This window comes from Lithobates pipiens, unplaced genomic scaffold (assembly GCF_037356315.1).
Source record: "Lithobates pipiens isolate NorthernLeopardFrog02 unplaced genomic scaffold, aLitPip1_a1.2 Scaffold_23, whole genome shotgun sequence".
Lineage (NCBI taxonomy): Eukaryota > Metazoa > Chordata > Amphibia > Anura > Ranidae > Lithobates > Lithobates pipiens.
This window is the reverse complement of record NW_027507785.1, coordinates 133,247,541-134,400,973: the sequence shown is the minus strand read 5'-3', so window position 1 is coordinate 134,400,973 and position 1,153,433 is coordinate 133,247,541. Positions and strand designations below refer to the sequence as shown.

General features: G+C 45.6%; 3 protein-coding genes and 2 long non-coding RNA genes across 11 annotated transcripts; 2 read left to right on the top strand and 3 right to left on the bottom strand.

The window, feature by feature from the left end:
- The first annotated feature begins 146,266 nt into the window (after positions 1-146,266).
- On the top strand, positions 146,267-152,051 carry LOC143927919 (uncharacterized). The gene is made up of 3 exons (XR_013262346.1): positions 146,267-146,526; positions 149,101-149,193; positions 150,186-152,051. It is a non-coding gene; the product is annotated as an uncharacterized LOC143927919 (long non-coding RNA).
- A 37,928-nt stretch (positions 152,052-189,979) lies between these two features.
- Positions 189,980-191,158, bottom strand: LOC143926992 (uncharacterized). Its single transcript, XR_013262188.1, has 4 exons — positions 191,051-191,158; positions 190,844-190,940; positions 190,662-190,748; positions 189,980-190,290 (listed from the first exon to the last, which is right to left on the bottom strand). It is a non-coding gene; the product is annotated as an uncharacterized LOC143926992 (long non-coding RNA).
- Positions 191,159-299,745: 108,587 nt separating this feature from the next.
- Positions 299,746-819,071, bottom strand: TOM1 (target of myb1 membrane trafficking protein). The gene is made up of 15 exons (XM_077452403.1): positions 818,907-819,071; positions 758,333-758,417; positions 758,158-758,236; positions 745,848-745,997; positions 701,534-701,668; positions 684,010-684,162; positions 674,600-674,716; positions 633,371-633,504; positions 616,288-616,336; positions 593,460-593,577; positions 487,828-487,948; positions 432,343-432,418; positions 382,302-382,361; positions 323,157-323,196; positions 299,746-301,023 (listed from the first exon to the last, which is right to left on the bottom strand). Exons 1-15 carry the CDS (start codon positions 818,956-818,958, stop codon positions 300,878-300,880), a joined length of 1,515 nt encoding a protein of 504 aa, XP_077308529.1. The 5' UTR covers positions 818,959-819,071; the 3' UTR covers positions 299,746-300,877.
- A 55,523-nt stretch (positions 819,072-874,594) lies between these two features.
- HMGXB4 (HMG-box containing 4) lies at positions 874,595-1,075,157 on the bottom strand. 7 transcript variants are annotated; one of them, XR_013262344.1, is made up of 13 exons: positions 1,075,071-1,075,142; positions 1,061,253-1,061,328; positions 1,060,417-1,060,565; positions 1,042,499-1,042,577; positions 1,008,464-1,009,284; positions 1,004,312-1,004,393; positions 984,071-984,135; positions 978,271-978,376; positions 970,308-970,504; positions 940,970-941,092; positions 935,155-935,269; positions 934,225-934,334; positions 926,404-928,486 (listed from the first exon to the last, which is right to left on the bottom strand). XR_013262344.1 is itself a non-coding variant. In XM_077452396.1 (11 exons), the coding sequence occupies exons 2-11, from the start codon at positions 1,061,272-1,061,274 to the stop codon at positions 877,209-877,211; spliced, it is 2,007 nt and encodes a 668-aa protein (XP_077308522.1). In that variant the 5' UTR covers positions 1,061,275-1,061,328; positions 1,075,071-1,075,142; the 3' UTR covers positions 874,595-877,208. The 7 variants fall into 7 exon arrangements, 5 of the variants coding, with proteins under 5 accessions (XP_077308522.1, XP_077308524.1, XP_077308525.1 ...); XR_013262345.1 differs by having other exon boundaries at positions 970,329-970,504; XM_077452396.1 differs by lacking the exons at positions 926,404-928,486; positions 934,225-934,334; positions 935,155-935,269 and adding an exon at positions 874,595-877,571.
- RPS19BP1 (ribosomal protein S19 binding protein 1) lies at positions 1,075,125-1,120,915 on the top strand. The gene is made up of 4 exons (XM_077452402.1): positions 1,075,125-1,075,268; positions 1,102,348-1,102,500; positions 1,116,161-1,116,258; positions 1,119,347-1,120,915. Exons 1-4 carry the CDS (start codon positions 1,075,214-1,075,216, stop codon positions 1,119,491-1,119,493), a joined length of 453 nt encoding a protein of 150 aa, XP_077308528.1. The 5' UTR covers positions 1,075,125-1,075,213; the 3' UTR covers positions 1,119,494-1,120,915.
- Positions 1,120,916-1,153,433: the final 32,518 nt, after the last annotated feature.

The following is a 1,153,433-nucleotide window of genomic DNA, read 5'->3' as shown; positions in this document are numbered from 1 at the left end:
ACGGGCAGGGAGGGTATATCACTTTTACTGCCCACTGGGTGAACCTTCTGGCGGCCGTCAAGCATGTAACCCATGGCACCCGTGTAGATTTGGTTTTACCGCCACGGATTGCATGCAGGCCTGGCTCTTCTTCTCCTCCTCCTCCTACTCCATCCTACTCCATCCTCCTCCCTCTCCTCCTCGGCTGATTCCTCCTTTTCCGCTGCTAGCGTCTCTTCCACTGCGCCGCCCAAGCTCCCCAGAACCTATTCGACATGCCAGGTGAGACGTTGCCATGCCGTGCTGCGTCTGTTGTGCCTGGAAGCTAAGAGCCACACTGGCCCGGCACTCCTTTCAGCTTTGCGTTCACAGGCAGATCAGTGGCTAACACCGCTCAATTTGACAGTTGGTAAAGTGGTGTGTGACAACGGTGCCAATATGCTTAGCGCATTGAAACAGGGCAAAATGACGCACGTGCCATGCATGGCACACGTCTTAAACTTGGTCGTGCAGCGATTCGTTGTCAAATACCCTGGGGTCCAGGACATCTTGCGGCAGGCAAGGAAAATCTCGGCCCATTTCAGAAGATCTTACACGGCCATGGCTCGCCTTGCTGACATTCAGCGGCGACACAATCTGCCGGTCAGGCGTCTTATTTGCGATTGCCTGACGCGATGGAACTCAACCTTCTATATGCTTGACAGGCTGCTCCAGCAGAAACGTGCAGTTAACGTCTACCTGTATGAACTCTGCGGCAGAACAGGTTCTGGGGAGCTGTTTTTTTTTTCACCTTGCCAGTGGCTGCTCATGCGCAACACATGCAGATTTCTGCGCCCATTTGAGGAGATCACCAAACTAATCAGTCGCAGCCATGGCGCCATCAGTGACATGGTACCTTCATGGAGCGTGCATTGCGTCGCGTCATTGATCAAGCTGTGGAGGAGCAGGAGCGGGAAGATGAGGAAGTCGCAATGCTGGATGAATTCCCAGGGGGGGGCTACTCTATCTGAGACAAGTGAAAAACAGGAGTCTGAAGAGGAGTCAGAGGAGGATGGTGCCGGGGCGGATGAGGAGGAGCAAGAAGAGCATGCTTTAAACCTTTCTGGGATCCCTGTTGTTGTGCGTGGATGGGGAGAGGAGAATGAAGAGGATGACATTATCCTGGATGATGAGCAGGAGCCAGGCCACCACACCGCTTCCAGTTTAGTGCAAATGGGGGCCTTCATGCTCCAGTGTTTCAATAGGGACCCCCGTATAAAAAGCATAAGGGTCAAGGACCAGTACTGGGTGGCAACGTACTTAGACCCCCGGTACAAACCCAAAATGGCGGAAATGTTACCGCCGTCACAGAGGGCTGTCAGAATGGAGCACTTCCAGGCCTTGCTTCGAGAAATGCTGCATTCTTTTGCGTGCGCTGGCAGAGGAGCAATTCCCACTCCCAGAGAAGGAGTTGCGGGTACCAATCCAACAGCGCCTGCAAGAAGAGGCCGGTTTGAAGATGTGTTGGTGACTTCGGATATGAGGTCATTCTTTCAGCCGACCCATCGACAGGTGTCATCCGGATCCAGCATCAGGGAACGCCTAGACCGTCAGGTGTCCGACTACATTGGGTTAACGGCCGATGTGGATGCTCTGAGGAGTGATGAACCCCTGGACTACTGGGTGGGCAGGCTTGACCTCTGGCCAGAGCTTGCCCAATTTGCAATCGAACTGTTGGCTTGCCCCTCGTCCAGTGTCCTGTCCGAAAGGACGTTCAGTGCAGCAGGGGGGATCGTGACCAATAAGCGCACTCGCCTAGCTCACGACAGTGTTAACTACCTCACATTTCTAAAAATGAATGAGGCATGGATCTCGGAGGAATTCAACACATGTGACCAGTAGACCATGTATATGTCTATAAACTATTTTTTTAATCGAGCACACAGACCTTCATTCTTCATTTGGCTCACTTCCTTGTCCAAAAAAAGCACACCGTACTATATGCCCGTACCCTCCTGTTTGAAGAGGTTGAGCGGTGTCATATTTCTACTGGGGCTGCTTATTATGAGGGTCTCCCGCCATCCCTGTGCTGTGCTGACTTCCTCCTGGGGCTGCTTATTATGAGGGGCTCCCACCATCCCTGTGCTGTGTTGACTTCCTCCTGGGGCTGTACCTCTGCTGTGCATATTATTAGGGGCTCCCACCATCCCTGTGCTATGCTCATTATGAGGGGCTCCCACCATCCATTGTGCTGTTCTGACTTCCTCCTGGGGCTGCTTATTATGAGGGGCTCCCACCATCCCTGTGCTATGCTGACATCCTCCTGGGGCTGCTTATTATGAGGGGCTCCCACCATCCCTGTGCTATGCTGACTTCCTCCTGGGGCAGCTTATTATGAGGGGCTCCCACCATCCCTGTGCTGTGCTGACTTCCTCCTGGGGCTGCTTATTATGAGGTGCTCCCACCATCCCTGTGCTGTGCTGACTTCCTCCTGGGGCTGTATCTCTGCTGTGCATATTATGAGGGGCTCCCACCATTCCTGTGCTATGCTCATTATGAAGGGCTCCCACCATCCCTGTGCTGTGCTGACTTCCTCCTGGGGCTGCTTATTATGAGGGGCTCCCACCATCCCTGTGCTATGCTGACATCCTCCTGGGGCTGCTTATTATGAGGGGCTCCCACCATCCCTGTGCTGTGCTGACTTCCTCCTGGGGCTGTACCTCTGCTGTGCATATTATGAGGGGCTCCCACCATCCCTGTGCTATGCTCATTATGAGGGGCTCCCACCATCCCTGTGCTATGCTGACTTCCTCCTGGGGCTGCTTACGGTGCAGGTGTCATTGCTGTATGTCACGCTGCTGGTGATCATCTCCTGCACCATCTTCTTTGCCTACCCTGACCTTCCCTCTCCTCCATTGCCTTCATGCGCTCCACAGTCCTGAATTATCACAACAATTTCACATATAAAAAAAGAATGCTTGTAGTTGTCGATCCCAGATTCACCTCATACATGTGTTATGTCATTGGCCATGTGGTGGGACTATGTTTGCACAGCTTATTTTGTTGCTGCAAATTTGACCTGTAGGTTTGCAAAGTTCGCCTCCCATTGAAGTCAATGGGGCCCGCCGCGAACATTACGGTTCGCGAACTATCGGCCGCGTTCGCGGTCCGCGTTCGCAAAACGTCCCGTCAGAAGTTTTTCCATCACTAGTGATGATTTAAAATATTGTATTGCTGAAATTAGTAAAAAAGACTCTAGAAATACGTTTGGGAGAAGTGTGTGTGACTATGAGCATCAAAAGAAGTTCATTCTTGCAGCATTGTAAAGGACAAGAGAATGCACTTCATGAAAGAATTTTTAACATTGCAGCGTGACGAATGTGCTATATCGATTACGAGCAGTAGTTTTACCTGAGCGAGCCCTTCCGTGTCCGAATTTAATTGTGAGCATGCGTGGCACCTTGTCCGTCGGAGTAGGCTACACATGAGTGGAGTATGTCCGATCGGAGCATTTTGTCGGAAAATTTTACCGGCAAGTTGGAAAAGTTGGTCCGTAGGTCCATAGCCTCAGTGTATGCCCCTAATGACGCACAAACAAGCTTTTTTTCTAAATTCTTTGAAACCTTAGATAGATTTCATTCCACACATCTAATTGTAGGGGGCGATTTCAACCAAGCTGCACACTCAGCATAAGTGTAAGTAGAGTAGTTCCATCCTCTAAAGCATTCCCCAAATCACTTAATCGTGCATTACACACACACCAGCTAGTAGATACATGGAGAGCCCACAATGTAGGCGTCAAAGCCTATACATTTTATTCTCACCCACATGACAGTTATGCAAGGCTAGATTATATTTTCTGTACCCCAATCTTTTTAGCCAACTCTTCAAAAGCAGAGATCCACCCTTGACCCTGGTCAGACCATATTGTTTCCTTCAACACATCACATACAGGTCTTACAACCACAACTCACAAATGGTGAATAAATGACTCCCTCCATACCGACCCATCAATTACACAATAAATCCTTTCACATCAATACTTTGCACTTAACATAGCCCCAGACACGCTACCCACAACTTTATGGATGGCATATAAGGCGGTCATGAGAGGTCACTTGATAAAAATTGCCTCAACCAAAAACAAAACTAAACTCACTGATATAAGATCCCTTACCAAAGATCTAGACCTCTTATATCATCGGAACAGCCAAAACCCTTCTAGGGATCTCTTCAATCAAATTCAAGAAAAACGCACAGCTTTAGACTTATTACTTACATCAGACACTGAAAAAGCCCTTAGACGGTCTAAAGCGAGATTTCTACTTAATAGTAACTCCTATTCGACTATGTTTGCCAGGAAATCAAACTACAAAACCTCCTCACACCTATAAACTACGTAACCCATCAGCCAACTTAGTATCCCATCCCAAAGAAGTTATGAATATATTTTTAGACTTCTATAAAAAGTTTCTCTCCACTCCTCCATCCATACCTAAACACTCTTCCCTGAACTGGCTCAATGATATTACTCTGCCCACTTTATCTAGTCATGAAATAGAGATGCTCAACGCTCACTGCACAGACTTAGAAGTTAATAGAATCATAAGCTCATTAAAAACCTCTACTGCTCCAGGACCTGATGGATATTCCTCATCGTACTATAAAAAATGTGCCTCCACATTAACCCCACACCTAACAAAACTATATAATCACATCCTACAAAGAAAATCTCTTAGCTAACATGTCCCTTCTGCCCAAACCTAACAAAGATAATTCCATCCCACAAAACTATCGCCCCATTTCAGTTATAGATAATGATCTTAAAATTTTTGGCCGTATGTTAGCCGATAGACTTGCTGCAGTTATCTCCCCACTAATTAACCCAGACCAAACAGGATTTATCCTGAATGTTCTACTCCTACACTTTTACTCAGTCTTGATATCGATAAAGCCTTTGACAGCGTTAGCTGGTCATATTTAGATATATTACTTCCTAGATACGGCATAAACAGATAATTTCTTCATGGCTTTAAAGCTCTATACCATAACCCACAAACACACATCAAACTCCCCGGCTCCAATTCTGACTTTTTCCCTCTGAGCAAGGGCAGTAGACAAGGATGCCCATTTTCCCCGCTCCTCTTTGCCCTTGCAATAGAGCCCCTTGCCTGTGTGATTAGAAATAACACAGATATTAAAGGATACACTAAAGGATCCAAGGAATTTAAACTAAGCCTCTATGCCGATGACGTCCTTCTATTTCTAACAGATCCCTTCATTTCCTTACCTAATCTGACCAAAACTCTATCTCTAACTCTATCTTTCATGACCTGACTGGCCTAAGTGTAAATTTGTTTAAATGTTCTGCCCTTCCCATTAATATCCCTCCAACCATGATCACAACACTAAAAGACAAATTTCCATTCAACTGGTGTTCAGACTTATTTAAATACCTAGGAATCCGTATTACACCCTCTTACAAAACACTATTTCACGCTAATTACCCTTCAATATTTAACAACATCAAAAATGTAATGAAAACATGGTCATCATATCAAATATCATTCTCTGGTAGAATAGTGGCTATAAACCCCATGTCAATTTTTTTTTTTAATTTGATGCGGGGTTCCCCTTAATATCCATACCAGACCTGAAGGGCCTGGTAATTGAATTTAGGGGAACCCCACGCTTTTTTTTATTTATTTATCAATGAATGAATTGTCGGCTCCCATAATACAGAGAAAACTCATTGAGTGTTCTCTGTATTATGGGAGCCGACAATTCATTATAGCCACAAGTGATTTTAAAAGACTTTTTTTCCTGTAGAAATTACACTTTGTGCAGGGACAGTTCTAAGCACGGGAAACATGCGCCCCTTCACAGGCATACTATAGACACCCCCCCCCCCGGTATGAAATTTAAAGGAATATTACACTTTTATTGTTTCACTTTAATCATTATTAAAATCACTGCTCCTGAAAAAACTGCAGTTTTTTAAACTTTTTTTTGCATTGATCCATGTCCCCTGGGGTAGGACCCAGGTCCCCAAACACTTTTTAGGACAGTAACTTGCATATTAGCCTTTAAAATTAGCACTTTAGATTTTGAACGTTCGATTTCCATAGACTTTAATAGGGTTCTAAAGTTCACACGAAGTTTAGGTCTGTTCGCAGGTTCTGGTGCGAACCGAACAGGGGGGTGTTCGGCTCATCCTTATTGGTGAGTAGTTGAAAATCTATCTAATACACAACCATCTACTGTATCTATAGTCTACACACCAAGGAAGAAAATATTAGGTTAAAGTAAGAGAATTACAGGAAGGAATACAGAGTATATTCCTTAACCACTTGCCGATCGCCGCCTGTATATATATGTCGGTAGAATGGCACGGCTGGGCAAAGTAACGTACCTGTAAATTATTTTGAATTTCCTGCTGTGCGCGTGACTGCCGCAAGCTCCGTGACCGTGCCCGCGGGACCCATGGACTCGATGTCCATGGGTAGGGATGAGCTTGGTGTTCGAGTCGAACATACGTTCGACTCGAACATCAGCTGTTCGCACGTTTGGCGAATAACGAACGTTATGGGCCGTTCGCGCCAAATTCGTGTGGCGCAGTGCATTACTGGCTCATGATTGGCCAAGCATGCACTATGACCCCGCATGCTTGGCCAATCACAGCGCCGGCAGCGAGGAGAGCCATGATTGGCCACAGGCAGGATGCCTGTGGCCAATCATAGCTCAGGCTGTGTAGTACACGCCCCACACTATATAAGGCCGCCAGTGCGGTGGCATTGTGTAGTGTGTTGGCGTCTGTAGGAGTTAGTGGGTGTTCTCTGCGTACCTTCAACACAGTATACACCGTTCATTATCGACCGATTTAGCGTTCTTGCTCTTCTGTAATTGAGCTTTTAGCAATCTGCAGGAGTTTTTGGGTGTTGTCTGTGTGCCCTGACCGCAGTATACACCATTATCCACCTCATTATCCACCTCAACCTTCCTCATTTCCTGTTCCTTTGCATGTTTGTCACACTTAAGTGTTTCGGAACATCAAACCAATTTAAACAATAGTCAAGGACAACACAAGTAAACACAAAATGCAATTTGTAAATGAAGGTGTTTATTATTAAAGGTGAAAAAAATCCAAACCATCATGGCCCTGTGTGAAAAAGTGATTGCCCCCTAAACCTAATAACTGGTTGGGCCACCCTTAGCAGCAACAACTGCAACCAAGCGTTTGCGATAACATGCAATGAGGCTTTTACAGCGTCCTGGAGGAATTTTGGCCCACTCATCTTTGCAGAATTGTCCTAATTCAGTTACATTAGAGGGTTTTCGAGCATGAACGGCCTTTTTAAGGGCATACCACAACACCTCAATAGGATTCAGGTCAGGACTTTGGCTAGGCCACTCCAAAGTCTTCATTTTGTTTTTCTTCAGCCATTCGGTGGTGGACTTGCTGGTGTGTTTAGGATCATTGTCCTGCTGCAGAACCCAAGTTCGTTTCAGCTTGAGTACACGAACAGATGGTCGGACATTCTCCTTCAGGATCTCTTGGTAGACAGCAGAATTCATAGTTCCTTTTATCACGGCAAGTCTTCCAGGTCCTGAAGCAGAAAAACAGCCCCAGACCATCACACTACCACCACCATATTTTACTGTTGGTATAATGTTCTTTTTATGAAATGCAGTGTTCCTTCTACGCCAGATATACTTGGACACACACCTTGCAAAGAGTTCCACTTTTGTCTCATCGGTTCACAGAATGTTGTCCCAAAAGTCTTGGGGATCATCAAGATGTGTTGTGGAGAAATTGAGACGAGCTTTGATGTTCTTTTTGCTCAGCAGTGGTTTTCTCCTTGGAACTCTGCCATGCAGGCCATTTTTGCCCAGTCTTTTCCTGATGGTGGAGGCATGAACGCTGACCTTAACTGAGGCAAGTGAGGCCTGCAGTTCCTTGGACGTTGTTGTGGGGTCTTTTGTGACCTCTTGGATGAGTCGTCGCTGCGCTCTTGGGGTAATTTTGGGCGGCCGGCCACTCCTGGGAAGGTTCACCACTGTTCCATGTCTTCGCCATTTGTGGATAATGGCTCTCACTGTGGTTCGCTGGATTCCCAAAGCTTTGGAAATGGCTTTATAACCCTTTCCAGACTGATAGATCTCAATTACTTTCTTTCTCAATTGTTCCTGAATTTCTGTGGGTCTCGGCATGATGTGTAGCTTTTAAGGATCTTCTGGTGGACCTTACTGTGTCAAGCAGCTCCTATTTAAGTGATGCCTTGATTGTGAACAGGTGTGGCAATAATCAGGCCTGGGTGTGGCTAGAGAAATTGAACTCAGGTGTGGACAACCACAGTTATAGTATGTTTTAACAAGGGGGCAATCACTTTTTCACACAGGGCCATGATGGTTTGGATTTTTTTTCACCTTTAATAATAAACACTTTCATTTACAAATTGCATTTTGTGTTTACTTGTGTTGTCCTTGACTATTGTTTAAATTGGTTTGATGTTCCGAAACACTTAAGTGTGACAAACATGCAAAGGAACAGGAAATGAGGAAGGGGGCAAACACTTTTTCACACCACTGTAGCTAGCTATATTGCTCTTCTGTAATTGAGCTTTCAGTCAGCTGTAGGAGATTGTGGGTGTTGTCTGCGTGCCCTGACCGCAGTATGCCTGAATGCCTGATCCACGGTACAAGGGTAAGGTTGCCGACCTTATCTTGCCATCGCAGAGGGAGCAGAGGATGAGACATCTCTGGGAGGCCTTGCAGAAAGGTCTGTGCAACGCGTTCCCAGAGACTGGGAGGTTACAAACTCCTGGTCCTGGACAACATGTTGCTGAGGCATCGGTCAGAAGGAGCGGTGGAGAAGGTGGTCATCTGACCGATGCGTTCAGACAGTTTTTTAGTCCGCAGCCCCAAGGTATGATCGGTTCCAGCAACCATCGCCAGCGTCTGATTTACATGGTGCCGGAATACCTAGGGGCAAGGTCAGACTTGGACACCTTCACTACCGAAAATCCTCTGGCTTACTGGGTCTTGAGGATGGATCACTGGCCAGAGCTTGCACAGTATGCAATTAAGCTACTGGCCTGTCCTGCATCCAGTGTTCTTTTGGAATGCACCTTCAGTGCTGCTGGTGGCTTTGTTACCGATCACAGGGTGTGCCTGTCCACCGACTCAGTTGATCGACTGACCTTCATAAAGATGAATCAGTCTTGGATCACCCACAGCTACCAAGCACCTGAAGCTGATGTAACCGAATAATTTTTTTTTAAAATATCACATCCCTTCAAGACTGCCTATGCTGATGCTGAGTGACTGTCCTGTTATGTTGATTGTCTATCCTCTTCCTCCTCCGCTGATATGTTGGAAGAACATTTTTGGTTCTGGGTGATGCCACCAGCCCAATTTTTCAGCCCCTGTTTAACAGGGGCGTTTAATTACAATTTTTGATGCAATGCTTTGCAGCAGGGCTCATTCCTGCACCACAACTAGAGTATATGGGAGAGGTTGCAGAGTCGTGGCACCAGTGCCTAAGGCCCAATTTTTCAGCCCCTGTTTAACAGGGGCATGTAATTACAATTTTTGATGCAATGCTTTGCAGCATGGCTCATTCCTGCACTACAACTAGAGTATATGGGAGAGGTTGCAGTGTCGTGGCACCAGCACCAGTGCCTAAGGCCCAATTTTTCAGCCCCTGTTTAACAGGGGCATGTAATTACAATTCTTGATATAATATTTCACAGCAGGGCCCGTTCCTGTGCCCACCGAAAGTAACTGTGAGGACTTATAGTGTTGTGGCACCAGCACCAGCACCACAACCACCAAAGGCCCAATTTTTCTACCACTGTTCAACAATGGCATGTAATTACAATTCTTGATATAATCGTTTGCAGCAGGGCGCTCCAGCGCCTACCAAGAGTCACTTTGAGGGCTTATAATGTTGTGGCAACACCAACACCTTGTTCCGCCATTTCTGCAGAGCATATAGGGCAGGCCCCTACTTTCAAACATCCAACTTACAAACGGCTGCTACTTGCAAACGGAAGGAGACAACAGGAAATGAGATGAAAAAAGACGGACGGCAAAACAAATTATATAGGGGTGATAACCCTTCCCTATGTTTTCAAAAAAGCTTAAAAATAGATTTTTAGACTGGAGCTACACTTTAAAAATGTACCAGTTGAAAATTACAAACAGATTCTACTTAACACAACAAACCTACACAGTCCCTGTCTTGTTTGCACCGCCTGTATACTGCTGTTCTGAGTATATAGGGCCTGGGGGCCCCACATCTTTCCTTTTTTTAATATGGGTATGGGGTTCCCCTTAATATCCGTACAAGACCCAAAGGGGCGGGTAATGGGCATGCCATTTTTCTCAATGATTTTCATCCATATTGCCGGAACCAGATATTACATTAAAACCGAAAGCAGTTTTAAATGACTTTTTTTCTGTTAAATGTCATTTTGTGCAGGGACTGTTCTAAACATGGGAAACACGTGGCACTTCACAAGCATACTATAGACACCCCCCAGGCACGATATTTAAAGGAATATTTAACTTTTTTTTTTCACTTTAATCATCATTAAAATCAGTGCTCCCGCAAAAACGGCCATTTTTAAAAACATTTTAGGCATGTCCCCTGGGGCAGGAGCCAGGTCCCCAAATCCTTTTTAGGACAGTATCTTGCATATTAGCCATTAAAATTAGCACTTTTTATTTCGAACGTTCGAGTCCCATAGACTTCAATGGGGTTCTAAAGTTCGTACGAATTTGCGGTCCGTTCGAAAGTTCTGATGCGAACCAAACCGGGGGGGTTCGGCTCATCCCTATCCGTGGGGATACACGGGATCGTGTCACAGAGCTGAAGAATGGGGAGATGCCCATTTAAACACAGCATCTCCCCGTTCTGCCTAGTGACAGGATACTGATCGTCTGCTCCCTGTCATCAGGACCAGCGATCAATGTCGTGTCACTGCTAGCCCATCCCCCAGACAGTTAGAAACACGCCCGGGACACACTTAACCCCTCCCTAGCCCTCTAGTGGTTAGTCCCTTCACTGCCAGTGACATTTTTACAGTAATCAATGAATTTTTTTTTTTTTTTTTTTCTGAAACATTTTTATTGAGGGTTTTTCAACATACAAACAAAGTATAAACTGCAACAGCCAGTCTGGTAAAAGCATACAGAGCATCAAAGGTGTAACAAGGTACAAGAATGACACTTTGGCATCAAACAAAATATGACAAACATGGTGAGGACACAATCATGGATCACATAGTATGTATAACTACAGTACGAGTACATGTGTTGGCATATACATTCCTGCACGGGGTGGTTTATCCCATGTCATTAGCGTTTCTAAAGTCCTGAGGGGAATCCGGTAAGTCTTACAAATTCTCTATGGGAAAGGTATCCATTTACCGGTCAGAAGGTTAGAGCCTTCACGGTGTGGAATCGAACGATGATGCATAAAAGGAAGGTGTCATTACCAGGTGAGAACAATAGTTACCATGGTCAAATAGGAAGCTTATCGAACTGTCTCTGACTAGTGCTCTGTACTAGGACCATTGTGCAATGAAAAACATAGTACAAGGTTGGTTAGAGTGAGAACAAGGGGAGGAGGAGGACAAAATGACTGTGGGGACGGGGAAGGGGAAAAGGAGGAAGTAATGGGGGATTCCTGTCAGCTCCGCACCCGAGACCCCCCCGGATGAGATAAAGTCTTGCATTCCGGGGTAGAGAGAAAATAAAACCAACACGCCCAAATTGTGGTATATTTTTCCAATTGATCATGCGACTGGTGAATTAAATTTTCAATTTCTGCTATTTTCCCGATTCTTACCAACCATTCAGCAATGGACGGGGGTTCAGTAGAACGCCATTTAGTCGGGATACAAAGTTTCGCTGCATTCACCATGTGCATGGCGAGCGATTGGAAATATAGTTTTTTGGAGATCGAGGGTAGATTTAGTAGAAATTGTGAGGGGAGGAAGGATAGGTCAAAAGATGTGATCTGTTTTATCAATCTATGAACTTCTCTCCAAAACGGTTGTATTTGGGGACACGACCACCATATATGTAGGTAGGAGCCAATGCCGTCTGCACAACGCAAGCATTGGGGGGAAAGGTGTGTGTTTATGCGTTGTAACTGTAGGGGGGTTCTGTACCAACGTGAAATCACCTTATATGCGTTTTCCTGTGTGTGGACGTTAAGGGAACCCTTATGTGCCATTTTGTAAATGGTTTCCCATTCTTCAGCGGATAATTGAAATTTTATATCATTGATCGCTGTATTAATGCCAATGGTCCCAAAAATGTGTAAAAATTGTCCAATGCGTCCACCATAATGTCACAGTCACGATAAAAAACGCTGATCGCCGCCATTACTAGTAAAACAAAAATATTAGTAATAAAAATGCCATAAATCTATCCCCTATTTTGTAGACGCTATAACTTTTGCGCAAACCAATCAATAAACAATTATTGCGATGTTTTTACCAAAAATATGTTGAAGAATACGTATTGGCCTAAACTGGGGATATTTATTATAAAAAAAGTAAAAAAAAAGCAAAAAGTAAAAAATAATGCGTTTTTTTCAAAATTGTCGCTCTTTTTTTGTTTATAGCGCAAAAAATAAAAACCGCAGAGGTGATGAAATACCACCAAAAGAAAGCTCTATTTGTGGGGAAAAAAGGACATCAATTTTGTTTGGGTACAACATCGCACTGCCACGCAATTGTCAGTTAAAGCAACGCAGTGCCGAATCGCAAAATGTGTTCTGGTCAGGAAGGCGGTAAATCTTTCTGGGGCTGAGGTGGTTAGAACATTAATCTACAATCATATAATATATATATATATATATATATATATATATATATATATTATAACCTGTCTGCTGGGCCGCCATGCAGACAGCCTTATATAGTGTTGGGCGTCCCCCTGAGTCATGATTGGCCAAAGACAACCTGCCTTTGGCCAATTATGGCTCTCTTAGCAGAGGGCGCTGGGATTGGCCAAAGCATGCAGGTCAGGTGCAAGCTTTGGCCAATCATCATACAGCAATGCACTGCGATCTCGCAGTGCATTATGGGGCGTTCTGCAGGCGCTCACATTTCGCATGGACACCCCATAATGTTCGTTATTCGGTGAACGGGTGAACACTCGATGTTCAACTCAAACATCAAGCTCATCCCTAGTCAAGGAGCCTTTGCAAAAAGCCCAGGAGGCTCAACGATGGGTCTATAATAGGGCTGCTAAAATAAGGTACTTCCAAGTGGGGGATCAAATAGTGGTGTTGATTCCCACTGTGTAAAGTAAATTCTTAACCAGATGGCAAGGCCCCTTTGAAGTTGGGGAAAAAGTGGGAGAAGTAAACCATATCAGATACATCATGTAAACTTGTTAAAGCCCTGGACAGACAGGGAACCAGTGACCTCTCTGGCTAGTGCAAGACTTGAGCCTCAGGTTGGGGTGGAGAGTGTCCAAGTAGCAAATACCCTGTCTAAAATCCAAAGTCAGCAAGCAAAGGAGTTCTTGCAGAGGAATAAAGAAAGAAAAGAAATAAATTTTCAGACTTGCCAGGGCTAACTAGTGTCAGAGCATGATATTAACATGGAACCAGGAGTCAGAGTTTTTGTTCGGCCCTATCTCATCCCAGGGGCTCAAAGGAAGGCCGTTTCCGAGCAAGCGAAAAAGATGTTAGAGCTGTAGATTATTGAAGAATCGCAGAGTGAGTGGTCGCGCCTGATTGAAATGAGCTTATTTAGAGACTAGGTCCAGCCAGGTATATCACTACATTAGATCTTACCAATGGGTATTGGCAAATCCCCATTGACTAAGGCTGCTAGAGAGAAAACAGCCTTTTCTACCCCAGAGAGGAGTTTTCAGTACAAAAGAATGGCTTTTGGAATGCAAACTGCTCCAGCCACGTTCCAGCGAGCAATAGAGAGGATTTTACGACCTCACCGAAAGTATGCCTCAGTGTACTTGGACGATATAGTCATTTTTAGCAGAGACTGAGAATTACACTTGCCCAAAGTCCAGGCAGTGCTGGACTCTCTTTTGAAGGAGGGGTTTACAATAAACCCTGAAAAATGTGCTTTGGGAATGGAGGAGGTGAAATACTTGGGTAGAGGGGTGGTGAAACCTCAGGTCAGTGCGGTAGAGGCTATACAGAATTGGCCCCACCCATCACAAAAAAAGCAGGAACGTGCATTCCTGGGCATGGTGGGATACTACTGGAGGTTTGTACCCAACTTTGCCACATTGGCGACTCCATTGACCAATCTGACTAAGGGCCGAATATTGGTCATGGTGGAGTGGAATGCAGATGCTGAGAAGGCTTTTTTGGAGCTCAAGTCAGCACTGTGCCAACACCCTGTCCTGACAGCACCCAATTTTTTAAAAGAGTTCGTTGTCCAGACTGATGCTTCTGATGTAGGATTGGGAGCGGTGTTGTCACAGGTTGTTCATGGCGAGAAGCACCCGATAGTCTTCCTCAGTAGGAAGTTGACACCAGTGGAGAAAAGATACGCTATAATTGAACGAGAGTGTCTGGCTATTAAGTGGGCTTCCGGAATCCCTCAGATATTACCTCTTGGGAAGGAAGTTTAGGCTGATTTCTGACCATGCCCCTTTAACATGTAAAGAGTAAAGGGACTAGCGCCAGGATTAATTGTTGCTTCCTGCCACTCCAGGAATTAAAATTTGTAGTGGAGCATAGGTCTGGGAGGCTGCATTAAAATGCAGATGCCCTCTTCCGAGTCCATTGTTTTAGTGCCACTGTTGCCTCCATTGTTTTAGCGCCACTGTTGCCTCCATTGTTTTAGCTCCACTGGTATGTACAGGGGGCCCTGGCTGTGTCCTGGAAGGACTCTATATTTCACCTCTGTTTGGACTGTGGTCCCTTTAAGGGAACAAAAAGGGTTAACTCACCTGTCAGAGGAAGTGGGTTTAAAACAAGACAGGAAGTTGTAGGTGGGTGTGGAGGAGTATAGTGGAGACTGTGGATGATGGACGGTGGACGGTGAATAGCTGTGAAAGTGCATGGCAGTGTCCTGCCTGCAAACCTACTAGCAGGCAAAGTTACCTGCAATACAAATTAAGGACTGTTTAACTGCGACAGCAGTTCTGAGCTCTGCAAGTTGGTGAGACTGTTATTTATTTTGTTTTTGCTGCTGTGAAGCTATTTAAGTTTAACTTCTGCAGCTTCAGAAGATTTTACCCCTTCCTGACCTGAGCACTTTTTGCGATTTTGCACTGTATCGCTCTAACTGATAATTGCGCAGTCGAGCGACATTGCACCCAAACAAAATTGACATCCTTTTTTTTCCACAAATAGAGCTTTCTTTTGGTGGTATTTGATCACCTCTGCGGTTTTTATTTTGTGTGCTATGAACAAAACAAAAAAAATCTATATTTTTTACTTTTTGCTATAATAAATATCCCCCAAAAATATTAAAAATAAATAATTTTTTTCCTGAGTTTAGGCCAATATGTATTCTTCTACATATTTTTGGTTAAAAAAAATCTCAATAGAGGGTTGCAGGTGCAGTCTAGCAGGACAGACATGGAGAGCTGGAGCTCCACTCTGCTGAGGAATAAAGCCGCCTTCATAAGGGTCATAGCAGGATAAAAAGGTATCCATCAGTAACCCCTTGTTCCAGGGAACAGGCAGATATCATTTTAAGCCACAATAATGGTGTTGGGAGGAAACCGTGGCAAGATAAATATTCTCCTCACAAAGGACATACAGGGACGCACCGCAGCTAAAATGGCAGCAGCTCCCTCCACATTCACTGCCTCAGTTTGTTCCCACAGGCAAAAAGCAACCCAGCTAATCTCCCCTGCTGATTCAGAAACCGAACTAACTCATTCACATAATCCCTCACAAATATCCACAGCATCTACAGCCACTTTTGCATCAGTTTAAGAAAATGCTACACAAGACATTAAAGCACACCTCTGAACAGATAACTATCAGCCTCACCAAAGAGATCAGAGAGCTAGGTAAGCGCACTGCTGCTTTGAAGACAGATATAGAGTCTACAATTACAGCTCTCTTTCAAGAACTTCAACCATCCATTCTTATCGAACGTCTGGAATTGGACAGAGCCCACCGTGCCCTCTCAGTGAAAAAAACAGACGGTCCCCCAAGGAAAATAATTGTAAAATTCCACTATTACCGTTCAAAGGAGCAAATTATGACTGCGGCCAGAGATAAAAAAGATTTAATCTTTCAAGGCTATAAGTACCAGCTGTTTGCGGATCTATCCCAGCTTACTACTGCCAAAAGACACTCAATGAAATTACTGGAACTCCAACGCAACAATATTGTATACCAATGGGGATTCCCCTTCTCCATCAAATTCAGCTTTCAAGGCAACAGATACACCTCTAGAATAGCAAACAATTGCAACAAACCCTAATAAACCTTCACCTGATGCATGAAACAATCTGCACTTCCCCACAGCGCAGAAGAGCAGCCCCAACTTCACCAACAAGCAACACACCTCAAAATACAAAGAATAATGGGAACCATCATTCTCACAAAAGAATAAGATATGCCTCCACTCCTTTGGATCAAGAAGATTCCATGGATTGATAGCATTAACTCATAGTGATTTCAGTCAATTTAACTTATAAGAGATAAATATATCCTGGTTGAACATATGAATCCGTAGGAATTTTACTTACTTATATTGACAACCAGCAACAATGCCTTCTTTTCAAATTCTATAAGTGACTTGTGAATTACTCCTATTTACTTAACCCCTAAGAGGCTATTTGGAAATTTTGTGCATTTTCGCTTTTTCTTATAAACTATTTATTTTTTATGCTTTTGTGATTTAGCTTCACAAATGGTCAGAAAATGACTAGTAGCAAAATACTGCAAACATTCAGGCTAATTAGGGGTCAGAAGAAGACTGATAAACCATTTACCTGACCATTAGCCTCTAACAATCCTATTATCCCAAATACAGTGGTGTGAAAAAGTGTTTGCCCCCTTCCTCATTTCCTGTTCCTTTGCATGTTTGTCACACTTAAGTGTTTCGGAACATCAAACCAATTTAAACAATAGTCAAGGACAACACAAGTAAACACAAAATGCAATTTGTAAATGAAGGTGTTTATTATTAAAGGTGAAAAAAAATCCAAACCATCATGGCCCTGTGTGAAAAAGTGATTGCCCCCTAAACCTAATAACTGGTTGGGCCACCCTTAGCAGCAACAACTGCAACCAAGCGTTTGCGATAACGTGCAATGAGGCTTTTACAGCGTCCTGGAGGAATTTTGGCCCACTCATCTTTGCAGAATTGTCCTAATTCTGTTACATTAGAGGGTTTTCAAGCATGAACGGCCTTTTTAAGGTCATACCACAACATCTCAATAGGATTCAGGTCAGGACTTTGGCTAGGCCACTCCAAAGTCTTCATTTTGTTTTTCTTCAGCCATTCGGTGGTGGACTTGCTGGTGTGTTTAGGATCATTGTCCTGCTGCAGAACCCAAGTTCGTTTCAGCTTGAGTACACGAACAGATGGTCGGACATTCTCCTTCAGGATCTCTTGGTAGACAGCAGAATTCATAGTTCCTTTTATCACGGCAAGTCTTCCAGGTCCTGAAGCAGCAAAACAGCCCCAGACCATCACACTACCACCACCATATTTTACTGTTGGTATAATGTTCTTTTTATGAAATGCAGTGTTCCTTCTACGCCAGATATACTTGGACACACACCTTCCAAAGAGTTCCACTTTTGTCTCATCGGTCCACAGAATGTTGTCCCAAAAGTCTTGGGGATCATCAAGATGTGTTGTGGAGAAATTGAGACAAGCTTTGATGTTCTTTTTGCTCAGCAGTGGTTTTCTCCTTGGAACTCTGCCATGCAGGCCATTTTTGCCCAGTCTTTTCCTGATGGTGGAGGCATGAACGCTGACCTTAACTGAGGCAAGTGAGGCCTGCAGTTCCTTGGACGTTGTTGTGGGGTCTTTTGTGACCTCTTGGATGAGTCGTCGCTGCGCTCTTGGGGTAATTTTGGGCGGCCGGCCACTCCTGGGAAGGTTCACCACTGTTCCATGTCTTCGCCATTTGTGGATAATGGCTCTCACTGTGGTTCGCTGGATTCCCAAAGCTTTGGAAATGGCTTTATAACCCTTTCCAGACTGATAGATCTCAATTACTTTCTTTCTCAATTGTTCCTGAATTTCTTTGGGTCTCCGCATGATGTGTAGCTTTTAAGGATCTTCTGGTGGACCTTACTGTGTCAAGCAGCTCCTATTTAAGTGATGCCTTGATTGTGAACAGGTGTGGCAATAATCAGGCCTGGGTGTGGCTAGAGAAATTGAACTCAGGTGTGGACAACCACAGTTATAGTATGTTTTAACAAGGGGGGCAATCACTTTTTCACACAGGGCCATGATGGTTTGGATTTTTTTTCACCTTTAATAATAAACACCTTCATTTACAAATTGCATTTTGTGTTTACTTGTGTTGTCCTTGACTATTGTTTAAATTGGTTTGATGTTCCGAAACACTTAAGTGTGACAAACATGCAAAGGAACAGGAAATGAGGAAGGGGGCAAACACTTTTTCACACCACTGTAGCTTCACCAGAGATAACATAATTTTCTGTTTAATGTTGTCCAATATATTAGTTTAAGTATGAACAGAATTAATAGAAATAGTAACAGCCTTAGGTATACCATGCAATATATACAAAATAGTTCAGAATTATTAAAATTGTATCTATTACTTCAGGTTTAACCCAGTTAGTAGTTCCTTCAGTACTACTATTCTAAATTGCCTTCAGATAATAGATCCAGTTAACTAAGATATTATATTCTTTAGGCAACTACATGGGAATACCTAGAATAGTTACCTTTATCGATTTACCTGCTACCCAAAATAAATGCATCTTATTGATGCTCTCAATATAGTTTTTTTTTTACTGCACGCGGATGACCCGTACGCTCCCTCCTTAGTCTACCTTGTTCACCCACGCATATGGTGTGGGAGTCCGACATAGGCGCTTTTTCCCCTGATAGGGATCCATATACCCTATCACGGGCCAATTTTGAATTTTTCGCATAACTATTTGTCTCAAATCAAGCTACATATATGTTATTTGTCTCAAATCAAGCTACATATATTAATCTTTTTTTGCTTTTGCTTTTTCTTTCTCTTCCACTTCAGGCACTACGAGACCTCTTTTTTCTTCTAAATCTTTTTAGGTTGACACAGGTTGCTCCGCCAATGATCAGGGTTTACACGAACCACAAAAAAGGACCAAAGCATTTCGCACTTTCCATGCACATAAGGCACATATTGTGTGTCTTCAGGAAACACATTTCACTAACGATTCTACTCCTAAATACATGTCTCCTTTTTTACCTGCAAATTTTTACAGCCTCTGCAAATTCCAAACCAAGAGGAACTCTTATAGCTTTCCACAGATCAAAGACCCTGAAGGACGATGCATAATGCCCCTTTCACACGGGCGGCTGTTCTGCCGCAGTTTATCATGTTTATTTTTTTCTACAAAATTCAAGGCTCCAGGCACAGCGATCAGCTGCGTTTGCACAGTGCGCTTACCTGCGTTTACGTGCGTTTTTTATGCGGTTGCGTTTAACTGCAGTTTTTATTCCCATAGCAACCCTTTTATTTATTTATGTTTTTGTTCCCTGGAATGTACCCATGATGCATTGCGGTCCTCTGTATTTAAACCTGTTTCTTTGTTCTCTGGCTGAGTGTGTGTTGGAGTTTTGCAGGGAGAGGAGTGCTCAGTTTTGTGCCAGAGTTTTTAAAAAAAATGAATGCAAATATGGGTAGTTTGCTTGCAATGCTCATTTTGCTGATGATGAGGATGAAGACAAGAAGAGCGATCCAGAGTAGGCGACGTCCTCGTCGTTACTGGGTCCATCCCTTAACGTCCCAGCGCCTATCGATCGGCTACTTTGCCCTCATGTTCAGTGAGCTGAGGACTCATGGGGACAAGTTCCATAATTACACAAGGATGTCGGTGGCGTGCTTCGATGAGCTGTTGGTACTTGTTAGAGGACACCCGACCAGAACCACGACCAATATGTGAAGAAGCATTAGTCCAGAAGAACGGCTGTTACTTACTTTAAGGTAGGTTTTCCATATGTTGAATAAATGCTTAAAATCATGTACATGCAGGCTTAGGCAATATTGGCAATAGTGTGTATGTGTGTATATATATATATATATATATATATATATATATATATATATATATATATATATATATATATATATATATATATAGATGAATCTATGACCTAATCTATATCACAACAGCGATTTTTCGCACATTACTACCATTACCATTATTTTTTATCCTTGAAAACTATTTATCGTGTCTTGCACAGTCAGTTTTATTTTTTGCAAATAGGAAACGTCATCAAATTTCAGTAGTTTCTCATTAAGGTGAGCTCTGAACACAAAGGCAGAATTTTGCATTAACAAGCAAGGTACCACCAAATAATATTTTGTACTAGACCAACCCACCACCAGGCTTCCTGTTTGGATGCCAGCACCTACTACCTGAGCCGAGGGATGTTTCATCTTTGGGCTGCAATGTGTTAAAAGTCATCAGCTTATATAGATGCTGATGTTTGTTACCATGTAGAACTCCATATGTATATTGATTTTTTTATTTTGAATTTTATTTATTTTACTATATTTTATATTTTCTGAATTGTTATCAATTTTGTATTGCAGATACATTGCCACTGGTGCCAGTTTCACCTCCCTCCATCATCAATTTCTGATGGGAATTTCCACCGTATCCACCATTGTGCACGATACCTGTCATATTATCTAGGAAGAACTGAGAACATCAGTCATGCCGGAGCCAACATCCAGTCTGTGGGAGGAAATAGCGGAGGAATTTTGGGAGAAGACCAACTTCCCAAACTGCATTGGGGCATTAGATGGGAAACACATCCGGCTCATCAAGCCTCCAAAATCCGGTTCCCGCTTTTTCAACTATAAGAAATACTTTTCCATTGTGCTTCTGGGACTCAGCGATGCAAATATGAAGTTCATCGCTGTGGATGTTGGAGCGTATGGGAGTTCTGGAGATTCTAGAATTTTCAGAAATTCCGTAATGGGGCGGCGGTTTCAATATGGCGAATTTCAGGTGCCACAGTCAAGGCCTCTCCCTGGTACTACTGGACCAGATCTTCCATTTGTAGTGCTGGGAGATGAGGCATTTGCCTTATCTACTCACCTGCTAAGGCCCTATACCAGGCATGGACTCACTGCCAGGAGGCGAATTTTTAACTATCGACTCAGCAGAGCTAGAAGAATGGTTGAGTGCGCATTTGGCATTTGCACTGCCAAATGGCGTGTTTTGATGACAGCCATGCATCTAAAAGTTGATCATGCCGTCAATGTGGTTCTAGCATGTTGTGTTCTCCACAATTTTTTGAGGGGTAAGGAGATCGTGGCCACCGAAACCCCTGTTTCTGAGGATCCCATAGGTCATGTTACTGGCACTCGTCCAAGTAATCAGGCCCTACAAGTCCGTGAACATTTCACTGATTACTTTTTGAGTGAAGATGGACAGCTGCCATGGCAATTGGACTATGTGTACATTTTTAACCGGTGTTGCATGGACCTTACATGTCAAAGTTTTTTCATCACAGTTTTCAAGTTTTTGTGTCAGTTTTCACGTTTGCCTTAAATAAAGTAGTCAACAATTTTCAACAATTTAAATTGTTTTTATTTCTATCTTTTGCTATGCACAGGGTGTATAAAAAATAGACAAACCTTACAAAAACATTGAATGCTTGCAAGTATAGAAAAATGTTTTTTAATTCCTTTGGAATATATACTGTATATATAAAATCTCCTTTTAGTTTCAAGTATTGAATTTCAAGTTTCAAGTATTGAATTTTAAGTGCAACAGACAACGACTCCACAAAATATCCCCCACTACCCCCCTAAAAAAAAAAAGGTTACAGTATTCCTGAAGTGCTGTAAGGCCCCTTTCACACAGGGCAGATCAGTAATGATCCGTCCCGTGATGATCCGCTCGGTCGGCAGGGATCGTTCCATTGTTCATTGTCCCCACTGAGCCGGTGGCAGACAGGGCTGTCCCGGCACACTGTGCAGGGACCGCCCTGTGAGCTCTCTGTTCTCTTCTATGGGGATCGGAAGAGCACGGACCATCTGTCCGTGTTCATCCAATCCGCTCTGCAGACGGCTAGAAAAATTGGATTTTCCTCCGTCTACAGAATCGGACAATTGCGGTGGCACCCGATATCGTCCGCCTTCGCAACAGTCCGATTCTGCAGACGGAGGAAAATCCTATTCTATCCGTCTGCAGAGCGGATCGGATGGACACGGACAGACGGTCCGTGCTCGTCCGATCACCATAGAGGAGAGCGGAGAGCTGACAGGGCGGTCCCTGCACAGTGTGCGGAGACCGCCCTGTCCGCAGCCGGCTCAGCGGGGTCAACGGAGCAATCCCCTCTGAGCGAGCGGATCATCACGGGCAGATTATTACTGATCCGCCCCGTGTGAAAGGGGCCAAAGATGGGCACTGAGTGCGGCAAACAGTTCTGAAATATTTGGCTAGATGGAGAAAGTGCAAAAGATGTCTCCATGTACACTCCACTGTGTAGAAGGGGTAATCTCCCACTGGGCCAAGGCTCTCAACCTAAACAATGCTAGCACCCAATCAGAAAGTTCAGGTATTGTGAGAGCAAGTGGGGCCAAGTAGCAACATGTATAAGCTTGGGACAGTGGGAGATTCTTCTGTGCGTACAGTTCAGTGTACATGGAGGAATCTGAGGTTGGTTGTAAACATTAGTTCGTGTAGGTAAAACATTAAGTAGTGTAGGTAAAACATTAAAAGTAACATTACACAACAAGAAAAATAAAACTGTCATATCACTGCCATAGGAATACTATAAGTTTTCATAAATTGGATAATTTAGGGTTCCGCAGGGAAGAATGACTTGGTTCACTACCAACATCTACGGGTGATCCTGAATGGGAAGATGAGGGTGAAGACACTGGTTGTGGCTGCACATGCATTCTTTGGTAACCAGGATTAGACGGGTAAGGTGTATACAGTGGTGGGGGTCCTGCATAAGGGTTAATGGCAGATGTTGTGTCATGGCACTGCTGACTGGGCATTGGTCTACTGAAAGAGCCACTAGGTGAATTAAAACCCATAGCCCATGGCTGAAATTTAGGATATGGGCGTTGCTCTTTGCAAGCGGACACAATATACGTTAAATAGGCATGTATATCACCCCTGACCTCAGTGCGCTTATCTGCAGGAATCTCCCTGATTACACAAAGCAACATTCTCAAGAACATAACATCTGGGTCTGAGATGTTGAGGAATTCATCATCTTTGGCCTGGTTTTGTGATTGTTTTCTCATTTCTTCAATGATACGGTTGAAATATTCCTCAAAAGGTGTCTCTCGTTGAGTACGTGTTCGACGGGTGGTGGAAGTAGACCGGACTCTCCTATCTGGATTTGCCTGCAATAGTTATAATATATAGATTATGCATCTGATACTGAGGTCACACTTTAGTGAACAGCATATGATGATGATAAGGCTTGTACAAATATTGCAGCACCTGTTTAGAATAGATCACACACAGGTACTTGTTTTGCCGCAAAAATCTGATCTCACTGAAGACCTCCAAAGCCAGAAGAACAAGTCACACCTTGCACAAAAATAAGCTGTTGTTGTTTCTCCAACATTTGTGCCAACACCAGCTGCCTTTTCAAAATGTAAGTAATACATTTTTTTGTGGACAGAAATTGTGACATTTTTAAAATACATACCGCAGGTTCTTGAGTGGATGGATGATATTCTTGGGATGACACTGTCTCTGTGGTTTCTTGACTGGTGTCAGCGTCTCCTGATGGTGATGGCGACGAACTTTCGCGCCTTGCGCTTGCTCTCACAGGGACACTTGACACAGTTCTAGGTAACAATAAAGATTACACGTTAAAAAAAAAAAGGGAACATGAATATGCCTTTACTGGTCACAAATCGCTAAGTAAAATAAATGGATATACTTACGCGCGCATCTCAGTGGTGCGCCTCAAAAATGACAAAGCCTCTGCATGGGGGTTAGGCCTGCGACGAGTTGAGGGTGCTCCGCTTCTCTCCGCAGCCTTCTCTTCATTGACTTCTTTTTTGTAACGGTCGCGCAGGGACCTCCAACGTGTATAAACCTCCTTTCCTGCAATATATAAAAAACATAGAATGCACTTTTTGGTTAAGTTCTATTGGCAGATAGCATGTCTAATTTTGTGGAATTTGCAGCATTGTCAGTGACAAAGTGCTGTATTGCTATAAAATGGCCTGGTCATTAGGGGGTAAAATCTTTACTAGGATGCATGTGTACCCTGCTGCATAGACACAACAAACCTTGCACTCACCTCGGTTATCCTGTTCAGTTGCAGACATCTCGTCCCAGTTCGGTGTGACATATTTGTAGACTTCCTCCCACTTTGCTCTCTTCAGCACTCGGTCTGCATATCCTGGGCATTCCGAGTCCCATAACTCTGGTCGGGCATGCACCAGTGCGATGATGGCCTCGTGCGAGATATCTCTTGCCGCCATGCTGTCTTCTCCCCTTTCATCCCTCTCAACTTCCTGTGTCATTTCCCAGGTACACCTGCTGATTAGGATGTGCTTCCGGGTGTTTTTTTTCTTCTTTCACGCTGCTGGCCGCAATTGACACAAAAGACTGCGATTACCTGCGGATATGTGCTTATAGCTGCGCTACATCACACCTGGACGCATACAATTCTATTTTTTCTATTCGCACCGAACCGCACGTAACGAAATCGCAGTTAAACACTGTGTGTGAACAGGGCCATAGGAAAGCATTGTGTGCCTTTGGCTGCGGTGGAAAACTAGAAAATCCGCAGCTAAAAGCACCATTCTATCCGCCCGTGTGAAAGGGGCCTAATACTTCGGGGACATTTGATCGATACAGCAGTCACTATTGTTTCATACTATGCTCCTAACAATAATAATCCCTCCCCTTTCCTCTCACATCTTTTGCAAGTGGTAAATACACACAAAATTGGAACAGTAATTATAGGTGGTGATTCTAATCAGGTTGTCCTCCCATTTATTGACATATCGCCCTACACACCTCACAATACCTCGACCAAATTATTGTTCTCTCAACTCCTCTCCAAGTACAACTTAGTTGATACTTGGAGAGAAAATAACCCAATTAAAAAAAGATACACCTACTTTTCACACCCTCATCAAGCCTTCTCCCACATTAACCATATTTTCTTAACTATTGGTATGATACCTGAAATACTCGCATCTGATATACTCCCCATTCCATGGTCAGACCACAATGCGGTAATTACAACCATAGCTTCCACTATGCCAAAGGCGCATGATGCTACATGGTATATAACGGATATAATGCTAAAAAATCCATCACAATGCCAGAAAGTTGAGCAGGCTTTAAAAGAATATCTGATACACAATAACACACCAGATATATACCCCTCCCCCCCCCCCCTTACACTATGGGAAGCCCACAAACTGGTATTGCAAGGCAATATACAGAGACTATTGGCATTATTCAAAAGGAAACGTAGAAATTCTTGCCTGAAAACTAGAAAACTACTTTAACGCTGCATCTATATTATTTCAAAACAATCCGTCAAACAATGCAAAATCCCAATTAGAAAAAAACGCGTATAGAATATGACTTATTTCTTATGGAAACGGCAGATAAAACCTATAAATGCACTAGACATAATTTTTATACAAAAACCAACAAACCAGTCACTTATCTAGCACGAGCACTAAATTCAGTAAATAAATAATTTAAACCAATATGGTGAGGGACCCTTTTTTTTGGTCTGCACTGGAATTGGATTGGATGGGTGTTCACACCTATGCAATCCGATTCTTGCACCATTTCACAGTTCTCACTGCGATTTGCAAACCGATCTGGGGATGTCATTAATTTTACATTGACACCCGTAGCAGCTTGCAAAGGGCAGCGTGAACAGCCAACAAGCAACATGCAATGCAGGAATCTGCACTGGAATCTCGCCAATTCCTGCATGGCATATATGTGAACCAGGACTTAAGTGGGTTCACACTGATGCGCTGTGGTTCAGTTCAGCCTCAATTTTCACTACAGTCCCACAGACTTCTATTAGGTTACACATTTTTCCACCATTTTCTGAAAGCGCACCGAATGTCCTCTATACTGAATCTTTCAGAAAACACAGTAAAATTACACAAGCTAATAGACGTCTGTGGGACTGCAGCTAAAAATGAGGATTATTTGCAGAAAAGCTGCATATACCCCTGCACTCTGACAAACTCCAGAACACCAGTGTGAACCCAAAGGCTTCAGGGTGCTGTGTAATGTAAAGGGGTCCTGAAGTGCAGGGGGTTGTGTAATGTAAAGGGGTCCAGGAGGTGCAGAGGGTTTTGTAATGTAAAGGTGTCCTGAGGTGCAGGGTCTTGTGTAATGTAAAGGGGGTCTAGAGGTGCAGGGTGCTGTGTAATATAAAGGGGCCCTGAGGTTCAGGGGGTTGTGTAATGTAAAGGGGTCTAGAGTTACAGGAGGTTGTGTAATGTAAAGGGGTCTAGAGGTGCAGGGGGTTTTGTAATGTAAAGGGGTCCAGAGGTTCACCGGTTCTGTAATGTAAAGGGGTCCAGAGGTGTGAAATGTAAAGGGATCCAGAGCTGCGGGGGCTGTGCAATGTAAAGGGGTCCAGTTGTGGAGAGGGGGTACAAAGTAGTGACAAAGAGATATTGGGGGATGCAGAGGTATACAGGGGACACAGTGCAGTGTTTTTACATTTTAAAGTGAGGGGGGGTGCCAGATATAGCATTTGCCCCGGGTGCCGAATGCTCTAGGTACGCCCCTGACACTCAGTAACCCTATAACTAAATACTTTGTATCTCTCCGGGACAGCCTGAAAACTAAAAATCAACTACAATCAAAACATAACCCCCTATTATACTTTTTCAAAAACCCTGTCTTCTACCTGGCATGGATATATCCAAAATCATTTAAAGCCTGGTCATATGCCAACTCTTAATGCACCATGAATTCATTACTCCTAATTCCTTCTGATCATTTCCGGAACTCAGGGAAAGCTATGGTTTACCGCAGTCTGAACTACTCACGTATCTAAAAATCAAAAGAATTTTCGTACCCCTCACAAATGCTGAATCACCCTTTCCACTTTTGAATCAATGTGTAAAAATTACCCATTTGCTAAAGGAATGATATCATCTTTTTACACACAACTTTTGACTAAATCAAAATCTGATAAATGAACCTATGTCCAAAAGTGGGAGGAAGATTTGGGACGAAAACTGGATGATGCAGAATGGTTTGAAATATGGTAAACTACTAAATCTTCCTCATCCAATGTTACTGCGATGGAAGTAAATTATAAAGTTCTAACCCACTGGTACCTGGTACCTGCCAGAATAGCTAAATACACTCCCAACCATTCAGCCCTCTGTTTCAGGGGTTGTAAAGATCCAGGTACACACCTACATATATGGTGTACATGTCCAATAGCAACATTTTATTGGGGGGAAAATATTTGAACTAGCCTCCAAAATGTTCCAAACACCACTAACACCAGACCCTTTCATTGCATTACTTAATCTAAAACCAGATCATCTAACTGTAGCACTGGCTCCTGATGAGCAGGCACTATGTTTTTTTGAAAAGTTAATTTGCCTGAAACCACAGTTGGGTTTCAAGACTATTTCTCTACATTTCTGGTTTCAGTACCAGTCCAGCTGGGTTGCACTGGGTTCTCCTTGACCACAGGTGTTGCTGTCACTGCCGGCAAGAGTAAAAATGCAGTCTAGCTGGGTGTATTGAATGCCATCGTTTTCTCTGAACCAGCCCAGTGGGAGTGTTTTCCTGCTGCGTATTCTGGGAGGTGGTATTTAAGGTACTGACGCCACATGGTTTGGGGTGTTCCATCTTTATTTTCTGTCTGTTCGTTTCTGGTGGTCCTCCTGACCCAGCCCCATGGCCCTCCTGGCCTGGGGTGCGGAACTATGCATCCTAAGTCTCGGGGCCGGCTGGCCCGAGGCGACACAACTGCAGGGACAGGCCTGACTGGATTTCGGGGCCTGCTGTTCCAAGGGTGGTCCAATGCCATCTTATCTGAAGGGAGAGGCCCAGCAACTAAGGAACCCCAGGGTAGGACTCTTCAGGAGAAGGCTGTGCACAAGGCTGGTTTCTCAGAAGGAGCTTAGAGGCTTAGTTGAAGGACGCAACCTTGGTCAAAACACATACGGGATCGGCTGAGAGAACCTGGTACCGTATGTTAGCTCTTTAAAATTATCTACGTCCCTCAGTAATGCTCAAGAGTACATCACAAGTCTGTGGCAGAGACTTTGTCAAGCACCCTACCGGCTGCTAGGCCTAGTGAGAGGAGGTCTATATGGGGGTTGTTAAATCCAGCTGTGAAACGGTCTTTATTCTCTGGATTTTCTCTAAGGACTTCCATAATTTTTGCAATCTAAGTACCTGAACTCAATCCTAACCCTCTACCCTTTATTGAAAGACTCTGTTTCTGTTACAAATAAATAACCCAAAGGAAGATTCATTGTCAGCTTCCACATTCTTTAGGCCATCTACCACGGGAAGTAAACAAGAAGGTAATGGTAAGCTCAACAAAACCAGCAGCTCCTTCGGGGGTCAGTGCTACATGTGGGGGCTCATCTGGGATTTGCCGTTACCTCTCGCAACTTAAAAGAACTGTCTGTGTGGAAGTTATACTGTAGAGTGTTTTTTTTTTGGACTGTGCCATTTTACAAGGAGTGATTGCAGGCCACTGTTTGGTGCGTAGACTGTGGGCGGAGTTTAGAAAAAGCCAGCGAGCTGCGTGACCGGGGGGACCAGTGGGAGGAGTCTTGCCTGTTTCTTTTCCTGCATGAGGCACCGCGTGAGTGTGTCGTAGGAGAAAGAGGAAAAGAGTTTGCTTTTTCTTGGCTAAGGAGAAAAAATGTTCCGGATGCCAGGAACATCATCCATCATGGGACCCAGAATGCCTTCAGTGGGAAACACCACAAGAGTGAGACTACCTGGGACTTCGCAGGGGCATTTTGTACTGTATACCATGGGGGATGTCGAGGCCCTGGGAATGCTCTGCAACAAGTGCGAGGGACTGGTCGCAAGTCTCCGGCCGTTTGTCCGATGCCTGAAATGTGGAGAGTACTTATTTAAAGTGGAGCAATCCACCATGCCAACTCGTGCATACCATATGGGCTGGACCATGGGCATTGCTACCGAGGAGTCTGCTGTATATGCTCCTGTGGTGAGGCCTGCAACTTGTATACCAACTACTACAACCAGTATCCCAGAGGGAGATGCTGTTACTACCGTCACCGGAGGAGCCACTTCAGATATCATGGACACTGCTTCATCCACCATTACCACAATCTCTACACCTGCTCAGAGGAAGGTGGGATACGTGAAAGCCTCCTGCGGCTGCAGTAGAGGCCTAACTCAAAACTCGCTTGGATCGGATCGATGAAAGAGATCGCTCCCAAGGAATCCGCTGCAGATACGGGTGAGAGTTCTGGGAAAGTTGTAATGAGTGGGACTGTTTGTAAATATTTGCCAGCAGAGGAGTTGCGGGACTCAGAAATAGATTCCTTGTCTGACTTGTCAGGAGATGATGAGCTGTTTGAGACTTTGTCCCAGGAAATGTTATGGGCCAATGCAGATGATGTGGCCGCAACATGCAATGTATCTGACTGGTTAGCTTTGAATTTGGGGAGTGCATTGCCTCGGGTGGGAAGCCTTACAACCATTGACTTGACTTTGCCTAAAGATGTAAGTTTGTCAGAATCTAAGAGAATGTCTTTTACTATGGAACATAAATCAACAAATTCTTGTGTGCCTCCCGGGGATGGAAGTGCCCGAGCTCTGCCTAGGCTCGCACGATCCCAGCGGCTGCTGAATAAGCGGGTGGCTACAGAATATAGTTTGGAGTTCCCCTATGTTCCCAAGGAAATTATGCAAGAGATTGAGAAAAACCGAGAGCATTGGTATGCCAGTGATGTGTGGGACTGAGAGTACCAAAGCTCTTTAGGAAGGATGTTCTCCCAGTATGTACGAACGCTTCACCGGGTGTCTTCAGCACTTGGAGCTTTGGAAGGCACATATACTCTGATAAAGTTGTAATTTTCTGGCCAGGAAAAGACAATGTTGTATATTTTATCACCACTGTGGACACCAAGAGGAAAACATTAACTTTGCCAGACCCTCGCTTTTTTTGGTAAAGCAATTATAGAGACTGTTTTCCCTCTGCTTGAAAAAAAAGTCTTCTTCTGAAAAAAAGTACAAGGACTGTGGGGCTAGTTAGATAGTGTTAGGTTTACTAGAGGAAAGCTCCGTGTCAAGGTCATCTACCGGTCACAGCACTTATCTGAAGGACTTGTATTTTGTTGCTCTTGCCACTAGATGGTGTGAGTCGGCACAAACACTTGGACAATTGCACGCAGACATGTAGGTTAAAAACACTGGATAGAGATTCTCATTTTCTGTTGAGAATGGGACTTTGCCTCCTATAACTCTACACATAGGATGTGTTTTGTTATTTTGTGTATTTTTCTTTTCAGGAATCACCGAGATCGCCTATCAAGCTGCTGGAGAGTGGGTGGTGTAGATAGTTAGGTATTGGGGTTGTGTATTATGTGACTTGTTTCATGTCAACTGTTCAATGTAATGTATGTTCAATGTTTTCCTTCTCCTTTCCATCCCTCATCCCAAATTTTGAGTTCAGGTACTGAACTTTCAGGATTGAAGGTCTTTATTTTTGTTTTTTCCTTTCCCAGACGATGAGTACATTGTCTAAATGGGAGGGGGGAGTATGTAGTGCTGGCTCCTGACGAGCAGGTGCTATGTTTTTTTGAAAAGTTAATTTGCCTGAGACCACAGTTGGGTTTTAATACTAGGCCGGTGGGCTCAGCCTTTTTTGGCTGGGCCAATAGGGTCATATATAGAAGATAAAGCAAAGTTATGGGGATTTATGTCCCATGGTAGGTTATATGGCGAGATTACTGTCTCTTGAAGGCGATAAGTCTCACAGAACGAAGGATGGAGGGACCGAAATATCTACCTGGTTATTGTGTGGTTTGCTATCGGCTGTAACTTCGTTCTGCATGCAAGGAGGGCAAAGCCCCTTGGAGGGCGGGTGGGGACTTGTGGGTTATGTGATCTTATGTTATGTATTTCTATGCAAAATCAATAAAACTTGGAAAATTAAAAAAAAATCCTTTTCTCTGAAGTCCACTGACTGACACAGCTCCATTAATCTTGAACGTAAGGTTATTACCTTCAGCAGAGGACTAGGCAGAACATGTTATACATGTGAAAAAACAGAACTTTACAGTTCCGCCCAAGGGGGGTCCCTCTAGTAATAACCCCTCAGCCTGCTTCCTGCAGCTCAGAAGGTCAACAAGCAATATAACGTAAACCAATGGGAGGGGAGGGTGCTCTGTCAGTCAGTGAACTTCAGAGAAAAGGATTTTATGGTGAGTACAAAAATCCTATTTTCTCTATCGTTCACTGACTGACACAGCTCCATTAATCTTGACCGCAGGGATGTCCCCAAGCAGTGTCATAACCAGGGGTGGGAACAGCATAAAAACTTCACACACAACCTAACAGGGGAGTCACCATCTTATCTAGCCCCATCAGAACTTGCGGTCAACAATGCAACAGTGCATTAATACTCAAAAGTAACTGTATTTTTAAAATAGAGTAAAGAGTGCAGAATTGCAATATTACACGGCTGCCTGCAAAACTTTGTGGCCAAAGCAGGAATGAGCCATGACAGGAAAGGGGGGCACCTGCCCCTTCAAGGCGTAGACCTTACCACAATCTGTGTGATCCACCTAGAAATGGTGGCCGACGGGACCACCATACCTTTCTTTGGCGCTTAGCAGCCCATCATGCAGCATCCCCCATGGGGGAGGGGGTGGAATAGGGACAGGAAGAGAAGAGAGGGAGGAGAGGGACCCCCTAATCAACCTCCCAGGGAATGCCCAGCTGCTCAATCCCACCAAGTCAGGGAGAGCTGTACTTATCATCCGGATGAGCTGGGGACATCCCATCACAGACCCACTCTCTGAGCAGTACGGGGTGGCTGCTGGCCACGGAACACTGTGACAAAGACATTGGTAGTCCAGTCATATGTGTGCCCTGGAGCATTGCGCTCACTGGCCGCCCCTGGAGCCTGAGGGGCATGTCGTGGCTGAACCAGCACGTAGCTAGTGTCTGCACACGCTTGATGGCCAGGCTGAGGAGACTACAAGGATCTAGATTATCCAGCCTGTCACCCAGCCAGCTGTTGATAGCAGATCGCAGGATCTTAAAATCTTGCGCAAAAGGCAAACATTCAGCAAAAAAATCCCAGGACCAATGGTCCGGCAGGGATCCTAGTTCCATCTCCTTCACTAGGCAGAAAAAAACTGAGCTGCAGGAAGCAGACTGAGGGGTTAATACTAGAGGGACCGCCCCCTGGGCGGAACTGTAAAGTTCTGTTTTTTCACATGTATAACATGCATAACATGCATAACATGTTCTGCCTAGTCCTCTCCTGAAGGTGGTGTAATAACCCTATTGTCAAGATTAGTGGAGCTGTGTCAGTCAGTGAACGATAGAGAAAGCATGGAAATCACCAAAACTGTAATTGTCTGAAACCAAGAACAGAATGAATTCTGCAATGTCTCACGCTAAAATGTCTGCTATAGGCAACCAATTTCCAAAATTCAAGAAAATATGGAATCCATGGATAAATTTACCCCCAAATTTTAATGATGCAGTCCTTCAGCCATGGTAAATGATTATTTAACTGATTACCTGATTACTTAACAAAACCGTGTAACCACATTTTTATTCATACATGGAATAAATAAGCAGAACCATTGTCAGACTTGACATACCTAACTGATGAGCCCGAGATAGCAGGGGAAGGCCTCCCTTACGTGTCTGGTTCGCAGCCCCTGGTAGTATGGACAGGAGGCAGAGTGGTATGAGAGCCTGGCGGGTTACTGCAGAAGGAGAGGCCCAAAGGTCTTGATGCAGATGGGTTGGTCTCCAGGCAGCTGAACGCTGGCAGCAGATGAAGAGCAGGAGCTGAATAGGCAAGTCCCGTCACAGGCAAATTTTGGCAGCAGACAGGTGGTGCAGTACAAGGGATCAAGCAAGTTCAAAGTCTGGGTTACAGGCAAGGTTGGCAACAGGTGGGTAGTGCGGTACAGAGGAGCAGGCAGGTTCAAGGTCAAAGACAAGCCGGGGTCAAGGCAGGCAAAAGATAGGATAATCCAAAGGTCAAGCCGGGTAGTCAGGAGATCAGAAGCTTCAAATAAGGTAACGGTACTAGGACACAGGGAGCTGCAGATTGGACAGCACTGAGCACAATGCACGAACAGCCTAAATAGGTTGATCGGTGGCAAGCGCCATGTGTGCGCACGCACCCACGCACCCGCACATTAGCGTGCCCACGAGCACCAGAGCACACCCCAGAGCGCCCAGCACCATGTCCGTTCCAAGCATTTCCCTGACAGTGCCCCCCTGGTCCAATCTGTCAGCGTGGGTACTCTTAAAGGCTCTTAGGAGTTCTTCCGCATGCAAATTACTTTCCGGCTCCCAAGAATTATTTTCTGGTCCGTACCCCCTCCACTTGATTAAGTATTGGATTTGGTTGCCCCTTTGTCATGGTTATGCAATAGAGTTTGTCTGCTTACCTGTTTCCATGTGTTCATCTCTAGAGACCAGCCGACCCTCACCTGACTGCTTTTGTAATCCATCCTCTGGCATGACTCCACCCTAGCTCCTATAACCTGCATAACCATTTACATTTGCCTGTCCCTAATCTCCCTTGGACGCACAGCCAGGCTAACTTGTCTGCAAATTCCACAGTTGCTATGCCCTGTGATGCGATTGAGATGGTCGCTACACCTGATAATACTATTCAGTCGGCCTCTGCACCAGTTATGCCAGTCCAGCCCATGCCCAATGAGCTTCCTGCTTCTTGTTCAGGACCTTCGGTGACCCGGCCTCACCCTACTGCTACTATGTCCGTTCAAACCCGTTTAAGAGGCTCAATCCATCCTTTGGATAGACTGCCTCATTCAGCCAGGTGGGGTTTTCAATCTTTTTCTCAGGGCTCTCTGCATTCTGTTTGTTTCTCAGCTATCCAGCTTGACTCTTGTGACATGTCACCTTCTAACCAACCTGACCTCAGGGATCCACTGACCTCTGCCCAGTCTGGTGATCCTGTTCTAGATGCCCAGCTCATCTTTAAGGGTCTGGGGGACCCTGCTCAGGCTCCTGCTCTTCTCATGCCCTTACTCATTCCTAAAAAGCCTTTAGACCTCAAGTCCTCTCGTCCTCTCCCTACCTCGGTTCCAGTCTCTGAGGATAATCTAAAATACGAGGTTAGTCAAGTTTTGGATTCCCGGCTCCGTAAAGGCATCCTTCAGTACCTCGTACATTGGAAAGGGTTTGGCCCTGAGGAGAGGTCTTGGATCACTGCATCTGAGGTCTTTGCTCCTAGTCTGTTGAGGAGGTTCCATCTGGAGTTTCCCTTTAAGCCTGGACCCAGGTGGGGGAGGGGGAGGCCTCGTAAGAGGGAGGGTACTGTCATGGTTATGCAATAGTTTGTCTGCTTACCTGTTTCCATGTGTTCATCTCTAGAGACCAGCCGACCCTCACCTGACTGCTTTTGTAATCCATCCTCTGGCATGACTCCACCCTAGCTCCTATCAGAGAACTCTATATTAACCTGTGCACTGCAGGCCAACCCTGCTGATCAACAATTGTCTATTCCTTTATGTGTTAGCTTCCTGTTACCTGCTGTGTGCTCTTCTGTTGTTGCGTTACCGACTTTGGCGTGTCCATGACTATCCCTGTTTGCCTGTGATCCTGACCTATTGGCGTGTCCCTGACTATTCCTGTCTGCTGGTGGCCCCGACTTTGGTTTTGTCCCTCACCATCCCTATCCTCCTGTTGCCTACTGTGGGTGCGAGCTGGGGGACCCTGGGGGTCGCGACCTGGAGCCAGTTGCAGCCAAGTCCATCCTCACCTCTAGAGGCTCTGGTGAACACCTGCTGGCTCTTAGACTCCGTGCCCCAGGGAATCTTACGCTGTAACCCTGGTGGGATCTGTCTCCCGTCCGCAGCAGTCAGCCGTAGGGTCCACAACCTTGCGGTGCACTCCTGATCTCTACGGTGTGCATCTGTCACCTCGCCTCAAGGTGACCTGACAGTTTGATCAGCCATGGACCCAGCTGATGTGCCGCTATCCGCAGATGACCCATTGCAGGGCTTAGTTCGCAGACTTGAGATCCAAGAATCGCATCAGACCCAGGTGATGCGATTCCTTCAGGATTTGGCATCCCGTGTTGAACAGGTTCAGGCCTCATTAGGACCCTCGGTTCGACAACCTCAACCGTTATCTGCCGCTGCACCTATCGCATCAGTCGCAGCCACACATTCATTACAACTACCAGCTCCGGCCCCTTTCTCTGGGGACTCCAAGGCTTGCAGGGGGTTCCTTAGCCAGTGCACAATTCATGTTGAACTTCAGCCCCAAAACATCCTGTCCGATCAGGCGAAAGTAGCATATATTATATCCCTTCTGTCCGGCGAGGCGCTAGCTTGGGCTGCCCCTCTGTGGGAACTGAATGATCCAGTGGTTTCTAGCCTGTCTGATTTCTTGAAACTTTTTCGGAATATCTTCGAGGAACCGGGTCGTGTCTCCTCAGCGGCTAGCGCTCTTTTACGTCTCCGTCAAGAGTCCGCTTCTGTGGGACAGTATGCTCTTCAGTTCCGTATCCTTACAGCTGAATTGAGCTGGAATAATGAGGCCCTAGTTGCAACTTTTTTACATGGCCTCTCTGATAGAGTGAAGGATGAATTAGCAGGAAGATCCCTTCCTGCTGATCTGGACAGTGTCATCACCTTGTGTAACCAGATCGATATTCGCTTTCAGGAGAGGGCCCTGGAAAAAAAGACGCCAGCACTCCCCATTCTTTAGGCAGCCTGAGCCCCCAGTCCCTTCTCTTCGATCCGAGGAGCACCCCCTGCCTACTGAGGAACCTATGCAGTTGGGCTGGACTAAGTTACCTCCCGAAGAACATGCTAGGCGCAGAACTCTGGGCCTATGCCTCTATTGTGGGGCCAAAGGTAATTTCCGTGACACTTGTTCTCTTCGTCCGGAAAAACGCTCAGGTCTAATACATCTGGAAGGTGGAGTATTAAACCCTGAAATATCACCTTCACCTTCTCGTCTTCTCCTTTCTGTGTTGCTTCATGTCGGTGCTTCCTCTCATTCGGTCTCAGCACATCTAGATTCCGGAGCCGCTGCCAATTTCATGGATTGGGAAACTGCATCCTGCATGAGACTTACCCTTTTGCCCCTTACAACGCCATTGGTGGTCTTGGCGATTGATGGCATTGTTCTCCCAGGGGGCCCTATCCGCTTCCAGACTCTTCCTGTTAAGATGTCAGTAGGGACACTCCACCAGGAGTGGATATCCTTCCTTGTCTTACCTAAGGCTTCATCTCCTATCATATTAGGTCTTCCTTGGTTACGGCTCCATTCTCCACACGTTGACTGGTCTGCTGGACAGATCCTGGCTTGGGGTTCCTCCTGTTCCTCTTCCTGCCTACTTAAGGGTACCCCAAAAGAGAAACTTCCTGTTACCACCATCCCAGTATCTTCTGCTCTTCCCGCTGTATATAGCGATCTCTGGGAATGCGTCCTGCAATAGTCGGACTGATGCACTCTCTAGGTCATGTGGTACTCTGGATGAGGGGCCCACCTATGAACCTGAGTCGATCATTCACTCCAGTTTGCATAACCATTTACATTTGCCTGTCCCTAATCTCCCTTGGACGCACAGCCAGGCTAACTTGTCTGCAAATTCCACAGTTGCTATGCCCTGTGATGCGATTGAGATGGTCGCTACACCTGATAATACTATTCAGTCGGCCTCTGCACCAGTTATGCCAGTCCAGCCCATGCCCAATGAGCTTCCTGCTTCTTGTTCAGGACCTTCGGTGACCCGGCCTCACCCTACTGCTACTATGTCTGTTCAAACCCGTTTAAGAGGCTCAATCCATCCTTTGGATAGACTGCCTCATTCAGCCAGGTGGGGTTTTCAATCTTTTTCTCAGGGCTCTCTGCATTCTGTTTGTTTCTCAGCTATCCAGCTTGACTCTTGTGACATGTCACCTTCTAACCAACCTGACCTCAGGGATCCACTGACCTCTGCCCAGTCTGGTGATCCTGTTCTAGATGCCCAGCTCATCTTTAAGGGTCTGGGGGACCCTGCTCAGGCTCCTGATCTTCTCATGCCCTTACTCATTCCTAAAAAGCCTTTAGTCCTCAAGTCCTCTCGTCCTCTCCCTACCTCGGTTCCAGTCTCTGAGGATAATCTAAAATACGAGGTTAGTCAAGTTTTGGATTCCCGGCTCCGTAAAGGCATTCTTCAGTACCTCGTACATTGGAAAGGGTTTGGCCCTGAGGAGAGGTCTTGGATCACTGCATCTGAGGTCTTTGCTCCTAGTCTGTTGAGGAGGTTCCATCTGGAGTTTCCCTTTAAGCCTGGACCCAGGTGGGGGAGGGGGAGGCCTCGTAAGAGGGAGGGTACTGTCATGGTTATGCAATAGAGTTTGTCTGCTTACCTGTTTCCATGTGTTCATCTCTAGAGACCAGCCGACCCTCACCTGACTGCTTTTGTAATCCATCCTCTGGCATGACTCCACCCTAGCTCCTATCAGAGAACTCTATATTAACCTGTGCACTGCAGGCCAACCCTGCTGATCAACAATTGTCTATTCCTTTATGTGTTAGCTTCCTGTTACCTGCCGTGTTCTCTTCTGTTGTTCCGTTACCGACTTTGGCGTGTCCATGACTATCCCTGTTTGCCTGTGATCCTGACCTATTGGCGTGTCCCTGACTATTCCTGTCTGCTTGTGGCCCTGACCTTGGCTTTGTCCCTCACCATCCCTATCCTCCTGTTGCCTACTGTGGGTGCGAGCTGGGGGACCCTGGGGGTCGCGACCTGGAGCCAGTTGCAGCCCAGTCCATCCTCACCTCTAGAGGCTCTGGTGAACACCTGCTGGCTCTTAGACTCCGCTCCCCAGGGAATCTTACACTCTAACCCCGGTGGGATCTGTCTCCCGTCCGCAGCAGTCAGCCGTAGGGTCCACAACCTTGCGGTGCACTCCTGATCTTTACGGTGTGCATCTGTCACCTTGCCTCAAGGTGACTTGACACCCTTTTCCTACAGTTCAGTATTGCTTCCACCTCAAATTCCTCTTCGTTGTCGATGATTACAGGTTTAGGTGGACCAGTATTTCGGCCAGTAAAAGGATTGGGAGTAACAGGTTTCAACAAGGGCACGTGGAAGACTGGATGAATCTTCAGCGAACTGGGTAAATTAAGCTCGTAGGTCACATCATTAATTTTCCTCTTGACTGAAAAGGGACCCAAGAACTTAGGACCTAGTTTTCTTGAAGGGCAAGCCAACTTTAGGTTAGCCATGGAGAGCCAGACTTGGTTGCCAGGTACTAGGATGAGCTCTCCCTGCTTTTTCCTGTCAAAGATCCTCCTGTTGTATTCCTGGGTTTTGGCCATAGTCTACTGTAGCAGCTTGTTGTTGGTAGGGAAGAAGTCCATTGTTTCGGAGACTGCGGGAATGGCGCACTCAGGTACAGAACCAGGCGGGAAGGATGGATGGTAGATGTAATTTGCAAAGAATGGTGTTTGCTTAATAGTGGAATGCAAAGAGTTGTTATAGGCAAACTCGGCAATAGGCAATAGAGAGACCCAGTCGTCAGAGACCCAGGAGGCAGAGAAGCAGTGGAGGTACTGTTCCAAAGTCTGATTAGTTCTCTCCGTCTGCCCATTCGTCTGGGGTTGATAGGCAGACGAGAATGCCAACTCAATTTCAACGGAACCGCAGAGAGAGCCTTCTAGACCCTGGAGGTAAATTGAACACCTCAATCAGATACGATACTTGATGGAACCCTATGTAGCCTCACTACCTCTTTGAAATGATGAAAACCTTTTCTGTTTCCATGGCCGAAGGTGTGTCCTTAATAGGCAGGAAGTGAGCCATTTTAGACAGTCTGTCGACCACAACGAAGATGGTAGAGAAGCCTTCTGCCTGAGGGAGCTCCACAATGAAATCCACTGATATCATCTTCCAAGGTCTTTCTGGGACAGGTAAGGGTCTTAATAAACCCCAGGTTCTTGCCTGGCTAATCTTGCTCCGGGCACAGGTGGTGCAAGATTCCACATAGCACTTGCAATCATTTGCCAGCTGAGGCCATCAGAATGCACGCTGCACCAACTCTGCCATTTTCAGAGTGCCGAAATGTCTGGCCAACTTGTGGCTATGGCAGAGTTCCAAAATTGCCACTCTCACACTCTCTGGGACCAAAATGTTGTCCTTGTACCAGAACACGCCATCCTGCGACCTTACATCGTTTTCAACCAATGGGGGCCATCCCACAGAAGCTTGCCTTATTCGGGACAGGAGGTCCCCCTGGTGTAACAAGAAATTTCCTGCAGGAAGGATGGTGTCTGGGGGTAAAGATTCCTCAGTGTCATGGAACATGCGGGAAAGAGCATACGGTTTGATATTTTTGGAGCCAGGTCTGTAGGTAATGTGGAACTGAAATCTGGAGAAAAACAGGGAACATCTTGCCTGCTGTGGTTTAAATCACTTGGCTGTTCTCAAATACTCCAGGTTTTTGTGGTCAGTATAGACCAGGATGGGATGTGCTGCACCCTCCAGCAAGTAACGCCACTCCTCCAAGGCTGCCTTGATGGCCAGAAGCTCCCGGTCTCCCACATCATAGTTTTTCTCCGCTGTGGAGAGCTTACGTGAGAAGAAGGCCACTGGATAGAGGAGGGCCTTGGCACCTTGCTGCTGGGAGAGCACGGCTCCCACTGCAATCTCTGATGCATCCCCCTCAAGGATGAAAGACAACACAGAATCCAGGTGTTTCAAGATAGTAGCGGAGGTAAACAGCTCTTTACGTTTTTCGAAGGCGGCTTGGGCCTTAGGGGACCAACAGAATCGGGTCCCTTGCTTGGTTAGTTCAGTGATGGGGCAATTATTGCAGAGAAGCCCCTGATGAATTTCCGATAGAAATTGGCAAAGCCAATAATACGCTGAAGTCCCTTTATATCGGAAGGAGTGGGCCAGTCCAGAATGGCGGACACCTTTGGGGGTCCATTTTGATACCATCAACGGAAATGATCAGACAGAGAAACTGTATGCACTGGAGCTCAAATTCACACTTCTACAATTCAGTGTAAAGTCCGTGCTGCCTGAGTCGAGTTAACACATTCCAAATGTGCCTGCGATGGTCAGTAACTGAGAGGAAAAGATTAAGATATCATCCAGGTATACTATGACGTACAAGTCCAGAAGGTCACGGAAGATATCATTAACAAAGTGTTGAAACGTTGCGGGTGCATTGCATAGATCAAAGGGCATGACAAGATATTCAGAGTGCCCAAATCGGGTATGAAAGGCTGTTTTCCACTCATCTCCCTTTCAAATACGGATCGAGTTGTAGGCACCATGGAGGTCTAGTTTGGTGAAGATGACAGCAGATCCCAGCCTTTGGAGGAGTTTGGGCATAAGAGGCAATGGGTAGCGGTTCTTAATAGTTATTTGGTTTAACTCCCGGTAGTCGATACAAGGCCGTAGAGAGTGGTCTTTTTTCTCAACAAAGAAGATGCCAGCCCCAGGCGGAGAGGTAGACGGGCAGATAAAACCTTTCTTGAGGTTCTCATCAATATAAGTTGAGATTATATTTAGGGTTTCCAGCTCCTGCTCTGTTAGTGGGAAAATTCTCCTGAAGGGAACTTCAATTCCTGGCAGAAGCTCTATCGGGCAGTTGTAGGGTCTATGCAGAGGTAAAGTCTCTGCCCCCTTCTTGATGAACACATCTAGGAAATCTCGGTAGGGTGCAGGAATCACCTGCTGCAATCCAGAATCAGTGTCCAAGCAAAGGAGCTGAGAAGGTTTTGCAGGAACTTCGTGCAGTGTTGCTGACAATATCCGGAAAGGAACTTGATTTCACCTGTGGCCCAATTGATGCTAGGATTATGGGCCTGTAACCAAGGCATTCCCAGAATGAGGGGAAAAAGAGGTGAGGAAAGAGGTGAGCTTATGTTTATACATCCTTGTACATGTAACCAATGTACTTTAATTTTATTGTGCAATCAATAAACCTTTTTGACAAGGAAAAAAAATTTCAATAAGCATATATTGATTGGTCTGTGGACCAAGCATAAGAGTTCTTGATGGTCAGATCCCATGGTGGCCAAAAAAGGGACGGTCTCCTGAGTGACAGGGCCTGAACTGAGGACAGAGCCGTCAGCAAGGTGTACAGCAAGGCTCTGAGGTTTTGTAGGATGATAGAGAGAGCAAGGTGAGAAGCAGATTTAGGCAAGGTAGATGCGTGCTTTGGAGGAGTTGGAAGAGACTTACGTATCTTGTTGGGACAAGATCTCACATAGTGGCCGGGTTCACCACAGTACATGCATAGATTATTGACTCTTCGGCATTGCCATTCTTCCGGAGTGAGGGATGGATGGATGAGACCAAGCTGCATTGGTTCGGAGGTGTAGAGTACCGGAGAAGGAAGAGCAAGGGAGGTCGGCCAGAAGGAGCCGGTAGCACTAGGGACCTTGGGAAGGACGCAAGTAGGGCAAAATTGGCTGGTGGTCTTCTCAGAATGGCGTTCCCTGAGGCGTCGGTCAATTTGAATGGACAGATTAATAAGCTCCTCCAAGGACTGGAGGATACCGACCCGTGCCAGCTTGTCCTTAAGCGAATCAGATCCCATGCAGAATTGGTAACGCAGGGCAGCGTCATTCCATTCAGTATCGGAGCTCCATCGCCTGAATTCCACCACATAATCCTCAACTGCCCTACGCCCCTGTTGCAAAGCATGCAAGGTGGCCTCAGCGGTTGCTCATAACTGGAGATCCTCATATAGTTGGGACATGCCGGCAAAGAATGTATCCAGATTGTTGAGGGAAGTTGACTTCTACTCCATGAGGCGGTGGGCCCAGGTCTGTGGTTCCCTGTACAAGATAGAAATGACGAAGCCCACCTTAGTTGCTTCCAATGAGAAATGTGCGTGGTTGCAAGGCAAAGTAGAGCTCGCGGGCATTGCGGAATGACCGGTATTTACTACGATCTCCAGAAAATCTCTCGGGAGTAGGTACCCAGGGCTCAGGAGGTAGCATTACTATGGAGGGTGTTGATGCTGGTCCAGCAGCAGAAACACCTTGATAGTGTGTAGGAGAAGACAGAACCTGGATTTGTCCTTCCAACCTAGTGTAGCCTTCTTGAAGGTTCTTCCCAGCTTGTGTGGGACCCGCCAGGTGTTTGCACCGCTCCTCAATGGGGGAGGCTCCCTGCTCAGGCTCGGACATGGCTGTCCGATACTGTCAGACTTCACATACCTGACTGATGAGCCCAAGATAGAGGGGAAGGCCTCCCTTATGTGACTGGTTCGCAGCCCCTGGTAGTATGGACAGGAGGCATGGGAGCGCAGAGTGGTATGAGAGCCTGGAGGGTTACTGCAGAAGGAGAGGCCCAAAGGTCTTGATGCAGATGGGTCGGTGGTCTCCAGGCAGCTGGACACTGGCAGCGGATGCAGAGCAGGAGCTGAATAGGCAAGTCCCGTCACAGGCAAGGTCGGCAACAGACAGGCAGTGCAGTACAAGGGATCAAGCAAGTTCGAAGTCCGGGTCACAGGCAGGGTTGGCAACAGGCGGGCAGCGCGTTACAGAGGAGCAGGCAGGTTCAAGGTCAAAGACAAGCCAGGGTCAAGGCAGGCAGAAGACAGGATAATCCAAAGGTCAAGCTGGTTAGTCAGGAGATCAGAATCTTCAAACGAGGTAACGGGTACTAGGACACAGGGAGCTGCAGATCGGACAGCACCGAGCACAATTCAGGAACAGCCTAAATAGGCCGATTGGCGCCAAGCGCCATGCACACACTGACGTGCAGCGGCACATGTGCACTCGCCCGCACCACAGCGAGCGCCCAGCACCGCGTCCATTCCGAGCATTTCCCTGACAACCATGCTCTGGTACCTGGACCGACCTTGTGAACTTACTCTTTATCTATTCTTTCTTCTCCTTCCTTTTCTCTTACCTTTCTTTTTTATCTAATTTTATGTTATGGTTAAATATTTGATCATCCATATCTGCTCTATATTTATACATACTAGACCGATATATGTATGTATATGTATGTTTTTTATAAAGATATCTTCTGTTAGATATTTATAGTTACAACTTTCATACTTATTAAATAAAGTAACATAGAGCGGTTAATTAATTAAATGTATGTGATGAAGTTTAATGCATACAATAATATACTATGTTACCTATATAATTTGTTTTATTGTTTAACAAAGAGCTTATGTTTATACATCCTTGTACATGTAACCAATGTACTTTAATTTTATTGTGCAATCAATAAACCTTTTTGACAAGAAAAAAAATTTTCAATAAGCGTATATTGATTGGTCTGTGGAAACGTTATCGCATCTACAAAATAGGGGATAGTTTTATGGCATTTTTATTATTCATTTTTTTTTTTATTAGTAATGGCGGCGATCTGCAATTTATATCTTGACTGCGACATTATGGTGGACACATCGGCCACTTTTGACAATATTTTGGGACCATTGTCTTTTATACAACAACCAATGCTATAAAAATGCACTGATTACTGTGTAAATGATACTGTCAGGGAAGGGGTTAAACACTAGGGGGCTATCAAGGGTTAAGTGTCTCCTAGGTAGTGATTCTAACTGTGGAGGGATGACCTACAACTCACATGACAGTGATCACTGCTCCTGATGACAGGGAGCAGTGATCTCTGTCATGTCACTAGGCAGAATGGGCAAATGCCTTGTTTACATAGGCATCTCCCCGTTCTGTGCGCTCCATGACACGATCACCAAGTCACCAGCAGACATCGAGTCCGTGGGTCCCGCGGGCACACGGTCAGGCTGTATGCGGCACGTGCACGCCCACTAGCCCCACCAATTAAAGGGAACATACAGGTACGTCCTTTTGCCCACCGCTGCCATTGAGCCAATGTATATAGGCGTGCGGTGGTCGGCAAGTGGTTAATAAACCTCCTTATATATATATATATATATATATATATATATATATATATATATATATATATATATATATATATATTTACTTTTTCAGACACCCTAGAGAATAAAATGGCGGTCATTGCAATACTTTATGTCACACCGTATTTGCTCAGCGCTCTTACAAGCACAAAATTTTTTGGGAAAACATACACTTGTTTGAGTTGAAAAATAAGACAATAGTAAAGTTTTTTCTATATTCTGAAAGATAATGTTATGCTGAGTAAATTGATACCCAACATGTCACACTTCAAAATTGCACCTGCTCGTGGAATGCCGACAAACTTTGGCACTTAAAAATCTCTATTAGAGGCATTTAAAAATGTCTACAGGTTAACAGTTTTGAGTTACAGAGGCGGTCTAGTGATAGAATTATTGCTCTCACTCTAACAATCGCGGTGATACCTCATATACACCGTTTACACAAAAATGCGATACAAAAAAAAATGTGAAAAAGTTCTCCTTTAAGAGGATTGGGCGGAAGCAACGTTTGACGTCGCTTCAGTCCTCCAATGCTATGGAGCCAAGCGGGGCCATCTTTCCCTCTCTCAGCATCCAGGCGAGAGGACGTGATCCTCTCTGCTGCTACCGACAGCTCTGGTAAGTGGCGGAGATGACCGGAGTGCGGCGGCATGGGGGGACCCTCTCCTGCCACCGATAAAAGTGATCTTGCAGTGAATCCACAGCAAAGACGACTCTTAAAGAAAAGCGCACGCAGTTCCTGAAAATACATACACCCCTGTATTTAGCGTCAAAGTACAAACATACGGAAGCTTTATGTATGCTGATTATAGATAATAAGACATGCAGGTGGTCCTGGCAAAGTTATTACCATGTAAGACTTAAGTATGTTTACTTGTTTGTCTTTTTTTTTTTTCTTTTTTTTTATTGTTTATTTATAAAGTTTTTTTTCCAAAAAAAGAAAAAGGTACAATACAGTGTAAAGAAAAAACATTTCAACTTTCGATAATACAAAGCCATGTAGATATAAACGTACGAAATTGAGCATACATACAGGTATGTTCATAAAGTAAGCATCTTCCAACCATGGATCTTTCAAGTACAGTTAGCATACCATATCATGTGATAAATGAAAGCGGAAGAGGATATATAGTTACGAATAACAACAATACAGAGAAAAAAAAAAAAGATAGCAAGGTACAACTTAATCAGAAGTTTACATCAAGGGAATCAGGAGGTTTGAGGGTTAGCAGACTCAAGGGGGAACTCAGAGTCGTCCCATTTCTTCCATATTTTATAAAAGGAGGGTAGTGTATCTTCCGTTTTAGCAGTCAAGTGTTCCATCCTACGTATATCTGCCATTATGGAAAGAAAAAGATGGAATGTGGGGGGAGTGGTGGACAGCCAATGTCTAGGAATTGCTCTCTTAGCGGCCAGAAGGATAAAGGACATCAGGTTGCGCAAGGCTTTAGACAGTCCCAGAAAAGGGAGGCCTAGAAGGAAGTGCATGGGATTCAGAGGGATAGGTGTCATTAGTACCGTTTGTAAAAGATCCTGAATTTTAGTCCAATAAGGGCTAATAAAAGGGCAATCCCAAAATATATGGAAATGAGAACCTATGGACTCGTTGCATCTCCAGCAAATATTGGAGATGGCTGGGTTGCGAGCATGCAGCAAGTCTGGGGTCCTGTACCAAAACATCAAGATCTTAATAGCGGTTTCCCTCTGCACTACACAACGTGAAGTTTTGGATGTAGATTCCCATATTTTACCCCAGTCTAATAGAGAGATTGGTCGTTGCAGGATGCAGGACCATTTTTTCATGTAATTATGAGTGAGTTCCATTAGAGGTGGGGTTTCCTGTAGGATTTTGTATATAGAGGAAATCTGTTTGGTTTCATAGGGGCCGTTGGCACACAGGGCCTCAAAATCAGTCGGTTTCTCCAACGAAAGAGAGGGGGTGTTAGAGTGGAAGAAATGTTTAAACTGTATGTATGAGTATAGAAGGGAGGTAGGCAGGTCATATTTTGTTTGCAGATCTGAGAAAGGCATAAGTTTACGTGTAGTCGGATGTACGAGGTGTGGCAACTAAAAGATTCCCGCCTGAGTCCAGCGAAGCATCCTCGTATAGGACAGACCATCGGGTATATCCGGGTTAAAGAGTACATTTAGAAATGGGGAGCATTTAGAGGATAGGGAAAACTGCTCCGCACATCTCTTCCAAATGGAAAGGGTGAAAAGCATTGGTGCTAGGCATAAGGATCTCAATTGAGGCATAAATTTAGCAGAGGAAGGCCATAACATGTAGCACGGATGTACTGGAACAGTGACCCCCATCTCAATCTCAGCCCACCTGCTCGGGGCCTTTCTAGAGATCCAGGAAGACAATACCCGGAGGTGAGAGGTGTAATAGTATTTAATGATATCTGGCGCCGCCAGTCCACCTCTAGACTTTAAAGAGTAGACTACGGAGCGTGCAATCCTATGGGATGCATTATTCCATATGAACTTGAGGCATTTTCTTTGGAGAAGTTTCAATTGCGACATTGGGACTGGGATTGGAAGTGTTTCAAATAGATACAGTAATTTAGGAAGTATTGACATCTTAAGGACATTAATTCTACAGAGGAGAGAAATAGGAAGAGGGGACCACAGATTTAAGAGACGGGTTATTTCTGCAAACATGGGAGGAAAATTAGCTTGATAGAGGGAGTCGTACAAGGAAGTAAGATGAACTCCTAAGTACTTCAAGGAAGAAGGGCACCAACTATAGCTAAAGGTGCGTTGGAGGGTGTCAAGCAATGTTGGTGAAATGTTAATGGGTAGGCCTTCTGTTTTTGACTGGTTAATTTTAAACCCTGAGAGAGAACCAAAGGTGGAGAGAATTGTCTGAAGGGAAGGTAAGGAGATGAAGGGATGGGTGAGTGTCAGTAGAATATCGTCAGCAAAAAGTGATAGTTTGTATTCTTGTTGTTGTTGTCACAGGATGTCTGGGTGGGACCTGATGGCTGAAGCTAGAGGTTCTAAGCTTAGAATAAACAACAGGGGTGACAAAGGGCACCCCTGACTAGTGCCATTTGTGAGGGGGAACCGCTTCAACAAGTATGATGACAATTGAACCTGAGAGGAAGGTGTAGAGTATAGAGCTTGCAAGGCTTGTATAAAGGGTCCTGAGAATCCGTATCTGGAAAGGGCCGCAAATATAAACGGCCAACTTAGGCAGTCAAAAGCTTTTTGTGCATCTAGGCTTAGGAAAATGGCGGATTGCTTGGTTTTAGTCAAAAGATCTATCAGGTCTATAGTCCGTCGCGTATTATCACCTGCATGTCGCGTTGGGACAAAGCCTACTTGGTCTTTGTGAATCAACATCGGTAGTAGTGGGGAAAGTCTGTTGGCCAGTAGTTTAGTGAAGATCTTATAATCAGAATTTAATAACGCAATAGGGCAATAATTATTTGGGAGTGACGGATCTTTACCCGGTTTAGGGATGACGGTTATGTGTGCATGTAGGAACTGTGAATGTGGGACGGAACCTTTGAGCAAAGAGGAAAATAAAGTCTGCAAGTAGGGATTTAGAATTGGAGCGAAGATTTTGTAGTAAATATAAGGGAGCCCATCCGGGCCTGGGGATTTGTGAGCCGGCAAGGCTTTAATCACCCCCGCTATCTCATCCACAGTAATAGGGGCGTTGAGCGTGGAGTTTTGTGCAATGGACAGTTTGGGTAGGTCTATGGAGGACATATGTGAAATAAAAAGGTTATGGCGCTAAACCCTATTAGTGATGAGATGAGTTAACTTATCAAATCCTAGTGTTTAGTTTTTTATATAAAAAGAGAAAGAAAAAGAAAAAAACTGTTGGTGATACCGTGCAAAGATATCCTAAAGCAATTTTATCCAAAACAAATTGTGTGTGATTAATGTGGAGTCAGCATTCATGTTCCATTATAATTAAAACCAAAAATGGGTATTAAATTATCCTATACGTATCAACCTACTAAAAACATGTAAACCTTCATTAAATGTGCAAAATAGTGGAAATAATGTTAATATTCGACAATATGTTAGGGTAAAACAGATTGTGCAAACATGTGCAAAAAATGTGCAAAAAAGCAACTAAAGGTCAGAACAACCAAGGATCAGAAATAATTCAACCATAAAATCACATGAAGGCGCTAAATGTGCGAATAGACAATATTTTCAACCAATAATCGCATGAAGACGCATCTGTGTCCAATATAAGTCCAAAATTAATATTTGGCTTGATAGTACTGCCTCTTCAGACTATTGTTGTAATTGTTACAAAAAGTCAATGGGGGGTATTTGATTCACTCGTGCAAATAGTGCGGGCTTTCAATTAGAGAACTTCATCCCCGGTGCGCCACTCTGTGCTATAGTATGTGAATGCTCTCACCAGAGTTAATGCCCCTGTGGGGCTGGATGGACCTTCACAATGTAAGCCACTGTGTCGCTCTCTGGCTGCTGCTGGTGCACTGGGTGAAGCTTCGTTGTTCCGTCCGTATGGTATCCAACGTTAATTTTATAAGGGAAGACATATCCATAGTGTAATACGTTCTTAACCAAATCGTTCGTTTATTAATATTAAAATATACTCACATTTTACATTAAAAACATGTGCATATAGAAAAAACTCCGCCGTTCGTCTCAAACGAGTGCACACAACGTGGCCACGCCCTACGCGTTTCGTCACTACGACGTTTCTATATGCACATGTTTTTAATGTAAAATGTGAGTAGATTTTAATATTAATAAACAAACGATTTGGTTAAGAACGTATTACACTATGGATATGTCTTCCCTTATATAATTAACGTTGGATACCATACGGACGGAACAACGAAGCTTCACCCAGTGCACCAGCAGCAGCCAGAGAGCGACACAGTGGCTTACATTGTGAAGGTCCATCCAGCCCCACAGGGGCATTAACTCTGGTGAGAGCATTCACATACTATAGCACAGAGTGGCGCACCGGGGATGAAGTTCTCTAATTGAAAGCCCGCACTATTTGCACGAGTGAATCAAATACCCCCCATTGACTTTTTGTAACAATTACAACAATAGTCTGAAGAGGCAGTACTATCAAGCCAAATATTAATTTTGGACTTATATTGGACACAGATGCGTCTTCATGCGATTATTGGTTGAAAATATTGTCTATTCGCACATTTAGCGCCTTCATGTGATTTTATGGTTGAATTATTTCTGATCCTTGGTTGTTCTGACCTTTAGTTGCTTTTTTGCACATTTTTTGCACATGTTTGCACAATCTGTTTTACCCTAACATATTGTCGAATATTAACATTATTTCCACTATTTTGCACATTTAATGAAGGTTTACATGTTTTTAGTAGGTTGATACGTATAGGATAATTTAATACCCATTTTTGGTTTTAATTATAATGGAACATGAATGCTGACTCCACATTAATCACACACAATTTGTTTTGGATAAAATTGCTTTAGGATATCTTTGCACGGTATCACCAACAGTTTTTTTCTTTTTCTTTCTCTTTTTATATAAAAAACTAAACACTAGGATTTGATAAGTTAACTCATCTCATCACTAATAGGGTTTAGCGCCATAACCTTTTTATTTCACATTTTTCATTTCCCTCTCCTCCCCAATAAGGAAGTGAGGGCTTCAGGCACAGGCAGCTCTAACCCAGTATATTTCCTTTTCTCTCTCCATTTTTTAATTTCAATTTATTTCACATATTTCTATCACTTAGGAGATTTGATTTTTCCATAGCGCGACTTTATTTATTTATTCATCTATGGAGGACATAAAGTCATCAAATTTTGTCTGGGAGAATTGGGACATAGAATCCGAACTTAAGCAGTTAGAAAGTTTTTTGTAAAATTCACCAAATACCTGGGACATAGCCTTAGGGCAGTGGGTAGGAGTGCCGTCTAATCGCATCAAATGGTCAGGTATCGATAGGAAGGGACGTGATTTCAATCTATTAACAAGCATTCTATGGGGTTTGTTTGCAAATTCATAGAACTTTTGCCTTGCCCATAGCATAGATTTGGAAATCCTGTTCATGTCAAAAGATTTGATGCGGTTCCGGAGAGAGGTAACTACTCTCAGTCGTTCCACCGTGGGGGAGTTGAGTAGGTGCATCTCTGCGATTTTCAGTTGAGCAAGGAGATCAGTTTTGAATTTGGTGGAGTCCCGCTTAAGGTGGGATCCCGCAGAGATGCATTCACCCCTAAAAAAAAGCCTTATGGGCCTCCCACAAGGTGGAAACCTCTGCAACCGATCCATCACTTAGGTGGAAAAATTCAGATAGTTTTTGTTGCAATTGGGTTTGGATTGTTGGGTCTTTTATCAGAGATTCATTAAGACGCCAATGGCAGGTCTTGGGGGTGGAGGCCGTCAAGACAATGTCAAGTTCAATGGGTGCATGATCCGACCAAGTAATGGGGTTGATCTCAGAAGAGACAATGTATGGAAGGAGAGGGGCAGTTACAAAGAAGTGGTCCAATCTGGAATACATCTTGTGAGCGGGAGAGTAAAACGTATAGCTTGTCTGAGTAGGGTGTTTCACTCTCCATGTGTCAAAGAGGTTGTGTGATCTAGTTAGTTTACGGAATGAGGAGGAAAGCTTCTGGACCGCGGTTCGTGGGGTGTCTTGAAATAGGGCTCGTCTATCCTTAGTCGGGGACATGCACACATTGAAATCTCCCCCTATAATCATAAAGGGTTGAGAAATCGATTGGAGTTTCTCCAAAACTTTTGTAATAAAACCAATCTGACCCACGTTTGGAGCATAGATGTTAGCCAAAATGAATTGAGTGTTCAGATGACTACAGCTCAGGAGCACAAAACGACTGTGTGGATCCAGATAGGAAGAGAGGATGTGTAGCGGGCAAGAACGGTTAATGAGAATGGCCACACCAGCCTTCCCAGAGGGATCAGAGGCTATATAGGCCAAAGGAAAATGCTTAGATGCGAATTTAAAGGATCCACCCGGTCTGAAGTGGGTCTCCTGGACCATGATCACCTCCACATTGGAGGACCTGAACTCCCTCAGAGCTTGCCATCTCTTGCTGATGGAATTCAGGCCCTTCACATTACAGGAGTATATCGTAAGAGCCATGCTAAATCAGACTTGTGTATAGCTAACGTACCATAAATTTGTAAACCAACAGTAATATAACCTTGGTGCAACATGTACAGAAACAAGTAAATATTTAAGTTGAAATGGTATCATAAAAGAAACATTGGTGACCAAAAAAGGGTCAGAAAAAAGGCTTCCGTGATGTGGGATTGAGAAGCTATAAAAAAAAGAGAAAAAAAGAAGAAAAAAACAATGGAAAAAATTATTTGAAAACATTTTTGGAGACCATGAAGAGAAAAAAACTTCAGGGAACCCAGGCAGCAGCCTGGGGTATTAGTGAGGGACATGGCAGACTATGCAATCCGACGGTAGATTCCCGTCTCTTCAAAGAAAAATAGTCAGCTCTGTTCAATGGATGGTTAGCAGTTAAACAAAAGCATTGTAAGCTATTGTAAGATTGGTAAGGTTGGTAAGTGCTGTAAAAAAGAAAAAGGGGTTTAGAAAGGAGTTCTCCAATGGGAATGGAACGACCCGGTTTCATAGGGTCATTTGCACAACCAGGTGAAATAATTGTCCGGCCGTGGAGAGGGAGAAAGGAAAAAGAACCTCAAGAGAGCCTTGAAGAGGGAGCCCCCTCAGGTAGGAAATCTTGCAGGATTAGCTCGTTGAGGAGTGGATAAGGACTTCTGCGCTCGCCATCGTACGGGGGTCCATATCTTGGCTGGTGTCGTCAGAGGCTTGGGGTTTTGCATGGGAAGCTGTAGGTCCTCCTCAGGGAAGGGTGGGAGACCTAGGTTACGAATGAAGGCTTCACTTTCAGAAAGGTCACGTAGGAAGAATTGGGCGCCATCTTTAGATACAAACAGACAAAAGGGAAATCCCCAGCGGTAAGGCACTTGATGGTTTTGTAAGTGCGTGGTAAATGGGCGGAAGCTGCGTCTTTTCGCCAGGGTGATAGGGGAGAGGTCGCTGAAAATTTGAATCTTGGCTTGTTTAAAGTCAATGCGAGACTTGTTGCGAGTTGCGGTAGTGAGGGCTTCCTTACTCTCATAATAATGAAAACGGACAATGCCGTCCCTGGGGTTAGAGCCGAGTGGAGGTTTAGGAGCCAGAGATCTGTGAGCCCGGTCAAGGCGCCAATCAATATCTGGGATGTGGGGGGCCAAGGTGACAAATAGGCTTAGGAGGTATGGGCGGAGTTCTTTATCACTGATAGCCTCAGGTACTCCTCGGATTCTTAGGTTCTGACGCCTTTCTCTGTTTTCCAAATCCTCTTGTTGAAGCTGGAGTTGGGAGGCCGTGTGCTTCATAGTGGCGTTGTCTTCCTCTAGAGCGTGTACATATTGGGTCAACTCGTCGAATTTGTTCTCCAGGGTGTCTGTACGTTCTCCAAGTTGATCTATTTCCCCACAAAGTTCGTGTGCTATTTTACCCACCTCTCTAGCTATGTTATGGATCAGGTCCTGGAGCAGTGATTGAAGCTTAAGGTCCAACACAGCTACTGTTACCATAGCTGATGTATCGGAGAGTTGTGTTGGGTGGGACCTGAGGTCCGTCTGAGTTGATTTTTCGGCTGTGGGGAGGGAGTCGGTAGGGACTGGTGAACTCGACACAGCATTCGGGGTCAGGGATTGTGACTTATACAGGAAGCGCTCCATGGTTTGATTAGGTGGTAGCGGGATAAATCCACGGTAAATTTCTTTCTGGAAACCAATCTTTCCCATAAGATGCTCGGAAGTAGCTGACCGGCTGCGGTGTCGCTCCTGGATCTAAAGAAGCTATGGACGCTGTACAGGAGCTGTAAATATAGGGACGGGTACCGAAAATCTACATGACTTCCCTCCTACATGTCGCACCTGAGGCTCCTTAGTGCCAGAGACCCTGCGTGGGGCGTTCCAAACCCAGAGGAATTGGGAAGGATCCTATAGGCCTGTCACCGGGTGGAGCAAGATGGCCGTTGTGTATGGTTGGAGGTCCGGCGTCATTGGCACATGCAGCTGCCCAGAAGGGGAGACGCCACTTAGGCCGTGGTTTAGAAACAGAGCTAACCAGTCCCCAGTGATGCCCTGTGGCTTGTTGGCAGTAGCAGCAGATGTGCGGGGGGGACCCTGGGGTTCACGGGTAGGAAAGGCCAAACCAAAAGTGCTGTCCCTGAGGGACAGGGGGTATCCCAAGAAGCCCAAGGACCACTCCTCCCCTGGACTCTAAGCAAGTACAAGGTGCACTCAGGTTATGGGCAGCGTGCAGGAAGACACAGTGGGGAAGTGGTGGCATAAAGTAAGGCAGTCTCTTTCCCAGCGGTCTCCCAGGCTATAATGACCCAGCAATCCCCAGCAGCACTCACCCCAGCGTTGGGCCTCTCAGCCCTATACAAGATGGCGGCCGGCCGACGTCCTCCGCGGCCCGTATAACAAACTCCCGACAGGGCCTGTTGCAAGGGGGGGCTCCCGGTATCCTGCGGGGGGCCCCTGGGCTATTTTCGGCAGTGATCTACCCTCTGTGCAGCCGCAAATGCTCCCGGATTGTCAGCTGCGGCTGGTAGGCCGCAAGAATGGCGGCGGCCGTGTCACAGGCCCGAGTCCCCCGATCGCGGCAAAACACCAAAATGTCACTCCGGGGGGCCTGCCGAGGTGGCTCCGCTGTCCCCTGGGTCAATCTGGGGTCGGATGGAGCGGTGCAGGATAGCAGATGGCGGTGGATTGCAGTGTTTCAGCCACGGCTGGTAGGTCGCAAGATGGCGGCGGTCGCGGCCCAGGCCCGAGCCTCTCGATCGCAGCAACACACCAAAATATCACTCCGGGGGGCCTGCCGAGGTGGCTCCGCTGTCCCCTGGGTCAATCTGGGGTCGGATGGAGCGGTGCAGGATAGCGGATGGCGGTGGATTGTGGTGTTTCAGCCACGGCTGGTAGGCCGCAAGATGGCGGCGGTCGCGGCCCAGGCACGAGCCTCTCAATCGCGGCAAAACACCGCAATATCACTCCGGGTGCCTCCCGAGGTGGCTCCGCTGTCTCCTGGAGCGATCAGCGGTCGGATAGAGCGGTGTAGGATAGCCTTGTTTGTCTTTTAATTGCAAATTAATAAAAAGATTAAAAAAAAAAAAGTACCAACATACGGGTACAGTGATTTGCGCAAAGTAGCTAAGCCGTCAGCCCGCAGTGAGGGATATCATATAAGTAATCCCACTAGGCAACTAGCTAGGGGTGTATCAGATGTTGTTCAATCTGCTCTAACGCCTCCCTTTTCAACCCCCCCCCGCTAACATTGCCCCTAATATTAACATTTTTCCCGATTTGGTTGTGAAAGACTAATGCCACGTACACACGACCGGATTTTTCGACAGCAAAGTTCCGACAGAGGGAATCAGTCAGACAATTCGATCGTGTGTGGGCTCCATCGGACCTTTGCTGTCCAAAAATCTGACAGACTTTAGAAATAGAACATTTTTCAAATTTGTTCGCCTAAACTCCGCCAGATCCAGTTCCGCTCGTGTGTATGCTAGTCCGACGGATGAAAACCGACGCTAGGGCAGCTATTGGCTTCTGGCTATGAACTTCCTTATTCTAGTCCGGTCGTACATCATCACGTTCGAATCTGTCTTTGGTGTGATTGTGTGTGGCCAAGTCCATTCATTCGGAAAGTCCGTCGGAACTCAGCCGAAAGTCCGTCGCAAAGACCGTCGGAACTAGTCCATCGAAAAGTCCGCTCGCGTGTACGCGGCATTAGAAAATTTGAAAGTACGACCCATACAACCTCAATGTGATATCAGGATAGGATTAAACACTTTGTCCAACAGAAATGATATAGTTGTCCACCCAACAGACAAGGGAGGTGCTATTGTGATCTTGGACAAGGAAGCATACTCACAAGAAATTACTTGACTCCTATCCAATATCAATACGTACACCACCCTACCTATGGAGCCTACCTTTAAATTTAAAAAATAACTTAAAATACTTGTAGAGAAAGGATTCAATTTGGGGATTCTAAACAAAAAAAGAGAAGGAGCATTTGGTTCCTTTGGTCCCTAGGTTACCAACGATGTATTAGTTGCCAAAAATCCATAAAACTTTGGTAAACCCTCCAGAACGACCCATCATCAGTGGTATTGACTTACCACTGATGATAGGTGCCCTCTCTTTTCTTAAAGACACTAAACATGTTATCAACCTCCTAAATACCGTAGAGTGGAAGCCAACATACTTGCTGGTGACTGGGGATGTTGCATCTTTGTACACAGCAATTTCACAACAACTGGGGTATGAGGCAGTCCAATGTTTTCTTTTCCGCGACTCAAATATTTCCGCTATGCAGAGTAAATTTATTTTAGAATTGCTTGAATTCTCTGTCACACAATTATTTTTGGCATGATGTTGCATATTTTTATGTCTAAATGGGAAGAGGATACAGTTCTATATAATAAAGGCTAAGAGCTAATTATGTGGAAAAGATTTATTTGATGATGTCCTGTTTATATGGGATGGTGATCTTCAATCTGTTGATTGTTTTCTGGCCTTTCTGAATAACAATAGGGGGAACTGCCCTCAGCCATGAGGTAAGCTCTATAGAGATTCATTTCTTGGACTTGAAAATCTCAATAAAAGAAGGAAAAATTGATACCTCTACCTTTTTTAAGAAAACCTAAAGAAAATGATACATTCTACTAGATTCCTACCATCATCAATCATGGCTGACGGCAGTGCCCAATGGCCAGTTCTTGCGTTTAAAGAACCACTGAAGACGTCTATGACAAAACGCATATGACGGCGCCACGCACATTAAGTCACTTCTGGGCACTCGAGTGGATGGAAATCAGCTGAAGCGCAGGCTGTGTATCCCCAGCACAGGCTTTTATTAGTATTTTTTGTCATCTATCAGCTAGTGTTGTGTTCCTTAGATAGACCTATGCTGTATAGTTTTTATGCTATGCTATACTATACTTTTATACTTTTAAAAAACAGAAGATTGCTTTTTTGATAATACACTATGGGAGCCAATCTCTTTCCTCCATGAGGAACATACCATACCACTTGTAATTACCTGAAGCCCAAAGGACACCTTAGAGTCTGTGGATGCGGGAGTCTGTGGAAGCAGATACCTGGCTGTACCGATTAACCACTTGCTTACTGGGCACTTAAACCCCCCTCCTGCCCAGACCAATTTTCAGCTTTCAGCGCTGATGCACTTTGGATGATAATTGCGTGGCCATACAACACTGTACCCAAATGAAATTTTTATCATTTTTTTCCCACAAATAGAGCTTTCTTTTGGTAGTATTTAGTTACAGCTGGGAGTTTTATTTTTTGCTAAACAAACAAAAAAAGATGCAAAAAAAAAAAAATCATGTTTAATAGTTTGTTATAAAATTTTGCAAACAGGTAATTTTTCTCCTTTATTGAAATGCGCTGATGAGGCAGCACTGGTGGGCACTGATAGGCTGCACTGGTGGGCACTGTTAAGGCGGCACTAATAGGCACAGATAAGGTGGCACCGATAGGCACAGATAAGGCGGCACTGATGGGCAAAGATGGGCATAGATAAGATGGCACTGATGGGTGGCACGGATGGGTGGCACTGATAGGTACCACTGATAGATGGGACTGATGGGCACTGATAGGTGGCACTGCTGGGCACTGATGGGCACTGGTAGATGACACTGATGGGCACGGATATGTGGCACTGAGGTGCAGCACTGATATTGAGGCAGATTGTGGGCACTGATAGGTGGCACTGTGGGCACTGATGGGTGGCACTATGGGCACTGATGGGTGGCACTTTTTTCATATTTAGGTGGCACTGGCAGGGGGCAGGTGGGCACTGATGAGCTGGCTGTGATCGGGACTGAAGTCCCTCTCACGGCCGCCGGTGATCGGCTTTTTTTTTCTCCTCGCGCAATAGCCGATTACAGGCTCTGTTGTGATCACATGATCAGCTGTCATTGGCTGACAGCTGATCATGTGGTAAGGGTCGGGATCGACCCCTTGCTCCGATCTGTGATCAGACGAGTCTCATAGATGAGTCAGACGAGTCTCATAGACTCGCTGATCAAAGGGGGCGCGCAGGCCGTTCATGGACAGGACAACGTCAATAGACGTAGTCTCGGCAAAGCAGGTCCACGCTGTAGCCATCATTCGCTATAGCGCGGATCTCTAGAGGTTAAAGAGAGTGAAATTACATTCACATTACCACTGTAGGGGTTATAGGAGTCAGTGAGTGGGGACCCTTGAGGGGGAGCACACAAGTCTAGAGGTCGACCGATATATCGGCCGATATTTGCCGTTTTTTAATTAATTGGCATTGGCCGATTGTGCTGATAAAAAGCCGATTTAGAACTACAGCGGGACTTTGAAATGACTTCTGTAATTGAAGTCAGTGTAAGTTGCCTGAGTCGTCATAGAAACGTCTTTACTCCTCTCTGGGCAGGCTGCCAAGAAAAGAACAAAAAGATACAATGTTTACACTTGAATGAATGAAGTCATCTCAGTGTGTAGAAGTTCTCAGTTTAACCATTTAAAGACTAAATCTTTTCTGACACTTGTTGCTTACAAGTAAAAATCCTGTATTTTCTGCCAGAAAATCACTTAGACCCCCCCCCCCCCAAAAAAAAATTATATATATTTTTTTAGCAGAGATCCTAGGGAATAAAATAGCGGTTGTTGCAATATTTTATGTCACACGGCATTTGCACAGAGGTCTTTAAAATGCATTTTTTTGGGAAAAAAATACACTATTTAAAAAATAAAAATAAAATAAAAACAGTAAAGTTAGCCCATTTTTTTTTTCGTCCAAAAGTTTTGACTACCTGTTTTTATTTAATATATAGGTTTTTTTTTTTTTTATCTAAATCATACATACAAGTAAACTGATTGGAGGTTTGTTTTGTTTAATAAATGTTTAAATGTAAGAAATTTTCTGTATCACTTATGAAGGCTGCTTTCACACTGGAGCGGGCAGGTGTTGATGGTAAAACGCAAGTTTTAGCGGCTCTTTACCATCATTTTAGCGGTGCTATTTGGCTGCTAGTGGGGCACATAAAACCCAGCTAGCGGCCAAGGAAGAGGTTAAATGCGCCCAGTACTGCTGCCAAAGCGCATTGCATGCGCTTCGGCAGTGGTGCCCATTCATATCAATGGGCAGGAGTGGTGGAGGAGCGGTATACACCACTCCAAACGTGCTGCTTGCAGGACTTTTTTTTAAGATCCTGCCAGCGCATCGCCTCAGTGTGAAAGCACTCTGTCTTTCACACAGACTGCAGGGGAGCCATTTTGCAGGCACTTTACAGGCGCTATTTTTAGCCCAAAAGCGCCTGAAAAACTCCCCAGTGGGAAAGGTGCGTTAGATCAAGGGGGATTAAAAAAAAAATAATAAATAAATAAAAAAAGGAAAAAAATAAATAAATAAAATAAAATCGGCCTAACAAATCGGCATCATATATCGGCTATCGGCCGCCATGATTTCTAAATATCGGCATCGGCATCGGCCAGAGAAAAACCCATGTCGGTCGACCTCTACACAAGTCACTTGGAGATACTGCGAGCACAACAGTCACTCGTGATACATCAGTCACATATATATGTTTACATATATATATATATATATATATATATATATATATATATATATATATATATATACAGTGGTGTGAAAAAGTGTTTGCCCCCTTCCTCATTTCCTGTTCCTTTGCATGTTTGTCACACTTAAGTGTTTCGGAACATCAAACCAATTTAAACAATAGTCAAGGACAACACAAGTAAACACAAAATGCAATTTGTAAATGAAGGTGTTTATTATTAAAGGTGAAAAAAAATCCAAACCATCATGGCCCTGTGTGAAAAAGTGATTGCCCCCTAAACCTAATAACTGGTTGGGCCACCCTTAGCAGCAACAACTGCAACCAAGCGTTTGCGATAACGTGCAATGAGGCTTTTACAGCGTCCTGGAGTAATTTTGGCCCACTCATCTTTGCAGAATTGTCCTAATTCAGTTACATTAGAGGGTTTTCGAGCATGAACGGCCTTTTTAAGGTCATACCACAACATCTCAATAGGATTCAGGTCAGGACTTTGGCTAGGCCACTCCAAAGTCTTCATTTTGTTTTTCTTCAGCCATTCGGTGGTGGACTTGCTGGTGTGTTTAGGATCATTGTCCTGCTGCAGAACCCAAGTTCGTTTCAGCTTGAGTACACGAACAGATGGTCGGACATTCTCCTTCAGGATCTCTTGGTAGACAGCAGAATTCATAGTTCCTTTTATCACGGCAAGTCTTCCAGGTCCTGAAGCAGCAAAACAGCCCCAGACCATCACACTACCACCACCATATTTTACTGTTGGTATAATGTTCTTTTTATGAAATGCAGTGTTCCTTCTACGCCAGATATACTTGGACACACACCTTCCAAAGAGTTCCACTTTTGTCTCATCGGTCCACAGAATGTTGTCCCAAAAGTCTTGGGGATCATCAAGATGTGTTGTGGAGAAATTGAGACGAGCTTTGATGTTCTTTTTGCTCAGCAGTGGTTTTCTCCTTGGAACTCTGCCATGCAGGCCATTTTTGCCCAGTCTTTTCCTGATGGTGGAGGCATGAACGCTGACCTTAACTGAGGCAAGTGAGGCCTGCAGTTCCTTGGACGTTGTTGTGGGGTCTTTTGTGACCTCTTGGATGAGTCGTCGCTGCGCTCTTGGGGTAATTTTGGGCGGCCGGCCACTCCTGGGAAGGTTCACCACTGTTCCATGTCTTCGCCATTTGTGGATAACGGCTCTCACTGTGGTTCGCTGGATTCCCAAAGCTTTGGAAATGGCTTTATAACCCTTTCCAGACTGATAGATCTCAATTACTTTCTTTCTCAATTGTTCCTGAATTTCTTTGGGTCTCTGCAAGATGTGTAGCTTTTAAGGATCTTCTGGTGGACCTTACTGTGTCAAGCAGCTCCTATTTAAGTGATGCCTTGATTGTGAACAGGTGTGGCTAGAGAAATTGAACTCGGGTGTGGACAACCACAGTTATAGTATGTTTTAACAAGGGGGGCAATCACTTTTTCACACAGGGCCATGATGGTTTGGATTTTTTTTCACCTTTAATAATAAACACCTTCATTTACAAATTGCATTTTGTTTTTACTTGTGTTGTCCTTGACTATTGTTTAACCACTTGCCGACCGCCGCACGCCGATGTACGTCGGCAGAATGGCACGGGCAGGCATAAGGGCTTACATGTACGTCCCTTGCCTCCCGCGGGTCGGGGGCCCGATCGGGCCCCCGCCCGGTGCCTGCGGCGGTCGGTATTCGTTCGGGAGCGATCCCGGACGAGGGGACGGCCATTCATTCATGGCCACCCCCTCGCGATCGCTCCCGGCGAATGAAATTGTCCGGTGACATCACTTCCTCTCCTGTAATGTAAACACAGGAGAGGAAGTGATGTATTCTCTCCTCCGTGTCGGTAGTTTTCGTTCCGGCACCGAGGAGAGAGCATCGGTGAGTTGCACAAGCACTACACTACACAGTAGAACATGCCAGGCACACTCACACCCCCCCCCTTTACCCCCCGATCACCCCCCAATTACCCCTGCCCCCCCAGTCACAGTGACACCAATTGCTTTTTTTTTTTTTTTTGCATTGGTGTCATTTGTGACTGTAATAACTGTTAGGGCAGTTAGGGTTAGCCCCCTTTAGTTCTAATGTGCCCCCCTAACCCCCCCAATAAAGGTTTAACCCCGTGATCACCCCCCGTCGCCAGTGTCACTAAGGCAGGGTTCACATTGCAGCGGTTTATGAGAACGAATGTGATTCGCACCGCACTGCAGTGCAAATCACATCCGATCTCTGTGCGATTCGAGTTCAGCCATTCGCCGCACCCGCCACACCCGCCGCACCCGCCGCAAATTCGCACTGGACCCTTTTTTTGGCCCGCAGCAGAATCGGATCGCATGGGTGTTCACACCATGCGATCCGAGTTTGCAGATCGCACTGCGATATGCGAACTGATCTGGGGGTGTCAGTAACATTTCACTGACACTCCCAGCAGTTCGCATAGGGCAGTGTGAACTGCCGCCGGGAGGCATGCGATGCGGGAACCCGCCGCGGATTCGTGGCGTTTCCGCATCGCTCCAGTGTGAACCCAGCCTAATAAGCGATCATTTTTCTGATCGCCGTATTAGTGTCACAGGTGACGCTAGTTAGGCAGGTAGGTATTTAGGTTTGCCGCAGCTTTTTATAGCGCCAGGGACCCCCATATACTACCGCATAAAGCCCCCTGATTGCCCCCTAGTTAACCCTTTCACCAGTGATCACCATATAACTGTTACAGGTGACGCTGGTTGGTTAGTTATTTTTTTATAGTTTCAGGGCACCCGCCATTTATTACCTAATAAAGGTTTAACCCCCTGATCACCCGGCGGGTGTCATTTGTGACTGTAATAACTGTTAGGGCAGTTAGGGTTAGCCCCCTTTAGTTCTAAGGTACCCCCCTAACCCCCCCAATAAAGGTTTAACCCCGTGATCACCCCCCGTCGCCAGTGTCACTAAGGCTGGGTTCACATTGCAGCGGTTTATGAGAACGGATGTGATTCGCACCGCACTGCAGTGCAAATCACATCCGATCTCTGTGCGATTCGAGTTCAGCCATACAGATAGTACGGCTGAATTCGTGTCGCACCCGCCGCACCCGCCGCAAACTCGCACGGGACCCTTTTTTTGGTCCGCAGCAGAATCGGATCGCATGGGTGTTCACACCATGCGATCCGAGTTTGCAGATCGCACTGCGATATGCGAACTGATCTGGGGGTGTCATTAACATTTCACTGACACTCCCAGCAGTTCGCATAGGGCAGTGTGAACTGCCGCCGGGAGGCATGCGATGCGGGAACCCGCCGTGGATTCGTGGCGTTCCCGCATCGCTCCAGTGTGAACCCAGCCTAATAAGCGATCGTTTTTCTGATCGCTGTATTAGTGTCACAGGTGACGCTAGTTAGGCAGGTAGGTATTTAGGTTCGCCGCAGCTTTTTATAGCGCCAGGGACCCCCATATACTACCGCATAAAGCCCCCTGATTGCCCCCTAGTTAACCCTTTCACCAGTGATCACCATATAACTGTTACAGGTGACGCTGATTGGTTAGTTATTTTTTTTATAGTTTCAGGGCACCCGCCATTTATTACCTAGTCTCACTAGTGTACCCCTAAATTTAGGGGTGTCTACTTTCCAAAATGGGGTCATTTGGGGGGGGGTTTGTGCCATCTTGGCATTTTATGGCCTTCAAAACTATAACGCCCTTAGAAAGCCTGAAGGCGGTGCTTGGTTTCGGGGCCCCGTACGCGGATAGGCTCCCAAAAAGTCCCACATATGTGGTATCCCCGTACTCAGGAGAAGCAGCAGAATTTATTTTGGGGTGTCATTTCACATATGCCCATGGCATGCGTGAGCAATATATCATTTAGTGACAACTTTGTGAAAAAAAAAAAAAAAAAAAAAAGTTTGTAATTTTCCCGCAACTTGTGGCAAAATATAAAATATTCCATGGACTCAACATGCCTCTCAGCAAATAGCTTGGGGTGTCTACTTTCTAAAATGGGGTCATTTGTGGGGGTTTTGTGCCATCTTGGCATTTTATGGCCTTCAAAACTGTAATAGGTAGTGAGGAGTGAAGTCAAATATTTACGCCCTTAGAAAATCTGAAGGCGGTTCTTGGCTTTCGGGGCCCCGTACGCGGCTAGGCTCCCAAAAAGTCCCACATATGTGGTATCCCCGTACTCAGGAGAAGCAGAAGAATTTATTTTGGGGTGTCATTTCACATATGCCCATAGCATGTGTGAGCAATATATCATTTAGTGACAACTTTGTGAAAAAAAAATAAAAAAAAATTAAAGTTTGTAATTTTCCCGCAACTTGTGGCAAAATATAAAATATTCCATGGACTCAAAATGCCTCTCAGCAAATAGCTTGGGATGTCTACTTTCTAAAATGGTGTCATTTGTGGGGGTTTTGTGCCATCTTGGCATTTTATGGCCTTCAAAACTGTAATAGGTAGTGAGGCGTGAAATCAAAAATTTACGCCCTTAGAAAGCCTGAAGGCGGTGCTTGGTTTTCGGGGCCCCGTACGCGGCTAGGCTCCCAAAAAGTCCCACATATGTGGTATCCCCATACTCAGGAGAAGCAGCAGAATTTATTTTGGGGTGTCATTTCAGATATGCCCATAGCATGTGTGAGCAATATATCATTTAGTGACAACTTTGTGTAAAAAAAAAAAAAAAAATTTTTTTTTGTCATTATTCAATCGCTTGAGGCAAAAAAAAAAAAATATTCAATGGGCTCAACATGCCACTTATCAATTTCCTCAGGGTGTCTACTTTCCAAAATGGGGTCATTTGGGGGGGTTTTGTACTGCCCTGCCATTTTAGCACCTCAAGAAATGAGATAGGCAGTCGTAAACTAAAAGCTGCGTAAATTCCAGAAAACGTACCTTAGTTTGTAGATGTGACAACTTTTGCGCAAACCAATAAATATACAATTATTGACTTTTTTTTTACCAAAGACATGTGGCTGAATACATTTTGGCCTAAATGTATGACTAAAATTGAGTTTATTGGATTTTTCTAATAACAAAAAGTAGAAAATATCATTTTTTTTCAAAATTTGCGGTCTTTTTACGTTTATATCGCAAAAAATAAAAATCGCAGAGGCAATCAAATACCATCAAAAGAAAGCTCTATTTGTGGGAAGAAAAGGACGCAAATTTTGTTTGGGTACAACATTGCATGACCGCGCAATTACCAGTTAAAGCAGCGCAGTGCCAAATTGTAAAAAGACCTCTGGTCATTTACCAGCAAAATGGTCCGGTCTGAAGGTGGTTAAATTGGTTTGATGTTCCGAAACACTTAAGTGTGACAAACATGCAAAGGAACAGGAAATGAGGAAGGGGGCAAACACTTTTTCACACCACTGTATATATATATATTTATATTTATTTCTTTTTTGTATTTTTTTGGTTTTGATTTTTGGTTTTGCCACTTGCACATTTTTTCTGTCATAGTTTTTTCTTTTTGGAGGCAATTTTACTACAAACACTCCATTCAGGACTGAACTGATGCACTTTTATGGACTTTCGGATGTTGTTATACACATATTTTTATGATTTTTTTTTTTGTCCTGCACTCATATTTACTTTCTGTGATCAAGGATAAGAGTGTATATGGTTGATTTATTGTATGGTTTATATATTTCTGTATATATATTTTTTAGTTAGCATCATTTGGTCCTCACTAAAAAATACACATATAATAACTGGAACCATTGGACTAGGGAACCCTAAGGGACCACTGTTATGTTGGTAGGGTCACTCGCATAGTGGGTATCCATTCTGTACTCGTCCACCCACACCAATCCTGAGGTGGGTCTTAGTTTAACTCACCCAGGTGTGGATGGCAGGTGCTTTGGGTTAAACTTTTTTCCCTGTGTATCCCATTACACTCTGCGGTTCTCTAGCCATTTCCATATAGTCTGACACAGGTAACACCCCCAATTTTTTGCTGTGTTTTTTATATATCTAGAGCTCCCCTAGGGGAGCTTTATTAGGGGAGGCAGCCACCTATTAACCTAAGCGCAGCACTTTTTAATTTTATATATGCCAGACTCCCTGTTACAGCCCCAGCAAAGCTTAGAGACCTGAGGATAAAATTTGTTGAGTAGAACCGGGACCTTATACAACCTAGATACGTGCTTGTAGCTCTGTTCCTTCCAGGGGCACAGTAAGCTGTTTATATAAGACTGACAACAAATGTGGCACATAGTTGACGTCTACGCAGAGATGCTCAAAAGTGGTCAATGGCCTAACATAGTCCTGTGTCTGGTATGGACTGCAGTAAAGATGGCCTAGGCTACAAGAAGTTTGCCAAGACCCTGAAACTGTGGCCAAGACGACCGTTTAACAGGACAGATTCCACTCAGAACAGGCCTTGCCATGGTCCACCAAAGAAGTTGAGTGCACACGCTCAGCATCATATCCAGAGGTTGTCTTTGGGAAATAGATGTATGAGTGCTGACAGCATTGCTGCAGAGTTCGAAGAGGTGGGGGTTCAGCCTGTCAGTTCTCAGACGATACTTCACACACTGCATCAAATTGATCTGCATGGCAGTTGTCCCAGAAGGAAGCCTCTTCTAAAGATGCACAAGAAAGTACGCAGCTTGCTGAAGACAAGCAGACTAAGGAAATGGATTACTGGAACCACGTCCTGTGGTCTGATGAGACCAAGATAAAATTATTTTGTTCAGATTGTGTCAAGTGTGTGTGGTGGCAACTGAGTGAGGAGTACAAAGACAAGTGTGTCTTACCTACATTCAATATGATGGTGGGAGTGTCATGGTCTGGGGCTGCATGAGTGCTGCCGGGACTGGGGAGCTACAGTTCATTGGGGGAACCGTGAATGCCAACATGTGACATACTGAAGCCGAGCATGATCCCCTCCCTTTGGAAACTGGGCCGTAGTATTCCAAAATAATGACCCCAAACACCTCCAAGATGACCACTGCCTTGCTAAAGAAGCTCCAGACCTAAACCCTATTGAGCATCTGTGGGGCATCCTCAAAGGGAAGGTGGAAGATTGCAAGGTCTCTAACATCCATTAGCTCTGTGATGTTGTCATGGAGGAGTGGAAGAGAAGTGCAGTGGCAACCTGTGAAGCTCTGGTGAACTCCATGCCCAAGAGGGTTAAGGCAGTGCTGGAAAATAATGGTGGCCACACAAAATATTGACACTTTGGGCCCAATTTTAACATTTTCACTTAGGGGTGTACTCACTTTTGTTGCCAGTGGTTTACACATGAATGGCTGTGTGTTGCGTTATTATGAGGATACAGCAAATTTACACTGCTATTCACGCTGTACACTCACTACTTTACATTGTAGCAAAGTGTAATTTCTTCAGTGTTGTCACATGAAAAGATATAATAAAATATTTACAATTATTATTAGTATATCTTCATTGCATCCTGCCTGAGGCTGCGGCCTATGTGACCTCTATGCATAATGAATCTCTTGTATTTTTTTCTTTCTTTATTAATAAAAAGATGGAAAGTAAACAAACAAAAAAAAAGCTGTGGGGTTATCTGTTAACGTTATGCATATTCTTTATGGTTCACAAAATGCGGGGCATGGTAGGAGTGTGTCTTTTGCCTATATACGTTGTGCTACAATGTGTCCCTCTTTGAATCTTATGATCTCTGAAAGTTAAGAGGTATGACTGTACTGTAACCCCTTTCAGCAAGAGATGCCCCTATTCATCCTCTGATGCCAACAAGAGCCTGCAGCATATGTCCAGAACACCAGATGTATGCAGAATACAGAAGGCACTAGTCAAAGAAATCTATCTTTCTCTCTGGGGAAATTAACACAGCACTACAGCTTCATACATTTTTAAACTGAATACTGTTAAAGAGAGCAGTAAACAGAAATTGAAATGTGATGGAACGATATGGATAGGAAAAAAAGGAACAGATGATGAAGCAGCAAAAAGGTAAAAAAATATATAGAGACATACAGTTGAAAAGAAGGGAGATAATAACTTGAGTACTGCAGCAAATAAAGATTTATAGTGCTGATATAAAAGAATTCACATATAAAACACCAAATTATTACCGTATATTGCTAGCATCAATTTTTAGAAAATGGAGAGAGAGCCAGTATTACCGTAAGCAGGGAAAAAGGGACCCTACACAGTTTTAATGTAATAATAACAGTATATGATTTGCTTAAGCTGGCCATACACTGATGGCTTTTTTTTTGTTTAGCTACAGTGCCCTGAAAAAGTATTCATACCCATTGCCATTTTCCACATGTTTTCATGTTACAACCAAAAACTTAAATTTATTTTATTGGGATTTTATGTAATAGACCAACACAAAGTGGCACATAATTGTGAAGTGGAAGTTAAATGATAAATGGTTTCCAATTTTATTTTACAAATAAATATCTAAAAAGTGTGGCGTGCACTTACTACTGCCAGTAGTACTGCCGCTCTAGCATTCCTTTTTATACCTGTAAAATTAAATGTCCCGGTTGAATGCCCCTCATAGTATACTTGGATTTTTCAAAAGCATTTGACACAGTTCCCCAAACAAGACTAATTTGTAAGGTAAAGTCTACAGGCTTTGAAAAATCAGCTGCTAAATGTATAGTTATGCACTTGAGGGGTTAAAAATATGTATGCGTCATACATACTAGGAGGGAGTACAACTGGGAGAATCAACGGTGGAGAAGGATCTAGGTGTTGTGGTAGATCAGAGGCTTAATAGCATGCAATGCCAAGCTGCGGTTTCCAAAACAAGCTAAATCCTTTCTTTTTTTTTTTTATAACAAACGCAGGTTTATTAATCATGTAAAACGGTTACAGAAAAAGTAGTGGGTGCAACCACACATCTTATAAAGTAAACAAATACCAGTATAGGCTCACCCCCAACACAGTGGGGAGAGACAACCTAAACAACAGAATAGTACAACCATGGGAGCTTCCCGTCCACCCCCCCCCCCCCCCACATCCCCCTGGCCCAACCACTATGCGTTGCCACATCAAATAACGCAAGTTTCAACTGCATTTAACCATCTATCCCACACCTTGTTGTATTTGGCAGGGCATCCACGATGACTATACACCAACTTTATATACGGTAATTTATTATTAATTTCTATGATCCAGTCCCGGGCCCCATGAGGAGCTGGACGCATCCAATGTTTCGCTATCAACTTTCTTGCGGTAAACAGCGTGGACTGTAGAAACATGGTAAGGTACGTATCCATAGCTACGTCTGGGAACATTCCCAGTATACATACTTTCGGGTCAAGTTGTAAGGGCGACCCCATGTGGTCATGCAGAAAGTTAATTATGTGCACCCAATAGGATTGAATCTTAGGACACAACCACATTAGGTGGTAGAAGGTTCCGGGGAAGCATGAGCACATGGGGCACCCCGGACTATGGTCAGGCTGGAATTTCGCCAACCTGACAGGGGTTAGATACGATCTATGAATTACGTATAGTTGCGTAAGGCGGTCTGGAATTTTCAATGATACCTGTTTAACATTTTCAAGCAAGTCATCCCAATCTGACCCCTCCAGCGGACCTACATCCTCCTCCCATCTAATCCTACCCCTCTCCGAGATCTGAATTGACTCCCTCGCCCTCAATAAGTTGTAGAATGTGGAAATCAATTGAGCCGAGGTGTCACCCAGCAGCAGGTCAACCAAGGACAAAGTCTGGACGTTAGGGAGGCCTTCAGCAAATTGGGATCTGAGTGCGTGTCGTAGTTGTAAGTACCGGAAATGCATAGATTGGGGCAGGTCAAACTCCGCCCACAACGTAGAAAAATCACGAACGCCGAGGGGGATATGACCTGGTATAGAAAAATAACACCCCTAGCGGCCCATAGTGCGGCCCCAGGGACCGCTAGTAATTCCTTCAAAGCGGGGTTACACCACAGGGGGCTGTGCGAGTGGTAAAAGTCAGCGCCAACAACACCCAACGCCAACCTCCAGATCTTCCTATGGTAGGAAAGCATAGGGGTCTGAACAACCCCCGCCCTCCCGGCCCGAAAGAGCAACTGTAATGGGGTATGAGTGTGTAGGCCCTCTCCGCCTCCCACCAGCATCTGGTATCTTGCCCCATCTGATCTGTGCAGGTGGTAGAAATGCGACAGTTGTGCCGCCAAATAGTAACTCCGAAAGTCCGGGAGGGCCACCCCTCCCGAATTCGACGGGTTTTTGAGCGTAGTCCACGCTAGCTTGTGCCTAGAGGAGCCCCAAATAAACGTACTCAAAATATTATCTATCGTTTTGAAAAAGCGGAGAGGGATCAGGACCGGGGAGTGCCAGAGCGCATAAAGAACCTTGGGGAGTAAAATCATTTTCGTCAAGTTAACCCTGCCCATCACCCCGAGAGGGAGACGGGACCAGGCCTGGGTGCGTGTTTTAAGAAATAGAAAGAGGGGCTCGACATTAAGTAGTAGGTAATCTCGCGGTTCTCTAGTTATATATATCCCCAGATACTTAATTACGGAGACCCTGGAGAGTGGAAGGGAGGCCGCGCAGCGGTCCGGCACCGACACGTCCAAAGGTAAAACCTGGGACTTAGACCAATTTATGGTTAAGCCCGAATGTCTGCCGAACTCCCCCAACACCTCCAGCGCACTCCGCAACGAAGGACCCTCATCCTCAAGGTACAAAAGGGTATCATCCGCATACATACTCACGGATTCCACCAGGGTGCCACTGCGGAGGCCGACCATCCCCGGATGATGCCGGAGCCTGGCCGCCAGGGGTTCCGCCGCGAGGGCATATAAAAGGGGGGAGAGTGGGCACCCCTGACGTGTGCCCCGCCCCACGGGGAAGGGATCCGATACCCAGCCGTTTACTGCGACCCTAGCCATCGGCCGATAGTAAAGCAAAGTGACCCATTTTATAAAGTTGGGGCCAAAACCAAAGCGCCCCAGGCACTCCCAGAGATAACCCCATTCAATGGAGTCGAAGGCCTTGGCCGCGTCCAAGGACACTACCGCCCTCGACCCCACCGAGCCATGCCCCGCCTGTACATTCATGTATACACGAAGAATATTCATAGCCGTGTTTTTCCCCGGCATAAAGCCTGTTTGGTCAGGGTGCACAAGGGACAATATAATCTTATTCAGTCTGATGACCAAAATTTTCGAAAGAACTTTAATATCGGTCTGAAGTAGAGAGATGGGACGGTAGGATTCAGGAAGAAGGGGGTCCTTGCCCGGCTTGATAACACAATAATGGTGGCCTGCCGCAGCGTCTCGGGAAGCGTCTCTGAGTCAAACATATAGTTGTACAATTTCAGCAGTTCCGGAACCAGTACGTTGGAGTATTGGGCATAGAAATCCAAGGGTATACCGTCCTGTCCGGGGGCCTTAGCAGAGGCCAGAGACGATATCGCCAATGCGACCTCATCGCTGGTTAGGGGGGCATCAATATCCGCAACCTGTGTCGGTCACAGTCTAGGGAGAGAAATACCCTCTAAATAGGTCCTTGTCTCTGGTCTTGGAGTAGTCACTTGGGAGGTATAGGTCATCCTGTAAAACTCCCAAAACATCTCCGCCACTACCGGCGGATCAGACACCACCACTCCCCGGTGATCAGTTAAGGAGACAACCACCGGAGGTCTGGAGTCTTGATGCGCCAAATAGGCCAAAAGCCTCCCCGCCCGCTCTCCCTGCTCGAATACACGTTGTCTAGTAAAAAAGAGCTTCCGCCTAGCTTGTTCGTATTGTAAATGTTCCAACGCGCGAGTGTGATGCCTGAGCGACTGCGCCTTGGCCTGGGTGGGGTTAGCGCTGAAGTTGGCTGTAACCGCCTCCAGCGCCTCTGCAGTTTGCGTCAGTTGGGTCAGGGATGCTTTCTTCAACCGGCCTATCCGCCGCGAGAGGGTGGAGCGGACATGTAGCTTAAAGGCCTCCCATACGTGATCTATCCGGGCTGTGTCTCGGTTTGTATCAAAATAGAACCGCCATTCCTCCTCTATGTCCTCGCATTCGCCCAGCTTCGACAGCCAAAAGGGGTGTAGCCTCCACTGCCTCGGACCCGCCTGACGTGCCAGCTCAAATGTAGCCCAGCAAGGAGCGTGGTCCGAAAGCGACCGGGCGCAGTACCCGGCATCCAACAGTCTGGGCAGCAGGCTCCTGGTAGTCAAAATGTAGTCAATGCGGGACATAGAGGAGTGGGTAGCCGAGAAACACGAGTACTCCCGCTTCCCTGGATACCTGTGACGCCACGGGTCAATGAGAAGCTAAATCCTTTCTTGCATTAAAATAAGTATGAAATACAGAGAGAGATATTATGCTGCGTACACACGACCGGACTTTTCGACGGACTAGATCCGAAGGAATGAATCCGTCGGATATTACGATCGTGTATGGGCTCCAGCTGTCTTTTTTCCCCAAAAGACTGATGGACCTAGAAATAAAACATGTTTCAAATCTTTCCGATGGACTCGAGTCCGGTCGAAAAATCCATTCGTCTGGATGCTAGTCCGACGGAGGAAAACTGACGCTAGGGCAGTTATTGGATACTGGCTATGAACTTCCTTACTTTAGTCCGGTCGTACGTCATCACGTTCAAATCCGTCGGACTTTGGTGTGCTTGTGTGTGGCCAAGTCTGTTCATTCAGAAACTCCGCCGAAAGTCCATCAGACCTAGTCCATCGGAAAGTCTGGTCGTGTGTACGCGGCATTAGTTATACCTCATCTAGAATATGCAGTTCAGTTTTGGGCACCAGTTCACAAAAAGGATACTGGGGAACTGGAGGAAGTGCAGAGAAAGGCAAACTGATAAGAGGCATGGAGGGGCTCAGCTATGAAGAACTGAATTTATTCTCTATTAAGAAAAGGAGATTAAGGGGAGCTATGATCAACATGTATTAATGCATAAGTTGTCCATATAGTGAACTCGGTGTAGGCTTATTCACTTTAAGGTCTTTACTGAGGACAAGGTCCTTAAGTGCACTGTGTTCGGACGCCGGACATGGTGCACTATGGGAAGTGCCACGTCTATGCACACGTGAGATTGCAGACACAGCGCTTCATTTGCGGGCTTTTGTCCCACCTTGTGGCAGTTTCCAAAGCGCCAAGTAGCTTCTGTCCGGCGCTCCTAGTATCTATTACTACAGCCAGGCGGTTTGATTGACATCCGAGTTAGATGTCACTTCCTGTTTAATCTCTCCCATTGCACCAGAGAGAGAGAAAACTGGAAATATCCTCCATCGCCGCTGCCAGTGGAAGGAGACACCGCAGGAGAGGACAAAACAGCAAGGTAAGAACTGCTGTGCTCCCATGGAGAAGGGGTGGGGGGTTTGATGTGACACAGTCTGCATGTAATGGGACACAGGCTGCATTTAATGGGACGCAGGCTGTATTTTATGTGACATAGGCTGCATGTAATGGGACACAGGCTGTATTTTATGTGACACAGGATGCATGTAATGGGACACAGGCTGTATTTAATGGGACACAGGCTACATTTAATGGGACACAGGCTACATTTAATGGGACACAGGCTACATTTAATGGGACACAGGCTGTATTATATGTGACAGAGGCTGCATGTAATGTGACAAACACTGTATTTTATGTGACACAGGTTGCATGTAATGGGACACAGGCTGCATGCATTTTATGTGACACAGTCTGCATGTAATGGCACACCAGCTATATTTTATGGGACACAGGCTGAATTTAATGGGACACAAGCAGCATTTAATGGGACACAGGCTGCATGTATGGCAGCACAGTGGTGTAGTGGGTAGCACTCTCGCCTTGCATTAAAAAGGGTCGCTGGTTCAAATCCCAACCACGACACTACCTGCCTGGAGTTTTCATGTTCTCCCTGTTCCTGTGTGGGTTTCCTCAGGGTACTCCGGTTTCCTACCACACAAAGACATGCTGGTAGGTTAATTGGCTTCTGTCCAAAAATTGGCCCTAGTATATGAATGTAAGTTGGGGACCTTGGATTGTGGGCTCCTTGAGGGTAGGGACCAATGTGAGTGTGCGATGTATGTGGGGAGCACTGTGTAAATTGATGGTGCTATATGGGTACCCTTAAATAAATAGGGATAATTGTAGACATACACTCACTCACTCAGGATGGACTGGTGTCTTTATTCAACCTTACTATGTATATTACAATGTAATAATGATTGAAGTGCTAACACCAGGTGTTTGGAGTATCTTTATCTGCTGATTGTTAAACTTTCTAGAATACACATATTTCAATTGTTGTGTAGGATCTGGGCCTGCTATCCCTCGTTCATCTCAGACGCTAGCCACACCCACTATTTCACTGAAACCACACCCATTTTCACCGAGTGGGAGGGGTCAAAAAGGAAGGGCGGGGTCTGGTCCCCCCCATCCTAAAACTTCACCAGCCACCACTGCTCTAGATCAACTGAGTATTGGATTGTGTATATGGAGGTTTTCTATTTGTGTGTGTTGGCTTTCTTTTTTTTCTGTTGGTTCAACTGGATGGCTTTTTTTCAACCAAGTTAGCATGTAACAATGTATTCGGACATAGTGTAAGCAGATTGCCTACAGGATGTTAGTTAAGGTAGTTGGGAAGGTTGGAGCCTTTTCAACTCTGAGCTCTGTTCTCCAGATTTTTGGACCCATCCTATCCCACCCTATGATATAAATAAGGGGGAGGCTGGGTTTTGGAGCTCCGGCCCACACAGGAAGATTTTGTAATTGCTAAGGAACACCTGAGAGAGGACTGCTGCTCCCAGCAGTCTGTTGCAAGACACCATGAGCCCGGAGAACAGCCAAGCCTAGGGAAACACTAGTTGTGACCAGGTGCTGAGGTTTGCCTGGGCAGCCTACTCAAGTTCGTTAGGGAATGTTGCACTGGACCATTCATGCTGGACTGTGCTGCAAAACATTTAAGTAAAGTTGCATCAACACTTCTGAGCCTGGACTGAAGTAATTTAAAGGGGTACATGAAGGTATATGGCATATGAAAGAACTAGGGTCAGTAAAGCACATGTCGGGTATAAAGTAAAGGCACTAGAAGAGGTCTACTCAGCAAGACAAGCAGGAGGAGTAAGGCAGTTGCTATGGGCAGCCAAAAACGAGTACAAGGTACATGGCAGCCAGTCAGTAAGCAAGGTACCTAGTGTAGTTCACAGCAGGGCTGCCAACAGGGGGGTACAGCTGGTATACATGTAAGGGGCCCACCTGTCCAAGGGGCCCATACCACAGGTCACAACCCAGACTATCCTTAACACGAGGCAGCTGCCGTCAGAGCAGATCGGCTGCCAGGAAGCAGGGGAGGGTGGAGAGGGGGGCAGATCCAATGTTTGGGCAGGTCGAGGGCTTACTTTCAGATGCTGTGCGAGGTGGGATGACATCAGGTGCCAGGTCGGAGGGCCTCATAGGAGGAGGACATCAGAGGGGAAGAGCCCCTCTCCGTTCTTTTGTGTGCAAGTCGGAGGGACCCATGGAGGAGGAGGTTGAGTGGAGAAGCCCCCCCTCTTTTGTGCATGCAAGCTCCGCTCAGGTCAGATAGCAGTGTGCGCCGGGCTGTGTGGGGTGGGTGGGGCCAGTTGTGCCAGTGGAGGCCCCATGAAGGAGGAGGTCAGGGTGAAGAAGCCTCCCCCTTCTTGCAGCTGTCGATGGAGATCCTGGTGGATATGGGACACAGGACATGTGAGAGCTTTGAGGACTGGTGCTTCCCTAGGTGTGTGTAACACTCCCTCCCACCTGTCCCGCTATCCCCTACCTGTGACACTGCCTCCCATGTGTCCCGCTGCCCTGCCACCTGTCCCGCTGCCCCCCACCTGTCACACTGCCTCCCACCTGTGACAATTCTTCCCACCTATCCCACTCTCTCCCACCTGTCCCACTGCCCTCCACCTGTGACACTGCTTCCCGCCTGTCCCGCTGCCTTCACCTGTCCCGCTGCCTTCACCTGTCCCGCTGCCTTCACCTGTCCCGCTGCCTTCACCTGTCCCGCTCCCCCTAACTGTGACATTGCCTCCCACCTGTCCCGCTGTCCCCCACCTGTGAAACTGCCTCCCACCTGTCCCGCTGCCCCCTACCTGCGACACTCCCTCCCTCCTGTCCCTCTGCCCCCCACCTGTGACACTGCCTCTCATCTGCCCCACTGTCCACCACCCGAGACGCTGCCTCTAATCTGTGATGCTGCCCCCTCCCCCACTTTTCCCACTGCTCTCCTTCCATGACACTTCCCCCTCTTGTCCTGCTGCCCCCCTCCCATGACACTTCCCCCCTCCAGTTCCACTGCCCCCCGCCTGTCCTGCTGGCTCCCTTTCATCCAGCTGCCCCCTCCTGTCACGCTGGTCTTCTCCTGTGACACTCCCCCCTTCTGCCCCACTTCCCCCTCCTATCCCACTGCTCCCACCTGTCCCCCTGCACCCTTTATGTCCCACTTCCCCCTTCTGTGTTAGGAGGAGATGGGACTGGAGGAGGACATGGAATTTAGGAGATGGGATTGCAGGAGGACTTAAAGGACATGGGATAGAGAATATGGAATGGAGAAGGAGGGCGTGGGATGCCCAGTGGGAGGATTCGATGGAACAGGAAGTGGGCGGGCCCTAGGGAATGTTGGCAGTCAGGCCCAGGCCTAGAGCTGTGTAAGGGGCCCCACCATTTCTAGTGGCTGCCCTGGTTGACAGGTCCTCAGCCAGTGAGAGGGGCTGTGTTCTGGATATCTCACCCTCCTCCTCCTCCTAGTCTCAGGTGACATTTCTCCTAATCCTGGTCCGCCATTTTCAAACTGCAAGCCACATCTCCAATATGTCTCTGGCAACCACCACAATCCACTTAATTTAGTTTCTGTCCCCCGCTTCCTCAAATTAGCCCACCTATCTCATGCGCCCTTTGGAATGCCCGTTCCATCTGTAACAAGCCAACATCTGTACATGACCTCTTCATCTCTCATGGCTTTAAAATACTCGCCATAACCGAAACCTGGCTTTAAAATTTGGACTCAGCTTCCCCTGCTGCCCTCTCCCATGGTGGCCTCCATTGTACTCACTCCCCCAGACCCAACGGACAGAAAGGAGGTGGAGTTGGATTCCTTATATCCCCACAAAGCACCTTCCAAGTCCTTCCTATCCCTTCCTCTCTTCCCCTCTCTTCTTTTGAGATGCACTGTATTCGTCTGTTTTCTCCTATTCCTCTGAGGATTGCAGCAGATTATCGGACCTGGACCAGTGTCGTGATTTCTTGATGACTTTGCTGCCTGGCTACCCTGCTTTCTCTCCTCTGAAATACCCATGATCATTCTTGGTCACTTCAACATTCCTGTAAATGTTAACAGCCCAACTGCAGCTAAACTTCTCGACTTAACCTCATCTTTTGACCTAACACAATGGACACATACTTCTGCTCACTCCAATGGTAATACCTTTGACCTTATATTCTCCCATCTCTGCAACCCTGGCAACCTCACCAACACCCCCTTTCCTCTCTCTGATCACAACCTCATTAATTTCACTGTATCCTTGCCTCCAACCACCCATCTCTCCAAACAGCAAACAATTACTTGTAGGAACCTTCGCCACCTTAACCCTGCTCTTCTCTATTCTGCTACTGACCACCTATATGACATAATCTCTCCCCTGTCCTGTCCTGACCTGGCCACCTCTGTCTGCAACAGTTTGCTCTCACCATCACTAGATGCACTTGCTCCTCTAACCACACGCAGAATCAGGTCCCGACTGTTACAACCCTGGCAAACTGACAACACTAGAAATCTCAAGAGACATTGTCGCGCTCTTAAATGACTGTGGCGTAAAACCAAATGCCTGCAAGACTTTACCCTATATACTGTAAATCTGCCCTTCTAAAATACAATTCCTGCCTCTATGCTGCCAAACAAGCCTATTTTGTTTCTCTTATTAATACTTTATCATCCAGTCCTCGTCGGCTCTTCTCAACCTTTAACTCTCTGCTTTGTCCCCCACCCCCTCTACCCACTTACTCACTCACTGCCCAAGAGATTGCCAATCACTTCAAAATTAATGTAATTCATGAGGACACCTCCACTGTGCGTACATCTTCCCTACCCAGCATACCTTGCCTAACAGCACATTCAACACTCTCCTCTTTTGAATTGGCTACTACTGAAGAGGTTGCAATGCTAACCAATTGTCCCTTGGATCCTGTTCCCTCACAACTACTAAGGTCACCCTCTTATTCCATCCTATGCTTTCTCACTCACATTTTCAATCTCTCCCTCTCTAGTGGCACCTTCCCTCCCTTCTAAAACATGCGCAGATCACTCCCATACTTAAAAAGCCCTCACTGGAACCCACCAATCTAAACAACTTAAGGCCAATCTCATTGCTCACATTCGCCTCTAAACTTCTAGAAGGCTTAGTCTACAACCGTCTTAGCTCCTACCTCAGTGAAAATAATCTTCTTGACTCATTACAGTCTGGCTTTCGCTCACAGCACTCCACGGAAACTGAATAAATAAATAAAGTCGCGCTATGGAAAAAAAACAAATCTCCTAAGTGATAGAAATATGTGAAATAAATTGAAAATAAAAATATACTGGGTTAGAGCTGCCTTTGCCTGAAGCCCTCACTTCCTTATTGGGGAGGAGAGGGAAATGAAAATGTGAAATAAAAAGGTTATGGCGCTAAACCCTATTAGTGATGAGGTGAGTTGACTTATCAAATCCTAGTGTTTGATTTTTTATATAAAAAGAGAAAGAAAAAGAAAAGAGCTGTTGGTGATACCGTGAAAAAAATATATATATCCTAAAGCAATTTCATCCAAAACAAATTGTGTGTGATTAATGTGGAGTCAGCATTCATGTTCCATTATATAAAAAAACAGAAAATGAGTATTAAATTATCATATACGTATCAGCCTGCTAAAAACATGTAAACCTTCATTAAATGTGCAAATTAGTGGAAATAATGTTAATATTCAACAGTATGTTAGTGTAAAACAGATTGTGCAAACATGTGCAAAAAAAATGTACAAAAAAGCAACTAAAGGTCAGAACAACCAAGGATCAGAAATAATTTAACCATAAAATCGCATGAAGTCGCTAAATGTGCGAATAGACAATATTTTCAACCAATAATCGCATGAAGACGCATCTGTGTCCAATATAAGTCCAAAATTTATATTTGGCTTGGTAGTGCTGCCTCTTCAGACTATTTTTGTAATTGTTACAAAAAGTCAATGGGGGGTATTTGATTTATTCGTGCAAATAGTGCGGGCTTTCAATTAGAGAACTTCATCCCCGGTGCGCCACTCTGTGCTATAGTATGTGAATGCTCTCACCAGAGTTAATGCCCCTGTGGGGCTGGATGGACCTTCACAATGTAAGCCACTGTGTCGCTCTCTGGCTGCTGCTGGTGCACTGGGTGAAGCTTCGTTGTTCCGTCCGTATGGTATCCAACGTTAATTATATAAGGGAAGACATATCCATAGTGTAATACGTTCTTAACCAAATCGTTCGTTTATTAATATTAAAATCTACGCGTTTCGTCACTACGACGTCCTCTGGAGCCTGAGGACGTCGTAGTGACGAAACGCGTAGGGCGTGGCCACGTTGTGTGCACTCGTTTGAGACGAACGGCGGAGTTTTTCCTATATGCACATGCTTTTAATGTAAAATGTGAGTAGATTTTAATATTAATAAACGAACGATTTGGTTAAGAACGTATTACACTATGGATATGTCTTCCCTTATATAATTAACGTTGGATACCATACGGACGGAACAACGAAGCTTCACCCAGTGCACCAGCAGCAGCCAGAGAGCGACACAGTGGCTTACATTGTGAAGGTCCATCCAGCCCCACAGGGGCATTAACTCTGGTGAGAGCATTCACATACTATAGCACAGAGTGGCGCACCGGGGATGAAGTTCTCTAATTGAAAGCCCGCACTATTTGCACGAATAAATCAAATACCCCCCATTGACTTTTTGTAACAATTACAAAAATAGTCTGAAGAGGCAGCACTACCAAGCCAAATATTAATTTTGGACTTATATTGGACACAGATGCGTCTTCATGCGATTATTGGTTGAAAATATTGTCTATTCGCACATTTAGCGACTTCATGCGATTTTATGGTTAAATTATTTCTGATCCTTGGTTGTTCTGACCTTTAGTTGCTTTTTTGTACATTTTTTTTGCACATGTTTGCACAATCTGTTTTACACTAACATACTGTTGAATATTAACATTATTTCCACTAATTTGCACATTTAATGAAGGTTTACATGTTTTTAGCAGGCTGATACGTATATGATAATTTAATACTCATTTTCTGTTTTTTTATATAATGGAACATGAATGCTGACTCCACATTAATCACACACAATTTGTTTTGGATGAAATTGCTTTAGGATATATATATTTTTTTCACGGTATCACCAACAGCTCTTTTCTTTTTCTTTCTCTTTTTATATAAAAAATCAAACACTAGGATTTGATAAGTCAACTCACCTCATCACTAATAGGGTTTAGCGCCATAACCTTTTTATTTCACACTCCACGGAAACTGCCTTACTAATACTCACTAACAATTTACTAACTGCTAAAACCAACAGCCAATACTCCATACTCCTACTACGTGATCTCTCTGCAGCCTTTGATACTGTTGACCACCCGCACTTTCTCAATAAACTACATTGCCTTGGCCTCCGAGATTCTGCTCTAGCCTGGTTCTCTGCCTTTCTATCACAGCGCTCTTTCAGTGTCACCTACAACTCTGTCTCCTCCTCTCCATTGCCCCTTTCTGTGGGGTTCCCCCAAGGCTTTGTTCTTGGACCCCTTCTCTTCTCTATCTACACCTCCTCCCTTGGTCACTTGATAACCATTCATGGCTTCCAATACCACTTATACACTGTGACACCCAAATCTATCTGTCTACTCCTCACCTCACTCCTTCAGTCTCCTCTCGCATTACTAACTTACTGACATATCAGCATGCATGTCGCACCACTTCCTTAACCACTTCAGCCCCGGACCAATAAACACCTTAAGGACCAGAGGTCTTTTTCCAATTTCGCACTGCGCTGCTTTAACTGGTAATTGCGCGGTCATGCAATATTGCACCCAAACAAAATTTGCGTCCTTTTCTTCCCACAAATAGAGCTTTCTTTTGATGGTATTTGATTGCCTCTGCGATTTTTTTTTTTGCAATATAAATGGAAAAAGAGCGAAAATTTTGAAAAAAAAAGATATTTTCTTCTTTTTGTTATAAGAAAAATCGAATAAACTAAATTTTAGTCATACATTGAGGGCAAAATTTATTCAGCCACATGTCTTTAGTAAAAAAAAATGTCAATAAGCGTATATTTTTTGGTTTGCGCAAAAGTTATAGCGTCTACAAACTAGAGTACATTTTCTGGAATTTACACAGCTTTTAATTTATGACTGCCTATCTCATTTCTTGAGGTGCTAAAATGGCAGGGCAGTACAAACCCCTCCCCCCAAATGACCCCATTTTGGAAAGTAGACACCCCAAGGAAATTGCTGATGGGTATGTTGAGCCCATTGAATATTTATTTTTTTTGTCCTAAGGGATTGAATAATGACAAAAAAAAAAAAAAAAAAAAAAATTTTTACAAAAAGTTGTCACTAAATGATATATTGCTCACACATGCCATGGTTATATGTGGAATTGCACCCCAAAATATATTCCGCTACTTCTTCCGAGTATGGGGATACCACATGTGTGGGACTTTTTGGGAGTCTAGTCACGCACGGCACCCCGAAAACAAATCACCACCTTCAGGATTTCTAAGGGTGCAAATTTTTGATTTAACTCCTCACTACCTATCACAGTTTCGAAGGCCATAAAATGCCAAAATAGCACAAAACCCCCCAAAAAGACCCCATTTTGGAAAGAAGACACCCCAAGCTATTTACTGAGAGGCATGTTGAGTCCATGGAACATTTTATATTTTGCCACAAGTTGCGGGAATATTACAAACTTTTTTTTTTTTGCACGAAGTTGTCACTAAATGATATATTGCTCACACATGCTATGGGCATATGTGAAATGACACCCAAAAATACATTCTGCTGCTTCTCCCGAGTACGGGGATACCACATGTGTGGGACTTTTTGGGAGCCTAGCCGCGTACGGGACCCCGAAATCCAAGCACCGCCTTCAGGATTTCTAAGGGCATACATTTTTTATTTTACTTCTCACTACCTATCACTACCTATCACAGTTTTGAAGGCCATAAAATGCCAAGATGGCACAAAACCCCCCCAAATGACCCCATTTTGGAAAGTAGACACCCCAAGCTATTTGCTGAGGGCCATGTTGAGACCATTGAATATTTTTTTTTTGTCCCAAGGGATTGAATAATGACAAAAAATAAAAAAAAATTTTTTTTTACGAAAAGTTGTCACTAAATGATATATTGCTCACACATGCCATGGTTATATGTGGAATTGCACCCCAAAATATATTCCGCTACTTCTCCCGAGTATGGGGATACCACATGTGTGGGACTTTTTGGGAGTCTAGTCGCGCACGGCACCCCGAAAACCAATCACCACCTTCAGGATTTCTAAGGGTGCAAATTTTTGATTTAACTCCTCACTACCTATCACAGTTTCGAAGGCCATAAAATGCCAAAATAGCACAAAACCCCCCAAAATGACCCCATTTTGGAAAGTAGACACCCCAAGCTATTTACTGAGAGGCATGTTGAGTCCATGGAATATTTTATATTTTGCCAAAAGTTGCGGGAATATTACAAACTTTTTTTTTTTGCACAAAGTTGTCACTAAATGATATATTGCTCACACATGCTATGGGCAGAAGTCAAATTACACCCCAAAATAAATTCTGCTGCTTCTCCCGAGTACGGGGATACCACATGTGGGGGACTTTTTGGGAGCCTAGCCACGTACGGGACCCCGAAAACCAAGCACTGCCTTCCGGATTTAAATATAAAATGCTACCAAAAAAACTGTTAGCGATCGCAGGGATCAGGCCTGACTCTGCGATCGCTGCAGTTATGTGTTTAGTGTTTTGTAAGTGACAGTGATCGATCGATACTGCACTTGGGTGGGCTGGGCAGAGGGGCAAACGCAGGTGCTAGCAGGTATCTGGGCTGATCCCTCTAACAATGCGTTTTTTTGGAACCCTGAACTGCTGGGGACGCTAGTATAGATCTGATCAGATCAGATATTGATCTGTTCAGATTCTATACCACTACGGGAGGTGTATGCTTTGCGCGTGGGTGTTAGTGGTACTGGCACTAACCTAGCGCTGCCTGGGGCGACGCAGACCCTGACCCTAAAACCTAATTGATATCACCCGCCGGGTGATCAGGGGGTTAAACCTTTATTGGGTAATAAATGGTGGGTGCCCTGATGCTATAAAAAGCAAACTAACCAGAGTCACCCGTAACACTTATACGGTAATCAGTGGTGAAAGGGTTAACTAGGGGCAATCAGGGGGTTCAAATTTTTATTAGGTAGTATATGGGGGTCCCTGGCGCTATATAAAAACCTGACGGGGAACCTAAATAACTAACTGGCTAACCAGCGTCACCAGTGACACTTATACTGTGATCGCTGGTGAAAGGGTTAACTAGGGGCAATCAGGGGGTTAAAACCATTATTGGGTAGTATATCGGGGTACCTAGCGCTATAAAAACCTGGCGGTGAACCTAAAAAAATAACTAGCTACCTAGCGACAGTAGCGACACTGATGCAGCGATCAGAAAAATGATCGCTTAGTGACACTGGCAAAAGGGGGTGAAAGGGTTAACTAGGGGCAATCAGGATGTTAAAACCATTATTGGGTAGTATATCGGGGTACCTAGCGCTATAAAAACCTGGCGGTGAACCTAAAAAAATAACTAGCTACCTAGCGACAGTAGCGACACTGATGCAGCGATCAGAAAAATGGTCGCTTAGTGACACTGGCAAAAGGGGGTGAAAGGGTTAACTAGGGGCAATCAGGATGTTAAAACCATTATTGGGTAGTATATCAGGGTACCTAGCGATATAAAAACCTGGCGGTGAACCTAAAAAAATAACTAGCTACCTAGCGACAGTAGCGACACTAATGCAGCGATCAGAAAAATGATCGCTTAGTGACAGTGGCAAAAGGGGGTGAAAGGGTTAACTAGGGGCAATCAGGATGTTAAAACCATTATTGGGTAGTATATCGGGGTACCTAGCGCTATAAAAACCTGGCGGTGAACCTAAAAAAATAACTAGCTACCTAGCGACAGTAGCGACACTGATGCAGCGATCAGAAAAATGATCGCTTAGTGACACTGGCAAAAGGGGTGAAAGGGTTAACTCTAGGGGCAATCAGGGGGTTAAATCTTTATTGGGGGGTGATAGGGGGCTACCCTGGACCTAACACTAACTGCCCTGACAGTTTTTACTTTTACAACTGACACTGAATGCATTGATCAGTAAAGAAATGATCAATGCAATCAGTGACACTGTGACTGGGGGGGGGGGGCTGGGGGTGATCGGGGGGCGATCGGGGGGGGGGGGTTGGGGGGGGGGTTTGTGTACCTATGTGTACCTATGTGTCAGTGTAGTGTTTTGGTGCACTTACTTTTGGTCTTCTCCTTCGTAGTCCGGTCAAAAAGACCGCCCCAAGGAGAATGACATCACTTCCTCCTTCCTGTGTAAACAATACACAGTGGGAGGAAGTTCGTCATTGGCCAGGAGCGATGGAGAGGGGGTGGCCAGAAACCAACGGCCATCCCCTCATCACGGATCGCTCCTGGAGGGAAACGAACCGCCGTATCCAGCGGGAGGGGGTCCGATCGGACCCCCCACCCGCTGGAAGGCAGGCACGTACATGTACTTGCTTGTGCCTGCCTGTGCCATTGTAATGACGTACATTGGCAATACGGCGGTCCTTAAGTAGTTAAACTAAATCTCTCTAAAACTGAGCTATTAATATTCCCCCCTGCACATGCCCCCCTTCATGACTTTTCCATCAAAATGAACAATGCAACCATCAGGCCCTCCCCTCACGCCAGGGTACTCGGTGTAATCCTAGACTCTGACTTGTAATTTCAGTCCCTCATTGTCAAAAGTTTGTAGAATTCACCTTTGTAACATCTCTAAAATTCACCCCTTTTTAACAAATGAAACCGCCAAGCTCCTCATTCACTCTCTTGTTATCTCACGCCTTGACTATTTCAACTCCCTTCTCATTGGCTTACCTCTCCATAGGCTATCCCCTCGTCAATCTATCAAGAATGCTGCTGCCAGACTTATCCACCTTACCAACCGCTCAGTGTCTGCAAACCCTCTCCTCCAATCCCTACACTGGCTCCCAATCACCCAGCGAATTAAATTCAAAATACTAACCACATCATACAAAGTCATTCACAACTCTGTCCCGAGCTACATCACCAATCTTGTCTCCAAATATCACCCAAATCGTCCCACCCGCTCTTCTCAAGACCTCCCTACTCTCATGCTCTCTTGTCTCCTCCTCCCAAACTCGTCTCCAGGATTTCTCCAGAGCCTCTCCCATCCTCTGGAACTCACTTCCTCCACTGGTCCAGCTATCCCCTACTCTGGCTACCTTCAGGCGATCACTGAAAACTCATCTCTTCAGGGAAGCCTACCATCAGGGGAGGGCTGGCAGCCTTAGGCCTGGGGGGCAAGTCCAGTCAAGTGGCCCATTGAACCACCTAATCAGCTCACCATCCATCTGCACCACATTGCCCGCACAGAGAGAGAGAGAGAGGGAGGGAGAGTGCTCCACATTGTCCCAGAGAAAGAGTGACCACTCCACACTGCCTGCACAAGGAGAGAGACCGCTTCACATTGCCTGCACAGAGAGAGAGACCACTTGACACTGCCTGCACAGGGAGACAGACCGCTTCACACTGCCTGCACAGGGAGAGAGACCGCTTCACACTGCCTGCACAGGGAGAGAGACCGCTTCACACTGCCTGCACAGGGAGAGAGACTGCTTCACACTGCCTGCACAGGGAGAGAGACCGCTTCACACTGCCTGCACAGGGAGAGAGACCGCTTCACACTGCCTGCACAGGGAGAGAGACCGCTTCACACTGCCTGCACAGGGAGAGAGACCGCTTCACACTGCCTGCACAGGGAGAGAGACCGCTTCACACTGCCTGCACAGGGAGAGAGACCGCTTCACACTGCCTGCACAGGGAGAGAGACCGCTTCACACTGCCTGCACAGGGAGAGAGACCGCTTCACACTGCCTGCACAATGAGAGAAACAGACCTCTTCACACTGCCTGCACAGAGAGAGAGAGAGACTGCTTCACACTGCCTGCACAGAGACAGACCGCTTCACACTGCCTGCACAGAGAGACCGCTTCACACTGCCTGCACAGAGAGACCGCTTCACACTGCCTGCAAAGAGAGACCGCTTCACACTGCCTGCACAGAGAGAGAGAGACCGCTTCACACTGCCTGCACAGAGAGAGAGAGACCGCTTCACACTGCCTGCACAGAGAGAGGCCGCTTCACACTGCCTGCACAGAGAGAGAGACCGCTTCACACTGCCTGCACAGAGAGAGAGACCGCTTCACACTGCCTGCACAGAGAGAAAGAGAGAGAGACTGCTTCACACTGCCTGCACAGAGAGAGAGAGAGAGAGAGAGAGACCGCTTCACACTGCCTGCACAGAGAGAGAGACCACTTCACGCTTCCTGCACAGAGAGAGAGAGAGAGAGACCGCTTTACGCTTCCTTCACAGAGAGAGACCGCTTCACACTGCCTGCACAGAGAGAGAGAGAGAGAGAGACCGCTTCACACTGCCTGCAGAGAGAGAGAGACCGCTTCACACTGCTTGCACAGAGAGAGAGAGAGAGACGCTTTACACTGCCTGCACAGAGAGAGGCCGCTTCACACTGCCTGCACAGAGAGAGAGACCGCTTCACACTGCCTGCACAGAGAGAGAGACCGCTTCACACTGCCTGCACTGAGAGAAAGAGAGAGAGACTGCTTCACACTGCCTGCACAGAGAGAGAGAGAGAGAGAGAGAGAGAGAGACCGCTTCACACTGCCTGCACAGAGAGAGAGACCACTTCACGCTTCCTGCACAGAGAGAGAGAGAGAGAGAGACCGCTTCACGCTTCCTGCACAGAGAGAGACCGCTTCACACTGCCTGCACAGAGAGAGAGAGAGAGACCGCTTCACACTGCCTGCAGAGAGAGAGAGACCGCTTCACACTGCTTGCACAGAGAGAGAGAGAGAGACGCTTTACACTGCCTGCACAGAGAGAGACCGCTTCACACTGCCTGCACAGAGAGAGAGAGAGAGACCGCTTCACACTGCCTGCACAGAGAGAGACCGCTTCACACTGCCTGCACAGAGAGAGAGAGAGAGAGACCGCTTCACACTGCCTGCACAGAGAGGGAGAGAGAGACCGCTTCACACTGCCTGCACAGAGAGAGAGAGACCGCTTCACGCTTCCTGCACAGAGAGAGAGAGAGAGACCGCTTCACGCTGCCTGCACAGAGAGACAGAGAGACCGCTTCACACTGCCTGCACAGAGAGAGAGAGACCGCTTCACACTGCCTGCACAGAGAGAGAGAGAGAGACGTCTTCACACTGCCTGCACAGAGAGACCGCTTCACACTGCTTGCACAGAGAGACCACTTCACACTGCTTGCACAGAGAGGGAGAGAGAGACCGCTTCACACTGCCTGTACAGAGAGGGAGAGAGAGACCGCTTCACACTGCCTGCACAGAGAGGGAGAGAGAGACAGAGAGAGAGACCGCTTCACACTGCCTGCACAGAGAGAGAGAGAGAGACCTCTTCACGCTGCCTGCACAGAGAGAGAGAGACCTCTTCACACTGCCTGCACAGAGAGACCGCTTCACACTGCCTGCACAGAGAGAGAGACCGCTTCACACTGCCTGCACAGAGAGAGAAAGACCGCTTCACACTGCCTGCACAGAGAGAGAGACCGCTTCACACTGCCTGGCCAGAGAGAGAGAGACCGCTTCACACTGCCTGCACAGAGAGAGAGAGACCGCTTCACACTGCCTGCACAGAGAGAGAGACCGCTTCACACTGCCTGCACAGAGAGAGACTGCTTCACACTGCCTGCACAGAGAGAGACCGCTTCACACTGCCTGCACAAAGAGAGACCGCTTCACACTGCCTGCACAAAGAGAGACCGCTTCACACTGCCTGCACAAAGAGAGAGACCGCTTCACACTGCCTGCACAGAGAGAGGGAGACCGCTTCACACGGCCTGCACAGGGAGAGAGACCGCTTCACACTGCCTGCACAGAGAGAGAGACTGCTTCACACTGCCTGCACAGAGAGAGAGAGAGAGAGAGAGAGAGACCGCTTCACACTGCCTGCACAGAGAGACCGCTTCACACTGCCTGCACAGAGAGACCGCTTCACAATGCCTGCCCAGAGAGACCGCTTCACACTGCCTGCACAGAGAGAGAGATCGCTTCACACTGCCTGCACAGAGAGAGAGACCGCTTCACACTGCCTGCACAGAGAGAGAGACCGCTTCACACTGCCTGCACAGAGAGAGACCGCTTCACACTGCCTGCACAGAGAGAGAGACCGCTTCACACTGCCTGCACAGAGAGAAAGAGAGAGAGAGAGACTGCTTCACACTGCCTGCACAGAGAGAGAGAGAGAGACCGCTTCACACTGCCTGCACAGAGAGAGAGAGAGAGAGAGACCACTTCACGCTTCCTGCACAGAGAGAGACCGCTTCACGCTTCCTGCACAGAGAGAGAGAGAGAGAGAGACCGCTTCACACTGCCTGCACAGAGAGAGAGAGAGAGACCGCTTCACACTGCCTGCACAGAGAGGGAGAGAGAGACCGCTTCACACTGCCTGCACAGAGAGAGAGAGACCGCTTCACGCTTCCTGCACAGAGAGAGAGAGAGACCGCTTCACGCTGCCTGCACAGAGAGACAGAGAGACCGCTTCACACTGCCTGCACAGAGAGAGACCGCTTCACACTGCTTGCACAGAGAGAGACCGCTTCCCACTGCTTGCACAGAGAGGGAGAGAGAGAGACCGCTTCACACTGCCTGCACAGAGAGAGACCGCTTCACACTGCCTGCACAGAGAGAGAGACCGCTTCACACTGCCTGCACAGAGAGAAAGAGAGAGAGATAGACTGCTTCACACTGCCTGCACAGAGAGAGAGAGAGAGACCGCTTCACACTGCCTGCACAGAGAGAGAGAGAGAGACCACTTCACGCTTCCTGCACAGAGAGAGAGAGAGAGAGACCGCTTCACGCTTCCTGCACAGAGAGAGAGAGAGAGAGACCGCTTCACACTGCCTGCACAGAGAGAGAGAGAGAGACCACTTCACACTGCCTGCACAGAGAGGGAGAGAGAGACCGCTTCACACTGCCTGCACAGAGAGAGAGAGACCGCTTCACGCTTCCTGCACAGAGAGAGAGAGAGACCGCTTCACGCTGCCTGCACAGAGAGACAGAGAGACCGCTTCACACTGCCTGCACAGAGAGAGAGAGAGAGACCGCTTCACACTGCCTGCACAGAGAGAGACCACTTCACACTACTTGCACAGAGAGAGACCGCTTCCCACTGCTTGCACAGAGAGGGAGAGAGAGAGACCGCTTCACACTGCCTGCACAGAGAGGGAGAGAGAGACAGCTTCACACTGCCTGCACAGAGAGGGAGAGAGAGATCGCTTCACACTGCCTACACAGAGAGGGAGAGAGAGACCGCTTCACACTGCCTGCACAGAGAGAGAGACCGCTTCACACTGCCTGCACAGAGAGAGAGACCGCTTCACACTGCCTGCACAGAGAGAGACTGCTTCACACTGCCTGCACAGAGAGAGACCGCTTCACACTGCCTGCACAAAGAGAGACCGCTTCACACTGCCTGCACAGAGAGAGAGACCGCTTCACACTGCCTGCACAGAGAGAGAGGGAGACCGCTTCACACTGCCTGCACAGGGAGAGAGACCGCTTCACACTGCCTGCACAGGGAGAGAGACCGCTTCACACTGCCTGCACAGAGAGAGAGACCGCTTCACACTGCCTGCACAGAGAGAAAGAGAGAGAGACTGCTTCACACTGCCTGCACAGAAAGAGAGAGAGACCGCTTCACACTGCCTGCACAGAGAGACCGCTTCACACTGCCTGCACAGAGAGACCGCTTCACAATGCCTGCACAGAGAGACCGCTTCACACTGCCTGCACAGAGAGAGAGATCACTTCACACTGCCTGCACAGAGAGAGAGACCGCTTCACACTGCCTGCACAGAGAGAGAGACCGCTTCACACTGCCTGCACAGAGAGAGACCGCTTCACACTGCCTGCACAGAGAGAGAGACCACTTCACACTGCCTGCACAGAGAGAAAAAGAGAGAGACTGCTTCACACTGCCTGCACAGAGAGAGAGAGAGAGAGACCGCTTCACACTGCCTGCACAGAGAGAGAGAGACCACTTCACGCTTCCTGCACAGAGAGAGAGAGAGAGAGAGACCGCTTCACGCTTCCTGCACAGAGAGAGAGAGAGAGAGAGAGACCGCTTCACACTGCCTGCACAGAGAGAGAGAGAGAGAGAGAGACCGCTTCACACTGCCTGCACAGAGAGGGAGAGAGAGACCGCTTCACACTGCCTGCACAGAGAGAGAGAGAGACTGCTTCACGCTTCCTGCACAGAGAGAGAGAGAGACCGCTTCACGCTGCCTGCACAGAGAGACAGAGAGACCGCTTCACACTGCCTGCACAGAGAGAGAGAGAGAGAGAGAGACCGCTTCACACTGCCTGCACAGAGAGAGACCGCTTCACACTGCTTGCACAGAGAGAGACCGCTTCCCACTGCTTGCACAGAGAGGGAGAGAGAGAGACCGCTTCACACTGCCTGCACAGAGAGGGAGAGAGAGACCGCTTCACACTGCCTGCACAGAGAGGGAGAGAGAGATCGCTTCACACTGCCTGCACAGAGAGGGAGAGAGAGATCGCTTCACAGTGCCTGCACAGAGAGGGAGAGAGAGACCGCTTCACACTGCCTGCACAGAGAGGGAGAGAGAGACAGAGAGAGAGACCGCTTCACACTGCCTGCACAGAGAGAGAGAGAGAGAGACCGCTTCACAATGCCCGCACAGAGAGAGAGAGAGAGAGAGAGACCTCTTCACGCTGCCTGCACATAGAGAGAGAGAGAGAGAGAGACCTCTTCACGCTGCCTGCACATAGAGAGAGAGACCTCTTCACACTGCCTGCACAGAGAGAGAGAGACCGCTTCACACTGCCTGCACAGAGAGAGAGACCGCTTCAAATGCCTGCACAGAGAGAGACCGCTTCACACTGCCTGCACAGAGAGAGAGACCGCTTCACACTGCCTGCACAGAGAGAGAGACCGCTTCATACTGCCTGCACAGAGAGAGAGACCGCTTCACACTGCCTGCACAGAGAGAGACCGCTTCACACTGCCTGCACAGAGAGAGACCGCTTCACACTGCCTGCACAGAGAGAAAGACCGCTTCACACTGCCTGCACAGAGAGAGAGAGAGACTGCTTCACACTGCCTGCACAGAGAGAGAGAGAGAGAGAGAGAGACCTCTTCACGCTGCCTGCACAGAGAGAGAGAGAGACCTCTTCACACTGCCTGCACAGAGAGAGAGAGAGAGACCGCTTCATACTGCTTGCACAGAGAAAGAGAGAGAGAACGCTTCACACTGCCTGCACAGAGAGAGAGAGACCGCTGCACGCTTCCTGCAGAGAAAGAGAGAGACCGCTTCACGCTTCCTGCAGAGAGAGAGAGAGACCTCTTCACACTGCCTGCACAGAGAGAGAGAGAGACCGCTTCACACTGCCTGCACAGAGAGACCGCTTCACACTGCCTGCACAGAGAGACCGCTTCACAATGCCTGCCCAGAGAGACCGCTTCACAATGCCTGCCCAGAGAGAGAGATCGCTTCACACTGCCTGCACAGAGAGAGAGACCGCTTCACACTGCCTGCACAGAGAGAGAGACCGCTTCACACTGCCTGCACAGAGAGAGACCGCTTCACACTGCCTGCACAGAGAGAGAGACCGCTTCACACTGCCTGCACAGAGAGAAAGAGAGAGAGAGAGACTGCTTCACACTGCCTGCACAGAGAGAGAGAGAGAGAGACCGCTTCACACTGCCTGCACAGAGAGAGAGAGAGAGACCACTTCACGCTTCCTGCACAGAGAGAGAGAGAGAGAGACCGCTTCACGCTTCCTGCACAGAGAGAGAGAGAGAGAGAGAGACCGCTTCACACTGCCTGCACAGAGAGAGAGAGAGAGACCGCTTCACACTGCCTGCACAGAGAGGGAGAGAGAGACCGCTTCACACTGCCTGCACAGAGAGAGAGAGACCGCTTCACGCTTCCTGCACAGAGAGAGAGAGAGACCGCTTCACGCTGCCTGCACAGAGAGACAGAGAGACCGCTTCACACTGCCTGCACAGAGAGAGAGAGACCGCTTCACACTGCCTGCACAGAGAGAGACCGCTTCACACTGCTTGCACAGAGAGAGACCGCTTCCCACTGCTTGCACAGAGAGGGAGAGAGAGAGACCGCTTCACACTGCCTGCACAGAGAGAGACCGCTTCACACTGCCTGCACAGAGAGAGAGACCGCTTCACACTGCCTGCAAAGAGAGAAAGAGAGAGAGATAGACTGCTTCACACTGCCTGCACAGAGAGAGAGAGAGAGACCGCTTCACACTGCCTGCACAGAGAGAGAGAGAGAGACCACTTCACGCTTCCTGCACAGAGAGAGAGAGAGAGAGAGACCGCTTCACGCTTCCTGCACAGAGAGAGAGAGAGAGAGAGAGACCGCTTCACACTGCCTGCACAGAGAGAGAGAGAGAGACCGCTTCACACTGCCTGCACAGAGAGGGAGAGAGAGACCGCTTCACGCTTCCTGCACAGAGAGAGAGAGAGAGACCGCTTCACGCTGCCTGCACAGAGAGACAGAGAGACCGCTTCACACTGCCTGCACAGAGAGAGACCGCTTCACACTGCTTGCACAGAGAGAGACCGCTTCCCACTGCTTGCACAGAGAGGGAGAGAGAGAGACCGCTTCACACTGCCTGCACAGAGAGAGACCGCTTCACACTGCCTGCACAGAGAGAGAGACCGCTTCACACTGCCTGCACAGAGAGAAAGAGAGAGAGATAGACTGCTTCACACTGCCTGCACAGAGAGAGAGAGAGAGACCGCTTCACACTGCCTGCACAGAGAGAGAGAGAGAGACCACTTCACGCTTCCTGCACAGAGAGAGAGAGAGAGAGACCGCTTCACGCTTCCTGCACAGAGAGAGAGAGAGAGAGACCGCTTCACACTGCCTGCACAGAGAGAGAGAGAGAGACCACTTCACACTGCCTGCACAGAGAGGGAGAGAGAGACCGCTTCACACTGCCTGCACAGAGAGAGAGAGACCGCTTCACGCTTCCTGCACAGAGAGAGAGAGAGACCGCTTCACGCTGCCTGCACAGAGAGACAGAGAGACCGCTTCACACTGCCTGCACAGAGAGAGAGAGAGAGACCGCTTCACACTGCCTGCACAGAGAGAGACCACTTCACACTACTTGCACAGAGAGAGACCGCTTCCCACTGCTTGCACAGAGAGGGAGAGAGAGAGACCGCTTCACACTGCCTGCACAGAGAGGGAGAGAGAGACAGCTTCACACTGCCTGCACAGAGAGGGAGAGAGAGATCGCTTCACACTGCCTACACAGAGAGGGAGAGAGAGACCGCTTCACACTGCCTGCACAGAGAGAGAGACCGCTTCACACTGCCTGCACAGAGAGAGAGACCGCTTCACACTGCCTGCACAGAGAGAGACTGCTTCACACTGCCTGCACAGAGAGAGACCGCTTCACACTGCCTGCACAAAGAGAGACCGCTTCACACTGCCTGCACAGAGAGAGAGACCGCTTCACACTGCCTGCACAGAGAGAGAGGGAGACCGCTTCACACTGCCTGCACAGGGAGAGAGACCGCTTCACACTGCCTGCACAGGGAGAGAGACCGCTTCACACTGCCTGCACAGAGAGAGAGACCGCTTCACACTGCCTGCACAGAGAGAAAGAGAGAGAGACTGCTTCACACTGCCTGCACAGAAAGAGAGAGAGACCGCTTCACACTGCCTGCACAGAGAGACCGCTTCACACTGCCTGCACAGAGAGACCGCTTCACAATGCCTGCACAGAGAGACCGCTTCACACTGCCTGCACAGAGAGAGAGATCACTTCACACTGCCTGCACAGAGAGAGAGACCGCTTCACACTGCCTGCACAGAGAGAGAGACCGCTTCACACTGCCTGCACAGAGAGAGACCGCTTCAAATGCCTGCACAGAGAGAGACCGCTTCACACTGCCTGCACAGAGAGAGAGACCGCTTCACACTGCCTGCACAGAGAGAGAGACCGCTTCATACTGCCTGCACAGAGAGAGAGACCGCTTCACACTGCCTGCACAGAGAGAGACCGCTTCACACTGCCTGCACAGAGAGAGACCGCTTCACACTGCCTGCACAGAGAGAAAGACCGCTTCACACTGCCTGCACAGAGAGAGAGAGAGACTGCTTCACACTGCCTGCACAGAGAGAGAGAGAGAGAGAGAGAGAGACCTCTTCACGCTGCCTGCACAGAGAGAGAGAGAGACCTCTTCACACTGCCTGCACAGAGAGAGAGAGAGAGACCGCTTCATACTGCTTGCACAGAGAAAGAGAGAGAGAACGCTTCACACTGCCTGCACAGAGAGAGAGAGACCGCTGCACGCTTCCTGCAGAGAAAGAGAGAGACCGCTTCACGCTTCCTGCAGAGAGAGAGAGAGACCTCTTCACACTGCCTGCACAGAGAGAGAGAGAGACCGCTTCACACTGCCTGCACAGAGAGACCGCTTCACACTGCCTGCACAGAGAGACCGCTTCACAATGCCTGCCCAGAGAGACCGCTTCACAATGCCTGCCCAGAGAGAGAGATCGCTTCACACTGCCTGCACAGAGAGAGAGACCGCTTCACACTGCCTGCACAGAGAGAGAGACCGCTTCACACTGCCTGCACAGAGAGAGACCGCTTCACACTGCCTGCACAGAGAGAGAGACCGCTTCACACTGCCTGCACAGAGAGAAAGAGAGAGAGAGAGACTGCTTCACACTGCCTGCACAGAGAGAGAGAGAGAGACCGCTTCACACTGCCTGCACAGAGAGAGAGACCACTTCACACTGCCTGCACAGAGAGAAAAAGAGAGAGACTGCTTCACACTGCCTGCACAGAGAGAGAGAGAGAGACCACTTCACGCTTCCTGCACAGAGAGAGAGAGAGAGAGACCGCTTCACGCTTCCTGCACAGAGAGAGAGAGAGAGAGACCGCTTCACACTGCCTGCACAGAGAGAGAGAGAGAGACCACTTCACACTGCCTGCACAGAGAGGGAGAGAGAGACCGCTTCACACTGCCTGCACAGAGAGAGAGAGACCGCTTCACGCTTCCTGCACAGAGAGAGAGAGAGACCGCTTCACGCTGCCTGCACAGAGAGACAGAGAGACCGCTTCACACTGCCTGCACAGAGAGAGAGAGAGAGACCGCTTCACACTGCCTGCACAGAGAGAGACCACTTCACACTACTTGCACAGAGAGAGACCGCTTCCCACTGCTTGCACAGAGAGGGAGAGAGAGAGACCGCTTCACACTGCCTGCACAGAGAGGGAGAGAGAGACAGCTTCACACTGCCTGCACAGAGAGGGAGAGAGAGATCGCTTCACACTGCCTACACAGAGAGGGAGAGAGAGACCGCTTCACACTGCCTGCACAGAGAGAGAGACCGCTTCACACTGCCTGCACAGAGAGAGAGACCGCTTCACACTGCCTGCACAGAGAGAGACTGCTTCACACTGCCTGCACAGAGAGAGACCGCTTCACACTGCCTGCACAAAGAGAGACCGCTTCACACTGCCTGCACAGAGAGAGAGACCGCTTCACACTGCCTGCACAGAGAGAGAGGGAGACCGCTTCACACTGCCTGCACAGGGAGAGAGACCGCTTCACACTGCCTGCACAGGGAGAGAGACCGCTTCACACTGCCTGCACAGAGAGAGAGACCGCTTCACACTGCCTGCACAGAGAGAAAGAGAGAGAGACTGCTTCACACTGCCTGCACAGAAAGAGAGAGAGACCGCTTCACACTGCCTGCACAGAGAGACCGCTTCACACTGCCTGCACAGAGAGACCGCTTCACAATGCCTGCACAGAGAGACCGCTTCACACTGCCTGCACAGAGAGAGAGATCACTTCACACTGCCTGCACAGAGAGAGAGACCGCTTCACACTGCCTGCACAGAGAGAGAGACCGCTTCACACTGCCTGCACAGAGAGAGACCGCTTCACACTGCCTGCACAGAGAGAGAGACCACTTCACACTGCCTGCACAGAGAGAAAAAGAGAGAGACTGCTTCACACTGCCTGCACAGAGAGAGAGAGAGAGAGACCGCTTCACACTGCCTGCACAGAGAGAGAGAGACCACTTCACGCTTCCTGCACAGAGAGAGAGAGAGAGAGAGACCGCTTCACGCTTCCTGCACAGAGAGAGAGAGAGAGAGAGAGACCGCTTCACACTGCCTGCACAGAGAGAGAGAGAGAGAGAGAGACCGCTTCACACTGCCTGCACAGAGAGGGAGAGAGAGACCGCTTCACACTGCCTGCACAGAGAGAGAGAGAGACTGCTTCACGCTTCCTGCACAGAGAGAGAGAGAGACCGCTTCACGCTGCCTGCACAGAGAGACAGAGAGACCGCTTCACACTGCCTGCACAGAGAGAGAGAGAGAGAGAGAGAGACCGCTTCACACTGCCTGCACAGAGAGAGACCGCTTCACACTGCTTGCACAGAGAGAGACCGCTTCCCACTGCTTGCACAGAGAGGGAGAGAGAGAGACCGCTTCACACTGCCTGCACAGAGAGGGAGAGAGAGACCGCTTCACACTGCCTGCACAGAGAGGGAGAGAGAGATCGCTTCACACTGCCTGCACAGAGAGGGAGAGAGAGATCGCTTCACAGTGCCTGCACAGAGAGGGAGAGAGAGACCGCTTCACACTGCCTGCACAGAGAGGGAGAGAGAGACAGAGAGAGAGACCGCTTCACACTGCCTGCACAGAGAGAGAGAGAGAGAGACCGCTTCACAATGCCCGCACAGAGAGAGAGAGAGAGAGAGAGACCTCTTCACGCTGCCTGCACATAGAGAGAGAGAGAGAGAGAGACCTCTTCACGCTGCCTGCACATAGAGAGAGAGACCTCTTCACACTGCCTGCACAGAGAGAGAGAGACCGCTTCACACTGCCTGCACAGAGAGAGAGACCGCTTCAAATGCCTGCACAGAGAGAGACCGCTTCACACTGCCTGCACAGAGAGAGAGACCGCTTCACACTGCCTGCACAGAGAGAGAGACCGCTTCATACTGCCTGCACAGAGAGAGAGACCGCTTCACACTGCCTGCACAGAGAGAGACCGCTTCACACTGCCTGCACAGAGAGAGACCGCTTCACACTGCCTGCACAGAGAGAAAGACCGCTTCACACTGCCTGCACAGAGAGAGAGAGAGACTGCTTCACACTGCCTGCACAGAGAGAGAGAGAGAGAGAGAGAGACCTCTTCACGCTGCCTGCACAGAGAGAGAGAGAGACCTCTTCACACTGCCTGCACAGAGAGAGAGAGAGAGACCGCTTCATACTGCTTGCACAGAGAAAGAGAGAGAGAACGCTTCACACTGCCTGCACAGAGAGAGAGAGACCGCTGCACGCTTCCTGCAGAGAAAGAGAGAGACCGCTTCACGCTTCCTGCAGAGAGAGAGAGAGACCTCTTCACACTGCCTGCACAGAGAGAGAGAGAGACCGCTTCACACTGCCTGCACAGAGAGACCGCTTCACACTGCCTGCACAGAGAGACCGCTTCACAATGCCTGCCCAGAGAGACCGCTTCACAATGCCTGCCCAGAGAGAGAGATCGCTTCACACTGCCTGCACAGAGAGAGAGACCGCTTCACACTGCCTGCACAGAGAGAGAGACCGCTTCACACTGCCTGCACAGAGAGAGACCGCTTCACACTGCCTGCACAGAGAGAGAGACCGCTTCACACTGCCTGCACAGAGAGAAAGAGAGAGAGAGAGACTGCTTCACACTGCCTGCACAGAGAGAGAGAGAGAGACCGCTTCACACTGCCTGCACAGAGAGAGAGAGAGAGACCACTTCACGCTTCCTGCACAGAGAGAGAGAGAGAGAGACCGCTTCACGCTTCCTGCACAGAGAGAGAGAGAGAGAGAGAGACCGCTTCACACTGCCTGCACAGAGAGAGAGAGAGAGACCGCTTCACACTGCCTGCACAGAGAGGGAGAGAGAGACCGCTTCACACTGCCTGCACAGAGAGAGAGAGACCGCTTCACGCTTCCTGCACAGAGAGAGAGAGAGACCGCTTCACGCTGCCTGCACAGAGAGACAGAGAGACCGCTTCACACTGCCTGCACAGAGAGAGAGAGACCGCTTCACACTGCCTGCACAGAGAGAGACCGCTTCACACTGCTTGCACAGAGAGAGACCGCTTCCCACTGCTTGCACAGAGAGGGAGAGAGAGAGACCGCTTCACACTGCCTGCACAGAGAGAGACCGCTTCACACTGCCTGCACAGAGAGAGAGACCGCTTCACACTGCCTGCAAAGAGAGAAAGAGAGAGAGATAGACTGCTTCACACTGCCTGCACAGAGAGAGAGAGAGAGACCGCTTCACACTGCCTGCACAGAGAGAGAGAGAGAGACCACTTCACGCTTCCTGCACAGAGAGAGAGAGAGAGAGAGACCGCTTCACGCTTCCTGCACAGAGAGAGAGAGAGAGAGAGAGACCGCTTCACACTGCCTGCACAGAGAGAGAGAGAGAGACCGCTTCACACTGCCTGCACAGAGAGGGAGAGAGAGACCGCTTCACGCTTCCTGCACAGAGAGAGAGAGAGAGACCGCTTCACGCTGCCTGCACAGAGAGACAGAGAGACCGCTTCACACTGCCTGCACAGAGAGAGACCGCTTCACACTGCTTGCACAGAGAGAGACCGCTTCCCTCTGCTTGCACAGAGAGGGAGAGAGAGAGACCGCTTCACACTGCCTGCACAGAGAGAGACCGCTTCACACTGCCTGCACAGAGAGAGAGACCGCTTCACACTGCCTGCACAGAGAGAAAGAGAGAGAGATAGACTGCTTCACACTGCCTGCACAGAGAGAGAGAGAGAGACCGCTTCACACTGCCTGCACAGAGAGAGAGAGAGAGACCACTTCACGCTTCCTGCACAGAGAGAGAGAGAGAGAGACCGCTTCACGCTTCCTGCACAGAGAGAGAGAGAGAGAGACCGCTTCACACTGCCTGCACAGAGAGAGAGAGAGAGACCACTTCACACTGCCTGCACAGAGAGGGAGAGAGAGACCGCTTCACACTGCCTGCACAGAGAGAGAGAGACCGCTTCACGCTTCCTGCACAGAGAGAGAGAGAGACCGCTTCACGCTGCCTGCACAGAGAGACAGAGAGACCGCTTCACACTGCCTGCACAGAGAGAGAGAGAGAGACCGCTTCACACTGCCTGCACAGAGAGAGACCACTTCACACTACTTGCACAGAGAGAGACCGCTTCCCACTGCTTGCACAGAGAGGGAGAGAGAGAGACCGCTTCACACTGCCTGCACAGAGAGGGAGAGAGAGACAGCTTCACACTGCCTGCACAGAGAGGGAGAGAGAGATCGCTTCACACTGCCTACACAGAGAGGGAGAGAGAGACCGCTTCACACTGCCTGCACAGAGAGAGAGACCGCTTCACACTGCCTGCACAGAGAGAGAGACCGCTTCACACTGCCTGCACAGAGAGAGACTGCTTCACACTGCCTGCACAGAGAGAGACCGCTTCACACTGCCTGCACAAAGAGAGACCGCTTCACACTGCCTCCACAGAGAGAGAGACCGCTTCACACTGCCTGCACAGAGAGAGAGGGAGACCGCTTCACACTGCCTGCACAGGGAGAGAGACCGCTTCACACTGCCTGCACAGGGAGAGAGACCGCTTCACACTGCCTGCACAGAGAGAGAGACCGCTTCACACTGCCTGCACAGAGAGAAAGAGAGAGAGACTGCTTCACACTGCCTGCACAGAAAGAGAGAGAGACCGCTTCACACTGCCTGCACAGAGAGACCGCTTCACACTGCCTGCACAGAGAGACCGCTTCACAATGCCTGCACAGAGAGACCGCTTCACACTGCCTGCACAGAGAGAGAGATCACTTCACACTGCCTGCACAGAGAGAGAGACCGCTTCACACTGCCTGCACAGAGAGAGAGACCGCTTCACACTGCCTGCACAGAGAGAGACCGCTTCAAATGCCTGCACAGAGAGAGACCGCTTCACACTGCCTGCACAGAGAGAGAGACCGCTTCACACTGCCTGCACAGAGAGAGAGACCGCTTCATACTGCCTGCACAGAGAGAGAGACCGCTTCACACTGCCTGCACAGAGAGAGACCGCTTCACACTGCCTGCACAGAGAGAGACCGCTTCACACTGCCTGCACAGAGAGAAAGACCGCTTCACACTGCCTGCACAGAGAGAGAGAGAGACTGCTTCACACTGCCTGCACAGAGAGAGAGAGAGAGAGAGAGAGACCTCTTCACGCTGCCTGCACAGAGAGAGAGAGAGACCTCTTCACACTGCCTGCACAGAGAGAGAGAGAGAGACCGCTTCATACTGCTTGCACAGAGAAAGAGAGAGAGAACGCTTCACACTGCCTGCACAGAGAGAGAGAGACCGCTGCACGCTTCCTGCAGAGAAAGAGAGAGACCGCTTCACGCTTCCTGCAGAGAGAGAGAGAGACCTCTTCACACTGCCTGCACAGAGAGAGAGAGAGACCGCTTCACACTGCCTGCACAGAGAGACCGCTTCACACTGCCTGCACAGAGAGACCGCTTCACAATGCCTGCCCAGAGAGACCGCTTCACAATGCCTGCCCAGAGAGAGAGATCGCTTCACACTGCCTGCACAGAGAGAGAGACCGCTTCACACTGCCTGCACAGAGAGAGAGACCGCTTCACACTGCCTGCACAGAGAGAGACCGCTTCACACTGCCTGCACAGAGAGAGAGACCGCTTCACACTGCCTGCACAGAGAGAAAGAGAGAGAGAGAGACTGCTTCACACTGCCTGCACAGAGAGAGAGAGAGAGACCGCTTCACACTGCCTGCACAGAGAGAGAGACCACTTCACACTGCCTGCACAGAGAGAAAAAGAGAGAGACTGCTTCACACTGCCTGCACAGAGAGAGAGAGAGAGAGACCGCTTCACACTGCCTGCACAGAGAGAGAGAGACCACTTCACGCTTCCTGCACAGAGAGAGAGAGAGAGAGAGACCGCTTCACGCTTCCTGCACAGAGAGAGAGAGAGAGAGAGAGACCGCTTCACACTGCCTGCACAGAGAGAGAGAGAGAGAGAGAGACCGCTTCACACTGCCTGCACAGAGAGGGAGAGAGAGACCGCTTCACACTGCCTGCACAGAGAGAGAGAGAGACTGCTTCACGCTTCCTGCACAGAGAGAGAGAGAGACCGCTTCACGCTGCCTGCACAGAGAGACAGAGAGACCGCTTCACACTGCCTGCACAGAGAGAGAGAGAGAGAGAGAGACCGCTTCACACTGCCTGCACAGAGAGAGACCGCTTCACACTGCTTGCACAGAGAGAGACCGCTTCCCACTGCTTGCACAGAGAGGGAGAGAGAGAGACCGCTTCACACTGCCTGCACAGAGAGGGAGAGAGAGACCGCTTCACACTGCCTGCACAGAGAGGGAGAGAGAGATCGCTTCACACTGCCTGCACAGAGAGGGAGAGAGAGATCGCTTCACAGTGCCTGCACAGAGAGGGAGAGAGAGACCGCTTCACACTGCCTGCACAGAGAGGGAGAGAGAGACAGAGAGAGAGACCGCTTCACACTGCCTGCACAGAGAGAGAGAGAGAGAGACCGCTTCACAATGCCCGCACAGAGAGAGAGAGAGAGAGAGAGACCTCTTCACGCTGCCTGCACATAGAGAGAGAGAGAGAGAGAGACCTCTTCACGCTGCCTGCACATAGAGAGAGAGAGAGACCTCTTCACACTGCCTGCACAGAGAGAGAGAGACCGCTTCACACTGCCTGCACAGAGAGAGAGACCGCTTCAAATGCCTGCACAGAGAGAGACCGCTTCACACTGCCTGCACAGAGAGAGAGACCGCTTCACACTGCCTGCACAGAGAGAGAGACCGCTTCATACTGCCTGCACAGAGAGAGAGACCGCTTCACACTGCCTGCACAGAGAGAGACCGCTTCACACTGCCTGCACAGAGAGAGACCGCTTCACACTGCCTGCACAGAGAGAAAGACCGCTTCACACTGCCTGCACAGAGAGAGAGAGAGACTGCTTCACACTGCCTGCACAGAGAGAGAGAGAGAGAGAGAGAGACCTCTTCACGCTGCCTGCACAGAGAGAGAGAGAGACCTCTTCACACTGCCTGCACAGAGAGAGAGAGAGAGAGAGACCGCTTCATACTGCTTGCACAGAGAAAGAGAGAGAGAACGCTTCACACTGCCTGCACAGAGAGAGAGAGACCGCTGCACGCTTCCTGCAGAGAAAGAGAGAGACCGCTTCACGCTTCCTGCAGAGAGAGAGAGAGACCTCTTCACACTGCCTGCACAGAGAGAGAGAGAGACCGCTTCACACTGCCTGCACAGAGAGACCGCTTCACACTGCCTGCACAGAGAGACCGCTTCACAATGCCTGCCCAGAGAGACCGCTTCACAATGCCTGCCCAGAGAGAGAGATCGCTTCACACTGCCTGCACAGAGAGAGAGACCGCTTCACACTGCCTGCACAGAGAGAGAGACCGCTTCACACTGCCTGCACAGAGAGAGACCGCTTCACACTGCCTGCACAGAGAGAGAGACCGCTTCACACTGCCTGCACAGAGAGAAAGAGAGAGAGAGAGACTGCTTCACACTGCCTGCACAGAGAGAGAGAGAGAGACCGCTTCACACTGCCTGCACAGAGAGAGAGAGAGAGACCACTTCACGCTTCCTGCACAGAGAGAGAGAGAGAGAGACCGCTTCACGCTTCCTGCACAGAGAGAGAGAGAGAGAGAGAGACCGCTTCACACTGCCTGCACAGAGAGAGAGAGAGAGACCGCTTCACACTGCCTGCACAGAGAGGGAGAGAGAGACCGCTTCACACTGCCTGCACAGAGAGAGAGAGACCGCTTCACGCTTCCTGCACAGAGAGAGAGAGAGACCGCTTCACGCTGCCTGCACAGAGAGACAGAGAGACCGCTTCACACTGCCTGCACAGAGAGAGAGAGACCGCTTCACACTGCCTGCACAGAGAGAGACCGCTTCACACTGCTTGCACAGAGAGAGACCGCTTCCCACTGCTTGCACAGAGAGGGAGAGAGAGAGACCGCTTCACACTGCCTGCACAGAGAGAGACCGCTTCACACTGCCTGCACAGAGAGAGAGACCGCTTCACACTGCCTGCAAAGAGAGAAAGAGAGAGAGATAGACTGCTTCACACTGCCTGCACAGAGAGAGAGAGAGAGACCGCTTCACACTGCCTGCACAGAGAGAGAGAGAGAGACCACTTCACGCTTCCTGCACAGAGAGAGAGAGAGAGAGAGACCGCTTCACGCTTCCTGCACAGAGAGAGAGAGAGAGAGAGAGAGACCGCTTCACACTGCCTGCACAGAGAGAGAGAGAGAGACCGCTTCACACTGCCTGCACAGAGAGGGAGAGAGAGACCGCTTCACGCTTCCTGCACAGAGAGAGAGAGAGAGACCGCTTCACGCTGCCTGCACAGAGAGACAGAGAGACCGCTTCACACTGCCTGCACAGAGAGAGACCGCTTCACACTGCTTGCACAGAGAGAGACCGCTTCCCACTGCTTGCACAGAGAGGGAGAGAGAGAGACCGCTTCACACTGCCTGCACAGAGAGAGACCGCTTCACACTGCCTGCACAGAGAGAGAGACCGCTTCACACTGCCTGCACAGAGAGAAAGAGAGAGAGATAGACTGCTTCACACTGCCTGCACAGAGAGAGAGAGAGAGACCGCTTCACACTGCCTGCACAGAGAGAGAGAGAGAGACCACTTCACGCTTCCTGCACAGAGAGAGAGAGAGAGAGACCGCTTCACGCTTCCTGCACAGAGAGAGAGAGAGAGAGACCGCTTCACACTGCCTGCACAGAGAGAGAGAGAGAGACCACTTCACACTGCCTGCACAGAGAGGGAGAGAGAGACCGCTTCACACTGCCTGCACAGAGAGAGAGAGACCGCTTCACGCTTCCTGCACAGAGAGAGAGAGAGACCGCTTCACGCTGCCTGCACAGAGAGACAGAGAGACCGCTTCACACTGCCTGCACAGAGAGAGAGAGAGAGACCGCTTCACACTGCCTGCACAGAGAGAGACCACTTCACACTACTTGCACAGAGAGAGACCGCTTCCCACTGCTTGCACAGAGAGGGAGAGAGAGAGACCGCTTCACACTGCCTGCACAGAGAGGGAGAGAGAGACAGCTTCACACTGCCTGCACAGAGAGGGAGAGAGAGATCGCTTCACACTGCCTACACAGAGAGGGAGAGAGAGACCGCTTCACACTGCCTGCACAGAGAGAGAGACCGCTTCACACTGCCTGCACAGAGAGAGAGACCGCTTCACACTGCCTGCACAGAGAGAGACTGCTTCACACTGCCTGCACAGAGAGAGACCGCTTCACACTGCCTGCACAAAGAGAGACCGCTTCACACTGCCTGCACAGAGAGAGAGACCGCTTCACACTGCCTGCACAGAGAGAGAGGGAGACCGCTTCACACTGCCTGCACAGGGAGAGAGACCGCTTCACACTGCCTGCACAGGGAGAGAGACCGCTTCACACTGCCTGCACAGAGAGAGAGACCGCTTCACACTGCCTGCACAGAGAGAAAGAGAGAGAGACTGCTTCACACTGCCTGCACAGAAAGAGAGAGAGACCGCTTCACACTGCCTGCACAGAGAGACCGCTTCACACTGCCTGCACAGAGAGACCGCTTCACAATGCCTGCACAGAGAGACCGCTTCACACTGCCTGCACAGAGAGAGAGATCACTTCACACTGCCTGCACAGAGAGAGAGACCGCTTCACACTGCCTGCACAGAGAGAGAGACCGCTTCACACTGCCTGCACAGAGAGAGACCGCTTCAAATGCCTGCACAGAGAGAGACCGCTTCACACTGCCTGCACAGAGAGAGAGACCGCTTCACACTGCCTGCACAGAGAGAGAGACCGCTTCATACTGCCTGCACAGAGAGAGAGACCGCTTCACACTGCCTGCACAGAGAGAGACCGCTTCACACTGCCTGCACAGAGAGAGACCGCTTCACACTGCCTGCACAGAGAGAAAGACCGCTTCACACTGCCTGCACAGAGAGAGAGAGAGACTGCTTCACACTGCCTGCACAGAGAGAGAGAGAGAGAGAGAGAGACCTCTTCACGCTGCCTGCACAGAGAGAGAGAGAGACCTCTTCACACTGCCTGCACAGAGAGAGAGAGAGAGACCGCTTCATACTGCTTGCACAGAGAAAGAGAGAGAGAACGCTTCACACTGCCTGCACAGAGAGAGAGAGACCGCTGCACGCTTCCTGCAGAGAAAGAGAGAGACCGCTTCACGCTTCCTGCAGAGAGAGAGAGAGACCTCTTCACACTGCCTGCACAGAGAGAGAGAGAGACCGCTTCACACTGCCTGCACAGAGAGACCGCTTCACACTGCCTGCACAGAGAGACCGCTTCACAATGCCTGCCCAGAGAGACCGCTTCACAATGCCTGCCCAGAGAGAGAGATCGCTTCACACTGCCTGCACAGAGAGAGAGACCGCTTCACACTGCCTGCACAGAGAGAGAGACCGCTTCACACTGCCTGCACAGAGAGAGACCGCTTCACACTGCCTGCACAGAGAGAGAGACCGCTTCACACTGCCTGCACAGAGAGAAAGAGAGAGAGAGAGACTGCTTCACACTGCCTGCACAGAGAGAGAGAGAGAGACCGCTTCACACTGCCTGCACAGAGAGAGAGAGAGAGACCACTTCACGCTTCCTGCACAGAGAGAGAGAGAGAGAGACCGCTTCACGCTTCCTGCACAGAGAGAGAGAGAGAGAGAGAGACCGCTTCACACTGCCTGCACAGAGAGAGAGAGAGAGACCGCTTCACACTGCCTGCACAGAGAGGGAGAGAGAGACCGCTTCACACTGCCTGCACAGAGAGAGAGAGACCGCTTCACGCTTCCTGCACAGAGAGAGAGAGAGACCGCTTCACGCTGCCTGCACAGAGAGACAGAGAGACCGCTTCACACTGCCTGCACAGAGAGAGAGAGACCGCTTCACACTGCCTGCACAGAGAGAGACCGCTTCACACTGCTTGCACAGAGAGAGACCGCTTCCCACTGCTTGCACAGAGAGGGAGAGAGAGAGACCGCTTCACACTGCCTGCACAGAGAGAGACCGCTTCACACTGCCTGCACAGAGAGAGAGACCGCTTCACACTGCCTGCAAAGAGAGAAAGAGAGAGAGATAGACTGCTTCACACTGCCTGCACAGAGAGAGAGAGAGAGACCGCTTCACACTGCCTGCACAGAGAGAGAGAGAGAGACCACTTCACGCTTCCTGCACAGAGAGAGAGAGAGAGAGAGACCGCTTCACGCTTCCTGCACAGAGAGAGAGAGAGAGAGAGAGACCGCTTCACACTGCCTGCACAGAGAGAGAGAGAGAGACCGCTTCACACTGCCTGCACAGAGAGGGAGAGAGAGACCGCTTCACGCTTCCTGCACAGAGAGAGAGAGAGAGACCGCTTCACGCTGCCTGCACAGAGAGACAGAGAGACCGCTTCACACTGCCTGCACAGAGAGAGAGACCGCTTCACACTGCCTGCACAGAGAGAGACCACTTCACACTGCTTGCACAGAGAGAGACCGCTTCCCACTGCTTGCACAGAGAGGGAGAGAGAGAGACCGCTTCACACTGCCTGCACAGAGAGGGAGAGAGAGACAGCTTCACACTGCCTGCACAGAGAGGGAGAGAGAGATCGCTTCACACTGCCTGCACAGAGAGGGAGAGAGAGACCGCTTCACACTGCCTGCACAGAGAGAGAGACCGCTTCACACTGCCTGCACAGAGAGAGACTGCTTCACACTGCCTGCACAGAGAGAGAGAGAGAGACCGCTTCACACTGCCTGCACAGAGAGAGACCACTTCACACTGCTTGCACAGAGAGAGACCGCTTCCCACTGCTTGCACAGAGAGGGAGAGAGAGAGACCGCTTCACACTGCCTGCACAGAGAGGGAGAGAGAGACAGCTTCACACTGCCTGCACAGAGAGGGAGAGAGAGATCGCTTCACACTGCCTGCACAGAGAGGGAGAGAGAGACCGCTTCACACTGCCTGCACAGAGAGAGAAACCGCTTCACACTGCCTGCACAGAGAGAGAGACCGCTTCACACTGCCTGCACAGAGAGAGACTGCTTCACACTGCCTGCACAGAGAGAGACCGCTTCACACTGCCTGCACAAAGAGAGACCGCTTCACACTGCCTGCACAGAGAGAGAGACCGCTTCACACTGCCTGCACAGAGAGAGAGGGAGACCGCTTCACACTGCCTGCACAGGGAGAGAGACCGCTTCACACTGCCTGCACAGGGAGAGAGACCGCTTCACACTGCCTGCACAGAGAGAGAGACCGCTTCACACTGCCTGCACAGAGAGAGAGACCGCTTCACACTGCCTGCACAGAGAGAAAGAGAGAGAGACTGCTTCACACTGCCTGCACAGAAAGAGAGAGAGAGAGAGACCGCTTCACACTGCCTGCACAGAGAGACCGCTTCACACTGCCTGCACAGAGAGACCGCTTCACAATGCCTGCACAGAGAGACCGCTTCACACTGCCTGCACAGAGAGAGAGATCACTTCACACTGCCTGCACAGAGAGAGAGACCGCTTCACACTGCCTGCACAGAGAGAGAGACCGCTTCACACTGCCTGCACAGAGAGAGAGACCGCTTCACACTGCCTGCACAGAGAGAGAGACCACTTCACACTGCCTGCACAGAGAGAAAGAGAGAGAGACTGCTTCACACTGCCTGCACAGAGAGAGAGAGAGAGAGACCGCTTCACACTGCCTGCACAGAGAGAGAGAGAGAGAGACCACTTCACGCTTCCTGCACAGAGAGAGAGAGAGAGAGAGAGAGACCGCTTATCGCTTCCTGCACAGAGAGAGAGAGAGAGAGAGAGACCGCTTCACACTGCCTGCACAGAGAGAGAGAGAGAGAGACCGCTTCACACTGCCTGCACAGAGAGGGAGAGAGAGACCGCTTCACACTGCCTGCACAGAGAGAGAGAGAGACTGCTTCACGCTTCCTGCACAGAGAGAGAGAGAGACCGCTTCACACTGCCTGCACAGAGAGGGAGAGAGAGACCGCTTCACACTGCCTGCACAGAGAGAGAGAGAGACTGCTTCACGCTTCCTGCACAGAGAGAGAGAGAGAGACCGCTTCACGCTGCCTGCACAGAGAGACAGAGAGACCGCTTCACACTGCCTGCACAGAGAGAGAGAGAGAGAGAGAGACCGCTTCACACTGCCTGCACAGAGAGAGACCGCTTCACACTGCTTGCACAGAGAGAGACCGCTTCCCACTGCTTGCACAGAGAGGGAGAGAGAGAGACCGCTTCACACTGCCTGCACAGAGAGGGAGAGAGAGACCGCTTCACACTGCCTGCACAGAGAGGGAGAGAGAGATCGCTTCACACTGCCTGCACAGAGAGGGAGAGAGAGATCGCTTCACAGTGCCTGCACAGAGAGGGAGAGAGAGACCGCTTCACACTGCCTGCACAGAGAGGGGGAGAGAGACAGAGAGAGAGAACGCTTCACACTGCCTGCACAGAGAGAGAGAGAGAGACCGCTTCACAATGCCTGCACAGAGAGAGAGAGAGAGAGAGACCTCTTCACGCTGCCTGCACATAGAGAGAGAGAGAGACCTCTTCACACTGCCTGCACAGAGAGAGAGAGACCGCTTCACACTGCCTGCACAGAGAGAGAGACTGCTTCAAATGCCTGCACAGAGAGAGACCGCTTCACACTGCCTGCACAGAGAGAGAGACCGCTTCACACTGCCTGCACAGAGAGAGAGACCGCTTCATACTGCCTGCACAGAGAGAGAGACCGCTTCACACTGCCTGCACAGAGAGAGACCGCTTCACACTGCCTGCACAGAGAGAGACCGCTTCACACTGCCTGCACAGAGAGAAAGACCGCTTCACACTGCCTGCACAGAGAGAGAGAGAGACTGCTTCACACTGCCTGCACAGAGAGAGAGAGAGAGAGAGAGAGAGACCTCTTCACGCTGCCTGCACAGAGAGAGAGAGAGACCTCTTCACACTGCCTGCACAGAGAGAGAGAGAGACCGCTTCATACTGCTTGCACAGAGAAAGAGAGAGAGAACGCTTCACACTGCCTGCACAGAGAGAGAGAGACCGCTGCACGCTTCCTGCAGAGAAAGAGAGAGACCGCTTCACGCTTCCTGCAGAGAGAGAGAGAGACCTCTTCACACTGCCTGCACAGAGAGAGAGAGAGACCGCTTCATACTGCCTGCACAGAGAGGGAAAGAGACGGCTTCACACTGCCTGCACAGAGAGGGAGAGAGAGACCGCTTCACACTGCCTGCACAGAGAGGGAGAGAGAGACAGCTTCACACAGCCTGCACAGAGAGGGAGAGAGAGACGGCTTCACACTGCCTGCACAGAGAGAGAGAGAGAGAGAGAGAGAGACCGCTTCACACTGCCTGTACAGAGAGAGCGAGAGAGAGAGACCGATTCACGCTTCCTGCAGAGAGAGAGACCTCTTTACACTGCCTGCACAGAGAGAGAGACCGCTTCACACTGCCTGCACAGAGAGAGACCGCTTCATACTGCCTGCACAGAGAGAGAGAGAGAGAGAGACCGCTTCATACTGCCTGCACAGAGAGAGAGAGAGAGAGAGAGACCGCTTCATACTGCCTACACAGAGAGAGAGAGAGAGACCGCTTCATACTGCCTGCACAGAGAGAGAGACCGCTTCATACTGCCTACACAGAGAGAGAGAGAGACCGCTTCATACTGCCTGCACAGAGAAAGAGAGAGACCGCTTCATACTGCCTGCACAGAAAGAGAGAGAGAGAGATTGCTTCATACTGCCTGCACCGAGAGAGAGAGAGAGAGACTGCTTCATATTGCCTGCACAGAGAGAGAGAGACCGCTTCACACTGCCTGCAGAAAGAAAGAGACTGATTGACACTGCTTGAAGAGAGAGAGTAATGTAAATAAGGTGGAGTTCAAAGTGAATCGTGCCATTAGCTGGAGGAATTGGCATTTAGAAGGTTAAAACAGGCAGGGAGGAAATGTGATGATACCTCCTCACTGCCTGTCAACTGCCTGCACAGAGAGAGAGAGAGAGAGACCACTTCACACTGCCTGCACAGAGAGAGAGAGAGACCGCTTCACACTGCCTGCAGAGAGAGAGAGACCGCTTCACACTGCTTGCACAGAGAGAGAGAGAGAGAGACCGCTTCACACTGCCTGCACAGAGAGAGAGAGACCGCTTCACACTGCCTGCACAGAGAGAGACTGCTTCACACTGCCTGCACAGAGAGAGACCGCTTCACACTGCCTGCACAGAGAGATACCGCTTCACACTGCCTGCACAGAGAGATACCGCTTCACACTGCCTGCACAGAGAGAGAGACCGCTTCACACTGCCTGCACAGAGAGAGAGAGAGACCGCTTCACACTGCCTGCACAGGGAGAGAGACCGCTTCACACTGCCTGCACAGGGAGAGAGACCGCTTCACACTGCCTGCACAGAGAGAGAGACCGCTTCACACTGCCTGCACAGAGAGAAAGAGAGAGAGAGAGACTGCTTCACACTGCCTGCACAGAGAGAGAGAGAGAGAGAGAGACCGCTTCACACTGCCTGCAAAGAGAGACCGCTTCACACTGCCTGCACAGAGAGACCACTTCACACTGCCTGCACAGAGAGACCGCTTCACACTGCCTGCACAGAGAGACCGCTTCACACTGCCTGCACAGAGAGACCGCTTCACACTGCCTGCACAGGGAGACTGCTTCACACTGCCTGCACAGGGAGAGACCGCTTCACACTGCCTGCACAGAGAGAGATCGCTTCACACTGCCTGCACAGAGAGAGACCGCTTCACACTGCCTGCACAGAGAGAGAGACCACTTCACACTGCCTGCACAGAGAGAAAGAGAGAGCGAGAGAGAGACTGCTTCACACTGCCTGCACAGAGAGAGAGAGACCGCTTCACACTGCCTGCACAGAGAGAGAGAGAGAGACCACTTCACGCTTCCTGCACAGAGAGAGAGAGACCGATTCACACTGCCTGCACAGAGAGAGAGAGAGACCGCTTCACACTGCCTGCACAGAGAGAGAGAGAGACAGCTTCACACTGCCTGCAGAGAGAGAGAGACCGCTTCACAATGCTTGCACAGAGAGAGAGAGAGAGAGAGACCGCTTCACACTGCCTGCACAGAGAGGGAGAGAGAGATCGCTTCACACTGCCTGCACAGAGAGGGAGAGAGAGACTGCTTCACACTGCCTGCACAGAGAGGGAGAGAGAGAGAGAGACCGCTTCACACTGCCTGCACAGAGAGGGAGAGAGAGAGAGACCGCTTCACACTGCCTGCACAGAGAGAGAGAGACCTCTTCACGCTGCCTGCACATAGAGAGAGAGACCTCTTCACACTGCCTGCACAGAGAGACCGCTTCACACTGCCTGCACAGAGAGAGAGACCGCTTCACACTGCCTGCACAGAGAGAGAGACCGCTTTACACTGCCTGCACAGAGAGAGAGACCGCTTCACACTGCCTGCACAGAGAGAGACCGCTTCACACTGCCTGCACAGAGAGAGACCGCTTCACACGGCCTGCACAGAGAGAGACCGCTTCACACTGCCTGCACAGAGAGAGAGACCGCTTCACACTGCCTGCACAGAGAGAGAGAGAGACCGCTTCATACTGCCTGCACAGAGAGGGAGAGAGACGGCTTCACACTGCCTGCACAGAGAGGGAGAGAGAGACCGCTTCACACTGCCTGCACAGAGAGGGAGAGAGAGACAGCTTCACACTGCCTGCACAGAGAGAGAGAGAGAGAGAGAGAGACCGCTTCACGCTTCCTGCAGAGAGAGAGAGAGACCTCTTCACACTGCCTGCACAGAGAGAGAGAGAGAGACTGCTTCATATTGCCTGCACAGAGAGAGAGAGACCGCTTCACACTGCCTGCAGAAAGAAAGAGACTGATTGACACTGCTTGAAGAGAGAGAGTAATGTAAATAAGGTGGAGTTCAAAGTGAATCGTGCCATTAGCTGGAGGAATTGGCATTTAGAAGGTTAAAACAGGCAGGGAGGAAATGTGATGATACCTCCTCACTGCCTGTCAACTGCCTGCACAGAGAGAGAGAGAGAGAGACCACTTCACACTGCCTGCACAGAGAGAGAGAGAGACCACTTCACACTGCCTGCAGAGAGAGAGAGACCGCTTCACACTGCTTGCACAGAGAGAGAGAGAGAGAGACCGCTTCACACTGCCTGCACAGAGAGAGAGAGACCGCTTCACACTGCCTGTACAGAGAGAGCGAGAGAGAGAGACCGATTCACGCTTCCTGCAGAGAGAGAGACCTCTTTACACTGCCTGCACAGAGAGAGAGACCGCTTCACACTGCCTGCACAGAGAGAGACCGCTTCATACTGCCTGCACAGAGAGAGAGAGAGAGAGAGACCGCTTCATACTGCCTGCACAGAGAGAGAGAGAGAGACCGCTTCATACTGCCTACACAGAGAGAGAGAGAGAGACCGCTTCATACTGCCTGCACAGAGAGAGAGACCGCTTCATACTGCCTACACAGAGAGAGAGAGAGAGACCGCTTCATACTGCCTGCACAGAGAAAGAGAGAGACCGCTTCATACTGCCTGCACAGAAAGAGAGAGAGAGAGATTGCTTCATACTGCCTGCACCGAGAGAGAGAGAGACTGCTTCATATTGCCTGCACAGAGAGAGAGAGACCGCTTCACACTGCCTGCAGAAAGAAAGAGACTGATTGACACTGCTTGAAGAGAGAGAGTAATGTAAATAAGGTGGAGTTCAAAGTGAATCGTGCCATTAGCTGGAGGAATTGGCATTTAGAAGGTTAAAACAGGCAGGGAGGAAATGTGATGATAACTCCTCACTGCCTGTCAACTGCCTGCACAGAGAGAGAGAGAGAGAGACCACTTCACACTGCCTGCACAGAGAGAGAGAGAGACCGCTTCACACTGCCTGCAGAGAGAGAGAGACCGCTTCACACTGCTTGCACAGAGAGAGAGAGAGAGAGACCGCTTCACACTGCCTGCACAGAGAGAGAGAGACCGCTTCACACTGCCTGCACAGAGAGAGACTGCTTCACACTGCCTGCACAGAGAGAGACCGCTTCACACTGCCTGCACAGAGAGATACCGCTTCACACTGCCTGCACAGAGAGATACCGCTTCACACTGCCTGCACAGAGAGAGAGACCGCTTCACACTGCCTGCACAGAGAGAGAGAGAGACCGCTTCACACTGCCTGCACAGGGAGAGAGACCGCTTCACACTGCCTGCACAGGGAGAGAGACCGCTTCACACTGCCTGCACAGAGAGAGAGACCGCTTCACACTGCCTGCACAGAGAGAAAGAGAGAGAGAGACTGCTTCACACTGCCTGCACAGAGAGAGAGAGAGAGAGAGAGAGAGACCGCTTCACACTGCCTGCAAAGAGAGACCGCTTCACACTGCCTGCACAGAGAGACCACTTCACACTGCCTGCACAGAGAGACCGCTTCACACTGCCTGCACAGAGAGACCGCTTCACACTGCCTGCACAGAGAGACCGCTTCACACTGCCTGCACAGGGAGACTGCTTCACACTGCCTGCACAGGGAGAGACCGCTTCACACTGCCTGCACAGAGAGAGATCGCTTCACACTGCCTGCACAGAGAGAGACCGCTTCACACTGCCTGCACAGAGAGAGAGACCACTTCACACTGCCTGCACAGAGAGAAAGAGAGAGCGAGAGAGAGACTGCTTCACACTGCCTGCACAGAGAGAGAGAGACCGCTTCACACTGCCTGCACAGAGAGAGAGAGACCACTTCACGCTTCCTGCACAGAGAGAGAGAGACCGATTCACACTGCCTGCACAGAGAGAGAGAGAGACCGCTTCACACTGCCTGCACAGAGAGAGAGAGAGACAGCTTCACACTGCCTGCAGAGAGAGAGAGACCGCTTCACAATGCTTGCACAGAGAGAGAGAGAGAGAGAGACCGCTTCACACTGCCTGCACAGAGAGGGAGAGAGAGATCGCTTCACACTGCCTGCACAGAGAGGGAGAGAGAGACTGCTTCACACTGCCTGCACAGAGAGGGAGAGAGAGAGAGAGACCGCTTCACACTGCCTGCACAGAGAGGGAGAGAGAGAGAGACCGCTTCACACTGCCTGCACAGAGAGAGAGAGACCTCTTCACGCTGCCTGCACATAGAGAGAGAGACCTCTTCACACTGCCTGCACAGAGAGACCGCTTCACACTGCCTGCACAGAGAGAGAGACCGCTTCACACTGCCTGCACAGAGAGAGAGACCGCTTTACACTGCCTGCACAGAGAGAGAGACCGCTTCACACTGCCTGCACAGAGAGAGACCGCTTCACACTGCCTGCACAGAGAGAGACCGCTTCACACGGCCTGCACAGAGAGAGACCGCTTCACACTGCCTGCACAGAGAGAGAGACCGCTTCACACTGCCTGCACAGAGAGAGAGAGAGACCGCTTCATACTGCCTGCACAGAGAGGGAGAGAGACGGCTTCACACTGCCTGCACAGAGAGGGAGAGAGAGACCGCTTCACACTGCCTGCACAGAGAGGGAGAGAGAGACAGCTTCACACTGCCTGCACAGAGAGAGAGAGAGAGAGACCGCTTCACGCTTCCTGCAGAGAGAGAGAGAGACCTCTTCACACTGCCTGCACAGAGAGAGAGAGAGAGACTGCTTCATATTGCCTGCACAGAGAGAGAGAGACCGCTTCACACTGCCTGCAGAAAGAAAGAGACTGATTGACACTGCTTGAAGAGAGAGAGTAATGTAAATAAGGTGGAGTTCAAAGTGAATCGTGCCATTAGCTGGAGGAATTGGCATTTAGAAGGTTAAAACAGGCAGGGAGGAAATGTGATGATACCTCCTCACTGCCTGTCAACTGCCTGCACAGAGAGAGAGAGAGAGAGACCACTTCACACTGCCTGCACAGAGAGAGAGAGAGACCACTTCACACTGCCTGCAGAGAGAGAGAGACCGCTTCACACTGCTTGCACAGAGAGAGAGAGAGAGAGAGACCGCTTCACACTGCCTGCACAGAGAGAGAGAGACCGCTTCACACTGCCTGCACAGAGAGAGACTGCTTCACACTGCCTGCACAGAGAGAGACCGCTTCACACTGCCTGCACAGAGAGATACCGCTTCACACTGCCTGCACAGAGAGATACCGCTTCACACTGCCTGCACAGAGAGAGAGACCGCTTCACACTGCCTGCACAGAGAGAGAGAGAGAGACCGCTTCACACTGCCTGCACAGGGAGAGAGACCGCTTCACACTGCCTGCACAGGGAGAGAGACCGCTTCACACTGCCTGCACAGAGAGAGAGACCGCTTCACACTGCCTGCACAGAGAGAAAGAGAGAGAGAGACTGCTTCACACTGCCTGCACAGAGAGAGAGAGAGAGAGAGAGACCGCTTCACACTGCCTGCAAAGAGAGACCGCTTCACACTGCCTGCACAGAGAGACCACTTCACACTGCCTGCACAGAGAGACCGCTTCACACTGCCTGCACAGAGAGACCGCTTCACACTGCCTGCACAGAGAGACCGCTTCACACTGCCTGCACAGGGAGACTGCTTCACACTGCCTGCACAGGGAGAGACCGCTTCACACTGCCTGCACAGAGAGAGATCGCTTCACACTGCCTGCACAGAGAGAGACCGCTTCACACTGCCTGCACAGAGAGAGAGACCACTTCACACTGCCTGCACAGAGAGAAAGAGAGAGCGAGAGAGAGACTGCTTCACACTGCCTGCACAGAGAGAGAGACCGCTTCACACTGCCTGCACAGAGAGAGAGAGAGAGACCACTTCACGCTTCCTGCACAGAGAGAGAGAGACCGATTCACACTGCCTGCACAGAGAGAGAGAGAGACCGCTTCACACTGCCTGCACAGAGAGAGAGAGAGACAGCTTCACACTGCCTGCAGAGAGAGAGAGACCGCTTCACAATGCTTGCACAGAGAGAGAGAGAGAGAGAGACCGCTTCACACTGCCTGCACAGAGAGGGAGAGAGAGATCGCTTCACACTGCCTGCACAGAGAGGGAGAGAGAGACTGCTTCACACTGCCTGCACAGAGAGGGAGAGAGAGAGAGAGACCGCTTCACACTGCCTGCACAGAGAGGGAGAGAGAGAGAGACCGCTTCACACTGCCTGCACAGAGAGAGAGAGACCTCTTCACGCTGCCTGCACATAGAGAGAGAGACCTCTTCACACTGCCTGCACAGAGAGACCGCTTCACACTGCCTGCACAGAGAGAGAGACCGCTTCACACTGCCTGCACAGAGAGAGAGACCGCTTTACACTGCCTGCACAGAGAGAGAGACCGCTTCACACTGCCTGCACAGAGAGAGACCGCTTCACACTGCCTGCACAGAGAGAGACCGCTTCACACGGCCTGCACAGAGAGAGACCGCTTCACACTGCCTGCACAGAGAGAGAGACCGCTTCACACTGCCTGCACAGAGAGAGAGAGAGACCGCTTCATACTGCCTGCACAGAGAGGGAGAGAGACGGCTTCACACTGCCTGCACAGAGAGGGAGAGAGAGACCGCTTCACACTGCCTGCACAGAGAGGGAGAGAGAGACAGCTTCACACTGCCTGCACAGAGAGAGAGAGAGAGAGAGAGAGACCGCTTCACGCTTCCTGCAGAGAGAGAGAGAGACCTCTTCACACTGCCTGCACAGAGAGAGAGAGAGAGACAGCTTCACACTGCCTGCACAGAGAGAGACCACTTCATACTGCCTGCACAGAGAGAGAGAGAGACCGCTTCATACTGCCTGCACAGAGAGAGAGAGACCGCTTTATACTGCCTGCACAGAGAGAGAGAGAGAGAGAGAGACCGCTTCATACTGCCTGCACAGAGAGAGAGACCGCTTTATACTGCCTGCACAGAGAGAGAGACCGCTTCATACTGCCTGCACAGAGAGAGAGGCCGCTTCATACTGCCTGCACAGAGAGAGAGAGAGGCCGCTTCATACTGCCTGCACAGAGAGAGAGAGAGAGACTGCTTCATACTGCCTGCACAGAGAGAGAGAGAGACTGCTTCATACTGCCTGCACAGAGAGAGAGAGACTGCATCATACTGCCTGCACCGAGAGAGAGAGAGAGAGAGACTGCTTCATACTGCCTGCATAGAGAGAGAGAGACCGCTTCACACTGCCTGCAGAAAGAAAGAGACTGATTGACACTGCTTGAAGAGAGAGTAATGTAAATAAGGTGGAGTTGAAAGTGAATCGTGCCATTAGCTGGAGGGATTGGCATTTAGAAGGTTAAAACAGGCAGGGAGGAAATGTGATGATACCTCCTCACTGCCTGTCAACTGCCTGCACAGAGAGAGAGAAAGAGACCGCTTCACACTGCCTGCACAGAGAGAGAGAGAGACCGCTTCACACTACCTGCAGAGAGAGAGAGACCGCTTCACACTGCTTGCACAGAGAGACCGCTTCACGCTGCCTGCACAGAGAGAGACCACTTCACACTGCCTGCACAGAGAGAGAGAGAGACCGCTTCACACTGCCTGCACAGAGAGAGAGAGACCGCTTCACGCTTCCTGCACAGAGAGAGAGACCGCTTCACGCTGCCTGCACAGAGAGACCGCTTCACACTGCCTGCACAGAGAGAGAGAGAGAGAGACAGCTTCACACTGCCTGCACAGAGAGAGAGAGAGAGACCGCTTCACACTGCCTGCACAGAGAGAGACCGCTTCACACTGCTTGCACAGAGAGAGACCGCTTTACACTGCTTGCACAGAGAGAGACCGCTTCACACTGCTTGCACAGAGAGAGACCGCTTCACACTGCTTGCACAGAGAGGGAGAGAGAGACCGCTTCAAACTGCCTGCACAGAGAGGGAGAGAGAGACCACTTCACACTGCCTGCACAGAGAGGGAGAGAGTGACGGCTTCACACTGCCTGCACAGAGAGAGAGAGAGAGAGAGAGAGAGACCGCTTCACGCTTCCTGCAGAGAGAGAGAGAGACCTCTTCACACTGCCTGCACAGAGAGAGAGAGAGAGACCGCTTCACACTGCCTGCACAGAGAGAAATCGCTTCATACTGCCTGCACAGAGAGAGAGAGAGACCGCTTCATACTGCCTGCACAGAGAGAGAGACCGCTTTATACTGCCTGCACAGAGAGAGAAACCGCTTCATACTGCCTGCACAGAGAGAGAGAGAGACCACTTCATACTGCCTGCACAGAGAGAGAGAGAGAGACTGCTTCATACTGCCTGCACAGAGAGAGAGAGACTGCATCATACTGCCTGCACCGAGAGAGAGAGAGAGAGACTGCTTCATACTGCCTGCACAGAGAGAGAGAGACCGCTTCACACTGCCTGCAGAAAGAAAGAGACTGATTGACACTGCTTGAAGAGAGAGTAATGTAAATAAGGTGGAGTTCAAAGTGAATCGTGCCATTAGCTGGAGGGATTGGCATTTAGAAGGTTAAAACAGGCAGGGAGGAAATGTGATGATACCTCCTCACTGCCTGTCAACTGCCTGCACAGAGAGAGAGAAAGAGACCGCTTCACACTGCCTGCACAGAGAGAGAGAGAGACCGCTTCACACGACCTGCAGAGAGAGAGAGACCGCTTCACACTGCTTGCACAGAGAGAGAGAGAGAGAGAGACCGCTTCACGCTGCCTGCACAGAGAGAGACCGCTTCACACTGCCTGCACAGAGAGAGAGAGAGACCGCTTCACACTGCCTGCACAGAGAGGGAGAGAGAGACCGCTTCACACTGCCTGCACAGAGAGAGAGAGACCGCTTCACGCTTCCTGCACAGAGAGATAGACCGCTTCACGCTGCCTGCACAGAGAGACCGCTTCACACTGCCTGCACAGAGAGAGAGAGAGACCACTTCACACTGCCTGCACAGAGAGAGAGAGAGAGACCCCTTCACACTGCCTGCACAGAGAGAGAGAGAGAGAGACCGCTTCACACTGCCTGCACAGAGAGAGACCGCTTCACACTGCTTGCACAGAGAGAGACCGCTTCACACTGCTTGCACAGAGAGACCGCTTCACACTGCTTGCACAGAGAGGGAGAGAGAGACTGCTTCAAACTGCCTGCACAGAGAGGGAGAAAGAGACCACTTCACACTGCCTGCACAGAGAGGGAGAGAGAGAGACCGCTTCACACTGCCAGCACAGAGAGAGAGAGAGAGACCGCTTCACACTGTCTGCACAGAGAGGGAGAGAGAGAGACCGCTTCACACTGTCTGCACAGAGAGGGAGAGAGAGATCGAGAGAGAGACCGCTTCACACTGCCTGCACAGAGAGAGAGAGAGAGAGACCGCTTCACACTGCCTGCACAGAGAGAGAGAGAGAGAGAGACCTCTTCACGCTGCCTGCACAGAGAGAGAGGGACCGATTCACGCTGCCTGCACAGAGAGAGAGAGAGAGATCGCTTCACACTGCCTGCACAGAGAGAGAGACCGCTTCACACTGCCTGCACAGAGAGAGAGAGAGACCTCTTCACGCTGCCTGCACAGAGAGAGAGGGACCGATTCACGCTGCCTGCACAGAGAGAGAGAGAGACCGCTTCACACTGCCTACACAGAGAGAGAGACCGCTTCAAACTGCCTGCACAGAGAGGGAGAGAGAGACCACTTCACACTGCCTGCACAGAGAGGGAGAGAGTGATGGCTTCACACTGCCTGCACAGAGAGAGAGAGAGAGAGAGAGAGAGACCGCTTCACGCTTCCTGCAGAGAGAGAGAGAGACCTCTTCACACTGCCTGCACAGAGAGAGAGAGAGAGACCGCTTCACACTGCCTGCACAGAGAGAAATCGCTTCATACTGCCTGCACAGAGAGAGAGAGAGACCGCTTCATACTGCCTGCACAGAGAGAGAGACCGCTTCATACTGCCTGCACAGAGAGAGAGACCGCTTTATACTGCCTGCACAGAGAGAGAAACCGCTTCATACTGCCTGCACAGAGAGAGAAACCGCTTCATACTGCCTGCACAGAGAGAGAGAGACCGCTTCATACTGCCTGCACAGAGAGAGAGAGAGACTGCTTCATACTGCCTGCACAGAGAGAGAGAGACTGCATCATACTGCCTGCACCGAGAGAGAGAGAGACTGCTTCATACTGCCTGCACAGAGAGAGAGAGACCGCTTCACACTGCCTGCAGAAAGAAAGAGACTGATTGACACTGCTTGAAGAGAGAGTAATGTAAATAAGGTGGAGTTCAAAGTGAATCGTGCCATTAGCTGGAGGGATTGGCATTTAGAAGGTTAAAACAGGCAGGGAGGAAATGTGATGATACCTCCTCACTGCCTGTCAACTGCCTGCACAGAGAGAGAGAAAGAGACCGCTTCACACTGCCTGCACAGAGAGAGAGAGAGACCGCTTCACACGACCTGCAGAGAGAGAGAGACCGCTTCACACTGCTTGCACAGAGAGAGAGGGAGAGAGACCGCTTCACGCTGCCTGCACAGAGAGAGACCGCTTCACACTGCCTGCACAGAGAGAGAGAGAGACCGCTTCACACTGCCTGCACAGAGAGGGAGAGAGAGACCGCTTCACACTGCCTGCACAGAGAGAGAGAGACCGCTTCACGCTTCCTGCACAGAGAGAGAGAGCGCTTCACGCTGCCCGCACAGAGAGACCGCTTCACACTGCCTGCACAGAGAGAGAGAGAGACCACTTCACACTGCCTGCACAGAGAGAGAGAGAGAGACCCCTTCACACTGCCTGCACAGAGAGAGAGAGAGAGAGACCGCTTCACACTGCCTGCACAGAGAGAGACCGCTTCACACTGCTTGCACAGAGAGAGACCGCTTCACACTGCTTGCACAGAGAGACCGCTTCACACTGCTTGCACAGAGAGGGAGAGAGAGACTGCTTCAAACTGCCTGCACAGAGAGGGAGAAAGAGACCACTTCACACTGCCTGCACAGAGAGGGAGAGAGAGAGACCGCTTCACACTGCCAGCACAGAGAGAGAGAGAGAGACCGCTTCACACTGTCTGCACAGAGAGGGAGAGAGAGAGACCGCTTCACACTGTCTGCACAGAGAGGGAGAGAGAGATCGAGAGAGAGACCGCTTCACACTGCCTGCACAGAGAGAGAGAGAGAGAGACCGCTTCACACTGCCTGCACAGAGAGAGAGAGAGAGAGAGACCTCTTCACGCTGCCTGCACAGAGAGAGAGGGACCGATTCACGCTGCCTGCACAGAGAGAGAGAGAGACCGCTTCACACTGCCTGCACAGAGAGAGAGAGACCGCTTCACACTGCCTACACAGAGAGAGAGACCGCTTCACACTGCCTGCACAGAGAGAGTGACCGCTTCACACTGCCAGCACAGAGAGAGAGAGACCGCTTCACACTGCCTGCACAGAGAGAGACCGCTTCACACTGCCTGCACAGAGAGAGACCGCTTCACACTGCCTGCACAGAGAGAGAGACCACTTCACACTGCCTGCACAGAGAGAGAGACCACTTCACACTGCCTGCACAGAGAGAGAGAGAGAGAGAGAGAGAGACCGCTGCACGCTTCCTGCAGAGAGAGAGAGAGACCGCTTCACGCTTCCTGCAGAGAGAGAGAGAGACCGCTTCACACTGCCTGCACAGAGAGAGAGAGAGACCGCTTCATACTGCCTGCACAGAGAGGAAGAGAGACGGCTTCACACTGCCTGCACAGAGAGGGAGAGAGAGACCGCTTCACACTGCCTGCACAGAGAGGGAGAGAGAGACAGCTTCACACTGCCTGCACAGAGAGGGAGAGAGAGACGGCTTCACACTGCCTGCACAGAGAGGGAGAGACCGCTTCACACTGCCTGCACAGAGAGAGAGAGAGAGACCGCTTCACGCTTCCTGCAGAGAGAGAGAGAGAGAGACCTCTTCACACTGCCTGCACAGAGAGAGAGAGAGAGACCGCTTCACACTGCCTGCACAGAGAGAGAGACCGCTTCATACTGCCTGCACAGAGAGAGAGAGAGAGACCGCTTCATACTGCCTGCACAGAGAGAGAGAGAGACCGCTTCATACTGCCTGCACAGAGAGAGAGAGAGAGAGAGACCGCTTCATACTGCCTGCACAGAGAGAGAGAGAGACCGCTTTATACTGCCTGCAGAGAGAGACCGCTTCATACTGCCTGCACAGAGAGAGAGAGAGACCACTTCATACTGCCTGCACAGAGAGAGAGACCGCTTCATACTGCCTGCACAGAGAGAGAGAGAGAGAGAGACTGCTTCATACTGCCTGCACCGAGAGAGAGAGAGAGACTGCTTCATACTGCCTCGACAGAGAGAGAGAGACCACTTCACACTGCCTGCAGAAAGAAAGAGACTGATTGACACTGCTTGAAGAGAGAGTAATGTAAATAAGGTGGAGTTCAAAGTGAATCGTGCCATTAGCTGGAGGGACTGGCATTTAGAAGGTTAAAACAGGCAGGGAGGAAATGTGATGATACCTCCTCACTGCCTGTCAACTGCCTGCACAGAGAGAGAGAGAGAGAGACCGCTTCACACTGCCTGCACAGAGAGAGAGACTGCTTCAAACTGCCTGCAGAGAGAGAGAGACCACTTCACACTGCTTGCACAGAGAGAGAGAGACCGCTTCACACTGCCTGCACAGAGAGAGAGAGAGACCGCTTCACACTGCCTGCACAGAGAGAGACTGCTTCACACTGCCTGCACAGAGAAAGACCGCTTCACACTGACTGCACAGAGAGATACCGCTTCACACTGCCTGCACAGAGAGAGAGACCACTTCACACTGCCTGCACAAGGAGAGAGACCGCTTCACACTGCCTGCACAGGGAGAGAGACCGCTTCACACTGCCTGCACAGAGAGAGAGACCGCTTCACACTGCCTGCACAGAGAGAGAGAGAGAGACCTCTTCACACTGCCTGCAAAGAGAGACCGCTTCACACTGCCTGAACAGAGAGACCGCTTCACACTGCCTGCACAGAGAGAGAGAGAGAGAGACCGCTTCACACTGCCTGCACAGAGAGAGAGAGAGAGAGAGAGACAGCTTCACACTGCCTGCACAGAGAGAGAGAGAGAGAGACCGCTTCACACTGCCTGCACAGAGAGAGAGAGAGACCTCTTCACACTGCCTGCACAGAGAGAGACCGCTTCACACTGCCTGCACAGAGAGAGAGACCGCTTCACACTGCCTGCACAGAGAGAGAGACCGCTTCACACTGCCTGCACAGAGAGAGAGACCGCTTCACACTGCCTGCACAGAGAGAGAGACCGCTTCACACTGCCTGCACAGAGAGAGAGACCGCTTCACACTGCCTGCACAGAGAGAGACCGCTTCACACTGCCTGCACAGAGAGAGACCGCTTCACACTGCCTGCACAGAGAGAGAGACCGCTTCACACTGCCTGCACAGAGAGAGAGAGAGACTGCTTCACACTGCCTGCACAGAGAGAGAGAGAGACCTCTTCACACTGCCTGCACAGAGAGAGAGAGAGAGACCGCTTCATACTGCTTGCACAGAGAAAGAGAGAGAGAACGCTTCACACTGCCTGCACAGAGAGAGAGAGACCGCTTCACGCTTCCTGCAGAGAGAGAGAGAGAGACCGCTTCACGCTTCCTGCAGAGAGTGAGACCGCTTCACACTGCCTGCACAGAGAGAGAGAGACCGCTTCATACTGCCTGCACAGAAAGGGAGAGAGAGGGCTTCAGACTGCCTGCACAGAGGGGGAGAGAGAGACCGCTTCACACTGGCTGCACAGAGAGGGAGAGAGAGACAGCTTCACACTGCCTGTACAGAGAGGGAGAGAGAGACGGCTTCACACTGCCTGCACAGAGAGAGAGAGAGAGAGACCGCTTCACACTGCCTGCACAGAGAGAGAGAGAGAGAGAGACCGCTTCACGCTTCCTGCAGAGAGAGAGAGAGACCTCTTCACACTGCCTGCACAGAGAGAGAGAGAGACCGCTTCACACTGCCTGCACAGAGAGAGACCGCTTCATACTGCCTGCACAGAGAGAGAGAGAGAGAGAGAGAGAGACCGCTTCATACTGCCTGCACAGAGAGAGAGAGAGAGAGAGACCGCTTCATACTGCCTGCACAGAGAGAGAGAGAGAGACCGCTTTATACTGCCTGCACAGAGAGAGAGAGACCGCTTCATACTGCCTGCACAGAGAGAGAGAGAGACCGCTTCATACTGCCTGCACAGAGAGAGAGCGAGACCGCTTCATACTGCCTGCACAGAGAGAGAGAGAGAGAGAGAGACCGCTTCATACTGCCTGCACAGAGAGAGAGAGAGAGAGACCGCTTCATACTGCCTGCACAGGGAGAGAGAGAGAGAGAGAGACCGCTTTATACTGCCTGCACAGAGAGAGAGACCGCTTCATACTGCCTGCACAGAGAGAGAGAGAGACCGCTTCATACTGCCTGCACAGAGAGAGAGAGAGACTGCTTCATACTGCCTGCACAGAGAGAGAGACTGCTTCATACTGCCTGCACCGAGAGAGAGAGACTGCTTCATACTGCCTGCACCGAGAGAGAGAGAGAGAGAGAGACTGCTTCATACTGCCTGCACAGAGAGAGAGAGACCGCTTCACACTGCCTGCAGAAAGAAAGAGACTGATTGACACTGCTTGAAGAGAGAGTAATGTAAATAAGGTGGAGTTCAAAGTGAATCGTGCCATTAGCTGGAGGGATTGGCATTTAGAAGGTTAAAACAGGCAGGGAGGAAATGTGATGATACCTCCTCACTGCCTGTCAACTGCCTGCACAGAGAGAGAGAGAGAGAACGCTTCACACTGCCTGCACAGAGAGAGAGAGAGACCGCTTCACACTGCCTGCAGAGAGAGAGAGACCGCTTCACACTGCTTGCACAGAGAGAGAGAGAGACCGCTTCACGCTGCCTGCACAGAGAGAGACCGCTTCACACTGCCTGCACAGAGAGGGAGAGAGAGACCGCTTCACGCTTCCTGCACAGAGAGAGAGAGAGACCGCTTCATGTTGCCTGCAAAGAGAGACCGCTTCACACTACCTGCACAGAGAGAGAGAGACCGCTTCACACTGCCTGCACAGAGAGAGAGAGACCGCTTCACACTGCCTGCACAGAGAGAGAGAGAGAGCCCGCTTCACACTGCCTGCACAGAGAGAGAGAGAGAAAGACCGTTTCACACTGCCTGCACAGAGAGAGACCGCTTCACACTGCTTGCACAGAGAGAGACCGCTTCACACTGCTTGCACAGAGAGGGAGAGAGAGACCGCTTCAAACTGCCTGCACAGAGAGGGAGAGAGAGACCGCTTCACACTGCCTGCACAGAGAGGGAGAGAGAGAGACCGCTTCACACTGCCTGCACAAAGAGGGAGAGAGAGAGACCGCTTCACACTGCCTGCACAGAGAGGGAGAGAGAGACCGCTTCACACTGTCTGCACAGAGAGGGAGAGAGAGACCGAGAAAGAGACCGCTTCACACTGCCTGCACAGAGAGAGAGAGAGACCGCTTCACACTGCCTGCACATTGAGAGAGAGAGACCTCTTCACGCTGCCTGCACAGAGAGATAGAGACCGCTTCACGCTGCCTGCACAGAGAGAGAGAGACCGCTTCACACTGCCTGCACAGAGAGAGAGAGACCGCTTCACACTGCCTGCACAGAGAGAGAGACCGCTTCACGCTTCCTGCAGAGAGATAGAGAGAGAGACCGCTTCACACTTCCTGCAGAGAGAGAGAGAGACCGCTTCACACTGCCTGCACAGAGAGAGAGAGAGACCGCTTCATACTGCCTGCACAGAGAGGGAGAGAGAGACGGCTTCACACTGCCTGCACAGAGAGGGAGAGAGAGACCGCTTCACACTGCCTGCACAGAGAGGGAGAGAGAGAGACCACTTCACACTGCCTGCACAGAGAGGGAGAGAGAGACAGCTTCACACTGCCTGCACAGATATGGAGAGAGAGACGGCTTCACACTGCCTGCACAGAGATATAGAGAGAGAGACCGCTTCACACTGCCTGCACAGAGATAGAGAGAGAGACCGCTTCACACTGCCTGCACAGAGAGAGAGAGAGAGAGAGACCGCTTCACGCTTCCTGCACAGAGAGAGAGAGAGAGACCGCTTCACACTGCCTGCACAGAGAGAGACCGCTTCATACTGCCTGCACAGAGAGAGAGAGAGACCGCTTCATACTGCCTACACAGAGAGAGAGAGAGAGAGACCGCTTCATACTGCCTGCACAGAGAGAGAGAGACCGCTTCACACTGCCTGCACAGAGAGAGAGAGAGAGCCCGCTTCACACTGCCTGCACAGAGAGAGAGAGAGAGAGAGAGAGACTGCTTCACGCTTCCTGCAGAGAGAGAGAGAGAGAGACCGCTTCATACTGCCTGCACAGAGAGAGAGAGAGACCGCTTCATACTGCCTACACAGAGAGAGAGAGAGAGACCGCTTCACACTGCCTGCACAGAGAGAGAGAGACCGCTTCATACTGCCTGCACAGAGAGGGAGAGAGAGACGGCTTCACACTGCCTGCACAGAGAGGGAGAGAGAGACCGCTTCACACTGCCTGCACAGAGAGGGAGAGAGAGACCACTTCACACTGCCTGCACAGAGAGGGAGAGAGAGACAGCTTCACACTGCCTGCACAGAGATAGAGAGAGAGAGAGAGAGAGACCGCTTCACGCTTCCTGCACAGAGAGAGAGAGAGAGACCGCTTCACACTGCCTGCACAGAGAGAGACCGCTTCATACTGCCTGCACAGAGAGAGAGAGAGAGACCGCTTCATACTGCCTACACAGAGAGAGAGAGAGAGAGACCGCTTCATACTGCCTGCACAGAGAGAGAGAGAGACCGCTTCACACTGCCTGCACAGAGAGAGAGAGAGACCGCTTCACACTGCCTGCACAGAGAGAGAGAGAGACACCGCTTCACGCTTCCTGCAGAGAGAGAGAGAGAGAGACCGATTCACGCTTCCTGCAGAGAGAGAGAGAGAGACCGCTTCACACTGCCTGCACAGAGAGAGAGACCGCTTCACACTGCCTGCACAGAGAGAGACCGCTTCACACTGCCTGCACAGAGAGAGACCGCTTCACACTGCCTGCACAGAGAGAGACCGCTTCACACTGCCTGCACAGAGAGAGAGACCGCTTCACACTGCCTGCACAGAGTGAGAGAGAGACTGCTTCACACTGCCTGCACAGAGAGAGAGAGAGAGAGACCTCTTCACGCTGCCTGCACACAGAGAGAGAGAGAGAGAGAGACCTCTTCACGCTGCCTGCACAGAGAGAGAGAGAGAGACCTCTTCACACTGCCTGCACAGAGAGAGAGAGAGAGAGACCGCTACATACTGCTTGCACAGAGAAAGAGAGACCGCTTCACGCTTCCAGCAGAGAGAGAGAGAGACCGCTTCACGCTTCCTGCAGAGAGAGAGAGAGACCGCTTCACACTGCCTGCACAGAGAGAGAGAGACCGCTTCATACTGCCTGCACAGAAAGGGAGAGAGAGGGCTTCAGACTGCCTGCACAGAGAGGGAGAGAGAGACCGCTTCACACTGCCTGCACAGAGAGGGAGAGAGAGACAGCTTCACACTGCCTGTACAGAGAGGGAGAGAGAGACGGCTTCACACTGCCTGTACAGAGAGGGAGAGAGAGACGGCTTCACACTGCCTGCACAGAGAGAGAGAGAGACCGCTTCACACTGCCTGCACAGAGAGAGAGAGAGAGAGAGAGAGAGAGACCGCTTCACGCTTCCTGCAGAGAGAGAGACCTCTTCACACTGCCTGCACAGAGAGAGAGAGAGACCGCTTCACACTGCCTGCACAGAGAGAGACCGCTTCATACTGCCTGCACAGAGAGAGAGAGAGAGAGACCGCTTCATACTGCCTGCACAGAGAGAGAGAGAGAGAGAGAGACCGCTTCATACTGCCTGCACAGAGAGAGAGAGAGACCGCTTTATACTGCCTGCACAGAGAGAGAGAGACCGCTTCATACTGCCTGCACAGAGAGAGAGAGAGACCGCTTCATACTGCCTACACAGAGAGAGAGAGAGAGAGACTGCTTCATACTGCCTGCACAGAGAGAGAGAGAGACCGCTTCATACTGCCTGCACAGAGAGAGAGAGAGAGACCGCTTCATACTGCCTGCACAGGGAGGGAGAGAGAGAGAGAGAGAGAGAGAGAGAGAGACTGCTTCATACTGCCTGCACCGAGAGAGAGAGAGAGAGAGAGACCGCTTCATACTGCCTGCACCGAGAGAGAGAGAGAGAGAGAGAGAGAGAGAGACTGCTTCATACTGCCTGCACAGAGAGAGAGAGACCGCTTCACACTGCCTGCAGAAAGAAAGAGACTGATTGACACTGCTTGAAGAGAGAGGAATGTAAATAAGGTGGAGTTCAAAGTGAATCGTGCCATTAGCTGGAGGGATTGGCATTTAGAAGGTTAAAACAGGCAGGGAGGAAATGTGATGATACCTCCTCACTCCTTCACACTGCCTGCACAGAGAGAGAGAGACCGCTTCACACTGCCTGCACAGAGAGAGAGAGAGAGACCGCTTCACGCTTCCTGCAGAGAGAGAGAGAGAGACCTCTTCACACTGCCTGCACAGAGAGAGAGACCGCTTCATACTGCCTGCACAGAGAGAGAGAGAGAGAGACCGCTTCATACTGCCTGCACAGAGAGAGAGAGAGAGAGACCGCTTCATACTGCCTGCACAGAGAGAGAGACCGCTTCATACTGCCTGCACAGAGAGAGAGAGAGAGAGAGAGAGAGACCGCTTTATACTGCCTGCAGAGAGAGAGAGACCGCTTCATACTGCCTGCACAGAGAGAGAGAGAGACCGCTTCATACTGCCTGCACAGAGAGAGAGAGAGACCGCTTCATACTGCCTGCACAGAGAGAGAGAGAGACTGCTTCATACTGCCTGCACCGAGAGAGAGAGAGAGACTGCTTCATACTGCCTGCACAGAGAGAGAGAGAGACCACTTCACACTGCCTGCAGAAAGAAAGAGACTGATTGACACTGCTTGAAGAGAGAGTAATGTAAATAAGGTGGAGTTCAAACTGAATCATGCCATTAGCTGGAGGGATTGGCATTTAGAAGGTTAAAACAGGCAGGGAGGAAATGTGATGATACCTCCTCACTGCCTGTCAACTGCCTGCACAGAGAGAGAGAGAGAGACCGCTTCACACTGCCTGCACAGAGAGAGAGAGAGACCGCTTCAAACTGCCTGCAGAGAGAAAGAGACCGCTTCACACTGCCTGCACAGAGAGAGACTGCTTCACACTGCCTGCACAGAGAAAGACAGCTTCACACTGACTGCACAGAGAGATACCGCTTTACACTGCCTGCACAGAGAGAGAGACCGCTTCACACTGCCTGCACAGAGAGAGAGAGAGAGACCACTTCACACTGCCTGCACAGGGAGAGAGACCGCTTCACACTGCCTGCACAGGGAGAGAGACCGCTTCACACTGCCTGCACAGGGAGAGAGACCGCTTCACACTGCCTGCACAGGGAGAGAGACCGCTTCACACTGCCTGCACAGAGAGAGAGACCGCTTCACACTGCCTGCACAGAGAGAAAGAGAGAGAGACTGCTTCACACTGCCTGCACAGAGAGAGAGAGAGAGACCGCTTCACACTGCCTGCAAAGAGAGACCGCTTCACACTGCCTGAACAGAGAGACCGCTTCACACTGCCTTCACAGAGAGAGAGACCGCTTCACACTGCCTGCACAGAGAGAGAGATCGCTTCACACTGCTTGCACAGAGAGAGAGAGACCGCTTCACACTGCCTGCACAGAGAGAGAGAGACCGCTTCACACTGCCTGCACAGAGAGAGAGAGACCGCTTCACACTGCCTGCACAGAGAGAGAGACCGCTTCACACTGCCTGCACAGAGAGAGAGACCGCTTCACACTGCCTGCAAAGAGAGAGAGACGGCTTCTCACTGCCTGCACAGAGAGAAAGAGAGCGAGAGACTGCTTCACACTGCCTGCACAGAGAGAGAGAGAGAGAGAGAGAGAGAGAGACCGCTTCACGCTTCCTGCACAGAGAGAGAGAGAGAGAGACCGCTTCACGCTTCCTGCACAGAGAGAGAGAGACCGATTCACACTGCCTGCAGAGAGAGAGAGACCGCTTCACACTGCTTGCACAGAGAGAGAGAGAGACCGCTTCACACTGCCTGCACAGAGAGAGACCGCTTCACACTGCCTGCAGAGAGAGAGAGACCGCTTCACACTGCCTGCAGAGAGAGAGAGACCGCTTCACACTGCTTGCACAGAGAGAGAGAGAGACCGCTTCACACTGCCTGCACAGAGAGAGACCGCTTCACACTGCCTGCAGAGAGAGAGAGACCGCTTCACACTGCCTGCAGAGAGAGAGAGACCGCTTCACACTGCCTGCACAGAGAGGGAGAGAGAGACCGCTTCACACTGCCTGCAGAAAGAAAGAGACTGATTGACACTGCTTGAAGAGAGAGTAATGTAAATAAGGTGGAGTTCAAACTGAATCATGCCATTAGCTGGAGGGATTGGCATTTAGAAGGTTAAAACAGGCAGGGAGGAAATGTGATGATACCTCCTCACTGCCTGTCAACTGCCTGCACAGAGAGAGAGAGAGAGACCGCTTCACACTGCCTGCACAGAGAGAGAGAGAGACCGCTTCAAACTGCCTGCAGAGAGAAAGAGACCGCTTCACACTGCCTGCACAGAGAGAGACTGCTTCACACTGCCTGCACAGAGAAAGACAGCTTCACACTGACTGCACAGAGAGATACCGCTTCACACTGCCTGCACAGAGAGAGAGACCGCTTCACACTGCCTGCACAGAGAGAGAGAGAGAGACCACTTCACACTGCCTGCACAGGGAGAGAGACCGCTTCACACTGCCTGCACAGGGAGAGAGACCGCTTCACACTGCCTGCACAGGGAGAGAGACCGCTTCACACTGCCTGCACAGGGAGAGAGACCGCTTCACACTGCCTGCACAGAGAGAGAGACCGCTTCACACTGCCTGCACAGAGAGAAAGAGAGAGAGACTGCTTCACACTGCCTGCACAGAGAGAGAGAGAGAGACCGCTTCACACTGCCTGCAAAGAGAGACCGCTTCACACTGCCTGAACAGAGAGACCGCTTCACACTGCCTTCACAGAGAGAGAGACCGCTTCACACTGCCTGCACAGAGAGAGAGATCGCTTCACACTGCCTGCACAGAGAGAGAGAGACCGCTTCACACTGCCTGCACAGAGAGAGAGAGACCGCTTCACACTGCCTGCACAGAGAGAGAGAGACCGCTTCACACTGCCTGCACAGAGAGAGAGACCGCTTCACACTGCCTGCACAGAGAGAGAGACCGCTTCACACTGCCTGCAAAGAGAGAGAGACGGCTTCTCACTGCCTGCACAGAGAGAAAGAGAGAGAGAGACTGCTTCACACTGCCTGCACAGAGAGAGAGAGAGAGAGAGAGAGAGAGACCGCTTCACGCTTCCTGCACAGAGAGAGAGAGAGAGAGAGACCGCTTCACGCTTCCTGCACAGAGAGAGAGAGACCGATTCACACTGCCTGCAGAGAGAGAGAGACCGCTTCACACTGCTTGCACAGAGAGAGAGAGAGACCGCTTCACACTGCCTGCACAGAGAGAGACCGCTTCACACTGCCTGCAGAGAGAGAGAGACCGCTTCACACTGCCTGCAGAGAGAGAGAGACCGCTTCACACTGCTTGCACAGAGAGAGAGAGAGACCGCTTCACACTGCCTGCACAGAGAGAGACCGCTTCACACTGCCTGCAGAGAGAGAGAGACCGCTTCACACTGCCTGCAGAGAGAGAGAGACCGCTTCACACTGCCTGCACAGAGAGGGAGAGAGAGACCGCTTCACACTGCCTGCACAGAGAGAGAGACCGCTTCACGCTTCCTGCACAGAGAGAGAGAGAGACCGCTTCACGCTGCCTGCACAGAGAGACAGAGAGACCGCTTCACACTGCCTGCACAGAGAGAGAGAGACCGCTTCACACTGCCTGCACAGAGAGAGACCGCTTCACACTGCTTGCACAGAGAGAGACTGCTTCACACTGCTTGCACAGAGAGGGAGAGAGAGACCGCTTCACACTGCCTGCACAGAGAGGGAGAGAGAGACCGCTTCACACTGCCTGCACAGAGAGGGAGAGAGAGACCGCTTCACACTGCCTGCACAGAGAGGGAGAGAGAGACAGAGAGAGAGACCGCTTCACACTGCCTGCACAGAGAGAGAGAGAGAGACCGCTTCACACTGCCTGCACAGAGAGAGAGAGAGAGAGACTGCTTCACACTGCCTGCACAGAGAGAGAGAGAGAGACCTCTTCACACTGCCTGCACAGAGAGAGAGACCGCTTCACACTGCCTGCACAGAGAGAGAGACCGCTTCACACTGCCTGCACAGAGAGATAGACCGCTTCACACTGCCTGCACAGAGAGAGACCGCTTCACACTGCCTGCACAGAGAGAGAGACCGCTTCACACTGCCTGCACAGAGAGAGAGACCGCTTCACACTGCCTGCACAGAGAGAGACCGCTTCACACTGCCTGCACAGAGAGAGACCGCTTCACACTGCCTGCACAGAGAGAGACCGCTTCACACTGCCTGCACAGAGAGAGAGACCGCTTCACACTGCCTGCACAGAGAGAGAGAGAGAGACTGCTTCACACTGCCTGCACAGAGAGAGAGAGAGACGGCTTTATACTGCCTGCACAGAGAGAGAGAGACCGCTTCATACTGCCTGCACAGAGAGAGAGAGACCGCTTCATACTGCCTGCACAGAGAGAGAGAGAGAGAGAGACCGCTTCATACTGCCTCCACAGAGAGAGAGAGAGAGACCGCTTCATACTGCCTGCACAGAGAGAGAGAGAGAGACCGCTTCATACTGCCTGCACAGGGAGAGAGAGAGAGAGAGAGAGACCGCTTTATACTGCCTGCACAGAGAGAGAGACGGCTTCATACTGCCTGCACAGAGAGAGAGAGAGAGACGGCTTCATACTGCCTGCACAGAGAGAGAGAGACTGCTTCATACTGCCTGCACAGAGAGAGAGAGAGACTGCTTCATACTGCCTGCACCGAGAGAGAGAGAGAGAGACTGCTTCATACTGCCTGCACCGAGAGAGAGAGACTGCTTCATACTGCCTACACAGAGAGAGAGAGACCGCTTCACACTGCCTGCAGAAAGAAAGAGACTGATTGACACTGCTTGAAGAGAGAGTAATGTAAATAAGGTGGAGTTCAAAGTGAATCGTGCCATTAGCTGGAGGGATTGGCATTTAGAAGGTTAAAACAGGCAGGGAGGAAATGTGATGATACCTCCTCACTGCCTGTCAACTGCCTGCACAGAGAGAGAGAGACCGCTTCACACTGCCTGCAGAGAGAGAGAGACCGCTTCATACTGCTTGCACAGAGAGAGAGAGAGAGAGAGAGAGACCACTTCACACTGCCTGCACAGAGAGAGACCGCTTCACACTGCCTGCACAGAGAGGGAGAGAGAGACCGCTTCACGCTTCCTGCACAGAGAGAGAGAGAGACCGCTTCATGCTGCCTGCAAAGAGAGACCGCTTCACACTGCCTGCACAGAGAGAGAGAGAGAGAGAGACCGCTTCACACTGCCTGCACAGAGAGAGAGAGAGCCCGCTTCACACTGCCTGCACAGAGTGAGAGAGAGAAAGACCGCTTCACACTGCCTGCAAAGAGAGAGACCGCTTCACAATGCTTGCACAGAGAGAGACCGCTTCACACTGCTTACACAGAGAGAGACCGCTTCACACTGCTTGCACAGAGAGGGAGAGAGAGACCGCTTCAAACTGCCTGCACAGAGAGGGAGAGAGAGACCGCTTCACACTGCCTGCACAGAGAGGGAGAGAGAGAGACCGCTTCACACTGCCTGCACAGAGAGGGAGAGAGAGAGACCGCTTCACACTGCCTGCACAGAGAGGGAGAGAGAGACCGCTTCACACTGTCTGCACAGAGAGGGAGAGAGAGACCGAGAGAGAGACCGCTTCACACTGCCTGCACAGAGAGAGAGAGAGAGACCGCTTCACACTGCCTGCACAGAGAGAGAGAGAGACCTCTTCACGCTGCCTGCACAGAGAGATAGAGACCGCTTCACGCTGCCTGCACAGAGAGAGAGAGACCGCTTCACACTGCCTGCACAGAGAGAGAGAGAGAGACCGCTTCACACTGCCTGCACAGAGAGAGAGACCGCTTCACGCTTCCTGCAGAGAGAGAGAGAGACCGCTTCACACTGCCTGCACAGAGAGAGAGAGAGACCGCTTCATACTGCCTGCACAGAGAGGGAGAGAGAGACGGCTTCACACTGCCTGCACAGAGAGGGAGAGAGAGACCGCTTCACACTGCCTGCACAGAGAGGGAGAGAGAGACCGCTTCACACTGCCTGCACAGATATGGAGAGAGAGACGGCTTCACACTGCCTGCACAGAGATAGAGAGAGAGAGACCGCTTCACACTGCCTGCACAGAGATAGAGAGAGAGACCACTTCACACTGCCTGCACAGAGAGAGAGAGAGAGACCACTTCACACTGCCTGCACAGAGAGAGAGAGAGAGACCGCTTCACGCTTCCTGCACAGGGAGAGACCGCTTCATACTGCCTGCACAGAGAGAGAGAGAGACCGCTTCATACTGCCTACACAGAGAGAGAGAGAGAGACCGCTTCATACTGCCTGCACAGAGAGAGAGAGACCGCTTCACACTGCCTGCACAGAGAGAGAGAGAGACCGCTTCACACTGCCTGCACAGAGAGAGAGAGAGAGAGAGACCGCTTCACGCTTCCTGCAGAGAGAGAGAGAGAGAGAGAGAAAGACCGCTTCACGCTTCCTGCAGAGAGAGAGAGAGACCGCTTCACACTGCCTGCACAGAGAGAGAGAGAGACCGCTTCATACTGCCTGCACAGAGAGGGAGAGAGAGACGGCTTCACACTGCCTGCACAGAGAGGGAGAGAGAGACCGCTTCACACTGCCTGCACAGAGAGGGAGAGAGAGACCGCTTCACACTGCCTGCACAGAGAGGGAGAGAGAGACAGCTTCACACTGCCTGCACAGATAGGGAGAGAGAGACGGCTTCACACTGCCTGCACAGAGATAGAGAGGGAGAGAGAGAGAGAGACCGCTTCACGCTTCCTGCACAGAGAGAGAGAGAGAGAGACCGCTTCACACTGCCTGCACAGAGAGAGACCGCTTCATACTGCCTGCACAGAGAGAGAGAGAGAGACCGCTTCATATTGCCTACACAGAGAGAGAGAGAGAGACCGCTTCATACTGCCTGCACAGAGAAAGAGAGACCGCTTCACACTGCCTGCACAGAGAGAGAGAGAGAGAGAGAGAGAGAGAGAGACCGCTTCACACTGCCTGCACAGAGAGAGAGAGAGAGAGAGAGAGACCGCTTCACGCTTCCTGCAGAGAGAGAGAGAGAGAGAGAGAGAGAGACCGCTTCACGCTTCCTGCAGAGAGAGAGAGAGACCGCTTCACACTGCCTGCACAGAGAGAGAGAGAGACCGCTTCATACTGCCTGCACAGAGAGGGAGAGAGAGACAGCTTCACACTGCCTGCACAGAGAGGGAGAGAGAGACTGCTTCACACTGCCTGCACAGAGAGGGAGAGAGAGACTGCTTCACACTGCCTGCACAGAGAGGGAGAGAGAGACCGCTTCACACTGCCTGCACAGAGAGGGAGAGAGAGACAGCTTCACACTGCCTGCACAGATAGGGAGAGAGAGACGGCTTCACACTGCCTGCACAGAGATAGAGAGAGACCCCTTCACACTGCCTGCACAGAGATAGACCGCTTCACACTGCCTGCACACAGAGAGAGTGAGAGAGAGACCGCTTCACGCTTCCTGCACAGAGAGAGAGAGAGAGACCGCTTCACACGGCCTGCATAGAGAGAGACCGCTTCATACTGCCTGCACAGAGAGAGAGAGAGAGTCCGCTTCATACTGCCTGCACAGAGAGAGAGAGAGACCGCTTCATACTGCCTGCACAGAGAGAGAGACCGCTTTATACTGCCTGCACAGAGAGAGAGAGAGACCGCTTCATACTGCCTGCACAGAGAGAGAGAGAGACCGCTTCATACTGCCTGCACAGAGAGAGAGAGAGACCGCTTCATACTGCCTGCACAGAGAGAGAGGGAGACCGCTTCATACTGCCTGCACAGAGAGAGAGAGAGACCGCTTCACACTGCCTGCACAGAGAGAGAACGCTTCACACTGCTTGCACAGAGAGAGACCGCTTCACACTGCTTGCACAGAGAGAGACCGCTTCACACTACTTGCACAGAGAGGGAGAGAGAGAGCGCTTCACACTGCCTGCACAGAGAGGGAGAGAGAGACCGCTTCACACTGCCTGCACAGAGAGGGAGAGAGAGAGAGAGAGAGAGACCGCTTCACACTGCCTGCACAGAGAGAGACCGCTTCACAATGCTTGCACAGAGAGAGACCGCTTCACACTGCTTGCACAGAGAGGGAGAGAGAGACCGCTTCACACTGCCTGCACAGAGAGGGAGAGAGAGACCGCTTCACACTGCCTGCACAGAGAGGGAGAGAGAGACCGCTTCACACTGCCTGCACAGAGAGGGAGAGAGAGACCGCTTCACACTGCCTCCACAGAGAGAGAGAGAGAGAGACCGCTTCACACTGCCTGCACAGAGAGAGAGAGAGAGAGACCTTTTCACGCTGCCTGCACAGAGAGAGAGCGAGAGAGACCTCTTCACACTGCCTGCACAGAGAGAGCTGAGAGACCGCTTCACACTGCTTGCACAGAGAAAGAGAGAGAGACCGCTTCACACTGCCTGCACAGAGAGAGAGAGACCGCTTCACGCTTCCTGCAGAGAGAGAGAGACCGCTTCACGCTTCCTGCAGAGAGAGAGAGACCGCTTCACACTGCCTGCACAGAGAGAGAGAGAGAGACCGCTTCATACTGCCTGCACAGAGAGGGAGAGAGACGGCTTCATACTGCCTGCACAGACAGGGAGAGAGAGACCGCTTCACACTGCCTGCACAGAGAGGGAGAGAGAGACAGCTTCACACTGCCTGCACAGAGAGGGAGAGAGAGACGGCTTCACACTGCCTGCACAGAGAGAGAGACCTCTTCACACTGCCTGCACAGAGAGAGAGAGAGACCGCTTCACGCTTCCTGCAGAGAGAGAGAGAGACCTCTTCACACTGCCTGCACAGAGAGAGAGAGAGAGAGAGAGAGACCGCTTCACACTGCCTGCACAGAGAGAGACTGCTTCATACTGCCTGCACAGAGAGGGACTGCTTCATACTGCCTGCACAGAGAGAAAGAGACCGCTTCATACTGCCTGCACAGAGAGAGAGAGAGAGAGAGAGAGAGACCGCTTCATACTGCCTGCACAGAGAGAGAGAGAGACCGCTTCATACTGCCTGCACAGAGAGAGAGAGAGAGAGAGACCGCTTCACACTGCCTGCACAGAGAGAGAGAGAGAGACCGCTTCACACTGCCTTCACAGAGAGAGAGAGAGAGAGAGAGAGAGAGAGAGAGACCTCTTCACGCTGCCTGCACAGAGAGAGAGAGAGAGAGAGACCGCTTCACACTGCTTGCACAGAGAGAGAGAGAGACCGCTTCACACTGCCTGCACAGAGAGAGAGAGACCGCTTCACGCTTCCTGCAGAGAGAGAGAGAGACCGCTTCACACTGCCTACACAGAGAGAGAGAGAGAGAGACCGCTTCATACTGCCTGCACAGAGAGGGAGATAGACGGCTTCACACTGCCTGCACAGAGAGGGAGAGAGGGACCGCTTCACACTGCCTGCACAGAGAGGGAGAGAGAGAGACTGCTTCATACTGCCTGCACCGAGAGAGAGAGACTGCTTCATACTGCCTACACAGAGAGAGAGAGACCGCTTCACACTGCCTGCAGAAAGAAAGAGACTGATTGACACTGCTTGAAGAGAGAGTAATGTAAATAAGGTGGAGTTCAAAGTGAATCGTGCCATTAGCTGGAGGGATTGGCATTTAGAAGGTTAAAACAGGCAGGGAGGAAATGTGATGATACCTCCTCACTGCCTGTCAACTGCCTGCACAGAGAGAGAGAGACCGCTTCACACTGCCTGCAGAGAGAGAGAGACCGCTTCATACTGCTTGCACAGAGAGAGAGAGAGAGAGAGAGAGACCACTTCACACTGCCTGCACAGAGAGAGACCGCTTCACACTGCCTGCACAGAGAGGGAGAGAGAGACCGCTTCACGCTTCCTGCACAGAGAGAGAGAGAGACCGCTTCATGCTGCCTGCAAAGAGAGACCGCTTCACACTGCCTGCACAGAGAGAGAGAGAGAGAGAGACCGCTTCACACTGCCTGCACAGAGAGAGAGAGAGCCCGCTTCACACTGCCTGCACAGAGTGAGAGAGAGAAAGACCGCTTCACACTGCCTGCAAAGAGAGAGACCGCTTCACAATGCTTGCACAGAGAGAGACCGCTTCACACTGCTTACACAGAGAGAGACCGCTTCACACTGCTTGCACAGAGAGGGAGAGAGAGACCGCTTCAAACTGCCTGCACAGAGAGGGAGAGAGAGACCGCTTCACACTGCCTGCACAGAGAGGGAGAGAGAGAGACCGCTTCACACTGCCTGCACAGAGAGGGAGAGAGAGAGACCGCTTCACACTGCCTGCACAGAGAGGGAGAGAGAGACCGCTTCACACTGTCTGCACAGAGAGGGAGAGAGAGACCGAGAGAGAGACCGCTTCACACTGCCTGCACAGAGAGAGAGAGAGAGACCGCTTCACACTGCCTGCACAGAGAGAGAGAGAGACCTCTTCACGCTGCCTGCACAGAGAGATAGAGACCGCTTCACGCTGCCTGCACAGAGAGAGAGAGACCGCTTCACACTGCCTGCACAGAGAGAGAGAGAGAGACCGCTTCACACTGCCTGCACAGAGAGAGAGACCGCTTCACGCTTCCTGCAGAGAGAGAGAGAGACCGCTTCACACTGCCTGCACAGAGAGAGAGAGAGACCGCTTCATACTGCCTGCACAGAGAGGGAGAGAGAGACGGCTTCACACTGCCTGCACAGAGAGGGAGAGAGAGACCGCTTCACACTGCCTGCACAGAGAGGGAGAGAGAGACCGCTTCACACTGCCTGCACAGATATGGAGAGAGAGACGGCTTCACACTGCCTGCACAGAGATAGAGAGAGAGAGACCGCTTCACACTGCCTGCACAGAGATAGAGAGAGAGACCACTTCACACTGCCTGCACAGAGAGAGAGAGAGAGACCACTTCACACTGCCTGCACAGAGAGAGAGAGAGAGACCGCTTCACGCTTCCTGCACAGGGAGAGACCGCTTCATACTGCCTGCACAGAGAGAGAGAGAGACCGCTTCATACTGCCTACACAGAGAGAGAGAGAGAGACCGCTTCATACTGCCTGCACAGAGAGAGAGAGACCGCTTCACACTGCCTGCACAGAGAGAGAGAGAGACCGCTTCACACTGCCTGCACAGAGAGAGAGAGAGAGAGAGACCGCTTCACGCTTCCTGCAGAGAGAGAGAGAGAGAGAGAGAAAGACCGCTTCACGCTTCCTGCAGAGAGAGAGAGAGACCGCTTCACACTGCCTGCACAGAGAGAGAGAGAGACCGCTTCATACTGCCTGCACAGAGAGGGAGAGAGAGACGGCTTCACACTGCCTGCACAGAGAGGGAGAGAGAGACCGCTTCACACTGCCTGCACAGAGAGGGAGAGAGAGACCGCTTCACACTGCCTGCACAGAGAGGGAGAGAGAGACAGCTTCACACTGCCTGCACAGATAGGGAGAGAGAGACGGCTTCACACTGCCTGCACAGAGATAGAGAGGGAGAGAGAGAGAGAGACCGCTTCACGCTTCCTGCACAGAGAGAGAGAGAGAGAGACCGCTTCACACTGCCTGCACAGAGAGAGACCGCTTCATACTGCCTGCACAGAGAGAGAGAGAGAGACCGCTTCATATTGCCTACACAGAGAGAGAGAGAGAGACCGCTTCATACTGCCTGCACAGAGAAAGAGAGACCGCTTCACACTGCCTGCACAGAGAGAGAGAGAGAGAGAGAGAGAGAGAGAGACCGCTTCACACTGCCTGCACAGAGAGAGAGAGAGAGAGAGAGAGACCGCTTCACGCTTCCTGCAGAGAGAGAGAGAGAGAGAGAGAGAGAGACCGCTTCACGCTTCCTGCAGAGAGAGAGAGAGACCGCTTCACACTGCCTGCACAGAGAGAGAGAGAGACCGCTTCATACTGCCTGCACAGAGAGGGAGAGAGAGACAGCTTCACACTGCCTGCACAGAGAGGGAGAGAGAGACTGCTTCACACTGCCTGCACAGAGAGGGAGAGAGAGACTGCTTCACACTGCCTGCACAGAGAGGGAGAGAGAGACCGCTTCACACTGCCTGCACAGAGAGGGAGAGAGAGACAGCTTCACACTGCCTGCACAGATAGGGAGAGAGAGACGGCTTCACACTGCCTGCACAGAGATAGAGAGAGACCCCTTCACACTGCCTGCACAGAGATAGACCGCTTCACACTGCCTGCACACAGAGAGAGTGAGAGAGAGACCGCTTCACGCTTCCTGCACAGAGAGAGAGAGAGAGACCGCTTCACACGGCCTGCATAGAGAGAGACCGCTTCATACTGCCTGCACAGAGAGAGAGAGAGAGTCCGCTTCATACTGCCTGCACAGAGAGAGAGAGAGACCGCTTCATACTGCCTGCACAGAGAGAGAGACCGCTTTATACTGCCTGCACAGAGAGAGAGAGAGACCGCTTCATACTGCCTGCACAGAGAGAGAGAGAGACCGCTTCATACTGCCTGCACAGAGAGAGAGAGAGACCGCTTCATACTGCCTGCACAGAGAGAGAGGGAGACCGCTTCATACTGCCTGCACAGAGAGAGAGAGAGACCGCTTCACACTGCCTGCACAGAGAGAGAACGCTTCACACTGCTTGCACAGAGAGAGACCGCTTCACACTGCTTGCACAGAGAGAGACCGCTTCACACTACTTGCACAGAGAGGGAGAGAGAGAGCGCTTCACACTGCCTGCACAGAGAGGGAGAGAGAGACCGCTTCACACTGCCTGCACAGAGAGGGAGAGAGAGAGAGAGAGAGAGACCGCTTCACACTGCCTGCACAGAGAGAGACCGCTTCACAATGCTTGCACAGAGAGAGACCGCTTCACACTGCTTGCACAGAGAGGGAGAGAGAGACCGCTTCACACTGCCTGCACAGAGAGGGAGAGAGAGACCGCTTCACACTGCCTGCACAGAGAGGGAGAGAGAGACCGCTTCACACTGCCTGCACAGAGAGGGAGAGAGAGACCGCTTCACACTGCCTCCACAGAGAGAGAGAGAGAGAGACCGCTTCACACTGCCTGCACAGAGAGAGAGAGAGAGAGACCTTTTCACGCTGCCTGCACAGAGAGAGAGCGAGAGAGACCTCTTCACACTGCCTGCACAGAGAGAGCTGAGAGACCGCTTCACACTGCTTGCACAGAGAAAGAGAGAGAGACCGCTTCACACTGCCTGCACAGAGAGAGAGAGACCGCTTCACGCTTCCTGCAGAGAGAGAGAGACCGCTTCACGCTTCCTGCAGAGAGAGAGAGACCGCTTCACACTGCCTGCACAGAGAGAGAGAGAGAGACCGCTTCATACTGCCTGCACAGAGAGGGAGAGAGACGGCTTCATACTGCCTGCACAGACAGGGAGAGAGAGACCGCTTCACACTGCCTGCACAGAGAGGGAGAGAGAGACAGCTTCACACTGCCTGCACAGAGAGGGAGAGAGAGACGGCTTCACACTGCCTGCACAGAGAGAGAGACCTCTTCACACTGCCTGCACAGAGAGAGAGAGAGACCGCTTCACGCTTCCTGCAGAGAGAGAGAGAGACCTCTTCACACTGCCTGCACAGAGAGAGAGAGAGAGAGAGAGAGACCGCTTCACACTGCCTGCACAGAGAGAGACTGCTTCATACTGCCTGCACAGAGAGGGACTGCTTCATACTGCCTGCACAGAGAGAAAGAGACCGCTTCATACTGCCTGCACAGAGAGAGAGAGAGAGAGAGAGAGAGACCGCTTCATACTGCCTGCACAGAGAGAGAGAGAGACCGCTTCATACTGCCTGCACAGAGAGAGAGAGAGAGACCGCTTCACACTGCCTGCACAGAGAGAGAGAGAGAGACCGCTTCACACTGCCTTCACAGAGAGAGAGAGAGAGAGAGAGAGAGAGAGACCTCTTCACGCTGCCTGCACAGAGAGAGAGAGAGAGAGAGACCGCTTCACACTGCTTGCACAGAGAGAGAGAGAGACCGCTTCACACTGCCTGCACAGAGAGAGAGAGACCGCTTCACGCTTCCTGCAGAGAGAGAGAGAGACCGCTTCACACTGCCTACACAGAGAGAGAGAGAGAGAGACCGCTTCATACTGCCTGCACAGAGAGGGAGATAGACGGCTTCACACTGCCTGCACAGAGAGGGAGAGAGGGACCGCTTCACACTGCCTGCACAGAGAGGGAGAGAGAGACAGCTTCACACTGCCTGCACAGAGAGGGAGAGAGAGACGGCTTCACACTGCCTGCACAGAGAGAGAGAGAGAGACCGCTTCACACTGCCTGCACAGAGAGAGAGAGAGAGAGAGAGAGAGAGAGAGAGAGACTGCTTCACACTGCCTGCACAGAGAGAGAGAGAGACCGCTTCACGCTTCCTGCAGAGAGAGAGAGAGACCTCTTCACACTGCCTGCACAGAGAGAGAGAGAGAGAGAGACCGCTTCACACTGCCTGCACAGAGAGAGAGAGACCGCTTCATACTGCCTGCACAGAGAGAGAGAGAGACCGCTTCATACTGCCTGCACAGAGAGAGAGAGAGAGAGACCGCTTCATACTGCCTGCACAGAGAGAGAGAGAGACCGCTTCATACTGCCTGCACAGAGAGAGAGAGAGACTGCTTCATACTGCCTGCACAGAGAGAGAGAGAGAGAGAGACTGCTTCATACTGCCTGCACAGAGAGAGAGAGACCGCTTCACACTGCCTGCAGAAAGAAAGAGACTGATTGACACTGCTTGAAGAGAGAGTAATGTAAATAAGGTGGAGTTCAAAGTGAATCGTGCCATTAGCTGGAGGTATTGGCATTTAGAAGGTTAAAACAGGCAGGGAGGAAATGTGATGATACCTCCTCACTGCCTGTCAACTGCCTGCACAGAGAGAGAGAGAGAGAGACCGCTTCACACTGCCTGCACAGAGAGAGAGAGACCGCTTCACACTGCCTGTAGAGAGAGAGAGACCGCTTCACACTGCTTGCACAGAGAGAGAGAGAGGGACTGCTTCACACTGCCTGCACAGAGAGAGACCGCTTCACACTGCCTGCACAGAGAGAGAGAGAGAGAGACCGCTTCACACTGCCTGCACAGAGAGAGAGAGAGAGAGAGAGAGAGAGACCGCTTCACACTGCCTGCACAGAGAGGGAGAAAGAGACCACTTCACGCTACCTGCACAGAGAGAGAGAGAGACTGCTTCACGCTGCCTGCACAGAGAGACCGCTTCACACTGCCTGCACAGAGAGAGAGAGAGAGAGAGACCGCTTCACACTGCCTACACAGCGAGAGAGAGAGAGACCGCTTCACACTGCCTGCACAGAGAGAGACCGCTTCACACTGCCTGCACAGAGAGAGAGAGAGAGAGAGAGAGAGAGACCGCTTCACACTGCCTACACAGAGAGAGAGAGAGACCGCTTCACACTGCCTGCACAGAGAGAGACCGCTTCACACTGCTTGCACAGAGAGAGACCGCTTCACACTGCTTGCACAGAGAGAGACAGCTTCACACTGCTTGCACAGAGAGGGAGAGAGAGACCGCTTCACACTGCCTGCACAGAGAGGGAGAGAGAGAGACCGCTTCACACTGCCTGCACAGAGAGGGAGAGAGAGAGACCGCTTCACACTGCCTGCACAGAGAGGGAGAGAGAGAGACCGCTTCACACTGCCTGCACAGAGAGGGAGAGAGAGACCGCTTCACACTGTCTGCACAGAGAGGGAGAGAGAGACCGCTTCACACTGCCTGCACAGAGAGAGAGAGAGAGAGACCTCTTCACGCTGCCTGCACAGAGAGAGAGAGACCGCTTCACGCTGCCTGCACAGAGAGAGAGAGAGACCGCTTCACACTGCCTGCACAGAGAGAGAGAGAGAGAGGGAGACCGCTTCACACTGCCTGCACAGAGAGAGAGAGAGACCGCTTCACGCTTCCTGCAGAGAGAGAGAGAGACCGCTTCACGCTTCCTGCAGAGAGAGAGAGAGACCGCTTCACACTGCCTGCACAGAGAGAGAGAGAGACCACTTCATACTGCCTGCACAGAGAGGGAGAGAGAGAGAGAGAGACCGCTTCACACTGCCTGCACAGAGAGAGAGAGAGAGAGAGAGACCACTTCACGCTTCCTGCAGAGAGAGAGACTGCTTCATACTGCCTGCACAGAGAGAGAGAGAGAGAGAGAGACCGCTTCATACTGCCTGCACAGAGAGAGAGAGAGACCGCTTCATACTGCCTGCACAGAGAGGGAGAGAGAGACGGCTTCACACTGCCTGCACAGAGAGGGAGAGAGAGACCGCTTCACACTGCCTGCACAGAGAGGGAGAGAGAGACCGCTTCACACTGCCTGCACAGAGAGGGAGAGAGAGACGGCTTCACACTGCCTGCACAGAGAGGGAGAGAGAGACCGCTTCACACTGCCTGCACAGAGAGGGAGAGAGAGACGGCTTCACACTGCCTGCACAGAGAGGGAGAGAGAGACCGCTTCACACTGCCTGCACAGAGAGAGAGAGAGACCGCTTCATACTGCCTGCACAGAGAGGGAGAGAGAGACGGCTTCACACTGCCTGCACAGAGAGGGAGAGAGAGACCGCTTCACACTGCCTGCACAGAGAGAGAGAGAGACCGCTTCACACTGCCTGCACAGAGAGGGAGAGAGAGACCGCTTCACACTGCCTGCACAGAGAGGGAGAGAGAGACCGCTTCACACTGCCTGCACAGAGAGAGAGAGAGAGACCGCTTCATACTGCCTGCACAGAGAGGGAGAGAGAGACGGCTTCACACTGCCTGCACAGAGAGGGAGAGAGAGACCGCTTCACACTGCCTGCACAGAGAGGGAGAGAGAGACCGCTTCACACTGCCTGCACAGAGAGGGAGAGAGAGACAGCTTCACACTGCCTGCACAGAGAGGGAGAGAGAGACCGCTTCACACTGCCTGCACAGAGATAGAGAGAGAGAGACCGCTTCACACTGCCTGCACAGAGATAGAGAGAGAGAGAGAGAGACCGCTTCACACTGCCTGCACAGAGATAGAGAGAGAGAGAGACCGCTTCACACTGCCTGCACAGAGAGAGAGAGAGAGAGACCACTTCACGCTTCCTGCACAGAGAGAGAGAGAGAGACCGCTTCACACTGCCTGCACAGAGAGAGACCGCTTCATACTGCCTGCACAGAGAGAGAGAGAGAGAGAGACCGCTTCATACTGCCTGCACAGAGAGAGAGAGAGAGAGAGAGACCGCTTCATACTGCCTGCACAGAGAGAGAGAGACCGCTTCATACTGCCTGCACAGAGAGAGAGAGAGAGACCGCTTCATACTGCCTGCACAGAGAGAGAGGGAGACCGCTTCATACTGCCTGCACAGAGAGAGAGAGACTGCTTCATACTGCCTGCACAGAGAGAGAGAGACCGCTTCACACTGCCTGCAGAAAGAAAGAGACTGATTGACACTGCTTGAAGAGAGAGTAATGTAAATAAGGTGGAGTTCAAAGTGAATCGTGCCATTAGCTGGAGGGATTGGCATTTAGAAGGTAAAACAGGCAGGGAGGAAATGTGATGATACCTCCTCACTGCCTGTCAAATTCCTCAGAAAAGTGACCCGAGCATGAATCGCTTTTCAGTGGAGTGGCAGTGCCTGTGACAAGTGAATAGCCCTTGGGCTCACACTGGTGTGCTGTTTGGCTGCAGTGCTGGTGTACTGGTGGTTTTCTTTAGCCACAGTCCCCCAGATATCTTTTAAGTTGCACATTTTTTGCTGCATTTTCTAAAAGTGCCCCAAAGATGCAGCATGCAGGACTTTTTTTGTGCACTTCAGAACATGCAGTAAAAATGTTCAACCTAATAGTGGTCTATGGGGCCATGGGTAACATGCAGGAAGACTACCAGCTCTGCAGCATACCATTGTCAGTGTGAACCTCTTCATACCACCTAGGGCAAGGTACAGTCACCGGCTGCCAGAAAGAAAACTCTTTAGCTTAGAGAAGGAGAGAGAGAGGAGAGAGAGAGAAGAGAGAGAAATGAGAGAGAAATTAGAAGAGAAGAGAGAGAAGGGAGGGATGAGAAGCTCACTTAAATGGACGCTCACTGGATTGCAGCCGACTGCTTGATTTTAACTTTCCAGAGAAGCACGGATTAAGAATGAAATGATATAAGGAGTGCTGGACATGACAGTGTGGATGAGGGACACAGAGGGTTAAGCTTTATGGGTGGAGTTCAGGAAAAGGTTTGCAGGAAACAAGTTCAGTGTAGGGGAGGGGTCACATAAAAGGGAGAGGTGTGGCTTTAAGGAATCATTCGGAGCCCAGTGTGACACAGAGGAGGCAGTTTTTTCGCTGCTCCTCTGCTATGGCGGACCTCGAGGGACTCTTCGCGCGGCTGCGACGGGCGGCGGAGGTGCACGGTGCGGACTGGCTGCGGGAACGTGTGGGTGACCTGGCGGACGGCGATGTGGACGGCGGCGGGACAGGTGAGGTTCCACTGCGCGCGCGGAGGTCTCGGCCTCCGGCGCGTTTTTCTCCTGGGCCTACTCCTCGGCCGCCTCGTGACTCCCGGAGCCCGGGGGTGGACCGATCGGTCCCCCCGGCAAAACGGCAGGTTCTCGGCTCCCCCCGGTCCGGGCGGTCGTTGCGCCGCCGACCGGAGGGGGGTGGGGCTTCGCGGCCGCATGGAAATGGCGCCGGGACCGCACGGGGCCCGGTGGAGGTGGGGGGGAGTGTGGATGGCTCTGGGTCGGCAGGCCTAGGGGGGGTGCACGTGGCGGGGGATCTGCGGCATGCTGGGTCTGGGGCCAGCATCCGCGCGGTGGGGGGGAGGGGGGCGCTCCGGGGGGGTCACATGCTGGAGGGGGGGGAGGGAGGGTCGCAGAAGGCTGCCAAGGTGCCTGGCAGGGCTGGTTTTAGACGCCGGCATGCCGGGGGCGGCGGGGGGAGGAGGACATTGCCTGCAGTCCCGGATCGCAGGGACCGGATGGACCGCGCGGAGCACAGGGGGATGGCCGCGTCCCCGGTGCGCGCTGGAGAGGTCGGTTCGGAGAGCGAGCTGTCCCAGGAGGAGGAGGGGTCCTTTTCTGCACCCGGACCGGTACCGGTCGCCGAGGCCCCTGGGGGCCCGGGTAAGTTGCGGGAGTCTACATTGCTGGCGAATGCCTTGCGGGATCTGATGGGGGTGGCGCAGGGGGGTGCGGTACCCACGGGATCCCGGGACGTCTTGGGGGGGGTTGCGGCAGGTTCAGCGCAGGGGGCGGGGCCTGCGGCCCCGGGGGGGCCGTCAGGTCAGTTGCAGGAGCTGTTGGGGGGGCTGCAGGCCCTGGTTGGTAAGTTTGCTGGGGGCTCCGGGTCGCCTCAGGTGGCCCCCTGGATGGGTACTGTGGGGGGGGCCGGGGGGGCGGAGGTCATTCCTGCGCGGGATGCACCGCCTGCTGCGGTGTCGGGGAGCATGGATACGGGGGCTGTGGGCTCGGGGGTCCCCCCGGTGCCCGCGGACCCGGGGGCGCGGTCTGACCTGGTTAGGATCGCGGATGCTGCCCGGTGCGAAGTCTATGTTTGTTTCGAAGGCCCATTGGGGGCGCATTTGAAGCAGGAGGTGCGGGACAAGATCGGCAAGGGTGAGTATGTGGAGATTTTCTCTTTGCTCCCCCTCGAGAAATTTAATCTGGACAGGGTTAAGCCGGACAGTTCCAAGAAGGACGACGAGGAGAAGCGTAGGTATCGGCTGATCCCGCGCACATTTGCAAATTGGCTTCAGGCGTTCGCTATCTTGGCTAGCGTGATAGGGGAAAAGAACCCCGAGCATTGCTCGGCGTTATTTTGTTACCTGGACGCGATTGGGGAGGCTCACCGAGTGTATGGAGGGCTGGCTTGGCTGCGCTATGATGAGCAGTTTCGTCAGCGTAAGGCAGTGCGGGCTGACCTGCGGTGGGATCACAAGGACATAAGCCTCTGGATGAGGCTTATGTCTGCTCCGCGGGCGCCCACTCCGTTTCTTCAGGGGGGGGCCGGGAGTGCGTCTTCCTCGGGACTGCCGGCCGGAAAGAAGTGGGGGGTGTGCTGGCCCTTTAATGAAGGGGCTTGTAAATTCGGAGGCGCGTGCCGTTTCAAGCATGAGTGCTCCGGGTGCGGCGGCACCCACCCCCTGTCCCGCTGTTTCAAAAAAGGTCAGCGTGCCGGTGCCGCCGGTCACAAAAGGGATGACGCCGGTGAACTTGGGAAGGATGCTTCCTTTCCTAAATAGGTATCCGGATGGTGCGGCGGCGCGGGGGTTAATTCTGGGTTTTCGGGACGGTTTTAGGATTCCCTGTTCTTTGGGAGGGGTGCCGCCGGTGGCCAGGAATTTGCGATCGGCTTTAGATCACCCGGGGGTTGTGGATGACAAATTGGGTAAAGAGGTGGCGCTGGGCCGGATGGGTGGTCCTTTCGAAGTGCAGCCGTGGGGGGACCTGGTGGTCTCCCCGTTGGGTGTAGTTCCTAAGAAGGAGCCGGGGAAGTTTCGCTTGATTCATCACCTGTCTTTTCCGAAAGGGGGGTCGGTCAATGATTTCATTGACCCGGAGGCGTGTACGGTTTCCTACACGTCTTTTGACGCGGCGGTACGGTGGGTCAGGCGGTATGGTCGTGGGGCTCTCATGGCCAAGGCGGATGTGGAATCGGCGTTTCGCCTTCTGCCGGTCCACCCGGACAGCTTCCGGCTGTTGGGATGCCATTGGCGGGGCAAGTTTTATGTGGACTTGTGCCTGCCCATGGGTTGTTCCATTTCATGCGCTTATTTTGAAGCTTTTAGTTCATTTTTGGAATGGGTGGTGAGAGATGTTTCGGGCCTGGAGTCGGTCATCCACTATTTGGATGACTTTCTGTGCGTGGGCCCGCCTGCCTCCAATGTGTGTGCGATTCTTCTGTCCACGTTGCAGCACATTGCGGGCAGGTTCGGGGTGCCGTTGGCGGGGGATAAGACGGAAGGCCCGGTGACGGAATTGAGTTTTTTGGGAATCGTGATTGATTCTATGGCAATGGAGTGTCGCTTGCCAGAGAATAAATTACGGGATCTGCAGGCGGAGTTGGCAGGCATGCAGGGCCGGCCGAAGGTTCAGCTTCGGGCCCTGCAGTCCCTGTTGGGCAAGCTGAATTTCGCTTGCCGGATCATCCCTATGGGCCGTGTGTTCTGCCGACGGCTGTCGGAGGCCACTGCCGGGGTAACCGCCCCTACCCACTTTGTGCGTTTGCGAAGGGAACACCGGGAGGACCTGCGGGCTTGGCATGAATTTTTGGAGTCGTATAATGGGCGGGCTATGTGGATGTCGGGGCCAGTGAGCAACTTCGATGTGGAGTTGGTTACTGACGCGGCTGGCTCAACGGGTTATGGGGCATTTTTCCGGGGTCGGTGGAGTGCGGAACCTTGGCCACGCTCATGGGAGGTTGCGGGGTTGTTGGGCAATTTGGTTTTGCTAGAATTGTTCCCGATAGTGGTGGCATTGGAGCTGTGGGGGGCGGAGTTTCGTAATTTGAAGTTGCGCATCAATTGCGATAACATGGGGGTGGTCCAGGTCCTCAATCGGATGACTGCTTCCTCCCCCCCGGTCATCCGGCTGCTGCGACAGCTGGTCTTTCGCTGTTTGCGGCTCAATGTTTACGTTTATGCTGTGCACATACCTGGGGTGGAGAATTCTTTGGCTGACTCGCTCTCTCGTTTTCAGTGGGACAAGTTCCGGCAGCTGGCGCCGGGAGCGGAGGAGTCGGGGGCGCCCTGCCCCGGGTGGATGTGGGAACTTCCCTTGGAATCGCCGCAGGTTGGTTAAAAAGGTCGTTGAGTGAGGCTACATGGTCCGCTTATTCTAGAGTGTGGGCGGAATGGTGGGCGTTCCTGCGGGAGGTTGGAGTGGCTGGTCGGGGCTCCTACCGGCGCTGGGTGGTATTGTACTGGGTTGCCCGGAACATTGAGACGGGCCTGTCTCCCGCGTCTATTGAGCGGAAGCTGGCGGGGTTGGCCTTTTTGTTCAAACTGTGGGGGGAGCCGGACGGGACGAAGGATTTTTGGGTGAGGCAAACGTTGAAGGGGTACAGGAGGGATTGGAAGGGTAGGGATGCGCGCCGGCCGGTGTCATTTGACAATTTGGTGGCAATTTGTTCTCGGCTGGTGGACGTTTGCTCGTCTGCTTACGAGACCGTTCTGTTTACGGCAGCGTTTTCGTTGGCGTTTTATGGGGCTTTTAGGATTGGGGAGTTGGTGTGTCGCTCAAAACGGGTGGCTGGGGGTCTGTTGGATCAGGATGTGCAGGTGGTTGCGGATCGGGTGAGTATACGGTTGTGTAGGTCTAAGACTGATCAACGGGGCAAGGGAGTGGCGATTACGCTGCTCGCCCTGCCGGGCTCGGTAGTGTGCCCGGTGGCGGCGGTACGGGCTTTCCGGGCGGTACAGCCTGCGGGGGCGGGCCCCTTTTTGGTGCACGAGGAGGGCTCTTTTCTATCCCGTTTTCAGTTTGTGTCGGTCTTTCGGCAATGCCTGAGGGCGGTGGGTTTGGATGAGCGGGACTACGCGTCCCACTCTTTTCGGATTGGGGCGGCCACGGAAGCGGCTCGATGTGGGCTGGAGGAGGCGGTGGTTCGCCGGATTGGTAGATGGGAGTCCCGGAGGTTCCGGTCCTATGTCCGGCCGCAGTTGCTACTTGGGTAAGGAAGGTGCGGCTGGGGGTGTTGTTTGCTGTGGGATTTTTTTGGGGGGGAGGACTGTGCTTGTAACATTCCTTTGGTTGTTGTGTTATTTCTCTTGTTTTCATTCCAGATGGAGGTTCTCAACGCCTCGTTTGGATCCTGGGGCATTCGTACGTCTGCTGGGGGGCCAGGAGAGGTGATTCTCTACCAGCAGGCAGGCAATTGGGTATCCCCAGGGAGGTAGCTAGGGTGATGTGGTTGGGTTTCCCGGGCATGAGGTGGGAGCGTGTCATGAGGGAGGTGGAGCGCTTCGCTTTGAGGGATAGGCCCCCGGATGTGCTGGTTGTTCATGCGGGGGGCAATGACCTGGGAGTTCGGAAAGTGAAGGACATTTTGGCGGATATCAAGGCTGATGTGTTGCGCATGCGAGTCCTTTTCCCGGGCACCATTTTGTTGTGGTTGGACATTGTGGCCAGAACGGTGTGGCGGGGGGCCAGGTCTTTAGCCAGCCTTGAGAAAACTAGGATTAGGGTTAATAAGGTTGTTGGGCGGTTTGTAGTGCAGAACGGGGGCATTGTGGTAAGACACAGGGAATTGGAGGTGAATGTAGGGCTTTATCTTAGGCGGGATGGCGTTCATCTATCGGATGTGGGGATTGACCTCTGGTCCTTTGGCTTACAGGAGGGGATACAGAAAGCTCTTCGGGTGTGGGGTGGCCCTCAAGGTTGAGGGGGTCACCCTTTCGGGCTGTGGCGGTGTGTTTTCTGGTGGTTTCTGACGGTAGACAGGTACTCAGAAGGGATCTGAGGGTGTGGGGGGCTCATCTAACGATCGGCCCCTCTGGGTATTCCTGAACGTTGGAGGGAATACGGTTATGTTCACTGGCGGAAGTTGTCTCCGACCGGTCACAGGTGGAGGCCTTTGGGAAGTTGGTCAGGTGTACCGCAGTGATTTGGTATTGGCTTAAGTGTGGTCACCGTCAGAGATCACCAGAATGGGCAGTTAATGTTAATTAAAATGTGGTTTAATGTTAATAAAGTTATTTATATTTATATATTTATATATATTTATATATTTATATATTTTCATATTTACAAGTTATTGGAGTGAATTTTGAGTTATGTTTAATAAAGGCTGTTGTGGCCAGTTTACTCCAACCTATGGTGTGGTCTCGTTTCTAATAGGTAAGGAATAGTATAAGGGGAACATTCAGACTACACTAGTCAAGAGAAGCACGGATTAAGAATGAAATGATATAAGGAGTGCTGGACATGACAGTGTGGATGAGGGACACAGAGGGTTAAGCTTTATGGGTGGAGTTCAGGAAAAGGTTTGCAGGAAACAAGTTCAGTGTAGGGGAGGGGTCACATAAAAGGGAGAGGTGTGGCTTTAAGGAATCATTCGGAGCCCAGTGTGACACAGAGGAGGCAGTTTTTCCCACCCTCCCGCCCTATTGTTATGTGTTTGTTTTGTGGTGTTTTGTTGCTGGTCTTTTTCTTCTTTTGCAGGTTTCATCGGTTGTCACGGCAGCTGAAAGGTTTTCGTGTTGGCGGTGTGTTTTCTGGTGGTTTCTGACGGTAGACAGGTACTCAGAAGGGATCTGAGGGTGTGGGGGGCTCATCTAACGATCGGCCCCTCTGGGTATTCCTGAACGTTGGAGGGAATACGGTTATGTTCACTGGCGGAAGTTGTCTCCGACCGGTCACAGGTGGAGGCCTTTGGGAAGTTGGTCAGGTGTACCGCAGTGATTTGGTATTGGCTTAAGTGTGGTCACCGTCAGAGATCACCAGAATGGGCAGTTAATGTTAATTAAAATGTGGTTTAATGTTAATAAAGTTATTTATATTTATATATTTATATATATTTATATATTTATATATTTTCATATTTACAAGTTATTGGAGTGAATTTTGAGTTATGTTTAATAAAGGCTGTTGTGGCCAGTTTACTCCAACCTATGGTGTGGTCTCGTTTCTAATAGGTAAGGAATAGTATAAGGGGAACATTCAGACTACACTAGTCATGCCCACACATCCTCTTCACAGACAGCACCCTGGCTATTCATATGGAGGAGGGAGGGGCTGGACTGGGCTGCGCTCTGTAACACAGAGTTTCAGCCCAGTGACAGAACACATTGCTGGATGGAGCTGCTGCACTCGGCCAGCTCAGACACTGCACATGCGCAGTTGTGAGCTGGACACCAGCCAAATTATACAGCAAATCAGAGCAGCCCGGAGGGCAAATGCATCCCTGCCCCCTGGCCCAGCCCGTCCCTGCCTACCATGTCTCCAACTAATCTCCTACCACTTCCATCATTCCCCACAGTTACAACCTTTTGTACCACCTGCCCCATCCTATTAGATTGTAAGCTCTTTTGAGAGGGCCCCCTTAAACCTCTTGTATTTTATTGTATTGTAACTGTATTGTCTCTTTTTATATTGTAAAGCACTGCGTAAACTGTTTGCGCTATATAAATCCTGTATAAAAATAATAATCTCCCCAGTGGTTGGTTCACTCAAAAGCAACTGGGACCAAACCCACTTTACATAGGCCCATAGCCTGAACCGCATGGTGCGGGAGTGTAGGAGTTTACAAGGGCACTCATGGAGTCCAAGTTAGATGCATGGTGGGACCCCATTCTGTCACTGGGAGTGAGGGGACAGAGGTTCTGTCGAACGGTGGAGAGAGTACGGGCACAGCAAATATAATTAGAATATAGAGAAGGAATGTATGTGTAGTGACCTGAGATGGTACTTTACAGTGGAACTATGTGTAATCATTACTGCACATGGTGTTTAGATCATCTCTAAGTTGAAGGACCGCCATAATGTTTGATTCTCACATTAATTAAACATGGTTAGCCTGGGCATGCTCCACACGAAAGGTACCCCCATGTGCAGGGAGAGTAGCCCCATCCACAAGGGGATGCAACTTCAACAGAAGATGAACCACACACTGCTTTGGAATACAAAACATAAGCTTACAGAACATTTAGCTTGAAGTGAATCTAGCATTCACTAAACATTCACTGCAGGTGAATCTTCCTGGTGCGTGTGTTTTAACCAGTTCAGGTCCACCCTATAGCAGTTTTACTGCTACAAGGAAGGTAGACCTGTATGACAGATCATGTGTGTGTATGTATGTATGTGTATATATATATATATATATATATATATATATATATATATATATATATATATGTGATTCAAAACTTCTGGGTAAGGGGCACACATGCGTGCTGCCGGAGGCTCGCTCCCTCTGTAAACAAGGCAGATCGTCGTTCTGACAGGAGGAAAGGCATGAATCCTGTGTCTCTGCAAAGCAGGTACTAAGATCCATGTCCTCCTCTAGTAGAAGCACCTCACACAGTTTAGTAAAACACATGTTAGGCACACAGTTAACATTTTGATCGCGCTGATGTTTAACCCCTTCCCAGCTAGTGTCATTAGTACAGGGACCATGCGTATTTTTTGCAGAATATTGGCATGCATTAAAAATGGGTTTAACTACAGGGATAAAGCAATAATTCTCCCACTCTACAAGACTTTGGTCCGGCCTAAGCTGGAGTATGCTGTCCAGTTCTGGGCACCAGTTTTCAGGAATAATGTACTGGAAATGGAGCGAGTACAAAGAAGGGCAACAAAGCTAATAAAGGGTCTGGAGGATATTAGTTATAAAGAAAGGTTGCGAGCACTGACATTTTTCTGGAGAAGAGACGTTTGAGAGGGGATATTATTTCAATTTACAAATACCATACTGGTGACCCCACAATAGGGATAAAACACTTTAGTTGAAGGGAGTTTAATGACGTAGATATTTGCCAGCACACCAAGGATCAGCACAAAGTGGTGTCCAAACTGGTAGTTTATTGCATGATCACAACACAAGAAAGGTGCAACGTTGTGGCACCAGCACCAGTGTCTAAGGCCCAATTTTTCTGCCCCTGTTCAACAGGGGGCATGTAATTACAATTCTTGATCTAATATTTCACAGCAGGGCCCGTTCCTGCACCCACCAAGAGTAACTGTGAGGGCTTACAGTGTTGTAGCAACACCAACACCTAAGGCCCAAATTTCTTCAGAGTATATACGACAGGCCCCTACTTTCAAACATCCAACTTACAAACAACTCCTACTTTCAAACAGAAGGAGACAACAAGAAGTGAGGGGAAATCTAACCCTAGGAAGGGAAATTCTCTCCTGTAAGAGTTCCTTGTTTCACTAAAAAACCCAAATTTTCGAAATCCAGTTGTCATTGAAACAGAAATTGAGGTGAAATCTTCTGAACAGGTGCACAGACAGCAAAACAAAGGTTATAGGGGTGATAACCCTTCCCTATCTTTTCCAAAAAGCTTAAAAATGTATTTTTTGGCTGGAGCTACACTTTAAAAATGTACCAGTTCAAAATTACAAGCAGATTCTACTTAACAACAAACCTACAGTCCCTGTCTTGTTTGGACCGCCTGTATACTGTTGTTTAGAGTATATAGGGCCTGGGGGCCCGGTGCCTTTCCTTTTTTAACTTGGGGGTGGGGTTCCCCTTAATATCCATACAAGACCCAAAGGGGCTGGTAATGGGCTGGGTGTACCCATGTCTTTTTTCTCAATGATTTTCATCCATATTGCCGGGACTAGACATTACATTAAAGACGCACGCAGTTTTAAATGACTTTTATTCCTTTAGAAATTTCATTTTGTGCAGGGACAGTTCTAAACACGGGAAACACGTGCCTTTTTACAGGCATACTATAGACAACCCCCAGGCATGATATTTAAAGGAATATTTCACTTTTATTTTTTCACTTTAAGCATCATTAAAATCACTGCTCCTGAAAAAACTGCCATTTTTAAAACTTTTTTTTGCATTAATAAATGTACGTAAAATCCTTTTCTCTGAAGTTCATTGACGGACACAGCAGCCCTTCTTGACCTTAGGGTTATATCGCCCCTTTAGGAGAGGACTAAGCATTAAGTGTTAAACAGCAACACTTGCACAGTACCGCCCGTGGGCGGTCCTACTGGCTATAACCCCTCACACTGCATCCAGCAGCTCAGTTTGTCAAAAGCAGTACAAAACATAAATAGGAGGTGTGAGTTCTGTGTCTGTCAATGAACTTCAGAGAAAAGGATTTTACGGTGAGTACAAAAATCCTATTTTCTCTATTGTTCATTGACAGACACAGGAGCTCTTCTTGACCTTTGACCCCAAGCAGTGTCAAAGGAACGAGGAGTGGGAACAGCAAACAACAATACCTCCACAAATAACAACCATACCTTCTCAATGGAGGAGTTGCAACCTTAAACAGCCGCCTGCAAAACCTTGCGGCTGAAGCAAGCATCTGAAGATGTTTTTACATCAACCTTGTCAAATTTAGTGAAAGTGTGAACGGATAACCAGGTCACCGCCTTACACACCTGGCAATCGGACGCTTGATTTCGGAAAGCCCAAGAGGCACCAATTGCCCTGGTAGAATGTGCTGTGACAGGAAAGGGGGGCGCCTGTCCCCTTATGGCATAAGCCTGAACTACAATCTGTCTGATTCACCGAGAGATGGTGGTCAATGAGACCGCCAGTCCCTTCTTTGGACCAGCTACCGATACAAACAGCGAGTCCTCTTTGGGGTGTGATGGCCAAGGACATAAGGACGGAAGCACACTGTCCTCAATTTAGATGAAAGGCCGAAACAACCTTTGGAAGAAACAAAGGCTTACGGACGCAGCACCGCCTTACCCTTGTGGAGGATCAAGTAGGGAGACTTGCAAGACAAGGCCGTCAACTCAGAAACCCTCCTGGCAGATGTAATGGCCACTAGAAAGACTACTTTCTGAGAGAGTGTCAATAAGGGAATCTCCCTAATGTTTTCAAACAGCGGTTTCTGAAGCACCGAGTGCCCCAGATTCAAATCCCACAGAGGTAGTGGTGGTCGAACCGGAGGGGCCACATGTCGACCCTCCTGAAAAAATGTACTCACCAATGAATGAGTCACCAAGGGATGCTGAAAAATGACAGCCAAGCTGATATCTGCCCCTTAATGGTGCTTAATGCACGTTTCTGATCCACTCCTCGCTGCAAAAACAGCAGGATCCTGGAAACTGAATATGTACGTGGACGCCACCCCATCTCCTCACACATGGACATATAGGCCTTCCACATACAGTGATAACTCTTCCGAGAAGATTACTTCCGTGTCCTCAACCTAGTGGATATTACAGAATCCGACAGACCTCGGTCCCTTAGCACCTGGCTTTCAACAGCCATGCCAATAAAGCCAGTGACGGTAAAGCAGGATGAAGTATTGGACCTTGCGACAGAAGGTCCTCCCGTATCGGCAGTCGCCAAGGAACATCTGCCACCATTCGTACTATGTTGGCGTACAACGGACGCCGAGGCCAATCTGGGGCAATCAGAATTACCGGAATCCCCTCTGCCTCCACTCTGTGAAGCAGACGTTGTAGAAGTTTGAATGGGGGAAAAGCATAAATCAGTCGATAATGCCCCCATGGAGCCACCAACGCCTCTGCCGCATCCGCCCAGGGATCCTTTGACCTGGCCACGAACCTCTGTACCTTACGATTGAGTCGAGAAGCCAGGAGATCCACATCTGGCATGCCCCACCTTAAGCAAAGGAGCTGAAATACATCCGGATGTAGCGACCATTCCCCCTGGTCCAGCATCTGACGACTTAGGTAGTCCGCTTGCTAGTTTTCTACGTCCGAAATGTACACGGCTGACAGAGCTGGCATGCGCCGCTCTGCCCACAGCAGGATGTGAGCAACCTCCAGTGCTGCAGTCAAGCTCCTTGTTCCTCCTTGATGGTTGACATACACCACCGCCGTGGCGTTGCCCGACTGGATCCTGACCGGATGCCCCTGCAGCCTCTGTGACCATGTGGAGAGTCACCGCCTGATAGCCCGAAGTTCCAGCACGTTGATCAGCAGGTGGGATTCTTCCTGGGTCCACCGACCCTGGGCTGACTATACTCCCAGTACTCCACCCCAGCCGGTCAGGCTGGCATCCGTTGTGATCACTGTCCAATGTAGAGGTAGGAACGACATCCTGGACCAAAGTGCCGGGGACCTCAGCCACCAGAGCAGGGAGTCCGTGACTGACTAGCTCACTCGGATTTGACAATCCAGGGATAACAGAGATTTGTCCCATTTTGTCAATATCTCCTTCTGCAAGACTCTGGTATGAAAATGGGCGTACGGTACCGCCTCAAAGGGGGCCACCATGAGCCCCAGGACTTGCATGCAGAAGCGCAGCAACGACCACCTGTGGTTCATCAATAGTTTTACCACGACTCTGAGAGTCCGCAGTTTGTCTGAAGGGAGAAAAACTCTCGCTTCCATGGAGTCCAGCAGTAAGCCTAGGTATTTCAAGCGCTGAGTCGGAATGAGCACCGACTTTTTTAGGTTCAACAGCCACCCAAATTCCTGCAGGATTTGCATGGTGATCGACTCTGAGCCGGCAGATGCTCTCAGGAGGAGATTGTCTAGATAACCTACGCGTTGTCATAACAATGCCAAAATTGGAGCCAATACCTTGGTAAGGACTCGGGGTGCTGATGCCAAGCCAAAGGGGAGAGCCACAAACTGGTAGTGGGCTTTCCCAACTGCGAATTGCAGAAACCTCTGATGCCGGAGGCATATGGGTATGTGCAGGTACGCATCCTGGATGTCCATAGACGCCAGGGAGTCCCCTTGATGGAGTGCAGTGACTACTGAGCGAACTTGAAGGAGAAGGGCAAACTTATTCCATTCTGAACCTCTGTACCATTACAAAGCAATTGAGGGCTTTTAGGTCCAAGATTGGACGTACCCATTACTTTTTGGGGACTACAAACAGATTGGAGTAGAACCCCTGGAACCTTTCCGACTCTGTAACAGGCACTATCACCCCGTGGCTTAGCAGGTCCCTTACCGCCCCCATTAGGGCCTCCCGGCTAGCCGGGAGTAAGGGTATACTGGAGGGGAAGAATCTGGTGGCCATGAGAGGAACGCTATCTTGTAGCCAGAGGAAATCAGTTTGCAGACCCATTGGTCAGACAGCGAAGAGGCCCATCAGGCCGCAAACCCCTGAAGGCGACCCCCCACCCGTGCGACGGGTGGGGCAAACCTTCATGCGGTAGCACTTTTGCTCACAGGCTTGTTAGGCTTGCAGTTCCAGGGATGCTTTTGTCCATCACAGGTCATCCTGTCAGACTGGGAGCATTTAGTCGAAGTCCCGGACGGAAGAAAAAGCCTCTTTTGAGCGGAAAATTAGGGCCCTTGCCTGCAGCGTGGCTCCTTAGTCTTCCTGGCCTGTGGGAGCAAAGTACTCTTCCCACCTGTGATATTCTTAATAATGTTATAAACTAAAAAGAAAATGGTGTCCCCAGAGTGGGGCTTTTTACCAGCAAAGTTTAACCTGTATAATATAAATAACATTGACATGTAGAAGGTAGACTAATATTGTAAATGTTTATTAATAAAAAAGAGGATGAAATAAGTGACGCAGTGGTCAAAGACTGAGCTCCACTAGATAGGTAAAAATGTATGGTATTACATGTAAAAACAGAAATACACATATACATATAATTGTGATGCTTGAAGCATAGTATCAATACAATAAGAGATATATGCGTATAAATAGTAAAAGCCCTTTACGCGTTTCGACCCTCCCAGGGGTCTTCTTCAGAAGGTTACTATCTATTATGAAAAAAAGGAAAAAAAACGAAAAAAGAAAACAAGCATAAATATATATCACAATACATGATGCACTGTGTTGTGCTAAAAATAATCTGCTGTAGGCAGAGTATATATCAAAACATTGTAAGATTACACAGTTAGCAATCAAGTGATACATATTGTAACAATAAATACCTATATTGATCACAAAGGAAATCCTCTTTTAAAAGACCGGACAGGATTCCGTGCATTCTCCCATATTCTTCATGGATGTGCCGACCTTATGTGGATGGAAAAAGATGGCTAGCTCTACCCAGAACGGGGGAAGAGCAAGGAAAATGGATCCAAAGGGTAAAAAGCTTGCAAGGGATCACATCCCTATTACCACCTCCAAAACACAATAATGGAGGAAGGTATGGGTATAGGTGAACGGGATTAGGAGAGGGGGCGACCTACAGAGAAGGAAAGGATATAAGACATATGTATATATATATATATGTATATATAGAAAGGGGCCCTATTCAGAAACTATCACCTCTGTATAGAGAGATAGAACATGCCCGCATGCAGTGTCAATGGTATACACACGTCAAGGATACACATATGTCAAGTGAATCCTACCATTTCAGGGTGGGATATTTCACTCAGTTAGAGTGTGAGCAGATGCCCAAAAGAAAAATGCCCAAAAGAAAGACCAATGCCAGACCGAAACACCATATATAAAAAAAAGATGGGAAAGGGGAGAAGACAAAGGACAAGAGTGGAAAAGAAAAAGAAAGAGAAAGGGAAAAAGGGGTGAAGGGACTACAAACTGGTGCCAAACAAAACTGCAAAAAATGAACAAACAGTGAACATGACTAAAGAGAGGAGTGAATAGGAAAAGAAAGTGGAGTGGTGTAACAGCTTTGGAATATCCCAGCGTGACCACAGTGGTGCTGGGATAAAACAATGTATATATACCTGTAGCCAATTTCCAATGGGTCCACATTGGACAACAGGGCCAGAAGGAAAACACTCAAATAATTAGTGGTAAAGTGGCTTAAAAGTGGTGACCTTTATAATACAGCCCTTCACATTAGTATGTTTCCATAGGGTGAGAGAAGTCTTGAGTCTGCAAGTAGACAAGAGATAGTCTTATACTCCTGCCAACAGAGCTGTGTATAGTGCAATAGAAAAAGTGGAACAGCATAGGGTAAAAGAACCCAGGGACTTACCCAGTTGCATAAAAACGATGTGCGTGTGCTCCTGTGGGTGAAGGAATGATGTGCAGTGTGAAAGGGTGGGGTATAAATAGCCCAAGTGAGGTTAATGGGTCAATCAAAATCTCCACCCGTTAACCCATAACCACTATTGGTTGCCTGAAAGACGACCGGATGTGGTCCCCTCGGCATTCCGGAAATGACTCTCCTGATAGGGCGGGAGAGTGCACGGTAGCGTCGCACCAGCGTGACATGAGTGCGTCGCGTCGCACGCGTAGAACGCGCGTGCGCAGCGAGGCCACCAGTCCGATACCGTTCGGAATGCCGCCGACCAGAAATAATCGTCCCGGGTAGACGGGCAGCGCTCACCCGTTCGTACCCCGGGACCTAATGGGGAGAGGTATGCGCGCGCCACTGCCACCCCCCTCTTCTGGTCGTGAAGCCATACCCCATTGGTCCATCCAATCGGCATAGATAAGGACGAGAGGTAACCTCACATGGCACCATCTAGTGGAAAAAATGGGAAAGTGCAACCGGACCTTCCGTCATACAGCATAAGGGATAATAAATCCAAAAAAGTATATTTTAGTAACAACATGTCACAAGTAAAGAATAGCAATGAATAAACATAAATGCAGAACATTTCATAATGAGCATGTAATCTACAGGTAAACTGGGCACACAAAAGGAGAAATCTACTGGCTGCCCCAGGGTGTAAAAGATTGTTACGAGATTGGGCCAGTGCTCGATTGTACGCCTTACGCAGACATACCCGACTATAGCCACGGGCTAAAAGTCTTGTCTGTAATTGGGCAGCTTCGGCCCTAAAAAGGGCATCATCCGAACAGTTCATGCGCAGCCGCAGGTACTGGCCATAGGGTATAGACTTCTTAAGGTTTATTGGATGGAAGCTGTCTGCATAAAGTATAGTATTCCCGGCAGTATCCTTACGATACAAAGATTATTATCAATGTATCTCTCGAAGGATTTTGTGTGCCAGAAAAGTGCCGACTTCTTCTCTAGCACTTTGGTGAATTTTGACAAAAGAGTGGAGATCTCCGTTTCCACTCGATCACCATTTTCAAATTCAATCTCATAGCTGGACATTAAATGGTTCCAATCATCACCCTGGAAGCTATTCATATTATCAACAAACGAAAAAACAACGATGAAGAATTGTACCAAATACAAATATACCAAGTAGAGCTCAAGTCCCAGACCTCTTGCGTTACCGAATGGGGAAGGGTGTTTAACCACCCGGGTTTAAAGAACTAGACAGAAAGAACGGTAACACCCCCGAAATTGGGGTCAGAGGGCGCTGATCACCCCTGGTATGTTATAAACTAAAAAGAAAATGGTGTCCCCAGAGTGGGGCTTTTTACCAGCAAAGTTTAACCTGTATAATATAAATAACATTGACATGTAGAAGGTAGACTAATATTGTAAATGTTTATTAATAAAAAAGAGGATGAAATAAGTGACGCAGTGGTCAAAGACTGAGCTCCACTAGATAGGTAAAAATGTATGGTATTACATGTAAAAACAGAAATACACATATACATATAATTGTGATGCTTGAAGCATAGTATCAATACAATAAGAGATATATGCGTATAAATAGTAAAAGCCCTTTACGCGTTTCGACCCTCCCAGGGGTCTTCTTCAGAAGGTTACTATCTATTATGAAAAAAAGGAAAAAAAACGAAAAAAGAAAACAAGCATAAATATATATCACAATACATGATGCACTGTGTTGTGCTAAAAATAATCTGCTGTAGGCAGAGTATATATCAAAACATTGTAAGATTACACAGTTAGCAATCAAGTGATACATATTGTAACAATAAATACCTATATTGATCACAAAGGAAATCCTCTTTTAAAAGACCGGACAGGATTCCGTGCATTCTCCCATATTCTTCATGGATGTGCCGACCTTATGTGGATGGAAAAAGATGGCTAGCTCTACCCAGAACGGGGGAAGAGCAAGGAAAATGGATCCAAAGGGTAAAAAGCTTGCAAGGGATCACATCCCTATTACCACCTCCAAAACACAATAATGGAGGAAGGTATGGGTATAGGTGAACGGGATTAGGAGAGGGGGCGACCTACAGAGAAGGAAAGGATATAAGACATATGTATATATATATATGTATATATAGAAAGGGGCCCTATTCAGAAACTATCACCTCTGTATAGAGAGATAGAACATGCCCGCATGCAGTGTCAATGGTATACACACGTCAAGGATACACATATGTCAAGTGAATCCTACCATTTCAGGGTGGGATATTTCACTCAGTTAGAGTGTGAGCAGATGCCCAAAAGAAAAATGCCCAAAAGAAAGACCAATGCCAGACCGAAACACCATATATAAAAAAAAAGATGGGAAAGGGGAGAAGACAAAGGACAAGAGTGGAAAAGAAAAAGAAAGAGAAAGGGAAAAAGGGGTGAAGGGACTACAAACTGGTGCCAAACAAAACTGCAAAAAATGAACAAACAGTGAACATGACTAAAGAGAGGAGTGAATAGGAAAAGAAAGTGGAGTGGTGTAACAGCTTTGGAATATCCCAGCGTGACCACAGTGGTGCTGGGATAAAACAATGTATATATACCTGTAGCCAATTTCCAATGGGTCCACATTGGACAACAGGGCCAGAAGGAAAACACTCAAATAATTAGTGGTAAAGTGGCTTAAAAGTGGTGACCTTTATAATACAGCCCTTCACATTAGTATGTTTCCATAGGGTGAGAGAAGTCTTGAGTCTGCAAGTAGACAAGAGATAGTCTTATACTCCTGCCAACAGAGCTGTGTATAGTGCAATAGAAAAAGTGGAACAGCATAGGGTAAAAGAACCCAGGGACTTACCCAGTTGCATAAAAACGATGTGCGTGTGCTCCTGTGGGTGAAGGAATGATGTGCAGTGTGAAAGGGTGGGGTATAAATAGCCCAAGTGAGGTTAATGGGTCAATCAAAATCTCCACCCGTTAACCCATAACCACTATTGGTTGCCTGAAAGACGACCGGATGTGGTCCCCTCGGCATTCCGGAAATGACTCTCCTGATAGGGCGGGAGAGTGCACGGTAGCGTCGCACCAGCGTGACATGAGTGCGTCGCGTCGCACGCGTAGAACGCGCGTGCGCAGCGAGGCCACCAGTCCGATACCGTTCGGAATGCCGCCGACCAGAAATAATCGTCCCGGGTAGACGGGCAGCGCTCACCCGTTCGTACCCCGGGACCTAATGGGGAGAGGTATGCGCGCGCCACTGCCACCCCCCTCTTCTGGTCGTGAAGCCATACCAATATCAATGTATCTCTCGAAGGATTTTGTGTGCCAGAAAAGTGCCGACTTCTTCTCTAGCACTTTGGTGAATTTTGACAAAAGAGTGGAGATCTCCGTTTCCACTCGATCACCATTTTCAAATTCAATCTCATAGCTGGACATTAAATGGTTCCAATCATCACCCTGGAAGCTATTCATATTATCAACAAACGAAAAAACAACGATGAAGAATTGTACCAAATACAAATATACCAAGTAGAGCTCAAGTCCCAGACCTCTTGCGTTACCGAATGGGGAAGGGTGTTTAACCACCCGGGTTTAAAGAACTAGACAGAAAGAACGGTAACACCCCCGAAATTGGGGTCAGAGGGCGCTGATCACCCCTGGTATGTTATAAACTAAAAAGAAAATGGTGTCCCCAGAGTGGGGCTTTTTACCAGCAAAGTTTAACCTGTATAATATAAATAACATTGACATGTAGAAGGTAGACTAATATTGTAAATGTTTATTAATAAAAAAGAGGATGAAATAAGTGACGCAGTGGTCAAAGACTGAGCTCCACTAGATAGGTAAAAATGTATGGTATTACATGTAAAAACAGAAATACACATATACATATAATTGTGATGCTTGAAGCATAGTATCAATACAATAAGAGATATATGCGTATAAATAGTAAAAGCCCTTTACGCGTTTCGACCCTCCCAGGGGTCTTCTTCAGAAGGTTACTATCTATTATGAAAAAAAGGAAAAAAAAACGAAAAAAGAAAACAAGCATAAATATATATCACAATACATGATGCACTGTGTTGTGCTAAAAATAATCTGCTGTAGGCAGAGTATATATCAAAACATTGTAAGATTACACAGTTAGCAATCAAGTGATACATATTGTAACAATAAATACCTATATTGATCACAAAGGAAATCCTCTTTTAAAAGACCGGACAGGATTCCGTGCATTCTCCCATATTCTTCATGGATGTGCCGACCTTATGTGGATGGAAAAAGATGGCTAGCTCTACCCAGAACGGGGGAAGAGCAAGGAAAATGGATCCAAAGGGTAAAAAGCTTGCAAGGGATCACATCCCTATTACCACCTCCAAAACACAATAATGGAGGAAGGTATGGGTATAGGTGAACGGGATTAGGAGAGGGGGCGACCTACAGAGAAGGAAAGGATATAAGACATATGTATATATATATATATGTATATATAGAAAGGGGCCCTATTCAGAAACTATCACCTCTGTATAGAGAGATAGAACATGCCCGCATGCAGTGTCAATGGTATACACACGTCAAGGATACACATATGTCAAGTGAATCCTACCATTTCAGGGTGGGATATTTCACTCAGTTAGAGTGTGAGCAGATGCCCAAAAGAAAAATGCCCAAAAGAAAGACCAATGCCAGACCGAAACACCATATATAAAAAAAAGATGGGAAAGGGGAGAAGACAAAGGACAAGAGTGGAAAAGAAAAAGAAAGAGAAAGGGAAAAAGGGGTGAAGGGACTACAAACTGGTGCCAAACAAAACTGCAAAAAATGAACAAACAGTGAACATGACTAAAGAGAGGAGTGAATAGGAAAAGAAAGTGGAGTGGTGTAACAGCTTTGGAATATCCCAGCGTGACCACAGTGGTGCTGGGATAAAACAATGTATATATACCTGTAGCCAATTTCCAATGGGTCCACATTGGACAACAGGGCCAGAAGGAAAACACTCAAATAATTAGTGGTAAAGTGGCTTAAAAGTGGTGACCTTTATAATACAGCCCTTCACATTAGTATGTTTCCATAGGGTGAGAGAAGTCTTGAGTCTGCAAGTAGACAAGAGATAGTCTTATACTCCTGCCAACAGAGCTGTGTATAGTGCAATAGAAAAAGTGGAACAGCATAGGGTAAAAGAACCCAGGGACTTACCCAGTTGCATAAAAACGATGTGCGTGTGCTCCTGTGGGTGAAGGAATGATGTGCAGTGTGAAAGGGTGGGGTATAAATAGCCCAAGTGAGGTTAATGGGTCAATCAAAATCTCCACCCGTTAACCCATAACCACTATTGGTTGCCTGAAAGACGACCGGATGTGGTCCCCTCGGCATTCCGGAAATGACTCTCCTGATAGGGCGGGAGAGTGCACGGTAGCGTCGCACCAGCGTGACATGAGTGCGTCGCGTCGCACGCGTAGAACGCGCGTGCGCAGCGAGGCCACCAGTCCGATACCGTTCGGAATGCCGCCGACCAGAAATAATCGTCCCGGGTAGACGGGCAGCGCTCACCCGTTCGTACCCCGGGACCTAATGGGGAGAGGTATGCGCGCGCCACTGCCACCCCCCTCTTCTGGTCGTGAAGCCATACCCCATTGGTCCATCCAATCGGCATAGATAAGGACGAGAGGTAACCTCACATGGCACCATCTAGTGGAAAAAATGGGAAAGTGCAACCGGACCTTCCGTCATACAGCATAAGGGATAATAAATCCAAAAAAGTATATTTTAGTAACAACATGTCACAAGTAAAGAATAGCAATGAATAAACATAAATGCAGAACATTTCATAATGAGCATGTAATCTACAGGTAAACTGGGCACACAAAAGGAGAAATCTACTGGCTGCCCCAGGGTGTAAAAGATTGTTACGAGATTGGGCCAGTGCTCGATTGTACGCCTTACGCAGACATACCCGACTATAGCCACGGGCTAAAAGTCTTGTCTGTAATTGGGCAGCTTCGGCCCTAAAAAGGGCATCATCCGAACAGTTCATGCGCAGCCGCAGGTACTGGCCATAGGGTATAGACTTCTTAAGGTTTATTGGATGGAAGCTGTCTGCATAAAGTATAGTATTCCCGGCAGTATCCTTACGATACAAAGATTATTATCAATGTATCTCTCGAAGGATTTTGTGTGCCAGAAAAGTGCCGACTTCTTCTCTAGCACTTTGGTGAATTTTGACAAAAGAGTGGAGATCTCCGTTTCCACTCGATCACCATTTTCAAATTCAATCTCATAGCTGGACATTAAATGGTTCCAATCATCACCCTGGAAGCTATTCATATTATCAACAAACGAAAAAACAACGATGAAGAATTGTACCAAATACAAATATACCAAGTAGAGCTCAAGTCCCAGACCTCTTGCGTTACCGAATGGGGAAGGGTGTTTAACCACCCGGGTTTAAAGAACTAGACAGAAAGAACGGTAACACCCCCGAAATTGGGGTCAGAGGGCGCTGATCACCCCTGGTATGTTATAAACTAAAAAGAAAATGGTGTCCCCAGAGTGGGGCTTTTTACCAGCAAAGTTTAACCTGTATAATATAAATAACATTGACATGTAGAAGGTAGACTAATATTGTAAATGTTTATTAATAAAAAAGAGGATGAAATAAGTGACGCAGTGGTCAAAGACTGAGCTCCACTAGATAGGTAAAAATGTATGGTATTACATGTAAAAACAGAAATACACATATACATATAATTGTGATGCTTGAAGCATAGTATCAATACAATAAGAGATATATGCGTATAAATAGTAAAAGCCCTTTACGCGTTTCGACCCTCCCAGGGGTCTTCTTCAGAAGGTTACTATCTATTATGAAAAAAAGGAAAAAAAAACGAAAAAAGAAAACAAGCATAAATATATATCACAATACATGATGCACTGTGTTGTGCTAAAAATAATCTGCTGTAGGCAGAGTATATATCAAAACATTGTAAGATTACACAGTTAGCAATCAAGTGATACATATTGTAACAATAAATACCTATATTGATCACAAAGGAAATCCTCTTTTAAAAGACCGGACAGGATTCCGTGCATTCTCCCATATTCTTCATGGATGTGCCGACCTTATGTGGATGGAAAAAGATGGCTAGCTCTACCCAGAACGGGGGAAGAGCAAGGAAAATGGATCCAAAGGGTAAAAAGCTTGCAAGGGATCACATCCCTATTACCACCTCCAAAACACAATAATGGAGGAAGGTATGGGTATAGGTGAACGGGATTAGGAGAGGGGGCGACCTACAGAGAAGGAAAGGATATAAGACATATGTATATATATATATATGTATATATAGAAAGGGGCCCTATTCAGAAACTATCACCTCTGTATAGAGAGATAGAACATGCCCGCATGCAGTGTCAATGGTATACACACGTCAAGGATACACATATGTCAAGTGAATCCTACCATTTCAGGGTGGGATATTTCACTCAGTTAGAGTGTGAGCAGATGCCCAAAAGAAAAATGCCCAAAAGAAAGACCAATGCCAGACCGAAACACCATATATAAAAAAAAGATGGGAAAGGGGAGAAGACAAAGGACAAGAGTGGAAAAGAAAAAGAAAGAGAAAGGGAAAAAGGGGTGAAGGGACTACAAACTGGTGCCAAACAAAACTGCAAAAAATGAACAAACAGTGAACATGACTAAAGAGAGGAGTGAATAGGAAAAGAAAGTGGAGTGGTGTAACAGCTTTGGAATATCCCAGCGTGACCACAGTGGTGCTGGGATAAAACAATGTATATATACCTGTAGCCAATTTCCAATGGGTCCACATTGGACAACAGGGCCAGAAGGAAAACACTCAAATAATTAGTGGTAAAGTGGCTTAAAAGTGGTGACCTTTATAATACAGCCCTTCACATTAGTATGTTTCCATAGGGTGAGAGAAGTCTTGAGTCTGCAAGTAGACAAGAGATAGTCTTATACTCCTGCCAACAGAGCTGTGTATAGTGCAATAGAAAAAGTGGAACAGCATAGGGTAAAAGAACCCAGGGACTTACCCAGTTGCATAAAAACGATGTGCGTGTGCTCCTGTGGGTGAAGGAATGATGTGCAGTGTGAAAGGGTGGGGTATAAATAGCCCAAGTGAGGTTAATGGGTCAATCAAAATCTCCACCCGTTAACCCATAACCACTATTGGTTGCCTGAAAGACGACCGGATGTGGTCCCCTCGGCATTCCGGAAATGACTCTCCTGATAGGGCGGGAGAGTGCACGGTAGCGTCGCACCAGCGTGACATGAGTGCGTCGCGTCGCACGCGTAGAACGCGCGTGCGCAGCGAGGCCACCAGTCCGATACCGTTCGGAATGCCGCCGACCAGAAATAATCGTCCCGGGTAGACGGGCAGCGCTCACCCGTTCGTACCCCGGGACCTAATGGGGAGAGGTATGCGCGCGCCACTGCCACCCCCCTCTTCTGGTCGTGAAGCCATACCCCATTGGTCCATCCAATCGGCATAGATAAGGACGAGAGGTAACCTCACATGGCACCATCTAGTGGAAAAAATGGGAAAGTGCAACCGGACCTTCCGTCATACAGCATAAGGGATAATAAATCCAAAAAAGTATATTTTAGTAACAACATGTCACAAGTAAAGAATAGCAATGAATAAACATAAATGCAGAACATTTCATAATGAGCATGTAATCTACAGGTAAACTGGGCACACAAAAGGAGAAATCTACTGGCTGCCCCAGGGTGTAAAAGATTGTTACGAGATTGGGCCAGTGCTCGATTGTACGCCTTACGCAGACATACCCGACTATAGCCACGGGCTAAAAGTCTTGTCTGTAATTGGGCAGCTTCGGCCCTAAAAAGGGCATCATCCGAACAGTTCATGCGCAGCCGCAGGTACTGGCCATAGGGTATAGACTTCTTAAGGTTTATTGGATGGAAGCTGTCTGCATAAAGTATAGTATTCCCGGCAGTATCCTTACGATACAAAGATTATTATCAATGTATCTCTCGAAGGATTTTGTGTGCCAGAAAAGTGCCGACTTCTTCTCTAGCACTTTGGTGAATTTTGACAAAAGAGTGGAGATCTCCGTTTCCACTCGATCACCATTTTCAAATTCAATCTCATAGCTGGACATTAAATGGTTCCAATCATCACCCTGGAAGCTATTCATATTATCAACAAACGAAAAAACAACGATGAAGAATTGTACCAAATACAAATATACCAAGTAGAGCTCAAGTCCCAGACCTCTTGCGTTACCGAATGGGGAAGGGTGTTTAACCACCCGGGTTTAAAGAACTAGACAGAAAGAACGGTAACACCCCCGAAATTGGGGTCAGAGGGCGCTGATCACCCCTGGTATGTTATAAACTAAAAAGAAAATGGTGTCCCCAGAGTGGGGCTTTTTACCAGCAAAGTTTAACCTGTATAATATAAATAACATTGACATGTAGAAGGTAGACTAATATTGTAAATGTTTATTAATAAAAAAGAGGATGAAATAAGTGACGCAGTGGTCAAAGACTGAGCTCCACTAGATAGGTAAAAATGTATGGTATTACATGTAAAAACAGAAATACACATATACATATAATTGTGATGCTTGAAGCATAGTATCAATACAATAAGAGATATATGCGTATAAATAGTAAAAGCCCTTTACGCGTTTCGACCCTCCCAGGGGTCTTCTTCAGAAGGTTACTATCTATTATGAAAAAAAGGAAAAAAAAACGAAAAAAGAAAACAAGCATAAATATATATCACAATACATGATGCACTGTGTTGTGCTAAAAATAATCTGCTGTAGGCAGAGTATATATCAAAACATTGTAAGATTACACAGTTAGCAATCAAGTGATACATATTGTAACAATAAATACCTATATTGATCACAAAGGAAATCCTCTTTTAAAAGACCGGACAGGATTCCGTGCATTCTCCCATATTCTTCATGGATGTGCCGACCTTATGTGGATGGAAAAAGATGGCTAGCTCTACCCAGAACGGGGGAAGAGCAAGGAAAATGGATCCAAAGGGTAAAAAGCTTGCAAGGGATCACATCCCTATTACCACCTCCAAAACACAATAATGGAGGAAGGTATGGGTATAGGTGAACGGGATTAGGAGAGGGGGCGACCTACAGAGAAGGAAAGGATATAAGACATATGTATATATATATATGTATATATAGAAAGGGGCCCTATTCAGAAACTATCACCTCTGTATAGAGAGATAGAACATGCCCGCATGCAGTGTCAATGGTATACACACGTCAAGGATACACATATGTCAAGTGAATCCTACCATTTCAGGGTGGGATATTTCACTCAGTTAGAGTGTGAGCAGATGCCCAAAAGAAAAATGCCCAAAAGAAAGACCAATGCCAGACCGAAACACCATATATAAAAAAAAAGATGGGAAAGGGGAGAAGACAAAGGACAAGAGTGGAAAAGAAAAAGAAAGAGAAAGGGAAAAAGGGGTGAAGGGACTACAAACTGGTGCCAAACAAAACTGCAAAAAATGAACAAACAGTGAACATGACTAAAGAGAGGAGTGAATAGGAAAAGAAAGTGGAGTGGTGTAACAGCTTTGGAATATCCCAGCGTGACCACAGTGGTGCTGGGATAAAACAATGTATATATACCTGTAGCCAATTTCCAATGGGTCCACATTGGACAACAGGGCCAGAAGGAAAACACTCAAATAATTAGTGGTAAAGTGGCTTAAAAGTGGTGACCTTTATAATACAGCCCTTCACATTAGTATGTTTCCATAGGGTGAGAGAAGTCTTGAGTCTGCAAGTAGACAAGAGATAGTCTTATACTCCTGCCAACAGAGCTGTGTATAGTGCAATAGAAAAAGTGGAACAGCATAGGGTAAAAGAACCCAGGGACTTACCCAGTTGCATAAAAACGATGTGCGTGTGCTCCTGTGGGTGAAGGAATGATGTGCAGTGTGAAAGGGTGGGGTATAAATAGCCCAAGTGAGGTTAATGGGTCAATCAAAATCTCCACCCGTTAACCCATAACCACTATTGGTTGCCTGAAAGACGACCGGATGTGGTCCCCTCGGCATTCCGGAAATGACTCTCCTGATAGGGCGGGAGAGTGCACGGTAGCGTCGCACCAGCGTGACATGAGTGCGTCGCGTCGCACGCGTAGAACGCGCGTGCGCAGCGAGGCCACCAGTCCGATACCGTTCGGAATGCCGCCGACCAGAAATAATCGTCCCGGGTAGACGGGCAGCGCTCACCCGTTCGTACCCCGGGACCTAATGGGGAGAGGTATGCGCGCGCCACTGCCACCCCCCTCTTCTGGTCGTGAAGCCATACCAATATCAATGTATCTCTCGAAGGATTTTGTGTGCCAGAAAAATGCCGACTTCTTCTCTAGCACTTTGGTGAATTTTGACAAAAGAGTGGAGATCTCCGTTTCCACTCGATCACCATTTTCAAATTCAATCTCATAGCTGGACATTAAATGGTTCCAATCATCACCCTGGAAGCTATTCATATTATCAACAAACGAAAAAACAACGATGAAGAATTGTACCAAATACAAATATACCAAGTAGAGCTCAAGTCCCAGACCTCTTGCGTTACCGAATGGGGAAGGGTGTTTAACCACCCGGGTTTAAAGAACTAGACAGAAAGAACGGTAACACCCCCGAAATTGGGGTCAGAGGGCGCTGATCACCCCTGGTATGTTATAAACTAAAAAGAAAATGGTGTCCCCAGAGTGGGGCTTTTTACCAGCAAAGTTTAACCTGTATAATATAAATAACATTGACATGTAGAAGGTAGACTAATATTGTAAATGTTTATTAATAAAAAAGAGGATGAAATAAGTGACGCAGTGGTCAAAGACTGAGCTCCACTAGATAGGTAAAAATGTATGGTATTACATGTAAAAACAGAAATACACATATACATATAATTGTGATGCTTGAAGCATAGTATCAATACAATAAGAGATATATGCGTATAAATAGTAAAAGCCCTTTACGCGTTTCGACCCTCCCAGGGGTCTTCTTCAGAAGGTTACTATCTATTATGAAAAAAAGGAAAAAAAAACGAAAAAAGAAAACAAGCATAAATATATATCACAATACATGATGCACTGTGTTGTGCTAAAAATAATCTGCTGTAGGCAGAGTATATATCAAAACATTGTAAGATTACACAGTTAGCAATCAAGTGATACATATTGTAACAATAAATACCTATATTGATCACAAAGGAAATCCTCTTTTAAAAGACCGGACAGGATTCCGTGCATTCTCCCATATTCTTCATGGATGTGCCGACCTTATGTGGATGGAAAAAGATGGCTAGCTCTACCCAGAACGGGGGAAGAGCAAGGAAAATGGATCCAAAGGGTAAAAAGCTTGCAAGGGATCACATCCCTATTACCACCTCCAAAACACAATAATGGAGGAAGGTATGGGTATAGGTGAACGGGATTAGGAGAGGGGGCGACCTACAGAGAAGGAAAGGATATAAGACATATGTATATATATATATGTATATATAGAAAGGGGCCCTATTCAGAAACTATCACCTCTGTATAGAGAGATAGAACATGCCCGCATGCAGTGTCAATGGTATACACACGTCAAGGATACACATATGTCAAGTGAATCCTACCATTTCAGGGTGGGATATTTCACTCAGTTAGAGTGTGAGCAGATGCCCAAAAGAAAAATGCCCAAAAGAAAGACCAATGCCAGACCGAAACACCATATATAAAAAAAAGATGGGAAAGGGGAGAAGACAAAGGACAAGAGTGGAAAAGAAAAAGAAAGAGAAAGGGAAAAAGGGGTGAAGGGACTACAAACTGGTGCCAAACAAAACTGCAAAAAATGAACAAACAGTGAACATGACTAAAGAGAGGAGTGAATAGGAAAAGAAAGTGGAGTGGTGTAACAGCTTTGGAATATCCCAGCGTGACCACAGTGGTGCTGGGATAAAACAATGTATATATACCTGTAGCCAATTTCCAATGGGTCCACATTGGACAACAGGGCCAGAAGGAAAACACTCAAATAATTAGTGGTAAAGTGGCTTAAAAGTGGTGACCTTTATAATACAGCCCTTCACATTAGTATGTTTCCATAGGGTGAGAGAAGTCTTGAGTCTGCAAGTAGACAAGAGATAGTCTTATACTCCTGCCAACAGAGCTGTGTATAGTGCAATAGAAAAAGTGGAACAGCATAGGGTAAAAGAACCCAGGGACTTACCCAGTTGCATAAAAACGATGTGCGTGTGCTCCTGTGGGTGAAGGAATGATGTGCAGTGTGAAAGGGTGGGGTATAAATAGCCCAAGTGAGGTTAATGGGTCAATCAAAATCTCCACCCGTTAACCCATAACCACTATTGGTTGCCTGAAAGACGACCGGATGTGGTCCCCTCGGCATTCCGGAAATGACTCTCCTGATAGGGCGGGAGAGTGCACGGTAGCGTCGCACCAGCGTGACATGAGTGCGTCGCGTCGCACGCGTAGAACGCGCGTGCGCAGCGAGGCCACCAGTCCGATACCGTTCGGAATGCCGCCGACCAGAAATAATCGTCCCGGGTAGACGGGCAGCGCTCACCCGTTCGTACCCCGGGACCTAATGGGGAGAGGTATGCGCGCGCCACTGCCACCCCCCTCTTCTGGTCGTGAAGCCATACCCCATTGGTCCATCCAATCGGCATAGATAAGGACGAGAGGTAACCTCACATGGCACCATCTAGTGGAAAAAATGGGAAAGTGCAACCGGACCTTCCGTCATACAGCATAAGGGATAATAAATCCAAAAAAGTATATTTTAGTAACAACATGTCACAAGTAAAGAATAGCAATGAATAAACATAAATGCAGAACATTTCATAATGAGCATGTAATCTACAGGTAAACTGGGCACACAAAAGGAGAAATCTACTGGCTGCCCCAGGGTGTAAAAGATTGTTACGAGATTGGGCCAGTGCTCGATTGTACGCCTTACGCAGACATACCCGACTATAGCCACGGGCTAAAAGTCTTGTCTGTAATTGGGCAGCTTCGGCCCTAAAAAGGGCATCATCCGAACAGTTCATGCGCAGCCGCAGGTACTGGCCATAGGGTATAGACTTCTTAAGGTTTATTGGATGGAAGCTGTCTGCATAAAGTATAGTATTCCCGGCAGTATCCTTACGATACAAAGATTATTATCAATGTATCTCTCGAAGGATTTTGTGTGCCAGAAAAGTGCCGACTTCTTCTCTAGCACTTTGGTGAATTTTGACAAAAGAGTGGAGATCTCCGTTTCCACTCGATCACCATTTTCAAATTCAATCTCATAGCTGGACATTAAATGGTTCCAATCATCACCCTGGAAGCTATTCATATTATCAACAAACGAAAAAACAACGATGAAGAATTGTACCAAATACAAATATACCAAGTAGAGCTCAAGTCCCAGACCTCTTGCGTTACCGAATGGGGAAGGGTGTTTAACCACCCGGGTTTAAAGAACTAGACAGAAAGAACGGTAACACCCCCGAAATTGGGGTCAGAGGGCGCTGATCACCCCTGGTATGTTATAAACTAAAAAGAAAATGGTGTCCCCAGAGTGGGGCTTTTTACCAGCAAAGTTTAACCTGTATAATATAAATAACATTGACATGTAGAAGGTAGACTAATATTGTAAATGTTTATTAATAAAAAAGAGGATGAAATAAGTGACGCAGTGGTCAAAGACTGAGCTCCACTAGATAGGTAAAAATGTATGGTATTACATGTAAAAACAGAAATACACATATACATATAATTGTGATGCTTGAAGCATAGTATCAATACAATAAGAGATATATGCGTATAAATAGTAAAAGCCCTTTACGCGTTTCGACCCTCCCAGGGGTCTTCTTCAGAAGGTTACTATCTATTATGAAAAAAAGGAAAAAAAACGAAAAAAGAAAACAAGCATAAATATATATCACAATACATGATGCACTGTGTTGTGCTAAAAATAATCTGCTGTAGGCAGAGTATATATCAAAACATTGTAAGATTACACAGTTAGCAATCAAGTGATACATATTGTAACAATAAATACCTATATTGATCACAAAGGAAATCCTCTTTTAAAAGACCGGACAGGATTCCGTGCATTCTCCCATATTCTTCATGGATGTGCCGACCTTATGTGGATGGAAAAAGATGGCTAGCTCTACCCAGAACAGGGGGAAGAGCAAGGAAAATGGATCCAAAGGGTAAAAAGCTTGCAAGGGATCACATCCCTATTACCACCTCCAAAACACAATAATGGAGGAAGGTATGGGTATAGGTGAACGGGATTAGGAGAGGGGGCGACCTACAGAGAAGGAAAGGATATAAGACATATGTATATATATATATGTATATATAGAAAGGGGCCCTATTCAGAAACTATCACCTCTGTATAGAGAGATAGAACATGCCCGCATGCAGTGTCAATGGTATACACACGTCAAGGATACACATATGTCAAGTGAATCCTACCATTTCAGGGTGGGATATTTCACTCAGTTAGAGTGTGAGCAGATGCCCAAAAGAAAAATGCCCAAAAGAAAGACCAATGCCAGACCGAAACACCATATATAAAAAAAAGATGGGAAAGGGGAGAAGACAAAGGACAAGAGTGGAAAAGAAAAAGAAAGAGAAAGGGAAAAAGGGGTGAAGGGACTACAAACTGGTGCCAAACAAAACTGCAAAAAATGAACAAACAGTGAACATGACTAAAGAGAGGAGTGAATAGGAAAAGAAAGTGGAGTGGTGTAACAGCTTTGGAATATCCCAGCGTGACCACAGTGGTGCTGGGATAAAACAATGTATATATACCTGTAGCCAATTTCCAATGGGTCCACATTGGACAACAGGGCCAGAAGGAAAACACTCAAATAATTAGTGGTAAAGTGGCTTAAAAGTGGTGACCTTTATAATACAGCCCTTCACATTAGTATGTTTCCATAGGGTGAGAGAAGTCTTGAGTCTGCAAGTAGACAAGAGATAGTCTTATACTCCTGCCAACAGAGCTGTGTATAGTGCAATAGAAAAAGTGGAACAGCATAGGGTAAAAGAACCCAGGGACTTACCCAGTTGCATAAAAACGATGTGCGTGTGCTCCTGTGGGTGAAGGAATGATGTGCAGTGTGAAAGGGTGGGGTATAAATAGCCCAAGTGAGGTTAATGGGTCAATCAAAATCTCCACCCGTTAACCCATAACCACTATTGGTTGCCTGAAAGACGACCGGATGTGGTCCCCTCGGCATTCCGGAAATGACTCTCCTGATAGGGCGGGAGAGTGCACGGTAGCGTCGCACCAGCGTGACATGAGTGCGTCGCGTCGCACGCGTAGAACGCGCGTGCGCAGCGAGGCCACCAGTCCGATACCGTTCGGAATGCCGCCGACCAGAAATAATCGTCCCGGGTAGACGGGCAGCGCTCACCCGTTCGTACCCCGGGACCTAATGGGGAGAGGTATGCGCGCGCCACTGCCACCCCCCTCTTCTGGTCGTGAAGCCATACCCCATTGGTCCATCCAATCGGCATAGATAAGGACGAGAGGTAACCTCACATGGCACCATCTAGTGGAAAAAATGGGAAAGTGCAACCGGACCTTCCGTCATACAGCATAAGGGATAATAAATCCAAAAAAGTATATTTTAGTAACAACATGTCACAAGTAAAGAATAGCAATGAATAAACATAAATGCAGAACATTTCATAATGAGCATGTAATCTACAGGTAAACTGGGCACACAAAAGGAGAAATCTACTGGCTGCCCCAGGGTGTAAAAGATTGTTACCCTATGCTGTTCCACTTTTTCTATTGCACTATACACAGCTCTGTTGGCAGGAGTATAAGACTATCTCTTGTCTACTTGCAGACTCAAGACTTCTCTCACCCTATGGAAACATACTAATGTGAAGGGCTGTATTATAAAGGTCACCACTTTTAAGCCACTTTACCACTAATTATTTGAGTGTTTTCCTTCTGGCCCTGTTGTCCAATGTGGACCCATTGGAAATTGGCTACAGGTATATATACATTGTTTTATCCCAGCACCACTGTGGTCACGCTGGGATATTCCAAAGCTGTTACACCACTCCACTTTCTTTTCCCATTCACTCCTCTCTTTAGTCATGTTCACTGTTTGTTCATTTTTTGCAGTTTTGTTTGGCACCAGTTTGTAGTCCCTTCACCCCTTTTTCCCTTTCTCTTTCTTTTTCTTTTCCACTCTTGTCCTTTGTCTTCTCCCCTTTCCCATCTTTTTTTTTTATATATGGTGTTTCGGTCTGGCATTGGTCTTTCTTTTGGGCATTTTTCTTTTGGGCATCTGCTCACACTCTAACTGAGTGAAATATCCCACCCTGAAATGGTAGGATTCACTTGACATATGTGTATCCTTGACGTGTGTATACCATTGACACTGCATGCGGGCATGTTCTATCTCTCTATACAGAGGTGATAGTTTCTGAATAGGGCCCCTTTCTATATATACATATATATATATACATATGTCTTATATCCTTTCCTTCTCTGTAGGTCGCCCCCTCTCCTAATCCCGTTCACCTATACCCATACCTTCCTCCATTATTGTGTTTTGGAGGTGGTAATAGGGATGTGATCCCTTGCAAGCTTTTTACCCTTTGGATCCATTTTCCTTGCTCTTCCCCCGTTCTGGGTAGAGCTAGCCATTTTTTTCCATCCACATAAGGTCGGCACATCCATGAAGAATATGGGAGAATGCACGGAATCCTGTCCGGTCTTTTAAAAGAGGATTTCCTTTGTGATCAATATAGGTATTTATTGTTACAATATGTATCACTTGATTGCTAACTGTGTAATCTTACAATGTTTTGATATATACTCTGCCTACAGCAGATTATTTTTAGCACAACACAGTGCATCATGTATTGTGATATATATTTATGCTTGTTTTCTTTTTTCGTTTTTTTTCCTTTTTTTCATAATAGATAGTAACCTTCTGAAGAAGACCCCTGGGAGGGTCGAAACGCGTAAAGGGCTTTTACTATTTATACGCATATATCTCTTATTGTATTGATACTATGCTTCAAGCATCACAATTATATGTATATGTGTATTTCTGTTTTTACATGTAATACCATACATTTTTACCTATCTAGTGGAGCTCAGTCTTTGACCACTGCGTCACTTATTTCATCCTCTTTTTTATTAATAAACATTTACAATATTAGTCTACCTTCTACATGTCAATGTTATTTATATTATACAGGTTAAACTTTGCTGGTAAAAAGCCCCACTCTGGGGACACCATTTTCTTTTTAGTTTATAACATACCAGGGGTGATCAGCGCCCTCTGACCCCAATTTCGGGGGTGTTACCGTTCTTTCTGTCTAGTTCTTTAAACCCGGGTGGTTAAACACCCTTCCCCATTCGGTAACGCAAGAGGTCTGGGACTTGAGCTCTACTTGGTATATTTGTATTTGGTACAATTCTTCATCGTTGTTTTTTCGTTTGTTGATAATATGAATAGCTTCCAGGGTGATGATTGGAACCATTTAATGTCCAGCTATGAGATTGAATTTGAAAATGGTGATCGAGTGGAAACGGAGATCTCCACTCTTTTGTCAAAATTCACCAAAGTGCTAGAGAAGAAGTCGGCACTTTTCTGGCACACAAAATCCTTCGAGAGATACATTGATAATAATCTTTGTATCGTAAGGATACTGCCGGGAATACTATACTTTATGCAGACAGCTTCCATCCAATAAACCTTAAGAAGTCTATACCCTATGGCCAGTACCTGCGGCTGCGCATGAACTGTTCGGATGATGCCCTTTTTAGGGCCGAAGCTGCCCAATTACAGACAAGACTTTTAGCCCGTGGCTATAGTCGGGTATGTCTGCGTAAGGCGTACAATCGAGCACTGGCCCAATCTCGTAACAATCTTTTACACCCTGGGGCAGCCAGTAGATTTCTCCTTTTGTGTGCCCAGTTTACCTGTAGATTACATGCTCATTATGAAATGTTCTGCATTTATGTTTATTCATTACTATTCTTTACTTGTGACATGTTGTTACTAAAATATACTTTTTTGGATTTATTATCCCTTATGCTGTATGACGGAAGGTCCGGTTGCACTTTCCCATTTTTTCCACTAGATGGTGCCATGTGAGGTTACCTCTCGTCCTTATCTATGCCGATTGGATGGACCAATGGGGTATGGCTTCACGACCAGAAGAGGGGGGTGGCAGTGGCGCGCGCATACCTCTCCCCATTAGGTCCCGGGGTACGAACGGGTGAGCGCTGCCCGTCTACCCGGGACGATTATTTCTGGTCGGCGGCATTCCGAACGGTATCGGACTGGTGGCCTCGCTGCGCACGCGCGTTCTACGCGTGCGACGCGACGCACTCATGTCACGCTGGTGCGACGCTACCGTGCACTCTCCCGCCCTATCAGGAGAGTCATTTCCGGAATGCCGAGGGGACCACATCCGGTCGTCTTTCAGGCAACCAATAGTGGTTATGGGTTAACGGGTGGAGATTTTGATTGACCCATTAACCTCACTTGGGCTATTTATACCCCACCCTTTCACACTGCACATCATTCCTTCACCCACAGGAGCACACGCACATCGTTTTTATGCAACTGGGTAAGTCCCTGGGTTCTTTTACCCTATGCTGTTCCACTTTTTCTATTGCACTATACACAGCTCTGTTGGCAGGAGTATAAGACTATCTCTTGTCTACTTGCAGACTCAAGACTTCTCTCACCCTATGGAAACATACTAATGTGAAGGGCTGTATTATAAAGGTCACCACTTTTAAGCCACTTTACCACTAATTATTTGAGTGTTTTCCTTCTGGCCCTGTTGTCCAATGTGGACCCATTGGAAATTGGCTACAGGTATATATACATTGTTTTATCCCAGCACCACTGTGGTCACGCTGGGATATTCCAAAGCTGTTACACCACTCCACTTTCTTTTCCTATTCACTCCTCTCTTTAGTCATGTTCACTGTTTGTTCATTTTTTGCAGTTTTGTTTGGCACCAGTTTGTAGTCCCTTCACCCCTTTTTCCCTTTCTCTTTCTTTTTCTTTTCCACTCTTGTCCTTTGTCTTCTCCCCTTTCCCATCTTTTTTTTATATATGGTGTTTCGGTCTGGCATTGGTCTTTCTTTTGGGCATTTTTCTTTTGGGCATCTGCTCACACTCTAACTGAGTGAAATATCCCACCCTGAAATGGTAGGATTCACTTGACATATGTGTATCCTTGACGTGTGTATACCATTGACACTGCATGCGGGCATGTTCTATCTCTCTATACAGAGGTGATAGTTTCTGAATAGGGCCCCTTTCTATATATACATATATATATATACATATGTCTTATATCCTTTCCTTCTCTGTAGGTCGCCCCCTCTCCTAATCCCGTTCACCTATACCCATACCTTCCTCCATTATTGTGTTTTGGAGGTGGTAATAGGGATGTGATCCCTTGCAAGCTTTTTACCCTTTGGATCCATTTTCCTTGCTCTTCCCCCGTTCTGGGTAGAGCTAGCCATCTTTTTCCATCCACATAAGGTCGGCACATCCATGAAGAATATGGGAGAATGCACGGAATCCTGTCCGGTCTTTTAAAAGAGGATTTCCTTTGTGATCAATATAGGTATTTATTGTTACAATATGTATCACTTGATTGCTAACTGTGTAATCTTACAATGTTTTGATATATACTCTGCCTACAGCAGATTATTTTTAGCACAACACAGTGCATCATGTATTGTGATATATATTTATGCTTGTTTTCTTTTTTCGTTTTTTTTTCCTTTTTTTCATAATAGATAGTAACCTTCTGAAGAAGACCCCTGGGAGGGTCGAAACGCGTAAAGGGCTTTTACTATTTATACGCATATATCTCTTATTGTATTGATACTATGCTTCAAGCATCACAATTATATGTATATGTGTATTTCTGTTTTTACATGTAATACCATACATTTTTACCTATCTAGTGGAGCTCAGTCTTTGACCACTGCGTCACTTATTTCATCCTCTTTTTTATTAATAAACATTTACAATATTAGTCTACCTTCTACATGTCAATGTTATTTATATTATACAGGTTAAACTTTGCTGGTAAAAAGCCCCACTCTGGGGACACCATTTTCTTTTTAGTTTATAACATACCAGGGGTGATCAGCGCCCTCTGACCCCAATTTCGGGGGTGTTACCGTTCTTTCTGTCTAGTTCTTTAAACCCGGGTGGTTAAACACCCTTCCCCATTCGGTAACGCAAGAGGTCTGGGACTTGAGCTCTACTTGGTATATTTGTATTTGGTACAATTCTTCATCGTTGTTTTTTCGTTTGTTGATAATATGAATAGCTTCCAGGGTGATGATTGGAACCATTTAATGTCCAGCTATGAGATTGAATTTGAAAATGGTGATCGAGTGGAAACGGAGATCTCCACTCTTTTGTCAAAATTCACCAAAGTGCTAGAGAAGAAGTCGGCACTTTTCTGGCACACAAAATCCTTCGAGAGATACATTGATATTGGTATGGCTTCACGACCAGAAGAGGGGGGTGGCAGTGGCGCGCGCATACCTCTCCCCATTAGGTCCCGGGGTACGAACGGGTGAGCGCTGCCCGTCTACCCGGGACGATTATTTCTGGTCGGCGGCATTCCGAACGGTATCGGACTGGTGGCCTCGCTGCGCACGCGCGTTCTACGCGTGCGACGCGACGCACTCATGTCACGCTGGTGCGACGCTACCGTGCACTCTCCCGCCCTATCAGGAGAGTCATTTCCGGAATGCCGAGGGGACCACATCCGGTCGTCTTTCAGGCAACCAATAGTGGTTATGGGTTAACGGGTGGAGATTTTGATTGACCCATTAACCTCACTTGGGCTATTTATACCCCACCCTTTCACACTGCACATCATTCCTTCACCCACAGGAGCACACGCACATCGTTTTTATGCAACTGGGTAAGTCCCTGGGTTCTTTTACCCTATGCTGTTCCACTTTTTCTATTGCACTATACACAGCTCTGTTGGCAGGAGTATAAGACTATCTCTTGTCTACTTGCAGACTCAAGACTTCTCTCACCCTATGGAAACATACTAATGTGAAGGGCTGTATTATAAAGGTCACCACTTTTAAGCCACTTTACCACTAATTATTTGAGTGTTTTCCTTCTGGCCCTGTTGTCCAATGTGGACCCATTGGAAATTGGCTACAGGTATATATACATTGTTTTATCCCAGCACCACTGTGGTCACGCTGGGATATTCCAAAGCTGTTACACCACTCCACTTTCTTTTCCTATTCACTCCTCTCTTTAGTCATGTTCACTGTTTGTTCATTTTTTGCAGTTTTGTTTGGCACCAGTTTGTAGTCCCTTCACCCCTTTTTCCCTTTCTCTTTCTTTTTCTTTTCCACTCTTGTCCTTTGTCTTCTCCCCTTTCCCATCTTTTTTTTTATATATGGTGTTTCGGTCTGGCATTGGTCTTTCTTTTGGGCATTTTTCTTTTGGGCATCTGCTCACACTCTAACTGAGTGAAATATCCCACCCTGAAATGGTAGGATTCACTTGACATATGTGTATCCTTGACGTGTGTATACCATTGACACTGCATGCGGGCATGTTCTATCTCTCTATACAGAGGTGATAGTTTCTGAATAGGGCCCCTTTCTATATATACATATATATATATACATATGTCTTATATCCTTTCCTTCTCTGTAGGTCGCCCCCTCTCCTAATCCCGTTCACCTATACCCATACCTTCCTCCATTATTGTGTTTTGGAGGTGGTAATAGGGATGTGATCCCTTGCAAGCTTTTTACCCTTTGGATCCATTTTCCTTGCTCTTCCCCCGTTCTGGGTAGAGCTAGCCATCTTTTTCCATCCACATAAGGTCGGCACATCCATGAAGAATATGGGAGAATGCACGGAATCCTGTCCGGTCTTTTAAAAGAGGATTTCCTTTGTGATCAATATAGGTATTTATTGTTACAATATGTATCACTTGATTGCTAACTGTGTAATCTTACAATGTTTTGATATATACTCTGCCTACAGCAGATTATTTTTAGCACAACACAGTGCATCATGTATTGTGATATATATTTATGCTTGTTTTCTTTTTTCGTTTTTTTTTCCTTTTTTTCATAATAGATAGTAACCTTCTGAAGAAGACCCCTGGGAGGGTCGAAACGCGTAAAGGGCTTTTACTATTTATACGCATATATCTCTTATTGTATTGATACTATGCTTCAAGCATCACAATTATATGTATATGTGTATTTCTGTTTTTACATGTAATACCATACATTTTTACCTATCTAGTGGAGCTCAGTCTTTGACCACTGCGTCACTTATTTCATCCTCTTTTTTATTAATAAACATTTACAATATTAGTCTACCTTCTACATGTCAATGTTATTTATATTATACAGGTTAAACTTTGCTGGTAAAAAGCCCCACTCTGGGGACACCATTTTCTTTTTAGTTTATAACATACCAGGGGTGATCAGCGCCCTCTGACCCCAATTTCGGGGGTGTTACCGTTCTTTCTGTCTAGTTCTTTAAACCCGGGTGGTTAAACACCCTTCCCCATTCGGTAACGCAAGAGGTCTGGGACTTGAGCTCTACTTGGTATATTTGTATTTGGTACAATTCTTCATCGTTGTTTTTTCGTTTGTTGATAATATGAATAGCTTCCAGGGTGATGATTGGAACCATTTAATGTCCAGCTATGAGATTGAATTTGAAAATGGTGATCGAGTGGAAACGGAGATCTCCACTCTTTTGTCAAAATTCACCAAAGTGCTAGAGAAGAAGTCGGCACTTTTCTGGCACACAAAATCCTTCGAGAGATACATTGATAATAATCTTTGTATCGTAAGGATACTGCCGGGAATACTATACTTTATGCAGACAGCTTCCATCCAATAAACCTTAAGAAGTCTATACCCTATGGCCAGTACCTGCGGCTGCGCATGAACTGTTCGGATGATGCCCTTTTTAGGGCCGAAGCTGCCCAATTACAGACAAGACTTTTAGCCCGTGGCTATAGTCGGGTATGTCTGCGTAAGGCGTACAATCGAGCACTGGCCCAATCTCGTAACAATCTTTTACACCCTGGGGCAGCCAGTAGATTTCTCCTTTTGTGTGCCCAGTTTACCTGTAGATTACATGCTCATTATGAAATGTTCTGCATTTATGTTTATTCATTGCTATTCTTTACTTGTGACATGTTGTTACTAAAATATACTTTTTTGGATTTATTATCCCTTATGCTGTATGACGGAAGGTCCGGTTGCACTTTCCCATTTTTTCCACTAGATGGTGCCATGTGAGGTTACCTCTCGTCCTTATCTATGCCGATTGGATGGACCAATGGGGTATGGCTTCACGACCAGAAGAGGGGGGTGGCAGTGGCGCGCGCATACCTCTCCCCATTAGGTCCCGGGGTACGAACGGGTGAGCGCTGCCCGTCTACCCGGGACGATTATTTCTGGTCGGCGGCATTCCGAACGGTATCGGACTGGTGGCCTCGCTGCGCACGCGCGTTCTACGCGTGCGACGCGACGCACTCATGTCACGCTGGTGCGACGCTACCGTGCACTCTCCCGCCCTATCAGGAGAGTCATTTCCGGAATGCCGAGGGGACCACATCCGGTCGTCTTTCAGGCAACCAATAGTGGTTATGGGTTAACGGGTGGAGATTTTGATTGACCCATTAACCTCACTTGGGCTATTTATACCCCACCCTTTCACACTGCACATCATTCCTTCACCCACAGGAGCACACGCACATCGTTTTTATGCAACTGGGTAAGTCCCTGGGTTCTTTTACCCTATGCTGTTCCACTTTTTCTATTGCACTATACACAGCTCTGTTGGCAGGAGTATAAGACTATCTCTTGTCTACTTGCAGACTCAAGACTTCTCTCACCCTATGGAAACATACTAATGTGAAGGGCTGTATTATAAAGGTCACCACTTTTAAGCCACTTTACCACTAATTATTTGAGTGTTTTCCTTCTGGCCCTGTTGTCCAATGTGGACCCATTGGAAATTGGCTACAGGTATATATACATTGTTTTATCCCAGCACCACTGTGGTCACGCTGGGATATTCCAAAGCTGTTACACCACTCCACTTTCTTTTCCTATTCACTCCTCTCTTTAGTCATGTTCACTGTTTGTTCATTTTTTGCAGTTTTGTTTGGCACCAGTTTGTAGTCCCTTCACCCCTTTTTCCCTTTCTCTTTCTTTTTCTTTTCCACTCTTGTCCTTTGTCTTCTCCCCTTTCCCATCTTTTTTTTATATATGGTGTTTCGGTCTGGCATTGGTCTTTCTTTTGGGCATTTTTCTTTTGGGCATCTGCTCACACTCTAACTGAGTGAAATATCCCACCCTGAAATGGTAGGATTCACTTGACATATGTGTATCCTTGACGTGTGTATACCATTGACACTGCATGCGGGCATGTTCTATCTCTCTATACAGAGGTGATAGTTTCTGAATAGGGCCCCTTTCTATATATACATATATATATATACATATGTCTTATATCCTTTCCTTCTCTGTAGGTCGCCCCCTCTCCTAATCCCGTTCACCTATACCCATACCTTCCTCCATTATTGTGTTTTGGAGGTGGTAATAGGGATGTGATCCCTTGCAAGCTTTTTACCCTTTGGATCCATTTTCCTTGCTCTTCCCCCGTTCTGGGTAGAGCTAGCCATCTTTTTCCATCCACATAAGGTCGGCACATCCATGAAGAATATGGGAGAATGCACGGAATCCTGTCCGGTCTTTTAAAAGAGGATTTCCTTTGTGATCAATATAGGTATTTATTGTTACAATATGTATCACTTGATTGCTAACTGTGTAATCTTACAATGTTTTGATATATACTCTGCCTACAGCAGATTATTTTTAGCACAACACAGTGCATCATGTATTGTGATATATATTTATGCTTGTTTTCTTTTTTCGTTTTTTTTTCCTTTTTTTCATAATAGATAGTAACCTTCTGAAGAAGACCCCTGGGAGGGTCGAAACGCGTAAAGGGCTTTTACTATTTATACGCATATATCTCTTATTGTATTGATACTATGCTTCAAGCATCACAATTATATGTATATGTGTATTTCTGTTTTTACATGTAATACCATACATTTTTACCTATCTAGTGGAGCTCAGTCTTTGACCACTGCGTCACTTATTTCATCCTCTTTTTTATTAATAAACATTTACAATATTAGTCTACCTTCTACATGTCAATGTTATTTATATTATACAGGTTAAACTTTGCTGGTAAAAAGCCCCACTCTGGGGACACCATTTTCTTTTTAGTTTATAACATACCAGGGGTGATCAGCGCCCTCTGACCCCAATTTCGGGGGTGTTACCGTTCTTTCTGTCTAATTCTTAATAATGTAATCCAATGAGGCTCCAAGAGCCGCTCATCAAAGCAGGGTAGATCTGTCAAGGCTTTTTTTTTAGATACCTGGTCCGCAGACCAGCATTTTAGCCAAATCAGGTGCATCAGCACCACTGCTGACACTGAAGCCTGGATAGCAGGGGAAGCGTATCCAGGGCCGCGTCACAAACAGAATTAAGGCAGTGCACTAACTGGTCTGCTAGTTCCACGCAGATGGGAGTAGCCTGCTGCTTCCCAAATTCGCGGGGGCAAAAGTTTTGCCCATTCAGTAAGTAAGTGTCTGTGACACAAGTACTGTGGCCAGTACTGGTCGTATTGCAAACCCCACAACCGTAAACAAGGAACGGGCCACTGTCTCAGCTCTCCTGTCAGCAGGGTCCTTAAATGCAGGAGTCCTCTCTACTGGGATTGTGGTTACTATATTTAACATTGATTCTGAGGGGTCCATGACCGAAGGGGTAATGCACCGCCACAATTTTTTGGACCGAAAAGGTCCGTTGCGGTCTTCCCCATTCCTTGTATATGAACTTTTCAAAATAAGTCAGATATGGAAACACCTTAGTTGTACGGGCTGGCTTACGGCACCCAAAAGAGACCGCTACTTCAGCGGATGGACCTGCTGTATCCTGAAATTTCAGGGTATCACGCACAGCTGTGATAAGTGCTCCAACTAGCGATTTGTCTTGCGCAGACCCGGACGGGAACGCATCATCACTGTTCGATCTGTCCTGGTCAGCGTCATCTGAAGCAACTGAGCAGGGGCCGCCAGCCTCAGCAGGGCCCAAGTCTGCGTCAGAGCTCTCTCCAGAGGACGGGCAGGCAGGGAGCGCTTTTTACCACCTTTGCGCCCGCACACCACCTCCACCCTGGCAACTAACGTTTCAAGGACTGCCGTTTGCAGACGAGCAAGTTGCAATTGCAGGGAGTTCTGGGGAAGAAATACCAGTTTCTGAAGCCATGCTGACCCACCCTGTCTGCCACCCTTGGGGACAGATGCACAGTCCCACCCTCCTAGCTGCTGCAGACTGAGGGTCCCCCACCGCAGGACTCACCATCCTGACCGAGTTCTGCACCATTCAGCTACAAGTGCCTGCATCCTGTGTCAGCTCCCAGGTGTCCTGAGTGAGAAACCACAGCAGAAGGGACCAGCACTGAGCATAAAAACCGCTCTGGGCTACAACAAAATGGGCACCGCCCATCCTGTATAAAGGACAATCACAGGGAAAATGGCTGCCGAGCTACAGTAAAATGGCCCCTGACCATGCTCTCCACTGAGGCACACCAAAAATGGCCGACAAACAACTGTACACCGTGAAGAGACAGTGAAAATGGTGGCAGAACAGCGCAATGGCGATCATCACAGACCTCCAGACAACCAGTGGGGAGACCACAGACACCCGGGGCATAGCCACCCAGCGCAGGCCCCCATCTAAGGTGAGAGCGCCCCAGGGGACCAATGGCTACAGGTACACACACCGCTCAGCAGCCCATCATGCAGCATACCCCATGGGGGGAGGGAAGATAGGGACAGCGACAGAAGAGAGGGAGGAGAGGGAACCCCGAATCGACCTCCCAGGGACTCTCCGATCAGAATGGATGAGCTGCGTGTTCGTGTCAAATCCATGTTTGAATCAAACATCGGCTGTTCCCCCATTCTGCAAAATCCGAACATTATGGGCCATTCGCACCAAATTTGAGTGGCGCTCATGGCCCATAATTTACTGCAGCATTGCAGTGCATTGCTGCCTGATGATTGGCCAAGCATGCACTATGACCCTAATGGTTGGCCGATCACAGCACCATCAGCGAGGAGAGCCATAATTGGCCACAGGCAGGATGCCTGTGGCCAATTATGGCTCAGGGGGTTTAGTACACGCCCCACACTATATAAGGCTGCCTGTGTGGTGGCCTTGCATAGTGTGTTGCGTGGCTGAGAGAGAGAGATAGAAGGAGAGACAGTGTCTGAATTTCCTTTGAAGCTGTTGCAATTACAGTCGGTGTATTGTGCCCCCTGCACAGTGTACACATAAAGCTACCCCAATTGCTGGTGTTCTTCTGATCCTATACCACAGGCAGCTGCTGCAGCAATTACAGTCGGTGTACTGTGCCACCTGCACAGTGTACACCTAAAGCTACCGTGATTGCTGGTGTTCTTCTGGTCCTATACCACAGGCAGCTGTAGCAGTTACAGTCAGTGTATTGTGCCACCTGCACAGTGTACACCTAAAGCTACCCCAATTGCTGGTGTTCTGCTGGTCCTATACTTTAGGCAGCTGTAGCAATTACAGTGGGTGTATTGTGCTACCTGTACAGTGTACACCTAAAGCTACCCCAATTGCTAGTGTTCTGCAGGTCATATACCTCAGGCAGCTGTAGCAATTACAGTGGGTGTATTGTGCCACCTGCACAGTGTACAGCTAAAACTACCCCAATTGCTGGTGTTCTGCTGGTCCTATACCTCAGGCAGCTGTAGCAATTATAGTCAGTGTATTGTGCCACCTGCACAGTGTACACCTAAAGCTAACGCAATTGCTGGTGTTCTTCTGGTCCTGTACCACAGAGAGCTGCTGCAGCACAGTCTGTGTATTGCGCCACCTGCACAATGTACACCTAAAGCTACCGCAATTGCTGGTGTTCTTCTGATCCTATACCACAGGCAGCTGTGGCAGTTACAGTCGGTATATTGTGTCACCTGCACAGTGTACACCTAAAGCTACCCCAATTGCTGGTGTTCTGCTGGTCCTATAACACAAGCAGCTGTAGTAATTACAGTCGGTGTATTGTGCCACCTGCACAGTGCACACCTAAAGCTACCCCAATTGCTGGTGTTCTGCTGGTCCTATACCTCAGGCAGCTGTAGCAATTACAGTGGGTGTATTGTGCCACCTGCACAATGTACAGCTAAAGCTATCCCAAATGCTGGTGTTCTGCTGCTCCTATACCACAGGCAGCTGTAGCAATAACAGTTGGTGTATTGTGCCACCTGCACAGTGTACAGCTAAAGCTACCCCAATTTCTGGTGTTCTGCTGCTCCTATACCACAGGCAGCTGTAGCAATTACAGTGGGTGTATTGTGCCACCTGCACAGTGTACAGCTAAATCTACCCCAATTGCTGGTGTTCTTCTGATCCTATACCACAGGCAGCTGCTGCAGCAATTACAGTCGGTGTATTGTGTCATCTGCAAAGTGTACTCCTAAAGCTACCTCAATTGCTGGTGTTCTGATTCTATTCGCAGGCAGCTGTAGCAATTACAGTCGGTGTACTGTGTCATCTGCACAGTGTGCACCTAAAGCTACCCCAATTGCTGGTGTTCTGCTGATCCTATACCGCAGGCAGCTCCAGTGATTACAGTTGGTGTATTGTGTCATCTGCACAGTGTGCACCTAAAGCTACCCCAATTGCTAAATGGAGAATATGAAAATAAGAGATATCAGAAAGCACTTCGTGGCTGAACAGTGGATATCTCAAATGTATCCATATAGGGAGGTACCATCATCCTTAATGAATAAAATTTGGAACAAGGATAGGTGGGGACTTTGGGATTTTAAAGGCACCAGATAAATTAAAAAAATGTAAAAGATAGGGTTTAATATTTTTTTATATAAATTTATTCAAATATAGAAAAGACATACAAGATAGAATGATTAAAAAGATTTTTTGACACAGGAAATATATCCACACATATAGGGATCTACCTCAGCATTCACATCACAGATCAAGTGGTATAATTCAAAATCTATGCAAGATCTATACATGAGATCTTGTCAACCAACAAACATATAGATAAATGTGTATAAATGCTATAGTGATGAGCTGATGTAGCGTCCACAAAACTTGCCCGACATGTTTTGCGTTGTTAGAAAAAACACTTCTTCTGGGGCGTGAATAAAAACACTCTTAAAGATTAAGAAAGAAAACAAAATACATAAGTACAAAATGAGAATAAATTTTAAAACAGAAACATAAATATTTCTATATACATATTAATCAGAAAAAAAAAAAAATATATATATATATATATATATATATATATATATATATATATATATATATCAAAATAATATACAAAAAAATACAAAAACAAAAACTATAAACTATACTTGTCAGAGAGGGATTATGCGGGTATAGGGGGCCATATGTGCCGGCCATGTATGGGACACTGTGGGGGCATGCACATTATTAATATGAATATAAGACGAGGTGATGCATTAGTATATATAAAGATAGAACTAAAGATTAATGAAGGATTATAGATTAGGTGTCCTACCTCACAACTTTCTGTAGATGGCGCTGATGGTACACAATAAAGATAGTATTTCAATATAATGTAGTAGTTTGTTCCATATAAGTAAAACTGGAAATAAACATATCGTCAGTATGAGCAAGCGAGTTCCACAAATGCATATACAGATTGGAGCTGTATGCAGAAGATATGAATTAAGCACTCACCGCGCTGGAAAAGTATAGCCAGTACCAGCCAGAAAGGTAGGAGATATGCTGATGTCCTTTTTATTTTGTGCAGTGGATAAAGCTGCACAAGCCAAGTCTATGGGGATACAACATATGTATTGATATTATAATTATCCCAGAAAAGGCAAAAGGGAGAGGGGTAGGGACTCAAATTAGTGTATATATAATTGAGGAGAATATGCTCACCTAGTGTGTGTATTGGCGTGAGGCATCCGCCATACACACGTGTAGTCTGCAAGATACAAAGACATCTCAGAGAGACGCTGGTAATTGCGTCTCTCTAAGTAAGTGTATGCCCCGCCCACCGCTATGTGATTGGCAGAGCGCCAATCCGTAGGGTATGGTGGGCCGGTCGATGTCCCTGGGCGTACGTCAAACCACTGGACCGCCCACACCCCACACGCCTACGGCATACCCAGACGTGTATATGGGGACGGGACGCCGGGACAGACGACGCCCGGGGGAGGAGTCAAGAACGTCGAGTCAAAAGATGTAGATTTGGCCCGCATGAAGACTCCTAATGCGCCAAAGGAGAAAGTATCCTGTGGCGCTTACCGGCCGCACAGTGTCCAGGAGGCCAGCACAGTGCCCCCCACCGCAGAATCCCCAAATGACAGAGCCATAGTAAAACATTGAAAAGGAACACAATATAATATAATAATAGTTTAAAACGCAAGGGGGATCTTGGTACAAATATACAGCTATATAATCCCAATGGACATAGGAGAGATGGGAATAGTAGTATTAAGGATGGAAGGAATGAATGCAAAAGAAAAGAGGGAGAGGAAAAAAGGGAAAGAAGGGTGAAGTGAGGAAAGATGGTGAAGTGTAATTGAGTATATAGGTCTGCTATTACTAAGAAGGAATATCAAAGGGGATGCACTAAAGAATTACCGGTAATGTTATATCCTAAGTTTTAAAGAAAAACAAAAAAAGCTATAATGGAAAAAGGGGGGGCGCAAGATTATTTATAAAAAAGGTTTGTAGGACTGCGATTCATTTATTCCTGGAGGGAAATTTGCATTAAGTTTTTCGATCCACAGAGTTTCCTTTCTTAAAATGGATTTATCCCAATCTCCACCACGGGGATTGGGTGGTATCACATCCAATGCGATGAATGATATTACTGATGTGTTAAATCTATGGCAGAGGTCGAGGTGTCTACTAATAGATGTCACCATTTTGCCCCCTGATGAGAAGTAGACGTGGTCCTTTATTCGTGCCCTAAATTGTCGAATCGTTTTTTTTAAACACTAAATTTCCTAGACTTGCTACATTCTACGTACTCCCTAAGATCCATAAACATCCTGTAAATCCTCCTGGTAGGCCCATCATATCAGGCATAGGAACCCTTACGGAGAATGCAAGTAGACTGGTGGACTCTATATTAAGTCCACATGTATATGCATTACCCTCCTACGTCAAGGACACTATGGATTTTTTAAGACATATTGAAGGAATGGTTGTGCCTCCCGACGCCCTGCTCATGACCTTGGATGTGGAGGCATTGTACTCCAGCATCCCACACGAGCAGGGCGTCGCGATAGCACGCACCTTCCTTCAGGAGCAAACGAATCACAATTGGGACTTTTGTGAGTTTATATTGGACCTGTTACTTTTTATTCTTACCCATAATTTTTTTGATATTCCTTCTTAGTGATAACAGACCTATATACTCAATTACACTTCACCATCTTTCCTCACTTCACCCTTCTTTCCCTTTTTTCCTCTCCCTCTTTTCTTTTGTATTCATTCCTTCCATCCTTAATACTACTATTCCCATCTCTCCTATGTCCATTGGGATTATATAGCTGTATATTTGTACCAAGATCCCCCTTGTGTTTTAACCACTTACAGATCGGACCATTTTGCTGGTTAAAGAACAAACCACTTTTTGCGATTCGGCACTGCGTCGCTTTAACTGACAATTGCGCGGTCGTGCGACATGGCTCCCAAACAAAATTGATGTCCTTTTTTTCCCACAAATAGAGCTTTCGTTTGGTGGTATTTGATCACCCCTGCGGTTTTTATTTTTTGCGCTATAAACAAAAATAGAGCGACAATTTTGAAAAAAACGCATTATTTTTTACTTTTTGTTATAATAAATATCCCCCAAAAATATATATAAAAACATTTTTTTCCCTCAGTTTAGGCCGATACGTATTCTTCTACATATTTTTGGTAAAAAAAATCGCAATAAGCGATTATTGATTGGTTTGCGCAAAAGTTATAGCGTTTACAAAATAGGGATAGTTTTATAGCATTTTTATTAATAATTTTTTATGATTTTTTTTTTACTAGTAATGGCGGCGATCAGCGATTTTTATTGTGACTGCGACATTGTGGGGGACCCATGGGACATTTTTGGGACCATTGTCATTTATACAGTAATCACTGCTATATAAATGCAGTGATTCCTGTGTAAATGACACTGGCAGTGAAAGGGTTAACCAGTGGGTGGCAGTGTGGGGGTTAAGTGTTCCTAGGGGTGTGTTACTAACTGTGGGGGGTTGGGCTTTCATTCACATGGAGCAGAGATCAGCGTCACTAGTTGCTAGGCAGAATGGAGAAATGCTGTATACATGGCATTTCCTCCATTCAGCCGTCCCGTGAGACGATCGCGGGGATGCCCGCGGCGATCGAGTCCGCGGGTCCCGCGACCGGACTCACGGGGGTCCCGACCAGCGCTTGAGCGCGCCGCCGCCGGCGCGCTCCCGATGGCAGGGCGGCATTGAAGATTGGACGTACCTGTACGCCAATATGCCTGCCCGTGCCATTCTGTCGACGTACATCGTCGTGCGCTGGTCGGGAACCGGTTAAACTAATATTATATTATATTGTGTTCCTTTTCTCGTTCAAAATTTTTTATTTTATGTTAAAATAAATTACATGTACAGAATATAAGACAAATTATGTGATACCAGAAATAAAAAGTAGACATATTGAAGTACGGATGATACAAAGCAAAGAAGAATTTCAAGATATTCTCGTGGGAATGACAATAAATGGCCTTATATATTTTAGAATTTGAAAACATTCTTATAGCTGAGTTTTAAACATTTTAATCCCAAGAAAATATAAATATGTCTAAAAGAAAATATATGATTTTAAAGTTTTGACCATAACTTCTAAAGTATGTTTATAGTAAGTTTTATATAGTAAGGGAAGAACATAAAAGGTATATAGGAGGGGAAGGGGAGGGAATAATTCTCCGGAGGAGGTTTTATATATCATCTAATGTTGTAATTCTATAAAAAATCTTAATCACCATAACAATAAAACTCGGTTGTCAATATTATCTGACGTATAATATTTAATCCAGGGTTTCCATATGATATCAAACTTTGTCATCTGGTTTTTATCTATAGCGTCCATTTTAGCATGGATGAAAGATTGATTCATTCTACGTTTGGTTTCTGCAATATTCACCACATCTGTTTTCCACGCATTGGCTATAGTCTGCTTTGCGGCTATCAGGAGTGTAAGAACTAATTTGAATTGTTTCTGATTCAGAAAGGCTGGTTTTAAATTAAGGAGAGCTATAATTGGGTCTGGAAAAATTGGACGATCAAAAAATTTTGTAATTATCAGAAAGATATTTTTCCAAAATGATTGTACAATTGAGCAATGCCACCAGGTATGTATATAGATACCTTTTTCTGGACAGCCACGAAAGCAGAGGCCAGTGCTGTCCGTTGAGAATTTGGCGATTCTCGCAGGAACCAAATACCAGCGTGTGAGAACTTTATATGATGATTCAGACGCCAATATATTTATAAAGGAAGATTTTGTGAAAGACCATATGTTGGACCAAGACCTAGAATCGATCGTACAATCCAAATCTTTTTCCCACTTGGCCACATATTTAGGTATAACAGTATTAGAATTAGATATCAATTGTGTATACAATAATGTAATACGACCTTTAGCATGTGGTTCCTTGAGACAAAATCTTTCAAATTGAGAAATATTATGTAAGTTTACATTTAAATTGAGAAGAGGAGTATAAAAATCTTTGATTTGGAGATATCTGAATATTTCTGATTGTGGAAGCTTATATAATTCACATAGATCTGTAAAAGATTTTATTGATGTAGTTGAAGTTAAATTATATAGACAAGTGATACCAGCCTTAGACCAAGCTTTAAAGGTTTTGGGATATTTCCAGGCTGAATAAAAAGTCGGATTCTTGTGGAAAGATAATAGCAGATTTTGTGGAGATTGCAGACCATGTGAATTTCTATACCTATCCCATATAGATAGAGAGTGCTTAGAAATGGGGTTATTTATAGACTTACGATCCGCAGGTTGTAACCATAATATATTGTTTATAGGAAGAGGATCACAGTCTACAGCTTCAATGAGGACCCATAAAGGAATCTCTGTAGAAGAGTGATATTTTGTTAATTGAGATAATTGAGCTGCCTTATAATATATGTTAAAGTCTGGGAATCCCAAACCACCCAAAGCTTTGGGGAGAACAAGTGTTTTTTTGTGAAGTCTGGGTTTTATTTTCCCCAAGTAAATTTCGTTACTTTTTGTTGAATCAGCCTAAGAAAATATGCAGGAATATGAATCGGGAGAGTTCTGAATAAATATAAAAATTTCGGAAGAACAGACATTTTTATGATATTGATTTTCCCAAACCATGATATCGGCATTGATGACCAATTAGATAACGACCTTGTAATATTTTTTAATAGAGCTGGGTAATTAGCTGCAAATAAATCGGAGGGGTTAGGAGTAAACTGCACACCCAGATATGGGAGGCTATGATCTACCCACTTAAAGGGTAGTGAATTTTGTAAAGATTGTTTATCTTTTTCGACAAGTGAAATGTTTAATGCTGAAGATTTTTGAATATTGACCTTAAGGCCCGAAATAAATGAAAATTCTTGTAGTACAACCATAAGATTTGGGGCCGAAACATGTGGAGAAGATAGAAAAAGGAGAATATCGTCTGCGAATAAACAGAGCTTATGATGAAAGCCACCCATTTCAATACCTGTTATAGTGGGTTCCATCCTAATTCTTTGTGCTAAAGGTTCAATGAGTAAAGCAAATAATAATGGCGAAAGTGGACATCCTTGACGAGTCCCCCTATTGTGTTCCTTTTCAATGTTTTACTATGGCTCTGTAATTTGGGGATTCTGCGGTGGGGGGCGCTGTGCTGGCCTCCTGGACACTGCGGCCGGTAAGCGCCACAGGATACTTTCTCCTTTGGCGCATTAGGAGTCTTCATGCGGGCCAAATCTACATCTTTTGACTCGACGTTCTTGACTCCTCCCCCGGGCGTCGTCTGTCCCGGCGTCCCGCCCCATATACACGTCTGGGTATGCCGTAGGCGTGTGGGGTGTGGGCGGTCCGGTGGTTTGACGTACGCCCAGGGACATCGGCCGGCCCACCATACCCTACGGATTGGCGCTCCGCCAATCACATAGCGGTGGGCGGGGCATACACTTACTTAGAGAGACGTCTCTCTGAGATGTCTTTGTATCTTGCAGACTACACGTGTGTATGGCGGATGCCTCACGCCAATACACACACTAGGTGAGCATATTCTCCTCAATTATATATACACTAATTTGAGTCCCTACCCCTCTCCCTTTTGCTTTTTCTGGGATAATTATAATATCAATACATATGTTGTATCCCCATAGACTTGGCTTGTGCAGCTTTATCCACTGCACAAAATAAAAAGGACATCAGCATATCTCCTACCTTTCTGGCTAGTACTGGCTATACTTTTCCAGCGCGGTGAGTGCTTAATTCATATCTTCTGCATACAGCTCCAATCTGTATATGCCTTTGTGGAACTCGCTTGCTCATACTGATGATATGTTTATTTCCAGTTTTACTTATATGGAACAAACTACTACATTATAGTGAAATACTATCTTTATTGTGTACCATCAGCGCCATCTACAGAAAGTTTTGGGGTAGGACACCTAATCTATAATCCTTAATTAATTTTTAGTTCTATCTTTATATATACTAATGCATCACCTCGTCTTATATTCATATTAATAATGTGCATTCCCCCACAGTGTCCCATACATGGCCGGAACATATGGCCCCCTATACCCGCATGATCCCTCTCTGACAAGTATAGTTTATAGTTTTTGTTTTTGTATTTTTTTGTATATTATTTTGAGATATATATATAGATATATATATTTTCTGATTAATATGTATATAGAAATATTTATGTTTCTGTTTTAAAATTTATTCTCATTTTGTACTTATGTATTTTGTTTTCTTTCTTAATCTTTAAGAGTGTTTTTATTCATGCCCCAGAAGAAGCGTTTTTTCTAACAACGCGAAACATGTCGGGCAAGTTTTGTGGACGCTACCATCAGCTCATCACTATAGCATTTATACACATTTATCTATATGTTTGTTGGTTGACAAGATCTCATGTATAGATCTTGCATAGATTTTGAATTATATCACTTGATCTGTGATGTGAATGCTGAGGTAGATCCCTATATGTGTGGATATATTTCCTGTGTCAAAAAATCTTTTTAATCATTCTATCTTGTATGTCTTTTCTATATTTGAATACATTTATATAAAAAATATTAAACCCTATCCTTTACATTTTTTGAATTTATCTGGTGCCTTTAAAATCCCAAAGTCCCCACCTATCCTTGTTCCAAATTCTACCCCAATTGCTGTTCTGCTGATCCTATACCGCAGGCCGCTTCAGTAATTACAGTCAGTGTACGGTGTAATCTACACAGTTTGCACCTAAAGATACCACAATTGTTGGTGTTCTTCAGATCCTATACCACAGGCAAGCAGCTGCAGTAATTACAGTTGGTGTATTGTGTCATCTGCACAGTGCGCACCTAAAGCTACCCCAATTGCTGGTGTTCTTCAGATCCTATACCACAGGCAGGCAGCTGCAGTAATTACAGTCGGTGTACTGTCATTTGCACAGTGTGCACCTAAGAGGCGGTTTACACAGGGGCGACTCGTCAGGCGACTTAGCCACCTGACAAGTCGTTCCCGATCTGTGCAATGGAACCATTATAATTGGAGTGACTCAAGTCGCTCCTACTTAGAAAAAGGTTCCTGTACGACTTTTGGGGCGACTTGAGGCGACCTGCATTGACTTCTATACAGAAGTCGTTTTGCAAGTCGCTGCAGTGGTCGTGTCCAGGTCGCCTGAGGCAGTCACGCTGTAAGTCGTGCTGCCTCAGTGTGAACCGGACCTAAAGCTACCCCAATTGCTGGTGTTCTGCTGATCCTATACCGCAGGCAGCTGCAGTAATTACAGTCGGTGTATTGTGTCATTTGCACAGTGTGCACTTAAAGTTACCCCAATTGCTGGCGTTATCATAGTAATAATGGATATAGAGGGGTGGGTCCTGCGCAAATCGTGCCACTCAAATAAAATACACGAATTCAAACTAATATAAATATGTGCATACATATAATGCCGTGAAAAATATAGTCCATAAAACAGCACGGATAAAAATATAAAAAATGGAGAAGGGATCAATGATAGAATAATGATAGAATGTCCGCTCCTCAAGGCTCCCAGAACTCTCACCTTCAAACGAAGTGAAACTCCAGGATTCTCTTTAGCCATCAGGAAATCCAAAGGAGGGATGTAGTGATACAATTTAGCCACTAGAGGGCCAGTCCCAGCTTATAGAATAGGTAATATGGATCTTCACTTCTATTCCACACTGTATGGCTCAAAATAAGAGAGAGGAGGGGGAGAGAGAAAAACAGGAGACTTCCATAGTGTAGTAGTTTAAAAAACGGCAGGTAGATTTATTAAGAAGCAGTAAAGACTCTCACATTTTGATTGCAAAAAACAAACACAATCAGGAAGAGGGTGTAATGGCGACTTCCGCCCGTCTTACTCTACTTCCGGTTCGTCCTCTGGAAACTCCCTACGCGTTACGTCATGTGACTTCTTCATGGGGATGCTGATAGGACGTTTCTGGCGTCCATAAGTATAATGAGAACCGGAACCGGAAATGCCAGTTCGGCCATTTTGGAAAAGGGTAAAGATAGAGGTAAACAAGCGAAAACCGGAAGTGCTGTCTCCGGCCATCTTGCTACTCCATTTGATAGTTTGTGTTCACTATTTTGTCCTGCTGCATTTTTTAGTTAGCATTTGCACTTTATATCACTCAGGTTCTTTTTCACAGCATCTGTGTTTCATTAATTCTGATTTTGGATTTTGTTCCACTTTAGTCACTCATTACCACTTAGCGGCGCGAAGGCTGACCACTTTCATCATAGTAATAATACTACAGGCAGGCCGTTGATTCTGCTAGCTGCAGTATTATCAGTATATACGTCCCAGCTTTGTGCAGCTACATCTCCCTGCAGGCCATTAGTATTGTCTGGAAGGCCAACAAGGAGAGGCAGACAGTCACAAAACCAATAAAAGAGGGCAAGCAGGCTCTGTGTCTAGAGACAACAGTGCTGGTCGTGGACATGGTGCATCCTCATTCAGCACATGGCCATGGGACACACTTGTCCTTATTTTGGGTAGCTGGACGTGTTGTGCCACAACATGCCTTAGACTTGGTAGAGAGGATGACCAAGCCGTCCTCATCCTCCTCATCCTCTCTCACCCAGGCTCAGGGTATTGGCAAAGCAGCTGCCAACGCGGCCTCTTCCCTCGTCTCAATGGCATCAGTCACTCCTTCACTAGCCCCACCATGTCCTCCTGAGGAGTCCCCCGAACTCATTGAACACAGTGTTGGGTACATGCTCCAGGAAGATGCTCAGCGTTTTGAAGGCTCTGATGATGATACCAAGCTAGAGGAAGGCAGTAACGTGAGCCCAGAGAGAGGGGATGTGCAAGAAGGACAGCAATCTGGCAATCATGTTCCCCCAGCTGCAGCATACTGCCAGGTTTGCTCCAGTTATGAGAAGGGAGGGAATGATGAGGTCACTGGGTGCCTGATAGGAGAGAGGAAGAGGAGGAGGAGGCACATCTCCAACAAGGCAGGATGCCCTCCAGGGGCCAGCTTAAGGGCAGCACATCGCAGAGCTCTGCCTGTGCAGGGCGCTGCCTCTGCGCGTTATCCAAAAGTTCTTTGGTGTGGGCCTTTTTTGAGACAAGTGCATCAGATCGCACCGCTATTTGCAACATATGTCTCAAACGTATCTTGTGTGGTCAAGACATCAACCACTTGGGCACCACGTGTTTGACCAGAGATATGTCGACCTGCCATGCAGTTCATTGGCAAGCGTACCTAAAAGACCCACACCAAAGAACAAAGCGGACCTCTCCTTGCTCCTCATCAGCTGGGATCTCCAACCCCACTATACCTTCAGTCCTCTCTGAAAACCTTCACTGAGAGGAATGAAGGTATAGAATTAGGTGTGTCACAGCCAAGTACTTGCTGGCAATCTGCTACCGGTACAGTGATGTCCGATTGTACCAGGCAAATTTCCCTGCCCCAGCTGCTGCACCGTCTAAAGAAGTTCACTCCCAGCCATCCACATGCCCAGCGGTTGAATGCTAGCTTAGCTAAATTGCTAGCACTTCAACTGCTGCCTTTTCAGTTGGTAGACTCTGCCCCATTCCGTGCGTTTGTGCAATTGCTCAGTGGCAGGCTCCCAAACGCCACTTTTTCTCAGGGAAGGCGATTCCGGCTCTCTACCAGCATGTGGAAGGCAATGTCCATGCCTCACTGGACAGGGCGGTCAGTGGTAAGGTGCATATTACCGCTGAATCATGATCCAGCAGGCATGGACAGGGACGTTACCTATCTTTCACGACGCATTGGGCGACTCTTCTGGCAGCTGGGAAGGATGCAGGACAAGGTGCAGTAGTGTTTGAGGTTGTTCCGCCACCACGCCTCCAAAATGCTACTTCTGGTGACTGTGACACACCTCTCTCCTCCACCCCCCCCTCTTCTTCTTCCTCCATGGCCTCTTCCTGTACTTTGTCCTTGGAACCAGCGGTGCTCTGTAGGCGTTCAAGGGGCTACGCAAGTATGCAAGCAAAAATAGGATTTTTTGTACTCACCGTAAAATCCTTTTCTCTGTAATTCACTGACCGACACAGCTCCTCTTTGTAACAAATGGGTTGTTAGCCTTATCACTAGGAGAATACTAGGCATAGTTGTAACACAACACTCAGAACTCTTAGTTCTGCCCACGGGGCAGTACCTTGGGCTACAACCCTCCCGTCTGCCAGACAGACCTCAGTACGTCAACAAGCAGTATAACAAAGATAAAAGGAGGGGCGGGTGCTGTGTCGGTCGGTGAATTACAGAGAAAAGGATTTTACGGTGAGCACAAAAAATCCTATTTTCTCTTATATTCACCGACCGACACAGCTCCTCTCTGTAACACATATTATGAGTATCGCCTCTGGTCTAAATCATTATAAATATTGTATAACGTACCATCATCCAGAATTTGTAGTTTTTTAAAAGGAAGAGAAGGGTCGAATGGAAGTATCGGGTAGTCGCTCACACCAACCCCATATATAGTTCCATACAGCCCTATAATAGATTGGACTATACCGGTACTTGGTAATAGAAAAACATCAATAGAATTTAAAATCGATATAATATTTAATCAAAATATAAAACAAGACAATAATGAAATATCACTTGAAGAAGTACAATGGTATGCACATCACAGTTGAGGTATTCCTGACGGGTTCTCCATAGGGAACATTCAACCGTAGAGGATGTACAATAATTTTCCTCGACTAGTTTCGCGGGAACAGGCCCGCTTCTTCAGGAGGATATCTATACAAAAGTATCACAATCATTAAATAATACACACATATAAAACTATAAGCAATACAATTATCATGGTGTTATTAATTTTACATATACAATTCCCCATATGCAAAAAAAGGAGATCCGCTCACCCCACTTCAAGGAACAGGCTGCAGGCAAGGAAGTCCACAAAAGTCCCCCCACGGTGAACATGGGGGATTGGTAAGCGCCGGCTCTAGATAAATAATGTTATAATCATTTATCAATTAGGTAGAAGTATATCTTGGATTAAGGAAGGGGAGGGGGAGAGGGGCGGGAGGAGAAAGAAAGAATTGTGTTTTAATGGGTGAAACCGTGATTTTGAGAGAAAAAGGGGGGGGGGGGGAGGGATGGAAAAAAGGAAGAGAAAAGGGGGGGGGGGAGGGGAAGGGGGGAAGATGAAAGGGAAAAGGGGGGGGGAAGGGGGGGAAAAGGGGGGAGAGGAAAGGGGGGTAGAGAGGGAGAAAAAAGGGGGGGGGGAAAGGGGGAGAGAAGAAGGAGTGAGGGTAGAATAGATTGAAGTGGCTACATATAGTTCCAGAGGTATAAGATCAAAAAGTGATTTAAACCATAATATCTCATATAGATATAAGTGTAAAAATTCAAACGTGAGTAGTCAAATGTATCCATGTGAATTAAATAATAGAAAAAGAAATTTAGAAAGGAACCCTTCACCCAAGTAAGCATCCTTAATTCCAAAGGGGGGTTAAAATAAATAAAAGCGAATCGGCTTACCAAAGAGCCAATCAGGGGATCGTGTAAGAACAAGACACCAAAATGGTTAAGCAGGCTTGCAAGGATATTGTACCATTCGCTGAGTATCAGATACCAGGTCCACTGTTAGATAGCTTAATGGCCATCAATACTGCAAAGGGGATGTAAAACATTTAAGTATAAAGAAGGTAGAAAGACCGCAGGCATTACCAAGCCGATGCGTCAAAAAGAGAGTTTACACGAATTCGTAAGTGAGTAAATAGCATCTTATATAGTGGTTACCTGTCAGCGGGGACAATATCCTAATGCCGCCCTAATGGAGTCCGTGCGCACCTGTCTATTCGGCGGTCAATTCGACCGTTAAATAGGCTCCCCAACACACACGGCGCGTCTGGCGTCCACCGGAAGTCGGCGCCGTCCGACGTCATGTGGCGCGCCTCTCCGCACCGCGCAGGCGTACTAAACGGTCGCTACTGCGCAGGTGCGTCCGCTCGGCGGTCTAATAGGGTGCCCGAACGGGTTACCTAGCAGTCACCACGTCGGACGTACGTCAAGTCCCGGCGGCGCCCGAACGTCATGTGGTCTGTTTCCCCACACTGCGCAGGTGCAGTGCTAGACTGCTACTGCGTTAGTGCGCAAGGGGATAACCCCAATGGATCCTTGATCCAAAGGTTAACCCTTGCAAGTCGGGCGAATAAATCGTCCAGACCAGGGGAAACACATGTCCACCAAGGGGAGAAAAATCAAGGACACTCCATACTACCCATAAGACACTGTCCCTCAATTCTAGGGGTCAGAGCACATCTCCCAACACATAGGAATATTATGACACGGGAAACAAAAAACTTATCCAAAAAACATATAACATATTATACATCATTTTTAATATACAAAAATATACATATTATAACCAGGGGATCTAGTCCCCCAGAAAGCTGAGACAGGCACGTACACCAGAGAATCATTTAGGAAATTTAGGGGAGGGGGAATTTGGGGGAGGGAAGGGGAGGATGGGGTGGGGGGAAGGGGATAGGTTTTTTATTGGTGGCATATATAGCGTCACCTATTATAAAAACGGTTTGTAAGAAATTGTCTCATTGAGACCTGGTGGTAGGGTGGCATTGAGTCGTTCGATCCACAGGGTTTCCCTCTGTAGGATCGTTCGATCCCAATTTCCACCTCTAGGATTTGGAAAGACTACCTCGAGAACAAAGAATTGGATCACTGTGGTATCAAAGCGATGGTAAAAACCAATATGTCTACCAATTGTGGTAAGTTTCCCACTTTCTGAATAATATAAGTGGTCACCAATCCTCTGTCTAAACTCTCGAATAGTCTTTCCAATATAAAAGGCTCCACATTTACAGGTCATAAAATATATGACCCCCTTCGTACTGCAATCGGAAAACGTACGAGGTAGAAAGACTTCTCCATTAGGTAAAGTAAATTGGTTACCCTCCAGGACCCATGGGCAACGGGGGCAGTTGTTACATTTAAATGTACCTCTGGAATGTCTATGCATAGGACTAGTAGATGTATAGTGACTATGCATTCAACGATCCCGAAGGGAGCATGCTCTTCGGAAGACTAATTCGGGGGTAGGCCGTATGTATTTAGCTAGGACATGATGCTCCGTGAGTAAATGCCAGTTTTTTGTGAGGATATTCCGAAGAATTTTATGGTGGGCAGAATATGTTGTGATGAATCTCAATGATTCATTACTTGTCGTTTTAGGTCGTTTATGTAATAATGTGTCTCTAGGATGGGACACGGCCTTATTAAAGGCTTTCCTCAAATTTGTGGGAGTGTAGCCCCTGGCTAATAAACGGTCACGTAAGGCATCAGCTTGGACTTTAAAGTCAGCGTCTCGGCTGCAGTTTCTGCGTAATCGCAGAAACTGTGCAAACGGGATGCTGCGCACCAAGGGTTCCGGATGGGCGCTGGTAGCAAACAATAAAGTATTGCCTGCGGTGGGTTTGCGATAGAGATCCGTATATAAAGTGCCATCGGGCTGTTTTATGATGAAGAGATCCAAAAATGGAATCCGCTCTGTATCGAGGGTAAACGTAAATTTCAAATTAAATTCATTGTTATCTAATTCTTGCATGAACTGGAGGAATCTTTCCTTAGTTCCAGTCCATACTATAAATAAATCATCTAAATAACGATACCATAGTAGAGCGTCCTCCAAAAATGGAGCAAGTTTATCATCAGAGTGAATTTGTCTCTCCCAACCTCCCAAAAATAAATTTGCGTATGCTGGGGCACAAGAAGTCCCCATGGCAACGCCTTGGGTTTGCAAATATAATTGGTCATTAAAGGTAAAGTAATTCTTTGTTAATATAAATTCCAACAATGCTAAAATGAATTCATTAAATGGCCATGTATTGATCTCCTGCTCATACAAAAAGGATCCAGCCGTCCGGATGCCCTGCCCGTGGGGGATACTCGAGTAAAGAGCCTCGATATCGATCGCCACGAGCAGGGCATCCGGAGGGATCTGGATCCCCTCCAGTTGTTGCAACAAATCCGTCGTGTCCTTAATGTAAGAAGGGAGTCTTCGCACATGTGGCATTAAATAGGCATCTACCAGTTTACTGGCATGGTCTGTCAGTGAGTCAATCCCCGAGACAATTGGCCTACCAGGGGGTAATGGTAAATTTTTGTGTGTCTTGGGAAGAGCGTAGAAGGTAGGAACCATCGGAAATTTAGGGATCAGGAAGTCTAATGTATCTCTGTCAATGAGGCCTGCCATAAATGCCCCAGTGCAGAGAATACAGAGTTCCTGATGAAATGAGTTAGGTACTGATTGGTCAATCGGACAATACCAGATAGGGTTATTAAGGATGGTCATACACATGGTCTGGTACTGGTGGTGTGTCATGACGACAATATTCCCACCTTTGTCCGACTGTTTAATGATCAAATCTGGATGTTTTTGTAAAGTTTTTAATGCTTGAATCTGTCCAACATCAAGATTAGGGGTAACATCATGCCAATGCTGTCGTTTCAGATCTCTTATTGTAGTTTGAAGAAAATTCCAGATGGTAGGGCATATCATGAGGTCAGGGAATCTACGAGAGCGTAGTTTAAATTTCTTAGAGCCCACCTCTAAGTGTTCTATGTGGGTGGATGAGGCTGTGTTGGAAGGGGGTGTAGTTTGTGAAGTAGGGTCTTCAATGGCTCCTTCATCATAGAGGAGCATAAGATCCCGTAATGCCCGAAATTCCGCCATACTAAAGTGTTTAGTGCGTTCTGTAAGTTCGCGTTCTAGATTCAAATTGGTGCGATCTTTGTCAAATAAAAACTTAAATGTGAGATTCCGTGCAAACAAATACAAATCTTTTATTGTTTCATTAACTTTTAGTCTATCCAGTGGGCAAAACCCTAGGCCCAAATGGAGTACTGACACCTGTTCGTCTGACAAACAATAGGGGGTCAGATTTACGATATTACGGTTAGTATCGGGTTGGGAATGTGTGGTAGTGCTGGTGCTGGTTTGAGAATATAGGAATCCAGATTCCCTTGTTGTTTTTTTAGATCTAAAAAAATCATGTCCTCATTTATTTTGGTATGTTTGTTAGTCATTAATGTTGAATTCAAGACCTTTGGGATAGTACCATGAAGTGTGGAGTGGCCCGTAGCCCCCTCTATTGAGGGAGTGACCTCAATAGGTATTTGTGTTGCAGGTGTACGTGTCGGTTTAGGGGGTTTAGAACCCTTCTTATCTTTTTTAGGGTTCACAGGTGGGGTACCACCACCATAACGTAATCTTTTACGAGTAGAATTTGCTGTTGGGGTGACCGAAGGTCTAGGATTACTTGGTAATGAGTAAGTTGATGTCAAAGAGGAGTCAGATTCTATCTCCATTGTTGGATTACTAAAGGTATTATATCGAAGAGGAGGTTTTCTCCCCAAGTTCCTATTTGACCAACGGTATGCATAGCCTTCAGTAAAGGCGGATTTATCTCTATTAAATTTGATCTGTTTTTTTGTGATAATAGATTTATTCAGAGTTTCCAACCGATCTCTTAATTCCTTCCATTTAGGATCAAAAGATGGGTTGTCCTTCAGATATATATAATCGGTATTCAGTCGTTCAATCTCTTTATCTAATAAGGTCATATCCAAACTATATTGATTAATCAAAGTTTTCATGAGATCAAGACTACAATTAGTCAGGATGTTTTCCCAGTTTTTCCTAAAATCCGGTGAGGGGTCTTTTAGGGTTGGAAAAATTTGGTTTCGCAAACCTATAGGGCAAATACAGTCGGTAACGTACATCTTAAAGTATTCAATATGCCAATGTAGATGAGATTTACGTTTCAATAATCCATAGATCTTATAGAAATAGGTTTTCAAATCATCCTCAACTTTATGTTCATTCAGGCAAGCAGTTTTCAGATTTGTCATAAATTCTCCCCAATCAGTATTTAGGGTATCCATGACGGGAAGGTGGGGGAGGGATAAGGAAAGAGACAATCTCTAAATTTTTCTATGGCGACGTGACTAAACAGAAAAGGAAATATATATAACAATAATTGTCATTACAATGTGATAAATATTAGAGGCACTCCAACAATCAATCACCAATTAAGTTCCCCAATTAGGTGAATGAGTAAATGGGTGTGTTATCCACCCTATCCTAAATCACATATTATGAGTATCGCCTCTGGTCTAAATCATTATAAATATTGTATAACGTACCATCATCCAGAATTTGTAGTTTTTTAAAAGGAAGAGAAGGGTCGAATGGAAGTATCGGGTAGTCGCTCACACCAACCCCATATATAGTTCCATACAGCCCTATAATAGATTGGACTATACCGGTACTTGGTAATAGAAAAACATCAATAGAATTTAAAATCGATATAATATTTAATCAAAATATAAAACAAGACAATAATGAAATATCACTTGAAGAAGTACAATGGTATGCACATCACAGTTGAGGTATTCCTGACGGGTTCTCCATAGGGAACATTCAACCGTATAGGATGTACAATAATTTTCCTCGACTAGTTTCGCGGGAACAGGCCCGCTTCTTCAGGAGGATATCTATACAAAAGTATCACAATCATTAAATAATACACACATATAAAACTATAAGCAATACAATTATCATGGTGTTATTAATTTTACATATACAATTCCCCATATGCAAAAAAAGGAGATCCGCTCACCCCACTTCAAGGAACAGGCTGCAGGCAAGGAAGTCCACAAAAGTCCCCCCACGGTGAACATGGGGGATTGGTAAGCGCCGGCTCTAGATAAATAATGTTATAATCATTTATCAATTAGGTAGAAGTATATCTTGGATTAAGGAAGGGGAGGGGGAGAGGGGCGGGAGGAGAAAGAAAGAATTGTGTTTTAATGGGTGAAACCGTGATTTTGAGAGAAAAAGGGGGGGGAGGGGAGGGATGGAAAAAAGGAAGAGAAAAGGGGGGGGGGGAGGGGGGGGGGGAGGGGAAGGGGGGGAAAAGAAGGGGGGGGGGAAGGGGGGAAGATGAAAGGGAAAAGGGGGGGGGAAGGGGGGGGAAAAGGGGGGAGAGGAAAGGGGGGTAGAGAGGGAGAAAAAAAGGGGGGGGGGGAAAGGGGGAGAGAAGAAGGAGTGAGGGTAGAATAGATTGAAGTGGCTACATATAGTTCCAGAGGTATAAGATCAAAAAGTGATTTAAACCATAATATCTCATATAGATATAAGTGTAAAAATTCAAACGTGAGTAGTCAAATGTATCCATGTGAATTAAATAATAGAAAAAGAAATTTAGAAAGGAACCCTTCACCCAAGTAAGCATCCTTAATTCCAAAGGGGGGTTAAAATAAATAAAAGCGAATCGGCTTACCAAAGAGCCAATCAGGGGATCGTGTAAGAACAAGACACCAAAATGGTTAAGCAGGCTTGCAAGGATATTGTACCATTCGCTGAGTATCAGATACCAGGTCCACTGTTAGATAGCTTAATGGCCATCAATACTGCAAAGGGGATGTAAAACATTTAAGTATAAAGAAGGTAGAAAGACCGCAGGCATTACCAAGCCGATGCGTCAAAAAGAGAGTTTACACGAATTCGTAAGTGAGTAAATAGCATCTTATATAGTGGTTACCTGTCAGCGGGGACAATATCCTAATGCCGCCCTAATGGAGTCCGTGCGCACCTGTCTATTCGGCGGTCAATTCGACCGTTAAATAGGCTCCCCAACACACACGGCGTCTGGCGTCCACCGGAAGTCGGCGCCGTCCGACGTCATGTGGCGCGCCTCTCCGCACCGCGCAGGCGTACTAAACGGTCGCTACTGCGCAGGTGCGTCCGCTCGGCGGTCTAATAGGGTGCCCGAACGGGTTACCTAGCAGTCACCACGTCGGACGTACGTCAAGTCCCGGCGGCGCCCGAACGTCATGTGGTCTGTTTCCCCACACTGCGCAGGTGCAGTGCTAGACTGCTACTGCGTTAGTGCGCAAGGGGATAACCCCAATGGATCCTTGATCCAAAGGTTAACCCTTGCAAGTCGGGCGAATAAATCGTCCAGACCAGGGGAAACACATGTCCACCAAGGGGAGAAAAATCAAGGACACTCCATACTACCCATAAGACACTGTCCCTCAATTCTAGGGGTCAGAGCACATCTCCCAACACATAGGAATATTATGACACGGGAAACAAAAAACTTATCCAAAAAACATATAACATATTATACATCATTTTTAATATACAAAAATATACATATTATAACCAGGGGATCTAGTCCCCCAGAAAGCTGAGACAGGCACGTACACCAGAGAATCATTTAGGAAATTTAGGGGAGGGGGAATTTGGGGGAGGGAAGGGGAGGATGGGGTGGGGGGAAGGGGATAGGTTTTTTATTGGTGGCATATATAGCGTCACCTATTATAAAAACGGTTTGTAAGAAATTGTCTCATTGAGACCTGGTGGTAGGGTGGCATTGAGTCGTTCGATCCACAGGGTTTCCCTCTGTAGGATCGTTCGATCCCAATTTCCACCTCTAGGATTTGGAAAGACTACCTCGAGAACAAAGAATTGGATCACTGTGGTATCAAAGCGATGGTAAAAACCAATATGTCTACCAATTGTGGTAAGTTTCCCACTTTCTGAATAATATAAGTGGTCACCAATCCTCTGTCTAAACTCTCGAATAGTCTTTCCAATATAAAAGGCTCCACATTTACAGGTCATAAAATATATGACCCCCTTCGTACTGCAATCGGAAAACGTACGAGGTAGAAAGACTTCTCCATTAGGTAAAGTAAATTGGTTACCCTCCAGGACCCATGGGCAACGGGGGCAGTTGTTACATTTAAATGTACCTCTGGAATGTCTATGCATAGGACTAGTAGATGTATAGTGACTATGCATTAAACGATCCCGAAGGGAGCATGCTCTTCGGAAGACTAATTCGGGGGTAGGCCGTATGTATTTAGCTAGGACATGATGCTCCGTGAGTAAATGCCAGTTTTTTGTGAGGATATTCCGAAGAATTTTATGGTGGGCAGAATATGTTGTGATGAATCTCAATGATTCATTACTTGTCGTTTTAGGTCGTTTATGTAATAAACGGTCACGTAAGGCATCAGCTTGGACTTTAAAGTCAGCGTAAGTCACGTAAGGCATCTCAAGCTGATGCCTTACGTGACCGTTTATTAGCCAGGGGCTACACTCCCACAAATTTGAGGAAAGCCTTTAATAAGGCCGTGTCCCATCCTAGAGACACATTATTACATAAACGACCTAAAACGACAAGTAATGAATCATTGAGATTCATCACAACATATTCTGCCCACCATAAAATTCTTCGGAATATCCTCACAAAAAACTGGCATTTACTCACGGAGCATCATGTCCTAGCTAAATACATACGGCCTACCCCCGAATTAGTCTTCCGAAGAGCATGCTCCCTTCGGGATCGTTTAATGCATAGTCACTATACATCTACTAGTCCTATGCATAGACATTCCAGAGGTACATTTAAATGTAACAACTGCCCCCGTTGCCCATGGGTCCTGGAGGGTAACCAATTTACTTTACCTAATGGAGAAGTCTTTCTACCTCGTACGTTTTCCGATTGCAGTACGAAGGGGGTCATATATTTTATGACCTGTAAATGTGGAGCCTTTTATATTGGAAAGACTATTCGAGAGTTTAGACAGAGGATTGGTGACCACTTATATTATTCAGAAAGTGGGAAACTTACCACAATTGGTAGACATATTGGTTTTTACCATCGCTTTGATACCACAGTGATCCAATTCTTTGTTCTCGAGGTAGTCTTTCCAAATCCTAGAGGTGGAAATTGGGATCGAACGATCCTACAGAGGAAACCCTGTGGATCGAACGACTCAATGCCACCCTACCACCAGGTCTCAATGAGACAATTTTCTTACAAACCGTTTTTATAATAGGTGACGCTATATATGCCACCAATAAAAAACCTATCCCCCTTCCCCCCACCCCATCCTCCCCTTCCTCCCCCAAATTCCCCCTCCCCTAAATTTCCTAAATGATTCTCTGGTGTACGTGCCTGTCTCAGCTTTCTGGGGGACTAGATCCCCTGGTTATAATATGTATATTTTTGTATATTAAAAATGATGTATAATATGTTATATGTTTTTTGGATACGTTTTTTGTTTCCCGTGTCATAATATTCCTATGTGTTGGGAGATGTGCTCTGACCCCTAGAATTGAGGGACAGTGTCTTATGGGTAGTATGGAGTGTCCTTGTTCTCCCCTTGGTGGACATGTGTTTCCCCTGGTCTGGACGATTTATTCGCCCGACTTGCAAGGGTTAACCTTTGGATCAAGGATCCATTGGGGTTATCCCCTTGCGCACTAACGCAGTAGCAGTCTAGCACTGCACCTGCGCAGTGTGGGGAAACAGGCCACATGACGTTCGGGCGCCGCCGGGACTTGACGTACGTCCGACGTGGTGACTGCTAGGTAACCCGTTCGGGCACCCTATTAGACCGCCGAGCGGACGCACCTGCGCAGTAGCGACCGTTTAGTACGCCTGCGCGGTGCGGAGAGGCGCGCCACATGACGTCGGACGGCGCCGACTTCCGGTGGACGCCAGACGCCGTGTGTGTTGGGGAGCCTATTTAAACGGTCGAATTGACCGCCGAATAGACAGGTGCGCACGGACTCCATTAGGGCGGCATTAGGATATTGTCCCGCTGACAGGTAACCACTATATAAGATGCTATTTACTCACTTACGAATTCCGTGTAAACTCTCTTTTTGACGCATCGGCTTGGTAATGCCTGCGGTCTTTCTACCTTCTTTATACTTAAATGTTTTACATCCCCTTTGCAGTATTGATGGCCATTAAGCTATCTAACAGTGGACCTGGTATCTGATACTCAGCGAATGGTACAATATCCTTGCAAGCCTGCTTAACCATTTTGGTGTCTTGTTCTACACGATCCCCTGATTGGCTCTTTGGTAAGCCGATTCGCTTTTATTTATTTTAACCCCCCTTTGGAATTAAGGATGCTTACTTGGGAGAAGGGTTCCTTTCTAAATTTATTTTTCTATTATTTAATTCACATGGATACATTTGACTACTCACGTTTGAATTTTTACACTTATATCTATATGAGATATTATGGTTTAAATCACTTTTTGATCTTATACCTCTGGAACTATATGTAGCCACTTCAATCTATTTCTACCCTCACTCCTTCTCTCCCCCTTCCCCCCCCCCTTTTTCTCTCCCTCTCTACCCCCCTTTCCTCTCCCCCCTTTCCCCCCCCTTCCCCCCCCCCCCCCCTTTTCCCTTTCATCTTCCCCCCTCTTCCCCCCCCCCCCCTTTTCTCTTCCTTTTTTCCATCCCTCCCCTCCCCCCCCTTTTTCTCTCAAAATCACGGTTTCACCCTTAAAACACAATTCTTTCTTTCTCCTCCCGCCCCTCTCCCCCTCCCCTTCCTTAATCCAAGATATACTTCTACCTAATTGATAAATGATTATAACATTATTTATCTAGAGCCGCGGCGCTTACCAATCCCCATGTTCACCGTGGGGGGACTTTTGTGGACTTCCTTGCCTGCAGCCTGTTCCTTGAAGTGGGGTGAGCGGATCTCCTTTTTTGCATATGGGGAATTGTATATGTAAAATTAATAACACCATGATAATTGTATTGCTTATAGTTTTATATGTGTGTATTATTTAATGATTGTGATACTTTTGTATAGATATCCTCCTGAAGAAGCGGGCCTGTTCCCGCGAAACTAGTCGAGGAAAATTATTGTACATCCTCTACGGTTGAATGTTCCCTATGGAGAACCCGTCAGGAATACCTCAACTGTGATGTGCATACCATTGTACTTCTTCAAGTGATATTTCATTATTGTCTTGTTTTATATTTTGATTAAATATTATATCGATTTTAAATTCTATTGATGTTTTTCTATTACCAAGTACCGGTATAGTCCAATCTATTATAGGGCTGTATGGAACTATATATGGGGTTGGTGTGAGCGACTACCCGATACTTCCATTCGACCCTTCTCTTCCTCTCTGTAACAAATGGGACGTCCCCAAGCAGTGCCAAACGAGGGGTGGCAAGTGGGAACTAGTGAAACTTTACCTACAAAAAACAACAGTGCGTGGAAAAAAAACACCACAAAAACCAGGGTACCCTCAACAGGAGTGACAACCCATAACCGCACAAAAAAACTGCGGAATGTATTGCAATAGCGCATTAACTTGGCAGTACTGTGTTTTTATCAAAAACCAGGAAAAAGGGAAATATATTGCATATTCAATTGCAACTATACGGCCGCCTGCAAAACTTTGCGGCCAAAACAGGCATCAGCCGATGCACTGACGTCTACCTTGTAGAACTTGGTAAACGCATGGACAGATGACCAGGTCGCCCCTTTATACACCTGAGCGACCGCCGCTTGGTGTCAGAAAGCCCAAGACATTCCAACTGACCTTGTGGAGTGGGCCGTGACCGGAAAGGGGGGCACCTGCCCCTTCAAAGCATAGGCTTGTACTACAATCTGTCTGATCCACCTGGAAATGGTGGCCAACGAGACTGCCATGGCTTTCTTTGGACCAGCTACCGAAACAAACAGTGAGTCTGACTTCCGAAAAGGAGCCGTGGCAGACAAATACACCTTCAGAGCCCGAACCACGTCTAGAGCGTGAAGGGCCACCTCCTTAGGGTGCTTCGGCTTAAGACACAGAGATGGCAATACAATGTCCTCATTGATATGAAAAGCTGAGACCACTTTCGGTAGAAAAGACAGTTGCAGATGCAACACCACCTTATCCTTGTGGATAACCAGATAGGGCGACTTGCAGGACAAGGCAGCCAGTTCTGAAACCCTCCTGGCCAAGGTTATGGCCACTAGAAAGACCACTTTCTGGGAAAGAGTCAACAGGGGAATCTCCCTGATATTTTCAAACAGCGTTTTTTGAAGCGCCGTCAACACCAGGTTCAAATCCCATAGGGGTAACGGTGGATGCACCGGAGGGACTACATGTCGTACCCCCTGAACGAAGGTACTCACTAAAGAGTACGATGCCAGGGGTTGCTATAACAAGACAGCTAAGGCTGAAATTTGCCCTTTGATGGTGCTTAATGCCAATTTCTGGTCTACTCCTTGTTGAAGAAACAGCAGGATCCTGGATATGTAAAAGGAATGCAGATGCCATCTTTTCTCCTCACACATAGAGATGTAGGCCTTCCAGGTACGATGGTATATCTTGAGAGAAGAAGATTTCTGTGCTCTCAACATAGTTAGGATCACCGAAACCGACAGACCCTGGTTCTTTAACACCTGGCTCTCAATAGCCATGCCGTTAAAGCCAGCGATGGTAAAGCAGGATGGAGAATCGGACCTTGAGACAGAAGGTCCTCTCGCAACGGCAGTCGCCAGGGAGCATCTGCCACCAGACGCACCAGGTCTGCGTACCAAGGACGCTAAGGACAATCTGGGGCAACCAGTATCACTGGGATCCCCTCTGCTTCCACTCTGCAAAGCAGACGTGGTAACAGTTTCAGTGAGGCCAGCAGATTCACGTCTGGTGTGCCCCACCTCAGGCACAGCAACCTGAATGTCTCTGAATGTAATGCCCATTCTCCTGGGTCCAGCACCTGTCAACTCTAATAGTCCGCCTGCCAGTTCTCCACTCACGGGATGTAAATAGCCAACAGGGCCGGTACGTGTCACTCTGCCCACCGAAGTATGTGAGCGACCTCCCGTGCAGTGGCTGAGCATCTTGTTACTCTTTGGTGATTGATGTATGCCAGGGCCGTGGTGTTGTCCGACTGGATCCTGATCGGATGCCCTTGCAGTCTCATCGACCATGTGGAGAGGCACAGCCTGATCACTCTCAATTCAAGCAGATTGATCGGCAACTTGGATTCTTCCGTCGACCAGGGGCACTGAGCTGACTGAACCCCCATCACTCCACCCCAGCCGGATAAACTGGTGTCCATTGTGATCACCATCCATTTCAGAGGAAGGAGCGATTTTCACCGGGGAACTCAACCACCAGATCAGAGAGTCTCTGACTGACTGGCTCATCTGGATCTGTCGATCCAGGAACAACAGAGATTTGTCCCATTTTGTCAGAATCTCCTGCAGGACTCTGGTGTGGGACTGGGAATAGTGTACTGCCTCGAAGGATGCTACCATGAGTCCCAGTACTCGCATGCAAAAGCAGAGCGATGACCACTTGCGGTTCATCAGAAGTTTTACAGCGGATCTGAGAGTCTGCAGCTTGTCTGAAGGGAGAAACACTCTCACTTCCCTGGAGTCCAGCAACAAGCCTAGGTACTCCAGATGCTGGGTCGGCACAAGCACAAACTTCTTTAGGTTCAACAGCCACCCAAATTCTTGCAGGGTCCGCATGGTGATCGCCACATCCTCCTCTAACTCTGAGGTGGAAGATGCCCTCAGGAAGAGATCATCTAGGTATCCCACGATCACAATCCCACGTTGCCTCAGCAACGCCAAAACTGGAACCAATACCTTGGTAAAGACTCGGGGGGCTGAAGCCAGACCAAAGAGAAGAGCCACAAACTGGTAGTGGGCTTCCCCAATTGCAAACCGCAGAAACTTTTGATGCCAGAGGCATATGGGTATGTGCAGGTACGCATCCTGAATGTCTAAGGACGCCAGGGAGTCCCCTTGATGGAGTGGAGCGACTACTGAGTGAACTGATTCTATTCTGAACCTCTGCACTTTTACAAAGTGATTGAGGGCCTTTAGGTCCAAGATCGGACGTACCCCTTCCTTCTTGGGAACCACAGATTTGAGTAGAATCCCTGGAAGAGTTCTGATTCCAGAACCGGTACAATCACCCCACGATTCAGCAAATCCCTTACCGCCCCCAAGATTCTTCCCCTCCAGCATACCCGTATCCCCGGCTTGCCGGGGGGGCAAGCCGGGGATACGGGTATGCTGGAGGGAAAGAATCTGTTTTGCAGCCAAGAGAGAAACTCTATCTTGTAGCCTGTGGAAATCAGATCGCAGACCCATTGGTTGGATAACCGGGCTGCAAACTCCCAAGGGCGACCCCCCCCCCCACCCGAGACATGGGTGGGGGCAAACCTTCACGCGGTAGCACTTTTATTCGCAGGCTTGTTAGGCTTGCGGTTCCAAGGACATTTCCAACCGTCCGTGGGCATCCTGACGGGCTGGGGACGTTTCATCGAAGCTCCTGGCGGACAAAAAAGCCGTTTGTGAGCAGAAAAAGAGGGCCCTTGCCTACGGTGTGGCTCCTTAGTCTTCCTGGCCTGTGGGAGTAAGGTACTCTTACCACCGGTGGCATTTTTAATAATGTCATCTATTGAGGCTCCAAAGAGCCAGTCGCCAAGGAAGGGAAGATCCGTCAGGGCTTTTTTGGATGCCTGGTCAGCAGACCAGCATTTTAGCCAAATTAGGCACCTCAGCACCACAGCTGACACTGAAGTCCTGGATAGCAAAGGGAGAGTATGCAGGGCCGCGTCACAGACGTACTTAAGGCCTTGCACTAGTTGGTCTGCTAGTTCCACACAGACAGGGGAAGCCTGTTGCTCTCCCAATTTGCGGTGCAAAAGTTTTGCACACTCAGTCAGTTTCTGCGATGTAAGTGTGGATGCCAGTACTGGTTGCAAGGCTGACCCCACAACCGTAAACAAGGAATGAGCCACTGCCTCGGCCTTCCTGTCCGCGGGATCCTTGAATGCAGGAGTCCCCTCAACTGGGATCGTGGTTACTTTATTTAACCTGGATACTGGGGGGTCCACGACTGGAGGAGCAGACCATTTTTTGAGAAGACTCTCCTCAAAAGGGTAATGCACCGCCATGTATTTGGGGACCGAAAAGGTCCGTTGCGAGCGACCCCATTCCTTGTAAATGAACTTGTCAAAATAAGTCAGATACGGGAACACTTTAGGTGAACGTGCTGGCTTGCGGGACCCAAAAGGGATCGGTACACCAGCAGAGGGATCTGCTGGCTCCTGAATCTTCAAGGGTATCACGCACAGCTGTGATAAGTGCTCCAACAAGCAATTTGTCGTGCCCGGACCCGGACGGGGACTTATCCTCACTGTCCGAACGGTCCTGGTCAGCGTCATCTGACAAGACAGAGCAGGGGTCACCAGCCTCAGCAGGACCCGAGTCTGCGTCAGAGCTCTCCCCAGAGGACGGGGCAGGGACCTCTTTAACGCACCTTTCTTTCTACGCACCGCCTCCATCTTGGTAACAAACTAGTTGAGGGCCGCCGTCAGGGTGTCCATGGGCACTGCACAGTCCGCAGGTGACTCGGTTGCAATTTCCTGGATTTCGGGGGAAGAAACACCAGTTTCTGAAGCCATGCTGAACCTACCCTGTCTGCCACCTGAAGGGGACTTAGGACAGTGACAGTCCCACCCTACTTGCTGCTGCTGACTGAGGGGCTCTTTCCTGCCGGACTCACCACCCTGAGGAGTTCTGCGCTGTTCACAAGTAGTGCCTGTAGACCCTGAGTGCTCCTAAGTGCAGAGGAATCAAACGCTGTGTCAGTGGCAGCCGCCAGAATGAGCGCTAAACGATCTGAAAAACGTGCTTAGGCTTCAATAAGATGGCCGCCCAGCGTCCAGTACACAGACAGGAACACAGAGAAAATGGCTGTGAAAGCACCTAAGCCATTCTGCTGCTAGAGAACACTGAAAAAATGTGTTCAGGCTTCCAGAAAATGGGTGCCAGTGTCCTGAATAGAGATCAATTGGAAAATGGCCGCTGAAGCCCAGCAGGGCATGCTGCCTTGCCCACACCAAAATGGCCGCTAGCCACTCCATGAGGTACAGAAAGAAAGTAATGAGACAGAGACAGCACCGCACCCGACCACAGCAGACCCTCACAGGCACCTTCCGGGGGCTTAACACAGAGAACCCAGGACAACGCTAGCCAGCCAGCCCCCTCATCTCAGGTGAGAGCCCACAGAAAGCACACATACACCGTTCAGCAGCCACATGCAGCCTACCCCCCCAGGAAGGGGGGGGGATTGGGACAGGGGAGAGAAGAGAGGCAGGTGAGGGACCCCCGAATCGACCTTCCAGGGAATGCCCAGCTGCTCAGCCCCGCCGAGGAAGGGAGAGCTGTACTTACCAGTCCTGAAGAGCTGGGAGACATTCCATTGCAGAACTACTCACTGATCAGTACAGGGTAGCTGCTGGCCTCAGCATACTGTGACGCAGACATCAGTAGCCCGGTCATATGTACGCCCCGGAGCATAAAAGCTCACCAACCACCTCTGTAGCTGAGGTTTTTGTTGTGGCCTGCCAAGCCGGAGCTGCGACCTGCACACACTTGATGGCCGGACTGGGGAGACTACAAGGACAAGGGTATCCAGCCTGTCACCCAGCCGGCTGTTGATAGCTGATAACAGGATCATTCATCTTGCGCAAAAAGCCAAGCTTCTGCTTGAAAAATGCACGGACCGATGGGCCCGTAGGGTTCCTAAGTCTTTCTCCTTGACTAGGCAAAATAAAACTGAGGTCTGTCTGGCAGACGGGAGTGTTGTAGCCCACGGGACTGCCCCCTGGGCGGAACTAAGAGTTCTGAGTGTTGTGTTACAAATATGCCTAGTATTCTCCTAGTGATAAGGCTAACAACCCATTTGTTACAGAGAGGAGCTGTGTCGGACGGTGAATATAAGAGAAAAGATGCCATGTCGGAGCCACACTGGGGGCAAAGATTCTGTCAGATGTGCAGGGGCAGGCTGAGAGGTGGTTGACGCAATGCCAACTTAAGCCAGGAATGGTGGTTTGCGACAATGGCACCAACCTCCTCTCCGCCCTCCGACAGGGACAACTGAACCATGTGTCCTGTCTGGCTCATGTCCTTAACTTGGTGGTGCAGTGGTTCTTGGGCAGGTAACCTGGCTTACAGGATGTCCTGAGGCAGGCTAGGAAAGTCTGTGCATTTCCACCGGTCATATAATACCAGTGCTTAGCTGGCTGACCTCCAAAAGGAATTGAACCAGCCCAAGAACCGCCTAATCTCTGACATGCCCACCAGGTGGAACTCAATGCTGGCCATGCTGCAGCAGCTGCACACGCAGCAGAGGGCCATAAATGAGTTCCTGTGCGACTACAGCACCAGGATAGGGTCAGGGGAGCTCTGTTTTTTTCCTACACCACTGGGCCATGATCAGGGATGCATGCACATTCCTGTCACCATTTGAGGAGGTCACAAGGATGGTGAGCAGTGACAGTGCATGCATCAGTGACCCTGTCCCTCTTGTCCACCTGTTGGAGCACATGCTGTGTTGAATAATGGACAGGGCACTTGAGGCAGAACAGAGGCAGGAAGAGGAGGACTTCCTTGCTTCTCAAGGCCCCCTTTATCCAGACAGTGTTCCCGCTGGTCCGCCGATCACACAGGATGAGGAGGAGGAGGATTGTGTCAGCATGGAGGTGGAGCCTGGCACTCAGCATCAGCCTTTTAGGAATCATTTACAGTCCCCAGAAATCTGTGGACTTGTACGTGGCTGGACGGAGGTGGCTGCGGATCATGTCGTCCTTAGTGACCCAGAGGACTCCGGACTGAATGCCTCAGCTAATCTATGCTGCATGGCCTCACTGATCCTGCAAAGCCTGTGGAAGGATCCTTGTATTCAGCGGATCAAGGAGAGGGATCATTACTAGCTGGCAACTCTCCTTGATCCACGGTACAAGGGTAAGGTTGTGGACTTTATCTTGCCGTCGCAGAGGATGAGACATCTTCGGGAGGCCTTGCAGAAAGGTCTGTGCAACACGTTCCCAGAGACTGGGAAGTTACAAGTTCCTGGTCCTTGACAACGTGCTGCTGGAGGCTTTGTAACCGATCACAGGGTGCGCCTGTCCACCGACTCGGTTGATCGACTGACCTTCATAAAAATGAATCAGTCTTGGATCACCACCAGCTACCAAGCACCTGAAGCTGATGTAACCAAATAATTTTTTTTGAAATGTCAGATCCCTTCAAGACTGCCTTTGCTGACGCTGTGATGCTGAGTGACTATCTTGTTATGCTGACTGACTATCCTCTTCCTCCTCAATGATCCTGCTGATAGCTAACAGATCCCTGTCCTGTTTGTGCCACCAGTATACTGCTATTGTGAGTATATAGGGCCTGGGGGCCCCACGCCTTTCCTTTTTTTAATTTGGATACGGGGCTCCCCTTAATATCCGTACAAGACCCAAAGGGGCTGGTAATGGGCAGGGGGGTACCCATGCCATTTTTCTCAATGATTTTCATCCATATTGCTGGGACCAGACATTACATTAAAACCGCAAGCAGTTAATCAATTACTTTTTTTTCCCATTAGAAATGTAATTTTGTCACAAGCATACAGGCATACTATAGACACCCCCCAGGCACGATATTTAAAGGAATACTTCACTTTTTTTTTCACTTTAAGCATCATTAAAATCAGTGCTCCCGAAAAACTTTTTTTTGCATTGATACATGTCCCATAGACTTTAATGGGGTTCTAAAGTTTGTGCAAATTTTCGGTCCGTTCGAAGGTTCTGGTGCGAACCAAACCGGGGGGTGTTCAGCTCATCCCTACCGATCAGTACAGGGTGGCTGCTGGCCACAGCACACTGTGACAAAGACATCAGAAGTCTTGTCATGTGTGTGCCCCGAAGCGTTGCGCTCACTGGCTGCCCCTGTAGCCTGAGGGGCATGTAGTGGCCGACCCAGCGCGCAGCTATGGTCTGCACACGCTCAATGGCCAGGCTGGTGAGACTGCAAGGATAAGGATATCCAGCCTGTAACCCAGCCAGCTGTTGATAGTAGATCACAGGATCAAATATCTTACACAAAAGCAAACATCCGCAAAAAAATCTCAGGACCGTTGGTCCCGTAGGGTTCCTAGGTCCATCTCCTTCACTAGGCAGTAGGGATGAGCTTCGTGTTCGGCTCAAACATCGGCTGTTCGCCCATTCGGCAAATTCCGAACGTTATGGGCCGTTCGCACCAAATTCATGTGGCGCTCACGGCCCACAATGCACTGCGATGGCGCAGTGCATTGCTGGCTCATGATTGGCCAAGCATGCACTGTGACCCCCGCATGCTTGGCCAATCACAGCGCCGGCAGAGAGGAGAGCCATGATTGGCCACAGGCAGGATGCCTGTGGCCAATCATAGCTCAGGCTGTGTAGTACACGCCCCACACTATATAAGGCCGCCAGCGTGGCGGCATTGTATAGTGTGTTGGCGTCTGAAGCAGTTAGTGGGTGTTCTGTGTACCTTCAACACAATATACACCCATCGTTATCGGCCGATTTTTCGTTCTTGCTTTTCTATAGTGGTTGTTGTCTGCGTGCCCTGACCGCAGTATACACCGCTATATTCACCTATATAGCTAGCGATATATCTATCTTTTATAATAGAGCTTGCAGTCAGCGGTAGGAGCTTGTGCGTGCTGTCTGCATGCTCTGAACCCAGTATACACCGCTATATCCACCTATATAGCAAACTATCTTGCTTGTTTTAAATAGAGCTTGCAGTCAGCGGTAGGAGCTTGTGCGTGCTGTCTGCGTGCTCTGAACCCAGTATACGCCTCTATATCCACCTATATAGCAAACTATCTTGCTCATTTTAAATAGAGCTTGCAGTCAGCGGTAGGAGCTTGTGCGTGCTGTCTGCATGCTCTGAACCCAGTATACACCGCTATATCCACCAATATAGCAAACTATCTTGCTCGTTTTAAATAGAGCTTGTAGTCAGCGGTAGGAGCTTGTGCGTGCTGTCTGCGTGCTCTGAACCCAGTATACACCGCTATATCCACCTATATAGCAAACTATCTTGCTCGTTTTAAATAGAGCTTGTAGTCAGCGGTAGGAGCTTGTGCGTGCTGTCTGCGTGCTCTGAACCCAGTATACACCGCTATATCCACCTATATAGCAAACTATCTTGCTCGTTTTAAATAGAGCTTGCAGTCAGCGGTAGGAGCTTGTGCGTGCTGTCTGCATGCTCTGAACCCAGTATACACTGCTATATCCACCTATATAGCAAACTATCTTGCTCGTTTTAAATAGAGCTTGCAGTCAGCGGTAGGAGCTTGTGCGTGCTGTCTGCGTGCTCTGAACCCAGTATACACCGCTATATCCACCTATATAGCAAACTATCTTGCTCGTTTTAAATAGAGCTTGCAGTCAGTTGTAGGAGCTTGTGTGTGCTGGCTGCGTGCTCTGATCTCTGAGGACTTCCAGAGTGGTGGAGAAAGAGAGGGAGCTGATGACTTCAGTCAGCCCAGGCCAGGTGCCTGTTTCTCAGCCTAATGAAGGACGTGGAGCCCCTAAGCTCCTGGAGCTCGTCAAGGAGGAGAGGTTGTTTTTGGAGAACCAGCTGGATCTTGCAGATTGGTCTCTGAGACAGCCAGGAGAGGATGTGGAGAAATCTGCAGACAGAAGAAAGAAAGCTAAAAGCTTAATTGTAAAGGCTTCCCGCAGCTACTGCGAGAAAATGAAGGTCCTGGCGGAGCTAAGGAACCGGAGAGACAGATCAGGCGTTGTAAAGAGACAGGAGTATAAGACGGTGATAGACGGATTGAAGAAGCAGTGCAACATATTGGGTGAGCTGTTATCCAACCTGATTGACAGTGCTTCTGGTGAGAAAGACTTTCTATCTAACGTGGACAAAGCGATGAGAATTGCGTGTGACGAGGGGACCCAGGCAGGGAGACGCCGTAGACTGTATCCAGCCCCGAACACAACGCAGGAGGAGGAAATGGCGGGTCCCTCTGTGGAAGCCAGCCATGAAGAAAAGGAAAGTGTGGTGGAAAGAAAGCCAGCGGTGTGTAAAGAAACAGTTTTGGAGAGAGAGAGTGCTGTGAAGGCTGAAAATGTGAAGAGCATTCCTGGTGAAAAGACTGCTAGCCCTGCTAACTCCACTAATCCTGCAGAGGGGTCAGGTAAGCCTAAGGGTTGCCAGCCTATGAATGAGGCTGTGTCCCCAGAGGGCAGGTTAGACCCCGGTGAAGTGGGAAGGAGGCAGCAAAAGGACATTAAAGACAGGAGTGTTGTTAAGAAGATACCAGTGGTGCAGCTTGCTAGGATAGTAAGCAAAGGAAAAATGGACTTACCTGTACAGTCCCCAGTGATCCCAGCCGGTGGTTGCAAGCAGGGCACGCCGTCAGTTGCGTTGTCGGCTGCCACTGCTGCAAGCCGGTCTCAGGGTAAGGGGACTAGGGTATATGAGAGTCAAGCCAGCTTGGCTGCCGCTGTGGGCAGCGGTGCAGTGTCGGCCGGCGGCATGGCATCTGACAGTTCGGGAATGGCGGCCGTGAATAAGAGAACGCCGTCTTCCCGCGGGAGGAGGGGTGGTGCTACTGACCGCGAGGCCAATAGTAGCGCGGGAAGGGGTGATGACGCACTTCCGGTGCGCGAGCTGGTTCATGGCGAGAATAGCCCGCGGCCTGAAGTGACGGTGGCGGGTCCGGAAGTTGACCCCGAGGGTCGTTTTCAAAGGACTTCCGGTCTGCTTTCTGGTCAAGAGAGTGTAAACAGTAACAGTAACAGTAATGTTGAAATGTCTAATTGTATAGTGCCAGAACAAGCTACGGCCTGGGGTGACTGCCCAATGGGCGAGCTTGATGGTGAGAACCCTGCAATGACGTTCATTCGCGGCTTGGAGGGTTCTCAATCAGGGCCGAGCCAAGTGTCAGTGGATTCCTGCGGGGCCCATATGGAGGTGGAGTGGCAGGAAGCCTGGGAGGCTTTGTTTTATAGCTCTGAGGATGAGACCTATCCTAAAGTTCAGGCTGGGGTAAACGATGTGGGGAGTGTGACTTCCCATGCCGTGAGTGGGGGGGCTGCTTCTCATGTTGTACCCCCAGTGTCTGTGGCAGAGGCTCCTCCTCCGGGACCCGCGCTAAGGGGGACACCGGAGGTAAAGTTGCTGACGGCACTTGGTGAAAGGCGTTCCTACGCCAATGTGGCTGGGTCCAGTGTGCCTCTGGACCACCTGTACCACCAGTTTGGGGCCAGTAACTTTCGGGTACCCCCGGCTGGTCAGACCCCTGGGGCCAGTACTTGGTCTAGGGGGACAGGTGGTCTGGAGCGCAAGCGTAGGAATGTGGTCCAGCTGAGATGGGAGGGTGAAGGTCAGTGCCCCACGAGGGGCCAAGTGGTTGACATGGTCCTGGCGTTGGGGTTCAGGGTGGCTGAGCTATTTGCTGTGATCCACCCAGCTGGCACCCCTGACTTTGATGTCAGTTTCACCAACGCTGTGACTATGGAGCGTTTTATAACCGCTTTTGGGTTGGTTAAAGGGGCTGATCCCTGGAAAGGGTTCCGCCTGATTCCTTTGAGTAGGCAGGAGGAGATTAAAAACCTGACGGTGTTAGTAAGGAACGAGAGCCTGCCCCCGGAGGACATAGCAACTTGGCTGGGGAGACACGGCCAGTTGCAGTGTCCTCTAAATAAATGCTTAGACGAGCGTGGGGTATGGACTGGAGCATGGAACACCAGGATTCGTTTGAGAAGATCTGGCAACACGGTTGCACATGTCCCAGGAAGTGCTTTCCTGGGACGAGATAGAATCCTGGTGTTCTACCCAGGCCAGCCCCGTAGATGTTTCAGGTGTGGGTGTCCAACCCACATGAGTGCAGATTGCACAGTTGTGCGCTGCACTAAGTGCAATAAGTTTGGACACTCAGGTGACACGTGTGGGTTGATCTGCTGCAACCTTTGCGGTCAAATGGGGCATCCCTTTAGCAGATGCCCCAGAGCCTACAGGGGTGAAGCTGCAGCAGGTGGTGGGCCAGGAGGGGACAGTGCACCTCCTCCTGCTGGGCAGAGTTCTGGAGGGGAAAGGCAGGGAAGCGCTCCTACGGCGGAGCCACAGGGTGCACCTCGAACCCAAAAGGCAAGTAGGGTCCCTCAATGAGAAAAGGGGGTACGGCATGCAGATGTTGCCCAGGCCCCTGTCACTGAAGTTCAGGTGCCCGGTCCAGATATTGGTCAGGTGGAGGTAGTTGGGCCTCCCTTTTTGGATAAGGGGGGGGCACAGGGTTCTGTTTCCCAGGTTACTGCTCCCACTCCCCTTCCTCGGAGATGTAGGCCGGGCAGACGTCTGGTCACTGTCTCCTCATCCGATTCTTCGGCTGGGGATGACAGGTCTGGGGAGGAGGAGATGGAAGTCTCGGTTAAGGGGGCTCAGAAACGCCCAAAAGAAGTATCGGATGAGGAAGGTGAAGTGGCTTGGGTCACGATTAGGAAAAAGCAGGGGAAGAAGAAGAAAAAAAGGGCCCCGTTACCTGAGGTGGATCCTGGGCCACCAGAAGGGCCTAGCAGTAGGGGTGATGCTCTACTTATAAATTTTTCTTCTGGGGAGGAGGAGGGGGAAGATGACATGTAAGTTGTTTTTTCCCTTTTGTTTGTATAGTTTATTATCTGTTAAATTGCAAAGTGTATGTTAACTGATATTTGATTTGTAATGAAAAATTTGTATGTTCGGTAGCAGATAACCATTAAAAAAATATCCACCTATATAGCAAACTATCTTGCTCGTTTTAAATAGAGCTTGCAGTCAGTTGTAGGAGCTTGTGTGTGCTGGCTGCGTGCTCTGACCTGTGAGAGCTTCCAGAGTGGTGGAGGAGGAGAGGGAGCTGATGGTGTCGGCTAGCCCAGGTTTGGGGCCCTCTTCCCGGCCTGGGCCCACGGTTCATCCCCCTGGAGTGAAAGACCTCTCCAGGGAGGAGAGATTGTTCCTGCAGACACAGTTTGAACTACTGGACTGGACCCGGGCCCAGCCGGGAGAGGACCCGGGGAGGATGCAGAAATGCCAGACTAGGATTAAAGTCCTTATACAGAAGGCCACATTGGCATACGTGCTGAAGTCTGAGAGACTTGCGGACCTGCGGAATCGCAGAGACCGCTCAGCCAGTAGCAGAAGGGGGGAATACCGGGAGGCCATTGAAGGCCTGAAGCATGAATGCAGAGACCTATGGCGGTTGCTGGGTGGTCTCTGCGAACGCGGTGTCGGTGAGAGGGGTTTCCTCTCTGAGGTAAAGAAAGAACTCCTGAGGGCAAGCCAGGAAGGATCCCAGGCGGCCAGGAGAAAGAGCTCTTCCCAGAAAGTGTTGTCGGGATCGGAGGAGAAGCTACAAACCCCGGTGGAGGAATCAGCCTCAATGGGTGAGGAAGACCAGCGCCCCGAGGTGGAGACCGGCCGGGTGAGCGTGGCCCCCGGAGCCGTAAGTGCGGAGGGTCCCCAGATCCCTGTTGTCTCACCTTCTCAGCCAGAGGCTGTGGAGCAGATAGATCCGGGTAGGGTACCCCGTGATGCACAGGGAAGCTCCGGGGGAGAGGCAAGTCGGGTGGAACAGCATGGAAGGAAGCTGGTGGTGGTCCTTGCTAGAGGCCACCCGGAGGGACCTGTGAAGACCGGCGGCCGGAGGTTGGTGGACGGTGATGCTGTGCGGGCCCCCCCAGTGACCCCGGTCGAGCCCACAGCATCTGGGACAGTGCGAGGGGTGCCGGCCGTAATGGCGGTCCCCGCCGCGGCTGCATGTGGTGAGGGGGAGGTGCTGGCAAGCACGGACCATGTTCGGGAAAAACATCTTGGACAAACATCCTCTGCAGACACCAGGGAGGGAGGGGGCGGGGAGATGGATGTGTCACTTCCTGTTTCCGGGGGTGCGGCCGGAAGTGACCTCCGTGAACTGGAAGTACCACTTGTGGTGACCCCGGAAGTTGTGAAAAAATTTACTGAGGAGGTGGGGACACCCCGGGCCTCGTGACCAAGTCTCCTGCTCCTCTGGGTCAGGTAGGGGCTTTGGGGGTCTCGGAGGCTCCTCTGGTGGCTACTGCCATGGGTACCCCAGAATCCTCCAGTGGAGCTTTACCCGGTGGACAGACAAGTTGGGGGGAGTCCCCTATGGGGGAACTAAGGGGGGAGTGCCCAGCCCTGGATTTCATCAGGGAGCTGGAGGGGTCCCAACAGCAGGAGCTGGATATGGCACAGGGGATGGAAGTGGGTTCCTCTCAAGCCCCCGCTGCTGTGGGGGGTGTGGCTTCGTCCCCATCTACGGTGGGAGTTGAGAACAAGTCACCTGTTGGGGGGGATAGAGGGTGGGAGTGGGGGGGTGTGTGCTGCTCCGTCAGAGTCCATGGGCTCATCTCAGCGGGGGTCTGGCCCTTCCCCCACAGTCCCGAATCCCATCTTGGGCACGCAGGAAGAGGCAAACCTCTTAGGTACCCTGAAAGCTGGGCGCTCATTTGCCCAGGTGGCAGGTTCCTCTGTTCCTCTGGGCCCCCTGTATGGGCAGTTTGGTGCCCAGAACTTCAGGGCCCCCCCTGAGGAACAGCTCCAGGGGGCACAGGCGTGGTCAAGGGGTACGGGGGGTCCGGAGAGGCGCAGGCGGAATGTGGTGCAGCTCAGGTGGGAGGGGACGGCCGCGTGTCCCAGTAGGGGTCAAGTAATTGACTACCTGCTGGGATTACGCTTCAAGGTTTCTGACTTGTTCGCAGTCATACATCCTGCGAACAGCAAGGAGTCCGATGTGAGCTTCGTCTCCGTGGACTCTATGGAACTTTTCCTGACCCTGTACGAGATCGTCAGGAAGTCAGATCCGTGGAAAGGTTTCCGTGTAGTACCTCTCTCGAGGCAGGAGGAGATAAAGAACGTGACCGTCTTGGTTAGAAACGAGTCCCTGCCTCCTGAGGACATCGCAACCTGGCTGGCGTGGTATGGGCAGCTCCAGACAGGGTTGAGGAAGAATTTGGACGAGCGCGGGGTCTGGACAGGTGCTTGGTTGGTCAGGATCCGGCTCAAGCGCCACAACAACACCGTGGCGCATGTACCCGGGAGTGCGTTTATAGGGAGAGACCGGATCCTGGTCTTCTACCCTGGCCAGCCCCGTCGCTGTTTCAAATGTGGCAGTCCCACGCACCTTAGCGCGGACTGCACTATGCCTCGCTGCGTGAGGTGTAATGGTTTCGGCCACTCACCTGAGGGTTGCAGACTTATAGTCTGCAACCTCTGTGGGGAAATGGGGCACCCCTTCAGCCGTTGCCCCAAAGCTTTTAGGGGGTGCCAGACTGAGGAGAGTGCTCCAGGCCCGGAGGGTGGGCGGGTCCCTAGACAAAGTGGGGGCCCCAATCCTTCTGGGTCACAGAATGAGGGCGCCCCCCTCCCTCAAAGGGTCAGACCCCCCCAGGCGTGAGCAGGGGGTGGGTATGTCAGCAGGTTCCCCGGCCCCGTCCGGTACTGTGCCCGATGGGGCGACGGTAGGGAATCCAGCAGAGGTTCAGGCTAAACCAAAAAAGCCCTCTGTCAAGAAACATCCTCCCCCCTCCACCAGTTCCCCAGCCCCCCCTTCCCCTCCCCCCCTTGTTTCCCCTCTCCCTGCCTCCCCTTCCCATCCCCCGCCACCTTCCCTTTCCCCCCCTTCTTCTCCTTCCCCATCCGCCTCTCCCCCCCAGATGTACCATGTCTGCCTCCGGATCCCGCGGCCCTTCTCATGCCTTCTCCCGCCTCCACGGAGGTGGTGGGTGGTCGGCAGGTTGGCCTGGAGGGTGGTATCCCAATGGACACCTCTGAGGTGGGTAAGGGGGTGAATAAGCGCCCCAAGGAGGTGTCTAGTGGGAGGTCGGACGGTGAGAGTGGGAGAGAGCCCCCCAAGTCGGGCTGGGTTAAGAAAAAAACGGAAGAGGAAGGGCCTGGGGAAGGAGGGTGGCGAGGACCCTCAGCCCAGCACCAGTCTGGGGGCGGGTGGGGGATCCTCGCTCGCCTTCTGGAACCGTTTTGGGGTCCTATCCTCCGATTCCGAGGAGGATTAACTTGGGTTTGTAATATAGAGAGGAACGTAAACTTGAATCACTAAGGATGACGGCACCCGCTCCAATACGCCTTGCGACGATTAATGTTGCAAGTGTGCGTTCTGCGGCGGCTAGGTTTTCAGACTTTGATTTTCTCGGCCGCGTTGAAGCCGACATTTTGTTTTTGCAAGAGACCTGGCTGGCATCTGTGGCAGAGATGCACCTAGCAAAGAGGGAGTGGAGACATGGGCCCTCCCTCTGGTCTCTTGCGGCTGAGCCCTGCAGTGGTGTTGCGGTCCTTTTTAAGACCGGTTCGGTGGCTTGTCGACGAGTGATTGAATTAGAAATCGGTAGGTGTTTGATTGTGGATGCAGTCGTGAGAGGGGAATTTCTCCGCCTCATAAATTTCTATGGTCCCCAGTCAAGGAGAGGGAGGAAGGACCTTCTTGCGCTGCTGAAACCATACCTGTTTACATCCCAGCAGGTGGTCTTTGGTGGTGATTTTAACCTAGTCACCAGGTCAAAGGACCGGGCAGGCACCTCAGGCCCTCTGGGATATGATAGTATCTTTTTGAATCGCATAGTGAGGGAGGCCGGGTTGGTGGATGTGCACGTTCACCACTTCCCCAACCTCACTGGTTTCACATACTCCAGAGGTAGTAGTAAGAGTAGACTAGATAGGTTTTTTTTGAAGGGGGACTCGTCCTTTGCGGCTCCTGTGTTGCATGCGGTCGAGTTTTCCGATCACTGTATGGTGTCGGTCACTCTGAATGTGGCGGACACCCCTCAGAAGGGTAGGGGGCCTGTGGCGACTAAATGGGTCGCTACTTGAGGACCCTGAAGTCAGGTCGGCCTATGAAGACTTCTTTATGGAACAAGCTTCGCTCCTTGAGAGCGGCTGCTCTCGCCAGGAATGGTGGGAAGTAGTGAAGAAGAGGTCGGAAGGCTTCTTCTGTGAAGTCTCTGGTCGTCGGGCAGCTTCCCGGTACCAGGCCTACCAGAAGTTGCGCAGGCGGCTTGACCGCTTGGTTTCTGATGGTGGCCCTCAGGACCAGATTTCAGGTCTGAAGCTTCAGATGAAGGAGTGTCAGTATGACCGTCTCGCATCCCTGGTTCTTGAGAGGGATTACGGGAAGTTCACCAACCCGGACCCCTACAAGAGCTGTGGTGACGCGGTGAGTGGGAAGGTCATACACGGACTGAGGGATCCCTCGGGTTCTTTGGCGAGGTCCAGGCCAGGAATCCTGGGGATCGTCAGAGCCCATTTTTCGGACTTCCTGAAGAAGAAGCCTTTGGACTTGGGAAAAGCCAAGAAATTTCTTGATGAGACTCCACTTGAGGTGGGGTATGACCCCCTTGGCTCTTTGACAGAGGAGATCTCTGTGGCCGAAGTTGAACAGGCCATAGACTCTTTGTCTCTAAAGAAGTCGCCGGGACCCGATGGGTTCATGGCGGAGTTCTACAGGACCTTTAAGGGCCTCTTGGCTCCTTGTCTGAGGGAGGTGTTCAGTGAGTGTTTGGCATCTGGCCTGCTTCCTCCCTTGATGAGAAGGTCGGCCTTGATCCTTCTGTCAAAGGGGAAAGATCCGTCCCTGGTGGAGAATTGGTGCCCTATCGCCCTTCTCTCCACGGATAGAAAGATCCTGGCGAAGATACTGTTTGTGCGTATGTCTGCAGTCGCGGGCAAGCTACTGTCTGTTTCCCAGCACTGCACGGTTCCTGGCCGCAGCACCTTTAGTGCTGTCCTCAACATCCGGGAGGCTGTGGAAAGGTGCAGGGCAACGGGTGACGGGCGGTATCTGTTGGCATTAGACCAGGCGAAAGCTTTTGACCGGGTGAACCATGAGTATCTCTGGCTTCTCTTGGGGAGATACGGTCTGCCTGATCAATTCATCGATTGGCTCAGAGTTTTGTATAGGGGGGCTGAAAGCTTCCCTCTTGTCAATGGTTGGGTGGGTCCTACCTTTCCGGTGGACTCTGGTGTTAGGCAGGGCTGCCCGCTGAGTCCCCTGCTCTATGTCTTTGCGGTTGACCCCTTCGTGAGGAGGCTAGACTGCGGACACCTGAGGGGGGTCCAGGCGGAGCCCTGCAGTGGCACGGATAAGGCGGTAAGGGTGGTGGCCTATGCGGACGACGTCTCGGTAGTAGTGGCTAGCCGAAAGGAGGCCCAGTTTGTGGAAACACAGATTGGAGATTACTCTGAGGCGTCCGGTTCGCTGGTCAACTGGACTAAGAGTGAAGTTCTCTGGTTGGGGAGGGAGAGTGAGCAGTTTGCCCTCCCGGACGTGTTCCCCACGCCCCGGCCAGAAATTAGAATTCTGGGCATCCTTTTTGGCCAGGGTGACTATCCCAAACTAAATTGGGAGCGCAGGCTGGTGAGTGCCACCCAAAAGGTTAACGCCTGGAAAGGCTGGAAGCTGTCACTGAGGGAAAGGGTGAGTCTGGTCAAAACCTATTTGTTTCCCGAATTCCTCTTTGTCAGCTACGTTTGTCTTCTGCCAAGATCGCTCTATGCGCGGATCTGCGGTCTGTTCTTTCTGCTTTTGTGGGGAAACAGGCTGAATCTGATAAAGAGGGAGGTCACGTACCGACAGAGGAGGCAGGGTGGGTTGGACATGATTAATCCCACGGTTTTCTTTACCGTGGTGTTTCTTAAGTTCAACCTACAATCCATTTTTCAGGATGAACCCTCCCTGTGGGAACGCTCATGTAAGAACTGGTTTCTGGTTTTCCTGAGTGGGTGGGAGGGGGGCGGTCGCCCCGGTGATCTACGGAGATCCCATGGGTACCTCCCCACCTATGTTCCAACTGCCCTAAGGGTACTGAGGCGGTGGAGGATAACAGCCCTGGAGGTGGGCTCATTGGATCGGCGCGAGCTGTACCAGCAGGTCATGACCTCAGACTTTTTGAGACCACTAGCTTTAAGGGATTGTCCGGACAGGGTTCTCAGGGAGGGATTAGCCATTCTGAATTCTAAGAGAATTCCAGCCAAGTTCTGGGATCTTGCATGGAGGGCGTTCCATGGACGGCTCTATGTGAGGTCGAAGTTAAAGTACCGGAGTCTTGAGGACAGGGGCTGTCCTCGTCCCGAGTGTGGAGGGGCACTGGAGACCATGGACCACTTTTTGGTTGAGTGCCCTTTCAACTTGGAGGTTCTGGGGGAGGTTGGGGATGCCATTGGCTATCCCCGTCTCCGGGCCCTTACCTATTCTGAGAGGGTGTACGGCGACTTCAGGGTCCGGAGGGGTCATGAGTTATCGTCACTGTTTTTAGTTAGTACAGTTTGCCTTTATTACACCTGGCACGCGCGGTGCTTAGTGTCCACTAGGGGCAAGTTCCTGCCCGTGCATGAGGTGGCGGGTGATATCTTTCGGGAATTGGTGAAGGTGAGGTATCTTGAGGGAGAAAGAACGGGCAGGGAAAGGTGTGCCAGATTGTGGAGAGGCTTTTCTTTCCGGCCACCTTGATGATCCTCCCCCCTCTTTTTCCCTAGGTGGTGGGTCTGTCTGTACACCGCTATATCCACCTATATAGCAAACTATCTTGCTTGTTTTAAATAGAGCTTACAGTCAGCGGTAGGAGCTTGTGCGTGCTGTCTGCGTGCTCTGAACCCAGTATACACCGCTATATCCACCTATATAGCAAACTATCTTGCTCGTTTTAAATAGAGCTTGCAGTCAGCGGTAGGAGCTTGTGCGTGCTGTCTGCGTGCTCTGAACCCAGTATACACCGCTATATCCACCTATATAGCAAACTATCTTGCTCGTTTTAAATAGAGCTTGCAGTCAGCGGTAGGAGCTTGTGCGTGCTGTCTGCGTGCTCTGAACCCAGTATACACCGCTATATCCACCTACATAGCTCTTCTCTATTTGAGCCATCTGCCATCTGCAGGAGTTAGTGGAAGTTGTGTGTGCCTCCAGCACAATATACACTACCCAATTACTGTTTTTCCCAACTCCCTTCAGGCCATTACCATGTCTGGAAGGCCAGCAAGGAGAGGCAGACAGGTGCGAGCCGATAAAAGAGGGCAAGCAGGCTCTGTGTCTAGAGACAACAGTGCTGGTCGTGGACGCGGTGCATCGTCATCAGCACGTGGCCATGGGACACGCTTGTCCTTCTTTTCGGCAGCTGGACATGTTGAGCCGCAACATGCCAACGACTTGGTAGAGTGGATGACCAAGCCCTCTTCATCCTCCTCATCCTCTCTCACCCAGTCTCAGGGTACTAGCAAAGCAGCTGCCAACGCATCGTCTTCCCTCTTCTCAATGTCATCCTCAGTGACTCCTTCCCTAGACCCACCATGTCCTCCTGAGGAGTCTCCTGAACTCTTTGAGCACAGTGTTGGGTACATGCTCCAGGAGGATGCCCAGTGTTTTGTAGGCTCTGATGATGATACTCAGCTAGAGAAAGGCAGTAGCGTGAATGCAGAGAGAGGGGATGCTCAAGAAGGACAGCAATCTGGCAGTCATGTTCCACAAGCTGCAGCATACTGCCAGGTTTGCTCCAGCAATGAAGAGGGAGGGGATGATGAGGGCACTGACTCCACGTGGGTGCCTGGTAGGAGAGAGGAGGAGGAGGCACATGTCCAACGAGGCAGGATGCCCTCCGGGGGCCAGCTTAGGGGCAGCACATCGACTGAATCACACCACAGAGCTCCGCCTGTGCAGGGCGCTGCCTCTGCGCGTTATTCTATAAGTTCTTTGGTGTGGCCCTTTTTTGAGACGATTGCATCAGATCGCACCGCTGCTATTTGCAACATATGTCTCAATCATATCTCGCGTGGCCAAAACATCAGCCGCTTGGGCACCACATGCTTGACCAGACATATGTTGACCTGCCATGCAGCTCATTGGCAAGCGTACCTCAAAGACCCACACCAAAGAACAAAGCGGACCTCTCCTTGCTCCTCATCAGCTGGGATCTCCAACCCCACTAGACCTTCAGTCCTCTCTGAAACCTGCTCTGAGAGGAATGAAGGTGTAGAATTAGGTGTGTCACAGCCAAGTGCTTCCGGGCACTCTGCTAGCAGTACATCCACGTCCGATTATAGCAGGCAAATGTCCCTGCCCCAGCTGCTGGACCAGCGAAAGAAGTTCACTCCCAGCCATCCACATGCCCAGCGGTTGAATGCTAGCTTGGCTAAATTCTAGTACTTCAACTGCTGCCTTTTCAGTTGGTAGACTCGGCCCCCTTCCGTGAGTTTGTACAATGTGCGGTTCCTCAGTGGCAGGTCCCCAAACGCCACTTTTTCTCACGGAAAGCGATTCTGGCTCTCTACCGGCATGTGGAAGGCAACGTCCTTGCCTCGCTGGACAGGGCGGTCAGCGGTAAGGTGCTTATTACTGCTGACTCATGGTCCAGCAGGCATGGACAGGGACGTTACCTGTCTTTCACGGCCCATTGGGTCACTCTTCTGGCAGCTGGGAAGGATGCAGGACAAGGTGCAGTAGTGTTGGAGGTTGTTCCGCCACCACGCCTCCAAAATGCTACTATTGGTTGTGACACACCTCTCTCCTCCACCCCCTCCTCTTCTTCCTCCATGGCCTCTTCCAGTGCTCTGTCCTCAGAACCAGCGGTGCTCCCTAGGCGTTCCAGGGGCTATGCAAGTACGCAGGCAAAACGATGCCATGCCGTGCTTGCGCTGGTTTGTTTGGGGGACAGGAGCCACACTGGGGCGGATGTTTTGTCAGCTCTGCAGGGGCAGGCCGTGAGGTGGTTGACACCACGCCAGCTTAAGCCAGGAATGGTGGTTTGCGACAATGGCACCAACCTCCTCTCCGCCCTCCGACGGGGACAACTGACCCATGTGCCCTGTGTAGCTCACGTCCTTAACCTGGTGGTGCAGCGGTTCTTGGGCAGGTACCCGGGCTTACAGGATGTCCTGAAGCAGGCCAGGAAAGTCTGTGTGCATTTCCGCTGATCATTTAATGCCTGTGCTCGGCTGGCTGAGCTCCAAAAGGAGTTGAACCTGCCCAAGAACCGCCTTATATGTGACATGCCCACCAGGTGGAACTCAACGTTGGCCATGCTGCAGCGGCTGCACACACAGCAGAGGGCCATCAATGAGTACCTGTGCGACTACGGCACCAGGACAGGGTCAGGGGAGCTCGGTTTTTTCTCACCACACCAGTGGGGCATGATCAGGGATGCATGCACTGTCCTGTCACCGTTTGAGGAGGCCACAAGGATGGTGAGCAGTGACAGTGCATGCATCAGTGACACTGTACCTCTTGTCCACCTCTTGGAGCATACGCTGCGTGGAATAATGGACAGGGCACTTGAGGCAGAACAGAGGCAGGAAGAGGAGGACTTCCTTGCCTCGCAAGGCCCCCTTTATCCAGACAGTGTTCCTGCTGTGCCACCCATCACACAGGAAGAGGATGAGGAGGAGGAAGAGGATGATTGTGTCAGCATGGAGCTGGAGGCTGGCACTCAAGCATCAGCAGCAGTCTTGTAGGGATGATTTACAGTCCCAAGAAACCCGTGGACTTGTACGTGGCTGGGAGGAGGTAGCTGCGGATCATGTTGTCCTTAGTGACCCAGAGGACTCCGGACCAAATGCCTCAGCTAACCTACGCTGCATGGCCTCCCTGATCCTGCAAAGCCTGTGGAAGGATCCTCGTATTCTTCGGATCAAGGAGAGGGACCATTACTGGCTGGCCACTCTCCTTGACCCACGGTACAAGGGTAAGGTTGCCGACCTTATCTTGCCATCGCAGAGGGAGCAGAGGATGAGACATCTCCGGGAGGCCTTGCAGAAAGGTCTGTGCAACACGTTCCCAGAGACTGGGAGGTTACAAACTCCTGGTCCTGGACAACGTGCTGCTGAGGCATCGGTCAGAAGGAGCGGTGGAGAAGGTGGCCGTCTGACCGATGCTTTCAGACAATTTTTTAGTCCGCAGCCCTAAGGTATGATCGGTTCCAGCAACCATCGCCAGCGTCTGATTTACATGGTGCAGGAATACCTAGGGGCAAGGTCAGACTTGGACACCTTTCCCACCAAAAATCCTCTGGCTTACTGGGTCTTGAGGATGGATCACTGGCCAGAGCTTGCACAGTATGCAATTGAGCTACTGGCCTGTCCTGCATCCAGCGTTCTTTCGGAACGCACCTTCAGTGCTGCTGGTGGCTTTGTTACTGATCACAGGGTGCGCCTGTCCACCGAATCAGTTGATCGACTGACCTTCAAGATGAATCAGTCTTGGATCACCCACAGCTACCAAGCAGCTGAAGCTGATTTAAACGAATAATTTTTTTTAAATATCACATCCCTTCAAGACTGCCTATGCTGATGCTGAGTGACTGTCCTGTTATGTTGATTGTCTATCCTCTTCCTCCTCCGCTGATATGTTGGAAGAACATTTCTGGTTCTGGGTGATGCCATCAGCCCAATTTTTCTGCCCCTGTTTAACAGGGGCGTTTAATTACAATTTGTGATGCAATGCTTTGCAGCAGGGCTAATTCCTGCACTACAACTAGAGTATATGGGAGAGGTTGCAGTGTGGTGGCACCAGTGCCTAAGGCCCAATTTTTCTGCCCTTGTTTAACAGGGGCGTTTAATTACAATTTTTGATGCAATGCTTTGCAGCAGGGCTAATTCCTGCACTAAAACTAGAGTATATGGGAGAGGTTGCAGTGTCGTGGCACCAGTGCCTAAGGCCCAATTTTTCTGCCCCTGTTTAACAGGGGTGTTTAATTACAATTTTTGATGCAATGCTTTGCAGCCGGGCTAATTCCTGCACTACAACTAGAGTATATGGGAGAGGTTGCAGTGTGGTGGCACCAGCACCAGTGCCTAAGGCCCAATTTTTCTGCCCCTGTTTAACAGGGGCGTTTAATTACAATTTTTGATGCAATGCTTTGCAGCAGGGCTAATTCCTGCACTAAAACTAGAGTATATGGGAGAGGTTGCAGTGTCGTGGCACCAGTGCCTAAGGCCCAATTTTTCTGCCCCTGTTTAACAGGGGTGTTTAATTACAATTTTTGATGCAATGCTTTGCAGCAGGGCTAATTCCTGCACTAAAACTGGAGTATATGGGAGAGGTTGCAGTGTCGTGGCACCAGCACCAGTGCCTAAGGCCCAATTTTTCTGCCCCTGTTTAACAGGGACATGTAATTACAATTCTTGATATAATATTTCACAGGAGGACCTGTTCCTGTGCCCACCCAGAGTAACTGTGAGGACTTATAGTGTTGTGGCACCAGCACCACAACCACCAAAGGCCCAATTTTTCTACCACTGTTCAACAATGGCATGTAATTACAATTCTTGATATAATCGTTCACAGCAGGGCGCTCCAGCGCCAACCAAGAGTCACTTTGAGGGCTTACAATGTTGTGGCAAAACCAACACCTTGTTCCGCCATTTCTGCAGAGCATATAGGGCAGGCCCCTACTTTCAAACATCCAACTTACAAACATCTCCTACTTGCAAATGGAAGGAGACAACAGCAAGTGAGATGAAAAAAGATGGACGACAAAACAAATTATACAGGGGTGATAACCCTTCCCTATGTTTTCCAAAAAGCTTAAAAATAGTTTTTTTGACTGGAGCTACACTTTAAAAATGTACCAGTTGAAAATTACAAACAGATTCAACTTAACACAACAAACCTACACAGTCCCTGTCTTGTTCGTACCGCCTGTATACTGCTGTTCTGAGTATATAGGGCCTGGGGGCCACACGCATTTCCTTTTTTTTAATATGGGTACGGGGTTCCTCTTAATATGCGTACCCATGCCATTTTTCTCAATGATTTTCAACCATATTGCAGGAACCAGATATAACATTAAAACCGCAAGGAGTTTTAAATGATGTTATTTCCGTTAAATGTCATTTTGTGCAGGGACTGTTCTAAACACGGGAAACACATGGCACTTCACAGGCATACTACAGACACCCCCCAGGCACGATATTTAAAGGAATATTTAACTTTTTTTTCACTTTAATCGTCATTAAAATCAGTGCTCCCGCCAAAACGGCCATTTTTAAAAACCTTTTAGGCATTGACCCATGTCCCCTGGGGCAGGAGCCAGGTCCGCAGACCCTTTTTAGGACAGCATCTTGAATATTAGGCGTTAAAATTAGCACTTTTAATTTCGAACGTTCGAGTCCCATAGACTTCAATGGGGTTCTAAAGGTGCGAACCGAACCGGGGGGTGTTCGGCTCATCCCTACTAGGCAGAAAAAAACTGAGCTTGAAGGACGCAGGCTGAGGGGATGTCACTGGAGGGACATCCCTTTCACATGTATAACATGTTCTGCCTAGTCCTCTCCTGAAGGTGGAGTAACAACCCTATGGTCAAAATTAATGGAGCTGTGTCAGTCAGTGAACGAAAGAGAAAAATCTGTTTGGCGGACAAGAAACTATCTTGTTCCCTGAGGAAACCAGTTCGCAGACCCACTGGTGGGAAAGTAGGGAGGTCCACCGGGCTGCAAACTCCCAAAGACAACCCCCCACCTGAGTGTCGGGCGGGGGCAAACCTTCACCCGGTAACAGATTTGCTTGCAGGCTTGTTTGGTTTGTGAAACCAGGGATGCTTTTGTCCCTCAGCAGGCACCTTGTCGGACTGGGAATGCTTACCTGCCGACACAAGCGGACAAAAAACCTGCATTCTGAGCGGAAAATCCTACGGCGTGGCTCCTTCCCTTTTCTGGACTGTGGAAGTAACATACTCTTACCCCCAGTAACATTCTTAATAACGTCATCCAGCGAGGCTCCAAATAGCCTCTCACCCTGGAAGGGCAAGTCCGCCATTGCTTTCTTAGATGCCTGGTCCACAGACCAGCATTTCAGCCAAATCAGGCGACGTAGCACTACTGCTGACACTGAGGCTCTAGAGAGCAAGGGGGCCGCATCACAGACATACTTAAGGCCCTGCACCAAACGGTCTGCCAGCTCAATGCAGACCGGGGAAGCCTGTTGCTTCTCCAATTCACAGTGCAACAATTTTACCCATTCAGCAAGGATCTGTGAAACCAGGGCCATGGCTAACACTGTCCGCAATGCTGACCCCATTTCAGCCAAATCAGGCAACGCAGCACTACTGCTGACACTGAGGCTCTAGAGAGCAAGGGGGCCGTATCTAAGGCCGCATCACAGACATACTTAAGGCCCTGCACCAAATGGTCTGCCAGCTCAATGCAGACCGGGGAAGCCTGTTGCTTCTCCAATTCACAGTGCAACAATTTTACCCATTCAGCAAGGATCTGTGAAACCAGGGCCATGGCTAACACTGTCCGCAATGCTGACCCCACCACGGTAAACATGGATCGGGCAACTGCCTCAGACCTTCTGTCGGCAGGGTCCTTGAAAGCAGAAGTCACTTCCACCGGAATCATGGTAACCTTATTTAACCTGGAAACCGGGGGGTCAACAATTGGAGGAGTCCATTTTTTCAGGAGACTCTCCTTAAAGGGGTAACACACTGCCATGCGTTTCGGGACTGAAAAGGCCCGCTGCGGTTTTCGCCACTCCTTGTAAATAAACTTATCAAAATAAGTTGGGTAAGGAAACACCTTAGCCGTGCGGGCTGGCTTGTGGGACTCGAAAGGGATCGACAAGTGCTCCTACAAGCGCCTTTTCCTGCGCTGACAGAGACATGGAGTTATCCTCACTGTCTGAACAGTCCTGGTCCGCATCCTCTGATACATCAGAACAGGGGCCGCCTGTCACAGCGGGGCACGAGTCTGAATCTGAGCTTTCCCCAGAAGACGGTGGGGGGAGGGGGCATTTTTTACCCCCCTTGCACCCGCACGCCACTTCCACAATGGCAACACAGGCCTCCAGGATCGCCAACAGAGCGTTCATAGGCACCGCAGGTACAGGGGAACCAGTTGCAATAACAGGGATGTCTGGGGAAGAAGCGTCAGCTTCTGACGCCATGCTGACCCACACTCGCCTGTCACCACTTAGGGACCTAAGGCAAGTCACACAAAAAGTCCACCCTCCTAGCTGGCAAAGACTAAGGGGCCCCCTGCACCACTCACCACCCTGAGCCAGGTACTGCGCTGTGCTGCTGCTGTCTGCTCTGCCCTGTGTCATCAACAAGGTGTCTGTGTGGAAAGCACGCTGTTCTAGAAGGAAACAAGCACCTGGTGCTACAGGCAAATCTACCTGAGGCTACTAGAAAATGGTTGCCGGCCGTCTCAGCAAAAACATGAGGGCACCAAGAAGATGGCCGCCAAACTAAAACTACTAGAAAATATCCAAAAGGCAAAAAACTGGCTGTGGCTACAAAAAAAAGGCTGCGGCCTCAGGAAAATGCCCACAGAATGCGTGGCGGCCTCCCTACATGTTTCATTCAGCACAAACACCCCACTGTGGTCTAGAAACAGGGAAGAGGATGAGCGGACCCCCAACACCCAGCGCAGCTCCCTGCCAGGACCCAGAGCCCCCCCAGCCAGGTACGTGCACCGCACCCCCATGTGCCCAGTCAAACAGCGGCCCATGGGGAGGAGGGAAGGGACAGGGAGAGTGAGAGACCCCTAGTTGACCTCCCAGGGAATGCCCAGCTGCTCCATCCTGCCGAGACACGTGGAACCATACTTACCCCTCCTGCAGGGACTGCTGGACGCATTCCACAGACAGGCCCATCACCCGAGCAGTACTGACAAGACAGCAGTAGCCCAGTCATGTGTGCCCCAGAGCATATAGCTCTCTGGTCGCCCCTGGATCAGACGGGGCATGTCGAGGCAACCCAGCGTGTAGCTAGGGCATGCTTGCGCCAGATGGCCAGGCTGGGGAGACTACAAGGATCTATATTATCCAGCCTGTCACCCAGCTCGGCTGTTGATTGTAGATCATAGGAATCAAAAATGCAGAAAAAAGAAAAAATTCCCAGGACCAATGGTCCCACCAGGAGCCAGGTCCTTCTCCACTAGGCAGAAAAAACTGAGCTGTTGGATGTAGTGTGAGGTGTTATAGCCAGGACCGCCCTCTGGGTGGTACTGTGCAAGTGTTGCTGTTTTTAACACTTTCTGCCTAGTCCTCTCCTAAAGGGGCAATATAACCCTAAGGTCAAGAAGAGCTGCTGTGTCTATCAATGAACAGGATTGGTCCCAGGATAGAACACTGGGGGACCCCACTTGCCACTCGGACCATTCTGAGTACTCCCCATTTATCACTACCCTCTGAGTCGCCCCTGTAGCCAGTTTTCAATCCATGTACTCACCCTATGGTCCATGCCAACAGACCTTACTTTTGTACAGTAAACATATTAAACTGTAAATTTATTAAATGTAGTAAACTGTATTAAATACTTTTCGCAAAATCCAGATACACCACGTCTACCGGCCTTCCTTTATCTAGATGGCAGCTCACTTCCTCATAGAAGGTTAATAGACTGGTTTGGCAAGAACGATTCTTCATGAATCCATGCTGATTACCACTAATGATGCCGTTGTCATTACTAAACTCTTGTATATAGTCCCTCATCATCCCCTCCAAGCGCTTGCAAACAATTGATGCTAAGCTAACTAGTCTGTAATTCCCAGGAATGTTTTGTGGCCCTTTTTTAAATATTGGTGCTACATTGGCTTTTCTCCAATCAGCTGGTACCATTCCAGTCAGTAGACGCTTAGTAAAAATTAGGAACAATGGTCTGGCAATTACTTGACTGAGTTCCTTAAGGACCCTCGGGTGCAAGCCATCAGGTCCTGGTGACTTATTAACCACTTAAGGACCGCCGCATGGCAATGTACGTCAACAGAATGGCATGTACGTGCTTGCCTTCCAGCGGGTGGGGGGTCCGATCGGACCCCCTCCCACTGGATGCGGCGGTCCGTTTCGCTTCAGGAGCTATCCGGGATGAGGGGATGGCCGTTGGTTTCTGGCCATCCCCTCTCGATCGCTCCTGGCGAATGAGAAGCTTCCCCCGCTGTGTATAGTAAACACAGGCAGGGAGGAAGTGATGTCATTCTCCTCGGGGCGGTCTTTTTGACCGGACTGCGAGGAGAAGAGAGAAAGTAAGTGTGCACCAACACTACACTGACATGTAGGCACACATAGGCACACAAACCCCCCCCCCCTCCCAGTCACAGTGTCACTGATTGCAGTAATCATTTATTTTCTTATCACTGCATTTAGTGTCAGTTGTAAAAGTAAAAACTGTCAGGGCAGTTAGTGTTAGGTCCAGAGTAGCCCCCTACCACCCCCCAATAAAGGTTTAACCCCCCGATTGCCCCTAGAGTTAACCCTTTCACCCCCTTTTGCCAGTGTCACTAAGCGATCGTTTTTCTGATCGCTGCATTAGTGTCACTGGTGCCGCTAAGTAGCTAGTTATTTTTTTAGGTTCACCGCCAGGTTTTTATAGCGCTAGGTACCCCGATATACTACCCAATAATGGTTTTAACCCCCTGATTGCCCCTAGTTAACCCTTTCACCCCCTTTTGCCAGTGTCACTAAGTGATCATTTTTCTGATCGCTGCATTAGTGTCACTGGTGCCGCTAAGTAGCTAGTTATTTTTTTAGGTTCACCACCAGGTTTTTATAGCGCTAGGTACCCCGATATACTACCCAATAATGGTTTTAACCCCCTGATTGCCCCTAGTTAACCCTTTCACCCCCTTTTGCCAGTGTCACTAAGCGATCATTTTTCTGATCGCTGCATTAGTGTCACTAGTGCCGCTAGGTAGCTAGTTATTTTTTTAGGTTCACCGCCAGGTTTTTATAGCGCTAGGTACCCCCATATACTACCCAATAATGGTTTTAACTCCCTGATTGCCCCTAGTTATCCCTTTCACCAGCAATCACTGTATAAGTGCCACTGGTGACGCTGGTTAGCCAGTTAGTTATTTAGGTTCCCCGTCAGGTTTTTATATAGTACCAGGGACCCCCATATACTACCTAATAAAGATTTTATCCCCCTGATTGCCCCTAGTTAACACTTTCACCAGTGATCGCCGTATAAGTGTTACGGGTGACTCTGGTTAGTTAGTTTGCTTTTTATAGCATCAGGGCACCCACCATTTATTGCCCAATAAAGGTTTAACCCCCTGATCACCCGACGGGTGATATCAATTAGGTTTTAGGGTCAGGGTCTGCGTCGCCCCAGGCAGCGCTAGGTTAGTGCCAGTACTGCTAACACCCACGCGCAAAGCATACACCTCCGGTAGTGGTATAGAATCTGAACAGATCAATATCTGATCTGATCAGATCTATACTAGCGTCCCCAGCAGTTTAGGGTTCCCAAAAAACGCATTGTTAGCGGGATCAGCCCAGATACCTGCTGGCACCTGCGTTTTGCCCCTCCGCCCAGCCTACCCAAGTGCAGTATCGATCGATCACTGTCACTTACAAAACACTAAACACATAACTGCAGCGTTCGCAGAGTCAGGCCTGATCCCTGCGATCGCTAACAGTTTTTTTTGGTAGCGTTTTATATTTAAATCCTGAAGGCGGTGCTTGGTTTTCGGGGTCCCGTACGTGGCTAGACTCCCAAAAAGTCCCCCAAATGTGGTATCCCCGTACTCGGGAGAAGCAGAATTTATTTTGGGGTGTAATTTTACTTATGCCCATAGCATGTGTGAGCAATATATCATTTAGTGACAACTTTGTGCAAAAAAAAAAAAAAGTAATATTCCTGCAACTTGTGGCAAAATATAAAATATTTCATGGACTCAACATGCCTCTCAGTAAATAGCTTGGGGTGTCTACTTTCCAAAATGGGGTCATTTGGGGGGGGGTTTTGTGCCTTTGAAACTGTGATAGGTAGTGAGGAGTGAAATCAAAAAATTGCACCCTTAGAAATCCTGAAGGCAGTGATTGGTTTTCGGGGTGCCGTACGCGGCTAGACTCCCAAAAAGTCCCACATATGTGGTGTTCCCGTACTCAGGAGAAGCAGAAGAATATATTTTGGGTTGCAATTCCACATATAACTATGGCATGTGTGAGCAATATATCATTTAGTGAAAACTTTTTGTAAACTTTTTTTTTTTGTGTGTCATTATTCAATCACTTGGGACAAAAAAAAATATTCAATGGGCTCAACATGCCCCTCAGCAATTTCCTTGGGGTGTCTACTTTCCAAAATGGGGTCATTGGGGGGGGGGGGGGTTTGTACTGCCCTGCCATTTTAGCACCTCAAGAAATGAGATAGGCAGTCATAAATTAAAAGCTGTGTAAATTCCAGAACATGTACTCTAGTTTGTAGACACTATAACTTTTGCGCAAAAAAATATATATATACGCTTATTGACATTTTTTTTACTAAAGACATGTGGCTGAATAAATTTTGCCCTAAACGTATGACTAAAATTGAGTTTATTCGATTTTTCTTATAACAAAAAGTAGAAAATATCTTTTTTTCTTGAAATTTTCGGTCTTTTTCCATTTATATTGCAAAAAGTAAAAATCGCAGAGGCAATCAAATACCATCAAAAGAAAGCTCTATTTGTGGGAAGAAAAGGACGCAAATTTCGTTTGGATACAACATTGCATGACCACGCAATTACCAGTTAAAGCAGTGCAGTGCGAAATTGTAAAAAGACCTCTGGTCCTTAGGCTGACAATTGGTCCGGGGCTGAAGTGGTTAATGTTAAGCTTTTCAAGTCTATTTCCAATTCTGTCCTCTGTTAGCCATGAGGGTGCTTCATTTGACATGTCATGAGGATAAACATTGCAGTTTTTGTTACTGAAGCCCTCCGAATCCCCCGTGAAGACTGAGGAGTAGGGATGAGCTTCGTGTTTGAGTCGCCCGTTTGGCGAATTTCCGAACGTTATGGGCCGTTCGCGCCTAATTCGTGTGGCGCTCGCGGCCCACAATGCACTGCGCCATCACAGTGCATTGCTGGCTCATGATTGGCCAAGTATGCACTGTGACCCTGCATGCTTGGCCAATCACAGCGCCGGCAGCGAGGAGAGCCATGATTGGCCACAGGCAGGATGCCTGTGGCCAATCATAGCTCAGGCTGTGTAGTACACGCCCCACACTATATAAGGCCGCCAGCGTGGCGGCCTTGTGTAGTGTGTTGGCATCTGTAGGAGTTAGTAGGTGTTCTGTGTACCTTCAACACAGTATACACCGATCGTTATCGGACGATTTTGCGTTCTTGATCTTCTGTAGTGGTTGTTGTCTGCGTGCCCTGACCGCAGTATACACCGCTATATCCACCTATATAGCTAGCTATATTTCTATTTTTTAATAGAGCTTGCAGTCAGTTGTAGGAGATTGTGCGTGCTGTCTGCGTGCCCTGTACACACCGCTATATCCACCTATATAGCTAACTATCTTGCTCTTTTTAAATAGAGCTTGCAGTCAGTTGTAGGAGATTGTGCGTGCTGTCTGCGTGCCCTGAACCCAGTATACACCGCTATATCCACCTATATAGCTTGCTATCTTGCTCTTTTTTAATAGAGCTTGTAGTCAGTTGTAGGAGATTGTGCGTGCTGTCTGCGTGCTCTGAACCCAGTATACACCGCTATATCCACCTATATAGCTAGCTATCTTGCTCTTTTTAAATAGAGCTTGCAGTCAGGTGTAGGAGCTTGTGTGTTGGCTGTGTGCTCTGATCTGTGAGAGCTTCCAGAGTGGTGGAGGAGGAGAGGGAGCTGATGGCTTCAGTCAGCCCAGGCCAGGGGCCTGTTTCTCAGCCTGAGGAAAGGCGTGGAGCCTTAAAACTCCAGGAGTTCGTTAAGGAGGAGAGGCTGTACTTGGAAAACCAGCTGGACTTGGTTGACTGGTCTCTGAGACAGCCAGGAGAGGACGTAGAGAAATCTGCGGAGAGGAAAAGAAAAGCCAAGAGCTTACTGGTAAAGGCTTCTCGCTGTTACTGCGAAAAAATGAAAGTTTTGGCCGAGCTGAGGAATAGACGCGACAGATCAGGTATCAGGAAGAGACCAGAATTTAAAGCTGCCATAGATGGACTGAAAAAGCAGTGTAACATGCTTGGTGAGCTTCTATCAAATCTAATTGAGAGTGCTTCAAGCGAGAAAGACTTTTTATTGGGCATAGAAAAGGTCATGAGAGTGGCGTGTGATGAAGGCTCTCAAGTGGTAAGACGCCGCAAACAGCGTTTAACCCAAGCCCCAACGCCAGAAGGAGAGATGGAGGGTCCCTCTGTGGAGGACACCCATGGAGAGACAGATGCAGAGGAAAAGGAGCTGGCAACCCCAACATTGGTGGAGGCCCCAGACGTGAATGAAGCTGTGGTTGCAACCCCGGCCAGGAGTGAGACATCCCCGGTAAAAGGAAGTGCGGAGGAGAACGGAGATGGGAGAAGAAACCCCAAGGCAAAGAATGATGTTCCTGGTGGTACTGCGGAGGGGCCAGGTAAGCCCAAGGGGAACCAGCCTGTGTGTATGGCTGTGACCCCGGGTGGCAGTTTGGGTCCCGGTGATGCAGGAGGGAGACAACATCAGAAGGATAGCAAGGTGAAGAAAGACTAAAGAAAAACAAGAGAGGATTCCTGTGGTACAGCTAGCAAGACTGGTAGAAGATAAAGAAAAACCAGACTTACCAAAACGGTCCCCCATGATCCCGGCCAGTGATTGCATGCAGGGCACGCCGTCAGCTGAGTTGTCGGCTGCCGCTGCTGCAAGTCGGACCCAGGGTAAGGGGAAGGGGGTCAAAGTGTGTGGAGGGAGTGGGAAGAGTAAAGACAGCTTGGCCGTCACTGTGGTTGAAGGTACAGTGAAGGCTAGCGGCAAAACTCCAGGTGACTTGGTAATGGCGGCCACCGACAGTGGAACGCTGTCTTCCCACGGGAGGGCGGTGCTATTGGGCGGGGGACCAATAGGAATGTAACGAGTGCGGGTGACGCACTTCCGGTAGGTGGGTCTGTTCCTGGTGGGGATGGTTCAAGGCCGGAAGTGAAGATCGCGGAAGTGGAGGTTGGCCGCGGGGGGCATTTCCGGTCAGTAACGCCTGGGACTTCCGGTACTCCATCTTGTCAAGAGAATGCCGGCGGGACTGATAATAATATGGAGATATCTAATGGTTTAGAGCCGGGTCAGGTTTCCACCTGGGGGGATTGTCCCATGGGGGAGCTAGGTGATGACAGCCCTGCTATGGATTATATCCGGGGTTTGGAGGGGTCCCAACGGGAACAGGAACAGGTCCCAGTAGATTCCTGTGGGGCCTATGCAGAAGTAGCTTGGCAAGAGAAATGGAACACTCTCTTCTATAGTTCAGAGGAGGAGGCTCCTCCAATGGAACCGTCTAGTAAGGGTGGAGAGGTGAGTAGGTGTCCCCAGGCTGAGGGGGTTGCTGTTCTGCCCCCGGTTGCTCCCCCTGTTCCTGTAACGGAGGCTCCTCTCCCTGAGTCTATTCTGAGGGGTACACCAGAAGTGAGGCTGTTAACAGCCTTAGGAGAAAGACGTTCCTACGCTAATGTGGTAGGGTCAAGTGTTGCGCTGGACCACCTGTACCATCAGTTTGGGGCTGGTAACTTTCGGGTACCCCCGGCTGATCAGTCCTCCGGGGCAAATTCGTGGTCTAGGGGGACAGGTGGTCCTGAGCGCAAGCGCAGGAATTTTGTACAGTTAAGGTGGGAGGGGAGCGGCCAATGCCCTACAAGGGGCCAGGTTGTGGATATGATCCTATCATTGGGGATCAAGGTGGGGGAAATTTTTGCAGTGATCCACCCATCGGGTTCCCCTGATTTTGACATAAGCTTCACGAATGTGGTAATCATGGAGCTTTTTATTACTTCATTTGGCTTGATTAGGGGGACCGATCCGTGGAAGGGTTTCCGCATGATTCCCTTGAGTAGGCAGGAGGATATCAAAAATGTAACAGTCTTAGTCAGAAATGAGAGTCTGCCCCCAGAGGACATTGCAACTTGGTTGGGGAGACATGGCCAATTGCAGTGTCCCCTAAATAAATGTTTGGAAGAACGCGGGGTGTGGACTGGGGCATGGAACACCAGGATCAAGTTAAAAAGGGCTGGCAATACGGTTGCACATGTTCCGGGTAGTGCCTTCCTGGGAAGGGATAGGATCCTGGTGTTCTATCCAGGCCAGCCCCGTCGTCGTTTTAGGTGTGGGTGCCCAACCCACTTGAGCGCAGACTGCACGGTGGTGCGGTGCATCAAGTGCAATAAATTTGGGCACTCAGGGGAGACTTGTGGCCTGATCTGCTGCAATCTCTGTGGTCAAATGGGGCATCCATTTAGTAGATGCCCCAGGGCATACAGGGGAGAGGCAGCAGCGGGTAGTAGATCAGGTGGTAATGCTGCTCCGCCCCCAATAGGGCAGAGATCTGGAAGGGAGGGGCAGGGTGACGTTTTTGGGCCAGGGGGGCAGGAGGAACCCCAGACTCAAAAGGTACGTAAGGTGCCACAGAAAGAGAAGGGGGTCCGGTCGGATAATGTAGCCCGGGCTCCTGATAGTATAGTTCAGGCTTCTACAAGTGAGGTTGGGTCCGTGGTGCCTCCCATGTCTCTCCCTTCTGGGGGTGTGGTGCAGAGATCTTGTCCCCCAGCTTCTGATCCCCCTCCTCTTCCTCGGAGGCATCGATCTGGTGGTCGTTTAGTTGCCATCTCCTCATCTGATTCCTCAGCGGGTGAGAGCCAGACCAGGGAGGAGGAGATGGAGGTGTCAGTAAAGGGCGCTCAAAAGCGTCCTAAAGAGGTATCGGATGAGGAAAGTGAAGTAACCTGGGTAACGGTTAAAAAGAAGCATAGTAAAAAAAAGAAGAAAAAGGTCCCACTACCTGAGGTAGAGTCTAGATCCTCACCAGGGCCTAGCAGTAGGGGAGAGGCTAAACTTATAGATTTCTCCTCTGGGGATGAGTGTGTTGAGGATATGTAAAGTATAGTTATGTAGTTCCACAGATGTTGTGGTTTCAAGTGATATGATTTTGTTATAAGTGTACTGTGAATATTAGCTGATGTTGTTTTTGTAAAAGTTTTGATTTTCTTGTATGTTCGGTAGCAGAAAACTATTAAAAAAATATCCACCTATATAGCTAGCTATCTTGCTCTTTTTTAATAGAGCTTGCAGTCAGTTGTAGGAGATTGTGCGTGCTGTCTGCGTGCCCTGAACCCAGTATACACCTCTATATCCACCTATATAGCTAACTATCTTGCTCTTTTTAAATAGAGCTTGCAGTCAGTTGTAGGAGATTGTGCGTGCTGTCTGCGTGCTCTGAACCCAGTATACACCGCTATATCCACCTATATAGCTAGCTATCTTGCTCTTTTTAAATAGAGCTTGCAGTCAGGTGTAGGAGCTTGTGTGTTGGCTGTGTGCTCTGATCTGTGAGAGCTTCCAGAGTGGTGGAGGAGGAGAGGGAGCTGATGGCTTCATTCAGCCCAGGCCAGGGGCCTGTTTCTCAGCCTGAGGAAAGGCGTGGAGCCTTAAAACTCCAGGAGTTCGTTAAGGAGGAGAGGCTGTAAAAAAATATCCACCTATATAGCTAGCTATCTTGCTCTTCTTTAATAGAGCTTGCAGTCAGTTGTAGGAGATAGTGCGTGCTGTCTGCATGCTCTGAACCCAGTATACACCGCTATATCCACCTATATAGCTAGCTATCTTGGTCTTTTTTAATAGAGCTTGCAGTCAGTTGTAGGAGATTGTGCGTGCTGTCTGCGTGCTCTGAACCCAGCACACAGGAGAGGCTTCCCAGGAGAGCAGACGTTCGTGGAGGAGCTCTGTGGAGAACCGCAGCTGTCTTGGACATCCGGCCTTATGGTGTCGGCCAGCCCAGGCTCGGGGCCTCTTTCCCGGCCTGGGTCTCAGACAACCCCCCCTGGGGTGAGAGACCTCTCCAGGGAGGAGAAATTGTTCTTGGTCACACAGTCTGAGTTAATGGACTGGACCTGGGCCCAGCCGGGAGAGGGCCCAAGCAAGCTCCAGAAAAGGAGAGAGAGGGTAAAAACCCTTATACAGAAGGCCGCGGCGACTTGTGCACAGCGCTCAGAGCGACTGGCCAACCTACGAAATCGCAGGGACTGCTCAGCCAGCAGCAAGCGTGGTGAATATAGGGAGACCATAGACGGCCTAAAGCTTGAATGCAGGGACCTCTGGCGGCTGCTGGGCGGTCTCTGCGAGCGTGGAAAGGGTGAGCGAAGTTTTTTGGCAGAGGTGAAGAAAGAACTTCTAAAGACCAGCCAGGAAGGAACCCAGGCGGTGAGACGAGGAAATGCCCCCCTGAAGTCCCCCCTGAAACTCTCACCTGATGTAGCAGTACAACAGACCCCAGTGGAAGCAACGTTTTTTGGAGACAACCAATCCATGGTTGGTCAGGAATGTATGACCCCCGGAGCTGTCAGTGCGGAGGGTCCCCGGATTCCTGTGTTAACACCTGCCATGCCTATGGCCGCAGTCCAGGAGGATCCGGGTAGGGTACCCGATGAAGCACGTAAAAGCTCCGGTGGAATCGCAAGTCACAAGAAACTGATGGTGGTCCTCACCAGAGAGCCGTCGGAGGGGCCAGTGAAGGCCAATGGTCAGAAGTCCCCAGTGGACATTGCAGTCCGACCCCCCCCCCCCCGGGGCCCAGTCGGTGACCCCGACGACTCCCGCCAGACCCATAGCGGTGCGAGGAAAACCGGCCATAATGGCGGCCCCCGCCGCGGCCGCATGGAGAGAGGGGGAGGTGCTGATGGGAACGGACACATGTGCGGTCTCGGATAGACAATGTGGACAAGCATCTTCTGCTGACACTGGGAGGAGTGGTGGGATGGGGGCAGGTGCATCACTTCCTGTTCCGGGTGACGAGACAGGAAGTGACCTCATCGACTTCCGGTACCCGGAAGTGATGTCAGCGGTGACCCCGGAAGTCCTAAAAGGGCCTAAAACGGAAGTGGGGACACCGGAATTTCAGCTAGGGGGGCCGTTGGTGTCGCTCGTTGGGGGAGAGGAGGTGGTGGTGTCGGAGACCTCCCTGGAGATAACAGCTTTAGCGTCCTCTGGGGATTTTCTTCCAGCAGGACAAGTATGCTGGGGTGAGTCCCCGATGGGGGATTTGAGGAGCGAGTGCTCGGCCCTGGATTTCATACGGGGTTTGGAGGGGTCACAGGAGCGGGGTCCTGAAGAAATGGAGGTGGCTCCCCCCCAGGATCATATAGCTGTAGGGGGTACTGCTCCTTCCCCCGCGGTAAGGAGTGAGATGCCGGTTGGTGGGGATGCAGTGGGTAGAGGTACTGAGCCAGGGAGTCCGGTCCATCAGGGGTCTGGCCCTTCCCCCACAGACCCAGTTTTCATCTTGGGCACACAGGAGGAGGCAAACCTCTTAGGTGCCCTGAAGGCTGGGCGCTCGTTTGCACAGGTGGCAGGTTCCTCTGTCCCCCTGGGTCCCCTGTACGGCCAGTTTGGCACCCAGAATTTCCGGGCTCCCCCTGGGGATCAGCCCCAGGGTGCGCAGGCCTGGACGAGGGGTACGGGGGGCCCTGAGAGGCGCAGGCGCAGGCGCAATGTGGTGCAGCTCAGGTGGGAAGGGACGTCTGCATGTCCCAGCAGGGGTCAGGTCATCGACTATCTGCTGGGGCTGCGCTTTAAAGTTTCGGACTTATTTGCAGTCATACATCCCACAAACTCGAAGGAGTTTGATGTAAGTTTCGTCTCCTTGGTCTCCATGGAGCTTTTCCTGACACTGTACGAGCTGGTCAGGAAGTCAGATCCATGGAAAAGTTTCTGGGTGATACCTCTTTCGAGGCAGGAGGAGGTAAAGAATGTGACTGGGGGGCGTGGCCAAGCGCATGGAGGAGAAGGACGTGTGAGAGCTCAGCTCCCGCTCCACCGATCCCAACGGCACACAGCGCCGCTGTCCCGTGCTTCCCCGAACATCCCCATGAGCAGGAGAGGAGCCCCAAACACCCCCCGCACCTCGGGGTCCCAAAAACCGGGAGACATCGACAGTTTTTTTCCCCGCGAGAGGGCCGAACTGCAAGGCCGCGCCGGAATCCAAGATGGCGGCGACCCGCTCGGCGGCGGCACAGGCAGCTCATACTGCCTCTAAGGTACAGGCCTCCCGGCCCCCTTCGCCCCCATCCTCCCCCGGGTGCCCCACGCTGCATGGTGGGAGCCCAGAGAGCCCAGCACCCTCTAGGAGCCCTTCTCCAGCCTCTGGCAAGCAGAGCAGAGGCTGGGACATGGAGAGCTACATTAAAGCTCTCCCCACTAAAGGTGACATTGAGGCTTATATCAACAGACTAGAGAGGACATATAAGAGGGAGCTTAAGGACCTGCGTCAGGACATTGGTCAACGCTTTGAGGACATTGAGCTCCATGCTGAGGAATCTGCAAATAGACTCAGGGAACATGATCATATCCTACAGCAACATACTAAGCAGATCCAGCACTTATTCTATGGTCTCGACGACCAGGAGAATAGAAGTCGCTGCAACAATATTCGCATCCGCGGTATCCCTGAAGCGATTGAAAACAAAGATCTGTTATCAGCGGCCACCACCATGTTTAACCAATTGCTGAATAAACCTAAAGAATCGCCGATTGAGATCGATAGAATTCATAGATCTCTTGGCCCTCGCAATCCTAACCCGGCTCACCCCAGAGACGTCATTTGCCGCGTCCATTTCTTTAACGTCAAAGCTGAAATAATGCAAGCTGCGCGTGCACAAGATTCCATCCTGTTTAATGGCACACCTGTTATACTCCTGACGGATCTCTCAAAGCAAACGTTGCTGATGAGGAAGGCCCTGAAGCCGGTCACAGACGCTCTACATGCTATACAGATTAAATATCGTTGGGGGTTCCCGTTTCATCTTTTTGCTTCCCATGATGGTAAATCTGCCACCTTCCGCACGCTAGGGGACCTGCCCAACTTCCTTGGCACTTTTGAATTACCTCAAATCAGGATCCCGGACTGGCCCCTGACTGCCTTTACCCCTGGCCTACCCAGCACCTCTGCCTGGGTGACGCAAACCAAGAAGAAGAGGTCCCGCTCCCGCACCACCAAATCCCCTCCAGGATGAACACTTTGCGTCCCACTGGAAAGTGGGTGTCTGACTTCTACGTTTTTACCACTGCCTTACTGGACTCCTGGCCCTCAGGTTGTCCCTTACCACCTCGTGGCCTGAGTGTTATCCACTCGCTCATTCTCCTGCTTACCCCTGTTGACGCTTCATACCATGTCATATTGGCACTTTTGTATTTTCATTCCTCCCCCCCTCCCCCCCCCTTTTTTTGCGGGTCACCCCCTGCCGCTCTCCCCCTTTGCTACTGACTCTGTGGGCCCCCCCCTTCCATGTTGTACCCTGTTTGTTGTGGGTTTGTGTTATATTATATTATGTTGTGGGGGGCTGGGGGAGGGGACGGGGAGATGGCTATGTGGATTAGCAAAATACCTTACTTGCCTTAACTGTTGTATGCAATTTTCCTTTCTCTTAGGTTACTGTTCTGATTACATATATCTATGCTAAGTCCACTTGCTCTGATCTTCTAGTTTGATGTTGTGTGCCTTTTAAACATTTGCAGACAGTTGTCTGCCCTCTTGCTTAGCTACCTGTTTTAATTGGCGCACACTATATGACCTTTGTATCTCTAGGCGCTGTGTGCTGTCCATCAGTTCATCATGTTTTACAGTTTATTACAGTTGGGGCGGAGCCCCTGAGTTCATTTTGCCCACGTTCCCCCACGATAGGGTGTACAGAGTCTTTAGTGACTTTGTTTCTGATATATTCTTTAGCCTTTTTTTTTTCTTGTAGTGTCTATCACTTCTACCCCCACATGGACACTAGAGGGAGCACTCTCCCTATAATTCTACATTGTCAGCTTTTTAGCGAACAATTTCTCATGCTGTTAAAGGACTCTTGTTCCCACTCTTACCTGCATTACATACCCCTAGCCTTTCTAGGGATTCATCTGCACACTGTCCTACTTCAGCGCTTTGACTTTCTTTTCCCCTCTCCTTTCTTGACCTCCCCCTCTTCCCTTCTCTTCCTCACCCCTGCTGCACAGCACATCTGCACACTTTCCTGTTTAGTTGCATTTATTGGCCCCGCGGATCATGCCGCCTACCCTCTCGCACCATGGCTGTTGGGCTAGATATGAAGTTTTCCTCTCTTAATTGTAGAGGATTTAACACTCCTGAAAAGCGCAGACAGATTTTACAAGGCCGGCTCGAAAGTTCTATTACTACAGGAGACCCACTTTAGGACTGATAAGGTGCCGTCTATTCCAGATAGACATTACACATCATGGTTTCACAGCACGAACCCCCTTGCCTGCTCCAGAGGGGTCTCAGTGGTTTTTCATCGCTCCTTTACTCCGCACGTGCTTGCAAGCGACATAGACCCTAATGGAAGGTTTTTATTTTTGAAATTACAATGCTCTGAAAATGTATTAACTATTGCCAATGTTTATCTCCCCAATCAGAATCAACCCCAATTCCTGTGCTCCGTGACCGCCCGCCTCAAATCTTTTGGGACCACTAATCTGATCATAGGAGGCGATTTGAATGTCCCTCTTGTGCCGAGACTCGACTCCTCCACGGGCAAGTCCCACCTGTCACCCACCTCGTTGTCCAAACTCAGGGCCACCCTAGCGGACATGACATTGGTAGATGCCTGGAGACTACTACACCCTTCTGACAGGGATTACACCTATTACTCCCCTGCACATAACTCTTATAGTAGGATAGATTACATACTCCTCAGCCAAAACCTTCTGGACTTTGCCCCTCACTGTGAGATAGGGGTACGACTGTGGTCGGATCACGCTCCGGTACACTTGACCCTCGGGAATCTTCCTAACTGCCCTCGTCGAGGTGCGTGGAGGTTGAACGACAACTTGCTGACAGATACCCTCTGCATTTCAGAAGTGTCTCAAGCAATTACGGATTTTACTAATGATCATGCCCGCAATGAGACTAGCAACATGACCAAATGGGAGGCCCTGAAATGCGTAATTCGCTGTATTTTTATAAAGCACGGCTCTAGGTTGAAACGAGCGCGTATGGAGGACATACGTTGACTTTTCTCCCGGATAGCTTCCCTGACATAAACTTCCCTCACATAAACGCACTCTAGACTCGCGGACTCTGACGGAACTATCTAACGCGCGTCGGGACCTGCTTCAGATCTTCTCGGCAAGATCACTGAACGCGTATCATAAAGGCCGCCACACCCACTACTCGCAGGCAAACAAATGTGGAAAGCACCTCGCACGCGTTATCCACCCTAGACAACGGAGGCAAAACATCCCCTACCTCTTCTCCTCTGCCCAACAGAAGAGGTTCCGGAATTCTGAGATTGTTTCGGAATTCAGGGACTTCTATTCCTCCCTATACAATCTCCCCTCCCCGAGTACCTCTTGCTCCTCCACCTCGTTGTCCGATTTGAAGCAATATATTCAAGATACAGCTCTACCCACCATTTCTTTAACTGATAGTGCTGACTTAGAGTTGCCGCTAACTACGACTGACTTCCTAGTAGCGATTAAAGGTCTGAAGACTGGTAAAAGCCCTGGTCCCGATGGATACTCCCCGCTATTTTATAAGAAATTCGCTCACCAACTTGCCCCACTCATGGCCAAGACATTCGAGGAAATAGATGACACGCATCCCCTTTCCCCACAGATTCTTCAAGCCCAAATAGTGGTCATTCCCAAACCGGGTAAGGATCAAGCACACTGCGGAAATTATAGGCCTATATCCCTATTAAACGTTGACCTCAAGATTTATTCTAAAATTTTGGCAACGCGCCTGGCTCCCCTGCTCCCCTCTATCATTCACAGTGACCAAGTGGGCTTTGTCCCAGGCCGAGAGGCCAGGGACAATACCACTAAAACCCTACACCTTATGTCATACGCCAAACTCCACAACATCCCTACTTGTCTTTTGGCTTGCGATGCCGAAAAGGCGTTCGATCGGGTGAACTGGTCGTTTCTCCAGGCCTCCCTACAGCAAATAGGTTTAGGTCCACGTATGCTCACTAAAATAATGGCTCTTTACAAGAACCCATCTGCCAGGGTCCTAGCTAATGGGGAATCGTCGGAGGCTTTCGGGATCCAGAACGGCACCAGACAAGGGTGCCCCCTATCGCCACTTCTGTTCGCGATTACTGTCGAACATTTGGCTCAAGCCATTAGAAACAATCACTCTATTCATGGGATCAACACCCCCTCGGCTCCCCGTAAGCTGTCTCTCTACGCAGATGATTTACTCTTATATGTCACTCGACCCCGTCTTAGCCTCCCTGCCATACTCGAGGAGCTTGATCAGTTTGGGGCTCACAGTAATTTCAAACTGAATCTAAACAAAACGGAAGCTTTAAATGTGTCACTTTCGCCGACTGACCTAAAATTCGTTCAACAACGATTCTCCTTTAAATGGCAACCTGGCTCGATCAAATACCTCGGTACGGAGATCCCTGCTAACTTCCATGACGTGTACGCTCTTAATTTTAGCCCATTGCTGACTTCCATTAAGCGCTCTCTTGAGAATTGGCACAATCTCAAGCTCTCTTGGTGGGGGAGAATGAGTGTTATTAAAATGGATATCCTTCCGAGGGCATTATATCTGTTCCAAACCCTTCCCATCCTTCTACCGACGTCCTTCTTCCTGGCTTTGCGAGCTATGGTGGGCACGTTTGTGTGGCAACACCATCCTTCTAGACTTAAACACAAGGTTTTATGTGCCCCCAAACTTAGAGGAGGTGCAGGCCTCCCGGATTTCCGATTGTACCACACATCCGCGATACTATCCCGACTCTTAGACTGGTTCCCGAGACCTCGTATTAAACCCTCCACTTTAATTGAACAGGACATGGCCCCGGTGGACCTACGGGCCCTACTATGGGGGCATCATACCGGGTTTCGGGTGATGCAGGGGATCTCCCCTCTGACGAGGGCAGCTCTCACATTGTGGTATATTAAAGCTGTCCCTTATGCTCTGTCCACGGATCCTGGACCGTTAACCCCCTTATTTGACAATCTGGCCCTCCCGACCCTAGCTGCTAAGCTGCACTGTGGGAACTATACCCGTGAACACTGGCCCACAGCCAATCAGTTTGTTCACCCTACTACTGGACATTTCCGCCCCCCTCCAGATCCCCAGACCAATATCACGACGGACTGGCTCACTACAATTTCGCTAACCCAGATTTGCAGAGACCTTCACCTCTCCGGTAAAACACACAGACCACTTACGCTATTTGAGGACCTCTGCAACCTGGCTCAAACCCCTAGACACACTCTATCGTTAATCTATAAAGATATCCAAACTCGATTATATGATGCTCTCCCTACATACACAAGTAAATGGTCTAGAGACCTACACTTAGAGATCTCCCCCACACAGTGGTCTACCTCCTTTATCCACACACATCAATCCTCCAGGTCAGGGTTTTCCCAGGAGAAGAACTACAAATTGCTTTCGAGGTGGTACAGGGTCCCGGTCTCGGTACACAGGATGTTTCCGTCAACCACTGACGTGTGTTGGCGCTGTCGCGGAACACAGGGATCATACATTCATATTTGGTGGGAGTGTGATAGGATTCGTCCTTTTTGGGATAAGATTTTCGCGATTCATTATGATATGTACCAGGCTTCGTTGCCTCCATCGCCTGTCTGCACTTTTATCCATTCTACCTGGGTCGATCCGGTCTCAGAAATGTAGTCTTCTGAGATTCTTTCTCTCAGCAGCTCGTCATACCATCTCCCTATACTGGAAAAAGGACTCCACCCCCCCTATTTCAGCGTGGGTGGATATCCTTAATGACACTATGCTCATGGAGGAATTGCAGGCGAAGGCGGACGATGCATACGATAGGTTTACCATGTTGTGGTCCATCTGGCGACACCATTCTCAGACGGAATTATTTCTCAACAATCTCAAGATCTCCTAAGCAAACTTCCTGCCAAGATTGGGCGGGGGATGGTGTCGTTATGTGGACCGCTGGTGACATTAGCGGCCGCACCTTGATTACCTCTGCTTCTGGGGTGAACATTCCTGATGTAACATACGTGAACAACAATGGTGCATATCCTGCACATATTCGTTCTGATAAATGCGATTGCTGTGCTCCCCCGTTTCTCCCCACCCTACTTTCTCTCTTTCTCTATTCGTACTGGCTTTCTCTTCCTCCCCCCCCTCTTTTTTTTCCTTGCTGTACCCACTACCTCTAATCCCCCCCCTGTTGTCCTGTTTATATTGATGTGCCTTAGTTGATGTCAAGGGCGACGTCTGTGATGTAGCTGCCTGTTTACAATTGTGTTATTTTACCCTGTCTGGCATACAATAAAAATATATTCAACCTTAAAGAATGTGACTGTACTGGTCAGGAATGAGTCCCTCCCACCTGAGGACATCGCGACCTGGCTGGCGCGGTACGGGCAGCTCCAGACAGGGCTGAGGAAAAGTTTGGATGAGCGCGGGGTCTGGACAGGTGCGTGGTTGGTCAGGATCCGGCTCAAGCGCCACAACAATACCGTGGCGCATGTACCTGGCAGCGCCTTCATAGGTAGAGACCGGATCCTGGTCTTCTACCCTGGACAGCCCCGTCGCTGTTTCAAATGCGGCAGTCCCGCGCACCTCAGCGCGGACTGCACAATGCCCCACTGTGTGAGGTGTAATGGCTTCGGCCACTCACCTGAGGGTTGCAGGCTTATTGTCTGCAACCTCTGTGGGGAAATGGGACACCCCTTTAGTCGGTGCCCCAAGGCGTTCAGGGGGTGCCAGGCTGAGGGGGGTGCCCCAGGCCCGGAGGGTGAGGGGGTCCCTAGACGAAGTGGGGATCCCACTCCCTCAAAGTGTCAGACCCCCCAGATCCCCCCTCCCTCAAAGTGTCAGACCCCCCAGGCACGGATCAAGGACAGGAACTGGCGTAGTGAGGGAGCCGGCGAGTTCTCCGGCCCCGTCTGACCCTGTGTCAGATGGGGCAACGGCAACAAAAACACCTGGGAAGCCGGCCAAGGCGAAAAAGCCCTCGCCAAAAAATCACCCTCCCCCCCTCTCCCCCGTCCTCTTCCCTTTCCCCTGCCCCCCCTTCCCCTCTCCCCCCCTGGTCTCCCCCCTCCCAGCTTCCCCTTCTTCTCCTTTACCCCCTTCCCCCCCCCTCCCTTCAGTAATTAAATCTGCGGGTAAACCGCACCCACCCCTGGATCAGGCGGCTATACTAATGCCCCCTCCGGCCTCTTCGGTGGTCGTAAGTGGTCGGCAGGCTGGTGCAGGAGGGGTTTCATAGTTTCATAGTTAGTAAGGTTGAATAAAGACACCAGTCCATCCAGTTCAACCTGAGTGAGTGTCTACAATTGTCCCTATGCCTGTACATTGCACACTCATGTCAGTCCCTACCCTCAATGAGCCCACGATCCAAGGTCCCCATTCATATACTAGGGCCAATTTTTGACAGAAGCCAATTAACCTACCTGCATATCTTTGGAGTGTGGGAGGAAACCGGAGTACCCGGAGGAAACCCACGCAGGCACAGGGAGAACATGCAAACTCCAGGCAGGTAGTGTCGTGGTTGGGATTCGAACCAGCGACCCTTCTTACTGCTAGGTGACAGTGCTAACCACTACACCACTGTGCTGTCCCGATGGACATCTCAGGGGCCGGTAAGGGGGTTAATAAGAGAATTAAGGAGATCTCCAGTGGGAGGTCCGATGAAGAGAGTGGGAGGGAACCTCCCAAAGTGGAATGGGAGAAGAAAACCAAAAAGAAGAGGAAGAGGAAGGTTTCGGGGAAGGAGGGTGGTGAGGACCCCCAGCCCAGTACGAGTTCAGGGGCAGGGGGGGGCTCCTCACTGGCCCTATGGAACAGATACGGGATCCTTTCCTCCTCGGACTCAGAGGAGGATTGATTCTTTTAGAAATGTAAAATAGAGAGGAACGTAAAATTCAATCACTAAGGATGGCGGTACCCGCTCCAATACGCCTTGCGACCATTAATGTCGCAAGTGTGCGTTCTGCGGCGGCTAGATTTTCAGCCTTTGATTTTCTCGGCCGGGTTGAAGCCGACATTTTGTTTTTGCAAGAGACCTGGCTGGCATCTGTGGCAGAGATGCACCTAGCAAAGAGGGAGTGGAGACATGGGCCCTCCCTCTGGTCTCTTGCGGCTGAGCCCTGCAGTGGTGTTGCGGTCCTTTTTAAGACTGGTTCGGTGGCTTGTCGACGAGTGATTGAATTAGAAATCGGTAGGTGTTTGATTGTGGACGCAGTCGTGAGGGGGGAATCCCTCCGCCTCATCAATTTTTATGGACCTCAGTCCCAGAGGGGGAGGAAGGACCTTCTCACGCTGCTGAAACCATACCTGTTTACATCCCAGCAGGTGGTCTTTGGTGGTGACTTTAACATGGTCACTAGGTCAAAGGACCGGGCAGGCACCTCAGGCCCTCTGGGATATGATAGTATCTTTTTGAATAGAATAGTGAGGGAAGCTGGGTTGGTGGATGTGCACGTTCGCCACTTCCCCAACCTCACTGGTTTCACATATTCCAGAGGTAGTTGTAGGAGTAGGTTAGATAGGTTTTTTTTGAAGGGGGACTCGTCCTTTGCAGCTCCTGCGCTGCATGCGGTTGAGTTCTCTGATCACCGTATGGTGTCGGTCACTCTGAATGTGGCGGATACCCCTCAGAAAGGAAGGGGCCTGTGGCGACTAAACAGGTCGCTACTTGAGGACCCTGAAATCAGATCGGCTTATGAGGACTTCTTTTTAGAACAAGCCTCGCTCCTTGAGAGCGGCTGCTCCCGCCAGGAATGGTGGGAAGTGGTGAAGAAGAGGTCGGAGGGCTTCTTCCGGGAAGTCTCGGGCCGTCGGGCAGCATCCCGGTATCAGGCCTACCAGAAGTTACGCAGGCAGCTAGATCGCTTGGTTTCTGATGGTGGCCCTCAGGACCAGATCTCGGATCTGAAGCTCCAGATGAGGGAGTGTCAGTATGACCGTCTCGCCTCCCTGGTGCTGGAGAGGGATTACGGGAAGTTCACCAACCCGGATCCCTACAAAAGCTGTGGGGACGCGGTGAGTGGGAAGGTCATACATGGACTGAGAGATCCCTCGGGTTCCCTGGTAAGGTCCAAGCCAGGCATCCTGGGGATCATCAGAGCCCATTTTTCAGACATCCTTCGGAAGAAGCCGTTGGATCTGAGGAGAGCCAAGGAATTTCTTGACGGGACTCCACTTGAGGTGGGGTCTGACCCCCTAGACTCCTTGGTGGAAGAGATCTCAGTGGCCGAAATTGAGCAGGCTATTGACTCGTTGTCTCTAAAGAAGTCGCCGGGGCCTGATGGGTTCACGGCAGAATTTTATAAAGCCTTTAAGAGCCTTTTGGCTCCTCGTCTAAGGGAGGTGTTCAGTGAGTGTTTGGCATCTGGCCTTCTCCCTCCCTCGATGAGAAGGTCGGCCTTGATCCTTCTGTCCAAGGGGAAGGATTGAGGTTGAGAATTGGCGTCCTATCGCCCTTCTCTCCACGGATAGAAAGATTCTGGCAAAGATTTTGTTTACGCGTATGTCTGCTGTTGCGGGCAAGCTGCTGTCTGCCTCCCAGCACTGCACAGTTCCCGGCCGTAGCACCTTTAGTGCAGTCCTTAACGTCCGGGAGGCTGTGGAGAGGTGCAGGGCAACGGGTGATGGGCGGTATCTGCTGGCATTAGATCAGGCGAAAGCTTTTGATCGGGTAGACCACGAGTACCTCTGGCTTCTCCTGGGGAGATACGGCCTGCCTGATCGATTTATTGATTGGCTCAGGACTTTATACAGAGGGGCCGAGAGCTTCCCTCTGGTCAATGGTTGGGTGGGTCCTACCTTTCCGGTGGACTCTGGTGTTAGGCAGAGCTGTCCGCTGAGTCCCCTGCTCTATGTCTTTGCAGTCGACCCCTTCGTAAGAAGGCTAGACTGTGGGCAGCTGAGGGGGGTCCTGATGGAGCCCGGCAGTGGCCCGGATAAAGCGGTGAAGGTGGTGGCCTACGCGGACGACGTCTCGGTGGTAGTGGCTAGCCGAGAGGAGGCGCAGTTTGTGGAAACACAGATTGGAGGCTACTCCGAGGCGTCTGGTTCGTTGGTCAACTGGGACAAGAGTGAAACTCTCTGGTTGGGAAGGGAGGGTGAGCAGTTCGACCTCCCGGACGTTTTTCCCCTGCCCCGACCAGAGGTTAAAATCTAAGGCATTTATTTCGGCCAGGGTGATTATCCCAAGCTAAATTGGGAGCGCAGGCTGGTAAATGCCACCCAGAAAGTTAACGCCTGGAAAGGCTGGAAGCTGTCTTTGAGGGAAAGGGTGAGCCTGGTTAAAACCTATTTGCTTCCCGAGTTCCTCTATGTCAGCTATGCATGTCTGTTGCCAGAATCACTCTATGCGCGGGTCTGCGGTCTGTTTTTTCTGCTTTTGTGGGGAAACAGACTGAACCTGATAAAAAGGGAGGTCACGTATCGGCGGAGAGGGGAGGGCGGTTTGGACATGATCAACCCCACGGTTTTTTTCACTGTGGTGTTCCTGAAGTTCAATCTGCAATCCATTTTTGTGGACGAACCCTCTCTATGGGAACGTTCGTGCAAGAATTGGTTCCTAGTGTTCCTGAGCAGGTGGGAGGGGGGCGGTCGCCCGGGTGACCTTCGGAGGTCCCACAGGTACCTCCCCGCCTATGTCCCAACCGCCCTGAAGGTACTAAGGCGGTGGAGGATAACGGCCTTAGAGGTAGGCTCCCTGGGCAGGCGTGAGCTGTACCAGAGGGTCATGGCCTCGGACGTTCTGAGACCACTGGCCTTAAGGGACTGTCCAGACAGGGTTCTCAGGGAGGGACTAGCCCTCCTGAATTCCAAGAGAATTCCTGCCAAGTTCTGGGATCTTGCATGGAGGGCGTTCCACGGACGACTCTATGTGAGATCGAACTTGAAGTACCGGAGCCCAGAGGACAGAGGCTGTCCTCGCCCTGAGTGTGGTGGGGTGCTAGAGACCATGGACCACTTTTTGGTCGAGTGCCCTTTCAACTTGGAGGTTCTGGGGGAGGTTGGAGATGCCATTGGCTATCCCCGTCTCCGGGCCCTTGCCTATCCTGAGAGGGTGTACGGTGACTTCAGAGCCCGGAGGGGTTTTGTGTTATCATCACTGTATTTAGTTAGTGTCATATGCCTTTACTACACTTGGCACGCTCGGTGTTTAGTGTCCACTAGGGGCAAGTTCCTGCCCCTGCATGAGGTGGCGGGTGATATAGTTCGGGAATTGGGTAAGGTGAGGTTTCTTGAGGGGGAAAGAATGGGTAGGGAAAGGTGTGCTAGGTTGTGGAGAGGGTTCTCTTTCCGGCCACCTTGATGATCTCCCCCTTCTTTTCCTTAGGTGGTGGTCTGTCTGTCCTTTCACCCCCTTTTTTTAGCTTTTGGGCAACTTAATTTTAAAAACATGGTATGCACCGTCAGTTTCTTTACGTTCCTGCCTATAGGGGGTATGTAATATAAATGTACATAGTTAGGATAATGATTGGAAATTGTTTGGATAGGTTTTTTTTTTTTTTTTTTTTTTTTAGTAGTCCAGATGATCATGGGACTAGGGGTCGTCCGATATGGGCGTTATGGGCAGTTTGAATACATCCTGTCTATCTAAAAGCATTTGTACAAGTTGTTCTTTTGTTCTTTTTTTGCTCAAGTATGAGTCTTTCTTAAGTTCTTGATTATGTAAATCAGTAGTAGTTTTATTTTAATAAAAATGTCCAGCTATATAGCTAGCTATCTTGCTCTTTTTAAATAGAGCTTGCAGTCAGTTGTAGGAGATTGTGCGTGCTGTCTGCGTGCCCTGAACCCAGTATACACCGATATATCCACCTATATAGCTAACGATCTTGCTCTTTTAAAATAGAGCTTGCAGTCAGTTGTAGGAGATTGTGCGTGCTGTCTGCGTGCTCTGAACCCAGTATACACCGCTATATCCACCTATATAGCTAACTATATTGCTCTTTTTAAATAGAGCTTGCAGTCAGTTGTAGGAGATTCTGCGTGCTCTGAACCCAGTATACACCGCTATATCCACCTATATAGCTAGCTATCTTGCTCTTTTTAAATAGAGCTTGCAGTCAGTTGTAGGAGATTGTGCGTGCTGTCTGCGTGCCCTGAACCCAGTATACACCGCTATATCCACCTATATAGCTAACTATCTTGCTCTTTTTAAATAGAGCTTGCAGTCAGTTGTAGGAGATTCTGCGTGCTCTGAACCCAGTATACACCGCTATATCCACCTATATAGCTAGCTATCTTGCTCTTTTTTAATAGAGCTTGCAGTCAGTTGTAGGAGATTGTGCGTGCTGTCTGCGTGCCCTAACCGCAGTATACACCGTTATATCCACCTACATAGCTCTTCTCTAATTGAGCCATCTGCAAGAGTTAGTGGGTGTTGTGTGTGACTCCAGCACAATATACATACCCAATTGCTTGTTTTCCCATCTCCCTTCAGGCCATTACCATGTCTGGAAGGCCAGCAAGGAGAGGCAGACAGGCGTGAGCCAGTAAAAGAGGGCAAGCAGGCTCTGTGTCTAGAGACAACAGTGCTGGTCGTGGACGCGGTGCATCGCCATCAGCACGTGGCCATGGGACACGCTTGTCCTTCTTTTCGGCAGCTGGACATGTTGAGCCGCAACATGCCAACGACTTGGTAGAGTGGATGACCAAGCCCTCTTCATCCTCCTCATCCTCTCTCACCCACTCAGGGTACTAGCAAAGCAGCTGCCAACGCATTGTCTTCCCTCCTCTCAATGTCGTCAGTGACTACTTCCCTAGACCCACCACGTCCTCCTGAGGAGTCTCCTGAGGAGTCTCCTGAACTCTTTGAGCACAGTGTTGGGTACATGCTACAGGAGGATGCCCAGTGTTTTGTAGACTCTGATGATGATACTCAGCTAGAGGAAGGCAGTAGCGTGAATGCAGAGAGAGGGGATGCTCAAGAAAGACAGCAATCTGGCAGTCATGTTCCACAAGCTGCAGCATACTGCCAGGTTTGCTCCAGCGATGAAGAGGGAGGGGATGATGAGGGCACTGACTCCACGTGGGTGCCTGGTAGGAGAGAGGAGGAGGAGGAGGAGGAGGCACATGTCCAACGAGGCAGGGTGCCCTCCGGGGGCCAGCTTAGGGGCAGCACACCGAATGAATCACACCGCATAGCTCCGCCTGTGCAGGGCGCTGCCTCTGCGCGTTATTCTAAAAGTTCTTTGGTGTGGGCCTTTTTTGAGACGAGTGCATCAGATCGCACCGCTGCTATTTGCAACATATGTCTCAAGCGTATCTCACGTGGCCAAAACATCAGCCGCTTGGGCACCACATCCTTGACCAGACATATGTTGACCTGCCATGCAGCTCGTTGGCAAGCGTACCTCAAAGACCCACACCAAAGAACAAAGCGGACCTCTCCTTGCTCCTCATCAGCTGGGATCTCCAACCCCACAAGACCTTCAGTCCTCTCTGAAACCTGCTCTGAGAGGAATGAAGGTGTAGAATTAGGTGTGTCACAGCCAAGTGCTTCCGGGCACTCTGCTAGCAGTACATCCACGTCCGATTATAGCAGGCAAATGTCCCTGCCCCAGCTGCTGGACCGGCGAAAGAAGTTCACTCCCAGCCATCCACATGCCCAGCGGTTGAATGCTAGCTTGGGTAAATTACTAGCACTTCAACTGATGCCTTTTCAGTTGGTAGACTCGGCCCCCTTCCATGAGTTTGTACAATGTGCAGTTCCTCAGTGGCAGGTCCCCAAATGCCACTTTTTCTCACGGAAGGCGATTCTGGCTCTCTACCGGCATGTGGAAGAAATGTCCTTGCCTCGCTGGACAGGGCGGTCAGGTGCATATTACCGCTGACTCATGGTCCAGCAGGCATGGACAGGGACGTTACCTGTCTTTCACGGCCCATTGGGTCACTCTTCTGGCAGCTGGGAAGGATGCAGGACAAGGTGCAGTAGTGTTGGAGGTTGTTCCGCCACCACGCCTCCAAAATGCTACTATTGGTTGTGACACACCTCTCTCCTCCACCCCCTCCTCTTCTTCTTCCTCCATGGCCTCTTCCAGTGCTCTGTCCTCAGAACCAGTGGTGCTCCGTAGGTGTTCCAGGAGCTACGCAAGTACGCAGGCAAAACGATGCCACACCGTGCTTGCGCTGGTTTGTTTGGGGGACAGGAGCCACACTGGGGGCGGATGTTTTGTCAGCTCTGCAGGGGCAAGCCGAGAGGTGGTTGACGCCACGCCAGCTTAAGCCAGGAATAGTGGTTTGCGACAATGGCACCAACCTCCTCTCCACCCTCCGACAGGGACAACTGACCCATGTGCCCTGTGTGGCTCACGTCCTTAACCTGGTGGTGCAGCGGTTCTTGGGCAGGTACCCGGGCTTACAGGATGTCCTGAAGCAGGCCAGGAAAGTCTGTGTACATTTCCGCCAAACATTAAATGCCTGTGCTCGGCTGGCTGAGCTCCAAAAAGAGTTGAACCTGCCCAAGAACTGCCTTATATGTGACATGCCCACCAGGTGGAACTCAACGTTGGCCATGCTACAGCGGCTGCACACGCAGCAGAGGGCCATCAATGAGTACCTGTGCGACTACGGCACCAGGACAGGGTCAGTGGAGCTGGGTTTTTTCTCACCATGCCAGTGGAGCATGATCAGGGATGCATGCACTGTCCTGTCACCGTTTGAGGAGGCCACAAGGATGGTGAGCAGTGACAGTGCATGCATCAGTGACACTGTACCTCTTGTCCACCTCTTGGAGCATACGCTGCGTGGAATAATGGACAGGGCACTTGAGGCAGAACAGAGGCAGGAAGAGAAGGCCCCCTTTATCCAGACAGTGTTCCTGCTGTGCCACCCATCACACAGTAAGAGGATGAGGAGGAGGATGAGGATGATTGTGTCAGCATGGAGGTGGAGGCTGGCACTCAGTATCAGCAGCAGCAGCAGTCTCGTAGGGATGATTTACAGTCCCAAGAAACCCGTGGACTTGTACGTGGCTGAGAGGAGGTAGCTGCGGATCATGTTGTCAAACTCCTGGTCCTGGACAATGTGTTGCTGAGGCATCAGTCAGAAGGAGCGGTGGAGAAGGTGGCCGTCTGACTGATGCTTTCAGACAATTTTTTAGTCCGCAGCCCCAAGGCATGATTGGTTCCAGCAACCATTGCCAGCGTCTGATTTACATGGTGCAGGAATACCTAGGGGCAAGGTCAGACTTGGACACCTTTCCCACTGAAAATTCTCTGGCTTACTGGGTCTTGAGGATGGATCACTGGCCAGAGCTTGCACAGTATGCAATTGAGCTACTGGCCTGTCCTGCATCCAGCGTTCTTTCGGAACGCACCTTCAGTGCTGCTGGTGGCTTTGTTACCGATCACAGGGTGTGCCTGTCCACTGACTCAGTTGATTGACTGACCTTCATCAAGATGTATCAGTCTTGGATCACCCACAGCTACCAAGCACCTGAAGCTGATATAACCGAATAATTTTTTTAGAAATATCACATCCCTTCAAGACTGCCTATGCTGATGCTGAGTGACTGTCCTGTTATGTTGATTGTCTATCCTCTTCCTCCTCCGCTGATATGTTGGAAGAACATTTTTGGTTCTGGGTGATGCCACCAGCCCAATTTTTCTGCCCCTGCTTAACAGGGGCGTTTAATTACAATTTTTGATGCAATGCTTTGCAGCCGGGCTCATTCCTGCACTACAACTAGAGTATATGGGAGAGGTTGCAGTGTCGTGGCACCAGCACCAGTGCCTAAGGCCTAATTTTTCAGCCCCTGTTTAACAGGGGCATGTAATTACAATTCTTGATATAATATTTCACAGGAGGGCCCGTTCCTGTGCCCACCCAGAGTAACTGTGAGGACTTATAGTGTTGTAGCACCAGCACCACAACCACCAAAGGCCCAATTTTTCTACCACTGTTCAACAATGGCATGTAATTACAATTCTTGATATAATCGTTCACAGCAGGGCGCTCCAGCGCCCACCAAGAGTCACTTTCAGGGCTTACAATGTTGCGGCAAAACCAACACCTTGTTCTGCCATTTCTGCAGAGCATATAGGGCAGGTCCCTACTTTCAAACATCCAACTTACAAACATCTCCTACTTGACAACAGCAAGTGAGATGAAAAAAGACGGATGGCAAAACAAATTATACAGGGGTGATAACCCTTCCCTATGTTTTCCAAAAAGCTTAAAAATTTATTTTTTGACTGGAGCTACACTTTAAAAATGTACCAGTTGAAAATTACAAACAGATTCTACTTAACACAACAAACCTACACAGTCCCTGTCTCGTTTGCACCGCCTGTATACTGCTGTTCTGAGTATATAGGGCCTGGGGGCCACACGCATTTCCTTTTTTTAATATGGGTATGGGGTACCCCTTAATATCCTTACAAGACCCAAAGGGGCTGGTAATGGGCAGGGAGGGCTACCCATGCCATTTTTCTCAATGATTTTCAACCATATTGCAGGAACCAGATATAACATTAAAACCGCAAGCAGTTTTAAATGACGTTATTTCCGTTAAATGTCATTTTGTGCAGGGACTGTTCTAAACACGGGAAACACGTGGCACTTCACAGGCATACTATAGACACCCCCCAGGCACGATATTTAAAGGAATATTTCACTTTTTTTTTTTCGTCATTAAAATCAGTGCTCCCGCCAAAACGGTCATTTTTAAAAACATTTTAGGCATTGACCCATGTCCCCTGGGGCAGGAGCTAGGTCCCCAAACCCTTTTTAGGACAGTATCTTGCATATTAGCAGTTAAAATTAGCACTTTTAATTTCGAACGTTCGAGTCCCATAGACGTCAATGTGGTTCTAACGTTCGTAAGAATTTGGGGTCCGTTCGAAAGTTCTGGTGCAAACCGAACCGGGGGGTGTTCAGCTCATCCCTACTGAGGAGAAGAATACATTCAATACCTTCGCCATCTCTACATCCTTTGTAACCACATTCCCTTCACCGTTCTTTCTGGGCCAATATGGTCTGATCTCCCTTACTCTATGTACTTAAAGAATTTCTTGGGATTTTGTTTACTCTCCTCCGATATGTGCCGTTCGTGTTCTATCTTAGCTGCCCTGATTGCACCCTTACATTTCTTGTTGCATTCCTTGTAAAATTGGAATGCTAATGATGAGCCCTCAGCCTTGTATTTTTTTGAATGACTTCGCCTTTGCTTTTATATGCATTCTTACGATGGAGATAAGCCACCAAGGACCTTTATTAGCGCTTTAAAATGTATTTCCCATTGGGATGCACTGGCCAATACCCTTATTTAATATGCTGTTAAAGCATACCCATTTTTCCTCCATGTTCTTTGCTCCTAAAATTTTTATCCCATTTAGTATCTTCTAGCAAGGATCGTAGTTTAGGGAAGTTGGCTCTTTTGAAATTCGGTGTCTTTGTAGTCCCCTTATGTTTCCCATTTGTGTGATTTATACTGAAACAAATTTACTTGTGCTCGTGATTTCCTAAATTGCCCTTTATTGCTACATCAGTGACCAGGTCTGTATGGTTGGTAATCAGTAGATCTAGTAATGCTTTGTTTTTAGTTGGTGCATATACCATCTGACCCATTAAAATTGTCTTCCAAGACATTTAGGAACCAACGAGCCTTAGATGAATGGGCGGTTTCTTCCAACCAGTCTATGTCTGGATAATTAAAATCCCCCTTTATAATGACACCTCCCATCCTTGCCGCTAATCTAAATTGATAGGGAGATCTGCCTACTCCCTCAGCTTAGGGGGCCTATAGCATACTCCCAGTATTACTTTCCCCTTAGTTTCGTCCCTTTGTAGCTCTACCCATAATGATTCCATCTCCTCCCCTGCTCCATTAGTGATGTAGTCTCTCACATTCACTTAATACATAATTTTTGATATACATATCCCTCCCTTATTAACCCTCTCTATCCCGGCGCTATAGTTACCACCCCCACAAAATGTATCACAGTGCCCCAAGGGGAATGAACCTCAACCACAGCAGTCTGGTAGTCACGTGTGTCACCATGTATACAAATCACCCCAATAGTGCTAGGGTGTAACTTTGCAGGATTTACACAATTGCCTTTGACTAATGTCACAACACTACCACACTAACAGAGCAGGGACTGGCATTCCATCGACAGAAATCATACACATTTGTTTTTTCCATGGGTCCCTGACATGATGCAGTACATGCCACCTGTGCAAACAGACATGCGTTTTTGCAAAAAAGCATTATCACATTGCATTAGTTCATCATTTATGGAACAGTCAGTGGCAATATGACCAAATGGCATGATAACATTTTATCTGTTTTGTACCCAGTCCTCTGAAAGGCCTCAGAGACCTTCCCATAGTCTCATTATGTGTAGCAAAATTCTTGTAATTTTTCCCCACACCCTTGAACCCCAGAAGAGTCTTACCGGATCCTCCGGGTGGTTTTTCAACCCTAGCGCCACTGGGGTGGGGCATGGATGAGTTCAATAAGTTCTCAGCAGCAGTATCTCTCCCCACCAGCTGATGTGCAGTCTTGGGGTCTGAAGTAACTGATAACTACACTATTATTATCAGCTATGTATTAATTTGTCTAGTCCCTATAGATTAGTTAGTCTATTAACACTCTGAGCACATGCTATTGTTAATATCACAATACTACAACAATTAGCTATGAAACCAAACACACGGTCTAAAATCAATCAAATCTCATTTATTTCCCAAGGAAATAAGAAAACTTACATAAGGTATCAAAAGAAATTACAAGAGTACATATCATACAATCAGAATATAATACAAGCAATACTTAGCAGATCCTTGTGGCTGTCCTCATGGTGGAGTGAGAGGAAACTCTCTTCAATCATTCCCTTTTTGATAAACACACCTCAGCCACACCACATCCCATTGCCCATCCCCCTTTGCCTGTGGACGAATCAGTGTCTCTGGGGCATCTCCTCCCCCAGGCTAAATATCTCTGACCGTCCTGCCATAGTTGGCCTCTGGGGGGCAGTGTTTGTCCATGAATTGCAACTGCTCCGACTGGGGTCACATCTTGTGATTCGATTTCCGACACCCTTCCCGCTCATTAGGCCCATCTTTTGTCCTCACAGACAGATCGTAGCCATCATTGTCATCAATCTATTTGAAGCTTCGTGCACACCAGGTGGGCTGAAGAGAACTCCTTTTGCTATGCAGATTCTGTTGGGTGCCACATTCTTCTATACCTTTTAAACGTGTGGGACTGCAAGTGTCAATATGGCTGAGCTTGGTTGTACAAATAGATGTGTAGAAACTTTAGATATATAACATTAATTCATGTTCAATTCCAACACGCCACTTTGCGCCTAAAAGGCGCATACCACCCTTCTTCAGACACGGCTCCTATTGAACAGTCCATAACTGTTGTAACGTGTGTGGCTCCCCAACATGTGCTTCCGAACCAGTACCTATAGAACAGTCCTTAGCTGTGTAACGTGTGGTGGTTTTCAACATGTGCTTCAGAAACAGTTCCCATGGAACAGTCCATAATGGTCTTACCGTGTTGTGTTTTTCAACATGTGCAGACACAGGTCCTATGGAGCAGTCCATAATTGTTTTACCGTGTGGTGCTTCCCAACACATGCCGCTTTGCCACTGAGTGACACACCACCATTATTCTTCCGTGACAGCTTCCATGTCACCCTTCTGCATCTTCGGTATCTTCTCCCTCTGGTATCTTCAGGACGGGATGCAGTGCAGGCAAGGGATGTCCATTCAGTCCCCATTCACCAGCATACATCCAGAGCAACATATCACCCAGCTTTCAGACACAGAGTCACGAGGAGGGCCTTTCGCCCATGTTGTTAACCTAAAACACACCTTTATCACACTACGCCATTACATAAATCAACTTATTACCATAATATATACATACATACATATGTGTCCCCTCCAATTATGCACCCCGCTCCCAACCTCCTATAATCTTTTACTGCAAATATGGGTCGGGCTTCGGCAAACTTCAAAGTCTCTAACTCATACACAGAGACCTTACCGTCAGTTCGTCCCTCAACTTGCAAAGACAAATGGGAGACCCTTCTATATAAATATCGAGTTTAACCATACCTACAAATCTACAATGACAAAACCCACATAATTTCACCCCTGTGCCTGGATTTCAGAGATCATGCCCAGGGTATACCATGCACGGCTACCTATAGTTAGGTTCAAGGAATCCTCTAGTTCCATGACTAATGCTACACCGGTATTCTTTAGGACAAAGAAACAAACTCGCCTATGTCCCAAATAATACCCGGGTGCTTCCTTCCCAGCAATGATCTCTCCATCCAGAACACAGAGAGAAATAACTTCCCAACATTATTCATTCATCCCCATGTATGGACCTGGCCTACAAAGGACATCATGGTCATGCTTCCAACAGAGGGAAATATCAACCTGCCTCCAGCTTCCATCTTCTCTGATCACATGTGTGATGTAGCCTCAAATGCAACAAGATAGAATCCCCAGTCAGTAAGCCCATTGATGCCACCAAATATATAGACCGAGTCTGCACTTCTGTATATGGGAACATACAGAACACCTTTCACAATCCTTTCACAATCCAAATTAGTACAGCCCATCCAGTCATTCGACCACTAGTTTGGATTAGTGTAAGTGATGTGTTTTGGCAAAATCTTACTGAGTGGTGATGCTAACTCATCAGGCCACTGCCCCTCATACAGAGACGGTACAATCAGCTTGATGTTGGCTGATATTTCCACCTGCCACGGCGTGCACGCCAGAGCCAATGGCAGATTTCTGTCCTGTACAATCATACTCTCTACCAACCTCTCAACATGGTTGACAAAATCCGGAGCCACTCTAACCTGGGTGTTTGTGACTTTGTTGAATGTTATCAAGGATGCCACCAATCTCTCCAGGTAACAGTCACGCTCCTTCTCTGAAGCTATGGCTGTGAGTTTGTTCCTCAGGAGGATGTCCACTCCATTAACAACACCCATCCCAGCTATTATCCCCCCCCCCCCAATATAGTGCTAAATACATCCCTCCTCTTTCGGGTTACTCCTCAGAAATAAGCATCCTGCATGGACCTCATTCTGTGTTCGCACATCTCTGGGAGTAAGTCACTGGTACAATGACCGCACGCAATTCAGTGTATACTCAGCACATATAGGGTGATAGATTTTTATCAACTACCGTGAGATATTGCAGCGCCATGTGGTGAAGGCATACGGTACCCTGGTAGCCAGCGTTTGTTCCCTTTATTTTAACGGAGCATGCTCCTGTGTGTATTCACTGGCATTATCTGTGCAGGGTTTCAAACTCTCAGGTGAGACATCAACCAGGTGTATCTTCCCCATGTCCAGTTCTGGTGTCCCACATGTCCAGTAGCCGAAAGCTTCTCTCTAGGACCACTAGGATTGAGACACCACCCCTACGAGGAAGTTTTCACCCCATTGATGTGTCACCGTGCACCCTTTAGTCTGGCCAACAGATACCTTATTATGCCTAAGTGCCAACCTGCCTCCTGGGTACCTGCACCATATTAACTCCGTTACATCAATACATGTCATACATTAAAACCTTTCTTCTTTGAATTCCTCCTTCCAACAAAAAAAAACCACATATTTTACATTTTCATGTTCTGACGGAGTGTCATAATTCTTCCCCAACCTCCAACCCATTGCACATGTATTAATAACATGTTTGCATTCATCAGGAGAGACTCGGGCAAAAAAAATTCACAAGTTCTCTTGCTAGGCACAGTCTTTCAGATTCAGCATTAGCACCAAATTGTCCATAAGAAAAAAACAAGTATTAATCTGAATCTTTCAGGTTTTTTTTTTCCTCTCCTGATGTTTATCAGAACAAATTTGTGGTGTGGTGTGGCACAGAAACTGCCAACCAGATGATCATCTGTCATCCATGTTCCAGAAACCTCTCTAATCTCGCTCCACCAGGATTCTGGAAGTGAAAAACAAGAGCAGTATCAAATTCTTATCCACAATATCTGCTCGCTTACCATGTTTACTTATAGTTCCCTCCTTGGAACCCAGGAACTTAGCATTCCTGGCTTCTGAAACTCTGACCAAACTATCCAAACAACCATGACCTCTTTAGGCTGAACCCACTCTAAAATGGATCCCATGGTATGATCAATATTTTTTTTAAACTGAACGTCAATGTTGCTTCTCAAAAAATTCTCAATTTAACAAGCTAAAAAGACAATGCATTTCTGTATCTTTACGCTGTATGCACTACCCCCTTTCAGATGGACAAAGCCCAAACCTTTTGGAACTGTTTTCCACCTGAATGTAAAATAAAAACAAAGAAAAACCACCAAACTCCAGCGGCTCAGAATGGTTTCCAGCTGCTGAGGGCATCGTCAATTACCCCCCTTTCAGGTGGACTAAACATACTAATTTTTCCACTTGAACAAAAATAAAAATAAAATAGATGACTAAACAAATATCAAACAAAAAAATGTAGAAAAAAATTTAAAATCTGGTCATTATCACACAAACAACATGACAAGACAACCACCATAAAACAATGACAAACACTCAACTTTTAGTAAACAACATCCATTGACTTTTCTCCTGAGAAGAGTGCTCATTCCGATCTGAAAGACAATTAGGGAAAAATAACAAAACAAAAACAAACAAAGCATATGTATTTCATCACAACATTGTAGCTTCATTTGTAACTCTTTAGTACTATTGTTTATTTTTCATTGTTTGCAAACAATTACTAACTAATGAGCTCATGGTACCATGTGATAATCGAATATGTATTTATAATAACCTAACCCCTGCTCTGCTCCCACTGTTGTTCTCATCTGCAAACAAAACACAAACATTAGTATCTAAACCAGTTTAACTTCTTCCCTGGTCTCTGGAAAAGGAACACACAGACAGTGATTACACACAATTCTTATATTAAGCAGCAGTATTAGATATTACTCAGGAAAAATGTACAAACATTGAAAATAAGAGAAGAGGAAAGAAACAAAAAAACAATAATCATAACAGAAAAATGTTTTAACCACAAAAAAAAAAACAATACCAATTCAGAGGTTTATCCTTGAAAATACAATATATATATATATATAGGACCCCTATCATAGTCTAAACCTGAAACTCACATCAAACCTTTTTCATAGCAGGGAATCATTGACCAGAATATTCTTACCATACCTGCAGCTCACCAAGTTCTTTGACTTTACGTAACTGTCCTCCGCATTTGGGTCTTACACGGGAAATGGGTTTGACTACTATGGGCTCCATGCTTTGGATTGCTACCCCACCTGGCCGAATAACATCCGTAATGCCTTGGGGTCGTTTTTGGGTATGATCTCCTTTTGATATAATTATTCGCCGCCCAACAATATTTTGTGATGTGACCCCCCCTTTTACACAAAAAAACATTTTAGCTCTGGTTTCCCTGCATAGGCCCTTCTTTGAGCATATGGCGCTGGGAACCCACATTGCTGGATAATATTACTGCGATTGGAATGAACAGACTTAAGCCCCCGTACACACGGTCGGACATTCCGGCAACCAATTCTGTTGGATTAATTCCGACGGATTTAGTCTGGAAGTGATGTTGCATACACACGGTCGGACTAAGTTGTCGGAATTTCCGATTACCAAGAATGCGGTGACATAAGCCGCGTACGACGGCTCTAGAAAAGGGAAGTTCAGCACCATGTCCGGCACCCTTTGGGCTTCTTCTGCTGATCTCGTGTTTATCGCGTGTTAGTAGAAGTTTGGTGAGAGACGATTCTCGCTTTTCCGATTTGTGCTTCAGTTCGGTACTGCTCTTCAGTTTGTGCTTGTCTTTGCATATCTGATTATCAGTGCGTGTAGTCAGTAAGCATTTGTTTCTCATTGTGGACTATATCTTGGTATAGTACGCTTTGATTTGCATTGCTTATTGTCTGCTTGCTTCTGCTTTTCAGGTCGTTCTTCAAGGCATTGCTTTTTATCGGTGCTTTCTGTTGTCCGTTCTGACCAGCCGACCGTTTTAAGCCATGTTTCGTGTACGTACTCATCGAAGAATGTGTGCTGTGCAGGGGCTTGGTGTTGGGCTTTTAGCTTTCACACAAGCCCGGTCCATGAACAGGGAGAGGAGGCGTTTGTGGACCAAGAATTGGTTGCGCCAGCGTGACCAGTTCTCGCACATGCCTTTGCTCCGTGAGATCCAGGAGAATAATCCTGATGATTTCAGGAATTATCTCTGGATGAAGGACCCCGTTTTTCACAGTCTGCTGGCTTTGCTGTCCCCTTATATCACCAGGCAGGATACCTGCATGCGGCAAGCCATCACTCCGGAGCAGAGGCTCATCTCCACGTTGCGCTACTTGGCGACAGGGAGAAGCCTTCAGGACCTGAAGTTCTCCACAGGCATCTCCCCCCCAGGCTCTGGGGATCATTATTCCAAAGACCTGTTCTGCCATCGTTCAGGTCCTGCAGAAGGACTATATGAAGGTAAGTTTTATCCTTTAACATCACATTCTATGTATTTAATGATTGCTAATGTATTGGATTTCTTTCCTCCTTCCCTAATTACCATGATTGCAATATGCTCTAATTGATATGCGGTGCCCCTTTGTCCTCATGCATGCTGGAATCTTTTCAAGTTCCTTTTTTGTCGTTCATGCATCTTTGCCTTCACTAACTTCCCCACCATGCTCTTCTGGGCCCATAAAACTATAGTCGAGTCACTTAGCAATGTCTTTTGTCAGCTCCATAGTATTGCTTTCCCCTAAACACCCCCTAAAATGTCTACAAATGTTATGTGTGTGCCTCAATTCATGCAGAGTGACATTTTGTTTTTGTTGGGGGTTTGGCCTAACTCAAACTAGTAACTCCCTTCCCACCAACTGCTAGGTCAGCTGATAGCAATCCTCTATCTGCTGACTTTACTAAACCTACCTTTTTATGATCACATTTATGGACGAATTCACCAAAGCATGTAGTGCAAGGGCCTGCCTCAATACTTTCAAATGCTATATTTTAGTTTTTTTCCAATTAATATCTTGATAGGTAATAGCAGAATCTCAAAATGTGCTTACATTTTTTTGTATTTTTGGTATTATGACACTTCTTACCTGTCCGGTGGGCTGCCAATAGTGTAAGTAAGGAGGGGCTGCCCAAAGTATCACACATTATTTAGGCATTCAGCTCTCAATCAAGTGGAGAGGGTTACCTGTCCAAAACACCCCCCCCCCCCTCATTTTTTGCAAGGGCCCATCAGATGGGGAGGATGGGGGGTGGGTGAGGGATGGGGGGGGGTGATGCATCTGATAAGGGGACCTTATACTTTAGGCTTTAAATACTCATTTCCCATACCGATCTTGGCCAAAAATGTTGGTGTCTAATCTGCTTGCAATGTTGATGTGCAAAATTACAAATTTTTTGTCTTGTTTCACTCCACAGTTTCCTTCAACGCCACAGGAATGGCAGACTGTGGCCTCCCACTTTGCTAGCCATTGGGACTTTACCAATTGTGGAGGTGCAATTGATGGGAAACACGTCCGCATCGTCCCACCCCCCAACTCGGGGTCGTACTATTATAATTACAAGGGGTTTAATAGTATCGTGATGTTGGCGGTGGTGTCAGCGACCTATGACTTCCTTTATGTGGACGTGGGGCAAAATGGCCGGATGTCAGATGGTGGAGTGTTCTCACGGACGGAATTCTACTGGCGTCTCCAGAGTGGCAGTCTGGGCTTGCCACCCCCAGAGGAGAATCAGGAAGGACTCCTGTTTGTCTTCGTCGCGGATGAGGCGTTTGCCCTGGCAAACCATCTGATGCGGCCTTTCCCGATGAGGACCCTCCCCCCGGATCAGAGGACCTTTAATTTCTGGCTGGCCAGAGCCAGAAGAGTCGTGGAGAACACTTTTGGAATACTGGCCAGCCGATTCCGCCTTTTTTTAACGCCAATCCACATGGTTGAATACAAACTCAATCACATAGTGCTTGCCTGCTGTGTTCTGCACAATTTCTTGAAAAGACATTCAGCAAACTATGTGGTCTCAGTTGGCCCAGATGCAGACTAGCCAGAAAATTTGAATCTCACGGCCCTTGAAGCTGCTCGTCCTGGCTTGCCCCCTCAAAGCGCCCGCGAGGTCCGAACCCAATACATGGAGTACTTTGTGGGTAGGGGGGCCATTGATATGCCAGACAATGTCTGAGAGGCATTTTTTAATACATTTTTCTTTGAAACTACAATAATCTTTGTTTTCATTTACTGCTTGGCTTGGTTTTAGCTGTCTCCTAGGTATTTTATCTTTTTTTTGTTGGGCCTTCTTCTACAACAGTGCAAACCCAAGTTCTGAGCGAGATGAGGGGACAGTCTCTTCTTCAGATAATCTTATTATGTTGTGGGTCTGCTACACACACACACACACACACACCTTGTTTTTGTTACTAATGTATGCAGTGCATTACTGACAAAAATCTTGCTCATTTTCAGCACCATGGCAGAAATATGTGGGGTCAGGAACATGGCGTGATTGTGAAAATTTACACATCACTGTGGGTGTTATTTACTAAAGGCACATCCACTATGAACTACAAGTGCACTGCAAAAGTGCACCTGAAACTGCACTTGTTGGAGTGCAAAGTGTAGTTGCCTTTAGTAAATAACACCCATTGTCACCGAAAACAACAATTTTACTCCAAATACTGCTTTTGCGCATTGAAAAAGAAAGCCACACATTGTTGATAATTTTACTTTTTAATCAAAGCACATTCACATGTGCGTTTAGAAAAGGTTTTTTTTACAACAAACCAACATATTGGGTGTATCAAAAACATTCTTTTAGGTAACTTTATTGTAACTTGGCGTTTTTGCGTCAACAGGCATGTATCAAAGCGTAACATACAGAACACAGGAACTTAAAGACAATATCAGACATGAGTATGAACAAACTGGGCTGATATTGCCTTCATCACATGGGGTGTCACCCCTGGAAAAGCCAAAATTAGAAGATGCACACAGTGTGTCAACATGTGCCATCTCCCATCAAGGGGGATCAAGGTACATGTTTTGGGGGTGCAACCCCTTCATCTCTGCCACTTTCCACAAAACATGTACATTGATCCCCCATTATGGGAGATAGGGCATGTTGACACACACTGTGCATCTTCCAATTTTGGCTTTTTGAAAAAATACAAAAGTTGTTTAGTAAAAACACAAAAATAAAACCCTAGCTAGTTTGGGCTGTTTCAGACTCTCCCCAAAACATCAATGATGTTCTTCATTTTATTTTGAACATCATTGATGTTTTTCTGTACATTTTCTAAATCCCGATTGCACCCCATTATCTCCCCAATCAGGATCTGGGCACTTTCACTGGTAAAATTTGATTCTTCTTCCACATCACCTAAAAAAAAGCAAAAAAAAACACCATGTATTATAAATATGATGACATACATTGATGAGCTTACCGGAAGCTGTGGTTTCCGACACTCACCTGTTGTGGTGACAATTTGTCCAACTTCAACGATCTCTCCTTCCTCCTCCTCCTCCTCTGCTTCTGGTGTTGGAATTTCGCCTTCTTTGGGAGGTGTGGGGTCCCTGGTGTCCTCAGACTTCCCGAGTCTTCTCTCCTCTATGAGAATGTAAAAAAGGAAGGAATACTTAGCACACAGAGGGCTGAAATAGGAATATGAAACACTGCTTGGAAGTGTGGTCCAATTGTGTTTTTTGGCCGAGTTCAAAGGTGAGAACATTATTTTGGACACTTTGTAAAGCTGGAATACTTACCTGCAGTGTGAAGAAATGTAGTGAAGTGTAATTTGTGAAAACATCGTGTTGGGAGTGGGCTAACGAACAATGTTTCTTACGAACGATTGAAACCATGAACTTGAAAGTGGCCATTTTAAAATGTACAACATTAAATCAAAGCACATGGAGCAGTATGCAAGCAAGAATAATAATATGAACACATGACAACTACTTACTTTTTTGAAGAACACGCTTGATCCTTCTGTACTGATGTGCTCCCTCAGTTTCAGGTCTGACCAGCGTTTTCTCAGTTAATCCTTGGATCGTCGTACCCCAAAATTCTTCTGAAGACTCTTCACAACTTTAGTCATGATCTTGGCCTTTCTGATATTTGGGTTTGGGTAAGGTCCATACTTCCCATCATAGTCGGTCCTCTTCAATATGTCCACCATCCCCAACATCTCTCCAAAAGACATATTTGAGGCCTTAAATCTTCTCCTCCAGGATCGTGACGTTTCAGGCTCCGGGCTTTCCTCACTCTCCTCCTCGTGGAACTCTGATTGCGCACCTGTGTTCTCTCCACCATGTGCTCTCCCCACTGCGCCGAAAGAGGAGGGGCGGGGAATAGTCTAGAAAGAACGCCAGGGGCGGGCGGAGTTTCACGCATGTGCACTGTATATAAAACGCAATACGCGTGTGTCGTACATACGATCTGGGAACAGAGTGAGGAGCTGACGCGACGATCGTTTAAACGAAGGTACAATTTTTAACTTGGTACATCACTAGCCTAGACTGCTTCTATATAGGCCTATGTTGGGACAAGATTAGGAGGGTTTAGCATGGCATTATTAGTATTTTAGGGTTTGTCTTGTGTTGTGTCTTGCAGACAAGATGGATCCCTTCCAAAACGCCAATTTTATGGGGCTATTCCTTGAACTGTTCAGGGAGGTGAAGAAAGACCGAAGAAAGAGGAAGGCAGCGCTGGAGAAGGCAGCGCTGGAGAAGCTTCTTGCTTTGGTGCGGATCATGGTCCCCACGGCAGACATGACCTATGTGAAGGGCAAAATTGGTGCCATGAAGAGTACATATCTCAGGGAGAGAAAGAAGAACCTGGAGTCCTTTAGAACAGGAGATCCAGATGCCATTTATTACCCCAGGATGTTGTACTTCGAGAGGCTGCATTTTCTGTTAGACCAGGGGGAACCCAGGCCACCGTCTTCCTTCAAGGCTTCCTTCACCCCCAGCTGAGGCTTCCAACGTCCAACCTGGGCCTTCCAGGCAACATGTGGAGGGGCCCAGCTTGAGACAGGCATAGCATTGTTGAACATATTTCTTGTTGTACATTTAATGATGTTAACTAGATGTTATTATTGATCAGTAAGTTGTGATTTAACAAAGTGGTTTACATCTCAATAGACAGTAGTGACCAAAAATGATTGGGACAAGAATGAAAAATGCTGGGCTCAGAATGATAGTCTGTTCTATTTGGTAACATTCAATTTGCAACAGTCATGAGCACAAAATTGTGTGATTGATGAGCAAAAAACTAAAACTATGTCCCATTTTAACACACAGGAAGACCTCAGCTGGGAGGAGGCTGTGGCAAGTGGCAGCCAGGAGGTCGACCATCGCCCTCCTTCTCCTGCCACAACTACAGGAGCTGAGCCACAGCCTGGAAGGAAGCCTGGAGGGAAATGCCCAAGGAAGACGAGAGAGTGATGGCCTGGGTTCAGTCTGGTCTGACAGAAGATGCAGCCTCTTGAAGAACCACATCCTGGGGACATAGATGGCATCTGCTCTTCATGATCTCTGTACTCCTCAGGCCACCAATTTGGAATTTGCGAATTAGTTCATGTCTGCCCTGGGGACCAAAGGCTGCGCCAAATTGACAAGTTTCTCCAGCGCTGCCTCCCTCTTTAGTTTGACACCTACATAAAGGTTTTTTTTGTTTGAAGAAATACTTGCATATGTGTTTGACTTCAAAAAGGACAGTTTATTTGTAAACAGGCAGGTACATTTCAAAAAAACAAAGTGAAATGAATAACAAGGGGCACCAACACCAAACAACCTCCTGTAGATTAATAAAGAAAAAGTAAATAAAAAAAAGATAATAATGGTGTTGTGGTAAGTTGACACACAAAACACACCCAAAAAAATGCAAAGATGAGCAAACTGTCAAAAAAGGAGATGTCGATTAAAAAAACCAACCACAAAATTATTAAAAAAAAATAAAAAATTGTGTAGATGTGACGATTTAAAATATTTTATTGCTGAAATGAGTAAAAAGACTAAAGAAATACCTTCGGGAGAAGTGTGTGTGAATATGAGCATCAAAAGAAGTTCATTCTTGCAGCATTGTAAAGAACAAGAGAATGCGCTTCATGAAAGAATTTTTAACATTGCAGCGTGACGAATGTGCTATATCGATTACGAGCGGTAGTTTTACCTGAGCGAGCACTTCCGTGTCCGAATTTGATTGTGAGCATGCGTGGCACCTTGTCCGTTGAAGTAGGCTACACATGATTGGACTATGTCCAATCGGAGCATGTTGTCAGAAAATGTTATAAACAAGTTGGAAAACTTGGATACTCAGACGGAAACAGTCCGATCGAGACCACACACAGTCGGATTATCCGTCAACACGGTCCGATCGGACACCTTCCGTCAGAATGTCCGACCGTGTATACAAGGGCGTACACTTTCATCGTCTGAGGAGTCATCAGAAGTGTCCATTGTTTCAACTCCTGAATCAATTTCAAATGCAGTTATCGCACCTTTATTTACCTCTTCCACATCGATTCCCATCACAGTAATATCATTTGCAGTAATAATAGCATACGGGTTTTCTTCATGTTCCACTTCTATCTTTTCCGTATACTGAGCATGCGCGGAGGGTATCTCCACCATTGCACATTTGGCTATTGCATGCTTGGAGGATAACTCCATTATGGTTGCTTGTGCACCCATGTTATACTTACCTCCACTGTGCAGCTCGTTTTGCAAAGAGTGGCCCCGAATCTGCTCTTCTGGGGTCCCTCGACGGCTGTCTCTGCTTCCTCCTGCAGGTACTTCTCACATTCATGCGAGCTCCCTCGCATGGTGAGAAGCATCTGCGGGCACGCTCCCGTGATACAGCCGGCGGCTATAGCCACTCGCTGTATCACACGGCCCCGGCGATCTGCGTCAGTGGATGTGATTGACAGCAGCGCGAGCCAATGGCTGCACTGCTTTCCATCCATCCACTCCAGCCAATCAGCAGCCAGGCTGAGTGGTGAAGAAGGACGGCGGGGCGAGCGAAGGATTTTCGAGGGGTGAGGTAAGTAAAACGGGGGGGCTCGGGGCGCAGGCAATGTCAGATGTTTTTTCACCTTAATGCATACAATGCATTAAGATGAAAAAACATTTACCGTTACAACCCCTTTAAGCAGTGTGATAACCTGCAAATTCTCAGCCTCCCTTTGATTCAAAGAGGCAATGCAACTTTCTCTTAATTTACACGTTTGTTCTAATTCATCTAATCTCTGTTGCAATACACATTTCTCAGTCACTAATTGTTCAATCCGATTACAAGCATCTGCATCAGCCTTTTCAGTCCCCATTAATATATCTCTTACCTGTTCCATTACTTGTTTTCTTTCAGCAAACCATTCTAATTGTTTTTGTTCCGCAATTTCTTTCATTCTCATTAACATGCATAAGGCATTGGCCATTCTCCGTTTCCTGCCTTTTTTTGACTTATTACTTATGAGATCGTTATGTGTATTACATTGTCTCAAAAGTTCACTAAATTGTTGTGTTAGGTCACTCTCTTGTGTAGATTGAGATCTAATACCACTATGTTTGCTAATGAAACGTTCAATGGCTTCCATTGATATGCTAATTAGCCTACCCACACTAAAATTGCTCAACCAGTTGCTTAGACAATACACCACAGATACACAACCAAAAAAAACAAACAAACAGATACAAACCGTTTAAACCTACAGTGACTTGTGGTTCTACAGCATACAAGACACAAGGCACATTCTAAGACACAAGGCACACTCTTAATCAATGCCTTAGGTTGCAGGTCACATTGATCTTCTATTGGAACAGAGAGCTATTTCACTCTCACGTGGGTAGAAATAAAAACCTATATTTTCCCCACTTTTTTTTTCTTCCTCAAAGATGTATAGTAATTACTGTCAATCTCTAACCAACACTTTGCATTAGCAATACACTAGACGAACAGATACCAAACATACACAAAGACACAGATAAAGCTGTTCTAGCTTTCACCTGTAGTGCCACAACAAACACAAAAAAAAACGAAAGAAAAAAACAAATACAAATCCGTTTACCCACAAATTTCTTCAGGAGAACACTCTTAATCAATGCTCTCCTCTCCAATTGCAGGCCACATTAAACTCCTATTGGAACAGAGAGCTATTTCACACTCACGTGGGGATTTCCACTTTTTCCTCAAAGTTGTATGGTTATCCTGTCAATCTGCGGTTATATCACATAACCAAGGATGATCGATCCCTAACTCGCCAGTGCTATTCTGGTTACAGGCCTAAATCACAATACAACATTAACGTACATACATATATCAGCCACAGTTCTCACCAGGTTCTACGTGTCCGTTTCACCGATGAAATATCTCACAGAATTTTCATGCTCATCCAAGCGTGGTTTCAGAATTTGCGAGCCAGCGCCAATCTTGTCCACACTAGATATGATTTTCAGTTCTGGGTGTCTTTGAGGATTCGTGCTTGCAGGGACTCAAACAAAAATACATTAGGTTTTTGTGGATTCTGTGTAAAAATACATTCTACACGCCTTTCTGGGGTGCCAAATGAAATAACTGATCAATACAAACTATTATCAGCTATGTATTAATTTGTCTAGTCCCTATAGATTAGTTAGTCTATTAACACTCTGAGCACATGCTATTGTTAATATCACAATACTACAACAATTAACTATGAAGCCAAACACACGGTCTAAAATCAATCAAATCTCATTTATTTTCCAAGGAAATAAGAACGCTTACATAAGGTATCAATAGAAATTACAAGAGTACATAGCATACAATCAGAATACAATACAAGCAATACTTAGCAGATCCTCGTGGCTGTCCTCATGGTGGAGAGAGAGAAGAAGCTCTCTTTAATCATTCCCTTTTTGATAAACACACCTCAGCCACACCACATCCCATTGCCCACCCCCCTTTGCCTGTGGACGAATCAGTGTCTCTGGGGCGTCTCCTCCCCAAGGCTAAATATCTCTGACCGTCCTGGGGGGCAGTGTTTGTCCATGAATTGCAACTGCTCCGACTGGGGTCACATCTTGTGATTCGATTTCTGACGCCCCTCTCGCTCATTAGGCCCATCTTTTGTCCTCACAGACAGATCGGAGCCATCATTGTCATCAATCTATTTGAAACTTCGTGCACACCAGGTGGGCTGAAGAGAACTCCTTTCGCTATGCAGATTCTGTTTGGTGCCACATTCCTCTATACCTTTTAAACGTGTGGGATTGCAAGTGTCAATATGGCTGAGCTTGGTTGTACAAACAGATGTGTAGAAACTTTAGATATATAACATTAATTAATGTTCAATTCCAACAGGGTCCCCATGGCTGACCCATTTCCTCACACAGTGGCAGGGAGCGCATGCAAATACCGGTCCATGACCACAGGTTGCACAATTTTAGGGCCTGCCAAAGTCTCTGGATGTAGCCACTTCTTGGTGAGGCATATCAAGTCAAACATTTGGGAACAGGGTGGCTTGTCAGTACTGTATGACCACCTATGTAGCCATTGAGCCCAGACTGCAATGGTGACACAGGCATGCAAGTATCTCAGCCTTCAGCGTCTCATCCTGGGCAGCATCCGGTTCCAGGTCATGATAGGCCTTTTGGGGTTTTCCCATCAGAAAGGGCGCTAGCAGTTCTGCCCATTGCTCTTTTTGCTATCCTCCTCAAACAGCAACTCTTTCAAAAAGTTGCTAGGTAAGCTTCCACATCATCTGCAGGTGTCCTCTTCTGCAGGTAATAGCGGTCACACATCATTTTCTGTTCCATCGGCAAAGAACCTGTGGACCCCTCCTTTAACTCAAGCAGGGCCTCGGTAAACTGGCGGTTTGTCTCCTGCTGTGGGCGACTGGTTTCTTGGTGGGTTGTAGTAGCCTGCAGCAGAGCTTTTAAAACATCCTCCAGCTTTCCGCTTGTTCAGGAAGATGCCCGTCAAATCCCTAATATGCCAGGGGTGAGTTCAAGGGGGATCCCCTTCCCTGGGAAAAGGGCAGTTTAAGGTTTTCTTAAAATATGACTTGTAGCCAGTTTTATTTTAAAAGGTTGCAAAGAAATAAAACAAACAAAAATAGAAAATAAATCCTTGCCATCCATGCAAATAAACATATGCATATTCCTAACTCACAGGTGATGGGCTTCTACCCAGTTACCCACAAAATCAAGATTATGCAAACCTTTTCTTTCACTCACAAAGCAGCTCTCAGGTTTTTGGCTTCCGAAGTCCCAGGCCAAGAGCAATTATTTGCTCCAGCCCTGCTTTATTTATACCACCTGTTGGTGGACACAAGTGAACTGTAAAATCTGGTCTGGAACCAACCCTGCTAAGGTGGCTGGTAAAACCCGGACCGGATTCCATCTCAGTTTTCGGCATGCGAGGTGAAATCACCTCACCTTTCATAATGTCACAATATGTACAGTAAACCGATTAGTCCCAAAAAAAAAAAGTATACACACACACACACGTATACTTGGAGCCACATGTGAATTATTATATACAAGTACAGTAAAACCTTGGGTTACAAGCATAATTTGTTCCGGAAACATGCTTGTAATCCAAAGGGGAAAGTGAATTTCCCCATAAGAAATGATGGAAACTCCACAACCATTTATTCATAAGTCCTTCAATTTATAGTCCATAAAAAAAGATGATAGCAATGTGACAGGTTGTGTACCCATTAAATATGTCCATCCACAAATGGCAGCCTCCACAAGGGGATTAGAAGCAAAATCCAGCAGGAGCTACAGAGTATAAAAGAGAAGAGAGCCGCCTCTAAGTTTTTTTTTTTTAATTGTTTATTTATAACAGGAGATGTGTCCACATAGACCAACAAGTTACATACGTTCCACATGTCTTACAGAGTAAAAGGCAAAACAGGTGATACAACATCAAGTCTCTGCTAACATTAATATCAATAACAGTAAATACCAGCTTTGTGGAATTCAGCGGATTATCACCGTCTCGTGGGCACACCTCCCAAGGTCTTTTTAAATAAGCAGCTACATGGATACAACCCCCAAGATATGGGGGGGGTGAAACAAAAAAGAAAGCAGGGGGGACAGATGGGAAAGGTGAAGAGTGGGAGTGCATTAAGTATGTGGGAGGGAGCGGGAGAGGGGTGGGGGGGAAGGAAGGGAAAAGGGGGGAACAGTGTATCACACGATCATGGAATGTGCAGAAATCTGATAAGATTCGCAGTTACGGGGTCTACGTCTATGACCACTTGACTCAACATACTATTGTCATTTCCTGCAGTATTGTGTGTCCATGTCAGACCCTCTCAGGGCCTGGCCCTCAGCTGAGTTTATAAACATATTCCAGCCCTGCCAGGTTTTAGTGAAGGCCTCTTCTCTGTGTCGTGGTGTGAGGATAAGGTCCTCCATTTTCCTGATGTCCTCCACCTTACGAAGCCAGCGGTCAATGGTTGGCGGAAGAGCCGATTTCCATTGGAGTGGTATGTAGGCCTTAGCTGCGTCAAGTAGGTGGCGGATCACTGATTTCTGGTATTTCCTCTTAGGGATATTGGAGATGTGTAAGAGAAAGAATGCTGGGTCATCTGTGAGGGGCTGGTCTATGAATTGTTGTATTGTCTCACGCACTACTTTCCAGAAGTGCATTAGTTTCAGGCATGACCAAAAGATATGCAACATGGTCCCTTTGTCTGTGTGGCATCGCCAACACAGATTCGGTGTAGTCGGGGTAAAACTGGTGAAGTAACGAGGGGGTCCTATACCAACGTGAGAGAATTTTGTCATTTGTTTCCTGGATCCTGGCACAGATTGAAGATTTGTGTGTAAATCGGAGAATACGTTGCCTCTTGGAGGCATAGAATTGGCAAGCTAGCTCTTTTTCCCAATTAAGTAATCCCGGGGGTGTAAAGTCTACTGAGGGAGCATTTAAAAGGTTATAGGTCAACGAAAGTGTGTGAGGTAGGGCACCCGTGTCAGTGCATAGCACCTCCAGGGCTGTAAGCGTCTGCATTGGGAGGTGGGATCGTAGAAAGGAGAGTCCTCAGGAAGTCCAGGCAAAATGGACCCATAGGATCCAGGAAGTCCGCCATCGTTTTCCAGCGCCCTCCTGAACTGTAGTGGGAGGCTTGGTGTAGGCCTGCCTCACCTAGACTCCGGAGACATCCGTCGTAAAGACCCGGCGTAAATAGGGGGTTGCCTATTATAGGGTAAAGGGGCGAATTCGGGGAGGAGAGGGACGCTTGCGATATTATCCGGGCGCAAACTTTCGCCGAGTTACCAATCAGTGGGTGACGTTTCAACTCTGTTGGTAGTGCTGGGTAGCACCATGGTGCCCCCCGTAGTGGGATCGCAATTTGGGACTGTTCCAGCTTGGCCCATAGCTTGATTCCCTGATGATGGCACCAATCTATGAGTCTCCCCAAATGTACAAGCCTGATAGGCTTGGATATTCGGTAGAGCTAGCCCATGAGACTTGGGGAGAACAAGAAGTTTATTGGCGAGTCTAGGCCTTTTGTGTGACCAAACAATGTCTGTAAATACAGATTGCACCCTTTTAAAGAAGGCGGTTGGGATGTGTATAGGTAGGGCCTGCATCAGGTAGAGGATTTTTGGAAGGATAGATATCTTTAAGATGTTGCACTCCTGGATAGGCCATTGCATGCCTGATTGCCATTGGGTCAGAAGGGTTTTTATTTCCAACAGTAGTGGTGGGAAATTAAGTTCATACAGTTTTGAGAACGTACGGGGAATTTATGTACCTAGGTACTTCAGGGCCTTGTTTGTCCACTTCAAGTGGAAGCTGGTTTGAAGGTGCGTGAGCTGCATTGTCGGTATCCCTACCCCCATTGCCTCCGACTTCGCAAAATTAATCTTCAAGTTTGAGATCGCTCCATAGGTTGTAAATTCCTGCATCAAATTGGGAAGGGATATCACCGGGTTTGAGAGTGAAAACAGCAAGTTGTCAGCGTAGGCTGACACTTTGTATTGAGTATGCTTAATCGATATTCCTGTTATGTTCGGATTTGATCTGATGCTGCATAGGAATGGCTCGAGTGACAACGCAAAAGGGAGGGGAGAGAGCGGGCATCCCTGTCGCGTACCGTTTGTAATCTGCAAGGGTTCGGAGATTACCCCATTAGCCCTAACCCTGGCTGATGGTGTCGTATATATTGCGGAAATCCATTGCAACATGTTATTACCCAGTCCTATATGGCGTAGTGTGGCAGACATGAAAGCCCAGTTCACCCTGTCAAAGGCTTTCTCAGCGTCTGTGCTGAGAAAGACACTTGGCCTGTCTTCCAAGATGGCAATGTGCAGCAGGTGCAGGACTTTGGTGGTATTATCCCTAGCCTCCCTAGTTGGGACAAAGTGTACCTGGTCTAGGTCTATTAGGTCGGGGATGTATGGCTGCAGCCTTAAAGCTATAATTTTGGTAAACAGCTTAAGATCTGTATTCAGTAGGGAAATTGGGCGATAGCTCCCACACTGGTATGGGTCTTTACCCTCCTTGGGGATCACTGCTATATGGGCTTGCAACGTGGCCTCGTGGAGCTTACTTCCCTTAGTAAGGTCATTAAAAAGATTAAGTAGGTGATGTCCGAGAGACGGGAATAAAGTCTTGTAATACTGTATTGTTAAGCCATCAGGTCCCGGGGCCTTCCCTCGCTTGGTATTTCTTATTGCCAGTTGGATTTCAGACAATGTTATAGGTTTCTCTAGAGTGTCTCGTATTTCCGTCGGCAGGGTGGGCATGTTGGAAGAGGCTAAATGTTCCTGGGTTGGCTGGGTTATGTTTAGATTGTGTAGAGTCTCGTAAATGGACTTGAATGTGTTGGTAATTTGTTGGGGCAGCGTCTCTCGCCTCCCGGAGGAAGAGAAGACGTGAGGTATATAAGATGCTGTTCGTTGGGCTTTCAGAGATTGCGCCAGTAGTCTGCCACATTCATTACCTGATTCGTTGATTTTTTTTACGGGAAATCTGGAGAGCTGCCTTAGCTTTAAAGTGGAGAAGGTCGGTTATTTGAGTGCGTATCGTGTCCAGCTCACTACCTAGGGGAATAGTCTGTGACCGTTTGTGTTTTGCTTCTAGGATTTGAAGTTTGCCGAATAGCACGGATAATTGAGCGGTTCTCTGTCTTTTGATTAGTGCGCCGTGTTTTATCAGTATCCCTCGAATCACCGCCTTATGCGCATCCCAAATTAGGCCCGCGTCACAGTCCCCTGTGTTGTGGACAGCTTTACACTGGATACCTGCATACTTACATTTGCCTATTTTAGCCACTTGACCACTGGGCACTTAAACACCCTTAATAACCAGACCAATTTTTTCACACAAATAGAGCTTTCTTTTGGTGGTATTTAATCACTGCTGGGTTTTTAATTTTTTGTGCTATAAAAGAAAAAAGACCGAAATTCTGTAAAAAAATGAATTTTTCTTCATTTCCGTTATACAATTTAACAGATTAGTAAATTTTCTTCATAAATTTTGGCCAAAATTTATACTACTATATATCTTTGGTAAAAAATAAGTACAAATTGGTGGATATTATTTGGTCTTTGTGAAAGTTATAGAGTCCACAAGCTCTGGTGCCAATATCTGAAAATTGATCACACCTGATGTACTGATGGTCCATCTCATTTATTGAGAACCTAACATGCCAGAAAAGTAGAAATACCCCATAAAAATGACCCCCTTTTGGAAAGAAGACATTCCAAGGTATTTAGTAAGTTTTTGGTGAGTTTTTTGAAGTTGTCATTTTTTCCCACAATTCTTTGCAAAATCAAGATTTTTTTTTCCTTTTTTTTCCACAAAATTGTCATATTATCAGGTTATTTCTCACACACAGCATATGCATACCACAAATTACACCCCAAAACACATTCTGCTATTACTCCTGAGTATGGCGATACCACATGTGAGACTTTTACACAGCGTGGTCACATACAGAGCACCAACATGCAGGGAGCACCATCAGGCGTTCTGGAGCACCCAGGCCAATTCTGACATTTCTCTCCTACATGTAAAAATCATCATTTGCTAGAAAATTACATAGAACCCCAAAACATTATATGTTTTTTTTTAGCAAAGACCCTAGAGAATACAATGGTGGTCGTTGCAACTTTTTATCTCGCACGGTATTTGCGCAGCAATTTTTCGAATGCGTATTTTTTGGAAAAAAAGTTTTGTGCTTTAAAAAAATAAAAAAACAGTAAAGTTAGCCCAATGTTTTTGCATAATGTGAAAGATGATGTTACACCACGTAAATAGATACCCAACATGTCACTCTTCAAAATTGCACACACTCGTGGAATGGCACCAAACTTCGCCACTTAAAAACCTCCATAGGCGACGCTTTAAATTTTTTTTACTGGTTACATGTTTTGACTTACAGAGGTGGTCTAGAGCCAAAATGATTGCTCTAACGTTCGCAGCGATACCTCACATGTGTGGTTTGAACACCGTTTTCATACGTATGCGTTCACAGGGACAGGGGCGCTTTAAAAAAATTTTTTTTTTGTGAATTTTACTTTTAGTTTGACACTTTTTTCCCCAAAAATAAATGTTTTGATCACTTTTATTCCTATTACAAGGAATGTAAACATCCCTTGTAATAGGAATATGGCATGACAGGTCCTCTTTACAGTGAGATATAGGGTCAATAAGACCCCACATCTCACCTCTAGACTGGGAAGCCTGAAATAAAAAAAAAAAAAAAAAAATTCTGGCTGTGATCGTATCGGCGAGTCGGTAGAAGCACTGGAGGGTGGCGGGAGGGGGGGGGGGACGTCCCCTCTCGCCTCCTGTAAGAACGATCAAGCAGCGGAACAGCCACTATGATCAGTCTTATGGTGTAGGGAATCGCCGACTGAAAAAGCGGATATCTGAATGATGCCTGTAGCTACACCCATCATTCAGATATCCCGCACAAAGTCAAGGAAGTCATATGACGGCCAGCGGATGGGAAGTGGTTAAAATGCATTTACATAGCATGTACATACCAAAATGGACACCCCAAAATTGTTTCTCCTACTCCTCCTGAGTACGGCGATACTACATGTGTGAGACTTCCACAGTCTGGCAACATACAGAGGCCGAGTACAGCCGAGCCTGGCTGGGCATGGCTGGGTATCACCGAGTATTGCAGGGTATCAGAGTATGGCTGAGCATGGCCGAGTATGGCTGTGTATTGCAGAGTATCACCGGCTATGGCTGGGTATTGCAGGGTATCACCGAGTATGGCTGGGTATTGCAGGGTATCACCGAGTATGGTTGGGTATGGGAATTTATGGCAGAGTATTGCTGGGTATTGCAAATTATTGCTAGGTATTGCAGAGTATTGGCAGGACATTGCTGGGTATTGCAGAGTATTGGCAGGGCATTGCTGGGTATTGCAGAGTATTGGCAGGGCATTGCTGGGTTTTGCAGAGTTTTGGCAGAGAATTGCTGGGTATTGCAGAGAATTGGCAGGGCATTGAGGGGTTGTCGGTAAGCAGCTCTGTGGGCACTGCAGATCAAGCCCACAGCGCTGCGGACACTGATCTCTCCCCTCTCACTGTACCGATCGGTAAAGAGTGGGGAGGGTGGAACCGGCGTCATAACATGGCGCCGGTTTGTTTACAAGTGATCGCTCCATCATTTGATGGAGCGATCATGTGGTAAACGGCCGCGATGAGCGCCCGTTTATCGTGATCCATGATGTGCTGGTTCCTGTGGACCCTGATGGTCACAGATGCTCTCGAGTGCGCGCCTCAAGGGGCGCGCAAGAGCAGAATTCTGGGAGGATGTTATAGTACGTCCTCCCAGTTAAGCAACTGCCCTGTAGCTGTCATTCGGCTATGGGCCGGTTGTTAAGTGGTTAATCATCAACCATGTGAGTTACTAAATGCTGTACCTTCATTAAACCACCTCTATTGCTACACTTAGAGGTGCCACTCTTCTCTATTATACTCAATTGTGATGTGATGTTACTTGCATATCAAGACATCGCTGGTTTATCAAATCAAAATTTATAAAAAAAATGTGCTAGTCATGCAAAACACTCGCAGACTAAGACCGCGTACACACGGGCGGATTGTCCGCCCAACTAAGTTCGTCAGACAATCCGACAGACAGTCCGTCCAAATTTTGAATGAACGGACTTGACCACACACGATGAACAGACAGTCCGCTGAAAACTTGCGCGATGACGTGTACAGCACGTACGACGGGACTAGAAAAACGACGTCCAATACACTGCAATGCAACCTTCAGCCGTGTAAATCCTTTCTGAGCATGCGCCATACTTAGTCCGTCCAACTTGCCTACACACGAGTGGACTGTCCGCTGAAACCAAGTTTGGACAGACAAAACAAAGTTTGGACGGACAAAATTACGGAAATTCCGAAAGACTAAGTCCGTCAGATTGTCCGCTGAAGCCCACACACGAGTGGATTGTCCGCTGAAACACGGTTCAGCGGACTAAGTTGGGCAGACAATCCGCCCGTGTGTACGCGGCCTTAGTTACTCGCAATCCAAGCTTTTACTGTATTTGGAGTGCTATTAACATTGTTGGCAATATGTATATTTGAGAGACAACTTGGATGGAGGAAGTAATAACATAAGAGTGAAGCCGATACACTTTATAGGAAGTGATGTAATCGCTACCCACGGACGGGAGGTGTATCCTCTGTGTGTATAAAAGCAAACAGGGGACCAGAATTGATGTCTTTGGTGAGGCCCTGTAGGAAGGGCGAAACACATTGATGCAATTTCTGGTTCCTGAACCAATTACTTCACTTTTGCCATCAGTGGAACGCATGCCAAGCCTGAACCCAGAAGAGTCCTTCTACTTTGCAAAGCATGATTATGTCAGAGACTAAGTGGAATTATATATGTTGTGTTTTAATAAACCTTAAATACTACACTAGGAGAACTCCGTCCTTTTATTGAGCCTGGTGGAAAAACAAGATATATACCGTATATACTCGAGTATAAGCCGAGATTTTCAGCCTCTTTTTTGAGGCTGAAAGTGCCCCCCTCGGCTTATACTCGAGTCATCGCTGTCTGCCCGCTCGATCAGCGTGTCGAGCAGACAGACAGCGGCCATTCTATTCAAAAGCCGCGCCTCCGGCTCCCCCTTCGCCTGTGATAGGCGGAACACTGAATTTCCCAGCAGCCTGTGTTCCGCCTATCACGGACATCGTATCATCCTCGTACTACGGACGAGGATGATACGAAGGCAGTGATAGGCGGAACACAGGCTGCTGGGAAATTCAGTGTTCCGCCTATCACAGGCGAAGGAGGAGGCGCGGCTTTTGAATTTTACAATGGCCGCCGAAGAGGGCACGGGACGGAGGCAAGGCAAGGCAAGGCAAGGCAAGGCACGGCAAGGCACGGCACGGCACGGGACGGGACGGGACGGAGGCAAGGCAAGGCACGACACGACGGCAAGGCACGGCACGGCACGGGACGGAACGGAGGCAAGGCACGGGACGGAGGCTCGGGACAAAGGTAGGCTGGACACACACACACACACACACACACACACACACACACACACACACACACACATATACACACACACACACACACAGGGATGGGTGGATGGATGGAGACACACACAGGGATGGGTGGATGGATGGAGACACACACACACAGGGATGGATGGATGGATGGAGACACACACACACAGGGATGGATGGATGGATGGACACACACACACACAGGGATGGATGGACGGACACACAGGGATGGACGGACACACAGGGATGGACGGACACACAGGGATGGACGGACACACACACAGGGATGGACAGGCATGTCTCACCCTCGGCTTATACACGAGTCAATAAGTTTGCCAGTTTTTTTGGGGGTAAATTGGGGGCCTCGGCTTATATTCGGGTCGGCCTATACTCGAGTATATACGGTATATATATATATATATATATATATATATATATATATATATAGAACCAGCAAGTTGGAGGCATAGCAAATAAAGAAAAGATCTGTGGTACCACCCCACCAAATATAAGTGAGTTTGACCCCCAGACTGAAAAGATGAGGGTCCATTTCTTCGGGTGAATAGGGGTACAAGAGGGATGTGTGCCACACTTCATGGCATGTTTATCTGGAGCACTTCAGCACTTTTTCATGAATGATTGAGCATGATAGAAAAAATGGATCACTTTCGAATTTGGAATGATCCAAAACATACTGCCAAGGCAACAAAGGAGTGGCTCAAGAAGAAGCACATTAAGGTCATGGAGTGACCAGTCTCCAGATCTTAACCCTATAGAAAATTTATGGAGGGAGTTGAAACTTCGAGGTGCCAAGCAACAGCCAAGAAACCCTAAGGATTTAGAGAAGCTCTATAAAGAACTGTGGACCAAAATCCCTTCTGAGATGTGTACAAACCTTGTAACCAACTACAAGAAACATCTTACCTCTGTGCTTGCAAACAAGGGTTTCTCCAGCAAGTACCAATTTTACTCAATGAACTGCAACTCAAATTTATAACATTTTTATCATGTGTCTTTTTCTGGATTTTTGGTTGATATTCTGTCCCTATCATTCAAAATACACCTATGATAAACATTATAGACCCTTCAGTGAGCAAACATACAAAATCTGCAGGGGATCCAATTATTTCCTCCACTGTATACACAGTTCCTTGAAAAGGTTATACCCCTTGAAATTTTCCACATTTTGTCATGTTACAACCAAAAACGGAAATATATTTTTTTGGGATTTTATGTGATAGATCAACACAAAGTGGTCAATAATTGTGAAGTGGAAGGAAAAGGATAAATGGTTTTCCAAATTTTTTACAAATAAATATCTATGGCATGCATTTGCATTCAGCCCCCTTTACTCTGATATCCCCAACCAAAATCTAGTGGAACCAATTGCCTTCAGAAGTCACCTAATTAGTAAATAGAGTCCACCTGTGTGTAATTTAATCTCAGTATAAATACAGTTGTTCTGTGAAGCCCTCAGAGGTTTGTTAGAGAAACTTAGTGAACAGACAGCATCTTGAAGGTCAAGGAACACACCAGACAAGTCAGGGATGAAGTTATGAAGATAAAAGCAGGTTCTAAAAAAATATCCCAAATATCCCAAGCTTTGAACTTCTCACGGAGCACTGTTCAATCTATCATCTGAAAATGGAAACAGTGTGGCACAACTGCAAACCTACCAAGAAATGGCTATCCACCTAAACTGACAGGCTGGACAAGGAGAGCATTAATCAGGGAAGCAGCCAAGAGGCCCATGGTAAATCTGGAGAAGCTGCAGAGATCCACAGCTCAGGTGGGAGAATCTGTCCACAGGACAACTATTAGTCACGCACTCCACAAATCTGGCCTTTATGGAAGAGTGGCCAGAAGAAAACGCCATTGTTGAAAGAAAGCCATAAGTTATAAGGACAGCAAACCTGTGGAAGAAGGTGCTCTGGTCAGATGAGACCAAAAATGAACTTTTTGGCCTAAAAGAAAATGCAATATGTGGTGGAAAATCAACACTGCACATCACCCTGAACACACCATCCCCACCATGAAACAGTGGTGGCAGCATCGTGTTGTGGAGATGCTTTTTTTCAGCAGGGATAGGGAAGCTGGTCAGAGTTGATGGGAAGGTGGATGGAGCCAAATACAGGGAAATCTTAGAAGAAAACCTCTTAGAGCCTGAAAAAGACTTGAGACTGGGGAGGAGGTTTACCTTCCAGCAGGACAATGACCTTAAACATACAGCCAGAGCTACAATGGAATGGTTTAGGTCAAAGTCATGTGTTAGAATGGTCCAGTCAAAGTGTAGACCTGAATCCAATTGAGAATCTGTGACAAGACTTAAAAATTGCTGCTCACAGACGCTCTCCATCCAATCTGACAAAGTTTGCAAAGAAGAATGGGCAAAAATGTCACTCCAGTTGTGCAAAGCTGGTAGAGACATACCCAAAAAGACTCACAGCTTTAATTGCAGCAAAAGGTGGTTCTACAAAGTATTGACTCAGGGGGACCATACACAAATGTACGGCACACTTCACATATTTATTTGTAAAACAAATTTAATACAATTGATCATATACCTTCCACTTTACAATTATGTGCCACTTTCTGATGGTCTATCACATAAAATCCCAATAAAATACATTTACATGGGCTTCTCACCATTTGAGCTAGTGTATGGGCGAAGGCCACGGGGGTTGTTCAATCTGGTAAAGTAAACGTGGGAAAGTGAGTCCTCACCGCACAAAACCGGGGTAGAGCATATCTCTCAAATGCGAGAGAGGGTGGCTAAGGTGATGCCGCTGGTGGGGGAGCACATGCAGAAGGCTCAGGATGCCCAAAGAAGGGTGTATAACCGATCGACAAAAATCAGACAGTTTCAAGTAGGAGACCGGGTGGCTGTCCTAATACCCACAGTGGAGAGCAAGTTCTTAGCCTGGTGGCATGGTCCGTTTGAGGTAGTAGAAAAAGTGGGGGAGGTAAACTACAAGGTACACCAGTCAGGGAAAAGAAAACCATACCAGATCTATCACGTAAATTTGTTGAAACCCTGGAGAGACAGAGAACAAGTATCCGCGGTGGTAGCGGTACAGTCAGGAGACCATGCAGGGATCAACCTGGTGTAGGTGGCTGCTACCTTAACTAGGCCCCAAACCCAGCAAGCAAAAGAGTTTCTTCAAAGAAATAGAGACATGTTTTCAGGGTTGCCGGGTCTCACCAGTGTCATCGAGGATGACATTGTAACTGAGCCCAATGTAAAAATTATATATACTTCAGGGGGTCACCCAGAATGGGTGAGAAATTCCAGGTAGAGTCATCAGGAGAGGACTGACTCGCGGCCCTCTCTATATTGAGAGAGATAGTTGGGACCCGGAATTTGGGGGGCTCTGAAGTGATATTTGGATGGGAAAGAGCCTCCCTCCCTGACCACAGGGATTCTGCACACAGGGGTTTAAAGGCCTCCAGGAAAACAGCTCATAAGAGACAGTGGAGAGGTGGTGGTGAGGATTTACACCTGTCTGATGAGCTGTGTTGCTGTTTTGGAGGCTGCAAAAGATTTCTATAAAGACTCTCAAAACTTTGGGGCGAAGACCCATCTACAGAACTGTATGTGTTTTCTTTAATTTTTTTTGCTTTTGTGCTGAATATAAGCAGACTTTGGCTTATATTTTGTTCTGTGTGCTGAAGAAAGCCTTATTTTTGATTTACTTATAAATAGAAGTCTTTTGGTTTCACCTTTGAACGGTTTATGCACTTAGTCCCACGGAGCTATTATCCCCAAAGTTTACTATATAGATATATATATATATATATATATATATATATATATTATTCACACATATATATTTATATATTAAACACACACAAACAGCATCTCACAAAAGCAAGTACATCCCTCACATCTTTGTAAATATTTTATGAAGAAACGAAGAAGTGAAGAAATAACACTTTGCTACAATGTAAAGTAGTAAGTGTACAGCTTGTATAAAGGTGTACATTTTCTGTTCCCTCAAAATAACAACACAGAGCCATATATGGCTAAATTGCTGGCAACAAAAGTGAGTACACCCCCAAGTAAAAAAGGCCAAATTGGGCCCAATTAGCCATTTTTCCTCCCCGGTGTCATGTGACTCATTAAGTGTTACAATTTCTCAGGTGTTAATGGGGAGCAGGTGTGTTAAATTTGGTGTCCTCGCTCTCACTCTCTCATACTGGTCACTGCAAGTTCAACATGGCACCTCATGGCAAAGAATTCTCTGAAGATATGAAAAAAAGAATTGTTGCTCTACATAAAGATGGCATAGGCTATAAGAAGATTGCCAAGACCCTGAAACTTAGCTGCAGCACGGTGGCCAAGACCACCGTTTAACAGGACAGGTTCCACTCAGAACAGGCCTTGCCATGGTCGACCAAAGATTTTGAGTGCATGTGCTCAGCATCATTTCCAGAGGTTGTCTTTAGGAAATTGATATGAGTGCTGCCATCCATTGCTGCAGAGGTTGAAGAGATGTCGGTTCCAGCCTGTCAGTGCTCAGATAATATGCTGCACACTGCATCAAATTGGTCTGCATGGCTGCTGTCCCAGAAGGAAGTCTCTTCTAAAGATGATGCACAAGAAAGTCTGCAGTTTGCTGAAGACAAGCAGACTAAGGAAATGGATTACTGGAACCATGTCCTGTGGTCTGATGAGACCAAGATAAACGTATTTAGTTCAGATGGTGTCAAGTATGTGTGGCGGCAACAAGGTGAGCAGTACAAAGACAAGTGTGTCTTGCCTACATTCAACATGGTGTTTGGAGTGTCATGGTCTGGGGCTGAGTGCTGCCGGCACTGGGGAGCTACAATGCATTGGCGAGACCATGAATACCAACATGCGACATACTGAAGCTGAGCAGTGCTGGAAAATAATGGTGGCCACACAAAATATTGATAATTTGGGCCCAATTTGGACATTTTCACTTAGGGGTCTACTCACTTTTGTTGCCAGCAATTTAGTCATTAATGGCTGTGTGTTGAGTTACTTTGAGGGGACAGCAAATTTACATTGTTATACAAGCTGTACACTCATCAATTTACATTGTAGCAAAGTGTAATTTCTTCAGTGTTGTCACATGAAAATATATAACAAAATATATGCAACTGTGAGGGGTGTACTCACTTTTGTGAGATACTGTATATACATAAATACACACACATACACAGAGGGAGTTATTTACGAAAGGCAAATCCACTTTGCACTGCAAGTGCACTTGAAAGTGTAGTCGCCCTCAATCTAAGGGGCAGATCTGAAATGAGGGGAAGCTCTGCTGATTTTATCATCCAATCATGTGCAAGCTAAAATGGTGTTTCTTTTAATTTTCCTTGCATGTCCCCCTCGGATCAACAGCAACTTTACTTCCAATAGCACTTGCAGTGCAAAATGGATTTTGCTTTAGTAAATAACCCCCAGAGAAAGACTCTGGAGTTTTGTAGTGGTCTGCAACAGATTATATACTGTAGCTGATACAGATTTTCGAGAGAGAGACTGGAGTTTTGTAATGCTCTGAAACAAAATCTGACACTGTAGCAGATAGAGTTTCTTTCAAAACATACTCCCAATTATGTGTCGATTGGTGCCATGTTTTAAATTGTTGCAGTGCTAGCTTATGAAAAAATACACTGTATATTTACAAGTTGCAGTATTATAGCAAATACAACTGATATCTGGCTCACAATCTTTGTTACAGCTCCTGTTTAGCGTAGACAGAACTGTATAAACTATCCTTATAAGGCCCACATGCAATCAATCAAGAAACATCCACATTTTGCTAATAACTACAATGATGCCAAAATATATGTATTATAAATCAACATAAAAACACAATGGCAAAAGACTTTATGTTATATTTTTATTACGAAGAAAGACTCCCATGAAATTTAGGTGACAGATACTGACAATTATGACTTGAGAACAACCTGGAATTAGCTGTAAAAAAACAGTAAATTTTTCATGTATAGAAAGAATATTGATGCAATTGAACAAAGGTTTTAACAGCAGCTAATCATTTTGAAAATTTAAAAAAAGTAAATAAGGAAGCAAAGATAAAACAAAAAGATTACAATTGTATAGTGCATATAGATAGCCAATCTCGCTTGCTTTGAAATTCTCTCTTTTTAGCAAATAAATAGTCAATTGCAAGACCACTGGACAAGGACCTAAGCCACCATGTTGTTCATTAGGTAGGACCTTTCATTGAGCCTTTTCTGTGGCAACATGGCAAATGGCTGAAGAACATGTGCAACAGAGCCAAAAGATTATGTTCAAGCATATAGCTGAAGGCTAACTTTAAATGTTTTCTTTCCAGCACTAAGCCAGCATATAGAAGATATGATTAAAAAAGCAGTAATATTCTTGTACCTAAAATATAGTGTTGGAAAAAAACCTTGCTTTACTTTACCACATAGAAAAAAGACCACACCTCCCTGCCTAGAATAAAAAATTGGAGAAGACCATCAAGGCACTTAAGCTTGTAAAAGAGATGTTTGCTTTAACATGGAAATTTCATATTCATATTAAGGAGTCCACTGCTATACGGAGGTTGAAAATCCATAATGAAAGTCCTTCAGCTAGTGCAATCTTTAATCTTGGAAATTAATTGGATTTACTGATAACAGAAGTGCACAACTATTTCAGGTGGCACACACATACAGCATTCAGTTTGTAGTGTCAAGTAATCTCTCAATTTAAGCATATGTTGCATGAAGGGGTATCCTGACAGAGGAACGGCAGGTTGAGAAATACCAGGAAATTCAGTTACATAACACCACAAATATTTCAATTAGAAGAAAGGCAAATTCCACAGTTGTAAGGCATGGCGTTACTAGTGGCATTCAAGGTTCAAAGGAATATCGTACCACAGGAAAAGCGTGTCCCTTTAGAGGAGGAACCTGGCAGATTCCATTCTGCTTCAGATACGGAATTTTCAAATTTCGAGATATCATAGGGCTTGTATCTGTTTAGGAAGATTCACAACCCAAAAATTGCATTTTCATCTTTTTCTTTCCTGCTCTGTCCTGTGCTGGTTGCCACCCGGGGGGCATCCGTTGTGGAAGGAGACACAGATGGTAGTCGATCTGCAGCCTTTGCCCGCTCCTCTAGGAATTTATCAAATTCTAGAGTAAAAGGAAAAAAAAAAAACATTGTCTGAAACAACTAAATACTAAAATGTATGCAAAAGAACTATTGGGTTAATGCAAAAAAATGCATTTATTTGCCATAATCATTAACCACAAATAGCTTTATTTTCTGCAAAAAACAGGATTTTGACTGTGAAATCCTGATCTTGTAAAACAACTCACTCACTCTAAATAAAAGGCAAACATTTGTATATACAGTACTGTGAAGAAGGCTGTCAAGAAATAGAAGTGTTGGGTTATTTTCATGAATTAACCACTTCAGCCCCCCGGAAGATTTTACCTCCTTCCGCACTAGAGCACTTTTTACAATTTGGCACTGCGTCGCTTTAACGGACAATTGCGCGGTCATGCAATGCTGTACCCAAAGGAAACGTACGTCCACAAATAGCTTTCTTATGGTCATATTTGATCACCTCTGCATTTTTTTAATTTTTTGTGCTATAAAACAAAAAAAAGAGCAACAATTTTGAAAAGATTTTTTTTTTTTTTTACTTTTTGCTATAATAAATATCCCCATTAAAAAAAAAAACATTTCTTCATCAGTTTGGGACAGTATGAAAAAAAGAAAAATCTCAATTAGCATATACCGATTGGTTTGCGCAAGTTATAGCATTTACAAACTATGGGAAAGATGTATGGCATTTTGCGATTTTCTTTTTTTTTTTTACTAGTAATGGTGGTAATCTGAGATTTTTAGCAGTACTGCGACATTGTGACGGACAGATCGGACACTTTTTTGGGACCATTGACAATTATACAGCAATCAGTGCTATAAATATACACTGATTACTGTGTAAATGTCACTGGCAAGGAAGGGGTTAACACTAGGGGGCGATCAGGAGGTTAACTGTGTGTTCCCTCAGTGTGTTCTGTGTGGGGATGAGAGTGACTAGGAGAGGAGACGTATCGTTTTTTTCCTACTTCGTATCCTCTTCCCTGACAGAACAGGGATTTGTGTGTTTACACACACAAATCTCCATGCTGGCACTCGTGCACGTGATCGCACGCGGCCGGCAGCGATCGTGCCTGCCAAAAAAGGGTAGGACGTACCATTACGGGATTTTGCTCAGGGGAACCATTCTGCCACAGTATATCTGTGTGAGCCAGTCAGGAACCGGTCAACAAAATGGAAACTAAATGAAGAGAAGTCCAAATCAATATTTTATGAACCTGTCTTTTGCTAGAGCCAAATATTTCATGTTTTGACTCATCAGTCCAGAGCACCCCAGCTCCTATATTTTCGTACATAGGAAAACCTAGGCTAAGTGACTGAACTATACACAAAAACATAGGAGTGCAGAAAAATAAGCTATTTAGGCTGCCAGAGCGGTTTACCTTTCCAGCACTGTAATACGCCGTGTTGATGTACATTATCACGTGATTCGGCATGGTGCACTATGATTGTGTTGTAGTTTGAATGGGGCACATAGGAAACAACTTTACCTTGTGTGTTGACAAACATTTTACCATGTGGTAAAAGGTCTGTCACCACATATAGTGTGAACTTACCCTAACACTTCCATTTCTGAAAGCATTATAAATTTAAAGCATTTTTTACACCCACCTTGCACAGTACTTTGTCTGTGTAGGAATATACTGCATATATCAGGGATCTGCAATTAGCGGACCTCCAGCTGTTGCAAAACTACAAGTCCCATCATGCCTCTGCCTTTGGGTGTAATGCTTGTGGCTGTCAGAGTCTTGCTATGCCTCATGGGATTTGTAGTTCTGCAACAGCTGGAGATCCGCTAATTGCATATCCCTGGCATATATAAATATTTACAAACACACATACACACAGTGGGGAAAATAATTATTTGATCCCCTGTAGATTTTGTAAGTTTGTCCACTTACAAAGAAATCAAGAGTCTATAATTTTTTATCATAGGTATATTTTAAATGATATAGACAGAATATCAACCTAAAATCCTGAAAAAAACTATACAAATGTTATAAATTAAGTTGCAGTTCAGTGAGTAAAATTAAAAGCATGACTTAGTACTTGGTGGAGAAACCCTTGTTGCTAAGCACGACGGTAAGACATTTGGTTACCAGATTTGCACACATCTCAGAAGGGATTTTGGTCCACTCTTTACAGATCTTGTCTAAATTGTTCAGGTTTCTTGGCTGTCGCTTGGCAACTGGAAGTTTCAGCTCCTACCATAAATTTTCTATAGGATTAAGGTCTGGAGACAGGCTAGGCCACGCCATGACCTTAATGTGCTGCGTCTTGAGCCACTCCTTTGTTGCCTTGGTATGTTTTGGATCATTGTTATGCTGGAAAACCCATCCACGACCCATCTTCAGTGTGAAATTAAGGGTCTATAATTGTTATCATAGGAGCATTTAAAAATAGAGAGAGAACATCAACCAAGAATCCAGAAAAAACACAAAACAAATGTTATAAATTGAGTTGCAGACCAGTGAGTAAAAATAGGATTTTTAAAACTGTTTACCAGTAAAATCCTTTTCTTTGAAGTACATCACGGGACAGAGAGCCATAGTAGTTTCTATGTGGGTTATAGGCCACCTTCAGGTGATGGATAATGGCACGCCCCAAGATAAAAAGTGCACTACCTATATAACCCCTTCCACTACTGGGAGTATCTCAGTTTTGTAGCAAAGCAATACACGTGTATACCAAAGGGAGGGACCTCTATGTCCTGTGATGTACTTCAAAGAAAAGGATTTTACAGGTAAACTGTTAAAAAATTATATTTTCTTATCGTACATCATGGGACACAGAGCCATAGTAGTTACTATGTGGGATGTCCCATACCAATGCTGACTGAAGGGAGGGAGAAACCAAAAAGTAGGGCAATAAGAGACTAGAGGATTAATACTGCAGCCTGCAGTACCCTACGCCCAAAGGCGATATCCTCATGACCTTTTACATCTATTTGATAGAATCTGGTAAATGTATAGTCTGAACACCAAGTTGCGGCCTTACAGATATGAGCCACAGAGGCTTGGTGATGCACTGCCCAGGAAGCACTAACAGCCCTAAAGGAGTGCATTTTGAGTTGAGAGGGTGGAATCCACCTCTTTAACCATGAGCTGGAACAATTACTTGTCAAATCCATTTAGAATAGTAGATTTCAAAAACTGCTGCCTGTCCTCTTTTAGGACTTTCAGGCAACATGAATAAAAACATCCAATTTTTTTATTCTGAGCAATTGCCTTTAAGTAGACATTGACTGCTCTCACCAGATGAAAAAAATGTAGTGATTTTTCTCCCAAAGAACAGGGTTTTGGAAAAAGGACGGTAGAACAATATCCTGGTTTAGATAAAAATCTGATGCTACCTTTGATAAAAAGTTAGGATGAGGATGCAATACTACCTAATCCTTGTGAGCCACAAAAAAATTTCTCTTTACAAGAGCGAGCAGCCAATACGGATACCCTTCTTACAGCAGATATGGTTACTAGAAAAAAATAGTTTCCTTGTCAAAAAAGGACCAAGGGAATATGTTGTATCGGCCAAAAAAAGGCTGTTTTGTAATGCAGACAAAACTAAATTCAAGTCCCAAGGGTTACTTAATTGGAGATTAAGCCGAGTTACCCCCTGAATAAAGTTATTGACCAAAGAATGCGAAGCAAGTGGTCATTGAAATAATACTGACAATGCCGAGACCTGTCCTTAGAAAGCACTCAAGGCCAGCTTTATTTCTCACCCCATCTGCAGAAAGAATCAAGGACTCTACCTAGACTTATTTCCTGGGGTGTAGCTCCTGGTTTCACACCAGGAGACATACTGTATGTTTCCCAGACTCCATAATATATAACAATGGAGGCTGGCTCTGCATAAACCAAGGTAGAAAACTACCAAACCTGACAGCCCATGCCTCAATAGCCAAATTGTTAAAATGTATCGTTTGTAAAGTAGGATGGAACTTCAGACCTTGCGAGAGAAGGTCTGGTTGTGAAGGTAGGGTACATAGGTTCCCTACTGCCATCTCTACGATCTCTGCATACCAAGATTTCCTGGACCCCGCTGGGGGTCACAAGAATCAACGACTTCCCTTCATGCATGCAGGCAGAATTGGAGGGAATGCACAAATCAGTGAGAACCGATTACATGGGAAAAGAAAGGCATCTGTTCCGCATGCTAGCAGATCCTTTGTTCTAGACACAAAGTTGTTAATCTTTATTGTTGATCCTGGACGCAAACAGATCTATGTCTGGGGTTCCCCATCCCAGGAAAAACATAGGCAACTCAAGTAGTCCGCCTGCCAATTTTCTTTTCCTAAAATGAAAACTGCCGATAGGGTAAGATTCACCTTTCTCTGGGCTGCGCAACTTCTCGTGCCCCCTTGGTGACTAATATAGGCCATTGCTGTTGCATAAACGGATTGACTCCTAGCAGGACAATACCTTAAACTGAACGTTCAGGGCCTCAGAACCAAGTGTTCTGCCTGAATTTTTAAAATGTTAATGGACAAGGCCATTTCTGATCTAGGCCATGTCTCTTGGACAGCTGCCTCTTTCAGGACTGTCCCCCAACCTAAACAAAAAAAAAGGTCGACATATGTTGATACTATTTCCCAGGTAACTGAAAGAAGGATTTTCCCTTTCGCAGATTTTTGGATGTTAACCATAAACTGAGGCTCTGGCGCACTCAGCCTACAGCACCTTTACCGACAACCTTATGAAAAGTTGAATAGGAGAAAAACATCTTGCTTGGACAACCTAGATTCAGTCCTTTATGGCACTGATCTTAGCCTGCAGTACGAATACCCTTTTCTGGGTGTACCTATGATCACACCCAAGTATTTTCTTTGTTTTAAAGGAGATTCCTCCTAGATTACCCTTTGAACCTGATGGCGGCGGCTGTCACGACTGCCCTGGCACAGAAGAAGGAACTTTGAAATAAAAAACACAATTAGTCCTTCACTTAAAAGGCAAAAGGGGTATCTTTCATTTGCCAGAAAATCTTTGGAAATATCCAAAACATCCCCACTTAGCCATCTTACCGCAAAAGAGAAGACTAGCCAGGAGCTTCTTGCATGACACTTAGAGAAGGTGCAATCTGTCACAGCAACTATTGCAAACATAAAGCTGCCTCTTGGACCTGCTGAGCAGGATAACCTTAAATGCCCATTCAAACTGGTTTCTTAATGATTAACCAATTACTGTCAGCAGAGCTGAGACACTCAACTTGCCATTTATTAAATAGGAATTCCAACCTTTTTATCCATTGGATCCCTAAGTATTTGAGTAATGTCTGCCGGACAAGTCAAGCTTACTCAAAGGATATAGTAGCGTTAATTGCTGGTAAATAATGCTGATCTGGGTGATCCTCCAGATACAAAAAAATTCCCAACAAAGAATGGACAGGAAAAAGCATGCACAGATTGAGGAGGCTTTAGTGAACCCAAACACTCAGTTAAGGGTACATAAATGTGGAGCGGATCATTCAGCAAGAAATTGTACCATCAATCTTAGATAGTGAAAGCTGACTCTCCCACAACTGACACCTCGGAAAAGGAGTCATCAGCCTCACTACGGTCCCCTGAAGGAATAGTCTTCTTCTGCCCCTAGTTCCTCAATTGGAGGGTCTAAGGAAAATGGAAGAGAACCTGTCGCATCTTGACCACACTGTGATGTGATTGACCACTCTGGGACACAATTAAAGTTAAAGAGAAAGTTAAAGAGAAGAGATTAAGAGAAAATTGCGAGGAGAGCCTGGAAGCCGCCGAGTAGTGCTTCTTCCTCTTGAAGCACAGGAGTGGGGCATCTGGTGGAGAGGAAAACCCCCCCAGACTTACCGGAGGTCTGCTGCTGGCTGAAGGAAATGGAAGCTGCTGCTCCAGACACATCGTGAGCTCTCTGAGGAAGCGTGAGAAGGTATGTGCTCTACACAGCTCCCAGTGGTGACACATAAGCATGACAACATTTACTAACGTAAAGGAGACATTCATAAAAAAAATTAAAACATTTCTTAGAAAAACTCCACTTACCATTCCCGCCACATGGTTTTCTGTGGTAAAACCAACAGACCTAATCTTCCCCCTTCACGGTGGGTTCCGTTAAACCTTCAGGAGCTGGGGATCTTCGAGAAAACCCACAACCCTGGGCCTGTAATAGCACCACCACCAGTAAAACTTTATGGCTTTACTACCAAAAGTACTGGAACTCGGGTACCAGCTCTCTAAAAAGAGAAGTATTTACAGGCAAGACCTCATTTCTTCGTACACGAGGCCCAGGTTTCTATTAAAACCTCTCCATCATGGGCAAGACCAAAGAGCTGTGAAAAGATGTTGGGGGACAAGATTGTAGATCTGCACAAGGCTGGAATGGGCTACAAGACCATCAGCAACAAGCCAGGTGAGGAGGAGACAACCGTTGGAGCATTTTTTCTCAAATGGAAGAAATACAAGATAACCATCAATTGTCTGGAGCTCCATGCAGAATTTTGTCTCATGGGGAAAGGATGATCATGAGAAAAGTGAGGGATCAGCCCAGAACTACACAGGAGTAGCTTGTGAACAATCTCAAGGCAGTTAGGACCACAGTCACCAAACAAACCATTGGTAACAATACACCACCATGGATTGAAATCCTGAAGCTCCCGCAAAGGCCCCCCTCCTCAAGAAGGCACATGTACAGGCCCCTCTGAAGTTTGCCAATAAACATCTAAATGATTCAGTAAAGGATTGGGAGAAAGTGCTGTGGTCAGATGAGACCAAAACTGAGCTCTTTGGCATTAATTCGACCCCAAGAACACCATCTCCACAGTCAAGCACGGAGGTGTAAACATTATGCTTTGGGGTTGTTTCTCTGTTAAAGGTACAGGCTGACTTTGCCGCATTGAGGGGTCTTATATTGTAAAATATTGGATGAGAACCTTCTTCCCTCAGCCAGAACACTGAAGATAGGTCGTGGATGGGTTTTCCAGCATGGCAATGATCCAAAACATACCAAGGCAACAAAGGAGTGGCTCAAGAAGCAGCACATTAAGGTCATGGCGTGGCCTAGCCAGTCTCCAGACCTTAATCCTATAGAAAATTTATGGTGGGAGCTGAAACTTCCAGTTGCCAAGCGACAGCCAAGAAACCTGAACAATTTAGAGAAGATCTGTAAAGAGCGGACCAAAATCCCTTCTGAGATATGTGCAAATATGGTAACCAAATGCCAACAAGGGTTTCTCCACCAAGTACTAAGTCATGTCTTGCTTAATTTTACTCGCTGAACTGCAACTTAATTTATAACATTTGTATTATGTGTATTTTTGGTTGATATTCTGTCTCTATCATTTAAAATACATCTATGATAAAAAAAAATATAAGATTTCTTTGTAAATGGGCAAACTTACAAAATCTACAGGGGATCAAATAATTATTTTCCACACTATGTATGTGTACATTATATATATATCTCATTAGAAATATTTTTTTTAAGTGATCACATTCTCAGCTGCACTAGAGGCTTAGAAAGATGGGGGTGGAAAAACAGCATTACAACATTACCAGTGAATGGCATTGCAGGGGAACAGGTCTGATCGTTGGAGGACAGGTGGGCTCTTCTCCCAGCACAGCCAGAAAACTGATAACACTGGGAAGGATGTTCTAACTTGTCTAGTGTGGTCAGTTTGAAATAGGAAAGCAGGGGGACTCATGAAAGGTATTTCACACAAAGCAAGAAGTACAAAGAGAACTACAAAGGGATACTTCTTAATACATGTACATGGCACAACAGATGCATATTAGGAACATGAAATGCTGGGGTAACTTTCTTTAACCACTTCAGCCCCATTAGGATTTATCCCCTTGATGAGCAGGCCATTTTTTTGCGATACGGAACTGCGTCGCTATAACTGACAATTGCGTGGTCATTCGGCACTGTACCCAAACAAAAGTGAAATCCTTTTTTTCCTACAAATAGAGCTCTCATTTGGTGGTATTTGATCACCTATGCGGGTTTTATTTTTTGTGCTATAAACAAAAAAGACTGACAATTTTGAAAAAAATAAAGTAAAAAAATTTTACTTTCTGCTTTAATACATAAAAAAAAAAAAATATATATATATATATATATATATATCTATATATATAAGAAAAATGTATTCATCAGTTTAGGCCAATATGTATTCTACATATTTTTGGTAAAAAAATAAAAATAAAAATCACAATAACTGTATATTGATTGGTTTGCACAAAAGTTATATAGCATCTACAAAATAGGGGATAGATTTAGAGAATTCTTAAAATAGTTTTTACTGGTAATGGCAGCAATCTGCAATTTTTTGCGGGAGTGCGACATTGCGGTGGACAAATCTGACCCCAAGTGACACTTTTTGGGGACCAATGACATTACTGTGATCAGTGCTAAAAAAAAAAATGCACTTATCAATGTATACATTACACTGGCACGGAAGGGGTTAACACTAGGGGGCGATCAAGGGGTTAACGGTGTTTCCTGGGTGTGTTCTAACCATGTGGGGGATGGGCTTACTGGGACAACACAGAGATTGCGGCTCCTGATGACTATGAAGAGCAGATTTCTGTACCGTGATCGCGGGTGGCTGGCAGACAGAGACCGCTAGACCTGCAGGCACGCCCACAATACCACATGCATGGACCGATCCCAAAGGTTGTAGACATGATAACTTTTGCGCAAACCAATCAAGATACACCTATTGCGATTTTTTTTACCAAAAATATGTAGAAGAATACATATTGGCTTAAACTGATGAATAAATGTGTTTATATATTTTTTTGGATCTGTATTACAATAAAAAAAAAAAAAAAAAAAATCTAAAATGTCGCTCTGTTTATAGCGCAATAATTAAAAACCGCAGAGGTGAGTCAATAACACCAAAATAAAGCTCTATTGGGGGGGTTGGGGGAAGGGACATCAATTTTGTTTGGGTACAATGTCGCACAACCACGCAATTGTCAGAGTGCCGCAGTGCCCTTTCACAAAAAATGACCTGGTCATGGAGAGGGAAAATTCTTTCTGGGGCTGAAGTGGTTAAAGCCTTGATTCCTTTTTTTGCCATAAATTTTGGAAAATGGGGAAAGAAAATTACAACTTTTGTTATTTTTTTTTACACACAAAGCTGTCAGTTTTTATAGGATGTTTTTCAAACACAGCATTGGCATAATTAGAATTTCTGGCTGGTGAGAGAATGGCTGGGATTGGTGTCTCGCAGGAACATAGTCAGCAAAATGTGCATATTGGTAAGTTCATGCGGTAGGTACCAACATAGTCAAAGAACAGGCAAACAATTGGTCCAGGCCAATAAAAAGGCCAGGGTAAGTGTATAGGCAAAGGCAACACTGCACTGGTGTGGCGGTGATCAGGAAAATGTTTGCTGGCTGCACTGGCTTTGGTGAAACTGTTGCTGGCTGCACTAGTCTGGTGGCAATCAGGAACCCAGTTGAACTGGCTGTACTATTACCCCTCATTCACACAGGGTGTATCAATGCACACAGGGCTGCATTTACCCACATGGGAATGCAGAAGTGTTTTGTGCATCCAGTGCAGGCAGTCCCATTTCTGTCTATTAGGCCACTGCTCCTAATCTGGCATATGTGATACACCCTGTGTGAATAAAGCCTTATGGTGACACTGGGACTGGTGTGGCAGTGATCAGGCGACAGTGAATGGCTGAACTGGTATGGTGAGTAAGGAGAAAAACGACTCGTTTACACTACTTGGGGGGTGGGTGTAAACTCCACAGTTAAACTGCATTGCTACTGCCCTTCAACTGCTCCTCATTTAGCTAGGAAGGTAGTGGCTGGGGGTGTACACAAGCCACGGTAGAATTATACCCTGCAGCGCTCACTGGACATGACCACCTTTTGTGCACAACCCATTTAAGTTATTGGGGCCTTGCTGTAACTGCCCCACAACTAAGCACAATGCACATGGCTGCAGTGCGGTAGTCCACCATTTCAGGGGTTAAAACTGTTTAACCACTTCAGCCCCGGAAGAATTTATCCCCTTCCGGACCGGGCTATTTTTTGCGATATGGCACTGTGTCGCTTTAACTGACAATTGCGCAGTTGTGGGACAATATACCCAAACATAATTGATGTCCTTTCTCTCCCCCCACAAATAGAGCTTTCTTTTGGTGGTACTTGATCACCTCTGCAGTTTTTATTTTTTGCGCAAAAAGAGTGACAATTTTGATTTAAAAAAAAAAAAAAACACACACAATATTTTTTACTTTTTTGCTATAATAAATATCTTCAAAAATGTTTTTAAAAATCTAATTTCTTCATCAGTTTTGGTCAATATTCTTCTACATATTTTTTGTTGGAAAAAAAAATAAAAAAAATCGCAAAAAGCGTATATTGATTGGTTTGCGCAAAAGTTATAGCGTCTACAAACTATGGGAAAGACTTTTGGCATTTTTTTTAACTAGTAATTATCGGGACTGCGACATTGTGGCAGACAGATTGGACACTTGACACATTTTTGCAACCATTGACATTTATACAGTGCTATAAAAATGAACCAATTACTCTGTAAATGCCATTGGCAGGGAAGGGGATAACACTAGAGGGCGATCAGTGTTCCCTTAGTGTGTGTTCTAACTGTAGGGGAATGGGACTGACTAGAGGAGTAGACAGATTGTTGTTCCTAGCTAGTAGGAACACACGATCTGTCTCTCCTCACAGGGATTTGTGTGTTTACACACGCACGTCCCTGTTCTGGCTCTCCTGCAAACGACCGCCGGTCATGTGCATCGGTTCCCTTGCTATCCCTGCTTAAAGGGCTGACATACAGCTATGATGGCTCGCAGGAACGTACTGACCTGTCGCAGTATAATGATGGCGGCTGGTCGGCAAGTGGTTAATGCTCTTTGAAGAGAGCACCGCAAGTGTGAATGAACTAAAAATGTAATTTTAATGTAATTTTTAACTTTTTTTTTTTTTACATAAAAAACAAAACACCATCACTAGAGCAGTGCAGGGTCACAATGGAGACATTGCACTGCTCTAATAAATGATCAGATATACAGTGCAGTTAATTTACTGATACTGGAAAGTGCAAAATCTGGTGCAACTGTGCATGGTAGCTAATCAGCTTCCAACGTCAGCTTGTTCAAATAAGCTTTACCAAAAAAAACCCCCAAAAAACTGGAAGCCGATTCATTCTTTTGGTTTGTATGCATTGAGACATGTAGCACATGGGCACGCCGACGTCATTGGTTTCCATGGCTTCAGTGGCCCTTGCTGACTACTGTTTCTATTCTCCCGGACTACCACTGGTCGCATTGAGCATGCGCAGCCGGTCCCTTGAGCGGATTGGCTGGCTGGGCTGATTGCATGACAACCAATGCCACCAACGAGGTGCATCTGAGCATGCGCCACCGGAACCTCGCAGCTGATCGGCTTACACAGTCGGTTGCCTGCAACCGTTTTCCAGGAACGTGTGCGAGAATAGGGTATTCTATGTAGAGCTGCACCAGATTTTGCACTCTCCAGTCTTAGTAAATCACCCCCTGTATGTTGTAAAGGCATACTGTGTATCTAAACGCTAACCAGAGTGACACTGCACTGCTCTAATGATAGTGATCCCCCCCCCCTTTTTTTTTTTTACTTTAGTGTGCAGTACAGTGCCCGCCACTGTACTTCACACTCACCACTCACAGCCTATTAACTGAGAGGAGAGACCTGACAGACTGCAATGCATTGCAGCCTGTGTTTGTTTACATGTGATCCGCTGTGATTGGACACAGTATTCGCATAGTCAAGGGCCAATTACAGTGACCATGTGCCCAATTTGTAGGTACCGCATCCCTGAACAAAGAAGCTCCCACCAGCCAATGTAGATGGAAAACCAGGCAGGAGCTGCCTTGTTTAGGGAGGGCTTAAAAGGTTAAAGCTGAACTCCAAGCACAAAACTTTTCCATTTAAATATATTCCTCAAAAGCTGGCCAGTATGGAGGAGTGTGTGGTGCGCTCCCCTGGAGATTACCTCCAGTCCATTTACTGTTGCCATGGGAATGAATATATCTCTTTTAGGGTAAATTCAAACCAACTAGCCCCTGACTCTAAAACAGGAACTTTTCATCCACTTGCTGTTGTAGTAGCCCATACAATTCATATCTATGGCAGCTGTACCTTGATTTTCATGGTTTGCTTTCTGCACCTCCCTCGCTGGTGCCCCTTAGTGATGCATACCTTATACCAGTATATGGAGTCTTACCACCACCAATTTGTTTTTCCACAGCTAAACACTCTGTCACCCTACTCCTGAGGAAGGAACACACAAAACCTTGCGTGATAATTTTTTTAAATTTTTGTATCTACAAATTCAGAATTTTGTATTTATGGTGACTTTTGTAAACTGGCTATTGGTTTGGCCTCTTGCAGGGTGTCATCACCATTGCTAACTGAGGTTATATTTTTGGTTCTAACAAATGAACAAAACTTTTTTTTAACTATCTGAATGATTTTAACTTTGTATATAATTTGTTGAGGGGGCCACACATAAAAAGTCCAGTTATATGCAAATTTGGGAAGTGGTGTAACCTTTTGATCCTCAGAGAGACCCTTGCTGTTTATGTAATTGTGGAGTGTAGAGTCTGATCTCACCTGGTGTGGAATGTGAAATATTTGACCTAGGATGGCATTTGCTGTGAGAACCTTACAAACCAATGGGAAGGATTTCCCTGAATCCAACGCTGGACTTGTAAACCACCATGCCAGGAAAAGCCTGGGTTTGCAAGTCAGTTGCATTTGTCCCATGCTGTGAAGCTGTTAAGTTACATTTTAAAGTGAAATTGGGCATTTGAAACTTGCCTGTAAAGAAGCCACCATCACACTCAAAACCCTCAATGCAAAAGTGGAAGGTCGATAGGCTCCTGGACTGTAGACTCTGAATGTAGGTGAGGAGAGTCTGAAGTTTGTTCAGGGCCCATGGACAAGGCCATAAGCAGGATCATGTTTAGATACTCAAAGCGATGAGATGGTTCCAGTGTGGATTTATAAAGATTTAGGATCCACCTGAAACTCGGTAGTGTCTGGACAGTCTGCTGAGGATTGGCTGACTACATCCTGTGTTGACTGTTCTTTCAGAAGAAGGTAGTCCAGATATCCCACTATGGGGATGGTCTGACAGCGAAGAAGAGCAAGAACAGGACTAGCACCTTGGTGAAGACATGTGATGCAATGGACAGACCAAAAGGAAGGGCAACAAATTGTAAATGTTGCATGCTCAGAGCAAAATGCAGATAGCATCGATGCATCAGGAAAACGGGGGCAAGAAAGTAGGCATTCTTGAGTTTAACAGATTCCAAAAGGTCCCCTGGATGCAGGGAAGCAAAGACTGATCTGACACATACTGTGCTGAATCTTTGTACATGAAATGGGAAACATTACGGTAGAGCAAAGACTTTTTGTGAGATAGGTCAATTGCTATTACAAGATTTGGTGAAATTAAGCAACTTGATGTCCAACGTGGCTGCTAGCTAGCTACATTGTGTAAGTCACGCTTACTGAATCTGATGCCTTTAATGCAATTCTTGTGCTTTTTCCTCACCCCATCAGAATCATAGGCAACTGACAATGTGTTTTCTTAATGCTAGTATTTTTTTCTATTCTTTTGTTCAAACACAGATTGCATCTAATAAGAGGACACATGAGGATCAAGTGCCTAGAAGAAAAGGAACTTGAAGAAGAAGAAAGTTAAGCTATCGAGGACAACCATTCTCCATCTCCTCCCAAAAGAAAGGCCAGATCACTGCTCATGACTTTGCTGGGACAGTCTTTCACTGACACTAAAAGGTACAATAGAACCCAAGACCCCCTGTGCCAAGGCTGAAGAGGAAATGGAAAATATTGTAAAGCCCCACCTCTGCCTCTCACTGAGGAACCTTTGAACTGGTGGTGTGAGCATGAGGTCATATTTCCCCTCCTTTCTCAGCTGTTGAAGCAATACTTGTGTATGCCTGGCACAAGCATGTCTGCAGAGCAGGTTTTCTCCACTGCAGGAGATGTGGCAACTGCAAAAAGAAGCACCCTCAAAACAGAGCATGTGGATCAACTAGTGTTCTTACAGAAAAAAATACACACTCCTAAATGCTAAGCAGCATTGCTTGCAGTGATCCACGTTTTTTTTCCCCTCATTTTTTTGTTATGGTTTTTGGCACATCCAAGAAGGGATATACTGTCTGTCGTGTCTGCCAGTGCCACTGCGCTGCCCAGTGCCCACTGCCAGTCCGCCACACCACACCAGTGTTATATATTTTGTTTATAGCACTGCCACTGAGATTTGGTTTTTGAAGATTGTCCATAATTTATTCAGTTTCAAAAAGTGTCTAGAGGTTACTTTCACCCTCAGCCAAATACTAAAAGTTCCAAACAACTGATGCCAAGCCTCATCCCCCTTTCTCCCCTCCCTCTCTGCCCAGTCTCTCCCCTCCCCCTCTCCTTACCTCATTCTCCCCCTACCCTTCCCTCTTTTCCTTCTCTCTCCCCTCTCTCCTTTCCTTCTCTTGGAGGAGGGAGAGGGAGAGGAAGAGGGACCCGGGAGAGAGTAGGAAAGAACTTCTCTCCCCTTCCTTCCTTTCTCTCTCACCCCTCCCTTCCTCTCTCACCCCTCCCTTCCTCTCTCCCCCCTCCTCCCCTTCCCTCCATTCTCTCTCACCCTTCTTTCCTTCTCCCTCCCTCCTTTCCCTCCCCTTTTCTTCCCTCCCCTTCTCCCCCCACCAATGCCACCCCCCACCTCTTTCTCCATCTAGCCCCCTATACCCTTCTCCAACCATCCGCCTCTCCCCACCATTGCCCTGCTTATAGAACTTTATAATGAATGGCAGTGGCAGCTGGCAGAGTGGCAGGTGGCCGACTGGCCGTGGCACTGGCAATTGCAAACGATCATCACAGTGGACCTGGAGCATATGATATTATATTTGTTATAGCTTTTCTAGCACTGGAGGAGAAGAGATGGAGAATGGTTTTCTATTGTGTCTGTCCATTTAGAATTTTTACACTATTAGTGTATAATGTAAAATGTATAATTACCCTTCAACCAAAGAGAAAAGAATAAATTGAATCTTAAAACCTAGGGTAAATCTTTATTGTATCACGCAAATACACACACACACAAAAAAATAAAAAACACACTTGACCTCATGCCTGACTGTGGCTGTGCCATTGCCCGCCTGACCTGTGGCCTGCCCTTTATCATGACGATTCAGTGACGTGTTTTTTCGTATTGTGGTGCGTATTAGATTATATATTTGTGGTCCCATAAAGATTTGCCCAAGGTTTTCAGATTCAGTTGACAATTTCTTAAGTCAATGATTTTCCTTCCTCTAATGGTGGCTTGGCTTGGCTTCAGTTACAGGTGTATAGTGGTAGTGTGCAGGTAACGTTTTATGTAAAGTAAAGGTTCACTGTGATGTTTGCCAGTCAGGAACTGGAAGTGCTCCGTTTTGTAGATGACTAGATGTAGGTGGTGTTTACAAGTAATATTTTATATTTTAATATTTTCTTTTATGAAGTAGTAAACTACTGCACCAGCACTATACAACAGTTTGATGTCACAGTACTGTTTCAAATAAATACTGTTGTCTGCTGCACTGCTCATGTTCAGACTTTGCTATATGCAGGGAACTTAGTGTAATTTTTTTTAAACAGCAGATAAAAATAAATATATTTTTTCAATTTCTGACTGCTTGAATACATTTTTTGATGAAAAGTTGAAAACCCTGGGCACTTGGGTACGGTAATCATGATGCATCGTGAAATCGAATTGTGGACAGGATAATGGTAATCTAATTGAATAGTGAGACCAGAGAAGATGCGCACCCTTACTGATGGCCCCTTCAAGGACCCCCAAGGCATTGAGAGAAACCAACTCTACCCTATGTGGAGATTGGTATTCTCCACTTGTGCCCAAAGAATATTGCAAGTCTTAACCAACAGGGTTATTACAACCTCACGGAATGTAGCGTTTTCCATGCTAATTATTTATACCTAAACCACTACTTTTTGGCGTTATTAATTGAACATTCATACTACACTATAAGAACTCTCCTGCCTTTTCTCTTATTTTACTGGTGGACACCCCAGGTCATCCTCTGGGTCCTAACCTGCTGCCTCCTGAGGACCACCACCATGTGAATATTACAGGCTAAGGGCTTTTTAGAGGCACGCACGCTGGTGACTTTTAGTCTTAGCTGATGCAGAGAGCTCCCAGTCTAGGTATGTGCAGGTTGCATCAATAAGGACCGAGATGGTACCCATTCAGTTTTGGAGTTATGTCTGCAGATTGAGACTCCTCCTGTACCACTTTCTCATATAAAGAGAATATACAATCCTCATGACTGTACAGTGGCAGCTGCAGCTCCAGGGAATTTAGAGATGAACTTTGGTGGAGATGGTGCAGAATTCCGTTTGCATTTTTAGTCAGCTGTCACGGCTACAATCTTTCCCCATAAAGTCAGACAAATTAGCAGAGAATTCTTCCCTAGATAAAACCAAGGAGGGGATTACCCTTGAAGGGGTTCAGAAAAGACTCTGAAGAGTGCTGCAACTGAAGCAGCGGACAGTGGTCCAGACTATAGGTGTCAGGTTCCTGACTCAGCACTGTTAGGTGATCATAAGCAGTCATGCCTCATGCAGTCATGCCTCCCAGGACTGCTGTCTTTGTGCCTTTGATGTGCCATACTAGGTAAAGCGTGAGGGATTACCTGTAAGCATACACTGAACCCAATGCTTGAAGGGTTAATGCCATCTCTGATTAGGTCACTGTAAGGCAGCAGGGAGACCAAGTGAACAACAAGAAAAATGTGGGGATATGGCACAGCTCCCCATCCGACTGTTGACCATGCATCCAATGGTGTCACAACCAGAGTCCAGAAAATTAACCCTTAGGGGAAGCTCAGGAGAAAATATATATCATCAAGCTCCCTGCACTCAAGGACAAAGTCCTACTCACTGCAGCGGAGGTCTTGAGAAAGCCCTGTGGGTTCCCACACAGGCACACTGGTGATAGAAAGGCAGGATCGAAGCAACATGTTGCTCCAATTGTTTCCCCTTTGGTAGACACACACTCTAAGGAGTCTTCACAGGCAGAGTGCCACCAGCTGTCGACTCCCTGAGGTGCCCAGGAAAGTGGCTTCAGCAGAGCCCAGTGCCCATGGACACACTGAAAGTCAACTTCTCAGCAGTGTCTGGGTATGGCTTCTGTGTCAATGCCAAGGCTCAGCTGATCTGGAAAGCTGCAAAACGAGCCTCTTCTGATTCTACAGCAACTGAAGAAACTTGAATGATAAAGAATCTGAATAAAAAAAAGAAAAAGGTTTTACTTCTCTTAGAGGGGAGAAGATGCCAATTCTACTAAGACAGTAGCAAAGACCTGAGGCATGCTGGGACTGGAAGGGGTTAAACTAGGCTGTTCTTACAGCTTTTGTTGGCAAGTGTCCAATCGTCTGAGAACAGCAACATAACACTGTGTAGCTGAATATATCATCCCGTGTCCCTTAATGCACAATTAAAATTATTTTGACAAAAAAATTCTAGTTCAGTTAATTGACTGTTATGCTCATATTGATTGAGGAAAAAAAAGCTTTTTACTGTTACAAACATTTTGACATCCATCACGGGGGTGAGAAAACGGTTACTGCCTAATGTCCAAAGACTTCAAAATACCATGTTTCCCCAAAAGCCCCCTTTCACCTTCTCATCTTTGGAAAACCATGAGCCATAGACTGGTAACGATATATAAACAAACCATCATTGCTCCCAGGCTGCTGAAATAAAATCAATCCCGATAGCACTTTTAGACACCTTTCACACTGGGGACGGGGCCAATTGCTCATCATTTTAGCGGCGCTTTTGCAACACTTTTTGCCCAATAGCGGGGCGCTTTTAACCCTAAAGGGGGTGTTAAAAACTCCCATGTTGCGCTGCCCATTTCTTACAATGGGCAGGGGCGTTTATGTATTCAGCGCTCCTAACTTGCACCAAAGATGCTGCTTGCAGGACTTTTTGGAATGTCCCACAAATGCACTGTCCGGGTGTAAAAGCACCCATTGCAGAGAACAGGAGACAGTTTTCAGGCGCTTTACAGGCGCTATTTCAAGAGCTAAAACACCTGAAAACTGCCTTATTGTGAAAGGGGTCTTACTAAATATAGGTGTTACTGTCAGTCAGTTGTCTGTTGCAGCCAATCTGTAAGTAGGAAAAAAATATATACATTCTGGCTGCCAGACTGAATTTATTACAGTGCGCTGATAGAAATCTCACCGTACCTGTGAATTTTTTATTTTCAAACCAAAACAAACAGTGACAAGATGGGCAAAAGTACAGTGCTGCAAAAAATTATTTGCCCCTAGTTGATTTTTGTATTCACATTAGTCACATTTAAGATGATTTAGATCAAATTGTAATATTACACAAAGATTAAATACAGAATTCAGTTTTTAAATGAAGATTTAATTCATTAAGAAACAAAAGCTATCCAAACCTGCCTGGCGCTTTGTGAAAAAGTAATTTCACGGAGGAGAGGCTCCTCTCTGTAACTAAATGGGTTGTATAGCCTGCCATTAGCAGAAACTAGCCAAAATTGTTACACAATACACAGAACTTTAAGCCCGCCCCGTGCTATCAACCCTTCCCACTGCTTCTAACAGCTTCAGTACGTCAACAAGCAGTATAAACGTAGAAAAAAGGAGGGGTGGGTGCTGTGTCGGTCGGTGAATTACAGAGAAAGGGATTTTAGGGTGAGTACAAAAAATCCTATTTTCTCTTATATTCACAGACCGACACAGCTCCTCTCTTTAACTAAATGGGATGTCCCCAAGCAGTGCCAAACGAGGGGTGGAAAAAACAGCATAAAAACTTCATCCACCATGGCAAGTGGGAACTAGTGAAACTAAACCCACAAAAAAACAGCAGTGTGTGGAAAAACAACACTATATCACCGGGTATCCTCAACAGGAGTGATCCCCAAGACCGCAACATTGCGGAAGAAATGCAACAGTGCATCAACCAAAACAGTACTGCGTTTTTATCTAAAAACCAGGAAAAAATTTAATTGCAACTACACGGCCGCCTGCAAAACCTTGCGGCCAAAACAGGCATCAGCCGACTTTGTAAACGAATGGGCAGACGATCAGGTCGCGGCCTTACACACCTGAGCGACAGGCGCTTGGTGTCGGAAGGCCCAAGACATTTCGATTGCTCTAATAGAGTGGGCCGTGACTGGAAAAGGAGGCACCTGCCCCTTCAAGGCGTAGGCTTGGACTACAATCTGTCTGATCTACCTGGAAATGGTGGACGACGAGACCGCCATGCCCTTCTTTGGACCAGCTACCGAAACAAACAGTGAGTCTGACTTCCGAAAAGGAGCCGTGGCAGACAAATACACCTTCAGAGCCCGAGCCACGTCTAGAGCGTGAAGGGCCACCTCCTTAGGGTGCTTCGGCTTAGGACACAATGATGGCAATACAATGTCCTCATTGATATGAAAGGCCGAAAACACCTTCGGTAGAAAGGACTGTTGCAGACGCAACACCACCTTATCCCCATGGATGACCAGATAAGGCGACTTGCAGGACAAGGCCGCCAGTTCTGAAACCCTCCTGGCCGATGTGATGGCCACTAGAAAGACCACCTTCTGTGAAAGGGTCAGCATTCTCACGGCGGCTTCTGAAGCGCCAACACCAGATTCAAATCCCATGGAGGTAATGGAGGACGCACTGGAGGGACTACATGTCGCAACTCCTGCACAAAGGTACTCACTAATGAGTGAGACGCCAGGGGTCTTTGAAAAAAAGACAGCCAGAGATTAAATCTGCCCCTAGATGGTGCTCAACGCCAACCTCTGGTCTACACCTTGCTACAGAACAGCAGGATCCTGGATACAGAGAAGGAGCGCGGATGCCACCCTTTCTCCTCACACATGGAGATGCAAGCCTTCCAAGTACGATGGTATATCTTCCTAGAAGATTTCCGCGCCCTCAGCATAGTTGGAATCACCGAGTCCGACAGACCCCTGTTCCTCAATACCTGGCTTTTAATAGCCAGGCCATTAAAGCCAGCGATGGTAAAGCAGGGTGAAGGATTGGACCTTGAGATAAGAGGTCCTCTCTCAACGGCAGTCGCCAGGGCGTGTCTGCCACCAGGCGCACCAGGTCTGCGTACCAGGCCCGCTGAGGCCAATCTGGGGCAACCAGGATTACTGGAATCCCCTCGACTTCCACTCTGCGAAGCAGACATGGCAACAGTTTCAGCGGAGGAAAGGCGTAGATCAGCCGGTACTGATCCCATGGAGCCATCAGCGCGTCTGACGCGTCTGCCCACGGATCTCTTGTCCTGGACACGTATATTGGCACCTTCTGATTGAGCCGGGGGGCCAATAGATCCACATCTGGTGTGTCCCATTCACACAGGGTATACAGGAAGTAACCAGAGAAAGCACCTTGCAAGCTGTCACAAGAGGCCTGCGGTGAAGAAAGCATTTTGGCTTTCACAAAATGGCTGCCAATGTAATCCATAGGAATCCCAGGGAAAATGGCTGCTGAAGCTCCCCAGGGGAATCTATAGCTTTCCCAAATCCAAGATAGCCACTGGAATGGCGCCATGAGGTGAAAAGAGCAAAAAAAAAGACATTCTCCACAAAAACTGCCTTTTTGGGACCACCAGACCTGGACCAGGACTGAACAGCAACTGCACAGAGCCCCACAGGTGAGAAACAGCGACACACACACACACACACACACACACACACACACACACATACACCGCCCGCAGGACATGCAGACACCCCCCTCAGAGGGGGGAAGGAGGGGTGATAGGGACTTGGGAGAGAAGATAAGGAGGTGAGGTGGCTCCCGAATCGACCCCCAGGGAATGCCCAGCTGCTCCCCCCACCGAAGCAGGGAGAGCCGTACTTAACAGTCCTGAAGAGCTGGGAGACATTCCGTGGTAGCCAACTCCTGCGCAGTTACAGGGAAGGTTACTGGCCCGGTATACTGTGATTCAGACATCAGTAGCCCGGTCATATGTATACCCCGGAGCATTGAAGCTCACCGACCCACTCTGGAGAATGAGGTATGTCGTGGCCTGCCGAGCCGTAGCTGCGGCCTACTCACGCTCGATGGCCGGACTGGGGAGACTACAAGGATTTCATTAACCAGCCTGTCACCCAGCCGGCAGTTGATAGAAGATCTCAGGATCTCTCATCTTGCGCAAAAAGCAGCAAACCTGCAGCAAAAACATGGACCGAGAGGCCCACAGGGTTTTCTAGGTCATTCTCCTTGCTAGGCAAAATAAAAACTGAAGCTGCTAGGAGCAGTGGAAAGGGCTGATACGTCCCCTTGTAGTCCTTTGAAAGCAAGCAGGGAGTTCTATTTCCGCCTGGCTTGCTGTAGTGGGCGGAGAGGTCCCACAGCCCCTGGTATGTGCTGCCCATGGAGGTGGTGTCCTCCTCCTTTGCTCCCCCCTCCTCCTCTCTGCCAGCACCTGTTTAATGTGGGGGGTGTACTAATGGGGGATTTTCCAAAAATCTTCTGCTTCAAGGACCTAGCACCTACCAGCCCAGAATATTGCTAGGGTGTTTCAGTTAGCCGAATCAGCAGCTCGTGTGGCTAGGACAGGCTGAAAATTCAATTCCAACAAGGACACAAGGTTCGATGGTATCTTGGTTGCCAAGTATTACATTGCCTGTGAGGCCCAACGAAATGGAAGGTTGGGATTTATTGCAGCGAGAGTGGTGTCCAAAAGGGAGATGTTGAGTGAGGACCCTGACATAGACTCTCACTGCCAAAATAAAAGAATCAGTAGCTGCTGCCACTGATCGAGAAACATTTTCCCATATGCATCTTTTAAAGAAATCAGACCACCAACTTCTCTCAGACAGGGGCGACTACACACAGATTGAAATTTGGCCAGCTGTTGCTGAACTGGCACAATTTTGATCAGTGTATACAAGACTGCATCATCAAAGCCTTCCACAAACCTGTTAAGTCACACTGCATAGTCTTTCCAATTATGTCACATTAGTACTTATGTGGTAGAGAGATTTGTAGCTATACTGGCTATAAAAATAAAAAATAAAACACACAACAGTTTAAATACTGTTGGAAAACAGAAGTTGTTCAAACAAAAGCAATTGTTTTACGAGATAAAGTTTAGGGTACTTGCCTTCACTAGTGACACCATCCTCCCCCTCAATCTCTTCTTCCTGCATGTGAAAAAAAAATGCACTGATTAGAGATTTTCTGTATGTGAAGGTAATTCACATTCGAAGAGATATGAGCAACAATGCCACTAATCATGCTTCAGCTGTTAGAATGGATTCAGTACAGGGATTCTCTAAGCTGTACTGTAAATTTTCCCTGCAGTTCTCCCTTTTCACACACAAATTAATTAAAGCTTGACAGCTTCAATTTCACACTCTTGGGTAGGACATTCTAACTAAAATATTATGTAGCATGCACATATGTGGTTGGATGCCCTGGTTTACAGCATGTTGAACTCATTTAAAGAGTTTTCTTTCTTCAATTTTTTATTTTTTTTTTTAAATGGAACTTCTGGTTTATGTGAAGGTGACCCCCTGACATACCACATTTGGCATGTCATTTTTTGGGGGAGTAGCATTTTTACAGGCATCCAGCTCTTACTTCCTCCTTTGGCTCCACAGCGCCAGAAGGAAGATCACCTCTCCCCGCTCCCTGCAATCCTCTGGGACACGTCAAAGGTCTCAGAAGACTGCTCGGCCATTCATTGTGTGCAGCACGGCTTGCACATGTGCAGTGCGCACCCTGGCTGTAAAGCCACAGCCGGCCACCCACAGTTAAAATGTCGGCGCCACAGAGAGGAGGGGGAGAGGAGTGAGGCTTCCTGCATCGCTGGACCATGGGACAGGTGAGTGTTTTTGTAGCTGCTGACTTTTAAAATGGGTAGAACTCTGCTTTAAACACCTTAAAATCTCCTACATTGTTTCTCCTGTATGTAACTTATCATTGTAAGTGACTGTATCATTTGATTTTTGTTTGCAGAAATTAGTTAATTACTGTTGGTGATTAACCATTTCATTTTCAGACACAACAGTACCTCCTGAAAAGCAGATATTTCTATCTGTGAAGTGCGCCGAGAAAATACTAAACATTTACAGTGTCTTAAAAAAAAAGTATTCATACCCCTTGAAACTTTCCACATTTTATCACGTTACAAACAAAATTGTAAATTTATTTTATTGGGATTTTATATGATAAACCAACACAAAGTGACACATAATTGTGAAGTGGTATGAAAATTATTCATATTTTTTTTTTATAAACATGAGGCGTGCATTTATATTCACCCCTTTACTCTGATACCCCAAACTAAAATCGAATGGAACTAATTGCCTTCATACGTCACCTAATTAGCCACTTCAGCCCCAGAAGAATTTACCCCCTTATCCACTTCCCATCCAGGTCAATTCTGACATTTCTCTCCTACGTGTAAAATTCATCTTTTTTTGCTAGAAAATGACACAGAATCGCCAAACATTATAATTTTTTTTTAGCAAAGACCCTAGAGAATACAATGACGGTTGTTGCAACTTAATCGTATCCATCCTGAAATGTTTGTACCGTATTGACCTGTTCAGAATTTTTAGGTTCAATATCAAACGGTACTTCCCTGAAGATTTCCTCACTAGAAAAATATGGGAGTGGAAACGCCTGCCCTCCTGACTTTCTGGAACTTGGATCATGACCTCTTGCTGTATCCATTCCCATAACAGGCCCATCATCGTAGAGGCCTTCTCCTGGTCCCTTGGTAGGGCTGTTACATAGAACCTGCTCGGGGGTGGTTCTGGAAATTCCAGCCTGTACCCCTGAGCTATAACGCTTTTCATGAACAAACTTGGAGATATTGAGTCCCACTGCTCATGAAAAGCTGACAATCTCCCCTCCACTGGGGAGAGATTGTCACTTACTTTTAGAGGCCTGATCTGGGGGAGATCTAAAGAGAACTCCCCCCCACCTCTACCCCTCTGGGAGCCCCACTGGCTCTTACGGTCCTGGTCTTTACTCTTATGGGACTGTTGAAGAGCACGAAAAATGTTCTTGACGGTTTGCTTTTTCATAGCAGGGAAGGCCTTTTTCTTGTCAGCTGTCCTGTCAAGAACTGACTCCAGGTCAGGCCCAAAGAGAAGATCTCCTGAAAAGGGCAAGCTACATAGTTTGACCTTAGAGGCTGTGTCCCCTGACCAAGTTTTCAGCCAGATTGCCCTCCTGGCTGAATTTACTAGAGCCGAAGACCTTGCGGCTAACTTAACAGACTCTGCTGATGCGTCCGCCATATACTTGACTGCATTCAAATTTAGGGGAAAAGATTCCAAATGATCTTTGCGAGATGTACCCGCTTCTACATGACTTTTTAATTTCTCCACCCAGCATTCTAGGTTCCTGGCCACCACTGTGGCGGCCATGGCTTCATTAAGACTAACTAATGCTCCATCGCAGGTTTTTTTTGAGGCTGGAGTCAGCTTTTTTGTCCATCGGATCCTTTAAGACTCCCATATCCTCGAAGGCCAAGTCCGTTCGCCTAGAGACCTGCGAAAAAGCTGCATCAACTCGAGGCCTCTTGTTCCATACCTCCGAGTCCTTGTCCTCAAAGGGGAACCTCCCCCTGAGGGATTTGGAGAAAAAAAAGGGTCTCTTTCTGGGTCCTTCCATTCTTTAACTGAATCGGAAATCTGTGGCCTGGAAAAACTACATTTTGTTTCATCCATCCCATGGTACATCTTGTTGTGGACCGACAGTTGTACCTTTTCCTCCTGAATTTCTTGAGTACTGTAGATTGCCCTTAAAATGTCATCTACCTCCTCTAGTGATAGCTTGTACCGAGAGGCCCTGCTATCCTCTTCCTCCTCTTCAGAATCCCTGAGGGAGACAAGAGTACTCCCCCCTTCATTGCCTGATTCCTCGGTCTCTACTGGTCTAGAAGATGCTTTGGAACTAGGCGTAGGTTCTGGGGTTCAGCCTGCCCTGATGGGTTTTGTATCAGGATGGACCTGACCGAACTCAGCGAGTTTGTCAGCTTTTTGACCGAGGAAAATAAATCCTTATACTGCTGGGACGTTTCCTCCTCCACCAACTCCTTGATACAAACTCTGCACATCGCCTTCTGCCACGAGTCTCTAAGGGGGTTCTTGCAAGAAGGGCATTTCCTCTGGCTTGGTTTAGGCTTTCCTAGTGATTTTTCCTGAAATGACATACAGTTTAACTCACTAAGTGATTAACTGCTAACAGACCACCACCAAGCGAGTGCAGAGATCCACCACCAACAGGCCACAAGCGAGACCCCCAAACCATGCTGCAGGGTCCGAGTGAAGTCACCTCTGACCCTGCAGCGACAGGCCCCCGATAGGGGAGGAACATACAAAGACCCAAAGAACAACCCATAGGGTAGCAAGAAAGCGCCACTGCACCTCACCTACGTGGGCTGGACCGGTGCTGGGGGCGCCTGCCTCCGCCATAGCTGTCTTGCCCTTGTCCATTCCGCCGAGTAGGACAGCTCCATTTCTGCCATTCTTTTTGAATTTCCTGGCCGCCGCGTCATCAGTGCTGGCTGGAAGCGGAAGCACCGGTCACCTGACCCGCCCCCTAGTCCCAGGTGTTTGGAACCACGGCGCCATGCCCCATCAGAACGCCCTGCGTCGCCGCCGGTCGGGACCTGGAACCCGAAAACCGGGATATGCTGCTGACCTGCAGCAACCCCCACCAGCTACAGAGCCCTCCCTGCGCTAACCAGCGGCCTCCAGGCTCACAACGCCGGGCGTCTGAGGGTCCTCACTCCCCTGAGAATGCGGGACTGGGAGCACCAGGACACCCCTCACCCCTGGAAGAGCTGCTGGCAGGCCACAGAAAGAACCAACACCACCACTGCTAAGCCTGCTCTCCTCCGGAGAGAGTGTAGCTTCCCTGGTTCCAGGCACATGCTTCCACCATGGAGGAAACACAATAACTGAATCCATGGTGGAAGAGGGGGAGTTTTTAAAGTGGGCATGTGTTTCCTGAGAAGAAGGTGGAGCTACACTCTCTCCGGGGTTGTCCTGAAAGGCGGTTCGAGAATTTTTTTTACACAATGTCACTGAAATTATATATTGTTTACACATGTCATGGTTATAGGTGGGATTACACCCCAAAATATATTCTGCTGCTTCTCATGAGAATGGGGATACCACTTGTGTGGGGCTTTTTGGGAGCCTAGCTAAGTAAAGGACCCGGAACACCAATCACCGCCTTCAGGATTTCTAAGGGAGTATATTTTTGATTTCACTCCTCACTACCTATCACAGTTTAGGAGGCCATGAAATGGCAAGATAGCCCCCCCCTCCCAAAGTACAGCAAAGTAGACGCCCAAAGCTATTTGCCGAGAGGCCTCACCTTCTCCCCGACAGCCTTACCTAACCCGTTTACCCTATTTCTCGATCTTAACAGATTTGTTAGAAACATCACCATAAAACGCCACTTTAACCACTTTCAGACCGGACCATTTTGCTGGTAAATGACCAGAGGTCTTTTTACACTTTGGCACTGCGCTGCTTTAACTGGTAATTGCGCGGTCATGCAATGTTGTACCCAAACAAAATTTGCGTCCTTTTCTTCCCACAAATAGAGCTTTCTTTTGATGGTATTTGATTGCCTCTGCGATTTTTATTTTTTGCGATATAAACGTAAAAAGACCGCAAATTTTGAAAAAAAATGATATTTTCTACTTTTTGTTATTAGAAAAATCCAATAAACTCAATTTTAGTCATACATTTAGGCCAAAATGTATTCAGCCACATGTCTTTGGTAAAAAAAAAGTCAATAATTGTATATTTATTGGTTTGCGCAAAAGTTGTCACATCTACAAACTAAGGTACGTTTTCTGGAATTTACGCAGCTTTTAGTTTACGACTGCCTATCTCATTTCTTGAGGTGCTAAAATGGCAGGGCAGTACAAAACCCCCCCAAATGACCCCATTTTGGAAAGTAGACCCCCTAAGGAAATTGATAAGAGGCATGTTGAGCCCATTGAATATTTTATTTTTTTGCCTCAAGCGATTGAATAATGACAAAAAAAAATTTTTTTTTACACAAAGTTGTCACTAAATGATATATTGCTCACACATGCTATGGGCGTATGTGAAATGACACCCCAAAATAAATTCTGCTGCTTCTCCTGAGTATGGGGATACCACATATGTGGGACTTTTTGGGAGCCTAGCCGCGTACGGGGCCCCGAAAACCAAGCACCGCCTTCAGGCTTTCTAAGGGCGTAAATTTTTGAGTTCACTTCTCACTACCTATTACAGTTTTGAAGGCCATAAAATGCCAAGATGGCACAAAACCCCCACAAATGACCCCATTTTAGAAAGTAGACACCCCAAGCTATTTGCTGAGAGGCATGTTGAGTCCATGGAATATTTTATATTTTGCCACAAGTTGCGGGAAAATTACAAACTTTTTTTTTTTTTTCACAAAGTTGTCACTAAATGATATATTGCTCACGCATGAATAAATTCTGCTGCTTCTCCTGAGTACGGGGATACCACATATGTGGGACTTTTTGGGAGCCTAGCCGCGTACGGGGCCCCGAAAACCAAGCACCGCCTTCAGGCTTTCTAAGGGCGTTAAAGTTTTGAAGGCCATAAAATGCCAAGATGGCACAAACCCCCCCAAATGACCCCATTTTGGAAAGTAGACACCCCTAAATTTAGGGGTACACTAGTGAGACTAGGTAATAAATGGCGGATGCCCTGAAACTATAAAAAAATAACTAACCAACCAGCGTCACCTGTAACAGTTATATGGTGATCACTGGTGAAAGGGTTAACTAGGGGGCAATTAGGGGGCTTTATGCGGTAGTATATGGGGGTCCCTGGCGCTATAAAAAGCTGCAGCGAACCTAAATACTTACCTGCCTAACTAGCGTCACCTGTGACACTAATACAGCGATCAGAAAAACGATCGCTTATTAGGCTGGGTTCACACTGGAGCGATGCGGGAACGCCACTAATGCGCGGCGGGTTCCCGCATCGCATGCCTCCCGGCGGCAGTTCACACTGCCCTATGCGAACTGCTGGGAGTGTCAGTGAAATGTTACTGACACCCCCAGATCAGTTCGCATATCGCAGTGCGATCTGCAAACTCGGATCGCATGGTGTGAACACCCATGCGATCCGATTCTGCTGCGGGCCAAAAAAAGGGTCCCGTGCGAATTTGCGGCGGGTGCGGCGAATGGCTGAACTCGAATCGCACAGAGATCGGATGTGATTTGCACTGCAGTGCGGTGCGAATCACATCCGTTCTCATAAACCGCTGCAATGTGAACCCAGCCTTAGTGACACTGGCGACGGGGGGTGATCACGGGGTTAAACCTTTATTGGGGGGGTTAGGGGGGTACCTTAGAACTAAAGGGGGCTAACCCTAACTGCCCTAACAGTTATTAGTCACAAATGACACCCGCCGGGTGATCAGGGGGTTAAACCTTTATTAGGTAATAAATGGCGGGTGCCCTGAAACTATAAAAAAATAACTAACCAACCAGCGTCACCTGTAACAGTTATATGGTGATCACTGGTGAAAGGGTTAACTAGGGGGCAATCAGGGGGCTTTATGCGGTAGTATATGGGGGTCCCTGGCGCTATAAAAAGCTGCGGCGAACCTAAATACCTACCTGCCTAACTAGCGTCACCTGTGACACTAATACGGCGATCAGAAAAATGATCGCTTATTAGGCTGGGTTCACACTGGAGCGATGCGGAAACGCCGCGAATCCGCAGCGGGTTCCCGCATCGCATGCCTCCCGGCGGCAGTTCACACTGCCCTATGCGAACTGCTGGGAGTGTCAGTGAAATGTTACTGACACCCCCAGATCAGTTCGCATATCGCAGTGCGATCTGCAAACTCGGATCGCATGGTGTGAACACCCATGCGATCCGATTCTGCTGCGGGCCAAAAAAAGGGTCCCGTGCGAATTTGCGGCGGGTGCGGCGGGTGTGGCGAATGGCTGAACTCGAATCGCACAGAGATCGGATGTGATTTGCACTGCAGTGCGGTGCGAATCACATTCGTTCTCATAAACCGCTGCAATGTGAACCCAGCCTTAGTGACACTGGCGACGGGGGGTGATCACGGGGTTAAACCTTTATTGGGGGGGTTAGGGGGGTACATTAGAACTAAAGGGGGCTAACTCTAACTGCCCTAACAGTTATTACAGTCACAAATGACACCAATGCAAAAAAAAAAAAAATATGACATTGGTGTCACTGTGACTGGGGGGGCAGGGGTAATTGGGGGGGTGATCGGGGGGTAAAGGGGGGGTGTGAGTGTGCCTGGCATGTTCTACTGTGTGTGTAGAGTGTTGGTGCAACTCACCGATCCGCTCTCCTCCGTGTCGGAACGAAAAATACCGACACGGAGGAGAGAATACATCACTTCCTCTCCTGTGTTTACATTACAGGAGAGGAAGTGATGTCACCGGGGATTTCTATTCGTCGGGAGCGATCGCGAGGGGGTGGCCATGAATGAATGGCCGTCCCCTCGTCCGGGATCGCTCCCGAACGAATACCGACCGCCGCAGGCACCGGGCGGGGGCCCGATCGGGCCCCCGACCTGCGGGAGGCAAGGGACGTACATGTATGTCCTTATGCCTGCCCGTGCCATTCTACCGACGTACATCGGCGTGCGGCGGTCGGCAACTGGTTAACATCCAAAACAACAAGAAATACATAAAACATGGAATAGCCGCCAATTCAGACAACCCCCAAAAAAATCCTAGTACCAATGCGGACACCCCTGCTTCTTTCGGATTATCCGAACTCCGAGCACTCGAACAATTGGAAGAACACCTCCCCTCCCATACAACACACCAACTTCAAACCCAAGTCCATCTTTTACCCCACTTTTTCCATAGGGCCATACGTTCAAACGTTCTACCAAGTCGTCTACTCAGACATGCTAAAGATGTGCCAATCCTCCAAATCGCAAACTCGCCCCTCATCCAATCTAACCCCTGCTGAACGTACTTCTCTCAAATTCCTTACTGATAACAAATCTATCGTAATTAGACCAGCCGATAAAGGAGGTAGCATTGTAGTCCTAAACCATACCGACTACATACAAGAAACAACCAGACTCCTCTCCGACACCTCCACCTACAAGAAACTATACAGAGATCCCTTACCAGAATTTATGATAGAAGCCCAGCTAATCATTGATCGAGCAACTAACGATGGGGTTGTCAGTACCGCCGAAGCTGCCTTCCTCAAACATGATTTTTATCAAAGACCATATTTCTATTATTTACCAAAAATTCACAAAGACCCTATACATCCCCCCGGTAGACCTATAGTAGCAGCAATGGAAAGTGTCACTAGTTATTTCTCTATCTATCTCGATCATTTCTTGCAAAACATAGTCCAAAATCTACCTTCATACATCAGGGACAGTACTCACTTATTAAATACCTTGCAATCCTACTCCTGGGAGCAAACTTATCGTTGGCTCCCTCTTGACGTTGTATCCTTATATACATCCATTCCCCATGAAATTGGGCTACAGGCCGTACAACACTTCCTTAGTAACGAACCACAACTGAATCCCCGCCAAAATTCATTCCTAATGGAAATACTAAAATTCTGTCTAACCCACAATTACTTAGAATCAGATGGGAACTACCATATTCAAACGAAAGGCACAGCTATGGGGGCAAATTTTGCTCCCAGCTATGCCAACCTTACAATGGGTTTCTGGGAATCATTATATATACACACCAATAACCCCTTTGCTGCCAACATAATTTTTTTACGGTCGGTATATAGACAGTCAACATTTGGGACGGCCCCGAAGGCCTCATCCTACCCTTTGTTCACCATTGTAATAACAATGACATGGGCTTATCCTTTACCTTTGTCACAGATAGTGAAACTTTGGCATTTTTGGATTTAGAACTGTTCCATAAAAGTAACACAATTTGTGCCCAAAACTATACGAAACCTCCCTACGAAAATCCTTACCTACATTTTGACAGTTGCCACCACCCAAGATGGCTAAAAAATATACCAAAAAGTACATTAAAACAAGATTACATTTCCCATAGTCAAACTCTGATAAAAAAAATTTAAAGACAAAGGTTATCCTGACCAGACAGTCAATGACGCCTGTTCATATTATCTAGACAGTTTTATCCCAGAGACATGTTCTCGTATATCACTCTCTACCAATACTCGTAACACCAACACCGTTCAGTCGACAAGATTTGTCACTAAATTTCACAAAAGGTTCAAGACAATGAAAAAGATCATTAAAAGACATTGGTCCATCCTACAGGAAGACCCCCATCTTAAACACAGTGATAAACCAATCATTACCTACAGACGTGCCAAAAACATCAAATCACAAATAGCACCCAGCAAAATAAGAAAGTCCGGTCCCCCAGCTAATACCCTTACTACTTTCTTTGATATTAAAGGGATGTACCAATGTAAAAAAACGCTATGCCTCACCTGTGCCCACGTTAACCACAAACAAAAAAATGTTGTTCATAAGGGGAAACAATACCCCATTTCCGAATTCTTCAATTGTGGTTCTGAGTACGTAATATATTGCCTCACCTGTCCCTGCGGCTTACTATATGTAGGCCGCACTATACGTGCACTTCGGAAAAGATTTGGTGAACATCGCAACTTAATCGAGAAAGGAAAGGATAAACATAGTGTCCCCAGACACTTCAAAGAATATCATGAGCAATCCGTTATAGGTTTACGTGTCTGGGTGATAGAATCTATTCCCTCAACATTTCCAATCGCTGAACGATACAAACGTTTATGCGAAAGAGAAAATTATTGGATTTATAAATTAGACACCCTAGCCCCTGGGGGGCTTAACGAAGGAATCGAAATCAACATTCTCTTATGAAAAACATGTACTTATTTATACTCATTCCTTTATATATGTATATGTATGTATATATATATATATATATATATATATATATATATATATATAGAAAGGCCAGTATGGTGGCCTGGAATTATGGGAGGAGCCCGGTGGGGTATATAACTAGCCCGGTCGCCTGCCTTCCTCGTCAGTTCCGGTGCGCGATATCTGATACGTCAGAAATCAAGGGCCGACTGTTTGAGACCAAACATAGCGAGTTGTGTTCGTGAGTCCCCGTGTTTGTCTTGATCGTGTCCGTGTTGTCAGTCGTCTTATCGTTGGCGTTCGTGTGTTTTCCGTCCGAGTGTCACAATACTCAAAGAAATTGCCGTTGTCGTACAACGCGTCTGGGCCGGCTGTCGCAGGTAGGGCTTCGGCACCGATTTTTCTCATTTCATGTGTTACAATGTCACTTAAACACGATATCCTGAACTCACGAACCTCTCACCTTTCATTTCACGAACGTTTTAAACCGTGTCACTCGTAACCTCATGTCACTACTCCTTTTTCTTGCGAAGGAAAGTTGTTATTTCCTTTCGAGACGAGTCGGTCGTGCCACATCGGGCACTTCATTTCGTAGGCACGTCAGGTCGAGCCGAACGACTCCCCAATCATTACTTAAATATTCGAATCGGTCGAATCACTTCGATACCGCAGCCGACTGCTCGTTACGTTAATTCTAGCAGTCCGGATCATTTCGAATGTCGTGTCCTTTCAAACGGTAAACCGGTCCGACCGTTCCAAATACGATTCATTTCATATATTTGAGTCATTTCGATCATTTCATTCCGTTCGAATTATTTCGATCATTTCATGTCACTTCGCATCATTTCAATCTTTTTGATATCAGATCAATTCATTTCATTTCTGTCACTCACCGCGCTCCGGTGCGAATCCTGTCGCATCCCCGATGCACCGATTCGCTTCGGAGTGCCCTAGTTATTCGGCCTCATTTCTGTACATGCTCCAGAGACTGAGTCACTCGCAGGTTCAGGCACAATCCCTGATTCTAGTCTTTGTCATGGCATACCATTTCTGTCACTTATTACGCTCCGATTCGAATCCCATCGCATGCATTAATGCACCGATTCGTTCCGGTGTGCCCAGCTGTTACGCCTCATTTCAGTACATGCTCCAGAGAAGGATTCTTTGTTGTAACCATTTGTCCAGTCGTTGATTCTTGTCTCTGTCATGGCATATCATTTTCTGTCACTTATCACGCTCCGATTCGAATCCTGTTGCATTTATTGATGCACCGATTTGTTCCGGTGTGCCCAGCTGTCATTTCAGTACATGCTCCAAAGACAGGATTCGTTTGTTTCATTCATGGGCACATCCTCGGATTCTTGTCTTTGTCATGGGTATCATTTCATCTCACCTATCACGCTCCGGTACGAATAGTCACATCCGTGCACCAAATTCGTCTCGGCGTGCCCTAGGACAGGCCTCATTTTCAGTACATGCTCCAGAATCCGTTTCGTGCTCGGTCGCAAGATGGTGGCATGGCGATCCGGGCATCTGTCATGGCGGATTCACTCATTTCACTGTCATATCGCTTCCCGGTTCAAGTCCAGTTGATTTTTCAAACTTTGGATTCCTACCGGGGGCCTGGCTCACCGACCTCATTTCACTATAAATTGCTTCAAAGTTTCATACCTGCCAAAAAAAAATTAAAAATCTCTCCTCCATGAAATCACTATTTTGGCTAGCATTTCTGTTCAGGTATAGAACTCTCAAACTTCACCTTCATCTCCTCAGCTCAGTCGAGTTTTCACCTGGTGGGACGGTGCCTCCTTAGGTAAGAAAAAAAAAAAAAAAAAAAACGTCTTCTGGGAGGAAACGCTCATGAGCGGAAGCATCCTTCTTGTTAAGCATATATGCTTTTTCAGGATCTCCAACGTGTCTTGTAATCCATGTCACCCTCATATAGGTTCCGCGTAGGAGAAAACCCGAACCCAAGGACTAATAGGCTCGCCAGGCCTGGATTACGCCACCATGTCTCGGGCTGGCAGCGAGGACCTCACTGCCCCATTGTCTCCGTCTCTAGTCTCAGAGAGTGGCAGCCAACGGTCCCTCAGAGCATGGACCATTCCTAGGATGACAGCTGAGCTTAGGCGCAGAGGCGTACCCTTTCCGGCAACAGCCAGGAAGGCCGAGCTTTTCAGGCTCCTCTTTCCTCCCCCAGCGGCGGCTGAGGCTAGTACCCAGCAGGCCTCACTGGGCTCTATCGCCTCTTCTATTTCGCAGCTCCATACCTTGGTGTCTTCCCAGACGACCTCAATGTCAGAGGTCCAGAATCGGGTGGCCCTCCTCGAGACCCGCCCGCCCGTGTCTCCTCCAGTACCAGCATCCCAGGCAGTGACTAACCCTCTCGCAGGTACCACCGAGTGTACATCAGTGGTGTACCCCTCTCATCTGGTATCAGCTAGCATCAGGAAGGACATCTTAGAGGGCAAGGACGTCAATCTGGCTTCGCTTCTCATCTCCATTCATGAACTGGCAGAAAACAAGGCTTATACATGGGGGGACGTGTCGGTGGTCCTCAAGACCAAAGACCCCAGGCTGGACAGGAAGCTTTCTGTCACCGAATTTACACTGGCCTTCGGCATAATGAGGGACATTATCTGCTCAGTCTCCCCTGGCAGGAGGGAGGAGCTGGATCGCTACCTCCATGTGGTAGTAGATCTAGGTTATAAATACGGCGGGTTTTCATTTTACGACTACCACCGCTCCTTTTCCGCCAAAGCGGCCGCCAGGCTCGTTCAGTTCCAGACGCCTACTGATTGGAGCGTCATGGATACAGAACTATTCTGCCGCCACTTTGCGGGGCTACGGTCTCCTCTTTGTGCGATTTGCCAATCGGCTACTCACACCGCGACTTGGTGCGCTAGCTCAGTGGCAGCCCCGCCCTCAGACGGTCCTTCTACCTCAGGTACCGCTCAGGGCTCACAGGCGCCGGCACGCCTGCCGCAGACGGATAAATTTGGGCGCCCGATCAAGACCATGGGGGGTGCAGCAATCTGCAACAATTTTAATAGCGGCTCATGCAATTTCAGTCAGTGCAGGCTGCTCCACGTATGCACACAGTGTCATAGGGCTCATCCCAGGATCATGTGTGAGGTCAAACCGGTTAAGAAATTTTGACTAAGCCGGGTCAACGTCTCGTGGCTCAGCATCTCCCTCACCGATCATCCTACCCCCTCACTATCCGTCTACCTTGTTCAGGGCTTCACTCAAGGCTTTCACACTGGACTTATTTCTCTCCCTCACCTCACGCACGAATGCCAGAACCTGCGGTCAGCAGCTATGGACGAACGAGCCGTTGACCAACTACTACAGTCAGAGTTAGACCGAGACTTCATCATAGGCCCTTTCACACAGCCCCCATTCAACACCTGGAGAGTCAGCCCTATTGGGCTTGTCAAGGGCAAGTTCTCTAATAAACTCAGATTGGTGTACGATTTGTCAGCGCCTCATTCCTCTTCTGTCCCCAGTCTTAATTCCCTTATCCCCTCAGAGGAGTTCTCCCTCAAGTATACATCTGTAGACACGGCCATCCAGGCCATTCTCAAAACAGGCACAGGAACCTGGCTCTCCAAGGCCGACATCTCGGACGCCTTCAAGCTCCTTCCCATCCACCCATCTCTCTGGTGCTGGCATGGCATCAAGTGGAAGGAGCGGTACTATTTTGCCACCAAACTTACATTCGGGTCCAAGAGCAGCCCCTGGCTCTTCGATACTTTCGCTCAGACTCTCACGTGGATCCTGCTGCACGTAGCCCAGTGTCGGGGAGTCATACACTATCTGGATGACTTCCTGCTGATCGAGCCACCCGGCTCACCTCCAGGAGATCTGCATAAGTTGAGGGCGGTCTTCAGTAACCTCAACGTCCCCATTGCCGAGCACAAGGTGGACGGTCCGACGCAGACCATCACCTTTCTCGGGGTCAGCCTAGACACCAACACTATGCAGGCCAGCCTCCCCCTGGATAAACTGGCCCGCATCAGGACGGTCCTGAGGGACTTCACCCGTGCCAGAACTTGCACCAAAAGACAGCTACAGTCCCTACTCGGCATGCTGAATTTCGCCATGCGCATCATCCCTCAGGGTCGCGCATTCGTGTCACGCCTATTAGTCTTACTGTCCCTCTCACAGGACCCGGAGCAAGTCCTCAGCCTGGATCCCGCGGCGATAGCAGACCTTGCTATGTGGGAGGAGTTCCTATCCTCTTGGAATGGCGTGTCCCTGTTCATTCCCTCTGTGTCTTCCCTTTCACCCCAGGTGGTGACGAACGCAGCGGCCTCCACAGGCTTTGCGGCTATTTTTGGCCATCTGTGGCTCGCAGCTCCCTGGCCTCCCCAGATACTGGCTATTCCTGGCTTCGCCGAGACGTCCTCCCTCTTTGAGTTGTACCCCATCGTAGCTGCAGCTCACACATGGGGCCGCAGTTGGTCGGGGCAAACGGTGACCTTTTCTACAGATAATTTAGCCACTGCGGAGATCATTAATAAAGGCAGATCCAACTATCTAGCAATTATGTCCTTCCTTCGTCGACTGGTCCAGCTTTCAGTTCAATATCCATTGTTCCTTCATCCCCGGTAAATTCAATCAGGCAGCGGACGCCCTCTCCCGCTTTAACTTTGTCTCTTTTTTTGATCAGGTACCCGGAGCTGGACCAACATCAGCAGCTATCCCGGACTGGTCTCAGCTGACCCTGGATTAGCACCACACCTCCTAGCGGCGACCCAACTCATCGGGCACTCCCTCTCACGCAATACCCTCAAGGCCTATCAATCGGCCTGGAGGGCCTTTAACCGCTTCATGACGTGTCACAGCACAGACACGTTCCGTGTCAAGCAAGTCCTAGGCTTCATTTCCCACTGCCACTCGGAGTTGGCGTTGTCCTTTAATACAATCCGGCTATATCTGGCCGGTGTACAACATTTCTCGTCCCTCCAGGACCCTACCGAACCTTCCTTATTTTCTTATCACGCCGTACGGGCTCTTATGCGCGGCATCCAGAAGCGCCAGCCAGTGGCCGGCACCAAACGGCTGCCTATTACAGGAGACGTTTTTAGAGATATGTCAGATATTCTGGCCACTTCACCTTTTGGTCTCCGCATAAGTATCGTCTTGCAAGCAGCCATACACCTGGCCTTCTACGGCTTCTTACGGCCAGGCGAGTTTACTTGTAATGGCCCCTCAGCACGCATGCTGTGCAAGCACCACCTGGTCCGATACGAAGATCATTATATTCTACACTTAGCAGTCTCCAAGACGCAGCAGCTTGGCTCGGGTACTGACATACATTTCTATAAGACCAACAACCGCTGGTGCCCGGTCGCCATTCTCACCCGCTTGTTAAACCTTCTGGCCGGTCAACCAGGGTCTGGCCCGCTTCTGCCATTTCACACTAAACCACTGAACGCTGCCCAGTTTATGGAACATGTCAGGATACTTCTGGGCATCCTTCACCTCAATCCTACTCACTACTCTGGACATTCTTTCCGTATCGGAGCAGCTTCAACCGCCTCCCGCCAAGGGGTCCCGGACCATGTTATCAAGAAGTTGGGCAGATGGAAGTCCACCTGTTTCGCCCGTTACATACCCAACCCGCAAGTGGAGATGGTCCAGCCCTTTGTTAAACTCACCCAGTCTCAAACTTGAAACAATAAAATACAACCCCTACCTGAATGTTTTTGCCCCCTTATTTTGGTCTACCGTACGTTAGACCAGGGCACACTTTCAGGTCCATTTCTGGGAAGGGAGTTTATGTTAACCTTGTTTGTCATCCTTATACGTATCGGTCAGAGGGCTCTAGACCATAAATAGAAAGGCCAGTATGGTGGCCTGGAATTATGGGAGGAGCCCGGTGGGGTATATAACTAGCCCGTTCGCCTGCCTTCCTCGTCGGTTCCGGTGCGCGATACCCACCCACCCATCCCCTTTTTAGGGCATTTCTCAGGCATTATACTCCTCATGAGAGTACTCATTTCACTCCATTTCATATTTATCTCATTTATACCCATTTCTCTATCTAGGGTATGCCCCCTTATTTTGGTATACCGTACGTTAGACCAGGGCACACTTTCAGGTCCATTTCTGGGAAGGGAGTTTATGTTAACCTTGTTTGTCATCCTTATACGTATCTGTCAGAGGGCTCTAGACCATAATATATATATATATATATATATATATATATATATATATATATATATATATATATATATATATATATATATATATATTTATTTATATAATCTTTTATATAAATATTTTTTATATATACATTTTTTTTATATGTCCTTTTATGATTCCCCCATTTGTGTAAGCCCCTAACCCTATTTTTTCCTTGTTTAATGTGTACAAATTTAGATCTCTGTATGCACATGTCTACATTAATTAGGTGTTTTGTACTTTTATGAGGTCCATTGTACCAATATCCCTTCTCACATACATACGGTCTCACAGGCGCACTTTCACCCCAAATATTGCATCGTCCTACTCCCCCCCCCCCCCTCCTTACTTTTATTATTATTTTTTTTTATACATCTTTATTTCATCCTCATTTTTTATCAATTACTATTTATTTACTTTTTATTTTATTTCATTCCTTTATTACTGATCATATATACATATACATACAACCCTTTGTCCATCCATTTCTTGTTTACTCTTGCTCCTTTTTCCTCCTAGTATCATCCTCTTTAATTCTCCTATTTCCCCATCAATGCCATCTAACTCCTTACACCTAATAGCTGTCATAGCTCCTGTCTCCCTTGCCGCTACTGCGCATGTCCCGCACGGACAGACCTTCCCCTGTCCTTGTTCTGTTGGTCTCACTTGCTCCTACTCATCTGCCGCTACTGCGCATGCCCCGTTTCCATAACAACCCTCTCCCCTCTATCCTACGTCATCTAATGACGCACACGCCGAACAGGGAATCCCCGCCGGCCACTGCGCATCACCCGTCTCCACGGCAACCCCCTTCACACGGCGCGCTATAGCCATACACACGCCGCATCTCAGCGTGCCTGGCACACCTCCGTGCGCGCTCTGCAGTTCTGCAATACATACAGTTACAACACATACTGACATCTCTGCATAGTCCCATCTACATGACATACATCTTCCTATCTCTGTTACAACCCACCGTTCATGCCCCTCCCACTTAGCCTTTAAATTTGCCTCCATCATACAATCATTATCTAAAGCCTGATGAAGGAGCATGCATGCTCCGAAGCACCGCTTACTCCAGCCCGTCTCCTGAGGACACAGACTCCCTGAACATCAGATCAAGGGCACTACAGCGACCAGCACTACCTCGACCACTCTGACCATCCCGAGGAAATCTATGGAATAGACTAAGCCACCAACCATCGGCCAAAAAGTCAGATGCTGGGAACCCTGCACTACAGCCCTGCGAGTCGTGCCTATGGACATACGGATGAAACATTACATCTATGATGTGCCTTTACACCACTAATTTAATGTGAGTGTTTTTAAACCATTTTTAATAAATTTGAGTAACTTTACTGCTGCACTTAGAGTGCGCCGTCTCTTTCTCTATTCATTTGCCGAGAGGCATGTTGAGCATTTTGCAGATCTTGCAAAAAAATAAATACATTTTCCTTTTCTTTCTTCATTTTCCAAAACAAATGAGCTGCAAAATACTCACCATGCCTCTTAGCAAATACCTTGGGTGGCTACTTTCCAATATGGCATCATTTGGAAAGGGGGGGGGGTGCCATCTTGACATTTTAGGGCCTCCGAAACTGTGATAGGTAGTGAGGAAGTGAAATCAGCATTTTACTCCCTTAGAAAGGCCTGAACTGGTTTTCGGGTTCCTGTATGCGGCTAGGCTCCCAAAAAGTCTCACAGATGTAGTATCCCCATACTCAGGAAGAAACAGCAGAATGTATAGGGATGCACCGAATGGGTTTTTGGTGCCGAAACCGATACCGAAAATGAAAAATACACTAGGCCGAAAACCGAAACCGAAAATGACTGTTTTTAAAAAAAAATTTATACGGGAGGTGGTCAGAGACTGGCGACATGGTACGGGAGGTGGTCAGAGACTGGCGACATGGTACGGGAGGTGGTCAGAGACTGGCGACATGGTACGGGAGGTGGTCAGAGACTGGCGACATGGTACGGGAGGTGGTCAGAGACTGGCGACATGGTACGGGAGGTGGTCAGAGACTGGCGACATGGTACGGGAGGTGGTCAGAGACTGGCGACATGGTACGGGAGGTGGTCAGAGACTGGCGACATGGTACAGGAGGTGGTCAGAGACTGGCGACATGGTACAGGAGGTGGTCAGAGACTGAATGCGTGGTTCAGGAGGTGGTCAGAGACTGCATGCGTGGTTCAGGTGGTGGTCAGAGACTGCATGCGTGGTTCAGGAGGTGGTCAGAGACTGCATGCGTGGTTCAGGAGGTGGTCAGAGACTGCATGCGTGGTTCAGGAGGTGGTCAGAGACTGCATGCGTGGTTCAGGAGGTGGTCAGAGACTGCATGCGTGGTTCAGGAGGTGGTCAGAGACTGCATGCGTGGTTCAGGAGGTGGTCAGAGACTGCATGCTTGGTTCAGGAGGTGGTCAGAGACTGCATGCATGGTTCAGGAGGTGGTCATAGACTGCATGCATGGTACAGGAGGTGGTCAGAGACTAGGGACATGGTACAGGAGGTGGTCAGAGACTGGCGACATGGTACAGGAGGTGGTCAGAGACAGGGGACACGGTACAGGAGATGGTCAGACTGGGGACACGGTACAGGAGATGGTCAGACTGGGGACACGGTACAGGAGATGGTCAGACAGAGGACACGGTACAGGAGATGGTCAGAGACAGAGGACGTGGTACAGGAGATGGTCAGAGACAGAGGACGTGGTACAGGAGATGGTCAGAGACAGAGGACGTGGTACAGGAGATGGTCAGAGACAGAGGACGTGGTACAGGAGATGGTCAGAGACAGAGGACGTGGTACAGGAGATGGTCAGAGACAGAGGACGTGGTACAGGAGATGGTCAGAGACAGAGGACGTGGTACAGGAGATGGTCAGAGACAGAGGACGTGGTACAGGAGATGGTCAGAGACAGAGGACGTGGTACAGGAGATGGTCAGAGACAGAGGACGTGGTACAGGAGATGGTCAGAGACAGAGGACGTGGTACAGGAGATAGATGGTCAGAGACTGGGGACATGGTACAGAAGATGGTCATACTGGGGACATGGTACAGGAGATGGTCAGAGACAGAGGACGTGGTACAGGAGGCATCCCCCATTGCAGGCCAGTGTCCCCCATTGCAGCCAGTGTGCCTGTGCCCCATTGCAGCCAGTGTGCCCCATTGCAGCCAGTGTGCCATTTTGCAGCCAGTGTGCCCCATTGCAGCCAGCCTGTGCAGGGAAGAGAGCCGCCTCCGTCGCCTGTTTGATCACAGCGCTGGGAACATCACAGCTTTCATTTCAATAGCTGTGTGTTCCCGGGTGCGCGCCGTCACACACAGCCCATCCCCCTTGTCTGAGCACTTAGACAGATTATCCGCCCCTGCGGATGATCTGTCTATCTAAGGGCACTTAGATAGACAGATCATCCGCAGGGGCGGATAATCTGTCTAAGTGCTCGGACAAGGGGGAGGGGCTGTGACGGCGCGTGGCCGGGAACACACAGCTATTGAAATGAAAGCTGTGATGTTCCCGGCGCTGTGATCAAACAGGCGGCAGAGGTGGCTCTCCTGCGCTATACACCCCCCATGATGGGCGTCACCAGGGGCGGAGTCCCGTCCCCACCCAGGCCACGCCCCATTTTCGGCTCCATTATCGGCCGTTTTTCTCTTTCGGCAAATTGCCGAAAAGGGCATTTTCGGTCTATATGTTTTGGCGGCCGAAATTTCGGTGCATCACTAATTTTGGGGTGTAATTTCACATGCCATGTGTGAGCAATCAATCATTTAGTGCCAACTTAGTGTAAAATAAAGAAACTTGTGGCAAAATATAAAACATTCCATGGACTCAACATGTCTCTCAGAAAATAGGTGGAGTGTCTACTTTCCAAAAATGAGTGATGGGGGAGATTTGAACTGTCCTTGCATTTTATGACCAACATTAGAAGCTTATGCCACAAATCACACACTCTAACCAATTGAACCACCAAGTCCTTTCTGACACTTTGTTTACATGAAAAAAATATATTTTTTTGCTAGAAAATTACTTCGAACCCCCAAACATTATATATGTATTTTAAAGCAGAGGCCCTACAGATTAAAATGGTGAGTGTTGCAAAAACGCACTATATTGCTTAAATGTTTGGTGAAATATAAAAGATGATCTTATGCCGAGTACACAGATACCAAACATATGACATGCTTTAAAATTACACACACCCATGCAGCAACGACAAACTATATACATTTTTAAAAGTCTTACCACTTAAAAGGTTACCACTTAAGATTTACATAGGTCTACTGCTAGAATTACTGCCCTCGATCTAATGTTCGCAGTGATATCTCACATGCATGGTGCAATCGCTGTTTACATACGACACAAGACCGACACATGGGGGGACAGGGGTGCTTTAATTATTATTATTTTTTTTTTTAATTATTCATTTTGCTTTTTATTTTATTTTTACACTGTCCCTTGAATTTTTATTTTTGATAATTTTTATTGTTATCACAGGGAATGTAAATATCCCCTATGATAGCAATATGTAGTGACAGGTTATTTTTTTTTTTAAATCTCTCCTCGGCCCTTAAAGCATCTGACCACACCAAGATCGGTGTGATGAGATGCTTTCCTAATTTCCCAATAGTGCTGTTTATATTCGTCAAAACTGAAGTCATAAAATGCTTGTAGCTTCCGGTTTCCTAGGCCACATGATCAGCTGGCGGAACCACCGGCTGCATTCTCGAGTTCCTCAGTGGGACAGAAAGGCCAGAGAGAACCATGGAAGACCGCTTGTAAAAGTACGGCGTCATCATCGGGTCATTGAAGATCACCCTTCCCATGTTAAAGCTGTATTCTGTGCGAATGGAGGACAGAATGAAAACATTCTGCGTGTCCCTCCACTTCACTGCAAAAAATGTATTACACTTCAAGCAGGCTCTCTCCCCGTCTAAGTCGTGATTCTACAAGCCATTGGGGGAAGCCCCGGCGATTAGATCACAGTGCTACATGCGCCAATTCCAGACTCAAAAAGATGACTAAAAAGTGTAATAATTGTCCAAGTACGAATGGTACCCCTTTCCGAATAAGGGTGACCTCAAACAATCTTATCGCTGCTCCCTATGTAGTCTGGGCAGTTGGGGGGCTCCAAGATGCTATCTTTTCCCTTGTAAACCAAAAATCTAGATGTATAGCCTGTGGCCCTGTCACAGAGCTTATACATCTTGACCCCATATCTGGCACACTTGCTGGGGAGACACTGTTTGAAAGCAAAGCGGCCAGAAAACCTAATCAGGGAGTCATCCATGCAGACAACTTGATCAGGAATGACCAAGGCTGCAAACTGTTGGTTAAAGTGGAATAAACAAGGCTGAAAACAGTTGTTTGAAGTGGTTTACCAGGGGCCGAATTTTGTGGAGCCGATCATATCCAGGGCCACCACGTGGGAGACAGAGTATATTGTCGTTGAAGTGCATGAACCACAAGATTTGCTTGTATTGATTCCTGGTCATGGAAACAGAGAACACGGTCATATGGTGAACTGCAACTCAACCTTTTTAGTAATGCCCATGAGGAGAGATAGGCTCAGAAAGGTCTTAAATTCGGGAACGGTTATAGGTTTCCAGGCAAATTCTCTGGCAAGTGTCAAATTTGGATTTGCGGTGATAAATTGACCAGTGTATAATATGCTTTGATCCACAATAGATCTGTAAAGATCGTCCGTGAAAAACAGCTCGTAAAAGTCAAGGGTACAAAAATCCACCATGTTTCCATCTGAATTCAGGGCTGGTCAGTGAATAGGGGAAGTACGGGCGCTGCAGAAGTGATGTGCTGCTAATCAAGGCTTTGAACTCTTGGTGGCTGCGGGCCACTACTTGTGCTAGCAACCGCACCAGCTTGAATTTCACTTATGGGACTTGCCATGTCACCAAGCTGACACCAGTACAGCCATTGGTGAAAATCAGAAAACTGCACTTGGTGGCACTGTGAGGGAGTGAAAAGGTTAATTTGGGAGCAGCGATCAGGGGGTGAAAACTGTGCCTATGTGTACTGGTGTTGGTGTAATGTTGGTGCTCTCACAGTAGACGTCTTCTCTCGCACTGGAACCAAAAAGGGCTCCATGAGGGGAGATTACATCACTTCCTCTGCTTGTGTTTACATTATACAGGCAGAGGACAGTCTGCCATTCTCCAGAACCGATCAGCAGGTCCAGGCCAGAAATGGTTGGCCTGGGCCTGTAGACTGAACTGTTCTATAACCAATCTGGTCACAGCGAGGACGGTGGGAGCGTGTGCCCCCTACATGTGTGTGACCAAGTACACCTACAGTGATTTGCACAGGAGAGCTAGCCTGCCACAGTATAATGGCAGCTGGTTGGCACTGGTTAGTAAATAGAGTCCACCTGTGTATAATTTAATCTCAGTATAAATACAGCTGTTCTGTGAAGCCCTTGGAGGTTTGTTAGAGAATCTTAGTGAACAAACCGCATCATGAAGGCCAAGGAACACACCAGCCAGGTCAGGGATAAAATTGTGGAGACGTTTAAAACATGGTTCGGTTTAAAAAAATATCCCAAGCTTTGAACATCTCATGGAGCACTGCTCAATCCATCATCCAAAAATGGAGAGTATGGCACAACTGCAAACCTACCAAGACATTGCTGTCCACCTAAACTGACAGAGCAAGAAGAGCATTAGCAGAGAAGTAGCCAAGAGGCCCATGGTAACTCTGGAGAAGCTGCAGAGATCCACAGCTCAGGTGGGAGAATCTGTCCACAGGACAACTTAGTCGCGCACTCCACAAATCTGGCCTTTATGGAAGAGTGGCAAGAAGAAAGCCATTGTTGAAGGAAAGCCAAGAAAATAAGTCCTGTTTGCGAAAAGCCATGTGGGGGACACCACAAACATGTGGAAGGAACTCAACTTTTTGGCCTAAAAGCAAAATGTTATGTGTGATGGAAAACTAAACACTGCACATCACCCTGAACATACCATCCCCACCGTGAAACAGTGGTGGTAGCCAGGGGCAGACCGACTCATCGGGCAGTGCCTGAGAGGCTCTGTAACGCACGCCGTCTACCACTTGAAGCGCCTGTAATAACGGCCACGGCATGCTTCTCCACGCCGGCTCCTCCTTCCCTCCCGTCCACTGCAGGTGCTTGTCCATGACATCACCTGGGACGGACGAGAAGAGAGGAGGGGCCGTCAGGGAGCAACGCACCATGTGCGGTATTACAGGCATCGGGTGAGGCTGTGTATTTTTTATTTTTTACAGGAGCGATACCAGGGACGCCATCATGGGGGTGGGGGGGGGGGGGGCCAATACAGATGAAGGGGGCCCAGACCCCAACAGAACCACAGGAGGGCCCACGATACTCTCTTGGTCCATCCGCCCACAGTGTTCCCCCTGTGTGCTCTCCCCACCCACAGTGTTCCCCCTGTGCGCTCTCCCCGCCCACAGTGTTCCCCCTGTGTGCTATCCCATCGCAGTGTCCCCCTGTGCGCTCTCCCCCCCCACAGTGCCCCCTTGTGTGCTTCCCCCCATAGTGTCCCCTCCCCCTCCACAGTGTCCCACTGTGTGCCCCCCCCCCCCAGTGTGTCCTCCCCGAGTCCTCTCCCTCTCCGAGTCCTCTCCCCCTCCAGTGTGCTCTACCCCCCCGTATCCCACTGTGTGATCGTCCCCGTGTGCCCCCCCCAGTCTCCCCGTGTGCTCCCCCTGTCCCCCCCCCGCACTATCCCCCTGTGCCCCCCATACCACAGTGTCCCCTCATGTCCTCCCTTCCCCCAGCATCCCTCTTTGTGGCCCCCCCCAGTGCACCTCTATACACGTCTGCACAGCGTCCCTCACTGTCGTTGTCGCACTGCGTCCCTCTCTGTCCTTGTCGCACTGTATCTCTGTTCCCGGCGTCCCTCTCTGTCCTCGTCACACTGTGTCCCTCCCTGTATCCCTCTCTGTCCCTGGTGTCTGTCTGTCCATGTCACACTGCGTCCCTCACTGTCCTCGTTGCACTGCATCCCTCTGTCCCCGTCGCACTGCGTCCTTCTGTCCCCCTCAGTCCTCGTTGCACTGCGTCCCTCTGTGTCCCTGGCGTTCACCTATGTCCTCGTTGCAATGCGTCCCTCTTGGTACTCGGTGTCCCTCCCTGTCCCCATTGTAATGTGTCCCTCTCTGTCCCCGGCACCCCCCCCCTCTGTCCCGGTCACACGCCATCCCCATCGCACGGCATCCCTCTCGGTTAACTCCCATGGCATCCCCTGAAAGGCAACTATGATGGGGGCTCAGGACAGTAAGGACTTTTTTTTTTTACCACCCCACTACAGTGGCCAGGGCTGTACTCATTGCAACAGGAATTATACACCCTCACACTTAACTGGTATATCGCGTGCCAAGCATGACCCATTCAAGTGACTAGGACTGCTCTGCACCCTACAGCCTTGTTCAGTACAGTGAGCTAAAAGCATTTAGCAGGAGGCATTTTATTGCCTTTGCCCCACCTGCTTTAACCTCTTGGATCCCACACTAGCATGTTGCAACTCAATGCATTGCACACAGTTGCAGGGTGTTTGCAGAGCGGCCCCATTCACTTGAATGAATAATGCTTGGCAGGCTACACCTGGTAAGTGTGTTGCCACGTACACGCGATCAGACTGTCCGGCAGACAAACCGCCGGACTTTCTGAACGAGCGGACCGGCCCACACACAACTGGGCTTTTGGCGGGAGCTCGGACTCTGTCCGCCGGTGGCCCGCGATTGTGGCATGGGAAGGCAGAACGGGGAGATGCATTTCCTTGTTCTGCCTAGTAACATGACAGGGATCTACTACTCCCAGTGATAGGGAGCAGTGATCCCTATCATGTTCTAGTGAGCCCATTCTCCCTAGAGTTAGAACGCGCTGAGGGAAAACACTCAACCCCTTGATTGCTCCCTAGTGTTTAACCCCTTCTTCTGCCAGTGACATTTATACAGTAGTCAGTGGCTATTTTTAGCTCTGTATAAATGTCAATGGTCCCAAAATAGTGTCAAGTGTCCGATCTGTCCGCCGTAATGTCGCAGTCACAAAAAAAAAAAATATTATATATATATATATATATATTTATATATATATATATATATATATATATAAAAAATAAATAATAAAATTGTTGGTCTTTTGTTGTTTATAGCTCAAAAAATTAAAAACGCAGAGGCGTTACCACCAGATACCACCAAAAGTTCTATTTGTGGTAAAAAAAGGATGTTCAATTTTGTTTGGGTGCAATTGCACAATTTTCAGTTAAAACGAAGCAGTGCCGTATCGCAAAAAATGATCTGGTTATTAACCACTTAAGGACCGAGCCTCTTTCTGATATCAGTTGTTTACAAGTTAAAAACAGGTTTTCTTGCTAGTAAATTACTTAGAACCCCCAACATACTTCTTTTCTAAAACCCTAGAGAATAAAATGGCGGTCGTTGCAATACTTTGTCACACCGTATTTGTGCAGCATTCTTACAAGTGCACGTTTTTTGGGGGAAAAAAAAAATAGGATTTTTATAATAGTTTACCTGTCAAATACTTTTCTTGGAGTACACCATGGGACACAGAGCCCAAGTAATAACTTAATGGGTTATAAGCGGACACTGGTATACCCAAAACAGGAAGTTCACGCCCCTATATAACCCCTCCTACTTCCAGGAGTACCTCCGTTTTTGCGGAGGCCTGGTGACGCAATGCCCAAGACGCACTAACCGACCAGGTAGAGTGTGGTTTGACTTGAAAATAAGTAATCTTTCCCCTTAAATCGCTGCCTGTCCTTTCTTAGGACCCTCTGTCAGAATAAATAACACATCAGTCTTTCTAATCTGAGCAGTTGTCTTTAAATAGATTTTCACTGCTCTCACCACATCAAGACAACGTAGTGACTTTTCCCTGAAACATGGTTTTGGCAAAAATTACGGCAGGACAATATCTTGGTTGAGGTGAAAAACTGAAACCGCCTTTGGTAAAAAGTCTGGACAAGGGCGCAACACCACTGTCATCATGAATAATCAAATATGTCTTTTTACATGAAATGCAGCCAATTCCGAAACCCTCCTTGCTGAGGATATAGCAACCAAGAACAGAAGGACTAAGGGAATATACTGTATCGGTTCAAATGGCTGTTTCTGTAACACTGACAAAACTAAGTTCAAGTCTCAAGGGCTCAAATGTGATTTAACTGGCGGATTAATACGCATCAACCCTTGCATAAAACCCCCGGACTAAAGAATGTGTAGAAAGCGGTCTTTGAAATAAGATAGATAAAGCTGAGCCTTGGCCCTTAATAGTACTCAAGGCCAATTTCCTCTTTATACCTAATTGTAGAAAGGCAAGGATTCTGCCTACAATATATCTCTGAGGGTGAAAACCCTTGGATTCACACCAGGAAACATAAGCCCCCCAGACTCTAACATACAGTATAGTTCTGGAAGCTGGCTTCCTTGCATTAATCAAAGTAGACATAACTGACTTAGAAAGCCCAGGTGTCTTCAGAATGTGGGTTTCAATAGCCAGGCCATTAAATTTAGCGTTCGTAAAGTAGGATGGAATATAAGCCCCTGTGAGAGCAGGTCTGGCCTTAGTGGAAGGGACCATGGATCCTCCACTCTCATCTTTACGATTTCTGCATATCATGACCTTCTGGGCCATGCTGGTGTTACCAGAATTACAGGTTTTCTTTCCAGCTTGATCCTGAAAATAAGTTGTGGCAGGAACTGAATAGGGAGGAATGCATAGATCCGTGAGAACCGATTACAGAGGGTCACTAATCTGTTCCGCATGCGAGTGGATCCCTTGTCCTGGACACAAAGTTGACCAACTTCATGTTGAATCCGGACGCTAGAAGATCTACATCCGGAGTCCCCCATCTTTGGCAAACAGCCCGAAAAAAGTCAGGGTGAAGAGACCATTTCCCAGGGAATAACTGCTGGCGACTCCAGTAGTCCGCCTGACAATTTTCTACGCCCGGAATGAAGACTGACGATAGGCACGGAACATTCCTTTCTGCTCAAGTTAGAATATGGTTCAACTCTCTCTGTGCTGAGAGACTCTTGGTGCCCCCTTGGTGATTGATATTGGCCACAGCTGTGGCATTGTCGGATTGGATCCTGGCAGGACAATCCCTTCACCTGGAAGTCGAAGCCTTCAGAGCCAGATGCACTGCCCGAATCTCTAGGATCTTGATCGGCAAGGCTCTTACGGTTCTTGACCACTGTCCCTGGACAGTCATCTTTTCTAATACTGCTACCCAGCCTGAAAAGCTGGCATCTGTTACTACTTTTCAGATAATTGGTCTGAAGGAATTTCCTTTCAGCAGATTCTGGGTTAGTAACCACCAACTGAGTCTTTGGGACACCCTTGAGGACAGTCGCATTGGTAAGTCCAAAGCTTGGATCGTTTTGTTCCAAGCACACAGGACACTGTTTTGCAAAAGTCTCGAATGGAACTGGGAATAGGGGACTGCTTCGAACGAAGCCACCATCTTTCCTAACAACCTCATGCAAAGGTGAATGGAGGGATTTCCTTTCGACCGGACCAGCCGGAACAGCTCTCATATGGAGTTGATTTTTGCCAGAGGCAAGAACACCTTTTTCTGGGCTGTGTCTATGATCAGGTCCAAATACTCCAGCTTTTTTAGCGGTTTTAAGGAAGACTTCTCTAGGTTGAGAATCCAACCCAGACTTTCCAGGTAACTGCTTGTAATACGTACACTTTGCTCCAAGCGAGCCACCGACTGGTCTATTAGCAAAAGATCATCTAGTTACACCAAGACTGTTTGGCTCGGTTCACACAGGGGGCGACACGACTTGCCGCGCTGCAACCTGACAAGTCGCCCCCGTTCTGTACTACGGAACCGTTCTAAGAGGAGCGTCTCGAGTCGCTCCGACTTAGAAAAAGGGTTCCTGTACTACTTTTGGGCGACCGCGGGCGACTTGCATTGACTTCTATACAGAAGTCATTTGCAAGTCGCCGCTGAGGTCGCGGCAAGTCGTGTCGCCCCCTGTGTGAACCGAGCCTTATTCCTTGTGCCCTTAACCTGGCTAGAGGTGGGGCCAGTACTTTTTTGAACACCCCGGGTGCTGTAGCTAGCCCAAAGGGCAAGGCTACAAACTGAAAGTGCTGCTGTTCTACTTCAAATCACAGAAACCTTTGGTGAGCGGGAAATATAGGGATGCAGCTATGCATCCCTGATGTTGATGGACGCCAGAAGTTCTCTTCCTTGTAGGATAGAAACCACTGACCTGATCGACTCCATGTGAAACGTGGGGATCTTCAGGAACTGATTTAGATTCCTTAGATCTAGAATGGGTCTGGCATCCACATTTGGTTTTGGTACCCTAAACAAGTTTGATAAAACCCTGAACCTTGCTCTTCTGTGGGGATCTGTATGATCGCCCCCTGAGCCAGTAATTGGTCTAATGCTTGAAATAGAGATTTTTTTTTTCCCAGGATTTTTGGGAATATTTGATCTCAGACCTTTTGCCAGACTTCTAAATATTGCAGAAGTCTTGCCCCCACTCTGGCGAGGGGGGCGCCTCTTAATAAGGCTTTAGTATTCTGCTTTGCAGATTTCCAGCCCCAGGACTTATTTTGAGCCTGGGCTTGACCTTGAAGTTTTCCTCTGGAGTCTGATGGTGGAGGCCATCGCCACTGCCTAGAGGCAGATTCCCCTGGCGCAGGAGGAAAAAAATCTGTTTAAATGAAGGACATTTATACTTTATTTTGACCAGCAAGAGAGTACTCTTCCCACTAGAAATCATTTGGATGCATTCATCCAAATCATCCCCATATAGTCGCTTCCCATGAAAAGGGAAAATAGTCAGAAGCCTTTAGCAAGGTGCTTCAGCTGACCAATTTTTTAACCAAAGGATCCTGGTGAATAGATTCTTTTATAGAGTCTATGGCAAAACATAATTCTTTTGGTAGTTTGGCCAACTCATGGGCCTGCTGTGCAGGGATCTCTTTAACCACTTCTCGACCGGCGCACGATGATGTAATAAGGCAGAATGGCACGGGCAGGCAAATTGGTGTACAGTTACGCCCATTTGAAATTGGCGTACAGGTACGCGCGCATGCCGGCTGGGACCCCCGCGAGTCTGGTCGCGGGTCCCATGGACTCAATCGCCACGGGGATACCCGCGACTGTCTCATGGGGAGGCTGAATGGGGAGATGCGGAAGTAAACAGCATCTCCCCATTCTGCCTAGCAACAAGTGACACTGATCTCTGCTCCCTGTGATTGGAGCAGAGATCCGTGTTCACTAACACACAGCCACGCCCCCCACAGTTAGTAAGACGCCCCTAGGACACATTTAACCCCTACACTGCCACCCCCTGGTTAACCCCTTCACTGCCAGTGTCATTTACACAGGAATCCGTGCATTTCTATAGCACTGATTGCTGTATAAAACGTGTCAAAAATGTCCGATGCATCCGCCATAATGTCGCGGTCACAAATAAAAATAAACGCTGATCGCCGCCATTACTAGTAAAAAAATTTTTTTTTATAAAAATGCCAAAGAAATTTTAACAGGAATTCCAATTTTTTATTGGTTGGATCTTTAGCATTTGTGCATTGTCTACTGGACTAGTTAAACTTTTATTCACACTGGAAATCGCAGCATCAACTGCCGATACATTCCATCTTTTGGTGAATTTCTCCTCCATGGGTTAGAGAACTGAGAATCTCTTTGGATGTAGAAAATGATTATCCGGGTGATCCCATTCAGCATAAATAAGCCTTTCTAGTAATGCATGGACCGGAAATGCATGAAAAGGCTGTAAAGGTTTTAAAGAACCTAAGGAAGAAACCAAACTTCAGCTGACTCTATTAGGGGCAGCATGAAAGTGGAATGAACCATCTCCGTAAGAGTTTGTACCAGCAATCTCTGATTGCGAAAGTTGAAAAAGGTTAATCAACTGTTGTTTCCTCCGCAGAAGAATAATCGGCAATACCTCATTCTGTACCCACTGGTCCCTTGGTAAAGGATTTGAGGTGGGGAGGGAGATCTAGCATGCTTCCCATCTATTTAAATGGAGGATACGATTAATGTCACTCATCTTCCTTCTAGGCCCTGCAGGGCGGAGGAAAATGCATCTTCAGTCACGTATACAGGGGCTGAGATGTGAGAAGCAGCTGCACCACCAATTTGTTCCAATCACTCACCTTGGCTTGCCATATCTAGTATCTCAGGGGAGGATGACAGTGTGGAGGCACGACTGGAGTCCCCAGCACTTGGGGGTGGAACTTTTGTGGTAACTCTGGAAGCCACAGTGCTAAGCATAAAAGCAGAGGCACTCTAGTAAACTGTACTACTTGCTAAGCAATAATCTTAGCAAAACAATGCCACCATAAAGATCAGCTTGATGCCGAGTAACAATGTATTTCCTGTACTGGAAATGCCTGTATACACCCCTTACGTGCTCAGTGCTCCTGTGTGACAGACTTCTTCTCTTCAGTTCTGAGAGATCTCTGACAATGAGAGCACCTGATTTATAACACAACTTCAGGCATGAGCCTGATTGGTGTCCTCAGCTGTGCGCTGTGTGATCCACGTGGATGTTGAGTCCTGCACACAGCATTGCCTGCCCACCACCCTCCTAGTTCAAAAAACAGGATTTTTAAAACAGCTTACCTGTTGAATCCTTTTTCTTTGATGTACATCAGGAGACACAGAGCCATACTAATTACTATGTGGGTTATAGGGCCACTGATAGGTGATGGACACTGGCACGTCCTAAGGCAAGAAGTGTAACCCCCCCCCCCCCCCACTCCTGGGAGTCCTCAGTTTTGTAGCCAAGCAATACAAGTGTATACCAAGAAGGGAGGGACCTCTGTGTTCCCTGATGTACATCAAAGAAAAGGATTTTACAGGTAAGCGGTTATAAAAATCCTGTTTTCTTTTCTTACATCAGGGGACACAGAGCCATAGTACTTACTATGTGGGATGTCCCATAGCAATGGCAACTGGAGGGAGACAACAAAAAAGTAGGGCAAAAGGGAGGCCAGAGGACTCATACTGCAGCCTGCAGTATACTGCACCCAAAGGCAATATCCTCATGACCTTTAATATCGATTTGATAAAATCTGATAACGTATGAACCGAAGACCAATTTGCGGCCTTACAGATCTGAGCCATAGAGGCCTGATGATGCACCACCCAAGAGGCACTAATCGCCCTGGATGAGTATGCTCCAACATGAGAAGGAAGAATTTTCTTCTTTTAAAGCTAAAGCTTGAACAATCACTTGAAGAATCCATTTGGAAAATAGTGGATTTTGATGCTGCCTGTTCACATTTTGGACTGTCTGGCAGTACAAACAAAACATGTGTTTTGTGAACCCGAGCGGTCACCTTTGAATAGACTCTCATCGCTCTTACTACATCAAGGTAATGTAGTGCCTTCTCTTCCCTAGATTGAGGCTCTGGGGAGAAAGGAGGAAGAATAATATCTTTGTTTAAATGAAAACCTTTTACTACTTTTGGTAGGAATTCAGGATGAGGACATAAAACCACCTTATTCTTATGCATGATCAAATATGGTTCTTTACAAGACAGAGCCGCTAGTTCCGATCTCTTCTAGCAGAAGAAATGGCAACCAGAAAGATTATCTTTCTTGTCAAAAAGAACCAAGAGAAGCTGATATGACCAAATTTAAATCCCAAGGATTTAGAGGAGACTTGATAGGGTGATTAATCCGTGTTACCCCTGAATAAGCTACGCACCAAGATTGGGAAGCAAGAGGCCATTGAAAAAATAGTGACAAGGCCGAGGTCTGGCCCATGATGGAAGTCAAGACCAGCTTCATTTCAGATCCCAGTTGCAGGAAATCAGGGATCCTGTCTATGATATACTTCCTGGGGTGCCAACCCCTGGATCCACACCAAGAAACATATGCCTTCCAGACTCTATAGTAAATGATTCTGGAAGCCGGCTTCCTGGCATTAATCAAAGTAGACATTACCGAAGGAGATCACCTACAATCCTTTATAAAGTGGGATTCAACAGTCAAACCTGTTAAATTTTTCGTCTGTAAGGTAGGATGGAATACTGGACCTTGTGCGAGAAGGTCTGGTTATAATGGCAGAGTCCAAAGGACTCCTACTGCCATCTTTTTGATCTCCGTAAATCAAAATCTTCCGGGAACCGCCAGAATCATCTTTAGTTCCTGCTTGATCCTGCGGAGAAGGCGCGGAAGTAGTAGAACTGGAGAAAACGCATAGATCAGTAAAAAACTGATCCCATGGGAAGACTAATGCGTCTGTTCCGCCTGCTAGCGGATCCCTTATTCTCTACATAAAGTTGCCGCCTTAGTGTCAGGGCTGGCTTAGCCCTTCCTCCTCTGGGCTGGCCGCTCAGCTGTCGGCTAATTGCCAGCTCTCTTCTCCAGAGTTACCAGCTGTTCCCGATGATGCTTGTTTGACCTGCCTATTTAAAGCCTTCCAACTCACTCTTTCCTTTGTCTTTGCATTGGTCACATCACTAGGAACCATCTCCTGCTGTTTGTTTCAAGACTGGCTTGCTGACATCCCTCCTGGCTTCTATCCTGCTTGCAGTTGCTCTCCTTGGATCCCTGACGTCTGGACTGGCTGATTACCAGATCTGGTTTATGAACTTTGGACTGGCTGACTACCCGATCTGGCTACTGGACTTGGGCTATGCTTGACTATGCTTTTTCCTATTTACCTTTTTATTTTTATTAATAAACAAGTGTGATTTGATTGTACTCTGTCTGTTTCATGGTTCCTGACAATTTGTTGTTGAATCTGGACGTGAATAGGTCCATGTCCGGAATACCCCATCTCTGACATATCACTAGGAAGATGGGGTTAAGAGATAAGTGCCGATTCAGACCTTTGAGATCAATGGGTCTTACCTCTCCGTTTGGTTTTGGAGCCGTGAAAAGGTTTGAATCAAAACCTATGCCCTGTTTCACTAAAGCCCCGTACACACGAGAGGACTTATGTCCGACAGACTTCCGAAGGAGTTCCGTCGGAGTTCTGCTGGAATTCCGACAGAGTTCTGACAGACTTTTCGGCTGAGCGGACTTGGCCACACACAATCACACTAAACTCCGACGGATTCGAACGTGATGACGTACGACTGGATTCGAATAAGGAAGTTCATAGCCAGTAGCCAATAGCTGCCCTAGCGTCTGTTTTAGTCCGTCGGAATAGCATACACACGAGCGAATTTTTCGAAGGGACCGGGTCCGGCGGAGTTCCTTCGGAAAAATTTGAAGCATGTTCCATATTCTAAAGTCCTTCGGACTTTGGCGAGTCAAAAGTCCGTTGCAGCCCACACACGATCGAATAGTCTGACGGACTCAGTCCGTCGGACTTTGGATGTTGAAAAGTCCGCTCGTGTGTACGGGGCATTAGGGAACCTCTGATATCACCAACTGGGATAATAGATGACCCAGAGCCAGAAAGAGAGACATCTTTTTCTCTGGATCCTTGTGAACATTTGACCTAAGAAAAAACGAGACCACCGAAACTCTCGGAACTCTAGTTGTAACCTTGAGAAAATCTGTCTTGACATTGTTCCTCTTTGAGAATTGCAGGAGCCTATTTCCCCCCCCCCCCCCCCCAAGCAAGCGGGGGCGCCCCTTTATGAGGAGGCTTTAGCAACCTGCTCTGTGGGCTTTCTGCCCCAAGATCTCTTCTGACTCTGGTGCTGCCCTTGGGGTCTTCCCCTTGAACCTGATGGTAGAGGCCGTTGAGACTGCCTAGAGGCTGATGCCTCTAGGCACAGGAGAGGCAGCATGCTTAAGGGAGAAATATTTGAACAACATCTTTACTGGTAAAAGAGAGCTTTTCCCCATTAGAGATCCTTTGGATGTATTTTATCCAGATAGTTTCCAAATAGCCGTTCACCATGAAAAGGGGAAACTGGCTAGAAGCTTTTTACAGGGTGCTTCGGCTGACCAATTTTTTCAGCCATAGAACTCTGCGAAAATGCACTAGTGCAGTGATGGCGAACCTTAGCACCCCAGATGTTTTGGAACTACATTTCCCATGATGCTCTGGCACTCTGCAGTGTAGTGGAGCATCATGGGAAATGTAGTTCCAAAACATCTGGGGTGCCAAGGTTCGCCATCACTGCACTAGTCCAAGCATAAGCCGTGAGGCTTAAATGATAGAATCTTTCATAGATTGTGAAGTATCTCCACAAACTGTTCCTTAAAGAGGAAGTAAACCCTAATGGGTTTACTTCCTCTTTGATTCCCTGCAAAGGTAAAGCATAATGGACTACTATGTATCGCATAGTAGTCCATTATGTGTCACTTACCTGACATAGGAGCCAGCGAAGTCACCTCTGTCCCCTGTAGTCCGCAGCATCCATCTTCTCGGTGGGTCTCGCTGCTCCGCCGCTGTCATTCAACAAAGCCGCAATGACGTCACTCCCACGCATGCGCACGGGAGCCGCCACTCGCGGCATATCGCCGTTGACAACGGCGTGCTCAGTGCGCCTGCGCCGTAGACAACGGTGCCTGTCTTTCAGAAAATATCTCCTAAACCGTGTAGGTTTAGGAGATATTTCTTAGACCTACAGGTAAGCCTTAACCTCCCTGGCGGTAGGATTAGTTCTGGTTTTAGGTGCTGAAAGCGGTACAATTATTTTGCATGGAAATTAGGCGTTTTATATTGTAGTCCTGCAATTCTTAGGAATAACTCTCTTAAATCTGTTCAAACCAAAATCTAGCAGACATCCTGGGTATGATAAAGTTTATAATATAATAAATAATAATAAAAATTATTCAATAATGTAATCAAATCCAAAAACACTGAAATTTGCTCATTTGCAGAATTGTCGCTGTCATTAGATTTAGTGTTTCATGACGAATTTCCCCACAAATCGCTATCGCTCAATTCTGCAAGTGATTATAATTATCGCTGTTTTCTAGTTGGTCTAAAACCACTTTTGACATAAAGGGACACTTTTCGGTTGCTATGGGCAATCTTCAAATTCCAGGCAGAAAAAAACAGTATTTATAATATAAAAGTGCATGCAGGGCACTGCACAGACCACTAGGGACAAAGGGGGTGTGTAATTTTTTTTATACAGTACTGTAATCTGTAAGATTACAGTACTGTGTGTGTTTTGTGTGTTTTTACTTTTTTGAATTTGGCGCCGATCTCTGCTCCCGTGCGCTGTAACGTCACAGGGAACGGAGCTCAGCGGCACTCGGGTACTGTGTGAATCGAGTGGAGGACAGCTCGATCACACAGCGTGGAGGACATCGCTGGATCCACGGGACAAGGTAAGTAACCTCTCCCTGTATCCAGCAATGCGATCCTGAGTCTGGCTCGGGGTTACCGCTTATGCTACTTAAATGCCAACCCCAGCCAGACTCAGGATTACCGCTAGGGAGGTTAATCTAGGCTTACCTGTAGGTCAAAGTTTTTTGTAAGGGTTTACAACCACTTTAATGGACTGGGATACACCAATTGCAGCAAGAACCGGCTGCGCTACTGAACTTGCTAAAGACATATAGCTTTTAGAAAGAAGTTACAACTTTTTAACTGTTAGATCCTTTAACATCAGTGCATTATCCACTGGACATGTGAGATTCTTGCTCACTGAGGCAATTGCAGCATCAATTGTTGGAACCCCCCATTTTTTTTTTTTAATAGAAATCCTCTTCCATAGGATAAAGTGTGGAGAATTTCTTAGGAGGATAATATTGTTTATCCAGCGGTTCCCATTCAGAATACATAAGCTTTTTTAGCCATGCATAAATAGGAAAAACATCTCCAGATGGGGGAGGTTCTAATGAACCCAAATTAGAGGTGGGTTCCTTAAGGCAGCAAAAAAAGGCTGAACGAACCAATTTAGTAAGGGAGTGCACAAGCAACCTGAGGATAAATAAGTATCTTCCAAATCTTTGGGAAGATCTACCTGATCCCCAGCCTCCTGCACCTCAATAAGAGGGTCCTGAGCACTAGATGGGAATCTGCTGTTTGGCCCCACTATGGATAGATATCATAGCATCAATCTTCTTTCCAAATTACAAATGGTAGAAGAAAAAACCTCTTGTGTGATATATACAGGGACTGAAGTGTCTAGCGCAGCTGCAACAACAGTTCCCCGACGGCTCAATCTGACCAGCCGCATCCCTCTCAGAGGAGGATGACATTCTTTTGGAAATGGATTTAGTTTATTGTGAAACCACTGACCCCTTTAGAACTCTTAGAGGAGTTCCTGGTCCCATTACCACTCATAGCCTGAAGCATAAAGCAGAGGCACTACCAGCAAAAGAATGTACATTGCTAGGTTATGGCCAGCTCTAATAGCTGCTATTAACCTCCCTAGCGGTATCCCCGAGCGCGACTCAGGTTTGTTTTTTTCTTGTACTATCGGTAACCCCGAGTCACGCTCGGGGTAACATTGCAGAGCGGCGAGCGGAGATCTTACCTTCTCCCTGCGCTCCAGCGATGTTCTCCACTGTCCTCCCCTGTGATCGCCGACGCGATCGCCAGCGAGGTCACGCCATCCTGACTTCCTGGTTCCGTTCTCTGCGAGCAGCAGCGGCGCACGGGAGCAGAACTGGGCGGGAAATTCAAAAAGTTAACACAACACAAACACATAAATAGAGGTGATACATTGTAATCTGAGAGGATTACACTGTATCATCTCTATCTGACTGATAAACCATACAGTGCCTCTTGCCTCCAAAAAAATAAATTATAACATAGCATCAAAAAAGCGCCAATTCGCTACAAAATCGCCATTGGACCAGCTGAGTGACAGCAATAGCGACACGGAGTTGCTCGCAGAAATTAGCGATAGCGAGTCGTGGGGAGATTTGTCGTCTGACACTGACACGGATCTGACAAGTGACAGCGGTGATGATCCTGCACCTGACCTCAGCGATGTGCGCAATTGGTGCCCTATCGACTGCGATACAGACCAGGTAGCGCCGCCAAGATTCCCCTTCACTGGATCACCTGGGATGAAGGTAGATGTCGAACGTGACAATCCTCTGGCATACCTGCAATTATTTCTCACTGAGGATGTAATTGAAAAAATTGTCACAGAGACAAATCGCTACCAAGTACAGCAATCCGCTACGCTGCATGTCAGGTTTTCCCGAAGCAGAAAGTGGGAACCAGTGACCAAAGAGGACATCTGGCAGTTCCTGGGACTCATTCTTCAGGGAGTGGTGGGGAAACCGCTCCAAAAATGGTACTGGACCACCAATAAATTACTGGCCACTCCGTTTTTTGGCACCGTGATGTCCGAATACCGTTTTTCCCTCATCATGAAATATTTCCATTTCACGAACAATGAAGAGTTTGATGAGGCCACGCATCCTGCACCCAAACTCAAAAAAATCTGGGAGGTATCGCAAATTATTGTGAGCAATTTCCAGCGGACCTACATGCCAGAAAGGGACGTCTGCGTGGACGAAAGCTTGATGGCCTACAAGGGACGCCTGAGCTGGATACAATTTATTGCATCCAAAAGAGCGAGATTTGGCATAAAGTCCTACATGCTCTGCGAGTCATCCACCGGGTACATATGGAATTCGGTCATTTACACCGGTAAAGGCACGAAGTTCAACCCCAGGTACAGCGGCTATGGGATGGCCACATCATCAATCCTCACACTGCTGGAGCCATTGCTGAACCAGGGATATTGTGTCACCATGGACAACTTCTATACGTCTCCGGAACTTTTTGATGTTTTGCTAAAAAACAAGACCGATGCGTATGGTACTGTTAGGCCCAATCGACGTGACATGCCATCTCTGTTCTCCCGGAAAAATCTAAAAACCGGAGAAATGGTTGCCTGGCAGAAGGGTAAGATGATGGCAATGCGATGGCGAGATAAGAAGGACGTGTGTCTCATGAGTACCGTGCACAATACCGCCACTGCCATGGTCCACACCAAACGTGGGAAAGATGTGCTGAAGCCGCAAGTCGTCATAGACTATAATTGCACTATGGGAGGCGTGGACAGAGCCGATCAGGCAATGACATTTTATCCGGCTATGCGCAAGCAGCAAAAAAATATTATAAAAAGATTTTTCGGCATCTTCTGGAGCAATGCCTTTGGAACGCATATGTCCTATATAGAGCACAGCCTCTTATTCATGCTGATTTTACCTGGAAGGTGGCTGAGCAGATTTTCCTCCAACACCATCAGGATCTGCGATCAGACCTGGACGACATGCTGTTGATGTTGTCAACCCAGAACGCCTAACAGGTCGTCACTTTGTGGACTACATACCACCAACTGCAAAAAAAGGAGCACCTACCAGGATGTGCGTGGTTTGCTGCTCAAAGAGAGATAGCAGTGGAAAAAAAGTCAGAAAAGAAAGCCGGTTCTATTGTCCGGATTGTGATGTTGGACTGTGTGCTGTACCTTGCTTCAAAATGTATCACACTCAGGATGTTTATTGAATTTTCTTTGTTTGACAAATTTCATTATTTCACATTACATTATTGAATAAAATTATATTTATAAGATTATTCATGATTTTGTGTTTCTAACTTTATCACATCTGGGATGTCTACTAGAGCCTTGTTTGGTCAGGTTTTAGTAAGTAATTACTAAGAATTGCAGGCCTATGATACATAACACCAAATTTTAATGCAAAAGAATTGTACCGCTTTTGGAATAGAATTCCTGACAGAATCATACCGCCAGGGAGGTTAATCCTATCCTGGTAAAGTATAATGTATGGAAATGCCTGTGTAATCAACCCGAAACAAGTCATCCTCCTGCTCTGTCCCTCCACAGCCAGCAGCAGCTACACACATACAGTGCTTTAACAACTTCCTGTACGCGTGGGCGGCGCCCAATGCTGTTAGCCACGCCCCCCGCACGAATTACAGGCCCCCCTTTCCTTTCAAAGGAAAGTGTTTTCCTGTGCGAGCGGCATCCTGTGAAACAGCAGACATGGCGGGGGGGGGAATCCTCCGCTGAGCGGCCCAAAGCGGTCGGTCTCCCTCAATCCCCCGAAGGGGAGAAAAAAAACATTGGGGCACAGGAGGCAAACCAGACGATCTGCTTGTGGCTAGAGGAGAGGAGAAATGTAGGCTTCCGCGCTGTTTCCAGCATCAGGTCGGCGAGTGCTCAATACAGCCCCCCAGTGGTGACACATAGGCATGACAGCATTAAACATAGAAGGAGAAATTACTGAGAAAATCTCTTACCTCACCTCGCAGCAGGGTTATCTGAGATAAACCCAATCTTCACCCTTCACGGTGGGCTCCGAAAACTTCAGGAACAGGGGAACCTCAGATTACCCACAATCCTTGACCTGCGACAGCACTCTGCCAGTAAAAACTTTTTGGCCTTACTACCAAAAAGTACTGGATCTCAGGTTCCAGCTCTCTAAAAGAGAAGCGCTCGCAAGAAAAAACTTGTTTCTTCGGACACGAGGCCCGGGTACCATTCATTTAGCCCATAAAAAGGACATCAGAATGGATCCGGTCAGCATGGAAGCTTCCAGAGGCACTTAGCATAGCACATCTTTACTGGTGACCAACACCTTAGACACTGGCGAAAAAACTGAGGACTCCCAGTAGTGGGAGGGGTTATATAGGGAGTACACTTCTTGCCTCAGGGCGTGCCAGTGTCCATCACCTATCAGTGGCCCTATAACCAACATAGTAAGTACTATGGCTCTATGTCCCCTGATGTAAGAAAAAAATCTGTTTTGCAAATCTGAGCGGTCACCTTTAAATAGACTGACTGCTCTAACTACATCAAGGGAATGTAGTGACCTCTCTTCCATAGACCAAGGTTCTGGGAAAAAAGGTAGGACAATATTCTGGTTTAAATGAAAACCTGTCGCTACCTTTGGCAGGAATATAGATGAGGCCATAATACCACCTTATCCTTATGAATAATCAAATATGGCTCTTTACAAGAAAGAGGAGCCAACTCCGATACTCTTCTGGCAGAGGATATGGCAACCAAAAAATTTTTCCTGGTCAAGAGGACCAAGGGAATATCCAGTATAGGCTCAAAAGGCCGTTTTTGTAAAGCCGACAGGACTAAATTCAAATCCCAGGGGTTCAGGGATGTCCTGACTGGAGGATTAATCTGCGTTAACCCTTGAATAAAGCTACGATGCAGAGAGTGAGAAGCAAGAGGCTTTTGAAACCATACTGATAAGGCCGACACCTGGCCCTTGATAGTACTAAAGGTCAGCTTAATTTCCAATGCCATCTGTAGGAATTCAAGGATCCTACCCATGACATTTTCTGGGGTGCCAAACCCTGGATTCACACCAGGAGACATATGCCTTCCAGACTCTGGAGGCTGGCTTCCTAGCATTAACCAAAGTAGACACTACTGAAAATGACAGCCCACGGTCTTTTAGAATGTGGGTCTCAACAGCCAAACCGTTAAATTTAGCATTTGTAAAGGTAGGATGGAATACCAGACTTTGTGCGAGAAGGTCTGGCCACAGTGGGAGGGTCCAAGGATCCCCTACTGTTATCTTTATGAGCTCGGCAAACCAAGATCTCCTGAGCCATGCTAGGGCCACCTGAATCACCTCCTTCCCTTCCTGCTTGATCCTGCAAAGAAGGCACGGAAGCAGCAGAACCGGAGGGAAGGCATAGATCAGTGAAAACTGATCCCCTGGAAAGACCAAGGCGTCTATTCCGCATGCCAGCGGATCCCTCGTCCTTGACACAAAGTGGTCGACCTTGTTGTTGAATCTGGACGTGAACAGATCCACGTCCGTGAACACCCCATCTTTGACATATCGAATGAAAAATGTTGGGGTGAAGGGACCATTCTCCCGGAAACAATTGTTGGCAACTCAAGTAGTCCGCCTGCCAATTTTCTATCTCTGGAATGAAAATTGCCGATAGAATTGCATTCTGCTCAAGATAGAATATGATTCACCTCTCTTTGGGCTGCATGACTTTTCATGCCCCCCTAGGGACAAATCCGTAGTCTAAGCGTCTAGGTCTCTAGGGCCAGACGTACTGCCCGAATTACCAGGATACTGGTAGAAAGGAGCTTCCCTGTTGAAGGTTTCTGAATATCAACCACCAATTGAGGCTCTGACGCACTTCAGGGGATAAGCGCATTGGAAAGTCCAAAGCCTGGACCATCTTGTTACAAGTTGACAGAATACTGTTTTGCAGCAGTCTTGAATGAAACTGCACATAAGGAACGGCCTTGAAGGAGGCCACCATATTTCTTAACAACTTCATGCAAAGCCGAATAGAAGGATTTTTCTTTGTTTTGATAAGCCAAATCAGTTCCCTTATGGAACTGATTCTTCCCTGGGGTAAGAATACCTTCTTTTAAACTGTATCTATGATCAGACCCACGTACCGCAATCTCCTTGATGGTTTTGAGGAGTATTTCTCTAGGTTGAGAATCCAGCCTAGGAATTCTAGGTAACTCAAGGCTGAGACTACATTTTGGTTTAAACAGGTAACTGACTGATCTACTAAGAGTAGATCGTCTAAGTAGTCTAGAATTGCTATACCATGAGCCCTTAATCTGGCTAAAGGAGGGCCCAGGATCTTTGTGAACACTCGCGGTGCAGTGGCTAGACCGAAAGGCAGAGCCACAAACTGAAAATTACAATTTTCTACCTCGAACTGCAGAAATTTCTGATAAGCTGGCAAAACTGGCACATGGAGATAGGTATCCTTGATATCGATCGATGCCAAAAATTCTCCTCCTTGTAGAATGGAGACAACTGATCGGATTGACTCCATGCGAAAGGAACAGATATTCAACTGCCGGTTTAGATCCTTGAGATCTAAAATAGGTCTCACCTCCCCGTTTGGTTTTGGTACCGTGAAGAGGTTTGAATAAAACTCTGATCCCTGCTCTTCTGTGGGAACCTCTGATGTCACCTTTTGAGACAAGAGATGACCCAGAGCCAGAAAGAGACTTCCTTTTCCCTGGGTCTCTGGGAAGGTTTGATCTTAGAAAACGAGGAGACGGAATTCTAGTTTGTAACCTAGAGAAATTCAGGAAGCCATCCATCTATCCTGACAATGTTCCTGCCAGATCTTTAATAACTGTAGAAGGCTTTCCCCCACTTGAGCGAGCCCCTTCATAAGGAGGCTTTAGTATTTTGCTTTGCGGGTTTCCTGCCCTAAGTCCTCTTTTTGCCCTAGGACTGCCCTTGAGGTCTTCCTCTTGAACCTGACGGTGGAGGCCATCGTGACTGCCTGGAGGCAGATGCTCCTGGCACTTGAGAAGATGCACGTTTAAAGTAAAAACATTTACTTCTTCTTTACTGGTAAAAGAGAACTTTTCACTTTAAATTCTTTGGATATAATAATCCAGATCGTCTCCAAACAACTGTTCACCATGAAATGGGAAACTGGCCAAGAGCTTTTTACATGGCGCTTCGACTGACCAATTTTTCAACCATAGGATTGTATGCATATGTACCAGACCTAGCATAAACCATGAGGCTTGAATAATAGAATCTTTCATAGCATCCACTGTGAAACACAGTGCTTCTGATATGCCAGCCATCTGCTGGGCCTGCTGATCAGGAATCATTTTGAGTACCTCTACAAACTGGTCCTTTATGGACTGAGATACCCTGCTAATACCGGCTGAAAGACTGAACGTGCAAGAGAAAGGTTTTTAAAAAGAAATTCCACCTTTTTATCTGTTGGATCCTTCAACATTTGCACATTGTCTACAGGACAAGTCAGGTTCTTGTTTACAGAGGATATAGCAGCATCAATTGCTGGAATCCCCCATTTCTTATAGAATTCCTCTTTCATAGGATAAAGTATAGAAAACGTTTTAGGAGGAAAAAACGTTTTATCTGGGTGCTCCCACTCAGAATACATAAGCTTTTTTAGCCATGAAAGGATAGGAAAGGTATCAACAGATTGGGGAAGCTTTAGTGATCCCAAACCAGAGATGGGCTCATCGACTGACTGCGTTACAGGCAGCAAAAAAGTTGAGCGGATCAATATACTGAGAGAGTGTACCAACAGTCTCTCCCGTAAGGCCGACCCCTCCATATAATGATCTTCGGAAGAGGAGTCATCAGCCTCTTCCTGATCTTTTGAGAGAACATGATCTCTTGCCCCTTGTTCCTCAGTATGAGGGTCCTGAGCAATGGACGGGGATCTGCTACGCTTAGGCCCACTCCGGGAAACAAATAAAGCATTAATCTTCTGTTCCAAACTTAAAATGGTAGAAGAAAAAACCTCCTGAGTGATATATATATATGGGCTGTAGTGTTCAGAGCTGCTGCAACAACAGCCTCCCCCAATGGCTCACTCTGACCGGCAACATCACTCTCAGAGGAGGATGCCATCTTTTTAGATATGAATCTAGGTTGTCGTGAAACAGACACTCTAGAACCCTTTGAGGTGTTCCTTGCCCCCCTTCCGCTCATAGCCTGATGCACAAAGCAGAGGCACTACCAGAAAGAATGCATACACTGCTTGGGCTATAGTCCAGCACAATTGCTGCTATTAATGCCCAGCCTAATGCAGCAGTAAAAATGTGTCAAAGGAAATGCCTGTGTCATCAAACCTGTTGTTAACGCCACCTTTTGCTCTTGTGTCCCTTCACAGCATGCAACACACAAATGTGCTTTTAAAACTTTGCCTCCTTGTGTTGGGCATCAGAGAACACCGATGCTGCTAAGTCCTGCCCCCCGTGGACTACAGGTCCTCTCGGACCTTCATGAAGAAACAGCATGTGGGGGTGTTTGGGGGGGCTGCAAGCGGACGAGTGGCGCGCTAATCGTGCCAGTTTCTCTGCTTTTTTTTTTGCAAATAAACTTTTGAGCGCTCATTCCCCCAAGAGGGGAAGACTGTCACAGCACAGGGGGGTGATAAGCGGGGAGCAAAACCCCCCCTCAAGCTTACCAGAGGTCCTGCTGTCTGGCTGGAGGAAGAAGCATCTCAGTTCTCTGATACAGCTTGGTCTCAGCGTGAGGCGGTGAGTGCTCAATACAGCCCCCAGTGGTGACACATAGGAGCGACAACATTTTACTGATCTTTAAAGGAGACATTCATAAGAAAATTTAAAAAATCTCTTAGAAAACTCCACTTACCTTTACTGCCGCAGGGTTTTCTGTGATAAACCAACAGACCCAATCTTCAACCTTTACAGTGGGTTCTGTTCAGGAGCCGGGGATCCTCAGGAAACTCACTATCCTGGACCTGCAACAGCACCCCACCAGTAAAACTTTATGGCCTTACTACCAAAAAGTACTGGATCCCGGGGTCCAGCTCTTCAAAGGCAAAACCTTGTTTCTTTGGATACGAGGCCCGGGTATCATTTAATTTGTCCAGAGACACTTTGAATGGATCCGGTCAGCATGGCTAGCCCCAGCAAGGATTGCTCCAGTGGAGCTCAGCACATCTTTACTCATGACCAACACCTTAGACACTGGTGAAAAAACAGAGGTACTCCCAGTAGTGGGAGGGGTTATAGGCAGGGAACTTTGGTCTTAGGGCGTGCCAGTGTCCATTGCCTGAAGGTGGCCTATAACCCACATAGTAACTACTATGGCTCTGTGTCCCGTGATGTATGATAAGAAATATGTCCTGCACACAGCACCGGCTGCCATAAGCCATGCCCCTTCGAGTATTCGCCCTCCTCCTAGTAAAAAATGAACCCTTAGTCCACGCGCGGACGACATGGCATGGAAGGAGAGGAGGCTGTGATCGCCGTCTGGCACCTGCCGGACTCAGAGAAGGTTTGTAACACTGACAATGTACAAGGCTTGGGTGTCTGTCGTTACCCAACAAAGCTTAGGTAGACTTTTTACAGTTCCTATTATTACTTAGGCTCTGCGTCCCATGATGTACGATAAAGAAATACACTTTTTTTAAAATTAAAAAATAAGACAACACTAAAGTTAGACCAATTTTTTTTATATTGTAAAAGATAATGTTATGCTGAGTAAATTGATACCCAACATGTCACGCTTCAAAATTGCGCTCGCTCGTGGAATGGCTACAAACTTTTACCCTTAAACTCCATAGGCGACATTTAAAAAATTATACAGGCTTCATGTTTTAAGTTACCAGGGGGGGTCTAGGGTTAGAATTATTGCTTTCACTCTACCGATCGTGACGATACCTCACATGTACGGTTTGAACATGCGGGTGCTACTCATGTATGCGTTCGCTTCTGCATGCGAGCTCATCAGGGCGCGTTTAAAAAAAAAAATAGGATTTTTGTACTCACCGTAAAATCCTTTTCTTTGTAGTTCACTGACTGACGCAGCTCCTTTATTCTTGACCATTGAGTTGTTACGCCACCTTGAGGAGAGGACTAGGCAGACATGTACAAAAAACAGAACTTTCTAGTTCCGCAAAAGGGGCGGTCCCTTCAGCATCAAGCCTCCAGCCTGCTTCCTGCAGTCTCAGTATGTCAACAAGCAGTATAGCGTAAAACAATAAGATGGGAGGGTGCTGTGTCAGTGAACTATAGAGAAAAGTATTTTGCGGTGAGTACAAAAATCCTATTTTCTCTTACGTTCACTGACTGACACAGCTCTTTTATTCTTGAACATTGGGACGTCCCCAAGCAGTATCATAACGAGGGGTGGGAAACATAAAAGAACTTCACCCACAAACACAAGTGCTCCCTAACAAGGGAGTCACCACCTTATCTGACCGCATCAGAACATGCGGTAACAATGCAACAGTGTATTATACTCAAAAGTAACTGCATTTTCTTTTAAACAGAAAAGGTAGTGCAGAAATGCAACATTACACAGCCGCCCGCTAACTTGCGGCCAAAGCAAGCATCAGTTGATGCGCTTACTTCCACTCTGTATAATTTGGTAAAAGTGTGAACGGACGACTAAAGCGCCGCCTTACACACCAGAGCAACTGACACTCAATGTTGGAAGCCTGAGAGGCCCCATTGTCCTGGTGGAATGGGCCATGGTAGGCAAGGGGGGCACCTGCCCCTTCAAGGCGTAGGCCTGTACCACATCTGTCTGACCCACCCGGAAATGGTGATCGACTAGACCGCCAATACCTCTTTTTGGGACTAGCTACCAAAACGAACAGAGATCTAACTCCGGAAGGGGAGCCATGGCAGACAAATATATCCTTATAGCCCTGATCACATCCAGGGAATAAAGGGCCACCTCTTAGGATGTGTTGGTTTAGGACACAGAGATGGTAACACAATATCATCATTGATTTGGAACGCCGAAACCACCTTCGGCAGAAAGGAAGGTTGGGAACGCAACACCACCTTATCATTATGGTTAACCATATAGGGCGACTTGTAAGACAAGGCCGCCAGTTCCATAACCCTCCTGGCCAACATGAGGCAACTAGAAAGACCGCTTTTCTGAGAAAGAGTCAACAAGGGAATTCCTCTGATGTTCTTCAAACAGCGGTTTCTGAAGCGCTGATAACACCAGGTTCAGATCCCACGGCGTAACGGTGGACGCACCGGAGGAACTACAAGTGAGACTCCCTGAACAACAGTACTCACTAGAAAGCGAGATGTCAGGGGTCGCTGAAAAAAAAGACAGCCAAGGCTGATATTTGTCCCTTAATGCTTGAAACCAACTTCTGGTCTACTCCTCGCTGTATAAACAGCAGGATCCTGGAAACTGAATAGGTGCACGGATGCCATCCTTTCTCCTCACACAGAGATGTATGCCTTCCAGGTACGACGGCATATCTTCTGAGAAAATGATTTCGTTGAGATAAGAGTCCGATAGGCCTCGGTACCTTAGCATCTGGTTCTCAACAGCCATGCCGTTAAAACCAGCTATGGTAAAACAAGATGGAGAATCGGACCTCTACACAGGTGGTCCTCTCGCAACGGCAGTCCCCAGGAAGTCTTTGCAACCAGGCGTACTAGGTCAGCACGTCAGGGATGGCGAGGCCACTCTGGGGCATTAGTATTACTGGAACCCCCTCAGCCTCCACTCTGCGGAGCAGACGTGGTAGTAGCTTTTGCGGGGGAAAGTCTTAGATTAGTCGGTACTGATCTCATGGAGCCACCAGCGCGATTGGAGAGTCTGCCTAAGGATCTCTTATCCTGTACACGAATCTCGTAACTACCGATTGAGATGGGAAGCCAGGAGATCCACAAGTGGCGTGTCCCACCGCAGGCACAATAGCCTGAACATATCTGGATGCAATGCCCAGTCTCCTGGGTCCAGCATCTGATGAATTAGGTAGTTCGCCTGCCAGTTTCTTCCTCCAGGGATGTAATGGCCGACAAGGCCAGTAACTTTCGCTCTGTCCACTGAAGAATGTGAGCGACCTCCCGTGATGCAGTCTAGCTACTTGTTCCTCCTTGATGGTTGACATATGCCACCTCTGTGGCATTGACTGACTGGATCCTGATCGTACACCCTCGTAGTCTCATCGACTACGTGGAGAGGCAAACCTGATCGCTCGAAGTTCGAGCATATTGATTGGCAACTTTGGATCCTCACCCGACCAGAGACCCTGGGTCGACTGTACTCCCAGCACTCCACCCCAGCTGGTCAGGCTGGCGTCTGTTGTGATCACAGCCCAATGCAGGAGGTAGGAACGACTTCCCAGACCAAAGTGCCGGGGACCTCAGCCACCAGAGCAGGGAGTCCCTGACTGGCTGGCTCACCTGAATCTGCCGATCCAGTGATAACGGAGAAATGTCCCATTATGTCAATATCTCCTTCTGCAAGACTCTGGTGGAAAGTGGGCGTACTGCCTTGAGGGAGGTCACCATGTGGCCCAGAACTCGCATGCAGAAATGCAACGACGACCACCTGCGATTCAGCGATAGTTTTACCATGGCTCAGAGAGTCTGCAGTTTGTTTAAAGGGAGAAAACTCTCGCTTCCATGGAGTCCAGCGGTAAGCCTAGGCACTCCAGTGCTTAATCGGTATGAGCACTGACTTTTCTTCGGTTCAACAGCCACCCAAATACCTGCAGGGTTTGCATTGTGATCGCCACATCCTCCTTTAATTCTGAGCTGCTCTCAGAAGGAAGTCCTCCCAGTAACTACAAGTGCGGTCTTGTGTTGTCCCGGGGTGCTGAAGCCAAATCAAAAAGGGAAAACCACAACTGGTAGTGGGGTTTCCCGACTGCATTTCGCAGAACCCTCTGATGCCTAAAGCATATGGGTATGTGCAGGTACGTATCCTGGGTGTCCAAAGATGCCAGGGAGTCCCCTTGATGGAGTGCAGCGACTAATCAGCGAACTGATTCCTTACTGAGCCTCTGTACTTAAAGCAATTGAGACTTTTAGGTCCAAGATTGGACATAACCTTTCCTTCTTCGGGGACTACAAACAGATTGGAGTATAACAGCTGGTTGTGGTGCCATCCTCTCCCACCACCACCTCTGCCTCTTACTGATCCCACCCCCCACCACCACTGTTGTAGAAGTGATGGTGGGTGGGTAGGGATGGGATCCGTAAGAAGCAGAGGTGGTGGAGGACTTGGGATGGATCGATTGCACTGCAATTCGAATCGTCAGACAGTCACTTACTTGAATGCCTCCAAAGATGCCTTTCCTCATGGGGAGAGAGAATCGATTGGTTTCAGCTGACTTAATTTTTCAGTGTCTGCCCCACCTCCCTACATTCTCTCTCTCTGGATAGGCGGGGCGGTACAGACAGTCTCTCTCTCAGCCTCTTCTGAGCTCAGCGGGCGAAAGCCCCCCTCCCCGCTGTGGAACGAACGGCCAGGCAGCGCGACCACCGCGGGCCTCCCGGGCGGTAGATATAATTGCGGTAACGCCGTCCAAGTAATGGGAACTGAGTTACCATGAGGGGAAGAGTAATCAGTTAGATTACTCGTTACCCTCTAAAATAACAGCGTTAAGTAACTGTTTATTTTAATTGAGTTACTTACATCACTGCTTAGGACAGTGATGGTCCCACCCTCCTAACTGCTGCAGGTTGAGGGGCCCCCACTGCAGGACTCACCACCCTGACTGAGTTCTGCGCGCTGTTCAGCTAGGTGTGCCTGTGTCAGCTCCCAGATGCTTGTGAGAGAAGACCGCGCTGTGCTGAGCCTCAGGGAACAGCGCTGAGCATAAAAAAAACGTGTTTAGGCTACAACAAAATGGCCGCAGAGCGTCCAGTATAAAGGACATAACCACAGGGAAAATGGCCGCCGAACTACAAAAAAATGGTTTCTCCCTGGTCACACCAAAAATGTCCACCTAGCACTGTATACAGAGAGGAACAGTGAAACAGGCAGAGGAAATGGCGACAAACAGCGCTACAGACCTCCAGACACCCAGGGCACATTCATCCAACACAGCCCCCACCCAAGGCGAGAGCCCACCCAGGCGGTTCCTGTCCATATGGCACACACACGGCTCAGCAGCCCATTCAGCATCCCCCACGGAAGGGGTAAGAAAGGGACAGGGAGAGAGGAGAGGGATTGACCTCCCAGGGAACGTCCAGCTGCTCAGCCCCACCGAGGCAGGGAGAGCTGTACTTACCAGTCCTGATGAGGGGGGGGGGGGGGGGGGACATTCTATCACAGACCCACTCTTCGATCAGTACGGGGTGGCTGCTGGCCCGGCACACTGTGATTCAGACATCAGCAGCCCGGTCATATATGTGGCCCCGGAGCATTACGCTCACCGGCCGCCCCTGGAGCCTGAGGGGCATGTCGTGGCTGACCCAAAGCAGAGCTCTGGTCTGCACACGCTCGCTGGCCAGGCTGGGGAGACTACAAGGATATGGGTATCCAGCCTGTCACCCAGCCGGCGGTTGATAGCAGATCACAGGATTTAATCTTGTGCAAAAGGCAAACCTCTTCAGAAAAATCCACGGACTGATAGGCTGCAGGAAGCAGGCTGGAGGGTTGTTACTGAAGGGACCGCCCCCTGTTCTGTCTTTTGTACATGTTAAAATGTTCTGCCTAGTCCTCTCCTGAAGGTGGCGTAACAACCCAATGGTCAAGAATAAAGGAGCCGTGTCAGTCAGTGAACGTAAGAGAAAGATTTTTTTTTTTTTTTCATATTTTACCTTTTATTTTTACACCGTTTAACCACTTTCAGACCGGACCATTTTGCTGGTAAATGACCAGAGGTCTTTTTACACTTTGGCACTGCGCTGCTTTAACTGGTAATTGCGCGGTCATGCAATGTTGTACCCAAACGAAATTTGCGTCCTTTTCTTCCCACAAATAGAGCTTTCTTTTAAAGGTATTTGACTGACTCTGCGATTTTTATTTTTTGCGATATAAACGTAAAAAGACCGCAAATTTTGAAAAAAAATGATATTTTCTACTTTTTGTTATTAGAAAAATCCAATAAACTCAATTTTAGTCATACATTTAGGCCAAAATGTATTCAGCCACATGTCTTTGGTAAAAAAAAAGTCAATAACTGTATATTTATTGGTTTGCGCAAAAGTTGTCACATCTACAAACTAAGGTAAGTTTTCTGGAATTTACGCAGCTTTTCGTTTATGACTGCCTATCTCATTTCTTGAGGTGCTAAAATGGCAGGGCAGTACAAAACCCCCCCCAAATGACCCCATTTTGGAAAGTAGACACCCTAAGGAAATTGATAAGAGGCATGTTGAGCCCATTGAATATTTTATTTTTTTGCCGCAAGCGATTGAATAATGACAAAAAAAAATTATTTTATTTTTTTTACACAAAGTTGTCACTAAATGATATATTGCTCACACATGCCATGGTTATATGTGGAATTGTACCCCAAAATACATTCTGCTGCTTCTCCTGAGTACGGGGATACCACATGTGGTTGACTTTTTGGAAGCCTAGCCGCGTACGGGGCCCCGAAAGCCAAGCACCGCCTTCAGGATTTCTAAGGGCATACATATGTCATTTTACTCCACACTACCTATCACAGTTTTGAAGGCCATAAAATGCCAAGATGGCACAAAACCCCCACAAATGACCCCATTTTAGAAAGTAGACACCCCAAGCTATTTGCTGAGAGGCATATTGAGTCCATGGAATATTTTATATTTTGCCGCAAGTTGCGGGAAAATTACAAACTTTTGTTTTTTTATTTATTTTTTCACAAAGTTGTCACTAAATGATATATTGCTCACGCATGCCATGGGCATATGTAAAATGACACCCCAAAATAAATTCTGCTGCTTCTCCTGAGTACGGGGATACCACATGTGTGGGATTTTTTGGGAGCCTAGCTGCGTACGGGGCCCCGAAAGCCAAGAACCGCCTTCAGGCTTTCTAAGGGCGTACATTTTTGATTTCACGCCTCACTACCTATTACAGTTTTGAAGGCCATAAAATGCCAAGATGGCACAAAACCCCCACAAATGACCCCATTTTGGAAAGTAGACACCCCAAGCTATTTGCCGAGAGGCATGGTGAGTATTTTGCAGCTCTCATTTGTTTTTGAAAATGAAGAAAAATAAAAAATAATGTATATTTTTTTTCTTTTTTTCAATTTTCAAAACTTTGTGACAAAAATGAAGGTCTGCAAAATACTAACCATACCTCTCGGCAAATAGCTGGGGGTGTCTCCTTTCCAAAATGGGGGGATTTTGGGCTATCTGGGCATTCCATGGCCTCCGAAACTGTGATAGGCAGTGAGGAATGAAATCAAAAATTTACACCCTTAGAAATCCTGAAGGTGGTGCTTGGATTTTGGGGTACCGTACGCGGTTAGGCTCCCAAAAGGTCTCACACTTGTGGTATCCCCGTACTCAGGAGAAGCAACAGAATGTATTTTGGGGTGTAATTTTACATATAACCATGGCATGTTTGAGCAATATATCATTTAATGACAACTTTGTGCAAAAAAAAAAAAAAAATAATAATGTATTTTTTCCACAACTTTTGTCAAAATATAAAATATTCCATGGACTCGACATGCCTCTCAGCAAATAGCTTGGGGTGTCTACTTTCTAAAATGGGGTCATTTGGGGAGGTTTTGAACTGTCCTGGCATTTTATGCACAACATTTAGAAGCTTATGTCACACATCACCCACTCTTCTAACCACTTGAAGAAAAAGCCCTGACACTTTTTGTTTACATGAAAAAATATTTTTTTTTTGCAAGAAAATTACTTTGAACCCCCAAACATGAAGTGTTTTTTTAAAGCAAAAGCCCTACCGATTAAAATGGTGGGTGTTTCATTTTTTTTTTTCACACGGTATTTGCGCAGCGATTTTTCAAACCCATTTTTTGGGGAAAAAACACACTTTTTTATTTTAATGCACTAAAAATCACTATATTGCCCAAATGTTTGATGAAATAAAAAATATGATCTTAGGCCGAGTACATGGATACCAAACATGACATGCTTTAAAATTGCGCAGAAACGTGCAGCGGCGACAAACTACGTACATTTTTAAAAGCCTTTAAATGCCTTTACAGGTGACCACTTTAGATTTACGGAGGAGGTCTACTGCTAAAATTAGTACCCTCGATCTGACCTTCGTGGTGATACCTCACATGCATGGTGCAATTGCTGTTTACATATGACACCAGACCAACGCTTGCGTTCCACGTTGCGCCTTAGCAGGGGGGGACACGGGTGTTTATTTTTATTATTTTTTTTTTATTATTTATTTTGCTTTTTTATTTTATTTTTAAACTGTTCCTTTCATTTATATATATTTTTTTATGATTTTTATTGTTATCTCAGGGAATGTAAATATCCCCTATGATTGCAATAGGTAGTGACAGGTACTCTTTTTAAAAAAAAATTAGGGTCTATCAGACCCTAGATCTCTCCTCTGTCCTCAAAGCATCTGACCACACCAAGATCGGTGTGATAAAATGCTTTCCCAATTTCCCAATGGCGCTGTTTACATCCCGCAAAATCTAAGTCATGAAATGCCCGTAGCTTCCGGTGTCTTAGGCCATAGAGATGATTGGAGCCATTCTGGTCTCTGATCAGCTCTATGGTCAGCTGGCGGAACCACCGGCTGCATTCTCAGGTTCCCTGTTGGGACAGGAGAGCCTGAGAAAACCAAGGAAGATGGTGCGGGGGGGGGGGGACATTCCCTCCCACTGCTTGTAAAAGTAGTCTAGAGGCTAATTAGCCGCTAGGATTGCTTTTACATAAAAGCCGACCGCTGGCTGAAAAGAATGATACCTAAACCTGCAGGCATCATTCTGGTATAAGCACTCAAAGTCCCGCAACATACCAGTATGTTGCTGGAACTGGTTGGGCATATATTGTAATTTTTTTTTCATGCAGCCTGTGGGCTGAACGAAAAAAAATATATTGATCGGTGGGTATGCCCACCATTAGATACCACCCTTCATCCACCCACTTCTAATGGTGGGCATACATGCACCATTTATATATGCCGAAGCATGGGGGCATCCTCCCGCAAAAGGTAGGAGCAGATCGCTCCTCCACCCCTTATGCCCCCATGCTTCGGCATATATGCTCTTTTTTAACTGTGGTGGTGAAATCACTCCCGACAGTGCTGGAGTCGCGGCTTTATGTATCATGGGAGCAAACGCTGTTGCTGTCAAGATAAATAAATCCGCGCTGCAACTGAATGGCGTACCTGCTAAGCAAATGATCGTTAACAATAAAACAAAGTAACATTACAGTATAACAGTAAGACGTACCATACCTGCAAAGCAAATACAAAAAAAAAAAAAATAGCAAAAAATAACACATTTAACACAATCTGTGCCTAAAATATATATATGCCGAAGCATGGGGGCATCCTCCCGCAAAAAAGTTATGCCGCGTACATACATTCAAACTTTTCCACGGGCAAGCCCTCCGTCGGAATTTTGACTGTATGTACGCGGCATTAGGCGCAAAATCGCTCCTCCACCCCTTATGCCCCCATGCTTCGGCATATATGCTCTTTTTTAACTGTGGTGGTGAAATCACCTCCGACAGCGCTGGAGTCGTGGCTTTACGTATCGTGGGAGCAAACGCTGTTGCTGTCAAGATAAATAAATCCACGCTACAGCTGAATGGCGTACCTGAAAACAAAAAATGGTTAACAATAAAACATTGCAGAACAGAATACAGTACAAAGGAGCAGAACAATAGAGAGAGAATAGAGAGAGAGAACAATAAAACGACAACTATTTTTGGTTTTTTTATTTTATATTTTTTTTGTTTTTTTTACTTTTTTTTTTTAAACACTTTTTTTATGTAACTTTAACACTTCTGTTGTAACGGTTCCAGCGGTTTGGGTCTCTCAAAATGCGATGGCATCTTGGGAGACCCTGTGAACGTGTGCCTAGCCTGTGCAATGCTGTACCCTACGCTAATACTCAACTAGTGTGTGGTAGCGTTCAAAACACTCACCCCGACAAAGACCAGGATTGCCAGGACAGCGGGGACAATAAGAACGGGTGTCACGCCTATATCCGCGCTTTCTGCAGACACGACATTTTCTTTGGGGGGCTCGTTGGGTAGGGGTACTCGGGAGGACATAAGAATAATGCCTCTCATGCAGCCGGCTTACTGCATCTGGTAGGGGAAGGTGAGGTGGAGCACCGTCTGGATACAGAAGGGCTCTGACGATATCCTCCTGGAATTTGAGGAAGGATCCAGTCCGTCCTGAAGCTTTGTGTAGTACATAAGCATTCAGTATAGCCAATTGGAATAAATAGACACTTTTTTGTACCAGCGTCTGGCCTTACGGGCAACTAGATACGGCGCCAACAACTGGTCATTGAGGTCCACCCCTCCCATGTTAAGGTTATATTTGTGGACACAGAGGGGTTTCTCCACAATACCAGTCGCCGTAGGAATTTGGACCGTCGTGTCTTCATGAAGGGAGGTAAGAACGAAAACATTCTTATTATCCCTCCACTTCATAGCGAGCAAATTATTACTGCGCAAGCAGGCTCTCTCCCCCAGCCTAAGACGGGACTCTACAAGCCGCTGGGGAAAGCCCCGGCGATTAGGTCGCACGGTGCCACATGCTCCAATCTGCTGATCAAACAAGTGACTAAACAGTGGCACGCTTGTGTAATAATAGTCCACGTACAAGTGGTACCCCTTTCCGAATAAGGGTGACACCATGTCCCACACTATCTTGCCAGCGCTTCCTATGTAGTCAGGGCAGTTCTCCGGCTCTACGTGACTATCTTTACCCTCATAAACCATGAAACTACGTGTATAGCCTGTGGCCCTGTCACAGAGCTTATACATCTTGACCCCGTATCTGGAACGCTTGTTGGGGACGTATTGTTTGAATGACAAGCGACCAGAAAACTTAATCAGGGACTCATCAACGCAGATAACTTGATCGGGAGTAAACAAGTCTGCAAAACGTTGGTTGAAGTGGTTTATGAGGGGCCGAATTTTGTAGAGCCGATCGTATTCAGGGTCTCCACGAGGACGACAGAGTTCATTGTCGCTGAAGTGCATGAACCGCAAAATCTGCTCGTATCGTGCCCTGGACATGGAAGCAGAGAACACGCGCATATGGTGAATTGGGTCAGTGGACCAATATGACCGCAACTCACTCTTTTTGGTTATGCCCATGTTGAGGGAGAGGCCCAGAAAGATTTTAAATTTGGAAACCGTAACTGGTTTCCATTGTCTGGCAAGGGCGGACTGGGGAATAGTGGCGATGTGTTGACCAGCGTACAAATTGGTTTGGTCCACAATAGATCTATAGAGATCTACGGTGAAAAACAGTGAGTAAAAGTCAAGTGTCGTAAAATCAACTGTTTCCACGTTAATGCCAGGTTGGCCAGTGAATGGGGGAAGTACGGGTTCTGCAGAAGATGTGGGCACCCAAATAGGATTGGCGAATTCTGCAGGAAGGGCACTATGGGTACGATGGGCCTGTCTTTGTCTTCTTCTTGGTGGCAGCGGGACACTACTTGTGCTTGCCACCTCGCCAGCTTGAACTGCACTTATGGGACTCGCCACGTCACCACGTGTTACTGCAGTGCTGGATGTACGTCCAGGGTGTACTAGGCCGCTGGTGCTTGCCAGTTCACCAGAAGGATGAGCGGCTCTAGTACGTCTCTGCTCCATACGAGTGACCTGCGGTTCCTGCACCTGAACAACAGAATACATTCGGGATTGGGCACACCTGTTCTTAACAGCGGCCTCATCTCCGTCGTCAGAGCTATCTGTCATGGAGCCGCTGTCATCTACAGGATCGTATTCTGAGCCTGAATCTGACAGATGAGTGACGTCCTCTTCACTATCTGTCATGCTCAGAAACGTGTAGGCCTCTTCACTAGTGTACCTTCGCTTTGCCATTTTGGGCTCTAAATTTAGGGGTACACTAGTGAGACTCACAGGTAAAAAAGCACCTAGCCTGTCAGCGACTGTTTCAAAATGCAACAAAAAAAACTGTTAGCGATCGCAGGGATCAAGCCTGACTCTGCGAACGCTGCAGTTATGTGTGTTGTGTTTTGTAAGTGACAGTGATCGATCGATACTGCACTTGGGTGGGCTGGGCTTGGCGGAGGGGCTAAACGCAGGTGCTAGCAGGTATCTGGGCTGATCCCGCTAACAATGCGTTTTGGGAAACCTAAAATGCTGGCAACGCTAATATAGATCTGATCAGATACTATATTACTAAGGGAGGTGTATGCTTTGCGCGTGGGTGTTAGCGGTACTGGCACTAACCTGACGCTGGGGCGACGCAGACCTTATCTGACCCTCAAACTTATATCACCCGCCGGGTGATCAGGGGGTTAAACCTTTATTAGGTAATAAATGGCGGGTGCCCTGAAACAAAAAAAAAATAACTAACTAACCAGCGTCACCTGTAACAGTTATATGGTGATCACTGGTGAAAGGGTTAACTGGGGGGCAATCAGGGGGCTATGCGGTAGTATATGGGGGTCCCTGACGCTATAAAAAGCTGCGGCGAACCTAAATACTTACCTGCCTAACTAGCGTCACCTGTGACACTAATACAGTGATCAGAAAAACGATCGCTTATTAGTGACACTGGCGACGGGGGGTGATCACGGGGTTAAACCTTTATTGGGGGGGTTAGGGGGGCACCCTAGAGCTAAAGGGGGCTAACCCTAACTGCCCTAACAGTTATTACAGTCACAAATGACACCAATGCAAAAAAAAAAAAAAAAAATGCAATTGGTGTCACTGTGACTGGGGGGGGGGGCAGGGGTGATTGGGGGGTGATCAGGGGCGTGAAAAGTGTGCCTGGCGTGTTCTACTGTAAGTGTAGTGTTGGGTGCAACTCACCGATCCTCTCTCCTCGGTGTCGGAACGAAAAAGACCGACACGAGGAGAGATTACTTCACTTCCTCTGCCTGTGTTTACATTACAGGAGAGGAAGTGATGTCACCGAGCATTTCTATTCGTCGGGAGCGATCGCGAGGGGGTGGCCATGAATGAATGGCCGTCCCCTCGTCCGGGATCGCTCCCGAACGAATACCGACCGCCGCAGGCACCGGGCGGGGGCCCGATCAGGCCCCCGACCCGCGGGAAGGCAAGGACGTACATGTAAGCCCTTATGCCTGCCCGTGCCATTCTGTCGACGTACATCGTCGTGCGGCGGTCGGCAAGTGGTTAAAAAAAATAAATAAAAAATTGACACTTGTATTTCTATTACAAGGCATTTAAACATCCCTTGTAATAGAAAAAAGCATGACAGGACCTCTTAAATAAGAGATCTGGGGTCAAAAAGACCTCAGATCTCATATTTACACTAAAATGCAATAATTAAAAAAATTGCCATTTAAAAAAAATTATTTATAAAAAAATGGACCTTTAAGACCTGTGGGAGGAAGTGACGTTTCGCCTCCGGTAAGCGGCGGAGGTCACCAGTTCGTGGCGGCCCTCTCCCACCACCGATAAAAGTGATTTTGCAGTGAATCCACCGCAGAGACCACTTTTATCTTGTAGCGGACCGCCTGCTGAAGGGGGTACCAGGGTTATGGCAGCTAGCTGCTGCCATAACGATATCCTCCTTCAAACAGCCAACGTAAAACTGTCCGTAAGTGGTAAAGGGGGTAAATTCTTCCAGGGCTGAAATGGTTAAAGTGCAAGTAGTAATCCTTGCCTCTTTTCCAGCAGTCAGACACCCACAACGCCCTTTGCTGTGTCGGCATCTTCCACCCAGCTTCTTCTGGATGCTGAACGCATGCACAGGAGTGCAGTCATCCCTGCACACTGGCAGTGTGCCGAAATGTAAACTGCATTGCAAATGTACAGCTCAGTGTACATTCTACAGGGTATTGAAAACAAGCAGGTAGGTGTGATTATTGCAGAAGAGACATTACATATCTTTTCTACATTAGAAGAGACACTGCCTGTTAGCAACAGTTTATTTTTCCAACTTTAGTTCCACTTTAAAAATTTGTACTCTGACATTCTCCACCCACATCCCTCTATGGGGAAATCTCTCTTCTCTCGCACATGCACACAATCCCAGAACCCAGTGTGTGGGCCTCTCGAGGGGATGGCGAACCTCGGGCATGTGGTGGTAGAGGATCGTCTGCGGACATTCCCTGAGCTCAAGGCAGCCTTCCAGTTACCCAACTGGGAGGACTGTTTGGGCTCATATGCCACTACAATGATTTCAGCTAGAGACAGATTCATCCAACTAAAGTATGTCCACAGGGTAAATTATACCCCTCAATGCCTGGTGACTATTTACTCCTCTGTCCTCAGAATACCCAATATGTCAGGCCTCAGGGGCCTCTTTTTTCCACGTGGTGTGGTCTTGTGTCTCCCTGCAGTTGTTTTGGATGCAGGTTGCATTAGGTGTGTTTGACTCTCGGGCTGGACCCAAAAATTCTACTACTAAATGTTTTTGATGACTCCCACCTAAATCAATATGTTAAACTGTTAATTTTTTATACTTCATTTTATGCACAAATATACATTCCTTTGTTGGAAATCCTCTTAGCCCCTTCAGTCGATTCCTGGAGGTCAGCTGTGAACCAGGTGTTGCCTTTGTATAAGCTGGCAACTCTGGGAACTCCACAACAAATTGTTTGCTTTGAGTAAGCCTCGATTCCCCCATCAAAACCGATAGGGGGTATCTCTCCACCTAAGCCATTGTGTTCTTCTGGCCTGGGGAAGCCAGGAAAACACTGTGCTTATTGCTATCGGCTGTAACAGCTGCTTGCAATAATCACATGTAAAATTCGTCAGGCTGGTTGTACCAAAGTTGCTCGATCAGTTTGGGTACATTCAGCCTGCCAACACATGGTTCGAGAGATAACCGCCCTTTCGATTTCGCAAAAAATAAATAAAAATCAACACATAGAAATAAAACACTATTCATCTAAGCATAAATTTAGTGAAAGCTTAGCGTCTGAAGCTGTTATTCATGTGTTAAAATCGAACTTACAGTCTCTGCAGAAAGCCATTTCTCAATATCTTCCATAAAGTTGTTTTGAGACGCTGGAATCTGGTAGGATAAAAAAAAAAAAAGTCTTTATTTTTGATTTTATATTAAAGTTCGTAGCTACTAGGCATAACAACTTGCAAATGGGAAAGTCAGTCTGACAACACCAACTACAAATGATTAGTATTTCCTAGTGTCTGACTACAGACAGAATCAAATGTATATGAAGCATGGTCACGTTTATGGTGCATACATACAAAGGAAAAGATTGTGTTTTTCCCATTTTTTTAACGCCATTTTTTTCCTCCCAAAAAAAAAAAAAAAAAAAAAAAAGTGTGGAATATGTTCTTTTACAATGATAAACAATATATCCATGATATGGCATTTCAACTTTATACCATGAAGACCTTAAAAAAAGATTGTAAAGTCTTAAATTATTGCACGTTCTCTCAGCTGAAGACAAGCAAATCCTGGAATACAATTCAAGTAACAAACGTGATCAAGTGTTAACAACCTCCTTCATTTGAGTGGATAGTACACACCGGGTGGCTAAGACCACTCTCCAAATCCCTCTCACACTAGGTGGCCTGGCCCTTCCCTGCTTCCAAAATTATTACTGGGCGGCGACACTTGTCACCGTCTGTTGGTGATTTTCTCAGGTGCGCAGCAACCTAGCAGTTGACTAGGAAGCAGCTTTGCTGAACTGAGCAATCTAGTGTTCCGTGGCCCATGCTCTAACCCTAATGTGACCAAACCTATGTAGCCTACTCTACAGGTGTTGAGACAGGTGGAATCCTTGGTGGGTGTGGAGGAAGCACTGTCACCTCATACTCTGCTGTGGGGTAACCCCCCACTAACTGGCCCATTTCCAAACTGTGCCAGATCCGTCCCTGTGGAAGCGCTATGGGATAAAGGTGTTGCAGGACATTTTCCATGGACGATTACTAACATTTGACGGGCTTAGAAATTGGTGCCACTTACCCAATAGCATGCATGTTAGATATTTACAGCTCCAGCACGCAGCTCAATCCCAATTTACCTTTCACTGGTGCTGGCATCCCATGCGTTTTTTTAATGTATGCATCTTGTACATATGCCTTGATTGTATAATGGTGTATGTCATTCAATAAAGTTTACTGTTAAAAAAAAAAAAAAAAAAAAGAAGAAGCAGGTCTCGGGAGCAGTGAAAAGGACAATTTGGTGATATTTTGTGACAAGGTTGGTGGGGAAGCTTGAAGCAGAGTTGCGGATGGCTTTGTATGTTAAGATTTAGAATTTTATTTGTTGGGCAAGCCAATGGAGGGAGTGCCGGATGTTGACTGGTAATTTGAATTAATTATGGAGTGAAGAGGAGACAGTCTGTGTAGAGTTAGGACAACAAGGAGAGAGTTGCAACAAGAGCGTAAATTAGCAGCTTAGTGGTGTTTTGGGTTAAGAAGGGGTGTATTCTGAAATCGTTTGGGGGTGAAGGCAGCTAAATTTGGACAGCGACGGGATTTGGGGCTGAAGGCAGAGCTCAGAGTCTAGGATTATGCCTAAAACCCTGGCATGTGGAGAGGGACTGATAGTTGAGTTCTTGATGAAAAAAATCTAGGGACGAAAAATAGGATTTTTTGTACTCACCGTAAAATCCTTTTCTCTGTAATTCACTGACCGACACAGCTCCTCTCTGTAACTAAATGGGTTGTATGGCCTGCCATTAGGAGAAACTAGGCAAAATTGTTACACAAAACACAGAACTTTAATCCTGCCCCAGGGGGGTGGACCCCGTGCTATCAACCCTCCTCCTGCTCCCAACAGCTTCAGTACGTCAACAAGCAGTATAACGTACAAAAAAGGAGAGATGGGTGCTGTGTCGGTCTGTGAATTACAGAGAAAAGGATTTTACGGGGAGTACAAAAAAAATCCTATTTTCTCTTATATTCACCGACCGACACAGCTCCTCTCTAAATGGGACATCCCCAAGCAGTGGCAAACGAGGGGTGGGGAAAAACACAGCATAAAAACTTCATCCACCATGGCAAGTGGGAACTAGTGAAACTAAAACCACACAAAAACAGCAGTATGTGGAAAAACTCCACCATATAACTGGGTATACTCAACAGGAGCGAATCCCAACCACAACAGTGCATAGGTAATGCAACAGAGCATTAACAAAAAACAGTACCGCGTTTTTATCCAAAAAACAGGAAAAGACTCAATTGCAACTACACGGCCGCCTGCAAAACTTTGTGGCCGAAACCAGCAGCCGCCAATGCACCGACATCTACCTTGTAGAACTTGGTAAACGTATAGACAGACGACCAGGTCGCCGCCTTGCACACCTGAGCGACAGACGCTTGGTGTCGGAAGGCCCTTGCTCTTGTAAAGTGGGCCGTGACTGGAAAGGGAGGCACCTGCCCTTTCAAGGCGTAGGCTTGGACTACAATCGGTCTGATCCACCTGGAAATGGTGGCCGACGAGACCGCCATGCCCTTCTTAGGACCAGTGAGCCTGACTTCCGAAAGGAAGTTGTGACAGACAAATACACCTTCAGAGCCCTAACCACATCGAGAGCATGAAGGGCCACCTCTTTGGGGTGCTTCGGCTTAGGACACAATGATGGCAAAACAATGTCCTCATTGATATGAAAGGCCAAGACCACCTTCGGTAGAAGGACGGTTGCGGACGCAACACCACCTTATCCCTGTGGATGACCAGATAAGGCGACTTGCAGGACAAGGCCGCCAGTTCCGAAACCCTCCTGGCTGATGTGATGGCCACTAGAAAGACCACCTTCTGTGAAAGGGTCAACAGAAGAATCTCCCCGATAGTCTCAAATGGCAGCTTGTGAAGCGCCGACAACACCAGGTTCAAATCCAACGGAGGACGCCTCGGAGGGACTACATGTCGCACCCCCTGAACAAAGGTACTCACTAATGAGTGAGACGCCAGGGGTCACTGGAAAAAGACAGCCAGAGCTGAAATTTGCCCCTTGACGGTGCTCAACGCCAGGTCTACACCTTGCTGAAGAAACAGCAGGATCCTGGATATAGATAAGGAGCTCGGATGCCACCCCTTCTCCTCACACATAGAGATATAGGCCTTCCAAGTACGATGGTATATCTTCCTGGAAGAAGATTTCCGCGGCCTCAGCATAGTTGGAATCACAGAGTCCGACAGACCCCTGTTCCTCAATACCTGGCTTTCAGCAGCCAGGCCGTTAAAGCCAGCGATGGTAAAGCAGGGTGAAAGATTGGACCTTGAGATAGGTGGTCCTCTCGCAACGGCAGTCGTCAGGGAGCGTCTGCCACCAGGAGCATTAGGTCTGCGTACCAGGCCCGCTGAGGCCAATCTGGGGAAATCAGGATTACTGGAATCCCCTCGGCTTCCACTCTGCGAAGCAGACGTGGCAACAGTTTCAGGGGAGGAAAGGCTTAGATCAGCTGGGTACAGATCCCACGGAGCCCCGAGCACGTCTGACGTGTCTGCCCACGGATCTCTGGTCCTGGACACAAATCTCGGTACCTTCCGATTGAGATGGGAGGCCAGTAGATCCACATCTGGTGTGCCCCACCTCAGGCACAGCAGCCTGAACACCTCCGGATGCAAAGCCCATTCTCCTGGGTCCAGCATCTGTCGACTCAGATAGTCCGCCTGCCAATTTTCCACCCCTGGGATGTAAATGGCCGACAGGGCCGGCACATGTCGCTCTGCCCACCGAAGTATGTGAGCAACCTCCCGGGCAGCGGCTGAGCTGCTTGCTCCTCCTTGGTGATTTATGTACGCCACAACTGTGGCGTTGTCTGGCTGTATTCTGATCAGACGCCCTTGGAGGGTCAAGGACCACAGCCTGATCACTCTCAATTCGAGCAGATTGATCGGCAACTTAGATTCCTCCGTCAACCAGAGGCCCTGAGCCGACTAAATCCCCATCACTCCACCCCAGCCGGACAGACTGCCATCCGTAGTGATCATCGTCCATGTCAGAGGAAGGAATGACTTCCCAGACTGAACCACCGGGGACCTCAACCACCAGATCAGGGAGTCCCTGACTGGTTGACTCACCTGGACCTGTCGATCCAGGGACAATGGAGATTTGTCCCACTTTGTCAGAATCTCCTTCTGCAGGACCCTTGTGTGGAACTGGGCATAAGGTATCGCCTCGAAGGAGGCAACCACGAGCCCCAGTACTCGCACGCAAAAGCGGAGCGATGACCACTTGCGGCTCATAAGTAGATTGGCCGCCGACCTGAGAGTTCTCAATTTGTCTGAGGGAAGAAAAACCCTCGCTTCCCTGGAGTCCAACAGTAACCCCAGGTACTCCAGACGCTGAGTCAGCACCACCACCGGCTTCTTTAGGTTCAACAGCCACCAAAATTCTTGCAGGATCTGCAAGGTGATCACCACATCCTCCACTAATTCTGAGGCGGAAGAAGATCTCAGGAGGAGATCATCTAAATAATCCCCGATCGCGATCCCGCGTTGTCTCAGCACGCCAAAACTGAAGCCAGTACCGTGGTAAAGATCTGGGGGGGGGGGGGGCTGATGCCAGGCCAAAAGGAAGAGCCACAAACTGGTAGTGGGCTTCCCCGACTGCCAAAAGCAGAAGTTTATGGGTATGTGCAGGTACGCATCCTGGATGTCCATGGACGCCAGGAAGTCCCCTTGATGGAGTGCAGCGACTACTGAGCGAACTGATTCAATTTTGAACCTCTGCACTTTTACAAAGTGATTGAGGGCCTTCAAGTCCAAGATTGGACGCACCCCTTCCTTCTTGGGAACGACAAACAGATTTGAGTAGAACCCATGAAAGCGTTCCTATTCTGGAACTGGTACAATCACCCCCTGATTCAGCAAGTCCCTCACCCCCCCAACAGGGCCTCCTGGCGAACCGGGGACGCAGGTATGCTGGAGGGGAAGAATCTGTTTGGCGGCCTGGGGTTACTATCTTGTAGCCCGTGGAAATCAGATCGCAGACTCATTGGTCGGATAACCAGGAGGTCCACCGGGCTGCAAACTCCCGAAGATGACCCCCCCACCTGAGACATGGGTGGGGGCAAACCTTCATGCAGGCTTGTTAGGCTTGTGGGTCCAGGGACGCTTCTGACCGTCCGTGGGTGTCCTGTCGGGCTAGGGGCGTTGTGCAGAAGCACCGGGTGAACGAAAAAGACACTTGTGAGCGGAAAGAGAGGGCCCTTGCCTACGGCATGGCTCTTTAGCCATCTCGGCCTCTGGGAGTAGAGTATTCTTACCACCCCTGGCATTCTTAATAATGTCATCCAACGAGGCTCCAAAGAGCCGGTCGCCAAAGAAGGGAAGATCCGTCAGGGCTTTTTGGATGCCTGGTCAGCAGACTAGCATTTCAGCCAAATGAGACGCCTCAGCACCACGGCTGACACTGAAGAACTGGATAACTGGGGGAGAGTATCCAGGGCCGCGTCACAAACGTACTTAAGGCCATGCACTAGTTGGTCTGCTAGCTCTACGCAGACCGGGGAGGCATTCTGCTCTCCCAATTCACGGTGCAAAAGTTTTGCCCACTCAGTCAGTGTTTGCGAAACCAGTGCGGATGCCAGTACAGGTCGCATGGCCGACCCCACAACCGTAAACAAGGAACAAGCCACTGCCTCGGCCTTCCTGTCCATGGGATCATTGAATGCAGGAGTCCCCTCAACTGGAATCGTGGTTACTTTATTTAACCTAGATACTGGGGGGTCCACGACTGGAGGAGCCGACCATTTTGAGAAAGTTTTCCTCAAAGGGGTAACGTACCGCCAAATTTTTGGGGACCGAAAAGGTCCGTTGCGGGTGACCCCATTTCCTGTAGATGAATTTGTCAAAATAAGTCAAATACAGGAACACCTTAGGTGAACAGCTTGCGGGACTCAAAAGGGACCAGTACATCAGAGGAATCTGCTGGCTCCTCAATCTTCAGGGCAACACGCATAGCTGTGATAAGTGCTCCAACAAGCGTTTTGTCGCACCCGGACAGAAAATCATCCTCACTGTCCGAACGGTCCTGGTCAGCCACGTCAGATAGGTCAGATAGGTCAGAGCAGGGGTCTCCAGCCACAGCGGGGCCCGAGTCTGCTTTAGAGCTCAACCCAGAGGACAGGGGCCTCTTATGTGCACCTTTCCTGCCACGTGACGCCTCTATCTTACCAACATAGGAGTCAAGGACCGCCGTCGGGGTGTCCATGCGCACCGCGCTAATTGCAGGTGACCCGGTTGCTATAGCCTGGATTTCGGGGGAAGAAACACCAGTTTCTGAAGCCATGCTGACCCTAGCCTGTCTGCCACCTGCAAGGGGACTTAGGACAGTGAAGGTCCCACCCTCCGGCTGCCGTCACATGGGGGGGTGTTACTTAGTGCTAGACTCACCACCCTGGGGCGTTCTGTGATAGCCACAGCAGTGCCTGTAGTCCCTAGGAGGTTCTCAGTTGCAGAAAGGAGAAAACGGTGTCAGCAGCAGCAGCTCCAACCAGTGGTGCAACGATCTGCAGAGCAGCTTCAGAGTTCAGCAAAGAGCCATCCAGCGTCCTGCACACACAGTGGACACAGGAAGCAGCAAGTGAAAGCACATGTAATGCTGCCACAAGAGGACAGCGGTGAAAAAAGCGTTACATAGTTAGATTGTTAGTCAGGTTGAAAAAAGACACAAGTCCATCCAGTTCAACCTTAAAAACAAACAAATAAAATAAAAAATAATCGTACAATCCAAATACCCAATTTTATGCCCACAATTGATCTAGAGCAGTGATGGCGAACCTTGGCACCCCAGATGTTTTAGAACTACATTTCCCACAATGCTCAACTACACTGCAGAGTGCATGAGCATCATGGGAAATGTAGTTCCAAAACATCTGGGGTGCCAAGGTTCGCCATCACTGATCTAGAGGAAGGCGAAAAAAAAACCCCAGCAGAGCATGCTCCAATTTGCTACAGCAGGGGAAAAAAATTCCTTCCTGATCCCCCAAGAGGCAATCGGATTTTCCCTGGATCAACTTTACCTATGTTAGTACCCAGTTATATTATGTACATTTAGGAAAGTACCCAGGCTTTCCTTAAAGCAATCTACTGAGCTGGCCAGAACCACCTCTGGCGGAAGTCTATTCCACATTTTCACAGCTCTAACTGTGAAGAAACCTTTCCGTACTTGAAGATGAAATCTCTTTTCCTCTAGACGTAAAGAGTGCCCCCTTGTCCTCTGGGTTGACCGTACAGAGAACAACTCAACACCAAGTTCACTATATGGACCCCTAATATATTTGAACACGTTGATCATATCCCCCCTTATTCTCCTCTTCTCAAGAGTGAATACATTCAGTTCCTCTAATCTTTCCTCATAGCCGAGTTCCTCCATGCCTCTTATCAGTTTGGTTGCCCTTCTCTGCACTTTCTCCAGTTCCCCGATATCCTTTTTGAGAACTGGTGCCCAAAACCGAACTGCATATTCCAGGTGAGGTCTTACTAATGATTTGAACAGGGGCAAAATGATCTCTCTCTCTGGAGTCCATACCTCTCTTAATACAAGAAAGGACTTTGCTCGCTTTGGAAACAGCAGCTTGGCATTGCATGCTATTATTGAGCTTATGATCTACCAAAACCCCCAGATCCTTCTCCACTATGGATCCCCCCCAGTTGTACTCCCCCTAGCATGTATGATGCATGCATAACTTTACATTTATCAACATTAAACTTCATCTGCCACATAGTCGCCCAATTAGACAGTGTATTGAGGTTGGCTTGTAAATTGGAGACACCCTGTAAGGACATTATTCCACTGCATATCTTGGTGTCATCTGCAAAGACAGAAATGTTACTTTTGATCCCAGACCCAATATCATTTATAAAGATGTTAAAAATTAAGAGTCCCAGCACTGAACCTTGGGGTACACCACTGATAACCTGAGACCATTCAGAGTAAGAATCATTAATCACTACTCTACACTAATTTTCTATCCATTTACAAACTGATATTTCCAAACCTGTAGACTTTACCTTACACATGAGCCGTGTGTGCTGAACTGTATCAAACGCTTTTGCAAAATCCAAGTATACCACATCCACTGCCACCCCTCTGTCCAAGGTTTTACTTACCTCCTCATAAAAAGAAATCAGATTTGTCTGACAACTTCTGTCTTTCATGAATCCTGCTGTCTGTTGCTTAACCACTTCAGCCCCGGACCAATAAACAGCCTAAGGACCAGAGGTCTTTTTACAATTTCGCACTGCACCGATTTAACTGGTAATTGCGCGGTCATGCAATGTTGTACCCAAACGAAATTTGCATCCTTTTCTTCCCACAAATAGAGCTTTCTTTTGATGGTATTTGATTGCCTCTGCGATTTTTATTTTTTGCGATATAAATGCAAGAAGACCGAAAATTGAGAAAAAATTATATTTTCTAGATTTGTTATAAGAAAAATCGAATAAACTCAATTTTAGTCAAACATTTAGGGCAAAATTTATTCAGCCACATGTCTTTAGTAAAAAAAATGTCAATAAGCATTTATTTATTGGTTTGCGCAAAAGTTATAGCGTCTACAAACTAGAGTACATTTTCTGGAATTTACACAGCTTTTCATTTACGACTGCCTATCGCATTTCTTGAGGTGCTAAAATGGCAGGGCAGTACAAACCCCCCCCAAATGACCTCATTTTGGAAAGTAGACAGCCCAAGGAAGTTGTGGAGAGGCATGTTGAGCCCATTGAATATTTTTTTTTGTCCCAAGTGATTGAATAATGACACACAAAAAAAAAAAAAAGTTTACAAAAAGTTGTCACTAATTGATATATTGCTCACACATGCCATAGTTCTATGTGGAATTGCACCCTAAAATATATTCTGCTGCTTCTCCTGAGTACGGGGATACCACATATGTGGGACTTTTTGGGAGTCTAGCCGCGTACGGCACCCCGAAAACCAATCACTGCCTTCAGGGATTCTAAGGGTGCAAATTTTTGATTTCACTCCTCACTACCTATCACAGTTTCGAAGGCCATAAAATGCCAAAATAACACAAACCCCCCCCAAATGACCCCATTTTGGAAAGTAGACACCCCAAGCTATTTACTGAGAGGCATGTTGAGTCCATGAAATATTTTATATTTTGCCACAAGTTGCAGTAATTTTACAAATTTTTTTTTTTTTGCACAAAGTTGTCACTAAATGATATATTGCTCACACATGCTATGGGCATAAGTCAAATTACACCCCAAAATAAATTCTGCTGCTTCTCCCGAGTACGGGGATACCACATGTGGGGGACTTTTTGGGAGCCTAGCCACGTACGGGACCCCGAAAACCAAGCACTGCATTCCAGATTTAAATATAAAATGCTACCAAAAAAACTGTTAGCGATCGCAGGGATCAGGCCTGACTCTGCGATCGCTGCAGTTATGTGTTTAGTGTTTTGTAAGTGATAGTGATCAATTGATACTGCACTTGGGTGGGCTGGGCAGAGGGGTAAAACGCAGGTGCTAGCAGGTATCTGGGCTGATCCCGCTAACAATGCGTTTTTTTGGAACCCTAAACTGCTGGGGATGCTAGTATAGATCTGATCAGATCAGATATTGATCTGTTCAGATTCTATACCACTACGGGAGGTTTATGCTTTGCGTGTGGGTGTTAGAGGTACTGGCACTAACCTAGCGCTGCCTGGGGCGACGCAGACCCTGACCCTAAAACCTAATTGATATCACCCGCCCGGTGATCAGGGGGGTTAAACCTTTATTGGGTAATAAATGGTAAGTGCCCTGATGCTATAAAAAGAAAACTAACCAGAGTCACCCGTAACACTTATACGGTGATCACTGGTGAAAGGGTTAACTAGGGGCAATCAGGGGGTTCAAATTTTTATTAGGTAGTATATGGGGGTCCCTGGCGCTATATAAAAACCTGACGGGGAACCTAACTAACTGGCTAACCAGCGTCACCAGTGACACTTATACTGTGATCGCTGGTGAAAGGGTTAACTAGGGGCAATCAGGGGGTTAAAACCATTATTGGGTAGTATATGGGGGTACCCAACGCTATAAAAACCTGGCAGTGAACCTAAAAAAATAACTAGCTACCTAGCGGCACTAGTGACACTAATGCAGCGATCAGAAAAATGATCGCTTAGTGACACTGGCAAAAGGGGGTGAAAGGGTTAACTAGGGGCAATCAGGGGGTTAAAACCATTATTGGGTAGTATATCGGGGTACCTAGCGCTATAAAAACCTGGCGGTGAACCTAAAAAAATAACTAGCTACCTAGCGACACTAACGACACTAATGCAGCGATCAGAAAAATGATCGCTTAGTGACACTGGCAAAAGGGGGTGAAAGGGTTAACTCTAGGGGCAATCAGGGGGTTTATTGGGGGGTGGTAGGGGGCTACCCTGGACCTAACACTAACTGCCCTGACAGTTTTTACTGTTACAACTGACACTGAATGCAGTGATCAGTAAATAAATGATCACTGCAATCAGTGACACTTAAACCCCTTAATGTTCGGGTTTGCCTGTATTTTCCTTAAAAGGGGTTCTACTGTCAGAATAAAGATCAGGGGTGAGAGAGGGCACCCCTGTCGCGCTCCGTTTTGAATAGAAAAAGGCTCCGAGATACTGTCCGCTATCTTTACCCTTGCACTTGGTGTTGAATATATATTGGATATCCAGCTCATCATTCCTTTCCCCAATCCTATATGTTGTAATACTGCCTTCAGAAAGATCCAATCCACCCTGTCAGACTTTTTCTGCGGAGGCTGAAACTATCACCATCGGTTTATGTTGCCTTTGTGCAAGGTAGCTTGTATTCACCACCCGCTGTGTGTTTTCTCTTCCTTCTCTCCCCAAGGTGAATCCCACCTGGTCTGGATGAATTAGATCAGGAATCTTCGTAAGTACTTTGAGGTCCACATTCAGCAAGACAATTGGACGGCAACTGGGACAATGGGCAGGATCCTTCCCTTCCTTCCAGATAATTGTTATATGTGCCAATAATGTTTCTGTTGAGATTTGCTTCCCTTGTCGTATTGACTTATAAGCTGCTACGAATCTCGGAGCCAATTTCTCTGCAAATATAATACGACAGGGTGTACCCATCTGGGCCCAGAGCTTTGCCCATTTTCAGTTGTTTTAATGCCCTCAAAAATTCCTCTATTAAGATTGGTACATCAAGTGCTTCAGCTATCTCATCTGACATTCCTGCCTCCTTAATATATTCCCTGTCTACTTTCCACTTTCTTTGATCATTTGCTGCATTTGTTTTTTTTTCTAATTGACATAGATTCTCATAATATTCCTTAAACACCTGAGCTATTTTCTGTGGGGTATTCACCATTTCATCTCCTTGTGTTTTAATTTGTGTAATAGGATTCCTTGTAGTGGTTTCTCTCGGAGCATTTGCTAGCATTTTCCATGATTTATTTCCGAATTCGTAAAATGTCCATTTCCCTCATGTTAATTTGGCTTTTGCTCTATTAATTGGAGGTTAAGCTTTTTGCGTAAGCCACTAAGTTCCTGTTTGCTTGTGCCTGCGTTTTTTTGTGTATTACTTCTACGTCAGGAAGCTCCTGGTGACGCTGAATTGTGAAACGCGTAGAAGCTGTGGGAGACATACTATCCTTGAATATCAGACAGGAACAGGCCGGTTTAGCGGAGGGGGGAGAGTACCACCTGTGGAACATCGTTGGCTTGCCCAATCCTATGCGTTTTTCTTATTGCTGGAAAAGCTTGGTGTCGGCTAACAGACACATTGAAATGTGAGTGCAATATGTTTTTAACGATTGTTTATTAAAGATGAAACGGTTTTACACTATATTGGTTCTATTTAATTTTGTATGAATATACGGACATTGAGGAATTGCTAACGAGAGAAGTACATTGAGGATTGGTTATCCGTTGAATGAACCGAAGGCTTACTGGTTGGCGATGTCTGGCGAGTGGCCATTCTGCGGGGTGACGGTGGCACAGACTTGGTTTTTCTTTGGTGACACATGCGGATTTTTTCATTACAAGATGAACGGGGATTAAGATGACAGTTGGAGTTGTTGAAATAACCATTGCATATGAAGGACGATAATTTTGCAAATATATATGTTGCTATTATATATTGTTTTGTATACACTTTGGGGAGTTTATATGGTACTAAGGTGGCACAGTGATAACTTAGTAAGTTTTGGCACTAATATATGTAAAATTATCCACATTGGTTAGGGAGGCGCAATCCCCCAATATATATTGTATATTCGGGAAACCATATCTTTTATACCATGGAATGTTATCTTTTTTTAAATGCGTCTCCTGTAAGAAGATGATTTGGGATTTAAATCTCCTTAACTCCGCCAATCTTATCCGTTTCTCTGGGATATTTAATCCCTTGACATAAGATGTAAAATGTATTCTTGTCATTTCTATAATCTATTAAATCCGACAGGTAGGAGAGAAAGGAGGGAGAGGAGAGGTCCAGGGCCGCCCAACAAAAAAAAAAAAAAAAAAAAAAAATTCCCTTCCCTCTTTTTCCCCTACCCCCTTTTCCTTTAGGAGCCCAAGCCCCTTCAGGTATGTAGTTCACTAAGTGTAAATATAGACCAGTCTTCTACATATAAAAAAAATAAATAAATAAAGACCCCCCCCCCCCAGCTTTTCCTGCACCTGGAGGAGAGGTGTTAGATATGGGGGGGGGGGGGGGAGGGAGGGTACAGTCAAGCATGCAGGTATGAGTCAGTGCATTCAGATCCCACCCAGTGCCCTCCACAATTTTATGACCTCAGTGTATTCTTCCCCATCATCTTTAATTCTCATTACTTTATAGGGTAACTTTCCCAATCCAACCGTTTTTGTATTTCCATATCCCTGATATTTACAAGTTCATGCCCACCCCCTTCCACCATCCAGATCCTCCACTCTCCTACTCCTCAATGTGCCGCTATATTTCCCTCTTCTCCAGCCCACACCCCCCAAAAAAAAAGTCTTCTCTTTCCCCCCTTATATATTTGTTCATATGCACATTCACTTTATAGCCCATGCTGACTTCACAGCTATCGTGGATGCACATCTTCACTTTATATCTATAGGTGCCAGTATTTGCACCTTAGATCTCCCCAGTACTTGTATATTTTTTTTTTTATATTATTTAGATTTTCTATTGAACAGTGCCATTTTCCATTTAGAGTTTTAATAGTTTTTCTTGGACTCCACTTAGGTAGTGTTCTTCAATTAGGGAGGCTGCAGTTCAGCTTTTATTCCTAAGCGTGGATATCTGCTTTTTTAAGACTTTAATATGGTACCATCTAGAGATCTGGACAGACTGCATGCCTCTGGTCCCCAGCAAAATGGACTTTCCCACTGGGCATCTGCCTTCGACATGAGAGACGTTTGGCACCATTTCCACCCCTCGGACAGGAAACATACTTGTCTCTCTACCACCTATCAGACCATGGCACGTATTGACCTGGCTTTTGCCTCCCCGGCTATGGTGAGGAAGGTGGTCTCTACTGAGATCCTCTCAAGGGGCATATCTGTTCTGCTCTGCTGTCAGTTACTATTCGGACCTCTCATGTGGAGGGTGGGAAGGTGTGGAGGCTGTCCAGATACTGGGTCATGGACCCCGAGATTCAAGAGGTGATGCCGGAAGCTTTGTGCAACTTTTGGTTAAATAATGCAGATTCTATAGGACTCATGGTGCTCTGGGATGCCTTTAAGGCCTAGCTTGTATAGCTCAGCAGAAAAGTCTGTGCAGTCTGAGGCAATTGGAGGAGAAAGCGAAACAGAGAGGCTGTGTTTGTGCAGTCTCCTGAGCAAGCTAATTATGTAGTCTGGCAGGACTCCCTGAGGGATTTATATTTGCTTAGAATAGATCTCACCAAGAAATTATGCTGGATTAAGCAGAAAGGGTGTTTGAATTTGGATATAAAAATGGCAGGTTGTTGGCCTAGCTGGCTAGAGGGCACTGACACTGGTAGGCTGAGGTATCTGGATGGCCATCTAGTGACGCTACCTACTGAAATCAGTGAGCGATTCCTGGGCTTTTACCAAACCCTGTACTCCTCTAGGGTTTCCCATGACAACTCTGAGCTGCTTCAGTACCTAGATCGGGTTTCTCTCCCTATCCTAGAATTGGCAAAAAGCGAGAGACTGGATGAGGACATCTCCCTGGAGGAAGTGCAGGAGGCGCTGTGATCTATGCAATCTGGGTAAGGACCTGGGCCAGACGGGATTCCAAATGAATTTTACTCCACCTACTAGGGATTGTTAGCACCCAGGCTTACTGCGTTGTTGAAAATTCTCAACACTGGGTTCTCTCCCTGAATCAATGTTAGATACCGATAGTGGTTTTGGTGCCCAAGCCCGGTAGGAACCCAGAGGAGTGCACCTCCTACAGGCCAATCTCGTTAATTAATGCAGATGTCAAGCTGCTGGCTAAAATACTGGCCATTCAGCTTGGTAGGGTGATGGATGACCTGGTTCATGTTGACCAGACGGGGTTCATGACGGGGAAGGGCACCAACATCAATATCTGTCGTCTGTTCCTTATTTTAGCTACTTCCCATAGCAACAGTGGTACGAGAGTCATAGCCTCTCAGGATGCGGAGAAGGATTTAGACTCAGTGGAGTGGGGGTACTTATGGGAGGTCCTGCGAAGATTTGGGTTTGGACCAAAATTCCTCCACTGGCTGAGTCTGCTGTACCAAGCCCTTAGGGCGAAGATCTGTGTAAATAATACCCTCTCAGATTTTCTCCTCCGGAGGGGAACCCGCCAGGGGTGCCCGCTATCAACCAGCTTATTTGTTCTGGCTCTGGAACCCCTGAAGGTTGCAGTTAGAGTCTAGCCGTATTATGGGACTCCGGTTTGGCCCAATGGAGGACAAAATATCCTTATATGTGGATGATACCCTGTTATATATCTGGACAATGCTGCGTCCTCGCTGAATGCTGCACTGGAGGCCTTCGATGAATTTGGGAGGTTTTCAGGCATCCGTATTAATTGGTCTAAATCTGCTTTACTCCCCTAAAGCTCCATACACACCATCAGATTTTCTGCAGATTTTTTCCTTCAGATTTACCAAAACCATATAATATGAGGTCAAACCTTAGGCGTTTCAATTTGTATGCAATCAGGCAGGCCTCTGCACTACATAGTTTTGGTATATCTGAAGACAAAAATCTGCAGAAAATCTGATAGTGTGTATGGGGCTTTAGATACACAAGCCAGGGCAACCGAGATGCAGACTCCTTTTCAATGGGTGGAAGAAATCGTTTATTTAGGGATCAGGGTGACGAGGGACCTGCAGACCTTTCAGCGCCTTAACCTCCAACCGATAGTAGAATGACTTAAGGATCATTGCTCCCGATGGGCCAATCTGCCCCTTAATATTTTGGGTCGCATTAATATTCTGAAGACGATCTGCCTAGTTTATGTCTTCAGAAATTGCCCTGTGTGTATATCCCTGTTCTTTTTCAGAGACAGCTGCATTGGTTCCTTCCTGTGGCGGGGGTCCTCCCCTCGGTTGGCCGGGCCAATTCTTCAGCTTCCTGTAAGCTGTGGTGGACTTGCCCTGCCCACCCTATTGGTGTATTACAGGGCAGCTTTGCCTGTCACGGCAAGATGGTGATTTGAACAGTCAAGGGCCAATGCGGCGATCTGCCTGGAGGCGGCCATTGTGGGATCTCTTATGGAGTTTGGCAACTTGGTGTACAGGGGTTCCTCGGCATACCCTTCCCTCCCGACCTCAACTAAGATGACCTTGCAGGTGTGGAGATGGTAAGATGACGATTCTTGCATCCTAATAGGTGGCCACCCTATTGTCCCCTGTGGGGAAACCCTTCTCTCCCTCAGTTCAGGACAATCCCAGACCCACAACTTTGGGCCCGCTTCGGCATCAAGCTGTTGCGAGATTCACTACAGGCCGGATCCCATCTTTGCTTTCATGACCTTGTGGACAAATATGGCCTCCCTGCGTGAATGGCATTCAAATATCACCAATTGCACCATGCATCCAGAACACAATTCCCACTGCTCCCCAGTCTTAAGGCGGACCCTATTGAGGAGTTGCTGGCACATGAATCCCTCAGTAAACCTCTTTCTGCTATGTATCTAGCTATCCTTCAGACAGACTTACCTAAAATGGATGCCCTGTGGGATAAATGGATAGATAGAGAGACCAGGGAGGAATGTTTTGAGAATAGCTCTAAATTGGTGATATCCACTAGGGACAAATTGATACAATCCAAATTTTTACATAGTGTGTTTTATACACCTCAGAGGCTGCACAGAATCTATCCATCGTGTTCCTCGAATTGCCCGAGCTGTCACTCACCTGACAGCACTTATTTCCACATGTTCTGGACCTGCCCCAGGCTGACACGGTACTGGGCCACAGTAGGGGAGTCTATTGTTGTTTGCCTTCAGATGGATTTTCCCTTGACGGCAGAACTAGCCCTGTTGTGCGTACAGGATGATGAACAGAGGCCTAGATAGACTAAGATGCTGATCTTGCTTCTGCTCTTCTATGCCAAAAAGGAGATCCTGTTAAAATGGACCTCCCATTTGTCCCCCACAGTAAGGGCATGGGAAAACTGTTAATGCTGTACTGCCTTTGTATAAGCTGAACTACATGTATGAGCAGATTTGGCAGCCATGGACTGATCCCACTTAAACAATCTGTCAATAGATGCTTATTCCCTACAGACACGTCAGCTTTAGTGTATTATGGAGGAGACCTCTCTCCCATGGTCAACCTGATTAATAGATGTTTATTTCTCTATGAATGTGGCACCTGTTACTTGTGGCAATATGCTCTATTTTCTATGTCCCTCACATGTATGTTATTGCAATCTATGCAACTGCTATATCTCTTGTCCAGAGTTATCTGTATAATACCATGTTTTTTTTTTTCAATAAAGACCAACCTTGTTGTAAAAAAACAAAAACAAACCTGTATACCTACAAAATACACTCTCCTGAAGGATTTGTCTACTGCTCAAGTGACTAAAATAAGAAACCTAGAAAGAATATTGTGTACCATACAGAAAAAGGGAAAATACATTAACGATAACAGCATGGCTTCGCAGTAGAAGAGTCTGAGTGCTTAACTGGCCTGCCGTCCAGACCTTTCACCAAATATATTTGGAGCATCTTAAAATGAAAAATACAAAGACGACCAAGGGCTGTAGAGTAGTTAAAATCCTATATCAGGCTAGAATGGGAAAACATTCCCATTCCACAAGTCCAGGGACTGGTCTCAGTTCCCAGACATTTACAGAATGTTGTTAAAAGAACAAGAGGGGATGCTACACTGTGGTAAAAATGGCCCTGTCCCAACTTTTTTGAGACCTGTTGCTGCCATTGATTTCAAAATGACCCTTTTTCTTGAAATGGTAATTTTTTTCAGTTTAAACATTTAAAGCCTCTTTCTGGTTACTAAGATTGCAGAACAGCCGAAGGATAACCTAGCCTGTTTTTCCATTTAAAAAGGTTGAACGTCCCAAGTCCAAGCCTCATTGTGGTTAGCAAGATGGCCAAGCCTCTTTATAGATCTAGCATGGCCAAATGATAGCCTAGCCTCTTTTTCAATTTCAGATGGCTGAACTGCCAGAGTCCAAGCTGTGTTGTGGTTAGCAAGATGGCCGATCGATACCCCGGGCACAGTATGTGTCCCACCCCACTAACTAAAGGAGATAACACAACGGGCCGAATAAAACGCCCACAGTAAAAATCCAGAGGGGACCTAGCACATTCTCAGTACGTGCGAACATATTAAAACCATCCAAAAAGGAATGTGAGTGCATAGTGTTCCCAAACACTACACATGTTGTCACAATAGGGACCCAAGATGAATGGTGTTCATAGCTATAGACAAATATGAAGCACCGTGGAGAGGGATGGCTCCCAATCAGAGACCTGCTGGATACATGAACTGAAATCTTAATAGTCCTTATTGTATGAACGCTGAAAGGGCTATCGACACTTATTAATGTAATGTTTTGACCACTCTTCTATGTTCATCTGATTGAACACATTTTTTGTCTTTAACAATATAGTATTATGGTTTGTTAATATTAATGTACAGGTGCCCCATGCAGCAGGTGTTGGAGTGACACCCATATTAAAGTGAGAGCAATATCTTGTTACTTACTATCCATGATTAGTTTCCTTATGGTGAGGTTTAAATGTTCTAATATTTTTTAAAATGTACTATTTGGGGTGAGATGCAACGCCTCTTTCATATTTCCACTCTTTTTTCCCATAATCTTTAACATAAAATATTTATGTTAACAAAATCTACCAAACATAACCTCAAGGTAAATAATTGCGCTGACCACACAATAATGTGAACAATACACATATGTATAACATGGTGGTAGTGCATAAAAAGTTAACATAAAAATAAATAGTCCATAATAAATTATGTCCAATAATGGATAAATAATCCGTGATAGAGGTCAGTTGAGTGACTTGTCCTGGGATCCCAGGACGAAATCATAATGTCAAAACTAGTCAGAACATGGCTGTAAGGCAGGGGTCTCAAACTGGTGGCCCTCCAGTTGTTGCAAAACTACAAGTCCCATGAGGCATTGCAAGGCTCACAGGTACAATCATGACTCCTCACAGGCAGAGGCATGATGGGACTTGGAGTTCTGCAACAGCTGGAAGGCAGCCAGTTTGAGACCCTTGCTGTAAGGCAACCGGAAGTGACGCTCCATGTGAACTAGCTTGTTGGTCTCGTGAGATACGGTGCCCATCCTTCTGTCCACCGTGACTGGGATATGCTTGGGGTCTGTTTTCCATACCAATGCACTTTTTATTTTGCCTTCTTGTAAGAAAGCTGAAGAGACAGAAGGGCAAGCATGTTTGTGAACACTTGGGATGCAGAGGAGAGCTTGAATGCCAGTACAAATTGGAAATGTTGGTCTTCAACAGTAAAATGAAGAAAATGTTGGCATGGGGGAAAATTCAAGTTAGACTTTCAGATAACTTGTTTTCCAGTAGACTTTCAGGACAGTCATCCGAGAGATGATGGCTCCACCTCCCAAAGGAAACTCCTCCTCCATCAGAGCTTTTTAACCACTTAAGGACCAGGCCTCTTTATCAGATATTGCGTTTACATGTTTAAAACAGTTTTTTTGCTAGAAAATTACTTAGAACCCCCAAACATTATATTTTGTTTTTTTCCTAACACCCTAGAGAATAAAATGGCGGTCATTGCAATACTTTTTTTCACACCGTATTTGCGCAGTGATCTTACAAGCGCACTTTTTTTTGGAATAAAATTCACTTTTTTGAATAAAAAATAATAAGACGACAGTAAAATTAGCCCAATTTTTTTTTATATTGTGAAAGATAATGTTACGCCAAGTAAATTGATACCCAACATGTTACCCTCAAAAATCTCCATAAACGACATTTAAAGAAATCTACAGGTTGCATATTTTGCGTTGCAGAGGTGTTCTAGGACTAGAATTATTGCTCTCGCTCTACCAATCGCGGCGATACCTCACGTGTGGTCTGCCCACCATTTTCAAATGCGGGCGCTGCTCACGTATGCGTTCGCTTGTGTGCGCGAGCTGGTCGGGAGGGGGGGGGGGTTTAAAAATGTTATTTATTTTTTCTTATTTATTTTACTTGATTTTATTTATTTTTACACATTTAAAAAAAATAATAATTTATGGATCACTTTTATTCCTATTACAAGGAATGTAAAAATTCCTTGTAATAGAAAAAAGCACGACAGGTCCTCTTAAATATGAGATCTGGGGTCAAAAAGTCCTCAGATCTCATATTTGGACTTAAATGCAATAATAAAAAAAAAAAGTCATTTTAAAAAATGACATTGAAAAAAATATACCTTTAAGAGGTATGGGCGGAAGTGACGTTTTGACGTCGCTTCCGCCCTCCTATGCCCTCCTCATCGCTTCCGCCCTCCTATACCATAGGTATAGAGACGAGTGGGGGCCATCTTAGCCTCACTCGTCTCCATACCCAGCTAGGAAGAGGACCCGATGGGCGGAAGAGCGGCAGGAGGGGGGGGTGGCACCTCTCCCGCCACCGATAAATAAACCCGCCGCGAAGACCACCGTTATCATACACAGGACCGCCTCCTGTAAAGAGGGATACCTCGGTTGTGGCAGCAGCTGCTGCCGTTACTGAGATATCCCTCTTCAAAAAGACTACGTATATTTACATGAGGCGGTCCTTAAGTAGTTAAGGGGAGCCTCCACGCAGCCTCCTCAGTTGTTTGTAGAGACTCTCCAACCCCTGCTGCAACACACAAGTGACAGTTATATGTTATATCATAGTATTACAGAAATTAACATAAAAAACAGGGCTGGTTACTGCTGTGCTGAAAGTCTACTGGAAAACAAGTTACCGGTAAGTCTAACTTGAATATTCCAAAAACGGCTTTCAGGACAGCCACCCGGGAGGATTAATGAGACTTACTCCATTCAGGGCGGGACAACAGCCTGTAAGACTTTCCTTCCAAAAGCCTGATCCCCAGCCGTCATGAAATCCAATCTATAATGATGAGCAAATGTCATCAGACTTGACCAGGTAGCTGCCTTTCATATCTGTTCAGGGGGGGGTTGCCAGCTTACTCTGCCCAACGCACCGCTGTAGCCCTTGTGGAATGAGCTCGGACACTCACTGGACTCCTCTGACCAGCGCAGGAATAGGCTTCCTCAATTGTCATCCTTAGCCATCTTGCGATGGTCCCTTTGGAAGCCTGCGTTCCCTTTTTACTACCGGAAAATAAAATAAATAGTGCATCCGCACGTCTAAAGTCTTTAGTGGCTTCCAAATATCTTAGAACTGCTCACTTAACATCCAAGGTATGGAATTATTTCTTACCCGACGGATTAGAGCAGAATGTAGGAAGAATTATCTCCTGGGATTGATTTTGAATTGATGCCACTTTAGGCAAAAAATTAGGACCCGTTTTAAGGACTATCCTATCCAGAAAAACAAAAAAGAACAGCTCCCTGTTTGACAAGGCCTGCAACTCACTGACCCTGCGAGCTGAAGTAATGGCCACTAAAAAAAACATTTTCAACGTAATCCATCTGAGGGAGGGCCCGAAACAATAGGTTTGAAAGGATCCCTGGTCAGGGCCTGCAGAACAGTAGACAAGTCCCAGCCTGGGCAATTTTTAGACACAACAGGCCTAGATCGTGAAAGAGCTTTAAAGAACCTGACTACTAAGGGGTCTGGATGCTATAGGTTTCTCCAAGAAAACCCCTAGAGCGGCCACTTGCACCTTGAGGGTGCTGATTGCTAACTTATTATCTGCCCCCTCTGGCAGGAACTCCAAAATTGAAGCAATTTGTGTCGGTGACCTTGCCGAAGTCTTGCACCAGGAGTTGAATACCTTCCAGTATTTAAAATATATTGCCCTAGTGACCTTCTTGCTACTGGACAACAAAGTAGCCACCAACTTGTCTGAGAACCGTTTCTTCTTCAGGAGCTGCTTCTCAGAAACCAAGCCGTGAGCCTCAGCTTCACCAGATCTTGATGGACGAGAGGGCCCTGCTGGAGGAGAGCCAGTCTTAGAGGCAGATGCCAGACAGGTTTTAGCTGCATCTGTAGTAGGGCCGAGAACCAAGGTCTTTTGGGCCAAAAGGGAGTGATCAGAATTACCCTCGGCCTCCTCTTCTGATCTTGCTTATAACCCGCAGTATCAACTGAAACGGAGGAAAGGCGTAACATGGGTGAAAATTCCAGCTGTGTGCTAAGGCATCTACTCCTAACGACTTCTCGTGCCTTCAAGGAGAAGAAGAGAGAGACCTGGGCAGTGGTAAAGAGATCTACATCTGGCTGTCACCATCTTTCCCCGATCAGCCTGAAGACCTCTGGATTCAGCTGCCATTCTGCCTCTAAGACCTGGTTCCTGCTGAGGAAGTCTGCTTTTTCGTTTAGAGACCCCTTTAGGTGGATCGCTGACAAGGATAGAGTAAACTGCTCTTCCCACGCCAGGATACCTATTGCCAGATCCTGAAGCGCCCTGCTTCTGGTTCCTCCCTGCCTCTAAGTATGCAACCATGGTGGCATTTTCGGATAGGGCCTGGTCGTGTTGCTTCTGGATAACACCTGAGAAGGTGCTCCCTCCAATTTGTGGACCTCCCTGCCTTTTTCGCAGATCATGAGCCCTGAACCCACTGGCGGTCCATGTGAGCCCCCCCCAACCCCAGGAGCTGGCGTCGATTGTCAGCCACACCTGGACCGGGAAAGACCACAACAGGCCTTCTGAAAGCATCTCTCAGTTCCTCCACCATCACAGACTTCTTTTTACCGAGGTGGGAATCTTTGCCGGAACACCCAGCGAACTCTGTTGACGATCCCAAACCTTCAACAAGAAAGCCTGAAGAGGCCTGAAATGATGCCTCATTGGACCGCCAGGATGGAAGAAGTCAAGGTTTCCGAACACCAACATAACCTTTCTGATGGACAGGGGCTGATTGGATTTCAGTTGGGATACTAACTATCAGCTTCTCCTCCTCTTCTGGCTGGAAAATCTTTTGATCCAGAGAACTGATACGAAACCCCAGGAAAATTACTTCCTGAGCGGGAACCAAATTAGATTTTTGCAGATTCATAATTCATCCTAACTCTCTTAGGTGGATGCAGGCTCTGTCCAGATCTTTCCGCAAACCCTCCTTGGTCTGGGCGAAAAAAAACAGGTCGTCTAGGTAGGGAATCACCGAGATTCCTTCCAGCCGGAGGGGAGCTGAAGCTTCGGATATAATCTTGGTGAACACCCTCGGGGATGACGACAGGCCGAACGGGAGGGCTCTGAACTGGAGGTGAACTACCTTGCTCCCTTCCTTCAGTGCCAATCTCACATATCTCTGAGACCCGACCAAAATTTGGTAATGGAGATACGCATCCTGCAAATCTATGGATGCCATATAGCAACCTTGATTCAGGAGGCTCCTTACGGAGAAGATAGAGTCCATCCAAAACCTCTCGTACCGCACTGACTTGTTCAGGCCTTTGAGGTTCAAGATGAGTCGGAACCTTCCCGAAGGCATTCGGACCAGGAACACATGCAAATAAAATCCCTGACCCAGTTCCCCTGTTGGGACCAGGACAATGACCCTCTGAAACATCAGATCCCGAATAAGGGACTTCATAGCGAAGGCCTTGACTGGATCTCTGGGGATGTTTGTGAACAGCAGCCTTTGAGGAGGGACCTCTGTAAACTATCTCCTAACCATGGGAAATCATCCTCAAAATGAATGGATTTTGAGTAATGGCCCCCCACTGAGGGAGAAACTCCTGGAGCCTCCCTCCAACCCTGACGGGTGAGTCATTGTGACTTGGCGGCAGATGCAGGAGGATTGAGGAGAACTCCCCCTTTACCCTTGGTTTTTCGTACCGCCCAAAGCTTCCTCCTGTTCTGTGTCCTATCTTCAGCTTGTCCCTTGGGGCTCCGAAAAAAAACGCATCTGCGCTGGCTTTTTCTTTACTAGAAAAGATTTTTTCCTATCTGCCGTTCGGTCCAGAATAGATTCTAATTCTGAGCCGAACAACAAATCCCCCGCGAAAGGAATGCCGCACAGCCTATTTTTTGAGGCCGCATCACCTGGCCAGGTTTTCTGCCACAAGGCCCTTCTAACAGAGTTAGTCAGGGCGGCTGACCTGGCTGTCATGCGGACTGACTCCGCCGAAGCATCTGCAATGTACGCAATTGCCGCTGAGAATGTAGCAAAGGAGTCCAAAATCTCCTGCTTTGGAGAATCCGCCAAAATATGAGATTTCAATTGGTTAACCCAATGATCTAGATTTCTTGCCACACAGGTTGTTGCCATGGCCGGTTTTAAATTCATCATTACCGACTGCCAGGATCTTTTTAGAAGGAGATCCATCTTTTTATCCATGGGTTCTTTTAAAGTGCCCATGTCTTCAAAGGCTACGTCTGTCGATTTTGAGACCTGAGAGAAGGCCGAGTCTAACTTTGGGACCTTGTTCCAAACCAGGTCCGGGCTGTCTTCAAAAGTTAACCTCCTGTGTGCTCTGGAGAAAAAACGTTTTCTTACCGGGCTCCAACCACTCTCTCGATCATGTCCGACACCAGGGAATGCACCGGGAAGGTGCGAGATCTGGAACCTAGCCCAGCATACATGCGTTCATGTAGGGAGAGCTCTTTCTTCTCTTCCTCAATACCTAAAGTGGCACATATCACTTTGAGGAGACCTCCAACTTCTTCCAAGGATAATTTGTACTTGGAAGCTGCTTCTGAATCTTCCTCCGAGTCAGACTCCTCTAAGGCCAGCGAGACGGAATCCTGTGAGGTGTCCTGTGACAACCCTCCCCCAGTCAGCAACTGAGAACACCCTTGAGGTTCCAAGGATGACTGCTGGGTTCTAGGCTCTCCCGGCGTTCCAGGCTCGTTTGACAGACTAGACCTGAACGCCTGAAAGATAGTCGTAAGCTCATCCTTAATGGTTGAAATTAAGTCACCACAAAAAGACGGGGATTCCTCCCTAACCAGGCTTGTGATACAAGACGCACAAAGCGTGTTGGTCCAGGTTTCACTAAGTTTCTCCTTGTAGACAGGACATCTCCTCTTAACTGGTTGGGCAGCACTCTTTGCGTAAACAAACAGAAAAGAGACAAGGAAAAAACAAACCACGCTATTTATTTCTGAAAAAACATGCAGCTAACACCCAGGTGCAACTAAGGAAAAATCACAAGTTCCTAGTGCTCAAGCAAGCCGACACCCCTTAAAGCCTCCACCGCTGCAAACACTCAGAAAGAAGAGCGAGGGTGATCATTTCCATCCCCCCCACAGGAGCATAGGATCCGGACTTATTCAGAGCACTGTTCCTTGGCTTGCCCCCTTGTCTGTATCGCTCTCCATCGCTGGTTTCCCGAAGGACGTGGCCAAAGGCAATCCTGGCCACCGGAAGATGGCGACTGCCTCTCCCGCGATGCAGCGCCCGCTGCACGCGGGAAATCCAACCTGCGGCCACCAGCTCTGAAAAAAAACACAGGGGCAAAAAGGACCTCCAGCGTACTGGCTCTCCTCGAGCACTGAAGGGGGAGAGAGAGCCCATGGGCCATCCCCACCAGGAGGCAGATGGGAGGACCAGCCCCTAAAAACAAAACAAGCAAAAGGTGAGAACCTACACTCAGGACCACCTGAGAGACCGTGACTCCCACCGGAGGTGTTCCTCCTAGTTGGAGGAAACACAAAAAACTGAGGAGGCTGCGTGGAGGCTTCCCTTAAAAAGCTCTGATGGAAGAGGTGTTTCCTTTGGGAGGTGGAGCCATGAGCTCTCGGGTGGCTGTCCTGAAAGTCGTTTTGGAAAATGGGAATGTGTGGATACTGTTGCCAGACATTTCTCTGGTCCGAGAGAATAAACGACAAAGCTTTTGATTCCATCCAGAATTTTGGTATACAAATTTGTTTACAGATTATAAGTCCAGTATTGGACGGATACCACCATTTAGTTCTGGGGCCCTGTTCCTTCTCAAATACTGCAGTCATCCTTTAGCTCTATCGTACACTAACTCATATCTTCAACCTCTTCCTCTCTACTGGCTACTTCCCCAACCCTCTAAAACATGCGCTAGTCACTCCTATTCCAAAAAAAGCCTCACTGGACCCCAAACTTAACACCCCAAGACCCATCTCATTACTCCCTTTTGCCTCCAAACTACTTGAACATTTAGTCTACAACGGACTGAGAATTACCTTCTTGATCCCCTTCAGTCTGGATTTTGCCCACAGCACTCCACAGAAACTGCCCTCCTCAAACTCACAAACGACTAACAGCGAAAACCAACGGTCATTATTCCTTACTCTTACTCATACTGCTACTACTTACTGCCTTTGATACAGTTGACAAACCCCTCCTCCTCAAAAAACAAAATTTTCTTGGTCTACATGGCTGCGTTCTCCGTCGGTTCGAATCTTACCCACCTCACCTTACTCTGCTATTCTCTATCAACACGTCCTCCCTGGGTCAGCTGATGGCTTCTGCTACCATTTATATGCGGATGACACCCAAAACTATTAGCTCTTTGCCCCTCAGCTAACTCCATCAGTCTACTCACGCATCACTGATTTACTAACAGACATATCAGCCTGGATGTCACTTCCCCAAACTGAATCTAAAACTGAGCTCTTAAAATTTCCTCCCCCACGTGCCCCCTTCCCCTGACTTATTTTAAGATCAATGGCACATCTATCAGTCCATTCCCACATGCCAGGGTGCTAGGGGTAACCTTAGACTCTGAACTGCATTTTTAGGCCCACATACAATCTCTGTCCAAATCATGCAACCTTAGTTTCAGCAACATTTCTAGAATACACCCCTTTTTAACTAATGACACCACCAACCTTCTAAATCACTCCATGGTTATCTCTCGCCTCGACTAATGCAACTCCCTCCTCACTGGATTACCTGCACATAGACTATCCCCCTTTCAGTCCATAACGAATGCCGCTGCAAGACTCATCCACCTTACCAACCATTCAGTGTCCTCCACCCCTCTCTGCCAATCCGTTCACTGGCTTCCACCCAACTAATGAAATTCAAAGTACTAACAATTTACAAAGCCATCCTTAACTCTGCCCCCAGCTGCATCACTAACCTAGTCTCAAAATACCAACAAAGTTGCTCTCTACCGTCCTCCCAAGACCTCCTGCTCTACATCCCTTGTCACCTCCTACCTTACTCGCCTCCAGGATTTCTCCAGAGCTTCTCCCATCTTTTGGCACTCCCTACCCCAATATGCAGGACTGTTCCCTAATCTAGCCATCTTTAGCTGATCACTGAAATCCTGTCTCTTTAAAGAAGCCTATCCTGCTTCTAACGAATACACTGTTTTACATTCTCAATCAGCTCATCCTCCACAGCTATTAACTTTTGTATCAATTGACCCTCCCTTTTAGATTGTAAGCTCTAATAAGCAGGGCCTTCCAATTCCTCTTGTAGCATATTGTAACGTAACTGTAATGTCAGCCTTTGTTTTGTTAAGCACTGCGCAAACTGTTGGCGCTCTATAAATCCTGTATAATAATAATAATGATGAATAGACAACTATTTTTTGAAAGAATTGGTGCAACCAATTCTTGTGCCTGAAGTTGGTGCAAGGCAGCCATTAAATGTACCTTTTGGGGCTGAGCCTAGAAGATTGGAAGCCAAAAAGCTAGGGGGGCAGAGATAGAAACTTTATTTTGTTCCCCTTTCAAAACAACAGATGGGACCCAGACATTGGGAATGTCATGGATTTAGACTGGTGCAAACAAGAGATTGCCCGACTCCTAAGTGTGGCCACCCCTTCATTGTGAGAAGGGCTTGTGGGCAGGCTTGGCAGAATAAAGAGCCCAGGGCTTGCAAAAAAAAAAAAAAAAAAAAATAGATGTTAAGCCTTGGTTTGGAAGCAGAAGCCTAGGAAGAGTGAAAAGTACCCTTTCACTGAGAAGTAGTAGCCATATGAATAGGAGAATAAAGCTGGCCATAGATGAGTAGTTTTTGTTTGTTCAGCCAACAGGCAGAGTCCTCCATCTACACAAACAAGGTGCATGTTGGACATTGTAATTGGACAGCAGGTGCCGGGGGTGCTGCCCGAATACATTGATAAGTAACTGCAACTGCTGGTCGAAAGAAAGTTTCCAACTATTCTGATTGCCTTCTGTCAAAAAGGGACAGACACACACTGATCCAAATTCAACCAGTCCTTGCTGAAGCAGCTGAATTGTGATCAATCTATGGCTAGCTTTATGCTTCTTATGGAGTAAAGACATCCTTCTCCAGTGACTTCCTTGATTAATTTATCAAAGGATTTCCCAAATAAGATTTTTCCATCAAAAGGTGTGCAAAGAAGACTCTTTTAAGGACCAAGCTTTTGGTCACAAAATCCAGTGCATATGCACAGAGATGAGGTATATTCTAGAGACCTAGCAAATTACAGTCTCTAGAGTGTCAACATAAAACAATCTTCATGGCATCAGCTGTAATTGTTCTCAGAAAGTAGGGTGCTCAAAGGCAGGTTCATGTTCTCTATTCATATCACAAAAAAAATATAATCAATCTGCAAGTGTTAAGTGCAAATTCCATTATACAAATCAACACCTAAAATCAAAGGAACGTGCTGCACTAAACATACATCTAAAAATCATAAAATATTGTGATTAGCAAACAAAATCCTGTGCATGCACAATAATAATGAATCAGTGCACAACCGTATCAAACTTATCGACAGTGTTCATTAAGTCTGTGGAAAGCAATTCTAATGTTTCAAACACAATGATGTATGTGAAGCTATAGCATAATCCTTCTTTGTAATCAGTGCTCAAAGTCTGAACCACCAGATTGCTGTATCCCATATATAAAGGATCATGTTCCTTTAAATTTATTTATTGATCAAATCTTGTGCTCAGATGAAATCCAACACCACCCCTAAGAGCCGGATCACACAGGGGTGACTCGTCAGGCGACTTAGCCGCCAGTCAAGTCGCATCCTGCTCTGTAAAATGGAACCGTTCAAATAGGAGTGACACAAGTCGCTCCGACTTAGAAAAAAGTTCCTTACTACTTTTTGGGCGACTTCAGGGCGACTTGCATTGACAGTAGTAATTATGCAAGCCGTAGATGAAGTCCGATGCCGGTCGCCTGAGGCAGTCTTACTGCAAGTCATGATGCCTCAGTGTGAACCGGCTCTTAGGGTACACTCTCAACTTCTAAAGAAGACCTCAGACTCAGTAAGATCTCACATACATGTCCCTTTAAAGCCAGGGTAAGGCGAAGGTCACTGAAAAGCTTGATCTTAACCACTTTGCATCCAGGCCAATTCTGACATTTCTCTCCTACATGTAAAATTCATAATTTTTTTTGCGAGAAAATTACATAAAACCCCTAAACATTATATATTTTTTTTTTGCAAAGACCCTAGAGAATACAATGGCGGTTGTTGCAACTTTTTATCTCGCACGGTATTTGCGCAGCAATTTTTCAAACACGTTTTTTTACAGAAAAAAAAAACCAGTCTCATGCTTAAAAAAAAAACAGTAAAGTTAGCCCAATTTTTGCTGGTTCGATTGTATCCAATTGCATAATGTGATAGATGAAGATGCGCCAAGTAAATAGATACCCAACATGTCACGCTTCAAAATTGCACGTGCTCGTGGAATGGCGCCAAACTTTGGTATTTAAAAATCCCCACAGGCGATGTTTTAAATTTTTTTACTGGTTACATGTTTTGCTCTACAGAGGAGTTCTAGGGCTAGAATTATAGCTCTCGCTCTAACGTTTGCGGCGATACCTCACATGTGTGGTTTGCACACCGTTTTCATATGTGGGCGGGACTTGCGTATGTGTTCGCTTCTGCGTATGAGCTCACGGGAACAGGGGCACTTTAATTTTTTTTTTATTGTTAATTTTACTTTTATTTTTTTAGTTTGACACTTAAAAAAATAAAATAAAAAATTTGATTACTTTTATTCCTATTACAAGGAATGTAAACATCCCTTGTAATAAAAATATGACATGATCGGACCTATTTACAGTGAGATATGGCGTCAATTAGACCCCATATCTCACCTCTAGGCTGGGAAGCCTAAAATAAAAAGAAATTAAAAAAACGATCACGGCTTCCCAGCCGAGGTGGCGCCATTATTTTGAATGCAGAGGCCGGGCATGACGTCATAACATCGCGCTCGGCCTCCGAACGATCATAGAGACTCCGGGGACCATCTGGCCCGCCGGAAATCTCTATATCATCCGGGGGCCAGCGGATCCTGTGACGACTCACCGATGGAAGCGGTGAGTCAGTAGAAGCACCAGAGGGCGGCGGGGGGGGGGGGTTGTCCCCTCCCGCCACCCGTAAGAATGATCAAGCGGCTATGACCATTCTTATGGTGCAGGGAATCGCCGGCTGAAAATGCCGATATCTGAATGAGGTCTGTAGTTGAGGCTGTCCCAGGACGTCCACCCGGCGTGAGGTGGTTAAAGAGGAGTTTCCCCTAAAAAGAAAACAAACAAAAAAAAAAATTTAAAGTCAGCAGCTACAAATGCTGCAGCTGCCGACTTAATAATCGGACACTTACCTGTCCCAGGGTCCAGCGATGCAGGGGAACGAAGCCCCGCTAGTCCCCCTCTCCCCCTTCATTGCAACTGTGGGCACCCGGCTGTGGCTGCACAGCCGGGCACCCACTGCGAATGCGCGAGCGGTGCCGCATGCCGTGATTGGTGGCGCAGTCATCTGGGACCTGTCACGTGTCCCAGATGACAGACAGGAGGGAGGGGGCGGAGCTGAGCTCTGCCTGTGCCGAGGGGAAGTGATGTCAGGAGTCCAGGCACTGAAGGAGGCAGACTACGAGGGACCCCCTAGCAACAGGCATTTAGAGGTGAGTTAAAAAATTTTTATTTCCAAATGTTTTTTATTTTATTTTTTAAGAATTTTAAGCATTTTTTTTGGTGGGTGGAACACCACTTTAACTAAAAAAAACAAGGAAAACAACTTGGTGCTTTCTGCAATCAAACACGTATTAGCTTGGGACATTATAATTTGTATTCTCATGACTTTATGAATACGGTTGTAAGTTTGAAACAGATGTGTACCGATTCATTATTATTCTATATGCACAGGATGTTCCGGTTTATCAATTATCACACGATTTATATGTACTGTATTTGCCGGCGTAAAAGGCGACTGGGCGTATAAGACGACCCCCTATTTTTCAAGTGAAAACATAGGTTTTGGGCAATACTCGCGGTATAAGAGTACCCCCCTTCTGAGGCAACACCATTTAAAAAAAACATTAGAACCATTAAAAAACACAAAGCAAGAATGCCAACTACTCATCCGCCATGCTGTGATATGTCAAAGTAAATCAAATAATAACACAAACAGAGATCTATTGAATGCCACAACTCTGGAAAGTAGAATTTTTCACTAACCAAACCTATACCACTTTTGGGTTACATTCTATGGGAATTGTCCACCAAAATGCATTTAATAAACCCTCTGTCATATGTCCCAGATTTACCTGTCCCTCTGGGGTGCCTGGGACCTCAAAAGGCAAACAGCAGGATGTATAGTAGTAGGAGATCAGTGAATGGATTTACCCAGGGAAGTATGGTGAGCGGTGTATTATTTTAATGTATACAACGCCTGCTTGGATTGGAAGAGGCCGTAGCATCATCAGTCTCTCTCTCTCTCCCTCTCTCCCCCAATCCGAGCAAGCTACTCTATGTAGCCTGCTCGGATTGACAGAGGTTGTTACTCCAATCCAAGCAGGCTCTGTATTCATTAATAGAATACATCGCTCGCCGGGATTTGCTCAACGGCATGTACTGTTTGTAGCTGAAGCCACATACAGTATTAGCAGACATTTGGGGGCTGACATCCATTGGGCAGCATTGTATACCCGGCGTATAAGACGACCCCCGATTTTTGGGCATTTTTTTTTAAGTGTAAAGGGTAGTCTTATACGCCAGAAAATACAGTAGGTTTAGAACAGCATGTTATTTCTCTATTCACGTGTCATCTCCACTTAGCAAAAGTAAGGAAAATTGACACAGAAGCAAAAGCTGTCTGCAAGGCAGAAGCTAAAAGGTCTTTAAGATGGCCTTCAGGCGCCTATCAACAAAGTCCTTAAAGTGTTACTAAGACCCCTTTCGCACAGATGTTTTTCAGGCGCTTTTGGGCTAAAAATATCGCCTGTAAAAACTGAAAAACTGCTCCCCTGTTATCTCAGTGTGAAAGCCAGAGGGCTTTCCCACTGAAGCGATGCATTAAAAAAAAAAAAAAAAGCAGCATCATTGGAGCAGTGAAGGAGCGGAGTATACACCACTCCTGCCCATTAAACTGAATGGGCACTGCTGCAGCAGCGCTTTGTGGTTCATTTTAATCCTTTTTCAGTTAAAATCACGCCATCGGCCAAAAACCCAGGTAAAGCGCCGCTAAAAATAGTGTGAAAGCAGCCACTTGTGCCCCACCATAGGCAGCCACTTGTGCCCCACCATAGGCAGCCACTTGTGCCCCACCATAGGCAGCCACTTGTGCCCATCAAATGTAGCCTCAGCTGTCACTTCACTAAACCCCCCTCCCGTGGCCGGTCCGGTGGCACTTACCGAGTGACAGGGCTTCCTCCTCTTCTGTAGTGGCGAGAAGTGGGGGCTGTGGCTCCTATGTCTGCTCGGCACCTCAGGCTTCCTCCGCCTTGTCTCCTCTTCCGCCAAAGTGTTAGGCATCCAATAGGATCACCTAATGCTTTGGCCAATTGGGAGACAGGTCTCACTGACCAGCCTGCTGACTGACAGGGAGGAACGTTGGTGTAAAAATAGCGAAAATGAGTTCACTATGCCACACAACAGGGTGGGATCAGGACACAGTGCTCAGCACCCCACCCTATTTTTAAGCCTATTAGAGCCTCTGGCTACAATCACGTGCTTCAAAATACACACCCCCCACCTATCCCCGCCATATTTCATGTGTCACCGGTGTCCTGAAAGGGGCCAGGTACATAAATAGGGAGGATGGTGGATGGAGATGTCAGGGGGAGGGCTGGGGTGTATCCTGTGTCTCTGCAAATCACGGAATAGGATCCATGTCTACACAGAGTAAAAGCACCTCCCACAGTTTGGAAAAGACTGGTCAGGCACAGTTAACCCTTTGATCGCCCCCCATGTTAACCCCTTCCCAGTCAGTGTCATTAGTAAAGTGACAGTGTTCGTTGGTTCCCAAAAATTATCAAAATTCGACCGCTGCCATTACTAGTAAAAAATAAATAAAAATATCCAGTAGCTGACCTGTCTTATTTTGTACAGCAATTTAAGATGCCTCCGACTGAGAACTTCCAACTGCAACGGATTTTAGCATTTTCTACACTTGGTGCAGAAAGCTACGGATGATATTACGACACATGTGGCCTAGGAGTCTAGATGTTTTCACGATTAGACTCAGAGAGGGAGTATCTTGATGCTCTACAAATTATGTGTTTATCCAACTGGAAAATGACCCTATATGTTGGCATGGGAACGAGAGTTAGGGGAGGAGATCAAATAACCTTATTGGTGGTCCTGGTCCACACGGACATAAGAGCATTATGAATATGGATCTGGTGACAGCAGGCTGTCTCATCTCAATGGTATTTTGTCCCAGATCGTCTTTCCAAAATGTATCCGGACACTTCCTCTTGTGCTTTAGGGGATGTGTTTCATACCTGGTTAGTCATGTGCCAAGGTTAGTAGGTGAGCGTTCTTATGCCGATCTATTTGGTGAGACATGTAAACCCCAGAGTGGCCCCCCTCAATGAGCCGTTAGCTGAAATCCCCAAACATACCCAGAGCTCATCTCTTTCAGGTTTCTTGCGGCTAAAATAACTATAGCAACTGCCTAGAAGAAACCGGTAGTAGATTTGGCGGTTATGAAACCTAAGCTGACATGGAACATGTTACACAAAAAGCTGGACAGTATATGAAAGACAGATCTGCTAGGTTTGATCGGGTTTGGGACCCTTGGCTTAAACACCTCCAATCCTCAGACGCTTGAAGAGTGCAGATCGGGGTAGTGTGCCCTTAATGGACATCTTTCGTTTTCCCTTCCCCCTCCTTGTTTTCTTTCTCCCCTTTCCCAATTTAGACCTATATGGTTTCCAGATTTTCTATGGAGTTTTTAAAAGTATTAGACCCCTTTCACACCAGGGTGTTTTGCAGGCGCTATAGCGTTAGAAATAGCGCCTGCAATCCGCCTTAAAAAAGCTGCACCATTGTCTGTAGTGTATAAGCCCGAGGGCTTTCACACTATAGCGGTGCGCTGGCAGGACATCAGGGAAAAGTCCTGCCAGCGGCTTCATTTGAGTGATGGAGCGGTGTGTTTATCGCTCCTCCACCGCTGCTCCCCATTGAAATCAATGGGGCAGCGCTGTAATACCGGCGGCAAAACGCCGCTGTTGCGGCTTATTGCCGGCGGTTTTAACCCTTTCTCGGCCGCTAGCGGGGGTAAGAGCCCTGCTAGTGGCCCGAAATGCGCCGCAAATCCGGCGCTAAAAATAGCAGCGTTTTACCGCCCACGCTATGGGTAGTGTGGTGTGAAAGGGGTTTATGTGACCTATGTCAGCTGGCCGGTGGGTTAGAGAGATGCTGAGCTATTTTTCTTTTCTTAAGTCCCCTGCGTCATGTCATGCTTTGGGGCTGTTTCTCTGCAAAGGGAACAGGATGACTGATTTGTGCACATGAAAGAATGAATGAGGCCACGTATCCTGAGATTTTGAGTGCAAACCTCCTCCCATCAGCAAGGGCATTGAAGATGAAAGGTGGCTGGGTCTTTCAGCACGACAATGATCCCAAACACACCTCCCAGGCAACGAAAGAGTGGCTTTGTAAGAAGTATTTCAAGGTCCTGGAGTGGTCCAGCCAGTCTCCAGATCTCAACCCCATAGAAAACCTTTGGAGGGAGTTGAAAGTCTGTGTTGCCCAGTGACAGCCCCAAAACATCACTGCTCTAGAGGAGATCTGCATGGAGGAATGGGCTAACATACCAGCAACAGTGTGCGACAACCTTGTGAAGACTTGACCTCTGTCATTGCCAACAAAGGATATATAACAAAGTATTGAGATTAACTTTTGATATTGACAAAATACTTATTTTCCACCATAATTTGCAAATAAATTCTTTCAAAAATCAGACAATGTGATTGTCTGGATTTGTTTCCACATTCTGTCTCTCATAGTTGAGGTATACCTATGATGACAATTACAGGCCTCTCTCATCTTTTTAAGTGGGAGAACTTGCACAATTGGTGGCTGACTAAATACTTTTTTGACCCACTCTATACAATATATATATATAAAATAATGAAACCCCACCCCCTGATTGTATTGCTGCTTTTGGCTTAAAGCGAAAAAGAACTGATATCTGCCGGCTCCAGTATGCCAAGTCATCCCCCACTGATGGCATTTGTGTCCTCTTATATTGCAACTCGAGGGTCTGAATTTCTTCTAATAATTTTGTTATCTGTGCCTCTCGTACTTTCTTCAATCGAGATCCATGTTTAATTAGGATACTCCTTATTACGGCCTTTTGTGCCTCCCATACCATGCCAGGTAGCTCCAGGAGTTTCGTTCGTCTGGAAATAAGCGGTTATTTCTTTAGCTACATCATCCCGCACTTAAGGATTCTGCAGCAGACTTTCATTTAGACAAACACCATTTCGGGGAGTAAGCCGCGCCAGATAGGGAGATACAAAGTGTAACCGATGCACGATCTGACCATGTTATGCTTCCTATTGACACATCTACAACCAAAGTAAATAATGTGCCACTATAAATAAAGCTATATGAGAGTATAATTGATGAGTATTAGAAAAAAAATGTATAATCTACCTCTCCTACGTGTAGGATCTGCCATACGTTTAAATTGCTGGCACGAGAAATGGAGACAGAATTGCAGGAGTTACTGCAATAAAGTAAAAAAACACCCATATATTCTGCCTACAGAACTGCAAAAAATGCCAGGACCCAGTGTAAATGAACAGTGAAACCTGTTTTACCTTACGCATGATGCTTGGCCTAATAGAGGTCCAAGCTTTGCCTGTCACATTGGGCATACCCCTGAAGAGGTCTTCAGGATCTGGGAAGGACAGAAATTGGACATGGCCTTGGAACTTTATAGCACCCTGCAGCTAACTACACATTTTGCACTTCGTGCCAAGGTGATTGCTGAAGGCAGGATCCAGTGCCCAAAGCAAACATTACAGGCTGGCCCTATGCAGTGGGTCCAGGTAAAGTCCCTATGGTATACATACACAAAAGAGAACTGATCCAAAAACTGCTAAAAAGGCCAGGGCAGTAAGCAATCAGATCTTGATAGAAGCTTCAGAGAAAAGCTGAATGGTTAGATCAATGGTAAGTCCATTACCCAGAAACACTAGCAAAACATTGGAGTCTCACAGAGCAGGCGGGTTTGTATGGTGTATTCTGGGGGCAGCCCTAGCAGGTTTTGAGTATCCAATAACCTGGAGGTAGCAGAATATAACCCATTGTTTAAGAATACAAGTACTGTGTCTTGTACTATACAATTAATGGATACGTACACCTTTAGTAACAGGTCACATGTTACAATTGTATTTAGAGTGTAACCTGTTACTAATGCAGCACCCTTGTTCACCCCCCAAACTTAGGGTTTAAAATGCAACATGCTACTAATGTAGCACCCCCATGAATCCCTCCTCTTCATCCATCACCTACTGTCATATTTTAAATCAGCATGGCAGTGCAGAGACCCACCCACACAGGTGGGATATTCATTCAGAGAGATCTGAGAATGAACAAACTACAAATACTGTCTACCATAATTGTGGATGGCTTACAGGTTCTCAATGAACTACCATGGCAGTCATCACCACCTCTGTAGTTTACAGTGTATGCAAGAGACTGACTTGGAAGCCAGGGTCTACTGCTCATAGGTACACTGCTTTGCAAGCTGAATAGTTCAAAAAATGAAATAAAATACGCAGGCCATTTTATGCAATGCGACACAGTGTTATTTTAACTGACAATTGTGCGGTCGTGCAACACTGTACCAAATAAAATAAGTCCCCCCCCCCCCCCCACAAACAGAGCTTTCTTTTGGTGCCATTTGATCACCTATTTTTTTGTGCTTTAAACAAAAAATCACCACCAATTTTTATTTTATTTTTTTACTTTCTGCGCTAAAACATATTCAATAAAAAAACAAGACACCATCCACATCCTCCCTAACTGAATTGCAGATGGCTAGAAGGGCCCTATATTAGTACACTATAAAAACCTCACTCAATGTAACTGCAGAAACAGGGCTGAGGAACTATTTGAGAAAGGGGACAAAAATGGGAAGCTGTTGGCGTACCCGACTGCAGAAACAAACACATCCGGCAATACCTTGTGATAATTCCTTGGAGGATAACATGGTGAGTGATATGGAGGGCATCATGCAGGCTTTTGTAGCATACTACACGGAACCTTTATTCTGCTAACCCACCATATAACCACCAGGTACTGACTAACCTGCTGGGCTCCCTCCAGGTCCAGGTGTTGCCTGATGAGGTGGTGGCCAGTCTTGAGGCCCCCTTCACGGACAAAGAATTGGCGATAGCTATTGCATCCTTTCCTAAAGGTAAATCGCCGGGACCGGATGGGCTCCCAGCGGAGTGGTATAAGCAATACTTTGATGTCTTGTCGCCCAGACTTCTACGACTTTACATGTACTATTTTGAACAAGGGGGGTTTACCAACTTCCTTTTATGAGGCACATGCAGTATTACCCAAACCTGACAAAGACCTGTTCTGCTATACTTCATACAGACCCATAGCCCTGCTGAACATGGACTTAAAAATACTCACCAAAATACTTGCCAACAGACTGATGAAGATTATACACCACTTAGTATCACCTGACCAGACAGGATTTATGCCCAAAAAAGCCAAAGATATCAACAAAATACGGAGTGTATATACACAACTGGGGACGGAGTCGTCCTCTGTGGGGGGAGGGGGGGGGGGGCTTTGGCACTGGTGTTTTTTGACATGGAAAAGGTCTTTGATTCTATTGACTGGGGCTATATGACTCATATAATGCAACGCATGGGGTTTGGCCCTAACTTCCTCAAATGGATCTCGCTGCTGTATGAGCGCCCGGTAGTGGCCCTCCGTGCCAGGGGGGGGGGGTCAGACTTTTTCAGTGTCCAGGAGCACTAGTCTTTTTGCATTGCTAATGGATCCCTTGGCGATTGCATTGCGTTCCTCCCCCCAAATCCAGGGCATTAAGGTAGGCACCCTAAATGAAACCACAGAATTTTATGGGGATGACTTGGTTCTGTTTGTCAGTGACACCAGACCTTCTCTACAGGTTGCATTGGCACTATTAGATTCACATTGGTCTCTGGGCTCAGGGTCAACTGGTCTAAATCAAAAATACTCCCCTTGCACTCCCATCCTATCCCCAAACAAGCTGACCCCACCACCCCCCTCCAATGGGTGTCCCAAATCAAATACTTAGGACTACAGATTACTCAGTGTCTGACTTCAATCTGAACATTTACCCAGTGATTGTTATAATGACCAAGAAGTTTCAGGCCTGGAAAAACCTTCCTGTGTCTCTCATTGGGAAGATCAACTAGATAACAATGAACATTCTACCCCTTCTATTGTGCAGCCTTAAAAATTCCCGTTTGTATCCCCAAGTCCAACTTTAAAGAAACAGATGCCATGATCTCCTCCTTTTTGTAGCATAGAGTAATCCCCTGTCTCAAATTAGCAATACTACAACAGCCTGGGGGGGGAGGAGGGCCTTGTAGTTCCTAACGTCCACAAATACTTCCTGGCTGGACAGTTGACAGTGGCCCACCACTTGCAGACTACGCCTCCTGATGATGCCTCTGTATCCCTGGAGGCTTCCTGTGTGGACTCCTGTTTCATTTGCTATACAGGCCTCTAAAAGCCCCATACCCACTGACATCCTCCGTGCGCTCATTGATGAAGGCATGGGTCATGGCCCAGGGAGGGCGAGTGCCTAGCCTAACCAGACTTTCTCCTAATAACCCGCTGTGGCAGAACCCCAATTTAACCCACTTCTTCGGTTACCCGGATCCAGTGGTATGGGCCAAATATGGTATTAAAATCTTGCTCCACATTGAATCAAACAGTACTATATTGTCATTCGCTGAATTAAAACTAAAATATGATTTGCCAAACGCACATTTCTTTAGGTACATTCAAATGCGGCAAACTTTCTGCTCACAATTTGGTAGGGAGCCCCTTGACCTTGAGCCCAGCGACCTAGAGCTACTGACCCACAGTGAATCACTGCAAAAAACAGTTTCCTGCTTATATAAAGATTTATTCCATGAAACGACCCTCCTGTTGGGGCCTTGCAGGAGAGCTTGGGAGGCCATGGTCCCAGAACTGGACAGAGACAATTGGAACGATATGTGGGGTTCTGCTTTCCAGTATTTAGTATCTAGCAGAGATAGATTGATCCACTACAAGTTCCTACACAGAATCTACTATACCCCGGCTAGACTGGCAAGGATGTTTGGAACCCAGCACTCCCTGTGCTGGAGATGTACTCAACCCTCAATTTTATGCATATTTTCTGGGAATGCCTCCTGTATAAGGTCGGTCGCGTCAATCTCTATCCCTGTGTCCATTGAGGTGTGTCTTCTACACTGAGACACCTTTCACACTATGGCGTTTTTCAGGCACTTTGGCGTTAAAATAAGCGCCTGTAAAGTGCCTGAAAGAAGCCTCAACTGCAGTCCCAATGTGAAAGCCCGAGTGCTTTCACACCGAGGTGCTGCGCTGGCAGGGCATCAAAAAAAGTCCTGCAAGCAGCTTCTTTGGAGCGCTTTTGGAGTGGTGAATACACTGCTCCTAAAGCGCCCCTTCCCATTGAAATCAAATGGGAAGCGCCTGCAAAATGCCTGCAAAGCTCTTTTGGCAGCAGTACTCTGTGGGCCCTTTTAACCCTTTATTTGGCCACTAGCAGGGGTTAAAAGCGCCCCACTAGCGCGCTCCAAAAAAGCTGGTAAAGCGCTGCTAGTTTAAGCGGCGCTTTACAAGTATTTTTCGGGTGCTGGTAGTGTGAAAGGGCTCTTAAAGCACTTAAAGTAACTCGGAGAGGAGATTGTCTTGAAGGGCTAGAATTAGTGAGTGGTCTTAGAACTGGCGCACTGCATATTTGGGGATGGGCAACTCTCCTTAATTGAACCATGTCACTAGGGGGCGGGGGAGGGGAACGTCACCACTCCATGGAAGATATTTGCTAGATCATATGTGAAGCCACGGAACTGTATCCTTGTGTTATGGTAGAATGACTCCGGCTGGAGGTAGGAATGTTCGTGTACCTATCTGGGCAAGGGGGGTACATTACAAGTTTATGTGATACATTTTATGTTGTACTGTTTTCTGTACCGGTAAGTTTGTGGTTGGTTGTTGTTCACAATGTGTGGCTTGTTATAACATGTATTGTATAAAACAAAAGAAAAAAATAATTTTCTAAAAAAAAAAAAAAAGAAAAAAAAAAAAAAAAAAGTAAAAAAGTGAATTTGTTCATCAATTTAGGTTAAAGCGGGGTTCCACCCTAAAGTGGAACTTCCGCTGATGGGAACCCTCCCCCCCTCCGGTGTCACAATTGGCACCTTACAGGGGGGAGGGGGGTGGAGATACCTGTCAAAGACAGGTATTTACACCCACTTCCGGGCATAGACTCCCATGTCATTTCCTGTCCTGCCGCGCTGTCTGCTGGGACACACACGGGTCCAAGTGACAGCGCAGACAATTCCTATTGCGCTGCGCGACTCGCACATGCGCAGTAGGGAACCGGGAAGTGAAGCCGATTCACTTCACTTCCTGATTCCCTCACCTAGAATGGTGACAGCAGCAGCCGAGAGCCGAGCGATTGATTGGCCTCGGCTGCCGGCATCGCTGGAACCCGGGACAGGTGAGTGTCTATTAAAAGTCAGCAGCTGTAGTATTTATAGCTGCTGGCTTTTAATATTTTTTTTTTAGGTGGAATCCCTCTTTAATATGTATTCTGCTACATATATTTTGTAAAAAAAATTAAAAATCCAAATAAGCGTATATCGATTGGTTTGCGCAAAAGTTATAGTGTCTACAAACTATGGGATATATTTATGTAATTTTTATATATTTTGTACTAGTAATGGCAGCGATCAGTGACTTATAGTGGGGCTGCAATTTATGCTCGGACAAATGGAACACCTGACATTTTTGACATTTTTTGGGGAACCAGTGACACTAATACAGTGATCAGTGCTAAAAAATATGCACTGTCACTCTAATGACACTGGCTGGGAAGGGGTTAACAGGGATGAACAACGCTAACTCTGTGCCTAGCTGGTGTGTAGTGGGGGGAGGTGCTTTTACTAGTGGAAGCCATGCATCTGTGTTCAAACTTTACAGGAATACAGGATCCATGCCTTCTGTACTGACAGAATGGCAATCTGCCTCGTTTACATAAACAGCTTGCCATTCTGCCTGTGTACAGGACGATCAGTAGGTGCCAGCGGAACCCACTAGCAGCTCCCGCTATGTAAATTTACAGTAGGAGTGAGCCACCAGCGGCGCACATTCACGCCCAATACCTGGAAGTGCTGGATCACACAAACATATACACACACACATTATATATATATATATATATATATATATATATATATATATATATATATATATATATATATATATATATATATATATATATATATATATATATATATATATATATAATCCTGCGCAGCCGCCCTGTAGCAGTAAATGTACTATACTGCTGTCGGCAAGTGGTTAAGATATAAAAGTTAAATTGGTAAAAATAGGATTTTTTTGTACTCACTGTAAAATCCTTTTCTCTGTAATTCACCGACCGACACAGCTCCTATGTAACTAAATGGGTTGTATAGCCTGCCATTAGGAGAAACTAGGCAAAATTGTTACACAATACACAGAACTTTAATCCCGCCCCAGGGGGGCTATCAACCCTTCCCACTGCTCCTAGCAGCTTCAGTACGTCAACAATAGGGATGAGCTCAGGCGTGTTCGCATGGAACACGTGCAGAGCCCACCAGGAATTGAGCGCAGTGCTAATCACAGGCAGTGAGACACTGCCTCGACGTGCGGCTGCAGAAATCGGGCAATGTCTTACTGCCTGTGATTAGCGCTGCACTCACTTCCTAGCGGGCTCTGTACGTGTTCCATGCAAACACGCCTGAGCTCATCCCTAGTCAACAAGCAGTATAACGTACAAAAAAGGAGGGGTGGGTGCTGTGTCGGTCGGTGAATTACAGAGAAAAGGATTTTACAGCAAGTACAAAAAATTCTATTTTCTCTTATATTCACCAACCGACACAGCTCCTCTCTGTAACTAAATGGGATGTCCCCAAGCAGTGCCAAACAAGGGGTGGGAAAAACTGCATAAAAACTTTATCCACCATGGCAAGTGGGAACTAGTAAAACGAAACTCACACACAAAAAAAAAAACAAAAAAAAACACAACAGCGAGTGGAAAACCACCACCATATAAATCGGGTATCCTCAACAGGAGTGATCTCCCAGACCGCAACATTGCGGAAGTAATGCAACAGTGCATTAACCAAAACAGTACTGCATTTTTAATCGAAAATCCAGGAAAAAAAAGGCATCATTTTTATCGAAAATCCAGGACAAAACAGGCATCAGCCGATGCACTGACGTCTACCTTGTAGAACTTGGTAAACGTATGGACAGATGACCAGACGAACACCTGAGCGACAGACGCTTGGTGTCGGAAGCCCCGAGACGTTCCGATAGCTCTTGTAGAGTGGGCCGTGACTGGAAAAGGGGGCAACTGCCCCTTCAAGGCATAGGCTTGGACTACAATCTGTCTGATCCACCTGGAAATGGTGGCCAACGAGACCGCCATGCCCGTTTTAGGACCAGCCACCAAAACAAACAGCAAGTCTGACTTCCGAAAGGAAGCTGTGGTAGGCAAGTACACCTTCAGAGCCCTAACCACATCTAGAGCGTGAAGGGCCACCTCTTTGGGGTGCTTTGGCTTAGGACACAATGATGGCAATACAATGTACTCATTGATATGAAAGGCCAAAACCACCTTCGGTAGAAAGGATGGTTGCGGACGCAACACCACCTTATCCCTGTGGATGACCAGATAAGGCGACTTGCAGGACAAGGCCGCCAGTTCCGAAACCCTCCTGGCTGATGTGATGGCCACTAGAAAGACCACCTTCTGTGAAAGGGTCAGCAGAGGAATCTCCCTGATATTCTCAAAGGGCGGCTTCTGAAGCGCCAACACCAGGTTAAAATCCCACAGAGGTAACGGAGGACGCACCGGAGGGACTACATGTCGCACCCCCTGCACAAAGGTACTCACTAATGAGTGAGACGCCAGGGGTCTTTGAAAAAAGACAGCCAGAGCTGAAATCTGCCCCTTGATGGTGCTCAACACCAACCTCTGGTCTACACCTTGCTGAAGAAACAGCAGGATCCTGGATATAGAGAAGGAGAGCGGATGCCACCCTTTCTCCTCACACATGGATATGTAGGCCTTCCAAGTACGATGATATATCCGCGCCCTTAGCATAGTTGGAATCACAGAGTCCGACAGACCCCGGTTCCTCAATACCTGGCTTTCAATAACCAGGCCGTTAAAGCCAGCAATGGTAAAGCAGGGTGAAGGATTGGACCTTGAGATAGGAGGTCCTCTCTCAATGGCAGTCGCCAGGGAGCGTCTGCCACCAGGCACACCAGGTCTGCGTACCAGGCCTGCTGAGGCCAATCTGGGGCAATCAGGATTACTGGAATCCCCTCAGCTTCCACTCTGTGAATCAGACGTGGCAACAGTTTCAGCGGAGGAAAGGCGTAGATCAGCTGGTACTGATCCCATGGAGCCACCAGCGCGTCTGTCCACGGATCTCCTGTCCCGGTCACGAATCTCGGCACCTTCTGATTGAGCCGGGAGGCCAATAGATCCACATCTGGTGTGACCCATTTAAGACACAGCAGCCTGAACATCTCTGGATGCAATGCTCATTCTCCTGGGTCCAGCATCTGTCGACTCATAGTCCACCTGCCAATTTTCCGCCCTCGGGAGGTAAATGGCCGACAGGGCCGGAACGTGTCGCTTTGCCCACCGAAGTATGTGAGCAACCTCCCGAGCGGTGGCTGAGCTTCTTGTTCCCCCTTGGCGAGTTATGTACGCCACAGCCGCAGCGTTGTCTGACTGTATCCCGGTCGGACACCCTTGAAGACACATCGACCACGTGTGGAAGCACAGCCTGATCGTCGGCCCTGAGCCGAACGAATCCCCATCACTCCACCCCAGCCAGACAGACTGGCGTCAGTAGTGACCACCGTTCACTTCAGAGGAAGGAAAGATTTTCTGGCCTGAATCACCGGGACCTCAACCACCAGATCAGGGAGTCCCTGACTGGCTGGCTCACCTGGATCAACGATTTGTCCCATTTTGTCAAGATCTCCTTCTGCAGGACTCTGGTGTGGAACTGGGCATAAGATACTGCCTCGAAGGAGGCTACCATGAGCCCAAGCACCCGCATGAAAAAGCGGAGTGATGACCACTTGCGCTTCATCAATAGTTTGACCGCAGATCTGAGAGTCAGCAATTTGTCTGAGGAGAGAAAAACCCTTGCTTCCCTGGAGTCCAATAGTAACCCCAGGTACTCCAGATGCTGAGTCAATACCACCATTGACTTCTTTAGGTTCAACAGCCACCCAAACGTTTGCAGGGACTGCAAGGTGATCGCCACATCCCCATCTAATTCTGAGGCAGATGAAGCTCTCAGGAGGAGATCGTCTAGGTAACCCACGATCGCGATCCCGCGTTGTCTCAACACCAATACTGGAGCCAGTACTTTGGTAAAGACTCGGGGGGCTGATGCCAGGCCAAAAGGAAGAGCCACAAACTGGTAGTGTGCTTCCCCGACTGCCAAACGCAGACATTTTTGATGCCGAGGGCATGTGCAGGTAGACATCCTGAATGTCCAAGGATGCCAGGAAGTCCCCTTGATGGAGTGGAGTGACTACTGAGCGAACTGATTCCATTCTGAAACTCTGCACTTTTACAAAGTGATTTAGGGCTTTTAGGTCCAATATTGGACGTACCCCTTCCTTCTTGGGAACCACAAACAGATTTGAGTAGAACCCCTGGAAGCGTTCCGATTCCGGAACAGGTACAATCACCCCCCGATTCAGCAAGTCCCTCACCGCCCCTAAAAGGGCCTCCCGGCGAACCGGGGACACTGGTATGCTGGAGGGAAAGAATCTGCTTGGTGGCCAAGAGAGAAACTCTTGGATCAGTGATTTAGCATACACAACAATACATACAGGTAAAAATAATTCATAAAAATTTGTAATGTTATATGGTGATAATAATACGTGCAAAAATTTATATTTAGAAATAAAGTAAAGAGTAATACAATTTTGTTTAAAAATAAACAAAAAAGTGCGGTAGTGCTGAGGGCTGGATCCAAGTAAAAGAAAGCACAGTTTAAACAATCGTCTAAACCAAAGGATGGGTATCTATATCAAATGTCCATATAAAGGTGCATACAGTGAGATAAAGTGCTAACTATACAAAATCACATAAGGTGCAAAAGAGTCGTGCAGCGACTATGTCATGAGTCGCATAAAACATAAATAGACTAAAAAACCCAAAAATTGCATGAAATATAAATGAACTACAGGTGTAAATAAAGTGCTAGGTGTTCTTCAATGTAATGGGTGGTAGTTAAAGTGATTCAACGAAGTTCAGTGGGGTGACGTTATTTTCCGTGTGATCCTAGATGATCAATTTATGGATGTCCCCTTACCTTACTGCTGTAAGGTTACAGCATATATTGAGTGTATTTTTAGGTGTCCCTGGAGGTCTTTTTCCCTTTATGGATCCTAATATGGCAATTCCTGTTTGGCTTCCCTCTCTTGTTCCCTTTATGGTGCGTGGCCTCCAAGAGTCACTTTGGGCTATTCGCCATAGGTGGTCTCATGTCGAGTATCATATATGTTGGATTAAAGCATAAAGGAAGGATGCCCCATAGTGTATTTTTTAAGTGCAATATTTATTATGGAAATAAAATGTAGTCAGGTACTCACAAACATAGGATGAAAAGCAGGCAGTGTAAAAACGAGCAGCGAGCTCGACCAGCGTCACGTCCTGTAGCGGTATTGGCAATATCGTTACCGGAAGTGACGCTGGTCGAGCTCGCTGCTCGTTTTTACACTCCCTGCTTTTCATCCTATGTTTGTGAGTACCTGACTAAGTTATTTCCATAATAAATATTGCACTTAAAAAATACTACACTATGGGGCATCCTTCCTTTATGCTTTAATCCAACATATATGATACTCGGCATGAGACCCCCTATGGCGAATACCCCAAAGTGACTCTTAAAGAGACCACGCACCATATAGGGAACAAGAGAGGGACGCCAAACAGGAATTGCTATATTAGGATCCATAAAGGGAAAAAGACCTCCAGGGACACCTAAAGATACACTCAATATATGCTGTAACCTTACAGAAGGTAAGGGGACATCCATAAATTGATCATCTAGGATCACACGGAAAAAAACGTCACCCCACTGAACTTCGTTGAATCACTTTAACTACCACCCATTACATTGAAGAACACCTAGCACTTTATTTACACCTGTAGTTCATTTATATTTCATGCGATTTTTTGGTTTTAAGTCTATTTATGTTTTATGCGACTCATGATATAGTCGCTGCACGGCTCTTTTGCACCTTATGTGATTTTGTATATTTAGCACTTTATCTAAATATATGCACCTTTATATGGACATTTGATATAGATACCCATCCGTTGGTTTAGACGATTGTTTAAACTGTGCTTTCTTTTACTTGGATCCAGCCCCTCAGCACTAACGCATTTTTTTGTTTATTTTTAAACAAAATTGTATTACTCTTTACTTATTTTAATTTAGTTCTAAATATTAATTTTAGCACGTATTATCACCATATAACATCACTAATTTTTATGAATTATTTTTATGTATTGTAGTGTATGACAAATCAATGATCCAAGAGACTATATGATAATTACACTATTATATTTTATTTTTGTCATATATCTGATGTGCTACTAGCCGCTATTTACTTACCTGTATATACACTTTTAACCCTATACTATACTTACCTTGGCCACCCTCGTTGGTTTTACCTCTACATGTCTACACAATAAACAACTATTGTAAATTTACATATCCTCTAGTACAGCGCACCACTATTCTTGTACCAATCTCTCTTCCCGGGTTCAGACATTTCCCTGCAGTGAGTGCAGCAGTACCCCATTTCATTAATACATTTTTTTTTCCATTTCGGCGCAGGAATACTTCTTTATTATTTCCAAGAGAGAAACTATCTTGTAACCTGCGGAAATCAGATCGCAGACCCATTGGTCTGATAACCGGGAGGTCCAACGGGCTGCAAACTCCCGAAGACGACCCCCCACCCGAGACATGGGTTGGGGCAAACCTTCATGCGGTAGCACTTTTGTTTGCAGGCTTGTGGTTCCAGGGAAGCTTCTGACCGTCCGTGGGCGTCCTGTCGGGCTGGGGTCGTTTTGCTGAAGCACAGGTGGACAAAAAAGTCGCTTGTGAGCGAAAAAGGAGGGCCCTTCCTGGCCTGTGGGAGTAGTGTACTCTTACCACCCGTGGCATTTTTAATAATGTCATCCGAGGCTCCAAAGAGCCGTTCGCCAAGGAAGGGAAGATCCATCAGAGCTTTCTTGGATGCTTGGTCAGCAGACCAGCATTTTAGACAAATGAGGCGCTTCAGCACCCTGGCTGACACTGAGGCCCTGGATAGCAGAGGGAGAGTATCCAGGGCCGCGTCACAAATGTACTTAAGGCCATGCACTAGTTGGCCTGCTAGTTCCACGCAGACAGGGGAGGCATTCTGCACTCCCAATTCACGGTGCAAAAGTTTTGCCCACTCAGTGTCTGCGACACCAGTGCGAATGCCAGTACAGGTCGCACGGCTGTCCCCACAACCGTAAACAAGGAACGAGCCACTGCTTCGGCCTTCCTGTCCGTGGGATCTTTGAATGCAGGAGTCCCCTCAACTGGGATCGTGGTTACTTTATTTAACCTAGATACTGGGGGGTCCACAACTGGAGGAGCCGACAACTTTTTGAGAAGGCTTTCCTCAAAGGGATAACGCACCGCCAAATTTTTGGGGACCGAAAAGGCCCGTTGCGGGCGACCTCATTTCCTGTAGATGAATTTGTCAAAATAAGTCAAATACGTGAACACCTTAGGTGAACGTGCTGGCTTGCGGGACCCAAAAGGGACTGGTACATCAGCAGAGGAATCTGCTGGCTCCTGAATCTTCAGGGTATCACGTACAGCTGTGATAAGTGCTCCAACAAGCGCCTTGTCGCGCCTGTACCCGGACGGGGAATCATCCTAACTGTCCGAACGGTTCTGGTCAGCCACGTCTGATAGGTCAGAGCAGGGTTTCCAGCCGCAGCAGGGCCCGAGTCTGCATCAGAGCTCTCCCCAGAGGAGGGGGGAGGGGGGGCAGGAGCCTCTTACGTGCACCTTTCCTGCCATGTGCCGCCTCAATCTTAGCAACATAGGAGTCAAGGACCGCCGTCAGGGTGTCAATGCGCACCGCTCTAACTGCAGGTGACCAGGTTGCTATAGCCTGGATTTCGGGGGAAGAAACACCAATTTCTGAAGCCATGCTGACCCTAGCCTGTCTGCCACCTGCAAGGGCACTTAAGACAGTAAAGGTCCCACCCTCCTGCTGCCGCCGCATCGGGGGGGGGGGGGGGGGGGGGTGAGGGGTTACTTAGCGCTAGACTCACCACCCTGGGGCATTCTGTGATAGCAACAGCAGTGCCTGTGGTCCCTAGGAGGTTCCCAGTTGCAGAGAGGAAAAAACTGTCAGCAGCAGCAGCTCCCACCAGTGGTGAAACGATCTGCAGAGCAGCTTCAGCGTTCAGCAAGAGCCATCCAGCGTTCTGCACACACACAGTGGATACAGGAAGCGGCTAGAGAAAGCACATGTAATGCTGCCACAAGAGGCCAGCGGTGAAAAAAGCGCTCAGGCTTTAAGTGGCCGCCCATGTAATCCATAGGAATCCTATGGAAAATGGCTGCTGAAGCTCACCAGGGGAATTATAGCTTTCCCAAATCCAAGATGGCCGCCGGAATGGCACCATGCGGTGACAGAGCAAAAAATAAAAATATGCTGCCTGCTAACAGTCAGACAACCTCCATAAACATGTTTTGGGACTCCCAGACCTGGACCAGGACCAACGCCAGCCGCACAGACCCCCCACAGGTGAGAAACAATGACCCACACACACACCGCCCGCAGCACATGCAGACACCTCCCTCAGAGGGGAGAAGGAGGGGTGATGGGGACTTGGGAGAGAAGATAGGGAGCTAAGGTGGCCCCCGAATTGACCCCCCCAGGGAATGCCCAGCTTCTCATTCCACCGAAGCAGGGAGAGGCGTACTTACCAGTCCTGAAGAGCTGGGAGACATTCCACCACAGACCCACTCCTGCGCAGTTACAGGGTGGCTGCTGGCCTCGGTATACTGTGATCCAGACATCAGTAGCCCGGTAATATGTATACCCTGGAGCATTGAAGCTCACTGACCACCTCTGGAGCTGAGGCATGTCGTGGCCTGCCGAGCCTTAGCTGCGGCCTGCTCACGCTCAATGGCCGGACCGGGGAGACGACAAGGATTTCATTAACCAGCCTGTCACCCAGCCGGCAGATGATGAAAGATCCTGAGATCTTCTATCTTGCGCAAAAAGCAGAAAACCTGCAGCAAAAATATGGACCGAGAGGCCCGCAGGGTTTCCTAGGTCATTCTCCTTGCTAGGCAAAATAAAAACTGAAGCTGCTAGGAGTAGTGGGAAGGGTTGATAGCACAGGGCCCGCCCCCCTGGGGCGGGATTAAAGTTCTGAGTATTGTGTAACAATTTTGCCTAGTTTCTCCTAATGGAAGGCTATACAACCCATTTAGTTACAGAAAGGAGCTGTGTCGGTCGGTGAATATAAGAGAAAATTGTCAATTAAAACAGATTCAAATGGACAATTAAAATATGCAACAAAAAAAAAATCAGCTTCAATCCAGATATTACTCTAGCAATATTTTCTTTTAGGTGCTTAATCTCATCAGTTTGATGTTCAGCATTATTTAAACCACTTTCTCATATTGCAGGTTATCTTAGACCTGCCCCAGCCTGTTATTGGCCACTAAAGGGAGAAATAGTGCAGTGATGAGCTCATCTTTGTGTTGGTCCGCTTTCTCTTATCTAGCCACTTCCTATCCACACATCAACCAACTGACTCCTTGTACTGCATTTCCCTCCCACACTCTAGCCCCGCTGTACATGGATTAAAAGAAGCTAACAGGTCAAATTTGGGTACTTACACTTCTTGCATTTAAAAAAAAAAAAATATACATTCTGTAACTAACTGGCAACCACACCAGACAGGAAAAACAGATAGCTTAAATTTCATGAAAAGACCGGCCTGCTGGGTTACATTCTTTTACAGATAAGTTTAGATTACATACCGCTCCGGTGTTTTGCTGCCGAGAATCCAGGGCTCCTGCAAGACCATCTGCGGCTTGTGGATCCTCATACTTCACACTGAGATAAATTTGTCAAGAAATATACAGGAGGTTAAAATAGATGAATGTGAAAAGTATAGAAAAATATATGATATAAAAATAGAGACAGAATGTAAGCATAATAATCTGACTGTTAATTTAGCAAAGGACAAAAGTAACAGCTGAGGGAGAAGGCCACAAGTGTTATCTTCCAATACAATATATAGATGTGAAACAAACAGTCACAGAACATATCAGCAAAAAGCAACCTTGAATTTTTATCATAACCTCACTTTTTAAATTATACTAGTAGTGCAAAACAGCACTTGTTTTTCTGTTAGATAAGCGGTCAAGGTTCTTTGATGGAATGGGATTAAATCAAGCAGTGGTCTATAGACTCAGGAGGAAAGTTTTACCACAAATAGCAAAGCAAAACTTTCATGAATATACAGCAACACAAGAGTTAATTTCCAAGCAAGTGAAAACCCCAATCATACTAATGTTCCAAGCCAAATGTAAACTGCTATGTAGGATCCATGTCAGTAGGCAACCTGAGGCTGCTGTACACAGTTGGATTCAGTCCACGGTATGAAGGGATTTTAGGTTGTTGAAGGTCAATCCGATCATAGAAATGCTCATCAGAGAGAGGTCCGCTGTTCACAATGGCCTCCAGTATAAAGTAGATCCCCACCACCATGCCGCTAATGAGAAAGAATGGCACAAAAGCCCTTAAGTGCTTGCACCAGCCACAAAGCTCAGTAAGCTGCATGGTTAGCAGAGGCAGATACAAGTCCAAATAGAGAACCAGCCAGTGGCAAAACAAGGTTTAGAAAGAACAAATGGCTGGATGAAAATGAATGCGTGCATGAGCGTGACAGAAAAAAAAAAGAAAGGCAGAAATAATTTAGATTCAGATGAATGTTCTAATCGTTGAAGCTACAGGCGATCAAATACAGACAGAAAAGCAGCAGGAGACCTGTGGAAGATGTGTGAGTGTGCCAAAGAGGAGTCAGAAATAGAATGCAGACCAAGAGGAGCGTAACTTGATGTCACCCAAAAGGAGCTCTCACTCCCCGTCAATGACCAATGTTCATATTCTAACAAGGGGTCAACTTTCACCTTCAGCTATCTCACATGACTGATCTTAGGTTTCCCAGTTCACAGAACCTTGATTTACAACACCAGGCACTACTTCTAATTTCATGAGCCTAAATGAACAAGTTGGATACCTTTGCGTCTCATGAACAGAATGCAAAGATTTGCAAACCTCATTAATCCATATTTTATTTACAATAGAAAACAGAACAAATGTTTACGTCACGCAAATCGGCATACCCACAGCAGCTAGCAGTGTGCCTCTCTAAGATAAAAGTGATCTCCATGGTGGATTTGCCACAATATCACTGTCATCAGTGACAGGAGAGGTCCCCGTCCCCCCCTCGCCGCTCTCTGGTCGTCTCCCCCGCTTACCGGACCCAACGGTAGCGACGGAGATGATCGCGCCCCCCCCCCCCCCTGCGGATGCCTGGCTGCCGCCTGAGGGGAAGATGGCCCCTGCTTGGCTCCATGACATGGGAGGTCAGAAGCGGCATCAAACGTCACTTCCCCCCCATAGCACTTAAAAGGAGAAATGTATTAATTTTTTCAAAAAATTTTTTTATTCCATTTTAGTGTAAATAGGAGAGTTGGTGTTCGAACCACACATGTGAGGTATGCCCACAATTGTTAGAGCGAAAGCAATATTTCTAGCCTCTATACCGCCACTAACTCAAAAATGGTAACCTGCAGAAATTTTTAAACATCGCCTATGGAGATTAAGGGTAAAAGTTTGTCGCCATTCCACAAGCGGGTACAATTTTGAAGTGTGACATATTTGGGTGTCTATTTACTTTGCGTAATATTCTTTCAAAATATAAAAAAATTGGGCTAACTTTACTGTTGTCTTAATTTTTTTATTAAAATTTTTATCCCCAAAAAAAAGTGCGCTTGTAAGATCGCTGTGCAAATACGGTGTGACAGAATGTATTACACCGATCGCCATTTTATTCTCTAGTGCAGGGGTTCCCAAACTTTTCAAGAGTAAGGGCCACTTAAGCAACTTGGTAATTAGTCACGGGCTACAATGAGCGGGTGGATGACAGGTCCAAGTCCACTCCGCATATGCAGAGCTGACACAGACACAGCCCACTCAACACTATGGGCTCTCAGATAAGATCTTTCACAGATGGAAGGGGACGGAGGTTCTGATTGTGTCGGAACCGATCGTGTAAAAAGCAGCCTAAGGCGGCTTTCACACTGACATGCTGTGGTTTACCCACTGAGGGTGCAGCGCAGTGCACCTGTGGCTTAGCTGTATTTTGCCATAGACTTCTATTATATCCTGCAGGGGTGATGCACTTTCGGAAGTGCACCAAACCGCAGGTAATAGCAGAAGTTTATGGCTCAGTGCAGGAAACCTGCAGGTGCTCTGCGCTGCACCTGCGGATCAGTTTAAAAGCAGCCCAGATATGCCCATATACACATCAATTTTAGTAATAAACTTATCTTTAACAACAGTCTTCCATTCAGGTCAGTTTATGCATCTCTGCTCCGCAACCACTTGCTTCCTCTACCGCCGGCTTCATTCATACCACTCTTGCTCTGGGATGGTGGGTTGGCAACCCACAATCTGGACTTGCCAACCCGCCATCCCAGAGCAGGAGGTCGCGGGCCACATCAGAGGGCTCCGTGGGCCACATGTGGCCCCCGGGCCACTGGTTGAGCACCCCTGCTCTAGGGTGTTAAAATTTTATATTATATATATATATATATATATATATATATATATATATATATATATATATATATATATACACACACACACACACACACACACACACACACACACATATATATATATATATATATATATATACATACATATATACACACACGCCCAACTCTGTGGATCATACGGCTTATTGTCATTCTATGTACAGATACTCCAGTCTCTGATGCGGAACTCTGCAGCTCCTCCAGGGTTACATTATGTCTCTGTACTACCTCTCTGATTACTGCCCTCCTTGCCTGGTCTGTGAGTTTTGGTGTGCGGCTGTCTCTTGGCAGATTTACTGTTGTGTCATGTTCTTTCCATTTGGTTATGATAGATTTGATGGTGCTCCTAGGAATCATCAAAGATTTGGAAATTTCTTTTAAAACCTAACCCTGACTTGAACTTCTCAACATTGTCCCTTCCTTTTTTGGAGAGTTCATTGGTCTTCATGGTGGTGTTTGGTTAGTGGTGCCTCTTGCTTAGGTGTTGCAGCCTCTGGGGCCTTTCAAAACAGTGTGTATATGTAACGACAGATCATGTGACACATAGATTGCACACAGGTGGACATCATTTCACTAATTATGTGACTTCTGAAGGTAATTGGTTGCACCAGAGCTTTTTATGTGCTGCATAACAAAGGGTGTGAATACATGCGCACATGGCAATTATCAGTTTTTAATTTCTGAAAAATAGTTTTATGTATAGATTTTTCTAATTTTACTTCACCAACATAGATCAGAACACAATAGTCTATCACATATAAATCAGATAAAAAAAAACACTGAACTAAAGGCTGTAATGCAACAAAATAGGTAAAAAAGCCAAGGGGGTGAATACTTTTGCAAGGCACTGTGTGTGTGTATATATATAGTTCTAAGTAATTTTCTAGCAAAAAAAAAATATTTTAACTTGAACACAACAAGTGTAAAAAAGAGGCTCGGGCTGAAGTGGTTAAACTAAGAAAATGGACCAATTTAAGGAAAAAAGAATAAGGTAATCTTGAAATTGATGGCAGCAACAAGCCTCAAAAAATGTTGGGACAGGGCAACAAAAAGCTGTCAATGTAAAAGGTACTAACAAGGATGAGCTTAAAGAACATTTTGCAACAGGTAAGTAAAGTGATTGGGTATAAAGAGAGCATCTTGGAGAGTCCAAGTAAAAATGGGCAAGGGTTTACCAATGAAAAATTGAGTAAGCTGCGCTAAATCATAAACCCACATAAAATTCAATGAAGTAGAAAACAGACAAAATTTCAATAATAATGTGCAAAATTAGGCCTATCACCCCCAGTACTAAAGAATAAGGGTTATAGGATAATTGATCACAGTGAACAACGAAAAATAAATAAATATATAAAACAAAATAGTGAACACCCAATGTATAATTATATAGACATTTACATTCCAACAGAGTCCAATATAGATGAAATCGTCAAATCTTCTATTGTGTAGAAAGTGCTTAATCTACCACCATACAGCCAAAATTACTCCTTACCAGAATTTCATGACCCCCCCCCCCCCCCCCCCCACTACAGAGGGTAACCAACAGCATGTAACAATAGATATCTCCCACTTCAGAAGGGCCTCAGCTGTTCTCCTCCCTCCACCGATATCATGACCAGGTTGTCAAACAAGTACCGTATATACTCGAGTATAAGCCGAGATTTTCAGCCTCTTTTTTGAGGCTGAAAGTGCCCCCCTCGGCTTATACTCGAGTCATCGCCGTCTGTCTGCCCGAACAGCGTGTCGAGCAGACAGACAGCGGCCATTCTAACTTTCAAAAGCCGCGCCTCCCTGTCTGTGATAGGCGGAACACAATTTCCCAGCAGTCTGTGTTCCGCCTATCACGGACATCCGCTCATCCTCATACTACGGACGAGGATGAGAGGATGTCCGTGATAGGCGGAACACAGACTGCTGGGAAATTGTGTTCCGCCTATCACAGACAGGGAGGCGCGGCATTTGAACAGGGGAATGGGCGCCGACGAAGAGCGGTGATCCTGGGACGGGACCGGACGGAGGCTCGGCTCGGGACGGGACGGGACCGGACGGAGTCTCGGGACGGGACGGGACCGGACGGAGGCTCGGGACGGGACGGGACCAGACGGAGGCTCGGGACGGGACCGGACGGAGGCTCGGGACGGGACGAGACCGGACGGAGGCTCGGGACCGGACGGAGGCTCGGGACACAGGTAGGCTGGACACACAAGGCCACACACACACACACACACGGATGGACACACACACACACAGGGATGGATGGATGGATGGACACACACACAGGGATGGATGGATGGATGGACACACACACACACAGGGATGGATGGATGGATGGACACACACACAGGGATGGATGGATGGATGGACACACACACAGGGATGGATGGATGGACACACACACACACAGGGATGGATGGATGGATGGACACACACACAGGGATGGACAGGCATATCTCACCCTCGGCTTATACACGAGTCAATAGGTTTCCCAGTTTTTTGGGGGTAAATTGGGGGCCTCGGCTTATACTCGGGTCGGCCTATACTCGAGTATATACGGTATCTTTAGTTATCTCCCATATATTAGGTCATATGTGCCTATTCCATGCAAAAGAAATGAAGCTCCAATAGTGTAAAACCTTTTAATATAACTCAAATATAAAAACAAAAATGCACTTAAAAAGCACAAAGGAAAGATCAGCTTTAAGTCCGATGCTCCGGCCGGACGCAAACGGACAAACTCATCGTTCCTGGGTACAATTCCTTCGTAAGGGGTGACGTCAGCGCATCGCTCAGCCCAGGAGGTCGGAGGTGGCCTTGTGGGCTCGATATATCGATGACGTCCTCCTCCTCTGGGATGGATCAGATATGGAGTTACATGCGTTTATGGCCACTCTCAATGCAAATGAGAGAGGCATTAAACTTAATTTTGAAGCAAGTGAGAAGGAGATTAGCTTCTTGGATTTGAAAATAAAAATAGAAAACGACAGATTTGTGACTTCTACGTTCTTCAAGGCTACTGACCGCAATTCATATATACCTTTGGATAGCTGTCACTATGAACCTTGGTTAAGGGCGGTACCCCAAGGGTAGTTCACACGTCTGAGGCGGAACTGCACTGATACTTTGGAGGAGCAGGCGGCCCTTCTCACAAATGGGTTTTTGGAGAAGGGTTATGATGGAGCAGCCCTGTCAACAGCACTCCAAACAGCCCGCGAGAAAGATAGAACAACATTGTTAGCTAATAGACAACTGGAGAATGCAAAATTGCAGGATAGGATACCGTTTACCACCTTTTCGGTACAACACCGTAGCATTAAGCGGTTGATACATAAACATTGGCATTTACTAACGAGTGACTCAGTTCTTGGTGCCATTTTACCAGAGAGACCACAGGTAGTTTTTAAAGGAGCATCTTCCCTGGCGAGTCGAATCGCACTGAGTGTACACGATCCTCTGAGTAGCAATCGTTGCTTCTTTCAGAACCTCAAGGGATATTATAGATGTAAGAATTGTCAGGTTTGTACTTTGACTAGATGTAGAGATAGAAAAATCTGTAGGTTCACTTCTACAAGTACATTGAAGTCCTTCGATGTAGAACCCTTCATCACATGTTCATCGGAGGGGGTGGTATACCTTATACAGTGCCCTTGCGGCCTCCAGTATGTTGGGAGGACCAAAAGGGCACTGAAAACAAGACTTAACGAACATATAGGGAACATTAGGAGAGGCTTTGACAAACATCCAGTCTCCCGCCATTTCGATCAGGTGCATAACAGAGACCCCTCCGACACTCTATATATGGGGATTGATAAATACCAACCACATTGGAGGGGTGGGTCTCTGGTGAGGATTTCAAAATAGGAAATGGCATGGATACATAGATTGAAAACGTATACCCCTTTTGGCCTCAATGTTGATACGGATGTGAACGCATTTATCAACAATGCCTGAATATGTGGGTATGTGGAACGTGTCTATCAACAGTGCCTGAATGTGGGTATAGCGCGTGTCACATCAGATGGTATTCGAATTTATATTTATAGTCATTTATGAGTATGTCCCCTTTGGGGCATTAGATACTAACAACCATTCGTTAACTATTTTCTAATCATTACTTATGCTGGTTATGGTAGATTGTGAGTCGTATATGGGAAGGTGAAACCCCTAGGATGGCCATCAAGCCGTGGGATTGGGTATCCCACCTATTGACACGAATGAGGCTTGGTAAAAGGGGAAGCTATGGGTGATCCAATATAGTGATTGGCCGAATTGAGTACTATGGGAGGGGTGGCCTCTTTGGGAATCTGATCAACGATTGGCTATCGAAAATGAGGCTTGGTTTGAGCGGGAAATGCCTAGGGCCCAGAGCGAGGCTTGGTAAGGATGTGGCAGTATTAATATTGGTGACACAGCGTGTCGCTCATGCACCTGGATGACGCAATTTTTGCGAAGCGCGTAGGGATGAGCAATGCGCTGACGTCACCCCTTACGAAGAAATTGTATCCAGGATCCTTCCTTTGTGCTTTGTAAGGGCATTTTTTTTTTATATATTTGAGTTATATTAAAAGGTTTTACACTATTGGAGCTTCATTTCTTTTGCATGGAATTGGCACATATGACCTAATATATGGGAGATAACTAAAGATACTTGTTTGACAACCTGGTCATGATATCGGTGGAGGGAGGAGAACAGCTGAGACCCTTCTGAAGTGGAAGATAGCTATTGTTACATGCTGTTGGTGACCCTCTGTAGTTGGGGGGGTCATGAAATTCTGGTAAGGAGTCATTTTGGCTGTATGGTGGTGGATTAAGCACTTGCTACACAGTAGAAGATTTGACGATTTCATCTATATTGGACTCTGTTGGAATTTAAATGTCTATATAATTACACATTGGGTGTTCACTATTTTGTTTTATATATTCATTTATTTATTTTTGTTGTTCACTGTGATCAATTATCCTATAACCCTTATTCTTTAGGACTGGGGGTGATAGGCCTAATTTTGCACATTATTATTGACATTTTGTCTAATGTTTTCTACTTCATTGAATTTTATGTGGGTTTATGATTTAGCGCAGCTTACTCAATTTTTCATGTGTTTTTTTTTCTGTAATTATGTAATACAGTCAAGCCGCAGCTGATCAAAGTTCCATTGTGGACGATTAGTATAATATTTTTATCATAGAGCAATTTTTTCCTTTTTTCCAACGGATTACCAATCCATGAAAAGTGGTGTCTAAAAATTGTCTAAATCTGAGAATAATGTTCCTCAATGTAAAAATACAAAGAATTTTAAATATCATCATCTACAGTACATAATATAATATGAAGAGTGAATAAGGAGAAAAAGGAATACCTAGGGGGCAGAGCCTCCTATTTGTTCACATAGGACTTTAAGAGATGTAGAATTGTCAGAGGCAACAAAGTGAAATGATTGTATTAAAGTCAAATTAGCTTTACTACAAACTGATAAGTCCAGTTAAAAAATGACCACAGACTCTAGCAGTGTCACACTGTACACATAGGACAGAACATAATTATTACATTTGATAAGTTTAAAGCGGGAGTCAGCCGTTTTTTTAAAAAGCCAGCAGCTACAAATACTGCAGCTGCTAACTTTTAAAATAATGACACTTACCCGCCCAGCGCGCCCGCGATGACGGCACCCGAAGCCGATCTCTCGATCGTCTCTCGGGTGCTGCCGCTGCCATCTTGGCTATGGGAATCAGGAAGTGGAGCCTTGCGGCTTCATTTCCCGGTTCCCTACTGCGCATGCGCGAGTCGCGCTGCGCAATAAGGGTGGTCCCCGCTGTCTCAGCAGACAGCGGGGGACCTACGGAAAGGGGCGTAGATATCTGCGAAAAGGGGCGTATATTCTGCAGATACCTGTACTGTACAGGTACCTGCACCCCCCTGAAAGGTGCCAATTGTGGCGCCGGAGGGGGGGAGGGTTCCTATGAGCGGAAGCTCCACTTTAGGGTGGGCCTCCGCTTTAAGATTATGGAGAGGAAAGGTTTTAGCAGGAAGGAACCTTGGGGTCAGCAGACTCAGGCTACTGTAATACTAAAATCAGGAGTTAGACTTACTGGCAACTCTTCCAACACCGCATATTAGAGCTGCACGATTCTGACTAAAATGAGAATCACATTTTTTGTGCTTAGAATAAAGATCACAATTCTCTCACAATTCTCATGGCGTAACACCGTCTTTCACATTAACTAGTTGCCGACCGCCAGCCGTCAAATGACGGGCAGGCGGCGTGGCTCTTAGGGCGGGAGGGCGTCATATGACGTCCTCCCATTTAAACAGAGAATGCGGGTGATCGTGTGCGCGCATCCCTGTTCCCTCGGTGGTGGCGTGTCACGGAGACACCGCTCGCCACCGAGGGGGGTGAACAGCCATTGGGTATGGCTGTTTACCACGTGATCGACCGTGATGAAGTCACGGCCAATCACAGATAGTTCCACCCCCACTGTGCATGGTGCATGTGCGCGATCACGCACATCGGTGGCGGAGTGTTCCCTGGAACACTGCTCGTCACCGACGGTGGTAAACAGCCATTGGCTGGCTGTTTTCCCACGTGATCGGCTGTGATCCTTTCACAGCCGATCACTAAATGTAAACAAACAGCGCTAATGAGATGTTACCGGGTTCTCCTCCTCACACACCGATCGTGTGTGAGGAGATTGCGGCAACATCTCGTTACCATCTACAGTGTACACAAGCACACACTGATTGCCTCCCCCCCTAATAAAGAGTAACCGTCACAGTCCATCAGTCCACCAGAGTAGCCGAGTACAGTCCATCAGAGTACCCTAGTAGTCCATCAGAGTACCCTAGTACAGTCCATCAGAGTACTTAAGTACCTGTCACAGTCCATCAGAGTACCTGTCACAATCCATATTAGTACCCAAGTACCTGTCACGGTTCATCTGAGGACCTATCACCGCCCTTCGGAGTACCCAAATAACAGTCGCCGGCCCATCAGAGTCCCCGAGGACCTGTCACCAGGCCATCAGATTCCCCGAGGACCTGTCACCAGGCCATCAGAGTCCCCGAGGACCTGTCACCAGGCCATCAGAGTCCCCGAGGACCTGTCACCAGGCCATCAGAGTCCCCGAGGACCTGTCACCAGGCCATCAGAGTCCCCGAGGACCTGTCACCAGGCCATCAGAGTCTCCGAGGACCTGTCACCAGGCCATCAGAGTCTCCGAGGACCTGTCACCAGGCCATCAGAGTCTCCGAGGACCTGTCACCAGGCCATCAGAGTCTCCGAGGACCTGTCACCAGGCCATCAGAGTCCCCGAGTACCTGTCACCAGGCCATCAGAGTCCCCGAGTACCTGTCACCAGGCCATCAGAGTCCCCCGAGTACCTGTCACCAGGCCATCAGAGTCCCCCGAGTACCTGTCACCAGGCCATCAGAGTCCCCGAGTACCTGTCACCAGGCCATCAGAGTCCCCGAGTACCTGTCACCAGGCCATCAGAGTCCCCGAGTACCTGTCACCAGGCCATCAGAGTCCCCGAGTACCTGTCACCAGGCCATCAGAGTCCCCGAGTACCTGTCACCAGGCCATCAGAGTCCCCGAGTACCTGTCACCAGGCCATCAGAGTCCCCGAGTACCTGTCACCAGGCCATCAGAGTCCTCGAGTACCTGTCACCAGGCCATCAGAGTCCAAGTACCTGTCACCAGGCCATCAGAGTACCCGAGTACCTGTCACCAGGCCATCAGAGTACCCGAGTACCTGTCACCAGGCCATCAGAGTACCCGAGTACCTGTCACCAGGCCATCAGAGTCCGAGTACCTGTCACCAGGCCATCAGAGTCTCTGAGTGCCTGTCACCAGCCCCTTCAGAGAACCCGAGTACCTATTTGCAGCCCATGCCTCATAGAATACACGTTGGGGTGTTTGCTTTACAAAATGGGGTCATTTTGTGGGTAATTCCATTGTCCTGGTGCTCCTGGACCTTCAAAAGTGTGATGGGTAGGAATGAAATTATGCTCCTAGCTCGCCTGAAGGTACTACTTTCATGTTCGGCCTCTCTATGTGGCCAGGCTGTGTAAAAGTATCACATGTGGTATCGCCATACTCTGGAAGAGTAGCAGAATGTATTTTGGGGTGTAATTTTTGCTATATACATGCTATGTGTTAGAAATATCTTATAAATTGACAACTTTGTGTAAAAAAAAAAAAAATGTGTTTTCATTTTTTCCCCACATATTCCAAAAACTTCTGGAAAAAAAAATGAACCGTTCAAAAGACTCATTGCCTCACAGATTATACGTTGGGGTGTTTGCTTTCCAAAATGGGGTAATTTTGTGGCCAATTCCATTGTCCTGGTGCTCCAGGACCTTCAAAATTGTAATAGGTGGTTGAGAAATGAGATGTGTCATTTTTGCTCGTAGAATGCCTAAAGGTGCTACTTCAATTTTGGTCCTCTGTATGTGGCCATGCTGTGTAAAAGTCTCACACATGTGGTATCGCCATACTCGAGAAGAGTAGCAGAATGTATTTTGGGGTGTAATTTGTTGTATGCATATGCTGTGTGCGAGAAATAACCTGATAATATGACAATCTTGTAAAAAATAAAAAATAAACAAAAACTTAATTTTGCAAAGAATTGTGGGAAAAAAATGACAACTTAAAAAAACTCACCATGCTACTTAATACCATGGAATGTCTACTTTCTAAAAAAGGGGTCATTTGGGGGGTATTTGTACTTTCCTGACTTGTTAGTGTCTCAAAAATAGAGATACACCTGATGTACGGAAGGCCTGATCAGATGTGATCAATTTTCAGTGATTGGCACCATAGATTGTAGACTCTCTAACTTTCACAAAGACCAAATAATATACACGAATTTGGGTTATTTTTACCAAAGATATGTAGCAGTATAAATTTTGGGCAAAATTTCTGAAGAAAAATTGCTAATTGGCAAAATTTTCACAGAAACAAAGGCATTTTTTTCACAAAATTTAAGTTTTTTTATTTTTTTATTTATAGCACAAAAAATAAAAAAAAACCCACTAGTGATTAACCCTTTCCTGCCGAGCGTACGCAGATATGCGTACTCAGCTTACGGGGGGTATACCGGGATAATGCCCGCACCTGCAGGCATCATCCCGGTAACGTTTTTTTCAGCAGGCGATTGGCTATCCAGGCATAACAACCGATGCGGCTAAAAGCCGCTCGGCTGTTATGCCGGAGGACCGATTCAAGTTGCGCTGCCTCCGGCTGCTGGGGAGGAACTGGAACGAACCAGTAATCGGCTTCGTTCCAGTCTCCTCATAGTAGACACGGAAGCGACGTCATGACGTCACTTCCCGTTTACTCGGCTGCCAATGGCGCCGGTTTTAAAAAGATATACGGTATTCAGAATCGCCATTTTCGGTGTAAAGGAGGGGTGGGAGGTCTTTTAGACCCCCGATCCCTCCATAAAGAGTACCTGTCACCACCTATTACTGTCACAAGGGATGTTTACATTCCTTGTGACAGCAATAAAAGTGATAAAAATTTTTATTAAAACAATTTAGTCATTTTAAAATAAATAAAATAAATAAAAGCGCCCGCCATCCCCGTGAGCTCGCGAAGCAAAGAAAACGCATACGGAAGTCTCGCGCCCGCATATGTAAACGGTGTTCAAATCACACATGTAAGGTATCGCCGCGATCGTCAGAGCGAGAGCAATAATTCTAGCACTAGACCTCCTCTGTAACGCTAACCTGGTAAGTGAATTTTTTTTTTAAAGCATCGCCTATTGAGATTTTTAGGTACCGTACTTTGTCATCAATCCACAAGTGCACGCAATTATAAAGTGTGACATGTTTGGTATCTATTTACTCGGCGTAACATTATCTTTGACATTACGCAAAAAATTGGGCTAATTTGACTGTTTTGTTTTTTTTTAATTCGTGAAAGTGTCCCTTTTCCCAAAAAGTTGCGTTTAAAACACCGCTGCGCAAATACCGTGTGACATAAAATATTGCAACAATCACCGTTTTATTCTCTAGAGTCTCTGCTAAAAAAATATATATGTTTGGGGGTTCCAAGTAATTTTCTAGCAAAAAATATGAATTTTAACTTGTAAACACCAAATTCCAAAAATAGGCTTAGTCATGAAAGGGTTAAATACCACTAAAAGAAAGCTCTATTTGTGTGGAAAAAAGGACGCAAGTTTCATATGTGTAGTGTTGCATGACTGAGTAATTGTCATTCAAACTGTGAGAGCGCTGAAAGCTGAAAATTGGTCTGGTCAGTGCACTGTATTGAGGTGGTTAAACAAAAAAATTGAGCCAACTACTGTTTTTTTTATAATTCATTAAAAGTATATTTTATCCCCAAAAAATTGCATTTGAAAGAACGCTGCACAAATGTCATGTGACAAAATATTGCAACAACTGCCATTTGATTCTTTAGGGTCTCTGCTAAAAAATACATAATTTTTGGGGGTTCCAAGTAATTTTTCTATATAAAAAAACCCCCAAAAAAACAGATTTTAACCACTTTCAGCTCAAGGCCGTCATATGATGTGCTTGACTTTCAGCGGGAATATCTGAATGATGCCTGCAGCTACAAATTTGAAACTGAACCAGTGAACAAAACCACACCAGACGTCGGACTACAAACCCCAGCCAGAAACGTGTGACCGTAGCCTTAAGTCTCGTACACACGATCAGATTTTCAGCAGGGAATTGTGTGATGACAGACCGTTTGACTAAAATCCGACCGTTAGTATGTTCCATCAGACAATTGTTGTCCAACTTTCGGCCAACAAATGGCAGGCTAGTAAATTTTTGGTGGACAACAGTCTGTTATCAGATTTTTATCCCGTCTGTACACAAGTCCATCACACAAAAGTCCAAAGTACAAATAAGCATGCTCGGAAACAGGGATGAGCTGGAAGCAGTCGGTCTTGTAAACTAGCATTCGTAATGGAGAATTAACATTTGTGAAGCAGCAAATATGAAATGTCGAAATGCAGCGCACATTGTCTTCTTTAATGGGATAATGAAGCTGCTTTGCTGGTGATACTGATAGAGTTCTGCCAAACTTATTTTAAGTTTGGCGGAATCAGCAGGGAAAGAAGACCCTGTTGAGCCCTCCGGGGCCCGGCACGGGGCCGCCTCACCCTCTCCGACTCAGACCTCAGATCAGACGTGGCGACCCGCTGAAAGGCAGGTCGGTGTCCAGGTATCCATCCATGGCCGCCTTCAGGCAGGAAATAAATAAATAAATGGGGAAATAATTAAATGGCCGTTCCACGCCCCCGCCCAGGCCGGGGGAGAGGTCAGGCCAGGCGGCCTGGCTCCCCCGCGCCGTCCCCGGCGGGGTCGGGAGAGGAGGACCCGGGCCGGGCGGCGGATCCCCGTGGGGCCTGACTCTGGGCCACTCTCGCACCGCAGCCTGACTCGCTTTTTCTAGTGATATTAAGATTATTATTATTCTGCTTCTTTTTTTTTGTTGGGCAAGTTACCACAACACCATTATCCCATAAGATTGTCCCTTTTTAATTTTACCTAGTACATAGCCACGTATTTTACAATTTTTTTTTATTGTGCATTAAAAAAAATAAAAAAATTTAATTAGAGATACTATCTACCATCCAAATATAAAGAACTTAACCAAAATGTGCATTCTAGGCATATAAAAATATGGAAAACACAAAATCATTATTAAAAAGGAAAGTAGTAATTGGTTAAGGGCTGAAAATCTCCAGTCCAGCGGCCTAGATGGGGGTCTTCAGGCTGGTATTGCCACTGTCCGCCATGCTGCTGTGGTGGGTTGGTTGGGTGGGGTGTTTTTTCAGAAATGTGGCCCCCTTAGCCCTTGTTGAGGAGCTGCAGGATGAGTTCCTCACACCTTCCTTTGCTCAACATCCATCTCCCTTAATTTGTTTGCCATCAGACACCCAAATGCCTCAGCTGCATCTGGGTCTGTCCGGATGCAGGAGGGCATAGGTGAGGGATCTGGGACTCCGTCTGGCTGCTGGCCACAGGCTCCTCCTGACTGACACTTTCCAGTTTTTAAAAATAGGACATCATTTTAATTTTTCGTTAGGGTTTGGTCATCAATCACACAAAAATGTTCATCTCCTCACTATTGCAAGTTGAATGTAGGCAAATAGAAAAAAAGACTATCATTCTGACCCTAGCCATTTTTATTCTTGTTAAAATCATTTTTGGTCACTAATGTCTATTTATATGGAACTCACTTTAAGGCAGAAATATTTTAATAACGTCTAGTTATCATTGGATTTTTGAATACAAATATGTTCAACAATGCTATACCTGGGTCAAGCTGTACGGACCTCAGGAGCTGTGGCCTCACCAGATATTGAAGGGAGCATAGACAGCGATGGTCTGGGTTCTGTCTGGTCTGTCAAAAACTGCAGGCTGTGGTAATACTACAGCCTGAGGACATATATGTCATCTACTGATGCTCCAGATCTGAGTCTATGACCTTGTTGAGTTCCCTTTTAAAAGTGCTCCTCAGGTTTGATATTTTGTTCTTGACATAGCCGATGTCTGGGCTGGGGTACAAAGGCTTCAACAACTCAAGCAGTTTCTCCAACGCTGCCTTCCTCAAGATTTTATTTGAGTAGTCTCAAAGTTTGTCGCCATTTCACAGATGCACACAATTTTAGGCTTTGGCATGTTGGGTATTTAATTGCCGCAACCTCATCTTTAATACAAAAAAAAAAAATATATATATATATATATATATATATATATATATATATATATATATATATATATATATATATATATTGTGTGCCCTGAAATTAACGTTAGTGTATTTATGCTGCAATTTTGCATTTCCTGAAGAACCATTGGCTAATATTGTGCAAAAACTGGAACTACCACTATTTGATTCTCTATGGTATTTGCTTTCAAAAAATAGAAATAGAATGTATAGCGATGTGTGCAAAAAATGCAAAAAGGGCTCTTGCAGCTAAAGGGTTAAAAAAGAAATAAAAAGGGGGGCGCATGCGTGAGGCTCAGCATGGCGGACGTGTTCCACGAGATCTCCGCACTCCCCGCCGCACTCGTGATTAGATAGCACAACTGAGCCACCCTGCAACCCCGCTGCTCTTGGCCATCGCCTCCGGAGTAGGCACCGCATCATCCGGGATGGTTTTGACCGGCCATCGCGGTAAGAATAAATCTAAACAGATCAAAGAAGCCCTGGCCCGCGCCTTATCCAAAATGGCAGCGAAAGCCCTAGCTAAACAGCACGCTGCATCCCCTGACAGACCAGGACAAGCTGACAGTGAAGAAGAGGACCTGCAAGTCTGCGGTTCCCCAGCCCTGCCTCCCTCAGGTATGTCTCAGGGTGATTTCCTGCGCTTAATGGAGTCTATGCTACATAAGGCCTTAAAATCTACCTCTGACCAGATTACAAGCAGACTGTCACGTGAGATCAGAGAGCTGGCCAGCACACAGCAGACCTGGAGACGAGGGTGGGTGATATGGAGCTCACACTCCAAGAACAGACCCAAGAGCAGGCAACCCTTCGTGATGAGAATGCCACACTTCTTTCACGTCTTGAGGATGCTGAGAACCGCTCCCGTAGGTCTAACTTACATTTAAGGGGTATACCAGAAAAAATTGACGACCTACAATCCTTCGCCACTGCTCTATTCCAAGAACTATCACCCTCCATACCAATAGAACGTTTGGAATTTGATAGAATACACAGGACAGTCACCCGCCGCCAACAAGACGGCCCCCCGTGGGATATTATTATCAAGCTGCACTTCTTTCGCACGAAGGAACAGCTACTTGCTGCTGCTCGCAATAAAGATACCCTCGTATTCCAGGGACATACATATCAGCTTTTCTCTGACCTGGCCCCCACCACTATAGCGAAAAAAATGCTGTGCAATGAAACCGCAACTGCAGATCCTACTACAGCATCAATTTAAATATACCTGCCGCTTTCCATTTGCTTTGCAATTTTCTTACCAGGGGCAGCAATATTCCTGTACAACATTCCTGTACATCGCTTCAATCTCTTCAACGTCTCCTTGAAACCTTACGCTTGACTGTCCTGGACTGTCCAGAGACTATGCTGCCTCGTAACCCAGCTCGTGCTGCAGCTCACCCCTACGCTGCCACCCCGAGGAGACCTAACCCAGGTCCTTCTTCCATCTGTAAAGGAAACCCAGCTCAAACACCCAGGGACAATGTATCAGCCCATCAGCTATACTCACCCCGCTGAGTTGGTTTACTTACCTGCTTACTGCTTGGCCACTATTGCTTTTCCCCCCTTTCACCGCCTTCCACCGGAGGACCCTCGTGAGAAGCCAATGCCCCCCTTTTTTTTTTTTTTTTAACTCTCCACCTGCAGATGACTCTTCGATCGAGATAAAAGGGGACTGCTCTGTGATGGGTTACCCCCCAATGGTAATGGGGGTACCTATGCAGTCCCCCCCATCCTTTGGAGTTGCACAGGCTCAGATCCCATGTTCTTTGTACGTTCTCATATTTCAAGAAGAAAAACCTATTTGTACTTTTTTCTATTGTGACTTTTGGAAATTACTACATTACTCTTCCTCGGTCCACATTTTTTTTTTTTGTGCTTCTGTTATTTTTCATATACATGCAGCAACCTATGTGATGTTAAACCTGTACTTGCCATGATGTGTGTTTAGTAAGTCATGAACACTTTTGTACTGTTTTCACACTCTGTAGTGCCTATATGATAGGGTTCAGGTTTAGTCAAACTTTTACCCCCTCTATTTCCCCTACTTCCCTCCCTGACTACCCTTTTCCCACCTCCTACTCACCTCTCCTTCCCCCCCATAGGAACTCCCTGCCTTTCCCTCCCCCCCTCTCCCCCATTACATACATTTTCCTCTTTTTTTTTTTTTTTTCTTTCCTCTCCCCTCCCTCCTTATCCGGCCCATCCCTATTTTTTGCTCTTTATTTTCTGTTTCCTGTGATAAAAAACACTGCTAGTTGAAGTGGTAGCCAATGTATTTTGCCTATGTACTATTATAGCCTATTATTGTTGATTCAAAGATACACACGTTGACCCCAGATCTAAACAGTGTGTTTCGTTTAATTTTTTGTGGTTTGTTCTTCTTTACTTACGCTTACATAACTTAACTTGTTATATCCCGTTTGCGACGGGGAGCTGTCATTGCTTCCCTTTAGTACGGTACACACGCTCCCAAGCTGGCTGGCGAGTCTGTGCACTATTTGGTCGGGCGACAAAGTTTGACACCCCCTTTTTTTATATGTCCACTTGTTTGCCCTAAATCCTTACTTCTCTCTTGCCTCTTCTCTCTTTTCTTGCTTCCTTATCCTTTTTCTTCACTTTGGTTCTTGTCGGAGGGATCGCATGGCCCTAGGGGCTCCTTTCGATTTACCCCCCCACTTTTTTCCCTATGACCCCCATAAATATACTCTCACTCAATGTCAAGGGTCTTAACTCCCCTAACAAAAGGGTTAAAGCGTTCCAATCATTTGCATCTCTAAAAGCTGTTATTGTAGCCCTTCAAGAAACCCATTTTTCAGCACATGTGACTCCAAAATACTTCAGTTCCCGGTACCCCCAAGTTTTTACTGTCTCAGCCCCCACAAAACAACGTGGAGTACTTGTTGCCCTTCACCACACTCTTTTTGTTATCCTCAGAAATTAAAGACACAGAGGAGCGTTATATTATTCTGGTAGGCTTACTCCAAGAAGTAGAAACCACATTGGTCTCCTATTATGCCCCGAATAACAATCCAAACCCATTTTTTTCCCCACTTACTCCAAGTCCTGCGAACACACATTAAAGGCACTCTGATCCTCTGTGGTGACTCTAATCTAGTACTACAACCACATCTAGACAAATCCCCATATGCTCCTGAACAATACACCCCCTCCATAAGGTTTAGGAAACTGCTGCAACAAGCTTCACTGCTGCATACTTGGCGGGAGTGCAACCCGACAAGGAAAAACGACACGTTTTACTCTTATCCTCATAGATCCTTTTCCAGGATCGATCACATTTTTCTTTCGGTTGCATCCTCTCCAATTTTGCTTAAGTCCACTATTCAACCTATATCTTGGTTGGACCACTGTGCAGTATTGACCATGATCATCTCCCTGATCCCACAATCTAGGGACTGCACCTGGTGTATTAATAAAGCCCACCTCACTAACCAGTCTTATTGTCTTGACATTTAAATGGCCCTCAAAGAGTATCTACAAAATTCCACCCCTGGTATCTCTCCTGTTCTCCTTTGGGAACCACATAAGCCAGTAGTTAGAGGCACATGCATTTTAGTATCTACCCATCTTAAACGCGACAAGAAACATCAATTAGCTAGCCTAGAACAGGAATTCCATCAAAACTTTCTACAGTTTCAGACGTCCCCAACAGAGCTCCATAGAATAGCATTGGAAAAATCTAGGCTGGAGCTGGACCTGTTGGCCAAAGCGGCCGATAAGGCCATCCGCAGGTCCAGTCATACCCTATACACAAAAGCAAACAAACTGGACACTTTGTTAGCTATGCGCCTCCGTTGCCCTGAACGGAATCACATCCCCATTAGGCTCAGGACTGACAAAAATACATACACCAGCAACCCCATTAAGGTATTAAGCGAATTCCGTAAGCATTTAGAAGACCTTATAAAGTCAAATCTACCTTCTCTCATTCCTCCGCAGAAACATTGTTTCGCGACATTCCTTTACCCACTTTACCTCACTCCGACAGGGAATCCCTTAAAGAACCCGTTTCGGTAGAAGAGGTTATCGCAGCGATTAAAATTCTTAAACCTCACAAGAGGCCAGGCCTGGATGGGCTCTCGAGAACCTACTATAAGAAATTTGCTACTATTCTAGCCCCCCTCCTATGCAACTCCATTAATGCTGTGCTACAGAACCATGCCTTTGGCCGAGACACCCTGACAGCTATAATAGCCATGATAGCCAAACCCAATACTGCCAACTCCCTATGGTCTAACTTTAGACCCATTTCCCTACTTAATCTGGACGTCAAACTCCTAGCTAAAATTATAGCATTACGCCTGAACCCCCTTATTGGTAGATTAGTAAATAAAGACCAAGTGGGTTTTATACCACGACGGCAAGCTAGCGATAACATAAGGCAGGTTGTACTCCTACAGCATATAGCCAGGACTCGTAATATTCCAATGCACTGACTGTCTCTTGACATTAGGAAGGCGTTTGACACGGTGTCCTGGCCATACCTAAATTACATACTCAAACGATGGGGCTTTGGCCCACACTTCTTACAATGGGTAAGCTCTCTGTACAACCATCCCCAAGCTTATATTAAGTATTCGGTTTTCCACTCAGATAGTTTCCTTATTGAGAGGGGGACCAGACAGGGGTGCCCTCTCTCTCCTCTAATTTTTGCTTTGGCAATTGAGCCCCTGCCTGCCCTTATTAGGACAAATTTAGATATAAAAGGACTAAAGATTGAATCCACCACCGATAAAATTTGTCTATTTGCAGACGATGCACTCCTGTAACTTCCCCTCGTACAACCCTCCCAAATCTCAAACTTTAGATAAATTCACAGGCATCTCAGGCCTAGAAGTTAATCAGTCGAAACCTAGAGCTCTCAATGTGTCTCTCCCACACAATGAGTTTGTTCATTTACAAAACTGTTTCCCCTTTATTTGCTCCACCGCTTCTCTCCCATAACTAGGTATAAAACTGACTGGAAACCCAGACTCCCTTTACCAAGCCAACTATCTGCCTATGCTAGCACAACTGACCTCTCTTTTAGAGGCCTGGAGACCCCTTTGTGTCTCATGGTTAGGTCTAGTGGTGGCTGTCAAAATGTCCCTACTTCCTAAACTTTTATATTTGTACAGAGTTCTTCCGATCGCTGTCCCTACATACTTCAACCGAATTATCCAAACTCGAGTAACGAAATACATATTGGGACCAACCAAGCCCAGAGTGCCAAGATCCATTCTTCTTCGCAATAGGCTTAATGGTGGCTTGGGCATACCAAATTTTGCCACATATTACTATGCCACCCAGCTGGTCCAGAAAACTATGTTTCATGTATCTACTGAAATCCGGAAGTAGGTCAGCCTGGAGGGAATAGATCTTTATCCAATACTGGATATCCAACGTACTATGGTTATCTCCATCAGCTTGAGGCCCCATTTCCAACCCAGTCACACGTCATTCACTGAAACTATGGGACAGGCTACGTGGCCCCTTCAAATTCGTCTCCCCACACAACCCATTACTCTCCTTTCTAGGCCACCCATCTTTCTACCCTGCTTTCACGGAGCCCGGTTCCTTCCGCCTTTGGTCCCAGGCCGGCTTACTTAGAATTTGCAACCTTGTCACTAACAACAATCTTAAAACCTTTCCAGACCTCCAAACTCAAGCTGAACTACCCTTCTCTGAATCCTTCCACTATCTCCAAATAGCTCACTTTGTTAATACCGTGATTGGTTCATGCTCTTCCCTAGACAATTTCTCTTTGAAAGTATCTGTACTTCAGATCCCCACGCCCCAGGTATTATCTCTCGTCTATACAATCATTTTTTTCATCTCTCCCCCGGCTGACCTTCCCCTTTATGCTGCACAGTGGTCCAAAGATTTGCAACTAACACTTGACAGAGGATGGGTCCACTATTTGGGCCACCACTAAATCCTCCACCCAAAATGTGGTGGCATTGGAAGCTAACTATAAGGTGCTTATGCGGTGGTACCTCGTCCCCGCAAGAATTTCAAAATTCCTACCATCTTATTCACCGGAATGTTTCCGAGGCTAAGGGGAGAGGGGTACTCATGTTCATATCTGGTGGTCCTGCCAGGTTGCACAACAATTTTGGCAGTGTTCCAAATGGCCTCCACTTTGTTCCACGAAACCTTAACCCCGATCCAGCCCTGGGACTCTTAAATTATATACAAGGGGATTATACTAGGGCTCAAACCTGCCTTCTCCAGCTAACTACAGCTGCTAAGCAGACTATTGCCAGGGCCTGGAAAACCCCAAAACTCCACATAGCGGAAATGAAAAACAGAGTAACCCAACTCATGATCCACAGCAAGATTGAAGCCACAATTTTAGACCGTATCCCCCAACGTTCCAAAATCTGGACACCTTGGGTCGATAACTTCCTACCTGCGGACTTTGACTCAAACTTACTTAGGCCATGATGAACTGCACGTTTGCCGTTAGGCTCTCCGGTGATCCTGCGGTCCCGTCAGCGTGGAACTACTCCCCTGCCATTCTCTTCTTTCCACTCTTACTCAATTATTCCTTTCTTTTCTTACTCCATCTCTTCTTTTCTCTACCCTCTGTCCATAAAGTTCACATACATACATTCTATAACAAGAATAAGACCCTTAGACTAAATATCTCGCTTGGCTATCATCCCCCCGACCTGATGGTTTGCGCTATCTATTGATATGGTCTCAGGGGCACCCCCTTTTGACTCCTAACAATTCTGTTGTAATTGCACTATCACTCTTTAATGCTATGTAATAGCGTATGCTGAGAGCACACAAAATGTTACTATAATACTAACGTAAAAGTGTTAAGATATCGGTACGGTGAGATATTTGTTGTATCACCAAGTTTGATTATTTCTTGTTACATTCTGTGATCTTTTATTACCAATAAAAAATTTGAAACCAAAAAAAGAAACAAAAAGGATCTTTTTTGGTGCATATGTTCAAAATACCAATAAGTTTGTGGTGTTTTACAATGTATGGAATATCATCCAACTCAGATTCTCAATGCTTCTGTGGCAAGCCGGTATTGTCGGACAGGAAGCGCTGCACTCCAGAACGTGTCTACCCTAGCTGCAGCAGGTCACTTTAGCACCCCAAGTCTAAGTGGTGAGATATTCCACACACTAACACTTGGTAAAGGAACACTGAAACACTATTTGTTTAGACAGCCAATGACAATCCCCTCCCTTCATCCCCCCAATGTCACAACAGCAAGTTCCAAGACTGGACTGCAAGATTTTGGTTAGGAAACCTAAAATGAACAGAACCCTGTGCAATACATGTGATGCCTAGCTGTACTGCATCCATGACAACAGCATGGCTTCGTAGCTACACACATTATTCCATAATTGTTAGACAATTAAAGTTTTTATAAGTCACTTTTCACAGATTGGTGAACTTCTGTCCATCTTTACATCTGAGACACCGACTCTCTAATGCTGCATACACACGATCAGACTAACACCCCTCCTGAACTGTACCAGGCTGCGTGCCCTCAACATGAGGGGGGTGGGTGTTTTGGGGAAGGGGGGCGCCCTGCGGCCCCCCCACCCCAAAGCACCTTGTCCCCATGTTGATGAGGACAAGGGCCTCTTCCCAACAACCCTGGCTGTTGGTTGTCAGGGTCTGCGGGTGGGGGGCTTATCGGAATCCGGGAACCCCTTTAATAATATCCCGGCCCCCCCACCCTATGTGAATGAGTATGGGGTACATGGCACCCCTACCCATTCACCTGAGGCAAAAAGTGTTAATAAAAAAAAAAAACACAGGTTTTTAAAGTCGTTCATTAGACAGCTCTGGGGGTCTTCTTACCGGGCTCCTCCGCTATCTTCTGCTCATTTACTAGTGGAGGATCCCGGCTTTCTCTGTCGCCATCGTCCGGGGGTTTTCCGACTTCGGTGGTCTTGTCTCGCTCTTCGGTTCTTCTGGCGGGCCTCCGCTATCGTCTTCCAGCTCTTTTATTAGCGCTGGCCTGGTCTTCTCGCTCGTCACTGTCGCCGCCGCCTTCTTCCGATGTTGACACAACGCCCTCTCTGGTCGTAATGTCAGGGACGCGTTGCGCGGCAACTTATATAGGCATAAGGGACGGGGTCACCGGGTGATGTCACATGGTGACCCCGCCCCTTATGTCACAGTCCCAGCTTCCCCCGGGAATGTGAAATCATAAGGGACGGGGTCACCATGCGACATCACTCAGTGACCCTGGCCCTTATGCCTATATAAGTTGCCGCACAACGCGTCCCTGACATTACGGCCGCAGAGAGCTTCGTGTCAACATGAGAAGAAGAGAAGGAGGCAGTAACAGCGGCGAATGAGAAGACCAGGCCAACGCTAGTAAAAGAGTTGGAAGAGGATAGCAGAGGCCCGGCAGAAGAACCGAAGAGCGGGACAAGACCCCCGAAGTCGGAAGAAGACACCCCGAATGGTGGCAACGAAGGAGAAAAATGGGCTCCTCCGCTAGTAAAAGCAGAAGATAAATAGCGGAGGAGCCCGGTGAGAAGACCCCCGAAGTCGGAAGACCCCCGGAGCTGTCTAATGAATTATTTTAAAAACCTGTGTTGTGTTTTTTTAACACTTTTTCACTCAGGTGAATGGGTAGGGGTGTACCATGTACCCCATACTCATTCACATAGGGTGGGGGGCCGGGATCTGGGGGCTCCCCTTATTAAAGGGGGCTCCCAGATTCCGATAAGCCCCCTGCCTTCCGGCCCCCGACAACCAACGGCCAGGGTTTTCAGGAAGAGGCCCTTGTCCTCATTAACATGGGGACAAGGTGCTTTGGGGTGGGGCCGCAGGGCGTCCCCCTTCCCCAAAGCACCCACCCCCCCATGTTGAGGGCACATGGCCTTGTATGGTTCAGGAGGGGGAGGCGCTCGTCCCCACCCCCTTTCCTGACCGGCCGGGCTGCATGCTCGGATAAGGGTCTGGTATGGACTGGGGGGGGGGGGAATCCCCACACCGTTTTTTCGGCATAGGGACTCCCCTTAAAATCCATACCAGGCAATTGGGCTAGCAAGGTGTCAATCTTGCCGATGGAGCCGGCGTCACTGACTTCCTTCACTAGTCCCGTCTACCTGGAGTCACGTTCAAAATGAATGGACTTTACTCTGCGTGTGGGCAAGTCCATTCATTTGAAAAGTCTGGTGGACTAGCACACAGACGGGCGGCTTGACCGCCGGACTGCCGAGTCTGGCAGACAATTTTGAGTCAAGACTTCTTTCCCAGTCTGTCGGAGCCCACACATGGGCGAATTCTCCAGCGGGACTCTTCCTTGTTAGTACCATTTACTTTGCCAGCTTTTTGCTGCCCTGTCCCAACTATGACATGTTGCTGCAATCAATTTTAACCTCTTCAGATTTGGCTGCTGAATGACTAGGCCATTTTTTTCGATTTGGCACTGCGTTGCTTTAACTGACAAGTGCCCGGTCGTGCGGCACTGCACCCAAACAAAATTTATGTATTTTTCCCCCCACAAATAGAGCTTTCTTTTGGTGGTATTTGATAATCTCTATGTTTTTTATTTTTTGCGCTATAAACAAAAAGAGTGTCAATTTTGAAACTTATACTTTTTTCTATAATAAATATATATATATATATTTTTTAAAAAGCCAATTTTTTTCTCAGTTTAGGCCGATATGTATTATTCTACATATTTTTGGTAATAAAAGTCACAATAAGCGTATATTGATTGGTTTGCGCAAAAGTTATAGCGTCAACAAAAATAGGGCATAGATTTATAGTATTTTTATTATTTATTTTTTTACTAGTAATGGCGGCGTCTGCGATTTTTATCGGGACTGCGACATTATGGTGGACACTTCTGACACATTTTTGGGACCATTGGCATTTATACAGCGATCAGTGCTATAAAAATGTACCGATTACTGTAAAAATGTCACTGGTAGGGAAGAGGGTAACACTAGGGGGCAATCAAGGGGTTGTGTTTCCTCTCTGTGTTCTAACTGAAGGGGGATGGGACTGTCTAGGGGAGATGACAGATCGCTGTTCAAACTTGGTATGATCAGTCCCTTCTCCTCTCAAAGAACTGGAAACTGTGTTCACACACACAGATCTCGGTGTGTCACCAGCGATCACGGGAGCCCGGCGGTGATCACGACCATCAGGCACTCGCATCGGCTCTGGGGGTGAGCAGCGGGCGTGCGCCCCTAGTGGCCACAGGAAGAAGCAACGTTACATAACGTTTAGCACACCTGTGCCATTCTGCCACAGTGAAACAGTGGTCGGCAAGTGGTTAAACCATTTTTGTTTTTTTAATTTAAAATGGTACATCTTCTCCATTTAAACATTTGATATGTTTTCTACTGGTGATTAAAAATAGGATTTTTATTACAGCTTACCTGTAAAATCCTTTTCTTGGAGTACACCATGGGACACAGAGCCTTAAGTAATTACTTAATGGGTTATAGGCTACCTTCAGGTGTTGACACTGGTAAACCCAATCAAGGAAGTTTACTATCTATATGACCCCTCCTCCTTCCAGGAGCACATCAAATTTTGTCGCAAAGCAATATATTTAATCCCAAAAGAGGGGCGGGACCCGTGTCCCATTACAAATTCCTAGAAAAGGATTTTAAAGGTAAGCTGTAATAAAAATCCTATTTTCTTTATCGTACATCATGGGACACAGAGCCTTAAGTAATTACTTAATGGGACATCCCATAGCAATGCTACTAGTGGGGAGGGAGAACCAACCCGCAGGGTACCCACAGACTGGAGGATTTATACTGCTGCCTGCAGTACACTGCGCCCAAAGGTAAAAATCCTCATACCTCCTTACATCCACCTCTTGTGAATATATGCACTGAAGACCAAGTTGCTTCCACTGTGGAGACACTTATAAATTTGTAGTGTTAGGACTGCAAGCAACACAGGGTGCCGTGACGAGGCCTTGCAGCTTTCACATGCGTTTGTAAATGGGTGCTAACTAAACCCCTGCTTTTATCAGATGGTCAGACAGGTTAATTTGGTTGGTCAGCAGACTGGTTAGTGAGTTGAGCTATGGAAATGTTTTTGTCTTGGCCTTACAGAGATCCGAGCCATGGAAGCCTGATGATGCACTGTCCAAGAAGCACCAAGCAACCTGGTAGAATGCGCCTTAACTTGAAACGGGGGAATCGTACCCCATAAATCATAAGTTTGAATAATCACTTGTCTAACCCACTTAGCGACAGTGGATTTTGACGCTGCCTGTCCTTTCTTAGGACCCTCTGGCAGAATAAATAAGACATCAGTCTTACGACTCTGAGCAGTTGTCTAAAAAAAATAAGAATTTCACTGTTCTCAACACATTAAGAAAATGTAGTGACTTCTCCCCTGGAACATGGTTTTGGAAAAAACTATGGCAGGACAATATCTTGGTTCAGGTGAAATCTGAAACCACACTTGATAAGAATTCTGGATGAGGGCGTAACACCGCTCTGTCCCCATGACAAATCAAATATGGCTCTTTAGAAGAAAGAGCAGCCAATTCCGAAATCCTCCTTGCTGAGGATATAGCAACCAAAAATACCAACTTCAGAAGGACTAGGGGAATATGATGTATTGGTTCAGATGGCTGTTTTTTGTAACACAGACAAAACTAAGTTCAAGTTCCAAGGGAGGTTTGTATAAAACCCTGGACTACAGAATGAGTAGCAAGTGGTCTTTTCAAATAAGGCTGATAAAGCCGAGACTTGGCCTTTAATAACACACAAGGCCAATTTCATTTCTACCCTTATTTGTAGAAAGTTAAGAATCTCTGCCTATGAGATATCTCCGAGGGTGCCAACCCTTGGATTCACACCAGGAAACATAAGCCCTCCAGATTCTATAGTTCTGGAAGCTGGCTTCCTTGCACTAATAAGGGTAGAGATAACTGACCCGGGAAGCTCACGTTTCTTCAGAACGTGGTTTTAATAGCCAAGCCGTTAAATTTAGAGACCGCAAGGCAGGGTGGAATATCGGTCCCTGTGAGAGCAGATCTGGCCTTCCACTGCCAGCTTTATGATTTCTGCAGACCATGACCTTCTGGGCCATGCTGGTGTCACCAGAATTACTGGCTCTCTTTCTAGCTTGATCCTGCAAAGTCGTCGAGGCAGCAACTGATTAAGGGGGAATGCATAGATCAGTAAGAACTGATCCCATGGGGTCACCAACACATCCGTTCCGCATGAGAATGGATCCCTTGTTCTGGCCACAAGGTTGACTAACTTCATGTTGAACCTAGACGATAGAATATCTTCGTCCGGAGTCCCCCATCTTTGGTAAACAGCCCAAAATATGTCAGGATGAAGAGACCATTCCACTGGGAATAACTCCTGATGAATCAAGTAGTCCGCCCGCCAATTCTCTACTCCCGGAATGAAGACTGCAGATAGGCATGGAACATTCCTTTCTGTCCAAGTTAGAATATGGTTCACCCCTCTCAGCGCTGGGAGACCTTCGTTGCGCCCTTGGTGATTGATATAGGCCACAGCTGTGGCATTGCCGGATTGAATCCTGACAGGACAATCCCGTAACCTGAAAGCCCAGGTCTTTAGAGCCAGACGTACTGCCCGAATCTCTAGGATATTGATGGACAAGATTATTTTCGGTTCTTGACCACAGTCCCTGGATAGTTGTCTTTTCTAGTACTGTTACCCAACCTGAAAGGCTGGAATCCTTTGTCACCACTTTCCAGATGACTGGTCTGAATGATTTTCCTTTCTGCAGATTCTGGGTTAGTAACCATCAAGTGAGACTTTGGGACGCTCTTGGGGACAGCTGCTTTGGCAAGTCTAAAGCTTGAATTGTTTTATTTCAAGCAGACAAGATACTGTTTTGCAACATTCTTAAATGAAACTGGGTATAGGGAACTGCTTCGAATAAAGCCAACATAGTTCCTAGGAACCTCATGCAAAGGTGAATGGCGGGATCTCCATTTGACCTGACCATCCATACCAACTCTCTTAAGAAGTTGATTTTTGCCTGAGGCAGGAACACCCTTTCTCAGGCTGCGTCTATGATCAGACCCAAGTACACCAGCTTTTTTTTAGCGGCATTTAACCACTTCCCGCCTGGTCAATAGATTGACGTCCGGGGAGTGGTTCTATTATCCTGACTGGGCGTCATATAAAGTCCTTCAGGATAAAATGCCGCCGCACATCCGCTCCTCCACGGACGCCCAGTCAGGATAATAGAACCACTTCCCGGACGTCAATCTATTGACCGGGAGGGAAGTGGTTAAATGGGCACTAACTGGCACCATCATGTACAAAATAAAATCAGCTATGCCCAGCAATGCCACCCAGTGCCCATCAGTGCCACCTATTAGTGCCGCCCATGAGTGCCCACAAGTGACGCCTATCAGTGCCCACCAGTGCCACCTCATCGGTGCCGCCACATCAGTGCCCGTCATTGGATAAGAAAATGTACTTGCTTACAAAAGATTTTAACAGAAACAAAGAAAAATATTTTTTTCAAAATTTTCGGTCTTTATTTGTTGCGCAAAAAATAAAAATCGCAGAGGTGAATAAAATACCACTAAAAGAAAGCTCTATTTGTGGGAACAAAAGGATTACAAATTTTAGTACAATGTTGTATGACCGCGCAATTGTCATTCGAATTGCTACATCGCTGAAGCTGAAAATTGGCTTGGGCAGGAAGGTGTCCAAGTGCCTGGTATTTAAGTGTTTAAGGAAGATTTCTTTAGGTTGAGAATCCAATCCAACTTTTTTAGATAGTGGATTAGTTCTAGTAATGCATGTGCAGGAAACGCATGGAAAGGTTGAGAGTGTTTTAAGGAACCCAAGGAAGAAACTGAACTTTCAGGAGACTCCATTAGGGGTAGCATGAAAGTAGAACAACCATCTCCGTATGAGATTGTAACAGCAATTCCTCAGAATTTGAGAAGCTGAAAAAAGCTCATCTACCGTTGTTTCCCCTGCAGAGGAATCATCGGTTTGTTGTTCTTCCTGATCTACTGCGGGTAACACCTCATAGATCTAGCACGCTTCCTATCCAATTGAATGTAGGATGCGATTAAAGCCGGTAATCTTTCTTCCAGACCCTACAGGGAGGAGGAAAGGACATCTTCAGTCACGTATACAGGGGCTGAGCTGCGAGTAGCAGTTGCACCAAATTGTTCCAAATGGCTCACCCTGGCTTGCCATAACTAGTAATTCAGGCGAGGATGACAGCATGGAAATGCGACTTACCTGGGGGTGAAACCTTTATATGGTGTAGGCATAGTCCTAAGTACAAGAACAGAGGCACTATACAAATTGCACTTAATCGCTGAAAATTGTCATGACATTTAAAGCAGCTATAAAATTCAGCCTAGTGCTGGAAAAAAAGGTGTCGTTCCTGTATCAGGAATGCCAGTTTGCAACCCTCACATGCTCGTGTGTCCTTGTGTTGCAGGCTGCTTGTCTCTTCCTCATCAGTCTATGAGAGACTGTCACAGCTGTGTTGAATGTGTTTTTAGCTGTCGTGTGTCCTTGTGGACATTCACGGCGATCGCGCTTAAGCACTTCCCCCTGCGCTTTCAGGTCCACCAGGGAGGGGGTCAGGGACACATCCAGCAGTAGGCACAGAAATTTGTTGCATTAACAATCCAACCTTCACCCATCACTGCGGGCTGCGTTTAGCAAACCTTCAGGGACTGGGTGACTAAAACAGGGTTCCAACTGCCCTGGACCTGTAAAAGCACCCCATCAGAAAGTTTAGGCAATGTAGCGAGACCTAAGCCCTGGGGTCCAGCCCTACAAAGAGGCGTTAAAAAAAAATTAAAAAGCCACAAATAGTGCAGCTGCTGACATTTAATAAATGGACACTTATCTGTCCTATGGTCCAGCAATGTCGGCAGCCGAAGCCGATCAATCGATCGGCTCTCGGCAGCTGCCGCCGCCATCCTCAATGAGGGAATCAGGAAGTGAATTGTTGCGGCTTCACTGCCCGGTTCCCTACTGTGCATGGGCGAGTCACGCTACACATCTTAACTGGTCCCCGCCATCTCCTGGGACCTGTGTGTGTCCCAGCAGACAGCGCGGGGGGACGGAAAGAGGCGTAGACTCCCGTGGAAGTCTATACCCGGAAGGGGGTGCAAATACCTGTCTTAGACAGGTATCTGCACCCCTCTCCCCCCTGAAAGGTGCAAAATGTGACATCGGAGGGGGGAGGGTTTCCGAAAAGCGGAGGTTCAATTTTTGTGTGAACGTCTGCTTTAAGGAGATTTACTCTATTTGTCCTGTTTACCATTTTCATTGAAAGTAAAAGAAAACCCCACATTTTGGGTTGTCCCCAAAAAAGCAATAGGAGGAGAAATCTTCCAATTGAGACACTATTTGTGGTGACCTTGGGGGTTTGTTTGGCTATGGGCCAGGAAGTTAATGGAAATATCTGCAATGGGACACATATGGTTGAAAAAAAGAATCTGACAGGGTTATAACCCTCCTTTGAGCAATCTAAAATGGAAAAAAAAAAAAAAGTTAAACTATAGCTTAACTTTAACTATTTTCATGTCAGCATTTGTAGCAGAGGCAGTGTTTTTAATACACTAACATTGCCTTTAAAGAGAAAATAAAGGCTATTGAAAAAAAAAAAAAAAAAAAAAAAAAGGCAACCTGCAAGGCAAAGGCATAATGAGCTAGTATGCATAGCATACTAGCTAATTATGAATAACTTACCTGAGATGGAAGCCCCCAAAGCGGTCCTCCGTCTTCATCTTGGCCGCTGCCATGTATCCTGGAGTCACTTCCGGGTCTTGCTGCTCCGGCGGGAAGCATCGTAGCTGTACGTTGGGTGTGCCAGTGGGCCGCTATGATCAGTTTTGCTTCAGTACCGATCAGTCCCCATGCCCAGGCCAATGATTTGTGGCCTGGTGATAGGTTCTGGCAAATGAAATCCTCCCCTGACTCAGACTTCGAATTAGAGGCCAAAAAACTCCAACTATGACTACGCCATCAAGGATACAGCAATAAATGTCTTAAAAGATCCTATTTGAAGGCCAAAAAACAAAATAGAACTACCCTTATTCATAGTCAGAGACCACCTAAATCCAATTCAGGAGTAAGACTGATCACACGTTATTGTGGTCAACATTCCCAAGTGCGGAATATTCTCAAAAAATACTGGTATCTTTTGAAAGGGGATCCCACTGTATCAAAACACCCGTTGGATTATTATTGTGGGACACTTTGGTTAGAAGCCACTATGCTCCCTTGTGACCTGGGGACAATAAATGTTGTGGATCTAAACCTTGCCACAAATGTAACTTTTGTAGGTATATTTATGCCTCTAATTGCATTCCATTACCCAATGGGCGGTTATACGTGGGTAAAACCAAATGCCCTTTTTTCCACCGCATCAGGGACCATGTTTCCCTGGTGCGGGGAAAGAAAATGGAAACTCCAATTAGCCGCCACTCTGGTTTATACCACAATTTTGATGACACCAAGATGCACTTCTTTGCACTTGAACATGTGCCTCCTGGTGAAAGGGGGGGGCGACTATAATCGCATTTTGCTGCAACGCGAAGCGCGATGGATTTTTGACCTTAGGGCGACCCACTCTCCAGGTTTGAATGATGCTTTCAGTTTTAAGTCGTTTCTTTGATATTTCCACCTTAGCCACACAATTTTTGCCTTGGGGTACAATTTTTGGCGAAAGATTCCAACTTTTTTTTTTCATATTTAATATTACATTTTTTATATACCGTATATACTCGAGTATAGGCCGACCCGAGTATAAGCCGAGGCCCCCAATTTACCCCCAAAAAACTGGGAAACCTATTGACTCGTGTATAAGCCGAGGGTGAGATATGCCTGTCCATCCCTGTGTGTGTGTCCATCCATCCCTGTGTGTGTGTGTGTCCATCCATCCATCCATCCCTGTGTGTGTGTCCATCCATCCATCCATCCCTGTGTGTGTGTGTGTCCATCCATCCATCCATCCCTGTGTGTGTGTGTGTCCATCCATCCATCCATCCCTGTGTGTGTGTCCATCCATCCATCCCTGTGTGTGTGTCCATCCATCCATCCCTGTGTGTGTGTGTGTGTGTGTGTGTGTGTGTGTGTGGCCTTGTGTGTCCAGCCTACCTGTGTCCTGAGCCTCCGTCCGGTCCCGAGCCTCCGTCCGGTCCCGTCCCGAGCCGAGCCTCCGTCCGGTCCCGTCCCGTCCCGAGCCTCCGTCCGGTCCCGTCCCGTCCCGTCCCGTCCCGAGACTCCGTCCGGTCCCGTCCCGTCCCGAGCCGAGCCTCCGTCCGGTCCCGTCCCAGGATCACCGCTCTTCGTCGGCGCCCATTCCCCTGTTCAAATGCCGCGCCTCCCTGTCTGTGATAGGCGGAACACAATTTCCCAGCAGTCTGTGTTCCGCCTATCACGGACATCCTTTCATCCTCGTCCGTAGTACGAGGATGAGACGATGTCCGTGATAGGCGGAACACAGGCTGCTGGGAAATTCAGTGTTCCGCCTATCACAGGCGAAGGCGGAGCCGGAGGCGCGGCTTTTGAATTATAGAATGGCCGCTGTCTGTCTGCTCGACACGCTGATCGAGCAGGCAGACAGCGATGACTCGAGTATAAGCCGAGGGGGGCACTTTCAGCCTCAAAAAAGAGGCTGAAAATCTCGGCTTATACTCGAGTATATACGGTATTCATTTGTTAGAAATTTAAGGCACATTGAAACTGAGCACTTAGTCCATTATTTGGAGTAAGCTGAGCGCACACCCTATCTCACCATGTATGCTGACTAGGGATGCACCGAATGGGTTTTTTGGTGCTAAAACCGATACCGAAAATGAAAAATACACTAGGCCGAAAACCGAAACAGCACCGATACCGAAAATGACTGTTTTCAAAAAATATTTTTATACAGGAGATGGTCAGAGACTGGGGACATGGTACAGGAGGTGGTCAGAGACCGGGGACATGGTACAGGAGGTGGTCAGAGACCGGGGACATGGTACAGGAGGTGGTCAGAGACCGGGGACATGGTACAGGAGGTGGTCAGAGACCGGGGACATGGTACAGGAGGTGGTCAGAGACCGGGGACATGGTACAGGAGGTGGTCAGAGACCGGGGACATGGTACAGGAGGTGGTCAGAGACCGGGGACATGGTACAGGAGGTGGTCAGAGACCGGGGACATGGTACAGGAGGTGGTCAGAGGCCGGGGACATGGTACAGGAGGTGGTCAGAGGCCGGGGACATGGTACAGGAGGTGGTCAGAGGCTGGGGACATGGTACAGGAGGTGGTCAGAGGCCGGGGACATGGTACAGGAGGTGGTCAGAGGCCGGGGACATGGTACAGGAGGTGGTCAGAGGCTGGGGACATGGTACAGGAGGTGGTCAGAGGCTGGGGACATGGTACAGGAGGTGGTCAGAGGCTGGGGACATGGTACAGGAGGTGGTCAGAGGCTGGGGACATGGTACAGGAGGTGGTCAGAGGCTGGGGACATGGTACAGGAGGTGGTCAGAGGCTGGAGACATGGTACAGGAGGTGGTCAGAGACTGGCGACACGGTACAGGAGGTGGTCAGAGACTGGCGACACTGTACAGGAGGTGGTCAGAGACTGGCGACACGGTACAGGAGGTGGTCAGAGTCTGGCGACACGGTACAGGAGGTGGTCAGAGACTGGCGACACGGTACAGGAGGTGGTCAGAGACTGGCGACACGGTACAGGAGGTGGTCAGAGACTGGCGACACGGTACAGGAGGTGGTCAGAGACTGGCGACACGGTACAGGAGGTGTTCAGAGACTGGCGACCTGATAAAAGAGATAAGTGCAGCCAGTGTTGCCCCCAGTGATGCAGCCAGTTAATCAGCGAGTACTTACTGTCTTGGTGCATCCCCAGTTGTAGGTGTAATTCTGGGAGGTGATCCTGTGTTTACTTACAGGGAATGTCCGCTCTTATCAATAGTTTTCTTAGATAAACACATCAGTCTAATGTAAATAATCTTATCAATATGTGGCAATGCTGTGAAAATCTCCTTCCTCTGATGCAGCCAGCGATGCCCCTGTGCAGTGAAGAGAGCCGCCTGGTTGAATAGAGCGCCGAGAACATCACAGCTTTAATTTCAATAGCTGTGTGTTCCCCGTCGCGCGCCGTGACACACAGCCCCTCCGCCTTGTCCAGGCACTTTGATAGACAGATCACCCGTCCAATCTGGACAGGTGATCTGTCTATCAAAGTAACCCCGGACAAGGGGGAGGGGCTGTGTGTGACGGCGCGCGACGGGGAACACACAGCTATTGAAATTAAAGCTGTGATGTTCTCGGCGCTCTATTCAACCAGGCGGCTCTCTTCACTGCAGAGGGGCATCGCTGGCTGCATCAGTCCTGCGCTACTCACCCCCATCATGGGAGGCACCAGGGGCGGGGCGGAGTTCCGCCCCAGGCCCGCCCCATTTTCGGCTCAATTATCGGCCGTTTTTTCCTTTCGGCAAATTGCCGAAAAGGGCATTTTCGGCCGATATGTTTCGGCGGCCGAAATTTCAGTGCATCCCTAATGCTGACATTTAATCTACAAATCAATGATAATAACTTGTATTGGTTATGCAATAGTTAATATTCATTTATTTAATCATTTATGTGCATTGACCTCGGCCGCTGACTGAGATTAGTTTTATTAATTTTCACGCATTTCCCCTTTAAAAGGCTTGCATGGGCGCCCAGGGGCACTAGCAGGGTTAATTTCGCTTATCAATCGAATGTCCCAGGTCTATGTGCCCCTTTTTCTTAGGTTTTGCTCCCTGCTCTGTTCTGGCATTTGTTTTTCCACCCTCCTGTCTTAGGATCTGGTTGGGATGGGCGGTACTTAATACCGTCGACCCCTTTCCTCCCCTTTTTGGGTCCATGCCCTTCCCTGTATGTTAGGATGGGCATAAGGATTCTTCCAAGATGGCCGCTGTGCGGTAATGACGCATTTAGCGTCATTCGCGCATGTGCAATGCTAGGTTTACAGCTTCGAACGGGATGGAGCGTCTCCGTTCGCACCCGCAGATCGGCGGTGATGTCAGACGCCGCCGAGCTGTTGAGGGCTTTAAAATCTCCCACCTGGGTCAGTTGCCTGTTTGGCAATTGACGGGAGATGGTCTCACCTATTCCACTGGGTAAATCCTAATACTTTGATTTGGACAATGGTGTTATTTCTTTGATTAATATGCAGAGGCTTTTTTAGCTTCTTTCATTTATTTTATATTATTTTTTTATTCAACTTTACCCTCCTTTTTTTGATAGATGTCTGAGGCTTGATGTGACTGGCAATACCAATTTTGATATTACGTCTTGGATATACTATATGGGTCCTTTCACACGGGGCGGATCAGTGCTGATCCGCCCCGTGGATATCCGCTTGCTCAGCAGGGATCGCCGCAGCGATCTCCGCTGAGCAGGAAGATGACAGGTCCGTCACTGCGCAGGGACGAACCTGTCACAGCGCCGCTCTCCCCTATGGGAGATCGGGTGACGACGGACCGCAGTGTCCGTCGTCACCCGATCCGATGACGGATGGAAAAAGAGCTTTTTCCTCCGTCACACTTTTTCGGATCGGAGGTCAGCGGGCTTGTCACCGCTGACATCTGGCGCTCCATAGACCTCTATGAAGCATCCGTTCAGGTCCGCCTGAAAAACTGACAGATGGGCCTGAACGGATCATCCGTGTGAAAGGGGCCTAAATCTCTTTATATTTTCAAGCACCCAAGCTACTACTGATTGATTCTATTTGCCCTATTCTATTACCATTCAGGTTAAAAAAATATTTTTTTTTTCCCTTGCACCTGTTTTGTATAATAACCACAACTAAAATCTCTCTTTACCTCCAAGACTTGGAGGCTAATTCATTTGCCTATAGATGCCCCACCAATGTTTTAATGAGGAAGGTATGGCAGAAAGCAAAGCAAAAGTTGGGATATGTGGGTGTAACTGCTTACACTCCCTTATGGCATAACCGTCATCTGAGTGAATTAAACAATATAGATAAATCTCTAGAATGGGACAGACAGGGGATTAATAGACTGGTGCACCTATATGAAGGGAATGTAATGAAATCCTTTGAAGATATTAGATTGGAATTTAATATTTCTAACAGGACGTTTTATAAATATCTACAGTTGAGACATCGAATTCAAGCCCAATACGGGTCACTCGCTATTGAGCGGACTGAAATCCCCCTGCTTCAGGGACTTATGGACCGAAGGCAAGCAAAAGGCCAGATTTCTCGGTTATACATAAAGATCAGAGGAAGGTTCTTGAAAGGTGAGGGCCCAGCTAAGAGCAGGCCGGGCTGGATAGGGGATGTAGGCCCGATAACCCAAGAACAATGGGATAAGACGCTTGAGCAGGGGAACTTGGTCTCTATATCCCCATCTCAGCGAGTGTCCCATTTGTTCCTCATATATAGGGCATATTATACCCCCTATAAGTTGTGGAAAATGGGTAGGAAACCTCGGGACGAATGCCCCAGATGTGGGGCATCGGGAGACCTCTTCCATATGGTATGGAAATGTCCAAAATTGTATAGTTACTGGCTAGAAATAGTTCTTAAAATAAACAGGGTTTTTAAGATCACCCTGAAACCTGAGGCCAGGATTTTCTTATTGGGGATATTTGAGGAGGATAGAATTTCTCCTCCAACTAAGCCGTCTGTCCTGAGGTGTTTGTACCAGGCCAGACGGCTGATAGCAATAAATTGGCAAGCCAAAAATCCCCTGGTATTCGGACAATGGGTTAACGCAATCAACTCTACAATATGGTGTGAGAGAGCAATGTTTATAAAACAAAACAACTTAAAAAAATTTGGGATATTATGGAACCCCTGGCTGATCAGCATGGGCTACCCCCTGAGCAAGTCTACCGAGAGGGTGGACTAGCACCCGCTTGGTGGGCAGAGGGTTTCCTTCCCCCTCCCCCCAGGTGGATTTCCTTGTGGGGAATCCTCGGGGGGCCTCTTTGGCTGTCTCTTGTCTTTACTTTTCTTCCCCTCCATATTGATTGGTGCCCATTGCTATCCAGCTATGCTCGGCGTGACTAGTGCCAGCAGTGTGTGCTCGAAGAGGGGTGGGGGGGCGGGCGGGTGGGATGGGTGGGGGGGCGGAAAAGGTGCATGGCGTGCTTGCGGCAATGAGTGTGTTGGGCGCAGGCTCGCCATTGTATTATTTTGTATGAAATGAAGATCTTTTTGTTTTGCATTGTGTATATTATTGTTATTTTGTATTTGAAAAATCTTTAATAAAGTAGTATCAAGTTTAAAAAAAAAAATCTCTCTTTACCTAATTTAATCAAATTTTTTTTTTCGATTTTTCATGATATATTGTCCCTCTCTTCAGGCCTTTGGGGTATGCGTCATTATTTAGCGGCTATTTTTTCAACTACATTACATAAGCCTTGAGAGGCTCGCCCAGTAGATTTATGATCTTTTAAACAAAGACTAATTTTTGGAACCCGAGTCTATGTGGTGAGATATGCTTTTGTGTGCTTTGTCCTTGTGCTTTCAGATCATATGCCTTCTATGTCCCTTGAATTAAATTATATTTCTGATTACTGTTCTGACTCTTTATATGTAGGAATCTATATATTTACAAGCTTTTTCTTTATTTTGTTGTCTTAGCATTTATTGCAAGCTGCATCACTCATCTCCTGAGAAAGCTCAAAGGAGCGAAACATGTTGAGAGAATAGCCGCTGTTTTTTTATCTATAAGATTGGTAACATTTCATGTACTTATGTTTTGTATAAATAAAAAACAAACAAAAATATCGCGCTTGGGGCAAAACCTAAAAGCTGCAACTAAAAACCATCAAATATCAAATTATGGATCAAATCAGAAAAAAGTTATACATAAAGTTGCGCTAGATATACGTGAAATCTATAGTGAAAAGAGTAATAAAACTCAGTATAGATTATATATAAAAAACAAATAAATCAAAAAAGAACACCATATGAGAAATTCAATAAAAAAAAAAAGTCCTTATAGCCAAGAAATCCTGGTTCTAACTAAAGAATAATGAACAGGGAAATCAGTCCTTTTTATCACTTTTATTGCTGTCACAAGGAATGTAAACATCCCTTGTGACAGTAATAGGTGGTGACAGGTACTCTTTATAGAGGGAGCGGGGGTCTAAAAGACCCCCGCTCCCTCCTTCACACTTCAAAGTATTCAGATCGCCGTTTTTGGCGATGATGAATAGTGTATATATTTTTAAATCCGGCGCCATTGGCAGCCGAGTAAACGGGAAGTTGCGTCATGACGTCGCTTCCATGTTTACTATTAGGAGACTGGAATAAAGCCGCTTACGGCTTCATTCTAGTCCCTGCCCAGCAGCCGGAGGCATCAGATCATGCATCGGTGCTCCCGATTGAGCGGAAGCACCGGTAAGAGCGGCGGGAGGGGGGGGGGACGTCCCCTCCCGCATAACAGCCGAACGGCTTTTAGCTGCATCGGCTGTTATGGCTGGAAAGCTAATCGCCCGCTATCATCCCAGTATAACCCCCAGAAGCCGAATACGCACATCTGCGTACGCTCGGCGGCAAGGAGTTAAAATGTTTCGATTTATCTAATCCGGTACCGTTTAAAGTCCTGGGGTTGGTTACCCTCCAGCCCCTTTTGGTTCTTTCAACCCTTTTTGAATATGTAATATTTGGGATGTGGTACCAATATTTCTTGATCCCTTCATCTTTATGTTTACTCCTCCCCTGACTGTCTGTACACTTACAGGCAAGTGATGTCATCTCTCCTCATGGAATGCTTTTCCATTCCAGAGAGAGGAGAGAAGACGTCTCAGGGTAATTTGCACCAACACTACACTGACAAAGTACACATAGGCACACTTGTCACCCCCAGATCCACCCCCCCGCCTTTAACTTCCTGTCACTGTGTCACCCAGTGCATTTTTTTTATCACTGTACCGGTGTCATTTGTGACAATAATGGTAGAGTACTTAGGGGTAGGCCGAGATAGGTCTAGGGACCCCCCCATAAAAGTTTAACCCCTTGATCACCCAGTCATCAGTGATCACCGTATTAGTGTCGCGAGTGATGCTGGTTAGCTAGTTATTTTGTTTATAGCGTCAGGGCACCCGCCGTATATTACCTAAACAAAGGTTTAAACCCCCCCCCCCCCGATCACCCGGCTGGTGAAATCAGTTGGGTTTCAGCGTCAGTCAGGGTCTGTGTCTCCCCAGGCAATTTCAGATTAGTGCCAGTTGCGCCAACACCCATGCACGCACCACCCACCTCCCTTAATAGTATAGTGTCTGAACGGATCAATATCTGATCAGATCTATACTAGTGTCGCCAGTAGTTCAGGGTTCCCAAAAACACAGCGTTAGCGGGATCATCCCAGATACCTGCTAGCACCTGTGTTTAGCCCCTCTGCATAGCCCAACCCAGCCCACCCAAGTGCATTATCAATTGATCACTGTCACTTACAAAACAAACACATAACTGCAGCATTCGCAGTCAGGCCTGATCCCTGCGAACGTTAACAGTTTGTTTGGTAGCATTTGGAGCAGTCGCTGACAGTCAGCTGCTCTTTTTAACTTTGAGTCTCACTAGTGCATCAGTAAATTTAGAGGCCAAAATGTCCAATCAAAGGTATACTAGTGAAGAGGCCTACATGTTTCTGAGCCTAACAGATGAGAGTGAAGAGGAAGTCACCCATTTGTCCGATTCTGGGTCAGAATACAAACCAGTAAACAGCAGCGGCACCCTGACAGCTAGCTCTGATTAAGGAGTAGTGGTCACTGCCAAGGTCAGGTGTACCCGGCCCCGTCGTTCTGCTGTTGAGGTGCAAAAACCGCAGGGCTCTCGTATGGAACAGAGAGCCAGTACTAGTGCCACTCATCCTTCTGGTGAACTGGCAAGCACCAGCGGCCTAGTACAGCACCGCAGTAACACTTGGTGACATGGCGAGTCCCATAAGTGCAGTTCAGGCTGGTGAGTTGGCTAGCACAAGTAGTGTCCCGCAGCCACCAAGAAGAAGACAAACACAGGCCTGTCGAGCCCATAGTGCCCTTCCTGCTGCATTTGCCAATCCGAATTGAGAGCCTACCACTTCTGCAGCACCCATACTTCCCCCATTCACTAGCCAACCCGGAATTCAGGTGGAAACATACGATTTTAAGTCACTTGATTTTTGTGTTTTTCACGAGAAATTTCTATAGCTCTATTGTGGACCAAAGCAATTTGTATGCTGGTCAATTCATTGCCGCTAATCTCCAGTTGACCCTTGCCAGAGATTGGAAACCTATTACTGTTTCCAAATTTAAGACCTTCCTAGGCCTATCCCTCATGGGCATAGTTAAAAAAAAAAAAAGAAAAAAAAAGTGAGTTGCGGTCATATTGATCCACTGACCCAATTCACAATATCCACGTGTTCTCTGCCTCCAAAACCAGGACAAGATACGAGCAGATGTTGCAGTTCATGCAGTTCAATGATGATGAACTCTTTCGTCCTCGGTGAGACCCTGGATACAATCGGCTCCACAAAATTCGGCCCCTCGTGAACCACTTCAACTAGCAGTTTGCAGCCTTGTTTACTACCGATCAAGTTGTCAGCGTTGATGAGTACCTGATTATGTTTACTGGCCGCTTGCCTATCAAACAGTATCTTCCCAGCAAGTGTGCCAGATATGAGGTAAAGATGTATAAGCTCTGTGAAAGGGCAACAGGCTATACATATACTTGTATGGTTTATGAGGGAAGAAATAGTCACGTGGAGCTGGAAAACTGCCCAGACTACATAGGGAGCACTGGTAAGATTGTGCGGGACATTGTGTTACCCTTATTCGGAAAGGGGTACCACTTGTACGTGGACAATTATTACACAAGCGTGACACTTTTCAGTCACCTTTTTGATTGTGGAATTGATGCATGTGGCACCGTGCGATCTAATCGCCGGGGCTCAACCCAACGGCTTGTAGAGTCTCGACTTAGACGGGGGAAAGAGCCTGCTTGAAATTTAATAATTTGTTAGCAGTGAAGTGGAGGGATTTACGGAATGTTTTCTTTCTGTCCTCCTTTCACGCAGATATGACAGTCCAAATTCCTACGGCGACTGGTGTTGTGGAGAAACCCGTGTCCACGAATACAACCTTAACATGGGAGGGGTGGACCTCAACCACCAGTTGTTGGCGCCGTACCCAATTGCACGCAAGAGATAGTCACAACCCTTCTGTTTCTAGACGGTGCTGTGGCCCACCTTCCCAACGCAAATGCAGTGAGCCGGCTGCATGAGAGGCATTTTCCGTACGTCCTCCCTGGTACCCATGCCCACAGAACACCCCGAAGAAAATTGTGTCTGCAGAACATGCAGATTTAGGCATGACACTTATTGTCCCTCTTGTCCTGACCAACCTTGCCTCTGTATCTGTGACTGTTTCAAATGCTACCACACACTAGTGAAGTATTAGTGTAGGGTACAGCACTACACAGTCCTAGTGCACACTTACAAAAGGTCTTGAAAGATGAGATGGCCATCACATTTTGAGAGACCATAATCTGGAACGTTTACAGTTTATATAAAAGTGCAAAAAAAAAAAAAAACCCAGACAAAAACACAAAAAAAAAGCCAAAAATAGTTGTAGTTTTATTACTACTACTATAGAGTTTTATTACTCTATTGTCCGCCCTATTGTTCCTGTATTTTAGAATGGTAATGTTTTATTTTTACCATGTTTTATTGTATTTGCTTTGCAGGTATGGTATGTCTTACTGTTATACTGTAATGTTACTTTGTTTTATTATTAATCATTTGCTTAGCAGATATGCCATTCAGCTGCAGCACGGGTTTATTTATTCTGACAGCAACAGCGTTTGCTCCCACGATACATAAAGCTGTGACTCCAGCGCTGTAGGAGGCGATTTCACCACCACAGTTAAAAAAGAGCACATATGCTGAAGCATGGGAGCAGCAGGGGTGGAGGAGCGATTTGCTCTTAACATTAGGGGCAGACTGCTCCTATGCTTCAGCATGTATTTTTTAGGCACAGATTGTGTTAAAAAAAGTTTTATTTTTACTATGTTTTAATGTTTTTGCTTTGCAGGTATGGCAAGTCTTACTATTATACTGTAATCTTACTTTGTTTTATTGATAACCATCATTTGCTTAGCAGGTACGCCATTCAGCAGCAGCACTGATTTATTTATCTTGACAGCAGCAGCATTTGCTCTCACGATACATAAATCAGTGACTCCAGCACTGTAAGAGGTGATTTTACCACCACAGTTAACAAACAAACAAAATGGTGCATGTATGCCCATCATTAGAAGTAGGTGGATGAAGGGCGGTATACTAATGGTGGGCATACCCACCGATCAATCTCTTTTCGTTCAGCCCACAGGCTGCATGAAAAAAGAACATTACAATATATGCCCAACAAGGACCAGCAACGTACTGTTATGTTGCTGAACTTTGAGTGGTTATACCACAATGATACCTGAAGGTTTAGGTAGTATCTTGATATCATTCTTTTAAGCCAGCGGTTGGCTTTCATGTAAAAGCAATCCTAGCGGCTAACTAGCCTCTACACTGCTTTTACAAGCAGTGGGAGGGAACATCGCACCCCCTCCCATCGTCTTACATGATTTTTTCGGGCTCTCCTGCCCCAACAGAAAACCTGAGCATGCAGCTGGTGGTTCCGCAAGCTGACCATAGAGCTGATCGGCGACCAAAATGGCTCCAATCATCTCTATGGCCTAAGAAACCAGAAGCTACGAGCATTAGGTTTCGCTGGATATAAACAGCGCCATTGGGAAATTGGAAAAGCCTTTAATCACACCGATCTTTGTGTGGTCAGATGGTTTGAGGGCAGAGGAGAGCTCTAGGGTCTAATACACCCCATTGCTATCCTAGGGGATATTTACATTCCCCAAGATAAAAAAAATAAAAAAAATGAAAGGAACAGTTTAAAAATAAAATAGCAAAATTAAGTAAATTAAAAAACAAGTAAAGTAAAAAACAAAAAAATCAATGCGAAGGTCAGATCAAGGGCAGTAATTTTAGCAGATCTCCTCTGTAAATCTAAAGTGGTAACCTGTAAAGGATTTTAAAAATGTATGTAGTTTGTTGCCACTGCACGTTTGTGTACAATTTTAAAGCATGTCGTGTTTCGTATCCACGTACTCGGCATAAGATTTATTTCATCAAACATTTGGGCAATATAGTGTTTTAGTGCATTAAAGTGTTTTTTTTCCCTAAAAAACTTCATTTGAAAAATCGTGAGGCCTTTGGTTTAAAAAAGAAAATATTAAAAATGGATATAATACCACGATTTTTGTATTTTTTTCAAACTATCCCAGTTTGTGTTCCTAGATCATTTTTTCCACTTTACAATCGGCTTTTACTAAATTTATTTGGGGCCATAAAAAACCAAGACTGCAAAAGAAATAATCATTACCAAAAACGAAAGGAGGTGCGGGTGCACCTGAGTTGTATTATTATTATGTTTCGGCAGTCTTGACTAGACTGGTGGATTAGTTTTATTGTTCGGAAACTAAATGGGTAAAATTAGAACAAGGGTTGAATCAATTAGATCTAAAGGTGTTGCCATGGTTAGATTTGTCTGGTAGTAATTTAGATCGAGAGTTGTTAGAGACTATGCCCTCTCTTAACATATGGGTTAAAACAGTTATACAATTGGAACTTTCTTCCTATGAAGGACCTATGACACCTCTATTCGGCAACCCTTTTTCCCACCGGCATTAAATAGGACAAGTTTTCTTATATGAAATAGGGAATCTCATTATAGACCGAGCAATATTTTATGCCAGGGAACAGTTCCATCTTTATTAAACGTATTTCCTACACAGCGACCATCATTCATGCAAACGCTGGAACGCTGGCAGTTACTGTCATTTTGGTTTTCTATTCGTTCAAGTCCCTGCGTAGATATTTAACTCAACTTGAAATTCTCCTGAAACAAGATCAAAAACCAAAACACATTTTATCAGCACTTTATAAGATGTTTATAATTAAAAATCACCCGGAGCCCCCGGAATATATAAATAAATGGGCTAATGAGATTAATGTTCAAATTGAGGTTGGGGAATGGGAGAAGGCATTTAAGTTATCCCACTATTTATCACAGACAATTAAAGCACAAGAGACGAACTATAAGTTGCTCTCAAGATGCTGACAAGGGCTCATTGCTCCATATCTGGTGGGAATGCCCCCCAATTTTCTGTTTCTGGGAAAAGATTATACAACTATACACATTAGTTACTGGGGAGGTAATTCCAAATACACCGCAAATCACCCTCCTCTCTATGTTACCAGGAACATACAAAAGCATCAAAAAGAAGCTTCTTGAGTACTGGTTGACGGCAGCAAGAACTGTGATACCGCGGCACTGGCGATTAACTCAGTCTCCTTCGATAAACGAATGGGCCTTAGAAATGGATAACAGAGAATGGAGATACCTTTAGCACAAGAATTAGATACGTACGAAAGGTGCCTCCTGGTTTGGAACCCCTGGAGGCAGTAAAGGAAATTGGTAAAAAGCTGAAAGAAGGAGGAGGAAAGTAATGGAAGGAAAGACTTTGCCGGGGGAGAGAAAAGGGGAAAAGAACGATAAGGGGAGAGGAAGGGGAGAGGAAAGGGAGAGGAAGGGGAGAGGAAGGGGAGAGGAAGGGGAGAGGAAAGGGAGAGGAAAGGGAGAGGAAAGGGAGAGGAAAGGGAGAGGAAAGGGAGAGGAAGGGGAGAGGAAGGGGAGAGGAAAGGGGGAGGAAAGGGGGAGGAAAGGGGGAGGAAAGGGGGAGGAAAGGGGGAGGAAAGGGGGAGGAAAGGGGGAGGAAAGGGGGAGGAAAGGGGGAGGAAAGGGGGAGGAAAGGGGGGGTTGTGGGGTTCCTTTTTTTTCTTGTTTTTTTTTTCTTTCTTCTATGTGTTAAAGTATTCATAGTTACATAGTTAGTCAGGTTGAAAAAAGACACAAGTCCATCCAGTTCAACCAAAAAAAAAAAAATGTATTATATATATTTTAAATATCATACCAGCCCATATACCCAATTCTATACCCACAGTTGATCCAGAGGAAGGCAAAAAACCCCAGCAGAGAATGATCCAACTTGCTAAAGCAGGGGGAAAAAAATGCTTCCTGATCCCCCGAGAGGCAATCAGATTTTCCCCGGATCAACTTTATCTATAAATGTTAGTACCCCGTTATATTATGTACACTTAGGAAATAATCCAGGCCTTTCTAAAAGCAATCCACTGAGCTGGCCATAACCACCTCTGCAGGGAGTCTATTCCACATTTTCACAGCTCTTACTGTGAAGAAACCTTTCCGTATTTGGAGATTAAATCTCTTTTCCTCTAGACGTGAAGAGTGCCCCCTTGTCCTCTTTGTTGACTGTAAAGTGAATAACTCAACACCAAGTTCCCTATATGGACCCCTTATATATTTGTACATGTTGATCATATCCCCCCTCAATCTCCTCTTATCAAGAGTGAATAAATTCAGTTCCTCTAATCTTTCCTCATAGCTGAGTTCCTCCATGCCTCTTATCAGTTTGGTTGCCCTTCTCTGCACTTTCTCCAGTTCCCCGATATCCTTTTTGAGAACTGGTGCCCAAAACTGAACGGCATATTCCAGATGAGGTCTTACTAATGATTTGAACGGGGGCAAAATGATATATCTCTCTCTCTGGAGTACATACCTCTCTTAATACAGGAAAGGACTTTGCTCGCTTTGGAAACCGCAGATTGGCATTGCATGCTATTGAGCTTATGATCTACCAAAACCCCCAGATCCTTCTCCACTATGGATTCCCCCAGTTGTACTCCCCCTAGCATGTATGATGCATGCATATTCTTAGCCCCCAAGTGCATAGCTTTACATTTCTCAACACTAAACCTCATCTGCCACTTAGTCGCCCAATTAGACAGAGCATTGAGGTCGGCTTGTAAATTGGAGACATCCTGTAAGGACATTATTCCACTGCATAGCTTGGTGTCATCTGCAAACACGGAAATGTTACTTTTGATCCCAGACCCAATATCATTTATCATTTCAAGATATGTGTAACAAAATAAATGTGATCACTATGCATGCAAGTAATGTATATGTTTGAAATTGTTTAAGCATGTGTAATACCTTATAATAACTTAAAATAAAATTAGAATGGACTAAAAAAGAAAAAAATTATTATATATATATATATATATATATATATATATATATATATATATATATATATATATATATATATATATATATATATATATATATATACATATACACATACATACATACACACTGGTGTCTTTATTCAACCTTATTAACTATGTAAGTTTCGGGAAGATGACAAACTTTTTTTTTTTGCAAAAAGTTGTCAGTAAAATATATATTGCTCAAACCTGCCATGGGCATATGTGGCATTACACTCCAAAATACATTCTGCTGCTTCTCCTGATTATGGGGATACCACATGTGAGACTTTTTGTGAGCCATGTACAGGACCCTGAAAACCAATCACAGCCTTCAGGCTTTCTAAGGGCGTATAATGGCGATTTCACTTTCTCACTACCAAACACAGTTATGGAGGCCCTGAAATGTCAATATAGCACAAAACCCACACAAATTACCCCATTTTGGAAAGTGGACACCCCAAGCTAGTTGTTAAGAGGCATGGTGCAGCTCTCATTTTTTTTGAAAATGAAGAAAGAAAAGAAAAATAAATTTTTCTCTTTTTTTCAAAACTTGTGTGAAAAATACTCAACATGCCTCTCAGTAAATAGCAGCTTGGGATGACTACTTTCCAAAACAGGGTCTTGGGGGGTTGTGATATCTGGGCATTTCATGGCCTCCAAAACTGTGATAGGCAGTGAGGAGTGAAATCAAAAATGTATGCCCTTAGAAAGCCTCAAGCGGTGCTTGGTTTTCGGGGGCCTGTACGCGGTTAGATTGCCAAAAAGTATCACACGTGTGATATCCCCATACTCAGGAGAAGCAGCAGAATGTATTTTGGGGTATAATTCCACATCTAATCATGCCATGTTTGAACAATATATCACTTAAATTTTTTTTTTTTTTTTTACATTTTTTTTACATTTTCCTGAAATTTGTGGTAAATTATAAAATATTCCATGGACTCAACATGCCTCTCAGCAAATAGCTTGGGGTGTCTCCTTTCCAAAATGGGGTCATTGGGGGGGGGAGGGGGGTTGTGCCATCTTGACATTTCATGGCCTCCAAAACTGTGATAGGTAGTGAGGAAGTGAAATCACCATCTTACGCCTGGAGGCGGTGATTGGTTTTCGGGGTCCTGTACACGGCTAGGCTCCCAAAAAGTCTCACACGTGGTATCCCCCTACTCAGGAGAAGCAGCAGAATGTATTTTGTGGTGTAATTCCACATATGCCCATGGCATATATATATATAATAATAATAATTTATATAATTTAGTGACAACTTTGAAAAATGAAACAAAAAAAAAAAAAAAAATTACACAATCACTTGTGACAAAAAAATAAAAAATTCAATGGGCTCAACATGCAACTCAGCAATTTCCTTGGGGTGTCTACTTTACAAAAGGGGGTAATTTGAGGGGGGGGGGAGTTGTGATGCCCTGCCTTTTTAGCACCTAACGAAATTAGATAGGCTATCAAACTAAGGGTCCTTTCACACGGGGGGATCAGTGCTGATCCGCCCCGTGGATATCCGCTTGCTCAGCGGGGATCGCCGGAGCGATGACAGGTCTATTTCTGCAAACTGTGCAGGGACAGACCTGTCACAGCGCCGCTCTCCCCTATGGGAGATCGGGTGACGACGGACCGCAGTGTCGGTCGTCACCCGATCTGATGACGGATGGAAAAATAGCTTTTTCCTCCATCGCACTTTTTCGGATCGGTGCGGGTCGGATGTCAGCGGACTTGTCACAGCTGACATCCGACGCTCCATAGACCTCTATGGAGCATCCTTTCAGGTCTGCCTGAAAAACTGACAGGCAGACCTGAACGGATCGTCCGTGTGAAAGAACTTGGGACAGAAAAAAAAAAAAAAAAAAAATATTCAATGGGATCAACATGCCCCTCAGCAATTTCCTTGGGGTGTCTACTTTCCAAAATGGGGTCATTTGGGGGGGGGGGGGGGGGGTTGTACTGCCCTGCCATTTTAGCACCTCAAGAAATGAGATAGGCAGTCATAAATTAAAAGCTGCGTAAATTCCAGAAAATTTACCCTAGTTTATAGACGCTATAATTTTTACAAATCAATTAAAATATGCTTTTTACCAAAGACATGTGGCCAAATACATTTAGGCCTAAACGTATGAATAAAATTTACTTTGTTGGATTTTTTTTTTTTATATAACAAAAAGTAGAAAATATACATTTTCTTCAAAATTTTCGTACTTTTTCTATTTATATCGGAAAAATGACCAGTTACACTTACCGGTAACGGCTTTTCTAGGAAATCTTCCAGGACGGCACACCTGAGAGATGACTAGTCCACCTGACAGGAAACACAATCAACAACAAGTTTAAAAGTTCCCACCTCTCCCTCAGACCCTCAGTTATGGTAAAGAAAAGCGCACACCAGTGTCAGAGGGAACATTCTGTGAGGAATGAATATACCACATCAATAAAACAAGGGTAGGGAAGTAGGCCTGCCGTCCTGGAAGATTTCCTAAAAAAGCCGTTACCGGTAAGTGTAACTGGTCATTTTCTCCAATCATCTTCCAGGACGGCACACCTGAGACGATAAGCAAGCAAGTTCAGGCCTACCTTTAGGGCGGGACAACCGCTTGTAGGACCTTCCTGCCAAATGCCAAATCCTGAGGGGACAACAGCTCCACTCTGTAGTGCCTCAGAAATGTCCTATGGCTCGTCCATGTTGCTGCTCTGCAGATCTGGTCGATTGAGGCGCCTGCCCTTTCTGCCCAGGAGGTCGCCAGGGATCTGGTTGAATGCGCCTTAAGGCGGGCTGGCACTGGTTTACCTGCCTGCCTATAAGCAATAGATATGGTTTGTCTGACCCATCTAGCCATCGTTGCCTTAGAGGCTTGTAGACCCTTTCTCTTCCCTGAGAAGGTGATCAATAAGTGACTGGACCTCCTAAAGTCTCCCACCCTTTCTAAATAGACTAGGAGACAGCGCCTGACATCTAAGAAATTGAATCTTTCCTCTTCCTTATTCTTGGGATTCTGGCAAAAGGACGGGAGAATAATCTCCTGTGAAATAACAAAGCCACTTTTAGCAAATAAAGGGGATCCTGAGTGAGGATTACCCTATCCTCTAGGATACGCAAAAACTGCTCTTTAATTGAAAGGGCCTGTATATCACCCACCCTTCTGGCCGTAGTGATAGCCAGAAGGAAGGCCAACTTAAATGATAAGTCTAACAGAAATTTGAGTCACCGGCTCAAAAGGCCCCTTTGTTAGGGCATCTAATACCAGGGACAGGTCCCATGGAGGGCAACTGACCGACCTGACTGGGACTACCCTTTCCCTGGCCAACAAAAATCTTTTCATCAGTGGTTCTTGTCCTAGCTCCCTGTCAAAAAACACGGACAGGGCTGCCACCTGGACTTTGAGGGTGCTGACTGCCAAACCCTGGTCCACCCCCTCTTGAAGAAAGTCTAGGATGGTAGGTATCATCTGGAGAGCCCCCTCCTTAGACTGCATACATTTTTCTGGTGACGCCTTTCCTACTGAGGAGAAGAGTGTATCACTCTCTCCGAACAGCCCCTGTCACGGAGTATTTCCCTCTCAATAGCCATGCTGTCAGAGAGAGACGTCCCGGTTCGGGGTGAAAGACTGGACCCTGACTGAGCAGACCTCGTTGCACCGGCAGATGCAGCGGGGGAGCTACCGAGAGACTCTGAATGGTGGGAAACCAAACCCTCTTGGGCCACCAGGGTGCCATCAGCACCAGGTCTGTCCTTGAGTAAGTTAACTTCTGTAGAACTCTGGGAAGGAGTACCAGTGGGGGAAAGGCATAAGCCAGCCTGAAATCCCACCCCTGTACAAGAGCGTCTATCCCTTCTGCTTCTTGATCCTTGTAAAGGGAGAAAAACCTGCGGACCTTCGCATTCCTCCGGGAAGCGAACAAATCTATTTCTGGCTTGCCAAAATGTCTGCACACCAGGTAGAAGATTCCTTCGCTCAATCCCCATTCTCCCTGAAGGATGGGCTGTCTGCTTAGGAAATCTGCCTGCAGATTGAGTGAGCCTTTTATATGAATCGCTGACAGTGAAAGGACCTTCCTTTCTGCTTCCCCAAGGATCTGTTGTGCTAACTCCCTCAGTTTGCCCGACCTTGTCCCTCCTTGGTGGTTTAGGTATGCAACCGTGACCAGGTTGTCTGAGAGGACCTGAACCTCTCTGTCCTGCAGCTGCTCTTGGAAATAGTCTAGGGCTTTGCCTACTGCCAGAAGCTCCCTGAAATTGGAGGATTCCCTGGCTTGGCTGTGGTTCCAGGACCCCTGGGTATATCGGTCTCCCAGATGAGCCCCCCAAGCGCTGGCGTCCGTGGTCAAGACCAATGGGTCTACCTGGGACCAGGGGCGACCTTTCAACAGATTGTGTGGGTCGAGCCACCACTGCAGAGAGAGAGATACCTCCTCTGTGAGGGACACTCTCCTCTCCAATGTTTCTCTTTTTCCTCCCCATGAGGCAAGTAGGAAGTCCTGAAGCTGCCGAGAAAGTAGTTGTGCCCAGGTTACTGCCGGTATGCACGCGGTCATGAGACCCAGCAGACTCATACATCTCAGAGAGGCTTCTCCTCTTTCGAGAAGGGTGACAACCGCATTCTGGACCTTCACTACCTTTTCTATTGGTAGGAATACCCTCTGTGCCTGCGAGTCTAACAGGTAGCCTAGGTATGGTTTGGATTGAGATGGTGTCAGTGAGGACTTCTCCCGACTGACCATCCAGCCCAAGGTCTCCAGAGTCTCTAACATGATGTCTCTGTCTATCACCGCTTGCCTCTCATCCACACTGTAGATCAGCAAGTCGTCCAGGTAAGGTATTAACCCTATCCCCTGCAGGTGTAGGTATGCTACGACTTCGGCCCTAACCTTTGTGAATACCCTTGGGCTTGCCGCCAGCCCAAAGGGAAGAGCTCTGAACTGCCAGTGTTGTACCTTCTGCTGTATGCATACTGCGAAGCGTAGGTACTTCTGGTGTTCGGGAGCAATGGGTACGTGTAGATATGCGTCCTTCAGGTCCAGAGTGACCATAAAGACTCCTGCCTGAAGATGTCTTCTTACTGAATAAATACTCTCCATTCTGAACCTCTTGGGAAGTAACGGTTGAGTCCTCTCAAATTTATTATTAACCGAAATCTGCCTGAGGGTTTTGGAACCACAAACACGTGTGAGTAAAAACCCCGGGACAACTGACTGGCTGGTACTGGAGCAATAACCCCTTGCTCTGCCAGCTCATTTAAATTTCCCAGTAACCCCTCTGCCTTGGCTGGGTCCCTGGGAAGAAAGGTAATAAGAAAATTCTGTGGGGGAAGACTCTGAAATTCCAGTCTGTACCCCTCCTTTAAAAGATTTAAAATATATGGACTGTGTAATCCTTTCCCACTGGGGAAGGAAGTCGCTGAGTCTTGCGCCTACCCTTACGGTGGCGTCATTTGCCTTCTTTCTGAGGCGCTTCGGAACTGGAGAAAAGAATTGCACTTTTTTCTTTCCCCTTTCCAAGGTTCCACTTCTTCCTCTGTTCAACTTTCCCCTATGATGAGTCTTTGAGTGGGGGCCTCGAAAAAATCTCTTACCCCTTTCCCTCTTGGGCCTCACAGGGAACTTCTTTCCCTTTTCAGTAGACCGGGACAGGATATGATCTAGCCCTGACCCAAACAACAGGGAACTCTCAAAGGGAATCCCGCATAAGCGAGACTTGGAAGTGAAATCTCCATCCCAGGTCTTTACCCATAGGGCCCTCCTGGTGGAGTTTAGAAGTGCTGCTGACTTAGCTGTGGTCCTAACAGTCTCCACCGCTGCATCTGCCACATACGCTACCACTCGACTGATTACCTCCAGTGAGTCTACAATTTCTTTAGTCTCCTTACCCCGGGAGACGTGATCCATCAATCTGCCAAGCCAGGCGCCTGCATTTCTGGCTACACAGGCGGAGGCTAGGGCCAACGCCATTCGCCTCCCAGGCCCTTTTGAGTAATGTCTCAGACTTTTTATCCATCTGATCCTGGATGTTTCCAGAGTCTTCGAAGGATAAATCAGACCTCTTAGACACCTGTACTAGGGCTGCATCCAAATGAGGAGTTTTAAAAAATTTCTCCTCCTCCTCATCCTTAAAGGGACACCTTCTCTTCCAAGCTTTCAGTTTGAGGAGCTTACGTTCAGGTTCCTTCCATTCTCTGAAGACTTTATCCTTCAGAGACTGGTGGATGGGAAAGATTCTGGCCTGTAACCTTCCTAGGCCCCTATACACGCTATCCTGTGCAGAGGGGACCTGGATATCTTCTGAGGTGTAAATGGCCTTTAATAGGCCTTCCATGTCCTCAGTCGAGAACAAAAGTCTCCCAGGCTTAGCCTCCCCCTGGCTATCCTGGTCTGAATCTTCCTCCCCAGTACTAAAATCTGGGACCTGACCTTCCTCCACCTCAGACAACAGGGAGACCTGGCCCTGGGAACTTTCCATATAAGATGTGGAAAAGTTTTCCTGTGAATGAGGGGTCTCTCTCCCAGAAGGACCCTCATCCTGACTCTTCAATAGAGTAGTTTGGAAAGACTGGAGGGTGGCTAACATCTCTGACTGTAAGGCCCTACATTCTTTCACAACCTGGGCGGTCTCCTTGCCTGCGAGCTTAAAGATACATCTATCGCAGAAAGGCTTGCTGTGGTCTTGTGCTAATTTAGAATTACAATAACCACAACGCCTGGACTTCGAAGTAGCCTTTCCTATAGACCTACAGGCTGACCCCTGAGCAGAGCCTTCAGTCCCTGGAAACAGTAGAAAATAAACAATTAGCTACTCATGTCCTAAAGGGGCAAGGGGGGTCTGCCTCAGAGTACCCTGCCCCTACAAAACACAGTTGGATCACTCACCCCCTGTGGCGACCTCAATGGCTGTCTGCTCAGACGGACCTTCCACTTCCATAGCGATTTAGCTGCCCTGCAGGATCGCTAGATCAGGTGCTGTCTTGAGCGTTCCCCTTGTTTGTCTTGGAAATGCTGCAATGCATGAAGCGCTTCACCAGAAATGCTGCCTGGGTGCTTTCCACTGCACTCTCTGCCGTTTAAATGACCGCTGATTGGCGCCATTTTTTGGAGGTCCGTCGCCCGGAAATGACGTCGGGCCCTCCCGCCGGACTTCCGGTCTTGCGCAGTGATGCTGGAACGCACGCCGGCGTCCAGACCCAGCGAGATCTCCTCTATCCGGAAACTCGATGCCCGGAAGTGACGCGTCTTTCGACGAACTTCCTGACATGCGCAGTAGTGCTGGAACGCACGCCATCCGCGTTCAGCACTGCTTGGAAAGATGCAGCTCACCGCACTCCACCAACGAACACAGTTCTAGGTAAGGCACAAACACAAATGGGGAGCAGCACGATTAGGACAACTCCCCTGTCCCCTGCGGCTGAAAACAAGGCTTTCCTGAGGAAAGACCTTGAGTGAGGATTACCCTATCCCCCCAGGTGCCCCTGGGGGTTACACGAGACTATCACAGACCCTGTCTGTCCGAGTCCTAGGAAAAATAATCCTGTTTAGAGAAAAACGGGGTCCCAGACCCCTCAGAAAAAAAACAAAAAAGGAGAAACTTGGTTTCGCTGCCATCCTGTGGGAAACACAATCAAGAACTGAGTGTCTGAGGGAGGGGTGGGAACTTTTAAACTTGTTGTTGATTGTGTTTCCTGTCAGGTGGACCAGTCATCTCTCAGGTGTGCCGTCCTGGAAGATGATTGGAGAAAAATGTAAATCGCAGAGGCAATCAAATACCATGAAAAGAAAGCTCTATTTGTGGGCAAAAAAGGGCGTGAATTTCGTTTGGGTACAACATTGAATGACCGCACAATTACCATTTAAAGCAGTGCAGTGCCAAATTGTAAAAAGTGCCCTGGTTATTGAGCAGCCAAATCTTCCGGGGCTGAAGTGGTTAACCTTCCTTTACTTGCCACACTCAATAAAAGGCATTGAAGATATTAAGTAAAAATCACTAATAAAAAACATAGTTTTGGTAGGGGCTGCAGTGGTAGGTCAGAGGAGTTCAGCATCTGCCTTAGACTAGAGCTGCACAATTCTGGCTAAAATGAGAATCAAAATTTTGTGCACAATTAAGATCACAATTCTCTCAATTCTCGCAGCGTAACATCATCTTTCACATTATACAAAAGGACTGGGCTAACTTGACGTTTTTTTTTTTTTGTTTTTTTTTTAATTCATGAAAGTGTATTTTTTTCCCCAAAAAAATTGTGTTTGAAAGACCACTGTGCAAATACAGCGTGACATAATATAATGCAACAACAGCCACTTTATTCTCTAGGGTCTCTGCTAACAAAAAAAATATATATATATATGTTTGAGGGTCCTAAGTAATTTTCTAGCAAAAAATACTGATTTTAACTTGTAAGCAACAAGTGTCAGAAAAAGACTTAGTCTTTAAGTGGTTAAACTGACCTAATTTACAGGTCTGAGAGATGTTGTGATAAACTTGGCAGGCTGCCCATTTTTGTTTTTTTTAGTTGTCAGCTGTGAGCAGAGAACAGCTCTGCACTGAATCATAGAAATACTCTTAAGATCGTGAGGGTGGTTGAATCGCGATCTCAATTTTTTAATGATTAATCGCGCAGCTCTACCTTAGACAGTCACCGTGGACAAAAAGTATATTCTTTTCTTTACCTTGAATGGCTTTCTTACACAATCAGCTGTATTTTTGTAAGATCATAGTATACAGACATAGTAAGGTAGAGGAATAATGCTACAAAATCAAGTTATTAATTCAGAGTTTGATCAAATCCCCGAATCCCTCACACTCACCTCCTGCGTTGATCAGCCAGATTGCTCCCTCGAGTAAGTGCAAACATATCAAAGTCATCCCCAGGCTTTTTTGTTTGTTCGAGAGACTGAAGAGTTACACTCACAGACCCAGAGGCAACATCTAAAAAAAAAACAAAAAAACAAATCCATATCTTATTTGGCATTGAGGGGAAGAGAGATCCATCATGTTATACTAATGCTCGACTCCTAAAAAAATATGTTCATCACAATTAAAGTTTTTGATACACTTTGCATTGTTAATTTGGCCCAAGCTGGTCGGAACAAAGTATGTCCCTCACTAATATGCGAGGCTGCTGGATGTGCTGTAAAACTATATGTAGCCAAGGCTACATACAGCATACTGAACTGTTTGACTCCCTGTCTATACCTGAAACACAAGAGTGTCTCTGATCAGCGCTCAGCCAGAGAAGGCGATGTATTCTTAGCAATGAATACAAAGATTATTCTGATTGGCTGAGTCAGAGGCGGGCTGATGTCACAACCTCTGACAGAGGAAGCTTTTTAATCAGTGCTAAAATACATTGCTTTCTCTGAAAGGCTGAGTGCCTCCTGCTGGCATGTCCCCCTGCAGTCTCCACCCCCAGATCTGTAAGTCTCTTATGCAGCTGTGAACAGAGATCAAGTGTTTACTTATTTAACGACTTAAGCCCCGGACCAATTGTCAGCCTAAGGACCAGAGGTCTTTTTACAATTTCACACTGCACTAACTGGTAATTGCGTGGTCATGCAATGTTGTTCCCAAACGAAATTTGCGTCCTTTTCTTCCCACAAATAGAGCTCTCTTTTGATAGTATTTTATTGCCTGTGCGATTTTTATTTTTTACGATATAAATGGAAAAAAAATACTGAAAATTTTGAAAAAAAAAAAAAAAAAAAATTATATTTTCTACTTTTTGTTATAAGAAAAATTTAATAAACTCAATTCTAGTCATACATTTAGGCCAAAATGTATTCAGCCACATGTCTTTAGTAAAAAAAAAATGTCAATAAGCGTATATTTATTGGTTTGCGCAAAAGTTATAGCGTCTACAAACTAGAGTACATTTTCTGGAATTTACACATCTTTTAATTTATGACTGCCTATCTCATTTCTTGAGGTGCTAAAATAGCAGGGCAGTACAAAACACCCCAAATGACCCCATTTTGGAAAGTAGACACCCCAAGGAAATTGCTGAGAGGCATGTTGAGCCCACTGAATATTTTTTACTTTTGTCCCAAGTGATTGAATAATGACAAAAAAAAAAAAAAAAGTTTACAAAAAGTTGTCACTAAATGATATATTGCTCACACATGCCATAGTTATAAGTGGAATTGCACCCCAAAATATATTCTGCTGCTTCTCCTGAGTATGGGGATACCACATGTGTGGGACTTTTTGGGAGTCTAGCCACATACGGCACCCAGAAAACCAATCACTGCCTTCAGGATTTCTAAGGGTGCAAATTTTTGATTTCGCTCCTCACTACCCATCACAGTTTCGAAGGCCATAAAATGCCAAAAATAACACAACCCCCCCCCCCCCAAAACAAATGACACCATTTTGGAAAGTAGACACTCCAAGCTATTTACTGAGAGGCATTTTGAGTCCATGGAATATTTTATATTTTGCCACAAATTGGGGGAATATTACAAACTTTTTTTTTTGCACAAAGTTGTCACTAAATGATATATTGCTCACACATGCTATGGGCATATGTGAAATTATACCCCAAAATACATTCTGCTGCTTCTCCTGAGTACGGGGATACCACATGTGGGGGACTTTTTGGGAGCCTAGCCGCGTACGGGACCCCGAAAACCAAGCACCGCCTTCAGGATTTAAATATAAAACGATACCAAAAAAAACTGTTAGCGATCGCAGGTATCAGGCCTGACTCTGCGAACGCTGCAGTTATGTGTTTAGTGTTTTGTAAGCGTCAGTGATCGATCGATCGATACTGCACTTGGGTGAACTGGGGCGGAGGGGCAAAACGCAGGTGCTAGCAGGTATCTGGGCTGATCCCGCTAACAATCGTTTTTTTGGAACCCTAAACTGCTGGGGACGCTAGTATAGATCTGATCAGATATTGATCTGTTCAGATACTATACCACTAAGGGAGGTGTATGCTTTGCGCGTAGGTGTTAGCGGTACTGGCACTAACCTAGCGCTGCCTGGGGTGACGCAGACCCTATCTGACCCCCTGATATCACCCACCGGGTGATCAGGGGGTTGAAACCTTTATTGGGTAATAAATGGTGGGTGCCCTGATGCTATAAAAAGCAAACTAACTAACCAGAGTCAGCCGTAACACTTATACGGTGATCACTGGTGAAAGGGTTAACTAGGGGCAATCAGGGGGTTAAAACCTTTATTAGGTAGTATATGGGGGTCCCTGACGCTATATAAAAACCTGACAGGGAACCTAAAAAATAACTAGCTACCTAGCGGCACCAGTGACACTAATGCAGCGATAAGAAAAACGATTGCTTAGTGGCACAGTGGTGTAGTGGTTAGCACACTTACCTAGCAGTAAAAGGGTCACTGGTTCAAATCCTGACTACGACACTACCTGCCTGGAGTTTTTCATGTTCTCCCTGTGCCTGCGTGGGTTTCCTCCGGGTACTCCGGTTTCCTCCCACACTCCAAAGACATGCAGGTAGGTTAATTGGCTTCTGACCAAAATTGGCCCTAGTATATGAATGGGGACCTTAGATTGTGGGCTCCTTGAGGGTAGGGACCAATGTGAGTGTGCAATGTACAGGGATAGGGGTAGACACTCACTCAGGTTGAACTGGATGGACTGGTGTCTTTATTCAACCTTACTAACTATGAAAATATGAAACTATGACACTGGCAAAAGGGGGTGAAAGGGTAACTTGGGGGCAATCAGGGGGTTAAAACCTTTATTAGGTAGTATATGGGGGTCCCTGACGCTATATAAAAACCTAACAGGGAACCTAAATAACTAACTAGCTAACCAGCGTCACCACTGACACTTATACGGTGATCGCTGGTGAAAGGGTTAACTCTAGGGGCAATCAGGGGGTTAAAACCTTTATTAGGTTGTATATGGGGGTACCTAACACTATAAAAACCTGGCGGTGAACCTAAAAAATAACTAGCTGCCTAGCGACACCAGTGACACTAATGCAGCGATCAGAAAAATGACCGCTTAGTGACACTGGTAAAAGGGGGTGAAAGGGTTACCTGGGGGGGCAATCAGGGGGGTTAAACCTTTATGGGGGGGGGGGGTTGGGGGCTACCCTGGACCTAACACTAACTGCCCTGACACTTTTTACAATTACAACTGACACGAAATGATCACTGCAATCAGTGACACTGACGGGGGGGTGATCAGGGGGTGACTGGGGGTTAAAGTGTGCTTATGTGTACCTACATGTCAGTGTTGTGTTGGTGCACTTACTAGGATGTCTTCTCTCCTCACCGCTTGGTCAAAAAGACCACCGCGAGGAGAGTGGCATCACTTCCTCCTGCCTGTGTTTACACTACACAGGCAGGGGAAGCTTCTTATTCGCCAGGAGTGATCGAGAGGGGATGGCCAGAAACAAATGGCCATCCCCTCATCCCGGATCGCTCCTGAAGCAAAACGGACCGCCGCTGGAAGGCAGGCACGTAAAAAAAAAAAAAAATTATTATATATACATATATATATATATATATATATATATATATATATATATACACACACACACTCGCTGGCCGGCCACTTTACACCTGTTCAAATGCTTGGTAACACAAATTTCTAATCAACCAATCACATAGCAGCAAGTTAAAGCATTTAGTCATCTAGATGTGGTGAAGACGACTTGTTAAAACCTAGCATCAGAATGGGGAAGAAAGAGGATTTAAGTGACTTTGAACATGACATGGTTGTTGGTGCCAGATAGGCTGGTGTGAGCATTTCAAAAACTGCTGATCTGAGATTTTCACACACAACCATTTCTAGAATTTACAGAGAATGGTCCGAAAAATAAAATATCCAGCGATCAGCAGTTGTGTGAACAAAAATGCCTCATTGATGTCAGAGGTCACTCAGGTCATAGGAGAATGGGTAGACTGGTTCAAGATGATAGAAAGGCAATAACACAAATAACCACTCATTACAACCAAGGTATGCAGTATACCAACTCTGAATGCACAACACATCAAACCTTAAAGCAGATGAGCTACAGCAGCAGAAGACCACACCGGTTGCCACTTCTGTCAGCTAACAGGAAACAGGCTACAAATTCGCACAGGCTCACCAAAATTGGACAATAGAAGTTTGTAAAAACATTGCCTGGTCTGAGGAGTCAACTTCAGCCGCAACATTCAGATGGTAGGGTCAGAATTTAGCGTAAACATGACAGCTTGAATCCATGCTGCCTTGTATCAATGGTTCAGGCTGGTAGTGGTGGTGTAATGGTATGGGGATATTTTTTAATGGCACACCTTGGGCCCCTTAGAACCAACCGAGCATGGTTTGAATGAATGCCACTGTCTACTTGGTTATTGTTGTTGACCATGTCTATCCATGTCTGTACAGTCGCTTTGTTCACCATTTTGTATGAAGATCAGATTTTCAGTGAACTTTCTACAATGGAGATTGTGTCCTCTTTCTGCTGTTTATTTTAATTGGTGGATAATTGGGAGCCCGCCATGACATCTCTCCTAGAATCTACACGGGAGCAAAGAGGAGTGACTCATCTGGAAATTGGAGAACTATAATATATATATATATATATATATATATACATACACACACACACACACACACACACACACTGTATATATAGAAAAGAATCACCACCCTTTACAATAATCACATTTTGTTGCTTTGCAGCCTGAAATAAAGATAGACACAGTTTTATGCAGCTGTATTTACTCAGTGCAACTTTTAACATCCAAGTGAAGAGATAACAACAAATGTCAGAGAAAAAAAAATGTAAAAACAGAATTACTGAGTTAGAAAAGTGATCACTCCCCTCCTATAAAGTACTTGTAAACTCAATCAGTCGTAGCTAATAACCTTCTCAAAAGGTACACAAAGCCATTTAACTTTCAACTGTGATCACCTGGGGTGATTTTGATTAGCTCAGCTGAATAGAGCTTTCCTGGAGTATTTCAGTCTTTGCAACTCAAGCAAACAATCCCCTATAGGTGGCAAGGTATGGTCAAACGATCTCCAGGATAGTTGTGGACAGGCACAAGTCAGGGGATGGATACAAAAAAAATTCAAAGCTTTATCAATGCCTAGAAGCACAGTATTAAGAAGTGGAATGTATTTGGAATGTATTTGGAACATAGACCCTCCCTGGATCAGGATGTTGCTCCAAACTGCAAAAAAGAGCAGAGAGGAACTGGTCAGAGAGGCTACCAATAAGCCTACAGCAACTCTGAAGTAGTTGCAGGAGTTAATTACAAAGTGTGGTCATTGTGTGCATGTGACAACAATATTACAAATTCTCCACACATGTGCTTTGTATGGGAGGGTTGCAAAAAAATAGGATTTTTAAAACAGCTTACCTGTAAAATCCTTTTCTTGGAGTACATCATAGGACACAGAGCTACCACCCCTCTGTTTTATGGGGTGAAAGTATTTACTTAGTGGGATGTCCAATAGCAATGCTACTTAAGGGGAGTGAGATACAACCTGTAGAGCACCCCAGAACCTTGAGGACTTAGACTGCTGCCTGCAGCAGACTGCGCCCAAAGGCGATATCCTCATTCCTTCTTATATCCACTTGATAAGATTTTGTGAATGTATGGACCGAAGCCCAAGTTACAGCCTTCCAGATCTGAGCACATGAGGCCTGGTGACGCCCTGCCCAAGAAGCACTAACCACTCTGGTAGAGTGCGACTTGAAAATGGGAAATCTTACCCCTTAAATCATAAGTTTGAATTATAACTTGCAGAATCCACTTAGCAACAGTGGATTTTGACAGTGCCTGTCCTTTCTTAGGACCCTCTGGAGACATCAGTCTTACGAATCTGAGCAGTTTTCATTAAATAGATTTTCACTGCCCTCACTACATCAAGACAAAGTAATGACTTTTCTTCTCTGGAACATGGATTTGGAAAAAACGATGGCAGGACAATATCTTCATTCAGATGAAAGCCTAAAACCACTTTTGGCAAAAAGCTTGGACGAGGGCGTAACACCACTCTGTCCTCATGAATAATCAAACATGGCTCTTTACAAGAAAGAGCAGCCAATTCTGAAACCCTCCTTGCTGAGGATATAGCACCCAAAAATATCAGCTTCCTAGTCAGAGGGACTAAGTGAACATGATGTAATGGTTCAAATTGCTGTTTTTGTAACACTGACAAAACTAAATTCAAGTCCCAAGGGGTTAACCACTTGCTGACTGTGCCATAGCCGAAAGATGGCTACAGCGCAGTCGTGTTTTTCTGGGTGGGCGTCCATGGACATCCTCCCAGAATGTTGCTCTTGCGCACCCCCTGGGGCCCGCTCACATCCGTGACCGCCGGGTCTGGAAGAACCGCTGGTAGTAGCCGTTTACCATGTGATCGCTCTGTCAAATGAGCGATCACTTTTAAACAAACCGATCGGTACAGAGAGGGGAGAGGCAGAGAGATGGCAGCAGCGCTCTGGGCTGGATGTGTAGGGCCAACACACCAAAAGAAAGCTCTATTTGTGTGAAGAAAAACAAAAAACAAAAAAAAAAGACAAAAATTTCATATGGGTACAGTGTTGTATTGTCATTCAAAGTGTGAGAGCACCGAAAGCTGAAAATTGATCTGGTTAGGAAGGGGGTTTAAGTGCCCAGTGGTCAAGTGGTTAAAGGTGATTTAACTGGTGGATTAATCTGCATGACCCCTTGCATAAAACCCCGGACTAAAGAATGTGTAGCAAGCGGTCTTTGAAAAAAACATAAGGCTGAGATTTGGCCCTTAATAGTACTTAGGGCCAACTTCATCTCTACGCCCAATTGTAGAAAGGCAAGGATTCTGACTATAATATATCTCCGAGGGTGCCAACCCTTGGATTCACATCCAGGAAATATAAGTTTTCCAAACTATAATATATAGCTTTGGAAACTGGTTTCCTTGCATTGATTAAAGTTGAGATAAATAACCTGGAAAGCCCACATTTCTTCAGATTGTGTGTTTCAATAGCCAAGGCATTAAATATAGCATTCATAAAGTAGGATGGAATATTGGTCCCTGCGAGAGCAGGTCTGGCCTTGGTGAGAGATGCCAAGGACCCTCCGCTGCCATCTTTACGATCTCTGCGTACCATGACCTTCTGGGCCAAGCTGGTGCTACCAGAGTTACCGTCTTTCTTTCAAGCTTGATCCTGCAAAGAAGTCGAGGCAGCAACTGAATCGGGGGGAAAAAAGCATAGATCAGTGAAAACTGATCCCACAAGGTTACCAGCGCATCTGTTCCGTATGCGAGTGGATCCCTTGTTCTGGATACAAAGATGACTAACTTCATGTTGAATCTGGACGCTAGAAGATCTATGTCCAGAGTCCCCCATCTTTGGCAAACAGCCCGAAAAACATTGGGGCGAAGAGACCATTCCCTCGGGAATAACGGTTAGCGACTTAGATAAGAACAACTCCCAGAATGAAAACTGCCCATAGGCATGGGACATTTCTTTCACTAAAACGGGTGTTGGTTTCAAGTTATTCTTCGAAATAAAGTGTCTTGCCCCACCTCCCAAGTCTGAAGGAGGCTATGTTTCAAAAGTTTCTTGTGGAAAAAAAGCAGGGTTATTTGTATGCACTGCGGCATGGAAATTGAAGCGGGTCCACCATTTAAATAGTTTCAGCCTCCATCATGATCAGCTTGTAAGGGAGCAGCTTCAGGAGGACCTTCCTGTGGAGGCAAGACACCAAAATATCCATATCTGGGGTCCACCAGCATAAGCAGAACTGATGGAACATACCCAGATGTAGAGACAAATCCTCGATTCAACAACTGGCGATTGAGGTAATCAGCCAGCGAGAAAGTGCTGTTCTGCCCACCGTGAAAAGTGAGGTGCTGCTGGCGCACTGTATTTGCCACTCCCGTGGTGGATTGGCTCCTGACTGAAAAAACGAATTTTCCAGCCGGGCAGACTAGCATCGTGACTACTGTCAAGTGAAGGGGGGAGCAAGATCAGAGCCACTGAAGTTTGGGGGCCCACGTTGATCGGCCCAGACAAATCTGGCTGCCCCGAGAAGCAGGGGTTTGTCCCATCCCAACAGAACTTTTGCGTGGAATGGCACCTAAGGGACCACCTCAAAGGTGGACTCCATAAGGCCCAGAGCCTGCATGCAAGGCTGCAGGGACGACCACTTGCATGGCAAATGTAGGTGAACTGCAATCCCATCAGAGCATTATATTTCATTCTTATCCGACAAAAAAATTATCTCTCCCATCTTCCACTTTGGCCTTTGGGCCTGATGGTGTTGCATGAGCAAGAATGCTGTCGGGGTTCTTGCCCCCATCTGTTCACAGTTCCGAAGTCGGACTGGCTTTCTCAAACATGGACCACAGTGTTTTAGGAGAAACACTGTGGTCCGTTACAGATACCCCAGGTGCCTGGGTGGGGTCAAGGTAGACTTCTTCAGGGACTGGACCCAGTTCAAGTCCAGCAGGAATCATGATGTGATCTCCACAGTGACTGTTAATTCAGAATGGTAGTCCACCAGCAGGAGCAGGTCATCCAAGTAACCAGTCACAGCAATCCCCTGTAGTCTCAGTTACATCAGGATTGGGGCTAGCACCTTGGAAAATATCCAGAGAGTGGAGGCCAGACTCAAAAGGGAATGCCACAAATCAACTGCAGTCGTTGGAACTACTGATGTCCCACACAGTTAGTAATGTGCAGGTATGCATCCAAATCCCCATGGATGCCAGAAAATCCCCTTAAGGGAAGCAAATGCCAAATAGATAGCTTCCATCTTGACCCCCACAAATTAGTTAAGGCCCTTGAGGTCCCAGATCAGGAAAAAGCCAGTCCGACTTCGGGACCGTGAACAGATTGGGGCAAGAACCCCGGCACCATTCTGGCTTGTGCAACACCACCAGGCCCGAAGGCTGAAGTGGAAGACGGTTGAGAAAGAATTTCTTTGTCGGACAAGAATGAAATATAATTTTGCAGCTGGACACAAGTAGCTCGCAGATTCATTTGTGTTAACGGGCCCAGAAAAAACAGCGATGATGACCCCCTTCAGGAAACAGTTGGAAGCCGACTAAGCTGATATTAAACTCGTCTTGGTGGACTTGTGAGTCCAAGCAAACATGGCACTGCCCTGGGAGGGGAGGAGGGGGGCTAATGTGGATAATGACAGAACTCTGGACGGCCGCACTCCAATGCTAAAACGATGCTTTATTCAAATATTTAGGACACAGCAAATGACATCACAGCGAAAGATGCTAACAGCTGACACGTTTCGCACTAAGGATGGTGCTTACTCATAGCTGGTTGGGGGGGCGGGGTGAAATTCTTGGAGCCTGGACTCAGGGAAATGCAAAAGACTGTGCAGTGAAACAAGGCCTGGGTTTTTAATGCCGTTCCTTTCCCTTATTGGCTTGTGGGAAGAGGGTATTCTCGTCACCCATAAGGTCCTTAACAACGTGGTTCAAGAGCTCCAAGGAGACTTTCACCCTGGATAGGCAGGTCCCTCCAGGGCCTTGGCAGACCAACATGTGAGCCAAGGCGCCCCCATTGAGGCAGATAGCTTGTAAAGTAACGGGAAGCATCAAGGAATGCAGCACATGCATACCTCAGGCCCTGGCCCAGTTGGACAGCCAGCTACAGATACGGCTGTGTCAGGAAGGGCTTCACCTGCTGGTGGCACTGTGGCTCCCAGACCTATAGGATACAGTTCTGATGTCCACCAGTGGGTGTCTTCTCAGAAATCAGAAGCTCATGGTAAATAGTCATCACCTAATGCTCATGGCAGGAAGTGTATTTAAGCCCTGCCTCTGCTTTTCCTCTTTGCCTTGGTCCATGTGCCTCTGACCTGTGTTCCTGCATTCTGATCCTGCATCCTGATCCTGGTCCAAACCCTTCAGCCTGATCCTTCTCTTGTTTACCTTCTCCCTGTCATGGCTCGCTCCTTGCCCCTTCTGCCTGATCTCCAGTGTAGGACCCTGGCTTTGACACCGCCTGCACTTCTCATACCCTATCTGTATATACTTGGTTTGGGCAGTTGTTCATTGCTTGTTCACTCAAATATTAGGTTCTCTAGTTAAATTTATGCAGCTTTGGTATATTGGAGATGCGTTTATATTTGTTTTATCAATCTATTCTTAAAGTGATTGTAAAAGGAAAAAATTGTATTAATAGATAAAACATGTCATATTTACCTGCTCTGTGCAGTGGTTTTGCAAAAAGCAACCCGGTTCCTCCTCTTCTTGGGTCCCTCCCCCTTGCTGAGTGCCCCCCACAGCAAGCTGCTTGCCTTGGGGGCACTCGTGCCTGCTCGCTCCTGAGCTGGCTCTCTGCATCCATAAAGACACAGAGCAGGTCAGCCCCGCACCCCCCCACCTCACTGGCTGTGATTGACAGCAGCGGGAGCCAACGGCTCCTGCATCTCAGCCAATCAGGAGGGAGAGACTCAGGTACCAGCACTCAGTATCCCTGACAGCCTGGGACACAAGTCCAGTGTTCAACCACACTGCAGGACCTCGATCCAGTCAGTAAGCATCTGAGAAAACTAGGGCCACGGCCAATACTGGCTGCAACGCTGACTTGGCAACGGTAAACCGCAGTTGGCAGGATCCTTACCCTCTTTCACGCCGACCGTACACAATTATGCGTTGTTGGCTTAAAGGGGTTCAAGTATCACCCTGGTACCGTTTGTTTTAGAACCAGCGGCTGGCTTTCTAATGATAACAACCAATGTGGCTAAAAGCCGCTCGGCTGTTATCCCAAGGAGCGGGAGGAAATGTCCCTCCCACCACCTTCTGAGACTCTCCCACCTCACCAGGAGGCCCAAATGACCAGCCAAAACATTTGTCGGCCGGCTGAAGTCCCACACCTGGAAGCGATGTCATGACATAACTTCTGGTTTACTTGACTGACAATGGCGCAGATTTAAAAAAAAAGCCCTAGTATTCCAAAAATGCTGATTTTTGGAGTTTTGAATACTGACCAACCCAGGGAGTACTTGTGATGCACCCTGCTTCCAGGGAGGGAACAAGGGTCATTTATCTACTGAAGAGAGGGGGGCTGTCGGCCAGGGTGACACTGACATACGCTGCAGGTGCCCGCTCATGCAAGTCCCCGTGAGATATTCAACTCAATGTCCATCCGGTCCAGGATGAGGCTGTCGCAGCCAACCCAGCGCGTTACTAAAGGTCTGTGTGCATTCATTGGTCAGACTGGGGCTACCACTCGAACAAGATTATCCAGCACATCATCCCCAAACTGTCTAATGATTAAAGAGCTCCACAGATCCCAGCAAGGAACCAGGTCCTCCTGAACTCTAGACTGAAATAACTGGCTTGCCTATAGCAGAGAGGGGTTTTTATACCAGAGAAGATTTCCCATAGAAGGTACCAAGTTCTTATCAGCCTAGTGTCATTCCTGTAGGTGGTGCTATAACCCCTGTTTAGTCAAGATTAACCACTTGCCGACCAGCGCATGGCGATGTACGTCGACAGAATGGCACGGGCAGGCAAATGGGCGTACATGTACGTCCCTTTAAGTTTGCCGCCCTGCCATCGGGAGCGCGCCGCGTGGGTCGGGACCCCCGTGAGTCCGGTCGCGGGACCCGCGGACTCGATCGCCGCGGGCATCCCCGCTATCGTCTCACGGAGCGGCCGAATGGAGAAGTGCCGTTGTAAACAACATTTCTCCATTCTGCCTAGCAACTAGTGACGCTGATCTCTGCTCCATGTGATTGGAGCAGAGATCAGTGTTCACTAAATGAAAGCCCAACCCCCCCACAGTTAGTAACACGCCCCTAGGAACACTTAACCCCTACACTGCCACCCACTGGTAAACCCTTTCACTGCCAGTGTCATTTACACAGGAATCACTGCATTTATATAGCAGTGATTACTGTATAAATGACAATGGTCCCAAAAATGTGTCAAAAATGTCCGATGGGTCCCCCACAATGTCGCAGTCACAATAAAAATCGCTGATCGCCATTACTAGTAAAAATAAAATAATAAAAAATTATTAATAAAAATGCTATAAAACTATCCCTATTTTGTAAACGCTATAACTTTTGCACAAACCAATCAATAATCGCTTATTGCGATTTTTTTTTACCAAAAATATGTAGAAGAATACGTATCGGCCTAAACTGAGGGAAAATTTTTTTTTTTATATATTTTTGGGGGATATTTATTATAACAAAAAGTAAAAAATAATGCGTTTTTTTCAAAATTGTCGCTCTATTTTTGTTTATAGCGCAAAAAATAAAAACCGCAGGGGTGATCAAATACCACCAAAAGAAAGCTCTATTTGTGGGAAAAAAAGGACGTCAATTTTATTTGGGAGCCACGTCGCACGACCGCGCAATTGTCAGTTAAAGCGACGCAGTGCCGAATCGCAAAAAGTGGTCTGGTCTTTGACCAGCAAATTGGTCCGGTCTGAAAGTGGTTAAGGAGAGAGGCCAAGTCCATCAATTAACATAAGAAAATGTAAATGTGCCACTCTAAATGATTTAGTAAAGTACAGGTGTCAAACAAATATACTGGATCATAACCAATGCGTTTACAAATACAGATCAAAATTAAAGCTTCATCCCCCTATACAATGAAAGGAAAGCTATGAAAATGTGGAATAGACTGCTTCAACTAGTCCTGGCCAGCTCAGTAGATTTAAAAAAAGAGCTGGATGCATATGCATTCCTAAATTCACAAACTATAACTGAATAATAACAGTTATAGTTGACACCACCAGAGATTGTTGATCCAGAGAACATCTAACTGAATTTTGGAGGATAAGAAGGGAATTACACACCCCTAACCCCCCCCCCCCCCCCCCCCCACAAACACACACACACACACACTCTGGAGAAAACTGCACAATGCTTCGTATGGGGTTTTTTTCCTAGGTTTTTTTATTCTTTAGATTGGTTGAACTAGATAAATTTGTCCCTTTTCAACCCGACCATCTATGTAACTATAGGTCAGTATAAACCACTAATGGCCATAAATACTTTCATAACAAACCTCATGTAATCCCAATTCATACAAGCAAATAATCTGATAATTATGAAATACCGCATAGAAATAATTTATATGTCACACTTTGAGGATGCATGTGGTGAGTGTCAAGCAAAAGCAGCAGCTCTTTACAGGCTTGTAAACCTGCTGCTGTTCTGAAATAAACCTAAAGGGTTGGGAGATCAAATAAACACACCACAGATGGCTCACCAGTCACCAGAATAAACAGATTTTGATAGGCACGAAGATATGTGTAAACAATGCTTTTAGAGACACTACAGAATAACACAAGCGTATTGTTAAGATTAACCTTGGAAACCCATATTTTTTGTCCATATCTTGCCAGAACCACATCTTTATGCAGAGCAATGAACACCACATTTACTGATTACATTTATTACAGGGCAATTGATGCAATACGATCCAAGTCATCAATATGCATGAAGATAGAGAAATGCCTTCACACTGGAATGGTGTGGGATTCTCTGAAAATAATCTGTCATTAAATTGTTAAAATAGAGTAAAAACATGTTAGGCAACAGGTGAGTGATGGGGATAAATGATGTTCTATGTCACAATCTCCACCAGTACAGGAAAAACATTACAACACAGAGTAGGAGGATGATGGATTTCAAAGTAGGAAACACATTGATGTTAACCTGACACTAGCTGCACTAGATAGCCAAGTTTATATGATTGTTGCATGCAACAATCATGTAAATAATCAAAAATTTAATATATAAAATGTAAGGAGCTATGGACTTTATAGGCAAAATCACAAATAACTGATTAAAAATTAGAGTTACGCTTACCGGTAACGTCTTTTCCAGTAGTCTTTCAGGACAGCCACTATGAGAGATAGACTCCTCCTCTTCCTCTGGAAACACTGCGCCAGCCCATAAATTCTTACTTCCCCTGCCGGACCTCAGTTTATATCGAGATTACCTCCGGCCAGCTGGGGAGACACAAGAACACATTAATTATCAAATACCATTATCCTGCTGCACTCTGGTCTTTTGTAAGACTCCCCACAATTTTCGGGAGGGAACTAGGGCTGTCCTGAAAGACTACTGGAAAAGACGTTACCGGTAAGCGTAACTCTAATTTTCCCTAATCGTCTTTCAGGACAGCCACTATGAGAGGATAAACGAGCACTTACCAGTTAGGGTGGGACTACAGCTTGCAAAACCTTTCGCCCAAAGGCCTGCTCACCTGCCGACACCAGATCCACTCTGTAGTGTTTTACGAAAGTGGAGTAGCTGGACCATGTTGCTGCCCTGCAAATCTGTTCTGGCGTTGCTCCCGCTCTTTCTGCCTGGGAGGCTGCCATAGCTCTAGTAGAGTGTGCTTTAATACCTACTGGGATTTCTTTCCCTGCAACTGAAAAAAGCCTGCTCGATGGCTACTCTGAGCCATCTAGCAATAGTGCGTCGGGACGCCTTACAACCTTTTCTGGCCCCGGAAAACAAAACAAATAAGGAGTCTGACCTTCTGAATGTCTTGGTCAGTTCTAAATAGTGTAGGATACATCTCCTAACATCCAAATAATTAAATTTTAGTTCCTTCTCGCCGGGATTGGGACAAAAAGAGGGCAAAACAATTTCCTGGCTTCTCTGAAAGCCAGATGCCACTTTCGGCAAAAAGGCTGGATCGGTCTTTAAAACTATCCAGTCCGAAAAATAACGCAAAAGGGAGCCCTGACTGATGAGGCCTCCATCTCAATGACCCTCCTGGCAGTTGTTACTGCTACCAGAAACACTGTCTTCAGAGTAAGTTCTCTCAGAAAACACTCTTTTAAAGGCTCAAAGGGGGGTCCAGTTAAGCTTTGTAAAACTAAGGATAAATCCCATCTGGGAAAGGACAGACCTTGGACCGGTCTCTGTCTGGACAGGGCCCTAAAGAACCTGACTACCCACACGTTGGCAGCCAAATGATCTTCCAAACACTGAGGGCTGACACTTGACCCCTAAGGGTACTAATGGATAAGCCTTTATCTGCCCCACATTGTAAAAATTCCAAAACTGCAGGGGAGCTCCGTACTGGGAAAGAGCTCTCTGCGCACCACTTAACGTAACCAGACCTTTTCATAGATCTGGCGAGTTTCCTTTTTCCTACTGTCCAGGAGGGTACAAACTAGCCTCTCTGAAAATCCTTTAGATTTTAATAAACCCTCCTCAGTAGCCAGGCCGCTAACTTCCACTGGCGTACTCGTGGGCAGAGGACTGGCCCCTGAGAGAGGAGATCGTCCCGAGGGGGCAAGAGTAGGGGAGGTTCTACCGCCAACTGCTTCAGTATTGAGAACCATGCTCTCTTGGGCCAATGCGGTGCCACCAGAATCAGAGATGTGTTTTCCATTTGAAACTTTCTCAGAACTGCTGGCAACAACGCTGGAGGTGGGAAGGCATAGCAAGTTCTGAAGTGCCAATTCTGGTTCAAGGCGTCCACACCTAAGGCTCCCTCTCCCCTTCTTAGGGAGAAAAAACAGGGGGGTTTTGCGTTGTTTCTGGACGCGAAAAGGTCCACCTCTGGAGGCCCCCCATCTCTTTATTATGAGATTGAAAACCTCCTGGTTGAGAACCCAGTCGCCCTCCCTCAGCCTCTTTCGGCTGAGAAAGTCTGCTACCACGTTTTTCTCTCCTCTCAGGAAAACTGCTAAGAGCGAAAGGGTGTAGGTCTCGGCCCAGCTCAGGATCTCTGTCGCTAAAGACAACAGGGCTCCGCTTCTTGTGCCACCCTGCTTGTTTAAATAGGCCACTGCGGAGGAGTTGTCCGACCGTACCTGAATGTGGTGACCCCGGAGCTCTTTTTTGAAGAATCTGAGGGCTAGTCCCACTGCCCTTAATTCTTTCCAGTTGGTCGATCGAGCCAACTCGCCGTCCTCCCAAGTGCCCTGGGCTAGAAGGGAACCCAAATGTGCCCCCCAGCCTTTTCCACTTGCATCTGTGGTAACTACCCAAGAAACCGGGATGAGCCACAGACGCCCTTGCGACAGGTTCGTCACTTTCCTCCACCACCAGAGGGATCTCTTTACTTGGTGTGGAATATGTACTAGGGTGTCTAGAGCCTCCTGACTGTGGTCCCACACCCCTAGGATGAAGGTCTGTAGGGGACGAAAATGTAGCCCTGCCTACTGCACTGCTGGGAGGGTAGATGTAAGGAGACCCAATACTGACATCAGAACCCTTATGGAAACCAGCTCGTTGCTCTGAAGAGAGGCCACCGCTCTGTCCAGCTTTTGCACCTTCTCTCTTGGTAGAAAAACTCTCAACAGTGTTGAGTCCAACAGGAAACCTAGATAGGAGATCTGTTGTGAGGGGATCGGGCTGGACTTTTCCAAGTTCAGAAGCCACCCCAGGTCTGTAAGGACCCTTTTGGTTAGATCGAGATCCTTGACCAGCTGCGTTGGGGATGCTGCAAATAAAAGCAGGTCGTCCAGGTAGGCTATTATACATATCCCTTGGAGCAGAAGAAAGGCCATGGCTTCTGCCAGGACCTTGGTAAAAATGCGGAGTGAAGAGGATAGCCCAAATGGCAGGGCCTGAAACTGAAAATGTACTGTTTCTCCCCCTAGATCTATGGAAAGGTGTAGAAACTTCTGCGAGGCCTCCGCTATAGGGATGTGTAAATGCGCATCCCTTAGGTCCAGAGATACCATAAAACAGTTGCGGGGCAGAAGAGCCCTTACTGAAAAGATCGACTCCATGCGGAATCTTTTGTATGTCACTGAAGCATTCAGGGGTTTTAAGTTCAGAATCAATCTGAACTTTCCTGCGGGTTTTTTTACTACGAAGACATGAGAATAAAACCTTTCCTCTTCTGCTTTTGGGACCCTGAGAATAACATCCTGATACTTCAATTCCCTCAGAGCTTCCAGCAAGGCCTCGGCTTTTACCATGCACCTGGGTAGATGCGTGACAAGGAGCCTTTGAGGGGGTGGTCTTAAGAATTCTGAGAGGTACCCCCTTCTTATTACCCCTAAAATAAATTGATTGGGGGATATTGTCTCCCACTGTGGGAGAAAGGCCCCCAGTCTTCCTTTCACTGTAGCTGGAATGTCACTGGGTTTTACGGGGCTGGACAGGAGGGCGAAAAATCGCCCCTCCTCTGCCCCTGCCTTTTTGGGGCCAGGTTTTCTTTTTCCCCTCTGGTTTAGGGGTTTCCCTACGCCCTTGCGGACTAAACCCCTTTTTTGTTTGTACGGGGGTTTTCCGTTTAAGAGGAAAGGATTTTTTCCTGTCCGCTGTCCGGTCTAGAACAGTCTCTAGCCCTGGGCCAAAAAGGAGGTCCCCTGTCAAAGGTATCCCACATAGTTTTATCTTGGAGGCATTATCCCCTGGCCACGTTTTTAGCCAGGGGGCCCTTCTGGCCGAATTGGCTAGAGCCGCCGTTCGGCCCGACATGTGGACAGACTCAGCAGAGGCATCTGCTATGTAAGCGATCCCTCGCAGCATAGTAGGGAAGGACGACAGAATGGTTTCCTTATCTGTGCCTGCCTCAATATGTTGTTGGATCTGTGAGAGCCAGTGCTCTAAATTGCGAGCCACAACTGTAACTGCTATTTCAGGCTTTAAATTGCCGATAGCCGAGTCCCACGTTTTCTTAAGCAGAGAATCAATCCTTTTGCCCAAGGCCCACATGTCTTCAAACGCCAAATCTGTGTGTCTGTAGACCTGGGAGAAAGCGGCATCTAATTTGGGATTTTTATTCCAAAGGCATGCCGGGTCCTCTGAAAATGGGAATCTTCTTTTGAGGGATCTAGATAAAAAGGGCTCTCTCTCCGGATCCTGCCACTCCTTTTTAACTGTTTCCATTAGAACTTCGTGCACTCCTTTTTTGGTTCCCCTAAACCTGAATACATTTGGTCATGAAGGGTTCGGGGCTTCTTATCCGCCTGGATACCGAGGGTTGTATATATCGCTTTTAAGAGGTCCTCTATCTCATCAAGGGATAATTTATATCTGGAGGCTTTCCTGGACCCCCCGTCCTGGTCCTCCCCCTCTGAACCCTCCTGGGAATCGGAAGAGGAACTTTCTGGAAGTTCCCTTCCTGTCCCTGAAGGGCCTGCAACCTCTGTCCCCCCTGTAGTAGCAGGTTGGACCGGAGCAGAACTCTGTGCTAGAGGTGGGGTTGTATCCTGGGGAGCTAGACCCGTGGGAAGCTGAAATTTTTCAAAAAGGGATCTAAAAGAAGAGAAGGTGGACGAGAGCTCTTTGACTGAAGCTGCTAGTCCTGACTCCTGTTCAGATTCCCTTTCCCTAACGAGGGAATCAATACAGCCTTTGCACAACACTTTTGTCCAAGATTCCCCTAAAATGACCCTACAGGAGGCAACTTCTTTTTAGAGCTATGCGTAGACTTAGTTTTTTCCGTAGCTTTCTGAAATACGTAAAAAAGGAAAAAAACAGAAAAGAGACAAAGTCAATACAAAGCTCGGGATACAACCCTGGGAGTGCACTAGACCCTTTTTTTCAAAGAAGGGATCTGAGCCTCCCCTCCCCCCCGGCAACCCAGGGGGTCTGCCCCCCCCATGATAGAACCATACATTGGGGTGGGGGGATCCTAGATCAAGAGTACACCTCCCCAGGGTGCTCATACCTTAGGAATGCTGGAGATAGTGTCTGTTGGTTGAGCCTCAGCTTCCGACATGACTGCAGGTGGCTTCTTACTACAGAGTTCCACGCTGCCTGTGCGCGTTCCGAACTCATCTCCAGCTTGTGCCCGGCCCTCCTATCAGCTCCACGACCCAGAACCGGAAGTCGATCGTATTCGAGGTCAAGCCTTCGCTTCCGCCGGATACGATGTCGCCCGTCATTCGGCCCGCTCGGTTCAAAGAAAAAAAGGGGCGGACTGTACCCTTGTACAGGGAAATCTGTCGAACGGCTTGCCAGCTGCGTCCCTGTAGACGCGATAGGAGTCCCCCACGACCTGAAGCCACGCTCGACTAGGAAGGGGTGGCAGTACCTGGTGAGGTAAGTAAACCGAACATCCGAACGGTTTGAACCCAGGTTTCTCCTAACGAAGCCCCTGCTTCTTTCAAACGGGTTCTTGATGAAAGAATGGCCACAGCCTCCCCGACTGATCGGCCTGGTTCCTTGCACAGCGTCTCCCCGCCGGAGGAAACACTAATAACTAAGGTCCGGCAGGGGAAAAGAATTTATGGGCTGGCGCAGTGTTTCCAGAGGAAGAGGAGCAGTCTATCTCTCATAGTGGCTGTCCTGAAAGACGATTAGGGAAAAATTATTTTATTTACACAATATCAGAAAAAGTGTTAGACATAACATTAAAAAACAGACAGTCAGTCATCTAGAGAGGTTACCGCTACTATGACAACCATAATAAACTTGGTAATAAGGAAAACGTCTCTTGAACATTCCATGATCCAAAAATTGGTAAAGGGACAAAATTGCGGATCATCAAAGATGATTCAATAGTAATACTAGGCTCGACATGTTTCGCGTGTAACTATGCTTCTTCCGGAGCTCAACATGACTGGCTAAAAAAAATGTGAGAAAAACACCATATAAATAGGTTTCTCTCCCTTCCTTTCCTTTTTGTCCTTCCCTTCCCTCCCCCTCCCCCCCTTTTTCCTTTCTCTTCCCTTTTGTTCCCCCCCTTCCCCCTTTTCACCTCCCCCTCTCTCCTCCCCTCTCTTCCTTTTGTCTCTTTACATTAATGCTTCCTTACTATGTTATACACCCCATAGTGCCCTAAAACTGTTCTTCCTTGCCTATGCCCTGTATAGGCCTGACTAGTCAGGATGCAAATTCACTGAATATATATATATATATATATATATATATATATATATATATATATATATATATATATATATATATATATATATATAATGTTTCTGTATATGTTCTGTATTTTTTTTGTACATCATATTTATTTATATGGTGTTTTTCTCACTTTTTGTTAGCCAGTCATGTTAAGCGCCGGAAGAAACATGTCAAACCTAATATCACCATTGAATAGTCTTTGAGGTCCCTATACAAATCTTTGGATCATGGAATGTTCAAGAGACGTTTTCCTTATTACCAAATATATTATGGTTATGTCATAGTAGCGGTAACATCTCTAGATGACTATAATGACTGTCTATAGTTTTTAATGTTTTGTCTAACACTTTTTCTGATATATGTGTAAATAAAATTATTTTTTAATCAATTATTTGTGATTGTGCCTATAAAGTCCATAGCCCCTTTCATTTTATAAATTCAAATTTAATTCCAGGACGTGGCACGTTGCTGCTATTTTTTGTATTCACCGTACCACTCGTGTTTTGATATTCATTTCATGTAAATAATCAAGACCCTGCAAGACCCTTATCGCACACATTCTGCATAAATTAGAAGATGTGGACTGCTGTTTACTATCAACAAATTTACTAAACACTACAAACACACAGCAGCAGCCTGTAGCAAGAATGCAATAGTTTCCTAACCTTACAGCCCAATTGGCGCTTTATGAATCTATAGGTCTTATTAACCACTTCAATACCCGGCCATAGTCACATGACAGCCACAGATGGGATCTCCCATCCTAGGTGGACGTCATATGACAGCCTCGGTATTTCGCCACTCCTGCGGGCCCCTGGGGGGGCGCAGCGCGGCGATCCTGGATGAGCTGTGTCCCCCGGACACAGCCCATCTCCGATCTGTGGGATTTTCCTCCCCATCGACGACCCCCCCGATACATGTGACTGGCCTGTCCAATCACAGCCGGTCACATGTACTGTGCCGTTATAGGGCTCGTGCACGCGCCAATCGGGGATGCGGCTTGTCACCCTGACACAGCCCAACCCTGATCGCAGTAAAGAGCCAATGAAATTGGCCCTTTACCACGTGACCGGCTGTGTCCAATCCCAGCCGGTCACAGAATGTAAACAAACCGCGGTAACGAGATGTTACCGGGTTCTCCTCCTCACGCACTGATCGTGTGTCAGGAGGAGATTGCGGTAACATTGCGTTACCACTCAGTGTACACCAATCACACTGATTAGCCCCCTCCCCCAATAAAGGGGATCTGTCACCACCCATCAAAGTACCTGTCATTACCCGTCCCAGCCCACCCGTGTACTGGAGTACCCGTCCCAGCCCACCCGTGTACTGGAGTACCCGTCCCAGCCCACCCATGTACTGGAGTACCCGTCCCAGCCCATCCGTGTACTGGAGTACCCATCCCAGCCCACCCGAGTACCCGTCCCAGCCCACCCGAGTACCCGTCCCAGCCCATCTGAGTACCTGTCACAGTTCATCTGAGTACCCGAGTACCTAAATGCCTGTCACCAGCCCGGAGTACCCAAGTACCTGTCACCAGCCTGTCTGAGTACCCGAGAACCTGTCACCAGACCGTCGGAGTATCAGAGTACCTGTCACCAGCCCGCCGGAGTACCAGAGTACCCGTCACTAGCCCGTCGGAGTACCAGAGTACCCGTCACCAGCCCGGAGTACCTGTCACCAGCCCGTCGGAGTACCCGAGTACCCGTCACCAGCCCGTCGGAGTACCCGAGTACCCGTCACCAGCCCGTCGGAGTACCCGAGTACCCGTCACCAGCCCGTCGGAGTACCCGAGTACCCGTCACCAGCCCGTCGGAGTACCCGAGTACCCGTCACCAGCCCGGAGTACCCGAGTACCCGTCACCAGCCCGTCGGAGTACCCGAGTACCCGACACCAGCCCGGAGTAACAGAGCACCTGTCACCAGCCCGGAGTAACAGAGCACCTGTCACCAGCCCGGAGTAACAGAGCACCTGTCACCAGCCCATCGGAGTAACAGAGTACCTGTCACCAGCCCGTCTGAGTACCCGAGTACCTATTTGCAGCGCATGCCTCATAGAATACACATGGGAGGTTTGCTTTCCAAAATGGGGTAATTTTGTGGGTAATTTTATTGTCCTGGTGCTCCAGGACCTTCAAAAGTGTGATAGGTAGGAATGAAATGAGATGTGTCATTTATGCTCCTAGAACGCCTGAACGTTCCACTTCCATGTTGGACCTCTGTATATGGCCAGGCTGTGTAAAAGTCTCACACATGTGGTATCGCAATACTCAGGAATAGCAGAATGTGTTTTGGGGTGTAATTTTTGCTATATACATGCTATGTGTTAGAAATATCTTATAAATGGACAACTTTGTGTAAAAAAAAAAAAAAAGAAGATTTAAATTTTCTTTCCACGTTTTCTGAAGACTTGTGTAAAAAATGAACCGCTCAAAAGACTCAATGCTTCATAGAATATACTTTGGGGTGTTTGTTTTCCAAAATGGAGTCATTTCGTGGGTAATTCCATTGACCTGGTGCTCCAGGGCCTTCACAAGTGTAATAGGTCGTTAGGAAATTAGAGGTGTCATTTATGCTCCTAGAACACCTGACGGCGATCCCTGCATGTTGGGCCTTTGTATGTGGACACGCTGTGTAAAAAAAAAGTCACACACGTGGTATCGCCATACTCAGGATGAGTAGCAGAATGTATTTTGGGGTGTAATTTTTGCTATATACATGCTATGTGTTAGAAATATCTTATAAACTGACCAATTTGTGTAAAAAAAAATATGTTTTCATTTTCTTTCCACGTTTTCCGAAGACTTGTGGAAAAAAATTAACTGTTCAAAAGACTCATTATGCCTCCGAATATACGTTGGGGTGTTTGCTTTCCAAAATGGGGTCATTTTGTGGGTAATTCTACTGTCCTGGTGCTCCAGGGCCTTCACAAATGTAATAGGTCGTTAGGAAATTAGAGGCGTCATTTATGCTCCTAGAACCCCTGACATTGCTCCCTGCATTTTGGACTTCTCTGTGTGGCCAGCCTGTGTAAAAGTCCCACACATGTGGTATCGCCATACTCGGGAAGAGCTTCAGAATGTATTTTGGGGTGTAATTGGAAGTATGCATATGCTGTGTATGGGAAATAACTTATGACAATTTTGTAAAAAAACTAAAAAAAAAAAAAAAAAAACATTTTTCCCAAGAATTGTGGAAAAAAATTACAACTTCAAAAAACTCATTGCACCTAATGCTGATATCTAATAAGATTTTCAGAAGTGATAAACCCCTTTAGACCCTCATAATAGCTAAAGCAGATGTCTCGTACTAAAAACTAAATTCAGAGATTTTTGAGAGCTTATGACAAGACATAAAAAGCTAGCGAGTGATACAACTTGCTAACTGTCTGCACCGTCTACATACCAATTACATAGTTACATAGTTAGTAAGGTTGAATAAGGACACCAGTCCAACCTGAGTGAGTGTCTACAATTGTCCCCATCGCTGTACATTGCACACTCACATCGGTCCCTACACTCAAGGAGCCCACAATCCAAGGTCCCCATTCATATACTACGGTACATTTTTGGACAGAAGCCAATTAGCCTACCTGCATGTCTTTGGAGTGTGGGAGGAAACCGGAGTACCCGGAGGAAACCCACACAGGCACAGGGAGAACATGTAGTGTCGTGGTTGGGATTCGAACCAGCGACCCTTTTTACCACTAGGTGAGAGTGCTAACCACTACACCACTATGCTACCCATACACCACTGTGCTGCCCATACACTGTTACTTAAAGGAAAATTAACATTCCTTGTGTGGTGCCGTTTTGTTTTTTAGTATACTGATAAAAAACAAAAGACTATGGACTCTTTCAGTTAAAGGGTTATTGCACTCAAAATGTGATTTTTTAAAATTATATTGTAGGTGAAGTTTGGTGAGCCCAAGTCAAACCCTAGTTCCTTACATGTCTTGGAAGCTCCAACAGTAAACACTCCCAGCTATAGTTCTTGGCTGTTTCTGTTCACCTTGCAGTATTTCAGAGCATACTGTTGTATTTTCTACTATATAAAATAGGAGTGATTGAACAGGGAGAGTTGAATACTCCCATAATGGTCACAGTGGATATGTAGACTTGGGAATGCAAGGGACGTACAGATAAAATTCCAGATACCAGAAACTCGAATCTTAAAGTTGGGAAGAGATAGAATTTATTTGGGGTTTTGCTTCTTTAAGACCCCAGTCGGTGCCCTTATCCATGTTCAGGGCAGGAGGAAAAAAAAAATGCTTCAGAATTTCTAGCCCATCTTCGAAAATGGGTTTTTGTTTTGTTCCTTGTTGGAGAGAATTCTCATTACTTCCTTTCCTGACACTAGTCCTTCCTGTCTACCCATTAGTGATACAGAGGGTAACAACATAACAGTTACATTAACAGTTACCTGGTGTATCCAAAATTAAACAAAACATTTTGGGTGAGGTTGGGCTTTAACTTTCCATCATTTATCAAAGGTTTTGAATGGACTGACCCTTTTATATTGTAATGTATTTTAGGAAGAGGACTTCAAATCTGTCCTTTGTAAAAAAAAAAAAAAAAAAAAAAAATGCCCCAAGAGGCACTCAGAAAGGTAAACTGACGTTCCACTACCCAGCCTGCCATTGTGGCAGGCATTTAAAAAAAAAGCAAAAAAAAAAAAAAAACAGGTAATTGCAGAATTTTTAGACAGTAGTACACACTAGGCATTGTAAAAAAAAATCACTGTAAAATCCTTTTCTCTGTAATTCACAGACCGACACAGCTCGTCTCTAACAAAATGGGTTGTTAGCCCTATCACTGGAGATTACTAGGCAAAGCTGTAATACAACACTTCAGAACACTTTTAGTTCTGCCCAGGGGGCGGCCCCTAGGCTACAATCCTCACAGTCTACCCTAGCAGCCTCAGTACATCAACAAGCAGTATAATTTAAAGAGGAAAAAAAGGAGGGGTGGGTGCTGTGTTGGTCGGTGAATTACAGAGAAAAGGATTTTACAGCGAGTACAAAAATCCTATTTTCTCTTATATTCACCGACCGACAGAACTCCTCTCTAACAAAATGGGATGTCCCCAAGCAGTGCCAAATGAGGGGTGGCAAAAAAACAAAAACTTCATCCACCATGGCAAGTGGGAACTAGTGAAACTAAACCCACAAAAAAAACAAAAAAAAAACAAAAAAAAACAGCAGTGCGTGGAAAAACCACCACAAAACCACAGGGTATCCTCAACAGGAGTGATCCCCAAGACCGCAGCATACTGTGGAAGTAATGCAACAGTGCATTAACATAACAGTACTGCGTTTTTTCGAAAAAACAGGAAAAAATATTGAGTGCATATTCAATTGCAACTACACGGCCGCCTGCAAAACTTTGCGGCCAAAACAGGCATCCGCCGGTGCACTGACGTCTACCTTGTAGAACTTGGTAAACGTATGAACAGACGACCAGGTCGCCGCCTTACACACCTGAGCGACCGATGCTTGGTGTCGAAAAGCCCAAGACATTCCGATTGCCCTTGTGGAGTGGGCAGTGACTGGAAAGGGGGGCACCTGCCCCTTCAAAGTGTAGGCTTGTACTACAATCTGTCTGATCCACCTGGAAATGGTGGCCGACGAGACCGCCATGCCCTTCTTTAGACCAGCCACTGAAACAAACAGTGAGTCTGACTTCCGAAAGGGAGCCGTGGCAGCCAAATACACCTTCAGGGCCCTAACCATGTCCAGAGTATGAAGGGCCACCTCCTCGGGGTGCTTCGGCTTAGGGCACAACAATGGTAATACAATGTCCTCATTGATATGAAAAGCCGAGACCACCCTCGGTAGAAAGGATGGTTGCGGATGCAACACCACCTTATCCCTGTGGATAACCAGATAGGGCAACTTGCAAGACAAGGCCATTTCCGAAACCCTCTTGGCCGATGTGATGGCTACTAGAAAGACCACTTTCTGGGAAAGATTCAAAAAGGGAATCTCCCTGATATTCTCAAACGGTGGTTTCTGAAGCGCCGACAACACCAGGTTCAAATCCTATGGAAGTAACGGTAGACACACCGGAGGGACTACGTGTCGTACCCCCTGAATGAAGGTACTCACTAAGGAGTGCAATGCCAGGGGTCATTGGAAAAAAACAGCTAAGGCTGAGATTTGCCCTTTGATGGTGCTCAATGCCAATCTCTGGTCCACTCCCTGCTGGAGAAACAGCAGGATCCTGGATATGGAAAAGGATCGTGGATGCAAACCTTTCTCCTCAAACATGGAGATGTAGGCCTTCCAGGTACGAGGGTATATCTTCCGAGAAGATTTCCGTGCCCTCAACATAGTTGTAATCACCGAGTCCGACAGAACCCGGTTCCCCAACACCTGGCTCTCAATAGCCATGCCGTTAAAGCCAGCGATGGTAAAGCAGGATGGAAAATTGGACCTTGAGATAGGAGGTCCTCTCGCAACGGCAGTCAGCAGGGAGCGTCTGCCACCAGACGCACCAGGTCTGCGTACCAAGGACGCTGAGGCCAATCTGGGGCAACCAGTATTACTGGGATCCCCTCGGCTTCCACTCTGCGAAGCAGACGTGGCAACAGTTTAGGTGGAGGAAAGGCGTAGATCAGCTGGTACTGATCCCACGGACCCACCAGCATGTCTGATGCATCTGCCCACGGATCTCTTGTCCTGGACACGAATCTTGGCACCTTCCGATTGAGATGGGAGGCCAGTAGATCAACATCTGGTGTTCCCCACTTCAGGCACAGCAGCCTGAATGTCTCTGGATGCAATGCCCATTCTCCTGGGTCCAGCATCTGTCGACTCAGATAGTCCACCTGCCAGTTCTCCACCCCCGGGATGTAAATGGCCGACAGGGCCGGTACGTGTCGCTCTGTCCACCAAAATATGTGAGCGACCTCCCGAGCAGTGGCTGGGCGTCTTGTTCCCCCTTGGTGATTTACGTACGCCACAGCTGTGGCGTTGTCCGACTGTATCCTGATCGGACGCCCTTGAAGACTCACCGACCATGTGTGGAGACAAAGCCTGATCGCTCTCAATTCGAGCAGATTGATTGGCAACTTGGGATTCTTACATCGACCAGAGGCCCTGAGCCGACTGAACCCCCATCACTCCAACCCAGCCAGATAGACTGGTGTCCGTAGTGATCACTGTCCATTTCAGAGGAAGGAACAATTTTCCAGACTAAATCACCGGGGGGACCTCAACCACCAGATCAGCGAATCCCTGACTGGCTGGCTCACATGGATCTGTCGATCTAGGGACAACTGAGATTTGTCCCATTTTAACAAGATCTCCTTCTGCAGCACTCTGGTGTGGTACTGGGCGTAGGGTACTGCCTCGAAGGAGGCTACCATGAGTCCCAGTATTCGCATGCAAAACCGGAGCGATGACCACTTGCAGTTCATCAGTAGCTTGACCGCGGATCTGAGAGTCTGCAATTTGTCTGAAGGGAGAAAAACGCACACTTGCCTGCAGTCCAACAGCAAACCTAGGTACTCCAGATGCTGGGTCGGTACAACCACCAACTTTTTTAGGTTCAACAGCCACCCAAATTCTTGCAGGGTCTGCATGATGATCGCCACATCCTCCTCTAACTCTGAGGCGGAAGATGCTCTCAGGAGGAGATAGTCTAGGTAGCCCACGATCGCAATCCCACGTTGTCTCAGCAATGCCAATACTGGAGGCAGAACTTTGGTAAAGACTCAGGCCGCGTACACACGGGCGGATTGTCTGCCCAACTAAGTTTGTCAGACAATCCGACAGACAGTCCGTTCAAAATTTGAATGAACGGACTTGACCACACACGATGAGCAGACAGTCCGCTGAAAACTTGCGCGATGACGTGTACAGCACGTACGACGGGACTAGAAAAACGACGTCCAATACACTGCAATGCAACCTTCGGCCGTGTAAATCCTTTCTGAGCATGCGCCATACTTAGTCCGTCCAACTTGCCTACACACGAGCGGACTGTCCGCTGAAACCAAGTTTGGATGGACAAAACCAAGTTTCAGCGGACAAAATTACGGAAATTCTGAAAGACAAAGTCCGTCAGACTGTCCTCTGAAAAAGTCCGCTGAAACCCACACACGAGCGGATTGTCCGCTGAAACACGGTTCAGCGGACTAAGTTGGGCAGACAATCTGCCCGTGTGTACGCGGCCTCAGGGGGCTGATGCCAGACCAAAGGAAAGAGCCACAAATTGGTAATGGGCTTCCCCGACTGCAAAACGCAGACATTTTTGATACCGAAGGCACATGGGTATGTGCAGGTACGCATCCTGGATGTCTAAGGATGCCAAGGAGTCCCCTTGATGGAACGCAGCGACTACTGAGCGAACAGACTCCATTCTGAACCTCTGCATGTTTACAAAGTGACTGAGGGCTTTCAATTCCAAGATTGGACATACCCCTTCCTTCTTGGGAACCACATTCCAATTCAGTTCTGATTCAGGAATGTTTTTGACCGCCGTGGGCGTCCTGCCGGGCTGGGGACATTTCGTCGAAGCTCCGGGCGGACGAAAAATCTGATTGCGAGTGGAAAAAGAGGGCCCTTGCCTACTGCGTGGCTCCTTAGCTTTCCTGGCCTGTGGGAGTAGTGTGCTCTTACCATCAGTGGCATTTTAAGAATGTCATCCGAGGCTTCAAAGAGCCGGTCGCCAAGGAAAGGAAGGTCCGTCAGGGCTTTTTTGGATGCCTGGTCAGCAGACCAGCATTTTAGCCAAATCAGGCGCCTCAGCTGACACTGAAGCCCTGGATAACAGGGGGAAAGTATTTAGGGCCGCGTCACAGACGTACTTAAGGCCTTGCACTCCTTGGTCTGCTAGTTTCACGCAGACACCTGAGGAGTTCTGCGTTGTTTTACAGCCGTGCCTATAGATCCCTATCACTCCCAGATGCAGAGGGACCAAAGCAAGATGCAGTCCATCAGCATGATCGGTGAACGATCGCTGAGCGATCTGAAACACGTGTCCAGATTACACAGAAGGCCTCCCAGCGCTCTGTGATGACAAAAACAGGAAGCTGAGGGCACAGGAGCTGCTGTCAGAGCACAAAAAACATGGTTCGGCTTCAAGAAAATGGCTGCCAGTGTTCTGAATAGGGAATCATTGGGAAAACGCCGCCTGAAGCCCAGAAAAACGCAGTCCCTTGCCCACACTGAAAATGGCCGCCAGCCAGCGCCATGAGAGGCAGGAAGAAAACATGTGGCAGACACAGAGCTGCACCAACACAGGGGCAAACCTCACAGGCACCCTCTGGGATTAAAGCACACAGGACCCAGACACCCCAGCACAGCCAGAACCCAGGAGAGAGCCCAGGGCACACACACACACACACACACTGCTCAGTACATGTACACCCCCCCGTGAGGGGGAAAAGGAAGGGAGTTAGGGACAGGGGAGAGAAGAGAGGGGGGTGGGGGGGGCCCCCGAATCGACCTCCCAGAGAATATCCAGCTGAGACAGAGAGAGCTGTACTTTCCAGTCCTGTAGAGCTGGGAGACATTCCATTGTAGCCAACTCCTGATCAGTACAGGGAAGTCTACCGGCCCGGCATACTGTGACGCAGACATCAGTAGCCCGGTCATATGTATGCCCTGGACCATAAAAGCTCACCGACCACCTCTGGAGCTGAGGTATGTCGTGGCCTGCTGCGCCGTAGCTGCGACCTGCACACGCTCGATGGCCGGACTGGAGAGACTACAAGAATAAGTGAACCAGCCCATCATCCAGCTGGCTGTTGATAGAAGATCACAGGATCATTCATCTTGCGCAAAAAGCCAAGCTTCTGCATCAAAAAACCCCCCCAAAAAACTGACCTATGGGCCAGCAGGGTTCCTAGGTGTATCTCCTTCACTAGGCAAAATAAAACTGAAGCTGCTAGGGCAGACTGTGGAGATTGTAGGCTATGGACCGCACCCTGGGCGGAATTAAAAGTTCTGAAGTGTTGTATTACAACTTTGCCTAGTATCACCAGTGATAGGAGCTGTGTCGGTCGGTGAATATAAGAGAAATAAAAATAAAATAATCCGCTTTTTTCAATCTATGAGCATACACAAAACACATACGCACACGTGTACATACTACAAAAGCATCCTCGAGACAAGGTTACAAAATTGACTAATGCGTGGCGTGATAATAAAAGATATTGGCTTTTAATATGATGTCTATTGGGTCATTATTTCCCATAGTAAATACTGTCACCAAGAGGGCACAGGGCCCACTTTCTAGTATAGATGTTCTGTGCAGTACCCTGCAAAACTTACCCAAGTATTTAGTATATTGTGACTATGTCAGGAAGTATTTACATTATTTCCTCTGCTTTAGTATGCAGGTGTGGCTCCAATATTAGGTTGAATAAAAGCGCAATTTAACATACACAGATTGGTTGCATGAGATTTACAACATTACTAAATGTGGTAACACAGGAATATGATGCACAATTGGTAGTTATATTAGTATTTATCCAAGTAAATGTAATATGCATAACATGTTTACCAATTTTGATAAATATTTATAGGATACTCCATTTCACAAACATTTGTTACTGGCTTTAAAAAAACAAACATGCAGCCATTTTTATACTGAAAGCCACTGCTACATGAGCACAGATACACAACACATCTACTGTAAAAATCTACTTACAGATAAAAGCTTTCAAATTCCAAGTCAGAAACTGTCTTGCTTCCATCAAAGAAGTTGTCTGGCATCTTCGGAAAAGAATGCACCCCCCCCCCCCTCCCGTATTTGCTCTGGCATATTTGAAAACACTCTAAAAGTGCTACATTCTACAAAAAAATATGAGGATATCCATTTCAGATTATTTTGTGAAAATCCTCTAAAACAATCTTGGGAATCAGTAGGGTATTATGGATATTATTTTCTGCTGCCGCCAGTAGTTCATTTGGGAACACAGGACTCAATTTTTCTAGTAACCTGTAAGGTAACCTTCCATTTGAACATTTTAACCCAAGCAGCAAGAAAATAATGTAAGACAATCTAGAGGGAAAGCAAATTTCTTCTGATCATCCTTGAGATGGTGTCCTACAATTAGCTTTTATCCCAGTGGTTTATTGGAGAGAACAGGGCTCCATTCGTTCATATGTGACATCCAAAACCAGTTTCAAAAACAGAGATGGGCAAGACAATGGACAACAAGAGCCATGACATTAAAAACACAGTGTGGCCACCTTAGATAGATACCTGCAGAACCTTGCATTCATAGCTAGTATCCAACAACACTGCCGCATACACATAATAAAACTTGGTAAATGTAAGAACCAAAAATCAAGTAGTAGCTTGCATACAGTACGTAGGAGTTGGATGCCTTAATGGCCCAAGAAAGCACTTCCCATCCAGTTAGAATATGTGGTAAAAGGGACCAAAAAAATGTATCCCTTCAGGGATCTGATAAACCCATCTAGATATGGTCACACTGGGAGGCAGGGACCTCTTGTGAGGACCATCAGGAAATCCAGACCAGACCTCTTGTAAAGATCAGAGAAAATATGGCTGCCGGATAAATTTTTACAGTCCCTTACCACATCTAGGGCATGTAAGGCAATCAGTTTCAGATGGGGAAAAAAAAAAAAAAAGTGACATGATGATTGTGTTTGTTTTCAAAGCAGAGGTCACAACCTTAAAATGTATGAATGTTGGGGGGCGTGGCTTGACTATGGCGCTGTAAGGACGTGCCAAGAGGGAGCTCCGTGTCGTGACCAGGCTGAACACCGCATCCAGTCGGCGGTTTAACAGCCAAGCATATGTCCGCAGCAGGCCTCGCTCCCGGGACACCGACCGCCCGCAGATCTGCTGACATCGCAGCGTATTTCCTCCGCAATCCGGCCGCATTGCTTCAGGCCGCAGATGCCAACATGGCGCCGCCGCGTACCTCCACGACCTCTGCATCTCACGGCAGGAAGACGGGGAAAGGATCCCAGCACACACAGGCGGGACAACGGTCACCGGAGACGAGAGCTGACTCCCCGATCCCCTCTCCAGACATCCCCATGGAGGGGGGCCGCACGCGGTGACAGGATTCGCCTCCCAGGGCCAGCCACCGGCGGAGGCCTGGAAAGAGCTGATGGCGCTCCTCCCAACGAAACAGGACATTGCTGAGTCCACCGCTACGATCGTGAGTACCCTGTCCAGAGAGATTAATGAGCTTAAGCAACGTATAGACTCAGTAGACACACGGGTGACCACTGTAGAGCAGGTTACAGGCATGCTTGAAGCCAGGGTACAGGCCCTAGAGAACACCCAAGGGTCCCATTCTCACCGCCTGATCTCTTTGCAGTTATCCGTGGACGATGGGGAAAACCGTAGCCGACGGAACAATGTGAGGATCCGTGGTCTCCCCGAGGCGACCATGGGCAGTGACCTGAAAACCACAGTGACGGCCATCTTAAATGCATATCGTGACAAGCCCCCGGCGGAGGAACTGGAGCTGGACCGGGTCCATCGTGCACAAGGCCCTAGAGGTGGGGACCCTGCTGCCCCGAGGGATGTTCTTGCCAGGGTTCATTTCTATTCTATTAAAGAGGAGATCATGCGTCAGGCCTGGGATAAAGGCCAGATGGACTTTGATGGTGCCATTGTGCAGGTGCTCCCAGACTTGTCTCGTCTTACACTGAAGATGCGGGGGGTGCTGCGCCCCTTGTTGGACTCCATTCGGGGGATAGGGGCCACCTACAGGTGGGGGCACCCCTTTCACCTGATCGTCATTAAGGGAAGCGACTTTTGCTCTGAGATGGCCTGACCAACTCCCGGAACTGTTCTCGTTTCTGGGGGTACCTGCATCCCCTGTCCCGAACTGGCTGGACTGCCTACCCCTTTCGGACAACCCCCTGACGCTTCCACCTAGGCCTCAGGGGAATGGCAGGAGACGCCGTTGCTCCAGATCTCAGCAGGCCTCCAGGGCCGACTTTGCTTCCCCGGAACCTTGAAGTACCCAGCTGGTGGACTACTGTTGATAAGTAGACATTTCTTATTATACACGTTACATAGGACTGGGGTTCATGAGGGGGAGCCCGCCCGGGAGCACCCGGAGGGAGGTTGAGACTTCTTGCTCCCTGGGGGATGGTTACACTGGAGTTGCTTTTGTTTTTTATTATTTTTTCTTATTTCCTGCTAGTCCTAACTTAGCTGTACTAGATTTGGGCCTGGTCCCACTGGGCAGGTGGAGGGGTGCACCCCAGCATCCTCACTAGTGCCTAACCGGGCGATTGATGGGAGCGGGGTTTGCGGGTTACCCCAGATTGGATATAGGCCTCTGGTTTATGTTCATTTTTTTTAAAACCGGTGATTTGGACTGGTCCGCACGTCTCCCAACTTTTAGACTGTGTCCGTCTCCCACACTCCACCCATAGGTTGCGCTAGTGCGCGCAAGATTTTTTTTTTTTGATTTAGTAGGGCACCGGTGTGGTTGCCTAGGTCACCACACTTCTTTGGTGCCAGCTGCCTGAAGTGCGTCTCCTGTAAAAACGCTATTTGGGTGTGGGACTTTTTCAGATCTGAGAGGAGCCTGGACCGATTTTCAGGGGTAGACAAGCCCTGTACATTCCTTCCCTCTGGTCAGCCTGGGGCATTATGCTGCCCAGGCTGCAGTCCACGATGGGGGGACTTCCCCAGGGGGTCAAATGCACGTCCTTAAATGTATGGGGCTTGTCTACCCCTGAAAATTGGTCCAGGCTCCTCTCAGATCTGAAAAAGTCCCACACCCAAATAGCATTTTTACAGGAGACGCACTTCAGGCAGCGGCCGGTCCCCAAGCTTGGTAACAGAGGCTTCCCCATGGTGTACCATGCACCCTCCCCCATCTCAAAATCTAAAGGGGTTTGCGAAGTCGGTGCGCTGGACCTTGCTGGAACTGCGGGTGGACCCGCAGGGTCGTTTCCTACTGGTGAAGGGTAAGATTAGGGATGACATTATTACCATGCTGAATGTCTACTTTCCGAACGCGAACCACTTTATGAGAACCCTAGCCCCTATACTCCTGGAGGCTAGTGAGGGGGTACTCTTGATGGGTGGAGATTTCAACTACGCTCAGGAACCGCTAGTGGACGTGTCCAGGGGTGTGTCGCACCTTACTTATTCCTGCCTCAAAAAACCGAGAGCGGAACTGCATGGTCTGAACCTGATCGATCCCTGGAGGGTCCTGCACCCGGAGGAGAGGGATTATACCAACTTCTCCCCGGTGCATCATACTTACTCCAGGATTGATTGCTTTCAGATCCGACATAAAGACCTCCCCATGGTGACTTCTGCCCAGATTGACCATATTTCTTTCTCAGACCACGCTCCAATACACTTGACTCTGGCTTGGGACTTGGACACCCGCTCGGCCCCCACATGGCGGCTCAATGAATCCCTACTACAGGACCCCCGACGCTCGGACAGAGATAAGGGAGACACTTAAGTGTTACTTTCGGGAGAACGTAGACCCGGCCTTGAGCCCTGCGAGTGTGTGGGAGGCACATAAGTGTGTACTGAGAGGGGTGCTGATTCGGATTAGAGCACGGAAAAAACAGGAGAGAACTAGGCAAATTGAAGCATTGATCAGGGAGGTGCGCTCCCTTGAACTTCTTCATAAGAGGTCTCTAGCGGCGACCCACCTGGAGGCTCTGGTCCGAGTCTGAGGACGCTGCTGAGGACGTCTATGACGAAACGCGTACAGCGTCATTACGCACACCACGTCACTTCCGGTGCGCCTGACCCGTTGGAGCGCAGCTGAACCGCACGCCGCTCGCTCAGGGGGATCCCTTCGTGTGTTGGCGAACCGGAGTGTTGTTTGTTTTTTGCATTTGCTGCTTATGTTTGTGCAAAGATGCCAAACATTTTCAAAGCCAAATAATACTCTTTTTTTTATCCAGCATATGAGTAGCCTTATGGAAATCCCTTAAAAAGCAATTAGAAGCTCCCCACCATAGAAGGAGGGTGTATACTTGGGGATATAGGCCTCATATTACTGAGGATAGCGCTGCTTTACAGATATATAAAAAAGGACTGTATGGTTTTTTAAAAAGATTTTTTATAAAAAAAAATTATTATTTCCTTGATTTTTATTTATTTTTTGTATTTTTTGAAGTGTATGACTGCTATATATATATACAATTTTGCAGTTTTGCAGTGTAACTGTTATAGATTGCAATTTTGTGGAAAACCAAAAAAATTTTTGTACAAAATATATTTTTTTGCAATAAAGCATGTTTTAAGTGGCTACCAGTCTCCCACCATATATACATATTTATAAAGAAACCCCTTGCTTTAAATTAAAGAAGTTTTTTGCAGCTTGCTCCCCTTTCCCCCAACTTAAGTATTTAGTAAATCAAAATACTACACCATGAGTGGATTTTTTTCATTTTGAGGAACTACCGGCGGACAAAAGGATTTTTTCTCCCATCTCCTCTAAAAAACCTGGAGAGGACCTGTTGAAGACAGAGCCAAGCAGTGGGATCCTCAATTAAGCGGAATACAGATTACAGGCGTGTAACCCCCTAGGGGGTGAGTGGATTCGGTGAGTGGGGACCCTTGAGGGGGAAAGAGCACGGAAGTCACCAATAAGCAGGCATAATCACAAAAGTCACCTGTTTCCTGAAGTGAAATAATTGTACATCTGGGAATACCTGAAAAAAGACTATCTTTGGACTATATATATGATTTTTTATATATTTTTATATGTCTTTACTCACATTTTCTGGTTTTTATTTATAACCTTTATGTAAAGGGAAAACTAGTGCGCTTCACCTAATATGTTATAGGAAGGCTAAATATAAAATAGATGTACATAGGAAGCAGCCAGCATAAAAGCAGTGATCTCAGCACCAAAAATAAGTGTATGAATTAATAAAAATGCGGCGCTACCTAAAAGTGCTAAAAAGTATACAATGAATAATCACAAATTATAAAAAATAAATGTATATCAAATACTATCCATTAAATGCAACATAAATACTATTGGAAATGAATGTAAATATTCCAAAAAAATTTGGAATTATTACATTTTTTAATTAAACGTAAACAAAAAAAGATTAGGACAATAGACAAAATGGTTGAAGAAATTAGAACTAGCTTAGAGCCATTAAAAGACCTCCCAGAATTTACTACATTATCCAAACAACTAAATAATGATTTGGAACAAAAGGATAGTGAAACTGCGGCAAGAAAGAAGAGAAAATTTCAAAGAGATATAAAAGACTTTCAAGATGATTTGGTTTTTAAATGGCAAAAGAAAATAGAAGAACCAGCCATAAATTCTAACAATAGTTCTCCAGTGAAAGAAGTTATTAGAATCAAAATAAATAATGAAGGTCCCATCCTTCCCACCCAAATGAGACAAGATACTCCTAACAAACAGTATGGGTGGAATGGCAACTATAAAAATTGGAAAAAACCTTTTTGGAAGAAGAGAGGTTATAATAATAATCCTAAAGGGAGAACATTCAGACCGCCATATTACACCAGAAGATCCCCTTCCCCCCCCTAAGAAGAGATCGGGATGATATGAATAAAAGGCATCAATATGAAGATCATAGAAGAAGAGATGAAGAATGGGGATACATACATCATGACAGAAGAGAAAGGTCCCCCTACAATCAATATCAAGAACATAATAGACGAAGAGAAATATCACCACAAAGAGATTATTATACAGTACCAGTTCGGAATAGGTTTGAACAACTTAGAGAATATGATGATCAAAGACAACATGGCAACACAAGAACTCCTGTACGCGAGCGCCATGATTCACGAAGGCAAAATTATGAGAAAACTCCGTATCATTTTTTAGACCAACGTCGGTGGGATCCCCCTCGATACCACGACCAAAAAGTATCACCGTGGAAAAGAGACAGACGCTCCCCGGAGTACAGGGAAAACAAAAGTCCCAGGAAAGTGGATCACCAAAGGAACAAAAACAAAGAGGACCCACAAAGGAGCAAAACGCCCAGAAGATCACCAGAAAAAGTAGAGAGACGAAATGGAAGAAACGAAAAACGAGACGAGGTCGCCGAGCAGGAGTCAAAGAACAAAAGAAAAAGAGAAAGATAGGTGAGGGTATAATTAATTTAAGTGAAGCCATACTGACAAAAGAAGAATTAAAAGTATTAGATAAAGGGTTGAAATTTGCTCCAAAAAGAAATTTGAATAAATTTAGCACATATGTAGACATTAACAAGTTTATAAGAAGCATGAATATAAAAAAATATATGCTAAATGACCCTGGAATAGGTAGAGGAGTCAAACTTCCTGACCAAAACGGCATACTATATACAAACTTGCGGAACAAATCCCTTTTCAATCCACCAGGGACGAATGATGCTCACATCGATGTTTTCAAAAAAATGGTTTTAAGTGATTTACATGAATTGAAGACGAAGAAGATCTATGACCCTATTGATATCAAAAAAGGCATTCGGCAACTCGAAGCTAGAAAAGATATTGTCATAAGACAAGCTGATAAAGGTGGAGCTATCGTTATACAGGCAAAAAAAGATTATAACGAAGAACTAAACAAGCAACTAGGAGATGAAGCCACCTACTTGAAATTACACAATAACCCTACCTCACAATACAAGAAAGACTTAACGAAAATTATACAGAAAGGATTTGACAAAGGGCTGATAAACAAAAAAGAAGCTAAATACTTGGTGCCCAATACTTGCAAGGTACCTATTATATACACAGTCCCCAAGATACATAAAAATGAGACCAATCCTCCTGGTAGACCCATTGTGAATGGAATTAATTCTGTTTGTGCAAGACTAGGGGAATACATAGATTATTTTTTGCAACCCACAGTAAGAGAAACCAAATCCTTTCTAAGGGACACTAAACATTTGATCCAATTATTAAACTAGAGGACGGGCCCATTTATTTAGTTACTGCCGACGTGACTTCCTTATATACAATAATTAATCACGAAGAGGCAATACATGCTACTAAATGGGGCCTGAGAAACTTTAGTGCTCTAAAATGTAAACAGAGAAAATTTATTGCCGAATGTTTACGGTTTTGTCTGGAGTCTAATTATTTTTGGTTCGCTAATCACTATTATAAACAAATCTGTGGAATTGCAATGGGAGCAAAATATGCACCTAGCGTAGCCAATTTGTATATGGCCCAGTGGGAGGAAGAATGTGTCTATAATGATTTACCAAAACAAGTAAAACTGTACAAAAGATTTATAGATGACCTCATCCTAATCTGGTCAGGGGATAGAGAAAGTCTAAATGACTTTTGTTTTAATCTGAATATGAATCAAAAAAATATTAAATTGGTATGGAGTATTAATGAGGAAAAAGCAACCTTTCTGGATCTAGTAATTGATAAGAATGGAAATTCACTGAGTACCCGCACCCATTTCAAAACAGTGGATAGAAATAGCTTTTTTCCTATAGATAGCTGTCATCACCGAAGATGGCTGGACAATATTCCCAGGGGACAGCTGATCAGATTGAAACGTAATTGCTCCAATAAATCAACTTTTCTTGAGCAAGCTAATCTAATCGGTGACAGATTTATACAAAAGGGTTACCACAGAGATTTTATTAAAGATCAAATAGAAAACGTAGCATTACTAGATAGAGAGAAACTTATACAGGATAACACAAAGAATTCTGAGAAACAAGACATGGTGCCCATCATTATGGATTTCAATATCCAACACAAACAAATAGAAAGAATTATAAAAAAAACATTGGGAGATTATTAGAACTGATCGCCATCTTATTAATATCCTACCAGAAGTTCCTAAATTTGTTTACAGGAAGTCACCAACTTTGAGGGATAGCTTGGCAAAAAATGTTCCTGACCCTCCGAAGAAATTCTTTTCTTTTTTTGAGGGAAAGGGTTTTTATCCTTGCAAGAGATGTTATGCCTGTAGACATATTAGTGAAAAAACTAAAAAGAAGTCATTTAGATCTACAGTAACAGAAAAAGAATATTTAATTGAAGACTGTATTACCTGCCACACGGAAGGGGTTGTTTATTTATTAGAATGTCCTTGCAAGATTCAATATGTAGGAAGAACAAAAAGAAAATTATGGAAAAGATTGAGGGAACATATACAAAACATAAAGAAAGGTTTTGATAAACATTATACTAAATTCCATAATAAGGACCCCATGTCACTAAAAATCTGTGGTATTCAAAAATTTGTACCTCATTGGAGAGGTGATAATAAGGTGATTAAAATCAGCCAAGCTGAATCGAGATGGATACATGAACTTCGTACCCTTACACCACTAGGACACAACGTTGAATTTGATCTCAATTGTTTTATTTCTAATTTTTAATCTATTTTTATCCAGTAATATTCATAGAGAATTTTATATATATTTTAGAATAAATTATATTTTATTGGTTTTAACAACATTTTTTATACGATATATATTAGCGCCTATATCCACTGGTACTGTACGGATTTTATTTTCCGATATTTATGGTGATCTATCTATTTTTATGAAATTTTATAATGATTTTTTATGTATATATTTATTTATATTATTGAGACAAAGATATGTCATTGAGATATTCCCTCCCACATAGTTCGTTTTTGATAGAGAGGATTATTGATTATTTGCTCAATGATAGAATTATTACGATCTTTTCTTCTGTATTTACAAAATGTCTTTCTCTTTTCCATACCCTGGTTTTTGGATTTAAGTTAAATAATCTAAAGAGCAATTTCATATTCAACCACTAGATGTCGCTCTTCTCATAAGTCTGTATATATTACGGCTTATTTTTAAATTTATTTTATTTAAAATTATATATTCCTTCTAATAGTGATTTACCTATATGGTTTATGGAGTCCCACTATAAGTGTTTTTGGAATATATTGAATATTGATGCTATAGCCATTGTATTTGGAATTCGCAATAGCGCTGCCGTCCTGAGTTAATATGGCGACGGCGCTCGTTGCTTATAAATACCTATGACACCTACTTCCTATCACCCTTTGAAAAAGTTACGTTCTGTAACGCAACGCGTCAGGGAAGGAATTTGGTGTCGGACCTACCACTTCCGGTTACGGCCGAAACCGGAAGTCCGCGTCTGCTGCACACTCTGCTGTATTTTGTGATGTAAGTGTGGATTTTATCTTTCATTATAATAAAATAGCGTAATACTACACATGAAAGCCCCCTGTGTTCTTCTATTTTATACTGCTTGGACATCCTGAAGCTATTGGGAGGGCATGAAATATATAGCCATACAGTGAAACACTAACAGCGGTGGAGCAGTGTGACTGAATGAATAAGAAGCCAGCAGCTATCTTTATACACAGTGCCTATTTACCAGTTATTGGAGGTGAGAGGCTGGGGGAAATAGGTGGTGCACTCATTAAGCACTGAAGTTTGCAGTGGATTGCCACGTTTGGGAATTGATTTTCACACTTTTTTGCATGAACTTTATTTTTGCAAATTTACAACTTATCAGTGCACGTTATTTTATGGACAATCACGTGTTTATATTGATTATTTAAATAATCACTTTATCTGCCTTTTTTTTTTTTTTTCACGAACTTTCACTTTATATATTTATCTATTTTTAATTGATATATTTTTTATGTCTGTTTATATTTGGATTATTAATGCAGATTATTTTTATATAATCACTTGATTTTTTCACGGACCCTTATTCATCATTTTTGTACACATATTGGTTGCATGCTCATTTTTTGGAATATTTACATTCATTTCCAATAGTATTTATGTTGCATTTAATGGATAGTATTTGATATACATTTATTTTTTATAATTTGTGATTTATTCATTGTATACTTTTTAGCACTTTTAGGTAGCGCCGCATTTTTATTAATTCATATATTTATAACCTTTGTCGTTTTGAATAAGGTTGCATTTTTTATGATTTCTTTTGGTGGTACACCTAAATCTAGTTATTAAGGTTTGGGGGTCTCTATAGTATAAATAATAATTAGCACAAGGATTGTGCACGTCTTTACTCACATTTATTCTTACACATTTTCTGTTTTTTATTTATAATCTTTGTCGTTTTGAATAAGGTTGTATTTTTTATGATTTCTTTTGGTGGTACACCTAAATCTAGCTATTAAGGTTTGGGGGTCTCTACAGTATAAATAATAATTAGCACAAGGATTGTGCACGTGCGGTGGAGGTATAGATGTTATACTTCCCATATATGGGGATTTGTTTCACCATCACAGAATAGTTTGAATATTATTTTGGTCTTTTTGATTTTTTGTGTTTTGGTTATGGTTTTTGTGTTTAGCTCTTTATTGAAATAAGTGATGAACCTAGTGAATTTATCTATGGTAATTAACATAAGTAGTGTATAGTCACATTTGGTTGGATCAAGGATATAAGGAAAAAAAAAACCCTTTTTTGGTTTAATCACAATAATAGGGATATAATATTCAACACGGGTGCAATATATATATAGCCCTTAGGGATAATAAATGGTTAAGGCAGGTTCGGATTTAATACCAGTCTGAGGTAGCGCCAGCAGCCCACAACAATTATTTAACTTTCAAACCCAGGTTGGTCAATGCAGCCTGTGGTCTTCAGGGAGGCAGCAACCTCATAAAAATAATTAAATTTCTATATTTTGCGTAATTAATAATAAATTATTAAGAGAAAAAGGTTTTGGGGGTATATAAATATTCATATATATCACTGTTCGATTGTGGCCTATCCCATAAGCGCGGCTTTTTTTGCATAATTGTTCTTTATTTTTTTGTGTGTCCTACAAGAAGATATCCCATTACATCCAGTCATGGGGACAAAGGGTAGTTTGAAGAAATTCCCTCAAAGTGAGAGGAATTCTATTTTTAGACAGTTGTCAACAGAACATTTGTCCTTCTTGGAGGATTACCAATCTCATGACAAGTCGGAAATATAGGATTTTCTGGGACCATATTCCCAAGAGCAAATAGAGAGGTGAAAAAGATTAAATACATATTAAAATCAAACATCAAATGAAGCACATTGTCCAATTGTGAGCAACTACAGAGTTTAGCTGTTAAGTATAAAACAATTTAGATTCATTTCAAGGTTCAAACCTTGACGACAGGCAGTTTTTATAAAATTATCCAAAGGTTTTAATTGCGAGATCCCCTCTTGATGGTGCATCCCCTCCAATGTGGGAAAAAAAAATTCAATAAATTTGATCCATAAGGAATGGATCCTTCTTATAAAATAAAGTGCATAGCACCTGGATGAATTTCATCCTCTAAAGCCCATCTTAATATGTTATATGTTCCCAAATCCTCATTTGCAGGACCTGTGTGGTCCTACTTATATACTGTAGACCACACAGGCATATTCAGTGTTATAACTCCTTGTGCGTTAAGTGGTAGTAAAGTTTTTTCTTATGTACTACACTTTTGGCCATCACACTTACATACCCCACATTTTTTGCAAGGAAAAAAACCCTGACAAACCTCTAAACATAGAAGTCCTTGTTATTCCTGAGGGACAAGGTTTTCCTACATATAACCTTATTGTTCTCCAGAAGATAAGAGCCAATGGCTATAATTTTTCAATTATTCATTATTTCATATTGCCAACTATCTATCCTTTTTCAAATTATCTATATTATACCCCTTAGTTAGAACGCGCTGTGGAAATATCCATTATAATTCCTCTACTTCAGAGAAATGTTGTTTGATACGGAAAAATTGCCTATTATGAAGGACCCATTACCACGCAGGGATGAGGCAGATCCCCGTGGAATTTACGCATTTCAATTTGTTTTTCCAAAATAGATTCTCATCCAGTGTTGACCCCCTTTCATATAAACTGTCCCCTCCCTTTGGCCCCTCTCTCTATTCCTTTAAGAACCAATTTTGAACCACAGATAAAAAAAAAAAAAAAAAAGTGGCCCACTGGGGCAATATCCCCTTACCAAAAGCTTAGAATTAGGAGTTTTTATATAAATACCATATGTTGAGTCTATATCCCATCTCTCTTCCTCATACTCCCTTCCATGTGGAGCAAACCTGTTAAAGGGACAAGGCTTTCCACATCTGATGGATAGGGACTTGCTGGTCCTCTCCTTTCTACGGTCTGTCCTCAACTTTTTTTTAAAGATTTGGATTTTGTATACGTCTGTTTTCTTTTTTTCTTGTTAGCCATACTGCTCTCAAGAGGATAGGGAACCTCAATAGATCTAGTCCTATTGCTTACGGCATTATGACTCAATGCTTCCTTACTCTTGGCAACCTTGTCCTGTCTTATGAATGGTATCCATATCCACTTCAGTAACTTCTTGCCACTTAAAACACTCTCGTCTATCCACTTCAGCCCCATAAGGACCACGGCATTTTTTTGAGAAACGGCACTGTTACTTTGACAATTGCGTGGGCGTGCAATGTTGTATCCCAAACAAAATGAACGTCCTTTTATCCCCACAAATAGAGCTTTCTTTTGGTGGTATTTGATTTCAGCAGATTTTATTTTTTGCGCTATAAATAAAAAAAAAAAAAATATATATATATATATATATATATATATATATATATATATATATATATATATATATATATATTTTTTTTTTTCTGCTATAATACATATCCCAAAAAAAGAAAAATCTTCATCAATTTAGGCCAATATGTATTCTACATATTTTTGGTTAAAAAATCCTAATAAGCGTATATTCATTGGTTTCCACAAAAGCTATAGCGTCTACAAACTATGGGATAGATTTATGGAATGTCAGCGATTTTTAGCAGGACTGATACATTGTAGCTGATAAATCTGAATCTAAGTAACTTTTTGGGGACCAGTGCTAAAAAATGCACTGATCACTATATGAATGACACTGGCAGTGATGGGGTTAATTTCAGGTACAATCAAAGGGTTAAATGTGTTCCGTTTGTGCTTTTACTGTGTGGAGGAAGTACCGACAGGAAGAACACAGATTGCTGTTTGATTACTAGGAACATAAAATCTCCATGTTATCCCCGTGAGAACGGGGATCTGCCTTGTTTACATAGGCAGAGCCCCATTCTGCCTCTCTGTAAAGAGATCGTGGGAGGCCGGCAGACATCGGGTCAGCTGGACTCGTGCATTAGCTTTACCTCCGTACAGGTATGTCATTTTGTGCAATAGAGCTGCCCTGTCGTAGTGTATATGCGGTGGGCGGTCTTTAAGTGGCTATGGTCTTGAGTAGATCTCAGATACTTTTTACTTTTCTTAATCTGTTTTTCCTCCGCCTCAATTAGCTCTCACTTCCTTAGAGTAAAACAAAGACGACTCATCCTTTACAAATGGTGCTAGTGTTTTTTTAAGGATATTTATCTCTTCCTCTAACCATACCAACTTTCTTTTTTTCTTTCAAACAAGGAACTGGAGAAAGCCTATTTCAGCTTGGTTAAAGTACCAAAACCACTGGATCAGTGCCTTGTCATTCTACTCAGGGAATACATGGCATCTTAAACTGTGTGGGGCTAAATCGCTCTGCAATGCATTTTTTTCATAAATAAGTACACCCCATCAAGTAAGCCCCCTCAGTGACATATTTCTCAAATATACAACACATTCCGCTGTTTAGTATCAGCCTCAGTGTTTGTTCAGAAACATCTTCTGCTGCCAATTTCCTACTATTGCGATATTCCAAAATATCCATAATTCCAAACCTACCGCTGCCAAAAAAAAAAAAAAAAATTGTAGTGTCTCCAAAACTTAGATAAAAAAAAGGCGGGGGGGGGGGGGTATACCCAGTCTTTGGTGTGATTCAAATAAAAAATTTGATAAATCAATGTGAAGACACGTATACAAGTTATACAAACAAACTTGATGCCGATAAACCTGGTCATCCTGTAACCATGACAGGATGCTATTAACATTCTCTGTGTTCTCCACTATTGGTACAGCTAACAAAAGACTTTCTGGTGGAGAGACCGCTCATGTACCCAGGTAGTAGAGCTGCACAATTCTGGAAAAAAAATAAGTCACAATTTTTTTTTCTTAGAATAAAGATCACGATTTTTGGTTTAACATCTTTCACATTATACAAAAAATTGGGCTAACTTAATAGTTCATTTTTAACTTTAAATGTATTTTTCTTAAAAAAATAAATAAAAAAATTGCGTTTGAAAGATGGCTGCGCAAATACAGTGTGAAATAATATATTACCACGACTGCCATTTTTTTCTCTAGTGTCTCTGCTAAAAAAAAAATATAGTAAATTAGTAAATTTATAGCAAAAAAAAAAACAGATTTTTAATAAAAATAAGTAAGATTTGTAAGCAACAAGTGTCAGAAAAAGGCTTTAAGCGGTTAAACTGACCTTATTTGCAGACTGAAGTTCAAACCTTTGATCTAAAAGAACCGAATGATACATTGTTTATAGTTATCTCGCAAAGGAGGCGGTTTACATACGTGGAAATGCCGGATTATGAGGGGGGTTGAATCGAGATTGCAATTTTTTTAACGCAGCTCTACCAGGTGGGAAAGTTTTTAGAGCCAAAAATATATAACCCGTATCAGACATCCCCATACTATAATGTCTACAGGTGGGGTTAAACCAGCATGCAGAGAAATTGAGAGTTTACTACCTAGACCTAGGATGGAGCTTAGTCTTGTTCAAGAGAAATTGAGGTTGACAAAATGATCATGTAGGTATAAAAACAGAAGATGTTTGTTTCTACAGTAAAGACTTTTACTAAATTTTTGGGTCTGAAAGAAGGTATCCTGCCTCCCAGTTGGATTAGCTCAACTAGGGAGGTGCCCAAAAATTGATACTCTAGGAAGGAGGGTTATAATTATTTTTTTTCTTTATTTTATAAATTATCACCAGAGGATAAGAAACAATTAAAAATTACATACAATCACCCCTTTATTAATCCACATCCCCTTTTCCTCCTCTCCCCCCATGCACCTTGTCCCTGTCGCTAAATGCTTTTCCTTTCAGCCTTCTCTTTCCTCTTTTCTAATTTATTGAGTAATCTCCATCACATATCTCCATGTGCTTTTAAACTTACACAAAATAATTCCCCCACAAGACCTACATATCCGACACAGAAAGGTAACAGGAGGGGGAGAGGAAGGGAACCTACCCCAGGCACACCAAGGGGAAATAACCATTACACTATAGACACTCAGAACCGATATGCACCCCTATATGAGGGACCCCCATATCAAACACACTCCAAAACGCAACCCCCCTTTTTTAGGGAGAGGCAGGAGGGGACAATACAGGGGCAGAGCACGAGCCACACGACCCTGGAGGGGACGTGTGGTGGACTACAATTGTCAGCAACAATGGAGGCAACCCTCACAGGAGGGCACACTATGCAACACCCCAGGCCCTATAAGAACTACGCACGGAGAGGCGTTAGGGCAGGACACAGAGTCCAGCAGAAAAAGGCCCAGAGAAAGAGAGTGAGTGGAATTTATAACCTGTCCAGTGTAACATTAACAAAAAAAGAGACTAATATTTTAAATGCAGGCCTTAAATGTACTGCCACTAAGCCAATGAACAAGTTCAATGTTTACATGGACATACACAAATATGTCAGAAAACTAAACATTAATATGTGATGTCAAATGATACGACAGCCTGGGCCAATAGAGTTAATGGAATTGCAGGAGTTGATAGCGGACTTAGAAATAAGTCACTATTCAATCCCCCTCAACCTTCAAACCATCAGGTAGAGGTATTCAAACAACTAGTATTAAAAGATCTGGAATCTCTACAAACACGCAAACAGGTTAATCCAAGGCATATAGAAGGCATAAAAGCACTGGAAAAAAGGAAAAACATCGTGGTGAGACCAGCAGACAAAGGGGGAGGTGTAGTGGTTCTGGATAAGGCTTACTACCACACCCAACTGCAGACTATGCTGGAGGACACAGAGACCTATAAGCGACTAAAAGGAGACCCTACAAAACAATATCGTGAGTCCCTATTTAACCTGGCAGATCATGGATTTTATAGGAGAATAATCACTAAGAAGGAAAAACAATACTTATGTCCCAGTTATAACAGAATCCCCACGATATATACGGTACCTAAAATACACAAAAATGCTGTTAAACCACCAGCCAGACCGATAGTAAACGGTATAGAATCGGTAACATCACGATTGGGGGAATATTTAGATGTCTTCTTACAAACAAGTGTTCAGACCACCAAGGCATACTTGAGGGATACCACATCCTTTATACAAAAGATCAAGCAAATCAACTTTACAACAGATGAGAATATCTATCTAGTGACGGCCGACGTGGCTTCGTTGTATACCATAATACAGCATGAGGACGCACTGTTAGCGTTAAATTGGGCCTTATGTGATAGGGAAGATATCCCATTTGAGCAGAGGAGATTCCTAGGCATGATACTGGACTATTGCTTAACGCACAATTATTTCTGGTATAATGGCGACTTCTACAACCAGAAAACAGGAGTCACCATGGGAGCTAAATTCGCTCCCAGCATAGCGAATCTTTTCATGAGCCAATGGGAGGGCAACTGGATATACCCCAATAGACGTAAGGAATTGACCTTTTACAGTCGATACATTGATGATGTTTTCCTTATTTGGGAGGGTACGGAGGCATCCCTAAAAAGTTTTATGGAACATCTAAACAGTAATAAGAGTAACATCAAACTTGAATATAATTGGAATTTAATCCAAATACAGTACTTGGATGTAGAAGTCATTAGGGAAGGGAATAGTCTCCGCACCAAAGCATACTTTAAAGACACCGACAGAAATAGCTATATACAAGTGCGCAGTGGTCACCACCCAAGGTGGTTGTCCAATATCCCGAAAGGCCAGTTCACCAGGATTAGAAGCAACTGCACTTGGGATGAGGATTATATAAGGCAGGCAAATTCACTTAAACTCCAATTTGTGGAGAAAGGATACCAACCAGAAATATTGGAGAAATTAATAGTGAACATTAGCCAAAAAACTCAGGATGAGTACTTGTTACCAAAAATCAAGCGAGACAATAACACGCATGAATGGGGGTTCATTTCTAATTATCATAAACAATACAAAGATGTTGAGACCATCATTACCAGACATTGGCATATCCTGCAGTTGGATCGGGTGATAGGTCAAAATTTACCAGTAAAGCCACCCTTTATATATAGAAAAAATCCTACGTTTGGGGATCAGGTCGTTAAAAAAGTACTAGACCCACCGAAAAGATTGAAAATGTTCTGGGAACAGACAGGCTTTCATGCCTGCAGAAGATGTAAAGCCTGCAGACAGGTGACTACCCACTTTAGAGCGTTGACCCACTTCACATCAACAGCAAACTCCACGTTTCCAATTAAGGAGTGTATTACATGTAGATCTACACATGTGGTGTATGCTCTAGAGTGTCCATGTGGCCTCATGTACATAGGCCGCACTAAACGCATGTTATCCACACGAGTTGCAGAGCACATCTATAATATTACTATAGGGTACAAAGAACATAGTGTGTCACTACATTTTAGGAAAAAAAATGAGAGATCCTAAGGGCCTCAAATTTTGGGGTATAGACAAAATACATCCAAATTTGAGAGGTTCTAACATGGTGAGGGAGATCTCTCGCCGTGAAACCGAATGAATCTTCCTCACAGATACACTTAGCCCCAAAGGCCTCAACATTGAACTTGATATTAACTGCTACATTAGCAATTATTAGCATATATTAGAGTCTCGTGGAATTCTGGTAACCAATAGCAATAATTCCATATGGAAAGACATAATGACTCATCTCTTAGAAATTCAGTATTAAGGGATCCTGGGGAGGAGGAGTAAAGTATAGAAAAGCCCTAAAATAAAACAAAAAGCAAAAGTAAAATAAGGAGTCAGGACAGGTATATAGTACAGTACGGTTATTCTTACTTTGGTGTTGATTTACATGTTTATCTGTACTGGTATTCACCTATCGTATATTTATATGTATCTGTGTAGTGTTTTTTCATTAGTTTCATTTATTTACTTTAGAGTTTATTCCTTATCCTTATCCTCATTAGTATCTTTTTATTTATATTTATTTTTATTTGTAGTTTTTATTTTTATTTTCATTTTTATTTTTATCTTTATTTGTATTTATATTTATTTTTATATTTTTATTTTATTATTTTTTTTTCTGTATCTTTATTTTATCTTTATTTATATTTATTTATTTTTATATTTAGTTACACTTTATATTTATTTTTATTCTTATATTTATTTTTATTTTTACTTTTATTTCTATTTCTATGTTTATTTTTATTTTTATATTTATTTATTTTTTTATATTTATTTTTATTTATTTTTAGTTCTATGTTTATTTTTTTGGATTGTCAGATCCTATTGTGTTTTGTATATATAATGTAATAGGTATCTTTACCAAACAGTTCCGCTATACTCACATAGTATAAGATACCAGATATCATTGATATATGGCTTTATATATCATTCTGTATCATTCACCCATACAGATAAGGCTTATAAGACACTCCCTACATGTTACTAATGTGCATTAGGAGTTATATATCACTCCTACACTCTTACTGCACGATAAATCATGGTCAGTGACAAGTAAATACATAGCCACTGACATGTATATTGTATCAAACAAGGAGGAAAAACGCACAGCAGTGTAATGATGTATTATACATCATGCAGCAGTGTAACAATGTATGGAACAGATTTGAGAAACGTAATTATTTGAATGAGGCCAATTGATTCTTATCCAACTCGAACTACAATTGTAGCTCAGCAGGATGGATGGTTAGTGTTTACCCACACACAGCGATGTAGACGTATACTCCCGGTGACATCGGAACCGGAAATAGACATCACTTCCGGTCGCAGCTGAACCAGAAGTAGAGCGGCCTAAGGGGAAGTCAGGGAGATCACTCTCTGCTGACAGCTGCTGAACATGGTGGGAGGGACAGACGCAACTGTGCAGGTTAGCGACGTCCTGGTTCCAAATACACATAACTATATAAGATTGCTTAGTATATCGTGTGATCATGCTCTCTGAAGACGTGAAAACACGAAATGCGTCAGGGCAGTGATCACACGAGCAAGAGGGTGAGTGTTAGCCGACAAGGACCCGGGTCCACACACGGAGACTGTGTTGGATGAGATCTGCAGCCTACCGGTGAGACGATCGTGCGGCAGCACTTACACCACATATGTTATACGTTGGTTTTAAGTTGTTTTAAATGTAAGCATATTATGTAAGGGGGGCAGGGAATTTATTCAATCCTAAATAAAAGGTATCACACTATATGAGACCCCTTGAATCTGTTGCATGTCTACTACCAATGTGAGAGCAATCAGCGGGACACACAGAACCAGACAGAGGAGTTCCACATAGTGGAGATGGGCTCTAAAGTGATTGGAATCTGGTAAGCAGCCATCTATATACATATTCACGGAGGTGGAACAGCTCATGGTGAAGGTGTAGGACCATACCCATACACACACAGATATCTGAGAAGATTGTTTGAATATGAATATGAAGGACTGCACTCATTGATGAGGAATAGAGTGTGATCTCTTGGTGTATGGACATTAATTCCTGACAAAAGTCTTGCTGGTTCTTTAATACCTGGTGTTTGGACACCAATCTTGATAAAAGACTTGCTGTTTTTTTTTAAAAAGTACTACATGCTCAACATAGACAAATTGTTTGCTGTATATGGAGATGTGGTATCAGCGCTGTTAGTGGTTGTATTTGAATTCTCAGGTTAACCAATTCTTTTGTTTTTTATGCTTTTAAACTTATTCCACTCTTTCCATTTTCCTTCCGTTCTACCTCTTCTCTGTTCCTCCCCCCTTTCGTCCCTCTCCAATTTTTGTATGGTGTTCACTCCAAATATCCTCTCTGTATCCTGCCATTTTTTTGGAATTAAACACTTTGCTACATTAAGCAGGATTGGAATTATCGATTCTTTGTATTGTCTCACGGGTCTGTTTGTCCCGTGAAACAAGCATGTCCATGGGTCCTCAGGGATGTCTTCATTAGTGAACATCTTTATTAATTGTAAAATCTCTTTCCTAATTTTTTTAATAATGGGGCAATCCCAGCAAATGTGGCACATTATACCTTTGGACTTGCACCCCCACCACTCCTCTGAGGACTTCTCCCGTTGGAAATTTTTAATTCTATCGGGTGTAAAATACCATCTTGCCAGACATTTATAATTTGTTTCAATCGTCTTAGAATCTATTGCGGAGCCATGAATCAATTTCCAAATTATTCCTAACTTATGTTTGGTGCAACGTGTTCCTATTTCATTTTCCCATTTCTTGACATATGGAGGTACTTCCAATCCCTCTCCCCCTAGGAGGATTTTATATAAACGTGCATTATTAATTTTTGAGTTTTCCCTCATGGTTAACCTCTCCATCTGAGTAGTCTTCTCCAGATCAAATTGGGATTGGTAATTTCTCCACAAAGTGTTTCAATTGATTATACCCCCACATGTCAATTTTCATTACCTCAGTGTCTAATTTAAGTTCCTGAAAAGTGTGTGTGTATTTTCCCATTCTTTACTATATCTTTCAGTTGTGCGTTGTTTTTTTATCCAGTTTCCCCCCACTACCCTTCTTCCTGGCTTAAAATATTCATTGTCCTTTAAATCAAATGGGAATTATACTTCCATTTTTTTTGTATGTGTACCCTATCCCATATTTTAAGTGTAGTACTCGTTATATCACCGTGGCTGCGATACAAGGTTTTTGTTACGCCATATAAATCTAGAAAGTATACCTTTTAAAATTCTAAAGGATTGTGGGACAGCCAAAGGAAGCATCTGAAATTTGTATATAATTTTGGGGGCTACCATCATTTTTACTGCATTTATTCGCCCTATCCATGAAAGGGGGTGAGTTGTCATTTTATTGATCTCCATCTTTATTTCATCTAATAAAAGGTATATAATTTATCAGGTAGATTCTCAAGGTATCCAAGTCTCACTCCTAAATATTTTATGTCTTTTCTCTATGGAAAATGGAATTCTTTTGAGAGTTTTCCTTCTTCCAGGTTATCTATATTTATATTTAATATTTCCAACTTATTAGGGTTTATTTTAAGATTTGAAAATTCTCCATTTTATTTTTTTTTTTTTTATTTTTTTTTTTTAACAGATTCGACAAATTTGGGATCTTTATCCTGGGGTTTGATATGAAGAAGAGCACATCGGCAAACCCTGCAATTTTTTGCTCTTCCTCTGCCATCCTTATCCCCTTAATATCCACATTGTTTCTAATAGAAGTCAATAGTGGCTCCAGTGATAGTATGAATAATAAAGGGGACAGGGGCACCCATCTAGTTTCATTTTTCATTGAGGGGGAGGATACTCCATTCACTTTACCGATGCTTGGGGGTCATTATATAATACTTTTACCCAATTCAGCATCCTGGGGCCTACCCCCATGGCTTCCAGAGTTTTCAACATATAACCCTAGTCTACCCTGTCGAAGGCCTTTTCGGCATCTATTGACAGGAAAAGACTGGGGTCCCCACTGGTCTTGGCTGCCTGGAGAAGCAATAGGGCTCAGGCGCCATTGTCCCTTCTTTCTCTGCCAGATAGGAATCCGACCTGATCCGGGTGCACCAGATCAGTCAGCTTCTCCTTCAATCTTTTAGCCAATATACTTGAGTACAGTTTGGTGTCGGCATTCAATAAAGAGATTGGTCTATAACTGGAGCATAGAGTGCTATCCTTTTCTTTTAGTATTACTGTTATTGATGCAGATAATGCGTCTCTTCCCATTACACATTTCGTACAAAATTTGTTCCAATAATGGCAGAGCATTGGGACTAATGTTCCTTTGTACTTTTTAAGATAGAGTGTCGTAAACCCGTCTGGGCCCAGGCTTTTTCCCAAGGGAGAACATTTTAAGGCTTTGTAAATTTCCTCCTCTGTGATTGGTCCCTCCATGATGGTTCTGTCATTCTCTGATATTGAGGGTATTGCACTGTTCTCTAAAAATGCTCAAATTTTTTCCTTCTCTTCTTGTTCACCCTGCCCCTTCTTCCTAACTGTGTAGAGAGATTTATAGTAGTTCCTAAACTCCTTTGCCATCTCATTTGTGGTATGTACTATTTCTCCCAATTTATTTTTTAATTTTTTTTTCAGTGAAAATGATTTCTCTTTTCTTTCGCAGCATCCTAACTAGGTGTTTACTTGACTTGTCTCCCCATTGATATTTATCTTTTAATATTCTATTTTCTGATGTTGACCCATATGGTTTTAATGCTCTTGTTCTAGTCTATAAATTTCTTCAATAAGATTTTTCATATTTTTTCTCTCTCTCTTTTTTTCCTCCCCCGATGGAGGGGGAATCCCTCTAATATAAACTTTGTGCACCTCCCATAACAATGCAGCTGAGATTTCCCCAGTATCGTTTTTTCAAAAAGTAAAATTACATTTTTTTCCGTACTTCTTTCGCCGTCTCCTCATCCTGTAGCAAGCTTTCATTTAACCACCAAGTAAATGGCACTCTTTGAATCCCCGGGATCCTCATCTTCGAGACCGGGCATGATCCGATAATGTCATTGTTTTAATCTTTATTTCCCTCACATGTTCTAACAATGTGTGGTCTGCCAGTATATAATCTAATCTTGAATAAGAACCGTGCACAGGTAGGTATAATCTTTAATTTTTGCATGTTTTACCCGCCATGCATCTATCATTTGACATTGATGCATCTTCTTTAAAGGAATAAGAACTTTTTAGGAAATTGGGGGATTGGGAATAAAAATAAAAAAATACAAATAAGAGAACCTTCACATAAAAGACCTCAAAGAAAAGCGTGGGTTCAATTGGACTTTTTAGGCATAAAAAACAGTTGTGGAGACAACCGATATGTTCAAGAGAATATATCTCTGTTTATTATCAAAACAAATTATATATATATTGTGAACAATCAAAATTTAGAATAAAAACAAGAAATTTTTCTCATTATAAATGCACATTAAGTCCCATTTGATAGCCTATCAAAGTTAATATAATCCAGTCAGAATTTACAGAAAGAAACTAACAGTTGTGTATATATATATATATATATATATATATATATATATATATATATATATAAAATAGAGGATATCAAATATATAGTTGAAAATTAAGTATGTTCTGGTGCTCTACATGTTTCGCGTTTATTGGATAACGCTTCTTCAGGAGCTTATAGCAGTATTATTTCTTCGTGGGTATGTCCCAGGAGGGGAACAAAGCCACAGAAAGAAACAGGAAGGTTGACGAAGTTAAAAAAGGCAGTTTTTCCAAAAAGGTAAAAAGTAAAAATGTAAATTTAGATTGGTGGGATCACTTCACATTGTGTTGAGCCCTAGGGCTTCAAACATAAGGTTTAGATAGATATTTGTGATGTGTTCTAGCCGAGAGGCGTGTAATGGTAGATACTCTGGTATCCCCTTTAAGTGAAGTGGTCCCCTTCCAATGATTGCAGCAAACCAATTTCCCGCAGAGTAAAAAGAGAGCAAGGGGGAACATAAAAGGCAGCCTGTTCAGCCTGTTCACCCCTGTAGTGCTTGTTGTTTGAAATTTTATGGCCGCTGTATGCATCTTCAACTTTATCCCTCAACTGGACCTTGCTCGTCCCCTGTGATCGGGATGTACTGTCAATCGATGGGTAGCTAGGATAACCTCCCCTGCTCCCCAAGGCTTGCTTCAGAAATCTTAATCAGGTTTTTATTAGGGCAGTAGGGGTTAGCCAAGGTGTATATCTTCTTTCCCAATCTGCCCTTTATATACAGGAAACGGCCCTCCGGGTCTGTCACTGTCTAGTATGGTGAATTTTATTTTCCTTGTGAACCCCCTTTGCCCCCCTGGTGGGAGAGTCGCTATACCAAGTAGGGAAATCTTCTAAATATATTTTAATGTAGGTTTCCTGAGTAAGGTGTGTCTTGTAAGAACACCACCCCTGCTTGATGTTGCTTAATTTCTCCAAGTATCTTGTGTCTCTTAACCGGGGTGTTAAGACCCTTGGCATTATATGTCAAAAAGTTTATTTCCATCTTCTTCCTTATTCACAAGTGAGGCTAGTCAGAAACATTAGAATTTACTTAAAATCTTGTAATTTACTTACCTCTACAAGGTGCATTCCCTACAAGGTGCATCCCCTACCTCTCTCCTCCCCCCATCCCCACTTTCCTCCCTCCTTCCCACCCTGCTCTCCCTTCCCCTAGGCCACTTTCTGGCCCCTGTCCCACAGTCTGAGACCCCCTCCGATCCCATCCTGCGGGCCTCACCTCTTAGGGTGTGCCTGACTACGTGTCCAAGCCCCTCCCCTCCTCCCCCCAGTCCATTTTGAATTAACATAGTCCTATACAATCTCTGCAAAGTTCCTTCTTTCACTGTAGTTTTCCTCTTTCTTGCCATCTAGGTATATTGGGATCTGGAAAATGTCTAGATTTTTACAAAAATCCTCCAGATCTTTCAAAAAAAATGTAGTCTCACTGTTCTTCCTGCTTTCTGGATAATGATGCAGGGAATAAATGTGAAAATATAGCTGAAAAAAACAGCAGCTAATAGACTCCGCGCCACTTAAGCAAATGAAAAAGAAAATTAAACTAATAATCAGTGAATCAAATAAACTAAGTGAAACACTAATAGCTGCTCCCTAAAAAACAAGAGAAAAAAACTTGTCGTGCTGAAAATAAAGTAATGATAGGGGCGCTGAAAAAATATAAATGTCAATTACAAAGTGAAAATTAATAATCATAAAACACCCTAAGTAATGTACCACCTATCACCATAAATTGTAAAAAAACAAATAATTACAAAAAAATGGATGATATAAACAATAATGAATAAAGTCCCAATTGGATACCAAAACCAAAAAATATATATATATAGATCCAAAGTCCAAAACAGTGATTCATTCAGTGAAAAACTCCTTCTAAATCCATATGCCAGAAGACGGCTGAAATCGTCACAACTTTGTAGAAGATTTAAGCCGCCTTCTGGCATATGGATTTAGAAGGAGTTTTTCACTGAATGAATCACTGTTTTGGACTTTGGATCTATATATATATTTTTTGGGGTTTTGGTATCCAATTGGGACTTTATTCATTATTGTTTATATCATCCATTTTTTTGTAATTATTTGTTTTTTACAATTTATGGTGATAGGTGGTACATTACTTAGGGTGTTTTATGATTATTAATTTTCACTTTGTAATTGACATTTATATTTTTTCAGCGCCCCTATCATTACTTTAATGATGCAGGGAATACCCGGCCATATTTAATTTTTGCCACTCTCATTTGTTCTAAAAGAGTTTTCAAAGCCGAAAGCCACCAAGAACGGCCGAGAGCTACCGAGCGCTGAAGAAATACACAGGACATCCGCTCTATCTTGGCGGCACCATTTTTAAATGGCAAGCTGGCAAAGACACTGACAAGGCTGCAAATGACTGACAAGGCTGCAATGCAAGGCTGCAATTGACACTGACAAGGCTGCATTGACGGGCATTTAAATGTATGTTTTTTTTTTCTTCCCGCCCACCCTATAGCCGAATGACGGCTATAGAGCAGGCGCTTTCGTCCAGGAGGCCATCCCTGGACGTCCTGGTGTTTACTTCCGCAATGCGTGCCGCCGCGGGCACGCATCGGGGAAGCTCTGAGTTTGCCGTGACCCCCGGAGACAGTCAAACACAGATCGCTGTAAACGGCCAATCACAGCGGCCGTTTACAGCGCGATCGGCGTGTCCAATGTGAGATGATCTCATGTGTTAACATATCAGATCATCTCTCAGCGCCGCTTTCCCTCCTCACACAGACAGCGTGTGAGAGGGAGAGATGAACGGCTGCAGCGGCCCTAAGTGGGGGGAAAAAAAGTGCCATCCTGCCCCAGTGCCATCCGCCCCAGTGCCACCTGTTAGTGCTATCTGTCCCCAGTGCCACCTGTTGTCAGTGCCATTTGTCCCCAGTGCCATCTATCATCAGTGCCACATAGTGCCATTTGTCATCAGTGCCACGTATCAGTGCCATTTGTCATCAGTGCCACGTATCAGTGCCACGTGCCATCTGTTGTCAGTGTCACCAATGCCACTTATCAGTGCCATCTGTCATCAGTGTCACACGTCATCGGTGCCACGTATTAGTTCCACCTGTCATCAGTGCCACGTATAAGTGCCACGTGTCAGCAGTGCCACGTATAAGTGCCACGTGTCAGCAGTGCCACGTATAAGTGCCACGTGTCAGCAGTGCCACGTATAAGTGCCACGTGTCAGCAGTGCCACGTATAAGTGCCATCTGTCATCATTGCCACATATTAGTGCCATCTGTCATCAGTGTCACGTGTCATTGTAATGGTGCTCCAGGGCCTTAAAAAGTGTAATAGGTAGTCAACAAGTTAGATGTGTAATTTATGCTCCTAGAACACCTGATGGCGCTCCCTGCATGTTGGGCCTCTCTATGTGGCCAGGCTGTGAAAAAGTCCCACACATGTGGTATTGTAATACTCAGGAGGAGTAGCAGAATTTTTTTGTGGTATACACATGCCATGTGAGAGAAATAACCTATTACAAAGACAATTTTGTGGAAAAAAAATTAAAAAAAATAAAAAATCTTAATTTTGCAAAGAATTGTGGGAAAAAAATGACAACATCAAAAAGCTCACCATGCCTCTTACTAAATACCTTGGAATGTCTATTTCCAAAAAGGGGTAATTTGGGGGGTATTTGTACTTTCCTGGCTTGCTCGGGTCACAAGAAGCAAGATAGGCCACCAGTACATCAGATGTGATCAATTTTGTGTGATTCGCACCACAGCTTGTAGACTCTCTAACTTTCACAAAGACCAAATAATATCCACTGATTTGGGTTACTTTACAAAAGATATGTAGCAGTATAAATTATGGCCAAAATTTATGAAGAAAAATTAATAATTTGCATAATTTTGTCACAGAAAAACAAAGAAATATGCGTTAAATAAATATATAAAAATAAAATCTGTCTTTTTTAAAAAAAAAAAAAAAAAAAGCATGCTGCTGCTACTAACCATCTTAGGCTCCCACCTACGCGGTTTTTGGTGCTTTTGCAGAAACGCACTACAGTTCATTTAACATGGTTTCCTATGGGACACGTTCACATCTATGCTTTTTCAGCTGTTCTGTATTTGGAAAGGGTTTAAGGACTTTTTTCAATGCGTAACTAAGCTTTTTTGGTACAATAGACTTCAATGGAGAAGGTGCAGAAAAGCAGGGTCCCTTTGATAAAGTCACGTGGATGCGACAACGTGTCAGGGAGGAGCCAGGTGTCACTATCGTCACTTTTGGTCGCGACCGAGACCGGAAGTTTTCTTGTTTGTATACCCGCGATTGTTACTATTTACATGCAAGTGTGGATTTATTTAATTAAAATTGTTTTTAAATACTACACTATTGGAGCCCCCCCTTCTCATACTATATGATTACCTGCCAAGGAGGAGACCGTCGCTTGGATACAGTTACATACGCCTGTTACCCCTGCAGGGGTGAGGTACTCTGGTGAGTGAAGCCATAAGGGGGCACGCACACACATATATATTAATTTTTTTTGGACACATATTCAACTGTTTACATACATGATTTGGGACTGCTTTCGGTAGACCCTAGCACTTGTCAACATTATATTTATATTTATTTATATATATATATATATATATATATATATATATATATATATATATATATATATATATATATATATATATATATATATATATATATATATATATATATATACACATACACACACACACACACATTATATACACATACATACATACACATATATACACACACACATTTGCACTTTAAAGTGGTTGTAAACCCTTACAACCAACTTTGACCTACAGGTAAGCCTAGATTACACGGTTTAGGAGATATTTACCGGAAGACAGCCACCGCTGTCAGCGGCGCGCAGGTGCACTGGGCAGGCCGCAGATCGCGGCGATATGCCGCTCGTGTCGGCTCCCTGCGCATGCGCGGGAGTGATGTCATTGCGGCTCCGGCGAATCACAGCGCAAGAGCAGCAAGACCCGGAAGTCGCTCCGTGATACATGTCAGCGGCGAAGAGGGGGCTTCGTTCTCAGGTAAGTTATTCATAATGAGCTAGTATGCTATGCATACTAGCTCATTATGCCTTTACCTTACAGGGTGTGTTTTTTTATTTGTTTTTTGCCTTTACTTCCTCTTTAATTTTGTGGTAACACTTTACCTAAGGAATTAGCATTTCAATTTTATAATTTATTTTTTTAATTTATGCACATTCATATGTTTATATCACAGCTATTGAAGATGCACTATTTCACTTTATAGCCAAGGTGCTAGCACTTGCACTTTCTCCCCCCAGTATGACCAAATATTTATACATCTTTTACAATTTACAATTTTTATTTGAACAGCGCCATCTTCCCTGTTTAGAGTTTTAATAGAGCAAGAATATGGCTCCTCTATTTCATTGAAATAAACTGGATGGATGCAATTTTAGAGAAAATAACTTATTAACCACTTGCCGACCGCCGATGTACGTCGGCAGAATGGCACGGGCAGGCATAAGGGCTTACATGTACGTCCCTTGCCTCCCGCGGGTCGGGGGCCCGATCGGTGCCTGCGGCGGTCGGTATTCGTTCGGGAGCGATCCCGGACGAGGGGACGGCCATTCATTCATGGCCACCCCCTCGCGATCGCTCCCGGCGAATGAAATTGTCCGGTGACATCACTTCCTCTCCTGTAATGTAAACACAGGAGAGGAAGTGATGTATTCTCTCCTCCGTGTCGGTAGTTTTCGTTCCGGCACCGAGGAGAGAGCATCGGTGAGTTGCACAAGCACTACACTACACAGTAGAACATGCCAGGCACACTCACACCCCCCCTTTACCCCCCGATCACCCCCCAATTACCCCTGCCCCCCCAGTCACAGTGACACCAATTGCTTTTTTTTTTTGCATTGGTGTCATTTGTGACTGTAATAACTGTTAGGGCAGTTAGGGTTAGCCCCCTTTAGTTCTAATGTGCCCCCCTAACCCCCCCAATAAAGGTTTAACCCCGTGATCACCCCCCGTCGCCAGTGTCACTAAGGCAGGGTTCACATTGCAGCGGTTTATGAGAACGAATGTGATTCGCACCGCACTGCAGTGCAAATCACATCCGATCTCTGTGCGATTCGAGTTCAGCCATTCGCCGCACCCGCCACACCCGCCGCAAATTCGCACGGGACCCTTTTTTTGGCCCGCAGCAGAATCGGATCGCATGGGTGTTCACACCATGCGATCCGAGTTTGCAGATCGCACTGCGATATGCGAACTGATCTGGGGGTGTCAGTAACATTTCACTGACACTCCCAGCAGTTCGCATAGGGCAGTGTGAACTGCCGCCGGGAGGCATGCGATGCGGGAACCCGCCGCGGATTCGTGGCGTTTCCGCATCGCTCCAGTGTGAACCCAGCCTAATAAGCGATCATTTTTCTGATCGCCGTATTAGTGTCACAGGTGACGCTAGTTAGGCAGGTAGGTATTTAGGTTCGCCGCAGCTTTTTATAGCGCCAGGGACCCCCATATACTACCGCATAAAGCCCCCTGATTGCCCCCTAGTTAACCCTTTCACCAGTGATCACCATATAACTGTTACAGGTGACGCTGGTTGGTTAGTTATTTTTTTATAGTTTCAGGGCACCCGCCATTTATTACCTAATAAAGGTTTAACCCCCTGATCTCCCGGCGGGTGTCATTTGTGACTGTAATAACTGTTAGGGCAGTTAGGGTTAGCCCCCTTTAGTTCTAAGGTACCCCCCTAACCCCCCCAATAAAGGTTTAACCCCGTGATCACCCCCCGTCGCCAGTGTCACTAAGGCTGGGTTCACATTGCAGCGGTTTATGAGAACGGATGTGATTCGCACCGCACTGCAGTGCAAATCACATCCGATCTCTGTGCGATTCGAGTTCAGCCATACAGATAGTATGGCTGAATTCGTGTCGCACCCGCCGCAAACTCGCACGGGACCCTTTTTTTGGTCCGCAGCAGAATCGGATCGCATGGGTGTTCACACCATGCGATCCGAGTTTGCAGATCGCACTGCGATATGCGAACTGATCTGGGGGTGTCATTAACATTTCACTGACACTCCCAGCAGTTCGCATAGGGCAGTGTGAACTGCCGCCGGGAGGCATGCGATGCGGGAACCCGCCGCGCATTCGTGGCGTTCCCGCATCGCTCCAGTGTGAACCCAGCCTAATAAGCGATCGTTTTTCTGATCGCTGTATTAGTGTCACAGGTGACGCTAGTTAGGCAGGTAGGTATTTAGGTTCGCCGCAGCTTTTTATAGCGCCAGGGACCCCCATATACTACCGCATAAAGCCCCCTGATTGCCCCCTAGTTAACCCTTTCACCAGTGATCACCATATAACTGTTACAGGTGACGCTGATTGGTTAGTTATTTTTTTTATAGTTTCAGGGCACCCGCCATTTATTACCTAGTCTCACTAGTGTACCCCTAAATTTAGGGGTGTCTACTTTCCAAAATGGGGTCATTTGGGGGGGGTTTGTGCCATCTTGGCATTTTATGGCCTTCAAAACTGTAACGCCCTTAGAAAGCCTGAAGGCGGTGCTTGGTTTTCGGGGCCCCGTACGCGGCTAGGCTCCCAAAAAGTCCCACATATGTGGTATCCCCGTACTCAGAAGAAGCAGCAGAATTTATTTTGGGGTGTCATTTCACATATGCCCATGGCATGCGTGAGCAATATATCATTTAGTGACAACTTTGTGGAAAAAAAAAAAAAAAAAAAAAGTTTGTAATTTTCCCGCAACTTGTGGCAAAATATAAAATATTCCATGGACTCAACATGCCTCTCAGCAAATAGCTTGGGGTGTCTACTTTCTAAAATGGGGTCATTTGTGGGGGTTTTGTGCCATCTTGGCATTTTATGGCCTTCAAAACTGTAATAGGTAGTGAGGAGTGAAGTCAAATATTTACGCCCTTAGAAAACCTGAAGGCGGTTCTTGGCTTTCGGGGCCCCGTACGCGGCTAGGCTCCCAAAAAGTCCCACATATGTGGTATCCCCGTACTCAGGAGAAGCAGCAGAATTTATTTTGGGGTGTCATTTCACATATGCCCATAGCATGTGTGAGCAATATATCATTTAGTGACAACTTTGTGTAAAAAAAAAAAATAAAAAATTTTTTTGTCATTATTCAATCGCTTGAGGCAAAAAAATAAAATATTCAATGGGCTCAACATGCCACTTATCAATTTCCTCAGGGTGTCTACTTTCCAAAATGGGGTCATTTGGGGGGGTTTTGTACTGCCCTGCCATTTTAGCACCTCAAGAAATGAGATTAGACTAAAGACTAAAAGCTGCGTAAATTCCAGAAAACGTACCTTAGTTTGTAGATGTGACAACTTTTGCGCAAACCAATAAATATACAATTATTGACTTTTTTTTTACCAAAGACATGTGGCTGAATACATTTTGGCCTAAATGTATGACTAAAATTGAGTTTATTGGATTTTTCTAATAACAAAAAGTAGAAAATATCATTTTTTTTTCAAAATTTGCGGTCTTTTTACGTTTATATCGCAAAAAATAAAAATCGCAGAGGCAATCAAATACCATCAAAAGAAAGCTCTATTTGTGGGAAGAAAAGGACGCAAATTTTGTTTGGGTACAACATTGCATGACCGCGCAATTACCAGTTAAAGCAGCGCAGTGCCAAATTGTAAAAAGACCTCTGGTCATTTACCAGCAAAATGGTCCGGTCTGAAGGTGGTTAAACATGATCTGAAAAAAAAAAAACAGAAAAGAATCTCTGTTCTGAAAGAGATCTGCATTTCTTTAAGCAAAAGGCAAATGCCAATGCTGACAAAAACTGACTCTCCACCTAGGGGAATACCAAGATCAACGCCAGCAAGATAAATTATCAGGATAGAGATACTATTCTGCAGAACACACTGCCTTGAGGATATTAGAACAAATGGTCTAAGAATATCACTATAGCCAAATGTTCCTGTAGGGCTGCAAAGAAAAAGGGCTAAGAAAGAAACAAGAAAAAAAAAAAAAAAGCATTTGCAGACACTGAAAGTGTAATAAGCAATGTTCTATCCTTCATGGCTACGGAGTGACGTTCGTGAAGAAGCGAACTTCTTTTCTGATACATTAGCTGATGGAGGTACATGCATTGAGAACGACAAACACAGGCAGTTTATTTCCATTTGATTGACCCATAAAGGAGAGCAGGACTGTCCCTGTCCGCTACGCTATGCAGACCTGCTCAGCAGGGATCAGTGGAGGGTTCTCCCCAAGCAAGTAGATTCCCCATGGCGGAGGCGCCCGTGTGAAAGAGGCCACAGCAGGGGGGTTTTATCAAAACTGGAGAAGACAGAATCTTGAACAGCTGTGCATGGTACTGAAAAAAAAATTATGTTTTGAAAATTAAACATAGAAACGGAGTAGCGGCCACTGGTTGACAATCAATTAGGGGTGCCATGGATTTCAATGGAGCTTTCTTTTTTGAAGCACACGATTAGAGCTGGAGGCTCTTAATTGGCTTAAAAAAAGGGTGAGCTTGGGGCGCAGAGCACTGCGCCTTGAGCCCACCCAGTTGTATTACATTAGTGAATTAATATTTACTACCGTCTTCCTGCTTCTGCTCCTCGCAAATCAGGAAGTGGATCCCATGATGTGAGCAGGTTTCATTAATGCCCCGCCCCAAAAAAAATTGAGCACCAGCCATAACAAACTGCTCTTCCAGATTTTGGCTGCTCTAGTTTTGGTAAGTTCCCCTCCTTTTTTTTGAGTGACTTAAGAGTACGGGGTGTTTAAAGTAGAGAAAGTCTGCATCCTATAGGGTTAAATAACTAATTCATTTTTTTAACCCTTTATATACTGAGGAAAGATTTTAGATTTATTTCCCCTCTTTCTGGTCCTTTGTAATACAGATTTCGAACATCCATTATTGGCAATGAGGAATAATGCCATTTTCCCATTATGTGTCACATGGACCATTTCAGGTTATGCCAGATAATTTAGCTTTTTTTCCCCCTGAGGCTGGGTTCACACCATAGCGATGCGGGAACGCTGCGAATCCGCGGCGTTTTCCCGCATCGCATGCCTCCCGCCGGCAGTTCACACTGCCCTATGCGGACTGCTGGGGAGTGTCAATGAAATCTTAATGACACCCCCAGACCAGTCCGCATATCGCAGTGCGATCTGCAAACTCGGACAGGAATCGGATCGCATGGTGTGAACACCCATGCGATCCGATTCTGCTGCGGACCAAAAAAAGGGTCCTGTGCGAGTTTGCGGCGGGTGCGATGCAAATTCAGCCATACTATCTGTATGGCTGAACTCGCATCGCACAGACAGATCGGATGTGATTTGCACTGCAGTGCGGTGTGAATCACATCCGGATCTCTCACCCGCAGCGGTGTGAACCCAGCCTAACACGAATTTGGGCAGCTGCTATTGTCAATGATAAGCAATGTAATTTCACAGTATAATTGATATAAACCAATTATGAAGACGATGTCCTATTCTATGTCTCTGAACCTCTGATATCGTTGCCTAACACCATGGCAGAATTAAGAGAATTCAACCTACTGTCCAATTTTAAGATAAATTACAATAAATCAGAGATTCTGTCACTGAATGGGATTACATACACAGCTGCAGACTGCCTTCTCATTTACTTGGTGTCAAACCTCCCTGAAATACTCGGGGGTCTACCCGCTCGCAAATTGCTCCCAGCTCTACGCGTGTAACTATGGGCCATTGCTTTTCACCATCAGAGCAGATTTTAAAAAAATTGACTGATCCGCTTTTTCATGGATGGGCCAAGTCAGTATTCTCAAAATGAATGTGCTGCCCCGTATCCGGTTCTTCCTGCAGATGGTGCCTATCAGCTTGCCTAGGACTTTCTTCAACTCTAAACAGCATGTTTATACAATACATATGGAGTGGGAAATGCCCTCGGCTGGCCCTCTGTACGATACAGCGCCCTAAAGCAGAGGTGGTTTGGGGGTCCCAGTAGTCCACAGATATGAGGCGATAGCTCTACAGCACATTCTAGACTGGTATCACTCTTCCACTTTGGGTACCACTTAACAAATTCTGAGCTGCATGGAACCTGTCACATGCCCCCTGGGTCCCACGGGAGAGCAGGGTCTTTCAATGCTGGTCTCCAACAATGGCCTCCCATCCTCTGACAATCTGGGACGCTTTTAATAGGAAGGGAAAGCTAGCTCCGCCGACCTCTCCCCTGACTCCTCTAGGTGGCTTCCCCTGGTTCACTCCAGGGGAACATACATTTTTTTTTCAAACACTGAGGGAACAATATGGCATCTCCACAATGGATGCGTGGCATTATAGACAGCTTCAGCACTAAATTAAAAGCCTACCCCTACCCTGGCATCACCCTTTGAGCGCCTATGTCAACCTCTGTTATCCCCCATGCAATATCGGTACTATACGACTTGCTGCAATCCATGCATAACGAGGAGAAACGGGGGTTCATTGGAGACTGGGAGAGGGACCTTCAGCAGATCTTTACTGAGCCTCAGCTGGACCATCTTTATCTCCTCACACATACGAGCACAGTAGATACAAAAATGCAGGAGAATAGCTATAAAGTTATGACCAGATGGTATAGGGTCCCTTCCAAACTTGCCAAGATTTACCCATCTCTCTCCGCCACATGTTGGAGAGAATGCGGCCTCAGAGGCTCATTCCTCCACATCTGGTGGGAATGCCCCAAGTTAAGGCCCTACTGGCTGGACATTCATGCTCAGATCAAGATTTTAACATTTTAGACCTGGAGCTTCCGGATTCCCCAATGGAGTCCCTACTGCACTTCCCCTCCATTCCTCTAGGCCAATACCACAAATCAATACTACCCCATCTGCTTAATGAGGCCTGAAGGCTAATCCCAATATACTGGAAGAAGCCTCAGGTACCTATACGTACTAAATGAATAACCGTAGTCAATATCACGGCTGCCGAAGAATGGATGGTGAAATGTAAAGACAGATATGATAAGTTTTACTCCGTCTGGGCTACCTGGATACACTATACCAGTCCGGCAGCATCATCCTCCCCGGGACCTTCACAGATGGCAGGCCCCCGATTGATGAGGCTGGGTCGGGGAGGTTCCGGTAAGGCATTGCCTAGAGAACAAAGGTGCAGACGAGCTCTTACAAACCTAATACAGCTTAAGTTGGTTTACCATGCTAACACCCCCTTTCACTTTTTTGTTTTTCAGTTTATTTCGTTTATATTCTCATCTTGACCTCCATTTTGGTTTACATCTTTGTTTTTCGTTTAGTCCTGGTACCTTGGATCACCGTTAGATCTCTACTTTTGCTTGAGGGTTATAATCCTCCTCAGTAAAAAGAAATATGTGGCACTACTCCACTTCCTCATACACTACAAAAATCACAAAATGTATAAAAAATGATGATACACCTATGTGCAAAAAAACAATGTGCAAATAGGCAAAACCGAAATAACAGCAAAACAGATAATGTGCAATATAATACAATCTATAAAGTGCAAATGCAACATAATAAAAATATGAAAGTGCAATAAAGTCCATAAAAACCACACAAATGATCAGTGCAATCTCCAATTGGCAGCAGTGTTCATATAAAAAAGTGCAAATAGTTAATGAACTACACAAACAATCAGTGCAGTGTAGATTCCAATATAAGTACTGTGATCTTAACCACTTCCCACCCGGCCAATGCACATATACGGCCGGGTGGGAGCCGCCTACTCCTGATATGACGTTCAGGAACGTCATTCAGGAGTAGCGGGATCGCGCGCGCCCGCGCAGCGGCGCGATCCCGATGCGCCCGTGTCACCCGGACACGGCGCATCTCAGATCGGCAGGAGGGCTCTGTGATTGGCCCTCCTGATCACATGACGGCCGTGTCCAATCACGGCCGTCATGTGATGTAAACAAACAGCCGGTTGCTAGGCAATCGGCTCCTCCTCTCCTCACACAGAAGTCATCGCTGAGGAGAGGAGAGCAGATCGCTGCAGCCGGCTGCTGATCAGTGAGTATGAGCTGCTTTTTACAGCTTTTTACTCACTGATCACCAGTCTAGTGTACACAGTAAACACACCACACAGTAAACACATCACACAGTATAAACACAATGTCCCCACACAAATAATAAAAACACATGTCCCTAATAATAAAAACATGTCCCCCACATATGTCCCACTAAAATCACATGTCCCAATGATTATCTGCACACATATGTACGTGATCACCTGCACACATATGTACATGATCATTTGCGTACATATGTCCGTGATCACACAAACCAATTATTATACACTTAACGGATTTTTTTTTACCAAAAACATGTAGCAGAGTACATTTTGGCTTAAATTTATGACAAAATTTGATTTTATTGGATTTTTATTGAAGTAGAAAAAAGAAAATATTGTTTTTTTTTTCCAAATTTCCGCTTTTTTGCGCTTATATCGCAAAAAATAAAAAACGGAGTCGTGAATAAATACCACCAAAATAAAGCTCTATTTGTGCGAACAAAATGATAAAAATTTCATTTGGGTACAGTGTAGCATGACCGCGCAATTGTCACTGAAAGCGCTAGAGCGCTGAAAGCTGAAAATTGGGCTGGGAAGGAAGGGGGCGAAAGTGCCCTGTATTGAAGTGGTTAAGGTAAATCCATGCAGTGGAATAAAAATAAGAGCTGCTCCAAATTATGTGACAGTCCATTAGTTCAGTGCTAATCTTATGCACCACCTGTTTCCCCCAGCCTCTCACCTCCAATGGAGACCATCAATGGCCAAGTCTAGCGTAATGCAGGTGACCCACTGGCTATTTTCTCCTCTCCACGTAATACCAGCCCGTCAATGTAGGTAGTTCACCAATCATACACCGGATAATACAAAAGACAAGAGGGGGGCTCCCATGTGTAGAACGTAATATAAAATAATTTATTCAAACAATATCCACACTTACAGTTATGTAGTAACACTCGCGAAATAGTAAACAAAGGAACTTCCCGTCTCGGCCCCGACCGGAAGTGACGATCGTGACACCTGGCTCCTCCCTGACACGTTGCGTCACATCCATGTGACTTTTTCAAAGGGTAAAGGAGACCGGTGTCGGAAGGAGCTTAAATACAGTGCGCGCCGCTGTCATGGCAACCAGAAGCCAAACAATGGCGCTTCTATATCTATGAAAACATTACCGTAATCAATTACATTGTACTACTCTAACTTACTAACGTAATAGATAGCATTAGACAAAAACATGATACACAAGTAAAAAATAGTTAAATAATATTACATGATAAAAAAAAAAAAAAAAATTACTAACAGAGGTCTCCTCATAAGAAAATAAACAAACAGTAAAATAATTGATGACTCATTAGGATCTCAGAAGCACCAATTACTACATCATCCTGCATACAAAACGTGCAGGCAATCTAGAGGATAAGTAACAAATTGCAATGATAGATCTAAAGATGATGATGGAGATGCCTTCAAGAAAACAATGTAGTCACAGGAAGTGATTCTCCATATAATCAACTTCTATGCAAACTTATAATCAAAATTGAACTCAGGTTCATAAAATTAGCCATGCACGGCGTGAGCCACTAATAAAATGAATAAAATTAGACCTCCAATAATTAAAAAAAAATCCCTAAAAAAAGGGGGGGGGGGGGATCTCATAAATCTGTAACTACCAGTAAATAAATAGTAGCAATGTGTTTAAAAATGAGAAAAACAACAATTGAGGTCAAACTCCACATTATGACCTAGAGGAATTAACCACTTCAATACCGGGCACTTAAACACCTTCCTGCCCAGACCAATTTTGAGCTTTCAGCGCTGTCGCACTTTGAATGACAATTGCGCGGTCATGCTACACTGTACCCAAATGAAATTTTTATCATTTTTTTTCCACAAATAGAGCTTTCTTTTGGTGGTATTTGATCACCTCTGCGGTTTTTATTTTTTGCTAAACAAATAAAAAAAATACCGAAAAGGTTGAAAAAAAAAAGTTTTTTGTTTTGTTTCAGTTTCAAAACTTTGCAAATAAGTAAGTTTTCTCCTTCACTGATGGGCACTGATGGGGTTACACTGATGGGCAATGATAAGGCGGCACTGATGGGCACCGATGAGGTAGCAAGCACCAATGAAGTGGCACTGATGAGGCGGCATTGATGGACACCGATGTGGCACTGATAGGCGGCACTGATGGGCGACACAAATGGGCACTGATAGGTGGCACAAATTGGCACGGATTGGCATGGATAGGTGGCACAGGTGGGCATGGGTAGGCGGCACAGGTGGGCATGGGTAGGCGGCACAGGTGGGCATGGGTAGGCACTGATAGGCGGCACAGATGGGAACTGATAGGCGGCATTGTATTATAATATATTGTACTAATGGATACCAATCAATAATGCATGCCAATCAGTGATGCCCATTGTGGGCACTGATTGGCATCCATTATGGGCACAGATTGGCATCCATTGTGGCACTGATTGGCATCCCTGGTGGTCTAGGGTGGCATACCTTGTCCTTGGCATCCCTGGTGGTCTGGTGGTGTCCTTGGTGGTCCAGTGTTGGCATCCTCGGGGGGGCTGTGCTGATAATCGATCAGCACAGACCCCCTGTCAGAGGAGCAGCCGATCGGCTCTCCTCTACTCGCGTCTGACAGACGCGAGTGAGGAAAAGCCGTTCACCGGCTTTTCCCATTTACACTGATCAGCCGTGATTGGACACGGCTGATCACGTGGTAAAGAGTCTCCGTCGGAGACTCTTTACCGAGATCGTAGTTGCCGGGTGTCACACTGACACCCCGCAACAATGATCGCCGCGATGCGCGCCCCCGGGGGCGCGCAGCGGCTCATAATCCTGATCACGTCATATGACGTCCGGTCAGGATTATGAAACCACTTTGCCGCCGTCTATTTGCTATAGGGCGGGCGGCAAGTGGTTAAAGTGCGTAATTCATAAATCCAGCGAGATTCGGCCTGGCTAATCCTAATCACCTTGTTATCCCCTCTCTAGTGAGGTTTATATTTTTGAATACCACATATGATTAGTGATGAGGGGTCTATATTATGAAATTTATAAATTTTTTTGAAAATCTGTTTGAGTTTTGTAACATTTAACAGCAAAACACAGACAACAAAACCAAAACTAACAAGAAGAGAAAAATAAAAAAATAAAAAAATAAAAAAAAAGGCAGCACACATTGGTCATGACAATAATGGGCTTTGGTGCCCGCAAAGACTAAAGATGAGGCAATCAATTACTTGTAATATATCTGTGAGCTCGGGATCTCACGATGGTCCCAGCCTGTGTCATGCAAGGGTAATATGGTGCCATGGGGCTAGAACGTCTATCACCAGAGAGCACATTTTCCATCACAAATTCTTATTCATAGGGTGAGGGTGTCAGGTTTAAGATTTAAGAAAGAGGCAAGTCAGAAGCCGTGGAGGGATCTGCCAGCCATTTGTACCAGACCTTATATTTTTGGGGGCAACTCCTATTGGCATAACAGTCTTTGTATAGGGGCAGGCTGTTGTTGACTAGTCGTTTCCACAGAGAGAGAGAGGAGGAGGAGTGGGCTTATGCCAGCTAAGGGCTATGGCTTTGCAGGCGTAAAAGAGAAGCAGCCCGACCAGAGTACGGTTAGCCACAGTGGGAATCAGTATGCAAATTGCTATGAAGGGTTGGATCGATATGGTGGTGACCTGTGTAATGACCTTTAGTATCTCTTTCCAGTATTCGGCAATGGGTGGGCAGGTCCAGAAAATGTGGGTGAAGTCACGCGGCATCTCCCCACAATGCCAGCAGCTGGGGGGGAGGCGGGGTTCATTTTGTGTAGCCTACGTGGGGTGAAATATGCATGGTGGACCATCTTGAAATGTACTAGTCGATCTCTCAGGGAGACCAGGGATCTAAAAGGAAAGTCCCACACGTCATCCCAATCGTCATTGTCAAAGTCTGGGATGTCGTGTAACCATCTATTCCTAAGTTTTTCCAAAGTGGGAATGGAGTCGTGAGGTGGGCTTATGTGTGCATCCCGACCTGAGGAGGTCCTCCAGGGTGGATTGAATGATCTGGACAGGGGGTTGGGGAATTGGTGACTAAAGGCGTGGGAGAGTTGGAAGTACCTAAAAAAATAGCTTGGCGGGGCATTGAAGTCAGAGATCAATTTAGAAAATGGAACCAGCGACTGAGTGGAGATCACCTGGACCCTCGTTTTTATGCAGAGTTTAGTCCAAGCGTGGGGTTCGGGTAATTTGTAAAAATGTCCTAGGGTAGGGTTTAACCACAGGGGGGCAGCCGGGGAGAATGCAGTTTTAGGGTATTTTTCAAGTTGAAGTCCCACCGCCCATGCACGAAGTGTAGTGTGCATGGAGGGGGTCAACGGGTATGGGGCTTTTGGGCCACGAAAAAGTAAAAATTTCAGCGCCTCCAACGATTTCAACACGGCCGCCTCAACCAAGGTGGCGGGGTTCGCCCTATCTGGATTGAGCCACCAGACCGCTGTAACTAGTTGGGTGGCCAGGAAATATTTGAGCAGGTCAGGGCACGCAAGTCCCCTCTGAGAAGCCGGGCGCTCTAATGTTGACCAACTATATTTGGGGGACTGGTTCCCCCAGACAAAAGGAGGCAAAGAGACTATGCAGCCGAGTGAAAAAGGATTTGGGAATCCATTGCGGAGATTGGCGAAGCAAGTAGGTAAATTTGGGAAGGATTTTCATTTTTAGCAGATTTATCCGGCCTAGCAGTGATAAAGGCAGCAACTCCCACGCCCTCAGTCGCAGTCGTGTCTCCTGCACTATTGGGGACAGATTCAGGGGCAAGAAGTCTGAGGCCTGCCTTGAGATCTCCACCCCAAGGTATTAAACTATCCACTCATTGCAGAGGTATATTGGGAGGGGCGTTGGTGCGCGCAGAAGGGTCTATAGGAAACAAAAGAGACTTTGACCAATTAACTCTAAGGCCCGTAACAGTGGAGAATGAGTTTAGAATCTGCAGGGCCCCTGTGAGTGAGGAGTCTGCATCGTTGAGGAAGAGAAGGAGGTCATCCGCATACAGGGCAACCCTCTCCTCCAGCCAGCCCACACACAGGCCCCTAATGTGCGGGGAAGTGCGCAGGGCCTCCGCCAGAGGTTCCATGGCAATGGCGAAAAGGGCCGGAGAGAGAGGGCAGCCCTGCCGCGTGCCTCTGAAAAGAGGGAAGGGCCGAGACAGACTCCCCCCAGCTTAACGGCCGACGTGGGGTGTCTGTAGAGCGTCTGCATCCACCCGATAAAAATCAAGGGGAATCCCATTCTGCGGAGAACCTCCCACAGAAAAGGCCATTACACGGCATCAAAGGCCTTCTCTATATCTAGGGAGGCCACTACCTGTGAACCCTCATTGAGGTGTTGCACATGAATGTTGGTGAATAGGCGTCGTAGGTTGACATCTGTGGTTCTATTAGCCATAAAACCGGTTTGGTCAGTCTCTATGATAGACGGCAATAGGGGCTGTAGTCTCATAGTAAGCATTTTGGTTAGAATTTTGAAGTCTGTGTTAAGTAGGGCTATAGGTCTATAAGGAGGCGCATAATGTGGGGTCCTTAGGGGCTTTGTGAATTAGTATGTGTGCATGACTCATGGAATCGGGAAGAGCGTCTTCCGTCAGACAACGGGAGTATAACTGGGCCAGTTTGGGGGCAAGTAGGTCTCCGTGGGTTTTATAGAACTCTATGGGGAGACCGTCCGGACCTGGGGATTTGCTGGTGGGAAAGGATCTAATGGCCCTCAGAACCTCCTCTGGGGTAATGGGTCTCACCAAGGCTTCCCTCTCAGCGTCTGAGAGCCAGCCGAGTGCTAGGGGGTCCAGCCAAGGTGCCAGGTCTTGCGCCCTAAAGTCTGGGGGCAGGTGTGAGGTATAGAGGGAGCTATAGTATTGCCGAAATACGGCATATATGTCTGGAAGGGAAGAGACTGAGTCGCCCGAGGGAGATGTGATGTTGGTTATCACCGTCAGAGGTAGGTCATGCTGCGCTAACATTGCCAGGAGACGACCGTTCCGGTCCCCCTGTTCAAAAAACCTTTGTTTGTTACGATAGAGATCCAGTCTGGTGAGTTCTGCTAGATGGAGGTGTAGTTCCCGTTTTGCTGCATTAAGGGCGTCAAAGCTAGAGTCAGTGGGGTCAGTCACATAGGCCTCGGTCTGGGTGTTCACTGTGTGCTGCAGCTCAGTCGTGGCAGCAGCCTGTTCCCTACGGACCCCCGCTATTGAGGAGATATACTGGCCCCTAGTAAAAGCCTTGAAGGCGTCCCAGGTAATCTGCGGGGAGGAGGACCCTGAATTAAGTTCCCAGTATTCTGTAAGGCGAGGCGGGATAGAGTCAGTCAAGTCAGTATGGGAAAGCCAGTGGGTTCCCAGGTGCCAGAGGGCAGGGGTCCGGAAAGCGGGGGACCGGATGGTAAGAAGGAGGGGGCAGTGGTCCGACAACCCACTAGGCAGGTAGGTGGCGTCTAGCACGTCTGACATCAGGACCGGATTGGCGAAAGCAAGGTCAATACGGGAGGACGTTTTGTAGGTGGCGGAAAAGCAGGAGTAGGCCTTGGCCAGGGGGTGTTTCCACCTCCAGACCTCGGCCACCCCCATTGCCTGCGCCCACGTGGATAGGTCTGAGGAGTGCTGTTTGGGAGGGACCGGTCTGTCCATACCTGGAGCTAGAATGGCGTTGAAATCAACCATAAGTAACAACTTGGCGGGGCAGTATGGGGTAACTCGTTCTAATATGGTATATAGGGTGGACGTGGAGAAGGGAGGAGGAATGTAAATAATTTACCACAATATATCTTGTGCCCCAAACAGTAAAAACAACCAAGTATTTGCCCTGGGGGTTGGTGTGAATCTGTTCCACAACGCATGGAAAGGATTTGCTGACCAGCACCGAGACCCCCCCTGGCGTAGGTGGAGTAGGAGGCATGAAAGGCTCTCTGGATCCACAGCTTCTTCAGTGCCAGTAGCTTGCTACCCCCAAGGTGCGTCTCCTGGAGCAAAATCAGGTGGGGGGAATGTAATTTAAGATATTTGAACAATACTGCTCTCTTAAACTTGGAGTTAAGCCCCCGGACATTCCAGGATAAGATATTAATAGTGGACATGTCACGTGTGGCCATCAGGTGGTTCCGCTATGGTAGCGAGGAGATAGGCAACAGTAATAGTGTGTGTCAGGAGCTGCGTAGATCCAGAGAGCCCATGGTAGGAAGAGTCACAACCATTACCCACACAAACAAAAAAAACACTAACAATAGTCAAAAACAAAAATACCCTTGTTGACAGCCAGGTGTCAACCCTGCCCTTATCTGATGGCATCCCTGGGAACTTAGGAGCCACCAGATTGGGCCTATACCCCGAAAATAACAATATAACCCTTTAAACTTTGCGCAGCAGCAGTGCAAAGCCGTGCGCGGGAACTTGTGGAAGTTCTCGGGGGGGTCAGCCGGTGCAAGTTGGCAGCCACACTCCGAGCGGAGCCCAGTTCAACAGAGTGGCCCTCAACTCGCAGTGGCTTTAAGACTAGGTGAAGCGGGGGGGGGGGGGGAATTGTTCCTCTCAACAGATGGACAACACTAGGTCTCCTGTTCTCATGAACCAACCCAACTGTGGGGGTTCAATGTAAGTCTCTCGTCGAGGTACTAATGAGGTGGCTCCAGTGTTGACAGGAGGTTATAGTTGCGAATAGTAGGTAATGATGTAAAAAGGTACAGGCATCTGGTATCCGGACGGGAATGGGCCTTCAGTGCAGTGTAGTCAGCCAGTCGTCGGCGGCATTCGCTGGGTTGTCGAAAAATCGGACTGTGCCCTCGTGCTGGACTTGCAGGCGGCTGGGGTAAAGCATGCCACATTTTATGTTCTTATCTCTGAGTCACCTGCAAACGTCAGTGAATGTCTTCCTCTTTCGCTGCAAATCAGCCGAAAAGTTAGGCAAAAGGAGCACGGAGGTGTTACCATATTTGAGATTGGGATGCTTGCGGGCTTCGGAGAGGATCCTGTCTCGGTCCCGGTAATTAAGGAAGTGGACCAGGAAAGGCCGAGGGGCCTTTCCTGGAATGGCACGGCCGGTGGGCACCCGATGGGCCCTTTCAACTACCTTAGGTAGGAGAAACCTCGGTGAGGCCCAGAAGATTTTTAAAGAACTTCTCAGCGAACTCAGCAGGGTTCTCCCCTTCCTCCCTCTCAGGTAGTCCCAGGACTCTAAAATAGTTGCGCCTGAGCCGGTTCTCTGCGTCGTCTGACTTTGCGAGCAGGGACTGCACTGTGTGCTGTAGCTCAGCGATGGAGGAGGCATGGGTAGCAGTAAGATCTTCAGTGGCGGATATTCTGCTCTCAGTTTCGGTCATTCTGCCTCTTATTTTGTCGAGATCATTCCTGATTAGGTTGCACTCCTCAGCAAGGTGATCGATGCGGACAAGCAGTGAGGTTTTGCTCTGCTCGATTGCAGCAAGGATCGTGGCCGTACTGTCTTGGGATAGAGGAGCAGGCTCCCCTGTGGCCGGAACCTCCCCAGGACCCATCTCCAAGTCCGCTAATAAAGACCTGAGTCGTCCAAGCAGGATGGGGTCCGACTGCGGCTGCACTGACCAGCTCCCAGTGGCCCTGGAGTCTTTCTTCCCCTTTTTAGAGGTGGGGGACATCTGGTGAGGCCCTAGAGGGGGCACCAGCAGAGCAGCAGCATGGGTCCAGAGCACTGTCCAGGCAGCAGCAGGAGTGGCCCAAGGGGTAGCAGATGACAGGCCTGGGAGAGCACTGTCCAGGCAGGCCGCAGCCGACCCTGGTCCCACACCACAGACCCCCAGGAAGGAGGACTTATAGGAGTAGTGTGCAGGAAGTGTTGTGAGAAAAGGCCCAGTCCAAAGGCAGCAGGGCCACCAGGCACCTCCACCAGCCCACACAGTAGGCAGCCACTAGGCAGTACACCACCACAGGGAGGTGGAGGTAGGATGAGGGTGGTTGGGGCAACAGGAGCAGCAGTCTGCCGGGTAGCTGTGTAGGGTAGAGCGGTGTCCAGCAGGCTCCACTAGGCCGCGACAGGCCGCCAAGGGTGCTCCCAGCGGCCTCCAAGGTACACCAGGCAGGCAGAGGGGCAAGGGTGAGGATGGGGGGAATGTCCCAAGGGTGGACGGAGCCTCCCGTCACACAATCCGGCCGGCCGCGGTACACCTCCGGGGGGTAGCCTCCTAGGAAACAGCGGCGTCGGGCAGACTTTGTTAGGCCCAACTAGGCCGCCGCGATCTTTCCCGGCGGCCCGGGCGGTCTCCCCAAGCACACCGAGCAAGCAGGGGGGGGGGGGGGCAATCAAGAGGATGGGGAGCAATCACAGGTGACTAAGGTACTCCTTACCGCACGACCTGGCGGGGAGCAGCTCTTCCTGGTCAGGCCTTGATCCACAAGATGGCGGCGTCCTCCGAGCAAGTGATGTCCGTTTTTCCCCAGCCCAGATCTCTCACAGAACGGACACAGGGCTCAGTGGGGGACAGGGGAACACTGCTGGCAAGGTGGCTGATCCTCGATTAAATAATCTTTTCCAGTTACCGTAGAGCTAAAACTTGATTTCTTTCTTTTATTTTCACTATGTCTACACGCGTAGCATTTTTTACAAGGATAATAGCCTTTTCCTTCGAAGAAGGAAAAGGGCCTTTTTGGAGGATACAAAACATTTTTTGCAAGATTATCCCTAAGGGTGGGAGATTTTTTATATTCAAACTTTGGTATGTCTGGCGGGATATTTCCAAAATGTTGATCCGTCTTAATATGCCAATGCTTTTTTACTATCTTCTCAATTTGTTTATATTGGATATTGTAGTCTAAAATTATGGATACCATATCCTGCTTCTCCAAATTTTTTGTCTTATCCTGTATTAATTTTTCTCGATCCAACTGTACCACACTCTTTATTTTATCTTCAATCGAATCAGTTTGGTAACCCTTTTGGATAAATTTGTCTCCGATCAGTTTAGCCTGTTGGAGAAAGACTAATTCATCGGAGCAGTTACGCCTTAGTCTGATAAGCTGACCTCTCGGTATATTTTCTAACCATCTATAATGATGACAGCTATCGAGGGGTAGATAACTATTGCGATCAACTGCTTTGAAGTGGGTTGAAGTACTTAGTTTTACTGTTTATGTTCTTTATTTCACCACTGGGTGGCCATTATGAGGAGACCTCTATGTTAGTCATTTGGGTTTTTTATCATGTAATATTATTTATGGCCACCAGATGTCGTTATTCATAATATTATTATTGATTTTAAGTATTTTTTACTTGTGTATCATGTTTTTGTCTAATTTGTAATGCTATCTATTACTTTAGTAAGTTATAGTACAATGTAATTGATTACGGTAATGTTTTCATAGATATAGAAGCGCCGTTGTTTGGCTTCTGGTTGCCATGACAGCGGCGCACACTGTATTTAAGCTTCGTCTGACACCGGTCTCCTTTATCCTTTGAAAAAGTCACGTGGATGTGACGCAACGCGTCAGGGAGGAGCCAGGTGTCACGACCGTCCATTGTTTACTATTTCGCGAGTGTTACTACATAACTAAGTGTGGATATTGTATTGAATAAAATTATTTTATGTTACGTTCTACACATGGGAGCCCCCTTCTTGTCTTTTGTATTATCCGGTGTATGATTGGTGAACTACCTACATTGACGGGCTGGTATTACGTGGAGAGGAGAAAATAGCCAGTGGGTCACCTGCATTATGCTAGACTTGGCCATTGATGGTCTCCATTGGAGGTGAGAGGCTGGGGGAAACAGGTGGTGCACAAGATTAGCACTGAACTAATGGTGGACTGTCACATAATTTGGAGCAGATTTTATTTTTATTCCACTGCATGGATTCACCTTAAGATCACAGTACTTATATTGGAATCTACACTGCACTGATTGTTTGTGTAGTTTATTAACTATTTGCACTTTATATGAACACTGCTGCCAATTGGAAATTGCACTGCACTGATCATTTGTGTGTTTTTTATGGACTTTATTGCACTTTCATATTTTTATTATATTGCATTTGCACTTTATAGATTGTATTATATTGCACATTATCTGTTTTGCTGTTATTTCGGTTTTGCCTATTTGCACATTGTTTTTTTTGCACATAGGTGTATCATCATTTTTTATACGCTTTGTGATTTTGTAGTGTATGAGGAAGTGGGGTAGCGCCGCATATTTCTTTTTACGTATTCTTTTCAGGTGTTGAGATCACTTTTTATGCTGGCTGCTTTCTCTTATTTATATAAAAAAAAAAATTGTTTTCATCAGGATAATAGGCAAGTGGAGCGCACTAGTATTTTTGTTTTTATTGTATAATCCTCCTCAGTGATATTCCAGAAGCATACGATAGGAGAGATCCACAGATGTGTGAATTCATATGATGCGATAGTGATATAATAGATCCCTCCGGAGACGATCCCTCAAATCATGTATCCCTAAGTAATATTTTCTTCATATGAAAAGGTGTACCCAGAAAAGAACCCTCTATGTAATATCCTTTATACCTTTTATATATTGTTTTATGTCTATTTGTATGTTGTGAATTGAAAATATTCTTAAAAAAAGATTACATAAAAAGAAAAGAAAAAATTACATTACAAAAAAACAAACAAAAAAAAAACAAGTGAATATACAGTTGTGCTCCCAAGTTTACATACCATGGCAGAATTTATGATTTCTAGGCCATTTTTTAGAGAATATTTATAACACAAACATTTCTCACTCATGGTTAGTGTTTGGCTGAAGCCATTTATTATCAACTGTGTTTACTCTTTTTAAATAACAGAAACTAACGAAATGACCCTGATCAAAAGTTTACATACCCTTGTGATTTTGGCCTGATAACATGCACACAAGTTGACACAAACGGGTATGAATAGCTATTAAAGGAAACCATCCTCACCTGAGATCTGTTTGATTGTAGTGTGTGTGTGTGTGTGTGACCTTTTATAAATATATAAAAGGTCAATGAGTTTCTGGACTCCTGACAGACCATTTCATCTTTCATCCAGTGCTGTACTGACGCTGCTGGATTCTGAGTCATGAGGAAAGCAAAAGAATTGTCTAAGAATCTGCAGGAAAAGGTAGTTGTACTGTATAAAACAGGAAAGTGATATAAAAAGATAGGCATTGAGAATGCTAATCAGAAGTGTTCAAACTAATCAAGAAGTGGAAAATTAGGGGCTCTGTTGAAACCAAACCACAGTTGGGTAGGCCAACTAAAATTTCAGCCACAACTGCCAGGAAAATTGTTTGGGATGTAAAGAAAAACACACAAATAAGTTCAGGAGAAATACAGGACTCTGAAAACATGGTGTAGCTGTTTCAAGATGCTTAAAAAGGAGGCACTTCAAGAAAGCAGTTACTACATAAATGCCACAAAGTATTCTACTTACAATACGCCAAACAGCACAGAGACTAGCCTAAAACCTTCTGGCACAAAGTCATTTGGAGTGATAAGACCAAAATTTAGCTTTTTGGCCACAACCATAAATGCTACATTTGGAGATGAGCCAACAAGGCCTATGTTGAAAAGTACATCGTTCCTACAGTGAAACATGGAGGTGGATTGCTGATGTTTTGGGGATGCGCGAGCTACAAAAGACACAAGAAATTTGGTCGAAATTGATGGCAAGATGAATGCAGTATGTTATCAAAAAATACTTCAGGAACATTTGCATTCATCAGCCAGGACCGTACTTGGACATTCCAGCATGATAATGATCCAAAACATAAGGCCAAGTTGACCTATCATTGGCTACAGCAAAATAGTGAAGGTTCTTGAGTGGCCATCTCAGTCGCCTGACCTCAATTTCATTGATCAACTCTGGGGAGATCTCAAACAGGCAGTTCATGCAAGACAGCCCAAAAATTTACAGGAACTGGAGGTTTTTTTGCAAAGAAGAATTGGCTGCTTTACCATCTGAGAAGATAAAGAGCCTCATCCACAAATACCACAAGTGTCACGGTCCCTACCGTGCCATGCAGACGGCCAGGCGTGGTCACACCCCAAGTGGATCAAAGAGGTATTGAACCTATGACTGCATGTTTAGTGCTCCTGTTACCTTGCCTCTGAGCCACACTTCAGTTCCTTTCAGCCTGCTTTCCAGCTCTGCATTAAAAACCAGGACCATACTCTGGATCTTGTTGTGATTAGTACCTTTCACTCCTGGTTCAACTGAGGCAGTTTATCCAATCAGCTGGGTATAAAGCACTGCCTCACTCAGGGCTTTGTCATTTCATCGTCTCTTGTCTTTATCGTTGCCAAAGGTTCCTGTGTTTCTTGTTTTGCCCAAGTGTTCCTGTGCTCAAGTTACAGTGTTCCAAGACCGACCCCGGCTTCTGACCCTGGCTTGTATATCGTTTATTCTGACTTCTGGAATCCCTAACTATGGCTTTACCTGGACAATCCTTTGGCAAATTCCTGTCAAGCCCCCGTGCAGATTCACAGCCCAGGTAGCTTATCTCTTTGTTACCGTGGGCTGTGTCTATTTGCAAGGGTGAGTCTACATCTCTGCGCCATGGACTCCAACCTAGGTAAGCCCTCACAAGAGACATCATGCTGTCATTGATGTTAAAGGGGGCAATACACGGTATTAAGAACTGGGGTATGTAAACTTTTGATTATTGTTATTTGGGTAGTTTCTGTTGTCATTATGATTTAAAAAGAGTAAACACATGATAATAAATGGCTTCAGCCAAACACTAACCACGAAGAAATGTTTTTGTGTTATCATTCATATTTTCTGAAAAATGGCCAAGAAATCATCAATTCTGCCAGGGTATGTAAAAACTTACGAGCACAATTGTACCTTTCTATCCATTTATTAATGCTAGCAGCATAAGGCTTAAAAATAGCCACTGTTGAGTGGGAGAGTGAAGTACCGCTTTAAAGTCTTTTCACTGACTCATGCATATAGTAGAGAGAAGATATCAGAGAAAAGCTCTGCGTTTTGGACTGAGGCTGGAACACACTATAGAAAAATGTGAATACTGAAACACAAAATCCAAAAGTGCATTACATCCAACTGTATAAGCATACCAACAAAATAAAGAAAAAGAAATGTGCTAGTGAAAAACATTATTCAGTGTATTAGCTCAAAGTAAAATAACCCAATGGTACATAACGAACGCATAAATATATTTTTTTAATTCATATTTTATTTTCATGCATTTACATTTTTTTTTCCTCCTCTTTAACCACTTACAAGCCAGCTGCCATCGTTATACGTTGGTACTTTAACATAGAATACCCGGGTATTTTTAGAAACAACAGGCGGTCCTCTTTTGGATAAAAGGGGTCACCTTGGCAAGTTTGTCGCAAGATCACTGATCGGCGGCAGGAGATTATCCCACAGTGATTAGAAGAGTTGGATGGAGTCAGTTGCATGGAGCCGAGGGAAAGGTGGCACTGACTCGGCTCCATAACATTGGAGCACTGAAGCAATGTCAAACATCACTTCCGCCCAATGATCTTAAAGGGCTAATTAAAAAAAAAAAAAAAAACATTTTTTTTATTGCTTTTAAATGTAAATGTGAGATCCGAGGACTTTTTGACCCCAAATCTAACATTAAAGAGGTCCTGTCTTTTTTTTTTTTTTTCTATTACAAGGATGTTTTCTCTCTATTTTACAAGGACCGTGTAAAAATAAAGTAAAAAAAAATAAATAATTTTAAAGCACCCCATCCTGCTGAGCGAGCTCAGAGAAGAGAGCGCATATGAAAATGGTGTTCAATGGTGTGAGGTATTGCAGCGATTGTTAAAGCGAGAGCAATAATGCTAGCAAAAGACCTCTACTGTAACCTGTAAAAATGTTTCAACTTCGCCTATGGAGATTTTTAAGGGTCAAAGTTTGTTGCCATTCCACGAGCGGCTGCAATTTTTAAGCATGACCTGTTGGGAATCAATTTACTCAGGATAACATTATCTTTCACAATATCAACAAAAAAAAAAAAAAATTGGAGTAACTTTACTGTTGTCTTATTTCTTTATTCAAAAAAGTATTTTTTTTTTCAAAAAATTGCACTTGTAAGACTGCTGCGCAAATAAGGTGCGATAAAGTATTGCAACCACCATTTTATACTCTAGGGCAGTGATGGCGAACCTTGGCACCCCAGATGTTTTGGAACTACATTTCCCATGATACTCAACTACACAGCAGAGTGCATGAGCATCATTGGAAATTTAGTTCCAAAATATCTGAGGTGCCAAGGTTCACCACCACTGCTCTAGGGTGTCTGAAATTTTACTATATATATATATATATATATATATATATATATATATATATATATATATATATATATATATATATATATATATATATATATATATATATATATATTTATTTTTATTTATTTTTATTTATTTATTATGTTTGAGGGTTCTAGTAATTTTCTAGCAAATAAAAATATTTTTAACTTGTAAACAAGTTGGAAAAATAGGCCTGGTCCTTAATTGTTAAACACACTGAACGTTGCTAAATAAGGAGTGACCCGGGAAGCCGGCCCCCGTGTGCTTAACAACCAATGAGTCATCAAAGGTTAGCAGGGCTTCCTGCTGACAGCTAAATGTAAAAAAAATAAAAGCCTAAAAGACAGCGTGCCCCCCCCCCCAAAATCCATATCAAATCCTTCTCTGAGCCTGCAGCCCAACAGGTCAGGAAAGGGAGGGAACGAGCGAGTGCCCCCCTCCTGAACCATACCAGGCCACATGCCCTCAACATGGGTGATAGGTGCTTTGGGGCAGGGGGCTCTGCCCCCGCCCCAAAGCACCTTGCCCCTATGTTGATGGGGACAAGGGCCTCTTCCCTACAACCCTGGCCAGTGGTTGTGGGGGTCTGTGGGCAGGGGACTTATCGGAATCTGGAAGCCTCTTAAGACAGGGGCCCCATGATCCCGCCCCCCCAAGTGAAATACAGTTTTTACAAGTCCTTTAATGAAAAATGTCCCCGTCATTTAAGGGAATGACCGTCTGAGCTGGAAAGGAGAAAACCTGGAACCCCCATGATGGGAGATTGTAATAAAATCATTACACATGCATTGTGGTCCAGCAGGCTTTTGGGCTCTGGTGAGCGAGTATTTGCATTGGTGGTGGAGCACATTTTTCCTTAGAATCATATAAAGATGCACGGTGGATTGGATTCATTTAAGTGCCGGGATTTGGAAATGGTCACAGTTGAAGAACATAAACCTGCATATTTTTACAGCACTTTTCATCTTTGATATGTATTTGCACTAAGCCATTACTGATAAAACAATGGTATTTATATTTTGGAAGTTTTCCACAGCACCTTTGTGAAAAAAAAAAAAATAGGATTTTTAAAACAGCTTACCTGTAAAATCCTTTTCTTTGACGTACATCAGGGGACACAGAGGCATAGTAATAACTATGTGGGTTATATCGACGTATCAGGCGCTGGACACTGGCACGCCCCTTAAGGCGTGAACTTCCCCCATATAACCCCTCCCATTACTGGGAGTCCTCAGTTTTTTTTGCCAGTGTCTAAGGTGTTGGGCACATATAAGGATGTGTGTACTGAGCTCCACGGGCAGTAATCCTTTCATGAAAGCCAGTCATCCTGACCGAATCCATTCTGATGTCTTCGTAATGGACTAAATTAATGGTACCCGGGCCTCGTCATCAGAAGAAAGTGGCATGCCCCTTAACGCGTCAACTTCCCCCATATAACCCCTCTTATTACTGGGAGTCCTCAGTTTTGTAGCCAAGCAATCAAAGTTTATAAGAAGGGAGAGACCTCTGTGTCCCCTGATGTACATCAAAGAAAAGGATTTTACAGGTAAGCCGTTTTAAAAATCCTATTTTATTTTCTTACATGAGGGGACACAGAGCCATAGTAATAACTATGTGTGATGTCCCATAGCAATGGCAACAGAGGGGGGGGGGGGACAGAATCAAGGAAACAGGAGGCCAGAGGGCTTATACTGCAGCGTATGCTGTGCCCAAAGGCAATATCCTCATGACCTTTAATATCGATTTGATAAAATCGGATAAACGTCTGCACCGAAGACCAAGTTGCGGTCTTACAGATCTGAGCCATAGAGGCCTGATGATGCACCACCCAAGAGACAATAATCGCCCTGGATGAGTGTGCTCTAACACGATAAGGAAGAATTTTCTTCTTTAACCACTTAACAACCGCCCTATAGCCGAATGAAGGCTACAGGGCGGTTTCTTAACTCTGGAAGGCCGTCATATGACGTCCTCCCAGAATTCCGCTCTCCCCAGGGGGCGCGCACTCGAGAGCATCCATGACCGCCGGGTCCATAGGACCCCGCGCATCACGGATCACGGTAAACGGGCGCTCATAGCGGCCGTTTACCGCGTGATCGCTCCGTCAAATGACGGAGTGATCACTTGTAAACAAACCGGCGTCATGTTATGGCGCTGGTTCCTCCCTCCCCCTCTCTGTACTGATCGGAACAGCGGAGGGGGAAGAGATCGGTGTCAGCAGTGATGTGGGCTGCATCCGCAGTGCCCACATCGCTGCTCACCGAAAATTAACCCCTCAATACCCTGCCATTACTCTGCAATACCCTGCCATACTCTGCCACACTCTGCAATACCCTGCAGCAACACTCTGCAACACCCTGCAGCCCTCTGCAATACCCTGCAACGCTCTGCAACACCCGCCAATACCCTGCAACACTCTGCAATGCTCTGCAACACCCGCCAATACCGTGCAACACCCTGCAATGCTCTGCAACACTCTCCAATATCCTGCAATGCTCTGCAACTTAATACTCTGCAACGCCATACTCTGAGATACCCAGCCATAGTCGGTGATAGCCTGCAATACTCAGCCATAGACACCCCCCCCCCCTCCCGCCGCCCTCCGGTGCTTCTACCGACTCGCCAATACGATCAAATCCAGAATCTTTTTTTTTTTTTTTTCTCAGGCTTCCCAGCTTAGAGGTGAGATGCGGGGTCTTATTGACCACATATCTCACTGTAAAGAGGACCTGTCATGCCATATTCCTATTACAAGGGATGCTTACATTCCTTGTAATAGGAATAAAAGTGATCAAAAAATGTATTTTTGGGAAAAAAAATGTCAAACTAAAATAAAGTAAAATGAACAATAAAAATGTTTTATTTTTTTTAAAGTGCCCCTGTCCCCATGTGCTCGCATGCAGAAGCGAACGCATACGTAAGTCCCGCCCACATATGAAAACGGTGTTCAAACCACACGTGAGGTATCGCTGCGAACGTTAGAGCGAGAGCAATAATTCTAGCCCTAGACCTCCTCTGTAACTCAAAACATAACCAGTAGAAAAAAAATTAAATCGTCGCCTATGGGGATTTTTAAGTAGCGACGTTTGGCGCCATTCCACGAGCCTGTGCAATTTTGAAGAGTGACATATTAGTTATCGATTTACTCAATGTAACTTCATCTTTCACATTATGCAAAAATTGGGCTAACTTTACTGTGTTTTTTTTTTTTTAAGCACAAAACTTTTTTTTCCAAAAAAAGCATTCGAAAAATTGCTGCGCAAATACAGTGCGAGATAAAAAGTTGCAACGACCACAATTGTATTCTCCAGGGTCTTTGCTAAAAAAACATATATAATGTTTTGGGGTTCTATGTAATTTTCTAGCAAATAAATGATGATTTTTACATGTAGGAGAGAAACGTCAGAATTGTCCTGGGTGCTCCAGAACGCCTGATGGGGCTCCCTGCATGTTGGGCCTCTGTATGTGGCCACACTGTGTAAAAGTCTCACACATGTGGTATCGTCGTACTCGGGAGTAATAGCAGAGTGTGTTTTGGGGTGTAATTTGTGGTATGCATATGCTGTGTGAGAAATAAACTGATATGACAATTTTGTGAAAAGAAAAAAAAAAAAAGTAAAAAAAATCTTGATTTTGCAAAGAATTGTGGGAAAAAATGCCTCTTACTAAATACCTTGGAATGTCTTCTTTCCTAAAAGGGGTCATTTGGGGGGTATTTGTACTTTTCTGGCATGTTAGGGTCTCAAGAATTCAAATAGGCCGTCAGTACTTCAGGTGTGATCAATTTTCAGATATTGGCACCATATCTTGTGGACTCTCTAACTTTCACAAAGACCAAATAATATCCACCAATTTGTACTTATTTTTACCAAAGATATGTAGTAGTATAAATTTTGGCCAAAATGTACGAAGAAAAAATTACTAATCTGCAAAATTTTATAACAAAGAAAAAAATTTTTTACAGAATTTTCTGTATTTTTTCTTTTATAGCACAAAAAATAAAAAAACCCAGCGGTGATTAAATACCACCAAAAGAAAGCTCTATTTGTGGGAAAAAAGGACAAAAATTTCATATAGGTCCAGTGTTGCATGACTGAGTAATTGTCATTCAAAATGTGAGAGCACCGAAAGCGGAAAATTGGTCTGGTTATTAAGGGTGTTTAAGTGCCCAGTGGTCAAGTGGTTAAGCTGAAGCTTGAACAATCACTCGACAAACCCATTTGGAAAATAGTGGATCTTGACGCTGCCTGTCCATATCTTGGACCCTCTGGCAGTACAAACAAAACCTGTGTTTTGCGAACCTGAGCAGTCGCCTTTAAATAGAGACTGATCACTCTTACTACATCAAGAGACTGAAGTGCTTTCTCTTCCCCAGATTAAGACTTCTGGGGAGAAAGAAGGAAGAATAATATCTTGGTTTAAATGAAAACCTGTTAACATTTTTGTTAAGAATTCAGGATGAGGACATCAAACCACCTCATCCGTATGCATGATGAAATATGGCACTTACAAGACACAGCCGTTATGTCAGGTCACCTTGAGGCGAGGTGACAGATCCACACCGTAGGGATCAGGAGTGCACCGCAAGGTTGTGGACCCTACGGCTGACTGCTGCAGACAGGAGACTGGTCCCACCGGGGTTACAGCACAAGATTCCCTGGGGCGCGAGTCTAAGAGCCAGCAGATGTTCACCAGAGCCTCGAGTGGTGAGGATGGACTTGGCTGCAACTGGCTCCAGGTCGCGATCCCCAGGGTCCCCCAGCTCACACCCACAGTAGGCAACAGGAGGATAGGGATGGTGAGGGACAAAGCCAAGGTCGGGACCACAAGCAGACAATAGTAAGGGACACGCCAAAAGGTCAGGATCACAGGCAAACAGGGATAGTCAAAGACAAGTCGGTAACGGAATAACAGAAAAGCACACGGCAGGTAACAGGAAGCCAAACACACAAAGAAATACACAATGGTTGATCAGCACTGATGGCCTGCAGTGCACAGGTTTATAGGGCTCCCTGATAGGGCCTGGGGTGGAGTCATGCTTAGAGGAGAGGTTATAAAAACCACCAGGTGGAAGTTGCTGGCCTCTTAGTCTGAACACATGAGGGGAGGTAAGCAAACACAGGAAGATCACTGCATAACCATGACACGTTAGTTCCATTACTCTTCTAGCAGAAGAAATGGCAAGCAAAAAAGATCATCTTTCTTATCAAAGAAGCAAGAGAATTTCTCGTAAGGTTCAAACGGCTGATTCAGCAAAGCTGAAAAGACCAATTTGAAATCCTAATGATTTAAAGGTGCCTTGATAAGGGGATAAACCGTGTTACCCCCTGAATAAGCTACGCACCAAGAGTGGGAAGCAAGAGGTCATAGGAAAAGACATTGACACGGCCTTGATCTGGCTTCTTCATAAAGGTCAAGCCCAGCTTCATTTCAGATCCCATGTGCAGGAATCATGACTATTGACATACTTCCTGGGGTGCCAACCCCTGGATCCATACCAAGAAACTTATGCCTTCCAGATTCTATAGTAAGTGATTCTGGAAGCTGGCTTGCTGGCATTAGTCAAAGTAGACACTACTGAAGGAGATCACCCACAATCTTTTATAGAGTGGGATTCAACAGTCAAACCTGTTAAATTCCTTGTCCGCAAAGTAGGATGAAATACCGGACCTTGTGCAAGAAGGTCTGGCTATAATGGCAGAGTCCAAAGGACTTCTACTGCCCTCTTTATGATCTCGATAAGTTAAGATCTTCTGGGACCCGGCTGGGGCCACCAGAATAACCTCCTGTTCCAGCTTAATCCTGCGGAGAAGGCGCGGAAGTAGCAGAGCTGGAGGAAAAGCATAGATCAGTGAAAACTGATCCCCTGGGAAGATTAATGCGTCTGTTTCGCCTGCTAGCGGATCTCTTGTTTGACAAACTTGTCGACCTTATTAATGAATCTGGCCGTGAATAGGTCCATGTCCGGAGTACATCATCTGACATATTGCTAGGAAGATGTCGGGGTGAGGAGCTAATTTTCCCAGAAATAATTGTTGGCGCCTCAAGTTGTACGCATGAAATATTAAAATTGCCAATAGGCAAGGAGTGTTGTGTTCTGCCAAAGCTAGAACATTATTCAACTTTTTGGGCTGTACGACTTCTCGGGCCTCCCCTGGTGATCGATGTAAGCCACCACCATGGCTATGTCAGACTGAATCCTGTCAGGACAGTCCCATAATCTGACCGTCAAGATTCTATGGCCAGATGTACTGCCTGAAATGTCCAACAAAGTTGATAGGCAAGGTCCTCTAACCTTGACCATCTCCCCTGGACAGAATCTTCTTCCAGGGCTGCTCCCCAGCCTAGAAGGCTAGTATCTGTTAACACCTTGCAGGATAAAGATTTTCCCTCCTGCTGGATAACAAACACCAATTTAGGCTCTGACCGATGTTGGGTGCCAAGCGTATTGGAAACAAAGCCTGAATGAAGAGACGGCCCTGAAGGAGGCCACCATTTCCCCTAAAAATCTCCTGCAGCTGAATGAAGGAATTCTCCTTTATCCTGAGAAGTTGAATTAGTCCTACAATGGAACGGATTTACATCTGGGGTAAGAATAATTTCTGTATGGTATCAATAACCAGCCCCCAAGTAACCTCCTTGATGGTTATAAGGAGAATCTTTCTAGGCTGAGAATCCAACCTAGAGATTTCAGATACCTACAGCTGAGATCAGACTGTTTTTAGACCTGAGACTGAATGATCTATTAAAAGTAGATCCTTTTAATAGCCTAGGACCGTTATGCCTTGAGCCCTTAACCTGGGTAAAGGAGGTGGCTGAACCTTTCAGAACACTTGTAGTGCTGCGGCTAAGCCGGATGGCAGTGCCACGATTGAAAAAATAATTTTATATTTCAAACCGCAGATATTTGTGGTAAGCGGGAAACTGGCACATGGAGATATGCAACTCCCCTCCTTGCAGGATGGACACAGCTGATCGAATTATGAATGGATCGGATGTTAAAGTGCCGATTCAGATCTCAGAGATCTAGAATGGGTCTCATCTATCTGTTTGACTCCGAGAGCTTAAAAGGTTTGCGCCAAAAAAAAAAAAACCTGTTCCACTAAGGGAATCTCTGATATCAGCAACTGGGATAACAGTTGATCCAGAGGCCAGAAAGAGACTTCTCTTCTTTCCTTTTCTTTTTCTGGAACCTTAGGAGCATTTCTTGAGGAGATGGACACTCTTGCATAAAGACTGCCGCATCAGCAGCCCCAAGGACCCCACAGGCAGCACCCAAACAGGACCCTAACCCCGGACCCTCAGATTGAAAGCCGACTGGGCCATCCGGGCTCTCGAAACTGTGGAGCAGACGTTAAAGTATAAATGGACTGAGCTACTCCAATTGCAGCCAGAACTGCAAAAGACATTTTGTCTTTAAAAGGAAAATGCAACCTTAACTTGCTGGATCCTTTAACATCAGTCCATTATCCACTGGACATGCGAGACTCTGCTCACTGAGGTGACTGCAGCATTAATAGCTGGAACCCCCCATTTCTTCATAGAAATGTTCCCATTCAGAATACCTAGCTATGCATGAATAGGAAATACATAGCTATGCATTTATAGTAAAAACACCCCCAGGTGGGGCAGGTTCAAATGAACTCTATTAGAGGTAGATACCTCAAGAGTCTGTGCTGCAGGCAACAAAAGGGTTAAGTAAGAGGAGTAGACAAACACCTGACTGTGCGGCTACTCCCTCCCTGTTAGGATCCTCCGAAGAGGAAAAATAAGTTTCTTCCAATATTTGGGAAGATCTACCTGATCCCCAGCCTCCTGCACCTCAACAAAAAGGCCCAGAGGACTAGATGGGAATCTGCTATGTTTAGCCCTACTATGGAGAGACATCATAGCAAAAATCTTTTAAATGGTAGAAGAAGAAAAAACTGTTTGTATGAAATTCATAGGGACAGAAGTGTTCTACCCTTGACGGCTCATCTGACTGGCCATATTTTTTTTACCTCTCGGAGGAAGACATTCTTTTGGAAGGGTTATTAGTTTGTTGTATACCATTAACCCCTTAGAACCCTTAGAAGAGTTGCTGGTCCCTTTGTCACTCATAGCTTACAGTACAAAGCAGAGGTACTACCAGCAAAAGAATGTTACATTTGCTAGGCTATAGTACAGTACAAAAGCTACTATTAGTCCTAGCTATACAGTACAATGTTGTCAACATAAAGGGGGACGCCTGTGTCACCAAACCTGACCAGCAACAACTCTGCTCTCCACCGCCAGACTGCAGCTTTTCCTGTATAGCTTAAATTACTTCCTCTACGTGTGGCCGGCCCGTGCGAAAACGCCCCCCCCCCCCTCCTTTTTCAACAGGGAAGTGTGAGTGCCGGCATCATGGCGGGGGGGTAAATCCTCCACCTGAGGAGCGGCCACGACCTGCCCAAAAACCTTTTTTTTTTTAAAGAAAAAGGCAGCTGGCTGGCATTAAAAGGATCAAAAATCGCCAATCTGGGGGCCCAGGAAGTGATCAGAACCCCCCTTCATACCGGAGTCTGAGCTGGCTTGAACGGAGAGGAGTGGGACTTCTGCCGTTTTCAGCATCAGAATGGTGAGTGCTCAATACAGCCTCCAGTGGTGACACATAGACATGACCCTACCTTTCCTCGCAGCAGGGTTTATCAGAGATAAAAAAAACACAATCTTCGCCCTTCATGGTAGGCTCCGAGACCTTGAAAGGAAACCTTCAGGAACAGGGGTGCACTCAGGTAATCCCGCAATGCTGGACCTGCGAGAAGACCCTGCCAGTAAACGCTTATTGGCTTTACTACCAAAAAGTACTGGATCCCAGGGCCCAGCTTTAAAAGCATTCGCAAGCAAAACCTCGCATCTTCGGATGACGAGGCCAGGGTACCATTCATTTAGTCCATTACGGAGACATCAGAAAATTCGGTCAGGATGGCTGGCTCTCATCAAAGGATTACTGCCCCTGGAGCTCAGTACACACATACTTACACGTGCCCAACACCTTAGACACTGGCAAAAAAAAAAAACGGAGTACTCCCAGTAATTGGAGGGGTTATATGGGGGAAGTTCATGCCTTAACCACTTGCCAACCAGCGCATGACGATGTACGTCGACAGAATGGCACGGGCAGGCAAATGGGAGTACATGTACGTCCCTTTGAATTTGCCGCCCTGCCATCGGGAGCGCGCTCCCGCGCTGGTCGGGACACCCGCGAGTCCGGTCGCGGCACCCGCGGACTCGATCGCCGCGGGCATTCCCGCGATCGTCTCATGGAGCGGCCAAATGAAGAAATGCCGTTGTAAACAGCATTTCTTCATTCTGCCTAGCAACTAGTGACGCTGATCTCTGCTCCATGTGATTGGAGCAGAGATCAGTGTTCACTAAATGAAAGCCCAACCCCCCCCACAGTTAGTAACAGACCCCTACGAACACCTAACCCCTACACTGCCACCCACTGATTAACCCCTTCACTGCCAGTGTCATTTACACAGGAATCACTGCATTTATATAGCAGTGATTACTGTATAAATGACAATGGTCCCAAAAATGTGTCAAAAATGTCCGATGGGCCCCCCACAATGTCGCAGTCACAATAAAAATCGCTGATCGCCGCCATTACTAGTAAAAAAAAATAAAAAATTATTAATAAAAATGCTATAAAACTATCTCTATTTTGTAAACGCTATAACTTTTGCGCAAACCAATCGCTTATTGCGATTTTTTTACCAAAAATATGTAGAAGAATACGTATCGGCCTAAACTGAGGGAAAAAAATGTTTTTATATATATTTTTGGGGGATATTTATTATAACAAAAAGTAAAAAATAATGCGTTTTTTTTCAAAATTATCGCTCTATTTTTGTTAATAGCGCAAAAAATAAAAACCACAGGGGTGATCAAATACCACCAAAAGAAAGCTCTATTTGTGGGGGGGGGGAAAAAGTACGTCAATTTTGTTTGGGAGCCACGTCGCACGACCGCGCAATTGTCAGTTAAAGCGACGCAGTGCCGAATCGCAAAAAGTGGTCTGGTCTTTGACCAGCAAATTGGTCCAGTCTGAAAGTGGTTAAAGGGCATGCCAGTGTCCAGCACCTGATACACCAATATAACCCACACAGTTATTACTATGGCTCTGTGTCCCCTGATGTAAGAAAAGAAAATTGTGTCATTTTTTGAAAAAAATGTTTTGCTTTCTTTGTTTTTGGCATTGCACAATAGTGATTATAACATTATTTTGAATGTATATGCACCAAGTTATTACTGATAGAACACTGGCCTTAACGAAAGGTTTTGTTCATAGCATCTTTGTGGGAATTTGTGTGCGACTTGTGCAATTTTTGGTGCATTTTTTTTGTGGTTTCACAATAGTGATTTTTTGTGGTTTCACAATAGTGATTATAGTGGGTGTATTTATTACCCAGCACATGTTAATTAACGCCTACGCGATTTTTTTTTTGTTCTTTTCTTGTGTCTCATAGTGGAGACTAGTTCCAGAAGAGCAGACAGCCTTTTCTGCACCAGCGACAGCCTTGTCTTGGCTATAAAAAGAGAAGTGTGATAGACCTTCTTTCCATATAGGTCATACCAATAAGGTAAGGTAGTGCTCATAAGAGTTTGATGGAGGTTTGACTGGGCTCAAACACAAGTGTTCTGATGGTGGAAGATTACAGACCTGTCTTTTCAATATAGAAGTGATAGAAAAGAGAAGGCAAGATACAACTGAAAATAAAGAAAAATGTAGCAGTGCTAAGATTATAAATAGGTGAATACCACTAGTGATACATGATAGATGTATGGTTATAAAGTGTAAAAACACAAAATTGCAGTAATAAATGAATCAGAATATTAATGCAGTCAAATCAATGAAATCAATTAATCAAACCATTATTAAAAAGGTTAAAATATAAATTATATGTATATAAGGTAATAAAACAATCATGTATGTGAAACCATTATTAAAAAGGTTAAAATATAAATTATATGTATATAAGGTAAAAAAACAATCATGTATGTGAATCGTGAAAGTAGAGTCCTTAGATGTGAAGGTCTAAGTTAATTCCTCCCTCCGTGACAACAATCCAAAATTCATAAATGAAGTGTTCAAAAAGGGATAAAAAAGGTGTTCAACAAATGATGAGAGTAATTCTGTGACAAATACACCACCGCATAGAAAATGTGACCCACCATATGAAATGCAGGCTTACCAAACAGCAAGCTTAATGGCGCTTGTGACCTAAACCCGGGCAGGGCCCTTTTCCAAAGGTAAACCAGGTACCTCCAATCCCGGGCTCATATCCTACAGACAAAGCAAGTGTCTCAGGGGGATCCACACTCCACCGAATGTTAATGGTGACTCAATGGGCTCTCCTTAGCTGAAAAGCTCCGGTAGGCCGTCATAGGAAACCCAAAAAAGAAAGGCTCACCATAGCATAACGTCTAAACGTGTTTAATAAAAGATATTAAAAAGTTGCACTTACAAAGTTAAAAATAGGAAATGGCAAATAGCCGGCAGGCTGTACATGGACGCAGTGACGTCAGCATGTCAACTCCTCCCTACACACGTTTTATCAATACAAGGACATTGTCTAGGGAACGGGCGACACACTGACGTGTCACGTATTAAAGCCAAAACAAATCAAGCCTCGATGAGAGTCAAAACCGAAACTTCAGGCATAAGCCATAGAAGACGGGCATGAAGCCACATTTCCTATACAAAATAACGGAAGAAATAAAACAAAAACTGTATTTATTATAACAGGAAATATTAAAACTATTTTTCAGAAAAAACATTTAAATATAACATATTTAATATAAAATATAAAAAGGAGGATGGGTACAGACCAGGGCATTATTAACATGCACATGTATAAACTAGGGCTGAAACAATTAATCGATTACTATTTTCATAATCGATTAATCGGCCAGTAACATAATGGGGTAAAAAAAAAACTAAAATGAGCCCTTTATAGTACAAAAAGAGCAAATAATCACTACTGTAAATATTACTTTCACTGTTCTACAGTAAAAAAAATAACCCCTTACAGTAGTGATTATCTGCTTTTTTTCTACTATAAAGGGCTCATTTTAGTTTTTGTTAACCCTATTATCTTACTAAACGTCTTAGATCTGGTTCACATTTATGCGTTTTATGGTGCTTTTTGCAGAAATGCACTACAGTTCATTTACATGGTTTCTTATGGGACATGTTCACATCTGAAAGGGTCAGGAACTTTTAAATCTAAATGGTGCTTTATTGGTTCAATACACTTCCATGGAGAAGCTGCAGAAAAACATGTAATGCATTTTTGCAACAATTTGTGTTTTTTAATCTGCCCAAAAAAATGCAAATTGCAGTAAAATCATGTGCGCAAAAATCAAAACGCACAGCAAAAACAGATCAAAAGCAAACTGTATAGGTGTGTACCGAGCCTTATGCTGGCCACACAGATCAATTTTCAGATGAGAATATTCAGACGAAAAATCTTTGTACATTCGCTGAATGAAAGAATTTGGTTTGAAATTTTAACTTGTTTTTAACATTCTGTTTTTAAAATGAAAACCACATACACTGTCTGAAAATTCCTTTGACTAAGAAGTTTTCCATTTCCAAATTTTCCCGTCACTGTGGTTGAAAATGAACGTCAATTTGACCCACTTTTTATTTTTTAAGGTCATTAACCGATTAATCGATTAATCAAAACAATAATCGGCCAACTAATCGATTATGAAAATAATCGTTAGTTGCAGCCCTAGTATAAACAATGCATAAGATGATCCCCAAATGTCCACACACCTATATTGACCAAAACGGAGGGGAATAGCCTCAGAGTTAGAGGCATAATTTGAATTGAAAAAATAGAGGGAAAAGGAAATATGAGCATGGAAAACAAACAGAAGGGCCTCAAGTGGTACAGAAAAAGAATCACATATGCTAAAAACCAAAAAAGATTAATCTAAGCGATGTCTAACAAGTTGCCGCACTGATGTTCCAAATCTTTAACCCACATCAAGTTCACATTAACCATATAAAAACTCATATATAAAACAAACATAATACAAAGCATCTCAGGAGTTGTCAATGAAAGCATTGGTATCTGAATCTACGTTCAAGCCATAGGGAGCATAACATTTTATTTTAAGGATCCAGGCCATTTACAACCTGCAAATACTTCTGACCAGAGTACTCCCCCTCCAATGTGCGAGGTATCTGTCAATCCCAAAAAACACAATTTTGGAGGGATTCTTGTCATGTACTGAAAGGTAATGCTTAGAAACTCAATGCTTCGAAAAGCCACTTTTAATGTTGGCGATGTGTTTATTTAGTCTGACAGAGATATTTGACCCTTAATAGTATTCAAGGCCAGTTTCTGATTAACACCACGTTGTAGAAAAGCCAAGATGCCAACCCACAGCCTCGCACCACGAAATGTAAGCATTCCAGGTGCAATGATAAATCTTCCGGGAAATAGATTTAAGAGCCTTTCACATTGTGGAGATCAGAGAAGCCAGCAAGCCCCTGCACCTGGCTTTCAATAGACAAGCCTTCAAAGCAGGAGGAATATCAGGCCTTAAAACAGGAGGTCCTCGCACAACAGAAGGCACCAGGGCACGCCCAAAATCAGCCATACCATACAACCGACGGCTGAGGTAGTCCACTAGCCAGTTTTCTACACCTGCAATGTAGATGGCAGAAACAGCTGGCACATGAAGTTCTGCCCAAAGAATGTGAGAAACCTCCAGCACCACTGCTGAACTCCTCGTCCCTCTCTGGTGATTGACATAGGCCAATGCTGTGGCATTGTCCGACTGGATCCTGATTGGATGTTCACGTAGAAGCGCTGTCCACTGGGAGAGACCTAGTCTGAACGAATGTGTCCCACGTCCACCGGCTGACTGAAGGCTCAGATCACCCCAGCCAGCCAGACTGGTGCCCTTTGTGATCACCATCCAATGGAGAGGAAGAAACGACTTCCTGACCCAAAGAGCTGGAGATCAAAGCAACCTGAGAAACAAGGCCTTGGTCAGGCGTCCCACATGGATCTGGCTGTGCAAGGTTGATGGAGATCTGTCCCACTTGGATAAGTTCTCCTTCGGTAGGGCCCGAGCATGAAACCGGGTATGAACTGCCTTAAAAGGTGGAGACCATGAAGACCAGGACCCGCATGCAGAGATGACCGATTGTGGGACAGCAGCTATCGCAAAAATCAACCAAAGGGTCCAAAGTTTGTCTGGCGGAAGAAACCTTTCTGCCTGCGCAGTCTCGAGAATCAGCCACAAGTATTCCAAGTTCTGAGTTGGGAGCAACACAGACTTTTAGAAGTTCAACACCCAGCCAAACTCCTGCAGGGTGCGCATGATCGTCACATTGTCTCCACAGTGCAGCATCTGACTCGGCTCGCAGGAGATTGTCAAGGTAAAAATTACCGCAATCCCCCACTGTCTCTACAACATCAGAACTGGAGCCAGCACCTTGGAAAACACCTGTGGGACCTAGGCCAGACCAGGCCAAAGGGGAGCACCACAAACTGATAGTGTGCGTCCCCGATCGCAAAGCACGGGAAGCGCTGGTGCCCTGCACAGATGGGAACATGCATGTATGCATCCTTGATGTCTATGGAAGCCAGGAAATCCCCCTGATGATGGGTGACCACCACAGAAGAAAGGGTTTCCATCTGGAAACTTCTTGAACCTCTGTACTATCACAAAGCAATTTAAGAGCTCGGAGGTCGAGGATCAGATGTACACCTTCCTTCTTCGGAATGGAACAGGTTGGAGTAGAACCCCCAAAACCTTATGAAGCTGGCACTGGGGCTACCACACCCTGAGGAAGCAAGCCCTGCATACAAAGCCTGCAGATGAGATGGGGATTGACAACGATTGGAAGGAAAGAACTTAGTTCTTAATTAGTTTGCAAACCCAGCTGTTGAAAAGTAGGGAGGCCCACCAATCCGTAAATTAACAAAGGCGACCCTCCCCACCCAGAAGACGGGTGGGGAAAAACCTTGATACGGAGAAAGGCTTGAGAAACCAGGAGCATTTTGTTCCACTCGCAGGAGCCTTGCCGAACTGGGATCCTTTGTTCATAGAACTTGACTTTAGAAAAAATTGTGATCTGAAAAAGGGCCCTGTGCGTGGCAAGACTCCTTGCCCTTTTTAGACTGCAAGAAAAAAAGTTCTATTCCCTCCTGTAAGATCCTTAATATTGTTGTCCAGGGTGGCTCCAAATAGGCCTGGAAGGGAAAACAGTTGCCTTTTTCAACCTAGAGACGGGAGGATGAAAGGAGGGGAGGACCACTTCGACAGAAGAGTCTCCGCAAAGGGAAAGAGCTCCAAAAAACATCTTGGGACAGAAAAGGACCGATGCGGTCTTTTAGGTAAAGAAAAAGCGGTACAGCAGGCTTGAGACTCAATGGGGGCAAGCCACCTTAGTAGCCCTAGATTATCCTCAGTTTTTAAGGTATCCTACATTGCGGTAATGAGCATGGCATCAATGCTTTTTTTATTTACAGCAATGGCCTCAAATGGATCAGAGACAAAGTCATCCGAGCACTCAGGAAAGGCCGGACCTGCTACAGAGGAGCCCGACTCCAGCTCACAGTCCTCCCCTAAGGAAGGAGAAGGCAGGGGGCGCGCCATCTACTTGCCTTATGCCCACACGTCACCTCAACCCGGGAGACAAAGGATTCCAGGACTGCCGACAGTGTCCAGGGGGATAGATGATCCAGATGAGTTAGCAGCCGCCACGGAGGGGGGGGGGGGGTGATGGGGGATCTGGGAGAGGGGCACCAGTGTCAGATACCATAGAAGGATCCCATGCTTGCCTGGGCACTTCCGGGAACAGGACAACCAGGGGGAAGGGAAGTGCACCCAACAGACTGGGAGGATCTCAGTAGGATTTACCATCAACCCAGATATCAGAAGTAGTGTTGTTAGCCAGGTCATTACAGACATGAGAGGTGCCGCCCTGCCCAACCCGAGGTCCTGCACAAGGGGATAGTCAGAGCCGCCCAAGGGGGTAACAGGAAAACAAAAAGGGCTACAAAAAAAAAAAAAAAAAAAAAAATTGCTGATGCTTACCCTGTAGTGCAGATTGTGCAGCTCTCCAGCCCAGGAAACATTGCAAGCCCACAGCAAAATGGCCACCCTACGGGCTACAAGAACATGGTCACACAAGCAAAAACATTTTGCCCACCACAAAAATGGCAGCCATGAGCATGGGAGGAAAGAGTGTTGGCCATACAAATCGCACATGGCAGGGACCATGAGCCAAAACAAGGGGGCCCCGCACCTCAGAAACTCTCCCCACACAGAAGAAACTGCTGCACAGGCCACATAAGCAGCCGTGCTAGGAGGGGGAGGAGGAATGACAGAGGAGGAGGACTAGCCAGGAGAGATGCCCAATTAAGGGGGAGATAGAAGGCCTGGTAGGGAGGGGGCACTGGCCAGGGGGAGCTGGCAGAGGGGTGAAGAGCTAAGTGAACCCAGCACAAGGTCAGGAGGAGATCCCACAGGATCAACCTCCCCCAGGATGGGAGGGGGAGGCATGTACTTACCAATCCAGCAGTGGTTGTGGGTAACACCCCCATGACAGATCCGTCTCCCACCAACGTGTGTGTGTCCGTGAGACGTATAACTCGCAGGCCACCCTGGTCATGGACAGGGCTTGCGGCAGCTGACCCAGTGTTTAGCCAAGGCCTGCCCGCGCTCGTTGGCCAGGCTGGGGAGACTACAAGCATCTATATTATCCAGCCTGTCGCCCATCTCATCAGTTGATTGAAGATCCCGCAAAGAGGACAAAAAAAAAAACACACCTATGGAACCACAGGTCAGGAAAAACTGAGCTGCCTGAAATTGATGGCAGAAACATGTCTCCAAACAAAAAAAGAAAAAAAGGATGAGGGGCAGGGCAACAAAAAACTGGCAAATTAAGTGGCACTAATAAGGAAGAGCTGGAAGAATATTTTTCAACTAGAGAGGTCAATTAGTAACAGGTCAGTAACATGACTGGGTATAAAAGAAAAAAAAAGGGGGGGAGGGGCATCTTAGAGTATCACTGAAGTAAAGAGGGGCAGAGGTTCACCAATCTGAAAAGCTGCATCTAAAAAAATTGTCAAACTATTTATACTATATAGTAAAATTGCAAAGACTTTATAGGGTCATTTCACTTTCATGCTTTCATGGGGGAAAAATGGCAAATATATATAAAAATAATCCAAGAAAAAAAAAAATGTTATATATATATATATATATATATATATATATATATATATATATATATATATAATAATCTCTCGATGGGGTAGGCAACCCCCGGGATGCGTGTCAGAGGAGGCAGCGACACTTGGGATGGCACGCAGGAGCCATCCTGGGAGGCCCACCTCCCACACATGTAAGGCGGCCGGTGGCTGCTGCTGCATACAGGGAAAGCAATTTATCTGGTTCATGCCCACTTCCTTTTCTGCCGTGGTTGGGTCTGCTGCTCTTAAACTATGCTGTGAAGTAGTCGGACACTCCAAGGACAGGTAGCGCTCCTATTATGGCTTTAGTCTCTTCCTGTGACAGCACCAGTCTTTTATCCCAGCTGGTGGCAAGGCTTTTATGATCAGTGGTTCATCTGTTAACTGTGTTTCTGAGCGTTCCTATACCTCGGCAGCTGTGTGCATGGCTCAAACTATAGGGGAAAGTATTAAGTCCAGAAAAGCTGAGGCTGTGGATGAAGTTGTTGGCTTTGCATTTATTATTCACAGGCTTTATAGGTAAATTTACAAAGCCAGTTACAAAACAGTACATACAAACCCAGTTATACCTACTGCTTCATAACTGGCTTTGTAGGCACAGCTTTGTACCAGGCTTGTGAGTATGGCAAAGTCAGTTACAAAGCAGGTCCCACAAAGCCAGTTACAAAGCAGTACACATAAAGCCAGTTACAAAGCAGTAAGTATAATTGGCTGTGTACACACTGCTTTGTAACAGACTTTGTAAATACAGCTTTAAAAATGACTTTGCAGTACTCAAAGCACTACATACAAAAGCAGTGCACACAAAGCCAGTTATACTTACTGTGTTGTAACTGGCTTTAGCGCTGAATGAAAATGAATTTTAGAAAATTGTATCCATGTATTCTTAGTTGTTTATTGGACTATAAAACTTAGCTTCTACAAGTGTATATTAATGTTAGCGATTTTTTTGATTTGTATCAATTTGTTTTAAATAAAATGTAGCATTTTTGTAATTATATGATACTTTAAAACATCTTTAGAGCATTTGCCAGCATATGTCGAATGTCATATCTGTTGGTATTTATTGCAGGCTGAACACTAGCATTAGAATACATTTTAAAAGGATGACACAAGTTAGGAAGTGTCTGACATTTCCGGTGTTTCTCCTGCTTAGTGTGTATATTTAGCGTGGCGAGTGATGTCTGGGCAAAGCATCTGCTCCCAGTCAATGCCTTGTATGGGGAAACGCATTGGGTGGAGCAGCAGTCATTGGCGTGACGATGACGATGCACCAGTTGGCTGGCTTGAGCCGCAGCGGCTATTGAGATACTGCACCATGAAGCCTCTTACTTATACTTTATAACACATCATATCACTGGAGGAAGCCTTCGTGTTTATGAGGATTTCCAGAGCTTCCACAGCTCGCAGCAGGAGATTGGATCCCTGATTGGAATTACCTAAGAAGGAGATCCTTTGCTGGCCGATCTTCTGCATGAGCGTGTATGATCGCTATAATTTGAGATCCAACATTGCTGGTAAGTGACGCTGATTGTTTAACCACTACAATACAGGGCACTTTCGCCCCCTTCCTTCCCAGCCCAATTTTCAGCTTTCATCGCTCTAGCGCTTTCAGTGATAATTGCGCGGTAATGCTACACTGTACCCAAATGAAATTTTTATCATTTTGTTCGCACAAATAGAGCTTTATTTTGGTGGTATTTATTCACGACTCAGTTTTTTATTTTTTGCGATATAAGCGCAAAAAAGCGGAAATTTGGAAGAAAAACAATATTTTCTTTTTTTAAAGAAATCCAATAAAATCAAATTTTGTCATAAATTTAAGCCAAAATGTATTCTGCTACATGTTTTTGGTAAAAAAAATTCCGTTAAGTGTATAATAATTGGTTTGTGTGATCACGGACATATGTACGCAAATGATCATGTACATATGTGTGCAGGTGATCACGTATATACGTGTGCAGATAATCATTGGAACATGTGATTTTAGTGGGACATATGTGGGGGACATGTTTTTATTATTAGGGACATGTGTTTTTATTATTTGGGAACATGTATGTTTTGGGGACGTGTGTTTTGGGGACATGTGTGTTTTGGGGACTGTGTTTATACTGTGTGGTGTGTATTACACTAGACTGGTGATCAGTGAGTAAAAAGCTGTAAAAAACAGCTCATACTCACTGATCATCAGCTGGCTGCAGCGATCTGCTCTCCTCTTCTCAGCGATGACTTCTGTGTGAGGAGAGGAGGAGCCGATTGCCTAGCAACCGGCTGTTTGTTTACATCACATGACGGCCGTGATTGGACACGGCCGTCATGTGATCAGGAGGGCCAATCAGAGAGCCCTCCTGCCGATCTGAGATGAGCCGTGTCCGGGTGACACGGGCGCATCGGGATCGCGCCGCTGCGCGGGCACGTGCGCGCGATACCGCTCCTTCCGATGGACGTTCCTGAACGTCCTATCAGAAGTAGACGGCTCCCACCCGGCCATATATGTGCATTGGCCGGGTGGGAAGTGGTTAAGGAGCAGCAAGTGAACGCAAATTTTTTTTCACTTACTTCTATAAGAACATTGAGGAGCACTTATGGACTTTGTGACAATTGTGATTTTTTTCACTAAATGTCAATGATTTCACTTTTCTGCAGTAAGGTAAATGTTTTATTTGAGATGCGCATTTATTTTTTGTATAAAATATAATTTGACCTTTTGGAACAGGATACATGGTTTTTGGGTGGGACATGTAACATGTTCCTACAGCCTCTGCCCGATTCTGCATCGAACTGACAGTGGGTTGGGAATCTTCTCACCATATCCACTGCCAAAATGTTTTAAAAAATAACCTGACGGTGCAGTGCCTTACCCACCAGGCCGCATTAGTAGTTGTTGTTCCCCCATTCACGGTAACAGTACTGTGAATGGGGGAACAACTACTGTCAGCCATTGTGGCTGATGGCTTATAGTTCTGAATCTGATGCATGATGTCATTAAGTGACATCATGCGGTATGGGCAGCCAGCTGGGTCTGCAAAAGCCTGAAACTGCACCACGATTGGTGGTCCCGGGTGCAATGCTTTACAGGCGCCAAACAAAAAAATGCATATTTTTTTATCTGCAAAATGATGTCGATTTTTTCTAGAAAGCTGTACTTATCTATTAACTCAAAAAAAGTGCCTTGTTTATTGTGCATAGAGCAGCGCACATGACTGAAACTAACATGAATTACTCAGTGAAACTTATAACATTCAACATGTCAGAGAAAAATAAAAAACAGAATGACCGAGTTGTTAAAAGGATCACCACCCCCGCATAAAAATGATATAGGTATAGCTTATCACCGTCTCAATGGCACACAAGGCCATTTGACTTTCAACTATGATAAGCTGTGGTCATTTTGATTAGCTGAGCATGAAAAGAGCTTCCCTGGAGCATTTCAGTCCTCGATTGTTTCAGGTTCACAATCAACTATGGGTGGCAAGGCAATGTGAAAAGATCTCCAGGATTAAGTTGTGAACAGACACAAGAAATGGATTCAAAAAAATTCAGAAGCTTCATCAATGCCTAGAAGCACAGTGAAGTATATTATTAAAAAGTCAAAAAGGTATTTAGTACAACACAGACCCTCCCTGGATCAGGACGTCGCTCCAAACTGGATGAAAAAGCCAGGAGTAAACTGGTTTAGAGAGGCTACCAAGAGGCCTACAGCGACTCCGAAGCAGTTGTAGGAATTTATGGCAAAGAGTGGTCATTGTGTGCATGTGACCTGTATGGGAGGGTTGCAAGAAAAAAAAGGCACTTCTCAAGAAAGGCCACAGCAGTCACAATTGACCTTTACCAAAAAACACACCTTGAAGATTCTGAGGCCACATTGAAAAGTGTTATCGTCACATAAGACTAAAATGGAATTTTTTGGCCTCAACACTAAACAATATGTCTGGCAGAAATCCAATACAGCTCACCATACAAATAACACAACTCCCACAGTAAAGCATGGGGGTGGTAATATCCTGGTATGGGGTTGTTTCTCTGCAGCAGGGAGTGGCGCATTTGTCAGGATAGAAGGAAAATGGATGGGGCAAAATAACGTAAAATTCTTGAGGAAAATCTGCTGCCCTCTGCCAGAAAGTTGGCAATGGAAAGAATTTTTACCTTCCAATATAATAACCCAAAGCACACAGCAAAACATGACCACAGTGGTTGAAGGAGAAGTGAGTGAATGTCCTTGCATAGCAAAGTCAGAGACCAGACTTAAACCCCATTGAAAATCTGTGAAATGACTTCAAGGCTGCAGTCTGCAATTCTGAAAAGTGTGGGCAAATATCGCAAAGTCTAGATGTGCAACGTAAAGACATATCCCAACAGACTAATTAAAGCAAAAGGTGGTTCAAAAAAATAACTCCAACTCTGAGATTTGGTTTTTGATATTTTTTTGTGTGGTGTTAGATCTTTTACTTGGTTATAACTTGCACTAAGTACAGCTGGATAAGACAAAAACTGCGCCTGTATTTCAGAATGCAAAGCAACAAAATGTGATTTTAAAAAGGGGGGGCGGGGGGCGCGATTCTTTTCCATTCCCACTGTATACAGATAGAATTACAAACTACACACAGAGGCAAGTTTTTAAACAATTATCCTGCTCTGATAGGTTTATATACAAGTTGATCTCCTTTTACATATACAATATATATAAAAATCAGTGAAAAGACTAGAAACTCAATTAAACTTGTGTTTAAAGTATTTCAATCCTAACAAAATGTGACCTACACCTTGGAGAGGAGGATGTGGGAGTCCTTATATTCCAGAGAGAGTGCCTCCCCCCCCCCATCTCCCATTTATTCTTTGCCAATTTTATACCCCCTCCCCTCTTTCTCTTTTCCTCTCTTCTTTTATCCTCTCCTTTATTGTCCATCTTTTCTCCTGATAAAGTTGAAAACTGCTCTCACATCATTGTGTACCTTCTATATTATGCGTATGCATACCTTACATTTCCAAAATTTCTTTATATCCCAATATGATATTCTTATTACAATCATTTTCCTATCATATATACTCGCTGGTCAATATCTCATATTTAAAATTTCTGGATCCGATATGAGATACTGGACAATTGGTCCATTTTTGCTGTTAGATGCCAGAGGTTCTTCACATATGTTAATATGTGGCTTTGTATACACGGTTGAATGTGGTCTTCATATTTTCTTGATACTCTGGATATATGCGGATATAACCTACTCAGACATAATACTTTTCTTGTCTCATACTTTGCCTACTGTGTGAGAGGTTTACACACTATTTGTATTGGTTTTTATGAATTTTAATAAAAGATCAAACATAAATGCTAACAAATGTTTCTTATTTGCCCCCTTTTTTGGCGTGTTAAATATATAAAATCAAAAGGATTTTTGTTAGAGCTCTTCAAAAAGTGAAAAAATGCCTGTTAATCCTGCCAGAAATCCAGTTAGCGTGGAGCTTTGTGTATGCGCTGCTTCTGCAGTTATCAGCATTACCAGCAATGCACGGTTCTCTTTCTATACTACAAAACATTCCCTCCATTGTGGAGATGAGGTCTAGGGGAAATGTGCTGTAGACCAAACATACTTCCGATCCTGAGGAAATAATCATCCTCTATAGATACAGTATTCTGAATAAATAAATGTCATTACTGTTGTACAGAAATTGTGCTACTGGCAGCATATTTTTATTTTTTAATTCTTGGGATTAGATACTCTAGGGTTGATTTACTAAAGGCATATATATTGTTCATTTACAAGGGAAGTTGCACTTTGCAAGGCAGTTTGCCCCAAAACTTAGTAAATTAACTAAAACTCTGCTGACTTCCATCCTCCAAACAAGTACAAGCAAGTGAAACTTCACCACATTCCCCAAGCTCTTCACCAAGTTGCCAAGCATAACTTTGCTTGCAAAGTGACCAGCCTAATGGCCTTTAGCAAATCAACTCCACAGAGTGAGAGTGTTAAGTTCCGGTTGTCCTCCAAAGCAGTACATGCTTCACGGGCTAAGAAATAAAGGAGGACTACCAGAAGGTTAAATCCGAAAAGCGTGCTCAACAAAGGTGCCAAAGAGGGTTTGTTTTAAAGTTATTTTGTGGTTTATTAAGAATATGTAAACACTGGGCACATACATTAGTGAACAGGCAACATGCTGCTTGTACATAGAAGGAACTTACTGAGGCCGGATAGCTGTGAAGAGAGTGTGACATCAGGAGCTTGGGCAGGAGCTTGGGTAGCAGGTCGAGATGTCCCAAGGTCAATGAGAGAAGGGGAGGCATCTCTGCTACTTGGCACCTTTAAAAAAGAAAACAACATTTCAGAGTTCTGTTTCAAAATCCTCATTAGTATTGACTAATATCTCTCTAGCTGCTTCAACAGTGTTTGAAATGTTTCCGAACATCCCTCTGGTTAAAAAGCCAACACTGATTAAGAAGCTTTTAGATTGAAGTGAATCAGCTACAGAAGACAAATACAAGATCTGTATCTTGTGAACATTTCATGCCAAGACATTACATAGTTACATAGTAAAGTTGAATAAAGACACCAGTCCATCCAGTTCAACCTGAGTGAGTGTGCGTGTCTACAATTATCCCTATCCCTCTAAATTCCATCTCATTAAGATGCTCATCTATTATATATTTTTATTTCAGGTACCCATATAGCGACAATTTACACATACATTGCACTCACATCGGCATATTCTGTGTTACACCAGCGGCGTTCCGTGTTTACCTTTGGACGGGGACGAACGTCTCATGCAAGTGTGGTACGGCCTCTTGGGCTCGGCGGGGAGTGACCTTGTCGTGTGTGCAGCCCGTCCTTAGTCACGCGCATTGAGACAGAGGTCACGGAGGCGCCTGGAGCATCTATGCTTACTGGACCGTCAAAGTGGCCACAGCAGGGACAACCTTTGCTGCCCGATGGCCACTGCCTGGGGGTTAAACCTGTGATACACCTGTAGCACCTGTTGGAAATCATGTAACGATTTCACGAATATATTAAGAGACGCTTTCTGTCAGGACTGCTCAGTTGATTCCTGACAAGCACGGTAACACGCAAAGCTTTCGGGTAAGAATGCATAATAGAGGGTTTAACCACACTATTGTGAACCCACTTGTAAAATCTTTGCTACCAATATGACTCACTTCCCCCTTCTTTTCTTTAGAGTATATATCCATACGCTTCCTGATTTTGGTAATTAGACACCGTGTATCCTTTTGGCTGTCACAGCTAGGGATGAGCTTCGAGTTCGAGTCGAACTCATGTTCTACTCGAACATTGCCTGTTCAGTGAACAGTGAACAATTTGGGCTGTTCGCAGCAAATTCGAAAAGCCGGAACACCCTATACAAGTCTATGGGAGAAATCTAAAGTGCTCATTTTAAAGGGTAATATGCAGGTTACTGTCCTAAAAAGTGTTTGGGGACCTGGGTCCTGCCCCAGGGGACATGGATCAATGCAAAAAAAAAGTTTTTAAAACTGCCGTTTTTTCAGGAGCAGTGATTTTAATAATGATTAAAGTAAAACAATAAAAGTGTAATATTCCTTTAAATTTCGTAGCTGGGGGGTATCTATAGTATGTCTGTGAAGGGGCGCATGTTTCTGCTGCTTAGAACTGTCCCTGCACAAAATGTCATTTCTGCAGGAAAAAAAAGTCTTTTAAAATCACTTGCGGCTAAATTGTCGGCTCCCCGTAATACAGAGAACACTCAATGAGTGTTCTCTGTATTAGCAGACAATTCATTCATTCATTGATAAAAAAAATAAAATAAAAAAAAGCGTGGGGGTTCCCCTAAATTCAATTACCAGGCCCTTCAGGTCTGACATGGATATTAAGAGGAACCCCGTGTCAAATTTAAATAAAAAAAATTGACGTGGGGGTCCCCCTAAATATCCATACCAGACCCTTTATCCGAGCACACAACCTGGCAGGCTGCAGGAAAAGAGGGGGGGGGACGAGAGAGCGGCCCCCCTCCCTCCTGAACCGTACCAGGCCACATACCCTCAACATTGGGAGGATGCTTTGGGGGTCTGTGACCCCCCTCAAAGCACCTTGTCCCCATGTTGATGAGGACAAGGGCCTCATCCTCACAACCCTGGCCGGTGGTTGTGAGGGTCTGCGGGCGGGGGGCTTATCAGAATCTGGAAGCCCCCTCTTTAACAAGGGGACCCCCAGATCCCACCCCCCCCCCCCGTTTGAAATGGTAAGGGGGTACCCTACCATTTCACAAAGAAAGTGTCAAAATGGTTAAATAAGACAAACACACTTTTGAAAAATTATTTTATTAAAAATAAAAAAATAAAAGATTCCAGCGGTGCTAATCCACTCTTGCTATCCAGCGATGGATCTCCGGGGTCCAGCGATGGATGATCATATCCAGCGACGGGGGATCTCTCAGTCCAGCGCTGTCCATACATCCTTCTTCTGTCTCCACTGCGGAGATCCCAGCGCTGACATTTCTTATATTAGGAGGGCGGGGCCACCCGTCACCTGACCCCGCCCCTCTGACGCTGGAGAGGGAAGCCAGGGGTTCCCCAGTGACGTGTGGGTGACCCCACCCCCTCTGATGTAACGGAGGTTTCCGTTACATCAGATGGGGTAGGGTCACCCACACGTCACTGGGGAACCCCTGGCTCCCTTCACCAGCGTCAGAGGGGGCGGGGTCAGGTGACGAGTGGCCCCGCCCTCCTAATATAAGAAACGTCAGCGCTGGGATCTCCGCAGTCTCCTCAGTGGAGACAGAAGAAGGATGTGTGAACAGCGCTGGACCGAGAGATCCCCCGTCGCTGGATATGATCATCCATCGCTGGACCCCGGAGATCCGTCGATGGATAGCAAGAGTGGATTAGCACCGCTGGAATCTTTTTTTTATTTTTTTATTCTTAATAAAGGAATTTTTCAAAAGTGTGTTTGTCTTATTTAACCATTTTGACACTTTCTTTGTGAAATGGTAGGGGTACTTTTGTACCCCCTTACCATTTCAAACGGGGGGGGGGGCAGGATCTGGGGGTCCCCTTGTTAAAGGGGGCTTCCAGATTCTGATAAGCCCCCCGCCCGCAGACCCTCACAACCACCGGCCAGGGTTGTGAGGATGAGGCCCTTGTCCTCATCAACATGGGGACAAGGTGCTTTGAGGGGTCACAGACCCCCAAAGCATCCTCCCAATGTTGAGGGTATGTGGCCTGGTACGGTTCAGGAGGGAGGGGGGGCCGCTCTCTCGTCCCCCCTCTTTTCCTGCGGCCTGCCAGGTTGCGTGCTCGGATAAAGGGTCTGGTATGGATTTTTAGGGGGACCCCCACGTCAATTTTTTTTAAATTTGACACGGGGTTCCCCTTAATATCCATGTCAGACCTGAAGGTCCTGGTAATTGAATTTAGGGGAACCCGCACGCTTTTTTTTTTTTTTTTTTTTTTTTATATCAATGAATGAATGAATTGTCGGCTAATACAGAGAACACTCATTGAGTGTTCTCTGTATTACAGGAGCCGACAATTCAGCCGCAAGTGATTTTAAAATACTTTTTTTCCTGCACAAATGACACTTTGTGCAGGGACAGTTCTAAGCACCAGAAACATGTGCCCCTTCACAGGCATACTATAGATACCCCCCAGCTACGAAATTTAAAGGAATATTACACTTTTATTGTTTCACTTTAATCATTATTAAAATCACTGCTCCTGAAAAAACGGCCGTTTTTAAAACTTTTTTTTGCATTGATCCATGTCCCCTGGGGCAGGACCCAGGTCCCCAAACACTTTTTAGGACAGTAACTTTCATATTACCCTTTAAAATGAGCACTTTAGATTGTGAACGTTCAAGTCCCATAGACTTTAATAGGGTTCTAAAGTTCACACGAAGTTTAGGTCTGTTCGCAGGTTCTGGTGCGAACCGAGCAAGGGGGTGTTCGGCTCATCCCTGGTCACAGCAGTCAAACAATTCCAACATAGAAATCAGGTATTTATCACTGGAGTGTTTCCTTCACTTTCATAGCACTAGCATCTAGTATTTTTGGCAGCTTTCTCTAGATCTGCTGAGGGATCATACTTTACCACTCTCACCTTAATTGTCAGTGGCATTTTTTTGCTCGTTCTTTTATCCTGAGTTACCACACACTTTTCATTTATACTCACTTTTATTAATCTCACTGCACTTTCTGGTGTTATCTAATGCTTTGGCACAATTATAAGAATTTTTCTCACTTTTTCACATGATGTTTGGTTGCTGTTATGTTTTTGTTTCACTGGACAAAATTCTTTGTATATACTTCTTCTACTTTCACACTTTAAAGAATAAGGTGTACACACACTTGCACGCACTGTTCCCCCCCCCCATTTTAGTCACCCTCATCGCCTCTGCTAGAAAAACTATCACTTTTCACTCTTCACCTATTCTTGGGCATAGACGCCTTAACTAGAGCCCAATTGAGCTGTAAAATGATAGAATATTTACCACCTTTAAAAAAAAAAAAAAAAAATCAAAACAGTGATACACATCTTATTAGCTTATATAGAATCAGAATTTTTTTTTCTTTGGTTTCCCGCTAAAATAAAATAGTTTTTAGTTTCCTAGAATATATAGAAAAACGCTTTTGTATTTACTGTATATACTCGAGTATAAGCCGAGTTTTTCAGTCCACTTTTTGGGCTGAAAAAAGCCGCCTCGGCTTATACTCGAGTCACTGAAAATTTGCCCGAGATGGAGGAGAAAAAGGGGCGGGGCCATGCCGCTGGCTGACGCTCGTGAATGGCCTGTGTCAGTTTGCCGCTCAGCACCATCCCCTCTCCTCTTACAATTCCCTTTCGTTCGGTACAGTTTTTTTTTTTTTTTTTTTAGATGTGCTCTGTGTATGCGGCTGCAGTGGGGGGGGGACTCTTTCTTCTATTTCGGGCGCGGAGGAATACATCCTCTGCATCCGCACCGCACAGCATGACCATAGGTTACCTATGTTGCGGAGTGATATGCCCAATCCTCTCTCTCTCTACACATGACTACCGTAACAAGAAGCAGAGAGAGCAGGGGCCGGGCGATCGAGTCATCTTTAAGTTGAAGGTGAGAGGTGTATTCACGAGGCATAAAAGATGACACAAACTGACCTGCTTTTGTGTCATACCGTAGTTATAGTGATTAGAATCCTGTATTTTTTTTTTTTAAATCTTAAGCAATTTTGTACTTTAAGGCTGGGTTCACACTGCAGAGGTTACGAGATCCGGATGTGATTCGCACTGCACTGCAAATCACATGCGATCTCTGTGCGATGCGAGTTCAGCCATACAGATAGTATGGCTGAATTGGCATCGCATCCGGCCCAAACTCGCACAGGACCCTTTTTTTGGTCCGCAGCAGAATCGGATCGCATGGGTGTTCACACCATGCGATCCGATTCCTGTCCGAGTTTGCAGATCGCACTGCGATATGCGAACTGATCTGGGGGTGTCATTAACATTTCACTGACACTCCCAGCAGTTCGCATAGGGCAGTGTGAAGTGCCGCTGGGAGGTATGCGATGCGGGAACCCGCCGCGGATTTGCGGCGTTCCCGCATCGCTGCAGTGTGAACCCAGCCTTTTGAAACATAATTTTAATAATTGCACTTTAGGCTGGGTTCACACTGCAGCGATGCGGGAACGCCGCGAATCCGCGGCGGGTTCCTGCATCGCATACCTCCCAGCGGCACTTCACACTGCCCTATGCGAACTGCTGGGAGATCAGTTCGCAAATTGCAGTGCGATCTGCAAACTCGGACAGGAATCGGATCGCATGGTGTGAACACCCATGCGATCCGATTCTGCTGCGGACCAAAAAAAGGGTCCTGTGTGAGTTTGGGCTGAATGGGATGCGAATTCCGCCATACTATCTGTATGGCTGAACTCGCATCGCACAGAGACCGCATGTGATTTGCACTGCAGTGCGGTGCGAATCACATCCGGTTCTCGTAGCCGCAGCAGTGTGAACCCAGCCTTAATGAATTCTAGCACATGTAAACACAAAAGAATACCCTTTTTTTTTTGTTAAATATAAAAGATGTTGCACCGAGTAAATAGATACGGTACCAAACATAGTTACATAGTTACATAGCATGCCATGCCATACCATGCTTTAAAACGATGCCCACCTGTGGAATGGCAGCACACTACGGTAAATTTATATTATCCATAGACGGCGCTTTAAAAGCCTTTAGGCTGGGTTCACACTGCAGCGATGCGGGAACGCCGGGGTCTGGGGAGGGGCAATGGGTGGGGCCAGGGTGGAGCTGAAGGGGGCCCCGTCAGGTAGGCTGTACGGGGCCCCATGATTTCTATCAGCGGCCCTGTACGCGGACATCCTCATCATCATCACAGCGGGACATCAGCATCATAAGGTGAGTGAAAATATCACAATGGCTACTGTATATTTAATGGGCAGGCTGTATACCGGTATGTGTCTAATGTGTTATCCAGAGCATTATTACAATGGCTACTGTATATTTAATGGACACAGGCAGGCTGTATGGTATATTTAATGGACACAGGCAGGCTGTACGGTATATTTAATGGACACAGGCAGGCTGTATATTTAATTGGCACAGGCAGGACACTGGTAGAATGTACGGTATATTATGAGCCCTAACACAGGCTGCTCTATGCAAACTGTCATGTCATCACTTTCTGTAATATCAGCCTGCATTAGGCCTCAAAAGGTACCCCAACAAGTCTTTTTTTTTTATCCTGTTAGAAATGGATCCCAATACTTCTACCGGTAATCCTGGACCAAAAGAAAAACGCAGGTCATTCGAAGCTGGTTTCAAACTTAAGGTTGTGTCAAGAGCAGAAGAAAGCAATAACAGTATTGCAAGTAGGGAATTTTGTGTTGATGAAAAACAAGCGAGGGAATGGCGGAAAAAGAAAGCCGACTTGGAAAAGATTCCAAAGGCAAAAAAAGCTCAACGTGGTTTAACAACTTCATATGGGGCTCTAGACACTGAATTGCATAAATGGGTTATGGGACGCATGGGAATTCGCTTACGTGCCCTTCAAATGGCACAAGATGACAAATTAAAAGCACCAGGCATTGAAAAATTTGTTGCGTCAGCAGGATGGTGTACCCGCTTCATGAATAGGTTTGGCCTATGTTTGCGGCAAAGAACAAAGATTTCACAGAAGTTGCCAGAAGACCTTGATGAAAAAGTGATGTCATTCCATTCATTCATCATAAAACAAAGAAGGATCCATAACTATGACCTGGGAGATATTGGAAATATGGATGAAACACCTATGACCTTTGATCTTCCAAGCAACAGAACTGTGGCAAGTTTGGGAGACAAAACTATTTTTCTCAGAACCACAGGAAATGAAAAAAATCATTTCACAGTTGTTCTGTCATGTTTGGCTAATGGAACTAAGCTGCGGCCTGTCATTATTTTTAAAAGAAAGACCTTGCCTAAAAAGATCAAATTCCCACCACGAATTACAGTGCGCGCACATGTTAACCACTTAAGGACCGCCGTATTGCCATTCTACGTCATCAGAATGGCACAGGCAGGCACAAGCATGTAGATGTACGTGCCTGCTTTCCAGCGGGTGGGGGGTCCGATCGGACCCCCTCCCGCTGGCTACGGCGGTCCGTTACCCTCCGGGAGCGATCCGTGATGAGGGGATGGCCGTTGGTTTCTGGCCACCCCCTCTCGATCGCTCCTGGCCAATGACGAACTTCCTCCCACTGTGTATTGTTTACACAGGAAGGAGGAAGTGATGTCATTCTCCTCGGGCGGTCTTTTTGACCGGACTACGAGGAGAAGACAAAGTAAGTGCACCAAAACACTACACTGACACATAGGTACACGTAGGTACACAACCCCCCCCCCACCCGATCCCCCCCAGTCACAGTGTCACTGATTGCATTGATCATTTCTTTACTGATCAATGCATTCAGTGTCAGTTGTAAAAGTAAAAACTGTCAGGGCAGTTAGTGTTAGGTCCAGGGTAGCCCCCTATCACCCCCAATAAAGATTTAACCCCCTGATTGCCCCTAGAGTTAACCCTTTCACCCCCTTTTGCCAGTGTCACTAAGCGATAATTTTTCTGATCGCTGCATCAGTGTTGCTAGGTAGCTAGTTATTTTTTTAGGTTCACCGCCAGGTTTTTATATCGCTAGGTACCCCGATATACTACCCAATAATGGTTTTAACATCCTGATTGCCCCTAGTTAACCCTTTCACCCCCTTTTGCCACTGTCACTAAGCGATCATTTTTCTGATCGCTGCATCAGTGTCGCTACTGTCGCTAGGTAGCTAGTTATTTTTTTAGGTTCACCGCCAGGTTTTTATAGCGCTAGGTACCCCGATATACTACCCAATAATGGTTTTAACCCCCTGATTGCCCCTAGTTAACCCTTTCACCAGCGATCACAGTATAAGTGTCACTGGTGACGCTGGTTAGCCAGTTAGTTATTTAGGTTCCCCGTCAGGTTTTTATATAGCGCCAGGGCCCCCTATATACTACCTAATAAAAATTTGAACCCCCTGATTGTCCCTAGTTAACCCCTTTCACCACTGATCACCGTAAGTGTTACGGGTGACTCTGGTTAGTTTGCTTTTTATAGCATCAGGGAACCCACCATTTATTACCCAATAAAGGTTTAACCCCTTGATCACCCGGCGGGAGATATCAATTACGTTTTAGGGTCAGGGTCTGCGTCGCCCCAGGCAGCGCTAGGTTAGTGCCAGTACCGCTAACACCCACGCGCAAAGCATACACCTCCCGTAGTGGTATAGAATCTGAACAGATCAATATCTGATCTGATCAGATCTATACTAGCATCCCCAGCAGTTTAGGGTTCCAAAAAAATGCATTGTTAGTGGGATCAGCCCAGATACCTGCACGCACCTGCGTTTTGCCCCTCTGCCCAGCCCACCCAAGTGCAGTATCGATCGATCACTGTCACTTACAAAACACTAAACACATAACTGCAGCGATCGCAGAGTCAGGCCTGATCCCTGCGATCGCTAACAGTTTTTTTGGTAGCATTTTATATTTAAATCCGGAAGGCAGTGCTTGGTTTTCGGGGTCCCGTACGTGGCTAGGCTCCCAAAAAGTTTCCCACATGTGGTATCCTCGTACTCGGGAGAAGCAGCAGAATTTATTTTGGGGTGTAATTTGACTCCTGCCCATAGCATGTGTGAGCAATATATAATTTAGTGACAACTTTGTGCAAAAAAAAAAAAAGTTTGTAATATTCCCGCAACTTTTGGCAAAATATAAAATATTCCATGGACTCAACATGCCTCTCAGTAAATAGCTTGGGGTGTCTACTTTCCAAAATGGGGTCATTTTGGGGGGTTTTGTGCTATTTTGGCATTTTATGGCCTTCGAAACTGTGATAGGTAGTGAGGAGTTAAATCAAAAATTTGCACCCTTAGAAATCCTGAAGGTGGTGATTGGTTTTCGGGGTGCCGTGCGCGACTAGACTCCCAAAAAGTCCCACATGTGGTATCCCCATACTCTGGAAAAATAGCGGAATATATTTTGGGGTGCAATTCCACATATAACCATGGCATGTGTGAGCAATATATCATTTAGTGACAACTTTTTGTAAAATTTTTTTTTTTTTTTTTTTGTCATTATTCAATCCCTTAGGACAAAAAAAATAAATATTCAATGGACTCAACATACCCATCAGCAATTTCCTTGGGGTGTCTACTTTTCAAAATGGGGTCATTTGGGGGGGGGTTTGTACTGCCCTGCCATTTTAGCACCTCAAGAAATGAGATAGGCAGTCATAAATTAAAAGCTGTGTAAATTCCAGAAAATGTACTCTAGTTTGTAGACGCTATAACTTTTGCGCAAACCAAAAAATATACGCTTATTGACATTTTTTTTACTAAAGACATGAGGCTGAATAAATTTTGCCCTCAATGTATGACTAAAATTTAGTTTATTCGATTTTTCTTATAACAAAAAGAAGAAAATATCTTTTTTTTTTCAAAATTTTCGCTCCTTTTCCATTTATATCGCAAAAAAAATAAAAAATTGCAGAGGCAATCAAATACCATCAAAAGAAAGCTCTATTTGTGGGAAGAAAAGGACGCAAATTTCGTTTGGGTGCAATATTGCATGACCGCGCAATTACCAGTTAAAGCAGCACAGTGCGAAATTGGAAAAAGACCTCTGGTCCTTAAGGTGTTTATTGGTCCGGAGCTCAAGTGGTTAAAGGCTGGATGGATGAAGACGGAACAAAAAAATGGCTGGAAGAAATTTGGAAAGAACGACCAGGAGCAGCCTTAAAGAAAAAACCATCATTGCTTGTTTGGGATATGTTCAGAGCCCACACATCTGATGGCATAAAAAAAATTGCAAAATCTTCTCAAGTTACTTTGGCCGTTATTCCAGGTGGGCTTACATCTGTATTGCAACCGCTAGATGTGTGTTTAAATAAACCTTTTAAAGACCGTGTGAGAAAGATGTGGCATGAATGGATGTCATCTGGTCAAGCCCGACTGACAAAAGGTGGAAATCTGATGAAGCCCGACATAGAATTGATAGCAAAGTGGGTTCGTGATGCATGGGAAGAGATTCCGGAGGACATGGTGCAACACGCCTTCAAGAAATGTGGCATTAGTAATGCTATGGATGGCAGTGAAGACAGCGCTTTGTATGAGAACGACAGCAGTGATGGTGATGACTGCGAACTCAGTGATGATGACAATGTCTATGCTGATAACCTCACACCAGCTAATGCTGAAGCTCTGTTTGGACATACAGATGATGAGGAGGAATCCAGTTTTGAAGGATTTTAACTCTTGTGTTTTAGCTTGGTTGCTGAATGAGCTAAGGTTTTTGTACTTTTAAAGTTATTGTTGATACCATATTGTTTTTATTGACCCTCTTTTATACTTACAGAGATAGTTTACTGTTTTTCTTTGAAATAAATATTCAAAAACATTATTGGTATCTATTTTTATTTTTGAAATTAACCGGTAGCTGCTGCATTTCCCACCCTAGGCTTATACTCGAGTCAATAACTTTTTCCAGTTTTTTGTGGTAAAATTAGGTGCCTCGGCTTATATTCGGGTCGGCCTATACTTGAGTATATACGGTAGGTTAGAACACCAATATAATCTAACATATATTTTAGTAGATATACAATATACTAATTTAATTTTGATAAACTTTCAAATGCCCTGGTTCCCATCTTCTCTCCTTCGGCTTCTTGTGTGGGGGGCACATCCAAATCTGTGACCACTTGTAAGCCTCACGGATCGGGGTTGCCAGCAGAAACCAGGATCATCAGTGGGGGAATCTTCTGTTTTTCTTACATTTTTTTTTTTTTAAAGAGGAAGTAAACCCTAATGGGTTTACTAGCTCTTTTTTTCCCTGCAAAGGTAAAGCATAATGGACTACTATGCATCGCGTAGTAGCTCATTATGTGTCACTTACCTGACACAGGAGCCAGCGAAGTCGCCGCTGTCCCCTGTAGTCCGCCGCATCCATCTTGCTGGTGGCGTCTCGCAGCTCCGACGAATCACAGCGGCGAAGCCGCGATGACGTCGCTCCCGCGCATGCGCACGGGAGTCGCGTCTCGCAGCTCCGCCGCTGCTATTCGGCGAAGCCGCGATGACGTCACTCCCGCGCATGCGCACGGGAGTCGACAAATTAGGCAAATCCATTCTTGGACTTGCCGCATTTAGTGCGCCTGCGCGCCGCTGTCTACGGCGCATGCGCCGTAGACAGCGGTGCCCATTTTCGGGCAAATATCTCCTAAACCATATAGGTTTAGGAGATATTGCTTGGACCTACAGGTAAGCCTTAATCTAGGCTTACCTGTAGGTCAAAGTGGTTTGAAAGGGTTTACTTCCTCTTTAAAGAAGTCTCTGGATAAACGAGTCCTTTTGGTGGAAAGGGTAAATATAATGTGACTACCTCAGTCTAATGTACATATAAGCAATAATAAAATCTTGTTTTTTTTTCTGTTGTGCTTGTAGATATACAAGAACCCCCTGTTGAAGACCAGAACCTCAAAAAGGTCAAAATGCATTGGGGCTTTTCCCAACATCGGACAGTATAACCATAACTATTTTTGTGGGTAGCATCTTTTGATGTATATTCCTCAAGAATAAATTCTTATGACATTTACTGTTTGATGTGCTATCCAATCCAATCTGTCTTGTACCATGTAAACCAGAGCTCATGTTTTACATTTTTGAACTGTATAACTTAAGTCCAAAGTATTTTGTCAATAAAACCTATTTTTAAATCTTATATTTAAATCCTATTTTTTTTTTTTGGAAAACCGTTTTTGGCTTACTTTTGCTGCTAAAAAAAAAAAACTCATGGGTAATTCTCAATGCGTTTTTGCAAAATCTGTGTTACCGTATGCCTTATCTAAATAAAAAAATAGAAAAAAAAACAAAAACTAGTGTCTTTGAGCTCTACCTGCATATTACTCCCAAACTACTATTACTATTTAGAGCTCTGGTAACCCACATTTGGATCTCTTGCATTTAATTGTCATATAGTATGTGTTTATCTTGTTTCCTCTGTACAGATTGATAGCATCTGTGGCTCAGAGGGAGTTGTAAAGTCAATAAATCTTCTATCCACCCTCTCAGCGCTGTGTTACCAGCATACAGTGCCTTGCGAAAGTATTCGACCCCCTTGAACTTTTCAATCTTTTGCCACATTTCAGGCTTCAAACAAAGATATAACATTTTTTATTTTTTGTGAAGAATCACCAACAAGTGGGACACAATTCTGAAGTGGAACGAAATCTATTGGATTTTTGAAACTTTTTTAACTAATAAAAAAATGAAAAGTGGGGCGTGTTTTTCATTGTGGGCAAAAAGTTCGATTTTGGTTTTATCTGAACAGAGCCCCTTCTTCCACATGTTTGGTGTGTCTCCCAGGTGGCTTGTGGCAAACTTTAGACAAGACTTTTTATGGATATCTTTGAGAAATGGCTTTCTTCTTGCCACTCTTCCATAAAGGCCAGATTTGTGTGGACTGATTGTTGTCCTATGGACAGACTCTCCCACCTCAGCTGCAGATCTCTGCAGTTCATCCAGAGTGATCATGGGCCTCTTGGCTGCATCTCTGATCAGTCTTCTCCTTGTCTGAGCTGAAAGTTTAGAGGGACGGCCAGGTCTTGGTAGATTTGCAGTGGTCTGATACTCCTTCCATTTCAAAATGATCGCTTGCACAGTGCTCCTTGGGATGCTTAAAGCTTGGGAAATCTTTTTGTATCCAAATCCGGCTTTAAACTTCTCCACAACAGTATTACGGACCTGCCTGGTGTGTTCCTTGGTCTTCATGATGATCTCTGCGCTTTCAACAGAACCCTGAGACTATCACAGCGCAGGTGCATTTATACAGAGACTTGATTACACACAGGTGGATTCTATTTATCACCATCAGTCATTTAGGACAACATTGGACATCATTCAGAGATCCTCGCTGAACTTCTAGAGTGAATTTGCTGCACTGAAAGTAAAGGGGCCGAATAATTTTGCACGCACCACTTTTCAGTTTTTTATTTGCTAAAAAAGTTTAAATTATCCAATAGATTTCGTTCCACTTTACAATTGTGTCCCACTTGTTGGTGATTCTTCACAAAAAATTTAAATTTTATATCTTTATGTTTGAAGCCTGAAATGTGGCAAAAGGTTGAAAAGTTCAAGGGGGCCGAATACTTTCGCAAGGCACTATATATTTGCAGCCTATTCTTGTACCTGCAGATGCCAAGTATTGGTGGTTGTTTCTATTGCATTGGTGCTGTGTGTTAAGGTTCAACTGTGCTCTAAGTTTCCACTAATTCTAATATTATATTAAGCACGTTTATTAATAAACGGGTGTGTATTTCATGGTAATAATCCAAAGCCAGGATAATGGCATTTTCCACGTGTTCTTAAACGTGTTCACAGTGAGTTTATTAAACCAGGTGTGCCAGAAGGGCTGAGGTTGTTCTTGGAGTTGAGGCTCAGAACAGAGAACGCAGAATTACCAAGCAGATTCTTCGGTGGTGGCGATACACCTGTAAAATCTTTTTCTTGGAGCACATCACAGGACACAATTGACTTCAGATTTATGACTACTTGGGTTATGCTGCCATTTTAAGTTAAGTTGTAGGGAATTCTGGTGATATTGACTGCACCTGCTTGGCCAAGAAGAATGCAGTAAGCAGACATTGTCAATCTCTTGGTGGATAAACTGTGGTCTCTTCCAGATAGGCCAGATTTGCTGTTGCAGGGTTCAATCTTGCACCCTGCTTTAAAGTCACTGACTTTGGTGGCATGACTGTTGAAGGCCAGGTTCACAGGTATATGGGTATTTTTGAGTCTCCAAGTCCTACTTTCCTCAAGGCAAGGAAATAAACATCCAGGAAAGTTTATCATCGTACATGTAAAGCCTTTTTTGCCCAAGTTCCATCTCCAGTAGTATGTTGGGGGCACATTCTGACTTTGTCAGATTGTTTCGCATGCAACCCAACGCAAGGCCCATTCTATCAGGAGTGTCTGGGATTCCTGTGAGATTCAGCATTAAGCTTCTGTTCACGTTTGTAAGGCTGCTACCGAGTTCGCTCAATATACACGTGGCCACACCCCTGATTACGACAAAACTCAATGTGAGGAGTTGGCTTATGTGACGTTACCAAGCTTAACAGCCGGCCATCACAGTGGATGGAAACATTGATTGTTTTTATTGGATTGAATTGCACTTTTTATTGCATTGAGTTTTCTGGCCTTTGCTGTACTCTTTGTATGTACTTGTCAGTAAAACTGCACAATGAAGTTTTTTATATTTACATGATGTCCTGATGTGATGAGAGTCTGTCTGAGGAGGATCCTATTGGAGTTCATGCAATCTCTTTATGTGTATGATGAAATCTAAGTGGAGGATTCTGAAGGGTGTTTGAATGCTTTTGATTAAGTAGTCAACTAAATGGGGTAAGAGTCAGTGTGAACCTTTCCTTCTTGCTGACAAATTCTTCCCAGTACTTTCCTTTGTGTGGACCTACACCTATTGGACTGTTTTTATTGAGATGTCATTTTCTCAACATTGGGATTTTTATTAATCATTAGCGCTGCACTTTGCGATTTAAGTTATTTTGTCTTTTTGGCAGATTTGGGTCAGCAGCTGTGTTGCTATTAACGCTATCATTCATTAGCACGGATATTTTTAGTTTTTATTTCTTTCACTCAATACATGTATACTAAGATCTACTAGGTAGAAGTTTCACACCTCTGAATGCAACAGTTTTAGGTGAAAAGCCTTGCAGGCAGCTTTATGGTGGGGTCCACCCCATTCTGTTTTTTTACATTTGAGCTTAATGGCTACCCCCCACAACATTCAAGAACATCCCAAGTAGTCATGAATAAGTCTTCTGTCACAGGACACAGAGATCCCTGGCCAAATAGCTGTTCCTCAAAGGAGTGCATCTCCTGTTATGTACACATGACATGGCCTATGAGTGGTCATATTTGTATGTCTGTGTAATATTGTATACATATATTCCAGATTACTTGTCATTCTAACATCATAGATAAACAACGAAGTAAAAAGTAAAACGCATATAAACAACGATCCACATTTATTTGCTCCTCTCAGTCTGCCTAATACACTGTTAAGTGTTTTGTTAAATATATGTTTTAGGGCTTAACAATTGCAAATGGTGCTTTTAAATGATTAGATGCAAGACACCCAGCAGGGGCAGATGCCTCACTGAAAGCAATGAGAAACTGGCAGCTCCAGTAGCTAATCACAGCCATTTGAAGGTATTTTCTCAATGCAATGTTACAATGAGTGACAATGTGCTGTGGCACAGACTTGAATTAAAGGAATTTTAAAAAGTAAAAAATATAAAATCAAGCACTGTACTGCAATGCAACAGCTGCTGGTGTGAATGAGCCTGTAGTGCGTTACCGCAACGTGTGCAGTGCACATATGTATTTGTGTGTGGGGGTTGTGTGCATAAAGTGAAAGTAAACGTGCCCAAAACAATTGTCCCCCATTTAAATTATCAGCACATACTATTGCGGTCGCTGGATCTCTTCTAATCTGCGTACTTTTCCTGCAATCGGTCACTGTTCAGTCTTTGTCAGATGAGCTCCTCGCTCCTGTCTGAACAGAGTTGCCACATTAATCCGGAATGAAAACAAGGCTTGGCTAAAACCTCACTGGGCATGTGCGAGATTATGGCAAGGAGAAACGGCAAGGGCAAAAGCCAACACCGCTGCTGCCACAGAAGACCATATACAAAATGACACTGGCTTTAGACACGAAGGAAGAAAACGAACACACCAAATAACAGTAAGAAATATCCTAAAAGATCATTAATTAGGCAGAATGAAATGGAAAGCTTTATTATACTGGTTGCATTGGGAAGGAGCCCTCAAGAGGCAGAGTTTACTACCTCTAAGTCTAGACTTGCATCTCTGTGCTGCGGTAACGCACGCACATTCATACGTTAACATACGTTAAAAATTACCATGTGTTGTGGTAACCTACATGCATTAAACGTGTAATGTGGTACAATAATCAATTATTGGCGCCACAGCACACCAACAAGATCACGTGTATCCTTGCGCTGCAAGAAATATGTGCAGATCATGTAGATGTCAACAGAATTGTTTTTCTTTGCACAGGAGTGCCCAGCATTGAGTGCCCCCTATACTTCTCAAAGCGGCCGACGTACACCTGTGGTGGTTTGCGCATCTGTGCTAACCTGCCACCGCATAGTTATTACTAAAACCAGTAATCTAATACAGAGGCAACTATTAAAGATGATAAAGAGTAAATATGTTTATATAGTCTTACAGATACAACAACCCCTTTGAGGGCAACCATAATGTTGATGCTCTGCCTTGGAGGGATAAAACATGGGGAAGTTTGCATACATGGCAGAGATGCACAAAATATATATCTTTTGGCTTAGCATGCAGTGTTATATAAAATTATTTTTATATTAAAGTATAGCTAAAAAGGCAAAAAAGTAAGAATTTAAAGGGGTTGTAAGGTACGCATTTTTTCACCTTAATGCATCCTATGCGTTAAGGTGAAAAAACATCCAATACCGCCCCCACCCCCCCTGTTTTACTTACCTGAGCCCGATTACCTACTGTGCTCGCCCCCGATGTCCTCTTTGCTGCTCAGCCTGGCTGTTGACTGGCTAGAGTGGATGGATTGAAAACAGCGCGGCCATTGGTTTGCGCTGCTGTCAATCACATCCAATGATGCGGCGTGCCGGGGGGTGGGGCTGAGTGATACAGTGAGTGGCTATAGCCGCTGGCTGTATCATGGGAGTGTGCCCGCAAGAACTAACGACAATGCGAGAGAGCTTGCATGAAGGAGGTTATTTCTTGCGGGGAGGAGCTGAAACAGCCGCCGAGGGACCCCAGAAGACCAGGTTCGGGGAGGTAAGTATAACATTTTTTTTTTTTTTTTTTAAACAAACAAGTAACTTTACAACCCCTTTAAAGGAAAATCATTTAATGGGAACACTAGTTCTAGTGACCTGGGGAGCCCCAAGGGATCCCCTTAATCTAAAGGGATTTCCTCTCACTTATTGTTTTGTCTATGGGATAGGAAGTGACGGTAAATCTCCCCAATGGGACTCAGATGGCAGAAAAAATTAAATAAAAAAAATCTGACAGGGATTACCCTCCCTTACTCTAACTAAAAATAAAATAAGTGTTGCCTATAGTTCTACTTTAAGTATTTATTTCTTACTACAGATATGAAATCCTCATGCACTTGGCCAATCAGCATCACATCCTGGCATTTTAGGGTGACTGGGAGGCACAGGTGTAGCCTTTGATCTTTGTTATCCTGTGAGCTCCACAGGAAAAAATAAAAAATGTATACCATTTATTTACATGTTGTGATGGAAAAGGCAAGAGTTGTATGAGATATTGCCTCACATGCAGAAACAGAAAGATATTTATGGCACACAGATATCCAGAAATAGCAGTTTTGAATTCCCAGCTTCATATGCAGCCTGAACATGCGATAGGGCAGAAGCAATAAGGAAAGGAAGTTGTGCACCATTTTTCATGGCTTTCTAGTAAATCACCTTTAGAAAAAAATGTATTTGATAATATGGGAAAAAAAATATTACAAATTGATAGTTTTTATTTTATAGTTTTGTTCATCAAAAAATAAACCATTATTAGTGTGCAAGAGCAGCTTAGGCACTATATTGCGCTGCCACATATGGTAACTTTGACAGATGTGGACAGTAATTGGGTATTGTATGACATAATACCTGAGACAGATCTCCTGTGTTGAAAGAAAACAAAATAGCCCATTTAACATTTGCTTGTATCATCTTGTTCCTTCACTTCAGGTTATTCAGTCAGAACTTTAATTTAATTTCTATTGCGACTTGGCCAAATATTTTTTTTAATGTACCGTATATACTCGAGTATAAGCCGAGATTTTCAGCCTCTTTTTTGAGGCTGAAAGTGCCCCCTCGGCTTATACTCGAGTCACCGCTGTCTGACTGCTCGATCAGCGTATCGAGCAGACAGACGGCGGACATTAAAATTCAAAAGCCGCGCCTCCTTCTCCGCCTCCGCCTGTGATAGGCGGAACACTGAATTTTCCAGCAGTCAGTGTTCCGCCTATCACGGACATCCGCTCATTCTCATACTACGGACGAGTATGAGAGGATGTCCGTGATAGGCGGAACACAGGCTGCTGGGAAATTGAGTGTTCCGCCTATCACAGGCGGAGGCGGAATTTTGAATTGTAGAATGGCCGCCGAGAAGAGCGGCGATCCATCGGCACGGCACGGGACGGAGGAGGCACGGGACGGAGGAGGCACGGCACGGGACGGAGGAGGCACGGGACGGAGGAGGCACGGGACGGAGGAGGCACGGCACGGGACGGAGGAGGCACGGCACGGGACGGAGGAGGCTCGGGACGACGGCGGCTCGGGACGGAGGCTTGGGACACAGGTAGGCTGGACACACACACAAGGCTGCACGGACACACACACACACACACACACACACACACAGGGATGGATGGATGGATGGATACACACACACACACACACACACACACACACAGGGATGGATGGATGGATGGATACACACACACACACACACACACAGGGATGGATGGATGGATGGATACACACACAGGGATGGATGGACGGACACACACACAGGGATGGATGGATGGATGGACACACACACAGGGATGGATGGACGGACACACACACAGGGATGGACGGACACACAGGGATGGACAGCCATGTCTCACCCTCGGCTTATACACGAGTCAATAAGTTTTCCAGTTTTTTGGGGGTAAATTGGGGGCCTCGGCTTATATTCGGGTCGGCCTATACTCGAGTATATACGGTAGCTGTATTAGTTATGTCTGTTATGAAATACAAACTACAGCTTACTAGTCAAATAACAACAACATTTGTGGCACACAGACTATGTCAACTTCATACCATACATGAACATAACCACATGCTCAGCCTCGACAAGGTTTAACCCACTTGCCGACTGCTAACAGCATATCTACGTCGGCAGAATGGCACGGCTGGGCAAAGTAAAGTATCCTTACGTTACTTTGAATTCCCCACCTTCGCGCGCCTGCTGCGAGCTCCGTGACCGTGCCCGGGGGACCTGCGGACTTGAGCGCCACGGGGACACCCGCGATCGTGTCACTGAATTCAAAAATGGGGAGATGCCAATGTAAACAGCATCTCCCCGTTCTGCCTAATGACTGCACACTGATAGTCTGCTCCCTGTCATCGGAAGCAGCGATCAGTGTCCAAGTCACACAAAGCCCATCCCCCCCACAGTTAGAAACACTCCCCTAGATCACAAAAAAAAAAAAAAAAAAAAAAAAATCGCTGATCGCCGCCATTACTAGTATAAAAAAAAATAATAATAATAAAAATGCCATAAAACTATCCCCTATTTTGTAGACGTTATAACTTTTGCGCAAGCCAAACGCTTATTGCAATTCTTTTTACCAAAAATATGTAGAAGAATATGTATCGGCCTAAACTGAGGGAAAAAAATGTTTTTATATATTTTTGGGGGATACAGCAAAAAGTAAAAAAAAATCGTTTTTTTTTTTTTCTAAATTCTCACAATTTTTTTGTTTATAGCACAAAAAATAAAAACCGCAGGGGTGATCAAATACCACCAAAAGAACACTATTTGTGGGGAAAAAAAAGACGCCAATTTTGTTTTGGAGCCACGTCACACGACCACGCAATTGTCAGTTAAAGCGACGCTGTGCCGAATCACAAAAAGTGCTCTGGTCAGGAAGGGGGTAAATCCTTCTGGGGGTGAAGTGGTTAAACACTATGCAAATCAAAAGAGGCACAGCACAAACAACTATTCTGGACAAGATCTCCTGTTGAAGGGTTCTGGTGAGAAATTGGGCAAAGGAGACATTTTTAACCACTTTAGGGCCAGGTCTTTTCTGACACTTTTTGTTTACAAAAATAGTATTTTTTGTTCGAAAACATTTTTTTTTTTTTTTTTAAAGCAGAGGCCCTAGAGAATAATGGTGGATGCTGCAATTTTTTATGTCACATGGTATTTGCACTGCAGTTTTTCAACTGCAATTATTTTGGAAAAAAGTACACTTTTTAAAATTCTAAATGTGCAAAAACACAATGCACAAAAAGACGTTATACCAAGTAAATAGATACCAAACATGTCACTCGTTAAAATTGTGCACGCCCATGCAACGGCGCCAAACTACGTACATTTTGTTATCCAGAGGAAACTCTAAAAGCCATTATAGGTTACCACTTTAGATTTACAGGTGTACAAGAGGTCTGGTGCTAGAATCACTGCCCTTGATCTGAAGTTCGCAGTGATACCCCACGCATGGGGCAGACGCGTGCGTTTGAGCACAAGAACGGGGGTGCTTTAAAATTTTTGTTTTAATTGTTTTTTACACTGACACTCACAATTTGTTTTTATCACTTTTGGAATATAAATATCCTGTATGATAGAAATAGGCAGTGATCGGTACTCCTTACTGACAGATCTGGGATCTATTAAATTCTGGTTTCCTACACGATAGAGATGAACCGCCAGCTGCATGTTTAGGTCTCCAGGTGGGATGAGAGAGCCCAAGAGCTGCGGAAGATGAGCTAACTAGGAATGCTTTTACAAAAAAGCTAAAAAAAAAGCTGGGATGCTGCCAGTTGAACCACTTGAAGACCAGCGACATGCGAGTACTTCACTGGTCAGTCAGTCCACCTTCCCCCCCCCCCCCCCATTTCAAAATGCCCACGCCAAGTACATGCTTCCTACCATGCTCAGTTTTCTGGCTGTGCTGGGATCACAGCTTGCATGTCCTCAAATGGCCAAGACTTGTGCTGACACACCATCGTGCACAGCTTTTCACTGGAAAGATCAACATATTGGTGTCTCTGGCTCCTACTGGCACTCCCCCCTGCACTCTCCACCCCCACCTCTTAAGCAGTTGAGAACAGAAGTTATGTGATCACTTATACAAAAAGGAGGGGGAAAAAAAGTATTAGAGATAATTTGAGATAATTACACACACACACACACACAGCCATTTTAAACCGAATGGGTTGTTAGACAAGGTCAGGGTTCACATATACTCTAAATTTGATTTGCTAAGGGTAGAGTGGTCGCATCGCTCACCAGCTTTATGAGAGAAGAGATAAAGAGTGAAAACAATTGTTGCTGAAGAGGTGGAAAGCCTAAAAACAATTCTAGGTATGGCATTTTAAACATGGCTACATTGGTCCAGATTTGGCCAATGCAACTCTGCATATGCCATACTTGTGGGAACTCTCTAGAAGCTGGAACTACAGTGATCTCCACTAGGTTCCAGGTCCTGTACCGAGCAATTGATGTATTCAGAATGCAGCAGGGAAGCCGCTCAGAATCAATTTACAGATCTGTCAGTCTGGTATGACAGTACCCATACACGCAGAGAATGCTATGGCTGTTGCGGAGACTGAAGTCAAGAAAGACAGATTCAGGGTCATTGCAGTAACCATGTTGAATATGGTCATCTGGGAGGTATCCAGGATCTAGTGGTATGACACAACAGCTACTTGACAGAAGAATCTGCTGGTCATAAACCGCTAGTTTTATTACTGGGCTTAATGAAAAATGATCAGATTCCTCCATCCACATGAATAAGGTTGATGGAGAAACCACCCCTTCCAGAATATTGCATTGTGGCAGCAGCACCCACAGCTTTCAGAATGCATTAATCAGTGGCTGTAGTTGACTGGCTGCAGCTGCTGATTGATAGAGATTTCCAAGATGACCCTTCAACATGTGTGACAGGGGCTGCCATGTGCCGATTAAAATTCAGCCAGTTACTGTTGAACCGGCAAATATTTAAATCAGTGTACAGTGGATAGTGTTTTTTTTTTCTTTATTCATACTTACCTAGGTGGATGCAGCATTGGTCTCACGCTGCATCTACCACCCCCCCCCCCCACATCTAACACTGAGAACCGAGCGTTCAAACACCGCCAATTGCGTGGTTCTCACAGCTCCCCGAGCAGAGAGCTGCCCACCTATCAGCAGCTCTACGCCCTGCTCCCTCCTCGCTCACTGGAGTGCTGGGCTGTGAAGAGGGCAGGAGCATCTGGCTCAGGCTCTCAGTGGCTCGCTTAGAGGCTGAGCTGGGTGCGGGTCCAGGGGTCTGGGCAAATCTCGACTCCATGGTTGGGATGATGCCCAAGCCTGGATCGACTGACGTCAAGAGAGTGTGGACTTTTGCACTCCTGTGGGCCATGGGAGAAGAACAGCCAAGCAAGCTTCTCGGCACGGGAAGACAAACTAGTTCTGTACTCTGGGGTATAGCCACTAAAAAGTTGTGCCTGATTTGATTTGCATAAGCCTTCCATAGGTTAGAACTATACCCACACATTAAATGAAGTCTTGTGTCCTCCAATGGGAAAAAAGCTATTTTTCTCAAGTTGCATTTTTCAGTTGACGAATTCACAAAACAAAACAGATTCTAGAATCCGTAGTCATCAGTCCCCATCATTGTTTTCATACCTGTGCTTCTGGAGTTCTTCCAGCCTGTCCAGAAAACATCCTCTCAAACCTGAAAATAAAATCATATCTAAATGACATAATGACTTTAAACAAAGCATTCAACAGAGACAAGTCCTAAAAAGGTAGAAGGTTTTTTTAATCGTATCTTAATGCATTCTATGTTTTATGAAAAAAAAAAAAAAAAAAAACCTACGTGCAGCAGCCTACATAATACCTGAGCCCATCTCGATCCAGCGATGTTGCATGAGTGATTGGGCTGGCCGGGACTCTCCCTCCTGATTGGCTGAGACAGCAGCAGAGGAACATTGGCTTACCGACTGACAGAAGAGCCAATGAGGAGAGAGGGGCGGGGCCAGGCCGCAACTCGGCATCTAAAATTGACACACGGAGCAGCCGCTTGGCTCGAGTGCCCCAATAGCAAGCTGCTAGCTGTGGGGGCACTAAGCAGGAGCAAGGAGCGCCAAAGCGGGACCCGAGAAGAGGAAGTATGATATGTTATTTTTAAGAAAACAAGACTTTAATATCACTTTAATGACTCAAAGCACCACAAAGAGTCTTATTTTGTTGACTCTCTAGGCTCTTCACGCTTTCATTGCCTCCTGTATTAAGGATGGACAACCCAATGAGAAAGTTTAGGAATAGGGCAGTGTACAGGTTGTACAAATGCTAAAGCTGTGAATACAAAAAGTTCATAAATTCAGTTAGCAAAGGCAGGTCCAAATCTGCATCTTCCTATGAAATATGTAATCTTGGATTAGTAGTATTGTAGCTTGGGGATGTCTTAAAATTCTAATATTTTATTTTGTGAATCCGGAAAGTATTCACAGCTCTCCACGGTTTTCCACATTTTGTTATGTTGCAGCCGTATTCCAAAATGGATTAAATTATTTTCCTGAAAATTAGACAACCAATACCACATAATGACAAAGTGAAAGAAGTTTTTCTTAAATAAATTTGCAAAGATTTCAAACAAAGGAAAAAAAAAATCTAATTTACATAAGTATTCAGTTTTTGCTCAATACTCTGTTGAAGTACCTTTGGCACCAATTGCAGTCTCAACTGAGTATGATGTTACAAGCTTATTTTTGGGCAGTTTCTCCCATTCCTTGCAGGATCTCTCAAGCTCCATCAGATTGAATGGGGAGTGTCGGTGCACAGCCCTTTTCAGAGCTCTCCAGAGTCTAGGCTCTGGCTGGGCTACTCAAGCACATTCACAGAGTTGACTCGTAGTCAATATTATCTTGGCTGTGTGCATGGGTTCTTGTCTGGTTGGAAGATGAACCTTAGCCCCAGTCTGAGGCCCAGAAGGCACTGGAGAAGGTTTTCATCAAGGATGTCTCTGAACATTGCTGCAGTCATCTTTCCCTCAATCTTTACTAGCCTCCCAGTCCCTGACGCTGAAGTACAGCCTCACAGCATGATGTTGCCACCACCATGCTTCACAGTAGCGATGGCATTGGCCAGGTGAAGATCAGGGCCCGATTTCTTCCAGACATGATGCTTGCCATTCAGGGCAAAGAGTTCAATCTTTGTTTCATCAGACCAGAGAATTTTGTTTCTCATGGTCAGGGTCCTTCAGGTAACTTTTGGTAAACTCCACGCGAGCTGTCGTGTGCCTTTTACTGAGGAGTGGCTTTCGTATGGCCACTCTTCCATACAGGCCTGATTGGTGCAGTGCTGCAGAGATGGTTGTTCTGGAAGGTTCTACTCTCTCCACAGAAAGACGGTGGAGCTCTATCAGAGTGACCACCGAGTTCTTGGTCACCTCCCTGACTAAGGCCCTTCTCAACGATCAGTTTGGTTGGGCGGCCTGCTCTAAGAAGAGTCCTGGTGGTTCCAAACTTCTTCCATTTATGGGTGATGGAGGCCACTGTGCTCATTGGGACCTTCAATATTGCAGAAATGTTTCTGTTCCCTTCCCCAGATCTGTGCCTCGATACAATCCTGTCTGAGGTCTATAGACAATTCCTTGGACTTCATGACTTGGTTTGTGCTTCAATATGCACCATTAACTGTGGGACATTAATATAGACAGGTGTGTGCCTTTCCAAATCATGTCCAATTAACTGAATTTACTACAGGTGGACTCCAATCAAGTTTTACAAATATCTCAAGAATGATCAGTGGAAACCGGATGCACCTAAGCTCAATTTTGATCATCATGGCAAAAACAGTGTATAATTACAGTGGATATAAAAAGTCTACATAACATTGTCAAGAAAACTAAACTGTACAACTCAGTTGAACAACAAACTGAAATCTTTTAGGTAGAGGGAAGTAAAAATAAAAAAATAAAATATTAAGATTGGATGTGTGCACACCCTTAAACTAATACTTTGTTGAAGCTCGTTTTTTTTTTTTTTTTTTTTAAGAGAGCACTCTAAAGCAGTCTTTTTGGGTATGAGTCTATCCACATGGTACATCTTGACTTGGCAAGATTTACCCGCTCTTTGTAAAAACACTCCAAATCTGTCAGATTGCAAGGGCATCTTCTGTGCACAGTCCTCTTCAGATCGCCCCACAGATTTTCAATTGGATTCAGGTCTGGACTCTGGCTGGGCCATTCCAAAAATTTAAACTTCTTCTGGTGAAGCCATTCCTTTGTTGATTTGGATGTATGCTTTGAGTCGTTGTCATGCTGAAAGAAGAAGTTTCTCTTCACGTTCAGCTTTCTAGCAGAAGCCTGAAGGTTTTGTGCCAATATTGACTTTGGAACTGTTCATAACATCTACCTTGACTAAGGCCGCTGTTCCAGCTTAATAAAAACAGCCCCAAAGCACGATGCTGCCCCCACCATGCTTCACTGTGGGTGTATGGTGTTTTGGTGATGTGCAGTGTTTTTGCGCCAAACATATCTTTCTTCTTCGTACATCACGGGACACAGAGACGAAGTAATTACTGATGGGTTATAGGGTATCACTAGGTGATTGGACACTGGCACACCCTAGACAGGAAGTTCAATCCCCCATATGACCCCTCCCCCTACTGAAGGTACCTCAGTTTTTTCCCCAGTGTCTTAGGTGTTGGTCACAAGTAAAGATGTGCTGTGCTGAGCTCCGCTGGAATATTCCTTACTGGGCCAGCTATGCAGACGGATCCATTCAAAGTGTCTTTTCCAGTCCGAATTGGATGGTACCCGGGCCTCATGTCCGAAGAAATTAGGTTTTACCTTTAACGCTTCTCTTTTTAGAGAGCTGGAACCTGGGATCCAGTATTTGTTTTTTTCAACCATATTCCTGGCAGGGTGCTTTACGGGCCCAGAACTGCAAATCCCCCTATTCAAGGGGGCACCAGTCTCTGAAGGTTTTTTTCCTAACGGTGCCCACCGTGAGAGGTGAAGATTGGGTCTGTTATTCAAACCCTGGCGCTGGATAAGGTAAGGGAGACTCCAAGAATTTTTCTAATTTTCTTAGGTTTTCTCCTTTTAAGTAAATGTATGCTATGCCTATAGTCGCCACCGGGGGCTGCCAAGAGCACATACCTTTCATGCCTGAACTGTCTGCTTGGTGTCCACGCTCTATGCTCCTCCAACCATGCTCCAGGAAGGATGAATGTAAGGGGTTTTTTTCCTTCTGGGAATCTTCCTCCACAGATTAGGGGACTGAGACAGGCCTGGGCATAGAGCGGTAACATACCGCACCACCCGCTGCCTTCCGCTGCCACCATTGCAGCGGCTTCACGTCCACCGGCCCTTCCCTCTCCTCTGCCCCAGCCTCCCCTCCATGCTTGTCAGCAGGGTTAGAGCCTCTGCTCGAGCGGGGGGGCGGAAGTGGTCGGAGGAGGGGGGGGGAGCACTAGGCTACACAGGCTAAGGTGCACTCTTTTTCAGATGCACACAGCCTATGGAGGGACACAGAGCTGACGGGCGCATGCGAGTGTGGAGGACACAGGCATTCCCAGGCAGCATTTACTTAGGCACCAGACTGAGTCTTGGTAGCAGCAGCAGTTGCTGAACTACAGTGCTCAGCAGTCAGTCCATTTTCTTTTTGTGGTACCTCTACCTTTTGTTGCTTTGCACTATGGGTAGAAGAGGTACAAGTACCACAAAGAATAGGGGCTCAAAGGGGTCCCCTTCAGGCTCCGGGGACCCCCCCCTTCTACAGCACCCCCCCCCCCCTGCTAGACCCGGGGAGGCTGGCCAGGGAGAGCCGTTGGGATCAGGGGCTGCAGCTGCTTCTGGCACTTCAGCCCCTGTATACATTACACAGGAGTTTTTTTCCTCAACCATAAACAGTTTAGAGGAAAGATTAGTGGCCTTAATTGAGTCTTCACCCAGTGGAAGAAAATGCACTAGGTCACTCTCTATCCCAGAGTTCCTCACTCTGAGGGTCCTGGTGACAAAGGAGAGGAATCCCCCTCAGAGGATCGGGAGGAGACTGATGATTCAACTTCTGAGGAATCTAGTGGAGAAGGGCCCTCTTCAGCTTCTCAGAATTAGAAGATGTTGGTGCAAATTCTTGCTGGATTGGTCCGCACCACATTTAAGTTACTTGTAGCCGAGTCAGTTAAAGAACCCACTTCTTCCCTGGGTTCACTGAATCATCATCAAACTGCACATGCCATTCCTGTTCATGGTTTACTGGAAAAGCTTATCTATTCTGAGTGGGATCACCCAGATAAACATTTTTTTCCTCCTAAAAAGTTTTCTACACTTTATCCTATGGAGGAAAAATGTACTAAGATGAGGTGTATACCGGCAGATGACGCCATTTCTTCCTTAAACAAAAGCCTGACTTGTCCTGTTGACAACGCTCAAATGCTTAGGGATCCAACTGATAAAAAAAATTGGAATTCCTATTAAAAACGTTTTCTCCTTGGCAGGTTCAGTAGCTCAACCTGCAGTGGCAGCAATTAGAGTGTCAATATTGGAAAGACCCTGTTAAACAGGTGCTTAACCACTTTCAGACCGGACCAATTTGCTGGTCAAAGACCAGACCACTTTTTGCGATTCGGCACTGCGTCGCTTTACCTAACAATTGCGCGGCCGTGCGACGTGGCTCCCAAACAAAGTTGACGTCCTTTATTTCCCACAAATAGAGCTTTCTTTTGGTGGTATTTGATCACCCCTGCGGTTTTTATTTTTTGCGCTATAAACAAAAATAGAGCGACAATTTTGAAAAAAAACGCATTATTTTTTACTTTTTGTTATAATAAATATCCCCCAAAAATATATAAAAAAAACATTTTTTTCCCTCAGTTTAGGCCGATACGTATTCTTCTACATATTTTTGGTAAAGAAAAAAATCGCAATAAGCGATAATTGATTGGTTTGCGCAAAAGTTATAGCGTTTACAAAATAGAGATAGTTTTATAGCATTTTTATTAATTTTTTATACTAGTAATGGCGGCGATCAGTGATTTTTATTGTGACTGCGACATTGTGGGGGACCCATCGGACATTTTTGACACATTTTTGGGACCATTGTCATTTATACAGTAATCACTGCTATATAAATGCAGTGATTCCTGTGTAAATGACACTGGCAGTGAAGGGGTTAACAACTGGGTGGCAGTGTAGGGGTTAAGTGTTCCTAGGGGTGTGTTACTAACTGTGGGGGGGTTGGGCTTTCATTCAGTGAACACTGATCTCTGCTCCAATCACATGGAGCAGAGATCAGCGTCACTAGTTGCTAGGCAGAATGGAGAAATGCTGTATACTCTGCATTTCCTCCATTCGGCCGCTCCGTGAGACGATCGCGGGGATGCCCGCGGCGATCGAGTCCGCGGGTCCCGCGACCGGACTCACGGGGGTTCCCGACCAGCGCGGGAGCGCGCCGGCACGCTCCCGATGGCAGGGCGGCATTGAATATTGGACGTACCTGTACGCCAATATGCCTGCCCGTGCCATTCTGTCGACGTACATCGTCATGCGCTGGTCGGAAAGTGGTTAAAGCTTTACCTGAACAGCTAGCCCAGTCGAAGCAAAGTAACGCTACGTTGCAAAATGTGTTAACGTAAGCAAGGATAGCAGGCCCTCACAGAGCGCTAATCAACCTGTGAGCGGCAGACCTCCTACAGATCACGGACCGGCCAAGCATTGTCAAAATCCTATGTGGATAACAGCACAATCAGCAGTAAATGTCCCGGGGTGAGAATGTTTGATGGCTAAAACCACACAACATGGAAGTGATAACATTAGCGTGCAAGGTTTCTATATACAACTAATTTGTGCACCGGCTGAAACTGATCTTCACTAATCAGCATCTGTCCGGAGCTATTTAGGAACGGTAAAGTAACGAATGAGACATAAGTTACACTTATATTAAGCACATGCTGACAGTATGTTAACCTGTGGATATCAGCAGCACTTCATAATGAGATCTGAAATAGCAGCCCATGTATCTTTTTGATGAACTGAATACAATGTATCTACCGAAGAAACCTACACTATATATGTAGCGTATAAAAGTTTGCTGACTGGTCAGAGGCGCCTCATCCTTTTAATGTTGTATGTCATATTTGTGTTTTTTGTGTGTGGTGATGTCCGTGAACTTTGTGTTGGTTGGGATGATTCAGTTTAACGGATCAGGTTTTGAAGCACCTAGGATTGTCTTAGTGAAGCTATTGTGCTGGGTCAAAAAAACGTATCTGCATGCAATTTATTTTTGATAGAAATAAAATATTTGGATTTAAATACTTTACCAAATTTCTTATGTTTCCGCCATTGCCATAAGTAGCTACTTTTAGCCTTCCCTGGACACCCTCCCTTGTACTGGTGCCCAGGAGAGGGAGAAAAATCTTTCTTATATCCGGGGGTTAACTAACTTACCAGCGGCTGTGTTTTGCTGTTGATGCTATCAGAGATTCTATCCTTCAGACCTCTCGCCTTACGCTTGGGTTGGTACACATGCATAGAATCTTATTGCTAAAAAATTTGTCAGCCGAATCACCATGTTAGAAACTCCTGGCGAGATTTCTCTTTCGTGGTGCAAAACTGTTTGGAGAGGATTTGGACAAAGGATCTCTAGTGGGAATAGCACCCTTTCACCAGTCAAGAAAAGGAGTAAACGTCCCACATGCGCTTTCTCCAGTGCCAGAGTCAACAGCCTCCAGGCAGTCACGACGGACTCCTCCATCAGGCTCAAAGGTTAAAACTCAGGAGTCAACCCCAGGGACAAAAGTCCTGAGGGAGAAGGTCTTCAAGACAAAACGCTAAGACCTCCTTATGAAGGGGCGCCCCCGCTCACTCAAGTGGGGGGGGGGGGGGGGAAGACTACTAAAGTTCTCAGGGCTCTGGCAGGAGGAATTGCGGGACAAATGGGTGGTCTCCACAATAACTCTAGTTTACAAACTAGCATTCCGAGAATTCCCTTCTCCTTGTTTCCTCAGATCAAATTTGGGTTGTGGGGCAGACCTGGAACAGTCGACTGTCCAAGGAAGATGGTCCAAGACCAAGAGGGCCTTACCCATTAACATTCTAGAGATCCGTGCGGCGTATCTAGCCCTAAAAGCCTGGACACTCTGGTTGCAGGGTTGCCCTGTCAGGATCCAGTCCAACAATGCCACAGCATTGGCTTATATCAATCACCAAGGGGGCACCAAGAGTCGTGCAGCTCAGGGAGAAGTAAACCAGATCTTAATCTGGGCAGAAAGACATGTGCCATGCATATCGGCAGTCTTCATTCCGGGGGTAGACCACTGGCAGGCAGACTACTTGACCCGCCAGCAGTTAGTCCCAGGGGAATGGTCTCTTCACCCCATCTTCATGGCCATATGCCAGAGATGGAGGGTTCCAGATATAGATCTCTTTGCGTCCAGGTTCAACAGCAAGATCGAACTGTGTGTCAAGAATGAGAGATCCTCTTGCATGCGGGACAGATGCGTTGGTAACACTGTGGCATCAGTTCTCTCCGATTTATGCATTCCCTCCTATTCTGCTACTGCCACAAATTCTTTGCAGGATCAGGCAGGAAAAGAAGTTGGTGCTTCTGGTGGCCCAGCATGGCCCAGAAGAGCTTAGTATGCAGAAATAGTGAAGATGGCGGTAGGCTCTCCTTGGACCCTACCATCCCGTCAAGACCTGCTATGCCAGGGTCCAGTATTCCATCCTACCTTATAAACGCTAAATTTAACGGCTTGGCTATTGAAACCCACATTCTGAAGAATCGTGGGCTTTTGGGCCCTGTGATATCTACCTTTAATGCAAGAAAGCCATCTTCCAGAATGATCACAGAGTCTGGAAAGCATATGTCTCCTGGTGTGAATCCAGGGGTTGGCACCCCAGAAAATATGTCATAAGCAGAATCCTCAAATTTTTGCAAAATGGGTTAGAGATAAAACTGGCCTTGAGTATTATCAAGGGCCAAGTCTTGGCCTTATCGGTTCTGCTTCAACGTCCACTTGCTTTGCATTCTTTGGTCCGAAGCGTTATACAAGGGGTAACGCGCCTTAATCATCCAGTTAGGGCGCCCCTGAATCTCTGGGATCTGAATTTGGTTCTGTCAGCCTTACAGAAGCAGCCTTTTGAACCGATACATCAAATTCCCTTAGTTCTGTTGACAAGGAAATTAATTTTTCTGGTGGCCATTTCTTCTGCCAGAGGAGTATCAGAATTAGCAGCCCTCTCTTGTAAAGAGCCGTATCTGATAATGCACAAGGATAGAGTGGTGTTACGCCCTCATCCTAGTTTTCTAACGAAGGTGGTCTCAGGTTTTCATCTAAGCCAAGATATTGTTCTGCCTTTTTCCAAATCCCTGCTCTATGGAAGAGAAGTCACTACATTCTTTGGATGTAGTGAGAGCAGTCAAAGCCTATCTGGAAGCGACTGCTCAGGTTCGCAAAACGGATGTTTTGTTTGTATTGCCAGAGGGTTTTAAGAGGACAGGCAGAGTCTAAATCAACCATTGCTAAATGGATTTGACAAGTAATTGTTCAAGCTTATGGTTTGAAGCAAAAGATTTCGCCTTTTCAGATCAAGGCGCACTCCACTAGGGCTATTAGTGCTTCGTGGGCAGTGCATCACCAGGCCTCCATGGCTCAAATCTGCAAGGCCGCAACCTGGTCATCAGTTCATACAGTCACCAAATTTTATCAGGTGGGTGTGAGAAGGCATGAGGATATCGCCTTTGGGCGAAGTGTGCTGCAGGCAGCGGTACAGGGTCCTCAGGCATGATTACACCCTATGTTGTGTGGTTTCCCCCCCCCCCTCAGATAGCACTGCTCTGGGACATCCCATCAGTAATTACTGAGTCTCTGTGTCCCGTGATGTACGAGAAAGAAAATAGGATTTTTATAACAGCTTACCTGTAAAAAAAAAATCTTTTGAGGTACATCACGGGACACAGAGGTCCCTCCCCTCTAATACACTTATATTGCTTTGCTACAAAACGGAGGTACCTCCAGAAGGTTGTATGGGGGATTGAACTTCCTGTCTAGAGTGTGCCAGTGTCCAATCACCTAGTGATACCCTATAACCCATCAGTAATTAATGAGTCTCCGTGTCCCGTGATGTACCTCAAAAAAGGATTTTACAGGTAAGCCATTATAAAAATCCTATTTTTGGAATTATGGTCAAAAAGTTCAATCTTGGGTTCATCAGACCAAAGCACATTTTTGCCAATGCTCATGGGGGACTTCAGATGTGTGTTTTTCAAAATTCAGCTGGGCTTGGATATGTTTCTTCATATGAAAAGGCTTCCATCTTGCCACTCTACCCCATAGTCCAGACATATTAAGAATACGGGAGATTGTTGATGGATGTACCACACAGCCAGTACTTGCCAGACATTCCTGCAGCTCCTTTAAAATTGCTGTAGGCATCTTGGCAACATCCCTGACCAGTTTTCCTCTTGGCTTTTCATTTTTGAAGGGACGGACAGTTCTTGGTAATGTCACTGTTGTGCCATATTCTATCCACTTGATGAGAATTGTCTTCACTGTGTTCCATGGTACAGCTAATGCCTTGTAAGTTATTTTGTACCCTTCTCCTTATACCTGTCAATGAGAGTCCTGTAGAATGCGACTAAGTAAATGTCAGGAAAGACCTACTAGAACAGCTGAAATTTAGTTGGGGTTAATCAGAGGCACTTTAAATGATGGCAGATATGAACTCTTGAGTAAAATAATGAATTTAATCCATTTTGGAATAAGGCTGTAACCTAACAAAATATGGAAAAAGCGAAGCGCTGGGAATACTTTCCAGATGCACTGTAAAATATACACTAAATTCATCATTTCCAACTACCATCATTGGCAACTGTACATGATATATAGCAGAGCACAACCTAATAGTACAGTGCTTGCATATACAAACAAAATAGGATTGACCAGGAACATTCTGTTTAGAACAGAAAGGCATTTAAATTTTTTAAAAGGAAGGAGGATACTAAGGCCCCTTTCACACTGGGGTACTTTGCAGGTGCTACAGCGCTAAAAATAGCGTCTGCAAAGCGCCTTGGGCTTTCACACTGGAGCAGTGCGCTTGCAAGACATAAAAAAAATAAAAAATAAAAAAAACACAAAACACTCCTGCAAGCAGCATCTCTGGAGCGTTGTATACACCGCTGCTGCCCATTGAAATCAATGGGGCAGTGCGGCTATACTGCCGGCAAAGCGCCGTAGCAGAGGTTTTAACCCTTTTTCAGCCGCTAGCATGGGTTAAAACAACGGTAAAAAAAGCACCGTTTTACCGCCGGCGTCGCTCCCGCCCCAGTGTGAAAGGGGCCTAAACCTAGGGCACTAATAAAATAAATATTTTTTTTTAAAAAGAGGATTGCTAACAATACTATACAGAAACCCAAAAAGATATATAAACTATAGTCAATTAGGTATCATTATAAACCAATCAACTTATGCTGCACATGCTTGTGCTGAAAAGCAAGATGTTAACTGAAGGATATTGGTGACCTCAGTCTGTTGCTATTTTTCAGCTACATCAATGCCCAATGTGAGGAAAAAATAGAATTTTTAAAACAGCTTACCTGTAAAATCCTTTTAATTTGATTTACATCAGGGGACACAGAGCCATACTAATTACTATGTGGGTTATATTGGACCGACAGGTGATGGACACTGGCACACCCCCTAAGGCATGTACTCCCCTATATAACCTCTCCGATTACTGGGAGTCCTCAGTTTTGTAGCCAAGCAATACAAGTGTATACCAAGAAGGGAGGGACCTCTGTGTCCCCTGATGTACATCAAAGAAAAGGATTTTAAAGGTAAGCCATTTTAAAAATTCTATTTTCTTTTCTTACATCAGGGGACACAGAGCCATAGTAATTCCTATACGGGATGTCCCATAGCAATGGCAACCGAAGGGGGGAGGGAGGCAACAAAAAACAGGAGGCCAGGGGTCTCATATTGTAGCCTGCAGTATACTATGCCCAAAGGAAATATCCTCATGACTTTTAAAGTGGTTGTAAACCCATACAGACCACTTTGACCTACAGGTAAGCCTAGATTAAGGTTTACCTGTAGGTCGGAGAAATATCACCTATGAGGTTTAGGAGATATTTACAAAAAGACAGGCACCGCTGTCTACGGCGCATGTGCTGAAGACAGCAGCATGCAGGCGCACCGAGCATACCGCTGCTAACGGCAATATGTCGTTAGTGGCGGCTCCCATGCACATGCACGGGAGTGACGTCATCGCTGCTTCTGGCGCTGTGAGTGGCCGGACCAGCGATACCCGGAAGAAGATGGACGCGCCGTGCTACAGGGGACAGCGGTGACTTCGCTGGCTCCTGTGTCAGGTAAGTGACACATAATGGGCTACTACGATGCATAGTAGCCCATTATGCTTTACCTTTGCAGGGACACAGAGGAAGTAAACCCATCAGGGTTTACTTCCTCTTTAATATCGATTTGATAAAATCTGATAAACGTATGAATCGAAGACCAAGTTGCGGCCTTACAGATCTGAGCCTTGGAGGACTGATGATGCACCACCCAGAGGCACTAATCGCCCTGGATGAGCGTGCTCCAACATGAGAAGGAAGAATTTTCTTTAAGCTGAAGCTTGAACAATCACTTGACAAATCCATTTGGAAAATAGTGGATTTTGACGCTGCCTGTCCACATTTTGGACCCTCTGGCAGTACAAACAAAACATGTTTTGCGAACCTGAGCGGTCGCCTTTAAATAGACTCTGATCGCTCTTACTACATCAAGAGAACATAGTGCCTTCTCTTCCCTAGATTAAGGCTCTGGGGAGAAAGAAGGAAGAATATCTTGGTTTAAATGAAAACCTGTTACCACTTTTGGTAAGAATTCAGGATGAGGACATAAAACCACCTCATCCTTATGCATGATGAAATAAGGCTCTTTACAAGACAGAGCCGCTAGTTCAGATACTCTTCTAGCAGAAGAAATGGCAACCAGAAAGATTATCTTTGTCAAAAGAACTAAGGGAATTTCTCATGAAGACTCAAGCTACTGATTCAGCAAAGCCGATAAGTCCAAATTTAAATCCCAAGTATTTAGAGGTGCCTTGATAGGGGGAATAAACCATGTTACCCCCTGAATAAGCTACGCATCAAGAGTGGGAAGCAAGAGGACATAGGAAAAACACTGACAAGGCCGGGATCTGGCTTTTGATAGAAGTCAAGGCCATCTTCATTTCAGATCCCATATGCACATACTTCATGGGGTGCCAAGTCCTGAATCCACGCCAAGAAACATATGCCTTCCTGACTCTAAAGTGATTCTGATTAATGCCAGGAAGCCGGCTTCCAAAGTAGGAGATCATCCACGATCTTTTATAGAGTGGGATTCAACAGTCAAACCTGTTAAATGTTTAGTTCGTAAGGTAGGATGAAATACCGAACCTTTTGCAAGAAGGTCTGGCTATAATGGCAGAGTACAAAAGGACTCCTAATGCCATCTTTATGATCTTGGTAAATCAAGATCTTCTGGGACCCGCTGGGGCCGACAGAATCACCTCCTTTTGTTCCTGCTTAATCCTGCGGAGAACACGCAGAAGTAGCAGAAATGGAGGAAATGCATAGATCAGTGAAAACTGATCCCATGGGAAGACTAATGCATCTGTTCCGCTTGCAAGCAGACACCTTGTTCTTGACAAAAAGTTGTAGACTTTGTTGATGAATCTGGACGCGAATAGGTCCATGTCCGGCATACTCCATCTCTGACATATCGCTAGGAAGATGACGGGATGAAGAGATCATTCTCCCGGAAATAATTGTTGAAGACTCAAGTAGTACGCCTGAAAAATGAAAATTGCCGATAGGTAGGGAATGTTGTGTTCTGCCCAAGCTAGAACATTATTCACCTCTTTTTGGGCTGCACGACCTCTCGTGCCCCCCTGGTGATTGATGTAAGCCACTGCCGTGGCCTTGTTAGACTGAATCCTGAAAGGACAGTCCCGTAGTCTGACCGTCCAAGATTCTAGGGCCAGACGTACTGCCCGAAACTTCCAAAAAAAGTTGATAGGCAAGGTCCTCTAACCTGCACCATATCCCCTGGACAGAATCTTCTTCCAGGGTTGCTCCCCAGCCTAGAAGGCTGGCATCTGTTAACACCTTCCAGGATAAAGATTTTCCCTTTTGCTGGATATCAACCAAATTAGGCTCCGACTTATGTCGGGAGCCAAGCAGTATTGGAAACAAACAAGGCCTGAATCTTTTTTATTCCAGATCGACAGGATGGTGTCTTGAAGCAGTTTTTGAGTAAAACTTACATAAGGGACAGCCTTAAGGAGGCCACCATTTCCCCTAAAAATCTCCTGCACAGCCAAATGAAGGAATTTTCCTTTGTTTTGATAAGTTGAATTAGTTATACAATGGAACTGATTGTCTGAGGTAAGAATACCTTCTGCTGTATAGTATCTATAACCAGCCCCCAAGTACTGTAATCTCCTTGATGGTTTTAAGGAGAATCTTCCTAGGTTGAGTATCCAACCTAGAGATTTCAGATAGTTATGGCTGAGATCAGACTTTGGTTTTAGACCTGAGACTGAATGATCTATTAAAAGTAGATCTTCTAATAGGCTAGGACCGCTATGCCTTGAGCCCTTAATCTGGCTAAAGGAGGTGCCAGAATCTTTCAGAACACTAGTGGTGCTGTGGCTAAGCCGAATGGCAGGGAACCAACTGAAAAGATAATTTTATATTTCAAAACTCAGAAATTTCTGGTGAGCGGGAAAATTTGGCACATGGAGATATGCAACTCCCCTCCTTGCAGGATGGACACAGCCGACTGAAAGGATCGGATGTATAAGTGCCGATTAAGATCTTCGAGATCTAGAATGGGTCTTACCTCTGTTTGGTTCTGGAACCTTAAAAGGTTTGAGCCAAAACCCTCTGTTCCACTAAGGAAACCTTTGATATCACAGACTGGGATAACAGCTGATTCAGAGGCCAGAAGGAGACTTTTTTTCTCTGGATCCTTAGGAACATTCTCAGAGACGGAAACTCTCTGAACTCTAGTCGTAAACCTAGAGAAAACATTGCCGAAACCCATCTGTCTTGACATTGTTCCCGCGACATCTTGAGAATCGCAGGACCTTTCCCCTCACCCAAATGAGTGGGGGTGCCCCTTCATGAGAAGGCTTTAGCATTGTGATTTGTGGGCTTTCTGCCCCAAGAACCTGCTGCTGCCCTTGGGGACTTTCCCTTGAACCTGGAGGTAGAGGCCATCAAGACTGCCTAGAGGCAGATGCCCCTGGCATAAGAGGCAGCACGATAAAAGGAGAAACGTTTGAACCTCATTTTACTGGTAAAGAGAGCTTTACCCTATTAGAGGTCTTTTGAATGTACTTATCCAAATCGTCTCTAAATAGCCGTACTCCCTGAAGGCAACAAACTGGCTAAGAGCTTTCATATGGTGCTTCGGCTGATCAATATTTCAGCCACAGGACTTTGAGAATGCACTAGTCCAAGCATAAGCCGTAACGCTTAAATGATTTAGTCTTTCATAGCATCTACTGTGAGACAGTGCGTCAGATACACCAGCCCATTTCCGGGCTTGCTGATCAGGCAGAATTTCAGGTATCTCCACAAACTCTTCCTTAACCCTTTGAAGTCCACATTTTTCAATGAGTTAGCGAGACTCAAAATGTGCTCCACCAAAATGGTGGAGCAGAAGTTAAAGGGTGGTTAATGGACTGAGATACACCAATTGAAGAAAGAATCTGCTGCACTACTGAACTGCAAAAGACATAATCTTTAAAAGGAAGTTCCAACTATAATTTGAGGGATCCTTTAACATCAGTGCATTATCCACCAATCATGTGAGACTCTGCTCACTGAAGTGATAGCAGCATCAATTGCTGGAACCCCCTCCATCTTCTTCATAGAAATCCTCTTTCATAGATAAAGTGTGGAGAATTTCTTGGGAGGATAATATTGTTTATCCGGATGTTCCCATTCAGAATACATAAGCTTTATTTTTTTTTTTTAGCCATGCATGAATAGGAAAAAACATCCCCAGGTGGGGGAGGTTCTAATGAACCCAATTAGAGGTAGATACCTCAAGAGCCGGTGCTACAGGCAACAAGAGGGTTGAGTAAGGGAGTACACAAGCAACCTGACTTGTGACGCTACTCCTTCCATATTAGGATCCTCCAAAGAGGATAAATAAGTATCTTCCAATATCTGGGAAGATCTAGCTGATCCCTAGCCTCCTGCAACTCAACAAAAGGGCCCTGAGGACTAGATGGGAATCTGCTATGTTTAGTCCTACTATGGAGAGACATCATAGCATTAATATTCTTTTCAAATGGTAGAAGAAAACACCCGTTTGTATGATATATACAGAGACTGAAGTGTTCTATCCCTGACGGCTCAATCTGACTAGCCGTATCCCTCTCAGAGGAGGACATTCTTTTGGAAATGGATTTAGTTTACAGTGCAAAACAAATGACCTTTTAGAGAAGCCATTACCATTCATAGCCTGAAGCATAAAGCAGAGGCACTATGCAAAATAACGTACATTACTAGGCTATAGTTCAGTGCCATTAGCTGCCATTAACCCTAGCTTCAGTAAAGTATAATGTGCCAAAGGAATAGGCCTGTTTTCACTAACCTGACCAAGCCATCCACCTGCTCTGTCCCTCCACAGCCAGCAGCAGCTTTCACAGACACAGCGCCGAGACCAGCTTCCCTCCATGTGTGGCCGGCGTCTGACACCGTTAGCCACACCCCCGTGAATTACGTGCCCCAAGCGAGCAGCATCATGTGGACCTGTAGGCATGGTGGGGGGGGCGATGCAGCCTCGGTCTAGGCAACTGCTTTGCATCCTGTCCCCTGAAGGGGAAAAAACAAATATTTGGGGGCACAGGAGGAGACCAGACCCCCCCCCTTCTTACAGGAGGACCTGTTGTGGCTGGAGAAGAGGAGAGTGAAGGCTTCCTTGCTGTTTCCAGAGTCAAAAAGGTGAGTGCTCAATACAGCCCCCAGTGTTGACACATAGGCAAGACAACTTTATACATAGGAGAAATTCCTGAGAAAATCTCCCTTACCTTATCCTCGCAGCAGGGTTTTATCAGAGATAAAAAGCCAATCTTCACCATCATGGTGGCCTCTGAGACCTTTTAGGAAATCTTCAGGAACCGGGGAACCTGCCAGTAAAAACTTTATGGCCTCACTACCAAAAAGTACTGGATCCCAGGGCCCAGCTCTCAAAGAGAAGCGTTCACAAGCAAAACCTTGTTTCTTCGGACACGAGGCCGGGTACCATTCATTTAGCCTATGAAAAGACATCAGAACGGATCCAGTCAACATGGCTAGCCCCAGCAAGGATTACTACCAGTGGAGCTCAGCACAGCCCATCTTTACTCGTGACCAACACCTTAGACACTGGCGAAAAAACTGAAGACTCCCAGTAATGGGAGGGGTTATATAGGGGAGTACACGCCTTAGGGGCATGCCAGTGTCCAGCACCTGTCGGTCCAATATAACCCACATAGTAATTAGTATGGCTCTTTGTCCCCTGATGTAAGAAAAGAAAAAACTTTTGGGATATATACATGAATTCATTACATAAAATATTAAGTAAATTAAGCTTTCTGGTCGAGCTTTCCATATATAGACGAGAACATGGTGCTATGAAATACCAGGTAATTGGGAAGGACGTGCAATAAGATACACAGGAACATCTCAGCTGTGGACTACAGTGATGTAAATACCTCTCATGGCGCAGAAAAACATTGTTGAGGTTGTCATTTACAATAAGAAGTTCTTCTATCAGCTGTTCATTGGTCATTTGAGGTATAAGCTCCAGGATTCTTTGCTGCATGGATCGGCACGTATGGTTTAATTCCTAAGACCAAAACAAGCAACAGTCAGGACAGTGAGAATTACAGGGCTGGATATGATGCAGAAAAAAAAGCTGCACAGCACAGTATGTAACCTGAAAACATTGACAAAACATATTAACATTTTAAATATTAAATAGACTGTTCAGAATATCACACATTGTTTATACATTCAATCAACTATCACTTCTGATAACATCCAATATTACAAAAAAAATAATAAAGGTATTTTTTTGTACGTATGTATTTTTTTTTGGTTGGAAGGAACAAAGATGAAAAAGATGATGATATTTGGTCTTCAGTTTTTCCTGGAATACAACTCAAGTGACACTACTTCTCATTGCAGTTTAGTTTGTAGGAGGTACAAGATGGAGCCCACAAACAGATGGGTGATTGTTGGGATAGAGTAGATGATAGTTTGTCCTCTCAGGCCTTGACAGGTAAGAGGGTAAATTTGTCTGACAAGTGTTTTTTTTTTTTTTTAACCTTTAAATGATTGCCCATCACTGTTCTCCACCGTCACGGCATAATGTTTACCTACAGTTTGGTCAGTAAAAAAGTTTATTTTCCTGTTCCTAATAAAATGGTGAGAAAAACATCTAGGATCTCAGAAATCTTTCCACGGTGCAATTTCTGCTGAGAGTAAGGCTGCAATTTGCAAATAATTTCTTCTCACAATATTTCCAAATGCTAAAAGGATGACAAAACATACCCTTCTATTCCAACAGTGCCCTAAAGATATTAATACTTTATGGATTGAAATGATGAGGAGCATAATGAAATTGTGAGTAGCTCTTTACTCATGAGTTCTCATTCCAGAAACACTTTCTACTGCTTCTGGCTCATCACAAAGTGTTTCTTCACCAACACTTTCAGCAAGAAATTTTTACAAACCACAGCCTCACAAAAAACTCACAAAACCTTTATTCAGGCCCCTTTTGACCTTGTCTGTTTTTCAGATGGACCAGATCTGATGACCCATTGTTCTCTATAGAGCGGTGGATGTCAGCAGATATTTATCTGCTGACAACCGCCGGCATCCGGTCCGCTGAACATAGATGGCCAGGGGTCTGTTCCAATAAAGCCATGTCTGCATCTAGTAATATTTACCATAGTAAACAAGTGCATACAGTTGTGTTCATAAGTTTACATACCCTGGCAGAATGATTTATTGGCCATTTTTCAGAGAATATGAATAACAAACATTTTTTACTCATGGTTAGTGTTTTGCAGAAGCCATTTATTATAGATGTACACAGATATGGGTTTTTCTCTGGCCGATGCCCATATTTAGAAATCACAGCGGCCGATGGCCAATACATGATGCCGATTTTTTTGGGCCAATATATTAGGCCGATTTTTATTTTTCCCCCCTTCATCTCATAAAATCGAATAGACACCTTTCCTACTAGGGCGTTTTTTCAGGCGCTTTTGGGCTAAAAATAGTGCCTGTAAAGTGCCTGCAAAATGGCTCCCCTGCAGTCTGTGTGAAAGCACGAGTGCTTTCACACTGAGGCGATGTGCTATCAGAACTTAAAAAAAAAGTCCTGCAAGCAGCACCTTTGGAGTGGTGTATACCACTCCTCCACCACTCCTGCCCATTGGTATGAGTGGGCACCACTGCCAAAGCACATGCAATGTGATTTGGCTGCGGCGCTTCACGGGTGCATTTATCTCTTCCTCGGCCGCTAGCTGGGTTAAATGTGCCCCACTAGAAGCCGAATAGCCCCGCTAAAATTACGGTAAAGCGCTGCTAAAACTAGCAGTGTTTTTCCCGTCAACGCCTGCCGGCTCCAGTGTGAAAGCAGCCTTAATAAGTGAAGCAGAAAATTTCTTACATTTAAACATTTATTAAACAAAACAAACCTCCAATCAGTTTACTTGTATGTATAAATTTAGATAAAAATAAAAAAAAACGATATTTAATATATTAAAAACAGGTAATCAAAATGTAACCAACATAGTGGTGTAGTGGTTAGCACTCTCATCTTGCAGTAAGAAGGGTCGCTGGTTCATATCCCAACCACGACACTACCTGCCTGGAGTTTGCATGTTCTCCCTGTGCCTGCGTGGGTTTCCTCCGGGTACCCCGGTTTCCTCCCACACTCAAAAGACATGCAGGTCCAATTGGCCCTAGTATATGAATGGGGACCTTGGATTGTGGGCTCTTTGAGGGTAGGGACTGATGTGAGTGTGCAATGTACAGGGATAGGGACAATTGTAGATACTCACTCAGGTTGAACTGGATGGACTGGTGTCTTTATTCAACCTTACTAACTATAAAACTATGAAAACTTTGGACGAAAAAAAAATGGTCTAACTTTACTGTTTTTTTTTTTTCCATTAGTCATTAGTGTATTTTTTTCCAAAAAAATTGCCTTTGAAACCTCTGCGCAAATGCAGTGTGACATATTGCAACAACCGCTATTTTATTCACTAGGATCTCTGCTAAAAAAATATATATATAATTTTTGGGGGTTCCAAGTGATTTTCTGGCAGAAAATACAGGATTTTTACTTGTAAGCAACAAGTGTAAGAAAAGATTTAGTCTTTAAATGGTTAAACTGAGAACTCCTCCGCACAGAGCTCAGTTCATTCGGAAGTGTAAACATTGTATCTCTTTGCTCTTTTCTTGGCAGACTGCCAAGAAAGGAGGAAAGTTGCTTCACTGAAGACTCAGGTAACTTGCATTGACTTCTATTACAGACGTCATTTGCAAGTCGCGCTGTAGTTATAATGGCCTTTTTATCAGCACAACCGGCCGATGCCAATTAAAAAACTGCAAAAATGGGCCGATATATCGGTCGACCTCTAATTTATTATCTATGGTGTTTACTCTCTTTAACCACTACAATACAGGGCACTTTCGCCCCCTTCCTTCCCAGCCCAATTTTCAGCTTTCAGCGCTCTAGCGCTTTCAGTGACAATTGCGCAGTCATGCTACACTGTACCCAAATTAAATTTTTATCATTTTGTTCGCACAAATAGAGCTTTATTTTGGTGGTATTTATTCACGACTCCGTTTTTTATTTTTTGCGAAAAAAAAGCGGAAATTTGGAAAAAAAAAAACACAATATTTTCTTTTTTCTATTTTAAAAGAAATCCAATAAAATCAAAATTTTGTCATAAATTTAAGCCAAAATGTATTCTGCTACATGTTTTTGGTAAAAAATATTCAGTTAAGTGTATAATAATTGGTTTGTGTGATCACGGACATATGTACGCAAATGATCATGTACATATGTGTGCAGGTGATCACGTACATATGTGTGCAGATAATCATTGGGACATGTGATTTTAGTGGGACATATGTGGGGGACATGTTTTTATTATTAGTGACATGTGTTTTTATTATTTGGGGACATGTATGTTTTGGGGACATGTGTGGGGACATTGTGTGGGGACATTGTGTTTATACTGTGTGGTGTGTTTACTGTGTGGTGATTTGTGTGTACACTAGACTAGTGATCAGTGAGTAAAAAGCTGTAAAAAACAGCTCATACTCACTGATCATCATCAGGCTGCAGCGATCTGCTCTCCTCTCCTCAGCGATGACTTCTGTGTGAGGAGAGGAGGAGCCGATTGCCTAGCAACCGGCTGTTTGTTTACATCACATGACGGCCGTGATTGGACACGGCCGTCATGTGATCAGGAGGGCCAATCACAGAGCCCTCCTGCCGATCTGAGATGCGCTGTGTCCGGGTGACACGGGCGCATCGGGATCGCGCTGCTGCGCGCGCGATCCCGCTCCTCCGGATGGACGTTCCTGAACGTCCTATCAGGAGTAGACGGCTCCCACCCGGCCGTATATGTGCATTGGCCGGGTGGGAAGTGGTTAACCACTTCGGTACCGCGCTATTGCCAAATGACGGCATTAGCGCGGACCTACATTTCCGGGACTACGTCTATTGACGTCGTCCCGTGTACGAGCGGCCTGCGCGCCCCCTGAGGGGCGCGCGCGGCGCGCTCTGTGATCGGCGAGTCCATGAGACTCGCCTGATCACCGATCCGTGAAAGGGGTCGATCCCGACCCCTTATCACGTGATCAGCTGTCAGCCAATGACAGCTGATCATGTGATAGAACGGAGCCGGTAATCGGCTATTATTCCTCCTCGCGCTGTCAGCGCGAGGAGAAAAAAAAAAGCCGATCACCGGCGGCCGTGATCGGGACATCAGTCCCGATCACGGCCAATAATCTAAGCGCTCACCTGCCCCCTGCCAGTGCCCACCTGCCAACTGCAGTGCCAGTTTAATAAAAGTTAGTGCCCCCCGTCAGTGCCACCCAGCAGTGCCCACAGTGCCACCCAGCAGTGCCCACAGTGCCACCCAGCAGTGCCCACAGTGCCACCCAGCAGTGCCCACAATCTGCCTAAAAGGTGCTGCACCCCAGTGCCGCCCATCAGTGCCCAGCAGTGCCACCCATCCGTGCCGCCTTATCTGTGCCTATTAGTGCCACCTTAACTATGCCTATCAGTGCCCACCAGTGCAGCCCATCAGTGCCCACCAGTGCAGCCCATCAGTGCCCACCAATGCAGCCCATCAGTGCCCACCAATGCAGCCCATCAGTGCCCACCAATGCAGCCCATCAGTGCCCACCAATGCAGCCCATCAGTGCCCACCAATGCAGCCCATCAGTGCCCACCAATGCAGCCCATCAGTGCCCACCAATGCAGCCCATCAGTGCCCACCAATGCAGCCCATCAGTGCCCACCAATGCAGCCCATCAGTGCCCACCAATGCAGCCCATCAGTGCCCACCAATGCAGCCCATCAGTGCCCACCAATGCAGCCCATCAGTGCCCACCAATGCAGCCCATCAGTGCCCACCAATGCAGCCCATCAGTGCTGCCTAATCAGCGCACTTCAATGAAGGAGAAAAATGACCCGTTTGCAAAATTTTAGAACAAACTATTAAAACATGATTTTTTTTTTTTTTTTGCATCTTTTTTTGTTTGTTTAGCAAAAAATAAAACTCAGAGCTGTAACTAAATATCACCAAAAGAAGGCTCTATTTGTGGGAAAAAAATGATAAAAATTTCATTTGGGTACAGTGTTGTATGCCCGCGCAATTGTCATTCAAAGTGCATCAGCGCTGAAAGCTGAAAATTGGTCTGGGACTGAGGGGGGTTTAAGTGCCCAGTAAGCAAGTGGTTAAATCATAATCACAATAGAAACTACCCAAATGACCCTGATCAAAAGTTTACATACCCTGGTGATTTTGGCCTTATAAAATGCACATAAGTTGACACGAAGGGGTTTGAATAGCTACTAAAAGGTAACCATCCTCACCTGTGATCTGTTTGCTTTTAATTATTGTGTGTGTAAAAAAAGGTCAATGAGTTTCTGGACTCGACAGACCCTTACCTCGTTCACTCACTAAAAACATATAGGAAAAAACACAATTGAAAACGCTGATCAGGACAGTCTTGAAAGGACAGTCAATTAAAACATTTAATGAGATAAAAGCATGTGCCGATTTAACATATGACTGGATGAACAATTATTTAGACATTTCCTTGCACAGATGGAACAGCAGCAAAGCGTGCTCCTCACTGTGACAGTACCTTAAGCAACAGTCAGTGGTAGACTGGCTTTGTGGGGTAGTGCTGCGATGGCAAAACTTTCATGCATTCATGAGAAAGGGTGTGAGCACTGAATTTATTCTCTGTAGAAAAGGCACTTGAGAGGGGATGTCACTAGGAAGAGGGAAGCAAGCATGTGCAGAGCCGGATGGACAGTGTAGAGCCTCGATCGGATCCCCAACGATGAGTGGTGGAATGATGGGGCAGCCAGGAAACAAAGGATGGACTGAGAGGCAGCCGAAGCAGCCACCGACCAGAGCTGGTGGACTCAAATATCCGAACGTTTAGTCATAGGATGAGGAAACGCAGGTCCAAAACAAAGCTTAGCGCACAACAGGTGGAGAGTAAGCGGAGGAGAATAGAGGGGGAAGGCTGTCTTGACTATGTGTATCGGGGCTTGGCCCTTCTTCAGACCACCTGAAGACTGGCTCTACTACCTGTTGTGCTCCAAGCTTTGTTTTGGAACTGAGACCAATTCAGTTAAATAAATAGGGCTTTTGTTCAGTGTTTTTAAATAAAAAGGTGGTGCTTAGCAAAAGAGTGGAATGGTATGGAAATGTTTTTCCAAACACTTGGGTTCCCAAGCTTTCGTCCCTCTATGCCCCCTTGATTCATAGAAAGTCCCCCACCTCACTCAAGAATGTCTTGGATCCAGATCTCATTAATTTTATCATCTGTAGTTTACCCTGACATATTGTGCATTGCTTTTTGAAACAGATATGGGGGCTTTGATTTGGTAGAAAATTTGGTTACCTTTTGAATTTCAAATTTTTCCATTAGGAAGAATTTATGAAACATGCATTTACTTGCCAGTAAAATCTATTTCATGTTACACAGTTACATAGTAGGCGAGGTTGAAAAAAAGAATCAAGTCCAACCTGTGTGTGTGTGAGATTATACATCAGTACATTGTATATCCCCTGTATGTTGCGGTCATTCAGATGCTTGTCAAAGTTTTTTGAAACTATCGATGCCCCACCACCCGTGGAAGGGAATTCCACATCCTTGCAGTCCTTAGAGTACAGAATTCTCTACGTAGTTTAAGGTTAAATCTCTTTTCTTCTAATTTTAGTGAGTGGCCGTCTGTCCTATTAAACTCTCTTCCGCGAAAAAGTTTTATCCCTATTGTGGGGTTACCAGTACGGCATTTGTAAATTGAAATTATATCACCTCTCAAGCACCTGTTGTAGAGAGCGAATAAGTTCAGTGCTCGCAACCTTTCTTCATAACCAATATCCTCCAGACCCTTTATTGGCTTTGTTTCCCTTCTTTGTACTCGCCCGATGTACATCCTTCCCGAGGACTGGTGCTCAGAATCGGACAGTATACTCCAGGTGAGGCCAGACCAAAGTCTTGTAGAGTAGGAGAATTATCGCTTTATCCCTGGAGTTAATCCTCTTTAATGCATGCCAGTATTCTGTTTGCTTTGTAAGCCGCAGCTTGGCATTGCATGCCATTGCTGAGCCTATCTACTAGGACTCCTAGGTCCTTTTCCATCCTAGATTCCCCCAGAGGTTCTCCCCCCCCCCCCCAGTGTATAGATTGCATTCATATTTTTGCCATCTAAATGCATTACTCTACATTAAACCTCAATTGTCATGTAGTTGCCCACCCCATTCGTTTGTTCACATCTTCTTGAAAGGTTTACACATCCTGCGGAGACGTTATTGCCCTACTTAGCTTCGTGTCATCCGCAAATACAGAGATTGAGCTGTTTAACCCATTCTTTAGGTCGTTTATGAACGAATTAAACAGGATTGGTCCCAGCACAGAAACCTGGGGGACCACACTTCCCACCCCCTGATGATTCAGAGTATTCCCCATTTATCACCACCCTCTGAACTCACCCTTGTAGCCAGTTTTCAATCCATGTACTCAACCTATGGTCCATGCCAATGGACCTTACTTTGTACAGTAAATGTTGATAGGGAACGGTGTCAAATGCTTTTGCAAAACTCAGATACACCACGTCTACGGACCTCATAGAATGTTAGCTTGGTTTGGCAAGAAGGATTCTTCACAAATTCCATGCTGATTAATGCTAATGATACGGTTTTCATTACTAAAATTTTGTACATCGTCCCTTATAATCCCCTCCAAGAGCTTGCATACTATTGATGTTAGCCTAACTGGTCTAATTTCCAGGGATGTATTTTGGCCCTTTTTTTTTTTAAATATTGGTGCTACATTGGCTTTTCTCCAATCAGCTGATACCATTCCAGTCAGTAAAAATTACAAACAAAAGGTATGGCAATTACTTGACTGCGTTCTCCAAGTACCCTTGGGTGCAAGCCATCTGGTCCCGGTGATTAATGTTAAAATTCCCAAGTGTATTTCTAATTCTGTCCTCCGTTAGCCATGAGGGTGCTTCCTGTGATGTGTCATGAGGACAAATTTAATATTGTAAGGGGTTTATATAGTAGGGTTGTCAATGCAGTATTCTTGTTTGGCAGTGTCCAGTCACATGAAGGTAGCTGCATAAAACCCAGTTGTAACGATTAAAGTCTGTGTCCCAAACTGGACTCCAGTTATAAGATTTTTAATTTGCCAGTAAAAGCAGATTTGTCCTTAGACATAGGTTCTTTAATCATTGAGACAAAAAGTCCTTATAATACCAACAGACCCACATGACTTGGTTAAAAAAGCTTGACAGACTCAGCCAACAGCTTGTGGCATCAGAGATCTGATTCTCCTGGTAAAACGTATAATCTTGTGAATGAAAGCAGATGTCACAACCTTGTAAATCTGGGCTACAGATGCAGAAAATTGTTTGTGAACCTTAAAATAAAAATAAAAATATACTATTGTCTCTTTAATGCAAGATAACATTGCCTCACAATACTGTAATATTTACTCCTTCCCATGTTGTGTAATAGAAAATCGTTAGGGAAAACACTGCGCTAATGAAGATAAATTTTAACAAGTGAGCAGCCAACACTCAAGCATACAAACCCCAACATATGAGTGATTAATTAGTGTAGCGCTAAGTATTAAGTGACACATACATGTGAGTAGGATTAAACATACAATATGATTAAACTCAAACAATATGGTTCACAGAAACCAGTTAGTGCAAGAACCAAACAGAAAATTAAGCAAAAAGTGATGGAACTCAATCCAATGAGTCCTGCAACTGTGAAAGTCCACAACAGTGAATAAATCCAGCGAGATATTATCAGAACACAGATTCAATCTGATTGGAATGCGAAAAGCTTAAGACCAGTTGTCTGAAGACACATCTACACCGTTCTACAGATAAGATGGGTACTCTTACCAGTGAATTTGGACACACGTGTCTTCCGACAGTGGGTCATAAAAGGGGATCACAGTCTGAAGCTGTGTGCAGATGACGACTTTAGAAGGATCCTGATGGAAGAGTCCTCGCCTCTCCATCTTGGGACTCCAAGGAAGCTGGCACTTGTATCGCAAATGTGTCCAGAACTGACTCTCTCCTTTTCTCCAAAGCTCAAAATGGTGAGAAAAAATTGTTTTGTGGTATATGGGAAAAAAAAAGAACACAAAGGGGGCTCCAAATGGTGCAGGCCGAACAAAGAACGATAAATCTATTGCTATATGTCGCAAATGACATACAAAATATTAAAAAGCGATCACATGAAGATAAAAATAAAAGGATATCCAAAACAATCGATAAAAAGCAATGTGGGGTACAGAGAAGCTGCCCGACGTGTTTCGAAAACTATAGGTCTTCAACAAGGGACTCTTTCTTCCCAAGACATTGATACATCAGGTCATGTTTTGATGCAAGTTCTTTTTCTTCCTCGATCTCCAAATTCTAATATATGGCCCCAAGTAAGTCCTCTACATCTACTAGGGACAATTTGTACTTGGTTCCCTTTTCTTTTCTTCTTCCCCATCATCTTGCTCCGAATCTGAGCTGTTGGTGGCTATTGAGCTAACCTCACTGCTACCCGCTCGTCTCCTGCGACCATGTTGCGACTGATCTCGGCGAGACTATGGGAGAGGAACTTCCAGGAGGGAGCGGTTGGGAGATTTTACCTCTGCAATTAATTTTTTACGATCCTTAAAAAGGTGGTAGCCATGCCATCCCTCACAGATCCAAAAATCTTTGTGTAAATTGTATCACTGTTTTTTAACCAGTCTATGCAAACTTGACAAAGCAGTTCTATGTATCCCAAGAGCCTCTTGGTAGCACATTTTACACACCGTTTCCTGGGAGTGGGCTTTGGGTTTTTTAGAGGGCTTTGCCTGCCAAAAATAAAACACGGGCCCATGGCGGTGAGAAAAAGGCATCAGCATTTACTTAGCCATTACAGCGTGCACATCCAATGACACATGAACTCCATGTAGGGCTCCAGCCTGCTAGAGACCAACTAGCCTGCTGTTCCCTATATGGCCAAAAAAGGTCACCTACTGGTCCCTGCATCCATGGGAGGCCTGGGCAGTTGAGAGTTCATCTTCCTCCTGCATCCTGGAGCTTTTGTGACAAATCGCTGACTCCTGCAGCCGCATCCATGCTAAAAACAGCAGCAGCTGGCCATTCCTACTCTCCGTACCTTAAAGGTGGCTGGACCAGCTTCCTTGGCACACGCCAATGTAGTCGTTCACCCCTCCCCTTGGAAATGACGCCCTCTGGCCGCAGGTACACACCCCCCACTGGAGCCAGTCAAGGGGACGCTGTATCGCGCTCATCTCCGTGCCTGGGCTCAGAGAGCTGAAATCCGGGACACCTCCTGCCCACTGCCAAGTAGGGTTGCCCATGGACGCATACCCATCATCCCCCATGCCAGTATAAGGGCTCCGGTAAGGTCCGCTGGTCCCCTGCTGCTCGAAGGCTCCACTCCAGTCCACACTACCTGTGCTACAGATGATGCACATGCAGGACCCCTGTCCTGGTCAGCCCTTGGGAGATGAAGCCCCTCAGGTTCTTTGGCAACATGTCTCCTCCGGACGGAGGAAACACCAAGACTGACCAGGGACATGAGGGACCGCCTTTTAAAGAAATGAATGGCAATGTGTTTCCTGTGTGTGAGGAGTTGCTCCATCTCTCAAGGGCTGACCTGGAAGATGACTGGGGGGGGGGGGGGGGGAATAGGATTTTTAAAACAGCTTACCTGTAAAAATCCTTTTTTTTATGTACATCAAGGGACACAGCGCCATATAAATAACTATGTGGGTTATATCGGACTATCAGGTGCTGGACACTGGTACGCCCCTTAAGGCGTGAACTTCCCCCATATAACCCCTCCCATTACTGAGAGTCCTCAGTTTTGTAGCCAAGCAATCAAAGTGTATAAGAAGAAGGGAGGGACCTCAAGGAAACAAGAGGCCAGAGGACTCATACTGCAGCCTGCAGTATATGCTGTGCCCAAAGGCAATCTCCTCATGACCTTTAATATCGATTTGCAGCATTAATAGCTGGAACCGCGCCCCCCCCCCCCCCCACACTGCTTTCATAAAAATGTTCCCATTCAGAATACATAGTTATGCATTTTTAGTGTTTTTTGCATCTTGCATATTTGCACTACAGAACTTGTTCAATAGGACACCATGTTAAATGGACTCCCAGGTGGGGGAGGTTCAAATGAACCCTATTAGGAGGCAGATACCTCAAGAGCCTGTGGCAGGCAACAAAAGGGTTAAGTAAGGGAGTAGACTAACACCTGACTTGTGCGGCTACTCCCTCCCTGTTATTTTCCTCTTCAGAGGATCCTAAGTATCTTCCAAAATTTGGGGAGATCTACCTGATCCCCAGCCTCCTGCACCTCAACAAAAGGGCCCAGAGGACTAGATGGGAATCTGCTATGTTTAATCCTACTATGGAGTGACATAATAGCAATAATCTTTTAATGGTAGGAGAAAAAACCTGTTAGTATGAATATTGACGGCTTCATCTGACTGGCCGTATTTTTCTTTTTACCTCTCAGGGGAGGAAGACAGACATTCTTTTGTAAGGGTTTTTAGTTTGTTGTATACCATTAACCCCTTAGAATCCTTAAAGGGGTTCCTGGTCCCTTTGTCACTCATAGCTTACGGTACAAAGCAGAGGCAGTACCAGCAAAAGAATGTTACACTTACTAGGCTATAGTACAGTACAATAACTTATTAATCCTAGCTATACAGTCAACAAAAGGGAGATGCCTGTGTCACCAAACCTGACCAGCGACCACTCTGCTCTGTCCCTCCACCGCCAGACTTCAGCTTTTCCTGTATAGCTTAAAATACTTCCTCCACGTGTGGCCGGCGGCTGACGCCATTTAGCCACGCCCCCTGTGCGAAAGCGGCACCCCCCTTCCCACTAGGGAAGTGTATGAGTGCTGGCAACATGGCGGACGGAGGCGGGGAGGGGGGAGAAATGCCTGCGAATTGCCCCAAAAACACTTTTTTTTTTCCATCTTTTTTTTTTTTCTTAAAAAAAATCAAAAATAAAAAAACAAACAAACAAAGAGGCTGGCTGGCATCCAAAGGAACAAAAAATGCCACTGTGGAGCCCAGGAGGTGGTCATAGCCCCCCTTCATACCTGAGGGCCTGAGCTGGCTTGAACAGAGAGGAGAGTGAAAGATTCTGCCGTTTCCAGCGTCAGTTTGGTGAGTGCTCAATACAGCCTCCAGTGGTGACAGACATGACATAACAAATACATGGAAGGAGAGATTCCTTGCAGAAAATCTCCCCTACCTTTCTGCCGCAGGGCTTTATCAGAGATAAAAAGCCCAAATCTTCGCCCTTCACGGTAGGTTCAGAGACCTTGAAAGGAAACTTTCAGGAACAGGGGTACACTCAGGTAATCCCGCAATCCTGGACCTGCGAGAAGACCCTGCCAGTAAACTTATCGGCCTTCCTACCAAAAAGTACTGGATACCAGGGCCCAGCTTAAAAGCATTCGCAAGCAAAACCTTGTGTCTTCGGATGACGAGGCTCGGGTACCATTCATTTAGTCCATTACGGAGACATCAGAACGGATCGGGTCAGGATGGCTGGCTCTCATCAAAGGATTACTGCCCGTGGAGCTCAGTACACACATACTTACACGTGCCACCTTAGACACTGGCGTAAAAACAGAGGACTCCCAGTGATGGGAGGGGTTATATGGGGGAAGTTCACGCCTTAAGGGGCGTGCCAGTGTCCAGCACCTGATACGCAGATATAACCCACAGTTATTACTATGGTGCTGTGTCCCCTGATGTAATAAAAGAAAAACGGTTTCCATCTGAAACTTCTTGTAGACCACCCGTCTGTTTAGTGACTTCAAGTTCAATATTAGGTGGAATTTGCCCAACGGTTTCCGAACCATGAAAACACGTAAATTGAAACCCTGGTTTATTTCTCATTTTGGCACCAGAATGAGGACTCACTGGTCCATCAAGTCACCAATTTGTGAAAGCAAGGCTGTTGCATTCTGAGGATCCCTGGGAGGGGAAATTATCAACGTCTTTGTGGGAGAAGTGCCCTTGAACTGAACTTGGAAGCCTTCCCCAATTAGCCTTAGTATGAATCCATTTCGGGTAATCTCTTCCCACTGTGGGAGGAACTGCCCCAATCTCCTTCCCACGGGGACTAAGTCATTAAGATTGCTTTGTTTTCTTATGAGAGGAAAACCCAATACTACCGTTGTTTGCCCCTCCCCTACTGTTTTAGTGGCTTATCCTTTAGGAGTCTCCCCCTGCAACCCCGCCAGCCCGCCTTTTATATTTAAATTGGAAAAGCTTTCTTTTTATCTGCAGTTAGATCTAAGGCCTTCTCTAGATCCTGCCCAAATAAAAAGCCCCCCTAAAAACGGGATGCCACAAAGCCTTACTTTTGAGTCCGGGTCCCGTGACCAGGATTTTAGCCAAAGAGCCCAGTGAGAATATATAGGGACAGGGCAACGGAGGACATTTCGGGGGTGGTGGTCTCTCTATATGCCGAGAAAGCCTTTGACTCTGTGGACTGGCCATACCTCTGGACTGTTCTCCATAAATTTGGTGCCAAATTCATACAGTGACTTTGATTGCTACATACCTCTAGCCCTAGGCTCAGGTGCGTACCAATAATTTTGTCCTCGACCATCCCCTCTGGATAGAGGTACAAGACAAGGATGCCCACTTTCCCTGGGGCTATTTGCATTAGCAGTGAAGCCTTTGGCCACACAGATACACACTGCGCCAGCGGTCAAGGGGAGCACGTGGGGGGGGGGGGGGAGTGGAGGAGAAAATATGCTTATATGCAGATGACACTATCCTTTTAGGTAATGTTTCCTCAACACTCACAGCACTTTGTAGATAAGATGAATTTGGATCCCATTTCAGAATGAAGATACATTGGGATAAAACTTTACTGTACGCTTTACACCCCTCCCACCCTCGCTCTCTCACGAATACCCCTCTTGGGTTGATGGATTTAAATATCTAGGGATACGAATTGGTGGGCCAATAGCCAATTTGACTTGAAACTACTCCCCCTGCTGAATTCACTTTACCAGAGGCGTGGTGCATTGAGATAAGTGGTTAACTCTCCCTACCGGGGTAAGAGGGAGTTAAGGACTAGCCTTGTTTTGAGATTTTGGTGTTTACATGTATTAAACATTGTAGTAAACATTGATCATGGATATACAAAGTGATATACAAAGTGCTAATTTGGTAGTTCAAAGGAGGAAAGGCTCACCTCAGTAGAAATTGCATATGGTTTCAAGGTCCAAACAGCATGCACCAGCAGTGTGTGTACTACTGCTGGTGCAAAGCTTAAATAGCTAATAAGGCTAGTTAGAGACAACTGATGACAGGTGCAATCAGCGCCTGCCTCAGCTGTATCCGATGAGACAGACTGGTGTGCCATAGGCTGCAACAGGTCTGTCTCAGAGTTCCCTGGCAGAGCGGGGCGCGGCCACTCCCCTAAGGGGGCGGAGCAGTGTTCCGCGTCACACCGCCACCAGCATGTGTAGAGCCCTCCCATCTGCGCTCCAGAGTGGAGCGCAAATAGGAAGGAGCACGGCCAGAAGGCTGGGCTCCAAAGGGCGTAATTGGTTCCATCCCCGCTTGGTTTACAGGCCTGTTATTGCACTGTAGTAATGGTCTAATATTACATCCACTCATTTTCATTTGCGGTCAGATCTTGGGTTCTGTCTCGCACCCCAGCGCGCAGGAGACTTCGTGACCCCCGCCGATTAGTCGGGGTCATACGGTCCCCTTGACGTTTGGAGCCCAACCTTCTGGCCATGCTCCTTCCTATTTGCGCTCCACTCTGGAGCACAGATGGGAGGGCACCATGTGTGCTGGTGGCTGTGTGATGTGGGACGGTGCTTGGGGGCGCACGTCACTCTGCCAGGGAACTCTGAGACAGACGTGTGTGTGTGTGTGTGTGTGTGTGTGTGTGTGTGTGTGTGATAGAGATAGAGATAGAGATAGAGATATATATATATATATCTATTTGTATAGCGCACAATGCAAACTGAATCACCTCTAGGCACTGAGGCAAGCTTTTAATCATCTGCTAAAAGAGGAAGGTCTTGAGTTTTTTCCTAAAAGCCAGGTGATTTTCTTCCAGGCAGATGTTGATTGGTAGAGCATTCCATAGCCGAGGCCCTTGGACAGCGAATCTCCGATCCCCCCTTGGATTTATACCGGGCTTTGGGCACGAGGAGGAGGTTTTTGTTGGCTGATCGAAGACTGCGGTTTGGTGTGTAAGGATTTATTTTCTCCATTAGGTATTGGAGCTTCTCTATGCACGCATTTGTGGGTGAGGCAAAGGGTCTTGAACGTGATCCGATTTTTTACGGTTAGCCAATGTAAGCTCCTGAGCGAAGGAGAGATGGATTCCCAGGGTTTTTTCCCTGTTATCAGCCTTGCCGCCGTGTTTTGGATCAGTTGTAATCGCGCAAGTTGATATTGTGGTAATCCTATGTAAAGCGAATTTGCGTAGTCCAGTCGTGAATTAAGGATTGTTCCAACTACCACTGCTTTGTCATTCTTTGGGATAAAAGGGATGAGTCTGCGAAACATGCACAGCAGATGGTGAGATCCACTGACTACTGCTCCTATTTGCGCATCCATTGACATTTGTGCGTCTAAAATCACCCCGAGACTCTTCGCTTTGGTCTTTGGGGAGATAGTCTGCCCAAAGACGGTTGGTGGAGACCAGGAGGTTTTGGTTGCGGGCTTATAATTTGGGTGTAAGATAAGAAGCTCTGTCTTTGATTCATTCAGCTGGAGATCTATAGTCTGCCCAAAGACGGTTGGTGGAGACCAGGAGGTTTTGGTTGCGGGCTTATAATTTGGGTGTAAGATAAGAAGCTCTGTCTTTGATTCATTCAGCTGGAGGGAGTTAGTGGTCATCCAGTCCTCTATTGATTTGAGGCAGTTTTCAAGTTGTTGTTGGTGATCTTTTTTTCCATTGATCCGGAAATAAAGTTGTGTGTCGTCAGCATAAGAGTGGAAGCAGAGATCTGAGCATCTGATGATTTGAAGGAGTGGGCGAATGTAAATGTTGAAGAACGGGTGACAAAGGAGAGCCTTGATACACATATATACATACATATACACACCCTCACTTCTGTCCTCTCCTTATTACTGCACCAACCAACTCCTGCCAATTCTAAATCCACACACACTAAAAATCTCCAAGACCCTGGGGCATGTCTCTTCATATAAAACCCACTCCCATGTTACCTCCCTCACCCTCCTGCTTCTCCTAACCTCTGAAGATATATGCACAAACCAAGGGTCTCCATTTAACTGTACCCCATGCACCCATCACCCTGCACCCTCTGGCAGCAGCCACAATCAACACAATTTAGTTCCCATTTCTATTCTTCCCATGACCACACTCCCTTTCTCTTGTGCCCTTTGGAACTCCCGCTCTGTCTGCAACAAACTCACCTCTCTCCATGACCTCTTCATCACCAACTCATTTAAACTACTCACCATTACCAATACCTGGCTCCACGAATCAGACACTGCATCTTCTACTGCCCTATCCCATGGTGGTCTTCTCTGCACTCACTCCCCCAGATCCAGAGGACGTAAGGGAGGTGGTGTTGGAATCCTTATAGCCCCACATAGTACCTTTCAGGTACTTCAGCCACCTCCGTCCCTATCACTCTTTTTCGAAGCACACTGCATTCATCTTTTCACTCAAATTTCTCTAAGGATAGCCATGATCTACAGGCCACCTGGACCAGTATCAATCTTTGATGATTTTTCTGCCTGGCTACCCTACTTTCTTTCCTCTGAAATCCCCACAATCAAATCATTCTCGGAGACTTCAACATCCCTATTAATACTAATACTCCTGCCCCTTCCAAACTTCTCAGCCTAACCTCCTCCTTTGACCTGAAGCAGTGGATACATGCTCCTACTCACTTCGAAGGCAATACCCTTGACCTCGTTTTCTCTCACCTTTGCACTCCATGCAACCTATCCAACTATCCATTCCCTCTTTCTGATCACCACCTTATTAGTTTCGCTCTCTCCCTCTCATCTACCTCCTCTCCTTCCAACCACCTAAAAAAGTTACCCGCAGAAACCTACATTTTAACCCTTCACTTCTCTACTCTATCGACAACCTCTACAACAAAATCTCACCCCTATCCTGCACCAACCTAGCCACTTCTGTCTATATCGCTTCACTTCTAGCCTCACTGGCCCCCCTCAATACACAAAGAATCAGGCCCCGACCCCTTCAACCTTGGCAAACAGATGATACTAGAAGTCTGAAAAAATGTAGTCAGTCTTATGCCAAAGGCGCTCATGAGCACAAGTCTCAGGGAGATTTCAAACAATATAAATCTGCCTTCCAAAAAATACAATTACAGCCTCCTCTCTGCCAAGCAGACCTATTTTATCACTCTCAGCAACTTAAAATCCTGTCCCCGTCAAATCTTCTCTATCTTCAACTCTGCTTCGTCCTCCATTGCCTCCACCTGCCAACTCACTCACTGCCCAGGAGATCGCCAATCATTTCAAACAAAAGATTGATACAATTCACAAAGAGATCCCTACTGTTCCGATACCCTCCACGCTTTACACTTCATGCCCACAGGCACAATCATTACTTCCCTATTTCAACTTCACCACTATAGATGAAGTTGCTAAACTACTTGGTAATGTCCACCTTACCACCTGCCCTCTGGATCCTGTTCCCTTACAAATGCTTCATCCACCCTCTGGCTCTAGGCTACTCTCTAACCCACATGTTCAACTCTCGCTCTCTTCTGGCGTCTTCCCCAACTCTCTAAAACATGCACTTGTCAGACCCATACTTAAAAAGCCCTCACTGGACCCATCCAATCTTAACAACCTACGCCCCATCTCCTTGCTCCCCTTCTTATCCAAACTCCACGAACGTCTGGTCTACAACCGACCGAGTATCCACCTCGCTGATAATAGCCTTCTTGATCACCTTCAGTCTGGATTTCATCTTCAACACTCCACAGAAACTGCTCTCCTAAAAACTAACACACTATCTACTAACAGCCAAAACCAATCAACACTATTCTGTACTTCTACTCTTGGACCTCTCTGCAGCCTTTGATACAATTGGCCCCTCCTCCTCAAAAAACTCCACACCTTTGGTCTCCATGACTGTATTCTTCACCGATTCTCTTCCTACATATCCAACCGCACCTTTAGCATCTTACAACTGTACTTCCTCCTCTCCCTTTATCTGTTGGGGTCCCCCAAGGTTCTGTTCTTGGACCACTCCTATTTTCAATCTACACCTCCTTCCTGGGTCAGTCTCCCATGGCTTCCAATACCACTTCAACGCTGACGACACCCAAATCCATTTCTCTACCCCTCAGCTCACTCCGTCTTCTCACTCAATCTATCCAAACTTATACATTTTTCCTCCCCCATATGCCCCATCCCCTGATCGCTGTCAAAATCTTTGGCACAACTATAAGCCTATCCCCACATGACAAGGTTCTAGGTGTAGTCCTGGACTCTGAACTCTCCTTCAAGCAACATTTTCAATCACTATCCAAATCTTGTCGCCTCAACCTCCGCAACATCTCCAAAATATGCCCCTTTCTAACCAATGACACAACAAAGCTCTTAATTCACTCATCTCTCGCCTCGACTACTGCAACGCCCTTCTCATTGGCTTATTTCTACATAGTCTATCATCTCTTCAATCCATCATGAATGCTGCTGCCAGACTCATCCACCTTAACAAACCCTCTGTCTGCCACTCCTCTGTCAATCCCTCCACTGGCTTCCACTCGGCCAAAAAATTCAATTCAAAATACTAACTACCTACAAAGCCATCCACAATTTCACCCCCAGCTACATCACTAGTCTGTAAATATCAACCTACTCGTTCTCTTCATTCCTCTCAAGACCTCCTGCTCACTAGCTCTAGCTTGTCACCTCCTCCCATGCTCGCCTCCAGGACTTTTCCAAAAGCCTGTCCAATCCTATGGAATGCCCACACCCCAATCTGTACGCTTATTTATTATTTTATTAGCTTTTAGACGATCCCTGAAAACCCTTCTCTTGAGAAGCCTACCCTACCCACACCTAACAACTATTTTCTTTTTTTCCCCCATCAGCTCATCCCCCACAGTTATTACCTTTTGTTTCCACTTGACCCTCACTTCTAGATTGTAAGCTCTAACGAGCAGGGCCCTCTGATCCCTTCTGTATTGATTTGTATTGTAAGTGTACTGTCTGCCCTCATGTTGTAAAGTGCTGCGCAAACTGTTGGCGCTATATAAATCCTGTATAACACTTTTATTCACCCTAGGTTTCTTATCTCCCCAAATGAATAACATTTTCATTTAAAATGCTGTTAGATCAAAATATATTGATATTCAGTGGAAGAGAGCGGAACAGATTATTTTTAAAGAATATATTCTGCCAAACCATGATGGTGGATTTATTTTCCACTTCAGTCATCAGATCGTTAAATTAACAATAATTTTTTGAATATAGAGTGTGTAATGTAGGTGTAATAAAAATACCCAAATATGGAAGAGCTTCCGGTTGCCATTGGAAGACATATGTCTCTTGAAAACTTTGAACACTATGGCAATCTAATAAATTTAAAACCGAGTTCCACCCAAAAGTGGAACTTCCGCTTTAAGCACTCCTCGCCGCCTTACATGTCACATTTGGCATGTAATTATTTGGGAAGGGGGGAACCTGGTTTTGACAGATACTTCCTGTCCCACTTCTTCCTTCTGTCGCTTGAACACCTAAGTGACTAACTCTCACCCTAGAAGGCCCCTCCCTCTCTGCAATCTTCTGGGACACGTCACAAGTCCCAGAAGATTGCCTGGCCACTAGGAGAGTGCAGCGTGCACCCGGCTGTGAAGCCGCAAGCTGTCACAGCTTGGTGCCCACACTTGTGATGACGGCGGCACGGAGAGGAAGGAGAGAGGAGCGAGGCTTCAGGTGGCCGGATCACTAAACCTTGGGGCAGGGAATAGTCTGTTTAACAAAAGTCAGCAGCTACACAAAGTGTAAAAATGACTGGAACACAACTTTAAGGCTTGAGATTTGGAAGGATTTATAGCGAGGCCAGATATGAGAGAAAGGATGTATTATCACTAGAAGATTGGGGATGGAAGTAGTAGGCGAAGATGGCATCGATAGGATGTAATTTGCGAAGAGAGCATATATGTTCTCTCCCTCTTTTCACATTCAATGCCTTGTACAGGTTTGGATTTTAATTGCTAAGGGTTTTATAGCTAAAATAAAAAAAAGAGTGGGGAAAGGGGACATCCTTGTCTGGTTCCCCTTTGAATATAGTATAGATGTAGTAGGAGAATCATAGAGCATACATAGTATTGATAGAAATCGTGGACGAAAACCTCTACATTTTAAACATAAAAAAGAGGTAATCCCAGGACAAGGAATCAAAGGCCTTGTGTATCTCTTGTGATAACATTACTAGTCTATTTTCCCTTTGATCCCAGTTGGATTGCAGAGATGACATCTATAATTATCCGTGTTTTATCGGAGGCTTAACGACCTGGATGGCTATTTTGGGTTAGGAATGAATTTATTCTTTCTGCCATGACCTTTGTTATGATCTTCAGATCCAAATTAATTAGGGAAATCAGTCAATTTGCACAATTTCCATAGTCTTTTCCTGGTTTAGGTATCACGTCAATGAATGACTTGTTTCCTGATTGGGAATGAGTGAGCCTCATTGTATAGCATTAAGGGTACAGAGTCAGCATTAGCAGTAAAGTGCTGCATGTTTTAGTGGCGCTTTGGCGCAGTTTTTCAGGAGGTAGAGGGCACTTTTAACCCCCAAGGGCTTAAAAGCGCCCTTGATGCGGCACTTCCAATGGCCAGGGGTGGTGTGGAAGGGGTGTATACACCGCTCCCACACTGCCATAAAGATGCTGCTTGCAGGACGTTTCAAGTCCGGCAAGCGCACCGCCAGTGTGAAAGCACTCGGGTTCTCACACTGAGATGGCATGGGAGGCAGTTTTCAGGTGCTATTAGTAGCGCTAAAATGCCTGAAAACTGCCTCATTGTGAAAGGGGTCTAAAGAAGGAGTGTATATGAGGGATCAAAATTTCATTTTTTTTTTTTATAAAAAATGACCAGAAAAGCCATCTGGGCCTAGGGCTTTAGATTCTTTTTCCATCAAATCCATATAGCTTTTTTGTAATTTAGGTAAGGCTATGAAAAAAAAAAAAAAAAAAAAAAAAACAAATAAAAACAAACACACAATATCTGCCTGGTCTTTCTGAAAAGAATCAGGTTTATTATACAAGTTTGAATAAAAAGCAAAAAATTAATTAAATACCAATTGCGGATTTTGTGTTAACCCATTTTTTAAGAGTAGTTTTGGTATAGTGGGTATAAATACACAAGGAATTAAATTCCTGGCAAGAAGCGTAGGTGGTTTATAAGCCATTATAAAATGTTTATGTTTTGTCCAACGCATGTATTTTTCAGAGAGTAATTAGACTCAAATTTAAAGCAATGTGTTATCAATTTTATGTCTTATATCAACTAAGGGGTGCATACGCCGTTTTAGCAGTAGATTAAGATGTGTCTCTTGTTGTTTAATCTTAATTTCATGATTACCTTTTATTTGTGTTGCCATCTAAATTAGTTTACCTGGAATGGTGGCCACCCAATTGATGATGGGAGACGCATCTGATAACCTATTATCACAAGAGAAACTGTGCAGTTCCGATATGACCTCGCGCAATAAAACCAGACCACTAAGTATATATGCATTTAATTGCCATGTGTAACATGGAGGTTTTGTCCATAAATCAGATAGGGTTAAATTTACTGGGGAATGATCAGACCGTGGAGTAGTTAGTATTTTGACCAAAGGAACAAATGGCAGTAAGGATGCATGTGTAAAAACATGATCAATACGCAAGTATGTGCCATGAACATTTGAATAGCGGGTGTATTCCCTAGTTGAACAGTTGTTTTTCCTCCAAGAATCTATTAAGTCATAATGTTTGAGCAGTCTAGCCATATTACAGCATTGTTTTGGTAAACATTTAAGAAAAGTCTCCTCCCAATATCACAAGTTCCCAAACGTGTGGTAATAAGATCTCAAACATATGTCAGAAAGTTTCGACCTGTTTAATGTTGGCAACGTAATATGATACGAAGCAAAGCAATTTTTGTTTAATTTTCCCTGCTACCATAACGTATCTGCCCTCTATATCTTTTACCATCTTGGAGGGTGTAAATGGGACTTTTTTTGAAAAACATATACCGTATTTATCGGCCTATAACACGCACCCCAAGATTAAGAGGGAAGATTAAGGGAAAAAACGTACATTTAAATGCCCATCAATGCAGCCTTGTCAGTGTGTTTTGCAGCCTTGCATTGCAGCCTTGTCAGTGTCGTTGCAGGCTTGCTGTTTAAAAATGGCGCCGCCGAGATACAGAGCAGATGTTCTGTATCTCAGTGGCACTCGGCGGCTGAAGGCCGCACTCGGCCGTTCTCGGCAGCTTACGGCTTTCCGAAAGCCTCAGAGAAGCTCCCAATCAGTGCATAACATGCACCCACAAATTTCCCCTGATTTTAAGGGGAAAAAAAAGTGTGTTTTATACACCAATAAACACGGTAGCTAGTAGCACAGTGGTGTAGTGGTTAGCATTTTCACCTAGCAATAGGGTCACTGGTTCAAATCCCGACCACGACACCATCTGCCTGGAGTTTGCATGTTTTCCCTGTGCCTGCGTGGGTTTCCTGGGGGTACTCCGGTTTCCTTTCACACTCCAAAGACATGCAGGTTAATTAGACCTTGTCTAAAAAAAATTGGCCTTAATATGTGTATGTCAATGTTGTATGTGTTTGTAAGCGTGTCAGGAACTTACGGGGTAAAGGACCACGCAAAGCCGCAGATGGACTCTGGTGGCAAGAAAGCTCCCTGAGGCAATTCAGTTCGCATAGGTAGCGCTATACAAGTCACTCACTCACCCTTCTTTTGTCAGGGCCAGTTGATAGCTAACATTGTGGATATTTGGCACTAAGGTATTTATGTGTACAATCTTGGAGAAAATGCATTTCTTGTAGAAATATATCAATTCCTTGTACATAGTAATATTGAAGGCGTTGGTGCGTTTGCAAATTTAAAATGGATGTAAACCCTCCATATACCCGGTTAAGTGAACAGCCTCAGATGATACACAGGGATGAAACAAATCTCCCTACACAAGTTATACATGTAGGTCTTCTGTCTTCACCTTGATGTACTGTTTGCCGCTTGTCAACCAGCCGCCGTCATAATGCGGCAGGTCGACACGTTCCCACGAGCCTTCGTAGCTGATCACTGGCCCTTTAAGCCGGGATTAGCAGGCGTGCACGACCCGATTTACGTGGCCTGCGGTCGCGTAAGGCAGAACAGGGACATGTGTGTGTAAACACACAAATCCTTGTTCTGTGAGGAGAGAGAGATTGTGTGATCCTACTAGCTAGGAAAAACGATATGTCATCTCCTCTAGTCACTCATCCCCCTACAGTTAGAACACACACAAGGGAACACAGTTAACCACTTCCGAAACCACATGCTGTCAGTATACAGTGGCTCTTTGAAGATGGATATCGTTATGGCAGCAACTAGCTACCATAACCCCGGAATCACTAAGAACAGGCGGGCCTCTAGCCTCTGCTTTCAGATAAAAGTGGTCTGTGCGGCGGATTGGCTGTTAGGCATGTAGATGAGAGGGGAAGATGGCCCACCCATCTCCATACCATTGCAGGAAGGGAAGCAATTTCAAAATGTCACTTCAGCCCATAGCTCTTAAAGCAACTTTATTTTTTTTGCATTTTTGTGTAAATATGAGATCGGATGTCTTTTTGACCCCAGATCTCATATTTAAGAGGTCTTGTCATGCTTTTTTTTCTATTACAAGGGATGCTAAAAATGACAATTATTTTTTTTTTTTCTTTTGAAGAACAGTGTAAAAATTGAAAAAAGTTAAATAAAAAAAAAATTGAAAAAAGTGTTAAACGCGCCCCGTCCTGCCAATCTCATGTTCAAGCCCTGAACCTGTGAGGTATCGCCACGATCGTTAGAGTGAGAGCAATAATTATAGCCCTAGAACTCCTCTAACTTAACATGCAACCTGTAGAATTTTTTAAAAGTCGCATATGGAGATTAAGGGTAAACTTTTGTAGCTATTCTACAAGTAGGTGCAACTTTGAAGCGTGACATTTTGGGTATCAATTTACTTGGCGTAACATTATCTTTCACAATAAAAAAAAACTGTGCTAACTTTACTGTTGTCTTATTTTTTAATTAAAAAGTGAATTTTTTCTAAAAACAAAAAGTGTGCCTTTAAGACTGCTGCGCAAATACAGTGTGACAAAAAGTACTGTAACAACCGCCATATTATTCTCTAGGGTATATATATATATATATATATATATATATATATATATATATATATATATATATATATATATATATATATATATATATATTTGTTTGGGGTTTCTAAGTAATTTTCTAGCAAAAAAAAGATTTTTTGTACTCTAATTCACCGACCGGCACAGCTCCTCTCTAACAAAATGGGTTGTTAGCCCTATCATTGGAGATTACGAAGCAAAGTTGTAATACAACACTTCAGAACTTTAGTCCCGCCCAGGGGGCGGTCCCTTGGGCTACAATCCAAACACTCTGCCCTAGCAGCCTCAGTACGTTAACCAGCAGTATAACGTAAAGAGAAAAAAGGAGGGGCGGGTCATGAATTCCAGAGAAAAGGATTTTATGGCGAGTACAAAAAAATCCTATTTTCTCTTATATTCACCGACCGACACAGCTCCTCTCTAACAAAATGGGACGTCCCAAGCGTGAAGGGCCACCTTCTTAGGGTGCTTCGGCTTAGGAAGCAGCGATGGTAATACAATGTCCTAATTGATATGAAAAGCCGAGACCACCTTCGGTAGAAAAGACTGTTGCGGACGCAACACCACCCTATCCCTATGGATAACCAGATAGGGCGACTTGCAGGACAAGGCCACCAATTCCAAAACCCTCCCGGCCGAGGTGATGGCCACTAGAAAGAACACTTGTACCCCCTGAACAAAGGTACTCACTAAGCAGTGCGATGCCTGGGGTCGTTGGGGAAAAAAAAAAAAAGAAAGACAGCCAAGGCTGAGATTTGCCTTTTGATGGTGCTTAATGCCAATCTCTGGTCAACTCTTTGCTGAAGAAACAGCAGGATCCTGAATATGAAAAAAGCGCGGGTGCCATCCTTTTTCCTCACACATGGAAATGTAGGCCTTCCAGGTACGATGGTATATCTTCTGAGAAGAAGATTTCCATGCCCTCAACATAGTTGTAATCACGAGTCCGACAGACCCCAGTTCCCCAACACCTGGCTCTCAATAGCCATGCTGTTAAAGCCAGCGATGGTAAAAGCAGGATGGAGAATTGGACCTAGAGATAGGAGGTCCTCTCGCAACAGCAGTCGCCAGGGAACGTCTGCCACCAGACGCACCAGGTCTGCGTACCAAGCACACCGAGGCCAATAAGGGGCAACCAGAATTACTGTGATCCCCCTCGGCTTCCACTCTACAAAGCTGACGTGGCAAAAGTTTCAGTGGAGGAAAGGCGTAGATCAGCTGGTACTGATCCCATGGGGCTACCAGCACGCCCGACGTGTCTGCCCACAGATCTCTCGTCCTGGACACAAATCTTGGCACCTTCCAATTGAGACGGGAGGCCAGTAGATCAACATCTGGTGTGCCCCACTTCAGGCACAGCAGCCTGAATGTCTCCAGATGCAATGCCCATTCTCCAGGGTCCAGCATCTGGCAGCTTAGATAGTCCGCCTGCCAGTTCTCCACTCCAGGGATGTAAATGGCCGACAGGGCCGGTACGTGTCGCTCTGCCCATCAAAGTATGTGAGCGACCTCCCGTGCAGCGGCTGAGCTTCTTGTTCCCCCTTGGTGATTTACGTACGCCACAGCCGTGGCGTTGTCTGACTGTATCCTGATGGGACGCCCTTGAAGACTCAGAGACCATGTGTGGAGACACAGCCTGATCACTCAATTCAAGCAGATTGATTGGCAACTCGGATTCTTCCGTCGACCAGAGGCCCTGAGCCGACTGAACCCCCATCACTCCAACCCAGCCGGATAGACTGGCGTCCATAGTGATCACCGTCCATTTCAGAGGAAGAAACGATTTTCTAGACTGAATCACCGGGGACCTCAACCACCAGAACAGGGAGTCCCTGACTGGCTGGTTCACCTGGATCTGTCGCTCTAGGGACAACGGAGATTTGTCCCATTTTGACAAGATCTCCTTCTGCAGAACTCTGGTGTGGAACTGGGCGTAAGGTACTGCCTCGAAGGAGGCTACCATGAGTTCCAGTACTAGCATGCAAAACCGGAGCGACGACCAATTGCGGTTCATCAGTAGTTTGACCGCAGATCTGAGAGTCTGCAATTTGTCTGAAAGGAGAAAGACTCTCGCTTCCCTGGAGTCCAAGAGCAAACCTAAGGGTACTCCAGACAGTGCTTCAGCACAATCACCGGCTTCTTTAGGTTCAACAGCCACCCAAATTCGTGCAGGGTCTGCATGGCGATCGCCACATCCTCCTCTAATTCTGAGGCGGAAGATGCTCTCAGGAGATCGTCTAGGTAGCCCATGATCGTGATTCCACGTTGTCGCAGCAACACCAATACGGGAGCCAGTACCTTGGCAAAGCCTGGGGGGGGGGGGGCAAAAGGGAAGAGCCACAAATTGGTAATGGTCGTCCGACCACAAAACGCAGAAACGTTGGGTATGTCGTGGATGTTTAACCACTTCCCACTCGGCCAATGCACATATACGGCCGGGTGGGAGCCGTCTACTTCTGATAGGACGTTCAGAAGCAGCGGTGCGATCCCGATGCGCCCGTGTCACCCAGACGCGGCGCATCTCAGATCGGCAGGAGGGCTCTGTGATTGGCCCTCCTGATCACATGATGGCCGTGTCCAATCACGGCCGTCATGTGATGTAAACAAACAGCCGGTTGCTAGGCAATCGGCTCCTCCTCTCCTCACACAGAAGTCATCGCTGAGGAGAAGAGAGGAGATCGCTGCAGCCGGCTGATGATCAGTGAGTATGAGCTGTTTTTTACAGCTTTTTACTCACTGATCACCAGTCTAGTGTAAATACAAATCACCACACAGTGTAAACACACCACACAGTATAAACACAATGTCCCCACACATGTCCCCAAATAATAAATACACATGTCCCTAATAATTAAAACATGTCCCCCACATATGTCCCACTAAAATCACATGTCCCAATGATTATCTGCACACATATGTACGTGATCACCTGCACACATATGTACATGATCATTTGCGTACATATGTCCGTGATCACACAAACCAATTATTATACACTTAACAGAATTTTTTTTACCAAAAAACATGTAGCAGAATACATTTTGGCTTAAATTTATGACAAAATTTGATTTTATTGGATTTCTTTTAAAATAGAAAAAAGAAAATATTGTTTTTTTTCCCCAAATTTCCGCTTTTTTGCGCTTATATCGCAAAAAATTAAAAATTGAGTCGTGAATAAATACCACCAAAATAAAACTATTTGATGTGAACAAAATGATAAAAATTTCATTTGGGTACAGTGTAGCATGACCGCGCAATTGTCACTGAAAGCGCTAGAGCGATGAAAGCTGAAAATTGGGCTGGGAAGGAAGGGGGCGAAAGTGCCCTGTATTGAAGTGGTTAAGAATGCCAGGGAGTCCCCTTGGAGCGCAGCGACTACTGAGTGAACTGATTTCATTCTGAACCTCTGCACTTTCACAAAGTGATTGAGGGCTTTTAAGTCCAAGATTGGAGGTAACCCTTCCTTCTTGGGAACCACAGATTTGAGTAGAATCACTGGAAGCGTTCCGAGTCTGGAACCGGTACAATCACCTTGCGATTCAGCAAATCCCTTACCGCCCCCAACAGGGCCTCCTGGCGAACCGGGGATACGGGAATGCTGGAGGGGAAGAATTTGCTTGGCGGCCAAGAGAGGAACTCCATCTTGTAGCCTGTGAAAATCAGATCGCAGACCCATTGGTCAGATAACCAGGAGGACCCCCGGGCTGCAAACGCCCGAAGGCGACCCCCCACCCGAGACCAGGGTGGGGGCAAACCTTCAAGAGGTAGCACTTTTATTCGCAGGCTTGTTAGGCTTGTGATTCCAGGGATGTTTTTGACCGCCCGTGGGCATCCTGTCGGGCTGGGAACGTTTTGTCGAAGCTCCAGGCGGACAAAAAAGCCGCTTCCAAGCGGAAAAAGAGGGCCCTTGCCTACGGCGTAGCTCCTTAGCTTTCCTGGCCTGTGGGAGTAGTGTACTCTTACCATCAGTGGCATTTTTAATAATGTCATCTAACAAGGCTCCAAAGAGTCGGTCGCCAAGGAAAGGAAGATACGTCAGGGCTTTTTTGGATGTCTGGTCAGCAGACAAGCATTTTAGCCAAATTAGGCACCTCAGCTGGCACTGAAGCCCGGGATAACAGAGGGAGAGTATCCAGGGCCGCGTCACAGACGTACTTAAGGCCTTGCACAAGTTGGTCTGCTAGTTCCACGCAGACAGGGGAAGCCTGTTGCTCTCCCAATTCGCAGTGCAGACGTTTTGCCCACTCAGTCAGTGTCTGCGACACAAGTGCTGATGCCAGTACAGGTCGCACGGCTGACCCCACAACCGTAAACAACGAACGACCACCTCCGCCTTCCTGTCCGTGGGATCCTTGAATGCAGGAGTCCCTTAATCGGGATCGTGGTTACTTTATTTAACCTGGATACTGGGGGGTCCACTACCAGAGGAGCCGACCATTTCTTGAGAGGGCTTTCCTCAAAGGGGTAGCGCACGGCCATGTATTTGGGGACCGAAAAGGTCCGCTGTGGGCGACCGCATTCCTTGTAAATGAACTTGTCATAATAAGTCAGATACGTGAACACCTTAGGTGAACGTGCTGGCTTGCGGGACCCAAAAGGGACCAGTACATCAGCAGACGGATCCGCTGGCTCCTGAATCTTCAGGGTATCACGCAAAGCTGTGATAAGTGCTCCAACAAGCGCTTTGTCACGCACAGACCCGGACGGGGACTCATCCTCACTGTCCGGGTCAGCGTCATCTGACAAGACAGAGCAGGGGTCACCGGCCTCAGCAGGACCCAAGTCTGCGTCAGAGCTCTCCCCAGAGGGAGAGGGGGATGGGGGGGCAGAGGCCGCTTTTTAGCAACTTTCTTCCGCGCACAGCGTCTATCTTGGCAACGAACTAATTGAGGACCGCCGTCAAGGTGTCCATGGGAACCGCGCAGTGCACAGGCGACCCGGTTGAAATTGCCTGGATTTCGGGGGAAGAAACACCAGTTTCTGAAGCCGTGCTGTCCCTACCCTGTCTGCCACCCGAAGGGGACTTAGGACAGTGACATTCCCACCCTCCTTGCTGCCGCTGACTGAGGGTTTCTAACCCGCCGGACTCACTGCCCTGAGGGGTTCCGCGCTGTATACAGCAGTGCTTGTAGACTCCTAGAGCTCCCAGATGCAGAGGGACCAAAGATGTGGCAGTCCATCAGAGCTATCGGTAAACAATCGCTGAGCGATCTGAAAAACACCATCTGAAAAACGCGTCCAGATTACATAGAAAGCGCTCTGTGATGACAAAACAGGAAGCTGCTGCTATAGCACAAAAAAACGTGGTCCGGCTTCCAGAAAATGGCCGCCAGTGTTCTGAATAGGGAATCACCAGGAAAATGGCCACTTGAAGCCCAGAATCATGCTGTCCCTTGCCCACACTGAAAATGGCCGCCAGCCAGCGCCATGAGAGGCAGGAAACAAACATGTGGCAGACACAGAGCTGCACCGACACCCGGGCAACCTCACAGACACCTCACGGGATTAAGAGCTCAGGACCCAGGCACCCCAGTACAGCCAGAACCCAGGTGAGAGCCCAGGGGCATACACACTGCTCAGTATCCATACACAGGGGAGGCCCCCGAATCGACCTCCCAGGGAATGCCCAGCTGCTCAACTCTGCCAAGACAGGGAGAGCTGTACTTACCAGTCCTGAAGAGCTGGGAGACATTCCATTGTAGCCAACCCCTCAGTACAGGGAAGGTTACTGGCCCGGCATACTGTGACGCAGACATCAGTAGCCCAGTCATATGTATGCCCCGGACCATAAAAGCTCACCGACCACCTCTGGAGCTGAGGTATGTCGTGGCCTGCCGAGCCGTAGCTGCGACCTGCACACGCTCGATGGCCGGACTGGGGAGACTACAAGGATAAGTGAACCAGCCTGCTGTTGACAGAAGATCACAGGATCATTCATCTTGCGCAAAAAGCCAAGCTTCTGCATCAAAAAAAACACAGACCTATGGGCCCCCAGGGTTCCTAGGTCTATCTCCTTCACTAGGCAAAGTAAAACTGAGGCTGCTAGGGCAGAGTGTGGGGATTGTAGCCTAAGGGACCACCCGCTGGGCAGGACTAAAGTTATGAAGTGTTGTATTACAACTTTGCCTAGTAATCTCCAGTGATAGGGCTAACAACCCATTTTGTTACAGAGAGGAGTTGCGTCGGTCGGTGAATATAAGACAAAAAAGATTTTAACTTGTAAACAAGTTTGAAAAATGGGCCCGGTCTTAAAGTGGGTAACCCCTTGATTGCCCCCTAGTATTAACCCCTTCCCTGCCATTTACACAGTAATCAGTGCATTTTTAAAGCACCAATCGTACAAATGTAAATTTTCCCAAAAATGTGTTAAGTGTCCGATCTGTCAGCCAAAATTCTATAAAAATGCCATAAATCTTTCCCATAGTTTGAGGAGGCTATAATTTTTGCGCAAACGAATCAATATTCACTTATTGCAATTTTTATTACCAAAAACACACAAAAGAATACATATCAGCCTAAACTGAAGAAAAAATTAGCTTTTAAAAAATAAAAATAAAAAAATAGGGATATTTATTATAGCAAAAAGTACAAAACATTGTGTTTTTTGTTTATTAGGGCAAAAAATAAAACCCACAAAGGTGATCAAATACCACCAAAAAGCTATTTGTGGGGAGAAAAAAAAAAGGATGTCAATATCGTTTGGATACAGAGTTACATGACCACGCAATTGTCAGTTAAAGCGATGCAGTGCCATATCGCAAAAAAAGGCCTGGTCATTAAGCGGGCAAATCATCCGGGGCTGAAGTGGTTAGAAAGTGCATGCTCTGTTAGAATTTTCACTTCCTGGTTCCCCTGTAGGAAAAAAATTATTGCTAGATGCACAGACTGAGAAACACTGAGAAAGCTGATTGGAGGAAAGGCACACACCCCCCCCCCCTCCCTACACATGCAGAAGTTGCCTTTGAATTTTTTAGCTGGCTGTTAATTTATAGCAACCCAATCTGACACACTGGTCTATCTCCAGGCCTCGGAAAGCTTGTCAAAAGTTGTCAGGCTGATACCAGAAGAACAGAGCAGGAGACAGCTACAGTACATAGTTCTTTGAAGAGAGATGACATAACACTGCAGATATATGTGCTCCGCTCAATTTTCATAAATCTGGTTTACATGGACTTTAATCCCTGCACATTATGAGATATAATTGGGTATTTGGTGGAATACATTTTTGGTATCATGGTAAAGGCAAAATAAACTTCTAAATTAAGCTGCATCATCAGTATTGTAAGCCATTGATGCAAAAAATAAAAAAATAGGAGGAGCACATATTTTCTAACCCATTTAAGGGAGTGGTCACTGCGCTTAAAGAGAAAAGAAAAAAGCGAACGAAAGAGGAAAAGGAAACCGTAAGTACCAACAATATGGCTCAAGGCCATAAACATTTTGAAAGCATTGTATACAATTAAACAAATATGGGTAAAAACCCAGACTGGGAACCATTCCCAAGCTATACTATGTGATGTTTTCCCCATTATATTAAGTATTCACCTCGACTCAAATTTGGTACAGTGAACATAGACGAGGTCAGTTAACAGAAATCATGAATATCAAGCTAGTAAGTAATCATTATATTAACAAGAAAAGTAATGGGTAGGTAGAGGGTTTAAAAAATAAATTGCATTTAAAAGACCGAGAAGTGCCAGAGGTACAAGTTTAAAGTAGATAAAATAGAAAAATATTTGTTTACATAGTGCAAACAAATAATATTAGAGGTGATAAATCATTAATCTGACAAACAGAAGCACTTCTAAATCTCAAAATGGGAAAGGAAAAAAAAGGGGGGGGGGGGGGGGAGTAAAACTAAATTATAAATATATATATATATATATATATATATATATATATATATATATATATATATATATATATATATATATATATATATATATATATATACACACACATACACACACACATACAAATGCATACAGTATCTCACATGGCACTTTACTGCAATGTAAAGTAGTGAGTGTACAGCTGGTATAATAGTGTAAATTTGCTGTCCCCCCCAAAATAACTCACACAGCCATTAACGTCTAAACCGTAAACCCAATTAGCCATTTTCCCTCCCCGGTGCCATGTGACTCGTTCATGTTATAAAGGTCTCACTCAGGTGTGAATGGGGAGCCAGTGTTTTATATCTGACGTTAATTGCTCTCACTCTCTCATACTGGTAGTTCAACATGGTCCCTCATGGCAAGAACTCAGAGGATCTGAAAAAAATAATTGCTGCTCTACATAAAGATGGCCTAGGCTATAAGAAGATTTCCAAGACAGTGAAACTGAGCTGCAGCACGGTGGCCAAGACCATACAGAAGTTTAACCACTTCAATACCAGGCCTATTCTGCCACTTCTCTCCTACATGCAAAAATCATAATAATATATATATATATATATATATATATATATATATATATATATATATATATATATATATATATATATATATATATATATATATATAGTTTTAGCAGGCACCCTAGGGAATAAAATGGCGGTCATTGCAACTTCTTATCTTGCGCAATACATTTTTCAAACACCTTCTTTGGGGAAAAAAAGGTTTCATGAATAAAAAAACAAAACATTAAAAGTTAGCCCAATTTTTTTGTAGAATGCGAGATTCACATTGAACATCTGCCATCACTTAAATATTCAGCATCCGCTCCCGATGAATCAGCTTACCGACGAAACACGTGAAACTTAAGGATGTAACCCCTCACATTTCCATCAACATCTTATGAATTTAACTGTATATTACTAGGTCTATTTTTATCATACTTATGAAAAATGTACAATTGTTCCCATTACGGTAATCATGTTTTACATCATGTATGCTATGTACTCTCTATGTACTCTCCAAGATGTTTGCATATGCATTGAGCAACGATTTGTATACAACGTTACGCAATTTAACATTCATGTGCAATAAAAAAATTGGATTTTTAAAACCGCTTACCTGTAAAATCCTTTTCTTTGATGTAAATCAGGGGACACAGCGCCACAGTAATCACTATGAGGGTTATATCGGACTATCAGGTGATAGACACTGGCACGCCCCTTAAGGCGTGAACTTCCCCCATATAACCCTTCCCACTACTGGGAGTCCTCAGTTTTGTAGCCAAGCAATTAAAGTGTATAAGAAGAAGGGAGGGACCTCTGTGTACCCTGATGTACATCAAAGAAAAGGATTTTACAGGTAAGCTGTTTTAAAAATCCTATTTTCATTTCTTACATCAGGGGACACAGCACCATAGTAATAACTATGTGGGATGTCCCATAGCAATGGCAACTGAAGGGGGGGGGGGGGAAACTGACTCAAGGAAACAGGAGGCCAGAGGACTCATACCACAGCCTGCAGTGTATGCTGTGCCCAAAGGAAAACTCCTTGTGACATTTAATATTGATTTTTTAAAAATCGGATAAACGTCTGAACAAAAGACCAATGTTGCAGTCTTACAGATGTGAGCCATAGGGGCCTGATAATGCATCACCCAAGAGACACTAATCACCCTGGATGAATGGGTTCTTAATATGAGAAGAAAGAATTTTCTTTAAGCTGAAGCTTGATCAATCACTTGACAAACCCACCTTGAAAATAGTGGATCTTGACGCTGCCTGTCCACATCTTGGACCCTCTGGCAGTACAAACAAAACCTATGTTTTGGAACCTGAGCGGTCGCCCTTATATAGATTCCGATTGCTGTTACTACATCAAGAGACTGTACTGCTTTCTCTTCCCCAGATTAAGGCTTCTGTGGAGAAAGGAAGAATACGGTAATATCTTGGTTTAAATGAAAAAAAGTTACCACTTTTGGTAAGAGTTCAGGATGAGGACATCAAATCACCTCGTCCCTATACATGATGAAATATGGCTCTTACAAGACAGAGCTGTTAGTTCCAATATTCTTCTAGCAGAAGAGATGGCAAGTTCTTCTCAAAGAACCAAGAGAATTTCTTGTAAGGGTCAAACGGCTGATTTAACAAAGCCGACAAGATCAATCTTAAATTCTAAGGATTTAGAGGTGCCTTGGTAAGGGGAATAAACCGTGTTACCCCCTGAATAAGCTACGCACCAAGAGTGGAAAGCAAGAGGCCGTGAGAAAAGAGACATCAGCCTTGATCTGGCTCTTGATAAAAGTCAAGGCCAGCTTCATTTCAGATCCCATATGCAGGAATCCTGCCTATTGACATACCTCCTGGGGTGCAACCCCTGGATCCATACCAAGAAACCTATGCCTTCCAGATTCTATAGTAAGTGACTTCTATAAAGTAGACACTACTGAAGATCACCCACAATCTTATATAGAGTGGGATTCAACAGTCAAACCTGAGAAACTCCTTGTCCGTAAAGTAGAATGAAATACCAGACCTTGTGCAAGAAGGTCTGGCTATAATGGCAGAGTTCAAAGGACTTCAACTGCCCTCCTTATGATCTAGATAAATTCAGAACTTCTGGGACTCGCTGGGGCCACCAGAATCAAAGCCTTCTGTTCCTGCTTAATCCTGCGGAGAAGGCGCGGAAGTAGCAGAGCTGGAGGAAATGCATAGATCAGTGAGAACTGATCCCCTGGGAAGACTAATGTGCCTATTACGCCTGCTAGCGGACCCCTTGTTTAACAAAGTTGTCGACCTTAATGAATGTTGACACGAATAGGTCCATGTTCGGAGTACCCCATCTGACATATCGCTAGGAAGATGTCTCAAGTAGTACACCTGAAATATTAAAATTGCCGATAGGCAAGGAGTGTTGTGTTCTGCCAAAGCTAGAACATTATGCACCTCTTTTTTTTGTTTTTATTATTTTTTGATGTAAGCCACCACCATGGCTCTGTCAGACTGAAACCTGTCAGGACGGTCCTGTAATCTGACCGCCAAGATTCTATGGCCAGATGTACTGCCTGAAACTTCCAACAAAGTTGATAAGCAAGGTCCTCTAACCTGGGCCATCTCCCCTGGACATAATCTTCTTCCAGGGCTGCTCCCCAGCCTAGAAAGCTGGCATCTGTTAACACGTTGCAAGATAAAGATTTTCCCTCCTGCTGGACAACAACCTCCAATTTAGGCTATGACCTATGTCGGGAGCCAAGCGTATTGGAAAAACACAAGGCCTGAATCCCCTTTATTCCAGACCAACAGGATGGTGTCTTGAAGCAGTCTTTGAATAAAACTGCGCGTAAGGGACGGCCTTGAAGGAGGCCACCATTTCCCCTAAAAATCTCCTGCAGCCAAAATGAAGGAATTTTCTTTTCCTGATAAGTTGAATTAGTCCTACAATGGAACTGATTCATGAGTGGGGTAAGAATACCTTCTTCTGTATGGTATCTATTACCAGCCCCCAAGTAACCTCCTTGACGGTTTTAAGGAGAATCTTCCTAGGCTGAGGATCCAACCTAGAGATTTCAGATATCTACAGCCGAGATCAGACTCTGCTTTTAGACCTGAGACTGAATGATCTATTTAAAGTAGATCTCCTAATAGGCTAGGATCACTATGCCTTGAGCCTTTAACTTGGCTAAAGGAGGTGTCAGAATCTTTCAGAACACTCTTAGTGCTGTGGCTAAGCCGGATGGCAGTGCCACAATTGATAAATAATTTTATATTTCAAACTGCAGAGCTTTCTGGTAAGCGGGAAACTTTGGCACATGGAGATATGCAACTCCCCTCCTTGCAGGATGGTCACAGCCGATCGAATTATGAAAGGATCAAATGTTTAATTGCTGATTCAGATCTCCGAGATCTAGAGTGGGTCTTACCCCTCTGCTTGGCTCTGGGACCTTAAAAGGTTTGAGCCAAATAACCCTGTTCCACTAAGGGAATCGTTGATATCACCAACTGGGATAACAGCCAATCTAGAGACCAGAAAGTCCCTCTCCTTTCTCTTTCTTTCTCCTTTTTTTTCTGGAACCTTAGGAGCATTCTGAGGAGACGGACACTCTTGCATAAAACTGCCACATCAGCATCCCCAAGGACCCCACAGGCAGCCCCCAAACAGGACCTGAACCCTCGGATCGAAAGCTGATCGAGAGCAGAAATCAATCACTCTGCTCTTAATGTTCCTGCCGGACCTTGAGAATCGCAGGACCTTTCCCCTTACTCAAACAAGTGGGGGTGCTTCTTCATGAGAAGGCCTTAGCATTCTGCTTAATGGGCTTTCTGCCCCCAAGATCCTGGTGCTGCCCCTGGGAACTCTCCTGAACCTGACGATGGAGACCGTCGAGACTGCCTGAAGGCAGATACCCCAGGCATAGGAGAGGCTGCATGATTAAAGGAGAACTGTTTGAACCTCCTTTTACTGCCTTCTGGATGTACTTATCCACTCTAAATAGTCATACCCCAGGAAGGGACACAGACTGGCTAAGGGTTGTCACCTGGTGCATCAGCTGACCAATATCTCAGCCACGGACCTCTGCAAAAATGCACTAGTCCAAGTATAAGCCATAGGGCTTAAATGATCGAGTCCTTCATAGCATCTGTGAGAGACACAGGGCGTCAAATACACCAGCCCCTGCCAGGTCTGCTGATCAGGAAAAACTTTCATGTATCTCACACCTGTTCCTTAACCCCTTGGAGTCCACATTCCAATGCATTGGCTTGACTCAAAATGTGCTCCACCACACTAGTGGAGCAGACGTTAAGGGGTTAAGGGACTGAGCTACTCCAATTGCAGCCAGAACTGCAAAAGACCTCTTTAACTACTTCCCACCCGGCCAATGTACATATACGGCCGGGTGGGAGCCGCCTCCTGACTGGATGTTCAGGAATGTCCTTCAGAAGGAGGGGGATCGTGCCCGCGCAGCGGCGTGATCCCGATGCGCTCGTGTCACCCAGACACGGCGCATCTCGGATCGGTAGGAGGGCTCTGTGATTGGCCCTCCTGATCACATGACGGCCGTGTCCAATCACAGCCGTCATGTTATCAAAACAGCCGGTTGTTAGGCAATCGGCTCTCCTCTCCTCACACAGAAGTCGTCGCTGAGGAGAGGAGAGCAGATCGCTGCAGCCGGCTGATGATCAGTGAGTATGAGCTGTTTTTACAGCTTTTAACTCACTGATCACTAGTCTAGTGTCACCACACACTGTAAACACACATGTCCCCAAAACACACATGTCCCAATAAAAAGACATGTCCCCAAATAAAAAAACATATGTCCCACTAAAATCACATGTCCCAATGATTATCTGCACACATATGTACGTGATCACCTGCACACATATGTACATGATCATTTGCGTACATATGTCTGTGATCACAAAACGATTATACACTTAACGGAATTTTATTTACCAAAAACATGTAGCAGAATACATTTTGGCTTAAATTTATGACAAAATTTGATTTGATTTCTTTTAAAATAGAAAAAATTATATATCGTTTTTTTCCCAAATTTCCACATTTTTTGCGCTTATATCGCAAAAAATTAAAACGGAGTTGTGAATAAATACCACCAAAATAAAGCCCTATTTGTGCAAACAAAATGATAAAAATTTAATTTGGGTACAGTGTAACATGACCGCGCAATTGTCTTTGAAATTGCGAGAGCGATGAAAGCTGAAAATTGGGCTGGGAAGGAAGGGGGTGAAAGTGCCCTGTATTGTAGTGGTTAAAAAGGAAAATGCAACCTTAACTTGCTGGATCTTTTAACATCAGTGCATTATCCACTGGACATGTGAGACTCTGCTCACTGAGGTGATTGCAGCATTAACAGCTGGAACTCCCCATTTCTTTCATAAAAACTTTCCCATTCAGAATACATAGCTATGCACTTTTAGTGCTTTCTGCATCTTGCAGATTTGCACTACAGAACTTGTTCCATAGGACACCATGTTGAACGGACTCCCAGGTGGGGGAGATTCAAATGAACCCTATTAAGAGGTAGATACCTCAAGAGCCTGTGGCAGGCAACAAAAGGGTTAAGTAAGGGAGTAGACTAACACCTGACTTGTGCGGCTACTCCCTCCCCTGAAGAGGAAAATAATTATCTTCCAATATTAGGGAAGATCTACCCGATTCCCAACCTCCTGCACCTCAACAAAAGGGCCCAGAAGACTAGATGGGAATCTGCTATGCTTAGTCCTACTATGGAGAGACATCATAGCAATAATCTTTTAAATGGTAGAAGAAAAACCTGTTTGTATGAAATACAGGGACAGAAGTGTTCTACCCTTGACGGCTTCATCTGACTGGCCGTATCTTCCTTTTTACCTCCCGGGGAGGAAGAGACATTCTTTTGGAAGGGTTTATACTTTGTTGTATTCCATTAACCCCTTAAAACCCTTAGAAGTGTTCCTGGTCCCTTTGTCACTCATAGCTTACAGGACAAAGCAGAGGCAGTACCAACAAAAGAATGTTTCACTTGCTAGGCTATAGTACAGTACAATAACTGCTATTAATCTTAGCTAAACAGTAAAATGTTGTCAACAAAAGGGAGATACCTGTGTCACCAACCTGACAAGCAACCACTCTGCGCTGTCCCTCCACTGCCAGACTTCAGCGTTTTCTGTATAGCTTAAAATACTTCCTCCACATGTGGCCGGTGTTTAGCCACGCCCCCCGCATCTAGCAAGTGAAACATTCTTTTGTTGGTACTGCCTCTACTTTGTACTGTAAGCTATGAGTGACAAAGGGACCAGGAACACCTCTAAGGGTTTTAAGGGGTTAATGGTATACAACAAAGTAAAAACTAATGCCAACATGTAGTGCGACATACTGAAGCAGAGCATGATCTACTCCCTTTAAAGACTGGGCCGCAGGGCAGTATTCCAACATAACGACCCCAAACACCTCCAAGGATGACCACTGCCTTACTAAAGAAGCATGGGGTAAAAGGTGATGGACTGACCAAGCAGGCCTCCAGACCTAAATCTTATTGTGCATCTGTGGGGCACCCTCAAACAGAAGGTAGAGGAGCGCAAGGTCTCCAACATCCACTTCGTGAGGTCGTCATGAGGAGTGGAAGAGTTCAGTGGCAACCTGTGAAACTCTGTTGAACTCCCTGCTCACATGTTGAACCTTCTGTTTGAGGGTTAAGGCAGTGCTGGAAAAGAATGGGGCCACACAAAATATTGACACTTTGGGCCCAATTTGGACATTTTCACTTAGGGGTGTACTCACTTTTGTTACCTACAGTTCAGACAATGGCTGTGTGTTGAGTTATTTTGAGGGGACAGCAAATTTACACGGTTATACAAGCTGTGCACTCACTACTTTACATTGTAGCAATGTGTCATTTCTTCAGTGTTGTTACATTAAGATATAAAAATATTTACAAAATCACCAGTTTTGTGAGAAAATTGAAATAATATATATATACACACCCTGGCAGAACTTATTATTTCTTGGCCATTTTTCAGAGAATATGAATAACCAAAAAAACATTTACGTATGGTTAATGTCTGATAATAAAAGCCTTAAGCCTATCAACTGTGTTTACTCTTTTTAAATCATAATGTTAACAGAAACTACCCAAAATACCCTGGTCAAAAGTTTACATACCCCAGTTTTTAATACGGTGTACTGCCACCTTTAACATCAATGACAGCTTGAAGTCTTTTGTGGTATTTCTGCATGAGGTTCTGTATCTTCTCAGATGGTAAAGCTGCCCATTCCTCTTGTAAAAAGCCTCCAGTTCCTGTAAATTCTTGGGATGTCTTGCATGAACTGCACATTTGAAATTTCCCCTACAGTGGCTCAATGATTTTGAGGTCAGGAGACTGAGATAGCCACTCGAACTTTCACTTTATTCTGCTGTAGCCAATGACAGGTTGACTTGCCTTGTGTTTTGGATAATTGTCATGTTGGAATATCCAAGTACGTACCTATGCGCTGCTTCCTGGCTGACTAATGCAAATGTTCCTCTGATATTTTTTATAACATACTACATACATCTTGCCAACAATTTTGACCAAATTCCTTGTGCCTTTGTAGCGCACACATCCCAAAGACATCAGCGACCCACCTCCGCACCTTTCATCATATGCCTTGTTGACTTCTCTCCAATGTGGCATTCATGGTTGTGGCCAAAAAGCTCAATTTTGGTCTCATCACTCCATATGACTTTGTGCCATAAGGTTTGAGGCTTTTCTGCTTGATGTGTTGTAAATCTGATACTTTGTGGCATTTGCATAGCAATGGCTTTCTTCTGGCAACTCGACCATGCAGCCCATCTTTCTTCAAGAGCCTCTGTATTGTGAATATCTTGAAACAGCCACACCCCATGTTTTCAGATAGTCCTGCAATTTGTGGGATTTTCTTTGCATCCCGAGTCCAGAAAAACATTGACCTTTTATACACACACTAAATTACAAGCAAACAGATCACAGGTGAGGATGGTTTCCTTTAATAGCCATTCAAACCCCTTTGTCTCAACTTGTGTGCATGTTATCAGGCCAAAATCACCAGGGTATGTACACTTTAAATTTCTGAGGTTAAGCAGACATTGTCCACTGTTGTGACTAGCAGAAAACTGCCTCTGAGAAATGCTATGCAGCCATTGCTGGAGTGCATGTAAACAGTAGTGACTGCCCAGAAAAGCAAACTTTTACATTTTTTTTTAATTTATTTTTTTTAAAGTGAAAATTTCTGAAAGAAAACATGCTGATTTTGATTGACAGAGTTTAGCAAACTAAAAACCATCAAATTTAATCCCCTACATTAATTTTACTTACCTGCAGCAATTCTAAATCTGACCGATTTGCTTTCTGTGGAACCAATTCAGTTAACATCTCAGACATGACTTTCACATTCCCATTTACAACTTCCAGCTCACTGCGAAGTTTTCCTATCTGTCACATAAAAAACAAATCTAAGATAAATTGAAATAAGAGTTGTATAACAAACTAGAGAAAAATTAGAAATCCAAAATTATGCTTTTAAAAACATTTTAAAATAAATTAAATGTTAAATTCTACAGCCGGTCTATAAAAATAAAACAACTTAGACTGCTAAACATTGCATGAACTATAGCCGACTTCTGCTGAATCCACAAAAATTTGAGTGGTGGGACTGTCAGTACCACCCAACTTGACAAAAGTCAATTTCATTTGCTAAAGAAGCAGGGAAAATGGTTAGCAAATAGCAACTGTTTTCAGTCAGATACAGTAACTGTTTTGGGTATTCAGGATGTTTGGTAATCCTGAGATGTGCCTTTTAAAGTGTGAATATTTAGGACAGGTACACTTTATGAAAAACCCTGTATAAAAACTGTTTGGCCAAAGAAAAAAAAATTAAGTCAAAGTACATAGAACCCCCAAACATTATATATATTTTTTTTTAGCAAAGACCCTAGAGAATACAATAGCAGTCATTGCAACCTTTTATCTTGCACAGTATTTGCGCGGAAATTTTTCGAGCGCTTTTTTTGAGGGGGAAAACAGTTTAAGCACAAAACAGGAAAGTTTACTTTTTGCATAATCTGAAAGATAAAGTTATGCCGAGTAAATAGATATGCTTCAAAATTGAACACGCTTGTGGAATGGCGCCAAACGTCGGTACTTAACCACCTCGCGCCCGCCCTATAGCCGAATGACGGACGTAGAGCAGGCGCGTTCGTCCGGGAGGCTGTCCCTGGACGTCCTAATGTTTACTTCCGCAATGCGCGCCGCTGCGGGCACGCATCGCGGAAGTTCTGTGTTCGCCGTGTCCCCCGGGGACAGGCAAACACAGATCGCTGTAAACGGCCAATCACAGCGGTCGTTTACAGCGCGATCGGCGTGTCCAATGGGAGATGATCTCATATGTAAACATATGAGATCATCTCTCAGCACCGCTCACCCTCCTCACACAGAGTGTGAGAGGGGAGAGATGAACGGCTGCAGCAGCAGCCGTTCTGCTTTGCTGCGTTAAAAAAAAAAAAAAAAGTAAAAAAAAAAAAAAGTGCCATCCTCCCCCAGCAGTGCCATCCATCCTGCCCCAGTGCCACCTGTTGTCAGTGCCACCTGTTGTCAGTGCCACCTGTTGTCAGTGCCACGTATCCGTGCCATTTGTCATCAGTGCCACCTGTCAGTGTCACGTGTCATCAATGCCACTTATCAGTGCCATCTGTCATCAGTGTCACGCGTCATCGGTGCCACGTATTAGTGCCACGTGTCTTCGGTGCCACGTATTAGTGCCACGTGTCTTCGGTGCCACGTATTAGTGCCACGTGTCTTCAGTGCCACGTATTAGTGCCACGTGTCTTCAGTGCCACGTATTAGTGCCACGTGTCTTCAGTGCCACGTATTAGTGCCACGTGTCTTCAGTGTCACGTATTAGTGCCACGTGTCTTCAGTGTCACGTATTAGTGCCACGTGTCTTCAGTGTCACGTATTAGTGCCACGTGTCTTCAGTGCCACGTATTAGTGCCACCTGTCATCAGTGCCACATATTAGTGCCACCTGTCATCAGTGCCACATATTGGTGCCACCTGTCATCAGTGCCACATATTGGTGCCATCTGTCATCAGTGCCACATATTGGTGCCACCTGTCATCAGTCCCACATATTGGTGCCATCTGTCATCGGTCCCACATATTGGTGCCATCTGTCATCGGTCCCACATATTGGTGCCATCTGTCATCAGTGCCACATATTGGTGCCATCTGTCATCAGTGCCACATATTGGTGCCATCTGTCATCAGTGCCACATATTGTTGCCATCTGTCATCAGTACCACATATTGTTGCCATCTGTCATCAGTGCCACGTGTCATCAGTGCCACATACAAGTGTCATCATTGCCACGTATCAGTGCCATCTGTCATCAATGTCACGTGTCATTGTCCTGGTGCTTCAAAAGTGTAATAAATAGTCAACAAGTTAGATGTGTAATTTATGTTCCTAGAACACATGATGGCGCTACCTGCATGTTGGGCCTCTCTATGTGGCCAGGCTGTGAAAAAGTCCCACACATGTGGTATTGTAATACTCAGGAGGAGTAGCAGAATTTTTTGAGGGGTGTAATTTGTGGTATACACATGCCATGTGAGAGAAATAACCTATTACAATGACAATTTTGTGGAGAAAAAAAAATGCAAAATCTTAATTTTGCAAAGAATTGTGGGAAAAAAATGACAACATCAAAAAGCTCACTATGCCTCTTACTAAATACCTTGGAATGTCTACTTTCCAAAAAGGGGTCATTTGGGAGGTATTTGTACTTTCCTGACTTGTTCGGGTCACAAGAAGCGAGATAGTCTACCAGTACATCAGATGTGATCAATTTTGTGCGATTCGCACCACAGCTTGTAGACTCTCTAACTTTCACAAAGACCAAATAATATCCACTAATTTGGGTTATTTTTACCAAAGATATGTAGCAGTATAAATTGTGGGCAAAATTTATGAAGAAAAATTAATAATTTGCATAATTCTGTCACAGAAACAAAGAAATGTGTTTTTTTGCAAAATTTTCGGTCTTTTTTCATTTATAGCGCAAAAATAAAATTCATTTGGGTACAGTGTTGCATGACTGAGTAATTGTCATTCAAAAAATGAGAGCACCGAAAGCTGAAAATTGGTCTGGGCAGGAAGGGTGTTTAAGTGCCCAGTAAGCAAGTGGTTAAAAATCCCCATAGGCCAACGCTTTACATTTTTTTACTGGTTACATGTTTTGAGTTACAGAGGTGGTCCAGGGCTAGAATTATTTCTCTCGCTCTAACGTTCACTGCGATACCTAACATATGTGGTTTGAACACCATTTTCATATGTGAGCGGGACTTATGTATGCGTTCGCTTCTGCATGCAAGCACACGGGGACAGGGGCACTTTAAAAAAATATTTTATTTTTTATTGTTAATTTGACTTTTTTATAGTTTGACACTTTAAAAAAAGAATTGATAACTTTTATTCCTATTACACAGAATGTAAACACCCCTTGTAATAGGAATATGGCATGATCAGTTCTATTTACAGTGAGATATGGGGTCAATGAGACCCCATATCTCACCTTCAGGCTGGGAAGCCTAAAATCAAAAAAATAAATAAAACTATCTCAGCTTCCAGGCTGAGGCAGCGCCGTTTGTTTGAATACAGAGGCTGGGCGTGACGTCAAAACCTCCGAGCGCTCATAGAGACTATGGCGACCATCCGGTCTGCCGGTAAGCTCTATGGTCACCATCCACATTGTCTCCTCTAGGATAAGGACTTTCAAACGGACTGAGAGGCCAGTGCCTTATACAAAATAATAAAATTTTTAATTTTTAATGATAATGCTAAAATGGTATAAACACATACAAAATTACGATGGACAATACAATACAAAATGCATATATTTACAGAAAAGTATCTATAAAGACACATTGTGTGCGATATTTGTTCCTATATCTCATGCACTTCACATAGATTCCACTGTATTGCAACATGTTACAGTGGCTATAAATACCCAACGCGTTTCGAGATCTTGTACTGTGTACTAAATTCTCTTCATCAGGGGTGTGCATAATTCACATAAGACAGTAACAAGGAAAAAGGAAACTATGTATCTGAAATCAAAACAAAATCAATTAGTGTGTAAACATACCAAGAATGAATCATCTAATAAATTATATTAGATCCATCCATATCTAAAAAAGAATGTACTAACCATACATCAGTTTTTCAAATGTCCAAATTGCGTTTCCTAAAAAGGACAGATGTACGATATTGAGTGTGCAATATACAGGGATATGGACAAGTATAGGTTGAACTGGATGGACTGGTGTCTTTATTCAACCTTACTAACTATGTAACTACGTAACATAAGATGCAGGCAAAGCCAAGGGAACCCTCTCTCTGGTCTCAGGGCGACCAAGCGAATGGTTTCTTATTATATCCCTTTTAATAGTATGCCCTTTTTTTTTTTGTAATAAATATAGTCTGTAGGGCAATGGGTGACTTCCCATTTCTATATTCATCACAAAATGTGATTGTGAACTTTTACGCTAATACAGACAATGATCTATATCTATAAAGAGAAGTCAAACTAAGGGTTTTTTTGGGGGGACACTGACTCCACATCCATATGGTCACTTTTGGACGTTCGTTGTGGGGGTTCATGCCGTGCGCCGTGTAGAGTCGTAGCTGGTGGACCTATTGATTCGCTTGGTCGCCCTGAGACCAGAGAGAGGGTTCCCTTGGCCTTGCCTGCATCCTACGTACATCTGTCCTTTTTAGGAAACGCAATTTGGACATTTGAAAAACCGATGTATGGTTATTGCATTCTTTTTTACATATGGATGGATCAAATATAATGATTTATTAGAGGATTCATTCTTGGTATGTTTACACACTAATATAAATTGATTTTGTTTTGATTTCAAATAAATAGTTTCCTTTTTCCTTGTTACTGTCTTATGTGAATCAAGCACACCCTTGATTTAGAGAATTTAGTAAACAGTACAAGATCTTGAAACGCGTTGGGTTTTTATATCCACTGTAATATGTTGTAATACAGTGGAATCTATGAGAAGTGCATGAGATATAGGAACAAATATCGCACACAATGTGTCTTTATAGATACTTTTCTGTAAATTTATGAATTTTGTATTGTATTGTCCATTGTAATTTTGTATGCGTTTATACCATTTTAGCATTATCATTAAAAACTACAAATTCTTTTATATTTTGTACATGTCACTGGCCTCTAAATATGTTTAAAAGTCCTCATCCTAGAGGAGACAACTTGTTTTTAAATTCGTTATGCTATTTGGGATGGGGCTGAGTTTGGGCCATTTATTAGATATGAGCTATAGCACTTTTCAATTCTTTCTATGGTCACCATCCAGGGCCGACGGATCCTGTCTCTGACTCAACAATGGAAGTGGCGAGTCAGTAGAAGCACTGAAGGGCAGTGGGAGGGGGGCGTCCCCTCTCGTCGCCCGTAAGAATGATCAAGCGGAGGAACAGCCACTATGATCGTTCTTATGGTCTAGGGCAGTGATGGCGAACCTTGGCACCCCAGATGTTTTGGAACTACATTTCCCATGATGCTCATGCACACTGCAGTATAGTAGAGCATCATGGGAAATGTAGTTCCAAAACATCTGGAGTGCCAAGGTTCGCCATCACTGGTCTAGGGAATCGCCGGACGATATCTAAATGATGCCTGTAGCTGCAGGCATCATTCAGATATACCCCCACAAAGTCAAGGACATCATATAACGGCCGGCAGTGGGTAGGTGGTTAAAGCCTTACCAAAAAAATGGATGCTGTTCCTATAAAGCATATTATACAGCACAGTGCTTGTGCTGTGTAATTTGGCCCCTTCTATCACCTGAAATACCTGGTTGATCATGCCTGGTTCTGACTCTTCCCCCCCCCCCCCTGTAAACTGACCACGGTTCATCATGGCTGCTGAGCCCTAACATCCTGGCGAGTTTACGTGCCCTCATCATCTGCTCTGTCCTCTCTGCTAGTGACAGTGGCCCGCCCCTCCCGTCCTGCTGCTGAAATTACTTTTACATTTTCATATAATCCTCTGTGGTTAATAATGTTAAATTCCCCAGTGTCCATTTTATTAAAAAAAAAAAAAAAAAATGCTGTTCTATACCTCATTTCAGAACGCCGCTCACGTGACCAGCCACCTCTCCCGCAGTAGCTTTCAGATCGAGAGAGGGGAAAGGCGGCCGGTCACGTGATCACTGCTGTGAAATCAGGTATAGAATCGCAGTTTTTTGGTGTTTTTTTAATAAAATACAGACACTGGGGCACCTAACATTATTAACCAAAAAGGATTATATGAAGACAACAGAGTGGCTTAACAACCACTTTAAGTCACACCTGCTGAATTTCTTGTAACAGCATGCTGCAATGCACGGTAGTGGTTTACCATGTGTTGTGGAAGTGCCTTGGGATGCCATTCAAAACTAAGGCCTCATGCCCACCGGCATTTTTACAGCCGCAGAGCATTTTTTACAACTTAAAAATGCCTCTCCATGTTATTCTATGGCCTTATGCACAGACATTAAAGAGCTGTAAGTGGCATAGTTGTTTTTAAGCTCCAAAACACCCCCAGGACCAGTGTATTCTGAGGCCCCAGCGCTAGAGCTTTATAAATGCCAGACACCGGTAAAAGCTGTTAAACATGGTTTAGTGCTGTATACAGGGCATTAAGCCTTGTCAGGCGTTGGTCACTATTCAAAAAGCAATGGTTCCCCCTATGGGAGCCCATTGATTTGAATAGAAGTCGCACTAGAAGTCGGATCATGATGATTGTGTGCCAAGGATCTTGAAGGTGAAGCCCACCAAATATCCATCCCTGACCCTTAGAGCACGCAGCCGAGCAGGTCAGGAAAGGTGGGGGGGGAGGGGGGGCGACATGTGGACCATACCAGGCCCCATGCCCTCTACATGGGGGGGGGGTGCTTTGGGGCAGGGGGACAAGGGCCTCTTCCCGACAACTCTGGTCGGTGGTTGTCAGGGTCTGCGGACGGGGGGCTTATCAGAATCTGGAAGCCCCCTTTAACAATCCCAGCCACCCACCCTATATAAATGAGTATGGGGTACATTGTACCCCTACCCATTCACCTAAAAAAAAGTGTCAAAAATAAACACAGTACACATGTTTAAAGTATTTTATTAAGGCAGCTCCGGTGTCTCCTCCGATTTCTTCTGGTGTTGACTTAACACAATCTTACGGTGTAATGCTGGGTCTGTCGTGTGCCATGACTTATATTGGCATGGGGCGGGGCCACCCGCTGTTGTCATCCAGGGGCCCCATCCCCTTGTGACATCACTTCCCCAATCATGCCCGAGCAGTGACATCACAAGAAGGTGGGGCGTTCGGATGATGTCAGTGGGTGGCCTCGCCCATGCCAATATAAGTCATGGCACACGGCGGACCCAGCATTGGGTTGAGTCAACATCGGAAGAACAGAGGGAGAAGACCCTGACAAAAGAGCAACAAGACAGCGGAGAGAGGAGAAAAACCGTCAGAGGGAGAAGACATCACCAGAGGTTGGAGAGGAGCCGGAGAGGGGAGAAGAAATCGTAAGACGCCAGAGCTGCCTTAATAAAATACTTTAAAAACCTGTGTAATGCTAATATTTGACACTTTTTTGGGTGAATGGGTAGGGGTACAATGTAACCCATACTCATTCACATAGGGTGGGGCTGAGATCTGGGGACCCCCTTGTTAAACGATCGCTTGCCCCCCCCCCCTTTCCTGACATGCATTTTTTTGGGGCATGGGAGATCAGCTTAAATTCCATGCCAGACCTAAGGATCTTGTTTCGTCCTGGGGGGAACCCCACGGCAATTTTCATTTTGGCGGGGGTTCCCCTTCAAGTTTCTCAGCACACAAGTCGCACCATCATGATCCGACTTCTGGCGTGACTTCTACTCAAATCAATGGGCTTTTATAGGGAATGGCTTCATTAGTAGATGATTAAAGTTTTGGAATAACCTAGCCAGAGCCCAGACCTGAATCAGATTTCAAATCTGTTGGGTGATCTGAAAAGGGCTATGCACAGGAGATGCCCTTGCAATCTGACAGATTTGGAGAGTTTTTGCAAAGAAGAGTGGGCAAATATTGTTAAGTCAAGATGTGCCATGCTGATAGACTCATACACAAAAAGTGCTGTAATAAAATCAAAAGATGCTTCAACAAAGTATTAGTTTAAGGGTAGTGCACACTTGTGCAACCATATTCATTTTTTTACTTCCCTCCACCTAAAAGATTTCAGTTATTTATTCAATGGAATTGTACAGTTTATAGGCCACATTAAAGCGGTTCTGCACCTAAAAAAAAAAAAAATATTAAAAGCCAGCAGCTACTAATATTGCAGCTGCTGACTTTTAATAAAATCACACTTACCTGTCCCAGGGTCCAGCGATGTCGGCGGCAGATGACGAGCGATTGCTCGTCTCGCTGCTGCCCCCGCCGCCATCCTCTGTCAGGGAATCGGGAAGTGAAGCATTACAGCTTCACTGCCTGGTTCCATACTGCGCATGCGCGAGACGCGCTGCACGTCTCTTATGGTCCCCCGCTGTGTCTCTGGGAACTGTGCGTTTCCCAGAACACAACGGGGGGGCGGGGCATCTGCAGGGGTCTGCGGCGGTCTGCCCGGAAGTGGGTGCAGATACCTGGATTATCCAGGTAACTGCACCCCCTCCCTCCTGAAAGGTGCCAATTGTGGCACCAGAGGGGGGGAGGGATCAGATTAGCGGAACTTCCCCTTTAGGGCGAAGAACCGCTTTAAGAGGTGGAAAAAGTTGTGAAATTATCTGTCATTTTTTTACATCACAGAAACCTGACATTTTAACAGGGGTGTGTAGATTTTTTATAGCCACTGTTTGTGAACCAGTAACTCAATGAAATCTACGCTTAAGTCAGTAATACAATACTGTCAGGAGGTAAGCTGCCCTCCTTTTTTTCCTACCTCTAAACTCCCCTGCATGTTAGCCTATGTGCCCATGCACACATAGGCTTTTCAGCAGCATTTAGTAGCAGGAAAAAAAGAAAGAAAAAAAAGCACAACAGTGCATCTAGGAACATCAGAGTTTTGCCAGGAAAAACATTGGCGCTGCTAAAAGTGCCTAAATGCTAGGTGTGTTTAGCACGTTAACGTTAATTCATTTCAATGGGCAGAAATGCAAAAAGTCCTGGGTGCATGAGGCCAAAGAGGCCAAAGAGTTCATAGATAAAAGCAATACTATAGCCCCAAACTTGATTAGAAGGCCACCAGAATATTAGTTTACTGTTCAATCCAGTATATTACAATGGATCACAGTCCTGCTTATTAGGCGTCTACTTAATTAGGACTGATGGTGGGTTATGCATAATTTAATGCTGACACACAAGCGGTAAATTACTGGTACATTAAGTTCACATTTCCATAAAAAATAATGCACAAAAAGGAGCCTGGAAAGCACTGCATCTGCGATCAGCAGATTGTGGGTGCAATGTCAGACTCCTGCACACAGCATACAACTCTGTTGCCCGAACCTTTGTACGAGTGGTTATTGCAGAGATGTTTGCAATGTGAATGAACTACAGGATTAAGTACATCTGCAATGGTGGAACCAAAGGATTGGGAAGAGGAGGTGCAGGAATATGTAACATGTTCCAAAGGTGAACTTATCCTTTAAGGTGTCAATAGTAACTCTTATTAGAGATCAATGTACCTGATCTGGTGTGGGATTGACAGCACCATCTGTGGGTCCTCCTGCTGGAGTGAAGAAAGGAGAGGGCACAGAGCGATTTACTGAATCTCCTCTTTGTACTGGATCCAATGGAGGACAGTCCTGTCGCACAGCAGGTTCAGGCTTAGCGATACTCTGTGGATGTGTAAAAGCATAAAAAATTACATGTGTATTATGGATACATTACAAACCTTTACCCTACAAATACTCTATGTCTTTGGAGACAATTCTTGCAAGCTACAAAATGCAAAGAAAAAAAAAAAGCACTCTATAAATATATTTTATAGCAAAACCATGCATGGTGGGTCCTTCTTACGCAAGGCAGGGCTGGATCATTTGATTATTAAAGTCAACATGAACGCATTCTGTTTTTTGAATTGCATTGCTCCTTCCTGGGATTTGCACCTAAGTGTTGTTGTGAATTGATGAAAGCATGTACACTGTGTGAACAATTAGGGCCGGTTCACACAGCGAGGCGCGGCGAGGCGTCTCCGACTTACCTCGCCGTGACCTGCGGGGAGCTCAGCGGCAACTTGCAGAGGACTTCTGTATAGAAGTCAATGCAAGTCGCCCCCGAAGTCGCCCCGAAGTAGTACAGGAACCTTTTTTCTGAGTCGGAGCGACTCGAGTCGCTCCTCTCACAACGGTTCCATTGTACAGAACGGGGGCGACTTGCGGGAGCGAGGCGAGGCGAGCCGTGTCGCCTCGCCTCGCTGTGTGAACCGGCCCTTAGGCAAGTTGTATTTTTGAGAATTAATTTCATTACTGAACTACAGTGCTCTCGGTCAATCCAAAAGGTTAATAAACCTAAAACCTGAATATTTAATAAAGTAAAAGTGAGGTAGTGCCTTCCTCATGAGAATATCTGTGTGTACAATTATTGGGCAACTATTAGTGCTCATGCACATGGACGTTTTAAAAAACTGGCTGCAAAGCTAGCTCCGACGCCTGGAAAAATCGGCGTTAAAAACGCGATTTTTACCGCGTTTTGCATTGGTGTTTTTTAGCGTTAGCGTTAAGTAGCGTTTTTAAAGAAACACATCTCTTGGCTATAGCACTCAGAAAACAAAGAAAATATGTTGCGCGTTTGTGCGTGTTTTCCCGCGATTCGCGTTTTTACAGCTCTAGCTCCGCGCCAGGGAACGCACTGGTCCTGGGGTTTTTTTACAGCTTAAAAACGCCTATGCCATTTGCAGCTCAAAAACGCCTAGGTGGGCATGAAGCCATAGACTAACATGGACAGGCCTTTTTAAGCTGCAAAAAACGCTCAAAAAAGCGGCTGTAAAAACGTCCGTGTGCATGAGGCCTTAGTGTGCGGAATTATGCAACTAAATGAAAAACAAAATTTTTCCCATCTCCCTTGTTTGTTTTCATATGTTAAAGTGAGCATAATAAACAAATCAAAATGTACAAATAAAAATGTCTAACATTAAAAAAAAAAGAATAAAAAAAAAAAAAAATCAGTTACCAATTTAGCCACTCTTTTCATTGATAGTCATAAGCCTTACATTCATGGGGTATGTCAGTTTGACCTCTTGACTATCAACTTTTTGTGCAGCAGCAACCAGGGCATCTTAGACACTGTTCAGAGAGGTGTAAGGTATCCGCTTCACCATAAATCTCCCATTTTAAGAAGGGCCCACAAGTTATCAATAGGGTTTAGGTCAGATGAGGAAGGGGGCCATGTCATGGTTTCATCTTTAAAGAGAAGGACCAATCCAGACACCCCCCCCCCCCCCACCACCACCACGAAAAAAAATTGAAAGTCAGCAGTTACAAATACTGTAGCTGTGGACTTGTAATATTAGGGCACTTACCTGTGCTGAAATGCAGTGATGTCAGCACCCCAGCCGGTGATTCCATTGGCTCTCAGCTGCTGTAGCCACCATTGCCGAACTTCCGGAGGACCACGCTGTAGCCAGGTCTCCCTCAAAAGTGGGGAAGTACCTGCCAAACAGGTACCCACTCCCCCCCCCCCCCCCCCCCACAAGGTGCCAATTGTGGCTCCGGTGAAGGCAGAGGAAGCACACAAGCAAAGCTTCCACTTTTTGGTGGAACTCCCCTTTAAGGCTTTTACTGCTTCTTCTACTTCAATGCACGCAATGGAGAATTGTACTGCTTAAGTGGCATGGTCTTCTTGAAAGATCCATCTTCAAACCAAAAAGGTCTAACTAGCTCATCTTTGACAATGCAAGCACATACCAAGACTCAACCCTCCACCTTGCTGGTATCTGGAGTCAGAATGGAGCTCTGTCCGGTTACTGATCCAGCCACAGGCCCACCCATCTGGTCCGTCAAGAGTCACTCCCATCTCATCGGTCCATAAAACCTTTGAAAAATTTGTCTTCAGATATTTCCTGGCCCAGTTTTGACGTTTCAAATTATATGTCTTGTTCAGTGGTGGTCAAGTTTCAGCCCTCCTTACCTTTGCCATGTATCTGAGCATTGAACACCTTGTACTTTTGGACACTCTAGGTAGGTTGCAGTTCTGGAATATGACAGCACTGGAGGATAATGGGTTCCTGGTAGCTTCACATTTCATTCCTCTAAAATTCTTCGCAGTTAATTTGCGTCTTTTTCTGAACACTATCTTGCAACGAAATGTTTGATGGTTCTGTGATCACGCCCCAATATCTTAGCAATTTCAAAAGTGCTGCATCCCTCTGAAAGACTTTCCAATTTTAGACTTTTGAGTCGGTTACATATTTTTTGGCTCATTTTGATGGAGTAAAAGAAGCTGCCTAATTACGCATACCTTGATATATGGTGTTGATCTCCTTAGGCCACACCTCACTCATTACACAAATACACCTCACCTGATAAGCTCAAGTCCAATAAGCATTCATGTTTATACAGCTTGGCGTTAGACAATATTTATTAACCACTTACCAACTGGCAAACGCCAATGTACATTGTCAGAATGGCATGGACAGGCAAATGGGCGTACAGGTACGTCCCTTTAAAATACGCGATCGCCTAACAGGGAGGAAGAATGGGGAGATGCTAAAGTAAACAAGCATCTCTCCATTCTGCCTAGCGACAATGTCACTGATCTCTACTCCGTGTGATCGGAGCAGAGATCAGTGACATGTCAGACAGCCATGCCCCGCCCACACAGTAGGAAACATGCCCCTAGGACACACTTAACCCCTACACTGCCAGTGTCATTTACACATTTGTATAGCACAGATTGCTGTATAAATGACAATGGTCCCAAAAATGAGTCAAACATGTTCGATGAGTCCTTCATAATGTAGCAGTCATGATAAAAATCTCCGATTGCCGCCATTACTAGTTTAAAAAAAAAAAAAAAAAAGCCATAAAAATATCCCCCATTTTGTAAACTCTAACTTTTGTACAAACCAATCAATCGCTTATTGCGATTTTTGTTACCAAAAATATATAGAAGAATACGTATCGGCCTAAACTGAAATTTTTTTAAATTTTTTTTATTTTTGCGTGTTTTTTTTTTTTTTACATTTTGCTATAGTAAGTTTTTCTTCAACATTGTCACTATTTCTAGCGCAAAAAATAAAAACCACAGGAGTGATCAAATACCGAAATACCAAAATACTACCAAAAGAAAGCTCTATTTGTGTTTGGGAGCCACATCACAGACCGTGCAATTGTCAGTTAAAGTGATGCAGTGCCAAATCACAAAAAGTGGTCTGGTCTTTGGCCAACATAAATTGTTGGACATAGAGATTGCACTGAGCCATAATTGAATGTAATAAGTCATCCATAAAAACTAAAATCAAAAAAAAACAAACATCAATGGGGGCAAAATTTTCCACATTCACCTAGACATCTGGCTGGGCAGTAAAAGGGGGGATGTTAGCTGCTCTTGAGTTATGGGGACGCAATAGAGGGTTTTGAAGGGCATATGGCTGGTTGGCATGGGTCCTAACCCTTTGGGGCTGAGGCGACACCCCACTAGTGCCTGGCCTTTCTTGCAAAGATGCTCCATATCTGGAGGATGCCACTGTGCTACTTGTGAATGTCACCACTCTACTTGTGGTAGCCTGTTCCTTGCCAGAACGCCTTCGTTTGATGGGCACCAGCTTCCTCCTCCACTGTAGCAGGCCCACTGCTAAAAACAGGTTCGTAATCTGAATTGCACACAGAGCTCCTCGCTGCTCTCGTCGGTCATGCTTAGAATTTGGTATGCCTCCTTGCTGGAAAAAAATAGGATTTTTTTGTACTCACCGTAAAATCCCTTTTCTCTGTAATTCACCGACTGACACAGCTCCTCTCTTTAGACCATTGGGTTGTTACGCCACCTTTAGGAGAGGACTAGGCATGACATGTTAACATGTAATATAAAAACTAGAAATTTCTAGTTCCGCCCAAAGGGTGGTCCCTTAAGTAACAATCCCACAGCCTGCCTTGCAGCTTCGGTATGTTAACAAGCAGTATAACGTAGAGAAAAGGAGGGGCGGGTGCTGTGTCAGTCGGTGAATTACAGAGAAAAGGATTTTACGGTGAGTACAAAAAAAGCCTATTTTTTCTTATATTCACCGACTGACACCGCTCCTCTCTGTAGACCATTGGGACGTCACCAAGCAGTGCCAAAACGAGGGGTGGGAAAACCGCATAAAACTTCACCCACCATGGCATGTGGGAACTAGTATAAACTTGACCCACAAAAACGACAGTGTGTGGGAATAACTAAACTTTTTCACCCAAAAAAACAGGGTGCTCCTCAACAGAGAGGCACTACCTTCACCAGAACTGCGGTAACAAATGCATCAGTGCATTTACTAAAAAGTACTGCGTTTTTACCAAAGGAAAAAAAAAAAATTATGTGCAATTGCAATTATACAGCCACCTGTAAAAGTTTGCGGCCAAAACAGGCATCAGCCGATGCACTGACGTCTACCTTGTAGAATTTTGTAAAAGTGTGAACAGACGACCAAGTCACCGCTTTACACACTTGAGCGACAGACGCATGTCGCAAGGCCCAAGACGTTCCGATTTCCCTTGTGGAGTGGGCCGTGAATGGAAAGGTGGGCATCTGCCCCTTCAAGGCGTAGGCCTGTACTACAATCTGTCTGATCCACCTGGAAATGGTGGCCGACGAGACCGCCATGCCTTTTTTCAGACCAGCCACCGAAACAAACAAGGAGTTTGACTTCCGAAAGGGAGGCGTGGCAGACAAATACACCCTCACAGCCCAAACCACATCCAGGGAGTGAAGGGCCACCTCCTTAGGATGTGTCGGCTTCGGACACAGAGATGGTAACAAAATGTCTTCATTGATGTGGAACGCCAAAACCAACTTCGACAGAAAAGAAGGTTGCAGATGCCTTATCCTTGTGGATAACCAGATAGGGCGACTTGCAAGACAGGGCCGGCAGTTCAAAAACCCTCCTGGCCTAAGTAATGGCCACTAGATAGGCCATTTTCTGGGAAAGAGTCAGAGGGATCGCTCTGATATTTTCAAATGGCAGTTTTTGAAGCGCCAATAACACCTGGTTCAGATCCCATGGGGGTACAGATTTTTTTTTGAGGGGGGAACGTGACGACCTACTATTGGGATTCACAATCGTCCATAACATAAGGTGTTGTGGTTTCCCAATTATCCGAATAATCCGAATAATTATCCTGCATTGTAGTGCTAAATGTTGTTTCCAAGTTCTGTAACGTGCATATTAAAATGCTAATAAAAAAAGAAAGAAAGAATGAGCTCTGATGGGGGGGAAGGGTGGATTCCTTTTCCTTTATGATGTAGGCCCTGGAAATAAGCACTCATTGACCTGGCAGTGGTGGAGCAGGAAGTACCTGACCTCTAGGCAGAACAAAGAGGGGCTCAGGTCTTGTCTACATAGGACATGGGTGTCATGAAGCAGGATGTGATAGGGGCCTTGAAGCCAGTAAAATTCGCAAAATGTAAGTCTGTGTACCACTTTTTTGTGAGCGAATTAGGCAGGACGAGAGTCACTAGTTTCCTTTTCCCCTCTATTTTGCACAGCAGTCAAGAGGGAATTTTCATCAGAGGATGGACATAAGCCAGCTGGAACAGAGCCTAAAGAATCATTAGACGATCTCCTGTAAATGCTAGAGGATCCCTGATCTTAGCTAGGAATATATGTTCAGCTTGCTGTTTAACCTTAAGGCCAAGATGTCCACATCTGGCTTTCCTCGCCTTTGAAAAAAAAGACTTTGAAAAATCACGGGGTGCAGGAACCAATACTTTGGGTATAGGCATTGGCAGCTTAGGAAGACATTCTGTCCACTCCAGGGATGTGGATGGTCGAGTGCTGAAATGTAAATATGAAGAGAGCATCAGACTTGCTTCTCCTAAGGCAGATTGACATCTGGTAATCCCTTGATGGTTTATGTAGGTCACTGCTGTGGCATGGACTGACTGGGTGACCTTTCTGAAGGAAGGTCCAGTTTTTGTAGAGCTAATCTGATTGGCGCTCAGTTCCAAAATGTTGATCTGGCATGGACCTCCTCTACAGACCATGTCTCATGGACAGTCAAGGAGATGTAAACTACACCTAGGCTTGTAAGGTTGACATCTGTTATCACCAAGTACCAAAGTCATGGGAAGGAATGACTTGCACAATTTCAGGGCAGGATTGAAAATGTACCATTGGGCGATTCAAGGAATGGATTTGTTTGTTCCCCATCATTAGTATGTTGGATTGTAGAGGTTTGAAGTAAAACTGGACAAAGAACGGTCTCAAAAGGAGGCTATTATGAAACCCAGAACACTAATGCAAAATTAAACTGAGGGGTGCCATTCTGAGATGAGGGTTAGCAAGTGAGACTCAGGTAAGCAACTTTTTCCTGAAGAAGAAATATTCTGCCCTCAGCTGTATAGCAGATTAGACCCAAGTACTCAAGACCATGTGAAAGCTGAAGAGCATACTTTGGAAAGTTGATTACCCATCCAAAAGTTTGAAGGAAATGCAGCATCCTTTAAAAATTGGCAGGCAAGGATGTTGCTAATGTCTTTCAGTAGGTTGTTGGCCAGGTAACCTGTATAATGAGGTTTGCAGAAGAGTCTTAAAGCGGTTCTGCACACATAATAAATTTTCCCATTCTGTTGCCTCTAGACCATACATTTGATAATGCCACATTTTTTTTTTTTTTATTTTTTTTTTATTAATCTACCTTTTGTAATTTGTAGTATTTGATTTTCCTCCCCTGCGGCGATGGGCGGTCTCTTGCGGGGATCAGCATCACTTCCTGATGAACCCCGCACTGTCTCCTGGGATCTCGTCCAAGTAATCCCAGGAGACATTGCGGCTAATGCAGCCGAACTCTCGCGAGATTTCAGCTAATACAGCCGAAATCTCGCGTGATTTCGGCTATTACAGCTGAAATGTTGCGAGATTTCGGCTGTATTAGCCGAAATCACGCGAGATTTCGGCTGCATTAGCCGCAATGTCTCCTGGGATTACTTGGACGAGATCCCAGGAGACAGTGCGGGGTTCATCAGGAAATGATGCTGATCCCCGCAAGAGACCGCCCATCGCCGCAGGGGAGGAAAATCGAATACTACAAATTACAAAAGGTAGATTAATAAAAAAAATAAAAAAATGTGGCATTATCAAATGTACGGTCTAGAGGCAACAGAATGGGAAAATTTATTATTATGTGTGCAGAACCGCTTTAAGCAGTGCAAGCACTTTGATTACTAAAGGGTGCAGAGGAGAGCCCGAATGATGGTGTTACATATTATAAATATTGATCTACCACAGCAAAATGCAGAAACCATTTATGCAAGGGGAAGATGGAGATGTGTAGATAGGCATCTTGTAAATCTACTGATTCCAGAAATCTCCCTAGTTTCCAGCAGAATTTTGTTACACAAATCTGTTTAGAGATTAAGTCCAGAATTTGGTGGATACCCCATTTGGTTTTCAGACTATAAATGGGTTTAAATAGAAACCCCAAAACCAATCTTCTAAAAAGGAACTGGTATAACCACTCCCTATGCCTGAAAGTGATCCAAGGCAGTCATTAAATCTGCCTTTTGGTCTGAAGTGGCAGCTCGGAAGGTAAAAAGCTAAGAGGGGGCAGAGATCCAGGGGACAGATTCTACCAGAATATCCATTTGTTATTAAAATCCATCAAAGTTAAATCAATGCAAAAAGTCTAGGAGTGAATACCCACTCAGGGTTGAGCCAATAATCAATTTGTGGGTTGTACAGGATGCCAACTATGTTCTGAATGACAACTATGTTTTCCCGTTCAGGTTTAATGGGGGGTGACTTGTATGCCGTTTGAGTATTCATGGGTTCTTACCCATGTGGGGCGAGGAGTTCATGGGTAATGCAGTTGAACTGGAGAGGACTGATTTTAGCTCTCCCGGGATTGGTAGCCCTCATTTGGAACCAAGAATAAGAAGGTTCACAGACACTTTGGGGTGGGAAAACGTCAAAACCCTGAATACATGGATCTTGGTCCTTAAGGAGTTAAGAGTTAAGACACCTGGATGCAGGCAGGAATCAACACAAGTCTATGAAGTACTGCGGAGTGGTTCACAGCTGCGGACAAGTGCGGACACTGGATGGGGACAGAGACCATTGATGAGCTCATGTGGCTTGTTGTGTGGCCTGAAGCAGGTGAAAACCCTAAAACCCAATGTGGGATGGAGATATTGCAGGTGAACCATACTGTGAATTCTTGTTTATCCCTGGACTTTGAACAGTTCACTTTACATATGCAGAAGGAAGTGCTTTTTATTTGCTTGTTTTAAGAAACAATTTCCTATCACTGCAGAGTGGTACTGTGGATACTACACAATTAATGCTACGTCCCAATAGTTTGAGTCATTGAAGTTTTTTTTTTGTAACAATGGACTTTGTAGGCCTAACACAACAAAAACATTTTTTTAAATAATTTTTACAGTATTTATTAAAAAAAAAAAAATATGAGAACACATACATAAACTTACATACATTTACAAATAATACCTATGAGCATAATGATTACACCATCTACAGAGTCGAGTTAGGTAATGAACAAGTCAGATAACCAAACAATTCACTTTTATCAATGATAACAAATACCAGAGAGACAGTGTATTATATATGACTCAGCTCAACTTGCTCTACATGATACATGTTCGATAACACTTCATCAGGAGCTTTGGCTTATTCTATGAGCAACTATGTGGTTATACAAAATTATTTTAAAGAATTTCTATTCAGGGTGGAAGCACCCAAAAAATTACATAACCCTAGCTAGGTTTATCTATTTTATTACTTAGGTGATTTACTATCTGGTTTAAGAACTATATTAAAAATATTCTACAAACCTTTTACTTGTTCTTTGTCTTCCCTTTCTGTTCCTTCCCCCTATTTTTCCTTTTCCTTCTTCCCCAAACAAACCCTCATTGGTTGGGGATTATGGACTTTGTAGGTATATTCATTTACAGCCAGTTCCTACACTGGCACATAATTTGTGTAGTCTGCACCTGCTACTACTGGTTTTCACTCCCACTGGGCAGGGTCCGTTTATTACATAGGGAGCATATAAACGCATTTCTTTCATTGACAGTCAGTTTGACTAATACATATCTTGCACAGTCTGCACCAGACATCGCTGGTCCTTACTTCTATCAGCAACACCAGTTAATTACCACTATTATAAAATTAATTTCATATGTGGGTTTTAATGCCAGGATTTTACCATTTTCTGGGGACTTGCGCTGTTTTGATATCAGTTTATACTAATTTATTTGGGCTGCTCTCTTTGATTAGCTTACATTTTTATATTTTCAGTACCATTTGGCATTTCATATTTTTATTGATTAACAGAATGGAGCCCATCTGCCCCACTGTTCCAGACACTCTGGTTACACCTACATTCATGCCTTCTGTGTTCCTGTTGAACCCTATTATCACAGTTTCCGGACCAGGCATTAATTTGGGCCCTAGCACTCTGGCTGTGTTTGTTTCACACTAAGCAGATATGCAAGTCTTACAGGGATGACTATTTTATCCTCCCTGTATGTATATTCTTTTTCCATTTTTTTTCTATGAATGGTTGATTTTGATATACTTACCTTTCCTTATAGATGTATCATGCATCCGTCCCTGAAAAATGGATAGATCCCATGAAGCACATCAAGCTTAACCTATATGCAACACACACTACACATACTTACATGGTTTTTGGATCCAGGCAATACTGTGGATTATAACTGTTGTATTATAGTGATTTTTTTATTGAGGACAGTATTATTGTATATTCCATTCATGCTTTTAACATGTAAATGATTTGGATACATGATTTGTTTATATTATGTCTCACTATTGCATGTATTGTCTGCTATGTACATAATCATGTGCAAATAAATACTTGTTCATGTTTTCACTTTTCATAGTTTCATAGTTAGCAAGGTACAATTGTCCCTATCCCTGTACATTGCACACGGACATTGGTCCCTACCATCAAGGAACCCACAATACAAGGTCCCCACTCATATACTAGGGCCAATTTTGGACAGAAGCCAACTAACCTACCTGCATGTCTTTGGAGTGTGGAAGGAAACCAGAGTACCTGGAGAAAACCCACAGGGAACATGCAAACTCCAGGCAGGTAGTGTCGTGGTTGGGTTTCGAACCAGCGACCCTTCTTACTATTAGGTGAGAGTGCTAACCACTACACCACTGTGCCGCCATTTGATACTTTTGATTAGCTACAATATACACACTTCATTTAAAGTCCCGACCCTCTTTATGTAACCGATTAGGGTTGGAGATGCATATTATCATGCATCTCATAAAACCCTCTATTGGAGGCACAGCCTGGATGGGTTACATGAATGAAATTCAAACTTCAATGTAGATACAGGACCAGAGATCCATATTAATCAATATATGATTAAAATGAAAAGACTGTTAAAAAAAAATCCAATTCGTACTGGCATGATGATTTTTCGCAACAATATTTACGGGAAAACATGGGCTATGAGTTCATTTGTACCCCTCTTTTCAGAACTATACCCAGGATTTAAAAAAAAATCATGGTAAAAAGCTCTGACACAATGTAGCATGAAACTGATGAAACTATTGTACAATATCAATCAGAATTGAATAGTCTTAATCAAGACATATTAATGTTACCGTCTACGAATGACTATCAAAGATCATGCTGAATATACCAGATAGGTGTCAGGGCTGGCTTAGCCCTTCCTCCTCTGGGCTGGCCACTCAGCTGTCGGCTAATTGCCAGCTCTCTTCTCTCTCTTCAGTTACCAGCTGTTCCCGATGATGCTCGTCTGGCCTGCCTATATATAAGTCTTCCAGCTCATTTCTCCTTTGCCTTCACATTTGGTCACATCACTAGGAACCATCTCCTTCTGTTGTTTCAAGACTGGCTTGCTAACATCCCTCCTGGCTTCCATCCTGCTTGCAGTTGCTCTCCGTGGATCCCTGACGTCTGGACTGGCTGATTACCCCATCTGGCTTATGAACTTTCGACTGGCCGACTACCCGATCTGGCTACTGGACTCTGGCTTGCTTGACTACGCTTTCCCCTATTTCTCTTTTTATTAATAAACAAGTGTGATTAGATTGTACTTCTGTCTCTGTTTCATGGTTCCGGACAATAGGGGAAAGAGGTTAAGGACTATATTACCAAAATAACTAAAGATATCATTTTCAAAAAAACAGAACAAAAAGTCCAAAGGTTGAGTGGTTTTTATGGAGGGTTTTGCATGTCGGTGGTATAACACCCATCAAGGAAGGGGACCAAAAAACAATTAGAGGGTTAAACATGTGGGACAGGATTTCAGGCTTACTGAGGATGATACTGAGTCTGACTCATCTATCTCGGTCCTTTCTTCACAGACGTCTACCAGACGAGGAGCACCTGTATCTAATAATACCAATCCAGGATCATGTAAGTGGGGTCATGGTGGTGGATACTACACACCCTATTCCAAACATCCCTCTAGTGGCGGATACTAGCTCTAGGAGTCACACTAAAACATAAGGAAACCCTTCTAATAGTGGTGGTGGGGCTAGTGCATGGGGGGGGGGGGGGTGGCCCGCCAGGCTGCTCAAATTGTGAATATACAACCTTAGACCCCTAAAATATCCTCAATACCAGACTATATTCCAGCCAATACATTACCACAACCATCTCTATCGAATTCATTACCGCCATCTATTGCTGTCGCCCACTTCTCTATCTGACCAACCCTGGATTAAATCTCCCACTCGCTTCCATCTATACCCATGTTTACCAAACAAAACACAATGGATCCCCATTTGGCATATCAGAGTTTACCACTTTCAAGTTTTCAGTTGGCAGAGCCTCGTCTACTTCCAACGTAGAACTCGATATACTGAGAATCTCACAGCATGCTGCTTTTCAGACGTTGAACTAGAGGTCTTAAAGCTCAGGTTAAGTTTCTGTCCATCTACCAATTTAGATAAGTATGAATTAATAAAGGACATATGTCTGCACAAGGCCTAACAGATATATGTTTGATAAAGACACTGTTAGAGCCAAACAAGAATGTTAATTTTCAGAAAGCATCAAGCACTACATGATGGCGGACTTTCGAGCCCTCCATGACTTGATGCCATTAGAATTAAACATTGAGACCCCAAATCCCATAGTTACCAACACACAGGCTACATCACAGGAACCATCCCCTATCTAGAGGCGATTCAGTTCGCATTGTGCGCTATACAAGTATTTCATTTATTCATTCATTATCTACAGTACTACCCAAAATATGTGCCAATTCCACGATGTCTAAAAAAAAAATCAAATCCAAGTCGCTAAAATTCCCGAGCTACCGATTCTGATATTTGGGCTTTCCTGGTAGGTGTAGTGATTGACAAACGTATGCAGGTTACCCCTTAGCCTAGTAATCTCACATTTGCCCAGAAACCGGCTATTTATAAAGTGATCAATCACCCAGATCTGGTCATTAAGGCATCAGACAAAGGGGTTAACGTTGTCCTAATGACAAAACAAAACTATGAAACGATGCGTTACAACATATTGTTTAACAAGGACTAGTACCATCAAATCTCCCCCCTGCGCACATTCCAATCATCAAAACCCAATACTTAGCCATTATCAATGAGGGCTATTACAAAGGCCTCAATGACCAGGAAACGTACGACTATCTCAACAACAAACATCCTAGGCAAGCAATGTTCTACTCATTACCCAAGGTGCACAAAAATTGTGCATCTCCTCCAAGCAGACCGATTATATCAGGAATCGGTTCATTAACCGAAAAACGCCAGTAGATTGATCAACTCGGTACTGATGCCCCATGTTACAAGCCTATCTTCTTACACTGGGGATACGCTAGATTTGTTAAAAAAGATTGAAGGAATGGTGGTCCCTCCTGATGCCCTGCTCGTGACCCTGGATGTGGAGTCTTTATACTTGAGCACCTCTCACGAACAGGGTGTCGGAATGGTTTGCACCTTGCTTTATGTAGAGCCACACACAAAATGGAAGTACAATGAGTTTATTTTGACTCTTACAATTTGTCCTCACTCACAATTGGTTTGGTTTCAAAGGTTCCCACTACCTCCAGGTTCAGGGGGTTGCCATGGGCACATGCTGCATGCACCTGCCTATGCAAACCTGTACCTGGAGGGCCGGGAACAACATATTTTCTCGGATGAGGCTAAACCAAAACCATTCTTTGAGATTTATTTTAAATTTGATTGAATACACAGAGAATCACATTTCTAGATCTCTAAATTTTTAAGGATGAGAACAATTGTCTGGTTACCAGTCTTTTCCGTAAGGAAACTGCAGGAAATACTTTGCTGCACACAACCAGTGCTTATCCTGCAGCCTTAGTCCGCAGAATCCCTTATACACAGTACATAAGGCTTTTTCGGAAATTGTACTCATATAGTGGATTTTATATCCGAGGCCAAACTACTCTGTGCATGCCTACTGGCTCCAGTAAATCGCTTTTGCAGAAAGCCTATAACAAAGCCCTAAAACAGTCAAGGAATAGGTTGCTTTACCCTAAAAATTACTCTTCAACCACTAAAACTACTTTGAGAATTATCACAGTTCTCAGCCCACCGCCAAGAGGTCAGAAATATACATACCATTGGCATATATTACAACAAGATTCAACTGTGAAAAAACATGCAGGTATTAGACCAGAACTCACGTTTAGATGGGCAAGTTCCCTACGCGATAGACTTGAAACAAGCCCCTACTCCCCAGCTCCCCGCACTGGAGCTAGGAATAGTGGCACATACAGATGTGGCAAATGCACATTTTGCCCTTGGATATGTCAGGAGACTACGGTCATACTTCCTAATGGGGAACCTATCATTCCCAAATCTAGAGCGGACTGCAACACACAGGGGGTTGTATATCTGATGTCCTGCGTATGTGGTGCATTCTATGTCAGTAAGACAGCCCATTGCTTCTGGCAACGTATTAAACCAGGTCTACCTTTCAATTGGTAAAATGCTGACTCCGGTCAGCAGACACCTTGATCTTTACCATGGATTTGATGGTACTTGTGTCTCATTTATTGCCCTAGTGGTAATCCCCAAGGATCCAAGTGGAGGTAACTGGGACAAAGTGATCCTACAAAAAGAAACACTATGGATTGAATGCTTGGATGCTATCCATGCCCCAGGTTTAAATGAGACACAATCATATAGGCAATTCTTATAGTGACATTTTAGATTATAACAACTCAACAACCCAGTTTGCTGACCACTACTAGTCTCTTTAGTGATTCCCTAATTTATTCTCCCCCTCCACCCTTTTTCTTTTCTATTTATTAGTTCTCTTGAGTTATAAGCTAGTGTAGGTCTGATATAATTGGACAGCTACAAATTAATTTATATTATATTAATTGGTAATTATAGTTTTAATACAAATATATTTAGTAGAATGTAATATATATGTTGCTGCAATGTTGCCCTCCATGAGCCAGCTGTTATAATGCCCCTTTCCATATAAAAAAAAAAAAAAATTCTCTGGTCTAATTATTTTTCCTTACTAATTCTTCAATCTAATTTATTTTCCCCTTCCAAGTGCGGTGATGTGAGGTGCTATGCGGCCACAAAGCATCGTCTGGATACAGCCAATTGGCTGTCAGCGGCGCTTTTAGCCCACGGAAGGAGACCGTCTTGTCTCTTCCTGGTGCTATGGTCTGCAGCTGCGCCAGCCACCCGTACCGCCCACTGATCCCTTGGATGCAGTGTGAAACTTCGGAGGTCCAGACGCATGTGCACTAGAGCCTGGCCGAGTGTGTGAACGTCATGTCCAGCTCCACGAACTGACATCACTACCAGGACAGGTGTACAAAGACGCCTTGAGCTGGCATCTCGTACAGCTGCCTCTACCTGGTATGGTGCTGTCCTCTTAGCGGGGAGCATCAGGAATATCAATCTTAAAAGGTAAATGCATTCACTTGAAAAATGCCATTTCCTTATCACCCTAAGTAAAAAGTTCAGAGCAAGTTCTGACTATACATACTTATAAGAAGCTCTCCTCTTTTCTTTATATGTTTTCAAATAGATACTTACCAGGGAATACTTAATTCTCTGGACTACTGGCTTTCCTTTACTGAGAGCTTTTCAGATGGATCTAATCCATACCTGGAGTGGGAGTGGCTGAGCCACATGCCGGTCCAGACATCTGGGTAGATCCCGACATTAAAGTCAGGATCTCTCCAGAACATGGAGCAACTAAGTCACAGCAGCCAACAACGCCCGCTGTCGGCTAAATATTAGTCACAGGAATCCAGAATGAATGGCCAAAAGAGCTTCTAACTTCATAGTTTCATAGTTATTTAGGTTGAATAAAGACACCAGTCCATCCAGTTCAACCTGAGTGAGTGTCTACAATTGTCCTTATTCCTGTACATTGCACACTCACGTCGGTCCCTACTCTCAAGGACTTCTCAATCCAAGGTCCTCAATCATATACTAGGGCCAATTTTAGACAGAAGTCAATTAACCTATCTGCATGTCTTTGGATTGTGGGAGGAAACCGGGGGAACCCGGAGGAAACCCACGCAGGCACAGGGAGAATATGCAAACTCCAGGCAGGTAGTGTCATGGTTGGGATTTGAACCAACGACCCTTCTTACTGCCAGGTGAGAGTGCTAACCACTACACCACTGTGCTGCCCAACTTCATTCTCTTAAAAGTTGGAATTTAGTTTGATCAGATAAGAAACTAGAACATTTTCCTTCCTGGGCCTTCAAATTCTCTCGTCTATACGGTTGAAAACAATCGTTGCCATCAACCATTATTAAAGCAGCAGAATTTTTCCTGGTCATTAGTCCAAACACTTTTGCTCCTCTTGGAAGTTTTTGGGGCTCCCAAACTTGGCTTGTCCCAACACCTCCTGCCCCATAATATATTATGCCCCATAATATCTCCATAATATATAAAATATACACATTTTTACAAGAAATGGAGGAACCTCTCATACTGGCCAGAGCACCAACAATGTGAAGACCTTACAGGCATTGCTAAGTACCATGGGCACATTATACAAGGGTTCAGAAGTACACCACGTAAAGGTTGCAGGATTCAGGAGTGCCCAACATACAGGGCGCACGGCTCAGGAGTGCGCTACAAACAATGTGCAGACTTAAGTACAGCATGCTTCACAGGTTAGAAGAGAGGAGGACAGAGTGAAAAGAGCAGCTACAACGTGACAACAGTGAGCGGCGGTAAAGGGGCCATTACCACAGCATGATCTGGCCAAAAAAAAAATAACCTAGATGTAGTGCATATGATGGATTTTTTTTGGTCCCACGTACACAAGCTGACCATGCAAACATTTGTATGAAAATTGTTAGTACATTCAATGAATTTCCTTCAAAAGTACTTAAAAATTTTGTTTGCTTTTGACATTTGATTTCCAAGTCAATGTTGACTCCCAAACGAATCCCACTTATAAAGAAATTTGTTCATTTGAAAAAATGTTTCATTACTACAGTCAAAAAAGCATTGGTTTTATTCCATTAACAATTAGAACAGATAACAAGCGTTCTTAAAAAAAAAAAAAATGAAGCATTGCAAAAGAAACTACCAGTTTATGGCCAGATTAACTGAGGCATAATGAAAGGTTATTTTTTTATTCCTGAAAAGGTAAGGACCAGTGAAGAATTATGGGGCCATTTTCCATCACGTGGCAATAATCTCTGCACACCAAATAAAAATATAAAGCTACAAAGTTCAATATCCTTCAGCCAATATTTAATGGAGAGAATGGTGAATGAAATGACCATATTCTCCCTGGGCCTGCATGGTTTTCCTCCACAGTTATACCCAATACAAACCAACTCTAGAGTGTTTGCCTGTGTGATAGTGCCAGATATATTAGATTGGAAGCTTCTATGGGGCAGGAGGAGACATATTGTACAACATATGCCGCTGATTCTGTTAAGAACGCTCTAAAAATTTCCAGCCATTATAGTACACTGGAAAAATGGCAGTTTTGAAAGGAAAACATTGAATATATGAATGCCACCAAAATACTTAAAATGTTAGCACTGTTCATATCACCTTACCGGCTGAGGGGTGTGAATAGGAGAGAGAGTATCTAAATCAGTCATTGGAAACTCTAGTCCCTTTCGTCTGAGGTCCTCATACATAGTGACGACCCCCGTCAAGTCTGGAGAACTGCGAAAGGCATCTGCCCAGGCCTATAAAAAGAAACCAGAAATGCACATACATGAATAAAAATGAACAGAAAAAAAAAATTATAAATAATTTTGTTAGTTGAACTTTTTTCTTTTTTTTTTGTTTTGTTTTTTTAGGTCAAATCTTTATTCAGACATTTTTCAGGGTACAAACATACATGAGAATGTAAACTAAGGCAATATTCCAAAATATATTACACATTTAAAGAGGTACTACGTATGAGAAACATACCATAACTATGCTATAGATAGTGATCACATACAGTACCCGATACAAACCAACAAGATCAGAGCATAAGAAAATAAAAGCGCTTACCGTATATACTCGAGTATAGGCCGACCCGAATATAAGCCGAGGCCCCCAATTTACCCCCAAAAAAACTGGCAAACTTATTGACTCGTGTATAAGCCGAGGGTGAGACATGCCTGTCCATCCCTGTGTGTGTGTCCGTCCATCCCTGTGTGTCCGTCCATCCCTGTGTGTCCGTCCATCCCTGTGTGTCCGTCCATCCATCCCTGTGTGTCCGTCCATCCATCCCTGTGTGTGTGTGTGTCCATCCATCCATCCATCCCTGTGTGTGTGTGTCTCCATCCATCCATCCATCCATCCATCCCTGTGTGTGTCTCCATCCATGTGTGTGTGTGTGTGTGTGTGTGTGTGTGTGTGTGTCCAGCCTACCTTTGTCCCGAGCCTCCGTCCCGTGCCTTGCCTCCTTGCCTCCGTCCCGTGCCTTGCCGCCTTGGATCCGTCCCGTGTCGTGTCGTGCCTTGCCTTGCCTTGCCTTGCCTTGCCTTGCCCCCGTCCCGTCCCGTCCCGTGCCGTGCCGTCCCGTGCCCTCTTCGTCGGCGGCCATTGTAAAGTTCAAAAGCTGCGCCGCCGCCTTCGCCTGTGATAGGCGGAACACTGAATTTCCCAGCAGCCTGTGTTCCGCCTATCACAGACGTCGTATCATCCTCGTCCGTAGTACGAGGATGATACGATGTCCGTGATAGGCGGAACACAGGCTGCTGGGAAATTCAGTGTTCCGCCTATCACAGGCGAAGGCGGCGCCGGAGGCGCGGCTTTTGAATAGAATGGCCGCTGTCTGTCTGCTCGACACGCTGATCGAGCGGGCAGACAGCGATGACTCGAGTATAAGCCGAGGGGGGCACTTTCAGCCTCAAAAAAGAGGCTGAAAATCTCGGCTTATACTCGAGTATATACGGTATGTGTTATCGCATTGAAAGGGCAGGGTAAGGAGAAGAATGCAAAGAGGGGCATGGTGATGGCTCAGTTTTCCACAACAACAGTGCCATCATATTTAGCAAAGGAAATGGACGTAAATGGAATAAGGAGAGGCATTCTGACATCACTTACAAAAATAACATATAACATCTAACACTTTGACAAGGTGTATTGCACCTACAGCCTGCACCCTACAACTAGCAGAAAGAGCTAGTTAAGCGGAGTGTCACTGGTGTCACCAGGTTAAAGCAGAACTCCGAATTCAGCAAAGAAATCCCCTATTAGTACACCCCTACACAAAAAACTAAACAGTCATTACATTTGTGAAATTCCTTACCATTTTAGATAAAAGTCTAACTGAATTTTCAGCTCTCCAACTCAAAAGATACAGCATCAATTCTGCCAAGGAGGAGTTGTTACAGCAGGGATTACATCATATCCTCTCCTCTCTCTACACTATAATGAAACTACACTTCTCATCATGCTTTGTAAATCGCAGCGAATATCGAAGGCTACACTAAACCTGTACAAGCCCACTTCAACCTAAAACGCGCCCCCTCATTCTGCAGGAAGCCAGACACTACTCAGCAGCACACAGCAGGATAGGTAGGTTACAGCCTTATTAATGTAAAGCATGTTTGTGCTACTATCGTCACATGTGATCTCTTTTCTGTCCACAACAGCAGATAAACATATTGTCCTTACATGCATTATGCAATCATAACCAAATTGTAGACACATGTCCACAATTATATATTTTAACCGCTGTACTCTGCTGTAATTCAGTATTATAAATATTCTTCCTCTTGCTGTAACTTGCTTTCAGATCGAACAGCAATCAGTGCTTATATGGTATATATGAGCGCATCCCTAGCCACACCACAGAAAGAGCCAGGACATGCTGCTTTACACCAGCACGTGGCATGTAAAAGTAAAGTAAAAGTAAAAATAAATAAATTGCAGCGCAAACTTACTAATCAATAACAGAATAATGGTGGAACCCTCTAATGTAGGTAAATCTCAAAAAACTTCAATATTACCACAATACCAGTCTGATATGCAACGTCACATATAATGCGCATCAAACTGAAAATAAAACCTAAAAAAAAAAAAATGAATCTTTGTAGGAAGGTTGTCAGTAGGGTAGTGGTTGGTATCAAAGCAGTGGACCAATGCTCATCAGTGCAGCCTCGTCGGTGCCCATCACTGAAGCCTCACCAGTGTATATTATCTGTACCCATCAGTGCAGCAGGGATCGTTGGAGCCAGCCGGATGACAGAGCGGGGATCTCCTACTGTGACACAGCTTTATAAAATGTTGTCCGCTGTTAAGTCCCACCTCCTGGACCAGGATTGGACCTGTGTGCTTTCTATTACAGGAGCCAGGACATTACAGTGACCAGCGTTTCATATACAAGATGTGTCAGAGCGGGAGATCCCCGCTCTCATCTAGCCGGCTCTCCTTAACGATCCCTGTGCAGCAGTGACAGATGGCTGACGGATGGGCTGACGGGAGGTGTTGGAGGTGGTGAGTGCTGGCAGTCAGGGGGGGAGGACACCAACTACATGGGCAGTACAGACCGGGGTCTGTGAGACCCCTCCATCCACTATTTTAAGCAGGGACATTAGTACATCCCTGCGTGCTGTGTATGGAACTACAAATGGGATGTGCCAAGTGCGGTGGCTGGAGGAACAGGAGGAAACGCAGCTACCAGTCTTACAAACAGGAAACCCCTGAGGATTAACGATTTTACTTCCAATTCATCAGGCTATTACAGAGGAACTACTGAGCTAAGAAGATGGAATGCATAGCCGGTGAAGGTAGGAGATCAACAAAGACATGGAAAAAAGTTTTGGCCACAAATTCTCCTTTAACATGTCTAGCTGTGTGCTTGGATGGTGTGTAAATGTTGGTTACCGGCCAGTTCCAGCTTGAAGTATAGAGCACTGGGACCCTGTAAAGGCCAGTCTGTGTAGGCACAGCCACCAGGGATGGATTTTGCATAAGGCACATTAAAGCTCATGCCTATAGACCAGGGATCTCAAACTGGATGCCCTCCAACTGTTGCAGAACTACAAGTCCCATGAAGCATTACAAGGCTGACAGTTACAAGAATGACGGCATAATGGGACTTGAAGTTCGGCAACAGCTGGAGGGCAGCCAGTTTGAGACCCCCCTGCTAGACAGAGCAATTAGAAGGAGATCTGCAGGCCACTGGACTACTAGTTGTAGCACCGGGAAGAGAAAAGGCAGAGGGTACACCTTGTCTGACTATTTAGCAGCATTGCTACTGATCTCTTCTCTGCATTGCCTGCTGAAACAGTATGTAGAGGACAAAAGGCTGAGAGAGCATGTGAGAAAGATGCATGGCAGCACTGCTAATTCACTCCTCTTTGCTGTGGACTGTAGTGGTTTAAAGAGGTTGAACCTCTCCTTAATGTACAATAGCAAGACAAATGTTCCTTATTCTGTAGCAGCACAGATAAGAGATCAATTGTGGTGCTTCTATACAGTCAGGTGAAGAGCAAACTTTTGCTCTCCGAAAACAGCTCCTGCCTGCTGCACACAGGAGGGATATTCAATTGACTAGCTCACTTGTAGCCCACCGACACCTCCTCCAGCTTTGCAACTAAAAGCCCATACATGCTGTATGTACAGTGCATCTGTAAAGTATTCACAGCTCTTCACTTTTTCCACATGTTACAGCCTTATTCCAAATGATATAAATTCATTATTTTCCTCAAAAATTCTACAAAAACAATACCCCATAATGACAACGCAAATGAAGTTCGTTTGACAGCGTTGCAAATTTAGTAAAAATAAGCAAAACAAAAAAAAAAAAAATCACATGTACCACAAGTATTCACACCCTTTGCTAGGACATTCAAAATTGAGCTCACGTGCACCCAGTTACCATTAACCACTTGCCGACCGGCTCATGACGATATAAATTGGCAAAGTGGCATGTTGCCATGAATTGCTGCATGGGTACGTCGTCCCCTTTAAGAGCCGCTGGAGGCGCACGCCCGCGGCCCTGAAGCACGCAACCGGTCACCACCAGTCTCCTTCAAAGTAGCAACAGCGATGTCTCCTCCCCCAGTCAGTCCCATCCACATACAGTAAGAAATACTCACTAGGAAACACAGTTAACCCCTTTCCCTACTAGTGACATTTAACACAGTAATCCATGCATTTTTATAGCACTGATCGCTGTATAAAACGTTAATAGTCCCAAAAATGTGTTAAAAGTGTCTGATCTATCCACCGAAATGTCGCAGTACCACAAAAAAAAAAAATTTCACAGATCACCACCATTACTACTTAAATATAATAAAAATGCCATAAATCTTTCCAATAGTTTGTAGATGCTATAACTTTTGCGCAAACCAATCTATATACACTTATTGTGATTTATTTTTAACAAAACATGTAGAACATGTATTGGCCTAAACAGATGAAGACATTCATTTAAAAACATTTTTTGGGGGGGATATTTATTATAGCAAAAAAAAAAAAAGGATTTTTTGAACTCACCGTAAAATCCTTTTCTCTGCAATTCACCAACCGACAGCTCCTCTCTGTAACAAATGGGTTGTTAGCCTTATCACTGGGAGAATACTAGGCAAAGATGTAACACAACACTCAGAACTATTAGTTTTGCCCAAGGGGGCGGTCCCTCGGGCTACAACCCTTCACCCTGCAAAGCAGCATCAGTACGTCAACAAGCAGTATAACGTAAAGAGAAAAGGAGGGGCGGGTGCTGTGTCGGTCGGTGAATAACAGATCAAAAGGATTCAATTGCAACTACACGGCCACCTGCAAAACTTTGTGGCCAAAACAGGCATCAGCCGATGCACTGACGTCTACCTTGTAGAACTTATTAAACATATGGACAGATGACCAGGTCGCCGCCTTACACACCTGAGTAACCGACGCTTGGTGTCGGAAAGCCCAAGATGTTCCAATCGCCCTTGTGGAGTGGGCCATGATCGGAACGTTGGGCAACTTCAAGGCGTAGGCTTGTACTACTATCTGTCTGATCCACCTGGAAATGGTGGCCGACGAGACCGCCATGCATTCCTTTGGACCAGGCACCGAAAAAACAAACAGTGAGTCTGACTTCCGAAAGGGAGCCGTGGCAGACAAATACACCTTAAGAGCCCTAACCGCATCAAGAGTGTGAAGGGCCACCTCCTTAGGGTGCTTCGGCTTAGGACACAGATGGTAATACAATGTCCTCATTGATATGAAAAGCCGAGACCACTTTCGGTAGAAGATACGGTTGCGGCCGCAACACTACCCTATTCCCTGTGGATAACCAGATAGGGCGACTTGCAGGATAATGCCGCCAGTTCCGAAACCCTACTGGCTGATGTGATGGCCACTAGAAAGACCACTTTCTGGGAAAGGGTCAACAGGGGAATCTCCCTGATGTTTTCAAACTACGGATTTTGAAGCGCCAACACCAGGTTCAAATCCAATGGGGGAAACGGTGGACGCACCAGAGGGACTACATGTCGTATCCCCTGAACGAAGGTACCCACTAAGGAGTGCGATGCCAGGGGTCGTTGGGGGGGGGGGGGGGGGGGACAGCTTAGGCTGAAATTTTCCCTTTGATGGTGCTTAACGCCAATCTCTGGTCTACTCCTTGCTGGAGAAACAGCAGGATCCTGGATATGGAAAAGGAGCACGGATGCAATCCATTCTCCTCACACATGGAGATGTAGGCCTTCCAGGTACGATGGTATAACTTCCGAAAAGAAGATTTCCGTGCTCTCATAGTTGGAATCACAGAGTCCAACAGACTCCGGTTCCTCAACACCTGGCTCTCAATAGCCATGCCGTTAAAGCCAGCGATGGTAAAGCAGAATGGAGAATCGGACCTTGAGACAGAAGGTCCTCTCGCAATGGCAGTTGCCAGCGAGCGTCTGCCACCAGATACACCAGGTCTGCGTACCAAAGGACACTGAGGCAAATCTGGGGCAACCAGTATTACTGGGATCCCCTCGGCTTCCACTCTGTGAAGCAGACGTGGTAACAGTTTCAGTGGAGGAAAGGTATATATCAGCTGGTACTGATCCCACGGAGCTACCAACACATCTGTCACATCGGCCCACGGATCTCTTGTCCTGGACACGAATCTTGGCACCTTCCGATTGAGACGGGAGGCCAGTAGTTCCACGTCTGGTGTGCCCCACTTCAGGCACAGTAACCTTAATATCTCCGGATGCAATGCCCATTCTCCTGGGTCCAGCATCTGACGGTTTAGATAGTCCGCCTGCCAGTTCTCCACTCTCGGGATGAAAATACCTACCCTGTTGGCCATGTGTCGCTCTCCCCATCAAAGTATGCGAGTGACCTCCCATGCAGCGGCTGAGCATCTTGTTCCCCCTTGGTGACTGACGTATGCCACAGCCGTAGCGTTGTCTGACTGTATCCTGATTGGACGCCCTTGCAGTCTCATCGACCATGTGTAGAGGCACAGCCTGATTGCTCTCAATTAGATCAGATTGATCGGCAACTCCGATTCTTCCATCGACCAGAGGCCCTGAGCCGATTGAACTCCCATAAATCCACCCCATCTGGATAGGCTGGTGTCCGTTGTGATCACCGTCCATTTCAGAGGAAGGAACGATATACGGAATGAATAACCGGGGATCTCAACCACGAGTCTGACTGTTGTCCCTGGATCGACAGATCCAGGAGAGCCAGAGATTTGTCCCAACAAGATCTCCTTCTGCAGCACTCTGGTGTGGAACTGGGCATAAGGCACTGCCTCGAAGGAGGCTACCATGAGCCCCAGTACTCGCATGCAAAAGTGGAGCAATGACCATTTGCAGTTCATCAGCTGTTTTCCGCGGATCTGAGAGTCTGCAATTTGTCTGAAGGGCGAAAAACTCGCTTCCTTGGAGTCCGACAGCAAGTGGTACAACAGCCACCCAAATTCTTGCAGCGTCTGCATGGTGATCGCCAAATCCCCCCCTACTTCTGAGGCAGAAGATGCCCTCAAGAGGAGACCGGCTGGTAACCCATGATCGTGATCCCACGTTGTCGCAGCAACACCAAAACTGGAGCCAGTACCTTGGTAAAGACTCGGGGGGGGGGGGGGGGGGGCTGATGCCAGACCAAAAGGAAGAGCCACAAACTGGTAGTGGGCTTCCCCGACTGCAAATTACAGAAACTTTTGATGCTGGAGGCAAATGGGTATGTGCAGGTATGCATCCTGGATGTCTAAGGATGCCAGGGGGTCCCCTTGATGGAGAGCAGCGACTACTAAGCGAACTGATTCCATTCTGAACCTCTGCACTTTCACAAAGTGATTGAGGGCTTTTAGGTCCAAGATCGGACGTACCCCTTCCTTCTTGGGAACCACAAACAGATTTGAGTAGATACCCTGGAAGCGTTCCGAGTCCGGAACAGGTAAATTCAACAATTCCCTTACCGCCCCCAACAGGGCCTCCCGGCGAACCGGGGATACGGGTATGCTGGAGGCAAAGAATCTGGCGGCCAAGAGAGAAATTCTATCTTGTAGCCTGTGGAAATCAGATCACAGACCCATTGCTTGGATAACCGGGAGGACAACCGTGATGCAAACTCCCGAAGGTAACCCCCCCCCACCCGAGACACGGGTGGGGCAAACCTTCATGCAGTAGCACTTTTATTCGCAGGCTTATCAGGCTTGCGGTTCCAGGGACGTTTTTGACCATCCATAGGCGTCCTGTCGGGCTGGGGATGTTTTGTCGATGCTCCAGACGGACGAAAAAGCAGTTTGTGAGCGGATAAAGAGGGCCCTTGCCTACGGCGTGGCTCCTTGGCCTTTCTGGCCTGTGGGATTAGGGTACTCTTACTACCGGTGGCATTTTTAATAACGTCATCTAATGAGGATCCAAAGAGACGGTCGCCAAGGAAAGGAAGATACGTCAGGGCTCTTTTGCATGCCTGGTCAGCAGACCAGCATTTTAGCCAAAATAGGCGCCTCAGCACCACAGCCGACACTGGGAGAGTATCCAGGACTGTGTCGGAGACGTACTTAAGGCCTTGCACTAGTGGTTTGCTAGTTCCACGCACACAGGGGAAGCCTGTTGCTCTCCTAATTCGTGGTGCAAAAGTTTTGTCCACTCAGTCAGCGTCTGTGACACAAGTGCGGATGCCAGTACAGGTTGCACGGCTGACCCCACAACCAAGGAACGAGCCACTGCCTCGGCCTTCCTGTCCGTGGGATCCTTGAATGCAGGAGTCCCCTCAACCAGGATTGTGGTTACTTCATTTAACCTGGATACTGGGGGGTCCACGACCGGAGGAGCCAACCATTTCTTGAGGAGGCTTTCCTCAAAAGGGGTAATGCACAGCCATGTATTTGGGGACCGAAAAGGTCAGTTGCGGGCAACCCCATTCCTTGTAAATGAACTTGTCAAAATAAGTCAGATACGGTAACACCTTAGGTGAACGTGCTGGCTTGCGTGAACCAAAAGGGACCGGTACATCAGCAGAGAGATCCGCTGGCTCCCGAATCTTCAAGGTATCACGCACAACTGTGATAAGTGCTCCAACAAGCGCTTTGTCACGCCCGGACCAGGACGGGGACTCATTCTCACTATCCGAACCGTCCTGGTCAGCGTCTGACAAGACAGAGCAGGGGTCACCAGCCTCAGTAGGACCCAAGTCTGCATTAGATCTCTCCTCAGAGGACGGAGGAGGGGGGGGGGGGGTTGGTTTGGGGGCAGGGGCCGCTTTTTAGCACCTTTCTTCCCACGCACCGCCTCCCATCTTGGCAACGAAAGAATTGAGGACCGCCGTCAGGGTGTCCATAGGAACTGCGCAGTCCGCAGGTGACCCGGTTGCAATTGTCTGGATTTCGGGGAAAGAAACACCAGTTTCTGAAGCCATGCTGACCCTACCCTGTCTGCCACCCGAAGGGGAATTAGGATAGCGACAGTCCCACCCTCCTTGCTGCCGCTGACTGAGGGGCTGTAACCTGCCGGACTCACCACCCTGAGGAGTTCTGCGTTGTTCACAAGTAGTGCCTTTAGACCCCGAGTGCTCCCAGGTGCAAAGGAAACAAAACCTGTGTCAGTGGCAGTACGTCAGAATGATCGCTAAACGATCTGAAAAACGTGGTCAGGCTACAATGAATTGGCTGCCCGGCGTCCAGTAAACAGACAGGAAACAGAGCACATGTAGCTGCTGCAGGAGAACACTGAAAACGTGCTCAGGCTTCTAGAAAATGGCCGCCAGTGTCCTGAGTAGGAAAGCACAGGGAAAATGGCCACTTAAAGCCCAGAAGACATGCTTCCCTCGCCCACACCTAAAATGGCCACCGGCCAGCTTCCATGAGGGACAGACAGAAATGTGACAGACACATCGCTGCACCGAAAACACAGCCAGACCCTCACAGGCACCTCCCGGGAGCTTAACACACAGTATCCAGGACACCACCAACCAGCCAGTCCCCTATCCCAGATGAGAGCCCTCCGGGATCTCCACACACACACACCGCCGCCCCCCCCCCCCCCCCGTGAGGGGGAGGGGAGGGAAGATAGACAGGGGAGAGAAGAGAGGGAAGTGAGGGAACCCTGAATCGACCTCCCAGGGAATGCCCAGCTGCTCAGCCCCACCGGGGTAGGGAGAGCTGTACTTACCTGTCCTGAAGAGCTGAGACACATTCCATTGTAGATCTACTCCTGATCGGTACAGGGTAGCTACTGGCCTCGGCATACTGTGACGCAGACATCAGTAGCCCAGTCATATGTACGCCCCAGAGCATAAAAGCTCACGACCACCTCTGGAGCTGAGGTATGTCGTGGCCTGCCGAGACGTAGCTGCGACCCGCACACGCTCGATGGTCGGACTGGGGAGACTACAAGGATAAGGGTATCCAGCCTGTCACCCAGCCGGCTGTTGATAGTAGATCACAGGATCATTCATCTTACTCCAAAACCCAAGCTTTCTGCGTAAAAAAGAAAGCACGGACCGATGGGCCCGCAGGGTGCCTAGGTCCTTCTTTACTAGGCAAAATAAAACTGATGCTGCTTTGCAGCGTGGAGGGTTGTAGCCCGAGGGACCGCCCCCCTGGGCAGAATGAAGTTCTGAGTGTTGTGTTACAACTTTGCCTAGTATTCTCCTAGTGATAAGGCTAACAACCCATTTGTTACAGAGAGGAGCTGTGTCGGTCGGTGAATAGAAGAAATATTTTTCTTTTCAAAATGGTCTGTCTGGTTTATAGTGCAAAAAATAAAAACCGCCAAGGTGATCAAATACCACCAAAAGAAAGCTCTATTTGTGGGGAAAAAAGGGCGTCAGTTTTGTTTGGGTACAGTGTCCCGCAATTGTCCATTAAACTGAAGCGGTGCCGTATCGCAAAGAACGGACTGGGCATTAAGCAGGCAAATCTTCCAATCTGTAAGTGGTTAACCATCCTTGAGAGGCGTTTATAGCTTGTTTGAAGTCCACCTGTGGTAAATTCAGTTGAATGGAAATGATTTGGAATGGCACACACACCTGTCTATATAAGGTCCTACAGTTAACAGTGCATGTCAGCACAAACCAAGCCAACAAACAAAAGATTTCTGCAGCATTAAAAAGGTTCCAATGAGCACCGTGACCTCCATCTGTAAATAGAAGTTAGAAATCACCAGGACTCTTCCTAGATCAGGCCGTCTGGCTAAACTGAGCGATTGGCGAGAAAGACCTTAGTCAGGGAGGTGACCAAGAACCCAATGGTCACTCTGACAGAGCTCCAGCGCTTCTCGGCTGGAGTTTGCCAAAAGGCACCTGAAGGACTGTTCTGACGGAACAAAGATTGAACTCTTTGGCCTGAATGGCAAGTGTCCTCTCTGGAGGAAACCATGCACCACTGATCACCTGACAAATACTATTCCTACAGTGAAGCATGGTGGTGGCAGCATCATGCCGTGGGAATGTTTTTCAGTGGCAGGAACTGGGAGACTAGTCAGGATCAAGAGAAAGATGAAGGTAACATACAGAGACATCTTTGAAGACTGGGGCGAAAGTTCATCTTCCAACAGGACAATGACACTTAGCACACAGCCAAGATAACAAAGGAGCAGCTACAGGACAACTCTGTGAATGTCCTCGAGTTGGATCCAATTAAACATCTCTGGAGAGATCTTAAAATGCCTGTGCACCAACGCTCCCCATCCAACATGATGGAGCTTGAGAAGTCCTACAAAGAAGAATCGGAGAAACTGCCCAAAAATAGATGTGCCAAACTTGTAGCAGTATGCTCAGACGCAAGGCTGTAAATGGTGCCAAAAGGTGCTTCAACAAAGTATTGAGCAATGGCTGTGAATATATACATATGTACATGGGATTTTTTTCATTTTTTATGTTTTAATAAATTTGTAAAGGTTTCAAATAAACTTTTGTCATTATGGGGCATTGTTTGTAGAATTTTTAGAAAAATAATGAATTTAATCCATTTTAGAATAAGACTAACAAATTGTGGAAAAAGTGACGCACTGAATACTTTCCGGATGCACCACACACACACACAAGCAGTTAAAAGGAGTATTGAACACGTCACCATATTTCTAGGTAAATCAATTTCTAAAGGCGCCATTGACATGAAATTTTCACCACGTCGGTAACAACCCATGCAGTCCATTCATACAAAGAAATCAAAACAAATACAGTAAGTTAAGCCAGGACTCGACAAACCCCAGGTGCCAGGTCGCCAATGCGACCAGAAATCGCAACCTGGCGCCTAAGCTGCCACCAGCTTACTCACTATTGATGCCCCAGACATGCATCGCATTAACACCGACTGCTGTCCTCCTCCCTCCTCCACATGCAGCGGCTCTGGCAAGCATCAAGTGCCGCGCCAAGTGTGCGAAACTGAGAAGCAACAGAGAGGAGAGTGGAGGATCTGTCAGATTTCAGCTTGAAGTCAGGGGTAGGCGGGACCCCGGACGGAGTGGGCGGGACCCAGCAGCTATCAAACACCAGCCAATGGGTTCTGGGCGGGCCGCTACTTGTATGTGGCCCTGCCCCTTTTCTTAAGCAGCCCAATCGTTGGCTGATGTTTGATAGCTGCTGAGTCCCGCCCACCTCCGACATACTTTTCAGTAACCGAGTGCTCAGTGTGCCACCTGCCAGTGCCGCCGCCAACCAGTGCCGAGTGTCACCGCCACCTGCCACCAACCAGTGCCAAGTGTCACCGCCAATCAGTGCCACCTGCCAGCCAGTACAAACCAGTGCCACCGCCAATGCCACCTGCAGCCACCGCCACCAACCAGTGCCACTGCTAATGACACCTGCAACCGCCAACCAGTGCCACCGCCAATCAGTGCCACCTACCAACCTGTGCCACCGCCAATCAGTACCACCTACCCGTGCCATCCAGTGTCACCATAAATCAGTGCCACCTGCCACCACCAACCAGTGCCACCGCCAACCAGGGCCACCTACCATCACCAACCAGGGCAACCTGCCAGTTCCAAACCAGTGCCACCAACCAATCTCCTGCCAGTGCCTCTGCCAATCAGTGCTACGTGCCAGCGCCACCCGCCAGTGCCAGTCGACGGCCACCTGCCAGTGCCATCTGGCAGTTCGACGTGCCTGCCAGTGGCAACCAGTACCATCTGTCAGTCCCAAACCAGTGCCACCTGCCTAAGCCAATCAGTTCCATCTGTTGCCAGCCTTACTCTCTGTTCAGCCCATAACCCTGATGTAACAGCATTACATTGGAGTTATTGAATGGGTGTCATTCTATATTACACACAAGAAGAAAGGTAGGTGCAAAAGGGCATGGAAAGCAAAGACACCAGCTGAATTACATCAGTAATTAGAAAGAAATCCTGCACCTTGTCAGTGCAAATTAATAACAGCTGGTTAGCTGGTTCAGTCTCAACTGATGGCCTGTTAGAGGGGAAAAAAAAAAAAAAAGTCAGTGCTACTACCAAAATGACACAGATAGGAGAGGTCCTAGGTGCTCGATCCACAGTTGCTGACTGAGTAATGTGGGAAAAATGATGCGCACTCTGGTTGTTGCTCTTAAAATTTCTTCCTTTTTTTGGACAAAAGTACACCCCTCACGTTTTTGTAAATTTTTTATTATATATCTTTTCATGTGACAACACTGAAGAAATTACACTTTGCTAGAATCAAAAGTAGTGAGTGTACAGCTTGTATAACAGTGTAAATTTGGTGTCCCCTCAAAATAACACAACACACAGCCATTAAGGTCTAAATCGCAGGAAACAAAAGTGAGTACACCCCTAAGTGTAAAAGTCCAATTTGGGCCCAAAGTGTCAATATTTTGTGTGGCCACCAATATTTTCCAGCACTGTCTTAACCCTCTTGGGCAAGGAGTCCACCAGAGCTTCATAGGTTGTCACTGGAGTTCTCTTCCACTCCTCTATGACAACATCACGGAGCTGGTGGATGTTAGAGACCTTGCGCTCCTCTACCTTCCATTTTAGGATGTCCCACAGATGCTCAATAGGGTTTAGGTCTGGAGACATGCTTGGCCAGTCCATCACCTTTACCCTCAGCTTCTTTAGCAAGGCAGCGTTCCTCTTGGAAGTGTGTTTGTGGTCGTTATGTTGGAATACTGCCCTGCGTCCCAGTCTCTGAAGGGAGGGGATCATGCTCAGTTTCAGTATGTTACAGTACATGTTGGCATTCATGGTTCCCTCAATGAACTGTAGCTCCCCAGTGCCGGCAGTACTTATGCAACTCTAGACCATGACACTCCCACCACAATGCTTGCTGTAGGCAAGGCACATTTGTCTTTGTACTCTTCACCTGGATGCCACCACACGCGCTTGACACCATCTGAAACAAATAAGTTCATCTTTGTCTCATCAGACCACAGAACACTATTCCAGTAATCCATGTCCTTAGTCTGCTTGCCTTCAGCAAATTGTTTGCAGGCTTTCTTGTGCAACATCTTTAGAAGAGGCTTCCTTCTGGGACGGCAGACCAATTTGATGCAGTGTGTAGCATATGGTCTGAGCACTGACAGGCTGACCCCACCCCTTCAACCTCTGCAGCAATGCTGACAGCACATGTCCATTTCCCAAAGACAACCTCTGGATATGTCGCTGAGCACGTGCACTCAATTTCTTTGGTCAACCATGGCAGAGCCTGTTCTGAGTGGAACCTGTCCTATTAAACTGCTGAATGGTCTTGGCCACTGTGCTGCAGCTCAGTTTCAGGGTCTTCGCATTTCCTTTTTATAGCCTAGGCCACCTTTATGCAGAGCAATAATCCTTTTTTTTTAGCTCCTCAGAGAGTTCTTAGTCATGGGGTGCCATGTTGAACTTTCAGTGACCAGTATGAGAAAGTGAGAGCAATACGAAATTTTACACACCTGCTCCCCATTCACACCCGAGACCTTGTAACACTAATGAGTCACATCACATCAGGGAGGGAAAATGGCTAAGTGGACCCAATTTGGACATTTTCATTTAGGGGTGTACTCACTTTTGTAGCCAGCAGGTTAGACATGAATGGCTGTGTGTTGAGTTATTTTTAGGGGACAGCTAATTTACATAGTTATACAAGCTGTACACTCACTACTTTGCTACAATGTGAAGTGTAATTTCTTCAGTGTTGTCACATGAAAATATATAAATAAAAGTTATAAAAATGTGAGGGGTGTACTCCCTTTTGTGAGGATATATAATATTTATTAATACACACACACACACACACACACACACACACACACACTATATTGTCAAAAGTATTGGGGCACCTGCCTTTACACTTTAATGGCATCCCAGTCTTAGCCCGTAGGGTTCGATATGGAGTTGACTCACCCTGTGCATCCTATGACCATTCTTCCAGAAGCGTATTTGTGAGGTTAGGCGCTGATGTTTGACAAGGAGGCCTGGGCTCGCAGTCTCCGCTCTAATTCATCCCAAAGGTGTTCTATCGGGTCAGGACTCTGTGCAGGCCAGTCAAGTTGTTCTACCCCAAACTTGCTTATTCTTGTCTTTATGGACCTTGCTTTGTGAACTGGTCTAAATCATTTGGTGCAGGGGAAATTATGGTGTGGGGTTGTTTTTCAGGGGTTAGGCTTGGCCCCTTAGTTTCAGTGACGTGAACTCTGAAGGCGTCAAGATACCTACACATTGTGGACAATTTCATGCTCCCAAATTTGTGGCAATAGTTTGGGGATGGCCCCTTCCTGTTCCAACATGACTGTGCACCAGAGCACAAAGAGCACAACACGCACAGTACATGTGCCTTCTAATCTGTCCCTTTCTATGCTGGAAAAAACCTGGTTGATCCTTTTTACTTTGTCCCCTTTAGTGTTTTGACCACGGTAATCATAGCTGCTGATCCATGATAACGTGGTCAGGTTATGTTCCTCCGTCAGGTCGCTGCTCTCCTCTCTCCCTTCCTGTCTGCTCTTGGGTGCGAGTCGGTCTCTTCCCCACCCATCCCCTTCTGCAGCTATTTAGCTGGCAATAAAGTTAAAGCATTTGTTACCCCAACACTTCATATTCTTGATATGTGCCTGCTGTACCATCTACTTGTATGAGAAAATAGCCTGTCCTCTTTGTAATGCTTCCTTTATGTGAAATGTGTTTCCTGCTCTCCTATTAAAAACTGATCAAAAGCAGAAGAGAAAACCGTGGCCTCTTCTCTAGCTGTGCTGGAAACTCTGTGTATTCTCCTCCAATGATCTGACTTGTCCTGACATGCCTCCATTCACTGGTAAGATCTTCTCCTCCCCCAGCTCTTATGCAGCCGAGAACAGCGGAATTGGATCATTTATAAAAAAATAATTAAAAAAAGGTTTAAAATCTATACAAAAAGTTTTTTTTTTAAACTGAATAGGTTGTTTTACAAATTGATTGTTTACAATCACTTGAACGGTTATTGCCAGACCCTCTGTTCTACCAAGCCAAACTACATGGTGTACATGTTTTTATAAAATTGTGCCTATAAAAACCCAATTTCAGTTAATTTTCTGGCATATGCTCTCCTCCCCGGATCTGAGGGCTACAGCAGGGGAGGGGCTGAGCAGACAGCACTGCAGTCGCATGACCTCCTGGTTGACATCAGAGGGGGATCTCAGGCCCTCCTGCAGTAGCACTTAGATTGTATAACATCTACCAAACATTTACATCGTGTAGTATGGCTTAGGGCCGGTTCACACTGCGGGCGATGCAAGGCGACACCGACTTGCCTCGACCTGCCGCGACCTCAGCGGCGATTTGCAAATGACTTCTGTATAGAAGTCAATGCAAGTCGCCCCGAGGTCGCCCAGAAGTAGTACAGGAACCTTTTTTCTGAGTCGGAGCGACTCGAGTCGCTCCTCTCAGAACGGTTCCATTGTACAGAACGGGGGCGACTTGTCAGATCGCGGCGAGGCAAGTCGTGTCGCCTCGCATCGCCCGCAGTGTGAACCAGCCCTTAGTAGAACAGAGGGACTGGCAGTAAAGTTTATTTTACTTTACAACCACTTTGTGGCATAGGTTCAACAAGGAACAAGGTGTTGGAAACATTCCTCAGGGATTTTGGTCCATGTTGACATGACATCATGCTGTTGCTGCAGACTTGTCAGCTGCACATCCATGATGCGAATCTCCCATTCTACCACATCCCAAAGTGTGCTCTATTGGATTGAGATCTGGTGACCGCGAAGGCCATTGAAGCACAGTAAACTCATTGTCATTTTCAAAAAAAAGTTTTAGATGATTTGAGCTTTGTGACCTGGTGCATTTTCATGCTGGAAATAGCCAGCATGATGAAGCAGAAAAAAGAAAAAGCAGCTGGAGGCATCATCTTAATCAGATTTGCTCTGCTGGCAAACGAGAAACACAGTTTGGACCAAACCATCACCCAATCTCGAAATTTGGAGAGGAAGGGTAAAATATTTGCAGATAATCCCCAGATATTTAAAATGTGGAGATAACAGGGACACAATAAAATTATGCTAAATCGGTGGTTAAGTGCAGAATCCTTCTGCAACAGAGCCAATTTTGTCCAATTAATGTTAAGACCAGAGTATTTGCCATAATCTTGTATAATATGCATTGCTTTACTTAACGAATGGTCAGAATCACCCAATAAGAGCATATCATCAGCATATGAAAGTTTTCTCTTGCCTGGAGCCAAATCAAAATCCTACAATGGCATCATCAGCTCTTACACAGTTGCCAAAGGCTCCATTAGCCAAAGCAAAGAGAAGCGGAGATAGCAGGCATCACTGTCGGCTACCCCTGACTAATTTAAATACAGATCGCCATAGGGTTGTAGTATAGAAGGCGTACCCATGATATAAAGCCATCCCCAAAGCCAAGTTTAGCCAGGACTAACCACAGAAAATAGGATTTTTGACTTACCGTAAAACCCGTTTCTCTGAATTCATTGACAGACAAAGCTTTTATTCAGAATCATAGGAGAATATTGCCCCTTACAGGAATAGGACACTAGGCAGAAAAAAAAAAGAAGATTTTGCTACGCCCTATGGGCAGTCCTAGGCGATATACACCCCCCTCTCTGCTATAGGCCTTCAGTTATGCAACAAGCAGCATTAGAAGTATTAAAACTCCATAGGAGGGGTGGGTGCTGTGTCTGTCAATGAACTCAGAGAAACGGATTTTGCGTTAAGCCAAAAATCCTATTTTCTCATTCGTTCATTGACAGACAGCCTTCCTTATTCAGAACAATAGGGATGTCCCAAAGCAGTGCCAAACATGAGGGGCGGGGCAGCTAACAAAAATCCTGACCTGCTAGACAACCTGGAGCCCACCTGACCAGCATAAAAAAAATAAAAAATAAAATAAAAACACACACCTACACCGCAGCCTGTAGAACATTGCAGCCAAAAGAAGCATCCGCAGATGCCAGTACATCCACCTTGTAAAATTTTTTGAAAGCGTGCACCGATCAGGTGACCGCCTTGCAAACTTGCGGTACTGATGCTGTTACTGGCCCGGGAAACACTCAGTGCCCGAGTCTAGTGCACCTTCCCCAGGCAGGGAGGAACCCAACCCTTGAAAGAATAGGCCTGAGTCACAGTCTGATGGATTCATCTAGAAATGATCACAGAGGAAGCAGAGAGCCCCTCTTTGGTCCGTCCGTGATCATGAACAGGGAGTCTGACTTTCAAAAAAAAAAAAGACTCAGTGGCCTCCAAATACACCCCCAGAGCCTGTACCCCATCTGAGGTGTGCAAGGCAAATTCCCTTGGATGTTGCGGTCTGGGACACAGAGAAGGCAAATTGAGGTCTTCATTTAAATAGAAATCAAAGACAACCTTTGGAAGGAAACGAGGACGAAGCACCACCTTGTTCCTATGAATCATCAAGTAGGGCATGCGACAGGATAGCGCTGCCAACTCCGTCACCCTGCGAGCAGAAGTAATAGCCACCAAGACAACCTTCTGTGATAGCATGAGCAGGGGAATTTCTCAAATGTTTTCAAACTGAGGCTTCTGTAGAACCAAAATTACAAGATTCAAGTCCCACAGTGGCAAGGGAGATCGCACCTGTGGATCCACATATCGCACTCCCTGAATGAAGGTACACATCGGTGGAACCATGCGTCACACTCCCTGAATGAAGGTACACACCAGGGAATGCAAAGCCAGGGAGCGTTAAAAGAAAACCACCAAAGCCGGCACCTGGTCCTATCCTTCAACATCTGGCTTTCTGGCCGTTAAAACCAGCAACAGTAAAGCGGGGTTAAGGGTTAACAGTAAAGCAGGGTAAAGCAAGATCGGCCCTTGGGATAGCAAATCCTCCATGAGAGGCAGCCGCCAGGTGGCGTCTGCGAGCAGACGCTCCAGGTCGGCACACCAAGACCAGTCCGGGGCCATTAGAATAACCGGAATTCCATAAACCTCGATCCTGTGCAACCGCCACACAAAAGCTTGAGAGGATGAAAGGCATAGATCAGACAATACTGGCCCCACTGAGCAACCAGAGAGTCTGAGGTATCTGCCAGAGTGTCCCGAGACTTGAACACAAACCTCTGCACCTTCCTGTTGAATTGGGGATGCCATCAGATCTACCTGTGGAGATCCCCAGCGTAGACAGATCTGTTGAAATTCCGCCTGATGGAGGGACAACTCCCCTTGGTTTAATACTTGACGACTGAAGTAATCTACCTGCCAGTTGTCCACCACGGAAAGTGAACGGCGGAGATGGCTGGGATAAAACGCTCTGCCCACTGTAGAATGCTGGCAACTTCCAAGCCAGCTAGCACACGCCTTGTTTCTCACTGGTGGTTGACATAGGTCACCACCGTGACATTGTCTGACTGGAGCCCTATCGAGAGCCCCTGAAGTCGATTCGTCCACTGATCCACAGATGATAGGTAGCCTGGATTCCTCCAGTGTCCAAAGACCCTGAGCCAAGCTCAGGCCCAGGACTCCTCCCCACCCGGACAGACTGGCATCGGTGGCGACCACCGTCCAGTACAGAGGGAGAAAGGATGTTCCCTACCGAAAATCTGGGGAATGAAGCCACCAGATCAGGGACCCTCTGGTTCCTTGACTCAGCCGAATCTGGACTGTCTAGAGAATCGGAACATTTGTCCCATTTTAACAAGCTCTCCCTTTGCAGGAGTCTCATATGGAACTGAGCGAACAGGACCACCTCAAAACGTAGACACCATCAGGCCCATTACCTGCAAGCAAATCTGCAGGGAAACCCACCTGTCGGACAACAGCAAGTGGGCTGCCGCCTGTAATTTCTGAAGTTTGTACTGCGGAAGGACCACTCTGGCCCGTGTGGAATCCAGAGTCAGAGCGCTTCAGCCACATTACCCTTGAAACAGATAGCTTAGAAAGCAAGGAAGCTGCATGAGAGAGCAACAGCATCCACACAGGGATGCAAGCAGGGCTCATGCTAAAAAGCCAAATACATACAGGGAACTGTCAGATGCACACGTGAAATAACAGTTTCAGGACTCCTCTGGAAAGGAAAAGAAAAAAAAAAAAAAAAAAAAAAACACAACAGCAAAACATGGTGCCCTGCAACTGTGAAAATAGGAAGGTAACATCTTAGCACTACCCTGTGCCTTCCTGGAGATAGGCTCTTCCTCCCATCTACTGGGACCTCTCAAAAGGCGCCTCCCAATTGTCATCTTGAAATTGATCACATTGTAATAACTGCTTGTACAAACACATTTTTAACATGGTAGGAGCAAACTCATGAAATACAAAATATTCTGCATCCCTAGCATAGGTATACAGGCTTCTGCTTTGTTGGTTCTGCGGGCTCTCAGCAACCGTTCATGGACATCCAGCTATTCTGTAGCATCCTCAGCAGTGTTGAAGTACATCTGACCTTTAGTGGTATGGAGTTGTGCAGGATAAAAGCATGGCATAGGGTAACTGTTTTGTTATCGTTGCTCAACATCAAAGAATTTCGCTGTTTTTTTTTGTTTCAGTTTCAAAACTTTGTAAATAAGTACGTTTTCTCCTTCACTGATGGGCACTGATGGGGCTACACTGATGGGCACTGATGGGGCTACACTGATGGGCACTGATGGGGCTACACTGATGGGCACTGATAAGGTGGCACTGATGGGCACCAATGAAGTGGCACGGATGGGCGACACGGACGGACACTGATAGGCGGCACGGACGGGCACTCATAGGCGGCACGGACGGGCACTCACAGGCGGCACGGACGGGCACTCACAGGCGGCACGGACGGGCACTCACAGGCGGCACGGACGGGCACTCACAGGCGGCACGGACGGGCACTCACAGGCGGCACGGACGGGCACTCACAGGCGGCACGGACGGGCACTCACAGGCGGCACGGACGGGCACTCACAGGCGGCACGGACGGGCACTCACAGGCGGCACGGACGGGCACTCACAGGCGGCACGGACGGGCACTCACAGGCGGCACCGGTGGGCACTCACAGGCGGCACCGGTGGGCACTCACAGGCGGCACCGGTGGGCACTCACAGGCGGCACCGGTGGGCACTCACAGGCGGCACCGGTGGGCACTCACAGGCGGCACCGGTGGGCACTCACAGGCGGCACCGGTGGGCACTCATAGGCGGCATCGGTGTTATAGTAATGGATGCCAATCAGTGCCAAACAATGCATGCCAATCAGTGATGCCCATTGTGGCCACTGATTGGCATCCATTATGGGCACTGATTGGCACCCATTGTGCTGACTGGCACCCTGGTGGTCTAGTGAGGATTATGGATTTTTATTACCTTTTCCCTGGTGGTCTAGTGGTGTCCCTGGTGGTCCAGTGTGGGCATCCTCGGGGGGGGCTGTGCTGATAATCGATCAGCACAGACCCCCCCTGTCAGAGGAGCAGCCGATCGGCTCTCCTCTACTCGCGTCTGACAGACGCGAGTGAGGGAAAGCCGATCACCGGCTCTTCCCATTTACACTGTGATCAGCCGTGATTGGACACGGCTGATCACATGGTAAAGAGTCTCCGTCGGAAACTCTTTACCGAGATCGTAGTTGCCGGGTGTCAGACTGACACCCCGCAACAACGATCGCCTCGATGCGTGCCCCCGGGGGCGCGCAGCGGCTCATAATCCTAATCACGTCATATAACGTCCGGTTAGGATTATGAAACCACTTTGCCACCGTCAATTTGTAATAGGGCGGACGGCAAGTGGTTAATGGCTGGCAGGAGATTGTAAACAGCTCTTTGCTGCCCTCTTGTGGTAACCATAATGCATAACGAAACATGTACAAAATGTGTTTAAGGTATTTAGCATGATATACTTATTCTGCAAAAAAGAATCCATACACATTCACTACTTGAAGGGAACTGCACTTCCTGTTTTGGCTACAGCGCAGGAAGTGAAGGTAAATACACGTAATGGAACACAGATGGCCAAAAAAAAAAAAAAAAAAAAAAAAGGCTCACGGGTTATACCCTCCTTTACTCCCTCCTAAAAAATAGAAAAAAATATGTTTTGCCTTTAGTGGACTCAAGTATAACATGCCTACAATATAGTACAGTAAACTATAACAATTTAAAGTGCAGTTTCAGGATACATCACCACAACAAAAATCATAATAAAAAACTCAAGTGTAGACAGATTAATGTTAAATCCCAAGTCTGGCAGGGCCTGCACTGCATGAGTCAACTGCTCATTTAGTCTTGGGGAGAGAATCACTTAAAATTTACCTGATCCATGGCTCTCCCGCACCCCAGCAGCTGACTGTCCCTTTGTGTCTTCACTTCCAATGAAGGGCAATGAAGCCTGCATTGGTCTTAGTGACGTCAGGACTTTAGACAGCTGCAGTGTAGGGGAGAAGGCACTGCAAGGGCCAGTCTAGCAGCATGGAGAACTGGGTAAGTATATCTAGTTTAACAATGATCCTAGACCTAAATAGGCAATTAACTCTCAAAGTAGCCCCACTCCAATGAATCATTTTAAGAGGCATCCAGCTCCCACTTCCTCCCAGGGCTATGCGGCGCTGGAAGTTCACCTCCCTGCAATCTTCTGGGACACATCACAGGTCCCAAAAGATTGTCCAGCCATTCACAGAGTGGCTCATGCATGCTCAGTGCGTGTCCGGCTGTGCTTCACAGCCGGGCGCCCACAGAAAAAATGCTGATGCTGTGGAGAGGGGGAAAGAGGAGCAGGGCTTTGTACGCCCGCATCGCTGGACCGTGGGAAAGGCGAGTGTGATTAAAAGTCAGCAGCTACACTTTTTGTACACCGCAAGGCAGGTTAATGAACCATCATGTGGTGTGCTTCCAGAAAAATAGCACAGATGGATTTTCTGATTCACTCAAATTAACAGGCTGCCTTAATAAAACATGTGTTAAAGCACCAGACCATGGAGAGCCGATTGGCACTTTAGACTTGCAATGAAAAAAGGAGCAGAAATCCAAAACCACTGGGTAGCACTAATCTCCAGTGTTAGCTGTTATATACAAATAAAATGTATTTGTGCTGCCCATAGCACAGAATAGTTCTTGTAATTATACTTTTTTTATTATTAACATAAAAGCCCATTGCACTGATTACACTGGAATTATAATTACAGCTTAATTACCCATTGAAAGCTCTTTGGAATTGTCGTACCGTTTTTTTTTCCCCATGATGAAAACAGCATTCAGTGAAGCTAGAGACCTTAACAAAATGTAAATTACAAGAGAAGTTCCAATTACCTGTCAATGACTACTTGGAAGTTTAGTAGTTTAGATCTAGTCTTTAGTCATTTCATGTAATAATGAATGCAGTAATACATACAACATTAAAAATACATTAAAAAAGTCTACTGTATGTAAAACAGCAAATACTCTTCACCAATATAAAAGCTATCATTGAAGATCATGAAGGATGTTGGAGCCAGATGCCAAGGACCAGCCCATTTGTTGGCACTGGGGCTGCAGAAGTGGTGGCATATATGAAGGGGACTGTCTATGAGCTTGCGTTGGCATGCAAGCCTTCTGATTGTAGGGCAGCTGTAAGGGTATACAGTAGCAGCGCACTGCTAAATGCTGAGAGGAGAGACACTGGAAAACTGCAGGGGAAAAAAAAAAAATAATTGTTGGTCAGTGGGACTACAGAGAGGGTAAGAGAAAAGGTTTACAGAAAAGCTCCCAAAGAAGCCAAGTACTTAATTATGATTTGCCAAGGATTAATTATTAATACTTGCTATAATTTTCCCCTTTGTGTTTCCGGAGCCCTGCTTTATCAAGATGTGCCTTGACTAGGAGGATTTGTTCAGCTGATTGTTGGCTGGCTGCATGATGCGTTTTCTAAAATTTCATGTTGACTCCAGATACTCCTGATATAAAATTACAAATATATTTAAGGCCTTATGTACACTGCACATTTTGGACACCTTTCCTCCTGGCAGCAGTGTTTTGGCAGAAAAAAACGTTTGCTCCTTATAAACATGTGTATTGCGTTTAGGCACGTCAAGCACTTGGGTGTTAATTATTTCACTGGCCAGAATAACTCATTTATTCTGATCACTGAAATTAATAAACAAACACTCTAGCGTTAATGCACATTTAAATGCCTTTATAATTATGTCTAAATGCCACTGCTCCTGGACACGCTGGCAGTGGGTTTTTTCATGGGTCCAAACACCTGACACTAAACCCTTCTAAATGCCTATATATGCATGGATACATAGGATTTGCATCTGCGTTTAGAGGCAGAAAACCAAAAAAACGTCAGTGCAAAACAGCCTCTTTGTCCAAAATTAAAAATCATTTTGAACAAATGTTGGTTCCTCATTTTGTATGAGCTTTCAACTATTTTCCCAAAAACCCATTTCCCCTGCACTTATTGGAGGAATAGATCACAGTGCTTCCCAAAGTGGCCAAGGTCCCCAGTTAAAGTGGAGGTCCGCCCATTCAAACATTAAAAGCCAGCAGCTGCACATACTGCAGCTGCTGACTTAATAATCGGACACTTGCCTGTCCTGAAGTACAGCAATGTCGGCACTGCAGCCAATGTTTCCATCAGTTGACGGGTGCATGTCGCCTCCACTGCAAGTAAGGGAACCCAGCTTCACGCTGGGAACCCCACTGCGCATGCGCAATCCTACACTCCCCTCTCCTACTGGCCTGGCAGCCGGGGAAGGAGGAGGGAGCCTGGACGGTGACGTCAATACCCGCTGCTGAGGCTCCTGGAAGTGGGAACAGGATACCTGTGAAAGACAGGTATCCTGCCCCCCCCCCCCCGAAAGGTGCCAAGTGTGGCATCTGAGGGCGGGGGGGAGGAGTACATCGAACGGAAGTTTCAATTTTGGGTGGAACTCCACTTTAAGTTTCAAATTCTAGGCCAATTTTTCTTCTGAACGTTGATGCTAAAGATATACATCATCCCATCGCTTATGACATCTACCCAAGTGCGGTTTGTCCCCAGAAGGGAGAAATGCAACAACATATTAAAGGCAATCAATATAAAAACTATGGGCTAAATTCCTTAGAAGGAAAGGCCTTCTCCTGTCTATGGACACAGCGAAGGCCTCTGATCATGTGGTTTGGGATTACATGGCAGCAGTCGTGCCTTCTGCACAGAGATGTGCAACAGAATCTTTACCTTGTACTCTAAATCTGTTGGCTAGAATTTAAGTTAATGGTCACTTATCTGAGGCCTTTTCCATCCATAATGGGATGAGGCAGGGTTGCCCACCCTCACCCCTGATTTTTATAAACAGGTTAGGGCCATTTTTACAACATCTACAATCTAACCCCAACATCAAGGGCTTTCACACAACAGAACTCAAAGAACAGAAATTGCTTACGCAGATACAGCGCATCCGGAAAGTATTCACAGCGCTTCACTTTTCAACATTTTATGTTACAGCCTTATTCCAAAATGGTTTAAATTATTTTTTTCCTCAAAATTCTACAAACAAAACCCCATAATGACAATGTGAAAGAAGTTTTGTTTAAAATCTGAAAAAAAAAAAAAAAAATCACATGTACATACAGTGGAGAAAATTATAGCTTTTGTAAGTTTGATCACTTACAAAGAAATTAAGGGTCTATAATTTTTATCATAGGTGTATTTTAAACGAGACAGAATATCAACCAAAACTCCTGAAAAAACACACGATGCAAACGTTATACAATTAGTTGAAAAAGTAAAAGTAGTATTTGATCCCCAAGCAAGTCACAACTTAGTACTTGGAGAAGCCCTTGTCAGCAAGCACAGAGGTAAGATGTTTCTTGTAGTTGGTTACCAGGTTTGCACACCTCTCATGAGGGCAATTGGTCCACTTCTTTACAGATCTGCTGTAATACCTAAAAAGGTCTTGGCTGTTACTTGGCAATGCAAAGTTTCAACTCCCTCTATGAATCTTCTATAGGATTAAGGTCTGGAGACTGGCTAGGCCCCTCCATGACCTTAATGTACTTCTTCTTGAGCCACTCCTTTGCTACCTTAGCTGTATTTTTTAGGTCATTGTCAGCTGAAAGACCCATCTTCAGTGTTCTGGGTGAGGGAAGAAGGTTCTATTCTATTTAGTTCTTTGATAACGCCCTGTGGGAAGGGAGAAATGTAGCGTCAAACGCAGCTTGCTGCACAGTGGTGACATCATGTCCAATGCCCATTCAATTGCAGTTAGGCTGTGAGAAAACCTATTGATTAATGGACTGGTAATTGATGTTCATCTGTTTGCCCTCTACCTTGGAACTTTGTAAAGATCGATTTTACTGAATTGAACAAGACATACTTTACTATGTTATCGCTTTCCCCATATGTTTGTGCCTGAAACTTGGCGTATTCATCATCATCTACCTGACCCGCAACACAGTACTGCTTGGGGGTCCATTGGATCTGGTGAGTTCAACAATAAGGGGGGTGTTGTGTGGATCCAGTATGCACCCGTTTACAGCATCATTTTTTTTTTCTTTTTTTTTTTCTTTTTTTAGCACAGCAGCACTTTTGAAAGGAACATGGGAAAGGAACTTCTCCACTGAGAACTGCTATATGTTAATGCGCATGTCTTTTTTGGACTTTCACTGGTCACATGCGTAATATTGATTTGCACTATTTCTAGCACAGCAGCACCTGTGGAAGGCACCTGTGACAGGAACCTTTCAACTAGAAGTTTATACATATTTGCACATGTTTAAGCTTACACTGGCCATATGCTGGATATATTTTGGGGGGGGGTGTTTTGATTAATTTTGCACCCAATTCTGTATGCATTACAGTTGCACTTTATTATATTTATTCAGGCTGTCAGCACTGTGGTACTTATAAAAAAAAAAGGATGTTTTATAGAAACCCCTTTTGAGAGAAGACAGTTCAGCTTTGGCGATACCTTCAGAGAAACCTGTGTCCGCTAAGGAGGCAGCTTCTACAGAGAAGGTGGCTAAAGGATCTTTGGTAAGCCAGGTATAGGTTTTACAGTCAGATAAGAGTCTATGGGCCTCCTGAATGCAAGCCTGTTTATCCTAGATAACGAACTCACCTCCTTTATCACCAGACTTTAGAACGATGTTATGGTTATTGGCTAGCTCATCCAGGGCCTTCCACTCAAAGGCGGTGAAATTGGAAGGGGTTTTGGAATGGGATTTGCACATCTTAATAAAGTCAACATATACAACTTGAACGTTTGTATAAGGACCCTTCTTATAAAACAGAGTTGAAAACGGATTTGGTCTCAGATTAGACTATTGCACTGGAGGGGAAGTTCGGCAATGTTGGGACAGCCATTGCAATTAATCAGAATGGCTTTCCAGAAGGAACTCTTCTAAATCCATAAGGGTTAGGAAATCAACATAATCCAAGGGAAGGGGGCTGATGGGTACCTCTGGAGAGGGTTCATTTTGTAAGGATTTCTGGATGAGCTAGCCAATAACCATAACATCTTTCTAAAGTCTGCAGATAAAAGGAGTTGGGGTAGCTATCCAGGATAAACAGGCTTACATTCAAGAGGCCTAAAGACTCCTATATGACTAACACCTATACCCAGTTTACCAAAGATCCTTTAACCATCTTCTCTGTAGAAGCCGTCTGCTTAGTGGATACAGCTTTACGCAGAAGGGATCATCTCCAAAGCTGAACTGTCTTTTCTCAAGAGGAGTTTCTATAAAAAACGCCCTATTATGATCTACCCAAAGTTCATAAGGACCAACATAATCCACCAGGACGGCCAACTGTGGCCTCAATAGAAAGTGTCACAAGTGGATAGGTTCCTTCAATCTTTGGCTCAGAACCTACGCTCTTACATCAAAGATGGTACACACCTCCTAGATATGCTTCTACCCCATCAATGAGAACCAACATACAGGGGGTTCTCTCTGGACGTGTCATCCCTATACACTTCCATATTCCACGAGGTAGGCCTCGGGGCTGTAGAACACTTCTTGGCGAAGGACCCCTTGGTCAACCCCAGGCAAGACCAATTCATACTAGAGGCACCACATTTTTGCCTCCATCAAAACTATTTTGAGTTTGATGGTGAAATTTTACTTACAGTGCAATGGCACAACTATGGGGGGGGGCAAACTTTGCAAAGAGCTATGCCAATTTACCCATGGGTTTTTGGGAGTTACAATACATCACCTACACCACCTTTCGCTGTTTATATTTTCTATGGTCACTATATTAATGATAAAGCGATCATTTAGGACGGTTCCTTGGATAGCGTTGACCAGTTTGTACGGCATTGCAATAAAAAATCCCTAGGACTCTACTCTACTTACCCATGTCACCGATCCGGATCAAATAAACATTCTGGATCTCACATGATGATCCAACCATATATGCCAGTGATGGAGAACCTTGGCACCCCAGATGTTTTGGAACTGCATTTCTCATAATGATTCACTACACTGCAGAGTGCATGAGCATCATGGGAAATGTAGTTCCAAAACATCTGGGGTGCCATGGTTCACCATCACTGATATATGCCAATAAGGTTAAACCCACAGCCGGAAACGCCTTTCTCCATTTTTGGAGTAGCCACCATCAAAAATAAATCCATAACATTACCAAAAGCCAATTCCACAGAATTCGCAAAGATTGTATAAGGGATGTGGATTTCCACACACCGGGTGAGCTTCTCAGTAAAAAAAATTCAGAGAAAGCATATCCATCTTTGTTGGTGTGATGCTTTCTAGCACCATCTAAAACATCCTTCCCTGAAATCAGTCAGGAATTTGGAACCTCAGGCCATGCTTTTCACTACCCAATTTCATAATAAACAAAAACATATGGAAAGCATTTTGTCCAGACATTTGTCCATTTTACTTGAGGACCCCTTCTTGCAGCCTGCCCTCACTCATAAACCAAAAGTGTCCTATTCGAGGACTAAAAATATAAAGGAAAAAAAATAAAATAAAAATCGCACCCAGTAAAGTCAAACAGTACCCCTCTACTCACAGCAATTACATTCTCCTGATCCCTTTGGTGGGAATGTTTCAATGGCATACAAATTAGGTTTGATCTGCCAGTTTGTGGAGCATGGCCAAAGGAGTTTTACAGTTAAGGGCAAAACCTAAGCAATTAAAGAATTTCACAACTGTACCAGCGAATTTGTTGTTTCCTGCCTGATGTGGCCAATTCTATGTGAGAAAGACTATCCACATGCTTCGCAAGAATTTCGGTGAGCATAGATACTTCATTGAAGAAGACATATCATTCCCAGACATTTCTTGGAGAAACACCAACAATCGTCTCAAGGTATGGGTTTTTGAGGCAATTCCGCCTAGCCTTCCCGCTGCAGAACGTTTCAAACGTTTATGCCAGCAGGAGACTTTCTGGATATTTTGCTCAAATATTATAAATTAGGAAATTGAGAGCCACATTATATTGTAATATTTAAATAAAAATAAATATGTGGCACTAACTGCAGTAAGGAAAGGTGAGTGGTCAAACTAAATAAAAAACAAGAATCGGAAGTGTAACATTTTTAATTTTACCTAGTAACCACTAGATGTCCTTTGTGGGTTACATTTCTACTTCTTGAGTTTATCTGATCGGTCACCACTAGATGACGCTGTTCTATGTGTATTTTATATACATTTTCTTTATCTGAATTCATTTTTATATTTACTTATTGCTAAATTTTTATTAATTCTGTTGATATTTCTATTGATTTAGCTATTAAGATCATATTCCAGCTGTATGAAATCTGCTTATTTTTTTGATAAATTATTCATTTTCTTCCTTGCCTTTATTATATGGACTCTATATAAAAGACACCTGTCACCTGACTCCATCACCCTTTGATAAAGTCAGGGAGGAGTCAGGTGTAATCACTTCCTGTCACGGCAGAGACTAGGCAGTACTGTGTTCAGCGCGGTTTTACTTAGGCTCCATGCACACTGAAGCTCAAAAAAGCTTTTTCTGGACGCCAGATTGCTGGCGGAAAACGCTGGTTGAAAAATGTGCTTAACAGCATTTTGTACTAGCGTTTATGAGCATTTATGAACATTTTTTATAAACACACACAGGACATTCCAAACTCACACAATGCATTGAAAAAATAGAACGCCAAACGCTAATTAACGTGCGTTTTTTGGCGGTGAAAAACTGTACTTTGAACGCAAATTCGTGGCGTTGAGAAAAAAAGTCCATAAACTCCACTGCTCATTAAAAGCTGAAAAACATCTATGTGTGCATGGACACATAGGCTAATAGAGTGGAGTTTATAGGCTTTAACCACTTGCTTACTGGGCACTTAAACACCCTTCCTGCCCAGACCAATTTTCAGCTTTCGGTGCTCTCACACTTTGAATGACAATTACTCAGTCATGCAACACTGTACCCAAATGAATTTTGTGTCCTTTTTTTCCCACAAATAGAGCTTTCTTTTGGTGGTATTTGATCACCTCTGGGGTTTTTATTTTTTGCGCTATAAATGAAAAAAGACCGAAAATTTTGAAAAAAAACGCATATTTCTTTGTTTCTGTGACAGAATTATGCAAATTATTAATTTTTCTTCATAAATTTTGGCCACAATTTATACTGCTACATATCTTTGGTAAAAATAACCCAAATTAGTGGATATTATTTGGTCTTTGTGAAAGTTAGAGAGTCTACAAGCTGTGGTGCGAATCGCACAAAATTGATCACATCTGATGTACTGGTGGCCTATCTCGCTTCTTGTGACCCAAACAAGTCAGGAAAGTACAAATACCCCCCAAATGACCCCTTTTTGGAAAGTAGACATTCCAAGGTATTTAGTAAGAGGCATGGTGAGCTTTTTGATGTTGTCATTTTTTTCCCACAATTCTTTGCAAAATGAAGATTTTTCATTTTCTTTATTTTTCTCCACAAAATTGTCATTGTAATAGGTTATTTCTCTCACGTGGCATGTGTATACCACAAATGACACCCCCCAAAAAATTCTGCTACTCCTCCTGAGTATTACAATACCACATGTGTGGGACTTTTTCGCAGCCTGGCCACAGAGAGGCCCAACATGCAGGGAGCGCCATCACGTGTTCTAGGAGCATAAATTACACATCTAACTTGTTGACTACTTATTACACTTTTGAAATACCAGGACAATGACACGTGACACTGATGACAGATGGCACTGATACGTGGCAATGATGACACTTATACGTGGCACTGATGACACGTGGCACTGATGACAGATGACACTAATACGTGGCACTGATGACACGTGGCACTAATACGTGGCACTGATGACACGTGGCACTAATACGTGGCACTGATGACACGTGGCACTAATATGTGGCACTGATGACACGTGGCACTAATATGTGGCACTGATGACACGTGGCACTAATACGTGGCACTGATGACATGTGGCACTAATACGTGGCACTAATACGTGCCACCGGTGACAGATGGCACTAATACGTGGCACCAATGACACGTGACACTGATGACAGATGGCACTGATAAGTGGCATTGATGACACGTGACACTGACAACAGATGGCACGTGACACTGACAGGTGGCACTGATGACAAATGGCACTGATACGTGGCACTGATGACAGATGGCACTAATACGTGGCACTGATGACAGATGGCACTATGTGGCACTAATAACACGTGGCACTGATGACAGATGCCACTTATACGTGGCACTGATGACAGATGGCACTGGGGACAAATGGCACTGACAACAGGTGGCACTGGGGACAGATAGCACTGCGGGCAGGTGGCACTGGGGTGGGGTGGATTGCACTGGGGTGGATGGCACTGGGGCGGATGGCACTGGGGCAGGATGGCACTGGGGCAGGATGGCACTGGGGCAGGATGGCACTGGGGCAGGATGGCACTGGGGCAGGATGGCACTGGGGGGGGGGGGGCATGGCACTGGGGGGGGGGGGTGGCACTGGGGGAGGATGGCTCTGGGGGAGGATGGCACTTTTTATTAAACTTTTTTTTTACTTTTTTTTTTTCTTTTTTACACTGACGGCTGCTGCAGCCGTTCTTCTCTCCCCTCTCACACGCTGTCTGTGTGAGGAGGGAGAGCGGCGCTGAGAGATGATCTCATATGTTTACATATGAGATCATCTCCCATTGGACACGCCGATCACGCTGTAAACGGCCGCTGTGATTGGCCGTTTACAGCGATCTGTGTTTGCCTGTCCCCGGGGGACACGGCAAACACAGAACTTCCGCGATGCGCGCCCGCGGCGGCGCGCATTGCGGAAGTAAACACCAGGCCGTCCAGGGACGGCCAGGCACGGGAAGCCGCCCGCCCTAAGGCCGGCATTCGGCTATAGGGCGGGCAGGAAGCGGTTAAAAAACAAAACAAAAAACAAAAACAAAAAAACGCCCAAACTCCAATAAACTGCAGTTTATGAGCTCCGGTGTGCATGGAGCCTGAGCATATACAATTTTTTACCTATTAAATTAGTTTTAAACTACTGCACAATGGGGATGCTTTTCTTCTTCACATGCCTTCACCTCATCGGCTGAGTTTGAAGTTCCCCACTAGAGATCCGTCGTGTGCTATGACGATCGGAGAAGATCAATCGACTGTTGGCTTGCCATTGCCTTCAGATTACAGGCTCATTCTGACCCTAGGGATCTTCTTTTGAGGTAAGAGGCTGGGGGAAACATGTGACACTCCATGGATTGCTGCTGATTGGATGAACCTGAAATCGATCCCTTTCTACACATGCACTTTGCGTCTTTTATATAAACTGTTTGATGAAGATTCAGTACATTCAAGTTTGCTGCACCGATTTGACTTTGCACAGTTTCCTTTTTATGCATTGACTTTTATTATTTTGCATTTTATGCAATTTCTTGCACTTTAGCAATCTGTGCATTTTAATGTTATTTATGGTTTTCTTTGCACCTTTATGCACGTTAGACTTTTCTATTCCTATTGGATACTTCTTGCACTTCATGTGAAGGAGTTTGGCACTTTATGCGATTTTTTTTGGTTTATTGTTCCGTTTTGTGATTGTTATCCACTTCCATACATTCTATGTAATTGCTATCCATTTCCTTGCACTTTATGTGAATACTTTAGCATTATAGGCGATTGTATGCAATTTTTTCTCACTTTATGCAATTTTTTGGCTAATTATTTTGCTTTGTGATTGCTATCCACTCCTATGCATTTCTAGAGCTATATTGGTTACATTTGATTATTGGTTCCTTTTATCATATGGATTTAGTCAGTCTGGCGATGTTACACTGCTGATTCTTTTGTTTGTTTATTTTATGGAGGCAACTTGGACTGGACACGACTTACAACACTACTTTAAGTCGCCCCAGGCCAGGCGACTTGCCGTGGCCAATCAGAGAATGAGCTCTGGGGGGGGGGGGGGGGGGGGGGGACTCCTTTTGAGAGCTGATAATTCTCTGAGAGTCGCCTCTGTATAGACGGAGATCCGACTTGGAGGCGACCTCCATTGAAATCAATGGGTACTAGTCGCCTACAAGTCAGATTGAAGTAGTACAGGAACCTTTTCTGAAGTCGGAGCGACTTCAGTAGTGTGCATTAAGACGGCTCTCATTCACTTACATTGATTTCTACATGTTGTGCGACCTGAGGTGACTTGGGGCGACTTGAAGTCGGATCTGAGTCGCCCCTGTGTGAACCGGCACTTACTGCAGTTAGCTCCACATATTTTAGTTTGATTACTTTTTGTTTGGCAGCTTCTGTTGGTGTGCGTGGATTTGCATTAGCTGTTCACTTTAGTTTTGCACATTAGTCTGCCTTTAGTTTATATTGTAATATTTATTTTATAACATTACAATGCTCATCATACATCCCTTAATTTTTTTTTCAGTCGACCCTCATGGTCCCACACATTTTGAATATCGCATGATTCAATTGCTTGCCTTGGGGGTGGTGGTTTACAGATAGTAAGTAATCATAGGTACCATTACCTTAGTATATACAATAATATCTTGTTTGATGTTATATATTTGTTTTAATTATTGCTACATCCAGGTTGATATAAAATATATACTGTATATCCAACCCCCCTTTTTCTCTCCTCCTTGACCAGTTGTGTATTAGCTCCTTTTTTAGTAATCATATATTTGTAAAGCTTTTATCCTTTTAGATTTTTATGTAGGCCATATAATTGGTGTAATACACTTATTTTTATCATGATTTAACTATTGCTTGAGGTCCGCTGGCCATTTTAGTTCCACTGCTGTGGGCAATTACGCAGTGTGTACTTAAGCTGCAACCTCCCTGGTGCAGCAGGCCAGTAGAAGAAGCAGTACGCTCTGAGCATGTAGCCAGAAACTTGTTACTTCCTCTCCACCATCGGGGCCCACCCATCCAGTGACGTCACGTCCTGCTGTGTGGTCCACAACGGCCAGCTTGACTTCCTGAACGCTTCCTGCGTCCCAGCCCTTCACGCGTCCCAGCCCTTCCCTGTACAGCCACCTGGACCCCAGACGGAGTATACTAAAGGCCCCAGAGGAAGACAATCCATTTAAAGAACCTGCTTGTATCTACTTACATCTTCTGAGTGTCATTCTAGTTGTGCAATAAATTGTGCTTTTTAACTACTACACTTGGGTGCGCCTCCCTTGCCTTTTTACCCTTTTCCAAGGAACTCATATGATCAGTTTGGCTAGATTAGGTGTTCCCGATACATTGGTATGAATTCCCCCCCCCCCACAAGTATATGCAAACGGTTCCTTAGGTGGAAATGGACTGAGTTCATGTCTACAATTGTCCCTATCCCTGTACATTGCACACTCACATCAGTCCCTACCCTCAAGGAGCCCACAAGCCAAGGTCCCCATTCATATACTAGGGCCAATTTTGGACAGAAGCCAATTAACCTACCTGCATGTCTTCTGAGTGTGGGAGGAAACCAGAGTACCAGAAGAAACCCACGCAGGCACAGGGAGAACATGCAAACTCCAGGCAGGTAGTGTCATGGTTGGGATTCGAACCAGCGACCCTTTTTACTGCTAGGCGAGAGTGCCAACCTCTACACCACTGTGCCACCCAAACTGTAACTTACAAGCCAAAATCAATGCACCGTTTAATTAGGCAACTATGTAGTAAATGAAGTTTAATGTCGATAAAAAGTTATGCACTTGGGAGCTAAGAATATGCATGCATCATACAGTGCCTTGAAAAAAGTATTCATACCCCTTGAAATTTTCCACGTTTTATGTTGTTACAATCAAAAATGTAAATGCATTTTATTGGGATTTTATGCGATCGACCAACACAAAGTGGCATGTAATTGTGCAGTAGAAGGAAACCGATAAACATTTTTCAAAATTGTTGTTAGGTGTATTTTTATTCAGCCCTTTTTACTCTGATACCCCTAACTAAAATCTATTGGATGAAGAAACCGAAAAAACTCTGGATATCCGCACTCCGGATCAGGTAAAATAGGTTGTGCCTTTATTGTTTCCACCAAAAAAAAAACTTCACATCATACGAATTACAGCAGCAGAGGGAATGTAGAACAGGGAATACTGACGCGTTTCACGCTGAAATTAGCGCTTACTCATAGCTACTCATACCTGGGACTCCTACTTGATTGGAGTGGGCAGTTTCTTGGTGGATCAGCCTGGAGCGGTGGATTTTCTTTTTGTTGTCAATTTTCTGGATTCTCCTAAAATCTATTGGAACCAATTGCCTTCAGAAGTCACCTTATTAGTATATAGTAGTAGTCCATCTGTGTGCAATTTAATCTCAGTAAAAATTCAGCTGTTCTGTGAAGCCCTCAGAAGTTTGTTAGAGAACCTTGGTGAACAAACCCCAATCACGAAGGTCAAAGAACAAACTAGACTGGTCAGGGATAAAGTTGTGGAGAAGTTAAAAGCAGGGTTAGGTTATAACAAAATAACCCAAGCTTTGAACATCTCACGGAGCACTGTTCAATCCATCATCTGAAAATGGAAAGAATGGCACAACTGCAAACCTACCAAGACATGGCCGTCCAGCTAAATTGACAGGCTGCGGGGCGCATGCGCGGTGAGGAGAGGACGCATGGAGTGAGAGCTCCGTGAACCGGTGAGAATAAGATCACTCCCCGAGGGGATTTCAGCCCGCAATTCCGATCCTTTGCAGCCTATACCCCTTGGGGACTCAGAGGTGCATGCCGACACACAAAGCCCGCCGTGGGAAAGCTACACAGAAGTCCCTAACTACTTACCTTCTCCGGACGAGGGAACAGAGCGGGATGTCGCAAAATGGCGCCCAGCCTCCGCAAGCTCCAGCAGCCACGCCAGGCCCAAGTCTCCCTCCGGCGTCCACAACACCATCAAGTGAGTACGCTGTGCACCTCACTAAGGCAGAGCTGGATGCTAGCCTCTCTGCCATGTATGAAAAGCTGGCCAATAAGTTCCAAGTTGAACTCCATAAATCAACTAACACTCTGACACAGGAACTGGCAGCGCTGGGAGGGAGGACAGATTTATTGGAAGCTAAGCACGATGAGCTGCACCTGGCATATTCAGACCTACGCAGGGATTATGACTCCATTTCAGACACAGTTACTCAGTTACAGTCTAATCTCGAAGATTTGGACAACAGAAATAGGCGCAATAACCTCAGGGTGAGAGGGGTCCCGGAGCAGAACACGGATCTGCTTCCAACCATCAAGAGGCTTTTTATGTCCCTTTTACCGGACTCCCCGGACACCGCATTTGCCTGCGACAGGATTCACAGGGCTTTGAGGCCTAAACCCCCTGATGACAAGCCGCCCAGGGACATTGTATTGTGCCTTAAGGACTTTCTCATTAAGGAGGAAATTCTACGTGCATCCCACAATACCCCTAACATTCAACTAGATGGAGTGAGAATTCAAATCTTCCCTGACCTGTCCCCAGCAACCCTGGAAAAACGGAGGAACCTCAAGGAAGTTACCTCTGCCCTGCAAATGGCGAGAATCAGGTACCGATGGGGATTTCCTTTCAAATTGCAAGTCCCTCATAACGAAACGACCCACACAGTCACAACTTTGCAAGGTGGAAAGGAGTTGCTTATCAAACTCTGCCTTTTGGCTCCAGAACAACCTCAGAGGCTTCCGTCCACCCCTCGTCCTTCGCCTATTTGGGCTACTCCGTCACCGCAGAGGGACCGTAGACGACAGCGTCAAGAGCTCCGTGACCTACAAATGTGAACATCTTTGAAGATCTCCCGGAGGAATGAGCTCCCTCTTCTGCGAATTCTTTGTGGTCCTACCAGTTTTATTACAGGTTTTCCCACGATCTCATGATTATTTTTTTTATTTTTTTCTCTTTTTTATATATTTTAATCACTTTTTCATTTAGTTTCACGTGGTCGGCGCCATCTTCGCCAGAACTGTTCTCACTGCTCCCGCTTGAGTGTCCCCCTGCTCTACATTATTAGTGACTGGTGGCCCCAGTCTCTACTGTTTTCAGGACTCGGGTTCCGGATCTTGGACCCTTGGTACTGGGACCGCACTGCTTCCTAGTTTGACAGTGCTTCATGAATAGAGCTAATTTAGAGTCCATTTGACTGATGACTGTTTGTTTTTTTGTCGGGGGTACCAACGAGTTTGGTTTGGTTTCTGGTATACCCCCGAAGCCATGGTATTTTACTATTGCTTTGTTTTTCTTTTTCTTCAGGTTTTTTTTTAGTTTATTTTATCTTTTACCACAAGCGAATATGTGTTCTGTTTGGTATTGGGTGCCCTGCCATCCTGGAATGTATAGCAGCATGCCCTTATCTTGCTTAGTGTCAAATGCCTGCATTATGGGATATGTGTTTAACCCAGTAGGGGGGTCCTTGCTTGCAGGTTCTCCCCTGGTGGGCCATATTACTCTGGGAACTATTTCGCACTTATGTAATGGTTTTTATCTTATACTAGCGTTTTTCTTTCTCCTACCATGGGACTCAAAATAATCTCCCACAATGTGGAGGGCTTTAATGCTCCCCATAAACGCAGGAAAGCATTTAGGCATTATAGACATGTGGGGGGGGATATATTGTTTCTACAGGAAACGCACTTCTCTGAAGCCAATCACCCACGCTTCTTTGACCGACATTATAGGCAACATTATTTCACTACTTTTAGTTCTAAATCTAGGGGGGTGGCTATATTTATAAGAAATTCGGTGCAGTTTGAGGTTAAACACTTCTATAAGGATCCCTCTAGTAGGTTTATCATCCTTCAGGGTTTGCTGAATGGTAAGGGGATCACTTTGGCTAATGTTTATGCTCCCAACACCTCGCAGGCTTCTTTTTTTATTTCTTTTTTCCAGATTTTGGACAGGTACCTTTCTCCCCATTTGTTGTTAGGTGGCGACTTCAACTTGGTGGCACATTCTAAGCTGGACAGAAGCTGAGTGGTGAGTACTGCTAATGCCTTTCCGAGATCCCTTGTCCGTCTGCTCAGTTCCCATCAACTACTTGACACATGGCGCGCCCATAATGTGGGAGCCAGAGACTATACGTTCTACTCCCATCCTCATGACAGCTATTCCAGACTAGACTATATATTCAGTACCCCGGTACTGTTAGCTAATTCATCTAAGGCTTGTATTTTCCCATGCCCCCTGGTCGGATCACCAGGTGATGTAGTTCTCGGTAGCATACATTGGTATTGCCCCATCCCAGGCCTCCTGGCGCCTTAACGACTCCATGCTTTCTGACCCGGCCCTGGTGACGGAGATTGCCGAACACATTGCTGAATATTTTTCATTAAACGACACTGATGACATCTCCCCCTCTACCCTTTGGGGCGCCCATAAGGTGGTTCTCAGGGGTCGTCTGATCTCTATGGCGGCCACGCAGAAAAAAAACAGAGGCTACATGCTATCTCCAGACTCACTGAGGAATTGGCGAAACTTTATCACACGCATGGCCTCTCCCATTCCCCAGACATATTTGCACAGATCCTGACTAAACGAGCGGAACTAGACACACTTCTCTCTGAGCGGAAGGAGAAGGCGTTAAGGTGGTCAAGGGCCAAATAACTCGGCTTCTGCGATGTTTGCCAGGAAGTTGAATGCTACTATGAGACCGCCTCACACATACAAACTTAGAAATGGTAGGGGAGAATTGGTCACCCATTCCTTTTGGGAATGTTTTCTAAATTTTACCGGGACTTGTTGGCGGCTCCGACCCCCTCACCAGGTCCATCCGTTAAGGATTGGCTTGATAGCCTTCCCCTCCCCTCCCTAACGGTGGAGCAATCTTTGTCTTTGAATGCCCCTTGCAGTACAGAGGAGCTCCAGACAATTTCTTCACTGAAACCCTCTAAGGCCCCAGGACCGGACGGATTCACTTCTACATATTATAAAAAATATTCACCCCAACTACTTCCCTATTTAGCGAAATTGTTCAATTATGTTTTAAAAGGCCACACTTTCCCCGAGGACATGCTTCTCGCAAACATGTCCTTGATCCCCAAACCGAACAAAGACCACTCCCTCCCCCAAAATTATAGACCAATTTCGGTTATTAATAATGATTTGAAATTATTCGGTCGCCTATTGGCAAATAGACTTTCTAATATTATCCCCACTCTGATATCCCCAGACCAGACAGGATTTATCCCTTCTCGCCAAATTACAGACAATATCCGTCTAACCACCAATATTATTCAGAACGCCAATCTATTCTCTAAAAAGGTATTACTGTTAAGCTTAGATATTCATAAGGCGTTTGATAGCGTCACCTGGCCTTACCTGGAATCCGTCCTGTCTAGATTTGGGTTCGGGGGGGCTTTTGTGCACGGCTTTAGGGCACTGTACCATCGCCCCCGCACCCGAATTAAACTCCCAGGGTGTTCCTCGGAGTATTTTCCGCTTGGTAGGGGGACCAGGCAGGGATGCCCTCTTTCTCCCCTGCTATTCGCCCTGGCGGTGGAGCCGCTTGCCAGGGCGATTTGTCTACACCCAGACATCAAGGGATATGCTAGGGGGGGGATCAGGTTTTCACATTGAGTATGTATGCTGACGATGTACTTTTATTTTTATCTGACCCTGTGGTCTCACTGCCAAACTTGATCCCTTTGTTGAACTCTTTCCATGGCATGTCTGGTCTGGGAGTCAACCTTGCTAAATGTGCGGCCCTACCTATTAATATTACCAACGCCACTCTTGCAGGCATACAGGCGAGCTTTGGTTTTACATTATGCAGCGACTCATTACCTTACTTGGGTATTAAGTTGGCCACCTCCCTCCCAAAACTTTATTATGCGAATTATCCCAAAGCCTTTACACACATTACACAATTATTGCGGTCATGGGACAGTTATCGGATTTCCTTTTTGTGCAGAATCCAGGCTATCAAAATGACTATCCTTCCGAAGCTTTTATTTTTTTTTTAGAGCACTTCCCCTATATGTCTCCCGTAACACGATCGATGGTATACAGAAAGAGATCAATCGGTTCGTTTGGCAGAACAAAAAACCTAGATTGCACAAGACGCTACTTTTCAGGCCAGCGGACCGTGGGGGTCTGGGGCTCCCTCATCTGTGGTTATATTACCTTGCTGCTAGGCTGGTGCAGCTGGCGCAGTGGCATTATCCCCCAGGTACGGTCCCATGGATCCAATTTGAGAGATCCTCGGTGAGTCCATTTTACCTCCCGGGCCTCCTGTGGACTGATGGGGTTCGCCCCAAACAATTAGCCACTTTGAATGGAGTGGTTGCACAATCCCTTCAACTTTGGTCTTTATATAAAAAACGATATGCCCTGTGTCCATCCTGCCCCGGCCTGGCCTCTTTTCTGGGGGACCCCAGATTCCCCCCGGCTTTTTCATCACCAGAGAGTTTTGAGGGTTGGTCTCAGAGAGACCTGGTTACCCTTGAGGCCCTTTCCCAAGAACCACCCTTTTGCACCTTTGCTTATCTCCAAGAACAGTTTGGGTTGCCTAGAGAAGATTTTTATAAATATTTACAGGTTCGGCACTTCTACACCTCTCATTACTTGCAGAGGAGACTTCCCCCTCCTAATGCCTTTGAAAGGATCTGTAGGTCCTCATCCAGGGATCGTGGCAATATCTCCTGGTTGTACCAGTCTCTTGGAGAGGTGCAGCTGCCGGCTAAATCACATGCCATGCTGGGTTGGGAGAGGGAAGTTGGTTTCGAAATGACCCCTGAGGAGTGGGAGGATATGATTACAAACATGCGTAAATGCACAAAATCGTTGGCAGTCAGGGAAACTGCATTAAAACTACACACAAGATGGTACTACACCCCCGCTAGGCTGCATAGGTTTAGCCCACTGGTCCCGGGGAGTTGCTTTCGTGGATGTCCGGAGGCTGGTTCCTTCTCCCATATCTTTTGGAGCTGTGGAGTACTGCAGCCCATTTGGCAGCGGGTCGCGGATAAATTACTCCAGGTTACGGGTTCTAATATTGATATCACGTGCCGGATTGGCCTTTTGTTTGCTGACATCCCGGGACTAACTCCCCCGGCTCAGAAATTAGCTCATACGCTTGTCAATGCGGTCCATTGGACTGTGGCGTTACACTGGAGATCCCCGGTTGTACCTGGGAACAAGTACTGCAACGCATGGAGTCGATCAAACTCATGGAGCGTTTACACCACACTTTGCAAGACTCCATGCATATTTTTGATCGTAAATGGGCCGTTTGGTCGTCTCTGCAATGGATAGCCCATAGGCCTGACAGTTTGGCTGGGCACAGTGCCTAATGGCAGGGTATGTGAACACTTTTGATAGCACTCACTTGTGGTAGCATTTTTGTTATCTTTTGGTTTTTCTTTTATCTTCCTACTCACCACTTTCTTTTGTTTTTTTTTCTTTCCCTCAATGATGTACTTTTGCTCACCAGAATTTTCTTTTGATATCACCAGGTTGGGTTTAGCATTTCAAATTTTAACTTTTCTGTGCATTAACGGTTTTACTGATGTTCCTTTGTATGCTATTCTCTATGGAAACATTTGTACTCGTTGACCTTTCTCTTGTACATGTCTTAATACTTTCTAATAAAAAACGTTTGTAAACATAAATTGACAGGCTGGGCAAGCGGAGCATTATTCAGAGAAGCAGCCAAGAGGCCCATGGTAACTCTGGAGGAGCTGCAGAGATCCACAGCTCAGGTGGGAGAATCTGTCCACAGGACAACTATTAGTTGTGCACTTCACAAATATGGCCTTTATGGAAAATGGGGAAGAAGAAAGCCATTGTTGAAAGAAAGCCATACGTCGCCTTGTTTGTGAGAAGCCATGTGGGGGACACTGCAACATGTGGAAGAAAGTGCTCTGGTCAGAGGAGACCAAAATTGAACTTTTTGGCCTAGAAGCAAAACGCTCTATGTGGCGGAAAACTAAACACTGCACATCACCCTGAATACACCATCCCCACCAAGGAACATGGTTAGGGCAGCATCATGTGGGGATGCTTTTCTTCAACAGGGACATGGAAGCTGCTCAGAGTTGATGTGTAGATGGATAGAGTCTAAAACAGGGCAATCTTAGAAAAAAACCTGTTAGAGTATGCAAAAGACTTGACTGGGGCAGAAGCTCCCTAGCAGAATTAGTCTAAACATACAGCCAGAGCTACAACAGAATGGTTTAGATCAATATTCATGTGTTAGAAAGGCCCAGTCAAAGTCATAACCTAAATCCATTTGAGAATCTGTGCCACGACTTGAAAATTGCTGTTCAGACGCTCTTCATCCATTCCTATGGCTCACTTTGCCATGGTGAACTGAGCCAGAAGTGGGAGCAGGTACCTTTAAAAACCATGTACCCCCTCCCCTCCAAAAAGGTGCCAAAAGTAGCAGCGAATTGGGGGGGGGGGGGGGACAAGCAGAGCTTCCCCTTTTTGGGTGGAGCTCTGGTTTAATCTCCAAATACAGACAGGTTTCTCACAGTAAGAGCTGTGAAAATGAGATTGCTTTAAAAAAAGGCCTGGATGATTTTGAATGTAAATATAACTGTATACCAACATTTATTCAGAAAGGATTTGTTCCCCTGCTGGAGCAAATTAGATCATGCTTTGCCTTCCTCTGCATCAACTGTGGGCAAAGAATTGTGTATATATAGGATGGCAATTCCCTCACTTTTTTATTGACTGAACTAGATGGTCCTTTTTCAACTAGACCAAACTATGCAACTATATCGCCCAAGGTAGAATGACCTCTTTCACGAAAATGTGGATGTTGGGTCCATTACAAATCCAGTGATTCATATATACTTTGGATTGTGTGCGCCTGGGATTGTGGCTTGGAACAGAGATTTATTGTAAAGGGAACTAATGCACATCATAAAAAAGCAGTCCTGCTTGATAATTGCAACTTTACCTCTGAACAAAATCTGTGGAACTTTAGTGTCCTTTATCACCCACCCCAGTCTGTCACTTGAGAGGGAGCACCTTTTTGGTCTTCATCTCCTAACTGCTGCTTCCGTTCTACTTCTTTACCATACATTTTTCTTTTCTTAGGGCTTCGTTCAGAGAAGTCAGGGGGTGAATTGGTGTGGTTGTGTTGAGGGGGGCTCATATGAGGAAAATATTACATCAGACCACACCGATAAGCTACACATTTAGCTGCATGTGTGTCCAATTGTCATGGATGCTTTTGTGTGGTTTTTATTTTTTGTTCGCTGCTTATTGTGGAGCCCTACAGGGCTGGTTCTGTGTAATGGTTTTTCTTTTTCCATTAGGCATGGAGCTTTTCTGTGCTCTACTTTGCATCACCTCCCCATGATTTTTGGAGTTGTCATGACATATGTTAAAAAAATTAAAATAAATAAGTCGCCACTGTGTATTGACCACCACCACACCAGGAGATAACGGTGGCAGGGGTGGGGGCGCAGGACAGAGGAGGATTACTACTATATGAAGAGGAATCAGCACAACGGACAAACCCTTACTGCTGATTTTTCGGTTATTAATTTTGACTGTATTTAGGCTTTAATACAAATATCTTAGGTCCAACATAAAAGTTAATGTTTTTTCAGTGAAAATAAGAAAAACAGAAGACAGACAATATGAACCGAAGTTTAGGGAGATACTCCAGTTTCTACAATCACATTCAGCATGCATAGTGTACACCCTCTGCAGATTTCAACTGCAGCACCAATCTGAAAAGCACAAAAGAACAAGCTGTGTCCACATGAATTACTGTACCGTAAACAAAAGCATGAATAGTTCCAGATCGTTTCATTGGATGTTTTGACTTACCTGGATAAGGTTGAGCACTTTATCATGAACTATGGTTGGAGGGTTGTTTTTGGGTAGGATAGTTTTCACCAGCACACCCTCAACAAATTCTTGACTGGCGACTAAAACGTGAAATCTGTGGCCACAGTTCTTCACACATGTCTCGAGTACCTGAAGGAGATAGTTTTGTGGTAAAAAAGTTAATATGTATATAACTTTAGGCCAGGACTGAGAAGTTCGCATCTAAAAAAAAAAAAAAAAAATAGATAATTTTGTAATCCAAAGTACTGTAAAGTAAAAATTCTGTGGGTAAAGTGTTCACTTATGTCTGTTTTGATACAGCTTGCTAATATGGTTTGCAGAGAACAGGTTTTCAGATAACAGGATACATTCACAACTATGTGGCAAGTTAGTCACCTAGCAGTGTTATTCGTAGAGTGGCCACAATGTGACCGTTTTTTTAATTTTTTTATTTTAGAAGGACCACAGAGTGGCTGCATGCAATTTTAGCCAGGAGAATATCAATCCACACTCAGCAACTGTAGTCATACGTAGCAAGCCTTTTTGTATAGTTCAGGACAAGACCACAAGTGTTATACAATTAGGTCCATTAGGGTGAAATACATTCAGCCAGCCAAGTGTTAAACACGTATGGAGCAAAGTCAGTTTGTGGCTTTTCCTTGTTTGCTCAGGACAAGACCAAGTTGAGTAATACCAAAGTGTTAATATACATTAGCATGCAATCACGTCAAATGAAAGTACAGTATACCAGACCCGGTTTGCTTTAAAGTCCTTCTCTAGCCAAAACAAGATTTTTTTTTTTTTAAACTGAGTGAGGCAGTGTTAGAACCTGTTTAAGGTTTTAAATGTTGTCGGGAAGAATTTCCCCCCATCTTCCTGTTCTTTTTTGACAGCAGTTAATTGGCCAGGAGAATCAGTAGCAATAAAGTCAATAGTAAAAACCTGAAAGAGTTAAGGCTTTTTCTTTTGCGTTCACAGGATGACATAAGCTCTGCTTTAGATCATTGTGTGTAGTTCCCACCTGCAGGAGTAGGATTGTAGGTACACCTTGGAAACAGACAACTCTGACAGCCCCTGCTGGTAACCAAAACCCCCACTTAGTGAAGACAGTGACCCAGAAGTGCAAAAAATAAAAATCCAAACTGGGCAACAGGTGCTGGGTCCTCCCAAAAAAAGCACTGAAATGGATTTTATACAGTGAGTTAATTGAAGGATGCCACTGAGATGTCCCAAAGCAGTGCCACCAACACATTGGGCAAAAAAAAATAAAAAATAAAAGAAAAACACCAAAAAGAAAACCAGACAAATCATCCCAAAGAAAACCAGCCTAACCATCTCTGACCTGCATCTTTCATAATAGTTCTTTCAATCAAAGAGTCTCAACATAACATGTGAGCATTAGCTAGAGTGGTTTGCACGCATAAGTAGCCTGTGCAGTAATGCCCACTCCTTCAGACTGACATCCACCCATCAAGGAAAGATATTGTAAGAGGAATACTTAGGTGAGAGAACGGTCAGGTTTTCAAGAATAGAAAAAAAGTAAATTGGGTCCAATATAAAAATGAAAACTAAAAGGATTTTAAAAAATTACCCACCTTTCAATTCAGTAGGTTCTGCATCTTTATTTATACAGTGTGGGTCTTTCAAAAAGTAATCTGAATGTAATTTTAGTCTGTGTGAAAGTATTAAAACCTAAAAATACTGTGCACAAAAGATTGCAGGAACTGCCATGTGTATGTTTAGCCAAAGGCAAAAGAGAACAGATTTTCAAGCAACATCGCTAGTAAGTGAATATAAAAAGTTGCTATTATGCAGGTTTAAAAAAAAAACAAAAAAAAAACAAACATCTAGGCCTAGGCAAACTGTTCAGTCCGCGTATGAGTTTAGGTCCAACATTTGCCTGTTTGGCTGTCCACTGAACACCCAAATTTGCAGAGTATTTGCCCCGAACACCCCACACTGCACTGAGCGCTGTACAGTGCAGCGCTCAGTGCACCCTGATTGGGTAAAGTTTTGCTTAATCAGGGCTGGTTGTTAAAGGAGCAAGGCCGTGAAGTCGGCTGCAGCGTCCTTAACCGATGAGTCATCAGAATGACAGAAGAATGCTGTTCCTTCTCCTCCTCCTCTGGATAGTATGCCAAAATAAAATAAAATGGCGTGGGGTCACCCCAAAATCCACACCAGACACTTATCCGAGCATTCAGCCCAGCAGGGCCAGGAAGGGGGGAGGGGGGGGAGGGAAGCAAGTGTCCCGTCCCCCCTGCTAAACCATACCAGGCCACATGCCATCAACATGGGGGGCTCTGCCCACAACATTTTATTATCTTTTTATCTTTATTTGTTCAATAGGTGTGTCAGCAATTGTAACCGCGAGTTACCAATTGTACCACTTGCCAACCAGACCAATTTCTCTCCTACATCTAAAAATATATTTTTTTTGCTAATTACATAGAACCCCCCAAACACTATGTATTTTTAGCAGAGAGAAGACAATGGCAGTCATTGCAACTTTTATCTCGCACAGTATTTGCACAGCAATTTTTCAAACTTTTGTTTTTGGAAAAAAAAAAAAAGGTTTCATGCTTTGAAAACAGTAAAGTTAGCTCAATTTTTTTTTGCATAATGTGAAAGATGAAGTTAGGCCGAGTAAACAGATACCCAACATATTACTGTTTTGTGAAATGGCACCAAACTTCGGTACTTAAAAATCCCCATAGGCAACGCTTTAAAAAGTTTTATTTTTTACATGTTTTGAGTTACAGAGGAGGTCTAGGGCTTAGAATTACTAGAGAATCACTCTACCATTTGTGGCAACACCTTACATGTGGTTTGAACACCGTTTTCATATGTGGGTGGGACTTGCATATGCGTTTAAGCACACAGGGACACACTTTGTTAGATTTACGTTTCTTGGTTTGAAAAAAAAAATGTAATAAAAAATTTGATCACTTTTATTCCTTTTACAAGGAATGTAAACATCCCTTGTAATAGGAATATGGCATGATCAGTCCCATTTACAGTGAGATATGGGGTCAATAAGACCCCACATCTCACCTCTAGGCTGGGACAGCCGAGATAAAAAAAAAAAAAAAAAAAAGAAGAAGAAAAAAACACGATCTCGGCTTCACAACTGAGGCGGCACCGTTTGTTTGAATGCATAACATTGTGCTGCCCGGCCTCCGAACGATTAGAGACCAGCTGCTATGATAGTTGTTATGGTGTAGGGAATCGCCGGCTGAAAAAAACAATATCTGAATGCTGCCTGTAGCTGCAGGCATCAGATATATCCGCACAAACTCAAGGACATCATATGACGGCCGGAGGGCGGAAAGTGGGATTCGACTTTTTCTTTAGAAATTTTATTTTTGCTGTAGAAGGTTTTATGCATGCTACAGATGTGCCCCTTTACATGCACATTATAGTGACTTGGGGGTCCCCTTATTTAACCCATTCAGCCCCGGAAGATTTTACCCCCTTCAAGAACAGAGCACTTTTTGCAATTCGACACTGTCGCTTTAACTGACCATTGCCAGGTCGTGTGACACTGTACCCAAACAGTTGGTGTCCTTTTTTTTCCCCACAGATAGAGCTTTCTTTTGGTGGTATTTGATTATCTCTGCGGTTTTTATTTTTTGCGATATAAACAAAAAAGCAACAATTTTGTTATGTGTTCGACATTTTTGGTAAAAAAAAAAAAGCAATAAGTGTATATTGATTTGTTTGTGCATCTAGTTATAGCATCTACACAGGGGATAGATTTATAGCATTTTTATTATAATTTTTATTTTTATTTTTTACTAGTAATGGCGGCAATCTGATTTTTATCATGACTGCGACATTATGGCGGACACAGCCAACAATTCTGACACATTTTTGGGACCATCTGCATTAATACAGCAATCAGTGCTATAAAAATGCATTGATACTGTAAAAATAGGATTTTTTGTATCGTAAAATCCTTTTCTCTGTAATTCGCCGACCGACACAGCTCCTTTCTTAGCCATTTGGGTTGTTACGACCACCTTTAGGAGAATACTAGGCATTACATGTTATGTAAAACACAGAACTTTCCAGTTCCGCCCAGGGGGCAGTCCCTTAGGTAACAACCCTCCAGCCTGCCATGCAGTCATCAGTACGTCAACAAGCAGTATAACGTAAAGAGAAAAAGGAGGGCTGAGTGCTGTGTCGGTCAGTGAATTACAGAGAAAATGACTTAACGGGGAGTAAAAAAAAAAAAATCCTATTTTCTCTTATATTCACCGACCGACACGGCTCCTCTCTTAGCCATTGGGACATCCCCAAGCAGTGCCAAACGAGGGGTGGGAAAACAGCATAGAAAACTTCATCCACCATGGCAAGTGGGAACTAGTGTAACTTTACCCACAAAAACAACAGTGTGTGGAAAAAAACTCCACCACAAAACCAGGGTACCCTCAACGGGAGTGACTACCCATAACCGCACCAAAAAAACTGCAGAATGTAATGCAATGCAACGGTACTGTATTTTTAGCCAAAAACCAGGAAGAAAAAGCAAAATATTGCATACCCAATTGCAACTATACGGCCGCCTGCAAAACTTTGCGGCCAAAACAGGCATCAGCCGCTGCACTGACGTCTACTTTGTAGAACTTTGTAAACGTGTGGACAGACGACCAGGTTGCCGCTTTACACACTTGAGCGACAGACGCTTGGTGTCGGAAAGCCCAAGATGTTCCGAATGCCCTTGTGGAGTGGGCAGTGACCGGAAAGGGGGGGCCCCTGCCCCTTCAAGGCGTAGGCTTGTACTACAACCTGTCTGATCCACCTGAAAATTTTGGCCAACGAGACCGCCATGCCATTCTTTGGACCAGCCACCGAAACAGTGAGTCTGACTTCCAAAGGGGAGCAGTGGCAGACAAATACACCTTCAGAGCCCGAACCACATCCAGAGCGTGAAGGGCCACCTCCTTAGGATGTGTTGGGTTAGGACACAGAGATGCTAACACAATGTCCTCATTGATGTTAAACGCCGAGACCACCTTTGGCAGAAAAGACTGTTGCGGATGCAACACCACCTTATCCTTGTGGATAACCAGATAGGGCGACTTGCAGGACAAGGCCGCCAGTTCCGAAACCCTCCTGGCCAATGTAATGGCCACTAGAAAGACCAGTTTCTGGGAAAGAGTCAACAGGGGAATCTCCCTGATATTTTTCAAATGGCGTTTTTGGCAGCGCCGATAACACCAGGTTCAGATCCCACGGGGGTAACTGTGGACGCACCGGAGGGACCACATGTCACACCCCTTGAACAAAGGTACTCAGTGAGTGAGACGCCAAGGGTAGTTGGGGAAAAAAAAACATCTAAGGCTGATATTTGTCATTTAATGGTGCTTAACGCCAACTTCTGGTCTACTCCTTTCTGAAGAAACAGCAGGTTCCTGGATATAGAAATAGGAGCGCGGAAGTCATCCTTTCTCCTCACACATGGAGATGTAAGCCTTCCAGATACGATGATAAATCTTCATGGAAGAGGATTTCCGTGCTCTCAACATAGTGGGGATCACAGAGTCCGACAAACCCCGGTTCCTCAACACGTGGCTCCCAATAGCCATGCCATTAAAGCCAGCATTGGTAAAGCAGGATGGAGAATCGGACCTTGAGACAGAAGGTCCTTTCGTAAAGGCAGTCGCCAGGGGGCGTCTGCCACTAGCCGCACTAGGTCTGCGTACCAAGGACGCTCAGGCCAATCTGGGCAAACCAGAATTACTGGGATCCCCTCGACTTCCACTCTGAGGAGCAGACGTGGTAGCAGCTTTAGTGGAGAAAAGGCAAAAGATCAGCCGATACTGAGTCCACAGAGCCACCAGTGCGTCTGTCGTGTCTGCTCAAGGACCTCTTGTCCTCGACATGAACCTCGGCACCTTCTGATTGAGATGGGAGGCCAGCAGATCCATGTCTGGTGTGCCACAACGCAGGCACAGCAGCCTGAATATCTCCAGATGCAACGCCCATTCTCTTGGGTCCAGCATCTGCTGACTCCGATAATCCGCCTGCCAGTTCTCCACTCCCGGGATGTAAAGGGCCGGTACATGTCGCTCTACCCACCGAAGTATGTGAACGACCTCCCGTGCAGTGGCTGAGTTTCTTGTTCCTCCTTGGTGGTTGACATACGCCACCACAGTGGCGTTGTTCAACTGGATCCTGATTGGACGCCCTCACAATCTCATCGACCATGTGGAGAGGCATAGCCGAATCGCTCTCAGCTCTAGCAGATCGACGGAGGAATCCCATTTGCCGATTAGAGGCCCTGAGCTGACTGAACTCCCATCACCCACCCCATCCATATAGGCTGGTGTCCGTTGTGATCACTGTCCATTTTAGAGGTAGGAACGACTTCCCAGACTGAAGCATCGGGGACCTGAGCCACCATATCAGTGAATCTCTGACTAACTGGCTCACCTGGATCTGCCGATCCAGAGACAATGGAGATTTGTCCAAATCTCCTTCTGCAGAACTCTGGTGTGGAACTGGGCATATGGAACTGCCTCGAAGGAGGCCACCACGAGTCCCAGGACTCGCATGCAAAAGCGAAGAGACGACCACTTGCGGTTCATCAGCAGTTTCACCGCGGCTCTGAGAGTCTGCAGCTTGTCTGAAAGGAGAAACACTCTCGGTTCCCTGGAGTCCAGCAGTAACCCTAGGTATTCCGAAAGCTGGGTCGGTACTACCACCAACTTCTTTAGGTTTAACAGCCACTCAAATTCTTGCAGGGTCTGCATGGTGATTGCCACATCCTCCTCCAATTCTGAGGCAGAAGATGCCCTCAGGAGGAGATTGTCTAAATATAACACAATCGCGATCCCACGTTGCCGCAGCAACGCCAAAACAGGAGTCAATACCTTGGTAAAGACTCGGGGGGCTGATGCCAAACCAAAAAGGGAGAGCCACAAACTGATAGTGGGCTTCCCTGACTGCCAACCACAGAAACTTTTGATGCCGGAGGCATATGGGTATATGCAGGTACGCATCCTGGATGTCTAAGGACACCAGGGAATCCCCTTGGAGTGCAGCAACTACTGAGCGAACTGATTCCATTCTGAACCTCTGCACTTTCACAAAGCGATTGAGGGCTTTTAGATCCAAGATTAGAAGTACGCCTTCCTTCTTGGGAACCACAAACAGGTTTGAGTAGAACTCGTGGAAACGTTACAATTCCGGACAAGTACAATCACCCCACGATTCAGCAGGTCCCTTACGGCCCAAGAGGGCCTCCCGGTGAGCCGGAAGAAGGGGAATGCTGGAGGGAAAGAAACTGTTTGGCGGCCAAGAGAGAAACTATTTTGTAGCCTGAGGAAATCAGATTGCAGACCCATTGGTCAGACAGTCGAGAGGACCACCGGGCTGCAAACTCCCTAAGGCGACCCCCCACCCGAGACACGGGTGGGGGCAAACCTTCATGCAGTAGCACTTTTGTTCGCAGGCTTGTTATGCTTGCGGTTCTAGGGAAGTTTGTGTCCTTCCGTGGACGTCCTGTCGGGTTGGGGAAGTTTGGCCGAAGCTCCGGGTGGATGAAAAAGCCGTTTGTGAGCGGAAAAGGACGGCCCTCGCCTACGGCGTGGCTCCTTAGCCTTCATGGCCTGTGGTAGTAGTTTACTCTTAGCACCAGTGGCATTCTTAATGTCATCCAAAGAGGCTCCAAAGAGCCGGTTGCCAAAGAAGGGCAAATCCGTCAGGGCTTTCTTGGATGCCTGGTCAGCAGACCAGCATTTTAACCAAATCAGCCTCCGCAGCACCACTGCCGACACTAAAGCCCTGGATAACAGGGGGGGGGGGGGGGGGAGTATCCAGGGCCGCGTCACAAACGTACTTAAGGCCTTGCACTAGTTGGTCTGCTAGTTCCATGCAGACAGGAGAAGCCTGTTCTCCCAATTCGCGGTGCAACAACTTTTCCCACTCAGTGTCTGCAACAAAAGTGCAGTTGCCAGTACTGGTCACACGGCTGACCCCACAACCATAAACAAGGAACGAGCCACTGCCTCGCCCTTCCTGTCCATGGGATCCTTAAATGCAGGAGTCCCCTCTAATGGGATTGTGGTTACTTTGTTTAACCTGGATACGGGGGGGGGGGTCCACGGACGGTGGAGCCGACCACTTTTTGAGAAGGCTCTTCTCGAAGGGGTAACGCACCGCCATGTATTTGTGGACCGAAAAGTTCCGTTGCGGTCGACCCCATTCCTTGTAAATGAACTTGTCAAAATAAGTCCGATATGAGAACACCTAAGGTGAACGGGCTGGCTTACGGGGCCCAAAAGGGACCGGTACATCAGCAGAGGGATCTGCTGGCTACTGAATCTTCAGGGTATCAGCTGTGATAAGTGCTCCAACAAGCATTCTGTCACGTACAGACCTGGACGGGGACTCATCCTCACTGTCCGAACAGTCCTGGTTAGCGTCATCTGAAACAGATCAGGGGTCACCAGCCTCAGCAGGGCCCGAGTCTGCGCCAGAGCTCTCCTCAGAAAACAAGGTGGGGGGGCAGAGGGGTGCTTTTTAGCACCTTTGCGCCCACACACCGCCTCCATCTTGGCAACAAACTAATTGAGGACCGCCGACAAGGTGTCCAAGGGCACTGCGCATTCCACAGGCGAACCGGTTGCAATTGCCTGGATTTCGGGGGAAGAAACACCAGTTTCTGAAGCCATGCTGACCCTACCCAGTCTGCCACCCGAAGGGGACTCAGGACAGTGACAGTCCCACCCTCCTTACTGCTGCTGGCTGAGGGGCTCTTTCCCGCAGGACTCACCACCCTGAAGGGTTCTGCGCTATCCAGCAGGTAGTGCCTAAAGTCTGTTGGCTCCCAGGTGCAGAGGAATCAGCTGCTAATGGCGCTGAAACCACTCTGCAGTGTGCTTCGGCTCAAAGAAAATGGCCGCCCAGCGTCCAGTATAAGGACAAAAAACAAAAGGGAAAATGGCCGCCAGAGCATATGCTGCCACTAGAAAACACTGAATAAACGTGTTCAGGCTTCCAGAAAATGGCCACCGGCATCCAGTATAAGGACAAATCACAGGAAAAATGGCCGCCGAAGCCCGGGAGAGCATGATTTCCCTTGTCCACACCTAAGATGGCCGCTGATGTAAAAACCATGAGGGACAGACAAAACAATGGCAGTGAAACCGCACTGCACAGGACACAAGTACAGCCTCACAGGCACCTTCCAGGGACATGAAAAACAGGACCCAGGACACAGCCAGCCAGCGCAGCCACCCCCCCAGGTGAGAGCCCCCTGGAGAGCCCCTGCACAGACACACACACACCACTCTGCAGCATACCCCACTGGGAAGGGGGGGGGAGATAGGGACAGGGAGAGAAGAGAGGGAAGTGAGAGACCCCCCAAATCGACCTCCAAGTGAATGCCCAGCTGCTCAGCCCCACCAAGGCAGGGAGAGCTGTACTTAGCAGTCCTGAAGAGCTGGGAGACATTCCATTACACACCCACTCTCCGATCAGTACGGGGTGGCTGCTGGCCCGGCACACTATGTGTGCCCCGGAGCATAAAAGCTCACCAACCACCTCTGGAGCTGAGGTTTCATCGTGGCCGGCCTAGGGCGGAGCTGCACACGCTCGATGGCCAGGCTGGGAAGACTACAAGGATAAGGGTATCCAGCCTGTCACCCAGCCGGCTGTTGATAGCAGATCACAAGATCTATTATCTTGCGCAAAAAAAACAAGCTTCTGCAAAAAAAAAAAAGAAAAAAGAAGGACGGACCGATGGGCCGGTCCGGGTTCCTAGGTCCTTCTTCACTAGGCAAAATAAAACTGATGACTGCATGGCAGGCTGGAGGGTTGTTACCTAAGAGACCGCCCCCTGAGCGGAACTGGAAAGTTCTGGGTCTTACATAACATGTAATGCCTAGTATTCTCCTAAAGGTGGGCGTAACAACCCAATGGTTAAGAGAGGAGCTGTGTCGGTGAGTGAATCTAAGAGAAAATGTCAGTGTTAACACTAGGGGGCGATCAAGGGGTCAATGGTATTTCCTAACGTGTGTTTAACTGAAGGGGGAGGAGACTAAGCGAGATGACAGTTCGCTGTTCATAGTTTGTATGAACAGACAATCTTTCACTTCTCCCTTCAGAGAACCGGGATCTCTGTGTTCACACACAGTTCCCGGTTCTCGCCGTGTTTTAAGAGTGATCACAGGAGCCTAGCGGTCATCAAGACTGCCAGGCACTCACATCGGCTCCAGGGGCAAGCAGCAGGCGTGCGCCACTAGTGGCCGCCTTAGGAACCGACGTAACACCGTTTCGCCTGCCTGTGCCATTCTGCCGCAGTACAACTGCAAGGGGCTGATCAGCAAGCTGTTAAAGGCATAATTAAAATCACTGCTGCAAAAAAAAAAAAATAATAATCTATTGATACATGTCTCCAAGGCAGTACCCAGTCCCCCATACCCCTTTTATGGCCAATTGCTTGCATATAAGCATTCAAAATGGGCACTTAATTTTTCCTGTTCCACTCCTATATATTTAATGGGGTGCATCGCTCGGTTTAGAATATCTCCCCTATTTGGGAGTTCTGCTGCGAACCGAACAGGTGGAATACCTAACGCCCATCCATAATAAATATATATAAGGGTTATATATTCACAACAATTTAGAAGCAGAAACCTATATGGAGATAACTTGGGGTCTACCACAAGAGAAGAGCAGAGAATGATGAATAGGGATGAGCTTCGTGTTGCCTGTTCAGCGAACAGTTAACAATCTGGGCTGTTCGCAGCAAATTCGAAAAGCCGGAACACCCTGTACAAGTCTATGGGAGAAATCTAAAGTGCTAATTTTAAAGGCCAATATGCAAGTTACTGTCCTAAAAAGTGTCTGGGGACCTGGGACCTGCCCCAGGGGACATAGATCAATGCAACAAAAAAAAAAGTTTTAAAAACTGCAGTTTTTTCAGGAGCAGTGATTTTAATAATGATTAAAGTGAAATAAAAGTGTAATATTCCTTTAAATTTTGTAACTGCGGGGTGTCTATAGTATGCCTGTGAAGGGGCGCATGTTTCCCGTGCTTAGAACTGTCACTGCACAAAGTGTCATTTGTGCAGGAAAAAAAGTCTTTTAAAATCACTTGCGGCTATATTGTCGGCTCCCGTAATACAGAGAACACTCAATGAGTGTTCTCTGTATTAGCCGACAATTCATTCATTGATTAAAAAAAAAAAAAGCGTGGGGGTTCCCCTAAATTCAATTACCAGGCCCTTCAGGTCTGGTATGGATATTAAGGGGAATCCCGTGTCAAATTTGACGTAAGGGTCCCCCTAAATATCCATACCAGACCAGACCCTTTATCCGAGCACGCAACCTGGCAGGCCGCAGGAAAAGAGGGGGGGACGAGAGAGCGCCCCCCCCTCCTGAACCGTACCAGGCCACATGCCCTCAACATTGGGAGGATGCTTTGGGGGTCTGTGACCCCTCAAAGCACCATGTCCCCATGTTGATGTGGAGAAGGGCCTCATTCCCACAACCCTGAGAGGTGATTGTGGGGGTCTGCGGGAGGGTGACCGCACCCCCTCTTATGTAACGGAAACCTGTGTTACATCAGAGGGGGCCGGGGTCACCCATACGTCACTGGGGAACCCCATAGCTTTCCTCACCAGCGTTAGAGGGGTCGGGGGTCAGGTGGCCCCACCCTCCTAATATAAGAAACGTCAGCGCTGGGATCCCCGCAGTGGAGACAGAAGACGGATGTATGGACTGCGGAGTTCCCCTTAATTTCCATACCAGACCTGAAGGGCCTGAATTAAGTTGAATTTAGGGGAACCCCCACGCTTTTTTTTTTTTTTTATCAATGAATAAATTGTCGGCTAATACAGAGAACACTCATTGAGTGTTCTCTGTATTACGGGAGCCGACAATATAGCCGCAAGTGATTTTAAAAGACTTTTTCCTGCACAAATGACACGTTGTGCAGGGACAGTTCTAAGCACGTGAAAAATGCGCCCCTTCACAGGCATACTATAGACACCCCCAGGTACGAAATTTAAAGGAATATTACACTTCTATTGTTTCACTTTAATCATTATTAAAATCACTGCTCCCGAAAAAAAACATTCGTTTTTAAAACTTTTTTTTGCATTGATCCATGTCCCCTGGGGCAGGACTCAGGTCCCCAAACACTTTTTAGGACAGTAACTTGCATATTAGCCTTTAAAATTAGCACTTTAGATTGTGAACGCTCGAGTCCCATAGACTTTAATAGGGTTCTAAAGTTCACATGAAGTTTAGGTCTGGAAGAAGAAGAAGAAAGAAGAAAGAAGAAGAAGGAACTCACCGTTAAGGCCAGCATCACCTCATGAAAGTTCTTGTTTCCCACAATTCTTTTCCTGAGTGCCCTGATGGCATCTTTAGGTCTGCAGAAGGAAAAAGTAAATGCGATACAGTGATCAGCAACGTACGAAAGGGAAAATGCATGCATTTCTCTCAATGTTTTCATTCACAATACTCACCCATCTTCAGTTTCATTAATAATATCACATATCTCCATATTTAATGCCCAATCTTCAGAACGCAGTAACCCGTCTGTGGCTTTTTCTGTAAGACAAAAATAAATAAAAATTATATTTATATATATATATATATATATATATACATATATATACACATATATACACACACACACACATACATACACACACACACAATTTTTTTTTCTTGAAAGCCCATCTCTGGGCAAAGGACTACCTCCTCCCAACAAATTCATCCGATAGATGAGCATAACCAAGTAACAAAGACATTCTAACTCTACCAGTCATTGCCAATGACACTTATGGGATGTCACTATGCCTCACCTAGCATAGCAATGGCCCTTTTACTTTTGAGACACATGAGACGATTCTCCACGCAGCTTATAAAAACTCCTCCCTCAGCTTTCATAGATCTGAATACCAGCTATTTTATAAAATATTATAACATTTTCGGTGTTATTTTCATTTGTTTAGCAGAAAATAAAAATCCCAGGAGGTGATCAAATACCACCAAAAGAAAGCTCCATTTGTGGGAACATGATAAAAATGTAGTTTGGGTACAGTGTAGCATGACCGCACAATTGTCAAAGTGCTCAGCGCTGAAAGCTGAAATTTGGTCTGGGCAGGAAGGTGTATACGTGCCCTGTAGAGATGCACGATTCTGGCCGAAAATGAGAATCACGATTTTTTGCTTAGGATAAAAAGATCACAATTCGAGACATAAAATCTTTCACATTACACACACACACACAGAAAAAAAAAAAAAAGCCCTGTATTGAAGAGGTTAAAGGGGTTGTAAAGGTAAATATTTTTTCACATTAATGCATTCTATCTATACCAGACCAGATTCCGATAAGCCCCCCTCCCGCAGACCCCCACAACCACCAGGCAAGGGTTGTGGGGATGAGGCCCTTGTCCCAATCAACATGAGGGGGCTAAACCAAAGCACCCGCCCCATGTTGAGGGCATGTGGTCTGGTATGGTTCAGAAGGGGGGGCGCTCTCTCGTCCCACCTTTTCCTGCCGCCTGCCAGGTTTGCGTGCTCTGGTATGGATTTTTGGGGGGAGCCCCACATTTTTTTTAAATTTTGGCGTGGGGTTTCCCTTAAAAGCTACACCGAATTTTGAGGGGGACCCCCACGCCATTTTAAAAAAAGAAAAAAAATTGGCCCAGAGTCCACCTTAATATTCATACCAGACCTGAGGGGCCTGGTATGGAATTTTGGGGGACCCTGCCCCCGGGACCACTCCCCCCCCCCCCCCCTCAAATGACTTATTGCCAGGACCCGACAATTCATTATAGCCACTAGTAGTTTTCAATTACTTTTTCCTTTAGAAATGTCATTTTGTGCAGGGACTGTTCTAAACACGGGAAAAAATGTGTGCCGATGAGGCGGCACTGATAGGCTGAAATGGTGGGCATTGATGAAGGGGCACTGATGAGGAGGCACTAATATGCCGCACTGATATGTGGCACTGGCGGGCACTGATAGGCGATACAGATGGGCACTGATCGGTGGCACTGATAAGCACTGATGGACAGCAGTGATGGGCAGCACTGACTGGCATGGCTAATGGGTACTGATTTGTGGCACTTGTGGGCACCGATTGCTGCCACTGGTGGGCACGGTATTTTTACACTATTTATATATTGTAATCAGGGCACTGATGATCAGTGCCCTGATTACTTCGCTAGCTGTCCCGCTGTGAGGAGATGCCGCTGATCGTCTCTCCTCGCCTCACACTGTCAGTGTGAGGCGAGTAGAGCCGATTACCGGCATCTCCGTGTTTACATTGGACGGTGAGTGGGCAGGCGGCAAGTGGTTAAAGAGGGTTGAATGTCAAAGCAGTATGACTAGTTAATTGTGCTTCATTCATACACCAGGTCCATTCTTTGGATTGAGACCAGGTCACATCCTTATATTGCTCCATGGTCCAGTTCTGAACTCATGTGCCCATTTGTAGGTGCTTTTGGCAATGGGCCAGCATGGGCACCCTGACTGGTCTACAGTCAAACTACCATGCCCACTTTCTTTTATCACAAACTTCAGGGACAGCATATTTACTTGCTGCCTAATATATCCCACCCACTTTCAGACCTCCTGAATCAAGACTTTGGAGAACCAATCGCTGCAAATACAGCTGCAAGTCTTTTTTTTGGATGTCTCTACCAGCTTTGCAAGACATTTTTGCCCATTCTTCTTTGCAAAATAGCTCAAGCTCTGTCAGATGAGATGGAGAGCATCTGAACAGCAATTTTCAAGTCTTGTCACAGATTCTCAATTTGATTTAGGTCTGCATTACACTTTTACGTATAAAAAATGAAAAATAAAAAAAGATTCAGTACGTATAAACATACATGTACCCATATACTTCTATACATCTCCCTCTTTAAAACATCACATCCTTATTTTTACTTGTATAAAATGTTTTCATTTTTTATATATGGTGAAGTCTTACATTGGAATATCTGAGTTGATCTCAATATTTGTGTCTGTCACTTTAAAAGCAATAGGATCTAAATGCACATACAGTGCGGGTTGTCTGGCATTTACTGGGCTGGGCAATTGGTTCCAGCCATACAGTTTGTAAACCTTCAGGATATTGTGAAATGAAGGGCTTTAAACAACGCCGGTACTAATCAAATATGGCCGCAAGAGTTTCTCTCGTTGCTGGGCAACCACATGGTGTAAATAACGTGGTGTATTAAAATGGTGCAGCTCCCGATGGCATATATGTGATGAAACACATAGGAGGGCTTACAGTGCCATTACGTCACTTTTGGCTTCAGGTGTTCTCGTTTGTGGCACACAAGGCGCCCCAGGCATACTGCTTTTTACTTGTACTGACCCTGTAGCACTACTGGAAGTGTGTAATTTTTTTTTTTAAACAAATTTTAAATAAACCTACTTTTACGGACGTACACTATGGAATGCCTTTTTGTCCATTACTATGTGAACTTACCCTATGTCCAGACGTATCGTGGAGGAGGAGACACTGGAGAAGGATTAGTAACAGATCTAGTGTGATGCCTTTAACCCCTGCAGGGGTACAGCTTTCTGGGGAGTGTGGATCTGAGGGGGCAGCCCATATGGAAATACACTTACCTTCTATCAACGATTTACACTATATCAAAATGACCCAAGCACATGTCACTTTGGAATAAGATTCATCAACTGAATTTTTTTTTGCTTCGCATTTTTGGAATATTTTGTTTATACAGAGTGATCTCCAGTCTTATATACGGACATTTGTTTTTACACTAAAGCACATTAAGCACTTTATTATAGTTTTGTGTAGACTTGTTCACTTTCTAATTGATACAGCCATTATCTGATATATGTTTGTGCATGCAGCACCATTTAAGTATTACGGTGCACAGATTTCACATTTGCATCTTAGAGACAGTATACATTTTTCACTCTATATAATTCATATTGCATGTTATTCATTTTTCTTTTTGTTTTGTTTTATCAATGTTTTTCCTTAAAAACCACTTTAACCAGTTCCCGACCGACTCCTGTAAATATACGTCGGCAGAATGGCACGGCTGGGCAAAGTAACGTACCCGTACGTTACTTTGAATTGCCAGGCACGTGCGCCTGCAGAGAGCTCCATGACCGTGGTGGCGGGTCCCGTGGACCCCCATCACCGTGGGGATACCCACGATCGTGTCACAGAGCTCAAGAAAGGGGAGATGCCGATGTAAAAAGCATCTCCCCGTTCTGCCTAGTGACAGCACACTGATCGTCTGCTCCCTGTCATCGGGAGCAGCGAACAGTGTGGTGTCACACATAGCCACGCCCCCATAAAGTTAGAAAAACGCCCCTAGGAACACTTAACCCCTTCACTGCCAGTGACATTTTTACAGTAATCAATACAATTTTACAGCATTAATTGCTGTATTAATGCCAATGGTCCCAAAATTGTGTCAAAATGGTCCGATGTGTCCGCCAAAATTTCGTAGTCACAAAAGATATATTTATAGATCTCCCGGGGGAAAAAAAAAAATTAAAAAAAAAAAAAAAAAAAATCGCTGAGCGCTGCCATTTCTAGTAAAATAATAAAAAAAAAATTAAAAAAATTAAGAAAAGAGTCATAAAACTATCCCCTATTTTGTAGACGCTACAACTTTTGTGCAAACCAAATCAATAACAACATATTGCGATTTTTTTTCCCAAAAATATGTAGAGGAATACGTAATCGGCCTAAACTTAGGGGGAAAAAAATGTTTTTTATGAATATTTTTGGGGGATATTATAACAAAAAAGAAATAATGCTTTTTGTTCCCAAAATTGTCGCTCTTTTTTGTTTATAGCGGAAAAAAAATAAAAAATAAAATAAAAAAAAACACAGAGGTGATCAAATACCACCAAAAGAAAAGTTCTGTTTGTGGGGGAAAAAAAGGACGCCAATTTTGTTGGGAGCCACGTCGCATGACCACGCAATTGTCAATTAAAGCGCAGGGGCGAATCGCAAAAAAATTCTCTGGTCAGGAAGGGGTTAAATCCTCCGGGGCTGAAGTGGTTAAGACACTTTCTGGAACTGTTTGCTTACAGGTTTAAATTAGTAATAAAAAAAGAAAATAAAAAATTATATTTTGCGCTACGGAGGTATTATGGCTGCTGCCCACACCAACGAAATCCCACCAATGTGGGATCAGTAAAGAAGTTGTGAGAAAAAAAAGGGGCAAGTTGGCGCTGTCTATTTTTAGTGTGAAACGTATAAAACCAAAATAAATTGAATGAAGTGAAAAAGTATTATATTGTGTATGGTCTCTTTAAATAGCATTTCCCCCCAATGGATTAAAAAAACCTCTGTTGAGAATTTAAAGTTAAAGCGTTTTTTACAGCTGAAACAGCCGAAACACTCCAATAGTTTGTTTTTTTTTTTTTTTGTTTGTTTTTTAAAGCCAAAAGCCAAAAGCTAGAAGAAAAAAAACTCAATTTTAGCTGGCACATGATTGGATGATAAAATCAGCAGAGCTTCCACCTCGTTTCAGATACAGCGACTGCACTTCCAAGAGCACTTGTAGTGTAAAGTGTATTTGCCTTTTGCAAATAACCCCTTTTGTGTGCATGGACACATAGGATTACATGATGGGGAGTTTGACTGTAGAAAAAAAATGTCTGAAGCCAAAAACAGCTACATAGTAGGTGAGGTTGAAAAAAATAAAAAAAAATAAAAGACACAAGTCCAACCTATGTGTGTGATTATATGTCAATATTACATTGTATAGCCCTGTATGTTGCGATCGTTCAGGTGCTTAGTTAATAGCTTTTTGAAACCATTGATGCTACCCACACTGAGACCACCACCTGTGGAAGGGAATTCCACATCCTTGCCGCTTTTAAAGTAATGAACCCTCTACATAGTTTAAGGTTAAACCTCTTTTCTTCACCAGTACAGTATTTGTAAATTGAAATATCTCCTCTCAAGCGTCTCTTCTCCAGAGAGAATAAGTTCAGTGCTCGCAACCTTTCCTCATACTATCCTCCAGACCCTTTATTAGCTTTGTTGCCCTCCTTTGTACTCGCTCCATTTCCACTACATCCTTCCTGAGGACTGGTCCAAAACTGGACAGCATACTCTAGGTACGGCCGGATCAGAGTCTTGTAAAATCGGGAGAATAATCATTTTATCCCTGGAGTTAATCCCCTTTTTAATGCATGCCAATATTCTGTTTGCTTTGTTAGCAGCAGCTTGGCATTGCATGCCACTGCTGAGCCTATCTACTAGGACTAGTAAAAGTGTCCGAAAACGTCCAGTGTGCATGAGGTCTAACGTGCTTCTTGTGCAACAGAACCAAAAATCTGTTTGTATTCAAACTAAAAATGTACAATATTGCAAACATTAGGTGATCACATTTAAAAGTGACTTGTGCTCGAGTAAAACTTATCACTGGTGAAGACGGAGTGAATTTCCACATGTGCTCCCCCTCAGTTTCACACACCAAAAAGATGAAAAAATGCAGGTGTGAAAGGCATCACACTAGAATTAGCTCTTTGTCCAGCGTCTCCTCCGAAGTGGAACCAGTCAGTGGGTACACTCACATATTTATGGATAAAAAGGATGGATTACATCTCATTGTTTAAATCTGTAAAGCCAAGTTTATTATGTAAAAAGTATATAAAAAGCATTCTCAATAGTGCTGCGTGATCAGATACAAATGTACAGCAATATGTCAGGGACACATTGCGTTCCATAAACTAAAATCTCCGAAACCGGAAGTTACATATTGACACTCAGGCTAGGTTCACACTATAGCGATGCGGGAACGCCGCGAATCCGCTGCGTTTTCCCGCATCGCATGACTCCCGCCGGCAGTTCACACTGCCCTATGCGGACTGCTGGGAGTGTCAATGAAATCTTAATGACACCCCCAGATCCGTCCGCATATCGCAGTGCGATCTGCACACTCGCACAGGAATCGGATCGCATGGTGTGAACACCCATGCGATCCGATTCTGCTGCGGACCAAAAAAAGGGTCCCGTGCGAGTTTGCTGCGGGAGCGATGCGAATTCAGCCATACTATCTGTATGGCTGAACTCGCATCGCTACAGAGATCCGATGTGATTTGCACTGCAGTGCGAATCACATCCGGATCTCCCCCCCCGCAGCAGTGTGAACCCAGCCCAAGCTCCACCCTACGTGTTTGGTAGATGTAGATATTAGGCCACTGTCTGAATGGCGAAACCCATAGGGCGGAGCTTACAGCATCCCTATGTCACTTATTTGAAGTTGTGATTTTGCAATAAAAAATAAATAAATAAATAAAAAAAGGACAGTACGAGACCTAATACATTGAATGAAGTGAAAAAGTATTTGGTCTTATACATTTCACACCAAGAATAGGCAGCGCCAACTTATTCCCTTCTTTCTCACAGGTATAAATTTCGTATTTTTGGCTAGAAAATTTAGAACACCCAAACATTTTTTTTTTTAGCAATTGTTACAATATTTTATGTTGCACCGTATTTGCGCAGCAGTCTTACAAACATAATATAAAAAAAAAAAAAAAAAAAAGTTTGAATAAAATAAACACCCTATAAAAACAGTAAAGTTAGCCCAAATTTGTATTTTTATTTTTTTATAGAAAGTGAAAGATGGTGTGATGCTGAGTAGATAGATACCCACCATGTCATGCTTAAAAATTGCGCAAGCTTATGGAAAAAGCAACAAACTTTTTTATGGGTTTACCTGTTCAAAGTTACAGGAGGTCTAGTGCTAGCATTATTGCTCCCACGCTTCCGTTCGTGGCGATACCTCATGTGTGGTTTGAAGACTTTACATATGTGGGTGTGACTTGCATATGCGTTTGCTTTTGTGAGCAAGCTCGGAGGGACGTGGCGCTTTTTTTTTTTTTTTTTTTTTTTTTAAACACTGTCCCTTCAAATTTTCTTGATCACTTTTATTCCTAAGTTATATTCATAACTTCACTCTTAATAGAAATAAGCATGATAGGACCTCTTTATTGAGAGATTTTTTCTTTGAAACCTGGTCCGATTGTTCTGCTTGGCTGTTTTTTCCCTGGTCCGGGAGCTGCAATGCACACTCAGAGCCTCCCCCTCACCTCCCAGAATTTCATTGGGGGACTGGGTGGGCGTTCCCGTTGGGCTGGCAGTGTTGATTCCATCCTCAGCGTGTGTTAGGCATCTCCCCAGGCGCTGGTCAGTTTCGTATCAGCTGTCCTGGTGAGAACGCCTTACCCAAACACACCCAGCATGAGGTTGGGGGTGGCAAGCGTAGCGGCTGGGGCGGGTATACATTGCAGTCATGGGAAAAATGGGTTTCTCACTTCATGCTGCACACCCTCTGGAACACACGTGTCAGACATAGCATTGACACTAGGATCACCAGGTACCTAGTCCTTTCACTTGTCCCCGGTTTCTTTTTTGTTATTTGGTCACTTCAGTGAGTTCCTGATTTTCTTGACAGGAACCGTCTGCCGCTATTTCAGGATGTTGCACTGTATCATCCTTGCTTTTCTTGCTATGAGGTTCTCTGGTGGTCTCCTAGACACCTTTTTCTGCCTTTCCTCGTCCCTTTTTCTTCACATTGACCCCACTAGTATATAGGCTTAATGCCCTTTGCAAGTCACACCATGCACTCATTAACACGCATTTTTAAACTTATTTAGATATTGGAGCTGTTCTCAGGCACCATCATGCAACCCAAGGACACTTCTTTTCCCCTTCCCTTAAGTGTGGCGTTTTCTGCCATGGCTGCCCACAGATTTACATCCCCACAGCTCCCGGCGGGGACATTTTCCAGCTTTCCTCAACTTTCAGTTCTCAGCATTCCATGGCCAATTTTAAAGTCGATATGCAAGTAATTTTGGGGTGTCTGGCCTTTTTTCCTCCCCCTTATGTTAACTAACTTAGAATATTGTTTTTTAGATATGCATTCTGCATTTGCTTCTGAAGTAGTGGAACAAAATCCACAAAAGTATCAAGGTTTTAATGCAGTTTATCAATTTTGCGTTATCATATCCTACATATGGATTTCATCCATGTGCAATAATGAAATTTTAATAATTTTTTTATTGTCAATTATATGTACATCAACTCGCCTGGTGTACCAAGTCTCACATGCCATTCAGAAATAAACATATGTAATATTGTGCATTCATTTAACCACTTGCTTACTGGGCACTTAAACCCCCCTCAGTCCCAGACCAATTTTCAGCTTTCAGCGCTGATGCACTTTGAATGACAATTGCGCGGTCATACAACACTGTACCCAAATGAAATTTTTATCATTTTTTTCCCACAAATAGAGCTTTTTGGTGGTATTTAGTTACAGCTCGGAGTTTTATTTTTTGCTAAACAAACAAAAAAAAGATGCAAAAAAAAAAAAACATGTTTTAATAGTTTGTTATACAATTTTGCAAACGGGTCATTTTTCTCCTTCATTGAAGTGCGCTGATTAGGCGGCACTGATGGCTGCATTGGTGGGCACTGATAGGCATAGTTAAGGCGGCACTAATAGGCACAGATAAGGCGGCACTAATAGGCACAGATAAGGCGGCACCGATGGGCAAAGATGGGCACAGATAAGATGGCATGGATGGGTGGCACGGATAAGTGGCACGGATGGGTGGCACGGATGGGCACTGATAGGTACCACTGATAGATGGGACTGCTGGGCACTGATGGGCGGCACTGCTGGGCACCGATGGGCGGCACTGCTGGGCACCGATGGGCGGCACTGCTGGGCACCGATGGGCGGCACTGCTGGGCACCGATGGGCGGCACTGCTGGGCACCGATGGGCGGCACTGCTGGGCACCGATGGGCGGCACTGCTGGGCACCGATGGGCGGCACTGCTGGGCGGCACTGGGGTGCAGCACCTTTAAGGAAGATTGTGGGCACTGTGGGTGGCACTGTTGGTGGCACTGCTGGATGGCACTGTGGGTGGCATTGTGGGTGGCACTGTGGGTGGCGCTGTGGGCACTATGGGCACTGCTGGGGGGCACTGATGGGGGGCACTTACTTTCATTCAGGATGGCACTGCGGTGGGCAGGTGGGCACTGGCAGGAGGCAGGTGGTCAGCTGTATTGCTGGCCGTGATCGGGACTGATGTCCCGATCACGGCCGCCGGTGATCGGCTTTTTTTTTCTCTCCTCGCGCTGTCAGCGCGAGGAGGAATAATAGCCGATTACCGGCTCCGTTCTGTCACATGATCAGCTGTCATTGGCTGACAGCTGATCACGTGATACGCGGTCGGGATCGACCCCTTGCACGGATCAGTGATCAGGCGAGTCTCGTGGACTCGCCGATCACAGAGCGCGCCGCGCGCGCCCCTCAGGGGGCGCGCAGGCCGCTCGTAACCGGGACGACGTCAATAGACGTAGTCCCGGAAAAGTAGATCCGCGCTAATGCCGTCATTTGGCAATAGCGCGGATCTCAAGTGGTTAAATGAGATATGTTTGCACAAATGAAAAGTCCCAACCCTCCTTTTTCTTATCAATAGTGATGGAGGCGTATGCACATTTAACCATATCCCTCATTCAAAGTCCCAAACCAACACCTTTCTTTACACACTCCTGTAAGAGCCCGTTCACACTGAGGCAGCACGACTTGCAGCGCGACTGCCTCAGGCGACCGGGATACGACTTTAGCGGCGGCTTGTGAAATTACTTCTGTATAGAAGTCAATGCAAGTCGCCCCAAAAGTCGTACAGGAACCTTTTTCTAAGTTGGAGCGTCTTAAGTCGCTCCGATTAGAACGGTTCCATTGCATAGAGCGGGACTTGACTTGTCAGGTGGCTAAGTCGCCAGACGGGTCGCCCCTGTGTGAACCGACCCTAAGGGTATTCAGATTAATTGCACAATGTAAACAAACAGCAAACACGTATTGATGGCCTCCAATCTGGCATACGAATGACCATACCCCTAGAAGATGACAGGGGAGTTATTAGCAGGTTCTCTTGGACCTAAAACATGTTTTCTACTTAGAAAAGTGCAGGCGTGGCAAAGAAATAGAGTAAAGCCAGCTCTGTAAACAACCAGGGAACATTCTTCAATCTGGAGCACCAGAAATCCAAGATATTATTAGTATTTAGTACTGTCTGCAGGTCTCAAATTTATTTCTAAATTAAGACAGTCACATCACCTGTGCACATGGAAAGCTTACAGTATAAAAAAAAAAAAAAAAAAAAAAAAAAAAAAAAAAAAAAAAGGAGGAGTATAAAGAATTTTAGAATTCTGACACTTTCATAATCCTTCACATCCTTCTTTAACAGGAAATAGGACTCTATACAAACTATGACATTGAATACTTTATGATCTCCAATTATCTGTTCTAACAAGATAAGTGTAGAGCTGAACTTCAACCATACCTTTAGTCTTGTACATTTGCTGTACCAAAATAGCCTACACGGATTTCACTCCATTGTGAGCTTCTGACAGCATGCATTAGAAGTTGCAGCAAGTCAGAAAGCATAATTTCCAGATGGAAGGTCATCCGGCTTCATCTAATTCCTTTGTCTAAACCCCCCACTCACTGGATTTCAGTTTTTAATCATGGAGGCGACTAACATGTTTGAGTTATCTAGGGAGGTCTGCATGTAAATGCAATCTGCTTAGAAACGCTTAGGCGCCATGTAGGGCTGTAACTAACGATTATTTTCATAATCAATTAGTTGGCCGATTAATCGGTTAATAACCTTAAAAAAACAAAAAAAAGTGGGTCAAATTGACGTTTATTTTCAACCACAGTGACAGGACAATTTGGAAATAGAAAACTTCTTGATCAAAAGGAATTTTCAGTGTGTGTTTTTTGTTCAGAAATTAAGTGAAAATTTCAAACATAATTCTTTCATTAGGCGAATGTACAAAGATTTTTCATCTTAATATTCTCACCTGAAAATTGATCCGTGAGGCCAGCATAAGGCTCGGTACGCACATATGCAATTGTTGCTTTTGATCCGTTTCTGCAGCGCTTTTTGCTGTGCATTTTGATTTTTGCGCACGTGATTTTACTGCAATTTGAGTTTTTTGTATTGCTGCAAAAATGCATTACAAGCTTCTCCATTGAAGTATATTGAACCAAAAAAGGATCGCTTTCGTTAAAAGTCCCTGACCCTTTCCAAATATGCAGCGGCTGAAAAAAGCATAGATGTAAACGTGTCCCATAGGAAACCATGTAAATAAACTGTAGTGCGTTTCTGCAAAAAGCACCAACAAACACAGATGTGAACTAGGTCTAAGACGTGTAGTAACATAATGGGGTTAAAAAGACTAGAATTAGCCCTTTATAGTACAAAAAAGCTGATAATCACTACTGGAAGGGGGTTCATTTTTTTACCGTAGAACAGTGAAAGTAATATTTACAGTAGTGATTTTTTTTTTACTATAAAGGGCCCAGTTTAGTTTTTTTTAACCCCATTATGTTACTGGCCGATTAATAGATTATGAAAATAGTAAATGATTAATTTCATCGATTAGTTGTCGATTAATCGATTAGTTGTTTCAGCCCTAGCGCCATGCACACTGAAGCTCATAAATGTCTGTTTTGGGGAATTTGGGCTTTTTTTTTTTAACAGCTCATGAACTCCTCTATGTTATCCTATGTGTCCATGCACACATGGACGTTTTTAGATGTTTATCAGCATATCGGTCATAAAAAATAAAAAAATAAAAATAAAAATAAAAATCGCATTCAGGAGTCGTTTTTCTGACCACAAAAACTGCCAAACGCTGATAAACGCCAATAAAATGCTCAAAAAGGTGCCTCACCAGCGTTTAATGTTTTTGATCCAGTGAAAAAAAAGACTAGCTGCAAAGCTGCATTTTCATAACATTATTTTAACGTCCAATGTGCATGGAGCCTTACTCCTCTAAAACGGATATCCACCTGTCAAGGTATTTTAATACTTTCATAACTTCAAAAGCCCCGCCCACTGCTTACATCAGAGCTGAGGCAATTTGAGAGGAGAAAACTTAAAAATGTAATTAGCTTGTTGATGGGGGATGGGAGGCATAGGAGGAAAAATACAGGTAGATCAAATTTCAGCATTAGGCTGGGCTCACACAGAGCGGATCTGTTGGATCGGATGGATCGGATGGCAGGTATCAGCAGACACATCTCCGCTGACATATATTATCGCCCATATAAGTCAATAGGTGGCCCGCTCAGATCCACAGATCCGAGCAGGTCAATCCTGTGAAAGAGGCCTTAAAGTGCTGGCACATACAATTTAGCCCAATGGGTAAAAAAAGGTGGTCATAACCACACAGCACAGGTCATCACTCCGTTGCACCTTGACAAACCAAAGCCAATTCTAGCAACTACTACTTCCACTAGCTGCATATGCTGCCATCTGCCACACTGAACAGATTTTTCATAGATTCTGCACAAAAATGGAAGGAACTGAATTGTAAACTAAGGTAGGATAAAAATGCACAGCACTGAATTCAAGGTAAAAAAAAAAAAAAACACAAATTACAGCTCTGTGATTATTAAAATTGCTAATTTTCAAAAGCAGTAAAACTTACCATCTCTTGAGAAGAGGGATATGATCAACATGTACAAATACATAAAGTACAAATACATGTCAATATAGTGAACTTGGTGACATTCACTTTAACCACTTCAGCCCTGGAAGGTTTTTTACCACCTTAATGAAAGGCCATTTTTTGCAATACGGCACTGCGTTATTTTAATTGGCAATTGCACAGTCATGCGATGATGTACCCAAATACAATCAATGTCCTTTTTCCCCCCCACAAATAGAACTTTTTTTTGGTGGTATTTAACCACCTCTAAAAGAAATATATAAATGAGCCATCGTGCCACTAGGTGATAAAGTGACTAAAGTGAAAATATATCTAAATTAGTGTACAACGAAAAAATAGAAAATATGCAAAAAAGGTAAATAGCATGTAAACAATAAAGTGATAAAAAGTGCAAGTGCTACTTAATAATGCAAAAAATGCAGCGGGACAAAATAGTGAACACAAACTATCAAGTGAAATGAATAACCATTGGGAACCATGAAGAAGTCACCATGAGCGTAAGACTGGCGGAAGACGCCAGATCACCATCTTCCTCTCTCTGATTTTTAATCGTTTGAAATGTGAGAGTCTTGGCTATTTTTAATAAATACATCTGCTTATTTAAATTATTACACGATTGGAGTACCCTCTCTCTCTCTCCTTCCCCCCTCTCCCTTGTGTTTTTTCGAGCCATACACTACGGAATAGATGTCTATATCTACAGTGCAAAACCTATATGCTGGGATTGGCCCTCTAGTGGCGGAAGTTTTCATCACATCCTTCACCTGCATTTCCTTAGTGGCCTAATACAGTGAATCAAAGGAGAAGTTTCTGGGGCTATATTTGATCTGCTTGCATATTTCATCTTAAGGTGAGAGTTCTGAGAGCCTGGATTAGTGGATTTTTGAACATTTGGTCCCGCTTTTTTCCATATTTTATCCTCACTCATTTGTGTGCGATTCTTGGAATATTTATCTATACATTGACTGTTTCACGTTTTCATTTTTTATATATTTATATATATATTTTTGTATTTTTTTAAGAGTGGCACGATTTGCGCAGGACTCTGTTTTATTCATTTAAATCACCTCTGCTTTTTTTTTGCACCACAAAAACAAAAAAAAGTGACAATTTAAAAAAGAAAAAAAGAAAAAAAAAAAGAAGTATATAATATCTATAAATCCCGAAACTAATCGATTACTATTTTCATAATTGATTAATCGGCCACTAACATAATAGGGTAAAAAAAGAAACTAAAATTAGCCCTTTATAGTACAAAAAGAGCAAAATTGCTACTGTAAATTTTACTTTCACTGTCCCATAGTAAAAAATGAACCCCTTACTGTAGCGATTATTTGCCCTTTTTGTACTAATTTTTGTTTTTTTTAACCCCATTATGTTACTAAACATCTCAGGCCTGGGTCACACCTCTGTTTTTTGGTGCTTTTTGCAGAAACACACTATAGTTCATTTACATGGTTTCCTATGGAACACGTTCACATCCATGATTTTTTCAGCTGCTGCGTATTTGGAAAAGACAAGGACTTTTTTTTTTTTTAAACGCAAAAAAGTGGCATTTTGTTTTTTTGGTTCAATATACTGCAATGGAGAAGCTGCAGAAAAGCATGTATTAATGTGTTTTTGCGGAAATTTGTATTTTTTTATCTGCCCAACAAATTGGCCAAAAAAACCTTAGGTGAAAATGCAAATAATCCATCATGACCAACCAGTGCAATCAACTGTCAAAGAATAAATGAATTCCTTTCAAACAAGAGTACAGGAAAACCAGAAAATGTGCACTCTCAAAGCTACCAGTCAAGATTCTTTCACTAGTTTGATTTGCGTACAATCAATTGGCATGCTAGAAATATTTGCCTGTTTTAACACTGACTTCAAAAGCTTCCTCAAATTTTTCTAACATCTTACCCAAGTATCCTTCCCCCTGAATCTAAAAGAAAAAATGCAACACCAAAAAAAAAATAAAAAAATAAAAAAATACAAAAAAGGGAAAGGGGACATCCGGGGGCCTGAAAAAGTTCTAAAAACATAAGATTACGTATGAGACAAACCCCAGGGCTATGTGCTGTACTCAACGCATATAGTTGCATATGCTTACAAGATTTTACAGGTGTATTGTTAGTTGAATTAGAAAGAGTTCAGTGAAGGACAGCAAAATTATTAAGGGGGAGGTACAACTCAACTATGAGGATCAGTTACACAGTTGGCAAGGTCGAAGACACTAGTTCATCCAGTTCTACTTACGTGCTACGCGTGCGTGTGTACCATTTTCAATATCCTTGTACATTGCGTTTGCCAAAGAAGACATTTAACATTACTTTAATTTATCTAAATTCACCGCTGATACCTGATAGAATGCATTAAGAAAAGAAAAACCTTCTGCCTTACAGCCACTTCAATACTGGGCTATAGTCATATGACGTCCGCAGATGGGATCTCCCATCCTGGGCAGGCGTTATATGACGTCCTTGGTATCTCGCCGCTCCTGCAGGCCCTGAGAGCAGCGATCGTGGATGAGGTGTGTCCCTCGAACACAGCCCATCCCGGATCTGGGTAAAAAGACAATAATAAAAAAAAGGTTCATTACCATGTGACCGGCTGTGTCCAATCACAGCCGGTCACATGCATTTCCCACGTACACGGCGCTCGTGCACGCCCCTAGGGCATGCACACAGTGGCAATTGGGGATGCGGCTTGACAAAGCCCAAACCCGATCGCAGTAAAGACGTGACCGGCTGTGTCCAATCACAGCCGGTCACTAAATGTAAACAAACCGCGGTAACGAGATGTTACCAGGTTCTCCTCCTCACACCGTATCGTATGTGACGAGATTGCGGTAACATATTGTTACCGCTTACAGTGCACACCAAAACACACCGATTGCCCCCCCCCCCCCCCAATAAATACTACCTGTCATCACCCATCAAAGTACCTGTCACCAGGCCATCAGAGCGCCTGAGTACCTGTCACCAGGTCATCAGAGTACCTGAGTATCTATCTCCGGCCGATTAGAGTACCCAAGTACTTGTCTCCAGCCCAATAGAGTACCCAAGTACCTACCTGCAACCCATGCCTCATAGAATATATGTTGGGGTGTTTGCTTTCCAAAATGAGGTAATTTTGTGGGTAATTCCCCTGTCCTGGTGCTCCTAGAGCTTCAAAAGTGTAATAGGTAGGAATGAAATGAGATGTGTAATTTATGCTCCTAGAACGCCTGAAGGTACTACTTCAATGTTGGGCCTCTGTATGTGGACTGGCTGTGTAAAAGTCTCACATGTGGTGTCGCCATACTCAGGAAGAGTAGCAGAATGTGTTTTGGGGTATAATTTTTGCTATATACATGCTATGTGTTAGAAGCATCTTATAAATTTACAACTTTGTGTGTAAAAAAAAAAAAAAAAAAAAAAAAAAAAAAAAAATGAACTATTCATAAGACTCATTATGCCTCATTGAATAGCCATTGGGGTGTCTGCTTTCCAAAATGGGGTCATTTTGTGGGTAATTCCATTGTCCTGGGGCTCCAGGGCCTTCACAAATGTAGTAGGTGGTTAGGAAAATAGGTGTAATTTTATGCTCCCAGAATGCTTGACGGTGCCCCCTGCATGTTGGACTTCTCTGTGTAGCCAGGCTGTGTAAAGGTCACACACACACACACACACACGTGGTATCGCCATACTCGGGAGGAGTAGCAGAATGTATTTTGGGGTGTAATTGGAAGTATGCATATGCTGTGTGTAAAAAATAAATTATGACAATTTTGTGAAAAAAAATTGTAATTTTCCCAAGCATTGTGGGGAAAAAAATAAATAAATAAAATAAAAAAAACAAACACACACAACTTAAAAAAAAAAACTCTTACTTTTCAAAAAGGGGTCATTTGGGGAGTATTTGTACTTTACTGACATTTCAGGTCCTCAAGAAATGATAGGCCGTCAGTGCATCAGGTGTGATCAATTTTCAATAATTTGCACCATAGCTTGTAGACTCATATCCACTAATTTGGGTTATTTTTACCAAAGAGATTTAGCCGTATAAACTTTGGCCCAAATTTATGAACAAAAATTACTTATTTGCAACATTTTTCATAGAAACGAAAAAAAATTCACTTATCTCGCAAAAAATAAAAAACCCAGTGGTGATTAAATACCACCAAAAGAAAGCTCTATTTGTATGAAAAAAAAAAAAATGATAAAAATGTTGTTTGGGTACACTGTTGCATGACTGAGTAATTGGCATTCAAAGTGTGAAAAAGCTGAAAGCTAAAAATTGGTCTGGGAAGGAAGGGTGTATAAATGTCCTGTATTGAAGTAGTTAAATACCCATCAACATGTTTGAGTCTGCTTAACAGTCATGCTTTTAGTCTTGGTAGGAATACCTGGGTGTTAAGAGGTTGTGGTCCCCAGTTTACCAGCACATGTACATTTTTGGGGAGCTTCCTTTCACAAAGACCCATATGAAGCACTCAAAAAGCCAAAGATGGTCAGTGTTGGCAAATTCAAATTGGTTATTCACACCAATACAGTAGCCAAATAAGCAGTTGCTTGGTAGGGGTGATTGTTTTAAAAATCACAGCATCAATGCATCGCGATTCAGCAGTCCACGATGCGGCATCGATGCTGCGACTGGCATAATCGATTGTTGGGTGATGACGTCATACGCACTGTGCAGATACATTTCACAAAGCAGTTGCACTTTAGTGTTGCACCAGAGCTTATGATTATTTTAAAGCCCATCTTGGGTCAAGCCTAAATAATTACATTTATTAATACCTTTTCAGAATTGCCAGTTATTTCAGTGAAAACCGTGATGTTATTATTGATTATAGATATAATTTATAGGTTATATATCTCATCTATCTCTCATCTATAATAGCCTATGATATCTATGATCAATAATAACATCACGGTTTTCACTGAAATAACTGGCAATTCTGAAAAGGTATTAATAAATGTAATTATTTAGGCTTGACCCAAGATGGGCTTTAAAATAATCATAAGCTCTGGTGCAACACTAAAGTGCAACTGCTTTGTGGAATGTATCTGCAATCATCTTACACTCTAGCAGGTTTTAGAATTTCCTCTAAATTTCTGCAAAATATGCAGCATCTCATTCTTGAGAATCTTCTGTGGCACCTCAAAAACAATCAGTAGCAGATTTTATTCACACAATGCAGCAACTGATAACTCATTTATCCCAAGTCTTTGGGACCTGTAGAAAAATGCTGATGCTCAGTTTTCTGGTCCTAACTGCAGAGAAATAATGTACTTTTGACTGAATCAAATTAGATTTCATCTAGAGTGGGAAACAAGATTAACACTGCTAGGCATCACAGATCTGTAATAACGTTCCCAAATATAAATCAAAGTACCATGGGAATATCAATCTAAAAAACGTACATTCCCCATTTGACAGCTGGCAGCATGCAGAGGCATAGGCTTTTATCTGCCAGACTACTCTGTTTGTGACAGCTCCAGTGTGAATTAACCACTTCAGCCCCGGAGCATTCGGCTGGCCAAAGACCAGAGCACTTTTTGCGATTCGGCACTCCGTCGCTTTAACTGACAATTGTGCAGTCCTGCAACGTGGCTTCCAAACAAAATTGATGTCCCCCCAAAAAATAGAGCTCTCTTTTGATGACATTTGATCACCACTGCGTTTTTTTTTTGTGCTTACCTTTTGCTATAATAAATATATATAAAAATATAAAAAACAAAAAACAAAAAAACACTTTTTTTTCCTCAGTTTAAGCCGATACGTATTCTTTTACATATTTTGGGTAAATACATAAAAAAAAATTTTTGCAATAAATTAATTGGTTTGCGCAAAAGTTATAGCATCTACAAAATAGGGCATAGTTTAATGGCATTTTTATTAATTTTTTTTTTTTTACTAGTAATGGCTATTAGTGTTTATCATACTGCGACATTATGGAGGACACAGTGGAGACTTTTGGCGTTATTTTGGGACCACATTCAGCAATTAGTGCGCTTAAAAATGCACCAATTACTGTGTAAATGTGACTGGCAGTGAAGGGGTTAACCTGGACAGGGCATTGCAGAGGTTAAGTATGTCCTAGGGTATGATTTTAACTGTGTGTGGGGGAGGAGGGGGGGCTGTGTGTGTGTGACGCTACACTGATCACCGCTCCCAATTACAATGTCAGTGTCCGTAGGCAGAATGCTTGTTTACATTAGCATTTCTCCGTTCTTCCTCTCTGAGACGATCATGGGTACCCCCGCGGACATAGAGTCTGCAGGACCTGCAGTCAGACTCAGACTCACGGAGCTTGTGGCGGGCACACGCCTACAATGCAAGCCTCGCAAGATCACATACAATAACCTGATTTTGCACAGCCAACCTGCGGCAGCTGGTCCGCAAGCGGTTAAAGCTCCAGGAATTAAGGTTGTGTACTTAAACTGACACAATGTACACATATCTTATACCTGAGGGGCCACTGGAGAACCTGTTAAGTCACTGTAGTCAGCACTACTACAGTGACAGCTGTGATCTTCCAAGGCCCGGGGAAGGGAGTTATCCCTCTGCACACTGACCACAGGGGGTTGCTCGCTCAGAATGTCCTCATTCATAGATTGCATTAAAAGTAAAACTTTGGTTGGAAGTTGGAACATATTTTATTTTTTAAAGCAGAGCTCTTTTACCCCCCCCCCCCCCCCCCACCATGTCCTTGTTGCTGATCTCCTACCTTCACCAGGTTTGCCATCCATGTTCTTCTGAGCCCTGTAGTTCCTCTGTGATAGGCTGCTGAAGTTGCTGAAAAAAGGTTATTGTATGCCGACTGTTTGTAAGACCGCTGCCCCTATTTCGTCATATATGTGACCCATCATATTTGGCAACCCGCTGGACTACGCATGCATGACGCCGCCATATGCATTCCACCCCTCAGTCCAGGTTCAAGCCCCACCATCCAAGCGGAAAATAGAGTTAGATTATATTTATGCCGAGCGAAGCAAGCCCGCGTGTTGGAGCGCACATGGTGGCGTCGCGCATGCGCACTCCAGCGGGTAGCCTGACACCCTGTTATAGTCCTCTGAAAATGAGCAGGGAGGAAGCGACCTGTTGTGGGTGGAAGGGGTCTCACAGCCCCCGGTCTTTCCTGCCCATGGATGAGGAATCTTACTCCTGCCAGCAATCCACCCCCACTCCGCCTCCACCCCCCCACCTGCCATCTCCGTGCAGAGCGTGGATTATAACATATAATACATGACACCGTGGGAGATTCCCACTGTGTCATACAAGTGATTACTGATAATAATCCTGGCTTTACACCTATTGCCCCCGACAAGATGGTCCCATGGTAGCCCTCAACAAGTGGCACTGGTGGTTCCGACATGGTGGCCCCTGACATTCGGCACTGGTGGACACCGATAAGCTGCACTGGCTTGCATTTATATTAAATTACTATGCATCTATATTAAAATGCTTTGCATTTATAAGGCTGTAACCTATCATACCGTGTGTTATGTATGGCTTGCTGGCTACAGAATGAGGGTTGTGATTTATGTTGAAGTGGGCGAGTTCACATTTACAGCCTAGTGTACCCCTTCCATATTCACTCCCATCCCAAGGATTCATGGGAAATGTAGTCGGATTACATTTAGAGAGAGAAGTGGATATGATGCAATCACTAATGCCTAGTACACATGCTATGTCTCCGCCATCTGCTCTCTCCACTGCGCCAAAAGAGAAGGGGCTGGGAATAGACTTGCAGAAGTTCAGTTGCAGAATTGAAGGAGATAATGTGTTATCATCGGCCTTGGAATTATTGCTTTGACATTTTTTTGGTTGAATAATGATTTGATTAGGGCTGCAACTAACGATTATTTTCATAATCGATTAGTTGGCCGATTATTGTTTTGATTAACTAAATCGGTTAATAACCTTTAAAAAAATAAAAAAAATAAAAAGTCAAATTGACGTTCGTTTTCAACCACAGTGACGGGACAATTAGGAAATAATAGGAAACTTCTTAGTCAAAGGAATTTTCAGGCAATGTATGTGGCCGAAAGGTTCGTTCAGAAATAACATTCATTTTAAAAACAGAATGTTAAAAACAAGTGAAAATTTCAAACAAAATTCTCTCATTCAGCGAATGTACAAAGATTTTTCGTCTGAATATTCTCATCTGAAAATGGATCCGTGTGGCCAGCATAAGGCTCAGTACGCACCTATGCAGTTTGCTTTTGATCTGTTTTTGCAGTGCTTTTTGCTGTACGTTTTGATTTGTGCGCACGTGATTTTACTGTAATTTGCATTTTTTTTGGGCAGATTAAAAAACACAAATTGCTGCAAAAAAAGAAAGCATGCTTTTCTGCAGCTTCTCCATTGAAGTATATTGAACCAATAAAGCACCATTTTGCGTTTAAAAGTCTCTGACCCTTTCAGATGTGAACGTGTCCCATAGGAAACCATGTAAATGAACTGTAGTACATTTCTGCAAAAAGCACCAATAAACACATATGTGAACCAGGTCTAAGACGTTTAGTAACATAATGGGGTTAAAAAAAAAACTAAAACGAGTCCTTTATAGTAGAAAAAAAAAAAAAAGCAGATAATCACTACAGTAAGGGGTTCTTTTTTTTACTGTAGAACAGTGAAAGTAATATTTACAGTAGCGATTTGCTCTTTTTGTACTATAAAGGGCTCATTTTAGTTTTTTTTTAACCCCATTATGTTACTGGCCGATTAATCGATTATGAAAATAGTAATGAATTAATTGATTAGTTGTTTCAGCCCTAGATTTGATATGGTATATTTTTGGATGCATAGAATGCATTTTTTGGTTAAAGGGATTGTAAAGAGAATTATTATTATTTTTTTTTAAATAACAAACATGTTATACTTACCTCCACTGTGCAGCTCGTTTTGCACAGAGTGGCCCCGAACCTGCTCTTCTGGGGTCCTTCGGCGGCTGTCTCTGCTTTCTCCCGCAGGTACTTCTCACATTCATGCGAGCTCACTCGCATGGTGAGAAGCATCTGCAGGCGCGCTCCCGTGATACAGGCGGCGGCTATAGCCACTCGCTGTATCACACGGCCCTGCCACCCGGCGCTCTGCGCCAGTGGATGTGATTGACAGCAGCACGAGCCAAGGGCTGCGCTGCTTTCCATCCATCCACTCCAGCCAATCAGCGGCCAGGCTGAGTGGTGAAGGACGGCGGGGACAAGCGCAGGATTTTCGAGGGGTGAGGCAAGTAAAAAGGGGGGGCTCGGGGCACAGGCAGTGTCAGATGTTTTTTCACCTTAATGCATAGAATGCATTAGGGTGAAAAAACATTTACCTTTACAACCCCTTTAAGTTCTCTTGACGGATAGTAGGTTTAATTTTTTTAATGCACAATAAAAATAAAAAATGATTTTTTTTTTGTAGAATACTACTTGGCTATGCGTTTTACTTACAAAATTACAGTTTGGGAGTAGGTAGTTACATTTAAAAAATAAAAACGCAATGTAAAATTGACAAGAGACACCAACATATTTGTATCTTTGATCTTAAAAACTAGGGGATAATGGTGTTGTAACTTGCACACAAAAAAAAAAATAAAAAAAAAAAAAAAAAAAGAAGAGAAGGTCTTTGAAAATTAGTTTGCAATAACTCCATCAGTATCACCAAAGCACAGCAGCTTCATTATTATCCCATTAAAAGAAGAGAATTGTGTGCTGCATGGTTGAGATTTCATAATTTGCCAAGTCACGAATGTAAATTCTCCCTTACGAACGCTAGTTTACCAGACTGACTGCTTTTGCTTCCGAGCATGCACGTTTGTACTTTAACGGACTTGTGTACACACAATCGGAAAATCCGAAAAAAACATGCCCGCCAACATTTTTTGGCGCAAACGCCGTCAACAATTGTTAGATGAAGCATACACAGTCGGATTTTCCGCCAACAGCCTGTCTGTGTGTTGTCCCAGGAAGTCTATTCCCCATACAGTTAGTAAACACACAGAGAATACATTCAACTCTTTGATCGCCCCTGATGTTAACCCCTTCCCTGCAAGTGCAATTCGTAGAACATCAGTGCATATTTTTAGCACCGATCACTAATGTCACTGTTCCCCAAACGAAAGTTGTCTAAAATGTCAGGTGTCTGGAAAGAAAGAAAGAAAGAAAGAAAGACAGAAAGAAAGACAGAAAGAAAGGCAGAAAGAAAGGCAGAAAGAAAGACAGAAAGAAAGACAGAAAGAAAGACAGAAAGAAAGACAGAAAGAAAGACAGAAAGAAAGACAGAAAGAAAGACAGAAAGACAGAAAGAAAGACAGAAAGACTAAATTGATGAAGTAATTAGATTTTTTTTTTCTTTATCAAAATTTGTCTGGCTTGGTTTATAGCGCAAAAACTAAAGTATTTTTTTTATAATTTTGTCGAGAATCCTTTACTGGCAAGGCCTGCCTCAAGTCTGGAAGCCATGGACATTACTAAAGACAGTTTCCTCTTTTCTGATGCTTTTGCAGTTCTTTGTGGGTCTTTCTGCCGTCAACAAGTGAAATGCATGCTTAATTGAGTTGAGATCAGGTGACCAACTCAGCCATTGCAGAATACTCCACTTTTCCAGTGTTTTTTGGATCATTGCCCATCTGTACTGTGAAGCGACGTCCAATCAACTTTTTGCATTTAGCTACATTTCAGCTGACAGTATATCGTTAGACATTGCAGAACTAATACGGCTGCTTCTGTCACATTATAAACAATAAATGACCCAGTGCCACTGGAAGCCATGCATGCCCATGGCATCACACTGCATCCACCAAGTTTTACAGATGACGTTGTGTGCTTTGGATTACGAGCTGTTCCAAACCTTCTCCACACATTTTTTCTTCTCATCATTCTGGTACAGATTAATCTTAGGTTCAGCCATCCAAAGAATGCTTTTCCAGAACTGGTCTGGCTTTAGATGTTTTTTTGGCAAAGTCTATTCTGGTTTTTTAAAATTTTGCAGGCTTATAAATTATTTGCACCTTGTGGTGAAGACTCTATATTTTCTCTCGTGAAGTCTTCTCTTGGTTGTAGACTGACAAGGATACGCCCACCTCCTGGGAGAGAGGGTCCTTCATTTGTCTGGATGATGTTAATGGGTTTTCCTTTAACACAGAGAGGATCCTGCGATCAACCACCATTGTCGTCTTCCATGGATGTCCAGGCCTTTTTATGTTGCTGAGCACGCCAGCACGTTCTTTCCTCAGAACATACCAAACAGTTGATTTGGCCATTCCTACTGTTGCTGCTCTCTCTGATGGATTTGTTTCATTTTTGAAGCCTTACAATGGGCCTAATTCACTTTGCATGGACAGCGCCTTTGAATGCATGATGTAGGTTCACAGCAATAGATTCCAAATTCCACACTTAAGCTGGACACACACACAAATTTTCTGCAGATTTTTTTTTTCTTCAGATTTCCCCAAACCATATAATATGGAGGTCAAACCTTAATAGTTTAAATTTGTATGCAATCATGCAGGCTCTTTCACGACAGTTTTGGTAAATCAGAGAAAGGAAATCTATCAAAAGTTGTATAGTGTGTATGGGGTCCTAAGCCATGTACACGATTGGATTTTCTGACGAGAAGTGTGTGATGACAGGCTGTTGGAAAAGCCAACCGTGTACGCTCCAGACAATTGTCAGATTTTCAGTGGACAAATGTTAGATGGCAGGTTTTAAAACCAACCGGACAAATGTCTGTTGTCGGATTTTCCGAGTGTGTGTACACAAGTCCATCAGACTTAAGTCCAAAAGTACAAACATGCATATGCTCAGAAGCAAGGATGATCCAGAAGCGATTGGTCTTGTAAACTAGCGGTCGTAAGGGAGCATTAGCATTTGTGACATGGCAAATTATGAAATCTCGAAATACAGCACAAATTCTCTTTAATGGGATAATAATGAAATTGCTGTGCTGGTGATAGTGATTGAGTTATTGCAAACACATTTTCAAAAGGCTTTTTTTCCTAGCGATTATCAAGAATAATTTAAAAAAAAATTTTTTTTTTTTAATTGTTCGCTTTTGGGCTAGTTACCACAGCACCATTATCCCGTAGTCTTTAAGATCAAAAAGATACAACTGTTGGGGTCCCTTGTGAATTTTACATTGTATTTTTTATGTAACTGCCTACTCCAAAACTGTCATTTGAAGTAAAACACATAACCAAGTATACACCACAATTTTTTGAAAAATTTAAATAACTAAAGTAAAAGCCTCATGCATGTGTCCTGCTTCTTAATATAGGGGGTCAACAATGCCAAAGAGTTGGTGAAAGCAGGGGTCCATCAGGTCTTGCGGAGATACTTCCAAAAAACATCTGGATTATTCTCCTGGAGCTCCCGCAGCAAAGGCATATGACATAATTGGTCACGATTAAGAAAGCAATACATTTTTGGTCCAAGGGCTCCTCCCGTTTCTGGACTGGTCTTGGGTCAAAGCAATAACTCCAAGGCCAATAATAAATAGCAAGTTATCTCTTCCGGTTCCGCAACATGTCTGGTTGACGAACAGCCGTTCAAAAATGAAATGAAAAGCACGAATCAACACTCTACGAACACGAAATTATCAGGAGACCAAAGGGTGGCGCTAAAGAGCTTAAAAACCATTATAGTACATCACTACCTTCATAGATGGCCAATAATTCCTTGCCGCTTGTAGGCAAGACAAAATCCAGGCACACGCCTTGGGACAAAAGTCAGAGGTTTCGTCCGTGGAAAATCCAATCATGTGTATGAGGCTTTAGAATCAACTCCAGACCTTTAACCTGCTTAATTGATGAAGAAATAACTTAGCCCATACCCGGGCATGAAACAGCTTTTGATTAGATTGTGTGTATAAAAAATATAAAAAATAAATAAAAAGTGTGTGTGTGTGTGTGTGTGTGTGTGTGTCAGCCAACTGAAGTCCAATCAATGAGATTCTAGGTGTTGGTTACAGCTGCCCTGCCCTATAAAAAAAAACTAAAAAATAAAACACACACACACACACACACACACACACACACACACAAACACACACCCACAAACACACCAATTCTGGGTTTGCTTTTCACAAGAAGCATTGCCTGATGTGACTGATGCCTCGCACAAAAGAGCTCTCAGAAGACCAACGATTCACAATTGTTGACTTGCATAAAGCTGGAATGGGTTATACAAGTATCTCCAAAAGCCTTGCTATTAATCAGTCCATGGTAAGACAAATTGTCTATAAATGGGAGAATAGCAGCAGTGCTGAACTTTCTCCTAGGAGTGGGCATCCTGTAAAGAGGACTACAAGAGCACAGCACAGACTGCTCAATAAGGTGAAGAAGAATCCTAGAGTGTCAGCTAAAGACTTACAAAAGTCTCTGGCATATGCTAACATCCCTGTTAGCGAATCTACGATATGTACACTAAACAAGAATGGATTTCATGGCAGGATACCACAGAGAAAACCACTGCTGTCAAAAAAAAAAAAAAAAAAACATTGCTGCACGTTTACAGTTTGCACAAGAGCACCTGAATGTTCCACAGCAGTACTGGCAAAATATTCTGTGGACAGATGAAACCAAAGTTGACAACACTATGTGTGGAGAGAAAAAGGCACAGCACACCAACATCAAAACCTCATCCCAACTGTGAAGTATGGTGGTGGGGCATCATGGTTTGGGGCTGCTTTGCTGCGTCAGGGCCTGGACGAATTACTATCAAAGGAAAAATGAATTCAAGTTTATAAAGACATTTTGCAGGAGAACTTAAGGCCATCTGTCCACCAGCTGAAGCTCAACAAAAGATGGGTGTTGCAACAGGACAACGACCCAAAGCATAGAAGTAAATCAACAACAGAATGGCTTAAACAGAGGAAAATACACCTTCTGGAGTGGCCCAGAGTCCTGACCTGAACCCGATTGAGATGCTGTGGCATGACCTCAAGAAAGCGATTCACACCATACATCCCAAGAATATTGCTGAACTGAAACAGTTTGTGCAGAAATCCATATCATTCCAAAAGTGCTCACATACAGTTGCAATAAAAGGTGCGTATATAGGTATATCAAGTATTTGATACACAGCTGATTTTGCAGATTTTCCTACTTACAAAAAAGCATGTATGTAGAGGTCTGTAATATTTATCATAGGTACTCTTCAATTGTGAGAGACTGAATCAAACAAAAATCCAGAAAAATCACATATGATTTTTAGGTAATTCATTTGCATTTTATAAGACCCCTTTCACACTGGGGCGTTTTTCAAGCGTTTTTCATGTGCTTTAGCGTTAAAAAAAGCACCTGAAAGAAGCTGCAACTGCAATCCCAATGTAAAAGCCCGAGTGCTTTCACAATGAGGCGCTGCGCTGGCAGAGCATCAAAAAAGTCCTGCAAGCAGCTTCTTTGCAGAGCTTTTGGAGCGGTGAATACAACGCTCCTAAAACGCCCCTTCCCATTGAAATCAATGGGAAGCGCTTGTGAAACGCCCGAAAAACGCTATTGGCAGCAGCGTTTTGTGGGCGCTTTTAACCCTTTATTTGGCCACTAGCAGGGGTTAAAAGCGCCCCAATAACGCTCGAAAAACGCTGGTAAAGCGCTGCTAGTTTTTTTTTTTTTTTTTTTTTTTTTATCAAATTCTGTTTATTAATTTTTTTTTTCAAAACATACAAAACAATGGACGCGCCTATGACACATCCACAGGCCAATGGCCAAGACTAACTAACATCAACAACTAACTAATCCAATCCAATCAACCCCCCACCGCCCTCCCCCCCCCCAACCCAGAGTCACAGCCCGACTGGTACCCTTGTACCTTCCCTTATACATTCAGTGTCTGAATCCTGCGATAAGTTAAGAAATTAACAGAATACTCGTCAGGACAGTCCCACATACATGCCTAAATCATCAATAGTTCACATTAACAAATTCCTCCTTATGTTTCACTTTTGCCCCCAACCCGACCACCTCTTTACTATACAATATCAGCCTACGGTGGTGCTGGAATTAAGCCAGGAGTGCCAGACCTTATCGAATTTCTTCATACACCCTCTGGCCTCATAGGTGTGTTTATAATAAGGCAGCATCGTGTTCACCAGGTTTTTCCAAAAGGAAACCGTCGGGGCCCTTGTTTTCTTGCAATGCAAAAGAATGGACTTTCTACCGTAAAACAATAGGATACTCAGCATTGTTCGCATGGCTCGTGAAGGCACCACCTCATCAACCAGACCAAATAGGCATATTCTAATAGTCTTAGGAATAGGTACTTGAATCAGTTCAAAGATGCACAAAGTTATGTCTTCCCAAAAATCCTGTACAAGTGCACAGTTCCAAAAAATATGGTTAGCATCCGCCAGGGAATGAGAGCACCTCCAGCATTCCGAGGAGATGCCTGGAAAAATCTTACCCAACCGGGCCGGGGTATAATAGCTTCTGTGCAAAAATTTGAACTGGATCAATCTGTCCCTAGCGGACACCAGATGTTGGAACGGCCGGACCCACAGATCATCCCAGTCCTCCACTTGAGCATCCGGGACCTCGGTTGCCCACCTCTCTCTACATTTTGCTATAGCCTGAGGTGTGATTTGGAACATTTCCCTGTAGGTCACTGAGAGGGGCTTGACCAAGTCCTCCCCCAACAACAACCTCTCCAAGGCTGACGGCATAGACTCCACCCTCAACTCCCGAAACTGCGTTTGAAAGGCATGTCTGATTTGCAGAAATCGGAACAAGTAACTATTTGGCAGGACATGCCTGGTCTGCAATTGGGAAAAGGTCTGCAGCTCCCCGTCTCTGGTGATATCCCCCACGGTCTTGATACCTGCCACCACCCACAACATGGGATCCGGGAGGTTATAAAAATGCGGCAAGGTCGGGTTCATCCATAAGGGAGTAGAAGGGGACACCCCTCTAAAACTGGGACACGTTAATTTAACCGAAACACCCCATGCCCTGATAGTAGCCTTCATGGACAACGTCAATGGTAGCTCCGATTTGGTACCCCGAAACAGGGCGAAGCGCAAACTATCATACGCCCCCCAGGTGAGCCGCCTCCAACACTGTGGCCGCATCCCCATCATCAACCGTCAACCATCGGCGTGCAAACACCAGCTGGCCAGGCGAGATAATACTTGTGCCAATCGGGTAGAGCCAGGCCTCCCCTTTCTCTGGGTTCCTGCAGAACTTTAATTCCCACTCTGGGTGTCCCAGGGGCCCAAAGAAACTGAGACTATACTGTCTAGTTTGCGGAAATAGGACTTCGGAACCCAAACCGGTGCGTGCCGAAGAAAATATAACACCACCGGGAGAAATTTCATCTTCAACAAACTAATCCTTCCCATTAAAGACAGCGGGAGTTTAATCCACGTCTGCGTTTTCTTCTTAAGGAGCTGTATCAGGGGTAGTAAATTTAGGGCCACAGTCTTCCACTCTCGCCGTAACTTGCACTCCCAAGTATTTGAGGGACTCTGCAGTGCCATCCCGGGGTCTGCCCTATCTCTTGCCGCCGCATCAATGGGTAAAATTGAGGACTTCCCCCAGTTCACCCTTAGTCCGGAAAACTGAGCAAAATGATCTATAATCCCCAAAGCCACTGTCAGGGATTACCCAGGGTCATTTAGGAATAGTAACATGTCGTCCGCATACAATGCAAGAGTCTCATCAATTGTCCCCACTCTAATATGACCAATGTTACTCGAGGACCGCAATGCAACAGCAAGCGGCTCCAGAGCTAAGGAAAACAGAAAGGGCAAGAGAGGACAACCCTGTCTCGTCCCCCTGCCCACTGCAAAGAAGTCAGACGTGGCCGAACCAAGTTTAATCGCCGCTCTCGGCTGGGAATACAACATCACTATCCATCTTCGAAACTGTGGACCGAACCCCATGACCTCCAACACTGTGTTCATGTACTGCCAGTCCACAGAGTCGAAAGCCTTTTCAAAGTCTATGGAGACCACAACTCGGGATGTGTGCGCATTCTGTTTAATCTGTAAATGGGTAAAAAGTTGTCTTAAATTCATGTCCGTGGACTTACCCGGCATAAAGCCAGTTTGGTCAATATTAACTATCGAGGGAATCACCTTAGCTAAACGCCTGGCCAGTATTTTGGTGAGAAATTTTAAGCCCATATTAAGCAGGGCAATCGGTCTGTAAGACGCACATTCCAAGGGGTCCTTTCCCGGTTTCAATAAGAGGTTGCGCAAGACAGTGTCTCAAAAGTGCATGAAGTCGGGGGGGCCACCAGGTCCACATTTGCTTTGTAAAAGTCTGCTGGGAACCCGTCCGGGCCAGGGGCCTTACCTGGGGGGGAATGCAAAAATCGCTGTCTGTACCTCCGCAAGCGTTATTTCGGCTTCTAAAAGGTCCCGGTCCCCATCGGAAAGTCTAGGAATAGGTAGGTCACCCAAGAATGAAGTCAATGCTGACTGATCATAGGGAGGGATGGGGGAGTATAGTGCGGAATAGAATTGAACAAACTCCTGCATGATAGCCCCCGGATCACTAATCAGTCCCCCACCCGTCTCCCTAAGAACCGGGACACAGGTGAGGGAGCCATGATCAGCCACCAGCATTGCCAATAGTTTCCCATTCTTGTCGCCCTCAGCAAAAACCGTCTGGGCCTGTTTAACCGTGTCCGCACGAGATTGACTCGTGAAATGCAGCGAGAGCGTGCGCCTTGCCTCCAACAGGGCCTCATATGTAGCACCTGACGGAGAGGCCGCGTGCGCCCTGGCTTTCTGATTTACCTGTACCAGTAAGTCATCCATCTCTGTCCCATCAGCCACCCTGGCCATTTTTATAGCCGAAATAAAGTGCCCCCGCGTCACCACTTTAAACGCATCCCATACCACACTTGGGTCAGCCGACTCATCGTTTATAGACCAGTATGTTTGCATCTCTCCTGATACCTGGTCCTGGACCAAGTCATTTTGAATCCAGCCTGGGGAGAGCCTCCAACCCCCCCTCCTCCCCCCTGATGGAAATGTCAAGGTAACTTCCAGTGGATTATGGTCTGTCAGTCCCCCCGCTTGGTAAGTCACCCCAGTCACATATTGCAGCAGTAACTTGTTCCCAAACGCTAGATCAATTCTCGCCGCCGACTTGCGAGTCATCGACACATGCGAATACCCTTTCTCCAGCGGATGTTTCCATCTCCACAATTCCACCTGTTCGGTCACCGAGCACCAACCGAGCAAATCAGCCGATACCCCCCCTGTGCGGGTTTTGGTGGTATCCAAGGCCGCATTAAGAACGGCATTGAAATCCCCCAACCATAACAGGAAGGTGAGCATACGGTGCGAGCTTGGCCAAGAGATCATACAACACCCTGACCTGAAAAGGTGGCGGGACATACACATTAATCAATACCATTTGTTTGTAAAAGACATCCAGAACTACAGCCACAAATCTGCCTCCTGGGTCAGAGATAACTTGATGAATTTTATAAGAAACATTTCTAGAAATCAAGATCGAAACGCCTCTGGCGAAGGTGGAATATGTCGAGTGTAATGCTCTCTGTATCCAAGGTTTGCGCAGAGCTAAGACCCTGCTACCATCAAGATGGGTCTCCTGTAGGAGGATGATGTGTGGCTTGGACATTTTAAGAAATTTAAACACAGCAGCCCTCTTTACCCGATGACCCAACCCTCGGACATTCCATGAAACAATTTTTACATCATCCGCCATTAAGCATATTGACCATACATATATCAAGGCATCTGTCTAAAGGTAGGATAAGTGCACTCCAGACATAAAATACACAAAGTTTGTATTGATACCCTATAGGAAATTTCCCCAGTCGAGCTGTGACTCCCAGAAACCCCCCCCCCCCCGCCTGTATACCAGTAACAACCCCAACCAGTCCGGTATTTAGCTTTGTCCCGAACCCCAGAAACACCACAAAAAGAACAGTTGTGGCCATGGCACTGCCATGCCGCAGTGATCGGTAGTCCTGCAGAACTGAAGTCAATCCTTTTCCACTCCACATTGACGCTCCAACTCACATAAGAGCCATGTAGCAGGTTATAGTGAGCATCCGCCACAGCACGCAAACAGGTGCCACCCTTCCAAGAGGACCGTTTGGCAGGTTCAGGGTGCACGGGCTACCCCCTCCCCCTTCTCATACCAGTGCAGGTGGGCCCACCTCACCCAGAAGATCCCCAAGGTAAAATAAGGAAAACGAGCGGGGCCAGTCCAGTCTTCAAAACAGGGGAGAAGAAAAACAATGGCAACTGAGTATAGAATCCCCGGGAGCAAACCCCAACAGTATTTCCCCCCCACAGGTTCAAGACCCACAAAAGGAGCAGGCCAAGTGGACTGAGAGATATGGCCAAAAAATAAAAAAAGGGGGAAAAGAAAAGGGGAAAAACAAGGTACAGTGGATTCATGTTAGCTGTGGGCACCGCAATAAAAACACTGCCACGCACTCTTGAGGGATAGCAGTACCAGGACATAACAGGTCCGAGGGAAAATCTTCTCACCAACTGAAGAAGAGCGCACTCACAATTCCTTGTCCATCCATTCACTGGCTTTCTCAGGATGTTCGAAGAACTTAACAGCCCCCTTGTATTGTACCCGGAGCTTGCTGGGATAGAGCATACTGTACTTTATCTCTTTCTCACGCAGTCGACGTCGCACCTCAGTAAAAGATCTCCTCTTCTGTTGCTTGGCTGCAGAGAAATCCGGAAAGAGCATTATCTTTTCATTGCCATGGCGCAGCTCCGGGACCTTCCTTGCTCGGGTCAGGATCAGATCCCGGAAGTTCAAAAACCGGACCAGGAACGGCCGAGGGAACGCTCCCGGGGGTCGGTGACCCGTCGGGACTCTGTGCGCCCGTTCCACCACATACGTAGGCGGCACCTCAGTAATAGACAGCAGTTGTTTAAAGAATTGTTCAGCAAAGTGCGCAGGCTGGTCACCTTCAGCGCCTTCCGGCAACCCCACCACTCGGAGATTATTACGCCTCTGACGATCTTCAGCGTCAATTGCCTTATGTTGTAGCGCTTTGACCTGCTCCCTGAGCTCCGCCAGCTGAGCCCCATAACTATGAGACGTGTCCTCTACCTCTGACACCCTCGTTTCCACAGTGGTTAGGCGGCCCCTTATCTTGTCCAGGTCATGTCTGATCAAATTGCATTCTGAGGAGAGGTGGTCTATACGGCCCACAAGTTCAGCTTTACTGGCTTCCAATATGGGCCTGGTAATGGCATCAGTATCCACCGCTGAGGCCGTGGCTGACAAGGGCTCAGCTCCTTCCTTCTCCCTCGGCTGCGCCATCCCCCCTCCTGTATGCTCTGCACGCTGTGAGGATGGCAGAGGAGACAAGATGGCGGGAACGGTGGCTTAGCTCCGTGCCTCCCGCGGACTGGTCCCTGCGCGCTCTAGCTCCCTTTCGGGCGGCTGATGATGGTATCCCCAGCTGCAGCTCACCTTCCCCCAGCGGAATGCCGGTGATCGGTAGCGGATGGCGGCTCAGAATCGGTCGGATAATGACCCGGAGGTGCGGAGCTGTGGAGGCACCCTGCTGCCTCGATCACATCCGGCCGGAAGTCCACCAAGCGCTGCTAGTTTAAGCGGCGCTTTACGAGCGTTTTTTGGGCGCTGACATTTCACATTGGGACTGCAGATGAGGCTTCTTTCAAGCGCTTTACAGGCGCTTTTTTTAACACTAAAGCGCTTGAAAAACGCCTGAAAAACGCCCCAGTGTGAAAGGGGTCTAAGTATTTGATACATCAGAAAAGCAGAACTTAGTATTTGGTAGAAACCTTTATTTGCAATTATAGAGATGATACCTTTCCTGTAGATCTTGAATAGGTTTGCACACTGCAGCAGGGATTTTGGCCCCCTCCTCAATACAGACCTTCCCCGTATCCTTCAGGTTTTGGGTATGTCACTGGGCAACACAGACTTTCAGCTTCCACCAAAGATTTTCTATTGGGTTCAGGTCTGGAGACTGGCAAGGCCACGCTAGGACCTCGAGATGCTATCAACAGAGCCACTCAGTTGCCCTGCCTGTGTGTATTGGGTCTTTGTCATACTGGAAGACCCAACCATGACCCATCTTCAATGCCCTTACTGAGGGAAGGTGGTTGTTGGCCAAGATCTCAAGATACATGGCCCCATCCATCCTTCCCTCAATATGGTGAGGTCATCCTGTCCCCTTTGCAGAAAAGCAGCCACAAAGAATGAGGTTTCCACCTCCATGCTTCATAGTTGGGATGGTGTTCTTGGGGTTGTACTCATCCTTCCTCCAAACACCGCGAGTGAAGTTTAGAAAAAGCTCTATTTTTGTTTTCATCAGACCACATGACCTTCTCCCATTCCTCCTCTGGATCATCAAGATGGTCTTTGGCAAACTTCAGATGAGCCTGGACATGCGCTGGCTTGAGCAGGGAGAACTTGCGTGCGCTGCAGGATTTTAATCGATGACAGCATAGTATGAAAAGAAAAATAAAGAGCCAAAAAGGGGCTGGGGAATCACCAACCCCTGGGACTTTTAGGGTATCGAATCACAAAGTTGACAGAAAATTAAAATAAAATAATATAATTTTATCTATGTTATGCAAAGAAATAATATAGCTTAAACATTCATAAAAACAATTTTGCCCATTGATGCGTAGACAGGCGTTTATCAAAATTGACCAAGATTTCAATTAACCATACAGGAAAAACAAAGAAAAAAGCTGCGAAACATGTTTCGCCCTGATTGGGCTTCTTCAGGAAAGTTATTTAAGCAACCAGAGAGTTAGCGCTAAAATTATAAAAATATAACATAACATGAATGTTGCAACAAATCAATACATAGGGTAAAGATATTGTTACAATGGTCTGAAGGGAAATTAAATACAATAAAATATATAGTGTTGTATCAAACATTTAGTAGATGCATGTATTAAATCTAATACTGACTGTAGAGTAAATACAATATGCATAGTGTCTCACCAAAGTCGCCAAAGACTCCCTGTATCAGTAACGAATTTTCATAATATCATTAGAAGATCGATTGGAATACAACATAAGGTCTATACTCGCTCATAGTTAAGGTCAAAGATTAAGAGAGATGTATGTCGCCAAATGGGTCTGTAGAGAGGAATAAAGATAAACAGTAAGTAATGAGGGTATATGGTCCTAGATAAAGGGGCCAGTATAAAAGAAAAAGAGAAATATTTATAAGTAATAAGAGGGCAACTTTATGGAATCCGCAGTAATAATTACCTGGGTAATTTCATTGAATCAATAAGGCTAGCAAAGGGTTCTGAAAAAATTTCAGTAATGCGTCAGGATAATCCATGAGCTGGGATACTTTTAATAATAGTTAAAGAGAATACGGGTTGATACTGAAAAATAAAAAATTTAATTAAAAAGGGACAATAGGGGAACCAACATAAAGACCTCCAGCAGGATCTACCATATAGGGATCCCCAGCGAGGTCTGACTTAGACAAATTGGAGCAGTGGCAGCTGAATATAAAAATAGCCTACCTTTATCACTGCACAGAGTACCAGTGACTGACATCCAATCCCATCAATTGCCAAGGGGCAACTGATTGGGATGGGAAGCTTTAAACCTCTCCAGCTCGGCGGCGTCTGACGTCACCGCCGAGCTGAGGGCGGAGAAAGGGGAGGGGAGGGGCTGCTTAGGTTTCACCTCGGAATTGAAAGGATTAGTGCGCATGCGCGAAACCACGTTGCGCATAGCGCGCATCACGTGAGGATGCTATGGCGGCCATTTTGGAAAATCTCATGCCATGGTCTGTGAATAGCAAGGTTTATTTGACAATAGGTGGAAGTGACAGGCAGTGCATGAAACGGAAACTATATACCCACGCAGGTCATATTGGACAGAACACTAATCTAGTAAAGACGCCATTTTACATAATCCGAGACAATAGTCTGTGAGTGGCAAAGTTTAATTGGTAGTAAGCTGAGATGATATACATAGGTGGATCATACATAAGCGCCATCGAGGTCACCCTAGTAATTTCCGAGCATTATGCTCATATCTGACAACAAATGAACATCTAATGCAAAACGGCACACAGGCCCTTATAGAGAAGTGTTCATAGTCCGGAATTTAAAATCACTGCATGAATCACTGTAAAAGCCGAGGTACCTATGGAAGCCATAAACCCAAAAATTGGGGGACATACGAGTCAAATCTGATTGATTCACAGAGTTAACAAGACGCTGATGTCCCCCGGGGCGCCTGTACAGAACCCATTTCAATTACAGGCGCCACATCTACCCACTTAAGAAAAAAAATAAAACAATTTTTTTGTTGAATTTTCTGAAACCAGAAAACAACAAATTATTGAGAAGTTGAGACTAAGGTTATAAGATTCAAATATTAAATGTCAATAATATGGTTACTGGAGTATCGGCGAATTTGGAGAGATTTACAGATAGCAAAAAAAAAAAAAAAAAAAGGGGGAGGTTACATCCTCAAAGAAAAGGTTTGAAACGAAAAGCTTCATTTAGGCCAGGTGCATCAGTGGCCTTGAGGTCAAAGATCCAGCGGGCCTCGCGTTGTAGAAGAATTTGATTGTAGTTGCCTCCTCTGTCACCAGGAGTGACGTATTCTAACGCAAAAAAGTGCATTTTACCATCGTCAAAATTGTGAAATAGTCCCATGTGGCGACTAATTGGAGTTTCCATTTTCTTTCCCCGCACCAGGGAAACATGGTCCCTGATGCGGTGAAAGAAAGGCCTCTTTGTTTTACCCACATAGTAGGCGCCACATTCACAGGTCATAATGTATACAATTCCTACTGATATACAGGTGACTGAGAATCTCGGTTTACAAAGTCGTTTGTTTGGTAATAGAATTGAGTCCGAGGCAAGGATATACCTACAAAAACTGCATTTATGACATGGCCTAGATCCGCGTAGTGGTTTACAGGTGGTAAAGGTTGGGGGAATGTAGTGGCTCTTAACCAAAGTATCTTTGATCGAGATTTCCTAAAGGTTATTTCTGGATAGTCCTTTAGAAATTTTGAAATTTTTGGATCACCTACCAAAAGATGACAATATTTACTCAAGATGTTTCGTATCTGAGAATGTTGGGCGCAATATCGAGTGATCAATCTCACTCCTTTATTTGATTGAGGTGATTTTTTACCATGCAGAAGAGACGATCTAGTCTGTTTTTTAGCCCTTGCATATGATCTTTTTAAGCATTTGTTACTGTAACCACAATGTTGTAAGCGTGTTTGTAGTTTCTTGGCCTCATGTTCGAAGTCAGTTTCACTGCTGCAATTTTGCTTAAGATGGAGATATTGGCCATAGGGAATGCTAGCCACCAGTGGTTCTGGGTGCGAGCTAGAGGCATGCAAAACCGTGTTAGCTGCCGAAGGTTTCCTAAAAAGGGTGGAGCCAATCTCGCCCTTTTCATTAGCGTAGATTTGAATGTCTAAAAAAGCTATATACTCGACCTGCTTTTTTTCCATCGTGAATTTTAAATTATATGTATTAATCTTAAGCAATTCCATAAATGTAGATAGCTCCGCCTCCGTCCCCGTCCAGATGAGAAAGATGTCATCTATATATCTCCACCAGACAGGGACGAGGCAGAGGTATTTGGCCAAATCTTCACGATGAAAAATGTGATGCTCCCACACCCCAGGTACAGGTTAGCGTATGAGGGGGCACATTTGGTCCCCATAGCCACACCCTGCACCTGGAGAAAGTGAGAGCGTCCAAAAATAAAGATGTTGTTATTCAGAATAAAGGAGAGTAGTTTCAAAATAAATTGGTTGTAATTAGTTTGTGCTTCACCAGTCACGGAAAGGAAATAATTAATTTATCTTCAATTTCATTAACGAATGCCCAGATTTCCGTCTTGCAACTTGGATTGACATTTTGTCCCACTCAGACCATTGACAAATTTGAATTGGTCAAAGATCTTAATCTTTTTGCTCGCAAACTTACGTTTCGTGTCCTATATAATCAGTCCCGCTCATAGAATCAATCTCCACAGCAACCGGTTTTGCCAACATTAACGTCAGGTCCAAGCCTCAAAGACATCAAGGCTATGAAAGAGCTGATGGAATTGTGGGTGGAGGGACACATCGATGAGACAGACTTGGAGGAGGCCGACCGTCTGTCTCGCGATGTGTCTGATCCCTATCAATCTACTTCCATCCCCACCCCCCTTTTATATCTATCCCCAAAGAATATAGGCCAAAATCAACCAAATTTCCAGCCTTACAAGGCAATCCCAACATATGGGCCTTCACTCAGCAAGTGACTAATGAGATATGTAAAACAGATTGGCTGCCCCCCAAAAAAATCGAATTTATCTACCCAACAAAAGGCAGCTTTGGCTGCCTTACAAAATTAATCCTGTATAATCATAAAACCCTCAGATAAAGGGGGTAATTTAGTTGTAATGGATACGGCCAAGTACGAACTGATGGTTAATAGAATACTTCAAAACAAAGAATGGTACAGAAAAATTCCAGAAAGTCACGTGAACTACACTACTATTAAGTTTAGGAAATTGATCGGATCAACATATCATCAGGGACTTATAAGTAAAAAAACGTGGGAATATTTAAATGTAATAGACCCCAAAACCCCTACCCTATATGCTTTACCAAAAACTCACAAAGATGCTAAAAACCCCCCTGGTCGCCCTATAGTTTCTGGCAATGGCTGTCTCACTGAACCAGCCAGTGCTCTTGTAGATGATTTTCTTCGACCTTTTGTAGAGAGCCTTACCTCCTATTTACAGGACACTAGGGATCTATTAAAAGTATTGGACGGAATGTGCATCCCTGAAAATTCTTGGCTCGTCACTCTCGATGTGGAGGCCCTCTACAACTCCATACCCCATGATTTGGGGTTGGGAGTTGTGGAGGGCTTCCTTTCCGAGACTGGCGAAGCACAAACTAATTACAACCAATTTATTTTGAAACTACTCTCCTTTATTCTGAATAACAACATCTTTATTTTTGGACGCTTTCACTACCTCCAGGTGCAGGGTGTGGCTATGGGGACCAAATGTGCCCCCTCATACGCTAACCTGTACCTGGGGTGTGGGAGCATCACATTTTTCATCGTGAAGATTTGGCCAAACACCTCTGCCTCGTCCCTGTCTGGTGGAGATATATAGATGACATCTTTCTCATCTGGACGGGGACGGAGGCGGAGCTATCTACATTTATGGAATTGCTTAAGATTAATACATATAATTTAAAATTCACGATGGAAAAAAGCAGGTCGAGTATAGCTTTTTTAGACATTCAAATCTACGCTAATGAAAAGGGCGAGATTGGCTCCACCCTTTTTAGGAAACCTTCGGCAGCTAACACTGTTTTGCATGCCTCTAGCTCGCACCCAGAGCCACTGGTGGCTAGCATTCCCTATGGCCAATATCTCCGTCTTAAGCAAAATTGCAGCAGTGAAACTGACTTCGAACATGAGGCCAAGAAACTACAAACACGCTTAAAACATCGTGGTTACAGTAACAAATGCTTAAAAAGATCATATGCAAGGGCTAAAAAACAGACTAGATCGTCTCTTCTGCATGGTAAAAAATCCCCTCAATCAAATAAAGGAGTGAGATTGATCACTCGATATTGCGCCCAACATTCTCAGATACGAAACATCTTGAGTAAATATTGGCATCTTTTGGTAGGTGATACAAAAATTTCTAAATTCTAAAGGACTATTCAGAAATAACCTTTAGGAAATCTCGATCAAAGATACTTTGGTTAAGAGCCACTACATTCCCCCAACCTTTACCACCTGTAAACCACTACGCGGATCTAGGCCATGTCATAAATGCAGTTTTTGTAGGTATATCCTTGCCTCGGACTCAATTCTATTACCAAAAAACGACTTTGTAAACCGAGATTCTCAGTCACCTGTATATCAGTAGGAATTGTATACATTATGACCTGTGAATGTGGCGCCTACTATGTGGGTAAAACAAAGAGGCCTTTCTTTCACCGCATCAGGGACCATGTTTCCCTGGTGCGGGGAAAGAAAATGGAAACTCCAATTAGTCGCCACATGGGACTATTTCACAATTTTGACGATAGTAAAATGCACTTTTTTGCGTTAGAATACGTCACTCCTGGTGACAGAGGAGGCAACTACAATCAAATTCTTCTACAACGCGAGGCCCGCTGGATCTTTGACCTCAAGGCCACTGATGCACCTGGTCTAAATGAAGCTTTTCGTTTCAAACCTTTTCTTTGAGGATGTAACCTCCCCTTTTTTTTTGCTATCTGTAAATCTCTCCAAATTCGCCGATACTCCAGTAACCATATTATTGACAATTAATATTTGAATCTTATAACCTTAGTCTCAACTTCTCAATAATTTGTTTTTTTCTGGTTTCAGAAAATTCAACAAAAAAATTGTTTTCATTTTTTTTCTTAAGTGAGTAGATGTGTCGCCTGTAATTGAAATGGGTTCTGTACGGGCGCCCTGGGGGACATCAGCGTTTGGTTAAATCTGTGAATCAGAGATTTGACTCGTATGTCCCCCAATTTTTGGGTTTATGGCTTCCATAGGTACCTCGGCTTTTACAGTGATTCATGCAGCGATTTTAAATTCCGGACTATGAACACTTCTCTATAAGGGCCTGTGTGCCATTTTGCATTAGATGTTCATTTGTTGTCAGATATGAGCATAATGCTCGGAAATTACTAGGGTGACCTCGATGGCGCTTATGTATGATCCACCTATGTATATCATCTCTGTTTACTACCAATTAAACTATGCCAGTCACAGACTATTGTCTCGTATTATGTAAAATGGCCCCTTTGGCGTCTTTACTAGATTAGTGTTCTGCCCAATATGACTTGCGTGGGTATATAGTTTCCGTTTGATTGATGCACTGCCTGTCACTTCCACCTATTGTCAAATAAACCTTGCTATTCACAGACCATGGCATGAGATTTTCCAAAATGGGCGCCATGGCATCCTCACGTGATGGGCGCTATGCGCAACGCGGTTTCACGCATGCGCACTAATCCTTTCAATTCCGAGGTGAAACCTAAGCAGCCCTTCCCCTCCCCTTTCTCCGCCCGCAGCTCAGCGGTGACGTCAGACGCCGCCGAGCTGGAGAGGTTTAAAGCTTCCCATCCCAATCAGTTGCCCCTTGGCAATTGATGGGATTGGATGTCAGTCACTGGAACTCTGTGTAGTGATAAAGGTAGGCTATTTTTATATTCAGCTGCCACGGCTCCAATTGTCTAAGTCAGACCTCGCTGGGGATCCCTATATGGTAGATCCTGCTGGAGGTCTTTATGTTAGTTCCCCTATTGTCCCTTTTTAATTTAATTTTATTTATTTTTCAGTATCAACCCGTATTCTCTTTAACTATTATTAAAAATATCAAAGCTCATGGATTATCCTGACACATTACTGACATTTTTTCAGAACCCTTTGCTAGCCTTATTGATTCAATGAAATTACCCAGGTAATTATTACTGCGGATTCCATAAAGTTACCCTCTTATTACTTATAAATATTTCTCTTTTTCTTTTATACTGGCCCCTTTATCTAGGACCATATACCCTCATTACTTACTGTTTATCTTTATTCCTCTCTACAGACCCATTTGGCGACATACATCTCTCTTAATCTTTGACCTTAACTATGAGCGAGTATAGACCTTATGTTGTATTCCAATCGATCTTCTAATGATATTATGAAAATTCGTTACTGATACAGGGAGTCTTTGGTGACTTTGGTGAGACACTATGCATATTGTATTTACTCTACAGTCAGTATTAGATTTAATACATGCATCTACTAAATGTTTGATACAACACTATATTTTATTGCATTTCATTTCCCTTCAGACCATTGTAACAATATCTTTACCCTATGCATTGATTTGTTGCAACATTCATGTTATGTTATATTTTTATCATTTTAGCGCTAACTCTCTGGTTGCTTAAATAACTTTCCTGAAGAAGCCCAATCAGGGCGAAACATGTTTCACAGCTTTTTTCTTTGTTTTTCCTGTATGGTTAATTGAAATCTTGGTCAATTTTGATAAACGCCTGTCTACGCATCAATGGGCAAAATAGTTTTTATGAATGTTTAAGCTATATTATTTCTTTGCATAACATAGATAAAATTATATTATTTTAATTTTCTGTCAACTTTGTGATTCGATACCCTAAAAGTCCCAGGGGTTGGTGATTCCCCAGCCCCTTTTTGGCCCTTTATTTTTCTTTTCATAATTACTGGGATGTGGTATCCTTGCTGTTCAGATTCCTTCTCTCTCAAAAAACTTTTTTCCTTAATGACAGCATAGTTTAATGGTTTTCTTTGAGACTGTAGTCCCAGCTCTCTTCAGGTCATTGACCAGGTCCTGCCATGTAGTTCTGGGCTGACACCTTCCTCATGATCATTGATGCCCAAGGTGAGACCTTACATGGAGCTCCAGACCGAGGGAGATTGAGCATCATCTTGAACTTCTTCCTTTTTCCAATAATTGCGCCAACAGTTGTTGCCTTCTCACCAAGCTGCTTGCCTATTTTGTTCGGTAGCCCATGCCAGCCTTGTGCAGGTCAACAATTTAAACCCCGATGTCCTTACACAGCTCTCTGGTCTTGGCCACTGTGGAGAGGTTGGAGTCTGTCTGATTGTGTGGACAGGTGTCTTTTATACAGGTAACTAGAGGTCGACCGATATATCGGCCGATATTTGCCGTTTTTTAAATAATCGGCATCGGCCGATTGTGTTGATAAAAAGCCGATTCTACAGCGGGACTTTGAAATGACTTCTGTAAGAAGTCAGTGTGAGTTGCCTGAGTCGTCATAGCAACACTTTCCTCCTCTCTGGGCAGACTGCCAAGAAAAGAACTAAATGATACAATGTTTACACTTCTGAATGAATGAAGTCATCTCTGTGTAGAAGTTCTCAGTTTAACCATTTAAAGACTAAATCTTTTCTGACACTTGTTGCTTACAAGTAAAAATCCTGTATTTTCTGCCAGAAAATCACTTAGACCCCCCAAAAATTATATATATTTTTTTTAGCAGAGATCCTAGGGAATAAAAGAGCGGTTGTTGCAATATTTTATGTCACACAGCATTTGCACAGAGGTCTTTCAAATGCATTTTTTTGGGGAAAAAAATACACCATTTAAAAAATAAAAATAAAATAAAAACAGTAAAGTTAGCCCATTTTTTTTGTCCAAAAGTTTTGACTACCCGTTTTTATTTAATATATAGTTTTTTTTTTTTTTTTTTTATCTAGATCATACATGCAAGTAAACTGATTGGAGGTTTGTTTTGTTTAATAAATGTTTAAAGCGGGAGTCCGCCGTGACTCCGCGTTTTTTTTTTTTTTTTTTTTAAAGCCAGCAGCTACAAATACTGCAGCTGCTGACTTTTAAAATAATGACACTTACCTGTCCAGCGCACCCGCGATGTCGGCACCCGAAGCCGATCTCTAGATCGACACTCGAGTGCTGCCGCCGCCGCCATCTTGGGTATGGGAATCAGGAAATGGAGCCTTTCGGCTTAATTTCCCGGTTCCCTACTGCGCATGCGCGAGCCGCGCAGCGCAATGAGGACGGTCCCCGCTGCCTCTGGGATCTGTGTGTTTCCCAGCAGGCAGCGGGGCACTTGCAGAAGGGGGCGGGCACTTGCGGAAAGGGGCGTAATGTACGCCCCTTTCCGCAGAGAGCTAGCCCGGAAGTGGGTGCAGTTACCTGGATTATCCAGGTAACTGCACCCCCCTCCCCCCTGAAAGGTGCCAATTGTGGCGCCGGAGGGGGGGAGGGTTCCCGATGAGCGGAAGGTCCATTTTTAGGGTGGACCTCCGCTTTAAGTCTAAGAAATTTTCTGTATCACTTATGAAGGCTGCTTTCACACTGGAGCGGGCAGACGTTGATGGTAAAACGCAAGTTTTAGCGGCTCTTTACCATCATTTTAGCGGTGCTATTTGGCTGCTAGTGGGGCACATATAACCCAGCTAGCGGCCAAGGAAGAAGTTAAATGCGCCCATGAAGCACCACTGCCAAATCGCATTGCATGCGCTTCGGCAGTGGTGCCCATTCATATCAATGGGCAGGAGTGGTGGAGGAGCGGTATACACCACTCCAAACGTGCTGCTTGCAGGACTTTTTTTTTTTTTTTTAAGATCCTGCCAGCGCATCGCCTCAGTGTGAAAGCACTCTGTCTTTCACACAGACTGCAGGGGAGCCATTTTGCAGGCACTTTATAGGCGCTATTTTTAGCCCAAAAGCGCCTGAAAAATGCCCCAGTGGGAAAGGTGTGTTAGATCAAGGGGGATTAAAAATAAATAAATAAAATAAAATAAAATCGGCCTAACATATCGGCCCAAAAAAAATTGGCATCATATATCGGCTATCGGCTGCCATGATTTCTAAATATCGGCATCGGCCAGAGAAAAACCCCCATCGGTCGACCTCTACAGGTAACGAGTTCAAACAAGTGCAATTAATACAGGTAATGAGTGGAGAACAGAAGGGCTTCTTAACCACTTCAGCCCCGGACCAATTAACAGCCTAAGGACCAGAGGTCTTTTTACAATTTCGCACTGCACTGCTTTAACTGGTAATTGCGCATTCATGCAATGTTGTACCCGAACTAAATTTGCATCCTTTTCTTCCCACAAATAGAGCTTTCTTTTGGTGGTATTTGATTGCCTCTGTGATTTTTATTTTTTGCGACATAAATGGAAAAAGGCTGAAAATTTAGAAAAGAAAAAAAAAAAAAAAAAAAAAAAAAAGATATTTTCTACTTTTTGTTATAAGAAAAATTGAATAAACTCAATTTTAGTCATACATTTAGGGCAAAATGTATTCAGCCACGTCTTTAGTAAAAAAATGTCAATAAGCGTATATTTATTGGTTTTCGCAAAAGTTACAGCGCCTACAAACTAGAGTACATTTTCTGGAATTTACACAGCTTTTAATTTATGACTGCCTATCATTTCTTTAGGTGCTAAAATGGCAGGACAGTACAAACCCCCCCCCCCCCCAAATGACCCCATTTTGGAAAGTAGACACCCCAAGGAAATTGCTGAGAGGCATGTTGAGCCCATTGAATATTTTTTTTTGTCCCAAGTGATTGAATAATGACAAAAAAAAAAAGAAAATAAAAAAAAAAAGTTTACAAAGAGTTGTCACTAAAATGATATATTGCTCACACATGCCATAGCTATATGTGGAATTGCACCCCAAAATATATTCTGCTGCTTCTCCTGAGTACGGGGATACCACATATGTGGGACTTTTTGGTTGTCTAGCTGCGTACGGCACCCCAAAAACCATGGTCACGGAGCTCAGAACCAGGTCGGGAGATGCTATAAAACTATCCCCTATTTTGTAAACACTATAACTTTTGTGCAAACCAATCAATCGCCAATTGCGATTTTTTTTTTACCAAAAATATGTAGAAGAATACGTATTGGCCTAAACTGAGGGGGAAAAAAAAGTTTTTTTATTATATATTTTTTGAGGATATTTATTATAGCAAGAAGTAAAAAATATTGCATGCTTTTCAAAATTGTCGCTCTATTTTTGTTTATAGCACAAAAAATAAAACCGGCAGAGGTGATCAAATACCACCAAAAGAAAGCTCTATTTGTGGGAAAAAAAGGATGCCAATTTTGTTTGGGAATCACGTCGCACGACCACGCAATTGTCAGTTAAAGCAATCATCTCACAGGTTTCTGACAGAAGTTTGCTGCTTCTAAAATTCAACATCTAACTAATCACACAGAGTTCTAAGTACTGTATACTTAGTGTGGGGTGTAGCAAGATGGTGGCGACGGAACGTCACTTGCATAGAAAATTGCGATGGGTCGCCGAATATGTCGTTACACCGTTGCTTGCTTGAAAATTCCGCCCACCTAGCCAGTGCAACTGCCAGCCATCAGTGTGTGTCACTCATCAGTGCATGCCAAAAAAATGTATCCGTAATCGGTATCGGCGAGTACTTGGGGAGGGGGGGCCTGGGAGTATCGGTACTTGTACTCAGTCTTAAAGTGGTATCGGGACAATCCTACCTTAAAGTGACTGGGATTGTCGGTGAGTCAGAGGAGGAGCTGCTGCAGGACAGAGATGACAGTTGCTCTTTCAAAATTATAATTTAAAACAGAGTTCATTTAAATCAAGCCTTTTTACTAGTGATTTAAATCAAATCCACCCTGCTATAAAGTACATTTTTTATTATTTATTTTTTTTGAGTTAAAGCCTTTATCCGACTCCCTTTCTGACCCTCAAAAAACTATGGACATTTAGGCTGGATTCACACCTATGCATTTTAGTACACAGAACGTGTTCCATAGGAAACCATGTTAAATGAACTGTAATGCAAATCTGCAAAATGCACTAAAAATGCTTAGGTGTGAATCCAGCCTTAGCGATGAAAAGAAATTACTATGCTGGACAACTTTAGAGTGGAGGCAAGTAACGCAGCCAGACCCGTTTTTATTTTTTCCCCCCAAACCATGTGTGGAGACACCATATGTTAAACCAGCCGCAGATCTTGTGAACTTAGAACAGTCCAGAGGCACAAAACATTAGCATAGTTCCCTGCAATCTCAGGGTCTATAAAAACACCTAATCCAGTTATAAAGAGAGGGAGGCATTATGGTGTCCTAGCATACTCCCTGTCCTAGAGTGACAGCGCATAACTAACAGTTCTGATTGTACCGGGACATTCACGGTATTGGCCCTTGTCCCAGTCTAACCATGTCCCGGGGGGAAAAAAATAAAATAAAAATTGGCGGTGTTCCGCTATATCATCAGAGCAGCCGCTAGAGGTCCAGGGCAGGCACTGGCGACTGTCTCTGCTGCCATTTTACAGAAGACCAGCTCTCGTTGCGCGCTGCTAATAAACTAATACTAAAGAGAGACTACTGAAAAAATGAATGAATGCTGCTGTCACATAAGTGTTCCCACATAGAAAAAGAAGATAAAGTGAATATAACAGCACTGCATGTGTGATATACGCAAATAATAAATATAAAAATCAACATAAGAAAAAAATGGTACTCAAAAAATGTCCATTTATGACTACAGTTGAATAATGCTCAATGAAAAACGTCCATCAATATGAGTGACAATTCTTCTGCTAAAAAGTAAAAAAAAAAAGAAGCTGTTTCCACATGCTTCACTGCTCTACCAACAATGCTCGCTCACCTCATTGCAAGACCCGGCAGGGGGTCAAACACACTTGATCATAGTGCACCTCTCCTATGGGGAATGCTCCACAGTGGTCCTGGGTGGTTCCTTATGGTCCCTCTAGATAAAGCTTCACAGCAAATAGAATGACCTCCCAGAGAACTGGTTTCACTTTGGCTCCTCAGTGTTTGCCAGTAGTTCCACAGCGACATATAAAAAACAGAAAAGATTCCGATAGTGCAGTTCCAAGGGGATTAAAAACAGAACCACACCAAACCCAGCTAATAATCAATTCACATTTAAGAATATAAAAACCATTGATATAAAATCCATCAGGTGTATCTCACTTGTTGCGACAGGTTCCACCTCTACTAGTTACGCCACCTCCCACGTGGCTTCATCTGGAGGAAATGATTTATAGAGGTCATTCTATTTGCTATGTAACTTTATCCATAGAAGAGGTGCACTATGTGCAAAAGTGTGTTTGATCCCATGTCGGGTCTTGCAAGGAGGTGAGTGAGCATTGCACACGGTGGTGGGAGCACTGAAGCACGTGTAAACATCCTTTTTTGTATTTCGATTTACTTGCTTTTTAGCTGAATAACTGTCACTCATATTGTTGTATGGACTTTTTTATAGAGTACCATTTTTTTCCTTCTTATGAATGTTGACTTTTAGATTTATTCTTTGAGTATATCACATATGCAGCACTGTCACATTGACTTTATTATCCTGTTTACACCCTGCTTTTGTTGGTACTGCGATGAGGCTTCGAGCGAGCTGTCAAACGTCTATGGAGGCTTTGAAGTCGACTTGTCCTGTGACTTGGGACTGCAAAGTCGCATGACAAGTCGTACTATTTCTAATGAGTACCATTGATACCTGTGCGACTTCAAAGTAGTCCCTGTACTACTTTGGTCCAACTTTGATGCGAGATGAGGTCCACAGAGCTCAAGTTTACACAGACATTCCCTGAAATTGCATCAAAATCATGGCCGCAAAGTCTCAGTAGCGTGAAAGGGGCCTAAAGCTACATTGAGTGTAATGGTTGAAGCGAAGCCAAAAGCAAAGAGCAAGGTGTAAACAGGACTGTAAGCTAACCATTTTATTTAGTGACAGGAGCTTTAACTAGCCTGTCCGAAGCCTTGTTTTGAAGCAAGTGTAAATGAGCCCTTACAGTCCTGTGTATACCTTGCATTTGCTTAAAAAAATGAAATAAAAATTAGACCCCATGTAGCTTTAGCGTTGCTTCAAACACAGCCTCCCATGTCCTCTGTGCACTCTGCAAAGCCGCTTGTTTTGCCTGTCCTGTCGCAACGGGCCTGCGGACACGCCCCCTGCTACGGAAATTCTAAAGGGAATAAAAATAAAATAAATCTAAATCGATTTTCTTCAAATCTGCATCGATTTGAACTCACAACTCGATTCAAGATTAAAATCTATTTTTTCCCCAGCCCTAGTATAAGATACACACACACACACACACACACAGCATCTGTCAAGCTTCAAAAGCATCATCGAAGTATCGAAGCATCAAAAACACATCATAAGAGCATGTTGAAGCAGTAGGCGCTTTAATGTGTGTTGAAGCCAAAGCAAGTGTAAATGAGCCCTAAATAAAACTATTTACATTTGCTTTGGCTTCAAAACCAATGAACCACTTCAGCTCCAGAAGATTTTACCCCCTTCCTGACAAGAGCACTTTTTGCGATTCGGCACTGCACCGCTTTAACTGACAACTGCGCGGTCGTGCACTGAAACAAAATATACACCACACACACAGTTTTCTTTTGGTGGTATTTGATCACCTCTGTGGTTTTTATTTTTTGTGCTATATAAAAAAAAAAAAAAAAAAAAAAGCAATATTTTGGACTTTTTGCTATAATAAATATTCCACTTTTCCCTCAATTTAGTATCCTACTTTTTTCTTTTCTCTTTAGCAAAAATCTCAATAAGTGCATATTGATTTGTTTGGGCAAATGTTATAGCATCTACAAAATAGGATAGTTTTATGACTTTTTTATTATAACATTTTTTTATTTTTTTTTTTTTACTAGTAAGGTCGGCAATCTGCGATTTTTAATCTGGACTGAGACATGGCAGACACGGACAAGTCTGACACATTTTTGGGACCATTGCCATTTTTACAGTGATCAATGCTATAAAACTGCATTGATTACTGTGAAAATGTCACTGGCAATGAAGGGGTTAAGTGTGTCCTAGTACGATCTGTGTGTTCTCCCCTCAGAGAACCGGAAACTGTGCATTTATACACACAGATAATCCAGGTAACTGCACCCACTTCCGGGACAGCTCTCTGCGGAAAGGGGCGTAACTTAGGCCCCTTTCCGCAATTGCCCGCCCCTTCCCGCAAGTGCCCCGCTGCCTGCTGGGAAACACACAGCTCCCAGAGGCAGCGGGGAGCGTCCTTATTGCGCAGCGCAATTCGCGCATGCGCAGTAGGGAACCGGGAAATGAAGCCGAAAGGCTCCATTTCCTGATTCCCATACCCAAGATGGCGGCGGCAGGACCCGACAGACGACCTAGCGATTGGCTTCGGCTGCCGACATCGCGGGCGCGCTGGACAGGTAAGTGTCACTATTTTAAAAGTCAGCAGCTGCAGTATTTGTAGCGGCTGGCTTTTAAAAAAAAAAAAAAAAAAAAAAAAAAAAAAAAAAAAAACGCGGAGTCCCGGTGGACTCCCGCTTTAAGACTCGTATGTCCTTATACATTTATTTGGCTTCCCGCTGTTGAGCTAATTTGGCTTGGAGTTTAGGTGTTGGGGGGTTATTTGTATAGACCTGAGTAGCGGTTTCCGTCTACACGCCTAAACTAGCCCATAGGCTATGCTCCTCCCTATATAGCAGCTCTTCTGTCGTTTCCCAAGCCCTATTCTAACTGGCCCCCATATATCTCTCTCCCCCTTTTTTGCGATTAAATCAACCCGGGCTGATTACCTCCTATACCTTAACATTATCGGATATACGGCCTGGCCTTCTGCGCCCCCCCCCCCCCCTCTTTTTTTTTTTTTCCAGGTTGCCCGCTCTAGGTGGCCTCCTCTCGTTCTCTTGGGTTTTTTTCTCTCTTCCCTCCCCCCGGCTTTTTTCTTCTACAGACGGGGGCAGACCACTGGGAGAAGACAGTGTATATTGAAAGCCGGGTGCATATGCTGGGAATAGCGTGAGAGGAGAGGATTCTGGTGGATCAGGGTATTTTGGCCTAGCGTGAAAGGGAGGCTCAAATATTATTTAAAGAGAGATCTTTAAGTGGTTATTTAACCATGTCTAGAAAAAGATCTCCTGAAGAGCAGCCACCTTCAGAGGGGTCTCAAATTACCAGCTCTGCTAAAGATAAAACCCAACCATATGGCTCTAGCGGCAGCTGCAAAATTGGAGCGATATGCTCACCCATGCCCAGTCTCACCTTCTAAATCAGGCACTCAAACAACTATCCAGAATAAAGACTTCAAAAATTCTTCTGTAGATAGAAAAAGTCAAGGCCACCCCTCGGGCAACCCCCCCCCACTCCATCAGTTGTTAAGCCCGGTGGTAGTAAGGGAATAGGGGGAGGTAGAACTGCAACGGCCATAACAAACATGGATACAACTCCAATACCAGCCAGCATCTCTATACCTACACCTGCTACGCTAGAGGGGGAGCCTACACTAAGAGACATACTTAATGCGATTAAAGAATGCAAAGACTCAATATCTAGCTTTGACAGCCAGTTAAGATCTATCAAGGAGGAATTATTATCCATGAGACAGAAATTGAACAGGACCTTATTAAGGACTTCTGATCTTGAGGAACGCGTAGGCGCGATTGAGGATGAGCTGAGTCCTGTAAAGCATGAAGTTGAATCGCTCAAAAGTATAATTAACTCAAGTTGTTAAACTAGACGAGATGGAGAACAGGAACCGTAGAAATAACATCAGGGTGATAGGTCTCCCTGAGCATTGCCAGGGCACTAACTTGATTGGATTTCTTGAGGGGTGGTTCCGGAACCTATTCCGGGCTACCGTACTTAGCCCCTTATTTGCAACAGAACGTGCACATCGGGCCCCTGCCAGGGTTTGCCAAACGGGGGACCACCCCAGGCCTATAATGATTAAAATTCTTAACTATCAAGATAAAGTTTCTTTACTACGAGAAGCCAGGGTGAGGGGTGACATTAGGTTTGAGGGAGCCAGGGTCTCTTTATATCCTGACTTCTCGCCTGATCTCCAGAAGCGGAGAGCTGAATTTATTCCAGTCAAGCGCGGCATGATAAAGTATAAGATAGACTACGCTCTCCTCTATCCAGCTCGCCTGAGGGTTATAGCTCTCGGCAGGACTTTTTTCTTTAATACACCGAAGGAGGCAGCCCAATGGCTCGAGGAAAACAAAAAAAAGAGTTATAAATCTATATAGTTTGAGTCGGCTTGTCGATTTAAAAATTAGATTGATTATAATTTATAATTTGTTTATAACTTGTTATGTGGGGGGTGAGGGGGGCGAGATGGGGGTATGATATATCAAAAATTTGCAAGTTTATTTCACGTATAAAAGCACCAGGGGGGGGTTGGACGGCGAGGGATTGGGATAAAAGGAATGCAAGTAGGTGTGTGTGGAGGGGGGCAGTTGTGCTCCCGGCTTTGGGTTTGTTTTCTGAGTGTAGTGTTAATTGGGAATGATGGAAGCAAGCGTTGGGTGGGTGGTAAGAAGGTCACGGGCGTACCCCTAGGGGGGAAGGCATGTTGGGCAAGGTGGGAGGGATGGGGGGGTGGGAAGGGCAGGAAATGATGAACCAATACACATATACACAAGTATGAGGATCTACTTTATAGGAGAGATATATCACACTCTTCTCTTTTTTTATATATTTATTATTTTCCTTTCCTTCTTCAATCCGCCCGATTTATAGATTACTACGATGAGATGCAGGCGAAAAGAATCAGAGTAGTATCGTGGAATGTGCGAGGTTTGGGAGATCCGACCAAGAGAGCCATGGTATTAATCGGCATTAGAGTGCAAGGGGCCCGGATTGCTATGTCTGCAAGAGACACATCTGACTGGGGGGACGGTTTCGCTTCTCCGAAGTCGGAAGTTCCAAACACAATTTCATTCGGTATTCTCAACATATGCAAGAGGGGGTGAGCATTTTGATCGACAAGGAGGTCTTGTTTTCCTGTTATAATAGTTGCATAGATGCTAAGGGTCGTTATATCTTCCTATATTGTCGTATTGAAAACGATCCATATGTGATAGCAAACATACATTCCACCCCCATTTAAGTTAGAGATTCTACATGAATTAATATCATTCATAATCGATAAACCTGATATCCCCGTTATTGCAGTAGGGGATTTTAATGAAGTTTTGGATATGTCTTTAGATAGATTTCCAATAGTAAATACAACAGTAGCACGGGACAAGACGAGATTATCTTGCTTCTTACATGAAGTGGGCCTATGTGACTCGTGGCGTACTCGGCATCCGCTGGAGCGGCAATACTCCTGCTTCTCAACGTATTTTTCTACGCTATCCAGACTTGATATGGCCCTGGTGAATAGCCACGCTTTGGCTCTGGTAGACGCTGTAGAATATGGCCCGCGGGGCGTATCAGACCACTCCCCTTTAACTTTGACTCTTATTGTTGGGAAAAAGAAGCATTTCGGGCAATGGAAAATTGATCCCTCATGGTTAGAGATATTAACCGATCCAGATCGACTAATATCTGAATTGAAAGAGTTTATTGATATAAATGCTGGCACGGCATCGGCGGGAGTGATATGGGACTTATTAAAAGCTTTTTTAAGAGGACTCTTTATTCAGCGTATTGCCAGAATTAAAGCGGAGATGAAGAATGGGGAGGAGGAAGCTAGGAAGACTCTATTAGCGGCAGAACAGCAGTATATTATTAATCCAACTCAATCTACACAGAAGGTATGGTTGGACAAGCAGCAAGAGTATAAGATGATTATCAGGAGAAAGATGGATAATAGATGTATATTTCAGAGACAAGTGAACTTTGGGGAAGGAGAAAAATTGGGCCGGTTATTGTCTTTACTGGTTAAAGCAAATACCGCTCCCTCAATGGTATTGGCAGTTAGGACCCTACAAGGAGAGATTACTTCTGAACCTACAATGATCAATACTATATTCCACCACTACTATAGCTCTCTATATAAATCCCAGAGGGGTGGAGACGGGGGCAGGACGGCTGTTTTCTTGCGCAATATTAATATACCAACGCTATCAGTAGAAGACTATGTCTTTGGAAGCTCCAATTACTATCGATGAACTCCGAAAAGCTGTGGCTGAGATGCCCAACCTAAAATCACCAGGACCTGACGGGTTACCCATCGAGGTCTATAAAAGATATGGCGAGGTCCTGCTGCCAGAGCTTCTGAAGACGTTGAGTCAGGCCCTGGTGGCTGGGACGCTGCCTTCTTCGATATTGGAAGCCACTATAGTGGTTGTCCCCAAGGAGGGTAAAGACCCTACGGATCCTGCTTCGTATCGTCCGATTTTGATTTTATGCACTGACGTAAAGATTTTAGCTAAAATATTGGCAACACGTTTAAAAAGGTGCATTCACAAGATTATCCACTCTGACCAGTCGGGATTTATCCCAAATAGGTCTACCAGTATTAACATACGTAGAGCCCACCTGAATATTCAGTTACCGGTAGACAATGGAGGCTCCAGGGCCATATTGGCCCTGGATGCAGCCAAGGCATTTGATAGCCTTGAGTGGGAGTACTTGTTTGCGGCTCTTGCCAGATTTGGGTTTGGAACAAATTTTATCAAATGGATAAAACTGCTGTATACTAACCCAATAGCGAAAATCAAAATTAACAACAAGTACTCTGATGTGCTCCTCCTGGAACGAGGTACGAGACAGGGTTGCCTCCCTCTCCCCTCTACTGTTTGTCCTAGCAATGGAACCATTGGCCATTGCTATTAGGGCTAATCCTGATATACAGGGATTCAGGAGAGGCCAGATGGAGGAAAAGATTGCATTGTTTGCCGATGGTATGACATATCATATATCACAGGCTATTTCCAACTTGAAGGTGGTGGAGAAATTCAAGTATTCGGGGGTTTGGATGGCAAGGGACGTTAATCTATATTTGGAAGAAAATCTAGCCCCTCTTTTGCTGAAGTTAAAACAGAAGGCAGATATATGGAGCAGCCTCCCCCTTTCGATGGCGGGTCGCTGCAATCTGGTTAAGATGGTATGGCTTTCCCAAATTCTATACCTTCTCCATAACACGCCGATTTGGATAGGCCTGAGGTGGTTTAAGAGAATAGAATCTCTATTCAGAGTTCTTATATGGAGAAAAGGGCCGCCTAGGATTAGCCTACGGATATTGCAGTTACCGCCGGAAGAAGGGGGGATGGCGGTTCCACATCCTAGACTTTATTATTTAGCGGCACAGTTGCAGCATTTAGCAGGAGGAGGAGGATTAAATGAGGGTTCGCCTTGCCACCGCTTGATGATGCTAGGATGCCCACATAACAGTTATTGAGGCCCTCGAGGCAAACTCATTTGTTATACGCTGTCCAACGATAAATCAGATTGTTAAACTTTGGAAATCAGTTAAGGCTTTACTAGGATATCAGGGGATATCTGTACTGGCCCCCTTATGGGATAATAGGAATTTATCTGAGCTAGCTAAAGTGGAAAGATGTAGGGACTGGGCCAATCAAGGGATAAATCAATTAATTCAAATATTTCAGGGTCCAGACATTAAATCATTCGCCAACTTAAAGCTTGAGTTTTCATTGCCAAACCGTTCATTCTATAAATATCTCCAGGTTAGACACGTTATCCAGTCACAATTTGGATCCCAAACGGTGCAGTAGGTCCAGATTCCTGTGCTCTCACAAATTATGTCTCTGGTCACGCTCAAGGGTTTGATTTCTTACCTGTATTCCAGATTTGAAGTTAAAACGTTAGATCGTGAAGGCCCACTTAAAGCGGAGGTCCACCCTAAAATGGACCTCCGCTCATCGGAATCCCCCCCCCTCCGGCGCCACAATCGGCACCTTTCAGGGGGGAGGGGGGTGCAGTTACCTGGATAATCCAGGTAACTGCACCCACTTCCGGGATAGCTGTCTGCGGAAAGGGGCGTAGATTACGCCCCTTTCCACAACTGCCCGCCCCTTTGCGCAAGTTCCCCGCTGCCTGCTGGGAAACACACAGTTCCCAGAGGCAGCGGGGACCGTCCGGATTGCGCCGCGCGGCTCGCGCATGCGCAGTAGGGAACCGGGAAATGAAGCCGAAAGGCTCCATTTCCTGATTCCCATACCCAAGATGGCGGCGGCAGGACCTGACAGACGACCTAGCGATCGGCTTCGGGTGCCGACATCGCGGGCGCGCTGGACAGATAAGTGTCACTATTTTAAAAGTCAGCAGCTGCAGTATTTGTAGCTGCTGGCTTTTAAAAAAAAATAAAAAATAAACGTGGAGTCCCGGTGGACTCCCGCTTTAAAAATAGAAGAAGATGGGAGAGCGACGTGGGTCCATTGTCCAACCCCGAATGGGAATGGATAGTGGAACAGGGAACTAGGGTGTCAGTTTCCCCTTCCCAGAAAGCTTCCCACCTTTATTTATTTTTTTTATCGGGTGTATTATACCCCTAAGAAGAAGTTTAAATTGGGCTGGAAAAATAATGATCACTGTCCTAGATGTGGATTAACTGGAGACTTTATCCATATGCTTTGGCGGTGTCCAAAATTATTTAGGTATTGGACGCAGGTTATAGATCAGAGCAACAGAATTTTTAATTTAAAATTACTAGCAACGGCCAGGACTTGTCTTTTGGCAATACCCGAGGGACGTACAATTTCTAAAGATGCTACCATTCCAGTTATTAGATGTCTCTTTCAAGCAAGAAAATGAATCGCCCAACAATGGCAGTCGCATTCGGGCCCGTTAGTCGAAACTTGGCTAGCAAGCATAAAAACCACAATATGTAGTGAGAGGGTTTTCTTTATTAAACAGGGCAATAACAAGAAGTTTTTGAGGTTATGGGGTTCTTGGCTACAGAAGTTGGGGATCTCTCCATAAGCAGACGGGCGGGAATAGTGGTGGCTCCAGGTAATAGACCTTACCCCTTTGCTTTATTGGTATTGCTCTCTCTGTTTTTCTTTCTCGTGTTGGGTTGACTCTCCTCTCTCCCAAGGTTCTGCTGGCAGTCTTTTGATCTTTGCATTATTTGGTGATTGAGGATCGCCATGGAGTTGGGGAGGGGGGAGAGGAAAGTTTGTTTAAGACTGGGTATATGTGGGGATCCTATGGTGACTATGGGGGGTATAGGGGTGTGGGGAGGGGGCAAGGAGAAGGCCAACCAAAACAGAAGACTATTTTGGATAACATTAAGTGGTGTAGTGGTTTTCATTTATATTATTTTGTGTTATTTGTTAATGTTAAGTAAATATTACGTTACTATAATAAATCCTTGAAAGGATAAAAATAAATAAGAAAAAGCTACCCAATTAAATAAGCCATGATGATGTGGAACCGTGAAGAGACCTAAATGAGCTGTAAGGTGAATTAAGTCTCCTGCATAAGATCACTGATGTGGCAAAAAAAAAAAAAAAGTAAGATTAAAGTGTACTGTATTGTATTAGGAATTTGCCGCCAGGCTTTGCCCCCATGTGTCATGATGTTAGCAGGGAACAGAGGCTTTGGGTGGAGGACAGAGCCCATGGACACAACAGGGGGACAGTGCAGGATTTCGGAGACAAGCTAAGTAACCTGCACCAGGATCCTGCAATGCAATCCCGAGTGTGGCTTGGGGTTACCGCTAATAGTATTGAAATTTAACCCCAAGACACTCTTGGGAAAACCGCCAGGGAGGTTAACAAAGCCTGCCCGAAGAAAGTGTAGATGAGCCCTTAAAGGGATTGTAAAGGTTTGTGCTTTTTTCATTTAATGCATCCTATGCATTAGGGTGGAAAAAAACACCTTTCAACGATCGGCCCCAGCCCTCACCCCTGTTTTACTTACCTGAACCCTTGAACTTGTCCCACAGGGACACCCCATCTCTCTGCTAGGGGGTCCTTGGCTGTTGAATGGAGAGATTGATAGCAGCGCAGCCATTGGTTCCCGGCTGCTGTCAATCAAATACAATGACATGGCTGCCGGGGGTAGGGCCGAGTCCTGCATTCGGCATCTATTGACGCCAAATGCTGGACTCAGGAGCGCACCCGAAATGTAATACCCCGGAAGAGCGGTTCTTCCAGGGGGTTATCTGATGCGGGGGGAGCTGAGAGAACAGCTGAGGGACCCCAGAAGACGAGGTTCGGGGCCACTCTGGAAAGCGAGCTGCACAGTGGAGTAAAAGTATATGTTTTGGTTTTTTTTTTTTATAACAAAGAGAACCTTAAGTGTCACTTTAAAGAGGAGGGCCAGTTTAAAAAAAAAAAAAAAAAAAAAAAAAGTCAGCAGCTGCAAACACTGCAGCTGCTGACTTAATAAAATCACTTACCTGTCCAGGGCGCCCGCGATGTCGGCCGCCCGAGGCCGAGCCGTCCCTCGGCTCTCGGGTCCCGGCGCCGCCATTCCCTGTAAGGGAAACAGGCAGCGGAGCCTTACGGCTTCACTGCCCGTTTCCTACTGCGCATGCGCGAGTCCCGGAACTACTGCGCACGCGCGAGTCCCGCAGCGCTTTCTGAATGGGACGCGCTGTGTTCTGGAACACACAGTTCCCAGAACACAGCGCGACCCATTACCCAGAAGACGCCGCGACGAAGACAGAAGACGGAAGATCTCCGCGGAGGAGGAAGAGGAAGATTAGGATAAAGTGCCTAGCAACAGGCATTTCTGGTAAGTAAAAAAAAAAAATTTTTCTCATTTTATTTTTTTTCGATTTTTTTGTCATTTTTAACATTTTTTGGTTTTCAGGGTGGCCCTCCACTTTAAGCTTTGTTGAAGCTTGAAAGATGCCAATTGTGTGTGTATGGATCTCTCTGCAATTTCCCCAAAGTGAAACTAAAACTGAATTAAAGCGGGAGTCCGCCGGGAGTTCCGCTGTTTTTTTGTTTTTTTAAAAGCCAGCAGCTACAAATACTGCAGCTGCTGACTTTTAAAATAGTGACACTTACCCGCCCAGCGCGCCCGTGATGTCGGCACCCGAAGCCGATCTCTCGATCGTCTCTCGGGTGCTGCCGCCGCCATCATGGGTATGGGAATCAGGAAGTGGAGCCTTTCCCAGCAGGCAGCGGGGGACTTTCGGAAAGGGGCGTACCTTCTGAATCTACGCCGGAAGTGGGTGCAGATACCTGTACTGTACAGGTACCTGCACCCCCCTCCCCCCTGAAAAGTGCCAACTGTGGTGCCGGAGGGGGCATTCCAATGAGCGGAAGGTCCACTTTAGGGTGGACCTCCGCTTTAAAGCCTCTCAAAAGCCGCAGGTGCTTCAAGCGAGCTTTGTGAGAGTTCTATGGAGGCTTTGAAGACACCCTGAAGCACTACTAAAGCGACATGGGGTATCATTTTTGAAGCAAAGCAAACAAGGTTACATAGTAGGAGAGGTTGAAAAGACAAGTCCAACCTATGTGTGTGAGTATATGTCACTATTACATTGTATATTCCTGTATGTTGTGGTCATTCAGGTGCTTATCTAACAGTTTTTTTAAACTGATCGATGGTCCCCGCTGAGGCCACCGCCTGTGTAAACAGGACTGTAAGCTAACCATTTTATTTAGTGACAGGAGCTTTGACTGGCATTCAGAGAGCTTTAACAAAGCGTGTCCGAAACTAGCCCTAAAAGAGGAGATCAGGTCCCCTCCCCTGCCAGGCAGGGCTGTGTGGGGGGGGGGGGGGGGAAACAAGAATATAAATCTTTTCTTGAGGTAAACCAGGTATGATATATGCATGTCAACTTGGCACTTAGGCCCCTTTCACACTGGGGCGGTTTTCAGGCGCTAAAAATAGCACCTGTATAGCGCCTGAAAAAAACAGCCGCTTTCACACTGGAGCGGGGCGCTAGCAGGATGGTGAAAAAAGTCCTGCTAGCCACATCTTGGAAATCAATGGGGCAGCGAGGCTATACCGCCGGCAAAGTGCTGCTGCAGTGGTTTTAAACCACCCCGCTAGCGGCCACATACCGCCGCTAACACAACAGTAAAGCGCCGCTAAAAATAGCAGCGCTTTACCGCCGACGCCTGCACCGCCCCAGTGTGAAAGGGGCCTTAGCAGTTTGCTTGGAGTTCAGTTTTAACACACTAGGAATGGCCGAAACGTACCGACACAGCTGTTCAGCTCATAATTTCTGGCGCCTACGAAATTTCAGTCATGGGATGTCAAGGAGGAAGGTGGCCGACAGGGGCAACCACTGAGTGAATTTTGGCCAGATCATCAGGAATGAGTATAAAATCACTGTGCGTATAGCCAGCTTTATGCCCAGTCTATTGCTTTGTACCTTCTATATTGTACTGTAATTGTGCTGTCCCCCTTTACACATTGTTAAGCGCTGCGTAAACCGTTGGCGCTATATAAATTGTGAATAATAATAATTGCTTTGCACTGATCTGAAGATCTCTTCTTTCCTGCTGCTGGCGCCACTCTGGAGACCTCTACACGGGATAAGTGGCAGAGTGTGGTTGGTATGACTCCACATGAGACAACGGCTCGACATTTTCAGCTCTTGCTCCCCACTACAGCTCCAACTTTACAAGTAGTCCCTCTGCAATGCATTGTGTTTGATGCTCTGGAATGGAGGGTCAGTAAGCTCAGACCACGATCTACAGGTATAGAGGGATATGCATTGTTCATATTTCATGTCTGAGGTTTACTACCAAACTACGAAGCCATTAAATGACTGGGGGGTCAGAACTGATCACCACAGCAACTACAGATCAGGCAGAGGCTAAGATGGACATTTCCTTGGCTGTAAAGGAGGAGGGTTACTTCCACTTTAACGTTGATAAATTTGGTGTACAAATGACAAATGGTGAGCAAGCAAATGGTGTTGTACATCCAACTATTTCATAACAAAGTAACAACACCCTACAGACTTAGCACAGGGAAGGTGTGGGCTCTGCAGTGAAACTATAAAAAGGTAACAATATTCAGGTAAGGAGAGATTAACTGTATATTTACTTCAAATTAAGAATTTGCAGCAACATCACCGTGCGCACTTTATGATCAGTGTGTCATCACTGCATTACCAAACACCTTTCCAGCTATTTATTTCCAATAAGGGAGGAGACGGGTGACTGAACTCTAATCCAACCCACCCGAAGACATCTCTCCCCCCTAATTGGCCTACTCAAAACGTCTGCAAAGCAAGTCACGCGTCTATTGGTCAAATCCACAAGCAGCTCGCATTCTATAGGCCACAGCGTTCTGTAATAGGTTTACCATTCTGGTTTGGCCAACTTCCCATTGCCCCAAGTGGAACAGACAAGTGTCTGGAAGGGAAGGATTGGTCAGAACAGCGTATAATAGTATGGCGAACTCACCAACGCGCTGCCCCACCGGTGTGGCAAAAGGGTTTCCCAACAAGAACTCCATAGTGCACTACGACTGTGGTCACTACTTCACACCAAGCGCTGCTCCAACTCTCCAGCCAAGTCACATGACACACAACATCCACCCGGGCACGCCCACCTCACTTTGCGTCACTCGCGGAACAAACTTGTCCAACACGCCCCCACAGGAAGCACGTGCTGGTCATAGGACACGCTCAAAGCGCTGTGAAGGAGGCGGGGTTTAGCCACTAATGCAGTTCATAGCTGTGGTGACATTGGGCTCTAGTGACTTCATTCTGATTGCAGTGAATGTTGTAGCTTAGATTTCTCATTTACACCAGAACAGCCATAAAGCAGTGAAGATTACAGGGAGTCGTGTGTGTAAGAAGTGCAGACAAGTGTTCCATCTTGTCACTGCAATCTGGTGATCATCTCATTGGACATCTGGCTGTTTTGATGAAAGAGACGCTTTGCTATGACGTAGATCTGCTTTTGCTGACGTTGGCAATGGCTTTCAAAATCAACTGAGACAAGGTTGTCCTGAATCCAAGGAGTTCCAGAACCTTAGATTTGGAATAGAAATATATAGACCTTCCAGGTGTAATAGCTCAGAATCTTTGTCCTGTACAGCCAGCCAAAATAGTGTAAGGCTGTATACGGTACAACCGTACTTGGGTACATGCCTATGATTAGTGCATCAACATAAACGTGATCATGTGCATATGATGGAGTTCCCAAATGCAGAATTTCCTCACAATGGATGGAGAACATTTTGATTGAATAGAAGTTGGCTTATCCAGGCTTTCAGCAAGTAAAATGCCAGGAATTGTGCATTAACCACTAGCGAAGAACTTCGGCGTGTTCGCATTGTCCACGTGCAGAGCCCGCCAGGAAGTCTGCGCTGTGCTAATCACCGCCAGCCGACGCGCGTATATGCAGAGATACTGCCTGTGATTAGCACTGCGCCAACTTCCTGGCGGGCTCTGCATGTGGACAATGCGAACACGCCTGAGCTCATCCTTATTAACCACTTACAGACCGGACAATTTGCCCCCTTAACCACTTCAGCCCCGGAAGATTGTACCCCCTTTCTAACCAGAACTCTTTTTGCAATTTGGCACTGCGTCGCTTTAACTGACAATTGTGCGGTTGCACACAAACAAAATTGTCATTCTTTTTTTTTCCCCACAAATAGAGCTTTCTTTTGGTGGTATTTGATCACCTCAGCGGTTTTTATTTTTTGTGGCATAAAAAAAAAAAATAGCGACCATTTTGAAAAAAAAGCTATATTTTTTTACTTTTGGCTATAATATCCCCCCAAAAAAATGTAAAAAAAAAAAATGTCTTCATCAGTTTAGACCGATGTGTATTCTACATATTTTTGGTTAAAAATAAAATTGCAATAAGTGTATATTGATTGGGTTGCGCAAATTTTATAGCATCTACAAAATAGGGGATAGATTTATGGCATTTTTATAAAAAAAAATTTTTTAACTAGTAACGGCGGCGATCAGTGTTTTTCAGTGGGGCTGCAACACTGTGGTGGACAGATCGGACACTTTTGACACTTTTTGTTAGGGCCATTGACATGATCGCTGTATGGTTAGGACCATACAGCGATCGGTGCTATAAAAAGGCACTGATTACTGTGTAAATGTCACTGGCAGGGAATAGGTTAACACTAGGGGGCAATCAAAGGGTTAAATGTGTTCCCTGTGTTTCAAACTGGGGGATGGGACTGACTGGAGGAGGAGATAGATCCCTAATCACTAAGAACAGCAGATCTCCCTCTCTCCTCCCCTGTCAGAACAGGAATCTGTTTACATTGACAGATCCCTGTTCTGGCACTCTTTGCCACAATCGCAGGTGGCAAACGAAAACCGCGGCCTCTGACCACAAGCAATGGGTCCTCCCACCGTGCAGCGGGCGCGCACCAACTATGGCTCTTAGAGGTGCCGACGTACACCTGCGGCAATTTGCGGGAGCGAGCCATCCTGCCGTAGTATACTGGTCAGCAAGTGGTTAAATACTAACCACAATTTTCCTTTCCTGGCGCTCATCCTTGGCAGCATATTAACATGTGCATGTTGGTTCCGACAAATGCCTATTGCCTAATCTAAACACTGGGGTTGTTGGTTCAAATCCCAACCACGATACTACCTGCCTGGAGTTTGCATGTTCTCCCTGTGCCTGCGTGGGTTTCCTCCGGGTACTCCAGTTTCCTCTCACACTCCAAAAACATGCAGGTAGGTTAATTGGCTTCTGTCCAAAATTGGCCCTAGGATATGAATGGGGACCTTGGATTGTGGGCTCCTTGAGGGTAGGGACCAATGTGAGTGTGCAATGTACAGGGATGGGGACAATTGTAGACACTCACTCAGGATGATTTAAAAAAGAAAGCTGCGCTGAAAATCATGTACCGTGAATAGTGCTAAATTATATCATTACCACCATAACAAAACTTATTTTCCACCATGTGCACAAAAATTATTAATAATTTGAGCACAAATACAAAAGTGAAAAACAATAATAAAAAGGCAAATATAAGTAGTCCAAAATTAAATGGGAAACCAATATTGAATATAGAAGCAGGAGGATAAGAAGAAACTTCAGTCCACTTAGGTGACTCCGCACACAACACCCTCAGAGTATGGAATAAGTACAACCAGGAAAGAATCCTCCACCACTAGATCCAGTGAGGCTTATGCCGCGTACACACGATCAAACAATCGGGTGGAAAAGTCCGGCAAACTCAAGTCCGCCGGACAATCCCCCCGTGTGTAGCCTCCGGCATACTTTTTTGACCCGAAAGTACGGCGGACTTAGAAAGTAGTTTTGCACTCCAATCTTCCCGCCAGACTTGCATTTCGGCGGACAATCCGGCCGTGTGTGTGCCAGTCCGCCGTACTTTTGAAATGAGCTGACTTTTCCCGCCCGGAGAAAAGTCTGCTCATTCGAGCGGGTCTCCAGGTAGGCGGGGCCCGCAAAGGAGATGTCGCTGGCCCCGCCACCTGGTATGGACTTAAAGGGGAACCACAACAGACCCTTGTCCGAGCACGCTACCCAGACGGCCAAGAAAGGGGGGACGAGCGAGCCCCCCCCTCCTGAGCTGTACCAGGCCGCGTGCCCTCAACATGGGGGGTGCCTTGGGGAAGGGGGGGCCGCGCGGCCCCCCACCCCAAAGCACCTTGTCCTCATGTTGATGAGGACAAGGGCCTCTTCCCGACAACCCTGGCCGTTGGTTGTCGGGGTCTGCGGGCGGGGAGCTTATCGGAATCCGGGAGCCCCTTTAATAAGGGGGCCCCCGGATACCGGCCCCCCACCCTATGTGAATGAGTATGGGGTACAATGTACCCCTACCCATTCACCTGTAAAATAAAGTGCAAAAAAAAACAACACACAAGATAAAATAGTTTATTGCACAACTCCGGGGGTCTTCCGTCTTCGGGTTTTTTCTCATTCGCCGCGGCCTCTTCTTCCGACTTCGGGGGTCTTGTCCCCCTCTTCGGTTCTTCTGCCGGGCCACCGCGCCTTCTTATAGCTCTTTTACAGGCGGTGGCCCGGTCTTCTGTCGCCGTTCTTCTTCTTCTTCTCCTCCTTCTTCTCCTGGAGATGTTGACTCAACGCTCTCTGCGACCGCAATGCCAGGGACGCGCTGCGCGGCGACTTTTATAGGGACAAGGGGCGGGGTCATCGGTTGATGTCACATGGGTTGATGTCACATGGTGACAGTCCCAGCATCCTCCGGGACTGTGACATCGTAAGGGGGCGGGGTCACCATGTGACATCAACCCATGTGACATCAACCGATGACACAGCCCCTTGTCCCTATAAAAGTCACTGCGCAGCGCGTCCCTGGCATTGCGGCCGCAGAGAGCATCGAGTCAACATCTCTAGGAGAAGAAGAAAAAGAACGGAAGGCGGTGGCGACAGAAGACCAGGCCACCGCCTGTAAAATAGCTATAAGAAGGCGCGGTGGCCCGGCAGAAGAACCGAAGAGGGGGACAAGACCCCCGAAGTCGGAAGAAGAGGCCGTGGCGAGGAAGAAAAGCCGGGCTCCTCCGCTAGCAAAAGAGCTACAAGAAGATAGCGAGTCCGATGAGAAGACCCCCGAAGACGGAAGACCCCCGGAGCTGTGCAATAAACTATTTTATCTTGTGTGTTGTGTTTTTTTTGTACTTTATTTTACAGGTGAATGGGTTGGGGTACATTGTACCCCATACTCATTCACATAGGGTGGGGGGCCGGTATCCGGGGGCCCCCTTATTAAAGGGGCTCCCGGATTCCAATAAGCTCCCCGCCCGCAGACCCCGACAACCAACGGCCAGGGTTGTCGGGAAGAGGCCCTTGTCCTCATCAACATGGGGACAAGGTGCTTTGGGGTGGGGGGCCGCGCAGCCCCCCTTCCCAAAGGTACCCCCCCATGTTGAGGGCACGCGGCCTGGTACGGCTCAGGAGGGGGGGTCGCTCGCTCGTCCCCCCCTTTACTGGCCGGTCGGGTAGCGTGCTCGGACAAGGGTCTGTTGTGGACTTGCGGGGACCCCCACACCTATGTTTTTCGGCGTTGGGGTTCCCCTTTAAGTCCATACCAGGTGGCGGGGCCAGCGACGTCTCTTTGGCGGGCCCCGCCTACCTGGAGACGCGCTCGAAATGAGCGGACTTTCCTCCGCGTGTGTGGGCGAGTCCGTTCATTTCAAAAGTAGGACGGATAGTACGGACTTAGTACGCCGTATTAGTCCGCTGAAAAAGTGCCGTGTGTGGGCAAGTAGCCCGTTCGGAAAGTCCGCCAGACTAAGTCTGTCGGATAGTACGCTACGTGTGTACGCGGCATTACCAGTCACACACATTCCTGCTCAGTAACTGACTCATTACAACTCCCAGACTCCTCCGCGTTCGGTTTCCAGGGAGTGTCTGCGCAGGCACAGTGTGTGCGAGCCGAAGTGAGCGGTGTGAGTTGTTGGTGGGTGCTGGCGGCCATCTGGCAGCGGAGCCGGAACACGGGGCGGACAGACGTTCTGAGGAGGAGATATACTGATTGGAGGTATCAGCGGTGTTTCTTAAAGGTCCGGTTCGGAGGTTGAAATTACAGGCACGTGTGATCTCCTTAAAAATAGATCTGGCTAGCTGGTAAGCCTCACTGGATCTAGTGGTGGAGGATTCTTTCCTGGGTGCACTTACTCCATACTCTGAGGGTGTTGTGTCCGGAGTCATCTAAGTGGACTGAAGTTTCATCTTTTCCTCCTGCTTCTATATTAAATATTGGTTTCCCATTTAATTTTGGACTACTTATATTTGCCTTTTTATTATTGTTTTTCACTTTTGTATTTGTGCTCATATTATTAATAATTTTTGTACACATGGTGGAAAATACGTTTTGTTATGGTGGTAATGATATAATGTAGCACTATTCACGGTACATAATTTTCAGCGCAGCTTTCTTTTTTAAATAGTTTTTCATTGTGTGTATCTCACATTAGGTTGTGGCAGGAATTCTTAACATACAAAACGGGCAAAGCGTTCAGCAGGAGCACAGCGCAGCACTCGGTCAGGGTGGTGAGTCCTGCCGGGGGGCCCCTCAGTCTGCAAGCAGCTAGGAGGGTGGGATTTGTGTACCGTGCCTTAAGACCCTAAGTTGTGGCAGGCGAGTGAGGCTCAGCATGGCGTCAGAAGCTGGCACTTCTTCCCCAGAATCCGTTGCTATTGCAACTGGCTCACCTGCTAAAAATGCAGTGCCTATGGATGCTTTGTCGGCGGTCCTGGAGACCTTTGTTGCCATGGTGGAAGCGGTGTGCGGGCGCAAGGCGGTTAGAAAAACGCCCCCTGTCCCCCCCCCCGTCTTCTGGGGAGAGCTCTAATTCAGATTTGAGCCCAGCGGTGACTGGCGGCCCCTATTGTGACGTGTTTCACAGGACCGATCGGACACTGAGAATGACTCTGTGTCCGGGTTAGCACAGGAAAAAGGGCTATTAGGAGCACTTATCACTGCGGTGCAGGATAACCTGAAGATACAGGATGCAGCAGGAACTTCTGCTGAGGTGGCGGTCCCTTTTGGGTCCCGCAAACTGGCCTGTACGCCCAAGCTGTTTGCGTATTTGACTTATTTTGATAAGTTCATCTACCAGGAATGGGGAAGCCCACAATGGGCCTTTTCAGTCCCAAGAAGAATGGCGGTGCATTACCCTTTTGAGGAGAGCCTTCTGAAAAAATGGACATCTCCTCCGGTCGTTGAACCCCCGGTATCCAGGTTAAATAAAGTAACCACGATTCCGATAGAAGGGACTCCTGCCTTCAAGGACCCTGCTGACAGGAGGGCCGAGGCAGTGGCCTGGTCCATGTTTACGGTGGTGGGGTCGGCTTTACGTCCTGTGCTGGCCACGGCCTTGGTGTTGCAGATGCTTACTGAATGGGCAAAGTTGTTGCACCGTGAATTGGAGAAGCAACAGTCTTCCCCGGTTTGCATAGAACTGGCAGATCAGTTAGTGCATGGCCTTAAGTATGTCTGTGATGCGGCCCTGGATACGGTCCCCTTGCATCAATATCAACAGTATTAGCAGTGGTGCTACAGTGCCTGATTTGGCTGAAATATTGGTCTGTGGACCAGGCATCTAAAAAAGCACTGGCCGATTTGCCCTTCCAAGATGAGAGGCTATTTGGAGCTTTGCTGGATGACATTATTAAAAAAATGTTACTAGTGGGAAGAGCACGTTGCTCCCACAGTCCAGGAAGGGTAAGGAGCCACACCGTTGGCAAGGGCCCTCTTTTTCCGCTCAGAAACTGCTTTTTTCGCCCTCACTGGTCGGCAGGTAAGTGTTCCCAGTCCGACAAGGCATCTGCTGAAAGACAAAAGCGTCCCTGATTTCGCAAGCCAAACAAGTCTGTGAGCAAAATGTTACCGCATGAAGGTGTGCCCCCACCCAACTCTCGGGTGGGGGAGTCACCTTCAGGAGTTTGCAGCTCGGTGAACCTCCCTATTGTCCAACCAATGGGTCTGCAAACTGGTTTCATCGGGATACAAGATAGTTTCTTTCCACCAAACAGATTTTTTTCCCTCCAACCTACCTCTACTTCTGGCTCGTCGGGAAGTCCTGTTCGGGGCAGTACAGGACCTGCTGCTGTGCGGGGTGATACTACCTGTACCGACGCTGGGAAGGTTTCAGGGATTTTACTCCAATCTGTTTGTAGTCCCCAAAAAGGAAGGGGTATGTCCAATCCTAGACTTGAAGGCCTTCAACAGCTTTGTGAAAGTACGAAGGTTCAGGATGGAATCAGTTCGCTCCGTGGTCGCTGCACTCCATCAGGGGGACGCGTACCTTCATGTACCCATATGCCTCAGGCATCAGAGGTTTCTGCGATTTGCAGTTAGGGAAGAGCACTACCAGTTTGTGGCTCTCCCTTTTGGCCTAGCGTCAGCATCCTGGGTCTTTACCAAAGTGTTAGCTCCAATTCTGGTGTCGTTAACCACTTCAGGCCCAGAAGGATTTACCCCCTTCCTGACCAGAGCAATTTTTGCAATTTGGCACTGCGTCGCTTTAACTGACAATTGCGCGGTCGTGCGACATGGCTCCCAAACAAAATCTACCTCCTTTTTCTCCAGTCATCTTCCAGGACGGCACACCTGAGAGATGACTGGTCCACCTGACAGGAAACACAATGAACAACATAGATAAAAGTCCCCACCCCTCCCTCGGACCCTCATTTCTTGAGTGTGTTTCCCACGAGTGGCAGTGAAACCAAGTTTCTCCATTTTTTTTGCTAAAGGCTTGGAAAGATCTGGGACCTTTTTCTCCAACTCTCCCCCAGGGTCTGAGGCTCTGAGCAGGCAGTGGAGTCTGCGGAAGTCTCAGGAGGGGCCTGGCTCCTCCAGGGGGTAATCTATTCCTATCCTAGGAAGTTTCTGGGGCAGTGCTCCTCAGTGTTGGTGATAAGACAGGGGAGTTGTCTTAAGACCACTACTCCCCGCAAGGACTGCTTCCTCCCCCATACCTGATGTTAGCTGAGGGGGACCGCTGGAGCCGTTTTGTCAGAGGGCGGTGAGCATCCTTTCCCTCTCTGAATGGTGGTGGTGGCAGCAAACCTTTTTGCGATAAGTGCATTTTTAAGCTAGCAGGCAAAGAAACCGCTCAGGTAGTGAAAGAGTGTCGCGCTTTGCAGTCTGAAATGCTAGCAACCCTCCAGTCCTTCCGGACTACATTTGAAAAAAGTCAAGAAGAGGGTCCCTCTGGTAGAGACACCCTCCTCTTACAGGAAGACCTGTCCATGTCATATACAGGAGGGTCCCAAGACCAGGTCTCCTACCTGTCGGAAGTGGAGGAAGGTTAGGTTCCAGACTTGAGTTCTGGGGAGGAGGATTTGGACCAGGATAGTCAGGGGGAGGCTAAGCCTGGGGGGGTCTCCTGTTCTCGGCAGACGACATGGAGGGTTTGCTAAAGGCCATTTATGCCTCAGAGGATATACAGGTACCCTCTGCCCAGGTATCAGCCCAAGATAAGGTATATAGGGGCCTAGGAAAACTGCAGGCCAGAACATTTCCAGTTCACCAGTCGCTAAAGGATATAATCCTTAGGGAATGGAGGGAGCCTGAGTGTAAACTTCTTAGGCTAAAAGCCTGGAAGAGAAGATGTCCCTTTAAGGACGAGGAGGAAGACATTTTTTTTTTAATTTCTCGCTTAGACGCTGCCCTAGCACAGGTGTCCAAAAGGTCCGATCTGTCCTTTGAGGACTCAGGAAATATTCAAGACCAGATGGACAAGAAGTCTGAGACTTTGCTCAGGAGGGCCTGGGAGGCGAACGCGGCGACGATGGCCCCCGCTTTAGCCTCGGCTTGTGTAGCCAGAAATGCAGACGCTTGGCTTGGTAGATTAATGGACCACGTCTCACGTAAGAAGGAGTCTAAGGAAATAGTCGACTCTCTGGAGGTAATTAGCAGAGCAGTGGCATATGTGGCGAACGCAGCAGTGGAGACTGTCAGAACCACAGCCAAATCAGCAGCACTTCTGAATTCCGCTAGGAGTGCCCTATGGGTAAAGACCTGGGAAGGGGACTTCACCTCTAAGTCCCGTCTGTGCGGGATCCCCTTTGAGGGCTCCCTGTTCTTTGATTCGGGTCTGGATCAGGTCCTCTCCAGGTCCACAGAGAGAAAGAAATTCCTGATGAAGCCTAAGAAAGGGCAAGACATTTTTTCTTGGCCCCCCGTCAAAAGGTCAACACAAGGGGAGAAGTGACCTGAGGAATAAGTGAGGTATTGGGAAGGGAAAGGAAAAGAGTACAATCCTTTTTTCCGGTTCTTCCCATAAATAAACCAAATGACGCCACCGTAAAGGTGGGAGCAAGGCTCTGCAGGTTCCTTTCGGAGTGGGAGAAGGTTACGCAGAGTCCATATATTTTAAGCCTTTTAAGACAAGGTTACAGACTAGAATTTCAGCTGTACCCTCCCCAGAATTTCCTTGTCACTTATCTCCCCAGGGACCCTGTCAAGGCGGAGGGTCTGCTGGGAAGTATACGAGAGCTGGCAGAGCAAGACGTTATTGCTCTGGTACCAGGCAGTCAGTCAACCCAGGGGTTTTACTCCCAAGTTTTCGTGGTCCCAAAACCCTCGGGCAAGTTTTGATTGATAATAAATTTAAGAAGACTCAATCGTTACTTATTACACAAAAAATTCAGGATGGAAAGTATCTATTCTGTAAGAAAGCATCTTCAGGCAGGAGTTTTCATGGTCACTCTAGACCTGAAAGATGCGTATTTACATATACCCATTGCTCCAGAACACCAGAAATACCTACGCTTCGCAATGCGCACAGAGCAGAGGATAGAACACTGGCAATTCAGGGCGCTCCCCTTTGGACTGGCTGCCAGTCCAAGGATTTTCACCAAGGTCGTGACCGAAGTGGTGGCATTCCTGCATCTCCAGGGAATAGGCTTGATACCCTACCTGGACGATTTACTGATCTACAGTGTGGATCAGGCGCAGGCTTTGATAGACAGGGACAGGGTTCTACTCACCCTGGAGACCTTGGGTTGGATGGTCAGCCGGGAAAAGTCCTCACTGACTCCATCACAGTCCTAGCTTTCCTACCAGCAGAGAAGGTGGCGAAAGTCCAGGGTTTAGTAACCACCCTCCTCAAAGGGGGAGAAGCCTCTCTAAGGTATATCATGAGACTTCTGGGACTCATGACCGCCTGTATACCAGCTGTGACTTGGGCACAACTCCATTCTTGAGAACTCCAAGCCTTCATTCTTGCCTCTGGGGGGGGGGGGGGGGGAGAGAAATACTGGAGGAAAGAGTGTCTCTCACAGAAGAGGTCAACCTTTCTCTACGATGGTGGCTCAACTCAGACAATCTGTCAAGGGGTCGCCCCTGATCCCAGATAGACCCTCTGGTCTTAACCACGGACGCCAGCACTTGGAGTTGGGGCTTGGGAGACCTGTATACCCAAGGGTCGTGGAACCGCAGCCAAACCAGAGAGTCCTCCAATTTCAGGAAACTTCTGGCAGTGGGCAAAGCGCTAAACTTTTTCCAACAGCAGCTTCAGGGCAGAGAGGTACAGGTCCTCTCAGACAACCTGGTTACGGTATCCTACCTGAACCACCAGGGAGGGACAAGGTCAGGCAGACTGAGGAAATGAGTGCAAGGAATCCTAGAAGAGGCGGAAGGAAAGATCCTTTCACTCTCGGCGGTACATATAAAAGGGTCGCTCCAGCTTCAGGCAGATTTTCTAAGCAGACAAACCATCCTTCAGGGAGAATGGGGGTTGAACAAAGAGATTTTTGCCCTGGTGTGCAGGCATTTTGGCAGGCCAGAAGTAGATTTAATTGCTTCCCGGAAAAATATGCAGGTTTCTCTCCCTCTACAAGGAACAGGGGGCAGAGGGAGTAGACGCCTTTGTTTAGACGTGGAGGACGCCTTTCCCCCACTAGCACTCATACCCAGGGTACTACAGAAGTTGGCTCAGTCGAGGACAGACCTCGTGCTAATAGCACCCTGGTGGCCGAAGAGGGTTTGGTTTCCCCACAATTCAGAACTGCTCGGTGGCTCCCCCGTTGCGTCTGCTGGTACAACGAAACCTGCTCATTCAAGGTCCAGTCTTTCACCCCGACCCGGACTGTCTCTCTCTGACAGCATGGCTCTTGAGAGGGAAATCCTCTGTGACAGGGGTTGCTCGGAGAGAGTGATAGATACTCTCCTGCTCAGTAGAAAGGGAGTTACTAGAAAAATGTATGCAAATGTCTGGAAAGTTTTCTCCCACTGGTTACAGTCTAAGGAGGGGGCTCTCCAGATGATACCTACCATCCTAGATTTTCTTCAAGAGGGGGTTGACCAGGGGTTGGCAGTTAGCACCCTTAAGGTCCAGGTGGCAGCCCTGTCGGTGTTTTTTGATATGAGGCTAGGACAGGAACCCCTGATAAAAAGATTGGCCAGGGAAAGGGTAGTCCCAGTTAGGTCGGTCAGGTGCCCTCTCTGGTGTTAGATGCCCTAACAAAAGGGCCCTTTGAGCCGGTGGCTCAGATTTCTGTTAGGTTATTATCATTTAAGTTAGCCTTCCTTCTGGCCATTACCACGACCAGAAAGGTTGGCGATATACAAGCTCTTTCGATTAAAGAGCTGTTTCTGCGCATCCTAGAGGATAGGGTAATCCTCAGTCAGGATCCCCTTTATTTGCCAAAAGTAGCCTCTGTCTTTTACAGAACACAAGAGATTATTCTCCCGTCCTTTTGCCAGAATCCTAAGAACGAGAAGGAAGAAAGGTTCAATCTCTTAGACTTCAGGCGCTGTCTCCTCGTGTATTTAGAAAGGGTGAGAGACCTTAGGAGATCCAGTCATCTACTGATCACCTTCTCAGGGAAGAGAAAGGGTCTGCAAGCTTCTAAGCCAACAATAGCTAGATGGATCAGACAGACCATAACTATAGCTTATAGGCTGGCAGGTAGACTGGTACCAACCCACCTTAAGGCGCACTCAACCAGATCCCTGGCGACCTCCTGGGCAGAAAGGGCAGGCGCCTCAATCGACCAGATCTGCAGGGCAGCAATGTGGACGAGCCATAAGACATTTCTGAGGCACTACAGAGTGGGGCTGTTACCGGTAACAGGTTTTCTAGGAAATCTTCCAGGACGGCAGGCTTACTTTGCTACCCTTTATGTTGGTGTGGTGTATACACTCCTCACAGAATGTTCTTTCTGACACTGGTGTGGGTCTATCCTTTGCCATAACTGAGGGCCCGGGGGGAAGGGGTGGGGACTTTTAACTATGTTGTTGATTGTGTTTCCTGTCAGGTGGACCAGTCATCTCTCAGGTGTGCCGTCCTGGAAGATTTCCTAGAAAACCTGTTACCGGTAAGTGTAACTGGTGATTTTTTCCCCACAAATAGAGCTTTATTTTGGTGGTATTTGATCACCTCTGCGGTTTTTATTTTTTGCGCTATAAACAAAAGAGCGACAATTTTGAAAACAAAAGCAATATTTTTTACTTTTTGCTGTAATAAATATCCCCCAAAAATATATATAAAAACATTTTTTTTCCTCAGTTTAGGCCGATACGTATTCTTCTACATATTTTTGGTAAAAAAAATTGCAATAAGCGTTTATTGATTGGTTTGCGCAAAAGTTATAGCATCTACAAAATAGGAGATAGTTTTATGGCATTTTTATTAATATTTTTTTTTTACTAGTAATGGCAGCGATCAGAGATTTTTATTGTGACTGCGACATTATTGCGGACATATCGGACAATTTTGACACATTTTTGGGACCATTGGCATTAACCAGTTGCCGACCGCCGCACGACGATGTACGTCGACAGAATGGCACGGGCAGGCATATGGGCGTGCATGTACGTCCCTGCCTTCCCGCGGGTGGGGGCCCCGGTGCCAGCGGCGGTCAGATTCCGTGCAGGAGCGATCCGGGATGAGGGGGCGGCCATTCATTCATGGCCACCCCCTCGCGATCACTCCTGACGAATGAAATTGCAGCATTACATCACTTCCTCTCCTGTAATGTAAACACAGGCAGAGGAAGTGATGTAATCTCTCCTCGTGACGGTCTTTTTCGTTCCGGCACCGAGGAGAGAGGATCTGTGAGTTGCACCTAACACTACACTATACAGTAGAACACGCCAGGCACACTTTCACCCCCCCTTCACCCCCCCCAATCACCCCCCCAATCACCCCTGCACCCCCAGTCACAGTGACACCAATTGCATTTATTTATTTATTTTATTATTGCATTGGTGTCATTTGTGACTGCAATAACTGTTAGGGCAGTTAGGGTTAGCCCCCTTTAGCTCTAGGGTACCCCCCTAACCCCCCCAATAAAGGTTTAACCCCGTGATAACCCCCCGTCGCCAGTGTCACTAATAAGCGATCGTTTTTCTGATCGCTGTTTTAGTGTCACAGGTGACGCTAGTTAGGCAGGTATTTAGGTTCGCCGAAGCTTTTTATAGCGTCAGGGACCCCCATATACTACCGCATAAAGCCCCCTGATTGCCCCCTAGTTAACCCTTTCACCAGTGATCCCCATATAACTGTTACAGGTGACGCTGGTTGGTTAGTTATTTTTTTATCGTTTCAGGGCACCCGCCATTTATTACCTAATAAAGGTTTAACCCCCTGATCACCCGGCGGGTGATATAAGTTTGAGGGTCAGATAAGGTCTGCGTCACCCCAGGCAGCGTCAGGTTAGTGCCAGTACCGCTAACACCCACGCGCAAAGCATACATCTCCCTTAGTAATATAGTATCTGATCAGATCTATATTAGCGTTGCCAGCATTTTAGGTTTCCCAAAACGCATTGTTAGCGGGATCAGCCTAGATACCTGCTAGCACCTGCGTTTAGCCCCTCCGCCAAGCCCAGCCCAGCCCACCCAAGTGCAGTATCGATCGATCACTGTCACTTACAAAACACAACACGCATAACTGCAGCGTTCGCAGAGTCAGGCCTGATCCCTGCGATCGCTAACAGTTTTTTTTGTAGCGTTTTGATACAGTCGCTGACAGCCTAGGTGCTTTTTTACCTGTGAGTCTCACTAGTGTACCCCTAAATTTAGAGCCCAAAATGGCAAAGCGAAGGTACACTAGTGAAGAGGCCTACACGTTTCTGAGCATGACAGATAGTGAAGAGGACGTCACTCATCTGTCAGATTCAGGCTCAGAATACGATCCTGTAGAGGACAGCGGCTCCATGACAGATAGCTCTGGCGACGGAGATGAGGTCCCTGTTAAGGGCAGGTGTACCCGATCCCGAATGTTTTCTGTTGTTCAGGTGGAGGAACCGCAGGTCCCTCGTATGGAGCAGAGACGTACTAGAGCCGCTCATCCTTCTGGTGAACTGGCAAGCACCAGCGGCCTAGTAAACCCTGGAAGTACATCCAGCGCTGCAGTAGCACGTGGTGACGTGCCCATAAGTGCAGTTCAAGCTGGCGAGGTGGCAAGCACAAGTAGTGTCCCGCTGCCACCAAGACGAAGACAAAGACAGGCCCGTCGTACCCATAGTGCCCTTCCTGCAGAATTCGCCAATCCTGATTGGGTGCCCACCACTTCTGCAGAACCCGTACTTCCCCCATTCACTGGCCAACCTGGCATTAACGTGGAAACAGTTGATTTTACGACACTTGATTTTTACTCACTGTTTTTCACCGAAGATCTCTATAGATCTATTGTGGACCAAAGCAATTTGTACGCTGGTCAACACATCGCCACTGTTCCCCAGTCCGCCCTTGCCAGACAATGGAAACCAATTACGGTTTCCGAATTTAAGATCTTTCTGGGCCTCTCCCTCAACATGGACATAACCAAAAAGAGTGATTTGCGGTCATATTGGTCCACTGACCCAATTCACCATATGCGCGTGTTCTCTGCTTCCATGTCCAGGGCACGATACGAGCAGATTTTGCGGTTCATGCACTTCAGCGACAATGAACTCTGTCGTCCTCGTGGAGACCCTGCATACGATCGGCTCTACAAAATTCGGCCCCTCATAAACCACTTCAACCAACGTTTTGCAGACTTGTTTACTCCTCATCAAGTTGTCTGCGTTGATGAGTCCCTGATTAAGTTTTCTGGTCGCTTGTCAAACAATACGTTCCCAACAAGCGTTCCAGATACGGGGTCAAGATGTATAAGCTCTGTGACATGGCCACAGGCTATACACGTAGTTTTATGGTTTATGAGGGTAAAGATAGTCACATAGAGCCGGAGAACTGCCCTGACTACATAGGAAGCGCTGGCAAGATAGTGTGGGACATGGTGCCACCCTTATTCAGAAAGGGGTACCATTTATATGTGGACAATTATTACTCGAGCGTGCCACTGTTTAGTCACTTGTTTGATCAGCAGATTGGAGCATGTGGCACCGTGCGACCTAATCGCCAGGGCTTTCCCCAGCGGCTTGTAGAGTCCCGTCTTAGGCTGGGGGAGAGAGCCTGCTTGCGGAGTAATAATTTGCTCGCTATGAAGTGCAGGGATAATAACAATGTTTTCGTTCTTACCTCCCTTCATGCAGACACGACGGTCCAAATTCCTACGGCGACTGGTATTGTGGAGAAACCCCTCTGTGTCCACAAATATAACCAAAATATGGGAGGGGTGGACCTCAATGACCAGTTGTTGGCGCCGTATCTAGTTGCCCGTAAGGCCAGACGCTGGTACAAAAAAGTGTCTGTTTATTTATTCCAATTGGCTATGCTGAATGCTTATGTGCTACACAAAGCTTCAGGACGGACTGGATCCTTCCTTAAATTCCAGGAGAATATCGTCAGAGCCCTTCTGTATCCAGGCGGTGCTCCACCTCACCTTCCTCAACCAGATGCAGTAAGCCGGCTGCATGAGAGGCATTATTCTTATGTCATCCCGAGTACCCCTACCCAACGAGCCCCCCAAAGAAAATGTCGTGTCTGCAGAAAGCGCGGATATAGGCGTGACACCCGTCATTATTGTCCCCGCTGTCCTGACAATCCTGCTCTTTGCATTGGTGAAATGAAAAGTGAACGAGCATTTCATGACTTAGGCCGCGTACACACGGGCGGACTGTTCGCCCAACTAAGTTCGTCAAACAATCCGACAAACAGTCCGTTCAAAATTTGCATGAACGGACTTGACCACACACGATGAGCAGACAGTCCGCTGAAAGCGTGCGCGATGACGTACGGCACGTACGACGGGACTAGAAATAGGAAGTCCAAGACACAGCAAAGCACCCTTTGGGCTCCTTCTGCTGACTTTGCGTTAGTAGAAGTTTGGTTAGAGACGATTCGCACTTTTCAGACTTCAGCTTAATTTGTCCGTTCACTGCGGCGCAGTCTACCTGTGAGGTTTGTATCTGTCTTTCGGTACGCGTGGATCAGTTGTACCTGTTATTAGGCGCTTCTGGTCCGCTCGTTTCTGGGTTTCAGGTTGTTCTTCATAGGTCTGGCTGTTCTTCAGTGCGTTCAGTTGAGCTTGTTTGTCCAGCCGACCGTTTCAAAGCCATGGAGAGTGGACGTACTCGGGAACGAGTTTGTGCTATATTGGGGCTTGGTGTTGGGGTTAATACTTTGACCCGAGCCCAGTCTGTGAACAGGGTGAGGAGGAGTTCATGGACAAAGAATTGGTTGCGCCAGCGTGACCAATTCTCGCATATGCCTTTACTCCGTGAGATCCGTGAGAATAATCCTGATGATTTTAGGAATTATCTCAGGATGACGGACCCCGTTTTTCACCGTCTGCTGGCTTTGCTGACCCCTTATATCAGCAGGCAGGATACCTGCATGCGGCAAGCCATCACTCCGGAGCAGAGGCTCGTCGCCACGTTGTGCTACTTGGCGACAGGGAGAAGCCTTCAGGACCTCAAGTTCTCGACAGGCATCTCCCCCCAGGCTCTGGGGATCATTATTCCAGAGACCTGTTCTGCCATTATTCGGGTCCTGCAGAAGGAATATATGAAGGTAAGTTTGTTCTTTTAATATTGCATTAAATGTGTTATATGCATTGTATGTTTGTATTCATTTCATCATGACTTTTAATATCCATGACAGGAATATGATGTGAATGTCCCCTTTATATGAATGCATGCATTTTTTTTTATTTTTTTTTTTTGTGTCATTTTTTTTGAGCTTTTTACCTTTTTGTGTCCCACGTGCATATTTGCTTTCATTAACGTCCTCAGCATTCAATCCTGGGCCCCATATACACCCACAGCCGAGACTGTTTTTCTCTATAATTCATATTGTCAGCTCCATTGTACTATTTTACTTGCCCCCCCCCACCCTTTGTATACTCTTTGTATACATCCTGTGTGTGTGTGTGTGTGTGTGTGTGTGTGTGTGTGTGTGTGTGTGTGTGTGTAGATAGATAGATAGATAGATAGAGATAGATAGATAGATAGATAGATAGATAGATAGATAGATAGATAGATAGATAGAGATAGATAGAGATAGATAGAGATAGATAGATAGATAGATAGATAGATAGATAGATAGATATAGATAGACAGATAGATAGATATAGATAGATAGATAGATAGATAGATAGATAGATAGATATCTAGATAGACAGATAGATAGATATATAGATATATAGATATAGATAGATAGATAGATAGATAGATAGAGATAGATATAGATATATATGGATTGATATATATGGATTGTCAACTCATTAATTAGTCCCCCCACTCAAATTGGTTGCAGGTGTTGGATACTCATTAATTAGTCCCCCCACCCCACTCAAATTGGTTGCAGGTGTTGGATACTCATTAATTAGTCCCCCCACCCCACTCAAATTGGTTGCAGGTGTTGGATACTCATTAATTAGTCCCCCACCCCAATCAAATTGCTTGCAGGTGTTGGATACTCATTAATTAGTCCCCCCACCCCACTTACCCACCTAACTTATGTCCCCTGGTCCATCAGAGGGCTGATTAATCTGTGAATTGGTCCGCCTATTTTTTATTTTTTTTGCAGAAAACAAATTTGCAATATTTCTGTTTAACTGTTGTTCCAAAATGTTTTTGAGTTTTATTTGTTATGAATTGTTTTTATTTAATGACTAATTTTGTTTTTTTTTCCTGTGTTTGACTCCCCAGTGTCCTTCCACGCCACAGGAATGGCAGACTGTGGCTTCCCAATTCGCTGCCCGTTGGGACTTTCCCAACTGCGGAGGGGCGATCGACGGGAAACGTGAGGATTGTGTCCCCACCCCATTCGGGGTCCTACTATTGGAATTATAAGGGGTTCCATAGTGTGGTGCTAATGGCGGTGGTGTCGGCACAATGTGACTTTCTTTATGTGGATGTGGGGAAGAACGGCCGGATGTCTGACGGAGGAGTCTTTAGGCAGACCGAGTTCTGCCACCGTCTCATCACTGGTGGCCTGGACTTGCCACCAGATGCCGAGAATGTGGAGGGTCTACCGTTTGTGTTTCTAGCTGATGAAGCGTTCGGTCTGAGTGAACATCTTATGAAACCCTTCCCCCAAAGGACCCTCACCCCGGAGAGGAGGGTTTTTAATTACCGGCTGGCCAGAGCAAGAAGGGTTGTGGAGAGTGCCTTTGGCATTATGGCCAGCCGGTTCCGTCTGTTACTGACAGCGATCAACCTAGCAGAATATAAACTGAACTATGTGATTCTGTGCTGCTGCATTCTGCACAATTTTCTCCGAAAACTTTCAGGGAACCAGTACCTGCAGCATATTGGGCCTGAGGCCGGACTAATATTTCCAGAACTGACAGGGCTGGATCATGCCCTTCCTGGCTTAGCCCCCCAAACAGCACGTGAGGTGCGTGACCGCTATTTTAATGGTAGGGGGGCTATTCCAATGCCAGCTGAGCAATAAAAATGTATTTTTCTTGAAATATGTATTGTCTGTTCAAATTTTTAAGTTTGGTTCTTGTTTGCTTTTCATGTTGCTTGTCTCCTACATTGTCCTAATTCAGGGATATGCAATTGTCCAACCTCCAGCTGGTGCAAAACTACAAGTCAATCATGCCTCTGGGTCTCATGCTTGTGGCTGTCAGTCTTGCTATGCTTCATGGTACTTGTAGTTCTGCAACAGCTGGATTTCCACTAATTGCATATTCCTGTCCTAGTGCATTTGTATAGCAAAGTGGTTTTTGACAATAGGAAATAAGGCCCTTTGTGACAGAAAACACAAAATGACTTCCCAAACTGGTATTGAGTATTGAAAGAAGTAGACACACACACATCTTTTTTTTGATTTTTTAATAGTGCACATTCCAACCAGTGCCTCTTTTTTAGATATTTTTCTTTTTGTGTTTTTTTTATTTATATATATATATATTTTTTTTTTCTTTTTTTGTAAACATAGAAATATATAGATATATCTATATATAAAATACAATTATCACAAAAAATAAAAGCATATTTTTAACTATTTACAGAAAACAAGGGGTAAAGCCAAATTTTGAAGATGCACACCAAAAATTGGTAATGTCAACATGTGCTATGTACCATCATGAGTGATCAATGGACGTGTTTGGTGTGTGCAATCCCTTCCTCTCACATACTAGAATGAGGAAGGGTTTGCAAACACCAAATGCGTCCATTGCGATCCTCTGATGGCACATAGCACATGTTGACACACCGTGTGCATCTTCAAAATTTGGCCTCTAAAAACAATGTTCTAAAAACATTAAAAACTTTTTTCCAAGGGAATGAAGAACATGATCGATTGGGTTTTTTGGAAAAGGGGCTTAGATTCTCCCTAAAACATTGATCATGTTCTTCATTCCCTGCCTCATAGTGACCAGTTCTCTTTGGATGTTGATAATTTGGTTCTCCATCCGATCAATCTGCCCATTCCAGGCCATGATGTCACCAATCAGCCTCTGGGCACTGTCAGAGGTAAATGGCTCCGCGGCTTGTCCTACCACAACCAGATCATCACCTAAAAACACGTGTAGATAAAAAATTGGTTAAAATATACAGCCATTAATTGTTTACCTTAAGCTGGGTTGTCAGACACTCACTTTGTGGGGTGTGTATCACCTGCTCTTCCTCCTCCACATCTAGCCCTGGGCTCGGCTGATCCAGCTCGGATACGGAGCTTGGCTGCTCCCTCTCGGACACTGGGCTGGGCAGCTCCAATACCGACACAGGGCTGGGGCTAATTGCCCAATCAGGCTGGCGAGGTCGGGGGGTCCTGGGCTGCTCCGCCTCTTGTCTGAGTCTTTGTTCCCCTATGAGAATGAAAAAAAAAAAAAAGGATACTTTTAAGCATAGTGATATTTGAGTTCAGAAATTTGAATATGAAACATTGGTTTGAAGTGGTGTACAATTATTAGCTGGTTATTACAAGCTCCTAGTTTAATACATCATTAAAATGACATTTTTTTAGTTAGGCTGTGTTCAGACTGCTGCGATGTGCGAACGCTGCAAATCTACTGTGGTTTCACGCATCGCATGCGCAGTTCGCACTGCCCTATGTGACCTGCTGGGAGTATCAGTGTAAAGTTTTATTGACACCTCCAAATTAGTTCTCATATCACAGTGCAATCTTTAAACTCGGACAGGAATCGGACCACATGGTGTGAACACCCATGTGATCCGATTTGGCTGTGGACTAAAAAAAGGGCCATGTACAAGTTTGGGCCGGATGCGATGCGAATTCAGCCATACTATATGTATGGCTGAAATCACATCACACAGAGATCACATGTGATTTGCACTGCAGTGCGGTGCAAATCACATTTGATCTCGTACATTGCAGCAATGTGAACCTAGCCTTTAACCAAACTGTGATACTTTATATCTTTTGTCCAAGTTTCACAGACGGACACACTCGAATCATCCCCTGGAGTACCTGTGTGTGATTATGTCAAAAAATGTTCTATGATGTCCCAAACTACACTAAATGTTTCCCAGTCCAGATGTTGAACCAGCATTTTATCTATCTATCTATCTATCTATCTCATTTTTTTTATTGAGTCTACATTGCACTGAATAAATTTATGAAACTTTATTAAAAATTTATATCCTAGAAACTGAGTGTGACAATTCAGTTTATCATGAACAATACAAAAAAATTAATAACTAATTAAAATCTAATCCAACACCAGATAAATTTACACCATATACAAATTCATGCTATTTACGCCCACATATACGAACAACCATATGCGCTCATTACATAAACTATTAACTACACGAACGATCAAATCCGCCAGATTTACATACAATACCTACACGAACGATTACGAACAAATCCGCCAGATTTACATATAATACCTATACGAACGATTATGTCCGACAGTCACGATAAACGTGGAGTTTACTCACTTTTTTTCAGGGCCTTTTCGATGCGATGATATTGGTCCGGCTCCCTGGACTTGATGTCGGACCATCGTTTCCGGAGCTGGTCCTTGCCTCTTCGTACCCCAAATTTGTTATGCAACGTTGTGACGACCTTATCCAAGATGCCGCTTTTCCGGACATTGGGTTTGGGGTACGGGCCATTTTCCCCATCATAGTCCTCCCTTCTTAATATAGCCACCATCTCCACCATCTCTTCAAAGGCCATATTGGTGGCCTTATATCTCCTCCTTGCTCCGGAAGCATGGGGTCCATGGCTTTCCTCCGCGCTGCTCACGCTGCTCATTGAATTTGCGTCCGCCATTTTCACCTATCATTCACCCACAGCGGAACGAGGGTAAAAGGGGCGGGGAAATACGGTCACAAGGAACGTCAGGGGCGGGCGACGCAGGCGGAGCCTGAACGCATGCGCTGTATATAAAGCGTTACCGCGAGGCCGTACGCTTGTCCGAACGGAAGCAGCGAGTGCTACACGCGATGGTAAGATAGTTATCGTTTTATTTTAGTTTAATTTTAAGCCTGCGTTAGGAATGTGTATATTGAAATTTAATCTTATTGATGTTTAATTGATTTTTATGTGGGTTGGTGGTTGAGTGGGGTTGGTGTTTTGTGTGGTAGTGTGGGGGTGGGGGTGGGTGTATAGCGGGGGGGGGGGGGTAGTGTGTGTGTGTGTGTGTGTGGGGGGGGGGGGGGGTAGTGTGTGTGTGTGTGTGTGTGGGGGGGTAGTGTGTGTGTGTGTGTGTGGGGGGGTAGTGTTTGTGTGTGTGGGGGGGTAGTGTGTGTGTGTGTGTGTGTGTGTGTGTGTGTGTGTGTGTGTATGGGGGGGTAGTGTGTGTGTGTGTGTGTGTGTGTATGGGGGGGGTAGTGTGTGTAGTGTGTGTGTGGGGGGGGGGGTAGTGTTTGTGTGTGTGGGGGGGTAGTGTGTGTGTGTGTGTGTGTGTGTGTGGGGGGGGGTAGTGTTTGTGTGTGTGGGGGGGGGTAGTGTGTGTGTGTGTGGGGGGGGGGTAGTGTTTGTGTGTGGGGGGGGGGGGGGGTAGTGTGTGTGTGTGTGTGTGTGTGTGTGTGTGTGTGGGGGGGGGGGGGTAGTGTCAAAATTGTCTCCAGTGTTGCCTCCCTCTTGATTTAGTTTTGTTCTGAGGAAAAATAAAAATATATTATTTCAAAAAATATTGTATGTTTTCTTTTTTGTTTTTTTTTGTTTTTTTTTTAATTTTGGCTTAAAAAACAAAGTTTATTTGTGAGTAGGCAGATACATGTCAAAAGACTCTGGGGGTTATTTACAAAACACACGTTCATGTAAATATGCTAACTTCAAGTGCAATTTTTAAAGCACTGCAAGTGCACTTGGAAGTGCAGTCGCTGTAAATTTGAGGCTTAACATTTGAAATGAGGGGAAGCTCTGCTGATTTTGAACATGCAATCATGTGTAAGCTAAAATGCTGGTTTGGGTATCTATCTATCTATCTATCTATCTATCTATCTATCTATCTATCTATCTATCTATCTATCTCTACTTGCATAGTCCTGCTTGGCCAAAAAAAATGCCAATAGTAGTTCCAAAAATATATAGTAATAGATAAATTCTATATTTTTTTCATATATATATATATATATATATATATATATATATATTTTTTTTTTTTTTTTGGGTTTTCTATATATATATATATATATATATATAGATAGATGGATAGATAGATAGATATATAGATATATAGATATATATATATTTTTTTTTTTGGGGTTTTTTTTTTTAAATAATTTTGAATATATTTTTTCTATAATTGGAAGATTAATCATAGGATGAGGATGAATAAAAACATTTGGTATAACTCTGTGTGAATATAAGCAGCAAAGCTACTTCACTTTTCTTGCATTACGAAGAAGAAAAGAACGGGCTATATTAAAAAAACACAAAATTAGCAGCATGACGATTATGCTAGCTTCAATACGAACACTAGTTTTACAAGACCGAGCGCTTCCGCCCTGTCCGCCCTGTAAATCCTTTCTGGGCATGCGTCATACTTAGTCCGTCCAACGTGCCTACACACGAGGGGACTGTCCGCTGAAACCAAGTTTGGACGGACTGTCTTACGGAAATTCCTTAAGACTTTGTTCGTCAGACTGTCCGCTGAAACAGTCCGCTGAAGCCCACACACGAGCGGATTGTCCGCTGAAACACTGTTCAGCGGACTAAGTTGGGCGAACAGTCCGCCCGTGTGTACGCGGCCTTAGATTTTGCGGGATGTAAACAGCGCCATTGGGAAATTGGGAAAGCATTTTATCACACCGATCTTGGTGTGGTCAGATGCTTTAAGGACAGAGGAGAGATTTAGGGTCTGATAGACCCTCATTTTTTCAAAAAAAGAGTACCTGTCACTACCTATTGCAATCATAGGGGATATTTACATTCCCTGAGATAACAATAAAAATGATAAAAAAAATATATATAAATGAAAGGAACAGTTTAAAAATAAAATAAAAAAGGAAAATAAATAATAATAAAAAAAAAAAAAAAAACACCCCTGTCCCCCCTGCTAAGGCGCAACATCGAACGCAAGCGTCGGTCTGGTGTCATATGTAAACAGCAATTGCACCATGCATGTGAGGTATCACCACGAAGGTCAGATCGAGGGTACTAATTTTAGCAGTAGACCTCCTCCGTAAATCTAAAGTGGTCACCTGTAAAGGCATTTAAAGGCTTTTAAAAATGTATGTAGTTTGTCGCCGCTGCAAGTTTCTGCGCAATTTTAAAGCATGTCGTGTTTGGTATCCATGTACTCGGCCTAAGATCATATTTTTTATTTCATCAAACATTTGGGCAATATAGTGATTTTTAGTGCATTAAAATTAAAAAAGTGTGTTTTTTCCCCAAAAAATGCGTTTGAAAAATCGCTGCGCAAATACCGTGTGAAAAAAAAAATGAAACACCCACCATTTTAATCTGTAGGGCCTTTGCTTTAAAAAAAATACTTCATGCTTGGGGGTTTAACCACTTGCTTACTGGGCACTTAAACACCCTTCCTGACCAGACCAATTTTCAGCTTTTGGTGCTCTCACACTTTGAATGACAATTACTCAGTCATGCAACACTGTACCCAAATGAATTTTGTGTCCTTTTTTTCCCACAAATAGAGCTTTCTTTTGGTAGTATTTGATCACCTCTGGGGTTTTTATTTTTTGCGCTATAAATGAAAAAAGACCGAAAATTTAGAAAAAAAAACGCATATTTCTTTGTTTCTGTGATAACATTTTGCAAATTATAATTTTTTTTTCATAAATTTTGGCCACAATTTATACTGCTACATATCTTTGGTAAAAATAACCCAAATTAGTGGATATTATTTGGTCTTTGTGAAAGTTAGAGAGTCTACAAGCTGTGGTGCGAATCATAAAAAATTGATCACACCTGATGTACTGGTGGCCTATCTCATTTCTTGCGACCCGAACAAGTCAGGAAAGTACAAATACCCCCCAAATGACCCCTTTTTTGAAAGTAGACATTCCAAGGTATTTACTAAGATTCATGGTGAGGTTTTTGATGTTGTCATCTTTTTCCCACAATTCTTTGCAAAATGAAGATTTTTTTTATTTTTATTTTTTTCTCACAACATTTTTAATGTAATAGGTCATTTCTCTCACATGGCATGTGTATACCACAAATGACACCCCAAAATACGTTCTGCTACTCCTTCTGAGTATTACGATACCAAATGTGTGAGACTTTTACACAGCCTGGCCACATACAGAGGACCAATATTGAAATAGCACCATCAGGCGTTCTAGGAGCATAAATTACACATTTCATTTCTCAACCACCTATTACAGTTTTGAAGGCCCTGGAGCACCAGGACAAGGGAAATGCCCACAAAGTGACCCCATTTTGGAAAGCTAACACCCCAACGTATAATCTATGAGGCATATTGAGTCGTTTGAATGGTTCATTTTTTTCCAGAAGTTTTGGAAAAATGTGGGAAAAAAATGAAAACGCATTTTTTTTACGCAAAGTTGTCCATTTATAAGATATTTCCAACACATAGCATGTACATAGCAAAAATGACACCCCAAATACGTTCTACTACTCCTCCTGAGTATAACGATACCAAATGTGTGAGACTTTTACACAGCCTGGCCACATACAGAGGCCCAATATTGAAATAGCACCATCAGGCGTTCTAGGAGCATAAATTACACATCTTATTTCTCAACCACCTATTACATTTTTGAAGGCCCTGGAGCACCAGGACAATGGAAATGCCCACAAAGTGACCCCATTTTGGAAAGCTAACACCCCAACGTATAATCTATGAGGCATATTGAGTCGTTTGAATTGTTAATTTTTTTTCCAGAAGTTTTGGCAAAAAAGTGGAAAAAAAATGAAAACGCATTTTTTTACGCAAAGTTGTCCATTTATAAGATATTTCCAACACATAGCATGTACATAGCAAAAATGACACCCCAAAATACGTTCTACTACTCCTCCTGAGTATAACGATACCAAATATGTGAGACTTTTACACAGCTTGGCCACATACAGAGGCCCAACATGCAAGGAACACCATCAGGTGTTCCAGGGACATATAGCATGCACATACCAAGAATTACACCCCAAAATACATTCTACTGAGAAAAGAGTAAACAAAAGATTACCTGTGGTTTTAGCAGTGCAGTTGTCCACAGGATGATAGCACTGGTCCAGGCAGCAGGCAGGGACTTGGTCAGCAAAAGTGAACACAATTTTCCAGGCAACAGGCAGGTATACTGTCCATAGTCAATATTGGCAGCAGGCAGGGATACTGTCCATATACAGTCCAAGGTCAGTGCAGGCAGAGATCGTCAGCATTGCCAAAATATTGGTCCTGGTAGTAGGCAGGAACATGGTCCATCGATGTGGTGTGGTCAGTTAATGCGACAGGCAGAGGCATGATGGTATAGGTCCTACAGGCAGCAGGCAGAAGTAGGGCCTTGTTCAGGACAGAATGGGGATAGGGGTAGAGGCTTCTCCCACCCAAATCTCTTTGAAGCCTCCGAGTCTCTAGACCCTAATCTAGGAATGAGAAAACAAAGGAAATTGTCTTCTTCATCCAAAAAAACTATTCTGGAGCCCCTCACATATGAGAGACCCCTGTTATGAATCCCACTAGTCCACAGAGGGTACAAGATCAGTCCAAGAGGCAGGCAAAAGGCATGGTCAAATAGTCCAGGGTCAGTTCCAGATCAGGCAGAGGTATGTACAGAATCAGTAGGCAGAAGCGTGGTCGAATAACAGTCCAGGGTCAGTTCCAGATCAGGCAGAGGTATGTACAGAATCAGTAGGCAGAAGCGTGGTCGAATAACAGTCCAGGGTCAGTTCCAGATCAGGCAGAGGCATAAACAGAATCAGTAGGCAGAAGCGTGGTCGAATAACAAGCCAGGGCCAGTTACAGAGCAAGCAGAGGCATAAGGGGTTTGAAGGTAAATGGCAGGAAGTGAGGGTTATGGTTACCATACTTCACTAATAATTCACTGAAGTATGGTAACGGCGGAAACAGTCACCTATGCAGAGGCCTGGTTGGGAAGGGCATTGGGCACAATGATAAGTGGTGTCTCTTCTCACTCCTCGTTTGCTGCACACCCGACATTTTTTCTGATGTCTTCGGCCTGTTGGTCCGGGAGGGATTTTATCAGGAAAATGGCGTTTAGAGAGTCTGCTAATTACATCGGATCGAATGTTTTGTGGTGGGCCGTTGGGGTATATAAGGGCAGTGGTGATTTCCTCCTGGTAGCCAAGGAAGGGTATGGGTCTTTCTGTGGACTTACGATAAATTACATATGTGTTGTATATGGCCAAATTAAAGAAATAAATTGAAAATTTTTTATACCACTTGTATGTTCTTCTCGTGGCAAGATAGGGTTCGAGCATCTGGTCGTTCAAGTCGACACCCCCCATGAACATGTTGTACTCATGGATACAAGTGGGTTTTTGCATTGGGCCATCCCTCCTGGTGATCTCAACAAAAGTGTTGTTGTGGATCAAAGAAAGCATGTAGACATCCCTTCTGTCCCTCCACTTCACAGCCAAAATTTCCTCGTTCCGTAAACTCGCCGCTTTGCCTTTTCTTAGCCTTTTGTTGACGAGGCTTTGAGGAAAGCCCTTCCGGTTCGTTCTTACGGTGCCACATGCTGGAGTTTGCTTTCTATGGAGGTTGCGGAACAGGGGTAAACTGGTATAAAAATTGTCCACATACAGATGGTAGCCTTTCTCCAGGAGTGGGTTTATGAGTTCCCAAACAACTTTTCCACTCGATCCGATGTATTCGGGGCAGTTAGGGGGATGTAGCTGGGTGTCCTTCCTTTCGTATACCATGAAAGAATATGTATACGCTGTGGCTCGATCACATAATTTATACATTTTCACCCCATAGCGGGCCCTTTTGGAGGGAATAAATTGCTTTAGGCCCAGCCTGCCAGAAAATTTGATCAGGGACTCATCCACACATATGTGTTGGTCTGGGGTAAACAACTGGGGGAAAATCTGAGAAAATTTTTTTTATTAGCGGCCGAATTTTGTAAAGTTTATCAAAATTTGGGTCATTCCGGGGAAGGCACTGGGTATTGTCATTAAAGTGTAGGAATCTCATTATCGTTAGATATCTGGTCCGGGACATTATTGAGGAAAAGATGGGCATGTGATAGATGGGGCGGGATGACCAATATGCACATATTTCATTTTTATTGTTTAGTCCCATACAAAATGTGAGGCCCAAAAATTTTTTAAACTCCTCCACTGTTAGGGCTCTCCACTTGTAGGGACGGGCATAAGAGGACGTTGGGTTGCTTTCAATAAATTGTTGGGCATATAGGTTGGACTGGACCACAATGGATTCAAGCATGTCCTCTGTAAAAATTAGGTGGAAAAAGTCCATCAGGGAAAAATTGTGTGTGTCCACCTGGACTCCTGGGTTGGCAGTGAAAGGGGGAACGTTAGCTTCTCCTGAGTTAGCAGGAAGCTACAAGGGGTTCTGAAGGGAATAGGGAAGGCTGGCATGGGACCTAACCCTTTGGGGCCGAGTTGACACCCCACTTGTACGTGGCCTTTGCCGAGGTACTGTGGTGCCGGTGGATGGCACTGGGTTGCCGGTGGATGGCTCTGAGGTGCTGGTGGATGGTACCGCCTCCTCACCAGTGTGCCTTCGTCTGACGGGCGGACTATCATCTTCCTCCTCTGAGGCTGTCATGGTACCGCTGCTGAGGACAGGCTCGTAGTCCACGTCAGAGTCACAATATGAATATGAGGAGGAATCCGAAGCGGAAACCTCCCCGTTGCTCTCATCGGCTGCAAGGATATCATATGCCTCCTCAGCTGAATACAATCTTTGTGACATTTTTATTGATCACAAATGGCACTGACAGGTGACGCTGATCTGGCAGATGACACTGACAGGTGACGCTGATTTGGCAGATGACACTGACAGGTGATGCTGATGTGGCAGGTGGCACTGACAACACGTGGCACTGACGACACGTGGCACTGACAAATGGCACTGGAGGCAGATGGCACTGGAGGCAGATGGGGCTGACAGATGGGGCTGACAGATGGGGCTGACAGATGTTGCTGGCAGATGTCGCTGACAGATGTCGCTGGCAGATGGCACTGGGGCTGGCACTGGCAGATGGCACTGGCAGATGGTACTGGCTATTTGCTCTGGCTAATTGCTCTGGCAAATGGGGCTGGCAGATGGCACTGCGGCTGGCAGATGGCGCTGTCAGGTGGCACTGGCACTGGCAGGTGGCACTGGCAAGTGGCACTGGCAGGTGGCACTGGCACTGGCAGGTGGCACTGGCGGCACTGAGGCTGACGGCACTGGGGCTGAAGGATGGCACTGGCGCTGGCAGGTGGCACTGGCAGGTGGCAGGTGGCACTGGCGGCACTGGGGCTGACGGCACTGGGGCTGACGGCACTGGGGCTGGCAGGTGGCACTGGCGCTGGCACTGGCAGGTGGCAGTGGCGCTGGCAGGTGGCACTGGCACTGGCGGCACTGGCGCTGACGGCACTGGCGCTGATGGATGGCACTGGCGCTGGCAGGTGGCACTGGCGCTGGCAGGTGGCACTGGCGCTGGCAGGTGGCACTGGCACTACTGGCAGATGGCACTGGGCTGACAGATGGCACTGGCACTGGGGCTGACAGATGGCACTGGGGCTGACAGATGGCACTGGAGCTGACACTGAAACAATGTTTCAACTCACAGATCCTCTCTCGCCTCACACCCTGTCTCTGTGTGAGGAGGGAGAGACACGGCAATGGGAGATGATCTCATATGTTTACATTTGAGATCATCTCCCATTGGCAGCTGCGATCGCGCTGTGAACGGCCGCTTTGATTGGCCGTTCACGGCGATCTGTATTTGCCTGTCTCCGGGAGACACGGCGAATACAAAACTTCCGCGATGCGCGCCCCCGGCGACGCGCATTGCGGAAGTAAACACCAGGCCGTCCAGGGACGGCCAGGCGAAGGAACCCGCCTGCTCTAAGGCCGTCATTCGGCTATAGGGCGGGCGGGAGGTGGTTAAAGTAATTTTCTTGCAAAAAAAAATATTTTTTCATGTAAACAAAAAGTGTCAGAAAGGGCTTTTTCTTCAAGTGGTTAGAAGAGTGGGTGATGTGTTACATAAGCTTCTAAATGTTGTGCATAAAATGTCAGGACAGTTCAAAACCTCCCCAAATGACCCCATTTTAGAAAGTAGACACCCCAAGCTATGTCGAGTCCATGGAATATTTTATATTTTGACAAAAGTTGTGGAAAAAGACATTATTATTATTTTTTTTTTTTGCACAACGTTGTCATTAAATGATATATTGCTCAAACATGCCATGGTTTTATGTGAAATTACACCCCAAAATACATTCTGTTGCTTCTCCTGAGTACGGGGATACCACAAGTGTGAGACCTTTTGGGAGCCTAACCGCGTACGGTACCCCAAAATCCAAGCACCACCATCAGGCTTTCTTAAGCCGCGTACACACGGGCGGACTGTATGGCCAACTTAGTCCGTCAGACAATCCGACGGACAGTCCGTCCTACTTTCGAATGAACGGACTTGACCACACACGATGAACAAACAGTCCGTCGAAAGCTTGCGCGATGACGTGTACAGCACGTACGACGGGACTAGAAATAGGACGTCCAATACACAGCAATGCAACCTTTCGCCGTGTAAATCCTTTCTGAGCATGCGCCATACTTAGTCCGTCGAACTAGCCTACTCACGAGCGGACTGTCCGCTGAAACCAAAGTTGGACGGACAATATTATGTAAATTCCGAAATACTTAGTCCGCCAGACTGCACGCTGAAAAAGTCCGCTGAAGCCCACACACGAGCGGACTGTCCGCTGAAATTTGTTTCGACGGACTAAGTTGGCCAGACAGTCCGCCCGTGTGTACGCAGCTTAAGGGTGTAAATTTTTGATTTCATTCCTCACTGCCTATCACAGTTTCGGAGGCCATGGAATGCCCATATAGCACAAAATCCCCCCAAGTGACCCCATTTTGGAAAGGAGACACCCCAAGCTATTTGCCGAGAGGTATGGTGAGTATTTTGCAGACCTTCATTTTTCTTTTTTTTCTTTATTTTCAAAAACAAATGAGAGCTGCAAAATACTCACCATGCCTCTCGGCAAATAGCTTGGGGTGTCTACTTTCCAAAATGGGGTCATTTGGGGGGGGGGGGGTTGTGCCATCTTGGCATTTTATGGCCTTCAAAACTGCGATAGGTAGTGAGGAGTGAAATCAAAAATTTACGCCCTTAGAAATCCTGAAGGCGGTGCTTGGTTTTCGGGGCCCCGTACGCGGTTAGGCTCCCAAAATGTCCCACACATATGGTATCTCCGCACTCAGGAGAAGCAGCAGAATTTATTTTGGGGTGTCATTTCACATATGCCTATGGCATGTGTGAGCAATATATCATTTAGTGACAACTTTGTGAAAAAAATATATAAATAAAAGTTTGTAATTTTCCCGCAACTTGTGGCAAAATATAAAATATTCCATGGACTCAACATGCCTCTCAGCAAATAGCTTGGGGTGTCTACTTTCTAAAATGGGGTCATTTGTGGGGGTTTTGTGCCATCTTGGCATTTTATGGCCTTCAAAACTGTAATAGGTAGTGAGGAGTGAAATCAAAAATGTACGCCCTTAGAAAGCCTGAAGGCGGTGCTTGGATTTCGGGGCCCCGTACGCGGCTAGGCTCCCAAAAAATCCCACACATGTGGTATCCCCGTACCCAGGAGAAGCAGCAGAATTTATTTTGGGGTGTCATTTCACATATGCCCATGGCATGTGTGAGCAATATATCATTTAATGACAACTTTGTGAAAAATAAATAAAGTTTGTAATTTTCCAGCAACTTGTGGCAAAATATAAAATATTCCATGGACTCAACATGCCTCTCAGCAAATAGCTTGGGGTGTCTACTTTCTAAAATGGGGTCATTTGTGGGGGTTTTGTGCCATCTTGGCATTTTATGGCCTTCAAAACTGTAATAGGTGGTGAGGAGTGAAATCAAAAATTTACGCCCTTAGAAAGCCTGAAGGCGGTTCTTGGCTTTCGGGGCCCCGTACGCAGCTAGGCTCCCAAAAAATCCCACACATGTGGTATCCCCGTACTCAGGAGAAGCAGCAGAATTTATTTTGGGGTGTCATTTCACATATGCCCATGGCATGTGTGAGCAATATATCATTTAGTGACAACTTTGTGAAAAAAAATAAAAATAAATAAAAGTTTGTAATTTTCCCGCAACTTGTGGCAAAATATAAAATATTCCATGGACTCAACATGCCTCTCAGCAAATAGCTTGGGGTGTCTACTTTCTAAAATGGGGTCATTTGTGGGGGTTTTGTGCCATCTTGACATTTTATGGCCTTCAAAACTGTGATAGGTAGTGAGGAGTGAAATTACAAATGTATGCCCTTAGAAATCCTGAAGGCGGTGCTTGGCTTTCGGGGCCCCGTACGCGGCTAGGCTTCCAAAAAGTCAACCACATGTGGTATCCCCGTACTCAGGAGAAGCAGCAGAATGTATTTTGGGGTACAATTCCACATATAACCATGGCATGTGTGAGAAATATATAATTTAGTGACAACTTTGTGTAAAACAAAAACATAAACATTTTTTTTTGTCATTATTCAATCGCTTGAGGAAAAAAAAAAAAATATTCAATGGGCTCAACATGCCTTATCAATTTCCTTAGGGTGTCTACTTTCCAAAATGGGGTCATTTGGGGGGGTTTTGTACTGCCCTGCCATTTTAGCACCTCAAGAAATGAGATCAGTCATAAACTAAAAGCTGCGTAAATTCCAGAAAATGTACCTTCGTTTGTAGATGTGACAACTTTTGCGCAAACCAATAAATATACAGTTATTGACTTTTTTTTTACCAAAGACATGTGGCTGAATACATTTTGGCCTAAATGTATGACTAAAATTGAGTTTATTGGATTTTTCTAATAACAAAAAGTAGAAAATATCATTTTTTTTCAAAATTTACGGTCTTTTTACGTTTTAAAAATCGCAGAGTCAGTCAAATACCTTTAAAAGAAAGCTCTATTTGTGGGAAAAAAAGGACGCAAATTTTGTTTGGGTACAACATTGCATGACCGCGCAATTACCAGTTAAAGCAGCGCAGTGCCAAATTGTAAAAAGACCTCTGGTCATTGACCAGCAAAATGGTCCGGTCTGAAAGTGGTTAATATAGTGATAAATGCTATACAATTGCATTGATTACTGTAAAAATGTCACTGGCGGTGAAGGAGTTAACCACTAGGGGGCGGGGAGTGGTTAAGTGAGTCCTGGGCAGTTATTCTAACTTTCTGGGGGATGGGCTTGTAGTGACACAACACTGATCGCTGCTCCCAATGCTGATGTTGTCCTGTCACTAGGCAGAACGGGGAGATGCTGTTTACATCGGCATCTCCCCGTTCTTCAGCTCCGTGACACGATCGTGGGTATTCCAGCGCCGATAGAGTCTGCAGGTCCCGCTGGCACGGTCACGGAGCTCGCAGCAGGCACACCCGTGCATGGTGGGAAATTCAAAGTAACGTACAGGTACGTTACTTTGCCCAGCCATGCCATTCTGCTGATGTATATGTGCTGACAGCCGTCGGCAACGTAGGATCGCAATCGTGGGTTACCTAGACAACCTCCTTCTGAGAGCAGCTTCCACCTCAGAATTGAGGGAGGATGTAGCGATCACCATGCAGACTCTACGGGAGTTTGGTTGGGTGCTGAACCTAAAGAAGTCAGTGTTAGTGCCGACTCAACCCCTGGAGTACCTGGGCTTACTGTTGGACTCCTCAGAAGCGAGAGTTTTTCTCCCTTCAGACAAGCTGCAGACTCTTCAAGCTGCGGTGAAGTTGTTGGTGAACTGCAGGTGGTCGTAACTGCACTGCTGCATGTGAGTTCTGGGCCTCATGATAGCCACTTTCGAATCGGTACCGTGCGCTCAATTTCACACTCGAGTCCTGCAAGAGGAGATTTTGTCAAAATGGAACAAATCTCCATTATCCCTGGATTGTCAAATTCGGGTGAGCCAGTTAGTCAGGGATTCCCTTCTCTGGTGGCTGAGGTCTCCAGCCCTTCAGTCCGGGAGATCATTCCTTCCTCTCCATTGGACAGTGATCACAACGGACGGCATCCTGACCGGTCGGGGGGGAGTTTTGGGGCGTACAGTCAGCCCAGGGCCTCTGGTTGCGGGAATCCCAACTGCCGATCAATGTGCTCAAGCTTCAGGCGATCAAACGGTGCCTCTCCACATGGTCCAGGAGGCTACAGGGGCATCCGGTCAGGATCCAGTCGGACAACACCACGGCGGTGGCATATGTCAACCATCAAGGAGGAACAATTAGCTCGGCCGCAGCATGGGAGGTCGCTAAAATCCTCCAGTGGGCAGAGTGGCATGTGCCGGCCCTGTCGGCCATATACATTCCGGGTGTAGAAAACTGGCAAGCGGACTACCTAAGTCGTCAGATGCTGGACCCAGGGGAATGGTCGTTGTATCCAAATATATTCCGGCTCCTTTGCCTAAGGTGGGGCACACCAGATGTGGACCTCCTGGCCTTCTCAGCTCAATCGGAAGGTGCAGAGGTTTGTGTCCAGGACAAGAGACCCCTGGGAGGACGTGTCAGACGCATTGGTGGCTCCAAGGGGGTATTATCGGCTGATTTATGCCTACCCCCTCAAACTTCTACTAAGTCTGCTGCGCAGAGTGTAGGCTGAGGGGATTCTGATAGCCCCAGATTAGCCTTGACATCCTTGGTACACCGACCTAGTACAACTGGTGGGGGATGTTTCTTGGCAACTGCCGATGCGAGAATACCTTCGATTGCAGGGTCCGATACTTCATTCTGCTTTACCGCACTGGTTTTAACAGCACGGCTGTTGAAAACCAGATACTAAGGGACTGAGGTCTGTCAGACTCTGTAATTTACACTATGCTGAAGGCACGGAAGTTGTCTTCTTGAAAGAGCTACTATCGTACGTGGAAGGCTTGCATCTCCATGTGTGAGGAGATGAGGTGACATCCGCGCACATATTCAGTTTCCAGGATCCTGCTGTTTTTGCAGCAAGGAGTGGATCAGAAACTTGCCTTAAGCTCCATCAAGGGGCAGATATCAGCCTTGGCTGTCTTTTTCCAACGTCAATGGCAACTCACTCATTGGTGGGTATTTTGTGCAAGGGGTTCGACACGTAGCTCCTCCGGTTCGACCACTACTACCTCCATGAGATCTGAATCCAGTGGCATCAGCACTCCAGAAACCACCGTTTGAAAACATTAGGGAGATTCCCTTGTTAACTCTTTCTCAGAAAGTAGTCTTTCTAGTGGCCATTACATCTGCCAGGAGGGCTTCTAAGTTGGCAGCCTTGTCATGCAAGTCTCCCTACCTGGTCATCCACAAGGATAAGGCAGTGCTACTTCCGCAGCCCTCTTTCCTTCCAAAGGTGGTTTCAGCATTCCATCTAAATGAGGACATCGTGTTACCATTCCTATAGCCGACACACCTGAAAGAAGTTGCCTTACATTCCCTGGACGTGGTCCGGGCTCTACGAGTTTATCTGTCTGCTATGGCTCCCTTCCAGAAGTCAGACTCTGTTTGTCTCTGTGGCTGGTCCGAAAAAAGGTCTGGTGGTCTTGTTGTGCACCATTTCTCGGTGGATCAGACAGATTGGGGTTCAGGCCCATGCCCTAAAGGAAGGGTGCCCCCTTTTCCTGTCATGGCTCATTCCACCAGGGCAATTGGAACCTCCTGGGGTTTCCGACATCAAGCGTTTGTCTCCCAGGTGTGTAAGGTGGCGACTTGGACGTCCGTTCACACTTTCACTAAATTCTATAAAGCGCATCTTCGGATGCTTGCTTCGGCCACAAGGTTTTACAGGCAGCTGTGTAAGGTTGCAATTTACACTTTCTTTCAGTTACAAGTTTATGAATGCATCTTTTGATGCATAAGTTGGCCACAGGTTTTGATAGCGGCTGTTTAAGATGGCAACTGTTGAGGTGTTCCTTTTGTTGTAGGTGAAGTTATGTTTTACTGTTTCCACCCCTCGTTTTTTGACACTGCTTGGGGATGTCCCTAAGGTCAAGAATTAAAGGAGCTGTGTCCGTCAATGAACCAAAGAGAAAATGGGATTTTTATACTCACCGAAAAATCCCTTTCTCTGAAGTTCATTGACGGACACAGCACCCACCCCTCCTATTTATGTCTGTACTGCTTTTTGAGGAACTGAGCTGCAGGGTGAGGAGTTAGAGCCAGAGAGACCGCCCCCTGTTTGATGCTGTTCAGTTCTGCTGTTTTTACATGTGTTACATGTTCTGCCCAGTCCTCTCCTGAAGGTGGCATGATAACCCTAAGGTCAAGAATTAAAGGAGCTGTGTCCGTCAATGAACTTCAGAGAAAAGGATTTTACGGTGAGTACAAAAATCCAATTTTTTTATTGTCTGCAAACAAAAATAGCATTTCACATAAAACATTTACAAACATTTTAACCATGTTAACAACCCAGATAGGGTTAAAACAGCAGGCAAGACCATATTTTTCTAGTATATTTATTTTCTGCAGCTCTAAGATTTAGAGTTGAAAAAAAAAAAAAAAAAAAATATATATATATATATATATATATATATATATATATATATATATTAGCAATTTAACAAACAATACAAGGAAATCATCTGATTATCTGATCATGTGTACGAGGCAAAAAACTGGACACACACTATACAATTTCCTGAAGATTTTTTCCTTTAGATTTACCAAACCATATAATATGAGGTCAAGCCTAAACACTTTCAATTTGTAAGCAATCTAAAGGAAATCTTACAACAAAAGTTGTATGGTGTGTGTCCAGCTTTAGATTGTAAGCTACTTGAGGGCAGGGACTGATGTGAATGTCCAATATATGTGTAATGCACTGTGTAAATTGATGGCACTATATAAGTACATGTAATAAAATGAACACAATTTGCATCCTATTGGACAACTGTACTTCTGCCATGGGTTGACCTTGTGGCCCCATTCACACGGGCATACTAAAGCATACACCTGTGCAAGGGCCGTGTTTACTCACACAGGGATTCACAGGTTCCCTTTATATTCCAGTGCAGGCAGTCCTTTTCATATCCGTTGAGATACAGTAGCTCAAACGACACAGACCCTGCTCCTGAATTTGACATCTGTGAAGGTGCATGGCCCCAAATACTGCATTCAGGGCTGATCACACACATGGATGTCAGATAGGGAGCAGAGGCTGTGTCCATGCAGCTACTGCATCCCAATTGATTTTAATGGGACATCTGGGCATCCCCATGCGGGTAAACACGGCCCTCGCATGGGTGTACGCTGCAACATGCTCGAGTGAAAAGGCCCTTAGGCTGGGTTCACATCTAACCTGGATGCGGCTTGCAGCAGGGGTCCAGTTTGTCTCTGTTCTCCATTTCAGAAAACGACTTCAGCCCTGAAACGGAGCCAAAGACACATATCACTCCTGTGCAAGCTGCTCCACAGGCACCACGGAGATATATGAACCAACTCCACAGAGAGCTGGTCACAATCTCCTCTTGTGAATTGGATGCAGGGGAAACCCACATCCAATTCATACTAGTGTGAACCCAGCCTTAGCCTAGGTTCACACTGACTTCGGGAATAAAATGGTGCGAGTTCAGCTTGCATGTCAGTCCCAATTTCTACGGGTTTCAATGGAAATCACACCCGAAATCACATGACATGTCAAATCACACCAATGTGAACCAGGGCTGAAAGTGTATTTCCACCTTTGCAGTCAAAATTTTGAAAACCCCACTCTGTTTGATGTGTGTTTCCATTCACACAACATACTTAAAAAAAATATCCTACATTTTAGGTTTCTAAAGAGAAGGTGTCATGGCTGATTGTAATGCAGGCTGTAGGCAGTAAAAATGTATTTACTGCAACCACATGTTGCAGAAAGTAAATAGATTTCCCCATCAACACACACAGTGTTGACAGGGGAATCCCTCTCGGCAAGCCATCTCCCGGCAGGGGAAGCCTTCCCCTTGGGAGAAGACAGTGGTTATTGTTAGTGGCTGTAACAGCCGCTAGCGATAATCACGTGTGAAATCCAGCAGGCTGGTTGCACCAAGCTTATCGATCAACTTGGGTACATTCAGCCTGTGCATACATGGTTCGAATCTCATCTGGTTCCTGTTGAACCTGCCGAGATTTAAACTGTGTTAAAGGAGTTGTAAACCCTCGTGTTTTTTTCACCCTAATGCATCCTATGCATTAAGGTGAAAAAACTTCTGACACTGACCAGCCCCCCCGTTTTACTCACCTGAGCTGTTTGTTCCCTCGGCGGAGACGCACACTTCCTCTCTGCAGGGGTTCTCAGCTCTTGATTTGATGGATTGAAAGCAGAGCAGCCATTGGCTCCTGCTGCTGTCAATCAAATCCAATGATGCGGGGGTGGGGCCGAGTCCGGCATTCTGTGTCCATACACTTCTCCCAGGGGGTTTATCGATGCAAGGAGGAGCCGCGAGCACCGCCGGGGACCCCAGAAGGTTCGGGGCCACACTGTGCAAAGCGAACTGCACATTGGAGATAAGTATCATATGTTTGTTATTTAAAAAAAATAAAATAAAAAGGTTTACAATCACTTTAAGAATTTCTGGACTGTCTCAATGTCTTTGTCCTCACAAAGAGTGAGCTATTTCTTATCGGCATACAATGCAGGTGGTATCCACATTTTTTATTAGGACAGACATTATTTAAATCTAGTTTACAGCTGATAAGAACTGCAAACACGGACAGGGTTTTAAGGTGGTTGTAAACCCTCGTGTTTTTTCACCCAAATGCATCCTATGTTATAAGTTTGTTATTTTTTTATGGTTTTTTTAAACGAGGGCTTAATTATGTTGAGGATGAAGTTTAGGGTTTCTAAGGCTGGGTTCACACCTATGCGAATTGGATGTGGGTTTTACCGCATCCAATTCGCATAGCAGGAGAATATGAGCGGCTCTCTATGGAGCACTGCACAGAAACGAATATAAAAAAAGACAAAAAATTGCCGGCTAAAAAAATAGTGAAAAAGAACAGCGTGGAGTCCCCCCCCCCCCCCCCCCTCAGTCCATACCAGTCCCTTGGTCTAGTATGGATTTGGAGAGGACCCCCCCCCCCCCCCCCACACCAATTATAAAAAAAAAATGTCATGGAGTCCCACCCAAAATCCATAACAGACACTTATTCAACCCTTATTCGAGCATGCAGCGCAGCAGGTCAGGAGGGGGGGGCTCTTTGCCCTCAACATGGGGGGAGTGGGTGCTTTGAGGCGGAGGGCTCTGCATTGCAGCAGTGCATAGTAATAAATCAGCTTCTAACTTCAGATTGTTCAATTAATCTTAGACAATATAACCTAGAAGCTGATTGGTTACTCTGCAGAGCTGCACCAGATTATGTGTGAACCAGGTTTAGTAAATTTCCCACACAGTGGGCTCCATTCACAAATTGTTTCATGATTAACCACTTCCCGTATATGTACATTGGCCGGGTGGGAGCTCTCTACTTCTGATAGGACGTTCAGGAACGTCCTTCAGAAGGAGGGGGATCGCGCGCGTGCCCGCGCAGCGGCGCAATCCCGATTTGCTCGTGTCACCCGGACACGGCGCATCTCGGATCGGCAGGAGGGCTCTGTGATTGGCCCTCCTGATCACATGATGGCCGTGTCCAATCACGGCCGTCATGTGATGTAAACAAACAGCCGGTTGCTAGGCAATCGGCTCCTCCTCTCCTCACACAGAAGTCATCACTGAGGAGAGGAGAGCAGATCGCTGCAGCCGGCTGGTGATCAGTGAGTACGAGCTGTTTTTACAGCTTTTTACTCACTGATCACCAGTCTAGCGTAATACACACATCACCACACAGTGTAAACACACATGTCACCACAATACACATGTCACCACACATGTCCCCAAATAATAAAAAGACATGTCCCCAAATAATAAAAACACATGTCCCCCACATATGTCCCACTAAAATCACATGTTCCAATGATTATCTGCACACATATGTACGTGATCACCGCACACATCTGTACACGATCATTTGAATACATATGTCCGTGATCACACAAACCAATTATTATACACGTAACGCAATTTTTTTTACCAAAAACATGTAGCAGAATACATTTTGGCTTAAATGTATGACAAAATTAGATTTTATTGGATTTCTTTTAAAATAGAAAAAAGAAAATATTGTTTTTTTTCCAAATTTCCGCTTTTTTGCGCTTATATCGCAAAAAATAAAAAACGGAGTCGTGAATAAATACCACCAAAATAAAGCTCTATTTGTGCGAACAAAATGATAAAAATTTCATTTAGGTACAGTGTAGCATGACCGCGCAATTGTCATTGAAAGTGCGAGAGCGCTGAAAGCTGAAAATTGGGCTGGGAAGGAAGGGGGTGAAAGTGCCCTGTATTGTAGTGGTTAAGAATGCTTATTCCGTTGATTACGGAGTTATCTGACCACCTAAAGGGGGCAATGGTTTTTACGAAGCTCAATTTGAGAGGGGCTCACAATCTCATGGGGATCAAGGAGGGCGACGAATGGACAACTGCGTTTAATATCAGAACAGGCAATTATAAGTACCTCGTAATGCTGTTTGGCGTTTGCAACGCTCTGGCAGTTTTTCAGGACTTTATCAACAATGTCCTCTGAGATTTGTTGCAGCTATGTGTGGTGATTTATTTTGACGATATCCTTATATTTTCCAATTCCCTAGAGAGCCACCACACAAATGTCTGTTGTCTGCTTCAGATGCTGAGAGAAAATAACCTGTATTGTAAATTGGAGAAGTGCGAGTTCCATCGTGAACAGGTTAAATTCCTGGGTAATGTAATTTCCACTGCTGGTTTTCGATGGACCCAGAGAAACTATCGGAAGTCCTATAGTGGCCCCGACCCGTGGGTTTACGTCCACTTTCTTGGCTTTGCCAATTATTATTGAAAGTTTATTCGTAACTTCTCGTCTCTGCTCAAACCCCTGACTGAGAAAGGATGGTAACCCACAGAATTGTTCTCCTGATTCCATTAAGGCCTTTGAGAGTCTCAAAGCTGCCTTTGTTTCTGCTCCTGTTTTGGCACATCCTGATCCCACGTTACCCTTTATCCTTGAGGTTGATGCATCTGATACTGGAGTTGGAGCCCTTTTGTCGCAACGTCCTACCACTGAGAGCGCTATGCATTCTTGTGGCTACTTTTCCAAGAAATTGTCACCTGCGGAGTGCAATTCTAAGATTGGGGACAGAGAGTTGTTAGCGATCATTTTAGCCCTTAAAGAATGGAGGAATCTCCTCAAAGGTACCACTATCCCGGCTCTCATTCTGACTGACCGCAGAACGAGCCAATCAGTCCTTGGAGCAATTCCTACATTGCTATATTTCTGACTACCATAACAACTGGTCAGACTTATTACCATTGGCAGAGTTTGCTCACAACAGTGCCTTGAATTCTGCCTCCCAATTGTCTCCCTTTATGGCAAATTATGGTTTCCAACCTTCCATGTTACCTGACTCGTTTGTTCCGCAGAGTATTCCTGTGTTAGAGCATGTCCGTGGTCTTTCATTCCACTTGGGTACAAGTCCAGGAGGCTTTGCGTTATGCCAATGATAGGTACAGACTCCATGCTGACCGCAGACGCCTGCCTGCGCCTTCCTACCAGGTTGGGGACAGGGTGTGGCTGTCATCTTGCAACCTCCGGCTTAGTGTTCCCTCACTGAAGTTTTCACCTCGGTTTATTGGGCCTTTCCGTATCCTTCGCAGAATTACCCCAGTGGCTTACGCGTTGGACCTTCCACCTAGTATGCGCATCTCAAATGTGTTTCATGTCTCTTTATTGAAACCGTTGATCTGCAACCGATTTACTACCTCGGTGCCACGTCCTCACCCTATTCAGGTTGAGAACCATAAGGAGTATGAGGTACAATCCATTGTTGACTCCAGTAGGTTCCGTGGGCGCATACAGTACCTGGTGCATTGGAAAGGGTACGGTCCGGAAGAACGCTCCTGGGTTTCATCCTCGGACGTACATGACCATGTCCTCCTCCGCAAGTTCCATAGATATTTTCCCCTCAAGCCCGGTGGCCCTCCGAAGGAGAGGGGTCATTGAGGAGGGGGTACTGTCAGGGCTGGCTTAGCCCTTCCTTCTCTGGGCTGGCTGCTCAGCTGTCAGCTAATTGCCAGCTCCCATCTCTCTCCACAGTTACCAGCTGTTCCTTATCCAGCTCGTCTGACCTGCCTACTTAAAGCTGTCCAGCTCACTTCATATCTGCCTTTGCCTTGGTCACATCACAAGAAACCATCTCCTGCGGTTCTGCTCAAGACTGGATTGCTGACATCCCTTCTGGCTCCTTATCCTGCTTGCTGTTGTTCTACTTGGATCCCTGACTTCTGGCCTGGCTGATTACCTGATCTGGTTATTGAACTATGGACTGGCTGACTACTCGATCCGGTTACTGGATTCTGGCTATGCTTTGACTACGCTTTCTCTATTTACCTTTTTATTTAATAAACAAGTGTGATTTAATTGTACTTCTGTCTTGGTTTGGTTCATGGTTTCTGACAGAACCATGAGGAGTATTAAGTAACAATCCATCATTGACTCACATAGATTCCATGGGCGGATACAGTACCTGGTTCATTGGAAAGGCTACGGTCCTGAGGAGCACTCTTGGGTCTCATCCTCTAGACGTGCATGCCCCTGTTTTCCTCCATGCTTTCCGTGGACATTTTCCCCTCAAGCCTGGTGGCCCTCCGAGGGGGAGGGGTCGTTGAAGCGGGGGTACTGTTAAGGCTGGGCTCAGCCCTCCCTTCTCAGAGCTGAGGCTACTCAGCTGTCGGTTAATTGCCAATACTCTTCATTCCAAAGTGACTCACCTGATGATCATATCCTGCTCATCAGTCAGCCTGCTGGCTAAGCTGCTTGCATGAGATCTCCTGTGCCTTTTGCTTTGGTCAACATATCCAGATACTCTCTGCTGTATTTTCTTTTTTTTTTCACATTTTTTATTTAATATAAGAAGACCAGTACACAAGGAACAGAACAAAAAACAGCATAGATGACAGTACAGCTGTAGGAAAAACAAACGGCAGCATAACTATACCAATGCAGACAGAACGCTCAGCATTAAAACTATACCATTAGGTGGGTCTAAAGTGCAAGGCTTATGTAGACACATATGATTCCCACGGCCGACACCACACCGGCCTATCTAGGTGCGGAGAGCAGCAACGTGTCCGTTCCTGTAAACGTGGTCTTCCCCTTTTTCTTTTTTAAGAAAAGATCCGCAGGGGGGTGGGGGGGGTGGGGGGGTGGAAGAGGGTGGGGAGGGGCAGTTCAGGGAGAGAAAAAAAAAGGGGGGGGGCAAAAAAAATAAAACATAGTAAAGGGGGAGGGTAGGGAGGGAGGGTACAGCGTCAGTATCCTGCAAAGGTCTTCAGTCAACGCTCCTGAGGGCCCGGCCCTCAGAAGAAAACCTGAAGGCATTCCATGCCTGCCACGTTTTAGAGTACGCTTCCTGTCGGTGCTGGCTGGTGAGGATCAAGTCCTCCAGTCGGCTGATGTCGTCCACTTTGCGTAGCCATTGGGCAATAGTTGGCGGGTTCGGGGATTTCCAGTTGAGAGGTATGCACGTCTTAGCTGCATCCAGAAGGTGCCGTATCACAGATCTGCCATATTTCCGGGAAGGAATATCCGTCACATGTAGAAGAAAATAGGCTGGCGAAAACGGCACCACTCTGTCAGTGAATGTCTGGGTAATACGCCACACCTCCCTCCAGAAATTGAGCAAACGGGGACAGGACCAGAATATGTGTAGGAGGGTACCCTCGTCCGAGTGGCACCTCCAGCATCTGTCCGAGGTCGTCGGGAAGAGCTTATGTAGAAGAGCGGGGGTTCTATACCAGCGTGAAAGAATCTTAAAATTTGTTTCCTGTTGCCTGGTGCATAGTGAGGACTTGTGGGTGAAATTAAGTAGATGACGCTTCTGATTGTCCGTGAAGGCCACCGCTAGGTCCCCCTCCCACCTAGCAAGATACGGGGGCTGGAAACCTATTGGGGGTTCAAACAACATCGCATATGCAATGGACAACGTGTGGGTTAGGGTCCCGGTCTCCGTGCAGAGCTTCTCTAGGTTTGTAAGGGGTCTCTGTGAGTCATTGGGTCGTGGCGGTATGTTCTGGAGAAAATGGGTAAGCTGGGAAGCCCGCAGGAAATCTAGGTGGTATGGGCCCCCGGGGTCCGTCAGTTCCGCATATGTCTTCCACCTACCCATTCGACTAAAATGAGACGCTTGGGAGAGACCCTGCCTACCCAGGTCCCAGAAACATTTGTCTCTGAGTCCCGGGGTGAAATTCGGATGGCCAATTATAGGTCGCACCGGCGAGTCAGGCGTCGACAGTTCCGGGTCAGTCAGAAGGAGCGAGCAAATCTTCACAGTATTGCCTATCAGGGGGTGACGTCTAAGCTCAATGGGTAAATCACCATAGCACCACGGACTGCCAGCCAAGGGTATTTCAAATTGGTCCTGCTCTAACTGCGTCCATAATTTGGTGTCGTTATGGCGACACCAGTCTAGGAGTCTACTGAGGTGGGTGGCATGATAGTACTTCCGAAGCTCCGGGAGTGCTAAACCCCCCCGATGTTTGGGGTTGGAAAGCAGCGTCCTACGTAGGCGTGGATGTTTGCCCGCCCACAAAAAGCGGGTGAAAAGTGAGTGTGCCTGCCCAAAAAAGGCTCGGGGGATGTGGATCGGGAGGGCCTGAAACAAGTAGAGGAATTTTGGCAGTATCGACATTTTAAGAATATTACACCGGCCCAGCCAGGAGTGCATACCGCCCCCCCAACTATCCAGAAGCTTCTGTATCGATTTCAGTAGAGGGGGGAAATTAAGTTTATAAAGATGCGATATGGAAGGGGGAATAAAAGTGCCCAGGTACTTCAGGGCAGTATCCGACCATTTCAATGTAAAAGAGTTCTTTAGACTTTGTAATCGCGCATGTGGTACACCCACTCCCATCGCTTCGGACTTTGAAAAATTAATCCGCAGGTTAGATAGTTGGCCATAAACATGAAATTCCCGCATAAGGGTCTTAAGAGAAGTCTCAGGTTCTGCCAAGGAGAACATAAGGTCATCAGCATAAGCAGACACCTTATGCCTAGCCTCCTTGGTCCCTAGTCCCGTAATTGCAGCGTTATCGCGGACATGGCACAAAAAGGGTTCTAAGGTCAGAGCGAACAGCAAAGGGGACAGGGGGCAACCCTGACGAGTGCCGTTCGCAATAGGGAACACATCAGAGAGCATCCCATTCACCCGCACCCTTGCCGATGACTCTGTGTAAACCGCTGAAATCCAGCGTAGCATTTTGTCTCCGAGACCAGCATATTCTAGTGTAGCAAACATAAATGACCACTCAACCCGATCGAATGCTTTCTCGGCATCTGTGCCTAAAAACACGATCGGGGTCTGGGTCCTAGAGGCTATGTGGAGCAGGTTAAGGACTTTTGTAGTGTTGTCCCTCGCCTCTCTAGATGGAACAAAGCCCACCTGATCCATGTGGATCAGCTGAGGAAGATGTTGTTGTAGCCTCGTGCCCAGAATTTTAGTAAAAAGTTTCAGGTCCGAGTTCAGGAGGGAGATCGGGCGATAGCTCCCGCATTGGGACAGATCCTTGCCCTCCTTGGGGATGACCGAGATATGCGCCTGCAGAGTGGTGTCATGAAATCTGGTCTCCGTCCCCAGCCCGTTAAAGAGATCTACGAGGGGGCCACCCAGAGATGGGAACAGGGTCCTATAGTAGGCGAGTGTCAACCCATCTGGGCCAGGTGCTTTGCCCGGTTTCGCACTTTTCAAGGCCGCCTGAACTTCCGTCAACGTAATGGGCCCCTCCAGGGAGTCACGCACCTCCGGAGACAGGGATGGCATTTTGGAGTCCGCAAGATACTGTGAGACAGCAGGGACGGCGGCGACCCGGGCAAGTTGTATAGAGAGCTGTAATAGTTCTTAAACTCCTGGGAGATCTGTAGGGGTAACGACTGTTTTTGTCCCGACGGGGTCATGACATGTGAGACATAGGACGCCATACGTTGTGTTTTCAAGGTCTGAGCGAGATGTCGCCCGCATTTGTTGCCCGACTCGTACACCGTCCGCCTACATTTCTGTAGTGCAGCTTTAGCTCTATACTGGAGGAGGTCATTTATTTGGGAGCGGATGACATCTAATTCTACGCCAAGGTCTCGCGACGGAGCTGTTTTATGCGTTTGTTCCGTAGCATGGAGCTTCGCAAGTAGGGAGTCCAATTGTTCAGTCCTCTGTCTCTTCAACCTAGCCCCGTGTTTTATGAGGACCCCCCTGATTACCGCCTTATGGGCCTCCCATACCACGCCCTTATCACTGCCTGGGGTGTTTGTGACAAAGTAATGGCCTATTTCCTTGATCACATCTGCTAGAACTACAGGGTCCTGAAGCAAACTCTCATTAAGGCGCCACTGCATTTGAGGGTACGTATGTTTGTCTGAGAAATTATACTGCATGCTGATCGGGGCGTGATCTGACCACGTAATCGACCCTATGGAAGTGCACGCCACTGCATGCAGCTGTCTGTGTGGTATCAGAAAGTAGTCCAGGCGTGAGTAAGTCTGGTGTGGTTTTGAGAAGAACGTGTAGTCACGTTCCCCCGGATGTAGAAGTCACCAGACTTCTACATTCGATAAGCTGCGCCGAATGTAAGGATAGGCCTATACGTTTGCGCATGTCTCGCGTGGTAGAAGATGTACCCGAGGAAGTGTCTTCTAAAGGGTTGAGGGGGATGTTCAAGTCGCCCCCAACTATCAACTGGCCTTCAGCAAAACGCTGAAGGTGATCCAGTCTTTTGCGAAGGAACACATCCTGACGTTCGTTCGGGGCATAAAGGTTCGCCAGCGTGACCTTCCTCCCCCCAATCATACCCTTTAAGTACAGGAAGCGTCCCTCATCATCTGTCTGGGAATCTATCAATGTCCACGGCACCCTTGCCGAGAGTAAGATCGTCACCCCCCTAGATTTGGCTACAGTATATGTGGAGTGGTATGCCAGGGGAAAATGTCGATTTTTAAGAAATGGCAGACTACTGTCCCTGAAATGAGTTTCCTGTATATACACCACATCCGCTTTGGCACGTCGCATGTCGTGCATAAGGATCCTACGTTTTTCAGGTATATTAAGACCTTTTGCGTTAACCGAGATTACATGGATAGTATCCATCGCTAAAAGCGAAAGTATACCAAATCAGAGGAAGGGAACGGGGGAGGGAGGGAGGGGAGAAAGGAGAAATAAAAACCAAACAAGGGGGAGAGGGGATGGAAGTAAGTTATAAAAATGGGGAGTATCAAGGGGGGGGGGGCGTAAATAAAAGAAGTAAGGGGTATGGGGCCGTCACAAAACTGTGTGACCAAAGAAACAAAACTAAAGTAGCCTAAACGGCTGCAACGCTCTCCAGAGCTATCTCCGGTTACCGAGCGTAAGCCTAAGTGGGAGCTGGGGTGAACCGAGTAGTAGAGGTGAACTCCCGGTCCTGTGCGGAACCCCACCCCCGGCAATCAACAAGCACATGCTAAAAGAAATAAAAACAGACATATAAACCGGCATAACAAGAAAAAACAAAAATTAGGGACAACAGGTTAGCATTTACACATCTCGGCCTCTGCGTCATCAAGTATTACAGGGCGGGAGGGAACTACCAAAGGCAGGGGGTCACACGGACCATAAGGGACCGCCACGTGGAAGCGGAAGCCGCAGAGGGCCACCAGCACCCGGCACCGAACACTAAGTCCAGCAGGGCACCTGCCCCCTCCGCGGCCACCCGCCCCACCAAGCAACCCCGCCTCCCCCCGGGACGCATGCTCTGGTGCTGAGGCAAAGGTCAACATAAAAGGAGAACCTCCCTCCCCATTACCATCCAACAATGTGTTCAAGCAGGCGCAAAGGCCCTCGATGATTCCCCGGCAAACCCGTGGGTCCCCCCTCCTCCCCCAGTACAAAAAAGATAGCAGGTCAATACAAAACCCCGTGCTATCTCCCATAGGTAATCCGCTTGCTAGGTGCAGTCAACAAGTCCCCCATAATAGAAAACCCACTTGCTCCTCCTGTACTGGGGTGTGAAAAGTTCCTGCAGAAGGAGGACCTGCCGATGAGTCTGAGGGAGATTGACCTGCATCTGTTAGTCGCAGCCGGGCCTTCCCCCACAGCCAAACAATAATCAGGGCCGGCAATGTGATCCTCCAGGCCGCGGCTTGAGAAAGGAGAAGGGCCACATAGTCAGCGAAACACCTCCCTGCCCAGGACAAAGTAAATGGATGACCTGTCCAGAAAGTGGCCAAAAGTCCGTGACACCCGCATATTCCAGTGTGGTCACTGCGGGCCCCTGGGGGGAGCCCCACTTAACTAATAGGGTGTGCGACCGGCAAGGGGGAAGGGGGGTGCCCACAAAAAGGTTAATCAGCAAAGGAGGCAAGGGCATACTCAAAGTTAGTGCAAAGTGATCTTACCGCCTATGCCAGCGCCGTTTCTGCCTTATGGAAGTGGGATGGTTGTCCGGAGAGGGCGGCTCATGGCCTACTCACGTGGAGCGCCTCCTGAAGCAGATCGGTGTCGCCGACGGCCTCGTTGCTGGCGGGGGGGCTGGGGGCCCCGGTTAATCGATGCGCCCGATCTCCCCAGCTGTCGCGGAAGTAGCTGCAGCCAGTCCGGAATCTGGATAGGCTCCGTTCCCAGGAAACGAAATAGGGCCGGCAGTTCAGCAGCCGTCTGCAGGGTGAAACTTCCAACGTCCTTGCGGAACATGATGGACAGGGGGTACCCCCAGCGATACGTGCAGCCGAGCTGTCTCGCCAGGTCAAGGAGTGGCCTAAGAAGGGCCCTCCGGCGCAACGTAGAGCGGGACAGGTCCTGCAGGATACGGATGGTCGCACCATTCACCTCCACATCACCGAGCTCCCAGGCACGTCTCAGGATGGATTCCTTTTGCGTGAAGCGGTGAAGCCTACACACAATGTCCCGCGGTCTGTCCGGGTCGGCCGGTCTTGGGCCGAGGGCTCTATGCGCTCTGTCCAATGCTACCACCACGTCTGGATCCCCGAGCACCGCGCGGAAGACACCGCTAACCACCGCACTCACGTCCTCCGGGCCCGTAGCCTCCGGAACCCCCCGGAGCCGCAGATTGTTGCGGCGGCTCCGGTCCTCCAGGTCCTCCATGTGTAGTTGGAGGGAGATGGCGGTGTCCCGGTGCTGGTCCCTCGACTGCTCCAGAGCGGCGACCCTGGCTTCCAAGGACGTCAGAGACGACTCCCCCGTGGACACCCGTTCCACAATGTTGGAGACCTCTCCTCTGACCTCCTGGATGTCCCTCCTGTGCGTTTCCTCCAAGCGCAGAATCAGCGCTTCAATGGCAGACTGCGTTGGGAGGGCCTGAAGCATGGCTCTAATGTCCGGGTCCAGCATGGAGGGCGTAGGAGCCACCGGGGCAGGCATTACCTCCGTTCCCTGCTCCACTTCCGCCATATAGGGTGCCGGAGGTATCCCCTCGTCGGGTAGAAGTGAGTCCAAGGACGCTGTTCGCAGCCGCTGCGGTGAGGCCTGTAAGGTGCCTCGTGGGGAGGCCGCAGCCGTTCCCGGCGGAGATCCCTCGCTGCGCCCGAAGTAGCGACGGAACGAACCGGCAGATTTGCTGTGAGGGGTCCCACGTGTCGCTCCCCGTGTCCGGTGCTTCTTGGACGAGCTCATGCCGGTATAAAAGCCTGTTATCGCTGGGGCATGAGTCCGTGAACCGGGAGCTCCAGAAAAATGCTGCCTTACTCGGCCATTCCTTAGCCACGCCCCCCTCTCTGCTGTATTTTCCTGTTAAAGACTTTTGCCTGGCTGACTTCCCTTCTGGTTTCTGATCCTGTTTGCTGCCTCTGACTTCACTGATCTCTGGATTCCTATTTTACTGGCTTGTTCTGACTACCTGCTCTGGTTACTGAACCCTGGCTATAAACAGGCAATGAGAGGACAGCTCTGACAAAAAAGCACCACGTCCCAGAAATTATAAACAAAGCAAGGAAGGACACTGGGGTTTTGAAACAAAACCCCGGGACTTTTAAGGTGCTAAACTGTAAAGTTAATTAAGGTCACATAAGCAATATGCTCAAACAAAAACTATTTTTTTTATTTACAAACAATAAAAACAATAATATTATCAACATAATGAATACAGTTCATAATTTCACTAGAATGCTGAAACCATAAAACAACTGATCATTCCATAATATACCACTCTACATGTTTCGCTTGTTCAGCTTCTTGAGTATTTACGGTATATGAATGAACTAGAAAATACATTTAAAAAAATTACAATCAATAAATATGATTACATTCATGTATACAAAAACATATGGACAGTGTATCAAGTACATAAATTCAATGATTAACACATAGAAAAATGATTACATCAACCACAAACAATACTACATAGGGAAATCTTTTTTCTTGATCATACATCACGGGACACAGGAGCTTCATTACATAGTGGGTTATATAGGCACCTCTGGTGATTGGACACTGGTTGACCCCAATTAAGGAGAATTCCTCCCCTATATAACCCCTCCCATCTGGGAGGCCCCTCAGTTTTTTAGCCAGTGTCTATGGTGATGGTCACGTAAAAACTTTAGCTCTATGCAGGTCCCTGCGAGGGCCAAAGGGCTACAACAAACCGGATCCATACCTCGGGCCGATATTTGACTCCCAAGATGGTATGGTACCTGTTAGGGTTAATTCTGTGTCTAGGGGGGTCCCTTCAACCTCTCAGACCTTAGATCCAATGTATTGTATAAATTCAGAGTGCTCTGGAATCAATTCTCAAAGGACAAATAAATTCACACACACACCATGGCGTCCTTCGAGAACTAATTGTATTGAGATTTTACAAAGCAAATGATATAGGGTATTTTACGTCATACAGAATAAGACATGCGCAGTAGACATCAAGACGATTACAGCTGGTCAAGACAAAAACGCTATTGTTCTTTGTTCTAAGCTAGCTGAATTAATATAAGAAAAGATACATAATTCCTTCTGTAGCTAAAAGATGCTGAGAAACAGTGTGAAGGTTATAGATAAGTGTGTGAGAACACACGGGTTAGAAGAATCTCATGTTGAGACAGTTATCTGAGAAGTTAAAGGGGTGTTCAAACTGTACATATTGTGAAATGGAAGTTTGTGAATATTAAGATGGCTGACAGAAACAAGATGGATGCTTAGCATAACCTTTCAACCCCCTCTTTAAGTCATGGAATGACTTCTACAGATCCGCAGCCTCCTGAAATCTACGGTTCTTGCTACGTTTGTTATATTCTTTTACATAAAGCTGCAGATATTGTGTATATGCGTGAGAAGGTTGGTCTGGTGTAGTACACTTGCTAATACAAAGTAGAATAAGCTTGAAAATCAAGTAGCCTATCAATCCTAACAATAGTACTATGATAATCATAATCACTATGTCCTTTAACCATGAAAACATTCCACCTAAACCCAAACTAGAAAAGGGGTTCCATCCATAATTACCTATGTCCCTTGCTTGTTTCATTAATTCATTTACCTGTGTTCGGTGTTGATTAATAACATCATAGTAGTCTGGGATTTCCAGGCTGGTATTGTGAAACCATGTACAACATTCATAATCTTGGGTCATTTCGCATAAACCTGTCAGAGCTGCACTCATGCTTTCAATAGCTAATTCGTGTAACTCTAGTTGTCTTCTAATTGCTTTGAGCTCGACATTGAGTAGTCCTATATCTTGGGAGTTTTTTTCCATAACATCATTTATTAAACTAGTGTAGTTATTTAATTTGTCCATCATGGTTATGCCCCATCCTGTCCAGGATGGAAACCATGTCCATGACTTATCTGAAGTAGAAAACATAGGTGGGGCTTCTCTCTTGTATTTATAAGTTAACCTATGTACTGGACTTGAAGTAACTTGTATGTGATGTTCCTGATTCTGGCCTAGGGCTGACATGACTGGTACCAACTGTGCTAAATAACACCATCCTTTCACTCCTGCGGGGATCCATGGGTAACAAATTTTAGCACAGCATACATATGTATTGTTTCCCAATGAAAAACTTCTTAGAGAACTACGTTGGGGCTCAGTTCCAGCCTCAAATGCAGCACTAACAAGTTTACTCACAAGTATCCCAGAGGTTGTGTTCCTGTATGTAGTAAGTTCACTAATGGTGTTGTTAAGGGATTGATTTTTGTAACTACACATATGACCTATGATAATGTTACTGGTATGGAAGGGAATACCCTTTGAAATGTTAAATACAGACTTGGAACACATACCTATTCCGTTGGATGTATTGCCTAACTGAACACACCACTCAGGTTCATGTGTCTTTCCTAAAGTGTAAAACATAATACTCTGATTGCGGTACCCTTCCGAGACATTCTTAATACTTAAGACTAGAGTATTTTCCAATAATGACTTGAGGTTCAGAGGGACAGCTAAGAGTGATCCAGTCTTTTGCGAAGGAACACATCCTGACGTTCGTTCGGGGCATAAAGGTTCGCCAGCGTGACCTTCCTCCCCCCAATCATACCCTTTAAGTACAGGAAGCGTCCCTCATCATCTGTCTGGGAATCTATCAATGTCCACGGCACCCTTGCCGAGAGTAAGATCGTCACCCCCCTAGATTTGGCTACAGTATATGTGGAGTGGTATGCCAGGGGAAAATGTCGATTTTTAAGAAATGGCAGACTACTGTCCCTGAAATGAGTTTCCTGTATATACACCACATCCGCTTTGGCACGTCGCATGTCGTGCATAAGGATCCTACGTTTTTCAGGTATATTAAGACCTTTTGCGTTAACCGAGATTACATGGATAGTATCCATCGCTAAAAGCGAAAGTATACCAAATCAGAGGAAGGGAACGGGGGAGGGAGGGAGGGGAGAAAGGAGAAATAAAAACCAAACAAGGGGGAGAGGGGATGGAAGTAAGTTATAAAAATGGGGAGTATCAAGGGGGGGGGGGCGTAAATAAAAGAAGTAAGGGGTATGGGGCCGTCACAAAACTGTGTGACCAAAGAAACAAAACTAAAGTAGCCTAAACGGCTGCAACGCTCTCCAGAGCTATCTCCGGTTACCGAGCGTAAGCCTAAGTGGGAGCTGGGGTGAACCGAGTAGTAGAGGTGAACTCCCGGTCCTGTGCGGAACCCCACCCCCGGCAATCAACAAGCACATGCTAAAAGAAATAAAAACAGACATATAAACCGGCATAACAAGAAAAAACAAAAATTAGGGACAACAGGTTAGCATTTACACATCTCGGCCTCTGCGTCATCAAGTATTACAGGGCGGGAGGGAACTACCAAAGGCAGGGGGTCACACGGACCATAAGGGACCGCCACGTGGAAGCGGAAGCCGCAGAGGGCCACCAGCACCCGGCACCGAACACTAAGTCCAGCAGGGCACCTGCCCCCTCCGCGGCCACCCGCCCCACCAAGCAACCCCGCCTCCCCCCGGGACGCATGCTCTGGTGCTGAGGCAAAGGTCAACATAAAAGGAGAACCTCCCTCCCCATTACCATCCAACAATGTGTTCAAGCAGGCGCAAAGGCCCTCGATGATTCCCCGGCAAACCCGTGGGTCCCCCCTCCTCCCCCAGTACAAAAAAGATAGCAGGTCAATACAAAACCCCGTGCTATCTCCCATAGGTAATCCGCTTGCTAGGTGCAGTCAACAAGTCCCCCATAATAGAAAACCCACTTGCTCCTCCTGTACTGGGGTGTGAAAAGTTCCTGCAGAAGGAGGACCTGCCGATGAGTCTGAGGGAGATTGACCTGCATCTGTTAGTCGCAGCCGGGCCTTCCCCCACAGCCAAACAATAATCAGGGCCGGCAATGTGATCCTCCAGGCCGCGGCTTGAGAAAGGAGAAGGGCCACATAGTCAGCGAAACACCTCCCTGCCCAGGACAAAGTAAATGGATGACCTGTCCAGAAAGTGGCCAAAAGTCCGTGACACCCGCATATTCCAGTGTGGTCACTGCGGGCCCCTGGGGGGAGCCCCACTTAACTAATAGGGTGTGCGACCGGCAAGGGGGAAGGGGGGTGCCCACAAAAAGGTTAATCAGCAAAGGAGGCAAGGGCATACTCAAAGTTAGTGCAAAGTGATCTTACCGCCTATGCCAGCGCCGTTTCTGCCTTATGGAAGTGGGATGGTTGTCCGGAGAGGGCGGCTCATGGCCTACTCACGTGGAGCGCCTCCTGAAGCAGATCGGTGTCGCCGACGGCCTCGTTGCTGGCGGGGGGGCTGGGGGCCCCGGTTAATCGATGCGCCCGATCTCCCCAGCTGTCGCGGAAGTAGCTGCAGCCAGTCCGGAATCTGGATAGGCTCCGTTCCCAGGAAACGAAATAGGGCCGGCAGTTCAGCAGCCGTCTGCAGGGTGAAACTTCCAACGTCCTTGCGGAACATGATGGACAGGGGGTACCCCCAGCGATACGTGCAGCCGAGCTGTCTCGCCAGGTCAAGGAGTGGCCTAAGAAGGGCCCTCCGGCGCAACGTAGAGCGGGACAGGTCCTGCAGGATACGGATGGTCGCACCATTCACCTCCACATCACCGAGCTCCCAGGCACGTCTCAGGATGGATTCCTTTTGCGTGAAGCGGTGAAGCCTACACACAATGTCCCGCGGTCTGTCCGGGTCGGCCGGTCTTGGGCCGAGGGCTCTATGCGCTCTGTCCAATGCTACCACCACGTCTGGATCCCCGAGCACCGCGCGGAAGACACCGCTAACCACCGCACTCACGTCCTCCGGGCCCGTAGCCTCCGGAACCCCCCGGAGCCGCAGATTGTTGCGGCGGCTCCGGTCCTCCAGGTCCTCCATGTGTAGTTGGAGGGAGATGGCGGTGTCCCGGTGCTGGTCCCTCGACTGCTCCAGAGCGGCGACCCTGGCTTCCAAGGACGTCAGAGACGACTCCCCCGTGGACACCCGTTCCACAATGTTGGAGACCTCTCCTCTGACCTCCTGGATGTCCCTCCTGTGCGTTTCCTCCAAGCGCAGAATCAGCGCTTCAATGGCAGACTGCGTTGGGAGGGCCTGAAGCATGGCTCTAATGTCCGGGTCCAGCATGGAGGGCGTAGGAGCCACCGGGGCAGGCATTACCTCCGTTCCCTGCTCCACTTCCGCCATATAGGGTGCCGGAGGTATCCCCTCGTCGGGTAGAAGTGAGTCCGAGGACGCTGTTCGCAGCCGCTGCGGTGAGGCCTGTAAGGTGCCTCGTGGGGAGGCCGCAGCCGTTCCCGGCGGAGATCCCTCGCTGCGCCCGAAGTAGCGTCGGAACGAACCGGCAGATTTGCTGTGAGGGGTCCCACGTGTCGCTCCCCGTGTCCGGTGCTTCTTGGACGAGCTCATGCCGGTATAAAAGCCTGTTATCGCTGGGGCATGAGTCCGTGAACCGGGAGCTCCAGAAAAATGCTGCCTTACTCGGCCATTCCTTAGCCACGCCCCCCTCTCTGCTGTATTTTCCTGTTAAAGACTTTTGCCTGGCTGACTTCCCTTCTGGTTTCTGATCCTGTTTGCTGCCTCTGACTTCACTGATCTCTGGATTCCTATTTTACTGGCTTGTTCTGACTACCTGCTCTGGTTACTGAACCCTGGCTATAAACAGGCAATGAGAGGACAGCTCTGACAAAAAAGCACCACGTCCCAGAAATTATAAACAAAGCAAGGAAGGACACTGGGGTTTTGAAACAAAACCCCGGGACTTTTAAGGTGCTAAACTGTAAAGTTAATTAAGGTCACATAAGCAATATGCTCAAACAAAAACTATTTTTTTTATTTACAAACAATAAAAACAATAATATTATCAACATAATGAATACAGTTCATAATTTCACTAGAATGCTGAAACCATAAAACAACTGATCATTCCATAATATACCACTCTACATGTTTCGCTTGTTCAGCTTCTTGAGTATTTACGGTATATGAATGAACTAGAAAATACATTTAAAAAAATTACAATCAATAAATATGATTACATTCATGTATACAAAAACATATGGACAGTGTATCAAGTACATAAATTCAATGATTAACACATAGAAAAATGATTACATCAACCACAAACAATACTACATAGGGAAATCTTTTTTCTTGATCATACATCACGGGACACAGGAGCTTCATTACATAGTGGGTTATATAGGCACCTCTGGTGATTGGACACTGGTTGACCCCAATTAAGGAGAATTCCTCCCCTATATAACCCCTCCCATCTGGGAGGCCCCTCAGTTTTTTAGCCAGTGTCTATGGTGATGGTCACGTAAAAACTTTAGCTCTATGCAGGTCCCTGCGAGGGCCAAAGGGCTACAACAAACCGGATCCATACCTCGGGCCGATATTTGACTCCCAAGATGGTATGGTACCTGTTAGGGTTAATTCTGTGTCTAGGGGGGTCCCTTCAACCTCTCAGACCTTAGATCCAATGTATTGTATAAATTCAGAGTGCTCTGGAATCAATTCTCAAAGGACAAATAAATTCACACACACACCATGGCGTCCTTCGAGAACTAATTGTATTGAGATTTTACAAAGCAAATGATATAGGGTATTTTACGTCATACAGAATAAGACATGCGCAGTAGACATCAAGACGATTACAGCTGGTCAAGACAAAAACGCTATTGTTCTTTGTTCTAAGCTAGCTGAATTAATATAAGAAAAGATACATAATTCCTTCTGTAGCTAAAAGATGCTGAGAAACAGTGTGAAGGTTATAGATAAGTGTGTGAGAACACACGGGTTAGAAGAATCTCATGTTGAGACAGTTATCTGAGAAGTTAAAGGGGTGTTCAAACTGTACATATTGTGAAATGGAAGTTTGTGAATATTAAGATGGCTGACAGAAACAAGATGGATGCTTAGCATAACCTTTCAACCCCCTCTTTAAGTCATGGAATGACTTCTACAGATCCGCAGCCTCCTGAAATCTACGGTTCTTGCTACGTTTGTTATATTCTTTTACATAAAGCTGCAGATATTGTGTATATGCGTGAGAAGGTTGGTCTGGTGTAGTACACTTGCTAATACAAAGTAGAATAAGCTTGAAAATCAAGTAGCCTATCAATCCTAACAATAGTACTATGATAATCATAATCACTATGTCCTTTAACCATGAAAACATTCCACCTAAACCCAAACTAGAAAAGGGGTTCCATCCATAATTACCTATGTCCCTTGCTTGTTTCATTAATTCATTTACCTGTGTTCGGTGTTGATTAATAACATCATAGTAGTCTGGGATTTCCAGGCTGGTATTGTGAAACCATGTACAACATTCATAATCTTGGGTCATTTCGCATAAACCTGTCAGAGCTGCACTCATGCTTTCAATAGCTAATTCGTGTAACTCTAGTTGTCTTCTAATTGCTTTGAGCTCGACATTGAGTAGTCCTATATCTTGGGAGTTTTTTTCCATAACATCATTTATTAAACTAGTGTAGTTATTTAATTTGTCCATCATGGTTATGCCCCATCCTGTCCAGGATGGAAACCATGTCCATGACTTATCTGAAGTAGAAAACATAGGTGGGGCTTCTCTCTTGTATTTATAAGTTAACCTATGTACTGGACTTGAAGTAACTTGTATGTGATGTTCCTGATTCTGGCCTAGGGCTGACATGACTGGTACCAACTGTGCTAAATAACACCATCCTTTCACTCCTGCGGGGATCCATGGGTAACAAATTTTAGCACAGCATACATATGTATTGTTTCCCAATGAAAAACTTCTTAGAGAACTACGTTGGGGCTCAGTTCCAGCCTCAAATGCAGCACTAACAAGTTTACTCACAAGTATCCCAGAGGTTGTGTTCCTGTATGTAGTAAGTTCACTAATGGTGTTGTTAAGGGATTGATTTTTGTAACTACACATATGACCTATGATAATGTTACTGGTATGGAAGGGAATACCCTTTGAAATGTTAAATACAGACTTGGAACACATACCTATTCCGTTGGATGTATTGCCTAACTGAACACACCACTCAGGTTCATGTGTCTTTCCTAAAGTGTAAAACATAATACTCTGATTGCGGTACCCTTCCGAGACATTCTTAATACTTAAGACTAGAGTATTTTCCAATAATGACTTGAGGTTCAGAGGGACAGCTAAGAGTGGGATTTTAGCAGTTTCTGGGTGCAACTTACTACAAATCCAGCATTTTTCATATCCTGACTTTCTAGCGTAAGCATATTTAACTTTTAACAGTAACATTTTTCCAGAAAAACTTGTTTCTTTGATCAATTCATTAGAGACATCTCTTTTACTGCGATTTCTGAGGTGAAAGTCAGTATGGTTGGTGTGTATTTCGCTTTTACCACATATGAGTTTCAAGGCACCTAAGTCTTCAGGATGAAAAATACAGTTAGTTATTATCCACACTGGGACAAAGATCAGAAGTAGAAACATCACCAGAAGGCAAAAGGCCTTCCCAGAAGTCTGTGGTGAAATGAGTGACATCACTGTCCTTTATGTCTGTACTTGTCTTTTGAGGACTTAAAACACCTGCTTCACCTCTTTTCAGCCTTTCTTGGATTCCTGGGCTTAGATCAACCTTCTTTACTCTGCTTGCATGGATCCAAGTAGGACTTTCCTCTGTAAGGATGGCGGTCCTGGTGACGGCTACCACTTTGGTCACTGGTCCGAATGGAACCTCTTGCGGCTTTCGACCTTTCTGAAGCCTCTGGACCACAACTTGATCACCGACCTGGAACGGGTGGGTTGGTACCTGTGAAGAAGAAGGAGAGGTGCGAGCAACTCTTCTTTCGACAATATCAAGAGTTTCAATCAGTTTTTTTACATATTCCTCCTGTATTTGTTCCAAACCACCTTTCTCCACCATCAAGGGATGACCAGCCCACGGTGTGGGGAATGGCCCACCCATGAGTACCTCAAAGGGGGAACAACCCGTCACACTGTGAGGGGTCATTCTGATTTCAGCTAATACAGCTGGGAGAACTTTTTTCCACTTGCCAAAACTCCCACCCGTAGCTTTCCTTATCCTGTCCTTAATTGTTCTATTCATTCTTTCTACAATTCCTGAACTCTGTGGATGGTAGGGGAGGTGAAATTTCCAGTCTATTTTTAGTACTTTTACAAGATCTTGGCATATTTTAGCTGTGAAAGCTGGGCCATTGTCTGAATTTATTTGCAATGGACACCCCCATCTAGGAATAATTTCCTGTGTGAGGATCTTCACTACAGTTTGTGCGTTTTCATTGTTGGTGACAAAAATTTCGGGCCAGCGTGACATTATGTCCACGATAACCAAAAGATATTGTTGTTTCTTTCCTTCTTTGGGCATATGTGCAAAGTCTATCTGTAAATGGGTAAACGGTGTTGTTGGGTACTCAAGATGTTCATGCTCTGATTTCTTTGGGTCTGTTGGATTGTTCCCAATGCAAGCGACACATCTCCCCACAAAAGCCCCGACCAGATTAGGCAATCCTGCAATGAAAAAATCTGCATCTAGAAGTTCACATGTGGCATGCCATCCCTTGTGACCCAGTCCATGGTACCGTGCAATGAACAGGGGGGCGCTAGCAACAGGAATACACGGCTTCCCCTCTTTGAAGATTAATCCTGTTTTAGGATCCTTTTGTATCATCCCATCACAGTTCCATTGCGCAATATCATCAGGGGTGGCAAAAGCTTGCAGTTCTGTGAGCCAATGTGTCTCTTTCAGGGAACATGGCTGAGGTGTCAGCATGGGCATTTGAATGTTTGCCTTTTGTGTAGATGCAGCTTCTTTAGCTATTCTGTCAGCTAGTGCATTACCCTTGGCTATATCAGTCATTTGGCCTGTATGTGCCTTACAGTGCATGATAGCTAGTTTTGAAGGCAACTGAATTGCATCTAGTAATGCTGTGACTAGGTCAGAGTGTGAGATGCTCTTTCCATCTGCTGCCACATATCCTCTGCGAAGCCATATTACACCATGGTCCCAAACCACACCATGAGCATACCTGGAATCAGTGTAAATGTTTACCTCTTTTCCTGCAAACAGCTGGCATGCACGGGTTAATGCTATCAATTCAGCAGCTTGTGCAGACTGATAGGGTATTGGATTGGCCTCGAGGACAGTATCCGGCAGTTGGACAACAGCATATCCTGCATGATAGACATTATCACTCGGTCTGCTGCAAGAGCCATCAACAAAAACTGTTTGTGCAGTAGGAATTGGTACTGAAAGCATGTCTGCTCTAGGTGAAGTGTCCTGATGTATTGATTGTATACAGTCATGAGGTGGTGGTAAGTCATCCTGTTCTCCTTTAAGACCTAATAAGGCATTCAAAATTGGAGCTGGGCCAGAGTTTATGTTTGAACTTTTTATTTTCAGGTTTGGATTGGACAGGAGGATGACTTCATACCCACTCAATCTTTGTGCTGACATATGCTGAGTATGTAAAGTTTTGAGGAGTGTGGTAACGCTGTGTGAGGTGTATAAAGTAGTGTTATGGCCCAAGGTAAATGGTGCTGCCAACTCTGCGACCATAGAACAAGAAGCCAACGCTCTGAGGCAAGCAGGCATGCCTTGCACCTGTACTGGAACCACCTTTGAAAAAAAAGCTACAGGGCGCAGTCTCCCACCATGTTCCTGGGCCAGTACTCCTGCCATGGTTCTGCAATTTTCCCTAGCAAACAAGTGAAACATTTTGCTAAAATCAGGGAGGCCGAGGCTCGGGCTGGTAACCATTGCACTTTTCAACATGGTAAAAGAATTTAACATTTCATCAGACCATTTTACAATATCAGACATTTCAGAGAGGGTTGCTTGTCTCAATATATTGTCATAGAAAGAGCAGTCAGGTATCCATTGGCGGCAGTAACCAATCATTCCAAGAAAGGTTAGCAGGTCTTTCTTGGTAAGTGGGCGGGGCAGACCCACTATAGCAACAATTCTTTTGTGACTGACTTTCCTAACTCCCGGAGACAGCACAAACCCTAGGTACTCAACCTCCTGTTTACACCATTGTAATTTTTTCTTAGACACTTTGTGACCACACGTATGTAACCATTTCAATAAGGATAGGCTATCAGCTCGGCAGTCCTCCTCTGAAGATCAACATATTGCAACAGTACAGAACCATGAGGGGCAGTCCAAGGCCTGAGGGTGGCTTGGAGTACTATAGAATAGACCACAGGTGAGTCTATATATCCCTGGGGCATTCTACACCAGGTAAACTGGCGATTGTGTTGGTCAATCGACACAGTAAAAGCAAAGAGTGGCCTTGTCTCCTTGTCTACAAGGACAGAGAAAAAAGCATTCTTTAAATCAATCACAGTAAAACATTTGGCTGTTGCTGGAATGGAGGACAGCAGAGATGGAACATCGGGTACAATGGGTGCTATTGGGACTATGAGGTCATTTATGGCCCTCAAGTCCTGTACAAATCTGAAGGAGCCATCCGGCTTCTTTACAGGGTTAACAGGTGTGTTGTATGGAGAAATAATTTCCTCCAGGATTCCATCCTGCAGAAACTTTTTCACCATTGGCACTATGCCATCCATCTTTTCTTTAGAGAGTGGATACTGTTTGTGATAGATAGGAAATGCACCTTCTTTGAGAGTGGCCTTGTATGGTGTGCATGAAACAAGTCCTACATCCAGATCTGATGTAGACCAGACCTGGGGGTCTATATCCTCAAAATCTTCCTCACTACCCTGCCGTGACAGCATCAACGAACCTGGTTTGCATGCCACCACAGTGATTCTATCTGAGGAAATGTCTAGACCTCCCTCTGAGTTGGCTCCAATTGTGATTCCCAGTGGCCCAAACAAGTCTCCTCCCAACAAATCCACAGGACACCTTGGCATCATCCCGAAAGAATGTGTGCACATGGTGTACCCCTCACCATCTTCCATTGGCAGGGGTGGAGTCCTACATGTCCCTGTCAGCATCCCATCAATTCCCAAAGAGGGTTCCGCTGGTTCCCATTTGCCTCTGAAATGATCTTCACAAATAGTACTCCTAGTGGCCCCGCTATCAACGAGACAGGGGAGGAGTCTCCCATTTATTGAAATAGCAACCATTGGACTGTCAGTGAAATCATCTGAGACAAAAGGAAAAGCTGGGACACTACCCTCCGGGCCCCATCATTGTTGTTGATTTCCCCATTTGATTGGAAATGTTGGACCTTGTTGGATGGACGCCTGTGGTTGTCGTGTCCGGTCAGGGACAGAGCTGGAATCGGGAGTCCGAGAAGGGGTGGGGCGAGGACACTGACCCACCCAGTGATCCTCAGCACCGCAATTGAAACATCCATTGCCTCCAGAGCGACTCATCCCTCTTCCATTTCTGCCTTTAAATCTGCCTCTAAAATTTTCTCTGCCTCTAAAGTTCCCCTTCGTATTCCCTTGGAAATTTTGTGTGGAGACATCTTTCTGTGAAAGAGCTTTGCCAAAGTCAGTTCTAGAAAGTGTTGACCATTCAGTAATCATTTGTTTGACTGGGACCACTAAATGGGGTTTGAGATTACTCAGGAAAGTCTGGATCAATAATGGATCCATAGTTGACAGAATACCCAAACTGGCTTTCTGTCCATCCTGCCATATGATCCACCTAAGGGTTAACTAGGTATCGCTCTGTACATTTAGTGTTCCTATGAAAACAAAACAATTTACTTGCTTGACTGCCACCTAGCGGTGCAGACAATCAGACAACGGTGTGAATCAGACAATTAGACAATACCTCAACTTAGATTCCTTTACCAAAAAGAAATCAGTACTGTCCGTGATACTTTTTTTATACTAATACAGCTACAATCACTTCAAGACTGTAACAGAATAAATTTGGAACAAGTTCAAGAGTATTTCAGACATACAATAAACACACAATCTTGCTCATGGAGCTGCCGTTTTGTTTCAGACAAATTTAAACCACAGATGAATTTAACTTGCAATGTACATTAATCTGTTTACCTTTCACAAAATAACTTTACCCAAATTGTAACTTTATAACCTCCAGGAATACTACTCACCAAGTATGCCTTTTAGTTCTGGAAACAAAATAGCAGTCCACATATACACACTCAGCGCAATTCATTCAGCGTGATACTTTTAAAGCAAAGCAGTTATACAATCATACACAAAGTTTACACAATACATTGATCATCAGTCACCAGTTCTGTACCGAACAGAACGAAAACTCTAGAGTACTCTGTAAATTTTTCCTAGGTCCCCAAAACCTATTCTTCTAAGATCGCCAAGATCTTTTCTTTTAAGGTCACCAAAACCTTTACAAGTGTCCCCAAAACACTATATGACCTCCAAGGTCATGACCGGTCAACTTATGTATACTTATGAGAGGTTCTATAACCCAACAACAATCTCTGTGGGATGGAAGCCAAGTCACACACCTGACACCTGGACTGCGGCAAGTCAATTTCACTCAATAAGAATAGAATTCACTTACCGAGCCGTTAGTAGCTTTCCAAGTCCATTAAGGGTTAACATCCATCCCGGACGAGCCCCCAGTTCTGTTAGGGTTAATTCTGTGTCTAGGGGGGTCCCTTCAACCTCTCAGACCTTAGATCCAATGTATTGTATAAATTCAGAGCGCTCTGGAATCAATTCTCAAAGGACAAATAAATTCACACACACACCATGGCGTCCTTCGAGAACTAATTGTATTGAGATTTTACAAAGCAAATGATATAGGGTATTTTACGCCATACAGAATAAGACATGCGCAGTAGACATCAAGACGATTACAGCTGGTCAAGACAAAAACGCTATTGTTCTTTGTTCTAAGCTAGCTGAATTAATATAAGAAAAGATACATAATTCCTTCTGTAGCTAAAAGATGCTGAGAAACAGTGTGAAGGTTATAGATAAGTGTGTGAGAACACACGGGTTAGAAGAATCTCATGTTGAGACAGTTATCTGAGAAGTTAAAGGGGTGTTCAAACTGTACATATTGTGAAATGGAAGTTTGTGAATATTAAGATGGCTGACAGAAACAAGATGGATGCTTAGCATAACCTTTCAGTACCCGGGCCTCGTCAGCCGAAGAAGCAAGGTTTTGCCTGTAAGTCCTCTCCATTGGAAGACTGGGCTCTGGGAAAACCAGACTTGGTTTACTGTTTATACAGAGCGCACAAAAGTTTCTGGCAGAGCTTTCTACATGGCCCAGGTGGGAGGTTCTTCCGAGAAGGAACCCCAGATAAACCTGAAGGTTGGCTAACAATACCCGCCGTGATGGGTGAAGGCTGGAATTTGTCTGGTTCAGCAATTCCTGCGGCGAGGACAGGTAAGGGAAGTTATCCTGTATATTTAATTATATGAATGGATTTCTTCATTGTGAGTAGTTGTATGTCTTACCTGGTTTCCACCACTAGAGGGAGTAAGAGCAGCCTGATGCATACTTACATGCCTTTCAATACACACGCTCAGTGAAGCCTGGTTCTCCAGCTGACTCATGTCTCTATTGCAGTCCCTGCCACAAACGAAGGTAAACAGGGGTCCCACGCAGTTCATGGGTCCCACGCAGCTCAGTTTTTGGGTTCTCCTTCCCCCCCTGGATTCCGCGGTCCTCGTGCACGTGCGCGGGCACGTGCACGCGCGCTGGGCACGCTCCCGGCCTAATGGAGGAGGGGGGGTGTGGTTGCGAGCCGTGCACGGCGCTGCACTGCGCAGACGCCAGGCGGCAGTTTTAAAAGCCCAGAGCGTCAGGGGGCTGTAATTGGTGACACAGGAGCTGTGGGCAGTAAGCATCTGTGGGGATTGGATCCAGGCAAACCTTAGACACCTACTCAGCAACAGGTTGTGCAATTTAAGCATATATATTATTGTGAGACTTTAAGCACAACAGTGATTGCACTTGTACTAGTACCTCTGCTTTGTAGCCTAGTACTATGTCTCCTCGTAAGAGGGTCTCAGGGGGAGGTAGCAAAGGCACTGGTAAATCACCGCCTAGGTCCAGGGGTTCCAAAAGTGCCTGTAAGTTACCATCCCCCCTGCAAGACTGGAGCCAGCCTCTCAAGACGAGTCAGTGCCCCTGTCGGGTTTTGCAACCTCTCCTAATGTCGCAGCCCCGGTTTATGTCACTGAGGACTCCCTTAGGGCTACATTGGAGGGTTTTGAAGGGAGAATCATGAATTTTATTTCTGCTTCCCTAAAAGATAGCAGGAAAAGGGGTAGATCCCCTCCCTCTGCTGAAATTCCTCTCTCAGATGAATCTTCTGAAAATGAGGAGGGATCCCTATCTTTGGATAGGGATCATGAGCAGTCGGGTGAGTCAGAGGAAGAGGAGATAGTCCCCTCCTCCCAGGCGCTCAGAAAACAGGTGCAGTATTATACTGAATTGGTGCGTACCACATTCAGAATGCCTGCTGCTGAAGTCGCTACGTCCTCTGTTTCTTCCCTGGGAGTCAGGAAAGCCCCACAGACTGCCTATTCCTTCCCAATTCATCCCTTAATGGATAAATTGATGTATGAGGATTGGGGACATCCCGATAAACTGTTTGCTCCTCCTAAAAGGTTTTCTATGCATTATCCTGTGGAGGAAAGTTTCACCAAAAAGTGGGGGGTCCCATCTGTCGATGCGGCTGTTTCTTGTGTGAATAAGAACCTAACTTGTCCATTGGATAATGCGCAGGTATTCAAGGATCCAGCTGATAAAAAGCTGGAAACCTTATTAAAAGCCTCCTTTTACATGGCTGGCACTGTGGTGCAACCTACAGTCGCAGCCGTGGGGTTGTGTCAGTTCCTCAAGGAACAGGTTAAACAGATGCTTGGGCTCCTTCCCAGTGAGGAAGTAGAAAATTATACAGAATTGCCTCACATTCTGTGTTTCATAATTGATGCGATTTTGGATTCCGTCCAACAAGCATCAAGTTTGTCTCTCATGTTGGTTCACATGCGAAGGGCCCTATGGCTAAAGAATTGGGCAGCTGAGCTGTCATGCAAGAAGCATTTGGCTGGGTTCCCGTTTAAAGGGGAGCGTTTGTTTGGAGAAGAATTAGATAAGTTCGTCCAAAATATTTCAGGGGGTAAATCTACTCTCCTTCCAGTCAAAAAGAGCAAGCGTCCTTCATTCAGGCGTGCTCTCTCTCCCGAAGCATCAAGCTCTAAACAGTGGCGACGGCCTTCTCAGTCCTCCTCTACTAGAAAGGCTCAAGGCCGAGCCCAGGGACAGAAAAAGACTTGGGGGCGAAAGCCTGCCAAGCAGAGCCCAAAAACTTCCTTGTGAAGGGGCGCCCCCGCTCGGCAGAGTGGGGGGAAGGCTCCTGCAGTTTGCAGGCGCCTGGCGGGAAGAGATCCAGGACAAGTGGGTGATCTCTTCAGTATCTCTGGGCTACAAGCTAGAGTTTCAGGAGATTCCACCTTCTCGTTTCCTAAGGTCAAGGATCCCCAGGGATCCAGTAAAGCAAAAACCGCTATTTCTGGCCTTAGATCAGTTACTATCCCAGGGTGTGATAGTAGAAGTGAACCCGAAAGATCAGGGTTCAGGGTTTTACTCAAATCTCTTCACCGTTCCAAAGCCAAATGGAAGTGTCAGACCTATCCTGGATCTGAAGGATCTGAACCGGTTTTTAAACATCCGGTCCTTCCGAATGCAGTCAATCCGCACTGTAGTCTCCTCCCTGCAAGGGGGAGAATTCATGGCATCAATAGATATCAAGGATGCATATCTCCATGTGCCAATTTTTCCCGCACACCAAAAATTTCTAAGGTTCGCGGTAGAGCGGCGCCATTTTCAATTTGTGGCCTTGCCGTTCGGGCTTGCTACAGCCCCTCGAGTCTTCACAAAGATTCTGGACCCTCTCTTAGCAAACTTAAGAGCTCAGGGCATAGCCATCATGGCTTATCTAGACGACTTGCTTCTCATGGAGAAAACTGCAGTGTTCCTAAGTCGCAGCGTCACCAAAACGCTGGAACATCTAGAACGCCTAGGTTGGATCATAAACCTAGAAAAGTCGTCCCTACAACCGACTACCAGGTTGGAATACCTAGGTATGATCATCGACACCGCTCAGAGCAGGGTGTTTCTCCCAAGGCTAAAAGCCTTGGCCATTGGGGATCTGGTGCGCCTGATTCTGGGCAGAAGATCTTCCTCCATTCGGTTGTGCATGAGACTGTTAGGGAAGATGGTCGCCTCCTTCGAGGCCGTCCCATTCGCCCAGTTCCACTCAAGGCCTCTGCAAGGATGCATCCTTGCGGCTTGGAACAGGAAGCCCCAATCTCTGGATCTTCCTATGCGTCTATCCCCAGGGACACGCAAGAGTCTTGTCTGGTGGTTACAAACCAAGAATTTGCTGAAGGGCAAAACTTTTCTTCCTCTCTCATGGAAGATTATCACAACAGATGCCAGCCTGACAGGCTGGGGAGCTGTATTGGAGGAAACATGCTCGCAGGGGAAATGGTCTGTGACCGAGAATCTACTGCCCATAAACATCTTGGAGATCCGGGCAGTTTACATTGCTCTCATAAAGTGGTCTTACAGACTGCGAGGTTTCCCGGTTCGGGTTCAGTCCGACAATGCCACCGCAGTGGCTTATATCAATCACCAGGGCGGTACCAGAAGTCTGGTGGCCCAAAAAGAGGTGAATCGCATACTTGTCTGGGCAGAAAAGCATGTTCCGTGTCTTTCTGCAGTCTTCATCCCAGGAGTGGAGAATTGGCAGGCGGATTTTCTCAGCCGCCAGCAGTTGTGCCCGGGAGAATGGGCTCTGCACCCCGACGTGTTTCAGAACATATGTCACAAGTGGGGTACTCCAGACGTAGATCTGTTTGCATCCAGGTTCAACAGGAAACTGGACAAGTTTGTATCAAGGACAAGAGATGCACTTGCTCAGGGGTCAGATGCTCTGACAGTTCCCTGGGATCAGTACAATCTGATCTATGCCTTCCCCCCGAGCCCGCTTCTGTCGCGGTTCCTGGGAAGAGTCAAGAGGGAGACAAAGTCGGTCCTTTTGGTGGCCTCGGCTTGGCCCAGGCGACCATGGTATGCAGAAATCATGAGGTTGGCAGTAGGCAGGCCATGGACCCTCCCTCTCCGGCCAGATCTGCTCTCACAGGGTCCAATCTACCATCCTGCTTTACGCAGTCTGAATTTGACGGTTTGGCTGCTGAGACCCACATTCTGAGAGACCGTGGCCTTTCGGGCCCAGTCCTTTCTACTCTGGTAAATGCCAGAAAGCCGGCCTCCAGGCTTATTTATTACAAAATCTGGAGGACATATGTTTCCTGGTGTGAACTCAGGAAATGGCATCCTAGAAAATATATAATTAACAGAATCTTGGCCTTTCTCCAGTCAGGCCTAGAGATGAATTTGGCCATAAGCACTATCAAAGTGCAGATTTCGGCCCTGTCAGTATTTTTTCAAAAGACGCTTGCATCACATTCCCTAGTACGAGCTTTTATCCAGGGGGCTATGCGGACAAAACCGCCAGTTAAACCTCCGGTATGCCCATGGGATCTGAATTTGGTTCTCTCGGCCTTACAGGGGCAACCATTTGAACCTTTGCATCTGGCTTCTTTAGTTCTCCTGACTAAAAAGCTGGTCTTCTTAGTAGCCATATCTACGGCTAGAAGAGTATCAGAGTTGGCAGCTCTTTCCAGTAAGGAGCCGTATTTAATTATCCATAAGGACCGGGTGGTCATGCGTCCCAACAGGTCCTTTCTACCTAAGGTGGTTTCGGGTTTCCATTTGAATCAGGATGTAATCCTACCATCCTTTTTTCCGGACCCTCAGTCCACAGAAGAAGAATCTTTACACACTTTGGATGTGGTTAGAGCAATCAGTATGTATCTTCAAGCAACGTCTCAGATAAGGAAAACTGATTGTTTGTTTATTCTGCCGGAAGGCCCTAGAAAGGGCCAGGCGGCGTCAAAATCCACTCTCTCAAGGTGGATCAGGCAAGTTATTTCTCAGGCCTTTGGTTTAAAGGGGAAGATTCCTTCTTTTCGGGTGAAGGCGCACTCTACTAGGGCTGTTAGTGCTTCTTGGGCAGTGCATCACCAGGCCTCCCTGGCTCAGATCTGTAAGGCTGCGACTTGGTCATCAGTCCACACATTCACCAGATTCTATCAGGTGGATATCAGAGGGCAAGAGGATATCGCCTTCGGGCGCAGTGTACTGCAGGCTGCAGTTTAGGTCCTCCGGTCCCTGGCGGTCTATATTTATGATCTGTGTCTCCCTCCCCTCAATATGAGCATTGCTATGGGACATCCCACTATGTAATGAAGCTCCTGTGTACCGTGATGTATGATCAAGAAAATGGGATTTTTATATACAGCTTACCTGTAAAATCCTTTTCTTGAGAGTACATCACGGGACACAGGGCTCCCGCCCCTCTTGGGTTTTACGTGGTTTCTTATTGCTTTGCTACAAAACTGAGGTGCCTCCCAGATGGAAGGGGTTATATAGGGGAGGAATTCTCCTTAATTGGGGTCAACCAGTGTCCAATCACCAGAGGTGCCTATATAATCCACTATGTAATGAAGCTCCTGTGTCCCGTGATGTACTCTCAAGAAAAGGATTTTACAGGTAAGCTGTATATAAAAATCCCATTTTGATATATTCATTAACAATTACTGTATAAACCCCACAAAAAATGGGTCAAGAGAAGACTACATATGTAGTAAATCTGCAAGGAATCTTACCAAAAATTGCCGCTGGCTAATATTAACCAATGATCTGAACCAGCAAAAATGGTGGTCAGCAGATGGAATCCTAGTAACAGAGTCCCCAAACTAAAGTGCACGCTCACAAAAGGTGGACCACAGGAGGGCTAACACATAAAATAGATAACATACATAAATAGACCTAGTGAAGGAAAAATAGTGGATGAAAACCAACTGACAACGGAACCAAATAAAAAATTAATAGAGTATAACTGAGGCATACAATTACCTCATAAACCCTGGCTATGTTTTCACTATGTTTGCACTGTTCGTACCATTTTATTAACTTGTTGCTGACCGCCGGCTGTGAAATGACGGCCAGGCGGCGCAGCTCTTGTTTAAACAGGGAATGCGCGCGATCGTGCACGCGCATTCCCCGTTCCCTCGGTGGAGGCGTGTCACGGAGACACCGCTCACCACCGAGGATGGTAAACAGCCATTGGTCATGGCTGTTTACCACGTGATCGGCCACGATGAAGTCAAAGGCGATCACAGCTAGTGCTCGTATTGTGTAAACGGCGCATGCGCGGGATCGGGAGCGCGCTGCTCGTTCACATCGGTGGCGGCGTGTTCCCCGGGAACACTGCTCGTCACCGATGCCGGTAAACAGCCATTGGCTGGCTGTTTACCCATGTGATCGGCTGTGAACCTTTCACAGCCGATCACTAAATGTAAACACAGAGCGGTAACTGACTGTTACCAGCTCTTCTCTCCTCACACACCGTTTCCAGTGTGAGGAGAGAAGAGCCTGGAGCAGTGAGTTATCGATCTGTGTTCTGTAGTGTCTGCACAAACACCACACTGATCAGATCGCCCCCCCCCCCCTACTGTCATCTGTCACCCAACAGTCACCACAGTCACCCAATAAAGTGAACCTGTCACATAGGAGACTGCCATCAGTGACCGTCAGCGGTGCACCTGTCACCCGTCACCCATCACCCATCAGTGACCGCCAGCTGTCACCCACCAGCTGTCACCTATCATCCATCGTGACTGCCAGCCATCAGTGACCATCACCCATCAGTGACCGCCAGCCATCAGTGACCATCACCCATCAGTGACTGCCAGCCATCAGTGACCATCACCCGTCACAGTCCGTGGCCTGTCACACCGTCAACACCTGCCACCCATCGCACAGCCCATCAGAGAACGTCACCTGTCACACAGCCATCAGCGTCATGGCCAAAAGAGTATACACCAGTGAGGAGGCGTTACAGATCCTCTCCATGACCGATGAGAGCAATGGGGAATTCTCATCAGATTCCAATTCTGATTCTGATTCCGAATCAAATTCGGCATTTAACCCGAATAGTTAATCGGAAAATGATTCGGAGGAAGAATGGGTCCCTCCTAAAAGGGCAAGGCCCTCTGAAAACCAGGATTATATTCCCAGGCCCAGTATCAGAGCTCCTGCCAGCAATAGGCCCCAAGAACAAATTCCCAGGCCCAGTACCAGCGCTGCTGTCAGCGTTAGGCCCCGGGATCAAATGCCTAGTACCAGCTTTGCCGCCGGCGATGGGCCCCACCAACAATTGCCCAGACCCAGTACCAGTGCTGGCACATCACGCCTGAGTACCAGCACAGGAAATTCCAATCCAACTACTAGAGTGTCACATCCCCCAAGAGCCAGGGCCTCTACATTTATGCCAGATGGTCTTGCCAACCCAACATGGCTGCCTTCCGACTCGGCATCACCAATTATTCCCCCTTTCACAGCACAGCCAGGTGTGCAGACCAACACCCAAAATTTTTAAGAGATCGATTTTGTTCATCTGTTTTTGCCCGACACATTTCTGCAATTAGTTGTGGACCAGACAAATTTATATGCCCAGCAGTATATTGCCAATAACCCCCACTCATCATATGCCTGTCCTTTTGAGTGGCGAGATGTCAATTTGGAGGAGTTCAAAATTTTTATGGGCCTCACCCTGAACATGGGGATTACAAAAAAAATGAAGGACATGCCTATTGGTCCACCCAACCCATCCACCACATGGCTATTTATTCTGCCGAAATGTCCAGGTCCCGAAACAAGAAGATAATGCGCTTTCTTCACTTTAGGCCGCGTACACACGGGCGGATTGTCTGTCCAACTTAGTCTGCTGAACCGTGTTTCAGCGGACAATCCGCTCGTGTGTGGGCTTCAGCGGACTTTTTCAGCGGACAATCTGACGAACAAAGTCTTACGGAATTTCCGTAAGACAGTCCGTTCAAACTTGGTTTTGTCCGTCCAAACTTGGTTTCAGCAGACAGTCCGCTCGTGTGTAGGCAAGTTGGACGGACTAAATATGGCGCATGCTCAGAAAGGATTTACACGGCCGAAGGTTGCATTGCAGTGTATAGGATGTCGTTTTTCTAGTCCCGTTGTACGTGCTGTACACGTCATCGCGCACGCTTTCAGCGGACTGTCTGCTCATCGTGTGTGGTCAAGTCCGTTCATGCAAATTTTGAACGGACTGTCTGTCGGATTGTCTGACGAACTTAGTTGGCCAGACAATCCGCCCGTGTGTACGCGGCCTTAGAGACAACACCGAGTGCCTTCCCCACAATCATCCAAATTATGACAAGTTATGTAAACTTCGCCCACTGATAAATTTATTTTCCCAACAATTTGCAGAACTCTATGTCCCCGATCAAAATATATGTGTCGATGAGTCCCTGGTACCCTTTGCAGGCCGGCTATGAATAAAGCAATATATACCTAGCAAAAGGGCCAGATATGGAATAAAATTATACAAGCTGTGTGAGAGAGCCACGGGATATCTGTATGCGTTCCACATATATGAAGGAAGAGATTCCCAGCTCCAGCCCCCTGAGTGCCCGGCCTACATGGGCACAACTGGAAAGATTGTATGGGACCTGGCATACCCACTTCTGAACAAAGGATATCACATATACCTTGATAACTTTTACACCAGCCTGCCCCTTTTCAGACACTTATACCTTGCAAAAACCCTGTCCTGCGGAACCTGAAGAAAAAATAGAAAGGGCTTCCCACAATCACTGGCAAACAAAAAGCTGCGAAGGGGGGAAAGAGCATCACTGAGATGCAACGAAGTGCTGGCCTTGAGGTGGAAGGATAAAAGGGACGTGTACATGATGTCCACCATCCATGAGGACACTACAATTGATGTTAAAAGAAGACAAGGTCCCACTGAAAAGCCAACGTGTGTCCAAGATTATAATTTCTACATGGGGGGAGTGGATTTCATTGATCAAATGATTCAGCCCTATTTGTCAATAAGGAGGTCCCGATTCTGGTACAAGAAAGTAGCAATCTATCTAATCCATTTGGCCATTTATAATTCCTACATAGTCTACACCAAATCCATGGAAAGCCCCGCCCCTTCCTAAAATTCATCGAAGAAGTTGTCATGTCCCTCATCTATCACCAAAGACCCCCCCCCCAGAAGACCTTCACTCTGAGGCTGTTTGCCGACTTCGTGAGCGCCACTTCCCCTTCAGAATTCCACCATCTGAAACAGGCCGAAGACAGCAAAAAAAATGTTGCGTGTGCACCAAAAAAGGGTTTCGAAAAGATACCAGCTACCATTGTCCCGATTGTCCCTCCCAACATGGCCTTTGCATTGGTGAATGCTTCAAACTTTATCATACATCCCTAAAATATTAGCCCATATTTTTAACCATTTCCCCATTTTCATTATCTGTGCTGACCATTTTTCATGCTTCCCCAAATAACCATGCCACTACCATCCACGTGAACTGACCCTGGCCTGTTTTTTGACTATGCCTCTGCCTACTGTTTGGACTGCTTCTACGTGAACTGACCCTGGCCTGTTTTGTGACTATGCCTTTGCCTACTGTTTAGATTGCTTCCATGTGAACTGACCCTGGCCTGTTTTACCAACTACACTTATGTCTACCGCTTGGACTGCTTTCACATCATCTGACCCTGGCCTGTTTTATGGACTATGCTTTTGCCTACCGCTTGGACTGATCTGTTGCCCTGCTACTCTAGGACACAGGGGTCTCACATGTGAGGGGCTCCAGAAATGTTTTACCGGATGGAGGAAACAATTTTTATTGTTTTTTCCGGTTTTCGGAATAGGGTCTGGAGTCCGGAGGCTTCTTAGAGATTTGGGTGGGTCGAAGCCTCTACCCCTGTGCACAGGTCTTACATAATTGCAGCCCTCAGCCTGCCGCTGACTTACTGCCACCATGCCTCTGCCTGCCGCATGAACGGATCACACCGCTACCTGGACTATGCAAATAGTTAGCTGTAGCAAGAGGCAGTATGTTTATGAAGGGCTGGAGAGCGGTGCGATAATGAGTGTCTGCAGGTAACAGTGTACCAGGACCAATATTATGGCTGTGCTGGCTGTCTCTGCCTGGACAATTTCTATGGACTGCCGTGCTGACAATATCCTTGTGCTGACTATAGACAATATTCCTGCCGGCTGCCTTGATAATTACCATTGCTGTCGCTAAGCACATCCCTGCCTGCTGCCTGGACCAGGTGGATACTACACAGGTAATGCTTTTTTTTTTACTCCTTCCACAATAGAATTTATTTTGGATTGTAATTCTTGGTATGTACATGCTATGTGTTAGAAATATGAAGGGCCTTCAAAAATGATAGGTTGCCAGGAAACTATATGCCATTTATGCTCCTAGAACGTCTGATGGTGCTACTTGGATGTTGGGCCTTTGTATGTGGCCAGGCTGTGTAAAAGTTTCACACATGTGGTATCGCCATACTCAAGAGGAGTAGCAGAATGTATTTTGGGGTGTCATCTTTGCTATGTACATGCCATCTGTTGGAAATATCTGATAAATGTACAACTTTGTGTAAAAAAAAAAATGCGTTTTCATTTTTTTCCACATTTTCCAAAAACTTCTGGAAAAAAATGAACCGTTCTAAAGACTCATTATGCCCCATAGATTATACGTTGGGGTGTCTGCTTTTCAAAATGGGGTCGTTTTGGGGGCAATTCCATTGTCCTGGTGCTCCAGGGCCTTCAAAAGTGTAATAGGTGGTTGAGAAATGAGATGTGTCATTTATGCTCGTAGAATGCCTGAAGATGCTATTTCAGTGTTGGGCCTTTGTATGTGGCCAGGCTGTGTAAAAGTCTCACACATGTGGTATCACCATACTCAAGAGGAGTAGCAGAATGTATTTTGGGGTGTCATCTTTGCTATGTACATGCTATCTGTTGGAAATACCTGATAAATGGACAACTTTGTGTAAAAAAAAATGCGTTTTCATTTTTTTCCACATTTTCCAAAAACTTCTGGAAAAAAATGAACCATTCAAAAGACTCATTATGCCTCATAGATTATACGTTGGGGTGTCTGCTTTCCAAAATGGGGTCATTTTGGGGGCAATTCCATTGTCCTGGTTCTCCAGGGCCTTCAAAAGTGTAAGCCCATGTACACATGGTCGGAGATTTTGCCAACCAAATCCGTCGGATTTTGCCCGTCGGATTTAGTCCAACAGATTGTGTCCGAAACTGTTGCATACACACGGTCGGGCCAAGTTGGCAAAAAATCCGATCTTTCAGAACGTGATGGCGTAATTTCGTTACGATGGGACTACATTCAGGCTAGTAGCCAATAGCTTTGATGTAGGAATTTGATCTGAGCATGCGTGGCACTTGGTCCGATGAAAATGCTCTACACATGATCGGATTAGGTCCGTCCGGCCCAGTTGGTCGGGAAATATTTCCAACATGTTGGAAAATTGGGTCGGACGGAATCAGTCCGATGCATACCACACACAGTCGGATTATCTGATGACACGGTCCGATAAGACTCATTCCGACAGATTCTCCGACCGTGTGTACAAGGGCTAATATGTGGTTGAGAAATGAGATGTGTTATTTATGCTCGTAAAACACCTGAAGATGCTTCTTCAATGTTGGACCTTTGTTTGTTGCCAGGCTGTGTAAAAGTCCCACACATGTGGTATCGCCATACTCGGGAAGAGTAGCAGAATGTATTTTGGGATGTAATTTGTTGTATGCATATGCTGTGTGTGAGAAATAACCTGATAATATGACAATTTTGTAAAAAAATAAAATAAAAATCGTCATTTTGCAAAGAAATGTGGGAAAAAATGACAACAAAAAAATAATAATCATGCTACCTTAGAATGTCTACTTTCTAAAAAGGGGTCATTTGGGGGGTATTTGTACTTTCCTGACTTGTTAGTGTCTCAAGAAATGAGATACACCTGATATACTGAAGGCCTGATCAGATGTGATCAATTTGCAGTGATTGGTACCATAGTTTGTAGACTCTACAAATTTAAAAAAGACCAAATAATTTACACTAATTTAGGTTATTTTTACCAAAGATATGTAGCAGTATAAATTTTGGCCAAAATTTATGAAGAAAAAATACTAATTTGCAAAAAATTTTGATGGAAAAAAAAGAAAAAGGCATTTTTTATTTATAGCACAAAAAAACCACTAGTGATTAAATACCACCAAAAGAAAGCTCTATTTGTGTGAAAAAAAGGACGCAAGTTTCATATGGCTACAGTGTTGCATGACTGAGTAATTGTCATTCAAAGTGTGAGAGCGCTGAAAGCTGAAAATTGGTCTGGTCAGGAAGTGCACTGTATTGAGGTGGTTAAAGTGTGATTTTTACTGCACTTCTGTCTCAGTCTGATTCATGGTTCCTGACAGTATCGGTGTGAGGAGGGGGAGACACCGCAGCAGCATGAGCTGGCATGATCTTTAGTGCCATCAGTTCCCCTACAGTGCCAACAGAGGTCATCGGTGCCCCTACAGTGCCAACAGTGCTCATTAGTGCCCCTACCATGCCAACAGTGCTCATCAGTGCTACTACAGTGCTCATTAGTACCACTACACTGCTCATCAGTGCCCTACCGTGCCACTACAGTGCACATCAGTGAGTGCTTATCAGTGCCTTACAGTGCACATCAGTGAGTGCTTTTTAGTGCTCATTGGTGGCCGATTAGTGCTCCTCAGTGCCCAATAGTGCACATCAGTGCCCATCAGTGTCACCCTATCAGTGGCTCCTCATCAGTGCCATATGAAATACGCTTTTATTTTCTTTCCATCGAGTGGAAAAAATGACATGTTCAAAAGACTCATAATGCCTCAAAAAATATATACATGGGGTTTTTGTCCTGGTGTTTCAGGGCCTTCAAAAGTGTAATACGTAGTCAAGAAGTTAGATGTATAATTGATGTTTCCTGCATGTTGGGCCTCTCTATGTGGCTAGGTTGTGAAAAAGTCTCACACATGTGGTATCGCCATACTCAGGAGGAGTAGTAGTAGAATGGATTTTGGGGTGTAGTTGCAAATATGCATATGTCATGTGAGAGAAGTAATCTGTTAACCACTTAAGCCCCGGACCAATTGTCAGCCTAAGGACCAGAGGTCTTTTTACAATTTCGCACTGCACCACTTTAACTGGTAATTGCGCAGTCATGCAATGTTGTACCCAAACGAAATTTGCGTCCTTTTCTTGCCTCTGCGATTTTTATTTTTGTTCGATATAAAAGGAAAAAGACTGAAAATTTTGAAAAAAAAAAAGCTATTTTCTACTTTTGTTATAAGAAAAATCGAATAAACTAAATTTTAGTCATACATTTAGGCCAAAATGTATTTAGCCACATGTCTTTAGTGAAAAAAATGTCAATAAGTGTATATTTATTGGTTTGCGCAAAATTTATAGCGTCTGCAAACTAGAGTACATTTTGTGGAATTTACATAGCTTTTAATTTATGACTGCCTATCTCATTTCTTGAGGTGCTAAAATGGCAGCGCAGTACAAACTCCCCCAAATGACCCCATTTTGGAAAGTAGACACCCCAAGGAAATTGCTGAGGGGCATGTTGAGCCCATTGAATATTTTTTTGTTGTTGTCCCAAGTGATTGAATAATGACAAAAAAAAAAAAAAAAAAAGTTTACAAAAAGTTACATAGTTAGTCAGGTTGAAAAAAGACACATGTCCATCAAGTTCAACCACAAAAAGAAATAAATAAAATTAATAATAATATCATACAATCCCATATACCCAATTCTATACCCACAGTTGATCCAGAGGAAGGCAAAAAACCCCAGCAGAGCATGATCCAATTTGCTAAAGCAGGGGAAAAAATTCCTTCCTGATCCCCCGAGAGGCAATCGGATTTTCCCCGGATCAACTTTACCTATAAATGTTAGTACCCAGTTATATTATGTACACTTAGGAAATAATCCAGGCCCTTCTTAAAGCAATCCACTGAGCTGGCCATAACCACCTCTGCAGGGAGTCTATTCCACATTTTCACAGCTCTTGCTGTGAAGAAACCTTTCCGTATTTGGAGATGAAATCTCTTTTCCTCCAGACGTAAAGAGTGCCCCCTTGTCCTCTTTGTTGACTGTAAAGTGAATAACTCAACACCAAGTTCACTATATGGACCCCTTATATATTTGTACATGTTGATCATATCCCCCCTTAATCTCCTCTTATCAAGAGAGAATAAATTCAGTTCCTCTAATCTTTCCTCATAGCTGAGTTCCTCCATGCCTCTTATCAGTTTGGTTGCACTTCTCTGCACTTTCTCCAGTTCCCCGATATCCTTTTTGAGAACTGGTGCCCAAAACTGAACGGCATATTCCAGATGAGTTGTCACTGAATGATATATTGCTCACACATGCCATAGTTATATGTGGAATTGCACCCCAAAATATATTCTGCTGCTTCTCCTGAGTACGGGATACCATATGTGTGGGACTTTTTGGGAGCCTAGCCACGTACGGGGCCCCAAAATCCAATCACTGCCTTCAGGATTTCTAAGGGTGCAAATTTTTGATTTCACTCCTCACTACCTATCACAGTTTCGAAGACCATAAAACCCCCTCAAATGACCCCATTTTGGAAAGTAGACACCCCAAGCTATTTACTGAGAGGCATGTTGAGTCCATGGAATATTTTATATTTTGTCACAAGTTGCGGGAATATTACAAACTTTTTTTTTTGCACAAAGTTGTCACTAAATGATATATTGCTCCCACATGCTATGGGCATATGTGAAATTACACCCCAAAATAAATTCTGCTGCTTCTCCTGAGTATGGGGATACCACATGTGGGGGACTTTTTGGGAGCCTAGCCGCGTACGGGACCCCGAAAACCAAGCTACCAAAAAAAACTGTTAGCGATCGCAGGGGTCAGGCCTGACTCTGTGAATGCTGCAGTTATGTGTTTAGTGTTTTGTAAGTGACAGTGATCGATCGATACTACACTTGGGTGGGCTGGGCGGAGGGGCAAAACGCAGGTGCTAGCAGGTATCTCGGCTGATCCTGCTAACAATGCGTTTTTTTGGAACCCTAAACTGATGGGGACGATAGTGTAGATCTGATCAGATCAGATATTGATCTGTTCAGATACTATACCACTACAGGAGGTGTATGCTTTGGGCGTGGGTGTTAGCGGTACTGGCACTAACCTAGCGCTGCCTGGGGCGACGCAGACCCTATCTGACCCTAAAACCTAATTGATGTCACCTGCCGGGTGATCAGGGGGTTAAACCTTTATTGGGTAATAAATGGTGGGTGCCCTGATGCTATAAAAAGCAAAATAACTAAACAGAGTCACCCGTAACACTTATACGGTGATCACTGGTGAAAGGGTTAACTAGGGGCAATCAGGGGGTTAAAACCTTTATTAGGTAGTATATGGGGGTCCCTGGAGCTATATAAAAACCTGACGGGGAACCTAAATAACTAACTGGCTAACCAGCGTCACCAGTGACACTTATACAGTAATAATTGGTGAAAGGGTTAACTCTAGGGGCAATCAGGGGGTTAAAACCTTTATTAGATAGTATATGGGGTACCTAACGCTATAAAAACCTGGCGGTGAACCTAAAAAATAACTAGCTACCTAGCGGCACCAGTGACAGTAATGCAGCGATCAGAAAAACGATCGCTTAGTGACACTGGCAAAAGGGGGTGTAAGGGTTAACTCTAGGGGCAATCAGGGGGTTATTGGGGGGTAGGAGGCTACCCTAGACCTAACACTAACTGCCCTGACAATTTTTACAGTCACAACTGGTGGTATGAGGTGGTAAGTAAAACCTATGAGGTGATAAGTAAAACCTTGGACAGAGGGGTGCCGGTGGACGTGATATATTTGGATTTTGCAAAAGCGTTCGATACAGTTCCGCACACACGGCTCATGTGTAAGGTAAAGTCTACAGGTTTGGAAATATCAGTTTGTAAATGGATAGAAAACTGGCTAAAAAACAGAATTCAGAGAGTCGTGGTTAATGATTCTTACTCTGAATGGTCTAAGGTTATCAGTGGTGTACCCCAAGGTTCAGTGTTGGGACACTTACTTTTTAATATCTTTATAAATGATATTGGGTCTGGGATCAAAAGTAACATTTCCGTGTTTGCAGATGACACCAAGCTATGCAGTGGAATAACATCCTTACACAATGTCTCCAATTTACAAGCCGACCTCAATACTCTGTCTACTTGGGCGACTATGTGGCAGATGAGGTTTAATGTTGAGAAATGTAAAGTTATGCACTTGGGGGCTAAGAATATGCATGCATCATACATGCTAGGGGGAGTATAACTGGGGGAATCCATAGTGGAGAAGGATCTGGGGGTTTTGGTAGATCATAAGCTCAATAATAGCATGCAATGCCAAGCTGCGGTTTCCAAAGCGAGCAAAGTCCTTTCCTGTATTAAGAGAGGTATGTACTCAAGAGAGAGAGATATCATTTTGCCCCTGTTCAAATCATTAGTAAGATGGAGGGCAACCAAACTGATAAGAGGCATGGAGGAACTCAGCTATGAGGAAAGATTAAAGGAATTGAATTTATTCACTCTTGATAAGAGGAGATTAAGGGGGGATATGATCAACATGTACAAATATATAAGGAGTCCATATAGGGAACTCTGTGTCGAGTTATTCACTTTACAGTCAACAAAGAGGACAAGGGGGCACTCTTTACGTTGTAACATTGGGGTGTTTAGCTCAATTGGTAGATGCATTTTTTAGTTCACATCAGGCAGGCGTTTATGGTTAAGGGCCTGGTAGCCCACGTTTATTATAAGAAAACAAAATATTAGTCCATCCAGAAATCCCACGCAGGGGTCCAAGCTTACATTAAATACACAAAAAATCCAAATGAAAATGCTAGCCCACCTGGCTACTCTCCAGCAGTAGTGCTGCTATAGGTACTTGCTCCGTCCACCAAACTGCTTGGATGCACACAGTCTTAGGCTCCTTGGACGCACACAGCTTCAAGCCCTTTAACACACAGCTTTGGACTCTTTGGACATGCACAGCAGCAAGCTACTCCACTCCACCATCCTACTCCACTCCATTCCCAACAGCCCTTTGTTTTATGGCCTGTGTGCAGCTGGGCACACACCCTGCTCGTTATCATCCAGACCTGGACACAGGGTTGGAGATCCCTTTTTCCTCCAATTTCACAGGGACATAGCCTCGCTCTGTCACAACGTCTAGAGGAAAAGAGATTTCATCTCCAAATACGGAAAGGTTTCTTCACAGTAAGAGCTGTGAAAATGTGGAATAGACTCCCTGCAGAGTTGGTTCTGGCCAGCTCAGTGGATTGCTTTAAGAAAGGCCTGGATTATTTCCTAAGTGTACATAATATAACTGGGTACTAACATTTATAGGTAAAGTTGATCCGGGGAAAATCCGATTGCCTCTCGGGGGATCAGGAAGGAATTTTTTCCCCTGCTTTAGCAAATTGGATCATGCTCTGCTGGTTTTTTTTGCCTTCCTCTGGATCAACTGTGGGTATATGGGCTGGTATGATATTTATTATATATATATATATATATATATATATATATATATATATATATATATATATATATATATATTTTTTTTTTTTTGGGGTTGAACTGGATGGACTTGTGTCTTTTTTCAACCTGACTAACTATGTAACTATGTAACTGACACTAAATGCAGTGATCAGTAAATAAATGATCACTGCAATCAGTGACACTGTGACTGGGAAGGGGGGGATCGGGGGGGGGGGGGGTGACAGTGTGCCTATGTGTACCTACATGTCAGTGTAGTGTTGGTGCACTTACTATGTCTTCTCTCCTCACCGTCCGGTCAAAAAGACAGCCCTGAGGAGAGTGACATCACTTCCTCCTGCCTGTGTTTACACTACACAGGCAGGGGAAGCTTCTCATTCGCCAGGAGCGATCGAGAGGGGATGACTAGAAACCAACGGCCATTCCCTCATCCCGGATCGCTCCTGAAGCGAAACAGACTGCTGCAGACAGCGTGAGGGGGTCCGATCGGACCCCCCACCCTCTGGAAGGCAGGCACATACGGGTGCGTGTTTGTGCCTGTCCGTGCCATTGTGCCGACGTATTATTACATGCAGCGGTCCTAAAGTGGTTAATATGACAATTTTGTGAAAAAAAAAATAATAAAAAAATCTTCATTTTGCAAAAAAATTTGGGAAAACATTACAATTTCAGAAAACTCACAATGCTGAGCTGAATTTGGGCGGCATAATGGTGTAGTGGTTAGCACTCTCGCCTAGCAGTAAAAAGGGTTGCTGGTTTGAATCCCAACCACGACACTACCTGCCTGGAGTTTGCATGTTCTCCCTGTGCCTGCGTGGGTTTCCTCCTACACTCCAAAGACATGCAGGTAGGTTAATTGACTTCTGTCCAAAATTGGCCCTAGTATATGAATGGGGACTTTGGATTGTGGGCTCCTTGAGGGTAGGGACCGATGTGAGTGTGCAATGTACAGGGATAGGGACAATTGTAGACACTCACTCAGGTTGAACTGGATGGACTGGTGTCTTTATTCAACCTTACTAACTATGTAACAATGACTCTTACTAAATACCTTGGAATGTCTACTTTCCAAAAAGGGGTCATTTGGGGGGTATTTGTATTTTCCTGGCTTGTTAGTGTTCTAAGAAATGAGATAGGCCATCAGTGCATCAGGTATGATCAATTTTCAATTATTGGCACCATAGCTTTTAGACTCTATAACCTTCACAAAGACCAAATAATATACACTGATTTGGGTTATTTTTACCAAAGAAATGTAGCAGTATAAATTTTGGACAATTTATAAAGAAAAATGTGGCTAGGCTGTGAAAAGGTCTCATACTTGTGATATCACCATACTCTGACTGTGTTTTGGACTGTAAATGCATTTTAGGGCCTCAAGAAATGGGATAGGCAGTCAGTACATCAGGATTGACTTTCAAATATATACTATATATACCATAATTTGTAGACTCTAGCTTTCGCACAGACTAATATATATACAATTTGGTTATTTTTGTATTAAATGTAGCAGAATGCATTTTGGTCTAAATGTCTGAAGAGAGATTTTTTATTAGAAAAATATTATAACAAAAACGAAAAAAAAAAATGTATATACAAAATTTGTGGTGTAATTTTCTTTTATGTAGAAAAAAATGAAAAACCCAGTGGTGATTAACTACAACCAAAATAAAGCTCTGTCTTAAAAAAAAATATACAAATTTCATCAGTACAGTACTGCATATTAGTAATGCCAACGTGTACTGTACATATTACAGCATATGTACAACATATGTACAACATGTACATGTTGTGACATTGGGGTGTTTAGCTCAAGTGGTTAGAGGCATTTTTCAGTCCACATCAGGCAGGCGTTTATAGTTAAGGGCCTGGTAGCCCACGTTTATTAAAAGGAAAAACAAAATAGTCCATCCAGGAATCCCACGCAGGGGTCCAATTTTAAATTAAATACACACAATCCAAATGAAAATGCTAGCCCACCTGGCTACTCTTCAGCAGTAGTGCTGCTATAAGTACTTGCCCCGTCCAACAAACTGCTTGGATACACACAGTCTTAGGCTCCTTGGACGCACACAGCTTCAACCCTTCAATGCACACAGCTTTGGGCTCTTTGGACGCACACAGCTTCAACCCTTCAATGCACACAGCTTTGGGCTCTTTGGACGCACACAGCAAGCTACTCCACTCCACCTTCCTCCACACTCTACTCCCAACAGCCCCTTTTGTTATATGGCCTGTGTGCAGCTGGGCACACACCCTGCTCGTTATCCTCAAGACCTGGACACAGGGCTGGAGATATGCAAACTCTGTCTCTTTTTCCTTCGATTTCATAAGGACAGAGCCTCGCTCTGTCACAATGTATATGTACAACATGTACATATTGAAGCAGAGCATGATCCCCTCCCTTTGAAGATTGGGCCACAGGGCAGTATTCCAACATGATAACGACCCCAAACACACCTCCAAGGCGACTACTACCTTGCTAAAGATTCTGAGGGTAATGGTGCTGGACTGGCCAAGCATGTCTCCAGACCTAAACCCTATGAGCATCTGTGGGCATCCTCAAAACGGAAGGTGGAGGAGCGCAAGGTCTCTAACGTCCACCAGCTACGTAATGTCGTCATGGAGGAATGGAAGAGGACTCCAGTGGCAAGCTGTGAAGCTCTGGTGGCCACACAAAATATTGACATTTTGGGCCCAATTTGGGCATTTTCACTTAGGGGTGTATTTACTTTTGTGATATACTGTATGTATGTATTTGTATATTATTTATATATATATATAATATATTGCGATGATCTGAGTTGAAGAAAATGCATTTTCAAGGGCATGGCAGCCCATTTTTATTTAAAAGAAACAAAGTTCAAAAATAAACATCAGATTCCCTCGCAGGGGTATTCATTCAGCATTACAGTCCTGCTTCAGAACCAGCATTCAGCCTTCCTAGCGAAAACACAGCACTCCTGCTCAGGCCTTACACCTTAGGCCTTGGTCTGTCTTCTCCAGACCTGACGTTCAGCACCTCTGTGCTTGCAGCTTTGTGCTGCAGTGGCTCCCTCTTGACTCCTAGGCCAGAACTCCTGGCTGCCGGATGGAGCGGTCTCCAAGGATGAGCACTGACCTCTATTCCTGGGATGATTATGAAGTCAGTGCACAGGAGTGCAATTAGCATGCAAATTCAGGCATACACTGCTCATATGCACCTGGACACGGGGGCGCATCTCTACAATATATAGATATTATATGTATTTATGTATAGGCCACTCCAAAACCTGATGTGGCACCTTGGAGTTTAGGCAGGGTTGCTCCTCACAAATTTACTTGGCAGGAATAATTATCCTGGTTGATTGTTAGAGATCTATTGATTTCTCCTTAAGTTTGGCCTGATTGCGCTTTTCTCTTCTACCACTAGGTGGCCGGGTACTTGGTGGTACTAGATACAAAAAAGGCAATGCAAGGTCAAGTTATGGTTATATGGGGTATCTCAGCCAATGGGCAGGGTTTTTATTTTTTAATCCCTTGGTCTGCTGGGAGAGCCTATATATTCGGGTTGAGTCAGGTGATCTATGTTCTGTGCCACCTGGACAGCTGTCTTGGTGGATTTGTGTTGTACTGCCCGGGCTGCTAGGCCAGAGATTGGGCCTATCCCGGGCACATCTGGCTGCTAGGCTGTCTGTGGGCCTATCCAAAAGAAGGAGAGCAGTGCAGGGTTGGGACTACGGCTTGCAGTCCAACCAAAAGTGACGGTTCTACCAGCCAGGAATGGTGAATTATCAGAAAACTTCAGTGGGTTTCAAGCCAGAGACCCAGCCAGTGGAGGTGACGCTTGCAGAGCAGCCTTGTGTGTCAAGCCAGGGACCAAGCAGGCCAATGGGTTGAAGCTTAAGAGGTATCTTGAGTGCCAAGCTAGGGACCCAGCATAGAGGCAGGGGTGACGCTTGAGGAAGATACCACCGAGAAGATTGGACGAGCTCAAGGGATTCAGTGGCAGTTTATCCGTGGGTTTAGTGAGAGACCAGGAGCTCAGTGGGCTGAAGAAATACAAGGAGTGATTGTATTGGAAGTGAAAGGAACTGTTACTCTTTGTGTTAGTAACTGTTAAAGACTGTTGCCATAGGAAACAGCATTCCCACACATGCAGATGTGGCATCTTGCTGGATGCCATTCCCTGCATGGATGTCCTCCTATTGAAGTCTCGGAGTCTGCCAATTGAACTTGCAAATACTTAAGGGTGTCCTTTCCCTAACCCTTTTCCCCCAAAAAAAGAAATAAAATCTCTTTTGCAGTCAAGAAGTGTCTAGCGCCCAATGACTTTAATCATCTTGCAGCCAGCATGCCGCACAGCCCACTATATACAGAAGGATGTCAGGTATCTCTGGCCCTGGAGGTCCTCATTAGACCGAAGGAGGCGTTATCTCTACAGCAGTTGCCCTTAACAACTGGCCTCAGCTTTATTGGGATTTTGTCTGACTCCATGGGAAGGTGGCAAGTAACATCTATACTTCTAATAGACTGTGTTGTGTGTATCACCAATGTGGGGAGGAACCAACAAGTCTCATTGCTCAGGGGAGAGGATCAGCCTGGTCTTTTGACACTTCCCGCCAGTGCTGTGAGGGTTAATACAGACTCCAAAATTCACTCCAGTACAGTTTTGGCGCGCCGCAGCATGAAGAAGGTGGCACCACAATTCCCAGAGAACATTTGCACCAATCCGTTGGCAGGGGGAAGAGTTCCAGCTCTGCAGAGGAGGATAAGAAAGTGTTGCCACGTGTGTCAAATTTGGCACCGGAGTTCGGTATACACCAAAGTGCAAGCTCGCCCTGTATATGGCTGGAGGCTATGAGCCTTTGGGACTGATATGTGGGAAATGTTTGAGCCTGACAGTTGAGGCCTTGGATCGTCTGTGGATGCTGCGGAGTGCAATTGTTTGAGGTTGTCTCTCAAACTCTACCTCTGCGGATCCTACAAGTGGATTGAGAAAGGGACTATGCTATCCCAGCTGCGAGTGATATCCAGAGCCCACCTGCTGTCACCAGGAAGCTGCCATCCTTGCCTCAATGACTACCCCAGGACCCAGCGCACTGATTGCTCCTTGAAGCCGCGGCTGGGCCCAGCTGCTCGCCCTAATGTCCGAGCCACCCGAGAGGAAAGTACCAGAGCCGGGTAAGCCAGCGAGACGTGAGGTTGGTGTGCCTTTGGGGGAAGTGATGCCAGTGACTGTCAAGGGGGATGCCATAGTTGTGCCAGTCAAGGCGCATGCCAAGCACAACTACATCCTGCCCAAAGAGTACTCTACCATTTCAGATTCAGACATTCCGTCTGACGGTCTATGTGAACTCTTCTCTGACACGTTGTCCTTTACTGGGAAATGGAGTGATAGCGAGGAGGAACAAATGAGTGATGTGCAGGAAGATGAAGTCCCCCTGTTGTTGCTACCAATGTAGAGATTAAGTTGACTGCCAATACAGTCCCGCTGTTCATCGTCTTTTGAGGAACATCGCTGGGCTCAATGGGTTGCCAAAGTCCACCCTATCACACCCATGCCCAACACTAAACCAGACCATAAGCCTGATGTGGTTGCTGGGTGCTCAGTTCAGCGTGCTCCAGATGCCTGGGTTCTACCCCTATATGGAGATCCCAAGACCCTGCCTCGACTGTCCAAAATACAGAGGATAATAATCAAGAAAGTGGCAGAAGACTACAGGTACTTATACTGCTACATTCACACTCATCTGGAAGAGATCTCGGGGAAGGAAATCCAATGGGTGGATGAAGCCGTGCGTGGGTTCCTTCAGATCCCTCTCAAGACAGACTTTCTGAAGTTGTCACCTAGGATGTCTGGGAAGTACCTATCAGTGTTGAATACCTGGGGTTAAGTCAGGAAGATTAACATAGATGGTGCAGTCATCCTCCAAACAGACAAAAAGGATCTCAAGCGATTTATCACCATGGTGAATGCAAAGGGAGAGTCTGTAATTCTACCCGACCTTGGGTACTACTGGTAAAATGTAATCAAAATGGTATCACTACCACCTTGGATTACAAATATGTGCTGTGTGATGTCAAGGACGCTATGCTGACAGCCACTTCACACACATTTAAATTGTTGTCAGTGGAGAACATTCTAGAGAGCTGTACTGCCCGGACTATACTGAAATGAATGTTGCCAGCAGATACAAGGAGTGCCCACCTGAGCCATGTGATCCACCCTGAAGGACGACCTGTGATCTTCAGCAGGTTGTTACTTCCCAAGTGATAAGAAAAAATATATATATTTTATGTCCCCAGCTGTCATATGGATAAGCTGAGGATGTCTTTGCAAGGGGACCTATGTCCTGAAGTGAGGGTCCCTTGCACGAAGGCCTGGCTGCTTGGTGCCTGGACTGCAGCTGTGCCTTCTTGTCCCCAGAGTTGTCCCTGAAGAAGATTGCTGGGAAATATAGTCCACCCAGAGGGAAATCGATGGATTGTAACATGTCCTGTACACTAAGTGTTTAGTCAGATTAAGCTGTAATAGAGGGGTCAATCCTCACCATGCATGTGGATAAGGGTATAAACCATATGTCTAAACTGTTGCTAGTGTGGTCACCAGGTGGTGTGAACAGTGCTGACCTGAGTGAACTTTATTCACATTAGTTGCCAAGTGTAAGTTTGTTGATTTAATGAGAAGCAGGTGGCATTCTCCATCAAGGATGGAGCCTGCTTCCAAAAATGTAACTAATGCAATATTCCATAGGGTGTATTTACACTTCTATGCTTTCTTCGGCTGAGGACAATTGAAACCTGTTTAACCGCTTCAAGACCGCCCGCCCTCGAATTACGGCGGCAGAATGGCTCCCCTGCGTGAATCGCTGTAGCTGCACGGTGGCCGATTTACGGGGATTAGGGGGCACGCTCAGCGCGTCATTGAGGAGCCCGTGCACATGCCCGGCTGCCGCGATGTCTGCCGGCGCACACGTGATCGCTCCCGAGAGAGCAGGAATGGGGATGTGTGTATAAATACACACATCCACGTTCTGTCAGGGGAGAAAAGACAGATTGTTACATAGTTACATAGTTAGGTTGAAAAAAGACACAAGTCCATCCAGTTCAACCAAAAAAAAATATATAATAAATATCATACCAGCCCATATACCCAATTCTATACCCACAGTTGATCCAGAGGAAGGCAAAAAACCCCAGCAGAGCATGATCCAATTTGCTAAAGCATGGGGAAAAAATTCCTTCCTGATCCCCCGAGAGGCAATCGGATTTTCCCCGGATCAACTTTACCTATAAATTTTAGTACCCAGTTATATTACGTACACTTAGGAAATAATCCAGGCCCTTCTTAAAGCAATCCACTGAGCTGGCCATAACCACCTCTGCAGGGAGTCTATTCCACATTTTCACAGCTCTTGCTGTGAAGAAACCTTTCCGTATTTGGAGATGAAATCTCTTCTCCTCTAGACGTAAAGAGTGCCCCCTTGTCCTCTTTGTTGACTGTAAAGTGAATAACTCGACACCAAGTTCCCTATATGGACCCCTTATATATTTGTACATGTTGATCATATCCCCCCTTAATCTCCTCTTATCAAGAGTGAATAAATTCAGTTCCTCTAATCTTTCCTCATAGCTGAGTTCCTCCATGCCTCTTATCAGTTTGGTTGCCCTTCTCTGCACTTTCTTCAGTTCCCCAATATCCTTTTTGAGAACTGGTGCCCAAAATTGAACGGCATATTGTGTGTTCCTAGTATAAAGGAACACCGATCAGTCTCCTTCCCTAGTCAGTCCCATCCCCCCTATAGTTAGAACACACACAGAGAACATATTTAACCCCTTGATTGCCCCCTAGTGTTAACCCCTTCCCTGCCAATGACATTTGTACAGTAATCAGTGGCTATTTAAAGCACTAATCACTGTATAAATGTCAATGGTCCCACAATAGTGTCAAAAGTGTCCAATCTGTCCACCAAAATTTTGCAGTACTGATAAAAATCGCAGATCGCCACTATTACTAGTAAAAAAAAAAAATTCCATAAATCTATCTCTATTTTGTAGACGCTATAACTTTTGTGCAAACCAATCAATATATACGCTTAATGCGTTTTTTTTTTTTCAAAAATATGTAGGATACATATCAGCCTAAACTGATTTTTTTTTTTTAATTTGATGTATTTTATTATAGCAAAAAGTAAAAAATATTGTGTTTTTTTTTCAAAATTTACGCTCTTTTTTTTGTTTATTTCGCAAAAAAAAATAAAAACCACAGAGGTGATCAAATACCATCAAAAGGAAGCTCTATTTGTGGGGAAAAAAAAGGACATACATTTTGTTTGGGTACAATTGGCAGTTAAAGCAACGCAGTCCCGTATTGCAAATAATGGCCCAGTCAGGAAGGGGGCAAATCCTTCTGGGGCTCAAGTGGTTAATCACGTATGTATATACTGCACCTCGCTATAATAGGATGCATTTGCATTGCTGTAAATTCTCTCTTTCAGGTGTTGCTGTGTCAGTGCGTCTTCCTTGGCTAAGGAGAGACAGGGGTCTAATCTGCCATCAACACTAACCCATTTCTATGTTATTACTGTATATATTTTTTTAGATAGTGAGGAATTAAGGCTGTTGCTTGGGCCTGCCTTTAAAATTCTGCATAGATATTTTTGATACTTTATTGTCTTATATGACCCATCATAACTTCTTTTATGTCTATTTGATATCTATGTTTATTGCATGCGGTACTCACACATAAAAAAATAAAAATATTATATGTGTGTGTATATATATATATATATATATATATATATATATATATATATATATATAGTTATATTGTTAACCTTTCCTGTTTCCCTACCCATCCTAGTTTTTGCCAGGACACTCGCTCTCGGGCTTGAGAGCTTAAAAAATAAATAATTTTTTCTGCAAACTCTGAGACGTAGTTTTGTGGGCAGGGGGAGGATGTACCAACGTGGAGTTTAGGCAGGGTTGCTCCTCGCAAATTTACTTGCCAGGAATTATTATCCTGGTTGATTGTTAGAGATCTATTGATTTGACCTGGTTGCACTTTTCTCTTATACAACTAGGTGTCCGGGTACTTAGTGGTACTAGATACGAGAAGGGCAACTCAAGGTCAGGTTATGTGTATATGGGGTATCTCCGCTAATGGGCAGGGGCTTTCTTGAATCTGTTGGCCTGCTGGGAGAACCTATATATTCAGGTTGAGTCAGGTGATCTATGTTCTGTGCCACCTGGACGGCTGTCTGGGTGGACATGTGTTATACTGCCCGGGCTGCTAGGCCAGAGATTGGGCCTATCATGTACACATCCTCCACACATCTGGCTGCTAGGCTGTCTGAGGGCCTATCCAGAAGCAGGAGAGCAGTGCAGGGTTAGGACTGCGACTTGCATTCCAAACAAAAGTGACAGTTCTGCCAGCCAGAGAACCCATTGTGGTCGGAGGTAGAAGGGAAGCTGTAGTGACTAAGGGATCAACCACCTTATTACCAGGGACTGTAGTGAGTAACTGAAGCAAGTACCGGAGCAGCAGTCTCGCCGACCGGAACGGTGAAAAATCTGAAACTTCAGTGGCTATCAAGCCAGCAACCCAGCCAGCAGAGGTGACGCTTGCAGGGCAGCCTTGTGTGTCAAGCCAGGGAAGGAGCAGGCCAGTGGGTGAAGCTTGAGAGGTAACTTGAGTGCCAAGCTAGGGACCCAGCAGAGAGGCAAGGGTGAAGCTTGAGGAAGATACCACTGAAGAATAGAGGAGCGTAAGGGATTCAGTGGCAGTGAATCAGTGGGTCTAGTGAGAGACCAGGAGCTTAGTGGGCTGAAGAACTACAAAGAGTGATTGTAGTGGAGGTGAAAGGAACTGTTAAAGACTGTTGCCATAGGAGGCAGCATTCCCGCACATGCAGATGTGGCGTCTTGCTGGATGCCTTTCCTTGCATGGCTGTCCTCCTATTGAAATCTTGGCTGCCAATTGAACTTGCAAATAGTTAAGGGTTCCTTGGTCTTAACCCTTTCCCCCATAAAAGTTTGTTAAGACAAAAAAACTCTTTTGCATTCAAGAAGTGTTTGGCGCCCAATGACTTTAATCATAACTCACTATATACAGAAGGATGTCAGCTATCTCTAGCCATGGAGGTCCTCATTAGACCAAAGTAGGCCTGGGACCTTACTACACTAAATTGTGCTTTGTTTGAACCATTTGGAGGTGGATTTGCTGTTGTGTTTTGGATCATTTTCCTACTGCATAACCCAAGTGCACTTAAGCTTGAGGTCACAAACTGATAGCCGAACCATTCTCCTTTAGGATTTTCTGCTTGAGCTCAGAATTCATGGTTCCATCAAATATGGTAAGTCGTCCAGGTCCTGAAGCTGTAAAGCAACCCCAGACCATCACGCTACCACCACCATGTCTGACTGTTGGTATGATGTTCTCGTTATGAAATGCTGTTAGTTTTATGCCAGATGTAACGGGACTTCCAAAAAGTAAATTTTTGTCTCATCAGCCCACAGAATATTTGCCTAAAAATCTTGGGGATAATCAAGATGTTTTTTGGTAAATGTGAGATGAGCCTTTGTGTTCTTTTTGGTTAGCAGTGGATTTGGATCATTTGAATCATGAACACTGATCTTAGCTGAGCCAAATGAGGCTTGCAGTTCTCTAGATGTTCTGGGTTCTTTTATGACCTCCATGATGAGTCGTCGTCATACTCTTGCAGTAATTTTTGTGGGCCAGCCACGACTTATCTCCATTTGTGGATAATGACTCTCCTCGTGGTTCCCTAGAGTTTCATAGCCTTAGAAATGGCTTTGAAACCCTTCCTAGACCGATACATGAACATTACTTTGTTTCTAATCTGTTCTTGAATTTTTTTAGATTGCGGCATGATGTGTGGCTTTTTGCGATCTGTTAGTGTGCTTTACTTTGTCAGACAGTTTCTATGTATGTGATTTCTTGATTCAGCAGGTCTGGCAGTAATCAGGCCTGGGTGTGGCAAGTGAAATTTAACTCAGCTTTTCAAAAAATTGTGGTTAATCACAGTTCATTCACAATTCAGCATGGAAGGGGGCAATTACTTTTTCACATATAGCCATGCAGGTTTGAACAACTTTGTTTCCCCTTAGTAAATTAAATAATAATTTAAAAACTGCATTTTGTATTTACGTGGTTTATCTTTGTGTAATATTAACATTTTTTGATGATCTGAATCATTTAAGAGTGAGAAATATGCAAAAAAAAAAAAAATCAGGAAAGGGGCAAATACTTTCACAGCACTGTATATAATATACACATATACATTGGAGATCAAAATTAGAGAACAACCTACAATTTCCTAAACTTGAAGGTCACTGCTCTGTCCTATTTGAAATGATCTAAAAAGGAGTAAATAAGCAGTTTTCTTAAGCATATTTCATGATGAGTTACATATATCTTGAAGCATAGAATAAAAAAACTTCAATGAGATTTGAAAAATAACATTGATTAACCACTTGACCACTGGGCACTTAAACCCCCTTCCTAACCAGACCAATTTTCAGCTTTCGGTGATCTCACACTTTGAATGACAATTACTCAGTCATGCAACACTGTACCCTTATGAAATGTTTGTCCTTGTTTTCACACAAATAGAGCTTTCTTTTGTTGGTACTTAATCACCGTTGGGGTTTTTATTTTTTGCGCTATAAATCAAAAAAGACTGAAAATTTGGTAAAAAATAAATAAAATAATAATAATTCTTTGTTTCTGTTAAAATTTATTGCAGAGTATTACATAGTTTTGCATAGTACTGCCAGAATATGGGCACTGAACTGTGGGCTGGATCCATCGTGCCCACAGCGCTGCAAACGATCTCTCCCCTCTCCCTCTCACACTGTACCGTTTGTTTACAAGTGATCGCTCCGTCATTTGAAGGATCGATCATGTGGTAAATGCCCGCTATCAGCGGCTGTTTACGGTGATCTGTGATGTGCCGGGTCCCCCAGACCCAGCAGTCACAGATGTTCCCATGTGCGCACCCCAGGGGGCGTGCAGGAACGCGATTCTGTGAGGATATCCCACAGATGTCCACCCAGAATAAGCCAACCGCGCTGTAGCCGTCTTTCGGCTATGGCCCGGTCGTCATGTGGTTATAATTAAAGAACACTTTCAGCTACCTCCCATTTATTGGTGTGAATTTAGCCAAACTGCTGGTTAGAAGATAAACAGTGGGAGCCTTGAGTGAAGAGTGAACAAGTCTTGCTTTTTGACAGCTGGCGATTGCTGGGTTGCATGTTTAGGTTCTTTTTGGGGCTTTTCCTTTTAGCTTTTTAACACCTTTTCTGACACTTTTTAAACAGCTTTTTTTTTCTTTGCTTCCTTCAGCCTACTAATTAAGGGGAGTGATTAACCACTTCAGGACCGCCGTATTGCCAATGTACGTCAGCACAATGGCACAGGCAGGCACAATCACGTAGATGTACGTGATTGCCTTCCAGCGGGTGGGGGGTCCAATCGGACCCCCTCCCGTTGGATACGACGGTCCGGTTCCCTCCAGGAGCGCTCCGTGATGAGGGGATGGCCGTTCGTTTTCGGCCACCCCCTCTGGATCGCTCCTGGCCAATGAGAAGCTTCCTCCCACTGTGTATTGTTTACACAGGAAGGAGGAAGTGATGTCATTCTCCTCGGGGCGGTCTTTTTGACCGGACTACGAGGAGAAGACTAATAGTAAGTGTGCACCAACACTACACTGACATGTAGGTACACACAGGCACACAAACCCCCCCCGATCCCCCCCCCGCCCCCCCTCCCCCCCCAGTCACAGTGTCACTGATTGCATTGATCATTTCTTTACTGATCAATGCATTCAGTGTCAGTTGTGACAGTAAAAACTGTCAGGACAGTTAGTGTTAGGTCCAGGGTAGCCCCCTATCACCCCCCAATAAAGATTTAACCCCCTGATTGCCCCTAGAGTTAACCCTTTCACTCCCTTTTGCCAGTGTCACTAAGCGATCATTTTTCTGATCGCTGCATGTGTCGCTAGTGTCGCTAGGTAGCTAGTTATTTTTTTAGGTTCACCGCCAGGTTTTTATATCGCTAGGTACCCCGATATACTACCCAATAATGTTTTTAACCCCCTGATTGCCGCTAGTTAACCCTTTCACCCCCTTTTGCCAGTGTCACTAAGCGATCATTTTTCTGATCGCTGCATGTGTCGCTAGGTAGCTAGTTATTTTTTTAGGTTCACCGCCAGGTTTTTATAGCGCTAGGTACCCCGATATACTACCCAATAATGGTTTTAACCCCCTGATTGCCGCTAGTTAACCCTTTCACCCCCTTTTGCCAGTGTCACTAAGCGATCATTTTTCTGATCGCTGCATCAGTGTCGCTAGTGTCGCTAGGTAGCTAGTTATTTTTTTAGGTTCACCGCCAGGTTTTTATAGCGCTAGGTACCCCGATATACTACCCAATAATGGTTTTAACCCCCTGATTGCCGCTAGTTAACCCTTTCACCCCCTTTTGCCATTGTCACTAAGCGATCATTTTTCTGATCGCTGCATGTGTCGCTAGGTAGCTAGTTATTTTTTTAGGTTCACCGCCAGGTTTTTATAGCGCTAGGTACCCCGATATACTACCCAATAATGGTTTTAACCCCCTGATTGCCGCTAGTTAACCCTTTCACCCCCTTTTGCCAGTGTCACTAAGCGATCATTTTTCTGATCGCTGCATCAGTGTCGCTAGGTAGCTAGTTATTTTTTTAGTTAGGGGGAAAGCACTGCGCTATAGTTTGGTATATGTAAAAAAAGGCCTCAACAGCCAAGACAGCAGCCAACACCAAAAACAAACAAAGTTCAGCAAATGAAATAATAAAGACAGTGTAGCGCTTCAATAATAATAAATGTGATCAACATAAATTATAAAGATAATAATATGACAGAGATCGTATAAATATAAATGCCTAGAGAAAAAAAGTCCAACATTGGGCGCACATTCCACAATGTAGCTGGCACGGGGGTGACCGAACCGTCACGGAAGAGGAAGAAAATGCACTAGGCGAATGTATTCATGTGAATCTGCTTGACTGTAAACATCAGGAAAAAGTAGATAAATACTTCTTACCAACTCAGTTGGACTCACACAGTCGTATGACAGTTGAGTCTAGAAGGCTTGAGGTCACAGTCTGGGACCAAGGAGTATAAGGAGGGAGGTCTGTTGAGCTGATGGAGGAGCTCCAAACGGTTGTAGGCCCAATGATGGATCCTTTCAGATGGAACGTCAAGGTTGTTTGTAGTCAAGCTCAGACGCGGCCCGTTGCACTGATACTCCAATCTCCCCCGAATGGGGAGGGGGATATTGTGGAGGTTTAAACCAAAGAAACGGAAAAAAGGAGAAAGAAAAAAAGGCTCCACATGGTGCGGGTCAAACGGTATAAAAATGTTGGTTTATTTAAAGTCAAAAGATAATTAATGACAATATCCCCCTCCCCATTCGGGGGAGATTGGAGTATCAGTGCAACGGGCCGCGTCTGAGCTTGACTACAAACAACCTTGACGTTCCATCTGAAAGGATCCATCATTGGGCCTACAACCGTTTGGAGCTCCTCCATCAGCTCAACAGACCTCCCTCCTTATACTCCTTGGTCCCAGACTGTGACCTCAAGCCTTCTAGACTCAACTGTCATACGACTGTGTGAGTCCAACTGAGTTGGTAAGAAGTATTTATCTACTTTTTCCTGATGTTTACAGTCAAGCAGATTCACATGAATACATTCGCCTAGTGCATTTTCTTCCTCTTCCGTGACGGTTCGGTCACCCCCGTGCCAGCTACATTGTGGAATGTGCGCCCAATGTTGGACTTTTTTTCTCTAGGCATTTATATTTATACGATCTCTGTCATATTATTATCTTTATAATTTATGTTGATCACATTTATTATTATTGAAGCGCTACACTGTCTTTATTATTTCAGTTATTTTTTTAGGTTCACCGCCAGGTTTTTATAGCGCTAGGTACCCCGATATACTACCCAATAATGGTTTTAACCTCCTGATTGCTGCTAGTTAACCCTTTCACCCCCTTTCACCAGCGATCACAGTATAAGTGTCACTGGTGACGCTGGTTAGCCAGTTAGTTATTTAGGTTCCCCGTCAGGTTTTTATATAGCGCCAGGGACCCCCATATACTACCTAATAAAAATTTGAACCCCCTGATTGCCCCTAGTTAACCCTTTCACCACTGATCACCGTATAAGTGTTACGGGTGACTCTGGTTAGTTTGTTTTTTATAGCATCAGGGCACCCACCATTTATTACCCAATAAAGGTTTAACCCCCTGATCACCCGGCGGGTGATATCAATTAGGTTTTAGGGTCAGGGTCTGCGTCGCCCCAGGCAGCGCTAGGTTAGTGCCAGTACCGCTAACACCCACACGCAAAGCATACACCTCCCGTAGTGCTATAGAATCTGAACAGATCAATATCTGATCTGATCAGATCTATACTAGCGTCCCCAGCAGTTTAGGGTTCCAAAAAAACGCATTGTTAGCGGGATCAGCCCAGATACCTGCTAGCACCTGCGTTTTGCCCCTCTGCCCAGCCCACCCAAGTGCAGTATCGATCGATCACTGTCACTTACAAAACACTAAACACATAACTGCAGCGATCGCAGAGTCAGGCCTGATCCCTGCCATCGCTAACAGGTTTTTTGGTAGCATTTTATATTTAAATCCAGAAGGCAGTGCTTGGTTTTCGGGGTCCCGTACGTGGCTAGGCTCCCAAAAAGTCCCCCACATGTGGTATCCCCGTACTCGGGAGAAGCAGCAGAATTTATTTTGGGGTGTAATTTGACTTCTGCCCATAGCATGTGTGAGCAATATATCATTTAGTGACAACTTTGTGCAAAAAAAAAAAAAGTTTGTAATCTTCCCGCAACTTTTGGCAAAATATAAAATATTCCATGGACTCAACATGCCTCTCAGTAAATAGCTTGGGGTGTCTACTTTCCAAAATGGGGTCATTTGGGGGGGTTTTGTGCTATTTTGGCATTTTACGGCCTTCGAAACTGTGATAGGTAGTGAGGAGTTAAATCAAAAATTTGCACCCTTAGAAATCCTGAAGGTGGTGATTGGTTTTCGGGGTCCCGTACGCGACTAGACTCCCAAAAAGTCCCACACATGTGGTATCCCGTACTCAGGAGAAGCAGCAGAATGTATTTTGGGGTGTCATTTCACATATGCCCATAGCATGTGTGAGCAATATATCATTTAGTGACAACTTTGTGCAAAAAAAAAAAGTTTGTAATATTCCCGCAACTTGTGGCAAAATATAAAATATTCCATGGACTCAACATGCATCTCAGTAATTAGCTTGGGGTGTCTACTTTCCAAAATGGGGTCATTTTGGGGGGTTTTGTGCTATTTTGGCATTTTATGGCCTTCGAAACTGTGATAGGTAGTGAGGAGTTAAATCAAAAATTTGCACCCTTAGAAATCCTGAAGGTGGTGATTGGTTTTCGGGGTGCCGTGCGCGACTAGACTCCCAAAAAGTCCCACACATGTGGTATCCCCATACTCGGGAGAAGTAGCGGAATATATTTTGGGGTGCAATTCCACATATAACCATGGCATGTGTGAGCAATATATCATTTAGTGACAACCTTTTGTAAAAAAAAATTTTTTTTTTTTTTTTTGTCATTATTCAATCCCTTAGGACAAAAAAAATAAATATTCAATGGGCTCAACATACCCATCAGCAATTTCCTTGGGGTGTCTACTTTCCAAAATGGGGTCATTTGGGGGGGATTTGTACTGCCCTGCCATTTTAGCACCTCAAGAAATGAGATCGGCAGTCATAAATTAAAAGCTGTGTAAATTCCAGAAAATGTACTCTAGTTTGTAGACGCTATAACTTTTGCGCAAACCAAAAAATATACGCTTATTGACATTTTTTTTACTAAAGACATGTGGCTGAATAAATTTTGCCCTCAATGTATGACTAAAATTTAGTTTATTCGATTTTTCTTATAACAAAAAGAAGAAAATATAATTTTTTTTCAAAATTTTCGCTCTTTTTCCATTTATATCGCAAAAAAAAAAAATCGCAGAGGCAATCAAATACCATCAAAAGAAAGCTCTATTTGTGGGAAGAAAAGGACGCAAATTTCGTTTGGGTGCAATATTGCATGACCGCGCAATTACCAGTTAAAGCAGCGCAGTGCGAAATTGGAAAAAGACCTCTGGTCCTTAAGGTGTTTATTGGTCCGAGGCTGAAGTGGTTAATTGGTAACAGGTGTTTGAGGCCTATATAACCTTGTGTAGAACTCCTTGTGAGCCTGCTCATTTTTGAGTCCGCTGGAACTCTGTCCAAGTGAAATTGCTCTAAGTTGTAAGTTAAAAACCAGAGCTTAAAAAAAGGTTATAACAGGGGTACCTGTGTAGTGTGAGTGTTGTCTGAATAGTGTGTGTGGATCGTTAGTACTTGTGTATTGTGAGTGCGAGTGTACGTAGTTCTGCGAGTACCTGTGTATTGTCTTGGGTATTAGCGTCAAGAAGCTAGTGTTAGGTCATTTGGACAGGGTATAATCCCCAATCCTCATTAAATTTAATAGGTACGATGCCCGGCAGGTGTGGAGAGGTGACTTGTTGTACATCTTGCGGCCTGTATGCATTCCTTGATCATCCAATTGAGGGAGAATACTGATGTGCAAAATCTAAGCGCATTGTTTGCCTGGAAGCCTAGGTTCTGAATCTGGGGAAGCAATTGTCAGCACTGAGAAGTCCTTCCATACTAAAGGAGAGCCAGGAATGTACACGGCTGGTGCCAGCACAGAGGCGGCTAAAGACAAAGTGGTGAAGGCACTAGCAAAGAGTAGATGGGTGAAAGTCAGGAAGGGTAGAGGGGGAAGTGCCAGGGAGGTCGATCCAGGGCTGGAGCATCCCAATAAGTACAATCCATTGAGTGACATTGGTGAAACTAGTCAGGGACCAGTACTGCTGGAGCTGAAGACCCAGCTGTCATGGTGCACGCTGGCACCAATGACAACGTCAGAGGCAGATGGAGTGTCCTAAAGAACGATTTTAGGGACTTAATTGAGGAAAAGGACCTCCAAGGTAGTATTCTCAGGAATAATACCGGTACATTGAGCCACACCAGAAAGGCAGAGGGAGATTAGGGAAGTAAACAAGTGGCCGAGGAGCTGATGTAGTAAGGAGGGGTTTGGGTTCTTGGAGGACTGGGCCGACTTCTAAGTCGATAACCGGTACTATAGAAGCGACAGACTGCACCTAAATGAGGAGGGTGCAGATCAGCTGGGAATGAAGATGGACTAAAAGTTAGAGGGGTTTTTAAACTAGGCAATGGGGGGGGTCCAGACGTAGAGATAGTAAGCGCAAAACATATTCCAGAGGGTAGTATTGGGGCATTAGTGGAAGGTTGACCAAAGCACATAAACCCAAGGTTGGGCGGCACAGTGGTCGCTGGTTTGAATCCCAACCACAACACTACCTGCCTGGAGTTTTGCATGTTCTCCCTGTGCCTGCGTGGGTTTCATCCCACACTCCAAAGACATGCAGGTTAATTGGCTTCTGTCCCAAATGGCCCTAGTATATGAATGGGGACCTTGGATTGTGGGATCCTTGAGGGTTAGGGACAATTGCAGACATTCACTCCGGTTGAACTGGATGGACTGGTGTCTTTATTCAACCTTACTAACTATGCAAGTATAGTAGCAAGTCCTAGTTGCAATCTCAGAACACCCAATAAGAGGATAATATGCAACCGGTCTCAACTGCGTGGCATGTTCAACAATGCCAGGAGCCTGGCGGACAAGATGGGTGAACTAGAGATACTATTGTACAAGGAGAATTTGTATTTTGTGGGAATTTCAGAGACCTGGTTCAACAGCTCTCATGATTGGCTCGCAAACATTCAAGGGTATACCCTTTATTGCAAGGCTAAAAAAAGGGGGGAGGGGTATGCCTATATATCAAGAATAATGTACAAGTGAATGTGAGAGATGACATCACTAAGGGAGCTAGGGAGGAGGTAGAATCCTTATGGGTAGAACTCCAAAGGGATGAAGCTAAGGAGAAAATAATACTGGGAGTATGCTATAGGCCCTCTAACCTGAGGGAGGAAGGGGAGATAGATCCCCATCCTAAATGTGTTGCAGGACAATTTTATGGGTCAGATGGTAGAGGCATCAACTAGAAATAAAGTGTTACTGGATCTACTGATTACCAACAATACAGAACCGAACATGGATGTGGAAATACGGGGCAATTTAGGGAACAGCGATTACAGGTCAATTGGCTTCTGTATAAATCACACAAATAGGAAACATAAGGGGAATACAAAGACACTGAATTTCAAAAGAGCCAACTTCCCTAAACGACGAACCTTACTAGAAGGCATAAATTGGGATAAAATCTTAGGGAAAAAAGAATGCAGAGGAGAGATGGGTTTGCTTTAAGAGCATATTAAATAAGGGCATTAGCCAATGCAGCCCATTGGGTGATACATTTCAAAAGAGCAAACTAAAGTCCTGGATGGCTTAACTCCAATGTAAAAATGCATATAAAAGCAAAGGAGAAGGCCTTCAAAAAATACAAGGTTGAGGGATCATCAGCATTCAGACTTTATAAAGAGTGCAACAAGAAATGAAAGGGTGCAATAAGGATGGCTAATATAGGACATGAAAGACAAATAGAGGAGGAGAGCAAAAAAAAATCCCAGGAAATTCTTTAAGTATGTAAACAGTAAAAAAGGGAGGACAGACCATATCGGCCCCATAAAGAATGAGGAAGGACATCTGGTTACAAAGGATGGGAAGATGGCGAAGGTATTGAATTTATTCTTCTCCTCAGCCTTTACGAGGGAATCCGGGGCTTCAGTAACCAAAACTGCAGTGTTTATTCTCATGACACATCACAGGAAGCACCTCCATGGTTTGGTTAACAGAGGACAGAATTAAAATAAGACTTGGGAAACTTAACATTAATAAATCACCGGGACCAGATGGCTTGCACCCAAGGGTACTTAGGGAATTCAGTCAAGTAATTGCCAGACCATTGTTACAAATTTTTACTCACAGTCTTCTGACTGGAATGTTACCAGCTGATTGAAGAAAAGCCAATGTAGTACCAATAAAAGGGCCCAAAAGACATCCCTGGGAATTACAGACCAGTTAGCCTAACATCAATAGTTTGTTAACTCTTGGAGGGGATGATAAGGGACTATATACAAGATTTTAGTAATGAGAACAGTATCATTAGCAGTAATCAGCATGGATTCATGAGATTTTGCAAAAGCATTTGACACAGTTCCGCATAAACTATACTGTACAAAATAAGGTCCGTTGGCATGGACCATAGGGTGAGTACATGGATTGAAAACTGGCTACAAGGGCGAGTTCAGAGGTTGGTGATAAATGGAGAGTACTCGGAACAGTAAGGGATGGGTAATGGGGTCCCCCAGAGTTCTGTGCTGAGACTAATCCTATTTAATTTGTTCATAAATGACCTGGAGGATGGGGTAAACAGTTCAATCTCTGTATTTGCGAACGATACCAAGCTAAGCTGGGCAATAACTTCTCCGCAAGATGTGGAAACCTTGCAAAAATATCTGAACAAATTAATGGGGTGGGAGAACTACATGGCAAATGAGGTTCAATGTAGAAAAATGTAAATGCATTTGGGTGGCAAAAATATGAATGCAATCTATACACGGGGGGGGGGCAGGAGAACCCCTGGGGGAATCTAGGATGGAAAAGGACCTAGGGGTCCTAGTAGATGATCGACTCAGCAATGGCATGCAATTCCAAGCTGCTGCTAACAAAGAAAACAGAATATTGGCATGCATGTACTGGAAATGGAACGAGTACAAAGAAGGGCAACATAGCTAATAAAGGGTCTGAAGGATATTAGTTATGAGGAAAGGTTGCGAGCACTGAACTTATTCTCTCTGGAGAAGAGATGCTTGAGAGGGGGATATGATTTCAATATACAAATACCATACCGGTGACCCCACAATAGGGATAAAACTTTTTCAGGGAGTTTAACAAGACTCGTGGCCACTCATTAAAATTAGAACAAAAGAGGTTTAACCTTAAACTACATAGAGGGTTCTTTACTGTAAGAGCAGCAAGGATATGGAATTCCCTTCCACAGGTGGTGATCTCAGCGGGGAGCATTGATAGTTTCAAGAAACTATTAGATAAGCACCTGAACAACTGCAACATACAGAGATATAAAATGTAATAATGACATAATCACACACATAGGTTGGACTTGATGGACTTGTGTATTTTTTCAACTGCACCTACTATGTAACCTTAATTATCTGACAGCCTAACTTTCCAATTTTATTGATTTTGCAAGATGGTGAACCATTCTTACGTGACTGAAACCCTCCAACAGCAGGTTGTACAAATGAAGGCCAAAGGGATGACCCTTTTAGCCATAGCAAGAGACGTTTTTCATTCCAAATCTGTGATTTCTAGTATATTACACCTTTAGATTACAAACTCATTCAAGTCCCCCAAGAAGGCTGGCCATCCACGAAAAGACAAATGCAAGAGAGGACAGGATAATGTGGAGAATCTAAATGGGCAATCGGTTCAACAGTGCAACTGCGATTGCTTGCTAGTTCAGAGCTGAACAAAGTATATGTCTCATCATACAGTGTGTTGCTGTTTAAGAGACTTTGGACTGAAAGCCCACTCTGCAGTGATCAAACCTCTCATTAGGGGGGGCGGGGGGGGGGGGAAATCTAAAGGCTAGACCAACCTTTGCTGAGGAGCATGTTGTGTGGACAGAGGAGAACTGGTCCAAAGTTCACTTTAGTGATGAAAAAAAGTAAAAAATAAAATTTAGGGGTCAGATGGAAAACATTATATTCCTTGTCAAACTGGAGAAAGACTAAACCTGGGAAAGTGTGTAAAGAAGTCAGTGAAGGGGGAAGCGTCATGGTTTGGGGGATGTTTTCTGCAGTTAAGTTGAAAAGACATCTAGTTCAACCAAAAAAAATAAAAAATACAATGCCATATACACAATCCTTCACCTAAAGTTGATCCAGAGGAAGGCAAAAAAACAACAAAGCATGCTTTAATTTGCTACAGCAGGGGAAAAAATTCCTTCCTGATCCCCCTGAGAGGCAATCGGATTTTCCCTGGATCAACTTTACCTATAAAATGTTTGTATCAGCTATACTATGTACATTTAGGAAAAAATCCAGGCCTTTTTAAGGCAATCTACTGAGCTTGCCAGAACTACCTCTGGAAGGAGTCTATTCCACATTTTCACAGCTCTTACTGTGAATAAACCTTTCCCTATTTGGAGATTGTTTTCCCCTCTAGACGTAAAGAGTGCCCCGTTGTCGTCTGTAATGACCTTAAAGTGAACACAACACCAAGTTCACTATATGGACCACTTATGTATTTGTACATGTTGATCATATCCCCCCCTTAATCTCCTCTTCTCAAGAGGAAATAGTTACATAGTAGGGGAGGTTGAAAAAAGACACAAGTCTATCAAGTCCAACATATGTGTGCGATTAAATGTGCATATTACATGGTATATCCCTGTATGTTGCGATCATTCAGGCGCTTATCTAATAGTTCTTCTAATAGTTTATATTCAGTTCCTCTAAGTGTTTTTCATAGCTGAGCTCCTCCATGCCTCTTATCAGTTTGGTTGCCATTCTCTGCACTTTATCCAGTTCCCCCGATATCCTTTTTGAGAACTGGTGCCCAAAACTGAACTGCATATTCTGAATGAGATCTTAGTAATGATTTGTACAGGGGCAAAATGATATCTCTTTCTCTATAGCCCATACCTCTCTTAATATAAGAAAGGACTTTGCTCGCTTTGGAAACTGCGGCTTAGCATTGCATGCTATTATCGAGTTTATGATCTACCAAAACCCCCAGATCCTTCTCCACCATTGATTCCCCCTAGTTTGTATGATGCATGCATATTCTTAGCCCCCAAGTGCATAACTTTACATTTATCAACATAAAACCTCATTTGCCACTCAGTTGCCCAATTAGACAGAGCATTGAGATTGGCTTGTAAATTGGAGACATCCTGTAAGGAGGTTATTCCACTGCATAACTTGGTGTCATCTGCAAAGACAGAAACGTTACTTTTAATCCCAGACCCTATATCCGTGATGGCGAAGCTTGGCACCACAGATGTTTTGGAACTACATTTCCCATGATGCTCAACTACATTACAGAGCGCATGAGCATCATGGGAAATGTAGTTTCAAAACATCTGGGGTGCCAAGGTTCGCAATCACTACCCTATATCATTTATAAAGGTATTACAAAGTAAGGATTCCAGCACTAAACCTTGGGGTACACCCAGGGCTGCCATCAGGGGTATACAGTCGATACAACTGTAAGGGGCGCACCGGGGCCAGAAGACGGCAGGATGGGTGAAGGGGAACCACTTTGTGCACTATAGAAACGATCTTGCAGCTTCTGCTGCTCTGTGTCATTGAGCTCAGACATGAAGCTCCTTACTGCCACCTCTGGCTACTATGTGCATGTCCACCCCTCGTGTGAGCTGCCTGTACTGTGCTCCTCTGTGTCAGCAACATGTCAGCTTTGTGAAAACGAGCTGGTACTAGGTAGGAAGATTTCCTTTACAAATAGGGGCTGTGAAGGAAAAGGAGGAGGGCTGTTTGTGTACTGGGAAGGGCCAGAGGCTTGTGTTTACAGATTTGTGTAGGTGTGGGGCTGACACACACACACACACAGGTGTGCGGGGGGCTGACATATATACAAGTGTGTGTGGGGGGGCTAACATACAGATGTGAGGGGGGCCGACATATATACAGGATTGAGGGGGAGGGGCTGAGTGCATACAGGTGAGTTGGCCAGGCCCATGGGCAAGCCCTGGGGGATGTTGGTGGTCAGGCTCAGGGAGTCCCAGGCCAAAAAAATTTCTGATGGCTGCCCTAGGTTCCTTCTATAGTACTGCTGATCGACTGAGAAGTCGGCCCAAACTCCTCCTTACTACTACACCAGCTCCTCAGCCACTTGTTTACTTCCCTAATCTCCCTCTGCCTTTCTGGTGTGGCTTGATGTACCCGTAGTATTCCTGAGAATACTACCTTGGCGATCCTTTTCCTCAATTTAGCTCCCAAGTCCCTAAAATTGTTCTTTAGGACACTCCATCTGCCTCTGACTTTGCCATTCGTGCCAACGTGCACCATGACAGCCAGGTCTTCCCCAGCCCCTCCCAGTAATCTGTCCACCAGATCCATGATGCACCAAACCAGAGCGCCCAGTAGACAACATACAGTACAGTGCTTCAGGTCTTTGTTACAGATTGCCCTCTCTGTCCTAAGAATTGAGTCCTCTACCACCAGAATCTGCTTTTACTTTTTCTTCACCTCCTCCCTTCTCACTGAAGTTCTTCCCCGGGCAGCTAGGAGAGTCCCTCAGCTCCAGCAGTGCTGGTCCCTGACTGGTTTCACCAATGTCACTCAATGGAGTATACTTATTGGGATGCTCCAGCCCTGGATTAGCCTCCCTGGCACTTCCCCCTCTACCCTCCCTGACTGTCACCCATCTGCTCTTTCCTAGTGCCTGCACCTCTTTGTCCCCACCTGCCTCTGGGCTGGCCGGTGACATGTACGTTCCTGGCTCTCCTTTAGTATGGAGGGTCTTCTCAGTGCTGAGTTACTTCTCCAGATTCAGAACCTGGGCTTCCAGGGAAACAATGTGCTTATATTTTGCACAGCAGTATTTGCCCTCGATCGGATGATCAAGGGACGCATAATACCGCAAGATGTACACAGAGGCACATCTCCACACCCACATCGTATGAAGATGAGGATTATATGAGGATTGAGGATTATACACTGTCCAAACTACCTAACAACTAGCTTCCTGACACTAATACTCAACAAGGCAATACACAGATACTCAACAAGACATTACACAGGTACTCACTGACCCACGTGCTTACACACACACACACACACACAATACACAAGTACAAATGATTCACACACACTACTCAGACAACTCTCAGGTACTCACAATACACAGTTGGAGTTCAATGAACACCATCTTACACTTTATAAGCAGTTACAACTGTTTTTTTTTTTCTTTGGGATAAAAGTATTACAAAAATAAAAGATGACCATTGTAAGTAACCTTGTCAGTAGTAAATGGTTTGTCTCATAACCCTGTGACGGCTACATTTTCAAGAGAACTTGTTCTTTTGCAAAACAGACTTATTAGCGGTCTCACCAGGTTAAAAAAAGGAAGCCTAAAAAAAGAAAACGAATACAGCTATCACATCTAAGAATTGGTAAGCTGCAATATAATAAATGTTTGTTGCTTTTGGGTGTAATACCACTTAAAGTAAGATCTGACACACTGTTTATATTGTTTTACAGAGAGGGGGGTAAGCTGAAAAAATTGACAGTGGTGAGGGTTTCTGTTTAGTTTTTGTGACCTTCAACAACAGTAGTCACGTTGTTCATACTTGTCTCTAAGGCAGTAGTTCTGCACCCCAATTCCCAAACCACTTTCACAATTTCCTCTGTAATGTGCTTTTATGTTTTATTGCCTTGTTGAGCAATATCTTAGAATCTTTCAAAAATAATTCTGGTACAGGAAACCACAAGCTCTCATCGTGTGCTGGTTAGGAATATTAGCTGATGTATCTCTGAAGAAGTTAGATTTTTACTCTCAGAAGATGCAGAGCTAGCCAAGACATATCTGTCATCAGCAACACACACATACATTTCCTGGCCTTAACATTTTTTGAGTCACTAACCCAGAAGAAGTAGAGACAAGTTGGGGGGGGGGGGGATTTTTTAGTAGTAGTTTACATATCAGATTTTGCGTCACCAAACGGCCATTCAATAGGGGGGTAACTAAAAAAAAAAATCAAAATAATTCTCATTAGATTTCGGTTCGACAACATGTTATTGCAATTGCCATTATGTAGAAGGTTCCCTTTTTATTTGAAACTCAAGAGAGACTTACAGGAACCTTTTAACATTTTCCAGGTTATTCTTATTCTATTTGGAGAGATGAACCTATATATGAAACAGTAGTGTCTCACCTCACCCATGCAAGTGAAAGAGAAAACCAACTCTGCTGTGCGCTCCAGTTACAAAAACAAAACATACAGCTCTTTGAATCCAATGTCATGGAGTCAACCTACAGCATATTACATATTTTTATTTAATACAGTGTATAAAAAATTACAACTGTTGCTTGAAAAAACACTTATTCATGATTCCTGAGTTAAAAGGTCCAGCACCAATGTACAAACAGCCAAATATGTTTAACCAAGAGATTACATTTTTTTTTTTTTCACCTTGGAGAGAATAACAGGCAAACAAAGCTGCAAGTATTAGGACTACGAACAGCAGAAGTCAAGAGACACATTTATATAATTTGTGTTTAAAAACATATAAAAAGTAAAAAAATAGCCAATATTACAAGACAAATTGAACTGGATACTCCTAGCAAAAATCACTTCACTTTAAAAGCAAATATAATGTCCTTTCTTACAGTAATGTACAATTTGACACTTGTCTCTTTAGTACAGCATCAAAGAAAAAAAGACCACACATTCTTTTTCAATAACTGTCCAGATCGAAATATTTAGAGATGAACAGCTGCAATAAAAGTTTTAATCCACTACAAACTGAAGAATGAAAGCAAGAAACAATAAAGATTATATATTTATTTATCTGGTGACAGGGTTTCTGCATGCATGTTCCCAGGCTTGCAAAGGTGCTGAAGAGGGCTCCCTCTATATCAGTTGTGGTTTTAATTCATTTTAAATATTTGAGCATGAATGGAGGAGGGGATGTAACACTTAGGGTTGGGCAGAAACAAGAATTCCTAATAACAAATATATACACACAAACACCTCCCAAAGTACAGCGCCTTAAACAATGGGTATACTTTGTATTCTTTAGTTCATTCTAAAATGTTACAGTATTGCTTGGTTTCGGTCTGTCCATATCAAAGTGTTTTGTTATATTAGTTTGATAAATGTGAAAAAAAAAGAAATTGGTTCTTCCAGACAGAAATCAAGTGTTTTCTGCACATTCTGCAGTGTTATATTATAGTAGTAGCATCAGCCCTGCCTTGTTCCCTCTGAAATACAGAACACCATCCCATAAATTACGGCGATTAGGGGGGTATTCTGTAGTCTTAACACACTTCCTGCCCTAGGGTGACAACACTACTCCCCCAAACGTATAGTATAGCAAGTTAGTGTTTTCACCCAAAAACAGGATGTGCATTACTGGCACAATTACAAGGTGAAGATGAGGTTTAAAAAATAAAACCTAACAGTCACCTTATCTAAGGGTAAGCTGCAATATAGTAAATTTTTGTTCTTTTAAATACACAAATTATTTTAGATCTGTTTAAACTAGTTGGCACATCTACTAACCTTCTGGGAATCTACCCACCCTTTTTACGCAGTTGGCACATCTGCAAACAGTTACCAGTTTAAGTGAAGGCTACCATAAACATTAAACGGTGCATGGCCATGCAGGCATAAACCAACTGCCAACAGGCATCTAAAAAAAATTCTAGAACTTCTCCAAATAAGAATAGCTGTATTGTGTGACTGCTTTTGTTTAGTTTAGACTATAAAGAGGTGGCAGAGATGTGCCACGGATAGTTTGGGCACTGGCTTATCAAGAGAAAACAATAAGTGGACAAGTCCTAACTCTGAAAAATACTCTTTTAAATAGCCTTGACTGCTGATGCCTCAGACATTAAAGGCACATAGCACGACGAAAACAAGCAATGCTCCTAGATCTGGGTGAGGGTTATTAAGAGAGCAGTTGTTTTATGTGAATCAGAGATAAAGTAAACTATAATGGGTTTGTGTCAGTTTTATAGATTTTAATACTTTCTAGCAATGTATAATAAATAATTCCAGGCAGTTAAAGGTGCTTGTTAAAATTACAATTATCTTATAAAACAAAGAAGCCATGATTGAAGATATTGCTTCAGCATATTCATGATTATAAAGCGAACACACAGATTAACTTATCAGAGAAAAAAAAAGATGATTCTGTGCTGCAGAATAAATAATTTTTCCCAAAAAGTGTCTTTTCTGTAGAACTGGTACTTAAATTACAATGTGTTATAAAACAATCCACATTCTTTTTACATATCATACAATACTGTACAGAAAGAAAAGTTCTCGTGTCGCTCCTCTTCTGCGGTCACAAGCCAGGCATGACATAAGCGATGTTATCCAAAGTATTGGACTAGAGAAAATGTAAAAATATTTATTAGCTATGCACATCTGTCACGCACGATTAACAAAGTGACATTCTATCTTAAACTCTAAAAATATTGCAAACATAATGCATGTATTTAAGAAATACAGTGAATTCTTGGCCTCCTTCCACTATCTCAGCACTAAAGATATGTCATATAATACATGTATTAGCGAGTACATGGTTTTAATTACAATTAAACAAACAATAATAAACAGGTTAAAAAACAAGATATTTTACTTACTGTAAAATGATTCTCTTGGAACTGGTTGCAGGGGCTTTTACAGAAATTCCCAGCTGCTATAGCAGACAGAAATGTGCTTCATTACCGTCAAGCAGACTTTTGGCTGTCTAACAGACCCTTCATATCTCCTCAATCGCTTAAGGACTGGAAGGATTTACCCCCTTAAACGCATGCCGACCAGCCACCGCAGTTATACTGAGGCAACATGGCTCGGCTGCACGAATCGCTATCATGGTACGTCGGTACCATAGACGCCCCCCTGCTTGTTCAGGGAGCCGATGCAGGTGCACACGAGAACCAGGATCTGTGTATGTAAACACACAGTTTCCGGTTCTCTGAGAGGAGAACAGACTATCTGTCATCTCCCCTGCACAGTCCCACACCCCCCCTCAGTTAGAACACATACTAGGACACACTTAACCCCTTCACTACCCTCCAGTGGTTAAACCCTTCACTGGCAGTGACATTTTCACAGTAATCAATGCAATTTTATAGCATTGATCGCTGTAAAAATGCCAATGGTCCCAAAAATGTGTAAAAATTGTCCGACGTGTCCGCCATAATGTTGCAGTCCCGATAAAAGTTGCAGATTGCCGCCATTACTAGTAAAAAAATAAATAAAAATAGTCATGAAACTATCCCCTATTTTGTAGACGCTATAACTTGTGTGCAAACCAATCAATATACGCTTGTTGCGATTTTTTTTTTTACCACAAATATGTAGAATACGTATCGGCCTAAACTGAGGGGAAAAAAATCTATTTGTGGGGGGGTATTTATTATAGCGAAAAGTAAAAAATATTGCGTTTCTTTCAAAATTGTTGCTTTTTTTTTGTGTTTATAGCGCAAAAAATAAAAACCGCAGAGGCAATCAAATACCACCAAAAGAAAGCTCTATTTGTGGAAAAAAAAAAAAGGATGTCAATTTTGTTAGGGTGCAACGTCACATGATTAGCCTTACTTCCTACAGCGTAGCATTGCTTGCCTTACGCCAGGCATAGTTTACTTTTTTTTTTTCTCATATGATTTTATTGAATTATACGAAAAATACATATTGCAGCACCCCTGTTTGTCAGCATTTGAATACCCTCTTTCCCTGCTGGTTATTATTGGCAATCGGTTCTTAGCTGGTACGTATTATGTATGTTATGTTATTTGGACCTTGTTATGTATTGTTACTTATGACCAGTGTGCGGGCTTTTGCACGTATTGTTTTGGTCACATTTGTACTAATACACTTGTATTTACATTTTAGACTATGTACATACGAGATAAAATATATGCCTAGGAAAAAGGACGGATGGTCCGAAACATGTCGGCATTCTTCTCAAAATTGTCATAAGTCGCAAGTTTATTGTTTACATAATTTATGCTCTGTCTAGTATTTCTTTATATATATTGTCACAACAAAATTTTTATCATACATGTATGTAGCATTTTCTACTAATAAATTATGGTACTATACTTTACCTACGGACTGGTCTATCTAATTCAAACATCCCCAGGGGTATCGGCTGTGCTATTCGCACCAGGTCAATTTTTCTAGAATTGTTCTATTGGGATGTGATCAACCAGCCTAGTGTCGATCGCCACCCTGCATGAAATATATTGGTCTTTTTTTTCCCACAAATAGTACTTATTTTGGTGGCATTTGGTCATCCCTGCGGTTTTTATTTTTTGCGCTATCAACAAAAAAAGTGTGACAATGTATATGGGAATGTATATGGGATTGTATAATATTATTTATTTATTTTATGGTTGAACTAGATGGACTTGTGTCTTTTTTTCAACCTATGTAACAATTTTGAGGGAAAAAAAAATCCCTAAGACAAAAAATGTCTTGCTCAGTTTAGGCTGAAAATTGGAATGTCCATGACAGAAACAGTTTGCGTTTTGCTAAGACCATAGTTAATAAAAGCCTCCTCAACAGAATTACACCAGTCACCAAAACAAAACAGTTTGTAGTAGTGTGTATCCTGGGAATGTTTTGACTGGTTGGGGAATTTTAAGAAAGCCCAGACTGCTAAGTTTAGAGAACACAGATGCAGACTGTTCCATAGCCATACATGTATGCAATGTGTCTATAAGAATCAAAAAGTTATCTTTAAGCCTGGGAAGTATGTCAGAAAACAGAACCTCCTCAGGTATAAACTCAAACAAAAATGATAGGTTACAATTCTCTAGATCCTCAGCTGCAAGTGCAGAAACATCTGCAGGCATGTCAAAGACAGACTCTGGAAGAGAAGGCATGGAACTACACCTGCGGCCCCGGTGTCCTGAGTCAGCAACTATGGCAGTGATTGTTGTTCATAAAACCTGACACTGCTGCAGAACATTCCTACCTGCATTATGCAGATTAGGTAGCCACACCAGAGGGAGCTATGGAAGATTCTGAAGAGCATACATGACCCTTCCTTAATAATAACACTTATATGTCAGTATTACCTTGTATATTCCTGTATGGTGTGGTCGTTCAGGTGCTTATCTAATAGTTTCTTGAAACTATCGATGCTCCTGCTGAGACCACCGCCTGTGTAAGGGAATTCCACATCCTTGCAACTCTTAGCCCTTGTACACACGGTCGGACATTCCGACAACAAAATCCGAAAGTCCGAAACTTGGGTTGCATACACACGGTCAGGTTGTCGGAAAAACCGATCGTACGTAACATGATGACGTTATTTAGTTAAGACGGGACTACGTTCAGGCTAGTAGCCAATAGCTTTGGTCTAGGAATTTGATCTGAGCATGCGTGACACTTTGTCCGATTGTGTGTAGAGAATTCCAATTGGACAAAGTCCAATTGGATCAAGTTGTCGGAAAGTTTCGTAGCCCAGCTCTAAAACTTTGTCCGTCGGAAACAGTCCAATGGAGCCCACACACAGTCGGAATTATCCGACAAGACGGTCCGATCGGACATTTTCCGTCGGAATGTCCGACCGTGTGTACAAGGGCTAACAGTTTAAGGTTAAACTTCTTTTGTTCTAATTTTAATGAGTGGCCAGGAGTCTTGTTAAACTCCCTTCCACGAAAAAGTTTTATCCCTATTGTGGGATCAACAGTACAGTATTTGTAAATTGAAGTCATATCCCCTCTCAAGCATCTCTTCTCCACAGAGAATAAGTTCAGTGCTCGCAACCCTTCTTCATAACTAATATCCTCCGGACCCTTTATTAGCTTTGTTGCCCTTCTTGGTACTCGCTCCATTTCCAGTACATCCTTCCTGAAGACTGGTGCCCAGAACTGGACAGCATACTCTAGGTGTGGCCGTACCAGAGTCTTGTAGAGCGTTATTATCGTTTTATCTCTGGAATTAATCCCTTTTTTAATGCATGCCAATATTCTGTTTGCTTAGTTAGCAACAGCTTGGCATTGCATGCCATTGCAGAGTATATCATCTACTAGGATCCCCAGGTCCTTTTCCATCCTAGATTCCCCTCCAGAGGTTCTCCCCCCAATGTATAGATTGCACTCATATTTTTTCCACCCAAATGCATTATTTTAAAATTTTCTACATTGAACCTCATTTGCCATGTAGTTGCCCACCCAATTAATTTGTTCAGATCTTTTTGCAAGGTTTCCACATCCTGCAGAGAAGTTATAGCCCTGCTTAGCTTAGTATTGTCCACAAATACAGAGATTGAACTGTTTACCCCATCCTCCGGGTCGTTTATGATCAAATTAAACAGGACTGGTCACAGCACAGAACCCTGGGGGACCCCACTACCCACCCCTGACCATTCAGAGTACTTCCCATTTAGCACCACCCTCTGAACTCGCCTTTGTAGCCAGTTTTCAATCCTTTTACTCATCCCATGGTCCATGCCAACGGACCTTATTTTGTACAGTTTATGGGGCACCGTGTCAAATGCTTTTGCAAAATCCAGATACACCACATCTACGGGCCTTCCTTTATCTAGATGGCAACTCACCTCCTCATGGAAGGTTAATAGACTAAAATTTTGTATATAATCCCTTATCCGCTCCAAGAGTTTACATACTATTGATGTTAGGCTAACTGGTCTGTAATTCCCAGGGATGTATTTTGGGCCCTTTTTAAATATTGGTGCTACATTGGCTTTTCTCCAATCAGCTGGTACCATTCCAGTCAGTAGACTGTCAGTAAAAATTAGGAACAATGGTCTGGCAATTACTTGACAGAGTTCCCCAAGTACTCTAGGGTGCAAGCCACCTGGTCCCAGCGATTTATTAATGTTAAGTTTCCCAAGTCTAATTTTAATTCTGTCCTCTATTAACCATGGAGGCGCTTCCTGTGATGTGTCATGAAGATAAACACTGCAGTTTTGGTTACTGAAACCCCCCCCCCCCCCCCCCCCGATTCCCTCTGGAAGACTGAGGAGAAGAAAAAATTCAATACCTTTGCCATCTCCCCATCCTTTGTAACCAGATGTCCTTCCTCATTCTTTATGGGGCCAATATGGCCTGTCCTCGCTTTTTTTTTTACTGTTTACATACTTAAAGAATTTCTTGGGATTTTCTTTGCTCTCCTCCGCTATGTGCCTTTCGGATTTTATCTTAGCTGACCTTATTGCACCCTTACATTTCTTGTTGCATTTTTTATGACATCTGAATGCTTATGATGATCCCTCAACCTTGTATTTTTTGAAGGCCTTCTCCTTTGCTTTTATATGCATTTTTACATTGGAGTCAGGCCATTTGGGACTTTTGTACGCTCTTTTAAATGTATTACCCAGTGGGATGCATTTGCTAATGCCCTTATTTAATATGCTCTTAAAGCAAACCCATCTCTCCTCCATGTTCTTTGTTCCTAAGATTTTATCCCAATTTATGCCTTCTAACAAGGTATGTAGTTTAGGGAAGTTGGCTCTTTTGCAATTCAGTGTCTTTGTATTCCCCTTATTTTTCCTATATGTGTGATTTATACTGAAGCCAATTGACCTGTGATCGCTGTTACCTAAATTGCCCCGTATTTCCACATCCGCGATCGGGTCTGTATTGTTGTTGGTAATCAGTAGATCCAGTAACATTTTATTTATAGTTGGTGGCTCTACCATCTGACCTATAAATATGTCCTGCAAGACATTTAGGAACTTGGATGAATGCGTGGTTCCCTCCGTCCAGTCTATGTCTGGATAAATAAAATCCCCCATTATAACACTTCCCATCCTTGCTGCTAATCCAATTTGTGATAGGAGATCTGATCCAGCATACTGCAAATACAGTTGTGCTCATAAGTTTACATACCCTGGCAGAATTTATTTCTTGGCCATTTTTCAGAGAATATGAATGATAACACAAAAACGTTTCCTTTGCTCATGGTTAGTGTTTGGCTGAAGCCATTTATTATCAATCAACTGTGTTTAATGTTTTTTTTCCACAACAGAAACTACCCAAATGACCCTGATCAAGTTTACATACCCTGGTGATTTTGGCCTGATAACATGCACACAAGTTGACACAAAGGGGTTTGAATGGCTATTAAAAAGGTAACCATCCTCACCTGTGATCTGTTTGCTTGTAATTAGTGCGTTTATAAAAGGTCATTGAGTTCCTGGACTCCTGACAGACCCTTGCATCTTTCATCCAGTGCTGCACTGACGTTTCTGGATCCTAAATCATGGGGAAGGCAAAAGAATTGTCAAAGGATCTGCGGGAAAAGGTAGTTGAACTGTATAAAACAGGAAAGGGATGTAAAAAGATATCCAAGGAATTGAGAATGCCAATCAGCAATGTTCAAACTCTAATCAAGAAGTGGAAAATGAGGGGTTCTGTTGAAACCAAACCACGGTCAGCTAGACCAACTAAAATTTCAGCCACAACTGCCAGGAAAATTTTTCAGGATGCAAAGCAAGAGTCTTGCATTTCAAGTGAAGTATAGGACTCTCTGAAAACATGTGGTGTGGCTGTTTCAAGATGCACCATAAGGAGGCACTTGAAGAAAGATGGGCTGCATGGTCGCCAGAAGAAAGCCATTACTACGCAAATGCCACAAAGTATCCCACTTAAAATATGCCAAACAGCACAGAGACAAGCCTCAAACCTTCTGGCCCAACGTCATTTGGAGTGATGAGACCACAATTGAGCTTTTTGGCCACAACAATAAACGCTTCATTTGGAGAGGAGTCAACAAGGCCTATGATGAAAGGTACATCATTCCTACTGTGAAACACAGAGGTGGATCGTTGATGTTTTGGGGATGTTTGAGCTACAAAGGCACAGGAAATTTGGTGAAAATTGATGGCAAGATGAATGCAGTATGTTATCAAAAAATACTGGAGGAACATTTGCATTCATTAGCCAGGAAGCTGCACATGAGACGTACTTCGACATTCCAACATGATAATGATCGAAAACACAAGGCCAAGTTGAACGTCATTGGCTACAGCAGAATAAAGTGAAAGTTCTGGAGTAGCCATCTCAGTCTACCTACCTCAATAACATTGAGCCGCTCTGGGGAGATCTCAAACGTGCAGTTCATGCAAGACGGCCCAAGAATTTACAGGAACTGGAGGCTTTTTGGCAAGAGGAATGGGCAGCTTTACTATCTGAGAAGATAAAGAGCAACATCCACAAAAGACTTCAAGCTGTCATTGATGTTAAAAGGGGGCAATACACAGTATTAAGTACTGGGGTATGTAAACTTTTGATCAGGGTCATTTGGGTAGTTTCTGTTGTGATTATGATTTAAAAAGAGCAAACACAGCTGATTGATAATAAATGGCTTCAGAAAAGTTTTCAGTCATATTCTCTGAAAAATGCCCAAGAAATCATAAATTCTGCCAGGGTATGTAAATTTATGAGCCCAAATGTATGTAAAAGTGTGAAATGTATACTCACACATATGGCCTGATGTGACAGTATAACTGTGAGGCACCAGTGAGGAGTCTAGTAACAAGTAACAAAGAATCTTGATAGAATTTAAAAACTTTCATGGAGTTAATTTTCTATAAGGAAAAAAAGCATATATTATGCTAGGACACCAGTAAGAACCTGGAACATGAGTGTGTGTTGGGGAGAAGGATGCAATTATACCTGGCTGATTAACAGATTTTTTTTGTGTGCCAGTGTCCCAATTTTCCTGTACGCAGCAGTATAACTTAGTTATCTTATGCCGCGTACACACGGGCGGACTGTATGGCGTACTTAGTCCGTCGAAACACATTTCAGCGGACAGTCCGCTCGTGTGTGGGCTTCAGCGGACTTTTTCAGCGTGCAGTCCGGCGTACTAAGAATTTCAGATTTTTCTAAATTCTGTCCGTCGTACTTTGGTTTCAGCGGACAATCCGCTCGTCAGTATGCTAGTTCGACGGACTAAGAATGGCGCATGCCCAGAAAGGATTTACACGGCGGAAGGGTGCTTTGCTGTGTATTGGACTTCCTATTTCTAGTCCCGTCGTACGTGCTGTACACGTCATCGCGCAAGCTTTCGACGGACTGTTTGTGCATCCGTGTGTGGTCAAGTCCGTTCAGTCGAAAGTACGACGGACTGTCCGTCGGATTGTATGACGAACTAAGTACGCCATACAGTCCGCCCGTGTGTACGCGGCATTAGTATTACTCCTGACCCTGCATTCCATAATAAAAACAGATTTTGCAATCAAGAAACACGCTTCCAGCACAAACACAGGATTGTATATATGCAGTACACAGGAAAAAAAGCCCACTTCCTGGACGACACATATGTATTCTGTGGTCATAAACAGGTTAAGTTGTAGTTGTCATTCCCTGACACAAAAAGCGTGTTTACATCTGCAGTGGATTGCTTTTCAGAGGGTGTTTAACAGATTGCTGAAAGGCATTATGTCACCTCCTCAATGCCCCTTTTAATTCTATAAATCCTGCACCACAACCACGTGCAATGTATACAGTTTCAGGGTGGTTGCAGCACAGTCCCATTAACTTGCCCGCAACCGACATGGGGTATAATTTTCGCTGAAGAACATTGCGGTATTTGTATGTGACAGACCTAGTCGGGACATAGATTTTTTGAGAGGACTGAATGCTAGCCTCTTGCATTGTGATTATGGGCCCTGGCATTTGGGGGAACGGTGCTCTTTGTAAGCTGTAAGCCTGGGGACGTCTGAGGTGGTGTTACATTGGTTTCAGGTCCATGTCCCCCCAAGACACACAGACTCTGTGAACCCTGTATATGCCAGATTAGAAATAGTGGCTGAATCATAATGCTGGAACAAATACTGTTAGGAGATGCTGATGTCAACTCCAGCCACCTGTCTGTCTGTTGTCTGCTATAATGTGTTAGTCTAGTATGACTTGTCACAGCTTCTAAGAGTCTTTCACCCATTGTTTGTGCTAATTAACCCTGCAATTGTATGAAGGAGTTCTGTGTTGAGATGTATGATAATGTGTATTGTAGTTATGGAGTCACATCTGCTGCTTTAACCACTTCAGCTCCGGACCAATAAACACCTTAAGGACCAGAGGTCTTTTTGCAATTTCGCACTGCGCTGCTTTAACTGGTAATTGCGCGGTCATGCAATATTGCACCCAAACGAAATTTGCGTCCTTTTCTTCCCACAAATAGAGCTTTCTTTTGATGGTATTTGATTGCCTCTGCGATTTTTTTTTTTTGCAATATAAATGGAAAAAGAGCGAAAATTTTGAAAAAAAAAGATATTTTCTTCTTTTTGTTATAAGAAAAATCGAATAAACTAAATTTTAGTCATACATTGAGGGCAAAATTTATTCAGCCACATGTCTTTAGTAAAAAAAATGTCAATAAGCGTATATTTTTTGGTTTGCGCAAAAGTTATAGTGTCTACAAACTAGAGTACATTTTCTGGAATTTACACAGCTTTTAATTTATGACTGCCGATCTCATTTCTTGAGGTGCTAAAATGGCAGGGCAGTACAAATCCCCCCCAAATGACCCCATTTTAGAAAGTAGACACCCCAAGGAAATTGCTGATGGGTATGTTGAGCCCATTGAATATTTATTTTTTTTGTCCTAAGGGATTGAATAATGACAAAAAAAAAAAATGATATATTGCTCACACATGCCATGGTTATATGTGGAATTGCACCCCAAAATATATTCCGCTACTTCTCCCGAGTATGGGGATACCACATGTGTGGGACTTTTTGGGAGTCTAGTCGCGCACGGCACCCCGAAAACCAATCACCACCTTCAGGATTTCTAAGGGTGCAAATTTTTGATTTAACTCCTCACTGCCTATCACAGTTTCGAAGGCCATAAAATGCCAAAATAGCACAAAACCCCCCCAAATGACCCCATTTTGGAAAGTAGACACCCCAAGCTATTTACTGAGAGGCATGTTTTTTGCACAAAGTTGTCACTAAATGATATATTGCTCACACATGCTATGGGCAGAAGTCAAATTACACCCCAAAATAAATTCTGCTGCTTCTCCCGAGTACGGGGATACCACATGTGGGGGACTTTTTGGGAGCCTAGCCACATACGGGACCCCGAAAACCAAGCACTGCCTTCCGGATTTGAATATAAAATGCTACCAAAAAACCTGTTAGCGATGGCAGGGATCAGGCCTGACTCTGCGATCGCTGCAGTTATGTGTTTAGTGTTTTGTAAGTGACAGTGATCGATCGATACTGCACTTGGGTGGGCTGGGCAGAGGGGCAAAACGCAGGTGCTAGCAGGTATCTGGGCTGATCCCGCTAACAATGCGTTTTTTTGGAACCCTAAACTGCTGGGGACGCTAGTATAGATCTGATCAGATCAGATATTGATCTGTTCAGATTCTATAGCACTACGGGAGGTGTATGCTTTGCGTGTGGGTGTTAGCGGTACTGGCACTAACCTAGCGCTGCCTGGGGCGACGCAGACCCTGACCCTAAAACCTAATTGATATCACCCGCCGGGTGATCAGGGGGTTAAACCTTTATTGGGTAATAAATGGTGGGTGCCCTGATGCTATAAAAAACAAACTAACCAGAGTCACCCGTAACACTTATACGGTGATCAGTGGTGAAAGGGTTAACTAGGGGCAATCAGGGGGTTCAAATTTTTATTAGGTAGTATATGGGGGTCCCTGGCGCTATATAAAAACCTGACGGGGAACCTAAATAACTAAGTGGCTAACCAGTGTCACCAGTGACACTTATACTGTGATCGCTGGTGAAAGGGGGTGAAAGGGTTAACTAGCAGCAATCAGGGGGTTAAAACCATTATTGGGTAGTATATCGGGGTACCTAGCGCTATGAAAACCTGGCGGTGAACCTAAAAAAATAACTAGCTACCTAGCGACACTAGCGACACTGATGCAGCGATCAGAAAAATTATCGCTTAGTGACACTGGCAAAAGGGGGTGAAAGGGTTAACTAGCGGAAATCAGGGGGTTAAAACCATTATTGGGTAGTATATCGGGGTACCTAGCGCTATAAAAACCTGGCGGTGAACCTAAAAAAATAACTAGCTACCTAGCGACTGTAGCGACACTAATGCAGCGATCAGAAAAACGATCGCTTAGTGACACTGGCAAAAGGGGTGAAAGGGTTAACTAGCGGAAATCAGGGGGTTAAAACCATTATTGGGTAGTATATCGGGGTACCTAGCGATATAAAAACCTGGCGGTGAACCTAAAAAAATAACTAGCTACCTAGCGACACTAGCGACACTGATGCAGCGATCAGAAAAATGATCGCTTAGTGACACTGGCAAAAGGGGGTGAAAGGGTTAACTAGCGGCAATCAGGGGGTTAAAACCATTATTGGGTAGTATATCGGGGTACCTAGCGCTATAAAAACCTGGCGGTGAACCTAAAAAAATAACTAGCTACCTAGCGACTGTAGCGACACTAATGCAGCGATCAGAAAAACGATCGCTTAGTGACACTGGCAAAAGGGGTGAAAGGGTTAACTAGCGGAAATCAGGGGGTTAAAACCATTATTGGGTAGTATATCGGGTACCTAGCGATATAAAAACCTGGCGGTGAACCTAAAAAAATAACTAGCTACCTAGCGACACTAGCGACACTGATGCAGCGATCAGAAAAATGATCGCTTAGTGACACTGTCAAAAGGGGGTGAAAGGGTTAACTAGCGGCAATCAGGGGGTTAAAACCATTATTGGGTAGTATATCGGGGTACCTAGCGATATAAAAACCTGGCGGTGAACCTAAAAAAATAACTAGCTACCTAGCGACACATGCAGCGATCAGAAAAATGATCGCTTAGTGACACTGGCAAAAGGGGGTGAAAGGGTTAACTCTAGGGGCAATCAGGGGGTTAAATCTTTATTGGGGGGTGATAGGGGGCTATCCTGGACCTAACACTAACTGTCCTGACAGTTTTTACTGTCACAACTGACACTGAATGCATTGATCAGTAAAGAAATGATCAATGCAATCAGTGACACTGTGACTGGGGGGGGAGGGGGGATCGGGGGGCGATGGGGGGGGGGTTTGTGTGCCTGTGTGTACCTACATGTCAGTGTAGTGTTGGTGCACACTTACTATTAGTCTTCTCCTCGTAGTCCGGTCAAAAAGACTGCCCCGAGGAGAATGACATCACTTCCTCCTTCCTGTGTAAACAATACACAGTGGGAGGAAGCTTCTCATTGGCCAGGAGCGATCCAGAGGGGGTGGCCGAAAACCAACGGCCATGCCCTCATCACGGAGCGCTCCTGGAGCGAACCGGACCGCCGTATCCAGCGGGAGGGGGTCCGATCGGACCCCCCACCCGCTGGAAGGCAGGCACGTACATCTACGTGATTGTGCCTGCCTGTGCCATTGTGTTGACGTACATTGGCAATACGGCGGTCCTGAAGTGGTTAAGGGATTAGTTAATTAGCTCATGTTAATTTATGTTTCTGGTTACAGGTGTATTGTTAGCGTAATATGAGCAGGAGGTTGGAACCTCCTCTTTAACTGTATATAAGACTTGTATTCTTGTTCTAATAAACGGTCTGATGTTTTACCCTACATTGAGCTACAACTAGTGAATGGGAAAGCTAAGGGATCTTGGAGTGTGTGGCACCAGACAGAGGAGCGATACAGCGGAAAGACTCATCTAGAGTACGGGAGGTCCGTCACAATGTACTATCTCCTTCAGCCTCTGCGTTAAATTAGGGGGGATGGCAGGGCATGAATAAACTGGCTCAACCACCTGTCTTTACAGCTCCCAAATAGCAGCAATATGTGAGAGTTGGAGACCCCTCAGCAATACAAACTGGATGTGTGGGATTTCTATTTTCCAAGGTAAGCCCCAGTAACAACATTATGAATAAAAGTGAATATGAAAGAACTTACCAAAACTTGCTTGGGACATGCATTCAGCTGTGGAATGTGGCTTGTAAGGCAGACTAAGGGACCCAGGGCACATAGCACAGAGTCCAGAAGTACAGAGAGACTACCAGATACAGCAACCATGCCCTTAAAGATTAAAAAAGTGAGATAACTGAGGCTATTACAGAATCAAGTTTAATAAACAATTTGTACATTCAAAGTCATAATTTGTTATCATAAATGAAATGCAGGCCCTTAGGGAAGCCAGCATAGACCTAGATGCAAATTTCAATTCAGCTAGCAAAGTCAAACATGGACCTGCTCCCTTCTATCAAACAGAAAAATATACGCTGCAGGAAATTCGTTTTATAAGCATAAGTAGGAAAAAGTGTTCACATATAAATTTCTGTGCAACATTAAATGTAAACATTTAAAATATGCAGTATATCAAGCAGAATAATCCAGGGACAAGCAAAGCATAATGGTAATAATGATAACAGCGAGTCACTGTACACAAAGCGGATCAAAGTTTAAAGTACATACACAGAATACATTTCTTTTACAAGCAATACCAACACTGTAGCAACGAGGAGAGAATGAGAGAACTAGGTATAGCATTATCTGAGAGGCCAAACTACCCCCTTTATCAATCCATCAAACCCGTTCCTACAATGTAGTTCAGAAACTGACAGCCCGTTCACACCTGAACGTTTTGTAGCCCTACGCCTGAAGCTACAAAACGCTGGAGGGGCAAAAATCCATTATTCTCAATGGAGATGGTTCACATCTCCACTCCATGTCGCCTGAAGCCCTACGCCTGAAGCTCAAACAAGTTCCGGACCCTTTGTTGTCACGCGAATTGGGCTGATTTGGGCGTTTTCATTCCCATAGAAACTAATGGAAACGCTCGATTCGAGCGTTTAGCGCGACAACGAGCGTTTCTACGGGCGTTTTGACGCTGTATCTGCTCAAGAAAAAATAAGCAGATGAAAAATATTTTTCCTATTGGCTGAAAAAAAACGCCGAAGTTAAAAAACGCTCGTTGTCGCACGTTGTAGTGTGACAAAACGCGCGTTGTAGTGTGACAAAACGCTCATTGTCGCGCGACAAAACGCCGGTAAAAACGTTCAAACACGCTACGCTCAGGTGTGAATGCAGCCTGAATGAGATACAACATAAAAAACAAAACAAAAGAGGAACAGCCAGTTCCTCTTTGTATTCAGTTTTGCCGCATTTTAACCACTTGAGTCCATTACGTCATTTAAAAAAATGCCATTTTAAAAATGTGGCTATTTGTCCCAGAGTCATTTTAAAATGGAACCAGGAATCAGTGGAGCTAAAACCGCTGGCTATCGGTGACAGTTCAGGAGCTGAAAAAGGAGCGCTTGTTGTAGAGCAATGTGTACTCATAGAATTTATTTGTAATATATCATATATATAAAAGCATATACTATACATATAGTATGTAATAGAATATACAGTGTACAGTAGAGCTGCACAACGCTGGCTAAAATGAGAATCAATTTTTTTGCTTAGCATAAAGATCACGATTCTTGCAGCCCAACATCATCTTTCACATTATACAAAAAAATTGGACTAACTTTATGGTTTTGTTTTTCTTAATTGATTGTTGTTTTTTTCCCCCAAAAAATTGCATTTGAAAGACTGCTGAGCAAATACAGTGTGACATAAAATATTGCAACAGCTGCCATTTTATTCTCTAGGGTCTGTGCTAAAAAAAATATTATATTATATATATATATAGTTCCAAGTAATTTTCTTGCAGGAAGTGGGAAATGATGATTTTAACTTGTAAGCAGCAAGTGAAAAAGGCTTAGTCTTTAAGTGGTTAAACTGGCCTCATTTACAGACCAAAGTTTTTTAATCTAAACCCTTTGATCTAAGGGGGGGGGTCTCCAAACTTTCTAAACGAGGTGCCAGTTTACTGTGCTTCAGACTTTAGGGGGCCGAACTGTGGCCAGTGAGAATAGAAAATGTCCCAATGTCAGTGGGAGCAAACAATGGCACATCTTTAGAGGGAGGAATAATGCCCTACTATTGGTGTCAGTGGGAGGAATAGGGCTCCATCATTGGTGTTAGTGGGAGGAATAGTGTGCCATTGCTGGTCTCAGTGCCAAAACCATTACAAAGTCGGTAAGTATAACATGTTTGCTTTATATAAATTTTTTTAAAAAAAAATCACTTTAAAGAGGAAGTAAACCCTAATGGGTTTACTTCCTCTTTCATTCCCTGCAAAGGCAAAGCATAATGGACTACTATGCATCGCATAGTAGCCCATTATGTGTCACTTACCTGACACAGGAGCCAGCGATGTTACCGCTGTCCCCTGTAGTCCGGCGCATCCATGTTGTCGGTGGGGTCTTGCAGCTCCGCCGCTGTCATTCAGCGAAGCCGCGATGACGTCACTCCCGCGCATGCGCACGGGAGCTGACACGCGCGGCAGCTCCGTTCTTGGAAATGCCACGCTCAGTGCGCCTGCACGCCGATGTCTACGGCGCATGCGCCATAGACAGCGGTGCCTGTCTTCGGGCAAATATCTCCTAAACCGTATAGGTTTAGGAGATATTTCTTGGACCTACAGGTAAGCCTTAATCTAGGCTTACCTGTAGGTCAAAGTGTGTTGTAAGGGTTTACAACCACTTTAAAGTCTCTGTGCAAGGAAGATCAGCATCTGAACCCAGAGAAGGTGGAGGCTGATAGATTGGAGGTAATAGAAGGTATTACAATTACATTTAAAGTAAACGTTTACCAATATTCTGCATTATATTTAAAATGATCATATCCATGAAAAAAAGAAGACTCAGGTTTTAGTACTACTTTAATATAAAAGATGTATATCTCCCTTCCACCCTTCATATAGCTTCATGTCTGACTCCTAGTTATAATACCAATATATCCTACTTCTGGGTGTATTTCTCATTATATACAGTGGTGCTCATAAGCTTACATACCCTGTCAGAATTTATGATTTCTTGGGCATTTTTCAGAGAATATGAATTATAACACAAAAACTTGTGGTTTTTGTGTTTGGCTGAAGCGATTTATTATCAATCAGCTGTGTCTACTCTTTTTAAGTCATAATGGCAACAAAAAAATACCCTGATCAAAAGTTTACATACCCCAGTTAATACCGTGTATTGCCCCCTTTAACAGCAACGATAGCTTGAAGTCTTTTGTGGTATTTGTGAATGAGGTTCTTTATCTTCTCAGATGGTAAAGCTGCCCATTCCTCTTGGCAAAAAGCCTCCATTTCCTGTAAATTCTTGGGCTGTCGTGCATGAACTGCACGTTTTGAGATCTCCCCAGAGTGGCTCAATGATATTGAGGTCAGGAGACCGAGATGGCTAGTCCAGATCCTTTATTTTATTCTGCTGTAGCCAATGATAGGTAGACTTGGCCTAGTGTTTTGGATCATTGTCATGTTGGAATGTCCATGTATGCCCCATGTGCAGCTTCTTGGCTGATGAATGCAAATGTTCCTCCAGTATTTTTTATCTTGCTAACAATTTTGACCAACACTTCCTGTGCCTTTGTAGCTCACACATCCCCAAAACAAACCACCTCTGTACCTTTCATCATAGGCCTTGTTGACTCCTCTCCAAATGAAGCGTTTATGGTTGTGGCCAAAAAGCTCAATTGTGGTCTCATCACTCCAAATGACTTTGTGCCAGAAGGTTTGAGGCTTGTCTCTGCTGTTTGGTGTATTTTAAGTGGGATACTTTGTGGCATTTGTGTAATGGCTTTCTTCTGGCGACCATGCAGCCCATCTTTCTTCAAGTGCCTCCTTATTGTGCATCTTGAAACAGCCACATCGCATGTTTTCAGAGTCCTGTATTTCACCTAAAGTTATTTGTGGGTTTTTCTTTGCATTCCAAAAAATTTTCCTCGCAGTTGTGGCTGAAATTTTAGTCTACCCGACCATTGCTTGGTTTCAACAGAACTCCTCATTTTCCACTTCTTGATTAGAGTTTGAACACTGCTGATTGGCATTCTCAATTCCTTGGATATCTTTTTATATACCTTTCCCGTTTTATACAGTTTAACTACCTTTTCCCACAGATCCTTTGACATTTCCCCATATCTCAGAATCCAGAAAAGTCAGTGCAACACTGGATGAAAGATGCAAGGGTATGTCAGGAGTCCAGAAACTCATCAGCCTTTTATACACACCAATCACAAGCAAACAGATCACAGGTGAGGATGGTTACCTTTAATAGCCATTCAAATCCTTGTGTCAACTTGTGTGCATATTATCAGGCCAAAATCACCAGGGTATGCAAAATTATGAGCATTACTATATATGATATAAATAATATATATATATATTATCACTTTCACTGACTTTCGCCACACTGCTGTGTGAGGCGGCGGAGTGTTCTCAGCACAGGAGGGGACACATCAGTTCAGCGTTTAAGATTTCTGGCTTATATAGAATGGTGCACTGTAGCACCCATGAAATGCGAGTACCCTACCATAGGGAAGATGGTTATTTTTTAATAAATATATGAAAACAGTAATACACTATCCAGTTTCCTCTGCTTTTTATGTGGATATATGTGCAAGCAACCAGCCAATGACCTGAATAGAGACAATAAACCCACAAGTGGTTTACAAGTGTGATTTGACCAAGCTTAGGTGCTAGGTAACACGATCTAAAGTGAGCGCATATACCAAAGGGGGGACACAAAGGGGCGCACAAGAGTGGACGTGAGCACTTGTTGTTTTATCATCTGTAATAACATTTAGAAGAATGGATTAAACAGGAATGGACTTTTTATGTTGCGTCCCATTAAAGGCACATTAATGCATGAATATTTCTGCACAAGAGCACCTTAATGTACAATATATTTGTATAATATTTAGCACTATTAATATTGGTTATTCAATGTGGATGCACTTTATACAAGTACTTATACACAGTTTGTCATCAGAATTATCGCATGGGATTGCAATTTATAATCGCATAGGATTGCAATGTGGACTCACTTTACATGGGGCTATGCACATGTACAGTTTGTCACTAGAATTATCGCATAGGCTTGCAATATATAACTGCATAGGATTGCACTATATGTATAAAATTTTATCGCATAGGATTGCAACAATTTATAATACCATTTTATTAGAGAGAACATTATCAGTATTGATTGTGATGGTTATACGACATTTGGATAGTGTAGCATTTTATTTGTTTATTCACTAGGTTGTCACAAGCATAAGGGACGTTATCAATGCTAGAAGCTGTCTTTAATTATTTGGATATACACATGGTAGCTCACAAGAATTTGCTTGTTTTTTAAGACTACATTTGGTCGTTTCTGCCAGGAGTCTTATCAGACTGAAGTACCCCATCCACCTGGGTCAATCTGAAGCTACGAGAATCACCAGAATGCCCGCCATTTCGATACTGTTAAGTAAACAAAACCATTTTTGTTGGGGGGAGGTTCACAGATCAGGGTGTTTTGATCTCAAGGAGCCACCAGAATATCCACTGCTTCCACTAGGGAATCCCTGTACCTGGTGTTAAGCATGTCCAGTTGTAAACCTCCTGACTTTTAGGTTTAACCAATTCATCACAAATTCCAGAATGTTGACAGGGAGATGAGATTCCTCTGATGTCCAACTCCCTTGCACCAATAATATGTCAAGGACAGGCTGACATCTGTCATGAGACTATGAAAACAGAAGAAAGGACCTCCTTGAGTCCAAAGCCAGATTCCTGAGCCAGCACTTGGAAGGCAGAGGTTTTGTTAAAAAAAAAAAAAAAAAAGGATAGTGCTGGATCCACAGAGGGGGCAGACCACTTTTGAAAAAATTCCTCCCCAAAAGGGTGCAGGAATAATGGTCTCTAGGGAGATACAAACATCTTATTAGGAGTTTTCCAGTTTCCTTAAAGGAAAACTGGGAACGGTGGATACCCTGGAAAGGACTTAGGAGTTCTAAAGGAAACTAGACTGAGGACAGCGCTGATAGTGCCTACAGGCTGAAGTAGTGAGTACTGCATCTGTCAGTTTGGAGTGCTGGCAGAAGACTGCAATTCTTTAGAAGTAGGTTTGTCTTTTAAGGAATGGAGAGATTTAGCATCATGGTGGCTCAGCAGCTGATTGCTTAAATGCCATGATAGATAGATAGATAGATAGATAGATAGATAGATAGATAGATAGATAGATAGACTGTGGATTAAAGAGCAGAGTCAGCAATAATCAGTTTAATTTGGTCCATAAAATCTTGCATGACTGCAGTGAAATTCTCCCTGGATGGAGCGGAGGTAGCTAAACCTGATAGAGCTAAGGTAGCCTTCAAGCAGAGGGCAAAACTCCAGAATGCCAGCATCAGGTGCATCAGTAGGAATGCTGCAGTCATCCCCAGAACGATAGTGGAGAGTGAGTTGGCAGCACCTGGTACAGCAGGATTGGGCCCCATGTCTAGACTAAGACATTTTTTACTGCAAGGCAGAAGGCATTGTAGATCAAGACATGAGGTCAAGCCTCAGGAACTGAAGAACCCAACTGCTCTGAAACAGTTGTAGCATCGGGCAGATGAAGGTAACCAAGTCACTTTAGGCAGGCAGTAGGAATGAACTGAAGATTGGAGTTCCATGTGGCTCTTGCAAGCAGGAGCAGCTGTGGGAAGATGCTTCCTCAATGATGAATGCTGGGAAAGAGTGCGAGTGTGGCACTCTACACAGTGGATAATGTCAGTGCTCAATTTCTCAGTGGTCTCTTTCATAGTGGCCCTACAAAATATGCAAACACAGAAGGTAAAAAAAACAAGGTAGACTCTTCACCACTATCATCATGATTTTGGCCTTTCGCAGATTGAGGTTTGGGCACGGCCCATTCTTTCCATCATAGTCGGCCCTCTTCAATATGTGGACCATCTCTATAAAGGACATATTGGGGGCCTTAAACCTCCTCCTGGGATGGGGGGCGTTTCGGCCTCCAGGCTTTCCTCCTCATTACTACTAGTAGTAGTGACCACCTGCTGTGTCTTTGCCATGTTCCTCTCTCACTGCAATGAAAGAGACGGGGTGGGGAATCTTCAAGAAAGAACATCAGGGGTGAGCGGAGCTAAGACGCATGTATCATACGTACGTTCGGTGTGCTGAGGAAGGGGGACGAATGTTCTAATGAAGGTAACATCTTGTGGGCGGCACAGTGGTGTAGTGGCTAGCACTCTCGCCTAGCAGTAAAAAGGGTTGCTGGTTTGAATCCCAACCATGACACTACCTGCCGGGAGTTTGCATGTTCTCCCTGTGCCTGCGTGGGTTTCCTCCCACACTCCAAAGACATGCAGATGGGTTAATTGGCTTCTGTCCAAAATTGGCCCTAGTATATGAATGGGGACCTTGGATTGTGGGCTCCTTGAGAGTACAGACCAATGTGAGTGTGCAATGTACATGGATAGGAACAATCATGGACACCTCACTGAGGTTGAACTGGATGGACTGGTGTCTTTATTCAACCTTACTAACTATGTAACTATGGTACATCAGTGGCGTATACCGATTCTAGATTGAGGCCTATATTAGTATAAGATTAGGAGAGTTTAGCCTGATATTTAATGTTTTTGTCTTGTGTTTCGTCTTGCAGCAAATATGACACAATTCAAAGGGCCACTTCATAGACAAATACAGGGTTATGCAAAATTTATGGGAGGGTAAAAAACCCTTATATCGAAATAAGCCAGCTAGGAAGGCATTGCTGGAAACTGATGGAATATGTGAAGACCCAGGTCCCCAACGCAGACATTGAATTTGTGGAGAAGAAAATTGGTAGTTTGAGAAGCATATATAGGAAGGAGCTTAATAAGGTCCAGGCTTCCATGAGATGAGGAGCTAAAGCAGAGGATGTGTATGTACCCAGTCTGTGGTACTACAACAGGATGCAGTCTCTGGAAGACCAGATGCAAGCCAGGAATCACTTTTGTACACTTCCATCCACCCTTCCCTCAACCCCAGCAGAGGCTTCCGAGGACCAACCTGGGCCTTCCACCTGAAAGAAGTTGAGGAGCCCAGCTGGAGCCAGGCATAGTATTATTTAACATATTTATTGTCCGAAAATGATTGTTAACTAGATGTTATTCTTTCTAACAAATGAATGATTTAACAAAAAGTGTTTGACTTATCAATTGACAGCAGGGACCAAAAATGAGTGTGACAAGAATGAAAAATGCTGGGGTCAGAATGATAGTCTTTTCTATTTATTAACATGCAATTTTCAACAGTCAAGAGCTGAAATTTGGGTGTGATTGATGAACCAAAAACAAAAAGTATGTCCCTTTTTCATACCCAGGGAGACCTCAGCCAGGACAAGGCTCTGGAATGTGGCGGTCAGGAGAAGGCGGGGGTAAGTGGCAGCCAGGAGGAGGCAGGGCCCTGTAGCTTCACCCAATCCCAGGTGCCTCCCCTCTGCCTTACAACAAAAAGGGCTAGGAAGGGGAGTAATGTGGAGGAGTCAGCACTGGGCCTCATTAAGGGTGCTAATGCGGCCCTGAACCCCCCCCCCCCCCCCCGACGCTGAAGAGGCCTATGGCTGCTATGTAGGACAGTTTGTGAGTAGACAGAGTAGACAGATACATTTCAAAAATACAATGTCAAATTAACAAGGGACACCAACCAAAAAACAAAAACAAAAAATCCAAACATTATTATGGAGCTCTGGCTTTAAAAACAAAAAAAGATTATTCATGCGATCAGGAGAAATAATCAAGAAGTTTGTGAGAACTCTGTGTGAATATGAGCAGCAAAACAACTTAATTCTTCTAGCATTGTAAAGAAGAGAATGCGCTCCATTAAACCAAATTCAGCGCGATGAATGCTATGTCCATTACGAACGGTAGTTTTACCAGACCGATCGCTTACGTCTCGTGGTTGAATCTGCGCATGCCTGAGTTTTTGCAGGCCAGAATTGCATACACACGAGCGCGTTTTCGGATAGGAACTTTTTCCGACCGAAAAATCGAGAACATGCTCTCAATCTCTCAGTCGGATAGAGCATACATACGATTGCATTTTCCAACCAAAAGCTCTCATCGTCCTTTTGCTGGCCGAATTTCAGATCATGTGTACGGGGTATTAGCGTATGATGAGTGATGTTGCGCTGTTGTTGAACTGTAGTATAACCAATATATCACAATGTATGTTCCAATATCAACTGCTGAAAGTTATACTAAAAACATGCACAAGATGGCAGCATAAACCAGGTGTGCAAAAGATAATGCAAATCCTTCATATTACAAATTCCTCACAGTGAATGTGGTAGATACTAAACAATTTACATAACAAGTGAATTTCATATATGAAAGAAAAAAGTGGGTAATCAGTGCTCATATGCAAAAAATGCCACATGTGATGCATACATAAACATAACAATGGATAATAAGGTGAAGATGTGAAGGGTTGAATAAGTCTCTGGAATAATCCAAGGGTTATGGTGTAAAAAGTGAAATAAAAGTGCTAAAGTCTTTCACAGTGCAAACTAATAAATATATAGCAGGTGTCTCTTCATTCCATGCAGTGACACCTCTGTGTAGGATGGCCTCTCACTTTACTGCTGTAAGGTAACCGCATGGAAAAAAAACAACAATTCTGATATTCTCTGAGAGTCCTTATATGGATGGCTGATGGTTCTAAGATATGAATAATCCCAGTTTCCTTTAGGGGTCTTCCTCTCATTATCCCAAGAATCGGTACTGTATGGTGGGTTGTTGCTCCTCTATGGTGGTATAGAAGTACTCTCACACTCGCCCAGAGGGGGATATGGAGGAAAGAAGGGGAATGCCCAAATGGTGTAGTATGTAGGTATAAAATTCATTGATAAAAAAAATAACATAAAACACTCAGATAGAGCATGATGGAACACAGTGTATCATCCACGAGCGGCAAGCTAATTTCCCACGTCACTTGTGACTGACGATAGCTGTCAGGATTGATTGACAGGCGCAGGAAACCTTGTCACTCGTGGATGATACACAGTGCTCCATCATGTATGGGAGTGTTTTATTGTTTGTTAGGTATAAAATTTACTGTATTGATAAAAACCAACAATAAAACACTCACATAGAGCATGATGGAACACAGTGCATCTTCCAGCTTATTTCCCGCGTCACTTCCAGTCAGGAACTGCTCCCTCTGACAATGCAGGTAAGAGCACAGATGGCTCCGCAGGTGAGTGAGCAGCTGGGCGGCTCGGTGTGTGAGCGGGCTGCTAGCCAATCAGGGAGCCGGCGGGCATGGGAACAGAGAGATGACATCATCTCTTACCGCCGCCCTACAGTTCCGCCCTCACTGTGCAGGCAGCCGCGGGAAAGTGACACAGCAAGTAACAATTGTAGCAGGTAAGTGGCAATCCACATCTGGTGACAGGCGACGTGGCAAGTGACAATTTGCAACGTGTGACAAGTGATGTGGCAAGTGACAATCTGCACCTGATGTCAGGCTACATGGCAAGTGACAATCCACAACGTATGGCAGGCGACGTGGCAAGTGACATGCTCACGGCTCCCACTGATTCTGCATTATGGCGAGTTGAATTATTTCATTTTATATAACAATGTAATAATAGAAATAATGTGCTTCAATCATCCTAAATTGCAACTGAAAATATGTATTTTCTGGCAGTGTCCCTCCTGAGACTAGACTCTGGATCCGCCCCACTTCCGGTGTACCTGTCAATCAATACCGACGGACATTGTCACAGTCACAAGTGACGCGGGAAATTAGCTTGTTGCTCGTTTTATTGAAAGCAGAGTGTACTGTCACTTTAATGAGTTCCTATATATGTTCAAATAAAATCTTTTAGGTTTTATAGACAAAATAATTAGACAAAGGATGCATAACTCTGCAAAAGTGCAGCAGAATTCTCCTTTGTTAGAACCCCAACAGGTTTTGTGGTAGGGATCAGTAAAGCCCAGTTCCAGTATATTCAGTGTAGAATAACAGGTGGTTATTGTGTTAGTGAGGAAAACAACATATGCACTGTAAGGGCCCCTAAAAAGCAAGGATGTACATGGCTTGATGTGAGCTTTTTTTAAATGATTCCATGTCAAATTATCCTTCAAGATCAGATACACATATGCCACTCAAAAAAAAAATCTTAAAATCCATGGTTAGACTTGCATGTAACTATTTCCAGGGGGTCTTCCAGATTAGCACATAGGCAATTTCTCTGACAGGAAGAGGAAAACATCACCAAAAAACACTTAAAAAAATCAAGACTTTCTAAAAAACCGATCAGTTATAAAAGAGAACCTAGACTTAATCTAAAGCAAAAAAAACACAAACAATAAATGATCGTAACACAAAAAGGTAGGAAACCTGCTGTCCTGGAAGTACATAGCGTTACTGGTAAATCGAACTCTGAATTTCCCAAATTGTCTTCCAGGACAGCACAAACGAGGATAACTAAAAACTAGATTACGGAGGGGAAAAATGGAGAGCTTTCCTCCCAAAGGGGTGACCATGAAAATGACAGATTCCCCAGGTATATGAACCTTTCAGTAGAGAGATAAACAAGAGAAAAACAAATACAGACATCCTAAACTGCAGAGAAAATTGAGTACATGGCCCACACAGCACATATTGGCTCCTGACCAACCAAGTGTGAAGTTACACAGAATTCACTCAAAGTAAATTATATATATATATATATATATATATATATATATATATATATATATATATATATATATAACATAGCACTGACCCCCTAAGGTGCTGCTGGTAATTGATTGGACCTGTACTCTGCTTTTTTCACCCCCAATGAATTGGCTCAACCCACTTGACACAGCTGTGTAACAGGGTTGGTGCGAAAACCCAATAACCAGGAACAACCCAACAACAGCAACATACATTTATTGTACCTCAATTTTTACCTGGGTGTGCGTTGCTCTACCTGCTATGAGAATAAAGAAGCCTCACGCCAATTATACCTTAACGAGACTAAGTTTACTGAAAGCTGGTCTAAAACAGTGATAACAATTTTGGTATACAGACAATAATCACTCAAGAATTACTTAAATGACTCCTGCAGGCGCGTCTCTAAGTGGAAATAATGCTCAGGGTGATAAGACCTTGACACTGGGCACCTTCCCACTTCCAGTACGGCTGTGCAGACACACTAAACCAGCAGCACACTATGCAATGTTATTAAAACAATACAACACAGCATAATTGATCAAGAGCTCCCCCTGCAGTGTAATGCAGTCCTTTGCATGTGACACAAACACAAGGCCTTACAGTGAGTGGTATAGTCTCACGTCTTCTTTCTTCAGCTAGCCATTATACCACAGTATTTGTATTCCAGAGGGTTAGCAGATGGTAAAGTAACAGAAAGTAGTGGATAACAGCAACTCCAGTTATGCAACACACTTATACCTTCCTTCTGTGAGAATACACCAGGACCGTCAGTCAATATCTAGTGGAGTACGGGCTTTAAGGCCTGGCAAACAATTAAATTAAATGAGACCGTTCTGTGGAACTGGAACTGCAGGTCTCAGCAGCACTGTAAAATTAGTCTATGTCGTGTTAAGTGCTTCATATAAATTCTGGGCAACAGCCCTCTCACCACACCAGGCCCAGACAATGATACTGCTGCATCTCTGACCCCAGTCCCGATTCCAGGGGCTTCAAAACACCACACCGCTCCGTCAGGTTCTTTTCAGGCTCCTTCAGGCTTCCTGGATCCTGCGACCCCGTCACACGCTGTCCCAGCACCCTGTGTCCAACACCTCTCCAGTGGCATCCACTTCGATCCGCGCTGAACAGGCCGCACTCTTCAGAACACTCCCACAAAAGGTCCATGCAGGCAGGATACGCATCCCAGGAAGAAGAGAGCAAGCATGGCCATGCTGGGCCTTTTATTTCTCTACCCAGCATGCAGTTCTTTCACTTGACCTCATGGGTAAGTGAGGCACTGTGAGTAAGTCAGTCTTTTCCAGGTAAAACTTTAAGTCACTTCCTGTATATGTTTTACAGCATGTTCTGATGTGTAAACAGACAAAGTCACAAGAAGCATAAATGTTCTGGCCACTAGAGAGAGCCAAATACTAATCTAATAGCATTACATTATTATATAGCTTTACATGGCAAAAACCCCAGCACCACACATATATATATATATATATATATATAGCCAGCTAAGGGGACATGCCAGCCTTTAAAATCACTTCCTGCCTGCCATATAGCAAAAAATGACAGCCGTGGTTGTATTATCCTGAATGGACATCATATGACATCCAGCAAGATAAGCCTGACATACTGTATCTCTGATTTAGGCAAAGAGCCTATGACGTAGGCTCTTTACCATGTGATCAGCTGATCACTGTGTAAACAGGAAGAGCCGTTTATCGGCTTTTCCTCCACTCGCACTGACAGACACAAGTAGAGGAGAGCCGATTGGCTGCTATTCTGACGGGGGGGGGGGGGGGGGTTTGCACTGATAATCAGCGCATTGATTATCAGTGCAGATCCATCGAGAATGCCCACTGGAGACCACAGGGATGCCAAATAGTGCCCATTAGGATGGCACTCTGTGCCCAACAGTGTTTTGCCTGTCAGTGCCTCCTGATCAGTGCCACCTATGAGTGCCCACCAGTGCTGCATATCAGTGACAACTATCAGTGCCCGTCAGTGCAGCCTTATTAATGCCCGTCAGTGAAGTAGAAAACATACTTATTTACAAAATTTTATAACAGGAACAAAGAAAAACTATTTTTTTTTTCAAAATTTTGTTTTGGAGTGCAAAAAATAAAACCCCCAGCGTGATCAAATACCACCAAAAGAAAGCTCTATTTGTGGGAAGAAAATGATAAAAAGTTTGTTGGGGTACAGTGTTGCATGACTGTGCAATCGTCATTCAAAATGAGACAGTGCTGAAAGCTGAAAATTGGACTGGGCAGGAAGGGGGTGAAAGTGGCTGGTATTGAAGTGGTTAAAAGAGTAATTGAAGGAATATACTGAGCCCTCTATTTGGATCAGATATACCATACAGCTATGAGCATATTCTGCATATGAGATATATATATTAGTATTCTTACATATTTATAGAAGAAATTCTTTCTGAAGTCATGAGAGCAAACTTTTTGCAAGAACACGAACGTACCAACTACAAACACGAGCTATGGCGGCGAAATAAAAATCAGTACCACATACAGTGTATTAGAACAAAGAAAATAGTCTTCTGCCAAAACACCCATACAAACACCAATCACTACATCTACAGTGGGGAAAATTATTATTTGATCCCCTGCAGATTTTGTAAGTTTGTCTACTTCTAAACAAATGAAGGGTCTATAATTTTTATCATAGGTGTATTGTAAATGATAGAGTGATAGAGAATATCAACCAAAAATCCTGAAAAAAAACACAATACAAATGTTATAAAAATGGAAAATTGTATACTCACCTTTCCGTAATTTTCCTTTCCAGTCACATCTTCATGGCAGCATACACCTATGGGTTGTGGCTACACCTCCGCAACCTGATAGGACCATGTAGCTCTTAAACCTTGAGAGTGACCCTGCCCCAGTGTGTATATATATATATATATATATATATATATATATATATATATATATACACACATATATATATATATATATATATATATATACACACATACATACATACATACATACACACACCTCAACTCAGACGAGTGGGCATCTGTATGCTGCCATGAAGATGCAACAGGAAAGGAAAATTACAGAAAGGTGAGTATACAATTTTCCGTTTTCTTGTCGCATCATGGCAGCGTACACCTATGGGGAATAACCTCACGAACTGGGTGGTATGAGCAGAAAAGATACATTTTATTTACAAGGAATAGAGGTGTTGGACTGCATAATTGCTCTCTCGAATTCTACCGTGGACAACCTAGCGGAGTCCACATTGTAATGTGATACAAGGTATTTTTTGATGGCCAGGTGGCTGCCTTGCAAATGCTTTCTGAAGACACCCTGCAGTAGGTCGCCCAGGAGGTCGCCATTGCCCTTGTGGAATGTGCCCCAAGTCCTCAGGCACTTGTGCTTGGTTAGAAGAGCAAGCTCTTTTAATGATCTTCACCAACCATGCTGCGAGAGGTTGCTGCTTGTCCTCTCCTAAAGCCATGTGGGGTGACTAGGAGATTCTCCGTCTTCCTTTGGTTACTGGTTGCCTAAAGGTAGGCCAAGATATTGGTCTTTACATCGAGTGGATGTGGATTACCTTGTTCTGTAGAGAGAGTGGGAAGGCATATCTCCTGATTAAAGTGGAAGGAAGCTGACACTTTCGGCATGAAGCAATCCGATGGCTTTAAGACTACTTTGTCCAGGTAGATGGTTAGGATTGGTTCCTTTGCCAGTAGGGCCTGCATCTCCAAGATTTTTTTAGCCGATGTAATTGCTATTAGGAAGGTGACCTTGAGAGTCAGGTCCCACAGAGAGATTCCCAGGTCAGAAAGGAAGGTTTTCTGGTGGGCCTTAACTTTAGGCATTGGAACTGAATGATAAGGGGCTCCTGTGCCCACTTTACTCCTGTCATGGCGGGCAGAGCTGACACATGCACCTTCAGGGTATCGGATTTGAGGCCTAGTTGGAGAAATATAAGGGATCTGAGCAACTGTTGGGGGTGATGGGTTCCAGAATTGCTGTTGTGCGACTGAAAGAAACTTCTCCCAAATTCTTTTGTAGGTATTGTTGGTGGTACTTCTTCTGGCTTGGAGAAGAGCGTCTATCACTTTCTGGGAGCAGCCTTGAGCTAAGAACCTAGCCCTTTCAATCTTCAGGCTGTCAGGTGTAGCCTCTGTGGGAATGGATGAAGGAGCTGCCCTTGAGACAGTAAATCCGCTGCCATTGGGAGCGACAATGGCTTTGCTGTATTCAGTTGGAGGAGGGTTGTGAACCATGGCCCACTCGGCCAAAAGGGGAGGACTGCTATCACTGTAGATTCTGACCTCTCGAGTCAGAGTAGAAACCTCGGAATGAGGGGCGTCGGTGGAAAGATGTAGCCCAGACGGAAGTTCCAGTTGAGCTGCAGACAGTCCGTGCCCTCCGCCAATGGGAAGGGAACTCTCCCCAGGTACCTCTGTCACTTCGTGTTGGTTGGTGTCGCTGTCAGATCTATAGCCAGCACCCCCCAAGTGTTGGTTATTAGGGAAAAGGCTTGGTGGCTTAAAGTCCATTTGTTGTTGGATACGAAATTTCGGCTAGTTGGTTTTGAGCTCCTGGGACATACGTTGCCCTTAGCCCTGACATATTTTGCTGTGCCCACTCGAGGACTGGGCAGACTTCCTGCATCATGGAGTGACTCCTGGCACCTCCTTGCCTGTTGATATAGGCAACTGCCACTCGGTTGTCCATTTTTAACAGAACTTATTTTCCCCTCAGGAGGGGGCTGAAGGCTAGCAGAGCTTGGAACGCTGCTTTCATCTCCAAAACATTCAAAACCACATTCTGTGTTTTGAACGGGCAACGAATTTGGACTGCGTAGTGACAGTAGTGTGCCACCCAGCCGTTCATGCTGGTGTCCGAAGTGATTACCTCCTGGGGAAGGGGGACTATGTGCTTGCATCTCCTCAGATTGCACGATCTGGTCCAAAAGAGTGATAGTTTCACTTCCTTCTGAATCATGATTGGTTGAGACATTGCTACCCTGTTCCACTGTTTTAAAAGTGATGTCTGAAGAGGTCTTGTGTTCCACTGAGCCCATTGGACCATCGGGATGGTTTCTGAGAATGATCCCAATATGCTGAGATACTCTCTGGTTGGGAGCGTGGTAGATATAAGTAGCCTCTTTGCCTTTTGGTTTAAAATGGTAATTTTCTCGTGTTGAGGCAGGCATCTACAACAAAACATTTGAGTACACTTTGCAGCTTACATCTCAAATTCAAATCTTTGGCACAGTGTACAAACTTGTTCATCCTTACAAAAGGAATATACAGACAATCATTTCACCACTTCACATGCCTCAGCGCCCCAGCCTCCACAGAAATTGACACATTAAATTTCACCTGTCCCCTGATTCACTCATACAGAGTCATGTATTTTCAGTAGGTGTCTAACAGTCACTGCCCCTCTCATTCTAATTTCACTCCCCTAGCCCTTATCTCAGCATTCTGTCCAAAACTAAATCAACCAGGCCAGGAGTATCCAACCAAAACGCCCAGAGTTTCTCAAATTTTTCCGGTCGCCCTCTATGTTGAAAAATGTACTTTTCCATCCTAATAGTATCCCCCATTTGGGTGATCCATTCCCCCAGTGTAGGGGGCTCGGGCGCCTTCCAGTGCCGAAGAATCATCTTCCGTACTTGGAACAGGGCCCTGGCCACGGCCTGTCCACTATTGTTCCCCATGGAAACATCATCCAGGATCCCAAGGAGACATGGTTTTGGGTCTGAGGGTATGGTAATCTGAAACACTCTGTTAATAGTGTCCAGTACCCCTGTCCAGAATAGGTGTAGTTTGGGGCATCTCCACAGCAGGTGGATCAAATCCCCGTGATCCCTGGCACAACTGGGGCAATCTGAGTCCTGTCGCACCCCCATCCTAAACAGCCTATCCGGCGTGTAGTGTACTCTGAGCACAATATATAATTGAGATAGCGCTGGGCCACATTTAGTGAGCAGTATTGTACTGCCTGCAGGGCCTCCTCCCATTGCTCCTCCTCGAATGTACCACAATCCCTCTTCCATTTACTCAGTGCCGTCTGCGGGAATCCCCCGAGGCAGGCAGTGAGGACCATGGAATAAGTTCTGGAGATAAAGCCCTGAAACTGTGTTACATTAACAATAGATCGGAAGATCGGGGTCGGTGAAAGAGTCCACGGGACCCACCCCCCCCGTCTGAGCCTTCACTGCATGTTGCAGTTGCAAGTAGTAGAAAAGCATAGACTGCGGCAAGTGAAATCACTTCCTCAAATCGGGGAAGGGAGTCAGCCTCCCTGCTGTAAAAATTTTACCCAAGTACGTGACCCCGTGTCTCCTCCACCGAGCACCACAATCCAGCAGTAGCAACTCCTCGTAATACTCATTCTCCCATATAGGGCTGTACTCAGTGAAGCCCTCCACCCCCTGCATTTGTCGTAGTTTATTCCAAATTTTCTGCATAAGGGCATAGGTGGGCAGTCGTTTATTTGATTTTGCGTATGCCAAGGCCTCCATTCCCGAGGGTACATCACCATGGCCAGAGGTCAGGCACATCAGGGCCTTAACTGGGTCCAAGCATAGGGTCTCCTCCTCTTCCCCTGTCCCCCCCTGCATAGCCCTTGCTATATGTTGTGCCTGTGCTGCCAGGTAGTAGGCCCAAGGATTAGGGAGGGCGAGGCCCCCCTCCTCCCTGGACCGTTGTAATTGTTCCAGTTTAATCCGGGAGGGTCTATCTAACCAAATAAAAGCTCTAAAAATTGAGTTAATAATGCAAAAGAATTTCAGAGGGATTACCATAGGGGTATTGTGCAAAATATATAAAAGTTGGGGCATAAAGATCATCTTTATCAAATTGACTCTACCGACCAGTGACATCTTAAGACGGGACTAAATTTTAGTTTTATTTAGAATTCTATTTAAAAGTGGGGTCAGGTTAAGGCAAACATAATCAAGAGGATCCGACATGACCTGTATACCCAGGAACTTCAGACCCATGGACACAGGCACGCCGTGTATCATCCGACCATCACTGTCCGGATTAGCATCCAGCAGCAGCAGGGAGGATTTGGTCCAGTTTATAGTTAGTCCTGAATACACACCAAACTTTCCTATCGTCTCCATAGCCTCCCGCAGGGAATCAGATGTGTCTCCCAGAAGTAGCATGGTATCATCTGCGTATAGTATGATTTTTTCCTGGAATTTCCCATACTGGAAGCCTCGTATCCTCTGATTTGCTCTAATCAAGGATGCCATGGGTTCGATGGCCATGGCAAAAAGGAGGGACGACAGTGGGCACCCTTGTCGAGTGCCCCTGTGCAGGGAGAATGGGGCGGAAACATGTCCCGCCTCTCTGATAGTCGCCCGAAGTGAGCAATATAAGAGCTTCACTCATGACAGAAACCCTTCGCCGAAGCCAAACTTATCCATGACAGCCCATAAGTATTCCCACTCCACGCTATCAAACGCCTTGTGGGCGTCCAGCGAGAGCAAGGCCCGATCACCCACATTCTCTCCTTGCGTTTGAAGATTCAGGTAGAGCCTTCGGAGATTAACGGCTGTAGACTTTTGGGGCATAAAACCTGCCTGGTCCGCATGTATAATGGAGGAGATAACCCCATTCAATCGCAAGGCCAAAACCTTGGCCAGGAGTTTGATATCGCTCTGCAGATGGGATATTGGTCTATATGAGCCCGGGTCTAAGGGATCTTTACCTGGTTTTAGAAGGAGAACAATATTAGCCCTGGTCATGGAGTCAGGCAGACTTTGGCATTCCCTTGTGTAATTAATAACTCTCAATAGGCGAGGCAGAATTGCCTCCCCATATTGTTTAAAGACCTCCATTGGGACACCGTCGTCCCCCGGGGCCTTAGAGTTCGGGAAGAGACTAAGAGCCCCTTGCAGTTCCTCCAGGCTAATGGGAGAGTCCAGGAGTGCTCTGTGAGAGAGTCAGAAAGTTTAGGCAGATCAATTCCCTGCAGGTATTCTCCTAAGTCAGTGGTCGAATAAGACGCCCTGGATTTGTACAAATCTGAGTAAAACCTCACCAATTCTGTCATAACCTTAGTTTGGGTTTTTACCAGCCTCCCTCCCTCAGCCGCCTCCTTGGAGATCCGGGTAACCGCCTCCTGTGCAGCTAGCCACGCCGCCCTTGTTGTCTTAGAGGGGTCAGCAATGTAGTCTGCCTCCAGTCGGCTAACCAGTCGTTCTGTCTGTTCCCTGATAGCATGTGATTTGGATTTAATTTCCGCCACCTCATTGATCAGGAGTCCCCTAAGATGTGCTTTAAATGTCTCCCATACAAGCCTTAAATCAGGGCAATCCTCACGTCGGCTCCAAAACTCAGAGATCTCAGTCAACACCCTGTCATGGGAGGGAAATAGATTAAGCCAAAATGCATTGAGTTTCCATGGTGCCCTCGGCAAATCCGTAGCCGGCTTGGCAACCAAGGAAACCAATAGGGGTGAATGATCGGATATACCCCTCACCAGATACCTAATATCCTCCAATAAATGGATCGCCTGAGGCAAGCAGAGACACTGATCAATTCTCGACAGAGAGAGGTGGGTCTTCGAAAAACAAGAAAATTGTTTCTGTAGTGGATTACGATTGCACCACGGATCAGCCCATCCAAACTCAGGTTAAGTAAACTGGCTATCATAGAACGGGGCGGGTGCCCTGGTGGAAGGGGCCTGGGCGGTACCCTGTGCGCGCGTTCAACCGAGTACAATGGTGTGAACACTTCTTTCCCAAACACCTCCAGTAGCCATTGTTCAACAAAGTCTGTGGGGTCCCTACCCTCCGTCTTCTCAGGGAGCCCCACAATACGGATATTATTCCGTCTCAAGCGATTCTCAATTTTGTCAGATTTCAGTTCATTCGCTCTAGCAATCCTGGCTGTAATTTGTGTGTCTCTCAGCAGGGGTGTCAGCTTGTCCTCTATCTCACTGATGCGGCCTTCCGCCGTGGTGGTGCGCTCCCTCGTTTTCTGTAGGTCATGCCTAATAAACCCCAGTTCTTCCTTCAGGCCACCAAACTGATCCTGCAGAGTATAAACTGAAGCTGTGCATCGCTGTACTGCCCTCAGTATGTCTGCTAAGGATGGCTGAGCTGCTTCCTCTTCCTCATCCTCCTCCTCCATAGTAGGAAGGCTCCGGCTGGGGGACGCCACAGGGCCCTGTGCGTCGCTCCCCTCCTCCTGCTGAGTATGAAACACCGCAGGGGTGGCAGACATAACCTCCCCATTCCCCTGGGCCGTTTGGGCACCATTTTCTGGGCATAGTACAACATGTCCCTCGGGGGGTCTTTCGCTGTACTTGTAGGGGTCTTAGGAGCCTTACCGGGATCCTTGTGCTTCTTCTTGCCACGAGCACGCTGTGAGAGAGGAGCTGCGGCGCCATGTTGGGAATCTGGCGTCCCGGTCTCCACGTGTTTTCAGGTCATCATACTCTCCAGGGACCGCGGCCGCAGTTCCAGGCACACCAGTGGGATCCCCTGTGCTGAGATCAGCCCGATTTTGGGTGTATTAGCTGGCTGGGAAGAGGATCTTTACAGTGCGGGAGCTCCGTGATGCACGTCCTCTCACATGCCGGTCTCGGGCCACGCCCCCGTTGAGGCGGGTATCTAGTTCTGCCCCCAAGAAAGATCATTCTCTGGGTGGGCTGTAGGTTGCTTTTTCCCCAGTTTATCAGCCAACCAAATTTTTGCAGGGTGGAGGTTAGAATAGTTTGATGTAGTAGGAGGGAATCTTTATTGACCGCGAGCAAAAGGATGTCATCCAGGTAATGGACTCTTAAGCCTTGCTCCCTCAGTAAGGATATCACTGGCAGCAAGACTTTGGTGAACATTCTTGGAGCGGTGGAAATCCCAAACGGGAGACTTTGAAATGAAAAATGTTGATGGCCTACTGCAAAGCGGGGAAACTTTTGGAATGAAGTGCGAAAGGGAATGTGCAGCAAATAAGCGTCTTGTAAATTGACAGAAAGCATCCCATCCCCGATGTTCATGGCCTGAAGAATTGACTGTAGGCTTTCCATCTTGAATGTCTACTAGAATTGATCGATTGAGATTTTTAAAGTTCAGGACGGGACGCTGGTCACGTCTTTTTCTTTACCAAGAATAAAGGGAAATAAAACACCTTTCCCCTTTGGGATAATGGAACTTTCACTATGGCCTGCTTCTGGATCAGACCTTGAATGTATTCTGTTAGTAGCAATTTCCTCTCTCTCTCTCTCTGTAGTCTGGTTATACAGAATTGGTCTCTTGGTGGTCGCTTTTGAATCTCCGTTTGTGCCCGCACTGGACAGTAGCTACCGTCCATGGGTCCTTTATTGCTTCCGCCCAGACCTGCTTGTACTTCATGAGCCTGGCCCCTACTACAGCTGGTTGGGTGGACGCACCTTCAAAAATACTTCTAATCCCCTGTGGTAGGGGTCTTGGATTTTTGGAGTTTGAGAAAGGATGACTGGGGGTTCTTCCAGTTCCTCCTATACTCTTTACCGGGCCTTTAGGATTTTGCCTCCCTGTATTTGGTGCTTGGGCCTTCTGTCCGAAGGGATAAGTCCCGACTTCCCGCCGGTGACTTTCAAAATGGCCAAGTCCAGTTGTTCTCCGAAGAGGTTCGCCCCGTCAAAAGGAATTTTACACCAGTTGGATTTTGAGGAGGGATCTGCCGACCAAGGTTTCAGCCAAAGCTCCCTTCTGGCCATCACCAAACTTAACATTGCCCTTGATGCAGATTTTATTATATCCACAGAGGCCTCTGCGACAAAAGTGCCAGTAAGACTAAGCTCCTGGAGGGCTGAAACTATCTTTTCCTGTTCCACCCCCTCTATTACTAGCTTCTCTGCGTTAGAGGACCACCTAGAGATAGCCCTTCCCAAAGCTGCCAGTGCCAGTGCTGACCAACAAGCGTCACCTGCAGACAGATAGGATCTTTTAAGATTCAGGTCGATCTTTCTATCCAACACATCTTTAAATGTGACTGCGTCTTCTATTGGGAGTGTTACGTGCCTACCGAGGCGCATCAGAGAGGAGTCCACCACTGGCGGTGATACTAATGGATTGACGTTAGGCTCTTTAAGCGGATAGAGCTTTACTAATCTATTACTGAGACCGTTTTCTTTTCTCTGGCTTTTGCCACTCATCCTTGATTAGATCTTCAAGCTCATCAATAAACGGGAAAGGTCTCTGGATCTTTTTTAAGGTTCGGAAAGTATTTCCTCAATTTTTGAGGCCTTTCTTTTTCTTCCACCCAATCAATTGCTTCCTTCACGGATTTTACAAAGGGTTCAATTAGTGAGAAATCAAAGGCGGTGGATGTCTCCAGGTCATCAGGAGGGAGTAGCAGATGAGGTGCCTTGTACAAGTCTGCTCGTTTCAGACCATGCGATTTGGAGGGGAGATTCTCTGGCCAACTCCCTAATGTCTAGCTCTTTGTCTCTAGTTGCTTCCTTAAAGCACGTGCGACAGGCTAGCTTGTCCGAAAGCGATATAGTGCCACAAATCCAGCAGAAGTTCCCGGATGGACGGAAACTCTGGGCGGGCGGAGAGTGCCTGTGCGTAGGAGATCTCCTGCAGTAGGAGTGACTATGCCGCGAGTAAGATTTTGAACGGCTCCTCCTGTGACTTGATCTACTTCTGCGGCTTGAGCACCTTCTGCCACGATCTGAGCTGCTTTGCCTATGGCTTGAGCGGTTCCTTCTTGAGGGTTCTCTCCGTCTTGAATGTGATGATCTGGCTGACCTGGCAGGGCTGTTCAATTAGACAGCATTAGTGACAGGCTCTCTCTTTTTCTTTGTCTTCATACTTACCAATTATCCCCTCTTACCTATTAGGCTGACGATGGTCTACTGGGGCAGCGACCTCCATGGAAGGCGATAACGTCACAATCGCGCATGCGCACTAGCGCTTCGTAAGGTCCGGCTCCATCTTGGAAGTTGGAAAACAGTTGAATGGGTGAGATCCCGGCTGTCTGCGCATGCGCGGAAGAGCTGAGATGCTTGGTGTCATGTACAGGGCGCCTGTGGAACTACAGGGCTCAGAAACACAAAGAAAAAACGTTTTTTTTTTTTTTAACCAAAGTGCACAGGAGAAAGGCTGGATGCCGCTGCTATAATAAACCTATTTAAGTTTTGTAAATGTTTGGCACATACCCCTAAGACCCTCAGAGTGGGGTTCCTTCCGTTTAGCTCATTTAGATGCTGTACAGGTAAGGACTTCCAACCAGGAGAGGCTTGAACCTGGCTGGAGCGAGAGTGGTAAGGGATGCTGTTCGGTCCTTATCAGGTGAGGGAAAAAAAAAAAAGGGAGAATACTGGGGCGGGGGCTCTCTCAAGGTTTAATAGCTACGCGGTCCTATCAGGTTGCGGAGGCGGAGCCACAACCCATAGGTGTATGCTGCCATGATGCGACAGGAAATTGAGTTTTAGTATTTGATCCCCTACCAACCAATGGAAGAAATACAAAAAAATAAAAAATAAAATCGCTCTCGGTCTGGAGCTCCATGCACGATTTCACCACATAGGGTAAAGTGGATCATGAGAAAAGTGAGGGATCAGCCCAGAACTACACAGGAGGAGCTTATGAAAGATCTCAAGGCAGTTGGGACCCACAGTCACCAAACAAACCATTAGTAACATAATATGCCACTATGTATTTAAATCCCGCAGCTCCTGCAAAGGTCCCCCTCCTCAAGAAGGCACATGTACAGTCCAGTCTGAAGTTTTCCAATGAACATCTAAATGATTCAGAGAAGGATTGAGAGAAAGTGCTGTGGTCAGAGGAGACCAAAATTGATCTCTTTGGCATTAACTCGACTCGCCACATTTGGAGGAGGAAAAATGTTGACTATGGGGGTTATTTACGAAAGGCAAATCCACGCTGCACTACAAGGGCACTGCAAGTGCACTTGGAAGTGCAGTCGCTGTAAATCCGAGGGGGGCATGCAAGGAAAATAAAAAATAGCATTTTGATGATTGGATGAGAAAATGAGCAGAGCTTCCACTCATATCTAACCCTCAGATTTACGACGACTGCACTTCCAAGTGCACTTGTAGTGCATAGTGGATTTGCCTTTCGTAAATAACCCCCTACGACCTTAAGAACACCATCTCTACAGTCAAGCATGGAAGTGGAAACATTGCACTTTGGGGCCGTTTCTCTGCTAAAAAGATACTGGCCAACTTTGCTGCATTGAGGAGCCAATGGACGGGCCATGTATTGTAAAATCTTGGATAAGAACCTTCTTCCCTCAGTCAGAACACTAAAGATGGTTCGTGGATGGGTCTTGAGCATTACAAAGACCAAAAACATATCGCCAGTGCAACAAAGGAATGGCTCAAGAAGCACATTAAGGCCATGGAGTGACCTAGCCAGTTTGCAGACCTTAATCCTATAGAAAATTTATGGAGAGAGCTGAAACTTCGAGTTACCAAGAAACCTTAACGTCCTACCTTTGTGCTTGCCACCAAGTACTAAGTCATGTTTTGCTTGGGGATCAAATACTTTTTTTAGTCACTGAACTGCAACTCAATATAGAACATTGAATCTTTTTTTTTTCTAGATTTTTGGTTGATATTCTGTCTCTATCATTTAAAATACACCTATGATAAAAAAAATTATAGAGCCTTCATTACTTTATAAGTGGGCAAACTTACAAAATCTGCAGGGGATCAAATAATTATTTTCCCACCGAATTGTATATGGCTGTCAAATAGGCCTTGTGACCTATAAAACTTATCGAGGAGGGAGGAAGAAGGAAAGGGGGGAGGAATAGGTAACACATGACATTAATAATCGGATTGTACTACTGTGCAATACACATCTTGTAGTGCACAGACAAAGATGCTACATGCCCTTAAACTCTTCAGCAAAAGACTAACACATTATCTATATACGAAGTCAAGCAAGAGAATAAACAGCGTGATACAGTATCAAAGGCACCAAAAAGTGCATAAGGACACCATGTGACATACAAAGGGTTAGTGTAATGCCGCGTACACACGAGCGGACTGTATGGCGTACTTAGTCCGTCATACAATCCGACGGACAGTCCGTCATACTTTCGACTGAACGGACTTGACCACACACGGATGCACAAACAGTCCGTCGAAAGCTTGCGCGATGACGTGTACAGCGCGTACGACGGGACTAGAAATAGGAAGTCCAATACACAGCAAAGCACCCTTCCGCCGTGTAAATCCTTTCTGGGCATGCGCCATTCTTAGTCCGTCGAACTAGCCTACTGACGAGCGGATTGTCCGCTGAAACCAAAGTACAACGGACAGAATTTCGAAAAATCAAAAATACTTAGTACGCCAGACTGCACACTGAAAAAGTCTGCTGAAGCCCACACACGAGCGGACTGTCCGCTGAAATGTGTTTTGACGGACTAAGTACGCCATACAGTACGCCCGTGTGTACGCGGCATAAGAGGTTCATACTGTGGTATTGGAAAATAAATCATGCATAGACAAAGTACATGCCCTCTATAGGGCTAAGAGTTGTAACAAGTAGTCATACAGACAAATCTAAATGGTGTGCAGGAGACTGGGCCTATAGCCAACTCTAACATCCTGCATCAAGGAAGTTAGTCTGGGAGCTAATCAGATCAAAAAAATAAATGCCCACAGAAATCCTCCATAAAAACTAAAAAACACTCAACCCTTCTTGAAGGATGAAGGAAATTGTGGCACAGGCTAAGACTGTCCAAGGGCTTTAAGTCAACTCAGAGAGATCCAATGGATGACAGCTCTTTCTAGAACTGTAGAAGAGATCTATGCAGATCCACCCTTGATCAGATGCCATTAGAGAGTTGATATAAGTTCATACTAGCATACTACATATTTCAACACATCTAATCTTCAAAATTAGAAGAAGGCCTATGACCTACCGAAAAGCGAATTTTCTCGATCATAAAGGGGTACATCCTTCATTGTGTTTTATGCACATCTTAGAGATGCCATCCTCTAAGAACTTTCACTTACAGCAAATCTATCATTTTGTAAACATATTACAGACAAATAGTTCTGACCTAACAGTACACATCATGTTTGAAAACAGATGTATGCAAGAGACTCAACTACAGGGGTGCGTTTCCATGCTGTACAAACTTTTCATCACCCCAGCTTATAAACTTTAGCAGGTGGCGTAAGAAAGACATTTTGGCAGAGGACTGGCGGTGATGGTGTACCCATATTTACAAAGGCATTCTTAATATTGCTCCGATTAAAGTATTGTATAAAGTTAATGCCAGGTGATACTTGGTCGCTTTTCAAATATGTACCCATGCTTGTTGGCCTCCTGCTTCAGAGGTTGTGGCCAGGTGGGCACGACTCTACACATATGTTGGATGAGGATCCATTCTCTTATATATTCGGTTACTATGGTCAATATCACTAAAAACGCAAGCATTGCCTTGTTGAACAAATCAGTTGAAAGTATCCAGAGACATACAAACTTTAAATTACTTTATATTTTTAGTGGCCAAAATCACTATTGCAACCACATTTAAAAGCCGCCTATCGATTTAGCCCTGATGAGGTGCAAGCTTACTTGGATCATACGGAATGAAAAAACTGAGTGTCTTGCGGGATAAATAATCTCTTTTAGAAAAAAAAAATCTGGTCCCGCTGGCTTACCTACTTGCAAGTTCCAGATGCACGGAGCTCACTTCTAGGTTTGTGAGAGATGGATTCCCAGCCGGACCCACTTCCTTCGTTCTCCTAGTGCTTTCATCCCTCCCCTTGTGTTAAACACAGCAGTGGGTATAGCTGTGCAAAACTCCCAAAATTGTCTTCTGACCCTCACACCTTTTCCACAAGGCTTGGTCAGAAGAAGCATGCTGGTCTAGTGACCCTGGCCTATACCCAGCAGGGACGTTTGCTTATTGCCACTAGTAGAAAAAAAAAGACCAGTCTGGTACATAAAGGGGGGGGGGGGGGCGGTGGTCAAAAAACAACCACTATCAGAAGGGCAAGGTAAGACATAAAAGGGGGTGGGTGAAGGACTACAAACAAAAATCCTTAACCAAGCCTCCTACCACCATGTTGCAAACAACGCATCCCCACTGGATAGAGGAAATGCAATAACTAACCGGTTCGACAGAACAACTTCCTTTTTACAGTGTTTTTTGGTAATGCATTTTCTGTTCAAACCTCTCTCCTATGTGCTGTCTGGGAGAATTGGGGAAAAACAAAATTTTACCAATCTGCAACATGGATCATAGATAAACTCCAGGAAACTTAAAATGATCCCTGTCAGGGTCTACACCATGCACTGGGTGTAAGGACGCCGAGGTATGGTCCACCACTGGAACATAAGGGAGTGCCGTCTGTCAGGTGAGCAGAGGATCATGCAAGTACAATAAAAAATGCCGTTACTGTTCCCTATAGTACAGGGCTCGACAAAACCCGGGCGCCAGGTCGCATTTGCGACTAGAATTAGCGACCTGGCGCCTGTAGCAGCACAGCTAGGGGTATCCTGTCTCCGTGGACCCCCCCCCCCCGGCGTGATCGCGTCGGGCCACGCCGCCGGCGGCCGGTAATTGAGCCCCCGGCTTTGAGGCCTTCTGTGATCCTATGGTTCCTTCTGGAATCTGGTGCCCTCTTGTGGTGGCTGTTGGAATTACAACCAGCAATGCTAATGAGGCTGGCAGGCAGGGCAAGCTCCATCTCCTTCCCTTTACTTAGAACCCCTACATATATATTATATAATTTTTTTTTTTTTATTATTATAACTCTCTAGAGAGTAAAATGGTGGTCGTTGCAATACTGTCTGTCACACTGTATTTGCACAGCGGACTTACAAGCGCACTTTTTTTGGGGAAAAATAAATTATTTAATTTAAAAAAATAAGACAACAGTAACGTTAGTCCAATTTTTTTTTAATATTGTTAAAGATAATGTTACGCCGAGTAAATCGATACCCAACATGTCATGCTTCAAAATTGCGCCCACTCATGGAATGGCGACAAACTTTTACCCTTTAAAATCTCCATAGGCGACGTTTAAAAAATTCTACAGGTTGCATGTTTTGAGTTACAGAGGAGGTCTGGGGCTAGAATTATTGCTCTCACTCTACCGATCGCAGCGATACCTCACATGTGTGGTTTGAACACCGCTTTCATATATGCGTTCGCTTCTGCACGCAAGTTTAGCAGGACAGGGCACGTTTAAATTTTATTTATTTTTTTCTTACTTTAACTTTTATTTTTATTTTTTTCACTGTTCTTTTAAAAAAAATGTGTGTCACTTTTATTCCTATTACAAGGAATGTAAAAATTCCTTGTAATAGAAAAAAATCATGACGGGTCCTCTTATATATGAGATCTGGGGTCAGAGAGACCTCACATCTCATATTTACACTAAAATGCAATTTAAAAAAAATTCGTCATTTGAAAAAAAATAAAACAAAATGTCCCTCTAAGAGCTATGGGCAATGACTTGGAGACAGGTGGGGGGCTGGGGGCGCTATCTTCCCCTCACTTGTTTCCATGTCAGGCCAGGGACAGGTCCAGATCACCGTCACGGACCTGGCTCCTAACTTTTTTAGCTGGCTCCTAGATTCCAAACAAATTTGTCAACCCCTGCTATAGTAAACAAGCATAGCCCCACTTCAAGGTAGAATTTTAGGTTTTCTGGAGTTTTAATGCCTGCAATATTTAATTGTATATTTTGTGTACATATTAACTTGTGTAAAATATTCATTTTTGTAGTAACCTACAGGGTTTTTGCAGATCATCACCTCAGTTTCTTGTAGTCTATGTCCAATCAGGCTCAAGGACTCGCCCAACAGCTGTAGATGGGCTGCCACATCGATTGGCTCTGTGTCAGGGACTTTGGCAGGTGAAGAAGAGAAAGACAGAGTACTACTTGAGGACTTCTTATGGGGTGAATGAAGGCCCGAGGTAGAAGATGAACCTAGAGAACAAGCACACACAAATGACAAAAAAAAAATGTTTTTTATAACAGCTTACCTGTAAAATCCTTTTTTTGGAGTACATCATGGGACACAGCGACATAGTTATTGACTATATAACTATATATTGACTATATGGGTATATAGGCACCTTCAGGTGATGGACACTGGTATACCCAATACAGGAAGTTCACACCCTATATAACCCCTCTTCCTACCAGGAGTACCTCAGTTTTTGTAGCAGAGCAATACAAACCCCTAAACCCCAGAAAGAGGGGAGGGACCTCTGTGTCCCGTGATGTACTCCAAGAAAAGGATTTTACAGGTAAGCGGTTAAAAAAAATCCTATTTTCTTTATTGTACATCACGGGACATAGAGCCATAGTTATTAACTATATGAGACGTCCCATAGCAATGCTATTTGAGGGGAGGGAGACACAACCCATAGGGCACCCTCAGACTTGAGGACCTATACTGCTGCCTGCAGCACACTGCGCTCAAAGGCGATTTCCACCTGATAAAACTTGGTGAATGTACTGAAGACCAATTTGCAGCCTTACAAATCTGAGCCATGGAGGCCTGGTGACACACTGCCCAAGAAGCACTAACCACTCTGATTGAGTGCGCTTTGACTTGAAAAGGTGGAATCTTACCCCTTAAATCATAAGCCTGAATTATAACTTGCCAAATCCACTTAGTGACAGTGGATTTCGACGCTGACTGAACTTTCTTAGGACCTTCTGGCAGTACAAATAAGACATCAGTCTTCCGGATCGGGGCAGTCGTCTTTAAATAAACTTTGACCGCTCTCACCACATAGTTACATAGTTAGTCAGGTTGAAAAAAGACACAAGTCCATCCAGTTCAACCACAAAAAAAATAATAATATCATACAATCCCATATACCTAATGCTATACCCACAGTTGATCCAAAAGAAGGCCAGCAGAGCATGATCCAATTTGCTAAAGAAGGGGGAAAAAATTCCTTCCTGATCCCCCGAGAGGCAATCGGATTTTCCCCGGATCAACTTTACCTCTAAAATGTTAGTACCCAGTTATATTATGTACATTTAGGAAATAATCCAGGCATTTCTTGAAGCAATCTTCTGAGCTGGCCAGAACCACCTCTGCAGGGAGTCTATTCCACATTTTCACAGCTCTTACTGTGAAGAAACTTTTCCGTATTTGAAGATGAAATCTCTTTTCCTCCACATCAAGACAATGAAGTGACTTCTCTTCCCGAGAACATGGTTTTGGAAAAAACTATGGCAGGACAATATCTTGGTTCAGGGGAAAACCTGAGACCACTTTAGGCATAAAACTTGAACGAGGATGTAACACGACCCTGTCCTCGTCAATAATCAAATATGGCTTTTTACAAGAAAGAGCAGCCAATTCCAAAACCTTCCTTGCTGAGGATATAGCAACCAAGAACACCAACTTCCTTGTCAGAAGAACTAAGGGAGTATGCTGTTTCGGTTCAAATGGCTGTGATTGTAACACTGGCAAAACTAAGTTCAAGTCCCAAAAGTTCAAGGGAGGTCTGAGTGGCGGATTAAGCCACATCACCCCTTGCATAAAAACCCAGACCAAAGAATGTGAAGCGAGTGGTCTTTGAGGCTAGGTTCACACTGCTGCGATGCGGGAACGCTGCAAATCCACTGCGGGTTCCGGCATCGCATGTCTCCCGGCGGCCGTTCACACTGCCCTATGCGAACTGCTGGGAGTGTCAATTAACAGTTAATGACACCTCCAAATCAGTTTGCATATCGCAGTGCGATCTGCAAACTCGGATAGGAATCGGATCGCGTGGTGTGAACACCCATGCGATCCGATTGTGCTGCGGACCAAAAAAAGGGTCCTGTACGAGTTTGTGGCGCATGCGATGCAAATTCAGCCATACTATCTGTATGGCTGAAATCGCATCTCATAGAGATCGCATGTGATTTGCACTGCAGTGCGGTGTGAATCACATCCGATCTCGGACATCGCAGCAGTGTGAACCTAGCCTGAAATAAGAACGATAAAGTTGAGACTTGGCCCTTGATAATACTCAAGGCCAGCTTCATCTCTACCCCTATTTGTAGAAAGGCAAGAATTCTGCCTATGTTGTACTTCCAAGGGTGCCAAGTCTTGGACTCGCACCAGGAAACATAAGCCCTCCAAACTCTATAATATATAGTTCTGGAAGCTGGCTTCCTTGCATTAATCAAGGTAGAGACAACTGACACGGAAGGCCCACATTTCTTCAGAATGTTGGTTTCAATAGCCAAGCCGTTACAGTTTGTAAGGTTGGATGGAATATAGGCCCCTGTGAGAGTAGGTCTGGCCCTAGTGGAAGGGACCATGTATCCTCCACCGCCATCTTTACAATTTCCACATACCAGGACCTTCTGGGCCATGCTGGGGCTAACAGAATTAATGTCTTTCTTTAAAGCTTAATCCTGCAAAGAAGCAGTGGCAGCAACTGAATAGGGGGGAATGCATAAATCAGTGAGAACTGATCCCACGGGGTCACCAACACATCTGTTCTGCGTGCGAGTGAATGTCCTGGAAAACAAGTTGACCAACTTCATGTTGAATCTGGACGCCAGAAGATCTACGTCCGGAGTCCCCTATCTTTGGCACAAAGCATGAAAAATGAAGGGACCATTCACCCGAGAGCAACTGCTGGCAGCTCAAGAAGTCCTCCTGCCAATTTTTTACTCCCGGAATGAAAACTGCTGATAGGCACAGAACATTCCTTTCGGTCCATGTTAGGATATGGTTCACCTCCCTCTGTGCTGCAAGACTCTTGGTGCCTCCTTGGTGATTGATGTAAGCCACAGCTGTGGCATTGTCGGATTGGATCCTGACAGGACAACCTCGTAACCTGAATGTCCAGGCCTTCAGAGCCAGACCCACTGCCTGAATCTCCAGAATGTTGATGGGCAAGGTCTTTTTGGTTCCTGACCATTGTCCCTGGACAGTTGTCTTTTCTAACACTGCTTCCCAACCTGAAAGGCTGGCATCTGTCATTACCACCTTCCAAAATACCAGTCTGAATGATTTTCCTTTCAGCAGATTCTGGGTTACCAACTACCAACTGAGGCTTTGGGACACCCTTGGGAGAGTCGCATTGGCAAGTCTAAGGCTTGAACCGTTTGTTCCAAGCAGATTGGATACTGTTTTTCAACAATCTCGAACGGAATTGAGCACAGGGAACCGCTTTGAATGAAGCCACCATCTCCCATAACAACCTCATGCAAAGGCGAATGGAGGAATTTCCTTTCAACCTTACCATTTGCACCAGCTCCCTTATGGAGCTGATCTTTGTCTGAGGCAAGAAAACCTTTTTCTGGGCTGTGTCTATGATCAGACGCAGGTACTCCAGCCTTTTTATTGGTTTTAACCACTTGCCGACCAGCGCACGACCATGTACGTCGACAGAATGGCACGGGCAGGCAAATGGGCGTACATGTACGTCCCTTTAAATTTGTCACCCTGCCATCGGGAGCGCGCCGCCGCTGGCGCGCTCCGGCGCTGGTTGGGACCCCCGTGAGTCCGGTCGCGGGACCCGCGGACTCGATCGCCGCGGGCATCCCCGCGATCGTCTCACGGAGCGGCCGAATGGAGAAGTGCCGTTGTAAACAACATTTCTCCATTCTGCCTAGCAACTAGTGACGCTGATCTCTGCTCCATGTGATTGGAGCAGAGATCAGTGTTCACTAAATGAAAGCCCAACCCCCCCACAGTTAGTAACACACCCCTAGGAACACTTAACCCCTACACTGCCACCCACTGGTTAACCCCTTCACTGCCAGTGTCATTTACACAGGAATCACTGCATTTATATAGCAGTGATTACTGTATAAATGACAATGGTCCCAAAAATGTGTCAAAAATGTCAGATGGGTCCCCCACAATGTCGCAGTCACAATAAAAATCGCTGATCGCCGCCATTACTAGTAAAAAAAAATAATAAAAAATTATTAATAAAAATGCTATAAAACGATCCCTATTTTGTAAACGCTATAACTTTTGCGCAAACCAATCAATCGCTTATTGCGATTTTTTTTTACAAAAAATATGTAGAAGAATATGTATCGGCCTAAACTGAGGGAAAAAAAATTTTTTTTTATATATTTTTGGGGGATATTTATTATAACAAAAAGTAAAAAATAATGCGTTTTTTTCAAAATTGTCGCTCTATTTTTGTTTATAGCGCGAAAAATAAAAACCGCAGGGGTGATCAAATACCACCAAAAGAAAGCTCTATTTGTGGGAAAAAAAGGACGTCAATTTTGTTTGGGAGCCACGTCGCACGACCGCGCAATTGTCAGTTAAAGCGACGCAGTGCCGAATCGCAAAAAGTGGTCTGGTCTTTGACCAGCAAATTGGTCCGGTCTGAAAGTGGTTAAGGAAGACTTTTCTAGGTTGAGAATCCACCCCAGATTTTCCAGGTATTTGATTGTAATGCGCATGCTTTGCTCCAAGCGAGCCACCAACTGGTCTATTAGCAATAGATCGTCTAATGCCTTGCACACACGATCAAACAATCCGGTGGAAAAGTCCGGCGGACAATCCCGCCGTGTGGGCCCCGGTGGACTTTTTTTTACCCAAAAGTCCGGCGGACTAAGAAAGTATTTTTGCACTCCAATCTGTCCGCTGGACTCGCATTTCGGCAGACAATCCAGCCGTGTGTGTGTGCAGTCCTCCATACTTTTGAAATGAACGGACTTTTCCCGCCCGGAGAAAAGTCCGCTCATTTTGAGCACGTCTCCAGGTAGCCGGGACCAGCGAAGGAGGCGTCGCTGGCCCCGTCACCTGGTATGGACTTAAAGGGGAATCCCTACGCCAAAATAATCGGTGTTGGGGTCCCCCCCAGGTCCATATCAGACCCTTATCCGAGCACCCTACCCGGCTGGCCAGGAAAGGGGGTGGGAACGAGCGATCGCCCCCCCCCCCCCACCCCAAAGCACCTTGTCCCCATGTTGATGAGTACAAGGGCTTCTTCCTGACAACCCTGGTCGTTGGTTGTCGGGGTCTACGGGCGGGGGGCTTATCAGAATCCAGGGGCCCCCTTTAATAAGGGGGCCCCAGATACTGGCCCCCCACCCTATGTGAATGAGTATGGGGTACAATGTACCCCTACCTATTCATCTGTGAAAAAAAAATGTAAAAAAAAAAAAACACACAAGGGTTAAAATTGTTTATTGCACAGCTCTGTCATTGTGACCGGAGAAAGCGACGAGGCAACATCTCCAGAAGAGAAGAACAGAAGAGAAGAACAGAAGGCCAGAAGACAGCGGCGACAGAAGACCGGGCCACCGCTTGTAAAAGAGCTAGAAGAAGGCGCGGTGGCCTGGCAAGAAGAACCGAAGAGGTGGGACAAGACCCCCAAAGTCAGAAGAAGAGGGCAGCGACGAAGAAGAAAGCCGGGCTCCTCCACTAGTAAAAGAGATAGCAGAAGATAACGGAGGAGTCCGGCGAGAAGACCCCCGAAGACGGAAGAAGACCCCCGGAGCTGTGCAATAAACTATTTTAACCCTTGTGTGTTGTGTTTTTTTTTACATTTTTTTCACAGGTGAATGGGTAGGGGTACATTGTACCCATACTCATTCACATAGGGTGGGGGGCCGGTATCCGGGGCCCCCTTATTAAAGGGGGCTCCTGGATTCCGATAAGCCCCCCGTCCGCAGACCCCGACAACCAACGGCCAGGGTTGTCGGCAAGAGGCCCTTGTCCTCATCAACATGGGGACAAGGTGCTTTGGGGTGGGGGGACAGCGCGGCCCCCCTTCCCCAAGGCACCCCCCATGTTGAGGGCACGCGGCCTGGTACGGCTCAGGGGGGGTGCTCGCTCGTCCCCACCCCCTTTCCTGACCGGCCGGGGTAGCGTGCTCGGATAAGGGTCTGATATGGACCTGAGGGGACCTCCACGCCGATTTTTCGGTGTAGGGGTTCCCCTTTAAGTTAATACCAGGTGACGGGTCCAGCGACGCCTCCGTCGCTGGCTCCAGCTACCTGGAGACGCGCTCAAAATGAGCGGACTTTCCTCCGCGTGTGTGGGCAAGTCCGTTCATTTCAAAAGTACGGCGGATAGTCCGGCGGACTTAGTACGCCGTATTAGTCTGCTGAAAAAGTGCCATGTGTGGGCAAGTAGCTTGTTCGGAAAGTCTGGCAGAAAGTCCGTCAGATAATTTGCTACGTGTGTACGCGGCATTAGTATGCCAAGACTGTTATGTCTTGAGCCCTTAACCTGGCTAGAGGTGGAGCCAGAACCGTGTAAACACCCGAGGTGCTGTAGCTAGCCCGAAGGGCAAGGCTACAAACTGAAATTGATGCTGTTCTACCTCGAACTGCAGAAACCTTTGGTGAGCAGGAAATATAGGGACATGCGGATATGCATCTCTGATGTCGAAAGACACCAGAAGTTCTCCTCCTTGTAGGATAGAAACCACCGACCTGATGGACTCCATGCGAAAAGAGTGCGTCTGAAGGAACGGATTTCGATTTTTTTAGATCTAGAATGGGTCTGACATCTCCATTCGGTTTGAATAAGACCCCAAACCTTGCTCTTCTGTGGGGATTTGTATGATCACCCCTTGAGGCAGTAATCAGTCTAGTGCCCGAAACAGGGATTGCATTTTCCCTGAATCATTGGGAACGTTTGACCTCAGAAAACGAGACGGTGGAAACTCCCGAAACTGGAAAAGAACACGCCGTTTGCAAACTTTGTTCTAGATGAGGAATCCCCCCTGGCTGGCCGAGACAAAACATGCTGTTAGCTGGGACACAGAGCTGACTGAGAAGCAACGTACCAGGTATGTGCATTTACTCCCTCTAGTGGAGCCTTTAAGGCATGACAACAATTTAGTCAGGGAAGAAAAAACCATAGGTGGACTTTTTACAGTTCCTAGGCTTCTTCTCTTACCTTATCCTCACTGCAGGATACTGCTGAAGACAGACAGATCCAAACTTCACCTATCACCGCGGGCTGTGTTAGCAAACCTTCAAGGGCCAGGTCCCTTTTTTTGGATTCCACTCCTTTGGACCTGTATTAGCACCCTGCCAGGAAAAACTTTAGGTAATGTACTGACCAAAAACCCTGGGTCCTGGAGTCCAACCCTACAAGAAGAGGCGTTACAGGCAAAACATCTTTCTTCATATATGAGGCCAGGGTACCATTCACCTTGGCCTCAGTGGCACTTTGGATGGATCCGGTCTGGTGAGGCTTTTTAAATTCAGTAAGGATCCCTCCAGTGTAGCTCTTTAGAGCACATCTTCACTTGTGACCAACACCTTAGACACTGACAAAAAAAACAAAAACTGAGGTACTCCTGGTAGGAGGAGGGGTTATATAGGGTGTGAACTTCCTGTATTGGGTATACTAGCGTCCATCACCTGAAAGTGCCTATATACCCATATAGTTAATAACTATAGCTCTGTGTCCCGTGATGTACGATAAAGAAAATAACAAAAATTACTACACTTTACAGATCCGGAGTTAAATGACTAAACAGTCTGTGTTTGATGTTTTCAAGGCAACCTATGCATAAACTACAGAGACAGGGTCTGACTTCACTAACTGAAGTTGTTCTAGTTAGTGAAATAAAGTGTTGGAAGTTAATGGTCTAAAATAGCAAGCAAGCAACTAGTGATGGTAAAGAAGCAGGGGAAATGGTAGGCCATTACTTTCTATCAGAGCAAGGTTTTCTTATTTCTTGCATATTAAATGATACATCTTTGCACATTCCTAGCAGAGGGCAAAACAAACACCTGAATACCTTTGCTCTTTGAAGAGGACTCTGTAGGGCTAGACTTGCGTTTCACAGTAGTGGCCTCTGCTTTGTTTTGCTTGTGCTGAAGATACTGAGCCTTCTGTTTCCAGACCTGCAGACAGGATGAACAGAGTTTAGAATTCAATATACAGGTGCATCTTAAAAAATGTGAATATCATCAAAAAGTTTATTTTAGTAGTTCAACCCAAAAAGTGAAACTCATTATTTAGATTCATTACACAGAGTGATACATTTCAAGCATATCTTTTTTTTTTTTCTTTTTTATTCAAACAGGTTTTTATTAGAAAAAACTAAAATTTACAAATACATTTTCACAGGAAATGTCTGATGTGATTGACTATGTTACCAACAAGTGTTTAGATCAGACATCCAATATATAAGTTGCATGGTTAGACACGTGTTAACACATATAACGATAGAATAGTCAGATTGTGTGTGTTACATCTTGTATTCAGTTTTCTCAATACATGTGGTGTATAGAGTAGCGGTGAAGAATGGAGGATGTGAGGTCTTGGCTGGGCAAAGATAGTCCTATCAGCTGAGGGTTTCTGAAGCCTGCAGTCATCTATCCCACATTTTAGCATACTTAAATGGGCAGCCCCTAGGTGTATAGATAAGCTTTTTATACAATAGACTGTTTACTTCTGACAGCCATGCACCAAACTCGGGTGGGGTGACCCTCATCCACTGCCTTGCTATAACTTTTCTTGCAGAGAATAGTGTTTGTTCAGAAATATTTTGGTTTATTTATTGGTATCCGGTTCTGGGTAGATCCCCAGAAGACACAGCTTAGGGTGCAAGGTAAGGGGAGAGCCCAATGTGTCATGAAGAAACTGCACAACCTGTGTCCACAAGCCATGGATCCTGGAGCAACTCCAGTAAGTGATAAAACGTTCCCGATGCTTGGTTGCACATTTTGCAGTGGGCAGGTTGGTCCCGCTTTTATCTAGATATTAGTGGGGTAAGGTATGATCAGTGAATGATATAAATCTGCGTGAGTCGGTCAGAAAGTTTGGGGGACACCAATTTGCAGGTGTCAAGAGCATCACTCCATTCCTCATCCTCCATTGCCCCTACAGCCTCCTCCTATATAGTTTTCAATGCATAAGCTGACCTAGAGGAGGAGGGTCGTAGCAACATGCTATAAAAAAATTGAGATCCGTTTTTGGGGATATGAGCTTTGCATCACCTCCATAAAGGGGTTATTGTAAAGTTGAGGGGTACCAATTGGGACTCATGTTCTGAAAGCACGACGGATTTGTAGATATTTGAAAAACATGCGGGGTGATAAATCATACTCTGCCCTCAGTCTGTTCTCCATTGTGGGTTAGGTGGTAGAGGTAAAAGATCCTTTTGGATCTCCACAGCTCAGAGTCTGGGATTGAGCAGAACTCTGGAAGGGCCGTAACGGAGTATGCTTATGTAAAAGGAGTAGCTGAAGCTCGTCTGTCACAAGGTCCCAAATTTGCTTGTGATGGTAGAGTAGTGATGTTCTGTCATTCATTGGCCCTGTGGCCTTAACTTTCCCTGTAACAGCAACTATGGTGTCCCCAGTTGAGTGTGCTCATTTGGGGCATAGAAAGGTCAAGAATCTAGTCCTGTCCGTTTTGTCTATGTGGAACAGCTGTGCAGCAGGGAGTGCAAAAGCACGTAAAGAATTTTGGGCAGTAGCACCATTTTAACGAAGATTATGCGCCCCATAAACCCCAACGGTAGCCTGTGCTAGACCTGGGTTGTGTGTTTAAGCATTTCAAATAGAGGTTATGCATTAAGCATAGTGTAGTCAGCAGGCGCCCAGGAGATGTGTATACCCAGATACTTGATGCAATCCAGGGCCTGGTTGCACGTGGTTGGAAAACTGTCCAAAAGGAAGTATTTGAGATTTATCCCAATTAATTTTGAGTCCTGAGAAGGAACCAAAAGTGTTCTATCACAGACAAGGCTATGGGAAGTGCACCTATGGAGCCGTCAGTGTATGTGCTAACCTTCTCTGTTGTGGGTCCTACATAAAGTCCTACAATGCAGAGATGGGAGCATAGTACTATAGATAAGGGTTCTGCTGCAAGAGCATACAGCAAGGGAGACAAGGGACCCCTCCTTGGCGTGTGGCTCTGGCAAGGGGGAACTGTTCAGAGGTCCACCCGTTGGCCATCACTTTAGCCATGGGCTCTGGTACAGCAGTTGTACCCATTTTAATAATTTAGGGTCCTAAGGTGGGTAAAGAAATGGCGCATATCCAGGGTTCCCGAGCCCACGGAATAAGAGTTAGTCGAGTGGGAAATTAGAGAAAGCACAAAGATGAATAAAAGACACTTAGCTGAAAGTTTCCCTGTGTTCAAGTCAGGAAATGGCTGCATCCAGATCAAAAAAGTGCACTCTGTCATCCCCCTCCACCCGAAGGCGGGCAGGGAAAACCATGTGCTTGATACAGAGGCGTCTTTTAGTTTCTGTGAAACTTTTGCATCTGTGGTGTACCTCTGCAGAGAAATCCAGGAACACCACTATCATCTTGTTGCCATAAGGAATATTTCCCTTCTCCCTGTTTTAGCGCAGTATAGTGCCCCGATCTCAATAATTAAGGAATTTTGCAATGAATGTGCGAGGTGGGGCCCCAACTGGAGGTGGTCTCCGAGACATACAGTGGGCTCGTTCAACAACAAACGTAGGGGAAAAGCCCTCCTTACCGTATGTAGTGCACAGGAGTTACTCCAGGCAGTCCGATAAAACTTAGGTTGCTCTTTGAGCCCGTTTTCCATTTTGTCCTGCTTTTGGAGCAATTTATTCACTTGTCTGTCTTTCCCCCACAGTGCTCAGCCGAGTTTCTGTGTCTTTAACCCTGTCCCTCAGTTTCTGAAAGTCTTGCCTCACCGGGGAGATATCCACCTTTACTTCCTCGATCCTGACAGTCAAGGTGGTTTGGCAGGACGTTATGGCTTCTTGGCAGGCAGTGATGGCATCAAGTACCTTCGCTGTGTCAGCCCCTGTAGCAGTCCCCTCTCCCAGCGTGGCGCCACCATCTTGCTCCAGGGGATCCTGGTCTGTTCGCCGGTATTTGTCCAGTTTGGCCACCGCCTCAGCATTTTTCTGCTGCTTAGACATGATCACAGGGGGGCCGGGTGTGCAGGCAGCCAAAAACAGGTGGATTGTGGGTGATAAATTCCCAGGATATGTCGATCAGGATATCGGGCCAGCGGAGCTAAGCTCACCAGGGTCCTACTTCATACCGCTCTGGGCCACACCCTGCACGTCTTTCTTTTAATTTTGATGATTACAGCTTTGAGCTAGTGAAAACCCAAAATTCACTATCTCTGAAAATTTGATTATTACATAAGACAAATAAAAAAAAAAAAAAAAAGCTTACTTTTTGGTTTACTGAAAAATCCATGAACAATATGTCCTTTTGCATAAATTACTGCATCAATGCAGCGTCATATGGTGACAATCAGCCTGTGGCACTGCTGAGGTGTTATAGAAGCACCAGTTTCTTCGATAGTGGCTTTTAGCTCATCTGCATTGCTGGGTCTGGCGTCTCTCATCTTCCTCTTGACAATACCCCACAGATTCTCTATGGCAGGGGTCATCAACCCCCGGTCCCCGGCCCACTACCGGGCCGTGGCCCTTCTGCAGGTGGCCACAAGGGACATGCTGGGCTACCGGCATGAGAGCACTGGGTGGATGGAAGAAGCGAGCGGGCAGGCAGGCAAGCAGAGATTATATCATCTCTCTCCGCCCCCTCTGCATCACCGCTCTTCCGCCCTCAAAGCCAGTGCTCTGTCTCAGTGTCGGAGGTGCAGTGGGGAGCAGAGAGATGACATCATCTCATACTGCCTGACCGCTCTCCTGCGGCTCCTCTGTGTGTGAAAACATATATATTCTTTGTTCAGCGGCGCAAATTGCCTGCCCCCCCCCCCCCCGGACAGCTAATCAGGAATGTCAAAAGGGTGGAGCCAGAGACTGACAGCCGAAGGAGTCCCGGAACCTCCCTCTGCCAGATGAGACCAGCTGCAGCATGAGGAGAGAGACACCCGGCAACACAGAGATGTGACATCATCAGTGACAGGTGAGCTGTGTGTGGAAGTACAGATAAGGTGTGTTGGGACTTGTAGTTCACCCCCTCAGCTGTCTGCCTGACATACCACAAGGGGCGCTCCACTCACTCCGCATCTGGTGAGAGGCAACATGGCAGGTGGCAATCCACATCTTGTGGCAGGCAGTGTGGCAGGTGATGTGGCAAGTGACATTCCGCATCTGGTGACATGCAGTGTGGCAAGTGACTATACACATCTAGTAGCAGGCGACAGTGGCAAGTGACTACATTATGGCGAGTTGAACTATTTCATTTATTACTGCAATGTAATAATAGAAATAATGCGCTTCAATCACCCCGACACCATATCAAGCATGGTGCCATTATGATTGAATGACTATTACCAGCCATTGCCCGTGAAAAATCGGTCCTTGGCATAATTTTCATCCACACAGCCGGTCCCCGGTGCCAAAAAGGTTGGGGACCACTGCTCTATGGGGTTTAGGTTAGGGAAGTTTGCTGGCCAATCAAGCACCGTGTGGCAGTGTGGGCAGGTGCCAAGTCCAGCTGGAAAATAAAATCAGCATATCCATAAAGCTGAACCGCATGGCTGAGCTTACTTTGGACTTGAAACACAATAGACCAACACCAGTAGATGACATGGCATCCCAAAACATCACGTACTGTGGTAAATTTTTCATTTCATTTGGAAATCAAGTGTCTGAAGGAAGAGTGGAGAGGCACAGAATCCAAGTTGCATGAAGTCCAGTGTGAAGTTTCCACAGTCAGTGATTTGGGGAGCCATGTCATTTGCTGGTGTTGGTCTACTGTGTTTTATCAAGTCCAAGATCAGCGTAGCCCTCTATCAGGAAATTCTAGAGCACTTTATGCTTCCCACTGCTGACCAGCTTTATGGAGATGCCGATTTCATTTTCCAGCAGGATTTGGCAGCAGCCCACACTGACAAATGTGTGACTACCCGGTTTAATGTTCGTGGCATCACTGTGCTTGATTGGCCAGTAAACTCGCCTGACCTAAACCCCATGTAGAATCTGTGGGGTATTGTCAAGAGGAAGATGAGAGACACTAGACCCAGCAATGCAGATGAGCTGAAGGCTGAAGGCCACCATCAAGCAACCTGAGCTTCCATTACACCTCAGCTGTGGCGCAGGTTGATCGCCTTCATTGCCACGCCGCAGCAATTCACGCAAGAGGAGCCCCGACCAAGTATTGAGTGCATATCATACTGCGCATGGACGTACTTTTCAGTAAGCTAACATTTCTGTATTAAAATCCTTTTTTTTTTATTGGTATTGTATAATAATCAGATTTTCTGACATATAAAATTTCGGGTTTTCACTAGTTGTAAGCCATGATCATCAAAATTAAAAGAAAAAATGCTTGACATATACGACTCTGTGTGTAATGAATCTTTTCAGTAAGCTAACATTTCTGTATTAAAATCCTTTTTTTTTTATTGGTATTGTATAATAATCAGATTTTCTGACATATAAAATTTCGGGTTTTCACTAGTTGTAAGCCATGATCATCAAAATTAAAAGAAAAAATGCTTGACATATACGACTCTGTGTGTAATGAATCCATAAAATATATGGAGTTTCACCCTGTGAATTTAATTACTGAAGTTAACTTTTTCATGATATTCAAATTTTTTGAGATGCACCTGTATAGACAAACCTCAATTAACATACAAGCTTAGAACACACAGAGCTTCCTTCTTTTACAGTTTTCACTTACAAGTTTATCCTTTTCTGGTAGTTGTTTCCACACTTCAGCCAACTTCTTACTAAGTTCTCCAAAGTCTGGCAACAGATTAAAAAGAAAGATTAAAGTGGTTGTAAACCTCAGACATGAAATATGACCAAGCATATCCCTCTATATAGTGTATAGTGTATACTTGTCTCAATCCAGAACACTTATGCTGCGTACTCACGATCAGACTATCCGGCGGACAATCCGCCGGTCTTTCCAAATGAACGGACTTGCCCACAAATGCACTAAAGTCTGTTCATTTTTAACGTGAGTTGAGGTACGAGGAAACTAACAAAGGAAGTCAATGTCGTTGCCTCCATCGGAGAGATTGACACCTTGCGAACCCCGTCGCATGGGTTTTAGGGGTAACCCCTACTCTGAAAAAACGTCCCTCCTCCCCCTCCCATCACCCGGTGACCTGCGCCCATTATGCCTATATAAGTCGCCGCAACACGTCCCTGGCATTACAGCCGGAGAGAGCGTTATGTCAACATCGGAAGGAAGAAGAAGAAGGTGACTGCGAACGAGAAGATCGGGCCAACGCTAGTAAAAGAGCTGGAAGAATAGAGTGGAGGAACCTGGCAGAAGAAGCGAAGAGCGAGAGAAGAGGCTGGAAAGCACAGAGAAGTCGGAAGAAGACCCCCGCAGGGCCCCCCCCCTTCCCCAAAGCACCCACCCCCCCATGTTGAGGCGCGTGGCCTGGTATGGTTTGGGGGGGGCGCTCACTTGTCCCCTGCCCCTTTCCTGACCGGCTGGGCTGCGTGCTCGGATAAGAGTCTGGTATGAACTTTGGGGGGGACCCCACGCCATTTTTTTGACCAGGCTACGGGGCTAGGAAGGTGTCAATCTCGCCAATGGAGGCGGCGACATTGACTTCCTTCGCTAGTCCCGTCGTACCTGAAGTCACGTTCAAAATGAACGGACTTTAGTCCGTGTGTGGGCAAGTCCGTTCATTTGAAAAGTCTTCTTTCAAAGTCCACTGGACTTTTGGGAAGAAAAAGTCCGCCGGAGCCCACACATGGGCATCTGATCGTGTGTACGTGGCATAAGTGTCATTCCTGTCGTTTTTCTGACACAAAGGGAAAAAAAGGTGACTGGGAGGCAGCTTCGGCACACAGCCTGCCCCTTTACATAGATCAGCTCTCCTTCCCTGAGCTCTGCAGATCATAATTTCAGTTCTCTGCCTCCTTTTTTCTGAACTCTCACACAATCTTTAATAAATTGGACTTTGAACAAACGTAGAGAAGAGATGGCTGCAGATAAACTTACGTCGGAGGATTTGTTTCATTTCTGCGTATCACCTGATGCCACTTCACTGGGTATATGCAATGATTTAAAACCCAGAAGGTGAGACAAAAGGAAAAAAGGGAAAAAAATAAAAGTAAAAATAAATAAAAAGGATAACGAACTATCATCTCAAATATACCTCGGGGAGACAAAAAGACTTCCCATAGTGCAAAATTGCAAAACTGCTTTTAATCTCAATAAAAGTCAATTAAAATCACACTCACATGGACCAACTTAAAAACAAGCACTTCGAACAGAAATTTCACTTCCTCACAGGCATCGGTGAGCACACTGGATGCTGGCTTGGTTAATAGCATAAGCACTGTCCATATAAATGGTAGCTGTGTGGTACCTGACAGCAGACAACCAAACTTGAAAGCAGTGCCAAACAGTAACATCCAGTCCTTTCACTTGTGTGTCCTCCTCCCTCCGCCTTAACTTTGCTCCTTACTGTGTACAACAATCGCCGTATAGCCACGCCCCGACATGTTTCGTCAATTAGACTTCCTCATGGGATTGGCTATCTAGCTCTTACAACACTCCTTTTATTTAGATTCTCAGGCGACCCTCCCATAATGGTACACAAAGCCCCACCCCTCACATGCCACCCAATTGGACGTTAACCACTTGCGACGAGCAGTTCCCGTTCAGTACCGCCCCAATCTCCTCCCCCCTATGTCTAGAAATAACCATCCACCTCTACGGGTTAAATAATGTTCCTTCTCCACCTGCACAAAGAGCATAAGTAATCACCGCACATTCGTGGACCTCCGGAAATCTTATTACACCCACCTTTCATTTCGATTGATGGATTCCTATCCTCCGGTCACTAGAGGATTGTTTGTATTTCCCTCACGCATGCGCGGACTTCCGAGGGAGCCCTTTCACAAAGCAATCCGATTGGTCCTATCTCCCAACACCTGTACAGCTCCGTCATCCCGCTCGCGCATGCGCATGGTCCCGAACCGCCCACTCCACCCAAACCTTCTAATACACCCAGATTCCAGTCATAAACTGCGCAGGCGCCGGTTCCCATAACACACTGAACAGTGAAGATCTCAGTCTCCTCCCCATCCACGCCCCGCTAGCTAGAAGGGGAAGGTCAGCGGTCCAATCTAGATACTCCCAGTGATCAGGCTCCGTCCATCACCCTCCCCCGCAACGAGCAGCGCGCTTCACACAGACTGTCCAATCTAGCAGAGCGATGAATATCGTTCCTCTCCTAGGCACCAAACTATCTTGTTCACCATAATAGTGAGGATCATATATCATGCAGTATAAAAACATAGGGCAAACAATCCATGTTTAAGTGTGCGCATATTGGCCATGCTATAAAAGCGCACATTAACAAACCTAAATGTTCTTGTGAACGGACCGCAAATTTAGGGCATTAATGTGACGGAAGAGGTCACACAAGGGAATCCAATGAACAGGGTTTCCTACCCCCTTCTTTGATTGTATACATAACCCAATAAGCGTTACCCATCCCCCTTGTAATTGAACCTGCCTGATGTCATATTCTTGTGTCACCAATGCCCAAGAGTTCACAATAAATTATATACCCCATAATATCCTAATAATAACCTATTTTTCTCAGGACACACTTCGTGATAACAAACTAAATATCTAAAAAAAAAACTATTCAAAATGACATTATCAGAGCAAAAATTATTATACAAGACAAGAATGTACATTAGTTATCTCAAACACATCTACTCATTTATACACCAATAGGCATGATCTTAAACAGCTACTAGATATAACAATTAATGCCCCAATCTAGCTCCATGTGCACACAAATCACCCTAGAGATGTCAGCAATACAAATTTGAAAATAAAATATATAAAAATGAACAATAAAAATAAAAATAAAACTAAATATAAAAAATATGTAAAAAATTACAGTAACCCCATAAGCGGAGATATTAATCGCAACAAATGAGTTACTATGGCAAAAGTCGCAACCAAAATCTCCAAATTGCGTCTAATAGCCATCATAATTATCCAAGATTTCTGTTAGTATATTAAGGCAATACTCTATCAATACCAATATACATTACAAAGGGGAACAACGAGAGGACATTATCCCTGATAAAAAGATGTCAGGAATTATTGATGAAGCTATTGACATCCAACTCGATGTTCATTCCCATTGGTGTCAGCTTCTCATCAAAAATATCCACCTTGTTTCTCTTTGTGACAAAAGAGAAAAAAAAAAAAAAAAAAAGTAAAAGTACCATAGTGTATCTATGCATTTCAAAGAGTGTCATCAACAGGACCCAACTCTTTTACAGTTTTGTGGCATAGATCAGGTCCATCCCTCTTGGAGGGGTTCAAACCGAATCAGGGATTTGTCACAAAGAGAAACAAGGTGGATATTTTTGATGAGAAGCTTGACACCAATGGGAATGAACATCGAGTTGGATGTCGATAGCTTCATCAATAATTCCTGACATCTTTTTATCAGGGATAATGTCCTCTCGTTGTTCCCCTTTGTAATGTATATTGGTATTGACAGAGTATTGCCTTAATATACTAACAGAAATCTTGGATAATTATGATGGCTATTAGACGCAATTTGGAGATTTTGGATGTGACTTTTGCCATAGTAACTCATTTGTTGCGATTAATATCTCCGCTTATGGGGTTACTGTAATTTTTTACATATTTTTTATATTTAGTTTTATTTTTATTGTTCATTTTTATATATTTTATTTTCAAATTTGTATTGCTGACATCTCTAGGGTGATTTGTGTGCACATGGAGCTAGATTGGGGCATTAATTGTTATATCTAGTAGCTGTTTAAGATCATGCCTATTGGTGTATAAATGAGTAGATGTGTTTGAGATAACTAATGTACATGATAATTCTTGTCTTGTATAATAATTTTTGCTCTGATAATGTCATTTTGAATAGTTTTTTTCTAGATATTTAGTTTGTTATCAAGAAGTGTGTCCTGAGAAAAATAGGTTATTATTAGGATATTATGGGGTATATAATTTATTGTGAAATCTCGGGCATTGGTGACACAAGGATATGACAGCAGGCAGGTTCAATTACAAGGGGGATGGGTAACGCTTATTTGGTTATGTTTACAATCAAAGAAGGGGGGAGGAAACCCTGTTCATTGTGTTCCCTTGTGTGACCTCTTCCGTCACATTAATGCCCCAAATTTGCGGTCCGTTCACAAGAACATTTAGGTTTGTTAATGTGCGCTTTTATAGCATGGCCAATATGCGCACACTTAAACATGGATTGTTTGCCCTATGTTTTTATACTGCATGATATATGATCCTCACTATTATGGTGAACACCATAGTTTGGTGCCTAGGGGAGGAACGATATTCATCGCTCTGCTAGATTGGACAGTCTGTGTGAAGCGCGCTGCTCGTTGCGGGGGAGGGTGATGGACGGAGCCTGATCACTGGGAGTATCTAGATTGGACCGCTGACCTTCCCCTTCTAGCTAGCGGGGCGTGGATGGGGAGGAGACTGCGATCTTCACTGTTCGGTGTGTTATGGGAACCGGCGCCTGCGCAGTTTATGACTGGAATCTGGGTGTATTAGAAGGTTTGGGTGGAGTGGGCGGTTCGGGACCATGCGCATGCGCGAGCGGGATGACGGAGCTGTACAGGTGTTGGGAGATAGGACCAATCGGATTGCTTTGTGAAAGGGCTCCCTCGGAAGTTCGCGCATGCGTGAGGGAAATACAAACAATCCTCCAGTGACCGGAGGATAGGAATCCATCAATCTAAATGAAAGGTGGGTGTAATAAGATTTCCGGAGGTCCGCGAATGTGCAGTGATTACTTATGCTCTTTGTGCAGGTGGAGAAAGAACATTATTTAACCCGTAGAGGTGGATGGTTATTTCTAGACATAGGGGGGAGGAGATTGAGGCGGTACTGAACGGGAACTGCTCGTCGCAAGTGGTTAACGTCCAATTGGGTGGCATGTGAGGGGTGGGGCTTTGTGTACCATTATGGGAGGGTCGCCTGAGAATCTAAATAAAAGGAGTGTTGTAAGAGCTAGATAGCCAATCCCATGAGGAAGTCTAATTGACGAAACATGTCGGGGCGTGGCTATACGGCGATTGTTGTACACAGTAAGGAGCAAAGTTAAGGCGGAGGGAGGAGGACACACAAGTGAAAGGACTGGACGTTACTGTTTGGCACTGCTTTCAAGTTTGGTTGTCTGCTGTCAGGTACCACACAGCTACCATTTATATGGACAGTGCTTATGCTATTAACCGTGCCAGCATCCAGTGTGCTCACCGATGCCTGTGAGGAAGTGAAATTTCTGTTCGAAGTGCTTGTTTTTAAGTTGGTCCATGTGAGTGTGATTTTAATTGACTTTTATTGAGATTAAAAGCAGTTTTGCAATTTTGCACTATGGGAAGTCTTTTTGTCTCCCCGAGGTATATTTGAGATGATAGTTCGTTATCCTCTGCTGAGAAGTATGCTGCAAGTGTTTGCTGGAGAAACGTTGATCATCCTCATTCATTAAAAGCTTTTTTGGCTCGACACGAGAGTGCTGAGCAATACAGCTGGTGAGTGTTCCAAATGAGGGGGGCACGAACACCAAGGGTGCGGTGGAGGTTTTTCAATATATGGACACTTTGTTTTATGTGTGTTTTTTTCACTTGAAAAAGAGTCTTTGAACTGATTCGGGTTTATTTACAGGATTATTATTTTTTTGATTTTTCTTTTGGGACTTTGATCACAATTTTCTGTATTACCGTAGTATTAGAACACTAATATGCACATGTGATTGCTTTTAGCAATTTATCTGAAATTTGGATCACAGTACTTTTTTAATATATTTTTGGGAATCTGTTTGAAATTTATTATGCACATGTAAATGTTTTTATATTTTTCACGTGGATTAATTTTATTATTATAGTACATCACTGTTTAGGAGTTATTTAGCGCCACAAGGTGTTTTTTGTGATTTATTTTTACTTTTATTTTTTTCCCTTTTTTCCTTTTGTCTCACCTTCTGGGTTATATATTAAGTGTTTAAGTGGCAGCTACTAGGAGAGGAGATTGAGCGCTGTGGTGATACACTAGAGGGGAGGTCTTTTACGGTGTATCTAGATTCTTAATGATTTAAAACCACTTTAAACAGATTGATTATGGACTAAAATGTATGGATAACCTGTTCACTTCTCCATAGCAAAATTGGACTAAGGTAGTAAAGGATCATTAAGAGGGGTTTCTAGCATTAAAAACTGGAGGCAAAATATCACCCCCACTATTCATTATCCATTTTAATCATCCTCTCCCCCATATGCACTTTAACCACTTCAGCCCCGGAAAGAATTTACCCCCTTCCTGACTAGAGAACTTTTTGCGATTCGGCACTGCGTTGCTTTAACTGACAATTGTGCGGTCGTGCGACGTGGCTCCCAAACAAAATTGACATCCTTTTTATCCCACAAGTAGAGCTTTCTTTTGGTGGTATTTGACCACTTCTGCGGTTTTTATTTTTTGCGCTATGAACAAAAAAATAGCGAAAATTTTGAAAACAAAAAAACACATTTTTTAATTTTGCTATAATAAATATCCCCAAGAAAATATAAAAAAAACATCATTTTTCCTTAGTTTAGGCCGATACGTATTCTTTTACATATTTTTGGTTAAAAAAAAAATGCAATAAGCGTTTATTGATTGGTTTGTGCAAAAGTTATAGCGTCTACAAAATAGGGGATAGTTTTATGGCATTTCTATTGATTTATTTTTATTTTATTTTTTTTAACTAGTAATGGTGGCGATCAGCGATTTTTATTGTGACTGCGACATTATGGTGGACACAGACAATTTTAACATATTTTTTTGACCGTTGGCATTAATACAGCGATCAATGCCAAAAAATTGCATCGATTACTGTAAAAATGTCACTGGCAGTGAGGGGGTTAACCACTAGGTGGCACTGTAGGGGTTAAGTGTGTCCTAGGGAGTGATTCTAACTGTGGGGGGGGAGGGGCTGTGTGTGACACGTCACTGATCACCGCTCCTGATTACAGGGAGCGGTGATCAGTGACAGTGTCATTAGGCAGAAAAGGGAGATGCTCGTTTAAATTAGCATCTCCCCGTTCTTCCTAACCGCAAGATGATCGCGGGTAAGCCCGCGGACATAGAGTAATTCACATACAAATTTCACTGTTAAAATATACAGTGGGGAAAATTATTATTTGATCCCCTGCAGATTTTGAAAGTTTTCCCACTTACAAAGAAATGAAGGGTCTATAATTGTTATAATTGGTGTATATTAAATGATAGAAACAGAATATCAACAAAAAATTAAGAAAAAAACAATGATACAAATGTTATAAATTGAGTTGCAGTTTAGTGAGTAAAATATGTATTTGATCCCTTACCAATCAACAATAATTCTGGCTCCCAAAGACTAAATACAGTATTTTCCTCATGGGGTAAGGATGATCATGAGAAAAGTGAGGGATTAACCCAGAACTACACGGGAGGAGCTTGTGAATGATCTCAAGGAAGTCACCAAACAAACCATCGGTAACACAATATGCCACCATTGATTGAAATCTTGCAGCGACCGCAAGGTCCTTCTCCTCAAGAAGACATGTGCAGGCCCCTCTGAAGTTTGCCAATAAACATCTAAATTATTCAGAGAAGGGATTGGGAGAAAGAGCTGTGGTCAGATGAGACCAAAATATAGCTCTTTGGCACCAACTCGACTCTCCGTGTTTTTAGGAAGAAAAAAGCCGACTAGGACCCTAAGAACACATCCCTACAGTCAAACACAAAGGTGGAAAATAGGATTTTTATAACAGCTTACCTGTAAAAATCCTTTTCATGGAGGACATCATAGGATACAGAGCCTTAAGTATTTACTTAGTGTGTTATAGCTACCTTCAGGTGTTGACACTGGCACACCCAATACAGGAAGTTGACTCCCCTGTATAACCCCTCCTCCTTCTAGGAGTACCTTAGTTTTTGTAGCCAAGCAATATAAGCAATATACTTAAACCCCATAAAAGAAGAAGAGGGGTGGGAGCTCTGTGTCCTATGATGTTGTCCAAGAAAATGATTTTACAGGTAAGCTGTTATAAAAATCCTATTTTCTTTATTGTACATCATAGTACACAGAGCCTTAAGTATTTACTTAGTGGGACATCCCATAGCAATGCTATTTGAGGGGAGGGAAACACAACCCGTAGGGCACTCCCAGACCTTGAGGACTCATACTGCTACCTGCAGCACACTGCGCCCGAAGGAGATATCCTCATTCCTTCTTACATCCACTTGGTAAAAATTTGTGAATATATGGACCGAAAACCTAGTTGCAGCCTTGCAGATCTGAGCAAAGGAGGCCTGGTGACGCACTGCCAAAAAGCTCTAACCGTTCTGGTAGAGTGCGCCTTAACTTGAATATGGGGAATCTTACTCCTTAAATCATAAGTTTGAATTATAACTTGCCAAATCCACTTAGCAACAGTGGATTTCAACGCTGCCTGTCCTTTTTTTTAGGACCTTCCGGCAGAATAAATAAGACATCAGTCTTACGAATCTGAACAGTTTTCTTTAAATAGATTTTCACTGCTCTCAATACATCAAGACAATGTAGTGATTTTTCTTCCCTGGAACATGATTTTGGGAAAAACGATGGCAGGACAATATCTTCATTCAGATGAAAGCCTGAAACCACTTTTGGCAAAAAGCCTGGACGAGGCCGCAAACACCACTCTGTCCTCATGAATAATCAAATATGGCTCTTTACAATAAAGAGCAGCCAATTCTGAAACCCTCCTTGCTGAGGATATAGCAACCAAAAATATCAGCTTCCTAGTCAGAACTAATGCCGCATACACACGATCAGACTGTCCGCCGGACTTTGCAGCGGAGATCAGTCGGACTTTCGGAATGAGCGGTCTTGCCCACACATCCGGTGGACAATCGTCCTGCGGCCCCCCCATTCCAAAGCACCTGGTCATGTTTATGAGGACAAGGGCCTCTTCCCGACAACCCTGGCCGTTGGTTGTCGGGGTCTGCGGGCAGGGGGCTTATCGGAATCCAGGAGCCCCTTTTAATAAGGGGGCCCCAGACAGATTCCGGCCCCCAACCCTATGTGAATGAGTATGGAGTATGGAGTACGATGTACCCCTACCCATTGACCTGGGGGAAATAAAAAAGTACAAAAAACCCCCCACAAAACACAGGTTTTTAACCACTTCCCGACCGCCGCATGCCAATGTACGTCGGCAGAATGGCACGGGCAGGCATATTGGCGTACAGGTACGTCCAATTTTAAATGCCGCCCTGCCTGCTCGCGTGCCGGTCGGGACCCGCTAGTCCGGTCGCGGTTCCTGCGGACTCGATCGCCGTGGGCATACCCGCGATCGTCTCACGGGGCGGCTGAACTGGGAGATGCCGTTGTAAACAGCACCTCCCCGTTCTGCCTAGCAACAAGTGACGCTGATCTCTGCTCCATGTGATTGGAGCAGAGATCACTAAACGAAAGCCCAGCCCCCCACAGTTAGTAACACACCCCTAGGAACACCTAACTCCTACACTGCCACCCACTGGTTAACCCCTTCACTGCCAGTGTCATTAAAAATCGCTGATCGCCGCCATTACTAGTAAAAAAAAAAAATTATTAATAAAAATCTCATAACACTATCCCCTATTTTGTAAACGCCATAACTTTTACGCAAACCAATCGCTTATTGCGATTTTTTTACCAAAAATATGTAGAAGAATACGTATCGGCCTAAACTGAGGGAAAAAAAAGTTTTTTTTAATATATTTTTAGGGGATATTATAACAAAGTAAAAAATGCGTTTTTTTTTCAAAATTTTCGCTCTATTTTTGTTTATAGCGCAAAAAATAAAAACTGCAGGGGTGATCAAATACCATAAAAAAATCTGTATTTGTGGGGAAAAAAAGGACGTACATTTTGTTTGGGAGCCACGTCGCACGACCCCGCAATTGTCAGTTAAAGCAACGCAGTGCCGAATCGCAAAAAGTGGTCTGGTCTTTGGCCAGCAAAATGGTCAGGGGCTGAAGTGGTTAAAGTAGTTTATTAGTCAGCTCTGGGGGTCTTCTCGCCAGGCTCCTCCGCTATCTTCTGATCTTTAACTATCGGAGGAGCCCGGCTTTCTCCTTCGTCGTCGCTGCCGTCTGGGGGTCTTCTTCCACTCTTCTACCGGGCCTCTGCTATCTTCTTACAGCTCTTTTACTAGCGTTGGCCCAGTCTCTTCTTCTTCCGATGTTGACATGATGCTCTCCTCAGTCATAATGACAGGGACGCGTTGTGTGGCGACTTATATAGGCATAAGGGGCGGGGTCACTGGGTGATGGGAGGAGGAGGGAGGAGGGAGGAGGAGAATTTTGAGTCAAAACTTCTAAGTCCGCCGGACTTTTGTGAAAAAAAATCCGCCGGATAGTCCGATCGTGTGTACACGGCATAAGCGAACATGCGGTAATGGTTCAAATGGCGGTTTTTGTAACACTGACAAAACTAAATTCACATACAAAGCTTGGATCGTCTTGTTCCAAGCAGAGAGGATTCTGTTTTGCAACAGTCTTGGATGGAGCTGGGCATAGGTGACTGCTTCGAATGAAGCTACCCCTTTTCCCAACAACCTCATGCAAAGGCGAATTGAAGGATTTGCTTTTGACCTGACCATCCGTACCAGCTCTTGTATGGAGCTGATCTTTGCTGGAGGCTGATCTTTACTTCTGGGCTGTATCTATGATCAGGCCTAAGTAACCCGGCCTTCTTACTGGTTTTAAGGAAGACTTTTCTAGGTTGAGGATCCAACCGAGACTTTCCAGGTAACTGGTTGTAATGCGTAGGCTTTGCCTTAAGCGAGTCACTGACTGGTCTATTAACAACAGATTATCTAGGTACGCCAACACTGTTATGCTCTGTACCCTCAACCTGGCTAGTGGTGGGGCCAGTATTTTTGTGAATATCCGTGGTGCTGTGGCTAGCCCGAAGGCTAAGGCCGTGAATCGAAAGTGACGTTGTTCCACTTCGAAACGCAGAAACCTTTGGTGAGCGGGCAATATAGGAAAATGCAGATGTGTGTCCCTGGACACCAGAAGTTCACCACCTTGTAGAATGGAGACCACTGACCTGATCGACTCCATTCTAAATGAGCAAATTTTTAGGAACAGATTTAGATTTTTTAGATCCAGAATGGGCCTGACATCTCGATTTGTTTTTGGCACCATAAACAGGTTTGAATAGAAACCTAAGCCTTGTTATTCTGTGGGGATCTGTATGATTACCCCTTGAGTCAATAAATCAGTCTAATGCTTGAAACAGGGATTGTCTTTTCCCTGGATCCTTGGGAACGTTTGATCTCAGAAAGTGAGATGGTGAGAATTCCCGAAACTCTAGATTGTATCCTAGAGTCACTGTGGAGAGAGCCCATCCTTCCCGAGTTTCCCTCTGCCAGACTTCTGTCAAATGCAGAAGTCTTCCCCCCACCTTGGTAGGGAAGACATCTCTTCATGAAGAGGTCTTAGTATTCTGCTTTGTAGTCTTGTGGCTCCAGGTCTTCCTTTGAGCCTGGGCCTGACCCAGCGATTTTCCTCTGGAATCTGACGGTGGAAGCCGTCGCCACTGCCTAGAGGCGGATGCACTTGGCACAGGAGAGAAAGTCAGTTTAAATGAAGGACGTTTATACTTTCTTTTGACTGACAAAAGAGTACTCTTACTACTGGAAATTGTTTTGATGTATTCATCCAAATCATCGCCAAATAGTCACTCCCCATGAAATGGAAAACTTTTTTTGCAGGGTGCAAAAGGGTCCTACCCATATGTACTAGCACAAGTGCACTATAAACAAAAAAAAGAGCGACAATTTTGAAAAAAAAAAAAAAAAACGCATTACTTTTTACATTATGCTATAATAAATATCCCCCAAAAATATATAAAAAAAACTTTTTTTTTCCCTCAGTTTAGGCAGATACAAATTCTTCTACATATTTTTGGTTAAAAAAAAAAAAAAAAAAAAATCAAAAAAAAAAAAATCAAAAAAAAAGCGTGTGATTGGTTTGCGCAAAAGTTATAGCGTTTACAAAAGTTAGTTGATAGTTTTATGGCATTTTTATTAATCTTTCTTTTTTTCACTAGTAAAGGCGGCAATCAGCGATTTTTATCGTGACTGCGACATTATGACGGACACACTTTGGGGACCATTGTTATTTATACAGCAATCGGTGCTATATAAGATTATAGATTCCTATGTAATTGACAATGGTAGTGAAGGGGTTAACCACTATGTGGCAGTGTAGGGGTTAACGTGGTTCTAATCCCGCCCCCACAACTTTGTCCCATGTAAATCAGCATAAAAAACCCTAATGAACACTGCTTGTAGATATCTCCTTACTTGCTTAGTATTGTTGTAATCCTTCTTGTTCTGTAGAATGAAGTCACTGAGCATGCCTAGATCTCCCCTGATTTAAGGCACACTCTCTATGTTTTATCTATCTGTTATCAGGACTTCCTATGGCACAACACTGAACTCTGCTAATCACTCAGAGCTTCCTCCTACACACCATGTGACCTCACATACAGTCTAAACTTGGCCATTACTGCAGTCTTATCAGCTGAAGCTGATAAGTCTGACAAAGGCAAACATTAGACATCGGCACAAGTAAATACTATGAAATAAACAAGTAAGCTATGAACAGGGAAGCAGGGTTGCCATAGAAACGTTGGATTGAGAAGGAGGCTTGGTTAACAGTACAGGAAGTGCTCAATGTAAGGGCGGAAATACACTCCACTGTGGACTCAGAAAACAATACTTAAGATGGCGCTGCCTAACCCCTGGAAATACGTTTTTTAAAGTTTCTTTAAACAGTAAGTAATAAGGAATTTGGGCTGGATTACAGTGGCTATAGTCTGATAATGACTTATTATAATGGACTAAATGAAAAGAAGCATCGGAGTGGGAGTGTTTACTTTCTCTTTAAGTGTGTCCTGGGGCTTGTTTCCAACAGCGGGGGGAGTGGATTCTGCGAACATACATTGGTGTGCACAGGTCGGCGAGTGGTTAAGGACTGACAGATGCCTATAGCTGCAACTGCAGGCTGAGCAACAGTACCTACTAAAGAAGAAGAGAATTTTAACAGGAATTCCAACTTTTTATCTGTTGGACACTTTAGCATTTGTGCATTGTCCACTGGACAAGTTAAACTTTTATTCACACTGGAAATCGCAGCATCTACTTTCCATTTTTTGGTGAATTTTTCCACCATAGGATAGAGAGCCGAGAAACTCTTTGGAGGGAGAAAATGCTTAACAGGATGATCTAATTCGGTATAAGCAAGCTTCTGTAGTAATGTGTGGACTGGAAACACATGCACTGGTTGTGAACGTTTCAAGGAACCCAAAGAAGAACCTCTGTTAGGGGTAGCATGAAAGTGGAGCGAACCATGTCAGGAAGGATTTGTACCTCAGATTGTGAAGCTGAAACTTCAACTGTTTCCTCCACAGAAGAGTAATCGGTTTGTTTATCCCGATCGTTTGAGGGCAATACCTCATCCTGTCCCCACTATTCCCCTGGTAAGGGGTTTGGAGTGGGAGAGAGGGATCTAGCACGCTTCATATCCCCTTTAATGGAGGATGTGAATCTTCCTTCTAAGCCCTGCAGGGCAGAGGAAAATGCATCTTCAGTCACGTATACAGGGGCTGAAGTGTGAAAAGCAGTTGCACCACCAATTGCTTCCAATAACTCACCCTGGCTTGCCATGTCAAGTATCTCCGGAGAGGATGACAATGTGGAGGCATGTCGGGAGTTCCCAGCACCTGGGGGTGGTTTTGGTGCCTTAGTAAGCCTTGAAGCCAATGAGCAAAGCACAAAAAGCAAAAGGTACTCTAAGAACTGTTCTATTTATTTGAACAATAGTAGGAAAAACAGTGGTAGCATAGAATGATCTAATGCTAAACAATAGGTTTTTTCCTCTACTGCAAATGCCCGTGTAAACCCCTCACGTGCACCAGTGCTTCTGTGTCCTGTGGCAGCCTTGCTTCAGCTGCTCTGATACATTTTTTTCCATTGCATATATATATATATATATATATATATATATATATATATATATAATGTAGTATTAGTGTCCTTGTTCATATTTTTATTTTAGATAGTTGCCGTTATTGAATAAAATAATCTCCTACATGTAATTAATTATATATGATCTAAAAGAAGTGAGGTACATATAAATTTTATTGATGTATTGAATACCCCGCTTTTTATACTTTAAGACACAGCTTTTTGTTTTACAATTTAGCTTGATTCTAGTTGTTTGCATTTGGAGCTATCATATTAAATATTGGTATGAACTTGATGCCCATCTGCTTACTGGAAACAGATCATTGTGGAATTAGACATAGATTACCACAACCAAGATGGCCGAACTTATACTTCCGGTTTTCATTGCATTTACCTAATGAACCACAACAAAGATGGTCGCGCTGGTATTTCCGGTCGTATTGTATTTGAGTACTAGATTAGCCAATCATGATCCCCTGATGAAGTCACGTGATTGACGTAACGCGTAGGGAGTGGCCGTGATCCAAATGCAATACCGGAAGTGACGTAAGACTGCCGGAAGATGCCAGTCATTTTTCTTTTGAGCTGTTAACGTTTTTCAATCAAATGTGAGAGTCCAATTGTTATTAATAAATCGAAAAAGTTCCTGTTTTTAATACTACATTATTGGAGCCTTTTTTCCCCCTCCCTTTGTTTTCTATTGAGTGACATTTTGTTGCGGAGGTAGCTGCCTGGTGTGTAGTGCATCTGCTGCAGGGATGGATGGTCCCCTGGTAGTCTAACCCATATGCCCACATTATGGAGCTGTAAAGTTCAACAGTGGAAGACCCCCTGGTGGTGCATAATAGGACGAACTGAAGATTCACTTATACTTGATGTGGTTATAACTAACGAGTGGCGGTGAGAGTTCAGAGAGCCCAGACTTTGATTCAATTCATTGTTCTTCTTTGCATATGGGAATACGTTTCAGTGCCCTCTGTGTGGTTTATGCTGAGAGACTCACGTATTTATGAAATGGTGCATACTTTCCTTAATATTTTAGACTACTATTAGTGTTTACAATCAGTTTTATTTATAGCACTTGTCACTTTATGATTGCTCTATTTTATATATACACCAGTTTGTTTGCACAGGATCATTATGGACTTTAATTTTTATCTAGTATTACCGTATATACTCGAGTATAGGCCGACCCGAATATAAGCCGAGGCCCCCAATTTACCCCCCAAAAAACTGGCAAACTTATTGACTCGTGTATAAGCCGAGGGTGAGACATGCCTGTCCATCCCTGTGTGTGTGTCCGTCCATCCCTGTGTGTCCGTCCATCCCTGTGTGTCCGTCCATCCCTGTGTGTCCGTCCATCCATCCCTGTGTGTGTGTGTGTCCATCCATCCATCCATCCATCCCTGTGTGTGTGTGTGTCCATCCATCCATCCATCCCTGTGTGTGTGTGTGTGTCCATCCATCCATCCCTGTGTGTGTGTGTCTCCATCCATCCATCCATCCCTGTGTGTGTGTGTCTCCATCCATCCATCCCTGTGTGTGTGTGTCTCCATCCATCCATCCATCCCTGTGTGTGTGTGTATCCATCCATCCCTGTGTGTGTGTGTCTCCATCCATCCATCCCTGTGTGTGTGTGTCCATGTGTGTGTGTGTGTGTGTGTGTGTGTGTGTGTGTGTGTGTGTGTGTGTGTGTGTGTGTGTGTGTGTGTGTCCAGCCTACCTGTGTCCCGAGCCTGTGTCCCGAGCCTCCGTCCCGTGCCTTGCCTCCTTGCCTCCGTCCCGTGCCGTGCCTTGCCTCCGTCCCGTGTCGTGCCTTGCCTCCGTCCCGTCCCGTGCCTTGCCTTGCCTCCGTCCCGTGCCTTGCCAGGATCGCCGCTCTTCGTCGGCGCCTCGGCGGCCATTGTAAAATTCAAAAGCCGCGCCTCCGCCTTCGCCTGTGATAGGCGGAACACTGAATTTCCCAGCAGCCTGTGTTCCGCCTATCACGGACATCGTCTCATCCTCGTCCGTAGTACGAGGATGAGACGATGTCCATGATAGGCGGAACACAGGCTGCTGGGAAATTCAGTGTTCCGCCTATCACAGGCGAAGGCGGAGCCGGAGGCGCGGCTTTTGAATTATAGAATGGCCGCTGTCTGTCTGCTCGACACGCTGATCGAGCAGGCAGACAGCGATGACTCGAGTATAAGCCGAGGGGGGCACTTTCAGCCTCAAAAAAGAGGCTGAAAATCTCGGCTTATACTCGAGTATATACGGTATGTGAATACTAATAGACCCTGCTACATTGTTTAGCACTTTTACTGCAATTTGCATGTGTATATTTATCTTTATTTATTATTGCTGATAGTGCACGCTCACTTTAATAATTCTTTATAGCACTTTATATTAGCACCTTAATGTAGTTTTTCTTATTTTCATTTTTCACTACGTATGTGATATTCACTATTGTAGTCTTACCATAGACGTAGGATTTTTACATATATATAGTAGCTCGAAAGCTATTTTTATCATTTCTAAGGTCATGAAGTGGCCTAGTAAGTTTCCAGACCCTAATCCTATACAAAATGTATAAAGGGAGCTGAAACTTCAAATTGGCAAGCGACAGCCAAGAAACCTTAAGGATTTAGAGAAGATCTGTAAAGAGTGGACCAAAATCCCTCCTGAGATGTGTGAAAACCTGGTAAGCAAATACATCTTATATCATATAATGTGCAATATACCGATTGTCAATGGTATTGAATCAGTCTCATCTAGACTGGGTCAATACATTCATACTTTTCTCCAAACCATGGTGATCAACACTGAGGCATTCTTAAAAGATACGAAACATATCATTATGATTCTAGAAAACCTTAAAGCCTCCCCAGCAAGTTTCCTAATCGCAGCGGATGTGAGCTCACTGTATACTATTATAAGTCATGAAGACGCTTTATCTTCGATCAGATGGGCTTTTTAGTCATCTGAACTCTCGAGGAAACATAAGAAATTTATTTTGAGTTGCCCAAGCTTTTGTCTGTTGAGAAATTACTTTTGGTACAATAGGCAGTACTTCCTACGGACTAGGGGAGTTGTGATGGGGGCTTGGTTTGCTCCCAGTGTGGCCAATTTATTTGTGGCCAATTTATCCATGGCCCACTGGGAGGAAGAATGTGTGTTTAAAAACCTACTCCTCCCCCCCCCCCAAGCTAGTATGTTACCATAGGTATATTGATGATTTAATTATGATTTGGGAGGGTGAAAGATCTGGTTTAGAGGTATTTATGAAGAGATTAAATGCCAACAATAAAAATATTATCTTATTTTTGAATATTAGTACTGAGCAGACAGTCTCTCGATCTAGAAATTTTTAATGAAAATTATATCTTTAAGATGGTGAATCATTTTAAGCCAACGGACCAGAATTCTTTCATTCCATTAGAGAGTTGTCGTCACACCAAATGGCTGTGTAAACATATCCCAGAGGGCAGTTTATTCATCTACGATGGAACTGCACCTCAGAGAAAGGTTTTATTGCCCAGTCTCAGGTTCTGTCAACTTAATTTCAGGAGAAAGGGTATGATAGATTAGACCTTGAGAGGGAGGCGGAAATGGTAAGAAAAATGGATAGAAAGATTTTGCTTTCCAGCATGTCACGTAAGAATGCAAATACTTCTACTAATATGAAGATGGTTTTGGACTACAACATTCAATACAAAAAGTTTGAAAAAAAATCATCCAGAGGCATTGGCCTATATTAAAGCAGGATGGGATTTTGGGTCCAGTCCTCCCCGAAAGGCCTCAGTTCATTTACAGGAAGGCACCCACGCTTAGGGACAGATTAGCACCAGGGGTAATTGACCCCGCCTACCCAAGTAGAGAATAGGCTTTTTTCCTTTCTGACTGGCTTGTATGTGTGCGGGCAATGTCCAGTCTGTAGGCAGGTCAGAGGTAATATGAAGAAAAGAAAGGATTTTGTGGCAGCCTCCCACCAATAAGACTTATAGAATTTAAGAGTTGATTACTTGTGCGACCACGGGAATCGTATATATGTGGGAATGCGAGTGCGGCTTGCAATACATCGGTAGAACTTCCAGACCGATATAAGTCAGAATTGGCGAACATGTTAAAAATATTAAGAAAGGACTCATAACCCATAACGTTTCTAAATATTTTAAATTGTTTCACAATAGTGACCCCAGACACCTCAAATTTTAGGGTGTTGCATTGTTACATAGTTAGTAAGGTTGAATAAAGACACCAGTCCATCCAGTTCAACCCGAGTGAGTGTCTACAATTATCCCTATCCCTGTAACATTGCACACTCACATTGGTCCCTACCCTCAAAGATCCAACAATACAAGGTCCCCATTCATATACTACGGCCAATTTGGGTCAGAAGCCAATTAACCTACCTGCATGTCTTTGGAGTGTGGGAGGCAAACAGAGTACCCGGAGGATCCCACGCAGGCACAAGGAGAACATGCAAACTCCAGGCAGGTAGTGTCGTGGTTGGGATTCAAACCAGCGACCCTTTTTACTGCTAGGTGAGAGTGCTAACCACTACACCACTGTGTCACCCTCTCTGTGTTGAGAGAGTTAAAAAAACACTGGAGGGGGGGAAATTGTATCTGACAACGTAGCCATCGAGAATCATACTGGGTATATGAAACTAAGGTGGCAGTGCCTATGGGTTTAAATGTAGAGTTTGACTTAAATTGTTTTATTTTGGATCGCTAATTGAATTTTAGGTCATGCAATTTTTTTATATGAATTTTGTGCATACAAAAGATATTTCATGGGTATTTTTTACATGACATTTTTTATATATGAAGTTTTTTACATATGAATTTAGTATCTGATTATAGAAACACATTTTCTTTGTGTGGTTTTATAAAATGTGTTTTTGACATTTTTTTGAATATTAATATGCATTGTAAATTGTAGTTGGTTGCTCTGACACTATTTCGTTTTAACGTGTTTTATCTTTCTATACATTACGCAAATGGTGAGTATTATATATTATGCGTAACAATTTGAGCACTAGTGATAGATATTGTTGATCATAAATTGTGCCGTTACGATATATATTTTTCTCCTTTCATGTGCGTTTGCCAGGGATGGAGCCTGCACTGCCGGTGGGTTGGTTTCTGCCCTGTATGTCCACTTCTGACTGGCTTGCTGTGCTGAGCTCAGTAATTACGTCCGTATGGCAATCAACACTGTTATGAGTGCTACTGAGCATTTCTGGCATTATTGGGAGAGAACTGATGAGTGATTTGGAGCAGTAAAGAAGTGGATGTGTAATATGAGCTGAATCTCTGTAAAACATCTTTACCTCTTTAAAGGGGAAGGCTTTTTTAGCTCAGTAGGTCCACTATGCAAGGTGAGCGGCCTGGATTTCTGACGGTGGTGGTATTTTCACAAATCTGCACCAGATTGGGAAGTCACGTGATTGACGTGATCTGCACCAGATTGGGAAGCATCGTTACCAGTGTTCATAGCTGAGGACTTTATCTTCCTTAATTACTATTTTACGCATGGGCTCTCTCTCTGAAGTTTTCAAATTCCTACATTAATCCTTAGTGATTTTGTCTAATTTTACGTAGCGCTGCTCTATTTATGTTTTTAAAAGTTTACTGAGGATTTGTATTTTGACCTTGAGCGTTATAGCAGCTTTTTAGGTTAGGATATTTGTTTGAGTCGATTGATCATTATTTATTTTTGATTTGCAATATACTGTCTGTCTATCTATAGTAACAAAAGATTGTCATGTTTTTGATGTTTGTAGGATAGCAGCATGTACTGAAAATCGAGTTTTGTAAAAACAGGGATAAATCTTTATCTGGCTGTACTCCTGCAGTGAATCATTCACTGTGTACAGGGTGTTTTTTTGTTAAAGTAACAAGTAAATGCTTCTTACCAATTCCTGGATGTTCTGCTATAATGCTGCTTCGATACTCTTTAGAGAACACTTGATATGCAGACATATTTTTCTTCTTGGGCTGATTACACATGTAGTAAAAAAAAAGTATATATATTTTCGTTAGCAGAGTTTAGAAATCACAACAGTTTTTTATGGCAACATTAAGGCCTCATGCAAAAAGGGCATTTACAAGAGATTTTGTTTTGATTTTTTTGGTGCGGAGGCCGCCACATGCTTAACAACGGACGAGTCATCAGCTTGCTTCTCCGCTGACAGCCGAATAAAAAATAAAAAATTGCCGGCAATACAAAAATGTAAAAAAATAATAATAAAATGGTGTGCCCCCCCCCCCCCCCAAAAAAAATCCATACCAGACTCTTATCCTAGCATGCAGCCTGGCAGGCCAGGAGAGGGGGGGAGGCAACATGCCCTGAACATGGGAGGGTGCTTTGGGGCTATGACATGTGTTTACACAATATGTGTTTGAGAAGATTTATTGTTGTTTTTTCTTTTTTGAATAAATAGTATTGAGGTATTGCGCTAGGTCGGTGCGCCCTTTTCCTTTTGTTGTCTTTCGGGCACTCTAGTTGTGCCATAGTGGTGCGATACCCATATGCATGCGTGGGAGTCAAGTCCAGAGACAGAACCTTGAAGGAAGACCGTGTAAAAATGGAAACAGCAGGAACCAGTGCGTTTCATACCACTTTAACCACTTATCCACTGGGCACTTAAACCCCCTTCCTAACCAGACCAATTTTCAGCTTTTGGTGCTCACATTTTAAATGACAATTACTCAGTCATGCAACACTGTAACCATATGAAATTTTTGTCCTTTTTTTCCACACAAATAGAGCTTTTTTTTGGTGACATTTAATCACCGCTGGATTTTTTATTTTTTGCGCTATAAAAGAAAAAAGACTGAAAATTCTGTAAAAAAAAAAAAAAAAAAAAAAAATACATCTTTCTTTGTTTCAGTTATAAAATGTTACAAAATTTGTAATTTTTCTTCATCAATTTTGGCCAAAATTTATACTGCTACATATCTTTGGTAAAAATAACCCAAACTGGTGTATTTTATTGGTCTTTGTGAAAGTTATAGAGTCCACAAGCTATGGTGCCAATCTCTGAAAATTCATCACACCTGAAGCACTGACATCCTATCTAAATTTTTGAGACCCTAACATGCCAGGAAAGTACAAATGCCCCCCAAATTACCAATTTTTGGAAAGTAGACATTCCAAGGTATTTAGAAAGGGGCATGGTGAGTTTTTTGAAGTTGTAATTTTTTTCTCACAATTGTTTGCAAAATCAAGATTTTTTTTTCCTTTCACAAAATTGTCATAGCAGGTTATTTCTCACACACAGCATATGCATACCACAAGTAACACCCCAAAACACATTTTTCTATTCCTCCCGAGTATGGTGATACCACATGTGTGAGACTTTTACACAGCGTGGCCACATACAGAGGCCCAACATGCAGGGAGCACATCAGGCTTTCTGGAGCATAAATTACACATCTAATTTCCTGACTACCTCTTATATTTTTGAAGGCCCTGGAGCACCAGGACAATGGAAATGCCCCAAAAATGACCCCATTTTGGAAAGTAAACACCCCAACGTATAATCTATGAGGCATAATGAGTCTTTTGAACATGTCATTTTTTTTCTACAAATTTTTGGAAAACGTGGAAAGAAAATGAAAACACTTTTTTTATAACACAAAGTTGTCCATTTATACATTCTCCTACTTCTCCCGAGTACGGCGATACCACATGTGTGAGACTTCCACAGCCTGGCCACATACAGAGGCAGAGTATGGCTGGGTTTGGCTGAGCATCGCTGAGTATGGCTGGGTATCACTGAGTATGGCTGAGCATGACTGGGTACAGCTAAGTATGGTAGAGTATTGCTGGGTACGGCCAGGTACGGCTGAGAACGACCGGGTACGGGGCAGAGTACGGCCGGGTACGGCAGAGTACGGCCAGGTACGGCAGAGTACGACTGGGTATTGCCGAGTATGGCTGGGCATGGCTGGGTATAGCCTGGTACGGCTGAGTAGGGCTGAGTACAGCTGGGTACGGCTGAGTACAGCTGGGTACGGCTGGGATGGCTGAGGATGGATGGATGAGTATTGCTGAGTATGGATGGCTGAGCATGGATGGGTGGATAAGTATGACAGAGGGATGGATGCGCGTGGATGAATGCGCGTGGATGAACGCGTGTGGATGAATGCGCGTGGATGGCGTAATGGATGAGCGTGGGTGGCGGAATGGATGAGCGTGGGTGGCGGAATGGATGAGCGTGGGTGGCGAAATGGATGAGCGTGGGTGGCGAAATGGATGAGCGTGGATGAATGAGTATGGATGGCGGGAAGGCTGAGTGTGAATGGATGACCATGGATGGCGGGATGGATGAGCGTGGATGTCTTATACAGAGGGATGGATGGATGCTGGATTTGTCACTGAGCAGTGCTGTGGGCACTACACATCCAGCCCACAGCACTGCTGCATCCGTTCTCTCCCCTCTCCGCTCACACTGTAAGGAGAGGGGAGAGAGGAACCGGACGTGACACCAGTTTGTTTACATGTGATCGTCATTTCGGCAATCACGTGGTAAACGGCCGCTGTCATGATCCGTGATCCGCTGGGTCCTCTGGACGCGGAGGTCATGGATGCTCCCGTGTATGTGCCCTAGGAGGCGCGTGGGAGCGCGATTGTGAGAGGACGTCATAGTACGCCGTCCTAGAGTTATCCGACTGCCCTGTAGCCGTCATTCAGTTATGGGCCAGCTGGTAAGTGGTTAACTACATCTCTCACGTAAACAATCTTCAAAATAAAACACAAAAAAAAACTGTACCTCTAAATGAACAAGTTAAAGTGGTTCTAAAGCCTTCCTTGCATGAAGGTAAAATATGTTTAGGCATCAGTATCCCCCCTGACCCCTCCTTTTACTTACCTGAGCCCTTCATTCGATCTGGTGCTGTGCACGTTTACAGCTCGTCTTTCCCCTCACTTCCGGGTCTCACTGGCTTTGCTGGGGCAGCGGGAGCCATTGACTCCTGCTCTGTTAATCAAAGCCAGTGATAAAGGAGTCGGGGGTGGGGCCGAGTCCTGCTGCATGCGTCAATGGATTTAGCAGTGGGGCTCTGGAGCGAGCATGCATCAGTGCCCCCACCGGAAGCAGCTTGGTATGGGGGCACTGGACATGGAGGAAGAGCCAGGAGCACCGACGGGGGGACCAGAGAAGAGAGGTTTGGGACCACTCTGCAATTCCATTGCACAGAGCAGGCAAGTAGAACAGGTTTGTTATTTATTTATTTTTTAAATGTACCATTACAACCACTTTAACCCCTTCACGCTAACAGTACGTATATTTGCGGCTCTCCCTTTGTGCTGGAAGCACGCCGTCTTACCACCATGTTTGAGAATAATTGTTATTGTAAACATCCATTCTGCATTTCTGTTCATTTTCACCCATGTAAACTGTTCCTTGTGTTAGGCTACAATTCTTTGTTCTGCTTATGATAAAAAGAAAAAAAAAAGCTAACTGGCTCAATAGTGTCACCATATAAATATACAGAAATATCCAAATCAGTATAAATAAGTCATACAATTTAACTCTTATACCAATACCTATGTAATACAAGAAAGGATATATTCCAACTTTCACATTTTTAGTAAGGAAAGTTAAAGTAACCATTCAACGGGTCACAATGGACCCTTTTTACAACACACGTATGTAGACTTTGGTCTGGTGGATCGTGAAAAGTGAGAGAGTCTCTTTAGAGGTGTTGGCAAGACTATAAAATAACCCATTAAGATAAAGAGCAGTATCCTACACGGGGGGGGGGGGGGGACACACAGCGATCACAGAGCAAGCTGTGTGCATGCCCCAGGGGGCTTGGTTCTAGGAGACGTCCATGGACACCCTTCCAGAACTGTAGGCTATAGTGTGGTCAGGAAGTGGTGAAAAAGCATTTTCGGTTTGTGGTGTTCAGCTACTGTTAATTTTGGCTTTAACAAAGAGCAATTACTACAAATACGGTTATTAAAATTAGGTGTGTAGCTTTGGATGTCCATACAAGGCCCAAAAATGAACAATCAGGTGATTCAAGAGGCTAAAATGTTAATGATTTTCTTTATTTACCTTTTCTACTTCTTCTTTCTTCTTTTTCTTTTCTGTTGTTCCTTCAGGATGAGGCAAGACAACAGGTGTTGGCAGAAGTACCGTGGCTGGTGGACTTGGTAATGGTGGAGGAGAAGATGTTGTAGCTGGTGATGGTGAGAGTACAGAAGATGCCATGATTTTCGGGCTTTCTAATCCATGTTCCCTCTTGCTCTTGTTGTGTTTCCTATGTTTGTCTTCCTTGTGTTTATCCTTTTTCTTTTTACTCTTTTTTGATTTCTTTTTCTTCTTCATTTCCCCAAGGGAATCATCAATCACAAGTTCTCCAGTCTCATAATCCCCTCCAGAAGAAGAAGCTGTATCTGGAGTGCTACCATGCCGTGGTGTGTGGGTTTCTTTTTTGTGTTTCTTGTGATTGCTCTTCTCAGTTTCATCTCTAGACTTCTTGCTGCTCTTTTTGGAAGAGCTTTTGTCATTATGTACTGGATTCTCCTGCATTGGCAGTGGCTGTTCGCAGTTTTTTTCTTTGGGAGAAATAATTAGTTTCATCTTTAGACCTTCAGGCTCACGTAAAGTTAGAGGCTTGGGCTTTTTTGATTTGTGGGAGAGATCCTCAGGAGTGTCTTCTCTGCCCTTTTTACGATGTTCTTTTCGGGTTACTTGGACTGCAGACTGAAACCCAACAGGAGAAGCCAGTATCTTTTCAGCTTTTTTAGAAGAGTGTTTGCTTGAAGAAACTACAGGGGAGGAAATGGAGTTGAGAAGATCCATAGCTGTATCAGAGGATGGAGAACTGGGATGAGAATGCTTTTTCTTCTTCTTCACATCTGAAGAAGATAATTCTGTAGTAAAAAAAAAAAAAAAAAGAGAAGGACATATGTAAGCAGAATTATAATCGGAAAGATGGAGAGAGACTTATGCAAGCATGGAAAAACACCACTACTGCAAAATAAAAAGGTAGAAAACTTGGTTAGAATGCACAGGGAATAAAAGAAAAAAAAAAGTTTAGTCAAGCAAAATATTGTTTTAAAAAGGTGGATCTGTTCAAATCATTAAATATTATTTATTAGCACTTTACATTACAATAGGAGAACAGGCAATATTTAGTTTAGCACATGGCCATGTTTACTAACCCCCTTGATGACAGCACACTGACTGACAACACAGTTTACAACAGGGGAAAACAGAGCTTGTTTCTTTCAAACAAGTTAAGTTAAAATATATAGTCGGAGTTACCACAAATATCCACCTTTTATAAAATGCTTCCATGCATGCCTGGCCATTAAAGATATGGGAACAAAATAAAGAGTAAGTGTTTATCAAAGACAATTTCTGAAAATTTAAGGTTATGTTACCTGATTATTACGTAGTTGGAAGAGTTCCTCTTTAAGAGGCATGAAGGAAAGAAAATTATACAAAGTGTGAAGAAGACCAGACAGCCATCACAGCATCTGAAGTGAGGAAGATAAGGTTTGGACACATCTTCCCAAAATCCAGAAGCCAACTTTAGAATGATACTTCCAAAACAAGCATTTAGCCTCATGGCCTTTTGGTTGCAGATCAGGCAGCTTTGACCTGTCTTGGCCCCTCCACAGAGGGTATTCTCCAAGTCTGTAAACAGGGGTATTCTGCTACTTCAGCACAGGCGTCCCAGCCTAGTACCCCCTGCCCAACTCTTTTTTTAACTTCTTTATTTTTTATTGAATTTTTAAGCACAAATATAACAAGAAAAAAAAGAAGGTATATACAGCTCATTAAATAACCATCACCTCAATCGTATCTACCATAGAGGAAATAAAACACAAAGAGCTAAACACACCCTACAAATTATTACAACCCTACCCTTATACTCCCACCCTAGCCTACCCCCCCCCCCCCAGTACACACTGCTCGCGCCGCACCCTCCAGTCAAAAAATTCCTGAAGGGTTAGGAGGGGAAGGAAAATGATAGGGACAGGGAGAGGATAAGGGTGACAGGATGCCCCCCTCCCCGAAAGCCCGGTCAGCAAGGGGGGGAGGCACAACAACCCAAAGAGCCCTCCCCCCTACCCCTCACCAGCTCTAGTTCTACTGGGGGGGAGCTAAGACTGCCCCCCCAGGGGATAACCCCTCTTGCTCAACCAGGGGTTCCATAACTCCCCGAATTTCTTTAGATTATTTTGCTTTATGTTCATTACTCTTTCGCACCAGATTGTGGAATCAATAGCTTTGACCCACAATTCAAATGCGGGGGGATTCCCGGCCTGCCAGTTCATTGCCATCAACTGCCTAGCTTGGTACAAGCACCTCAACACTGCCGTTCTTGTCAAGGGGGGAATTCTACCCTCCCCCAAGATCCCCAGAAGACAGATCCTAGCTTCTGGCTTCAAGGTAATCTTAAAGGTCCTATTTATTCTACGAATTATTTCTATCCAGTACCTATACAGCTTTGGGCATTTCCACACCATATGGAGAAGGTCCCCTGGTGCCTTGCATCTAGGACATTCATCCCTGGGTATCCTACCCATTCTCCACATTTTATGGGGGGTGTAATACGCTCTATAAAGTAAAGAGCAGGTGTGACACCCTCTGCGAAGGAGATATCGATGCCAGGTTTCCTTGTTCTAAAATCTTATCCCACTGGTCTTGGGTTATCCGCCCAATATCTCTAGCCCATCCCTTCCTACTCTTATGAGGGCCCTCACCCTTTAAAAACTTGTCCCTAAGTTTAGTATATAACTTGGAAATCACCCCTTTCTTTTGTGTATGTTCAACCAGACCCTGAAGCAGGGGGGGTTTCGACTCTCTATAGTTAACAACCCAAACTGAGCTTTAATCCCATGCCTAATTTGTAGGTATTTATAGAATGATCTGTTAGAGATACTAAATTCTCGACTGAGATCTTCAAAAGATTTAATAAACTTCCCTTCATATAATTGCATTAACCTATTAATTCCCTGCCTTTCCCACTCCCGTTGTCTATCTATACCACTTAGCTCAGGCAAGTTTCCGTTATACCATAAGGGGGTATAATCAGTCACCCCCGAATATCCCATGAGTGTCTTTGTTACCTTCCAGACTTTCCTCAATAGGATACTAGTAGGGCACTTATGGGAAGATGAGTTGGCCTCTAATAGCTCGACCAGTAGTTTATAGGGTGTTTTCTTGATCATCCTTTTATTATTTGGGCACTCACTGCCATAAACCCCGGCCCCAGCTAAATGCTGGAGCTGGGCTGACAAAAAGTATAATCTTGGATGTGGGATTGCCACTCCTCCCCGCCCAACAGGAAGCTGCAATGTTTGCATACTGATCTGGGCTTGGCCCTTCTTCCAGATTAGTTCTTGAAATAGCGATTCCAATTTCTTGAACCACTTCTGGTTAATCCATATTGGAGAATTATGAAGAATGTATAATATTTGCGGGAGCCAAATCATTTTAATTAAATTGCAGCGTCCTGCTACAGAGAGGAGAAGGCAACACCAAATATTCGCTTTTTGTTTTAGTTTCACTAGTAATGACGCTAAATTCTCCCCGATATAATGACTTACGTCACTAGAGATCCAAACGCCTAGATATTTCAACTTGGTTACCACATCCAGGCATGGGATCTAGGTAGTAATTGATCCCCAGATTTAGTAAGTGGCAAAAGTGCTGATTTACTCCAGTTGATTCCCAGGCCCGATAGTTGTTCAAACTCGCCCATCATCTGCATCACGTTATTTAAAGTAGAATTTATATCCCCGATGAAAAACAGGATATCGTCCGCGAACAAGGCGATTTTGTCTTCACTCAGCCCACGTCGGAAACCCTGGATGTCCAGGCGCGACCTCGTCAAGACAGCCAGGGGTTCCATAGCCAGGATGAACAAGAGGGGAGACGGGGGACAACCCTGTCTCGTCCCTCTTTCCAGCTGGAAGATCCTGGAGAGTGCTGTACCCACTCTGATCTTTGCCCTAGGTTCGTTTTATACAATAGTCTAACCAACCTGATAAATAAAGGGCCAAATCAGAATCTCTCCAGCACTCCCCATAGATAGTCCCACTCCAGACTATCAAAAGCTTTAAAAATGTCCAAAGCCAATATAGCACTAGGACCCTCGTTATCCATCGGCATCTGAATATTTAAGAAAGCTCTTCTAATATTTATACTACCCGGGATGAACCCAGACTGGTCTGTATGTATTAATTTATGGATGCATTTGTTTAAGCGAGTCGCCACGATTTTTGCTAAGATTTTGACATCGGGACACAATAAGGAAATTGGACGATACGAAGAGATTTCCTGCTGGTCTTTCCCCTCTTTAAGGATTAAGATAATATTGGCTTCCATCATTGGAAGCTTACCCACATCCAGAGCCCACTGTAATGTTTCCAACAATTCCGGCAAAAGTACTTCCCCATAGCGTTTATACATTTCTATTGGTAGCCCATCTGGGCCGGGGGATTTATGATTCGGCATTTCAGCTACAGCGTTTTTTAACTCTTCTAGTGTAAGTGGTGTGTCAAGGCTCATTTTGTCATGTTCTGTTAGTGTTGGGGTTGTCAATTGATGCAGAAAATCAATTACAGTTCTGCCACGATCCCCAGTAGATGTTTTATATAAGGTTTCGTAATAGTCAGCAAGTGCATTCATGATCTCTGGCGGGTTAGAGACGAGATCTCCATTCGCCGCTTTGATTACCTGAATTGGTGCAGAGGAGTTATTGGATTGGACAACGAGAGAGAGGGCATGACCCACCCTCTCCCCTGCACCAAAATAATGCTAGCGTTGAAATATTCGTCTATTCTCGGCCCTCTTCATGAGCATCATTTTACGCACCTGCTAAATATCCAACCATGCCTTCTGCCTTTCAGGAGTCGGGTCTTCTGTATATACCCTCTCCGCTTGGGCCACTCCATAACCTATTTCTCTCTCCTGTTCCCAGGATTCCCTCTTAATTTTTGCCACTTGCTGGATTAGTATCCCTCTGAGATAAGCTTTTAATGAGTCCCAGACCACTCCTGGCGTTTCTGTGCCCCCATTGATTTGAAGAAATTCCCTGGCCTCATCAATCAGAGCACCTGGACTGCCAATCAGTTCCAACCAGCTAGGATTTATCCTCCATTCCCTCACAGTACCTCTGTCTCCTGCATTTACTGTAATAATCAGAGGGGAGTGATCTGAGATACCTCTTACGCCATACTCTATGCCCTGCACCAATCCTGACACCTCTCTATTCCCCAAGACCATATCAATCCTTGAAAGGGTGCGGTACGTGCTTGAGAAGCAGGAGTACTGTCGCTCCTGTGGATGTCGTATTCGCCATAAATTGCATAGTCCTATTTCCGTTAGGAATCTCTTCAGGCGGCTTTCCCTCGCACCCCTGGCCCCGACAGGCATAGGGAATCTATCCAGGTTCCCATCTAGTATTAAATTAAAGTCCCCCAGTATTATCATTGGGACCCCTGGTTTATCCAAACTGAACGTGAGGATTTTATACATAACCTCCAGCTTGAAAGGAGGGGGAATATAGATATTTGCCAAGATATAATTTTGTTTACTGATAGAGCAATACAAAAAAACAAACCTATCCTCCTCATCAATAGAGGACTCCTTACAGAGGAAATCCGTCCCCCTCTTTACTAAAATGCTCACTCCCCTTGAATACGAGGAGTGAAAGGAATGATAGTAGGTCTGGAATTTCCGACCAGTTAGCTGAGAGGCTGTATTAGAGGTTAGGTGCGTCTCTTGCAAAAAAAAATTGACCAGGTCCCCTCTCGCCCAGTTCCGCCAAGACAGCAGCTCTTTTATTTGAATCCCCCAATCCCCTCACATTCCATGAGATGATATCCACCTTATTTGTTTGCACAAGTACCATTCGGGTCGAACAAAAGCAAAGGATAGAGATGGGGAAGGGAGGGGCGGTGCCCCCCCCAATAGGTGGCACCCCCCCCCCCAGCCCCCACCACCCTCCCAACCCTCCCGGCGCGCGCAGTGTGCACTGTCTAACCCCCCCTCCCCCACCCTCCCAACCCTGCCCAATTGGGCCGCCCCAGGGGTCTCATCTGTGGCCCACTCATTCTCAACACTCCCAAGGTCCAAGGCGCCCCCCCCGCTCACCCCCCCCACCCCGACCGCAACCCCCGCCTCTCCATTTTCTATGTCTAGTAAGTGTCAGGTGTCTAAGTTCTGGCCCAACCTTTATTTAAAGTTAATCCCTCCGCTCCCCTTAATCCCACAGCAAGAGAAAGGGGAGAAAGGAGGGGGAAGGAGGAAGGGGGAAAACCCCCACTCCCCTGTCTCGTTCTTGGTAAACATAAATAGCACACATTATGATAGAAAGTTTCTCCTGTGCGTGCCCCCCCCCCCCCCCCCACTTATGCTTCTATTCGTGAAACCAACAGTGTTAATTTGTGGGCTCTTCTAAATACAACTTCCCTTCATGTCATGTGTAGGAAAGGAAAAAAAAAAAAAGGAAAGGAGAATATATATATAGCCTGCCCCATATAAATACCACCTAGTAAGCAATCAATTAGTATCTTGAAAACAAATATAATAGACTTTACTCCGCTCCCCCTCCTACCCCTAGTGGTGAATTTTCTAACTATTTGCCAAACAACCCTCACCTAGTATCTTCGCTGCTACTAATAAGTCTAATATTAATAAATTCTTTTACATAATACATTACTTCATATCTTGTGGGAAAAGAAATTAAATTTTTTCCTTATTTTTGCATTCTTTTTTCCCTTCCCCCTCACACCATGTATATACACCACATACAAAAGACAGAACACCTCTCTCCCTATCTTATTGTTCACTTCAATTGATTAATTCCCCTTTTGCATGAAGTTTGTGAGAAAAAAAAAAAAGAAGAAAAAAAAAGGGGGGGGGGGGCCCAACTCTAGACACTGATTGGCATATGACATGAGCACTGACAGGCATTACTGAGGGGTACTGATTGCCAGCTGATGGGCACTTATTGGCAGCTGTGGTGGCACCTCTGCTGGGGGGTGAGCTGATAAAGCACTGATTATCAGCTCAGAGCCCCCCCCCCCCCCCCCACCCCGACAGGAGAGCCACCCATTGGCTCTCCCTGTCAGCGTGAACTCAACTGAGGAAAGCTGTTTACCGGAACTTCTTGGTTACGCTCTGTGATCAGCTAGGATTGGTCACAGCTGATCATGTGGTAAAGAGCCTACATCAGAGGCTCTTTACCTAGATCAGAGTTATGGTGCGTCAGAGTGACACATCACAAGACCGATTCCCGATCGTGGCTTATCCTGTTTGACGTTACAGGACGCCCAGTCAGGATAACAGAACCACCCCCTGGCCAGCATTCTGCTATAGGCCAGGCTGTAAGTGGTTAAACACTGTATCTGCTTCTTTTAAGGAGACAAATGGTTCATTTGCTACAATATATGCATTAAAGGAGATTTAAACTCTCATGTAAACCTTCTGTGCTGCAGCTGCCGCCCCCCCCCTTTTTTCTTACCTGAACACGATAATTTCCTTGACGAGCATGAGCATAGAAGCTCTAGCCGCTGTCTCGGGTCCTCGTTGGATAGACAGAAGCAGGAGCCACTGTCAATCAAATACAGTGACATGGAACCAGGGGTGGGGCAGAGTCTTGCTGTCTGTGCCAATGAACACAGCAGCAGGACTCGGGCGCACGCCCACACGATTGCCCACTTGTAAATCAGTTCTCCATGGGGGAACTTGATGAAGAGGAGGAGCCAGGAGCGCCGCTGGGGGAACCCAAAAAAGGAGGATCAGGGGCGCACTGTGCAAAACCCTTGCGAAGAGCATGTAAGTAGCATGTTTGTTATTTAAAAAAAAAAAAAAAACCTTTACAATCACTTTAACAGATATACAGTTACTACAACTATATGCATTGCCATTTCAATTAGCCACATTAATTTTTCCTACTTATAATACACTAGGTAAAGACATACTGTATATGAAAGGACATCGCAGATAAAAAAAAAAAAAAAAAAAAAAAAAATAAGTAATGATATAGAAAAAAAGAAGGTGTATGTTGTCCACGTTAAGCTTTTCATAAAATCTCTCTTAAAGAACTCTGGGATCGGCAAAAAAATCCCCCATTAGTACACCCTCACACATAAGACACTAAACAGTTATTACATTTGTGAAATTCCTTAACATTGAAGAGAAAAGTCTAACTGAATTTTCAGGAAGTCGGCTCTCTAATTCAAAAGATGCAGCATCTATTCTGCCAAGGGGAAGGTGTTACAACAACGATTACATCATATCCTCTCCTCTGTCTCCACTATAATGAAACTACACTTCCCATCATGCTTTGTACTCTGCTGCAATTCAGTATTAGAAATATTCCTCCCCCTGCTTTAGCTTTGAGGTCTTTCTAATAGCAATCAGAGCTTGTATGGTGTATATATGAGAACATCCCTAGCCACAACACAAAGAAAGAGCCAAGCTTACACCAGCACGTGGCACAAGTAAATGCCATGAAAAGTAAAAAAAAAAAAAAAAAAAAAAAAAAGTGCAGGGGTAACTTACTAATCAATAACACTTTAATGGTCGCGAATGCTGGCCAAGACGGACCCGAAGTTACTGTGTTAAGGTACTGTGTTACGCTGGCATCTGTCCATCTCGGCCAGTGAGATGTCACTTCCGGGAGAGGAGAGACCGCACACAAGTGACGTTCAGTCACCGCCATCTTGGTGCAGTAAGGCTACAGTTAGAAGTAGGCAAGTGGACATCTTTTTACATCCACCGAAGTCCGTGGACGAGTGTACTAAGATGGCGGTGACGAAGCGTCACTTCCGGTTAACACAGACGGGTTGCTTAATCTGACAGGACACTGGTAAGTCAGAGACATGAATAAAAGCATTTTTGTACTGCGTCACCAGCGCAATCAATACAGATTATTAATAAGTCCGACATAAAAAATAAATAAATAAAGAAGAATTATGGAACAATACATATCATTTAGTTATAAATGTCCCAGTTGGTTCCTCAAAAGTGCTTATTCTCTGCCAGTGCTAGATAAATGTTTGGGTGCTATACACTTTGCATATCTAGCACTGGCACAGAATAGCCACTTTTGAGGAATCAACTGTGACGTTTATATATAAAATCGGTGGTGGCTGGTGCTCAAAAATTTTGGGGCCACTGTACCAAACACAGCCATTATGCCAAATACAGCCACTGTGCCCATCAATTGTCACTGTGCCATCAAATGCCGCCACTGTGCCATCAAATGCCGCCACTGTGCCCCCCATCTGCCCAGCAGCCCAGTGCCACCTCTTCATTAACTGACAGCCCTTGTGGCTGCAGCTGCCCCTTTCTCCTGCCCACTCCAGTGTCCTGACTAACCTTGCATACATCCCAGACTGCTCCCAGTCCCATCAGGCATGCTCTTCAGTCCTTTGACTGTGAACTCCCCAGACCACATGGCTACTTCCTCCGTGGAGACTCCCAGGCAGTGTTCTCCTGCTTTCCTCAACCTTGCTCCCAATGCCTAAAGGCGGAACTCTAGGGAAGACAACAGAGCCATCTATGATGTGCTCTGTCACCAACATCACACAGCAATGTTTGGCATCCGAGTCCCCTGAAGCAGTTTTATCACCTGTTTGCCCTGCCAGTATAGCTATTGTTTTCCCAGGTCCTGTAAGAGAGTGACAACGCTCCATGTTCTGCAGTGAAATCACACAGCTGCGTTGTCACCCTGTAAGCAGGGTAGTCTTAGGTAAGTAACATTTTAAGATTTGCATATAAACTGCTTGTTGATCAGATTCACGCTGTCTGAGAACTTGGTGTGGTCTGTTATGATGTAAATTTACTGGGCTATGTGGCTGAGCACATGGGTTTTTGAGAGGGAATTTAACTTTTGTAGTTAGGTCTGTAAATGAGTAAGGCAAGAGACATGGGTGAGATCTTGGGATAGGGGAGTGTTAAGTTTTAATAATAGTCTGTGTTATTGAAGCTATTCTTATTTTATTTTTTTATCAGCGAGCCCATGATAATGGATCATAGAGAGAAGCTACAGTGACGATTTGTTCAAGTACTCTTTTACTTCAATAATTGCAGCAGGAATTGAGAAACTGCAATGCTTATAATAAAGTTCCTTTAGCCGATCTATAAAGCCCAACAAACTTAAACATTATTTTGATACCTAGCATCTGAGCTTTGCTGGCAAGGATATCCAGTATTTTAAAAACAAAGCTGAAGCGGGGAGTGGCTAAGCAGCGGATGTAACCGGACGTGTCTCTCCTCCGCTCCACCGAGTATCCTGCAATTGATCCTGTGATGCGCTGCATCTAACCGCTTAGGACCCGCAAAATTGTTCTCTAGAGCCCTGAGAACCACACGGCGTGATCGGCTACTTTGCTGTCCTTCACTGCGATGATCAGGAGGAACATGTGGAGAAAGGAGCTGGAGATAAGCTGAGCCAAGGTGGTGCTGTCCCGCAATGCACTTCCAAAGAGCTATACAAGGAGGCCGCACAGAAGCTTCTCTATGGCGGAAAATCATATAAAGATGCCTTGGCAGCAACGCCGGACACAGGGGGAACACCTGGGAGCCCCAGTGAGGCAGATGACACAGTACCACTGGCAGATGCCGGCGGATTGTCCCCAGAGTGGTCGCAGTGAGTACCCCTAGAGACATTTTTGCTGGCCCCATGCATCCTCTGCTACTAACTGTCATGAGCCTGAACCTAAGCTCAGGGATATTTTCTCAGCTGTGACCTCCTGTAATCAATCCATCACTGCACTTTCTGATGATATTATAGAGGTGAAAGCAGAAATCACCTATGTGCCTCATGACATGAGAGGACAGTTGCACTGGAGGGCAGAATAAGCACAATGGAGGATGATTTGGCTCCCATGTAAAGAGATTTAAAGTACAATTGCCACCTTACTGAGCAACATGCAGCCAGTTTGGACGATTTGGAAAATCGCATGAGGCGCAATAATGTACGCTCCCTGGGCATTCCAGAAAGGACAGAGGGCAAGAATCTTTTGGCCTTTATAGAGCAATGGCTCGTTTCCACATTTGGCAAGGACGCTTTTGCCCCACTATTTGCTGTTGAAAGAGCACACAGAGTACAGTCTCGTCCTCTGTCGCCGGGCAATCACCCCCGTGCCTTTCCGTTTCAACTGTTAAATTACAAAGATAGAGACACAATTCTGTCTAAAGCCAGAGCCATGGGTGACAGGTTGGCAATCAATAATGCTAAAGTTTCATTGTTTCCAGACTTTTCTGCAGAACTACAAAAACAGCATGCAAAATTCATTGATGTTGTTAAGAAGAGACTCAGAGGTTATGATTTACAATATGCCATGCTATACCCTGCACACCTCCAGGTGGTAGCACTCGGTGAAGTGCATTTCTTTGACCGCCCTAAAGCAGCTGCGCAGTGGCTAGACCGGGAAGCTAGATCGCTCAAAGATGCAAGACGACAGCACCCAGCTCCAGCTTGAGGGTCCTTGATCATGTTGTGTGGAGGGCTTGGGGGGGGGGGGGTGAGGGGATTGTCCATCTCCCCCCCCCCCCTCGGGTTTATCTGCCTTTTCTTCTGGGACAGGCAGATGGAGGGAGAACACTGCACATTATTAAAGTATGACTTGTGTTGCTCGCCCTGCAATTGTGAAATCCCAACTGTCATCCAGAGCTCTGTTTCTCTGTGGGTGTTTCCATAGCATACCCCCACCCCCCAGAAAGGATTTCTCAGGGGGAAACGTATGCCAGTTGGCCGAAAGCCGCGTTGGCTCCACTCTTTGATATGTTACTGACATTTTTGTTTCTTTTTCTTTCTCTAAGTTTGTGCTTTACCACCCAGTCTGTCAGACCCATCAGGACACCAACCATGGACTTCAACGTCTGTAACAGATACCAACTCAACCACACGTGCTATAGGTAACACGCAGGACAGGTATGCCTCCTGCTTGCTGTATTGGACTGCTATAATAAGTTTACACACTTTGCTTGCTTGGGAACGGAAAGCTCACATCTGCATTTTCTTTTTTTTTACACCGCATGGAGAATACAGTTAAAATTGTTTTGTGGAATGTGCGTGGACTTGGCAGTTCGGTAAAGAGACTGGCAGTTCTTAGGCATCTTAAGTCCACGAGGGCAAATATTGTCTGTTTGCAGGAGACTCATTTTTCCTCTGACCCAGCACCCAGCTTCAGTCCCAGGGTCTAGCCGCATCAGTTTCACTCTACGTATTCTGCATATGCTAGGGGAGTGAGTGTCATGATTTGTCGGGATGCCCAGTTCCAGTGTCATCAACGGGTTGTGGATCGGGAGGGTAGATATGTCTTTATATTATGCAATGCTTTGGGATTGTCATGTATAATTGCTGCAATCTACATCCCACCACCCTATTCATCCGAGGTCCTCAAACGCCTTGCAAGCTTCTTAGCCTTATATCCCAATGTGCTGTTTGTGGCAGTGGGTGATTACAATAACTATTTAAATCATTTGTTAGACAAAATACCAGTGCCAAATAATTTATCTTCAAATAATAGGGGACAAACTCCCTTTGCGGGGCTACTTGGGGAACTCGGATTAACGGACCTATGGAGATTGAGACACCCATCTGTAAAGCAATACTCGTGCTGCTCCACCTCTTATGGGAGCTTATCCAGAATAGATTTATGTCTCGGTAATAATCTTACTATCCCATTGCTTGTTGCTGCAGGGTACAATGATAGGCATGTTTCAGATCATTCTTCATTATGGGCGACCTTATGTTTACCCACTATGGCTACACGCAAGGGCTGGAAGCTTAACCCCCTTTGGCTTTCGCTGTTTCCCGAGTCAGACCCCACTGGTGTACAGCTTAAACTTTTTATACAGGATAATGTGCACTCAGCTCATTTGAATATAGTATGGGATGCAGCCAAGGCCTTTTAAGGGAGCAATTTATCACAGCAATTAATCAAATTAAACCAAGACTAAGGCATGGGAAATAGAGGTTTGTAGGACACTTAAGGAAGCGGAGGATAACTATAATGCTAATCCCACAGACGACACTAAAAGGAGTTGGATGGGCGCTCAATCTATGTCTAGACAGCTAGCATTGCAGTTGGCCAAAAAAACTAACGCTTCTACTTGCGGCAGTCACATTTTGAGGAGGTGGAGTCCACTGGGCACATGCTGTCCGTTTTGGTGCAGGCACAGGGTTCCACCTCTACAATTTCGGCTGTACGGGACAAATCGGGAGTCATCCATACACAGACAGCTGCGGTAACCAATTTTTCAGTCTTTTTATATGGATATATATTCATCTAAGGTGCAGCCAACAGACCAAGACTTGGAGGATCTTTTATGGAAATGTACATTGCCCCACATGTCAGCCTCAGACATGGACCTGCATAATGCCCCACGGTTAGAAAAGTTTTAAATGTTTATTGTGTGACTATTAGAAAAACAATAACCCCGAGACTGATTTTTAAAATGACTTCTGAGCACGTTGTTGTATTAACTTGCTGTACCGTTTGTTTTAATTAACTCCATAGTAAGTTGTAGGATGATTAGGTTTAACTATAGATAGTAGCATAAGATTGTAAAGGAAACCCTGATTAGCCAAAATAAAGTACCATTGTGTACCAGGCACGCTATCTATGTTTCCTCAGCCAATAGAAGCGTAGAGGCTGTATTATTGTAGGTATTAGAAGGGGGAATATACATTCCTTTGTGTGATTCTTACTGCATCTTTTGGCTTGTAAGCTTCTCCCTGTTGTGTGACACATCAGAAATAAATTGTCTGCTTCTCAATACACCTGGAGTTTGACTGATCTAACCTGGGGCTGACAGTTTTCCGTCTGAGGTTTACAAAAGATATGAGGAGGCTTTATTTCCCACGTTACTGAAAGTATAGAATGCTGCATTGGATAAAGGTGTTCTTCCTCACTCCATGAATGAGGCCATTATTGTTTTATTGTCCTGGCCACTAGATTGGCACGGGTCATACATAAATTGATACACAGGGATCAATCATTATTCATTCCCACTAGGTCTACGGCCCAAAACATTAGGAGACTTTTTTTTTTAATCTACAGGTGCCCACGAATAATACGGGTAATAGAGCCATTTTCTCCTTAGATACAGCTAAGGAGTGTTGAGTGGCCTTACCTGTGGAAAATTCTTGAGAGAGTGGGGCTAGGACCCAATTTTATTAACTGGGTAAAACTACTATATGCTCAGCAATCAGCCAGAATTAGGGTTAACGATGAACTGCCAGATCCCTTCCCATTATTCCAAGGTACCAGGCAGGGGTGCCCACTAACACCCCTACTTTTTGCCCTGACCCTGGAACCACTGGCGGCGTGTATAGGAGGAGATGGTAATATAAAGGGATTCCAGCATACGATGGGCACAGACGTAATATCACTATACGCCAATGACATGCTTTTATATCTGGGGGATACACAGGGATCTCTGAGCACGGTGATGGCTCTTATTAAGGCATTTGGTGCGCTATCCAGCTTCTCTGTTAACTGGAATAAATCAGTGCTTATGCCCCTAGATCCCATTACTTCTCCTTTACCGGAGTGTGCAGCGACAGTGCAAGTAGTGTCCTCCTTTCGGTATTTGGGCATTCAGGTCTCTCCAGAGGTGTCTCATTATATACCCCTTAATTTAATACCTCTCCTGGTTAAGTTTTGGGAGAAGTCCAAGGCCTGGTGCAAACTGCCCCTATCCGTGGTGGGGAGGGTTAATAAAAATGGTGTGGGCACCCCAATTGCTATATATATTTAACAACTCCCCTGTTTGTATTTCCAGGAAGTGGTTTGACAAAATACATTCCCAATTTAGGGAATCAATCTGGCGTAACAAGGTAGCAAGGGTGAGCTTATCAACATTACAATATAACAAAACTGAAGGGTGGGTTGGCTGTGCCACATGCAAGAACTTATTACCTTGCCTCACAGCTCCAACAGGTGGGGTGCTGGGGAACGGAGGACACCTTGGATCCAATTCGTGGAGTTCTTCGGGACTCTACGGATGCGGACATGACAGCTCTATCACAGTTGGAAGCTGGTTACCCGGGACTAGACAGCAAGTCCCCGACTATACACCTTTTGAAAATGTTATGGTCTTATACCAAATGGCTGTTGGGGATACGGGAATATCTATCCCATACCCCCTTATGGCGCAACATTAATTATAAGGAACTATATAAGCTTAGAGGCTTTAGGCATTGGGCGAATCTGGGTATAAGATACAATGCACAATTGAATAAATGGGTCGACCCTTAAGTGTTTTATGGAAATACAATCAGAATTCAATGTACCACGCACTGATTTCTACAGATACTTACAACTGCGCCACGCATTACACATACAGGCCAGACAAAAAGAACTCAAACTTGTAAACCACCCATCCTGATGGAGAGTAACAAAAAAGGCTTGATATCTAGGTGTTATAATATGTTGCTTAATAAAATTCAGGATCCGGCTAGTTTGCTGTGTAGACATGAATGGGAGGGGTATGTGGGGATTATGGATGAGGAGACTTGGAATCTTTGCCTGGCCTCCACCCCCCTGGTCTCAGTATCAGCCTACCAAAATCTATCACATCTCTACTTGTTGCATAGAGCATATAGACCGCCAGCACGTTTGCATAGCTGGGGTTTACGGGATACACCTATATGCCCGAAGTGCCAGCGAGACAGTGGTGACCTGCTGCATATGTTCTGGAAATGCCCCAATCTTTTCCGGTATTGGAAAGCAATACAGGACATAATGTCACAGGTATTTGATTTTACTATTCCGCGAGACCCTAATATATGTCTGTTGGGTGCCCTGGATGAGGAGTTGCTGTCTCCTCCTGCTCACACAGCAGTTCTTCGCTTACTATATGTAGCCCGCAAACTAATTGCACAACTTTGGATTACGCCCAGAGTTCCCAGTAGACATCAATGGGTAGAACAGGTTAATAGGATGTTAAGGCAAAAATAGACATTTCAACATAGGAATGCACCTCGTAAATTTTACTCATGGTGGAGAGCATTGTAGGAGACACCTGGGCTAGCACCACTTCAACTAATTAACGACAGACTTTTACAGGGTTGTTAAGCCATGTGGTTGGGGATGGAATGAAAGGCAAATAATTGCTTTAATTGGTTGGGGGAAAAATAATACTTCTATATGTACATGTGGTGTAAAAACTTTTAAACCTGGTGGGTGTGACGGCTTCTTGATGAGTGATCTTTGCCCTACTGGGAAAGGACCATATACAAAGCACAATAGTTCTAATAGTTCTACTCCTTAGAGGTTATAGGTATTTGATTCTGTCAGTTATTCTGCTATTCGTTGTGAATATTTTTCTTCATTTACACCATTGTGTGCCGCATGTTAGCTTTTTGGCACGCTTGGCGGGCCCTCTATAGAGATTGTCCACATAATATCTGTACTGTACAAATTTTCTTTGGCTGTAATCTGTAATTCTTTGCATATTATGCATCTGTAGCAACTAACACACAAAACAAATCAATCCCCTTTTTCTTATTAAAAAAAAAAAAAAAAAAACACAACAAAGCTGATGGTGTCAAGAAAAGCAGACTTAATACTGGCGGCAAGTACCACAAGCAAAACCTAGCAGCCGTTGAAGCTTCATATTTAGTGGCTGCTCTCAGAATACTCACACCATTGCCGAGGATTTGCTGTTGCCAGCAGTCAAAGACATTGTTCGAGTCATGAATATAGCTGAATTTGTTATGAAATTGAGTTCAATTTCCTTATCTATGGACACTGTCAGCAGGAGACTAGATGAAGTCTGCTGATATTATTGATCAGGTAATCCAGGAAATGAAATCTGCTCCACTTGGAATATTTAGCATCCAGCTTGATGAATCTACAGATGTTGCAAACTGTTCTCATTTACTGGTTTAGGGGAGATATTCATGATAGTGACTTTAAGGCTCGGTTCACACAGGGGCGACTTGTCCAGGCGACTTCGCCGCCTGACAAGTCGCCCCCTTTCTGTACTACGGAACCGTTCTAATAGGAGCGACTCGAGTCGCTCCGACTTAGAAGAAAGGTTCCTGTACTACTTTTGCGGCGACTTCGGGCGACTTGCATTGACTTCTATACAGAAGTCGTTTTGCAAGTCGCCGCTGAGGTCGCGGCAGGTCGCGGCGCTGCAAGTCGTGCCGCGTCCTGTGTGAACCGAGCCTAAGAGAGGAGTTTCTTTTTTGCAAACCTCTTGAAACAACAACTACTGCATGTGATGTATTTGACACAATTGGTTAATTTCTGGAAAAACACAAGATCTCTTGGGAAAAGGTTTGTGGTGTTTGCACAGATGGTGCTCCAGCTATGCTAAGATGACGGTCTGGATTTCAACATTTGATATTGAATGAATCGCCAAAAGCCACTGGAACTCACTGTATGATTCGACAAATGCTAGCAATGAATACACTGCCACAAGAGTTACAAGAAGTAATGAAAAGCACCATAAGTAGTGACGGACGAACTTCCAACGGGACGTTTCGCGAACCGCAAAAACGCGCCCGATAGTTCGCAAACCGTAACGTTCGCGGAGGGCCCCACTGACTTCAATGGGAGGCGAACTTTGCAAACCTACAGGTCAAATTTGCAGCCACAAAATAATTACTAGCTGTGCAAACATAGTCCCACCACATGGCCAATGACATAACACATGTATGAGGTGAATCTGGGATCGACAACTACAAGCATTCTTTTTTTATATGTGAAATTGTTGTGACAATTCAGGACTGTGGAGTGCTGAAGGCAATGGAGGAGAGGGAAGGTCAGGGTAGGCTAAGAAGAGGGTGCAGGAGATGATCACCAGCAGCGTGACATACAGCAATGACACCTGCACAGTGATAGAGTGATCTGACACCTGCACAGTGATAGAGTGATCTGACACCAGCACCGAGATAGAGAGCACTGACATCAGCAGCGTGATAAACATACAGCACTGACACCAGCACCGTGATATACAGCACTGACACCAGCACCGTGATATACAGCACTGACACCTGCACCGTGATATACAGCACTGACACCTGCACCGTGATATACAGCACTGACACCTGCACCGTGATATACAGCACTGACACCTGCACCGTAAGCAGGAGGAAGTCAGCATATCACAGGGATGGTGGGAGCCCCTCATAATAAGAAGCCCCAGGAGGAAGTCAGCACAGCACAGCGATGGTGGGAGCCCCTCATAATAAGCAGCCCCAGGAGGAAGTCAGCACAGCACAGCGATGGTGGGAGCCCCTCATAATAAGCAGCCCCAGGAGGAAGTCAGCACAGCACAGGGATGGTGGGAGCCCCTCATAATGAGCATAGCACAGGGATGGTGGGAGCCCCTCATAAAGAGCATAGCACAGGGATGGTGGGATTCCCTCATAATATGCACAGCAGAGGTACAGCCCCAGGAGGGAGTCAGCACAGCACAGGGATGGTGGGAGCCCCTCATAATAAGCAGCCCCAGGAGGATGTCAGCATAGCACAGGGATGGTGGGAGCCCCTCATAAAAAGCAGCCCCAGGAGGATGTCAGCACAGCACAGGGATGGTGGGATCCCCTCATAATAAGCAGCCCCAGGAGTAAGTCAGCACAGCACATGGATGGTGGGAGCCCCTCATAATAAGCAGCCCCAGTAGAAATATGACACCGCTCAACCTCTTCAAAGAGGAGGGTACGGGCATATAGTACGGTGTGCTTTTTTGGACAAGGAAGTGAGCCAAATGAACAAAGAAGGTCTGTGTGCTCATTTAAAAATAATCGTTTATAGACATATACATGGTCTACTGGTCACATGTGTTGAATTCCTCTGAGATCCATGCCTCATTAATTTTTAGAAATGTGAGGTAGTTAACACTGTCGTGAGCTAGGCGAGTACGCTTATCCGTCACGATCCCCCCTGCTGCGCTGAACGTCCTTTCGGACAGGACACTGGACGAGGGGCAAGCCAACAGTTCGATTGCAAATTGGGCAAGCTCTGGCCAAGGTCAAGCCTGCCCACCCAGTAGTCCAGGGGTTCATCACTCCTCAGAGCGTCCACATCGGCCGTTAACCCGATGTAGTCGGACACCTGACGGTCTAGGCGTTCCCTGATGCTGGATCCGGATGACACCTGTCGATGGGTCGGCTGAAAGAATGACCTCATATCCGAAGTCACCAACACATCTTCAAACCGGCCTCTTCATGCAGGCGCTGTTGGATTGGTACCCGCAACTCCTTCTCTGGGAGTGGGAATTGCTCCTCTGCCAGCGCACGCAAAAGCAGAATGCAGCATTTCTCGAAGCAAGGCCTGGAAGTGCTCCATTCTGACAGCCCTCTGTGACGGCGGTAACATTTCCACCATTTTGTGTTTGTACCGGGGGTCTAAGTACGTTGCCACCCAGTACTGGTCCTTGACCCTTATGCTTCTTATACGGGGGGTCCCTATTAAAACACTGGAGCGTGAAGGCCCCCATTTGCACTAAACTGGAAGCGGTGTGGTGGCCTGGCTCCTGCTCATCATCCAGGATAATGTCATCCTCTTCATTCTCTCCCCATCCACGCACAACAGGGATCCCAGAAAGGTTTAAAGCATGCTCTTCTTGCTCCTACTCACCCGCCCCGGCACCATCCTCCTCTGACTCTTCAGACTCCTGTTGTTCACTTGTATCAGATTGAGTAGCCCCCCCCCCGGGAATTAATCCAGCATTGCGACTTCCTCATCTTCCCGCTCCTGCTCCTCCACAGCTTGATCAATGACACGACGCAATGCACGCTCCATAAATATGGCATAAAGTACCATGTCACTGATGGCGCCATGGCTGCGACTGACCAGTTTGGTGAGCTCCTCAAATGGCCGCAGAAGTCTGCATGCGTCGCGCATGAGCAGCCACTGGCGCGGTGAAAAAAAAAAAAACAGCTCCCCAGAACCTGTTCTGCCGCAGAGTTCATACAGGTAGACGTTAACTGCACGTTTCTGCTGGAGCAGCCTATCAAGCATATAGAAGGCTGAGTTCCATCGCGTTGGGCAATCGCAAATAAGACGTCTGACCGGCAGATTGTGTCGCCGCTGAATGTCAGCAAGGCGAGCCATGGCCGTGTAAGATCTTCTGAAATGGGCCGAGATTTTCCTTGCCTGCCGCAAGATGTCCTGGACCCCAGGGTATTTGACAACGAATCGCTGCACGACCAAGTTTAAGACGTGTGCCATGCATGGCACGCGCGTAATTTTGCCCTGTTTCAATGCGCTAAGCAGATTTGCACCGTTGTCACACACCACTTTACCAACTGTCAAATTGAGCGGTGTTAGCCACTGATCTGCCTGTGAACGCAAAGCTGAAAGGAGTGCCGGGCCAGTGTAGCTCTTGGCTTCCAGGCACAACAGACGCAGCACGGCATGGCAACGTCTCACCTGGCATGTCGAATAGCTTCTGGGAGCTTGGGCGGCGCAGCGGAAGAGACGCTAGCAGCGGAAAAGGAGGAGTCAGCCGAGGAGGAGAGGGAGGAGGATGGAGTAGGAGAAGAAGAGCCAGGCCTGCTTGCAATCTGTGGCGGTAAAACCAAATCTACACGGGTGCCACAGGTTACATGCTTGACGGCCATCAGAAGGTTCACCCAGTGGGCAGTAAAAGTGATATACCTTCCCTGCCCGTGTTTGCTAGACCACGTGTCTGTGGTCAGATGTATCTTGGCACTGACACTGTGTGCCAGAGATACATTCACTTGCCGCTGAACATGGCCATATAGCTCTGGGATGCCCTTCTCTGAGAAATACTTCCTTCCTGGGACCTTCCATTGTGGTTTTCCAATGGCCACAAATTTCCGAAAGGCCTCCGAGTCCACCAGTTTATATGGCAGTAGTTGGCGGGCTATCAGTTCTGACAAGCAAGCCGTCAACCGTTGGGCAAGAGGGTTATCCGGAATCATCTTTTTTTATGCTCGAACATTAGGCCCACGGAAGCCTGCCTTTTTGCAGAAAAACGTGAGCTTGGCGTGATGGAAGGTGGAGTGGAGGAAAATTGTGAGGAGAGAGGAGAAGGAGAAGTAGAAGACGAGGCTGGACGGAGTGTGGCTTTGTGTGTTCCGTTGCTCCCACTGGGCTCTGTGATGGCTGCTCATGTGCCTTCTTAAGGCGGTCGTCCCTAGGTGAGTGTTGGGCTTACCGCAACTAATGCGTTGACTGCAAAGATTGCAGATGGCAACACTATTGTCAGCAGTGGACACGTTAAAAAAAGCCCACACTGCGGAGCCATGTGCCGGCATCCTGGGAGCGCCAGATGTGACCATACATGGTCGATGACTCGCTCCTGATACATTAGCAGCCTGCTTTGTCCCTCCTGTGCAATGCAAGTTATTCCTGCTTCTCCTCCCTATCTGCTGGTCCATATCTCCCTCTGAACTCCCCTCCTCTTCCTCTCTTGTGGGCACCAACTTGACATCACTAGACACGTCATCATCGACGTCACCTTCCCCACCGCTATAAGCAGAGATCTCAGAGTAGGCAGCAACACCGGGGACCAACCTCCTCCTTGGGCTGATCTGGGTACTGTCGTCAGACTGCTGAGTGGCGGTTGTTGCTACCTCCTCTTCCTGATCCAATGCCAAGAGTGGCTGCGCATCAGAAATGTCTTGATATGGATCGGAAAATAATTCCTGTGACTCAAGCGGAAGGTATGTGGTGGTGGTGGTGTTGGTGGTAGTGTCTTTGGGGGTGCACATAGCAGAGAGTGAAGAGGGTGCAGATCGAGAGGATGAAGAGGGTGCAGAAGAGTAAGGCTGAGTGAGCCACTCAACCAAGTCTGGTGCGTCCTTTAAAGTAATTGAACGCACCTTCTGCAACTTCCCACTTTGGCTCAAGCCTGTTGCTCCTGCCCTACTCCTACCACCCCTGTGGAAGGGCCTGCCTCTTCCGCTGCCTGTCATTTTTTAAATGACCCTGTGACAAAACTCTCAGTCCCTATACTGATAAAGGACTGCTGCAGTATAGGGCAGCAGTCAGCAGTAGTGCACCTCAACCCTATATATTGTGGACCTATACCAGTCCTTAAGGAATAGCAGACTGTACCTCACTCAACCCTATGTACTTTAGTACGCTATACCTTACCAGTCCTCATAAGGACCTTTGTGGAACTAGTAGGTTGTGATTAGCAGACTGTACCTCAGTCCCTATACTCCTAAATAGAGGTCGACCGATATATCGGCTGGCATATCGGCCGATTTTTGCAGTTTTTTAATTAATCGGCATCGGCCGATTGAGCTGATAAAAAGGCCGATTTAGAACAGCGGGACTTGGAAATTAAAGTTGCCTGAGTCGTCATAGAAACGTCTTTCCTCCTCTCTGGGCAGGCTGCCAAGAAAAGAACAGAAAGATACAATGTTTACACTTGATTGAATGAAATCATTTCTGTGTGTAGAAGTTCTCAGTTTAACCATTTAAAGGATAAATCTTTTCTGACATTTGTTGCTTACAAGTAAAAGTCCTGTATTTTCTGCCAGAAAATCACTTAGACCCCCCAAAAAGTATATATATTTTTTTTAGCAGAGATCCTAGGGAATAAAATAGCGGTTGTTGCAACGTTTTATGTCACACGGCATTTGCGCAGGTCTTTCAAATGCATTTTTTGGGGGAGAAAAAAATACACTTAATGATAAAAAAAATAAAAACAGTAAAGTTAGTCCATTTTTTTTTTTTTTGTCCAAAAGTTTTGAGTACTTGTTTTTATTTTATAGGCTGCTTGCACACTGGAGCGGGCAGGCGTTGATGGTAAAATATTGCTAGTTTTAGCAGTGCTTTACCATCATTTTAGCGGTGCTATTCAGCTGCTAGTGGGGCGCATATAATCCTAGCTAGCGGCCGAAGAAGAGGTTAAACTGTGCTTGGGCAGTGGTGCCCATTAATATCAATGGGCAGGAGTGGTGGAGAAGCGGTATACACCACTCCAAACGTGCTGCTTGCATCGCCTCAGTGTGAAAGCACTCTGTCTTTCACACAGACTGCAGGGGAGCCGTTTTGCAGGCACTTTACAGGCGCTATTTTTAGTCCAAAAGCGCCTAAAAAAATGCCCCAGTGGGAAAGGTATCTGTTAGGTTTTATGAGATGAAGGGGGATAAAAAAATAGAAAAAAAAAAAAAAAAATCGGCCTAACATATCGGCCCAAAAAAAAAATCGGCATCATATATCGGCCATCGGCCGCCATGATTTCTAAATATCGGCATCGGCCAGAGAAAAACCCATACATATCGGTCGACCTCTACTCAAAGGACTACTGCAGCAGAAGGGCAGCAGTCAAGTATAATATTCTTTCTATACTTGGAAGAAAGAATATTATACGTGTACAAGCCTATTACCATACCAGTCCTGAAAAGAACCTTTGTGGACCTAATAGTAACAGCTACTGAATAAACTTACTGTCCCTCACTGCCACACACAGCTTCCTGCCTGTCCCTATTTAAACTAACAAAACACAGGCTCCTGCAACAAGAACTTGAATAGCACTCAAAACTATATCCTGTACTACTTTACCATACCAGTCCTGAAAAGGACTTTTGTGGACCTAATAGTAACAGCTAATGATTAAACTGACTGTCCCTGCTGCACACAGCGTCCTGTCCCTCTCTCTACACTGACAAAAGACAGGCTGCTGCAACAATCACTAGCACAGCAGTGCCTCAAACCTATATCCTGAACTACACCTAACACCTATACCATACCACCAGTCCTTAAAAGAACTCTTGTGGACCTAATAGCTAGCGATTTGGGTCACTGAAGTCTCTCCCTGCTCCACACAGCAACCTCTCCCTATAGTGACATACTAAAGAATGTAAAATGGCCGCCGGATCGGGTCTATTTATAAGTTAGGGGGGATGTCCAAGTGTCCATGTGCTGTAATGTCTCAATTGGCTGTCCTGTACCCCATGATGGATGTATCATCATAGGTCAAAGTTCTTTTACACAGTAAACACGGAAGTCCTCTGGGCGAACAGCGGCAATAGTCCGCCAATCCGGCGGACCGCGAACAGCCAAAATTCGCCGCGAAACGACCGCCAGACGAACCGTTCGGCCAACCCTAACTATAAGTGCCGTCAATTTTGTAAAAACTAGAGCTTTAAACAGTGCACGCTTTTCAAAACTTTGTAATGAATTGGAAGCTTCCGCTAATGTTCTGTTATTTCACACTGAAATTAGATAGTTGTCAAGAGGTTTTAAAATGTGTTTTTGATCTTCGTGATGAACTAAAAACGTTTTTTAATCAGAAAGCAAAACTGCAGTTTGAAGCACTTTTCAGCGATGAAAATGAACTGCAGAAAATAGCTTACTTGGTTGACATCTTTGCAATCTTGAACGAGTTAAATTTATCTCTTCAAGGACCAAATGCAACATGCCTTGATTTGTCTGAAAAGATCCGATCATTCCAAATGAAACTTCAACTTCAACAAAAATTGGATGAAAATAGAATTTAAGTGTTGCCCAATCTGCTTTCTCTAGGGAAAAATGACATTGAAGTTGACAAAAGGATTAAAACATTAAGTTCTGTCAAAGAACACTTGCAAATGCTTGCGGACGAAATTTAATTGTGCTTTCCAAATTTTCCAGACACCCCCTTTGCACTTGCTAGTCTAAGTTGAAGTTGTTCCTGAGAATGCACAAGAGGAGTTCATTGATCTAATCACCAGTGTGATTTATCTTTCATGTCCGTTAATAAGTTCTGGATCAAGTGTTTGCAGTTATATCCTGTTCTGTCTGAGTTTGTGTTGCGCCTTCCTCTTCCATTAACATATCTTTGCGAAACGGGCTTTTCAATCTTGTTTGGTTATCAAGTCTAAATACAGAAGATAGTATTGTTGCAGAAGATGATCTTCCTTGTGCTCTTCCAAAGACTGCCCCGAGAATTTCTGATCTGGATCTGAAAGCATCCCCAGCATTCACACTGATGCTTTCGTTTTTTGATGCATGGTTTTGCAACAATTTTGTAGCAATGTCAATTACTGTTATTATATTAAGACTGTCTAATTAAGATTGTGACCGTTGTTATGCTTTGTTTTCACACAATTATACAATACAGTGAATACAGTTCAATACACAATGAATAAAAAATAAATGAATGCAAGTCGTAAACATTTTATTAATTTGCAGCTTAATGTTAATTATAAATATTGCGCACTATATATTACAGATTGCTTTTGTGATTAATCACTATGCTTTAAGATGTTAAATTTGTAAGACTGAAAATACATCCTGCATATCAGATATTTATATATTTCGATTCATAACAGCTGCAAAATTACAGCAATGAAGGACCAACAAAAATAAATTTTACTGTTAGGGGTCCCTACAACTTGGGAAATTTTATCAAGGGGTCACGGCACTAGAAAGGTTCAGAACCACTGCTCTAATGTATGGGAAATCTCAATAGATTTCAATATTACCACAATACCGTTCTCTGTGACATGTAACATTACCTATAATACACAAGCTGAAAATAAAAAACATAAAAATAATTAAACTTTGCAGGGTGGCAGAAACCCCTCCTACAGATATTAGGCAGTGGTTGTTGTGAGAAGGCAAGCGGAAAGTGTCAGTAAAGCAAAAGGCGTGACTGTACAGCGGCCTGACTTTCACCTACAAGATCTATCACAGCGGGAGATTCCCGCTCTATGTCATCCGACCGGCTCTTCTAATGATCCCTGTGCAGCAGTGACAAATGACTGATGGGCGGGCAATGGGCCACCAGTGGCAGGTGGTGTTGGGTGCTGGCAAGGAGGAGAGGAGGAGGAAGAATAAGGAAGACACCAACTCCATGGGTGGTACAGATCGGGGTCTGCGAGACACCTCCGCCCACTACAGCAAGCAGGGACGTTAGTACAAATCCTGGCTTGCTGGAGAGAACTACAAATGGGCTGTCCCTAGACGGGTTTCTGAGGGAACAGGAGGAATAACAGCCAAAATGTAACTTCAAAATCATCAGGCTATTACAGAGGAACTACTGAGCTAACAGGAAGATTGATGGCATAGTCAGGTGAAGTTAGGAGGTCAGCAACAAAAACATGGAAAAAAGTTTTTGCCCAGAGTTTTTTCTCCTTTAATATTGTTCTAAAGGGATAACTTTCCTCTCTGTCCCCAAGGGCTATCTTGATACTCTTGTATTCTTAATGTACTAGCACTGAAAGATACAATATGAAGAAGAAAAAAAAAAAAAGGATCAACTCCCAACAACTTTTTTCTTTAAGGGTGTACAACATACCTAATGTATAGAACTATATTTGAAATGATCATGATTATATTAGATAAAAAATTAAAAAAACTAAATAGTAACATGTTGCACATAATACTGGAGGCATAAAGGGTTTTTATAACAATATTCGACACTGTACACTATACATGTAAATCAATGTAAGAATTATCATAAAATGGAAAGTATTAAAATGTTCTCTTTATGTACTGTACGTAACTGCATATATTATAGCAATGTGTTTCCACAAGATTCACCTTTAGAGGTGGATGAAGGTACGTTAAATGCATCAAGGTGCTCTGGGCCCATTACACCTCGATATTCTTAAGAATAACTTCTTTATGTTGATATGTTGCCAAACGATTATACGCTTGATACAGTCTGATGGGCCCAGAGTGGAGGTCTTCATGTTAAATTACTTAGGACCATACTGTATGTATTATGATCTTTTATTAGTTTTTCACTTCTTGTATCTAATAAAATCATGATCATTTTAAGAGTATTTTAAGATTTTTTATTGTAGTACCTTAAAAGTACCAAAAAGGTTGGTCTTCTTTTTCTAACACTCTAAAGCCTCGTACACACGATTGGATTTTCCAGACAAAGCGCCAGACTTTTGTCCGAAGGGCGTGCGCCGTGAAATTGTCTTGCACACAAATGGTACACAATTGTTGGCCAACAAAACACGAATGGAGTGACATACTACGTGGAATTTCAGACCTTGAGCGCTACCCTTTGGGCACCTTCTGCTAATATCGTGTTTGATGTGCACGGATTCCAAGCATGAGTGTTTGTACTTCGGACTTTTGTGTGACGGATTTGTGTACATGCGATAAGAAAATCTGACGGGGGGGCGTGGCTTGGCGCCGAGAGAAGATGGATGCCTGACTTAGAGCCCCCGGTCCAAGAGGTCCAGCGATCTGACGATAGGCAGCTATCTACCTGCAAACAATGGGGAGCACACCGCCGATTACCTCGGCGACCCGTTCCAGGTCACCACGGGGCCCGGATCCTCCGCTAAGCCAACACATACCGGACATATTCCGATCAAGGACCCGAGGAGCGCCTCAGGACGTGCAGGCCGCGGCTCACAGAGTAGATCTACACCGAGATCTAGAAGCTGCAACCCGCAAGCCCCTGCATTAGCCTCTGGAGCACATCAAGCCCTAAGCCTGGCTGATCTCCACGCCGTGGCCGCTGACATAAAGTCCGCACTGTCAGCGGCAATCTCAGAGCTCAGGGAAGATTTTCACAGCATGGCCATAAGAGTGGAAGAGACGCAGGCCCGCCATGATGTGGCCCTGTGTCAGGTCCAAAAAATATCAGAATCGCACGCCATACATTTGAGGGACATTAATCGGCACATGGAAGACCTCAATAACCGCGTCAGAAGGTGCAACTTGCGGGTAAAAGGCCTTTCCGAATCGATTGACCCCCCACACCTCTCCAGAGAAATTACGGCTATTTTTAATGGGCTGCTTGAGAGACCCCATGATACTCCAATTCCCATGGAACGCATCCACAGGGCTTTGCGCACCAGGGGAAGAGAGGCTGATCCACCCAGAGATGTAACTTGCTGCCTCACTGATTTTATACTCAAAGAGTAAATAATGAGAAAAGCTAAGAGTAAAGGGAGACTGTTACATCATGGCAGAGATTAGGATCTTTCAAGACCTGTCTACTATCACTCTACAGAGGAGGAGAGAGCTCAAGCCGTTACTGGATGTTTTGAGAGCCAGAGCAATTCCATATCGATGGAAGTTTCCATTTTGTTTGTCAGCATCAGCAAATGGTCATACCGTCAATCTTAAAGTCCTAGAGGATCTGGATCATTTTTGCAATACCCTTCACATTCCGCTAGTAGATGTTTCAGACTGGTACAGCGACTTCCGCCTTCCCCCGCTGCCCAGGGCAGAATCAATGTTTGGCATTGCCGAAGCGGGAAACTTCAGCTTGAGCCGCCGTCGCAGACAACAACACCCACCTTCTCTGCCACGATCAGCGGGAGCCCCGAGGAACACCAGCCCCACTGCATCTCCGGACCACAGATGACAAAGAAAAGCGTAGAGCACAGCCTGGTGAATACCTGCTAATTCTTTGGAACAGCTAAGTGACTCCCTATAAAAGACATAACTTTCCTATTGCCGCCATTCAGTGACCGCTTTAGACCGCTTACTAGTTCCTTTCTCCCTCAGCTATAGTTTTAAGGCTTAACACCTCTGACCTAAGATCGCTTGCTTACACTGCGAACCATACCCGACACCCACACTTGGAACCATATCAAATGGATTGATTCTGACAGACACACCATTCCATTACCTGTTCCTCTCTGGGGTGGCAGCGCTCAGACATGATTAGACAACGTGCCGCTTGCATCCCACAAAACATGACAGCCTTCTGACCAATTTATATTGAACTACAAAATTTCCTACTCTAGTTTGTCATAGCTATTAGGCACTGTAGCATATTGATAATAACGGTTCAATACAGGTAAGCGGATGATAAGATTTCTGTCATTGGACCCTAACAACTGAACTGCCCTCATCTTGTATAGGGACTGTGTGAGTTTATGGATTGTACGCTTCTGACACACAAAGTTCTAGTAGATAATTGCACTCTCTTTCAAATACCTGAGACTGACTCTTGAAATATTATGATTTACCCAGACATAGACACAACTTATGCCTTGTTTATCTAGACTTTTACCTTTACTTATACTTGGTAACCAGCAAATGAAAACCTATGGTCTGGGGATGTTGCTGAGGTGGTCGGTTGCGAAATGCCCGGCATCAAGACTCCCCTTCCCATCATAGCCAACATATATCCACAATGGTTAAGTCCCTTATAAGAGACTGCTGTGTCCCTAACCACGCAATTGCAATGATATATAATGGAACCCCCTCACACAGCAGAAAATGTCCCTCTAATCTGAGGCCGGGCACGAGCAGCTGATCACCTTTCCGAAGTGGATGCTTAGTTGAATAAAATTGACCAAGTGGGTGTTTCAGCGGCGCATGTCACCTTGTGAGAGGGCAGTGTGCCACTGAACTGCCTGGGTTCTTGCAGTTCATGCCAAGTTTCCGTTATACAATTGTTTGATGGTTTAACTGCAACTTTTAGCCGTTGTCTTATCAGTTATAAGAATAGTTATGCTAACCGGCGATATTACACGGGAAATAATCCCATCCACACTTTATGGACGTTAACAACATACATAATGTCACTGTCGTTTGCACACAGCTAGTTATATTCTTACCACATTTCTATACTAAGGGCCAAGGGTTCCCTAGTTTGTCAAACCCAACGACACTCCTTCCTCTTATCCAGCAGAACACTATCCCGCTCCCTACAGAACAGTCTGGGGACACATCTCCACTGTCTCCCCCCCCCATAATTAAAACATATAGGCCGATAGTCTGTCTTGATCCTTAACACTAAAGACCTCACAGGACTTTAGGATCACATACATCTTTGCTCACCCGCCAAACACTCCCACACACAGGGGATTCATCAGAGATCCACCTGACCCCCACTGAGCCTATTCGTCGGACTAACCTGATCTTGGATACCGACCCCAGTAGTTTTCATATGCTTCCCAGGGTGTATCCACTACATCCCTGACAAGATATTCATTGGGTGGGAATATACCTACCCAAAATCTCCTTCCCCACCTTTTACTCTCTGAACCACTCTTCACTTTCTTCCCCCCTCACCCCCCTCACCTACCCCCACCTCCCCTCCCCCTTCACTTCAGATATACCCAGCAGACATTTGCTAGAGATATCTTGTTTTCTTGCTCTCCTAAAAAACACAACATCTATTTAACATGGCTTCCTTGAAATCTAAGGCCACACCTAGTTCTTTGAATGCAAAGGGTTTGAACCTCCCTGAGAAACGGACACGTATACTGGCCAGTCTAAAGAGCATGAGAGCTAACGTGGTTTTCCTACAGGAGACTCACTTCAGCTCTCAGGCAATACCGAAACTCTCCAATAGACATTACCCAAACAGCTTCCATGCACGAAAGGAGTGTCCATCCTACTGTCCAAACATGTGCCTATCCAGATCTCGGATACGTTGAGAGATACCCAAGGCAGATATATCTTCCTAAAGGGAACATGGCATGATAGACCTATAACGTTGGCCAACATATATAGCCCAAATTCAGCTCAAGTAACATTCTTCCGGGAAGTCACTGCTCAGCTCACAGCGTTCCAGTCTGGATCGTTACTTCTTGGCGGCGATTTTAATGCCCCTTCAGAGCCACTAATCGACACCTCGGCGGGTACTTCACATCTACCATATAGAGCCCTCCGCCAAATAAAATGATCCCTACAAAAACTCCTGTTACACGATACCTGGCGCACCCTGCATCCCAAGGATAAGGATTTCACATTTTTTTCAGCCCCCCACAATCGATACTCTAGGCTTGACTATATATTTATCACACAGACAGATCTCCCCCTAGCTAACATAGAGCCTATGACTATATCAGATCACCATCCAGTATCAATTACATTGACATTCCCCGAAGTACAAGAACGCACACGTCTGGAAATTGAACCCACATATCTTGACCGACTCACTCCATACCACTGAAATAAGACAATGCCTGACTGACTACTTTACAGACAACGATACTACCGACACATCATCTATGACACAGTGGGCTGCCCACAAATGTGTTGTGAGGGGTAAACTGATCTCCATTGCAGCCAAAATTGCGAAAGACAAAAAAGCACACCTCACAGATCTCTTTCATAAGCTCAAAAATCTGGAAACTGTTCATAAACAAACTTTAGCTTCCCAAACCCTTCTAGAACTCCAAGAGGTTAGCACATGCATACAAACAGAACTAAACAAGAGAGAGTAAAGATAAGTTTCCTTCTCTCCAAGAAACAATTCTACGAATTCAGAAACAAAAGTGGCCACCTCTTGGCCCAAGCCCTTCAATCCAACAAATTTAAACATACTGTCTATTGCTTACATTCCCCGACAGGGTCAAGGATAACAGGAAATAAGGGCATAGCGAGTGAGTTTTAAAGCTTTTGCTCAAAACTATATAACCTAAATGGACCAGACAATCCCAATCAATCCCAAAAATCCCGACTGCAATTGATCCAAGGATTTCTGGCAAACTATTGCCCTAAATTAAATAATTCTGATCTTATCAACGATCTCGAAGGCCCCATCAACCAACAGAAATGGGACAAAGCCCTTAAGCAGACGAAAGTGGGCAAAAGTCCAGGGCCTGATGGGCTTCCTGCGGCGTATTACAAGACCTTTTCGGATACTCTAAGAGACCCATTTATGAAGGCATTCAATTCCCTAATTACACATAATCACACATACCAGAGATGTTGGAAGCACACATAGTTGTATTACCCAAAGGAGACAAGGACCCAACACAAACCGCAAATTATAGACCGATCTCCCTACTTAACGTAGACATTAAGATATTCTCCAAAATCCTTGCCAGTAGGCTTCTGTCAGTCCTCCCTTCGATTAGAACACGCGATCAGTTTGGTTTTGTCTCGGGCTTCCCTGCCCGGGACAACAACCTAAAAGCCATCAAAATTCATCACCTCATTACGACAACCAAACAGAAGAGCTTTTTCTATGCGTTATCTGGATAGCAGAAGAATAGTCATTACCAATATCACCCCGGATATCAGGTCAATATAGGGTACAGATTACCGTTTCTTCTGTTTAAGTTAATGTTTACCATAACGCATCATAACATTCCTATTGTAGATTGTCAAATCTCTGTAACGTGGAATACAACATTGGTTTATGTTAACAGATTGACATGTATATTAACATGTATGTTACCCTGATTTTCTCAATAAAAATCTTTTGGAAAAAAAAAATAAAAAAAGAAAATCTGACAGACTGTTGCCCGCCGAAAATTTACTAGCCTGTCATCCAACATTTTTTGGAGGAATGTTATCCAACAATTGTCTGATGGAGCGTACTAACGGTTGTATTTTAGGCAGTCTGTCATCACACAATTCCCGGACGAAAATCCGATCATGTATACGAGACTTAAGAGATCTGATGACCTTAAGGACCCCATCCCAATAGTCCTCCTTCAAAAAACCAACGACGCAGAGGATGGTGGGTCTCACATTCTAACATGGCACACAGTGAAGTGGGTTATTTAGCAATGCACTTTTCTAATCACCATGGTAGCAGGATATGTACAGTGCCTTGCGAAAGTATTCGGCCCCCTTGAACTTTTGAACCTTTTGCCACATTTCAGGCTTCAAACAAAGATATAAAATTTTTATTTTTTGTGAAGAATCACCAACAAGTGGGACACAATTGTGAAGTGGAACGAAATCTATTGGATATTTGAAACTTTTTTAGCAAATAAAAAACTGAAAAGTGGTGCGTTCAAAATTATTCTGCCCCTTTACTTTCAGTGCAGCAAACTCACTCCAGAAGTTCAGCGAGGATCTCTGAATGATCCAATGTTGTCCTAAATGACTGATGGTGATAAATAGAATTCACCTGTGTGTAATCAAGTCTCTGTATAAATGCACCTGCTCTGTGATAGTCTCAGGGTTCTGTTGAAAGTGCAGAGAGCATCATGAAGACCAAGGAACACACCGGGCAGGTCCGTAATACTGTTGTGGAGAAGTTTAAAGCCGGATTTGGATACAAAAAGATTTCCCAAGCTTTAAACATCCCAAGGAGCACTGTGCAAGCGATCATTTTGAAATGGAAGGATTATCAGACCACTGCAAATCTACCAAGACCTGGCCGTCCCTCTAAACTTTCAGCTCAGACAAGGAGAAGACTGATCAGAGATGCAGCCAAGAGGCCCATGATCACTCTGGATGAACTGCAGAGAACTACAGCTGAGGTGGGAGAGTCTGTCCATAGGACAACAATCAGTCGTACACTGCACAAATCTGGCCTTTATGGAAGAGTGGCAAGAAGAAAGCTATTTCTCAAAGATATCCATAAAAAGTCTCGTCTAAAGTTTGCCACAAGCCACCTGGGAGACACACCAAACATGTGGAAGAAGGTGCTCTGGTCAGGTGAAACCAAAATCGAACTTTTTGCCCACAATGCAAAACGATATGTTTGGCGTAAAAGCAACACAGCTCATCACCCTTAACACACCATCCCCACTGTCAAACATGGTGGTGGCAGCATCATGGTTTGGGCCTGCTTTTCTTCAGCAGGGACAGGGAAGATGGTTAAAATTGAGGGGAAGATGGATGCAGCCAAATACAGGACCATTCTGGATGAAAACCTGTTGGAGTCTGCAAAAGACCTGAATCTGGGGACGGAGATTTATCTTCCAACAAGACAATGATCCCAAACATACAGCAAAATCTACAAAGGAATTGTTCAAAAATAAACCTATAAAGGTGTTAGAATGGCCAAGTCAAAGTCCAGACCTGAATCCAATCGAGAATCTGTGGAAAGAGTTGAAAACTGCTGTTCACAAACGCTCTCCATCCAACCTCACTGAGCTCGAGCTGTTTTGCAAGGAAGAATGGGCAAGAATTTCAGTCTCTCGATGTGCAAAACTGATAGAGACATACCCGAAGCGACTTGCAGCTGTAATCGCAGCAAAAGGTGGCTCTACAAAGTATTAACGCAAGGGGGCCGAATAATTTTGCACGCCCCACTTTTCATTTTTTTATTAGTTAAAAAAGTTTCAAAAATCCAATAGATTTCGTTCCACTTCACAATTGTGTCCCACTTGTTGGTGATTCTTCACAAAAAATAAAAATGTTATATCTTTATGTTTGAAGCCTGAAATGTGGCAAAAGGTTGAAAAGTTCAAGGGGTTGAATACTTTCGCAAGGCACTGTATAGTCCAGATGTAGGAGAGATGATATTGGCTAGTTAAGCTGTTAGACAATTGCTATAGATACACACCTGGATAATACGTGTCATCAGAGGAATGCTTCTTTTTCTTTTTATGAGATTCTGTTGCCAAAGGTGTAATTTCGATGTCCTACAAACAAATATAGTACTATATGGTTAATTTGTGTAATACACAATTTGGATTCATATTGTACATACTCAAAATACTAATATTGCATATTATATACACAATAAATGTGGCCTCTCTTGACAAAAAGTACATGAAAACAAACATGAGGAAAATCAATATAGCCAAAAGTAAGAAGCTACACTGACATACAACAGAGTGCTGCTGCCTGTATTTTTAAGAAACACGTCTTAAAATTGATGAAGTAGATCAAATAAAAAAGTTATAGATAACTAACAGATGTAAAACTAATCTTGAGGCATAAACACACACCAATTTAATGCAGTTACAGTGGGGGAAGAAAATATTTAGTCAGCCACCAATTGTGCAAGTTCTCCCAATTGTCATCATAGGTACATCTCAACTATGAGAGACAATATGTGGAAACAAACCCAGACAATCACATTGTCTGATTTTTGAAAGAATTTATTTGCAAATTATGGTGGAAAATAAGCAGTCAGTCACCTACAAACAAGCAAGATTTCTGGCTCTCACAGACCTGTATCTTCTTCTTTAACCACTGGGCACTTAAACCCCCTTAATAACCAGACCAATTTTCAGCGCTCTCACATTTTGAATGATAATTACTCATACAACACTGTACCCATATGAAATTTTTGTCCTTTTTTTCCACACAAAAATAGAGCTTTCTTTTGGTGGTATTTAATCACCGCTGAGTTTTTTATTTTTTGTGCTATAAAATAAAAAAAGAACGAAAATTCTGTAAAAAAAAAAAAAAAATGAATTTTTCTTCGTTTCGGTTATAAAATTTAGCTTTATTCTTCATAAATTTTAGTCAAAATATATACTACTACATATCTTTGGTATAAAATAAGTACAAATTGGTGGATATTATTTGGTCTTTGTGAAAGTTATAGATTCCATAAGCTATGGTGCCAATATCTGAAAATTGATCTGACGGCCTCATGATCTAATTTCTTGAGACCCTAACATGCCAGAAAAGTACAAATACCCCCCAATTGACCCCTTTTTGGAAAGAAGACATTCCAAAGTTATTTAGTAAGAGGCATGATGAGTTTTTTGAATTTGTCATTTTTCCCACAATTCTTTGCAATATCAAGATTTTTTATTTATTTTTTCACAAAATTTTCATATTATCAGGTTATTTCTCACACACAGCATATGCCTACCACAAATTACACCCCAAAACACATTCTGCTATTACTCCAGAGTATGGCGATAGCACATGTGTAAGACTTTTACACAGCGTGGCCACATACAGAGGCCCAACATGCAGGGAGCACCTTCAGGCGTTCTGGAGCACCCAGGACAGTTCTGACATTTCTCTCTGTAAATATGATCATTTATTTGCTAGAAAATGTACATAGAACCCCAAAACATTATATATGTTTTTTTAGCAAGGACCCTAGAGAACACAATGGTGGTCGTTGTAACTTTTTATCTTGCGCAGTATTTGCGCAGCAATTTTTCGAACGCGTTTAAAAAAAAAAAAAAAACAGTTTTGTGCTTTTTAAGTTAGCCCAATGTTTTTGCATAATGTGAAATATGAAGTTACACTAATTAAATAGATACCTAACATGTCACCCTTCAAAATTGCACACGCTCGTGGACTTGCAGCAAATGTCGCTACTTAAAAATCCCCATAGGCGACGCTTTAAAACATTTTTTACTGGTTACATGTTTTGAGTTACAGAGGAGGTCTAGGGCCAACATTATTGCTCTTGCTCTAACGTTCACAGTGATGCCTCACATGTGTGGTTTGAACACCGTTTTCATATGTGGGCTGGACTTATGTATGCGCTCGCTTCTGCATGCGAGCACATGGGGACAGGGACGCTTTAAAAAAATTAATTTTTTTAATGTTCATTTTACTTTATTTCTTTTAGTTTGACACTTTTTACCCCCAAAAATACAATTTTTGATCACTTTTATTCCTATTACAAGGAATGTAAACATCCCTTGCAATAGGAATATGGCATGACAGGTCCTCTTTACAGTGAGATCTAGGGTCAATAAGACCCCACATCTCACCTATAGACTGGGGAGCCTGAAATAAAAAACAAAAAAACTATTCTGGCTTTGATCGTATTGGCGAGTCGGTAGAAGCACCGGAGGGTGGCGACAACCCCTCTCGCCTCCTGTAAGAATGATCAAGCAGCGGACCAGCCACTATGATCGTTCTTATGTTGTAGGGAATCGCTGGCTGAAAAAGCTAATGAATGATGCCTGTAGCTGCACCCATCATTCAGATATCCCCGCACAAAGTCATGGATGTCATATGACACCCGGCGGGCGGGAAGTAGTTAAAATGCATATTTTATTTTATTTTTTAAGACGAAGTTGTCCATTTATACAATATTTCTAACACATAGCATGTACGTACCAAAAATGACATCCCAAAATAGATTCTCCCACTCCTCCCGAGTACGGTGATACTACATGCGTGAGACTTCCACAGCCTGGCCGCATACAGAGGCCGAGTACAGCCAAGCATGGCTTAGCATGGCCGATTAACACTGAGTATTGCAGGGTATCACTGAGAATGGCTGGGTATTGCAAGTTATCACTGAGTATGGCTGAGCGTGGCCTAGTATGGCTGGGTATTGCAGGGTATGGTAGTTTATGGTAGATTATTGCTGGGTATTTCAGAGTATTGGCAGGGCATTGCTGGGTATTGCAGAGTATTGGCAGGGTATTGCAGAGCATTGGCAGGGAATTGCAGGGTTAATTGTTGGTGAGCAGCGCTGTGGGCACTGCAGATCCAGCCCACAGCGCTGCTGACACCGATCTCTCCCCTCTCACTGTACCGATCGGTACACAGAGGGGAGGGAGGAACCGGCGTCATAACATGACACCGGTTTGTTTACAAGTGATTGCTCCGTCATTTGACGGAGCAATCACGTGGTAAACGGCCGCGATGAGCGGCCATTTACCGTGATGAGTCGGGTCCTGTGGACCCGGCGGTCACGGATGCTCTCGAGGGCACACGAGCAACCGCCCTGTAGCCGTCATTCAGGTATGGGCCGGTTGTTAAGTGGTTAAGATGCTCCTCTCCACTCATTACCTGTATTAATGGCACCTATTTGAACTTGTTATCAGTATAAAAGACACCTGTCTACAACCTCAAACAGTCACACTCCAAACTCCACTATGGTGAAGACCAAAGAGCTATCGAAGGACACCAGAAACAAAAATTGTAGACCTGCATCAGGCTGGGAAGACTGAATCTGCAATAGGCAAGCAGCTTGGTGTGAAGAAATCAACTGTGAGAGCAATAATTAGAAAATGGAAGACATACAAGGCCACTGATAATCTCCCCCGATCTGGGGCTCCACGCAAGATCTCAACCCATGGGGTCAAAATGATTACAAGAACGGGGAGCAAAAAACCCAAAACCACACAGGGGGACCTAGTGAATGACCTGCAGAGAGCTGGGACAAAACGTAACAAAGGCTACCCATCAGTAACACACTACGCCGCCCGCCAGAGACTCAGATCCTGCAGTGCCAGACATGTCCCCCTGCTTAAGCCAGTACATGTCTGGGCCCATCTGAGGTTTGCTAGAGAGCATTTGGATGATCCAGAAGACGATTGGGAGAATGTCATATGGTCAGATGAAACCAAAGTAGAACGGTTTGGTAGAAACACAACTCGTTGTGTTTGGAGGAGAGAGAATGCCGAGTTGCAAGCAAAGAACACCATACCTACTGTGAAGCATGGGGGTGGCAACATCATGCTTTAGAGCTGTTTCTCTGCAAAGGGAATAGGATGACTGATCTGTGTACATGAAAGAATGAATGGGGCCATGTATCGTTAGATTTTGAGAGTGAGAGTGCAAACCTCCTCCCATCAGCAAGGGCATTGCAGATGCAACATGGCTGGGTCTTTCAGCAGGACAATGATCCCAAACACCCCACACGGGCAATGAAGGAGTGACTTCGTAAGAAGAATTTCAAGGTCCTGGGGTGGCCTAGCCAGTCTCCAGATCTCAACCGCATGGAAAACCTTTGGAGGGAGTTAAAAGTCTGTGTTGCCCAGTGACAGCCCCAAAACATCACTGCTCTAGAGGAGATCTGCATAGAGGAATGGGCCAACATACCAGTAACAGTGTGTGACAACCTTGTGAAGACTTGACCTCTGTCATTGCCAACAAAGGATATATAACAAAGTATTGAGATTAACTTTTGATATTGACAAAATACTTATTTTTCCACCATAATTTGCAAATAACTTCTTTGAAAAAAATCAGACAGACAATGTGATTGTCTGGATTTATCTCCACATTTTGTCTCTCATAGTTGAGGTATGCCTATGATGACAATTACAGGCCTCTCACATCTTTTTAAGTGGGAGAACTTGCACACTTGGTGGCTGACTAAATACTTTTATGCCCCACTGTATATACATAACTTTTTCTCCCAATGTCTTTGATATTAAAACAAAAAAAAAAAAAAAAAACATATACAACAGCAAAAGTTCTGAAGTCTATACCAGATCAATGGCAATTTTCCTTTCCAGACCTCTTTCCCCTTTTGAATGCCATGACATTAAAAACATACCTGATCCACCCTCCCTGCTATTTAAGTCTCACTACAACACTTGAAGATTATATATAGTGAATATAAAAAGTCAGGTCTCGGTGATGTAAAAAGCTAGACAAAGAAATAATTTCAGAACTTTTTCCACTTTAAAAATGTGACCTATAAACTGTACAACTCAGTTTAAAAACAAATTAAAATCTTTTAGGTGTAGGGAAGTAAAAATAAAAAAATAAAATAATATGGTTGCATAAGTGTGCACACCCTTAAACTGATACTTTGTTGAAGCACCTTTTGATTTTATTACAGCACTCAGTCTTTTGCCCACTCTTCTTTGCAAAAACTGCAAATCTGTCAGATTGCAAGGACATCTTCTGTGCACAGCCCTCTTCAGATCACCCCACAGATTTTTAATCTGATTCAGGTCTCCTGTATTTTTCATATGTCTGGGCCATTCAAAAACTTTAATCTTCTGATGAACCCATTCCTTTGGTTGTATGCTTTGGGTTGTTGTCATGCTGAAAGATGAAATTCCTCTTCACGTTAAGTTTTCTAGCAGAAGGCTGAAGGTTTTGTGGCAATATTGACTGATATTTGGAACTGTTCATAATTCCCTGACCCTTGACCAAGGCCCTTGTTCGAGCTGAAAAAAAAAAACAGCCCTAAAGCATGATTTTGCCACTGAAACAACAATATCTTTTGGTCATAGTGGACATGTCACGCTGGCCAGAAATTTTTGTCACCAACAATGAAAACGCACAAACTGTAGTGAAGATCCTCACACAGGAAATTATTCCTAGATGGAGGATGTCCATTGCAAATAAATTCAGACAATGGTCCAGCTTTCACAGCTAAAATCTGCCAAGATTTTGTAAAAGTACTAAAAATAGACTGGAAATTTCACCTCCCCTACCATCCACAGAGTTCAGGAATTGTAGAGAGAATGAATAGAACAATTAAAGACAGGATAAGGAAAGCTACGGGTGGGAATTTTGGCAAGTGGAAAAAAGTTCTCCCAGCTGTATTAGATGAAATCAGAATGACCCCTCACAGTGTGACGGGTTATTCCCCCTTTGAGGTACTCATGGGTAGGCCATTCCCCACACCGTGGGCTAATCATCCCTTGATGGTAGAGAAAGGTGATTTGGAACAAATACAGGAGGAATATGTAAAAAAAAACGATTGAAACTCTTGATATTGTCGAAAGAAGAGTTGCTCGCACCTCTCCTTCTTCTTCACAGGTACCAACCCACCTGTTCCAGGTCAGTGATCAAGTTGTGGTTCAGTGGCTTCAGAAAGGTCGAAAGCCGCAAGAGGTTCCATTCGGACCAGTGACCAAAGTGGTAGCCGTCACCAGGACCGCCATCCTTACAGAGGAAAGTCCTACTTGGATCCATGCCAGCAGAGTAAAGAAGGTTGATCTAAGCCCAGGAATTCAAGAAAGGCTGAAAAGAGGTGAAGCAGGTGTTTTAAGTCCTCAAAAGACAAGCACAGACATAAAGGACAGTGATGTCACTCATTTTACCACAGACTTCTGGGAAAGCCTTTTGCCTTATGTTGATGTTTCTACTTCTGATCTTTGTCCCAGTGTGGATAATAACTAACTGTATCTTTCATCCTGAAGACTTAGGTGCCTTGAAACTCATATGTGGTAAAAGCGAAATACACACCAACCATACTGACTTTCACCTCAGAAATCACAGTAAAAGAGATGTCTCTAATGAATTGATCAAAGAAACAAGTTTTTCTGGAAAAATGTTACTGTTAAAATTTAAATATGCTTATGCTAGAAAGTCAGGATATGAAAAATGCTGGATTTGTAGTAAGTTGCACCCAGAAACTGCTAAAATCCCACTTTTAGCTGTCCCTCTAAACCTCAAGTCATTATTGGAAAATACTCTAGTCTTAAGTATTAAGAATGTCTTGGAAGGGTACCGCAATCAGAGTATTATGTTTTACACTTTAGGAAAGACACATGAACCTGAGTGGTGTGTTCAGTTAGGCAATACATCCAACGGAATAGGTATGTGTTCCAAGTCTGTATTTAACATTTCAAAGGGTATTCCCTTCCACGCCAGTAACATTATCATAGGTCATATGTGTGGTTACAAAAATCAATCCCTTAACAACACCATTAGTGAACTTACTACATACAGGAACACAACCTCTGGGATACTTGTGAGTAAACTTGTTGGTGCTGCATTTGAGGCTGGAACTGAGCCCCAACGTAGTTCTCTAAGAATTTTTTCATTGGGAAACAATACATACGTATGCTGTGCTAAAATTTGTTACCCATGGATCCCCGCAGGAGTGAAAGGATGGTGTTATTTAGCACAGTTGGTACCAGTCATGTCAGCCCTAGGCCAGAATCAGGAACATCACATACAAGTTACTTCAAGTCCAGTACATAGGTTAACTTATAAATAAAAGAGAAACCCCACCTATGTTTTCTACTTCAGATAAGTCATGGACATGGTTTCCATCCTGGACAGGATGGGGCATAACCATGATGGACAAATTAAATAACTACACTAGTTTAATAAATGATGTTATGGAAAAAAACTCCCAAGATATAGGACTACTCAATGTCGAGCTTAAAGCAATTAGAAGACAACTAGAGTTACACGAATTGGCTATTGAAAGCATGAGTGCAGCTCTGACAGGTTTATGCGAAATGACCCAAGATTATGAATGTTGTACATGGTTTCACAATACCAGCCTGGAAATCCCAGACTACTATGATGTTATTAATCAACACCGAACACAGGTAAATGAATTAATGAAACAAGCAAGGGACATAGGTAATTATGGATGGAACCCCTTTTCTAGTTTGGGTTTAGGTGGAATGTTTTCATGGTTAAAGGACATAGTGATTATGATTATCATAGTACTATTGTTAGGATTGGTAGGCTACCTGATTTTCAAGCTTATTCTACTTTGTATTAGCAAATGTACTACACCAGACCAACCTTCTCACGCATATACACAATATCTGCAGCTTTATGTAAATAAATATAACAAACGTAGCAAGAACCGTAGATTTCAGGAGGCTGCGGATCTGTAGAAAGTCATTCCATGACTTAAGAGGGGGTTGAAAGGTTATGTTAAGCATCCACCTTGTTTCTGTCAGCCATCTTAATATTCACAAACTTCCATTTTACAATATGTACAGTTTGAACACCCCTTTAACTTCTCAGATAACTGTCTCAACATGAGATTCTTCTAACTCATTTGTTCTCACACACTTATCTATAACTTTCACACATTTTCTCAGCATTCCTTTAGCTACAGAAGAAATTATGTACCGTCTCTTATCTTTTTCTTATATTAATTCAGCTAGCTTAGAAGAACAAAGAACAATAGCGTTTTGTCTTGACCAGCTGTAATCGTCTTGATGTCTACTGCGCATATCTTATTCTGTGTGACGTGAAATTTACTATATCAATCACTTTGTAATAACTCAATACAATTAGTTCTCGAAGGACGCCATGGTGTGTGTGTGGTTTTATTTGTCCTTTGAGAATTGATTCCAGAGTACTCTGAATTTATACAATACATTGGATCTAAGGTCTGAGAGGTTGAAGGGACCACCCTAGACACAGGATTAACCCTTTCAGCCACCTCCATGCTTCACTGTGTTCTTTTGGTGATGTGCATTGTTGCTTTTTGCATCAAACATATCTTTTTGAAATTATGGCCAAAAAATTCAACCTTCATTTCATCAGACCATAACTTATTTTCTCACATACTTTTGGGAAACTTCACATGTGTTTTTGCCAAATTTAGCCAGGCTTTGATGTTTTTCTTTGGAAGAAAAGGCTTCCGTCTTTCCACTCTACCCAATAGCCCAGACATATGAAAAACACAGGAGATTGTTGTCACATGTACCACACAGCCAGTACTTGCCAGATATTCCTGCAGCTCCTTTAATGTTGCTGTAGCCCTCTTGGCAGCCTCCCTGATCAGTTTTCTTCTTGTATTTTCATCAATTTCAGAGGGACATCCAGTTCTTGGTAATGTCACTGTTGTGCCATATTTTCTTGATACTTGATGATGACGGTCTTCACTGTGATCCATGGTATATCTAATGCCTTGGAAAGTGTTTTGTAACTATTTTCCTGACTGATACCTTATAACAATGATGCTCCATGATACATGATGCATGATCCCTCTGATGCTTTGGAAGCTCTCTGCGATCATGGCTTTTGCTGTAGCATGCGACTAAAAAAATGACAGGAAAGACCTACTAGAACAGCTGAAGTTTAGTTGGGGTTAATCAGAGGCACTTTAAATGATGGCAGATGTGTACCGACTGCTATTTATTCTGAGTTTGAATGCGATTGCTTAATTTTGTACACAGCTACATCCCCAGTTATAAAGTAGGGTGTGCACACTTATGCAGCCACTTTATTTTCACTTCTCCCCCTTTTTTAATTGGGTTGCACAGTTTTTAGGTCAGGTTAAAGGTGGAAAATATTCTGAAATTATTTATCTTCGTTTCATTTTTTACATCACAGAAACCTGACATTTTAAGACTTTTTATATCCACTGCAGCCCCATACATACATAAGTGGGAATCTGAAATCAACATCTCACTTACACAAAGCCAAATTCAGTGGGCCACCATGTTAGTGCACATATTCTACATTCCCAATAGACTTTAAAGCAGTAGTGGTACCTACAGGTATACCTATAATAATAATCTTCTAAACATGCATGGTTTAGGCGATATTCACAAATTCTTCAGCCTGTGATGTCACTGGTGCATGTGCATTGCACTCTGAGTCGAGAACACACGGAATGTGCCGTCAATCCAGAGCACTGTGCTATGGCTCCCATGAGCATACCATTCAAATGGCCAGGGCCTGTAAACCCATAAGGAAGATCAGGAGAAGATGAAAGCCCTGGATGGATCCTTTTTACAGGTACATCTGTTACAATGTGCTAGTATGCTATGCATACTAGCACATTATGTCATTACCTTGCAGGGGGACAGTTTTTTTTCTTTAAGAAAGACTTTACTACCACTTTAGGAACAAGGGTATAAATTGTTTTTTTTTTTTTTTTTTTAATTCCTTTATTCAGTTTTCAAAGCAGGACAGATACAGTAAGCAAAACAATCACAAATAAACCTGGTCCTGCACATCATGACCATAAACATACACTAGAAAGAAGTATGCATATTCATAAACAGTCTCACATATAAGAGGTATTTGTAGTCGTGAACCTATGATGAAAAAAAACAATATCCTTCTACACATTTAGAGTAACAGGCCGAGGGGGGTGTACGTGAACCACGCGACACCCCTCATGCAAACATCCACAGACCCTCACCATTGTAACGGCTATACGGACACTATGGGTCCGCAAGACATACCACAGACCTGTTCAGGTCAAAATTGAGTCGGTCAGAAAAGATAGACAGAGAAAGAAAGAGAAAGAAAGAGAAAGAAAAGAGGAGGGAGAAAAAAAAAAAAAAAAAGGGGGGGGGGGAGCAAGTATAAGGGGGCCCCACGAAAGCCCACCTCTACCTCCAGGGCTAGAGCAGCACACCCATCTCCGCATGCACTAATAATGACAGGAGCCTCTAATCGGTCCCCGAGTCGGCAGCAGATACCCTCTCCCGCAGGTATTCCGTTGTACCTCCAAGGTCTCCATTTCTCGCAGAATTTTTCTTCTGTATTGTGGAGGGTGGCAGTCAATTCCTCCATACGGAGGATAAAATTGATTTTGGAAAACCACAGGGCCCTAGACGGGGGCCGGATTGCCTCCACATTGCAGGGATGCATACCCGCGCTGCGTTCAAGAGTTGCATTGTCAAAGTCTGTTTATATTTTTGCACAGGTCTTTTCGTCAGATGGAGTAGGCATGCCGCCGGGTCACCCTGTAAGTCTACCGACGTCAGTTTTTTAATTGTCGCCGCCACATCATTCCAGAATGTGCCTAATGCAGGGCATGACCAGAAGATATGGACCATAGTCCCCGCCGCAGATTGGCATCTCCAACAGTTGTTGGGGATTGAGTTATTCATCTTGTTCAGGAGGTATGGGACCCTATACCATCGGGAGACTATTTTGTATCCCGACTCCTGAATATAACTAGCGATGGAAGCTTTGTGGGTCAAAAGCAATATCTTCCCTATCTGCTGCGGGGTGAAACGGGTACCCAGGTCCTTTTCCCACTGGTGAATGTACGCAGGTGGTGATCCCCCATCTAGAGAAGCCAATAGAGTATATATCAAGGAGAGTGAGTGCCGCACAGGTTCCGTTTCATGACACAACGTCTCGAAAGGGGTAAGGCCTCTGGGCACATAGGGGGTCTTTTGGATCGCCAGTAAGAAGTGCCGGAGTTGGTATGCGCTGTACGCGTCGAGTGGTGGCTCTGTAAGTCCGCCACAGCCTGTAGACTCGGGAGATCCCCAGCAGGCCACGCCCCTCGCAATCGGTGCTTACCCGAATCCACCAGCTGCCGCAATCGTTTGTTAGTGAACCCCGGGGGAAATTCCGGATTCCCCACTATCGGGGTCATTGGGGAAGGGAGGGGCGAGATATCGGTGGTACGGAATAACCTCCTCGTCACTGTCAGTGTTGCCCCGATGAGCGGGTGGTCCCGCAGATCCCTGGGTGGGGATGCCAGGAGCCACGGGGAGGTCAAGAGAGGGATGGACGCATCCTCCATCTCCATCTTCACCCACTGTTTGTGTGGGCCGTGGCAATGCCAATCCACGACCCTAGTCAGCAGAGTCGCCCTGTAATACCTACACAAATCGGGGAGACCCACCCCCCCTTGGTCTTTGGGTCTAGCAAGGGTCTGGAGTTTGGCCCTGGGAGGCCTCCGCGCCCAGATGAAATTCCTAAGGAGGATCTTCAACTGCGCAAAGAATCTCGGAGGAACGCGAATAGGCACAGTCTGGAAAATATATAGGATCCTAGGCAGCGCCGTCATTTTAAAAGGCGCTGCAACGCCCAAACCAGGTTAACGCCAGGGAGTGCCATCTCTCCAAGTCGGACTTCAGCCTGTGCAACAGGGGGGTATAATTATTCAGGTACAATTGCGCCGGGTCCGAAGTAACATTGATCCCCAAGTATTTAATAGAATCAGCAAAATTAGATCATCCGCGTAGGCCGCGAGCTTGTGGTGGGCCGAGGGCTTCCGAAAACCGGTTATGTTTGGATCATTGCGTATATGGCACATGAAGGGTTCTAGTGTCAAAATAAAAATAAGGGGGGACAGGGGGCAACCCTGCCTCGTCCCATTCGTAATTGGAAAAAAGTCAGAGCGCCAATCGTTCACGCGTACAGCCGCCGAGGGTTTGGAATATTACGCCGCTATCCAGCCCTGCATACATGGGCCCAGGCCGATATGGGACAGAGTGGCCCGCAAAAAATGCCAGGCCACTCTGTCAAAGGCCTTCTCCGCGTCGGTGGAAAGCAGTAGAAAGGGCCTCCCCCCCACCCGAGCTGCATGAATCAAGTTGAGGACCCGAGTCGTATTGTCCCGGGCTTCTCGCATGGGGACAAACCCCACTTGATCGAAGTGTATTAAATTCGGGATATGAGGTGCTAATCGGTTGGCAAGGATCTTCGCGAAAAGCTTCAAATCAACGTTCAGGAGTGCAATTGGGCGGAAGCTCCCACACTGCGACAGGTCCTTGCCTTCCTTGGGAAGCAAGGATATGTATGCCCTAAGCGAGTCTATATGCAGTCCATCGCCCCCCTTCGCAGCATTAAACGTCCGCAGGAAGTGCTGTGCTAGAAGGTCCGTGTAAGTGCGGTAGTACGACAAAGCGAGGCCGTCAGGTCCTGGTGCCTTCCGGGGCTCCATTTGAGCCAGTGCCACCTGAAATTCCTCTGCGGAAATGTCCACCTCCAGGGAGTCACAGACCTCCGCAGGAAGAGTCGGCATCCCAGAGGCCCCGACGTACTCACCTGCCGCCACCTGTCTAGACGCGATTGCTTCTGCGCTCTCCCCCCTGTGGAGATTATAAAGGTCCTGGTAATAGTCAAAAAATTCCCTCGCCATGTCCTTAGACGTATTAACCCTAGAGCCCTGTCTAGTAGTAATATAGGGGATAAAGGTGCGCTGTCTCGGACCCCGAAGGGCTCTCGCCAGCATCGCACTAGGCTTATTGGAATATTCAAAAAATGAACGTTTCGCCCAAACCAACCGAGAAACCGTCTTCTGATACAGAAGGCCCCGCAGGTTCTCCCTGGCCCGGGCCAGGGCCTCCAAATGAGTTGCCGCTAGAGACCTCTTATGCAGAAGTTCAAGAGAGCGCACCTCCCTGATCAATGCTTCAATTTGCCTATTTCTCTCCCGTTTTTTCTGCGCTCCAATCCGAATCAACACCCCCTCACTACACACTTATGTGCCTCCCACACGCTCGAAGGGCTCAAGGCCGGGTCTACGTTCTCCCGAAAATAACACTTAAGTGTCTCCCCTATCTCTGTCCGAGTGTCAGGGTCCTGCAGCAAGGATTCATTGAGCCGCCAAGTGGGGGGCGAGCGGACGTCCAAGTCCCAAGCCAGAGTCAAATGTATTGGGGCGTGATCCGAGAAAGAAATATGGTCAATCTGGGCAGAAGTCACCATGGGGAGGTCTTTATGTCGGATCTGAAAGCAATCAATCCTGGAGTAAGTATGATGCACCGGGGAGAAGTAAGTATAATCCCTCTCCGCCGGGTGCAGGACCCTCCAAGGATCAATCAAGTTCAGACCATGTAGTTCCGCCCTCAGTTTTTTGAGGCAGGAATAAGTAAGGTGTGACGCCCCCCTGGACACGTCCACCAGTGGTTCCTGAGCGTAGTTGAGATCCCCACCCATCAAGAGCACCCCCTCACTAGCCTCCAGAAGTATAGGGGCCAAGGCTCTCATAAAACCTAAGTGGTTCGAGTTCGGAAAGTAGACATTCAGCATGGTAATGATATCATCTCTAATCTTACCCTTCACCAGTAGGAAACGGCCCTGCGGGTCCACCCGCTGTGCCAACAGGGTCCAGGGCACCGACTTCGCAATCAGGATGCTAACCCCTTTAGATTTCGAGATGGGAGAGGGCGCATGGTACACCGTGGGGAAGCCTCTGTTACCCAACCTGGGGACCGCCCGTTGCCTGAAGTGCGTCTCCTGTAAAAACGCTATTTGGGTGTGGGACTTTTTCAGATCTGACAGAAGCCTGGACCGTTTTTCAGGAGTAGATAAGCCCCGTACATTTAAAGACGTAAATTTGACCCCCTGGGGTAGACCCCCCATTGTGGATTGTAGCCTGGGCGGCATATTGCCACAGGCGGACCCGAGGGAAAGAAGGTATAGGGGGGGAGGAAAGAAAAAAAAAAAGGGGGGGGGGGGGAAGAAAGAGGAGAAGAAGAAGGTAAGTAAGAGATAAAGAAAAGCTGGCACCAAAGAAGTGTGGTGACTTAGGCAACCACACCGGCGCCCTACTAAATCACAAAAATAAAAAATCTTGCGCACACTAGCGCAACCTATTGGTGGAGTGTGGAAAACTGGCACGGTCTAAAAGTTGAGAGACGTGTGGACCAGACCCAATCACCGGTTTTAACGAGCACAATGAACATATCAAACCAAAAGCCTATACCCATTCCGTAACTACCCATAAACCCCGCCCACCCGACCCCCGTCACTCCTCCTACCCGCGCCCGCCCCCACCAATCACCATCAGCGAGGATGCCGGGGCGCACCCCTCCACCCGCCCCATGGGACTAGGCCCAAATCTAGTACAGCCAAGTTAGGACTAGCAGAAAAAACAAGAAACAAAAACCCCAAAAGTAACTTCACTGCAAGCAGCCCCCGGGGAGCAAGAGGTCCCAACCTCCCCCCAGGTGCACCCGGGTAAACTCCCCCTCATGAGCCCCAAACCTGTGTAACAAATACAATAAGAAAGTTCACTTATCAACAGTAGTCCACCAGCTGGGTACTTCAAGGTTCCGGAGAAGCAAAGTCGGCCCTGGGAGCCTGTTGAGATCTGGAGCGACGACGTCTCCTGCCATTCCGCTGAGGCCTAGGTGGAAGGGTCAGGGGGCTGTCCGAGAGGGGCAGGCAGTCCAGCCAGTTCGGGACAGGGGATGCAGGCACCCCCAGAAACGAGAACAGGTCCGGGAGTTGATCAGGCCATCTCAGAGCAAAAGAGTCACTCCCCTTAATGACGATCAGGTGAAAGGGGTGCCCCCATCTGTAGGTAGCCCCTATCCCCCGAATGGAATCCAGCAAAGGGCGCAGCACCCCCCGCATCTTCAAAGTCAGTCGAGACAGGTCTGGGAGCACTTGTACAGTGGCACCATCGAAGTCCATCTGGCCTTTAGCCCAGGCTTGACGCATAATCTGCTCTTTGACAGAATAAAAATGGACCCTGGCTAGAACATCCCTCGGGGCAGCAGGATCCCCACCTCTGGGGCCTTGTGCGCGATGGACCCGGTCCAACTCCAATTCCTCCGTCGGGGGCATGTCACGATAAGCATTCAAGATGGCCGTCACTGTGGATTTCAGGTCACTGCCCGAAGTAGCCTCGGGCAGACCACGGATCCGCACATTATTCCGACGGCTACGGTTTTCCCCATCGTCCACGGACAACTGCAGCGAGATCAGGCGGCGAGCATGAGACCCTTGGGTGTTCTCCAGGGCCTGTACCCTGGCTTCCAGCGTGCCTGTAACCTGCTCCACAGTGGTCACCCGTGCGTCTACTGAGTCTATTTGTTGCTTAAGCTCATTAATCTCCCTGGACAGGGTACTCACGATTGTAGCTGTAGATTCTGCAATGTCCTGCTTCGTGGGGAGAAGCGAGATCAGTTCTCTCCAGGCCTCCGGCGGTGGCTGGCTCTGGGAGGCGAACCCTGACACTGCATGTGGCCCTTCAGTCAGGATGTCTGTCCGCTGTCCCGCCTGAGTGTGCTGTGAGCCTTTACCCGCCTTCCTGCTGTGCGAAGCAGAGGCTGTGGAGGTGCGCGGCGGCGCCATGCTGGCTTCCGCCGCCTGAGGCAATGCGGCCGGATTGCGGAGGAAATACGCCGCGATGTCGGCAGATCTGCGGGCGGTCGGTGTCCTGGGAGCGAGGGCTGCTGCTGACATAAGCTGCCCTGTTAAGCCGCCGACTGAATGCGGTGATCGGGCCGGTCTCGACACGGAGCTCCTTCTTGGCACATCCTCACAGCGCCATAGTCAAGCCACGCTCCCGGGTATAAATTGTTAGCAAGGTGGTGCTGGACTCCTTTTCCACAAAATAATTCCATGGGTTTCAAGAAATTTGCTGGAGATGTCAGCCTGCATTAGCAACACTACTACATACTTTTTTGGAGATGCCCTCCACAAGACTAAAGTGGGGTACACACTATGAGAAAATCTGGAAAAAAAAATTCCGTACAGGACTCGATCGTTCGATTTTAATATAGTGTGTACACTATGCTCTTCCTAACTCTCCAGCTTGGATTACACAGCAGGTTCTCAAAAAAACGATTCCCTTTTTTAGGGATCCTATTTGGAAGCAAAAGTGGCCCCAAACTATATTGGCAATACTACTTCTGAAGAATAGAGGAGGTATGGCAGTCTCTAATGCCAAATAATATTTTATTGTTGCCCAGCTTCAACACTGGGGGGGGGGGGGGGGTATCTTAAATGCAGGGGATCCTATTCAGACTGCTTATTGCCCATTTTCCACACTACTGCTTTATATCGCTATTGGAAGCTGCGCATTATCACACCCGGCGGCAATTTCCTGCGCTTTTGCTTATTCACAAGTTTCAATGCATTCATACAATTTCACAGTAAACATGAAACCAAAGTTCAGGAATATTCCTTTATCCCATTGTTTTTTGCAAATCTATGTACACTACAAACTGTATGATTGAATCGGTTCTGATATCGCTGTTTTATTAACCTGACAGCTTATTATTCTAAATAGGAAACCTTCATTTTGTTTGCAAACATTAAAGATTCTAACTACAAGAAAGAATAAGTGCTTACATTTAAAGAGCACCTGTCATTTCAGATCCATCATGGCAGCGCCTGTTAGCGGGCATCCACTCACCTGCTGCCGCCACATCCCTCACCTTGTGTTGTCACTGCCACATCACCAGCCTTCCCAAAGTGAATGGGACTGTCGGTGGGTCAGAGGAGGAGCCGCTGAGGGACGGATATGACAGCTGCCCTTTAAAAATTATGATTTAAATTGAGTTGATTTAAAGCGGAGTTCCACCCAAAAATGGAACTTCTGCTTTAAGCGTTGGTGATCCCGACATGCCACATTTGGCGTAGAAGCTTTACCCTGTTTTTAGAGGCATCCAGCTCCCACTTCCTCCTTGTTTCCGGAAGGAAGATCACTTCTCCCTCTTCCTTGCAATCTTCTGGGATAAGTCACAGGTCCCAGAAGATTGCCTGGCCAATCACAGCGGACAGCGCACTACATGCCCGGCTGTGAAGCCACAGCAGGGCACCCACAGTTAGAATGCCGGTGCCGCAGAGAGGAGCGAGGCTTCGTGCGCCTGCATCGCTGGAATGTGGGACAAGTGAGTGTCTGATTATTAAAAGTCAGCAGCTACACTATTTGTAGCTGCTGACTTTTAAATGGGTGGAACTGCGCTTTAAATCAAATTGGTTTAAATCAAATCCACCCTGCCCAATATGCCCTAATTTTAAACAATTTTTATTTTCCTGCACTATTCAATTTGGAGAGGTATGGAACTAGAAATAGGCTGGAATTCTCTCCATTCAACAGCTAATTAATAATGATATTTTAGTGTCGGTTCACACCAGTGCGTGGTGCGAGATCGCTTTTGATTCGCACTGCAAATCAAATGCGATGTCCGCGCGATGCAATTTCAGCCATACTATCTGTATGGCTGAATTCGCATCGCATTCAGGGACCAAACTCACACAGGACCCTTTTTTTGGTCCGCACCAGAATCGGATCACATGGGTATTCAAACCCGTACGATTCCTGTCCGAACTGTCGGGTGTGATGCGGGAAACCGCAGTGGATTCCCAGGGTTCCCGCATCGCACAAGTGTGAACTGCCACTTCCTTCCTTTTCACTCTCTATTAGAACAATTTCAGTTACCTAAACAATCATTCTTCAAAAATGTGCAGCTTCATCTTGCCCTGCAGGCGCAATCTCACACTGTCCCCTTAAAGCATTAATCCACCCCCAATGCCAACTCTGCCTGCATCCACAACAGTGAGAAAAATCATCGTCTCTTTTGACTGCTAACTTTTTTTTTTTAAATACGTTTATTTCAGATGTTTCTAACAAGATACAGTACATGGAAAAACAAATCTTACCTTGGATCTCTTTTTAGAAGATTTACGGACTTGTTCAGCAATCTCTTCTTCCTCACGTAAAAGATCCTTGTATGATCTCTTTTTCTCCCGCTGGCTCCTGCCAGCTGCCAAACTCACATCCTCCATTCCACGATCTGTGTCCAGAATTTCTGATCATAAACAAAAACAGCATGTCAAGTACTTAAGCACTTGGAACTCCCACAGTCCCATGCATTAAATGCTGAAAAACTGAGCATTATTCCAATTATAGCAAATACCAGGCTTAAAATGACCAATGGAACTCGTTTAGCTGTCCATTTCCAGTTCTGTGCTCTTGTAGGATCTATACCATATCCAATATTTTTTTTTTTTACTGTAAAGTGTACAATAATAAAAATTTGGCCTCTATTAGTTGACCATTTTCGTTGATATCCCCAAAGTGAAAGGGACATAAGTGAGCACTGCTCGTGTCATATGAATAACTTTAGATATGCCATTCAGAATGTGATTGCCCTGTTCAACCCATTTCTGAAAGCATGAATTTACTCTGCACTCAGTGCTCTAAGAACAGCCTTCAGTACCAGCTTACAAAATGTTGTGTAAGTTCCATGACTTAGCAGAACAAATTATAAGAATAAGCAGAAAAAAATAAATATATAAACAAGAATACTTCTGTTTTTGTGTGTTTTAATTTATTCCTTTGAGAGCAAATAGTTACATAGTTGGTAAGGTTGAATAAAGACCCATCCAGTTCAACCTGAGAGTGTGTGCATGTGTTACTATGGTTTTCCATACCACTGTACTGTACATTGTATTTGCTATGAAACATTGTACAATAACACAATCAAAACTCTTACCTCGAGAGTCACTGAATGCCATATCCAGGCCCAACACAGATTAGATGGTAAACAGTCATTCATTTACAGCATCTACCTGCAGGACGATGGGTTTGTTAAAACGTTTAAGCAAGCACTAACATGCTTTTTAATAGGATATCATAAAAGTAGCACATTATATCTGTTTTCCCTGTTTAAATATATGTAGTTTCCCAGCACTAAACAGTCTAAACATAAGACATTGTATTAAAATTACTGAATCATTTCAATGACTTTCCTAAAACTTAAAAATGTTCCACTCACTTAGGACTCATTCAAATGGGTTGCCAGGGGGCTATAAAATCAAGTGATTTTACTACCTTTAACTGCCCATCTAACAAAAAAAAAAAAAAAGAGCATGCAACCACTTAGGGCTATACAGATGCCAAGACCACAATACTTTAATTCTTGAAAAAATTAAACATGTAAAGTTCATTGGTTGGTACTGCCACCAAAAGCAACCTATTCAAGTGAGAAGGGCCATGCTGCAATGCATACAATTGCGGCGCTGTGGGTCAGCATTTTCAGGGTTAAAATAGGTGGTGAGGAGACAATATCTCGCTTTCTCACCACCTGTCAAATGCCTCTGAAGAGTGATCCACTATGGAACACTTTTCAAAGGGGGGGGGGGGTGTACTGCTGCACAAATGAACAAGCCATCTGGTAAACTTACTATAAGTAGTATCCCAGGAACACAACTGCATAATTCAAGGAATTGATATTTCAATATGAATGTGCTAGAAGGCATATTATCTTCACATTGACAGCATTTAGTAATAAAACAACGTTTCATACCACAATGCTTTTGCCACTTAGGGCCGGTTCACACAGGGGGCGATGCAAGGCGACACCGACTTGCCTCGCCGCGACCTGCCGCGACCTCAGCAGCGACTTGCAAATGACTTCTGTATAGAAGTCAATGCAAGTCGCCCCGAGGTCGCCCAAAAGTAGTACAGGAACCTTTTTTCTGAGTCGGAGCGACTCGAGTCGCTCCTCTCAGAACGGTTCCATTGTACAGAACGGGGGCGACTTGTCAGGTCGCGGCGAGGCAAGTCGTGTCGCCTCGCATCGCCCCCAGTGTGAACCGGCCCTAAAGGTCCCAGAAAACAATATGAAATCATACAAAGATTTCCCAGCTTGTCATATTGCCCCCAAATAAACCTTAACTGGCTGTGTTTCCTGGTGCACCACATGCAGCAGACCTTCTTGAGATCCTATTGAAAAACAGGAAAGTTTGGGGGATTGTCATGTAAACCTTCAGACAATTTAAGGGCCCGCGTCCACAGGCTTATGTTTGCTTCATGGAGGTTTTGCATTTCCATACAAAAGTCTACTCAAGTGCAAAACACATTTGCAGTTCAGAAAGGTCAATAGCAGGTCAAATGCACCTGTCACTAAATTCTGAATACTATGAGAAGCTCCACAAAAGATCACAGCTTGTCAACACAGACCCCCTCAAACTAATACATACCACAATGCAATGTACAGATCCATGCCATAGTGCAAGAACACAGTTTCTGACATTCACATCACAATGCATGCAGAAATACAGCCCTAACAGATCTACATAATAATGCAGTAGTAAGAGACTGACAGATCTACAGCACAATGTACAGTAAGGGCACTTTCACACTGGGACGAGCGCCTGCGGTAAAGTGCCGCTATTTTTATCGATGCTTTACCGTTGTTTTTGCGGCACTTTTCGGGCGCTAGCGAGCCGATTTTAACCCCAACTAATAGCCAAAAAAAGCTTAAATAGATTTTTGGACAGGGGCACCTCAAAGATGCTGCTTGCAGGATTTTTTTTTAGTGTCCTGCCAGTGCACCGCTCCAGTGTGAAAGCACTCAGGCTTTCACACTGGATTGACAGGAGAGGCACTTTACAGGTGCTATTTTTAGCGCTATAGCGCCTGTAAAGCACATCAGTGTGAAAGTAGCCTATGGGAAAAAAGCATTCGATCCCCTGCTGATTTTTTTTTTTTTTCAATAATGTTTTATTCGATTTTGTCAGGTATACAATATTGATAACAGTATATTAATATTAACAAAAGATTGAAAGCAGATTGGAAAACGTAGATCTTTACAAACAGCAATCTACGGAGTTGTAAAACAAAATAATTAGGTCTAGCTTTGAAGTAAACGTTATGCTAAACTGCGACATTCAATATCAAGAGTTACAAAACAAAATAAACTGAGAGAAGAGAAGAGAAAAAAAATAAAAATAAATAACATATATATATATATATAAATATATATATATATATATATATATATATATATACATACATATATATGAAAGAGCTTATTGTGAAACCTCGTGGGAGGGGGAAGGTGATACTACAACTATTTCAGTGACCATGGGTAATTCATGTATGTTAGATAATGAAAAAAAATAAAAATAAAAAACAGTATCCAGTCACCCCAAATGGGAACTCACTGTGACCGGATACTATAATATAGCATAGGATCAAAGTGTATGAAAAGTTGGTCAAAGGAATAGTGTGTAGGTATGAAGTTAGAACTGGAAAGTAATTACATAAAATAAACAGAATCTGTAACAAAACTATGTGCCTATCATAAGGATCCAAAATTATCATATGTTGGAGGAAGAGGAAAAAAAATAAAAAAATAATAAGGAGTTTGAAAGGTCTATCTGAGAGGGGGAGGGATAGTATCGTTGGAGAGAAGGTTTCTTAGAAGGAGAGTAATATCCAGGAGTGTTGGCAGATATCAACAGGTATAAATATGGTAGGAGTCTCCCAAAGGAGCTCAGTGTATAATACAACAGTTGTTTTCTAAAGTAAGGAAATGCGACTATATATTCAAATATAAAAGGTTAGTAGAGGTGTGAAAAGGATTCAAGCATAGTCATGACTTGGTAAATCCATTTAAATAATGAGGTAGATTTCCTTCATCCAGTAAGCAAAGCGTGATATTCTTGTGTGGTGGTAAAGTGTTGCCAGCATGACCATGTTTGTACAAATTTGGAAGGGGTGTCTCTTGCTTGATGGATCAATTCTTCCATTTCAGCAGTTCTTTGGATGCGCTCTAACCAATCTCTTATTGATGGTGGGGTAGATGAGCGCCACTTTCTAGGGATACACATGTTAGCTGCCATGATCATGTGCATAGTCAATGAGTGCAGGTAGGTACGTTTTGGTTTTGCAGGATAGTGTAAAAGAAATTGTGCTGGTGTGTAGTCTAGTTTGTATGTGGTGATGGTTTGTATTAAAGCTTGAACTTTCTTCCAGAAAGGTTGGATCTTGCTGCAAGACCACCATATGTGCAATAAAGAGCCGTGTTCATTTCCACATCGCCAGCATTGTGAGGATACAGAAGGAAAAATATGATGGAGTTTGAGAGGGGTTCTATACCATCTGGTAATGAGTTTATAAGCATTTTCTTGTGCGTAAACATTCAGAGACCCTTTGTGTACAATTGTGTATATTGTTTCCCAATCTCTACGTGTGAAGTTAATAGATAACTCATTGGACCATTTCATGGAGGTCCAATCATTCCATTGCATTTGAGATGGGAACAATAACGCATAGGTAAAAGAAATTAAGTGATTATGTGGTTCAGATTTTTGGCACATATCTTCAAATGGGGTGAGAGCCCTGGACCATTCTATGTTTGGAGATCGCGAGTCAAGGAAATTTTTGATTAGAAGATACGTTTCGTATGTAATTGTGTTTGGTCTAAGGAGGTTCGATAGTTCATTATAGGAAAGTAGATTGTCGTTTTTAAAGAAATGAAGGGCCCGGATCTGTTTGTAAGGCCATTGAATCTTCAGTAAGGGCTCCCGCATTCCCAGAGCAAATGCAGGGTTGAGTATGATCGGTGTCATTGGACCTGGAATGGATGAGATATTATATTTTTTGCAAGCCTTTCGAAATGTAAAAAGCGTAGAATGGATCAAGGGGTGTGTTTTGTGTAATTTTGGAGTGTGATTGCATGTTATCCAAGGTAGTTGTGCAATTGGAATTTTAGATAAGGAATTTTCCAATTGGACCCAATCTTTGGTGGAGGTATGTAGATTCCAATCTACGATTCTTGTTAAATGGGCCGCTTGATGATATTTTTCCACATCTCGAAGACCAAGTCCTCCACTAAGCTTGGGAAAAGTTAGTTTGAGGTAGTTCAATCTGGGACGTATGGAACCCCAAATAAAATTGGTGCATATTCTTCGATATGTTGAGAAAAACGTGGATGGAAGCTTGATAGGGATCGTTTGAAAAAGGTATAAAGCCCTTGGTAAAATGTTCATCTTGAGTATAGCCGTTCTCCCAAACCAAGAGAAAATACCAGCAGACCATTTTTTAAGGTCATTGGTAATATTACGCAGTAAAGGTAGGTAGTTTGTGTCATAAAGATCTTTTAGAGAGGACGGTAGTTGGATTCCTAAATATGAGATGGTGTGAGCGTTCCATTTGAAAGGGAAATTGTTCTGGCACTGTGAGCATTGTTCAGAGGATAAGGTGATATTTAGTGCCTGGGATTTTGTAAGATTAATTTTGAGATGGGATAATTGGTTAAAGTGATTGAGTGTTGTCAAAAGATTCGGTAGGGTTGTCAGTGGCTCTGTGAGGAACAAAAGTACGTCATCTGCGAAAGCAGCTAGTTTGTAAGTACGAGAATGTATATCGATGCCTTTGATATCTGGATTTGCTCTGATGCATCGAAGGAGTGGTTCCAAGGTGAGTACAAAAATAAGCGGGGAGAGGGGGCAGCCCTGTCGTGTGCCATTGGAAATGGGAAAGGCGTTCGATAGGTGGCCATTAATGCGAATTCTCGCCGTGGGATTGGAGTATAGCATAAGAATATAATTAAGCATACGATCTGGGATGCCAATTGTTTTCAAGGATTCCGACATATAATCCCAGGCCACTCTATCGAACGCCTTCTCCGCGTCCAACGACAAAAAGAATCCTTTTTGTTTAGATTTGGTGAGCCAGTGGTGGATGTTAATGGCTTTAAGGGTATTATCCCTCGCCTCTCTGCCCGGAATAAAACCTACTTGGTCGAGATGAATAAGGTCAGGGATTAGGGGAAGTAATCTGTTTGCCAGGATTTTTGCATACCATTTAAGGTCTACATTTAGTAGGGATATCGGTCTGTAATTAGGCACCAATAAGGGATCTTTGCCAGGTTTGGGGATGACCGTAACGTGTGCCATCAATAAATCTCTTGGGGGTGATACAGATGTGGCATATTCATCAAATGTGGTTGTGAAGATAGGTAGCAGCAGTTTTTGGAATGATTTATAATAACCAACAGACAGACCATCCGGTCCTGGGCTTTTACCAGATTTCAACATGTTTAGAGCCAATTCCGCTTCTTCCATATTTATGGGTTTGTTGAGGTCTTCCGCAAGGGTGTCTGAAATGGGAGTAGGACTGTATTGTGTCAAAAATGTTTTAATTAGGGATGTTCGTTGATTAGATTTCGGGGGATTATCCAGGGAATTCAGGTTATATAATTTCGAATAATATGTCAGGAATTGTTGAGTTATATCAGGAGTGGAGTGGACTTTATGACCCTGAGAAGTTGAGATGGCATGTATTGTATTGTTGGCGCTTTGAGATTGTAGGGCTCTAGCTAAAAGTTTGCTGGCTTTGTTTCCGAATTCGTAAAAGGATTTTTGTTTTAGAATGTACTTACGTTTGATTTGTTTGCCTAAAAGTTGTGTCAAGTCCTTCCTGGCTGTTATTAATGAGTGTAGGGCATCTAGGGCTAGTGATTGTTTATGAAGATTCTCTAACACTTTAATTTTCTGGATCAGGGCAGCTTGTTGTTGGTCCTTGAGCTTCCGTTTTTTAGAGGCGGCGGCAATAAATATGCCCCTAATCACACATTTATGTGCTTCCCATACAATTTGCGATGAGGTATCATATGTGTTGTTTTCGGCAAAGAATTGTTTAATGCCATTTTCAATGTCTGTGATAATGGATTGATCAGTCAGTAAAAAAGAATCTAACTTCCAAGATTGGGATCGGGGGTGAAGTTCCGGGAAGATTAGGCTCATTGATATTGGGTGATGGTCAGAGAGATACATAGGATCTATAGATGCTGATTGAAGATAAGGAAGGGCGGATTGGGACAAGAAAAAATAATCAATTCTAGAATATTTAGCGTGTGGAGGTGAGAAAAAAGTATAATCTTTTCCGTCTGGATAGAGTATGCGCCATGTGTCATGGAGTAAAAGTGACTGTAGTTCAGATTTGATTGCTTTAAGGGCTGTATACGGTAGGGATGAAGCGCCGTTCGAGGTGTCAACTAGAGGGTTTAGTGGGGTGTTGAAGTCACCACCCAATATCAATGTTCCTTCTTGAAAGTCTATCAGACGACGTTTTATATCTCGAAAGAAGGGAACTTGACCACTGTTTGGAGCATAGATGTTTACCAGGGTAATTTTCCGGTTTTGGCATGTGCCTTTCAAAAAAAGGAATCTGCCTTGGACATCTGCGAGAGAGTCTGTGATTTGAATAGGGGATTGTCTTGCCAGGAGTATAGAGACTCCTTTTGTTTTTGACGTTGTGTTAGTAGAGTGATATACTGTAGGAAAGTTTAAGTTGTGAAGTTTAGGGATAGAATCTGTTCGGAAGTGGGTTTCTTGTAAGAATATGATATCAGCATGGTGTCTTTTCATATATAGAAGGAGTTGAGATCTTTTTTCAGGCAAATTTAAACCCTTGACATTTAAGGAGATGATCTTGATTGGGGTTGAATTTGATGTTGTTGGATTGGGAGACATTATACAAAAGAATGATAAAACAAAATAGGAAAATTGGATATGGGAGGGTGTAAAATAAAGAGATGTCTGGAGGTAGTACTGCTTGGGTAAAGGATTATCGTATGATGTATAGTCAGACTATTTGACCTTATAGAACTCCTGGATATGTGTGTGGGAGGGGGTGTATCAGGAAAAAGAATCGGGGATGGATAGGGGTTATGGGGTGGGTAGTAGGATATCCGGCTATAGGTGAGAACCTGCTCACCTATTAAAGTGGGGAAAGAGAGAGCCGGTATAGGGCAGTGGCAATACTAATGAAAGCGTAGAGTGAAGGGGTAATAAAATAATGTACCACTTTGTGGGAGGTGGTTCAGTCGAAAAGGAGTGTTGTCCGAGAATATTCGTCAGACTGCAGGCCTAGAGGCAGAAAATATGAATGATTTTCGGGAAAGAATGTAGAATGTAGAGCAGAGGGGGGTGTACCCCTAATTATAGTGATATGTAAAGGGTAGATATAGCAGGATAAGTATAAAATATGGTATTGAGTGAATTAGTGATCTAAAGGTAGGGATTTGTGATAGATATAATATTTATTCTGTAAGTATTATAAGTAAATGTTAGTACATATCTGAAGCTCGATCTATCGACTAGTAAACCATCAATAGAGGAGCATATGTAAACCGCTATGGAGGTAATGTAACTTAAATTGCTAACAATGAAATTTAACAATTCCTAGTAAAACCATTAAACAAATCTAAAAGAACTGTAGAGGTATAACCATATGTCATGGAACTGTGTACCAGATCCAACAGCAACTTTTTAACCGTAAAGAGCAGAAACTATAACAAACAAACTCTGTCTCCTCAAAATATACGGTTAAATATATACGGGTAATAGTGTATATTAAAGAAACAAAAAAAAAAAAAATATATATAAAAAAATAAAATAAAAAAAAGGGGGAAGGGATAGAAAAAGGGAATGGAGAGAGGGTAGGGAGGAGAGGGGTAGGGAGGATGAGGGGAGAGATGTTGGGAGAGGGGTGATGGGGGATAATGAGGGATTGGGGAAAGGAGGGAGAGGAGAGGGGGGGAAGGCAGGGGATGGTTGGGAGGAAGGGAATGATCTAGTCATGGATTAAGAAAGCTGATAAGACTTCTTATTAATCACAAATACATTGGTACATTAGACGTAACTAAAGAAGACTGTAGAATATGAGTAGAGTTGCAACTGTATAAATTCAGTTCAAAAGGGATCCTCCAGTGTGTGGAATTGGAGAGACCATAGGGATTCCATTGAAGTCATATGTCATTCCTGTAATTGTGTTCGACTGTCAGAGGTAATTTATGGCAAGAGAGTGTGCTAACAACAATTCAATTTATAGAACATATTCTTAACTATACTCCCTATAGTTTCAGCAAGGAGATAAATACCTCCACTTTAACATCCTCTTGCCATTCGAAAAAAGAAGAAAATATGAATGTATGGATGCCTGGAAATCGTTTTTCATAAAATATCAGAGGCATATCTAGTAGAGGGGATAGTATAATTTCAGTCGGTACGTGACCGAACATAGAAGCTCAGTCTCGGATGTTGAATAAATGTTAATGTGCCACTGCAATGGGAAGCAAAACTGAAGGTGACGAATAGAGCAATATCTAGGGTGAATGAGTCGTATGAAAGCACATATTGTTTTCATTGTAATATACGTCTCGGCTGAAGTGCATGGTGTACCGTATCCTCAATGGAAGCGCCACTGCCCCGAGATGGTATTTCTATGTGAGGTAACACACCGGCAGTTTTATCGCCTAGTGGAGAATAATATATAGTAGTAGGTACACGCGTAAAGTATTGCATGTATCATCATATGATCTTAACGAGAAAAAGCAGTGAGGGGAAGAAAAAAAAAAAAATTCTTGTTTCTTTCTGTTGTTTTTTCTTTGTTTGTTTTTTTTTGCTACTTCCTTTCCCGCAAAGCCATGGATATTGTAGAAACTAAGAAAAAAAGGTGTTTAACGATCTCTACGTGCTCTTCTGGGTTGTGGAGCAGAGGTAGGGCTATATTAATGTGGATGCGAAGCAGTATTTGGGTCCATTCTGGTGATGGAGGGAGAGCGGCGTCTTCTGAAATGTGAGGCCTGGGTGTCCATGTAGTCTTCGTTCTGTGTCTTGGAAGTCGTGTTAGGAGTGTGGAATTCGGCATACCAGTTCGGAACCTCTGTAAATGGAATGTCAAGAGCTCGGCAAAAAGATTCTAATTCTTCTGGGAACCGAAGCACCATTGTGCGGCCGCGGTATGTTGCAGATAAAGCAAATGGAAATTTCCATCGATATGGAATATTCTTTGTTTGAAGAACTTCCAGCAGAGGGCGCAAGTCCTTTCTTTGTCGCAGAGTTATGGCCGATAGATCCTGATAAATGGTGATCTTACTGCCCTCAAATTCCAGCGATCTGTTTGTTCTAACCTGTTTTAAGATGTTTTCTTTCAATTTATAATCATTAATATAGCAAATTATATCCCTAGGGGGATCCGAATCCTTGCCGCGCGGTCTGAGTGCCCTGTGGATACGATCCATATCAATGATGTCAGTATCTGATCTGTCTAGTAGTTTATTAAATAAAGTGGAGACCGTGGAGAGCAAATGAGAGTTTTCAATACTTTCAGGCAAACCTCTCACTCTGAGGTTATGTCTTCTGCCACGGTTATCGAGGTCTTCCACATGCCTCTGTATGTCCCTCAGGTGTGCAGTGTGTGAATCTACTACTGTGGTGACCTTCCTGAGTGTGGAGTGCTGCAATGCTGTTTTCCTCTCTACCTCCTGTACTCTTCCCGCCATAGCCTGCAGTTCATGTCTGAGGTCCGTGATTGCAGAAGTGAATGTGTCCTTTATATCTAAAGCCACAGCTTGTAAATCATGTAACGTCGGATGTTGTGGAGGAGGGAGACCCGCTGAGGTGTCGGTATTTTGAGCGGGAGCCGGCGTCAGCACTATGGCATCTCTGGCCTGTGAGGAGGCTGAGGTGACGGCCGCCATATTCGCTCTGTGGGAGCGGGATGATTCCATGATGTTCTGGGCAGTGCGGTTCCTGTTACCTCTCGGGGATCTCGAGCGGGAAGCGGAGTTAGTACGAGAAGCAGTCCCCATACTCCGAACGGCAAAACGAGGTGAGAAACTCCCGTTATAGCTAATAAGCGGCCACCGTCTGACAGAGAGAGCGAGTTAAGCTGCCATTCCTCTTCAAGGCAAACCACGCCCCTCCCCCCTGCTGATTTTGTACGTTTGCCCACTGACAAATAAATTATCAGTCTATAATTTTAATGGTAGATTCAGGGACAGAAAAACAATGCATTTCAAAAAAGTTATAAATTGATTTGCATTTTAATGAGTGAAATAATTATTTGACCTCTTTGCAAAACATGACTTAGTACTTGGTGGCAAAACCTGTGTTGGCAATCACAGATGTCAGACGTTTCTTGTAGTTGACCACCAGGTTTGTACACCTCAGAGAGATTTTGTCCCACTCTTTTTTGCAGATCCTCTCTAAGTCATTAAGGTTTTGAGGCTGCCATTTGGCAACTCGGATCTTCAAGAGGGACTTTTAATAAATGGACACTCACCTGTCCCAGGATCCAGCGATGTTGGCAGCAGAGGCTGATCGATCGCTCGGCTCTTGGCTGCTGCCGCCGCCATTCTAGGTGAGTGCTTCACTTTCCGGTTCCCTACTGCGGATGCGCGAGTCGCGCTGCGCAATAGGAAAGGTGCGCACTGTCTCTGGGACCCATGTGCGTCCCAGCAGACAGCGCGCCGGGACAGGAAGAGGCATAGACTCCCGTGGGAGTCTATGCCCGTAAGTGGGTGCAAATACATGTCTTAGACAGGTATCTGCATCCCCCTCCCCCCTTGAAAGGTGTCAACTGTGACACAGGAGGGGGGGAGGGTTCTGATGAGCGGAAGTTCCACTTTAAGGTGGAACCCCGCTTTCAGATCCCTCCACGTATTTTATATGGGATTAAAGTCTGGAGATTGGCTAAGCCGCTCCAGGACTTTAAGGTGCTTCTTCTTGAGCCACTTCTTTGTTGCCTTGGCCGTGTGTTTTGGGTTATTGTCATGCTATAATACTCATCCAGGACCCATTTTCAATGCTCTGGCTGAAGGAAGGAGGTTCTCACCCAAAATTAGACAGTACATGGCCCCTTTGATGCAGGGAAGTTGTCCTGTCCCCTTAGCAGAAAAACACCCCCAAAGCATAATGTTTCCACCTCCATGTTTGGCAATGGGGATGGTGTTCTTGGGGTTATAGGCAGCATTCATCCTCCTGCAAACACGGCAAGTTGAGCTGATGCCAAACAGCTTGATTTTGAGCTCATCTGACTGCAACACTTTCACCCAGTTCTCCTCTGAATCATTCAGATGTTCATTAGCAAACTTCAGACCGGCCTGTACATGTGCTTTCTTGAGCAGGGGGACCTTGCGGGTGCTGCAAGAATTCAGTCCTTCACGGCCCAGTGTGTTCCCAATTGTTTTATTGGTGACTATAGTTCCAACTGCCTTGAGATCATTGACAAGATTCTCCTGTGTAGTTCTGGGCTGATTCCTCACCGTGCTCATGATCACCAAAACTCCACAAGGTGAGACCTTGCATGGAGCCCCAGGCCGAGGGAGACTGACAGTCACAATATTTTGTGTTTTTACCATTTGCAAATAATCACACCAACTATTGACACCCTCTCACCAAGCTGCTTGGCGATGGTTTTGTAGCCCATTCCAGCCTTGCGTAGGTCTACAATCTTGTCCCTGACATTTTTGGATAGCTCTTTGGTCTTGGCCATGGTGGAAACACTAGAATCTAATTGATTGCTTCAGTGGACAGGTGTCTTTTATACAGGTAACAAGCTGAGATTAGGGGCACTCCCTTTAAGAGAGTGTTCCTAATCTCAGCTCGTTACCTCTATAGAAGACACCTGGGAGCCAGAAATCTTGCCGATTGATGGGGGATCAAATACTTATTTCACTCAATAAAATGCAAATAAATGTATAATTTTGGAAATGCGTTTTTCTGGATGTTTTTGTTGTTTTTTTTGTTTTTCACTGTTAAATAAACTTACCATTAACATTATAGACTGATCATTTCTCTGTCAGTGGGCAAATGTACAAAATCAACAGGGGATCAAATACCTTTTTTCCCCTCACTGTATTAATACAGACCTAATCATTCCACATCACATGTGTTAATACAGACCTGACATATCCACATAATAATGCATGTAGTACTAGAGCTCTGACAGATCTACATCACAATACATGTACCAATACAGCCCCGACAGGTATACTGCACATCACTATACATGTAGTACTACAGCCCTGACAGATCCACATTATCATGCATGTAGTAACATAGCCCTGGAAAGTATACATCACAATGCATGTAGAAATCCAGCCCTGACAGCTCTGCATCACTGTGTGTATTGTAATACAACCCTAACAGATCTACAACACAATGTGTGTACCAGTACATCCCTGACAGGTATACCTCACAAACAAATCCACATCATAATGAATGTAGTAATAGGAGCTCTGACAGATCCACACCAGAGTCCATGTAGAGCTGTACGATTAATCGTCAAGAATTGTTATCACGATCTTGAATAAAGTTGTTTCACAATCCTTTCTATGCAAAGAATTCTCTCTGCTCTTCTGAAGCCACAGCCCTCAAAAGAAAGGAAGAGAAAAACCAGGTAGTCTGCCAAGAATCAAAACATTCTCTATCAGTTGAACTTAAGTATAAACATTGTAACAATTTGTCAATAAAATAGACTTTGTGTCTAAGTGAAAAAAGTTTAACCACTTAAAGTGGTTATATACTCATTTTTTTTAACTTTTACCTACAGGAAAGCCTATAATAAGGCTTACCTGTAGGTAAAAAAAATATCTCCTAAACCTGTACGGTTTAGGAGATATTCCCCTCGGTATGCACCGCTGACTGCAGCGGCGCATGCGCACAAGGGGATTCTCGGCCTAAAGTCCGGCAGTGGCCGGCCCGGCCGGGATGAAATCTCCCGCGCGCATGCACGGGAGTGACGATATCACGGCTCCGGCCACTCACAGCGCCGGAGCCGCGATACCTGGAAGAAACGCAGAGGGAGCATGTCAGCTCCCTCGGCGTGGATCGGGCCAGATGTCGGGGCCTCGTTCTAAGGTAAGTATTTAATAATGAGCTAGTATGCGGTGCATACTAGCTCATTATGCCTTTTGCTTTGCAGGTTGTAAAAAAAAATTGCGGGTTTTTCTACCGCTTTAAACACTAAACCTTTTTTTGACATTTGTTGGTTTCAAGTTAAAATCATTTTTTTTTTTTTTTTGCTAGAAAATTACTTAGAACCCCAAATATTATATATATTTTTTAGTTGAGACCCTAGAGAACAAAATGGTGGCTGTTGCAATATTTTATATCACACTGTATTTGCGCAGCGGTGTCTTTCAAATGCAATTTTGTTTGGAAAAAAAAAATACTTTATTGAATTTAAAAAAAAACTAACCAGTAAAGTTAGCCCATTTTTTTTGTGAAAGATTTTACGTTGCGAGAATCGTGATCTTTTTTATTCTAAAAAATTATATTGCAAAAGCTCCGCACAAACTGTTGACACAATATAAATCCTGTAAATCCACTATATAAATCCTGTATAAAAAATAATACATAAAGTACTATTGCTCTGACATATCCACTTCACAGTGCATGTTATAATACAGCCATGTCAGAGACTTCATGCATTGATGAGTGTCTGTCATTGCTGTACATTGTAATGTGGATCAGTCAGGTCTGTATTATTCCATGTATGGTGATGTGTAATTCATTCAGCGCCAGGTCACTATTGTCAGACTCTGTATATAGAATCCCATACTCTGCACAACTGTCTGTCACCGCCATCATTCGCCGGCTGAGTTCCTGTACAGCACAGCTTTGGTGAATGGAAAATGTTTCTATGTAAATTGTAAACACAGATGCAATAGTGCAAAGTTCTCTGCTACGTTCAGCCTCCATAACCAACATACTAAACAGCGAACACTTACCCCAGCAGCCTCCCGCCTATATTCTCTCTGAGTTTCCCCCATACACAACACAGCTGGAGCCCCGCCCCTTCGCGCATTTCTTGAACGTCACTTCCGGCCTGAAGACCCGTGTGTAGTATGCGGAGATCTGGTGCAGTTTGGAGATGTCTCGGTCACTGCTGAAGAAGGGTTTGGAGTTGGTGTGTTCGGATTCTATAGGTGAGCTTATAGCGTGAGAGCCCTATTAGTAGTACGATTGTGTTCTGTGTGAGGGGACCACGCCGGGTACAGTTGTGTCACTTCGCCTAAAAGAACACGGATTTCATTAAAGAGGAAGTAAACCCTTTCAAACCACTTTGACCTACAGGTAAGCCTAGATTAAGGCTTACCTGTAGGTCCAAGCAATATCTCCTGAACCTATATGGTTTAGGAGATATTTGCCCGAAAATGGGCACCGCTGTCTACGGCGCATGCGCCGTAGACAGCGGCGCGCAGGCGCACTAAATGCGGCAAGTCCAAGAATGGATCTGCCTAATTTGTCGACTCCCGTGCGCATGCGCGGGAGTGACGTCATCACGGCTTCGCCGAATGGCAGCGGCGGAGCTGCGAGACGCGACTCCCGTGCGCATGCGCGGCAGTGACGTCATCGCGGCTTCGCCGCTGTCATTCGTCGGAGCTGCGAGATGCCACCAGCAAAATGGATGCGGCGGACTACAGGGGACAGCGGCGACTTCGTTGGCTCCTGTGTCAGGTAAGTGACACATAATGAGCTACTATGCGATGCATAGTAGTCCATTATGCTTTACCTTTTGGGGAAAAAAAGAGGAAGTAAACCCATTAGGGTTTACTTCCTCTTTAAAGAGGTGGTCCACCTAAAGAAAAAATATTACAAGCCAGCAGCTACAAATACTACAGCTGTTGACTTTTAATAACTGGACACTTGCCTGTCTGAAGGTCCAGCGATGTAGAAGCCAGCCAATCGATCGCTCGGCAGCTGCCGTCGCCATCCTCGGTGATGGCATCAGGAAGTGAAGCGCCGCAGCTTCACTTCTCGGTTCCCTACTGCGCGTGTGTGAGTCCTAACTGGTCACCAGCAGACAGCGTGGGAGGACAGGAAGAGGCGTAGACTCCTGTGGGAGTCTATGCCCGGAAGTGGGTGCAAATACCTTTAGACAGGTATCTGCACCCCCCCCCCCCCCCCCGAAATAAGGATGAGCTCTGGCGTGTTCGCACACTCCATGTGCAAAGCCCACCAGGAAGTCGGTGCTGCACTAATCACAGGCAGTGAGACATTTCCCCGATGCGCGGCAGTAGAAATCTGGAAATCTCTCACTGCCTGTGATTAGCGCTGCGCTGACTTCCTGGCTGGCTCATCCTTTCCCTGAAAGGTGCCAAACGTGACACCGGGGGGGGGGTCCGAAAAGCAGGGGGGGGGTGTTACATTTTTGTGTAAACCTCCGCTTTAAGAGCGCTTACTGTTCCTTCAAACCGCTTCAGTAACCAGTGTTCCATCATATTAGGCAACCTGACGTTCAGTTACGGCCATCTTGGTACACCCCGCACTCAGCCGCAGTAAGCCTTAAGTCGCCAAGCGGACATCTTTTTGCACCCACCGAAATCTTGCGTTTCGCACTTATTTTTTACCACTAAACTGACCTTATTTAGTGAAATACAGTTTTTAGAAGGCCGCGACACTGTTTCGATTAATTTTAAAAGCAGTGGTCTTCTGTTAGATCAGCAAACGTTTAACCACTTCAGCCCCGGAAGGATTTACCTCCTTCCTGACCAGAGCACTTTTTGCGATTCGGCACTGCCTCGCTTTAACTGACAATTATGTGCTCATGCGACATGGCTCCCAAACAAAATTTACATTTTTTTTTTTTTTTTCCAACAAATGGAGCTTTTTTTTTTTGGTGGTATTTTATCACCCCTGCGGTTTTTATTTTTTGTGCTATAAACAAAAAAAGAGCATCCATTTTGAAAAGAATGCATTATTTTTTGCTATAATAAATATCTCCCCCCCCCCCCCCCCAAAAAAAAAATAGATTTCTATTTTTTTCCCCCTCAATTTAGGCCGATACATATTCTTCTACATATTTTTGGTGTAAAAAAATCGCAATAAGCATGTATTGATTGGTTTGCGCAAAAGTTAGAGCGTCTACAAAATAGGGAATAATTTTATGGCATTTTTATTAATGTTTTTTTGTTTTGTTTTTTCTCTTCCCCTTCTCCCGTGACTGCGACATTATTGCAGACACATCGGACAATTTTGACAAATTTTTGGGACCATTGGTATTAATACAGCGATCAATGCTATAAAATTTAAATTGATTACTGTAAAACTGTCACTGGCAGTGAAGGGGGTTAACCACTAGGGGGCGGGAAGGGGTTAAGTGTGTCCTGGGAGAGTGTTTCTAACTGTCTGGGGGATGAGCTGTGTGTGACGTGCACAAGAATTGCTGCTCCTGATGACAGGAAGCAGACTATCAGTGTCCTGTCACTGGGCAGAACAGGGAGAAGTTTTTTACATCTGCATCTCCCCGGTCTTCAGCTCCGAGACAGGATCGCGGGTAGACCCGCGGCAATCGGGTCTGCGGTCAGGGAGCTCGCAGCAGGCGTGCGTGTACACGGCGGAAATTCAAAGTGACATACGGGTACGTTACTTTGCCTAGTTGTTCCGTTCTGCCAACGTATATTCTGATAGCGGTCGGCAAGGGGTTAAGGTCAGAAGGCATGCCGCTGCTTTTAAAATTAAACATCAAAGTCACGGACTTCTAAAAACTGTATTTCGCTATATAAGCTCAGTTTAGTGTGAAATGCTTGATATCGGGGGCTGTAAAACGATGTCCACTTTGCGACTTCAGACTGTAGGCTTAGTGTGAGCAAGTGCAGGGTGTACAAAGATGGCCGTGATAGAACATAATTTCTGTTACAAAATCTGACATAATACCGGTGTTCTGTCAAAATAGCCAAGTCATTGAGATCTCCAAACATGTCCCTTCCGGTTACTGTAAAGCATCATTAATTGGAGATTTAGGCAAGTTGCTGTTTTGAAACAAATTGGTAACGGTAGAGACGTTCTATCGCTACCATCTTGCTACACCCCACACTCATCCACAGTAAAGATACAGTGAGAAGGCAGCAAGCAGACATCTTGTTACACCCACCAGAATCATGCATTTCACACTTTTTTAACAGTAAACTAAGCTTATCTAGTGAAATACAGCATTTAAAAATCCGTCTGATTGTTTATTTTGTTTTAAAAGCAGCGGCAAACCTGCTAATCTGACAGAACACAGCTGCATTGACAAATCAACTTCAAAACCGTGTAAGGGAATTGCTGAATTTCACTATAAAGGCTGAGTTTACTGTTAAAAATAAGTGTGAAATGCAAGACTCCGGTGGGTGTAACAAGATGTCCGCTTGCCATCTTCTCATTGTATCCTTACTGTAGATGACTGCGAGGTGTAGCAAGATGGCAGTGATGGAATTCTGCCGCAACTCCTGCAAGCATGTACTCTCCGGTACACAAAGAGTTTGGTGTTTTGGGAGATCAGCAGCTGAGGAGCAAAAAGTTGAGGTGGACTAACAATGTTCACTCATAATATCATGTACCGGACAGTATACGCTTGCTGGTGTTGTGTCAAAACAGCAACTCTTCTAAATCTCCAATTACTAATGCTTTACAGCAAACAAAAAATGCCTCTGATGGGTCTGCGCATGCGCAGGACCAAACATTACTTCAGCTGATATGTTGATCAGCTGGCGTGACGTCAACACAGCGCATGTGCAGATTGTAGGAGGCATTATCCGACCCATTAGGGAGAACGGACTTGTCAGATTCTGCCTCGCTGTTGCGGGGTGTGTTTTTTGTATGCTTAAGGGCATGTTTTTTGTGTGTGTTGCAGGGCGGGTTTAATGTGTTGAACGGCGGGTTTTGTTGTGTCTAAGGGCTGGTTGCAAAACACACGCAAGGCAGAATTTGCCATGTACGTTCTCCCTCGGCTCTTTGTAGATCGTCGGATGCTCCCTTCGCCAATCTGCTGTGCATACGCTGTGTTGGCATCGTGCCAGCTGATCAACATATTAGCTGGTGAAAGGTTGCATACTGTGCATGTGCAGACTCTTCAGAGGCATTATCTGACGTTAGGCATTTTTAGATAAAGTGCCAAGCAACAGCACTCCATTCATCTGTGTTTTTTGCTGCTATATTTTTTTTGGTTTTCGTTTTTCACAGGGCTCATTTACACAAGTGTTTAGAAGAGTACAGCATGTTGTTTTGAATGCAGCACTATAGGAATTAGACTTGTGCACAACGGAAAATTTTGTTTCGGTTCCTTGTCATTCGTAAAATACATAATTTAGTTATGTTACGTTAATACATTTTGGGATAATTGGTTATTATTCGTAGAGTGTCGATATTCGTTATACTGAATCTCGAATCGTGTTGAATTCATTCGTTGTATGCACTAAGTGCTATAATTTAGTTTGTATTCTTTGAAATTCGATATTTATGTATCTACATTCGTGATAATGATACGTAGTTTGGAAAGTCGTTTAAATCTTTTAACACACACAATGACAACGTCTCTTCTCCTCGGTTCAAATACATCACCCTTCTAACTCAGTTCCCAGGAATGCACTTTGCCAGTAATCCATCCTCCGGCACAAAATTAATCAGCTGATTGGACTATAAGATTAACTTTGAACTGACCTTTTGTTTCATTAGAACTTTAAAGAATTACCAAATGATGTTGACTTCATTCGTTATATCCGCTATAATTTATTTTCGTATTTGTTGTAATTTCTTGTTTGTTTTTATTCGGATGCATCCGAATGTCCGAAAGATGCAAAATTTGGCCGAATTTCGATTTGTTACGAAACAAATTGCACAAGCCTAATAGGAATCTGTGAGGCTGGCTGTATCTATGCACACAGGACTTTTTGGCAACTCTCCTAGAAGCCTTTCTAACTTTTTGGCAGAAAAAAAACACCTGATGATTGTCATTAGAGGTCAACCGATATATCGGCCGATATTTGCCGTTTTTGAATTAATCGGCATCGGCCAATTGAGCTGATAAAAAGGCCGATTTAAAACAGCAGGACTTCTCTAATAGAAGTCAGTGTAAATTGCCTGAGTCTTCATAGAAACAACTTGTCTCCTCTCTGGGCAGTCTGCCAAAAAACTTCCTGCCAGCGCATCGCATCAGTGTGAAAGCACTCAGGCTTTCACACACACTGCAGGGAAGCCGTTTTGCAGGCACTTTCCAGGCGCTATTTTTAGCCCAAAAACGCCCCAGTGGGAAAGGTGTCTGTTAGGTTTTATGAGATGAAGGGGGATAAAAAAAATAAAATAAAATAAAATCGGCCTAACATATCGGGCCAAAAAATCGGCATCATATATCGGCCATCGGCTGCCATGATTTCTAAATATCGGTATCGGCCAGAGAAAAACCCATATTGGTTGACCTCTAATTGTCATGCATTTTGGTGTGTTTACAGACACTTGGGCATTTGTTTAATTAGCCAGAGTAATTCTGGCCATTGAAATTATTTAATGCTCAAGCGCTAAACATGAGTTAAGGAGGTTCGGGCATTTTTATTCTGCCAAAATGCTGTTTCTGGACGCACTGGCAGTGTTTGAGATATATATATATATATATTTTTTTTTTTTTTTTTTTTTTTTTTTTTTTTTTCCATGCCTGTAAATTCCTCAGAACTCCTATGTGTACATGGACACACAGGCTATCCTGCAGGGGCATATAGAGGGGGGGGGGACGCTGAAAAACATAGTGTGCGTGAGGTCTTAATGAAAATGTGTAGTGTGTTAAGCCGCAGACAAAAAAGTAGGACCGCTGCATTTGGGGGCCATGCATACACATACAAAGCCATTTGAAGACTTGTACGTGTCAAAGCATGAGTGCTTTAGACAAGTATTTCTCAAGTCATCTTCCAGGACGGCACACCTGAGAGATGAGAGGCTCCTCCCTACAGGAAACACAATCAATCGACAGCTGTTGTAAGTCCCCCACCCTTCCCCTTGATCCTCAGTTTTTGATTGTGTTTCTCCCTACATAGCGAAACTTTTTTTTTTTTTTTTTCCAAATGACCCGAAGCCTGGGGCTGGTGGTCTTCCCCTGGGAGCTGGACCACAAGCTTGGGAAGCCTCTGGGTCTGGTAGGATATTCTTGTCCTTCCTGGGGGGTTCCCCTATATTTTCCTCGGGGGGGGCAGCAGAAATTGGAAGAGCCCCCCTGAGAGCTGAAGGACCCTGGGTACAGTGGTGTACCCAGAACTTCAGGGGCCATTATCCTGTCTCCCCCCTCCTTACCTGTACAGGTGGCTGTTCAGACGGGGGTGCTGGCCATCGGTTCTTTCCAGGGGGATTGTGTCCCCCGACTCCTGGGTCCCCGGTAGCTCGCGTGGGCTGCCGGAGAGGGCGTGGCAACAAGCACCCGCGTCATTTTCAAACTTTGGGAAAATGGCGGCGGCGTTCTTACCCAGGAGGGAAGGCTGAGAGTCAGTGGGAGCAGGCGCCCACATCCTCCTTTCTCTAGAGCAAGGAGGCACCAGTTTACTACGGTGGATGTCTGCCTTAACCACCTCAGATGGGAATGAGGAATGGAAGGCATTGCGCCCCCCCCCCCCCCCATGTATATAGACTGACTGGTACAGTGCAGGACACAGCCTAACCTGGCACCTCCCTATGGGGACAGCAGTTGGGGGGGGGGGGGGGGTGAGCACTTTGGCGGCTATCCTCCTTGCGTGTGGACCATAAGGATGGAAAAGCAAGCCCGCTGGCTGTGGCAAAAAGAGGAAGACGACAACGGTGAGTACTTTCCTTTTGCCGTGGGAATTTAGCTGCAAAATCCCCAATTCCAGCCAGAGGGTTTCTGGGCATTTGAGATCTCACCTGGGGTCTGGATTCAAATAGCCCTTAAGCGTCTGCTAAAAACACCAGCTGCAGCTCCCTCTTGCATCAGAGAAGCTGTATGGTGGACAGGTGGTGCAGAGGAACGAGTGTGCCTAAACCACCTCAGATGAGAAAGAGGTAGGTAGGCCATTGCTCCCCCTTCCCCGTGTATATACTGACTGGTGCAGTGCAGAACCTGGGGTCGGGATACAAATAGCGCAGACGCCACTGCTAAAACCACCAGCCACAGCTCCCTCTTACAGCAGAGACACTGTGGTTATCGCAGCAGTAGGTTGCCAGCCTCTCCCTACATGCCCAGTTGTGGTACATTAGTAGGGATGAATATAGCATACAGAGGGGACCTGGTAGATACAAAGTTACTTACAGGCCAGGTATACCACTGAACAAGTTATTAATTGGGCAGTGGTTGGTGGATTCAGAAGCTCCCCTGGTCAGCAGGTGCACTAGGTTACCGGCCCCATTAACCCAGCTGCTAGGAATCTGAAGTTGCTTCACAATGTTTAAAAGCTGACCTAACATTCAAGGATGGGCAGAGACCAAGCTACTGTGTGGCACAGGGGGTTCCCTTGTGACAGATCCTCTTTTTGGGGGTTGCTTGCTATAGGTAACTTTCATAAGCTCCAACCTCCCACTCCACCTTTACACTGTGGTTATATTATAGTGTAGGAGGTAAGAAGAAACTTTTTTTATTGGTTTGGGCTACAATCCACTCAGTGGCAGATCTAAAGGCGATTCACCATAGATCGCTTCCTACATCCTTTTAATTGAGGATTTTCTGTGCAAGCCTATGCAAGAGCTACATAATTGCTTGTTTGAAGCCTGCAAATAGCTATTTACTCCCCCCCCCCCCCCCCCCCCCAGGCTAAATTGGTAACCACCTCTTCTAGAGGCTGTCTTAAATTGGTCTCTAGGGCTGGGCTCATTGAGACTTTAGTTGCTAATCAGCACCCCCTGGGTTTGAGCTGGCTATCGTTTGCTCAGTCTATGGAGGTAAGGTAGGACAACAACTACTTATAGTAGGGTGTCCAACCATTTTAGGATTTTTTCCTTCACTGGTGGTGAGGTTTAGTATCTACAGCCCAGACTATGCCTATGAAATAAATTGCCTGTTGGTTATTTCATAAAGGGATAGACCATGACTCCTTATTGGCTGCACACCAGTAGATCAGTAGTGAAAGTTTGTCCTTGCTGGGATGTTTTTGTGGCACAGCAGAAATACACATTGAGATTTGTGACATCTCTGCTTATAAGGGCTATATTGCTGTACATCAGAAATGTATTGCACTGAAGCTTGTTTGCTGTCCTTTATATACTAAAGGTACTGCTTTGTTTGGCTACAGATCAGAAAAATACAACCGTGAAGGTGATCTGTACTTTCTGGTTTTGTGCTGCACAGCAGAAATGCACATCATTGAGTCTGGTGACATCTCTGCTCATAATGGTTATATTGCTGCACATCAGACATACACAAGATTGAGGTCTGTCTGTGGGGCTTTGTGTCCTGTTTTACTGCCTTGTTGGTTACTTATCAGAAAGGCAGCAGTGAAGTCTGATGGTCCTGATTTGCGTGGCGTTGTGCTGATTCAGACAGTGCTATTAACGGCAATGGCTGCCGAGTTTAAACATGCGATTTGACATGTTGAGTCGCATGACAAATCATTTCAATATGGATGTGTTATCTCTATTCATAGTGTTTTATTGTTGCACATCAGATATATACAGCATTAAGGTCTGTGAGGTTTTGTGTCCTGTATTACTGCCTTATCAGAAAGGCAGCAGTGAAAATTGATGGTTCGAATTTGTTGGGCTACATAGCAGAAATACAAATTGAACCCCTGCCAGGTGTAGTACATATACTGCCTTTGGTAATCCGTGTAGCACCACAAAGTGGTGTTGTGCTGATTTTAGCCATGCGATTTGACATGTTGAGTCGCAAAGGCCAAATCGCTTCAATATGGATGTGCTATCTCTATTCAGAATTGTTATATTGTTGCACATCAGACATATACAAGATTGAAGGTTGTCTGTCCTTTGTCTTGCATATACTGCCTTATTGGCTGCATATCAGAAAGGACACAGCAGTGAAGATTGCTTGTCTTTTTCTGATTTTGTTTTTGCTGCTCAGCTGAGACACATTGAGGATGGTGGCATCTCTGCTCAGTATTGGTATATTGCTACACATCAGACATACACAAAGATTGAATGTTTGTATCCTGTATGTCCTATATTTACTGCCTTATCGTTTGTATATCAGGCACAGCAGTGAGCAGTGTTTCTCTTTTAAAAGGTGGCGGGGTTCGTCCTATCTGGATTGAGCCACCAGACCGCTGTAACTAATTGGGTGGCCAGGAAATATTTGTGCAGGTCAGGGCACGCAAGTCCCCCCTGAGAGGCCGGGCGCACTAGTGTTGACCAACTATATCTGGGGGACTGGGTCCCCCAGACAAAGGAGGGAAAGAGACTATGTAGCCGAGTGAAAAAGGATTTGGGAATCCATTGCGGAGATTGGCGACGCAAGTAGGTAAATTTGGGCAGGATTTTCATTTTTAGCAGATTTATCCGGCCTAGCAGTGATAAAGGCAGCGACTCCCACGCCCTCAGTCGCAGTCGTGTCTCCTGCACTATTGGGGACAGATTCAGAGGCAAAAAGTCTGAAGCCTGCCTTGAGATCTCCACCCCAAGGTATTTGAAACTATCCACCCATTGCAGGGGTATATCGGGAGGGGTGTTTGTGCACGCAGCAGGGTCTATAGGAAACAAAAGAGACTTCGACCAATTGACTCTAAGGCCCGTAACAGTGGAGAATGAGTTTAGAATCTGCAGAGCCCCTGTGAGTGAGGAGTCTGCATCGTTGAGGAAGAGGAGGTCGTCCGCATACAGGGCAACCCTCTCCTCCAGCCAGCGAAAAGGGCCGGAGAGAGAGGGCAGCCCTGCTGCGTGCCTCTGAAAAGAGGGAAGGGCTGAGACAGACTCTTCCCCCCCAACTTAATGGCCGACGTGGGGTGTCTGTAGAGCGTCTGTATCCACCCGATAAAAATTTAAAGGGAATCCCATTCTGCGGAGAACCTCCCACAGAAAAGGCCACTCCATGGTATCAAAGGCCTTCTCTATATCTAGGGAGGCCACTACCCGTGAACCCTCATTGAGGTGTTGCGCATGAATGTTGGTGAATAGGCGTCGTAGGTTGACATCTGTGGCTCTATTAGCCATAAAACCGGTTTGGTCAGTCTCTATGATAGACGGCAATAGGGGCTGTAGTCTCATAGTAAGCAGTTTGGTAAGAATTTTGAAGTCTGTGTTAAGTAGGGCTATAGGTCTATAGGAGGCGCATAATGTGGGGTCCTTAGGGGCTTTGTGAATTAGTATGTGTGCATGACTCATGGAATCGGGAAGAGCGTCTTCCGTCAGACAACGGGAGTATAACTGGGCCAGTTTGGGGCAAGTAGGTCTCCGTGGGTTTTATAGAACTCTATGGGGAGACCGTCTGGACCTGGGGATTTGCCGGTGGGAAAGGATCTAATGGCCCTCAAAACCTCCTCTGGGGTAATGGGGCTCACCAAGGCTTCCCTCTCAGCGTCTGAAAGCCAGCCGAGTGCTAGGGGGTCCAGCCAAGGTGCCAGGTCTTGCGCCCTAAAGTCTGGGGGCAGGTTTGAGGTATAGAGGGAGCTATAGTATTGCCGAAATACGGCCAATATGTCTGGAAGGGAAGAGACCGAGTCGCCCGAGGGAGATGTGATGTTGGGTATCACCGTCAGTGGTAGATCATGCTGTGCTAACATTGCCAGGAGACGACCGTTCCGGTCCCCTTGTTCAAAAAACCTTTGTTACGATAGAGATCCAGTCTGGTGAGTTCTGCTAGATGGGGGTGTAGTTCCCGTTTTGCTGCATTAAGGGCGTCAAAGCTAGAGTCAGTGGGGTCAGTCACATAGGCCTCGGTCTGGGTGTTCACTGCATGCTGTAGCTCAGTCGTGGCAGCAGCCTGTTCCCTACGGACCTCCGCTATTGAGGAGATATACTGGCCCCTAGTAAAAGCCTTGAAGGCGTCCCAGGTAATCTGCGGGGAGGAGGACCCTGAATTAAGTTCCCAGTATTCTGTAAGGCGAGGCGGGATAGTCAGTCAAGTCAGTATGGGAAAGCCAGTGGGTTCCCAGGTGCCAGAGGGCAGGGGTCCGGAAAGCGGGGGACCGCATGGTAAGAAGGAGGGGGCAGTGGTCTGACAACCCACTAGGCAGGTAGGTGGCATCTAGCACGTCTGACATCAGGACCGGATTGGCGAAAGCAAGGTCAATGCGGGATGACGTTTTGTAGGTGGCGGAAAAGCAGGAGTAGGCCTTGGCCAGGGGGTGTTTCCACCTCCAGACCTCGGCCACCCCCATTGCCTGCGCCCACGTGGATAGGTCTGAGGAGTGCTGTTTGGGAGGGACCGGTCTGTCCAAACCCGGAGCTAGAATGGCGTTGAAATCACCCATAAGTAACAACTTGGCGGGGCAGTATGGGGTAACTCGTTCTAATATGGTATATAGCAGTGATGGCGAACCTTGGCACCCCAGATGTTTTGGAACTACATTTCCCATGATGCTCCACTACACTGCAGAGTTCATGAGCATCATGGGAAATGTAGTTCCAAAACATCTGGGGTGCCAAGGTTCGCCATCACTGGTATATAGGGTGGACGTGGAGAAGGGAGGAGGAATGTAAATATTTACCACAATATATCTTGTGCCCCAAACAGTAAAAACCACTACCACGTATTTGCCCTGGGGGTCGGTGTGAATCTGTTCCACAACACATGGAAAGGATTTGCTGACCAGCACCGAGACCCCCCCTGGCATAGTTGGAGTAGGAGGCATGAAAGGCTCTCTGGATCCACGGCTTCTTCAGTGCCAGTAGCTTGCTAACCACAAGGTGCGTCTCCTGGAGCAAAATCAGGTGGGGGGAATGTAATTTAAGATACTTGAACAATACAGCTCTCTTAAACTTGGAGTTAAGCCCCCAGACATTCCAGGATAAGATATTAATAGTGGACATGTCACATGTGGCCATCAGGTGGTTCCGCTATGGTAGCGAGGAGATGAGTATTAACAGTAATAGTGTGTGTCAGGAGCTGCGTAGATCCAGAGAGCCCATGATGGGAAGAGTCACGACCAAGTATTAACAATACAAGCAAAAAAACACTAACAATAGTTTTTTTTTTTTTTTTGTTTTTTTTTTTTTTTTTTGTTTTCCACATCAGAAATCCTATGCAAGAGACTTAATCACCTTACAGCTCATTTATGTCTCGGCATGATTCCTCATCATCGTGGCCTATAGTTATTATTTTCAATATTCTTTATTAGATTTTCCATCAAAAATTACAAATCATCCTAAAAAAAAACTACTAGCAACAACAGCCTAATTTTATTTCTTGTCCTTTCCCCCCCCCTCCCCCTAGCCCCTTCCCTCCCTCCCCCTTCACGCAAACAAGCACAGAGACAACGGTGAACCACCACTATAACACCTATATCTCCCTCTACTAGTTCTTTTTAATCAATAGGGTATCCCATCTTGTTTATCCAGGGCCTCCAAATTTTTTTTTTTTTTTTTTTTTTTGACAATCAACTTATAACCTCCCCCCCTCCCTTGCTATCTACCCTCCCTTTCCCCCTGGCTACTCTGTAGGGACTCCTTATTAACTTCCAGCCAATGTAATGCCCCATCTGTAGAGTCAAAAATCTGTGCCCCCTCCGGGGTCATCACACGCAGTCTTGCTGGATATAAAAGTGCGTAAGTTACTTTATATAGCTGCAGGGTGGCCTTAATTGCCCGAAATTCCACTCTACGTCTCTGCAATTCGGGAGAGTAATCTGGATAAAGTGAGATCTTTGAGCCTTTAAAGGAGATGTTCCCCATCTCCCTCGCCTTACGCGTTAGTGTCACCTTATCCTTATAATTAAAGAGCTTCAACAACATAGGTCTAGGACGACCTCTGGGCGGCGGGGCTCTAAAGGGAAGCCGATGGGCTTGTTCTATCGCAAAAAAACGGTGAAAAGCCTTCTTTTCCAAACATATCTACAAACCAGGTCTCCAGGAATTTTATGGCATCAGGGCCTTCACTTTTCTCAGTCAACCCCAACATCCTGATATTATCCCTACGGGATCTATTTTCTAATTCATCCATTTTAGTAGCATAGTTGTCCAATTGCTTTTTCATAGTCTTAACTTCCAACTGTATTGGATAAATATCATCTTCTAGTTGACTTATTCTCGTTTCCAGCACCGTTGTTCTTTCAACTACTTTTTGAATATCTTGACGTACTAGTGATATTTCCTCCTTCATTCCTGTTAACTGAACTGCCAGCTCTCCCAGGGACAATTTGCATGCGTTTACCGCTTGCAAAACATCCTTCAATGTTGGGGCCTCCTCCACCGGTGGGCCATTACTCACAGCTGGCTCCATGTCGCCTTGAGTATCCCCCTGGCTCTTATTAATTTTGCTCTTACATTCAGATACTGTCATGGCCAGAGATGCCGATTGGCCTTGGCTTTTTCTATCAGTAGGACCCCCATGATGGATTTTAGTTTGTACCGTCTGTCCCCCCTTTGTTGGGGTTTGAACCGGGGTATGCACAAACCGCTCTAATTTTGCTGCAGCTGTCATTGCTGCCTGGTTACTTTTTTCCTTTTCTTTGGAAGAGCGGAGGTGTTGCTTCCCCGTGCCTTCCTGTTGCGACTGATCCTCTCCTCGTCGCCTTGACTTTTTTAACTTATGCAAAGAGGGGAGGGAAAAAAGGAGGGTTCCCCCGTCTAGTTCCAGACTGGTGAGAGGGAAAGGGAAGGGGGAAAAATAAAGAATAAATGAAGGGGAAACCAGAGACACAAATGCTATGTACAGTGGTTTCACCTCCCCGGGTGAAACCCAGAAGATGATCCTGGAGTTAAGTCCCTTCAAACGTAGTTATAATTCCATGCTGCATAAAGGGGGAGAGAAGGGGAAGAAGAAAAAAGGCTCTTACAGGCTGTTTACTGGTACATACTACCAGAATATAACCTGGGTTTTTTGTTTTGTTTTTAAAAACATTTTTTAACTGTATCATCCGTTACTACCTTTTGTAACTCATTTAAATAAATATACAAAAAAAGGAAGCGGAGCGTTTAGGGAATGTCGCTAGGATGTCATTAAACAAATAGTAAGAGAGCTCTTGCGTTCCACAGAGAGTCCACAGCAGATGGATAGCTGACAGATAACTATATAAGCGTATATACCATTCAGTTAATTTCAGTACATACTATAGCTCTTGAATCCTTCATTTCTGGGAGAAAAAAATAAATAACCAGGCCAAGAGGGGGTGACCTGTGTCCTGCTGCCTTGTCTCCCATACACCAGATGAACAGCTTAACAATCTGCGGACCGGATACCTCAAGTACAGCGGCCGTCTGCTTGTCCTCACCTCTGGAGGGCTTCTAACCTATTTTCCCCCGTGGGGGGTACTCACAAATACCGCGATTAACATATAGCAGCATCTCCGCTCCTGCGCTGTCCGGGATGTCCTCGGCCGACTTCGGCTAGCGTCGAAAGCTCTCGGGCCGTTCCTGGCTATCTTCGGCGTACGCCGGCCCTTCCGCTCTACCTCGAGACTCTCCCGGTATGCTCCGGCCAGGCTCCTCCCCCAGCTTCACGTCGACCTTCCTCGGCCTGCAACTTATATCTCCGACGCGGGAGAGACAGCGTGGCAGCGTCGCACTCACATCGGCCCCACTACATTCTCACAACGCTCACTGCGCACCGCGCACATCCGGTCACTCCCCTCTGGCTGCGCCGGGGGGGAGTACAGGTGAGGGTGGTAGATGCTATGAAGTATCTTGGTATATATTTGACAGTGAACCCCGACCAGTACATTAACAAAAATTTAATTCCACTGTTGAATAGATTTAAGTGTAAGTGTGACGTCTGGAGTAGGCTTCCGTTATCAGTGATGGGTCATTGCAGCCTGATTAAGATGATATGGATGCCACAATTGCTATACGTCTTACATAATGCACCGGTATGGATATGCAGAAAGTGGTTTAAAAAAACTTGAGACCCTCTTCCGGGAGCTCGTTTGGAGGAAGGGCACGGCCCGGATACGGACGTTACAGTTACCGATAGAGGAGGTCTGGCGGTGCCACACCCTAGGAATTACCTGGCGGCGCAGCTGCAGCATCTGGCGGGTTGTGACTCTGAGCAGGGAAGAAAGTTAAAAGGAGGGATCAGAATGATAGGAGCCCCACATGAACTTATAGCTGAGGTTTTGGAGGCAGACTCCTTTCAGCACAGTAACTCTGTAACCAAGATGGTGGGTAAGATATGGAAAGCAGTGAAATTAAAAATGGGTTACACTGGGCTGCCAGAATTTACACCTCCTTTGGGATAATAAAAACCTACCGGAATTACTTATAATAGGTAAGGTTAAAAGGTGGGAAAGGGACGGCATAACCAAATTGATCCAACTTTATGACGGTGGGGTCTTAAGAACATTCTTGGACTTAAAGAAGGCCTACGATATACCGCAACAATCATTTTTTAGTTACCTACAGGTGAGACACGCTTTAGCAGCACAGTTCGGGGTACATATGCCACGGTGGGATAAAACGCCTCTACTTTGGAAGTTACTTATAACGGACAAGGCAAGTGGGTGTATATCAGAAGTTTATAAGCAGTTGGGTATGAATTCAAACCAGGAAATTGATCACCCGAATCTGAAGAGGAAGTGGGAAGAGGATATAGGGGAAATCAGAGGTGCAGTGGAGGAGAATAATTGAGCTCGGGCCGGTGACGTCGCCCCCCCCCCCGATGATAGTTGCCCTAGATGTCGGGGACAGGGAGACCTTTTGCACATGGTGTGGCGCTGCCCGAAGTTATTTCGGTATTGGAGAGATGTGGTGGATATTATTAAGATCTTTGAGTTAGAACTGGTAATGAACCCGATCCTGTGTGTGCTGGGCTGTAGGCAAGAGCAGAGAGAACCAAAAAGTACTACGGCGGCAGTGGTACGCTGCTTATTTCAAGCGCGTAGGCTGATCGCGCAAAGATGGCAAGCTGAGAGGGCCCCTTTGGTGAGCGAATGGACCCAAAGTATTAATGAACTAATATGGAAAGAGAACACACTATATGTAAAGAGAGGGAATTTCAGAGAGTGGAAAGAAATTTGGAGGCCCTGGATAAAGGTGATGGGATACCCTATTGATTAAAAAGAACTAGTAGAGGGAGATATAGGTGTTATAGTGGTGGTTCATCGTTGTCTCTGTGCTTGTTTACGTGAAGGGGGGAGTGAGGGGGAAGGGGGGGAAAAGGGACAAGAAATGAAATTAGGCTGTTGTTGCTAGTAGTTTTTTTTTTTTTTTTTTTTTTTTTTTTTTTTTTTTTTTTTTTTTTTTTTTAGGATGATTTGTAATTTTTGATGGAAAATCTAATAAAGAATATTGAAAATAATAACTATAGGCCACGATGATGAGGAATCATGCCGAGACATAAATGAGCTGTAAGGTGATTAAGTCTCTTGCATAGGATTTCTGGATGTGGAAGAAGGAAAAAAAAAAAAAAAAGTATTAACCATACGAACAATAGTCAAAAACAAAAGTACCCTTGTTGACAGCCAGGTGTCAACCCTGCCCTTATCTGATGGCATCCCTGGGAACTTAGGAGCTACCAGATTGGTCCTATACCCTGAAAATAACTATATAACCCTTTAAACTTTGCGCAGTAGCAGTGCAAGGCCGTGCGTGGGAACTTGTGGAAGTTCTTAGTGGGTCAGCCGGTGCAAGCCGGCAGCCACACTCCGAGCTGAGCCCAGCTCAACAGAGTGGTCCCCAACTTGCAGTGGCTTGAAAACTAGGTGAAGCGGAGGGGGGGGGGGGGGGAATTGTTCCTCTTAACAGATGGAGAACACTAGGTTTCCTTTTCTCATGAACCAACCCAACTGTGGGGGTTCAATGTAAGTCTCTCGTCGAGGTACTAATGAGGTGGCTCCGGTGTTGACAGGAGGTCATAGTTGCAAATGGCAGGTAATGATTTAAAAGGTGCAGGTATCTGTGCTGAAGGCCCATTCCCGCCTGATGTAGTCAGCCAGTCGTCGGCATCCGCTGGGTTGCCGAAAAAACGGACTATGCCCTCGTGCTGGACTCGCAGGCGGCTGGGGTAAAGCATGCCATATTTTATGTTCTTATCTCTGAGTCGCCTGCGAACGTCGGTGAAGGTCTTCCTCTTTCGCTGTAAATCGGCCGAAAAGTCAGGAAAAAGAAGCACGGAGGTGTTACCATATTTGAGACTGGGATGCTTGCGGGCTTCGGAGAGGATCCTTTCTCGGTCCCGGTAATTAAGGAAGCGGACCAGGAAAGACCGGGGGGCCTTTCCTGGAATGGCGCAGCCGGTGGGCACCCGATGGGCCCTTTCAACCACATAGGTAGGAGAAACCTCGGTGAGGCCCAGAAGATTTTTAAAGAACTCAGCAAACTCAGCAGGGTGCTCCCCTTCCTCCCTTTCAGGTAGTCCCAGGACTCTAACATTGTTGCGCCTGAGCCGCTTCTCAGCGTCGTCGGACTTTGCGACCAGGGACTGCACGGTGTGCTGCAGCTCAGCAATGGAGGAGGCATGGGTGGCAGTAGATCTTCAGTGGCGGATATTCTGCTCTCAGTTTCGGTCATTCTGCCTCTTATTTTGTCGAGATCATTCCTGATTAGGTTGCACTCCTCAGCAAGGTGATCGATGCAAACAAGCAGTGAGGTTTTGCTCTGCTCGACGGCAGCAAGGATCGTGGCCATACTGTCTTGGGACAGCGAGGCCGGTTCCCCTGTGGCCGGAACCTACCCAGGACCCATCTCCAGGTCCGCTAATAAAGACCGGAGTCGTCCAAGCAGGATGGGGTCCGGCTGCGGGGGCACTGACCCGCTCCCAGAGGCCCTGGAGTCCTTCTTCCCCTTTTTAGAGGTGGAGGACATCTGGTGAGGCTCCAGAGGGGACACCAGCAGAGTTGCAGCACGGGTCCAGAGCACTGTCCAGGAAGTAGCAGGAGCGGCCCAAGGGGGAGCAGACGACAGGCCTTGAAGAACACCGCCCAGGCAGGCCGCAGCCGACCCCGGTCCCACACCACAGACCCCCCAGGGAAGGAGGACTTATAGGAGTGGTGTGCAGGCAGTGCTGTGAGGAAAGGCCCAGTCCAAGGGCAGCAGGGCCACCAGGCACCTCCACCAGCCCCCACAGTAGGCAGCCACTAGGCAGTACACCTCCACGGGGAGGTGGAGGTAGGATGAGGGTGGTTGGGGCAGCAGGAGCAGCAGTCCGCCGGGTGGCTGTGCAGGAGAGATCGGCTGCACTAGGCCGCACCAGGCCGCGGCCGCCACGGGTGCTCCCAGCGGCCTCCAAGGTACACCAGGCAGGTAGAGGGGCAAGGGTGAGGATGGGGGAATGTCCCAAGGGCGGACGGAGCCTCCCGCCACACAATCCGGCCGGCCGCGGTACACCTCCGGGGGTAGCTTCCTAGGAAATGGCGGCGTCGGTTAGGCCCAACTAGGCCGCGGCCGCCGCGATCTCACCCGGAGGCCCGGGCGGTCTCCCCAAGCACACCGAGCAAGCAGGGGGGGGCAGGCAAGAGGATGGGGAGCAGTCACGGGGCACTATGGTACTCCTTACCGCACGGCCAGGCGGGGAGCAGTTCTGCCCGGTCAGGCCTCAATCCACAAGATGGCGGCGTCCTCCAGCAGGCGATGTCCGTTTTTTACCCCAGCCCTGATCCCTCACAGAACGGACACAGGGCTCAGTGGGGGACAGTGGGAACACTGCTGGCAAGGTGGCTGATCCTGATATGGTATATTTATGTGTGGATGGCAAAGGATTGCACAGGATAGCAGTTAGGATGTCGGAGCTCCTCTAAAGCACGTCTTCTGGCTCTCACATCCGGACACGCCCCCTAAAAAAAAAAAACTTGATTTTAAATCCCTAATTTTTAAAGAGCCACTGTCATCTCTGTCCTGCAGCGGCTCATCCTTTTGAACCACTGTTGACTCCGCGACGGTCCCATTCACTTTAATGGGATGGCTGGTGATTCAGCAGTGACCCAACAAGGTGAGTAATGTGGCGACAGCAGGTCAACGGATGCCCGCTAACAGGTGCTGCCATGATGAATCTGAAATGACAGGTGCTCGTGAAATGTGAGGACTCATTCTTTCTGGTAGTTAGAATCTTTAATGTTTGGAAACAAAATAATGGATTCCTATTTAGAATAATAAGCTGTCTGGTTAGCAAATATTCCTAAACTTGGTCTCTTTTTATGGCCTGCTGCCATTTTGTTCCTCAAGGGAGGAATAAAGTACCTCAAGCTATGTGCAGGAAGAGCACAAGGTTTATAAGCTGTTTAGAAGGTTTTACTTTCATTTTTACTGCTTGCCCTTCCTCCTCACAGTTGGAGCCTGGTACAGATGTATTTCTCTTCAAACAATCATACAGTTTGTAGTGTACATAGATTTGTAAAAGAATATTCCTGAACTTTGTTTTATATCATGCGAAAGAGGGAAGGGGGCTCTCAGTGGATCAAAGATTCTAGTGTGGTGGTCTCATCCCTGATACATTTTGAAAAAAAAAAAAATCCCCCTATATAAATGGGATTATAAGTGACCACCAACACCACACATAAATCATAAACATGAATATTTTATTAACAAATACAGAACAAAAGATACACATAAATACATTAAAACCAGAGGGACTACTAAGCAAACAGTGTCCCAATGGTGTAGCAAAATGTTATAAACACATAATTACATTAAAAAAAAAACAATATTAATCATATTCTAAGCTGATGACCCCACACCCGACGCGTTCAGGGGTGAAGAGCAAAAAGTTGGGTGGTAAGTTGATAATTCTGAGATATTAAATCAAAGATAGATGTATTGGGACCATTCCATACAAATGCCTGTCATTGGTTTGTGTGGCTTTGTCCCAGACTGGTATTTGGCCATGACTACTTCCCTTTTGGTCCACCCTTCCCAATCTTCTGTGCAAAGAAAGAACTGGTTGCACAAATCTGTAGGTGCCTCAATTCTCATATACAAAAGGTTTTACTCAAAATAAGCAAAGAGCCTCAATAGGCTCAAGATTTGCAAAGAGAATGTGCCCGCAGGAGAGACTGAAGCCAGGGGCTCGGCAATGCGGCCCATAGATTAATTGACAAGTCACAGAGTGTTTCCATGCATGTGGCAAAGGGATGTAGCTTGTTTTATATCATGGTTACTGTGAAATTGTGTGAATGCATCAATGCAGTGCATGTTATCTCAGGTTGCTAATCTTGGATGCATTGAGTTTACCAAAAATGTAAATATTGCAGAATATGCTACATAACTAAGATCCATTTCATGCTAAATAAGCTCAATTATTAGTGTATCTTAAATAGAAAACTAGATTTTTTTTTTTTTCCCCCCGTAACTGCTTTCAGAACAGCCACCTATGAGAGAACTCGGCTCTTTCTTTCTGAGGAAATGGCGCCCAGCCCAGAGTTAAGGCATGCTTCCCCCACCATCTCCTTGGTTTTTGGTGTTACCTCTGGCAGGAGACACTGCGAGGAGCCGTGGCTAAAGACGGCCTGGGAAGATGAAGCCTGTATGTCCGTTGAAGGAGACAGAGATCCTTTAACTAGTGGCACTATACCTTAGAGAGAGGTTACCTGGCAGCTAGACTGTTTTCTGTTGCCACCCCATCTCTCCGAAAGTTGCGGCGAGGGATGCTCTGGGGGCCTGCTTTTAGCCTCTCAGTGGAGACTCTGTAGGAGGCGCCCCTCCCCCCCCCCCCCCCCCCTTTTCATTCTGGTTGCAGAATGCAGCAGGGCAGTGTGGCAGGTGATGTCGCTTCCAGCGGAGGGTGGGCACCTCTCCTTGTAACGCAGCTTCTGGTTCCAGCTCCGGATGCTGAAGACGGGCCAGACTGGGGGGGGGGGGGGGGGGGGGAACGACATAGGTGGCTGGAGGTCCCAGAGACCTTCCTTTTCACAATGGGAGCGTATCAGAGGCAGGAGCCATCCTGGCGACTTCTGTCATTGCCAACATCAGCCATCCTAAGGTAAGGAAGACCGGGGGGGGGCAGTTGCATCACTTACCTGTCTGTCACCTGCATCTCCACTGGTGGGGTTCTCTCTTGGTGATAGGAGGAGAGGAGGCACATGGGACCTGGGGGCTGGTGGTTCTATGTGCTTTCCCGGAGGGGTGGGGGTCCGGGTCACTACGGGTCTGGCTGGGGGTGGGGGTCCCAGGGCTCAGACTACCATTCCCTTTCCTGACGGTCACCCCCCTCCGGGGGAACCAGACATTTCCATATTTCCTTTCACAAATGCACCTAAGCCTTCGCCAGGGGAGTGAGTGAGTACTGCTGTCCCCGTCCTCAGTTCCTATGGAAAGCCAGGACTGCAGTAATGCTGGCCCCATAAGCTAGGGTTGCAATGCCGGGGGGGTGCTTTCCCCACTGACTGCATAGCTAGTATATGCAGGGGAAAGAGGAAGCTGCATGGCGCGAGGGGGTGGAGCTATTGTGCTCCAAGATGGCCCACAGCAAGCATCCAGTGTGGTCACTTCCGGAGTGTATGACGTCATCAGCGGGCGCTGGAGATGGCGGTTACATTCTCCACCCGGGGTAAACAGGGCGCATGGATGGTAGCTCAGAGGCTAAGGGCCCTGACTGGTCTGCTGGGAACCTGAGTTCAGATCCCAGTGAGGGAAAGCCATTCGTGTCCTAGGTACTGCACAGCACCTGCATCTGCTGCTGGACATGTGGCAGCTTTGTGGCTTAGAGGTGAGAACTTCTGCTTGGGACTGGTGTTCAAAAGGGGAAGACCCAACAGCGGCTACAGACCACAAGAGGGGTGGGATGGACTCCTCTGTGACACCTGCACAGGCAGCGGAAGCAGGCCCCAGCACTTCTGACTGGAGTTGTTTGTACTTCCATGCACATAATTTTGAGCATTTCATTTTCCCCCTTGTAACCAGTAGGGACTGGGTGAAGCGGAAACTTTTTTTTGTTTAGTTTTTTTTTCCTCCCTCCTGCACAAGGTGTATGACGTGGGTTTGGCTGAAATAACACTGTGGTCAAACACGAGGCTGGCCACAGAAAAGCAACAATGGTGAGGCAGTCATGGCTCAAAACCAGTGCAGCAATGGGAGTCTGCCTGGAGACATAGGATCTTATCCTCATGTCAGCTCCTTGCTGCAATCGTGATGGGGCCGGAGACGCAGTTTGCATCATTTCCGGTAGAACCCGCGTCTTCACTGTGCGCCGAGACTTCCGGTTCTCCAAGGGCGCAAGGAGGAAGGGGAAAGCCCAGGCTGGGCCTACTATTCCCGTCCAGCAATACCGGACCAGCGGTGGGATCTGGTGTGGGGGGGGGGGGGGCAGAACCATGGAGGCAAATCCCCAGGACACTCCTGCAGATGCAGGCACCAGCCAAACCTAGGTAGGCTGCTGGGCAAGCCTTGTACTGAGGTTTCTTCATGTCGGTAGTTGTAAGGCTAGGACTTTGTAATACTCCATGGTGGTTGATGCCTCACTGTCCCAGGAATATGTAGTTTGGTGGTTGCAGCACGGGTGTTTAAAGAGGGTAGGGGTTTGAGGCAAAAAGGGAAAGGAAAGGGGCGTATACTTTTTAACTGTCCAGTCAGATGTAAACACATCTGCTTCCACCAGTAGAAGAGCTGCGATTACCTCTTCACCAGGCCTTAAAACACCCAGCTCCGGGCTTTCCCGTGGGGTCAGGGAGCATAGCCCAGCGTTAGTTGGCCTCATCAATGGAGTTTGATGAGGAAAAAAGTTCAGTTGTCCAGGCATGATACTATGTATGAGGCCCTGGGGAAAAAGAATGCGAAAATATTCCCTATACATTACGTATTTTCTGACCTTGTCCGTAAGGAGTTGGCCGAGGCATATAAGAGCTTTCTTTCCAAATTCTCTTTAAAATTCCCCTTATGACGAGAGCCCAGAGGCGGTCTGGAATAAAAATCCCAGTGTTCAAACAGTCTGACCTTGCTTTCGAGGATATGGGTCATTTTAAAGGACCCAATGGACAGGAAAACAGACAGTCTTAAAGAGGGCCTGAGATGCATCAATGGTAGACCTGAAGCCAGCTCTAGCCACTTCTTGTGTAGCTAGAAATCTGGAGTTCTGGTTGTTACAACTACAAGAACAGACGGGAGAAGGGAGCTCTTAAAAACCTTCCCTATGCTTTTCAATGCAACAAGTTTCATATCTGTCGCTCCAGCGGATTCCATAGTATTGACACCGGTCCCTATTCAGGAACAGGGGGATGGTTTTTACTCGCAAATCTTTGTGGTTTAAAAAAAAAAAAAAAAATCAGGGATGTTCAGATTAATCCCGAACCTCTCCATCCGATGCAAAAGATTTCGGATGGAGTCCATTTACTCAATACGGAATCTTCTCCAAAAAGAGTTTATGGCTACCCTGGATTTAAGGGATGCCTATCTGCATATCCCAATAAGGAAAGAATGCCAGAAATGTCTTCGTATGGCGATTTGGACACCAGAGTTTATCACTTTCAGTGCAGAGCACTTCCCTTTTAGACTGTCGACCTGAGACTTTCTACCAAGGTTCTCGGGGAAGCACTCGTTCGGTTGAGACTTCAATCAGTCTCAATCATTCCGTATCTAGACTACTTTCTCCTCATGGCCCACTCGGAGAAACAACTTAAGCTGAGTCCAAGTCCTGACAAAGTCAATTGGGGTGTATAATCAGTGTGGAAAAATACTCCACCCCCCCCCCCCCCTACTGAATATTCTGTATTTTGGGCTACAAGATCCTGTGCATAGATCAAAGGATAGTGTTGCCGGAAGAAAAGATATCGAATCTGAAGCGGAGGATGTCCTTTCTTCAAACTAGCACCAAATGTACATTGAGAGAGGTGATGTCAGCATTAGGACTTATGACCGCAGCAATTCCGGCCTTACAGTGGGCTAGGTTCCACCAAAGAGACCTTCAGTGGTTTGTGTTTGGAACAGTTTAAGTATTCTTCCAGATCTTTGTATTTTATTGATCCTCACCAAAGTAAAAGATTCCCTCTGGTGGTGGAAGGACACGGAAAGCTTAAACTAAGGGGTACTCTGGGTCTTGCCCATCATATCCATACTGACCACGGATGCGAGCATCTCCACTTATGCTGGGCCCAGGGCAGGTGGATGCCAGAAGAGAAACGATTCTCTTCCAATTGTAAGGAACTAACAGCTATACTCAGAGCCCTACTAGTGTCTCAAGACAAAATACAAGGTTGCCATCTACAAGTCTCAGACGGTATGATGGCAGCAGCCTATATAAGCAAGCAGGAAAGCACCAGAAGTACTCGGCTAATGTTAGTGGCCAAGCACATATTTCAGTGGGCAGAATCCAATATAGAATCTATCTCTGCAATACACCTGGAGGGAGCAGAACAGCACTGCAGACTTGATTCGACAACTAGTTTTGAATCAAGAGTATTCTCTGCACCCAGAAGTTTTTGACCACATAGCAGCTTATTGGAGGGGGGGGCAGCAGTGGACCTATTTTGCAAATAAAAAAAAGTTCCCAGGAGATCAACACTTGGAAGTAGGCGCCTTACAGACTCCCTGGACCTTCAACTTGGCCTATGCGTTTCCACCGCTTCACCTCATCCTGAGAGTTCTAGCAAAGTTTCTAGCGTAAGAAACGTGTTTTAATCCTAGTGACACCATTTTGGGCCAAGAGGCCATGGTTCACAACTTTACTAAAGTTGACAGACCAGCCGCCTCCTGAGGCTTTCCTGCAGAGAAGATCTCTTGTCAGAGGGACCTCTCTTAAATCTGCAAGTAGCCATGCTGAACCTTTCAGCGTGGTTACTGAGGAAGGAATTCTGAGGAGCAAAGGCCTAACTGAGTTGTTCAGACCTTACTATAGAGCCGAAAACCAGTCACCCGAGCTATTTTATAGAAAATTCTGGTAGAAGTTTAACAGCTGGTTAGATAGCCGAGGTGAGGTAAACAAGGATATAGCATACATCCTACAGTTTCTCCAAGAGGTGATAGACAAGGGATTAACTCCTAGTATTAAGGTTCAGTTGCTAGGTTCTGTAAGGCAATTACTAGACACAAACTGGTCAGTTTATGTAACTCCAACCTGGGACCTATCGATGGTCTTCGGGGCCTTTTTGGGGCCACCATTTGAACCTATCTCGGAGGCCTCTCTAAGACTGATCACATTTAAGAAGGTGCTCCTCGTGGCAATCACTTCAGCCCGTAGGGTTAGTGAAATCCAAGCTCTCTCCATTAGCCATTCCTTCAGATTTTTGAGGACAGTCATCCTAAAGACTGACCCTTGGTTCTTGTCAAAGATGGCATCTAGGTTTCATAGGTCGCAAGATAGTGTCCTCCCTTAATTTTGTCAGAACGCCTCAAACAAAAAAGAGAAACAATTTTAATTTACTAGATGTGAGGCGGTGTTTCCTAGAGTACCTAAAGGTAACCAAACCATTTAGAGTTAGATTTACTTTTTATCCTCTTTTTCTGGATAACGTAAGAGACCAAAGGCTACTAAGGTCACCATAGCTTTGTGGATCAGGCTAGATATTGCAGAAGGGTATAGAGTTCCTCCTGGGGGAGTGTTAAAGCCCACTCCACAAGGGCACTCTAGGCATCCTGGGCAGAAAGAGCTGGTGCCACCTCAGAGCAAATATTTAAAGCAGCCACATGGTCAAGCTTCTCCACCTTTTTACAAGCCATTATCGGCTAGACCTAATGTCTAGTCAGGATCAGGCTTTTGGGAGAAAAGTCCTTGATGCTGTGGTCTCCTCCTGATCTGGTAAGTATTTGGGGATCCTCTCAAGGGCTATCCTGGAGGACGACTGGGGAAAATTGGAGTTAGATTTACCGGTAACTCCTTTTCCAGTGGTCTTCCAGGACAGCATGATCCCACCCTTGAATTGCGTTTGATGTATTAATGTTATTACCTGTTATGGTTATAATTTTTCAGTTCCATCCTTTTTGGTTCTTGGTAAATGACTGGCCAGGAACCTGAGGGACCGCCTTTTAAACTGTGGCAATGTGTTTCCTGTGGCAATGGTAGGGACTCCATCTCTCAAGGGCTGTCCTGGAAGACCACTAAAAAAGGAATTACCGGTAAGTCTAACTCCGGTTTTCCTCCCATAAAACGTCCTCTTTGGGCCTAAACTAGTAAAGGGTTGGTGCTCTTGGGTAGATGTTGTCGCTTAGAGCTGACGTTTCCCCAGGTGCTATGCCATCTCGCCCACCTGCAGTCTTACCGGTGGGCATAGAACACTATGGTCATTCTTTGTATCACAATGGCTTAAAAGACCACGCTTCTCTGTCCTGAGGGCTCTGGGAACCTGGTGGTCTGGCTACTAAGAGGGATCCCTCAAGATTATATGTTATGCTCCACTTACCTGAGATTTGGAGGTGTTGCAGCTGGACCAGTTTAAGGTCTGCAGTCTCCCAAGTAGGACCAAACTTTACTTATTGTAGGTCCTCTTGGGATCTTTCTTTTGAATTTTGGTTCATGTCAAGGAGTTTCCTTCCTTGTTTTGTAGGAACTAAAGTAAGGGTTCAAATCTCTAGGAGTACCTGGGCAAGATGGCATTAGCTAACAATCGGACAAGCGTATATGTAGGAAGATCTCAGAAAAGATACTTCTCTATGCCAGATCTGTGCAGCATCGCGATTCAGCTCTCCCACCTTTTACTTGACACTAGAGGCTGATCTTGTCGGCAAAGGGATCAAGCTCTTTGGACACAGTACTGTAAGCCATATTCCCACTCTAAGGGTAAATGCTTGCTTGTCCTCTCATAGGTGGCTGTCCTGAAAGACGAAATGGGAAAATTTAGTTACTTGCTGGTAATGTCTTTCCCAGGAGTCATTCGGGACAGCATAGTGTATCCACCCTTTTTGGTTTCCTTTTTGGGTTCCTGACTCAGGAACCATCAAAAAGTAATTTGTGGTGTATGATGCGTTCTTGTGCCTCTCCCCAGCTGGCCGCATTTGCTCTTGAAGAACTGAGGTGCTGGCGAGGAAGCGTGCTTTTTAAATCTAGGCTTTTTCCTCAGAAGGGAGGAGCCAAGGTCTCTCATAGGTGGCTGTCTTGAAAGACTCCTGGAAAAGACATTACCAGTAGGTAACTCCTAATTTTACTCCAAAAGCGTTTTTTTTTTTTAAATTTGCTAAAAATCAAAAGAAATGTCTGATATTTAAATCAAAAATTCCTTTATTTTCCACTATGGCTCTAAGTATCTGAGTGTTGCCCTTTATTCTCCCATCATGTGTACTGTTGTCCAGCTTGGCTTATGGTTCACTGTCAGCCTTTTTTACTTTGTAACATTCAATTCTTTATGTATGAAAATCTAGGTTTCAAAAAGCAACCAAAAAAGCACAAGCAGACTGATGCCTTAAACAGCAACAAAATAGGAATGAAGAAGCAGCTCCGAAAAAGGAAACCTCAGGGACAGCCACAAAATCAGAGAGCGACGGCCAAAAACAGAGTTGTTAAATCAGCAGTAGGTAAGGCTTGTGAATGGGGGGGTGGGATTGGGACGGGGGAACAGGTGAACGATCTGCGTTTTTTACTAGACAAACCCAATATAATTTTACATCATGGGACACAAAGCCATAGTAGTTACTATGTGGATTATAGGCCACCTTCAAGTGATAGACACTGGCACACCCTAAGACAAAAAGTGCACTCCCTATATAACCCCCTCCCACTACTGGGAGTACCTCCGTTTTTTTTTTTTTTTTTTTTTGCTAGTATCTAAAATGTTGTTCACAAGTAAAGATGTGCTGAGCTCCACTGGAGCAATCCTTGTTGGGGCTATCCATTCAAAGTGTCTTGCCTGTGAACGCTTCTTTTAGGGAGCTGGACTCTGAGATCCAGTACTTTTGGTAGTAAGGCCATAAAGTTTTACTGGCGGTGGTGCTATTACAGGTCCAGGATTGTGGGTTTCCCCAAGGATCCCCAGCTCCTGAAGGTTTAACGGAACCCACCGTGAAGATTGGGTCTGTTGGTTTTACTACAGAAAAAACCCTACGGTGGGAAAGGTAAGTGGAGTTTTCTAAGAATTTTTTTTTTTTTACGTCTCCTGTAAATTCAGTGAATGTTGTCATGCCTGTGTCACCATCTCATGCTTCTCTGAGAGCCCACGATGTGTCCAGGAACAGCAAATTCCTTTCCTCCAGTCAGCAGTTAACCTCTGGTAAGTCAGGGGGGATTTCCTCACTACCAGATGCCCTCCATGCCTTTTTTTTTTTTTTTTCCCCTCGTTACGGTGAAGATGCAGCGTAAAAAAAGCGCGAATGGCACACCGCCTTACTCGGTGGCTTCCATAGGATCGTAAGCTCACACGGGAAAGGCTTTTTCAAAAGGAGAGGGGTTGTAGGCAACAGGGGGAGGGACTTGGTGTGATCTTGGAGTCCTCCAACGCCCACCGCGGTAGAGTGTTTAAAAGGCACCATTGTTGCTGCTGCAAGCTGCGGAGGGACATGAGCAAAGGTGGCTTGAAAGAGGTTTGGTGACTGCATCAGGCTGAGCATTGATGGCAGCAACAAGGCTGGGCTATTGTTCAAGCAGTGGATGCATTCCACCGCCTGCTTTTGTGCATCGGGCTATGGTCGGAAGGAGGTGGGCAAAAACATCTCAAAATGGTCTCTAGAAAGTCTTCCACAGTCACACAGAAGCCTAGAACCATCTCGAAAAAACCCTGAGAGTAATATGGCTGGTCAGAGTGAGCTATCAGGAGTGACGAGTGTTGCAGCTGCACTTAACACTGCAGCCCCTGTATATATTACTAAGGAGGTTTTTTTTCTTCAACCATTTTAGGCTTGTAGCAAAGAATTGATGCTTTAATCGCATCCCAGAGTGGGACTAAGAGGAACAGGTCCCTATCCATTGTTCTGACTAAGGAACAAGGGGCGAGAGATGATGAATTTTCTCTCAGGGCACCAGGAAGAGGCTGGTGACTCCTCTTGCAAAGAACCTAATAAGGAAGGATCAGGTTCGCAAGAAAGATTGTTGGTACAGTCTCTCACTGAATTGGTCCGCTCCAGATTTTTGCTACCAGTAGCGGAGTCAGTCGGTGAGCACATTTCTAAGGTTTGGGTTCATTAAAGCCTCATCAAACTGTTCATGCTTTTCCTACCCATTCATGACTAAAAAAGGTTATATATTCTGAGTGGGAGCACCCAGATAAAGTTTTTTTTTTTTTTTTTTTTTTTTTTTTTTTCTCCAAAAAAGTTTTCAACACTTCCTATGGAGGAAGAGTTTAGTAAGCGGTACAAATCGAAGGGGGATCGGAGATTCGCTATCCAAGGACCTCGGCTATGGAACGCTCTACCAACCAACATCTGCCTGGAAGAAAACCACCAGGCCTTTAGGGGAAAAAAAACCTCAAGACCTTCCTCTTCTAGTTGACAACGATTCAGTTCGCGTTGTGCGCTATACAAATATTTCATTCGTTCATTCATTCAAGAAATGGGGGATTCCAGCTATTGACTCTGCTATATCCTCTGAACAAAAACCTGACTTGTCCAGTAGATAATGCTCAAATACTGAAGGGTTAGGTTCAAGAGATGAGTTGGAATTCCCTTTTTAAAAACTATTTCGCCTGCAGGTTCAGTGGTTCAGCTAGCCATGTCAGCGATCGGGGTATCTCGATCCTTAAAGGACCAATTTATAGAGGTACTCAAGGTTATTCTTGGTCAGCAGGCCCAAGATTTGTCCGGGATATCAGAGGTGTTGTGTTTTACCGTAGACGCTATGAAAGATTCTATTCTCCTGGCCTCACTGCTTATGTTAGGGCTGGTCCATGTGCATATAATCTTATGGTTGAAAAATTGGTCAGCCGAAGCGCAATCCAAAAAGCTCTTGGCCAGTTTCGCATTTCACGGTTAACGGTTTTTTGGTGACAATCTGGATGAATACATCCAAAGAATTTCTAATGGGGGGGGGGGGGTCCCTTTTTTACCGGTTAAGAAAAAGTTTAAGCAGTTTTCTTTTTAAACAAGATTCTTCAGTGCCCGGAGCATCAGCCTCCAGGCAGTCATGACTGCCTCCACCGTCAGGTTCGAGGTAAACCTCCAGGGTCAGTCCCAGGTTCAGAAGAGGCCCTGGGTGAGGAAACCCACAAAATAAAATATTCAAACCCCCTTATGGAGGGGCGCGCTCGCTCGAGTGGGGGGGGGGGGGGGGAGAGAGACATCTGCAGTATTCGAGGGTCTGGCAGGAACAATGTCAAGACAGAGGGGCTTCTTCAATATCTCCTAGGTTACGAACTAGAATTCAGAGAATTCCCACCTCCTTGTTTTCTCAGATCCCCAAAAATCTGTAAAAAAAAGTCTTTCTAGCTTTGGATCATCTGTCTCCAAAGAGTGATATTGGCAGCCCCCTTGGAAGTGCGAGGATTAGGGTTTTTATTCAAATCTTTTCTCGGTAACAAAACTGGGATGTCGGACCCCTTTTAGATCTCAAAGATCTAAACCTGTTTTTGAATATCCGCTCTTTTCACATGGAGTCAATCCGATCAGTTGTCATCATCCTACAAGGTAAAGAACTTCTGGCGTCAATCAACATCAAGGATGCTCATCTCCATATGCTGATTTTTCCCCACTCACCAGAAATATTTACGCTTCGAGGTAGAAAATCTTCATTTTCAGTTTGTAGCTCTGCCCATCGGTCTAGCTACTGCATCTCAGGTGTTTACAAAGGTCCTGGCTCCTCCTTTAGCCGGACTAAGGGCTCGACGTATAACAATACTAGCCTACCTGGACAATCTACTCTTGATAGATCAGTCAGTAGCCCACTTAAACCAAAGTTCGGTCCCCGCGGTCGGCTATCTGGAATACCTAGGTTGTATTCTCAACATAGATAGATTCTCCTTAAAACCATTGAGGAGATTTCAGTACTTGGGCCTGATAATAAAGTTCAGAAGAGGGTGTTTTTGCCCCAGGAAAGGATCAGTTCCATAAGGGAACTGATTCAGTTGGTCAAAACAAAGAATCCTTCTATTCAACTTTGCATGAAATTTTTGGGAAAGATGGTGGCTTCTTTCGAGGCCATTCCTTATGTGCAGTTTCATTCAAGACTGCTGGAAAACAGTATCCTGTCAACTTGTAACAAGAAGATCCAAGCTCTGGCCTTCCCAAAGTGTGTCAGAGCCTCAATTGGTGGTTGACATCCAAGAATCTTCAAAAGGGAAAATCCTTTCTACCAGTTACCTGGAAGATGGTAACAGGTGCCAGCCTTCTAGGCTGGTGAGCAGTCCTGGAAGAAGCGTCTGTCCAAAGGAAATTGTCCAAATCAGAAACAACCTTGCCCATCACCTTGCCCATTGTTCTACAGATTCGAGCAGTAGGCCTGGCTCTGAAGGCATGGGTGCCCAGACTATGGAATTGTCCTGTCAGAATCCAGTCCGACAATGCCACAGCGGTGGCCTATATCAATCACCGAGGGGGCATGAGAAGTCGTGCGGCCCAAAGAGTTGAATCGTATCCTATCTTGGGCAGAAGACAACATTCCTTGTCTGTAAGCAATCTTCATTCCAGGGATAGACTATTGGCTAGTGGACTACTTGAGTCGCCAACAGTTGTTCCTATGAGAATGGTCTCTTCACCCCAACATCTTTCTGTCACTATGTCAAAGATGGGAAATGCCAGACGTGGATCTGTTTGCATCCAGGTTCAACAACAAGATCGAAAACTGTGTCAAGGATAAGGGATCTGATGGCATGCGGAACAGATGCCTCGGTTTTTCCGTGGGATCAGTTTTCACTGATCTATACGTTCCCTCCTGTTCTGCTGCTGCTTCCGCGCCCTTTTTCGCTGGATCAAGCAGGAAGGGAAGGAGGTGATTCTTGTAGTTCAGGAGACCTTGGTTTGCAGAGATTGTAAAGATGGCGGTAGGGGACCCATGGACTCTACCACTATGGCCAGACCACCTCTCGCAAGGTCCGGTATTCCATCCTTCCTTACAAACGCTAAATTTAACGGTTTGGCTATTGATATCCGCATTCTGAAAGACCATGGACTGTCAGCTTCAGTAGTTTCTACTTTGGTTAACACTAGGAAGCCGGCCTCCAGAGTCCATATACTATAGAGTCTGGAAGGCACATGTCTCTTGGTGTGAATCCAGGGGTTGGCACCCCAGGAAATATGTCGTGGGTAGAATCCTTGAATATCTGCAGATGGGATTGGAAATGAAGCTGGCCTTGAGTACTATCAAAGGCCAGGTGTCGGCTTTTTATCTGTGTTTTTTCAACAACCACTTGCTTCACACTCTCTGGTTCATTCTTTATTCAGGGGGTAACACAGATTAATCCTCCAGTTAGGTCACCCCTGAACCCTTGAGACTTGAATTTAGTCCTGTCGGCATTACAGAAACAGTTTTTTGAGCCAAAACAAGATATTTCCTTGGTCCTATTGACAAGGAAAATTATTTTCTTGGTTTCCATATCTTCTGCAAGAAAAGAATATCAGCGTTGTCTGCTCCTTCTTTTAAAGAGCCATATTTGATTAAGGATAAGGTTGTATTGCGGCCTCATCCTAATTTCCTACCAAAGGTAGTGTCAGGTTTTCATTTACTTGGCGAGCAGCTAGTTAATCTGTCTCTGCATGTGTTCAGATCCAGGCCTGCAATAGCGGGAGGACGTCTTCAACCGTGCTGATTCGGGTTTCCGTCTGTGACCCGGTCACAGATTTTCTGAAAATCTTGTCTAATCAAAGACATGTCCATCTTAACCCCTTCAATCTGGGCGCTGAGGGACGTCCTGCAGAGTGTGATTGCTTCTAGTAGTTTCTCCGTGTCTCCCTGCCCTCCTGTCCTCTCAGCACCGCCATCTTCCTCCGGCTCCTCTCCTTCGTTCCGACTGTACTGCGCAAGCTTTGCTGCGGATGATTTTTGGCTCTTCGGGGGGGGGGGGGGGACTTGATGTTCGGATGTAATGGTGTGGGCACATCAGGGCAGGCCAGGCAGGATGGAGAGGGGGCAACAGACAGGGCCTAGAGCTTTCCTGAGGGTCAGGTGTAGCAAGATGGCAGCGGGCCTCTGTGTACAGGCCAAAGCCGTGGTTTTGCCTGAGTGCAGAATTCAGTCAACAGGGTCACCTCTCCGCTCTGTGGTTGGATGGCCAACAATGTAAGGTGTCCAGGCAGGATAGGAGGACATCAGTCTGCACAGAGCCCAGCGTTGGTTCTGAGGACAGGTGTTCCAGGATGGCCGCAGCCCCCGTGAGTAGGCCGAAGCCGGGAGCTCGCCTAGGTGCTGCCGCCACATAGAGCCTGTTTAACAGGGTCACCCCTCCACTCTGTGGGCGGATGGCCAACAATACCAAGGGGCTAGGCAGGACGGGAGGATGTCTGTCCGCTCAGGGCCCAGCGCTGGTCCTGAAGATGGGTGTGCCGAGATGGCCACGGCCTCCGTGTGTAGGCCGAAGCCAGGGACTCGCCTGAGCGCAGCCGCTCCGATTGGGTCACCAGAGGGCCAAAGGACGAGTGGGGTATGGAGAGGGGCCCCAGACAGGCTGCCCGCTCGAATGGCAGGATTGTTAGAGTGGAGGATCACTGGTGAAGAGTATTAATTGTGGAGCTCCTAGTATGTAGGTCCTACATCATGCTCCGTCAGGCCACGCCCCTGTCAGGTTTTCATTTAAACCAGGATATTCTGCCTTAATTTTTCCCAGAACCTCGTTCTGTGGAAGAAAGGTCATCACATTCTCTTGATGTGGTCAGAGCGGTCAAGGTCTATTTGAAAGTGACCGCTCAGATTTGTAATACGGATGTTTTGTTTGTGTTTCCAGATGGTCCTAAAAGATTACAGGCAGCATCGGAATATACTATTGCTAAATGAATTTGTCAAGTGATTGTTAAAGCTTACGACTTAAAAAAAAAAAAGTTGGAATTTTCCTTTTTTTCATATTAAAGCGCACTCCACCAGGGATGTTGGTGCTTCTTGGGCAGTGCATCACCAAGTCTCCATGGCTTACATCTACAAGGCCGCAAATTGGTCTTCAGTCCATGCATTTCCCAGATTCTATTAAATCGATGTAAAAGATCATGAGGATATCGCCTTTGGTTGCAGTTTACTGTCGGCTACAGTAGAAGTCCTCTAGTCTTGGTGCCCTACTTTTGTTGTGTCTCCCTCCCTTCAGTTGGCATTGCTATGGGACATCCCACATAGTAACTACTATGGCTCTGTGTCCCGTGATGTACTTCAAATAAAAGGATTTTACAAGTAACCTGTTTTTAAAAAAATCTTTTTTATAAAAAAAAATAAATTTTATTGGTAAAATATTAAATTAGTTTTCCTCCTCTCCCTTTATCCCTCGTACTTGATATACCCCCTTTTCTTTTCTTCTCTTCGCCCCTCTGTTCTTCCTCCTCCATTGCTTCTACTCTTCCCCCGTACACTGGAAGTGGTATCAATGTAGATGCCTAGTTAGTTAAAAAGAAACTGGGAAGTGAGACCACAGGATGATGTGAATTCTCAACTCCACATACATACTGCTGTTTATTTTTCTTGGCGATAATGCTAGCAGGGTATTGATGTTGTATTCCATGTACTGCCTTGCTATCTGTAAGCTATGTGGAAAGTTTGTAACCTGTTGGTCTATGTGGACCCATTTCCTGATATAAATAAAAAAAAAATGTAAAAAAATAAAAATAAGTAGATACCAAATATTTCAAGCTTTAAAACTGTGGCTGAAATGCACTTTTTGTATAAGCTCCCTATGTGATAGCATAGTGCAGGTGACGGGTTCTCTTTAACTACTTGCCGCCTGCCCACCATCAAATGATGGCTGGATGGTGTGGCTCTCCTCCTAGGTGGATGTCATATGACTGCCTCCCAGAACGACCACTCTCTTGTGTCCCAGGGGGCGCGCAGTGCTGTTAGGACATGGTGCGACAACGATCTGTGTAAAGAGCCGTGGCTCTTTAGCCATGCGATTGACTGTGTAGCATGACAGGGCAATTGTCATTCAAAGTGTGACAGTACTGAAAAATGGCCTGGGCAGTAAGGGGGTGTAAGTGCCCTGTATTGAGGTGGTTAAGGAGACAACGGGAGTTTACTTTTTTTTAAAAAGGTAAACAAACTCCCTGCTGCTATAACAGCTGGGCATTTGTATACATCTGATGCTGTTGCTGACATAAGTCGTTTGCGGCAATGAAAGGGTTAACACGTGCCTGACCTTACAAATGCTCTTCTAGAAAAATGGTCAAACATTCCCATAGACGCACTCCTAAACCTTGTGGACACCCTTCCCAGAAGAGTTGAAGCTATTATTATAGCTGCAAAAGTTGGGTCAACTCAATATTGAACCCTGCGGCCTAAGACTGGGATGCCATTAAAGTACATGTGCGTGCAAAGGCAGGCGCCCCAATGCGTTTGACAATATATATTTTGTGTGTGTGTGTGACGGGTGTGCTCGTAAGTTTACACACCCTGGCAAAATTTATGATTTCTTGGCCATTTTTCAGAGAATATGAATAACCTAAAAACCTCTTTCACTCACGGTTAGTGTTTGGCTGAAGCCATTTATTATCGGGACAAACAAGACAAAGCTCTAAAAATGGGATTGTTTGTGGAGAGAATATGTCTGTTATAAAGGTGAGCACCCAAGATAACAGTTCATTAAAAAGGTATACATTTATTCAATGGTATCAAAGATAAAAACGCAAAGCAGCCAAAAAAAATACATGATTTAGACCTTGGGTTGACAATTTGTATGAAATCAGATCCGTAGATGTGTAGAGGTAGCCAACATGTTTTGCAAAATGCTTCATTGGGGTACTGCCTACAGCTAGGATTTCATCTATATTATATGAAATATAAAGATGTCATTAATACATGCAAATATTTATAAAGAGGGCTTTTTACATTACTTAATGTACAGAAACAGTATAGGTTCAATAGGCTCACCTGGTCATTTACTGGTGGACAATTTGGCACATCCTCTTAGTTATTCACCCATCAAGATATACACTAACTAGGGCTAGAATACCGATGGAAGTCAGATCCACACGATATAGCCAGTGGGGAGATTGGATCGTGGTTATTGCCGAGAGAGCATTGATAAACAATCTAGAATTAAATTAGATTGTAAACATACTAATGAGGGTAGATTGTGATACATTGGCACCATAGTAAAATGATATAGTATAATCTAGTGATGACATGGTGACACTAAAATGTGACCCCTAAAACCAGTCAATCCAGGAACACTCACCAAGGACTAGCCCCTTTTAGGGGGGGGGGGGGGAGATTTGAGGTGGGGCAGGAAAGATCGACCCATTCGTTGTCCGATACCACTCAACAGGGATTCTATTTTATAATCTTTCCTTATGACTTATCACCTGTACTTTTGTCACAAATGATTGGCAAATTTACTCTAGAAAAGGATTTGCATCTCTTTGCTAGAAACCTTACATATAAATACATCTTTGACAGTGACAGGGGTAAGGTAATGGGTAGTGAGGAAGATATCTATAAAGACTTTAAAGTCCAGGTTTCAGGGCCCTTTAAAATACTCACCCAGTTACTGGTTGAAAATGAAAGCTCCATAGATGAAATGGATTCTACCTTAGATGAGGAAGAACCTGACATAGAGGCATCACCAGAACCATCCAAGTCTCAGAAATTTCCTAATTTACATACATGCCCTGCAGTCTGGGCTTTTCTTAAACTAAGAAACAAATCGAGGGCCTTACCTTCTCCAACTATGCTGATAACTTGTCACAAGCACAGCAGGTAGTACTTGCAAATATTATGCATAATGATGATATCATAGTGAAACCGTCTGATAAAGGTGGAAATGTGGTGGTGATGAATAAAACTCAGTATATTGCTATGTGCGACAAAATCTTAAATAACCAGGTATGGTTTCAACTTGTCCCATATGAAAAACTAACTGAGGCTAGTTCCCAATACATATCCATAATTGGGGATATCAGCAGACCCTCATGGATAAAGATCTGAGAGAGTATTTAGAAGTAAAACGGCCGGTTACAATGACGTTTTGTCCATAAAAGTATGGATAACCCTCCTGGATGGCCTATAGTGTTGGGCATAGGGTGCCACACTGAGACGGCCAGTAAATTTGTGGATAGTCAGTTAAGCCCCTACGTTATGAGCCTACCTTCATATTTGAAGGATACCTTAGAATTATTGAAAGTGATCGAGGGACTTGCTGTGCTGCCAGGAACAATCTTGGCAGCCATAGACATCGAGGCACTATATTCGAGCATTCCCCACATAAAAGCCTTAGAGATTGTCTACTCATTTCTGAGGGAACAAGATAAAAATAATTGGAAACTATGTCAGTTTGTCACTACTCTGCTAGAACATATTCTTAACAATTATATCTTTGTTTAATGGTTCCACTTGCCTCCAGGTACAGGGGGTAGCAATGGGAACTTCATGTGCCCCATCATATGCCAACCTGTACTGGGGTCGGGTGGGGGGAAAGCCTTGTTTTCCGATGACGGAGCCTCAATGTACCTCCGCCACATTATGCTTTGGCAGAGGTATCTCGACAACATTCTGCTCATCTGGACTGGCTTAGTGAAGGAAAATTTGCGATTCATGACCTACATATCTAATAATGAGTTTAACTTAAAATGTACAATTCAATCGGATACCAGAAGCATCTCTTTCTTGGACCTTCGTCTTTTCCTAAATCACAATGGAATGATACATAGTAGTCTTTGTAGAAAGGCGACAGCCAGCAACACGAAGCATACTGTTTAGTCAATATCTGAGGTTGCGTCGCAATTGTGCCAGGGAGGAGGATTTTGAGCTTGAGGCTAAGGCGCTGTATCTAAGATTGCAAACTAGGGGGTACAGTAAGAATGTCCTTTTAAAAATGCTTGTAAGAGGGCTAAACAAAATACACGGGAATCACTTATGTTTAAGTCTAGGGCCCCTGGCAATCACCCCATGACAAAACTCATTACCACCTTCACCAACCACCAAGATGTGTTTCGCAAACTAACTGGTAATAATTGTCGTTTTCTTTTGTGAGGGAGGATCCCATTATATGTGGATAGTACACCATAAATTCTCTACAGAAGATTCAGATCTATTAGGGGACAGTCTTGTACATTGTCTCCTTCCCCCTGTCGCTCCCGGTCTTGGAGTGACTGGGGAAGGGTGACTTTTAAGTGTGGTCAATGTGCTCAGTGCCCGTACATCAGTAAGGGGTGGGATGCCCTCTTCCGAGAGGCGCCTTCTACAAAATTAAGGGGAGTGGACTTCAACTATAGTATCTTCCAGAAAGAGGCTAGGTGTATTTTTGACCAGAGGGCTACCTACCTACCCACCAGGTTTAAACACAGCATTATCATTCAAACCATTTCTCTAATAACCAAAACATTTTTTTATTTTTTTTGTTCAGATATTTATGTTCAGATTTATACAGCAGAATTTGTATGAATGTGCCTCTGTTGTACATGTCCGCATGAAAGGTAGTATACCTGGTGCAGATATGACCATCACAGGTGGATGCACATTACTACTGTATCATTATTATACTTTGTATTCATTTTTTAGGAGAGAACGATCTTGCATGTACAAATGTAGAAATCTTACATTTCTTTATTTGTTTGTTCCTCTCATGAAGCGTTTTTTTTTTTTTTTTGTCATTTATCAAGTGGATGAGAAAGGCACTGCCTCTGTGCTTGCCCACTGTACACACTGAAGCTTATGGCCATTAGCGGGGACATTTATGCGTCCCCAGTTTGAGGAGGGAGGTCTCCCCTTTCTCGCTCACTTCCTGTCCACGCTTGAGCACCATGACCGATTTCCGGGATTAGTGCGCAGGCACGCTTCCAGGGATGCCCGGACTGATAGTCATGTCAGGGGTCAGCTTGACCCTTCACTTCTGGTAGGATGGTGGACACCTAAGATTGCGGTGTTGGCGCCTAGCCAACACATGCATTTTGGTGCTAATGTGTGGTGTGCCACACAAAACCGCCAGGTTCTTGCCATGTAGGCATGCTTCATAATCATTGAATTAAATCACAAGCTATGTGTATTCCTTTTTATTGTCTTACGGATTTGGATTTTGTGGCTGCTTTTTTTGACGGGGAGGGAGTATGGGAGACATTTTCCCCTATACCGGCATTTGCTGGCACTCTAATGGGCTGGTGTACTAATGTATAAGCCATCCTATGGAGACATTGGCCATGGGGTAGTGTTAATGACGCTGTATTGTATTACATGATATTATTTTATCAAATATCTGCCTAGCCTGGTTGTCTCTCTATATAGGTCTCCTTAACCCCTGGTTTGCCCGCTTTGCTTCTTTGTTAGACATACTTATTAAATTAATGTAAAATTTTATATATTAATTATAGAGAGACACTGATGCAATAAGGCTATCGTTGTTTTGATGCCTGTCTCTGTAGGTTTAGATGTTATGGTCACACATATTTTAGTGTCACCATGTCATCACTAGATTATACTCTATCCTTTTACTATGGTGCTATATTGCAACCTATCTTTATTAGTATGTTTACAATCCAATTTAATTCTAGATTATTACCCCTCTCTCGGCAATAACCACGATCCAATCTCCCCACTGGCTATACTGTGTGGATCTGACTTCCATCGGTATTCTAGCCCTAGTTGGTGTATACCTTGATGGGTGAATAACTGTAGGAGGATGTGCCAAATTGTCCACCAGTAAATGGCCAGGGGCGCCTATTGAACCTATACTGTTCCTGTATATTTAATGTAAAAATATACAGGCTAAGAGCAGCGGCGTCCCAGTCTTCTCGTCCATCTATTAACAGTGAGTGACTTCAGGAACACAGTTCCTCTCATCTGCACCTTGCAAGTTTTTTTCCACCAAGCACCGTCATTTCCCTTTTCTGGGTGAGGATTCTATGTAAACATTAATCCCCCGTGCTCCAGCTGGTTGGCGGTAGTGCAGTTGTGTTGCCTTGCTATCACAAACACAGACTTTAGGCAAGGTTTATCACAAAACATCTGCCATTTTACACTGTGACTCTGTTATGATTGATGGATTTCTTGCTTTTAAGATCCCAGGAGGATCGGATGTCTTTGGCATTGTTGTTTTTTTTTTTTTTTTTTTTTTTTTTTTAAACTATTTGATAAATGATTTTTATGTTTTATCATATCACATCATAAGTTTCTCTGGTGCGCTGCATTCTGCTGGTTGTTTTTGTATCTTACCCCACTAAGTCCAAAGTGATCAAACAGCGGCACATTGATATGGACCATAGGACATCAATGTAAACAGTAGTTTGTCACATGGGCAAATACCTTCAGCAAAAGGAATGTTCATTTGTGCGCCAATTACTCTTTTGGTTTACGTTGCTAAACGTATGAGCACAAGTGTGTGTGTGTGTGTGTGTGTATATATGTGTACATATACATTAGTGTGTCAGAAAAGGCCTAGTCTTAAAGTGGTAATAAAGTCCCCTCCTTGGTTTTTCTTTTGTTTGTTTTTTTAAAAGTGGTCCTCGTGTAGGCTTAGGTCATAATGTACTACTATGCACTGCATACTAGTATATTATGAAAGCCTTACCTGCAGATGGAGCCCTCCAGCGCTATGCTGACAAGGCTCTCCTTAGTCTTTGGCCGCTTCTATCTTCGCCCAGTCTTCCTTCCAGGTTACCGATCTTCAGGTGGTTGATAGCCGCAGCACAGGTGCCTATGCATGAGCAGTCGCATGGCAGCGGCATGCAGAACAGGCCTCAGATTATATCACCCGCTGGCGGGGGGTGTTTGTGTGTTTGTGGCAGAGACCACTAAGGTCTCTTTTGTTATGAAAAGCCTGCTTGTCAGTAGATTTTCACTTGTAAAAGTTTAGTACCACTTTAAAGAATTCCAGGCCATCGGTATGTTATACATGGTCACATTGGACCAATATAATTATGTATATGCCATACCTGGCTAATGCCCCTGCAAGCTGGAAATCTTTGAAGTAGACACTGATACGCATCAGGTTTTCATGGCTGTTCTGTCCCTGCTGGTTGTCTTTACTCCTCCTAAGAGCGCTCCATGACAGAGGCCAGCCACATGGTTTTGAAAAGAAAATGTAATGCTTTGGAATTGTGAAACTAAGCATATTTGTATAGCATAGTGCTGGCTTTTATAAATGGGCACCTAAATAATATATTTATTTTTCCTCTAATTTCTTTTATTTCTCAGAGGAGTATAAAAAACATGCATCCCGAGACTATCTTTCACAAAATCTCAAATATATGCTTGTATCCCGCACTGTTGCAAACAAAAATGTTGTCAAAGAGGTAAGTCTTTTTTTAATTTTCAAAAAAAGTAACCTCCCATTTTATTTATTTTTTATTTATTTATTTTTTTGCAAGTATTTTGGTATAGCCAGCAAAGTTGACTTCACATAGCATTTTTCTGTATCTCATACATATACATTTCTTCAGCTATTAAACAAATTTTGATATTTTTAGCTTGACGGCTCTAACTTTTTTTTTTTTTTTTTTCTTCCTTATGCTTTTATTTCAAGTGATTTATTTATTTTGATGCTTATAAGAAATGCGATCCCATCCCTTTTCCCTCAACATTAAAAGCAAAGTAAAGCATTTTATTTAGCGATAACTGTACACTTAGCTATTCCTTACTTGCATATATTTAATAGGGTTAGGATTTTAGGGTTAACATACACTTTAAATCTATTTTTATTTGCCGTTTCTGGGGAACATTAAACGTATGGTATACTGGTTTGTATGTCTACCCAGCTTTATCTCTATTGTACCACAACCTGCATAAGGCCTGGTTCACGCTGGTGCGACATACGCTCCAACTTTGGAAGCACATGTCCCATGACGTGTACAAATCCAATGGTTCCCAATGAGATCTGTCTTTACTTGTCTGACACAAGTTGCTCTGACTTTAGAAAAGGTTCTTGCACTACTTTGTTCAGTTTTCAGCCCTTTAAATATCATTAAAGTCGGCTCCTCATCCTATCCATCTGGCTAGCGACATCCAATATGGTGATTACAGCAACAGGAATATAAAATTTTATGTCACACTGGGATTGTTTGAGATGGTCCGACGTCTCCTTTCACCAATCAAAAGTCGGAGCAAAATCGTATCCTGTTCAAGTCAGATGGAAGTAGGACAGATGTCACAGGGCAAAGTAGGACAGTCGTGATGGACCAGTGTGAACCCAACCTTAACCGGTTTCCGACTAGCACACGCCGCTGTACGTTGGCAGAATGGCATGGCTGGGCAAAAGGGCGTACCTGTACGTCCCTTTTTAAATTTGCCGCTGTGCCATTGCATGCGCACCAGCCAGGACCCTCCGTGAGTCGGGTTGCGGGTCCCACAGACTCTACGCCGCGGGGGATACCCACGATCGTCTCACGGGGAGGAAGAACGGGGAGATGCTTGTTTACTTTAGAATCTCCCCGTTCTGCCTAGTGGCAGTGTCACTAATCTCTGCTCCCTGTGATTGGGAGCAGAGATAAGTGATGTGTCACACGTAAAAATCGAGAGAGGGAGAGAGTGTCAAAAAAAATTATTACTTAAATCTGAAAGTAATCTAATCGCAACTGGTTTGTGCAATAAAGTGCAAAGTGATCATCCAAATATATACACACTCAATATCCGTGCAAACATAGATGCCATATATGAAGCAGTCCACAAATATTATTTTATATGAAACTCTGTGAATAAATGATCAACCAAAAAATATATAAAATTAAAAAAATGTAATAAAATTAAAAATAAATTGCCAAGTCCGTGAGCGAAACACAAAAAGGCTTGAATATGTGACTAAGTGATCCAAAGTCTTCAAAAGTGCCCGCAAAACACCAGGGGCAGTGGCTCCTTAACTTGCTGTTGTAAGGTAAACGGCAAAAAAGTAATAGTATCCAAAGTGCTGTATCATTGTTCACAGTATGCAGTTGTAGCCTAATCTATCAGAAAATGGCCGCAGTTTATTGTGAGTACCTTTTTCATTTATTCAGAATGTTTTAAAATAAACTGGCATACTTCAATATTTGGGGCTCCTTCCTCTTCCTTTTATGATTTATATGGTATACCATGGGAGAACATAGTGGAAATCTTACTGCAGCTGTGGCAAAGTGACAGATTCAGCCTTTCTGTGTACTAAGGATACTATTACTTTTTTGCTGTTTACCTTTCAGCAGTAAGGTAAGGAGCCGCTGCACCTGGTGTTTTGCGGGCCCTTTTGAGGACTTTGGATCACTTCGTCACATATTCAAGCCTTTTTGTGTTTCACTCACGGACTTGGCAATTTATTTTTAATTTTTTAAATGTTATTTATTTATTTTTGGTTTATCATTTATTCACGGAGTTTCATGTAAAATTTTTGTGAACTGCTTCATATATGGCACCTATTTTTGCATGTATAGTGTGTGTGTGTGTATATTTAGATGATCACTTTGCTTTTTTTTTTATTCATTGCACAAACCAGTTGCGATTAGATTTATTACTTTCAGATTTAAGTAGTAATATATATTTTTATTTATATATTGGAGCGCAACACCATATATTGGTTGGTTGTGTTTGTTTTTTTTTTATTTTTTTTTTATTTTTTTGTTTTTTTAAGCTTTCAGGGTATGGTTTGCTGCAACCAATTTTAGTTATTTAGTTTATTCACTTGTTTGGTTCACTGCTCTAGTAGCGCAGGAATAACTCATTATTTCTAATCTAGGACACACTTAACCCTTACCCTGCCCCCTAGTGGTTAACCTCTTCACTGCCAGTGTCATTTACATAGGAATTGGTGCGTTTGTATAGCACTGATTTCTGTATAAATGACTATGATCTGAAAAATGTCCCATGTGTCCGCCATAATGTCGCAGTCATGATAAAAATCGCCGATCACCGCCATTACTAGTAAAAAAGTATAAAACTATCCCCTATTTTGTAAACGCTATAACTTTTGCGCAAACCAAAACCAATCAAGAATCACTTATTTTCACTTACCCCAAAAATACATGTCAGCTTAACCTGGGCTATATATAGATAATACATTTTGAGATATATATATATATATATATATATATATATATATATATATATATATATATATATATATATAATAATATTTTTCTCAAAATGTAAAAATAATGCTTTTATTTTTTTGGGGGGAAAAGTTGTTAATTTTGTTTGGGAGCCATGTCGCACGACCGCGCAATTGTCCGTTAAAGTGACGCAGTGCCGAATCGCAAAATTCTGGTCACGAAGGGGGTAAAACATTCTGGGGCTGAAGTGGTTAAATGTTCTTTTGATGCTAAGCATGATGGGGTGTTTGGGTTGTGTTTTTGTTTTTCGTTTTTTTTTTTTTTTTTTTTTTTTTTTTTTTTTTTATATACATTTTATTTTTTCTCACAGATTTTTAATCAGCACTGCGGACGGAAAGCAAGGGACCAGAAGGTGAAGAAGAAGAGGAGAGTGCAACAGAAATCTGTGTTCTCAGATTCAGACTTCAAAAGTTTTGAAAAGGAATACTTTGGAAGTAGACAAAGTAGAAAAGACTAAAGTGACTATGTTGTCTCTACTTCTATTCCATTACTAAATTTTGTTTACATCAAAAAGCTAAAAAAGGGATGGAGTCCAAATGGATAGTAATGAACGTTCTAGAATGGAGAAGAATGTATTAAATGTAAAGGACAGAATACACATTTGTGTCCTGTCTTTGCCCCTTTGCTGCAGTGTAAATTAGTACTGCAAGTTAGTACATTTTTGTGCTGCTTGTGTGTTGGGTTTTTATTTTTTTTTTAAATTTTTAATATTAAAACTGAATATTGAGAAGAAAATAACATTTACATTATACACTTTGTAATCTTCTGAGCCTGTTAACACAGGTGCAGGTTATAGAAAAATGTTATTGGGTTTTAATTCTCTACTGTAAGAATACTATCGCATACACGTTTGAACCAAGGCACCACAATGCACAGTGACAGGCCAGTCCTTATGCTTTCTTAACCAGTTCCCAACCGCCACACACCGATGTACTTCGGCAGAATGGCACGGGTAGGCATATTGGCGTACAGGTACGTCCATTTTTAAATGCCGCCCTGTCAACGTGTGTGCGGCGGCGCACGAGTCTGGTCGCGGGTCCCGCTGACTCGATTGCCGCGGCGATACCCGCGATTGTCTCACGGAGCGGCTGAACGGGGAGTTGACGTAAACGGTATCTCCCCGTTCTGCCTAGCAACAAGTGACGCTGATCTCTGCTCCATGTGATTGGCGCAGAGATCACTGTTCACCAACACAAAGCCCAGCCCCCCACAGTTAGTAACACGCCCCTAGGAACACTTAACCCCTACACTGCCAGTGTCATTTACACAGGAATCAATACATTTGTATAGCATTGATTGCTGTATAAATGACAATGGTCCCAAAATGTCCTCTGTGTCCGCCACAATAAGTCACTGATCGCCGCCATTACTAGCAAAAAAAATTTATAAAAATGCCATAAAACTATCCCATATTTTGTAAACACTATAACTTTTGTTCAAACCAATCGCTTATTGCGAAAAAAAATTTAAAACCGCAGCGGTGATCAAATACCACCAAATGTAAGCTCTATTGGTGGGGAAAAAGGGACGTAAATTTTGTGTGGGAGCTATGTCGCACAAACACGCAATTGTCAGTTAAAGCGAAGCAGTACCGAATCGCAAAAAGTGGTCTGGTCTTAAGCCAGCAAAATGGTCCGGTCTGAAAATGGTTAAAGAGGAACTGCAGTCTGCTCACATAGTTTGTAATAGAAACGTCTTTGCCATTCTGAAGCTTCCCTCCAACCACTTTGCATATTTTATATATACATTGTGATTCTGAACTTGCCAAATATGCTGCAAAAATCTCCCTCCACTAAGTATGGCTGCAATCATTTTATGTTGCACTAAATGTGTGAATGCTGTGATGCAATTAAAAAAAATAAAGTGTGCATAAATCCTATGAACAGATTGTGAACTATCCCATGCTGAAATTGCACTAAAAGTTGAAAAGTAAACTCATATTATATAAATAGTTCAGAAAGGACCAATGAAGTGATATAAAAAATATAAATGTGCGAAAGTCCCAAAAAAAAGTTCAATCTTTCTCTCAAGGTTAAATAATGTTTCCAAATCTTGAACCGTTTATGGCTTCCCGGTAACACAAATAGATTGGACTCTTACTGCAGCTGATGGACTCCCAACATACGGAGTCGGTAACGCCAGCAGAAATAGCCCTCTGCAGGGATCAGTGTGTGTCTCCCAGGTGTGATCTCCACTGCGGTCCCTCAAGCTGACAGAGCGTCCTCGTGTGCAAACAACCCGCCAATTCCCAAACGTGGCCGATACCTTCTGGAAAAAAACGATCTTCCTCGCTTCTTTTCTGATCGTACTGAGAGGATGGGCAGGTTAGCCGACCAATCTCTCCTGGTCTCCAACTTTGACAGCTTCCTGTCACAGTTTGAAGCGCTCTCCGATATGGAGCTACGCACGGAGGCTCTTCAATGGGCGAACCTGTGATAAGACACAAACACTCGGGCCGCCAGGGCTTATTTATTAAAAAATGGGCTTATTTAATAAAATAAGGTGAGACCAGGGGTATAAGCCACCATGGCCGTAATACAAAGTACTTATTATAGCAAAAACTATATACAATAAAAAAAACGGTTTAGAATAAAAACAAATATACACCCGCGCTAGGGGATAATATAAACGTGGCGGTATCGGCATTAAACAGCCTGACATGTTTCGTAATACCTTACGTCCTCCTATGCCCCAGGAGGACATAAGGTATTACCAAACATGTTGAAACGCATTGGATTTTTTCTGTCCTATTCCTATGTTTATAGGTTACCCACTGGTTCTCAATGCTGTTTTATATAATATGTGCTTGCTTCAACTGATTTCATTTTTTTTTTTCTATGTCAAAATTTTTATATATATATATATATTTTTTTTTTTTTTTTTTTTTTTTTTTTTTTTTTATATAAATCTACTATTTTACTGTTTTTGGTCCTTTTTAAAGTCCCATCCCTCCCCCAAGTAATCCTTTGTTCATAGTATGTATCAGTGAGGTGGACCAGAAACTCTTTACAAAGCTAGTTGGCAAAGTTCTTTCCAATATTGTGTATGGCTATCTTTATACAAGTACATAGGAGGAACTGGATGGAGACAGCTGCCAGGCCCTGTTCACATAGCAGGAACTCACTGCCCCTGAAAGAGGGCTGCCATATGCTCAACAATCGTCCCAAAAAAAAAAGCTCCAGAATTTATTAGAGTGGAGCGTGGTGTGCTTTTGGTACATTTTGCAGTGTGTTTTTTTTAATCACATGGCAATGCATGTATTTTCTGTGTGGTTTGCTCTGCATTTGGAAACACACAAACACATAAATTTCGCTTTCGGGTCCTATTCACACCTAGTTTAGTGGGAGTGCATGTTTTTTAGGCTTGTTTCCGCGGGCCAAACATAGGGCAGCTTGTTGATTTTAATGGGCTGTCTTACGCATGGCAAAGTAGCTCGTGGGACATTCTGGTGTGATGTGAGTTGCACAGTTTTTTCATGTGGCAGAATGTGTGTTTGCTGTGACATTAACAAATAATGGCACTGAAAGCACAACTAGTTCATTTTAGGTGTATAAAAGTGTCCATACACTACACAATCTGATTGTACAAAACTATGGAATAGGAGGAGACACCATCTATCCAATTAGGCAGTGTCCAACCCCCTGTCCCCACAGATTTTAGCATGTGGACATAGCAGCTGTGGCAGCCTACATTGACCAGTCAGGCATATACATGCTTGGAGGGATTCTGCGTATACTGTGCAAACCTATTTGATGGGTGTGTGCTAATGAGGTCAGCTGGTAAACTCCTTCCTGTGTCTTACTGGTTAATCCGTCTCAAATATACTTGCCAGGAAGTCTCTGAAGCTTTCTAAGAAATACAGCAAAGGCTAAGTAAAGCCTTGTTCTGATATATAGGTACATAGAGGGAGAATTTAGAGAAAAAAAGATTAGCAATAAGTTCAATAAAGGACCATAATAGAGTTTTTGCTATAAAATTATATTTTAAAGCAACGAAGGCTGAAATGAATAAAAAAAAAAAAATCTGGTTCCCCCTCTGAGAGCATACCAGGCCCTTAGGTCTGGTATGGATTTTAAGGGGAATCCACCTACGCCGAAAAAAATGGCGTGGGGGTCCCCCCCTGATCCATACCAGACCCTTATCCAAGCATGCTACCCGACCGGCCAGGAAATTGGGTGGGGACGAGCGAGCGCCCCCCCCCCTCCTGAGCCGTACCAGGCCGTGCGCCCTCAACATGGGGGGGTGCCTTGGGGAAGGGGGGGCCGCGCGCCCCCCCCACCCCAAAGCACCTTGTCCACATGTTGATGAGGACAAGGGCCTCTTCCCGACAACCCTGGCCGTTGGTTGTCGGGGTCTGCGGGCGGGGGGCTTATCAGAATCCGGGAGCCCCTTTTAATAAGGGGGCCCCCAGATCCCTGCCCCCCCCCACCCTATGTGAATGAGTATGGGGTACAATGTACCCCTACCCATTCACCTGTGAAAAAAAATGTAAAAAAAAAAAAAACACAACAGGGTTAAAATGGTTTACTGCACAGATCCGGGGGTCTTCTTCTGTCTTGGGGTGGGGGTCTTCTCGCCAGACTCCTCCGCTATCTTCTGCTAGCTTTTTTTTTTTTTTTACTAGCAGAGGAGCCCAGCATTCTTCTTCGCCGCCCTCTTCTTCTGACTTCGGGGGGGTCTCGTCCCCCTCTTCGGTTCTTCTTGCCGGGCCACCACGCCTTCTTCTTGCTCTTTTACAAGCGGTGGCCCGGTCTGCTGCCGCCGCCTTCTGGTCTGGAGATGTTGCCTCGTCGCAGTCTCCGCTCACTGTGACAGAACGTGCGGCGACTTGTATAGGGACATCACCGGATGATGTCCCCGCCCATTATGATGTCACAGTCCCAGCATCCTCTGGGACTGTGACATCATAATGGGCGGGGACATCGCCAACCATCAACACGCCGCGTGTTCTGTCATAGTGAGCGGAGACAGCGACGAGGCAACATCTCCAGAAGAGAACAACAGGAGGCGGTGGCGGTGGCGGCGGCGATAGAAGACCGGGCCACCTCTTGTAAAAGAGCTAGAAGAAGGCGCGGTGGCCCGGCAAGAAGAACCGAAGAGGGGGACAAGACTCCCGAAGTCAGAACAAGAGGGCGGCGGCAAAGAATGCCGGGCTCCTCCGCTAGTAAAAGAGCTAGCAGAAGATAGCGGCGGAGTCCGGCGAGAAGACCCCCCCAGCGCTGTGCAATAAACTATTTTAACCCTGTGTCGTGTTTATTTTACATTTTTTTTTCCACAGGTGAATGGGTAGGGGTACATTGTACCCCATACTCGTTCACATAGGGTGGGGGGCAGGGATCTGGGGGCTCCCCCTTATTAAAGGGGGCTCCCGGATTCTGATAACCCCCCGCCCGCAGACTCCGACAACCAACGGCCAGGGTTGTCGGGAAGAGGCCTTTGTCCTCATCAACATGGGGACAAGGTGCTTTGGGGTGGGGGGGGCTGCGCGGCCCCCCCTTCCCCACTGCACCCCCCCCCATGTTGAGGGCATGCAGTCTGGTACGGCTCAGGGTGGGGAGGTGCTCGCTCGTCCTTTGCTTTCCTGGCCAGCCGGATAAGGGTCTGGTATGGATCTGGGGGAGGGACCCCCACGTCATTTTTTCGGCGCAGGGGGTCCCCCCCCCCCCCAAGATCCATACCAGACCTAAGGGCCTGGTATCCTCTCGGAGGGGGAACCCACGCTAAAAAAAAAAAAAAAAAAAAAATCATAAATTAGGCGTGGAGTTCCCTCTTGAGAGCTGATAATTCTGTGAGAGTCGCCTCCGTATAGACAGAGATCCGACTTGGAGGCGACCTCCATGGAAATCAATGGGTACCAGTCACCTACAAGTCAGATTGAAGTAGTACAGGAACCTTTTCTGAAGTCGGAGTGACTTAAGTAGTGTGCATTAAGACGGCTCTCATTTACTTGCATTGATTTTTTTACATGTCGTCTGACCTGAGGCGACTAGGGGCGACCTGAAGTCAGTTCTGAGTTGCCCCTGTGTTAACGGACCCTTAGTGTCTCAAGAAATGGGATGCACCTGATGTACTGAAGGCCTGATCAGATGTGATCCATTTTCAGTGATTGGCACCACAGTTTGTAGACTCTATAATGTTCACAAAGACCAAATTCTATACACTAATTTGGGTTATTTTTGCCAAAGATATGTAGCAGTATCAATTTTGGCCAAAATTTATCAAGAAAAATGACTAATTTAGCAACATTTTATGACAGAAACAAAGAAAAAGGCATTTTTTTTTTTCACAAAATTTAGATATTTTTTTTTTTAATTTATAGCACAAAAAATAAAAACACTAGTGATTAAATACCACTAAAAGAAAGCTCTATTTGTGTGGAAAAAAGGACGCAAGTTTCATATGGGTACAATGTTGCATGACTGAATAATTGTGATTCAAACTGTGAGAGCGCTGAAAGCTGAAAATTGTTCTGGACAGGAAGCCGGTGTAAGTGCACTGTATTGAGGTGGTTAAATCATCAGACACTCCTGCATGCCTCCATGCTGGTGCAGCACCCCCAGGACGACATCAAACCACTCAATGCGGCTTGCAAGGAGTCACATGTGCAAACGCCCCCCAGGAGTACGTCAGATGAGGCAGAACCAGTACCTGCAGCAGCTTACCAGAGCGTTGGCTCATGGTGTGTACAGAAGTGCCCATGTTACATTTAAGATCTATCGTGTATAACGTTATTGCTTGAAAAAATTGATAAGAAATAAATAAAGTGAAACACAATGTGAGCGGGTGAAAAAGTGTATGCATGAAAATTGGATAAAAGGTGGTGTGGCAAAAATGGGGAGTGAAAAAATTAATGCATAGTGATGGTGAAGTCAAGTGATTTTTTTACTTTTTGTTATAATAAATATGCCAAATAAAAAAACGAATTTCCTCATTAGTTTAGGCCAATATGAATTATTCTACATATTTTTGGTAAAAAAAATTGCAATAAGCATATATTGAATGGTTTGTGCAGTTAGAATGTCTACAAAATAGGGCATAGATTTTTTTTTTTTTGCAACTACTGTTAGCACTAGTAAAAAATCAGTGTCACTAATAAAAGCAATCAGCATTTTTTTTTTTTTTTTTTTTTTTTGCGGAATTGCGGCAGACCGATCGGACACTTGACACTTTTTTTGGGGGGATCAGTGACATTTATACAGCGATCGGAGCTAAAAATAGCCACTGATTACTGTATGTCACTGGCAGGGAAGGGGTTAAATGTGTTCCCTAGCTGTGTTTCTAACTGAGAGAATGTGACTGACTAGAGGAGCCAGATCGTTGTTCCTACTTAGTAGGAACAGATGATCTGTTTCTCCTCCCATCAGAACAGGGATTTGTGTGTTTATAAACACACAAATCCTCGTTCTGGCTCTCGTGCCCGACGGCCTCATGCATTGGGTCCTCTGCCGTGTAGCGGCTGCACGCCTGCTCTGGCTCTTAAAGGGGCCGCCTTATCTATACGGTGATCCGTGCAGGAGAGCCATCCTGCCATCGTATATGTACAGGAGGCGGTCGGGAAGTGGTTAAATTGTAATGTATTATTTAGGCATTTCTCTAAAATTGTCAAACTCATATTTCTGGAGTAAAAATCTAATAACGTTATTATTTATGGTATTATTCATTATTATTATTCAGGATTTATATAGCACCAGCAATTTACGCAGCACTTTACAATGTAAAAAGGTGACAATACAGTTACAATACAATAAAATGCAAGAGGATTAAGAGGGCCCTGCTCAGAAGAGCCTACAGTATTAAAAGAGAAGTATGGGTTTGGGTTTTTTTCCATAATCTTACTTACCTAGCTGGTACCCGCTGATTGCTTGCCGGATTGGCAGAACAGCGGTTTGCCTATGTAAACAAGGCAGACCAGACCATCATTCTGTCAGAGAGGAAGAGACAGACCTTGTGTTCCTGATAATCAGGAATACAGATCTCTCTCTTCCTCCAGTTAGTCCATCCCCCACACAGAAATCGCTCCCTAGGAGCACACTTAACCCTTTGCTCACCGTGGTGTTAACCCCTTCCCTGCCAGTGTTATTTATGCAGTGACAGTCCCCAAAAAGTCATTTAGTGTCCAATTTGTCCCCCGCAATGTCACAGTCCCGCTAAAAATCACTGATCACCCCCATTACTAGTAAACAAAATAAAAATGTCAAATCTATCCCATATTTTGTAGATGTGATTACGTTTGCGCAAACCAATCAATATACGCTTTTTCAGATTTTTTTTTTAACAAAAATAGGTAGAAGAATAAATATTGGCCTAAACTGATGAAAAAATGTGATTAAAAAAAAAAAAATTATTGCATTTGTTTTATAGCAGAACATAAAAAAATTCATTTCTTTTTTCAAAATTGTCGGTCATATTATGAATGTTGTTGATAGCGCAAAAAATAAAAACTGCGGAGGTGATCAAATACCACCAAAAGAAAGCTCTGTTTGTGTGAAAAAAAGGACATCAATTTTGTTTGGTTATGGCTTTGCATGACAGCACAATTGTCAGTTAAAGCAACGCAGTGCCATATCACAAAAAAAAGACCTGGTCATTAAGTGGGTGAAACCTTCCGGGGCTGAAGTGGTTAAAGTTTGAACATGCACCCCAGACACAGATGTAGCTGTTGTGATATATAATGTCTTTATAAGTAAAACCAAGTTTCTGGGGCACGTCAGACATCAGGTGTGATGAAAAGCATAGGGCGGAGCCTGCTTTGACGTTATCACATTACTGGTTGTTTATGCACAGCCATTTTGCCTACCGAAATTTATTTATTGAACACCAATTCATTCCATTTTAATGTGAGTGCCTTTCTTTTACTATTAAAAATCACTTTATATTGGTACACACTATGTGGCACTTTATTGTTTGGTATAAATGCTTATGATCCCCTGATCAAGAGTTTCCAGAGTTATCCTATATGACAAGTGATAGCATCCCAGCACAGTGCTGTATTTTGGCCTAGGCTGACAAGGCCCGGGCCTAAGGTGGCACTTGGCAGGGGGGCGGCGCCGCACCTAGCCTGATCGCACATTTATCCAGCACAGCAGAGCATGGTGACAGGTAGCAGGGTTAGGACTACAGGATGTGGAAGGGGCAGGAGCTCTGGGCGTATCTATTAACTGGCAGAGGAGGAGCACGCAGGTGAGGTTTGGTGTACAGGAAGCCCTGCGTTAAAGTCTCCCAGCTGGATACATGACGCACAGAAAGCAGAGCTGCAGCGGGGTGCCGAGTGCGCTCCTGCACTCCGCATCAGTCTAAACTACTTTGCATTCTCTGTCAGGCGGAGTGAGATCCCACCTGACAGGTGACGTCTAGTCCCGGCCTCTGAAGTGATGTCACAAATGGAACAGAAAGGGGGGGGGGGGGACAAGGGGAGAGGGGAGCTCTGCAATGAGGGGAGAATGAGAGGCAGTAGAATACCTAGAGAGTGCGGAGGGGAGCGGTGTGGCTCACACCAGGTACTACAGCTCCTAAGGGGGACATACTAAAAGGCTGCCAATGTAGATCAAGTCTAACGACACACACTGTTATCAGCTTGTCTGGTTCCTCACAGTGGTGCCAGCACCTCACAGGGCACAATTGATAAATCACTTCGCTCCCCCTGCCTACCCCATAGAAAAGCAGTCTTAGTGACACTGCAGCTACTGTTGCTTAGTTATTAAGCAACAGTAGTTGCAGTGTCATTAAGAATGCTTTTCTATGGGGTGGGCAGGAGAAGCGGAGTGATTTAGCAATGGTGCCCTGTGAGGTCACACTCCTCCCACATAGGTCCTGTCCACATAGCATCATGCTGCCATACGCAGTCTCTGGCAGAAAGTAGTGTACCCCAGCCACACCACAAATTTAAAGGAGAGAACCTGCCTGAAACTGTAAGACCTATATTAACCACTTCAGCTCCGGACCAATAAACACCTTAAGGACCAGAGGTCTTTTTGCAATTTCGCACTGCGCTGCTTTAACTGGTAATTGCGCGGTCATGCAATATTGCACCCAAACGAAATTTGCGTCCTTTTCTTCCCACAAATAGAGCTTTCTTTTGATGGTATTTGATTGCCTCTGCGATTTTTTTTTTTTTTTGCGATATAAATGGAAAAAGAGCGAAAATTTTGAAAAAAAAAGATATTTTCTTCTTTTTGTTATAAGAAAAATCGAATAAACTAAATTTTAGTCATACATTGAGGGCAAAATTTATTTAGCCACATGTCTTTAGTAAAAAAAATGTCAATAAGCGTATATTTTTTGGTTTGCGCAAAAGTTATAGCGTCTACAAACTAGAGTACATTTTCTGGAATTTACACAGCTTTTAATTTATGACTGCCGATCTCATTTCTTGAGGTGCTAAAATGGCAGGGCAGTACAAATCCCCCCCAAATGACCCCATTTTGGAAAGTAGACACCCCAAGGAAATTGCTGATGGGTATGTTGAGCCCATTTAATATTTATTTTTTTTGTCCTAAGGGATTGAATAATGACAAAAAAAAAAAAATTTTTTTTACAAAAAGTTGTCACTAAATGATATATTGCTCACACATGCTATGGGCATATGTGAAATGACACCCCAAAATACATTCTGCTGCTTCTCCCGAGTACGGGGATACCACATGTGTGGGACTTTTTGGGAGTCTAGTCGCGCACGGCACCCCGAAAACCAATCACCACCTTCAGGATTTCTAAGGGTGCAAATTTTTGATTTAACTCCTCACTACCTATCACAGTTTCGAAGGCCATAAAATGCCAAAATAGCACAAAACCCCCCCAAATGACCCCATTTTGGAAAGTAGACACCCCAAGCTATTTACTGAGAGGCATGTTGAGTCCATGGAATATTTTATATTTTGCCAAAAGTTGCGGGAATATTACAAACTTTTTTTTTTTTTTTGCACAAAGTTGTCACTAAATGATATATTGCTCACACATGCTATGGGCATATGTGAAATGACACCCCAAAATACATTCTGCTGCTTCTCCCGAGTACGGGGATACCACATGTGGGGGACTTTTTGGGAGCCTAGCCACGGATTTGAATATAAAATGCTATAAAAAACAAACTAACCAGAGTCACCCGTAACACTTATACGGTGATCAGTGGTGAAAGGGTTAACTAGGGGCAATCAGGGGGTTCAAATTTTTATTAGGTAGTATATGGGGGTCCCTGGCGCTATATAAAAACCTGACGGGGAACCTAAATAACTAACTGGCTAACCAGCGTCACCAGTGACACTTATACTGTGATCGCTGGTGAAAGGGGGTGAAAGGGTTAACTAGCAGCAATCAGGGGGTTAAAACCATTATTGGGTAGTATATCGGGGTACCTAGCGCTATAAAAACCTGGCGGTGAACCTAAAAAAATAACTAGCTACCTAGCGACACATGCAGCGATCAGAAAAATGATCGCTTAGTGACACTGGCAAAAGGGGGTGAAAGGGTTAACTAGCGGCAATCAGGGGGTTAAAAACATTATTGGGTAGTATATCGGGGTACCTAGCGCTATAAAAACCTGGCGGTGAACCTAAAAAAATAACTAGCTACCTAGCGACTGTAGCGACACTAATGCAGCGATCAGAAAAACGATCGCTTAGTGACACTGGCAAAAGGGGGTGAAAGGGTTAACTAGCGGCAATCAGGGGGTTAAAAACATTATTGGGTAGTATATCGGGGTACCTAGCGCTATAAAAACCTGGCGGTGAACCTAAAAAAATAACTAGCTACCTAGCGACACTAGCGACACATGCAGCGATCAGAAAAATGATCGCTTAGTGACACTGGCAAAAGGGGGTGAAAGGGTTAACTCTAGGGGCAATCAGGGGGTTAAATCTTTATTGGGGGGTGATAGGGGGCTACCCTGGACCTAACACTAACTGTCCTGACAGTTTTTACTGTCACAACTGACACTGAATGCATTGATCAGTAAAGAAATGATCAATGCAATCAGTGACACTGTGACTGGGGGGGGGGGGAGGGCGGGGGGGGGATCGGGGGGGGTTTGTGTGCCTGTGTGTACCTACATGTCAGTGTAGTGTTGGTGCACACTTACTTTTACTGTTCTCCTCGTAGTCCGGTCAAAAAGACCGCCCCGAGGAGAATGACATCACTTCCTCCTTCCTGTGTAAACAATACACAGGGGAGGAAGCTTCTCATTGGCCAGGAGCGATCCAGAGGGGGTGGCCGAAAACCAACGGCCATCCCCTCCTCACGGAGCGCTCCTGGACCGAATCGGACCGCCGTAACCAGCGGGAGGGGGTCCGATCGGACCCCCCACCCGCTGGAAGGCAATCACGTGGATGTACGTGATTATGCCTGCCTGTGCCATTGTGCTGACGTACAATGGCAATACGGCGGTCCTCAAGTGGTTAAAGTGGAAATTTAGTCCTGAGTTTTAAAATGTGCAGACAGGTAGGGATTTTAGTGCAGCGGAGACACAATTTGTCTCTTCTGCATTAAAGTTATTTACCTGCCTGTCCATTGCTGTACAGTGCGCTATGCACACCCTCTGTGGTGCTCGCTCTGCTCTATGGGCAGTCAGATGTATATGCACTCTGATGTCTATTTACACCCAACTGCGATCTGATCCGATCCGCCTAGAGGGGAACAGATCCTCTTCCGTTTCTTTTTAGCTAATTGGATTGGAGATTGCACCTGCTGCTCTATACAGGAGAATGGAGGGTCCAATTGGGTCCGCCTGGCAAACAGACTAGCAGATCCAATTGGACTGCTCATGTGAAAGGAAGTGGTGGGACAAAACTACATGAGGGGGGGGCTTCCCATGGAGGGGGGGTATGATTTTAGTCTTGCCTAGGGCAGCACAAAAACAAAATACACCACTGTCCCAGCATCCAGAGGATCCAGGCTAAAAGATTGATATAGCCCTTCAGGCAGATGCACTCTGACCTTCCTATTATAAGAAGGTCATGGCTATCGGTAAAAGGGGTTGTAAAGGTATTTTTTTTTTAAATAAAAAAACATGTGCACTGTGCAGCTCGTTTTGCACAGAGTAGCCCCGAACCTGGTCTTCTGGGGTCCCTCAGAGGCTGTCTATCAACCCCCCCCCCCCCCCCCCCGCAAGGACTTCTCATGTTCATGCGAGCTCCCTCGCATGGTGAGGAGTGCTTGTGGGTGTGCTCCCGCGATACAGCCGGTGGCCATAGCCACTCACTGTATCACTCGGCCCCGGCCCCAGCGCGCTGCGTCATTGTATGTGATTGAAAGCAGCGCGAGCCAATGGCTGTGCTGCTTTCAATCCATCCACTGTAACCAATCAACGGCCATGCTGTGCGGTGAAGAGGATGTCAGGGGGCGAGCGTGGGTCTTTTGAGGAGTCAGGTAAGTAAAATGGGGGGGGGGGCGTTATTGTCTGATGCTTTTTCACCTTAATGCATAGAATGCATTAAGGTGTAAAAATGTTTACCTTTACAACCCCTTTAAAGTGGTTGTAAACCCTTACAATCAACTTTGACCTACAGGTAAGCCTAGACTAAGGCTTACCTGTAGGTCCAAGAAATATCTCCTAAACCTACACGGTTTAGGAGATATTTGCCGAAAGACAGGCACTGCTGTCTACAGCGCACTGAGCGCGCCGCGGTCAATGGCGATATGCCGCGAGTGGTGGCTCCCGTGCGCATGCGCGGGAGTAACGTCATTGCGGCTTTGCCGAATGACAGCGGCGAGACCCACCGAGAAGATGGATGCACCGGACTACAGGGGACAGCGGTGACTTCGCTGGCTCCTGTGTCAGGTAAGTGACACATAATGGACTACTATGTGATACATAGTAGTCCATTATGCTTTACCTTTGCAGGGAATGATGGGTTTACTTCCTCTTTAAGCCTTTCTGAAAACTATCAGGTAGAGAAGTTTGTGCCGTCTTCCTTTAAAGCAGTGTCATCAACCCTGTACTTGGGGCCCACTAACAGGCCAGCTTTTATGTATTACCTTGGGGGGGGGGGGGGGTGCAGACTAGAATACTGCAATCACAGAGCAGCAAATGATATCACATGTGATGTATTTAAGTTATCTTGCAAACCTGGCCTGTTAGTGGGCCCTGAGGACAGGGTTGTTGATCACTGCTTTAAAGCACTATCTTCATTCAATTATCACGGGGGATATCATCCATATCACACTTTTTGGATCACTTTTTCCTTTCAATTTGGATTTTTTCACATTGGACTTATAAACTGTTTATCACTATAAATATTATTTATGAAATATTTGTTATAATAATTTGTGGGTGGGTTTAATACAACATGTGATTGTTAACATGTGATAGTATCAACCAGCACTTTTGCCGGAGACCGAGAGAGGTGCTTCTACGTTGGAGGTACTATGTCAACAGATTTCCAGCTAGGAGGACATCTTCACACACTTAGGCTCGGTTCACACAGGGGCGACTTGTCCAGGCGACTTCGCCGCCTGACAAGTCGCGCTCCGTTCTGTACTATGGAACCGTTTTAATAGGAGCGACTCAAGTCGCTCCGACTTCGAAAAAAGGTTCCTGTACTACTTTTGCGGCGACTTCGGGCGACTTGCATTGACTTCTATACAGAAGTCATTTTGCAAGTCGCCGCTGATCGTGTGCAGGTCGCGGCGCTGCAAGTCGTGCCGCCCGCTGTGTGAACCGAGCCTTACTGAATCTGTGACATCCGCTGACCACAATCCTGCTGCCAGCCCTGCCTCTGCATCTTCCAGTTCACCACTCACTGCTACACCTGCTGTGGTGCTGCCACCTTCAAGGTCCCCACTCCTGAACCCTTCTCAGGGGACCGACGTAAATTCATGGCTTTCAAAACGTCTGTAAACTTTACTTTGCCCAGCAACCAAGGACTTTTGCATTTGAGACTGTCAAGATGAGGTTCATTAGTTCCCTCTTGTCTGATGAACCCCAATCCTGGGCTCACTGCCTGCTGGAGCACAAAAGCCCAGCACTAAATTTTGCCAAGGAAGAGGACTACATTGTGGAATTCCGCAAATAGTCAGCTGATACCGAATGGAATGATGCACCTTTGAAATACCAGTTCAGTCTAGGCCTATCTGAAGCCCTCAAGGATGAGATGACCAGGGTTAAAGCTCCCTCCTCTCTAGAGAATCTCATTCAGCTCTCCACCCAGCTGGATCGCTGTCTACTGGAACGACGCTCCGAGCGGACTCATATCATCTGTCCCACATGGGTATTGCCAAAGGTTCCAGGACCAACAGTCCCTGCCCCAGTTCCTCAGTCTATAAACACTCATGAAGTGGAACCGATCCAAATCAGCCTCCTCTGACCCTCAAAGAAAGGGTGCACAGATGACAATGCAACCTATGCCTATACTGTGGGGCCATGGGATATTTCCTGTGCAACTGTCCTGTCTGACCAAATAAATCCAGTCAACCATACCCGTCATACCTCCAGTTATCTGAGACTCTATCGACTATCCTGTCATTTTCCCCATCTCATTGTGGTGGCTGGAAAGGAGGTCAAGCTGCAGGTAATTGTTTTTTTATTTTTTTTATTTATATATTCTTTATTCATTTCCTTCTTGTATACAAAAAGCGATACATCTATAATATATAAAATCAATAAAACCAATTTAAAAAAAGGGGACATTTCTCTCTATTTAACTCCTTTATCCCCCTATTTCTTTTATCCCTTCTCTCTGTTGTAGAAAATTTTATGAAGATGTATTTTAATGTATTGTCATAAGTCTCCCTGTGTTCGTTCTCCCCCAGCCCACTCTAAAGAGCTGACTGGGCCAGACTGACACTGGTTGAGACCTGTTAAGTAGTGGAAAACTTCCTGTTTGGAGAGAGAGGTGTTTGTGGAGTGAAGACATGTCCGCCAGAGAAGGGCCCCCTGTGTGATGCACGGAACGATTGCCTGGGGGTGATTTGTTCACCCTGCAAACACATTTATCGGTTTTAGTGGATGTGTGCTCTTGTCACCACTGTATGCCTGATCAACATATTTGGGGTACCATGATCTACACCTGCAGATAATCTCCCATCCACAAGGAACTGTAGTCATTGGTTATTGAATCATTTAGTCAGTTTGTACATGTCGGTTTGCTAGTCTATTTGAATGTATACATGTCTGTGATTGGTTCTTTTGAACCACCTTCTTCTGTATTGTATTGCATTGTATTGCTTAACTAACCCTGTTGGAAGGGTTTCTGTATTGTCACATCCTGTATTGTTAAATCTTTATTTGGTGATGTTCTTATATGGTCATTCACATCCTGTGTTTCTCCGGGAGGTCACAAGCTTTGTAGGAGGCATTTAGCTATTGGAGGCAAACCTTCCAGGGTGTGGCTTCCTTTTTATTGGTAAATAAAAGAACCAGGCTGACTACCCGCAAGGGAAGTTATGCTGATGGAACTGGGAAAAGTGTGCCACACCAGCAGCCTGCCATCAGATACAGTGTGCAACTTTCCATCCACAGCCTGTCACGAAATAGGGCCAATTTTGGACAGAAGCCAGTTAACCTACCAACATGTCTTTGGAGTGTGGGAGGAAACCAGGGTACTTGGAGGAAACCCATACAGGCACAGGAAGAACATGCAAACTCCAGGCAGGTAGTGTTGTGGTTGGGAGTCAAACCAGTGAGCCTTTTTACTGCTAGGTGAGAGTGGTAACCACTATACCACTGTGCCGTTCAACTCACCATAATGCAGAATCAGTGGGAACCTGAGCTTGCCACTTGTCTCCAGATGCAGCTTGTTACTTGCCACCGTTCCTTGCCCCAGATGCAGCATGTCACCTGCCACCCATAGTCTGCCACCAGATGCAGCGTACCACTTTCCACAGTTGCCTGCCGCCAGATAAAGCATGTCACTTGCCACCTTCGCCTGTTACCAGTGCAGCATGTCACATGCCACCAGCAGCCTGCCATCAGATACAGTGTGCCACTTGCCACCAGCAGCCTGCTACCAGATACAGTGTGCCACTTGCCACCAGCAGGCTGTCACCAGATACAGTGTGCCACTTGCCACCAGCAGCCTGCCACCAGATACAGTGTGTAACTTGCCTCCCACAGCCTGTCACCAAATACAGTGGGAAACTTTCCACCAGTGCCACAGCAGCCTGCCACCAGATACAGCGTGTCACTTGCCACCAGCAGCCTGCCACCAGATACAGTGTACCACTTGCCACCAGCAGCCTGCCACCAGATACAGTGTGCCACTTGACACCAGATAGTATGTCACTTGCCACCCACAGCCTGCCACCACATACAGTGTGCCATTTGCCACCAGCAGCCTGCCTCCAGATACAGTGTGCCACTTGCCACCCACAGCCTGCCACTAGATACAGTATGCCCCTTGCCACCAGCAGCCTGCCACCAGATAGCGTGGCACTTGCCACCAGCAGCCTGCCACCAGATACAGTGTGCAACTTGCCACCCACAGCCTGCCACCAGATACAGTGTGCCACTTGCCACCAGCAGCCTGCCACCAGATAAAGTGTGCCACTTGCCACCAGCAGCCTGCCACCAGATATAGTGTGCCACTTGCCACCATATAGTGTGCCTCTTGCCACCAGATACAGTGTACCACTTGCCACCAGCAGCCTGTCACAAGATACAGTGTGCCACTTGCCACCCACAGCCTGCCATCAGATACAGTGTGCCACTTGCCACCAGCAGACTACCACCAAATACAGTATGCCACTTTCCACCAGCAGCTTGCCACCAGATACAGTGTGTACCTTGCCTCCTACAGCCTGTTACCAAATACAGTGTGAAACTTTCCACCAGTAGCCTGCCACCAAATACAGTGTGCCACCTGCCACCAGCATCCTGCCACCAGATACATTGTGCCACTTGCCACCATATAGTGTGCCACTTGCCACCAGCAGCCTGCCACCAGATACAGTGTGCCACTTGCCACCAGCAGCATGCCACAAGATACAGTGTGCCACCTTCCACCCATAGCCTGCCACCAGATACAGTGTGCCACTTGCCACCAAATACATTGTGCCACTTTCCACCAGGAGCCTGCCACCAGATACAGTGTGTCACTTGCCACCATATAGTGTGCCAATCGCCACCAGCAGCCTGCCACCAGATACAGTGTGCCACTTGCCACCATATAGTGTGCCACTTGCCACCAGCAGCCTGCCACTCCCTCCAGGACTCTGTCCGGATGGGTAGAAGGGACAGGGCCTGCATAGTCAAACAAATCCCTGGAGACCCTACCTCTTCTGAGCTGGGATGGTATGGCTGTGTGTAAAATGAATGCCAAGAGTATTGATCAGACCAAGTTCTACAGAGGAGGGTGTGTACAAGCCTTTGGGCTCACACTGGTGTGCTGCAGTTTGGGGTAACTGCTTGTGTATATGCAGTTTTATCTGCAGTCCTATTGATTTATATTAGTGTAGCGCCCTGCTCCTGATAGGCAGATGCTATAATTTTTTTCAGATTTAGTTGTCTGAAGCTGTAGTTTGGCTCAGGCTGATTTTTTCCTAAAAGTTCTGGTTTCTGTGCCAGTACAGCTGGGTTGCACTGGTTCCCAATTGACCGTAGGTGTCGCTGTCACCGTTGGTAAGTGTGGAAGCAGGCTGGATGTATTGAATACCACCTCTTGCTCGGATATAGCTCATTGGGAGTGTCTTCCCTGCTGTGCATTCTGGGAGAGGATATTTAAGGTACTGATGCCATTTTTGGTGGTTCGTTTTCCAGGGTCCGCTATCCCGACCTCGTGGCCCTCCTGGTCTGGGGTCTGTGTCGCATGGTCCTGCGCCTCAGCGCCGTCTAGCCCGAGGCTCTGCAGCTGAGAGGGTAGGCCCAAAAAAGTCTTGGGGCCTACTGATCCAGGGGTGGTCCTGTGCTGTCTCGCCTGCGGGGAGAGGCCAAGAAAACTGGAGGATCCAGGGGAGGACTTTTCTAGTAGAAGACCGAGCGCAAGGCTGGTGTCTCTGGAGGAGCCTGGAAACTCAGTTGGAGGATGTAACCCAGATCAATACCCATACAGTATCGCCGGTTCGGCTGAAAGAAACTGGTACTGGATGGTAGTTCTTTAAAACTCTCAAGATTTCTTAGTTCATTTGGTAAGTCTGTGGCAGAGACTTTGTTGAGCAGCTCATCGGCTGTTAGGTCAAGTGAGAGGAGCCTATCCGATGGTTGCTGGATCCAGTCTGTGGAGCTGTTTGTCCTCTGGATCTGACCAATACCTCTAACCCGCAATTACTAGGTACCTGAACTTCCCCTTTATCCTTTGACCCTCTATTGAAGGACCTTTGTGCTTATCCTGAATAAATGTTAAAAAAAGGACTAAGTGTCTGATTCAACATCATTTGGGCTACTTTCCAACGGGACCCCTGTGACAGAGAGGCGAGCAGATGAGGTAACGGTAAGCCCAAATAAAACAAGCAGCTCCTTTGGGGGTTAGTGCCACATTAGGTTGCAGGTTTTTGATGCATTTTCTGATAGTGCACCAAAGATAAGATGCAGCATGCAGGAGTTTTGGTGCGCTTTCAGAAAAAAAACACGCACCCTAATAGAAATCAATAGGACTGTGAGTAAAACGCAGGAAAACTGCAGATACACCAGCAATGGGCCACAACATAGCAAACCAGTGTGAACCCACCTAAAAGCACAAGGAACCAAGTATAAACATATTGGCTGTAGTTATAACAGCTATTGCTGAAGGAAAAAGCAAAAAAGGAGGGGGAAGGAAGGAAGATCAGAGTCCAGTCACTGAGCTCACGCTTAGATGGTCGCAAGCTTATCACTCAGATATCCTGTACACCTTATGTGCTGGCTGCTCTGTTCATGATTTCCCACCCATACGGCTCCTTCACTGCATGGACTTCACAGAGGGAGAGAGGAGAGAGAGGGGAGGGGGAAGGCAGAGCATACCCAGCCTCTCTCCTCTCCCATTTGTGCAGGGGGGTTCTGTACACTGTGCCATTGTAATAACCACAGTGTACCAACACAGATGCAGCCAGACACCCCTACATTTACACACAGCTTCGCCTGTGCCATAGATGTTTATGGACAGGAGAAATCGGGCTTGTACTACTGGCTGGGTGGGCTGATTTTAAGGCAGGGGCCTGGAGCTGCAGCTCCAATAGGCCCTATGTTAATCCAGCCCTGCTGGAAGGAATAAAATGTAGGATTCTGTAGCTTCAAATGTTTGCAGATCCGATACTCTGTAGGACACTGTAGGTGGTTCAGGCTTTTTTCCAGCACAATAAGATAGCTTTACGTACATAAAACAGAGATATCATGGTCCTTTGGGCCCTACATGGCACCACCTCCTCCATCAGACCTAGCAAACAATGTTAGAGGGATGGGAAGTGATAACAAATTTTGGATGGTGCGAGTAACCCCTATCCACAACTCCCACATATCATACCAGTCCTCACCCCCAAAATCAGTTACCAGAGTACTCCATGTGTCCTTGCATTTGCTGAGCATTTTTGGTCTTTCCACAAATAATTCCTTGGTTTTTGCAAGGCTTCATTGCCCAGCAATAGCTCTAAGGGGGAGGATCCCATGCGCGTATAGTAATGCGCATTGAGCCAGTCAAGGATGCAGAGGCTTGGGGCAATCTATATACTAGGTAGTACAGACTCTCATATGATCTCATAAGGGCTGCTTCTAATACTGTTGCTGCATCACCATCATCTCTTATTAGCCAGCGTCTAGCAATCACCATTTGTCCCACTATAAAGTATTTGAACAGATCTGGTAAGGCCAGTCCTGTTTTGCTTGGTGGGTGGTGTGACAGGTGAAATTATTGACGAGAAACCTTTGATGAACCTTCTATAAAAATTGGCAAATCCCACAAACCTCTGGACGCTCTTATGGTCCGTGGGTACTGGCCATTCAAGAACTGCAGTTACCTTTTGGGGGTCCATGGATATGCCAGAAGTCGAAATAATGAGGCCAAGGAATTGTATGGTATCTTTCTCAAACTCACATTTTTCAAGCTTGGCGTAGAGTTTATGGGCTCGGAGGCGAAAAAGGACTTTTCGCATGTGGATGTGATGTGCCTCGAGGGAAGGTGAAAAAACAAGGATGTCATCTAAGTACACTATCATAAAGAGGTCAAGAAAATCCCGAAAGTTGTCGTTCAACAAGTGTTGGAAAGTTGCTGAGGCGTTACACAGCCCAAATGGTATGACCGGATACTCAAAATGGTCAAACCTAGTACGAAAGGCAGCTTTCCATTCATCGCCCTCTCTTATCCATATTAAGGCCCCCCGTAGGTCCATTTTTGAGAAGACAGTGTGGAATCTCTGAACAAGCTCAAGGACTAGAGGCAAAGGGTATCGGTTCTTAAATGTGATACTGTTCAACTCTTTGTACTCAATACATGGTCTTAAAGAATGGTCCTTGTTTTCCACAAAGAGTCCAGCTCCAGTAAGAGCGGTAGAGGGCTGGTTGAACCCTTTCCTGAGATTGTAATCAATGTTTTTTTCAGAGGACTTATAATTCAAGCTCAAAGAGTGGGAAGATCCTCCCAAATAATATTGCAGAACCAGGAAGAGGCTCAATGGGGCAATCATACGGCCAGTGAGGCGGTAGGAATTCAGTCCCCTTCTTGTCGAGGACGTACAGGAAGTCTCTGTAAACCTGGGGGAGAAGAGTGTTGTCATCTGTGGAAAGGGATTGAACAAACAGGCTCGTTGTGGAAAACAGTGGTGTAAGCAATAGGGTGAGCCGAAAGACCCAACATCAGTGAACCAATCAATCTGTGGTTGGTGCTGTCGAAGCCACGGTAACTCCAAAATAACTGAAAAAATGGGGGAAGAAATCACGTCCATCCGAAGATATTCCTAATGGTCTGCTTCGGTGGTGGCCAATACGAGGATGGTCTCATGGGTTATTGAACCCGAGGTTGGTGTGGAGCCATCTGCCAGATGAACGGTAAATGGCTGGGGCTTCTTGCATAGTGGGATTTCATACTTTTTGGAGAAGTGGATGTCAATAAAGCAGCTGCAAGCCCCAGAGTCAATAATGGCTGCTACTTCGATTATCCTTCCCGGTATCTGCAAAGAGAGGCAGAGAGTGAGATGCGAGGATTTAACAATGTACGGCAAAACAGATGGAGGTTTGATCCACTTGCTCGGCCTAATGGGACATCCCTGAAGAAAGTGACCCGTTCCACCACAATACAGGCATAGATTGTTTAGGCGACGGCGTTGTCGCTCTTCGTGTGTGAGGAGTACACGAACTAAGCCAAGTTGCATCAGTTCTGCGTCATGAATTGGGGTTGATGTGTGGGTCTCAGGGGTTCTCAGGTGTGGAGCCATGGGTACTCGTGGGAGCATCCATGTGGGACGGGCAATACTGGATCATTCCTTGTGACCGTTTTCTGAGTCTATCAAGCTGGATAGCCAACTGAATTGTAGGTTCCAATGTATCAGGGAGCCCCACTCTTGCTAATTCATTCTTTGAGGTGCTCGGACAGGCCCAAGCAAAACTGGTAGCGCAAGGCAGCGCCGTTCCATAAAGTGTCTGCAGCCCACTTGCGGAATTCCATTACGTAGGTCAGGACTGTTTCGGGTGTGGTGGTTCGTTGTGGGTCATAATAGAGCATTGCCATGGCATTGAAGAAAGAAGACAGTGAATGCAGTATAGGACTCTCCCTTTTCAATAGCTGATGAGCCCATGCCTGAATGAATGAAATACTTGTATAGAGCACAATGCGAACTGAATCGCCTCTAGGCTGAGGTTCTTCTGTAAGTAAGGCAACTACGAACCCGACCTTTGTATCCTCTGAAGAGAAGGTCCTAGGTTGTAAGGTAAAATATAGCCGACAGGCGTTCCTGAAAGCCCGGAACTTGTGGCGAACCCCTGAAAAGCATTCTGGCATAGGAACCCATGGTTCAGGAGCTGGAGTAGAGATGGGTTGCTCCATAGCCATAAAAGGTGGTTCCGCAGGGCTCCGAACTGAGATATTGGCCATTGCAGTCAGCCAAATTTCCAGTTATAAGTACCCCTCTTGTATGGACGTCAGGGCCTGAGACACAGAGGCCATTTGTTGGCACAGGGCCTTGAAGGAGGAAGCACTCCCCTCAGTGTCAGACAGGGCCACGTATCTGTCCGAGATCCAAGCTGAGGTCTAGTCCAGTTTGGCAATGAAGTATAAAAGGGTTAATCAGAAGAAGAATGGTCAAGATCCAAGCCGGGGTCGTTTCCAATCTGGCAGCTGAGTACAAAAGGGGCAAAGAAGTAGAATGGGCAAGCTACAAATCAGAGGTCAATGGCAAGCAGCAAACAAGAGTAGTCAAATCGATTTCCAAGTTCAGACAGATCACACTAGCACAGGAACAAGGGGGAACTGAAGATAATCCAGCAATTTGGCAGTGTCTGGGCTGGTCTTTATATAGGGAAGTTTGAGGTCACTTCATGTGCTCCTCCTGGGTATTTTCCAGCCTTTTTCCATCAGGTTGAGGTCACTTCCTGTGTGCCTTCTGGGCATTTCCCACCTTTTTCCATCAGGTTGAGGTCACTTCCCGTGCGCCTCCTAGGCATTTTCCTTCCTTTTTCCATCAGGTCTTCTTCGCAGGTGCAGGTTGGCGCAATGAGGCATCTTTGGCGTATGCTCAGTTGGCACAGATTTCTTCTTGTGGCAACGCACCATTGGTGCATGTGTAGTAAGCCCTGGACTCTTACAATATCTCTGTCATGGTAGTTCAGGAACTTCACTAGGAATGGCCATGGAGGGGCTCCCCCAGGGCGACGGCCCAGAGGAACTCTGTGGGTCCTTTCTACCAAATAGGTAGGGGGCATATCAGGTAAGTTCAGCAATTTTTTAAACAGGGATTCAGCAAAAAAAGCCAGGCGGGAGCCCTCCTCACCCTCTGGCAGGCCCACAACATGGATGTTGTTATGCCTCTGTCTTTTCTCAGCATCGTCCCTCAGCTTCAGTAAGTCTCCCCCTCATTTTATCCAGGTCATGGCGGAACAAAGTGCACTCAGATGCCAGGTGTTCCACCCGCACCATCAACATGGATTTGAAGCCCTCAATGGCTGCTGGGATAGGCTTAGCCTCTGGGGTTGCCTCTACTAATGAGGGGGACAGAGGAGCATCCAGCTCTGCTGTGGGAGATGCCATGGCCAGAGGAGGTCTCGCTGGACTCTGCTCCTTCCTCCCGCCATATTGTGCTCCGGAAGTAGAGCTCAAGATGGCGCCTGGAGTGTTCGCGGCCAGCCCCTTCCCAGGAAGCTGAGATTGCAGCAATCAAGGGATCCAGGGTGTGTGGAGATGCAGAGGGGAATCCTCCCAGTGGAAAACGAGTGGTCTGTCAGGGTGTATAGCAGGATCAGTGCAGAGCTCTGCAGGCACACTTCCTCCCCAGCTCACATGGGGCGGCACAGTGGTGTAGTGGTTAACACTCTCACCTAGCAGTAAAAAGGGTCGCTGGTTCAAATCCCAACCATTGCAGTTTGCATGTTCTCCCTGTGCCTGAGTGGGTTTCCTCCGGGCACTCTGGTTTCCTCCCACACTCCAAAGACATGCACGTAGGTTAATTGGCTTCTGTCCAAAATTGGCCCTAGTATATGAATGGGGACCTTGGATTGTGGGCTCCTTAAGGGTAGGGACCGATGTGAGTTTGCAATGTACAGGGATTGGGACAATTGTAGGCACTCACTCAGGATAGACTGGTGTCTTCATTCAACCTTACTAACTATCTATCTAACATCCCGGCCACTCCCCCGCATTAATTGCATTTGTTGACGTGCTTTCTGCAACTATGCCAGAATTGAACCACTTCCAGAAGATGGCCTAAGTCCTCCAATCCTTTGCCCTCAATTTTTAGTCCATCGTGGGACAGGTGTTTTCTGGAAGTTCAATGGCTAGGGTAAACCCAAGGCCTGTGGGTCAATCGACATGCTTGTTATCACAGTGAGATCCTCAGACAACAGTCTCCCCTGGAACTTCATGACCAAAGGCAGTAGAGAAAAGGCATCTGCTAGGTGACTATTCTTTGGGTGAGTGAGGGTTTCCAATTCCTCCACCAACTGGTAAAGGTAGGAAGAGAGACACCTAGTGAATGGATGGTGATGCAAACAGACTCAGCTGAGGGTGGCCCCATACTTGAGTGATATAGGTAGGGATGACCCGAACACCCCCCGGTTCGGTTCGCACCAGAACTTTCGAACGGACCCCAAATTCGTACGAACTTTAGAACCCCATTGAAGTCTATGGGACTCGAACGTTCAAAATGAAAAGTGCTAATTTTAACGGCTAATATGCAAGATACTGTCCTAAAAAGGGTTTGGGGACCTGGCTTCTGCCCCAGGGGACATGGGTCAATGCCTAAAATGTTTTTAAAAATGTCCGTTTTGGCGAGAGCACTGATTTTAATGACGATTAAAGAAAAAAAAAAGTGAAATATTCCTTTAAATATCGTGCCTGGGGGGTGTCTGTAGTATGCCTGTGAAGTGCCACACGTTTCCCGTGTTTAGAACGGTCCCTGCACAAAATGACATTAAACGGAAATAACATAATTTAAAACTGCTTGCGGTTTTAATGTTATATCTGGTTCCTGCAATATGGTTGAAAATCATTGAGAAAAATGGCATGGGTAGCCCTCCCTGCCCATTACCAGCCCCTTTGGGTCTTGTACGCATATTAAGAGGAACCCCGTACCCATATTAAGAAAAGGAAATGTGTGTGGCCCCAGGCCCTATATACTCAGAACAGCAGTATTCAGGCGGTGCAAACAAGACAGGGACTGTGTAGGTTTGTTGTGTTAAGTTGAATCTGTTTGTAATTTTCAACTGGTACATTTTTAAAGTTTAGCTCCAGTCAAAAAAACTATTTTTAAGCTTTTTGGAAAACATAGGGAAGGGTTATCACCCCTGTATAATTTGTTTTGTCGTACATCTTTTTTCATCTCACTTGCTGTTGTCTCCTTCCATTTGCAAGTAGGAGATGTTTGTAAGTTGGATGTTTGAAAGTAGGGGCCTGCCCTATATGCTCTGCAGAAATGACGGAACAAGGTGTTGGTTTTGCCACAACATTGTAAGCCCTCAAAGTGACTCTTGGTGGGTGCTGGAGCACCCTGCTGTGAACGATTATATCAAGAATTGTAATTACATGCCATTTTTGAACAGTGGTAGAAAAATTGACCTTTGGTGGTTGTGGTGCTGGTGCCACAACACTATAAGTCCTCAGTTACTCTGGGTGGGCACAGGAACGGGCCCTCCTGTGAAATATTATATCAAAAATTGTAATTAAATGCCCCTGTTAAACGGGCAGAAAAATTGGGCCTTAGGCACTGGTGCTGGAGCCACGACACTGCAACCTCTCCCATATACTCTAGTTTTATTGCAGGAATTAGCCCTGCTGCAAAGCATTGCATAAAAAATTGTAATTAAACGCCCCTGTTAAACAGGGGCAGAAAAATTGGGCTGATTGCATCACCCAGAACCAGAAATGTTCTTCCAACATATCAGCGGAGGAGGAAGAGGATAGACAATCAACATAACAGGACAGTCACTCAGCATCAGCATAGGCAGTCTTGAAGGGATGTGATATTTAAAAAAAAAAAAATTCAGTTACATCAGCTTCAGGTGCTTGGTAGCTGTGGGTGATCCAAGACTGATTCATCTTGATGAAGGTCAGTCGATCAACTGATTCGGTGGACAGGCGCACCCTGTGATCGGTAACAGAGCCACCAGCAGCACTGAAGGTGCGTTCCGAAAGAACGCTGGATTCAGGACAGGCCAATAGCTCAATTGCATACTGTGCAAGCTCTGGCAAGTGATCCATCCTCAAGACCCAGTAAGCCAGAGTATTTTCGGTGGGAAAGGTGTCCAAGTCTGACCTTGCCCCTAGGTATTCCTGCACCATGTAAATCAGACGCTGGCGATGGTTGCTGGAACCGATCATACCTTGGGGCTGCGGACTAAAAAATTGTCTGAAAGCATCAGTCAGAGGGCCACCTTCTCCACCGCTCCTTCTGACCGATGCCTCAGCAACACGTTGTCTAGGACCAGGAGTTTGTAACCTCCCAGTCTCTGGAAACGCGTTGCACAGACCTTTCTGCAAGGCCTCCCGGAGATGTCTCATTCTCTGCTCCCTCTGCGATGGCAAGATAAGGTCGGCAACCTTACCCTTGTACCGTGGATCAAGGAGAGAGGCCAGCCAGTAATGGTCCCTCTCCTTGATCCGAAGAATACGAGGATCCTTCCGCAGGCTTTGCAGGATCAGGGAGGCCATGCAGCGTAGGTTAGCTGAGGCATTCGTTCCGGAGTCCTCTGGGTCACTAAGGACAACATGATCCGCAGCTACCTCCTCCCAGCCACGTACAAGTCCACGTGTTTCTTGGGACTGTAAATCATCCCTACAAGACTGCTGCTGCTGCTGATGCTGAGTGCCAGCCTCCATGCTGACACAATCATCCTCCTCCTCCTCTTCCTCCTCCTCATCCTCTTCCTGTCTGATGGGTGGCACAGCAGGAACACTGTCTGGATAAAGGGGGCCTTGAGAGGCAAGGAAGTCCTCCTCTTCCTGCCTCTGTTCTGCCTTAAGTGCCCTGTCCATTATTCCATGCAGCGTATGCTCCAAGAGGTGGACAAGAGGTACAGTGTCACTGATGCATGCACTGTCACTGCTCACCATCCTTGTGGCCTCCTCAAATGGTGACAGGACAGTGCATGCATCCCTGATCATGCCCCACTGGCGTGGTGAGAAAAAACCAAGCTCCCCTGACCCTGTCCTGGTGCTGTAGTCGCACAGGTACTCATTGATGGCCCTCTGCTGCATGTGCAGCCGCTGCAGCATGGCCAACGTTGAGTTCCACCTGGTGGGCATGTCACATATAAGGCGGTTCTTGGGCAGGTTCAACTCCTTTTGGAGCTCAGCCAGCCGAGCACAGGCATTAAATGATCGGCGGAAATGCACACAGACTTTCCTGGCCTGCTTCAGGACATCCTGTAAGCCCGGGTACCTGCACAAGAACCGCTGCACCACCAGGTTAAGGACGTGAGCTACACAGGGCACATGGGTCAGTTGTCCCTGTCGGAGGGAGGAGAGGAGGTTGGTGCCATTGTCGCAAACCACCATTCCTGGCTTAAGCTGGCGTGGCGTCAACCACCTCTCAGCCTGCCCCTGCAGAGCTGACAAAACATCCGCCCCAGTGTGGCTCCTGTCCCCCAAACAAACCAGCGCAAGCACGGCATGGCATTGTTTTGCCTGCGTACTTGCGTAGCCCCTGGAACTCCTACGGAGCACCGCTGGTTCTGAGGACAGAGCACTGGAAGAGGCCATGGAGGAAGAAGAAGAGGAGGGGGTGTCACAACCAATAGTAGCATTTTGGAGGCGTGGTGGCGGAACAACCTCCAACACTACTGCACCTTGTCCTGCATCCTTCCCAGCTGCCAGAAGAGTGACCCAATGGGCCGTGAAAGACAGGTAACATCCCTGTCCTTGCCTTCTGGATCATGAGTCAGCGGTAATATGCACCTTACCGCTGACCGCCCTGTCCAGCGAGGCAAGGACATTGCCTTCCACATGCCGGTAGAGAGCCGGAATCGCCTTCCGTGAGAAAAAGTGGCGTTTGGGGACCTGCCACTGAGGAACCGCACATTGTACAAACTCACGGAAGGGGGCCGACTCTACCAACTGAAAAGGCAGCAGTTGAAGTGCTAGCAATTTAGCCAAGCTAGCATTCAACCGCTGGGCATGTGGATGGCTGGGAGTGAACTTCTTTCGCTGGTCCAGAAGCTGGGGCAGGGACATTTGCCTGCTATAATCGGACGTGGGTGTACTGCTAGCAGAGTGCACGGAAGCACTTGGCTGTGACACACCTAATTCTACACATTCATTCCTCTCAGAGCAGGTTTCAGAGAGGACTGAAGGTCTAGTGGGGTTGGAGATGCCAGCTGATGAGGAGCAAGGAGAGGTCCGCTTTGTTCTTTGGTGTGGGTCTTTGAGGTACGCTTGCCAACGAGCTGCATGGCAGGTCAACATATGTCTGGTCAAGCATGTGGTGCGCAAGCGGCTGATGTTTTGGCCACGCGAGATACACTTGAGACATATGTTGCAAATAGCAGCGGTGCGATCTGATGCACTCGTCTCAAAAAAGGCCCACACCAAAGAACTTTTAGAATAACGCGCAGAGGTAGCGCCCTGCACAGGCGGAGCTCTGCGGTGTGATTCAGTCGGTGTGCTGCCCCTAAGCTAGCCCCCGGAGGGCATCCTGCCTCGTTGGACATGTGCCTCCTCCTCCTCCTCTCTCCTACCAGGCACCCACGTGGAGTCAGTGCCCTCATCATCCCCTCCCTCTTCATCGCTGTAGCAAACCTGGCAGTATGCTGCAGCTTGTGGAACATGACTGCCAGATTGCTGTCCTTCTTGAGCATCCCCTCTCTCTGCATTCACGCTACTGCCTTCCTCTAGTGTTATCATCAGAGCCTACAAAACACTGGGCATCCTCCTGGAGCATGTACCCAACACTGTGCTCAAAGAGTTCAGGAGGACGTGGTGGGTCTAGGGAAGGAGACACTGATGATGACATTGAGACGAGGGAAGACGATGCGTTGGCAGCTGCTTTGCTAGTACCCTGAGACTGGGTGAGAGAGGATGAGGAGGATGAAGAGGGCTTGGTCATCCACTCTACCAAGTCGTTGGCATGTTGCGGTTCAACATGTCCAGCTGCCGAAAAGAAGGACAAGCGTGTCCCATGGCCACGTGCTGATGACGATGCACCGCGTCCACGACCAGCACTGTTGTCTCTAGACACAGAGCCTGCTTGCCCTCTTTTATCGGCTTGCGCCTGTCTGCCTCTCCTTGCTGGCCTTCCAGACATGGTAATGGCCTGAAGGGAGTTGGGTAAAACAGCAGTTGGGTAGTGTATATTGTGCTGGAGGCACACAACACCCACTAACTCCTGCAGATGCCTTTATTATAGAACGCCAGCAATAAAGGGTAGATAAAGGGGTATACTGTACTGGAGGCACACAACACCCACTAAGCCCTGCAGATGGCTCTATTAGAGAACAGCAATAAAGGGTAGATACAGGTGTATATTGTGCTGGAGGCACACAACACCCACTAACTCCTGCAGATGCCTTTATTATAGAACACCAGCAATAAAGGGTAAATACCGTATTAGGCCATTTCCCTCTATTTCCCGGGAATTTGACCTGCCGAAACGGGAGTACTACAGATACTTACAGCTTTCACAGCTCCTCAAGAAGGACACTAACGTAAAGTTTTTACTTCCCTCTAATTTGCATAGCTTTTATACAGATACACTTAACAACTCGAGGGGAATTTCCATAATATAAATGGGTCTTCAGGGGAAAAACATGTGCGAGAAATCGCACAATATGGAGGCATGGGAGATGGAACTGGGAAAGGTTTTTCTGATAGAACAATGGGAGAGGGCTTTCAAACTGACACACAGATCCACAAAAAGCACTAATCTGCGAGAAATGCAACAGAAAATCACACTTAGATGGTACTTAACCCCAAGCCGTCTCTCCAAAATTTATCGCACAACATCGTCTGAGTGTTGGAGGAGCTGCGGGGGATATGGATCTTTGAGTCATATCCTCTGGCAGTGTCCTAAGCTAGGCCCACTTTGGAAACAAATTGAGCGAGCTATCTATCACATTACAGGTACGCAAGGGAAACTGGATCCAGAGACGGCGATACTCTCGCTTGACCTGGACAAATTTCCTAGCACATATCAAATAGTGGTTTCACACGTGCTGTTGGCTACCAGATTAATTATCCTTAGGCACTGGCGAGATACCGTAGCCCCATCCCTCTTGGAAGTTATGACTACTGTGCACACCCATAGCCAATACGAAATTCTGCACTCTTCCACTCTGGGGAAGTATGAGGAAACATGCGAGTCATGGGCTCCATGGCACAAGTGGTACTTGTCGTATAGTAATAAGGGTCAGCCCGCCTTCGCTGGGAGTAAATAAGGGAATAGGCAATGCTACTATTATCAAGACTGACTTTAAGGTTTCAAGTTAGCGATGTATACTGCGGTCAGGGCACGCAGACAACAACCACTACAGAAGAGTAAGATCGAAAAAATCGGCCGATAACGATCGGTGTATACTGTGTTGAAGGTACACAGAACACCCACTAACTGCTTCAGACGCCAACACACTACACAAGGCCACCGCGCTGGCGGCCTTATATAGTGTGGGGCGTGTACTACACAACCTGAGCTATGATTGGCCACAGGCATCCTGCCTGTGGCCAATCATGGCTCTCCTCGCTGCCGGCGCTGTGATTGGCCAAGCATGCGGGGTCACAGTGCATGCTTGGCCAATCATGAGCCAGCAATGCACTGCGCAATCGCAGTCTATTGTGGGCCGTGAGCGCCACACGAATTTGGCGCGAACGGCCCATAACTTTCAGAATTCGCCGAACGGGCGAACAGCCGATGTTCGAGTCGAACGTATGTTCGAGTCGAACACGAAGCTCATCCCTAGATATAGGCAATACTTTCCGCTCAAAGACCCATTAATCGGGAACCAAGTACTGGCATCAATGGCCCTAGACAATGAACCTATGGGACAGGAGTAAGTGAGGGTCCTATGACATACCCATCACCAGAGGCGCCTGTGAATCTGAGGAGAAGCATGACTGCGTTGCAAAAAGGAAATTCCTTGGAACATCCAGAGAATACAGTGGGACCATGGTAGCATAGGGATGCAAGACATCATCGTTTCCAGGTGACCTCTGCATTGAGAAGCTGAAAACTGCTTGCCCCATTTAAAGGAGGAGGGGAAAAGTACTCACTTGAGCATTGAACTGGGCCTCCATATCGCTTACTAGCCAGGTCTGCTCCAACTGTCTTGACACCTCCTATCCAGCCAAAACTTCTCAGGTTGGCCAGAAGAATCCACTTTTGAACTAGTAGGTTATCAGGACTCTGAGCCAACATTAGAATATCATCCAAGCAATGATGCATTTGAAGAACCCGTTTCCTCAGAGGGGCTACACAGAGATTCCAAAAAAGTCATTGGTGAGGTGGAGAGCCCTGAAAGAAAGACACATGTAGTGAGAGTTTCCATCTCCCACTGTCAGGGCTGTGGTTAAGCCCTTCATTTTCAAAGCTGGCCACTCAGCTGTCGGCTAATTGCCAGCTCCTATCTCTCCACAGTGACTCACTTGTTGATAATATCCTGCTCATCAGTCCTGCCTAATTAAGCTGCCCAGTTCAGATGATCGCTGCCTTCGCCTTGGTTACATCTCTAGAGATGCTCTCCTGTGTTCCTGTTGAAGGCTTGCTTGGCTGACATTCCTTCTGGCTCCAGATCCTGCTTGCTGTTCTACTACGCTCATCTCTGGCTCTCTGACATTTTGGCTTGTCTGACTATGCATTCCGGGTTCCTGAACTCTGGCTATGTTTTACTACGTTTACTCTGTTTACCTTTTTTATTATTATTAACCACTAGGCATCCACGCTATAGCGGAAAGACGGCTACAGTGCGGACTCCAATTGCCTGGAGGGCGTCCCTGGACATCCTCCTGTTTACTTCCCCAATGCGTGCCGCTGCGGGTGCACATCAGGGAAGTTCTGACACCGCCAATCACAGATCGTGCTAAATGGCCAATCACAGCGGCCATTTAGCACTCGATCTGTGTGTTCAATGAGAGATGATCTCCTATGTAAACATAGGAGATCTTCTCTCATCGCCGGCTCTCCTTCCTCACACAGAGACAGCATGTGAGGAGGGAGAGCGAACGGCTGCAGCTTGTGAGTGAAAAAAAAGGGGGGAAATAAAGTGTCTGCAGTACATGCCAGTGCCATCTGTCCCCAGTGCCACATATAAGTGCCACCTGTCATCAGTGTCACGTGTCACCAGTGCCACCTATTAGTGTCACCTGACAGTGCCACATATTAGTGCCATCTGTCATCAATGTCACGTGTCATCAGTGCCACCTATTAGTGCCATCTGTCATCAGTGCCATGTATCAGTGTCACGTGTCATTGTCTTGGTGCTCCAGGGCCTTCAAACGTGTAATAGGTAGTCAACAAGTTAGATGTGTAATTTATGCTCCTAGAACACCTGATGGTGCTCCCTGCATGTTGGGCCTCGCTATGTGGCTAGGCTGTGGAAAAGTCCCACACATGTGGTATCGTAATACTCAGGAGTAGCAGAATGTGTTTTGGGGTGTTATTTGTGGTATACATCCCACACATGTGGTATCATAATACTCAGGAGTAGCAGAATGTGTTTTGGGGTGTCATTTGTGGTATACACATGCCATGTGAGAGAAATAACCTATTACAATGACAATTTTGTGGGAAAAAAAATCTTCATTTTGCAAAGAATTGTGGAAAAAAATGACAACGTCAAAAACCTCACCATGCATCTTACTAAATACCTTGGAATGTCTACTTTCAAAAAAGGAGTCATTTGGGGGGTATTTGTACTTTCCTGGCTTGTTAAGGTCGCAAGAAATGCTACCAATTTTTTATGATTTGCACCACAGCTTGTAGACTCTCTCTAACTTTCACAAAGACCAAATAATATCCACTAATTTGGGTTATTTTTACCAAAGATATGTAGCAGTATAAATTTTGGCCAAAATTTATGAAGAAAAATTAATTTTTAATTTCATTTTTTTTCATTTATAGCACAAAAAATTAAAAACCCAGAGGTGATCAAATACCACCAAAAGAAAACTATATTTGCATGAAAAAAAGGACAAAAAATAATTTGGGTACAGTGTTACATGACTGAGTAATTGTCCTTCAAAGTGTGAGGGCACTGAACGCTGAAAATTGGTCTGGTCACCAGGGGGGTTTAAGTGCCCAGTTATCAAGTGCTTAAACAAGTGTGATTTAACTGTACTTCTGTCTCAGTCCTATTCATGTTTTCTGACAGTAGGCGAAGGCCATGAATTCAGAAGATGCAGTCAATCCAATTGTTGGTAATATTTTTTCCAGATTGCATGAGCAAGATCACTGCATGGATCAATTTGCCATGACGTTACAAACGCTCCTGAATCGCACGGCTCATCTGGAATCTCCTACTGTGGCTGTTCCAGTACAACCTGTGTTGCAGAGTGTCCCTGCTGCTGCTCCAGTCTCTGTGCAGGCACACACCTTGTGTATTTCCTCTCTAAGAGGTATGTCTGGTTCTGCTCCGCTTCCCCAGCGATTTGGGGTCGATCCAGTCCAATGCAGAAGGTTTCTCAAGCAGGTTAAGATATACTTTGGGATGCCGCCCCAGGCGTTCCCCACGGACAGAAGCAAAGTTGGTTTTGTGATATCTTTGCTTACTGAGAGAGCCTTGGCCTGGGCAAACCCTCTATGGGAGACACAAAAACCTGTTGTTTTAAGTTACCCTGAGTTTGTGACTTCTTTTAAAAGGGTATTTGATGTTCCCACATGCTCCGCTTCTCATTGAATTCTGTACTCTGGCATAAGAGGTTGCTTGAAACAATATG

Excerpts from the sequence above, each read along its gene's own strand:
- TOM1 (XM_077452403.1), bottom strand. The coding sequence starts at position 818,958 with ATGGAGTTCTTGTTGGGAAACCCTTTTGCCACACCGGTGGGGCAGCGC. Across the intron at positions 758,418-818,906 it reads ACCGGTGGGGCAGCGCGTTG|AAAAAGCCACAGACGGGTTA; the intron begins GTGAGTTCGCCA and ends TTTGTCTTACAG. Across the intron at positions 758,237-758,332 it reads ATTAATGAAACTGAAGATGG|ACCTAAAGATGCCATCAGGG; the intron begins GTGAGTATTGTG and ends TTCCTTCTGCAG.
- HMGXB4 (XM_077452396.1), bottom strand. The coding sequence starts at position 1,061,274 with ATGGCATTCAGTGACTCTCGAG. Across the intron at positions 1,060,566-1,061,252 it reads GGCATTCAGTGACTCTCGAG|AAATTCTGGACACAGATCGT; the intron begins GTAAGAGTTTTG and ends GTTTATGATCAG. Across the intron at positions 1,004,394-1,008,463 it reads AGAAAGAAGAAGTAGAAAAG|CCCAAGAAGAAAAATATGTC; the intron begins GTAAATAAAGAA and ends ATGTGTAATCAG.
- RPS19BP1 (XM_077452402.1), top strand. The coding sequence starts at position 1,075,214 with ATGTCTCGGTCACTGCTGAAGAAGGGTTTGGAGTTGGTGTGTTCGGAT. Across the intron at positions 1,102,501-1,116,160 it reads AGTTGTTAAATCAGCAGTAG|AGGAGTATAAAAAACATGCA; the intron begins GTAAGGCTTGTG and ends TTTATTTCTCAG. Across the intron at positions 1,116,259-1,119,346 it reads ACAAAAATGTTGTCAAAGAG|ATTTTTAATCAGCACTGCGG; the intron begins GTAAGTCTTTTT and ends TTTTTCTCACAG.